At 46.2% G+C, this 1153433-nt stretch overlaps 6 protein-coding genes, 9 long non-coding RNA genes, 1 other non-coding gene and 3 pseudogenes across 133 annotated transcripts; 7 read left to right on the top strand and 12 right to left on the bottom strand.

The window, feature by feature from the left end:
* Positions 1-56440: 56440 nt before the first annotated feature.
* Positions 56441-59946, top strand: LOC123569216 (uncharacterized; annotated as a pseudogene).
* Positions 59947-68426: 8480 nt separating this feature from the next.
* Positions 68427-73866, top strand: TEKT4 (tektin 4). Its single transcript, XM_005582284.5, has 6 exons — positions 68427-69079; positions 70529-70599; positions 70971-71114; positions 71780-72002; positions 72611-72765; positions 73589-73866. The coding sequence occupies exons 1-6, from the start codon at positions 68546-68548 to the stop codon at positions 73803-73805; spliced, it is 1344 nt and encodes a 447-aa protein (XP_005582341.3). The 5' UTR covers positions 68427-68545; the 3' UTR covers positions 73806-73866.
* Positions 73867-82541: 8675 nt separating this feature from the next.
* FBP2 (fructose-bisphosphatase 2) lies at positions 82542-119042 on the bottom strand. The gene is made up of 7 exons (XM_045372853.2): positions 118775-119042; positions 113440-113602; positions 110568-110660; positions 100371-100511; positions 96497-96634; positions 87303-87422; positions 82542-82954 (listed from the first exon to the last, which is right to left on the bottom strand). Exons 1-7 carry the CDS (start codon positions 118942-118944, stop codon positions 82760-82762), a joined length of 1020 nt encoding a protein of 339 aa, XP_045228788.2. The 5' UTR covers positions 118945-119042; the 3' UTR covers positions 82542-82759.
* Positions 119043-125872: 6830 nt separating this feature from the next.
* On the bottom strand, positions 125873-162497 carry FBP1 (fructose-bisphosphatase 1). Of its 3 annotated transcripts, none has more exons than XM_074018058.1 (7): positions 162302-162497; positions 141048-141210; positions 138518-138610; positions 134208-134348; positions 131121-131258; positions 129758-129877; positions 125873-126343 (listed from the first exon to the last, which is right to left on the bottom strand). In XM_074018058.1, exons 2-7 carry the CDS (start codon positions 141132-141134, stop codon positions 126152-126154), a joined length of 771 nt encoding a protein of 256 aa, XP_073874159.1. In that variant the 5' UTR covers positions 141135-141210; positions 162302-162497; the 3' UTR covers positions 125873-126151. The 3 variants fall into 3 exon arrangements, with proteins under 3 accessions (XP_073874159.1, XP_005582343.2, XP_005582344.2); XM_005582286.3 differs by lacking the exon at positions 162302-162497 and adding an exon at positions 160430-160915; XM_005582287.3 differs by lacking the exons at positions 129758-129877; positions 162302-162497 and adding an exon at positions 160430-160915.
* Positions 161032-162647, top strand: LOC135967502 (uncharacterized). Its single transcript, XR_010581673.1, has 2 exons — positions 161032-161174; positions 162349-162647. It is a non-coding gene; the product is annotated as an uncharacterized lncRNA (long non-coding RNA).
* Positions 162648-180488: 17841 nt separating this feature from the next.
* Positions 180489-252445, bottom strand: LOC135964405 (uncharacterized). 9 transcript variants are annotated; one of them, XR_012424995.1, is made up of 5 exons: positions 251477-252445; positions 247889-247981; positions 222123-222207; positions 217316-217475; positions 180489-181571 (listed from the first exon to the last, which is right to left on the bottom strand). It is a non-coding gene; the product is annotated as an uncharacterized lncRNA (long non-coding RNA). The 9 variants fall into 9 exon arrangements; XR_012424992.1 differs by lacking the exons at positions 180489-181571; positions 222123-222207 and adding exons at positions 203377-203819; positions 216914-217083; XR_012424991.1 differs by lacking the exons at positions 180489-181571; positions 222123-222207 and adding exons at positions 210153-211785; positions 216914-217083.
* On the bottom strand, positions 243064-243983 carry LOC141408696 (uncharacterized). Its single transcript, XR_012425001.1, has 2 exons — positions 243886-243983; positions 243064-243268 (listed from the first exon to the last, which is right to left on the bottom strand). It is a non-coding gene; the product is annotated as an uncharacterized lncRNA (long non-coding RNA).
* A 149-nt stretch (positions 252446-252594) lies between the features above and the next one.
* Positions 252595-617765, top strand: AOPEP (aminopeptidase O (putative)). Of its 50 annotated transcripts, none has more exons than XR_012424961.1 (19): positions 252595-252647; positions 281094-282028; positions 296113-296279; positions 317260-317413; positions 325266-325511; positions 449978-450167; positions 454526-454632; positions 485062-485164; positions 485773-485880; positions 496636-496679; positions 508608-508668; positions 534099-534161; positions 534457-534531; positions 589170-589286; positions 604745-604949; positions 611738-611824; positions 613605-613749; positions 616584-616773; positions 617315-617765. XR_012424961.1 is itself a non-coding variant. In XM_074018008.1 (17 exons), exons 2-16 carry the CDS (start codon positions 281232-281234, stop codon positions 613743-613745), a joined length of 2460 nt encoding a protein of 819 aa, XP_073874109.1. In that variant the 5' UTR covers positions 252595-252647; positions 281094-281231; the 3' UTR covers positions 613746-613749; positions 617453-617765. The 50 variants fall into 50 exon arrangements, 16 of the variants coding, with proteins under 16 accessions (XP_073874109.1, XP_065387112.1, XP_073874108.1 ...); XR_012424966.1 differs by lacking the exon at positions 616584-616773 and adding an exon at positions 612288-612391 and having other exon boundaries at positions 617453-617765; XR_012424963.1 differs by lacking the exon at positions 616584-616773 and adding an exon at positions 612288-612391.
* On the bottom strand, positions 364853-365065 carry LOC135967528 (uncharacterized). Its single transcript, XR_010581716.1, has 2 exons — positions 364960-365065; positions 364853-364898 (listed from the first exon to the last, which is right to left on the bottom strand). It is a non-coding gene; the product is annotated as an uncharacterized lncRNA (long non-coding RNA).
* Positions 451620-452274, bottom strand: LOC141408693 (uncharacterized). The gene is made up of 2 exons (XR_012424998.1): positions 452144-452274; positions 451620-451741 (listed from the first exon to the last, which is right to left on the bottom strand). It is a non-coding gene; the product is annotated as an uncharacterized lncRNA (long non-coding RNA).
* Positions 528629-530626, bottom strand: LOC141408695 (uncharacterized). Its single transcript, XR_012425000.1, has 2 exons — positions 530259-530626; positions 528629-529572 (listed from the first exon to the last, which is right to left on the bottom strand). It is a non-coding gene; the product is annotated as an uncharacterized lncRNA (long non-coding RNA).
* LOC141408694 (uncharacterized) lies at positions 598734-600638 on the top strand. The gene is made up of 2 exons (XR_012424999.1): positions 598734-599465; positions 599594-600638. It is a non-coding gene; the product is annotated as an uncharacterized lncRNA (long non-coding RNA).
* An 11881-nt stretch (positions 617766-629646) lies between the features above and the next one.
* Positions 629647-851559, bottom strand: FANCC (FA complementation group C). Of its 50 annotated transcripts, XM_074018021.1 has the most exons (17): positions 851374-851559; positions 825971-826094; positions 806537-806625; positions 785376-785618; positions 783699-783783; positions 776937-777031; positions 703787-703897; positions 702840-702904; positions 682257-682421; positions 666705-666861; positions 657489-657541; positions 656107-656206; positions 648290-648365; positions 645607-645688; positions 642469-642643; positions 637132-637335; positions 629647-631696 (listed from the first exon to the last, which is right to left on the bottom strand). In XM_074018021.1, the coding sequence occupies exons 4-17, from the start codon at positions 785538-785540 to the stop codon at positions 631553-631555; spliced, it is 1677 nt and encodes a 558-aa protein (XP_073874122.1). In that variant the 5' UTR covers positions 785541-785618; positions 806537-806625; positions 825971-826094; positions 851374-851559; the 3' UTR covers positions 629647-631552. The 50 variants fall into 50 exon arrangements, 47 of the variants coding, with proteins under 47 accessions (XP_073874122.1, XP_073874129.1, XP_073874118.1 ...); XR_012424987.1 differs by lacking the exons at positions 806537-806625; positions 825971-826094 and adding an exon at positions 637528-637579; XM_074018028.1 differs by lacking the exon at positions 806537-806625 and having other exon boundaries at positions 703787-703834.
* Positions 654440-654983, top strand: LOC141408692 (small ribosomal subunit protein eS26 pseudogene; annotated as a pseudogene).
* LOC123569291 (small nucleolar RNA U13) lies at positions 704239-704345 on the bottom strand. The gene has a single exon (XR_006692929.2). It is a non-coding gene; the product is annotated as a small nucleolar RNA U13 (small nucleolar RNA).
* A 2802-nt stretch (positions 851560-854361) lies between the features above and the next one.
* Positions 854362-958613, bottom strand: LOC123569064 (uncharacterized). Of its 4 annotated transcripts, none has more exons than XR_010581671.2 (5): positions 958502-958613; positions 867014-867188; positions 859214-859309; positions 856280-856384; positions 854362-855155 (listed from the first exon to the last, which is right to left on the bottom strand). It is a non-coding gene; the product is annotated as an uncharacterized lncRNA (long non-coding RNA). The 4 variants fall into 4 exon arrangements; XR_010581670.2 differs by having other exon boundaries at positions 854362-855152; XR_012424954.1 differs by lacking the exon at positions 867014-867188.
* LOC123569065 (metallothionein-1G pseudogene) lies at positions 945342-945694 on the bottom strand (annotated as a pseudogene).
* A 21976-nt stretch (positions 958614-980589) lies between the features above and the next one.
* On the bottom strand, positions 980590-1056706 carry PTCH1 (patched 1). 7 transcript variants are annotated; one of them, XR_012424953.1, is made up of 25 exons: positions 1047901-1049004; positions 1046122-1046314; positions 1024714-1024903; positions 1021156-1021225; positions 1020971-1021062; positions 1019423-1019621; positions 1019001-1019122; positions 1018035-1018182; positions 1017090-1017221; positions 1016579-1016734; positions 1015801-1015899; positions 1015082-1015207; positions 1007379-1007497; positions 1006337-1006739; positions 1004682-1004991; positions 999139-999281; positions 996902-997085; positions 995317-995597; positions 993671-993808; positions 990889-991031; positions 987225-987240; positions 986944-987043; positions 986180-986434; positions 984035-984584; positions 980590-983518 (listed from the first exon to the last, which is right to left on the bottom strand). XR_012424953.1 is itself a non-coding variant. In XM_065530877.1 (24 exons), the coding sequence occupies exons 1-23, from the start codon at positions 1056211-1056213 to the stop codon at positions 984036-984038; spliced, it is 4155 nt and encodes a 1384-aa protein (XP_065386949.1). In that variant the 5' UTR covers positions 1056214-1056706; the 3' UTR covers positions 980590-983518; position 984035. The 7 variants fall into 7 exon arrangements, 6 of the variants coding, with proteins under 6 accessions (XP_065386949.1, XP_065386948.1, XP_065386950.1 ...); XM_065530877.1 differs by lacking the exons at positions 987225-987240; positions 1047901-1049004 and adding an exon at positions 1056211-1056706; XM_065530876.2 differs by lacking the exon at positions 987225-987240.
* Positions 1050889-1052901, top strand: LOC135967501 (uncharacterized). Its single transcript, XR_010581668.2, has 2 exons — positions 1050889-1051326; positions 1051765-1052901. It is a non-coding gene; the product is annotated as an uncharacterized lncRNA (long non-coding RNA).
* Positions 1056707-1153433: the final 96727 nt, after the last annotated feature.

Below are 1153433 nucleotides of genomic sequence, written 5' to 3'. Positions count from 1 at the left end.
CCCTAACCCTAACCCTAACCCTAACCCTAACCCTAACCCTAACCCTAACCCTAACCCTAACCCTAACCCTAACCCTAACCCTAACCCTAACCCTAACCCTAACCCTAACCCTAACCCTAACCCTAACCCTAACCCTAACCCTAACCCTAACCCTAACCCTAACCCTAACCCTAACCCTAACCCTAACCCTAACCCTAACCCTAACCCTAACCCTAACCCTAACCCTAACCCTAACCCTAACCCTAACCCTAACCCTAACCCTAACCCTAACCCTAACCCTAACCCTAACCCTAACCCTAACCCTAACCCTAACCCTAACCCTAACCCTAACCCTAACCCTAACCCTAACCCTAACCCTAACCCTAACCCTAACCCTAACCCTAACCCTAACCCTAACCCTAACCCTAACCCTAACCCTAACCCTAACCCTAACCCTAACCCTAACCCTAACCCTAACCCTAACCCTAACCCTAACCCTAACCCTAACCCTAACCCTAACCCTAACCCTAACCCTAACCCTAACCCTAACCCTAACCCTAACCCTAACCCTAACCCTAACCCTAACCCTAACCCTAACCCTAACCCTAACCCTAACCCTAACCCTAACCCTAACCCTAACCCTAACCCTAACCCTAACCCTAACCCTAACCCTAACCCTAACCCTAACCCTAACCCTAACCCTAACCCTAACCCTAACCCTAACCCTAACCCTAACCCTAACCCTAACCCTAACCCTAACCCTAACCCTAACCCTAACCCTAACCCTAACCCTAACCCTAACCCTAACCCTAACCCTAACCCTAACCCTAACCCTAACCCTAACCCTAACCCTAACCCTAACCCTAACCCTAACCCTAACCCTAACCCTAACCCTAACCCTAACCCTAACCCTAACCCTAACCCTAACCCTAACCCTAACCCTAACCCTAACCCTAACCCTAACCCTAACCCTAACCCTAACCCTAACCCTAACCCTAACCCTAACCCTAACCCTAACCCTAACCCTAACCCTAACCCTAACCCTAACCCTAACCCTAACCCTAACCCTAACCCTAACCCTAACCCTAACCCTAACCCTAACCCTAACCCTAACCCTAACCCTAACCCTAACCCTAACCCTAACCCTAACCCTAACCCTAACCCTAACCCTAACCCTAACCCTAACCCTAACCCTAACCCTAACCCTAACCCTAACCCTAACCCTAACCCTAACCCTAACCCTAACCCTAACCCTAACCCTAACCCTAACCCTAACCCTAACCCTAACCCTAACCCTAACCCTAACCCTAACCCTAACCCTAACCCTAACCCTAACCCTAACCCTAACCCTAACCCTAACCCTAACCCTAACCCTAACCCTAACCCTAACCCTAACCCTAACCCTAACCCTAACCCTAACCCTAACCCTAACCCTAACCCTAACCCTAACCCTAACCCTAACCCTAACCCTAACCCTAACCCTAACCCTAACCCTAACCCTAACCCTAACCCTAACCCTAACCCTAACCCTAACCCTAACCCTAACCCTAACCCTAACCCTAACCCTAACCCTAACCCTAACCCTAACCCTAACCCTAACCCTAACCCTAACCCTAACCCTAACCCTAACCCTAACCCTAACCCTAACCCTAACCCTAACCCTAACCCTAACCCTAACCCTAACCCTAACCCTAACCCTAACCCTAACCCTAACCCTAACCCTAACCCTAACCCTAACCCTAACCCTAACCCTAACCCTAACCCTAACCCTAACCCTAACCCTAACCCTAACCCTAACCCTAACCCTAACCCTAACCCTAACCCTAACCCTAACCCTAACCCTAACCCTAACCCTAACCCTAACCCTAACCCTAACCCTAACCCTAACCCTAACCCTAACCCTAACCCTAACCCTAACCCTAACCCTAACCCTAACCCTAACCCTAACCCTAACCCTAACCCTAACCCTAACCCTAACCCTAACCCTAACCCTAACCCTAACCCTAACCCTAACCCTAACCCTAACCCTAACCCTAACCCTAACCCTAACCCTAACCCTAACCCTAACCCTAACCCTAACCCTAACCCTAACCCTAACCCTAACCCTAACCCTAACCCTAACCCTAACCCTAACCCTAACCCTAACCCTAACCCTAACCCTAACCCTAACCCTAACCCTAACCCTAACCCTAACCCTAACCCTAACCCTAACCCTAACCCTAACCCTAACCCTAACCCTAACCCTAACCCTAACCCTAACCCTAACCCTAACCCTAACCCTAACCCTAACCCTAACCCTAACCCTAACCCTAACCCTAACCCTAACCCTAACCCTAACCCTAACCCTAACCCTAACCCTAACCCTAACCCTAACCCTAACCCTAACCCTAACCCTAACCCTAACCCTAACCCTAACCCTAACCCTAACCCTAACCCTAACCCTAACCCTAACCCTAACCCTAACCCTAACCCTAACCCTAACCCTAACCCTAACCCTAACCCTAACCCTAACCCTAACCCTAACCCTAACCCTAACCCTAACCCTAACCCTAACCCTAACCCTAACCCTAACCCTAACCCTAACCCTAACCCTAACCCTAACCCTAACCCTAACCCTAACCCTAACCCTAACCCTAACCCTAACCCTAACCCTAACCCTAACCCTAACCCTAACCCTAACCCTAACCCTAACCCTAACCCTAACCCTAACCCTAACCCTAACCCTAACCCTAACCCTAACCCTAACCCTAACCCTAACCCTAACCCTAACCCTAACCCTAACCCTAACCCTAACCCTAACCCTAACCCTAACCCTAACCCTAACCCTAACCCTAACCCTAACCCTAACCCTAACCCTAACCCTAACCCTAACCCTAACCCTAACCCTAACCCTAACCCTAACCCTAACCCTAACCCTAACCCTAACCCTAACCCTAACCCTAACCCTAACCCTAACCCTAACCCTAACCCTAACCCTAACCCTAACCCTAACCCTAACCCTAACCCTAACCCTAACCCTAACCCTAACCCTAACCCTAACCCTAACCCTAACCCTAACCCTAACCCTAACCCTAACCCTAACCCTAACCCTAACCCTAACCCTAACCCTAACCCTAACCCTAACCCTAACCCTAACCCTAACCCTAACCCTAACCCTAACCCTAACCCTAACCCTAACCCTAACCCTAACCCTAACCCTAACCCTAACCCTAACCCTAACCCTAACCCTAACCCTAACCCTAACCCTAACCCTAACCCTAACCCTAACCCTAACCCTAACCCTAACCCTAACCCTAACCCTAACCCTAACCCTAACCCTAACCCTAACCCTAACCCTAACCCTAACCCTAACCCTAACCCTAACCCTAACCCTAACCCTAACCCTAACCCTAACCCTAACCCTAACCCTAACCCTAACCCTAACCCTAACCCTAACCCTAACCCTAACCCTAACCCTAACCCTAACCCTAACCCTAACCCTAACCCTAACCCTAACCCTAACCCTAACCCTAACCCTAACCCTAACCCTAACCCTAACCCTAACCCTAACCCTAACCCTAACCCTAACCCTAACCCTAACCCTAACCCTAACCCTAACCCTAACCCTAACCCTAACCCTAACCCTAACCCTAACCCTAACCCTAACCCTAACCCTAACCCTAACCCTAACCCTAACCCTAACCCTAACCCTAACCCTAACCCTAACCCTAACCCTAACCCTAACCCTAACCCTAACCCTAACCCTAACCCTAACCCTAACCCTAACCCTAACCCTAACCCTAACCCTAACCCTAACCCTAACCCTAACCCTAACCCTAACCCTAACCCTAACCCTAACCCTAACCCTAACCCTAACCCTAACCCTAACCCTAACCCTAACCCTAACCCTAACCCTAACCCTAACCCTAACCCTAACCCTAACCCTAACCCTAACCCTAACCCTAACCCTAACCCTAACCCTAACCCTAACCCTAACCCTAACCCTAACCCTAACCCTAACCCTAACCCTAACCCTAACCCTAACCCTAACCCTAACCCTAACCCTAACCCTAACCCTAACCCTAACCCTAACCCTAACCCTAACCCTAACCCTAACCCTAACCCTAACCCTAACCCTAACCCTAACCCTAACCCTAACCCTAACCCTAACCCTAACCCTAACCCTAACCCTAACCCTAACCCTAACCCTAACCCTAACCCTAACCCTAACCCTAACCCTAACCCTAACCCTAACCCTAACCCTAACCCTAACCCTAACCCTAACCCTAACCCTAACCCTAACCCTAACCCTAACCCTAACCCTAACCCTAACCCTAACCCTAACCCTAACCCTAACCCTAACCCTAACCCTAACCCTAACCCTAACCCTAACCCTAACCCTAACCCTAACCCTAACCCTAACCCTAACCCTAACCCTAACCCTAACCCTAACCCTAACCCTAACCCTAACCCTAACCCTAACCCTAACCCTAACCCTAACCCTAACCCTAACCCTAACCCTAACCCTAACCCTAACCCTAACCCTAACCCTAACCCTAACCCTAACCCTAACCCTAACCCTAACCCTAACCCTAACCCTAACCCTAACCCTAACCCTAACCCTAACCCTAACCCTAACCCTAACCCTAACCCTAACCCTAACCCTAACCCTAACCCTAACCCTAACCCTAACCCTAACCCTAACCCTAACCCTAACCCTAACCCTAACCCTAACCCTAACCCTAACCCTAACCCTAACCCTAACCCTAACCCTAACCCTAACCCTAACCCTAACCCTAACCCTAACCCTAACCCTAACCCTAACCCTAACCCTAACCCTAACCCTAACCCTAACCCTAACCCTAACCCTAACCCTAACCCTAACCCTAACCCTAACCCTAACCCTAACCCTAACCCTAACCCTAACCCTAACCCTAACCCTAACCCTAACCCTAACCCTAACCCTAACCCTAACCCTAACCCTAACCCTAACCCTAACCCTAACCCTAACCCTAACCCTAACCCTAACCCTAACCCTAACCCTAACCCTAACCCTAACCCTAACCCTAACCCTAACCCTAACCCTAACCCTAACCCTAACCCTAACCCTAACCCTAACCCTAACCCTAACCCTAACCCTAACCCTAACCCTAACCCTAACCCTAACCCTAACCCTAACCCTAACCCTAACCCTAACCCTAACCCTAACCCTAACCCTAACCCTAACCCTAACCCTAACCCTAACCCTAACCCTAACCCTAACCCTAACCCTAACCCTAACCCTAACCCTAACCCTAACCCTAACCCTAACCCTAACCCTAACCCTAACCCTAACCCTAACCCTAACCCTAACCCTAACCCTAACCCTAACCCTAACCCTAACCCTAACCCTAACCCTAACCCTAACCCTAACCCTAACCCTAACCCTAACCCTAACCCTAACCCTAACCCTAACCCTAACCCTAACCCTAACCCTAACCCTAACCCTAACCCTAACCCTAACCCTAACCCTAACCCTAACCCTAACCCTAACCCTAACCCTAACCCTAACCCTAACCCTAACCCTAACCCTAACCCTAACCCTAACCCTAACCCTAACCCTAACCCTAACCCTAACCCTAACCCTAACCCTAACCCTAACCCTAACCCTAACCCTAACCCTAACCCTAACCCTAACCCTAACCCTAACCCTAACCCTAACCCTAACCCTAACCCTAACCCTAACCCTAACCCTAACCCTAACCCTAACCCTAACCCTAACCCTAACCCTAACCCTAACCCTAACCCTAACCCTAACCCTAACCCTAACCCTAACCCTAACCCTAACCCTAACCCTAACCCTAACCCTAACCCTAACCCTAACCCTAACCCTAACCCTAACCCTAACCCTAACCCTAACCCTAACCCTAACCCTAACCCTAACCCTAACCCTAACCCTAACCCTAACCCTAACCCTAACCCTAACCCTAACCCTAACCCTAACCCTAACCCTAACCCTAACCCTAACCCTAACCCTAACCCTAACCCTAACCCTAACCCTAACCCTAACCCTAACCCTAACCCTAACCCTAACCCTAACCCTAACCCTAACCCTAACCCTAACCCTAACCCTAACCCTAACCCTAACCCTAACCCTAACCCTAACCCTAACCCTAACCCTAACCCTAACCCTAACCCTAACCCTAACCCTAACCCTAACCCTAACCCTAACCCTAACCCTAACCCTAACCCTAACCCTAACCCTAACCCTAACCCTAACCCTAACCCTAACCCTAACCCTAACCCTAACCCTAACCCTAACCCTAACCCTAACCCTAACCCTAACCCTAACCCTAACCCTAACCCTAACCCTAACCCTAACCCTAACCCTAACCCTAACCCTAACCCTAACCCTAACCCTAACCCTAACCCTAACCCTAACCCTAACCCTAACCCTAACCCTAACCCTAACCCTAACCCTAACCCTAACCCTAACCCTAACCCTAACCCTAACCCTAACCCTAACCCTAACCCTAACCCTAACCCTAACCCTAACCCTAACCCTAACCCTAACCCTAACCCTAACCCTAACCCTAACCCTAACCCTAACCCTAACCCTAACCCTAACCCTAACCCTAACCCTAACCCTAACCCTAACCCTAACCCTAACCCTAACCCTAACCCTAACCCTAACCCTAACCCTAACCCTAACCCTAACCCTAACCCTAACCCTAACCCTAACCCTAACCCTAACCCTAACCCTAACCCTAACCCTAACCCTAACCCTAACCCTAACCCTAACCCTAACCCTAACCCTAACCCTAACCCTAACCCTAACCCTAACCCTAACCCTAACCCTAACCCTAACCCTAACCCTAACCCTAACCCTAACCCTAACCCTAACCCTAACCCTAACCCTAACCCTAACCCTAACCCTAACCCTAACCCTAACCCTAACCCTAACCCTAACCCTAACCCTAACCCTAACCCTAACCCTAACCCTAACCCTAACCTAACCCTAACCCGAACCCTAACCCTAACCCGAACCCGAACCCTAGCCCTCACCCTCACCCTAACCCTAGCCCTAACCCGAACCCTAGCCCTCACCCTCACCCTAACCCTAGCCCTAACCCGAACCCTAGCCCTCACCCTCGCCCTCGCCCTCACCCTCGCCCTCACCCTCTCCCTCGCCCTCGCCCTCACCATCACCCTAGCCCTCACCCTCACCCTCACCCTCTCCCTCGCCCTCGCCCTCACCCTAAACCCTAACCCTAGGCCTAGCTCTAACCCTAAACCCTAACCCGAGACCCTGACCCTAAACCGTAAACCCTAGACCCTGACACTGACCCTGACCCTGACCCTCACCCTGACCCTGACCCTAGCCCTAGCCCTAGCCCTAGCCTTAGCCCTAGCCCTAGCTCTAACCCTAAACCCTAACCCTAGCCCTAGCTCTAACCCTAAACCCTAACCTGAGACCCTGACCCTAAACCCTAAACTCTAGACCCTGACCCTAAACCCTGACCCTGACACCGACCCTAACCCTAACCCTACGGTTTGAGCCGGTTCCATCCGGTTTGATCCGGTCTGAACTGGTTTCATCCGGTCTGATCCGGTTTGAACCGGTTTCATCCGGTCTGATCCGGTTTGAAACGGTTTGAGCCGGTTTGATCCAGTTTGAGCCGGTTTGAACCGGTTTCAGCTCGTTTGATCCGGTTCCATCCGGTTTGATCCGGTCTGAACCGGTTTGATCTGGTATGAACCACTTTGAGCTGATTTGATCCGGTTCCATCCAGCTTGATCCGGTTTGAAACGGTTTGAGCCGGTTTGAGCCGGTTTCAGCTGGTTTGATCCGGTTCCATCCGGTTTGATCCGGTCTGAGCCAGTTTGATCCGGTTTGAACCCGTTTGAGCCGGTTTGGTAGGTTCCATCCGGTTTGATACGGTCTGAACCGGTTTCATCCGTTCTGAAGCGGTTTGATCCGGTTGGAAACAGTTTGAGCCGGTTTGATCCGGTTCCACCCGGTTTGATCTCGTCTGAACCGGTTTCATCGGGTCTGATCCGGTTTGAACTGGTTTGAGCCGGTTTGATCCGGGCCGAACCGGTTTGAGGCGGTTTGAACCGGTTTCAGCTGGTTTGATGCGGTTTCATCCGGTTTCATCCGGTCTGAATCGTTTTCATCCAGTCTGATCCGGTTTGAACCGGTTTGAGCCGGTTTGAACCTGTTTGAGCCGGTTTGAACCGGTTTCAGATGGTTTGATCAGGTTCCATCCAGTTTGATCTGGCCTAACTGGTTTCAACTGGTCTGAACCGGATTGATCCGGTTTGAAGCAGTTTGAGCCGGTTTGATCCGGTTCCATCCGGTTTGATCTGGTCTGAACCGGTTTCATCCCGTCTGATCCGGTTTGAACCGGTTTGAGCCGGTTTGATCCGGTGTGAACCGGGTTGAGTCGGTTTGACCCGGTTTCAGCTGGTTAGATCCGGTTCCATCCGGTTTGATCCGGTGTGAACCGGTTTCATCCGATCTGATCCGGTTTCATCCGGTTTGAACCAGTTTGAGCCGGTTTTAACCTGTTTCAGCTGGTTTGATCCGGTTCCATCCGGTTTGATCCGGTCTGAGCCGGTTTGATCCGGTTTGAACACGTTTGAACCGGTTTGATCCGGTTCCATCCGGTTTGATCTCGTCTGAACCGGTTTCATCCGGTCTGAACCGGTTTGATCCGGTTTGAACCAGTTTGAGACGGTTTGATCCGGTTCCATCCGGTTTGATCCGGTCTGAACCGGTTTCATCGTGTCTGATCCGGTTTGAACTGGTTTGAGCCGGTTTCATCCGGACTGAACCGGTTTGAGCCGGTTTGAACCGCTTTCAGCTGGTTTGATCCGGTTCCATCCGGTTTCATCCGGTCTGAACCGGTTTGATCCGGTTTGAACCAGTTTGAGCCGGTTTGAACCGGTTCCATCCGGTTTGATCCGGTTTGAACCGGTTTGAGCCGGTTTGAACCGCTTTCAGCTGGTTTGATCCGGTTTCATCCGGTCTGATCCGGTTTGAACCGGTTTGAGGCGGTTTGAACCGGTTTCAGCTGGTTTGATCCGGTTCCATCCGGTTTCATCTGGTCTGAACCGGATTTATCCGGTTTGAACCACTTTGAGCCAATATGATCCGGTTCCATCCGAATTAATCCGGTCTGAACCGTTTTCATCCAGTCTGATCCGGTTTGAACCGGTTTCAGCCGGTTTGAGCCGGTTTCAGCTGGTTTGATCCGGTTCCATCCGGTTTGATCCGGTCTGAACCGGTTTCATCTGGTTTGAACCAGTTAGAGCCGGTTTGATCCGGTTTGAACCGGTTTGATCAGGTTTGAATCGGTTTCAGCTGGTTTGATCCGGTTCATCCGGTTTGATCTGGTCTGAGCCAGTTTTAATCCCGTTTGAACCCGTTTGAGCCAGTTTGATCCGGTTCCATCCGGTTTGATCCGGTCTGAACCGGTTTCATCGGATCTGAACCGGTTTGATCCAGTATGAACCAGTTTGAGCCGCTTTGATCCGGTTCCATCCGGTTTGATCCAGTCTGAACCGGTTTCATCCGGTTTGAACCAGTTAGAGCCGGCTTGATCCGGTTTGAACCGGTTTCAGCTGGTTTGATCCGGTTGCATCTGGTTTGATCCGGTCTGAGCCGGTTTGATCCGGTTTGAACCCGTTTCAGCCGGTTTGATCCGGTTCCATCCGGTTTGATCCGGTCTGAACCGGTTTGATCCGGTATGAACCAGTTTGTTCCGGTTTGATCCGGTTCCATCCGGTTTGATCCGGTCTGAACCGGTTTGATCCGGTATGAACCAGTTTGTTCCGGTTTGATCCGGTTCCATCCGGTTTGATCCGGTCTGAACCGGTTTGATCCGGTTTGAACCGGTTTAAACCGGTTTCAGCTGGTTTGATCCGGTTCCATCCGGTTTGATCCGGTCTGAGCCGGTTTGATCCGGTTTGAACCTGTTTGAGCCAGTTTGATCCGGTTATATCCGGTTTGATCCGGTCTGAACCGGTTTCATCCGGTCTGAACCGGTTTGATCCGGCATGAACCAGTTTGAGCCGGTTTGATCCGGTTCCATCCGGTTTGATCCTGTCTGAACCGGTTTCATCCGGTTTGATCCGGTTCCATCCGGTTTGATCCGGTCTGAGCCGGTTTGATCCGGTTTGAACCTGTTTGAGCCGGTTTGATCCGATTTGAACCGGTTTGATCCGGTCTGAACCGATTTCATCCGGTCTGAACCGGTTTGATCCGGCATGAACCAGTTTCAGCCGGTTTGATCGGGTTCCATCCGGTTTAATCCGGTTTGAACCAGTTTGAGCCGGTTTGAACCGGTTCTATCCGGTTTGATCCGCTCTGAACCGGTTTCATGCGGTCTGAACCGGTTTGATCCCGTTTGAACCCGTTTGAGCCGGTTTGATCCGGTTCCATCCGGTTTGATCCGGTCTGAACTGCTTTGATCCGGTTTGAACCAGTAAGAGCCGGTTTGATCCGTTTTGAACCGGTTTGATCCGGTTTGAACCGGTTCCATCCGGTTTCATCCGGTCTGAACCGGTTTCATCCGGTCTGAATCGGTTTGATCCGGTTTGAACCAGTTTGAGCCGGCTTGATCCGGTTCCATCCGGTTTGATCCGGTCTGAACTGCTTTGATCCGGTTTGAACCAGTTAGAGCCGGTTTGATCCGGTTTGAACCGGTTTGATGCGGTTTGAACCGGTTTCAGCTGGTTTGATCTGGTTCCATCCGGCTTGATCCAGTCTGAGCCGGCTTGATCCGGTTTGATCCCGTTGGAGCCGGTTTGATCCGGTTCCATCCGGTTTGCTCCGGTCTAAACCGGTTTCATCTGGTCTGACCGGTTCGATCCGGTTTGAACCGGTTTCAGCTGCTTTGATCCGGTTCCATCCGGTTTGATCCGGTCTCAGCCAGTTTGATCCGGTTTGAACCCGTTTGAGCCGGTTTGATCCGGTTCCATCAGGTTTGATCCGGTCTGAACCGGTTTCATCCGGTCTGATCCGGTTTGAACCGGTATGAACCAGTTTGAGCCGGTTTGATCCGGTTCCATCCGGTTTGATCCGGTCTGACCGGTTTGATCCGGTTTTATCTGGTTTGAACCGGTTTGATCCGGTCTGAACCGGTTTCATCCGGTATGAACAGGTTTGATCCGGTTTGAACCAGTTTGAGCCGGTTTGAACCGGTTCCATCCGGTTTGATCCGGTCTGAACCGGTTTCATCCGGTCTGATCCGGTTTGAACCGGTGTGAGACGGTTTGAACCGGTTTCAGCTGGTTTGATACGGTTCCATCAGGTTTAATCCGGTCGGAACCGTTGTCATCCAGTCTGATCCGGTTTGAACCGGTTTGAGCCGGTTTGAGCCGGTTTCAGCTGGTTTGATCCGGTTCCATCCAGTTTGATCCGGTCTGAGCCGGTTTGATCCGGTTTGAATCCGTTTGTGCCGGGTTGTTCCGGTTCCATCCGGTTTGATCCGGTCTGAACCGGTTTCATCCGGCCTGAACCGGTTTGATCCGGTATGAACCAGTTTGAGCCGGTTTGATCCGGTCCCATCCGGTTTGATCCGGTCTAAACTGCTTTGATCCGGTTTGAACAAGTTAGAGCCGGTTTCATCCGGTTTGAAAGGGTTCCATCCGGTTTCATCCGGTCTGAACCGGTTTGATCCGGTCTGAACCGGTTTGATCCGCTTTGAACCAGTTTGATCCGGTTTGATCCGGTTCCATCCGGTTTGATCCTGTCTGAACTGCTTTAATCCGGTTTGAACCAGTTAGGGCCGGTTTGAACCGGTTTGATGCGGTTTGAACCGGTTTCAGCTGGTTTGATACGGTTCCATCCGGTTTGATCCGGTCTGAGCCGGTTTGATCCGGTTTGAACCCGTTTGAGCCGGTTTGATCCGGTTCCATCCGGTTTGAACCGGTCTGAACCGGTTTGATCCGGTATGAACCAGTTTGAGCCGGTTTGATCCGGTTCCATCCGGTTTGATCCGGTCTGAACCGGTTTGATCCGGTTTGAACCAGTTAGAGCCGGTTTGATCCGGTTTGAACCGGTTTGATCCGGTTTGAACCGGTTCCATCCGGTTTGATCCGGTCTGAGCCGGTTTGATCCGGTTTCAACCCGTTTGAGCCAGTTTGATACGGTTATATCCGGTTTGATCCGGTATGAACCGATTTCATCCTGTCTGAACCGGTTTTAGCCGGTTTGAACCGGTTCCATCCGGTTTGATCCGGTCTGAACCGGTTTCATCCGGTCTGATCCGGTTTGAGCCGGTTTGATCCGGTTTGAACCGGTTTCAGCCGTATTGATCTGGTCTCAGCCGGTTTGATCCGGTTTGAACCCGTTTCAGCCGGTTTGATGCGGTTATATCCGGTTTGATCCGGTCTGAACCGGTTTGAACCAGTATGAACCAGTTTGAGCAGGTTTGATCCGGTTCCATCCGGTTTGATCCGGTCTGAACCGGTTTGATCCGGTTTCAACCGGTTTGAGCTGGTTTGATCCGGTTCCATCCTGTTTGATACGGTCTGAGCCGGGCTGATCCGGTTTGACCCCTTTTGAGCCGGTTTGATCCGGTTCCATTCGGTTTGATCCGGTCTGAACCGGTTTCATCCGGTCTGAACCGGTTTCATCCGGTATGAACCAGTTTGAGCCGGTTTGAACCGGTTTCAACCGGTTTGATCCGAGTTGAGCCGGTTTCAGCTGGTTTGATCCGGTTCCATCCGGTTTGATCCGGTCTTAACCGGTTTCATCCGGTTTGAACCAGTTCGAGCCGGATTGATCCGGTTCCATCCGGTCTGAAACGGTCTGATCCGGTTTGAGCCGGTTTGATCCGGACTGAACCGGTTTCAGCCGGTTTGAACCGGTTTCAGCTGGTTTGATCCGGTTCCATCCGGTTTCATCCGGTCTGAGCCGCTTTGGTCTGGTTTGAACCAGTTTGAGCCGGTTTGAACCGGTTCCATCCGGTTTGATCCGGTCTGAACCGGATTCATCCGGTCTGATCCGGTTTGAACCGGTTTGATCCGGTTTGAACCGGTTTCAGCCGGTTTCATCTGGTCTGAGCCGGTTTGATCCGGTTTGAAACCGTTTCAGCCGGTTTGATTCGGTTATATCCGGTTTGATTCGGTCTGAACCGGTTTGATCCGGTTTGAACCAGTTAGAACCGGTTTGCTCTGGTCTGAACCGGTTTCATCTGGTCTGAACCGGTTTGATCCGGTTTGAACCTGTTAGAGCCGGTTTGATCCGGTTTGAACCGGTTTCAGCTGGTTTGATCCGGTTCCATCCGGTTTGATCCGTTCTCAGCCGGTTTGATCCGGTTTGAACCCTTTCGAGCCGGTTTGATCCTGTTCCATCCGGTTTGATCCGGTCTGAACCGGTTTCATCCGGTCTGAACCTGTTTGATCCGGTATGAACCAGTTTGAGCCGGTTTGAACCGGTTTCAACCGGTTTAATCCGGTTTGAGCCGGTTTCAGCTGGTTTGATCCGGTTCCATCCGGTTTGATCCGGTCTTAACCGGTTTCATCCAGTTTGAACCCGTTTGAGCCAGTTTGATCCGGTTCCATCCGGTTTGATCCGGTCTCAACCGGTTTCATCCGGTCTCAATCGGTTTCATCCGTTATGAACCAGTTTGAGCCGGTTTGATCCGATTCCATCCGGTTTGATCCGGTCTGAACCGGTTTGATCCGGTTTTATCTGGTTTGAACCGGTTTGATCCGGTCTGAACCGGTTTCATCCGGTCTGATCCGGTTTGAACCGGTTTGAGCCGGTTTGAGCCGGTTTCAGGTGTTTTGATCCGGTTCCATCCGGTTTGATCCGGTCTGAGCCAGTTTGATCCGGTTTGAACCAGTTTGAGCCGGTTTGATCCGGTTCCATCCGGTTTGATCCGGTCTGAACCGGTTTCAGCTGGTTTGATCCGGTTCCATCCGGTCTGAACCGGTTTGATCCGGTTGTAACCAGGTTGAGCCGGTTTGAACCGGTTCCATCAGATTTGATCCGGTCTGAACCGGTTTCATCCGGTCTGATCCGGTTTGAACCGGTTTGAGCCGATTTGAACCGGTTTCAGCTGGTTTGATCCGGTTCCATCCGGTTTCATCTGGTCTGATCCGGTTTGAACCGGTTTGAACCGGTTTAAGCTGGTTTGATCCGGTTCCATCAGGTTTAATGCGGTCTGAGCCGTTGTCATCCAGTCTGCTCCGGTTTGAACCGGTTTGAGCCGGTTTGAACCGGTTTCAGCTGGTTTGATCCGGTTCCATCCGGTTTGATCCGGTCTGAGCCGGTTTGATCCGGTTTGAACCTGTTTGAGCCAGTTTGATCCGGTCATATCCGGTTTGATCCGGTCTGAACCGGTTTCATCCGGTCTGAACCGGTTTGATCCTGTATGAACCAGTTTGAGCCGGTTTGATACGGTTCCATCCGGTTTGATCCGGTCTGAACCGGTTTCATCCGGTTTGAACCGGTTTGATCCGGTTTCAACCGGTTTGATCCGGTTCCATCCGGTTTGATCCGGTCTGAGCCGGTTTGATCCGGTTTGAACCTGTTTGAGCCGGTTTGATTCGGTTTGAACCGGTTTGATCCGGTCTTAACCGGTTTCATCCGGTGTGAACCGGTTTGATCCGGCATGAACCAGTTTCAGCCGGTTTGATCGGGTTGCATCCGGTTTGATCCGGTTTGAACCAGTTTGAGCCGGTTTGATCCGGTCTTAACCGGTTTCATCCGGTGTGAACCGGTTTGATCCGGCATGAACCAGTTTCAGCCGGTTTGATCGGGTTGCATCCGGTTTGATCCGGTTTGAACCAGTTTGAGCCGGTTTGATCCGGTTCCATCCGGTTTGATCCGGTAAGAACTGGTTTAATCCGGTCTAAACCGGTCTGATCCGGTTTGAACCAGTTTTAGCCGGTTGGATCCGGTTCCATCCGGTTTGATCCGGTCTGAACTGCTTTGATCCGGTTTGAACCAGTTAGAGCCGGTTTGATCCGGTTTGAACCGGTTTGATGCGGTTTGAACCGGTTTCAGCTGGTTTGATCCGGTTCCATCCGGTTTGATCCGGTCTGAGCCGGATTGATCCGGTTTGAACCCGTTTGAGCCGGTTTGATCCGGTTCCGTCCGGTTTGATCCGGTCTGAACCGGATTCATCCAGTCTGAACCGGTTTGATCCGGTTTGAACCGGTTTCAGCTGGTTTGATCCGGTTCCATCCGGTCTGAACCGGTTTGATCCGGTTTGAACCAGTTTGAGCCGGTTTGAACCGGTTCCATCAGGTTTGATCCGGTCTGAACCGGTTTCATCCGGTCTGATCCGGTTTGAACCGGTTTGAGCCGGTTTGAATCGGTTTCAGCTGGTTTGATCCGGTTCCATCCGGTTTCGTCTGGTCTGATCCGGTTTGAACCGGTTTGAACCGGTTTCAGCTGGTTTGATCCGGTTCCCTCCGGTTTGATCCGGTCTGAGCCGGTTTCATCCGGTCTGAACCGGTTTGATCCGGTATGAACCAGTTTGAGCCGGTTTGATCCGGTTCCATCCGGTTTGATCCGGTCTGACCGGTTTGATCCGGTTTTATCTGGTTTGAACCGGTTTGATCCGGTCTGAACCGGTTTGATCCGGTGAGAACCAGTTTGAGCCGGTTTGATCCGGTTCCATCCGGTTTGATCCGGTCTGACCGGTTTGATCCGGTTTTATCTGGTTTGAACCGGTTTGATCCGGTCTGAACCGGTTTCATCCGGTATGAACAGGTTTGATCCGGTTTGAACCAGTTTGAGCCGGTTTGAACCGGTTCCATCCGGTTTGATCCGGTCTGAACCGGTTTCATCCGGTCTGATCCGGTTTGAACCGGTGTGAGACGGTTTGAACCGGTTTCAGCTGGTTTGATACGGTTCCATCAGGTTTAATCCGGTCGGAACCGTTGTCATCCAGTCTGATCCGGTTTGAACCGGTTTGAGCCGGTTTGAGCCGGTTTCAGCTGGTTTGATCCGGTTCCATCCAGTTTGATCCGGTCTGAGCCGGTTTGATCCGGTTTGAATCCGTTTGTGCCGGGTTGTTCCGGTTCCATCCGGTTTGATCCGGTCTGAACCGGTTTCATCCGGCCTGAACCGGTTTGATCCGGTATGAACCAGTTTGAGCCGGTTTGATCCGGTCCCATCCGGTTTGATCCGGTCTAAACTGCTTTGATCCGGTTTGAACAAGTTAGAGCCGGTTTCATCCGGTTTGAAAGGGTTCCATCCGGTTTCATCCGGTCTGAACCGGTTTGATCCGGTCTGAACCGGTTTGATCCGCTTTGAACCAGTTTGATCCGGTTTGATCCGGTTCCATCCGGTTTGATCCTGTCTGAACTGCTTTAATCCGGTTTGAACCAGTTAGGGCCGGTTTGAACCGGTTTGATGCGGTTTGAACCGGTTTCAGCTGGTTTGATACGGTTCCATCCGGTTTGATCCGGTCTGAGCCGGTTTGATCCGGTTTGAACCCGTTTGAGCCGGTTTGATCCGGTTCCATCCGGTTTGAACCGGTCTGAACCGGTTTGATCCGGTATGAACCAGTTTGAGCCGGTTTGATCCGGTTCCATCCTGTTTGATCCGGTCTGAACCGGTTTGATCCGGTTTGAACCAGTTAGAGCCGGTTTGAACCGGTTTGATCCGGTTTGAACCGGTTCCATCCGGTTTGATCCGGTCTGAGCCGGTTTGATCCGGTTTCAACCCGTTTGAGCCAGTTTGATACGGTTATATCCGGTTTGATCCGGCATGAACCGGTTTCATCCTGTCTGAACCGGTTTTAGCCGGTTTGAACCGGTTCCATCCGGTTTGATCCGGTCTGAACCGGTTTCATCCGGTCTGATCCGGTTTGAGCCGGTTTGATCCGGTTTGAACCGGTTTCAGCCGTATTGATCTGGTCTCAGCCGGTTTGATCCGGTTTGAACCCGTTTCAGCCGGTTTGATGCGGTTATATCCGGTTTGATCCGGTCTGAACCGGTTTGAACCAGTATGAACCAGTTTGAGCAGGTTTGATCCGGTTCCATCCGGTTTGATCCGGTCTGAACCGGTTTGATCCGGTTTCAACCGGTTTGAGCTGGTTTGATCCGGTTCCATCCTGTTTGATACGGTCTGAGCCGGGCTGATCCGGTTTGACCCCTTTTGAGCCGGTTTGATCCGGTTCCATCCGGTTTGATCCGGTCTGAACCGGTTTCATCCGGTCTGAACCGGTTTCATCCGGCATGAAACAGTTTGAGCCGGTTTGAACCGGTTTCAACCGGTTTGATCCGGTTTGAGCCGGTTTCAACTGGTTTGATCCGGTTCCATCCGGTTTGATCCGGTCTTAACCGGTTTCATCCGGTTTGAACCAGTTCGAGCCGGATTGATCCGATTTGAACCGGTTTCAGCTGCTTTGATCCGGTTCCATCCGGTTTGATCCGGTCTCAACCGGTTTCATCCGGTCTGAATCGGTTTCATCCGTTATGAACCAGTTTGAGCCGGTTTGATCCGGTTCCATCCGGTTTGATCCGGTCTGAACCGGTTTGATCCGGTTTTATCTGGTTTGAACCGGTTTGATCCGGTCTGAACCGGTTTCATCCGGTCTGATCTGGTTTGAGCCGGTTTGAGCCGGTTTCAGCAGTTTTGGTCCGGTTCCATCCGGTTTGATCCGGTCTGAGCCGGTTTGATCCGGTTTGAACCCGTTTGAGCCGGTTTGATCCGGTTCCATCCGGTTTGATCCTGTCTGAACCGGTTTCAACCGGTTTGATCCGGTTTGAACCAGTTTGAGCCGGTTTGATCCGGTCTGATCCAGTTCAATCCGGTCTGCTCCGATCTGATCCGGTCTGAGTGGGTCAAAACCGGGTTGGACTGGTCTGATCCGGTTTGATCCGGTCTGATCCGGTTCGATCCGGTCTGAACCGGTCTGATGCGGTTTGATCCAGTGAAAACCGGTTTGAACCGGTCTGATCCGGTTTGATCCGGTCTGATCCGGTTCAATCCGTTTTGATCCGATCTGATCCAGTTCGATCCGGTCTGATCTGGTCTAATCCGGTCTGATCTGGTGAAAACCGGTTTTATGCGGTTTGATCCGTTCTGATCTGGTCTGAGCCAGTCAAAACCGGTTTGAAATGGTCTGATCCGGTTTGATCCGGTCTGATCCGGTTCGATCCGTTTTGAACCGGTCTGATCCGGTTTGATCCAGTCTGAGCCGGTCAAAACCGGTTTGAACTGGTCTGATCCGGTTTGATCCGGTCTGATCCGGTTTTTACCGGTCAGATCCGGTTTGATCCGTTTCGAACCGGTCTCATCCCATCTGAGCCGGTCAAAACCGGTTTGAACTGGTCTGATCCGGTCTGATCCGGTTCAATCCGGATTGAACCGGTCTGATTCGCTTTGATCCGGTCTGAGCCGGTCAAAACCGGCTTGACGCAGTCTGATGTGGTTTGATCCGGTCTGATCTGGTTCGATCCGGTTTGAAATGGTCTGATCCGGTTTGATGCGGTCTGAGGCGGTCACAACCGGGTTGAACCGGTCTGATGCGGTTTGATCCGGCCTGATCCGGTCTGAGCCAGTGAAAACCGGTTTGATGCGGTTTGATCCGGTCTGATCCGGTCTGAGCCGGTCAAAACCGGTTTTAACTGGTCTGATCCAGTTTGATCCGGTCTGATCCGGTTCGCTCCGGCTTGAACCGGTCTGATCCGTTTTGATCTGGTCAAAACCGGTTTGAACTGGTCTGATCCGGTTTGATCCGGTCTGATCCGGTTTGTACCGGTCTGATCCGGTTTGATCCGTTTCGAACCGGTCTCACCCGGTCTGATCCATTCTGATCCGGTCTGAACCGGTCTGATCCGGTTTGATCCGCTTGTATCCAGTGTGATCCGGTCTGATCCGCTCAAAACCTGTTTCATCCGGTCAGATCAGGTTTGATCTGGTCTGAACCGGTTCGATCCGGTTTGATTCGGTCCGATTCGGTCTGAGCCGGTCAAAACCGGTTTGAACCCGTGTGATTAGGTCTGATGCGGTTTGAACCGGTCTGATCCAGTTTGATCCATTCTGATCCTGTCTGGCCCAGTCTGATCCAGTCTGATCCGGTCTGATCCGGTCTGACCCGGTCTGATGCAGTCTGATCCGGTCTGAACCGGTCTGATCCGGTTTGATCCGCTTTTATCCGGTATGATCCGATTTGATCCTGTCCGATCCGGTCAAAAGCGGTTCCATCCGGTCTGATCCGGTTTGATCCGGTCTCATCCGGTTTGATCCGGTTTGAACCGGTCTTATCTGGTTTGATACGGTCTGATCTGGTCACAACCGGCTTGAACCGGTCTGATCCGGTTCGATCCGGTTTGATCCAGTCTGATAAGGTCAAAATCGGTTTGATCCGGTCAAAATCGGTTCCATCAGGTCTGATCTGGTTTGATCTGGTCAAAACTGGTTCGATCCAGCCGCCACCACCTGCCCGCCCCCCTGGCTTCTGGGAGCCCCATCGCCGGGGGGTCAGGCACCCCCCAAGATCGGGCTCCCAGCCGCCAACCCTGGCCCGCCCCCTAGCTTCTGGGAGCCCCATCGCCGAGGGTGCAGGCACCCCCCGCGATCGGGATCCCAGCTGCCACCACCGGCCAGCCCCCCTGGCTTCTGGGAGCCCCATCCTCGGGGGTGCAGTCATCCCCCCATGATCGGGCTCCCAGCCGCCACCCCCGGCCCGCCCCCTTGGCTTCTGGGAGCCCCGTCGCCGGGGGTGCAGGCACCCCCCACGATCGGGCTCCCAGCTGCCACCCCTGGCCCGCCCCCCCGGCTTCTGGGAGCCTTGTGGACTCACAGCCTCTTTCTGATATTGTGAGTAATATCATCTCCCCATCTGAAAATTTTCATCTCCTTCTCAGACGATTGTACACCCCCAGTGTGCACATCCTCAGAGGGAGTAACCCCCTCTGTATTAGGAGTCATATCAGCCTCTTCCTCCCTGAATATTCAGAACAGTATCCCAGGGTTGTTTCTACTTCCAGTGGTACTGATTGTCATATCCTCCTCTCCCAAGCAGAAGTTCGAAACACTATTATGGGGGGTGTACACCGTCTGTGATATAGAAATTAACATCGTCCTCTCCCCGGTGGATATCAGGAACAAGTCTATTAATCATTAATATTAGTAATTATATTAATATTAATAATAATTATTGATATTAATGATCACAATAAAGAGAGTAAAAATTAATACTGGTTTAAAATGTTAATGATTTGTAACAATAATTATTAGTAATATCACTATTAATAAGAATATTATATTAGCAATTAATGTGACTTAAATCAATACCCAGTGATGCTGGGAATCAAATAATAATTAGTATTAGGAACTAATATTATTTGATGACATTAATATTAATAATTAATTGAAAGCATGCATAATCATGTATTTAAAATCATTATCCGTAATTTATAATGGTATCCTATAAATTTTTAGTATCATTCATAATTATTAAACTCGATCATTGATGATTAATAATCATATTATTGTTCCTAATTCCACAGGAAGTGTAAACCTACTTGTGATGCTGTTCTTAATATCCAGGGACGGAAAGCAGGATTTTAGTTTTTGTTTTTTTTTTTTTTTTTTTTTGAGATGGAGTCTCGCTCTGTCGGCCAGGCTGGAGTGCAGTGGCCGGATCTCAGCTCACTGCAAGCTCCACCTCCCGGGTTCACGCCATTCTCCTGCCTCAGCAGCCTCCCGAGTAGCTGGGACTACAGGCGCCCGCCACCTCGCCTGGCTAGTTTTTTCTATTTTTTAGTAGAGACGGGGTTTCCCCATATTAGCCAGGATGGTCTCGATCTCCTGACCTCGTGATCCGCCCGTCTCGGCCTCCCAAAGTGCTGGGATTACAGGCTTGAGCCACCGTGCCCGGCCGGATTTTAGTTTTAATATCACAGTAGGTGTACGCTCACCACGTGATGCTGATCCTAATATAAAGCGGGGTAGAGTATCACATGACTCCAAACATAGCAATGAATGGATAGCTACCCGGTAATATTGCTCCTAATATTCCCAGAAGAAGCCTATGCTATTAGTCCGAATATGGCACTGAGGGTACAGCTCTTCTGAGATACTGTTCCTAGTATGCGGAGGGGGAGAGGATGATAATAATTCGCAGGCTGTGTGCTCCCGCCCAGTGATATTGTAATTACTATCCTGGGAGGGAGAGGATGATATTGCACTCTGTACAGCAGGAGGCGTACACCCAGTCTGGGATATTGTTCCTAATATCCATGGAGGGGACAGGCTCGCAATGTGGCACAGGGTGGACATTCACCCTGTTTCATCCTTCTCAATATTCCAAGGCCGAGAGACTGATATTAATCTCAGTATCACAGACACTGTACAACCCCTTGTGATACTCTTCCAAATATCCAGATCAGGTTCCCAGCAGCCACCCCCAGCCGGCCCCCCTGGCTTCTGGGAGCCCCGTCGCCGGGGGTGCAGGCATGACCCCCTATCGGGTTCCCAGCCGCCACCCCCAGCCCGCCCCCCCGGCTTCTGGGAGCCCCGTCGCCGGGGGTGCAGGCACGCCCCCCGATCGGGCTCCCAGCCGCCACCCCCGGCCCACCCCCCGGCTTCTGGGAGCCCCATTGCCGGGGGTGCAGGCACCCCCCGTGATCGGGCTCCCAGCCGCCACCCCCGGCCCACACCCCTGGCTTCTGGGAGCCCCATCGCTAGGGGTGAATGTCCCCTTTGTCCTTATCAGCATGTAGCTAGCAATATTGTGACATTTTTACTGCAGAGTGAATGATGGCTGGGGCATCTTAAGAGGAGTTGTAGGGTGTTTCTTTCTGCATAGGTACCTCTTCTCCCTCCTACCCGCAATTGACAAGTGCCCATCCACTCCAGCATTAGAGATGCTACTAATATGTGAATTTTTGGTGGTCCCTCCAGGTGAGCCTTCCCAGACTTTCCCTTTTCCAGGAGCTCAACCTCCTGTTCATGTCTAGCTGTCTATCTACTCTAACAGAGCCCACTATCCTGTGTCTTTCCCAAAAATAGTGAGGGAACAATGAATTGGAAACCATAGCAAATGATATACATGTAGATGAAAACTTTACAACTTACACAAATAATCACTCAAAATCATCCTTACACTAAAAATGCAAGACTATACAATTTCTAGAAGAAACTATAGAAGAAAAGCTATGTGCCTTTGGGTTTGGTAATGAATTTTAACAAATGGCAAAAAAGGTTGATATACCCAGAAGAAATGACAATGTGAATTTCTTAATATTTATAAATATTTAAAGTTTATACTCTGGAAAATACCTTGTGAAGGGAACAAAAAGACATGTCACATATTGAAAGAAAATATTTGCAAAATACAGATCTGAGAAAGATTTTGTATTCAAAATACATACAAAATTCTTAAAACTGAACAATAAGTTAAACAGCCCAATTAAAAATGCACACAGATCTGAACGAACACCTCACCAAAGATTATCTACAGAAGGCAAGTAAACATACCAAAAGATGCTCAACATAGTACATAACTGAAAACCACAATGAGATAGCACAGCTGGTCTATACCTCTTACAACTGCTAAACTCTTTAAAAAATGACAAATTGCTGGAGGAAAAACAAGAACTCTTTTCATTGCTGGTGGGACACTGTGTATAAGACCAAAATATGCCACCCTAAAATATAATGGCAGGAAACCAGAATATGCCACCCAAAAATATGTCCCTTTGGCTTAAGAATTATTCCAAGCTGATTATTTTGAAAAAAAAAAAAAAAAGCCAACAAAGGAAGCTCTGAAAACAGAGTAGAAGTTACCCTTGTGTAAGGAAAATTTACATCTATAAAGGAAATCCCCATTTAAAAGCTACCTCTCTCTCTCAGCACCAAGAAGAGAAGGGTAACTAAATCACTAAAGAGTCTTATCAATAAGGTATACATGTTTTTAAAACTTTTCTGTTTTTCTCATTTTAATCTGTTCTTTGTTACAGAGGGTCCTATCTAAGAATTCCAAAAACACAGAAAATTGTTTGTCCTCCCCTATTACAAGTTGGGCAGTTTTTTCCAAAGCTAAACAACTCTCACCTTACAATCCAAAAATCACATTCCTAAGTATTTTGACAACTACTTTGATGTTATTTCTAAATAAAAGCTACCATGCAGTTATTTACAGAAGCTCTATTCATAATGACCAAAGGAAAAAAAGAATCAGAAAGTCTTATAGTAGATGACTGTGTGGGAATCCACTCAGACATCAAGAGTTCTTATAAAGATTATTTAAACGAAAACATTTGAGATACTGAAGATAAAGGAAGAAATCTTACCAGAACTTACTTTATCCAATTAAAGCAGAGCTCCCAGAAAAATACAGCTGCCATTAACTCCATCCAAGGAGTTTCTTGCAAATTCAGCTGCCATGAAGACAGTGTACTCTTTCCCATTAGCATTGATAAATGAAAATGAAATCCTAAGCTCCCAACTGACTGAACAGACCAACTCTTGGCTGAGGGAACCCCAGAGTAACTTTCAAAACTGAGTTCTCAGCTTGGCCAGGATGGGATGATGGGGGTCAGATACACCGCGTTATTCCCCCTCGTTTGCTAACCATGATGAGGCTTTCTTCCCTAAGGATTAAACAGAAACCAGCCCTTTCAAAGGTGCCACCACTGATATCAACCTCTCCTTTCTTGCCTAATAAGAGACCACCCATGATGGAGAGGTTCTGGCCTGTGTACAGAGGATGCACAGAGCGAGTTTTCATGTCCTCTGCTTCACCTTTTAATGTCAGAGGGCTGAAAACTCTACCCTGGGATCGTGCTAACACTGCCATCTTTTGTACATGGGACCCATGAAGAAGCAAGAAACTCAATTGCACAAGCATGCATTTCTCCTTTCATAAATATTCATGACTCCTCCTAGAGTTTATTAAATATATGTTTTTGCCAATTCCACTCAGCATAAATTACTATTTCCTTTACATCTCCCTTGAAGCATCTGTTTCTGGCTTCTGGCTGGAGGCTATGCTTCCCAGTCTGTGAGAAGGACAATCCTGCAGGCTGCAACTCTTTATAGGAAATAAATCTCTCATTGGGTGTGGTGGCTCATGCCTGTGATCCCAGCACTTTGGGAGGCCAAGGCAGGTGGATCACCTGAGGTCAGGCGTTTGAGACCAGCCTGGCCAACATGATGAAACCCTGTCTCTACTAAAAATACAAAAAATTAGTCAGGCTTGGTGGTGGGCATCTGTAATCCCAGCTAATTGGGAGGCTGAGGCAGGAGAATCGCTTGAACCCAGAAGGTGGAGGTTGCAGTGAGCCGAGATCGCACCATTGCACTCCAGCCTCGGTAACAAGAGTGAAACTCTAAAAAAAAAAAAAAAAAAAAAAAAAAAAAAAAAAAAAAAAAAACCATAAAAATAAAGAAATGTCTCCTTTCCAAATTTATGAAATTGTCATTTTGTTAATCATTTTGGATGCTGAAGAACTTGTAATCCAATGAGTAGAAATGTTGGTAGCCCATTTATGGCTGTCAACCTGCCAATTCTCAGGAGTTTGTATGATCCTAAATCTGAAAGAATCTCATCCCATTAGGATTCTTGTCTTCTTTTCTGTTGCCTTTGCCCACTGGCTCTGCCAACAGGGGTCTTTCTTTCTCCTTGGCTATCTTTGGATAGGGGGGCTCCATCTTCTGTGCCACCTTAAGGAATGCCTTTTGCATGCATGGCTAAGTCATTGAAAAGCCTACAGTTTCAGTAACATTTTGAGTGAGTACTCTGTGAAGCTGGGTTGGAATCTCAGGCTTCTTTGTCTGGAAGGTAACTCTTGGGATACAAGTTTCTTATCCTAGCTTTGGTTTTGAGGCCTCTGTGTTCTCCTCTTGGGTTGGAAGTTATTCCTGGCTTTTTGTTTCATGGTGTCTCTGTGATCTTGATCTTGCTCTTTTCATGGGAACTTCTCAGTTGACTAAATTCTCCCTTCTCAAACCTCTGCTATGTGTTCCACCAATATGGAGCTAATTCTGTCTACTTCCTTTCCTGTTTGCATGACTTTACTAAGAATAAGAATTATTTAGAACTTAAATGGCTCCTTTGAGAAAATTTTTATCTTCCAAACTGCCTCCTTTTAGATCTTTCCCTTCCCATTTGAGTCTCTCAACTCCCTACAATCACTGAAACTTTAGGCACCCCGCTCCATGCCTTGGAGGCTCTCAACATGCTCAAGAGTCTGCAAAAGCAAACACCTGGGGCTGAAAAATAAAACAGAAAAAAAAATATTTCTCAGCCTCTGTAAGATTGTATGTCAAAACAAAAGAAAATCTTACAAATCTCCAAAATTATTAGCAAGAAAAAAGCTTTAGCCCTCATATGAAGAAGGTAAAAACTTGTTCCGTTTTCCAGAAACACAGTTATAATACAAATAAAAAATGGGGCAAAGACAAAAACCAAGTCTTCTGTATAAACTAGTAAATTTTGTATTATTGTAATCACATTAGTCAGGGTTCTCCAGAAAGACAGAATCAATGTGATATATGTAGATAGATAGATGAGAGAAGACTCATTAGGGGAATTGGTTCACATAATTATGGAGGCTGAGAAGTTCCATGATAGCCTATCGCCAAGTTGGAGAACTAGGAAAGCGTAGCATGGCTCAGTCCAGGTCAAAAGGACTCAGAATGAGGGAAGCCAATGGTGTAACTCTCATTCTGAGGCCAAAGGCCTGAGACCCTAAAGTTCTGATGTCAAGGGCAGGAGAAGAAGGATGTTTCCATTTCAGAAGGAGATAATTCCCCTTTCCTCTTCCTTTTTGTTCTATCTGGGTTCTCAACCAATTGGATGGTGCCTGTATTCATCCATTTATACACTGCTATGAAGAAATACCCGAGTCTGAGCAATTTATAAAGAACAAAGAGGTTTAATGCGCTGACAGTTCCACATGGCTGGAGGGGCCTCACAACCATGGTGGAAGGGGAAGCAAAGACGTCCTTCTTCACATGGCAGCAACAAGGAGAAGTGCTGAGCCAAATGGGAAAAGCTCCTTATAAAAACATCAGATCATGAGAACTCACTCACTATCATGAGAACAGCATGGCAGTAACCACCACCATGATTCAATCACCTCCAACTGGGTCCCTCCCACGACATGTAGGAATTATAAGAACTACAATTCAAGATGAGATCTGAGTGGGGACACAGCAAAACCATATCTGTGCCCATCTACATTGGGTCAGGGTTATCTCAGTGTCTTCCAGAAATACCCTCACACATATGCCCAGAAATTGTGTTTTACCAGCTGTGTGTCTCTTAATCCAATCAAGTAGATGTCTAAAATTAACCATCAGAATATTTATGCCTGATTCATGCCTGAAATTTCAGGATGAAAGCTATGAAATCTCTATTTGTGTTTGTATGTCTATTAATGTGTGTTATGTATATGTGATATTTTCTTAACTCAGGTTAGGGTTGCAAAATTCATTTATAAAATTCTTTAGAAGTGTTCTATTCTAACTTGGCTTGGAAAAACATAAGCATTTATAAATAAATATTCACCAAACTCCTAGAAATATAGGAACTGGTCAAATGTTTTTTAAGTTAACACGATTTGGATAAAACTTAGTTAAATAAGGTTAATATAATATTTTTGGTGTAATAAAACAACTATGTCTTCAAAGTTACCACTATCGAATATAAAACAAACATAAATTCCTATTCTGCTTGAGTTCTACTCAAATAAGCTAATATTATACTTACTAGAAACGTAAAATCTTAAAGCTTTTAAATTTGATTCTAATTAAGTTGTCATTCTTATGAAAAACATTATTTCTTTTTTATGGTGAAAAGATATACATATATTTAGAGTTAGTCAGTTGGACTCGGTTTAGATGATCCCAATTTTGTTGCAACATCCAAAGCATCATAATCAGGAGCGAGTCGAACATATGCCTTCTTCTCTTTATCAGGTCGAATCAGGATGTTGACTGTGGCCACATCCATGTCCCAGAGCTTCTTCACAGCCTGTTTAATCTGGTGCTTGTTGGCTTTAACATCCACAATGAACACAAGTATGTTGTTTTCTTCTATCTTCTTCATGGCCGACTCAGTGGTCAGCGGAAACTTGATGATAGCATAGTGGTCAAGTTGTTTCTCCTGGGGGTGATCTTCCGAGGATATGTGGGCTGCCTCCGGAGTCGCAGTGTCTTGGGCCACCTCAAGGTGAATGACATGCGGATCTTCTTTTCTGTATGTTGCTGTGGACACCTTTCAACACTGCCTTCTTGGCCTTTAAAGCTTTGGCTTTGGCTCTGGCTTTAGGAGGGGCAGGAACTTCCTTCTTCACTTTCGGTGCCATCTTGTGAAAAGCGAAAAACATTATTTCAAAAATAATTTGTTTACTCTAAGTCTGCTTAATAGTAGTTTCCAAAATACTTTTGGTAATTTTTAATCTTAAAGTTAAGCTAAGTAAAAGATTTTCATTAAATATCTAGACCATTTATAAATAAGATACAATACTAAAACATTAATTACTGAACATAAATAATTAAAGTTTATATAATTTTCGCTTCTTATTTTTACAGAAAGACTAAAGATATTTTGGACCATTAATAAATATGTTTTTGTCTACCACAATGAGAAATTGTACGATGAGGAAACACATCCATGTAGATGTTGGGAGATGGTATACTCATACATTTTCTAACCTACTATGGAATGCTAATATATGACAGTTTATAACTGTTTACTTGTTAGTTTTCTCTGGAAAATAAAAGATTACTAAGTATTAAAATTATAATCAATATGTGTAAATAAAACTACTAGAAGCAATAGAATAACTAGAAACAACTCTATGCAAAGCATGCAAGAAAAGTAGGGCATGATTCACAAGTAAAGTAGGATGTATTTTTTATAAGGAATACCTTACAAAAAATACAAATAAAAAGAGATATCTAACCTTCCCTGTGTTATATTTGTATCAGTAAAATGTTGTTTTCACAAATTATATAAAATTCCTGGAAATTTGTCAATGTCCTCCTTATCCATGCTATGTGCCAGTATAGAGTTATGAGTCATAATTCCAATTATTATTTTAAATGTTGTGCCGGGTGCAGTGGCTTATGCCTGTAATCCCAGCACTTTGGGAGGCTGAGGTGGGTGGATCACAAGGTCAGGAGATCAAGACCATCCTGGCTAACATGGTGAAACCCCATCTCTACTAAAAATACAAAAAATTAGCTGGGCGTGGTGGCGGACACCTGTAGTCACAGCTACTCGGGAGGCTGAGGGAGGAGCATGGCGTGAACCTGGGAGGCGGAGCTTGCAGTGTGCTGAGATCACGCCATTGTACTCAAGCCTGGGTGACAGAGCGAGACTCTGTTTCTAAATAAATAAATAAATAAATAAATGTATGCCACAGAAAAAATCAAATATCCTTGTCAACTGTGGTATAATCACAACCATTTCATACTCTTTGTCATTTAGATATTATTTCCCCCTGATGCTTTCCTGAAAGCTCCTGCGATCAGCTACAGGTCAGAATGTTCATCTCCGATACAGGACTCCCTCTGAGACTCATGGAAAAGAGTATGACAGGTACTCTGGTTAAAGACTTCTGATGATATTGCTTAAATAACTTTAAGACCATACACTTGACTCAGTGAAGATCTCCAGAAGCCTGGTGGAGAAATTGATGGGGTCATGAGACTGCTAACCCAAGATCCAGCAAGACTGGAATTGATTACGTGGCACTGAATGAACTGATGAAAATTGATTATAATTTTATAGCTTTTTAGAGCATTGCTGGTTCTTTAATATTCTAGTTTCTGAATTTAAGAAATCTCTTTCTCTTAATTTAACTGTAACTTACAACAATTTGGTAGATTATACTTTTGTAAACAGAAATGAAGCGTTTACATTTTTTTCCCTGCCTGATCTCTCCAGAATTTTGAAATTCTTACTGAATACTCTTTTTTTCATGATGATATAGTTATTAGCAAAAGTCCAGTAAGAATCTGTTCACCTTATAACAGGACATAATTGGAAAATTTGGTTATATTATCAAGATTTTTACTGGAACATCATATTTTAGAAGTGTACCTAAGATCAGTTATGACCAGCAATTTTAAGGAAGTAAGGTTGACTATTATGGAGACAATGCTTACAAAGCACTGTGAGAAATGGGAAAGTTCTTCTTCAAAGATTGTAAAAAGTCACAATTTCTTACTATAAGATTGCTATCCACTATTTGTGTGTATGTGTGTGTGTGTGTGTGTGTTCCAAATCAGTTGTCCTAGCTTGCTCCGGCATGCCTGGACAGAACTAGACAAGCCCCAGCCCATAGTGTATGCCATTCCTTATTTGGAGATGCTTCCTTAACTATCCCTGGCAACTTCCTTTTCTTTCTTTGTTCTATTCCCCTTACCTAATTAAGAAAGTTTTAAACTAATAGCCAATTGGGTAAAGTGTAAAATGTGAGGTCCTATTCCAGCCAATGGTAACTGGACACAGCAGTAGGGTAGACACATCAGGTTATAAGTAACTCTGTCTCCTTTGTTCGGTGTGCTCTTGTGGCTGGACAGCTATTGAGTAGCACCCTTTCTGCAGAAAGTAAAGCTCGCCTTGCTAAGAGATTATTTGTTCCCATGTTAATTTTTTTTTTTTTTTTTTTAGAACACCAAAAACTTCGTTCCCAACAGCACTCTGAGAAAAGTCAGCCTGATACTTACATTACAGGGTTCACAGCCTTACAGGTTAGTAAAGAAGGTCATTTCCTGGTAGGCCCAGGAATTTAGGGATATTTGGGGGGACTCAAGAAAAGAGGAATTCACACAAAGCTATAAGGACTGCAGCTGAAATTTGATAGTATGTTCTTAGCTTGGCTTTTAGCCTGAATGAGGCCTTTAAAAGTCAAATCTGAGATTCTGTATGAAAACTTCCAGCAAAGAAACTTGAAAGCACCTATGTGGTCGTCTCCTGTTCTTGCTGCACTTACGTAAATAATCAAGCAAAATCTAACAAAACTATACTTAAATTTAAAACAAGAATAGTCTTACTTTGATTATGGTCAAAAATGATGGTTACTACAGAGAATAATTTTATGTTTCAATGGAAAACTATAACTTGACCGGGCATGGTGGCACATGCCTATAATTCCAGCACTTTGGGAGGCCAGGAGTTCTAGATCAGCCTAGGCAACATGTTGGAAACCCCGTCTCTACCAAAAATATAAAAATTAGATGGGCACGATGATATGTGCCTGTAGTCCCAGCTAATCAGGAGGCTGAGGAGGGAGGATCACTTGCACCAAGGAGGTAGAGGTTACAGTGAGCCGAGATTGTTGCACCTTTGCACTCCAGCCTGGGTGACAGAGCCAGACCCCGTCTTGAAAAAAAAATTTTTTTTAAGGAAAGCTATAGTTATTGTGGGTTATCAGATTCTAGTCTTGTTTCTTGTTTTTGGGCTATTTTTACCTCTTTGTAAACTGGATCCTGCCATCTGATGAATTTTGTCCCACAATAATACTTGTGGAATAAGAAGCCAAGTATTGTCTCTCCTACTAATGTATCTATTGTCAGTTAATTTGACGGTCTCCAACCCTGGAACAAAGTTAGAAGAGGTAGGTTTTGCTCCCCAAAATGCATAACCAAACTGTGGTACATTCATGCAATGGAATACTATTTAGCCATAGAAAGGAACAAGCTATCAACTCACACAAAGACATGAGTGAATCTTGTATGCACATTGCTAAGTGGAAGAAGACAGTCTGAGGAGAATACACACAGTGTGACCTCATTTAATGAGACACTGCAGAAAGCAAACTACACAGATGGGAAACCATTGGCTCCATGGGGTGGGGGTTTCAAGCATTTCATATGATACTTTAATAGTGGGATACCTACCACAATGCACTGGTCAAAATACGCAGAATTTTACAACCAAATGGGTAAATCAAACTCTATTCAAATTAAATAAAATTACTCAGGATGTGGAGTATCCCAGGACAGAATACATCATGTGAAAAATAATTTAACTATGCTACAAATTACTGTGGTTTGGATGTGGTTTGTCCCTGCAAAAACTCGTGTTGAAATTTGACCCCCAATGTGGCAGTGTGGGGCAGTGGGGCCTAGTGGAAGGTGTTTGGGTCATGGGGACGGATCCCTCATGAATAGATTAATGTTCTCCATGGGGATGAGTGAGTTCTGCTCTCACAGGAATGGATTAATTCCTGCAGGAGTAGGTAGTTAACAAGAGTCTGGGTTCCTTGGCTTCCCTCTTGCTTTCGTTCTTGCTATGTGATCTCTGGTGCACCCCTTGCTCCCCTTCCACTTTCCACCATGAGGTGAAAAAGACTGAGACTCCACCAGATGCAACTGCCCAATCTCAGACATTCCAGCCACCAGTATTGTGAGCCAAAAGGACCTTTTTTATTTATAAATTACCCAGCCTCAGGTATTCTGTTACAGAAGCACAAAACAGACTAAGACACAAATGTAGGAAAAAACTCACTGAAGGTGTAGGGAAAATGGTGTTGACCTAAGTCACTTTGAAAATTAATAGAATCCGTATGCTGAAGGCAAACAAACTATACTTCATCACTGGATTCTATTTTATAAAATTCTTTCCAACAGAAGCAATTGTGAACAATTGTAAAACCACAGTATCTGTATCTGGAATAAAACAATGACTTACATAAGTCGCAGATGGTAGTAACCAGGTTTCTCACTGTTGAAGTGGGAGGTTACAAATTAGCAAGGGGAGAAGGCTAGAATGATTCATGTGCTATTAGATCAGAGGTGGAGACATGAACGTAAACTTATGTTTAGTTTAATATAGATACACACAGTTCTACATAGAAAACTTTATAATTAGGTGTGTATAGGTAGGTTACACACACACATATGCTTCCTAGCATTGCTAATGAGGAACAAGTGCTCATTCAACAATGTGCTCATTGGGCAGCCAGATGTAAGTTTTCCTACCATTCTGAAAGGAATGAGGCTCTTTGAAGAAATGTCTGATACTAGAACTGGGACAGTAAATATAGGAGTCGGGATAATCTTGAAGTATCAGAAAGTAAGTACTAAAAAAAATTAAAATATATCAAAGAAAAATAATAGCCAATAAAAACAGCTACTGATGGCCAACACAGGAATGAATTGTAGTGTTGAATAATAATTAAAGCTGAAAGTAATTATCTAGGTGTCTGTATTTGTATACACAGGTGAATAAGAAAACAGAGTTGCATAGAAATCTCCTTTGCAAAAGAATTCCAAGTAATTGATGTAGACACTCAGCCATCAATAATGTGGAGCCAACTCCTCACTCCGTAAGTGTGGGCTCTGCACAGTGACTTGCTCCAAAAGAACACATGCAGTATGGGCAAGGAGGAAAAATAACTTCACAGTGGAGAAACCTGACAAACAGTAGCTCTTCCAAATGATTCAAGTGAACATAAAAGGTGACAGTTCACCTTGAGAACATGCAGTGACAATGGGGGACATTCTACAAAATTCCTGACCAATCCTCCTCAGTACTATCAAGGTCATCATGACATGGAAAGCCTGACACACTGTCACAGCCAGGAAGAGCCCACAGGGACGTGATGACCACATGTCATGCGTGATCCTGGATGGGATCCTGGGTCAGAGTAAGACAGAACCAAGGGCATCCAAATGAAATATGAACTTTAGTTAATAATAGTCTATCAGTATTGGTTCATTAACTATGACAAATTATGTAAGATATTAATAAGCCATGTGAGACACACTGATAGAAGATGTTAATAAGAGATGAAACTAGGTTGCAGCTACATGGGAAATCTCTGCATTTTTGGGGGGGCAATTTCTGAGTAAGTAAAAAAAAATGATGTAAAATAAAACTTTATTGAAAACAGTTATAATTTTTGAATACTTCTTTGTTTAATTATTTATACCACGAATTACTAGTAATTGACACTGTTAACTAGTCCTGTTTTTTTAAATAAGAGCATTTATGACACAAAAAATTAAACAGTACAGATTGATATATAAATCAAAACAAATGCTCTTTACATGTTTTCTGTTAGAGTAGTCACACATATGTGTAAACTTAATTATCATACTTTTTTCTTGTGCTGTAGTTGTGTCCTGGTTCATTCTCTAAAATGCTGTTCGCCTTAGACCGGGAAAAAAAACCTTACAGACTCTGTTTCAATTCATGGCTAAATATTTTCAAAACAGTGACTTTGTAAAAATATGTTCCAATGGAAAATTGATTCATTGTGATGGGATCACTTATTCCAAAGACTTCTTGTCTTCATTTCGTGTCCATGGCTACCTTTTAGCCATAATACAACAGAATTGCCCCTGTGTTTCTTGTTGTTCTGAAGGGTTATAGACATACAGGGGTTGGTTATATTCATGTTTATTTACATATATGTTTAAAATTGTCCATATAAGGGTTTTAAAGATTACATTGGAAGCCTTATGTTTTAAAATGTACTCAGAATTTGTTTTAACCAGGGATGTTAAGACCTGGAGACATGGAAGTGACTGTCCCATTCAAACTCATAGATCCCTAGAAATAGGAGGCACAGGGACGCCCCAGGCAGAGGCAGGAGAGGGGAAGGCACGGGCAGGATCCTCTGCTGTAGTCTCTGTGGGACAGCAAAGGCAGGCAGGGCAGGCAGGCTTAGGCTGCCCAGCGGTAATAGCTTCAGCAGGCTCTGGGGCATAGGGGCCATTTCTAGTTGTCTAGTACCTCACCCTGTGGTGATTAAGGAAGGGCGGTATTGTCTCCTACAGTATCAGAGCTAGATAAAGTAGGTGGTTAGGAGTATGGGTTCTGAATTGGTAGTTTAATTGGCTGGTCCTGGGAAAGACAATCTTTTCCCAGTATAGACTAGATGCTAGAGCGTCAAGAAAACAGAAAATAAGAAAATATAATTAATGCATTCTGTGTGTACAGATGGAGTCTTCTTTTGCTTCCCCAAAGGAAGAGTCCACAGGAGCCTGGCACTCCTGGACCTGAGGAAACCCTGAAAATGTTGGTATCTGCAGATCCTCTCCAAAAAGAGGTCGCCGATCTCCTAAGACTACAAGCTGATCCCAGCATTCTGGGAGCCAAGAGGGAGAAAGAATCCGCTGATCTCCCTGCTCAGTAAATTGGCTTTCACTAAATACTGTCTTTGCATAAGCAGCATTATCCAGTGTCCTGGAGCTTAGAAAAGTTCTGTTTCAGTATCTGAAGAAAATAAATTGTTTCTTTTTCTGATGTCAGGGAGGAGCATTTGACTGCCAGTGTGGACTGAGGGGTCTTGGGATCAGTCTTCCCAATGTGCTTTGAACCGACCCTCTGTGTCTGCCTCACCATCTCCTCAGCTTACCTAGACACTTGGGAACCCTAACACAAGCCCTTCTAGGAGTCTGTGGTGTGGCTTAGCTGCCTCTGTAGGAATCTCTTGGGGTTAAACATTTTCCACTCTGCTAAGTCAGTGCCATCTGTTCTTTGGCTTCATCTTCAGAAGACCCTGAGCCCTTCCCCACCCTCCTTGCCCCACCCTCCACACCAACTGCGTGGCGCCCTTGAGGCCATAGGGTTGCTACCATAGGATTTTTGTATTGAGTGCTCTCATTCCAAGCAACTGTGAGAGATTTCTATGGCAGGGCCTCCGGGTTCCTGTCAAATTAAATTGTAGTTGACTGGTGGGTGCTATTTAAGAAGCATCCCCCTTTCTCCTTCCTAACAGAGCCCTGAATTATTCAGTCACGTGGTTTGAAACATGGGGTGGGTCCCGGTTGACTTAACCAGCACTGTCTCACCCTGTGTCACAGTTACTGGTTCCAAAGTGAGTGCATAACTGAGGCTCATGCCAGGTGCCACAAAGCACTCCCTTGGTCCCCCTAATGGACTTTGGGATGGGCGGGGTCTGAGTTGTTCCAATTAGAGTCAAATACAAGTTGCGCTAGGTTGTTAGGAACAAGGGTGTGCTTGTTCATGCTCCCTCTTTGGTGAAGAATGCAACCTCAGAAATTGTTCCTGGAGATTTTGCCACATGCAGAATTATTCTGACTTCACTGAAGGCAGAGCAGAAAATTGGGAAGAGACTGAGTCCTGGTAGCATCCATGAGCTTCTGTGCTCAGATTCACCCTGAAGCCTGGCCTCCTTCTGAACTACCCACCTGAGTCAATAAATTCCCTTGTATTTAAAGTAAAATTGAGCTGGATTTTTAGTTACTTGCACCTGCAGGTGTTCTGTGAAGCTGGTACTGTGAGTTTGCATCTGAGAATATTTACAGTGTTTCTCTCATGGTTGAGTCAATCATTTCAAGGATGCTCTGAGGGTAAAAAGAACGATGAATTGTGAAGCAGTGAATTGTGCTGCCAGGCACAATTCATTGGACAATAGAAAGCCTCATCTCCTGGGCAGTAGAAAGTTTCATTGTACATAAATTACATATCTTGTTTCTGTCTCAACCTCTTATTTTTTCATATGCAAAGGAGGTAAGGAAATCCAAATAAGTCCAGCAGCTAATATGCCTCTCAGACATGATCCAAAACAGAATTGAATTATGTAAGCCTTGTTAAAATTCATCATCATCATTCATATTTCTGAATATTTAAATTAGAAATTCTGAAAAAGTAGTTTGTTTCAGAGGTAGTTTGTATGTAGGTAGGTATTTTTTCAGGATCAAAAGTTTATTTTTTATTATCTAATTGAGTTTAATTTACATATAACAAAATTTAGTAATTTTAAGTGTACAAATCAATGCATTTTGACAAATATACATATAGTCATGTACACAACAGTACCATTAAAATACATTTCATTACCCCCAAAATTATCTTGCATGCTGCTGTAGTCAGTGACCCCTGCCCCACACCACAGCTTCCGGCAGTTGCTTTCTTTCACTCTAGTTTTGTTTGTCTTAGAATATGATACAGGCCACATGCAATGACTCAGGTCTGTAATCCTAGCACTAGATTGAGAAGCGGGGATCACTTGAGCCCAGGAACTTGAGACCAGCCTGGGCAACATGGCAAAACCCCATCTCTTAAAACACACACACACACACACACACACACACAAATTAGCCAGGTGTGGTGGCACACCCCTTTGGTCCCAACCCCTTTGGTCCCAGATACTCAGGAGGCTGAAGAATCACCTGAGCCTGGGAGGTCAAGGCTGCGGTGATCTGTGATCACATCACTGCACTCCAGCCTTGGTGACAGAGTGAGATGTTATCTCAAAAAAGAAGTATTTGATATAAATGGAATCATATAGAATATTCTCTTATACCTAGTTTCTTTCATGTATTCTAATGCCTTTGAGATACGTCCATGTGATTTCCAGTGTATATGTCATTCTTATGTTGGGAAGTAACCATTGTAGGAATATATTACAGCTTATCTACTCTTCAGTGATAGACTATTTTAAAAATATTTGGCTATGAAGAAGAAAGTTGTTATGAATACTTATATTCAGACCTTTGTGTCAACAGATTTTCACTTCTCTTGGTTGAAAACTTAGGAGGAATTATTTTTTTTTAGGTTATGGATTTTTAAATGATTGTCAGTTGCCAGTTACTTAAAAAAAAATGTAAGTTCTTAAATTTTAAAGTTTAGGATGCCTGACTACCCTGACAAAAACAAGCAATGTGGAAAGGATTTCCTATTTAATAAATGGTGTTGGGAAAACTGGCTAGCCATATGCAGAAAACTGAAACTAGACCCCTTCCTTACACCTTATACAAAAATTAACTCAAGATGGATTAAAGACTTAAACATAAGACCTAAAACCATAAAAACCCTAGAAGAAAACCTAGGCAATGTCATTCAGGACATAGGCATGGCCAAAGACTTCATGACTAAAACGCCAAAAGCAACGACAACAAAAGCCAAAATTTACAAATGGGATCTAATTAAACGAAAGAGCTTGTGCACAGCAAAAGAAACTCTCATCAGAGTGAACAGGCAACCTACAGAATGGGAGAAAATGTTTGCAATCTATCCATCAGACAAAGGGCTAATATCCACAATCTACAAGGAACTTAAACAAATTTACAAGGAGAAAAAAAACCCATCAAGAAGTGGGTGAAGGATATGAACAGACACTTCTCAAAAGAAGACATTTATGTGGCCAAGAAACATATGAACAAAGGCTCATCATTACTGGTCATTAGAGAAATGCAAATCAAAACCACCATGAGATACCAACTCATGTTAGTTAGAATGGCGATCGTTAAAAAGTCAGGAAACAACAGATGCTGGAGAGGATGTGGAGAAATAGGAACACTTTTACACTGTTGGTGAGACTGTAAATTAGTTCAACCATTGTGGAAGACAGTATGGCAATTCCTCAAGGATCTAGAACCAGAAATACCATTTGCTCCAGCAATCCCATTACTGGGTATATACCCAAAGGGTTATAAATCATTCTACTATAAAGACACATGCACACGTATGTTTACTGCAGCACTATTCACAATAGCAAAGACTGGGAACCAACCCAAATGCCCATCAATGATAGACTGAATAAAGAAAATGTGGCACATATACATCATGGAATACTATGCAGTCATAAAAAAGGATGAGTTCATGTCCTTTGCAGGGACATGATGAAGCTGGAAACCATCATTCTTGGCAAACTAACACAGGAACAGAAAAGCAAACACCGCATGTTCTCACTCATAAGTGGGAGGTGAACAATGAGAACACATGGACACAGGGAGGGGAACATCACACACGGAGGCCTGTTGCAGGGTCGGGGCCTAGGGGAAGGATGGCATTAGGAGAAATACCTAACATAGATGACAGGTTGACAGGTGTAGCAAACCACCATGGCACGTGTATACCTGTGTAACAAACCTGCACGTTCTGCTCATGTATCCCAGAACTTAAAGTATAAAAAAAAAATAAAAGTCACAGGATGTTTGTGATAGTATCTATTACACTGATGTTGACATCACACATGGCTGACTATTTGGAGACTCCAAGTGAAATTTCTTGCAGTTCTCAGTGCCAGGAAAATATGTATTTCTGGATAAAAACTCAAAAATTTTAGAAAAACTTCCAAGTTTCATAGTCTAGAGCTCTAACACTGGAATCTTCCAAATTTAAGGATTAATGATTTACCTAAATCTAAAAATAGTAGGTTGCAGATGTATTTAAACAGTGTGCCTAGGTAGTATGCTTATATATTAAGATTAAAATGGTCTTCTAAAGTTTATTAATTCTAATATAACCTTTATTGTTTCATGTAGACATATCTTTCTGGTTCCCAGGATAATTTAAACAATTAATTCTAAGCAACTATTAACTTAGTTCTAGATTGGGATATCTATTTATGCATTTGAAGCTTTAGATATGTATTTCAAATCAGAAATGTGTGCTGGTCATGGAAAGTTGTGACTTAGAGCCTCAGGTAAGTTTTTTTTCATGTGAACATACTGCTTCCAATTGTTGTTATGCCCAGAGCAGACAATTAATAAATACCCTTGGAACTGAATGAGTGATTAACTGCAAATATCACAATACATCTTCTTAGCGGGAATGATAATTAGACATATTTAGTCCTTGCTGTAACCTAAGAAAGCAATTCTTTTCATTAAATGTTTAATGTCTCACCCTGTTCATACAGCCGGAGTTACTGATTCAGTTTGATGTGAATTCAGTCTTATAAAAGACCCATCATTAAAACCTGCACTTATGCTTCCTATAGTATTGGAACTTCCAACTTGTATACAAAATAGATATCCTTCATATTCTTAAAAACCACAAGAAATCTCCCTTTATTCATAATAAACACAGAATTAGGTATTCTATTAAACTGAACAATAGAACTCACTGGGAGTGACCGCATAAACTATATCACGAATTGTCAAAGTGTCTGGAAAAGTCAGTGGGCCATTTCGCTCCACGCTGTGCCATGAGCCAACCAAGAGGGTTGTCAGTGACTCTGCGTGGGTCACCCAGGGCACGTGGTGCTGAGGCTGTCAAAGAGCAAGACGGGGCTGCATCTAAACTCAGGCCTCTGCTAAGTGTCCGAACTCGGGCAAGATGCTAAAGACTTTAGAGACGTTTCCTTTTCTATGATTGGGGTTATAACATTCACCCTGTCAGGTTCTCCTGTGCGTTGACAAGGCCGGCACATGACACACCAGGGGCAGAGCTGGACGGGAACCTTCTTCCTCAGACATCAGGGTCCTCATGAGCATCAACAAAATAAAGAGAGCAGGACAGCAGGAGAGCGGGGGAGCGGGGGAGCGGGGGAGCAGGGGATCAGGGGAGCAGGGCATCTCCAGCTGTGTCGGGACTGCAGCAGGGACTCAGCAACAATCAGTCTCTTTCTCTTGTTTCATCCAAATCATATATTTAAAAAATAGGTGGGGTTATCATGGATGTTTATATTGATTCCTGGGATCAGACAAATATACCTTTCCTTGTCATGCTGTTTTCTCTTCCCAGATGGTTTGAAGAGCTTCGTTTTGGACTTGATATTCCTGGAGTGCATTTCTTTTTCTAATTAGTTCAGTCTTGACCCTGAGCCATTACCCCTCCAGAGTAGCAGGATATTCCACTCCACCATTGTTGGGGTGCCACAATTTCACTACTAATCAAAGGCTCCTTGGTTACTGAAAAATGAGAGACGTACCTCTAATAATCAGTCTAGATTGTCACTGCTCACTTCCTCATTTTCCAATTCCACAGGGGCCCCCCAAAGCCCGGAAGGTCTCATTTCAGACGTCTTATAGACCATGGGAACCAGGAAACACTGGGAACCCTAGGGTCAGCACCCACCTCATTTGCACCCTGTCTCTGTTTCCATCACCCTCTAGATATTGCCACAGAGCAGTGTTGGGACCCACTAGAGATCTGACTGCTCCCAGTCTGGGAAACTGCCTTCTCTCCCTCCACTGATATCGTATTTCTACTTTCCACCCCACAGAAATCCTTGAACTAATCACAAAAGGGATTGGTAGTTACCTGGTGTGAAGCAGAGCTGAGCCAAAGGATGAAGCAATATTGCAATGGACTCTGTCATTGATATCACTAGTTCGCAAATCTGTTACCACTATGGTCAAATTTTTATATTCACTTTAAAATTATAACTCATTCTGCTCATTGTATTCAAGGCAACATCTACCCTAAAATATACTCAGGCATTAATTTACGCTCTTCTGTTTACAAATGAGAATTCATAAGCAAATTGAGGTAGCAATTACATTTTTTTAAACTGAAGGCAAAACAGAAGACATATACACATACGTCAGTGAAACAAAACAGAGAGCCCAGAAACAGACTGAAATACAGCCAGCTGATCTCTGACAAAGGAGCAAAGGCAATTCAATGGAGAGAGGAGAGTCTTTTTAACAAATGATGCTGGAACAAATGGACATCCATGTGCAAAAAAAAAAAAAAAAAAAAATCTATAAACAGACGTTACACCTTTTACAAAAGTTAATGCAAAGTAGATATTAGATCAATATATGAAATGCAAAATTTTCAAACTCCTAGAAGATAACATAAGGAAAAACTCTAGATAACCTCGGATTTGGTGTTTCTTTTAGATACACCAAAAGCATTATTCACGAAGAAAAATATTGGGAACTTGAACTTTAACATAAAAAAACTTTAGTTTTGTGAAAGATACTGTTAAGAGAATAAAAAGACAAACCAGAGACTGTGAGAAAATATTTGCAAACTATATCTAAGGATTCATATCTGAAATATGCAAAGAACTCTTAAAACTCAATAAGAAAACAAACAACCCAATTAAAAATGGGTAAAAGCTGAACATTTATGCAGATGGAAATTAAGTATATGAAAAGATGCTCTGTATAATGTCTTATTAGGAATTGCCAATTAAGACAACAGTAAGATACCACTACATACCTATTAGAATGGCCAAAATCCACAAGACCAAAAACAGCAAATGCTGGTGAGGATGTGGAGCAAAAGAAACTCGCATTCATTGCTGTGGGCATTATGTGACATTTTGGAAAAGGGAAAATTACATAGATAGCAAAATAATCAGTGGTTGACAGGGGTTGGGGAGAGGAAAGGATGGATGGGCAGAGAGCCTTGGCTGTTTAGGGCAGTGAGACCACTGTGTGCGATTTCACAATAGTGGACCCACGACAGTGTGCAGATGCCCACACCCATTGAATGCAGACCACAAAAAGATATTAATTACATAAACCATAAACTTTCATAATGAAATAAATGTTTTTTAAAAGAAGATAGTGTTGTTCAGTTACTGTCTACTTTCTGAAATGGAGATGGTGGAGCGCTTCCATGGTTGTGAGGATAAAAATAGATTAGAGAATGTAATAACTAAAATAGGTGTATAAACATTGTTAAACTATTTTATTCTCATTTTAAAAACATGCCTTAAATATATTTGTTATGCTTTACAATTGAGCAAGTAGTGCAAACACATTAATATAATTCTCCTCTAGCTCCACTCAGAAGTCAGGACTGCAGGGCTTCAGTGCAGGACTGCACAGCTCCACCTGCACCTGCCAAATGCAACAACCTCTTTCAGTGTCATTAAAATATTTCAATAGGAGGATTGAGTTTAGATCCAACCTGTGTTTTCTCCCCTGGAAAAAAAGGTTTTTTTGAAACAAAGAAGGTCTTTACCGTCTTCATCCGAAATGCTGAGGCATCTGCAATGTCTGCTGTAAGTGACACCAGGCTCTCCTCTGAAATCTAGCAATGGGAAAATAGACTGTAGATTCTGCTTTCAGAAAGGGGGGAATCAGAACTAAGTCAAAATGCCATGTCCTCATTCATAAACATCTTATTTTACAAATTCCACAGGTTTAGTTATTTTGGGATTAATATGGGCCTATATTAAAGTGCATTTATTAATTTAGCATGAATTGTTCAAATGCATTCTGGATCCTGAGCTGACATCCAGCAATGCTGAGTGTGTGCCTGTGTGAATCACCAGCAATGAAGAGCCTCAGGTTATTGTATTTATAAAATGAAGGGGTTTAGGCTTGCTCTGATTTTTTAAAAACCATTTTTAAAAGTAAAAACTGTTTTTCTTGCTATATAAAAATGTACAAGAAAAACTCAAACATTACAAATGATAAATTATAATTTTATTAATATAAATATTTTTGTGAGCTCAATTTATATGACTTAGTTATTATAAAAGAAATAAGCAAGGCCAGGCGCGGTGGCTCAAGCCTGTAATCCTAGCACTTTGGGAGGCCAAGACGGGCGGATCACGAGGTCAGGAGATTGAGACCATCCTGGCTAACACGGTGAAACCCCGTCTCTACTAAAAAAATACAAAAAAACCAGCCGGACCAGATGGCGGGCGCCTGTAGTCCCAGCTACTCGGGAGGCTGAGGTAGGGGAATGGCGTGAACCCGGGAGGTCCAGAAACACCGTTTTTACATTGCCATAGCTAATGTTAACACCTCCTAGAATAAAGGGGGAATCACCACCAAGGGTCAGTTCTGGTTCAGACTCTGGAGTGAGGGCATTATTCTTTTTGCATATAATGCAGTGACTCCACATTGCACCAGTGGCTTGGTCAAAAAAGACAAAATTTCTGGGGAATTAGTGTTGATTATTTTTAGATATCATAATCTTGGCTTTGTGGACACCTTATATTAAACAGATCTCACTTGCCAAATGCCACAGGATGCAGGCCAACAGACAGGCTCCGAGGGCTCTTGTGAGCTGGAACTGCCATGTAAGCAGAACCACAAGAGAGAGAGAACACTGCCCATATCCAACACAGCGTAGCCACCCTGAAAGCCTCACCCTTTCTTTTAGAAATGTGTTTAGATTTTATACACTTTTGCTAGATTTTGTTATGTAAGATTTATGTATTGAAAGGTCTTAAAGATTTTTAAATGTTGAGTAAAATGTTCACGAGTATAGTTTATATATATAGATGTATATGAAACAAACCTGTCATATAATTTATTTTCTTTAAAAACAAGGCACTGGCTGGGTGCAGTGGCTCACGCCTGTAATCCCAGCACTTTGGGAGGCTGGGACGGGCAAATCACGAGGTCAGGAGTTTGAGACCAACCTGGCCAACATGGTGAAACCCCGTCTCTACTAAAAATACAAAAAATTAGCTGGGCATAGTGGCAGGCACCTGTAATTTCAGTTACTTTGGAGGCTAAGGCAGGAGAATCACTTGAACTCGGGAGGTGGAGGTTGCAGTGAGCCAAGATCATGCCACAGCACTTCAGCCTGGGTGACAGAGTGAGACTCCATCTCAAAACAAAAAACAAGACCCTTATACAAATTACCCTTGGAACTTTTATTTAGAATTTAAGGTTATTTGGGGTTTAGTGTCATGTAAACAAAATTCTCCCAATTGCTAGGGTCCTCTTGGGGTGCTGCATTCCTGTAAGACATGATCATGCCAGAAAAACAGACCCTTCTCCATCTAGGAACTCAAATGCCAAGGGTGATGCCAGATCAACTTTCATTACTGAGTCATATATTCCTAAATTCAGTGTATCATAGAAAAACAGACATACCCTTAACAGTTTAACCTGACAAAGTTCTAAATACTTCCGTTGCAATAAAAGTTGTGAAAAGGCTATCTTGCTAGAGATCTCTGACTGAGAGAAGAAAGTGAAGGCTGGGCACAGTGGCTCATGCTTGTAATCCCAGCACTTTGGGAGGCGGAGGCAGGTGGATTACTTGATGTCAGGAGTTCGAGAGAAGCCTGGGAAACATGGTGAAACCCTGTCGCTACCAAAATAAAAAAATTAGCTGGGCATGGTGGTGGGTGCCTATAACCCCAGCTACTCGGGAGGCTGAGGCAAGAGAACGGCTTGAACCCTAACCTGAAAACAAACACGAACCCTAACCCGAACACGAACCCTAACCCTAAACCTAATCCAAAACAGAACCCGAACCCTAACTCGAATCTTAATCCTAACATGGAACCAAACCCTAACCCTAACCCAACCCCAACCCTAACCCCTAACCCGACCCCGACTCCGAAACTGACCCTGACCCTAACCCCTAACCTCTAACCCTCTAACCCTCACCCTCGCCCTCGCCCTCGCCCTAAAACCCTAACCCTAAAATCCTAACCCTAACCCTTGGGTGGAGAGAACCTCTGTGCGCAGGATTCAGAGGGGATTTCGGTTTCCCGTTTTCCACACTGAACCATTCTAAGTAGTCTCTGACCTTCGTTATTCAGGGCTAGAAACAGGAAGTATTTTATTCACTGTGGATGCGGCCCCGAGTTGTCCCAAAGCGAGGCGGTGCCGCCAACCTCTGTGCTGAGCACAACGCAGCTCCGCCCTCGCGGTGCCCCCCACGCCAGGGTCTGGGCAGGGTAGAACGCTGCTCTGTCTTCACGGTAACCCCGAGGTCTGTGCAGAGGAGAACACAGCTCCGCCCTCGCGATGCTCTCAGTGTCTGGGCTGAGGAGAATTCAGCTCCGCCCTCACAAACGTACAGCACCGGCGCTGGCGCAGAGTCGCACGCCAGGCGCCAGCGCAGGCCGACGCAGGCCGACGCAGGCGCAGAGTCAGAGGCCGGCGAGGCGCAGGCACAGAGTCGCACGCCAGGCGCGGCGCAGGCCGGCGCAGGCGCAGAGTCGCAGGCTGGCGCGGCACAGGCCCAGAGTCGCGCGCCAGGCGCGGCGCAGGCCGGCGCAGAGTCGCAGGCCAGCGCGCGCAAGCGCAGAGTCGCACGCCTGCGCGGTGGTGGGGAGGGGAGGGAGGGTCGCGGCGCAGGCGCAGAGACGCATGCTGCGAGGGGAGCGGCGGAGACGGGCGAAACATCAGTAATCTGAAAAGCCGGGCTCCGGTGACCTCTGCTTGCAGCCGCGCACTACAGGGCCCTCTTGCTCACAGTGCTGTGCCAGTGCGCCCCTTGCTGGCGACTACAGCAACTGCAGGGCCCTCTTTCTTACAGTGGTGGCCAGCGCCCCCTGCTGGCGCCGGGGCACTGCAAGGCCCTCTTGCTCGCAGTATAGTCACGGCACGCCGCCTGCTGGCACTTGGGGACATTGCAGGGCTCTCTGGGTCACAGTGTAGTGGCAACACTCCCGATGCTGGCAGCTGGAGACACTGCCCGGCCCTCTTGCTTGCCTTGTAGTGCGGGCACGCCCCCTTCTGGCCGCTGGGGGCACTACAGGATCCTCTTGCTCACAGTGGAATGGCAGCACGCCCCCTGCTGCCGACCAGGACACTGCAGGGTCCTCTTGCTCATGGTGTGGTGCCCGTGCGCCACCTGCTGGCAGCTAAGGACACTGCGGGATCCTCTTGCTCACAGTATACCCGTCGTACGCCCCCTGCTGTATGCTGGGGACACTGCCGGGCCCTCTTGCTGGCAGTGTCGTCGCAGCACACCACCTGCAGGCACATGGGGACTACGCAGGGCCATCTTGCTCCACGTGTGACGGCTGGCGCCCCCTAAAGGCCGCCTCCTGCACCGCTTAAAGTCGGAGCGCCAGTTATTAAGCGCCATCGGTTCTGGAAATTGATGTCCCGGTTCTTGTCTCACTTGGAAGAAAGATTTTCACCAAGAGGCAATACGAAGATGGCAGATAACTTCATTCAAAAAAATACAGTATGAAGAGCTTATTGTAGAAAAATACCAGTAGGCTGATCGTGCGGGAAAGCAGCCTGAGAGTCCTGTGCAGGGAATTTTACTTTGGACTTCTTCACATTCCTGCCTCTGTCTCAAGTCTCCCCCTGTTTTCTTTGTCTGGTTTTCCTGCTACTGCCTTAGGTCCCCGACTTGCCCCACTTAGGCTTGTGGGACCTCCTTACTGCTGGATGAGGCACATGTGGGGTGATCCATCTGAATCCATTCTGGCACCAGGCTCCTTCCCGCCATCCCAGGCAGGCTGACAGGAGTCACATTTGGACCTACTGCGTCTATCTCTTTTCAATGTGCTTCTCTGCCCTAATCTGTACTTATGGTGCCAGGTTTCTTTGAAGAATGTCCCCTTTGTCCTTATCAGCATGTAGCTAGCAATATTGTGACATTATTACTGCAGACTGAATGATGACTGGGGCGTCTTAAGAGGATTTCTAGGGTGTTTCTTTCTGCATAGGTACCTCTTCTCCCTCCTACCCGCAATTGACAAGTGCCCATCCACTCCAGCATTACAGATGCCACTAAATGTGAATTTTTCGTGGTCCCTCCGGGTGAGCCTTACCAGACTTTCTGTTTTTCAGGAGCTCCCCCTCCTCTTCATGTCTAGCCGTCTATCTGCTCTAACAGAGCCCACTACCCTGTGTCTTTCCCAAAAATAGTGAGGGAATGATTATTGGAAACCATAGGAAATGATATGCGTGTAGATGAAAACTTTACAACTTACACAAATAATCACTCAAAATCATCCTTACACTAAAAATGCAAAACTGTACAATTTCTACAAGAAACTATGGAAGAAAGCTATGTGCCTTTGGGTTTGGTCATGAATTTTAACAAATGACACACAAGGTTGATATATGCAGAAGAAATGACAATGTGGATTTCTTAATATTCACAGTTTATACTCTGGAAAAGACTTTGTTAAGGGAACAAAAAGACAAGCCACATATTGGAAAACATATTGGCAAAATACAGATCTGAGAATCTGTATTCAAAATATAGACAAAATTCTTGAAACTAAACAATAAGTTAAACATCTCAATTAAAAATGCACACAGTTCTGAACAGACACCTCACCAAAGACCATCTACGGATGGCAAGTAAACATACAAAAAGATGCTCAACATACTACAGAACTGAAAACCACAATGAGCTAGCACGGCTGGTCTAGATCTGTTAGAACTGCTAAACTCTAAAAAAAATCAAAAATTGCTGGAGGAAAAACAAGAACTCTTTTCATTGCTGGTGGAAGATGGTGTGTAACACCAGAATATGCCACCCCAAAATATGATGGTAGGAAACCAGAATATGCCACCCCAAAATATGTCCCTTTGGCATAAGAATTATTCTCAGCTGATTACTTTGAAAAAATGCTAAAAAAGGAAGTTCTCAAAACAGAGTAGAAGTTACCCTTGTGTAAGGAAAATTTACATCTGTAAAAGAAATTCCCATTTAAAAGATCTCTCTCTCTCTCTCTCTCTCTCGGCACCAACCAAGAAGAGAAGGATGACTAAATCACTACAGAGTCTTACCAACAGAGAATGCATGGAGTTAAGTCTGTATAAGAAAACTTACCCTTGTCTACTGTGCTTTTGCTTGTTACCTCCCCACTACTGAGCCTCAACTCTTCTTTCTTTAAGTTAAAGATAGCATTTACACTTCATTGAAAGCCACCTGCTGGAGATTTACTCATTTTTCCCTGAGTAGCTCCCATGTATCCATCCATGTTTTTAAACTTGTCTACTTTTTTCTCATTTTAATCTGTCATTTGTTACAGAGGGTCCCATCTAAGAATTCCGTAAAGGTAGAGAGAAAATTTTTTTTCCTCCCCTATTACAAGTTGGGCAGTTTTTCCCAAAGCTAAACAAGTCTCACCTTACAATCCAAAAATCACATTCATAAGTATTTTGACAGCTACTTTGCTATTATTTCCAAACAAAAGCTACCATGCAATTATGTACAGAAGCCCTATTCATAACGACCAAAGGAAAAAAGGAATCAAAAAGTCTTACAACAGATGACTGTGTGGGAACCCACTCAGACATCAAGAGTTGCCATAGGGGCCGGGCACGGTGGCTCATGCCTGTAATCCCAGCACTTTTGGAGGCCGAGGCAGGTGGATCGCGAGGTCAGGAGATCGAGACCATACTGGCTAACGTGGTGAAACCTCGTCTCTACTAAAAAAAAATACAAAAAAATTAGCTGGGTGTGGTGGCGAGCACCTGTAGTCCCAGCTACTCAGGAGGCTGAGGCAGGAGAATGGCATAAACCTGGGAGGTGGAACCTGCAGTGAGCCAAGATTGTGCCACTGCACTCCAGCCTGGGCAACAGAGCAAGACTCTGTCTCAAAAAAAAAAAAAAAAAAAGAGTTGTTATAAAGATTATGTAAATGAAAACATTTGAGATACCGAAGATAAAGAAATCTTACCAGAACTTACTTTGTCTAATTATAGCAGAGCTCCCAGAAAATACAGCTGCCATTAACCCCATCCAAGGAGTTTCTTTCAAATTCAGCTGCCAGGAAGACAGCCTACTCATTCCCATTAGCACTGATAAATGAAAACGAAATCCTAACCTCCCAACTGACTGAACAGACCCACTCTTGGCTGAAGAGATCCCAGAGTGACTTTCAAAACTGAGTTCTCGGATTTACAGAGGGTCCCATCTTAGAATTCTGTAAAGGTAGAGAGAAAATTTTTTTCCTCCCCTATTACAAGTTGGGCATGATGGGATGACAGGGGTCAGATACACCTCATTATACCCCCTCCTTTGCTAACCATGATGAGGCTTTCTTCCCTAAGGCTTTAACGGAAACAAGCCTTTCAAAAGACTCCACCAACGATTTCAACCAACTGCCTGAAGCTGCCTCCCCTCTCTTGCCTGATAAGAGACCACCCATGATGGAGAGGTTCTGGACAGCGTACACAGGATGCACAGAGCGAGTTTTCATGTCCTCTGCTTCAACTTTTAATGTCAGAGGGCTGAAAACTCCACCCTGGGATCACGCTAACACTGCCGGTTTTTTTTTACATTGGACCCATGAAGGAGCAAGAAACTCAATTGCGCATGCATGCATTTCTCCTTTCAGAAATATGCATCACTCCTCCTACAGCTTATTAGATATGTGTATTTGGCCACGCCACTCAGTATAAATTACTGTTTCCTTTACCTCTCCCTTGAAACAGTCTCTTTCTCTTGTTTCATCCAAATCATACATTTTAAAAAAAAGGTGGGGTTATCATGGATGTTTATATTGATTCCTGGGATCAGGCAAATACACCTTTCCTTGTCATTCCTTCAAAAGTTATGTCGACACAGAAATTGCACACAAATGTTCAGAGCTTTATTCAGGATTACCAGAAACTGGAGGCAACCAACATGTCCTTCAGTAGGTGAATGGATAAATAAATTCTGGTACCTACAGACAATGGAATATCATTCAGTGAGAAAATAAATGAGCTATCTAATCATGAAAAGGCACACAGGGACCCAAAATGCATACCACTAAGTGAAAGAAGCCAAAAAGGCTACATACTGTATGATTCCAATTACATGACATTTTGGAAAAGGGAAAATTACATAGATAGTAAAACAATCAATGGTTGACAGGGGTTGAGGAGAGGAAAGGATGGATGGGCAGAGAGCCCCGGCTGTTTAGGGCAGTGAGACCACTGTGTGCGATTTCACCACAACGGTGGACCCACGACAGCGTGCAGATGCCCACACCCATTGAATTAAGACCACAAAAAGGTATTAATTACATCAACTATGAACTTTCATAATGAAATAAATCATGTTTTTTAAAAGTGGACAGTTTTGTTCAGTTACTGTCTACTTTCTGAAATGGAGACGGTGGAGTGCTTCCATGGTTGTGAGGATAAAAATAGCTTAGAGAATGTAATAACTAAAATAGGTGCGTAAACGTTGTTAAACTATTTTATTCTCATTAAAAAGCGTTGCTTAAGTATATTTATATTTAAAAATTGAGAAAGGAGTGCAAATGCATTAACATAATTCTCCTCTAGCTCCACTCAGAAGTCAGGACTGCACAGCTCCACTTGCACCTGCGAAACACAACAACCTTTTTCAGCGTCATTAAAATATTTCTTTTTTTTTTTTTTTTTTTTTTTTTGAGACGGAGTCTCGCTCTGTCGCCCAGACTGGAGTGCAGTGGCACGATCTCGGCTCACTGCAAGCTCCGCCTCCTGGGTTCACGCCATTCTCCTGCCTCAGCCTCCGGAGTAGCTGGGACTACAGGCGCCCGCCACCACGCCCGGCTAATTTCTTTTTGTATTTTTAGTAGAGACGGGGTTTCACCGTGTTAGCCAGGATGGTCTCGATCTCCTGACCTCGTGATCCGCCCGCCTCGGCCTCCCAAAGTGCTGGGATTACAGGCTTGAGCCACCGCGCCCGGCCGTCATTAAAATATTTCAATGGGAGGATTGACTTTAGACTCAACCTGTGTTTTCTCCCCTGGAAAACAAAGGTTTTATGAAACAAACAAAGCCTTTACCGTCCTCAACCGAAACACTCAGACATCTGTGAAGTCTGCTGTAAGTGCCACCAGGCTCTCCTCTGAAATCTCGTCATGAGAAAATAGAGACTGTAGATTCTTTTAGAAAGGGGAGAATCAGAACTAATGTCGAAAGGCCATGTCCTCATTCATAAACATCTTCTTTTACAAATTCCACGGGTTTAGTTACTTTGGGATTAATATGGGCCTATTTTAAAGTGCATTTATTAATTTAGCATGAATTGCTCAAATTCATTCTGGATCCTGAGCCGATATCCAGCAATGCTGGGTGTGCGCCTGTGAGAGTCACCAGCCCTGATGAGCCTCAGGTTATTGTATTTATAAAATGAAGGTTCGGCTTCCTCCAATTTTTTTTAAACCATTTTTAATAGTAAAAACTTTTTTTGTTGTTACATAAAAATGTACAAGAAAAACTCCAACATTACCAATGATAATCATTTTATTAATACAAACATTTTTGTGAGCTCAATTTATGACTTAATGATAAAAGAAATAAGCAACATGAGGTGCCATTATACAATATGGTAACTATACTTTCCTACTTTGTTAATATGTTATTGATAAATCTTGATGTATACAGAAAAGTAGTTTCAAAGAATAATAATTTAAAATAATATCTTGACTTATAATTTCAGGGACTTTAAAAAAATTCCTGCAACTGCTTTTTAAAGGTTCTAGAACAGTTTTCTATGTCTTACAGCTAAATAACTACAAAGAGCTAACTCTTCTCACATTCTGTATTATAAATATGTAATTCAAAAAAAGGAACAGACAAAATCATAAAAACACATGCATGACCAAATGGGCCTTGGCTCACATTTAATTGCATCTGCCAATGCACACAGGTTATAGCAGAATTTTTGTGTGTAATTTTACGAGTGGATTGCTGTCAAAATAAAAATTGTCTACTATCTCTATTCAGTGGTATATTTGCACAAATGGTAAACATATTCATAGAGATAGTGGGAGAAATTTATTTCATGGCTTACAAGAAGTTGGGACATTTAATTGTTTCATTAATGCTATATTTTATAATGCGCTTGTCTGGGCATGGTATTTAAATGTATTACAACAACTTTTAAATGCTCAATGTTACAGATGGAATTACTAGAGAAAGTACTAACTGATATTTTCTTTGTGTGTGCTTTGAAGGCACAAGGAAATAATAAAGCAGCCCTTTTCCCTTTTCCCGTCTATTTCCTGAAGGCCAAGCTGTGCTTTTGCAGATTAGGCCTCTCTGTAACACACACACACACACACACACACACACACGCACGCATATGGCCTTTATGGTTTTAAAGGAGGAAAAGAGAATTTGCCTGGATAACTGTCACCTAGGTATTTTCAGGGGAGATCTAGAATCATCTAAGGGGTTAAGCTGGACTAGCCAATGGGAAAACAAAATGAGGATGCCGGGGAGATGTTCCCAGAACAGTAGCATTCCTAATGGGCTAGGCCCTAGTCACATGCAATTCCCCAGATGTGGTTGGTGTGGCCAAGGTTCTGGCATGTGACGGCTGCCTTCCTGGCACTTCCCGTGCTGTGAGGAGCATCCCCTTCCCAGTGCCAGGGCAGTGGTCCTCTCACCCCCTTCAGAGTAAAGGGCCAGCAGTTGGCAGTCTCAGGAAAAGTAGTGAGACAGGAAGGTGAGGAGCATGAAGTGCCACCATCCCAGCCTCCAGTATCTGGCACAGAATATGACGAGGAACCTCCGTGAATTGGAATCTTCCACATCTCGACACATGGGAGTTTCTGCTAGATATAATTTGACTTATAAAATGAAAGAAATATGACCTTCTTGTATGTAAATCTTGTAGAAGAGTTAATGATTGTAACCTGGATGTTTTAAATTCTGAGATGCTATTAAATCGATATTCATCACAAATGTATTGATAATTTTTTAGAAGAACAGAAGAGATCTCATCATATTTAATGCAGTGGATCAATTGGAAGATGCATGTTAATTCCAGAAAAAGTAAAGCATAAAAAAAAATCTGTCTTAGAATGGAAAAATACAGTAAACTATTTTTAACTAGAATTTAAATGCAACATTTTAGGATATGAAGCCATCAAATCATTTTGAAAACTACTGGCTCAGATGACCTCAGTGATAGGAAACCTCTAAAAGATCATGAATCTAATAATGAGATAATTTTCTGTGTCTTTGCCTGAGAGTCTGTCTGAAAGTGGTGCAGTTTTTACAGAAGAGGAATAACATGTCCTAGACTGAGAACGCTTCACAGGCCACCATTCTGGGCAGTGCTTCAGTGTGGAGTTTTAGCAGTAAGTATTCAGAAACAGTGAAATAATTTGCACTTTTTATAAAAAAGATTATCTTGTCTATTTTCCTTTAAATATGCAGCAGAAGTTTACTATTATACAACTAAATTATGTGGGCTCTCTAATTGCCCACTTATTCTACCTTGATTAACATGTGGTTTATTTCACCTTGATGCTTTTAAAGACAAGCATGTGCTGTGTGAGGGTTAGAACATGAGCCACAAACAAGGAGGCTTGAGATGGCAGTGCCTCCCCAAAAATGCAGTACCCCAGGGCCTGTGCAGGGAACACTGCTTTGAACCTTAACACTTCTGCATGAGCTGTGCTTACCCCGTTGTTCCATCGATTCTTATATTTTACAAGTATTTAGTAAATTCTTGAGCTAGGCCATGTGGTATACCAAAGGAATAAGATATCTGTTGTTATTATTTTATTTTATTTTATTTTATTTTATTTTATTTTATTTTATTTCAGTAGTTTTGGGGAACAGGTGGTTTTGGTTAAATGCTAAAGTTCTTATTGATGGTTTCTGAGATTTTGGTCCACCCATAGCCCAAGCAGAGTACAATGTACCCAATGTGTAGGGTTATATCCCTCACCTCCCTCTCACCTTTCCCCCTAAGTCCCCAAAGCCCACTTATCATTCTTAGGCTTTGGAATCATCATCATAGCTTATGTCCCACTTACAAGTAAGAACATACAGCGTGAAGTTTAGGTTAGCAGAGGGCTCCAGGGGACTGGTGGGGCAGGCCAGGACATAATAGAGGGCCTAGAGCCAGGGTTACCTGGGAGAGGGTGGACCCATTTTGCCAAGCACCCTAACCCTAAAAGCTGTAACCCTTACCCTTAACCCCAACCCTAACCCTAAACCTTAACTCTAACCTTTAACACCTTACCATAACCCCAACCCTAACCCTAAACCTTAACCCTAACCTTTAACACTTTACCATAACCCCAACCCTAACCCCTAACCATAACCCTAAAACGCTAATGCTAAAACCCTAACCCCTTACACTAAACCCTAATCATAACCCTAAACACAACCCCAACCCTAACCCTAACCCTAAACACAATCCCAACCCCAGCCCCAAGCCTAACCTTAACCCTAACCCCTACTCCCAGCCTTCCTTACCTTCTATATCTGTCCAGATTCTCCAGTAGAAGCAGGGACCCTTGGTTCCCAGGTGTGCACCACTGCATCTGGCACAGGACTCTATATCAGTCCTTAAATAAGCACCCGGATGCTCACAGGGCAGCCATGCAGTGGAAGCCCAGGGTGTATTCTCACCTCCAGAACCAGGGCCCAGCACCTGCATCAGACTGATCAGGGATGAAGTGAGCTGTGGCACCCAAGGTCTTCGTAAGACCAAGGCCACGTTGTGCCTCCTATCACAGAGCGAGACGCAGAAGCCTTCAAAGTCAGGGGCCCTTCCCTGATGACACTCCGAGCACAAAGTACTGGACTTTCACACAATGAGGCTGCACACATTATTCTGTTTCAATCCCCACCTAGGCCGCTGGGAGAAATGGTGATAGAGGGACCCTCGTGTTGCCCTGTGGTATACGTGCTCTGGTTCATACAACTGCAAGCCATTTACAAGAAACTCAAGCTGAAACGCTACTTGTTTCCAACTTCTTGTTTGCAGAGGATTTACAATTTACACTCCAAAACAGACAGCCACAGAGCACACTACTTCTCCTCTGAAGTCGCTCTGAGGGCCTCCGCATCAGTCCTACAACTGGAAGATTGGTGGACAAGAACTGGGATGTTGATGGGGCACTGGATACTTGCTGGACACCAACCTCCTCTCACCTAATCTTACAGATGGCCCAGATCTCACCTGCCCAAATCAGACATTTTAACACACACAACGCTCAACAGCAGGACTTACAGACACAAAACTCCAAGGTAAAGGATTGTCTCAACTCCTTGGTGTCTCAACGAACTAAAACACTGCCTAGCACAGGTGCACCATCTACCTTATTCACTAAATAAACCTCCGTATATTTTATTCATCTTTGATTGTGGAAATGATGTAATGAACAAAATGATGTTTTATAAATTGGACTAAAGACCTTTGAGGTGTCTTCACAGGATCCTATCTGGTGGACCCCCAAATCTGCCAACACAGAGAAGTCATTCGTAAACACGTGCAGGGCAGAGGCCAGACAAAACCATGTCTCTCAGCCTCAAAGTGGCCTGGCAGTCACAGGAACGGCCATGTGGGGTCTGGCCTGTACGAGGAAGTCAGGCCTTTGGTTTGAGGTGCCCCACTGCACCACAAAATCAAGTTCTGCCTAACAAAGAAAAACCAGCCCACTCACTCTCCCTAATATCCCAGGTGGTAATCTAAGAGCAATATCTGCTTGACACCCCTCCTGCTCCGCCCTCCACATCCAAGCTATCACCAAGGCCCTGGCAATCCTACCTCCTAAATGTCTCTCAAACCCACTTCTCTCCCTTCGGAGTCCAGGCCACCAGCATGACTTCTGCACGTGTGTAGCCGCCTCCTCGCAGGATCTAAAAATGCAAATCTAGTCATAGGCTCTGTGAAAAGAAAATCTTGGGGCCCCAAGATTACCAAGCTAAAGGGAAAAGCCAAGCTGGGAACGGCTCAACGCAAACCTGCCTCCCATTCTATTCCAAATCACCTATCTCCTCACTAAGATAGGTGCACATCCGATCGCCTCCTTTGGAGAGACTAACCAGAAACTCAAAACAACGCAACATTTGTCTCTCACCTACCTGTGACCTTGGAAGCCCCTTCCCTGCTTCCAGTTGTCCCCACCTTTCTGGATGGAAGCAAGGTACTTCTGACATGTATTGACTGACGTCTCATGTCTCCCTAAAACCAAGCTGTGCCCTGACCACCTTGGACACTTGTCGTCAGGATCTCCTGAGGCTGTCACGGGTGCACGTCCTCAGCCTTGGCAAAATCAACCTTCTAAATCACCTGAAACCATCTCAGATAGTCAGGGTTCACAGCTCCCTTTCCCGAACCCTCCCAGGAGCCCCTCGTGTGCGCCCAGGTCCTGCGTGCTGTTGTGGCCCAGGCTCACCTGGAGCAACTCGACTCTTCCTTACAGCCTCATGAACCTTTCAGTTCCTAAAGCTGCTTAGCCTGTGAAAGGAAAATTAGTCTGAGGACCCAAAAATCACTAATCTAAAGGAAAAAAAGCTGGGAACTGCTTAGGGCAAACCTGCCTCCCCTTCTATTCAAAGTCACCCCTCTGCTCACTGAGATAAGTGCATATCTGATGGCCTCCTTTGGGGAGGCTATTCAGAAACCCAAAAGAATACAACAGTTTGTCTCTCACCTACCTGTGACCTGGAATCCCCCTCCCTGCTTCGAGTTGTCCCACCTTTCCCGACGAAACCAACGTTCATCTTACATATATTGATGTCTCCTGTCTCCCTAAAATGTATAAAACCAAGCTGTGTCCCGACCACGTTGGGCACATGTCGTCAAGACCTCCTGAGGCTGTGTCATGGGCGTGCGTCCTCAACCTTCCCAAAATAAACTTTCTAAATTGACTGAGACCATCTCAGATATTCGGGGTTCACAAGTCCATGTATGTGGATGTCCCCTGGGGTAGTGCCCCTCCTCCACTGAGCTCACTTGCGTCCTCCTTGTGCGTTTTCTTCAGAAGAAATTTCACAGATACTTGGTCCAGCCCTGTCGACCATACAGGAACCGCAGTTCACCACAGGAACATGGGCGGCGTACCTGCTGGGGAGTGTGGAGAGGACCAGGCTCCTCTCCTAATTCTCGCTCAGTTAATAACAAAGGTCGACAGGTCAAGAAATTTCCTAACCTTAACCTAACACTAAGCCCAACCATAAGCCCAAACCTAACAGTAACCCAACCCTAGCCCCAACCACAACCCTAAATCCAACCCCAAACCCAACCCCAACCCCAACCCTAACCCTAAGCCCTAACCCTAACCCCTAACCCCTAACCCTAAACCTAACCCTAACCCCTAACCCTAACCCTACCCTAACCCTAACCCTACCCCTACCCCTAACCCGAACATGAACCCGAACTCTAACCCATATCCTAACCCGAACCCAAACCTGCACCCGAACCTGTACCCGAACCCTAAACCCTGACCCTGACCCTAACTCTAACCCGAACCCTAAACCCCGACCCTGACCCTGACCATGACCCTGACCCTGACCCACACCCGAACCCGAACCCTGACCCTGAACCCTGACCCTGACCCTAACCCTGTTAGGGTCAACTGTAATGTCTCCTTTTTCATCTATGATTTTTTTCTTATCCTTAGTCTAGTTAAAGCTTGTCAGTTTTGAGTTTTCTAAAATACCTCAGCTCTTTGTTCTTTGACTTTTTGTAGTTTTTGTTTCTATTTTTACAATTTCTCCTTTAATCTGTAAGATTTTTTTTCTACTCATTTTAGCATTTGATTTTTCTTGTTGTACTCATTACTGGAGCTGTATTGTCAGGTTGGCTATTTGAGATCTTTCTACTTTTCTGATTTGTAGGCCTTTATAGGTATGCATTTTTCCTCTTACAGCTGCCTTTGCTGAATCCCACAGGATTTGTTATGTTGTGTTTCTATTCTTATTTGTTTCAATAAATATTTAATTTCCTTTTTCTTTTTTTATTTATTGGCTGTTCATGAGCTTGTATTTTTCATGAGCTTGTATTTTAATTTCCGTATATTTGTATAGTTTTTAAAGTTCCTCCTGTTATTGATTTATAATACTCTTCCACTGTGGTCAGAAAAGATACTTGACATGAATTCAGTTTTTAAAGATGTGTTATGACTTGTTTTTTGGCCTAACACATAGTCTGTCCTGGAGAATAATCCATGTGCTACTCAGTAGAATGTGCATTGTGCAGTTGTGGAATGGAAAGCTGTGTAAATATCTGTTAGGTCCATTCGTATAAAGTTTAACTTATGATATTTTGTTGTCTGGATGATCTGTTCATTGACGATAGTGGGGCGTTGGTTATAGGGGAGTGTGGAGGTTCTCTATTATTATATTGCAGTCCATTTGTCCTTTAAGGTCTGTTAATATTTGCTTCTGTATTTAGGTGCTTGAGTGTTGGTTGCATATGCACTTTTATTTGTTAGGCTGCTGTTTATTTCTTTCTGATTATATATTTATTCTTATTTTTTCTTTTTTTGACTTAAATTCTATTTTATCTAAGTATAGCTACTCCTGCTTTTCTGTTTCCATTTGTGTGGGATATCTTTCATGATCCCTTCACTTTGTCTATGTCAGTCTTCATAGGTGAGCTGAGTTTCTTGTAGGCAGTATATAATTGGGTCCTGTCTTTTAATCCATTCAGCCACTCCTACTTAATTTAATTCTTTGATATTCAGGGTTATTACTAACAGGTGAAAACATACTACTGCCATTTTTTACTTGTTTTTGATTGTTTGACACTTAGATCCTAATGCTGACTACAGTTCCCTCCCGGGACCTCCCCTCTCCTTGTAGCACGCTGGGCTTTCCCTCAGAAAACCCCATGTCATTTCCGTCAGCGGAACATCAATCAGCTTCACCCACAGTGTCTGTATGTCTCTGTCCATAGCAAGTGTTTTTATTACTTTAAAATATAGATGTTTACCTTAACCTAGCCAAGGACTTAGGACTCTTTTTCCAAGCTCTTTTAGATGAAGTCATAAGTGCAAATATTAGAGATGAGTGTATATGTATAAATATATGGGGAAAAGATGTTGCCTAGCTGTACAAATTAGCTTTAACAAAACTCCTGATTTACATTATTTAATTGTGAGAAGGGAGATTCTAACTCAACACAACAACAAAATAAAAGCCTTATCCCTCTGCTCCGCCAAAATACCCCGTTCAGAGCCTGTGTTGTGTGTACACACACGTGTGCACTCATCCCCACCTGACTGTATCAAATTATTATTTAAACTAGATATGTTTACTTTTTTGCATAGTAGTAATGGTTTCTGGAATGAAAAAAATAAAAATAAGAATAAACAGGAGAATAAAACTGTTTAAATGTGTCTCCGGGTGGACGCTGTGGCCACGGCACCGACCCAGCCGATGGCGCCGAGTACCCGCGTCTCAGGAAGAGGTTCTGGCGGGGCCTCCCCCGGGGCCCGTCCCGCGTCCACGGACCACGCAGCGCAGGAGCCGCCGCGCCCTCCCCGAAACAGCGTCCCGAGGCGCTCCGCGGGAAGGGCCCAGCCGGGCGAGGGGAGCCCGGTCCCCGCACGGGCCGCCCTGAGCCGCGGGGACGCAGGAGGGACTCCCGGCTCCGCCAGCGCCTGCCCCAGACGGGGACCGGGGACCTGGGACCCGCCCGCGGCTGCCGGGAGGCGGACAGGGCAGCCCCTCCAGAGCCGCCGCCCCGAGGCCGTTCGTTCCGCCCGAGCTTGCGCGACTTGAGAAGGGGCAGCGCCCGGCCCCCGCAGGGGAGCGCGTGTCCTGGAGGCCGCAGCCGGGGAGCTGCTCCGGGGAGGACCCGCCAGAGGCCGGTGACTCCGGCGGCCCCGCGCTGGCCTCCCGTCTGCGGGGCCGGAGAGCGGCGGGGCTGGGTGAGCCGGACCCGGGAGCGCGGCTGGCTGCTCTCGGCCGTCGATGGGGAGTGGACAGCTTAGAGGGTTGCTCCTGGGCCGGCCGCCGGCCGCGCTGGGCTGCATCTCCGCCGCACCTGCCCGCGCGGGCGCCTGGCACCGCGGGCGGGAGCTTCTGGCCGTGCTGGTCACCTTCCCCGGGGAGGCTCCGCTGCCTGGGAACAGCAAGGCCGGGACCAGCAGGGCTGCACCGCCCTGCACGTGGCAGCCGTGTACCTTGGAGATGGCGAAGCGGCTAGTGGGGACCTAGGACGCCGATATGGACATTAGGGACTACACTGGGAAAAGGGCCTCCCAGTATGTGAGTTAGAGCATCACAGAGGAGATCCGAGAACCTGCTGGGAGCCCTGGACGAGGACGACGGGGAGAGCACCGCCAGCAGCGGGGGTGGGCGCTGAAGATTTGAAAGGTGCCCCCTCCATCTCATCACCTACAAACTCTCACACATCCTGGAGGATGGGGGGACCCTCTTCACCGTCACCACTTGGCTGAAGGTTGTCCAGAGGCGAAACCAAGGATTCCAGAGCACACAGCCTCGGGCAGGACTAATGGGCTTAAAAACACAGGCTCAACAAAATCCACTTCACAACCCAGATGGTTCACATCACACCCTCTTTCAGGGACCCAGAGCAGCCACTGGAAGAGGAGGAGGAGGAACGCTCTCCTAAAGGCCACTTATCCTATTCCTTCAAATTAAGACCGAAGTCCAATGTATTTAGGTAAAAATAATTTCTTTTAGAAAATGCCAAGGTTTGTCTTCTGAAATTTAATAACAGAAACGAAAAAAGAACACTAGATGTAAGGAAGTGAGACCAGAAAATACAAACTAAATTATCCTTACTAGGTTGGAATGGATGGGGCGGAGTTCCCATCAGGCTAGCATTCTGGGGAAAGTGGATTTCTTTTTAAGAGATTCATCATATCTTACCCTGTGCCCCATTTCTCTCCTCTACCTGTCTGACCTGGCGTCCCTATTTCGGGAGACTAGAAGTGGGGGGAAGAGAAGGGATGACTGTTTCTTTGCATTCACCATTCCTGGATGCCATGCAAAGGAAGGAATATTGCGCTTTTATGTATCTGTTTTATTAAGTGGTTACTCTTCCAAGGACCAAAAAAAAAAAAAAAAAAAAATGCAGATTGTTATGAAACTGGTAGGATTTGTAAGTGCAAATACTACATGCTGTCCTGCTTTTTTTTACCAGTTGCATTTGCATTTTAAGGTACTACTGGTACAGCCATGGGGGAGAGCAGTTTGGAGGTTCCTCTAAACACTGAAAATAGAGGTACCACATGATCCAGCAATCCCACTGCTGGGTATATACCCCCAAAATAGGAAATGACTATATCTAAGAAATATCTGCACTTCCATGTTGGTTGTACCACTGTTAACAATAGCTAAGATTTGGAAGCAACCTAAGTGTCCATCAACAAATTAATGTATTAAAGAAAATGCGGTAGATATATACAGTGGAGTATTATTCAGCCATAAAAAAGAATGAGATTCAGTCATTTGCAGCAACATGGAAGGAATTGGAGATCATTCTGTTAAGGGAAATAAGCCAGGCACAGAAAGGCTGACATTGCATGTTCTCACTTGCGTGTGGGATCTAAAAAATCAAAACAATTGAACTCATGGACATAATAGGTAATAGGGGGTTGCGGGGGAAGGCAGGGGATGGGTAATGGGTACAAAAATAGTCGGAAGGAATGAATAAGACATACTATTTGATAGCACAACAGGGGGACTCTAGTCAATAATTGTACATTTAAAAACAACTAAAAGAAAGTAATTGGATTATAACACAAAGGATACGTGCTTGAAGGGATGCATACCCTGCTCTCCATGATATGATGAGTTCACATTGCGTGCCTGCATCAAAACATCTCACGCACCTGGTAAATATATATGCCTATTATATACTCACAAAAATGTTTGAAAATAAAAATAAAGGAACTACTCAAGGTCAGGTCAGAGTTGAAATGCAAAAATACTAATTAGAGAATAATGGGAATACAACAGGAATCTTGTTGGTATTCTATTTACATTGTAAGCAGCAGTTCAATTGTTCTGTAAAAGCAATTTCAATTTTAATCACTGAACTAAAGAAATGGGCAACTCTGACTTCCGTAATATAGGTTCCACCTAACCATCTCTAACACCGCTGTCAAGGAGGACCAGTGTTAAGGTACATTATTAACAACCACACAAATTTTTATTTAAAGAAAAGAATACTCTTAGCAGCCTATGGTACTTTTAAATAAAATATTGCCTCTCATTCTAACTCTCACTTGTGTTGTCATTCTAAAAGTGTGAATTTGCTGAGGTTTATATTCTGGGTATTACATAACCAGGTTCTGTTTGGCATAACCGTATTTAATGGTGCTTAGAGCTGAATTAGCTACAGAAACTTTCTCATTTATTTAGCATAAATTGGCATAGATATTAATGAGCCCATACTTCTGTGATATAATTATTAAACCAACTTAATGATTCTCACATAAGGTGTGAATTTATTTTACTAATGCATTCATAATCTATGCTTTGTAGCAACATTTTTCAAATGTTTAAAATGCTAAATCTTTTCAATTTTCCAATCTTTTCTTGAATCTATTAGATACCCATAGTGTAGTTACTGAAAAGCTGGGTAACAAATACACCTATTTAAAAATGGCACTACTTTATAAAAGAGACTAGAGAAAAGATGGGACTATTTCTATATTTAAATGCTGCTGGCAATTGAATTCCTTTGTATATAAATGAAAGATACCATTCATTAAAATGAAAGACTTGTTTCAAGTGTGGTTCTGAATTACATTTCATTCATTTATGATAGAGTAAATGGCTTTATAATTACTTTAAAATTTAACTCACAAGTATATTAAAACTGTTCATTGCAAGATTAGAATCAACTTTTAGGGGAACTAATTTAAATGAGCCCTTCTTCCTTAGTCTTTTGAGTCTCATATTTGCTGAAAGTACCCCCAGTTGGCAGGATAAGGGAGTTCACGGACCATAGGGTGAGTGAACCCATGCACAAATTGCAAATTGCCCAGAGCTATGACATTTTTAGACCTTTAATTTTCCAAGTCATAGAAATGTGTTACAAGTTCATCACATCTCTGTCTAAATGGCAATTGAATTTCTTTAAACATAGGTAAAAAATGCATACAACTATAAATTATTATCCATTAGTATGCCTCTATTTTTGCTTTAGAATTGTGGAAGTGGACCCTGTGCATTTGGAAAACACTTTCATGCCTACACATGGGTAAAAAAATCTAATGTTGTATAAATGAAAATACTTTCTCTGAAGGTAAAAAGCATCCATTTGTTCTAAATCTATATATATATTACATGTATCTAGTACAGAATAAACTATAACTTCTCATTGAGGAATCTTAGGTTTTACAGATATGTAAAGCTAAAGCAACTCTAAAGAGTAGACACTTCAGAACTGGAAGGTTCTGGTCAAATGTTGAGAGCAGACACTTTCACTGAAGGTCCTGGTGAAATGTGGGTAACTAATTGCTCAAAATCTGTAATTTGCTAGATACTTAACTATTACTATTAAGTTAAAATGTCATTTAACTTATGTCATGGTAAATGTCATTTACCATGATTTTCACATTAAAAGCTTTAACTTTTCTGGTAAAATAATATTTCAAGTGTTCAATTATTCTGAGGAAAGCTACTTCTAGCATTCTTTGTCATGATGGGCTTGTGTGCAGTAAGTGGAGCGTTTTCAGTTACTTACCTCTACATTCTTCCGGTTTTTCAGTTTCCAATTTAGATTATAAAAGGCAAATGATTAATTTAATTTGATACTCAGAGTTGTGTTTACCTTCAATGGACAAATACATGTCAGATACTTTGATGTTTATTGATATGACACTGTGTGGTTAAACCACTCAAATATGTCCATGTGTTTCTTATAGGGTACATTTGAAATAGTAGTGTTTATGCAACTCACTTATGTAACTTGGAAATCTGGTACTATTGCATTCAGGACTGAAATCCTGGAGTTTAGGTGTCTTGTCTCTCATTTTGAAAATAAGTGAAAGTTGAGAATGTAAAATCTATAAAGTTCATTTTTTAACTAGGAAAAAAACACAAATTAATGACAGACACCAAATTACATATCCAAAAAGCTCAGGGAACACCAAGCAGGATGAATATTTTAAAAATATACCCAGGAATATCATGTTCAAACTGTAGAAAACCTATAACAAAGATAAAATATTTTAAAAAGGCAGAGGAACAAACACATTGTCTACAGAGAAACAGACATAATAATTACATTAGACTTCTGTTTACAATCCTTGCAAGTAAGAAGTGTTGAAAAAATTAGAATACAGCAGATATTATCCAAGTATTCATTATCTAAAACTGTGAAGCAAAAATAATTGTAACATGAACATATTCACCAGCAATCTGAGCACTCATATTAGTGTCTTTTTTGGAGACAATTTTGTCCCCCCAGAATTCCTAACCTGAAGCTCTATCTCCCAATGTGACTGTATTTGGAGAAGGAGCTTTTAAGAAGGTAAAGTGGTGGCTCTCGCCTGTAATCCCAGCATTTCGGGAGGCCGAAGTGGGCGGAACACGAAGTCAGGAGATCGAGACCATCCTGGCTAACGCTGTGAAACCTGGTCTCTACTAAAAATACAAACAATTAGCCGGGGGTAGTGGTGGGCGCCTGTAGTCCCAGATACTCGGGAGGCTGAGGAAGGAGAACGGCATGAACTCGGGAGGCAGAGCTTGCAGTGAGCCAAGATTGCGCCACTGCACTCCAGCCTGGGCGACAGAGCAAGACTCCATCTCAAAAAAAAAAGAAGAAAGAAGAAAGTAAAGGTTAACATGGGGGCAAAAGGGTGAGGCCCTAATCTGTTAGGACTGGGGTCTTCATCTGAAAAGGAGGAGACACCAGAGATACCTTTCTCTCTTCTCTCTCTCTCTCTCCCCACCTCCGTCCTGTCTCTCTCTCCCTCCCTCCCTCTCTCTCCCCACATGCATTTAATTGTGAAATTGAGGTATTTGTTAGAACATAGATAGTGGCATTTTAATAAAGTGTTACTCCTCTACTTTAAAAAAAAAAAACCTACACAAAATTTTGATAAATTCTTTTTTGAGGATGAGGCCAGGCATGGTGGCTCACACCTGTAATCCCAGCACTTTGGAAGGCCTCTAGGCAGGTGGATTATCTGAGGTCAGTTCAAGACCAGCCTGGCCAACATAGCGAAACCCCATCTCTACTAAAAATACAAAAAATTAGCTGGAAGTGGTGGCGGGCACCTGTAATCCCAGCTACTCAGGAGGCTGAGGCAGGAGAATCCCTTGAACCCGGAAGGTGGAGGTTGTGGTGAGCCGAGATCACGCCATTGCACTCCAGCCTGCATAACAAGAGCAAAACTCCATCTCAAGAAAAAATAAATGCACACAAAATTGGGATGTGCCCGTCTTTTAAGCAGATATAACTTTACCGTTACTAAAATTGAGCCTCAGAAAAATTAAGCATGCTACACAAACTTAGTCAGAAAATGAATACTGAAATGGAAGTTTGAATCAAATATTATTTATTTTGAATACGATGCTAATGCCATAACTCCTGTAGAGAAGGCTCAGGTGCAGCCAGAGAGACACTAGCCCACTGATGGATGGACAGACATGGGCAGGCTCCGTCTCGCTGAACCATCCACCACTGCCACAGCTGCCTGCAACAGACACATCAGATGACACTCCAGGCAAATAAAGGATTTTCACTGCGGACTTACTGGTTTTAATAATAGGTCCTGGGGTAGAGAAGTCCCTCAATCCTTTGTGCAACAAGTTTTGAGAAGCAGGTAAGCTATATGTTTTGTGGTTTTGTTTGTTTGCTTCATAAATGCATCTACAAGAAGACCAATATTGACTGAACATTTAAAGGGCTAAAATATGCTTTGTGTTTTTACATGTGGAAACTACTTTCAACCCAATGACTATTTATTGTATCATAGCTTGTGATGTATTCTGTTCACGGCTTTTAAGGTGCATTGTGCCATGATCTACTACCATTCTAATTGCTTTAATTAACAAGTCATTGCCACACTTACATCTTAATTATGCATACAGACAGGTAGACTTATTTTACATATGTGAACTAATTGTCAAAGCAAATGCAGATTGTATCTGCAAGTAAAGTCTTTTTCTCTCTAAAATTTCTAGGGATGTTCTTAAGTGAAATTCATATTCAAACTGAAGATTTTAGTTCAAAGAACTGAGTGTAGATTAAAGGCTTTTTGTGATTTAAACATAGTCAAGAGTACACTGTGATATATCGTTGAAGTTATGCAATAAAATGTCTCTAACCTGCCAACTTAAATCTATCAAGCAGATAGCACAGTACTGAATTTGAAACCAGAAATACTGAGTTTTTATATAGATGCTTTATAGATTTCTTTTATGATAAGAGCACATAACTCTCCTAAACCTCACACCAACTCTTAAATAGGGATAATAAGTCCACATCAATGCTGATGCCTCAGCTATTGTTAAACTCTTACAGTATGATGTAAAGTGAAAGTACAATGTAATAACACTCCTAGGCCAACTTTGACCAGTTTTATACAGAAACATGTGCCAGCTTTTCTGTTTGCAAGGATAATATCAAAGCAAACACCAGAAAGTCACATCTTTGATGCAGTTTTTCAAAATCATACACATAATAAACAAACCAAAGACAAATGATGAATACTATTTCAGAGAATATAAAGTATTCCCCTTTCTTCTTTTGCCAAGGAAGTACAATATTTTCACCATTTTTATAGACACAATCAATTTTATTTAAGCTGGGAGTTAACGTCTCATTGTTTTCATTGTTCTAAATAAACACCTTTTCCCTTGAATATTGTTCTAAAAATTTTGCTCTGATTTTTCATGCCTGTGCTAGTGATATGTGAGAAGGAATACAGATGGCATTTAATTATGAACAGAAAAAGGTGTTAAATATCATTAGTCATTAGAAATTTGCAAATAAAGACCACAATGACTTATTAATACATATATATATATATATATATCAGAATGGCTACAATAAAAACATCAAACGCTGAGGAGCATGAGTAAAAACTGGAGCTTTCACACATTACTGGTGAGAATGTAAAATCGTACAGCTATGCCAAAAAGGAGTATAGTAGTTTCTTAAGAAACTAAAGGAACCCGAGTCCCCAGGCCCGCAGTCTGGGCCAAGGTCACTGGCCCTGATCAATCAGAATGGGGTCCAGGGGCCTTCCTGGGGCCCTCCAGTGTCCAAGGTGCCCTTTGGTGGCCTCGTCTGCCCCTCAGCCCCTGAGCACACCCCTCTGTCCCTCCAATCATCCCTGTCACAGGGACATCTGTCACACAGCCATGCCCCACCTCCTGCTTTCTGGAGATGCCAACTGCCCGGAGTGCTCTTAGCCCTGCCCTCCCCATCTCTGGGTCCTGACCAAGGTGCTCTAATGGATACCCCCTGACCCAGGTCTCAGGGAGCTGCCAGCACCCTGGGGTCCCCTGAAGCTGAGACCCAGCAAGACACATGCGGCCTGAGGCTCCCACTCTCCAGCTGGCAGAACCCAGAGGTGGGAGCACACTGGAGTGTCCTTCAGGGCGTCTTCACCCCATGAGAGGGCTGGGGGCTTTGGGAGTTTGCAGCTGGCAGGAGCGAGGGCCCAGTCTCCTATCTCTGATGCATCCTTGGTCAAGTCCTGTCCCTCAGCCTGCAGGGCCTATTGCGGTCACCAGGTGAATCTGTGTTCCCTCAGTCTGGGAGCCCCAGGCAGGCAGCGCCCCCTGCCAACGACTTCAGGGCACCTGGAAGTGGAGGCTGAGAGGTCTCCCACTTCGCAGAGCTGGGCTCTGGCCCACAGGCCTTCTCCTTGGCTCAGGTGGTCTCTCGGGTTCCTGGGCTGCAGATCAGGGAACAAACATGGGCAGCTCTGCTCTGCCTACAGAGAGGTGCCCAGTGAATGCAGGTTCCAGACAAAAGGTGGAGCCTGGCATCCTGCCCTGCGTGGGCTCCAGCCTGCTGCCACCTGGGGAAACTGAGTCACAGTGAGGCTCGAGGTTGTTTCTCAGACCACTGCAGCCCCTGAGGTTCCCCTGACCTCCCAATCCTGACGACGGACAGTGAGAAGAGGTTCCCAGGCCGCCTGCCACAGGTTCTGGCTCGGCCTGGGTTGGGGTAAGTCTCTGGGACGCTGTCCTCAAAGCCCCATCAGGAGGCTGTCAGGCCAGGCGCACTGCGGTGACCACAGCATGGAGTGAGGGTTCTGGCCGCGGGAGAGGTCAGGATCGGGGAGGTCAGGTCCAGGGGGAGGACACTGGCGGGCACACGGTGGGGATGGACAGACCCTGGGCGGGTGGGAATGGCCCAGGAGGAGCCCCTGTGGCCGGAGTGAGGGTGGGGGCTATGGTGGGAGAGAGGGTGAAGGTGGAGGGAACAGGGGCCCAGGGGCCTGTGCTGTAGGAGGGACATGGACTTCCTAGTGAGGACTCTCTGGTGGGGAGTCTCAGGGAAGAGGACGCCGGAGGGGCTGGGGGTCCCCAGGACTGCATGCACCAGGCAGGCTGAGGGGAGGCCAAGCCAGGAGCCTCAGGCTTCTCACCGCCAGGCCAACGCCGCCCTCCGCTGGCCGCCTGGGGAATCGCGCCTAGGCTGGGGCTCCCCTGACCCCAGGTTTGCAGGACTCCCATGTGTCCTGGGGCGCTTCCTGCCCATCCAGCCTCTGCCAGGCAGCCTGGCCCTAGGTGGCTTTGAGGGTAGCCTCCGCAGCACAGGACCTGCCTCCACCCTGTGGGGCAGATTTGGGAGTCTGACTCTGGACACTTACCCAGAGGCTGAATTCAACTCCCCAGCAAAGAGCACGCTCAGACTCCCTCCCCGCTGTGCCCAGCCTGAAGGGACCCTGGCTGGGACTTGGAAGGAGGAGGCCAGAAGCCAGGGCCTGGCTCTCAGGCACTAGGTCCAGGAGCAGATGGAGCAGAGTCCCTGCAGGAACTGCCTCAGACTGCCCCGGAGGAGGCCTGACCTGGGACCCTCTCTGTGCTACTAGGCTGCCGTTGGGGTCAGGAGGGCAGGGAGGGCAGCCACATGTACAGTGGGAGACATCAAGTAACACTGTCAGTCAGCACACCCGACACCCACACGACAGCCACACCCCTGTGCCCTGAGGGGGCTGCAGGTGGGCAGAGCCTCCTCTGTCTTTTTCACCCCGAGCTGCCCACAGGACAGGTTCAGAGAGCCAAGCCAGGAACAAACGGATGGACCAAGGAAGGGGCTAGGGCAGCAGGTCCCCACCCACACCCTAAACCCTAAGGGTGGGACACAGAGGCTGGCGACAGGCTGGCCCCAGGATCCTCTAAGTGACAAGAACCCTTGGCCACTGCTGATTGCGCCGAGGCGGGGACAGGGATGGTGGGGCTGGGGCTGCCTGGCCCTTTAAGAGGGCAGTTCTGCCTGCCACCCTGAATGCCCCCTCCCCCAGCCACTGGAGAAGGGATCCCGTTTCTTAGCAACAGGAAGCTCTTGGTTGACAGTGTCACCCAGGCGACTGGGAGCCGCGTCCTGCTCTGGGACTGAGCCGCTGGAGCTGCCCCGCTGACCGCACTGGGCTGATCGCAACCGGCTGGCCACACCCCTCACTCCCCTGGCCCTGGTGGGCGGCTGGCACCATGGCGCAGACGGACGTACTCCTAACCAAAGAGCCGGCCCCGCAGACAGTGCCGCCCTGCGAGCTGCCGGCCAAAGAGTACGAGGTGGCCCGCAACACAGGCGCCTACACGTCCTCCGGGCTGGCCACCGCAGGCTTCCGCACCGCCAAGTACCTGCTGGAGGAGTGGTTCCAGAACTGCTATGCTCGCTACCACCAGGCCTTCGCGGACCGCGACCAGTCGGAGCGGCAGCGGCATGAGAGCCAGCAGCTGGCATCGGAGACCCAGGCGCTGGCGCAGCGCACGCAGCAAGACTCCACGCGCAGGGTTGGCGAGCGACTGCAGGACATGCACGGCTGGAAGTCGGAGCTGCAGCGCGAGGTGGAAGCGCTGGCTGCGGAGACCGACCTGTTGCTGGCCCAGAGGCAGAGGCTGGAGCGCGCCCTGGACGCCACGGAGGTGCCCTTCTCCATCGCCACTGACAACCTGCAGTGTCGTGAGCGCCGCCAGCACCCCAACCTCGTGCGCGACTATGTGGAGACGGAATTGCTGAAGGTGCCAGCAGCCTTTGGTGGCCGGGACTTGTGGGCGCAGAGAGGAGGGGCCCGGCAGTTCATGTGGACAAGCCAGGTGGCTGCTGCAGGCATGCGGGAGCCCAGGCCTCTGCACTTGGGAACCCTGAGTCCCGAAATCTGGCCCCTTAGTGACAGACCAGGAGGCAGCTTTGCCCTGGAGGGCCCCTGACTCCCAAGCAGTTGTTCCTCTTCTGGGCTTTGTCCTCCAATCCCTTTGAGTGCTGGCACAGACATCCTCACCCTGGGATCCCTGAACTGAGCCACAAGGCACCTCCCCAAAGACCATAGCTGGCTGGGACAGTTGTTCCCGAGGTGGAAACCCAGGCCTGAACTAGCACTGCCGGTGTGGACAGCTAGGGTGGGGTGGGCTGGGAGCCACCGCTCCCATTCATCCTATACAGAGCCCGGGCAACAAAGATCTGCACCCGTAGGTCCCCTCTCCTCCATGTCCCTGTAACTTCCGAATCCAGCCCAGCTTGTCAGTGAGGCAGCCTCATAGGGTGAGAAAGTAACTCAGTCCTGGCCCTGATGCTGGCTCTGGAGAATTCTCTGACCTCTCAGAGCCTGGGGCCTCCCTGAGAACCACTGCAAGCCCGTAGACATTCATGAAAGATGTGGGGTGGGGGCAGCTGTTCTCCTGCCACACCCCCAAGCTCAGGCAAGAACCCTTGAGTTCATTCCTCCCTTCATGCCTTCCCTCCTCCCTCCCTTCCCCAGACCCCTCCCCCTGCACCCCCTCAGTGCCTCAAGAACTCCTACAGCTCCCGCAAACCCTCTGCCCGCACCAAGGGCACCTGCCCAGTAATGGAGACACTGACAGTGCAGGAGTGCAGGAAGAGGCAAACCCAGGGACAGAGGGGCGCAGGACTTGGGCCCTGGCACACACGGAGGTAGCCAGTGGTCAAGGCAAAGACCCCAATCACAGGGAAAAGGCTTGTTCCTACACACAGAAAATTAAACTGGCCAGGCAGTAAGAAGAAACATAGGATCCTCCTCCTGTTCTTGCTGTGAGCATGGTCTTTCCCAGCACAGATCCCTGAGGGGCAGCCTGGGCAGGCATCTAGGCCCCTAGAGTTTGGTTCCTCAGGGGCTGTTCAGGCACCAGGGGCAGGCCAATGTTCCTGGGTGCACTGAGGGAGCAGCAGTGATGACTCCTAAAGCCTGGGGCGTGGGAACTGCTGCTGAGGGACCTTCCCAGCAGCCCATGGAAGGCCCTGGAGGAAAACACCCCACTTACAACTCACCAAGGAGGATGCCCAAAAGCCCAAGATAAACCCAGTGAGACAGCAGAACTTGCACAGTCAGAGCTCAGGCCCCGGCACTCAGCTCCTTCGGGTGGCTCAGGTGTTGACCAAGGCCGGCAGCAGCTGGGCCTGCTGGGATCCTCACCAGGGACTGGCTCTGGTGCTCAGGGCGTCTCCTTCCTCAGGAAGCCGAGCTCATCCGGAACATTCAGGAGCTGCTGAAGAGAACCATCATGCAAGCTGTGAGCCAGATCCGGTGGGTCGAGGGCTGCCCAAGGGATGACTCCTGACCCCACCCACGGCTGGTCCTGGGGCAAGGCATTGAACGACAGGACCCTGAGGCCCAGGGCAGGGGCTGCCCCAGGTCACAGTGGGAGCGCAGGGCTGGGTGGGGGAGGTTCCGGCCCAGCCTGAGGTTGAGTGGCCAGAGCCCAGTCCCACGTCTGCTCTGCAGCCTCCCAGTCTGGGCGGCTGCTCCTGGTCACTGCTGAGCATGAGGGCTGCCCAGGAGGGGCTGGCCCAGAGTTCCCTCCTGAAGCGGGCACTGGGGCCCAGCCTGCAGCAGGGACAGTCCCCAGCAGGGCCCTCCCTGGGCACATACCAAGGCCTTGCCCCACCTCGCCCCAGACTGAACCGGGAGCGCAAGGAGACCTGCGAGATGGACTGGTCAGACAAGGTGGAGGCCTACAACATCGATGAGACCTGCGGGCGCTACCACAGCCAGAGCACCCAGGTGCAGGCTCATCCTCACTCCACCGCCTTCCAAGAGAGGTGGGCCCCAGCTCTGACCCCGCGCTTGCCCTGGCTGTGGACTTGCCTCCCTCCACCTGGGGGCCTCAGCGGGGCTGCTTCCCCCAGCCTGGCCCAGAGGCCCTCGCCCCCGAGGGTACTTGGGAAACTTTCTACCCGGGCATGAGCAAGCGAGCAAGACCCCCTCAAGTGCCCAGCGCGTGCACAGCCAGGTCGCGGGGAGACCCGACAGGGTGGGGTGGGTCAGCCCCAGGCGCCGGCAGGACTGCGTTTCCGTCCACGGCCAGCAGAGGGCGCGCGACCACCGCCCACTTGAGCGCAGCAAACTCGCGGGCGCAGGGAGGGGACCCGGGCGCCGGGTACTAGGGAAGGGGGGCTTCGGGGGCCGGAGGTGCTGCAGAGGCGGCCTCGGGGGCGGCGGTGCTGGGAACGGGATCGCGGGGACGCGAGGGGACTAAGCGCCCGAAGTGGGTAGGGTGTGGGGGGACTCAGGGGAGTTGTGGGCCGGGGGGCACTCGGGGACAGGGAGCCTGGGGGACTGGGCTTCGTGGGGCGGCACGGGCTGCATCGGAGTCCATGCGGGTCCTCCAGGAGCACGGGGCGCGGACAAGGCATGGGGGCGCGGCAGGACCCCCGGCCTTTGGCAGAGCCTCCCCGCCATCCCCTGGCTGTCCCCCAACCCGCAGCGCCTCCACCCCGGAGACCTGGGCCAAGTTCACGCAGGACAATCTGTGCCGCGCCCAGCGCGAGCGCCTGGCCTCGGCCAACCTGCGGGTGCTGGTGGACTGCATCCTTCGCGACACCTCCGAGGACCTGCGGCTGCAGTGCGACGCTGTGAACCTGGCCTTCGGGCGCCGCTGCGAGGAGCTGGAGGACGCGCGGCACAAGCTGCAGCAGCACCTGCACAAGGTGGGGCGCCCTGAACCCCCAAGACGGCTCCCGCGCCTGCCCACCACTCTGCCCCCCGCATCACCTGGCCTGGGCCTTCAGCACCGCTCTCCTCTGCCCCACTTACCCCGAGGGACCCCAGAAGCAAGTGCCACCTCTCCCTAAACCTGTGTAAAACCAGGCGAAGCTGGGTATGATGGACGGGTGTTGCCACCCCCATGACTAAACAGGAGGAGCTGTGGGGAGGATGGAGGCAGCAGGTGGTCTGGGGAGCACTGACCTCCCAGGGGTCCCCGAGAGTCCTGGCCTGGCAGGCAGGGCTCTGATCTAGGGTCTCAGCGTGGCCTTTACCGCCTCTGAGTGCCCAGTCCTTGAGCAGGGTTCGGGTCCTGGTGACCACCAAAGATGGTAGTTCTTGGACCAGAGCTAAGGGGCAACAGGCTGCCTGACTCTTCCAGAGCCCGCTGGGGCCCCGTGCACATTGTTCCTTCATTCATGCCTCCTTGGGGCCACTGGTCAGGACTGCCGTCTGGACACAGCCCCAGGACCTGGGCAGGACCAGCCTGGTATCGGCATTCCATATGCCCGGGCATGAGGGCACAGGCCCAAGGGCACTGTCCTGTCTGCAGACGCTGCGGGAAATCACAGATCAGGAGCACAACGTGGCGGCACTGAAGCAGGCCATCAAGGACAAGGAGGCCCCTCTGCGCGTCGCCCAGACCCGGCTGTACCTGCGCTCACACCGGCCCAACGTGGAGCTGTGCCGCGATGCAGCCCAGTTCAGGTGCTGCCTGTGCCTCTGAGGCAGTCCCAGGTGGCCCGGTCCACCGCCTCCCTGCTACTCTCTGATCTCAGCCTCCAATAAACACCCCAACCACCCACACACATCCCCCGCAGGTGCTGAGAGGGGAGGGAGACTTTGGGGCCACGCGCAAGCACACCTTAAACACACAGACATGGACATGACCCTGGGCAGGTGATGGGTGGGGGGCTCCCAGTGCCAGGGACCTGTGCCCACGTGGTCTCACCCCACCCTGTGCTGCCTCATTTTCCCGGGAGGAAGCTCCTGCAGACAAGGTGAGCTCCAGGAGGCCACAGGGTCAGAGAAGCCAGGCAGGGCCGTTCCCTGCTGCCCTGAGGGTGCTGTCCACACCTCTGGTGGAAAGTATGACCTACACTCGGGCTCCAGGAATAGATGGGCCGTCCTTTTGTTTCCCTTGTTAACGGATGCCCAGTGGCCCCTGCTGAGCCTAAGTACCTTTCTTCCCTGCCCCTCAGCTCCTTCAAGGAACTGGGGGCCTCCCTCCGTTAAACATCAGGAATGGAAAGAACCGAGCCTGGTGGGCTGAGGGCCAGTCCTGTCCTGCCCGGGTCGAGATCGCATGCGGGTCACTCATTCGCACTCACCCGCGCTCCCTGGGAGGACCCTCGTAATTTGTGCTCTGCCCTAGAGCCGCTTTCCTGGTGGGGTTCCCTTAGGGGTCCTTTCACGGAGTCTTCCCAGGACCTCCTGCCAGCTCCCATTGGGAGTTTTGGGTTCCTTGCACCCCAGAAGGTGCATACTTCTGCCCTCCCCAGCCCCGGCTCATACTCCCCAACACCCCCAGGCTGGTGAGCGAGGTGGAGGAACTGAACATGTCCCTCGCAGCGCTGCGGGAGAAGCTTCTAGAAGCAGAGCAGTCCCTGCGCAACCTCGAGGACACCCACATGAGCCTGGAGAAGGACATCACCGCCATGACCAACAGTCTCTTCATCGACCGCCAGAAGTGCATGGCCCATCGTACTCGCTACCCCACCATCCTGCAGTTGGCTGGCTACCAGTGAGCCGCTGCCACGGTGCTTCCCCGCCAAGTCCCCAAACAAACAGCACGTTAGCTTTCTGCACGGAGTGTGTGTGCCCGGTGGGACCTTGACTTGCTGTCCGTCTGAACTGGCCTTTGGGTCCCCTGTGAGGCTGGCTCTGCCTACGGACTCATCATCCCAATGGTGGGAGATGAGGGGTTAGAGCCGAGGACCAGGAATCCCTGTGCCTCAGAGGACAGGACGTGCCCAGGTGGGGACTGGGGCTCCACAGCACAGCTCAGGTGTGGGCGCAGACCATGTGTCCAGCCCAGAGCCAGGCCATCCAGCTCCCCCTCCCCACTTCCCCACCAGTGCTGGCTCTTCCATTCCTTCACCAGGGTCTTACAGCCTTGGGACATCTTTTGGACCTCTGCATCTCCCCAACTCCTCCCCCTGCACCTCCAGGCCCCCAGCCTCAGCTCACATACCCCCCGGACAGGGCACTTTCTCTACTAGAGGCTCATCCAGCTGCTGGGTGCACCTGCTGGGGTGATCCTCCAGGCAGGCGCCACCCAGAAGCACCTGCTTCAGCATCCCCTCTCTGTCCCCAATGACGGTGCATACCCCAGCTCAGCCCAGCCCAGACCAGCCCAGCTCAGTGCCCAGGACCCCTGAGGCTCAGATGGACAGATCGCCAGGGGTACATGGAGCTCCCTTCTGCACCCCCCAGGATGGACCCCCCCGGAGAGCATGTGGGTGGGAGTCCCATCTCCAAGATCCAGGCCCACAGGGCTCTTGTCTCAGCCTGGAGGGGACTGGGAGGTAACAGCCCCTCCCCCCAATCAAACACAAGGACACCTAGTTGGGCAGTTCTGTGAGCTGGGTAGGGTCAGCAGGTGGGAGGAGAGGCATCCGCTTCCTTTCACGTGGGGCTAACTCAGACCGCTCTTCCCCACCTGCTGAGACCCCTCCAGAGGCCACTGCTGAAGAGGAAAAACACCACTGCCGCTCACTGGGGGAGGTGACAATGTTGACTGCAGGCAGTTGCCTGGGGGTGGAGCCTTCTTGGGAATCCTACTTAGCCTGGATGGGGAGAAATCTGGGAGAAGTTGTGTGTGAGCAGGCAGGGCAGGGAGGGCTTCCTGGAGGAGACAGCCTGGCTTCCACCACACAGGCCAAGGCACAGGGGCTGGGACCAGGGAAGGAGGTGTCTGGGCTGGGCCTCTCGCTTTATCTTGAGCTCTGGTTCACCGCGATAAGCTCATTGCTAACTGGGCCCAGCCCTCCCCAGCTCCAAACCTGACTGCCAGGCAGCGAGGATTCTTCTGCCCACCTGGCCACTCCCAGAGACACAGACCCAGACCCTGGAGGGTGGGCCCGAAAGCTTCCAGGACCTTCTCTTCAGTGCAGATTCAGGGGAAATGACACCTCCCATCACCACGGAAGCCACGCTACTTGTCGCAAGCCACCAGTCACGACAGTGATACCCAGGCCCACTCTTATTCTCTGGGGTGCCATTTAAATTTGCCCTGGATGCTGTTACCATGGGGCTTTGACAGCCAGGAGCAGAGGCAGCGGGACACAGCAGCCAAGTCTCACCCGGGGGCTGCAGACAGTTAGTTTCCTGTTCATGTAACTTCTCCAAGCTGCTCCAGGACACCAGGCAGGGGCTGAGGCAATGACCTGCCCAGGGAACACCAAAGAATCATCTCCCTGCGATCACCCCCAGCACAGGGGAAACCTGGAGTGAGGCAGCTGCTGGTGAACGCAAAGGCCCCTGAACTGGGGGAGGTTATTGGGTGGGGACTTCACTCCCTGCCACCCTGGAAACGACGGTCAGGGAGCGGTCAGATGTGTGTGGGTGATGGCTGCAGAGCCCTCCCTGCCTGCTGCAGGGGGATGCAGGGGGTCCAACACCATCCTGGGCCTGGTCAGCCCCAGGGTCAGCCTCAGCACTGTAGCGAGGAGTCCCCCAGGAGAGCCAGGAACCTTCATGGGAGGTGGGTGGGGGCAAGGTACCCCCATGCTGTGCCCACTCCAGCCCCAGAGGGAGCTGCTGGCGCTGTCCCCCCTTGAGCAGCAGCGCTTCTCTGGACTCTAGGGAAGTAGCCATTAAGAGGCCCAAGAGACAATGGCTCCCTCCATGCAGGCCCCACACTCAGGCTCCCATTATCGCCCAGACCCAGGTGGCGCTGCCCAGCGCTGTTGGGTCCCCATCAGGTGCAGGGCCTCCTTGTCCCACCCTGGAGGTGGTGGCTGATGGAGAGCTGAGTGCGGGGGGTTCCAGGGGAGGGGGTCTGGGAGAAGTGTTTCATCTCTGATGCCAGATGGTGGCACCAGGCTGGGAGGCGCCGAGCTAGGTGCCATCCTGAGCACATGGCAGATTTTAACTCCTTCAGGCCTCATGACAGCCTCACTATCATGTGCATTTTACAGCAGGGAAAACCGAGACCTGAGGGTTCCAGAACCCACTGTGCTCCCACCCCAGGGACAGGTTGATTGAGGGAAGGCTAATGACAGCAGTGATGGACGTCACTCCCAGCTAGAGAGAGGCCAATGCCCCGGCCTGCAAGCTTCATGACTCGGTGCAGAGCCATCCCCTGGGGCTGCTGGGCCAGAACCCTAAGGGCCACCTCATGCTGAATTCCCTGCTGACCTCCAGACTGTCTAACCCCCACCCCTGAGGCCATCTGGACACCAGTAGCTGCTGCTAACCCACAGGCCCCTCTGTGGAGTCCCTGTTGACCTGGCCTGGAGCTCCTACCCATGGTGGAGATCAGCTGTGGCTTGCTCCAGGAAGCCCCTGAGCTCCTGGGGATTGGGAGAGTGACTGGGGGTGATTCAGGCCTCCACAGTGGGCAGGAAGGTGGACACCCACCCTGGACTGTTCTCAGGCCCCTCTCCCCACAGTGGGCCCACACCCCAGCCACCCTGGGCTTCTAGCACAAGGATAAAGAAAGCTACAGCAGCTCTTGCCTGGAAGAGACTGTGGTACGTCCCATCCTCTGCAGTTCAGGGAGGGAGGGGTTGCTAGGGGCTGCTGGCCCGTGGCTGTTACTGACCGGGTCGGGGTGGGAATGGAGAGGACCAGGTCCTGCCATCTGAGGGGTGCAGGTGGGATGTGACCCAGCTGCTGCACCATGGCCCTCTCCCAACCCCAGCCTATCCTAACCCTCAGTGACCCCACATCCTACAGTCAGCACTGTGTTCTGTCCTCTGCGGAATCCAGTGGAGCCTGGACACAGCTGGCCCCCTCCGTGTTGGGGTCACCCTCGGCTGTCCCATGTCGGGGTTCCCTCATCTGCCCCCACGTGCAGTGGTTCCTAGAAATCACTCTCACAGGCATCAGATGCATGGCTCAAGGTCGGCGCCAGTGCCCCTAGTGTAGTACCTGCTGTCCAGCCCACACCAGCCATCCTGGCTGGCTGCAGGGGAGGCTGCGGTAATAGGATCCTCACTCCTTCAGGCCCCCACTCCCCTCTCCCACACAGGCTGGCCGCTGGGCTGGGGCACATGGGTTGCCTGCCTTGTGCTAAAAATGGAACCCCAGACTTTCTGGGATTAGTAATACAATCCTGACCCCCCAGGGCCCTCCCCATTTTCTGGGAACATCCCAAACATCTTCCACAGGAAAAACTAGATACTTGAACCCAGGCATCCAGAAGCCCAAGGTCTGGTGCCCAGGGAGGGAAGGGCTTGCCAAGGCTCCTCCCCCAGTGCCCAGCACCCCTGGGGAGGGGAGGGGGGGCGGGCCACGCAAATGGGAAACCGCTGTACCCCTTGGGCTGGATAGTAGGTGCCAGCATAGATCCCAAATTCTGTAGGGCTTGCACCTGGATAGAGGCCTGGGGCTCCTGGCTGCACAGGGTACTGCTGAACCTGTACCGCTGTACTACATCCCTGTCCAGGGATCCAGCAGGGTAGACATGGGCAGCTGGGCCAGGGCGGGCAGGGGCTGGAGGCTGCACTGCTCGTGGGCTGGGCCCGGCTAGGGTAGAAGTGCTGGCGGGGCTGAGAAGGCGTGTTCATTTGTGTCTCTTGTGGCGTACTGAACACCACCGGTGCTGTCTACCCCGGGGGAAACGCTGGCCGTGGGGAAACGCTGGCCGTGGGAGTCCGGGGGATGGGACAGATGGGGGACCTGTGGACTGTGGAGCTTTGTTCATTTCATTTGGTGCCACATCAGGGTGCCCCCAGCACGCCCTCGGTTAAGAATAAGTCCACGGTGCGGCCTACAGGTTCTGGGCATCCGAGGGCCTGGGGGGGAGGCGAGGGGCATCGACCTGGCTCCGCGGGGCCCAAGACCAGCCAGATCGGAAATCCCAGGTCTCGCTGGCACCAGGCTCCCGGATCACGAATGGGGCCAGCTGCTTGGGCCGTGGTGTCCCCACCCGCACCAGGGGCACACAGGGTGTAGGACACGAAGGGCGGGAGTCAGGCCCTAAAAGGAAAGGCGGGCGGCGGCCGTTGAGGAGCCGGTTTCAGGTAAGTGAGGGTCTGCTTGGGGCTCCCCGGCCCCGTCCCACGCCCCGCCCCCGGCCCCGCCCCGTGCCCCGCCCCGCGCCCGCCCCCGTGCCCCGCCCCGCGCCCGCCCCCCGTGCCACGCCACGCCACGCGCCCGCCCCGCCCCACCCCCGTGCCACGCCACGCCCCGCGCCCGCCCCCCGTGCCACGCCACGCCCCCGTGCCACGCCCCGCCCCCGTGCCACGCCCCGCCCCCGTGCCCCGCGCCCGCCCCCCGTGCCACGCCACGCCCCGCGCCCGCCCCGCCCCACCCCCGTGCCACGCCCCGCCCCCGTGCCCCGCGCCCGCCCCCCTTGCCACGCCCCGCCCCGCCCCCCGTGCCCCTCGCAGCTCCAGCAAGGGCCAAAGCAGCGCGTGTCGCTTCCCGGCCGCTAAGCGGGAGGGGGCGGCGGGCCGGGAGCCGCGGTGCGTCCCCTCTGGGCCGCCTCGGGTCAGGCTGGGCGGCATTTCGCGCGACGAACCCGGCGCCCTCCCAGCCCGCGGGGCCTGCGTAGTCCCAGCCCCACCCAGCAGCCGGGCCGGGCACACGTGGGCCGGGGAACGGGGCCCTGGCGGGTCAAGGCACCGGGGCGGCGACGCAGGGTGGCGGGTCCCGGCCCGGATGGCTGCGGATGCGCGGGGAGGGGTGGGGGGCCCTTTTTTAAAACCAGTTTTGGAAAGCTTTGTGGGTGTTATGGATATTAACATTTTATCTTTCAAAGGCATTGAGAAGGTTTCTTTCCCCAGTCTATTTCACCCTTCAACTTTGTTTTTTGAATTTATTTGCCAGAAAATAATTTACAGATATTTTAGGTTGTCAAATAAGTACATTGGAAAAATTCGGGAGATTTCTATCTTGGTTTAAGAGCCCTTCTTTGTCTCAAGTTAATTTAAAAATATATTCTTCTAAATTCTCTTTCAAGATACATACTGGTTTTTGTTTTATGTTTAATACATTTTATCCATTTATTTGGGGGTTATGTGGGGAGTAGGAGTCCACATTCTCTACTTGCAGGAAAATAGCCAGTTGTGCCAGGACCATTTACTAAATAAACTTTTGCAATTTCATAGCTTTAGGTAATTTCTCTATGGATAGTTTATCTTCCCCCCCACCCCCCCGCCTTTTGTTTGTTTGTTTGTTTTGAAACGGAGCCTCGCTCTGTCGCCAGGCTGGAAATGGCGCGATCTGTGCTCACTGCAACCTCCGCCTCCCGGTTCAAGCGATTCTCCTGCCTCTGCCTCCCAAGTAGCTGGGACTATAGGCACCCATCACCACACCCAGCTAATTTTTGTATTTTTGGTAGAGACGGGGTTTCACCATGTTGGCCAGGATGGTCTCCATCTTTTGACCTCGTGATCGCCTGCCTCAGCCTCCCAAAGTGCTGGAATTACAGGCGTGAGCCTCCGCGCCTGGCGTATCTTTTTCCTCTTAACTTGTGGGATTCTCGCTGCTCATTTTTGTCATATGTTGCAAATATTTTCTCCTCACCTATCAATTGTCTTTTAACTTTGTGTTGTGTTGTTTTTACTTTGATGTAGTTACATCTGGCTTTCCTGTATATCCTTTGCTCTGTGTATTTTGGTCCCATTTAAGGTCATAAATATGCTCCCCTGTATCTTTTGTAACAGCTTGATACTTTTATTGCTTACTTCTATAATCCATCTGGAATCTACTTTAGGGTCAAGCTTTATTTATTTTCCCAAATGACTAGCTAGTAACCTTCACACCAGTCATTCTTTCTCACTGATTTGAAACAGCTTTTTTTTTTTTTTTTTTTTTTTTTTTTTGAGGCGGAGTCTCACTCTGTTTCCAGGCTGGAGTGTAGTGGCGCGATCTCGGCTCACTGTAACCTCTGCCTCCCGGGTTTGAGCTATTCTCCTGCCTCAGCCTCCTGAATAGCTGAGACTACAGGTGCATGCCACCATGCCCAGCTAATTTTTGTATGTTTAGTAGAGATGAGGTTTCAACATGTTGGCCAGGATGGTCTCGATCTCTTGACCTCATGACCCACCCGCCTCAGCCTCCCAAAGTGCCGGGATTACAGGCTTGAACCACTGCGCCCAACCAGCTTGTCTTCTTTTTAAAACGTGCCTATTAACATGGCCTTATGGCTTTTTCTTCTTTTGATGTGTTAATGGGTCCGCCTCCCAGTTGCTGGAGCCCATCTGCCCAAGGTACAGTTGGAGTCCACCTCTTCCCTGAATGCTCCCAGGTTCCCAGTGGAGCCAGACCTGCAGAGTGAAGTCCTCAGGAATCCTTGAAAATGGAAAGAACAATTGGATTTCTTCTGAGACAGATGCCACCATTTAAACTGGAAAGGCGGTCCATCAGGAGAGAATGAGTAACCAAGCGGAAGGCGTTCTCAGGTCACTCAGGCAGAGCCCAGTGGATGGTCTTTGTGGACCCTGCCTGTGGAAGGGTCACCAAGGCACCATTCCACGAATGCCTTCAAACTGTTGATAAGTAGCCTCTGAGAATGGCTACTCCCAGCCATCTCCCCTAGTTCCAGCCTCTCCCCTAGTCCCAGCCTCTCCCCTAGTCCCAGCCTCTCCCCTACTCCCACCCATCTCCCCTAGTCCCAGCCTCTCCCCTAGTTCCAGCCTCTCCCCTAGTCCCAGCCTCTCCCCTAGTCCCAGCCTCTCCCCTAGTTCCCTGTTCTTGGCTTTGATATGCAGGGACCCACAGTCTCAGCTTTAAGAACACATAGGAAGGGCCCATCGATCTTTCCCTGAGCATCCACCACATACATCACACCAAGGAGGCCGGGGTTGAAGGTGCTGCCTCTCAGCTCTGCTTCCAGCAAGGCCTTCTCCTTCCGGGTGTGTCATCTTGAGACTACATGGGGCAAACTCACTAAATCAAGGTATTCTAAAGATATTTCAAAGTGAGGATTTCAGTTTTGATCGATAGTATATAAGTTTCAGATCAAGTGCCGAAGAAAGTATTAAGAGCCCATTGATTAGAATCAGAATTCTTCCCAGAACAAAGCAAATCTTTGTTCCTTTTTGGGCAGGTGAAAATGTTTTGGTTGTGTAATAAGATTTGGCTGCATCTGCTAAAGCTGCCAAGCCATGCTGGACTGAGGAACGATGCGCGTACAGAACGACGCCCCACCCTGCCCGAGCTAAAGTGGGAAAGGAGAGCCTTGCTTCCTCCAGAGCCTTGCCTGGTCCCACCCCCCACTGCCTTCCCCTCACCTAATGAATTACTGGAATAGATTTTTCCGTGTTGAATCATTCTTGAATTTCTAGGTTAAGCCTGACTTTCTCCTGATGCATCTTTGCTTTAAATACTTCTGGATTTGATTTGATTTGATTTGTTCATCTTTCATGAATGTCTTTCTTAGCCTCCAGGTCCATAGATATTCAGAGCAATTCTTCCTAAAACAAGATGAGATTTCAGATGCATAAGCCACCCCCTCCCCAGTCTTGACATAATTTGGACAAGTGACGAGTCATTTAACCAGTGTACACCAGTTAGTCCCTAGAATAGATTAAAACGTTTCCCCAAAAACTGAAAATGCAAGGGGAAGAGGTTGAGAAAAGTAGTTAATTTCTAAATATTGACTCTGTTTAGTTTCTGGCTTTGACATTAAGTGACCCCATTTTCCACTCAAACTGTGACTGGTCATCCAAGTTGTAGACTCCTAAAATAGACTCAGTCAGAAATTTCAGAATTTAATTGCCATGAGATTTCTAACTCAAGTTTATCCAAAATAAGACACAAATACTCTTCTAAGACATTAAGTTGGAAATTTACATGTGAGGGAGGTAATCACTACAGGATAAGACACTAGGTTCAAATTTCAAGCCAGCCAAGACAAATCCTTTTTTGTTGTTGTTGTTGTTGTTGTTGTTGTTTTTTGAGATGGAGTCTCACTCTGTCACCCAGGCTGGAGTGCAGTGGCACGATCTCGGCTCACTGCAAGCTCCGCCTCTCGGGTTCACACCATTCTCCTGCCTCAGCCTCCCAAGTAGCTGGGACTACAGGTGCCCACCACCACACCCGGCTAGTTTTTTGTATTTTTAGTAGAGACGGGGTTTCACCGTGTTAGCCAGGATGCTCTTGATCTCCTGACCTCGTGATCCGCCCGCCTCGGCCTCCCAAAGTGCTGGGATTACAGGCATGAGCCACCGCGCCCGGCTGACAATTTCTTAACTAATCTGTGTGCTCTTTGCCCCCAAGCATACAGCCGCCAACTATGTGGGTTGACAGACTTAGAATTATAACCATATTTGCTGCTGTTTCTGACAGAAGACAAGCCAAAGTCGCTCTTTCCACGTGTGGGTTTTTATTTCTAGTCCTTCACATTGACCACAGAATCGCCTGTGGCTTCCAAACCTGTCACAAGCAGTTTGTTGTTGCTCTTCTGTATGTGATTAAGTGGATTTACCTTTTGTATACTCATCGCTACCATCTCTGTTTATCATCCATTTAGGGACCTTAGACAAGGTACAAGACAAAGAGAAGAGGGCATGTGGGGTGAAGCTCACTAGCTGCCTGCCTGATTTTTCTGCACACAGGTGAGATATTCCTGCACATCCTCTGGGGACCCCAGAATGAGGGGGACTCGCTGGTGAATTGCCTCGGGTTTCACGTCCAGTACAGGCTGGGTCCCCGTGGTTGCCAAGCCTCCTGCCTGCTCAATGATGTAGGCCACGGGATTGCATTCATACAGGAGCCGGAGCTGTGGAGGAACAGAGGCAGGTGAATAAACTCTGCAAGTGGCCAAATGTCCTGAGCCATGCCCCTAAAGTTGGGGGAGCAGTTTGCACTGTGGAGCTTCCATCTGGCTAGCATGAGTGCACCATGCCCCTCACAAGAGAGGGCCCGAGCTTTAGAGCCTACAGCAGGCCAGATGCATCAGATGGCGCTCATCCAGAAGCCTTGGGGCCCCTCTGCCCAGGTGGCTGAGCCAGGTATCTGCCCATCCTGTGATCCTTGTGCTTACCAGGGAGCTGCCTCTTGACTTGGAGATATGAGATCTAGGCTCCTATTTCTCGGTTCAACAAGGGCAAACTGATGCTGCAGACCTGGGTGGAAGCCTTTGTATGTGAGACCTCAAGGCTGGTAAAGAGTCAAGCTTGGATGGGACAGTAAGGTCACCTTGAGCATGCCGGGTCGCCTCTCTGGAGACAGCCACAGTGGCTGGGATTGTGTGGAGGAACTCCACATCTTAAGCTTTGACTTTTCTAACTAGTTTGCTGGTGTTTCAACGGTCTTGTCTTTTGCCCCTTTAGACTAAGTGAAATCCCATCGTTTGCATCCTGTACTTCCCCTCTGGTACAACTCATCCCACTGAGGCCTCTTTAGTGCCTGGCTTCCTCCCTAGGCTGCTGTCCATCCTAGCTGGTCCCTGTACTATCTCCACTCTCAGTAGTGCCTGACACATTGAAAGTGTTGGCTCCTGTCTGTAATCCCAGCATTTTGGGAGGCCAAGGCAAAAGGATCACTTGAGTACAGGAAGTTGAGACCCCATTTGAGATAGTGAGACCCCATCTCTACAAAAAATTTAAAAATTAACCAGGTGTGGTAGTGCACACCTGTGATCCCAGCTATTCAGGAAGCTGAAGTGGGAAGATCAACTGAGCCCCGGAGTTCAAGGCCGCAGTGAGCTGTGATCACACTACTGCCCTCCAGTCTAGGAGACAGAGTGAGAGCCTGTCTCAAAAAAAAAAGGAAGTGTCCAAGCAAGGCCACTGTGTTTCCTGCACTAGGAGTCCCAGCCGAGGGCAGAAATTGGGTTGAAATCAGCCTGTGCCCTGCTTGCCAGTCTCTGCACAAGACCCCGGGCTGAGCCTGTTCGGAGGAAGGAAGGGCCTTCTCTAACCCTCCTGCAGGCACGTGAGAACTGGCAGGACGCTGCCTCTGTCCTGTGAGTACGCAGTGAATTGAAATGAATGGGGTTGGATTGAATGGACCTTTTAGGTCTATTTCTGTGATGACGTCATGATACCCCCGGCCTGACGCACGACACACACCCCCATCACCTTAGATTCAGGGTGTCGTTCTGGCCGAAGGCCCTGCTGCTGTGCATGACTCAGTATCATCTTCTCCTTTCTCCACATCAGTGCAACCTGTGACTTCCCAGAAGTTCATTCTCCACTATCACCTTACAAAATGGTTGGCCCAGCTGTGTGCAGCCTTTCCTTACCATTCTTTTCTTCCAGTCCGTTTTGGTGATACGTTTAAACTACTTTCAGAAACAGTCATATATTATGGTGAATTTTTTCTATGGTTTTCTATTATATATTTATATGTTATTACATTATTATATATCATATTATATATTTATATATTATATGTTGTTATATATTTTTTCTATTGTATGTATTATATATATTAAGGAGAGAAACGCGATATATTTGGTCTAGGCTGGAGATCCAGGCATTCAAGAGAAAGTAGGTGAAGACTCCGTGGGGGTATTTATGCCATTTTGGTCAGACAGTGTAAGATGCCCTCACCCTAGACCTCTGGCTCTTAAAGTAATGGGTGCCCAGAAGGGTGTAAAAAAGTTGTGGTGCATGCGGGCTGTCTGGGGGCAGATAGTTCTGTCCTTCATCACCCACAGGAGGGACACGGGAGGCCACGCTGTCCAGGACAGTCTAGCCAAGGAGACCCTCACCTTGACAGCCTGTAGCGCTCAGCATTTTTCTCCCCTTTTATGGGGGGGATTTGGGGTATCAGACAATAAAGTCTCAGACTGTAATCAATTACCCTGTTGATTCAAATACTTTAACCAAAAAAAGCTCAGCCTTAGTACATAATGCGCTTGTCTTGGAGCCAAGTTACTTTTGCTCTGACCTCGGATGCCCCTGTTGTAAGAAATTCAATACCGAAGTGCCAGGACTTCATGACGCCTTGGCCTGCAGGCCATGTGACCTGTGACCTGTACTTTTTTTTTTTTTTGAGACCGAGTCTCACTTTATCGCCCAGGCTGGAGTGCAGTGGCACGATCTCGGCTTACTGCAAGCTCCACCTCCCAGGTTCAAGCCATTCTCCTGCCTCAGCCTCCCGAGTACCTGGGACTACAGGCATGCGCCACCACGCCCAGCTAATTTTTTTTTTTTTTTTTTTTGAGACAAACTCTCGCCCTGTCTCCCAGGCTGGAGTGCAGTGGCGTGATCTCAGCTCACTGCAACCTCCACCTCCCAGGTTCAAGCGATTCTCCTGCCTCAGCCTCCCGAGTAGCTGTGATTACAGGCATGTGCTACCATGCCCAGCTAATTTTTTTATTATCATTATTTTCAGTAGAGACGGGGTTTCACCATGTTAGCCGGGATGGTCTGGATCTCCTGACCTCGTGGTCTGCCTGCCTCGGCCTCCCAAAGTGCTGGGATTACAGGCGTGAGCCACCACACCCGACCATGACCTGTACTTTCTCTGCAATTAAATCTACACAGCTATACAGATGCAGGCACACACAGCATAGGAATGTGCACATGCACGCACAGACACACACACAGAGGTGGGCACAGGGACCATGACAGCAGAAACGCAGAGATCAGGATCCAACAGAAGTTTCAGAATGGGTGGTGGTTATGCACAGCAAACGCAGATCTATCTATGGAGTGACGTGTGCTTACAGGATATGAGTATGTGATCCCATGTGGGTATTTTCTGACTCAGTAGTAATTGATCTTTATGTTCTCCCCAGTGTAACTGAGTAAGTGACCAGAGTGGTCCTAAGAATTTCCACATCTTGGCCGGGCACAGTGGCTCACGCCTGTAATCCCAGCACTTTGGGAGGCCAAGGCGGGCAGATCATGAGGTCAGGAGATCGAGACCATCCTGGCTAACATGGTGAAACCCCATCTCTACTAAAAGTACAAAACATTAGCATGGCGTGGTGGCGGCACCTGTAGTCCCAGCTACTCGGGAGGCTGAGGCAGGAGAATGGCGTGAAAACGGGAGGTGGAGCTTACAGTGAGCCGAGATCACGCCCCTGCACTCCAGCCTGGACAACAGAGCAAAACTCTGTCCCCCCCGCAAAAAAAAACAAAAAAGAATTTCCATGTCTTCTACTTGCCTCACTTAGTCCTCCGTGGCGCTTAGCTTCCCTTCAGCGCCTCTTCTGCAGGCTTATCAGTGTTCTTAGCTCAGTGGGTGAACACACTCGGGCTAAGCACTCACACGGAGAGAAACACCTGATACACCAACCTATTAGAGTCTCTCTGGCTTCAGTGTGCTGTGTTAGATCTCTCAGCATGGCTTTGATTCTTAGCATTCGAATAACTCAAATCTCAAGGTGACTCTGAGAGACAGAAAAATGTGTTGCTGGTTGTTGGTGTGTCAGAGAAAACAGAGGCCTTTATTTGATTTGACTACTTACCTACTATTTCTGTGATCGGCTAAAATTCAGATGCATTTTTATGGGAGGTTCTATGCAAGACAGCTGGATCATAAGATTCTCACTTGATAATACAAGTATTTTCAGTTTTGCATCATTAAATTGCAATTAGACCTTCCAGGAACTACCTTTCCAGATATATTGGCTGAGTTCTGAGCAGAAGTTCTTATTCTAGGGTTTGGAAATTCTCTAGGGGATATTTGGGTGAACCCCAGGGCATCAGTGAACCCCCTCAATGTGTAATGCGCCACCACGCATGTAAACGTGTATGTAATGTGTACATTTACATGCATTTGTTCTGGGAAGTGTGTTGATAAGTTTTTATTAGGCTCCTTATGGGGTCCATGCTACCAAATCAGCTGGTGCTGAAGCTAAAAGTCAGATGTAGCCTGTGGAGAGAGAGACACACAGCAGGCTTCCGGTGAATGGTGGGTGGGAGGCTGGAGGGGGTAAGACCAGTGAGAATCACCAGTCACATAACGTCAGCCTGTTTGCCTCCTTCTTCAAACCTCCCACAGCCTGGAGACTCACTCAAGGGAAATACAGCTCCCTGTATTTTTCCTCCCCTGCCCGTCTTCACACAGACATGCCATGAAGCAGTGCAGTAGCCAAACAGCAGGCGTGAGGGGAGGGAGCTCCCCTCCTCCCTGACCCGATGCACATCCGGTGGACAAGGGAGAATTACCTTGCCCTTAGGGCTCTTCTGGTTGGCTGGGTACAGGAAGATTCCTCCATAGACCAGGGTGCGGTGCACGTCAGCCACCATGGAGCCCACGTACCTGGCCCCATAGGGAGCACTGCCATCCTAGAAGACAGAAAGAGAAGAGACAAGATCCAGTGGCTTTCAGAATTAGCTAGCACCTACTCGCGGTCACAAGTCCAGTTGGTGTGACCTCTGCCTTCTTGATCCCCTGTCCTCCACCTACTAGTGTAGGAATTGAAAAGATTATATAATTGTGCATTTCATTCGTGATGAGCTCCTCAAACCTTATTGTGTGACTGGACTTACCAAATGTAGGACTGCTTAAAGGATGAGACAATATCCTGCACCAATCTTAAAAGAGCCTCTAAACAAACAAACAGAAAGAAAAAGGAAGTCGCCCATCCCGCATGCACTGCCACCTACAGGCTCAAAATAAAGGGATGGAAGCCAAACATATAGAAAACAGAAAAAAGCAGGGTCTGCAATCTTAATTTCAGACAAAATAGACTTTAAACCAATAAAGTTCAAAAAAGACAAAGAAGGATATTACATAATTGTAAAGGCCTCAATTCAACAAGAAGGCCTAACTATCCTAAATGATATGCACCCAACACAGGGGCACTCAGATTCATAAAGCAAGCTCTTAGACTCCCACACAATCATAGTGGGAGACTTCAACACCCCACTGACAGTGATCACTGAAGTAGAAAATTAACGAAGACACTCAAGACCTCAAATCAACACTAGACCGAATGAATCTGTTACACATCTGTAGAACTATATCTATAGAATAGAAAGCTATAGAACTCTCCACCCAAAACCAGCAAAATATACGTTCTTTTCATCACACATAGCACATACACTAAAATTGAACACACCCTCAGACATAAAACAATCCTCAGCAAATGCAAAAGAACTGAACTTATACCAGCCACTCTCCAACCACAGCTCAATAAAAATTGAAATCGAGACTAAGAAAATCACTCAAACTATACAATTACATGAAAATTAAACAACTTGCTCCTGAATGACTTTTGGATAAATAATGAAATTAAGGCAGAAATCAAGAGATTCTTTGAAACTGGTGAGAACAAAGATAAAATAACCAGAATTTCTGGGACACAGCTAAGGCAGTGTTAAGAAGAAAATTTATAGCACTAAATTCCCACATCAAAAAGTTAAAAAGATCTCAGATTAACAACCTAATAGCACAACCAAAAGAACTAGAGATATAAGAGCAAACCAGCCCCAAAGCTAGCAAAAGACAAGAAATAATCAAAATCAGAGCTGAACTGAAGGAGACTCACACACACACACACACACAAAATTCATGGCTGGGCCCTGTGACTCATGCCTGTAATCCCAGCACTTTGGGAGGCCAAGGTGGGTGAATCACCTGAGGTCAGGAGTTCGAGACCAGCCCAACCAACATGGTGAAATCCCATCTCTACTAAAAATACAAAAATTAGACAGGTGTGGTGGTGTGTGTCTGTAATCCCAGCTATTTGGGAGGCTGAGGCAGGAGAATTGCTTGAACCTGGGAGGCAGAGGTTGCAGTGAGCCGAGATTGCACCACTGCACTCCAGCCTAGGCGACAGTGTGAGACTCCATCAAAAAAAAAAAAAAAAAAAATCAAAAGATCAATGAATCTAGGAGTTTGTTTTTTGAAAAAAAAAAAAGAAACTAATAAGAGATAGACTGCTCACTAGATTAATAGAGAAAACTAGAGAGACGATCCAAATAAATTCAACTAGAAATACCAAAGGGGATATTACCCACTGACACCACAGAAATACAAACCATCAGAGACTACTGTGAACACCTCTATGTACTCACACTAGAAAATCTAGAAGAAATGGAAAAATTCCTGGACACATACACTCTCCTACAACAGCCAGGAAGAAACTGAATCCCTGAACAGACCAATAACAAACGCCAAAATTAAATCAGTAAAAATAGCCTATCATCCAAAAAAAGCCTATAAACAGAGAGATTCAGAGCCGAATTCTACAAGATACATAAAGAGCTGATACCATTTCCACTGAAACTGTTCCAAAAAAATTGAAGAGGAAAGACTCCTCCCCAACTCATTCTATAAGGCCAACATCATTCTGATACCAAAACCTGGCAGACACACACACACACACACACACACACACACACACACACACACACACTTCAGGCCAATATTCTTGATGAATATTGATGCAAAAATCCTCATCAAAATACACAGCAGCAGCACCTTATAAAGCTTATCCACCACAATCAAGTAGGCTTTATCCCTGGGATGCAAGGTTGGGTCAACATACACAAATCAATAAATGTGATTCATCACATAAAATGAACTAAAGACAAAAACCACTTGATTATCTCAATAAATGCAGAAAAAGGCTTTCAATGAAATTCAACACCTCTTCATGTTACAAACTCTCAACAAACTAGGTATTGAATGAACATACCTCAAAATAATAAGCTCCATCTATGACAAACCCACAGCCAACATTATGCTGAATGGGCAAAAGCTGGAAGCACTCCCCTTGAAAACTGGCACAAGAAAAGGATGCCCTCTCTCACCACTCCTATTCAGCATAGTATTGGAAGTTAGGGTCAGAACAATCACGCAAAAGAAATAAGTAAAGGGCATCCAAATAGGAAAATAGGAAGTCAAACTATCTCTCTTAGCAGATGACATGATTGTATAGCTAGAAAACCCCACAGTATTGGTCGGCTGGGCGTGGTGGTTCACACCTGTAATCCCAGCACTTTGGGAGGCCGAGGTGGGCAGATCACGAGGTCAGGAGATTGAGACCATCCTGGCTAACACAGTGTAACTCCGTCTCTACTAAAAATACAAAAAATTAGCTGGGTGTGGTGGCAGGCACCTGTAGCCCCAGCTACTCGAGAGGCTGAGGCAGGAGAATGGCGTGAACCTGGGAGGTGGAGCTTGCAGTGAGCTGAGAGTGGAGCTTGCCACTGCACTCCAGCCTGGGCAACAGAGTGAGACTCTGTCTCAAAAAAAAAAAAAAAAAAGAAAAGAAAAAATGAAAACCCCATGGTCTTGGTCCAAAAGCTCCTTAAGCTGATAAACAACTTCAGCAGAGTTTCAAGATACGAAATGAACATACAAAAAAATCATTAGCATCCCTACACCAAAAACAGCAAGGCCAAGAGCCAAATCAGGAACATGATCCCTTTCACAATTGCCACAAAAATAATAAAATCCCTAGGAATAGAACTAGCCATGGAGGTAAAAGAGTTCTATAATAAGAGCTACAAAACATTGCTCAAAGAAATCAGAGATGACACAAACAAATGGAAAAACATTCCATGCTTATGGATATAAAGGATCAATATTGTTAAAATGGGCATACTACCCAAAGCAATTTACAGATTCAGTGCTGTTCCTATTAAACTACCAATGACATTTTTCACAGAACTAGAAAAAGACTTTTAAAATTCATATGGAACCATAAAGAGACAGAATAGCCAAGGCAATCCTAAGCAAAAAGAACAAAGCTGGAGGTATCACATTACTTGACTTCAAACTATACTACAGGGCTACAATAACCAAAACAGCATGGCACTGGTACAAAAACAGATAAATAGACCAATGTAACATAATAGAGAATCCAGAAATAAGGTCATACACCTACAACCATTTGACCTTCAACAAAGCTGACAAAAACAAGCAATGAGGAAATGACTTCCTATTCAATAAATGGTGCTGAGATAACTAGCTAGCCATATGCAGAAGGCTGAAACTAACTCAAGATGGATTAAAAACTTAATGTGGCCGGGTGCGGTGGCTCACGCCTGTAATCCCAGCACTTTGGGAGGCCAAGGCGGGCGGATCACAAGGTCAGGAGATCGAGACCACGGTGAAACCCCGTCTCTACTAAAAATACAAAAAAAAAAAATTAGCCGGGCGTGGTTGTGGGCGCCTGTAGTCCCAGCTACTCGGGAGGCTGAGGCAGGAGAATGGCGTGAACCCGGGAGGCGGAGCTTGCAGTGAGCCGAGATCGCGCCACTGCACTCCAGCCTGGGTGACAGAGCGAGACTCCGTCTCAAAAAAAAAAAAAAAAAAAAAAAACTTAATGTGAAACCCAAAACCATAAAAACCCTGGAAGACAACCTAGGCAATACCATTCTGGATGTAGGCATGGGCAAAGAATTCATGACAAAGACACCAAAAGCAATTGCAATGAAAACAAAAATTGCCAAATGAGATCTAATTAAACTAAAGAGCTTCTGCACAGCAAAAGAAACTGTCAATAAACAGACAACCCACAGGATGGGAGAAAATTTCTGCAAACTATACATCTGAGAAAAGTCTAATATCCAGCACCTATAAGGAGCTTAAATATATAAGGAAAAAAAAACATTAAAAAATGGGTAAAGGACATGAACAGACACTTTTCAAAAGAAGACACACCCAGCCTGGCCAATATGGTGAAACCCCATCTCTACTAAAGATACAAACATTAGCTGGGCATGGTGGCGTGTGCCTGTAGTCCCAGCTACTTGGGAGGCTGAGGCAGAAGAATCACTTGAACCCGGGAGGCGGAGGTTGCAGCGAGCTGAGATCGCGCCACTGCACTCCAGCCTGGGCGACAGAGAGAGACTCCATCTCAAAAAAGAAAAAAAAAAAAAAAGAAGAAGACGACGACATACATGCAGCCAAAAAGCATATGAAAAAAGCTCAATATCATTGCTCATTAGAGAAATGCAAATCAAAACCACAATGAGATACCATCTCACACCAGTCAGAATGACAATTATTTAAAAATCAAAATGTAACAGAGGCTGGCGAGGTTGCAGAGAAAAGGGAATGTTTATGCATTGTTGGTGGGAGTGTAAATCAGTTCAACCATTGTGGAAAGCAGTGTAATGATCTCTCAAACAGCTAAAAGCAGCCATCCCATTTGACCCAGCCGTCCCATGACTGGGTATATACCCAAAGGAATAGAAATCATTCTATTGTAAAGACACATGCACGTGTATGTTCACTGCAACACTATTCACAATAGCAAAGACATGGAATCAACCTAGATGCCCATTAGTGGTGGACTGGATAAAGAAAATGTGCTACATATACACAATGGAATACTATGCAGCCATAAAGAAGAATGACATCATGTTTTTGCAGGAACATGGGTGGAGCTGAAGGCCTAATTATCTTAAGTAAACTAACACAGAAACAGGAAACCAGATGCTACATGTTCTCACTTATAAGTAGGAGCTAAATGATGAGAAACACATGGACACAAAGAGGGAAACAACAGGCACTGGGGCCTACTTGAGGGTGGAGGGAGGGAGGAAGGGGAGGAGCAGAAAAGACAAGTATTGGATACCAGGTTTAGTACCTGGGAGACCAAACAATCTGTACAACAAAACCCCCATGACACGAGTTTACTTATATAACAAACCTGCACAACTACCCCTGAATCCAAAATAAAAGTGTGGAAAATAAAATCACACCTGCATCACAGGAATGTGTTCTGGTGTCTAAACCCCTGTAGGATGAATATAGTTAACAATAATATCTGACATTTTCAAAAAGCTAGAAGGAGGATATTGAATGTTCCCAGCACAAAGAAATAATAAATGTTTGAGATGATGGATTGCCTAATTATACTGATCTGATCACTGTACATTATATATAATGAAACATCACTATGTATCCCATAAATATGTACAATTATTATATGTCAGTTAAAAATAAAACAATGGGCCTGGCGTGGTGGCTCACACCTGTAATCCCAGCACTTTGGGAGGCCAAGGCAGGTGGACCACCTGTGGTCAGGCGTTCAAGACCAGCCTGACCAACATGGTGAAATCCTATCTCTACTAAAAATACAAAAATGGTGGCAGAAGCCTGCAATCCCAGCTACTTGGGAGGCTGAGGCAGGAGAATCGCTTGAACCGGGGAGGCGGAGGTTGTGGTGAGCCGAGATCGCGCCATTGCACTTCAGTCTTGGCAACAAGAGGGAAACTCCATCTCAAAATAAAAATAAATACATACATGAATAAAATAAAGTTAAATAAATAAAATGATGACAATTTTAATGATTAGTCACCTCCTTCATAATTCATGGTCATCATCTTTTTTAGTAACTCCAACTTTATGGCTCACACTTGGCACTGTACCAACAGGTGGAATTTGTGAAAAATGTAAGGAAATATTTCTGCTAATTAGGCGAGTCCAATGCTCTAGCAATTGTTTAAAATGAAAACGAATGCAAAACAAACTACCAGAGCCCTGAAGCAGTGTTTCTCATTCATTTCCTCCACAATAAGCAGATTCCTGAGAACAGCCTGATTCATATTCCTCTTCCCTTCCAGATACGGAATTGGGTGCTCTGCAGCTGGGCTTCTGTCCTGTCCACACCCAGCAGGTGCACAGGAAGAGGAACCGGGGTGGAGGAGGCAGAAACTCCACAGCCAGCAGGGAGGCGCTGTCTCCCCTGAGGTTAGGCAGCCCTGAACCATGCACCTGTGTGTAGGGGTGAGGATTCTTCCCCACTTGATTGTTTCCAAGCAGGCTCCCGTTGTGGTTAAGGGCATGGGTTGACAGCCAGAATGCTTGGGTTCGAATCCTGGCTCAGCCACTTACCTTGGGTAAGTAATTGAACTACTCTGTGCCTCAGCTTCCCCATCTGTACCTGCCTCCAAGAGTTGTTATGAGATAAAAGGAGCTATTACACGTAAAACACTAAAATAGGGCTTACGACATGTTAATCACCCAATACATGTTAGCTATTATTATTATCACCTTGAAACACCCCCAAATCGTAATTACAATGAATATCATCATATTCTGTTATCTTCTAGTTGCATGCCGTGAAACCACATTTAGGCAAAAATTACCAAGTCTTCTCCTATTTTAGATACTTAACACTCTGTCAGACCCGAGGTGAAGCACCTTGGCCTGACTTGAGCGTGAAGACTGAAGTGAGGTTCCAGAATTCTGTTTTACCAGAAATAATGCCTTCATATCTTTTTCATATCTTTTTTTTTTTTTTTTTTTTTTTTTTTTTTTTTTTTTTTTTTTTTTTGAGACAGAGTCTTGCTCTGTTGCCCATACTGGAGGGCAGTGATGCAATCTCAGTTCACCGCAACCTCCTCTTCCTTTTGGGTTCAAGTGATTTTCCTGCCTCGGCCTCCCAAGTAGCTGGGATTACAGACACCTACCAACCACACCCAGGTAATTTTCGTATTTTTAGTAGAGATGGTGTTTCACCATGTTGGCCAGGCTGTTTTCGAACTCCTGACCTCAAGTGATCTGCCCACCTTGGCCTTCCAAAGTGCTGGGATTACAAGTGTGAGCCACCATGCCCAGCCTTACTTCTAGGAATGCCTTCTAAGGGAATTTTCAGATTAGAAAAATGAGGTACAAAGGGGCTCACTACAGCATTATTTGTGGAGTGAAAAGCTGGACACAGCCTAAGTGTGGAACAACCTGAGAATGATTAAGCATGTTACCGCACAGCAATGTGCTTTTGAAGAACTTTTACTGACTCGGAAATGCTTGTGAAGTCAGTAGAAAAGCAGGTTTAAAAACTGTTTCCAGTTGAACCACATCTGGTAACTGGGTAAGCACATTTGCAGAAAACAAACCCTAGAGAAATGTATCAAGATGTTCAGCTGAGCGTGGTCACTCACGCCTGTAGTCCCAGCACTTTGGTAGGCTGATGCCAGAGGATCACGAGGTCAGGAGATCGAGACCATCTTGGCCAACATGGTGAAACCCTGTTTCTACTAAAATACAAAAAACTAGCCAGATGTGGTGGCCCACAGTGGGGTTTTTGAGGGTGAAGTACCTTACACATGGATTTTGTTTACATTTTCTTATATTTTTTGGTGTCTTCCATGTGATGTGTTACACAGGAACATACTTTTTATATTTGGAGAAAACATTAAGTTATAAAATCAAAACATTTAAATACAGAAAGAATCTTTCAACAGACACACAGTGAATTATCAGGAACTAGAGATGGAACCCATATTCCTAAGCTCCTAGTTTTTTAGCCCAGAGGACTTGACATAACAGAGACAGGTGTTTCTACTCTTTAACTAACCTTTGCTCTGTAAAGAAAAGCTATGAGAAATCTATCAGTTAAAGACAGACAGACAGATAGATAGATAGATAGATAGATAGATAGATAGATAGATAGAGATAATAGAGAGAGACAGAGAGAGAAAGAGAGAGAGGTGAGAGTGCGGGAGGGAGCGAGGGCGGGAGGGAGGGATAACTATAGATGCTCGTAACTTGGGGGAGGAGAGCAAAGGCCTCTGAAGGTGTAGGATACAATTTGCCCTTGATAATTATACCCATTCATTTTTACAACACCGGGGAGAAACATCCTTGGCCCACGTCTGCTTATTATGAGAGTGTTCCGAGAAAGCCACAGTTGTAGCAGAGAAAGCCCCGGAAAGTTCACCAGAGTCCTTCTCCACCACATCAGTGCTCCTGCTTAACCTTCTCATCAAACAATGGCAGTTTTGCAAGGGTTTTGATGCAAAATCACTACAATCCTGATTTAGCTCCTTCTGACTTCTTTTTGTTTCCTAATCTTAAAAAACCTTTAAAGGGCACCCATTTCTCTTCGGCAAATAACATTATAAAGACAGCCTTGACAGGGTTAAATTCCCGTGCCTCAGTTCGTTACAGACGGATTAAAGGGTAGGTATGAGCCCTTACAAAAGCATCTGAACCTGATGGAGCTTATGTTGAGAACTAAAGTTTATATTTTATGTTTTTAATCTCTTTTAATTTCATTTTTCCATGAACTTTTTGAGGGCCTCTCATATAATTTCTTCTAAAAGCAAACGCAACGAGTGAGTGAATCTATAGGTTGGAGTTTAGTTTAAACAAATGACTTCAGAGAGGATCTGGCCTGAGCTCTGAATTTTGTAAATGTGATCTCTACCTTCTTTACAAAGAATTTATCCTGGAAAAGCTCAAATGTAAAGATAAGTACTACCTTTAGAAGGTAAATGTTAGCTATATAAGATACTAAATGCTTATGAAGAAAGGCAGAGTCCATCATCTTCCTACTGACCACAGCCATGAACAGTGGCACCAACCTCTTTCAGCAAAGCCCCTGAAGCCACCACCCAAACAGGACCCCATGGGGACAGCATTCTGTGCCACCCACCTGGCTTTCTTCACTCACCTCAGGGAATTTCTTTTTCTGCACATATTCAGTGGTGGCTGCATCAAAATACTTGGCGTAGCCCTCATTCAGGCTGTAAATCTTTCCTTTCTTCTTAATCTTGACATCTTTTTCCACCAGGACAAATTCACCAAGAGCCTAGCAACATGAACAGAGATGCCAGAAAGAGGAGATAAGCCAGGAAACAGAAGCCGACCGCAGGATCCCCACAATGAGAGCAGGAGATGGGGGCCTGCTGGCAGAGCCCGGGCTTGGCTGTGGTCACTCTGAGCCTGCCCTGTGGTGGTTTCGCAACTGGTGGGAAGATCAGGGATCACATGGAGCCCACAGGAAGCCCAAGCAGTAACACAGCAAGCAGGAAGACAATTCAAAGGAAGAGGCCATAGTCTTCTTTCTCTTCCTTTGTGGCTTCCACTGTCAGCGAGGTACGAGGAACCCAGCTGTGTGTGTCTCCCCAGTTCTCACCCCCAGATTAACGTTTTCAGGAAGATGGGCCATCAACAGTGAGAGGAAGAAGTTACATTGTTGTATGAGGGATGCATTTTAACCATTAATTTGTGGTACAGTTGTTTGGTTTATGTTAGTGATTAAACTGTAGAAACCATTCACAGTTTCTGCTGTCCCAGTCTTATCTGGGGAAAAGAGGAAGAAACTGTGTTCACCCAGCATAAGGAAAAAGTTGGTAAAATCTAAAGGAATCCTCAGACACATTAATAGAACTACGCCCAGTCCCTCTGCAGTCCCCCTGGAGCCGCCGTGGTCAATACCTGCAGGGCATCTCCCAAATACCCCTTTGTCTGTTTCTGGTAATATCACTAAAAGTCATTAAAAATGTGATCAGCTTGTGGCAGATACCACCTTCAATGCTCATGTCTGTCAAAGTCACTAGGAGGAAAATCAGAGCCTGGAAACCAGATCCATTTTGATGAATGTCAAAGATTTTGAGACAGTGAAAAACTACAAAATGATAGCTCACAGTTGACACCTAGGTCAGAAGGTTCCCACGGAACATCAGAGGTATTCCCAGGATAAAAAGAGACAAGGCCACAGAATGACTGCACATAGCAGAGGTGCGGCTACGAGAGCTGGCACTGTCCGTGTCCGAAACAAGTCAGTGCCAAGGAGACTCAATAACAAAAACAACTCTGCAATCCTCTCCTGCCTAACATGAGTGACAACCACTTCTGTATCAATGACTTCAATCGCCCTGCCTCCTAGATAAAAATTATTAAGGTAACTAGTCATTGATTGCACCCACTTCCAGACAATATCCAATGCAGACTAACCCTCTCTTCCTCAAATCCTGTTTAGAATCACCAAGCAAGACCCCAAGTGCTATAAGCCCATCTCAACTCCCTCCTTATGCAGCACCCCACGGCTGCTCTGCAGTGCTTGCTAAATCTAACTTCTGGTTATTACAGGTGCACGAGTGATGTCTTTGACTCATGAGCTTTAATTCGCTGTGGGCATCTGTTGCTTTGGAGCAGCTCGGTGCTGATTTCTACTTCTGAAAAGTGCCCTGACTTGCTTTGAAGAATTAACTCTTCTCATTGGATGCCAGTCTAGGAAGACTCATATCTGGGCCCCTTGTAGGCCAAGGTCAGGCACGTGCCTTAGCTTGAAAATGAGACACCCTCCCTGGGATTGAAACCTGAGTGAGAGGCGCAGCACCAGGGCTGGTGTCCAGGCCAGACCGGCCATGTTGCGAGACCACTGCCGTGCCTCCTGCTTCCTGGTGCTCTAGTCCTGCCCGTTCCTAGCCAGGGTCCTCAGCTTTCCCATCAATGCAGTAACTCTTTTCACTTAGCTGAGCTGGGGTCAGTTTTACTCTTGCTCTTCAGCAAAGAGGGTGGAGATGTGCAACCGTCATCTGAACAGCGGCACTCCCTCACCACCTGGACAGAGGCGCTCGTTCTGCATCAGGGTGGGTGAAAACGCCTTGTGTTGATCCACTCCTGGGGCTGGGGCTGGGGCTGGGACTCCCAGGCCCGGGGAATATTGTTTCCACAATTTTATTAACCTGGAAAATGTGTTCCTTTGTTCTGATTGTGTGGTCACTGGCAACCGCTGATTTTTAATATGGGCTCTCATACACTCTGTTACCGATGATCAGAAACCAGATCCTTGTCACAAGAAACAACAGCTCCCATTTGTGAATGAGTGCCTTGACACTGAGGTTTATCCCACAATGGAGAGTTGGTTAAGAGGAGGTGGTCTCTCTGTGCCTCCACAATATGTGTGTTCTGACAAAATCAAATCACCAGTCCTGCAGACCCACAGACCTCACAGGCTCAGTGTGACCCACCAGGGAATGCTGCTTCCGTGAGCTGCTGGCCGCCGTCCACGGCATTTCTAACTGTGACACCTGCCACAAGCTGCCTCTGCTGGATGTCAAGCAGGACTAAGCTTTGTGCACTGGGTCTTTGCCCAAATGTCCTTTTTAGTAGGGTGATGTGATCCAAAGGGGTTTCAGGCTGATACACAGAGATCTGGAAAGCTGCTATGGTTCAGCTCTTCCTTCTGTCATGTTGACAAGCTCTGGTGCCCACCCATGTCCAGACTGGGCCCTGCTGTCATGACTGAGGGCAGAAAACAGAGGATCTGTCTGTGCCTGGGAATCCTTGAGTTGGATGCCTGAGTCAAAGCACCTCCCATCACCTTTAGAACGGCTCAGAATATTCTTGGAGATATTTTGCTTGTACTCAAGAGCAGTTATCTTGGAAATTCAGTGTGGTAGAGTAATTAAAGCACAGACTGCTGGAGCGTGACTCCTGATACCAGTCACTAGCTTGACCGTGCGCAAGTTACTTACTCTCTCTACACCTCACTTTCCCCATCTGAAAATGGGAAAACAGTAGGACATACCTCAGGGCCATTGTGACATTTAAATGCATTAATAGATGTAAATTTCATAGGACAGGCACTTTACATGCCTACCATTTACGAAGAATTATCTAACTCTTAGCTATTATTCTACAACAACTTTAGAAAGGGTGTTTTATTGTCTGAGGGTAATATTTGTAAGCCACAGAATTTCTCAGGGTTTGCCAGCTTCTTTGAACATAGGGCATTAGCAAACTGACACAGCGATGGGTCTTGGTCTATTGGGCGTATAGGTGAAAGATTCTATTTGAAAAGTTTCTGGGTTTCCATACTGTAAACTCTGTTTTGTGAGTTAACTCCATGTCATTTTGAAATTTTGCAGACTCCTCTCTCCACACATGTGCACTAACATGTGACTCCACAAGCGCCGGCATGCGTGTTTGATCAATGCTCCATCTCCACTGTCTGGAATGGTGCTTTGGGACACAGTAGATGCTCAACAAACATCTGTAAATCAAAAATTTAAATACCTACCTTTGGTCTAAGTGAACACAACAGGTTTTGACGTGTTCTTTGGTCAACATTATCTGAGTTTTCACAAGACCTCAGTATACTTGGCAAAGCATTTCACAAGTGATGGGCAAGGCATCCAGCATTTAAAAGTGAAATGCACAGAGCATTCTACTAGATGCTGCTGCTCTAACGAACCCAAGTTTCTGCTGGAAATTTGCAGAATTGTGATTCTTACACCGTGGAGTTCTCATAAGCCAAAGAGATTGAGTGAATTTTTGGAAAATGTGCTCCTTAAGGACAGGGCCTGAGTTGATGCAACTGGCTCTGCAGGACACTCCTACCCCCGAGTGCCCTCACTGTGAGAGAGGCCCTTCATGGTTTCTGATGATGGCGTTGGCTCCCCAAACTAGGCTCTCAGGCCCCCTGGTCCCCAAAACAAGTATTAGGAATAACCAGGACATTATCGCAGAGAACTGGCATTAAGGCACAGAGGCCTATGGAGTCCCCAGGCACAGGTGATGCCATAATCTGTACCTACCGGGTCAAGCATGAAGAGGTCCACGCCTTGCCCTGTGGAGAGAGCCACCAGGGTTGCACTACCGTACAATGCATAACCTGCGGCCACAATATTGCGGCCACACTGCAGGGCGTCCTTTTCAGAAGGCTCATCCTCTGAGGTCTGCGGAAGAGAGAAGAGAAATGCCATGTGTTATTGTTGTCTCCAGAGAGAACCTTTGCCAGGGGCCTGGGCTTCAGTCTCCTCAAACCACTGAAGGAAGCGCAGTTCTTAGACATTTAAGCTGCTACGGGCCGGGTGGTGGCTCACGCCTGTAATCCCAGCACTTTGGGAGGTGAGACGGGCGGATCACGAGGTCAGGAGATCGAGACCATCCTGGCTAACACGGCGAAACCCCGTCTCTACTAAAATACAAAAAATAGCGGGGGATGGTGGTGGGCGCCTGTAGTCCCAGCTACTCGGGGGGCTGAGGCGGGAGAATGGCAGGAACCCGGGAGGCTATTTGGATATACATATTTTAAAACATTTTTCCCTTCTCTTGGGTTCCAAGATATAACCTTGAAGCAAACTGCAGAAGCCTTTTCTCTTAGCTTTAAAATAGCTCCCTTTCTCACCACAATACTCCCTGCACATTTAGCTAACTGCATGCTAGTATCTATTATGTGCCTTCTTAGAAGTTCCAGGAGGTAATGTTGAGACAGACAGACCAAACATGGAGACCTAGCTGCAAAATTCCAGAGATTACTTCAATGTGGCTAATTAACAACTCAGCCATTGTTGAGACGATGTCAGCCTGAAGTCCAGGTGGATTGGCACCAAAGATAATCACAAAAACAAGACACAGAGATACGGCACTCAGCACAATTCCTGCATGCCCTCCTTAATCAAGCTTTCCTCTTTTAAACCCCTCCCTTCCCCTGAAATAGTCAAAGTGGTTGCTTTGATGGGAATCTGCCACTTCCCCTTTACTAGTCGTGGTTAATAAAGTCACTTTCTTTCTACCCAGCCTCACTCTTGATCGCTGGGCTCTGCAGGCAGCGAGCATGTGGACCTGCATTCAGCTACAATTTTAGTGGCCCATACAGTGTGCTCTGGGGGCCCAAGCCCATGGTCTGGTTTCTACTGGGCAGGGCCTAGGGCTGCCTGTGGGCTTCGGCTGCTTGTGGCTACCTGACCCCTTGGCCGGAACGCTAGGGAGTCTCCGGCAGCTGCCTAGATGCTTCTGTCTTGGGGATCCTCTCTTTCTCTTCCGGCTGCAGTGCCTGCTGCCTCCAATGTCTCACTGGTGCAATGAAAGTGACTTTAGAGAAGTGACAAACTTTGGGATTTGGGAACTTTGAAACTTTGGAACTTAGTGAGTTAGTCGGAGTGCATTTGACCACCATCTGCCTCTTTTTGGGTGTCACTGGAGCTCTGCTCTATTTAGACTTGGCCGCTAGTGACACCATTGGAGCATTTTATGCATTTGTATTTGTGGCAGCCTTGACGCCTTGCTGGGTTCAGGCTGTTCCAGGGCAGGGGTGGGGAGGGCACTGGAAACTGAGGTGAGGGATTTGGAGCTCGACTCAGCCCTCCCTCCCCCAACTTCTTCCAAGTCATCCTCCTGATTATCTTGGAGCCACCTACAGCCTTATTCCTCCTGGCCAAAAGCACCCATAGCTCCCTCCGGCTGGAAACAGTTCACCTCGACTGGGGACTTGCAAAGGTGGGAAGGGCTCATCCCACACCATGCAGGTGTGGGGTGCTGAGGCTCTCCCTGACAGGAGATAAACCTGGGTACTGACTCCTCGCCTGGCAGTGGCTGGAAGGCTCACAAGCCTCCCCTCCTTCCTTTCTCTTTCCTCTTCCTTCCTGTAAAACGTGACCTTTCTCCTCTACATCTCTCTTTTCTTTTTCTCATTTCCTGTCCAATCCAGGGGTTCGCCTTGAAGGAGAAAAACAGTTTCCGACATCACAGCCTCTGATTTTGTCATCTTCTTTGGGACTGGTTACATATTCTGGCCCATTTTTGTGCACATTTTAAACTGATAGGCAAATTACAACAGGAAAAATTCAGAGTTCAAATAGTTAACCTTCACTGTGGAGTTCAGTAGAATCTTCTTTAGCTCCCTCCCCTCCTCTCTTTTCGGCCTGCTTTAATCTGCTGTTACGAAGCTGCTGGTGCTGAGAGAAGACTCATTGTTTATGGTCTAAATCGAATATAAACATTGAAAACTCGTTTGAAACTGAACAGAAAAAAAGGATAAAAGATTTAAAAAGAAAAAACCAAACTGCCACAGAGGCTGCTTTGCCCAAAATCGGCTGCCAGCTTCCCTTGGATTACTACCAGGGCAAACAAAGTTAGCCGTGTGAACAGCTTCCAGTTTTGTCAGAAAATAACGTGGAGCCAGCCGTCTTTCACAGGTCAGTGAGTTCGTGGTGCTCTCTCACGGCCAGAGTTCTCAGATAAAAGCTCTTCGATCTTTGTTTGTGGATGGATGTATACATGTTTAGATACGTAATGTGCATGTTGTAGTTATGTTCTGTGTCGCGTCTAGCATGCTACCAAACTGGCTTATAAGTAATGAGTACACATAAATTAAGTTCAAATGCTTTCCAAGTTCACATGAATCTTTGATAAATGAAACTGGCTTCAAAATTATTTGTAAAATAAAAACAAAAATGCCTTCAGAGTCATCAGCACACATTTGTATCTAAGCCAAAAAATTTTATATTTGCCTCTGTTAAATGTTTGAAGTGTCAGGGTTTGGCACAAAGATGGTAAGACTATAACCCAACCAAACACAGAGCAATCTCTGTGTAATTTTTTGACAAATAAGAATAAGTTAGGATTGTTAGTTCAATGAAAGCAACTGAATCCTCTGAGTTACTGGCAGAATGCCCATGGATTTACTCTGAGGCTCTTTCTCAGGTGTTCACCTAATGTTCGGACTTTAGAAATGGTTAACAGTGAATAACTTTAAATAATGACTAACTTTGTATAATACCTGCTTTCCAAAAGAATCTAGATAAACTTACAGATTAAAAAATTAAATACACATAAATGAAATATATGTAAATATATGTTTGTAGGTGGATTTTTTCTATAATTTAAAATCTTAAAATTACTTTAAATTAAATAATAAATGCTTATTGAATGTCTGGGTCATTTCCAATTTTTAAAGAATTATAATAAATTATGGGAATAATTTACAATAAAATATAGGAAAACATGGTTCTAAAATTGTGAAATGACTTCATCTATAAAATGCTAACATCTGACAAACAGTTCAGGACTTCTTGCTTACTAAATTTCCACTAAAATTTAAAGTTAGTAGAAATAATAATTCTAATGACTATATAATTCTATAAATTGTATCCTTTTTTAAAAATAATTTTATAGGCCGTGCACGGTGGCTTACACCTGTAATCCCAGCACTTTGGGAGGCCAAGGCAGGTGGATCACGAGGTCAGGAGATCGAGACCATCCTGGCTAACACGGTGAAACCCCGTCTCTACTAAAAATACAAAAAATTAGCCTGGCGAGGTGGCGGACGCCTGTAGTCCCAGCTACTCGGGAGCCTGAGGCAGGAGAATGGTGTGAACCTGGAGGCGGAGCTTGCAGTGAGCTGAGATCGCATCACTGCACTCCAGCCTGGGCGACAGAGCCAGACTCCGTCTCAAAAAAACAAAACAAACAAACAAAAAAACTCAGAATCATATCCTGGAAGTTCGGCTTTGCTGTGTCTTGCTGCTTTCAGCTTTTTCTCCCCTTGAGAAGGCCTGAGAGGATAACTCTCTCATTCAGCTTTTTCCTCAACCCTTGTGACATTTTTCCTCCAATTTTATTATCATGGCCTGGCACTAAAATGTTTTATCTTAAAGGTCTAGAAAAGCAATGTTTTCCTACATTATTACCTGATTCTGTACTTTCCTTGATATGTCTAAATTTGTCAACATAATTAGAAAGCTTCTCATGCGGTTGCTAAGAATTATGTATTTCCCTGATACACTCCAGGTTTCCCTGACACACTCCAGGTTTCCCTGACACACTCCAGGTTTCCCTGATGATACACTCCGGGTTTCCCTGACACACTCCGGGTTTCCCTGATGATACACTCCAGGTTTCCCTGACACACTCCAGGTTTCCCTGATACACTCCAGGTTTCCCTGATGATACACTCCAGGTTTCCCTGATGATACACTCCAGGTTTCCCTGATGATACACTCCGGGTTTCCCTGATGATACACTCCGGGTTTCCCTGATGATACACTCCGGGTTTCCCTGATGATACACTCCGGGTTTCCCTGATGATACACTCCAGGTTTCCCTGACACACTCCAGGTTTCCCTGATACACTCCAGGTTTCCCTGATGATACACTCCAGGTTTCCCTGATGATACACTCCAGGTTTCCCTGATGATACACTCCGGGTTTCCCTGATGATACACTCCGGGTTTCCCTGATGATACACTCCGGGTTTCCCTGACACACTCCGGGTTTCCCTGATACACTCCAGGTTTCCCTGATGATACACTCCAGGTTTCCCTGATGATACACTCCAGGTTTCCCTGATGATATACTCCGGGTTTCCCTGACACACTCCAGGTTTCCCTGACACACTCCAGGTTTCCCTGATGATACACTCCAGGTTTCCCTGATGATACACTCCAGGTTTCCCTGATACACTCCAGGTTTCCCTGATGATACACTCCAGGTTTCCCTGATGATACACTCCAGGTTTCCCTGATGATACACTCCGGGTTTCCCTGACACTCCGGGTTTCCCTGATACACTCCAGGTTTCCCTGATGATACACTCCAGGTTTCCCTGACACACTCCAGGTTTCCCTGATGATACACTCCAGGTTTCCCTGATGATACACTCCACGTTTCCCTGATACACTCCAGGTTTACACTCCAGGTTTCCCTGACACACTCCGGGTTTCCCTGATACACTCCAGGTTTCCCTGATGATACACTCCAGGTTTCCCTGATACACTCCAGGTTTCCCTGATGATACACTCCAGGTTTCCCTGATGATACACTCCGGGTTTCCCTGACACACTCCGGGTTTCCCTGATACACTCCGGGTTTCCCTGATACACTCCAGGTTTCCCTGATGATACACTCCAGGTTTCCCTGATGATACACTCCACGTTTCCCTGATACACTCCAGGTTTACACTCCAGGTTTCCCTGACACACTCCAGGTTTCCCTGACACACTCCAGGTTTCCCTGATGATACACTCCAGGTTTCCCTGATGATACACTCCACGTTTCCCTGATACACTCCAGGTTTCCCTGATGATACACTCCAGGTTTCCCTGACACACTCCAGGTTTCCCTGATACACTCCAGGTTTCCCTGACACACTCCAGGTTTACACTCCAGGTTTCCCTGATGACACACTCCAGGTTTCCCTGATGATACACTCCACGTTTCCCTGATACACTCCAGGTTTACACTCCAGGTTTCTCTGACACACTCCAGGTTTCCTTGACACACTCCAGGTTTCCCTGATGATACACTCCACGTTTCCCTGATACACTCCAGGTTTACACTCCAGGTTTCCCTGACACACTCCGGGTTTCCCTGATACACTCCAGGTTTCCCTGATGATACACTCCAGGTTTCCCTGACACACTCCAGGTTTCCCTGATGATACACTCCAGGTTTCCCTGATGATACACTCCAGGTTTCCCTGACACACTCCAGGTTTCCCTGATGATACACTCCGGGTTTCCCTGATGATACACTCCAGGTTTCCCTGACACACTCCAGGTTTCCCTGATGACACACTCCAGGTTTCCCTGATGATACACTCCAGGTTTCCCTGACACACTCCAGGTTTCCCTGACACACTCCAGGTTTACACTCCAGGTTTCCCTGACACACTCCAGGTTTCCCTGATGATACACTCCAGGTTTCCCTGATGATACACTCCAGGTTTCCCTGACACACTCCAGGTTTCCCTGACACACTCCAGGTTTCCCTGACACACTCCAGGTTTACACTCCAGGTTTCCCTGACACACTCCAGGTTTCCCTGATGATACACTCCAGGTTTCCCTGATGATACACTCCACGTTTCCCTGATACACTCCAGGTTTACACTCCAGGTTTCCCTGACACACTCCAGGTTTACACTCCAGGTTTCCCTGATACACTCCAGGTTTCCCTGATACACTCCAGGTTTCCCTGATGATACACTCCAGGTTTCCCTGACACACTCCAGGTTTACACTCCAGGTTTCCCTGATACACTCCAGGTTTCCCTGATACACTCCAGGTTTCCCTGATACACTCCAGGTTTCCCTGACACACTCCAGGTTTCCCTGACACACTCCAGGTTTCTCTGATACACTCCAGGTTTACACTCCAGGTTTCCCTGATACACTCCAGGTTTCCCTGATGATACACTCCAGGTTTCCCTGATACACTCCAGGTTTCCCTGATACACTCCAGGTTTCCCTGATGATACACTCCAGGTTTCCCTGATGATACACTCCAGGTTTCCCTGATACACTCCAGGTTTCACTGACACACTCCAGGTTTCCCTGACACACTCCAGGTTTCCCTGACACACTCCAGGTTTCTCTGATACACTCCAGGTTTCCCTGATACACTCCAGGTTTCCCTGATGATACACTCCAGGTTTCCCTGATACACTCCAGGTTTACACTCCAGGTTTCCCTGATACACTCCAGGTTTCCCTGATACACTCCAGGTTTGACTTCCAGGTTATCCAAATAGGCTTCCCCTAAGGAGAAGCAGCTACACTGCAGGTTTTTCTTTCCCTGTCTGGTAATTGGCTTAAGAAACAACACTTTACATTTTATCAAAATAAGTCCTATGTTGTCTTTATTAGGTTTTAATTGCTTAGAAAAGCTGAGATCTGAAAGGATTAAGGTTTGTGCATCCATAACACCTTCTGTATTGCCTTTTATTTGTTTGTTTGAGACAGTCTTGCTCTGTTGCCCAGGCTGGAGTGCAGTGGCGCTATCTCAGCTCACTGCAACCTCCGCCTCCGAGGTTCAAGTGATTCTCATGCCTCAGCCTCCCAAGTAGCTAGTCCAACATGCCCAGCTAATTTTTGTATTTTTAGCAGAGACAGTGTTTAGCCATGTTGGCCAGGCTGGTCTTGAACTCCTGGCCTCAAATGATCCACCCGCCTCAGCCTCCCAAAGTGCTGGGATTACAGGTGAGAGCCACCACGCCTAGCCTGGATTGCCTTTTAAATCTTTCGATTATCACTCCGGTTAAATGAGCAACTATTGTTTAACAGTGATCTACAGAGGCTTCGACAGCTGAACAAAATGCTTGCATTTGTGCAGGTAAGTGCTACTAGCCAAGCTCACAGTAGCTCAATGTATAGATTTGTAGGTAAGTCAATTTTGGAACTTCGCCTTTTGGCTTTGGGTTTTTGGCTTTTACACTGCTAAAAGGGGTTTTAAGGTTAATGAGTGCCTGCCCACCTCCACTCCCATCTGGCCTGGAACATTTAACTGGCTTTCACTGTCTTAACTCTAAGTCCCTGGGCCATCGAGGAACATGATGGACCCAGGGAAGGTAACCACACCACCCCAGCATCCATATGGGACAAAATAAAAGCTTGGCCATCAATACTGCCCCTGGAACACCTGGACAAAAAAGAGAGAATATCAACTAAAATAAAATCCTAAGCCTCTCAACAGACGGAATGGACCTGCCTCTTGGCTGAAGGAAATCCCCAGATAAACTGAAAACGACTTCAGGCCGCGTTAGGAAGCAGGCTCAGACACGCCTCCCTAACCTCCCCCACTTTTTGGAATTAGGCACAACTGAAAACCCTAAGATTGACAAAATAGACTGTTTGTCACAGTAAAATACCCAGTTAGAAATGGGACCTAAGGCCACGCCAGGCCAGGGCTAGTCACTCACTCCTGCACTTGAAGAGGAAGCCGGCTAGTCACTCACTCCTGCACTTGAAGAGGAAGCCGTGTCCTAACTGCCACAGGTTTTTCTTTTTCTCCAGCAGCCAAACAAGCGCCGGCCTTCGGATCAGCCGACTAACTCGCCCCCAGCCTCTTGTTCCACCAGCCAAGACTACAGCTTTAATTAGACAAGAGACTAATTTCAGTAGCTCTCCTGATAAAAGACCACCAACCATGGGCCAGGTCTGGCCAGTTTACAGAAAGCACCGTGTGCCTTTATGTCCTAGAAAGAACTTGACATATGGGGCCTAAATGGAATACATTTGCATGTTAAGTCTCCACCGCAAAATAAACATGGGTCATACATGCGTATTTATTCAATACACATATGTCAGGACCATCTTCATAAATACTCATAGCTCCCCCTATAATCTGTTAAATATGTGTGTGTGTGTGTGTGTGTGTGTGTGTGTAGTCTGTTTGTTTTGAGAGGGAGTCTTGCTCTGTTGCCCGGGCTGGAGTGCAGTGGTGCAATCTCAGCTCACTATAACTTCCACCTCCAGGTTCAAGCAGTTATCATGTCTCAGCCAAGTAGCTGGGACCACAGTCACAGGCCACTGCTCCCGGCTGATTTTTTTTTTTTTTTTTTTGAGACACAGTTTCACCCTTGTTGCCCAGGCTGGAGTATAATGGCGCGATCTCAGCTCCCTGCAACCTCTGCCCCCCAGGTTCAAGCAATTCTCCTGTCTCAGCCTCCTGAGTAGCAGGGATTACAGGCGCCCGCCACTGTGCTCAGCTACTTTTAGGTATTTTTAGTAGAGATGGGGTTTCACCATGTTGGCTAGGCTGGTCTCAAACTCCTGACCTCAGGTGATCTGCCCACCTCGGCCTCCCAAAATGCTGGGATTACAGGCGTGAGCCACCCTGCCCAGCCTGTTAAATATGTATATTTTGCCAACCTGTTGTCAAGCCCCACAGGAATCCCAGATGTAATTGACAGTGGGGACCATGATGTATAATTAAAACTAAATGCTGTACATACTTCCTGAATAACTCCCAAACATATCCTCAGCTCCACAAGACACAGGAAAGCAAACTGGTATTTTGTCTTAATCCCACAATGTCTTTAAATCATATGACTTTAGATATTCTAACTACAGCCCAAGGCAACACTTGTGCATAAATTAAGGCTGAGAATTAGATATCTACCAGATTATTCTCACAATATAACCCAAACTATACATACCTTAAATACTCATATTTCTGCTGTAGATTCCCCCTCTCAAGACTCTGTAACACAGCACGGTTTAGTCAACTTCCTAATACATAGAAGACTCTCATATACAGTATCACTGGCACTCTGCTTACTGTTCTCTTTGGTTGCTATGGATTGTTTGTTTGTTTGTTTGTTTGAGAGAGAGTCTTGCTCTGTCACCCAGGCTGGAGTGCAGTGGTATGATCTCAGCTCACTGCAACCTGCACCTCCTGGGTTCAAGCAATTCTTGTGCCTCAGCCTCCTGAGTAGCTGGAATTACAGGTGTGCACCATCACCCTGGCTAATTTTTGTATTTTTAGTAGAGACGGGGTTTCACTATATTTCCCAGACCGGTCTCCACCTCCTGGCCTCAAGTGATCCACCTGCCTTGGCCTCCCAAAGTTCTGGGATTACAGGCGTGAGCCACCGCACCTGGCAAGGTTGCTATGGATTTTATTGCTGTTGTACATTTTATATGGAATGAAGGACAAGTTTTCAGAATTGAAAATTTCTGTGTGATCTGTGAACACCCGGCATTACATAGCAACAAAGACTTTGCAGGTGTACTCAGGGGTTCAGATTTCAAATAGGGAGATCACGTGGACCATCCAGGTTAGATTAGTTCAATCTAATCCAATGAGTGTTAGCAGAAAACTCTGGCTGGGGACAGGAGAGATGAGGCAAGAGGGGGAGAGGATGTCAGAGATTCAGAATACCACCTGGAACCTAATGCCACGCCTGACATTTGTGTTGCACCCAGACTTTCAAAACAAGATCCCAGCTGTCCTCCTGCGTTACCCTCCCAGGAATGCCAGAAAGCAGGCAGAGGGAGAACCTCCATTCCAGTCCTTCTAACGGGAGCTCCAGGCAGAGAGCAGGCAGAGGGAGAACCGCCATTCCAGTCCTTCTAACGGGAGCTCCAGGCAGAGAGAAGTTGGTGGTTTGCTACGGTGGCTTTTCTCATTGGTGAGAAGACAGAGGGTAGGACTCCAAACACATAGCTCTCAGCCCAGGAATCTTCCAGAGACCTCCACAGGAAGGAGGTGCGAAATGTCAGCATGTCTACTCACCTTTCTGTAGATGGCAAAGATGGTTCCGATGGAGGCCAGGCAGTCAATGTTGGAAGATCCATCCAGTGGGTCAAAGCAGACCACGTATTTCCCCTAAATCAGAGAGGGAAGCACCAACTGGTCAGCACATCTTCCCATCAGCACAATTGCTCCGTGTCAGGGCTGTGCGTGGCAGAGCACACCACATCGAAAAGAGACTGAGAACCACGGAATATCCTTATCAAAAAACACCACGACTTACGGAGGGCAGGGTGCTGGCTTATACACAAACACTCCTCTGGGTTTTGTATCCATCTCTCCTGTCTGATTCAAAGACCAGAGGATAGAGTGGGTGCGGTCCTGAGAGACCCACGTCCCCCACGGCCACCCAACTCTGCTGTCCCTGGCAGCTCCAGCCGTCGGGAAGTCGCCAGGTCCTTTTTATAGCCCCCTGTGTGCAGGGTCCTGAGAGACCCGTAGTGAAGGAGACCAGAGCCCCCAGGTCAACTAAACACGGGTAATGCGACTTCCGGTGAAATGAGGTCATTTCTCCCTCCACTCAATTTAGTTCTCCCTGACTTTCCAGTGAGTATTGGCCTAGCTTCATTTGAGCTTCGTTTCTGTTTTTTTTTTTTTCTTGCTCAGCCAGAGGAGAAAAGTTAGATAATCTGTAAACTTGGAAATTCCCCAACATCTGTATAATAATCCAATTTTCAAAAAATAATCCAGTTTAGCCCATTCATTCATCATGCATGAGTTCAGCAGACACACGCTGAGCTTCCAGCACACACTGAGAACTGTTCAAGGCCCGGGGTTTGTTTCCAGGGGGCGGCGATCCTGGCAGCAGGGCTGGATTTCCTGGCACTGACCTTCCGGTGGGAGAACAGACAGAAAATGCACAGGCCAGCACACACAAGCAGACTGTGGCACGTGCCCTAAGGAAACCCACGCAGGCTGGGGGCTGCTGGAGAGCCGTGAGGGGCCACATTTGACGACAGGCCTGACTAGAATTAAGAGATGAAGAAACACACAGAGACCTAGAGAGCAAATTTTCTTTTTGTTTTTTTGTTTTTGTTTTGTCTTGTTTTCTCGACAGAGTCTCACTCTGTTGCCCAGGACACAGTGCAGTGGTGTGGTCACAGCTCGGTGCAGCCTAGAGATCCTGGGCTCAAGCAATCCTCCCACCTCAGCCTCCCGAGTAGCTGGGACTACAGGTGCACACCACCATGCCGAGCTAAATTTTTATCTTTTGTATCTTTATTTATGTTGCCTAGGTTGGTCTCAAACTCCTGAGCTCAAGCAGTCCTCCCACCGCAGCCTCCCAAAGCCCTGGGATTGCAGGTGTGAGCCACTGCGCCCATCCTAGAGACGAGAATTTTTGGCAGAGAGATCAGCAGGTTTGGAGTATTCAAGAGCTGGCATGGGCCAGGCGTGGCGGCTCAGCCTGTATCCCAACAGCTTGGGAGCCTGAGGCAGGTGGATCACCTGAGGTCAGGAGATCGAGACCAGCCTGGCCAACATGGCAAAACCCAGTCTCTACTAAAAATACAAAAATTAGCTGGGCGTGGTGGCAGCACCTGTAATCCCAGCTACTCAGGAGGCTGAGGCGGGAGAACTGCTCGAACCTGGGAGGCAGAGTACAGTGAGCTGAGAGCGCATCATTGAACTCCAGCCTGTCCAGCCGGGCAATAGAGCAAGACTCTGTCTCAAACAAATAAATAAATAAAGGAACTGGCCTGAAGACCCATGTGGCTCAGGCCAATCGGAGAAGACAATGGTACATCAGACTGGAGAGAGAAACAAGGGTCGTATCAACTGAAACTGAAAGTTGGAAGTAATAGGTGTGATGTAGCTTAAATTATGTGAGATGAGGGTGAAAGTGCCTTGTGCAGTACCTGGCATAGAGCAGAGGTTAAATAAATTTGGCTTTATCTTCTTTTCCATTCCTCCAGCTAATCACAAAGAAATGGCCTCTTGGCCGGGCGCGGTGGCTCAAGCCTGTAATCCCAGCACTTTGGGAGGCCGAGATGGGCGGATCACGAGGTCAGGAGATCGAGACCATCCTGGCTAACACGGTGAAACCCCGTCTCTACTAAAAAATGCAAACAACTAGCCGGGCGAGGTGGCGGCGCCTGTAGTCCCAGCTACTCGGGAGGCTGAGGCAGGAGAATGGCGTAAACCCGGGAGGCGGAGCTTGCAGTGAGCTGAGATCCGGCCACTGCACTCCAGCCTGGGTGACAGAGCGAGACTCCGTCTCAAAAAAAAAAAAGAAATGGCCTCTTGTCTGTTGACTGTATTGCAGCTGAACATTGATTGAACCTTTTAGCCATCAGCAAACCTCTCTGAATAACAAGCTGTGTGTGAACCCACAGTGAATGCAGACCCTGCCAGCTGTGCCTGCGTTCACTGGCTTCACATCCTACGAGGCAGGAGCACAGGAGGCTGGACCAGGCTAACAGCTTGTCAGACACGAAGAAATCTCTGCTGAAACTAACCCCTCACAAAGTGCGGGCTGGGGGTGGGGGTGGAGATGAGAGGCCGGGGGAGTGCGAGGCTGTATAGTACAGCTCTTCCCTGGACTCCACAAGGTTAAGCCCCAAAAAATGTGGCACTTGTTACTGATTAAGTGAACAGCCACCAACGAGCGTCCACTGAGGCGGTTCCTACATCCCTCGGAACTATTTCCTGAACGAATCACTGACTACTGTGGAGTCTTCTTTCACTAGATGTCACAAGACTTCCAACTAGAGAAGTATGCAATCATTTGTTTCCAGAAAACAAATGTGAAGAACTAGAGGAAAATCCCGGGAATTAAAGAAAAGCAAGGCAGCTTATTTCTGGCTCAGTGTCATCATCTACTGGCCAGTGCGGACCCCGCAGCCCCAGGACGCACCCTCTTCTCCTTGGCAGTGATGATGGCGTCCTTATTCTCCTCTGAGACCAGGACGCAGGTGCTGTAGGAGGATTGGAGCATGTTGATCACCAGGGAATTGGATAGCACGTCCAGTTTCTTCACCTCATCTCCCGTCACGTTCACGCTTCCTGCGATTCCATACCTGAGGAGACAAAAGGCTAAATGAAGTCACTAGGGGGTCTTAACTCCAGCAAAGAGCCGGGGACGCTCAAACGCCAGCAGGGCACTCCCCTCTCGTTCTGTGTCTCTGGAGTCTCCAAGTCACACGTGCAGAAGAAGGCGATGATGCCTCGCAGGCTGCCTCTCAGCCTTGCCTCCCTGTTGCCATATTTTCTTAGCCTCCCAGTGAGATGACCCAGGACTCGGTCTCACTAAAACACAAATCCACGCTCAGCACAGGGAGACGGAGCAGACGGGGGGTTCATCAAATCAGGCCCATCACCATAACTGAGGGCTCCACAAGTAAAGGGCCGTGGCCTCCAGCCCTGGAATTTCTATTTTATTTTATTTTAATTATTTTATTTTATTTTATTTTTTGAGAAGGAGTCTCGCTCTGCCGCCCAGGCTGGAGTGGAATGGCACGAACTCTGCTCACCGCAAGCTCCGCCTCCCGGGTTCCCACCATTCTCTTGCCTCAGCCTCCCAAGTAGCTGGGACTACAGATGCCCACCACCGCGCCCGGCTAATTTTTTCCTGTATTTTTAGTAGAGACGGGGTTTCACTGTGTTGGCCAGGATGGTCTTGATCTCCTTACCCCGTAATCTGCCCGCCTTGGCCTCCCAAAGTTCTGGGATTACAGGCGTGAGCCACCGCGCCCGGCCAACCCCTGGAATTTCAAGCCTTTGTGGATTATCCTCACACAGTGCCCTGCTGGGACAAATTAAAATTGCCCTGTGGTAGCCTGGTGTTACTTGAACTGAGAAGGAAATTTGGGGGCAGACTTATTTCATTTTTTTCTTCACTGCCATCCCAAGCAATGTAAGAGTGCTATTATGAGAATTCTATGCTGGTCAGGGACGGGGGCTCACGCCTGTAATCCCAGCGCTGTGGGAGGCCGAGGCGTATAGGTCACTTGAGCCCAGGAGTTCAAGACCAGTTTGGGCAACACAGTGGGACCCTGTCTTTACAAAAAAATACAAAATGTAGCTGGACGTGGTGGCACACACCTGTAGTCCCCGCTACTTGGGAGGCTGAGATGAAAGGATCACCTAAGCCGGGGGAGGTGGAGGTTGCAGTGAGCTGTGATCATGCCACTGCACTCCAGCCTGGGTGATGGAGTGAGAACCTCAAAAAACATTCTATCTAGAGGCTTTGGGTTTTAGAGTATTCATAGGCAAAGTTCTCCCCATTTCCACCCTTGCCCCCTTTGGGGGTTCTCAACACAGCAACAGGAGGGGTCCTCCTAATGTGCCCTCCAGTCTCACCCAGAGGCAAAATCCAAGTCCCCAAGCGGCTGTCAGGCACCACCGTGGAATCTCTGTGCCTGGGTTGGCATGGCTGCCCGTCTCGCTCGTCCTCACAGGGCCTGCCCCAGCCTCGGAAACCTCCAAGGCACACACCTGCCTTGTGGCTGCCCACTGGCCTTGCTGCCCCACCTGGGACACTCCTCCTCGAGAGCCCCGCGGCGGCCACGCCAGCCACGCCTTGGCTCCAGGATCATCTCTCAGTGGTGCCTTCTCTGGCCGTCTCTCTAGAGCAGCATCCCCGGTCCCCAACGTCCTACTCGATGCATTTTCTACTCTGCCCTGACCACCATCTAGCTCCTGTTTATCGTCTGTGAGCTCCACAGTGGCAGGAATTTTTCTTCCACTTTGAGGGAAGCCGCATCCTTCATGTGTCCACCTGCACCCCTGCAGCGAGGCTCAGCCACCCTGCCACCCTCTCACGTTCCAGCAGCCACAGATGTCCCTGGGCCAGCACCCAGCGAGGGGCTCCGGTCCTTCTCGCCTTCACTAACGGCGTTCCCACCACAGCAGTGCCCTCTGCCCAGCTTTCTTCCTGCTCTTTCTCCTTTTCCTCTGGGACACCTCACTGGTCCTCTCAAGTGTGCCCCACACACCAGACACACCTCATCATCCCTCCTCAGTGCTCACCACACTCACAGACCAGCTTCCTGCTGCATGACCTGCTTGCAGAGGGCAGGATCCGTCCTTCTGTCTGTTTCTGCAGTGCCCGGACACACAGCACGTGCTCCATGTCTGTTCACTGAGTTATGAGGAAAGGATGGCAAGAAAGGAATTCCCTTCCCTCCTGTTGTGAATGCCATTTATTTGTGGAAGGAAATCTCAGGTGGTTCTAACAAGCAGCCAGGGTTGGGAACCACTGATCTACCCTAAGCAGGGAACAAACTCGTTTCCCACCCTCTCCCCTGAACGGCACCCCCACTCACCCCGCACCACAACCCCCACCCACGGCATGTCGTTTGTGTCTGAGGAACCGTGATGTGAGCAGTCAGCTGCCTTGGAAAACACTCCTCACCCCGAAGCCTGTGCCTCCTGGTCAGGACAAAAGCAAGCAAACAATAGCAGCCACAAAACTAGGTTGACTGCATCTGCGTTTCAGGGGACCACAGACGCAGGCCCTTGTTCGACACAGTATCTGGATGCACCTGCTGCTGCAGAATGAACAGCCGGCCCAGGCCTGCGGTGGGCAGAGCTGAGAAACAGGCTCCGTCCTGCGCTTTGCAAATCCTCCTCATCCGTCTAACCCCACCCCTCGGCCGACCCCCTGCACCCTCCCTCCAGGTGCTGGGCAGCACCCCTCCCCCTGGAAAGAACGGAAACGCACCGGGAGATGTGAGTTCCTGGCAACAGCTTCACCTGCGATGATGGGCGAAAGGGGCTCTCTGGCCTGCAGGACAGTGTCTCGCAGAGTTCTGACCGGCACTAAAGCTCACTGACAGTCTCTAAAGAAATGTTCCCCCATGGCCATGAGAGAGCCAAGGAGAGAACCTGGACGGGTACTCCAGCCTCTCCTGTTCCCGCCGTGAGGAGAAGAGGAAAGAGAAGGCGAAAAGGAGACGCTCGTAACTTTTAAATTGCATTCCTGGAGCCTGTGCTAGAAATGTCTGCCCAGAACGAGCCAGGGGCTTGCAGTGCCCGCCTGGGTGGTGGTGGGGGTGTGAGACAGGCCTCATACAGCCTGGCTGCTGCAGGATGGAGGACCGCCCTTTCCCTCTCTGGGAAGCAATGCCAGGGTCTTTTTAAAAATAACCCAAGTATCTTCTTAGAAAGAAATAATTTCTAGCCACTGGGCTTCCCCTGCTGCCTCCCTGGGTGTCTGCTACACAGGGGCCAGGGAAGGATGCTGTCTGAGTTGGCAGAACATGGGGTCCCGGCTGGGATGTGGGGCCCCTGCTGGCCCCAGGACCCTGCCCCAGCCGCCCAGAGGCTTCCATTGGCTGCGCCTGCCACCCAGGGGTCATCGACGGCTCAGGCACAGGCAAATCTAGTCTGAGCTTGGAACGGTGGTAGTGACAGGCACTGTGCGTGTGTTACGGGGCTGGCACAGTTGAAGTTGTCATCACAGGCACTTGCTAACTCTGCAACAACCCTGAGAGTTAGGGGTGCTAGTATCCTCTCCATTTCACAAAGGGAGACTGAGGTCCTAGGGAGAGTAAATCACTGCCCATTATCACACGGTAGGAAACGCCAAGTTAATAAGCACCTCGATTATCCAGTTCCTAGGACCACTTTGTCTCCTTGCTCAGCTGCCGTAAAGTCAGTTTTGCAGCAGATAAGCAAGACCCCCTACCACAGCAGCCACTGGCTGGCCAAGAGCCCTGCACAGAGGAGGAGCCCGATTCCTGTGGGTGAATCGCCCTGAGATGGGCTCAGGCAGCTGGGCTGAGGATAGCAGCGTCCGCACAGCGAGAGGCAAAGTCCCTGTCCACCATCAGTCGGCAGGACTCTCACCCACAGGAGCAGGACAGGGTGCCGGCTGCCCTCACATTCCGGAAGCCGCTTCAATGCAGAGGGTGGCTGTTACTGCCAAATGAGGTAAAAACAGAGCTGGAGCATCACACACAGGAAAAACACGAGGATAAGGCGTCGTTAACCTAGGTCCTGCTACTGGGTCCCCACCCCTAAATAAACACAGTCTGTGGTGATCAAATGATAATTACATCTTGTCATCTAATGCTATCGCTTTTTGTGTTAAAAGCACTTAATTGTTAAGAATAAATATTTTAAACGATTGGACTTTGTTAGCTCTTCAGTTTGAATCTCTTTTGTCCCCAAAAATATGTGTTCCCTCAGCTCCTGAGAGGACCTCCCCTGGAATTACTACAAGGGAAGCCCAGAGAAAGCTGGGTTTTTTGTTTGTTTGTATGTACGTTTTGAGACAGAGTCTCGTCCTGTCACCCAGGCTGGAGGGCAGTGGTGCGACCTCGGCTCACTGCAACCTCCACCTCCCGGGTTCAAGCGATTCTCCTGCCTCAGCCTCCCGAGTAGCTGGGACTACAGGCGCCCGCCACCTCACCCAGCTATTTTTTGTATTTTTAGTAGAGACGGGGTTTCACCATGTTGGCCAGGATGGTCTCGATCCCTTGACCTCATTATCCACCCGCTTTGGCCTCCCAAAGTGCCAGGATTACAGTCATGAGCCACCGTGCCCGGCCGCCGGGTTCTTTTTATCAGACTTAAACTGGACACTGGGCTGTGACCATCAGCAGTGTAATGTGAGCTCGGCCTCATCCGTGCTTGGATAAAGCACCAAAGCGAACCTGGGGAAGAAGCCTCCGCACTCGCCTCCCAGGACCAGCGCCTCCCAGCTTCCTGCACACTGAGTGGAGGTGAAGATAAAGAGTCACAGAGAAGAAACAAAGCACGGAGCCAGCAAAACACTCCTTCAGGTGACGAGAGAGCAGAGGCAGGCAGGGGCTCCACCAAGCTTCCTGTGTCGTGAATAATTTCCAGCTCCTAACACTAAGCAAAGCTTATTACAGTAAAACGCTCATGTCTGCGAAAGACGTAAGATGTTTCAGGTCATCCCTCTACTTCTTTGTGCCAGTGAGACTCTCTCTGTGCAAATACAAGTCATGATAACACGATACATATTTTAATGCAACAAGCCACTGCACTTGGTATCATTACAGTAACTGGAAAAATTATATGTATATTTCTTCATAGCATGTTTTCGTTCCTTCCTTAAAACAAGTCAAAGGCCCGTTACGAAAGCACACATGGTAGGAACTGGAAATGCAGCTCCCACCGAGGGCACACAGGCCAATAAGCTTCAGACCCAGTGTCCTGCCTCCCACACCCCTGCCGGGCCTGAGGTGCTCTGGGCCCCGTGCCCGCTCCCCCGGACTCACAGGTGGGCCAGGCCGGCCTTGCGCACGGCCGAGGAGATGGCTTTGATGGCCGTCAGCATGGAGTTTAGCAGCTGGGTGAGCTCCCCGGTCCCTTTGGCCTGACGCCCCTTTTCCATAACGTAGCGGGTCAGGGTGAGCATGTCGGTTTCGAAGGGGCTTCTGTCCGTCATTGTGGCTGGAATGCTTCAAATCCTTTTCTGCCGGCAGGAAACCTTGCTTACCTCTGAGGGCTGCGGCTCCGCAGTGTGGGAGCCGATAAGAAATCTGTGCTGGTCCTGCCAGGACCTCTAAGGAACAGGCCCAAAACACATGACTCAGACAACTGCTGCGGCCCTCAAGGAACTCCCTCTGGCCTGGGGACCGTGGCAGCTGCCAGGGAGCCACAGCGGTCTGTAAATAGGACGGGCTGCCCAGAAACAAGGAGCTGCTTCTCCAGCTGAGCCCCCCCCCCCTTCAGGACACCAAGAAGCCACCACTCAGGCACAGGTGGGAGGTAAGAAACCCCGTAGATTAAAAAAAAAATGACACATAAAACGCTCTTATTCCAGGCTCCAAAGGATTATCCACATACAGCGACTGCAGAGCCTGGCTCTCCCAAGGGCAGAGGTGGCAGACTGGCAGGTTCCTCATCTGGGACATAGGTCACGTAGTAACGTAACGGCAACCCCAGAATCCCTGTAGCCAGGGTTTGGAATAAGTCTGGAAAGAATGCTTTTTATTTCCAATAAGCGTGTGTGACCGGTGGATATCCACAGCAGAGATCCAGATCTGGAGGAAAACTATTATATTCAGTGCCAGGGCGGATCACGAGGTCAGGAGATCGAGACCATCCTGGCTGACCCGGTGAAACCCCGTCTCTGCTAAAAATACAAAAAACTAGCTGGGCGTGGTGGTGGCGCCTGTAGTCCCAGCTACTTGGAAGGCTGAGGCAGGAGATTCACTTGAACCTGGGAGGTGGAGGTTGCAGTGAGCTGAGATCACACCCCTGCACTCCAGCCTGGGCGACAGAGCGAGACTCCGTGTCACAAAAAAGAAAGAAGAAGAAAAGAAAACACACATGATCACTGCTTCCAAGTGTTTCTGAGTCCAAATGAAAAGTGGTTGCCGTAATCATTCAGAACGATACCGTCACACTGAGAAATTCGTTAGAAAAAAAGTTATTAGCAAGAGAGCTTTCTGCAGTGGCTTCTTCCGTCAGTTGCTAAGGGTAAGGTAAAGACGTGAGCGTCGTTTCTAGATCGCTTCTTCTGGAAGGTGCTACACTGCCGACATAATAATCAGTCCAACTTCCCTAATGGAAGCTGGAGAAAGGGCCATTCCAGCGTGTTTTACCCTGTTTGTTCCTGTTTAACGAAAGACTCATCTGAATAGAGATGCCACTTTGCATTAATCTGTTCACCCCTGACACTCAGCATCAGTTTAATAATAATAATAATAAACTAATGACGGGAGCTATCATCTTTTGGGTAAGAACATTTTAATTTTGATATCATGAGGATCAAACTTGGAAAACTCCTCCTTTCCCAAGAGCTCTGGGAATTGGGAAAACTGCAGAATGGACCTTTCCTTGATCCTAACACGCCATGTTGCCGTTAACAGACAAGCTTTGCCTTTCACATGGGGAGACCAATGATGATGCCTCCGACGTCGTTACAGAAACAGAGTGGCTGGAGCTACCAAGTTCTGGTCATTCCTGTAAACGACGGCAGGGTGAAGACGGAGGCCTGGTTGGTCGGTTTTCAGGTTTCCTTTGGAGCTAACGTTGTTGTCTGATTAAGGGGGTTTCCCCTCTGATGGTGCAAAACGACGCTGAAAATGTCTATTCACACAAAACCCACACACAGGTATTTATAGCAGCTCCAGTTAAATAGAAACTGCAAACGCCCGAAGCTCCTCAACAGCGAATGGGTCCACACACTGGCAGAGCCATGCCATGGAACACTCGTTCTGTGGCCTAGGCTGGAGTGCAGCGGCACGATCTCGGCTCACTGCAAGCTCTGCCTCCCGGGTTCACACCATTCTCCTGCCTCAGCCTCCTGAGTAGCTGGGACTACAGGCGCCTGCCACGAGGCCGGGCTAATTTTGTTTTTGCATTTTTAGTAGAGACGGGGTTTCACCGTGTTAACCAGGATGGTCTCGATCTCCTGACCTCGTGATGCGCCCGCCTCAGCCTCCCAAAGTGCTGGGATTACAGGCGTGAGCCACCGCGCCCGGCCACAATGGAACACTATTACCCAACAACACAAATACTAGTGTTGTGTGTGGCATTTGGGCGAGTCTCAGAGGCACTGCGCTGAGGGACAGCAGCAGTCTCCAGTGAGCATCTACAGTCGGATTCCATTTGTAGGGGACTCTCCAGAATGTGAACCTGTGGGGACAGAGAACTCTCATGGCTGCCAGGGGTAGGGGTGTGGAGAGGGGACAGGACAAGGGGGTTTCGCATGATAGAACAGTTCTAGACTCCAGTTATGGTCATAATCCCAATCTCAAATTGTGCGAACTGAACTTCTGTACCACGAAACAAGAAGTCCTCATTCCCCTCCCAACACCTGGTCCCGGGCATCCGCCATTCTGCTTTCTGCCTCTATGAATTTGGCTGCCCTCGGTCCCTCATAGACATGAACCATACGGATCTGTCCTGCTGCGACTGGCTTATGTCACTCAGCACGATGTCCTGGGCATCCCTGCATGTTGTGGCCTGGGTCAGAGTCCCCTCCTCTCTGAAGCTCAATGGCGTTCCCTGGTGTGGATGCACCACAATCTGTTTACCCATTCATCCTCCGTGGCCGCTTGGGCTGCCTCCGCCTCTGGGCTAGCGTGGGTAGTGCTGCCACGAACACGGCGTGCAAACATCTGTTCAAGGCCCTGCTTTTGATTCTCTTGGGGATGTGCCCAGAGTGGACCTGCAGGATCATATGGTAATTCTACGTCTAATTCCTGGAGGAACTGCTGCTCCGTTTTCCACAGTGGCTGCCCCATTTCGCATTCCCCAGCAGTGAGCGAGGGTCCCAGAGTCTCCACCTTATTGCCAGCACTTGTTATTTTCTGTTTGTTTGTTTTTACAGTGGCCATCCTAATGGGTGTGAGGAGGTATCTCACTGTGGCTTAGAGTAGTTGCATCTTCCTAATGATTAGTGATGTTGAACAGGTGCTTACTGGCCATTCCTGTCATTCTTTTTATTATGTTTTTGTTTGGTTTGGTTTGGTTTTTTGAGACAGTCTCGCTGTGTTGCCCAGACCGGAGTGCCGGGGCGTGATCTCGCCTCATTGCAAGTTCCATCCTCCAGGTTCAAGTGATTCTCCCGCCTCAGCCTCCCGAGTAGCTGGGGCTACAGGCGCGCACCACCACACCCGGCTACCTTTTGTATTTTCAGTAGAGACGGGATTTCACCATATTGGCCAGGCTGGTCTCGAACTCCTGACCTCAGGTGATCCGCCCGTCTCGGCCTCCCAAAGTGCTGGGATTACAGGCATAAGCCACTGTGCATGGCTTATTATGTTTTATTAACATATCTGTTCACAACAGATTGGAAGTGAAACCAACAAGCCAGTGCTTTGCGCAGACCTCTGGAGAGGCGCCGGTTGTCTGGCACTGTGGGTGTCAAGGCTGAGCAGAAGCCTGGATAACTTGGGGATCAGGAGGGAGGGGATTGGCCAGTGCCGTTTATAAGTCAGCTCACCCCGTAAAGGGATCCAAGGGAGAGCCTGTTTCTGCCACGCTCCAGCCCAGCCTGGCACCTGTGCAGCTATCATGCCCCTTTCAGCTACATTTAAATGTTGGAAGTTCGAGTTACCTACATGATCTGAAATTGCAGCTGGTGACCTTTCAGCAAATGCCAAAGTTCTTCCAGGGCCCACAACAGCGTGGACACACGGGGCGTCTGGAAGGCAAGGCCCAGAGGAAGCCGGGGGCAGCGTCCAGCTCACAGCTTTTTCAGCACCACTGATGCCTCGGTGACCGCAAAGCTATTTACGGGCTTGCTCTGCTTGGCGAGAGGTTCTCACGGGCCTGGGTGGAAGCAGTGAGGACAGACAGAGTCTCTGAACAGTGAGGCAGTCTTAGGGCAGTTCACAGGGCGGGGCCCCCAGAAAGGCTAGGATCTGGGCTGTGGCTCTAGAGCAGTGGCTGAGGGCATATTCTCTGTTAGCAAAACTGCTGGAATGCTTTCCATGCCCCTCTCCAGTGATCCCAACACAGGCTCTTTGATGAAACCTCAGCATTTCTGCTTCCAGCACGGCAGACCCTTTGGGGTATCTGCTCAGCCCATGATCCCCGTCTTAGAGAGAAGTGTGCCCTGCACATAAAAAGAAAACCCAGGCCACGTGTGTCTTATGTGGCCCGGGTCTATGTCTGCAGCTAACTGGACACCAGCTAGGACAGGCAGGATTTTTCTCCGGGGAGCGTGGGGTGAGACAGGGAGACACAGTGGACTGGCCGACAACGCCGGGACTAAGGGTGTGTCCTCGCGGTTAGGAAGGCAGTGGTGCTGGGTTTCGTGAGAGTCCCGGAAGCTTTCCAACAAACTGCCTTTCTGCTTTAGCAGAATAAGTGGGTTTCTGTTACCTGTGATGAAACTGGCCTTGACTACAATAGATATTACAATTAACACTTTGCAAATGAAGAAAGGGAGACTCAGAGAGGTTAAAAATGTTGCCAGCCTATGTTATGGTGCAGCAACAAATAAACCTGAAACCCCACGGCTTAGCACAGCAAAGGTTTGTTTCCCCTTCCGGTCGCAGGCTGACATCGGCAGGGCAGTGGCTCAGGCTTCCAGGCTCCTGCCATGTCATGCACCTGTACAAAAACGCGTGGCCTCAGAGGGGACCCACCCTAATGTAGGTAATCTAGGCTCATCTCATCTTAATCCTTACTTTAATTAGATCTGCAAAGACCCTCATTTTTTTTTTTTTTTTTTTCTGAGACAGAGTCTCACTCTGTTGCCCAGGCTGGAGTGCAGTGGCGCAATCTTGGCTCACTGCAAGCTCCGCCTCCCAGGTTCATGCCATTCTCCTGCCACGGCCTCCCAAGTAGCTGGGACTACAGGTGCCCACCACCACGCCCGGCTAGTTTTTTGTATTTTTAGTAGAGACGGGGTTTCACCGTGTTAGCCAGGATGGTCTCGATCTCCTGACCTCGTGATCCACCTGCCTCAGCCTCCCAAAGTGCCGGGATTACAGGTGTGAGCCACTGCACCCGGCCTGCAAAGACCCTCATTCTAAATCGAGTCACATGCACAGGTCCCAGGGTTTTCACATGAACGTGTCTTTTTGGGGGACACCATTCAGCCCGCCACAGGCATCTTGAAACTCTTCCCGATTCTGGACACGCGGACCAGGCCACAGTCACTCCAGGAAACAGTGACGCTCACGTGGAGCTTCCCCTCCCTCCTGGCCACAGGGAGTTCCATCAAATGCCTGGTGGCACGCGCTGTTGCCAGCCTGCGTGGTGGTGAGGCCAGGGGTCAGGCACCTCCAGTCAAGCTAGACGCTTGCTTTTCTAGCCTTTGGCAAAGGAAGCCAAGAGCAGCTCCTCTGCAGATTTGCTTAGAAGACTTAGAATGTGGCTTTCGGGTCGAGTATGGCCCTAACTGGGAAGCGAGGCTATGGAACCTCTAAGAGGGCTGTAAGGAAACAGCACTGGGGTGTGGGGTGCCGTCTCAATAGCAGAAAAAGGGTTGGGCGCAGTGGCTCAGCCTGTAATCCCAGCACTGTGGGAGGCCGAGGCAGGTGGATCACTTGAGGTCAGGAGTTTGAGACCAGCCTGGCCAACATGGTGAAACACCATTTCTATTAAAAATATAAAAATTAGCCAGGCATGGTGGTGCACGCCTGTAATCCCAGCTACTCCGGAGGCTGGGCCAGGAGAATCACTTGAACCTGGGAGGTAGAGGTTGCAGCCATTGCATTCTAGCCTGGGCGACAGAACGAGACTCCATCTCAAAAAATATATATATATATATATTATATTTTATATATATATATATATGATGTGTGTGTGTATATATATATGATGTGTATATATATATATTTCAGGAAAAATATATATATTTTTTCCTGATATATATCAGGAAAAGGCTCCCAGACCACACGTCTCTCCCTTCATGCTTTGAGAACCAGATGCCGGCTGAGCTACAAGAAGTGTAGAACTCAGACGGGGCTCTGTGCGTCAGGGACCCTCCCCAGAGGCAGCCCCAGCTGAGGTGGGAAACACTGGCTTTGGGTCTGGTCAGTGGACAGAAGTAGATCCAGTGCTCAAGGTCACAGTTTCCGGCTGGGAAAATGTGAAATGAATGGGGAGTGTTTGGAGGGGAAGAAACAGGATTCACACAGACACCGGTTTTCAGTTCCCAAGTGGAATTATATGGATAGATCCATTTTACATCTAGAGCCCAAGGAGGGCCACAGGTGTTACTTAGTGCCTGACAGAGCTTGCCACGATCTGGGACTCAGATCCACTAAGACCAGGGTTAGTGGAGGGAGAACTTGTTTCTGTAGAGTTTAGCGAGAAGCCTGCTTGCTTGGGACAAATTGCATTTCCTTAAACCCTGTTCTTGTAGTGAATAATTTTTCTTATGGTAACTAGACCGTAGGAACTATTAGGCTTTGTGAGTTGAGTAAAGTGCTGTGCTTTTATAGAAAAATCGCCACTGGGTAACAAGTAAACCTTCACGTGCGATTCAGATGGTTCCATCCGTGCTCGGGAGGCCAGGGGTCACGTGCAGGTACCACCATTCAGCCACTAGCTCCCCCATTTCGAGGAGGGCGCAAGCCGCCATGTTCAGGCTGCATGGTTACTCGGCTGCAATCCTGAACAAGGCTGAGGAACGATGGGCCAGGCCGGAATGGGACGACCTGTAGGAGAAGCCGTAGGAGTGGCCAGGCTGCCTGCACTCAGGTCCTGGCTCTGCCAGGCATCGGCTGGAAGCCTTGAGCCAATTACTTCACCTCTCCTCGTCCATTGTGTCATCTATAAAATGGCTTATTCAGAGTATCTGATTCATTGGGTTCTTGTGAAGATTAAATGAGTTATCTAATGTTATATGCATCAGCAGTTATTATTGTCATCATCATTATTATTTGACACAAAGCAACAGAGGCTTTTTTTAAGGGAGGGATAAGTTTATTTCTCCTCCATCCACTCAAACTGCATCTTGCCACCAGTGGCGTTTCGGAGACAGCATTTGGTCAGGGAGGGCCGGGCATTCCACAGCGTCTGACGGTGGAAACAGCCGTGCGTTTTATTTCCGCTGTCTAGGAATGTAAGGGACACAGCAGGTCGGGGCGCTGCCGTGTGGGACACAGCGGGTCGGGGCGCTGCCGTGTGTGACAACAGGTCCAGGAGGAGGCAGTTCTCCGGGACGCAGGCAGGGCAGGTGCTCACTGGGCAGAGTGCTGCTTAGACACCTCCAGGAACTCGAGCACGTCGTCGGGGGACCCCAGGATCACCGGCGCCCTCTGGTGAATGTCTGTGGGAACGACGTCCAGCACGGCCTCCTTCCCGGTGGTGGCCATTCCCCCGGCCTTCTCCATGACGTAGGCCATGGGGTTGCATTCGTACAGCAGTCGCAGCTGGAAGACAAGACCGGGAGCGGCCTCCTCGTATCAGAAAGTATTGCATGAAAAAGAGACTCTTCTGCAGCAAAACGTGCAGAGCTGGTGGGAGTTTCCAAGGGAACGAATACTGTATTTTTCCTTCCTGTGAGGCTGTACAAGTTTCCTCCCACCCCAGGTTGCATCTGAGACAAAACATTAACCATGTGGTTAAATTCAACCATTCATCAAGCCAGTGCCAGGAACAGATTACCTGATGCACGTGTGAGACAGACCACCTGCATACTGGACAGAACGACAGTTTGGCAGAAGTGATCATTACCTTCTCTTTATAGCATGGAAACGGGACTTAATGAGTGATTCTGTGTGTGTTGGATGGAGCTTCGCCTACTCTAAAAGCACTGAAAAAATCCACGGTGGTGTCTGGCCGCAGACATCTGGAGAGCAGACCGGCCCCTCCAAACACTGTGATATTGTTTGCAGCTCTGTGTGCATTCCGTTTACGATTCTCCGAAGGCTTTTGGGTTGGAATTCAGTGTATTATACGTCTTGGCATTGACTTTTAAATATTAACTTTTTTATCGTTTGCCTTTTCATGCCGCCTGCCTACTGAGCGACGGCTTTCCGCAGGTGTTTCCCGACTCTATTTCCTCATAGGTGTCATGGCTAGTTTTGAAAAACCAAAAAAAAGGAGCCTCAGTATTTGTGTTCAGGAGCAATTCGGGGGGACTTTAGAGAAAAGTGCTGGAAAGCAGGCTAACCACACAGGTTGAGATGCCCGAGGCAGCTACGGCTGGATGATGGTTCCAGTAAATAGAAATGCCTTCATTCTGGATGCCACCTGCTACAAACAGACCCAAATACATCCAAATACACAGGTTTCCAACTAGTTTAAGGGGCCTGTTGTTCCTGTTCTCCTCTTGCATTAAAAAAAAAAAAAGGCAGCCACGCGTGGTGGTTCATGCCTGTAACCCCAGCACTTTGGGAGGCCGAGGCGGGTGGATCGCTTGAGGTCAGAAGTTCAGGACCAGCCTGGCCAACATGGTGAAACCCCATCTCTACTAAAAATATAAAAATTAGTCGGGCATGGTGGCAGGCACCTGTAATCTCAGCTACTCAGAACACTGAGGCAGGACAATCACTTGAACCCAGGAGGCGAGTTGCAGTGGACCGAGATCATGCCACTGTACTCCAGCCTGGGTGACGAGTAAGCCTCTGTCTAAAAAGCCATCTGTCCACTGGGAAAACATAGGAAGGACACAATACTTGGGAAGGAAGTGCACTGTCACCCTGGCAGAAGGAAAGCAGGGCAGCTCTGAGTGAGCACGGGGAGCACAAGGAAAGCAGGGCGGCTCTGAGTGAGCACGGAGAGCACAAGGAAAGCAGGAGGCTCTGAGTGAGCACAGAGAGCACAAGGAAAGCAGGAGGCTCTGAGTGCGCACGGGGAGCACAAGGAAAGCAGGAGGCTCTGAGTGCGCACGGGGAGCACAAGGAAAGCAGGAGGCTCTGAGTGCGCACGGGGAGCACAAGGAAAGCAGGAGGCTCTGAGTGCGCACGGGGAGCACAAGGAAAGCAGGAGGCTCTGAGTGAGCACGGGGAGCACAAGGAAAGCAGGAGGCTCTGAGTGCGCACGGGGAGCACAAGGAAAGCAGGAGGCTCTGAGTGCGCACGGGGAGCACAAGGAAAGCAGGAGGCTCTGAGTGCGCACGGGGAGCACAAGGAAAGCAGGAGGCTCTGAGTGAGCACGGAGAGCACAAGGAAAGCAGGAGGCTCTGAGTGAGCACGGAGAGCACAAGGAAAGCAGGAGGCTCTGAGTGCGCACGGGGAGCACGAGGAAAGCAGGAGGCTCTGAGTGAGCACAGAGAGCACAAGGAAAGCAGGAGGCTCTGAGTGCACACGGGGAGCACGAGGAAAGCAGGAGGCTCTGAGTGAGCACGGAGAGCACAAGGAAAGCAGGGAGGCTCTGAGTGAGCACAGAGAGCACAAGGAAAGCAGGAGGCTCTGAGTGCGCACGGGGAGCACGAGGAAAGCAGGAGGCTCTGAGTGAGCACGGGGAGCACAAGGAAAGCAGGGAGGCTCTGAGTGAGCACAGGGAGCAGAAGGAAAGCAGGGAGGCTCTGAGTGAGCACGGGGAGCACAAGGAAAGCAGGGAGGCTCTGAGTGCGCACGGGGAGCACAAGGAAAGCAGGGAGGCTCTGAGTGAGCACGGAGAGCACAAGGAAAGCAGGGAGGCTCTGAGTGCGCACGGGGAGCACAAGGAAAGCAGGGAGGCTCTGAGTGAGCACGGGGAGCACAAGGAAAGCAGGCGACTCTGAGTGAGCACGGGGAGCACAAGGAAAGCAGGAGGCTCTGAGTGAGCACGGGGAGCACAAGGAAAGCAGGGAGGCTCTGAGTGTGCACGGGGAGCACAAGGAAAGCAGGAGGCTCTGAGTGAGCACGGAGAGCACAAGGAAAGCAGGGAGGCTCTGAGTGCGCACGGGGAGCACAAGGAAAGCAGGAGGCTCTGAGTGAGCACGGGGAGCACAAGGAAAGCAGGGAGGCTCTGAGTGTGCACGGGGAGCACAAGGAAAGCAGGAGGCTCTGAGTGAGCACGGAGAGCACAAGGAAAGCAGGGAGGCTCTGAGTGCGCACGGGGAGCACAAGGAAAGCAGGAGGCTCTGAGTGAGCACGGGGAGCACAAGGAAAGCAGGAGGCTCTGAGTGAGCACGGAGAGCACAAGGAAAGCAGGGAGGCTCTGAGTGAGCACAGGGAGCAGAAGGAAAGCAGGGAGGCTCTGAGTGAGCACGGAGAGCACAAGGAAAGCAGGGAGGCTCTGAGTGAGCACGGGGAGCACAAGGAAAGCAGGGAGGCTCTGAGTGCGCACGGGGAGCACAGCCACCCTGCAGCCTGCTGGGAACGCCGTGGGCTTGGACTAGTGAGTCGGTGGTGACGGCTCACCGGGAAGCTCTAGGCTTCCCCAGAGATTGTTTCCCTAAAAGGTATCATTTTCCCCGTAGCGGATGCTGACTCACTAGTGACCTGTTTCACACCTTTTACACCTTCTGCTGAGGATACATATTTGATCCACTGCCTTGGAAGTGAGGCTGGGTTTTTTCATTTCACTTTATGAATGGAATTCACTTTGCCTGAGCCAAGCCATGTATCTACCGGAAGCCCTTCAGTCCTCATCAGGATGAGGATTCATTCTCGTCTGATCTCAAAAGAGATTCATTCTCTTTTGCCATAGCACTGGAAGGGCTCTCAAGAGACTATTTTTATCTTTAGTTGATATCATCCGGCTTTACCTTTAATCCGCAAAAGAATATGCCACAGACACACGTAGCAACGTAGCATGGAGCGTAACAGCTCGCAAAACTCTCTTCTTCCTAAACCAAATCGTGTGGGCTGCAAGTGCAATCTGCTCCTCACTCCCCCTCCAAAGGACACCCTTACCTTTCCGCTGGGGCTCTTCTTGTTAGCAGGGTACAGAAATATCCCTCCGTAGACCAGAGTGCGGTGAACATCGGCCACCATGGAGCCCACGTACCGGGCTCCATAGGGGGCTGAATTATCCTGCACGTTAAGACCAGCAAGAATTAGCAAATAAGACAGAGTTTTCTTTGTGTCCCTGAGTTTCTTTGATCCCACATCCATTCACCAAGCACCTACAAGGTGTGTACTTGGGGCTGTGCTAAAAAATGGATTCGAATCCTGTTCCCAATAAATGGAAAATGGAAAAATGGAGACACAGAAAATGGAAAAACGGAGACAGCGTCTCACCATCTCCCAGTAGGTCAGATTCCCACCGAAGCCCCAGCGAGGGTCTGGTTGGTTCTGGCTATGGGGCTGAGGCAGGCATTACAAAAACTGTGCCATTTAGTAACACCTCAAAGGCTGAGGAAGTTTGTTACCAAGCTAAGGAACTGGGCAGGGGTGGGAGGCAGCGTGTAATTTACAGGAGAGGAAACTGCACGAGCATCTTCTTAGCAATGTAGAGAGGGAAACGGGCCTGGAGGAGGGGCCTGTGGGACTCGGGCGTGCCTGTGCGGAGGTTGGGGGCAGGAGAGGAATCCAGGGTAAGGTGAAAGGAGAGATGAGTAAGCTGGAGAGAGAGCCTGGAGCAGATCTGAGGCTCCTTGAACGCTCTGCAAACATTTGAGCTTCATCTCTAGCAAACAGCAGCCACCAATGGCTTTTAAACAAAGAAAGGACAAAATCAGATATTCGACATAGAGCAAGCTCCACACACAGCCGTTTCTTCTCTCCGTATTCACTAGCTTGTAACCTCTTTAGGGAGATGCCATGATGAGCTCTCGGTCTCGAGATGACGGATAGACGCGCCTCGGGCCGGCCTAGCGGGGGGCAGATACCCCTTGGCAGGCATTTGAGTGGGGAAACCACATTTCATGCCATCCGGGACCATGGACCCCAGAAGGGAAGCTGTTTTACTGCCCTGAATTCATTCATTTGGTTAACTTTATTATCCTAATTTTCTTCTGCCGAGAGAAAGCAGCAAAGGCTGAAATGGAGACTGACTTTTGATGTCACAGGGTGAGAATTCCAGTCCCCAGTACTGAGGGGAGGCCTTTGTCGTGGGCTCAGTGTAGACGGAAGCCCAGTCCAATCCATCCCTGCTTCCTTTCACCTTTAAGGTACGCCATCAACCAACAGATTTCCACACCACCCAGGAGCCCCACGTGAGGTCCAAGGTCCTCGATCCCAAGGATCCCTGTCACCTCCGGGGGATGCCCAGCTCCATAACGGGCCCGGTGCCACATGCCCAGACCCTGCCCCACCCTCCCCGGCCCTCACTTACTGGGGGGAACTTCTTCCTCTGGATGTACTCAGTGACAGCAGGGTCAAAGTCCTTGGCGTAGCCCTCGTTAAGGCTGTAGATTTTACCTTTCTTTTTGATCTTCACATCTTTGTCCACCAAAATGAACTCCCCGATGGCCTTTTGAGACAAGGAAGGAAAGGTGGAGAGATGACGAGCACATCGCATCCCCCAGGCCTGGATGAGGCGAGCGATGGGCTGGGCTATGCTGGGCTACGCTGGGCTGGGGTACCGCTCATCCTGGGACCCCACGACACCTGCCAGACTCTCCGGGAGCTGTGAATGGGGCACGGGAGGCAAGAGGATGCTGCAGAAGCCGCCAGGGTGATAACGGAGACTTTCAACTTTGTTTGCAAATGATTTCAGTAAAACAAGAAACCACACAAAAAGAGGGAAAGCAGACTGCTAAAGCCTGCAAGGAAGTAAGAATCGTGTGTCCAAAGCAATATAAGATGTGTATGGCTTTACCAAACAGTAAAAAAGCACTGGTTCAGGTGGGAGGTGGGCTCTCGGGAGAGACGGCAACTGCGGGATCAGTCCCTGGGTAACACCCAAGTGCTCAGCGCTGTTCTCGCTTTACATTTCTACCCTGATGGGAGTTCTCCTTTCTGGGCGCTGTTACAGGACACAGCGGAGCCCTGAGTTTGGAGCCGGGCATACGTGACTTCCGACGCCTCTGCTCACTGCCGTGCGAGGTTGTTCTCAGACCGCCTCCTCCCACGCAGCCCAGGGTTAAGCTTATGCCTTTAAGCTTTAGGCTCTTCAGAGGAGATCTGAATTTGGGGGGAAGTGTTGCAGAAGTCCTATTGCTCCAGATTGAGGATTTTTATGGGTTCCTGTGTGTTTTTGGCAAGAGGGTGACAGAGGCTCTACCCGTTTAGAACGGGCTTGACATTGACACAGGGTTGAAAAAGAAGAAAAGCCACCAACACCCCCTCTGCCTGGCCATTTATTCCCACAGCAGAAACTGGTTCCTACCCACGTGCGGTACGTGGAAACCAGACAGAGAGGGAGGGAGGGAGGGGAGAATTCACAGTGGTCATTGAAAGGAGTCATTGGAAGTGATTCTTTCTTACTTTTATGCCTTTTCTAATGTTTTCAAAATTTTTGGCCACGAATATACCGGAATATTCTTTTATCATTGGTAGAAAAATAAATAAATGTCTTTCAAAAAACTGGATAGAAAAGAAAGCCATCTCACAACAGATGCTGGGTGCAGCGTGCAGGGCCCAGCCAGACTGTCCACGGTGCAAAGGAGGGAAGTCTGTGTATGATAAAAGCTCCCAGAAAGTTAAAGCCACTAGAAACCCAGGTCCAGCTGTGGCAGTGGTTTCAGCAGAAACCAGCAGCCTGGCTTTGCAGCCTAAACAAAGAGGAAGCACTTAGCATCTCCCTGGTGGGAGGCTCAGCCCCGTCAGGCACAGCAGGCAGAAGGGCTAGAATCAGATCCCAGCAGGTCTGCATTGCGCTTCCAGACATTTAGGACTGAGGAGGGCAAAAGACTGTCAAACACACAGAAACGTCCCTACAGAGATGCTGGCCTGCAATCTGGAAACAAGAAGAGATTTAATGTTTTCTCTGCTTCCACCAACTCAAAGGTAACAAGAGAAGGCAGCGAAGAATGGGAAGCAGAGCCAGGGCCTGGCAAGTCACAGTCAGCAAACATCAGTGGGGCCCGAAACCGCATCCTGGGCTCAGGGGGAACTTTGCTCTGGTTCTGCCACTAACCCCCCACCCCACCCCTACCCAGGACACCACATTCGGAGACTTGAACTAGTGCTATTACCCTACCCTCGTTTATTTGTTAAGCGCCCATGCTGCCAAGGAGGTGAAAGTCCACTTTCCGGACAGCCTGGGACAAAGGCAGCCGGTGTTGAGTTAGCCCTTCCCGCCACACACAGACCCGGCCTCACCTCCAGCAGCCTGTCTCCCACAGAGGGTTCCCGCTCCCTGTCTGTTCCTGGGGTTCAATTTGCCAGCAAAAAGCACTTTATACACAGTTCACTAATATCATAGCAGGATATCTCCAAAAGTTAAAAACGCTGGCCAGGCATAGTGGCTCACACCTGTAGTCCCAGCACTTTGGGAGGCTGAGGTGGGTAGATCACCTGAGGTTAGGAGTTCGAGACCAGCCTGACCAACATGGCAAAACCCCGTCTCTACTAAGAATACAAGTGTCTTGGCGGGCGCCTGTAGTCCCAGCTACTCAGGAGGCTGAGGCAGGAGAATCCTGAGGCTTGAACCCAGGAGGCAGAGCTTGCAGTGAGCTGAGATCGCACCACTGCACTCCAGCCTGGGCAACAGGGCAAGACTCTGTATAAAAAAAAAAAAAGAAAGAAAGAAAGAAAGAAAGAAAGACTGCACCAGTTAACTGAAGGTTTGTGTAAATGTACACAAATAAATGTGGAAGCTAATTTTGAAGAAACAATGCTGTCCACTGCTTCAGTTGGCACACCCATTCATCTCAGGAAAACAGCCTTTTGGTGACTAAAGTAGAAAGCTAGAAATGGAATATCTACAGCCCCATCCGGTCCATAAATGCATTTTAGTTGGCAGTACAGTGTTGCACACATGTAGAAACATTATGGTTTTTACAATCCAGTGTTTCTTGAACCATTAGAAGCCTTGGCAAGGCGGGCCCCCTCTTCCCAATTGTAATTGCTGGAAATCTTCAGTTCACCCCGGTTCCACCCTTGCCCCCCACCAGCCCTCCTTCCCCAGCACACTTCATCATCCCCGTGGCCTGCCGGGACTGGAGGCATTTGCATCATTTGAGTAACAGCTGCTCTGAGGAATTCACATTGGAACGAAGGCCCCTCTTCTGCCCTGAGATGCCACTTCTCACCTCCACAGTGTGCTCAGGAGGCACACGCTGTCCCTCGGTCTCCTGCCCCCTTCCCACCACATCATCATCATCTCTGTCCCTAAACGGGCGTCATCTCCCACCTCCACACGCCCCCGCCCGCCCCCCACGCGCCAGCTCCACACGCCCCCGCACACCCCCCACGCATAGCATTCATTTGCTCGCAGACACCAGCCAAGCCCCCAGCCTCCTGCGCGGCCTCTCACCGGGTCCAGCATGAAGCAGTTGACCCCGCAGTCCATGGCAAGGACCAGCATGGTGGCACTGCCATACAGCGCGTAGCCGGCCGCCACCAGGTTCCGGCCTGGCTGAAGAGCGTCCTTTTCGGAAGGCTCATCAGTTGATTTCTAGAGCAAGAAAGAAATCAAAGAATGTTTTTGTTTTGTTTTGTGATTCTTTTTTACAGTTCAACCATCAACAGGAGGCATTCTCAAGGTGCTCTTCTGATGAAATAGGGCATCTGCCCCGAGCGGCCTTCCCTACACGTCAGCAATATCCTGATTAGATGACCACGGCAGCCTCCCCCCAGAACCCAGACTTCCTGCATCTGGATCCCTCTTTCCATCAGGGCCCTCCTCCAGTCTTTCTAATGTGATATTCCCTCATCTCTCCACTATCGATTCCAAAGAAGAGCATGGCTCCTTGCCAGCTCGCACTAATTTAATCTTATTACGGGCATCCATCTCTTTCACCTGCCGACTCCATCTTTATTTAAACAAATTAACACTGGGCTGCAGGGCAGCCAGTCTGGGGAGGAAATCGGTTTTGTGAGCTCTTGCCGCTGCAGCCCATACCCTGCTGAGCGTGTGGTCTATGTCACTCACACGTCAGGGAAATTCTCAGAAATGCAGGGACTCAGAATCTCTCCCCAGAGTCATTACGGGGTAGAGCAGATGCTGTCCAATGTGTTAACCGTGATGCACAGGAAGAAGCACATTTTACATCACAAACCAGTGCCCACCCTCCCCAGCCACACACACCAAAAAGTTACCAGAATAATACCTACTCTTAGAACGTGACATGTGCTGTAATCCATTTTTTCATTAAAAACACAGCCGACTGGGTCATGTGGTCCAGAGTTTTTCTAACACTAGGGAAGGGAGCCCCTTAAGGACACAGCTCCTAACCACTGATTTCTTACTATTAATGATTTTCTTCTTTTTTTTTGACACGGAGTCTCGCTCTGTCGCCCAGGCTGGAGTGCAGTGGCTCGATCTCCACTCACTGCAAGCTCCGCCTCTCGAGTTCACGCCATTCTCTGCCTCAGCCTCCTAAGTAGCTGGGACTACAGGCGCCCGCCACCACGCCTGGCTAATTTTTTGTATTTTTAGTAAAGACAGGGTTTCACCATGTTAGCCAGGATGGTCTCTATCTCCTGACCTCATGATCTGCCAGAACAGAAAATACAAAAATTAGCCAGGCGTGGTGGTGCACACCTGTAGTCCCAGTCACTCAGGAGGCTGAGGTAGGAGGAAGGCTTCAGTCAGGGAAGGTGAGGCTGCAGTGAGCCATGATGGCACCACTGCTCTCAGCCTGGGCAACAGAGTGAGACCTTGTCTCAAAAAAAAGGAGAGAAAATTAAGGGCCGGGCGCGGTGGTTCACGCCTGTAATCCCAGCACTTTGGGAGGCCGAGGCGGGTGAATCACGAGGTCAGGAGATCGAGACCATCCTGGCTAACACGGTGAAACCCCATCTGTACTAAAAAATACAAAAAACTAGCCGGGCATGGTGGCAGCACCTGTAGTCCCAGCTACTCGCAGGAGAATGGCGTAAACCCGGGAGGCGGAGCTTGCAGTGAGCCGAGATCACGCCACTGCACTCCAGCCTGGGCAACAGAGCCAGACTCCGTCTCAATCAGTCAATCAGTCAATCAATAAAAAGACAGAAAGTGATGATGAGTGTGACACAGACCTCTAATCATTTCAGGTTTTGGAAGCCTTGTTGATTGCTTGAAACAGCGGAAAGCAGTTGAGGGCTCGTGAGGCATAACATTGACATCTCTAGTGCTTCCAAGGGGGTCTTTCCTGCTTTCTGCAGAGGTGACTGTTGGCTAGAATTGCACCGTGGTGCCCATGCCCAGTGGGGCAGCATCGGTAACTGACCCTGCCGTGGTGACCAGGCCTTGCCACACGATTCCTGGAAAGGCACGTGGAAGTGGAAGGATGTATGGTCGTGCTGATGCAGCTCCTGCCACAGCACCTTTCCAAGGCCTACCGACGACTACTATGTTTTCTTGGTTTTTTTTTTTTTTTTTTTTTTTTTTTTGAGACGGAGTCTGGCTCTGTCGCCCAGGCTGGAGTGCAGTGGCGCGATCTGGGCTCACTGCAAGCTCCGCCTCTCAAGTTCACGCCGTTCTCCTGCCTCAGCCTCCTGAGTAGCTGGGACTACAGGCGCCGCCACCTCGCCTGGCTAATTTTTTGTATTTTTTAGTAGAGACGGGGTTTCACCGTGTTAGTCAGGATGGTCTCAATTTCCTGACCTCGTGATCCGCCCGCCTCGGCCTCCCAAAGTGCTGGGATTATAGGCGTGAGCCACCGCGCCCGGCCACGCTTTCTGTCTTTTAATAAAGTCACTTCTGGTTTATTGAGAAGAGTCGAGACTTATTGTTGAGAATTCTGTCATTCATAATTCAAGCTGCTGTTGCAAGCTGGCTTGATTTTTTTTTTTTAGTTAATAGCCAATGTCTCTCAATTTCCCAGGTTGTGTGTGTGTGTGTGTGTGTGTTTTTCCCTTAAAAGAGTATTATTTATGGGGACTGAGATGGAGAATGGGCATAGCAAACATCGACACTGCTTTAGTTGTGGTTAACACATTAACCAGAGGTCCTCCTCTGCAAGGAAAAATTCTGCTACAAACCTCTCTTGCTATTCTGTGGATTTGATACTTTGCAAGGATATATATACTTTTTTTTTGAGACGGAGTCTGGTTCTGTCACCCAGGCTGGAGTGCAGTGGCGTGATCTCGGCTCACTGAAACCTCCACCTCCCAGGTTCAAGCGATTCTCCTGCCTCAGCCTCCCGAGTAGCTGGGACTACAGGCACCGCCACCACGTCTGGCTAATTTTTTTGTATTTTTAGTAGAGACGGGGTTTCACTGTGTTAGCCAGGATGGTCTCGATCTCCTGACCTCATGATCCACCCACCTCGACCTCCCAAAGTGCTGGGATTACAGGCGTGAGCCACTGCGCCCGGCCTAAAACATTTTTTTAAAAAACAAAACAAAACAAGAGCTAAAGCTAAGAGGATGTACCTTGGATTTTATCATGTTTCCTGCTGGGTGGATGGTTTTCATTGTAATTTTCACTTATATGTATAATTGAGCACCTCTCCCTCACCTCCTTCTCCTCCCTCTGCTCCCTCCCCTCCCCTCCCCTCCCCTCTCCTCTCTCTTAGAAAAAGCAGCTCTGGAGGAGGGATGACTGCCCGAGTCAGGTGTTAGGAGACCCGGGGCAGGGCTGGGTTCTCGTCCTGTGTAGTGTGCGTTCTACGACTTAGAGCAAGACTCAGGAAACTTTTGCTACAGACAGACAGATAGTAAATATTTTCAGTTTTATGGGCCATACAGTCTCTATCATAACTACACAACTTTGACGTGTAGCGGAGAATCAGCCAACGGCAGCAACGTGAACAAATGAATGTGACCAAATGCCAATTAAAGCTTCATTTGTGGAGAGTAAAACTTACAACGAGGGCCGGGCGCGGTGGCTCAAGCCTGTAATCCCAGCACTTTGGGAGGCCGAGACGGGCGGATCACAAGGTCAGGAGATCGAGACCATCCTGGCTAACACAGTGAAACCCCGTCTCTACTAAAAATACAAAAAAAACTTAGCCGGGCGAGGTGGCAGGCGCCTGTGGTCCCAGCTACTCTGGAGGCTGAGGCAGGAGAATGGCGTGAACCCGGGAGGCGGAGCTTGCAGCGAGCTGAGATCCGGCCACTGCACTCCAGCCTGGGTGACAGAGCGAGACTCCGTCTCAAAAAAAAAAACAAACAAAAAAAAACTTACAACGAATCATGAAACATTGTTCTTTAGTTTTTTTCAACTATTTAAAAATGCAAAATGGTTATTCTTTGTTCACAGGCTGTACACGTTAGGCCACAGGCTGGACTCAGCCCGGGACCATTGACTGGGGGACTTAAAGGACACTTTTGACCTAAATAATCTCTATGGTTGTCACACGCTCTCAACTCTCAGTTCACATCGTGTCATCACTATACTCGCCCTCTACTGCCTCGTTTTTTAAAATCTCATTTTCTATCCTAAAAAGTAAGATACAGTAAAAAGAGCGAAATATCCTTCTCTTCCCACCCGTATTTTCCCTATATTTTCTTTCAACAACCTAGTGGGTCTTCGTCATGCAATTACTGCTGAAAAGCTCAGAACTTGAGACAGAAGCTACTTCAGCCTCACGGAGTCTCATGATCTCCGCTCCGGCTGCTCTGCCACAGGGAAATAGAACTGGATGCTCCATCTTAACTTTTGTCCCCAAACCAAGTGCTGAAGATACCACGTTTTACCTTTCTATAGATGCCAAAAATGGTTCCAATGGACACAAGGCAATCGATGTTGGAAGATCCATCAAGGGGATCAAAACAGACCACATATTTACCCTGAGCACAGAAAAAAGAAACACAACCTTAAAATGTTGTAGCAAGATACACTAAGGAGTATACATTAGGGAGTAAGAGTGGGAATTCACAGGAAAGTTCAAAAAATGTGGGTCTTATTTATTTATCCTCTGTCATGGAAGGTATGAAATGGCATAGAGAATGCACGGATACACACACACACGACGATTAAACAGAGAAAACACCACTTAGGAGGTGCGGATGAAGGGAATGGAATACAGATAAGTCATGATTTCCCACATTGTTGATATAGTCAAATCATAACTTTGCATTGAGTTTCCTGGCAGCCAAAGGAAAAAGAAAAGCAAGGCTAGTCACTCATTTTCCTTTATTCGTAAAGGAAAAAGCAATTCCTGAGGTGAAGCACAGACTTCACTAGAGTTGAGACCTGTAAGAAACTTCTCGTGGAGGTCTTACAGATGCCCCTTGAGGTTGGGATGCGTAGAGTTTTCAAAAATATCCTGGCTGGGCACGGTGGCCCATGCCTAATCCTAGCACTTTGGGAGGCTAAGACGGGAGGATTACTTGAGCCCAGGAGTTTGAGACCAGCCTGGGCAACATAGACTCCTTCTGTTAAAAAAAAAAAAAAAAAAAAAAAAAAGTTCAATTAGCTGGGCATGATGCTGAACATCTGTAGTCCCAGCTACTCAGGAGGCTGAGGCAGGAGGTATCACGTGAGCCCAGGAGTTGGAGGCTGCAGTGAGCCACAACTGCGCACTCCAGTCTGGTGACAGAGTGAGACCCTGGTCTCTAAAAACAAAACTAAACAAAACAAATTTCTAGTGTAATTCTCAAAGGAGATAACTGGCAGTGGTAGTGGGAATACTGCAGATTCCTGCTTTGAGTGGGATTTTCAGTGGTGTGCAGGAGCTGGCTGGTATCAGCCCTCAGGAGCTAACCGTGCACATCTCTTCCCAGCTCTGCCTTCAGTGACGTCACATTGGTAGCTTAAAATCGACGATGGGAGAGTATTCACACCATTGACAGAGGCAAGGGGACGTATCAGAGACTTGTTTGCTTTGAGACGCAGTTTACCAGCACACCACTGGGAGTTTTCCATCTCCAAATTAGCCACTTTCCAGTGTGGTTTTTAAATGTCTGTAGCAGATTCACATGATTCCCTGCCCTCTTGCTCTTCACAGACCTCCCTCACTAATGCAGGAGGAATTGGAACCGGAACACAGGAACCTGCCTGTCACGAATTGTCACGAAGGCCCGTGGTAGACAGAGCAGCCCAGCGTGAGTGATGGAGAATATTAAACAACAAATCTAAGCTATGTGCCTGACGCTGCCAAAGACCTTGAAAGGCCCAGCTGAGAAAAACATGAACTTCAAGTCTAGCATGCAGGGCTATCAGGAATGATGAAAAACAACTTCATCAGATGTGGCTCCTGCCCTCTTAACAGGGTGAGGACGGGCAGCCTCTTCATCTTCTCATTGTTTTTTCCTAATTCTACTCCTTCATGTTCCCAGTTCCTCTCAAACTGAGAAAGTTACTAAGCCCATATAACTGTGCTGCTAATCTCAGAAGTTTTTTTAATTACAATTGTTGTTTTGTAAAAGCTGGGAATACTCTTTCATTTAACAATCTTTTTCAACAGTCATTTGTTGTCGAGGCCCTCCAATGTGCCAGGCATTGCACTAGACACTGGGACACAGAGACAAGTAAGATATGCTCTCACAAAGCAGAGACAAGGCCAGGTGCGGCGGTTCACACCTGTAATCCCAGCACTTTGGGAGGCCGAGGTGAGGTCAGGAGTTCAAGACCAGCCTGGCCAACATGGTGAAACCTCGTCTCTACTAAAAATACAAAAATTAGCCAGGCGTGGTGGTGGGAACCTGTAATCCCAGATACTCAGGAGGCTGAGGCAGGAGAATCGCTTAAACCTGGGAGGCAGAGGTTGCAGTGAGCTGAGATCACGCCACTGTACTCCAGCCTGGGCAACAAGAGCAAAACACTGTCCCAAAAAAAAAAAAAAAAAGAAGAAGAAGAAGAAGCCGAGACCGACCACCAGGGACTCCAATGCACGTATCAGGGGTGGAAGTTTCCAGCAGTCCAGGCCACCAGGAGGGTCAGTGTGACGGTCAGGAATCTGGTGGATGGGGATGTAGTAAAAGAGATGGCCAACAGAAGCCAGGGTTTGAAGAGCATTAAACATGGCAATAAAAAGTTAGAAATGGAGATGAGTTCATGGGAGTCCACTGGAGAGAGGGCAGCGTGAGCCACAGCACTTATCTGCACAGTGGCGCAGGGAGGGTTCGAGAGATGGCAGCAATGAGGTGGAAGCTGTGGAAAGACTGCGGGGGGGATCTAGAGGGACTCCCAGAACCCAACTCCGCTAAACAAGTGGAGTCAGTTACGAAGCTGGGAAGAAAACCAGCTGCCTTAAAACCCTCAACGGTGGAAGTACGGACCCACCCTTTTCTCTGGTTCCACTATGATGGCGTGTTTATCTTCTTCTGACACGAGAACACACGTGGCAAAGGATGACTTTAACATGTTCATAACCAGGTCGTTGGAGAGGACGTCCAGCTTCTTAACTTGATCACCCGTCACGTTGGTAGAACCAGCAATGCCATAGCTTCAGGGAACAAAAGCCACAAAAAAATAAGCCATGACCACCAGAGTATGTAGATGTGTCCATAAACCCACCAAAAGTGAGTGTTCGGTAAGATTTAGAAGAAAGGGTTCATGTCCTTTGCAGGGACATGGATGAAGCTGGAAACCATCATTCTCAGCAAAGTAACACAGGAACAGAAAACCAAACACCGCCTGTTCTCACTCCTAAGCAGGAGGTGAACAACGAGAACACACGGACACAGGGAGGGGAACATCACACACCGGGACCTGTCAGGGAGTTGGGGACTAGGGGAGGGAGAGCATTAGGAGAAATACCTAATGTAGATGATGGGTTGATCGGTGCAGGAAACCACGTGGCACTTGTACACCTGTGTAACAGACCTGCACATTCTGCACATGTATCCCAGAACTTAAAGTATAATAAAAATTTTTTAAAAGATTTAGAAGAAAGGAAGGAGGACACACAGCTTGGGAGAATGAGGCAGGAAGGGTGGTGGTGCCTCTGGACAGACCCTAGAGAGGAGGAGATGCTACCACCCGCCTCTTCACCTTGAACCGGTCATGGTGCCCTGCACGCTTTTGTGGTTAAATCGGTGTTTCTTAACTTTGTTTTCACTGTGGTTCCCCTAGGGAGCTTTTCAGAACATTTCTTCCTCAACCATACTCCCCCAAGAACATTTTTAATACTGCAGATACCGTGGGTATCTGTTTATTGCAGTGCGTGTGTCCGCGCTTTTTACATAAAACGTTTGGGGGGTTTTCGGTTCTGCCCAGAAAGAACCAGTGTTGGCCCAAACACACGGGTTAAACAACTCAATACCGAGACCCAGCAAGCCTGGGTCGGGGGGAGTCTGAGTTTCAAGCCAAGCCAAGGGGTTTATGGCTTTATAACTACAAAGACCCTAAAAGAAACAAGGCATCATTTCATAGAGGAGAACACTCAGACCCCAAGACTCCTGTGGGCCTGTCCACAGGCAGGGCGGAGGCGAGATGCTGCCTATGACTCCCAGGCCAGGGCTCTCCTGGTGACACCCTGGGCCCCTGGCAGGAGTCCTAGGGCATGGAAGTTCCAGGGATCCTGGAGTTTTCGCTATTTTTAAGCTACCTGCAAGTCAGTAAGTGTAGAATTCCCAGAATCCAGTGGCTTGTCCAAATGCAGCCTGGCTTGTTAGACTGAGAAGCGGCAGGTTGTCAGAGCCTGGGGTCGCCCTGAACACAGAACGGAGGGAGACGTCTCACGGGAAGGATGCACAGAGCAAGGAGAGAGCCTTGATGTGGGAAGGGAAAAAGATGGGTCTTTGAAGACATCAACAAGCCACTGAAAGTGGGTGTTAAGGGCACACCCACGCCCTTGGCCAGGATGGTGATGTGCACTCGCCTGGGAACTGACGCTCCCCGACCCAGCAGCCGTGGCTTGCCTGGGAACTGACGCTCCCCGACCCAGTGGCCGTGGCTCGCCCGGGAACCGACGCTCCCTGGCCCAGTGGCCGTGGCTCGCCCGGGAACCGACGCTCCCTGATCCATGATCCAGTGGCCGTGGCTCGCCCGGGAACCGACTCTCCCTGACCCAGTGGCCGTGGCTCGCCCAGGAACCGACGCTCCCTGATCCCTGACCCAGTGGCCGTGGCTCGCCCGGGAACCGACGCTCCCTGATCCCTGACCCAGCGGCCGTGGCTCGCCCGGGAACCGACGCTCCCTGACCCAGCGGCCGTGGCTCGCCTGGGAACCGACGCTCCCTGATCCCTGACCCAGTGGCCGTGGCTCGCCCGGGAACCGACGCTCCCTGATCCATGATCCAGTGGCCGTGGCTCGCCCGGGAACCGACTCTCCCTGACCCAGTGGCCGTGGCTCGCCCAGGAACCGACGCTCCCTGATCCCTGACCCAGTGGCCGTGGCTCGCCCGGGAACCGACGCTCCCTGATCCCTGACCCAGCGGCCGTGGCTCGCCTGGGAACCGACGCTCCCTGACCCAGCGGCCGTGGCTCGCCTGGGAACCGACGCTCCCTGATCCCTGACCCAGTGGCCGTGGCTCGCCCGGGAACCGACGCTCCCTGATCCCTGACCCAGTGGCCGTGGCTCGCCCAGGAACCGACGCTCCCTGATCCCTGACCCAGCGGCCGTGGCTCGCCTGGGAACCGACGCTCCCTGACCCAGTGGCCGTGGCTCACCCGGGAACCTACGCTCCCCGATCCAGCGGCCGTGGCTCGCCTGGGAACTGATGCTCCCTGATCCCTGACCCAGCGGCCGTGGCTCGCCTGGGAACCGACGCTCCCTGACCCATGATCCAGCGGCCGTGGCTCACCTGGGAACTGACGCTCCCCGACTCAGCGGCCGTGGCTCGTCTGGGAACCGACACTCCCTGATCCAGCGGCCGTGGCTCGCCTGGGAACTGATGCTCCCTGATCCCTGACCCAGCGGCCGTGGCTCGCCTGGGAACCAACGCTCCCTGATCCATGATCCAGCAGCCCTGGCTCGCCTGGGAACTGACGCTCCCCTATCCAGCAGCCGTGGCTGCTTCAGCTCCTGCAAGTACATTTGCCCAAAACATAACTTGCTGTGTCTGGCTGGGCAAAACTGAGCACCTTCTAGAAACCATCCAAACCCACATGCCTGGTCCGGCCTGACTGTCTCAGGAGCTAGCTCCGGCTGTCTTCTCGTGCCCACCTGTCAGCGTCTTTTGGCCACTCTTGGCATCATTCCCTTTCCAGCCTGCAAAGCGCATCTCATCCCACTAGCCCTCCTCCTGCTGCTTCTCTTTTCACCCATTACTCCTATTTCATGAGTAAAAGACCAAGAGGTCTGTGGAGCTTTGAGCTGAACCCCGTGTCCCTGGGCTTTCAATTCTATTTCCACACAATCTTTTTCTCACCCTAGTTGTGAGGCTGGGGCTTGTGGAGGAAGAAGGTGCCAAAATCTGGGAGGCCAGAGGGACTTGGCAGGGCCCACCAGCTCAAGGGCAGCTCCCTCGGTGACCCCACTAGCAGCAGTGCTCGTCCTTCCCAGCCTGAGAGCTGCACCATCAAAGTCACTTTATGATTATTGTTATATTTATTTTTTATTTTTTGGAGACAGTGTCACTCTGTCATCCAGGCTGACGTGCACTTGTGTGATCTCGGCTCACTGCAACCTCCACCTCCCAGGTTCGGGCCTCACCCTCCTGAGTAGCTGGGACTATAGCCGTAAGCCACCACATCCAGCTGATTTTTGTATTTTTAGTACAGACAGGGTTTCACCATGTTGGCCAGGCCAGTCTCGAACTCCCGACCTCAAGTGATCCACCCACCTCAGCCTCCCAAAGTGCTGGGATTTACAGGCATGAGCCACCATGCCCAGCCCACTGTCAAAGTCACTTCTGATTCTGGAGGGCAAATAGCACCGATGGACCAGAAGGAGGGCTTCAAGGCAGAGACCAGGTCCAGGTCTCAGCTCCCAGGCTCCCCTGCCCTCTCTGAGCCTCCCTCCCTTTCGCACGTGTCCAAAGAGGGAAGTGAGGTCCGCCCCGACGCGGCTGTCAGAGGATCACATGAGATACACAAAAGGCTTAGCACTAATAGGCACAGCCCGACAGGGACAGCTCAGGGGCCGGGAGGGCTGGGCAGGGGGCCCGAAGGCACCAGACACAGATGAGGCGCTGAGGCAGGTGTGGAAGGAAAGTCCTATATTACGCTTTGGTCCAAGTCCCATCTGCTCAGGCACTTCCCTCAGGAACACTCAGGCCATGGTCTCTTTTACTCAAAAGCTTCCTAGTCAGCTGTCTGAGTGCTCACTTATTCCACAAATATTCACTGGGGACCCGCTGTGCACGGGGAACCGTTCTAGATGCTGGGGTTACGGTGCTGAACATGGTAGGTAAGATCCCGCCCTTATGGAGGGTATATTCTATTGGGGCGAGACAAACAAGAAATAAGTAAGTGTTTTCAATGAAAAAGATACGTCAGAGAGTGACAGGTGCTCGCTGACATAAAACAAGGTGACAGGAGAGAGAGATGAGAAGGTACATGGTTAATTCAGAGGGTCAGGAAGATCTCACTGCAAAGGGGGCATTCAAGCTGAATGCCTTTTTGAATGTTTTTCATAAGAATGGGAGGAAATAGGCCGGGCACAGTGGCTCATGCCTGTAATCCCAGCACTTTGGGAAGCCAAGGTGGGTGGATCAAGAGGTCAGGAGATTGAGACCATCCTGACTAACACGGTGAAACCCCATCTCTACTAAAAATACAAAAAATTAGCCGGGCGTGGTGGCGGCGCCCGTGGTCCCAGCTACTCGGGAGGCTGAGGCAGGAGAATGGTGTGAACCCGGGAGGCGGAGCTTGCAGTGAGCCGAGATGGCGCCACTGCACTCCAGCCTGGGCGACAGAGCGAGACTCTGTCTCAAAAAAAAAAAAAGAAAGAAAAAAAGGAATGGGAGAGGAAATGGGCCAGGCGTGGTGGCTCACACCTGTAATCCCAGCACTTTGGGAGGCCAAGGCGGGTGGATCACCTGAGGTCAGGAATTCAAGACCAGCTTGACCAACATGGTGAAGCCCTATCTCTACTAAATATATAAAAATTAGCTGGGTGTGATGGCGCATGCCTGTAATCCCAGCTACTTGGGAGGCTGAGGCAGGAGAATCCCTTGAACCCAGGAGGCGGAGGTTGCGGTGAGCCGAGATCGCGCCATTGCACTCCAGCCTGGGCAACAAGAGCGAAACTCCATCTCAAAAAAACAAAAACAAAGAATGGGAGGAAATGAAAAAGCCCTAAAGGAGCCCAAATAAGTCAGCTAGTAACGACTCCAGAGAAGAGCGGCGTGTTAGCAATTGAGCCAAAGCAAACAGTCAGTTCATTTTTCACATATTTCCAGATGGAGGGGAGTGGGTCCTATGTGCACATTTATACAAGTGATTTTGCAAAGCCTGACTTTTTCCTGTGATGCCTGGATCCAGGAAGCACCTAAATTCAGAGAGGAGACCTGGGGGAGAAAGTCCTTGTGAGGTGGCTCCGATGTACAGCACTCCCGGGCCAGCCCCACCAGCCAGGGAGAGACAAGTTATCCTGTAACCGTGTCCTAAACACAGGGGCACCGTGACTTGTTTTGTGGGATTAAATGAAAGTAGGCTATTTCCTGATGCGCTGGACCGCATTTTCTGAGCTTGCAGACTCAGCAGTTGGCCAGATTAAAGTGAGAAGCAACTTCTGTTGCCCCAGATCATGCCCAGGCCTACAGTCGGTGTCAGGGTGGGAGACTTGGCAAATCATGACCACCAGCCAGGCCTCCCCACTGCAATCCAGGAGTCTCAGATGGTTCCTATCCTTGGCACACAGAGGAACCAACACAGAGAAGCCGAGGGCCACAGAAGGGATGGTACACCCTGTTCACGATAGGAGGCTTATGGGGCCGCACAGCACTCTGGAAGGATGCATGGCACAGGGTCCTCAGCACCTGCATGGTCAGGGTCACTCACATCCACCAAGCCATGCAGGGCCCTCACCACAGCACTGACGGGGCCGCCGGTGTCCACCAAACCACGCAGGGCCCTCAGCACCTGCATGGTCAGGGCTGCCGGCGTCCACCAAACCACACGTGGCCCTCAGCACCTGCACAGACAGGGCCACCTGCGTCCACCAAACCCCGACAGGAAATGGGCTCCACCTGCTTCAGGTTTCCATGACACCACTGGGTGGCGACAGATGTGTTAACTGGTTCCTGCCCGTTTCTTTACCCCCAGTAAGGGTCCCTCCCGTCTCCCAGCACAAGGACGCTTCACCAGCTGTCCTCAGTTGTCTTTCAAGTGTAAAAGAACACACGAAGACAGATCACTCTGGGCCCCTCCAACTCAGTGTTCACGTACTTCATAACTTTGCTGAGATATCTTGGGGGAGGCTTCTCCTGGTTAATCCTGGCATTATGAAAACCTTCCACAAAAGCACAGGAAAAGGATCCTAAGGTAGAAACGGTGAGTGGATCAAGAGAACGAATTCCCCCGGCTGCCGGCCAACGATGCTGCCATGTTGACAGCAACAATGTCGGGGTGTCCATCACGTCTCCGGGTCTCCTCTGAGCCGCAGTGCGTTAAGCGGGCCGCACCCTGTGCTGGTCACACCACCTGGCTTGGTACTGTCGGGGCTGCACAGTCACGATGGGCAGTCAGGACCAGATGCAGGCTCCATCAAGCCTCCCGCATCACACCTCGGGGACCCTGAGAGGGCTTGAGATGCCCCGAGTAACACGTTTACAACGGTCAATGAAGTCGCAAGCAGGCAAGGCTTCTGTGATCCTGACAGAGGAAAAGTCCTCAGAAGCATGCTCAGGGAGTGGGTTAGCTGAAGATCACATGCAGTTTATTTTCTCCATAAGTTTTCAGAAGCCCCCTTAGAAATAATAAATGTCTGGCCAGGCGCAGTGGCTCTCGCCTGTCATCCGAGCACTTTGGGAGGCCAAGGTGAGCGGATCACCTGAGGTCAGGAGTTCGACACCAGCCTGGCCAACATGGTGAAATCCCACCTCTACTAAAAACACAAAAATTGGCCGGTCGCAGTGGCTCACGCCTATAATCCCAGCGATTTGGGAAGCTGAGGTGGGTGGATCACCTGAGGTTGGGAGTTCGAGACCAGCCTGACCAACATGGAGAAACCCTGTCTCTAATAAAAATACAAAATTAGCTGGGTATGGTGGCGCATGCCTGTAATCCCAGCTATTCAGGAGGCTGAGGCAGGAGAATCGCTTGAACCTGGGAGGTGGACGTTGCAGTGAGCTGAGATCGCGCCATTGCACTCCAGCCTGGGCAACAAGAGCAAAACTCCATCAAAAAAAAAAAAAAAAAAAAAATTAGTGGGGAGTGGTGGCAGATGCCTGTAATCCCAGCTGCTCTGGAGGCTGAGACAGGGGAGTCACCTGAACCCAGGAGGCAGAGGTTGCAGTGAGCCGAGATCACACCACTGCACTCCAGCCTGGGCAACAAAGAGTTAAATTCCACCTCAGAAAGAAAAAGAAATAATAAATGTCTGCCTGCTGATCAGTCATCATTCCTCAAAGGCCCTGAAGGACAGAGAAACAAGAGCATTCGCTCTGTATTCCAATCACCACCTAGAGAGGGCTGCCTAGAGTCAACAGCAGGTGTGGGCCTCAGCTCCTGGTGAGACAGCCCTGAGGAGCGAATGCAGCAGCTGCCATCCCCCGCCGCAAGTTCTAGGAGGGCTCCGGGAGAGCCCAGTGGAGCCAGAAGCCCAACCTGCCTCGGAAGCCGTTTCTAGGAGGCAGCTGTGAACCAGAGGTGATGACACCAACTACCCTCTGTGGGACTCGACTGGAGCCTTTGCACCCACCACCGGCTCCTTCCAGATCACCCAGTTTGCCATTCTCTGGGGATGGGATAAGGCACAAATGAGGCTGCAGGGATATGGGAAACCATCACACGACCCTGTCCAAAAAGGCCTTCCCCAGGCCAACTGTGCCTCACAATTAAAGGAGAGAGAACAAGTGAAATGGCTAAGACATGGGCTGCACTGAGCGAGCTGTAAACCTCCAGGCCTAGCTCCCTTCCCCCGCCCGCCCCCGCTCTGCCCCCAGCCCCGCTGCCAGAAAAGGAGCCAGCAGCAGCAGCCGGGGCTGATCATGCAGGGGCAGGGAGGGCGATTTGGATGGAGCCAGTGACGATCTGCCAAGGAAATGTTTTCCAAATGAAAGTTATCGCAGAGGTGGCCAGACACAGTGGCTCATGCCTGTGACCCCAACAGTTTGGGAGGCCAAGGTAGGTGGATCACTTGAGGCCAGGAGTTCGAGACCAGCTTGCCAACATGGCCAAACCCCACCTCTACTAAAAATACAAAAATTAGCCAGGTGTGGTGGCGCATGCCTGGAATCCCAGCTACTTGGAAGGCCGAGGCACAGGAATTGCCTGAACCCAGGAGGCAAAGGTTGGTGAGCCGAGATCACATCACTGCATCTAGCCTGGGCCACAGAGACACTGTCTCAAAAAAAAAAAAAAAAAAAGAAAAGTTATCACAGAGGGGAAAGGCGACATTGTGACGTTTTCTCCACCGTTTCTGTCTTGGGCCTAAGAGGAGAAATGTCAGAGCATAAGGAGCGGACTGGCTTGAGGCCTTCCTTGAGAAGTAGCAGGGAGCAAGCAAGAGAACAGGGCACCTGCTGAGGCCAGAGCACCACTGGCCGCTACTGCTGGCCACGGAATTTAAATGCCCGCACCTCACAGCAAGGAGGCCAGACCAGCTGCACAGAACCCCAGGGCACCGCCCAAACCACGGCACAGTGTTGCACAAACGTCAGCTACTTCCAGGCATGTGTGAATCAACAGGTGCTTTCAAACTGCGGCCGAAAATTCCAGGACATGCTTTTAAATTGCAATCTTCCAGAGACGCGGATATTTGATTTCCATATATCTAAGTTGAAGCTGAGATTTTCTTCACAACAGCAAAGAGGACAATGATGAGGAAGCACTAATCATGATTTATACTATATTTATATATATTTTAAAATCTCGTTCTATGTTGTATCTTAAGTTTATAAAACAAGTATATATTACATGCAATCTATTGGGTAACTTTAATTAAAGGTTTTTTGTTGTTGTTTTTTGTTTGTTTTAAGACAGAATCTCGCTCCGTCACCCAGGCTGGAGTACAGTGGCACAATCTCAGCTCACTGCAACCTCCCCCTCCAGGGTTCAAGCGATTCTCCTGCCTCAGCCTCCTGAGTAGCTAGGATTACAGGCATGCGCCACCACGCCCGGCTAATTTTTGTATTTTTAGTAAAGACAGGGTTTCACTATGTTGACCAGGCTGGTCTCAAACTCCTGACCCCATGATCTGCCCACCTTGGCCTCCCAAAGTGCTGGGATTACAGGCGTGAGCCACCGCACCCGGCCAAAAGTTTTTTTAATATAGAAAAAGCAGAGCTGATTAGCATGGGTCCTGCTTATGCCCTTCACAGACCCATGGTCATTGAATAGGCACAGCTATCGATCCGGGGGCCGCTTCTGGAAATAAAACCACAGCTGCTTGGAGGAACTAATTCACCTCAAGCCTTGGCCTAGAAAATGGCAGCCTGTTAACTAGGAAGGCTGTTAATTGATTTTGGTGGTTCAGATGGATAATTAAAGAAACAAGGAAGGATCAGAGCCTGAAGCTGAAGGCACTAGTCCCCAGGAGATCCTCCATGGTGCCAGGAGCCTGGAAAATGTGTGCAAGAGTGAGACACCGGCATCAGTGACATCACATAACCCCCACTCCTGGGGAGGTAGGGGGGAGGGTCTAGTCTCTCAACCCCCACCAAGAGAGGACGGGGAGAGCCCACAGGCATGGAAGTGTCACCTTTATGGGGCATTGTCTTCATGGCCTTAGGAATGGCCCATTCTTTTCTAGGAGCCACTGGGAGGGAGCGCGCAGACGGGGCTGCCACCCCTGGAAACGCTATCTAAAACCCCGATCTTAGAGGCCTGGGCCCAACCTGCTTTGTACAAGAATGCCAAGAGTGGAGGGCCTCTGAGCTCCCCTCACCTGACGGGCCACCCTGAGGACGGCCACGTCCCACGCACAGCCCTCTACCTGGGACATTCGCAATGAGAACCTTACAGGCAGCCAGAGGCGTTTCTAGTGAGGTCCGAAGCAAACGCGCAGGGCATCAGGGAAACGCCAGTGTATTATCCCAGGGGCCTGAAACTCTTGCATAAACATGTGCCTCTGGAGAAGGAAAGAACTACCAGTTCCTGATCCTGGAAAAAAAGAGTATTTTGTTAACCCTGTATCCTTAGCACCTAGAACAATGCCTGCACATAGTGGGTTCTCAATGTAAATGGATGAACACGTTTAGAGAGTAATAAAAGGATCCAAGGATTCCTAAGATCATGAACTCCATTAGACCCAGCGGTGTTGGTAATGCCTGCCTGCATAACCTCTACCATCCAAGACTCCGACCCCTGAAGAAAACCCTCAGATTAGCACAGCTTCGTGGTAAAAGTGTGTCTGCTGTGCAAACACCGTGTTAGACAAATGCAGTGGCCTTTCACCTGGTTCCTCAGGAAACTAGAGTGTCGTGGTCGAGGCCCCAGGCTGGCCCTCTACACCACCAGGGTTCCAATCCCAGCTCTGCTCCACGCTCAGCAGCCAGGGAAAGTCACTTCGCATCTGTGACCTCTGGTTCATCTGCAGTATGGGAATGTAGTGTGTCTGCTTCGTAGTCGATAGAGGGGGGATAACTGGGTTGATACAGGTAAAGTGGTCAGAAAAGTGCCTGGTGCATAGGCAAGTGCGCAAGAAATGTCACCATTCCCACCCCTAGCTCGCCTGGCGTAACACACCATGCGGAGAAGCAAGAACTCAGCACCACAAAGACCTGGGTTCAGATTCTGCCTTTGCTTCTTACCGACGATGTGGCCTCCATCAAGCTGTGCGAAGCCCCTGAGTGGCTGTTTCTGGCCACGTTGGTGGGGATGGTGGATAATGCCCCTGGTTCACAGCACTCCCCGCCCAGGCGCCACATGCTCTTCACAGAGCCCGGCAGGCATCCACTAAGTAAGTGCCGCTGGTCTGGGGATTGGGGGAAGGGGAAGCATCTCTAAACCAGTTTTGCAGGCAACTTCTTGGAGGACAGCCAATAAGGAACTGGCAAAAGAAAAAAAAAGTGCTCCAAGTTTACATTTGATAAAATCTCTCTAGGAATACTATTTATTTGAGATGTTCTTGACATTTCACTTCAATTTTATTCAAATTGCTTGGTCCTGCAGCCCGTGTAAAGTGGAAAAGCACCAGGCAGGGTTGAAGCCTCTGCGTCCTTTCCCTTTCCAACCCCAGAGACACGAAGGAGCTCTTCCTGGAGTCTGGGAGGCAGAACTCAACTGCAGAAACTGCCTATCATGGCTCTTCTTTACTTTTACCGTAAACCCCACTGAAAAGTTTAAAGAGCTGTAAGTCATTTTAATTCGTATCACGGGGAACACCTTAGAAGCATAAAGTGGCCAGTGTTTTGAAATCCTTGGAGATTTTTATTAAATGTTAGCATTGTTCTCCAAGTTTGCAAATGGTTTCTAAAACAGAATGAACCATTTCACAGCCATGGACTTTGAACATGCAGATTTGTGATGACTGGGGGAGGCTGCCTGTCACAGCCTCTCGAAAGCACTGAAGGACACGAGGATTGGAGCCAGGGGCTGACAGAGCTAGAGCCCTCCAGGGCTGCCTGGCTCTGCTGACTTAGGACCATCTCCTCCCGAAGCCACCGTGACTGAGCAACACGACTGCGGCAGCAACACTTCGCACAGCACGCAAAAGCACCAGACTCGGGCTCCGAACACCCGGCTCAGCCAAAAGGGAGGGGGATTATTACTTAATCCTTATCACTAAAGTCAAAGGTAAGACTGGCTTGTTACTGCTTGATTCCACGTTAATCAACCATTTACCCGGCCGGGAACATCCAAGGGTTCAGAAATACATTGAAGAAGAGGCACTTGCAGTGAGAGCTGCTTTCAAAGGTCACAAATACCTGCCTCTGCTTGCATTCCTGTGGGCCTAAACTGGTAAACAGGATGGCACGAGGCTGGCAGAGCTTTTACGGAAACGAAGTTGCAATTTCACTCTTTGGTCATGTGGAGAAGACAATTCAAGAAACATAAAATAAATCTGGTAAAGTTTCTAAAAGCTTAATGTCAAAAACTGCAAATTGGAAGGTAAGCCTAAACATGTATTAGCTGACCTGTCATTCTAAAATGAAATCTGAAGCTCTTTATTATTTCTTCTGTCAAACAACTGAGAGGACCCCATATGTAAAAGTAACTCTCCCGGACACAATATGAGTCTGGTGGGAGGACAGTTCCTGCAGCCACTTTTGGGTGCAACATTGTTCTAATACATAACATGCCTGGACTCCGTCCCTGCTGATAAGGCACACAGGATACTGCTAACGAATGAAGAACAAAACGTTCAAATAAAAGCTTACAAAAAGTAAAAATAAAACAGGCCAGGCGCAGTGGCTCACACTTGTAAGCCCAGGACTTTGGGAGGCTGAGGCAGGTGGATCATGAAGTGAGGAGTTCAAGACCAGACTGGCCAACAAAGTGAAACCCCATCTCTACTAAAAACACAAAAATTAGCTGAGTGTGGTGACGGGCGCCTACAATCCCAGCTACTTGGAAGGCTGAGGCAGGAGAATCGCTTGAACCTTGGAGGTGGAGGTTGCAGTGAACTGAGATCACACCCCTGCACTCCAGCCTGGGCGACACAGCCAGACTCTGTCTCAAACATAAATAAATAAATAGCCTTCAGGAAAACAATGATATTTATAACATTGGTACCCGATTAGTAAACTTAATTCATCCTACTACGATTCTCTGAGGTTGAAAACATAGCTGTCTCCATCTTACAACTGGAGAAACAGGTTCAGTGACATCACATCAACAGCCCAGTCCTCACAGACATCGAAGGGCAGGGCCAGGAATCTAAGCTTGGCTCCATCCCTCTCCAAAATGTGCTCTGAATCCCTGCACACTCCTGTCCGTTAAACCGCTCCAGATCTCCTCCTCCTTTCTCTGCCTCAGGGCCAGTGTGCCAAAACAGACAGGCAAGGCCAGCTGCAGGCTGCACAGCATCTCCCAACAGGTCACCCTCTAACATCTCAAGTTCAGCCTTTCCGGAATGTTGAGATCACCTTCCCTCCTTCCCCAAACTCTAAACGCCAGCTCCTCCTTGTCCCTGTGTGTGTGTGTGTGTTTTGTTTTGTGGTGGCGTGGCTCTGCTTTCAGTTGCTAGGACCAGCGGTTTCAGAACCTCCCTCACAGCCCTTCTCATCTAATCCATGCTCAGACTTCTTCCAAATCCTTCCTCTCCTCTTCAAGGCTGCAGCTCTGCCGGCTACTCAACTCAGCCTCCCGCTTCCCACTGGTTTTCCCGTGTCCTGTCTTTCCCTCTTCCGCGGTGCTTCCAGCCACACCTTCTCCAGATTTGTCTCCAGTCACGCAACTGCCCCACTCAAAAAACGTTCAAAATCCTTCATCTCTCCCTGTGTGTACCCGCAAACCTGTAACGTGGTCACCCTTGCCATCCGATGCTTCCCCAACGTACCCACAATTTCACAGCCACGAACCCACCATGAGCACTCCACGCTTTGGTCAAAGTGAGTGGGCAACTTTTCCAGAAACACATTCCCCTCTCAGGACTCCTCCCCCGTGGCCACCAGCCTGAGCTGCGGTCCAGCCGCCAGGTCCGGCACCTGCCCATTCTTGGCGCCCCGCAGTCCTTCACCATAAATCGCATTTTTGGCGCCTCTATGAAAGCAAAAATTTTTTTGTTTGTTTTTTGTTTTTGAGGTGGAGTCTCGCTCTGTTGCCCAGGCTGGAGTGCAGTGGCCGATCTCGGCTCACTGCAACCTTCACCTCCTGGGTTCCCGCCGTTCTCCTGCCTCAGCCTCCAGAGTAGCTGGGGCTACAGGCGCTGCCACCACACCCAGCTAATTTTTATATTTTTAGTAGAGATGGGGTTTCACTGAGTCAGCCAAGATGGTCTCGATCTCCTGACCTTGTGATCCCCCTGCCTCGGCCTCCCAAAGTGCTGGGATTACAGGCTGAGCCACCACGAAAGCATCTTTCAGGCCGGGCACAGTGGCTCACACCTGCAATCCCAGCACTTTGGGAGGCCGAGGCAGGCGGGTCACCGGAGTTAGGAGATCGAGACCAGCCCGACCAACATGGATAAACCCTGTCTCTACTAAAAATACAAAAATTAGCTGGGTGTGGTGGCTGCGCCTGTAGTCCCAGCTACTCTGGAGGCTGAGACAGGAGAACGGCGGGAACCCGGGAGGTGAAGGTTGCAGTGAGCCGAGATCGCGCCACTGCACTCCAGCCTGGGCGACAGAGCGAGACTCCGCCAAAAAAACAAACAAACAAACAAACAAAAAAAAAAACGAAAGAAAGCAAGCATCTTTCAAAACCTCTAATGCGTGTTATAACTATACAAATATTTTTTCCTACAGAGTAAACTCTGTTGTTCTTGTCGTCTGGAACTTTGTACATGGGGGGTGGATGTTCAGTAATATTTAGTGAAATTGAACGAAATCGGTGAATTCTTCAGTCAGTGATTTGGAAATGGATACAAAGGGAGGTCAGCTCCACAAAACAAAAAAGCTGAAGCCACTGGAGGACCCCTTACTTCCAAAGGAATGCAAACAAAGTAGACAACATTCGAACCTGACATTTGAACCACAATTTCATCAGCTTGACTCAGGTTTGCAGAGCGTTCTCCTGACCTGCACAGCTTCTCTCCCAAGAGGGGATGGAGGGAGCCAGAAGCCCAGAGGGAAGTCTCCCAGGGCACGTTTGCCCAAAGCAACGGCTCCTTGGGATCTAAGCCTGAATTCACATCAAAAAGGTAGCCTGGCTAACATGGCTAAACCCTGTCTCTACCATAAATACAAAAATTAGACCAGGCGCAGTGGCTTACACTTCTAATCCCAGCACTTTGGGAAGCCAAGGCGGGTGGATCACTTGAGGCCAGGAGTTCGACCCTGGCCAACTTGGCAAAACCCCATCTCTATTAAAAATACAAAAAATTATCCAGGTATGGTGGGGTGCGCTGTAATCTCAGCTACTCGGGAAATTGAGGCAGGAGAATCACTTGAACCCGGGAGGCGGAGGTTGCAGTGAGCTGAAATTGCACCACTGCACTCCAGTCTTGGCAATGGAGTGAGACTCTGTCTGTAAATAAATAAATAAATAAAACACAAATACAAATACAAAACTTAGCCGGGTGTGGTGGTGCACTTCTGTGGCCCTAGCTGCCTTGGAGGCTGAGATGGGAGGATTGCTTAAGCCCAGGAGGCAGAGGTTGCAGTAAGCTGAGATTGTACCACTGCACTCCAGCCTGAGTGACAGAGAGTGAGCCCGTCTCAAAAAAAAAAAAAAAAGAATAACTAATGGATGAGATTTAGAGTTTGGTGAATTTTAATTGATTTCTAAAAAATAAAGGAAGAGATGTGTAGTGTGGCCAAAAGAGCCCCAAGCCAGAGTTCCTGAGGCCCCAGCCACAGGCCAAGTCATCTCCTCTTCCTCAGTCTCAGGGTCCTCTTCTGTATGAGGAGGTGACAGACTACAGACTAGGTGACTGTTGAGTGCCTTTCAGTTTAAAACTCGACGATTCCATGAACGTTTCAATAGGAGCAATAAAAGTGACTACAACGGCAACTTTAGGTTACACCAGGCTCTGTGCTTCAACTCCTGATGTTTCCATCATGACCCCGGGTGAGCTCCCTCAGCCGGCTCCAGTGAGGTTCCTGCAAACCTGCAGTCACCCCATCCCTTTGGGTACATGCTGTCCTAGGTCTGCTCTTCAGCACTAATGAGATCTTTGCAGGAATGCTGGTTTTTCATTCCGGATTTCAGCGCCTGGAATGAATGGAAGTTGGGGGCCTGGTTTGAGAATCATGCTACCTGCCCGATGACATGCGATACTGAAAACGGCCAAACACTGAACTTCCCGCAAGATCACCTGTGTCCAGCATCTAGTCCTCCCTCTCAGCTACCCCAAGAACCAGGCATCAACACCAGTCCCAAGGGTACAGCACTGTCACACCCAAAGGCTGGTAAAAACCGAAGTGCCCCAAAATAGAGAACAACTTCAACACCTCCTGATGTGTGCAGGGGAGCAGCACACAGCCGTGAATGTAGACGAGGTAGATGTAGATGTCCTGACATTGAAGGATGTTCCTTGAATAATGTTAAAGAACAAAGCAAACTACAGAAGCGTGTGTTGAGTGTGATCCCATTTTGTCTGCTGTTTACTTATAGGCATATGTAAATATGTGTTCATGTGTAAACTCATATGAGTGTAAAGAAGTATCTGGAAAAATAAGCAGTAAATCATTTACAGTGGATACCCCCGGGATACATATGGGGTGGGTTTCACTCTTTCCTTGGATTATATTGAATGGTTTAAATTTTGTCAATGAATGCCACATGATAATATTTCTTTAAAGCCTGGTATTCACAACTATCTAGTATAAAAGTACACATGGCCGGGTGCGGTGGCTCACGCCTGTAATCCCAGCACTTTGAGAGGCCAAGGCGGGTGGATCACGAGGTCAGGAGATCGAGACCATCCTGGCTAACACGGTGAAACCCTGTCTCTACCAAAAATACAAAAATTAGCCAGGCGTGGTGGCGGGCAACTGTAGCCCCAGCTACTCAGGAGGCTAAGGCAGGAAAATGTCATGAACCCAGGAGGCGGAGCTTGCAGTGAGCAGAGATCCCGCCACTACACTCCAGCCTGGGGGAGAGAGCGAAAGTTTGTCTCAAAAAAAAAAAAAAAAAGTACACATATTGACCAGGCACAGTGGCTCATAACTGTAATCCCAGCATTTTGGGAGGCCAAGGTGGGCAGATCGCTTGAATCCAAGAATTTGAGACCAGCCTGGGCAACATAACAAAACCCCATCTGTACAAAAACACAAAAATTATCCGACATGGTGGCACATGCCTGTAGTCCCAGCTACAGGGAAGGCTGAGGTGGGAGCACCAATTCAGCCCGGGAGGTTGAGGCTGCAGTGAGCCATTATCACACCACTGCACTCCAGCCTGGGCAACAGAGTGCGACTCTATCTCAAAATAAATAAATAAATAATACGCATATCTTCTGTAGCCAAAATTAGCATGCTTCATCCAGGCCCTACTATCAAAATCTCACTATCTGAGGTCCCACTATCTAAGGTTACTTAGGAAGTGGGACACTTCAAAACACATCTTACATTTCTAAGTCTCTCTAGAAGTGTGACAGGTACTGACCATTTTTTAAGCTATCAGACATGATAAGCCCTTTTTTTTTTCTTTTCTGAGACTTACTTTTTTGAGACAGAGTCTCACTCTGTCGCAAGGTTGGAGTAGAGTGGCACAATCTCGGCTCACTGCAACCTCCGCCTCCCAGGTTCAAGCAATTCTCCTGCCTCAGCCTCCCAAGTAGATGGGATTACAGGCACCCGCCACCAAGCCTGGCTAATTTTTTTATTTTTAGTAGAGACGGGGTTTCACCTTGTTGACCAGGCTGGGCTCCATCTCCTGACCTCAGGTGATCCACCTGCCTCGGCCTCCCAAAGTGCTGGGATTACAGGTGTGAGCACCCAGTCGACAGCCCTCTTTTTAAAATATATCCCTGGTCCTCAAAGGCAGTTAAAGCTGTGAGCCACCTATAATAGCTGTAAATTAAAGCTTGAATAAGATTTCACCTGGGTGTGTTTCTAAAGTAAGAATCCTTAGGAATGTATTATTAAGAGGGGCCAGAGGCAACAGCAATGGAGTCATCGCCTTCCTTAACATGTCTGCTTAATATTCAAAAATAAATGTGATCATACAACTCCTTTACATGAATGATCTCCGCCAATCCATACTGTGGGACCAACGCCAGACAGCCTCCCAGTAAGAAGAGGAATCTAGATTGCAGGATGGGGGGCGGAGAAGAGATTTTAAAAATGGAGACATGCATTCCAAACCAAAGTAGTGGGATTATATTTGTTCAGGTCAGCTCTGAGCATCATGTGTCTTTTGTTTTGAGATGAAGTCTCACTCTTGTCGTCCAGGCTGGTGTGCAATAGTGCGATCTTGGCTCACTGCAACCTCTGCCTCCAGGGTTCAAGCAATTCTCCTTCCTCAGCCTCCCGAGTAGCTGGGATTATAGGCGCACACCACCACACCCAGCTAATTTTTGAATTTTTAATAGAGACGGGGTTTCACCATGTTGGTCAGGCTGGTCTTGAACTCCTGACCTCAGGCAATCCACCCGCCTTGGCCTCCCAAAGTGCTGGGATTACAGACATGAGCCACCGCGCCCGGTCCATCATGTGTCATTTTTATAGCGTACGTAAGTGCAGGAAATGTTAGGAAGGTGTATGGACAATCTGAAAACCCAGTTACCGTTTAGTTAAAAGTGTGGATCAGTTAGCTAGAAAACACCTGTGCACGACTGGGCACGGTGCCTCATGCCTGTAATCCCAGCACTTTGGGAGGCCGAGGCAGGCGGATCACCTGAGGTCGGGAGTTCGAGACCAGCCTGACCAACATGGAGAAACCCCGTCTCTACTAAAAAAAATTACAAAATTAGCTGGGCGTGGTGGCACATGCCTGTAATCCCAGCTACTCGGGAGACTGAGGCAGGAGAATCGCTTGAACCCGAGAGGCAGTGGTTCCAGTGAGCCAAGATCGCACCATTGCACTCCAGCCTGGGCAACAAGAGCAAAATTCCGTCTCAAAAAAAAAAAAAAAGAAAGAAAGAAAAGAAAAGAAAGAAAGGAAAGAAAAAGAAAATACCTGTGCACACCAACACAAACGAAAGGATGTTGTGTGACTTACAAAAACCTCACAAGAAGGGGTCCTTTGAGTCTCCCCTCGCCTTGACCCCTTGCTACTCACAATGAGATCAGCAGACACACAGTATCTGACGGGCAGCATCCACCACAGGAGGACTTCTCAGAAATGCCGAATCTCAGGACCCGTCCCAGAGCGACGGAAAGAGGGCACACGTCTTACCAAGATCCCCAATGATTCCGGTGCCCAGTGACGTTCGAGATGCACCCCACAGAGCATTCGAAACCATTCTACAAACAACTTTTGAGCTTTCCACTAATTGGGTGGGGGCTGCACACACCGTCATTGCAAATGGATTAGGGTTTTGAAGCCCTGGGTGTTTCCTCTTTCTGGCACAGCATGGCAACGGTCCCAGCAAGGGGCAGCCCACGGGAGCTCCTTTGCACACCAGGCTGCTCCTAAAGGCTCTGGACACACAGGAGACCTCCCAGCCTGCTTGGGAGGGGGACACTCGCTCCTAACAAGTCTCGTTTCGGGTCAGAGATACTGGATTAGAAACCTGACTTGGGCGCCTCATCACAGAAAGAGAGAAAGAAGAGATGGGGACGGAAGGCACCTGAGCCAGCACTTCCTGTCTGAGGCCAGGGCGGGTATGACGGGCAGGCCAGGTGCCGGCTGAGAGGGGCACGAGGATGGAATCCGGCGTGCACCTGCGAGACGGACCCCCAGGTGGCCCCTCCAAGGTCAAGGGAGGGGGTGAGAACTTGAGTGAGGCTGAGCCAGCTTCCGCAGAGAGGGGCCACCAGACGGAGAGCGAGAGAGGCGCCCGGACATCAGACGGACGGACAGAGGCTGACGCAGGAGGACCAGAGGGCCCAGCGCCGGACAGGCTCCCCGGGCGGACGGACAGACAGACAGACAGACAGACGGGCCCCGCCCGAGGCGACTCACAGGTGCGCGATGCCGGCCTTGCGCACAGCGGAGGAGATGGCTTTGACGGCCGTGCAGAGCGAGTTGAGCAGCTGGGTCAGCTCACCCGTGCCGCGGGCCTTCCTGCCCTCCTCCATGACGAAGCGGGTCAGGGTGTTGACATCCGTGTCGAAGGGCGCCTGGTCAGCCATGCTGGGGCCGGGCCGCGGGGCGGCAGGTGCGGGGGCAGGTGCGGGGGCAGGTGCGGCGGCAGGTGCGGCGGCAGGTGCGGGGGCAGGTGCGGCGGCAGGTGCGGGGGCAGGTGCGGCGGCAGGTGCGGGGGCAGGTGCGGGGGCAGGTGCGGCGGCAGGTGCGGGGGCAGGTGCGGCGGCAGGTGCGGCGGCAGGTGCGGCGGCAGGTGCGGGGGCAGGTGCGGCGGCAGGTGCGGGGCGGGACCTGGCGGGAAGACGGACAGACCGACTGCGGCCCCGAGTGTCCGCGGCGCTCGCGGTGAGACTGGGCCAGGCCGGGCGCGGGCGGGTGAACCGGGAACCTTTAGCCGCGGGTCGGCCCCGCCCCCGCCCCCGGGAACACCCCGCGCCGCCTCCCACCGCCCAGCCCGCGGCTCCGCCCGCCGGATCTTCGGACCCTCCCCGCGCCGCCCTCGCAGCCTCCGCGCCCTCCATCTGCGCTGCGGGGCGGGGCTCGGGCCGTCGGACCCGCCGGAGAGAAAAGCTGTTTCTTTGCAGGAGTTTCCTCCACAATCATGACGCGGAAGTTCACAGAGGTTGAGTAACTTGCTCAGCGCCCCAGTTGGGCAGCGAAACCCCCAGCAGCCCCCGCTCCGCAGACCCGCCCGCGCGGCCTCCTGCCCGGCCCCTGCCCAGGCCTGTCCACCTGCCCGTCCTGTCACTGGCCCCCTGTCCACCTGCCCGTGCTGTCACTGCCCCCCTGTCCACCTGCCCGTCCTGTCACTACCCCCCTGTCCACCTGCCCGTCCTGTCACTGCCCCCCCGTCCACCTGCCCGTCCTGTCACTGGCCCCCCTGTCCACCTGCCTGTGCTGCCCCCCTGTCCACCTGCCCGTCCTGTCACTGCCCCCCTGTCCACCTGCCCGTCCTGTCACTGGCCCCCCTGTCCACCTGCCCGTGCTGTCACTGCCCCCCTGTCCACCTGCCTGTGCTGTCACTGGCCCCCTGTCCACCTGCCCGTCCTGTCACTGCCCCCCTGTCCACCTGCCCGTGCTGTCACTGCCCCCCTGTCCACCTGCCCGTGCTGTCACTGGCCCCCTGTCCACCTGCCTGTGCTGTCACTGGCCCCCCTGTCCACCTGCCTGTGCTGTCACTGCCCCCCTGTCCACCTGCCTGTGCTGTCACTGGCCCCCCTGTCCACCTGCCTGTGCTGTCACTGCCCCCCTGTCCACCTGCCTGTGCTGTCACTGGCCCCCCTGTCCACCTGCCCGTCCTGTCACTGCCCCCCTGTCCACCTGCCCGTGCTGTCACTGCCCCCCTGTCCACCTGCCCGTCCTGTCACTGGCCCCCCTGTCCACCTGCCTGTGCTGTCACTGGCCTCCTGTCCACCTGCCCGTCCTGTCACTGGCCCCCCTGTCCACCTGCCTGTGCTGCCCCCCGTCCACCTGCCCGTGCTGTCACTGGCCCCCCTGTCCACCTGCCCGTCCTGTCACTGCCCCCCCGTCCACCTGCCCGTCCTGTCACTGCCCCCCCGTCCACCTGCCCGTCCTGTCACTGCCCCCCCGTCCACCTGCCCGTCCTGTCACTGCCCCCCCGTCCACCTGCCCGTCCTGTCACTGCCCCCCCGTCCACCTGCCCATCCTGTCACTGCCCCCCTGTCCACCTGCCTGTGCTGTCACTGCCCCTCCGTCCCCGCTGGGACACACGGGTTCCCCGTTTCTCACCCATCTGAGGGCCCACGACGAAATCCTTAATCCAGGCCTCTTCTCAGGATTCCTGGAATTCAAGAGCTATTGAGGATCTGAGTTTCCAAGATGTGAACGGTCGGTCGCTGACACAGAGTCCGCCGCCGCCACACAAAGGCCGGAGGCTCCCCCGCCGCATCCTAACCCCCGGTAGCCACGACGCTGCAACTCACTTGCTGATTCACGGAACAACATCTACTGAACACCTGCTGTGCTGAACAGCGCCCCACCTTCCAGGGTGCAACGTGATCAACAGACAAAACTCCGGGCTGCTTCGAGTGTACGTTTTCACGGAGAAGCAGCAAAAATAAATACACAAACAATAGGTTAGTTTGTTACACGAGCCATAAGTCCCGTAGAGAAGAACGAAATAGAAAAGGAAGACAGGGAATGTGGAGGGGAGAAGAGGGTGAGCAGAGGCCTCAGTAGAAGCTTCTCTGAGAAAGGGACATGTGAGCAAAGAGGTGAAGGATGCGACACAGTGGAGATGGGGAGGAGAGCGTTTTCCTCACCGGGAGAGCCAGCGCACAGGCCCTGGGGTAGGAGAGCATGTATCGGGTTCAGGGAATGGCCAGGAGGCGGTGGAGCTGAAACAGAGCTAGCAAGGGGCCCAGGTGGAGGAGATAAGGTCCAGCTGGAGGATGCAGGGGTGAGGTCTGGAGGCCAAGTAAGGTTTGACTTTGACCAGGAGGAACCCACTGGAGAGTTTGGAGGAGAAGAGAGGCGTCGTCCACCCTGTGTCTTCATACTCCAGCTACTGTGTCAAGATCAGATTGAAGACAGTGCCCGCCAGGTTACTAGGAGATGGTGGGCCAGGTGTTAGCAGTGGAGGTGGTGGATTCTGGACATATTTTGAAGGTAGAGCTGATGGGATTCATTGACAGATGAGATATGTGAGAGGTAGGAGTTTGGGATGATTCTAAGGTTTGAGGCCTGAGAAACTAGAAGAATGCAGTTGTCCGCAACTGCGATGGAGAACACCAAGAGGGGCATGTGCTGGAGGCAGGACTGACGATTAGGAGCTAAGTGTGGGACCTGCTGAGTTTGAAATGCCTTCTAGACATCCAAGGCAATGTCCAGTAGACAGATTTATGCATCCGGAGTTCAGAGGAGAGATCCATGCTGCAGGTATAAATTGGAAAAGCCAACTGGAAAAAACAACCAAAAACCAAGAGATGGCGATGTCCAGGAAGCCAGATGAAGACGGTTTGTCAAGCCAGGCTGAAGGATTGACTTGGATTGACTAGGACGGCAAAAGTCATCTAGTCCAGCCAACCCTCACTGATTGGACGCCATCCCTGATAAGAGGTGAAGAGCTTGGGATCTGCATTAAGCAAACTTGTTTGAGTCCCAGCTCCAGCCCTCAGCAGCCAGAGATCTCGGGCCAGCTACCCAATCTCTCTAAACCCAGTTTGTTCATCCATATAGTGGAATGATGGTTCCGTCTGGCATTGTGTCATCGGGCTGAAATGAGATGGCACTGGCAGAGTGCTCAGCTCAGAGCTCCACACAGAGGACACACTGAATATGTGGAGGAGACGACTGTCTAGCTCAGTCACTTCTGCCTGTCACCCACGATGATGGGCAGCTCATCCCCTACAAGGCAAGCCATTCCCCTTGGGACTAGGCCACGTCGCATGGCGGTGAAGTGCATAGACTCTGGGGCTGCATGACCTGGGTCCAAATCCTGGCCTGGCCACTTACTGGCTGTGCAATTCCTAAACCTCGCCAAGCGACCATTGGCTCGTCTGTAAACTGGGGCTAATGATTGTAGCCACCTCGCAGGGTGCTGGGAGAATTACACAGGCAGTGCTGGTCGTGTTTAAGAACAGTGCTCAGCATGGAGTAAGCACACGGTACGCAAGTGCTTGCTTCGTTACATGCGTAGGGCCAACTGTTGTTTTCGTGTGAACAGAAGCAAGAAAGTTCCCTGCCCATCAAAAGGGGCTGGAGGGATGTGGGAATTGGCAACTGAGCCTGTATTTGCCTGGTGTGCGATGGTATCCCCTCCATCATATTGGTCGCTTGTGACTCACTCTTTTCTGGGTCAGGATGCATAAAGCCCAGCACCCAGGTGTTAGCCAGAGACAGAGGAAGGTGCGGGGTGGGAGGAAGGCGGCCGCCTTGCATGGGTTCCTGGCCTGTGAGATTGGCCCCTCCTCCTCCACCCACCACCCTCGCAGCGTTGCTTCTTGCCACACCAACTTCACACAGTACTGCAGATTCAAGTGATGTGAGCAGTATTACCACGTGTGTAACACTGGAAATCCTGTGGAGAATCAGTGCTCATGCATTTCCTCACCTGGCTCCCACAATGGGGTTATGTTGGAGGCGGGCAATGGAGAAGTAACAGTCTGGCCAGTCCCTGCCCCTACGCCAGCCGCCCTCAACCCAGGGCTCTGCTGCTTACTTTTCCCTCTGTGGGGGCGGTTAGTGCCACAGGAAAGAGAAACAGGCTGGACACAGTGCACACGCCTGTAATCCCAGTGCTCTGGGTGGCTGAGGCAGAGGGACCACCTGGGCCCAGGAATTTTAAAAGCAGACTGGACAACATAAGGAAAACACTGTCTCAAAAAAATTTAGGCCGGGCGCGGTGGCTCAAGCCTGTAATCCCAGCACTTTGGGAGGCCGAGACTGGCGGATCACGAGGTCAGGAGATCGAGACCATCCTGGCTAACACGGTGAAACCCCGTCTCTACTAAAAAATACAAAAAACTAGCCAGGTGAGGTGGCGGCGCCTGTAGTCCCAGCTACTCGGGAGGCTGAGGCAGGAGAATGGTGTAAACCCGGGAGGCGGAGCTTGCGGTAAGCTGAGATCCGGCCACTGCACTCCAGCCTGGGCGACAGAGCGAGACTCCGTCTCAAAAAAAAAAAAAAAAAAAAAAATTTAAAAATCACCCAGGGGTGGTGGCGCATGCCTGTAGTCTCAGCTACTGGAGAGGCTGAGGGAGGAGGACCACTTGAGCCCAGGAGGTCGAGGCTGCAGTGAGCCACTGAGCCGTGATCACAGCACTGCACACCAGCCGAGGCAATAGAGTGAGACTGTGTCTCTAACACAAAGGAAAAAGAAAAACAAAAGCCAAGTGGTGCGTGTGAGGGGGACTGCAGTAGCATGGTCCTTCCGTAAGCACCTCCCCCAGCTCCTGTGGCCTCGGCGGCCTGGTGCAGAAACTGAATAGCACACGTCTATTTAGCACTTGGTCAGGGTGTGGCACTTGTCCAGGGCTTCAGAAGCAGCCTTCAGTCAACCCAGAATCACTCTGGGGTGGCTTCTAATCAAACCCCTGTCTTTACAGGTGAAGGGACTGAGGCTTTTCTTTTTCTTTCTTTCTTTCTTTCTTTCTTTCTTTTTTTTTTTTTTTTTGAGATAGCATGTCACTCTGTCATCCAGGCTGGAGGGCAGTGGCACGATCTCGACTCACTGCAACCTCCGCCTCCCGGGTTCACACCATTCTCCTGCCTCAGCCTCCCGAGTAGCTGGGAGTACAGGCACGCGCCACTACACCTGGCTAATTTTTGTTTTTTTGTTTTTTGGGGGTTTTTTGTTGTTGTTTGTTTGTTTGTTTTTGAGACAGAGTCTTGCTCTGTCCACCCAGGCTGGAGGGAGTGCAATGGTGCAATCTCAGCTCACTGCAAGCTCCGCCTCCCGGGTTCAAGCGATTCTCCTGCCTCAGCCTCCCGAGTAGCTGGGACTACAGGTGCCGCCACCACACCTGGCTAATGTTTGTATTTTTAGTAGAGACGGGGTTTCACCGTGTTAGCCAGGATGGTCTCGATCTCCTGACCTCATGATCCGCCCGCCTCAGCCTCCCAAAGTGCTGGGATTACAGGCTGAGCCACCGCAGCTGGCCCAATTTTTTTATTTTTAGTAGAGATGGGGTTTCACCATGTTGGTCAGGCTGGTCTCTAACTCCCAACCTCAGGCGATGCACCCACCTCGGCCTCCCACAGTGCTGGGATTACAGCTGTGAGCTACCGTGCCCACCTCGGCCTCCCACAGTGCTGGGATTACAGATGTGAGCCACCGTGCCCGCCTCGGCCTCCCGAAGTGCGGGGATCACAGACGGGAGCCGCCATGCCAGGTCAACAAGGTCAAATAACTTGTCCAAGGCCTGCAGCCAGGCAGGAGGTGACAGAACCAAGACTCAAACCTTCATCTGTCTGATGCCAAACCCCATTTTCCCACTGACTTGCTGGTTCTCTCCTAAGTGGCAGTTTCCCACCACGTAGCGCCTCCAGGGACGGGCGAGGCTCTGAGCCCGCCTACGGCAGCTCTCTGGACTTTAGAGCTGTTTCTGGGCTCATGTTCATTAATTATTTCACTCGACAAATAGTTTTTGAACACTTGCTATACGCCAAACCATACCACACCCTGAGGTTGCAGTGGTGAACAGGACACACAGCTCAGTCCACTTGAGGTTTGTATGCTTTGTGGGGGAGATAAGAAACAAAATCATTTAACCAGCAAAGACACAAAACTGTTTCAGGGAGGAGAGTGCTACGAAGACCGTAAAGCAGGATAGTGAGGTAAAAACTCGAGACCTTTCTCAGGAAAGGACTTTTGATCAGAGACTGAACAACAGAAAGGAATGCGGCAAATGAAGAGCTCATAGAAGAACATATAGAAGAACAGGCAAGGCTACGGCAGGTGCAAGGCCCTGGGTTTGAATGTGCTGGTGCATTCAAGGATTAGCTGGGAGAAGGTCAGTGTGGCCTGAAGGGTGAGTGAGGGAAGAACCACAGGAGACAAGGTTGGAAAGGGAGGCGAGGGCAGATTATGAAAGGCCTCACAGCAAGTTGCTCGGGTTCTATTCACATGTCAAGAAGATGGAGAGGCCGGGCGCGGTGGCTCAAGCCTGTAATCCCAGCACTTTGGGAGGTCGAGGCGGGTGGATCACGAGGTCAGGAGATCAAGACCATCCTGGCTAACACGGTGAAACCCCGTCTCTACTAAAAATATAAAAAATTAGCCAGGCGAGGTGGCAGGTGCCTGTAGTCCCAGTTACTCGGGAGGCTGAGGCAGGAGAATGGCGTGAACCTGGGAGGCGGAGGTCGTGCCACTGCACTCCAGCCTGGGCGACAGAGCAAGACCCTGTCTCAAAAAAAAAAAGACAGGGAGGGTTTTAAGCTGGGGAGCAACATGACTTACTAAATGGTGTGAGAATGGGCTGTAGGTGGTCAAGAGCAGAAGCCAGGAGACCCAGCAGCAGGAGTCTGACCCAACCTCTACTTGATTGTCAGTCAAATACATGAAGCCCGCTGTCCTACTCCCCATACATCTTTACTTCTCCAGTTAAATAGTTTCACCTCCTCCAGCTGCTCCTCACGTGGCAAGATTTTGAAGTTCTTCCCTTCCCGCTCTGGACCTAGTGGCCCCTTGAAGCTTGAAACAACCTCATGCTCTGTTTCCACGACTCCACCCGTCTGCTCCAGCTCATGTTCCAGGAGTCCTCTCTCCTAGGAAACTGTTGTGTTTTATCCCCCTGCTGATAATATTAGGAACAGGCTGATAATTGCAGCAGCAGGAGGAGGCAGAGGGCAGCTGAACCATGATGCAATTGTGGTAAAGAGCTCAGCCAGCCCTGCGGGGAGCTCTGAAGCTAAGATGACTCTGCAGAGTTGAGGCAAAGAGGCCTGGAAGTTAGACCTCCAGGCCAGCATGTCATGGGCTATCGGCTGTCCTGAGAAGGGGCATGACGTGGGAGAGAGCTGTCATCAGCAGAGGCAGTTCCGAAGAAGGCCGACAGCTGAGCACCGCCCGCAGGCAGCAGTCCCGAGAGCTGGGAGCTGCTGCTTTGTCCTTAATGAGGAGCGGCATGGACTGACCTTGTGATCCGCCCGCCTCGGCCTCCCAAAGTGCTGGGATTACAGGCGTGAGCCACCGCGCCCGGCCAATATGTGGCTTTTCTTAACCAAGCTTATTGAGACTTAAAGGCCTCATTCTGTCCTACCCAGGTTGCGTGTTGCCAATCCTTAATTGGCATAACCACTGAGAAAAAACATTTTTTTCTAATTATTTAAAATAATAATAAAACAAGCAACACCAAAATCAAAACCCCAAGTTTTCTCCTCCCAGAAAACATGTCAGTGAATTTCTTCACTGGTATATTCCCTTGTCTGGCCAGTAAATCAACTCAGCATTTATTATCACTATTATTACCACTATAATATGTATTTACGTATGGTTCTAATGGTATTTGTCTTATTCTTTGGCAACACATAATAAGTTTAATAAATATTTGTCTGGCCAGGCAAGGTGGCACACTCCTGTCATCCCAGCACTTTGGGAGGGCCAGCGCGAGAAATGTCCGGCCTCTGGGCCCAAACTAAGCCATCATATCCCCGTGACCTGCACGGAGACATCCAGAGGGCCTGAAGCAACTGAAGATCCACAAAAGAAGTGAAAATAGCTTAACTGATGACGTTCCACCATTGTGATTTGTTTCTGCCCCACCATAACTGATCAATGGACTTTGTAATTCTCCCCACCCTTGAGAATGTACTTTGTGAGATCCACCCCCTACCCGTAAAACATTGCTCCTAACTCCACCGCCTATCCCAAAACCTATAAGAACTAATGGTAATCCCACCACCCTTTGCTGACTCCTTTTTCAGACTCAGCTCGCCTGCACCCAGGTGAAATAAACAGCCATGTTGCTCACACAAAGCCTGCCTGGTGGTTCTTCACACGGACACGTGTGACAAGAAACTCTCTTGAAGCCGGCCGGGCGCGGTGGCTCACGCCTGTACTCCCAGCACTTTGGGAGGCCGAGGCAGGTGGATCACGAGGTCAGGAGATGGAGACCACCCTGGTTAACACGGTGAAACCCCATCTCTGCTAAAAATACAAAAAAATAGCTGGGCATGGTGGCGGCACCTGTGGTCACAGCTACTCGGGAAGCTGAGGCAGGAGAATGGCATGAACCTGGGAGGTGGAGCTTGCAGTGAGCCGAGATCACGCCGCTGCACTCCAGCCTGGGTGACAGAGCGAGACTCCAGCCTGGGCAACATATCAAGACCCTGTCTTTACAAAAAAAAATTAAAAATTAGCTTGGTGTTGTGGTGCACACTTGTAGTCCCAGCTACTTGGGAGGCTGAGGTGGGGGGATCACTCGAACCAAAGAGGTCAAGGTTGCAGTGAGTCATGATCAAGCCATGCACTCCAGCCTGGGTGACACTGCTCTTCTCAAACCACCAACCCCCACCTCCTACGTGACAGATTAAATACAGTCCTCAGGTAGGAGCCCTTTGACTTCTCCTGCCTGGCTAGAAGTCTCATGACATCTGCCTCGCACCCAATTTGCTTCCCTCCTCCTAAGCCAATCCCTGCCTCTGAGCTTTGGTGGCATCTGTCGGCCGCCTGAGTGAGCCTTGCCCCATGTCCACCTGGCTCCTTCTGGAGTATTCACTACATCCTCTCACCGGATCTGTCTCACAGACCAGTATGCTTAAGTCTCTCACTTCTTAAAAGAAAAGTGTAAACCTTCCCTTGACCTTCTTACTCCTCTCCAGCCACCATTTCACAGTCAAATCTCTGGAGAAAATGGAAAACAAAAGTCAATGAGGGCTGGGCACAGTGGCTCAGGCCTGTAATCCCAGCACTTTGGGAGGTCGAGGTGGGTGGATCATGAAGTCAGGAGTTCAAGACCAGCCTGGCCAACATGGTGAAACCCCATCTCTACTAAAAATACAAACATTGGCCAGGCGTGGGGGCTCACATCTATAATTCCAGCACTTTGGGAGACCAAGGTGGGCAGATCACGAGGTCAGGAGATGGAGACCAGCCTGGTTAACACGGTGAAACCCCGTCTCTACTAAAAATGCAAAAAAAAATTAGCCGGGCAAGGTGGCGGCGCCTGTAGTCCCGGCTACTCGGGAAGCTGAGGCAAGAGAATGGCGTGAACCCGGGAGGCGGAGCTTGCAGTGAGTCGAGATCGCGCCACTGCACTCCAGCCTGGGCGACAGAGCGAGACTCTGTCTCAAAAAAAAAATAAAAATAAAAAAAATAAGTCAGCGAGTACAAAAACTCCCTCTGTTTCCTCCCGCCACTCCCAGGCAGCTTTGACCCCTGTGGCCCATTGAAACGATGCTTGGCAGGGTCACCGATGACTTCCATGTTGCTAAATGCAACAGACACTTTCTACTTCCCCTCTGACTTCTCAGGGCATCAGGCACTGTGGGTTACTCCCTTTTTCTTGCCACACTCCTTTGGTTTTTTTGTCCCACACTCTCCTGCTCTGCCTTCAGCTCTCTGGGGTGCTTCCTGGACTCTCTGGCTGGGCCTTCTCCAGGGGCCAGCCCATGGCTTTAATTACCATTTGTTTTCTAATTGCTGTGAAATGCACATCACCAGCTCAGCTCTCCCCTTGGAGCTCCAAATCCCTATATCCAGCTGCTGCTTAATTTCTGTATCTCGATGTCTCAAAGACCACGTCAAACATAAGACTGAATTCATGGTGTTCCCTGACCTTCCACACCAAGCCAGATCTTTGTCCAGTATTTTATTTCTTGGGTGATGACGTTACCAATCAGCCAGAAGTCTAGGAGTTTTCTTTGACGGCCCCCCTCACCCTCCATATCCAGCCCACCCCCAAGTTTCTACCAGACGGCGCAGTGGGACAGTCACTCCTCCAACTCTCTTTTTCTTTTATTCTTTTTGAGACAGAGTTTCGCTCTTGTTGTCCAGGCTGGAGTGCAGTGGCACGAGCTCAGTTCACCACAACCTCCACCTCCTGGGTTCAAGCGATTCTCCTGCCTTAGCCTCCCGAGTAGCTGGGATTACAGGCATGCGCCACCATATCCAGCTAATTTTTGTGTTTTTGGTAGAGACGGGGTTTCTCCTCGTTGGTCAGGCTGGTCTCAAACTCCCGACCTCAGGTGATCTGCCCGCCTCAGCCTCCCAAAGTGCTGGGATTACTGTCGTGAGCCACCATGCCCGGCCCCTGACTTTCTTAATAATTAAATCCAACTTCTTGCCGGACAGACTTTTTTGCTGCAGTGCCACAGGCTGCTTGAAATTCTCACTCTGCTGTCTACTTTGCGTAAACTTAACATCAATCAGTTTTTGGCCTGTGCTTGGCCCCTGCTCCCACTGTAGTAAAGTATTTGATGACTATTTTTCATGGAAATATTGAAGAAACATATATTCTCAGACAAGAAACATCAAACGTGGCTATGCTTATATACCACTCAATATGCAACTCAGACTGGTTGAAATTTAGACCAAATGGTAACATCCAGAAGAAGATAGGACCACAGAGTTAAGGAGGGCTGTAGTGGGCTGAATATGGTGCCACCGCCCACAGTGTCCACCCAGAATCCCTGATGGTGGCCTTATTTGGAAATGGGGTCTTTGCAGTTGTAATCAAGTGAAGGCTGTGGCCGGGCGCAGTGGCTCACGCCTGTAATCCCAGCACTTTGGGAGGCCCAGGCGGGCGGATCACGAGGTCAGGAGATCGAGACCATCCTGGCTAACACGGTGAAACCCCGTCTCTACTAAAAATACAAAAAATTAGCCGGGCAAGGTGGCGGTGCTTGTAGTCCCAGCTACTTGGGAGGCTGAGGCAGGAGAATGGCGTGAACCCGGGAGGCGGAGCTTGCAGTGAACCGAGAAGGCGCCACCGCACTCCAGCCTGGGCGGCAGAGCGAGACTCCGTCTCTAAAAAATAAATAAATAAATAAAAAGTGAAGGCTGTTGCCATGTGATCATCCTGAATTACCCAGGTGAGCCCTAAACCCAATGACAAGTGTCCTCACGAGGGAAAGGCAGAGAGAGGTTTGAAACACACAGAGCGAAGGCGATGTGGAGGTGGGACAGAGACCAGCGAAGGAGCGACATGCTGAGGAGCGCCCGGAGCTGGAGGAGGCAGGAGAGGACTCAGCCCGAGCCGTCAGAGGAAGGACAGCCCTGCCACCACCCTCATTTCGACTCGGCTTCCAGAACCACAGCAGGACACAGTTCTGTGGCCATGAACCACCCGATTTGTGGTGCTTGGTCACGGCAGCCACAGGAAATGACAACAGGAACTATTCACATCCCCTGGCTGAATTCCTTTATTTTACAGATGAGAAAAATAACAGCATTCGCAAGCGACACACAGTTTATGAAATGTTGTCACAGAGTGATCACGTTCGGTCTTCACAGCAGTTCTGCGAGGTGGTCGTTTCTGCCTGTTATAAAGGAAAACTGAGGCAAACTACAGTTAACAGAGTTTAACTGAGCAAAGAATGATTTGGGAATCGGGCAGCCCCTGACCAGAACAGGTTCAGAGCGTGTCTGGTGCTGCTGTGCGGCGAGAGATGCTTTACGGGCAGAGAACGGAAAGTGAGGCAGAGAAACAGCCAGACTGGTTACAGTTCTGCGTTCGCCGCACTCGGACACAGTCTGAAGCGTCGGCCGCCTGTGAGGGGTTGAAGTGCGGCTACTTGCCACAAGAGTAGGTTACAGCCCCTTCCACATCCCGTTAGGGGACAATTCCCTTTGTGCAGGGAAACCTTCAGCCACACAGGTCCCAAATGTAACATAACATTTGTTACTCTTAAAATGAGTAAGGAGGCAGCTGTAGGCTAAATTTAACATGCCCGGGAGGAGGGAACTGAAGCTCAAACATGAAGGTCTGCAGATTTCATGCTTTTTCCACCAGATCTCTGCCTGTGGCTCAGAGAGGTGCGGCAGCCAGCCACCTCACGCAGCTGCTGAGAAACAGGCTTGGCTACAGGTCTTTTTTTTCTCCCCACTTTTGCTCCAGATCTCTACCCAGGTATACCGGGCTGCATCTCAAGGTCAGAACCATTGAACGATAAAGAGGTTGGTTCAACAGACGACGTCAAAACTCAAAACCTACATCCCAAAGCGAAAGAAAAACGTATGTCTCCAAAAAGAGGTGTAGTTAGCTGCAGGTTGAGTGAGCAGCACATGCTGTGCGTTCGCTTTAAGATTCTCCAAACACTCAGAAAGCCAAGCTAATCCTCAGAGCTCCATGCCCATCTGGGGTGGGGACCCTCCACTCCAGGCTGCCTTATTGATGTGCGGCAAGGGGCACCCCATGAAAGTCCCAGCAGCTCTAAAGGTAATGAGCAAATAATCCAGTTGAGCAAGTAATCAAAGAACAGTAACAATTGTTCTTGTGACAGAACCCCCCAGTTTGTAATTAGTGAGCTTAAATTAGTTTAAATTCACTTCATTTGGAAGATTTTTGCCTCTGAGGCAGGCCAGGGCTCTCTTTCAGAGGCCAATTAGATTAAATTAGAAGTGGCACATTAGCTGGGGAGACTTCATTCATTCTGGGGTTTTGCAGCCTTAATTATGATGCAGACACAGCTGGAGTCGGCCTTTGGCGCGCTTTCTTGCTTCAGCAGGCACTGGAGGCGACTGGATGCCTGGGAGAGGTGCTTTCAGTGGCGTGTGTGGCCAACCAAGCCACCCAAGGCTACTTTGTCACCAGATTCTGCTCTTGGCCCATTGCCCCAGCTGCTGTGGGAGAGTCACAGAAGTCAGGGACCCTAACAAGATCTTGCTTTTTCAAAGCAGCTTCATCACGGTGCCATTAACAGACCAGAAACTGCACACACTGAAAATACACACTTTGGTACGTTTTCACATGTCTATACCCGTGGAACTACCACCACAATCAGAATAATAAGTATATTGAAGGAAATCAAAATATTTCACTCCAAAATATACTTTTTGGCGTATCTTAAGATGGCTATTCAAAAGGGCCAGAAATCTAAGACTAGCTGAAAAGCTGTCTTGTTGGGGAAGGTTTGCATGTGTAGAGACCACCTTTGTGGGCCAGGCCTCCTCTTCTGCCCCCGCCATAAGCTGATTTGCCATCTTGTTTATTCTTTCTTTTTTTTTTGAGATGGAGTCTCGCTCTCTTGCCCAGGCTGAAGTGCAGTGGCGTGACCTTGGCTCACCGTAACCTCCGCCTCCTGGGTTCAAGCCATTCTCCTGTCTCAAGCCTCCCAAGTAGCTAGGACTAGAGGTGTGTACCACCACGCCCAGCTATTTTTTTTGTATTTTTGTATTTTTAGTAGAGACGAGGTTTCACCATGTGGGCCAGGCTGCTCTCAAACTCCTGGCCGCAGGTGATCCACACCCCTCAGCCTCCCAAGTGCCGGGATTACAGGCGTGAGCCACCGCACCTGGCCCCCGCTGATTTGCCATCTTAACTCACCATGGGCCGCCCTCAGATCCCCGTTCCCTCTGTATCCTCGAGGAGATGCGCAAGCTTCTGCACCCACGGGGGTTGGGTCATCATTCTGTGATTTTCCCTCCATGCACGTTGACAAATTTGTATGCTGTTTCTAGTATTAGTCTGCCTTTTGTAAACTGAGTTTTCAGCCAGTTTTTAGAGGATGCAGGGAGCTTTTCCCTTGGTCCCTGCAATATCCAGTGCCCCCAGAAATTTCCTCGTGTAATTTTGTCATCTCTGCCTCCACCCCTTCCCTCTCACGCAGACTCAGGCAAAAACTGGTCTGCTTTTGTCATCATGGACTAGTTTGTATTTTCTAGGATTTTATAAAAATGGAATCATACTACACGTACTCTTTTTTGGCCCTTTCGCAAAGCATGATTGAGATTTATCTATGTTGTTCTGAGTTATCAATAACTATTTCCTTTTTATTGCTAAGTAGCATTCTATCATCCAGATATACTACAGTCTGTTTATGTTTATTTTGAGAACTTTGGACCTTTTCTAGGTTGGGGTTATTTCAAATAAAGCTGCAGCAGACATTTGTATACACGTTTTTGTGTGGACAGATGCTTTCATTTCTTTTGGGAAAATCCCGAGTAGTGGAATGGCTCGCCATAGGCTGCTACATGGTGAACGTTTTCAGAAACTGCCAAACTTATCCAAAGCCATGAGAGCATTTTACATTCCCATTAGCCTGGGACCATTGTTACAGGTTCCCAGGGGATCTGTATCTTCCCAACACCTAGTACGATTAGTCATTTAATTTTAGCCATTCTACGGGAACCCGGGAGGCGGAGCTTGCAGTGAGCTGAGATCCGGCCACTGCACTCCAGCCTGGGCGACAGAGCGAGACTCCTTCTCAAAAAAAAATTTTTTTTAGCTATTCTAATAGGCATTAACTAAGGTTACCCTAAAGCTGCCTCCATACATAGTTAAGTTGGGCCTTAATGTTCCTCTGTACATAGTGAACTATAACTTAACTGGATGTGTAAACAGACTATAACCTACTCTTGTGCCAATCATCAAATTGCACTCAATTTTCTTTTTCTATCATTCCTCTCCAATCATGTGGCAGCCACCAGCATTATTCTGACCTATTCTGGCTCAGGAGGCCACCCAGTTCATGAATCATTCTTTGCTCAATTAAACTCTGTTAAATTTAATGTCTTAAGTTTTTCTTTTAACCGTTCGTAGTGGTTTCTCTTTTTTTTTTTTTTTTTTTTTGAGACGGAGTCTCGCTCTGTCGCCCAGGCTGGAGTGCAGTGGTGCGATCTCGGCTCACTGCAAGCTCCGCCTCCCGGGTTCACCCCATTCTCCTGCCTCAGTTTCCCAAGCAGCTGGGACTACAGGCGCCGCCACCACGCCCGGCTAATTTTTTGTATTTTTAGTAGAGACGGGGTTTCACCGTGTTAGCCAGGATGGTCTTGATGGCCTGACTTCGTGATCCACCCAACTTGGCCTCCCAAAGTGCTGGGATTACAGGTGTGAGCCACCGTGCCTGGCCAGTGGTTTCTCATTATGATTTGTGTGTGTGTGCGTGAGATAGTGTCTCACTCTGTCACCCAGGGTGGAGTGTCGTGGTGCAATCATGGACTCGACCTCTTGGGCTCAAGTGATCCTCCCACCTCGACTTCCCAAAGTGCTGGGATTACAGGCAAGACCCACTGTATCCAGCCTCTCATTGTGATTTCAATTTGCATTTCCATAATGACAACGATGTTAAGCCTATTTTCCTGTGCTTGTTTGCCAGCTATGTAGCTTCCTTGGTGAAGGGTTCATTCAAATATTTTGCCCATTTAAAAAAATTGGGTTGGTTGTTTTCTTAGTGAGTTTTGAAAGTTCTTTACATATTCTGCATACAAGTCTTTTATCAAATATATGATTTATAAATATTTCCTCTCATTCTGTGGCTTGTCCTTTTATTCTCTTAACAGTGTCTTTTGAAGAGATGAAGTTTTTAATCTTTTTTTTTTTTTTTTTTTTTTTTGAGACAGGGCTTCTCCCTGTGGCCCAGGCTGGAGTGCAGTGATGTGACCTCATCTCACTGCAGCCTCTACTTCCCAGGCTCAATCATTCCTCCCACCTCAGCCTCCTGAGTAGCTGGGACTACAGGTGTGTGCCACCACACCCAGCTAATTTTAAAAAATTTTTGTAGAGATATTGGTCTCACTATGTTGCCCAGGCTGGTCTCAAACTCCTGACCTCAAATAGCCCTCCCATTTCAGCCTCCCAAAGTGCTAGGATTACAGATGTGAGACACCTCACCTGACCTGAAGTTCTTAATCCTGATGAAGTCAAATTTGTCATTTTTTTTTCTTTTATGTACTGTGTTTTGGTGTTGGATCTAAACAAAAACACTTTGCCTAGCCCAGGGTCATAAAACATTTTCCTGTGTTTTTTTGGGAGCCAAAAAACAGTACTCTCTGAAGTACTGCACTCAGCAGTACTCTCTGAAGATGTACTAGAAAAATCAACTGACAAAAGGCAGACTAATTGGAGAAAAGGCATAAAAATGTATTAATGTGGGCCAGGCGCGGTGGCTCACGCCTGTAATTCCAGCACTATGGCAGGCCAAGGCGGGCGGACCACGAGGTCAGAAGAATAGAGACCATCATGGCTAACACAGTGGAACCCCGTCTCTACTAAAAATACAAAAAAAAATTAGCTGGGCGAGGTGGTGGGCACCTGTAGTCCTAGCAACTCGAGAGGTTGAGGCAGGAGAATGGCGTGAACCCAAGAGGCAGAGCTTGTAGTGAGCCAAGATTGCGCCACTGCACTCCAGCCTGGGCGACAGAGCAAGACTCCGCCTCAAAAACAAACAAACAAAAAGTATTAATGTGCACACAGGGGAGAATCAGAAAGTGATCGTCCCATATCCCACTGGGGCCCACGTATTTAAATAGCCTTATTTCAGAGGGGTGAAGGGAGACAGGGAATAGAGGTGATTCTGTTGAGGGGCAATAAATGATTACTAGGGCAAATAAATGGAATGGGGAGCAGAGATTAACTTGTGAATGGGTTCTATTCGGGTGTGGTTGGGTCCTATTCAGGTGTGGTTACATTCTTGGTTGTTTTTGGTCTTGCTTTGTCACCCCCGCTAGAGTGCAGTGGCACAATCTTGGCCTTGACCTCCTGTGCTCAACTGATCCTCTTACCTCAGCCTCCCGAGTAGCTGGGTCTACAGATGCATGCCACCATGTCCTGCTAATTTTTTAATTTTTTGTAGAGAGGGGGTCTCACTACATTGCCCAGGCTAGTCTTGAATTCCTGGGCTCAAGTGTTCTGCCCACCTCGGCCTCCCGAAGTGCTGGGATTACAGGCGTGAGTTACTGCCTTGGTCTTGTTTTCTGCAACGGATAGTAAGATCATAGGGAGGCGGAGGGAAAAACAGTTGTTCTCCTGGTGGGTCCATCTGGTCTTTATGAAGGCAGGAGAAAGTCTCTTCAGATCAAACGTCTGTTGACCTCTAAGGGCCTTTAATTCAAGATACTCATTATACCAGGAAGCCATATTTCAGGGTGAAGTTCCCTACACTCCTTCATTCTAGACATTTTACAGGTTTAGACTTACCTGTAGGTCTATGATATATTTTGAGTTATTTTGCATATATTGCACAAGGTGTGGGTCCGAGTTCAATTGTTTGCACATGTAGATTCAATTGCTCCAGCACCGAAGAGCCTCTGCACCTTTGTCAGAAGTCAGTTCTCATGTATGTGTGGATCTGCTTCTGATTTCCAGACTCCCTATTCCGTTCCATTTATCTATTTGTCTCTCTGTACACCAACACCATGTGTTTTCACTATTGTACCTTTAAATAAGTCTTGAAATCAGGTAGTGTTAATCCCCCAACTGTTTCCCAAAAGTCATTTGAGTATTCTATGTTCTCAAGTTTTCCTGTGAATTTTAGAGTCAAGTTTGTCATTCCCACAAAATCTTGCAAGAATATTGACTGGCAATTTGACACCTGAATATGTTTAACTTTTCATTTATTTAGGTATTATTTCACTTCTCTCAGTGATGTTTTGTTCGTGCTTCTTTTTGTTTTTAAAGACTAATTGGAGAAAAGGCATAAAAATGTATTAACGTGCACACGGGGGGAAATCACAGAGTGATCGCCCCCTGTCTCACTGGGGCCCACGTATTTATATAGCCTTATTTCAGAGGGGTGAGGGGAGACAGGGAATAGAGGTGATTCTGTTGAGGGGCAATAAATGATTACTAGGGAGAATGAATGGAATGGGGAGCAGAGATTAACTAGTGAATGGGTTCTATTCAGGTGTGGTTGGGTTCTATTCAGGTGTGGTTACATTCTTGGTTGTTTTTGGTCTTGTCACTCTGACTAGGATCTTGCTCTGTCACCCAGACTGGAGTGCAGTGGTGCAATCATAGCTCACTGCCTCAAACTCCTGGGCTCAAGTGATCTTCCTGCCTCAGCCTTTAAATGCATTTTAACTTCCCTCCTGCTAGAATTAGCCCCCAGAGCCAGGGCAGTAGGCAGCTGAGAAGAATTTTCTAACTAGCAAAGAGGCTTGATTTTCTATTGTGTTAGTTTTACTTACAGTTCCTATATGGTAGTTTTTCTCAAATTCTAATGTGCATCAGAATAATCAGAGAAGTGTATTCTAAAAACAGAGATTCCCAATACATCCTCTCTTCAACCAATGAATCAGAATCCAGAAAATCTGTAGTGTATTTTTAGGCCACTGTTCAGAAGATTTTGATATATACTGATGTCTAGAAGCCTCTATTATAGAGAATTCTTGTGGTTCGGGCATTTGGAAATCCATTATTACATTGTAAAACTTCCTTCCTCTGTATTAATATTATTTCTTCTTCCTCTACTCAGGCTCCTGGGTTTCTCAGTTCTCTTTTAAAGGAAACCAAAAAATTTTTATCCCAAAATACACTTCTTTGTCATACTCTGGGGTAACTCTTCGGAGGGCCTGCAGACAGGAATAGCCCTGCAAAGCTGCCTTTTGTGGAAGAGATTTGCATCTGTAGGGAGAAGTCTGCACTGGTGAAATAAACAGCTACAGCCAGGCTTTCTCTGAGGCCCCACCCATTCTTTCTGAGAGCAGCTCCTCGATTACCTGAGCAATTTCCACGTGCGAAACGTGAGAGCTTGGGCATGAGGAGGAGCTTTCCTACCTCGGCTCCCTTCGCTCCCCTCAACCTGGGACGCCACCTCCCCCTCGAGCCTAGAGAAATGTGGTTCCAGGCCATTGTTCTTTGGGCTCTCCCATCTTCCCTGAAAATCATTTATTTCTACGCCTCCTTCATCTCCCCTCTTTCCAACGAAGAGGATATTTAAGCATCAACCATCTTGCCATTCTTTGAGTTTTCATATTTTGTGTGATGCCTGTGCATGTGCGTGCACGTTAATAAAATTTCCCACCAATCTATTATCAGTGTGTTTTATAGACCCAAATTATCAAAATTTCAGGGGAAAATTTAAACTTCCCTACACTCCCTAGGAAAGCAGATTTTCAAAATTATTTCCAAGTGTTGTTTTAGGAATACCTTTTATGTACTTTCCTTCCAAGAGATAATTACATGGTCAACAGCCACCATGCCTAGGAGGCCCTGTGACCCTGTCCCACCCCACCCCAGCCAAAGTTCATTGACTTCGGGTACAAATAGCCAAAGTCAGCCTTGAGCCGACTCAAGTACACTGAGCAGTGACGAAGTCACGGAGCTTGGCTTGCTGAGCGTCATGGGGATGACAAGGTCTTGAAGCAATGGAGGTCAGATGTTCGTGCTTACCTGCCACGGGTGGGAGGTGGTAACGGCTAGATCATACACAGCAGGAGGGGGCTTGCTTTTCCTGGGAAAAAAAAAAGCCAGACAGCAAATATTTCTGTCTTTGAGCACCATATTGTCTCTGTTGCACCACACTCTAGTGCTGCCATTGTGGTGTGGAAGCAGGAAAAGCACATATTGTCAAGTAAAAGAACACGGCAGTCACAGTCAGCTGACACCACAATGAGGTGTTTGGATTTATTCTATCGGCAAGGAGAAGGCACTAGAGCATTATACAAGGTGGGGTCATTAGATCTGACTTACACTTCACTGACTTACACTTCAAAAATTATAATCTCAGAGCTGTAAAAACACCGTGGTACTAAAGGAGTATTTTTATCCCTTGTGAAAGAAAGCCAAATTGTAAGCTTTCAGGACCAGCCGGAGTAATCTTCAGTTTATGTCTCCACCATCTTCTGAGTTTTATCTTAAAGTAGGCATAAGATAGTCACCCTAACATTACCATGGAATTATAAAACCACAGGGTTGGGATGGGCGCGGTGGATCACGCCTGTAATCCCAGAACTTTGGGAGGCCAAGGCAGGTGGATCACCTGAGGTTAGGAGTTTAAGACCAGTCTGGCCCACATGCTGAAACCCCGTTTCTACTAAATATACAAAAACATTAGCCGGGCGTGGTGGTGGGCGCCTGTAACCCCAGCTGCTTAGCTGGCTGAGGCAGGAGAATCGCTTGAACCTGCAAGGCAGAGGTGACAGTGAGCCGAGATCGCGTCATTAGATGCCAGCCTGGGCGACAAGAGCGAAACTCCCTTTCAAAAACAAAAAACAAAACCCTACAGGATTGCAAAGGCCTCGAGAGACTGTCTCAGTCAATCACCAGCCTTCCAACTAGGTCCATGCCTCAATCACCTCAGAGATAAAAACCCAAATTACGTGCCAATGCTGAGCCTGAGGACTGGTCCTGCTCCTCCCTGTGTGACAGGAACACCCACCCCAACTCTGACGACAGGTTAGAAAATAATCCTACTTGTTCCAAAAAGATTAAGCAATAACAAGCAAAAACAAGAAACTAAAAAATCCTGGGTGCCTTTGGACTGCAGAACTTACAGTCTCTTTAAATCCCAACTCCGACTCTTCAAATCTGCCATTTGACTTTTTCCATTGAAGTGAGTCCATTTAATTCTAGTGCAGTCCACAATGTAGATGGAGCACCTGGGAACCACACAGCACATCCGGGATGCAGACAGGAGTTACTGACACAGACGACAGGTCCCAGAGTAGAAAATTAGGCCTCTGAAAAATCATTGTGAAGGAGATTATAAGCATGGAAACGTGATCTCTACATATTGCTAAGTGAAAATAGTAATATACTGTCTGATAACACTTCTCTAAAAGAACAGAGAGAGAGAGAGTGGAATCATTTTGAAATTAAAGATTTCCATGAAAAAAACGAGAGTCCACCAGTATGTACAGCATTCTTCAATTCGTGTTTTTAAAATACTGTGTATAAGTGATTGAAAAATCATATCCCGGGACGTACAATGGCAAGTTTAAAGCACGTGCTATTATAAGACAAGGAAACATGGTAAGAAGGAGGGAGATTGAAAAAGAAAAGGAAGGAAGCCTGTTTGTGATGTAGCCAGAGGGGAAAGAAACACTGGCGAAAAGTCCGAGACCCACTCATCCCGGTCTTCCCGCCACTTTGGGGATCCTCCCGGTAGCTTCGCTGTCTCGGTCCCGTATTGACAATTGCTGGTAATGGGACTGCACGAGAGCAGTCGTACTCTGAGGAATCCGCCGGCTTTTAAGTGTGGTTCCATTACAGGATTACGTGGTGCCACCAAGTCCAACACCCAAGGACAGAGGATGGGGAATGTGACCACGGAGCTCGCACAAAATGACAAAGGAGACCACTCGGGTTCTAGGGCGGCAGACAGCATTTACTTCTTCCACAGAACCAGAAAGCGTTTCAAAAAGCAAATGGAATAAAGATGTGGATGAGAAGTTTTCTTCCTGGGATAAGTGGATGGGGAGGAAGAAAATGAAAAGCAGGTAAATCGCTGAAGAAAAGGCAGTATAGTGAAACAATCAACATTTGAGAATTAATTATATGCCACTCTTCAAGAAATGAGCATAAGACACCGGAAAAATACGAATTTAGTGAAGGTCGAACAAACACTTTTTTCCCAATGGCTACGAAAGAGAGAAGCAAGCATCTTGAAATGCTGGCAATTATGCAGACGGCAGAAAGAATAAGGACTGAATTTCATTCCCACATAAGGGAGAGTATTAGGGAGACAAAAAGCACTCTGAAACGTTTACAGTTTGGAGTGAGCGGACAGCCCAGCAGGTATTTAGAGCGTATTATCTGCGCTGTGAAAAATGACCCTCAGAAATCACTGAAATTAATCAAGAAGTTAAACATTTATTAAAAACAAGCTTAGAGATTACAGGAGAAAGGTCGAGTCCAGAGACTCAAACAAAGCTGAATCAGCGGATTTCTGGGCCGTGAAATGTGTGGCGCTCAATGGAGAGCACAAGGTTCAGGTGCGGGTGAGGCCTCCGGAGCCCCTCCGGCCGGACCTGGGGAAATCGCTGTTGTCAGCCGCTCTTGCAAAAAGCTGATGATGTGGCTATTGAGCAACCTGGGACCCTTGACCCTGCCGTGGCGTTTGTACCGATGTGGGTGTCTGGGTGACATTCACAATTAAACAAATCAAACTTAAGTTACCAAGTTCCAGACTCCAATGTCCAGGGAAACGCCACACTTTGCTGTGGGTGACAGAATTTTGCCCCCTCCACCCTTTTTGTCATAAAGTCAAATAAACAGGATCATTGAATGACAGGGGTGGGCTCTGCTGTGCTGGACACTGAACATGGGCAGCACCGTAGTGAGGCCTGCAGGAGCGACTGTGCAGGAGTGAGGTGGGGGAGGCGGCTGTTCCCGCCAGCTGCTGAGTTGGTGCCACACACATCTCCGCTGCCCGAGGCAGGAGTAACGTTCAGCCAAGACCATATCCTGATGAATTTTGCCAAAATGAGATCGCACAGAATCCTCAGATCGTCAAGTGGGAGAAACTGAAAGAAAAATGTTCTGTCCTCCTACCTTGGTCGAATTTTCTAGACCTTTTTCTAGAACTCCACCAATTAAGACACACACACACACACACACAAACGTTACTTGGCCAAAATTTTTACAAGAAATGCAGTTTCATTTTAAGCCATCTCCTTAGCATCCTTTCATTACACTAGAATTTGCAGTAGATATCCCAAACTTCTTAGAGCTACATAAGACCCTAAATGTCCTATTTTTTAAGGTGGATATTATTTATGGGCGAGGAAGATGAACTGGTTATGAGTTTTGAGGTCAAAAGGTCTGGTTCAAATGCCAGCTTTGTCAGTTACTAGCTGTGTGACCTTGGGCAAGATGCTTAATCTCACGGAACCTCAGTTTCAACAGTTGTAAAAGAGAAATAACGTTCACCAGATGGGAACATTCGATACCATAATGCATCAGCACAGCAATTGGAGAACAATAATAGAATTATCACAATAAAAGTAGCCATTTGTTATTATTATTATTATCATTAAATAAGCAAGAATTTTGAAATACATTGTTTTTGCTGAATGGCTAATTTCATGTTTTTTGTTTGTTTGTTTGTTTTGAGGTAGAGTCTTGCTCTGTGGCCAGATTGGAGTGCAGTGGTGCGATCTTGGCTCACTGCAACCCTCAGCTCCCTGGTTCAAGCGATTCTCTTGCCTCAGCCTCCCAAGTAGCTGGGATTACAGGCATATGCCACCACACCCAGCTGATTTTTGTATTTTTAGTAGAAACAGGGTTTCACCATGTTGCCAGGATGGTCTCGATCTCCTGACCTCATGATCCACCCGCCTCGGCCTCCCAAAGTGCGGGGGTTACGGGCGTGAGCCACCGTGCCTGACCACTGAATGGCTAATTTCAGACTTTGTATGGTGCTTTAATAGGAACCAACTTCTGGGCCCAAATGTGCCATATGAATGAACACAAGCTACACTGTGGCAAAGTAAGAAAGTGCTCAGCATCAGGAATGCTGCATACAAATGTCAAGAAGGAAAATAAGCCAGGCGCGGTGGCTCACGCCTGCAATCCCAGCACTTCGGGAGGCCGAGGTGGGTGGATCACCTGAGGTCAGGAGTTTGAGACTAGCCTGGCCAACATGGTGAGACCCCATCTCTATTAAAAATACAAAAATTAGCCGGGCATGGTGGCAGGCAACTGTAATTCCAGCTACTCGGGAGGTTGAGGCAGGAGAATCACTTGAACCCGGAAGAAGGAGGTTGCAGTGAGCCGAGATCGTGCCATTGCACTCCAGCCTGGGGGTCAAGAGCAAAACTCCATCTCAAAAAAAAAAAAGGAAAAGTAGAATGTTTTCCTTTCTCCAGTAACTTTTGTTGAGTCAGCTTTGTGCTACCTCAGCAGGCACCTCCATTTCAAAATGAATGGAACCTCAGGCATTCTTCTTGATGCCTGGAGTTTTGAGGTATGACAATGTTTATTTTCTAATACCCCACAGTTCCAAGAAGTTCAGGTGATAACATAATATAAATTCCAAAATAAGAGTACATTGTGAAAAAAATCTGTGTTTCAAATAGTATCCATTAGCATTCAGAGACAGAGAGTTAAAAAGGGCTTGCTCTGAAATAATAATTTATTATAAACTTGTGCCTCACGTTTACAAGAGTGTATTGCAAGACAGCAGTGATACCTTTGCATTAGTCAGAGTTCAGTTGTGGTGGAATATCTTAACTTGAGGGTTCTGACCTAAAAGACGAGGGAATCAGAGATTTGCTTTTTGATTCTGCTTTTTTTTTTTTTTTTTTTTTGAGTAAATACTAAGTACCAATCCTGGCAAAGCAGTAATACAATGTGATGCTCAGAGACACGTTAGGCCGGGCGCAGTGGCTCACGCCTGTAATCCCAGCACTTTGGGAGGCCGAGGCAGGTGGATCACGAGGTCAGGAGATCGAGACCATCCTGGCGAACACGGTGAAACCCCGTCTCTACTAAAAATAGAAAAATTAGCCAGGCGTAGTGGCGGCGCCTGTAGTCCCAGCTACTCAAGAGGCTGAGGCAGGAGAAAGGCGTGAACCCGGGAGGCGGAGCTTGCAGTGAGCCGAGATCGCACCACTGCACTCCAGCCTGGCGACAGAGTGAGACCCGGTCTCAAAAAAAAAAAAAAAAAAAGAGACACGTATTCCAAGGCGCCTGGTCTGTAGTTTCTCCCCTCCCATATTATCCTGATTTCCTCACCCACCCCTTCTTCTGAAGCTGGATCTCTGGATCTCTGGGTTTGGCTTCAGTTTCCTCATCTGTAAAACAGAAAACATCTACGTATAGCGTTGTTCAGAGGAATGAACGAGATGTGAGATGCTGCATTTCAAAAGCACTTGGTGTATTACTAGAAGCTTCGAAATGCTGCTTGTTTCCTTATCCTTAATTATTTCCATCATTGCCTCAATCCTGCATCTATGTGGTATCTTTCTTCTATCAGATGTAAAGAAAGATGTTACTCACCAGTGATTCCCTTGTCTCCGTAAATAGCAGGAAAATCTGCCATTCAGTCTTGAAGGGTAGTGGGGAATACTGAGTGATATGAGATGTAGAATTCTAAAAGCTTGTTAATTTTTATGCTAAAGAGCTATCCTGTTAATTCATAGAACTGCTTGCCCTAATAATTTATGATAAGAAAAACAGAGAAGTGGCCAAAAAAAAAAAAAAAAAAAAAGAAATTAAGCAAATAATCCAAAAAGTAGTCATAAATTTGGAATAAAGATGTTCAGGGAAGCTTACATGAGACAGAGAACTTGGAAATAGCCTAAAGGCCCAGCACTCTAGACTTAGGTCAGTAAAGCGTGGCATCCTATACACAGTGTATTTATTAATTTTATTTATTTATTTATTTATTTATTTTGAGACGGAGTCTCTCTGTGTCGCCCGGGCTGGAGTGCAGTGGTGCAGTCTCGGCTCACTGCAAGCTCTGCCTCCCGGGTTCACACCATTCTCCTGCCTCAGCCTCCCGAGTAGACGGGACTACAGGTGCTCACCACCACGCCTGGCTAATTTTTTATATATTTTTAGTAGAGACGGGGTTTCACTGTGTTAGCCAGGATGGTCTTGATCTCCTGACCTCGTGAACCGCCCGCCTTGGCCTCCCAAAGTGCTGGGATTACAGGCGTGAGCCACCACGCCGGCCAATTTTTGTATTTTTAGTAGAGATGGGGTTTCATCATATTGGCCAGTCTGGTCTCAAACTCCTGACCCCGTGATTTGCCTGCTTCAGCCTCCCAAAGTGCTGGGATTACAGGTGTGAGCCACCGTGCCTGGCGATGTTTAGAGTTTTTTAAAAATCAGGTTACAAAATGGTGTAAGCCAAATTAAAATGTACAGAGAAACCAAAACAGGACGGCAAGATGCCTCAGTGAAAGTAGTGACTGCATCCGAGCAGCTGTTTTTTCTGTTTCTTCAGACTTTTCTGCACTTCCCAGGTCCTCCACAATAGCAGCAGCAGAAGCACAGCCTGTGGGGCCAGCCTTGCTTTAAGAATTAGCTGCTGTTACTCCCAGCATTGTTGCTCATATCATCAAAAGATGATAAAGTGAAAGCTGAGAAAAAGATCAAAGGTTAGAGGGAAGCATTTATAAATGTGTTAGAGACTTGTTTTTAAAGAAACTTTTAATTTTGAACTAATTTTAGGTCTACACTGCAAAGATAATTTAGAGAGACCCCGTCCCCGCTCCCAGTTCCCCAGTTGTTAACATCTTACATCACTGTAGTACACGTGTCAAAACTAGGAGATTACGGCTGGTACATGACTATTAACTAAACCCCAGACTTTGTTTGAAATTTGCTTGTTTGGCTGGGCGCAGTGGCTCACGCCTATAATCCCAGCACTTTGGGAGGCTGAGGCGGGTGGATCACTTGAGGTCGGGAGTTTGAGACCAGCCTGACCAACATGGAGAAACTCCATCTCTACTAAAAATAAAAAATTAGCCGGGCGTGGTGGCGGGCGCCTGTAGTCCCAGCTACTCAGGAGGCCGAGGCAGGAGAATCACTTGAACAAGGGGGGCAGAGGTTGCGGCGAGCCTAGATCGTGCCACTTCACTCCAGCCTGGATGAAAGAACAAAACTCTTGTCTCAAAACAAAAAACAAAATAAAACAAAGACAAAAACAAAAAAAACTAAAAGTAATTCACCTGTTTTTCCACTTAGGTACTCCTTCTGTTTTAGGAGGATGAGATTTTTGAATGTTGACTGATGGCCCCCATTTTTATGTTTTAATTGTGAAACATACATAGAAGTTCATAAAACAAAAAAGCACTATTTAAAGGAAAATGAAAAGTTCAAGGAATGGAATGGTGCCAGTCCCTTGGTATCCTTTTTCCGCCTCCCCACCCAGAGGTAATCATTACCCTGACTTTTATGGCAATAATATCCTTGATTTTCTTGGTAGTGTTACTGTCCAGCTATAATCTCCCCAGTAAAGTAGTTGTGCCTGTTTTTGAACTTTATGTACACGAACCCATGTTGTATATTCTTTTGTTCAAGGCTATCTGCTTGTTGTGTGGCCTGTGTGTCTACATCTCATTCATTTTCATTGCTGTGTGGTTCTCCTATGAGATGCTCTTTGACATTTCATCCTGCTCCCTGCCCTTCCCTAATCAAATAGACCTTCTGCCTCCGTGTCCCAGGGACGGCAATATAACCACGGAAAATCAAATTAAAATTATTTATTATAATTATTTCAAAAGCCCACATCCTCAAGGATTTAAACAAGGGATTTATAACAGGGTTTCTCAACCTCCACCCTACCGACATGTTAGACCTAATGATTCATTGTTGTGGGGATGTCCTGCTCAGGGTGGGATGCTCCCTGGGCTCCACCACTAGGTGCCAGCAGCATCCACGACCCTCGAGTTGTGAGAACCAAAATGTCTCCAGACATTGCCAAGCATCCCCGGCGAGGCAGAGTCACCCCAGATGATAGCCGCTGTGAGAAGAAGGAAAGGAAAAAATCACGTGGGGAAAATTCCGACTACAGAAGCAGCCTGCCTGGAAAGTTACAGCAACGGGCAAAAATGAAACAACCTTGGGGGGAAAAACCCTCAAGCTGCACCTGCACACACGTGAGCAATTTCGTACAGTGAGTGAGGAGCTCCCACGAAAGAGTTTCCCCCCTTTTTCAGGCATATACACCATGGAAAGCTGCACAGGCCGGGAGGGGACTTACCTAAAACAAACCCACAGTTACACAAACTAGAAAAGCGGAATTCGTGATGGCCTAGAGACCACAGCTGCGTAACAGAAGGGGAATTGCACAGACAGCTTTACTGATAAGAGAAGTGACTCAAACTGCCACAGAGATGAGAAGAGTTTCTGATAAAAGCTTTTGAACTCAGCTGTAACCCAGCAGTCCACCGGGAGTCCTCTCTCTGCTGCAGAGAGCGTTTTTCCTTTCACTCTTTTTTTTTTTTTTTTTTTTTGAGACTGAGTCTCGCTCTGTCGCCCAGGCTGGAGTGCGGTGGCGTGATCTCGGCTCACTGCAAGCTGCAAGCTCTGCCTCCCGGGTTCACGTCATTCTCCTGCCTCAGCCTCCTGAGTAGCTGGGACTACAGGCACCACCACCACACCGGCTAATTTTTTGTATTTTTAGTAGAGATGGGGTTTCACCGTGTTAGTGAGGATGGTCTCGATATACTGACCTTGTGGTCCACCCGCCTTGGCCTCCCAAAATGTTGGGATTACAGGCGTGAGCCACCGCTCCCCGCCTTTTCTTTCACTTATTAAACTTTTGGTCCAGCCCCACCTTTGTGTCCATGTTCCTTAATTTTCTTGGAGGTGGGACAAAGAACCCAGGGTACTTGTTCAGTCGATGAGAAACTGCTGCGTTAATGTGCATTGGCGAGACTGTAACAACTCATTTAAAGGACTACATATAGAACCAATCAAAGCCACTTCAACCGCATAAAATTCCTCTAGATGAGAAATTAAGACAGTCAGAAAGCAACACAAGGCTTGAAACGCTGGCGAGGGCCTGTGAGAAGGGCTCCATAGTCTGCCCCCAACCCAGGGCTGGGCCCTGGGGGTCAGGGTCAAATGACAGAAGCTCCATGTGGTTGGGGACCTCGAGCAGAAGACAGGCATGCTCCTCATGCCCAGGGCACATGTTCTCCTGTGCCCAGCAGGCTGGGAGAGCAATGCTATGTTTGGGCAGACAGATCCAAGACGGTCTCAACAGAGTTTCCTGTAGCCCAGAGAAAGCTGGGAGCTACTGAATGTTTAGTGAGCACCCAAGGGCTGGGACAACATCACACAGAGAACTGGAGATCAGGAGAGGCCTAGCAGCTGGGCCAGGGAGGACACAGCAGGGACCTGCATGAACCCATGTTTTAAGATTAGACTAAAACAAGGATGATGATGGCACCAAGGACAAGACACCACCCTCCCCCAGTGAATTAATTCAGTATAAGCTTCTAAAAAATTAGACACAAGTGGCCAGGCACGGTGGCTCATTCCTGTAATCCCAGCACTTTGGGAGGCCGAGGCAGGTGGATCACAGTGTTAGGAGATGGAGACCATCCTGGCTAACACAGCAAAACCCTGTCCCCACTAAAAAAATACAAAAAATTAGCTGGGCATGGTGGTGGGCACCTGTAGTCCCAGCTACTCAGGAGGCTGAGGCAGGAGAATGCTGTGAACCCGGGAGGCAGAGCTTGCAGTGAGCCGAGATCGCGCCTCTGAACTCCAGCCTGGGTGACAGAGTGAGATTCTGCCTCAAAAAAAAAATAGACACAAGTCCAAGAGCAGGGAAGATTCCAGACTGACTACTAACATGATTCCATGGCTTGGCAGAAGGGAAGCTTAAGAGAAAATTATTAAAAATTTAAACCAGAACAATTAGTCAAGAAAAAGAAATAAAGGGCACCCAGATTGGTAAGGAAGAAGCAAAATTCTTTGTATCTGCAGATGACATGCTTTTGTATATAGAAAATCCAAAGAAATAGACACACAAACACAAACCAAAAACACCTATTAGAGCACATAAGCAAGTACAAGTTTGCAGGATACAGGATCAATATACAAAAACCAATTCCATTTCTATTACTAGTAATGAACAATACAAACATGAAATTAACACTGTGGCTCATGCCCGCCGTCCCAGCACTTTGGGAGGCTGAGACAGGAGACTCACTTGAGGCCAGGAATTGCAGCCTGGGCAACATAGTGAGACCCCATCTCTACAATATATTTAAAAAGTTAGCCAGGTGTGATGGCCCATGCCTGCCTAGCTACTCAAGGGGCTGAGGCAGCAGGATCCCTTGAGCCCAGGAGTTCAAAGCTGCAGTGAGCTGTGGTCATGCTACTCCAGCCTGGAAGACAGAGGGAGACCCCGTATCCAAAACAAGGAAAAAAAGAAAGAAATTAAGAAAACAATTCAATTCAATCAACAATAACATCAAAAAGAATAAGACAGTGAGGAATACATTTAACAGAAGAAATATGAGTCTTGTACACTGAAAACTATATAATATTTTTGGAAGAAACTAAAGCAGAATTAAATAGAAAGACATGCCATGTTCATACATTGGAGGACAATATCATCAAGATAATAATCCTCTTCAAATTAGTCAACATAATCACTATCAAAAAGCCTACTGCTTTCTATCCAGAAGTTGAAAAGTTTATCTTAAAATTCATATGGAAATGCAAGAGATCCAGAATACACAAAACAGGTCTGAAAAAGAACAAAGTAGAAGGACTCACATTTTCACTCTAAAGCTATAGTAATCGAGATGATGTGGTACTGTTGTAAGGACAGACATAGCAATAAATGGAATAGAATTGAGAGTCCAGAAATAAACCATTACTTTCAGGATCAATTGATTTTCGACAATGGTGCTAAGACAATTCAATGAGCAAAGAATAGTCTTTTAAAGTAAGGATGCTGAGGAAACTACACACATCCACACGCAAAATAAGTAAGTTGGACCCCCCACTTCACACCATATACAAAAAAATAATTCAAAATGTATCAAAGACCTAAATGTAAGAGCTAAAACTGTAAAACTCTTAGAGAAAAATATAGGTGTGAATCTTTGTGACTTTAACTTAGGCAATAGTTTCTTAGCTGTGACACCAAAAGCACTGGCAATTAAAAATAAACAAATTGAACTTCATCAAAAGTTTAAAATCTTGGTTGGGGGTGGCGGCTCATGCCTGTAATCCTAGCACTTTGGGAGGCCAAAGAGGTGGATCACCTGAGGTCGGGAGTTCAAGACCAGCCTGGTCAACATGGAGAAACCCTATCTCTACTAAAAATACAAAACTAAGCCAGGTGTGGTGGCACACGCCTGTAATCCCAGCTACTTAGGAGGCTGAGGCAGGAGAATTGCTTGAATTTGGGAGGCGGAGGTTGCAGTGAGCCAAGATCACGCCACTGCACTCCAACCTGGGCAAAAGCAAGACTCTGTCTCAAAAAAAAAAAAAAAAAATTAAAATTTTGTGCAACAACACTAATAAAAAGTGAAAAAAGGACACAGAATGGGAGAAAATATTTGCAGATGATATATCTGATAAACAACTTGTTTCTAGAATATATAAAGAACTCTATATAAAGAACTCCACTAAACAATAAAAGGGCAATAAAAATGAGCGAAGAATTTGAGGAAACATTTCTGCAAGGAGGATATACAATGACCGGTGAGCACAAGGAAAGTTATTCAACATCATGCACCATTAGGAGAATGAAAATCAGAACTACAGTGAGATACCACTTCCTACCTCGTAGGATAACCATCATTTTAAAAGACAGACAATAATAAGTGTTGACAAGGATGTGGAGAAAATTGGAAACCTCATACGCTGCTGGTGGACACATAAAATGGTACAGCTGCTTTGGAAAACAGTCTGCCAGTTCCTCAAAAAGTTAAACAGAATGACCATATGGCCTAGTAATTCCACTCCTAGGTATATACCCCAGAGAACTGAAAACATATGTCCACTCAAAAACTTGTACAAAAATGTTCATTGAAGCATTATTCTAAATAGCCAAGGAGTGGAAGCAACACAAATGTCCATGAATGGCTGAACAAATGGAATACCATTCATCAATAAAAAGAAATGTTACAATATGGAGAAAGCTTGACAACACTATGTCAGGCTCACAGCCACGTATTGTATGATGCCATTTATATAAAATACCCAAAATAGACAATTCCATAGAGACAGAAAGCAGATTAATCGTTGCCGGAGGCTGAGGGCAGAAGGAATGAAATTACAGCTGATGGGTATGGAATTTCTCTTTGGGGGGATAAAATGTTTAAGAATGCAGCCATAAAAAAGAACGAGATCATGTCTTGCAGGAACATGGATGGAGCTGGAGGCCATTATCGTTGGCAAATTAACACAGGAATAGAAAACCAAATACTGCATGTTCTCACTTAGAAGTAGGAGCTAAATGATGAGAACTTACGAACACAAAGATGGAAACAACAGGCACTGGGGTCTACTTGAGGGTGGAGGGTGGAAGGTGGGAGGAGCAGGAGGAGCAGAAAAGATAGCTATTGGGTACTGGGCTTAATACCTGGGTGATGAAATAATCTGTGCGACAAACCCCCGTGACACGAGTTTACCTACGTAACAAACCTGCGCTTGTACCTCTGAACTTAACATAAAAGTTGGGTTTAGTTTTTTGGGTTTTTTTTGTCTTGTTTTGTTTCGAGACGGAGTCTAACTTTGTCACCCAGGCTGGAGTGCAGCAGTACAATCTCAGCTCACTTCAACCTCCACCTCCCAGTTTCAAGTGATTCTCCTGATTCGGCCTCCTGAGTAGCTGTGACTACAGGCGCCCGCCACCGCGCCTGGCTAATTTTGTTTTTGTATTTTTAGTAGAGACGGGGTTTCACTGTGTTAGCCAGGATGGTCTCGATTTCCTGACCTTGTGATCCGCCTGCCTTGGCCTCCCAAAGTGCTGGGATTACAGGCGGGAGCCACCGCACCTAGCCAATTTTTGTATTTTTAATAGAGACGGGGTTTCACCATATTGGCCAGGCTGGTCTCAAACTCCTGACCTCAAGTCATCTGCCCGCCTCAGCCTCGCAAAGTGCTGGGATTACAGGCGTGAGCCACCACGCCCCGCCTGTATTATACACTTTAAAAAGATGAATTTTATTGTAATCAAATAATATTTCAATTATTCTTTTCTCAAAGTAAGCATTAATAGTAACTTTTCTCAAAGTAAACATTAATAATAAATAAAACACACACACACACACACACACTCACACACACACAAATATGTGACACTTCTTGCAAAGCCAAGTTGGTACTCTGAATACCATGCTGGCTACGTCTGTATTCCACATCTGCCCGTTCTGGTGCGTCCCCTATTTTAATCTTTAAATTACCTTCTCAGTGGTCTTAGTGGCACTGCCCATCCTCAGGGTTCATATGTTGGCCACTGTCCCCTCTCTCTCTATCTGTGGGGTTCCCTAGACTATGCCAGAAGCACTTTTGGGGATGTCATGCACCCTGTCATCCCATAATTCTGAACTTTATAGACTGTGGTATTTTTTACACAAAGGCAGACTGTCTTTTTAGCCCTTTCTCTGGAAAAAAAAAAAAAAAAGGCAAACCTATTCTTATTCATCTCTTTGCCAATGATACCTAAATCTGTATTTCCATCTCCATCCTTTGGTTCATCTTTAACTATTCACAGGAGCATTCAGAGTAAGCTACTCTACCATTAATTTTTCTTTTTTTTTTTTTTTTGAGACAGAATCTTGCTCTGTTGCCCAGTCTGGAGAGCAGTGGCACGATCTTGGCCCACTGCAACCTCCACCTCACTGGTTCAAGCAATTACCCTGCCTCAGCCTCCTGAGTAGCTGGGATTACAGCCCACGCCACCATGCCCGGCTAATTTTTTTGTATTTTTAGTAGAGACGGGGTTTCACCATGTTGGCCAGACTGGTCTTGAACTCCTGACCTCAGGCAATCCGCCCACCTCGGCCTCCCAAAGTGCTGGGATTACAGGCGTGAGCCACCGCGCCCGGCCTTTACCATCACTTTTTATGCATACTTTATACACTTAATAAAACCAAATCATGACCAGAGCCTCTCTACCTTTCTGTCACTAATGATGGCCTTTATTTTCATAGCTTTTTACAGTCAATGCATTTTCACGTGATCTCATTTCACTCCTACAAGACTCCTAACAGGGTGATGTTATTGCTATTCCCATTTTACAGATGAGGAAACTAAGCCTCAAAGAGGTGAAGTGATACAGCTGGAATGTAGCAGATCCAGGACTTGAACACAGGTCTACCGGATGCAAATCGGACCACATTATCCTAGACCTGAAACCTCAGCGGAACCACTGACGGCTCCCTCTCTTCCAGTCCCAGATAGCCAATCAGTCACCAAGGTGCAGATGGTGAGACTGAGGACAGAGTGGGCAGAAGCTGGCCACGGAAAGGGTCTTCTGCGAATTCCTCCTTTTTAGTATCTCCCCAGCTGGCCCTTTCCGACTGTGCCCTCACCCTCACTACCCGGTCCTCAGGCTTTAGCAGCACCTGGCTCACCTGGAGGGGCTGTTGACAGGCAGCCTGCTGGGCCCCACCCGCAGAGTGTCTGAATCACCAGGCCTGGGGTATAGCTTGAGAATCTGCATCTCTAGCAAGTTCCCAGGTAATGCTGATGCCGATGCTGCTGGTCACGGAGCCACGTCCTCAGAAGCACTGATCCAAGCTCTCACCGCCAGGCACTTGGCCCTGCATCTCCGCGCCCATTCATTCTGCACACCATTGCTGGCTTTCTCCCCAACCGGGTTACGAGTCTGAGGACTGAGTCTCATTTATCTTTGTATTCTTTCTGCCTCATGAGTTACCCCACACAAACTTAGCCAGTGAGGCTTCTCACAGTCTGACCTGAACCCTCATCCTGAATTCAAATCACTGCCCTGCTCTGACCTTCGGCCAGTCACTCTTTTGGACCAGGCACGGTGGCTCACACCTGTAATCCCAGCACTTTGGAAGGCTGAGGCGGGGGGATCACGAGGTCAGGAGATCAAGACCATCCTGGCTAACATGGTGAAACCCCGTCTCTACTAAAAATACAAAAAATTAGCCAGATGTGGTGGCAGACGCCTGTAGTCCCAGCTACTCGGGAGGCTAAGGCAGGAGAATGGCGTGAACCTGGGAGGCGGAGCTTTCAGTGACCAAGATCACGCCACTGCACTCCAGCCTGGGCAACAGAGCAAGAATCCATCTCAAAAAAAAAAAAAAAAAAAAAAAGAATGCCGCTTTTGGCCGGGCATGGTGGCTCATGCCTGTCTTCTCAGCACTTTGGGAGGCCGAGGTGGGTAGATCACCTGAGGTCAGGACTTCCATACCAGCCTGACCAACATGGTGAAACCCTGTATCTACTAAAAATACGAAAATTAGCCAGCCATCATGGTGGGCGCCTGTAATCCCAGCTACTCGGGAGGCCGACGCAGGAGAATTGCTTGAACCCCGGAGGTGGAGGTTGCAGTGAGTTGAGATCGTGCCATTGCATTCCTGCCTGGGTGAAAGAATGCCTCTTTGTGGGCATATTTTGAGCATTAAATGAGACCAGAATGTTGAACGGCTCAGCACATCCAAATGGACAGTAGGTGCTCACTAAACACCTGCTATTATTATTTCCCACTCTGCCCTGGACTGTGGCATGCATATTTTCCCGCTATCTTTACCCATAACATCCCCTCGGCCTGGACTATCTGCTTCCCTTAGCCCCTTCTCTCTAGCCAAATCCTTTCACCCCTTTCAAAACTTACCTCAAGTCTAACCGTCGAAGATTTGTCCAGCCCACAGGGTCCTTTCTCTCTCTGAAATTCGGGGCCCTTGGCTACCTCTGTCACTCATTCATCCAGAATCGCACGCTGCCTTAGAACAGTCTTTTCACGACTGTATTTTTTAATTGTCACATATTTTCACCTAACCTGCAAGGTCCTTGAGTTCGGGAAGCTCACACAATGCTTATCTGTTAGGGCCCGTGACCCCACCCCAAATCTCAGGGAATATTTGCTGAATGAAATTTGTGTCCTTAACAGAAACACCAGAGAATTAAGGTATTCCATTGTATGCCATGAAAAAAGTAACAAGCAATATGAGAATATCTATTTTTAAATGTTTCGGCTTCAGGGTTTGACTGTATTGGCGTTAGATCTGTTCTCCGCAGGCCTTGGATGTTTTTTCTTTAACGTGAGTTTCTTGGCTGAAATGAAGTGGGGTTGCCACTCTGTAGTGAAACCTGTAACTGAGCCATTCAAAATAAGTGAATTCTGTGTGGGGGAAAGTTGAAAGCCAGCTTTGGGAACTTAGATTTTTTTACCTCCCAGATTTAAAGGAACGACTCTGCCCCAGTGAGCTGTTCGCAGATGGAGACGGTTTCACCGTGTTGGTCAGGCTGGCATGGAAGTCCTGACCTCAGGTGATCTACCCACCTCGGCCTCCCAGAGGGCTGGGAAGACAGTCACGAGTCACCGTGCATGGCCAAAAGAAGCACTTTGTTGTTTTTTTTCTTTTTTTTTTTTGAGACGGAGTCTCGCTTTGTTGCCCAGGCTGGAGTGCAGTGGCGCGATCTCGGTTCACTGCAAAAAAAAGTTCACAGATGGAGCTGTGAACTTTTGCTTTTGGTCTACATGATATTTACCCCCATTCCTCATGAGAAAGGGCAGAAACAAGGTGGAATAAATGATTTCCAGCATTCTTTGCATTCCTGGAACAATGTTGAAATAGATTATTTTCCTGAGGAGACCATTATAAGCAATTGGACTTGGCCACTGCAGAGGAAGGCTTTTGCATCCAAAGTTATTTAATTTTTGCTTATTGTTATTGCTGCAGAAACATTTTTGAATCCTATCCTTTCCCTCCACTCTCATAAATTTGGTTGAAACAGCTGCACATAAACATTGGACATGGTTCCAAGTCTGTCACCATACCCAGATGTTCCTCTGCTCCTCTCTGGCTGATCCTAAGCCTCATCTCACAGAGGAGCAGGAACTCAGGACCCCAGCACCTTTTCTTTTGTCAGTCATTTTCTTGAGTTCTTATAATGACTAAGGTTTTACATTCATAATCTGGATTTTTATTGTTATTGTTTTGAGATGGAGTCTAACTCTGTCACCCAGGCTGGAGTGCAGTGGCGCTATCTTGGCTCACTGCAACCTCCACCTCCCAGGTTCAGGTGATTTTCCTGCCTCCGCCTCCCAAGTAGCTGGGAGTACAGACGCTCACCACCATGCCCAGTTAATTTTTTGTATTTTTAGTAGAGACAGGGTTTCACCATTTTGGCCAGGCTGGTCTTGAACTCCTGACTTCAAGTGATCCACCCGCCTCGGCCTCCCAAAATGCTGGGATTACAGGCATGAGCCACCAAGCCCTGCCCGCATTCATTATCTTGTTTAATCCTTGAAGCACCCCCTGAGGAAGGTCATTTAATAGAGAACAGAAGTGAGACTTACAAGCCACCAAGGGGCTAGACGATGCAACCCAGAAGTGAGGGCCTTTGGCTATCTGGGGGTGTACATGGGCAATTGGTGTACAGGAGACAGGAAGGAGTTGGGAAGATAAATTCCACCTCTTCCGGGAGCCGTAACCCTCCTGGAGAAATCCCCCTTGGTGAGAGAACATCCACTGGTGGCTCACTGCGATGCTGTGGCCAGTACAGTACTGTCATGCTGTGTCCAGAGTTGGTTCCTTCCAGTGAGTTCTTGGCCTTGCTGACTTCAAGAATGAAGCCGTGAACCTTCCTAGTGAGTGTCACAGGTCTTAAAGGTGACACAGACCCAAAGAGTGAGTAGCAGCAAGATTTATTGTGGAGAGCGAAAGAACAAAGCATCCACAGCGTGGAAGGGGACCCCTCTGGTTTGCTGGCTGGGGTGGCCAGCTTTTATTCCCTTATTTGTCCCCGCCCACGTCCTGCTGATTGGTTCATTTTGCAGAGTGCTGATTGGCCCATTTTACAGAGTGCTGATTGGTGCGTTTACAATCCTCTAGCTAGACACAGAGCGCTGATTGGTGCATTTACGATCCTTTAACTAGACACAGAGCACTGAATGGTGCATTTACAATCCTCTAGCTAGACACAGAGTGCTGATTGGTGCATTTACGATCCTTTAACTAGACACAGAGCACTGAATGGTGCATTTACAATCCTCTAGCTGGACAGAAAAGCTCTCCAAGTCCCCACTGGACCCAGTAAGTCCAGCTGGCTTCACCTCTCAACGCCACACTAACCAGGATCTTTTCTTGCCTTACAGCTTGTTTTCCCTCACCCTCTTGGCCCTAGGTTTGTACCCCCCAAACAAAATACCAGCTCTTTAATCAAGACTCCGGCTCCTCTTTCTTGAGGACCTGGGTAAGACAGTTATTTTATTTTCCCAATTTACACAATTGAGTTGCTGTGTAAAAATGGCTCATTGAGGCATGAAGAGAAGAATGAGCCTAATAACATAAACTACAATTCAGAAAAGCATCCCAAACATGAGCCGTGAGGAAGAATCTCTTGTGAATGCCAAAAGGAGTCTGAGTGGGTGAAACAAACAATTATTTCACATACTACACAGAAAAAGGAAAATCAAGTTCGACGCAGTCCCTAGTGTACTGTCTTCTATACAACTTTTCAAACTGCCAGGCGCGGTGGCTCACGCCTGTAATCCCAACACCTTGAGAGGCTGAGGCAGGTAGATCACAAGGTAGGGAGTTCAAGACCAGCCTAGCCAAGATGGCGAAACCCTGTCTCTACTAAAAATACAAAAATTAGCCAGGCGTGGTGGCAGGTGCCTGCAATCCCAGCTACTCGGGAGGCTGAGGCAGGAGAATGGCGTGAACCCGGGCAGCAGAGGTTACAGTGAGCCAAGATCGCGGCAGTGCACTCCAGCCTAGGTGACAGAGTGATACACAGTCTTTAAAAAAAAAAAAAAAAAAAACTTTTCAAACTTCTGCTTTATTTCTACACAAGAAAACTCTGAGCTCTCCAGTGGAACAATTTAGGTTTTAGGACAAGCACAAAATCATGCTTTGCAGTATGCGATTGTGTCACCAAAACCAAACTCCCACTTCTCATACTAAAAACAGGTAGTTTACTTTGCTGCCAAGAATCTTATAAAATCATCCCAAATTTACAAATGTTATGCCAGGAGAAAAAGTAGAAAAGTTTATTCACAAAATTTATTTTTAAAGCATCTCTATGGATAGCACATAAAACTCAATGGCTTAAGATGTGGAAAAGCCATTACTATCATATGCGTATGAGCAGATATTTTATGGCTGGATAAAAATGCCCGTGTCCAAAGTATGAATCAACTTTTGGCATATGTGTAAGTCAAGTTAGGCCAGGCGACATGGAGCAACAAATAAACCCTGAAACAGTGCCTTTATAAAGTCTGATGCAGTCGAGTGACCCCTTCCATACTGTAGCTGTGCCATGTAAAACGAGTGTCTGCCGAGATCACTGCAGCACAGGAAGAGGCGGAGGCGGCACGCAGCTCTTAAACACCTCACTTGGAATGACACATTGAGCAACAGCAGAGGAAACGTGAGGACAACAGGCCATCGCGTCTGCCCGCGGTGCATGGATGAGGGAGAAGTATGAGTGACTTTGCTGTTGCTACCAACAGGACCCCATGCCTTGGGGGAGTGTGTGTGTGTGTGTGTGTGTGTGTGTGTGTGTGTGTGTGTGATTAAATAACCAGGAGATGTGATGTGCCTTGGCAGTGCAGCCACTGATGGATGTGGACGGGGTCTGTGCTCCATGTGCAGTGTGAGGGGCGCTGCCACAAAAGTAAGAGAAGCTGCATCTGAATGTCAACCACATCTCGGGTTGTCCTCTGAGAACACCTAAGGACAACAGCATGCTCCCAACCTTGATTCAGTATTTAAGAAAATGAAAATCACGTGTAATCCACATGCTTGTAGCTCTCTCTTCAGCGTGTTGTGGCAAGACACTGGTACTGCACAGAAAGTCAATCACTGAGACAATAAGTATTGCCAGGGAAGAAGGCTTTAATCAGGTGCTACAGCTAAAGAGATGGGAGCTCAGCCTCAAATCCATCTCCCTGGATTAAGAGCGGAGGTAGCAGCGAACAACGTGAGCCTGCATGGGAAAACAGAAATGAGGGAGGGGTAAGGAAGAGGAGTTGGTCCACAGGAAGCAGGTGGTGGGTTAGGCAGTCATGACCTGTGAGGGCTCTGAAGTCTGATTTTCCAGATGCTGCAATCTGGTGAGTTTCCGTTCCTTGATGTTTATCTGGGAGGCCTGATGATCGGTTTCCTGAGAAAGAAACTCAGATAAGACAATTGTAACTTTCTCAAGTTTTAAGACTGAGAGAGGCGGTTCCCGGCATTCACTGGGGCTCACTTCCTTGGACTCTTTGGAGGCAGAGCTCAGAAATACACATTTTAAACAAGTTCTGCAGAGATTTTTATGCACACCAGTTTACTGATAGGCTTGGAAAACTTTGCTAAAAATGAATACATGAAAACATGAGATGTCTGGCCGGGCGTGGTGGCTCACGCCTGTAATCCCAGCACTTTGGGAGGCCGAGGTGGGCGGATCACAAGGTCAGGAGATCGAGACCATGGTGAAACCCCGTCTCTACTAAAAATAGAAAAAATTAGCCGGGCGCAGGGGCGGGCGCCTGTAGTCCCAGCTACTCGGGAGGCTGAGGCAGGAGAATGGCGTGAACCCGGGAGGCGGAGCTTGCAGTGAGCCGAGATTGCGCCACTGCACTCCAGCCTGGGCGACAGAGCGAGACTCCGTCTCAAAAAAAAAAAAAAAAAAAAAAAGAAAACATGAGATGTCAATTGCAACGGGCAATGGAAATGAATTTGAGTTTAAAAGTTCCTCTGTTGTGAAAAAATTTCAGATGGTAACTTTCTTTCCAACTTATATGCTCCTTGAGCAATAAAGTTTTCAGCGCTGACATCGGCCAAGTTTCCTGCCTTTTATGGTGAAAACATTAGTGACTCCATTTCTCCAAGTGTGAGGACAAAGATCCCAGTAATCTCTCCAATTCCTAGCACCTCCACAGAGAACGGCTGTTGTCAGATGGAAATAATTTCATTAGCATAAGTGGATGCGGAGTTTATAAACGCAGATGCATGTGTTTCATATTCTCCTATTTATTTACACATTCTGTAAACACACGTATACACAAAGTCACATGGATGTTTTTAGGGCAGTGCCTGGAACACTGTACACGTGGGAATGCCGCAGTTGTTGCCTTCAGGGCTTTTTGCTCAGGTGGCAAGTCGGTTACTGTTCAGAGGATCTCAATTACCCCATTACCACGTTTCTCAGGTGAACACGTGCCCTGCTGCAAGTCAGGCTCTGGAACTTTCTTCAACTTCCTTTCTCTCTTCGAAAAGGCCTACCCCCTTAGGGCACTAATTTGTTGGAAAAGTAATTCATCCCCAAATATTCATGGTTTCTAATATATTAATATCACAGCCTTCTCAAATAACATGTCTCTAAATCCACAATACTCAAAGTTAATGAAGAGAAGTTCAATCAGGTTGATGAGGAGGCTGGATTGTACACTCCCTTCTGCCAAACAAAAGGCCTTGGACACACCTGGGATCCAGTCAGAATGAACCTGGTTCTGGAAACACAAGCTTGCACAGCGTAGGGAGAGGTGGGTAGAAAAGGTGGCAGAGCTGTGTGTCTCTTCTGAGCCTCCCCCGGAGACTGAAATGGACCCAAATGTTATCTACCTCATCAGAAACAGCTGGTTAACAACAACTCGGTGTCTCCTGAGCTAAATCAGATGCTAAATGTGATGTGAGAGGGAGAAAGGGATTCAGGTAGAAATCACGCTTTCCAAAGCTCTCTTTATTTAAATGCTCTGCTTTGGTCCAGGGACTGTAGGATCTTGTTTTCTCTCTCTTTAAATTTATTAAAACTTTTTTTTGGCTGGGCGCAGTGGCTCACACCTGTAATCCCAGCACTGTGGGAGGCCGAGGCGGGTGGATCACAAGGTTAAGAGATCGAGACCATCCTGGCCAACACGGTGAAACCCCGTCTCTACTAAAAATATAAAAAACTAGCCGGACGTGGTGGCGGCGCCTGTGGTCCCAGCTACTCGGGAGGCTGAGGCAGGAGAATGGCGTGAACCTGGGAGGTGGAGCTTGCAGTGAACTGAGATCGCGGCCACTCACTCCAGCCTGGGCGACAGAGCGAGACTCCGTCTCAAAAACAAACAAACAAACAAACAAACAAACACTTTTTTTCTGATAGTGAAAGCAAAAATAACAGCTGTCTTCTGCTGAGTATACTCTGTGCCAGGCACATGCTAACTCCTTTATGTTACCAGATGAGAAAACGGATGGCTAGAGCTGCCTCACGACTGAACAGCTAATTAGTACCTACACCAAGATCGGAACCCAAGCCTATTTACTGGAGAGTGCTCCCCTAAAATCCATGTGCTTCCCAGAACCTCAGAATGTGACCTTATTTGGAAATAGGATCATCCCAAATGTGAGTAAAATGAGGTCATCCTGCAGGAGGGAGGGCCCCTAATCTGATATGCCTGGTGTCCGTAGAAGAGGAGAAGAGACAGACATACGAGAATGTCGCCTAATGATGGAGGAGGCAGTGACTGGAGTGAGGAGGATGCTGGTAACACCAGGAGCTAAGAGAAAGGTGGAGCAGGCCCTGTCAACCACTAGATTACAGGCTTGTAGCTTCTCCCACTGTGAAACACTGCATTTCTCTTACAATCTGCCTGGCTTAAAAGTAACCAAAACGTATTTTTTCAGCATTTTCCAGGCTGGAAGTCTGGAATCAAGTTACCGTCTCCGTTGTTTCCTACTTGGTTAAAGCTCAGGCAGCCGGCCATCTGAAGCCATGCACCCTGCAAGGTGCTTAGCGGAGAAACTTTGGAAAACAAAGAATTCGCTGAGTGCTCAGGGTCCCACGTTCCAGAATCAGCCTCTGTAGAGTGTGTATTTTCCAGTTTTCTTCACTTGCCCCGAAGGCCATTCTGTCCACTTCCACCTTTTAAAAATAGTAGCAGCTCTCTGATTTATTTTCTTCTTTTGTTGTTTGATCAGCTGTACTCTTTATGGGACGTGCTTTTAAAAGAGTGAGAACCGCTGTAAACTCCAGAATCCTGGTTTTCATCACCACCGCCACCATCCTCCTCTCCTCATCACCATCACCATCATTAGCTGGCTGGAATAGGTCCAGTTGAATTGAGACGTGCCCCCGCCACAGTCTCGGACTCACAGCTTTGCACTGAAAACGGAACCACAGTCTCTGATGAGACTCCCCAGAAGATGGCAGCGTGGATCACAAAACCACGGCATCCATCCCCACGGTACCACGCAGCCCCAGCCCGTGGATCCTGGTGTAACCAGAAGGCCCTGGGCCCGGGCCGTGGTGAACGATCCTGCCGTCGTAGCCGGGCCGCCCGCCGCCCTGGTGAGGCCGCTGGGAGTGAGTATTTCCGCTCTGCGTGGTCCTTTCTTCTTGTGAAAGAGAAAAACATTGAACTATAACTTTAAGCTCTTCATTTGTAGAAAGTTACAGTTCAGACACTGGAGATTTTTGTCACCAATATTTCGAGGTATCCACTCTAATCTCTATATTCTGTCTCCTACTTACCTGAGGGGTTTAAGGCATCTCAGTATTGTGGATAAAAGAAGGAAGGGCTGAGAAAGAATTAAATAGAGAAAGTTCAGAAGGAGCAATGAAGCAGAATACCAGGATCGTTTATTTAATGCTTAATAGCTGTGGGATCCAGGCATCCTCAACCCTCCAGTTTTTTCTTTCTTTTTTTTTTTGTTATGGGCATTAATATCTGTTGCTGATTCTGCACTGTTTACCACAGCTCAAATGAGAAAATGACTATTGAAACTGTAAGATAGTATTTCTATCGTTAAATATCCTCTGTATGATCTAGCAGTGATTCTCAAACATGATCAGAATCACCTGGATGGCTCATTAAAACGGATTGCTGGGCCCGGCGCGGTGGCTCACGCCTGTAATCCCAGCACTGTGGGAGGCCGAGGCGGGCAGATCACAAGGTCAGGAGATCGAGACCATCCTGGTTAACACGGTGAAACCCCGTCTCTACTAAAAAATACAAAAAATTAGCCGGGCACGTTGGTGGGCGCCTGTAGTCCCAGCTACTTGGGAGGCTGAGGCAGGAGAATGGTGTGAACCCGGGAGGCGGAGCTTGCAGTGAGCCCAGATCGCGCCACTGCACTCCAGGTTGGGCGACAGAGCGAGACCCTGTCTCAAAAACAAACAAACAAAACAGACAAAAAACATGAATTTCTGGGCCCTACCCCATCATTTCTGATTCAGTAGGTCTCAAGAGGGGCCAGAGAATTTGCAGCCGTAACAAATTTCCAGGTGATGCTGATGCTGCTGGTCCATGGAGGACACTTTGAGAACCACTGGTGGAACCCCGTGTCTACTAAAAATACAAAAAGTATCCAGGCATGGCGGCGGGCGCCTGCAATCCCAGCTACTCCGGGGGCTGAGGCATGAGAATTGCTTGAACCCAGGAGGCAGAGGTTCAACAAATCTAAGAGAATGTGTTGCTTTCAAGCCCTTCTATAAGTCTTGGAACTTCCTAGGTGACTTTCTTTGTTCCTCCCCCCAAGGTGGAGTCTCACTCTGTCACTCAGGCTGGAGTGCAGTGGTGCTATCTCAGCTCACTGCAAGCTCCGCTTCGCTGGCCTTGGCCTCCCAAAATGCTAGGATTACAGGCATGAGCCACCACATCTGGCCCCTAGGTGACTTTTTAATGCAAAATTAAGGATAGCATTTCACAAAATTAGGAAATGCTATTTGTGTATGTGTGGGTGTGTTCAGTGTCTAGATGTACCCAAAGGTAACCATCTTACAGATCGCGCCATTTCCAGTGGGTGTGGAACTTGCACAAGTGCGTGTTTCCCACCTTATGGTGTCTACATACCCCACTCACTGCCACGAGAACCTGGTGGTTACTGAATTGACAGTGGGATCAGTGTGGCCCGAGGCTTCCCTCAAAGGCCAAAGGAGAAGCTTACAGACCGCAGGACCTCCCTTGAGAATGTCACAAGAAGAGGTTGTGTTTGGTCACTGCTGGCCTTGCAGCCCCTTACTCGGGTCCATTTTCCCTCTAGGTTTATTTCTTGCTTACTGTCCATCTTTCTCCCTACCCCCCACATGTAAAAATTTAATGTGTCCCAACAACAGTGGCCAGCAAAGGACGGGCATGCAGCAATTGTGTTGAATGAATAGATAAACGTTGGCAGTGCCTTCTCTCCCCAAACACCTAAATGAATTTGTGAAGCGCATTTATGTGAGTCTGCTTAACACCTTCCAGAAGAGCTGTGAGGAAGGTTTCACATCGTTCCAGCAAAACACACAGTCACCATTATAAACTATAAAACCCAGGTGTTTGGGGAGGAGGCCCCAAATCCTTATTCACATCTTAAGCCAATCAAAATCCACATAATTCAATCCAGAGTTAATCAGTGTCAATGAACACACAATTATAGAACCAAAGCAGTTAGTGCTGGAAGGGGCCAAGAGATTCCCTAAGTCCCAGCACTCTCTGAGTGAAGAAGCGGAAGGCCCTCCTGACTGTGGCTGTGGAGGAGCCCGAGGGGAGTGAAGGGCGGGTCTCCCCTCCTAGGCTGGCGCGTCTGCTTCGCTTCTCTCCCGGACACCCGGAGAAAGAGAAGCTCGCAGTGATGCCCTCCCGCTAGCCCCATGTGGACATGATGCAAAGGGGAGTGTGAGGACCAGCGGCCAGCTCCTGGCTCGCACAGAGGCTCATCCCCATCACTCTGTGGACCTAAAAATAACGTAACCTGCGTTTTACACAGGTCCTGGTTCTCCCTGACAGCATATGGTGGGATTTACTGGCTTCAGATTTTGCCAAAGCGCCTACATCTTCTACATGCTACAGATTCTGAGGTTGACACCGTAGGGACCTGTGCCAGCCTAACATTGTTTTTTCTTGTCTTTTTTTTTTTTTTTTTTTTTTTTGAGCCAGAGTCTTGCTCTGTCGCCCAGGTGGGAGTGCAGTGGTGGTGCTCTATCGGCTCACTGCAACCTCCACCTCCTGGGTTCAAACAATTCTGCTGCCTCAGCCTCCCGAGCAGCTGGGACCACAGGTGTGCACCACCACACCTGGCTAATGTTTGTGTTTTTAGTAGAGACCAGAGTTTCACCATGTTGGCCAGGCTGGTCTCAAACTCCTGACCTCAAGTGATCCACCCATCTGGGCTTCCCAAAATGCTAGGATTACAGGAGTGAGCCACCGCGCCCAGCCTAACATTGTTTTTTCTGATCCTATAACTTGTCATTTGGGTTTTGGGATAAAACTGATCATAGGTTTAGAAAGAGAGACTCGAGTGATGAGTAAGGAGCTGCCTTGAGAGCCTTAATAGACCAGGAAGATTTAACAGACCAGAAATAAAGGCTGGCTGGGTGTGCTGGCTCATGCCCGTCATCCCAGCACTTTGGGAGACCAAGGCAGGAGGATTCCTTGAGGCCAGGAGTTCAAGACCAGCCTGAGCAATGGAGAGCGATCCCCCTGTCACTATTAAAGTGAAAAAAGTAAAAATAATAATAAAATAAAAATAAAGGCTCAGAGGGGCCAGAAGCTCAGAGAAGCTATAAATGGAAAGAAACAGAGGCAGACTATTAAATGCTCTCAAAGTCCAACCAGTCACAAGGCAGCGTTAGTAGAATTCACATCCCTTGAACACTGACAGTGCTGCAGCCAGCCAAGGGCTCATCTTTAGTGGCGTTCAGTTCCCTACCAAGCTGTGCAGTACATGATAGGCTGAACCACATAAAATTGCCATTTTTATAAGTCAAATGGTTGAGCAGCGACAATATCATTTGGTTCTAGGATGGATCATTCCCACGTTACAGACAAGGAGCCAGAGCCTCGGAATGGAGAAATATCCTAGCAGTAGTCACTGTGCTGGAAAATGGTGTAGTGGAAGGTTTTGAACCCAAATCTGATAGACTCCAAAATCCATTCTCTTTCCACTAAACTATGGGGCTAGGTAAGAAGGTGAAGCTCGGGAAAAGCCATAGGCAATTGCCCTGTTTGTATTGTACTCGATAACATTTCTTTTCATAACTCATAATCCTTTATTCTCCCTTTATAGTCATGAATAATGCACTTCAGGAAAACTGCAAGTACCATCTTGAAGGAGCCCTAAGTCCTGAAAGAACCACAAATGACTGTTTCCAGGTTATCAAATTTTAATAACATTGTTTTATGACAACACAACATCTATCCTTTTAAAGACGATGTTCCGAGAACTCATTATGCAATTATAAAATAATAAATCTCTTCACAGAGTGAAGAACCAAAGGCAGTTCCTCTATGTAGCAACACTCAGCATCTCCTGAAAAAAGTTTTTTAAATCCTAAGCATGCAATATTGCTTCTTCAGGCAAGAGTGGATGCAGCACAAAATAAGTATAAGCGAGGAACTGAATAAAACGTGGCTCAGAATGAATCTGATGCATATACGTGGCGCTCCTAACGATATCCTAGGGTGAGAATAGTCTTAAAGGTTGGTGATTTCTCCAGTGACTGAGATGGCAATGGCTTTTACGTACAACTAAGTTGAATCTTCGGCATTTTCTCTTTTGTGTTCTCGTATCATTATTGACAGTTTTCCCTTGTTACGGGTTATTTAATTCTAAATGCGCACACTTGGTTTTGGAATTTAATGCATAGTCATAATTTTAAAAATCAGGTCATACATAAAAGTACAAAAAAAAAAAAAAAAGCAAATAAACCACCTCAAATCCCACTTAGTCTTACCAGAAATAGAAGATTTGATGCTAATTTTCCACAGATTTACCTTCGGGGCATACTTCAGGGCATACTGAAGCCACTCGCAGAAAGGAGGAGAAGGTGGCTGTGATGGATCTGGACACGTAATTCAATTTCATACAACAGCCACCCTGGGGTCTATTTGTGGATGATCTTTTGAGTTAACAAGTGGCTTGATTTCCCATCCCATACACTTGATTCATAAGCACACATGAAGAAAACTTCAAGTGCATTTCCCCCTCATTTTAATTAGGGCTCATGTAGAATATTTTTGCTCCAATTATAACCAGAACTACAAGTACCTCCCTCCTCAGCCAAAGAAGCAGTTACGAGTCCTCTGTGGTGCGCTCCGGTTCCGACCTGGGTATCGCCGCATTTCTTCCCCAAAGAGCAACCTCTTGTGAAGAGTCAGGCCGCTCTGGGTAAGGTGTCGTGGCAACAGCTTAAACTGAAGAAAGACAGTGGAGACAGACCTTTTCAAGCTTCGCAGACCTAGACTTACGTTCCATTCTGCTTTTAACCGTGGAGGACCCAAATGTGACGTGAGAAATTGCAATAATTTTATTCTCTAGAAGCATCGGTGAGCCCCCCTCCTGGAAACACATTAGAAAAGTTTTTACCCTTTGCCCTTTGCATAGATAGGTCCAAAGACCTTCCCAGGTGTAAATTTTTCATCTTGTACCACAGCAGAGAACAACAAAACCGTTGCACTCCGGCTGCTGAGCAAGTGGCTCAGCCCACTCAGGAGCCCAGGGACTCCCTCCTGCAGACCAGGCTTAGAAAACTGAGAGTTATCTACCGCTGTGCATAACAACATTCTCAGAAACTAGTGCCAGAACCACGGTTTTCTTTATCTCACATTTTATGGGTCAGAAACTTGGGCAGGGCTCAGCTGGGCAATTTTTCTGTCCCATGTTGTGTTGAGTGAGATGTCCAACTGGCAGCTGGGAAGTCGAGGGAATCCACGGCAGCTCCGTTCGTTGGTGTGGTTGCAGAGACAACTAGAAGGCTGGACCTGGCTGGGGCCACGGCCCAGAGAGCCTGCACGTCATCTCTTCACCTTGGCCAAGGTAGCGCCATCGGAGTCCTTCCATGGTGGCTCAAAGCTGCCAGAGTAAGGATGTTCCAAGATGCCCAGGGAGAAGCAGCAAGGTTTCTTGTTAAGTTAGTTTCAGAAGTCCCAGAATGTTACTTCCACAAATTCTGCTGGCTAAGCAGGTCACTAAGTCCAGCCCAGATTCAGAGGGTCATGAATAGACAGCACCGTGAAATGGGAACAAGAGCAAAGAATGCGGCCATCCTTCATGTACATCACCTGTGCCAGGGTCTGCTGCTAGGGGAACCCAACCTAAGACACTTGCCTACAAGATTCTTCAGGATCTGGCTCCTGCCCTGTGTCTAGGGTCATCTCATGCCCTCACATTCGCCTCTGGTGCCTGACATGCCAGATTCTCTTCTGTTTTTCTAACACTCCATGTTCTATCTTGCTCCTATGCCTTTATTTAATTTACTTATTATATACAAAGTAAAAAAAGAAATACACAGTATATATTGATGCTCTCCTCTGCCTAGAATGTCCTTCTACTCCATCCTTGTTTACCTGCAGCTGAGCTCATCCCTAGAGTCCTCGACTGGGCTTCACCTTCTTCTTTCCAGTGAAGTCATGCACTTCCACCCTGCTCCTGCCTCTGCAGCATGGAACACGTTGATTTCCTCGTCAGTAAGTTCCTCCAGAGAAGGAATTCTTCTTTCCCCCACTTCGGTATCCTCATGTCTGATGATGGATGAATGAATTATGTGTGGCCCTAAGAACTCCAAGGCAAAAATATAAACAGTTCAGCAAATTGCTAAATTTTTACATTGATGTTCTCCTGCCATTTTTAAGGGATTTTCTTAACGTCAACCAGCTTAATGTAGGAGCTGGTCACCAAGCTGTCATGAGGCTGAGGGGGCTCAGGTGGGGAGATAATCTAATACAATTATTATTATTATTATTATTTTTGAGATAGAGTCTCGCTCTGTGTTGTCCCACCCTGTGGTGTAGTAGATTGAGAGCAGAATTTGAGTTGAAGAGAGCTGGGCTCAAGTCCTTACTCGGTTCATTATTGTGTGACCAACCTAGAGCAGGAGGTTCTGGGGGAGATCCCACCAACAACGGGGGCTCCACTCCCCAGGGCATAGGGCGGAGGTAGAGTTGGTGGCTAACCTTCTGTTCTGAGGGCAAAGGGAGCTCCGGATCCTTGGTCCTGGAGGAACTGCAGAGGAACGAAACATGGCCCTGGACCTCCAGGGAACACACAGTGAGCTCAGCCCCACCCCAGAACCACACCTGTGGACGCTGGATGCTGAACCAATGGATACAGTGAAGGGAATTACGTGTGGGCCCCAAGCCAAAGCAGGACAGGCGGCTCAACCAGAGGACCTGCGCCAACATTCCATCCTGCATCGGTGCCCAAACAAAGACGCCTTCACCAGGGCTCCAGCTTCTCTGTGAGTTAAACATTAACTGGGGCTCGAGCCCCTGTATCCAGGAATGCAGTAAACACGACGTTCTCAGCCAGGGTCTGATACCCTCCTGAGGGCATCTGAAACGTGTGAAGGTGTTTCTGGCTGACCCGTTGGTCCTCAGGAAAGAGCATTCGCCAGCAACAGCACATGCTCTGCAGCTCACGGAAGAGACCCGCGCAATGAAGACACGTCCTGACCAAATGCCAGCAGCTCCCCCTCGAGAAGGGCTGCTAGGGAGCCCCGCTGGTGTCCTGGGCTGCTGGAATGCAGAGGGGAGGGGCAGCCTCAGTATCTTGAATTCCAGTGAGCCTCACTTTCCTCATTTAATCTCAAGGATGCTTGCAAGAATCCAGAGATAATTACATTTGAGTCTTTTGTCGACTGGCAAATGTTATAAATATATCAATCATTGCAATGTGTCCTCCAGTGGCTCCTAAATGTGATGTCTTTTTTTAAAAAAATAATGAGGCCAGGCGTGGTGGCTCATGCCTGTAATCCTAGCAATTTGGGAGGCTGGGGAGGGCGGATCACTTGAGGTTAGGAGTTTGAGACCAGCCTGGCCAAGATGGGGAAACCCCGTCTCTACTAAAAATACAAAACTTAGCGGGGCGTGGTGGTGCGCACCTGAAGCGCCAGCTACTCCGGAGGCTGAGGTACGAGAATTGCTTGAACCTGGGAGATGGAGGTTGCAGTGAGTCTAGATCAAGCCACTGCACTCCAGCCTGGGCGATAGAGTGAAACTCCATCTCATAAATAAATAAATAAATAAGATAAAACTTACATGAAGTGAAGTGCACAAATCATAAGGTACAGCTCAGTGACATATGTCATACCTCGACACATACCCAGATCAGGATATGCAACGTTTGCATCATCCCAGAAAGTTCCTTCAGGCCCCTCTCCAGTCAGTACTCCCCTCCCAGAGGCAACCGCTCTTCCGAACTCTCCAGAGATGAGTTTTTCCTGTCCCTGAACTTCACGTAAGGGGAATCATCCAGCATCTCCTGTTTCGTATCTGGCCTCCTTTGTGAACAGGTCTTGAGGCTCATCCGTGTTGTTGCTTGGACCACTTGGACCAGCAGTGCCTTCCTTTTTATTGCTGCGTCATGACATACATCTTTTCTAGGTGGAAAGGAATTTTTAAAATCTCAAAATTACAGCAGAAGCTACAAAGAATCATTCCACCCTTTGCATGATTTCAGATCCTGGTCTCTTTACCGGCCTCGCTCCCACGCTGGGGGAATTATGTCAATTAGCTTTTAGCTGTGTTGGGTTAGGACCAGCCCGCTGTTCCTAACAAGGACGAGGGTTTCGAGAGGAGAGGCTTCTGTTAGCTTAGTATTTATGAGTCTACTTATCTGTTCTTCAAGTCAAAAATCTGCTTGCCTCTTACTTAACTGTTTTATTTACCTAGAAAGTAGAAAGAAAGGCTACTCTGAGTGCAGATAAGCTTCTCAGCTCGGAAGCCTGGTGCTTTAAGAGAAAAAGCACACATTCTGCAAACAAGACGTGGGGAGTGGAATGGAAAACTCCGCTGAGTGCTTTCCTGGCTTCACGCCAGTCTGGGAATACTTAATTTTATATATATATATATATATATATTTAAAGCCAACTGTTCTCACATTTAGGCCAATTTTTCTTTTGCTAATATGGTCTTTTCTTGTCTTCAATCCAAAACAGATTGAGAATCAAGAAAGATATATTCTATCCACAGTTTCATTTCACCAATCATCTGTTCATTTTCAACTAACGACAACGATTTATATGTCTTTAAATATTAATGTGGGTGCCAAAGAACACAAAACAAAGGCACTGTTCGTTCAGAGTCAGAATCAACTGAGAATTCCTGCAGAGGCGAAGTTTCTTCTAACTGATGGATTTGGTCTGGCAATGCCCGTGGCCGGAGGTGCACAACAAGGAAGTGAACGAGTGCAGAGGGAATAGTGCCCGTCAAGAATCTACGGGTTCAGGTGTATGCTTAGGCAAGTGCCTGACACCATTTCTTTGTCAATGGTGCCCTGTTGACTCTGGATCCCCTTAGAAATTGGGAGGAAACGTTTGGGCGCGGTGGCTCACGCCTGTAATCCCAGCACTTTGGGAAACCAAGGTGGGCGGATCACGAGGTCAAGAGATCGAGACCATCCTGGCTAACACAGTGAAACCCCGTCTCTACTAAAAATACAAAAAATTAGCTGAGCGTGGTGGCAGGCGCCTGTAGTCCCAGCTACTCGGGAGACTGAGGCAGGAGAATGGCATGAACCCGGGAAGCAGAGCTTACAGTGAGCCAAGATTGCGCCACTGCACTCCAGCCTGGGCGACAGAGCGAGACTCCGTCTCAAAAAAAAAAAAAAAAAAAAAAAAAATTGGGAAGAAACTCGGGGAGAAATGACTGTGTGTGTTTCCCTTGATTAGTTATCGTCACTACATCACTTCACCTTAATCTGCATCACCATTTGCAGCCACTGTATTTCATAATGCTTAGGGTGTATCAGCCATTATACCACAGCTCCCTGTCCACGGTTCAGTTTGGCGCTTAGATTAACCTAGGACGTGACAAGGACAGTACTCTTGCAACTTGAGGGGTGAAAAGGCTAAATGACTTCTGCAGGGGTAACATTCAGTCAGTGGAGGAGGGCCTGCCCTGTTCTCTCCTTTGTCTCCAGGTTAAATTGAATGATACTCTAAAAATGTACCAGAATGAGCCCTTTGCAATATTTATTTTATTTTATTTTTTAGACGGAGTCTCACTCTGCTGCCAGGCTGGAGTGCAGAGGCACGATTTCGGCTCACTGCAACCTCTGCCTCCCGGGTTCAAGCGATTCTCCTTCCTCAGCCTCCCGAGTAGCTGGGACTACAGGCGCCCGCCACCTCGCCCAGCTAATTTTTGTATTTTTAGTAGACACAGGGTTTTACCATGTTGAACAGGATGGTCTTGATCTCTTGACCTCATGATCTGCCTCCCTCGGCCTCCCAAAGTGCTGGGATTATAGGTGCGAGCCACGGCGCCCAGCCATTTATTTTTATTTTTTAAACGGAATCTCTCTCTGTTGCCCATGCTAGAGTTCAGTGGCACAATCTCAGCTCACTGCAACCTCTGCCTCCGGCTTCAAGTGATTCTCCTGCCTCAGCCTCCCAAGTAGCTGGGATTACAGGCGTGTGCCATCACATCCCATCATATAATTTTTGTATTTTTGATAGAGATGGGATTTCGCCACGTTTGCCAGGCTGGTCTTAAACTCCTGACCTCAAGTGATCCGCTTGCCTCGGCCTCCCCAAAGTGCTGGGGTTACCGATGTGAGCCACTGTGCCCAGCCCCTTTGCAATATTTTATAAAGGTTAACTAAAAGGCACAGAGTCCTTATTTTAATATAATGGAATTTAAAGCCTTGTCCATTAAATAAGAATAAAGTTGCTTGATTTGTCCCAGTGAATTGGCCACAAATGGCCAGATGCTACGGCCTGTTGTCTGTCTTCCTTCTCCCTCCGCTCGTCAGAACATAAGCTGCACGAGGGCAGGGACTTGGCTTACTTCACTGTTATATCCAGAGCCCCTAGGCCAGGGCCTGAAGCACAGCGCGTGGTCTATAAATACTACGTATGTGAGAGGATGAAGAAATGAAGGCACGAGGGAAGAAAGGACAGAGCAAGGCTTAGATCGGTGGAGTGGCTGGCTGAAGGTCACACAACCACAGCAACCTTGATGTTCGAGAGACTGAGCATAAACACCACCCTCTGTTCGATCTTGTCACCTGCGCTTTCGTTTCCATCGGTAGTATTTGTGGCCTTTATGGAGGTGAGAGTGGGGGGAGGGGAGACGTTGCCGTTTTTCTGGAGAAATGTCTTTAACAAGCTGTGAGAGGTGCTGTGTGTCTTACACGAGGAAGAGGGTGAACAAGGTGTGAGAGGTGCTGTGTGTCTTACACGAGGAAGAGGGTGAACAAGGTGTGAGAGGTGCTGTGTGTCTTACAGGAGGAAGAGGGTGAACAAGGTGTGAGAGGTGCTGTGTGTCTTACACGAGGAAGAGGGTGAACAAGGTGTGAGAGGTGCTGTGTGTCTTACAGGAGGAAGAGGGTGAACAAGGTGTGAGAGGTGCTGTGTGTCTTACACGAGGAAGAGGGTGAACAAGGTGTGAGAGGTGCTGTGTGTCTTACACGAGGAAGAGGGTGAACAAGGTGTGAGAGGTGCTGTGTGTCTTACACGAGGAAGAGGGTGAACAAGCTGTGAGAGGTGCTGTGTGTCTTACACGAGGAAGAGGGCGAACAAGGTGTGAGAGGTGCTGTGTGTCTTACAGGAGGAGGAGGGCGAACAAGGTGTGAGAGGTGCTGTGTGTCTTACACGAGGAAGAGGGTGAACAAGGTGTGAGAGGTGCTGTGTGTCTTACACGAGGAAGAGGGTGAACAAGGTGTGAGAGGTGCTGTGTGTCTTACACGAGGAAGAGGGCGAACAAGGTGTGAGAGGTGCTGTGTGTCTTACACGAGGAAGAGGGTGAACAAGGTGTGAGAAGTCCTGTGTGTCTTACACAAGGAAGAGGGTGAACAAGCTGTGAGAGCTGCTGTGTGTCTTACACGAGGAAGAGGGCGAACAAGGTGTGAGAGGTGCTGTGTGTCTTACACGAGGAAGAGGGCGAACAAGGTGTGAGAGGTGCTGTGTGTCTTACAGGAGGAAGAGGGCGAACAAGCTGTGAGAGGTGCTGTGTGTCTTACACGAGGAAGAGGGTGAACAAGGTGTGAGAGGTGCTGTGTGTCTTACACGAGAAAGAGGGCGAACAAGGTGTGAGAGGTGCTGTGTGTCTTACACGAGGAAGAGGGCGAACAAGCTGCTTTGGATGTGAATGCCCCTGACTAGCGAGTGATTTGATAACTTACAGCACGGGATTTAAATTCACAATCACAACACATCAGAGACCTCATCAGGGCTATGGTTGTTCTAACTCCACAGGTGTGAAAGATCAGGGTCGTTATTCCTCCTGAGGACCTCACGTGGAATCCTTTTTTTTTTCTCAAAACCATATCACCTAAGTTTCTGATGTATCACAAGACATGCCCATAGCAAAGGTAAACTTGATGGTTGATGCTCTTTTTTTTCATGCTTAGCACATACTAAAGAAATATATCTGCTCATGAATATGTAAATAAGTTTTATTTAAAGTAACTGGCTTGAAAGAAAATTCTTGAATCACCTCTTGGTGTTCTAGGAATTCAATATTTCTCAGTGCAAATATCAAACTCCTACTCAGATGCACCAAATGGAGACTTGGCTGGTTTTAAAGCATCTATTTACTCAGAAGAATACAGCCCACGCACAGGAAAAATGTCCCTTCTACTGATGTCCCAAATGCCTCTTTGCTCGAAGATTGCTCAAGAGGGATGCCAATGTAGATAATGCGGCTTTACAGTGAAGAGTGAACCCAGTCCAGCTCCATATTACATATTTGTGTTTCATAATATGATAAGGCTCTTAGCAAGGAGGGGAAAGAACCAATTCAGAGAAAAAGAGCTCTCTGGAATAAATCAGATGCCGAGTTGGCAGACAGTACCAGATAGTTCACCTTAATGCTTTTTTTTTGAGACGAAGTCTCACCCTGTTACCCAGGCTGGAGTGCAGTGGCACCATCTCAGCTCACGGCAACCTCCACCTCCCAGGTTGAAATGATTCTCCTGCCTCCACCTCCTGAGTAGCTGGGATTACAGGCGCCCACCACTGCACCCAACTAATTTTTGTATTTTTAGTAGAGACGGGGTTTCACCATGTTGGCCAGGCTGGTCTCGAACTACTGACCTCGTGATCCGCCCGCCTTGGCCTCCCAAAGTGCTAGGATGACAGGCGTGAGCCACCGCACCCCGGCCTAATGCCTTTTTAACAATGTCTGGGTGTATCTTTCTTTTTTTCTTGTAATCTGTGTTCTCAAGACAGAGAGCAAAATAGCAGCTTAACAACATTTTCTACTAACAGAAAAATCATAGTAACCAAGTGTACCTGAAAGCTTATTAATTTTCCTGGCCAGCCACCTTTACCTTGATTCCTTTTATTGCATTAAAAATCGAGACTAATTAAGGCAACTGTTGCTGCAGCAGGCCAAATTAGGTTTTCTCACAGCTCTCCCTTCATCTCACAGAGTGATGTCATTAAGTGTGCAGCCTGTGAAATGCGAAGGACAGCCCGTTTCCACCGTGACGTGGGTCACGCAGGAATGCGAGGGAAGTACACCACTGAATGTCATAAAGCTTTAAAGAGTTCCAATAACACCTACCCTGCAGGCCAAGCAGAATACGGCATTCACTTCTCCTTGTAAACAGACTCTGTGAAGCCAGAGGGAAGGTAGGTGGGAAGTGATGCAGGAAATGACGGCATGACGGCTCTGCATAGCTGCTCTGCGGGCGCCTGGTCTACGGGCCTCTTGATTGGCCAGTCACCTGGAGGCTCCACACAGAACAGGGAGTTGGGACCACCAAATTACACGGCTTCTTGGCAGCCTGTTTGGCCACAGGCAGCTCTTGACTCACAGGGCTATATTATATGGCCACTTGGTACCTGCTTACGATTAAGCAAGCTCCAGTGTGCTTTCACAATAGAGATATATTAGTCAAACAAGTTTACCTCATTTGTTTCCATGAGCCCTGGGATTTAAAGAGTTAGATTACAGTCCACTCACCAAGATTCTTTCATACAGATGGTTTTCTTACAGTGGAGTAGCCCGTTGCCTTCTCAGGTGAAAACCATTTAGCCGGACCCCTCTGTATTTCGCCGGACCCCTCTGGTCTGTTGGACCCCTCTGGTCTGTTGTCTGCGGGCGTCTAGGTAGTCTCTGAGTCCTGATCCGTAATCAGACATAAGCATTTGTGTTGACATTGATCAAAAACCACTGCTATTGCCAACTACCCAGCACGTGTTTCTAATACCTACCATGTATAAGGCATAGTTCCAGATGCTATGAGCTAGACATTGATCAGAAGCCTGTAAGACCTGTGCTCAAGAAGACAGGTTAAATATACATTAAAGTAATTCAGAATTACATGACAGTCTAGGAAAAGGGCAAAGAAAAGACAGCAGTTTAAATCATAATGGGAAGAAGAATGTGAAGGGAAACAGAGATCAAGAGAGAGAAGTATTGTTTGGAAAGATCAGGAATGATGTGAAATTTAGATCGTGGAAAATGTAAAATTTAAGGAGGGATAAGCAGAGAAAAGGGACAAGCCAGAAGGAACAGCTAAAGACGAGTTCGACGAGAAGAGAAAGGTCGCCTGCGTTCCACTTGTGCACTGTCTCCGGTGGTAAGGTGAGGAATTTAAGCTCATTTGTCTTAAAAAAAAAAAAAAAGAAAATCACTTTATTGAGATATGAGTGACGTATAAAAAGCTGTGTCTACTTAATGTATACATCTCAATAAGTTTGAGGATAAGTATATGCCTATGAAGCGATCGCCACCATTGAGGAGATGTTTATGTCCATTCACTTTTTTTTACGGACAGTGGGGAGTCATAGAATGTTCTTAACAAGGGACTTACATCATTTAGGGCTATTGTATCATAAGCAGCAGGGAAGCCAATGTGACCTGGCTTAAACAACAAAGGACGTTTCTTGGCTTACACAACAGAAACCTCCACAGACAGACGTTGGCCTCAGGTAAGGTTTGATCTAGCAGTCCAAACAAGAACTCCCGGACACGAGCTTCTCTCTGCCTCAGCTTCATCCTCAGATACCACGCTGGCCCTGCCTTCCATCCCCATCCTGTCTCCACGCGTGGCAGGAAATGGCTGCAGCAGCTTCAGGCTGAGATCTCCCTGTGCCTTCCGGAGGAGGAGCAAGCTTCCTTCCCGGTGCATCTCTGGAAGAGGAGGAAGCTTGTCTTTCCCAGAGGCCTCAAAGGCTCCTGCGTCTTCCCAGAGGCCTCAAAGGCTCCTGTGTCTTCACGGATCTGAGTGGGTCGCTGGTTTATCGGGAATCAGCGGAGGATGCAAGTAAGTACATGGGAAAAGCTGATTGGTTTCGCCAACCACAGTCCACCCCTGGAGCAGGAGGTGCGTGAATCCCTCCCAAGCCACCGGGCTGAGAATGAGAAAGGAGGGATTTCCTAGAAGAGTCCACAAGTAGTGCTGGGAAGGGAGAATGCCCCTGGGTGGCCAAAGAATGACACACGTTTACTCGAGGGAATAAGACAAAGGCAGGTAGGTTTATGTGACAGTCAAGACTGGCTTTTCAAGCCATATAATTGTAAAGGTATGAACTAACCTCTACTGACACTGACTAAAAAAAAGTCAGGATCGACCTAAAAAAAAAAGACACCAGAGAAAATTGTCTCTAAGTATGTTGGGTTTACTCGAGAATAGAAGTAAGGATTATAGACGGGAATGCATGGCATGGCGAGCCACCGGTGTGCCCAGCGAGGAGTGGGGAGGGGAGCTTTGATTGGCAAAAATAAATTGACATAAGCTGCTTAGAAACAAGTTCATTGGTTCCAGAGGTTCAAAGCTAGAGTTGTTGTCAGTTCATTGGGAAGAACACTTTTCTTCCAAGAACATTTTATTTGAATCACTGCAGACCTAAAGAATGTGGGGCCGGGCGCAGCGGCTCACACCTGTCATCCCAGCACTTTGGGAGGCTGAGGCGGGCGGATCACAAGGTCAAGAGATCGAGACCATCCTGGCTAACACGGTGAAACCCCGTCTCTACTAAAAGTATGAAAACTTAGCCGGGTGCGGTGGCGGCACCTGTAGTCCCAGCTACTTGGGAGGCTGAGGCAGGAGAATGGCATGAACCCGGGAGGCGGAGCTTGCAGTGAGCCGAGATCGCGACACTGCACTCCAGCCTGGGCGACAGAGCGAGACTTCATCTCAAAAAAAAAAAAAAAAAAAAAAGAATGTGTAGTGATAAGCTGGGTGTGGTGGCTCATGCCTGTAATCCCAGCACTTTGGGAGGCCAAGGTGGGCAGATCACCTAAGGTCGGGAGTTCGAGACCAGCCTGACCAACATGGAGAAACCCCGTCTCTACTAAAAATACAAAATTAGCCAGGTGCGGTGGCGCATGCCTGTAATCCCAGTGACTCCAGAAGGCTGAAGCAAGAGAATCTCTTGAAACTGGGAGGCAGAGGTTGCAGTGAGCCGAGATCATGCCATTGTACTCCAGTCAGGGTAACAAGAGCGGAACTCCGTCTAAAAAAAAAGAATGTCTAGTGATAAACCTTATTAAAGCAGGAGATGTGTGAAGGGCTCACAGAAAGTCCTTGGAAATCGCTTGTCGCAGAATGTAAGCCTGAGCCTTCTCTCCTTCCTGGCCCTATTTTGTCTGGGTTTGACAGAAATGATTTCCTCCAGGTGTCTGGAACTTTCACATCAGCCACCTCCCCATCCTCCACCTGGCCCTGTGTGCCCACCTTGCCCCTTTTACTTCAGAAAGTTTTAGAAATACACCATCTTGTTTCACATCGACCCAAGAATGATTTCTCAAACTGAAAGAATTCTCAAATTTTTATTTGGAAATAAAGGAATTCTGGCCAGATGCAGTGGCTCATGCCTGTAATCCCAGCACTTTGGAAGGCCGAGGTGGGAGGACTGCTTGAGCCCAGGAGTTAGAGACCAGCCTGGACAATATGACAAAACACCATCTCTACAAAACATAAAAGCAGATGAGCTGTCTGTGGCTGTGTGCTCCTATAGTCCCCGGTACTCGGGAGCTGAGGTGGGAGGATTGCTTGAGCTCAAGAGGTTGATGCTCCAGTGAGATGTGATTGTATCACTGCACTCTCCCGCCCTCAGGAAAAAAAAAAAAAACAAGCCGGGCGCAGTGGCTCACGCGTGTAATCCCAGCACTTTGGGAGGCTGAGGCGGGCAGATCACAAGGTCAGGAGATCGAGACCATCCTGGTTAACATGGTGAAACCTCGTCTCTACTAAAAATGCAAAAAATCAGCCGGGCGAGGTGTCGGGCGCCTGTAGTCCCAGCTACTGGGGAGGCTGAGGCAGGAGAACGGCGTGAACCCGGGAGGCGGAGCTTGCAGTGACCGAGATTGCTCCGCTGCACTCCAGCCTGGGCGACAGAGCGAGACTCCGCCTCAAAAATAAATAAATAAATAAAAATAAAAAATAAAAGGAAGTATCTTTAAAGAGATGGAGATGCTAGCATCTTTAAGAAATCATATCCACAGGTTCTAAGTTCATTCTGTGCACTTATCAGCCACGAGAAGGCAGCAGGCATTCTGAATTCAAGAGAAAAGTGTGACTGGCCTGAAAGAAGAATGCCTTTGTGCGTGTGTGTGTTCCTTTTTTTAAACTGTAGGACTCAACCCTTTGGCCCCTCACAAAAGCAAATTTTGACATTGACTTCAGTGGGAAGAAGGTCACGTTTTCAATAAAAGGGCTTTTTTTTTCTTTCCCTGTCTGGCTCCAGTCAGTGCAGGCCGGAACCCCTTGTGAACTACAAAGCTCTCTGTCCACAAATTAGGAGCACACCCACCAGGCCCTGCCAGCTGTTCCGCTTTCTTCAGTGAAGTCACGGCCGTCATTGCCACCACGGTTCAATACCACAGAAACAATCGTGAGGGATTCGTGTCTGCATTGCTCAGGTTCGGGGATGGGGGAGAGAGACAGGTGTCCCCCACCTGGCTTCGGTTCACACTGGCTTCTTTCCCCTCACCCCTTAGTTCTTCGTCTGCCCCTGAGCTGGTACCTTTACGGACGCACGCAGCCCTGGGGGGGTGTGAAACTGGGCCTGGATGGGAGGGAGTCCTTGAACGAGAGGGGCTGGCTGCAGGAAAGAGCGAATCCTAAAGAAGACTCCTGGCAGTGATCGGAGACACGCTCCTTACAGAGTGCATCTGCGCTTGACGTGAGTCTCTAACCCTGAGAAGGACTCCTTTATGCTTGGAAGACTTTCAATTCAGATTAGCAGTCTGAGCTATAATAACTCTTGATTGGGAAGGAAAATCCAAGTTCAAGTCAGAAAGAAAAACAGAGAACAAAGCAGGCCTTCCACTCCCAGCGTGTGTTTATTTGTACTCAACTAACAGCTGGACCAAGAAGGATTTACTCGCAGTCCTTTCTGGCAGTGTACTCAGGATGAGTAAGTCGATTTGTTGCTAAGACCAAAGAGTCCGGGTTTAAAGAAACATCACCCATCTCCCTCATGCAGACGGCACATCCTTCTTACATGCAGAAGGTGATAAATGATCTATCGAAGATAATGTTGCATGTTTGAAATATTTAAATGTTGCATGTTTGAAAAATGTAAATCAGATGGAAAGTGAAGTGAAATGAAAAATGTTTTGTAAATTGTTTAGTGCCAAGTAAACAAGCCCTAGGTATAGAGAGGCAGAGAATAGGAACTTAGGAGGCCAGAAGGCCTGAGGAAAGGTGGCATTCCCATGTGTACCTAGAATTGGGGTCAGTACTAATGCTTTTGGAATTTAAAGCTAATGGGTACTATTTTCGCTATTGGGGGCATCAAGAAAGCAATCTTGGACTTACTTTCTTCTCTTTCTTCCTCTCATTCCATCTTCTAGAATATCTCTTTGCTTAGTAGTCTGAATTCTTCCAAGTAATTTCTAAGGCCCTTGAAGCACAAAATAAGTATAAGCAATTCTAAGTGATTTTCTGAAGGCTCACCAGGCAAATAACACTAAGTATATTACCTACTTTTGCCTAGAAAGAGGAAGATGACTACATCTTTGTATCACAATAGCACTATCTTTTCATTGGTTTTTATTTATTTTCTTTCTTTATTTTTTTTCAGACAGAGTCTCGCTCTGTCGTCCAGGCTGGAAGGCAGTGGCGTGATCTCAACTCACCGCAACCTCCACCTCCCAGGTTCAAGCGATTCTCCTGCCTCAGCCTCCTGAGTAACTGGGATTACAGGGGCACGCCACCATGCCCGGCTAATTTTTTTTTATTTTTAGTTTCACCGTGTTGGTCAGGCTGGTCTCAAACTCCTGACCTTGTGATCTGTCCGCCTTGGCCTCCCAAAGTGCTGGGATAACAGGCGTGAGCCACCACGCCCGGCCCATTGGTTTTTAAATCAAAGCAGTGGTGCACATGCCAGTGAGTCAGGCTCAGCAGTCCTCGATGACATCAGCGGCCTCCCCTCCCCCTCTCCAGTCTAACCAGTACCAGCAGCAACAACAGAAGTCTACACTCAGTCCTCCTGGGTGGTTTCCAACTCATCTCCGTACTTATATACTTATTTCTCAATTCCTTCCTTCCGTCCTTCCTTCCTTCCTTCCTTCCTTCCTTCCTTCCTTCCTCCCTCCGTCCCTCCCTTCCTCCCTCCCTCCGTCCCTCCCTCCCTCCGTCCCTCCCTCCCTCCCTCCCTCCCTCCCTCCGTCCCTCCCTCCCTCCCTCCCTCCGTCCCTCCCTCCCTCCCTTCCTTCCTTCCTCCCTCCGTCCCTCCCTCCCTTCCTTCCTTCCTCCCTCCCTCCCTTCCTCCCTCCCTTCCTCCCTCCCTCCGTCCCTCCCTTCCTCCCTCCCTCCCTCCCTCCCTCCGTCCCTCCCTTCCTTCCTCCGTCCCTCCCTTCCTTCCTTCCTCCCTCCGTCCCTCCCTTCCTCCCTCCCTCCCTCCCTTCCTTCCTTCCTCCCTCCGTCCCTCCCTTCCTCCCTCCCTCCCTCCCTTCCTTCCTTCCTTCCTCCGTCCCTCCCTTCCTCCCTCCCTCCCTTCCTTCCTTCCTTCCTTCCTTCCTTCCTCCGTCCCTACCTTCCTCCCTCCCTCCCTCCCTTCCTTCCTTCCTCCGTCCCTCCCTTCCTCCCTCCCTCCCTTCCTTCCTTCCTCCCTCCCTCCCTCCCTTCCTCCCTCCCTCCCTCCCTCCCTCCCTTCCTTCCTTCCTTCCTCCGTCCCTCCCTTCCTCCCTCCCTCCCTCCCTTCCTCCCTCCCTCCCTCCCTCCCTTCCTCCCTCCCTCCCTTCCTTCCTCCCTCCCTCCCTCCCTCCCTTCCTCCCTCCCTCCCTCCCTTCCTTCCTCCCTCCCTCCCTCCCTTCCTTCTTTCCTTCCTTCCTTCTTCCCTCCGTCCCTCCCTCCCTCCGTCCCTTCCTCCCTTCCTTCTTTCCTTCCTTCGTTCCTTTCTCCCTCCCTCCCTCCCTCTTTGCTCTCTCTCTCTCTCTTTGGGACAGGGTCTCGCCCTATCACCCAGGGGGAATTGCAGTTGTTTGATCATAGTTCACTGCAGCCTTGACCTCCTGGGATCAAAGGGATCCTCCAACCTCAGCCTTAGAGTAGCTGGGACTGCAGGTTCATGCCACCACACCCTGTTAGTATTCTGTACGTTTTTTAGGGTCTTGCCACATTGTCCCAGCTGGTCTCAAACTCTTGGGCTCAAGCAATCCTCCTGCCCCGGCCTCCTAAAGTGCTGGGATTATAGGTGTGAGCCACTTTACTCAACCTCAATTTCTTGACTATTTGCCAACTCTGGTAAGAAAAATGTTGTTTTAGTTTAGTTTTGGGTATCTCATCTCTTCTTCTCACTTCTCCTAGTGCTTGATAGGTAGGTGATAATCAGAAGATCCTCTACTGGTTATCTTTGTAGCTACAAATAATATACTACACTTGAATATTATTGTAATAAATAACATGCCTGAACCTCTAGTTCTCCTTCCAGAACCCTCCCCCTTTCTGAGACGAGGATACTGGCTCACTGGGGCTTGTCTCCACCTTCCTTCCACCTCCCTTCTGCTTCCCGTCTTCTGTTGCTCACACTCTTGCCATTACATGGCCGAGATGCTGTCCTATGCCTTGGCCAAGTCTTCCGTGCTTTGTGTGGATGAGACTAGTTCTGAGAGGTAAAATCCAGTACCCAGACGCTGCGCAATGACTCTGTTACTGTTGGTCACTGGGCAAAACCACAGGGATGCTAGGGGCTGTATTCTTCTCTGAATTCAGCACTCTATGAAGTGCCACCTCTTTGGTTGAGGCAGGGGCAGCTACTGGATTGACAGAGTATTCGAGAGCATCCTTTTCATTTCTCCTGCTTAAGAGGTTTAGGATATAACCTTTTTGAACCTTGCGTTCAACAATTGCACTTGAATAAATTAGCACCATTTTAACTGTGAAACAAGAAACAAGTTGTTTTCTTTCTTTTCTTTTTGTTTTTGTTTTTTTTTGAATCTCACTCTGTCACCCAGGCTGGACTGCTGCAGTGGTGTGATCTCGGCTCACTGCAACCTCCGCCTCCCGGGTTCAAGCGATTCTTCTGCCTCAGCCTCTTGAGTAGTTGCTGGGATTACAGGCATGTGCCACCACACATGGCTAATTTTTATATTTTTAGTAGAGATGAGATTTCACCATGTTAGCCAGGTTGGTCTTGAACTCCTGACCTCAGGTGATCCACCTACCTTGGCCTCGAAAAGTGTTGGGATTACAGGTGTAAACCACCGCGCCTGGCTGAAACAAGTTGTTTCAGCGACTTGTTCAGTGACTCACGCCTGTAATTCCAGCACTTTGGGAGGCTGAGGCAGGCGGATCACGAGGTCAGGAGATTGAGACCATCCTGGCTAACACGGTGAAACCCCGTCTCTACTAAAAATACAAATTATTAGCGGGGCGTGGTGGTGGCGCCTGTAGTCCCAGCTACTGGGGAGGCTGAGGCAGGAGAATGGTGTGAACCTGGGAGGCGGAGCTTGCAGTGAGCCGAGATCACGTCACTGCACTCCAGCCTGGGCGACAGAGCGAGACTCCATCTCAAAAAAAAAAAAATGTATTAATCAACATTGACGGTGCCATTTGAACGATTTTCTAAAAACACAGGACTAAAACACACCTTACAGTAATGGGGAGCTAAATGTGCCTGGGGTCAATAGCAAAATGAATGTTCATGTTGAAATACAGACTGAAAAACTTCCATTGCAACCTGACATTTTTTGGTAACTGATAGAAAACACTCCTCATACATTACTTACAGCTTGAAGTCAGTCAGTCATATGGCACCAACGACCTTTTCTAGGGAGCTTTTAAAATGACCAGGTGTCCCGGCTGCATGAGACTTGTCCAGCTTTAGCACTGAGAGTCTCACGTCCTAGGAAACCCCTCAGTCCTGGACAGAACTGCAGTCCTGGACAGAAGAAGACGATCGATGACTGTTCACTCTCCATTTAATAATACTGATGAGAATAATATTTGTCCTGATTGCGGCCAGGTGCTATACGAAATGAGTGAGTTAGTTTTTAAAATTTAATCTTCAGCCGTGTATGGTGACACAAGCTTGTAATCCCAGCACTTTGGTAGGCCAAGGCAGGTGGATCACTTGAGCTCATGAGTTTGAGAACAGCTTTGGCAACACGGCAAAACCCTGTCTCTACTAAAAATACAAAAACTAGTCTGGCGTAGTGGCGCATGCCCGCAGTCCCAGCCACTTGGGAGGCTGAGGTGGGAGGATCGCTTGAACCCAGGAGGTTGAGGCTGCAGTGATCCCTGATCACACCACTGCACTCCAGCCTGGGTGACAGAGCGAGACACTATCTTAAAAAAAAATTTAATCTTTACGATAACCATACAAAGCCGGTATTACTATCTAATCGGTTTAGAGATGGGGAAACTACAGCTTGACAAAGTGAAATAACTTCCCAGAGTTTATATAACTATCAAGTGGCTAAGATTCAAACTAGGTTATCTGACTTCATACCTTCTCCTGTACCAAAACAAATTTCATTTCATTTTGTGTTAAGATTGTCAGATTCAATTTGAATTTCAGATAAGAAGCATTTATTTAGCATATGTCCCAAATATTGCATTGGACATACTGATACTAAAGAATTATTGTTTATATGAGATTCAGATTTCATTGGATATCTTATATTTTTATTTGCTAAATCTTACAGCCCTAATTTGGAACAATCGCTCTTTTCCAACAAAAAGACAATTTTACTGATTCTTTTTAATGACTGAATGTATTCAAGAACTGGTGAGATCTAGGAAAATTCAAGTTTTAAATGAAAGAAAGTCAAATAAGTGAGAGCAAAATGCTTTCACAGGGTGCTTTATTTTATTTATTATTATTATTAATTTATTTATTTATTTTGGGACGGAGTCTCACTCTGTAGCTCAGGCTGGATCTCGGCTCACTACAAGCTCCGCCTCCCCTGTTCAAGCCATTCTCCTGCCTCAGCCTCCTGAGTAGCTGGGACCACAGGCGCCGCCACCACGCCCGGCTAGTTTTTTGTATTTTTAGTAGAGATGGGGTTTCAACGCGTTAGCCAGGATGGTCTCGATCTCCTGACCTCGTGATCCTCCTGCCTCGGCCTCCCAAAGTGCTGGGATTACAGGCGTGAGCCACTGCACCTGGCCACAGGTTGCTCTATTTGAGAAACCTGGCGGACCTAAAAAGCCTCTTTCTGGGGTAGCCTCCGAATCACACATTCGAGCGTGACAGAGAAGTGGGGGCAGGCGACATGTACTTATCCCGTCTTTCTGGGATAGCCTCCTAATTACATGTTTGAGCGTGACAGCGAAGTGGGAGTAGGCGACATTTACTTATCCATTCATTCACTAGGTCCTGAGTGCCAACTGTGTGCCAGGCACTATTCTAGGTATTCTGGTACAAGGCAAACGAAGTCCTAGCCCTCATAGAGTTCCTGTTCTCTGGGGGAAAATGGGCAATAAATAGATACACTAGCAAGTCACCTGGTTTCTGGTAATGGTAAAAGCCGTGAAAGAGAATAGAGCAGGGCAAGGGGACAAAACAAAGGGAAATTTGAGATGGGCATCATCAAGAAAGGCATTCAGTGAGGGGCAAAGTCCTGAATGAAGCAAGGGAGCCAGCCGTGTGTGGCTCCGGAAGGAAATCTTCCAGACAGAGAGGCGGACAGCAAGTACAAAGACCCCAGGATGAACAGGCGCTTGGCAAGTCCGGGAACGCAGCGGTGAAAGAGCAGAACGTAGCTCACTCCACTGTCGTTTCAGAGGCCCTTTACCCATTTCTGCATGTGGCTAGGATAATTTTAGAGTGCTGAGATAAAATGCAAAAACAGCCATCGTGCAGGTTTTCAAACTAACTCTGGGATTAAAGGGGACGTGCGTAAACAACGACGTTTTGTTAAAGGTTTATAGGAGTGCTGTGACCTGACAAGGACAAATAAACTCCCAGCCTTCCTGGACCCTCGTTGGAACCCAAATGTCTGCGGTCATTGGTCACCTCTTGATCGCAAGGCCCTCCTCTTCCCTCTGCCCTCAACATTAAAAGGGCCTGAAATTTGGACTTAAGGTGGTTCTTCAGCATATTGGTCCTCCATCCTCTCGGCTTGCTGGCTCTCGGAAATAAAGTCGCCTTCCTTGCTCCATCTCCTTGTCTCCTTGTCTTTTTTTTTTTAAATGGAGTCTCGCTCTGTTGCCCAGGCTGGAATGCAGCGGCGCGATCTCGGCTCAGTGGAACCTCTGCCTCCTGGGTTCCAGAGGTTCTCCTGCCTCAGCCTCCTGAGTAGCTGGGATTACAGGTGCCCCGCCACCATGCCCAGCCACTTTTTTTTTTTTTTTTTGTATTTTTAGTAGAGACGAGGTTACCATGTTGGCCAGGCTGGTCTTGAACTGCTGACCTCAGGTGATCTGCCCGCCTTGGCCTCCCAAAGTGCTGGGATTACAGGCATGAGCCATTGAAGGATTGAGAGAAGGGCAATAAATGACCAGATTTATGCTCCAAAGGCTCATTCTGGGTGCCAGGGAAATAGAGACCCTGTTGCAGGGGTGGAGGAAAGAGATGCTGGTGGCCTGAATTAATACAAATGTTGTATTTGAGATCTATTTGGAAACATATTGCCTGGGTGGAGCCAAGGCAGACGTGACATTTAAACCATCACAGGTGATTCAAGTGCATCCTCAAGGTTAAGGAGCACCGCTGCTGGCTGGGCGCAGTGGCTCATGCCCGTAATCCCAGCACTTTGGGAGGCTGAGGCGGGCAGATCACAAGGTCAGGAGATCAAGACCATCCTGGCTAACACGGTGAAACCCCATCTCTACTAAAAAAAAATACAACAAAATTAGCCGGGCATGGTAGTGGGCACCTGTAGTCCCAGCTACTCGGGAGGCTGAGGCAGGAGAATGGCGTGAACCCGGGAGGTGGAGCTTGCAGTGAGCCGAGATCACACCACTCACTCCAGCCTGGGCGACAGAGCGAGACTCCGTTTCAAAAAAAAAAAAAGGAGCACCGCTCCTTTAAATCATGGTCAGTGATTTAGACCAGTAATTCAGTTCCTCTCAACCTTGGATGCACTTTGTAACCACCCAGGGGACTTAAAAAAAATACTGGAGCTTTGATCCCACTCCCAGGCTGGGAGTACAGGATTTAAAAAATATCCTTGGATGATTCTTCTTTGCAGCTAAGTTGAAAATTTCTGTCTAGAGAATAGTGGGAACCCTGTGTGCGAGGTAGACAACAAGAATTGATCGGCAATGCTTTGCTTTAAAGCAAGTTCCATTAGAATCAAGTTCTGTGGGAGACGACTGAAAGATGCTCATAGTCATGTATGGTCCCGAATGTCTCTGGGGGGCCCTGCTCCCCTCCCCTCCCGCTGTCAGAAGCAGAGCTGGTCATCAGTATCCAACCTCCCCATACGGAAGCCGAGTCCCCAAAGCTGGCCACGGTCACAGTGGTGACCTGACTTTCAACTGTCATCTCCTCACCAATGTCTGCCCAGGCCGACTCTCTTTTCCAGGGGGCATGAGAGTCTGGGAGACTGCAGGGCAAGGCAGGAGGCGTCCAGACAGCGGCTCTCTTTCGTTTCGTTCCCTTCCTGGGAAGGCATCTGGCAACCATTCTCTCCAGCTCTCGGGAACAGTCCTGAAATTCCCTTTCTATTGATGGGAAAATGCAGGCAAAAATCAAAGTAATAATCAGTGTCACTTAGTGAATTAGTGATGGAGACGGGAACAGAATCCAGACTTTCTAACTTGGAGATCCCCTGCTTTTAAGTCTAAATGGCTCTTTTATTCTAATCCAGCTGTGCCGCGTTAATAACGCTTTGACGAGATCCAGCTCTGTGTTCTGTAGAGTTAACATATTCGATATTTACCTCAGCTATTTGTTGTCTGTTTAATAAGTTTGGTTTGTCATCCCAGATGCACATTATTTAGCAGCGTATAATCACATACAATTGTTTACGCTATTTACTGTTTGCTTTCAAGTCTTGCCAAGAAGGACTTGGTGTAAACTAGCTGTCTGCAGCAGCCACACTAAGTTAAGCCTTTAAAAGGGTCTAATTGGGCCTATATAAATAAACACAACGATATGGAAAATAACTCCACATACGTTTGCTACACGGCTGGCCGGCTGGCAACTACGCAGACCTTCTCTCTTGTGGAATAGATAGAACTAAATCTTACTCAGAAGGGTACAGAGAGCTATTTAAGTTTTAATTTAGAGCTCATCCAACTCTCTCTCCGTCTTACACGCACGCACACACACACACACGCACGCACACATGAGAAAAATCCTTTCAGTGGCAATAAATTTTAATCATGTAGTTAGTAAAGCTTGACTCTGGCTTTTATTCTTAGAGAAAATGGTCAGTGAAGCAAATCTCATATCTGCTCATTACAAGGTCCATGGGCAGGTCATGATAAGTGAGGGACCACAGATGCTCTGGTTATGTTTTAAACTAATAAAGGAGACCAGCAAAAATTCAGCAACTAACCACTTAGGCACATGAAAAGAAGCAGAGCATAAGGGAGGCAGCGTCTTTCCAAAAACGTTCTGCACAATTCCTTGTTGTAAAACAATTCAGTGGTCATGTCTTTCTGATGGAAGCTGCAGGAGCTCTGGGGCTGTCTTTGTGTATGAAAACAGTACAGTATGATGGAGGAGTTTTAGCATGGGCTGAGAATTATTACTGGATAAAAGGTACATTTTACATTCATTTCATCAATAAAGATTAATTGAAGCCTCATTGTGCATCAGTCTCTGGACTAAGTGCCACAGGCCAGGGCACATGATGTGCCAAGACACGGAAGGCATCATCTTCAGTCTTTTTTTTTTTTTTTTTTGAGACGCAGTCTCGCTCTGTCGCCCAGGCTGGTGTGCAGTGGCGCGATCTTGGCTCACTGCAACCTCCGCCTCCCGGGTTCAAGCAATTCTCCTGCCTCAGCCTCCCAAATAGCTGGGACGACAGGCATGTGCCACCAAGTCCAGCTATTTTTTTTTTTTTTTTTTTTGTATTTTTAGTAGAGACAGGATTTCACCGTGTTAGCCAGGATGGTCTCAATCTCCACCTTGCGATCTGTCCACCTGGGCCTCCCAAAGTGCTGGGATTACAGGCATGAGCCACGGCATCAGGCCCATCTTCGCTCTTGAAGAATGAGTCATTTAGGATATTTTGTCTTCTTTATGCTTTTGTTCATGCTGACGCCTCCAGTGAAATGCCCTCCACTGCTGACCTTGGGATAGAGGCACACCCTTTCGAACTTTTTTCAATTGCTACTTCTGCTTGGACCCTTATTTGTGGCTAATTCCTTCTGCTTTGAATTCCAGGTACTTAGATGTAAACCTGTTTGTTTCACGATAAAATGGCTTCAGGGCAAAGGGCAGATCCTGTGGATCTTTGTATCCTGTGCTTAACAAGATATGGTATATATTCAGCCAACATCTGTTGGATCCATAAATGAGTGAATGAACCATATTAATAGCTCCTTGGAAAATGGCAAGCTGTTTTAATACTTTATTGAAGTGTTTGAATTTACCTTCTCTGAAATGGTACCAGGATGGCACTTAAACTGGTCCACATTGTTCAGTACCAGAAAGTGTTGTGTTGGCTAGAATCCTGTGACATCAGCATTTCTGTTTCATCTAGCAAGTTTTATTTACTCTTTTCTTTTCTTTTTTCTTTTTTTTTTTTTTTGGAGACGGAGTCTCACTTTGTTTTCCAGGCTGGAGTGCAATGGCGTGATCTCGGCTTACTGCAACCTCCACCTCCTGGGTTCAAGCGATTCTCCCGCCTCAGCCTCCCGAATAGCTGGGATTACAGGCACGTGCCACCAGGTCATTGTTTTTTTGTATTTTTAGTAGAGACGGGGTTTCACCATGTTGACCAGGCTGGTCTGGAACCCCTGACCTCAGGTGAGTCACCCGCCTCAGCCTCCCAAAGTGCGGGGATTATAGACGTGAGCCACCGCGCCTGGCCTAGCAAGTTTTATTTAAATGCTTTTTTGGAATTATTGTTGATTTTGGAGTGTATGATGAAGGTATTATAGTTATGTTTTAAAGGGGAATCCTTGTATGTTAGAAATACGTGCTGAAATATTTAGATACAAAATGAGATGATGTCTGAAATTCGCTTCAAGATAGCCAGAGAGAATTAAGAGTATAGATGAAACAAGACTGGCCATAGATTGATTGTTGTTGAAGCTGGGTGATGAATATGTGGAGGTTCATTTAACTATTTCATCTACTTTTGCACATGCTTAAAATTTTCTATAACGATACTAAAAAAATGTATTTACATTTACAGAAGAGGAGAATCTGATGCAAGGGTCACAACTAAACGATAAACAGAAAACTGCAGACCTAAGTTTCTCCCGTTCAGGAAAGCCCACAACACTGCACTTCTGGGATTAAGTAAAAGTAACAGAAATGCACGCTGGTTCCATTTCTGATTGCTCCATGGTTTAGCCCTTAAAAATTGTTCATTATCTTCCTAGGAGGCCAACATTCATTTTCTATGATTGCAACTTGACCACTTTCTATTACAAATGCACTTGCTATAACTGGTTATGGGAGGCATGGAGGACTGGAGTGAACAAAGGAAAAAATGTACCTTGACACTGGGATCTCACTCAGAAATACCTTGAGATCAATACTGGGCCACCTTCGTCTAGGATGGGTAAATGAAAAATCTTCCACTTCTCATTCCCCATTATGTCCCATTCTAGCAATTTTCATGACTCCTACTATTTTTGGGGTAGGGTTGCTGGTAAAAATTTAGGCTGCTAAGTTAAATTAGAATTTCAGAGAAATAACAAATACTTTTTAAAGTATAAGTATCTCAAGTATTGCATGGGACATACTTAATTTTATTTGCTAAGTCTGGCAACCCTACTTGTGGGGCTATGTGATGTTTCTAATTCCAACAGTTTGTCAATTAATTAAAGGACCATTTTCTATACTTAGTTGATTTAATCATCTTGAAAAGCCTCATTTAGCTCTGTCCTTCACTAGACTATGGAACTAAAAAGGCTCAACTTTACTAAAACAAAAACAAAAACAAAAACTATGAAATTCTGATAATAATACCTGTATTTCCAAATCTATTTTTTTTATTTTAAGCAAAATAGCACATATATTGTTAAAATAAAATCAAACAATACTGAAAGGCTGACAACGAAACACAGCTGGCTTCTGCCACGCTCCCTCCTGATCCCCGAGGTCCACTCAGTACCTGGAGCCAAGGAGCCAGCAGGGGCCGTCCTCCCTGGAGTTCTCCTCCCATCACTCACGAGACGCCTCTTGCTGCTAGGCCTCAGTTTCTCGATTTTTGGCATTACATATTGAGTTTCTTCTGATAGAAGAAAGAAGATTTAGTCTTTTAACTATTCTCATTCTCCCTTTGGAGTTTTACTACTACTTTTAGTGAAATCAGTAACCAAGCACCCACGTCGTTATGGCCATATGTGTACCCACTGCAGAGCCAGGTTGTGTAGGCTGGGTACATTTCCTTTCTGTAGTGAAAAACCATAATTTTATATTGCCTCAGCATCCACTTGGAACATAAGTGAGATTTTCTCAAACCAGAAGCAGGGCTCGGTCACCCTTGACAGAGTTTCCAGTTCTCCACCTCCATCCATCTTGTTTTCGGTGGGGTGGTTGATTCGCTGTCTGCCTTACACAGCCGCCTGCTGCTGACCATCTTCCTTTACACAAATTAACTTCAAATGTATTATAGACGTAAATGTAATACCTAAACTTATAATGTTTCCAGAAAAAGGCATAGGAGAAAATTTTTGTCACCATGGGTTACATAAAGATTCCTTAGATACAACTCCAAAAGGATGAGTCATAAGAGAAAAAAATTGATAAACTAGACTTTACCAAAATTAAGAACTCATGCACCCAACTCCTTGTTTGCTTTGAGACAGGGTCTTGCTTTATCATCCAAGCTGGAGTGCAGCGGTGCGACCAGGGTTCACTGTAGCCTCAACCTCCTGGGCTCAAGTGATCCTCCCACCTCAGCATCTTGAGTAGCCAAGACTACAGGTGTGTGCCACCACACCTAGCTAATCTGTTTTTTATTTGTATAGATGGAGTCTCACTATGTTGCCCAGGCTGATCTCAAACTCCTAGGCTGAAGTGGTCCTCCCATTTTGGCCTCCCAAAGTGCTGGGATTACAGGCATAAGCTGCTGTGCCCAGCCAAACTAATGTTCTTTGAAAAATATTTTAGGTTAATAAAAAGACAAGGCCAGGCACGGTGACTCACACCTGTAATCCCAGCACTTTGGGAGGCCAAGGTGGGTGGATCACGAGGTCAGGCGTTCAAGACCAGCCTGGCCAACATGGTGAAACCCCATCTCTATTAAAAATACAAAAAATTAGCCGGGCGTGGTGGCACTCACCTGTAATCCCAGCTACTTGGGAGGCTGAGGTGGGAGAATTGATTGAACTCGGGAGGTGGAGGTTGCAGTGAGCTGAGATCGTGCCACTGCACTCCAGCCTGGGCGACACAGCAAGACTCCATGTTGGGAAAAAAAAGAAATAAAATAAAATACAACAATAAAAAGACAAATACCGGAGAAATATTTTCAAAGCATGTATGTGATTAAAGACTTATATATAGAATACTTAAAGAATTCTCAAAACTCAGTAATAAGAAAACAATCCAAAGAATATGGATGAAAGATTTCAACAAATACTTCACCAAAAAGGGTATATGGATTGCACATATACCGTGTGCACAAATAAGGCTTGAAAAGATGCTACATACCGTTTGTATTATGGACGTGCAAATTAAAATCACTGATGCTATCACAACATGCTTATTAAAATGGCTGAAATGTAAAAGACTGGCCCTAGCAAATGCTAGTGAGGATGTGGAGGAACTGGAACTCTTACACACTGTTGCCGGGCATTTAAAAAGGTCCGACCCCTTTGGAAAAGTCTAGCAGTTCCTTACAAAGTTAAACATATATCCGGCCATTCAACTCCAAGGTATTTACCAAAGAGAAATGAAAATATGTCCACACAAATATTTATGCATAAAAAGTTTTATTTCTCATAGCTAAAAACAGGAAAAAAACCAAATGTCCATCAATAGGTGAATAGACAAATTATTGTACCTCCATACAATGGAATTCTACTTAGCAATGAAAAGGAATACACCATTGGTACATCCTACAACATGGACAAACCTCAGAATAATTATGCTGTCAAATAAGTCAGACCAAGAATAAATATATATTTCAGGATTCCATTTATATGAAATTCTAGAAAATGCACACTTAACCAATAGTGCCAGAAAATATCAGTGGTTTCCTAGGGAGTTGGAGGGGTGTGAGAAAGGGATTACCAAGGGACATAAAAAACTGTCTGAGGTGGTGATGGGACATCACAGGTGTATACAATGTCAAAAAATATAAAATTTTACACTTTACATATTTTCGGTTTATTGCATGTTAGTCATATCTTGATAAAGCCGTTAAAAAATTAAGTGCTGACTCATAAGCATGCTGTTATATGGGTGAAGGAGAAAGGAAAATGGTTACTTCACTCAGGCAGCTTCACAGTGGAAGACGGGTGGACTGTTTTTGTAACTATTAAAAGCATTATTGTATTGTCAAAAGAATAAAATATCAGAAAAAGTTCATGGAAAGAACAATGTAAATTGAGAAATGTTAGTTTCTAATTTATGTGGTTTACAATTAAAAAAAAAAAACCCTGCTTTTTTTTTTGGGGGGACGGAGTCTCGCTCTGTGGCCCAGGCTGGAGTGAGTGGCGCGATCTCAGCTCACTGCAAGCTCCGCCTCCTGGGTTCCCGCCATTCTCCTGCCTCAGCCTCCAGAGTAGCTGGGACTACAGGTGCCGCCCCCACACCAGGTTACTTTTTTTTTGTATTTTTAGTACAGACGGGTTTTCACCATGTTAGCCAGGATGGTCTCGATCTCCTGACCTCGTGATCCTCCCGCCTCGGCCTCCCAAAGTGCTGGGATTACAGGCGTGAGCCACCGCGCCCGGCCCTCACCTACACAGGTTTTCATCACCCAATGCAAAGTTACTCACTCCTCTTCCATTGTTTGAAAGTTTGAACTATGATCAGTTGCAGTTTCTTTCTTGGAATGTCCACCAGTTTAATACAATGTTAACAGAAAAATTTTTCTTTGGATCTCTCAATGCCTCTATCTCTCAAGCACCTCCACAAATTGCCCCTTTTTCTCTTCTTTCCTACCACCACCTTTTGCCTCCAACTGTGTCTGGAGTTGGTTCCTTCTGGTGGATTCTTGGTCTCACTGACTTCAAGAATGAAGCTGTGGACTTTCGTGGTGTTACAGCTCTTACAGGTGTGACGAACCCAAAGAGTGAGCAGCAGCAAGATTTATTCTGAAGAGCGATAAGAACAAAGCTTCCACAGCTGGAAGAGGATCCCAGTGGGTTGCTGCTGCTGACTGAGGTGGCCAGCTTTTTTTCCCTTATTTGTCCCTGCCCAAGTCCTGCTGATTGGTCCATTTTACAAAGTGCTGATTGGTGCATTTACAATCCTTTAGCTAGACACAGAGCGCTGATTGGTGCATTTACAATCCTTTAGCTAGACACAGAGTGCTGATTGGTGCATTTACAATCCTTTAGCTAGACACAGAGCACTGATTGGTGCATTTTTTACAGAGTGCTGATTGGTGCATTTACAATCCTTTAGGTAGACACGGAGCACTGATTGGTGCATTTACAGTCCTCTAGCTAGACAGAAAAGTTCTCCAAGTCCCACTGGAGCCAGCAACTCCAGCTGGCTTCACCTCTCACAAAGATCTGGGATTTCTTGGAGAGGTTGGTAGACTGACTTGGGACCACCGATTCTGTGCTCCTTGTCCCAGCATGCCTTTCATGCTATGCCTCTGTGTGACCCCTCAGTACCTGTTAAGCCCCAGGTTTGCTGCAGTGTAAATTAATTCCAGAAAAGTGTCCCCAGAGTGAGTGCAAGTGATGAATCCTCACTGGACACTAAACGTCCCGAAGACTGTCTTACAATCGGTATTTTGGGGTAATTTGAGATGACAACAGTTTCCTTCCACTGCTGGGTGCCTAAAAAAACCTGCCCAGACTGGGCGGGGTTGCTCAAGCCTGTAATGCCAGCACTTTGGGAGGCCAAGGCAGGCGGATCACGAGGTCAAGAGATCGAGACCATCCTGTCCAACATGCTGAAACCCCATCTCTACTAAAAATACAAAAATTAGCTGGGCGTGGTGGCACTGCCTGTAGTCCCAGCTACTCAGGAGGCTGAGGCAGGAGAATCACTTGAATCCAGGAGGTGAGTCGAGATCGCACCATTGCACTCCAGCCTGGCGACAGAGCGAGACTGTCTCAAAAATAATAATAATAATAATGATAATAAAACAAAAAACAAAAAAACTGCCCCATGTCCTGAGAATTCTGCAGAAGAGAATTATTTGGCTTTCATGTCCTCTCTTCAGAATCCTTGGACCTCGGCACACGAGGAGGGGTGGCAACGTGCTGGGACCTCCCAGAGTTCAGTGTTCACTATAGATGGAATCACAGAAATGTTGTTCTCACTAAGCTATGGGGCTTATCTTCACAAAGCTCAGAAATCATAGAAATTCAAAACTGAAATAGTAAAGTATCATCAATCAACTGCGAAGTAACTTTACTTCTTTCTGGAAATTGGGATGGCTTAAGCCAAGTCATCTGGCATTCCTTAAGACAGTTCCTTAAGTCAGCCGGGCGTGGTGGCTCACACCTGTAATCCCAGCACTTCGGGAGGCCGAGGCTGGATCACGAGGTCAAGAGATCAAGACCATCTTGACTAACACGGTGAAACCCCGTCTCTTCTAAAAATAGAAAATTAGCCAGGCGTGGTAGTGCGGGCCTGTAGTCCCAGCTACTCAGGAGGCTGAGGCAGGAAAATCGCTTGAACCCAGGAGACGGAGGTTGCAGTGAGCCAAGATTGCACCACTGCACTCCAGCCTGGGCGACAGAGCGAGACTCCGTCTCAAAAAAAAAAAAAAAAAAAAAAACCACAACTAAGGTCATCCTCACTGTGTCTAGCAAAACAAAGTAGATTTGCAAACCCTGTGAACGATTATCATGAAAGATTCAGGTACGATTCTGTATCATGTCATGGGACTTACACCTTTTTTGAAGTTAATTTGTTTTTATACAAGCATTATGTGTTGTAATGACACCAGGGTAAACGGGGTATCCATCACTTCAAGCATTTATCATTTATTTGTGTCAGGAACATTCCAGTCATAGTCTTTTAGTTATTTTAAAATATATAATACATTATCATTGACTATAGTCACCCTGTTGTGCTATCAAATACTGAACTTTACTTATCCTATCTAACTATATTTTTGCATCTATTAACTGTCCCCACTTTTCCCTTCCTCCCCACTATCCTTCCCAGCCTCTGGTAGCCATTATTCTACTCTCTATCTCCATGAGTTCAATTACTTTAATTTTTAGCTCCCACATATGAGTTAGAATATGTGATATTTGTCTTTCTGTGCCTTAACATAATATCCTCCAGTTCCATCCATGTTGTTCTTTTTCACGGCTGAATAGTAGTCCATCGTGCATATATACCTAGTTTTCTTTTTCTTTTCTTTTTCTTTTTTTTTTTTGAGACAGAGTCTTGCTTTGTCGCCCAAGCTGCTGGAGTGCAGTGGCACAATCTTGGCTCACTGCAACCTCCGCCTCCTGGGTTCATGCTATTCTCCTGCCTCAGCCTCCCAAGTAGCTGGGACTACAGGCACTCACCACCACGCCCAGCTAATTTTCTGTATTTTTAGTAGAGACAGGTTTCACCGTGTTAGCCAGGATGATCTCAATCTCCTGACCTCGTGATGTGCCCACCTCAGCCTCCGAAAGTGCTGGGATTACAAGCGTGAGCCACCGCGCCCGGCCATATGTACCTAGTTTTCTTTACCCACTTATGTGCTGATGGACACTTAGGTTGATTCCAAATCCTGGCTATTGTGAATAGCACTGCAGTAAACATGATAGTGCAGACATCTCTTTGATATACTGATTTCCTTTCTTTTGGGCATATACCTAACAGTGGCATTGCTGGATCACATGCTAGTTCTATTAGTTTCATGAGGAGCTTCCATACTGTTCTCTATAGTGGCTGTACTAATTCACATTCCCACCAACAGTGTACAATGAGGGCTCCCTTTTCTCCATATCCCAGACAGCATTTGTTATTTTTTGTCTTTTGAGTACAAGCCATTTTAACTGGGGTAAGATAGTATCTCATTGCAGTTTTGATTTACATTTCTCTGATTAATGACATTGAGCATTTTTTTCATATTTCTGTTGGCCATTTGTATGTCTTCTTTTGAAAAATGTCTAGATATTTTGCCCATTTTAAATTGGATTATTTGATTTTTTGCCCTATTGAGTGGTTTTAGCTCTTCACATATTCTGGTTTTTAATTCCTTGTCAGATAGGTAGTTTGCAAACAATTTCCCCCATTCTGTGGGTTGTCTCTTCACTTTGTTGATTGTCTCCTACGCTGTGCCGAAGCCGTTTAGCTCAATGTGATCCCGTCTGTCCAATTCTGCTTTGGTTGCCTAAACTTTTGAGGTATTACTCAAGAAATCTTTGATCAGACAGACCAATGTCCTAGAGAGTTTCTCCAGTGTTTTCTTTTAGCAGTTTCATAGTTTCAGGTCTTAGATTTAGGGACTTACACTTTTTAAAAAGCCATGAAATGTATGCCACTTTTAAAGATTCGAGTTCATGCTCAAAATATAATTTGAGGCGGCTGGTCACGGTGGCTCACGCCTGTAATCCCAGCACTTTGGGAGGCCGAGACGGGCGGATCATGAGGTCAGGAGATCGAGACCATCCTGGCTAACACGGTGAAACCCCGTCTCTACTAAAAAAAAATACAAAAAATTAGCTGGGCGTGGTGGCGGGTGCCTGTAGTCCCAGCTACTCAGGAGGCTGAGGCAGGAGAATGGCGTGAAACTGGGAAGTGGAACTTGCAGTGAGCTGAGATTGTGCCACTACACTCCAGCCCGGGCGACAGAGCAAGACTCTGTTTAAAAAAAAATATATATATATACACACACACATATATATATAAAAATTACATTATATATATTATAACATTATATATATTATGTAATACAGAACATAGAATATAGATTCTATATTATATAATACAGAATATATAATGTATAATATATAATATATATTGCAGTTTTGATTTGCATTTCTCTGATTAATGACATTGAGCATTTTTTTCATATTTCTGTTGGCCATTTGTATGTCTTCTTTTGAAAAATGTCTATTTAGATATTTTGCCCATTTTCAATTGGATTATATAATATATAAAATAGATAATATATACAATATATATAATATATATATAATCTGAGGCATAAAGTTCACCCATGAGAAGTTTGCCAGTATTATGGCATTTGTTTTTTTAAACAGAGTCTCACTCTGTCGCCCAGGCTGGAGTGCAGTGGCGCAATCTCAGCTCACTGCAACCTCCGCCTCCCAGGTTCAAGCGATTCTCCTGCCTCAGCCCCTTAAACTGAAAATGTGAAAATTATTTATGACTGTAGCTAGAGATTTGGCAAAGCTTTACTTCATATCTTGATAAATCATCCAAACACTCAACAGCATTTGTGTTCAACTAAGATAGAACTAGAATTAATAGGGTAATGTCATCAAAACATGTATATTATTAATTCTTGATGGCATGACATTATTTTCCCTGTTGGAGACATTTAATATCCTGGAATAAGAGTGAAGAGCAATATTTTAGGATATAAGTGCTATTGCTCTATTATAACCCTGCAAAGGGCTACCTACATACAAAACTGTTTTTCTCTTTCCATCATTTCTTCCTTTTTTTTTCTTTTGAGACGGAGTCTCGCTCTGTCACCCAGGCTGGAGTGCAGTGGAGCAATCTTGGCTCACTGCAGCCTCTGCCTCCTGGATTCAAGTGATTTTCCTGCCTCAGCCTTCCCAGTAGCTGGGACTATAGGCACTACCCCCACGCCTGACTAAGTTTTGTATTTTTAGTAGAGACGGGGTTTCACCATGTTGGCCGGGATTGTCTCAAATTTCTGACCTCGTGATCCACCTGCCTCGGCCTCCCAGAGTGCTGGGATTACAGGTGTGAGCCACTGCGCCCGGCCTCCCAGAGTGCTGGGATTACAGGTGTGAGCCGCCCGCCCGGCCTCCCAGAGTGCTGGGATTACAGGTGTGAGCCGCCCACCCAGCCATTTATTCCTTCTTCACTCTTTGAAGAGTTCTTACCTTCTGACCAAAGTCATGGACCAAATAGGTGTCATAAGTTGCTCCTTTGTACCTACAGGTACAGGGCCATGTACCCATCAAATGCTCGTTAAATTGATGTGATAATAAGGGAATATAGCCAGGTGCAGTGGCTCATGCTTATAATCCCAGTGGGCGGATTGGCGAGCCCAGGAGTTTGAAACCAGCCTGGGCAACATGATGAGACCCTATCTCTACAAAAAATACAAAATATTAGCTGGGTGTGGTAGTGTGTGCCTCTAGTCCCAGCTACTTGGGAGGCTGAGGTGGGAGTTTCGCTTGAGCCCAGCAGGTCGAGACTGCAGTGAGCCAATATTGCATCACTGCACTCCAGCCTGGGCAACAGAGTGAGACTCTGACTCAAAAAAAAAAAAAAAAAAAAAAAAGGGCGGGGGGAATTTTTTGGGAAAATTTCCAGTGACTATTAAGAGAGGCAGTAGACTATATTGGTTAAGAGCTGTCTTGGTTTGGGTCCTCCCAAAAGCAGACTCTGAGACAAGAATTTAGGTGCAAGTAATTTATATAGAAGTTGACCCAGGAAGCACTAAGAGAGAGTTAGGGAATATGTGTAGGGAAGGGAGAAAAAGCAATAAAGGGTAAATTAATGGTCAGGTTACTTCTGTGGGCAATTGAGGCTCCATGCTGCTGGGGACCCTCTCTCTGAGAGATTTTGTGAAAAATAACTCAGAGTCATTTGAGAGAGGGGCGAGGAAGCTGGGCTTAATCTGCCAACTCCCGTCCTTCTTGGCTGAGTGTCACTTCTATGAGATGAAACCTCTCTGCACAGGTCAAACAGACGCCAGTGGCCACAGAATGTTCTCAGGGAGCGGTAAACAGGAAGCTGGTGGGCACAGAAGACGACTGTCTGGAGGTGGCCTCCCGGGGCCTAGGGGAATATGGGTGGGGCCAGGTGTTAGGATGGGGTGCTTAAGGGCTTGTGCAAAAGCTGCGTTTCCACAATACCTGCACTGCTCTTTTTGTCTGGGGAAAGAATGTATGCTCATTTGGGGTGGCTGACGACGATTATAGGGCTGCTGAGCTTCCTCCAAGCTATTTCCATGAGGCTGCTTTGTACCTTCTTTATTGAATTGCTGTATACAGTAGAAATCATAATCCATCATTTATAAAGCTAAAATGCCTGTGAGGCAAATAGGATTGTCTCTTTCCCCCGCTTCAAACTCATTGTTCTCAAGAAAAAGACCAGCATCTTTAACACCAGCTAACAGACTCTGTAGAGCCTGGTCCTGCAAACCTTCTGTCCTGCTTTGCTCCTCCTCTCTTATGTAAGTTCCTTGTATGTACCATGCATCTATAGGCCACAGGATCTTTGCATACATTATCCCTCTTGGAATGCTCCTCAGCCCTCATTTCCACAGGCTGATCTGACCTTCCACTGCTGTAATCGCCCCTCTGCAGGATAAGGTTTCCACTGCTCTCCCTGCTTGGCCAGCTACGCCTCGACTACTCCCGTCCTCCCGTCATCCATTCTCCTTGTTGGACGGTAGAGAGCTGATTTCCAGCTGCCTTACGCTTTGGCTTTTCAACACAAAATCCATTCCTAGGCCAGGGAACAATCAGGCAGAACAGGAGGACTTCTTGGGAAGGGGAAAGAAGATAACTCCTTACTCACTTCTACAGCACGAGGAAGAAACCATTTATTCTGCCTTAATTATTACATCAAAAGTAGTTCCATAATCGTATCCTTATTCATTCATTATTCATGTAGGAAGACATTGTTTAATGCTTGAAATTCCTCTTACATATGTATTATCTTTACAGATGCTACTTCTCCTCAAAGTTGTCACGGTCACTGGCTCTTTGGCCACACACCTCTTCTGGGTACATTTCCATCAATGAAATGATTTAGTAATGTCTGCTCTTCTTTGAATTCATTCAAAAGAAAATACAGAACTGTACTAACAAGTTCTCTGAACAAAAACCAAAAGCACTGATGGAAAACTGGAGACATTCTGGAGAAACACATACATGGTTTTCTTTTTTTCTGTGTTCAAAAGAATCTCGCAGGAGCCTCTCCAGGGCGACTTCACAGTGACACTCCTGCTCTCTAAAGCTCAGCTGGCAATAAGGAGCTACATGGTTTTTAAAAAGGTATAAACACTGGTGACGAGAATGTCGGGGAATGTTCATCTCATCCCACACGCGACTTTATCAGAGGGTTCCTTCCTCCGAAAAGGCTAGAGGTAAATACAGAAGGAGGGGAGGCTTATAATTCTCCTCGACTGATTTCATCTTTTCATTTCTTGAGAATAAAGGATGCTTTCCCCTCAAATTAGGTTTTAATGATTTAAAAGAAACCAAGGCTGGGCGCGGTGGCTCAAGCCTGTAATCCCAGCACTTTGGGAGGCCGAGACGGGCGGATCACGAGGTCAGGAGATCGAGACCATCCTGGCTAACACGGTGAAACCCCATCTTTGCTAAAAAAAAATACAAAAAAAAACTAGCCGGGCAAGGTGGCGGCGCCTGTAGTCCCAGCTACTCGGGAGGCTGAGGCAGGAGAATGGCGTGAACCCAGGAGGCGGAGCTTGCAGTGAGCTGAGATTGTGCCACTCACTCCAGCCTGGGTGACAGAGCAAGACTCCATCTCAAAAAAAAATTAAAAAATAATTAAAAAAAAAAGTTCAGGACAAAGAACATATAAGTAGCCCCAACTCTAATCTCAATGCCTCTTTATGAAGTCAGTCATCACATTACTTTTCTGGCAACAGTAGTAAAATAGGGCTTGGCACAAGAAACCTCACTGAAACTACTTTGCTAGAGTCATTCTTGCACCAAATGGTGCAGCTATACACACCCAGGGAGTATGCAGGAATTTAACCTGGGGTCCCATCTGGTAATCTGCAGACTTTAAGCTTTTCCAGGGATGTGGGAGAGGGAAGGAGGCAGTGATGTGTCAAGCTGCTGAGATGTATCGCTGTCCTCTCCATCAGCCCGCATCCTCGTATCACCGCCGGAGATGCCACCAGTCACCCAGAAATTCTGCAGGATGAGCATGAGAATGTGCTTCATCTGCTGGATGGGGTATTTTCATGCTCCTGGCAATAAAATGTCAGACTTAGGAAACACCCTCTCCTCCACCCCCTTCTAAAGAAAGGTACTCAGAAGCCAAAGTTGTGTCATGTGACCTGCCCCCGGGCCATAGCTGATTGAATTAGGGGCAGACACTTGACCTAAAATGGTCTTAAATATATTCCTTTTCTCTCAGTAATTTGGAATTGGAATTAAGAGATCTGGTACCCCTTAGAAGGAAGAGATATAAACTTGGGGATTCTGAGATAATCATCCTTGCCCAATGCATGGCTATAGATTCAAGGAAAGTCCATCTAGGAAGAAAGGATAGTGAAGCAGAAATGCCTGAAAGTAGAAGACAGAGAAGGGGAAAAGAGTTCTGCAGGCTCCCAGGGTTCCTTTGACCCAGCTGCATTCCTGCTCTTGGTCTCTGAGTCACCGCTGCATTTTTATAATAATTTCCCTTTTTTTTTTTTTTTTTTTTTTTTGTTGAGACAGAGTCTCGCTCTGCCGCCCAGGCTGGAGTGCAGTGGCCAGATCTCAGCTCACTGCAAGCTCCGCCTCCCGGGTTCACGCCATTCTCCTGCCTCAGCCTCCCGAGTAGCTGGGACTACAGACGCCCGCCACCTCGCCCGGCTAGGTTTTTGTATTTTTTAGTAGAGACGGGGTTTCACCGTGTTAGCCAGGATGGTCTCGATCTCCTGACCTTGTGATCCGCCCGTCTCGGCCTCCCAAAGTGCTGGGATTACAGGCTTGAGCCACCGCGCCCGGCCCATAATTTCCCATTTTTAACTTACATGATTTTTGAAACCAGAGTCCCAACTAATACAAACATCCAACCAGTGGTAACGTTTTGTAAGACAAGAGATGAGCGTTTTTCAATCCTTGTATGGAAGTGTTTATATTTTAAGTAGGGATTAGAGTCAGAATCTTTAAAACATTGCTGTGGCTGGGCGTGGTGGCTCACACCTGTAATCCCAGCACTTTGGAAGGCCGAGGTGGGTAGATCACAAGATCAGGAATTGGAGACCAGACTGGCCAAGATGGTGAAACCCTGTCTCTACCAAAAGTAAAAAAAATTAGCCAGGCGTGGTGGTGCGTGCCTGTAGTCCCAGCTACTCAGGAGGGTAAGGCAGGAGAACTGCTTGAACCCAGGAGGCGAAGGTTGCAGTGAGCTGAGATCATACCACTGCACTCCAGCCCGGGTGACAGAGTGAGACTCCATCTCAAAACAAAACAAAACAAAACAAAACAAAACATTGCTGTTACTGGCAGTGATGGAATTAGAAAAGTTCAGTGACTTTTGAAAAGCCTCAGTCCAGATGAATCCCACAGGTTCTTAGGAGTAATGTCTCTCTAGGTTGGGACAAACAGCAAGTTTTTGCTACCGTCTGTGAAATCACTGGGCTTCTAGTGGGCAAATATACCCCGATCCTGTCTGTTTCCAACACTGCCACTGGTGGTCAGGACAACGTGCTTCCATTTGCACAAGTACGTCCAGGAGGATTCCTCCTATAAGGTAAGTGCCTGTGTTGCTGGGACTCAGTCCCTTGTGAAGGGGCCCACCAAAGACAGTTTTGCTTGGGTCTTCCCAAAGCTATGCTGTTGGGTTTATGCTTGGGTGAAAAATTATACTGTTCTGTACTGGCTCAATGTCTAGGTTTAGATAGAATAAGCTTCCCATTAGTTCCACCCGTGGGAAACATTTTTCTTTTCATGTGTCTGCTTTTCTGTCTCCCAAGAACATGAGAACAGAAGTCACACAGGAGTCTTACGCTTCTTCTTCTTCTTTTTTTTTGAGATGGAGTCTCGCTTTTCTTTTGAGATGTTGCCCAGGATGGCATGCAGTGGCACGATCTTGGCTTACTGCAACATCCAACTCCTGGGTTTAAGTGATTCTCCTGCCTCAGCCTCCCGAGTAGCTGGGACTACAGGCACATGTCACCATGCCCAGTTGATTCTTTTGTATTTTCAGTAGAGACAGGGTTTCACCATGTTGGCCTGGCTGGTCTTGAACTCCTGACCTCAGGTGTTCCACTTGCATGGGCCTCCCAAAGTGCTGGAATTACAGGCGTGAGCCACCGCGACTGACCAAGTCTTACGTTTCATTCACCCATTCTTTCAATAAATAGATAAATATGCACTGAGCACCTTCAAGAGGCAAGGCGGTGCCCAGTGTTGAGGCCAGCTGTTCCATGTTAGTCTGAAGCGAGCAAATCCACATTTCCCTCTCCCATTCTGCCCACCAGAAAGACTATCCTAGGGATACCCCAGGCCATCTATCTCCCTTTGACCTCATCCACTCTACTTTGTTTCCAGCCTTCTTGGTTTCTCAACATCCATCTCCCCTCCCCAATTTTATCTCCATTTCTTGGTTGCTTTTTCTCTTCTTGCCGTCCTAGCTTTGCTATTTGGTACCTATATAGGGCAAAGTCTAGGGCTCTGATTGCTAATGCAATAAACTACTTTTATTTCCACAGTAGACTGGAGTTTTTTGATGTCAGGGACACATTTTTTTCATCTTTGTGTCCCCAGAGCCCAGAAATACACCTAATACATAGAAGCACTCAAAGTTGCTGAAAAAAAAAAAAAAGAATGTAATGATACACATGTAATTAGCAAGAATATGTTAAAGCTAAATCTTACACACACTCATTCTCACAAAGCTCACTAGTGTTAGAGAAGAAAAGATAGACCAGAGATTGGGGTAAAGGGACTAGATTCTTTTTCTCGGAAGCCAGAGGTTTTGTGCCACCCATGGCTGAACCACTCTAGTGTTTACTTTCTTTTTTTATTTTTGAGACGGAGTCTCGCTCTGTCGCCAGGCTGGAGTACAGTGGCACAATCCCAGCTCACTGCTACCTCTGCTTCCTGGGTTCAAGCGATTCTCCCGCCTTAGTCTCCTGAGTAGCTGGGATTACAGGTGCCCGGCACCACGCCCAGCTAATTTTTGTATTTTTAGAAGAGACGGGGTTTCATCATGTTGGCCAGGATGGGCTTCATCTCTTGACCTTGTGATCCGCCCACCTCAGCCTCCCAAAGTGCTGGGATTCCAGGCGTGAGCCACCGCGCCCGGCCCCCTGGTGTTTAATTTCATTAGAATCCTCTGAAAATTGTTGTTGCCTCCTTCCCAAGTATAAACAAAGATTTCATTGTGAATACCACTTTCTTTCTTCCTGGGAATCATGACATTCCATCCTCTTTGGCAATAATACGTTGACATCTCCTTATGTCTCTTATTTTTTACTTTTTACTAAAAAGAACATCATTTTCAGTCTCAGTGCCCTTGGAAATGACTCGGTCCCTTTGAGCGAGGTTTTTCTCCTTGTTTACTTCTTGCATCAGCCACCAATACTCTCCACAGTGATAGAACCTGTAGCCCAAACTGCTGTATGGCTGTATATAAAATCTACAGTAATCTCTCCAACCCATTTTGACCAAGTCACTGAGATGACTTGTAGCTCATGGCTGTATTCGACTTTCATTTACCGCCCATCCTACTCTAGTAGGATTTTTCTCCCAGAAACTTGCAAATATTTCAAATCCTGCATTTCTATTTTGACACATTCATCCCACTTGTCTCTCATCAACCCACAGTGAGTTTTGGAGAGAAGTTTTTTTTGCAACAGTTCCCACTGTAGGAGATAATGACATGCAAACCGAAGTGAGGTTTGAACAGGCTCACTCCCTTTGGTATGACATGTGAGGTATTAGCCCATTTTCACACTGCTATAAAGAAATACTTGAGACTGGGTACTTTATAAAGGAAGGAGGTGTAATTGACTCACAGTTCTGCAAGGCTGGGGAGGCCTCAGGAAACTTAACAATCACGGTGTAAGAGGAAGCAGGTGCCTTCTTCACAACTCAGCAGGGAAGAGAACCTGTGAAGCAGGAACTGTCAAACACTCATAAAACCAGCAGATCTCGTGAGAACTCATTCACTATCAGCACGGGGGGCGGTTTCCCTTCATGCTGCTCTGCCAGTCACCTCCCTCCCTCCACATGTGGTGATTACAATTTGAGATGAGATCTGGGTGGGAATACAGAGCCAAACCATATCATGTGGCCAGACCATCGTGACATTTAAGTGAGTCAGAAACCTGGCAGACAGGCTTCAGACAAATTTCCTTATCCTTAAGGAAATTCTTCTAAGAGCTTAAAGGCTTATGCAACTATGTTTTGTATATAGGAGTAGTTATAAGAGTAGAAATTTGAAATTTTCAACCCTCCCACACTCCATAAAATCATTTAGAGACATTCTCTCATTACACATGAGAAAAATGTAAGCTCAGAGAAGTCGAGTGAGTTGCTGGAGTCATATAGATAGTGGCAGAGTCAAAAATAAGTATGATTTGGTGGGGCGTGGTGGCTCACGACTGTAATCTCAGCACTTTGGGAGGCTGAGGACTTTGAGGGAGGGACTGTTATCATCTTTGCTTCAAAGCTACACTATGAATTCCTCCCATGGTTAGCTTGGCCTACACCCAGGAGTGCGCGAAGACAGCCAGCCTTTGAGGCTGGAAGCAAGATGGAGTCAACCATGCTAGATTTCTTCCACTGTCGTAATCTTTGCAAAGACAGTTTCAGTCTGGGTGAAATTTGCAAATGTCTTTACTGTGTATTCTTCTTTTGACTTCTAGTCCTTCAGTTAGATTCAGTTAGAATTAGATTTGGTGGAAGACACAACACCCAAAATAAAGTGACTTAAATGAAAGAGCAGCTTATTTATCTTGGTTAAAGTGCAACTTATGTGGTAGCTCTGTCCACAAAGTCCTTAGGGACCCAACTCTTTCTATCTTGCTGCTTTCCTCTAATGCTCTGAGGGTTGAATTATGATCTAAAATGGCTACTTAGACAAGCCAATACATCTGCATTTCAATCAAAAGGAAGGGAGATGGAAAGAAAAGAAGACAAACTTTTGTCTTATCTGTTTGGTAAGGATGGTTGCCACACCTTGCTACATGATACTTTCTCTTATAGCCGTTACCCAGTGCATAGTCACAGGGCCACAGCGAGCGGAAAGGGAGGCTGAAAAATGTTGTCTTTCTCCTGGTCTTCTGGGTGGCCATGTTAGAATTAGATAAAGATATTCTATTACCTAGAATGTGAAGGTTCTAGTATTATGAAACAACAATAGCAAAACAACAAGTCGATATTGAGGACCGGCCAGCAATCTCTGTCATCCTCTCCTCTGTTGAACTTAGTTCATCTGAGCTAATTCTGTCAGAAATTCTTTTGAACTTTACTCCAAGGCACTAAATCTCAATGAGGATATGAGTAGATTTCATGGAGCTGACAGCATCAGAGGGAAAAAACATCATTAATGAGAATCGTATCTCAGCCCATTAATGAGAATCATATCCACTAGGGAGTACATGTCCCTAAGAACAGACCTTAGGGGTATATCTCTGCTTGCGACATGAATACTCATCAATATAAGTTTTGCAAGTGGAACACTTAGTATTCTCAGGAGTAACCAAATGAATACAAGATGTTGACTCATGTCACTTTGACTCCCTGAGGTGTTGATTTCGTATATATAAACACAAACATTTAAATCCAAATTAGATTTGCATCAATCAAAGCATGTCCTGGAGCAAATTTCATTTTGTAAATTTATAAAAAATTCATTTTAATATTCTATGTTTTACATTTTATATTACATACAGTTATATAACATTTATATAACTGTTTCTCATTTTTCTACTTCATTGAAATTATTTTCACTGAAATCATTTCCAGTTCTTTTATATGTAAGCTTCCCATTGAAGTTACAATTTAGCATTATTTTTCGTCTTCATGACTAATTATAGTCATTAGAGTTTCTGACATTATGAGTTTTCTTTTGTGGTGAATTAACCAAGACCAATTGTTTTTCTGCTCAAACTTTGTAGATCTAAATCTCGTCCAAAAAATTTGATTGATTTTTTTCCATCAGTTTTAAATAAGTGACAATTTTACCATGTCTGGTTTTCTCAATTTTTCCAGTTTTCAATGTTACCAATCAGCAGTTATAGTTCAGTCAGTTTTAACTTTATAACTAAATTGTGCTCAGTTTTGGCCACTGTTAATTTCATTTTGTATTTATTTCTATCAAGTCCAGTTTTCCCTGTCAACCTGGTCACAATATCCTTGGCATTACAATAGCCAGGCAAAATAACAACACCAAAAACCTAATGAGATAAAACCCCAAATTCCAGGCAACTATTCTGACATGTTTGGTGGCTATAAAGACAGAAATGAATACATTGTAGGAATCATCTAGTTCAATCTTCTCATTTTATAAGCGAGAAGACTGAAGTTCCCCAAGAAAGATGAAGCCTTGGGCAAGTGCAAGAGGTACTAAGGATGGAGGTGATGAGCAGGTGTGATAAATACTGATTGGACTGTGGGATGACAAAGAGGGACAAGTCTAGGATGATCCTGGATTTCAGGATTGGGTGACTGCGTGGATATTGATGCTATTAACTCAGACAAAAATACATGAGTAGGTCAGGTTTGGGGGTAGGGATAGAGGATGAGTTCAGGTTTTTAAATGCTAGCTGGATGTTTAAGTGGAATCTGGATATTTCAATACGATTTTTTTTTTTTTTTTTTTTTTTTTGAGACAGAGTCTTGCCCTGTTGCCCAGGCTGGAATGCAATGACACGATCTCAGCTCACTGCAAGCTTCACCTCTGTGTTCAAACGATTCTCCTGCCTCAGCCTCCCAAGTAGCTGGGATTACAGGCATGCACCACCATGCCCAGTTAATTTTTGTATTTTTAGTAGAGACAGGGTTTCACCATTTTGGCCAGGGTGGTCTTGAACTCCCGACCTTAGGTGATCCACCTGCCTCCGCCTCCCAAAGTGCTAGGATTACAGGTGTGAGTCACTGCACCCGGCCCTCGATTGTCTTTTAAAGAGAGGATCTGACACAACTGGGTGAGCATTCCTTGTTGCCAAAAATCAACAGAGCTGTGGTAGGGACCATGAGCTCCAGATCACCACAGTCTCTATCCCTGGGCTTCACTCCTTTGTGTTAACTGCCCAGCTGCTGTAGGCTTTGGGGTTTGCAGCCTCTGATGTAGCATAAGAAAGCCACGGGAAAAAAGAGCTCAGGAAAAGGGAAAGTGGAGGCCAGTGAGAGAAACTGAGGAATGACAGAGAGGTGAGAGAGCCTAGAGGACTGACTTGGAAACAAGCAAAGGAACCATGTTTTAAAGGAGGAGAAACAAACCTTGTTTTAGCTATATGATCCAGCTATTTGCTTAGGTCCCAGATTTAAGAACCATTTTTCACACTTTTCCTTATCTCCCTTATCTAAACTCATCTCCAAGTCTGTCACATCTACCTCAGAATTATTCCTGAAATTTGTCCATCTCTATCATTTCTTACCTGCTCATTGCAAAAGCAACTCTTCTCTCTGCATCCTTTTAAATTGTTTCTCAAAAGTTCCATGTATGCACAGCAGCAAGCAGGGTGATGATGCTACGAAACGAGATCCTGTCACTCACGTGTTGAAAACTCTTCACTAGTTTCCCATTACACTTGGAATAAACTCCGTATCCCTCACAGGGCCCCAGAGAGTCTGTGCATGATGGGGACTCTCCTGGCCTCGTTGATCTCATCCTCCGTGCTTCCCATGACCCACTTTCTCCTTTTCTTCAAGGCACCACATTCTGCTCCTTCCTTGTTGCTTGCTCACATGTAGATCCTTCTGTTGGCTGTTCTTTCCTTGTATCTCCAGAGCCGGCTTCCTCTCAGTTTACCGAACCTCTTCAGAGGGCACTTTCTTGACATCTCAAATCAAAAGGTCACCTGTCTTCCTTTAATTTCTCAGCAGCTTATTTTCCTTCTCCATTTAGTATCTCCTTTCTCAACTAGAAAGTAATCCCCATGAGGGCAGGTACAGCATCTGTCTTGTTCCTGGTTGTTTCCCCAGCTTCTGTTAAGGGCGCTTCCCTGGCACACAGGAGGAACTTAAATTGTGGTGGAATTAATATGTGAACAACAGTCACATGCAGCAGAGATGAGACTAGGCTAAGGAATAAAAATTGCACATCTGTAACTTCTTTTATTTTATTTGAAACGGGGTCTTGCTCTGTGGCCCAGGCTGGAGTGCAGTGGCACGTTCATAGCTCACTGCGGCCTCGAACTCCTGGGCCTCAGCCTCCAGAGTAGCTGGGACCACGGCCGCGCGCCACCACACTCGGCTAATTTTTTAATTTTTTTGTAGAGACGGGGCCTCCCCAGGTTGCCCAGGCTGGTGATTTTTTTCTTAAGTGTCATAAAGATTTTGCAATGAGGTACGGTACCGCGGCAACTCCACACGCCCCGGCAAGCCAGGCTGCTCGCGCCTCCTACAGCGGCGGCAGCCCCGCGCCTGCGCAGATCTCCCTCGGGCGGTCCCGCCCTCTCATCCGACGGGGGCGGGCTTAGCGGAAGGCGGGCCCGGCCGAATGCGGCCGCGGGCGCGTGTCGATGACGTTACCCGGCGCGTGCCGGGGTAGCCCGTAGTAACCCCGAGTCTGCGGAAGTGGTGACCCGTGGGACGCGGCCGAGACAGGTAACCTGTTCGCTCCCTGTGGGGTCCCTGCCTTCCTCTCCTCCGGCGTCGGGATGGCGGCGGGGACAGCACCATTCCGTTCTGAAGGCGACGGGGAACCCTCCCTTACCCTCACTTTTGCTCGACCAGCGAGGACCCGCATCCCCTCCTCAGTTCTCCCAGACTCCTGGGGCTGAAACCCATCCTGGGGAGTGGGCGGAGCGGTCCCATCTCACCACCTCAGCTGTAGAGGCGGCCACGGGCTCTGGCTGTCTTCTCCCCTGCAGCACAGACCTTTCTCAGCCTCTGGGTGCCTCCTCCTCCGTCTCTTCCCTACAGGCCCTCGGTCACCTGCCGGTCTCGGCTTCCAGCCCCACAGGGCTCATCTCCAGTCTTAAGCTGGCAGAATAGTTTCCAGTTCGATTCATTTCCACTTGCAGTGAAACCCATCCGCTTCTTCTTCCCCCGGAGTATCTTTACTGAGAGCAAACAAATTTTGAGTTTTGGTGTCCTATAGAACATTCATCCTGTTAGTCTGGAGTTTTGTTCATTAACGCATGCGTGGGCGGGGAGGAGGTGGCACAGTAATGTGATTGTCTATTGTGATAATAAAAGATCCACTTAGGATCCAATCCGCTCTTGAGCTGCATGGAACAGTTAATAGCATTGCATAAAATGCCTCTTGTACCTGGATTTCTTTTGGGTTTTCGTGCAATGATGACAATTAGCCTTGCAAAGGTAGCCCTCAAAAGAAGTAACATAATCCCTTTGGGAGGCCGAGGCGGGCGGATCACGAAGTCAGGAGATCGAGACCATCCTGGCTAACACGGTGAAACCCCGTCTCTACTAAAAATACGAAAAATTAGCCGGGCGTGGTGGCGGCGCCTGTGGTCCCAGCTACTCGGGAGGCTGAGGCAGGAGAATGGCGGGAACCCGGGAGGCGGAGCTTGCAGTGAGCTGAGATCTGGCCACTGCACTCCAGCCTGGGCGACAGAGCGAGACTGCAAACAAACAAACAAACAAAAAAGGCCTTGGAGTTTTAACGTGATTCTCATACAGATTTTTCATGAATCTGAATCTGGTCTATTTGATAGGGTGTGAGACGTGGCTTCTACCAAGGAATTTCCTAGGATAGGCAGTAAATTCCCTATTAGTGTCTAATAATGGTGTTTTATTACCTTATTCACATCCTTAAATATGAGGGTTTCTAAGAAAAAGATATTACCTCAAGAAAGAGTGATGACCAGGATTGCATACGGACCTGATTTGTTTTGGTGTTTAGGATCTGGCACATCAAAAGAGAAATGGGTTGTTCTCTCCAGACCATGAAAATGGACATTTGTACTAAATACAGAATATAAACCCAAAAGCATGACAGAAGACTATGTTTTATCAAAGAACTTCACACTTTAAGGAGCAGCAGCGTTGCATTCTGGCAGTTGCTCTCTAGTGGCACAGAGCTGTCTGTGTGCCTTCTGCAGCATCTGTGCTGTCTACAGTCTGGCCAAATCAAGAGCCTTCAGTGGTCAGGTTTGAGCAAGTGGATGCCCAAGGACTTTGACTATTAGTTTATAACACATCTTTTTGTTTTGGAACATGGCATAACATCTTTCCTAATAAGACAGTATTTCAGGTTCTAGAAATATCATGGTTACTGTATACGCTGTTTAGTCATTTTCTTTTTTTTTTTTTTCGAGACAGTGTCTCACTCTGTCGGCCAGGCTGGAGTGCGGTGGCGGGATCACGACTCCGTGCAGGCTTCACTCCTGCCTCAGCCTCCTGGGTGTCTGGGACTATGAGTGTGCACCACCATGCTCAGCTAATGTTGTGTGTTTTCTGTAGAGATGACGGTTCGCCGTGTTGCTCAGGCTGATCTTGAACTCCTGGGCTCCAATGATCCACCTGCCTTGACCTTCAAAGTGTAGGGATTACAAGTGTGGGCCACTGCATCTGGCCTAGTCATTTTCTTATAATGATTTTCAAAATTCATATTTTTTACACCACATGGCGAATCGTAATGTTATGCAGTATTTGCAACATTTAACCAGCTTATGGCAAGCACTTTAAACATGTCCTTAGGTTCCTTCTGTATTGGTGTAGTTCTGTATTTATTCTCCGGGTTTACACGTTTTTTCTTCGGCGTATATATCTTAGCCTTTATAAGAAATGGAATCTCAAAGGAAAATAAATGGTTGAACCTTACCTTTAAAACTTCCTAATTCATTTCAATATGACCTACAAATGAAGTGTCCGTTGCCTGTTTACATTTAAAAGATGATTGAGCTCCCGAAGATCTAAAGATATTTAAGCTATAGCGATTGCATTTTCTTACCTTAATCCCAAATATTTTTCAATTTTCAGGAATTTGTTGAAATCTTTTGTCTTGGCAAGGATGAACTGAATACATGTTCAGTTTACCACGTAGAATCTGGTGCTGGCAGCATATTTTAAACCTTGATGAGGTGGATTCAAAACCATTTAGAGAGAATTTGTACATTTGCAGTGTATAAATTCTGGATCTACCTCTGAATGGAGAAATCTGTGTTCTATATTTATTCCCATAAAGAACTAGATGTAAATATTGAGATCTGAATGCTTCTTATTTATTTATTTTTATTGATTGATTTATTTGCTGGCCTTGGCAATCCTCTGAGTTTATACTCGGCCTTGTTTTGCCCCTAGATACAGTGCTCCCTGCTGAGTTCATCTGCACAGCTGTAGCCCTGTGACATGATTACCAAATAAATCCTAGGGTGGAGGAGCTTGTCTTGCTTTCTGGCTGAAGGAAGTGTAGTTGCCTAAGACAGGAACAGTTAAACTGCCCTTCCTACAGTTTTCCTGTTGTGGGAAGTATAGTTCCTACTGTAGAGAAGGACAGAAGATGGTCGGTGCAGGGTAGGAAGTGGGGTTGTAAGGTCAGACGGAGGCCAGGAATTGCAGGAGGGATAAGGAAGCTTATACTTGGAGCTGCCAAGAAAAGGCCTGCTTATCACCCACGTACAAGTTTTCAGTAATGAGAATTTCCTCAATAACTTAACAGCAAGAGTCCCACAGGAAGCCCTGCTATAAGTGGCTGGAGAATTTGCCAGATGCGGCCGTTTTTAGCATCATTGAAGTCTACGGTGGATTTTAAATAGTACTGGTTGGGAGGAGACCAGAGTTAGATTAAGCCAGTTCTCAGAGTTTGGTCTCTGGACCAGCAGTTTTAATACTGGAACTTGTTAGAAATGCAGATTCTTAGCGCTCCGTAGTGTGTGTTTTAACAAGTTCTTCAGGAAGTTCTAAGTGTGCACTCAAATTTGAGAACCACTGGCCGAGCCAGTTCAATCTAATTGTAGTGGCAAAGTAAAAATACTGGGAAAGAATGAGTGAAAATTTCATTATGTTAGAACATCTTTTGATGTTTGCATAGGGATGGCTTTCCTCCTATAGAGAATGCCGTTTCAAGTTGAAGGACAGAAAAGAATGCTTCAGTTGTAGACACCAGTAACATGCAACATTGTTATTGTGGGTGGAGAATACCCCCATTCGTGGCTACATTTCACCCTGGAATCTAAATTCTGCCAGATTATAATACAAGAGCGCTCTTCACCTTACCTCCTTTTTCATTTTAAATATCTATTCCTTGATTGTATTAATATTTATATATGCATTGACCAGTGAAATTTTGTTTTCATGGCTTTGTGATGGCAAGAGTTGGTTTAGTAGCACGTTGGTTCAGAGACACTAGATACATGAAAATTATCTTGATATCCTGCAGAAAACGTAGATTATTGGCTGCTGTCCTTGCATGTGTCCAAGAAGCTGCGTTTTTAACAGGCGCCGCTCACACCAGCCCAACCCCGTCCCCAACGTTGTTTATTGGGCTCGTGGTTCTCAGACTATATTCTGAGAAACACTGTGGCAAATTTCCAAGGAGAGTGAGTTTAAAGTAACAGCTTTATTGAGATATAATTCACATGCCATAAAATTCACTCTTTAAAAGGATATAATTTATTGATTTTTAGTATATTTACAGAATTGTGCAACCATCACCCCGTATAATTTTAGGATATTTCCATCATTCCTCAAGAAATCCCTGTACTGATTGGCAGTGACTCCTCATTCTCTCTTTATTCCAGTCCTTGGCAACTACTTTCTGTCCCTATGGATTTGCCTGTTCTGGACATTCATGTAAATGTAATCATAGAATAAGTGGCCTTTCCTATCTTCCTTCTTTCACGTCTCGTGGTGTTCTCAAAGTTCACCAGGTTGTGGCATGTGTTGGTACTTCAGTACTTCATTCCTTTTTATGGCCGAATAATTTTCCACTGTGTGGATGGACATTTTTGTTGATCGGTTCATCAGTTGATGGTTATTTGGTTGTTTTGCTATGTGTATGTTTTTAAAACAGTATTAACTATATCTAGGCCTTTTCAAATAGTCACTGGATACTTCTGTAGAGTGTCTTAGAGGGGATTCCTATAGGAAGTGGGAACTGGATTTAGAGTCCCTTCTGTTCATGGACTTGAGGAGTCTGTATCTGTAATTTCTTTGGGTAGTGAAATATATTCTTATAAGAGCTAGAGCAGCTACTTTTTCTCCATAGCAGAACATTTGATATTGAAAAAGGAAATCTTTTTACATGACTTAAGGACTATATTCAAAAATAGTTTATATTAAAAATGGTATTCTTTGGCCGGGCGCAGTGGCTGATCCCTATAATCCCAGCCCTTTGGGAGGCCAGGCGGGCGGATCATGAGGTCAGGAGATGGAGACCATCCTGGCTAACATGGTGAAACCCTGTCTCTACTAAAAATACAAAAAATTAGGCGGCGAGGTGGCGGTGCCTGTAGTCCCAGCTACTCGGGAGGCTGAGGCAGGAGAATGGCCTGAACCCGTGAGGCGGAGCTTGCAGTGAGCTGAGATCGCGCCACCGCGCTCCAGCCTGGGCAACAGAGCGAGACTCCGTCTCAAAAAAAAAAAAAAAGTATTCTTCAGCGTTTCTGGAGGAGGAACTCTTACTGAAAAAGCTGATATTTTTGTCTACGTTTTCTTTTCCAATCTCTTCATTTTTACTCTACTGAACCCTGTAACCCAACTCTATTAATCTAGATCCTCTTTCTAGCATATAAATATTTATGGACAGTAATAAATTATATTAGTTCTAATAGAGTTTAAAATGTTTTGTGAATTTTTATCCCAGCATGACAAAAATCACTGGGTGGTCTGATACCGCCTTCATCTTTAAATATTTAACCAATTATTTTTATTTTTAAAGGCTCCGTTAATTGAATGATATCCATAAAAGTGTTTAATAGTACTTATCTTGGGCCCACAGTGCGCAAAGCACTTCACGGAGTTAAGGTCTGTCCTTTTTACTTCTGCTCTCCTCATACCTTATTTCAACCGTGGTGCTCAGAATCTGGGCCCACCGTTCTGCAGTGGGGACAGCGACTGAACTCGCATGTGGCTAGGGTGATGAAGGGTTTAGAAACTGTCATGTGAGAATTGGGTGAAAGAATGGAGGTTGTTCAGTTGTTAAAGAGAGTACTCAGGCAATGACAGCCCTCCCAGCCATTCAGAGCTTGTCTAGAGAAATCTTATTCTTCCTTTGGGTAGTATTTGAAGTGAAAGAGTATGTCAACAAGGCTGTTAATTTTGTTGGGTTGTAAGTAGGCAAAAAACATGGAGATTTTTTGTGATGTTTCTTTCTTCTTCTTCTTCTTCTTTTTTTTTTCTTTCAGACAAAGTCTTGCTCTGCCCTCTGGGCTGGAGTGCAGGTTCAAACTCCTGGGCTCAAGCAATCCTTTGCTTCCGCCTCCTGAGTCGCTGGGAGTACAAGCACATGCCACCATGCCCGCTTAATTTTTAAATTTTTCTTTTGTAGAGATGGGGTCTTGCTATATTGACCAGACTGGTTTCAGACTCCTGACCTCAAGCAGTTCTCCGGCCTTGGCCTCCCAGAGTGCTGGGATTACAGGTGTGAGACACTGTGCGCAGCCCAGTTTTTCATTCTTACATACCTTTCCACTCTTTCAATTCCTAGAATATCTAGTCCAGAGTCTGATGTTAAGAATGGTTTCTGGATTGTATTTTGCCTGTTCAGAATATATATAATGTTAAATGATTGCATCATCGTTAATGCATTATTTTAGCCTTAACGGTGTGTAAATGTGTAAAGTGCTGTTTGATACTATACTTTTTTTTTTTTTTTTATTGAGACGAAGTCTCGCTCTGTCGTCCAGGCTGGAGTGCAGTGGCGCGATCTCGGCTCACTGCAAGCTCCGCCTCATGGGTTCGCACCATTCTCCTGCCTTAGCCTCCCGAGTAGCTGGGACTACAGGCGTCTGCCACCACGCCCGGCTAATTTTTTGTATTTTTAGTAGAGACGGGGTTTCACCGTGTTAGCCAGGATGGTCTCGATCTCGTGACCTCATGATCCGCCTGTCTCAGCCTCCCAAAGTGCTGGGATTACAGGCGTGAGCCACCGTGCCCGGCCGATATTATACAATTTTATATAGCCAAGTTTTATTAGATCAGGATTAAAATATACCTTCCATTTGGTATAATGTGTAAAGTTTAGTCACTTCTTAAAATGTAAGACCTGCAATATAGTATAACTTGTCTTGCCAATAAGCGGCAAGATGTGGTGTGTTTAAGAGTGAGGGAGAGGCCTCTGGTTGTGGTGAATATCCGTATTTGCTTGGGGATATAGAGAGTTCCTGGCCTGTTTCACTTTTGCCTGTCTGGTTCAGCTTATGGTTCAGCTTAGGATGGAAGGTACTGCCCTGTGCTTTAAGTGGCCATTTTTGATCTAGGCTTGGACTGGACTTCAGGCACTAGAGTGTAGTGCTGAGAGTTCAGGGTCTGGAGCCAAACCAGGGGAATTTAAATCTCACCTCTGCCATCTCATAACTTTGTGAACCTGGGAAAGGATCGTAACTTCTCTGGCCTTCAGTTTACTCATCTGTGAGATGGAGATGACAGTACGTACCTCATTGGGTAGTGAGGATGTAATGCAATAATGTTCTTCATGTACCCAGCCTGCCTCATAGCAAGCAGTCAATAGATGTTTGGTGCAGTTGCTACTTGTTGTTAATACGAGTGTCTGAAGGTCAAGGGCCTTCTTGAAGGTTTCTGAATACAGGAGTTCTGAATTCACTTAATTCCCAAAGGAGAAAAACTCTAGTTCACCTCGTTTCTTTAAGGCATTCTAGGTTCCTGCTGCCTGCTCAGGACAATACCTGGGGAAGTTTTGGGTGAATGGGATTCTCCTGGCCTTCTGCTGTCTGAATATGTCCCTGTCTTGTTCCTGTCCTCTGACGTGAAGTGTTTGTGTAGTGGGAGTTCTCCGGCGGTTTTCAGGGGAGCATGGTTAAATGTGTCGATATTCCATAGGAACACTAGAGCATCAGAGCACTGTGGACAGTTTTGTACCACCTGTGCTACAGGAGATACAGAAAAGGACAAGAGAAAAATATTTTAAATTAATGAGGACAAAGTGAACTGTAACTAAATCCCCATGAATAATAAAACTACATTCAGTTTTGTACGATTGAAGTATCTATTCAGAAAGTGTCTATTAAGCATGAATTCATACCGGTCAGTCTAGGAGCAAGAATGCCAGGAAACCTCCTGGGCCACTCATGACCGAAAATGCGTCTCAAGTCCAGGTCAGGTTCTTCCTGCTGTCCTCCCGAAGGCAGCTTGCGGGGCTCATCTTGGCTTCCTCTCCTCTCAGAGCGGCCTCCACCCACCCATCTCCTGGAATTCTGTGTTTCCCAAGGCTGGCTGCAGCGTGGCCACACTTCGCTTAGCTCCCAACTTTCCCTGTGGTCGTGGTGGTTGTCTTCAGACCCTTTTGGGGTTAAGGATTTTCCTACTAATCCTTATGGAAAAATAAAGGGCAATTTAAAGATTTGGTTAAAGATTAGGGCAGTTTAAAGATTTGGAGTGTTGGCTCGATGCGGTTGCTCACGCCTGTAATCCCAGCACTTTGGGAGGCCGAGGCGGGCAGATCACCTGAGATCAGGAGTTTGAGATCAGCCTGACCAACATGGTGAAACCCCATCTCTACTAAAAATACAAAAAGTAGCTGGGTATGGTGGCGGGTGCCTGTAATCCCAGCTACTTGGGAGACTGAGGCAGGTGAATCCCTTGAACCCGGGAGGTGGAGGTTGCAGTGAACCCAGATCGCACCATTGCACTTCAGCCTGGGGGACTAGAGCGAGACTTCAAAAAAAAAAAAAGATTTGGAGTGTTTACAATTGTAGTTACCAGTCCGGTGCTAAATAGTAACCACTAAGATTCAACTGGAAGCCAAACTGGGCGTCTATCCTTGTTACGCCAGGCGTGAAGTTCACCAGACCTATTCTGTTGGGTGGACTGTTGCTGTGCTCCCTGAAAACTCTCCTTTCTACCACTAGTGGAGACTGAGGAAATCAGGAAAGAACCACGAGAGCCCTCCCCGTCTTGAGGGTGGAGTTTGCATTGCCGAGGACCTCTAGATAGGTTGATGCCTTATTTTAAAAGGTACCTCAGATTTGTTTTCATCAGGTGTGGCGAGACGACAGACACAGAAACAAGCTGCTTCTGAAAGAAGAGTTTATTATTATAGTTCCCAAGAGGAGGGGTGCATCGTGCCTCACAGGGCCATGTGAGGAAGCGCTGGGGTTGGTCAGGAGGCAGAAAGAGTTGGGGCAAGAATGGGCAGGAGTCTTTATTGGGGTTTCTGTGGGAAAAGCAAGGCAAGCAGGCTAAGCAGATGGATTGGCTAGTTTGAATACTTTTGGAGGGCTCTGGGGGTGGTCCTGGTTGTGTAGTACCTGGCTGTGGGGTGATGTAGGACAGTGGCAATATGAGAGTTAGATAAGGAGGTGGTTGTGGACTGTGGGTTGGCTGGTTTGCCTGTGAAAGGCTCACAGGCAAGTTCTTTGCTATCTCTTGGAATTAGCCCTGGGAGGAGCAATTTCTCCAGGATTAGCAAGGCTCCGAGATGTCAAAACATCATAAAATATAGAAAATAAAAAACATGATTAATGCATACCCCTTCCAGCAGAACTGTGCTTATCACAGAAGTGGTTCTTTTGGGAGCATTTTCTTGTTGAGTGATAGAAAGAATGGTAAAGTGGCTCCTTGCACCCCTGGAGTTTACGGTCTACCTTAGTAAATAAGGCCTGCACACATGAAAGTGACCAGCAATGCAGGACACAAGGTCACATGCCAGAAAGTTCAGTACAGTATAATGGGAGCTCAGAGAAAGGAGAGATGAGAATGTCCTAGAAGCAGTAGAGGGCTGCGGGGTCCACATCCGGCTTCATCGGTTACGAACTGTGTAACCATAAGCAAGCTGGATAATCCCTGTGTTTTAGTTTCCTTATTTGTAATATGAGTTTAATAATAGTAGTACCCATGTCAGAGTTACTGTGAAGACTAAATGAGTTAATACATTGGAAGGGCCTAGCACAAAGCCTGGTGCTTAGTGAGAACTCAGTAAGCATCAACTGTCATAGGGCTGTTGAGGAAAGTTTCGCAGAGTGGATAGAATTGATTGTTACCTTAAAGAGGGGGAGGTGGCGGGAGGAGAGAGAGAGAGAGAGAGAGAGAATGTTTCTCTGTTGGGTCGGGGTGGATGTGGGGTGGCGGCTGGAAATGAGCCTGGCAAATTCGGGTAATAGGAGGTTGATCTGATAGGATAAGGTTGAAAAAATATGTTGGTGAGAGTTCTGAATGGTAAGGATTTTGCATTTTTTCTTTAAACCATGGAAATTCATTCAGGGCATTTCCCCCCCATCTTTTTTTTTTTGAGACGGAGTCTTGCTCTATTGCCCAGGCTGGAGTGCAGTGGCGTGATCTCGGCTCACTGCAAGCTCTGCTTCCCAGGTTCCCGCCATTCTCCTGCCTCAGCCTCCCGAGTAGCTGGGACTACAGGCGCCCGCCACCACGCCCGGTCAATTTTTGTATTTTTAGTAGAGACGGGGTTTCACCTTGTTAGCTAGGATGGTCTGGATCTCCTGACCTTGTGATCTGCTGGCCTTGGCCTCCCAGAATGCTGGGATTACAGGCTTGAGCCACTGCGCCCAGCCTGCCCACTTCTTTTTTTTTTTTTTGAGACCGAGTCTCGCTCTGTCTCCCAGGCTGGAGTGCAGTAGTGTGATCTCGGCTCACTGCAAGCTCCACCTCCTGGGTTCACACCTATTCTCCTGCCTCAGCCTCCCAAGCAGCTGGGACTACAGGTGCCCGCCACCACGCCCAGCTAATTTTTTTGTATTTTTAGTAGAGACAGGGTTTCACTATGTTAGCCAGATGGTCTCGATCTCCTGACCTGGTGATCCACCCACCTCGGCCTCCCAAAGTGCTGGGATTACAGGCTTGAGCCACCGCGCCCGGCCCCACCTTCTTTTTTTAAAAGCAGGGACAACATGACGTTAAATTAGTGCTTCAGGAATCTTACTCTTAGTGGTGTGGTTCTCTAGAGAGGAGAGACTTGGGACGGGTTATCTGAGTCAGAATAGATTAAGTTATTAGCAGTAATTAAAAACAACTCCAAAATCTTTGTGGCCTAAAAAAAAAAGTGCGTTTCTTTGTCATGCTCTTCCCCAGCTGAAGTGGGGACTCTGCTCTCACAGTCATTCCGAGATCCAGGCTGATAGAGCAGCCGACATGTCACGTTTGTTTACCTTAAGAGGGGGAGGGAAGAGCGCTCTGCGGGGTTATGCACCAGCGGTTAAATGCTAGGCCGGGAGGACACGCCTGCTTCCATTTGCAACTCAGCACTGGAGCAGTCACGTGTCAGTAACCGGTTCCAGGCGTTCAAGAAACCTTGTATGTTTGTGGGGAGGGGCTGGGTAGAAAGAATGGGAAGTATCCAAAAACAGCACTGACGGCCACACAGGAAGACTTATTTAGAAGCTGGTTGTGTAATAGTTCAAATGGGTGGTCTTCGCCGCCGGGTCACAGTTGTTGCAGTCAATACAGAGAAGGGTTGGATAAAAGAATTTAAAGCAGTAGAATTTAAACGTTGATCATGGATTGGGTCGAGTGGCAAAGAAGAGAGGAGTCAACGTGAAGCAAAACTTTTGGTGTGTGTTGAGGGGATGGTAGCAGACCAGTGGGGTGCCCTCAAGGCCTCTAGAGCTGTGCTCCTTGATGAGTAGCCCACCAACCAGTGCTTACCCACAGACTGTAACTGGTTTGCAAGGAAATAAGTGCAGAAATAGAGGATACTCTTTTAGAAATGTTTGTATTATTTTCTTTTTTTTTTTAGACGGAGTCTTGCTCTTTCACCACGCTGGAATGCAGTGGCACGATCTCGGCTCACTGCAACCTCTGCCTGCTGGGTTCAAGTGATTCCCCTGCCTCAGCCTCCCGAGTAGCTGGGATCACAGGCACGCGCCACCATGCCTGGCTAACTTTTTGTGTTTTAGTAGGGACGGGGTTTCACCATGTTGGCCAGGATGGTCTTGATCTCCTGACCATGTGATCCGCCCGCCTCGGCCTCCCAAAATGCTGGGATTACAGGCGTGAGCTGCTGTACGTGGCCACTTTTCTTTATTTATATGCTGTAGTTTGCCCTGATTATATCTATGTTGAATCTAATACAAATTAGGGGCGTGTATTTTTGTGTTTTTTTCTTTCTCTTTTTAGTGATCTATTTTTATTATATTTTATGAAAATATAAGGGGAAAAATAACCATAGATTGTTGGAGAAGCATTGCTTTGGAGATAGGAGGCAGGGATGTAGAGATCAGAGCTGGATAGGGAGTTGAGTCCTTTTTGTAAAATGAGGAGTTGAGTACCTGAGATGTGAGCAAGAGAAAGACTTCAGAAAGAGAAGAGGTGTCCACGGTTAAGCCTTGGGAAGCACCCAGTGTTCTGAAGACAGGCATGTAAGAAGAGGTGCAGGCTGCTCTGTCTATGGAGTAGCCATTTTTTTGTTCCTTTACTTTCTTAATAAACTTGCTTTCACTTTGCAAAAAGAAAAAAAAAAAAAAAGAAGAAGAAGAAGAGATGTGGACGATACAGTGTCCCAGGAATCATCGGAGGTGGTGGGCAGTTAGCAGTATGAGATGCCACAGAGAGTCAAGGAAAATAAGGCCTGAGGTTAAGCTAGACTTGGCAAGAAGTAAGTCATTGTGAATGTTTGAAAGTAAACTTGCAGTGAAGTGGTGTGGTCCGATGCCAGATTTCAACAGTTTAAGAAATATGCAGTCATAAAATAGAAAGGGTATAACCTTCTTTTCAGAAAAGCTGGATAGATAAACAAAAGCAACAACTAGCTATTGAGCCCAGCAAGAGAAAGCACATTTTGTTATTGTTTTTTCCGATAGGAAATCATGAGCAACTCAAAAGGCTTCTATCACCTGGAAGATGGGAAAAGCAGCGAGGGAGGAAGGAGATGGCAGTGTTCCATGGCTGGGAATGGAGTGGAGGACAGAGGCCATGAGAGTGGACCCAGGGGTGAGGGCAGGGGTTGGATTGAACCCAGATAACTATCCATACAGCAGACAAGGTCATTAGGAGGGAAACATGGATGGGAATCTGCATATCTCAGTTGAGGGGAAACATGGATGGGAATCTGCATATCTCAGTTGAGGGGAAACATGGATGGGAATCTGCATATCTCAGTTGAGGGGAAACATGGATGGGAATCTGCATATCTCAGTTGACTCAAACAGGGAAAAATGCAAGCTGGCATGCCTGGGAGCTGGCCTGGATGCTGCGGTAGGTGTGGTCAAAGTTAAGCGAGCAGGGACTTGGGAGTCCTAGTGAGCGCATTAATAAAGTGCTTTCACATTGTGACCATGGGGTCCAGCCTGGGCTATTCAGCTTCTTTCTCTAGTCCATACTCGGTAAAAATGAGTGTTACTGAATAACAAAGCAGTGGTGAGGAGGGCGGAATGGAGTGGAATTACTTAATCCTTAATCCTTTAGAATAAAATATGGGCCTGGGCGCAGTGGCTCACACCTGTAATCCCAGCACTTTGGGAGGCTGAGGCGGGCGGATCACAAGGTCAGGAGATCGAGACCATCCTGGCTAACATGGTGAAACCCTGTCTCTACTAAAAATACAAAAAACTAGCCGGGCGTGGTGGTGGCACCTGTTGTCCCAGCTACCGGGAGGCTGAGGCGGGAGAATGGCATGAACCCGGGAGGCGGAGCTTGCAATGAGTGGAGATCGCACCACTGCTCTCCAGCCTGGGCGACAGAGCGAGACTCCGTCTCAACAACAGCAACAAAATATGGTGGGCCGGCCGTGGTGGCTCATGCCTGTCATCCCAGCACTTTGGGAGGCCGAGGCGGTGGATCACCTGAGGTTGGGAGTTCAAGACTAGCCTGACCAACATGGAGAAACCCTGTCTCTAGTAAAAATACAAAAATTAGCTGGGTGGTGGAGCATGCCTGTAATCCCAGCTGCTTGGGAGGCTGACGCAGGAGAATCACTTGAACCCAGGAGGCGGAGGTTGCGGTGAAGCAAGATTGAGCCACTGCACTCCAGCCTGGGCAATAAGAGCGAGACTCTGTCTCAAAAAAAAAAAAAAAAAAAAAGAAAGAAAATATGGTACAAATTGGATTTATGATAAAATTATGTAGTTTAAATTATATCTAATTTTTGAAAACACTCAGCAAAGTTATGAAAAATAGAAAAGAAATATAGTGCTTTAAGTGCTCTAAACATTGTAAAATTTGAAAATGCTTCAGAACTTCTACCTGTTGAAATAATCTATTGACTTCTCATTTTCATTGAGCTCTTTTTTATTTTTATTTTTTCTGGGTACATATTAGGCATATATATTTATGGGGTACATGAGCTGTTTTGATACAGGTATAAAATATGTAGTAATCACATCAGGGAAATGGGGTATCCATCACCTCAAGCATTCATTATGTCCTTGTGTTACGAACATTCCAATCATACGCTCTCAGTTATTCTAAAATGTAAACAGAGTATTGCTGACTATAGTCACCCTGTTGTGCTATCAAATACTAAATCTCATCATTGTCTCTAACTAATCTTTGTACCCGTTAACCAGCCCCTTCTCCCTCCTAGCCTCTGGAAACTACCAGTGTATTCTATCTGCATGAGTTCAATTGTTTTAAGTTTTAGCTCCCACAGTTGAGTGAGAACATGGAAGTTTGTCTTTCTGTGTCTGTCTTTTTTCACTTAATGTAATATCCTCCATTTCCATCCATACTGTTGCAAATGGCAGGATCTTATTCTTTTTAATGGCTGAATAGTACACTGTTGTGTTTATGTACCACATTTTCTTTATCTGTTACTCTGTTAATGGACAGTTAGGGTGATTCCAAATCTTGGCTATTGTGAATAGTGCTGCAGTTAAGTATGGGAGTGCAGGTATGTCTTTGATATACTAATTTGCTTTCTTTTGAGTATGTACCTAGCAGTGGGATTGGTGGAACATATGGTAGTTCTATCTGTGGTTTTTGAGGAACCTCCATACTGTTCTTCCCAGTGGTTGTGCTCATTTACGTCCCCACTATATGACACGGATTGCCCTTTCTTCACATCCTCGCCTGTGTTCATTATTGCCTGTCTTTTATTCGACTCTTTCTTCTGAGTGTTAGAATGAGACAAGAGCTGGGCAGAGATGCAGTGTGTCTATTGTTGTGCCTACCTCTCCCTTCCCTGACCTAATTACTCTCCCTTCACCACCCTGAATCCAGCCGGCGGGTTTCCTCTAGCCTTTGCTATGGTAGGTAGTGGACCTCTGTTTGGTTTTCCATGTGACATTGATACAAGGTAGCATGTCATGGTTACTTGGATTGCTGTGCAATACAGGCCATGGATATCCTGGTTAAGAACACTCTGGAGTTCAACTGCTTCATTTACATCTTGGAAATCTCGGACACTTAGGCTCTCTGAGCATCGTTTCATCATCTGTAATCTTTCTAGTACCTGGATTGTCAGCCCCCGAGGCAGGTGTAACCTCTTAGAAAATGGAGTAGAAAAGCGAAATCCCCATTTCTTTATAACTGTAATGAGGTTTCCCGGGAATCCTTTTCTGACCACTCTCTATAATTTAGTTTAAGTGGTACTCTTCAGAAACTGAAACATACTATACTTTGCAAGCAAGTAGCAATCAAAGGGATACATTCTTTCACCTTTGAATGTAGAGTGAAATCACTTCCAATCTTATCTTTGCAACCCAAATGCCTGCTGATAATGTGAGGGTAAACATCTTAGGCACCAAAGAGGAATGGCATCTGGGTGCGGAGACGTGATCAGCAAAGCCAGAGTCAACACAAGCTGCCATCAGGGAAGCCCAAGTCCATCGCGTCACATCATGTTTCAGCATAAGTCAGGGCAGTCATACACTGATGGAGTAAAATCAGTTTTTGTTTTCAGTGTTCACATTTTAGACCTCCCCCCCACACTTGACTGGTTATAATATATAAATCAAGCCACAGCTGACAGTGATTTGCTTGTTTTGTTCAGGAAAAGGTCTTTGACTGAGACTCTGACTTGGCCTTACTGCATTGATCTTCAACACAGGCGCTTTTTATAATTCCCACAACAGCATTAACTCCAGTGGTTTTTTTTTTTTTGAATATACATATCACAATAGAGTCTTTCATTACATGATCACAAATTATATGCAGTCACTCTTATATGGTTCCTGAAAGCAGTAAATTTTGAGCAAAGAGAGACTGTTTAAAACTTGAGACCAGAGAGCACAGTTTATCTTATTTACAGTTTGGCTTAAAGGTTGGTCTTTAAGTTAATATCATACCACATGTGGTAATCCTGCAAAGTGCTACATATTTTTATTTATAGTTAAGGGAATAAAGCAAAATCCCCTTTTCATTATGTTATCTTGCATTATTGACTCAGTGATAAATGACATTGCCTCTCGGGTATGAGTTTTGTAGAGAAAGACCCTATTGTAGCATATATTTATATGGGGAGGGGGCTAGTTAGAGTTATGGTTCCAGAGGGAATTTAAACTCTGAATATACTGGTACTTGTACAGTTAAAACGTATAGCTCAATGTTGTTTTAACACTATATTTTTACTTGAAGTAAAAGAAAAATAAATAGGCATGAACAAAGGGGAAAAGCTTAAGGTTGAAATGCAAGCAACCAAATAAAATGACTAAAAGCATATCCTGAACTCAAAGATTACAATTTTACCAGAGATAATGGTGGTCATTAGATTGGCCAGTCTCTGCTGTTTAAGGATGACGTCAGCTTTCAAAGTTTATTAACCGTTGAAGGGCATCAGAGAACAATTTCTAGCAAATCGGGGAGATGTGAAAGTGAGCCGAAGGGAAAGTGCTGAGGGGCTGGAAAGTTCAACACCTGCCCCAACATTTGAGGAGGAAACTGGTTCCATGCTATGTCAGTTTGTCCAAACCAATATTCTTGAGAATTTCTACTGAAGGAGGAAGCCAGTAGATATTTTGGAGGGATGGTTAGTGTTTTAGAATGTATTTGTTTTGAAATAGAATAGTAAATTTAAAAAAATAGGAAATTACAATCTTGAATAAAGTAAAAATTATTTCAGCCTCTAGTCATTCAAAACTTTGGATAAATTAACCAGGAATGGGCTGCCATTTTGCTAAGCACACAGAAATAAGGACTTTCTGATAAATTAATAATAGAAGTAAGGTTTCAGGACTAATATATTTGAAGCAAATTTGTCCCCTGCCCATTCTTTCTGCACCTAAAAGGTATCATTTCACTGTTTCTGTGGCCTCCATTGTTTCTCTGGGAATCCAGGTCATTCTGAGAAGAAGCCACCTGCCATCTGTGTCGTCGTTCTTCTGTGGGTAATATGTCGTTTCGTAATGGCTACTTTCAAGATTAGTTTTGTTTTTCAGTAGTTTGATAATGATGTGCCTAGGTGTGTTTTCCTTCATATTTTTCCTGTGTAAATAAACTTTTGAAGCTTTGTATCTCTCACCAAATTTGGAAAATTTTAACTATTTTTAAATAAATGGTTTATTTTGAAATACTTTCAGATTTACCAAAAAGTTGCAAACATAGTATAGGGAGTTCCCAACTCATCATCCAGCTTCTCTTCATGTTCATATAATCACGATATGTTTGTTAAACTAAAAATGTAGCACTGGCATAATGCTTTTATCTACAGTTTTTCCAGTAATGTCCTTTTTGTTTGTTTGTTTTAGGATCCAGTCTAGGATACCACATTGCATTTTATCATATCTCCTGTACACCTCCATTCTCTAACACTTTGTCAGATTTTACTTGTTTTTTGTAGCCTTCACACTTTTGAAGAGTACTGGTTAGGTGTGTTTTAGAATGTCCCTCAGTATGGGTTTGTCTGATGTGTCGTCATGCTTACACTGAGGTTTCAGGAACACGACACAGGTAGGGTACCCTACTCATTGCGTCGTACCGGAGGATAATGATACCATATGACTTATCACTGGTGGTATTCAACTTGATTAAACTGTCAGATTTCTCTACTGTGAACATAATATTTTTTCTTTTCCATTCCTTATTTCTTGGAAGCAAATAATTAAGTTTGGCCTATATTCAAGGGGAAGGGAATTAAGTTCTATGTCTTTGAAGAGGTAATATCTACATCGATTTTTTGGAATTCTTCCATAAGGAAGATGTGGTCTCTCCCTTCATGATTATTTATTCAACCAATTTAAACAAATGGTTACTTATTTAATTATTTGTGTATATCAGAGTGGACATACTCATTTTATTGGGGTTTAATCCAATACTATCATTATTTATTTTCTTACTCAAATTGTTCCAGCTTTGGGCATTGAAAGTTCTTTCAGGTTGGTTCCTGTGTCCAATTCTTCTGTTTGTCTGTCTGTTTCCTTCTTTACTTTAGGGGTCCATGTGATGCTTCAGACCCATCTTGTGTTTTCCCTGTCCAGTTTGAGAATCAGCCATGTCTCCAAGGAGGGCTGTTTCCTCGTGTTGGAAAATGGTATTTAGAAACAAGATCTAGGTGCCGGTTGTGCTCACTGCTTCTTGTTTTTTGAAGTATTTTTTGGGACCACATTCTCTTTTGCCTGTCCATCTTGGACTCCAATTACATGTCCCAAAAGTACCTGTTCATTCTTTTTCACATTTTTCTGTTCTTTACACTGGATAATTTCTATATAACTATTTTCTGGTTCACTGACTGTCTTCTATAATCATTAATCTTCTGTTAAAACCATCCGGTGAAGTTTTTATCTTAAATATAGTATTCTTCAGTTCTGGAATTTTCTTTTCCTTTTTAAAAAGGTAATTCCTATTTCTTTGCTGAGTTTTCCTTTTAGTTCATGTATTACAGCATTTTTGTCTAATTATAATATGAATAGCTGCTTTAAAATCGTTGTCTGTTAATTCTAATATTTGAGTCCACTCAGGTTGGTCTCTACTAATTGCTTTTTCTTTGAGTCTGGGTCATGTTTTCTTATTTCTTTTATGTCTACTAGTTTTATATTTTATCTTAGACATTGTAATTGATACTTTGTAGAAACTCTGGATTCTGTTATGGTCCTCTGAAGAATACTGATGTTTTGTATTAACAGACAGTTGACTTGACTGAACTCAGACTTCTAACTTTACCTTTGCTGCTGTGGAGAGCAGCCAAAATCTCAGTTTAGTTGAGTTCATTTTGCCTTAAGGAGGCCATTTGATCTCCCCCATACATGCATGGTTCAGGGGACAATTAGGGAATTGGGCAGAGTTTATATACAGAATATAGGACTCTTGCTTTGGAGACATCACCTTTCCTAAAGTTTTCCTTCTTTTCTCTCCAGCTGCTGTGTTGGTCTTGAACTCTAGTCTCTCATTCTTCAGCCAGTAAGACTTTAGGTTTTCGGCTGTGCGCGGTGGCTCACGCCTGTAATCCCAGCACTTTAGGAGGCCGAGGTGGGTGGATCACGAGGTCAGGAGATTGAGACCATCCTGGCCAACACGGTGAAACCCCGTCTCTACTAAAAATACAAAACATTGGCCGGGCGAGGTGGCGGCGCCTGTGGTCCCAGCCACTGGGGAGGCTGAGGCAGGAGCATCACTTGAACCTGGGAGGCGGAGGTTGCAGTGAGCGAGATTGGGCCACTGCACTCCAGCCTGGCGACAGAGCAAGACTCCATCTCAAAAAAAAAAAAAAAAACATTGGCCGGGCGCGGTGGCTCAAGCCTGTAATCCCAGCACTTTGGGAGGCCGAGACGGGCGGATCACGAGGTCGGGAGATCGAGACCATCCTGGCTAACACGGTGAAACCCCGTCTCTACTAAAAATACAAAAAACTAGCCGGGCGAGGTGGCGGGCGCCTGTAGTCCCAGCTACTCGGGAGGCTGAGGCAGGAGAATGGCGTGAACCCGGGAGGCGGAGCTTGCAGTGAGCTGAGATCCGGCCACTGCACTCCAGCCTGGGCGACAGAGCAAGACTCCGTCTCAAAAAAAAAAAAAAAAAAAAAAACCTTCAGGTTTCAATCTTAGTTTTAACCCATTTATGCCTAGTGTTCCATTATTGGAACGCTAAGCTTGTGGCAGTTATTTATATCCTGCTCAAGGTCATCTCCAAGGTCTGATTTTTCTTTTTCTTTTTCTTTTGTTTTGAGACGGAGTCTCACTCTGTCGCCCAGGCTGGAGTGCAGTGGCGCTTTCTCAGCTCACTGCAAGCTCCGCCTCCTGGGTTCACGCCATTCTCCTGCCTCAGCCTCCCAAGTAACTGGGACTATAGGCACCTGCCACCACGCGTGGCTAATTTTTTGTATTTTTAGTAGAGACAGGATTTCACCGTGTTAGCCAGGCTGGTCTCGATCTCTTGACCCCGTGGTCCACCCGCCTCGGCCTCCCAAAGTGCTGGGATTACAGGCGTGAGCCACCGCACTGGGCCCAAGGTCTGATTTTTCACACACAAAAAATTGCAACCTCTGGCATAAATGAGTTAACTGCCTTGCCTGGCACCAAGTAGGGTTTTCCCTCCGGTGAAAAACTATAAAGCAGGAAGCTCAATGCCATTCCCTTCTTCACGTGTTGGCTCCCTACAGCCCTTGTCAGCTTTTTGCTCACTTTCATGGGCCTTCAGAAATTTTGTCTTTTTGTCTAGAGTTTATAAGTACTATCAGTGGGAGGATTAGTCTACCAGAAGGTACTCCACTATTACCAGAAGTGGTACTCCCTTTCATTTAAGGGGAGGTCAGAATAATATTAATTAAATAATCAAACAGACACATGTAAAACTAAAACTGTGTTTGTTGTGCTACTAAGAAGCACATGACTATAAAATCTAATAACAGGGGAATTTGACTTAATCAGTGAAGTCAGGGATGTTTTCCTTGAGGACATGATGGGGGCCGGAGAGTTACTAGACAAAGACAGAATGGAAGAGATTCCGCATATTTGTTGATTGAGTGATATAATCCAGCTTTCTGTGTATCTGGGCTTCTTTCTTTGCACATATTCTTAACCTCTCGTCTTTAATCATCTCTCTGGGCTTCTGGGATAATAAAAGGTAATCTATAGCTACGGTGCCTCTAATGTTATACAACAAAGAATATCCTATATGAAAATTTCTTTTTTTTTTTCAACTGAAATTTTAATTTTAGATCCAGGGGATACATGTGCAGGTTTGTTGCAAGGGTATATTGCATGATGCTAAGGTTTGGACTTCTATTGAACCCATCATTTAGACAGTGAACATAGAACCCATGAAAACTTTTTTTTTTTTCAGAAAGAGTCTCGCTGTGCTGCTCAGGCTGGAGTACAGTGACACAATCACAACTCACTGTAGTCTTGGCCTGTCAGGCTCAAGCAATCCTCCCACCTCAGTCTCCTAAGTAACTGGACTATAGGCGTGTACACCACCATGTCTGGCTAACTGTTATTTGTAGAGAGAGGTCTTCCTGTGTTACCTGGGCTTGTCTTGAACTCCTGGGCTCAAGCCATCCTCCCGCCTTGGCCTCCCAAAGTGCCGGAATTACGAGCACGAGCTACTGCACCCAGCCTCATGAAAACTTCTTCACCAAAAGGAATTGTGGGTCTGGACCATTACGTGGTATGTCGTCGTCTGTGGGCTTCTGGTCAGTGTGATCCACTGAAGTATGAGGAAATCTCCCTTCCACTTCAGGTAAACAACACACACACACAGGCACACAAGTCTCTTTCTTTCTCTGTCTCTCTCTCACATACACATACATCCCCCCACATACATGCAGGTACCAGGGAGAAAGAACAGATACGTATCAATAAATGCAAGCTAATAACAAACTTCTTTCTTATCAGCAACAAGATATGCCAGGTTACAGTGGAGTTGTAATTAGTGTTAATTAATGTAAACTAGTGTAAAAAAGTGTTAATTAAAAATATCAACAAAAGGTCAACACTTAGTTAAGTGATCACTCAGTAGAGAGGATGTAATACAGACATTTTCAAACATACAACTGTTAAAATAATTTGTTACCCATGGACCCCTGAAATAATCACTAAAGATAAACTTAAGTAAAAAGGAAATTGTGGCAGATTGTATTTTCCAAAAATGGCCATAACAATATTTACCATCTTCCATGCTTTTCTACAATATACCTTGCCACTCCCCCATCAAAAGGTGGAGTCTAATCCCCTCTCCTTGAATCTGTATTGGCCTTATGAGTTTGCTCTTGAAAGCAATAGACTATTAGAAATAATAACCATGTTGACTTTGAGGCTAGGTCAGAAGAGGCCATGCAGTTTTCAACTGGTTTTTGGGATGCTCATGCTGGGGGCTGCCTGCTACCATAGAAGATGTCCAACCATTCCAAGATCTCAGTGTTAAATAAGCTTTATTTAAATTTAAATAAGTTTATTTAAATAAGTTTAAGCAGCCTCTCTGGGCATCAGACCCTCCAGACAAGTCCGTCCTCCACCTGAGGGCCATCGAGTAACAGATTCCTCCAGCTGACTGCGACCCACATTCATGACCTGTAGAATGGAATTAAATGGTTGCTGTTTGAAGCTACAAAGTAATTTGTCATGCAGCAAGTAGAATAAAATTGGACCCAGAAGGAAGGAGTGGAATGTATAAATTATCAAGAGTAAGGAAGCTGGTGAATATATTTGTAAATACAAATGAATATTGACTTTAAAAAAGTTGGGTGGAGTTTTAACAAACAATGTGATACTAAGATAATAGCAACAATAATATGGAAGCTGGTATGGAGTAAGGAAGAGGGAAGACTGGTGATAAAACTTTCCAAGGTCCTTATTTTGTTTGGAAGGTTGTTTGAGATTGACTTTAAGTAGGCATATTAAAGGCATTGATTGTGTAAGTTATGAAACAGTGGAGGGGAAAACAGAATGTAGAAAAATTCAATAAAAAGCAGAAAAATAAAGCTAAGAAACAAAATCACGGGAGATAGAAAACAAAACGTGTTGATTGAGATGGTGCTATTACAACTGTAATTGTGATAAATTTAAAGAAATTCATTTCAGTCATTAAAAATGATAATTATATTTTTAAAATAGCCAGTCAAATGTTGTTTTAAAAAGACAGCCAAGGCAAAAAGAGTCCAGAGCACTTAAAAATAAAAGAGATTGAAAGATGTGCCAGGAAAAAGCAAACCAAAAGAAAGTAGGTATGACAATATTAACATCAGGCAAAATGGAATTTCGAGACATCTCGTTTTTTCTTCTCAGGATACACCTGTGCCTCTTTTTGTGCCACATCGTTTTACCTGCGGGTGCAGCTAAGAGGTGTGCGTACGAGGCTCATTGCAGCATCATTTGTAATGAAGAAAATTTTCAAATAACTTAAATATCTATCAGTAGGGGAATGTATGGATAAATTATAGAATATTCATGTGGGAGCATTAAACAGCAGTTAAAAGAGACAGATTTATATACATCAGCATGTCTATATCTCAGAACCATTGAGTGAAAGAAGTTGCAGAATAGTATGTCAGTGTGACATTTATAAACACAAAACAGTATATTTGAACTTCTAAGTTTCCTTCTAATTCTGAAATTATTGAATTTCACAGTAGTAAACTATGTTCCTGTGACTATATGCATTTGATTGTGTGAAGAATTGTGCCCAGAAACAGTGTATTTCAGCAAGTACACTGGCTGTTATTAAGAGCAATTGGCATATCCTAAATAATGGAATAGCAGAAAACTGTCATTCTCTGGTCAGGTAATCAGTGGAATTAAATATTTAGTAATTACTCACAGTGTGCTCTATGTTGTAGAATAAGCATATATGCAAAAATAAGTTCTCCTTTCCCCCAGTTGCTTACAAGTAAAAAGATGTGGCATAAAAAGAGGCACAGGTGTATCCTGAGAAGAAAAAATGAGATGTCTGGAGGGAGATGTTTGTTAAGCAGTAACTTAGCACTAGACTATAGAGTACACAAGCTGGAATCCCTGTTGTATAACTAACTAGACATTGAAATCACAAAAGCCTTTGGATGGCAATTCCACAAATATTTATTGAGAACCTGCTGTGTTGAGGATACTCCACTTAACCTGGTCATGAACGCAAAAATGATTCAGGAGTTACAAGGAATTTTTAGAGCATTGGAGGATGGAGGTAACTATAAAATGAGCCAGGATAAGTTCAAGAGTCATGAGGATACATGTTGCTTTGTAGCTTGAAAGGAGAATGAAATTTTTTTCGTTGGGAGGATTGGGGACGGCGTTACAGAGGTTATATTCCACATTCGTAAATGGGTGCATTCCACTTTGGATGGCTGAGAATGGCAGAGCAGTTTCTTCTCTGCGCCATAGCTCTGTTTAGTATGTGATCCTCTTCCCCCTTAAGAAAAATATTACTGTACGCTAATCCTTTCAAAGCCTTTAATGGTGCTGCCGAGACAATCATTTAAGCATTTAAAATACATACCACATAGCACACTTATTTTCTTTTTCTTTTTTTTTTAGCACACTTATTTTAGATGCAGCGATGGTTAGCCACTGGAAACTAACCGTTGGTTTTTATAAGGGGGACTTTTATATGTTATGGCTTGTGACAGAGAATGGAAAAATGCTTCAGTGAGACAGGCTAGCATTTTGAATTGGAGCACAATAATAGCCAAAAGTGCTGAAGTCGACGGACTGCTTAGAAATATGGTTTCCATTTGCTGAGAGAGACCTTGCAGTGTGGCCACATACATGCATTTGCAACCACAGGCAGTTCAGTTTTTCCCTAAATGTGGGGCTGTGACCCTGACTGACGTCAGTGAGCGTTACGTACTTGCAGAGAGAAAGATGATTTAGGTCATCCATGCATCTAAGACAAGTAAGACATAGGCAAATAAGCAACAACTAATAGACTTATGTGTACATTATTTAGGTTGGAAACCATGCAGAAGTGACAGAATCTTCAGAATCTTCTGGGGCTGGCTTAAAAGTTCTCCTTTGCCCCCCAAGCTATTGCAATAAGAATTGCTTACTAGTCTGCATAACTTGAAGAAGATAAAGAAGGTCGAAGGAAGATATGGAAGAGAGACTTAGAGGTGACATTTGTCTTATGACTTAGACAGTATGAAGGAGATGGCCATGAGACCTGGGGATGAGAGTTCCCAGGAAAAGCCTCAGCAGGTGGAAAATGTTCTGTTCACGGCAAACAAAAAGAACTGGGTGACCTTGAGCAAATTGCTTTGCCTGTCTGGGACTCACTGTCTTCATTTGTAAAATTAGAGAGTTGGATTGAGTGAGCCCTAAGGAATTTTTCAGTTCCAAAGTTCAGTGAAATAAAGATGACTTAAAGTAGGCCAAATGAAGTTGTTGATTGTTTTTAAAGATGGCAACCCTGGGCCGGGCGCGGTGGCTCACGCCTGTAATCCCAGCACTTTGGGAGGCCGAGCTGGGCAGATCACGAGGTCAGGAGATCGAGACCATCCCGGCTAACACGGCGGAACCCTGTCTCTACCAAAAATACAAAAAAATTAGCCGAGTGTGGTGGCAGGTGCCTGTAGTCCCAGCTACTCGGGAGGCTGAGGCAGGAGAATGGCGTGAACCCAGGAGGCAGAGCTTGCAGTGAGCCGAGATCGCGTCACTGCACTCCAGCCTGGGTGACAGAGCGAGACTCTGTCTCAAAAAAAAAAAAAGAAAAAAGATGGCAACCCTAAGGCTGGTTGTGATGGCTCACACCTGTAATCTCAGCACTTTGGGAGGCTGAGGTAGGCAGATTGCCTGAGCTGAAGAGTGCAAGACCAGTCTGGGCAACATGGCAAGACCTCATCTCTACAAAACTTTAAAAAGTTAGATGAGTGTGGTGGCACGTACCTATGGTCCCAGCTACTTGGGAGGCTGAGGAAGGAGGATTGCTTGAGCCTGCAACCCTAGGGATGTTTGAATGTTCAGAACAGGGTGTAATCATTGAGGGGGATAAAATGTTGGCAAGAGAAAAATGTCAAATGAAACAGGGTTCAAGTAAGTAGAAGGGGATGGTGTTGAGAGAACACTTCTTCCCCACTTCTCGTGTTTCCTTCCTTGCTGGGGGAGTTCAGTCAGTGTAACACTCCTGATCCCAGTGCCTTTATCCTAAGGGAGCTGGAGTGACTTAGTCTGATAAATTTGGGAAGAAGAAACAGGATGTGCTCTGCTCATCTCCTCCCTTTTGCGTTTGGGCAACAATCCTGACCGCAGAGAGCCATTCTCTCTTCCTCCAGGCCTTAAATCTTACCTGAGGGAGGCCACCTCTCCTTCTGGAAGCATTGCCTGTGACCATGTTGATAAACCTAATTTGGGGATTCAGTTTCCAGCTACCTTTGGCTCTCACAGTAAGCCATGTTCTCCAGTTTAGCCTTCATCTGTAGTAATGGCGATATTTCGGCCTGCCTTTGCCATATCTTATTTTTTGCTACATTCAGAATCTGGATGGGAGAGGAATGTGCTATTTATTTGGCTCTCTCAAAACCCCAGAAGTTGGGATTCAGTGGGGCAGAATAAACTAAACAAGCTTTGGTGAGAAGGGATATTGTTCCCTCTGAATCAAGAGAAGGTAATACTTATGAAGAGCTAATGATACTTTGAGGTATGGTTGAGCTGCAGAGATTCAGAATTATCTCAGCAAAGCAGGGGGCCAAATCCTCAGCTGAGAATGACAGCAAGCATGGAATTGGAAAGTTAAAGGTGTTAGAATTGCTTCTATGGAGAGTATGTGGAAGAATCCGCTAAAGAGAACCAATGGATTGTCAGGTGACAAACGTTTCATCACTTAAGACACATGCCACGTAGTGCACTGATTTTAGAGGCGGCTGTGGTTAGCCACTGGAAGGCCAGCCGTGGCTTTTCGTAACAGTGGTTCTGCTAACAGGCTTGAGTGGGTGGGGCCCTAGGGCAGCCTCATTCTCTGCCACCAGGAACAAAAGTGGTGAGAACTGTTCTGTAGAATGTGTTTTATACCTAAATTATACAAATTTTTAGAAGTGAATTTAGGAATCTGTTAGAGTTGGACAATAAATAATTATATCTATAATGTTAAAAATGCTAAACTGTTTTCTCTGCATATGATAGTTTAGCCAGCCACTAAATTGACCTTTGTCTCACTGATGCCTGTTTTCGTTCTGTGTGTGTGTGAGCGTGTATGTATTCCGGGCTTTTAATCAAACAAGTTTTTTAAAAGATGCCCAGTCAACAAAATACTGTATGTTCGCAGCCACAGCCACCATCAGAATGAAGGTTTAAGATCACTGTTTCTCATTACATAGAAATAGCCACGGCTTTATTGAAGGTTATTATTCAAAATGACAGGACAGAAAATACTCTGGCTTATCCCCTGTGCTCATTGACTTTTCTAGGACCAAGGGAAATACCAGCTTCTCCATAAAGTAAATTCAAACTCTTCTTTGCATCCTTGCTTTCTCTCTACTCCTATTGCACTGAAAGTGTGCCGCACACAGTGCAGTGGGGGAGGAGCGAGGACCAGGGAAGGGTTTCAGGAGGTGTCGCACTTACACCGGGACATGGAGAAGAACAGGATTTGGCAGGTGGCGGTGGGAGGGCAGGAGCAGGAGCACTCCATGTCCAGCACATGGGTCAGTCCAAAAGGCACGTCGGCCTAGAGTCAGGTCCTCTTCAGGAAGCAGTGTTTTGAGTAGGCCCTTTGGCTAGAGGACAAGGATGCAAGGGAATGTTGCCTCTATGACTGGAAAAGTAGATAGAAACTGATTGTACAAGGCTGCAGGAGACAGGATTTTTTAAGGTTAGGTGAGATTTTGAAGAGGAACTAGTCTGTGGAGAGGTATAAAGTGAAAATCAATGGGATATTAACCAAGAATGAGATTCCAGAAGGAAAGGAAATAAAAGGGTCTAGTAGAGAAGCAGATAAAACAGGGAGGAGGATCTAGCAGAGAAGCAGATAAAACAGGGAGGAGGAGTTAGGATACAAAGGGAGGGCTTGATTTACTTGAAAATTCAAGTGTTTTGTGGTTGTTGAAAGAATGCCGCCTGATATTTAGAAATACAAAAGTTATTTTAAATATATCTACTCTGTCAGAGTTTTTCTTTCTGTTCCCCTGCCATTTCTTTTTTGGTTTTGGTAAAAGAATAAAAAAAGAAGAGCATATGCTGAAAGAAATTAGGTACACAACAGGGACTGAAATAATTTCAAATAATTTTTCTTTTAGCCAGATTGCTAGTATACAATAAGAATACATTTTGATTCAGAACTTTTATGAAGAATGTGTGCATTTTATTGTAACATCTGTTTCTACATTTTAATTTCTCTCCTTCCTTTTGTAGGTATTTGCATGCTTCTTTTTTTTTCCAAGTGAGAAGACCTTTTGCTTGCCACAAGAAGGCTATTACCCAGAATGTTAATGGGTTTTCAGCTATTAAGATGTAATGATATACCTTGAGTATTTAACTATAAATTTGAAAAATCTCCATGAACAATCTCAAAGGAATACTTAGAATGCACTCCTGGTAAATTGGCTCATTTTCCTGTAATTTACTGGAAGTGCTGATATGAGAGCAGTCCTAATGTGAAAAGTACATTAATCCCTGGAGTTACATTGTATGTATTAAATTATTACTCTCAAAGAATAAAATGTATGGGGCCATTTAGCCTTCATTCACACTTGTTACTTGGAATCACAGTGGAAAAACAATCACTTATCTTTTGATGCACAAAATTAGAAGGGATACATTTAATATCTTTTAAGACCATAGGCACAGTGATGCTGGGTTACACTTTTGCATAACAATTGCTGTTTTCTAAAAGAAGGACATTTCTCATTGGAGCATGCTTCTTCTGGCTTTGTGGAGGCCCGTGCCATCCACTTGGTAATTGAAATATTTTTAGAAACCCATAATGCAGCTTTCTTTCATGTCAGTAAAAAAGATTAGTCAGCCTTCCAGCCACGAGCATCCACCACTTGGGGGATTATTTAGGACGGTGGCCACGGCATCCACCACTTGGGGGATTATTTAGGACGGTGGCCATGGCATCCACCACTTGGGGGATTATTTAGGATGGTGGTCAACTTGCAGGAGCAGCAGTTGCGGGAGCACTTAGGTCTTATTTGGAATTTTGTCTAATTGTGCTTTCCTTTTTTGCCAGGAGACTGAAAGTTGTGGAACCATAATCTGTGACATCAGTTGTTTTTTGATAAGCAGCTATTTATGATTCTGGAAGATTAAGGCAGATAGGAAGCCCCATCTGAGATTTTAACAAATCTCTCAAACAGTAAACCACATCATGGACATGCAGCTGGACCCTGCCGGAGATGACCTGCCTCTCATGGCCAACACCAGCCACATACTTGTGAAGCACTATGTGCTGGATTTGGATGTGGATTTTGAAAGTCAAGTCATTGAGGGGACCATAGTGCTTTTCCTTGAGGACGGAGACAGATTCAAGAAACAGAATCGCTCTGTTGAGGAAGCCTGCCAATCAGAGTCAAACAAAGGCTGCAAATTGGGGATGCCTGAGCCCTGCCATGTTCCTGTGACAAATGCGATGACCTTCTCATCTGAAATGGAATATAATGATTGTGCAATCTGTAGTAAAGGGGAAAAAGATACTTCTGATAAAGATGGTAACCATGACAACCAGGAACATGCTGCTGGGATTTCTAGCTCGAAGCGCTGCTGTGACACAGGGAATCATGGGAGTGAGGAGTTTTTGCTAGTGTTGGACTGCTGTGATTTATCTGTGTTAAAAGTCGAGGAGGTGGATGTGGCTGCTGTGCCAGGTATGGAAAAATTTACAAGGTCTCCCGAGCTCACTGTTGTTTCTGAGGAGCTCAGGAATCAGATTGTACGTGAACTTGTGACTTTGCCTGCAAATCGCTGGAGGGAGCAGTTAGACTATTATGCTCGTTGCAGCCAGGCTGCTGGCTGTGGGGAACTCCTCTTTGACACTGACACTTGGAGCTTACAGATCAGGAAGACAGGGGCTCAGACAGCTACTGACTTTCCTCATGCTATCAGGATATGGTACAAAACTAAACCCGAAGGGCGATCAGTTACATGGACCTCAGACCAGAGTGGCAGGTAGGTTATCTGAGCGCTTCGAAGCCCCGTGCCTGTTAATCTTGTACGCTGCAGGGATGCTTTCAAACATGAGACCGGTTCTGCAGAGAGGCTCCTGTGTCTTCTGTGACAGGACCCCAGTAGCCTCAAATCCTTAGACCTGCAGTGAAGCAGGTAAACTCCCAGGCATGCTAAACCCTTAATAGGATTAGCTCCCTTAAGTCAGGATGAAAAGATTATTAAGCCCTCCTATTTCTGAGTTAAGAGATTGAAAGGCAAGCTTAACGCTGAAATCCTGAGCCTTGCTCTCCATTGAGATCTCTGCTAGTGGGAGTGCTGTAGATGGGAGTGATACGTCTCCAAGTGAGTACTTCCTTAACGTTCCTTCATAGTCCCTTGAGACACCAGACTGCCATGAAGTTGGGTTGGTGTGAAGCCTGGCAAAGTGCTTTCAGATAAAGCCAGCTCTGCTTTGTGCATTTCTTACCGTACCTGTCTATTGGCAGCTATGCCTCCCTGACTTTTGTCAGTTTTCACGTAATGTGACACCCCCCCGCCCAAAGCATACAAAAGACCTATTTCGGAGGAGCATAATAGTCCTCTGAGACTGCACACTGGCTTCTTTGGCCGTGATTCTTGGTGTGTGGTACCAGAAAGACCCCTGGGTTTTAGTTCGAGGAAGAGGAGTTGATGAGGCATCGTTTTCTAGAGGGTACATTTAGGCAGCCCTTCCTCCAACAGTTGTTCAGATTTTTAAAAATCCTTTTCTTATTGTTCTTCCTCCAACAGTTGTTCAGATTTTTTTTAATTTGAGAATTTTAAAATCAAACTTTATTGATTCCTCCGTATTTTACCTATTTGTGCCAAAGTACTGCATTCAATATGGTAATTATTGCAGAGCTTGGATGAGGAACGTTGACCTCTGTTAGCTGGGTTTGAGAGCCTTCTTTTATAGCGTTGGATTTCCTTAATTGAAGCGGTGGTCTTCGGCAACGGCTTCCATGTCTCCCTCAATTCATCCCCCCAAACACCTTGCAGGTACAGTTTTTTAAAGCCTCACTTTGACTTTGAGCTCTAATTATTCATTCCTTTCCTCTAATCTTACCTCCTGTTCTGGTCTCCCACCCTGCTCAGAATGAGTTCACTTCCTGTCTTATTTCTGTTAGAGTCTGAGGCAGCCATTGGGAAATTGCAGGGTTGGTGCAAACTTACATCAGTACAAAAGCATAGTGATTTATTTATAGAATAACTTATTAGATATTTTTTGGAGACTGTGAAAGAATGAAACAGATGTTCTTATTGTATCTTCACACTTCTTGAAATTATTAAAGATGGGGATTTCAATACGATTTAACAATATGCTATCTGAATATTTACCTAGGAAATTGTAGTTTTTATACTCCTAGATATTTCATTTTTGAACTAGAATAATGAGGAAGAAGGAACTATTGACAGAATTTGGAAGAAATATTTGTGGCCTCAAACATGACTTTCTCCTGAGTGCTCACTGCAAAGAAAGAGATTAGACTGGTGAATTAAATGACATGTAAAGGTGTTGAGTACTTATGGATAAATGATAGTTTCTGTAAAGAAATTAAAGAGGTCCTTGGGCACATTTTGCTCCTTCAAAGGGTAATTTTACTCTTGATATCTCATTTTCTGATAATTCAATAAACTATATGATCACAGCAGATGTTTAAACTGTATCCTTGGAAGTTTGGGAATACGCCTTAGTATATTAATGCCATTTGTGCAGTCTTCTGAGGATAAGAAAAGTTATTTTAAAAAACAAATCCTAAAAAGATGTTTTCTCTTTTTTTCCCCTTTTTCTGGGGTGGGGAATTTTATATACAGTCAGTTGTGAAGGAGCACCAGGTGTCTCTCAACACTCCCTTGGCTGCAGAATACATCTCAGGATGTCCTGGTAATTGTTTGGATATGTTAAGGACTTTAAAATGAGTAAGGAATGCCAGTTTGCTAGACAGAAATAACTTCTTAGTGATATAAATGAATAGTAATTGTCAAGATCACAATACTTTATGAATATAATTGTGTGAAAATGTAACATTTTACAGTTGCCTGAAAAACATAATTAGCTAGAGCTTATTCCTCCCGGGAACAGAGTCTACATTTATTAAAACTAAAATAGTTTCTACATATTTGTTCCTGAATGGCAGAATATTATCAGTTATACCCACTAAGTTCTCAGGCTGGGATGAGAAGCTCTTTATTCTCATTTTACAGGTAAGAAAATAAATGACTGGAAGCTTCTAGATAAATCTGTATCTCAAGTGAGAGAGAGAATGACTTTTTTTGAATTCGATCTTCACATGTCACTTACTGTATGCAAAGTTTTCAAGTATATTTAAAACATAAATTTATTATATTAACTTTCAATAAATTTCTGTTTTTAGATTAGACAGAAATATAAGAAAATCTGTAAACTGGTACCTTTTCTTTTAAGTTCCATTAGTGGCTTCCCCATTTCCCACCTGCACTGTATCCCAGCTGAGAATAAAACTTATGAGTATCAAAGTGAAATAGCTTAATATAGATATGGATTGTTGCATATGGAAATAATTACAGATGTGTGTTTCAAAGGGTTAGTGTGTGTACATGTACACATGTGCATATACGTATATGTGTATAGATGTATATATGTACATACACATGCACATACACGCACACACATGCACACACATGAACACATACACAATGCACACACACATGTGCACGCGCACATATGTGCACACATGCACATGCACACGTGCTCACACATATGCACACACACATGTGCGCATATGCACATATATGTGTGTATACATATGTATGTACACAGATGCATATACACATATGTATACACATATGTACATATGCTTGTATGTATACACGTGTGTGTCTATATATACACACATATGTACATATGCTTGTATGTATACACGTGTGTGTATACACACACACACACACACACACACTGTATCTTGGTTTGTCAGCTGAGAGGGTCTTAGAAGTAAGCACACCTAGCACCCAGATCTTAGTTTCTGATACCATTCTCCAATAAAGAGAACTAGGACTTCTTGGAGAAATATCCAGGACAGGGGCAGGAAATATACAAGATGAGCCTGGAGCATCTTGTAATGTCAGAAAGTAAGGAAGCCCTCAAACAGCAGGAGCAACAACCCACAGCGATGGGGGTATGCCAGAGGGACAAGGGGCCGTCCGAAAGAGCTCCTCATGCCCAAAGCAAAGCAACAAAATTTATCAAGTAGTTTCCAATGACATCCCAGAGTATGAAATAGTCATTTATCCAAGCTGATGTAAATACATGATTGAATAAACAAATAAATGAGGAAGAATAGACAAATCCGTGGTGCAAAAGAATTCCAAGTTAGTTGTGGGCATGTTCTGTCCTCAAGGAGGTGGGGTCTAACTCCTCACTCCTTAAGTGTGGACTACACAGTGAGTGACTCCCTTCCAAAGAGAACAGAATGGAAAGGGAGAAAAAAGTAACTTTACACTAGAGAAATCTGACAATACTAATTCAGCAAGATGATCAAGGTCAATATCAACAGTGATAATTTGTGGGGATAGTTTATTCTCTGGTATGATATGATGAAAATGTTATCTTTGTGGTCTTCCTCGCAAAAGCTCTTAACTCCAATCTAATCATGAGAAAAGCATTAGATACATCGCAGTCAAGGGACATTAAACACAATACCTGATCAGCTCTTCTCAAAATGAATAAGGTCAGCATAAAGTCTAAGAAACTGCCACAGTCAAGAGGAGCCAGAGGAGACATGATGATTAAAAGCAATGTGGTGTCCTGGCCGGGTGCAGGGGCTCATACCTGTATTCCTAGCACTTTGGGAGGCAGAGGTGGGTAGATCACTTGAGGCCAGGAGTTCGAGACCAGCCTGGCTAACATGGCGTAACCCCATCTTTACTAAAAATACAAAAAATTAGCCGGGCATGGTGGTGGGCACTTGTAGTCCCAGACACTTGGGAGGCTGAGGTGGGAGGATCACTTGAGCCCAGGAGGTCAAGGCTGCAGTGAGCCATCTTTGTGCCACTGCACTCCAGCCTGGGTGACAGAGCGTGGCTGTGTCTCAAAAAATGAAATAAATAAAATAAAAGTAATACAGTATCCTGAAACAGAAAAAAGATGTTTAGGAAAAACTAAAGAAAGCTGAATGAAGTGTGTAAATGTATCAATATTGGTTCACTACTTGTTACAAGCATACTAATACAAGATGCCAATAATAGGGAAGGCTGAGTATGGAGTATATGGAAACTCTGTATATTATCTTTGGATTTTTATTTTTTAATTTTATTATTAATTTATAAGACAGGGTCTCACTCTGTCACCCAGGGTGGAGAGCAGTGGCATGAACTTGGCTCAGCAAGTTCTTTCTACCCTGAAATCTCTTTTGTAAGAGCTCTTTTCTCAATTTATCATGTGGCAGGGTTCTCTGGAGAAGAAAATCTATTTGTAGCTTCAACCTCCTGGGCTGAAATGATCCTTCCACCTCAGCCTCCCGAGTAGCTGGGACTACAGGTGTGCAGCACCACGCCCGGCTAATTTTTGTGTTTTTTGTAGAGACAGGGTTTCGCTGTGTTGCCCAGGCTGGTCTCGAACTCCTGGGCCCAAGCATTCCTCCCACCTCAGCCTCCCAAAGTGCTAGGATTACAGGCGTGAGCCACTGCGCCCAGCCTTGCCGTTTCAGTTTTTAAAATCTAAAACTGTTTTAATATAAAATATTAATGCCAGATGTGGTAGCTTATGCCTGTAATTCTAGCACTTTGGAAGAGGCAGGAGGATAGCTTGAGTCGAGGAGTTCAAGACCAGCCTGGGCAACATGGTGAAACCCCTTCTCTACAAAATAATAATAATAATAATAAGTTACAGCTCCTCAGGAGGCTGAGGTGGGAGTATTACTTGAGCCCAGGGAGGTGGAGGCTGCAGTGAGTCACGTTTGTGCCACTGCACTCCAGCCTGGGTGACAGAGTGAGACCCTGTCTTGAAAAAAAATTATTCAAATTTGGAGGTTTCTACCCTGAAATCTCTTTTGTAAGAGCTGTTTTCCCACTTTACCATGTGGCACGGTTCTCTGAAGAAGAAAATACATTTGAAGCTCTAAAGGAGTATTTCTTCTGAATGATTATCAATGATTTTATCTTTATTATTATTCTACTTCTAATGTGAAATATCTGGAAATAGAAAACTCAATTTTCCTGCCTTAGTTTAGCCATTTGGGGGTTGTGCAGTTGTTGAACCTGAATGCTTCTTGCCTCCATCGTTCAGATACTGGATTGTAGGTGACACTGAAAATGACTGATGGAAGGAACACATGTACAACAATCAGATACAACTGCTTCTTGGAAAAGATGTTTGCTTTTCCGTGGTATGTGGGTGTGTGTGCCCTTTAAAAATATTTTGATGAAAACAAAGACAGGGTCAAGACTTGTGTAAAGGTGTTCTTGCTAAGCTTCAATAAAGCAATGGGACTTAATATGTTTTTACTTCTAGATCTTCAGTATACCTAAGAAATAAACTTTTTAAATGGAAACCTTTATTCAAAGTTGATGTGTTTTCTTCATTTTCCTTGTATTTTTAACATTTTTCCCATTTCCCTGAAGAAAATGTGATTTAAAACCGAAGCATTGGCCAGGCGCGGTGGCTCACGCCTATAATCCCAGCACTTTGGGAGGCCGAGACGGGCGGATCACGAGGTCGGGAGATCGAGACCATCCTGGCTAATGTGGTGAAACCCCATCTGTAGTAAAATACAAAAAACTAGCCGGGCAAGGTGGCGGGTGCCTGTTGTCCCAGCTACTCGGGAGGCTGAGGCAGGAGAATGGCGTGAACCCGGGAGGCGGAGCTTGCAGTGAGCCGAGATCACGCCACTCACTCCAGCCTGGGCGACAGAGTGAGACTCCGTCTCAAAACAAAACAAAACAAACCGAAGCATTCTCTTTAATAACCATTCTCTTTTTCATTAGAATTATTATAATAGTTGTGGAAGCAGCCAAGTGGTTTAGGAGGTCTGAGCTTAAGCTGATGACATCATTGAATTTGGGTTGAATGGAGGAAAATTCGGTTACATGTAGGAAATTTATTAGAAAAACTATAGCTATTTGGATTTTTGTTAAAGGTAAGAAAGCTAACTGGGAAAATACATTGTAAGATAAAGTAATATTAAAATTTAAACTTTTGTAAAGCACTGTGATTTTTTTGTTTGTCTGTTTTAGACAAGACCGGGATGAAGTTAGCAAAATACTAAAGAGAACTGCCTTTTTTCTGTTATATTTCTTGCTCAGCTATTGGGCCAGGGAGGATGTAGACTTTGGGAGTATTTTTAGTTTGGAGTATCAAAACCAGATGTTGAAACATGTTCTTCCTCCTCCCTCCCCCCACTGAATTAGTTTCATTATTTTATATCTCACTCTAAAGGAAAGTTTTAAAATTAAAAGAATGAGCAGAAGTTTTGGGAGAGATTTCAGGTCTACGAGGAACATTTTCACAATTAGTACCTTTTTTTTTTTTTCTTATTTTCTTCAAGAAACCAATGCAAAATTTACGAGAACTAAAATGGAATACACATTAATTCTATGATATTGTATGACTGCAGAGTCGGAATCATGAGTGAAAATGCTTGGAAGGAAGGGTCATGTGTTAGCCGCTTTCTCCCTTTGCTGCCCAGGCTGTGCGTACCTCTATTTCCCAGAATCCCAGTTGAGTCACCACGGAAGAAAAGACGAGGATGGACTGTCTCAGTCTCAACAAGTAACCAACAGAACCAACCGAACAAGAAATAAGTAACAAAGCATCTACAGAAGATGACAAATCACGGTGCCCCACATCACCAAGAGCATCCTGTGTTCAGAAGAACGTGGATGGGGAAAGCCAAGAGACCTCGTACCGGTGAGAGCTGTGTGGTAACTAGCAGCGTGACTTCAGCCAAGTCACCTGACATCTCTTCATTTCCTCGTCTGTGAAACGAGAAGATTCCGTGAGAGCTTCTCCAGACTTTTTCCATGTACACAATCCTATACCCACAAGCACTTCCAGATGAGAAATACTGTCTTTGCCTTTACAAGCAGCTTGCCTGTTTTGCACCCGAAACATTTCTGGTGAAGAAGTGATGAATTTCTGACTCAAAGCCATTTGCAGCCTTGTCTGTTTTGACTTTACGTAAAATCTATCTTTCTGAGTCAAAGCAGCATTCCGCATGGACCTGCCGTGTATTCAGTATGATTGATGGATTCTGGTTTGGTAATTGTGCCAGGAAGTAGAAAAGTAGAATAGGAATGAGGAAGAGGTGCCTGTGCGTGTATAGGAGAGAAAGAGAGTGAGTCATTGCTAAAAACTTTTAGTAGTTCTTGCTGTCTGTGGCACAAGAAAGCAAGAGGGTTGCTCACCTATAATGGAGACTGTAATCTAGGTTTAATGAGAACATGGAGTTGTAAAAAAGATTAGTGTGGAAAGAACAGATGGAAAGGAATTGGAGGAGGCCTGAAGACCTTGTAACCCTTGGAAACTTATAAAAGATTCTGACCCCCTAAACTGTCGCATCTGTGGCCCATCCTCCAGAGATCAGGTCAGGGCCGCATCAAGCCACATATGGGGCCATCGTGGGCTCATTACCTCCAACCTACTTCTGGCAGCCTTCTCCCCAGTCACCTAACAGTGGTAACCAGGTCTCAGAAAAAAGGTGACCCGATGGACTGTAGTGGAACTTAAAACATTTTTAAACGAAAAACACCTTTTTCTCCTGGCTGCGAAAAGACAAATGCGTGCAGTAGTCAACGGAAGAAAAGAAAACGTGTGATTTTAAGCAATCCCTTACAAGTTTGGTTGGATAGCTCCTCCTTCAGAAGACTAGCAAACACGTTAGTCTTAGCTGACCTCTTACCTTGAAAGGCAGAGGTAGTGTGTCTCGTCCTCATTGGACCTCTCTGCAAATGCACAAACATTTAGCCAGAAGCTGAAGTAATTGTTGTTCTGACAAGTTCTTCCTCAATTTAGAAGTTCTTTGATGGCAGCAAGCTGTGGACCTGTATCTCACCCTGTCTACCCCTATTTTTCTCTCCTTTCTGATTTTCATCGTCCCGTTGTTCCCACGACTCCTGTGCTGTTAATCTGGGCTCCCCAAGGGGTCTTCCACACAGTTGGGTGTCCCAGGGCATGTGAGGTGAACCCTGGTGAGAGAGTTTTCCTTTGCGTGTTGGAAGGAATTACTCGACGTAGAAATAGTGACATTACAGGCGTTGGAGAATTTCAGGCTGCCCGCACGTCTGTCCTATGTTGGAAGGAATTACTCGACATAGAAATAGTGACGTTACAGGCGTTGGAGAATTTCAGGCTGCCTGCACGTCTGTCCTATGTTGGAAGGAATTACTCTATGTAGAAATAGTGACATTACAGGCGTTGGAGAATTTTAGGCTGCCTGCACGTCTATCCTATGTTGGAAGGAATTACTTGACGTAGAAATAGTGACGTTACAGGCGTTGGAGAATTTCAGGCTGCTGCCCGCACGTCTGTCCTATGTTGGAAGGAATTACTCGACGTAGAAATAGTGACATTACAGGCGTTGGAGAATTTCAGGCTGCTGCCTGCACGTCTGTCCTATGTTGGAAGGAATTACTTGACGTAGAAATAGTGACGTTACAGGCGTTGGAGAATTTCAGGCTGCCTGCACGTCTGTCCTATGTTGGAAGGAATTACTCGATGTAGAAATAGTGAAGTTACAGGCGTTGGAGAATTTCAGGCTGCTGCCTGCACGTCTGTCCTATGTTGGAAGGAATTACTCGATGTAGAAATACTGACGTTACAGGCGTTGGAGAATTTTAGCCTGCTGCCCGCACGTCTGTCCTATGTTGGAAGGAATTACTCGATGTAGAAATAGTGACATTACAGGCGTTGGAGAATTTTAGGCTGCCTGCACGTCTATCCTATGTTGGAAGGAATTACTTGACGTAGAAATAGTGACGTTACAGGCGTTGGAGAATTTCAGGCTGCTGCCCGCAAGTCTGTCCTATGTTGGAAGGAATTACTCGATGTAGAAATAGTGACGTTACAGGTGTTGGAGAATTTCAGGCTGCCTGCACGTCTGTCCTATGAGTATTTTAGTAGCATGGCCAAGGTGCAAGGCTGTGCATGTCAGACAAACACAGCTGCATTTATTTCTGTGTTTACACATTCATTTTTATAGACACACATAGATTTTCCTGCCTTCTGTGGAGGGGAAGGCATGGATGGGTAAGCGGGGACTCTGCCCTCCATCTAGTTCTCATCTGAATGTGTGCGTGATAGGGGCCACCTTTAGTCTGGAGTCACTGTGTAGTGGGTATGATTTCATGACTCTGGGAAGGCCCCATGTTCACCCATCCTAAATTTGCTGGTAGATGACCAAGATTCCACCAGTAGAGCTTTATTCAGAGGATAAAACCTTCATACTTAAAATGTAGTTACCCAACTGTAGATTGATTTCAGGTTTGCACTGTGATGTCAGACATGCATAGGATGTCAGCTTGTAAAAGAGCAAAAAGCCATTGGTTATAAAGACTCTTAACTCCCTAGGGCTTGATTTGGGCATGTTGGGAAGGGAGGAGTGAGCCTGTGGCTGATAAAGAGAAAAAGGTCAAGAAAAGAATAGGCTGGGAGCACAAAGAGAATTCACATTTTCAAGGTCCTAAGACCTCCCTCTTATGTGATTGTTTTCCTGCTTATGAAAGGATTTCAATGAGAACGTGATCGAGTCTCGTATCAGACATGGGTATATCAATGGGTTGTGGCTTTTAGATTGCTAACTTGATCTACATGTTGATCGAGTCTCGTGTCAGACATGGGTATATCCATGGGGTGTGGGTTTTAGATTGCTAACTTGGTCTACATGTTGATCGAGTCTCGTATCAGACATGGGTATATCCATGGGGTGTGGGTTTTAGATTGCTAACTTGATCTACATTTTGAGAGTTATAGCTCTGGATACCAAGAGGAAGCTAGAAAAAAATGTTAGACTTTAGCAGAAAAGATAACCCAGCCATGGAAAGAGGAGGGTGGGAATAGAGAATTGTGAGGACACTGGGGAGGGGGAGGTGAGAGCTTGCTGGGGCCTGGCCAGGTAACTAAGCCCCCTGATGGGAGAGGTCAGGTGCGCAGATACACAGTGGCAGAAGGAGCTTTCTAGAGCATGACAGAGGGATCAGGACAAAATTCTATAACAAAATGTCTAGAACTAGATCGCTAAAGAGGGCATAATACTGAACTGGGAAGGAAAGGATGGTGACAACATGGTGGATTTTAATCCAGTCAGTGGAAGCCCCCGCCCCCTCCCCCCCCACCGCATCAACTGACTCAAATATGCCTACAATATCTATGCTTCATTCTTCATCAAATCATCATTCTCACATTTTCTGAGGCAGGTCTGATTTCAGACATTTGAACCTATCCGTGGACACCACACTGTTTGGGATTAGGTCAACATCCTTTCTGTGTCCATACCAGTGTCCTCTGTCATGTGCTCATGTAAAGCCCTTTATAAGCAAATTAAACAGGTGCACACCCTCTGTCTTTCTCCCAAGACCCATCCTGATCTTTCTCTCTTGCTCAGCAGCTTTACCATCCATCACTTGAGCCAGAAACCTCCGAGAAGTCTGTGTTAACTCTGGCTGCATAACAAATTACCCCCACACTTAGCAGTTTAAAAGAACAGACATTTATTACCTCTCACAGTTCCTGAGGCTCGGGAACCTAGGAGCAACTTAGCCGGTGTCTCTTGCTCAGGATATCTTACAAGGTTACCGTCCAGTTGTCGGCCGGGGCTGCGGGTGTCTCAGGGTGTGCCAGGAGCTGGAAACCCTCTTTCAGACTCACTCTCATGGCTGTTGCGGGCCTTGGTTCCTCACTGACTGTTGACCAAAGGTCTCTGTTTCTTACCATGTGGGTGCCTCCCTGGGCTACCTGGGTGACTTCATGACACTCCTGACCCAGAGTAAACGATGGGGGAGAGAGCGAGAAAAGAGAGTCTCAGATGAAAACCACAGATTTTAAAGTAGTCTCTGAAGTGACTTGCCATCACCTCTGCTGTTTCCTGTTGTCCTTTCCCTGCCCCGGGTCAGACCTTTGCATATCAGGCCTGCGTACTTGTAGGATAAGTGGACTGCGACTGCCGCTCGCTCTGCACAGGTCTGCTTGAGCACACAGACCTGGTACGGTGTGGAAGGATGTAAATGTTAGGAGGGAGGGGTTATTGGAGGCCAGCTCGGCAGCTGGCTACTTCACAGAAGTCTTCCTTTCCTTCTCCCTCTTCTTCAGCACGCCACTTACTAAGTCCTGCGGTGCTTCTAAGATGTGACCTCATCTCAAATCCGATTGTTTCTTTGGGGAAGTGGTGTGGAGGCTGACGGAGGCAGCCTTGGGGGCCACATACTAAGGGCACAAGTGGAATGCATAATAATGTGCTAGCATGGCCTGCAAGCCAGCCTTATAGAGAGGAGACCAACATCTTGGCAAGCCAGTCTTTTGGGGAGGATTTCTTCCCTGTGCAGGCAGGGAAAGCCCCACGACCAGCGTTACCCTCGGCAAGTGAGGTGCTCACTGAACAGAACAGACGATAGAAGCCACGACCTGCTTCCGCTTCAGCAGCCCAGCACCCCTTTTGCCTCAGAAGGTGAGGGGCTTCCCCGCAGTCACTGAGGAAGTTGGCAAGCCAGGCGGTACAACGGTGTTTCGCCTTTCTGGTCTTCCCCTGCCCCGTGTCAAACCTTCACGTTACCATGACTGCCTGTTTGCGCTGAGATCCATTTTCTGCCCTTATTGTGATCTTCTCTAAGTGACAAGGACCTTCATTTCCTAGGCTCTCTTGTCTTCTGGCTTCCTAGGTTTGGCCCATGGGGGCCACTGGTGGAAGATCTGAAAGCAGGAGCTGGCCGGAGGTGACATAGTTCTCCTCCACCTGTTTTCCTTTGCAGCTCCAGTGCGGCTGAGTCTCCCGTGGTCCCGGCTCCCGCCGGACAGTCCCCAGCGTGACTCTGAGTCTCCCGTGGTCCCGGCTCCCGCCGGACAGTCCCCAGCGTGACTCTGAGTCTCCCGTGGTCCCGGCTCCCGCCGGACAGTCCCCAGCGTGACTCTGAGTCTCCCGTGGTCCCGGCTCCCGCCGGACAGTCCCCAGCGTGACTCTGAGTCTCCCGTGGTCCCGGCTCCCGCCGGACAGTCCCCAGCGTGACTCTGAGTCTCCCGTGGTCCCGGCTCCCGCCGGACAGTCCCCAGCGTGACTCTGAGTCTCCCGTGGTCCCGGCTCCCGCCGGACAGTCCCCAGCGTGACTCTGAGTCTCCCGTGGTCCCGGCTCCCGCCGGACAGTCCCCAGCGTGACTCTGAGTCTCCCGTGGTCCCGGCTCCCGCCGGACAGTCCCCAGCGTGACTCTGAGTCTCCCGTGGTCCCGGCTCCCGCCGGACAGTCCCCAGCGTGACTCTGAGTCTCCCGTGGTCCCGGCTCCCGCCGGACAGTCCCCAGCGTGACTCTGAGTCTCCCGTGGTCCCGGCTCCCGCCGGACAGTCCCCAGCGTGACTCTGAGTCTCCCGTGGTCCCGGCTCCCGCCGGACAGTCCCCAGCGTGACTCTGAGTCTCCCGTGGTCCCGGCTCCCGCCGGACAGTCCCCAGCGTGACTCTGAGTCTCCCGTGGTCCCGGCTCCCGCCGGACAGTCCCCAGTGTGACTCTGAGTCTCCCGTGGTCCCGGCTCCCGCCGGACAGTCCCCAGTGTGACTCTGAGTCTCCCGTGGTCCCGGCTCCCGCTGGACAGTCCCCAGTGTGACTCTGAGTCTCCCGTGGTCCCGGCTCCCGCTGGACAGTCCGCACTGTGACTGGCTTCTGCCAGGTGACTCCTGCCTCGTAACCCAGTAGCACCCAGCCCCACCAGTCTGAGGAGTCACAGCTGATTACTGCTGTGGCTAATCCCTGGATTGTCTTACTGTCCCCTGGTTGGTTTCTCCGCTCTTCTATCATTTAAACTCATTCCCAAAATTAAATTACCTGTTTGTTAAGACCTAGACTGGTTTCTGTTTTCCATACTAGACCCTGACTGATGGAGTCGAACCATCTTTCTGTGTTTTCTCGCATGTTGTGTGAACACAGTAAATGCTCAGTTATAATGATGTTAATGAAAAAGGAAAACCAGTTTATCCAAAAGAAGTAGTGCTTTGCTCTGTTCATTTACTTTATAAGTCAAGCTGACTAAAACTACATATTTGTCATAACTGAAAAACAGAAAGTAGAAACATTTGCCTGAGTTTTTTTCTGAGGAGTCAGTCTTGAACCTTTTACTCTGGTGTCAAAGTAGACCCTTTGATCTTGAGAATCTTTTCCATCTTTATCAACCATGACTTTATCGTGGGACAAATCTGTCTTGGTTTGGGTGGGGCTGTGCTTTCTAATCGCAGCAGAACGAGCCCAATGCCGTGTCGCTGGTTTTGCACACGGTGACTTTGGTGACGATGCTGCACCCTTGGCTTTCCCATCACAAGCCTGGTTGTTGTGACCCGCAGTCCTGTTCATATGCCAGCCCCTGTTCTTGGCCTCCACACAAGGATTCCCACAAGGGTTCCGTTTGAGATGGTGGTTTCCAAGATTGGGGGTATCTGCTTGCTAGCCCTGGATTTGAGACCACCAGCTTGTTTTTCCAAGCATTAATATCTCAGTGATCTCCAAACATGTTTTCTTTTCCAGAATGCTTTCCAAAAAGTTTGTAAGAATGTCTCTAAAACTTTTCTTTTGAAAGCACCAGGGCCTGAGGGGAGGGGGCAAGGGTAATATAAATTATAACTTGGCCGACTAGTATTTAAAACTTTATCCAAAAAATATTTTTCTCCTTAAAAAAACCACCTCTTTCTACATATTTAAGTAATTCATTTGAGAGAAATAACCACTCAGCTATTCACATAGCCAGCCCTTGGCAGCTTCGGTTCAAAATGCTTCGAAACCAGTCAACTACAAAGTTTCAGATGTTTTCTTTGAAAGCTCAACTTAACCTGCACTACCACGGTGGTGCAAAAAGTGACAACTCATTTTAAAGATTTTCCCCTTTCTCTCTCTGCCTCTTCTGCAGGCCGTGTGTTTACACCGTGGGGTCTCCCGTAAACAACAGGGCCCTTTTTCCGTGCCAGGAGCCGCCCGTTGCCATGTCAACATGGCAGGCTACAGTTCGAGCAGCTGCATCTTTTGTTGTTTTAATGAGTGGGGAAAATTCTGCCAAGCCGACGCAGCTTTGGGAAGGTACTGTACACGTGTTCTCTGCTTATGCATGTATTGCGCACATGCTGGACCCAGGAACCCAATAAGCAGTGTTTTTCTGAACTTTAAAGAGCCCCTTTATTAGTTGGGTTGGAAATGAACATACTGTAAACCATCCTGCCAGAGAAAACAAGCAGGGGATGGGGAGGGACGCTTAGGAGCCTGGGCATGGGATTCGGGGCGCTTCAGACTCGAGTTGTCGCTTCATAGATTATTTCAGCAGTGCTTTCACCTGGTGGTGTGTGGGCCGTAAGTCGGTGGTCTTGATTGAAGACTTTCTGGACAGGCAAGTGTATCGTGGAAACACCATTACAGTTGAGTTGTCTGTAGTTTGTTATGGTGTCTGCACATGGCTATTCATTATGTTAAGAGGTAGTGCTCTTGCTGGCTGGCCCGCTGGAGTTGTTCTAGTGAAGTATCTGTTCTACACATGGTTTGCCCATGTGACTGTATGAAGTTCTGAACCAAAGGTGGATAAGAAAGACGGAAGGCATACTAATGCATCGTCAAGGTGGTGTTTATGAATTGCTTCTTATTGCAGCATTTAACTTTTTCAGTGGAGATCCTGAGCATGTCGATGCCAGGAAAAAATGCATTTGTTTATTTGAGAGACAGGGTCTCGCTCTGTTGCCCGGGCTGGAGTGCAGTGGCTTGATCACGGCTCACCGCAGCCTTGACCTGCCAGCCTCAATTGATCCTCCCACCTCATCCTCCCAAGCAGCTGGAACTACACGTGCATGCCACCACACCCAGCTAATTTTTGCACTTTTTTTGTAGACATGAGATTTTGCGATGTTGCCCAGGCTGGTCTTGAATGCCTAGGTTCAAGCGATCTGCCTGCTTCAGCCTCCCAACGGTGTGAGCCACTGTGCCTGGCCAGGAAACATTTTTATAGTTATATTATTTCTTTATTTAAAATATGGCATCTCCTCCCACATGTTTATTATATAAACTTTATATAGAAAACTAAAAATAATAAATTTAAATAATTATATAGAAAATTATTGTTAAGATTTTGTTATATTTCCTTTCAGTATTTAAAATCTGTATGATTTGTACAGTTATCATCCTCAAATTGTGATAGCATATGATGGTATTTATTCTGCTTTTTTCACTTATAGTGTATCTTGAACATTTTTCAGGTCATTAAATATTTTAATATGATTTTAACATTGGCACAATATTTTTTATATGAATATATCAGAATTTAACATTTTTCTATTAAATATTTTGATTATTTCAGTTTCTTTTCCTATTATAAAGTTGCATTAAATTCCAGGGGAGACATTTTACATAAGATTAGAATTACGGAGTCAAAAGTTGGAATGTGTTTAAGGCTGTTGGTACATATTCCATAATGCTTTTCAGAAACTCTGTGCCAATTTATACATTCATCTGTGGTTGTGAGTGTCCTGGTCACCTGGAACTTGGCTCATCTGAGAGGCAGCAGAAGTCTGTCTTTAATTTGGATTACTTTGATGATCAGTGAGTTCACATGTCCTTATATGTTTCTTAACTATTTTCATTTTCTGTTTATTTCCTTTGCCCATTTTTATACTGAAGACTTAGGTTTTTGTCAAGTTTGTCTTATTTTTCAATTTTATTGGCTCTTTAAAAAATATTAATTTCTTATATTTGTGAAAAGCATTGTTCCCAGCTTTTGGTATATCTTTTAATTTTATATGATGTGTCTGTTTTTATGAAGTTAAATGTATTAGATTGCTCTAAGATTCATTTTGTTCTAATGTTTTTATAGTTAATTTTTATAACTCTTTAATCAGTCTGTAATTTATTATCATCAGGTTGTGAAATGAGGACTAAACATTGTCTTTTTTGTCCAAATAGAAAACCAGTTGCTTCAGGATCATTTATTGAATTTTTAAATTTTGTAATGTCTTTATCATAAGCTAGATTTACATATGTGCTGAAGTCACCGATGAATATTTACTTGTTTTAATTAATTAATTAATTTATTTTTTTTGAGACGGAGTCTCGCTCTGTTGCCAGGCTGAAGTGCAGTGGTGCGATCTCGGCTCACGGCAACCTCCGACTTCTGGGTTCAAGCGATTCTCCTGCCTCAGCCTCCCGAGTAGCTGGGACAACAGGCGCCCACCACCACGCCTGGCTAGTTTTTGTATTTTTAATAGAGATGGGGTTTCACCATGTTAGCCAGGATGGTCTTGATCTCTTGACGTTGTGATCCGCCTGCCTCGGCCTCCCAAAGTGCTGGGATTACAGGCGTGAGCCACCGCACCCGGCCTTACTTGATTCTTAAAAACAACACATTTAGGCTGTCGCGGTGGCTCACGCCTGTAATCCCAGCACTTTGGGAGGCCGAGGCGGGTGGATCATGAGGTCAGGAGATTGAGACCATCCTGGTTAACATGGTGAAACCCTATCTGTACTAAAAATACAAAAAACAAAAACAAACAAAAAAAGCCAACACACACACACACACACACACACACACACACACACACAATTAGCCAGGCGTGGTGGCGGGCACCTGTAGTCCCAGCTACTCAGGAGGCTGAGGCGGGAGAATGGCGTGAACCTGGAGCTTGCAGTGAGCCGAGATCATGCCCCTGCACTCCAGCCTGGGTGACAGAGCGAGACTCCATCTCAAAAAAAAAAAAAAAAAAAAAAAAAAAAAAAATTAAAATGTTAATTTTTAAAAATAAGTAACATTTACGTGATTCCTTTACAGAAGAACAAAGGACAAAGCATTATTTGCAATGAAGTGTTTTTCTTACCTCTATTTCTCAGACACCCAGTAACACTTCCCCAAGCAACCACGGTTACCAATTTCTCTTGAATAATATGTTTTTTTCTCTTTTGTTGTACAAATTGTAGCATGCTAGACACATTTTTGCATTGTGCTTTCCCTTTTAGAATAAATTTATTTTATAGATATTTTGTAACAGAGCATAAAGAGCATCCTCATTATTTGTTTTTTACTATTGTTTATTTTTTGGAGACGGAGTTTCACTCTGTCGCCCATGCTGGAGTGCAGTGGCGTGATCTTGGCTCACTGCAACCTTTGCTTTCTGGGTTCAAGCAGTTCTCCTGCCTCAGCCTCCCGAGTAGCTGGGACTACAGGCGCACGCCACCGTGCCCAGCTAATGTTTTGTATTTTAGTAGAGACAGGGTTTTACTGTGTTGCCCAGGCTGGTCTCGAACTCCTGAGCTCAGGCAATCTGTCCGCCTTGGCCTCCCAAAGGGCTAAGATTGTGGGCATGAGCCATTGCACCCGGCCTTTCCTCATTATTTTTATGGCCATGAGTATCCTATAAATGGATGTTTTACAATTTAGTTAACCAATATCTCTGGACTTCGTATCAAATAAGGAATTGGATGGGTATTTACTCCATTATCCTTCTGCACCCGTATTCTCCAGTTTTACTTAATAAAACTTGGGATTTGGGACTCACATTTTCTCTGTAACTTTTTGTATTATGTCTTTTCTAGGAATTACTATTATTGTGTTATATTTTCATTCAGTTTTAAATGATTTCATAATAAATATTTAGACTTTCTTCATTCTTGAGCTCTTAAGTTGGCTGGGAAATAGCTTCAATTTTTTTTTTTTTTAGAAGACTGGATGAATGGTACATTTTCTGAGCCCTCCCATATTTAGATTGGCTTTTTGTTGTACTCACTTATGAACAATCCTTGGCTAGGTATAACATTCTTTTTTTATATATTTTTATTTGTAACAACCCTATTAACTGAAGTATAACATTCTTGAATCACTTTTTCCCCTCTTTAACAACTGTACATGTTACCATTATCATCTCTTATCTAGTATTTCTGAGGAGAAATAATTTTTTTTTTTTTGAGATGGAGTCTCGCTCTGTCGCCCAGGCTGGAGTGCAGTGGCGCGATCTCAGCTCACTGCAACCTCCGCCTCCCAGGTTAAAGCGATTCTCTTGCCTCAGCCTCCCGAGTAGCTGGGACTACAGGCGCCCGCCACCACGCCTGGCTAATTTTGTGTTTTTAGTAGAGATGGGTTTTCACCATGTTAGCCATGATGGTGTCCGTCTCCAGACCTCGTGATCCGTCCGCCTTGGCCTCCCAAAGTGCTGGAATTACAGGTGTGAGCCACTGCGCCCGGCCCACATTTTTTTGTTTTTTGAAAGTTATCTGATTTTTCTGTCTACATGGTCTTAGAATTTTTTTTTTTTAATCTATGTACTTCAAAACTTTCTAGAATGAATCTAGATGTGGGTGCCTTTCTTTTTAATCAACTAATATAGTATGTATAACTTACTATATTAGGGTTCTCCAGAGAGACCAAATCAATAGGAGATAGATAGATGGATAGATAGATAGATAGATAGATAGATAGATAGATAGACAGATGATAAGGGGTTTATCAGGGGAATTGACTCATGTGATTATGAAGGATGAGAAGTTCCACAACAGGCTAGAAACCCTGGGCTGCTGGTAGCATGGCTCAGTCTAATTCCGAAAGTCTTAGAACTAGGTAAGCCTGTGGTGTAGTTCTCGGTCTAAAGCCAAAGGCCTGAGAACCCAGGGGGCTGCTAGTGTAAATTCTAGAGTCCCCAAGGCAAGAGAGCATGTACAGGAGGAGGAGAGTATGCCAGCTTTAGGAGAAAGAGAGGGCAAGTCCTTGTATCTCTTTTTTTGTTCTATGTGGGCCCTTATCTGATTAGGTGACCCCACCCACATTGAGGACAGATCATACCCACTTAGTCCACCAACTCTCAGGCCAATCTCTGAAATACCCGCACAGACACACCCAGAAGCCATGCTTTACCAGTTCCCTAGGTGTTCCTTAACCCCGTCAAGTTGACACCTAAAATTAATCACCACACATATACAATAAATGTGTACTTTTTTTACGTTAGACAGTATCACTCTATCCACCCACGCTGAAGTGCAGCGGTGCGATCTCAGCTCACTGCGACCACTGCTTCCCTGGTTCCAGCAGCGGTGCGATCTCAGCTCACCGCGACCACTGCTTCCCTGGTTCCAGCAATTCTCTTGCCTCAGCCTCCTGAGTAGCTGGGATTACAGGTATGCACCACCACACCTGGCTAATTTTTTTGTATTTTTGTAGAGAGGGGATTTCACTGTGTTGCCCAGGCTGGTCTTGAACGCACATGTGGGAAGCGAATGGAGCTAAAAGAAATCCACACATTTTATCCTTTCTGTTGGTACACACCAGACAGGAAGGCCATGAGAACTCTAGGAAAAAAAAGTGCAGAATAAAGGTAAAACAAGAAATTCTAAGGACTCAGAGGCAGAACAGCATCAGAAATCAGTTTACGACAGAAACCCAAACAAGATTCGGAAACTGACATTGTCATTATGATACAAGAAGATATAACTTCTATGAAACAGCAGTACAAAGCCATGAGGTGGTAACAGGCTGAAACATAAGTATAACAGATTGAGATTAAAAACCAACAGAGAAGGGAAATTTTTAAAAATGAATGATTGACAGAAAACTAATGTTAAAATAACATAATGTAAATCTCTGCTGTTGAAATTAGGAAAGAACAAAAATGTCACTGTGGAAAATCAGTGGCACGAAGTGTAAATAAAAATGAAAAGGCAAGCCACATATACCGGAAGAATATATTTGTAATACATATATCTGGCAAAAGGCTTGTACCTAGAATTATATAATTTTTTTTTTTTTTTTTTTTTTTTTTGAGACAGTGTCTCATTCTGTTGCCTAGGCTGGAGTGCAGTGGTGTGATCTCAGCTCACTGCAACCTCTGCTTCCTGGGCTCAAGTGATTCTCTCACCGAGTAGCTGGGATTACAGGTGTGCACCACCACGCCCAGCTAATTTTTGTATTCTTAGTAGAGACAGGGTTTCACCATGTTGGCCAGGCTGGTCTTGAACTCCTGACCTTCAGTGATCTACCTGCCTCGGCCTCCCAAAGTGCTGGGATTACAGGTGTTAGCCACCGTGCCCGGCCTATAAAGTATTCTTATAACCTAATAATAAAACAATCAGAAACCCCTCATGAAAAAAAAATGAACAAATGACATGAACAGATGCTTTTCAAAAGAAGATATAAGAATGTGCAGTAGGCCGGGCGCGGTGGCTCAAGCCTGTAATCCCAGCACTTTGGGAGGCCGAGACGGGTGGATCACGAGGTCAGGAGATCGAGACCATCCTGGCTAACACAGTGAAACCCCGTCTCTACTAAAAAATACAAAAAACTAGCCGGGTGAGTTGGCGGGCGCCTGTAGTCCCAGCTATTCGGGAGGCTGAGGCAGGAGAATGGCGTAAACCCGGGAGGCGGAGCTGGTAGTGAGCTGAGATCCGGCCACTGCACTCCAGCCCGGGTGACAGAGCGAGACTCCGTCTCAAAAAAAAAAAAAAAAGAATGTGCAGTAAGTACATGAAAAGGTGCTCAGCACTGTCATCAGTGAAATGCAGATTAAAACCATAATGAGACAGTATTTTACAACCAGTTAGAGGGCTAAAATTCAAAGGACTGAAAATACCAAGTGTTGTTCCAAGGACGAGCCGCAGCTAGAACTCTCACACATTCTGGTGAGAATATGAAAGGAGGCAGCCACTTTGGAAACAGTTTGGCAGATACTTACAAACTTAAACATATATTTACATGATCTAGCAATTTTACTCTTAAGTATTTACCCAAGAGAAATGAAAACCTACATCCACAAAACGATTAATATGTGAGTGTTCACAGCACATTTTCCATAATGGCCAAAAACAGTCTGATTGTGCATGGATAAACAAATTGTCGTTATTCACACAATGGACCACTATTGATAAATCAAAAAAAAAAAAGAAATAGTGACACCTGCAACGATCTGGATGAATCTCACAAACAGGATGCTGAGTAAAATAGAGTCACACTGCATGACTCTATTTGTATGAGTTGTGAGAAGTCAGACCAGTCTGTACTGAGGGAAACCAGATCAAGGGTTGGCTGGAATGGGGTAGGAAGAAATGAGTGTGAGGGCACAGCGGAATTTCTGGGGTAATGGAAATGTTCATGGGGTGATGATTGTGTGAGTGTGTTTATCTGTGAAATCTCATTGAACAACACATTTAAGATGTACACATTTATGGCCAGGCATAGTGGTTCACACCTGTAATCCCAGCACTTTGAGAGGCTAGGGCGGGCGGATCACTTGAGGCCAGGAGTTCGAGACCATTCTGGGCAACATAGTGAAACCTTGTCTCTACAAAAATACAAAAAAAATAGCCATGTGTGGTGGTGCATGCTGGTAATCCCAGCTACTTAGGAGGCTGAGCAAGAGAATTGCTTGAACCAGGGAGGCAGAGGTTGCAGTGAGCTGAGATCGCACCACTGCACTTCAGCCTGGGATACTGTCTAAAAAAAAAAAAAGTACACATTTATTGTGTATGTGTAGTGGGTAATTTTAGGTGTCGAGTTGACTGGATTAAACAGTTGGCAGATACATGCAGCTGCTTTATCTGGGCTCTAGTGTCCTGTTGGCGATTGTCAGTCAGGTTCTGCTAGAACACAGAGGCTGTTTTTCTGCCGTCTCTGTTTGGCTCCCTGACTTGCTGAATTGATTGAGTATATGAAACACTGCGATTTCAGATAGGCACTGCTAGGTGGCCTGCTCCCATCTCTGCCTATAGCAGTGTGGTTGTGATAACTCCACCTCCCCAGATGCCACGTGGCTCTCCCCAGCCTCCCCTCAGCACGCCTGCGTATTTTCTCATCCGTGGTTTGTGGCTCTCCCCAGCCTCCCCTCAGCACGCCTGCGTATTTTCTCATCCGTGGTTTGTGGCTCTCCCCACCCTCCCCTCAGCACGCCTGCGTATTTTCTCATCCGTGGTTTGTGGCTCTCCCCACCCTCCCCTCAGCACGCCTGCGTATTTTCTCATCCGTGGTTTGTGGCTCTCCCCACCCTCCCCTCAGCACGCCTGCGTATTTTCTCATCCGTGGTTTGGCCCTGCAGTGAAGCCTTGTGTTTGACAGTGTTTCCCAAACGGGAGCATTCTTCTTCTTTTTAGAGGGAAAGGTCTCATGATTTACCACAGTTGACTTAAATTATTTATATTAGAATGACATTTCAAAAACTATAGATCTAAGACTAGATATGAACTCTGTGTTCTTACACCTCTTACACATCTGTAAAGCCAAAATACAATTACAAACGAAATGCAGATCAAACTAGCAAATCAATAAAATTCAAATTCAAATTATAAAATTCAAATTACAAATTTGAATTTTATATTGATATATATAACTATACATGAATGTACAGATTAATATTTTGCTGAGGTGAAACTGCCTCTCACCCTATGAATGTGGTGCTGACGGCCCCACGCAGTTTCTTTTGAGACTGAACACCTGTTCTACCCTGAGCCACACAATAATCCAGTTCTCCACCCCTTGTCTTTTATCTCCCTGTAAACTTTTGCTTACACAGCATGCTGTGATGTCGTTGGGACTTTACTCAGCCAAGAGCATCATCCTTACGTTCTTTTCTCATTATCTCTTGATAATTATCGCAGTCCCACACATCCCCATGCCATCATACACACTCGTGCAGATGGGAACTCTGAAGTCATTTGGCAGTACTCACATCTGGATGATTTTAGGGGTCAGCGAACCATGGCCTGCTGGCCAAATCTAGTCCACTGCCTGTTTTTGTAAATAAAGTTTTTTTGGATCATGGCCATTGTCTTTGACTGCCTTCATGTTACAATAGCAGACTTGAGTATTGGCAACAAGGTCCTGCAAAGCCTAAAATATTTATTACCTGGTCTTTTACAGAAAAAAGTTTTCTGACCTCTATCATATTCATCCGTCTGTCTGTTGTTGTATATCTATTTGAAGGTTATCATCAAAAAATTGAGAATTAACTTTAAAATTTTTATGAAAAACTTTTATACCCACAGGAATATATCTGTGGACTTTTTTTTTTTTTCCGAATTCCATTTGAGGACAGAGTAACAAAATAGATGCTTATTGAGATTTGCTTATGTTCACACCACTTACACCTTATATGATATCACAGAACAATCTTTGCCAGTTCAAGCTGAGGGAGAATTAAGCTAGACAAGATAAAAGAACTCTATGCTTAATACTGCAGTTCCTCCCACAGACAGGGTTTATCGGAGGACAATCAGGAAATAGTACTAATAAAGCTGTTTGCCAGAACCAAAATGGCTGTTCTGAGGATGGCATAATGTCTGCAAATGTATCTGCACTCCTTAGAGAAAGGGGATGTGGATACAAGATGATGCTATTTCCTTTCCAAGTCATGTTTTCTCGATAGGCAGATTGGTCTCATAGGACCTCTACTCTGTTGTGCACAATGCCCTTTAAAACGATGAGCGTCTTTGAAAACATGACTGGCAAAGCACGACCCAGCAAGTCACAGTTTCCATCACAGTGACACACAGGCCTGATGAGCGCATTTCCCGGGCACCAGCTGATTTTCCAAAGATGCAAGGCACCTGGGAGCAGATCACAGCAACAGAAATGACAGCAGCCCTTGGGCAGGGAACAGAAATCAGAAGACAGACCTCTGGGTCCTTGCTTCATAAGGGAAATCATTTCTCCTAACTGTTTTTAAAATGAAGGGTAATGGTTTGGATGTAGGGTGATGACCATTGTAAGAATTCTATTAGCTGAGCAGTTGTTATTCTTTTTTTTTTTTTTAAGAAGGCTGAGACAAGACCATAGATTTAGATTAACTTGCTTGGCTCCTTTATTATTCTCCTTTATTATTAAACTTCCTCAGCATAATGCGATTTGGGCAGACAGAGATGTTATCCTGTGACTTATTTTTGGCCTATATTCTCTACCAAAATACAGCTAAACTATTGAGCGCAGAGACCCAATGCCTAATACAGTACCTTGTGTAGAATAAGTGTCCAATATGTATTTGTGGAATAAACGTGTTCTTTATAATCAGGGAGAAGTAGTATGCTCATGGAAGAAACATTGGAAACTACTAGTGATAGAAACAAAATCGACTTCAGGGTCATTTCTTCTGGTTTTGCTGCTTAATTACAGTTTATGCCTTTTTTCCAGCCTCAACAAATTTTAAAAAGAATTGGTTTAGTACATTATTATTCTAGTAATTTTTTTGTTTAGTTTTATTTATTTATGTATTTATTTATTTATTTATTTATTTTTTAAGACGGAGTCTCGCTCTGTCGCCCAGGCTGGAGTGCAGTGGCACGATCTCGGCTCACTGCAAGCTCTGCCTCCTGGGTTCACACCATTCTCCTGCCTCAGCCTCCCGAGTAGCTGGGACTACAGGTGTCCGCCACCATGCCCGGCCAATTTTTTGTATTTTTAGTAGAGATAGGGTTTCACCATGTTAGCCAGAATGGTCTCCATCTCCTGACCTCATGATCCGCCCTCCTCGTCCTCCTAAAGTGCTGGGATTACAGGTGTGAAAGTTTTTTTTTTATAGAGTCTAATTTAGTATATCCCTGCTGCCTAGAAAAATAAAATACTCTGAGGGCCGGGCGTGGTGGCTCACGCCTATAATCCCAGCACTTTGGGAGGCCGAGGCGGGCAGATCACGAGGTCAGGAGATCGAGACCATCCTGGCTAACACAGTGAAATGCCGTCTCTACTAAGAATATAAAAAAAAATTAGCCGGGCGTGGTGGCGGCGCCTGTAGTCCCAGCTACTTGGGAGGCTGAGGCAGGAGAATGGTGTGAACCCGGGAGGCAGAGCTTGCAGTGAGCCGAGATTGCGCCACTGCACTCCAGTCTGGGCAACAGCGTGAGGCTCCGTCTCAAATAATACAAACAGAAAAAAAGAAAAAGAAAATACTCTGCTTCTGTTTTTGGTGGGAGGCCTCGAGTAAATGAGGAAGACTGCCTAATGGAAGCTCTTTCCAGATGAAGGAGAAAAAGCATATGAACAAGTGAAAGATGTTAAAAACTACATGTGCCTTGCACAGGATCTGATTTCATTTTTCTGTGCAAAAGTAAGACGTAGACATTACTTCATTCTGGGCAAAATGCTACTCTCTGGCCTGCCCAATAGACTAGTTCTCTGACATTCTCTTTCTTTTGACATTGTGTGGGAAATTCCAGGAAAAAGCCGAGATCTGAGAGTCCAGACCCTCCTGTGTGCAACTGAAAGCCAACTTTTCCAAATGAGCAGTACTGTTTAGACTGCTCCCATAGTGTGCAACCAGGAACTACGTACGAGGAAATGGTAAATTAAGAGGCATTTAGGAATGGTTATGATTAAGTGTTTTTCTCACAAAGAAAGAATGCAAAGTAGAGAAAGCTCCTTGTTTCTAGAACTGGGGAAACTTTATTTCACGCCAAGACACAGACATGCCTGTTTTAAGCGTGAATGTGTTCATCTTTTCCCGTTAGAAAGCTGCCGGTGGGCCAGAACTTTCTAAATCTCTGTCAGTTAATTCTTTTGTTTTGTGATTTGTTGTTGACTAGTTCTTTCTTACCCTCCTGGCACTGCGCTTACCATACATGACATATGTGAAAGTCATCATGGTTTCTTTCAGACATTGATGATTCTGGCAGGCATGTGTATACCAGTTCTCGTTGCTGTCGATTTTTGTCTTGGACTTGACATTTGTGAATGTTCCGTATGAGTAAAGCACTAAAGTTTGCCTGTGACCACCTGGAGCAGTATGATTTGGTGTCCGGTTAGCTGATCCAGCTTGAGGGGAGCGGGGTCACCCGCATCGAAGGTCATTAGAGTGGCTGGTGAGGCTTGAGTCACAAGCCTGGTGGGGCATGTTCCTTTAGGTATCGCATCAGCCAACCAGGAAAACCTGTCGAGGCGCTTGTGTTCAGCAGGTGGCGCTCTTTTACCGGGTTCACAAGAATGATCTGGAAGGTTGTTCCCTCCTGCATGTCCCGTGCCTGAGGCGGTACCATGTTGCAGGGGAGGGAACCCGAAGCCTTGCTGGGTAGCATCAGTGCTTGCAAAGTGGTGGCCTGACCTGGCACATCGCCCTGGTTAGGCAATGCTGGTGCCCAGGGCGTCTTACTGTCTCGTTTGTTCTGGTGCCAGTTACAACCCTTGAGCAACGGCGGAGAAGAACTAACAAGAGACAGTCACGCTCTGGGTATGCACGAGGGTGGCACTCACTTAGAAAACCAGAAGATGTAGACTCGGCATCTGCAACGTCCTGAGGGAAAGCTCGAGTTTGCTGAAAGACCCAAGCAGTGGAGAAGGAGGCCAAGAGGGGAGGAGCAGCCAAATGGGGAGCGCGCTCTCCTTTTCGTGACCATATTCTATTTATTGTACAGATGTATGTATAGTATATATTTGAAATATATGCGGCATACGTTCTGTGTGGTATGTCTATATACACTTATAAGTGCACATGTTTCTGAATATACATATTCCTGTAAACATTGTTAGGCATCTTTAATTTGTGATGCAAAGTGTTCCAAAGTAATCATAATGTATATAATAGTTTGGACAGGAATCGCTGAAATAAGGAATTGTGGTTAGAGAAAGAAACAATTTTGAGGTAGCAAAGTAGCAGGGGCTACTGAAGGATTGAGGAAAGAAAGATTATATGTGAAATAAAAGCACATATCAATTTGATATTTCCGAATGCTTCATGCTGTTTTTCTAACCTATAGTGGAGAGGTTGAAAAAGTAAAATGGACGGTTTTCATGGGAAGAATTTAAGTGCCTGTTTTAATTTTCAGTGAAAACAATAACTCTTTAATACAAGAAGTTCCATGTGATGCTTAACTTGGCAGAGTTATGATCTGCCTTTGCCTCTGCACAGGCAGAGTGGTTGTGTGTGTGGTTATAGTCGTGCTTTTAATTCTGTTGAGTAGGTTTATCCAAGACTCACCTAAGAATAGGACACTAAACTTTCATAAATTTCTTATTTAATTTGCTATTGGTAGGCACGACTGGTGTGTAAAAATGACTACCATATCTTGATTTTTCTTCTCTTAAAATTTTTTATGAAAAATGATGATCTCAGCTAAGTTTCTCACAGGTTTAGTATAAAAAGTTCTCTCTCCTCTCGTGAACTTTACTCCTTCATGTTCTTCCTTTTCCCCTCTTTACTAAGAATTATTCTTCCTCCTGTGGAAGATAGAATCTTCAAAACTTTTCATAGGACAGTTTTTAGAATAGTCAATGAAAAAAAAATTAAGATAACTGTTTTAACACTCTTTAGTTATGATACTTATTTTCAAAACTAAATTTTATTTATTTGTATATTTATTTTGGAGACGGAGTCTCACTCTGTCGCCCAGGCTGGAGAGCAGTGGCACAATCTTGGCCTACTGCAACCTCTGCCTCTTGGGTTCAAGTGATTCTCCTGCCTCAGCCTACTGAGTAGCTAGGATTACAGGTGCCCGCCACTACGCCTGGCAAATTGTTGTATATTTAGTAGAGACAGGGTTTCACTATGTTGGCCAGGCTGGTCTTGAACTCTGGACTTCAGGTGATCCTCTCGCCTTGGCCTCCCAAAGTGCTGGGATTACAGGCGTGAGTCACTGGCCCAAAGCTGTATTTTATTTTATTTATTTTTATTTTATTTTATTATTTATTTATTTATTTTATTTTATTTTTTTGAGATGGAGTTTCACTCTTGTTGCCCAGGCTGGAGTGCAATGGCACGATCTCGTCTTCTCGGGTTCAAGTGATTCTCCAGCCTCAGCCTCCTGAGTAACTGGGATTACAGGCATGTGCCACTATGCCCGGCTAATTTTGTAGTTTTAGTAGAGATGGGGTTTCTGCCATGTTGGCCAGGCTGCTCTGAAACTCCCGACCTCAGGTGATCCACCCGCCTCGGCCTCCCAAAATGCTGGGAGCCACTGTGCCCGGCCCAAAAACTAAATGTTAAGCTACCTCTTGTGATTTGAAAATTGATCCATTTCAGGTTCTATTATAGCTACAAAAAGCACAGTCATCTAAGGAAAATTTCAGTCCTGTTGTGGAGATGAAAATGTCTATTTGGATCTGGTAACAACTGTTATTGTCAATACGTCATGTGATACGTGTATCTTACTAGTGAGACAACCGAAGTATGAGAGTTTTTCCCCCTACATGCAGTCCAATAGGAGAAAGTGATGTAGGGGCGTTCGAGAACTCTGGTCTCTTTCTGAGGAGGTCAGAAGGCCAGCGTTACAGAATCTGCCCAGAAAGAAGGGCAAGCTGTGCCTGAAGTTAAGGAGTGCTGTTCCCTCTGCTTCCGTTCCTACCACCCCTCTCTGTTAGTCTTGCTAATGAATCCCGGCCTGGCTGTGAAGTCATCCAGTGGCGTGAGGGGTTTCTGGCCTCTGCAGAGGAGAAACTCTGGGTTAATTCAAGTACAGCGTGTTCTCTTTGTTTTGCAGCTGGTGTAGCCAAGGGAGTCTAGTGCAAGTGGATTGAATCAAAAGGAAAATGAAGGCATTCACTGTCTGTTTCATCAAGGATGGCTCATTTGGAGTAAACACCATTGAAATAGTCTCCAAATGGCCATTCTATGTGAAGTCACACAGGATGCCCCTTCAGGCTGTCGTTCTCCTTTAAATGGATGGCTTTGTGTGTGCTGTGTTTAATGCCATTCAACCTTAAACCCCAGATGTGGGCCTCATCAGGTCATGGTTTTCAGTACACATGTGGCAACCATACCTTCAGCATTCGTTGCCTCTGCCTTCAGAAAATCAGCCTGAGCATCAAGGGCAGACAGCTGTAAAGCTGAGAGCTTGCAGATGAAGAACAACAACAGCAGATGGTGACAAGCAGCTAACGTTTCTTCAACACTTACTTTGTGCCAGTTATTATGCCTAGTGATCACTCTGTAGATTATCTAACTGAATCCTAACTTAATCCTCACAGCGAGATACTGTGATCATTCTCTTGTTACACATGAGGAAACCGATGCATTAGAGAAATCAAGTGATGTGCCCAGACTGGTAAGTGCAGAGCAGGGACTCGAACCCCAGCTGTCAGATTCCAGAGGTGGAACTCAGTGAATGGACATATCCAAAAGCAATACACTCTCATTAACTCTCTTGCAAGGTAGGCTTATTCGAAACAATAGACAATCCCGAAATTATTTATCTTTGTCTTGGGAATGCATGCTCTGCTTTCTGAGGCAATATTTCCACGTTATTTTTTGCAGTTTTGTAGGCTGATTGGAAGATAAGGTTAGGTGCTGTTCCCTGTGGAGCGGGCAGTCTTCACGTACGATTGGGCTCATTGGAATAATCCAGCAACAGACAACTCAAAAGAGACTTTTCTACCAAATGAGGGTACTAGAAAGGTCCGCATGGCGGGGAACTCATGAAAACCTTGTCCAGAGCACTAGCCGCGCTCCGTGATCTCAGCGCTGGCTCTAGCATTCAACCAGGATCCAGGCAGGAAGCCCAGGGCCAGACTCTAGTGAGAAGCTTCTGAGAAGAGTTCGACCAGGGTCTTTGGGAATTGGGTTTCTGGCTGGTTCTTATTTGGCCCAGCCAATTGATCTGCCCTGATTTGACTGTCATTTGGGATCCAAGAAAACCTTTTTGCTTTTAAAAGCTTGCAGACGGAAACAGTTGATTCCAAATGAGCTCCACTAAGTAGAGGAACTTTAGGAATCTAAGAAAATAAAAAAACTTGTGTGCTGTACAGGAGGAAATCATCTTCAGCACTTAAAATATGAATTCGGGTGATATTTAAAAAACAATTGTTTTATTTCCAGTACTGAATTTCAGAAAAGACTGTGAGGAAGCAGTGACAGTTTTAACATATTTTTGTTGGACTCGCCTCAGGTTCCGTTACCACTATTGCTATCTCACTCTCTAACTCTGGGTCATTTAAGGTTTCTGACTTTTTAATTGCTAATCTCCATTTCTCTCCCCTGCCTCCTCCCGCTGTGACTTCCTGTGGCCTCCCCACGTCACCTCGAGGGCACAGATTCTGATCAAGGTGCTGGGTTGTGATGGGATTGGGCGCTCTCTGTGGACTTCTGTTGACCTTGTGCAGGGATCCGACAGATTCCTCCTACTCCATTAGCAGTGTTTCCTCCTGGGAGTGGCTTCATCTCTGCTGTTTCCACAAGCATCATCTTGCCATGGACCAGGCGGATGGCGCAAGAACCAGACAGGCAGCAGCAAGAAAATCAGGTCACAAATTCAGCCAAATGTAGGGAGAAAGCTTGTGGTGCCTGGCGCTTCATTCTTAAAAGGATTTCTTAGTAGGCTAGTGCCTGCTCCTTCTCTCTCAATTGCTTCTTTCCTCTGAGTTTTATTTCATCATTTTAATAGTACCTCAGTACCAGACGTGTTATTCTTTTTCTGTTAAGATTACCTTTTGCTTAATTGATTAGTTCAATTATTTTGTATTAAAGATGCAACATTTCCAAGCAGCAATCCTTTGTAATCTCTGTTCCTCCATTTTTCCTGCTTTTTAGAAGTAACCACTTTCACCTCTTTTGGCTGATTCCTTGATATTTACCTGCATGTCCTTCAATAAGACGCTTCATTGTTCAGGGTTGGTCTCCCCGTGGCAGGTAAGTAATTTAGCCGTCCTCCTCTCTCCCCCAACTTCATCATACACAGGCCCCTTCCTAAAATCCTGTCTTCTCAGTGTAATTAATATCATGATGTTGATGAGATCAGTATTCTTCATTTATATTATTATTATTTTTGACATAGGGTCTTCCTCTGTCGCCCAGGCTGGAGTATAGTGGTGTGATCACAGCTCCACTGCAGCCTGACCGCCTGGGCCCGAGTGATCCTCCTACCTCAGCCTCCCAAGTACATGATCACAGGCAGGCTCCACCAGTGCACCTGGCTAATTGAAAAACATTTTTTTTTGTAGTGGTGGGATCCCCCTGTGTTGCCCAGGCTGGTCTTAAACTACTGGTCTGATGTGATCCTTTTACCTAGGCCTCCCAAAGTGCTAGGATCACGTAGGTGGGCCACCACATCCAGCCTTCGTTTATATCATTATATTTTTGTGTGTTATTAAGAGCTAAGCCTTGTAGCAAAACTGTGGCTTCATTATTATTTCTGTACATGTTAATTTTTTTCTTGGATTGAGTTACTAATTGTCTTACGCTTTGTTTTTTTTTCCCATTTGCTTGTCCTTTTGGATCTTGATTTTGCATTAGCGGCTTTCTAAGGGTACCTGGAAGCTTGCGTGCGAGCATTCAGGAGCAGGGCACTGAAATATGAATCGGAAGCTGTGAATACATTTGGAGGGCTTGTCAGCCATCAGCTTCACCATAGACTCATTTCTTAAGCTGGTTACCTTCTTTCAGTCTCTTGCCTAGACGGTGAAAGCCTGGCTGCCAGCCCTTCTGGAACAAAGTAAGGGAGGACGGCTGGTGGCCTCAGCATCCTATGTGCATGTATTCATCTAGTTCCATTCACATGCCTTCAACTGTGCCATTCCTCCTCCAACACCACAGCTGCCAGTTCAGAGGCTCTCCCTTTAGTCTTTCTAGAAAACAAACTTCCAGTTATTTGTTGGGGTATATGTGGGATGGGCAAATAGCCCAGGTGTGCAGGGTGGGGGAGAACATCTATGGATCTGGCCACTTCTTAGATGTGCAGCCGGGCCTGCTTAGTTTAGCATTTCCTCTACCCTAGAGCCTTTTGGAGCTTCTAAGGGGTAAAATGAGGTGGGTCTTATCTTTTCCCACTGCCAACTTAGGATTCAGGTCTGGATTCAGGTCTGCTGTGTCGTTTGTCACTCTTCCATCTGCGTTCTAGCTTCCAATATTCTGCAGCAATTGTCTCCTGCTTTATTCTCTCTGTCCTTGTTGGTTCGTGTCTTTAGAATAGAAATTCTTTTACTGTTCCTGAATGGAGTTTGGGGAGGAAGTAAAGGTGGCCTCGGCCTCATACATTTAAACTTCTCTTTTTACCTGAAAGCCTCACCGTTGCTGCTTATTTACTGAACTGCCAAGGGTCTGAATTTTTAACAAGGAAATTCTAATGGTTCTTCGTAAACTCTAAAATTTACTTCAGAGAAGGAATGACAGACCACAGCCCTTTGATTAAGAAAATGTGTTTTTTTTAGTGGTTTTTTTTTTTATGCCAGAGCCTTTCAAAAGATTTAGTTCCTTACCCATAACTTCCTCCTCCTTCTTCCATCTGCATACTCCTTTCTACCTGCTTCAACTCTCATTGTGTTTCCAGTAGAAAATGAAAGTTTTTATGGAGCAGTCATGGGAGGCATTGGGTTCCAGGGAATGTAGGTAGTTATGGGAAGACAGAAAAATAGGAGAGGTGGAGTCTGTATAGCCCATCATGTCATATCCATGTCATTCTTTCATCAAGACATCTGTGACTGTCCCTACCTCCTTCTTACTGTCTTGGAATCATAGCAGTGATTCTCTTTGAGGCTGTGGTTTTGCTTCATGCCCAGTAGAAGCTATCACTTGATTGGCTTCAATGTCTCTGGATTTAATTGTCCCTTTAAGGAGGAGTATGCCTTCAACTTGTTCTTTTTGTTGGAGACCTAGTCTCACCCAGGCTGGAGTGCAGTTGCACGATCTTGGCTCACTGCAACCTCTGCCTCTCAGGTTCAAGCAATTCTCCTGCCTCAGCCTCTCAAGTAGTTGGGATTACAGGCACGTGCCATCACACCTGGCTAATTTTTGTGCTTTTGGTAGAGATGGGGTTTCACCATGTTACCCAGGCTGGCCTCGAACTCCTGACCTCAAGTGATCCACCCACCTCGGCCTCCCAAAGTGCTGGAATTACAGCCACAGCTCCTGGCCTACCTTCAACTTCTTAGCTACAAAGAAAGGGATCTCAAGAGTGGCCATTGTGGTTCCAGAAGCAGGGTACAGCTTCCAGGCAGGTTGGAGAGAATGGCTGGCTCTGGGGGGGGTGTGCAGCAGTTCTGACCATGTCCTTTTGTGTCTCTCTTTCAGGTAACTCCCTTCATGGCTTCCAAACTTGAATCTCACCAAAATATTATTTATTTTTAACTAAGTCCTACCTTCCTGAGTTCAGAATTTGTTTTGAGATAGACAAAGGAACTATGCACATGAAGATCAAAATCTAATCTCTATTCTTGGTTTTTACTGGTAAAGCACTTTAAAAAATGTCGTGTTAGGTCTGCCGGCCAGTAGGGGCATGTTAATATTTCAGCTCGGAATTTGACATCCAATCACGGACCACATTGGACAACCATAGGCCAGTTTGGTCAGTGATTGGATGTCAGATGTGTTTAAACCTCTAAAACTTAAGGCAAGAAAAAGAACAATAACTCTTTCTCTGAAGGAGGGTGTGAAGGGCCGAAAGAGATTTGTGCTAACAGAAGCTCCTCCCTCTGGGAGCATGAGGAGTGGAGAAACGTGTTCCGTAACAGAAGGTGATATCCCATAGCAAAGACATTGGGTCAATTAAATGCCTATCGATGTTAGACTGAATAAAGAAATGTGGTACATCTACACCGTGGAATACTATGCAGTCATAAAAAAGAATGAGATAATGCCCTTTGCAGCAATATGGATGGGGCTGGAGGTCATTATCCTAAGTGAACTAACAGCATCAGAAAACCAAATACTGCACCTTCTTACTTATAGTGGGAGGTGAACACTGAGTACACATGGATACAAAGAAGGGAACAACAGACACCAGGGCCTACTGGAGGGTGGAGGGTGGGAGGAGGGTGAGGACAGAAAAGCTACCTATCAGGCTGGGCACAGTAGCTCAAGCCTGTAATCCCAGCACTTCAGGAGACCAAGGTGGGAGGACTGCTTGAGCCCAGGAGTTCAAGACTAGCCTGAGCAACATAGTGAGAACCTGTCTCTCTAAAAAAAACAAAAACAAAAAAATTAAGCTGGGTGGGTGTGGTGGCATATACCTGTAGTCCCAGCTACTTGGGAGGGTGAGGTGGGAGAATCACTTGAGACATTGGATATTGGGTATACAAGAGGTTGAACCTGCAGTGAACTGTGATCATGCCACTGCATTCCAACCTGGGCAACAGAGCGAGAGCCTGTCTCAAAAAAGAAAAACTACCTGTTGAGTACTATGCTTATTACCTGGGTGACAAAATAATCTATACACTAAACCTGCTCCCACCCTGCCCCATGATGCAGTTTACCCAAGTTTGTTACACAAACTTGCACCTGAACCTAAAATAGAAGTTAAAAAAAGATGATACCAATTCTTCTTAAGACACATGATTAATGTATAGCAGATGCTCAGAAAAAATACTATGTTAAATCAGGTTGTATGACACATTCAGATTTCAGAAACGTGAAAGTCATTTTTACATCTTAGAAATGAGGGGAGTATAGTGTTATAAGTTATCAGCCATTCATTCCTTTGATAAAAAGTCTCTAAGGTTTGGACCAAATGGAGAGTACACCCTCAACTGGAATGGGGAGCCCCAGCTCTAATCCCAGTCCTGTTACAAACTAGTTAGTTAGGAGTCCTTGGCTCCGTTGAACCTCTACACCTGCTTTTCATCTGCTCAGCAAGGAGTGGAAGACCAGCTAAACAGATAAAAGGGACTAAGGGTAAGACCTGAACTCCCACAGCTAATTAATTTCAGAGTGGGCGTGAAAACCCAAGTGTCCCCCTTCCCTAGTCTCATGTGTTTAGATTGGCCTGAATTGAATTTGGACAAGATAGTTACAGCACAAAGTAATCATTGCTTTGCTCACTCTTTCACTCATTCAACTGGTATCAATTGAGCATTTTTTAAATGCTAAATACTGTGTTGGATGAATGAGACATATTCTGTCTGTAGGAGCATACAGCCTGCTGTGTGTACAGCTGAGAGGGACCCCTGCACTGCTGCCCTCACGTGAAGGGCTTCAGACTGATCCGTGGAAGAGACCAGACCTTCCTAGTTGCCTTGAAGCCGTCGTCCCTCCTGTGCTTTCCCTGAGACCTGAAGTAGTGCCCTTTCTGCTGACGTGACCGACCGCCAAGAGCTGGCTCTCACCAGCTTATCGCAAAAGCTCTTCAAGTGCCGCAAGAGAGGAAATTACACAGCAGAGCCCAGAATCATATATTGGCCTCATTACGGGTTTTCTCTTCCTGTTTATAGGGTGCTCAAGCTGGTATTACTACGTAACCATGCCGATGCCAGCCTCCACCTTCACAATTGCAGTGGGATGCTGGACAGAAGTGAAGATGGAGCCGTGCTCATCGGGTGATTCGGCAACAGAGACACCCTTCTCACCTCCTGAGGCCGACTTCAGGTTTGTGTGGGGGGACTTGCTGGGAAGGGAAAAACACTTGAGGGAGTGGTGTGCTGCGTTTCTTCCAAGCACTGGGAATGTGAGTCACTCCTGCTGAGAAACTAAACCAAAATAGGATTAATCAAAGCAGGAAAAGCCCTGTTAGAAAGGAAAGAGAGGCCGGGGCAGTGGCTCAGCCTGGAATCCCAGCACTTTGGGAGGCCGGGCGCGGTGGCTCAGTCTGGAATCCCAGCACTTTGGGAGGCCGAGGCGGGTGGATCACGAGGTCAGGAGATCGAGACCATCCTGGCCAACATGGTGAAACCCCATCTCTACTAAAAATACAAAAAAATTAGCCAGGTGTGGTGGCGGATGCCTATAGTCCCAGCAACATGGGAGGCTGAGGCAGGAGAATGGCTTGAACCCGGGAAGCAGAGGTTGCAGTGAGCTGAGATTGTGCCACTGCACTCCAGCCTGGCGACAAACTGAGACTGTCTCAAAAAAAAAAAAAAAAAGAAGAAGAAGAAAGAGAGGCTGGGCGCGGTGGCTCAGGCCTATAATCCCCCACTTTGAGAGGTTGAGGTGGGCGGATCACGAGGTCAGGAGTTCAAGACCAGCCTGGCCAACATGGTGAAACCCCATCTCTACTAAAAATATAGAAATTAGCCAGGCGTGGTGGCACCTGTCTGTAATCCCAGCTATTCGGGAGGCTGAGGCAGGAGAATTGCTTGAACCTGGGAGGCAGAGGTTGCAGTGAGCCGAGATTGCGCCGTTGCACTCCAGCCTGGCGACAGAGCGAGACTCTGTCTTGGAAAAGAAAGGAAAAAGAGCTGAGAAGAAGAGATGTGAGCCTATTATTTATGCAGAAAGAGAGAAGAAGGTAAGTCTAGATGAAATCCTGCGAAGTGTGCTGAAAGATTTATATGTGTTTGGCTAAATTCAAGGAACCCTCAGATTCAATGCCTCCTCTCCTCCCATGCCTTTTAGGTTTGGTTTTCGGTGCTTATGTGGTCAAAAACAAAGCTGCTGATGGATTACTTTCTATGCTACTCTGCTGTGTTGGTTGTACCGACTGCTGTCAGCGGTGCACTGTGGGGACAGCAGCTCCCTCAGTGGGGCTAGTCGCTGCTTTAGGAGCACAGGACACAAGGAAACTGACACAAAGCCCTTGGGTTAAGGGAATCCTGCTCGGTCAGGGCTTTGTTAACATCAGTAGTGATTTCTTTTAAGTATGAACCAGATAAAATCATTTTGAGGCTTTAAAAAATTAGTATAGGCCATTGGATATTTACTGGCAGCCTGTCTAGATGTTCAATGGTCTCTAGCTTTGAGAGCCAAGAGAGGGAGAAGGGGGCCGCCGAGAAGATGCACAGCACATGCATCATGCAGCGCTCCTAGGATTTTATACCCAGCTCAACGGAGTCGTTTTTCCTATTGACAGACGGTCGCTAAGTCAGTACCTTCTGGTGGAGAAAGCCCAGAGTAATGGTGGAGATGATTCATTACTCCTTGAAAACCAGCTAAGATACGCTCCTAATGCAGATTCTTTTTGTGTTGGTTTTATTTTGCCTTGCTGCTTTTACGAGTACCACAGTAACTGCGGCCGTTGGTCTTCATCTTTCAGAGATGACGCTATGTTCTCTGTCTTCCGGTGGGCACGTATTATTGCCGCGTTTTGCCTTTCAGAGATGACGCTATGTTCTCTGTCTTCCGGTGGGCACGTATTATTGCCGCATTTTGCCTTGTTTGGCGGAAGGGAGGTCATTTCCACTTCCTGTTCAGTAGCTTGCCTAGTTTGGACTGTCTTCCCTGAGCTATATGAACATCCTAGATTGCGTATTAGATTTTACTTCTGTAAAATCTTGAGGGAAGAAGGGAATTGTGGGCAGAAGTGACATATGCTAGTTTCATGTGGGAACTTTAATTTCGTGTGAGATCCTCCTGTGCTCTCTTCCCTGCAGTAGGATCACACGGGAGGCTTTGTTCTGTAATTGCAGGTGGCCTGAATTTCTGGGTGAGGATGACAGGTGCTCTGGAGAGCCGCTTAGATCTGCAGTGGACTTAGTATTAGCAAGAAGCACACTGTTTTGTGTTAAGCCACTGAAACACCAGGGTTGTTTGTTACTGCAGCATATCCTAGGCTATCCTGAATTGATACAGTAGCCATTGGTTGTTCCAAGTCAGAAACTAAGTCTTGATCTAAATGTAATCTCCTTTAGTCCTAAGGATAGGCCTGCAAGACAGATTGGATAGATTATTATTCCCATTTTATAGATAAGGCTGTTGAAGCTCAGATAGTAACTTGTTAACATTAATATACCTACTAAATAGCAATACCTGGATTTATATCCAGGCCTGACCCCAGAGAGAGGTGAGGCAGAATCTTACCTGGAGACTTTAAAAAACTATCTGTAACATTGATGCCTCACCTGGAGTCTGATCCACCTTCCCATCTGGAGAGTCACTGCCATGATTTGAGCCACCATGATTGACGGGAGTGTGTTGTGTTGGAACAGAAAACGGAAGTTGAGAGCAATGCCTTTGAGCTTGAAAGTGCCATTCTTGGTGGTTGGATGTAGCTCTTCGGACAAAGCCACACCTTCCTTATCTACAGATGAAGGCTTTGTCCGTGGCTCCTCAGATTCTCGATGGTGACGAAGTACTCTTCTCTTTTTCATCTAAGGCCTCAGCACTGATTGATTCTTAGAGGAGCTGCTCAGTTGGAAAATGTGTGCCTTTGGAAGGCTAGGGGAAGGCAAGGACAGACATTTGTTATTTTGCCTTTCTAGCCGTATTCCAAAGAGATGTGGGGTTGGGGAGTGGGCAGCAGCCACTGACTCTGTGCTCTCTCCTTCCTGCTCAGAAGCAGCTGAAATGGCTTCTCAGTTTTCTTGCATCCACTATTCTGAAAGGAGGAAGAAATGCTTAAATCAAATGAAGATTCTGGGATGTCTAAAATTCCTGTCAGGCTTTAGGGGAAGAAGCAGGTACAACTCCTCTCTTGCCTCCTGAATTCACCAGTTGAGGAACAGACAGAGGAGATAAAAATAAAGGTTTTATTATTGACAGAAGCTGGACTGAAGGAATGCTCAGGTGCATGGTCTCAGTGGGGTTTCTGAAACTCCATTTCCAAATGAGACAAATTTACCCACCCAGTTACCAGCCCAGCTGGACTGCTGCTGGACTCTGTAACACAGATGCAGAGTTCACCCGACACATGGCAGGAGCAGGTCCAAAGTGCACCCTCTGTGGGCACGCAGGTTCGAAAGAGAAAGCCTGTGTGGCCCAGCCAGTCAGGTAAGCTGGGGAGAGAGGTCCGGGTGCCACTCTAGGAAGCTCATCTTTCCGTGAAACTGTGAGGCCTGGTGAATGGGGTTCCTCCCATGCCCCCTTCCATGTCTCATAAACTATGAGTTTTCCCTTCCTTTATCAAGATGCTCGTCCTTCAGGAATATGCTGCTGATAAAATCACAGCTTGCATTTGCTTAATCCTGCCCTGGCTGTGCGCTTCACGTGTGCCGTCTTCAGTTGTCAGAAAGTGGCTTTTTTCATCCATTACGTTTCTGACTCCATGCAAAGTTTGTCAGCAAAGGTGCTCTGAAGTGCCAGTCACAGTGGTGTTTTTTGGTTATGTTCACATCTGGTCCCTTTTGCCTTCCCCAGCACCCGTTCTACTTCAAACCTTCCTAAGACCAGCAATCAAATTCATGTAAATCCAACGTCCACAGGGGCCTGCTATACCACAGGTTTTCGTTTGCCTCAAGTGCTCATCTGGGTTCCAGAAATTTGGCCAGAGTGTTGGTCACTGAACTTTTATGATCGATGTTCATGTGGGTAAAATTATAGTGAGAACGTTCCCTCTTCCAGCTCCACTTTCACACATGCTCCAGCCACTCTGGGTGAGCATTTTAGTAAATACATTGATTATAAGGCTTTCAGATAAGCTGTTGAAAGTTTATTAATTTTATTCAGCTGTAGTATAACCTTCTTCAGCCACAGGGGAATCTTTGTGTTTTGTTTCTTTAACCTCTTGAGGTCTTTGTGGGGGCCACACAGTTTAAACATGACACAGAAACTTGGATAAAGTCCAAAGGAACTTAGCAAAAATGATTAAAGGCATGGAAAATGGGCACTACAAAGAAGAAAACGCATTGAGACTGATTATTTGAAAGAAGAATCTGGTGGGGAACAGGTCTTCTTTAGCGTTGTAAAGTAATGAAAAGTTGCTTTGGTAGGAAGTACGGCATATTTGAGTCGGTGCTGAATCTATGGAAGACTATTACTTTGTAAAAAGCACAGAGTCGGCCGGGCGTGGTGGCTCAGCCTGTAGTCCCAGCACTTTGGGAGGCCGAGGCGGGCGGATCACGAGGTCAGGAAATCGAGAGCATCCCGGCCAACATGGTGAAACCCCGTCTCTACTAAAAATATAAAAATTAGTTGGGCGTGGTGGCGGGCACCTGTAGTCCCAGTTTACGGGAAGCTGAGGCAGGGGAATGGCGTGAACCTGGGAGTTGGAGGTTACAGCCGAGATTGCACCACTGCGCTCCAGCCTGGTGACAGAATGAGACTTCGTCTCAAACAAAAAAAAAGTACAACCCCCTGACCTCTTCAGAAACAAGGCGATTCTATGAAGAATGGCTTGTGTGCTCAGTTATCATAGAGTCGTAGTGCCAAAAGAAACCTTAGAAAACGTTTATCTTTTAAGTATAATTAACATACAACAAAATGTGCAGATCTTGAGTGTTCAGCTTAATGAGTTTACGATGTTGCACACAGAGAACTCTCTGTCTGTGCAGTAAGTTAGTAAATTCTCTCACACCTTTTTTTTTTTTTTTTTTTATTGAGACAGAGTGATGCTCTGTCACCCAGGCTGGAGTGCAGTGGTGCGATCTTAGCTCACTGCATCTCTGCGTCTCAGGTTCAAGTGATTCTCCTGCCTCAGTCTCCCAAGTAGCTGGGATTACAGGCATGCGCCACCACACTTGGCTAATTTTTTTGTACTTTTAGTAGAGATGGGGTTTTACCATGTTGGCCAGGCTGGTCTCAAACTCCTGACCTCAAGTGATCCACCTGCCTCAGCCTCCGAAAGTGCTGGGATTACAGGCATGAGCCACAGTGTCTGGCCTCTCCTATCCTTTTCTAACTATTTCCTTACCTCCTCCAGCAGCCACTTTGGTGAGACCATGTTAAAGGTGGGGAAGAAGAAGCCCCAGATACTGAGTTGCCTGCCTTGGTCACAAGTGAGCCGGTCTGAGAAAACCGTGAAGCCCAGGTTTCCTGATCGCTATGTGGGAGCGCAGAGTGGCTTTCCTGTTGCCATTTCCATTTCCATTTCTGTGGGAGCCTTACTGTTCTCACCTGGTCAGAGCTCGAGTGCCTTAAAGTCCTGCATTTCTTCCCAGGCTTTGATTATAACAGTACTAATTCACACAACCAGAGTCATCTTCGTCATCTGAACTAGTGCCTTGTATTCCCAGAGAGACTCTAACTCACCTTGTTCCTGACTGGAAAAGAATATGAGAGAACTTTCCATGGAGACGGAATGTTGTCTCTCAGGTTTGGGTTGTGTACGATCATCAGAAATTCATCAAGCCAAACACTTTTGGATATATCTTTGGCTACCTCAGTATTCTCTAACTTTCGGGTTCTTGGCAGCAAGAAATCATCTTTCCCTGTGTTATGTTTAGAGGCCATTAGAATGACCTTTTTGCCAAACTGTGCTGTGGTAGATGTAATGTGAGCTTATTCCTCAGCTGTGTCCGGAAGATGCCTGCACATGTGCAGTTTCTCTGGTTTAACATGATCCGAAAGCTTTGCAATAGAGATGATATGAACCGAAATGACGGTAGCACATTATATACCTGTGTAAATACATGAGAAAAAGATACCATGGTGGTTAATTTAATCAATGGCATTTTTCACTTCTCAAGACCTTTGACCACATTCATGCACCAGCACAGTACTTGTCATTAGGTGGACATTGCAGCCTTTGTAGGTAAATGTTCACCAGCAGGCACCTTGACTCACTCTCTCCACAAAGCAAGGTTATCAATCCAGGGACTTTGGCCAGAATTCAATGTCAAGAATTATATTCTTCATGTCGTCTTATTCTGACACGTGTTTATGGGCCTCCATCCATTTTCTTACTCTCCGCTGTGGTGAAATGCCTTCGGTGCTGGAAGCTGTGTCCATGACCCATGCTGGTAGAAGGTGAGGCTTATCTGTACCTAGCCATATGGTCTCCTGAGCGCTGGCCTTGGGTAAGTGAAAGGTGCTTCGTACATTTGGAGAGGAATTGTTGCATTCTGCCCATATTGGGACATGCCAGCATCTTAAGATTTTTCATTATTCACTGTGAATCAAGTGAGCACCTGTAGTTAGAATTGACTGAGTACAGTGGCTCGTGCCTGTGATTCCAGCACTTTGGGAGGCTGAGGCAGGAGGATCATTTGAAGCCAGAAGTTTGAGACCACTCTGGCTTACAAAGTGAGACCCCATCTCCAGACCCCATCTCTTGAAAAAAAAATAGAACTGCATGTGGCATGGCAACATGCGTGTAGTCCTAGCTACTCAGGAGGCTGAGGTAGGAGGATTGTTTGAGCCCAGGAGTTGGAGGCTACAGTGAGCTATGACCCTGCCACTGCAGTCCGGCCTGGGCAACAGAGTGAAACCCTATGTTAAATAATAATAATAATAATGATAGGCCAGGCACGGTGACTCATGCCTGTAATCCCAGCTCTTTGGGAGGCTGAGGTGGGTGGATTAACTGAGGTCAGGAGTTTGAGACCAGCCTGGTCAACATGGAAAAACCCCGTCTCTACTAAAAATACAAAATTAGCCAGGCGTGGTGGCGGCCCCTGTAATCCCAGCTACTCGGGAGGCTGAGTCAAGAGAATCACTTGAACCTGGGAGGTGGAAGTTGCAGTGAGCTGAGATCACGCCACTGCCCTCCAGCCTGGGAAACAGAGCTTGACTCCATCTAAAAAAAAATAATAAAATAAAATAAATAATAATGATTAGAGGGGTTTTTCACTGTGTTTGAATAAAAGACATGTTAGCAGGTGAAAAAATGGAGTACTGTTGGATATAGGTTTGAGTAGATAAGTTCTCTTGAGGCCTGTGAGTCAGGTTCTAGGAATTCTCTTTCAGTTCTGCCTTTGATGGAATAACTGGCAGTGGTCAGATGAAGCAGGCGGGGGTCTGATCTGCTTCCTTAAAAGGTTGGCTCAGTTAAATTTGTACTGAAAGTGGGTTGGGAAAAATACTGTATCAAAAGTGCCTCTGTATTCCTTAATAACAGCTTTTGATGGGCTGTGAAAAGAACATCCAGATTACTATTCAGTAAAATGGTTTGTGTTCTTTTGAGGAGTTTGAGCCTGTAACTTTCGTTGGGTTCATGGTTCTGCCTCAGTCCAAGTCTTTTCTTCTAGGTAATCCCAGAATTGGATCTTTAACTTGTGTGTACTGCTCCTTCCTTTCTGAGTTAGGAATGTCTCTAATTTGGAGATTGTTCATATGGTGATACTTGAAAACACCTAATTGAGGGCAGGAATTGTTTGTATTTTGGTGAGAAGTTTTACTGTTTTGAGTCTTAGAGGTCCCCCCACAACAAAGTTAATTCTAAAACAAGATTTTAGTGCTTTCACTTACCTTAGATTGAAGCTAGTCTGTTGATTCAAACACACGAGTAAGTTTTTATCCTGTAAATTTTCACTGCTGCACAGAGCCAAACCAAGAATTGAAATGAACAGTCTTTGCTTGTGAGTCCGTCTGAACCTCTGTCTCCTAAGCGTTGTCTACGTCTGCAAGATTGCCTCACCTCCACAGCAAGAATGATAAACATGGTTTACCATTTATTTTGTGTTGTTCCCAGGCATGTTGGTGTTTGCAGTCACATGGAATACCCCTGCCGCTTCCAGAACGCTTCTGCCACCACCCAGCAGATCATTCCTCATCGTGTCTTTGCCCCTGTGTGCCTCACGGGTGCCTGCCAAGAGACCCTTCTGCAGCTGATCCCTCCTTGCCTCTCAGCAGCACATTCTGTTCTGGGAACACACCCGTTCTCTCGGCTGGATGTTCTCATCGTCCCTGCCAACTTTCCAAGTCTGGGGATGGCCAGGTATGTTGTTCCGTTGTGGCACTTGGGGTACGTACATTTTGGACATTCTTTGACTATGTCTTGCTTTCCTTGAGCTCTGTCAGAGCTGTCATTTGATTAGAATGGAAGGGCTGTGGTTGCTCATGCTTGGACATCTCATTGCTGCCTTGAGGAACAATTTTAATGCAGACTCCCTCATGCATGAGCCTTTGAGTGTCGTGGGCTCAGTTCAGACTGTGTTGAAAAGAAAAGGCTCACATTGTTGCTGGGACTGAGAATGCAGAGTGCCCCTGAGTGGTGAGTGTTGGGTCATGGCTGATCAGTGGCTGTTAGCTTGGATGATGACGGCGTAATGCTAATGAGCCCAAGGTTATAGCATCGGGCTCTGGGCACAGTAACATGACTTGGTCCCAAGGCCACAGGCTGCTCACCTAATCCTGACCAGCTGTCTCGTCCATTCTCACCACTGGGCACAAGGGCACCGACTTGAGAGCCCCTGTGTCAAATAGACTGTGGATGGATCAGTGTAAATCCATCCCTACTGCCAGAAAAACAGCTCAAAGCAGATGACTTACTGTGGGGGGCAGAGAAGGAGTCACGTGCTACTGTTTTTTAATATAATAAATGCACTTTTGCTATTGTGTCTTGGTTTGGCTCCCTGTATTTATGTAAGCTAAAATCTGTTCATTAATGCCATTGTTCAGTCATTAATGGGTGTCTGTGTTCCAGTGAGAAAAGATAGAGAATGTGCTTGGTTATATTTCCATTTGAAAATCTTAATCATTAACAGTGAATATGCTTGACTGAGGATGGGAAAAATAAGCTCATCAAAACATGTGACTTCAAGTTTTTCCCTATTAGTCAAGGAAATTCCTGCTGCCAATTAATTCCCATGCTTTTGAGCAGCTGTCATTTGTGGTGTTTTCCCTGAAAACCGCACACGTTCTTAGTAAAATCATGAGCAGAAAAGAACTGACCAGAACATTTGCTTTTGATCTTTACTACGTATATGTACTTTCAAAAGACTGGCTGGCTCGCCTTAATCCTTGAGGAGGTCTGAGAAAGTCATTTAGACCGATTTTTATCCTATATTTATGAAGATAATGGGAATGCAGAAACTAGGATAATTATATATATTTGGTTATGTGCATCGTATAATTGTCTTGGATGTCTATATATAGAATTTGTCTTAACGGCGGTGGGGGGGGGCTTCTTTTGTCCCTTTGAAGAGTCTGCTGGACTTAATTTAAGTGGTAGAAGTGTTGGTGAAGAAGGAGTTGTTCATTACATGTTTCTTACTTGTACACGGGTTTGAGGGGCCCTATTTGCTTGGGAGTTTTTAGCGCTTTATGAGAACTGCAGTTTTTTAAGGCGTGCTTGCTGGCAGCTCCGAGTTCTGGCCTGAGGGAACCAAAGGCCGAGTATTGTTCGTGCACAGGATTCTGTCTTCTACAGCTCCTTCCTGACATCAGTCTGCCGAGGCCAGGATGAGCTGACCTGCAGGCCGTTCTATAGAGCTTCTCTTTTCGACTTTGCATGCCCAAGCAGGTAGGCTGTGTGTTTGCTGCTTTTTGCAATATTTAAAGTGATTTAAACATGCTTGACTCTGTATTTTTAAAGTAGTAAGCGTAAGTACCGTAAGGCCAAATGGTCCTGGGCACAAATGTTGAAAAATATGGTGGTGATAATAACTGAGCAGCAACAAGACGCTTTTATGCTTAAAAGCAGGAGAACCGCACATTCAGAATTTGTGGTGGGTTGTCAAATATCGTTCCCTTCCTTTTAGACTGTGGAGGTGAAGTCTGCCCGGGTCTGGATGTGTTTCTGGACTTGTTACCGTTCCCTGGACGAGAGCTGTGGAAGGAGGACTGTGGTATCTTCCACTGCCAGTCGGGGTGGGGAAGGGGAGCGCTCTGTTTTTCCAAACTCTGAGTTCAGCTGATTCCACTTGCTTGGCTTGACTCTGTCGGGATCCCAACACCTTGGGCCACATGCGGCTGAGTGGGGTTTGTGACTCAGCTGGCTACTGGGGCCCTGCTGCTTTATTTACGGTCGAGGCTTTGCTTGAGGTTTTATAAAGCAAAACTAGAACAAAAACGATGGTTTTGTAAGTCAGCTTCGTACCCTAAACAGGAATAGAGAAACTTCAAGGCTAGGAGGAGTCGTCCAAAAAGACCTCCACACTGAAACTTGCCATTGTCCTCGTAGATATAATACGCCAAGAGATCAACGGGCTTCTTGGTAAATTAAATGGCTCCTTCCCGAGTCCATATTTTATAAACATGTAGGCAAGATGATAAATTCCATACCTCTGGACTTCTTTAGTGATCGGGTCTTAACTCTAGTGAACGGCTGGTTTTATGCCATTCCTGTGTATTTTCTTTTTCGGCAAATGATGTTAAACGTTCCCTCCTGAACTAAAATGGGAACATTGTTATTGATCATGTCAAGGAGTTTCTGAGCATTTTGGATGATATTCATGATGATTTCACTATTTTAAATATTGCATATCATGGTTTTCATGAATAAGCTGAAAGGTCTCCTGTTTGATTCTGTTTTTGAGCTTGATTCTGGTATTTCAGTGAAGTGGGGAAGAAACACATTTATAAAACTTGAATGTATGATGATGACAAATCGGTTTATAAGAAGGTAAATAATACACAAGTAATATTTTAGAATTTTGAATGCTTTTCAAACATGGCAGTAACTAGAACATTTATCAGTACTGTTCTTCATGATTTTTGGCACCTTTTAATATAACAGGAGCCATTACTAACCGGCCCCTCCCTGCCCCAGTCCTTTTCCGCATCACTGTTCAGGGGAGAGGGCATTCCTTCTCTGCTGAGAAAAATCGCCGGTTTGCCTTTCAGATGCTCTCCTCAGCGGGTGTGTGTGGCCTTTCAGTTTTTGTTCCATTGCGTTTTTGCCTTCCATGAACACGGAATCTGCCATATCAGGAACCGTAAAGTGTACGTTCCTTGACTTGACTACTGTGATGTCTGTATGAAGATATGCATGCGTTTAAAATGCATCTCTGAAGTACACACAGGTCTCTTCCTGTTGGTTTAGTTAATATTCTACCATTTTCATTGTCCTCGTGTGTTCTCAGAGTCTCTGCTGGGGATTGACTGGCAAGTGTAATATCTTAATTTTGAGAAATACATGAAAGGAGCTCATCATCACACTTACACTCTCTGTTATAACAGCAGTAACGTTAATGGAATCATATTCTAGAACCAGGCTTATGACAGTTGCTTAAAATGAACACCTTAATCTTACCTGTATGTGTGTGTAATAAATGCTTTGCTTCACATTTGTCTTTCAGCAGTTCACAATTACATGTCATGGGCATAATTAGGTTGGCAGAACTACCTTGCTGACATCCAAATATGTTCTTTTCTTTCCTTGTATTTGAATTTCAAGAATCTCTTGCAACTTATTTCAGAGTGGTTTTCCGTGAAGAGCCCTGAAGTTAAAAGCCATGTGTTCTGTGTTCTGCTTCATGGCTCAGCTGTTCACGTGCATCTTCACCCTTCATCCCACGGGGAAAATTGAGGGGAAAAAATGACTATTGTGTGGCTGATGACAGGTGACAGATTCTTTGACCTTTTCCCCACTCGTTCTTGTTCTTGTCCCCACCAGATAGTCTTGATCATTTGGTTCTTGTTTATTTATTCTTACAATAAATATTTATCAAGTGTATACTGTGTGCCAGATAGTACTTACGATGCAGAGCCTACATGGGTGAACGAGATTGAGGAGGTTTCTGTCCTTATGAAATGGACATTCTAGTCGGGAGAAAATTAGTGTGCGTGAAACAAGTAATTAAGACGTATGCTATGAAGAAAATAAAATCAAGTAAGTGTCACAGTGGGAGAATCAATAGCATCGTTAGGGTGAGAGGGAAAAGCTTCCTTAAAGAATGACATTCAGGCTAAGACTGAAGAATACAAAGGACTCAGCTTTGTGACCATCTGGTGGAAAAGCGCTCAGTCCACAGGCCTCAAGGTGGGAACCACTCTCGTGGGTTGGAGGAGTAGAGTGAAGGCCAGGATGGTGGCAGGTCAGTGAGGTCTTAGGACGGCTTTCCTTAGCCCCGTCCTTAGTCAGCTTGGGTGCCAGGAGCAAGTGAGCCACTAAGAAATGGCGAGATTGAGTCAGGTCCATCATTCTAGGCAGGCGGGGTTATGGGAAGAGACCAAATCTTTTCTTTTTTTTTTCTTGGGACCGCAGATACCCATACCATCTCCCGACTGGCTGGTGAGAACCCGGCTGGCGTAGCAGCTGCCGTTCTTGAGCGGAACGCCCCACGGCCCAAGCTGTCAGGACACCTGGTGTCCAGACGGGCAACGTCCCTTTGTAGAGAAGGGAGGAGTCCTGGACACCACGTTTTCTTCCCCCGCAGCTGCTGATTGATTCTCCGCAAGGTTTTTGGACGTCATTGGTCACAGAGAGGGAAGCTGTGGCTGTATATTTGCTCATCCTAGTTTTAAAGGTTTTTTGAATGAATATAGGATTGACAATTAAAGACCGTAGAGAAAATTATCATTATTAAAATCTTCACAATATGCTTCACTCTAAGGAAAAACTACAAAGCTCCCTCTTACCCAGGCTTATTCTTAAAAGATTTGATTGTGCAATAAAGACTTCTGAACGCTTCTGCTAGTTCCTGACTATTGCACAATTTTCTTAAGTACCTCAATTTGCAAATAAACGGTATGCAGGTACATGCCCGAGAATGAATGTGACCAGCGTTTTCCTCCACTCCCGCCTCCCGGGTTAGACAGGGTGTTGTCCTGTTTATTCTTATCTCCCCGCCAATGTGTAATAGAATAAGCAAAACATAACGTGCTGGCCCCGAGGGCCTGTTGTTTTCAGCTCTCTGATTGTGCTCCTTTCTGCTGGGGAAGGAAGCGGTCGTCAATTTCGTTATCTTAAGTAGCAGAAGGTTGCACAGCTTTGAGGATTTTTCTTCGCTTGTTCTTTGTTGGCTTTACTTGAATTTTTGATCCTTCAAACCGAAACCACCATACTTTTAAACAATCCTTTAGATTTCAGGGGATGTGACCCCGATTTCAAGGCAAGGTGCAGCCATAGTGATTTTTTGCCTCAGGAATCAGATTGTGAGCCTTAAATTAGTTCACCATGGCTGCCAGCTTCTCGACTTTCTCTGATGTGCTGCATAGTTTTGTTTTGTGCGTGGGTTTTGTTACTTGTGATTGTTGTCGTTTCTTTCTCAGATTTTAATAAATTCTCAATTTTCTTTCTGCATGGATTGTTTTTTAAAAAGATGTTGAATGGGCATTTCCTGTTTTGCAGTATAACTCTTCTCTGCTTTTTTGAACAGGTGGGTGTGAATGATAGAAAGCAGCTCATACCATCCTTTTTTTCTGCAAAATTGTAATCCCTTGTTTACTGGCAGCCCTGCCGTTGCTGTAGAGATGAACAGACAGAATGAGCTGTGAACTGCGAGGCACGTGCAAGGCGATTTGTGCCCATGTGTGCTTCCCTTTTGTTGCTTTCTTTGTGTTCACTTTCTCCGTTTTCTCTTTTATTTCAATTTTCCTTCTTGAGAAAATTATTGGACTTTATTTGCATCCTATGTTATAGGTGGGGCCTTTCCCGTTCTAATGTGTTCTGGTTCTTTCATGTTTGTGTTCCTGAAATAGTAACTGGTCTTCATGAAGCGATGTTCTTCTGGGACTCTTGGCTGGGATGATTTTGTTCATCTTGACAATACCAGTTTGTACTGAGCAAGGTAGGTAGTGAGAATGTGTGCGTGTGTTCCGTTTTTTACAGAGCGGGTATAAGAGGATATATAATGTCCCGAAGTCACTTAGAAGCAGGAAGTCAGGGAGACAAGTAAAATGGCCTCATCTTGTGATGACTCAGAGTCTGGTGGTCCAGCCTGAGGCAAGGCTGATCTGTAACTGTGTGTAAGGCAGCGAGTGCGTGGTTTAGGGTCTCCACACAGAAACCTTGCTGTCCCTGTGAGTGAAGATACCGTTGAAGGTCAGCATTCACTGTGGGCTGGCTTTGAGGCAGCCATAGAATCTGGATACCAGGCAAATTCCTGATCACGTGAGTTTTGGGGGGGCCAGGCTCTCTCTCTTCTGTTGGAGCAACAGGCAGAGTGAACTCACAGCTTTTGGGTTAACTAGAATCTTCTTTTTGCCATGAAACAGCTGTGTTGCTTGTCAGATCGAGAAGTAGCATCTTATCATCATTATGCCGTGATTCTTCGCCCTCTGAAAGATTATGCTTAAGTGTTTGGTTTTCTTTGAACTGTTCTCCCCACACAAAAACTGCCAGTCCTGCCTTCAGAGAACACTGCTGGGGCCATCCTTCAAGAGCAATTGTCAGGCCTTTGAAAGGGCTTCCTGAAGCCGTCATTCCTCTACCTGCCTTCGTAATCTCTCTATTGATGTCATCCTAGGTTCCTAATGTCTTCCAGCCCTTGAGCCGGAGACGGCCAGTCGGCACCACCTTGCCATTTTTTCCATTACAAAGAAAAGGCTTTTTCCCTGCCTTCCCACTTATTTCTCTACTGAAGCATCATTACTGAGTAGAACATACGCTCCCTGGGTGAAAAAGAACAATGGAGTTCAGTGCACAAAGTTGCCTAACTTGGGATATTCCCAGTCTTGCCAGCTCTTTCTCCTTAGACCAGTACCCAGAGTGAGCAAATACTACCAGCTTCTGTACTGCTGATGCATGCATGTGGGCATGGAGCTGTGTAAGTTGTTCTGTTAAGGGTAGATTTCTTTTAGGGAAAACACCAACTCTGGAAAGCCCTCAGGCGAGGTACAATGTGTGAACAGCTCTGCCGGAGGGAATATTGCCAAGATGCAGCCGGAGCCCACCTCTGCACCATAGAGGCCTGTTTGCATAAAGTGGGTGAGAAATTGCCTTGTTTCTACATTTCACCCCTAATAAGTAATTGGAAGAGTGTCTCAGCCACCTTTTCTTTTTTCTTTTTTCTTTCTTTTTTGAGACAGAGTCTCACTCTGTTGCCCAAGCTGGAGTGCAGGGGTGTGATCTCGGCTCACTGCAACCTCTGCTTCCCAGGTTTAGGCAGTTCTCCTGCTTCAGCCTCCCGAGTAGCAGGGACTACAGGCACACGCCGCTTCACCTGGCTAATTTTTTGTATTTTAGTAGAGACAGTGTTTCACCGTGTTGCCCAGGCCGGTCGCGAACTCCTGAGCTCAGGCAGTCCACCGGCCTCGGCCTCCCCAAGTGCTGGGATTACAGGCGTGCGCCCAACACTTTTCTTTAAGAGAAGTGTTAACTTGATTATATTAAAAGGCCACAGATGTGAGGGGGATGTGCCCTTCAAAAATGGATTACTTTTTTTAAAAAAATTGAGTACTAAGTGGGAGTTGAGGTACATTGCACAAATCTGCCCTGATTTAACCCGAGTGGAGCTCAGAGTAGAACATGTTATATTGCATGGTTAACTAACCGTGCTATTTATAGAGGTGACTCCTCGGAAAGTCTAGACATTGTTCCCAGAAGACGGAATGCCAAATCTGCAGTCATTGAACAAACCAAATCTGCTCCTACCTTCCCAACTAGCTTGCTAAGAATAATCACCTCCCTGTTTCTCACCATAAAATGGAAGTCTTGGAACTTCATTCTAAGAAAGTGTGGATGATAGTTGGGTTCCCCAGCCAAGACTTGGGGTAGGTAAGGAGGAGGGGGTGCTCCTGTGAGCCTGGTACTACGCTACCCACCCTTGGCCTGTGCTCCTTGGAGCCCACCTTGCTAAGTTGTTGGAAACCGTGGTTGGCAGGTCCCAGTTTTTGAGTAGGTCTCCTCTAAGAGGACGTCCTGAGGACCTCAGGATGGTGCTTTTCTCTGGGGATGAGCCAGCTGCAGTTTTGCCTTTTTCCGTAGATGTGCAGTCGTAGAACCTCCTGTTGGAAGCTGGCAGTTGGAAAGGGGTGGATGGACAAAGCCAAGAACTCACTCGATAGACACGTATCAACGGACAGGTCTGGTGAATGCTAATGACGCTGTGGCCGCGAGGAAGCATAGACCTTTAGCCTGAATCTACACTGGGAGTTTCTAAAGTTGATTTCAAGGAAGACTGGTTTTGTGGAATGTTAATAATGTGGGAAAAGGAACTGTAGGTTAATTAGTTTAGGAAATAAATGGATTAAACAAACTTAAAAGAGATTCTTTACTGGAGGGCTTCTAAGAAAGCCTTGAATATTCTTATGATCCCGATTTAATGTCCTGGTATATCTGTGCGTCTTGAAGACAGAGACAGGATATAGGCAGCATCCCCCAACCGTTGTGCCGAGGGACCCCTTTTACAGTGAGCGTTTCGTGGAACCACTGTGGTTTCAGAAAAACCCACCTCCTCAAAACACACTTTGGGAAATGATTCTCTTCAGAAATATCTGGGAGTCCCTGATACACCTGGAGAAGGAATTCACCTTTCGTTCCGTCGGTGTGAGTGAGGACCTGACCTGCATGCGTCAGGCCCTGGGCAAGGGCTTTGCTTTCCAGCAGTGAGGAAGCACAGGTCCTGCCCTCTTGGGATTCACAGTTTGGTGCCGGAGGCCCCCATGCTTTTCTGTTTATAGACTCTTTTTGAGCAATTACCCAATTCACATATCTTTGTTTATTTATTTATAAGTTGTATGCATTTAGTACAATGTTAATATATTAGGTACACTACAAAACACATACACAAAGTAGAAAATGTGAAAGGATGAGAAAAAAAATTATGAAAAGTAAATTCTATCACTTTCCCCCTTCATCCCAAAGAATTAGCACGTGCCCTGGGATCCCTTCAGCTGCCTGGGCCTACCCTGGAGACTCTGGCCCAGTGAACTGAGCCGCAGTCTTGGTATCTGGAAGGCTAACGGGTCCTCCCAGCTGATTCTGCTGCAGGTGCTGGAGAGCAGTGTGTGGTGCGTGGGGACTGTGTGGACAGGTATCACCCGGACAGCTTGCACTGACTCCAGACCTTGCCGTCGTGTCACAAGCGAGGTCAGAAGGAGGCTGGAGCGCGCCGGCGAGCGGGTGAGCCAGCCCCCTGGTGACGCTTCCTGCCTGTCGGTTGCTCAGGAGGCGGCTGTGCTTCCTGGGAACTGCATCCAGTCTCAGGCTGGGACTTTGGGCAGGTCCCTGGGCCTCCCTGGCCTAGTTTTCTTCTCTGGAAAAGTAAGGGGTGATTTAGAAAAACCCGCAGACGCCTTAGGCCCCTACGTTTGATTAACGGGGTTTTTTTTTTTTTTTTTGAGATGGAGTCTCACTCTGTGACCCAGGCTGGAGTGCAGTGGCACGGTCTCGGATCATTGCATACTCTACCTCCCGGGTTCAGGCGATTCTCCTGCCTCAGCCTCCCGAGTAGATGAGATTACAGGCGCCGCCACCATGCCCGGCTAATTTTTGTATTTTTAGTAGAGATGAGGTTTCACCATGTTGGCCGGGCTTGTCTTGAACTTCTCACCTCAAGCGATCCACCTGCCTCAGCCTCCCAAAGTGCTGGGATTACAGGCATGAGCCTCTGCACCTGGCCTTTAATCAGGTTTTTTATTTGAACAGGGTTGGGAGTGATTCAGTTTCCTTCAGCAATTTAAATTACATGTATATTTTCTTTTTGATGTAAGAGCTAGTTAGATCATGAGGCTTGGATTTTCTTGGACTCAGTGGGCACCTAGGCAGTAGTAGGTGTTTAAATTTTAGGCCCCCAAGCAAAAGTTTCGAAGGGGGCCTCTTTTACCCTTGTTAATTGCAAAATAAACAGATCTCAAGGGCAGGGGCCCCTTTTCATGATAACTGCCTCTGCTTTGTGCACCATCAGTGAAAAGCATCATTTCAAATACTCCATCAGGAGTGGGCTCCATCACTGAAGGCCTCCTTCCTTCAGCCCAGCAATTTACCACTCAGACCCCCTCCTTTGACCCCTCAGAGTCAGTGCCTAACCTGCCCCCCAACCCGTCACATGTCTTTAGCTTCCAGATATCTCCATTTGCAAGCTAATAAGTTGCACATACATATGTTTGAACAGTTGTCAGGCTTGTCTGCTGCTCAAACTGTGCTTTAGTTTAAAACAACAACAGAGAACTCAGGGGGGTGGATGAAGACATTTCAGATGTGCCTGCAGGCGGCGGCGTTCTGACCCTGACAGTCAGTTTTAAATGAGTTGTCAAGTACCAGTGTGTGCTTCTGGGCACCCCCACCTGGAAGATATTATGTCCCCTAGGCTTTCTGTGCCCCAGCAGGCAGGCGTGAGGTCCTTGGATTTTGTTTTCATTGATGGAAGGATAACGCATGCATGGCAGAACTTTACTGAGAGGGCCCTAGCTACAAACCCTGTTTTCATTTAATTCTGGTTTCTCTTCTCCCTTGGCCTTTCCCTCCCTCCTCCCAGACCTCTTCCCTCTGGACTCTCTCCACTCCCCATCAGCCCTCCCTTCTCTACCACAGCTGCCCCCCACCACCACTTCTTTGGCTTCAAACCATTTCTCCTGGCTTTGATATCTCCTTGCAGAGCTGTAAGCAATCAGGAGATTATGGGTCCCAGAGCTCAGCAGGGTGCACTGCCTGATAGGGCGCTCGGCCCCAGTCTCCAGGCCACTGCACGAAATTGCACCCAGAAAGCCTGCCCAGGCCCCTGTGCCTGTCCCGGTAACCACTTGGGTGCAGCCCTCAGAGGCAGCATCTCCTCAGCTTAAGTGTTGTCTGGGGAGAACTTCTTAGGATTATTCTAACCTTTCCAGTGGTCCAGGTTCATCTGTCTGAATTTTACCTGTTTAAACTTGGAGCGTCTCCCATGCCCTCAAAGGCCGCATATGCTTGTGCTGGAAGTTAGGGTGAGGAGAATAAATGGACAGATGAAAGGAACCTGTTGGATTCATCCTCCTGCCTACCAACACTTTGATAGTTTCAAGTTATTTGAGGGTACAGTTGATGGTCCTTTATCCAGGGAACACTTCTTCTTTAGCTTCCTTGTCCAAGGCTCCTGCATGTTCAAGGAGACCTGCACTATGTTTCCAAAGGCAGAGATGAGGGAAAAGGTGCTCGTTCTCAGGACCACGTGCACATCTTCTCGCTCTGTAACACTTCCTTAAACTTGGGAAGAAGTAGGCCCAGAACTAGATCTTACTTCTCTGATGGATAATACCACCAGCAATGTGCTCCACTGTTCGGTGGGCTCCCGGGGACGTATGAAGGAGAGGGTCCCTGCCTGGCCCCTTAGATATCTTGCTGAGATCTCACTTAGAGTCTAAGAGGAAGACCAGTGCTTGCCAACCTGTCCTTCCCAGAATCCGGAAGTCTTCCCAAGGCCATAGAAGTGCATCACACTGTCTCGCTCCAAGGGACTCAGACCACTTTCTCTTTATACCCCCTTCCTGAGGGGCACCGCTGTAAGGGAATCTTATTACTTACCTTTGGCACAAGTCCTACCCTGGGATTTCCCAGTTAGAATGCTGAGTAGAGGAGGCTGAGAAATGTGTGGTATGAGAGTGACTGGACCATGTTTCCTGCCACTGGGAGGAGCCTGCTGTCAGAGAATGTAGGAGAAGCAGAATAAGGGAGAGAAATGGCATTCACTCTGTGCCCCTGCCCTTCCTATGGATCTCTCAGCCTTCAAATAAGGACTTTATTTGGTCAAAGCTGGTTGAGTTGAGTTTCTGTTGTTTACACCCACAGCCCTGAATAATTTACAAAGGGACACTTCCCTTTTGCTTTTTACAAGCAAAAGCATCAGTTAGACCTTAGGATTGGGAAGGGGAGTCAGTGGTGTGGACCTAAAAGGAAGAAGCTGAAGCACCAAATATAATTGAAAGCGTTTTATTGAGCCAAAGTGAGGATGGCTGCCTGGACGGCTCAGACCCAAGGAACCTTGGATATGAGCTCCCTTCTGCCTTTGTTACAAGCAGGTTTTTAGAGGCAAAAAAGGGGACAAGGAGTGGGCTGTACGAAGTGGTTTGTTAGGAGTTGTCGTGGGTTTTAGCAATCACGTTGATTAGTGATTGGCTGTACGTTGTTAAGCTATAGGGGTGGGTTGTAGAGTCTGCTGTGGCGTCGTTAGGTGGATTTATAGCTATTATAACTCACCTTCAGATTAAAGATCTTGGTTGCTTTGAGTACACCAGACAGTGTCTGGACTGATGAAGGTCCACCTCTGGCCTTCAGATTCTTTAATGATGATACCACCTGACTTTATAGCGTTCGGGATGTCCTCAGATAATGTCTCCTCTCACAAACAAGCTCCAGGTCCTTCCGCAGCCCTGCTCTCACAGGCTCCCTGCAGCTTCCTTCCAGACTGGCCTTTCCTCCCCTCACCAGCCTGTGCTAACACCTGGAATCCTTGCTCCTCAGAGAGGCCTCTCTGCTCTGCCCCTCCCGTGGTTTTCCACCCACCAGCAAGGGCAGGCTGTGCTTTCTGCTTCCCTGAGGAGTTTCTCCTGCAGGGTGATGAGTCCCAGCAGGTGCTGACAGTGGATCAGGGCCCGGGCTTCTATAGTTCTTGGCCTCTGAAGCACAGGGCAGGTGGATCCTAATGGTGAGTTGTTTGCTTGAGCTGAGCTGCAGAAATGGGTTGGAGCACGAGCACGGGCAAGCCCCAGACAACCAAGAACATTTTATATTCTGCTCCCCACGGGATGGAATGTGAGATTGATGCTCAAGGGACCTCTACCCTGGCTGTGTCCAAGCTCTTGACCGCCACAAGAAGGAATTCAAGGACAAGTTGGAAGATAAAGTACACACTCAAGAAAAGGGAGTTTGGTGTACTAAAGAGAGAGTAGTCCTGTGCAAGGGAGGTTGGGGTTTCTGTAACCAAGGGGTGGAATGTCCAGCTGAGCAGTGGGGTCATTGAAATTATGTAGCAAGGTAGTCTGTTGGTAAATCTTTCAAACTTGCAGTTTAATCCTGAATTATTGTTATGAGAACAACAGGTGTGGTTTATTACCACAGAAACCCCTCCAGCTGGTTCCTGCTCTGGCCCTGTTGGGGGCTCATATGATGGCTTAATAATGAGCGCAAATCCTGCAAAATGTCGCCGTACTCAGGAAAGTTCTGAGTTGCTTCTTCATTTGTGGCAGTCCCACCTTTTAGACGGCCTCCTTTCACTCTGTGGAGAAGGTCTGGTTTCCTGGGCTTAGGATGTACCCCGGGTATGTAATTTTTGGTTTTAGAAATCTGGGCCTTGGATGGAGAGACCTGATACCCAAAGAGGGAGGTTAGGACTCGAGCGGCATTCTTCTCTGAGTCCTCTTTAGTGGGACTGCATACAAGGATGTCATCCACATATTGGAGAACGACTCCCCATTTCTAGCTCTGGCTCCCTTTATTCTTGTGCCAAGGCATTTCTGAACAAGTGAGGGCCATCCCTGAAGCCCGGAGGCAGTGCTGTCCAGGTGTGCTGCTGGGTAATATTAGTTCCAGGATTAGTCCTCTCCAGAGCAAACAAATACTGAGAGTCAGAACGCAAAGGGATACAAAGAAAGCATCCTTCAGATATAATACCGTGAACCGGTTGGTCTCCTGGTATTCGGGTGAGTATGGCATAAGGATTTGGCTCTGTTGGACATAAGGGAATTACAGCCTCATTAATGGCTCTCGAATCTTGAACTAGACGATATTCTCTGTTTGGTTTTTGGATAGGGAGGACCAGGAGTATTACAAGGAGACTGACATGGAATCAGGAAGCCATGTTTTAAAAACTTGTCAATGAGAGGTTGGAGTCCTTGCCTGGCTTTTGGTTTGAGAGGATATTGATGCTTGTGTGGGAAATTATTTTTGCCTTTTAAAGAGGTGATCACTGGCTGAGCATAAATTGCTTTGCCAGGGATTTCTTGGTCCCGTATTTGTGGGTCTGAGACCTTATTTTGGGAGGGATCTCCTGTCATTCTGAGGCTGGCTTAAGAAACAATACTGCCAAACAGGAGGCCCCCCGGGGCCTGGTAAATGTGAAGTGGCCTCAGGGGTGGCTGGGAAGTCCTATCCCAGTGAAAGAGTAGAATACTCTGGCATAACTAGAGATTCATGAGTCACCATATAGTTTCCTAGCCCGCAGTTCAGAGGCACTGTAAAGTGTTTTGAGTTTTGGGGTGCCATTGACACCCATGACAGTGCGGCTTTTGGAAGACAAGGGCCCAGAGTGGCCATTGAGGACAGAGTAACTTGCCCCTGTGTCAGTTAAGACATTGATATTCTTAGTTGCCATGTCAGGAGTCACCTGAGGCTCCTCAGTTATGATGACCAGGCCTTTTATGGGAGCTGCTGAGAACCTCGGTCCCCTTCAGGCCTCAGTTATGGCCATTATGGATTGGGTATCCTCCTCCTCCTCTGGAGCTGAGGGCAATCCCTTTTCCAATGACTCCCCTGCTTGCAGTGAGGACAGCGTCTGGGTGGGCTCCCCTGGCTGCAACAGGTCTTCTTCCAATGTCCTGGCTTCCCACACTTGAAGCAGCAGCCGTTGCCTGCAGGGTTTGCTGTTGGGCCTTTTTGGTCCATGGGTGAAGCACCTCTCTGGGTGACCCTGAGGTTGCAGGGTGCTGCTTCTAGTAACTGCTATCATTTGGGCCTGCTCTCTATCCCGTTGTTTGCCGCACTGGGTCCTTTCAGCCTTCTCAGCCCTGTCCCTATTACTGAATACCTGGAGAGCCACGTCAAGCTTTGGTTTAATAGGTATTTGGAGTCTCAAAGCCAATTTCTGTAATTTTCTCCTGAGGTTGGGTGCTGACTGGCTTGTCAGGTGTGTCCCTAGTTAAATTTGGCATCAGTACTGAGGTCAGTGTTGGTATATTAAGGCCTCCACAAGGTGACCCTGGAACAAAGCTTGGTTTTCATCCTTTCCTTGAGTTACTTCCCTTATTTTATCATAGTTCACAGGCTTAGAATACATTTTTTATTCCTTCCACTAACCAAGTTGCCATACAATTTCTTTTTCTTGGGTTATCCTGGCCTTGTTGATAGTTCCAGCTGGGGTCATTGTTAGGCACAGGCGTGGCTCCCACAGTGTATACTTCAGGGTCCCCAGCTAACGAGTTGTCAGCATAAGCCTTGGCCTCCACCCAGATACACTGCTTTTCCTCCAGGGTGCAACATGTGGACAAGGTAATATGAATAACTCCCCAAGTTAACTCAGGTGAGAGTGAGAGAGCCTGAAACTCCTCCATGAATTTAGTCGGGTCCTCTAAAAATTGGCCCAACCTTTGGCTACATCATGCTAGATCAAACACTGCAAAAGGTACCTGCACCTGGATGGTCTCGGCATCCCCACTGGCCACCTCCCTAAGTGGGCATAACTTAGAATGGTTGGGAAGGTAGGAAATGCCACTGTAGGTGACCCTGGCAGGGCTCTGTTCCTTCAGTAGGGAGGGCATCTAGGTTGGTAAGGAGATGGGCTAACGAGAGACTGAGGGCTGCAGATGGTGGAGCTAGGAGAAGACTGGGGAGTTGGAGGTGGAATTGGGTGGGAGGGAGGAGTGGGGAGTGCTAGACCTGGGTCTGGGTTAGGAGGTGGGGGAAGGCTATGAGAGGTATATTCCCAAAAAGCGTATCATCTAGGATATCTGGTTCCCATTTCGTTCTCCTAAAGGGATGTGAGTCTAACAAAGGCAGCAGTTCCTGCAACGGCCAAGGTTCTAACAGGGCCACGAAGGCCTGTGCACAGGGTATTTCAGTTCAATTCTCCTGACATTTATAAAAAAGATCTAATTGCAAGATGGTATTAAAATTCAGGGTCATGTTCTCTCACCATTGTACCCCATTCTTTTTCCTTTTTTTTTTTTTTTTAAAAAAAAAAAGACAAAAAAAGGGTCTCACTTTTTTACCCAAGGCTGAAGTGCAGTGGCACAATCACGGCTCCCTGCAGCCTCATCCTCCCAGGCTGAGGTGATCCTCCTACCCCAGCCCCCTGAGTAAGCTGGGACTATAGGTGTGCACCACCATGCCTGGCTAATTTTTTGTGTGTTTTTTGTAGAGATGGGGTTTCGCCATGTTGTCCAGGCTGGTCTCGAACTCCTGGACTCAAGCAATCCGTGCGCCTTGGCCTCCCACAGTGCTAGGATTACAGGCGTGAACCACCACACCTGGCCCTTGTACCCTGCTTTCTAAAAGAGAGTTACCCGAGGCCTTGACTTGTCTTTGGCATGAAATGAAAGGAAGAAGAGGAGGAAGGTTAACATAGTCCCTCATGGAGGGACTGGTCCCAGTATTTATGAAATGCTGCGTACACGAGTGTGGTGGTTACAGTTGGCCAGATCCATGGCCATGCCAGAAGAGACAAGCATCCTTGTTCCCTTGGCTGGCTGCTGTGGTGTCCAAGTATCCTTGCCCAGGCATCCTTGGCCCCTGGGGCTTTGAAAATGAGAAGGCTTTTGAGGTCTAGTAGGACGAGTTATGGCATAATTTGAAAGCAGCAAGCATGCCAATATCCATCTGAATATTTATCAAGTAAAACTTGGGAATAGAGGTGATTTAGCATGGCCAATAAACAAGGACCTTGAAGGGAGCCTTTAAGAACTTTAGGCCTAGATTTGGCATTCCGGAGGGCGGTATCTAGGAGGCCTGTCTTGCTGGGTCCAGAGAGGTCTCTCAGCTTTCGTGTGAAGTACGAGGAGGCGTGAGAAGAGAAAATCGCAGGAGCTGAGTTTAAAGAAAATGGGAAAGAAACAACAGTTCCCTGCCAGGGTCAGTGTTTGGCACAGCCAGTCCCTTGGGAGAACGGAAGCCTCTTCCCGGGAAAAAGTCATCATGCTCCTTGGAAGCCATCCAGACACTGCACAATACAAGGTATAGGATTTTACCCTACCCCTACCATGGTGCCTCAGACCTGCCACCTCTGCTTGTCACCCAAGATGATGGATTGAGAGCACTACTTGGAGTCAGTGCTCTATCCCCAGCTCTGCCGTTCACTGCTGTGCCCAGTTACTCCCTGGTAAGCTGCCATAGGCCACTCATCTCCAGAACTCTTGTGGATAAGATTATGTGCAGATGCCAGTACATCGTAGGTCCTCAGCGGATACCAGTTCTTTGCTTCAATAGGCTTAGGAGAATTTGGTAGTTTTATGGGTCAACAAACACATCAGTTTTGTGGCTTATTAGTGTCAATCACAAATTCTACAGTTCCTATCAACCCAGAGTGTCTAAAATAATAGCTCCGGGGAGAAGATAAAAATAGGTGTGGTGACTTAGCACGGTCGTGTGACGACATGAAGGCTTGTCACAGGGTTGTTGAGCCACATTCCTTACGCTGTGCACACGGGGGTTTCCCCGTTGCGGAAGGAGTGTTTAGAGCAGCACCGACATTTTTGTGAGGTTTTCCTTCCAGGCTGTAGCTTGAACTTTGAATGTACATACTCACTTTTCTTCCCCCCAAAAAGAATGGTAAAGAAGGCAGTAAAGGTAAAGAAGCCAGACATTATTTGATTCAGCTCAAAATGTATTTTTTAGTTCCTTTTCCACATTTAATAACAATTAAGGGCCGGGCGCAGTGGCTCACGCCTGTAATCTCAGCACTTTGGGAGGCCAAGTCGGACAGATCACGCGGTCTGGAGATCGAGAGCATCCTGGCTGACACAGTGAAACCCCATCTGTACTAAAAATACAAAAAATCAGCCGGGCGTGGTGGCAGACGCCTGTAGTCCCAGCCACTCGGGAGGCTGAGGCAGGAGAATGGCGGGAACCCGGGAGGCGGAGCTTGCAGTGAACCGAGATCGCACCACTGCCCTCCAGCCTGGGGGACAGAGCAAGACTCTTCCGTCTCAAAAAACAAAAACAAACCAACAACAACAAAAAAAACAAATAAGAAGAAATCTTGTACCTGCTCTTCAGGGATTTAGGATCCCACCTGGATTAAACTAGTCTATCCAAGCCCTATCTGCCTGGCTTCCAGCCCTCCTGGAGTTCTGGTCCCACTAGTTAGACAAAGCTCTCTGTCCTTGACCTCTTTTCCCATCACTTTTGGATCAGAGATTGAGCCTGTCAGCTCCTGAAACAGCTGTCTCTGATCTGTTCTCAGTATTATCGGAGCCATTATCTGACCTGTGTCTGAAAGAACCCCCGTCACCCCACCCGCGTCTTCCCAATGCAGCTTTGGAAGCCCAGAGTCTGAAGGTTAAGACCAAGTGTGTGGCCAGCAGCCGCGGGGAGCCAGGGCAACTCCTGCCCGCCACTCTTCCTCCGAATGCCCAGCCCCTCCACCTGGCTTCACAGGCCAGCCCTCCCGGGGGCAGACGCAGCATTTTGTAAATAGTGCCTGTGTGTCTTGGTTGAGATAATCTTGTAGCCCAGAATGGAATGTCTCGAGACACTTTGCAAAAGGGATTTTATTATTTATTTTTAGGGACGGGATCTCCCTCTGTCACCCAGGCTGGAGTGCAATGGCCCGATGTGGGCTCACTGCAGCTTTCACCGCCCAGGGTCATTCGGTCCTCCTCAGCCTCCTGAGGCGCTGGGACTATAGGCGTGTGCCACCATGCCTGGCTAATTTTTCCATTTTTTAAAATAGTGACAGGGCCTGACGGTGTTGCCTAGGCTAGTCTTAATCTCTGAGGCTCAAGCAGTCCTCCCTCCTTGGCCTTCTGAAGTGCTGGGATTACAGGAATGAGCCACTGTGCCCAGCCCAAAAGGGATTTTAATTTTGCAAAAGGACCAATCTTAAAAGAGATTTGAATAATGTTTCTTTAGTGCAATTCTTTTTTTTTTTTTTTTTTTTTGAGATGGAGTCTTGCTTTGTCGCCCAGGCTAGAGCACGGTGCTGCAATCTTGGCTCACTGCACCCTCTGTCTCCCAGGTTCATTGATTCTCCTGCCTCAGCCTCCTGAGTAGCTGGGATTACAGGTGCCCACCACCACGCCCAGCTGATTTTTGTATTTCTAGTAGAGACGGAGTTTCGCCATGTTGGCCAAGTTGGTCTCAAACTCCTGACTTCAGGTGATCTGCCTGCCTTGGCTTCCCAAAGTGCTGGGATTACAGGTGTGAGCCACCACGCCTGACCAGTGCAATTCTTCTATGTTTTTGTTCCCCACCTCGGTCCCATCTTCCGTTCCTTAGGTACCGTACTTTATGAGCTTTTTGTATAACCCCATGTTCCTTCATGCAGATGCAGGACAATTAGACGATACAGATTATTACTCTTCCTCCCTTTCCTTAAAAGGAGATAGAACACACACTCTATTTTACACTGTGCTTTTGTCAATTATCATTATCTCCTAGATGTAATATTAGGCCTTAAAGAGTTTCTCATTCTTTTTTATTTAGCTGCATAGTATTCTATTCTATGGATGTTCTCAGTTATACTTTTCCAAAATATGGATCTTTGACTTTTTCCAAAATGTTACTGTTGTAAACAGTGCAGCGTTGAGCACCTGGTATATTTAAATAGTGAATCACGAAGATTTCATGAACATCCTCCCACATCGTGGGAGGTGGGGATGGGCCTGCACCCTATTTATCCTTCCCTGGTGCTCGATCACTGTAGGAACCACATACACTTTCTGTCTGGGGAAATCTTAAAAGCAGGAGAATATCAGCACTTTCGCGTAGCTCACCAATATTTAGAGAAACCTACATCCCACAGCAGGGATGGAGATAAGAAGAATAAGTCTTTCACCCCCAACCAAATCTGTCTTGGTGAAGATGTTGCTCCTTTAGGTCCAAATCCTTGTTTAATAAACCAAGTGGAAACCGTAATGACTCCTTTTCAGCAGCTTCGTAACGACCTAGTTCTTCCGGTTTCACTAATTTTAACAATTCTCTAAAGTTGTGTTCATCCTATTTTCACTAACTTTGGAAGTTTAAAGAGAACCTCTGTTAAAAAAGTAAATCCACATACCAAGTGTTTTTAAATAGCATGGAGAAATGCCATTTATTTTTCTGGTTAAGAGAAGTAAGTATTGTTTATGCTTCTTTGGGCTTTTGGGTTTATTTATTTAGGTGGTGCCTTGGCGCTGAGTGGATGGCAGTAGCTGGTGTGGGGACCTGCAGCAGGGCTTTGAGGACAGGGCCCCCCCCCCCGGTTTCAGTGGTGAGCAGGCGAGAGCTTGCCAGATCCTGGCCCACAAGGCCAGCCACCCGTCTTACTTACCAAGTAAAGGGAAGGTGTTTCTACCCCGCTGAGAAGAGATGAAGGGAAGGCGAATGCTGTCTTTTTTGTTAAAGTGGAAGGATGTTGAGAAGAGAGACTTTCACTGGTTTTAATCTTCAGACGGGGGCAGAGGCCAAGCGTGATTTGAATACAGAGGAAGTGGACGTAACAGAAAGGGAGGTGGAAAGTGGTGGCTTCCAGAAACAACCAGATATGTCCGAATTTCCAGGCTCCTCAAGGAAGAGTGAGTTGAGCTGGAGCTGAGTTGCAGAAACCTTTTTTAAAGACTCAATTGAACATCCCTATGCCCCTGACATGTAATTCTAGAGCAAACCACCCAAAACTCAATTTTAAATAGTAGGCAGAGCCTATGCTGCTACCCTGTTATGGGTTCGTGTTGGCCAGACTAATCTATTTTATTTTATTTTTTTGTAGTGACATCAATGGGAGGCAAGCAATAGATGTGATTTGTCTCAGCCTTAGTAAGGCATGACAATGAGAACACATTCAGAAAATGTTCTTTACCAGCATGGCAAAATTTTTTTGTATCTCTAAAAGGCAACCATTTTAGTGGATACAAAATTAACATAAGCCATAGACCTCTGCACCCTGTGTGTGCAAACACACACACACACACACACACACACACACACACACAAGCATTCAGCCTACTGACCCCACCCATGACTGTTTGCTATAGACACACAGAAATACGGTGATCCCCAGGCTGGTTTGGCAGGGCACTCGTTACATAGAGGGAGCGGACAGAGAGAACACTCACAGAAGGGCCGAGAGGCGCAGAGAGCGTGGCAGACAAGCCGCTGGTCATTTGTGTCACACACTCCAGCCCCTTCGCGGGCCCTTTGACCGCTTTAAGGGTGTGTTGATCTTGTTAGAAGCTGCAGCAGCAGCAGGAGGGTCATCTTGTTGTGCTTTCACACGAATGCCTGATCAACTGTGAAGCAGACTTGTGCTTGTCCAGTCTTTAAGACCAAGGGAAATGACTTTTCCTAAAAAGAAGAGTTTAAGGAAGTTTTCTGTTTATTTGTTTTGTTTTTTTTATGGCTAAGATTTGTTGTTTTTGCTTTAACAAAACACCTCCCTGCACGGCCTAATTCCAACAGCAGAATATCTGATTACCCCTGAATAATGGGGTAATAATGCACTTTGTTTATTTGCTTTGCTACCTTCCAGATTTTTCTTTTCTGGGCTAGACAATCCCAACAGCTTTGAGTTCCGTTTTTATAGCTTCTGTTTGCCTATTCTCTGGTCATCTCAGTTGCTTTCTGCTGCAGCATTTTCTGATTCTCTTCATTGCTCGGAAGTTAAAAAGTCTGAAACCAGACACAACAAGCTGAAAGGTGTCTCCATAGCTGGCGGTAGGAACTGTTTATCGAGCTCTGAACTCTGCCTCGTATTGCACTGAGTACACATCATGTATCGTCCCGTTTAAGACTTGCGTCCTCTATGGGACAGATGCCATTTGGGCATTTTGTAGATGAGGAAACTGAGCGAAGAGTGATCTGTATCTCGCCCATCTCCTAAGTGATAGAGCCGAAATTCTACCCGGGTCCCTGCCTGTGGAGCCTGCAGTCTGACCCATTATCCTTGGGGCCACAGTTTCACTCACCTGTCCCCTAATCTTTTTCTTTTCTTTTGTGAGACGGAGTTTTGCTCTTGTTGCCAAGGCTGGAGTGCAATGGCTCAATCTCGGCTCACCGCAACCTCTGCCTCCTGGGTTCAAATGATTCTCCTGCCTTAGCCTCCTAAGTAGCTGGGATTACAGGCATGCACCACCATGCCTGGCTAATTTTGTATTTTTTAGTAGAGACAGGGTTTCTCCATGTTGGCCAGGCTGGTCTTGAACTCCCGACCTCAGGTGATCTGCCCGCCTCGGCCTCCCAAAGTGCTGGGATTCCAGGCATGAGGCACCGTGCCCAGCTTATATGACATGCTAACGGCTGTACTGGGCAGTTGACTCATCTTCTATTTATCCACCTTTCCCTCCTTCATTAACACATGGTTAGTCATGCCTTCCTTCAGGCTGGTCTGCGTGTTCACTTTGTTGAACCACTTTTCCAGGCTCTTTGAATCTCACTGAATTCTAATTTGGTCCTTCTAGAGCGTGTTCACCTCCCGTAGCTTGATTCTCTGGAGGATCTAATGAGGTCTCTTAACGGACAAGCCTCCTGGGGGGCTTTTAGGTGTCTACTGCCCTTTGTGATGTCATCCTTCCCACTTACCTTGGCTCTCCCCCAGGTGCCCACACCAGCTTGAGTGGAAGGAGGTGTAGATTGAGCAAGCTGGCCGGGAGCAGTGAATTTTTAGGTAGTAGCTATTTTTTCAAATTTGGAGAATTCATCAGAGTTTTACAATAGCCTCAGAAGTAGGGAAATCTCACTTAGATTTTGTTTCCAGTCCACAGTTACTGAGCACTCATTGCTATCACTGAGAAGCCCAGGCATTGCCATGCTGTCGCTTGGTGGAGGCCGTGCCTTTGGAGTGAGTATGAAAGATACTCACGTGGCACTGAATTGTATCCCAGCCAGCCTACTCTGCAGGCCCTGGCGTGGAAGTGACCTTTGCTACTATTTATTAAATGAGAGAAGGAAGGGATATAGAAATAGGAATAGCAGTGGCGATTAAAGTGATCTTGCTTTTTGCTGAAGACCTCTAGTGTGATTTCCCCAGTGTATACGAATTTAACCAGAGGAGGGTACAACGGGAATCACCATTGCAGTTACCCTCCAAATTAAAATGAAAGTCAAAAATCTCTCACAACACGGTTTTTAGGAACAACAACAACAAATAGTGTTCCAGAGTCTTCTTAAGCCCCCAAAAGAGGGTTTCAGGAACCTTCAGTCTTAGTTTTTCTTCTCTCAGTTCTTGCTTCCTCTTTGACATCATGGCCCCTGCCTCTTGGATACTCTAAGATGTCAAATCAACAGGATGACTCCTGAGGACCCTGTGAGATGATTGCCGTCGCTGTAGGTGCAGCTCGATGTGCTCTTGTGTGTGTGAACTCGGCGGTGTTTAGAAACACTCCTGGGACTCTTCTCTAACTTTCAGGTGGAACCAGAAAGACAAAATTTCTGTTCTTCTGATGGTTTGTCAAACTCAGCTCGAAACAGGATCTTGAGTACAGAACGTTTTCCCCGGTTGCTACATAGCTCGGTTAATCTGTGTACCATGGGAGACCTGGGAGTGTGTTACTGAGAGCGTTTGCAGAAGGGTGGAACCAGGAGCTCATGGCTCAAGCAGGAAAATGTGTCATTATTTGCAGAGCAAGAGAATGAAACTCCTGAGACCTGAATTTCAGGGCTCCTTGAAATGATGGATGCATTCTTTTACCTTGTTGGAGAAAAAGAATGCAATAAAATTGAGAAAGTAACCATTCTTTTGCACTTCTTTTCTCTCAGTTTTACTCTCTAGTTTTTTGGAATACCACTCTCGAGTCTCGAAAATACAACTGCTTCCCATGTGGTGAGTTTTTTTTTTTTTTTTTCCATTTGGCAACAGCATTTTCCTGTGTTTTTAATGGCACCAAAATTAACATGACTGTTTTTATTTAACAGAAACAACTTCAAGTTTTATATTACACGCCCTACCAAAGAATCTTTGATTTTTGCCCTGCCATTTCCCAAGCATGGCTTTGAAACAGGGCTGTTTAACTGCTGTTGCAGAAGAGCCGGCCAGGGGAGCACGGCAGATTGGGGAGGAGAAGGGAGTGAATGGAGGAGGGGAGGGAAATTGGCCTCCCCCAAGTTGCTCTTTGTAAAGTCTGCTTGCCTACTGAATAGCTCAGTTTACAAACCCTACTGGACATGGTTTTGTGCTTCCCCATTTTTGTTTCCTGTTGAAAGTGTGATGGATGCCTTGGTGGGAGACCAGCCCTGAGTCCTGCTGTTTTGCCTGTGCCTCTTCACTTACGAAGGCTGAGCCCTTCTCTCCCCTGGAGAGGGGAGAGCGTGTTGGCGAAGGCATCTCCGGGAGGTAGCCAGTCTGGAATTTCTTAGGAGGCGGGACCTCAGATCCCACTCAGAAACACTCCAGGAAACATACATCTTTATTTGTTACACAAGTAGTGTTGTGTGAGGCTTGGCGAAGACACTCACTCGTTTTAAATAAGTGAAGCGAACATTCCCTTCCAGGGGAGCGCCCTCCTGTGCGCTGCCACTTTGAAGCTCCGTTTGAAGGTTTTCAGTTGGAACATGCAGTGTTCTTCTTTCCTTGGCTTGGGTTCTCGAGAATGTTGTTTCCTCGTTTAGTAATTGGAGAGTTAATGGGGCTCTTTGTGATGCTGCGTGGAAGAGAGACTGTTTTATTCCGTTCAGGGCCGGTAATTAAAGTGGCGCCCATCGGCGTGGTTAGAGTTAAGGTTGTTTCAGCTTTTCCAGTATAAACTCGTATTTCAGGGGTTATAACGAGCTGTAAAAGTTTCCTTCTAGCTACAGACCTGGCATATTCAGTGTCAGCCTAGGAATAACCTTTACTTTTTAAAAAGTATTTTTAAAAGGGTAATTAAAAAATTCTGTTTAGCTGTTTATAACTATTGTTACAGGGATTCAAGGAAATAAAAATAGCTTTTTCTTTTTTTAGCAAAAACCCGTGACCCATAGTTTTTTAATGTGGACAAAGTTATTAGATTTTTTGCGTGTGTCTTCAAAGGAAAATACGGTGAAATCTGTGTCAAAGCTCTTCTAAAAGGGTATTGTTTCAGTTTTCCTTGTGGCAGCAGGCAGGGCACCAGAACATGCCCTCCTCGTTCTCCGAAGACGTGAGCCTCCCATAGGACTGCTGGCAAAGCCGTTTCATCAACGGGCCTCAAGCTCATTGTGACAGAACTCCTGGCCAAGGAGTGCACAGCAGCCTCTTGTCAGATGGAAGGAATATGACCAACCATCATGAGGCCATGGCCACCCTCCTCTGCCCCCCAGCCCTGTCCCTCCGGCCCTACATGTTGGGACACAGTGAGCAGCACAGGTACAGAGCTATGATAGGGACCCACTGGAGGGACCACAGAGCCTCTTCTTTCTCTTCTCCTGGTGCACGTGTGGGGAAGGGAGACGGTGGGGAAGGGGAGACGGTGGGAAAGGGAGATAGTGGGGAAGGGAGACGGTGGGGAAGGGAGATAGTGGGGAAGGGAGACAGTGGGGAAGGGAGATAGTGGGGAAGGGAGACGGTGGGGAAGGGGAGACGGTGGGAAAGGGAGATAGTGGGGAAGGGAGACGGTGGGGAAGGGGAGACGGTGGGAAAGGGAGATAGTGGGGAAGGGAGACGGTGGGGAAGGGAGATAGTGGGGAAGGGAGATGGTGGGGAAGGGGAGACGATGGGAAAGGGAGATAGTGGGGAAGGGAGATAGTGGGAAAGGGAGATAGTGGGGAAGGGAGATGGTGGGGAAGGGAGATAGTGGGGAAGGGAGACGGTGGGGAAGGGGAGACGGTGGGGAAGGGAGATAGTGGGGAAGGGAGACGGTGGGGAAGGGAGACGGTGGGGAAGGGAGATAGTGGGGAAGGGGAGACGGTGGGGAAGGGAGATGGTGGGGAAGGGGAGACGGTGGGGAAAGGAGATGGTGGGGAAGGGGAGACGATGGGAAAGGGAGATAGTGGGGAAGGGAGATAGTGGGAAAGGGAGATAGTGGGGAAGGGAGATGGTGGGGAGGGGGAGGAGGGAGTTCGGCTCTCTAGGACTCTCTTCATCTCAGTGGCATTTGTTGCAGTAAGTAGCTTTAGCTGGGGCTGTTTTTGTACATGCTGAGAGATGGGTGTGACACACTGCACAGGTGATTGAAAAGTTCTCCAATAAAATTTTCTTTAAAACTTCATGCTAGACAGATTTACCTTTAGCCATTCTTTTTCTAGGAGCTAGGGTCTCGATTGATGTCCTGTGATGATAATGATGGTGGTGGTGGTGGTGGTTGTAATGTGGGGAAGGAGAAGAGGTATTGGTCGTGGTGATGGCACTGCTGATGTTAGTGGAGGTGGTGATGGCCACAGCGGTAGTGGTGGCAGTGCCATGGAAGTGGGGGAGGTGACAGTGGTGAGGAGTGGTCATGCCAACAGTTGGGGCTATAGACTTCCGCCTGCCTGCCTGAGCTGTTTGCACAAGTCGTTGTTCATCTTTGCAGAAAGCAGTGGCTTAGGGAATCTGCCATTGTCCCTTCCCTCTACATAATGTGCCCCAGTGGAACTTACAACTGGCTTTTGGTTACTCTTGTCTACCAATGCATGATAAAATTTGGTTTGTGGAAGAGATGGATACGTGCCCCCTTTTCAGAAGCTGGTCTCCATTTTAGAGCCAGAGAACGTCTTCTCTTCCTTTCTGTGGCTTCTTGTTTAGGGGCAAAGAACACGGGGACCTGGAGCTCTGGAGCCCCAGAGTCATTAGAGAGATAGTGGCATTTCCACCGAAACTGAAGTGCCTGCCACATCCTAGGAACCACGCCCTGTGAGTCACACACACTAAATCAGTAAATCCTTTTAACAGCTCTGTAAAGTAAGTTTTTATCTTGACTTTACAGATGAGGAAAGTGAGGCTTGGCCCACAGGATTTGAAAATCTTAGTCTATGAGCCTCAAACCCTTTGCATTTTCCTCCACTGAAGCTTCCAGATAGCTTCTTAGAACATTCTAAAATGTTTCTTGTCTTGGGTGAGTGTATGGGAAGAAATTAATAAGAAAATGTTCCATATTTGGTTTTCTTTTCTAACTTATCATGAGGACATAGACTGTCTTTTCTTCCTACACATTTCCTTACACTGATAGTGTACCAAGATGACCCTTTTAAAATTTATATGGGAACTGTTTTCAGGGCTGGAACTGTGGAGTGATCTTTTCCTGACCTGACTGGTCTTTGTCCAAATAGGACATTGAGCAAGCCAGAAACCAGGCCCCAGCAAAAAAAAGCAAATAGAGATAAATAGTTATCCTCGTCCCAGTGGGATCCCTAGGCTTTCGAGATCAAAGGCCTACTTTGTGTGTGCCTGTCCATAAGCCAGGGAGAGGGGTACAGAAGCGGGCAGGCTGTAGCGCAGACTCTGGTACCCAGGCTGTTTAACTCTCAGATTCTCTAGTGATACTGTTTGGAAAGATTCCCATTTATAAAAATCAGAAATATAAGTTGCATTTCCTGGACACAGAATAAGAACAAGGGAGAGAAACAGACAAGAACAGAGAAAAGAAAGGAGGAGAAGGAGTGGCAAAGAAAGGACCAGTGGCAGAAGGCGAGGGAAGCAGGGAGGAGGAGCGGTGGTCGTGGTCAGCACGGGGAGTAAGTATTTTTACAGGAGGCATGGAGGGGATGCTGCGATAGATGTTTATCCTCCCATCCTGTGGGCTGCCTTTGTTTTCTTGATAGTGTCCTCTGACGCACACATCTTTGTATTTGAGGAAGCCCGATTCGTCTATTCTGTTCTTTAGTTTCTTGTGCTTTTGGTATCATATTTAAAAATTCATTGCCTAATCCAAAGTCACAAAGATTTCCCCCTGTGTTTTCTGCTAACAGTGTTATAGTTTTAGCTCCTATGTTTAGGTCTTTGATCCGTTTTAACTGGATTTTTGTGTATGGTGTGAGGACGGGTGTTTTGCCCATGGGTATCCACTTATCCCAGATTGTTATTATTTAATTCGTCAACTGTATACTGTGTACCTATTATATGCCAGGCATCGTGCTGGATGCCAGGGATAGAACAGTTGCCAAAACAGCCATCAGTGTCGTCGTGTCTCAGGACTTGGGGGCAAAGAAAGCAATTCAAGAAATTTGAGAAGATAGACTTTTGGAGGAATTCACTCTTAAGCAGAGTTTTTCAAAAAGTGTAATATGAGGAAACCTGCATAGAATTTCCTGGATTGCCTGTTAAAAAAGCAAACAGACCAATTATACACATATATACATATATATACACACACATATATAGATACACATGTATATACACATGTACACACACTATAAAATCACATACTTTAGTTATATAAGAAACATATTTATATATATTTCTTATTATATGTATTTCTTACATATTTCTCACATCTTATTTGTATTTCTTCTTACTGTTTTTTTTGAGATGGAGTCTTGCTGTGTTGTCCAGGCTGGAGTGCAGTGGCCCAGTCTCGGCTCACCGCAACCTCTGCCTCCGGGTTCAGGTGATTCTCCTGCCTCAGCCTCCCAAGTAGCTGGGATTACAGGTGCCCGGCACCACACCTGGCTGATTTTTGTATTTTTAGTGGAGGCGGCATTTCACCATGTTGGCCAGGCTGGTCTCGAACTCATGACCTCAATTGATCCGCCTGCCTCAGCCTCCCACGGTGCTGGAATTACAGGCATGAGCCACTGTGCCTGGCTGCTAAGTTTCAAGATACAAACCAATTAAACACACACACACACACACACACACACACACACACACACGTATATAATTACACATAAGTAATACATATTAAAAAGTTAGCTAGACCTGTTTATTATTTCCTCTTTGATGATATCTACTGTAATCAAATATCTATTTATTTTCAATGTGAAAAAATTCAGGCCTTTTCTGTGGCCTTGTTTTGAGATCCAAAGAAGTGAAGCCATCGTCTAACCACATACCCGACTGCAGTTGTGGAAGCCATTCTTCCAAAAGCGTCTTGACAAAGATGTGTTTTGATGGGAAACATGATGCATCTCTGGAAAGAGAAGTCAGAAACTCTTCTCCCTTTCCTAAGTTGGATGTACTTCACAAAACAAAGAGACCACACCCGTGATGCCAGGCACAGGACAGTTTCCCGCAGCAGCTGGCTGAGGCTGCTTTTTCTACTGAAATTCTCTGTTTCATAAAAGCTCCCACAAAATACCCTCGTGAGTCCCCTCCACTCATCTTGGCCAGATGTCAGATGTGTTAACCCTGGGGAGAATCCAGTACCCCATTACACCTATATTTCCTTTGCCATTCACTCCCTGAATAGAGAGGGAACAAATGCCTTGACTCTAGCTCTCTTGGCATTTGGAGCACTTGGTGGTTGTTACCATCTGGTGTCATGACTACCGGTGGCCCAAGGGAGTTCTGTAAAGGAGAAACACAATGACATATTCACACCTATCTCTGTGCTTTGCCTGCATGATCCAAGGGTTCATGTGTGTGAAAGAGCAAAATCAGGAGAGTGACTGCATGAACTACATCAGGTGTTTAATTTTTATTATTTATTTATTCAACTTTTTACGTTCTAGGATACATGTGCAGGATGTGCAGGTTTGTTACACGGGTAAACGTGTGCTGTGGTGGTTTGCTGCACAGATCAACCCATCACCTAGGTATTAAGCGCAGCATGCATTAACTATTCTCCCTGATGCTCTCCCTCCCCCGACAGACTCCAGTGTGTGTGGTTTCCCCGCATGTGTCCGTGTGTTCTCATTGTTCTGCTTTCACTTATAAGTGAGAACATGTGGTGTTTGGTTTTCTGTTCCTGTTTTGGTTTGCTGATGATAATGGTTTCCAGCTGCATCCATGTCCCTGCAAAGGACATGATCTTGTTTTATTTTATGGCTGCATAGTATTCCATGATGTATATATATACCACACTTTTTTATGCAGCTTATGTTTGATGGACATCTGGGTTGAATCCATATCTTTGCTATTGTGAATAGTGCTGCAGTGAACATACACATGCATGTATCTTTATAACAGAATAATTTATATTCCTTTGAGTATATACCCTGCAATGGTATTGCTTACATCCTATTTGGGTCAAATGGTATTTCTGCTTCTAGATCTTTGAGGAATGGCCACATTGTCTTTGACAGTGGTTGAACTAATTTACACTCTCACCGAGTGTAAAAGCGTTCTTTTTTTCTTTGCAACCTCACCAGCATCTGTTGTGTCTTGACTTTTTAATAATTACCGTTTTGACTGGTGTGAGATGGTGCCTGGTTGTGGTTTTGATTTGCATTTCTCTAATGACCAGTGATGTTGAGCTTTTTTTCATGTTTGTTGGCCGCACAGATGTCCTCTCTTGAGAAGTGTCTGTTCATGTCCTTTGCCCACTTTTTAATGGGGTTGTTTGTTTTTTCTTGTAAATTTGTTTAAGTTCCTTGTAGATTCTGGATATTAGACCTTTGTCAGATGGATAGATTGCAAAATTTTTTTCCCATTCTGTAAGTCATCTGTTTACTCTGTTGGTAGTTTATTTTTCTGTACAGAGGCTCCTTAGTTTAATTAGATCCCATATATCAGTTTTTGCTTTTGTTGCAATTGCTTCTGGCATTTTTGTCATGAAATCTTTGCCTGTGCCTGTGCCCCGAATGGTGTTGCCTAGATTTTCTTCTAGGATTTTTATAGTTTTGGGTTTTATATTTAAGTCTTTAACCCATCTTATGTTATTTTTTAAATAAGATATAAGGAAGGGGGTCCAGTTTCAGTTTTCTGCATATGGGTAGCCAGTTCTCTCAGCACCAGTTATTATTTATTTATTTATTTATTTGAGACGAAGTCTCGCTCTGTCGCCCAGGCTGGAGTGCAATGGCATGATCTCAGCTCACGGCAACCTCTGCCTCCTAGGTTCAAGTGATTCTCTTGCCTCAGCCTCCCAAGTAGCTGGGATTATAGGTGTGCACCACCATGCCCACTCTACTGTATTTTTAGTAGAGACACGGTTTCACTGTGTTGGCCAGGCTGGTCTTGGAACTCCTGACCTCAGGTGATCCACCCGCCTCAGCCTTCCAAAGTGCTGGGATTACAGGCATGAGCCGCCGCGCCCGGCCGTGCCTGGAGTTTCTTATACCAGAAAGCGAAGAAGCTATTGAAGATTATTAGAGCCACAACGAAGGGACTCAGGAACCAAATTGAAGTTTCTACTGGGACAATTTGAGCATCAATAAAATAACCGCAATGGTTTGAAATGCATCAAATCTGTGAGTTCGTAATAATAAAAATAAACTCATGTCATTGGCCACCTTTTAAGGATACCAGGGAATTAACTCATTATTTTGAAAACTGGTAAATAAAAAAACTCAGGCATTTATTTTGTTTTTCCTATATACAGCATCTCAGCATAATCAAATCATTGAGAAGGCGAGTTTCTCTTTATGGAATTTAGTTAATAAATTAAGAAGTAATGGTAGAATGACAGAATTATTTTTTGCAACTCCCAGATAATTAATGGATCTAGGCAGTGATCGTTTTGTGCCTCCTGATGGCAGTACGTAACACCGCTGTTGAAATACTCTTGCCCAGGTTGCCCGAGTTACACCAACCTGAATCTGATCAAGCCCCGAGATCTGATTACCAGCTTCCAGGAAATAAAGAGGGCAGAGAAACAAATTAAATGACACTACAGGAATACAGAGGATAGAAATATCTGATAGGCAATCAGGAATATCTGTTTACCAATTTACAGGAAGTACAGAGGAACAAATTAAATGACACCACAGGAGTACAGTGAGCAAAATCCAGGCAATCCTAGGCTCTGTAAGATAACCTGGTTTCTTCAAAAGATGCATTGCAAGGAAAAGAGAGAGAGATATCAGGAGAACTTCAAAGAAACTTAGAGAAATATCAACCAGTTACAGTGTATGGGCCTTTTTTAGATCCCAATTTGGGTGAACCAAATATAAACAAACATTTATGAGCTTATCAAGAAGTTGAACACTGACTGGATAGTTAATGATATTAAGGAATTATTCCATTATTTAAGGTATAAGAAGGGTATTGTGGTTTTGTTTGAAAAAGAGTCTTTAGGCTGGGCCTGGTGGCTCATGCCTGTAATCCCAGCACTCTGGGAGTCTGAGGCAGGTGAATCGCTTGAGGCCAGTAGTTCGATATCATCGTGGGCAACATTGCGAAACCCTGTCTCTACTAAAAATCAGAAGATGATCCCGTTGTGGTGACGTGCACCTGTGGTCCCAGCTACTCGGGAGGCTGAGCAGGAGAATCGCTTGAACCCGGGAGGCAGAGGCTGCAGTGAACAGAGATTGCACCCGTGCACTTCAGCCTGGGCAACAGAGCGAGACTCTGTCTCTAAATAAATACATACATAAAATAAAATAAAAAAGAGTCTATCTTTTAGAGCTATATACTAAAGTAGTTTTTTGACGGAGACAAACTCTGTTGTTAGATTGAAGTAATGCAAATGTCAGAATGGGAAATTTATACTTCATCTGACAGACATTGAATAGTCCTTATGGGTACCTGAGAAGGGAAGAGGCATGGTAAAAGGATAGGGAGTGTAGAGTGTAGAAGTAGATCCACATATGTGTGGTCGTTTGCTTTTCAGCAGAAATGCTAAGTTATTTCATAGGAGGAAAGGACAATCTTTTCAGGGTATAGTTTTGGAGTAACTTTCCCTTCCCCCCATTACTGCATTTTGTTGTGCGTAAGTGGGCAGAATAGGTTGGTTGGACAAGAGTCTAGCTAGGAGAGCCCCCCGCAGGATGTACAGGAGTAATTTTTCCCCCAAAACAATGAGTACTTTGACTCTGCAGTAAAAGATTGATGTGGTCAAGGTTTTGCTTTGGCTCATCTGTTGTCCGACCTGTGATTCTCCCGCTCTGTGTCTTCCTAACCTTGGCCAGTATTTTCTTTTATTCTGCGTATCACTAGAAACAGCGAGGACACTGGTGAGAATCCAGTGATGGATGGAAAGGGATACAGAAAATTTTCAACCATCAAATAATAACCTCTGTTTTTTTCTCCTTTAAAAGAAGTTGAACTTGCTCTCATTGTTTCATATTGGTTTCCTGCAAGTCCCACTGACTTACATTAGTACAGGCAGCAAGGCCTGTCGAGAAATGCATTGAGACTCCTGTTTATGTTGAAATCTTGCTCCATCTCTTTCTGTTTAAACCAGACCAGAGCAAAGACTTTAACAGTTTATAGGCAAATGCTTGAACTGTTTTTCTTTTTGCTTCAGTTGAAGTGGTATCTATGCAAAAGTCCAAGGAGTGGGTGAGTGGAGGGAGTGCAGTAGGGCCAAGGTATTTCTTTATCATGGCTGTTCCCAGTGTCTCTTCCAGACCATGGCTCAAAGGCTCCTTTGATCAACTGATTGATGTTTCAGTGGGTTTTCTGGATTCTTCTACTGCTCTTTGTTTTTGTCTTTGTTCTATCCCTAACCTCCCCAGGCCCCTAACCCAAATCAGTAGTCAGTCCCTAAGCAAGGGGTCTTGAGGTCTGAGATGCAGTGGTGCAGGTAGGGATGCTCATCTACAGAAGAAAGGACCTTGATGAGATTGCCTGAATTTGTTTTTTTTTTCCTGCTTGTGTGTGTGTGTGTGTGTGTGTGTGTGTGTGTGTGTGTGTGTACAAGCACATGCACCTTTTCCAAGGAAAACGTAATTGCCATGTAACTTACGACATACGTAGAGCTCCTATAAACATTCATAGTACAGGCTTTGTGTGAACGTAAATTTTTACTTCTCTAGAGTAAACATCGAGGAGAGGGATTGCTGGATCACATGGTATGTATATATTTAAGAAATTTCCTATCAAATTGGCTTTATAATATTGCATTCCTATCAGCAGTGAGCAAGAGTTTTCCTTGCTCTGCATCCTGGCTAGCAATTGGTATTATTAGTTTTTAAAATTTTACTCATTCTGTTAGGTTTTTAGGGGTATCTTATTGTAGTTTCTCATTGTATTTCCCTAATAGTTAATGATATTGAACATATCTTCATATGCTTATTTTCTTTGGCATCATATCTGTTCAGATCATTTATGCCCATTATTAATTGGATTGTTTTCTTGCTATTGAGTTTTGAGAGTTCCATTACGTATTTTAGATAGAATCAGATGTATGATTTGCAAATATTTTCTCCCAGCGTTTAGCTTGCCTTTTCATTCCTTTAACAGTATCTCTCGTAGAGCCAGTAATTTCAGTTTTGATGAAGTACAATTTATCAATCTTTTATTTCATAGATTGTGGTTTTGGTGTTAGGGTAGGAATTCTTTGCCTAACTCCAGATCACAGAGATTTTCTACTATGATTTTACAAAAATGTTACAGTTTTATGCTTTGTATTTAGATCTGATGTCATTTTGAGATAAATATTTTGTATGATACTAGGATTAGTTCAAGGTTCATTTTTTTTTTTTGCCTATGCATGTCTAATTATTTTTTTAAAATTTTTTATGAATTTTAAATGAAACAAAAAGCTGGTTCTTTGAAAAGATAAATAAAATTGATAGACCATTAGTAAGATTAACCAAGAAAAGAAGAGAGAAGATCCAAATGGGCTCAATTAGAAATGAAATGGGAGATGTTACAACCAACATCACAGAAATACAAAAGATCATTCAAGGCTACTATGAAAACCTTAACGCACATAAACTAGAAAACAGAGGAGATGGATAAATTCCTAGGAATATACAACTCTCCTAGCTTAAATCAGGAAGAATTAGAAACTCTGAACAGACCAATAACAAGCAGTGAGATTGAAATGGTAATAAAAAAATTACCAACAAAAAAAGTCCAGGATCGGACGGATTCACAGCCAAACTCTATCAGACTTCAAAGAAGAATTGGTACCAATCCTAGTGACACTATTCCACAATATAGAGAAAGAGGGAATCCTCCCTAAATGATTCTATGAAGCCAGTATCACCCTAATACCAAAACCAGGAAAGGCCATAACAAAAAACAAAAAACTACAGATCAATATCCCTGATGAACATAGATGCAAAAATCCTTAACAGAATACTGGCTAACTGAATCCAGCAGCATATCAGAAAGATAATCCACCATGATCAAGCGGGTTTCATACCAGTAATGCAGGGATGGTTTAACATACGCAAGTCAATAAGTGTGATACGCTACATAAACAGAATTAAAAACAAAAATCACATGATCGTCTCAATTGATGCAGAGCAAGCATTTCACAAAATCCAGCATTCGTTTGTCATTAAAACACTCAGCAAAATTGGAATACAAGGGACATACCCCAATGTAATAAAAGCCATCTATGGCAGACCCACAGCCAACATAATACTGAATGAGGAAGAGTTGAAAGCTTTCTCTCTCAGAACTGGAACAAGACAAGGATGCCCACTCTCACCACTTCTATTCAGCATAGTACTGGAAGTTCTGGCCATAGCAGTCAGACAAGAGAAAGAAATAAAGGTCATCCAGATCAGTAAAGAGGAAATCAAACTGTCACTGTTTGCTGATGACATGATCGTATATCTAGAAAACCCAATAATTTTTTTTTTTTTTTTTTGAGACGGAGTCTCGCTCTGTCACCCAGGCTGGAGCGCGGTGGCACAATCTCGGCTCACTGCTTGCCCTGCCTCCTGGGTTCACGCCATTCTCCTGCCTCAGCCTCCCAAGTAGCTGGGACTACAGGTACCCGCCACCATGCCCGGCTAATTTTTTGTATTTTTAGTATGGGTTTCACTGTGTTAGCCAAGATGGTCTTGGTCTCCTGACCTCGTAATCCGCCCGCCTCGGCCTCCCAAAGTGCTGGGATTACAGGTGTGAGCCACTGCGCCCAGCCAAAAAACCCAATAATGTTTTAACATCATTTGTTGAAACACTATTCTTTCTCCGTTGAATTGCCTTTGCATCTTTATAAAAAATGAGTGACCATGTTTGTGTGAGTCTATTTGTGTATGTTTTCATCTCTTCCATTGATTTCTGTCTCTCTCTCCTACAGTAACACATCTGATTTGATCACTGAACCTTTCTAGTAAATCTTAATATTGGCTAATTTGATTCCTCCAACTTTATTGTTCTTTTAAAAATTGTTTTGATCTGGGTCTTTTGCCTTTTCATATAAATTTTAGAATTCACTTCTCTATATCTACCCAAAAAATTATGCTGGTGTTTGGTTCAGATTTGCATTAAATCTTGAGATAGATTTGGAAAGAGTTGACATCTTGACCGTGGTTATTTCCAGTGTCTCTTCCAGATGATGGTTCTTTGAATCTTTTGATCCACAAACATGTTTCTCCATTTATTTAGATGTTCTATTGTTTTTCTCATCAGTGTTTTGTAATTTACAACATAGGGGTCCTGTATTTTATTAGATTGATACCTAAGTATTTCACTTTTGTTTTTGAATTACTATAAGTAATCACTATAAGTGCTATTCTTTTTTTTTTTTTTTTTTTTTTGAGACAGAGTCTCATTCTGTGCCAGGCTGGAGTGCAGTAGCATGATCTTGGCTCACTGCAACTTCTGCCTTCTGGGTTCAAGCTATTCTCCTGCCCAGCCTCCCAAGTAGGTGGGACTACAGGCATGCGCCACTACGCCCAGCTAATTTTTGTATTCTTACTAGAGATGGGGTTTCACCATGTCGGCCAGGATGGTCTTGATCTCTTGACCTTGTGATCTGCCCATCTCGGCCTCCCAAAGTGCTGGGATTACAGGTATGAGCCACCACACCGGGCCTATAAGTGGTTTTCTTTTTATATTTTAGTTTTGTTTTCATAACTAGTATATAGCAATATGATTCATTTTGTGGGTGATTTGTATCCAGTCATTTTATTTCTCATTTATTCTATGAGTCAGTGAATAGGGACAGTTTTATTTCTTTCTAATCTATATAACTTTTTATTTTTTCCTGCTTTATTGCACTCTTAGGACTTACAATGTGATGTGGACAGGAGTGGTAAGATTGGACATCCTTTTCTTATTCCTGATCTTTTTTTTTTTTTTTTTGAGACAGGGTCTCACTCTGTCACTCAGGCTGGAGTGCAGTGGTGCAATGATGACTCCCTACAGTGTCAGACCTCCTGGGCCCAATTGATCCTCCCACCTCAGCTTCCCAAGTAGCTGGCGCTGTAAGCACACCACCACACCTGGCTAACCTTTTAGATTTTTTGTAGAATCGGTGCCTTGCTATGTTGTCCAAGCTGATCTTGAACTCCTGGGCTTAAGCCGTCTTCCTGTGTTGGCCTCTCAAAGTGCTGGGATTACAGGCATGAGCCATGTGGTCTGGCCTCTTATTCTTCATCTTATAGAGAAAGTGTTTGATCTGTCACCATTAAGTATGATGTGAGCTGTAGGTTTTTGTAAATGGCCTTTCCAGGTTGAGGATACTCTCTTCTACTCCTAATTCACTGAGAAATTTTATCATGAATTGGAGTTGAGTTTTGTCAGATGCTTTTTCTGTATTAATTGACAGGATCTATGATTTTTCTTTTTTAGGTTGTCAATATGTTGGATTACAGTGGTTGATTTTCAGATATTGAACCACCTTTCCATTGTCATGATAAAATCACATTTGGTTCTGGTGTATTATTCTTTTTATATATTGTTGGATGCAATTTGCTAATATTTTGTTGAGTGTTTTTGCATCTGTGTTCATGAGGGATATTGGCCTGCAGTATTCTTTTCTTGTACTCTTGACTGGTCTTAATATAAAGGTAATTCTGGCCTTACAAACTGAGTTGGGAGGTATTCCCTTCTAGAAGACAATGTTTTCTGGAAGAGATTATGTAGAGTTGGTATTATTTCTTCTTTAAATGTTTGATAGAATTCACGTGTGAAACCTGGGCCTAAAGATTTCCTTTTCAGAAGGTTTTTAACTACAAATGTAATTTCATTAAATTTCTAGGACTATTTATGCTATCTCTTTCATCCTGGGAGAGTTTTGGAAGTTTATACTATTCATACAATTTTTTTTTGAATTTATCTGTAGAGAGTTGTTCATCATATTCACCATTTTTTTTTAATGTTTTCATCCTTTTTAGTGATGATTTCATTCCTGATGTTGGTAAGTTGTTCTTTTTCTTTGTCCATCTGGCTAGAGGTTTGTCACTTTTATTGATCTTTTCAAAGAGTCATCTTTTGGTTTCGTTGATTCTTCTTGGTTGTTTTTCTTGCTTACAGTTTAATAGATTCCTGATCTTATTTTTATTATTTCCTCCTTCTACTTGCTTTGGAATTTATTTTGCCCTTCTTTTTCCAGTTTCTTAAGGTAGCAACTTAGCTTATTGATTTGAGACCTTTCTTCTATTCTAACAAGCATTTAATGGCATAAATCTCCCTTAAGCACTGCTTTGGCTGTGCTCCACACGTTATTTATTTATTTACTTACTTATTTATTTTTGTGAGATGGAGTCTCACTCTGTTGCCCAGGCTGGATTGCAATGGTGCGATCTCAGCTCACTGCAACCTGCGCCTCCTGCGTTCAAGCAATTCTCCTGCCTCAGCCTCCTGAGCAGCTGGGACTACAGGCGTGTGCCACCACGCCTGGCTAATTTTTTTGTATTTTTAGTACAGATGGGGTTTCACCCTGTTAGCCAGGCTGGTCTTGAACTCCTACCTCAGGTGATCCTCCCACCTCGGCCTCCCAAAGTGCTGGGATTACAGGCATGAGCCAATGTGCCTGGCCGCTCCGCACATTTTGATATATTATGTTTCCATTTTTATTCATTTTGATGTCTTCTAATTTTCTTTGGGACTTTCTCTTTGATCCATGGACTGTTTAGATGTATGTTGTTTGAGCTGCAGTTGTTGGGAGATGCTCCTCTTACCTTTCTATTATTGATTTTTAGTTAATTCACTTATATCAAAGGATACTTTTTTGTGATTTAAATTATTTTCTTTTTCTAAATTAAGATTTTTGTCTCAGGATATGGTGTATCTTGGTGAATGTTCCATGTGTACTTTAAAAGAATATCTATTCCTAGCTTGGCACAGTGGCTCACACCTGTAATCCCAACATTTTGGGAGGTAAAGGCAGGAGGATTGCTTGAAGCCAGGAGTTTGAGACCAGCCAGGGCAACAAAGCAAGAGCCTGTCTCTACAAAAATTTTTAAAAATTAGCTGGGCGTGGTGGCACATGCCTGTGGTCCCAGCTACTTAGGAGGCTGAGGTGGGAGGATCACTTGAGCCTAGGAGTTCAAGGCTGCAATGAGCTATGGCTGTGCCGCTGCACTCCAGCTTGGGTGACAGAGCAAGACCCTGTCTGTGAAAAACAAACAAAAAGAAAACAAGAAGCCGCGTACGGTGTCTCACGCCTGTAATCCCAGCACTTCGGGAGGCCTAGGTGGGAGGATCACTTGAGGTCATGAGTTCGAGACCAGCCTGGTCAACATGGTGAAACCCTGTCTCTACTAAAAATACAAAAATTAACTGGGCGTGGTGGCGTGCAACTGTAGTCCCAGCTGCTCAGGAGGCTGAGGCAGGAGAATTGCTTGAACCTGGGAGGTGGAGGTTGCAGTGAGCCGGGATTGCGCCACTTACTCCAGCCTGGGGACAGAGCGAGAGTCCGTCTTACAAAAAAAGAAAACGACAAACAAAAGAAAACCAAAACTAAGTTTATCAGAAGGAATGTCTATTCTGCTGTTATTGGACGGAGTTGTCTATCCAAGAATCTCCTTCCCCTCTCCTCCTGTGTTATGGTTGTTTTATATATTACATCTGCAGAGACTGAAAACCTCATCAGACAATCCTATGTTTATAGTTGTTTTATATATTACATCTGCAGAGACTGAAAACCTCATCAGACAATCCTATGTTTGCTTTCAGTTGTCAAACACACTTCAAATAACTGAATAACAGAAAGATAATCTGCTTACCCAGATATTTACCATTTCTGTTCTTTCTTCATTTCTGATGTTTCAGGTTTCCTTGTGGTTTCATTTTCCTTTTATTTGAAGAGCTTTCTTTAGAAATTATTTTAGAGCAAGATTTGTTGACAAGAAATTCTCTCAATTTACATTCATTTCAGAATATCTTTATTTTACCATCTCAATAAAAATTAATAAAAATAAAAAATAAAAATGCTATGTTTCTTCCCCTGGCCTCCAAGGTTTTTATTTTGAAATCCACCGTCATTCAAATTATTCTTCCTTATAAGTGATAGAAGGATTTCTGTGACTGTTTTCAAGCATTTTTACTTTGTCTTCAGTTCTTAGTATTTGATTATGATTTGTCTTGGAATTGACTTGTTTGAGTTTATCGTTTAAGCTTTGCCCATCATCTCGGGTGTGTAAGTTTATGTATTTTGCCAATTTTGTGGGGTTTTTGACCCTATGTCTTCAAACATTTTCTTCTGTGCTACAGCCTTTCTCTGTCTCTGGGACTCTTAACGACACAAATGTTAGACCTTTTAGTATCGGTTCACAGATCCCTGGGGCTTTGAGCATTTTTCTTCAAAAATATTTTCTGTTTTTCAGATTGGATTTTATTGTTTTATCTTCAAGTTGACTGACTCTTTAGTCCAGAGGTTTCCAACTCCCATGCTGTGGCCCAGTATTGGTCTGTGGCCTGTTAGGAATCTGGCTGCACCACGGGAAGTGAGCGGCCAGAAGTGAGCGTTATGGCCCGAGCTGCACCTCCTGTCAGATGAGTGGCGGCGTTAGATTCTCACAGGAGCTCAAACCCTGTGGTGAACTGTGCACTCGAGCAATCTAGGTTGCACGCTCCTTATGAGAAGCTAATGCCTGATGATCTGAGATGGAACAATTTCATCCCAAAACCGTCTCCCCCTACATCCCCCAGGTCTGTGGAAAAATTGTCTTCCTCAAAACTGGTCCCTGGTGCAGATTAGAAGAAGTCTACTACTTCTAATCTGCTATTGAGCCTATCGAATGAGGTGTTTTAAAAAGTCTTGGTGGGCCGGGCGCGGTGGCTCAAGCCTGTAATCCCAGCACTTTGGGAGGCCAAGGCGGGCGGATCACAAGGTCCGGAGATCGAGACCACAGTGAAACCCCGTCTCTACTAAAAATACAAAAAATTAGCCGGGCGCGGTGGCGGGCGCCTGTAGTCCTAGCTACTCAGGAGGCTGAGGCAGGAGAATGGCGTGAACCCAGGAGGCGGAGCTTGCAGTGAGCCGAGATCGCGCCACTGCACTCCAGCCTGGGCAACAGCGTGAGACTCCGTCTCAAAAAAAAAAAAAAAAAAGTCTTGGTTATTGTATTTTTCAGGTTTAAGTTTTTAATTTGTTTCTGCATTATATCTTCTATTTATTTGCTGAGATCTTCTGTCTTTTAATTTATATCAATAGAGTTAACCATTACTTCCTTGAACATTTTTATAACTACTTTGAAGTCTTTGTCAGATAATTTCAATATCTCTGTCATTCCACAGTCATTTGTTGACTGTCTTTTCTCACATGAGTCAAGATTTTGTTGATTATTCATATGCCAAGTAATTTTGGATTGTATCCTGGGCATTTTGAATATTATGAGACTCTGGGTGTTATTTAAAACCAAAGACAGCGTTTTTGTGGTTTTCAGCAAATGATCAGTGCGTTTTAGGGCTGGGCTACAAGTGCCGAATAGCTTTCCGGAAGTTTAGTTTCAGCGTCTGTTCTGTTTTTAAAGACTTGGCATTGTTGTTGGCACCTGTCCCATGTGTGCACCACCCAGTTGCCAGTCTGGGACCCGGGTGTGGTCTGTCCTGTAGTGTCGGGAATACTGCTCTGCTTGGGGTCGGATCTCCACATTGTAGCTTGGGGATGAGCTCAGGAGTTTGTAGACGTCTTTATGGGGTCATGGACCCTCCCTCTCTGCAGTCTGCCTCGTACTTTCTCATTCTCCGAGCCTCCTTTTTTTGGTCTCATGGCAAGAAAACTGAGGCTTTTATTACTCCTCTCCGTCACACACTCTCCACAACTGTGTCCATTTCCAGGGCCAAGCAGCAGGAGTAAAAACTTACCCATTTTTATTCACCAAAACTGAATAGAATTGAGAAATATTTTCAAACTGTAAGTGGAATATTTATTTTGCGTGGAAGAAATACAGTAATGTGTCGCTAAATGATGGGGATGCATGCTGAGAAAGCGTTATATGATGTTGTCACTGTGCGGATGTCACAGAGTGCATTTACGCAGACCTAGCTGGTACAGCCTCCTACGCACCTGCGCTAAATGGTGCGCTACACACCTGTACAGCATGTGGCTGCTCTGACTACTGTAGGCAATATCACACAGTGGTAACTGTGTATCTAAACATAGTAAAAGTACAGTAAAAATACAGTATTATAAGCTTATGGGACCACAGTCACATATGTGGCCCATCATTGATGACACGTTCTTATCCAATGCATAGTTGTAACGCTTAAGAAGAAACAAATGTAGGTGATAAGAAAATGTTGACATCTTCAAAATGTCCATGCTTGTCCCCAAAACTTACTTGTATGCCAGTAAGTGTATGTTGTTTAGAGCCTGGGGAGTGGGGTGCCAAGGGCTATGGATTTTCACTGTTTCTGTCATCAGGTAGGGTTGCCTCTGCTTTATTTCATGTGGCTTTTTCTTTTCGCTCTTTTTTTTTTTTTTTTTTTTTGAGACGGAGTCTCGCTCTGTCGCCCAGGCTGGAGTGCAGTGGCCGGATCTCCGCTCACTGCAAGCTCCGCCTCCCGGGTTCACGCCATTCTCCTGCCTCAGCCTCCCGAGTAGCTGGGACCACAGGCGCCCGCCACTATGCCCGGCTAATTTTTTGAATTTTTAGTAGAAACGGGGTTTCACCGTGTTAGCCAGGATGGTCTCCATCTCCTGACCTCGTGATCCGCCCGCCTCGGCCTCCCAAAGTGCTGGGAGTACAGGCATGAGCCACCGCGCCCGGCCTGGATGTGGCCTTTTCATGGTACACCAGTGTGGGGGGCACATCATCAAGGAAGTGGTACCCCCACCCTGTGACACTCGGTCTCTCAGGGAGGTCAGAGGCCAGAGCACTTGGTCCTGTGTTCTCCTCAGGCCCGCCCTGGAAGCTCCAGAAAACACCGGGAGTGTAAGGGCGACCACTGGCCACACCTGGGCCGCGCTGAGCAGGCATTCATGCAGCCTTGTCTTTCAGTTGCTGTCACCTTTCTTCCCTTCTATCTTATGAGTGGCACTGCCATCTGTTGAGTAACTTAAGACACAAACGTCCGTGTTAGCGTGAACTCTTGCTAACCTCCCGCTCACTCTGTCAGTCAGGCAGCAGGCACTGTGTCCTCTTCCTCCACGTCTTCCTGAAGTCGGTCCTCTCCTCCCCGCTGCAGATGCTTTCTGCATAGAGCCTCCGTCATCTCAGGCTTCCTTTGAGGGACCTTGGGGTCCCTACCTCTGGCCCTGTTCCCCTCCAGTTCATTCTCTGTACTACTGTCAGAATCTTCCTTCCGTAATGCAGACCTGATTAACCTGGTGAAAAGCAACTAGAATTGGTTTCGTGTCACCTTAGCATGACACACAGGCCCTTCCCTGCCTCCCCATGCCGGTGTCTCTGGTGCACTTCACTCGCAGAAACGCTGGTCTCTCTCCTGTCCGGATTCCTCCGTGCTCCAGGGTTTCTCAGGCCTCTGCGCTTTTCACATCTTGTTCCTCCTACTTAGCCTCCCCTTCCTGTTTCCCCACCCCGCTTTCCTGTTGCCTGGCAAGCTTCTACTCATCCTTGAATCCACTTCAGGAATGTCGTCCTCTGTGGCCTTTGATCACCTAGAGTGAGTTAATTCCAGCCTCCAATCCTAGTAGAGTCTGTGTGCGCTTATTGACCTTTTTGTACTCTATTTTGTTGGGTCTGTGTCAGTGTCTCTGAGACTTGGTTCTCAAGGACCTCAGGTCTACTGTGTCTTATCATGTCCTCAGTGCCGGGTACGGTGTCTGGCATCTAGAAGAGGCTCAACCAGAGGATGAGCAGTCAGTTTGCTGTGATTACCATATGGCTTCCTCAGCCTCCTGGGCAGGTTGAGGATCAGACATAGAATGCCCATGAGCCTTTGAAACCAAGTTTTTAGTGGATATTAGACTCACTCAATTTAACCCAACTTGCTTTTTATCTCATGTAATATTGCTCTAATGATTATGACTCTCGAATACCCCATTACTGTTCAGAAAGGAAAAGACTGTACTGTTGCATTGCTTTTTCTCTCATAATCCAAACTGTAGTATTTGCACTTGACTTTTGGTTTCCCTCAAATATACTTTCCCATCATCTTATATATGCCTTGGTGTTATTTTTTAAGTTATTGCTATCTTTTTGTTGGTAAGTTATTTAAAGATATTGCTATCTTTTGTTGTTAAATTTAGGTAAAGTTATTCCTTCATCTGACTATATCTGGGCTATTTATTTTTCTCCATGGAGTTGCTCAGTCATGCCTGGCATATCATTTATTTTCTTGAAGGAGGATATTTATTAGTTTCATTTTGTTTTTTGAGGCGGAGTCTCCCTCTGTCGCCCAGGCTGGAGCACAGTGATGCGATCTCGGCTCACTGCAAGCTCCACCTCCCAGGTTCAACTGATTCTTATTCTTCAGCCTCCTGAGTAGCTGGGATTACAGGCACTCACCACCATGCCCAGCTAATTTTTCTGTTTTTAGTAAAGATGGGGTTTCACCATGTTGGCCAGGCTGGTCACTAACTAGTAGTTTTAGTTTTTGAGAAGCCCCCTGTTCCCTTCTAAGAAAAAAAGAGGGGAGGCAAAAAATCCAATTACTTTGAAACGAAATCTATTTATTTATTTATTTTTCTTTTTAATTATACTTTAAGTTCTAGGGTACATGTGCACAGTGTGCAGGTTTGTTACATATGTATAAATGTCACATGTTGGTGTGCTGCACCCATTAACTCGTCATTTACATTAGGTATATCTCCTAATGCTATCCCTCCACCCTCCCCCCACCTCACGACAGGCCCCAGTGTGTGATGTTCCCCTTCCTGTGTCCAGTGTTCTCATTGTTCAATTCCCACTTATGAGTGAGAACATGCGGTGTTTGGTTTTCTGATCTTGCGATAGTTTGCTGAGAATGATGGTTTCCAGTTTCATCCATGTCCCTACAAAGGACATGAACTCATCCTTTTTTATGGCTGCGTAGTATTCCATGGTGTATATGTGCCACGTTTTCTTAATCCAGTCTGTCACTGATGGACATTTGGGTTGGTTCCAAGTCTTTGCTATTGTGAATAGTGCTGCAATAAATACGTGTGCGTGTGTCTTTATAGCAGCATGATTTATAATCCTTTGGGTATATACCCAGTAATGGGATGACGTATTTGAGGAATAGTATTTGAGGAATACCATTCTAGTTCTAGATCCTTGAGGAATCGCCACAGTCTTCCACAATGGCTGAACTAGTTTACAGTCCCATCAACAGTGTAAAAGTGTTCCTGTTTCTCCACATCCTCTCCAGCACTGAAAAGAAATTTATAATTGACACATAATATTGTACATATTTATAGGATATAATGTGATGTTTCAGTGCATGTATACATAGTATAATGGTCAAATCGGAGTAATTACCATGCCCATCACTTTAAGCATTTGTCGTTTCTTTGTGGGGACAACATTCAAAATCTTCTCTTTAAGTTAATCTTGAAATATATACTACGTTGTTATTTGCTGTAGTCACCCTACTGTGTAATGGAACCCAGAACTTATTCTTCCAGTCTAACTGTAGCTGTGTACCCACTGACCCACCATTCCTGTCCCCTCCTTCCCATGCTGGCATATTATTTAAATCCACAGACACATATTGAATAGCCACTTTGTGCCAGAAACTCTTGGCACTGGGGTACAAGACAAAGCCAGAATCTGTGCCTTGGAAGAACTCCTAGTCTCAGGGGTCAGATGGGTCTGTTCCTAGGGCCGCTGTGAGGCTGGAGCAGGCTGGATGTGCGCTGTCTGTGGGAGTGGGGTTCAGGTGGGATGGTATGGAGCCTCTGAGGCCAGGATACAAGTTACCTGAGGCAGTCAGTGAGTGCCTTGTGGAAATAGAAAAGTGACCATTTCATAAAAAAAAGATGAAGAAGTCCAAGAATTTAATTATTCATTCAATCAATTAACAAATATTTATTGAACACCTACTATGTGCAAGTACTATTCCAGGTGCTCAGAACAAAGCCCATTGCATATGGAACTTGAGTTCTGCTAGGGGAGACAAATAGGCAGGCATATGAATATTTAATATGTTCTCAGGTAATGAAAACACTATGAAGAAAAATAAAGCAGAGAAAGGAAACTTGGGAATAAGGAACTCTGCTGCTTTCTGTGGGCTATTCAGGTGGACTTTCGGAGAATGTGGTGTGCCAGCACAGACAAGACACAGAATCAGGTGGGGCAGAGCCCCCAGGTGGGAAGCACTTTGCAAGCTGGGACAACTGCAGGAAGACCAGACTGCTGGTGTTGAATGAACGAGGGAAAAAGTGGTGGGAAGTAAAACTGGAGAAGTTGCTGAGGACCCAATTCCATGGGGTGTTACAGGGTTTTTATTCTGAGCAATTTGTGGGGAGCCATTTGAAGGTTTTAAGTAGGAAGTAACATGATTTGAGGTGTGCCTTGAAAAGATCATGCTGGTTAGATACCTGATTTGGGGGAACAGGAAAGGAAAGGGGCAGGGAAGAGCAGGCATACAAGTTAAAAAGCTAATAGAGAAATCTACATGTGAGATCATGATAGCTTGGACTAGAATTGGTAACGGTGAGAAGTGTTCAAATTTGGGATATTTTGAAGAGCTGTTGGGATTTTGGAGTGGATTGTATCTAAGATGTGAGAGAAAAAGGAGTCAAGAACAATTTCAAGATTTGGTGGCATTTTGTTGAGGTAGGGCTGGGCGGGGGAAGAATAAGGTTGTAGGAGAAAATCAAGGTTGATTTTAAATGTATTGAGTCTGGGCCGGGTGCAGTGGCTCACGCCTGTAATCTCAGCACTTTGGGAGGCCAAGTGGGGTGCGGGGGGGGGTGGGTCACCTGAGGTCAGGAGTTCGAGACCAGCCAGGCCAACATTGTGAAACTCCATCTCTATTAAAAATACAAAAATTTGTCAGGTGTGGTGTTGGGTGCCTGTAATCCCAGCTACTGGGGAGACTGAAGCAGGAGAGTCACCTGAACCTGGGAGGTGGAGATTGCAGTGAGCTGAGATGGCGCCATCGCACTCCTGCCTGGGCGATGAGAGTGAGACTCCATCTAAAAAAAAAAATAAATGTTTTGTGTCTGAAATGCTGAGTGGAAATATAGCTGGAGTTCAAGAGGCAGCCCATGACTAGAGATCTGAATTTGCAGAGCCTTCAGGATACAGATGGTATTTGACGTCATGAAACTGGAGGGGCACATCCTGGAGGGAGGTGGAAAGAAGGCCAGTGGTGTGCAGCCTGAGCTGTGGCGTCAGGAATCTCAGCTGCCGAGAAGTGGAAGTTATGAGGACTGAGGGTGGATGGGATTTGGTTCAGTGGGGGTCACTGGTGACCTGGAAGAAGGCAATTGTGATAGAATATTGGGAAAAGAAGCTTAACTGGGGTGAGTTGAGGAGAGAGGGCAGGGCAAGAAAGTTGAGACATCAAATACAGGCAGTGCTTTCAGGGGGTCCTACTGTAAGATTAAAGAAATAGGGAAGTTGCTGGAGAAGGATGGGAAGTCAACTGAGGATGTTTTAAGGGCACCATCTATCAGAGCACATTTGTGTGCTGAAGAGAATAACCTGGGCAAAGAGAAAGCAGCTGACTGGGCACGGCGGCTCACGCCTGTAATCCCAGCACTTTCCAAGGCCGAGGCGGGAGGATCGCTTGAACCCAGAAGTTCAAGATCAGCTTGGAAAACAAAGTGAGATTCCATCTTTACAAAAATTTTAAAAAATTAGCTTGGCATGGTGGTGTGTACATGTGTTCTCAGCTACTTGGGAGGCCGAGGTGTGAGGATCGCGTCAGCCTGGAAGGTTGAGGCTGCAGTGAGCCAGGGGTGGCCCCGCTGCTCTCCAGCCTGGGTGACAGAGCAAGACTCTGTCTCTGAATGAATGAGTGAATGAATGAATGAATGAATGAAGCTGATGAGAGTGGAGAGGATAGTGGATGATTGCAGTGACCATATTCACTGAGGTGGTGGGAAGGGTGGGGATGTAGAATAGGAGTAAAGTGGGTCTTTGATGAGCACACAGGTTTACCCACTATCAAAGACGGGGAGGCACGTGTGGAGGTGGCTGCAGGGAGGTTGGGAGATTTGGTGGTTCCCTTTGTGTACACACACACACACACACACACACACACACACACACACTCCACACACCCCCACCCTCCCGCCATGCCTGCAGTGCAGGCTACAAGGAGGAAATGGTGAGATGTGAAGCTGGAAAGGTGGGTGGGGATGGATATTGTGGAGAGGCTCTTCCATCCACCTAAGGAGTTTGGATCTCGTTCTGTGGCAGAGGGGAGCCTGGTGGCTAGTGAGTGTGGGAGGAGCCGGATCTTCTGTGGGATGGAGGCAGCAGGAGCTCCAGTGGGGCTGGGCTGGCGGGAAAACCTGGGCCCAGAGGCTGCTGCCGGGCTGGGTGAGCTCTACTTCTGTATCCGTCAATATGTTGTTAACACGTACTTTTCCGAGGTTGAATAGATTCTTATAGATGACTGAAGAAAATGAAATTAATTCAAGTAGTAATGAAGTGGAACTACGTTAGCTGCCAGGCAAGCGGCTGATTTCCTTTAATAAGTTGAATCATTAATGGGTTGGGAGACTTAGACCTTCGTGTGCGGTAAGGGAGGAAACAGATATGAGTGGGAGAAAATGTGAGGTATGTTGGAAGCAAAACAATCTCATTAGTTACTCTTAATACCCTTAGACCTTCTGTAGGCACTGCTGGTATCTTTTAACAGATGAAGGGGGAGAGTCCAGGGCATTTCAGTCACTGCTCGTAGCACCCAGAAAATCAACTGGTAGACCTAGGATTTAAATGGTGTTCTTGAATTTCTAGTTCTTCACTTGGTCCTTGGACTGAAGCAAAGTGAGAAATCTTGGCGATAAACCGCCTGCAGGATTGGGGACATATCGCTTAGGCTTTATGTTCAGGTCCGCACTATTTCACGTGATCTGTACAGTCTAAAGCGGGAGTTACTTGGCTACCAGCACGGGGGGAAATGTCACACTGCCGTCACTCATTCGATCCCATTGTAAGGCCCTCTGTGGAAGATAAGGTCTCGCCAGCATATACTTGGTTAATGAGTAAAACATGGAGCTTGGGCCAGCACGGTGGCTCACGCCTGTAATCCCAGCACTTTGGGAGGCCAAGGCGGGCGGGTCACAAAGTCAGGAGGTCAAGAGCAGCCTGGCTAATATGGTGAAACCCTGTCTCTACTAAAACTACAGAAGTTAGGCTGGGCGCGTTGGCTCATGCTTGTAATCCCAGCACTTTGGGAGGCCGAGGCGGGCGGATCATGAGGTCAGGAGATCGAGACCATCCTGGCTAACATGGTGAAACCCTGTCTCTACTAAAAATACAAAAAATTAGCCAGGCATGGTGGCGGACACCTGTAGTCCCAGCTACTTGGGAGGCTGAGGCAGGAGAATGGCGTGAACGCAGGAGGTGGAGCTTACAGTGAGCCGAGATCCGGCCACTGCACTCCAGCCTGGGCGACAGAGCAAGACTCCGCCAAAAAAAAAATTATAATAATAAAAAAAAAATTAGCCAGGCGTGGTGGCGCATGCCTGTAGTCCCAGCTACTTGGGAGGCTGAAGCAGGAGAATCGCTTGAACCCGGGAGGCAGAGGTTGCAGTGAGCCGAGATCACGCCACGACACCCCAGCCTGGGCGACAGAGGGAGACTCTGTCTCAAAAAAAAAACCAAAACAACCCAAAAAACCAAAAAAACAAACATGGAGCTTGGCTCGGAGATGGCTGTGACTGCTTCACGTCCTCTCCTGTGAATGCCCTGCCAAGCTAATAGCCCCGGTAAGAGGGGACAGCGTTGTTATAGTTACGTCTCCACATTTTATTGTATTTTATTTATTATTATTATTTTTTGAGATGAAGTTTCACTCTTGTCGCCCAGGCTGGAGTGCAACGGTGTGATCTCGGCTCACTGCAGCCTCCACCTCCCGGGTTCAAGTGATTCTCCTGCCTCAGCCTCCCAGGTAGCTGGGGTTACAGGCGTGCACCACCACACGCAGCTAATTTTTGGGGTATTTTTAGTAGAGATGGGTTTTACCCTGTTGGCCACGCTGGTCACGAACCCCTGACCTCAGGTGATCCACCTGCCTCGGCCTCCCAAAGTGATGGGATTACAGGCGTGAGCCGCCGCGCCCGGCCGAGTGTAAACATTTTAAGATGCATCCTGAGTTCAGAAATGCTAAAATCGGGCAGGGGCAGGAATAGTAAGTGAGAAAGTGCGTTTTAGGATGAGGAATTGGGGGTAGCTCAAATTTGTTTAACATGAAATTCTGGAAAAGGTTGTCCTTTAGAAATAAACTTGTATTTTCGTTGAAGTTTAGTTTTAAGTGTTTTACTGCTAATCCTGACTCCAGAGTTTGGCTTTAGGGTTAAATGAGAGAGTGTGTGTAAGGCATTTGAAGCAGTCCCAGCGCTTAGTGAAGGCTTAATAGACACTCATTGTAAATTGTAATTACTGTTATAATACTTTTCTTAATATACTTTCCAGGGAGCAGCAGATTTTTTGAAGTATTCCCAATTGTTAAATGTTACCTTTTACTTGGTAACCTTTTTTATTTTCTTTTTTTTTTTTTTTTGCAGTAATATCTTCAAGTACTTTAGAACAGTGGTCTCCGACCTCTTTGGCCTGGGGGACCTGTTTTGTGGAGACAGTTTTTCCACGGGGGTGGGGAGGAGGGCGTGGTTTAGGGGTGAAACTGTTCCACTTTGGATCCTCAGGCATTAGAGTCACATAAGGAGCTTGCAGCCTAGATCCCGCTCGTGCACAGTTCACAGCTGGGTTTGTGCTGCTATGAGAATCTAATGCCAGGCCGGGCGCGGTGGCTCACGCCTGGAATCCCAACACTTTGGGAGGCCGAGGTGGGAGGATCACCTGAGGTCAGGAGTCCGGGACCAGCCTGGCCAACATGGCGAAACCCCGTCTCTACTAAAAATACAAAAATTAGCCAGGCGTGGTGGCGCGAGCCTGTAGTCCCAGCTCCTCAGGAGGCTGAGGCAGGAGAATGGCTTGAACCCGGGAGGTGGAGGTTACAGTGAGCCGAGATCGCACCACTGCCCTCCAGCCTGGGCGACAGAGTGAGACGCCATCTAAAGAAGAAAGACCATCTAATGCCGCTGCTGAGCTGACCGGAGGCAGAGCTCAGGCAGGAGTGTTGGCTTGCTGAGGGTCACCTCCTGCTGTGCAGCCTGGCTTCCACCAGTCCCAGCCTGTGAGATGAGGACCTCTGCTTTAGAAGTATTTCTAATTGTAAAAATGTTACTTTTTAGTTGGTAGCATATTTTTTATTAGCAAGAAGACGTAGATTTTAAATTAAATTATGAGTACGCAAAAAAAAAAAAAAAAAAGAACTTACTGAATGCCTGATTGAGTGTGGCACTGGCTCAGTGCTCATTAGAGGAAACGCCTCTCACCCACAGAGGTGGTCCTGCCTGTGGGCTGTTATAACCCATGGCAGACACCACAGAAATGACCACTACCATTGAGCTGTATCATAATGTGCACATATGCCTGAGTCGCTTCTAAGCAGTGTACCTTTAATCCTCATTTCATCTTCCCAGCACCCCCTGCGTTAGGAACTCGTATCATTTCCTTTTCAGAGGGAAGAAATCGGAAGCCGGTATACTCAGCTGGCAGTGGTAGAGCGGAACTGGAGCTCACCGCCTGGCTCCAGAGTGGTGCCCCTAATTACGACGCTGTACAGCCTCTTTCTGATACGAGGTGAACGCTGTTGGTTGCCCACCCAACAACCAGCCCCTTGCTGGAGAAGCCTCGGTTTTGTGTGGTTGGTTACCCCTCCCTGTGTGTCCTTGTGAAGGCGAATCTGGCCCACATTTCCGTGAGTTCATCCTGGATCATGTAAGTTGATCATGGTGTTCCATTTCTCCTTGCCAAGGATTCGGTTAGGCAGGGACATTTGACAAGATTCTGGCTGCGGGAATATGAGGAGTAACTCTCCGCAGGCTTCTCAGAAAACGTTCTTCACAGAGACATAGACATAAAAGGAAGGACATCTCTTCCTCCCCTGAACCTAGCAATGTGGCCGCGAGCTTGTACCAGCCTGGGGATGACGCCAATGCCAAGTAAGGCACAACCAAGAAAATGACGGAGAAGCAGAGCTCTGACAGTCTATACCTGGAGGCGCCCATCCCTGTGCCTTTCATTCTGTGAGCGAAAAAGACCCTTCATCGCTTAGGCCAGTTTGAATGGGCTTTTCTGTTACTGGTAGCCAAAGGGGTGCTAAGTTGGAGCGTCCCTGCAGGCAAAGGGTGACCGGTAGGCTGAGATCTAGACGCCCTCAGCCAGAGTCCCACGCCCGTTACCTCCACCACTAGGAGCCTCGTTTGATCAGGGAATATGCAGATGTGTTTTCTCTTTGTATCATGGCATTTTAAAGAGTGGGAAGCATTGTCTTAACTGATCAAAAACATGGAATAGGAACGTTATGTGTCAGTATGCATCGATAATATTTTAAAGAATAAATGTATGTTTCTAAGAAAATGTCTTTTGCCCCTCATTCTTTGGGCTGGATTCCCTCCAGACCTCATTCAAGTATGATTTCCTCCGAAGAGCTTTCCCGAACTTCACCGGCCATTACTTGCTGTCTCCTCGGAAGATTCTTAGTATTTCTGTTGGCAGTTACGTCGCTGTGCTGTGGTGATTGGTCTTTGAAGTCTGTCTTTGCCAGTGGACTGTAAGCTCTGGAGAGAAAGTAGTTCCTGGTTGAGAATGGCTGTCAGCTCAGAACAAGCTCAACTGTAGTAGCTAAATTAACCTAGATGTGGCAGTCATGCTAGATACTGTGACTCCTACAATACTGATTCTCAGTCCTCGCTGCTTTTTAACCACGTCCTGATTCCCATCCCTGGAGGTGGTGATGTATTTGGTGTGGGCTACAGCCCAGACATTGGTGCTTTAAAGGCCCCGGTGATTCCAGCGTGCAGACAAGTTGGGAAGAGAGTTGCAGGAAGGGAGTGACATAGCCAGAGGGAAAGACAACAAAGAGCATTTGAGAACTGTGATGACAGTGGATGTGAAAGGGATCAGCAACACTAGATGTCACTGGGTCCAGAGAGTCCAACAAGGAGCTTGTCACAGTAGCCCTGATGAGAGATGATGAACCCAGAACAAGGGTGGACCCCGTAGACATAATAATTTGAGCAGCTGCTATGGGAGATGCCTTATGTCAGTGTCATCTTAGGTAGTTCTCCTCATCCTGCCTACACCAGAGAAGCCTTTTAAAAATACAAGTACTTGGATCCCACCCCAGAGATTCTGATTAAATTGATCTGGGGTAGCTTCTAGGCAGCAGTACTTTGAAATTTTTTTAAAGCTCCCCAGATGACTTTAATGAGTTGCCAAGGTTGGGAATTACTGCCTTGGAAGAACAGCAGTAGGACTCAACCCTAGTTCAATGTCAGTATCACAGGCTTCCTGACTTGAGATGTGGAGGAGAGGTTTGCATAGACCGGGGTGGGAAGAGGAGTGGCTGGGAGTTGGGCATAGGGTAAGGAACAAGGAGAGAAGATAGCTAGCTTCTGCATGGAGTTCAGTTTGAACTGACAGTGGGATCGGACATCGTGACAACTTTTGGCTGTGTGTTTACACAGGCCTAACGAAGGTAAGCTGGAAGACTGAGAGCAGAGTTTCTCAGTGTGGCTCATAGACCACTGGGGATGCCCCCACCATACCCCAAAGTCAGTTAGGTGACCTGCAGGGGCTTTCGCAGTTTCAGAGGAAACACCAATGCAGTCATTTTATTCTTACATGTTTTATTCATTAAAAATGTTAGTGGAATCCTGTTATTAATCATCTTTAAGATTATGTATATGCCAAAAAGAGTGTTAATCACTTTGTCTTGGCTACTATTTGGTCAGCTGAGTGCAGTTCACCTCAACTGATATATTTTTCCATTATCTGCCATTCTTATTCACACATTTTCATTGACTTTAGGTATTCTATGCCAATTCCAAAAAATAGCTCAATGACTGAGTGTTGAAGGGCAAAAGGAGAAATAGAATGAATCAAGTAAATATTAGAATTCTTAAAAATATTAGAACTATAGTGACTAGGACCGCAGTACAGATATAGAAATCTATATGTAGTGGATGAGAAAAATGATTCCTTTGAGTAGAATGATTTAACACAAACAGCCAAAAAAGGAAAAAATAATTACAACTATATGAAATTAGGTTTTATTGAACAAGGATGGGCGCGGTGGCTAATGCCTCTAATCTTAGCAGTTTGGGAGGCCGAGGTGAGCAGATCACTTGAGGTCAGGAGTTTGAGAGCAGCCTGATAACTGGTGAAACCCTATCTCCACTAGTGTGGTGGCGTGTGCCTATAGTCCCAGCTACTTGGGAGGCTGAGGCAGAAGAATTACTTGAATCTAGGAAGCAGAGGTTGCAGTGAGCTGAGATTGCGCCACTGCACTCCAGCCTGGGCGACAGCGTGAGACTCCGTCTCAGAAAAAAAATATTATCCAACAAGTAGTCCATTCAATCTCACGTCACTGTGTACTGTCCTTTTATCAGATGGTGACATGAAGTCATGAAGCTTTTCTATTATTTTTAAACACGAAGATAAACCTATTGTTTCCAGAATATATCCAAAATAGTATTTTTCAAAGTGAGATTTGAAAATGTTGAATTTGAGATTCTACAGTGATACCAGAAATGAGGTCAAAATGTCAGAGGCAGTATTCAGAGCTCTACTCCACTCAGAGAAAACAAGGTACAAGACGCACTACTGTTGGAAAACGTAGTAAGATTAGCTTTGACGTTAACGATGAGTTTAATGTGCAGAGAAGGCAGAATAGGGTCTTGGCAAAATGCTTCATCAGACAGATGTAAGATCCATGGTACACGCGTGGAAAAGCGGTTCCTCTCATAGGTACATGGGGGCAGGTCTTTCACTTCACACTTGGGCAGAACCAGTGAGGTGCAGTGTCCCTCACCTCTTAGCACATGCGCAGTACTTATGTGAGCCGGAACCTAGCACATGCGCAGTACTTATGTGAGCCGGAACCTAGCACATGCGCAGTACTTACATGAGCCGGAACTTAGCACATGCGCAGTACTTATGTGAGCCGGAACTTAGCACATGCGCAGTACTTATGTGAGACGGAATTACCTGATGAGTTTTTGTTCAATGAAAATCCACATCGTAAGAGAAGACTGCTTTGTTTGATTTGGTTAATGATTATATTGTGAGTCATGAAGGAGAATGAAAAAGGTAAGTTGGGATCCGTGGCAACCAGTAAGAAAGGACAGAAAGGACATTGTTACATGACTCAAAGAAGGTGCATTAGAAAGTGGTGGATGGCAGTATTTTATTTTCAGAATGTGGTGGTCTGTACTGTGCCTCCCGACACTGTAGTTGAAAGGAATTGTGAAAATGTGACAATTTCTTATAAAAATGAAGAAAATGGGCAGCAAGTCATGTACTGGAGGCAAAGGTGCCTCACGAAAGATTTTGGAATGTGGTGTGAATTAAAAACATGACACTGAACAGTGTCTGTAAAGCCCATTTCTATTATTTAGGTGGCTTTCTCAAATAATGTGCTATTTTAAGGCTGAACATTAAGATTTTTAATGCTAAGCACAAGAAATCCTGTTACAGATATGTGAGGGCAGAGACCATCTTCTGGTTTCCAGCTGTATCCCTAGTGCCAAGCAGTGTCACCAGTAGCTACTAAATATTTGCTGAATGAATGGATTTTTATTAATTAGTCAAAGAACTGATGACATGCTATAGGTTATGTTTTAAAACGACATCCAAATGCTAAAACATGCTTGCCAACTGCAACCCAAAAGTAGGTTACACATCTATTTGTTGATTTCACTTCCCCAATGGAACATTTAACCCAGCCTTCTAGCTCTTGAATTTATTGTGCCCATCAATTTATGTTTACCGTAATAAACGTGAAATCAACTCATAATTTGTAGGACTGTGTTGGATCGGAACATCCAAATGTATCCGACAGAGCCACCAAACGAGCTCTACATATGAGTTAGGATTTTCTAACTTAGAAGAAGTAAAAAGTAAGAAAATGAACTACCTGGAGGACAACTCAAACAGTTTGTCATTATCCAGGTAACACAATGCTCATTAAGCTTGATAAATGATGGCCTAGAAATAGAGAAAATATATAAATTATCCTTATGGAAACTACATTATACAAAGTCATAGGTATTCTGACTTTGTTCTGGGGTGAGACTGAAAGAATATATATAACAAAGGACAGGCATGCTCCTATTATCAGATGTCACCATTGAGGAAACATTAGAATAAGAACCCCAGCAATAGAACTCATATGTAGGTTTCTTGCCTGGGGTTGCTCACACCCTAAGTTCTATCTACCGAGGCCACGAAGCAGCTCCTCCAGGCACCAGCTCTAGGGTGGAGGTACAGCGGCACGGAGCTTAATGGCCCTGACCGTGAATGGCCGGGAATGTGCCACATCTGCGCATTTGACTCAGGCCACGTGTTCACAGACCAGCGTGCACACGTCCACACCACACCTGATAAGTGTCTGCACTTATCAAAGGTATAGTGTTAGCGCAGGTTTCTTTCTTCAGTGTGGCGGGTAAGGGCTCATGTATAAAACTAGGTAGTCTCAATAAAAATAATTGGGCCGGCCGGGCGCGGTGGCTCAAGCCTGTAATCCCAGCACTTTGGGAGGCCGAGACGGGCGGATCACGAGGTCAGGAGATCGAGACCATCCTGGCTAATATGGTGAAACCCCGTCTCTACTAAAAATACAAAAAACTAGCCGGGCGAGGTGGTGGGCGCCTGTAGTCCCAGCTACTCGGGAGGCTGAGGCAGGAGAATGGCGTGAACCTGGGAGGCGGAGCTTGCAGTGAGCTGAGATCCGGCCACTGCACTCCAGCCTGGGCGACAAAGCGAGACTCCGTCTCAAAAAAAAAAAAAAAAAAAAAAAAAAATTGGGCCAAAGAGTTATTTACTACCCTTGAGATCAAGGGGAGGCCAGGGTAAAAGAGGCAGCAGAAGGCCGGGTGCAGTGGCTCATGCCTGTAATCCCAGCACTTTGGGAGGCTGAGGCAGGCAGATCACCTGAGGTCGGTAGTTCAAGACCAGCCTGACCAACATAGAGAAACCCTGTCACTACTAAAAATACAAAATTAGCCGGGTGTGGTGGTGCACGCCTGTAATCCTAGCTATTCTGAAGGCTGAGGCAGGAGAAGCACTTGAACCCGGGAGGCAGAGGTTGTGGTAAGCTGAAATCACGCCATTGCACTCCAGTCTGGGCAACAAGAGTGAAACTCTGTCTCAAAAAAAAAAAAAAAAAACATGCAAGAAGATGATGGGGGATGGCATCTATGTAAATGTCATATTGCAAAGAATTCGTAAAAAGCAATTTGGCTGAAGTGACTCATAGGATAGTTCATAGTGCTTCAACATTAATTGGCCTATAAGAAATAAAAGGTAGCTTGTCATTCATTATTTAAGCTGGTAGATGCATCTCTAGCATCTGAAATAAACATGGAGAGGCCAAGGGTTCGCTCGTGGCCCAGCAGACTACTAGAGGAGGGTCTGATAGGCCCGAATTTGAATCCCAGCTTGGCCACTTACCAGGTTCTTGTCTTTGGGGACGTGACCTAACCTGTCTTAGCCTCAGTTTCTCATCTGTAAAATGGGGCTGTTGAACTTAAAGTTCGTTCCTGCTCTGGACATATTGTAAGTGAAGTACTTCAAAGTTTTTCTAACTGCTTCCCAAAGCTGCTCTGGGCTCTCTGAAAAGTACCTTTGCTCAGGACATTCTCTTACGTGAAACTGTCCTCACCTTCTGCCTCTGTGAAGATTCAGCAGCCTGAAGACAGCTCCCCTAATTTCCTCCACCATCTTTTCTCCGTCCCTCTCATCGCAGAGTTCTTGTTACGTTCTCTTACAGCAGTTCTTAAGGTTGTCATTTCTTCAACCATGTTGTAACTGCTGTGCATTCACCTCCTGTGTGTTCATCTTAAACTGCAGAGCCATACTGACAACAGCGTTGGAAATTTCCGATTTGCTTTGGTAGGATTAATCTCCAACGACTTAATATTCCTTTCCCATCTGGAAACTGGATGGAATAACAGCAAGATGGCTGCTCTGGTCGGAGCGCATCTTCCTTATCCTCTGGGAGGAGAGATTGAGAGTACGTTAAAATGTGCTTCTTCTCAGGGCGTCTCACCTTGTAAATATTATTTGACTTCTTAGGATGTTAAAACAAGCCATTAAAGTTTATATTTCTACTATCTATCTTATAAAATTACAGATTGTCTTAAAGCAGAGCGAGTTATCAGTATTTCAAGCCAAACCCTAATATATGATGCAGAACAAGGAACCAAGGTGAGACTGAAAGGTGAACTTGCAAATACAGGCTTATAATTTCATGGAATATGATTATTTAGCTATTTTAAAGCAGTGGCTTATCTACTACAGGTTACTTACTGTATGGCAAAAATGAAAATGCAGATCTCTGTGGATCCAAAAACATTTTGGAAGCTATGTTAAGACATCATTTACGTTGGTTTTCACGTAAGTGCTGGGCTTTGAAGCATTGTTTATTTTTTTAAGACACAGGATCTCACTGCATTGCCCAGACTGGAGTACACTGGCGTGATTATAGCTCACTGCAACCTCCAACTCCTGGGATAAAGCAAGTCTCCCAGCTCAGCCTGTAGCTCAGCCACCACGTCTGGCCTGAAGCATTTCTAGGGCTAGTTTGGGGAAAAAAAAAAAAAAAGCATTTAGACCCCTGGTTGATTTTTACATCGTTTTGCCTTCTGATTTTCCCATTGCTCAATGCTGATTCTTGGCCTAGCGGTATATAGTGGACATGGTTCTTGGCCTAGCGGTATATAGTGGACATGATTCTTGGCCTAGGGTATATAGTGGACATGGTTCTTGGCCTAGCGGTATATAGTGGACATGGTGCTAGAATGGAGGTGCTGTGTTTGTCTCTGTCTGAAATATCTGGCCCTGTACAGATGGGGGAAGTAGGGAGTAAACCCTTTCCAGATGTAAACCTCTGTGTTTTAGCAAAATAACGTTATGGATTCTTTATTAGTTTCCTGTGTCTGCTGTAACAAATTACCACAAACTTGGTGGCTTAAAACAATGGAAATGGATTCTGTGACAGTTCTGGAGACCAAAAGGCTGAAATCAGTACGACTAGGCTAAACTAGTCAAGGTGGCAGCAGGACCACACTCCCTCCTGAGATTCTAGGGGAGAATCTTGTTCCTTGCCTCTTCCAGCTTCTGGTGGCCACTGGTGTTCCTTGGCTTGTGGCCACATCACTCCAGTCTTCATAGCCAACGTCACCAACATCTTTGCTATGGACTGAATGTTGATATCCCTCCCAGAGTAGATGTGTTTAAATCCTAACTCACTGTGATGGGATTAGGAGATGGGCCTTTGGGAGGTGATTAGGTCATGAGGATGGAGGGGAGAACCCTCATTAATGGTATAAGTGCTTTATAAAAGACACTGAGACTGGGCTTGGTGGCTCACGCCAGTAACCTCAGCACTGTGGGAGGCTGAGGCAGGCGGATCACCTGAGATCAGGAGTTGGAGATCAGCCTGGCCAACATGGTGAAACCCCGTCTCTACTAAAAATACTAAAATTAGCTGGGAGTGGTGGCGGGCACCTGTAGTCCCAGCTACTCGGGAGACTGACGCAGGAGAATGGCGTGAACCCGGGAGGCAGAGCTTGCAGTGAGCCAAGACTGCAGCACTGCAGTCTAGCCTGGGTGACAGAGTGAGACTCCATTTCGAAAGAAAAAAAAAGACATGAAGGTGGAGGTTGCAGTGAACTGACTGTGCCCCTGCACTTTAGCCTGGGCGACAGAGCAAGACTCTGTCTCAAAGAAAAAAAGATAGGAGAGCTTGTTTTCCCTCTCTGTTCTTTACCATGCGAGGATGCAATGAGAAGGTAGTCATCTGTAAAGCAGAAAGAGGGCCTTCAGTAGGAACCTGACTGTGCTAGCATCCTGACCTCAGATATCCAGCCTCCAGAAGTGTGAGAAATACATTTCTGTTTATAAGCACCCAGTCTATGGTACTTTGTTCTAGCAGCCTGAACTAAGGCCATCTTCAAATCTCTGTTGGTGCTGTCTTCACATCCCCCTGTCCCCTGTCTGCCAAATCTCCCTTTGCCTGCCTCTTACAAGGACATGTGTGATTACAATTAGGGTCCGTGCAGATAATCCAGGATAATCTGCCTAACTCAAGATCCTTATTAACTTCATTCCAACTGCAAAGACCCCCGCTCTCTTTTCTTTTTTCCCCATACACGGTAACATTCACAGTTCCAGGAATTAGGGTGTGAATATCCTTTGGGGGCCATTTTCCAGCCTCTCACAGACTCCATTTGTTCCGTATGAATCAATGCTCACTGCCTCTTAGGTCTTCTCTCAGCCTATTCCGTCCTGGTGTGGTGGGATCCAGAGTTAGGACACGGGCTTTGGGGTCAGCTAACCTGTGTTGGAATCTCTTCTTTGCTGCCTACTGATTCTAGGTCTGGGGCATGTTGCTTAAGTTCTTTATGCTTTTGTCTGCTCATCTGTAAATGACAGGCACTATTATACTCACGTTTTCTGTAAATTAATTAATTAATAAATTCAGCAGACATTTATTTAGGGCCTCCTATGTACTCAACACTAAATTCTTTGGCTACAGTGATGAACAAATAGAGACACTCCCTGTCTTCAAGGGGCTTATAGTCTGGTTGGGGAGATAGTTATTAAACAAATATTCTCAAAAATGGAGTACAACGAACTGGTCAGTCCTACGTGGGAGAAATGCAGGGTTAGAGGAGAGGCTCCTGGCGGGACCTTGGGGCAGGTGCCTCTGAGGCAGTGATGTGGAGGCTGAAACCTGAAGGGCAGTGGAACGTGAGCCAGGCCAGCAGTAGGAAGAAGGGCATATTATACAGGGATTGGAAGCAACTTGGAACTCTGGAGGACCTGAAAGAAGTGTTCGTGGAATTTAGTCAACTAAGGGAAGATTGGCATGAAATGAGATTGGCAACATCATGAGGGCGTCAGACCAAGCAGGGCCTCATATAAATCTGAGCTTCATTCTGAGTGTATTGGGAAGCCCAGAGGGTTTAAGCAGTGGCAAGGGTGGGGACGGGGTGGGGAGGTCATGATCTGGCTTATGTTTTGACATGATTACTCTGGCTTCTGGTTCGGGAATGAAGCGACAGGACAGGAGTAGTGGCAGTGGAATGGTGAGATGAGATGAGGTGTGGCCGCAATCCAGTCGGGAGATGAAGGTGGCTTGGACCAGGGTGGAGAGGGTGCTGGTGGGGAAAATTGGAGAGTTCCAAGATATGCTCTGGAGAATGCAGGACTTGGGAGTTTTATATGGGGAGATGATGAGGAAGAGGGAGATGTCAAGGGTGACTCCCAGGTTTCTGGCAGAAGCAGCTGGATGGACGACTGCTCCATTGACTACTGTGGGGAGGACAGGAAGAGGAGCAGATTAGAAAAGATTCTGAGTTATCTGTACATGTCAGGTTTAAGAAGCCACTTAGCACAGTGCAGAGCACACCATAAACAGATTTTAGTAGCTTCTAATTCTGTCCATTTCAAAGTCATAATTGACCGTTGAGTCAGGACACGTGGGTTCTAGCTCTGGCTAGTCCGTGTTAGACAAATAAACCTCTTAGGGCATCAGTGTCCTCATCTACAAATCGGAGGCAGTCAGACTCGGTGCTTTTTGCGGTTCCTTTCGGCTTCAGTATGCTGACAATGCTATGAGATTCTTCAGTCTGGACCACCTGGAATCCACTGTGGCCAGCTGGATCTGCTTCAGAGGGGCTGATGAACCAGAACTCTGCATATGGGTAGCAATTTCTGGTGGAAGCTGACGTATGGGGAGCTCTGGCCAAGGCAAATCGTGGCTCTCGAGGAGGCTTCATGACGAAGGGGAAGGATGTGGTTTGAGGGCAGTAGCAGCTGCTGCTGTCACCGAACAAGCATGAAATCCACTGAGCTTCAGACGACATTGCAACTGAGGATGGCTGTTATTAGTTGGCGAATTAATATGATGTGGGGCATATGGAGAAATGGTGATGGGCAGAAAAGAAGATGAAGAGAGAAACATATACTGGTTCTTTCCTGTGCATTCATCTGTTACTGGCACGGAGTCATCCTTAGTGCCACAGTGAGTGTCCGAGATGGGCCATCTCCAGTTGAACTCCCTTGATTTACAGATTAAGCAACCAAAGTCAACAGCGACTTCCATGGCAACAGAGCCAAACTGGCACTCAGGTCTTCTCACACCTGGCCTGTGCTTTCCTGCTCCACCAGGCTGCCAGGGGTGGTTCCCATGAGCTGTTTTAAGGCCCAGTTTTGGAAAAAGAGTCGTTTGGTTTCATTTGTCTTAGACCAGACCCCAGAGATGGTATTTACTGTTCCCAGCCCCCAGTACGAAACCACTGAATGTAAGTTTTTTTTTTTTTTTTTTTTTTGAGACGGAGTCTCGCTCTGTCCCCCAGGCTGGAGTGAGTGGCGCGATCTTGGCTCACTGCAAGCTCCGCCTCCTGGGATCATGCCATTCTCCTGCCTCAGCCTCCCAAGAAGCTGGGACTACAGGCGCCCGCCACCGCGCCCGGCTAATATTTTTTGTGTTTTTAGTAGAGACGAGGTTTCACTGTGGTCTCGATCTCCTGACCTTGTGATCCGCCCGCCTCGGCCTCCCAAAGTGCTGGGATTACAGGTGTGAGCCACCGCGCCCGGCTGAATGTAAGTTGTTACACGCAGGCCTTCTCTTCGGCCAGTGCTTGATGAGCAGTAGACCTGGCGCAGCCTGGATTCCACAGCCATCTCCCCTAGCTGCATGGGCTGGGTCCCCCGTGCTTCTGTAGGACCTGCTCTTCTGAGGCATGTTCTGCGAGTGAAGAGGCTGCACCACGTCTTTCGTGAGGCTGGCGGTGCTCTTCTTGTCCTCAAAGTTGTTTGTTGTTTGGTTGGATTTTAAAAACTCAACAACGGCTTCGTTTATGAAAAGCAGCTTATTAGGAAAGTTGCCGCTTCATCCTCTGATTGTGGCTAGTTTGTGAGTAATTAAATTCCCTGGCCTCCTCTTTGGAAGCAATGACTGGTCATTCTGTTGCTTTATTACTATTTCACAACCTAGGAAGCAGAGCACACCACCTCCACCTCACTGTTTAACTTGAAACGGCTCATGGGAGCGTGTGAGCGAGACTTCAGATGTGCCTATTCCATGGTAAGAAGCACGTTTCTTTCAGAGTCACTGGGCTGGCTGAGCAGGATCCCCACAGAAAAACAGGGTCCTTGGGCCTCGGGCGTACCTCAGGGCGATGCTGGGGGACGCCTGAGCCATGTCAGGCCTGTGTTAGATGCACGGCAGGGAGGATCTGGAGCAAGGATTCATCTCCCAGATGTGGGGCGATGGGGAGGTAAATCATCCTTTAAAGAAACTCTTTCTCAAGGCTGAGAGACCATGTCCTGAGAAAAGGGAGGGCTCTGTTTGCAGAGGCCACACGTCTTGACCTCCTTCCAGTCTCCTTGAACATGCTCTGTTCATTACTGAAACAGCGGTTTGCCTGCGGCTGGTCCCCACCCTCGAGGATGCTCAGCCAGTTTCCACCGCATCTCCAGGTTCTGCCCCTCCTCCTGCAAGGCCCACCTCAAGGGCCAGCGCCTCCCTGGAACCTTCTCCCAGAGCCCCTGTCCTCCCTGTTTTTGGTTTCTGAATTCCATCCCCACTTGCAGTCACACTGCACAATTTTGCACTTCGTTGCCTCATGTTGTTTCCTCTGGGTGGGTGTGTTGGGAGAGAGGATAGGTGGTTCGTGCATGTCCTTTCTCAGCGGCAGACTCACTAACTTCCTCAGGACAAGAACCCTGTCTTGAACTTCTTTATATTCTCTCATAGTATCAGGCTGAATTCTCGGGACAAAGTGTATGCGCACAATTACTTCATCATTCACTAGAAAAGAGTTTTAGTGCGTTCATCGAGTAATAGGTTTACAAAGACACATGTAAAGTCCACACGGACTTGTTTTTCAAATTATTTTCAAAAGCATAATGGTAAGATTTAATTTGGTTGCGTGTGACAGAACGCTTGAAAGAATGACTTAGGTAAGACAGAAGTTTCCTTCTTTCCGCATGTGGAGGAAGGGCACGGGCAGGGACCAGGGTGGAGTCGGAACCGGGGCTGCTTCTCATCCCTTTCCTGCTGCTCTACCGTCCTGTTCTATGATTGATTTTTCTTTTTCTTTCTTTTCTTTTCTTTTCTGTTCTGTTCTTGTCTCTTCTCTTCTCTTTTCTTTTCATTCTCTTCCTCCTTCCCTGCCTCCCTCTTTCTTCTCTGTTCTTTCTCTTTTTCTTTCTTCTTTTTCTTTTTCTTTTTCTTTTTTTTTTTTTTTTTTTTGAGACGGAGTCTCGCTCTATCATCCAGGCTGGAGTGCAGTGGTGTGGTCTTGGCTCACCGCCAGCTCTGCCCCCCAGGTTCACAGCATTCTTCTTCCTCAGCCTCCCTAGTACCTGGGACTACAGTTGCCCGCCACCATGCCCGGCTAATTTTTTGTATTTTTAGTAGAGATGGGGTTTCACCATGTTGGCCAGGCTGGTCTCAAACTCCTAACCTCAGGTGATCCACCCACATAGTCCTCCCAAAGTGTTGAGATTACAGGTGCGTGCCACAACGCCCAGCTAATTTGTGAATTTGTAATAGAGACAGGGTTTCGCCATGTTGGCCAGGCTGGTCTCGAACTCCTGGCCTCAAGTGATCCACCCGCCTCGGCCTCCCAAAGTGCTGGGATTATAGATGAGAGCCACCACGCCCGGCCATAGCATATGATTTTCATCCTCAAGGTCTACTCATAGTACATAACGGCTTTTGGAGATCCAGCACGTGTATGTGTATGCACATTGTAGGTAGCGGGAAGGAGGAAGGAGGAAGAAGGAGTGAAAGGCCTGCACCAACTGTCCTTCAAGGAGCTTTCCCAGAAGCTGCTGCAGAATACTTTCGCTTGCCTCTTACCAGTTCAAACCTGGTGACATTTAGCTGCAAGGGAGATTGGAGAATACAGACCTCATTCTAGATAGCCATGTGTTCAGTGGAAACTTGGGGGTACTAAGGAGAAGGGGGAAAATAGCTGGATACTCCGACACATGGACCAATTTGGATGAAACACGTATGTTGAAATAACTGTCTTTTTAGCCTCATCAGACCCTTCATGAATTCCTCAATGAGCCACTTTTTGCATCTGCTCTGTTCTATGATAATTATTAGAGATAGAACAGAGAAAAGACTGATACGACCTTTACTCTCAGAAAGGTGACAATTCAGCATAGGGAGACAGACAGTATGCAGGAGGACAAATAAATGAACGAAATAATTACGAGATAATAGTAAGTACTATATGAAAAAATCACATGGTCTTGGTTTAAAAACTTTTCCATTGATTGGATATCACTCAGAGTTGCTTGTTATATGAATGAGACATTCAGTCTTCATCAAAGCTGTTTTGGTTTCTCTTTTGGATTGTGCCAGTAAATCTCTATGATTTTTTTAGAGGGGAAAAAAATGCGTTAAAAATTGCTTTGCTGGACCATTCGTAAGAGGATTTATTTAGACTGGAAAGTTTTACGCTGACATTTCTAAAAAGTTTATATCTGGGTATGTTTATATTAATTAAGGTTTTATTTATATAATACGAATGCACATTTTCAGGAGCCATTTATTTAAACATGTAAAGACCATTAAGAAGATGTTGTCAGTAACAGAAGGGACTTCTAATGTTATGTGTTTAATAAAGCAATGTAATTTATAAAATACTTAGCAAAATATTAATGTTTTATAGTTTTTTCCCGTTAGGAATTTTTATTTTCCTACATTTCATACACAACAGTATAATTCAGTTATTTTAATTTTATAATAGGTTGCTGTTAGAGCCAGATCTGTCTTTGCAGAAGAGATTTTTTTTAAATGTGAGTAAAACAAAGAGCCATCAGCAACACTTGTGTGGGTTTGATTCGATGTACTTTTTAACACTCCACGTTGATTTCTGCAATCTTGTAGTAAAATTGCTTAGGGTTAAGGAGATATTTTAGACAGTCTTCATTTTATGACTTCTTCATTAACACACACTTGAGTAATTTTCTAGTGTCTAACACTAATTTTCAGCTATTTAAATCCGTGGTGTATCATCTCCTAACGGTGATGAAGACCAGAATCTGGAGAAAAGAGAGAATCTGCATTGTTTGGAATATCTTTAAATAAGAAATCCTGGAGAACGGTTCTGGATTTTACATGTAGAAACGTTAATCAACAGCAAGAAACTCTGTGCTGACGACATGTTGAAAACAAACGAGGACTCAGGAAAAAACAGGAAGTTTGTCCAAACGACTCCTCCTAGTAACAGGTTTTGTGTGTCTTTGTTAAGAGCATCACAGCTTGTTTTAATTCTTTTTTTACTTCCTTTCTAAAATTTGATGTTATGTTTCTTCACAGTTTTATATACAGCTTTTATTTAATAACCACTCTTCACTTCAAACGAACTGATTTCTGTAACAGAGGAATTACAAATGAAAGGAATTGGTAATGAAATTGAAATGCGGCGTTTCAGTCCATAGGCATAGTGGTGTTATAAATTGCTAATTAGTGAATCTTTTGCTAGGCCAGCGCCTAAACTGCTTTCAAGCCCACTTTTAATTGGTAACATTACTTGGCATTTTGTAGGATGGAAATGCCTTTTGCTTACCATTCTTAGCCTTATTTTTATATTCTTGATTTAAACTTGACCCTTTGTTGTCACTGTAATGCAAGAAACCATTCCTGTTTAATCTTGGACAGCTGCATATGTTTAGAGACTATATGCATCGGTTCTCACAGAAATCCGACCTGAAACAGACAGATGTTGGAACTCTTATGTAAAAATCTATTCTAAACAATCTGGGCTACTGCTAGACAGGAATGCCAAACATTTCCAACCGCAAATTATACTTGATAATAACCACCTTGATGGCAGAAAGCAGCAGACCTCCGCTCCATGACATGGTCTGGAGGAAGGTAACAGGTCTTTGGCATTTTAGCTTAGGTTTGTTACGTTTACAGAAGATTAGGGCCATTGCAAATGGCATCATTGTGAAAATTAGAAACTATTAATTTACGTGCAGAAATTCGCCGAACACAGACGTCTTTATTCTCTTTTGCCACGTAACCGGACCGTAGCAAGGAGCCACTGACCGGGAAGCAGGAGTCTGCCTGAAGCCAGGCGGGCCGAGCACACAAAGAGCCGTGTGGCTCAAGGGGAAATGGACGTGCGTGCCCTTTACAAGTTTCCGAAATCCGTGTATTTCTGAAGAATCATTTAAGTAAGCTCACCAGTGTGTTTTACTTTGTGAAATGTGGGGCATGCCGGTTATGAAATGGGAACTCTGAAATGTGATACATCCATCTTAACCAGCTCAGGGTTTATTCAATTCTTCCAGCCCTAATCCTATTAACTCTCATGCACAAAGGAAATACAGGACTCCTCTCTGATGATTCTACCCAGGCCTCCTGGCATTTAGAAACCACATTTTAAATTTTACCAATTACGCCTACTAGTTCATTAAAAACTAATCATCACAATGTTTTTAATAAACTGATAGGCTTTACATGTAAAATTTAAAATTTGAAGGTAGCTTCAAGCATCAGTGAAGCTACCTTTCAACAAAATTTTAGATTAAGAGAAGGCGTTAGAAGAGATTGATGATGTCAGTCAGTATATAGAATTTGAGGATTTTTTAAAAAACAATTTATTTGAATATGGAAATTTTTGGTGTGAAGTACATCAAATGTAAGTCTTTTTCAAACCAAATCTTTGGTTTTACAAATAAAGCTCATTGGTTGATTAAAAATATAACCAGCATCAATGTAACCAGTGCTCAAATTGGATTTTTTAGATTGTTTACTTAAGGGATTTTGAAGAGTTTGATGACTCATAATCAGCTTATAAAATGTGAGGATTTTTTAATAGCAGCCTTATTTAAAATAAGTCAAAATGTGAAATGCATGAAACTTATTTCTGGCTGTATGTCATTTGGACATAAATCTAACCCAGCAAAATTCCAAGATCTAATTATGATGCTGTGGGAAGCTAATCTCATTGCAGTGAAGATGAGCTAATGACACATTATTCCATATTGTATTATATACTTTTCAGTCTGCTGCCTGCTGTTTTGATTAAATTTACTTCCTACCATTCAGATTGGAAACAGCAAAGCCTTTCTGTTATTACCTATCAAGTTTATAAAGCCTTTCTCTAAAATTTTGAAGTGTTTTAGATTTCCATCGCTTATAAAATTTTATACAACCCTTAATGTGAAATCACAGAAGATTTGCGTCTATCCCTTTCTGTTTAGAAGTACTTGCTGTTTCCAGGTACCAGGCTGCAGTCAGCACGGCCCGCTCCGGGCAGAGGTGGCCTGGAATGTCTAGTCAATCTCAGTTTACATAACAGTTTCCCTGGCCTGTTTGCTCTCAGAGGTCACTTCAATGTCAGCTTCAGCGGTCCATGGTTAGTCTGCCCGTTCCACACGATCACTGAGGGAGAGAAAACGCTGCATCTGGGGCGTTCTTCCTGCTTTGTGTAGCCCATATTATTTGAATGTACATTAAAACAGTGATAACATTCACCTCATACACTGAAGAGCAGATTTGTTTTTCTGTCTGATTTCTTGTTCTGTCAGACTCTTTTCCTGCCTGGAAGACACCTAGTTTTCTAGCCAGGATAGCTGAATGCTCCCTTTGCAAACACCTTGGCCTGACGTTCAGAATGAAACTGTGGTCAGCACCCCTTACCGTTCTTCAGAAAGTCTTCCCAGCCCTGATAGGATCTGTTCGGATTCGGAATATCAGGGAGCATTTCTTGGTGAATAAACCTGACTTCTTATATACTGGTGTAGTCACTTCCCTGTAACTAGGTAGTTTAAGCCAGTTGCCTTTCATTTCAACCATGTCAAAGTATCAAATAAAGCTATACCTTCAGACCAGCCAGGAAAATGAGAGGCTGGACAGTAACATGTTTATAATATAAATCCTTCCTGTTTTCTCAACCCGTGCTCCCCTGGCTGTTTTCCATTCTGACAGAACACTGGAGATTTGCCTACAGACAGTGACCATCAATTTAAAGATTTGTTGATGACTAAGAAAAATTCCAAAGCTGCAAATGAACGAATCCAATGCTGACTAAAACAACTGACCAAAATGACTAATTCCTGGCTACTTTAGCACGAAAGGTCAGAACAACTGGGACAGCAGGCCTGTGTCACTCGTTCCCTAGTAAGCAGCTTGGAGGCCACAGGTGACTTCCTCCTCTTTCCAGACTGAGATGGACCAGAAGTAGTGCGGTTCACCAGTGTGGGGAGGGCAGTTGGCTGGGAGTAATAATACCTGCAGATCGCTTGATCTCAAGGACTGTGCTTGCTGACTTGAGAAAATCTATTTTCTTCAGTTTTAGATGTAACTAACACAGCTACCGTGTACTCGCGTTGAGTCTCACCGAATTCCCATGCATTGAGGGTCCACTGGAATTCTTTGTTCATGGGCATTTTGACTGCTGGTGTGTATGAGACGGTGAGAAATGGTGGCAGACACACATAATTTGTGTGTCCCGTATTTTCATTTGCACTGAGCTGCTTTGCTCCCATGTGTGCTCCACTGCTGCATCAGATTCCACTTACAAAGTGTAGGTCCAAAGGTAACATTAACCGGAGTTTCAGGACAATGACAGCAGATCATGAAACCACGTGTGGGGTGAGTGGGGCCTTGTGACTCTGCAGGCCAGTGCAGTGGAGGCTCCCTGTATTACCTTCCCTGATGTCATTTCTTTCCCTGCCCCTCTCCCAGCAGCCACTGTAAGTTTTTATTCTCATGTGTATCTTTATTATTTTACTTCATGCGGATTCGGAACATGTATTTAGTATCGCTTGCCATATTTTAAAACTTAATGTGAACAGTGTCATTAGGAACCCGCAGCTTCTTTTTTACTCTCGAAACATTTACTGTATGTTTTTGGCCGGGCGTGGTGGCTCTCGCCTGTAATCCCAGCACTTTGGGAGGCCAGTGCAGGTGGATCACCTGAGGTCGGGAGTTTGAGACCAGCCTGGCCAATGTGGTGAAACCCCTTCTCTACTAAAAATACAAAAATTAGCTGGGCGTGGTGGTGCACGCCTATAATCCCAGCCACTCGGGAGGCTGAGGCAGGAGAATCCCTGGAACCTGGGAGGCGGAGGCTGCAGTGAGCCAAGATTGCACCACTTCACTCAAGCCTGGGTGACAGAGCAAGACTCCGTCTCAAAAAATAAAAAAAATAAATAAATAAAAATAAAGACATTTGCTGGATGTTTTAAAAATTGGTCCATGTTGCTGTGGCAGTAGCCTTTGTGTCTGGTTTAATCTTATGTGTCTGAAGTTCCACGTTTTCGATCCTTTCAGTTGTTGACTGTTAGTGAATGCCCTATTTCTAGCTTGGGTGGGGTGAATGTAGTGATCAGCCTTTGAGGCTGTATTTAACCAAAAATTTGTTTGGAGACTTGAGTCATCAACCCTTATCTGTTGTATTGAGTTTCCACTCAGCCCATTGTCTGGGCAGAATGTGGGCTGGAAAAGTTTACTAGTGTCTCTTGGCAATCAGTTGCTGTGGGATGGCACAGCCCGCATGGAAGGGGGTGGGTAATGTTTTTTGGGTTAGACCATTTACCTTCAAATGAAATTGAATTAGTATAAAAGGAAGCCTGTAGAAATATAGAATCAAAGCCAGATACGGCTCATGTTACCCAGAAGCAGAATGAATGATTCCTTATCTGTCGAGTGTCATCTGAGGACAGCGTATCTGCTGTGAATCTCTCTCCACAGTTTTTCTTTGTGTAATCATTGCCCAATCTCATTATACTCATTACTTTTTAGAGTTTGTAATATTAAGTGTGACCATTTGATAGGAGTGGCATTATCACATTGATTTCTCCCCTAATAGGAAAGATGGAACATGATTGGGCACTTGGTCCTCGGGCAGGAGAGGGAGGAGTAGAAGCCATGATTTTTTTTTTTTGAGAAAGTTTCATTCTTACTGCCTGAACTGCAGTGCAGTGGCGCGATTTCAGCTCACTGCAACCTCCGCCTCCTGGGTTCAAGTGATTCTCCTGCCTCAGCCTCCCAGTAGCTGGGATTATAGGCACGCACCACCGTGCCTGGCTAATTTTTTGTATTTTTAGTAGAAACAGGGTTTCACCATGTTAGCCAGGCTCGTCTTGAACTCCTGACCTCATGATCTGTCCACCTTGGCCTCCCAAAGTGTTGGGATTACAGGCGTGAGCCATTAATTTTTTAAAAAGGGAAGGGGGGCAGTCAAAACATGAATGTTTTTTAAGGAGAAGAGTATCGAGAATTAATCATCATCATTTTCATTTCTAGACTACCAGTCTGTCTGGCAGATGCTGAGTGGCTTACATACATTCAAACCCAATTCAGTCCTCACAACAACCCCAAATGATAGGCATTTGTTTTATTTTATAAATGAGAAGTTTAGACACAAAGAGAGTTCCCTCAAGGTCCCAGAATGGGTGATGGGAGGGCTGGTGTTTGAACCCAGAGGCCGCAGAGGCAGGGCTCCACACATTCCAGTAAACCAAGCTTGCTGATGCCACAGATTAGCAGTGAGCCAGTCTTGTCTCAGGCAGGGGCCACCACTGGGGCTGGTGCCAGCTGATGACTAGATGTCTGCTGTGACATTTGTGGATAGTGAAGATATAAGTTGGATGTGGGTCAGCCAAGTGGGAAAAGTAGTAAAATGTTAGTGGTTATGTGGTTTCTAAGGAAGAGCCAGAAAAATTAAAGTCACTATCTTTTGGGTTTTTATAGACCTGCCTTTGGCCTCAAAGGATCGCTGCCCTACTTGAGGTCTGTCTGTGTCTGGCTGGCCTTCATAAGGGTGTTGGGGCTGCTGCCCTCCTCTCTCTGCCCTGATTGGACCAGGCCGTTGTCTGCTGCCTCCGCAGTCAAGTACTGCACATGTGGGCTGTTCCTCTTTCTCTCCACTCCTTTTTCAGCCCTCCTCCTCCACTCTTCCTAATCTGGGTGTGGGCACAGGCGCGGGCGCGGCTCCCAATTCCATTCTCTGCAAAGGTCTGTAGCCTGGAGGGCATTCGGATGCCCCACCCTGCACCATAGTTTTGAGCCTGTGTCAGCAGCCTTTCTACTCACTCTTATTATATCCTTTCATATGACCTTGATTCAACTTGCTATCTTTAGCTTTGCTCTCTTAATGCCACCACTCAAGTACAGGCCTCTGTTTTAAACATGTCTTTTATTTACCATCTACCCAGGAACCTCTCTGGTTTGATCACATGATTTTCAGACTTCCTGACATCCGAGTGTGGGGCATACCACCCTGTGTAATGGTGGCTGATTTTAATCTTCTTGGCCGCAATAAATCTGACACATACCTCAAGCCAATGGCATGCTCCTCTTGATATTTTGATCCCATTTCTTTTACCACAGAGATTGTCTGATTGAAGAAAGTAGCTCAGTATGTGCTGTTTTTGTTTTTACTAATGTTGGAGAGTCCGATTGGCATTCCAACGCACTTGAATTTCTGCAGCCTCTTATCAACTCGATTGTTACAGACTTAAAAGCATTTTGCCCATCTGATATTTATTGGTACTGAAGGTTGGTTAATTTTTTTTTTCCTATCTTTTACCTCATTCATCAAAGTAAGAAATATGGGCCTGGCATGGTGGTTCACGCCTGTAATCCCAACACTTTGGGAGGCTGAGGCTGGTGGATCACTTGAGCCCAGGAGTTTGAAACCAGCCTAGGCAACATGGCAAAACGCTGTCTCTATACAAAATACTAAAATTAAGCAGGCATGTTTGTATGTGCTTGTGTCCCAGCTACTCAGGAGGCTGAGGTGGGAAGATCATCTGAACTCGGGGAGGCCAAGGCAGCAGTGGGCCCTGATTGTGCCACTGCACGCCAGCCTGAGCAACAGAGGGAGACCCCGTCCCCCCGCACCAAAAAAAAAAAAAAAAAAAAGACAAATTTTTTCCCCCTAGTTTTTTACAGTTCAATAAGACACCTATAGGAAGGAAATGGTTCTAGTCAGTAAAAGAAGTGTCTAGAATTTCCATATCACTTTTCTTCCCTGGGCCTTTTTGGATTGAGTTTGTCTGGGTGTATGAATAAGTGATCCTACCAGTGAGGCGTGTGTTTAAAATGGACTGATGGCAAACCATCACCACTCTGGCGGAGATCTCAACGGGGGCAGTCGTCACTCTTTAGTCGTGTTTTTGTTTTGGTTGGTTGGTTTTTAAAGGTCATCTGTGTAACCCCTCGTTTTACAGAGGCGGAAACAGGCCAAGAAAGGTCGCCTTACGTTGCTACTCAGAGAACTACACGGCAAAAATGGGCCCAAGTCCGGGGCTCATCAGGGCGTTTTCTTAGAACCCCTGGGAGGGATTTCAAAACCCAAGTCCCACATGATTCTGGACCATTAACTCAAGAAACAGCAGACATGCCTCTTTAAGGCAAAAGTTCTGTGTTCCGTCAGTGAGCTTCTCAGACCACTGTGTCTCCTATGTTCTTCAGTAAAAGACTTTAATATCTAAAACTCCTGTAACCTCAAATCCTGTTATCCCCAAACAAGGCAATGACTTATTCCCTGAGATACGTGCACCGTCCTGCTCAGTTCCTGAATGCTTCGTTACGTTTATATGGATGGTGTATTTTCCAAGCGCTAGATAAAATATTTCCTCATCTCAAGTATCTGCCTACTCATTTGGAAAGAAAAGACATGAAAGATGAACAAGCAGCAATTAAGTGCTAATTGTGTGTGGTACCAATCATTGGTGCCTTAAAACTTCAAGGAAAATAAAAATGACTGGAAGTCGGGTCAGGGCCGTCACGAGCAGCCTCCAGAGAGTTTCTCACTCACAAGAGGGTTAAGGCCTTTGCTGGCAGGTTAAGTAGCCAGGCAGGAAGATTTGTCAGAGAGGAACCCAGGGTCCAGGAGAGGCAATAAGGAAAGGAAATCTATCCAGGGGCAGTGAAGTATAACACAAATAAATAGGTTGAGGCGGATACCAGAGGAGCCGATGATCCAAAGAGAAGGCAACAAGGAAAGGGTGGGGAAAGGATATGAGGGGAAAAAAAAACAGGGAGGAAAAAACTGAAAATGAATCACCTAATTAATGGGTGGGAATACTGGCTGATGGTTTCCAGGGGCACTGTTTCTAGTCCAGTTATCTGTCAGAAATGCTTTGGATTAGTGGCCAAAGGAAATTTAGGAGAAACCTCCCAGCTAAAATACTTGAATGCTTTCCCCAAGCCTCTGTTTTTACTTCTCTTACTTGAAAGAGTACAAAAGACAGTGTTAGACCTTTTGACCAAGAATATAATTTTAAAGTCCTGATTCCAGAATTCTTTGGAATTAACAACTATGTGGTGTGGTCCTTATCTTATTGTGTTGGGAAGCACCTGACGTCTTTGGAGCCAGAGCATAACTTGATAAGTAACAGCTGCATGAGTGGTTGGAGATAACTCTGAGAAGGAGCTGGGGACTTTGCACAGATTCAAAGAAGAGACAGAAGAGGGAAACTGCTGCCTTCACATCATCTCTCCCTTCCTTTGTGTCTGGTTTGTTCATGAGAAATTATGAATCAACCTGAAGAATCTGAGCAGTTATTTGTAGACCTTAAGGAGCAAATTTAGTTTCCTTTGGTTTATTATGTTTACGTATTTAATATATTGATTGAACAAAGAGGGACCAAATGCTTAATATTTTTTCAAGTAACTTCTTTGATACAATAATATCTTATTCTCTGTTTCATCAAGATGCTACACAAATTTTCAGGTACTAGAAGTTTCAGTAAATGATATATATTTGCTGACATAATTTAGTCAAGTTGTAGCCACTACACACAGTGAAGTGAGAAGATTATATATCCTCTCTCAATGGAGGATGAATAAACTATTAGTAGTTTATTGAGTACATTCCTTTTTGTCTATACCTGGGATGTATACACACAAAAAAGGAAGAATGATAGGAAACATGTAAAGTGTATTAGAAATAACTATGTTTTATTTTGTGATCATGGAGAAATGTGGGTTCCCTTTAATATTTAATTGAAAAAAGAAAAATGTGACTAGAAATTTTCATTGTTTAGTGAGTCATTAGATATGGTTATAAAGTTTTCAGAAAGCATACACCAGGCGGCACCGTGAGCGTTCTCAAAGGTGTTGCACCGTCTCCACTCCCTTTTTTAATCCAGGAAAAGTACTAATGATTTAATATTTTTCTACAAGAATATCCCACTTTCGGAGGTTTTTATTATTTTTTAGAGAGAACGTTGGTTACAAACAGCATCTGAAAGAACATTCCTTTAAAAACAGCCACAGGGAAGTCGAGTTATTTTTATAGCGGTAATACTTTATACAGATCTGTGATCTTTCATCTAAGAACTTTCAAGCACTTTTGAAATGTTGACTCATCAATCCATGACACACTTAGAAGATTGGGCAGTAATTCTGCTTCCATTTGGTTTCAAAGAACTCACTGTGTCCTAAGGTATGTGGACCCTTTTTTGAAAAAATTATTGTTTTTATTTCTTCCCTTTTTCTTTTTTAAAATTTTATTTTATTTTTTATTTTTTGTTTCTTGTTAAAGGCCAGAAGAAATATGGCCTGGTTCCAACCCACTAGAAACTCAGTGTGATGAGGGGAGGAGCCACGGAGGAGCTCCCAACTCCCAGTAACACATGCTACGACTTAAAACCAGAGACGGAAATCCCTGCGTATTCTGAACAGTCCACAGAGGCATTCAGAAGATTTGAGCCTTAAATTATTCCAAGATACGGAAGGCAGACTTGGCTTTGCTGAATTGACATTTTAATCAGTATTTCCTTATTTATTTTTTAACAAGGCAACTCTATTATTTGTAATATCCTGCCAAACACGAATGTATGCCTTTCACCTGTGTAGGGGGTTCAAGGATGGATTCCTGGCTGAAGAATTCCTCTGGAAATGCTTTCCAGGCCAAGGGTGGGAAAATAGGCTGCCAGTAATTGGAAGTTTTATGAAGTATGCATTAAGATTTTATTAATAGTCTCAAGATTTAGCCTTATCTTTCCAGTGTTCTTTGATAGGTAAAATCAGTGGCCTTTCTGCTATTCTTTGGGTTGTTAAAGCAGTGAGTTGTGTTGGGGGTTATTTTTCTTTTTTTTCTTTTTTTTTTTTTTGAGACGGAGTCTCGCTCTGTGGCCCAGGCTGGAGTTCAGTGGCCGGATCTCAGCTCACTGCAAGCTCCGCCTCCCGGGTTCACGCCATTCTCCTGCCTCAGCCTCCCGAGTAGCTGGCACTACAGGCGCCGCCACCTCGCCCGGCTAAGTTTTTTTTGTATTTTTAGTAGAGACAGGGTTTCACCGTGTTAGCCAGGATGGTCTCGATCTCCTGACCTTGTGATCTGCCCGTCTCAGCCTCCCAAAGTGCTGGGATTACAGGCGTGAGCCACCGCGCCCGGCTGGGGGTTATTTTTCAACCCAGGGTCCATGTTTTTTCACCCACATGATTTTTTAATTCCTTCACTTCCAGTTAAAGAATGGTGTGAACGTACTGTTTATATATCTTGTTAAAATAAAAATTTTAGACAAATTAAACAGAGTTTAATTGAGCGAGTAAAATGGGGAAAAAAAAAAAAAAAAAAAAGACTCACGAAATCAGACAACTCCCAGAATCAAAACGGATTCAGAGACTTGGGCCTCCACATGGTCAGATAAGATTTATGGACCAGAAAAGGGAAAGTGACACACAGAAAACAGAAGTAAGGCAGACAAGCAGCCGGGCTGGTTGTAGCTCGACCTCGGCCTTATTTGAAGACAGTCTGAATAGTCGGCCACCTGTGAGTGGTTACAGCATGGCTGAGCCGTTGTTGCAGAAACACACTCCTCGGTTACATTTTCAGTTTGTTGTGTACTAAGGTTGTAGTTCATTTCTAAGAACCGAAGTGGGTGAGTACTATGCTTTCTCAGGCTCAATTTTAGTTTGATTTCACAATTTCACCCTTTTGGTCAGCCTCTCAGTTTTGAGAGATTAACCTGAATTCTGAGCACGGGCACCACTCTCATCACAGTTGTAAATGACTCCTTTGTTCTGAGTATGGAATTCACGGATGACAGTGTGAAACTAGTTGAATAATTCTTTATGTTCTTACTTACCTATTTGAAGTGAGACCATTCAACACTCGATAGATAGCTGCATAGAAAACATTTAAGATGGCCGGGCACGGTGGCTCACGCCTGTAATCCCATCACTTTGGGAGGCCGAGACGGGCGGATCACGAGGTCAGGAGATCGAGACCATCCTGGCTAACACGGTGAAACCCCGTCTCTACTAAAAAATACAAAAAACTAGCCGGGCGAGGTGGCGGCCGCCTGTAGTCCCAGCTACTCGGGAGGCTGAGGCAGGAGAATGGCGTAAACCCAGGAGGCGGAGCTGCACTCCAGCCTGGGTGACAGAGCGAGACTCCGTCTCAAAAAAAAAAAAAAAGAAAACATTTAAGACATAAGAAGACACAAGGCACCAGGGTTACCATTATGATGACTTCCAAGAGGATAATATCAGAAGACCAAGGAGTTCACAAGCGTTCTTATGAAACAAACCAAACCAAATGAAACAAGTCACAGTTGAGGCAATGCAGGCAGTTCAGCAGTGTGGGGTCTAATTGGTCATGGTCCTTGTTCAGGGTCTGATGGTGATTAAGGACCACAGTTGCCTGTACAATGGCCTGATTGAAAGAGGTATTCATTTCCATTGTTAGCCTGGTAACACAAGTCATAATAACCTGGAGCCACACCTAGAATATATTTAAAGATGACAAAACCTTGGAAAACCCAAGCTTGCCACCACTATTGAGGATGCCTGCAGACCAACTCTTAGTTGCTCTCGTAAACACCATGTGTTCCTTTCTTTTTTTTTGAGACGGAGTCTCGCTCTGTCGCCCAGGCTGGAGTGCAGTGGCGTGATCTCGGCTCACTGCAACCTCTGCCTCCGGGCTCAAGCGATTCTCTGCCCTGAGCTCTGGAGTAGCTGGGATTACAGGTGCCTGCCACCACACCCAGCTAATTTTTGTGTTTTTAGTAGAGACAGGGTTTCAACATGTTGGTCAGGCTGGTCTGGAACTCCTGACCTCAGGTGATCTGCCCACCTTGGCCCTCCCAAAGTGCTGGAATTACAGGCATGAGCCATTGTTCCCAGCCTCCTACTGGATTTAATTTGGTAACATTATATAAGCAATTACTTGTATCCATATAGCTAATTCCCAGGTCTCAAGTGTGTGATGTCTAGAAGCACAATATACCTTTTGCAGGCATCACTTGGATAGGTTTTCTATGTTTGGTAACAACCAGGTTATTCATTGGAAAAGTTAAAGTGTTGTTTCTAGCGAATGCAGGAAAGCAAATGAAGCAGTGATGTTTAGAATATCAAGGATAGCCCCGTCTCTACTAAAAAATACAAAAAACTAGCCGGGCGCGGTGGCGGCGCCTGTAGTCCCAGCTACTCAGGAGGCAGAGGCAGGAGAATGGCGTAAACCCGGGAGGCGGAGCTTGCAGTGAGCCGAGATCGCGCCACTGCACTCCAGCCTGGGCGACAGAGCCAGACTCCGTCTCAAAAAAAAAAAAAAAAAAAAAAAAAGAATATCAAGGATAGGTTTCCACTGCCTCCTCCTTTGGAGTTTTAATCACTGCCATTGGGAACATAGGCATGGAGAAGCATCAGTGGAATTGTTTTCTGATTTTTTGGCATTTGCCCACAAACCCAACAGTTGCTCTGGTTTTGTGCTAGAACACATGCCGTCTAGTGATTATGGTCCCGTGGATTTTCCTGTAGGAAAAAGGAAAGTATTGGGACAAAAAGATTAGAGGAAAAAAGCAAAAAGCACAAGGCTTTCATAATGGCAGAAAAGTGTTTATCTGTGATCTTGGGAAAGCTGTCCACATCTAGGATGCTGTTCCTGGTCAGCTTTGCCTTCACGTCTCCAACGGGTGTTCCAAGAGTCTGAAGGGGCCCTTTGAGTTGTGAGATGTGGACCCAAGATTACAGGTGTGGGTGATGAGAAGAACTCGGTGTGGTCCTTTCCAACAGGGTCCAAGGGCAGCCTTCCTCTGATGTTATTTCCGGAAGACCCAGTTTCCAGGCTCTAGACTGTAAAGGATTTGATTGTCCTTAGTCGGTGGATCACAGAAAGCTTCCTGTGCCCGGTAAAAATACACTTTGGCATAATGCATTAAAACCTTGCATGATTTAGTCATATCAGAGTTTAGGAGAGTGGAACATCTATTAGGTTCTACTATGAGGGGCATATGTTTCCAGTGACTGTTTCGTAAGGGGCCAACTTACGTTTTCCAGTGGGAGTGGATCTGATTGCCATTTAGTGCCAACAGTAGTACCTTTGGCCAAGACAACGCAGTTGGCTCAGCTAACTTTGCCAATTTCAGTTTTAAGATCCCATTTGTTCTTTCAGCCTTTCTGTAACTGCCCGCTGCCTCGACAGAGCTGCTTTATCAAGACAGGGGAATTGTAACAGAGAAAGAGGAATTCACACAGAGCTGCCGTTGTGGGAGACCGGAGTTTTATTATTACTCAAATCAGTTTCCTCAGCATTCGAGGATCAGAGTTTTTAAGGGTGATCGGGTGGGTGGAGGAAGGCCACTGAGTGAAGAGTGCGGATTGGTCAGGCCAGATATGAAATCAGAGAGAGCGGAAGCTGCCGTCTTGTGCTGGGTCAGGCCCTGGGTGGGGCCACAAGATCAGATGAGCCAGTTGATCCATCTGGGTGGTGCCAGCTGATCCATCAAGTGCAGGGTCTGCAAAATGTCTCAAGTACTGGTCTTAGGAGCAATTTAGGGAGGGTTGGAATCTTGTAGCCTCCAGCTGCGCGACTTCTAAACTACCATTTCTAATCTTGAGGCTAATTTGTTGGTCCTAAAAAGGCCGTCTAGTCTCCAGGCAAGAGGAGGTTTGGGAAAGGGTTGTTGGCATCTTCGTTTTAAACTGTAAACTAAGTAATTCCCAAAGTTAGTTCAGCCCACGTCCAGGAGTGAGCAAGGACAGCCTGGAGGTTAGAAACAAGATGGAGATGGTTAGGTCAGGTCTCTGTCACTGTCTCAGTTGTAATTTTGCAAGTGTGCTTTCATTTCCAGAAGACTGAGGGTGGTAAAGGCAATGGTAGTACCACCGCATCCACAACACCTTATTTAATTGCTTTTAACTTACCCAGTACAATGAGTTTCCCTATCTATAGCTGGAGGTTTCTCCAGGAATACCCCATAAAGTAAAAACATTTTCTAATAATTTCTTAGCTGCTGGCACAGCACCAGCTTTTCTACAAGGAAAGACTGTATTTGACTGGAAAACATGCAAACTATTACAAAAACATTCCTCAGTAGGGGTGATAACTGAATAAAGTCCATTTGTAAACGTTCAGATGGTCCATCGGATGGTGGAAATATGCTATCTGAAGTTTTTATTGTTTTCCTAGGATTATGAGTTTGGCAAATCAAACATGGTTGTAAACCATTTTAGCAATTTTGGAACATATACCTCACCAATATTTTTTTATACTTTGGATCATCTTGTCTGCTCCGTGATGAGGTGTGGAGTGCAGGGCTTTTAACGACAGAAGCTTTAAAGACTCAGGAAGGACCAAGTGGTTGTCAGGCCCTTTGTGAGTCCATGCTTAACACTGAATTTACATTTTTTTAGATACCAACTCTGTTTTTCCAAATTAAATGCATTGTACTGTTTATTAAATAGGTCACCGTAAGGGAGTTGATTTGGATCAGTCTTTTTTTTTTTTTTTTTGAGACGGAGTCTCGCTCTGTCACCCAGGCTGGAGTGCAGTGGCCGGATCTCAGCTCACTGCAAGCTCCGCCTCCCGGGTTCACGCCATTCTCCTGCCTCAGCCTCCCGAGCAGCTGGGACTACAGGCGCCCGCCACCTCGCCCGGCTAGTTTTTTGTATTTTTTAGTAGAGACGGGGTTTCACTGGGTTAGCCAGGATGGTCTCGATCTCCTGACCTCGTGATCCGCCCGTCTCGGCCTCCCAGAGTGCTGGGATTACAGGCTTGAGCCACCGCGTCCGGCCGGATCAGTCTTATGGAGTTCATTCAGATTGCATATTCTCACAGTGTCAGCACTAGCTGATTAAACATGCAAATCAGCTAGGGCATTGCTTTGATATTCAGATTAAGTTTTACAGGTATCGTCTTCAATCTTAATCATAACAATCTGTGATGATCAGTGATGAGAGGATAGCCGAAAGGAGTTCACCAAATTGGAATTCTGCTAGAAGTGAGAAACCCTTATTGTTTCTTTTTAAAATAATGTAATTTTTATTATACATATTTGTCTTTTTTTCTTTTTCTTTTTCTTTTTCTTTTTCAGACAGGGTCTCTCTCTGTTGCCCAGGCTGGAGTGCCATGGTGTGATCATGGCTCACTGCAGCCTCGACCTCCCAGGCTCACTCAACCCATCCTCCCACCTCAGCCCCCAGAGTAGCCTACAGACGCAAGTCACCATGCCCAGATAATTTGTAGAGAAGGGGTTTCGCCATATTGCCCAGGCTGGTCTTGAACTTCTGGGCTCAAGCAGTCTGCCTGCCTTGGCCTCCCAAAGTGTTGGGATTACAGGCATGAGCCATCGCACCTGGTCCCATTGTTTTCATAACATGCCAAAATTGAGTACTACTCAAAGCATATCTGCTGCCTTTTTAAATATTTACTGACTTGTCGTTAACTATATGACAAGCTTGGGTGGGAGCAAAAAGCTCTGCCAGCTAAGCTGACTTAAATTGAGGAAGAGTTCCCTTCTGCATTAACTCATTTTGGGCAGTAACAACATACCCTGCCTGATACTTTGCTTCTGAGACTGGCGTAGGACCCATGAGGAAAAGTATTAACTCAGGACTATCCAGTGGAGCATCTCATAATCAACACAAGGGGCTGCTGGCTTGGATAATACACCTACACAACTGTGATCTTTGCCATGGTCAGTCAGAGGTAATGGAGCAGCAGGGTTAAGTAGGTTTTAGATGGAGGTCAGGAGGAGGCAGGAGAAATTTTCATAAGATCATAAGATGTTAGTTTTCTTGCTGAAAAATGCTGAGCTTGGTTGGAATTTAATAGACTTTCCACAGCATGTGGAATTTGCAAATTAAGTTCATTCCCTAAAACCAGCTCAGATGAAACTTCTAGCAACTTGGTGGCTGCTGCTGCTGCTTTTTTTTTTTTTTTTTTTTTAAGACACAGGATCTGTTTTGGGCTTCCTTTAGCGGTGAAACAGGCTGCCCTAATGGGAGGAGGCTTACTGGTAGACTAACCGAAAAGCAGACAACTCTTTTCCAGTGTCCTGCTTGTTTGCAAGGAAGGCAGACATCTTGGGGAAAAGAATTTCTTGTTCTAGGATCTGTCTCTGGGTTGTGATTTAAAATAAAAAAGAAGGTTCCTTTGGTCTCAGCCCCTGTAACTGTTGTAATTGGTGAGACATAAGCTTGGTAGTCTTTTGAGTTTTTTCGTGCTCCAGAGTCCTCTCAAAATGTTCAGCTAAGGCCACCAACTCAGTCATGTCTGTAACTTCCCATCCAGGTTCATGTTTTTTAAGTAAACTGCTAAGTTTGGGACGGAGTCCACTTACAGATGGAGGAGTTGGTGCGGTTCCTGCAGGAAATACTCCGTGCTGCTATTTGGAGCCCCAAATGCTTCACAGTGTTTCTAAGTGAGTTCTGTCGTCCGAGACTTCTTTTGTCTCTATGGTGGACCAATCCATTTTTTTGTGTGGAAGAATCTTAGGAACTGAATCTAAAATGTTTTTGGCAAATGTTTCCAGCTTCTTTCAGCTACTCCTGTGAGGGGGATTTGGAGGAGTCTTTAATACCCTCCTCAGGTTGGCTCCATTCTGCAGCTGTCATTCATTTTCCAGCTTCCACAGGCCCCAGTATCATGCGAATAAATTGGTAAAGGTCAGGGAGTCCTGGATCGTAAGCTCTTATGAGTAAGTTTTTGAGGACTTCCTCTTGAGTTAGGGAGTCCTTTACTATGGCTCTAAGCTCAGCTTTAGAACATGGAGTGAAGGTGGTTATGGCAGGGAGGCCTGGCTGATCACAAGCTCTTACTTTGTAAGGCATCTGTCCAACTTCTCTTTTTTCATCATGGGTGAAAGGGTGATTTGACTAGAAGATTAGTGGAGCAGATTATTTAGGTAGAGATGGGTAAAGAGAAGAAACAGGGTTATTTCAGAGTAGAGTCCTCTTTCGTCATGTTCATAGTCTGTTGTTTAAAATGTTTGCTTGCTTGTTGCAAAGAATCATTTAAGGAGGCAATCTTTAATTTGTTTAGTCTTTTAGATGCCTTGCATACCAATTAGAGAACACATCTCATTGTTTTGTGGGGTTTTTTTTTTAATCCCCTTTTTTCTAATACGCCTCCCAACTAAACAATTTTATGCAAAATAAAACTTAACTATTGGCTGGGTGCAGTGGCTCATGCCTGCAATCCCAGCACTTTGGGAGGTCAAGGCAGGTGGATGACCTGAGGTCAGGAGTTCAGGACCGTCCTGGCTAGTATGGTGAAACCCAGTCTCTACTAAAAATACAAAAATTAGCTGGATGTGGTGGTGGGGGCCTGTAATCCCAGCTTCTGGGGGGGCTGAGGCAGGAGAATCTCTTGAACGTGGAAGGCAGAAGTTGCAGTGAGCCAAGATTGCGCCATTGCACTCCAGCCTGGGCGTCGTGAGACTCTGTCTCAAACAAACAAACAAACAAACAAAAACCAAAAAATAAACAGCAAACTTCCCTATTATGGTGATCTTAATCCTAAGTTGTCTCCAGAAAGGTTAACCCATTTTTCCAAAAACACATGCATTGTGGGCCCATAATTTTTATGTATAAAATTAGCTGGAGTCTCAGAAGCTATAGTCTCTGATTCTTTGGACTGATATGAACACATTGTCAAAAAGTTACTTATCTGAAGCTGGGGCTTCTAAATTCAATGGGATGCTATACCCAGTGCAGTATAAATACTGCTCACATCGACTCGGGGAGCTGAGAACACAAGTCGGTGGAGCTCGGAATTCGGGAGAAAACTCACCCACAAACTCCAGTTACAAACGAGAGAGCAGCGCACACAACTGGCTCTGCAGGTGCCCCGCTTGGTTTCCTGCTGTGGCAAGGAGTCACTGGAATTTTACTTCGATCTTCACTTCTACTCCAGATCTGATGAAAGAAGAACTTTAGACACACTTAAGAGTTTAATTGAGTAAGGAAAAAAATGATTTGCAAATCGAACAGCCCTCAAAATCAAAACAGATTCAGAGAAACTTTGGGGCTACCACATGGGCAGATAAGATTTATTGACCAAAAAAAAAAGAAAAGGAAAATGAGGTATGTAAACAGCTGGACCGGTTCCAGCTCAGCCTTTGCCCGAATGTGAAGGGAGTCTGAACAGGTGACTACCTGTGAATGGCTGAAGTGTGGCTGGAGTGATGGCCTGAGGCGCAGCTTTTGTTACAGTAGGTACTCCTCAGTTTTCAGTTTGTTACACACTAAGTTAAGTTACAATTCAGACTGAAGAACTCAAGGAAGCAAGTGTTAATACCAAGGCTTTCTCAGAACAAATTTTAGTTGGATTTAACAGTATAGATCATGATGTATTAGAGTAATAAAGTTCTAAAAATAAGTACCTCTAAGTATCAGAAAAATATATTTCTGTCATCTAACATAAGTTTTTTCTTACGAGACAGTTTCAGTTGATGGCAAAGGACGTTAGTTGAAAATATTAAACATAAATTGAGGGTTGACCTAGAGATCTGAGAAATATTAGCTGACATACTGAAGACCATATGAAGAGAATGAGCCAGGAGACTGCACAGAATGGTGGATATTGTGGGACCTCCATCCCAGTCGACATTCTGAAAACTGGGACCCAGGGCAAACTTCTGGCGACCCCTTGATCCATCAGGACTAGGCCCCAAGATAGAGTTTCCTCATGCATTGCTTCTACTTTGACATTTCACAAGGGGCATCCCTGCCTGGTGCCAACCTGCTTTGGAATTGCAGAGAGCTGCTTGGACCTGCCCTCTGGGCGTCTGTCCTCATCAGCACTAAGAGCCCCAATCCGAAGGCTTTCCCCTCCTGGTTCTGAGACAGATGGTGAGAAGAAGAAACCATGACATTCCTTCTAATAGCCCTGTTTTACTTTTTCCTTTGTCTCAGATTGTCCCTAGATATCAGTGGATACAATTGTTAACAAAAAGCAATTAAGGGTGCTTAAGTGAGACTTTGAAATTCAAACCCAAATAAGGAATGAGTTTGTAGGAATGGGCCTCTGGTACCCCAGTGACACTAGGAAAGTTGAAAATGAGATGCTTGGCCGGGCGCGGTGGCTCACGCCTGTAATCCCAGCACTTTGGGAGGCCGAGGCGGGTGGATCACAAGGTCAGGAGATCGAGACCACGGTGAAACCCCGTCTCTACTAAAAATACAAAAAATTAGCCGGGCGCGGTTGTGGGCGCCTGTAGTCCCAGCTACTCGGGAGGCTGAGGCAGGAGAATGGCGTGAACCCGGGAGGCGGAGCTTGCAGTGAGCCGAGATCGCGCCACTGCACTCCAGCCTGGGCGACAGAGCGAGTCTCCGTCTCAAAAAAAAAAAAAAAAAGAAAATGAGATGCTTGTAGCCAGTAAGGATGTTCTGACCAAATAACATGAAGGCCAACTGGGCATAATGACAAACATGAAACACTGCCAGCTGGAAAGCCTTGGGATATAAGGAGGCCGTGCAGCACGGTGCACAGGCTCTGGAGCAGGACTGCAGGTGCCAACCCCAGACCCCCAGACCTGCTACTAGTTAACTGTGTGACCTTGGGGAAGTTACTTCACCTCCTCAAACTTCGGTTTCCGTACCCAGAAAGTGGGGCTATTACTGCCACACCTATGTCACAGGGTTGTTAAGATGAAGTGAGCGAATGCATATATAGCTCTTAAATCAGGCGCTGGTGCAAAGTGTTATATTAACATCACGCTTGTAATCTCAGCACTTGCAGAGGCTGAGAAGGGTGGATTACTTGAACCCAGGACTTATAGACTAGCCTAGGCAACATGGAGGAACCCCATCTCTACAAAACATACGAAAATTAGCCGGACACAGTGACGTGCACCTGTAGTCCTGGCTACTTGGTAGGCTGAAGTGGGAGGATCGCTTGAGCCTGGGAAGTGGAGGCGACAGTGAGCCAGGATCACACAACTGCGCTGCAGCCTGGGTGACAGGACGAGATCCTGTCTCAAAAAAAAAAAAAAAAAAAAAAAAAAATTGTGCTAGCATTATTATTTTGTACTGAAAAATATACGTATATCTCGTATTAGTTATTTACTGACTGCAGATGGCTAAAGGGAAAAAGCATGGAGGAACACACACAAGAAGTTTTTATCAGCCAGGCCTGGTGGTGGCTGCTGTCAGTCCTCCTCGCACTCCTCAGCTCGAACTCACATGGCCACAGCTAACTGCAAGAGAAGCTGGGAAGTGTAGCCCGACACTCTGAGCCCAGGAACAAGAGGCGAACGTGAATTGTGCTGGATAGTCTTTGTCAAGCCAAAACCCATCCCTAAGCACCTAGGTGATTTTGCATTCTTGGGTTAAGACCCACTGGAATGGAGAGATCAAGGAGATAAAATACATGTATAGTAACCATATTTTGCTAGCAGAATTGGAGTGTGTGACCTAAACACTTTTTTTTCTGATTTACAAAAGCTTTCTGTATGAAAAGTATTACAAAATAATACAAATTACATTAATTTGGTTGTATATTTAAAGAGTTGCCTTTAGCGCCACTGCACTCCAGCCTGGGCAGCAGCGTGAGACTCCGTCTCAAAAAAAAAAAAAAAAAAAAAAAAAAAAAAAAAAAAAAAAAGAGTTGCCTTTATTGGAAAGGATGTAATTGTATGAAATCAGGGCAGTTCCAGAAGATCGCAGAGTTCTCTGTTCAGTAACAAACAACTGACCCACCATTATAAAATCCATATTTACTCCCTTGGCTCAGTGGCCAGGATTAGTATCAGTATGACCTGAGAGTACAACAAAAAAAGTGTTGGTAAAAATTAAAACCACAAAGCTTTGTGGACAATGGAGAGGTCTGTGTGGAACTCAAGGGTCAAAGCAATAGAAAATTGTCTGATGAAAAAGCTAGTCCAAAGGAGAAGCAGAGGTCATGTGCATCTGTCACGTGGTGGGCAGTGCAATTTCCTAGCTACTTTCTAAAGTACACAAAGAAAATAGAGCCAGGGACCAAGTGTGCTTTGCTGGGTGTATGAACGTTCCAGAGACGTCCATGAGCTGAATTTATAAAAACCTACTCTTAATGCTTTAGAAAAGATACCTATATAATTAAGCCTACAGAAAATATTAAAAAATCCTTTTTATTCTTGGGGTTTTATAAGCCTAAGCATTTACTAATGTTCTTGAAGAAGATTATCCCACTAGTTTATCTTACATGTTTAAGAAGGCAAACTTGTGGTAATTTTTAAAATTCAGAGTAGAAATGGCTTACTATGAATTTTTTTCTTTCCAAATTTTCTGCAATGAACATATTACTTTCTGAGTTAAGATTAAGAAAAATAAAAAGATAATATAATGCAAGATTTTCTTAGAAAAAGTGTTGAGACTGATTTCCTACAGTTTGTTTTCTGTTACTTTGCAATCTTGAATTGTTGTGGAACAGTGCAGTCACGTTTTATGCAAGGTTTGTATAACATTTTAAATTAGGCTCATAAGTCTAAAAATCCCAATAGTTGCAATCATCCTGAAAATTCTTTAGAGTACCCACAATATATACTATATATGGGTTTGTATATATAAATCTGTGGCTTAATATGAATGTGTAATATAGACTAAAATACAGTCCATAATGAAATATGCATGCCAAGTGCAGTTTCATGGTACTATTTCAATTGTTAGTCTCTGTTTCATTATTATGAGTGGGCATAGTTTAACTCATGTCAGTTAAGGCTAGGTAGAGTAGCTCATGCCTGTAAGCCCAGCACTTTGGGAGGCCAAGGTGAGTGGATCCCTTGAGCTCAGGAGTTCGAGACCAGCCTGGGAAACAAAGTGAGACACCCCCCATGGCCACAAAAAAATTAAAAAAAAAAATTAGTCAAGTGTGGTGGCCTGCACCTGTAGTCCCAGCTCCTTGGGGAGCTGAGGGGGGAGGATGGCTTGAGCCTGGGAGGCAGAGGCTACAGTGAGCTTAGATGGCACCACTGCACTCCAGCCTGGGCAACACAGCCAGACCCTGTCTCCAAAATAATAATAATAATAATTCATATAAGTTAAATTCACACAAGATGGAATTCCGTGGTATAGTGGCATAAGCACTGTACGTGAGTTGGAAGTGCTGGTATGTTATGACCTGGGACAAGTCATTTGACCTTTCCGAGCCTTACCTCTGTCGCCTGTAAGATGGGGCTTCTACCGTTTACTTCCTAAGTTGGATTAAAGATGAAGTGAAATGACATAAACTCTAAAGTGCTAAACCTATCAAGAGGCTCCTACCAGATCGAGAGTGTTGGGAGAGCAGGTACCATGTCAGTCTCACTGCTGTTGAATTTTCATGAGTTTTTGCTGGAAGTCATATGGGAAGACCAAATCAGTGAGCTAACTCGGTGCTCTCTTTCCCGTGCACCGGCAGACGCTCTCAGATAGGCCTGTGCACACAGAGTGGTGTCAACATATCTGAAGTAATGAAAGCAAATTAGGCTTTTTTTCTGAAACTTCAGTCCATACAGAGAAACTAGGGCTGTACGTGTTTAAGTGCAATAAGCCTGTGCAGAAATTCGGTGTAAACACTGGAAATTTCCCTCATCAGGCCGTGAGCAGCGGGTTTTACTGGGAAAGGATTTGTCATGTTGAAAGCTATCCAAGTATAAGGCCATTGTTTGCTTTGACTATTGAAAATACGTTTGTTCACTAAACTTTCACCTTTTTATCCAATATTACATCTTAAAAAGAGGATTTTTAAATTCCATTAGCACCCAACTAAGTTGATTAATGACAAGTCAAGGAGTGAAAATGAAAATAAGCAAGAAAATCTCTCCATAGCAGCTGAGGTGACTGTGTCAACCAATTAGAGTTTTATTCTCTTCTCCACAAAATGAGACTTTAAATGTTTTGTCCATAGTGCTTATATGATTTGAATCCATCAAGGAATAAATTGAGATGGAATCATGAAGAACCTTACTTTGTGTGTGTGTGTGTGTGTGTGTGTGTGTGTGTGTGTGTGTGTACTTTTTATTTTGAAATAAGTATAGAGTCACAGAAAGTTGCAAAGACCTGTACAGTGAGGGCCCGTGTACCCGTCACTCAGCCTTCCCCAGTGTTAACATCTTGGATGACCACAGCATAGTATCAAAACCAGCACATTTGACATTGGTGTAGGATTACCAATGTCAAATGTCGTTGTCATTGACAAATGTCAGTTTATTCAGCTCTCAGCAGTTATGTTGTGGTCTTATCAATGTATCAAGATGTAAGAGATGTTGTCTGAGATGGTATCTGCAGTTCTTTGTCTCACATCTAAGAGGATTAAGGCGTGTGAACACAAGGATGGAGTGAAAGTTTAATAAGTGAAAGAAAGTTGGTTGTAGTGGAGGGTAAGGCCTGAATGGGTTGTCGCCTATGAGGTTGGGGTCTAGGGTTTTTATGGACTGGGAAGGGGAAGGAATGTGTTTAGTCCTTAATTCTCTTGGACATGAGTAAAAGGACTACTATCTCAGACAACAAGAGACTGTTACATCTTGGTACACTGATGGGACTACAACAGTTATACATGCATTATTTTTTCTCTGCATGTGTATGTGTATAGTTCTAGGTGGTTTTATCATGTATGAAGCTGCCACCACCACGTGTAACCACCACCGCATGACTGTGGTGTACCATTGCGCCAAGGCTCCCTCACACGACTCGCTCAGAGCTCTAGCTGCGGCTTCCTCTCTCCTGCCCCTCCATCCTTCACCGCTGCAAACCTCTCCTCTGTTCTCCTTTTGGTAGTGGCGTGATCTCAGCTCACTGCAACCTCTGTCTCCTGGGCTCAAGCGATTCTCCTGCCTCAGCCTCCTGAGTAGCTGGTATTACAGGTGTCTACCATCACGCCCAGCTAATTTTTGTATTTTTAATAGAGATGGGGTTTCACCATGTTGGCCAGGCTGGTCTCAAACTCCTGACCTCAAGTGATCCACCTGCCTTGGCCTCCCAAAATGCTATATCTTTTTAAAATTCGTCTTTTTCACTCAGCATAATTTCTTTGAGATTCATTCAATCTACTGTATCTATCAAAAGTTTGTTCCTTTTTACTGCTGAGTAGAATTTCATGGTATGAATATACTACAGTTGGTTTAACCATTCACCACTAAAGACATTTGGACAATTTTCCCTATTTGGATGTCGCAAATAAAACTGTTATGAACATTCATGTACAAGTTTCTTTTTTTGTTGTTTGTTTTTGGAGATGGAGCCTTGCTCTGTCACCCAGGCTGGAGTGCAGTGGTACCATCATAGCTCACTGCAGCTTCAACCTCCCAGGGCCAAGTGAGCCTCCCACCTTGGCCTCCCAAAGTGCTGGGATTACAGGTGTGAGCCACTGTGCCTGGCCGTCACGTACAAGTTTCTGCATGAAAATAATTTTTCAGTTCTCTAGATAAATACCCAAGACAGTTCAATTGTGGGGTCATATGGTAAGCCCATTTTCAGTTTAAAACTATTTCTCAAAGAAATGTGCCATTTTACATTTCTTCCAGCAGCGTATTAGTGGTTCAGTCTCTCCACATCCTCACCATCATTTAGTGTTACCACTTTGTAATTTTAGCCAGATGGGTATGTAGTGATACCACATTGTGGTTTTAATTCACATTTCTCTAGTGGCTAATTATGTTGAATATTTTTTATGTGCTTAAGTGCCATCTGTATATCCTCCTCGAAGTGTCTGTGCATATCTTTTGCCCATGTTCTAATTGTATTACTTGATTTTTTTTTTTTTTTTTTTTTTTTGAGGCAGAGTCTCACTCTGTCACCTAGGCTGGAGTGCAGTGGTGTGATGATCTTGGCTCACTTACAACCTCCACCTCTCAGGTTCAAGCGATTCTCCTGCCTCAGCCTCCCGAGTAGCTGGGAATCAGGTGCGCACCACCATGCCCGGCTAATTTTTTTTTTTTTTTTGAGATGGGGTGTTGCTCCGTCACCCAGGCTGGAGCACAGTGGCATGATCTTGGCTCACTGCAACCTCCACCTCCTGGGTTCAAGCAATTCTCCTGCTTCAGCCTCCCAAGTAGCTGGGATTACAGGCTCCTGCCCCCATGCATATTGGTCAGGCTGGTCTTGAACTCCTGACCTCAGGTGATCCACCTGCCTCGGCCTCCCAAAGTGCCAGGATTACAGGCATGAGCCACCGTGCCTGGCTCTATTGATTTTTAATACACAGTTTTGAGAGTTTTCAATTTCAGTGATTTGTGTTCTAATCTTTACTATTTCCTTTCTTCTGTTTGCTGTGGGTTTATTCTGCTCTTTTTAAAAAATTGTTTGTAGATCTTTCCTTTTTTTCTAATGTCAGCAGTTCTGTACATTTGCTTCTCCACATTGCTTTAGCTGCATCCCACAAACTTTGATTTTTTCCTTTAGTTCTGTGTATTTTTAAATTTTTGACACTCTTTGATCCATGCATTACTATGCATTATTGTTTAATTTCCAAGTGTTTGGAGATTTTCTGTTATTGATTTCTTTCTAGTTTCATTCCATTATGGCCAGAGAGTATAATCTCTATGGTTTCTGTTATTTTAAATTTGTTAATATTTGTTTTGTGACCCAGGGTCTGTGGTGGTGAATGTTCCATGGATGCTTGAAAAGCACATGTATTCTGTTGTTCAGTACAGCGTACTTTAAATGCCAATTTGACCTTGTTGGTTGATGGTCAGATTTTCTAGATCCTTGCCGATTTTCTGTCAAGTAGTTCTACGAATTGCTGAAAGCAGGGTACTGAAGTAACTACAATTGTAGATTGCCGGTTTCTCCTTTTAGCTTTATCAGTTTCTACTTCATATCCTTTTAAGCTCTTGTTTGGTGCATACACATTTAGGATAGCTGTATCTTCTTGGCAGAGAGTAACGTTTGTCCTTTTTACTTTTCTTTGCTCGGAAGTCTACTTAGTCTGCTTTCTCTGATAGTAATATAGCCACTCCTGCTTTTTTGGATTAATATTTGCGTGATATATCTTTTTCTATCCTGTTACTTTCAGTCTACCTATGTTGTTATGCTTGACATGAATTTCTTACAGAGTTTCTTCTATAGTTGGGTTGGGTTTTATGTTTAAATTGGCATATTTAGGCCATTTATATTTAATATAATTATGATATGTTAGGGCTTAAGTTAGCCATTTTACTTTTATTTTATGTTTGTTTCTTTCTTATTCTTCTGTTTCTTTTATCTTGCTTTTCATTTTGTTTTTTTTAGCATACTGCATTTTACAGATTTTTTAGTGGTTCCTTCATGCAAAGTACATATGTAACTTGCGACAGCCTACTGTTTTTGACGTTTTACCCCTTAAAGGGAAATGCAGAACTCTTCCGTTTAGATGCCTTTACCCTCCTCACTTCTGAAATATATTTTGTCTTAGGTGTTTCCTCTAGATACATTGAATGTCATATTAGGTAGTGCTATAACTTTTGTTCAACCATAAAATAAGGTTTTTAAAACCCATAAGGTGAAGAATAGTCTATTACATTTATTTCTGTTTTTACTCATTCTTTCCTTTCTGAATGTCCCAACCTTCTTCTGTTACTATTTTCTTTTTGTTAACAAGAGCTTCCTTTATTCTTTAAAGGCGGGTCTGCTGGCAACAAATTCTCTTAATCCTTTATCTGAGAATGTCTTTATTTCCCCATTATTTCTGAAAGATAGTTTCACTGTATATAGGATTTGGGGTTGATATTTCTTTCAGCACTTGAAAAACACTATGCATCTTCCTTTTGGCCTCCATAGTTTCAGATGGGAAAACCACCGTCATTCAAATTAGTATTTACTTATAGATAATGTGTAATTTCCCTGTGTTTTCAAGATTTTTTTTCTTTGTCTTTCGTTTTCAGAAGTTTACTCCTAATTTATCTTGGCATGGGTTTCTTTGGGTTTATCCTATTTGGGACTTACTCAGCTTTTTGAAACTGTAGGTTTATGTCTTTTGCCAAACTTGGGAAGTTTTCAATTCTACCCCCTTCCTCCTCTCTTTCTGAGACCTTTATGACACGAATTTAGATATTTTATTATTTTCCCACAGAACCCAGAAGCAGTGTTCATTTTTTTTCTATTTTCTCAGTGTTGTTCAAATTGAGTAAATTGTATTGATCTGCTGTCAGATTCATTGATTCTATCTCCACTGTGCCATCAAGTCCACTCAGAACACCCAGAAGGTGGCTACATAGAGCTGCTTAGAAGCATCAGGTCCAGAAAGGGGCAGATTGAGAGACAGACATGTTAGTGACAGCCGTAAATTCTCTGAGTGGAGTGAGAAGGAAGAGTGAGGGCTGAGGATGGCCTCTGTGAGATGGCCACATTTGGAGGGTGAAGAGAACAGAAACCATGGAGCAGGTGCTGACTTCTGTGTAGAGTGAGGGTGCTGTTGTCCTGTTGTCATTTGGCTAACTGGAATGTTTTAGGCCGTTTTCTTTTTCTTTCTATTTATTTTTTAAAGGGGCAGGGTGTTGCTCTGTCACTCAGCCTGGAGTGTGTTGGTACCACAATGACTCACTGGAGTCTTGAACTCCCAGGCTCAAGCGATCCTCCTGCCTCAGCCTCTCAAGTAGGTAGGACGAGAGACACAGGCCACCTCACCTGCCTAATTGTTTCTTGCTAGGTTGCCCAGGCTGGTCTCGAACACCCAACCTCAAGTAATGTTCCCACTTCAGCCTCCCAAAGTGCTGGGAGAGCTACCTCACCTGGACGTTTTATGCTATTTTCTTGATACAGTGCCTCTCTCTGCATTGTATAATCAAATATATGACAGAGTGATTGCATTTTTTAAGGCTTGTGCCCTTATAGAAAACAGGGGCGCAGAGTGTGAAATTATTTCACTAAGGTCACAAGACTGTGATGTGACAGAGTGGCAGCTGAACTCTGGAGTATTGTTTTCTCTTCACTTTTCTCTCGTTGCTCTAGCAGGCATTTATTGAACACCGTTTTGGGTGCATTATAGGATAGAAGGGAGCATAAAACAAACTCAAGTTGCTTATAGTTTTACCGGAAAGATAAAGACACAGGAAATAGGGAGCAGTGGAAGGCTCATTGGATGGCATGCAGAATGCATCTAGTCAGTGAGGGCACGAGAGGAGTGAAGAGGGGGCTCAGGGAGGGCAGGCGGCCTGGTTTCATGGATGAGTCCAGACTCGAGCCTGAAAAGGTAAGTGTAAAATGAGGAAATGAGAGGACATTTGAGAAAAAGAGGTGCATAAGCCCGGTTTTTAACAACCTACATATCAAATCCTATTTTTCTTAATGGCTCATTTGCCATGCATCCCTATAAAACTAATGATTTAGTAGTCTGTCAGTCTTGTGCTTGTGTGAGGAGAGGCTTTCCAGAGCCAATTAACCTCAGAAACACAAACCCGCTGAATATAGACAGCATTCATTCATTCAGCCTGCCTTTACTGAATACAGACAGCACTCATTCATTCAGCCTACCTTTACTGAATACAGACAGCATTCATTCACTCAGCCTACCTTTACTGGACAGCTGCTATGTACCAAAGGCAATACCAGGTGTTAGAGATACAAAATGAGCAAGACAGGTCTCTTGCTCCTAAGAAACCAGTAATACAGAAATAACATTATTCCATTCTTAGAAAGAAAAATGTAAAATGTGTAATTGTCTGCTTCGTAAACTGACAGTTCATGGAACATTTGCAGAAATTAATCACATTGGAAGACTTGCTGAAAATGTCAATCAGTTCCTCAAAAGTAGAAATAAGACTATCTTTGGTCACAATGCAGTAAGGTAATAAAATGAGGAAATAATAAAAGAGGAACAATTTATCCCTCTCCTACCAAAACCTCTCTTAACTTTTGGGTCAAAGAAGAAATTAACCCCAAAATGCAGAATATCTAGAAAACAACATATAGCTTGATCTATGGAATGCCACTAAAATTGTTCTTGATGAAGTATTTATATTCTAACGTCACTTCTGAGGTTAGAAAACAATAAAATCAACCTACAGAATGCAAAAGAAATAAAGATCAAAGCAGATATGAATTAATTAGAAGATATGAAAGAAAAACCAGAATTGACAAATACATCCAAAGTTGATTTATTGCCAAAACCAATAAAACAGAGATAGCATTGGCTAACTGCATTGAGAGGGGAAAGGGAAAAAAATCACTAATCCAGAAGATTAGAAATGGTAAGTGACAAATAATAACAGATGCAGAGGAAATTAAAAGAATCATAAATAGTACTTCATGAACTTTTCAGCAAAGAATGTTGACAATCTGCCTGAAATAAATGATTTTCTAAGAACATATGAGTCACCAAAAATTGATACCAAAGGAATTATTAGACAACCTAAGTAAACAATACCCGTGGAAGAAAGTTAGCAAAGAATTTTTCCTGGAAAAACACCAGACCCACATAGTTTCATAAGTGAATTTCAATAAACAGGTAAGTTCTAACTATAAAGATATTTTCATAGAAAGGAAGGCTTTCAAATTATATTTATGACCAGCAAAATACTAATACCATAACCTGACAAGTTAGACGGAACAATAACATACTATAAGGTACTCTTATTTGTAAATATCAATGTAAAAATAATACACATTAACATACATAATTCAATAACATATCAAAAGCATGATAAACCCAGACCAGATGGGTTTTATCCTAAAAGTGTAAGGGTAGTTCCATTTTAAGAAATGTGTTAGGAAAACTTATATTTATATGTCAAATGTGTCAAAGCTCAGTAGTTGCAAATAAGTCAGTTAACAAAATTCAATAATATTTCTAATAAATACTTTGAGAAAATAGGACAAGGTGATATTTCTTTAATGTTATGTAAACTCTGTGTGTGTGTGTGTGTGTGTGTGTATGTGTGTGTATTTGTAATCAAAAGGCAGCATGAGGCTGGGTGTGGTGGCTCACACCTGTAATCCCAGCACATTGGAAGGCTGAGGCAGGAGGATTGCTTGAGTGTGAGAGTTTGAGAGCAGCCTGGGCAACATAGCAACACAGTGAGACTTCATCTCTACTTTAAAAAAAGAAAAAAAAAAAAAAGAAATAGCTGGGCATGGTGGTGTGCACCTATAGTCCCAGCTGCTCAGGAAGCTGAGGTAGAAGAAGGATTGCTTGAACCTGGAAAGCCAAGGCTAAAGTGAGCTGTGATCATGCCACTGCACTCCAGCCTAGGTGACAGAGCAAGACCCTGTCTCGCACACACAAAAAGGAAAAAAAACAAAAGCTAGCATTATGCTTAGTAATGAAACAACAAAAGAAAATTCTATTTAAAGTTAACATTAAAACAAGACAAGGTACCTACCATCACCATCACCATGTAATAATTGGATTCTACAGTCATGGTTGGTAAACTACCACCTGTAAGCCAACTGCCTGCTGATTTTTTTTTTTTTTTTTGAAACAGAGTCTCCTCTGTCACCCAGGCTAGAGTGCCATGGCATGATCTCAGCTCACTGCAGCCTCCGCCTCCTGGGTTCAAGCAATTCTAATGCCTCAGCCTCTGGAGTAGCTGAGACTACAGGTGTGAGCCACCACACCCGGCTGATTTTTGCACTGTTAGTAGAGACAGGGTCTCACTATGTTCGAGAGGCTGGTCTTGAACTCCTGACAAGTGATCCACATGTCTCGGCCTCCCAAAGTGCTGAGATTACAGATGTGAGCCCCTGCACCCGGCCGTGCTTTTTAAATAAAGTTTTATTGGAGCACAGCATTGCCCAGTCATTTATATATTGTCTGTGGCTACTTTCATGTCACTACTGCAGAAATGAGTAGTTTGACAGAGGTTGTATGTCATAAAGCCTAAAATATTTGCTATCCTTTTATGGAGAAAGTTTGCCTGTCTCTGTTCTAGACAATACTAATAGATAAATGAAAGAAATTAGAGATAGAATTATTGAAAGGAGGAAGCAAAATTATCATTATTTTCAGAGGATGCATAGGAAAACCAAGATAATCAACTGAATGGAAAATAGAAACAATACAACTTGATAAGATGGTTACAAAATAAACTTCTTAAAAATCATTCATTTTCTGATTTACAAACAGTTACAGTGGAAGAAGAGCTCCCATTTAGAAAAGCAGGGAAAAGAAATGCTTATGAGTCTATATGATATGAATAAATTATGGAATGAATAAATAAGAATCTCCTGCGCTGAATTCCAAATACTGCATGTAGATGCTCCCCTTCCGAGGAGATGGGACATAAGGCCCAACCTCTTATGTGTGGACTGTGTATAGTGACTTCCTTCCAAACGTCACAGTAGGGAAAGTGGGGGGAAAAGAATAACGTTGCAGTGGAGAAACCTGACAGACTGGACCGCTGCTTCAGCGGGGTGATCAAGGTTAACATCAACAGTGGTGTCATGTTGACAGCAGCTTCCTTGATGTGATGTGATGTGATGAGAACGCACTTTATGTCTCTCTTCTTTTTCCTGAAAACCTATAACCCGTGTCTAACTGTGAGAAACCTCAGACAAACCTAAATTGAAAGACATTCTGTAAAGTACTTGACCATTACACCTTAAAACTGTCAAGGTCATCAAAATCTAGGAATGTCTGAGAAACTGTCACAAGCAAGAGAAGCCTAAGGAGACATGAAGACTAACTGTTATGTGGTATAATGGTAAAAACTAGGGAATTCTGAGTAAACTACAGACTTTAATAATGACATGTTAATATTGGTTAATTGTATTAGCATTGTACATTGTGACAGATGTCTCACAACTTTTGTGGGGGTTTTTTTTTTTTGGTTTTTGTTTTTAACTTTTGTGTTTCTAAAACTAAAGTGAAATGTTTATTTAGATTAAAAAGCACCAAAAATTGAATATGAAACATAAGGTGTATAGTTTGTCCTCAGTAAACTTCCCTGGTCATGTACATGTAAATATATTTTTTTGAAAACGTATAAAAGTCATCTGAAAAAATAAACATGTGAGGATGAATGGGAAAAAATTTTTGAAGAGTAATGATGAGGGTTTCTACCTAAAACATGTTATAAAGATATATCAATCAGATAAATAAAAAATAAAAAGAATGACGTAGACCAAATGTGGGAGAAGCTCCAAATGATGCAGTGCCCATCATGCATTTGTCCTTATTACCTTAAAATATTTTCTGGAGCAATTCATAATACGTTTTTAACACTGGTTGCCTTGGAGGAGAAAATGTCCAAGTGGAGGACGGATGGGAAGAGAATTCGCCTCTTCATTTGCTTTTTTTTCTTTTTTTTTGAGACGGAGTCTCGCTCTGCCGCCCAGGCTGGAGTACAGTGGCCGGATCTCAGCTCACTGCAAGCTCCGCCTCCCGGGTTCCCGCCATTCTCCTGCCTCAGCCTCCCGAGTAGCTGGGACTACAGGCGCCTGCCACCTCGCCCGGTTAGTTTTTTGTATTTTTAGTAGAGACGGGGTGGTCTCGATCTCCTGACCTCGTGATCCGCCCGCCTCGGCCTCCCAAAGTGCTGGGATTACAGGCTTGAGCCACCGCGCCCGGCCTGCTTTTTTTTCTTCTGAGACGGAGTCTGGCTCTGAGGCCCAGGCTGGAGTGAGCGGCGCGATCTCCCTCCCTGCAAGCTCCGCCCCCCGGGTTCCCGCCAATTTTCCGCCTCAGCCTCCCGAGCAGCCCGGACCACAGGCGCCGCCGCTGCGCCCGGATAACTGTTTTTTTTTTTTTTTTTTTTTTTAGCGGAGACGGAGTTTCACCGGGTCACATTTGCTATTTTTTATATTGACTTTTTTCTTTTTTTCCCCGTGTAACTGTTAGCTTATTAATAATTAACAGTATGAAGACCGGCACCGTGGCTCACACTTACTCCCAGCACTTTGGGAAGCTGAGATGGGAGAATTACTTGAGCCCAGGAGTTTGAGAACAGCCTGGGCAACAAAATGAGGCTCTGTCCAGAGAACCAAAAATATAAAATTGTCAGAACAAAAAAATTGGAACAAAGCACAGACAACCCTTTTCAATCAGCGTTACAATTTTTTTTTTTTTGAGACAGCTTCACTGTTGTCGCCGGGCTGGAGTGAGCGGCGCCATCTTGCCTCGCCGCAGCCTCCGCCCTGGGTTCCCGCCATTCTCCCGCCTCAGCCTCCGGAGCAGCCGGGACCACAGGCGCCGCCATCCCGTCCAGTCAGTTTTTCTGTACTTGTAGTAGAGACGGGGTTTCTCCGCGTTGGTCAGGCTGGTCTCGAACTCCCGACCTCAGGTGATCCGCCCGCCTCGGCCTCCCGGAGTGCTGGGATTCCAGGCGTGGCCCCGCGCCCGGCCGGCATCAGAATCTTTAGACGTCGGCTGCCTGCGTTTAGCGCACTGTCTCTGTGATTGGAATTACCGAGTTCCTGAGTGAAGTTGAGCCCAGAGCAGGTTAATGAGCTACCTGCCCGCCCCCGGCCACATACATAGATCCAGGTGAACTTTCTGAAATACTGAACTGCGAGTCCACGGGCCGTAGTTCGCGGATTCCTGCGGACCTGAAGGAGATGGAGGCGTGTGGGGAACCCGGTCAGAAGCCACAGTTACCACGTGAGTTCCCACGTGAGCGCGCCGGGCGGGGCCGGAGGATGAGGCCGGGCTGCCCTGTGAGCCACCTCAGCTGCGTTTCCTCGTCTGCGGAATGAGACCGGGGGTAAAGGAGGTGGTAAAAGGCCCTTCTAGCAACCACATTTTGTGGTTTGTGGCTATTGTAGCCCGCAAGCTTTCTTTTTTTTTCTTTTTTTGAGACGGAGTCTCGCTCTGCCGCCCAGGCTGGAGTGAGCGGCGCGATCTCGGCTCACTGCAAGCTCCGCCTCCCGGGTTCCCGCCATTCCCCTGCCTCAGCCTCCCGAGTAGCTGGGACCACAGGCGCCGCCACCACGCCCGGCTAATTTTTGTATTTTTAGTGATTGCGAGAGCCACGGCAGCCTGCTAATGGGAGCGCTGTTCTCAGGTCACGGCTTCAGGGCTAAAACGCCGTCCTCCCCAGGTCAAGTCTTTCTCCTCAGCGGATGATCTCCTGGGGCCGGGATTCTTCAGCCCCTGGGGAGGTGAGAAAAAGGAGGTGAGCTCCATCTGTAGCCTTCTGGGGACTCCTCATGCTTCCCCCACAGGAGAATCTCTTGCCGCCGCCTCCTCTTCTTCTTCCTGATTTATCACTGCCTCTGCCCCGTCTGACATTAGGGAAGTGTTTTATTGTGCTTGAGTAGAAGATTTCACGGGAAACAGACTACCATCTTTGGAATAGTACCCGACACGAATAATTCTTTGAAACATTTCTCTCTGCATGTCTGTATCTTAGTCAACTTTCAGTTTCCCCCTACTTGAGGAGAGTGGGGCATGTGGATAATCCAAATGTCATCTATATTTGGCTTTCGAGTGTGTTTTCTACTTAGCTTTGAGTTCTGGATATATCTGCGATTCTGGGAACTGACTTTAAACAAAATCACGAAGCTTTGCAGTGAAGACACATCTGACTCACAAGTGAGTTGAATGCTTTCCAAGGGCCCATTTTTTTAGAACTTGCTCAACTCTTTCCTACAATAATGCTGTGCTTGGATCCGCCCACTTATCTCTCAGACCCTGGCAAACTGGCCATTCCAATATTCCCTCCTGTTAAGAGGTGGTTGCCATTTGGCTTATTTGTAATTCATGCAGAGTTGAATAAATAATATGAAATATCATTTCAGTAAGTGGTTGGGTGGGAGACATTATCAAAACAATTAGAATGTGTTACTGTCAATAAGCAAGAAATCAAAATTTCATAATCTTCTCTGACTCATGTGGGGTTGACTTCTATTTATGTTCCTTTCAACTTTTAATGAAGAATGGCCCAAAAGTAGCGTATTCAAGTTTGCTCACATTAAATAAGAATCGATTGCTTCTTCCTCTGAGCCCCCATAGCAAGAATGTATTTTTTCAATGTAGCAGTTTTAATCACCTAACCTGTAATAGTGTAGTGCAGTGGAGTGTAGTGTAGTATAGTACATGTTTTAAACGGGAGGATGGGCACTGTCTTCATTCATCCTTAAGTCCCTGACACCTGGCCCAAGGTTCCACCTGTGGTCGGTGTTTATCTGGTATTTGTTAAATGTGGGATTTCTCTCCTGATTGTTGGATTAACCCTTGAGTTCTTAGGACTCCTCGCTGCTTCTCAGTATCTCACATACCTTTTGCTAGCCACAAGAGAAAAAAGAAAAACAGAAAACCTCACATCTTCAACCACCTTCACTTAAAATGCGTATAACTTTTCACGTAGAAAAGTGCAAAGAAGGCTGGGTGCAGTGGCACATTCCTGCAATTCCAGCACCTTGGGAGGCTGAGGTGAGTGGGCACTTGAGGCCAGGAGTTTGAGACCAGCCTGGCCAACATAACGAAACCCTGTCTCTACTGAAAATACAAAAAATTAGCTGGGCGTGGTGTAGCACACCTGTAATCTCAGCTACTCGGGAGACTGAGGTTGCAGTGAGCCGAGATTGCACCACTGCACTCCAGCCTGGGTGACAGAGTGAGACTGTGTCTCACAAAAAAGAAAAGAAAAAGTGCTAATAAAATAGCTTAACGTGCATATGAATGAACTGGGGATCTTGTTAAAATGTAGATTTCAATCCAGCAGTTCTGAGAAGAGATTCTTCATTTGTAATAAGAGCCCACGAGATGTCTAGGCCAGGACCACTGGTCCTGGTCACAAACCACACTTTGAGCATCAAGAGCTTCAAGTTGACTTGTGTATGTTGTTAATTGACTGTTTAAGCAGGGAGGAAAAACATGGTTCAGCTTTCCAGTGAGCGCGTCATGTCGTATTGCTCACACACAGAGAAAGGGTGAGGCAGCGTTAGCAGGGTTCCGTGTGAATGGCGCTCAGCAGGTGAGAAAGGAAGCTAATAAAGCTGGCTGGATCTTGCTTTTTGTGCTGTGCCTCAGCTCAGCAAACTGAGCTGGAGTGGGGGTAGGGTGAGCAGGGTCGACTGCTAAAACACAGTTTACTGTGGGGGTGAGACAGCAGCTGTTTTAACATCTCCCCCAATACCACACCCCTCTGAAGACTAGAAGCATAGGAATGTATTGTATCCAAAAGAAGTGGTCAGGAATGGTAGTTTAGACCTGCCTGTCTCAAATACCAATTGCCTAGTTGAGAATTTACCCAAGACATTAGTACTAGTGATTGTGTTACCTTTCTTCTGCAAAGATGTGTTCATCTGTCTCATTTGTCACATTTTAGGTATATACATTTTCTGGTCTTTGGTTTCCTAGAATTTTCTTAGAAATATGCTGTGTGTGTGTGTGTGCGCGCATGCACGTGTGTGTTCGCACATTGTGTGTGTGCACGTGTGTGTGTTCCCCTGGGGCTCTGTATCTGTGTGTCATTTGAAAGAAAATTTAAAGCTCTTTTTAAAATCTTTTTTTTTTTTTTTTTTTTTTTTTGCCAGGCACGTTGGCTCACATCTGTAGTCCCAGCACTTTGGGAGGCCAAGGTGGGCGGATCACCTGAGGTCTGGAGTTTGAGACCAGCCTGATCAACACGGAGAAACCCTGAGTCTAGTAAAAATACAAAATTCACCGGGCGTGGTGGTGCGTGCCTGTAATCCCAGTTACTTGGGAGGCTAAGGGAGGAGAATCTCTTGAACCCGAAAGGTTTTTTTTTGAGACGGAGTCTCACTCTGTCTCCCAAGCTGGAGTGCAGTGGCCTCATCTCGGCTCATTGCAACCTCCACCTCCCGGGTTCAAGTACTTCTCGTGCCTCAGCCTCCAGAGTAGCTGGGACTACAGGCGTCTGCCACCACACCCGGCTAATTTTTGTCTTTTTTGTGGAGATGGGGTTTCACCATGTTGGCCAGGCTGGTCTTGAATTCCTGACCTCAAGTAATCCACCTACCTCAACCTCCCAAAGTGCTGGGATTACAGGCATGAGCCACCATGCCCGGCCTTAAAACCTTTTCTTGATAGCCTTTTGCATTTCAGGTTTCTTGAAGTATCTCTGCTTGTTTGCTTCTGTTTCAAAGATTACAACAGGCAGCAGGTCCCATTATGGGGAAAGTGGTAGCAAATGGATCTGTGATAACAGGTGTCATCCTCATCATCTCTTTACAGTAATCGAATTGGTTGAAGATACATGGAAATCCGATTAGATGCACTTTAAAAAATATCACCTGCCAGTGCAGTGCTCACACTTATAATTCCAGTACATTGGGAGGCTGAGGTGGGAAGATTGCTTGAGGCCAGGAGTTCAAGACCAGCCTGGGCAATGTAGCAAGACTCCATCTCTACCAAAAAAAAAAAAAAAAAAGTTTTCAAGTTTGCCTGGGTGTGGTGGTGCATCTGTAGTCCTTGCTTCTTGGAGGACTGAGGCAGGAGGATTGCTTGGGCCCAGCAGTTCAAGGTTACAGTGAGCTAATTAGCTGGGTATGGTGGCAGGTGCCTGCAGTCCCAGCTACTTGGGAGGCTAAGGCAGGAGAATCGCTTGAAATCAGGAGGCGGAGGTTGCAGTGGGCTGAGATTGCGCAATTCCACTCCAGCCTGGGCAACAGAGCGAGACTCTGTCTCAAAAAAAAAAAAAAAAAAATTAAAAAGTTACAGTGAGCTATGATTGTACCACTCCTTTCCAGCTTGGGTAACTAGAGCAGGACTCTGTTTCTTAAAAAAAAAGAAAAAGAAGAATTTGCTAAAACATTTGTGATTGCCATTTGATGACTGCATACCATAACTACTCAATTTTGTCTTCCTTTCATCTGAATAGTGTTCTTTGCTTCATCTGCATTTGAGCTGCCCTAAAGCCCAACTAAATTAATCCCTCCAAAAGTAAAGGAGATGAAATCAACTAATCTGAGGGACGCCTGACCAAGGCATTCATGTATTAAAAACTATGGAATACCTACCACTGCATCCATGATACTAGAAACCCTACAGCTTCCCTGCACAGTGGCTGTGGTTTTCAGTTCAGTGACAGGAAACTGAGGCCAGAGAGGTAAAGAACTTGGCCTGAAGTCACGTGGGGCACCGGGTGTTATTTGAAGTAGTTTTTTCAGAAACGTCACGGAGAAACATTACTCAGAGCTGCTCCCTCACACCCTGCGGATAGAGCTCTGAATCTCAGCACCTGTGAGTTGTTTCTTTTGAGCTTTTTAAAAAGTCTTCCAGAATTGTGGAATGGGATAGTTTCAGTTAAAATATCTGTTTTTAAAAATCCTGACCAATAATAAAAATCAAGAAGGTCCTATCATATATTGCATACCTTTAAGAATTTCATTGTGCTCTAATTGGTCTAATTGGACTAAATGATTTCTAAGGTCTTCCCTGGGACTTCAGTTTTGTGTTTCAAGTTTCTTATCCATCTGAAAGCCATATATTTGGGTTAAACCAGTGAACTCTTTATTAGCAATAGGTATCTTTGTAGAATTTCTAGTAGTTTGGAAGCAGTTGAATGTACTAGAATCATAGCACGTATTTCAGCTGCTTTATTAGCATTCTAGCCAAGGGGAGTCGATTGTTCCAGTTTTAGTCATTATAATACAGCCCTGTTTAATATTGCATGATCTGTGGGTTGCCATAAACTTGGTACAAATTGGAGTGCTGATATAACATGAAACGAAGCGCCTTGTCTGAATGTTGCTTTTGTTTTGCGTTTAACAAATTAGTATGTTGACATTTGTCACTGATGGATTCCATTATTTGCTGAAAGGGTTTTAGGGGGTTTGACAGCATGAATGGTTTGTCTTACAGACTTTTGAGAATTGATAAAAGCATCTTTGTTCTTTGTACAAAAGCACAACAGATATCGTATTGATGGACACACAAAAAGGGATGGCTTGTGTGGCTGCAACATAAAATAAACCAAGAAAATAATTTTCGAGTTGCTACTTACTCTTTTATGTGATTTCTTCTTCTCATCCTTTTTTTCCTGATTAAAGAATGAGTTCCGTTCATCTCAATAACAACCTCAAGAGCAATCAGTAATCTTTCAGTAAAGTTAAAATATTGGCTTCTTTATGCTCCACTTACATATTGTTTAAGGCAGATTATTTCAAAACATTATAAACACAGTTATGGTTGGGATTGCATTAAATAACTGTTCCACATCTTGTGATAACGGAGGTGAGATGGGGGAGCAAGAAACTAAGAGTTCCATAAAATAAGAAAAAGGACTAAAATTTTATTTCAAATTCTAGCTTTATCAAAACGGTAAATAAACATGTTGTTCTGTCATTTTTGTAGTTATATTTAGAGGGATAGCCTCATCATTCAAATGTACCTTCCTGTACATGTCATTGAGCCCTTATTGGAAGTTGCTCACCTCACACTTTCGCCCCAGTCTTGCTAAAACCTGTTATAAAGTATTCTCTGGGAAACACATCCACACACGCTACACTCACAGAGGACTTCCAGCAAAAGCCTTGCTAGAAAGCTACAAACAATGAGATCTATCAATGATCAGATGGCAACACCCATCACTAACAACTGCCAACACTCAGACTAAAGCAGTCAGACACTGTGAGGAACCATCCATCATCCCTGTCATTTCTCAGGGAGTGCAGAAGGGGCTGGGGGAGGGAGCCAGGGCCCTGCAGTGGACAGAAGTGACGGCAGATCATGCAGCAGATCCAAACATGACCTCCAGTTTCTACTGTGAAAATGTGGGAACCAAGACAGGGAAAGAAACAATAACTTAATAAAGAATAAAAAAGTAAAGAATTTTGTTTATCGGCTGGGCACGGCATTTGTTGGTAGCTCACACTTATAATCCCAACACTTTGGGAGGCTGAGGTGGCAGGAGTTCCAGACCAGTCTGGGGAACATAGTGAGACCCTGTATCTGGCTGGGCACAGTAGCTCACACCTGTAATTCCAGCACTTTGGGAGGCCGAGGCAGGTGGATCACTTGAGCCCAGGAGGTCAAGACCAGCCTGGGCAACATGGTGAGACTCTGTCTGTACAAAAAAAAAAAATGTAAAAATTAACCGGGTGTGGTGATGCACGCCTGTAGTCCCAGCTACTCAGGAGGCTGAGGTGGGAAGATTGCCGGAGCCAAGGAGGTCGAGGCAGCAGTGAGCCACTGTACTCCAGCCTGTGTGACAGAGTGAGACCCGGTCTCAAATAATAATAATAATAAAAAACCCCTCTCTATAAAGATTTTGATAAAATTAACCAGGTCCCAGCTACTCAGGACGCTGAGGTAGGAGGATTGCTTAAGCCCAGGAGTTCAAGGTTACAGTAAACTATGATTGCGCCACTGCACTCCAATCTGGGTAACAGAATGAGACCTTGTCTCTAAAAACTTAAAAAATATTTTCATTTATTGAATGTCTCTTCCTGCTACACTGTGACCTCCCTAGGGACCCCAGTCTACATCAGTTTGGTTTGCTAATGTATCCCAAGCCCCCAGCACAGAGCATGGCAATGTAGGCTCTCAGTTAATATTTGCTGAATCAATGAGTGGTGCAGCAGCACTGTCCACCTTCTGTGTCCTGTTTGCCCAACCCAGTCTTGGACTTAGGTGTGTGTTCCCTGAATGGAATCACCTGGTGAACCACAGACACAGAGCTGTTCCCCCCATGTGTACGTCCAGCTGATACTAGAAAGGAGAAGTGGGCCCGAGTTTTGGCTCTGCTGTGTCACTGGCCTGCTGTTCCAGGTTGGAATTTTCCTCTTTCTGAGGCTTTGTTTCTCACCTGAAGGGAACAAAAGGCCACCATCCCCACAAAACTGTTGAGATTCAGTGAAAAAGAGAGGAAAGATGGATATGAAGGGCCCCTAGAAATAAGGATATTACTAATTTCCTAAGGAAAGTACAGTCTTATGCGTGACATCACCGTATTTTAAAATCAGACACACTGGTTTCCGGCCGACACAGGGAAGCCCACACCTCCAGGCACGTGTGGAGCATGTGAACAACCTGCTCTGTGATTTCGGCACACTGCTGCTCAGGCTTCTCTAGAAAGGAGAAAACTCGAGAACTGAGAGACCCAGAGGCTGGTGTCCGCATCAAGTGCAGCTGCCGTGTTTCAAGGAGAGCCGTCTTGTGTGTGTAGACAGTGTTGGCCTCAGAGACCAGCCAGAAGGCTGGGTGGGCACAGAGTCAAGCGTCAGGTTGTTTCCCGTGGGAAAAGGTGTAGGGGGGAAAGGACTGCCTGCATTTTTGCCCGTTTACACACATGCGTGCGTGCACACACATGCACACCTCCCCCACACCAGCCTCCCCAGAGCCTCTTCCAAAGCAGCATCTCCAGCCTCGGGGTGTCAGCAGTAGAGTGCAATTCTCCTTCCAGGCATCTGGGAGCCTCCCTTGCAGCAACCCCTCTTCAGACTAGGATTAGAGGCACGTCCCTCTCAACAGCTGACCAAGGTGCAGGCAGCTAGCTGGCTTTGTGAAGGCAGCATGGCCTGCAGGGTGGGCCGCCCCGCAAATCCAAGGGCAAGATTAGTCCCCTGTCTGCTCTGGGCCTCTTTCCTCATTTGCTCTTTGGAGGTGGAGGTTACTCTAAGTGCCCTTCAAATTCCTTTCCAGCTCTATTTTTTGAACTCCTGGTTTCTTCCTTTCCAACTTATGGAAATTATTTTCCCCACTTTTCCTGAGAGGGGAAGTGTAAGACACCAGGCTGTCTCTGACAACTGCCAAAGCGGCCGGTTTTTAATGGAAAATCAGCTTCCTTCTCAGGTTGCTTAACAGAGCAGAAGCTTCTCGAGAACAGAGAAGCCTAATGTTTCCCTCTGGTTTTTGACGTCATTTGCCTGTGGGTGGGTTCCCATCCGCTGCCACCTCTCCAACCACACTAAATTTTATTGCGCAGATTTTAAAAACACACCTTGGTGTGGCAGGCCACCAAAAGAAGCGATTTAGCCCAGAAGCCCTGCTGTTAAGCTGTGGCAGAGAGAGCTTTGGTCCAGTCTCTGACTGTGCCAGGATCCCATCCCACAGAGTAAATTCTCCATCCTCCCCTTCTTGGCCCCTCGCCAATAAAAGCGGAATGTTCACTTTACATTGTCTCACCGGGGATTTGAAGAATCAATTCTGAACACTGACTTGAAAGCACTTATCCATCTGAGAGAGTCTAAGAAATGGGGAAGGGAAAAGGGAGCTAACATTTGTGGGATGTTTGCTGTGTGCCAGGCACTGGGTTGTCTACTTGACTTTCATTCTTTCCTTTAACTCTGCTTTGTAATCTTCATACACAAAACCGTCAGATGGTTTAGGCTGCCAAGAGTTTAAAGCTTATCAAGAAGACAGTGGCCATGCAGAGGCAGGGAGGGGACACCAGACATCCCATAAGCCCCCAGGAAGCTAAATATCTTCGGCATACTTGACACCACCCATGCAAAGTTTAAAAATCTAATCATGTCCATTTGCAATGCACAGATAAGGGGCGCTGGAAATACATTCACCAATACAAATCTGTTGGTGCTTTCGAATGCCAGAGAGTTCAGCTGAGTGGCTGCAGATCTCGTCACTGATAAATAACAGACATGTTCATCTTATTCCAGTATTTTCCTTTCTAACTTAAAAATAACTTTGTCATTTCTCCTGGTACGTTTTGAGGTGATTAGTCTTAAAATGTGTCATGGGTGGTAAATTCAGGAGAACTGAGCTTGGCCTCCAAAATAAGCAACGTTCCCCGTGACATTATGGAGTGAAAACACGCTTGCTTTGGTCTTGCCTGGTCTGAGGCTTCGTAACGTGAGCAGTGTTCACAGTGAGGCCGTGCATGGAACTCACGCCACACGGGAGCTGTGACTCAGGTCTGTTCTCCGAAGGGGTGAGGTGATGGCTGTTAATATTTTATTTCATACACTGTAGTGTTTGCAGAAGCAAACATGCTGTAGTTAAGGTTACGCGCATTGAGCGCCAGCATAATCCAGTTTTTCTTTCCGCCAGGCTTTTTTCACACAGATGTGTTCAACCCAAACGTGAATTTTTGGAGCCTTAACAAAAGAAAAAGAAAAAAAAGAATGAATAAGAAAATTTGAAAACAATTAGGTAAACCGTTATAGTTCTACACCTGTGAACAGATGACAGCTTTTATACTTAGAAAATAGTATGAAGTGTTTTCTTTTCTTTGTTTGTGGTTATTTTCCTCTCACATGAAAGTGGTCAGCCAACCACCAAAATAAACAAAAGGAGCGATGAGGCTGAAGCTTAAGGGTAGCCATTTGTCAGCAGAAGTAAAGGCCAAGTGTTCCCAGAAAGAAGGCGCCGCAGTCAGCCGCTGTGGCAGGAGTGGCATCCATCTCCGAAGCCTGTGTGAGTGGTGACCGCACGGGGTGGCACACGCTGACGTCTGCCCTAGATCCCCACAAGCCTCTAGCTTGGGGTGAGTCCCCAGTTTCAGGCAAGGGGTGTCTGCTGGTTCTGAGGTGACTGGGCCTTTGTGAAAGGGTTTTGACGGAAAGACCTTGCAGACTCAGGGCAGAGTCCGCCGTGGCACACATCTGCTCCCACCCCGTGGGACGAAGGCTGCAGCTCGCTGGGTCTTGCTTTCTCATCTGAGAATGGGAGGGGCAGGGCCTCTCAGAGCCCTTCTGGATCAAGTTTTCTGGGGATCCAGAACAGCCCCACTCCTTCCCAAGCTGGCACGAGCACATCTGTCCTCCCCAGACTGTCGCCCCCGTTTCGGTGGCGGCAGAACTGCGGTGAGCCAGACCTGTGCAGACTTTGGAATCGGATCCCTGCCCAGATGGACGCTTCTTCCCCTGAACTAGCTTTCTCCTGGGCAGCCCTCTGTACATTCTCACCTTTCCTCCGCGCCTCTAGTCCTGCATCAGAAGCCGCCGGTGCTCCTTCCCAGAGCCCTCTCTGGCAGACTGTGAACAGCGTGGGCCATGCCTCTTCACCTGAAGCAGGCCCTACACTCGGGTGCAGAAGCATCCGGCACCTGTGGCAGACTGGTCATCTGAACCTTGCTACCCGGGTAGGACCCCAGCTTCCTTGCCCTCTGGCTTCCAAGCCGGGGCTGGGTCTTGGGCAGGGTCTCGGGCAGCCTTGTCGCACGCAGCACGTCAGCCGCAGGCCTTCTTGGGCTCCCTCAAGGGTAGGACCTGATGCTACTGCAGTCTCCCTGCTGTGGGCACACCTCTGCCTTTGCTGTTGACTTGAGGATGTGCTTTTAACCGAATGCACCTGGCTTCACACTGAGCGGGCAAAGGACAGAGGGCTCACTGGTCTAGGGTCCAGCTGTTTCGGAGGACAGCAGACCGTCTTTGGCCCCAGGGCCATCCTCTGCACTTTCACATGATGAGATGCCGCAGTGTTTCTAACTCTGTCGCTTCAGAAGTGTGGACATTTCCCTAGATCTTGTGGCAGCTCCTAACACATCTGCAGAGAAGGATCTTGGGGGAGGGGCAGTCTATTAGGATGAGCCATATTAAATTGCCCATTTTTTGAAGTTGGAAAGGGTCATGTATTGCATTTTATATAGTTCAACCTAAAAGTCAAAAAGGTGGAGGAATGTCGGCCTCCTTGTGATGTTATGTTTACCTAATGCGCATCCTAGGGGTATAACACAGTATTCGTGTCTATAGCAAAGAGTATTATTGTAGATACTACAATCATTACTACTTAAGGTCTTACCACACTGCTACCTGAGCTCACTTTAGAAACAATTGATAGAGATAGAGGGAAGACCGTCTATCCCCTGGAAGACCCCAGTGCTGTGGCCCTGGCCCCTGGTCTTTCCCTTTGGAACTAGAGGTTTAAAATGAGCTCTCCTCTACCCCCTTTCTTGTCTTCCCTGCTTTGAAACAGGACACCTCTGGCCAATGGGCTTCCTTTTGGAGATAAGAGATGTTGGGTGATCAATGGCCTCAGACAACGTAGCTATCACTGTTTCATTTTTTAAATGTCATGGTGATAAAGCCATTTGCTAATAAAAAGGGTGGGATCCATTGCCTAGTGGCATTCACATCCATGCTGTCGCTGTCTAACCCAGATTTCTCAGAGCAGCCACTGGCTTGGTGTCGTAGCTGAATGATGTCACTTCAAGCATCACGTAATTTTCCAGCTGGCTAGGATGGAAAAGGGGTTTATTATTGTGGCATGTTTTTCACAGCGTCTGAAAAAAAATGAAGCAGACAGGGATATGTGACAGGATCGGTTCAGGGATATATGACAGGATCTGGTTCTGTTTTCACAGGTGTGTCTGATGGCCACAAGGTACCTTTCACGTGCAATAGAAATGTGACTCTGTGGCAAAAGAAACTTTTTTAAAAAAGCTTTCCTCAAGAGATTTTAAATATGTATGCATAATTAGTGTTGGAAATTGGCCTCAAATACATTAAACTCAAAAGACTAGGAGCTGGGCTGCCCAGACCCTGGTCTCAGTTCTGTCCCTACTGACAGAGCTCTGACTTCATCTTTGCCTTCATTTCTCTATGGAAAAGATGGACCTCCCAGGGTATTTGTCTGTTTTTAACTTTTCATTGCAGTGTAATACATGCAGAAAAGTACACATCTTAGCATACAGCCTGTTGGATACAAACTGTAGGCATTCCTGTCACTAGCACCCTGACCAAGGAGCACACATGACTAGCACCCCAGAAGACCCCCGTGCCTCCTCCAGTCAACCACACACACAAGGGCTTCCAGCAGCATCGATTTCAGCCCAGTGAGACCTGGTCCAACTTCCGACCTGACGAACTGTAAAATAATAAATTTGTGTTTTCAGGCCACCGTGCTTGTGGTAGTCTGTTACAGCTGCCCTAGGAAACCAATGCACTGATGCTGCTGGCAAGAGGGAGAGCCAGGAGTTGACCCCCAGCTCTGTCCCCAAAGACAGAGCTCTTAAAAACCAGCAGGATGGCCAGGCGTGGTGGCTCAAGCCTGTAATCCCAGCACTTCGGGAGGCTGGGGCGGGCGGATCACGAGGTCAGGAGATTGAGACCATCCTGGCTAACACGGTGAAACCCCGTCTCTACTAAAAATTACAAAAAAACTAGCCGGGCGAGGTGGCGGGCGCCTGTAGTCCCAGCTACTCGGGAGGCTGAGGCAGGAGAATGGCGTAAACCCGGGAGGCGGAGCTTGCAGTGAGCTGAGATCTGGCCGCTGCACTCCAGCCTGGGTGACAGAGTGAGACTCCGTCTCAAAAACAAAACAAAACAAACAAACAAAAAAACAAACAAAAAAACCCAGCAGGATAAATAGTACAGCTACTGGCTTTGTTAGGTGTTTGGTCATCGGTGAGGGTATGAAGGTAGAATGAAAGTGCAGGTGCCAGCCAGCGTGCGGTTAAGTTGGGTACTAGGTAGCCAGTGTCTTTGAGGTACTCTGACTTGCCCAGCCCCCGACCCCCATGCTCAGAATGTCCCCTGCCTGGAAAGAGGGAATGTGATATGTTACTAACACTTCAGTGTGAGTTGAGTGCATTATCTCTTCCTAAAGTATTTGCGTTCTAAAAGATGACCTGAGTGATGACTTTCTACCATTTATGAGAAAGAGGGCTACACTAGGGGGCCATGGCTGACCGTGTGAGACCCAATTCCTTGTCCATCTTCCACTGTAGAGTCAGAAAACACCAAAAAGCGTCTTTCCCGTGTTGCCTTACAGAGACTAAAGAGTAGGAATAGCTAGCAGAGACTAAAGCATAGGAATCTCAGCTATGGGCTCCCTGGGAGAAGTTGCTTTCCTGATAAAAGGGATTGTTGTTGCTGGCACAGCGCATTTCTTCCTTGTTAAACACGAACATGGTGCATGGAGGTGTAGTGGTCAACCTGCAAGCACGAGGAAAGAAGTGTACACAGGAAGGATGGAGAGTGGGAGTAGAGCAAGTCCTCCAGCTCCCACTGCACTGCCGGTCACTGCACCAGCCCCAGCAAGGTCTTGTCACTCCAGAGGTCTTGTTTCAAGAAAGGAAAAACCTCTCCAGTGTGTGCCAGTGTTCACTGTATTTTCTGTTACTTGCAGCTGAATACATTCCAAACAGACCGAGGTGCCTTTCAGATCACAAAAAGGCAACCACCTAGGAATGGGGACATGGGCAGGCAGAATTCTTTAGAACGAAAGGAATTCCTGGGATCCTTGCCCACACTTGCACCACGGTGAACACATGCAAGGAATGATGAGTCAAGGGAACCATCTGGAGAAATGGGATTGAGCGATAGATATCCAATAAACCTGATGCATTCCATTCGGAGAGGAGAAATAGAAGGCTCATAATTTTATATGAAAAGGTTAGTTCAAATCAGGAGACTTTGGAGAGCCTTTTATTTGTTTATTTTTGTTTCTGGTGAGGTTTATTACCTTTCAGAGGGACATGCTGTTAAGTTGAATACCTCTGACAACGACCATCTGTCACACATTTTCCAGGACCACCCTGGGAAATACGAGGCATATTGTCTCCTTATCTCAACAAGCGTGCCGTGTTGGTCTGTCCGTGGAGTCATAATTTGAGATTAGGAAATATGCTATTATTCTTAAAAGCTCAATTATTTAAGAATCCCCAGTAGCCACGTGATCCCTTATACTTAGTGGTATTTATTGGTGCAGATGAGTACTTTGAAAAATTAAGAGAGACATTTACTTTGTAAGCTACCACTAAGACGGTCTCTGACTGGATAAAGATAACTCGAGCAGGCGAATCTGTTTAGCAAAGATGGTGATATATATTGTGGCAGCTGAATGCCTCCTTACAGCCAAGGGAGAACAATTAGCGAATTCATTCGTTTAATTCATGAATTTTCCTTCTATTTACACTTTAAACAAACATACCAGTTGTTTGCTTAGTTAACAAGCTCTGCCTTCATTATAAGCCATTAGTGGCTAGTAATAATTGAAACTGTGTTTGGATTTCAAAAATACAATAAACCCAATTAATTTCACCCTTAGGAATATGGAATTTGTCTGATTGACCTGTGCTAGGCAGAAGATTGTGTCTTTGCCCTTTGCATGAAGGGTTTGCTAAATCATTTTCTAGCCATAAACAGGAATTTCTCGTAAGAAAACTAAACAAAATAAGTTAAATCCTAATGCTTATAAGGAGCCAGGCAGCAATAGAAATTAGTGAATGGGTTGGATAGAGCATCCTCTAAGAAACACTTGGTCTACTTTTGATGGGGACATGGATATAAGAAATATTTCACTTTTTATCCTGTGATAAGAAGGAAAAAAACCACGCCATGATTATAAATGACAAGGAGGCTCAGCCAGTGGCAGGGAGACAGGAGGGAGAAGTTGGGACCACAGCAAACTGGAGAGCCCAAGCCCTGTCTGAAAGGACCGGCTCCGATTCAGCTGCAGTTACTACATAAGAATGCAGGCCTGTGATGAGGGACTCCCAAGCGTTTTTTGCCTGCTTCTCGGATTTCACCAGGATGAATCATAACAGGGACCTGATAAATTCCTATCTTTGAAATGCTCTGTACCGCTTCTTATTGTTCTTAGGAAATGATAAAATATTGCCCTTTGGCATTAGACATGTGTGTGTATGTGTGTGTGTGTGTATGTGAACAGAATAAATACGTGTCCACTTCTAAAAAAGACCTGGGCCTAGTGTGGCCACATCTTTCAAATTTTTGACGTAATTTGAAAACCTGGATTTCTGAGAAATGAGAAAGAGGGCGACACCAGGGGGCCATGGCTGACCGTGTGAGACCCAATTCCTTGTCCATCCTCCACTGTAGAGTCAGAAAACACGAAGAAGCGTCTTTCCCGTGCGGCCTTACAGCGACTAAAGAGTAGGAATAGCTAGCAGGACAGCAGCAGAGACCGATCCCAGCTACCTCCCATAGCCGAGATTCCTGTCAGTCTTTGTAAACGGGAGGTTTGTAAATCTTCCTATTTATGAACTTTGGCAGTGAGTTTTTGCTATTTAAGCTGATGCTGTGCAGCCACCACAGTGCAGCTCAGCAGCTCTCAGAGTTGTGGTCTCTGGACCGGCCACATTAGCATTGCCCGGAACTTCACAGAAAGACAGGTTCCTGGGCCCCACCCAGGCCTACTGACACAGACTCTCTTGGGATGAGGCCCAGAGCTCTGTTTTAACAAGCCTTTCAGGTGGGGCTGCCAGCTTTTAGCACATATTTCATGGAACGTACACCAAAAAAATCATTCGTTGTTTATCTGAAATTCAAATTTGACTGCATGTGCTGTTTTCTTATCTAGCAGACCTACCTCCAGGTGCTCCTGATACACGCTGGTGTTGATCAAGCAGAACGTGTATGAGCCAGGCTGCTTGTGTTTGAATCTGCTTTGACACATACTGACCCTGGGCTTTTAGGCAAGTGACATAATTTCTGTGTGGCTCGGTTTACTTCCATGTAAAATAGGCACGATGCTAATTTCTTCCTCGTGGGGTGGTTGCTAGAATTGAATGAATTAGCGAACATAAAATACACCTTTTCCTGGGAGAAAATAAACAATATATGTGTTTAGTATCATCATTATTTTATTTTTCTTTTCTTTCTTCTCTAATCATCACCACTGCTGCCACCACCCAGCCGCGAGGGAGTACGAGAACTCATCTTCCTTCAATTCTTTTTTCCTGGATCTTTGATTTATCAGAATTGATTCTAATGTGCTATTCCCCAAGGCCACCCTGTTGCTTGTTCCTACCCAGAGTTACCCTTGCTTTGAAATCTAGTTGACAGCGTGGAGGTCTGGCAGGGAACCCACACTTGCCTCCACCCCGACGTCCTGCTGCCTGAACTCTGTCGGCCAGCAGTGCCTCTGTGGTGCTCAGGCCTCTTGTCGGACAGACCAGCCTTGCTTCTCCATTTCTGCTTTCACCAGCCCAGCAGGGCAAGTCAGCAGCTTCCTGACCCTGTCTTGGGTTTTCAGATTTGCAGAGGGCCTCACTGGGTCTTGGATTCTTGCTATCAGTTGGGGAAACAGTGAATGCCTTCCTCATCAGTTAAATTCTCAGTACACTCTGGGAAATCCCCGCAACTTTTTCCAGACAAGGAACATGGGAAGATTTGATTTGTGGACCCAAAGAGTGTATTTCAAAGGAAAGCACTCACCAAATTGTCCTTGCCGAGAATGGCTGCAGGCTGCCCTGGCGCGTCCCTCCCTAAAGCAGCCCTCCAGGCCTCCAGGCCTCCACACGTGACAGACTTGTGCTTGCCGTGAAAACCACCAGGATGAGCTATTATGGCTCTCAGTTGTGCCATTTTATTGCTATTCTGGGAATGGAGCAAAACACATTATTTTATTAAATAAAGATTTTCTCTGTATCACAGTGGAGGCTAATTTTATTAGCTCTTTTTATGGGAACAAACATCATCGCCCTGATTGGGGAGGACGGAGGTGGGGGCCGTGGGGAGGTGAGGGAGTGGAATCACATTTTGTCATCTGCGCGCTCCAGTGAGGCTGCCGACATGGTTTAATTGGTTACTCACTTTAATTACTTACTTACCAGAAGAGTTCCCCATCCTGCAGAAAATACACAGCTTTCGTTCATAAGTAATTTACAGACGATTCGAAAGACATGTTCAGGGCCAGGCTCACGCCTGTAATCCCAGCACTTTGGGAGGCCGAGGCAGGCAGATCACGAGGTCAGGAGATCAAGACCAGCCTGGGCAACATGGTAAAACCCCGTCTCTACTAAAAACACAAAAATTAGCCGGGCGTGGTGGCGGGCGCCTGTAGTCCCAGTCTCTCAGGAGGCCGAGGCAGGAGAATGGCGTGAACCCGGGAGGCGGAGCTTGCAGTGAGCGCCACTGCACTCCAGCCTGGGCGACACAGCAAGACTCTGTCTCAAAGAAAAATAAAAAAAGACATGTTTGGTTACAATAAATATTTGTTCATTTTGTGTGGGTATGGGCGTGTCCCCTGATAACCAAAATCTGTAGTCTCCAAAATGTGTAACTAAATGAATAGAATGTTCAAAATTTGTTCAAAAACGAAGTTTTAGTTCTCATCTATGAGATTCTGGAACGTTGAAGGCAGAACACGTACTGTCAGATTCAGAGAGGGAAGGGAGTCCAAATGTAGTTGAAAAACTCAGTAAAATACTGTTTTTACCTCTGATTCTTTAGCTTTGAAACCTGAGACTTTCACGTGCAGCTTTTTTGATGACCATAACCAGCAGAACCGGCCCCCACCCCCACCCCCAGGCTAAGGCAGAGCAGCCAAGGCAGGTGTGGCCAACTCCGGAGAGTCAGGCAGCAGTGCCGCCCTGTTCCGTGTGCAGGGCCGAGGTCTCCACACGTTCTCTGTTCTCTCTGGGCAGCAGTGCCGCCCTGTTCCGTGTGCAGGCCTGAGGTCTCCACACGTTCTCTGTTCTCTCTGGATGTGTTGCCCGGGGTCAGAGGTGATGTCTCCGCGGCCGTGCTGGTCAGCAGCTGAGCCTTCTGTGTGGTCTGCAGAGCTGCCACCGAGCCAGAGGTGGTCTCCATGTTTGGTCGCTGCCATGCTGCTTTTCCTGCTAGCAACAGGCCACGGCTAACGCTGAAGCAGATGGTGAAGCTGGCCAGTGTTTCGTGTCCCCAGCCTCCCGTTCCGCCCTCGTGCCTCTCTCCTCCCCGTTGTCATCTGTGCTCTGCTTTGGAGCCTTTCCCTGGCCCCCATGAGCACACGTCTTGACCCTTGCTAGGATCCGGGTATCCCTCATTTACATCTCCACGCAATGTGAATCCGTAAGCTCCTCTGAGAGCGCTTAGAAGGTAAACCAGATCATGAAGCTGGAGCTCCTAGCCTCGGCATCGTTGTTTGCTTCCCTGACGTAGCTGCCCACTTCCCTGTAGTGTCACTGCCACGTCTCTGCCCTCGGCTTCTCTCTCCATCTTGTGAGCTGCCTCCCCAGCTCGTCTTCTGTGTCCTTCCTGCTTTCTGTCTCCCTCCTTTTGTTACCTGTGTCTGCTTCCCTCAGCCTGTCGGCCTCTTTTGTAATGCACTTCCTTCGTCTTGTTTTCTTCCCTCATCTTTCTATCCGCTTCGTTCATCTCCATCTTTATTTCCCTTATCTGCTCCCCAGCTCCTTTCTCTGCTTTTTTCCTTGTCTACTTCCCTGTCTTTTTATCTGTTTCCCCATCTCATTCTCTACAGCCCGAATTTTGTTATCTTCTTGCCTCCTGTAGCCCTTTGAGTTTGTGACCTGCTTTAAACCATCTCTACTTGAAAAGAATACAAGGCTTTAGCAAAAACAGATGACAGGTGGAGACCAGGGCGAGGTAGACTTGTGTGTCACCCTCCTGGGGACAGACCTAAGTACCTTTGTAAGGGCTTGTCTAACACGTGTCCCTGTGACGCACTGGGGACTCCCAGTGTAGAACAGGGTTATGAGGAAGGAGACATTGCTCTTCGGGGGCATCAGCAGTGGAGTAGTGATGCCCCCTACGGCCTCTGTACCCTTGTATCCTACCTTCCTCTCACGAGGAAGAGGCCTGCTCACCTTGGGCCAGTTCCGGCTGTGACGTAGACTGAGGGAACAGAGGTCTCAGGACGTGGTTGATAGCTTCCCATTGGTGCCTCCTGAAGACAGAGCTCCTGGGAGAGTAATGATCGTGAAGCCCGTGGGCTTGAGCTGGCACAGAGGGACGGGAGCCCAGAAGCCACAGGTTGAAACCCAGTGACACTGGGCAGAGTGGATCAGAGTGAGGCTTTGGAGTCTGGACTGTGTTTAGAGTCCAGGCTTTAGCTCCAGTCTTGGCTCTATTGCCTGCCAGCTGTGTGACCTTGGGCTAGTCAGTCTCCCTCTCTGCACCCCACTTTCCTCGTGTATAAAATGAGATAATAAAATCAAATAATAGTACCATCCTGAGGTTGTGGGTAGAGCAGTGAGACGGCATGTATAAAATACAGTGCCCGGCACGCAGCAAACACTGAGCGGTGAGTCTCTAGAAGGAGAAGATGTTTGGGTACAGGAATAAGGAATGTGGCTCTGGGGCCTTCCTCAGTCTCTCCGCCGTAGTCACATTCGAATCAAAATTCATTTAGGCAAATGTGTGGATGTTTTGCTATTTTTTTTTCAGATTTTTAAAAATTGTTTTAATTTTAATTTTTTGTTGCTGTCGAGTCGGAGTCTCGCACCTTCGCATGGGCTGGAGTGCAGGGGCACAGCCTTGGCTCCCTGTAACCTCCGCCTCCCAGGTTCAAGCCATTCTCCTGCTTCAGCCACCTAGTAGCTGGGATTACAGGCACCCGCCACCACACCTGGCTAATTGTTTATATTTTTAGTGTAGATAGGGTTTCACTGTGTTGGCCAGGCTGGTCTCGAACTCCTGACCTTGTGATCCGCCCACCTCGGCCTCCCAAAGTTTTTCAGAATTTTTTAGAAAACACTTCTACTAACCTTAAGCCTTTCTTTCAAACCCAGATCCCCTTACACATTGATCAGACGTAGCAAGTTTGCTTCAAGTTTTTGGAACTGGTTTCCACTTTAGGCTACTGAAGGTCCCATATCCCCAAAAGACTATCCCTTCATCTCCTCAGCCCCCCGTTTAAAGATTACACACCGCAGTCGGGTGGGTGCCAGATGAGGAAAGCGGAAGACGCGGATTCCCTCCCGCGCAAGGAGGGTCCCGCCAAACTGTCTGGGCCACCCCCCAACTTTGGCTTCAGGACTGCGGAAGCATCTCCTGCATTAGGCTGCATCCAGGAGAGAGGGACTAAGGGATTTCGTTTAGAAATAGGGGCAGGGGCTGGGTGTTGGGCTTGTCAGTGCGTAGGTGAGTGTTGACATACATCACCTCACACACCTGATGAAGGAAAGAGGCGACAGGCTCGGAACCTAAGCGGGCAGAGGGACACTTTGTCTCCCTTTCAGATGGGCCCGGGCTACTACGAGTCTACATTTCACTTGTCCAGTTTGAATTAGCAAGTAATGAAGTCACACAAGCAGAAGCTGCTGCTCGTGATTATAAGACCCTTAGAACTATCCCGCTGGACTTCAGAGGGCAACAAGCCTGGCTCCCCTCTCTCTCGGGTCTTCCTTCATCTCTGTCACGGGATATTGGCCTGCGCATGTTGAAATTGTGAAAAGCGTCAAGTCCATGAGAAGTACCAGCTTGATAAACGTAAGTCTGCATGATTCCTCCCGAGTATCTGTGTGAAAAGTAAACTTGCGGCCGGGCGCAGTGGCTCACGCCTGTAACCCCAGCACCTTGGGAGGCTGAGGCAGGTGGATCCCCTGAGGTAGGGAGCTTGAGACCAGCCTGACCAATGTGGAGAAACTCTGACTCTACTAGGAATACAAAATTAGCTGGGCGTGGTGGCTCATGCCTGTAATCCCAGCTACTGTGAGGCAGCAGAATCGCTTGAACCTGGGTGGCTGAGGTTGTGGTGAGTCCAGATCGCGCCATTGCACTCCAGCCTGGGCAACAAGAGCGAAACTCCGTCTCAAAACAAAAATGTAAACTTGCTGTCTGTGAGGGGAATTGGGATCTGCTCCCGTAAAATGGGAGGGGTGACCTGGGGGCTCTTCTTTCCCTAACGGCAAGCAATTGCCCGTCCTCTGGGTTCCTTCCACCCCTGCAGCCTGCTGGAACCTGCTGTGGCAGCAGCATCTCGCGCGGCCGCTGCGTGCTGGGTTGTTCCATCCACAGCAAGATGGGCCATGCTGGTCAGGGCCCCACGGAAAAAGCACAAATAAATCAAACACCAGCTCCCACTTAAGATCTGATGAAATTCTCCATTTCCGCTCCAAACTGAATTCCTCCCGAAGGATGGGAGCAGCTCTGGGAGTAATGAAGGCACTCCTTCCTCCTCTGCTAGAAACATGTTTTAGATTAACAGACGCAGCCTTCTAATCTGGGTGGGTAGGTAGCGTTCAGGAACAGCCTTGAGAAAGTGTTTTCAGACCAGACATGATATTTTTAATCTCGAGGGGCAAGGCGGCAGACGCGCAACACGCTTGGCCTCGGCGGCGGAGGCGGCCCCAGAGGTGGTCTCCTGGGGAGGAGTGACAACGTGGGAGTGTGGCTGCAAGCCACAAGCCACCCCTCCTGCCACCTCCTCTCCTCCACCACTTGGAGCCAAGAAGAATTTATGGTGGGGAATAGAAGCGAGAGGGCTTGTGCTTTTTGAGATTTGAAATATCACTTTCCTTCCCATCTCTTATTTGGGAAAAATAGTACACTGTGATTAAAAAAAAAACATGAAAGAAACGTTTTTAGGATGAAGATGTCATTGAAGTGATTATCTTCCATTCTCTGTAATGGTGATGAATCGACAGTCTGGCATTTGTAGAGGCATTTGACACCGACTCTTTCAGGGGGAAAAAAAGAAACAATTTTCCAGTGAACCTTGTCAGGGGGAAGACTGATCACCGGCAGGCCGGCTCGGACCCTGAGCATAGTTCCAAGAAGACAGGGATGAGGAGGAGCCAGGCCGGGTGCAGGGATGAGGAGGAGCCGGGCCGGGTGCAGGGATGAGGAGGAGCCGGGCCGCGTGCAGGGATGAGGGGGAGCCGGGCCGCGTGCAGGGATGAGGGGGAGCCGGGCCGGGTGCAGGGATGAGGGGGAGCCGGGCCGGGTGCAGGGATGAGGGGGAGCCGGGCCGGTGCAGGGATGAGGGGGAGCCGGGCAGGGTGCAGGGATGAGGGGGAGCCGGGCCGGGTGCAGGGATGAGGAGGAGCCGGGCCGCGTGCAGGGATGAGGGGGAGCCGGGCCGGGTGCAGGGATGAGGGGGAGCCGGGCCGGGTGCAGGGATGAGGGGGAGCCGGGCCGGGTGCAGGGATGAGGGGGAGCCGGGCCGGGTGCAGGGATGAGGGGGAGCCGGGCCGGTGCAGGGATGAGGGGGAGCCGGGCAGGGTGCAGGGATGAGGGGGAGCCGGGCCAGGTGCAGGGATGAGGAGGAGCCGGGCTGGGCTGGTGAGTCGAGGCTGAGGTAGGAGTGCAGTGTTCTACAGGTCCATTCTGTTTCGAGGGTGGACATGAGATAGATTATCTGTTGAGAAAGAAATACTTAACATTATTCCTTGAAGTGAGCTAAAGAAAATTACTTTTCTTCACTCACCGTTGAAAAAAAAGCAGTCTAAAAAAAGATAAGAGGTTAAATCTACTTAACATGAGAAATTCAGACATTTAGGATCCGAGGGAGGGAAGGAAATTCTCCTTGAGAGAATATTCTGTTGGTCCTTTTATGTCAGAATTTTGTCAGCAGCCTCTAAGAAAGGTTATCAAAACCTCATCCACGTGTTTGGTTTCCGTTTAAAAAGAAGCCTTTTCCTTCACAGGGAAATAGCCCCAGAGTATCCAGTAAGGCAGACCCAACCTCAGAGGCCGCACGGCCCGGGAGGCTTTCGAGTCCGGGTCCCGGCGGAAAACTGCTTTTCAGGGAGAAGGTCATGTTTCCACAGAGTGCGGTCATTTCTACGGTTAACGCCCTTCCTCCCGAGCCGCAGGATGTTCGGGACCTTCAGGCGTGGCCTCCCTCAGGACGGTGGGAAGTGATTTACCCCCGACTCCGAAGAAAGGACTGAAGATGGCAAAGGGGACGTTTAGGTGGAATTCTGGCAACGCCGGGGCCTGTCCCGAGGCCAGCAGGATGGACCCAGGCCGGGTGGTGTCTCCAGAACACTGAAGGGTGGGGAGGGAAGTCTGGTGCAGACAGCAAGGACTGCTCAAGGGGAAAATGAAAGGGTGGGAGAAAGAAGTGCCACCCCCACACGGCTGCTATTGTGCCTTCCCTCAGCCCTCGCAGCCTTTTATGTTTGCATCAACGGGCCCTGGTGAGGCTTCCGCGCTGGCACAGAAGCGCGGGCAGGTCCCCGGACAGCGGAGGCTTTTTCTCCGTGAAGTCTCAGAGCGATTTCGCAGTCGTCCACTCCCAGAAGCTTCCTGGCCGGAGTCCGCCCTCCAGTCTCGGGAAGGACGTGCACGTCTGTCTCTCTGGCCGCGGACCCTGCCCACGCAGGCTTGCCCTCCAGCCTGTTTATAAGGCCTGAAGTTACTTCTGTTTTGTTTTAGCCCAAAGGGTGAACTGCTGCCAGCAGTATGTCTGGAATGTTATTTACTTGGTACATTTCTGTGGCTTTTCTTTGTAGCATTGCACATGCCAGAGCCATTTACTTGAAAATGCCAGGTTGCACAGTTTGTCTTCTCGACGGGGTGACTTTCTCAGTTAGGGGAGTTTAGTTTCTGTGTCTCTCAGCTTCTTCCTTCCTTCCTTCCTTGTTTTTTTCGCCCGAGTTAGTGCTCTGAGCAATACTGTTGGTGCCTGTTGCATCGCACCCCTTTGTCCTGAGTGCCCCAACTCCACTTGTAATTTCTGGGGTTTCTGGTGTCCTCTTCAGAGCACCTGGCAGACGCTTTTTCATTTGCCTGCCTGCCCTGTTATTACTTCACATGAAAGCTGTCTGTTTTGGCGGACGTGACTGTCATGATTGCAGCTGAGCTCTGAGCTGAATGGGTGATGTTGTGTAAGGGAGCTCAAGGTGGGCTTTTCTCCGGTGGTGGCCGTGGGAGTGGAAGAAAAACCTGCGAGCCGTCTTGGCTTGTGCCGAGCTGACATGATGGCAAACAAATGACTTTTGAAGGGAGGAACCGGTGTGTACAGTCTCCCAATTTGGAAGGTTTCGCAACTGTTTTTGTTCAACTGAAGGAGGAGAGAGTTTGTAAGGGCAAATTCTTCATTAGGAAGACTGTAAACAAGTCCTGGAAAAAGGATAATTGCTGAAGGAGGAGGCATGGAAGGTATTTGACGGGCCTCTTTCGTCAGCTCCCCTTTTTCCCATGTCATCTATGCAGTTTTAATGGTGGTATTTTGGGTTTTAACACAAGGTATGGAAAATGAGATTAGCTAAATCTCCCTGTCTGGTGCCAGTCCTGGGGCCGTTTGCACACCTGGGTGGGATAACTCCCTGCTTTCTCTCTCTCTCTCAGCACACGTTTGTTCTGTCATGTGAGTCCATAAGCACTTGCAGATACGACGGAAAGCTTGGCCCTGCACAGGCGCGGCCTTTATTCGGGCCTCCTGGAACCCTCGGCCCTCCCCAGCAGCTGCCGGTGTGTTCACATCAGAGCCGGCCCCCGTGCAGAATGGAACGTTTTTGCTCCGTTCTTCTCGGCTTTTTCTGTCCTTCTGTGTGACTTCTCAATTTGTTTGTAAGCTGCTCAGATTTTTGGCTGAAGGGTCTTCTTTGATCTCTCTTCTGACGGCATAAGCTTCACACGGTCACACCTGCTCTTCTTTTACAGTCCAGGTTTCAGAGGAAATGCTTCCACTGCCTTGTAATTTTTTTTTTTTTTTTTTGAGTGTAAAACTTTGGTGCAGGTTACTTATTACAGGTAATAGCCGTTTGATGATGGAGAAAACTGCTTGGCAGAAACGGCCACCTGAACTGCAGCCAGAAACCTAAACTGCCGCTTTATTTATGTCTGAAAGCATCTAAGCCACAAGCCTATCAGTCATGATCTAGCATGCACATGATAATAACAGGCTCGCCAGGCTAGGAAAGCTGCCCCATGGGATGGCCGGGAGGACAGGCTCTAACAAGACTCTGTACATCTTCTCCCCCATTCTCCACAGCCCACACATCATGTTCCTCTCTCAGAGCATCTTGACAGGAGGGAGCCATCTCTGTGGGACCCGCCTCTGCCATGAAATCGCCCACGCCTGGTTTGGCCTCGCCCTCGGGGCCCGCGACTGGACGGAGGAGTGGCTGAGCGAAGGCTTCGCCTCTCACTTGGAGGATGTGTTTTGGGCTGCAGCACAGCAGGTGGGTTAAGGTGACCCTAAGCCTCTCACTGCCCAGAGTCAAATTCCGTTTCTGGTCATTTGCTCACCCAGCAGCTGTGGACTGAGGGCCTGCTGTGCACTAGGCACAGACGTCGTGGGGAGATGGCTGCATAAACAAGCGAGGGAAGCCCCTGCTCCCCACAGGATGTGAAATCTAGAGGTGGGGAGAGTAGACAAGTGGATCAGCAGTGGGTCCAGTGTGGGAGGCCAGTCGTCTCCTTCTGTGGAGAGAAATGAGCCCCAGAGAGGGGCAGCGGGTCCTCTTTTAGAAGCAGTAAGCGAAGGCCGCTCTGATAAGGAGATATTTGAGCAGAGATGTGAAGAGAGGTCATGCTATGGCATACTCAAGCACTTCTTTGTGGTTGTGATTGTGGTGGCGTGTGTGTGCGTTGTGTGTGTGTGTGCATCGTGTGTGTGTGTGTTTTAAATAAAGAGATTAAAACGTAAATCCAGAATCATCTCAGATATCTGCTCACAAGTAATAAATGAAGAATGAAGCAGGGGTGGTATAGATTAGGGAATGGTGAGGACTGTGGCAGACTGACAGCTGCTGCTCAGCTCTAACCAGTTGTCATGGTGAAGGGAGGAGGGCTCAATATAACCTACACTATTAGTTTTTTAAGGTAGTTTATAATTCTGAACTTTTATGTGAAGTTTACTAATTTAAAAAATACCATGCAAGACAAACATACCCGAAGCCAAACCTGGTGCACACACTCCCAGTTTGCAACCTCTACCTTAAAGCATTCTAGTGAGGATAATAAGCAGCTGAACTGCCTTGTGCTTACTTTCAAGTTCCTAATTTATTTATTTTATTTATTTTATTTTATTTTATTTTATTTATTTTTTTAGACAGAGTCTTGCTCTGTCGCCCAGGCTGGAGTGCAGTGGCACGATCTTGGCTCACTGCAACCTCCACCTCCTGCGTTCAAGCGATTGTTCTGCCTCAGCCTCCTGAGTAGCTGGGATGACAGGCACACGCCACCACACCTGGCTAATTTTTGTATTTTTAGTAGAGACAGAGTTTCACCATATTGGCCAGGATGGTCTCGAACTCCTGACCTCGTGATCCGCCCACCTCGGCCTCCCAAAGTGCTGGGATTACAGGTGTGAGTCACCATGTTCAGCCTCAACTTCCTAATATGCGGGTCACTCTTTTTCCCCTGTCATCCTTGTCCCTTATACACTGTGCTATTTGGCATTTTCCAAAATTCCCAGGTTTGTGCATACCTGCATGATATTGTTCAAGATCCTTTGTCTGTTGAAATCTTATTTATTTTTCACTAACCAGCTGGAGGTCACCTTCTCTAGATAGCCCAGACTGATTACCTGACTCACAATTCAGCACTGCCCTCCTATACACTGTGGGTTCTCACGATACGTGGTACTTACCTTTTTAAACTTATTGTTCTGTTTTCTTTTCCTTCTACTATGTCATTTCCTTATCCTCGTACCTGGACTATGACTGCTTCAAATTGGAGCTGGGTCTTGCTTTTCTTACCCTGGCCTTGGACCCAGCAGTGTTCTCATCAGTGTCCGCTGCTACATGGAGTCCTGTGAGGAGAGGCCACATGACAGACACAGAAAAGGCTCTGGGCTCCGAGTCAGAAAGACTGACTTCCGGTCCTGGCTCTGCCGTTCACCGGCTCTGAGTGTAGGTCGGTTAGGTAGCCTCCCCAAACCTCCGAGTCAGAAAGACTGACTTCCGGTCCTGGCTCTGCTGTTCACCGGCTCTGAGTGTAGGTCGGTTAGGTAGCCTCCCCAAACCTCCGTTTCCCCATTTGTAGAATGGATATTAGAATGCCGAAGCTTGCGGGGTGAATGGGATCAGGTGTGAAGGAGCTTAGCACAGTGCCCGACACGTGGAGAGTGTGCAAGAAATACCTGTTGCCTTCCTCTCTGTGTCTCCCTCCGCCTTACACACAGGCATGCAGCAGGGGTTTAATGTGAATGTACCTCTATCACCATCTCTTCCCCGGAGTGCCTCCCTTCGGAGACGATCCGATCTGAGCTGGTCCTGGAGTTGTCATGCGTTCCGGGCGTCTGATCATGACACCTCCGGCTTTGATCTTCTGCATCCCCAGAGTGCTCCTCCTTAGCCTTCCCTCTGCCTAGACTTCTAGGAGGCCACTCCTTCGTCTGCTGGCTTGGTCCTGCCTCTTGACTGATAAGTTTGCAAAGAGAAGTAAACACCAAGTATCGTCAGAATTCCGAGGTAGGAGAGGACAGGCCTGGGCGGGCCCAGAAAGCCTTTGTGGCTTCTGTTGTGAGCCTAAAGGGACAGCAGGAGCTGAGCTTTCTCTGTTGCTCCTTTCCCTTAACATGATAGGGGTCAGCCCCTCATCATCCTCGGAGGTACGTGCAGTAACTCTTCAAGATGCGAAAACATGAGCACCCCTGAGGCAAAACGGCCGTTCTAGATTCCAGCACAAAGTTTGAGACGTTTCCAGAGCACGTCCGCCAGGCTGACCTCTCCCTTCAGTGGCGAGACTGAGTTGTTGCTGGCCCTGGCGAGTGCCAGCCTCAGACCGTCCAGGGAGTGGGGGAGCACCCTGTGGGGCAGGGGTGGGTGTGCCACCTCCCGGGCTGCTCTTGGCCCGCAGGCCCCACCAGAGATCAGGGATGAGGACACAGGGTGACGGGGTCACCGGGGTCACCTCGCTGCCTGGGAGACTGTGCCCTGCAGCACTGAGCAGTAGGAAGCGTGGCGGGGCTGGGGGTGGGGTGCGGGGACGTGTGAAATCCCAGGGAGATGGAGACCACCATCCACTCAGAGAGGCATCCGCAGGGATCTGTGAATTGAGTCAGTCGCAAGGTTGGATGGTGTAGCTTGTCATCAACCTGGAGAAAGTCTAAATGCCTTCACAGGCGTAGCAGTGTGCTCGGGCTGCCATAATAAATCCCAGAGACTGGGTGATTTAAGCAACAGACGTTTATTTCTCACGGTTCTGAAGGCTGGAGGTCAAAGGCCAAGGTGCCAACAGGGTTGGTTTTTGGTGAGGTCCCTCACTCTTCCTCGCTTGCAGACGGCCAGAAGCTGCTTTTTCTCTGCGTTCTCACACGGCCTTTCCTCTGGCATGCAGAGAGAAAGAACACTCTGTTAGCTCTTCCTTTTCTTAGAAGAACACCTGCCCTGTAGGATTAGGGCCCCACTCATGACTTACTTAACCTTAATGACCTCCTTGAAGGCCCTGTCTCCAAACACAGTCACACCGGGGTAAGGCCTTCAACACGTATATTTTGCGGAGACGCAGTTCAGTCCGTAACAGCAGGCACGTGGGGTCTGAGGATCATCCGGCCTCGGCCAGCTTCCCTGCACCTCACTCCCTCCCAGAACGGTCGTCTGCTCTGGGTCTGACGTACGCCTTGCCGTTCTCTAAGCACATCACACCCTTGCCTGGCCCGACGTGCCCTGCAAGTGCTTTCCCTCTTCCCGAAATCCCTCCTCCCCGGCCGACTCCTGCCTCCCTGAGCACCAGCGCTGCCACCACCCCCTCCTCAGGAAGCCCTGGTGGGCAAGGGGGCATCCGGGTTCCCCCGTCACCTCTCCCGTCACCCGCTCTCTCATGTTAGTTTTCCTGCCATCTCTCCCTCCCCTGGCTGCTCCCCGAGGCCCTGTCTGTATTGTCGCCAGGGCCTGGCAGAGACTCAGTAGATATCTGTTGAAGCAATTATCAGGAACGTTTGATTTCCAGAAACACCCGTGGATAGACGTCTTCCGTCCCTAGTGGGTGCTCTGCTGCCCGCCCTCCCTCACAGAGGTCCGGGCCGTGTGGCCCAGTGAGCACACCATGGGACGGCAGTGGGTTCTGGCTCAGTAGGGCAGTGTGACGGCCTCCCCTCCCCCAGAGTCAGTCCAGGCAGCACTTGTAGTTATGTGCACACAGAACCATCTGGGTTGCATTAGCAGGCCCCGCTGGAAACAGTCCTTAACAAAATTGAGGGCTGGGGAACGTCAGAGGGGAACGGTGGGGCCTTCCCTCCTGTGCAGAAAGACAAAGCGGGAAAAGAGGACAGATCCAAGTGGAAATGGCCGCAAGGGAAGCCCACGCTGTCCAGACCAGGTGTGTGTTGGTGGGATGGGCGGGTTCCCGAACCAGGCAACCGCCGCCGAACAGCAGGCCCGGCTCCACTGCCAGCAGCACAAGCGAGCGTGCGCGGTTGGTTGGTTGTTTTAGGCACTAAGAGGCTCCGGTGGCCTTTAGGGTTCTGATGGAAGCAAGGTGAGAGCACGGGGCAGGCTATGTTGTCCCCCATTGAAACCAAGCAAGCCATTTCACCAGCACCACAACAGTGACGGTGTTTTGTGCATGTGTGTCTGTGTCTGTGTCTGAGCAGCTGGCCCCCCACGAGGCCCGGGAGCAGCAGGAACTGAGGGCCTGCCTGCGCTGGCGTCGCCTCCAGGATGAGATGCAGAGCTCCCCCACGGAGATGCAGGTGTTAAGGTAAAACTGCGTTGTGATCTGCAGCCCTCTCGTTCCTTCTTTCCTTCCAGACATCTCCCTGCCACTGATGACATCTGCTGGGTTTCCTTTTTAAATTGAGCCGGGCGGGCTTCTCGTCCCCCGAGATGGGACGGTTATGTTCTAAGTCTTTCAGGGTGTGTGTTTTGATTTGCCTTCCGACATTTTCCTGGTGACTGTTTAGGAAAAAACTAGCATGAGGCCATTTCTGGGGGTCAGATCCTTCGTTTGAAGTTCTAATAGTCACTTTATGTGGTGGCTGCGGACGTGGCGAGGGTTGGGATTTGGCAGCCTGGCAGACAGTAACCCTGTAAAGCCAAAGGGGAAAAAAATCTTTAGGAAAATATTGATTCCTAAGTGTTTAGTGGTCACAGATGTGTGTGTCAATGGGCCCTTTTGTTTCCACCGTAGCCCGGCAGGAAGCCTCTGCTGCCCCCCGTGCAGGAGGATTCCATGGCCAGCTCCTGAGTTTTGTTTGTAGACTGTGGCTTGTGGCATGTGCAGGATTATTTCGTGCCATTTTTCCACGTGTGTCCCTCTCTGCTTCGCTCCTTTTCTTTGTAAAATGGTTATCTGAAACCTGGTGCTTAGGCTCCGGGAGCACTGCGGTTGCTGTGGCAACAGAAGCTTCCGTCCACCCCTCCTCTTGAATAGAGTCAGATGCTTGGAATCCGCCATCAGACAGGTGGGGAGGGATGGCCATCCAGGAACTGCTCCTCTCCTCGCCCCTTCTTTTTTTTTTTTAAGATGGTGTCTCACTCTGGCACCGGGCTGGAGTGCAGTGGCGGATGTCTGCTCACTCCAACTCCTAAATTCAAGTGATTCTCCTGCCTCAGCTTCCCGAGTAGCTGGCATTACAGGCGCCCACCATGACGCTCAGCTATTTATTTATTCATTTATTTTTGTGTTTTTAGTAGAGACGAAGTTTCACCGTGTTGGCTGGGCTGGTCTTGAACTCCTGACCTCAGATGATCTGCCCACCTCGGCCTCCCAAAGTGCTGGGAGTACCTTCCCGGGCAGAAGCCTGCCTTGGACGGTTCTGCTTTTTGGTTTGTTTTTAAACGAACTCCCCCACTTCGCCTGTGACTGAAGCCTAACGCAAATGCACCCGTGGGAGAGAGCTGGCCGGGACTTCTGTGCAGCACTGCAGAACGTCGGGTGTGGCAAGCTGCACCCTTCCCACGGCAAAGTTCCCTGCGCTTGCACGCTAAGGCGGCCTCCCAAGTTGACTCATCCATTGTTTCGGAAAGGCAGATCTAGTGGAGGGAAGTAGAGCGGGCCAGGAGCCAGGAGACCTGTGTTCCCGCCTCAAAGCCACTGTTCCAGCATCTGTTCCCTCGGCCAGTGCTGACTGAGCCAGGCAGGACAGCTGCCCCTGTGGCCACCGTGGACACGGCCCCTGCTCTCATGGAGCTTCCACTTAGCAGGGACATTGCTGCATGTACTGGCCGGTCACAGGTGGTGCGCAGCGCTGTGAGCGGACTGCTCGGTGATGTCCATACTGACTGGAGGGTGGCACATCAGGAGGTGGGGGGATTTCTCTCTGAAAATGAGCTGCCTTGTACGTAGCCTGGCTGAGGCGGGAAAAGCCTTAGTGTGCCTTAGGGATAGAAAGAAGGGCAGTGTGGCTGGAAAGGGGACTGAGGGCAGGGGCAAGAGAGGCAGGCAGGAGCCAGGTCCCACGAGCCTTTCTCCAGGTTCTCGGAAGCTGCTCTGGGGCCTTCGGCAGGAAGGTGTGTGATCTGCTCAGTGTTTGTGCAGTGCTGCTGTGTGGAGAGCACCACAGGCAGCCGACGGAAAGCCAGCAGAACGGTTGCAGCCTCGCAGTAGTAGTCCATGCGAGAGGCCCTGGGGTGCCGGTGACAGATGCAAGACGCAGACCTATTTGAAATGTGTTTTGGCCATGGAACCAGCAGGCCTTGGTTGATTGAATGTGGAGAAGAGGAAAATGAATGTATCCAGAATGACTTTGAGGTTTTTTGAGTTGAACAGTTGGGTAGATGGTGATCCCATTTATGTGATGGTAAAGACATGGGGAGGAGCTTGGAAGGAAAGTGAAGTTTCCAGCTTTGCATGTGTTAAGTTTGTGATGACCAACAGATATTCAATAGGATGAACTTAGGAGACTGCAAGTCAGGAGCTCACTGGAGAGGCTGGAACATTGAGCCTATAAAACCCCTTAAATCCTGAACACAGTGGAATCCCCAGGGAGAGAGGAGAGTGAGAGAAGAGGTCACGGGGAAGAGGGGGAGCCAGCAGAGGAATCTAGGGAAACCGTTACGTGTTTCCCCAGAGAAAATCAGGGCTCCAGGGCCATGGAGGCCAGAAAAGAAGCTGAGGCAAGCAGGTGGGAGTGGCTGATGTTGGCAGCTGCCTGGGGGATGAAGGGGGTGAAGGAGAGAGAAGTGGGACGACATGGGTGGTGGAGAAGGAAGCCAGGCTGAAGTGGACAGGAAGCGGGGCTGGTGACTGTAGGCTCCGTGAGACGGTTGTGCTGGCCCAGGAAGCAGAACTGGAAAGGCAGCAGAGGGACATGAGGGCCAGAGAGGTTTGCTTTCAGTCGGGCGCCCAGGAGCATGCTTACCGACGAGCCGCCTCACTGCGCAGATCCCTTCACCCTCAAAGGCTCGGGCCCTCCACCTGAGAGGTCATCTCCATTCTCCACGTCTCTAAGTCCCTTTGATCCCTTTGGTTCTGCATAACCGTAGTCCTTCAGTGGGGGGTAGAGGTATCATAATGAAGATGAGTTTTGATGAACTGTGTTTCCAACTTGTAAGCAAGTTAGACCGCACCCTGGGAAGTCGGTTCACACACGAGGAGGGCCTCATCTCTGGCTTCCCTGGAGCCTGAGTCAGCCCAGCTTCTGATGGCCAAGATCTTTTCCTTTGTGTGTGGAGCTGGGAGAACAATCTAGTATTTTTAGACCTTTGTGCTAGACGGCTTTTTATGGCATTTGCTTTTCTTTGTCTTAGTGTTCAGAAATTTTGTTTGCCTAAATTTAGGCTAACCATGAATTGACTGCATTTGAAAGGCTTATTGCACATCAGTAAGGAAAATACTGTTATCAGATGCACTTACAATGAGGAGGAAATGTGTCCGAACCTGCCCTGAATTATATAGTCTAAGTCTCGTTCACTCCCATCCCCTAGAATTCTCCCTGAAATGGACTCAGAGAACCTGGAAATTATTGAAAGTAAAAGGAAGAACCAGACTTGTAAAAATTTGTTCTCAGATTTTGTTTTCAACGAGACCTTGGGAAAGAAGTCCCTTAAAAACAATCAGAGGTGCTATCTTGTTTTTTCTTCCAAGATGCCCCATGGTCTTGAAATGATGGACCAGAACAATGTAAAAGTCTGAGTTTATGTCTCAATAGGTTTCCACATGTTGGCGGACACAGTGGAAACTTCTCTTGAGATCTTTGCCACACTGTTCAACATGTCTGACCAGTCTCCTAAAAATGCTTTCTCCTTGAAGCACTTTCTCCTCCTGGCTTCTGTGTGTCTTACTCTCCTTGAGTTCCCTCTGCCTCTGTAGCCAGTCCTTCCTCACCTCTCTTGCTGGCAGGTTAACAGTCTCCACTTCAATGGCCCAAGGCTCAGAAAGACTGAATAAGATGTCTAACCTCCTCTGGCTGATAAAGAAGAGAACAGGGATTTAAACCCAGGGACTGAAACTCTTCTGTTTCCCTATACCACATTCCTGTCTTCAGGGAACTGAGAGAGCATTTAGTTGCATTTAAAACAAAACAAAACAAAACAAAACAGAAACCTGCAGGAATCTTGGGCTCTGGAAGGACATACAGGTCAGGGTGAAATGTATGCTTAGTCCAGGCGTCTTTTGTCTTTTCACACATGAAGCATGTGTCTTATTATTTTAAAAGATACTGAGAAAAAGGAAAACTCAACATTCTCTTGATTATAGATAGTGGAGCATTAACAAAGTGAGAAGAGAAAAACTAAAATTTTGTTTGGCAATGATTTATTAATTTCAGTAATTGATAAGAACAGCTTTCCATTTGTGCCTTCCATCCACCCACTGAGTCGCGGTCTCACCAAATGTTTCTGCTTTTCTTTTCTTTTCTTTCTTCTCTTTTTTTTCTTTCTTTTCTTGACACAGTCTTGCTCTGTTGCCCAGGCTGGTGTGCAGTGGCGTGATCTCTGCTCATTACAACCTCTGCCTTCTGGGTTCAAGGGATTCTCCTGCCTCAGCCTCCCAAGTAGCTGGGACTATAGGCAGGTGCCACCATGCCTGGCTCATTTTTATATTTTTGGTAGAGACGGGGTTTCACCATGTTGGCCAGGCTGGTCTCGAACTCCTGACCTCAGGTGATCCGCCCGCCTCGGCCTCCCACAGTGGTGGGATTACAGGCTGAGCCACTGTGTCCGGCCCAGATGTTTCTTAGATGGACTTTGTTGTGCTTCCTTTGCATCAGATGTGTCTGAGATTGACTTGCTGGTAAGTCATTCGTTACAGGTTTCTTGTGTTTTCCTGGCCTTCTCAGCCTTCATTGGCTGGAGAGCCTGTAATGTGGCTACAGACTTCTGAGGCAAGACGATCTGCTTAGTTTCGAAATGTCAGGGATCACATGCCACTTTTCATTTGTTAATTATTGAAGTTGTCTTTTCCACACATGAGACCCCAAGGACTCTCCCAGACTCTTCCTCTCCTCTCTGGCCCCGGACAGAACTCTTCCCCAGGCAGTCTGCTTTCAGTGTTCCTTTCTGCCCTGCCACTGCTCAGCTCTCTCCTGTCATCCGTCCCCTGCCTACAAGGTCCCCTCCTGACCTGTGCAGCGGTGGCGGCTCTAGCCGGAGATGCACGGGGCTTCTGAAAGGCCTGCCATGCCTCCTGTCTCCAGGGTGCAGCTGGATTCCGGCAGCTTCTGCCTAAGTGCTTTCAGTCAGCACACTGTGACAGGCCCCAGGGATGGAAGAGCTAAGGTGGCAGGGTCAGAAGAAATCTCTGTTGGTTTTTATCGTTTGTGATTTATTATGTCTTCCCTTTTTGTCTGGATTCATTGTTAAAGTCAAGCTCCTGCTGAGAAAAACATTAAAATGTATCGCTTTAAGGAGGTGCTGACAGGCAGGAGTCTATGGAACTCTTAATCTTAGCTGCTGCCTCCACTTTGATACAATACTAGATAAATGCCAGCATCTTTCCCTAACCTTCCTCCTGAATGCCTCATCCCTTGATCGCAAAAACATCCCTTAATAACAGGGGAAAAACCCCAAGTATGGAACCCTATCCACAGCCAAATAAACCCTGCATGCCACAAGTGCTGTGAACTCGTGTGATGCCGAAGCACTGTACATTCCACTTAAACTAGGAAGCCTTTTTTCATTTTTATTTTTATTTTATTTTATTATTATTTTTTTTTTGGAGACGGAGTCTCGCTCTGTCCCCCAGGCTGCGGTGCAGTGCAGTGGCGCGATCTCGGCTCACTGCAAGCTCCACCTCCCGGGTTCCCGCCATTCTCCTGCCCCAGCCCCCCGAGTAGCTGGGACTACAGGCGCCGCCACCTCGCCTGGCTAGTTTGTGTGTGTGTGTGTGTGTTTTTAATAGAGATAGGGTTTCACCCTGTGAGCCAGGATGGTCTCGATCTCCTGACCTCGATCTCCTGACCTCATGATCTCCCCGCCTGGGCCTCCAGAAGCGCTGGGATTACAGGCATGAGCCACCACGCCCGGCAGGAAGACGTTTTTTATTAAGTCTTCTGTGTGTAAGCCTTCTCCATATACTTGATGTTTTCACCTCTAAAATTTTGCTCAAAATTTTTATTTCTAATCCCCAAAGAACACAGCAGTCTTTTCCACCTGCATGTGGGGACACGTGTATTCGCAGGGACCCCAGCCTGCCTCGTGGGAAAGCTGTCCTCCTTGGAGCATCCCTGGATGCAGTCGTATACTCGCTTCCAGCCCCCGGGTTCCCCTTCCTCTGCTGCTCCTCTCTCTCGAGATCGGAAGCCTCTAGCAGGGCCGAGAATAAATCCTTTTACTCTTCCTGGGCCAGCTCCCTTCTCCCAGGCCTTCAGTGTTTATTCCACACCTTCCTGTTCCCCCTGCCTTCTCTTGCCTCCTGCTCTGCTGGGAAAATGGAGGCCGTCAGCCACGCTCTTCTTTTGATTCTGTAAACACAGCTACATCCGTATCTACCCCAACCTCTCAGTGCCCAAGTGACATCCTGTCTGCCTTGATGTGGCTAAAGATGAATTGCTAGTTTCAGGGTAGAGCTAGAAGTGCCTGTGGCTTGACAGTTTTGTAGAATTGAACCCTCTGCCCCTGAGGAAGAAGGGGAAGGAGGAATGGAAAACGAGGCGCTCGTCACTTTGGACCGTGTCCTGTCAGGGGGGACAGTAGTTCTTTGGGGGCACCCACAGGCATGACGGTGGTGAGAGCCTAGAATAAGTGTCCAGTCACCTTTGTGTGTCACCGGAGCTTCTTTTTGATGGATTACCTGGTGGGGTCTTGTTGCCGACCAAGAAGGGCAGGCAGTCCTTTTTAAAAAATTCTCTTGATGAAAGCCAGCCATATCCTTCTATTTTAATACGGCATTCATACCTGAATTTAATTAGCTACATTTTTATTGATTCATACCATCTTATTTTTAAATTCAAAGCTTGCGGGTTTCAAGGAAGAGTCTGGTAAGGAGACAGGAAAATCTCAGTTTCATCTGCTTTGGTGGGGCAAGCTCCAAAAGGGAAATGTCCCGGGGCCCCTGCCCAGTGCACCAGCTACCTGGGGCCCTCCTCCACCAGGACCTGGCTCCGTTGCCACCCACGGCCCTCTGTCCTCAGCCCTCCCTCCTTTCCTCTCCCTCTCTCTGCTAACTATGCTCACACTTCTCCTATCTTTTTTTTTTGGAGACAGAGTCTAGCTCTGTTGCTCAGGCTGGAGTTCAGTGGCGCAGCTTCGGCTCACTGCAGCCTCTGCCTCCCGGGCTCAGGTGATCCTGTCGCCTCAGCCTCGCCAGTAGCTGGGACCACAGGGGCGAGCCACCGTGCCCGGCCTCTCCTATCCGTAATAATCTCTCCTTTAAACTGCTGCACACTCATCTAATTAGCCAAACACTTGTCTCCATTCCCACAGCTCTTAAAACTGCCAGTCCTGGAATCTGCTTTCTGCTCTCACCAGTGTAGGGAAACTGTTTTTTCCTTGGCGCATTGTACCCTGACAGTCACCAGATTCTGGAAGCAAATTTTATTTTTAATCTTATGAGACTTCTCTGCTTTGTTTGGTACTGTTGACAGCTCTTCTGGAAGTTTCTGTCACTGGCTTTTGTGGCAGTCCCTCGCCTGACTCTTCTTGCCCCTTTGTCATTCCTCCTCCATCTCCTTCAAGGTCTGCCCTTTGCCTACCCGCGTCTTCCGAGCTGGTCTTCCTCGGGCCTCCACACTCGGCTGCATGTCCTCCCAGACTGGTCTCCTCTGAACCCCCGTCTTAGGTGGGGTTCCCCAGGTGCAGACCCTGATGCAAGGCATATGGGACAGAGATTCACTAGGAATTGTTCCGATACGGTTTGGCTCTGTGTCCCTGCCCAAACCTCATGCTGAATTGTAATCCCCAGTGTTGGAGGTGGGGCCTGGTGGGAGGTAGTTTGTCATGGTTTAACACCATCCCCCTTGGTGCTGTGGTCACAATCATGCGTGAGTTCTCACAAGCTCTGGTTGTTTACAAGTGTGTGGCACCTTCCCCCACCAACTCTCTCCCTCCCGCCCCAGCCCTGTAAGATGTCCTGCTTCCCCTTCGCCTTCTGCCGTAATTGTAAGATTCCTAAGGCCTCCCCAGGAGCTGAGCAGATGCCAGCATCATGCTTCCTGTACAACCTGCGGAACCGTGAGCCAGTTAAACCTCTTTTCTTTATAAAGTACCCAGTCTCAGGTATTTATGGCAATTCAGGAACAGACTAATATATATGTTCCCAGGAGGTGGAAAGGGAAGGAAAATGGAAGTGAGAAGAGGAGGCCAAGCCATGGTGCCGTGACATCAGGCCGGGTCACGCAGGGTTACTCTGCAGGAAGCATGGGTCACCCTCGGTTGTTCCCATCGGGCAGTGGACCCTCAGGGTGCATGTGCCCTGCACTCATCTCATTGGTTGGAGAACTGTACAGTCCCAGGTGCTTCCAGCCGCTTGTGTTCATGGGAAAGACAGGCTCAGGCAAGCCCAGGGCCACCCTCTGACAAAGAGTCGCAGAGAGCATGCCAAGGGCTGCTGTGCACACAGGTGGGGTGTGGGCATGGCTGGCCATACCCCCTTTTAAGCCAAAGGCTCCCAAGTCTCCATTGGCAGCTGCACTCTCTCTAAAGACCAAGTGTGAATGCTTAACTCCCTGTTGACATCTCTCCTGATTACCCCACAGGCATCTTGTACTGGTCATCCCCTCTACCTCGCTTCATTTGCTCCCCTCCCATAGTGTTGAACTGGTGGCACAGGTCCACCCACAGCAGGGTAAGAGCCTGGGAGCTCCAGTTCCTGCCTCTCCTTCACTCCTCCCCTGGGAGCCATTGCTAACAACTGCCAATTTCATCTCCTCAGGATTTCCTCAATTCAACCCCTCTTCTCCACCCCAATACCACCCCCTGTCTCTTCCCCACGTGCTTGTAGCAGTCCAGCAGCCCCGGAGTGCTTTCTACTTCTGGTCTTGCCCTTCCTTGCTGCCACCAGAGAGTTCTCCGTACAAGAACCTCATGGTTCTGCCACCTCCTTGCTAAAACTCTCCAAAAGCTTCCCCTCACCTGCAGGAAAATCTTCAAGCCCCTTGGTGTGGCATGCGAGTCCCTGCACATCACCTCTGTCCCCCATCTCATCTCTTGTCGTTCTTTGCTTTACCCTCTCCCTCCGGGTAGCTCAGAGACCTCTACTGTGGTAGTCAGCTCAGGCTGCCATAATAAGTGACCAAAGGCCAGCACAGATTTATCTTCCCACAGTCTGGAGGCCAGGAGCCCCACATCAAGGTGTTGACAGATTTGGTTTCTTCTGAGCCCTCACTCCCTGGCTTGCAGTCACTGAGCAGAAAAAACAAACTGCTTTTCATCTGCTCTCACCCCACAGCCATCAACACAGAAGACTTCTGTGGCCAAATGTGTGGGAAGTTTCCCCACACACCAAGCAAGCAATCACTTCTGTAGTGGGCAGCAGCTGGGTGTCCCCTGGTTGAGTGTAATTCTGACACTGTCCAGAGCGTCAGATCCCGCAGGGTGAGGGCGCGTTCCCCCGACTGCCCTCCACCTCCCCCAGGTTGTCTACCCTGTGCTTTTGACCAACAGCTATAAATTGGGGTTCCCACGGCTGGTGCATTGGGATTTGCTAGAGCAGCTCCCGAAACCCAGGGAAACACATTTACTCATTTATTATAAAGATACTACACGGGATGCAGGTGGAGAGATGCGCAGGGTGAGGTATGAGGGAAGGGGTGTGAGGCTTCCCTGCGCGCCCCAGATGTGCCCCCCCCGTGTTCAGCTGTCCAGAAGCTCTCACGACGCTGTCCTTTTGGGTTTTTATGGAGGCTTCGTTTTACAGACATGATTCATCAAACCACTGGCCTTTGGTGGTCAACTTGACCTTTACCCCCATCCCCTCCCTGGAGATTGGGGGCGGGGCTGCAAGTCCCAGCCGTCTAATGCTGCCTTGGTCTTTCTGGTGACAGCTCCTCCTGAGGCTACCTAGGGGCTGCCAGCCACCCATCCACTCATTAGCATGCAAAGGCAAAATTGTGAAGATCCAGAGGATTTTAGGAATTATATGCTGGGAAATGAGGACAAAAACCAAATACACACTCCACAGTGTGACAGCCACCGTCTCGCTGTGTCCTCACGTGACCTTTTCTCTGCGTCTGCATGTCCCTTGTGTCCCTCTGTATGTCTTAATCTGCTCTTCCTGAGGGACACTAGTCACATTGGAATAGGCCCACCCTGACAGCCTCATTTTAATTTAACCACCCCTTGAAGCCCTCAACTGCCCTGTCTCCAAAGACAGTCATATTCTGAGGTACCAGGGGACATGGCTCCAACATATAAATTTGGCGGAACCCAATTCAGCCATAGCTCGTACCATCTGCCTGCTCTTTCTTACCTCCATGCCTTTTTAAAATGTTGTCTCTATTTAGAATATCCTTGCCTTGCTGCATAATTCCATATCATTATGACTCATCACTGTGACTCAGCACAGGCTGCATTGCCTTCCCAGAAAGTCTCAGACCTTTTCCTAACGTAAGCTGCCGTCCCTTCTCTGCACTCCTAGGCTCTCTTCTCTGTCCCTCTCTGTTCTGACTACATGATTTCATAATTCTCTTTATGTTTACCACATTAAATTGTCAAGATTTGATCATTTTCGCCCTATAAAAATAATTTCTGTTTTGAAACGGAGTCTCGCTCTGTCACCCAGTCTGGAGTGCAGTGGCGTGGTCTTAGCTCACTGCAACTTCTGCCTCCCTGGGTTCAAGCGATTCTCCTGCCTCAGCCTCCTGAATAGCTGGGACTACAGGCACCCGCCACCACACCCAGCTAATTTTTTGTATTTTTAGTGGAGATGGGGTTTCACCATGTTAGCCAGGATGGTCTCGATTTCCCGACCTCGTGATCGGCCCACCTCGGCCTCCCAAAGTGCTGGGATCACAGGTGTGAGCCACCGCGCCCGGCCAAAAACAATTTCATGTGGTCCAACCTAATACATCTCTCTCTTCTGACCTGTAGACTTTCGTCCCTAGGGACCATGTCGTGTTTCTCAGTGCACCACAGTGCTTGGCACGGAGAGGGTGCCCCGTAAGTGCTGAAAAATGAATCTCGTAGACATGATCTCTGTCCCTGAGGTTCTTTATACATTATTTGGAGAGCCGAAATACTGGTCACAAGGTAGATAGGTAATCCTAGGCTACATCCGCAGAGTTTAAGAATGGAGAGTTGACTGTTGACAGGTTTAGTTAGAAAGGGCTACAGAGAGGATGTGAGGCGTGAGCTGGGATAGTAAGAAAGGATACCACTGAGATTGGTGAAGAGGCAGAGGGAGGGGAATTCAAGGAGCAAAGCCTGGTAGGCATAAAAAGGAATGGATTGTGGATGTGGACATTAACATGAGAATGGACTTGCTGGAGAGGACAGCCACAAAAAGAACCCGTGAGACTGAAGGTGGGCCAGGTAAGGCTAGACTGTCATGGAGCTCCTCAGATGCCAAATTCAAGAACTCGCATGTGATCCTCCGGGTAATGGTGAGGTATTTTAAGTTCCAAGAATGACATAATGCAAGTAGAGTTCTGGGAAGATTACCTAACGTTTGGGACGACGTGTGATCAAAGAGAAAGAGTCTAGAGAACAGAGCGTTTGGGATGACGTGTGATCAGAGAGTCTAGAGAATAGAGCGTTTGGGATGACGTGTGATCAGAGAGAAAGAGTCTAGAGAACAGAGCGTTTGGGATGATGTGTGATCAAAGAGAGAGTCTGGAGAACAGAGCGTTTGGGACGACGTGTGATCAGAGAGTCTAGAGAATAGAGCGTTTGGGATGACGTGTGATCAGAGAGAAAGAGTCTAGAGAACAGAGCGTTTGGGATGATGTGTGATCAAAGAGAAAGAGTCTAGAGAACAGAGCGTTTGGGATGATGTGTGATCAAAGAGAGAGTCTGGAGAACAGAGCGTTTGGGACGACGTGTGATCAGAGAGTCTAGAGAACAGAGCGTTTGGGATGACGTGTGATCAGAGAGAAAGAGTCTAGAGAACAGAGCGTTTGGGATGATGTGTGATCAAAGAGAAAGAGTCTAGAGAACAGAGCGTTTGGGATGATGTGTGATCAAAGAGAGAGTCTGGAGAACAGAGCGTTTGGGACGACGTGTGATCAGAGAGTCTAGAGAACAGAGCGTTTGGGATGACGTGTGATCAGAGAGAAAGAGTCTAGAGAACAGCATTTGGGATGACGTGTGATCAAAGAGAAAGAGTCTAGAGGACAGAGCGTTTGGGATGACGTGTGATCAAAGAGAAAGAGTCTAGAGGACAGAGCGTTTGGGATGACGTGTGGTCAAAGAGTCTAGAGAATAGAGTGTTTGGGATGACGTGTGATCACAGAGAAAGAGTCTAGAGAACAGCGTTTGGGATGACGTGTGATCAAAGAGAGTCTAGAGAACAGCGTTTGGGACGACGTGTGTTCAAAGAGAAAGAGTCTAGAGGACAGAGCGTTTGGGATGACGTGTGATCAAAGAGAAAGAGTCTAGAGGACAGAGCGTTTGGGATGACGTGTGATCAAAGAGTCTAGAGAATAGAGTGTTTGGGATGACGTGTGATCAGAGAGAAAGAGTCTAGAGGACAGATGCAATCAGGTGGCTATGTGAGGTACAGAGGCATAAGTTCAGAAGACCTTGGTTGGCCTAAGGATCTGACTGAGTTATTCATTTGCAGGCATCAAAAACGGGCTATCAAAAAAAAGAAGGCTTCTAGGCTGGGCGCGGTGGCTCACGCCTCTAATCCCAGCACTTTGGGAGGCTAAGGCGGGTGGATCATGAGGTCAGGAGGTCAAGACCAGCCTGGCCAATATGGTGAAACCCCCTCTCTACTAAAAATACAAAAATTAGCCGGGCATGGTGGCAGCCGCCTGTAATCCTACCTACTTGGTAGGCTGAGACAGGAGAATTGCTTGAACCCGGGAGGTGGAGGTTGCAGTGAGCTGAGATCATGCCACTCCGGCCTGGGTGACAGAGCGAGACTTCATGTCAAAAAAAAAAAAGAAGAAGCCTTCTAATAATACAGTGTAAAGCCATCCCCATTGTCTATAGGGATCGACCCATCCAAAGAGAGGTTAAATTCGGGGGTTCCCTGATGTTTGTAGGGTTTGAAAAGAGGGCAAGGCAGCAGCCCATGTTCTTCCTTGGCCAAGGTCTGCCTGATCCTGCCATGCTTTAGGGAGGCATCATCTGAGGATACGGGTTGGGTTCCACTCCAGAGCTCACCCGCCCTTGGTCTCAACCCAGGACGGCAGGACGGGGTTCTGAGAATAGCTGCCTGGATGAGTTCTGAGTCTGCTACAGGCTGAGAATTTATTTTTATTTTTATTTTTTATTTATTTATTTATTTTTTTTGAGACGGAGTCTCGCTCTGTCTCCCAGGCTGGAGTGCAGTGGCCGGATCTCAGCTCACTGCAAGCTCCGCCTCCCGGGTTTACTCCATTCTCCTGCCTCAGCCTCCCAAGTAGCTGGGACTACAGGCGCCCGCCACCTCGCCCGGCTAGTTTTTTGTGTATTTTTAGTAGAGACGGGGTTTCACCGTGTTCGCCAGGATGGTCTCAATCTCCTGACCTTGTGATCCGCCTGTCTCGGCCTCCCAAAGTGCTGGGATTACAGGCGTGAGCCACCGCGCCCGGCCACAGGCTGAGAATTTCTAATCTGAAAATCTCAACAAACTTCCTGAGCACCAACGTGACCACTAATGGGAAATTTCATAATTTCATACCTGATCTCATGTGATGGTGGGTCCCGGTCAAAACTTTGTTTCATATACAAAATTATTTAAAATAATGTATAAAATTACCTTCAAGCGGCTGGGCACGGTGGCTCACGCCTGTAATCCCAGCACTTTGAGAGGCCTAGGCAGGCGGATCACGAGGTCAGGAGATCAAGACCATTCCGGCTAACCTGGTGAAACCCCATCTCTACTAAAAAAAAACAACTAGCCGGGCGAGGTGGCGGCGCCCGTGGTCCCAGCTACTCGGGAGGCTGAGGCAGGAGAATGGTGTGAACCCGGGAGGCGGAGCTTGCAGTGAGTGGAGATCACGCCACTTTTGCACTCCAGCCTGGGGGACAGAGTGAGACTCCGTCTCAAAAACAAACAAAGAAAAATTACCTTCAGGCTGTGTGTATAACGTGTACTCAGTATCCTCGGGGCAGTGGTTCCAGGACTGCCCCCACCACAATCTCAGGATGCACAGTCAGCCTTGTGGGAAAGCTGGTCCTTTGTATCCAGTGGTTCCACATCCCTGGAGTATTATATTTTCAATCTGAGGCTGGTTGAATCTGCAGTTGATTGAATGCAAACATGGAGAACCTGAGGACTGGGAAGACCAACTATATATGAAACATAAATAAATTTGTATTTTGACTTGGGTGCCATCCCCAAGATATTTCATTTGTATGCAAATATTCCAAGATCCAGAAATATCGGAAGTCCGAAACACTTCTGGTTCCAAATATTTTGGATAAAGAATTCTCAACCTTTACACACATTTGCTGTGTGACCTTGAGAGAGTTACTCAACCACACTTAGCTTTAGTCCCCTTAGCTGTAAAACAGGGATGATAACACAATAGTTTCTACCTTGTAGGTGGACGTGAGGAATAAATGCAGTGAATACATGCAAACCATTTAGAACACGTGTGTTAAGGTAAATCACAGGGAATTGCTGTTTTGGTGGATCTAAAATGAATATTTTCAGGGCCAGGCGCGGTGGCTCATGCCTGTAATCCCAGCACTTTGGGAGGCCGAGGCCGGCAGATCACTTGAGGTCAGGAGTTCGAGATCAGCCTGGTCAACGTGGTGAGACTCCGTCTCCACTAAATACACAAATTAGCCAGTCGTGGTGGCATGCCTATAATCCTAGCTACTCAGAAGGCTGAGGCATGAGAATTTCTTGAACCTGAGAGGCAGAGGTTGAAGTGAGCTAAGACTGCAGTCCAGCCTGGGCAGCAAAGTGAGACTCCATCTCAAAAAACAGAATAGAATAGAATAGAATAGAATAGAATAGAATAGAATAGAATAGAAAATAGAATAGAAAATAGAATAGAATAGAATAGAATAGAATAGAATAGAATAGAATAGAATAGAATAGAGCAACTTCCTACAGTTCAGGTAAATACTTGACACATGTTTGATGCTGTCATCTGTGTCCTCCGGCACTTGGAAGAGGTTTGTCAAGTGGCAGAGGGCACAAGGACGCAGCCCCCACAGCCAGCCCCACTGCCCCTCCTGGCTTGTTCTGATTTCCTCAGCCTGGCTCGTCCCCTCATGTCCGCAAGGCTCTGGGGCTGGGCCCACCCCTATCCCTGCTGCCGCCCGTCCCTGGGGACCACACAAGGCATCTGCTCCTGTCTGTTTACCAACCAGAACATGGAAACACCTCCCTCCCCTCGTGACAAACGTAACTGGGTGGAATGTTCAAAAAGTTAATTTTACTAATTAAGAATGTTAAAAAAAAAAACAAAAAACAGTGCAAGGTGCCTGGTCACACACGTAGAACATAGGCTTAAAAGGAAAAAGCCTGACAGTTCAACAGAGATGCTCAAGGCCGGGCGCGGTGGCTCACGCCTGTAATCCCAGCACTTTGGGAGGCCGAGACGGGCGGATCACGAGGTCAGGAGATCGAGACCATCCTGGCTAACACGGTGAAACCCCGTCTCTACTAAAAATACAAAAAACTAGCCGGGCGAGGTGGCGGCGCCTGTAGTCCCAGCTACTCGGGAGGCTGAGGCAGGAGAATGGCGTAAACCCGGGAGGCGGAGCTTGCAGTGAGCTGAGATCCGGCCACTGCACTCCAGCCTGGGTGACAGAGCGAGACTCCGTCTCAAAAAAAAAAAACAGAGATGCTCAAGCAAATCGCTAGAGGTAAGAACTGAACAGGCAGCACTTCTAACACTTCCCTTCTGGAACCTACATCTAGTCCAGCCCCTCTGAAGGGCGACCCTCGTGTGCCTGCTGACTTGTCTGTGTAAACCTCCTCTGGCCTCTGTTCGTAATCTCACCACAGTCCGGAGCAGAAGAAGGTTCTTGCCTTTATGGCCTTCGAGAGTTCCTACCTGACCGTCGGCCTGCGCCTCTCCTGAGGTCTCCACTGTGTGTCCCTCTATCCCTCAGGCACGTGGGATCCCCCACCCACTCCTCTGTCTGGTGGTTTTGTTTGAACCACATGCACTAACAAGCGAGCTGTGAAGAGTGTTTCTACCTGTTCCTGATGGGAGGATGCTTTACCTATGCCAGCATTTTCTGAAAACCTTTAGAGGTCTCAGCTAGCCAGACACGGACCCTGCCCTTTCCTGTTTCAAAGGCCAACTCCACCCGCCTGAGCTGCCCACTCAGTTTGTTTCCTGTTAGAGGGACACCCTCAGCTCTCAGCTCTTTTAAACAGCAAAGATGACAGGCATGTCCTGAATAATTGAACTCAAATAACCTTTCCTCTTTGTTTTTCCAGACCATTCCCTGGTTAGTCAGACTCAGGTCTTTCCAAGGGGGAGAGAATTCTCCATAGACCCCTAATTACATATTTACAGTACTTGGTGTTTCATTTTTGCAATAACATTTAGTAGGGTCTTTTTTTTGTTATAGAAAAACATGAAAAAGCAAGGCATTTCATAATCACCAGTTAGTTAACTTTGGTTAATTTTTTTTTTTTCAAAAATTAAAGCACGTAGTAAGAAAATTCAAACAGTTTAGAAAAGTATAAAATTCCATTTACTACCTCTGTAGTCACTTACCCAAAGATAATTACTGCTACTGTTTTCTTGTGAATCGGGAAAGTAAATTTTGTAAGTGTACGTGCATACTTCCATACTGCTGCTCTGTGTGGCACTGATTCATTCTAATGCTATTTGACTATGAAATATTTCCTACAAAATTATTGATGTACATATGCCAATCCATAATAATCCACTCTTACTTTGCCCATCGTAAGGATATCTTCTGCACTCAGCCAATCGGAAGAGTCACTATGTACATTACACGCTCAGCTAATGAGCGTTAGTTGCCCATTCAGAGACACTCTCCTCCAGTGAGCGCTTTCTCCTGTAATGCCAAACTGACTTTGTTCCAGAGTATTTGCTTGCTTCCTGTGCCCCTTTTCCTACCATTTAGTTTGCGTTTTGGCCAACAGTCTTGATCTAGAATGGATGACAAAACTGTACAGGTATTCTGCTGGACCTGCCGCAAAGACGTGAAAGCAGAACGTCCTGCTAGATGGTACAATTCCGCTTTACAGGAGTTCTTGCCCCTTTCAAGTCAATAGTTGAGGACAGAAGGAATAAGGAACAGGGAAACTGTTCAATATTGTACTGGAGGTTAGAGCCGGGGTGCTTAGGCACAAAAGTGAACTACAAGGCATCCAGATTGGAAAGGAAGAAGTAAAACTGTCTCTATTTGTAGACATGATCTTATGTGGAGTAAATCCTAACTAATCCTCCAAAAAATAATTAGAGCTAATAAACACGTTCAGTAAAGTTGTGAGATATAGGATCAACATACAAAAGTTAGCTGTATTTCTATACACTAAGAATAATCTGAAAATTAAATTAAGAAAAATTCATTTACATCACTTGAACCTGGGAGGCGGAAGTTGCAGTGAGCCGGGGTCATGCCATTGCACTCCAGCCTGAGGGTCACAGTAAGACTCTGTCTCAAAAAAAACAAAAAATCATTTACAGTAGCATCAAAGATAATAACATATTGATTCAAAATGGATCAAATACCCGAATATAAAAGCTAAAATTATAAAATGAGTAGAAAAAATGTAGACGTAAATCTTCATGATCTTGGATTAGGCGATAGTTTCTTACATGCTGGACACTGAAAGCGTAAGCAACCAAAGGGAAAAAGAATCAGTAGATTGGACAGCATCAAAATTAAAAACTTTTGTGTGACAGACAACCCCATCAAGAAAATAAAAAGACAACCTACAGAATGGGAGGTAATATTTGCAAATCATATATCTGATAAGGGACTTGTATTCAGAATACATAAAGAACTCTTACAACTCAACAATAAAAAGACAAATGACCCAGTTAAAAAATGGTCAATCTGGGCCGGGCGTGGTGGCTCACACCTGTAATCCCAGCACTTTGGGAGGCCGAGGTGGGTGGATCACTTAAGGTCAGGTGTTTGAGACCTAGCCTGGCCAACATGGTGAAACCCCGTCTCTACTGAAAACACAAAAATTATCCAGGTGTGGTGACGGGCACCTGTAATCTCAGCTACTCAGGAGGCTGAGGCAGGAGAATTGTTTGAATCCGGGAGGTGGAGGTTGCAGTTAGCTGAGATCATGCCCCTGCACTCCAGCCTAGGCAACAGAGTGAGACCCTGTCTCAAAAAATAATAATTAAAAAAAAAATAAAAGATCAATCTGTCTGGGTGCGGTGTCTCATACCTATAACCCTAACACTTTGGGAGGCTGAGGTCAGCATATCACTTAAGGTCAGCAATTTGAGACCAGCCTGGCCAACATGGTGAAACCCCATCTCTACAAAAAATTAGCACGGCGTGGTGGCGCGCACCCGTAATCCCAGCTACTCGGGAGGCTGAGGCAGGAGAATCACTTGAACCCGAGAGGCAGAGATTGCAGTGAGCCGAGATTGTGCCACTGCACTCCAGCCTGGGCAACAGAGCGAGGCTCCATCTCAAAAAAAAAGGTCTATCTAGGCTGACATTTCTCCAAAGAAGATATACGGATGTCCAATGAGCACATAAGATGTTCAACATTATTGGCTATCAGGAAATACAAATCACAGCCACAGTGAGATACCACTTCATACCTACTAGGATGGCTACAGTGAAAAAGACATAATAAATATTAGTGAGGACTTGGAAAAATTGGAACCTGTGTACACTGTTGGTGAAATGGTGCAGCTGCTGTAGAAAACAGCCTGGCAGTTCCTCAAAAGCTTGAGCATAGAGCGGCCGTATAACCCTGCACCTCCATTCCTAGCTAAATAACCAGAAGCTTGAGCATAGAGCGACCGTATAACCCTGCAACTCCATTCCTAGCTAAATAACCAAAAGCTTGTGCATAGAGCGACCGTATAACCCTGCAACTCCATTCCTAGCTAAATAACCAAAAGCTTGAGCATAGAGCGACCATATAACCCTGCAACTCCATTCCTAGCTAAATAACCAAAAGCTTGAGCATAGAGTGACCTTATAACCCTGCAACTCCATTCCTAGCTAAATAACCAAAAGCTTGAGCATAGAGCGACCATATAACTCTGCAACTCCATTCCTAGCTAAATAACCAAAAGCTTGAGCATAGAGCGACCGTATAACCCTGCAACTCCATTCCTAGCTAAATAACCAAAAGCTTGAGCATAGAGCGACCATATAACCCTGCAACTCCATTCCTAGCTAAATAACCAAAAGAAATGAACTCATACGCAAATGTTGATGACAGTATTATTCATCATAGCCCAAAATGAAAACAACCCAAATGTCCATCAACAGATGAATGGATGATCAAAATGTGTTACATCCATACAGTGGAATGTTAATCAGCCATAAAAAGGAACAGACTACTGTTATTTGCTGCGGCATGGATGAACCTTGAAAACATTATGCTCAGCAGAAAAAGCTGGACACAAAAGGCCACATACTGTATGATTTCATTATGTGGACTGTCCACAACAGGCAAATCCATAGAGACAAGAAGTAGGTTTATTATTTTGGTTTTTTTATTTTGAGACAGGGTCTCACCCTGTCCCCGAGGCTGGAGTGCTGTGGCATGATCATGGCTCACTGCAGCCGTAACCTACCAGGCTCAAACAGTCCTCCCACCCTGATCTCCCAAATTAATCTTGACCATTAATCTCTAGATTAATGGTCAAGGCCTGGGTGGAGGTGGGAAGGAGACTGGGGAGTGACTGCCAGTGTGTGTATTCAGTTTCTTTTTAGGGTGATTAAAATATCCTAATGTGGATGACGTTCTAAAGTTTATTGCACATAATCAACTTATGTGCAAGTCATAAGGTTGCACAACCTTATGAGTATACTAAAAACCACTATATGTGAATTACATCTCAATTTTTTTTATTTTTATTTTTATTTTTTGAGACAGAGTCTCGCTGTGTCGCTGAGGCTGGAGTGCAGTGGCCAATCTCAGCTCACTGCAAGCTCTGCCTCCTGGGTTCACGCCATTCTCCTGCCTCAGCCTCCCGAGTAGCTGGGACTACAGGCGCCGCCACCACACCCAGCTAATTTTTTGTATTTTTAGTAGAGATGGGATTTCACCGTGTTAGCCAGGATGGTCTCGACCTCCTGACCTCGTGATCCGCCTGCCTTGGCCTCCCAAAGTGCTGGAATTACAGGCATGAGCCGCCACGCCCGGCTGCAGTTATTTTAAAAAAGAGAGAGACTGATGGAAATGGTTTGATGTTCTCTGCTGTCTCACAACACCGCTGTAGCCTGGTGGGGTTGATCAGCAATTGTCTGGAGGAGACATGGAAAAAGAAATTAGGGCAGATGGCAACTGGTGACCTCCGAGGTTTGGGTACGACCCGTGGGCCATTCCAGCGCTGGATAGACGGAAGACGTCTCCATAGGGTCTGTGACATAACAACCCCCTGGAATGATAATTCACTCCCAAGAAAGCATCCCTCAAGCACAAGTGTCTACGCACAAGACTGTGTTTTATCCACGCCATGCTATACCTCCCAAAGTTAATTCTATCTCCCAATATATGTTTAATACAATTCAGTTAAGCTTCCTCTAAATAACTCATTTAATTTAGTTTTTTTTTTTTAATCAAAACCACACTTGATGCTGATGTCGCAAGGCCAAAGCTGTGTAGCAAACCTCTTGACTTAATAGTAGAATCCTGGCTAGTGTTCTGTTATCAACACAGCGAATTCCTCGCTTTTTTAACTGCTGTGGGTATTCCCAGATATGAATGTTCCATTAGTAACCATCAAATGTTTGTTAACCATTGGGCGTCATCATGGTCATTTCTAGCGTTCTGCTTTCGCGACCAGTGCTGTGGTGAGTGGTCTCACACTTACTGTTAGAGGCACTCTGTGTGTGAAGCAGGAGGCCCAAAGAGCACACTGTTGCCAGAAGACTGAGAAGAGCTCCTCTCCCAAGGACTCGGCCTCTTGTGCATCCTGGTATGTGCCGGGCTGGAAACCAGGCAAGCCCTCCACCGCTGCCGCCGCCGCCCCCGTGCCTAGGGCCGTGCTGTCCTCCACTGAGGAGGGAAAAGTCCTTCTCAGGCTCCCACGGGCCATCTGCTCCTCGCTGAGTCATCGGATGAGGCGATCCTCCCCATTACCTCAGCACACAGCGTTGCACATGCTGCTGGTGTTCAGAACGGGCTTCGAGCCTCCTCTTGTAAAATGAAGCCGATGTTTGTCTCATTTGCCTCTTTCCGGAAGAAGTCGTGATTTTTTTTTTTTTATGCAATACAGAAAAAGTTTTCCATTTTTATTCTTTCTGCTTTTGCTTCCAGTAATTTTCAGGTTCTCTATATTCCTGTGTTCTGAATGTGTGTGGCAGAGCAGCAGCCTGAGTTACAGCTGAGTCACTGTGGTCACCTTAACCCTGATCGATGGACCCAGCTGATGAGGAGACTGGTCTCAGCACATTGCACGAGTCTCCCCCGCCCCAAACAGAACCCTGTGAAAAGTACAGTCAAGCCTTGAACTGCTTGGATCCTGTACTCAAAGTTAGTTCTATCTCACAATGTATGTTTAATACAATTCAGTTAAGCTTCCTCTAAATAATTCATTTAATTTAGTTTTTTTAAAAAAATCAAAACCACACTTGATGCTGATTTAGCAAGGCCAAAGCTGTGTAGCAAACCTCTTGACTCTACTGAATGGATGAATAATGTTTTCCTTCACATGCTTTAACTTAAATATATTCTGGGCTATACAGTCTCTTAAAATTGTAGATATTAGAGTCAGAAAGGACCTTAAAAGCGATTTTGCGTAACCGTCCCTGTGCTTGACAGATGGCCACTCAGCTTCTACCTGAGCCGTTCCAGGATCCAGGTCTCAGTGCACTAGCAAACAGCAGACTTCCTGTGGGAAGAGCCTGATCCTTAGAATGGTCCGTCTCAGGCCGGGCTGGCACCTGCCTCCTGTAACATCTGCGCGGTCCTCTTAGCTCTCACCTCCGGAGGTGCACAGAGTGCGCCTAGCTCCCACCAAACAATCCACGTATCTGAAGGTTCGTTCTTTTCCTGACCAATAGGCCACTGTTTGGGCGAATTTAGCGTATGTGCTGCGTGCCTTGGAGAACATTCGCTTTCTTGGGGTTGCTCTCTTTGTTGACAGTGGTCTTCTCCAGACGTGAAGACTGAACTGAACACAGCCCGCTTTGAGGCTCCACCCATGATGCGTGGAGTGTAACTGTTACCGCACCCCCGGGTCTGGGCCATCCAGACAAGAAAGGACAAGGTCCATCCAGTCGGATTCACTCAGATATACACCATGTTTCTTTTCTGTTCTTCTTTTTTTGTTTGTTTTTTGAGACGGAGTCTCGCTCTGTCGCCCAGGCTGGAGTGCAGTGGTGCGATCTCGGCTCACTGCAAGCTCCGCCTCCCGGGTTCACGCCATTCTCCTGCCTCAGCCTCCCGAGTAGCTGGGACTACAGGCGTCCGCCACCTCGTCCGGCTAATGTTTTTTTGTAATTTTAGTAGAGACGGGGTTTCACCGTGTTAGCAAGGACGGTCTCGATCTCCTAACCTCGTGATCCACCTGCCTCAGCCTCCCAAAGTGCTGGGATTACAGGCGTGAGCCACCGCGCCCGGCCTCTTGTTATTGTTTTAAGAGATGGGTCTCTCTCTGTTGCCCAGGCTACAGTGCAGTGGTGCAATCAAAGTTCACTGCAGCCTCGAACTCCTGGGCTCAGTGATCCTCCCACCTCAGCCTCCTGAGTAGCTGGGACTACAGATGGGCACTACCACATCCTCGCTTTTTTGCCCAGGCTGGTCTCGAACTCCTGGCCTCAAGGGATCCTCCCGCCTTGGCCTCCCGAAATGCTGAGATTACAGGCTTGGGCCCCTGCACCCGGCCCCATATTTCATTTTTATATTCTGTGTGATACACATGGCAGTTCTACCCCTTCCAAGTGCCATGCATTTTTCCTCCCTAATAACATTATTTGAGTGCTTTCAATATGCCCAACGCTGTCCTAGGCATTCTACATACATTATCTCATTGGATCCCAAAATGGCCTTGTGAGAGAAGTGCTGGTACCATGTGCCGTTGTCCTCCCCACTTGATAGAGGAGGAAGCAGGAGCATGGAGATAGTAAAACGTTGGCCTTGTCTGCACAGCAGGTAAGCAGCAGCACTGGGGTGAAAGCCGAGGCACGTATGACCCCAGAGCCCAGCTCCTAACTGCTCCTCTCCACATCGCCTACCCCCGTGGGAGTCCCATGACATCTGCAGTCCTCCTGTTGATCCAGCCCAGCCTACAGCAGTCACCTCCTGCCACGTGTTGACTTTACAGAAAATTAAATATACTAAATAGTTTTCATAGGCAAACAGTTAATTTTTAAAAAAATTCTTTCTCTCTATTAGATATTTTCTTCTTATTCATTGGACCCTCAGTTCAGCCTGTGGTTGCTGTTCTTGACTGTGGATGCTGTCAGTCAACCAGGTAGACTCCCAGCTGTAGCTCACAGGCAAATCTGTTAAGCCAATAAATCACCATTCCTTGGGCACAGCCCTAAGGACCTCCGTCCAGGTTATAGCAAATAATTAATCAATGCCCTTGGAGTTCTGTTTTTTAGCCTTCTATAAAGCCATGAAACAACTACCATATGCTCACCGTTGCATGCTCGCCACCACATCCCTTCTACTAACTGCCTTACAGAACTCAGGATCCCCCAGTGAATTTCTGGAATTGGCCCTCAGGATCCCATTCTAACTCCTGTAGTTCATCATTTTCTCTTTTAAGTGCTCACAAACTCTGGTCGATAAAGTCATCACAAATTTTGCGCCTCCACCCATCTCTTATCTTTGCAGATCAGAATAGCCGTCTACCTCCTTCGGCTTCCTTCTCATTGTCTGTGTGAATTGATCCCCCCCCCCGAGATCTGGGTTCACACATATCACAGGTGGACGCGTTCAGAGCTATAGCCTGTCCCTCACCTGGACTTGGAACGGGAACTCCTTTAAAGGGTGAAGGGGCCCTGTCTACCAGTACCAAGCAGCACTTCCCGCACAGCAGCGCTTGTTCTGCCACGAGTAGCTTGAAAATCATTCTCCTTGGCAGGAACGTTGAATCAAAATGGGAGTTGAGTCACTCTGTTCTTTCTGCCACCTCTTGGCACCTGGTCTTCCTTATCCTCCCAACTTCACCTCCAAAGCCCTTTTTTTTGCCCTGGGCCTTCTCCACTAGCTCATCCTGAAGTTTTCCCTTCTTGGCAGTCATTTTACAGCCTCCCAGCTCTCTTTCTGTAGTGCGGGTTTTGCCGTTCTGCAGCGTCCTGCTCAACTATTGTCCGCGTTCTCTGAAAACCACTCCTAGCAGAAGCCACCTGTGCAGTCACATGGGTGTCTTGGCTCTCCGCTTTCCTCTGTCTCTTTTGAGAATGTGTCTAGATCATCGCTTGTTGTGTTGAGGGAGGCAATATAGCACTCAGACCATTGCATTGATGGGTTTCTTATTTTTTCTCCATGTGGTGTTTTGCTTCTCAGAAAGGAATTTCTGATACATGGGCAGTCAAGACCTGAGGACATTTTTGGTTTTGTGTTGATACTCATTGCTTTTCTGAGTTTCATCTTTGATTTTCCTACCCTGGTTATTAAAATGTGTGGAGTTTGTTTGCATTTTCCACAGTTCTGCAAACTAGAGAGTTTCTCCTTATCACCTTCATTGGCAGCTGACCTGGGACCCTGAGACTTCTGTCAGTCAGTCTCCACCACCAGGTCCTTCCAGTCTCAGGAGGACAGAATAAACCTCCTTTATGTTCCCGTGGCTCCTCAGAGGGGTCCTCCTTCTGTCTTAAATCATCTTAGCAATTGCCTTTTTCAACAGCAGAGGAACATCCTTCTGTGTCTGCTGCAGGCTGATGGTCCTACGGGGAAGCTCTTCCTGCTGGGTAGCTGTTAAATCCATTTTGAAAAGCATACAGACAGCCACATCTCCCAAATACCAGCGGCGTTGATACAATACAGATTTATTAAAGGTTTATTCACAACCTTTTGGTAGCATGGCAAATGCTAGTCAGTGGCAAGTGTTCATTATTCACAGTTTATAGATAGGAAAATTGTCACCGAAAACAAACAGTGAAGAGAGAATTCCTGTGCTTTCATCATTCTGCCTTCACTTTTTACCCAGAGGTATTTTCGTGGTGTGGTGTAGACCAAGGGGATGAGTGTGTAAGGAACATGCCCAGACCTAGCTTAGTAGTATTTTTCGTGGCTCTTGAAATTTGTTGTTTCTTTTCTTTGTTTTCTGATGGTGATGAGTCAGGGAGCAAGCTTAAAGACCAGCCCTTAAAGGGTTTGCATTCAGAATCAGTGATCTCACCAAGGGAGAGTATAGGCTACATTTGTGTGTAGTGTCTTTGAAACCTTTTCATTTTGGAATAGGTTTAGACTCCCAAGGAGTTACTATAGTAGTGGAGTGAGTTCCTGTGTCCCCCCGCCTGGCTCTCCCCCACGGCACCATGTCTTCATGTCTCTGCCTGTCAGAGGAAGGTTTAGTTGATGCTACTGGAGCCTCAGTCAGAACACAGAACACAGATAATAGCCACATTTACACTGAGCTGCTGAATGCCAGGAGGAGCTCTGGCTGAGTGCTCCGGTGCCACTCAGCCCTGGGAGCTGCCCCAGTGACTCTGACTGTCCTCTTTTCACAGATAAGGGAGCTGGGCGGCATGGGGCTCATGCTCAAGGTCACATGGCAGTGGAGAGACTTGGGTCCAAGCCCTCAGCCAGTGTGTCCTGCTGCTTCCCCTGCGGGTCTCACCTGTGCGTCTGGGGCTCACATGTACACTGTCAGGCCAGTCTCTATCCAAGGGTCAGATTTCACTTGCTCCATTGTCGCAGGGTGAGTGAGGCCCTGTTCTCAAAGCTGTCAAACCTGGTGGGGCAGCTGCGACTCACAGAGACACTGAGATGTTGAAATGCTCATTAATTCCCTTCTGTCTCGTTTCTGGTGTGCTTAGTCCCTGGCTCAGGCCTGGCAGCAGAAAGTTTATAGATGAAGACTCTGGTAACGCTCATGCTGACTGCCGGGGGGTGAGAGGAAGAGAGTACTGCTGGGTGGCCCGTCCGGGCGGGGGCAGAGCAGCGGGGGGGCGGGGGGGTGTCAGACCCAGCCGACATGCTAGAGAACTGTTCAGAGGCATTTTCCCAAATCCCACCCTTGGGGTTATGCTGCAGGATTGGACCTTTCTTCAGGAGGCCCGATTCCAAATCAAATCATTATATATCAAATATCACTGCCACCTGCCCGCTCTTTAAATATCCACATCGCCTCTGTGGTTGCGGTGGAAAAGGAAGGCGTGGGGACGGGAAAGGGCACGTCAATCTCAGTTGTTGCCTTTGGTGCCAGGTACAACAGAAACCAAGGGCATCTGAGCCCAGACGACCTTGGTAACTTGATCTCTCACATTCCATGTATTCCAGCCAAAGAAATAAACACCAGAGTGTAATGTCTAAGAGACACTGAACACTTTTGATTTATGGAATGCTTCCACAGGACCTGAGCCTCACTGCAGACTTCACAGGTGGGGTGAGCCGTTTGTCTGAGGTTCTCCAGTTAGTACTTGGCACAGCCAAGATGGGGACCTGGACCTTGGGGAGGCCCCAGAGTGTAGCAAGCACTTCAGCGTTCTGTGGACCTGGGTTCTTGCCACGACTCTGCCACTAACCAGTTTTGTGGTCTTCTCTAGGACTCACTTTCTTTAGCTTTTAAATGGGTATAATCAGGATCTGGTCTCATCAGGATCTTATGAGGGAAGAGGGTGTGATGCATAATAAGAAGAGCTTGGCAGAGTACCTGGCACAGAGGATAGCTAGCTGTTAGCACTAGTCCAGTTAGAAACGAATCTGGCTACAGTTATCGCAGCAATAAAGCAATGGTTGACTTAAACAAATGGTAGTTATCTTTCATACACAATAAAAAGTCAGAAGGCAGGCAGCCCCAGGCTGGCCAGGAGCAGAACGATGCCATTAAAGGCTGTTTGGCTTCCTTCAGTCCATGCTGCTCTCCACAGAGTGCTGGTTTGCTGCCTCATGGTTGCCGTCCCAGCCCCATCCGCCATGCCTGTGGGGAAGAGGTGTGGTAGCAGTTACAGTTTCCCCCTTCCTAAGGAAAGCAAAAGCTTTCCCAGAACCCCAGCCCACACGCAGTCCCAGCAGGCATCTGCTTTTGTCTCTTTGGCCTGGACTAAGTGCCCTGGCTGTCCACAGCTGCAGGGCCACTTAGAAAATGAGCTAATGTAAATGACTAGTTAATGGGTGCAGTACACCAACAGGGCACACGTATGCCAAAGCTGCACGTTGTGCACATGTACCCTAGAACTTAAAGTATAATAATTTAAAAAAGAATTAAAAAAATAGAAAATGAGCATTAGCTTTTCAGATTCAGTCATACAAGTGGCAAGGAAGAAGGCAAATGAGAATGGGAGACCGATCACTTGGATTTGCCGCAGTCCTTCCTGCCTCACACTGTCACTTAAAAAATTTTTTTTCATTGGTCCTTAGGTGTATTGGGCCTAGTTCATCCTAGGCATGTGCTCGCGGCACATGAGCAGCTAGACTGTCTGCCTTTCCTGCTCACAAGTGTGTGCTGTACGTGCATCTCTTCAGTTTTTAAATGAAGCGTAACATAATGCATTAAAGTGCACAAGTCTTTGCTAGATGCCTCAAAGGATTTTTATGATTTATCCCCATGAAAGTACATTCAGATCAATCTATAGAATGTTCCCAGCATCTCAGAAACCTTCCCATTTCTCTGCTCTCTGTCAGTACTCTCTCCCAAGGTGACCGTTATTCTGATCTCTGTCCCCAAAGGTCAGTTTTGACTGTTCTTGGATTCCATTGACATGGACTTGTATGTTTGTATGTACGCTTCGTGGGCCTGCCTCCTTTGACTGACCTGAGAGAGCCGTCTTTGTCCCTGCGTGTGGCTGTAGCTCATCTGCTCTCTCCTGAACTCTGTCCCTCTACCCAGACCTGGTATTCATGGCGTTGTGAGAGCCCGAGTAGCACAGAGGTGGAGGTTTCCTGTTTCCGTTCATGGAGTGTCTTTTCCTCCTGGAAACCAGCCCCTCTGATTGCTTGCAGAGCTTGCCTGTGCACTGCCCTCTCCACACCAAGCTGCTACCAGAGGAATCTCTTGGGGACTTGTATGTTGGCTTTCAATGCTGTCAGCAGGAAGAATTTTCTTGAGCACGTCTTCATTTGGAGAGGATGGAGGAAGAGAGAGAGGGATGCTTTCGGGAAGGACATTTTTAGGCAAAGGAAAAAACAGCAACTGAAGGCGTCATTGGGAACTGGAGCCTGGAAGCCAGCCTTCTAGCAGAGATTTACATCATTCTTCTGCGTTCCTGCCCTTCGAGCAGCGTCAATTGAGGGCTCAAGGGCAAAAGAGACTCGCGGCAGCTCTGCTGTGCTGGGGCCGGGCAGCCTCCTCTGAGTCCACCCTGACGCCTGGGGAGTCTTCCTCCCCCAGACGGGGTGATGGGCTTTCCTTATCAAGGCTAGTGTGGCTTTCTTACAGAAACACGGCATGGCAGGACAAACCTGAGAGCAGTGAAAAAAGCTGATTCTTTTCAGGGGAGTCTTAAATGAAGATGAAATGGATTAGTTATTCTTACAAGTGTGGGCATGTAGGTAAGTCAGGGATCAAGTAGAAAAATGGAAAGTATGCAGTTAGCTCTGATGGTTTCCATCATCATCTTTCCTTTAGGTATCTGCTGACTCTGCCTTGTGTCTGCCGGGATAATGTCCCAGAATATTCAGCTAAGACCTAATCAGGGATCCTGTGTGCTCAAATGGAATAGTTTGTTAAGTTTAGTAGGTAATTTCTGTGTCCCCGGCCCTTGTTAGGGGCTTTGCGATGTATTATTTCAATTATTCTCCGCAGGATCTGGGAAGGTGGGTAGGATTATTCCCGTTTCGCACGTGAGTAAATGAAGGTTAGTAAGTAACGGGTAGGAAGAAGGAAGGCTGCTAGTCTAAACTAGGTCTCATATTCCAAAGGCCGCGTACCTTCCGCACGACCACGCTACCTTTTAAAATAACCCCTTGCTTTTCCGATGCACCAACCCTCTTGTGGTTCCTTGCCTTCATTCGCCTCCACACAGTGCTCCTCAGTGTGGATCCAGTGAGTGGCCGGTTGTAGAACATCCGAAAGCTGTACATACCTCCTCATTTATTCTGATTTTAGTTAGCTGTTGAAGCTGTACTGTAACACTGCACACATCTTTGCTAGATGGCTCAAAGGATCTGTGACATTTTATTTAACATATTTAAAATGTTAAAGCCATAGAGCCTAGTGGAAAAGATCTTCACGGATAATAAGGAGTCACTGGTTTCAGTCCTAATGTCACTACAAATCAAAACAAGGCATAAGGCTGGGCGTGGTGGCTCACGCCTGTAATCCCAGCACTTTGGGAGGCTGAGGTGGACGCGTGGCTTGAGCTCAGGAGTTCGAGACCAGCCTGGCCAACATGGCGAAACCCCATCTCTACAAAAAATATAAAAATTAGCTGGGTACGGTGGCGGGCTCCTGTAATCCCAGATACTTGGGAGGTTGAAGCAGGAGGATCATTTGAGCTCAAGAGGCAGAGGTTGCAGTGAGCCAAGATCGCACCATTGCACTCCAGCCTGGTTGATGGGAGTGAAACCCTGACTCGAAATAAAAAAAAAAGGCATAAGACTTTGAGTGGACGGTGACTGTCCAGTCCAGTCTTTTGGCTTCCCTGGGCCACACTGGAAGAGGAAGAATTGTCTTGGGCCACATATAAAATACACTAACACTAATGACAGCTGATAAGCTAAGAAAAAAAATCGCAAAAAAATCTCGTAATGTTTTAAGAAGTTTCTGAATTTGTGTTGGGCTGCGTTCAAAATCGTCTTGGGCGACATGTGGCCCACGCGTGGGCTATGGGTTGGACAAACTTAGTGTAGACCTAACGTCTGTGTGCCTCAGTTTACCTCATGTGTGAACTGAGGAAGTTGAAGTATGTGATTATTGATGTCCCCACCTGTTCTAAACACATGAGCTTCTGTGACCTGTTTGTTTTTGTAATTCTAATATGGGTGGAAAGTACAAATATTTATTAAAGGAGACTTAATTACCAAATGCAAATCCAGAGAAGTGGATAACATTGAGGCTTTCACAATTTTTTGAAGGAGATTTAAGTTCTTTACTTTCCCAAGTAAAGCTTCATTTTCCATTGCATTTCCCTGTCTGTCATCAGAAAAGGGTGTCTGTTCTTGGATAATTCACAGTGGAGCTGAGATCCCTTGAGGGTCTGGCAGGCTTTAATTTTGGATACATTGTTGTAAAATATTTGTCAGTAGCCAACTTCAGGTTCCCAACCCAAATATCAATCCCTCCTTATTCAGTAGATGAGTATGTCATACAAACTGTTCTAAATTATACCTGGTACTATTGAATAGTATCCGGATGATATTGAGCAACTCTGAAAATAAGAAATAAGATGCTCTTATGGCCTGATTACTTAAGAATGTGCTATACTTAAATAAACTGTTACTGAATCATTTTAGACCCAATAAAGACAAAACTGGCCACACAAGTGACTCAGGAGCATCTGTTATCAAGCATGGACTCAATCCGGAGAAGAGCTTCATGCAGGTGCATTATTTAAAGGTAAGCACCTCTCAGTTGCAGAGGCCAGTTGTGGTGCAGCGCTGTTTAGCTATCCAGCTAAACAATAATGATGAGTGACGTGACCGAGGCGAAAATACTGTAATGATATCTGAGGGTTCGGTAATTAAAGCACTTCATGCCCCCAGAAGGAGACCATGTTAGGAAAGACTGAATGAAAAAAGGCTGAAATACTCCCTGCCCTGTACCTCTGTTCTCCCTGCCTGAGGAGCAGAACTCTCACATTGCTCTCAGGTTCCAGCTGAAAGCCATGGGTGAGAAGAAAGTGTTTTTTGTTGTAAAGGCCTTTCCTGGTAGCTGGAGTAGAGAAGAGCCGGGTCTCTCTTCTCTTTTCGTCTGCGTTGGACAACGAGGCTTCATGTGAACCAAGTCCAAGCGGAAATGATGACAACATTAACAAAGGAGTTGAGAGCTGATTAATTTCCAAGCCAAGCCTTCCTGGTGAAAATGGAAAGGGCAGCCAGGGACGGGTAGGACAGCACATTCTAGATGCACAAGTGACTGTGGGTTGGGTAGGGCTGACTATGTAACCATATTTTTTACGAACTCATGGCAGGCCTCTTTTTCTGTCTCTTCTCTCTTTCTTCCAGGGCTACTTCCTTCTTCGGTTTCTTGCCGAAAGACTTGGAGATGAAACCTATTTTTCATTTTTAAGAAAATTTGTGCACGCATTTCATGGACAGCTGATCCTTTCCCAGGTAATTTGTGGATCCTCATGAGTCCGTGATGCATGATTGGAGGGGTATGGCACGTGAAGATTAGATTATGCCAGTATTAAAGAGTAGGGAAAAGATTTCCCACTTAATGCAGTGGGAAAAATAGGAAGTTAATGAAATGGACACAAAGAAAGTGGTTGCTTTAGGGAGGGTGATCTCTCTGTAGTTTTGAAATAAACCGTAACCCAAAGCTGTCTCGTACACAGTGATGTGGATAGTTTAAGTGACCTTAAACACAAACGTAAAACAGTCCTGCCGCCCCCTTTACCTGGACCTACCTTTGGAAGATTGCCACCTTCTTACCTTCTAGTTTCAGTTTGAATGCCACAGCCTCCAAGTCAGCCGGCTAAACAGATCTGCATCCAGGCCCACGCGTGCCACCCCTTTGCCTTTCCATAGCCCTCATTGTCATCGCCATTGTCTGTAATGATATTTTCATTAGGGGGCTATTTGTTTCTTTTCTCTCTCCTCCACTCTACGTATATGCCCAACAAGGCCAGACCATTCTATTTCACCAGTACTTAGCACGTGATTGGCACACAGTAGGTACTCCATAAATATCTGATCAATAGATTAATAACAAGATACACTGAAATATGCAGACAGCCTGGCCACAAAACTATCAGAGAGAGACCCTGTCAGCTCATCTGGGTTTGTGGCCAAGCAGCACGTAGCAAGGAAGTTAACAAGGAGTGGCAGGCTCTGAAAAACGACGCTCATAACTAATAGAAAATAGGCGATGCATCCTCAGCATAGGTTGGACTAGTGGAGCTTTTTCATGTTTGATCATTGTGCTCATATACAGCTGCGAGTCCCGTTATCTGCAAGGTTAGATGTAAAGGATGTGCACGTGTAATCTGAACACAGGTGGAAGAATCACATGAGCGTAGCAAGACCGACGGCTGTTCCTCTGTGTTCTTTTTATTCTTGTATTGGGTGTGGGGAAAATCCTCCCAAGCATGTATTTGGAAAGGCAATTCGAAAACTGGTTCAAAGTCTTACGTGCTTGGTTGACAGATTAGTACAAATTCCTGCTGCTTGAAGCCACTTCTCACCAAGAGGCTGCAGTGTCAAATACGTGCGTTGTATTTACCTTGGCTTTGGAGGTTTTGATTTTCACTTCCCATGGAACTCTTACTGCTCTCTGAACCAAACCGTTCAGTTCTTCATTTGCTTCTCTCTTTTTTGTTGGTTGGTGTTGTTGAAGACAGATTCTCACTCTGTCGCCCAGGCTGGAGTGCAGCGGTGTGATCTCAGCTCACTGCAACCTCCACCTCCTGGATTCAAGCGATTCTCCCGCCTCAGCCTCCCGAGTAGCTGGGATTACAGGCACGTGCCACCACGCCCAGCTAATTTTTGTGTTTCTAGTAGAGATGGGGTTTCAGCATGTTGGACAGGCTGGTCTCGAACTCCTGAACTCAGGTGATCTGCCCACCTTGGCCTCACAAAGTCCTGGGATTACAGGTGTGAGCCACCAGACCCAGCCTGTTTATCTGTTTTGAACAACTTCATTGTTTCTTCATAGCAACTTTATTGAGATAAAATTCACATACCATAAAGTTAACCCTTTGAAAGTCTACAAGTCAGTGGTCTTTGGTATGTTCACAAGACTGTTCAACCATCATCATTATCTAATTTTAGTACATATTCACCAAACCCAGAAGAAATCATTAGCTGTCATTTCCCCATTTCTACTCCCCCAGCCCTACATAACCACTAATCTGCTTTCTCTCTCTATGGATTGGCCTGTTCTGGACATTTCACATAAAATAATCATATGCTTTGACCTTTTGTGCCTGGCCTTCTTAACATAATGTTTTCAAGGTTCATGTAGCATGTATCAGTACTTCCTTTTTTTATTTTAATTTTCATTTAATTGTGATAAAATACACAAAACAAAATTTACCATTTTAGCCATTTTTAAGTTCACAGTTCAGTGGCATTAAGTACATTCATATTTTTGTGCAATCATTACCACCGTCCATCTCCCGTACTATTAATATTTCATCATGATAGCCGTCCATTCTTTCCTCCCCCAGCCCCGGCAACCGCCATTCTACTTTCTGTCTGTCTGAGTTTGACTCCTCTAGGTACCTCATGTAAGTGGAACCACACAATATCTGTGCTTTTGTGTGTGGCTGACTTCACTTAGCACAGTGTCTTCAGGGGTCACCAGGTTGCACATGTACCAGAACTTCTTCCCTTCTTAAAGCTGAATGCTCCATTGCATGCATATACCACATTTTGTTCACCCGTTAATTCCTTCATGAACATTTGCATTTTTTTCATCTTTTGGCCATTGTGCATAATGCTGCTATGACCATTAGTGTATAAAATATCTGTTCAAGTCCCTGCTTTCAGTTATTTTCAGTATATTCCCAGAAGTGGATTGCTGGCTTATACAATAATTCTATGTTTAGCTTTTTGAAGAATTGCCATACTGTTTCCATACTGACTGGGCCATTTTACATTCCCACCAGAAATGCACAAGGCTTCCAGTTTCTTCACACACTTGCCAACACCTAATGCCCTCTGGATTTTTTTATTATTGCCATCCGAGTGGGTGTGAAATTATAGCTCATGATGGTTTTGAGTTGCATTCTGTGATGGCTAATGATTTTGAGCATTTTTTATGTGCTCATGGGCCATTTCTTCTTTGGAGAAATGTTTGTTCAGATTATTTGCTGATTTTAAAATTTTGATTATTTGTCTCTTGTTCTTGAGTTTTCAGAGGACTTCATTTATTTTGGATGTAAGTCCCTTATCAGAGATACGATTTTCAAATATTTTGTTTTATTTTATGTTTTGTGTTTTTCCTCTCTTGATGGTGTCCTTTATAGCACAAAAGTTTTTAATTTTGATGAGTCCAATGTATCTGTTTTCTCTTTGGTTTATTGTGCTTTAAGTGTCATAACTAAGAAACTGGCTTAATTAAAGGTCACAAAGATTCACTCCTATTTTTTTTTCTAAGAGTTTTATTGCATTAGCTCTTATATTTAGTTTTCTGATCTGTTTTGAATTATTTATTTATTTATTTATTTATTTATTTATTTATTTATTTATTTTGAGACAGAGTCTCGCTCTGTCACCCAGGCTGGAGTGAGTGGCGCGATCTCGGCTCACTGCAGGCTCCACCTCCTGGATTCACGCTGTTCTCCTGCCTCAGCCTCCCGAGTAGCTGGGACTACAGGCGCCGCCACCATGCCCGGCTAGTTTTTTATATTTTTAGTAGAGACAGGGTTTCACCGTGTTAGCCAAGATGGTCTCGATCTCCCGACCTCGTGATCCGCCCGCCTCGGCCTCCCAAAATGCTGGGATTACAGGCTTGATGAATTAATTTTTATATATGTTGTGAGGATTACAGTCCAACTCCTTTTTTTTGCATGCGAATATCCAGTTGTCCCATAAACCATTTGTTAAAAAGACTGTTCTTTCCCTCCATTGAATTGCCTTGTACCCTTGCCAAAAATTAGTTGACCATTAATGTAAGCATTTACTTCTAGACTCCCAATTTGATTCCATTAATCATTATTTCTATTCTTGTGCTAGTATCATATTGTCTTGATTACTGTAGCTTTGTATTAAGTTTGGAAATTATTGCTTTTCCAACTGGCATATACTCATTATAAAAAATTATAAGCAATGCAGAAAAATACAAAGAATGTGAAACATTACTCAAAATCCCACCACCCAGAAATACCTATAATTAATATTGTGTGAATGACATTCCAGAAATCATACTATTTATCCCTCAATGTTTATATGTTATACATGATGTATATACATGTATGTGTGTATATATGTATATATGGTATATGCATGTATACAGACATTGATGTCACTGGACAGAAATAATTTTATAAAAATAGGAATACATTATATGTGCGTTTTAATGAAATGTTTTAAATTTTCTCTTACTTGAATTTAATGAATGAAAAAGCAACTAAAGTAGAGATAACTTCCCAAACTTAAGATAAATGTAAGAACGATTATTTTCTAAAAGAATTTTCTATGGTTAAGAAACATAATTATAAAAGAATTAGGAGGTTGAAATTATTTTTTCCCTTTACTTATATCATTTTTAGAAAACATCAGTTTATTCACTACTGTAAAAGATGAGGAATTGGCCGGGCACGATGGCTTATGCCTGTAATCCTAGGATTTTGGGAGGCCGAAGCAGATAGATCATGAGGTCAGGAGTTCGAGACCAGCCTGGCTAACATGGTGAAACCCCGTCTCTATGAAAAATACAAAAATTAGCCGGGCGTGGTGGCAAGCGCCTGTAATCCCAGCTACTCAAGAGGCTGAGGCAGGAGAATAGCTTGAACCCAGGAGGTGGAGGTTGCAGAGAGGCAAGATCATGCCATTGCACTCCAACCTGGGACAGAACAAGACTCCGTCTCAGGGAAAGGAAAAAAAAAAAAAAAAGATGAGGAATTACATAGTTATGTACTTTACTTTCCCCTTAATTCTAAATTTTTCTTAATTATTATTTTTATATATTAAGGTTTACTTCATTTACAAAATGTACTATGACAATGATTTTCACAGTTGTGTAATCTTGGCTTGTTAAAGGATTTCAGTATTTACCACCAGTTATTTTACCTTTTTTTCATGAATATTTTATTTTGATTGAGCTCTTTGCTGGCTGAATTTCATTATCAAATTTGTGTTCAAGTTGCAGACTCACAGGCTCTATGATTTCTGAGTTCTTACTGCCTAAGAATGCTTGCCTGTTGTCTTTATATTTGAATTATAAACTGACTGGACATAATATTCTTGGGTTATATTATCCTGCCCTCAAAACTTTTAGACATGGCTCAGTTGCTTTCTGGCATTGAATCCTGCTGTGGAAACTTTTGCAGTCAATCTACTTTTTCCCCTTTATACCTCTTAAATGACAGAAGAATTTTTTCCCTGTCTTTGAAGTTTAGAAATTTTATCAGGAAATGGCTTGACGTCTATGGTTTTCTATCCTTTTTCCCCCTGGAAAAATAGTGTGCATTTTAATTTTAGTCCTAAATTCTATTCTTTCTTCTTTCAATGAGTATGTCTTCATTGTATTTTTGAATTCATTTTCCCCCTTGCAAGGTTCTGGATTTCAAGGTTACCAGTTATCCTTGTGTTATATCATCTTTGTCCTCTATACCTATTATTTTCCAGTTGTGTTTATCTTTTTCTTCTTCATGACCTGTATTAATCCCAAGCAACCCCTTTATTATTAGTGTTATTTTCCTTAATGTCTGTTCTTTTCCATGCTGTTTCTATTTTATTAGTGCTCCTGTACTGGTCCTTAATGTATTGCCTTTGCCATGAAATCGCTATGTTCATCTCATTTTGTTGTTTTGTCAACTTATCTTTGAGCTTTCATTTTACCAAATTTATGTTCTTATTTTTTCAGTAGTTGTTAATTTATTTTATAGTGTAAAGTATTCATGGAGCATTTTCTTCTATTCCTTGGATTACGTTTTCTTCAAGGCGGGATTCCTTGTCTTTTATGTGTCGTGCTGCTTTCTCTCTCTCTGTGAGTTGTTGTTGTGTTAGTTTGCATGGTTGCCATACGTTGCTTTTTGCTCATTCTCAGCTTGGGTAGCACTCTCCTGACCTTTCGTTTATTCTCATATGTATTGGAACATTATCTTTGATTCCTTTTCCAACTTACCCTATGCCTGTTTTTCTCTCCCTCTGAGCTACAGTTTGGAACTTGGATGTTATGTATAGAGGGGAGGAGGAGAGAAGCTCCACTGGAGTTGTATACGGCCTTTGTTGGGAAAATTTGGCTGGGCTGCTCTTGAAAACTTGTTAAATGTCCCCTGCCAAGATTCTTGTGACCTAACATGGGTGTAGCTTTTTCCCACTGCAGGTGTCCCCTCAATTAATGTTGTTCCTGCAGTTTAGGTGACAGCCCTAGAACGTGAGCAGCTCACCAGAGAGTCATCCTCAGTTGTTTATTCCCCACGTTTTGCTTGTCTCTTGCCAGCAAACACTTCCAGCCCCTCCACAGGCAAAGAAGAAAGATAAAGATATTCCTGTTTTTCCCCAAATGTGTGGCTATTTGTGAGAATTCGCAGGGTCTGTGCGTTCATCAGTGCTGCTACTGCTAAGCATGAGGCTGGGGGTCGCTGCAGAGGGAGAGTTAGAAGCTGTGTTTGAATCTCAGATTTCTTTCTTAGTTGTGTCTGTTTGAAGTTCATCCCATGAGGCTGTCCTTGTTTGAATGCTGCTGGTTAAGTTTTTAATTACTTTAATGATTTGTGTTTTTGTGTAAATTGCTAGTTAGTTATTGATGATGAAGGTCTATGGTCCAGTTTCTTTACTTGGAAGTCCCTAAAGTTCTTCCTTTTCCAATTTACATCTTAATCTTTTCCCTTCCAAATGCTCTCCCTGTCCAGCATTTCAATATTATCATCTTTCTTTTGTTTTTTTTTTTTGAGACGGAGTCTCACTCTGTCACCCAGACTGGAGTGCAGTGGTGCTACCTCGGCTCACTGCGAGCTCCGCCTCCCAGGTTCCTGCCATTCTCCTGCCTCAGCCTCCCAAGTAGCTGGGACTACAGGTGCCGCCACCGCGCCTGACTAATTTTTTTTATTTTTTTAGTAGAGATGGGGTTCCACCGTGTTAGCCAGGATGGTCTCGATCTCCTGGCTTCATGATCCGCCCGCCTTGGCTTCCCAAAGTGCTGGGATTACAGGCGTGAGCCACGGCGTCCGGCCAATATTACCATCTTTCTAGCCCCCACAAAAGCCCTCTCTTGAGTGTTAACAATGACTTCTTCCTGACAATTTCATTTCTTCTCAGTGCTTATCCTGCCAATCCTATCCTTCCTTCAATATTTTGTTTTGCCTCTACTACCTCCTACTCCTTCCCCATGAACATGATAATTACTCATAAAATACTTGACAGAAATTGCTAGCCCCATGTAATAGTCAAGCCGGTGTTGGTTTATCCAGTAGAATCTACATGTACCTGCTTTCTGTTGAATGCTTTCACCAGGACTAAAAAATAGTTACCAAATTAGCCATGTGCCAAAATCAGTGTTAGTTTTTAAAAATGTGTAGTGCTTAATTTAGTGTTATTAGGTGTTAATCAAAATAAGCTGTATGCGACGGACCTGACTGGCATATAGATTATTAGGAGAGTAGGAAATGAAAAAAATTCTGAAGGAATGTATTTTCTGACTGGAGTGTGGGCTTATAACCATTGCCAAGGGTCCAGATAGAATTTCATCCCCTTCATAGATTCAAAAAATTCTATTGTTTTATCAATAGATTTTGGGGAGTGGGGGTAGGCTTTGGTTTTAGTTTGTTTTCAGGCCTACTGCAGAGGTGACAAACTGGGGCCCCTCCTATTTGTTGCTAGCTAACTTTGTCAAATGATTCTAGAATCAGCTGTGAAAAATGTCCTCCTTGTTCGAATAGGATCTGTAAGTTGCTTTCACAAAACTGCCAATACGCTGAAGGAAAGAAAGAAGACAGATGAAAGAATCGAAAAGAGGTGGTGCAGGAAGGAATAATCATAAGAGACATTTTTCTTTTTATTTTCTGGTGCTGTAGAAAGTGGAAAAAGCTGTCATAAGTCAACTCTAGAGGTATGTGCCAATTTATGAAAAGAAACAGGAACACTGGCGTTTCGTGGTTAAAGACGGAATCTATGGCAGGAGTCAGAAGGGCCAGTGGGTTAATTCCATGGATAGATGGTACGGAGACTGCTTGGATGAGACCTGCTGTCTTGAATGGGGTGAAGCACAGAACAGAAGAATATCGAACGCTGTAGAAAGACATTCCCATAGCCTGTGGGAATGCAGGCCCCATGTCTTAGAGATCTGGGCCTGTCATCCCCAGCAACGCTGGCAGCTCATGGCTCTGTTGCCTACAGGCCTGAGCTCTGAGGTGGGAAGAGTCAGGCGCTCCAGGATCGCAGCCCACTGGAAGCAGGACAACCATCTTCCTTCAGCACGAAGCAGGGTTCCCGGGGCCTCCTGCGCTTACCCTGAACTCAACACCCAATTCTGGATACCTGTGCTCTGCAGTCCTGTACAGAAGGATCCGATTGATTGGAAAATGCAAAAGGGCAGAATTAAGGTTAACTCTGAATTTCCTGCTTCTCATGCAATTACATTCCCCCCGTTGCCATTGAATTAATGTAATTTCCCCCATATAATTGAGCATAAATTACCAGGCAAATATAGGATACATTAGTATGGGCTACAAGGAGATAATGAAGTAAAATTAGTAAAAAGTTATCATTACAAGTCCTTGGATTTTTTTTTTTTTTTTTTTTTTCCCGAGACGGAGTCTCGCATTGTTGCCTGGGCTGGAGTGCAATGGCGCGATCTCAGCTCACTGCAACCTCCGCCTCCTGGGTTCACACAATTCTCCTGCCTCAGCCTCCCAAGTAGCTGGTATTACAGGTGCACCCACCACACCCAGCTAATTTTTTGTATTTTTAGTAGAGATGGGGTTTCACTACGTTGGCCAGGCTGGTCTCGAACTCCTGACCTCATGGTCTGCTCACCTGGGTCTCCCAAAATGCTGGAATTGCAGGCGTGAGCTGCTGTGCCCGGCCCCTACAAGGACTTGGATTTTTAAGAATCAAAAATCCTATCCACAAGCCAGAGAGAAATTAATCTACAGAGTTATCTATTAAGATATTAAATTTATAAAAAATATATTAGATTGTGATAAATAAATGTCTAAATGTTTTTGCAAAATAATTTTTAAATAATAAGAATGATAACTCTAAGAACCTCAAGCAAAAATACTTCTTTGCGTTCTAAATACTGCTCTTGTCTCCTTTGGTACTTTCTCTGTATATGCAAGTGCAAGGAACGACTTCAGTTGTGAGGCATCCGTCAGTTTGGGGTTGTCCCCCCACTCCCATTTTCTTCGCGTGGTCCATTTTTTTAAACATTAGTTTTATTACTGTTTGTATTGTTAATTCACGTCAAACAGCAATAAACAAAGTCTCAGAAGAACAGACATTGCAAGAAATAAATATTTCATTAATGCTCTTAATAGGGAGACTTTGTCTCTGGAAGAAACAGACTGTGATCACCCGTGAACACGTAGAAACAGGACCGCCAGCTTCACTAGTGTAGCGATATTTCTATGTGATGATAGAGGAAGAACACCTCGTCATACAAATGGGTTGCAGATTTCCATTCCTCTGTAATTCTGTCTGTTCTGTAACACGAAGATCTGTGCTACTGCTTCCATCTCGCAGATAATGGGCGTCATCAGAGTCCTGTGTGGCATCTGTATCTACAGACGTGGTTCTATCGGGAGGCTTCAGTCTGCAGTTAAATGGGTGTCATCAGAGTCTTGTGGCGTCTGTATCTACAGACATGGTTCTATCGGGAGGCTTCAGTCTGCAGTTAAATGGGTGTCATCAGAGTCTTGTGGAGTCTGTATCTGCAGACGTGGTTCTATCAGGAGGGCCTAGTCTGGAGTGACTCTTGTCTGTCATCTTTGGGCAGACCCATTTTAAAAGATTATTTTCTATTGATTAAAAGAAAAACTTCAAGTATAGATCTTACTTGTTACTCAATATCATCAAGTTCCAAGAAAGTTAAATATTGTTCTTGTTTGTTTCATGTTCTGTATTTATCCAAGGTATATCTTATTAAATTTTCAGATGAGGAAAGGTTGACACTAGGATTACACACTTAGCAAATAAACATACAGAACAGAAAAATCAGTACAATTCAAATTTCAGTTAAATAGCAAATAATTTTTTAATGTAATTATGCCCCCAGTTTTACTGGGCATCTCTTCTTATCTGACAGCCCTAGTTAAGAACAAATCAAGATTCCAGAATTAAATGGGCTGGAAAAGGGGTCACAGTACTCACAGTACAAGTTAAATATAAATGAACATTTTCATATTTGAATTTTTTAGGTCTTTATGGTTTTGTGGTTATGTTTTAAGAGTCTTTATCTTTTAGAGATATTTACTAAAACCTTTATTGATGAAATTATGTAATGTTGGGGACTTCCTTCTAAATAACAAAGGAAGAGGGAAAGGGGATAGGGCGGGATGGGCTGGGCATTGGTGGGTATGTGAAGGTTTCGTCTACTTCTGATTGTGCTTGAAATTTTCCATAGTAAAGGAAAATAAAATGTGTGTGTGTGTGTAAGCCATGCCTTTAGGTCTAAAAAGCTTATCATCTAAACATCTGAAATGTCTGGTAACCAAGGACTTGTACAAGGGCGTGAGAAGAGGCTGCAGGTGGAGGCAGCGGCTTGTGAGCCATGCTTGGAGTTGTGGACTTCTTTGTTCCTTGACGGCATATTTATCGTCTCGGTATTTATCTCTACCATTTGGTAGAGCAATGCAAGAGAGTTGCAGTTCGTTCCCAGCCTCTAGGAGTCCAGGCATCTCTAGGAAAGGTTCAGGAATCGCAGGCGATGGGGCAGTAGAGAGGGATAATGCTTCACTTGATGGCCAGCCTTTTGAAAATGGCTAAACACAAAACAGAATAGACTGTTGGATTAGGTCAGAATAACAAACAGTCCACTTTTTAACATGTTCTTGGTTTTCACAAAACAAATCTCTTTCGATGATTCGATTGAAACCCTGGGAAATTAATAAATCGAGTCTCTAGTCTATTAAGTCAGCATGGGTCTCGCTTCTCTAGCAGGTGAGCTGCCCGTAGCTGGGAGTCCTCAGCCCCTGGCATGGTTCCAGGCAGAGTTATTTATTGATGGACATCTTTAATGGTTTGTTTTTTTAATCCCAGGATTTCCTTCAAATGCTACTGGAGAACATCCCAGAAGAAAAAAGGTAAGGACCATTTAGGAATTAAGAGCCCGGTTTTAATGTTGAAAATGACATTGCCACTGCTTGGCTTGTCACAGCCTAGAAAGCTCAGTGTTTCTGTGGAATAGCGGCAGGGACCTCGTTCTGCCAGTGGGAGTACAGGGTCCTCAGCCAGACTTTGGGACGAGCCCCGGTGGATATTGGGAGCCAGTGTGCGCGACCGAAGATCCCCAAAGTCAGGCCCCAGAAGTGGGATGGGAGGCAAGCCAAGCACAGTCTGTGGCCTTCGCTGCTGTGGAGAGAATGGAGGAGAGGAAGGTTCGGAAACTCAGGGTAGCTCCAGTTAATGTGGCTTAATACAGGGAAATACTATGTAATTAAAAGCAACAATGTGTAGTATAGTAGTAAGAGCTTGGGATATAAACTCAGGCTGTCCTAGATTTTAAACCCAGCTCTGCCACTTCTTTTGTTTTTTGAGATGGAGTATCACTCTGTCACCTAGGATAGAGTGTGGTGGCACGATCTCAGTTCACTGCAAGCTCCGCCTCCCAGGTTCAGGTGATTCTCCTGCCTCAGCCTCCCAAGTAGCTGGGACTACAGGCACCCACCATGCCCGGCTAATTTTTGTATTTTTAGTAGAGTCAGGGTTTCACCATGTTGGCCAGGCTGGTCTTGAACTCCTAACCTCAGGTGATCCGTCCACCTTGGCTTCCCAAAGTGCTGGGATTACCACACCTTGCTAATGTTTGTATTTTTAGTAGAGTTGGGGTTTCGCCATGTTGGCCAGGCTGGTTTCGAACTCCTGGCCTCAAGTGATCCACCTGCCTTGGCCTCCCGAAGTGCTGGGATTGCCACCTCTTAACTATGACATTTGGAGCAAGTCACATAATCCCTCTAAATTTTAGTTTTTTAACCTATCATCTAGCAGGGTTTTCGAAAGGATTAAAGGAGCTAGCATATGTATTTAAAGTAGGTGTTCAATTAATGATTGGTGTAGATACTATAATCATCTGTGTTTCAGGCACTGGATCCAGGATGTAGATCCAGTAATCATTTAACTCTTAGTACAGTTCTGTTCAGCATCGTCATGGTGGTGATTATTATAGGCCAGCAGTGAAGTGAGCACATGCAGGCAGTCATTTAATCCTCAAAACAACACTGTTTGGTCCATGATGTTTTTATCCTGATTATACCAAAAAGAGGACCAAGATACTGAGCGGCTGAGTAAGCTGCCCAGGATCTCACAGCTGTTTGCGGCAGGCTGGGATTTTAGCCCAAGCAGTCTGGCTCTAGAACCTATCTCTTATCTACTATGTTACAAATGGGGAAACTGAGACTCCAAGATCCCTCAGCAAGCAAAACAGCATAGATGGAATGAGGCCTGTCTGGATCTGGCCGGTGTGTTTTCAGTACACGGCTCAGCACCAGCTCACCGCCCTGGAAGGAAGGAGATTCTCATTTTTGTAGGAATCCAGTTTTAGGCTGGCTGGCCACCAAGAGGGTTTGCAGAAGGGTCTTAGGACCAATGTTTGGGGTTAAATACGTTCATTCCAACCCTCTCCTAATTTCCTATCTTGATTTAGGTGTTAAAAAGTGAATACCCTGAAACATAATTTCTTTTTTCTTTTTTGAAACGGAGTCTCACTCTGTCGCCCAGGCTGGAGTGCAGTGGCGTGATCTCGGCTCACTGCAAGCTCCGCCTCCCAGGTTCACACCATTCTTCTGCCTCAGCCTCCCAAGTAACCGGGACTATAGGCGCCCACCAACATGCCCGGCTAATTTTTTGTATTTTTAGTAGAGACAGGGTTTCACCGTGTTAACCAGGATGGTCTCAATCTCCTGACCTCGTGATCTGCCCACCTTAGCCTCCCAAAGTGTTGGGATTACAGGCATGAGCCACTGCGCCCGGCCAACATAATTTCTAATAGCAAAATTGGTATTCAAACATTAAACGGAGGCATCTTGAGAAATTAAACATTTCTTTGAAGAAGAGTTAACATTGCTTGCCTCATTTCTGACCCACAGTTTTAACTACGTTTTTATGCATGGAACAGATTTCCAAGTGTGGAAATGAATTCTTTGACACGGACATAGACTTAGATTCATACAAGGCCAGTGACCTCCATGTCCGTGAGCCTGTCTTATAGGCGGTGTGAATTGGGTGTCTCCAGGGTGCAGCGTCAGGGCTTATGCTACCAGACTGGGTGCTGGAGATGACGTGCAGATTCAGGAGAGGATTCGGGGCTCACGAGGAGATGACGTGCAGATTCAGGAGAGGATCTGGGGCTCATGAGGAGATGATGTGCAGATTCAGGAGAGGATCCGGGGCTCATGAGGAGATGACGTGCAGATTCAGGAGAGGATCCGGGGCTCATGAGGAGATGACGTGCAGATTCAGGAGAGGATTCAGGGCTCTTGAGGATGTGGAAGTTTTGTTCCAAGCATTGGATTTTTGCTTGGCTTTTTCTGTGTAAACTTCTCTTTCACCTTCCATTCAGAATGGCTGCAAATTCTTTCTTCAATAGTGGAAGTATTATTGTTAGTCAGGATTTTCAATACTTAATAGGGGTCTGTATTTGTGGTGCATGTGGTATTTTGGTGCATGCATACCACGTGGAATGACCAGACCAGGGCAGCTGGGACATCAGTCACCCCAGACATCCACCCCTTTTTTACGTTGGGAACATTTCACTTCCTCTCTTCCAGCAGTTTTGAACAATGCAGCAAAGTCTTATTAGCTTTAAACACCCGACTGTACTATCAAACACTAGATCTTGCTTTACTAACTGTGTTTTTCTGCCCACACACACACATAAAGCAAGCCGGTGCATCATATAGGATTAACATACCCATAGTTGATAAATTTCTTTGTTTCTACCTTTTCATGTTCATGCCTTCTGATACTGAAGAAATCTTATCCGGGAGATAGCGTGGGGCCGTAGAAATTGGCCAAGATTTCTAAGGCCCCACGCAGTCTCTCTGGATAAAACTTTGTCTAAGTGTTTCAGGAGGCTGCTCAAAGGAAATGTGGCTTGTTTTGGGAGGTCTGAAATGTTTTCAGATTTACTGTCTTGGAAAAAAGGAAAAAAACCAGACATATGGGATTTCTTCATGCAGAAATCCCATCACATGTGGCTGTTAAGATCAAGAAGATAGTTTCCCTGCAGGGCGTATTTTTTCCTTTTCCTCGTACCTACCCCAGAATAACTTTTCAGGTCCTCTGACAGAATGAAGCATTTTCCTTAGGAACTAACGCAGAGAAAACAAGAAAATTAATAGAAATGGTTACTACTTTCTTATGCTGTTACCGAAGTCTGTTTCTGAGTGGTGACTATGTATTCTTTCAAAAGAACTTCTTAGGGCATAAATATAACAATTTTCACTGAAGCAACAAAGTGCATTTTTGGTATTGGAGGCCTTCTCTCTTTTAATCCTCTTCCTAATAAGGTTATGGAGTTCATCTGGATGCCCCTAAGCCCTCTGGCTCTGGGGGAACCTGGACTGTATCATTGTGAATATTTATGGAGGCTGCACACGGAGCCCACAAAGAGACTTTTGTTGTTGTAATTGTGGAACTTAAGAGCAGTGTCCCTGTCTTAATGGCAGCCCCCAGTCACCAATCACACACCTTTTGATAGGACACCTCTCCCGGTTAGGATCATGTTTTTCCAGCAGGCTTAAGCTTCTTTTTAAAACAATCTCCTTAAAAGCTAAGGAGATTTCTCTTTTACAACGAATCGATTTCAGCAGGTATACCAGAATATATTTTGAAATTAAAAATCTTTTTGCCTGCTAACTAATCTCAGAATCTAGTTCAGCTATTAAAACAGACTGTTTACCCTATTAGTTATGCGACATATTGTACCAATTTTATCTAGGTCTCCAAAGGCCCCACACCTACCCCCCGGAGCCTCTAATCTTTGGCCTCTGTTGCAAACTGATCCTTGGGTACATCTGTTAGGCACGTGAGCCGTTCTGCTGAGGCAGGGTTTTTCAGATTAGACCAGTCCGTCAATGTTCAGGGGCCAGCATTCTCCAGGCCTTAGTGCCTTTGCATTGTTCCCTTGCTTTGGTTTACTCCACATTCTCTATTGAGCATCTCCCATACCAGGCTTTGGGCCGCACACGGGGCAACGGAGAGGAATAAATCCCAGGAGTAGCCCTAGGAGGCTCCTAGCCGACTACCGAAGACGAAACAGAAACAAGTCGTTATGACTCCGTGTAGGAAGTGCTCTGCTGAGGTTCAGAGTCCTGGGGACATATAGAGGGTCTCAACAGTCCCAGCTTTGAGCCTTCAGGCACCTGTACCTCTAACGGGTTTAAGGAAGGCAGCACCGTCACAGATTGGAAAGACATCTGCCAAGGGCAGAGTGGCAGAGACAGGGGTGGACAGGACTGGAGAAGGGCAGAGTGGCAGAGAGATGGGGGTGGACGGGACGGGAAGCCAGGACAGCGATTAGAAACCAATAGAGCAGTTCAGTCAAGAGACCTGGAGGGCTGGAGCTGTGGCAGGGGCGGTGACGGTGGTGGCTGGAGCTGTGGCGGGGCGGTGACGGCGGTGGCTGGAGCTGTGGCGGGGCGGTGACGGCGGTGGCTGGAGCTGTGGCGGGGCGGTGACGGCGGTGGCTGGAGCTGTGGCGGGGCGGTGACGGCGGTGGCTGGAGCTGTGGCGGGGCGGTGACGGCGGTGGCTGGAGCTGTGGCGGGGCGGTGACGGCGGTGGCTGGAGCTGTGGCGGGGCGGTGACGGCGGTGGCTGGAGCTGTGGCGGGGCGGTGACGGCGGTGGCTGGAGCTGTGGCGGGGCGGTGACGGCGGTGGCTGGAGCTGTGGCGGGGCGGTGACGGCGGTGGCTGGAGCTGTGGCGGGGCGGTGATGGTGGTGGTGGGTTTGAGAGTAATGAATGGCCAAGGCATTCTTTAGAGTTGCCACAGATAAGACTTGGTTGACTGGTTGTGAAAGTTGAGTCTGACCTTTTTTTCTTTGTCACTAAGTCACACTCTGAAGTCGCAATGGAAATGCAGGAGGGCAGGTGTTTGGGGAGTCTGGATGGGGCAGAGGGAGTGGAAAGGGTGAGCATTTGAAGGCAGAAAGATGCTGTCAGATAAAACTAAAAGTGGTCAGAAGAAACCCCAGACAAACCCTGAGCAGCCGCCTCTCCTGGTGGAAGAGCCCGTGGAGCGCCGTACGCCGGTGTCCTTGTGCCTTGTGTTCAGTGTCAGTAAGAGCTCCACTTCTTTCCTTGCCCATCAGTTACTGTGTGTGTGTGTGCATGTTCCTGTGTTCGTTTTAATCTAATACTGTTTCTCCCCCACGGAGCTACACAGTACTCGTTTTATAAGTGTGACCTCAGCAATCTTTATTATCTACCCAAGCACAAATGACTTGTTTTGATCAAGAAAATAAATCGGCTGGGCACCATGGCTCATGCCTGTAATCCCAGCACTTTGGGAGGCCAAGGCGGGCAGATCACTTAGAGCTCAGGAGTTGGAGACCAGCCTGGTCAACATGGTAAAATCCCATCTCTCCAAGAAATACAAAAAATTAGCCTGCATGGTGGTACGTGTCTGTAGTCTAGCACTCGGGAGGCTGAGGTTGGAGGATGGCTTGAGCCCAGGAGTTTGAGGCTGCAATGAGCTGAGATTGCACCACTGCACGCCAGCCTGGGAGACAGAGTGAGACCCTGTCTCAAACAAACAAACAAACAAACAAACAAAGGAAGAAAATAAGTGACTGTGCACAGCTTTGAGATCCACCCACATGTAGAGAGGGAATTTAAACGTGTAAACTAACTAAATGTAAACATCGACGCAGATGTAAACTGAATTCCAGAAAAGGGCATTTTTCCATTCCAGACCCTGAGCTCTGCAGTTCCCGCTGCCTGACCTCTATCTGGTTGCACTTCCAAGTTCTTTAAGTCTGTCCTTTAGTTCCTGTGAAAATTGCTTCCCCTCAGAGGCACTGACTGTGATCTTTAGGATCTCGGGAGCTGACGACAGGAGCCAAGAGCGCTGAAGACATTTCTGTTCATCAGCAACACGTCGACAGGCACAAGTAGCCGGTCCGTCCAGTCATCCCGTTCTCGTCACCCCACCTTGGAAATCAGCTGAGCGAGTAAACAGGCATGGGCAACACCGTCTTCACACAAGCCTGTTGGTTTATTTCAACTCCGTAAAGGGATGAACAATTGGTTACTTTTTGGCTTTCCACACAGCTTGTTTTTCTAACCAGTATCATGCCAGGTGGTCAGCATATTTTCTCCCCCGCTGTTAATTAACTGTGACCAAATTTATAGCTCGGAGGGGCTGGAGACCATCGACACTCAGAGTCACCCTATAGGCTGTGGGAGCGCACCGGGGAACAGCCGGCCAGAGGGCAGAGCCACCTGCTGTTCCTCATACCCAGGAGGCCCGGGCTCAGGCCCGGGTTTCAGTACTGAGGCGGGAAGTCCACCTCACGAGTGCGGATATGCAGGACTCGCAGTCCTGGGTCTGTGTGCTTTTAGCTCTCTGTATAAAATCGATTTCCATAGTGATCAGACATGCAGAAGAGTAATTTCCTGTAAGTTCTAGGTCCTGGCTAAGTGGAAATGCTGCTGCTTGTCTGTTGCGGTTATTTAAGCCACATGACCTCAGAGGGAAAAAATTCACCGTTGGCTTCGATTCTGAGTATCTGGATTTGAAAAAGTCAGCTTTGAGTTTAACCACTGCGTAAATCCATGCCCAGACCTAAAAATTCACCTGCCATGCCATTTCAATAATTATGCTCCAAACAGCAGAAACTGCACACGCCGTCTTTCTTTGTAAGACCTACATCCTGTTTCCTCCCTGAGCTACGTGCATGCTGTGTTCTTTCTACAACATGTTAGTCCATTTCTTCCCTGAAAATCAAACGTTTTCATATGGTCTCTCATGATTCCTTGGGAGATAAGGCCACTCATCGTACCTTAAAAATTTTTGTTAGCAGCTGGAATTAATGCTTTCATCATTCTCTCATAATTGAACATCTTATTCCACATTAACAATCCCCAAATAGGGCATGATGCAGTGTGATAGTGACACTGATACTGGAAGTTTAGAAACCTGGATTTTTTCCTTTGCTGGCTTGGGTCAGAGTCCTCCTATGGTCCTGTGCTAAGAAGCCACACGACGATTGACACTCACTTCACAGGGATATCATGAGAAATGAATAATGGTTATAAGATGCTTCGAACCTTTCCAAAGAAAAGTGATCTGAAAACACATGTTCTCTTCATTCACGGAGAGTGCCTTTAGCCTCCGGATGCAGCTCACTGACAGCTCTCCTGCTCTCACACTTCTGACCCTCCCAAGGGTCTCCCGATCTCTTCAGAAATGTAACGGAAGGGTTGACAAACAGGGCAACCATGCAGGAGCCAGGCCGTCTTCAGCAGGAGAGATTAGTGAGGGGGGAGTCAGCATGGTTTGGAGCAGGCGTAGGTCCACCCCTTCTGCCAGCTCGTCCGTTCCATTGTAGAAACCCGTGTGTCATGAAGCCGGAGTTTAGGACAGAAAGAAAAGCTGGGGTTTCATAGCCAGGCACCACAGGTTCAAATCCCAGCTCTTCAAGTACCATCTGTGTGGCCTTGGATACATTTCTCAATTTCTTGGAACCTGTATTTGTTCGTCTCTAAGATGAAGACAATAATATTGGTCTTTTGGCTGGGTTTGGTGGCTCACGCCTGTAATCCCAGCACTTTGGGACACTGGAATCATTTGAGGCCAGGAGTTTTAAGACCAGTTTGGGCAATATAGTGAGACCCTGTCTGTGCAAAAAATCTCAAAAATTAGTCGGGCATGGTGGCACATGCCTGTCGTCCTGGCTGCTCGGAAGGCTGAGGTGGGAGGATTGCTCCATCCCTGCAGGAGGGGGTTGCAGTGAGCTGAGACTGAGCTGCTGCACTCCAGCCTGAGTGAGAAAGTGGGACCCTGTCTTTAGTAATAATAATAATAATATTGGTCTTGCACAGTTATTATCAAGTATAGATGATACTCTGTCTATTGTGTCTGGTAAACAGTAGGTGTTCAATAAGCAGTAGCTTCTACTTTTATGCCTTTTCTTGGCAGTGGATAGAGGACTTTTTGTTGGTTTCCCTTTTAGTGCCACTGTAGAATACTATGTGTGTGTGTAAGTACTAACGATGTTAAAGCAGAATTTGCCTTAATACTTGCCAATGAACTAACCCTCTGAGTTGGCCGAAGACTGTGGCACAGGCACATTGTATATGCAGCCGCATACTTTCTACGGAAAGTCACATCCTGCGGAGATTCCTGGGGCCACTGTCTGCAGTGTCTCCCAACCCTGCAGCTGGACTGCTCCAGTGCTGCCCTCCAGATCCGTCCCCTGCACGCCACATCCATGTGGGCCCCTCTTGTTGCCTCCTGCGGAAACGTTCCGCAGGTTCCGGTGTGGTCTGCTGCCTCCAGCCTCTTCTCCGCTTTTTCTTCCTTGACTCAGGTCCCTGCCATGTCCCTCTGCAGCTGTGCCCCAGAGCCTCCTTGACAAAGGCAGGGCCCGGTGGCAGGGCCTCCAGAGTCCCCGCAGGACCCCTGTTTTCTTTCTCAGCTCACTCTGGAGGTCAGCCCCGCTGAGCTGAACAGTCTGCACACTACTGCACTGGCATTCCTGCTCCTGCTGTCTTCGCCCCGCGTGCTTTTCTTCCATTTCTATTGGCTCTGCCCCACCAGGCATTCTTAGGTAGCCTCTCCTGATGCACCTCCTATTGTCCTGTTTTACCTGTCCCACCTGCAGTGGTGGTTCTTCAACACCTAGAGGACCGTCATCTCTACAAGTGCTGGTAGCATTCTGCCTGGTGTCTATTACACATCCCAAATCGACAGTCACTCCCTAGGTTTTCCCATCATCCAGCCTCCACAGAACGTTTGCCCAGCAGCCGTCCGGCGAACGTTCGCCACATGGAGAAGGTTGCCTGTTTTTCAGTCTTCTCCGGTGAAGACTTTGGACCTCACTTAGTAACATTCCAGGGCTCAACTCCCAGCCCCCACTCCATGCCACCCCTAGAGAAGTGCCTGTAAGCGAAAGTTCCCCAAAGGAAATTTATGTCCGTGTCTTCATATTCACTCCCCCATGCTGATGCACAACAGCCGTTCGCTGTCTTTTGTAAAATCACCCAAAAACAGCAATTAAGTCGCTCTTTGGACTTCTCTCCTCGAGCATATTTAACCTCAGCTCCCTTTACCTCTTGTGGATGCTTCCCCTTTTGACCGTCACTATTGTTCTTTCAAGTCCTTTCCAAATTCTGCATCTTCCTCTTAAATATCTTATGGGAAAGGTGAAGACTTGTTTTCAGTTCAGAAGGCAGCCTCTTTTATGGGGGGGTTTGGGGGGGTTTGAGACAGGGTCTCACTTTGTCCCCAGGCTGGAGTGCAGTGGTGGTCATCCCAGGTCACTGCAACCTCTGCCTCCCAGGCTCAAGCCATTCTCCCACCTCAGACTCCCAAGTAGCTGGGACTATGTGCGCGTGCCACCACACCTAACTAATTTTTGTATTTTTAGTAGAGACAGGGTTTTGCCATGTTGCCCAGGCTGGTCTTGAACACCTGGCCTCAAGTGATCCTCCTGCCTCAGCCTCCCAAAGCACTTGGATTACAGGTGTGAGCCTGGCCCTCTGCACTTGGCCCAGAAGTCAGCCTCTTGCTCCAGCTTTCCTGAGGATTGCTTGAAGGATGGGTGAAAGGAGGTTTGGCCTCAGGGTTCTGGGCACAGAAACGTCCCTTTCTGGCTGGAAGGAAGCCAGTGAAGGACACTTTCCTACCTGTGCACAAGTAATCTTGAAGTTGCCTTATTTTCTAGTGAGATGTGTGAGGATGGAGGTAAGATAGATTTTGTAATGTACATTGAAGGTAAGGCTGCCCAGCGGAAGACCGGTCCTTGGTGGCTGTGAGTGCACTGTCCCCACCTTATCTGCTGCTGGACATGCCGCTGGAGAGGACAGTTCACTTGGTGGAGGGGTCAGGCTCCTGCCTGCAGCCCTGAGCAGCCCCGGGCTTTCACCTTTTTCACTGGTGTCTCTCGTACCTGGTGAGTTAGCCCCCACCCTCCTCCTGGCACCTTCCTGCTGCCCATTAAGGGAATCTCCAGCCTCCCTCCCAAGTAAACAAAGCTTAAGAAAGAACAGAGACCTCATGGAAGGTGCGCTGAGAGCTTCCTCCTCTCTTCAAGTCTCCGCTGCCTCCACCACCCACACACGGACACACGTGCACACATCCACGCATGCTCACGCTCCCACACACTCACAACTTACAGCGGAATTGGCCATTTGCACTGAGGCCGATGCTGTGAAATGACGAAGAAGCAGTGGAAGGTCCAGCGAGGGTGGCACTGGCCTTTCTGTGAGGTCCGCCGGGTAACTCCACTGAGTCTGGGACCCTGGAGGGCCTAGAGAGGCCGTCCCCTCCCCTTCTCCTGCCTGCCAGTCACACAGAGGGCCATCGGCTTTCGTCTGAACGCAAAGCCCTTTTTCTGCGTAAGCCCCCTTTCCCTCCACGAACTTCTTCTGTTTTGAAATAGCAATTGCCTTTTTAAGCAGCCTTTCCTTTTGCCCTTGGCTAGGGAGGACGAGATGCACCAGTGAGTGACCAATAGGGGGAAGAAAAGAAAGAGAAAATCAGTCCCCTTTTCCTCCAGCCCTCCCCAAGCCAGTCCCCCCTTCCCTCCCTACCTCACTACTTCCCGTCGGCAGCACCACCCGCAGGGTCAGGGGAGGGGTGCCCTAGGCCTTCCAGCTCCTTAACAGTGTGTGTAACACTGGATCTTTTCATAACTTCTGGAATTCCAAAAGGGAGGGAGAAAGCAGGTATATAGTTACAGACTTTTATATATGATGTAGCGTATGACACATTAAGATTTAAAAGAGGCAGAGCTTAACAACTTGGAAGTATCTTGCTGGAAAAGTGAATATTGTCTTTAAAAGGAATAATTTTAATGAGTCTACAATTAAATGTGCTTTCATTCATTCAAATAAAAAAAAAAAGAGGATCCTCTTTCATACCAGGAATCAGATCTCAGATGGTTTCTATCCAGCGAGGAGACAGTAACTAAGTCGCGTCGTTGAGCAAATACTCAGTAACAAACCCTGGTGGACGCTGTGAGGCAGAGAACAGCGAGTGTGACAGATGTTACGGCCCTGGGGAGGAGGTCAGGAAAGGCCTCTCTGGAAGCAGAGACCTGGGTGTGAGCAGGAGTTATCTGGAAGAGGTTGAGGGGGTGGGTGTGCTTTAAGCTGCATTAGCCAAGGAAGGCAAAAGGACACAGCCTGAGCTCTGGTGATCCTGAATCTACTGAAGACTTAGTGGTTTTAAGGAGTAGTCAAGCCAGCGGGGCCTGAGAGCAGAAGAATTTCAGCTGACTTTAGATAGGACGTACCAAGCAATGATAACACCCAAATAAAGCAGAACGGGGCCCGGTTGAAAGGAGACAGTGGAGGTGGCCCTCATTCCTCGCACCTGAGGCTCTCTGTGGTCTGGTAGTGGTTTGTCTTATTTTTGCTGGTTGTCGTCCATCTTTCCTATAAAGCGCATACTTTGTGTTGACGCACTAAATGCCATAATGTTGCGATTTCGCTTTTGCCTCACTACTCTCTGGGAAGCAGCTGTGCCCGATGTGTGCTGTGAATATGCCTTACCCTCCCGAAATGGGCTGTCCCAACCAAACAGTTCCGTTCAAAGCCCTGAAAGCACCTGTGATGCTGCACCTGGGACCTTCGAGTTCCTCGTGCGTGTTGCCGTTGATGAAGAGAAGCTGTCTCGTGACTGGGCTCCCTTCCACGCTGTAACCCAGGGAGTGCCTCCCTTTCTTTAAAGCCCAGGTACTTCTGGAAGATTGATGCTGTCACGTGCCCAGTTAGAGAGAACAGTCTGTGTCTTAAGTGCTCTGTAACTTTTTAATCCTTTGCTTTTTGTTGTTTTCTTTCTAAAGGCTTGAGTTGTCTGTTGAAAACATCTACCAAGACTGGCTTGAGAGTTCCGGAATACCAAAGGTAACTCAAGATAACCACTGGTAGAATCCATGGAGAATAGTAAAGCTTGCTGCTTAGCACATCAGTCATGACAGTGATGTCTTAATATATGTGTAGGAAAGTCATTATCTTACTGAGTGCAAGTATCTGTAAGTCAGAACGCTTGTCTCCCCTCTGCGTTTCCGCCCCTCGTTGTGGGGTGTGCCTCTGGCCACTTTCAAGTGACCGTGGTATAGGTGGGAGTGATGGTAGCCCCTGAACCCCCTGCTAAATGAGGCCCTGCAAAACGTGGGGTAGATTTTGGGCGGAGCCACCAGCCACCAGTTCTGAGCCCCAGGGGGTGGGGTCGGGGGAGGAGGGGGCGGGGGAGCAGCCGGCCTCCAGCTCTGCTCTTCGGATGCGGCTGACACAGGAGTTGGTTTGCGACCGCCGCCGTCTGTCCTGCCCCGTGGTCCCTGTCCCTTGTTTCCCTGACACGTCTGCGGCTCCCTCGTCTCCTGGTTCTGCGTCGGGCTCCTGTCTCAGGCCAGCCTTCTCACCCGGCTCACCCATTTCCATTGGTCTCTGTCTTAGGGACCTGACCCATTTCCATTGGTCTCTCTGTCTTAGGGACCTGACCCATTTCCATTGGTCTCTCTGTCTTAGGGACCTGACCCATTTCCACTGGTCTCTCTGTCTTAGGGACCTGACCCATTTCCACTGGTCTCTGTCTCAGGGACCCGGGCTCCTCCCAGCTGGATATTCCTGTTCTCTCCCTCCTTTTCAGTCTGTGGGCAGCTCTAAGGGAGAAGCCTTTTCCTGGCCATCCCTAGCTCTGTGGAAATCACCTGGCCTGGAGCTCCTCTCCCCATCCACTCTCCTCTGGCCCTGCACCTCCCAGAGACCACTGGACAGCCCCGGCCCCTTCGCCAAGGTGAATGCTGGCCATGGCAAGCCTAGGCCCTGGGAAATCTGAGGGTGGGATCCCAGATGCGCTGTCAGAGGACTCTCAGGCCGGGAGCTCGCTCAGTCTGGGCCTGACCCAGGGCTGTGGGCCTTGGCGTCTAGGGGCGGACCCGCGTAGTGAGGCAGGCCCTGTAGCCTGCTGGTTTCTGGTTTCATGGCTGGTTCCATGAGCTTCCCCTTGGGAGGGTCTCAATGTCAGTAAGTGTCTGTGAACCATGAAATGAAGGGACAGGAGGGCTGTTCTCCGTTACCTTTTCACCACCTCCTCACGTCTCTGTCCATTTTCACCACATGGGAAATGTCAGCCATCAGCCCACCGTAAAGCTCGTTCCTAAAAGAGGACGGTTTGCCTTCAGTTCAGGAATGTGTGTCGCCTGTTACAAATTATTTCTTTGGTCCAGTCCTTCTGGGAGGAAAAAATAAAAAAATCCTGAGTCTTACAAACAAAACAAACCAGGGGCGGGACACGGCAGTGCCTGGTCGTGGGCACTGAGACGCCCACGGGGGCAGTGCCTTCCCTCACGTGGATGACAGTGAGGCCCGTGGGCTCTGAGACGGTGAGTTCCAAACCCGACTGCTCACCGAGGACAGACGTTGAGGAAAAGCAAGTTCAGGCTTGTGTAGGTGTGAATAACCGAGCCCTTCCCTTCATGTGTCAGATGGGAGTGCAGGTGCTGGGGGACGTTTGCTGCAGGCTTCTTTCTTGTGCTCCTAAGCCAGGCTGTTCCAAGGCTCCCAGACAGTCTTAGTGTGGCCTGGAAGCTGGGAGCTCCAGTAACTGGCTCCCAAATTTCCTGGCCTGGAACAAGAAGACTGCTGTTCGCAGCCGTCAGCCCCTACGGAGGGGAAAGAAAGAGGCCTTAATCCTATGCCCAGAAGCAGGCGCACCCCGCTTAGGCTGAGGTGCTGGGGTCACCCCGCTTAGGCCGAGGTGCTGGGGTCACCCCGCTTAGGCCGAGGTGCTGGGGTCACCCCGCTTAGGCCGAGGTGCTGGGGTCACCCCGCTTAGGCCGTGGTGCTGGGGTCACCCCGCTTAGGCCGTCGTGCTGGGGTCACCCCGCTTAGGCCGAGGTGCTGGGCTGGCTCTGTCACTGCTGGGGGCGGTCATCTCCCCTGCAGAGGAGGCGGCTTTTGGTTTTCATTAAAAGAGGGAGGGGTCTGTGGAAGAGAGAGATTTGCCTCTGAGCTATACATTTTTTCCAAAGGTCTGGTTGCATTAGTGACAGCTTATAGTGTAGACAAGAATCTCTGCTATAAACTGAAGAGACCTGCTGTCAAAACAGCCAGGTGCAGTGAGGCCAACCGGCTGTAAACTGTGTTTAAGACCCAACTGGTGTTTCCGTGGGTGCTTCACTGTTCAGTAAAAACAACAGTGTCAGACAAAAGGACTCTGATGTAGCGCGTGCCTCGCCACTGGCCGGGGATCGGAGGGATGTAGCGCGTGCCTGGCCACTGGCGGGGGATCGGAGGGATGTAGCGCGTGCCTCGCCACTGGCGGGGATCGGATGGCGTCTTTTCGTCTCTTCGACCTGTTTTGGCCATGATTTCTGCGGCTGCTGCTGATTTACCTACTCTCAACCCCTTTCCCGCTCCTCGAGAGTTCCTTGTCGTTCCCACTTCAGTGAAAAGCTCTACAAGGGCCTGAGAGCCTCCGGCTGCAGGAGGCTCGTGGGGAACGGGACACCTTGTTCTTTGCCCCCATCATTATAATATAAAGTTACTAGGATGCTTGCCCTGGAGTGACAACCAGGGCCCTGAAATTGCTCTGATGCTCTTTGTTCTCACAAAATTTTCTGTCCCCCAGCGATCGAAGTCGTTCGTGACAAAAGAGTCACGTTCTACTGGTGGGGTTTCCATCCACAGGTCTCGGAGGCCTTTTGTCTTAGCTCAGGAAGGCTCGCCCTGCGGTTGGCCTCGATTTTCCTCTTTGGCTACACTGAATGGAAATCATTTTTAAAAAGTGGAAATAGCTTCAGTAAAAGTGAGCATGAGCCCTGAAGAAGCAAAAGAAATTGGATTCTAACCTCTTTAAAGAATATCCCAACTCTATAACCTTTGGCCTTGCAAAGAGATTTAAAATTGATTGTACCATCAGTACTACAGATTATTTCTTTTTATGACTTTCTTTTCTGGTTATGGAAGAATTACACATTTACTTTGGGATGTAAAAAAGTCTAAATAAGAAAATAAAAATGACCCAGAGACAATTTTTTATGTATATCCTTTCACTCATTGTTCTGGGTATATAAATACATATTGTACCCTTTCCTTTCTCTCCCTCTTTAAAAGTAAAAATAACATGCCCTCTGTAGCAAATTCAAACAATAGCAAAATAGAACACGTGAAACTCCTCGCTGCCCTCAGTGGCACCTCCAGAGATCACCCGCCCCGACAGCAGCCCGCTGTGGCCGCCCACACAGTTTCTGCGCTGAACGGCATGTAGGTGCACGTTCTTTTGAAATAAAAGTGGAGTCTTCCAAACTTAAGTTATTCATTTAAGGATATACACTGAGTAGTTTCCCACATCCCTTAATATAATTCAAGAGCAATATATATATATATATATTTTTTGAGACAGAGTCTCACTGTGTCACCCAAGCTGGAGTGCAGTGGCGTGATCATGGCTCACCGCAGCCTCGACCTCCCGGGCAATACTTTTAAAGAGCAGCACTGCTTCCTGACGAATAATACCATGATCAAACTTACTCGGGGCCTACCCCACACTATTAGAATCGTATACTCTACAGTTATTCTCAGAAAGTTGCACCTTCCGCTAATTTGACAGCTCTATAAATAGATTTTGGATTTTTTTCATGTCTGTCCAAACAAAAGGTTTCCCTCGGCCCCATAGCCATCTATTCCAGTCTTCTTTTAAAACGTTTATATGCAGATACACTAGAAATAACTTTCTGCATCCAGCCTTTCTTCTACACTCCTTATTTTAGTTACTATAGAACTGTGTTTTTTGTTTGGTTTGATTTTGGTTTTTTTTGAGACAGAGTCTCGCTTTGTCACCCAGGCTGGAGTGCAGTGGCGCAATTTTGGCTCACTGCAACCTCCGCCTCCCGATTCAAGTGATTCTTCTGCCTCAGCCTCCCTAGCAGCCAGGACTACAGGCGGGCATGCATGCCTGCTAATTTTTGTATTTTTAGTAGAGACGGGGTTTCACCATATTGGCCAGGCTCGTCTCGAATTCCTGACCTCATGATCCGCCTGCCTCGGCCTCCCGAAGTGCTGGGATTACAGGTGCGAGCCAGCCAGTTTCTGCAGAACTCTGACTCCTCCCTCTCTTTGATTTCCTCCCTACATTGCCAAGTCCTGAGGCCCTTCTGTACACACTTATCAAATGTCTAATTTTCTTTCCTAGCACCTCTGCCATTTATAAATTTTATTTCGCTTGGACTGGTGCAATAGCTAACTGGTCTTTTAGCTCTCTCCTTTTTAATTCATTGGTCATATCAATGTCAAGTAAATCTTCCCACAACACATCTCAGACCCATTCTTCTTACCAGAGACTTTTCTCCCATGGACAATGCATTTAAAACAAACTCCTTGGCCTGCTATTTGAGGCTGCAGCAGACCGGTCAAAGCCACCCTTTCGCCGTTATTTCCCACCGTTCTGGAGACTGGCCCACTCGCAACTGTCAGTGCGCAGGTATTTGCTTTTCCACCAGCCTGCCTTTGTGCATGCCCTCCGCTCCTTGGCACGCTTTCTTCTCCCTCCCCTTCGCGTGCATCACAACCTGTCTTACGTGTTTCTCTCGTATCCGTCCCATGCCGTCCCTCCCCACCCCCGGAAACAAGGGTTCTGTCTGTAAGCCTCATCCCGTAGTGCCCGTTGTGGGCCTTGCATAGATTAATAGTAGATGCTCAGGGCCTCACCGTCCAATGCACTAGCTACATGTGGTCGGCAAACACTTGAAATATATCGAAAGCACCGGAGGAGCTGTTTTTTTTTTCTTTGAGATGGAGTCTCGCTCTGTTGCCCAGGCTGGAGTGTAGTGGCGCGATCTTGGCTCACTGCAAGCTCCGAGTCCTGGGTTCACGCCGTTCTCCTGCCTTAGCCTCCCGAGTAACTGGGACTACAGGTGCCCGCCACCACGCCCGGCTAATTTTTTGTATTTTTTTGAATAGAGACGGGGTTTCACTGTGTTAGTCAGGATGGTCTCAATCTCCTGACCTTGTGATCCGTCTGCCTCAGCCTCCCAAAGTGCTGAGATTACAGGCCTGAGCCACCGTGCCCAGCCAGAGCTGATTTTTTAATTTAATCATAATTAAATTTAAATTTAAAATCTCATAATTTAGTTATTGTTTGAAATACCTTGGGTATGTGAATGAGTCTACTTTTTCAACTCGGAATGTTATGAAATAGAGAGACCAAACATTTCTGATGAATATTTAGCACCCAAATTGAGACGGACTGTGAGAACATATCAGATTTAGGAGACTTAGTACAAAAATGGATGTAAATATTTCATTAATGTTTTTAAAAATATTGGTTACATGTTGAAATGATAATATTTTGTTATCATTTCAACATGTTAAATAAATAAAATATGTTAAAATCAATCCTACCTGTTACTTCTTTTTAAATGTAACAACTGACAAATTTAAAATGACACACATGGCTTGCATTCCTGTTGAATAGACTGTTCTAAGGCTATTAGTTGAATTAAAATCTGAGTGCATAATGCCTTAAAGTCACCCACAGAATAGATATGAGTGAAATCATCTGTATTCTTGTCAAATGTGTGGGAAAGATAGAGCCGGTTGGTCCATAGACGCCCTTCGGTTTGCGGCGACAGTGCGGATGATGAGAATCCGCAGGCACGGGCGGGAGTGCTGGGCTCACAGCGGACATTCAGAGGGCACGGGCGGGAGTGCTGGGCTCACAGCGGACATTCAGAGGGCACGGGCGGGAGTGCTGGGCTCACAGCGGACATTCAGAGGGCATGAACTAGCAGCCTTGCATCAGCTCTGGGTTTCAGCTCCCGGTAGGCCGGTTTCCTGGGGTGCGAACAAGCAGCACCCTGCCTCAGGTGAACCGCCGGTGTCTTCCGTACCTCAGTCTCCTCTTTGGAGGAAGTGCTCAGCAGCCAGTTCCTGGCAAAATCATCGCAGCAGCGGCAGCGAGGAGGAGAGAGAAGATGGGAAATGAGCCGACAGTAATGTGTCCCAGAAATAGGCAGAAAGCAGCTTGGGTTCCCAGACTTGTTCCTGAATCCCAGAATTTAGAACAACAGGTTATTTTGTCATCTTGGGAAAATGCCACTTCTTTCCGAGCAAACACCTGCAAGTTGCCAGAGGCCGCACGAGCAGATGATAGAAAACTGAAGTCTTGTAGGGAAAGTGCTGCAATCACAGAATTGAGAATACTCGATGAGACAGTATGCAAGGGGCTTTGTGTCACTGTAGTCACGATGTGCTTTTAGCACAGAGAAACCCAGCTGGTTTCATAGGGGAGTAACTCGTAGGCTTCTTACAGCGCACATTATGCAGTATTATTAACATAATTTTAAGGCCCATTAGGATACTCAATCTCAGTGGTGTCTGTAAGAATTCTACATTTAATGGTCAGTCAAGAAAACTGAAACTGATTATTTTGCAAATTCCAGAGACAATATATTTTTCAAATCATATGTACCACAGTATCGTTGCTTCTTCTATATCTATAATAGCAGTTGCCATAATGTGGTATATTATTTGGGCTCCTAGTAATTTTGCTGTCATTTTTGTCCAGTAGTTAAACGTATATTTTCTAAGTGACTGAACATCTTGTCAAGGATCCTTGAAGACATGTGGAACAGGTTCTCCGGCCTCACTTGAGGCAGCACCCAAAATGCCTCTGAGTCATGCAGTCACTTCTGTTCCTCCAAGCACCTGGCCCCGCCACAGGCTCTTCAGATTGCTCTGCTGCTCGGCAGAGTCACAAGAGAGAGGGGGAGGGTTTATTAAAATCCTTTATTTTTGGCATCTAAGGCTTTGTGCTCATATGAGTTTGCTGGGGTTGCCATAACTAAGTGCCACAGACTGGATGGCTTAAACAACAGAGATTTTTTTCCTCACGGTTCTGGAGGCTGGAGGTCCAAGACCAAGGTGCCAACAGGGTTGGTTTCTCCCTCCTCGGCTTGCAGACGGCCACCTTCTCATCGTGTCCTCATGTAGTCTCTCCTCTGTATGCGTGCACACATCTGTCCTCACCTGCTCTGTTTATAAGTACACCAGTTATATTGGGTTAGGGCCCAGCAATATGACCGAATTTTACCTTAATTTCCTCTCAAAAGGCCCTGAGTCCAATACAGTTGCATTGTGAGTTGTACTGGGGGTTAGGAATTGAATATATGAATTTGGTGGGACACAATTTAGCCATTCCTGTTGACCTTATTTATAGTACGTCTCTCACTAGTTCCGCATTCTAGTGAATCCCTTCAAAATGGCCAATAAAGTCTACTCAGTGCAACCACACTGCATTTTCTTCCCGAATGGATGAATGTGCTTTGGGCATATTTTTTGGTCCCAAACGGTGTTAGTATCTAGTGAGTGCACAAGAATTAAAAATCATGTCTTGGTGGCAGGAGAGAGAAATACATGTGGAAGGGTCCACCCCCCGGAAACTGGCAGTAGCTGAAGGTCTGCGCTGCGAGTGGTGTAACGTTGGGGCATCTGATTTGACACCGTCCAAATATACTGACCTCTTTACAGCACAAGGCACCACAATGAAATAAGAAACATTTTCCTCTAGTGCCCCCAAATGAAAGCTGTGTCCTTCCTTCATTTCTGCCTTTCAAAACCTGATTTCCAGAATGAGTGTGAATTTCATTCACAGTAGTCTAAGACTAGACTTCAAGTGAATAACAAGAATTAAAAGTGTTTCCTCTCTCTTGAAGATTTCCTTTGTAAGTGTCAGAGCTTAGAGCTCAGGCTTCTACAGTAGAACTGTCAAGCATCCAGACCAGATGGATGATATCTGCAAGAGGAAGCTTCTTCCAGAATCTGAAATCAGACCTCTGAGTCCAGTCCTTTCCTATCCTTCTTCCCATGAGTGGAGCCCACACATCTGTTCTTGATGAGGGACTGTGGATGATTCAAAGATGAGAGAAATACAGGCTTTGCCTTCAAGATGCTTAATAATTCAGTAGGAAAAATAGATACATAAATAACTGATCTAAGGCAGAAAGCAGTAAGTGGTGAAAAACTTAGTGTTCAGAAGAAAGGCCGTTTTGATTTGTGGAAGCAGAGAGAGTTTGAAGCAAGTCTTGAAGGACAGGCAGGTAGAGCGTGGGCAGGTGGAGATTGTGGAGAAGGCCCTTAGGGCAGGGAGAGCGACATAATCAAGGTGTGCTGCTGGAAAACTCAGTGTGCCTGTCTGAACAGCATCAGGCAGAGTCAAATCTCAGCGCTGGGAAGCTGATTAACTAGTGTCATAACTATGGTGAAGGCTCAGCGGGTAGCATCCCAGCCCCAGCGAAGTCAAGGTCACGTCCTCAGGCTTAGCGGGCCCCAGCCCCAGGGAAGTCAAGGCGGCGTCCTCAGGCTCAGCGGGTCCCAGCCCCAGCGAAGTCAAGGCGGCGTCCTCCGGCTCAGCGGGTCGCAGCCCCAGCGAAGTCAAGGCGGCGTCCTCAGCTGGAAGGGTGCGGGCAAGAATCCTTCCCACTCAGCCTCCTTCTCATTCTCAGGTCCCTCCCCGCCCCTGCAACAATCTAACCAAGGTGGTTCTGCTCCTGAATAATAGAGGGATGAATGCATTTTAAATACTGATAAAATATACTGGGTGAATGCAGTTTGATCATGATTTGAGGTTGTAATCTTTTCCCTTTCTGTTTTTCTTGTTAGGGACATGTTTAATTGTTGCTTGTTTTACATCGAGGGCAGGATCTGTGAGGGAGATTGGTTAGTGGGGCAGGACCCAGCCAGATTACACAGGGACTTGAATGTGATGCTAGAGCGTCCTACACATTGAGGAGCTGCTGACGGCCTGTGGAAGGAGTGACAGGACGTGAGCAGCGTGTTTAGACGAACATGGTCAGGCGGGTCAGCAGGTTGCCTGGAAAGACAACTTCGTGGGAAAAGCCGTGCTCTTCCCCCCGTGTAGGGAAGAGGGTCTAGCGGAGAATGTGGAACAGCTAGACTGACTTTTGCTTCTTGGTGTCTGACTAAACTTTCTGGTCCAGAAGCTATTAATTTACATGGATATTTCTAAAAATAGCTGTAAGTATCTGGATAACCAACAGTGTCTGTCTATCCAGAGAGGACATGCAGTGGGCTGAGGAGCGCCTGCATCCACAGGAATGAGTAGGAAGCCACACGAAGCAAGCACAGATGAATGTGATGCAGCTGACGCACCCAGATCCTACTCACGATGGGGAAGGACGCTGGGAAGTCGGCGGGGAGAGTCAATTGCCCACGGCTTTCACGATCTCAGATTAGACGTACATTGTGAGGATGGCTTTCTCATTTGGGATAAAGGGCATTTGAGACATTTTTCCTATAAAAAGAGTAAGAATTCTGAACGGGCTCAGATGCACACAGACACATTAAAGGTGTGACACTGTAGAGATCTAATATTTGCTAGGCGTATAAAGGATAACCGGGCCCTGCCTTCGAACACTGACGGATAACCAGAAGGAAAAGGAAGCAGAGGCCACTAGCATTGAAAAAATGCCGCTAATGAGACAGCTGGTAGTGGCCCACGTATGTGTGGGTTGTAATAATAGGATCAAGCTGGGTTCTTGCTGGAAGTCTAGCTCTGCAGGCTTGAGTTGAAGGCACTCAGGGAGACCTGGTCATCAGAATCATGTAGGAGGCTGATTAAAACTGCATATCCCGGAGCCAGCCCAAACCTGCTACTGAGTCAGCATCTCCATAGGTATGACTGGAACCGGTCAACATACTCCTTAATTATCTCATTTTCTGAAATATATTCTATCAAAAGAAGTTTCTTTTCTTTTCTTTTCTTTTTTTGAGACAGAGTCTCGGTCTGTCGTCCAGGCTGGAGTGCAGTGGCGCAATCTCGGCTCACTGCAATCTCCGCCTCTTGGGTTCAAGCGATTCTCCTGCCTCAGCCTCCCAAGTAGCTGGGACTACAGGCGCACAACACCACATTCAGCTAATTTTTGTATTTTTTGTTTGTTTATTTTGAGACAGAGTCTTGCTCTGTCTCCCAGGCTGGAGTGCAGTGGTGGGATCTCCACTCACTGCAAGCTCCACCTCGCGGGTTCACGCCATTCTCCTGCCTCAGCTTCCTGAGTAGCTGGGACTACAGGCGCCCGCCACCACGCCTGGCTAATGTTTTTGTATTTTTAGTAGAGACGGGGTTTCACCGTGTTAGTGAGGATGGTCTTGATCTCCTGACCTTGTGATCCGCCCGCCTCAGCCTCCCAGAGTGTTGGGATTACAGGCGTGAGCCACTGCGCCTGGCCAATTTTTGTATTTTTAGTAGAGATGGGGTTTTGCCATGTTGGCCAGGATGTCCTCGATCTCCTGACCCCGTGATCCGCTTTCCTCGGCCTCCCAAAGTGCTGAGATTACAGGCATGAGCCACTGTGCCTGGCCAAGAAGTTTCTAAGTACAACCGAAACCCTTAGAATCCTTCATTTTTATACCCTTCCTGAGTAACCCAAACTTTTTTTTTTTAAGACAGAGTCTCACTGTGTCGCCCAGGCTGGAATGTAGTGGTGTGATCTCGGCTCACTGCAACCTCCACCTCCAGGGATCAAGTGATTCTCCTGCCTCAGCCTCCTGAGTAGCTGGGATTACAGGCACCTGCCACCATGCCCAGCTAATTTTTGTATTTTTAGTAATGACAGGGTTTCACCATATTGGCCAGGCTGGTCTCAAACTCCTGACCTTGTGATCTGCCCACCTCAGTCTCCCAAAGTGCTGGGATTACACGCGTGAGCCACCGCGCCCGGCTGAGTAACACAAACATTTGGCTTTGTGGTTTAGTTTATTAGTTTAAACAGTTTGCCAAACATTGCGCTGGGCAGTTTGCATATAAAGCCGAAAGGGCACAGGCCCTGCCCATGAGCTCATGGTTTGTGGAAGCGTCTGCAAACCAACCTTTGCCCAACAGGCCGCCACCCCAGAGTTTGAGGCCTGCAAAGAACTGGTGCCTTGTGTTTGCCATGTTCCGCTGGGAGGCTAAATCTGTAAGAAAACAAAGACGCTTGGAGGGAGGAGTCTGCTCCTAAGCCCCACTCAGCCACAGGTCAGCTGACCCATTGTGCAAAGGAGCCAGCGTGACTGTCCTCAAGCCGTAGTCCGGTGGGTTATATTTGGACACATGGGCAGTACCTGTCTTCCAGGCTTTTAAGTGTTGGCCCACAGAGTCACTGAAGTAAGGACTACTGCATCCCTCATAATGAGCGGACCTGTAATAGGATTTCACTGCAGTGCTGCTTTATTTGTAGAGAAACCTTTTTAGAAAGAGGGGGCATGCAAACCCAAAGAACTAGGACAAAGCAGCTCTGGAGTATTAAACCTTATGTCAATAGAGAAATATCTGATTCTGCTTTTTAAGAAAAACTGCCCCCATTTTCTCTTTTATTATGTTAAAGACATACTCTGGTAGACTCTTCATCAAAAGCAGATTATTTTATTATTTATTTATTTCTGAGGTGGAGTTTCACTGTCACCCAGGCTGGAGTGCAGTGGCGCGAGCTCGGCTCACTGTAACCTCCTCTTCCTGGGTTCAAGCGATTCTCCTGCCTCAGCCTCCCAAGTAGCTGGGACTACAGGTCTGCGCCTGTAATTTTTTTAAAATAATTTTTTGTATTTTTAGTAGAGACGGGCTTTCACCATGTTGGCCAGGCTGGTCTCGAACTCCTGACCTCAGGGGATGGTCCTGCCTCAGCCTCCCAAAGTGCTGGGATTACGGGCAGGAGCCACCAGACCCGGCCAAAAGCAGATTATTTTATATTGACATTGTACTCTTCCCACACCTGGAGGACAAAGCCCTGCGAAGCAGCAGGTGAGTGAGTTGTGCACATGGCTGCACACACATGCATGCCCCTGGCTGTTGGACGTCGCACAGCATCCCGGCACATGCTGGTAGAAGATCAGCACCCAGGGCGTTGTAGGCCGCTGCTCCCACTGTGGCCTCCACGGTGCTCCCGGTGGCTTGTCCCAGCTCCTGCAGCCGGAGCACCTGCTAGCCAGGAAAGCCATCGGGAGCACCTGGCTACTTTTAGTGTCAGAGCTTTTCTTCCTTCTCTTTTGTGCAAGCCATTATGTGGTACCAAATACTATACATTTAATACACGGTACTTCTCCAGCGTGGTCTCTGCTGCTTCATGGTTAAATATTCGTTTTTTCTGGTATTGTGCAACTTTGGGTTTGCTGTAGAATCCCAGGCTACAGATGAGTCTTAGAATGCAGTGCGTCTTCTCACCGGGGGAGCGGAGCCCCGGGAGAAGTGTAGTCATCTGCCCAAGCTTGCAGCACTAGTTAGTGGCAGAGCTATGGCTGGAGTACAGGATTCTGAGTCTTCAGCCCATCAGACTAAAGCATTTTGTAATTTGGGTCCCATCTTTGCCTTAGTTTCTGTGAAGACCTATGAGTAGGTGATAAAGGAGTATGGCAGAGGGCCCTGAGAAGTGATAATTTTTCATTAATGACTCCTCTTTTTTCTTGAAGCTGTTTGTTCCTACTCTTTCACGGATGCAGGATGTGGACCTCACTTTCCAGGGCTTTTCATAAACATGTGTCATGGGTATACATGCCCCTTTTCCACTAGTTATTTCTAAATGGTAGCCCTGCGTATCAAGGTGGAATATCTTGCATAGGAAATACTGGGCTCCATTGCATCAAAAAGCTGGTATATTTTTTTGGTGTGAGCGAATGTGATTGTATATAGAGATTAGTTTAGGTCTTTGCATTTGGAAAGATACAGCCATTCCTCACTTGAGATGGAAACTAAATTAGATAATAAATACCAGGCCACCCAAACAAACGAACGAATGGGAAAAAGGAAATGGTTAAACAAAAAGTGTATCTTGATGTACGTTTTTCATCTCCTCTTATTTGCTTTCACAAGCACACTTCCAACCAGAGTCCCTGTCTTTCGCCCTGGAGCTGACCAGAGTCAGAGAGCACAAAGGTGGTGGCCAGCCAACCAGCGTATCACCGGTCAGGGTAACTGTCAATGATTGTCGAACTGCACAGATCCCAGTGTGTGTTTAAAAAGGCCAGCGTTCTTGTCACACACCTCTGGATGGCAGCTGTCTCCTCTTCTCTGGTGCTTGGTAAGGAGTCTGTTGAGGCCATTCAGCAGAAGACCCTGTTCTTCCAGTCAGTCCTCCAGCTTGGGCCTTCATGACCCCAGTATTTTCTGCTTCTGATCCTGTCGAGTTACAGCCACCACCGTCACGCTGTAAGTGGGCTCCAAACAGTTTGGTGCGTAACATGCAAGGCAGCGTTACTTTAAAGTTAATGAACAAGATTGGAGGCTGGGTAGAGGAGCAAAGTCAGTTGTGTTATATCCAGATCCACGTTCCTTCGCAGAGTTCTTTATTGTGAAGTTTTGTTCAGCAAAGCTAGTCCTATAGTGGATGAAGATGTCAGTGAATCCATTAAATACCAGCTTTGGAGTCAGCTGTACCACCTTGAAGCCGTGTAGCAGTGGGCGAGCCGCTTGCCCTCTCGGAGGCTCACTGCCTCTTTGGGGATAAGGGGAGCTGGCCGGGGTGAAGGCACTCTGGGCTGCGTCCGGTGCCATGCTGAGGCCTGCGATGCAGGTGTACCTGGTCACGTCTGAGAGGAGAAAAGTTGGAATTTACTTTCTTGTGTCTTTCCTTCTGTCTTTGGAACCTGCAGAATTGCCCTCAGACTTAAAAAGTTGTCCTTAGTTTGGACTGGTGTTGGGAGAGTTGTTTAAATATGCTTTGTCCTGTTTGGAGTTTTACAAACTTACACTATCAGGGAACCCTGTTTGTTCATTTCTTTTCTTTTCCAGTGGAAAATTGCTGTTTGAGAGATGATTCAGAGAATTGAGTAATAATCAATCTACAAAAGCATTTATGCTGGCTGACCGCTGAAGAATAGGCATTTGCTTCTAGTTGGAATCAATTATTCATAGAGATTAACCTGTTTGACCAGGAGATGAAAAAAATTTTGCTAGCCTTTTTAGTCTTCGAATTCCTGTGGGTCAGTAATAACTGCAGGTCAGTTTTACCTTAGACAGGGACAACTATTATTTCTAAGATACATTTTGAGACATAGAGATAAAATATTTATTTATGCCTGTTGCCTAAATAACCTTGGGGGAAAAGTCCAGCGGGTCGAGTTTGCCTTTTGGAGGAGGGGAAGCCGTTGGTGCCCAGTGCTCTGGAAAGAGCACTTCATGTTTTATGCTGCTTTTTATCTCAATCATTCGAGTACTTGCTGCTTTTAAAAAAACAAACAGAATCAGTAATGACATGGGTATGAGAAATTGCTACAGTGATCGCTGCATATTTTATAGCAAAACGTTGCAGTATTTCTTCTATTGAGAAAGTAGAACCTATTTGGGGTTGAAATGATCAAACCCAGATGCTTTCCTAAAATTATATTTTTGGTGCATTTATATGTCTGTTACAAAGTGTGCTACATGCTAAAAATATTTTCCTTTGTAGGCCGAGGGGAGTTTCAAACCGCACTGAGGGACGCGTAGCTCAGACGGTTTTCCTAAGGGTGTTACCGGCATCCTGCTTGTTATTAACCTCGACTTCGCAATAGGACGTTATTTATGCCAGAAGGCTTCACAATTCAGTTCTTCTTTAATTTCAGCAACTTTATTGGCACGAAAACGCATGGAAGGGAGGCCAAAGTCAATACATCAGAATTTGGGACTCAGACTCCAGGGCAACAGGCGATAATGGGATTCGGCTGGAGACAGCCCCTCCACTCTGGGGTCTGTTTCCCCGGGACGGAGACGCTGCCTCCCACATCAGGCAGCGTCTCTTGCCTTTTGTCCAAGCGCTTCCTCTTGTTTTTCTCTGGTGTCTCCCTCCTGCTGCCCAGCCACGCGTGCTGCCATTTCCCACATTCCACGCAGCCAGGCAGAGACGTACTTCTCCTTAAGACGCTTCTGGATTCTGTGTATTGCAAAGGCAGTTGCTCTACAATTCTCTCTGGTTATTCCTCCTCAAATTGTATTTCCTAGTCACTGCCATTGGTTTTATAATTGAGAGGCATCTGCCAGGGTTTTGCCTAAATGCCTCTAGTCAATTAAGCTGCAAATGGGTAAATCTAGGACTATGTAGATTGTCTAACTCTCTATAGAACTGTAGTTTTTAACTTAATCCTTCCCTTCACTCCGTCCCCTCACCTCCCTGCCCCCAGCCGACTAGAGTATCCTATTTAGAACATCTGGAATGAGCAGAAAAGGCTGGATACTAAGTGTATTATTCCACATAATAGCAATTTACTTATCCCAGTCACAACTCCCTAGAGGCATTGTAGTTATACCCATTTTATAGAGGAAGAAGCTGGACACCAAATCTGTCTGACTTAAAAGCCTTCATCCTTAATTACTATACTGGTTTTAAATGCATGTAGCTCTGGTTAGGATTATAGCTATTTTTGCATCTAGCACCTGACCATGGTGGTATCTTCAGAGAGCAACGTAGAAATATCAAATTTCAGGCTGGGTGTGGTGGCTCACGCCTGTAATCCCAGCACTTGGGGAGGCCGAGGCGGGTGGATCACCTGAGATCAGGAGTTCGAGACCAGCCTGACCAACATGGTGAAACCCTGTCTCTACTAAAAATACAAAATTAGCTGGGCATGGTGGTGGGCGCCTGTAATCCCAGCTGCTCGGGAGGCTGAGGCAGGAGAATTGTTTGAACCCAGGAGGTGGAGCTTGCAGTGACCTGAGATCACGCCACTGCACTGTAGCCGGGCAGCAGAGTGAAACTCCATTTCAAAAAAAGAAAAAAAGAACTATCAAATTTCACTTTGTGATATTCTCGTAACAACAGTCAGCTTACTGTTTTGAATGCGACAGGACCAGAAATGAAGTTATCTCCTTTATAATAAGACATACGAGAAACAGAACTTCTTTCTCACGTCCATTGGTTGTCACTGGAAGGGACACACAGGTTTGTGGAGCTCAGATGTGCTGTGTCTTTGCGGGCTCCGGACAAGGGCGTTGGGCCTGCGTGCTTGTCAGGCCAGGCTTTATTATGATGTCACAACTCAGTTATTTTGATACCTTGGAAAATTTATTTAGGTTCAGAATACTTGATAGGCTTTTGTTTCTGAGGGGAAAGGGGAAGGGATTTGCGTCTACTGGTCTATTTTGTGCCTTTTGCTGTATGCACCATTTCATTTGATCTTCACCGCAGCATTATTTCTGTTTCATAGCTCAGAGGTTGACGTGCACGTCCCAGGCCACAGAGCTTCTTGGTGGCAATGACAGAGTCTAAGTTCCCAACTGTGGATTTCCCACGACACCCTGGCTTTGTACTGAAACAGTTAAGTCACATTTACAGAGTGACCTGTAAAAACAGCAACAGCATATTTGGTTGTCCCTTATCATGATTTCCAGTATCCTTGAATCTTAGAGATCAAGGCAGTGATGGTAAGAAATGCTCTCATAGAAGGCAGAACAGGCCATAATATTTACATAATAAATTGAAATCCATAATTATAAAAGCATTCAGAAATCCTAGAAGATAGATTTAATAAGATTCTAACATACCTAATATTAAAATGAATATAAATTAACTGGGTAGGTTCTTAATTCTGCATATTAGGAGGTGTCTAATAAAACTCTGATATTCTCTGTGGTTCTTTTCCAACTAGCATACTGGTGAGCACAAAAGCTGTGTTATGTACAGAACGGCTGGGTTTATCCCTAGTAGAAAGAAGTTATGTTTGGTATCTAAAGAACAATGAGAGTTTGCTGCTTGGCTGATCAGTGCTGGATCAAGTTCACATTCCCCGGCTCCCACTCTCCACCTCCACACGCGGTGGGTGGAAGCAGAACGCGGGGAGGGAGGACAGGTCCTTTTTCCTGGAGAGACGTGAGCCTGGGCTTTCCTTATATGGACACAGCTGGGCCTGTGTAGCATTAAACACCGATTTCACCCACTGCTGGAGAAAACATCCTGCAAAAAGTGAAGAGATTAGCAGCCAATTAATTCTGGCCCTTCCCATTGTTTTCCTGGAACGCCCTCCTTGTATGGCCCTGAATGTTTGGTGAACAAACACTCTGGAAAATAGCTTTCTCTCATGTATTATTTATGTTTGGGACAGCCACTCCACCCCACAGGTGGTGGATTTTACTTGCCTCTGTGTGTGTGTGTGTGTGTGTGTGTGTGTCTGTGTGGTTTTACTTCTTCATCAAGGGATGGATGACTCAGGCCCATTCCTCTTGTTGCAAATTGTGACTTCACTGGGTTTCTTTTGGAGGCCTTGTAACAAGCCACCCAGTCTGAGTGCCACGCTTTTTAAAAATCGACATGCCAGGGCCACAGACTCCCATCATATCCCCTCCTCCAAAGGCACTGTGGAGCATCCACATGTCCACGTGCCCACACTTCCAGATACCACACCTGCTCTATCTTAGGAAATGACGGGAAAGTGCCTAGACATGGTTGTTTGCTTTTCAAGCTAGTGAAATATCAACATCTGATATTTTTGTGTTTTTCAATAGTAACTAATCCCTTCTGTAAGGCCTTTTGCCAGAATCCTGTTCCTATAGCAGCAGCGTATGTGTGTGTGTTTTCTAACAATAGAGCCCCTGTGGTTAGTGCACAGTGCCCAGGGCTAGAGGAAGCCAGCAGGGGTTGCTTCCTGAATGGAACAATACCCTTTGCACACAGCGAAGGGTCTTTTCCATTGGTGCACCCTGTCCCCTCATTCTAGCCAGCAGTCTTCCAAATGCAAATGTTCATTTCAAGGGAATGGATGACAGCCATCAGCATCATTTAGAACATCATCTGCAGATGACTAGTTGGAAATACCACCTTCATGTCTACAGTATTGCAGGTCAGCACTAAGATTGGGTTCCTAAAGATAAGGATGTATGCACTTTTCGCTAAGGACCCAGATTGTATTAGCTTTAGAAAAAAAAGTCAGATATCTGCCTGTTGTTGTCTCCCTTCCGGGTAGAATGTTGAAATCTTCCATTTCTTTTTAGTTCTTTTTGTGTGTATGCTTCACTTATCTTGCCCAAAATTGTATCCCTTGGTGTGAGCTGCAGGAAGTGACTCCTGGTTTGGCCCACGAGCCCATCCTCCCAACACCGTGTCTGCCATCTGCCAAACTGGACTTACTGTTGTAGAGCAGAGTGAGTGGCCATCACCTGTGGCACTGACTTTGAAATGTAGATGTCTCCCAAACATCTGGAGTTTTTTCATAGTAACCTATTTGAGATGGGGCATCATTACAATTATCGAAGGCAGTGGTTCTCAGTGCTGCCTGCACATTGGAAGCCTGAGGGGTGGAGGGGCTTTAGCAATGACTGACGCCTGGGTCCTCCTCTCAGAGATGGGAACCTCAGTGGTCACCTGGGCACTGAGATTCGTAAAACACTTGCTGGTGACTCGAGTAAGCACCCAAGGGTAGAAACCACTAATCTGAAACCACCCTTACATAATTCTATATTTCACCATGAACTTTTTTGTTTTTTTGAGACAGTCTTGCTCTATCACCCAGGCTGGAGTGCAGTGGCACAACAGTAGCTCACTGGAGCCTCAAACTCCAGGGCTCAAGCGATACTTCTGCCTCAGCCTCCTAAGTACCTGGGCCTAGAGGCACATGCCACCGTGCCCAGCTAATTTTTTATTTTCATTTTTTGTAGAGACAGGATCTCACTATGTTTCCCAGGATGGTCTTGAACTCCTGGCCTCAAGTGATTCTCCCACCTCAGCCTCCCAAAGTGCTAGCATTGTAGGCATGAGCCACCACACACAGCTGAAAACTCTTTAAGGTTATAATGTCCATGAATATCAAGGCCTGTAAATAATTGAAGGCATTGAAGGGAATATAATAATGTCTGCTTTTTAGAACGTATTTTTCAGTAGACTTTTATGGTATGGAATTATATTTTGCAGCCTATGTTTTCATCTGGGGTTGATCTAATCCATATAATGAAAAAATATGTTAAAGTGAGACAGTCACACTAGATGTTCCATAAGCACTCACGCTGGAGTAGAAAGAGTACTCCCCTTCCAACCAGGAGACCTAGGGGCCAAGCGATATGAAATCCCCTGAGACTCAGTTTTTCCACCTTTCAGATGGGACTGTGTGAGGAACGAGCAGAACAGTCTGTATATGGAGGCACGTTGTAAAGCCTTCAGTTCTGTAGGCAATTGCCACTCTTACTCCCTCGAGCAGTCTAAGGTCCTGTGGTCTCTGGTAGGGATGCGTCAGTACTTTTTTTGTCTTAAAGTCACTTCCCTCCAGCTTCTAGTACTGTTGTATTGCTTCTTAATTCTAGTCATTTAGAAGTTGATAAATAGCAACTGCTTCCTGTTCTAAGCAAATTACATGTCATTTGATCAGAACTTTATGAGGAAGGAGGCCTAGAGGGGGCACAGCTAGGCAAGCCAGCTGTGTGCTCCTTATACCTTGCTGTATTACTACCTTGTCACAGGAGTTTCCTGAGGACAGGGACAACGTCTTACTCATCTTTGCATTCACGAAATCTAGTACTCTGTTTCACAGTAGGCATTTAATATGTTTTTTATGTGAATAACCTGTCTATATGTTCAACTTACATTATTCTCTCCAAATCTAAGCCCCTTTCTTCTGGTTTTGATACCAAGAGGTAAAATATTTTGTTGGTTAGCCTTTTTATAATAGTCCTGTATAGTAATGTTTGTTTGATGATGCCTGTACAGTGTCATGTCTGCATAGTATTATGTTTATTTTTTGACAGTTCTTTTCCTAGAATTTTATAAGTAGAGTTATAAGAACAGCCATACATCCTTAACTTCTGTATTTTACTTCTAAACATTGTTAATGGAGATAAATATTAGAACTGTAAGATTTTCCCAGATCCTCCCTTCTCCCATCCAAAAAGGAAATTAAAAAACAACAACAACAAAAAAACAGAATACATTATTAATTCATACTCTTCCCTGTCCAAAATGGAGTGAAGGCATCTTCCAAAACAGATAAATACAACCTGATAGAAATAAAACAAGAAAAATGAAGCAACAAGAAAATAATGGTAGCAAAAAAGGATGGGGCCAGGAATTAAATTAGCATATAATATGCACACCCTGAGGGTCCTATGCCTGTTAAACAGGGCCACAGAGCTCCAAGCGTTCTAGAAGAGGGAAGAGGGATAAACTGCAGATGCAAGAGGTGAAAACAAACAAGCTGCCTAAGTCCGACTATCCCTGATGCTGACACCAGGGAGACGACTGTCCTGTGGCTCCTCACAGAAAATTACTGTCTAATGGAATAAACAACCCTCTGAATCCATCCTTCCGGTAAACATCGTGATGGATTTTATGGGGCTGTTTCTTATAATGCACCTCAATAAAGGTTGATGGCTTCTTACCAGAACTTAATGCGATAACAGGACTTTTACAGAGTGCCCATAAGACCAAGTCCAGGGCCAGCTTCAAAGTGGTCTGGCTTATTCCAAGAAAGGATTTTAGAGTATCCAGACTACAAGTTTAGGTACAGAAGAATCTGTGAACCTCCTGACAGTTGGGGTGTGTGTGTGTGCATGTGTGTGTGCTGTAGGTGTATTGTTTTCTAAGGAGCTGACAGCACCATTAGCCTTCATCAGATTCTCAGAGGGGGTCAAGAAATGGAAGAACTAAGCATTGTAGCTGTTCCCTCCGTTGATCTCTATAAGGGTTTAGCAGTAGTGAGCTCAGGTCATAGTTCCCCAGAGAAAGAGCGTCTGTTAGCCGGTTCGCCGCGGAGCCACGGCCGCAGCAATCCACTGCGCCAAGCGTGAAACTGACTTCCTTTTTTGAAAATTATGCTTTATAAGGACTTCCACTAAGAGGTCCGTTTGGCAGGGCCAAAATCCTCCTAAAAAAAAGAAACAACAACAAACTAGTTGTTCATCTAATACAGAGACAAAATGGGCAAATACAAATAATACAAATAGCAGGTACAAACCAACCAGCTGATCAGGTCGAACTGTTCCTGACACTGACACCAGGGAGAAGACTTCATAGAAAATTCTATCTAACGGAATCAACAACCCTCTAAACATCCTTTATGTAACAGCTTTTATATTTTTGGATTAATTTATAATTTTCTAAAACCATCCACAAATATAATATAAAGGATGCTATGTTTAAAAATAATAGACGGCCAGGCGTGGTGGCTCACATCTGTAACCCAGCACTTTGGGAGGCCGAGGCGGGTGGATCACCTGAGATCAGAAGTTCGAGACCAGCCTGGCCAACATGGTGAAACCCTGTCTCTACTAAAAGTACAAAAATTAGCTGGGCGTGGTGGTGGGTGCCTGTAATCCCAGTTACTTGGGAGCCTGAGGCGGAAGAATCACTTGAGCCTGGGAGGTGGAGGTTGCAGTGAGCTGAGATTGCACCACTGCACTCCAGCCTGGGTGACAAGAGCAAGACATTGTCTCAAAAAAAAATAAACCAAATTTAAAGATATAAATATTTGATAACTTCACCCCCATCCTTCTTTATTTTTTAAACTTAATCCAGCCTTGATTTTATTTCTAGACGTGTGTAGATTCTTACTTTTAAGTTCACCCTGAACGTATGTTGGCAATAGAACACTTCTGAAACCAGTGGAAGCTTCTGGAACTCTCGACCTTGTTTGGTATTCAAAGATCTTTTGGTTTCTTTTAGTGGATAGTTTTCCCTCCGCGGTGCCCGAGGGAATGTAATTTGCCATCTGTGGCTGTTTGGGACCATGGAAGAGCCCCCTTGCTTGCCCTTTGGCCTTCCTGGTGCCTAGGAAGGCTGGCTCCTCCTTCCTCTGCCCTGTGCCTCCTCCATGAAGTAGAAGCAGGAAGAGAAGACACACCGGTAACGTGAAGTTGGTATCACTATATTTTTCCAGTGATAGGAGGAATTTCTTCTTTGTCTAAGAAAAGGAAGGAAACTGAAGAAAAATTTCCTGGAGATTACTTTCCCTCCAAAAGTAATCTCCAGTCAATCACGAGGTTAAATAATTTTAAAGCAATGGTATTTTCCTCAGCCTCGGACATTGTCTTCAGCTATGATGAATTGCTTTGACAAAAAAAAGTTTCTTAGAACAACTTCTTTCAAAACATGCGTATCTACTGGATGAGGCATTTTTAAAGATACAATTCAGATAGAAAACATCTGTTTTTAAGAGACAGCTTTAAAGTGCTTTTACTGCATTCTCAAAGGCAGTAATTAGAATGCCCATCCTCCACCACAGAACCCCAGTTTTTAAAAAAGCGGTCCTCCAGTTTCTCTACACCCTGCCTTCATTGGCATCAGCCCGTGAAGAAGGGGAGATTCAGGTAGACAACAGGAGCAATGTGTTCAGGTTGGATTGAACACAATAAAGTATTTTTTCAGTGTCATGCAATATGTAGATCTTTAATTCTAGATTAAATTCAGCTTCTAGCACCATTCTGAATATAATTTTAGTGATTCATATGTGAGGGATTAGGAACCTTTCTCATTTCAATTTTATTAAATTTATTTTTATTGTTATTTACTCATTCATATTTTTTTGAGGCAGGATCTCACTCTGTTGCCCAGGCTGGAGTGCAATGGTGCGATCATGGCTCACTGCAGCCTCTGCCTTCTGGGCTCACGTGATCCTCCCACCTCACCCTCCCGGGTAGCTGGTACTGCAGGCTAACACCACCATGCCTGGCTAATTTTTTTTTTTTTTTCTTGCTGTGTTGCCCAGGCTGGTGTTGAACTCTTAGGCTCAAGAGCTCCTCCCACCCTGGCCTCTCAAAGTCTTGGGATTACAGGTGTGAGCCACCGTGCACGTCCTGTTTATAAAATTACCCTGGCAATGTAACTAATATCCCATGGTCTCCCTTTTGTAAAAATGTAAGATTCTAGGCTCTTTACAAATTAAGCATTTTAGTGGTGAAACAAACAGGAGTTAATTAGAAAGATCTTCATTTTAAGACTTCTCCCCCTTGAAATTTTAGGTGTCCTTCATTTGTTCCTTTATCCTTCCATTCACTATGTAACATATTTACTAAATTTCTAGTATGTGCCAGGCAGTGTTTCTGGTGGACTGAACAAAAATCAAGAACCAGAGACAGGATCTCTTTCTTGGAGCATAAAGTCCAGCTGGGGAGAGGGACGCTCAGTCCAGTTTTAAAAGAGCTCTAATAACTGCACGTCACAGAGTGAGCCCTAATGTAAATTTGACTTTAGTGAATAATTATCAATATTGGTTCCTCAGTTATAATAAATATACTAATGCAATATGTTAATAATGGGGAAGCTGGTGAGTGGGTACAAATACGGGAACTCTGCTTTCTGCTCAGTTTTTCTATAAACTTAAAAGCTGCTCTAAATATTACTCTAAAGGAAATAAACAGGATGCTGTTAGAAAGAATAGTGGAGTGACATAATTTGGTTTGGGGAGTAAGGAAAGACCTTTCTGCAAAAGCGCTGCTTAAACCCAGAACTAGAGGATAAGTGGGCTAGCCAGGCAAAGAGATGGAAAAGCATTCTCAGAGAAGCCAAGTGGTATCATTTGAATTACCTTGGGACATACCATTCTGGCTTCTCTGTGGAGGATGGATTCTGGGATGGCAATTGGGAGGAGAGTTGGGGGACAGAGGACAAACAAGGAGACAAGAGTCAATTAGGATGGGTCACAGCTTTTGCTTCCTACTTAGCCAAATCCTAGAAGAGCAGAGTGACAGTAAGCTGTTCCCTTTGTTCAGCTCATGCCAGCAACCGTTGGGTTGTCCATGATCTGGGTGCTACGAGGAAAGGAAACTGTGTCAGTAGCAGCAAGACAGGGTTTCCAGGTCTTGGTTTCTAAGATCTTTCCAGTGGTTCAGTGGGATTTATAGAATTAAGAACGCGTGTGTGCATGTGTGACTGCAACCAGTTAAAAATCGCAAGGGGAAAAAACTTTTCAAGTAACTAGTACCTAGCTGTTAACAACAGCTTTCATGTAAGTCTGTAAGGTTTAATTTGCAATAGTTGTGTTTATTCCTATTACTGGACTTTTGAAAATCTTTAGCAAATGAGCACACATTTCGTAGGACTTAGCTATTATAATAATGATACAAAATGGTTAACACGTCTATTTATATTACTCTCTAGATTTCAACTTTTTTGTATTCCTGGAAACACAAAGAATCCCTCATTTGAGCAGACTTGTTTGTTTTAGGAAATAGACATGCATCATCCGTGTAATTTTAAGTAGTCCAGTTATGAATATGGAATGAAGGGATAAAATCCTGATGTCTCCATTAAGCTCCTCTGTGTAAAATACTCCATGGCAAAATTGCTGCTATTTAAAGAAGTGAGTTTGATCTTGGCTTTGATCTAAACCTTTTGATCTTGAAAGAAGGATGGAGTAGCAATAAAGAGGGCAAGACAGATTTCCTTTAAAGAAATGTGATAAACTTAAAGGGATGGTCAAGACCCAGCAAGCAGCAGGACAACCCTCTCCGCCCGGGCCCCCCTCACGGGCAGGCGGGTTCCAGCCACCGCTGATGAGGATGAGAGGGCCTTTGGCGGGTGGAGGAAAATCTTGGGGTATCGCACATTTTTATAAATTAAGTGTAAACTTTCTCCCAAATTATGAAAACAGATTGACCCCTCCTTTTTAAATCCTACCCGGTGGTTCTGGGGTCCACAGTGGCGGGCGCGGGGCTGGGTTTCTCTGCGCCCGGCCTCGCCCCCGAGCGGTCACCTGCCGCTGCCCGGAGCCCCGAGTGGCCACTGGGGAACGTCTGCCCGACGGCGTGGAGCCCGTTCCCGGAGAAAACTCCACTGGGACACTAGGGAAGTTGCTTTCCCTCCGCGAAAGCCACGGGGGCCAGGTTTCCGACCCCAGGAGCGCGCCAGGCTGGCCGCGGGCGGGGTTCCTTCCCCGCCACCGCCCCCTCCAGCCTGCGGCGGGCGGCCGGGGCCCCTCTCGCTGCCGGGAAGCCGCTCGCGGGGCGCGGGGCCGGGGGAGGGTGGCGGGGCAGGGGGCGCGGGAGCGGGCGGCCGGAGCCCGGGAGCGGGAGCGGGAGCGGGAGCACGAGCGGGAACAGGAGCGGGCGCGGGCGCGGGCGCACGCCGGTGGCGGGGAGAACAATACGGCGCCGGCGCGGCGCGGGCGACCTGCGGGAGGCGGCGGCCGCTGTACCTTTAAGGCAGGCCCCGCCCCCGCCCGGCGCCCGCCCGCCCGCCCGCCCGCCCGCGCCGCCGCCCCGGCCCCGCGCCCGCCGCCCGCGCCGCGCCTGAGGTGATGCGGCCCCGGCCGGGCGCAGGGCGCGGGCTCCGGCGCCCCCGCGTTGTCCTCCCCGGCCGCGGGCGAGGTACGGGGCGGGCGCGCCGAGTTAGCGGGCGCGGGGCCGGGAGGCCGGGGCTGCGCCCGCGGTAAACTTGACTGTGCTCTCCCCGCAGCCGCTGCAGAGGGAGCGCCGCGCCGGGGCAGAGTGCGGGCTCGCGCGGCAAGTGCGCGCCGAGGTGAGTGCGGGCGGCGCGGCCCCTGCGCCCCGGTGGCGCCGAGCGAGGCCGCGGCTGGCGGGAGGCCCGGGCTCGGGGCTGCGGCGCGGGCGCGGGGACCACCCGCCGGGTCGGGGCTGCGGCGCGGGGAGCGGCCGGGCACGGAGGTCGCGGGCCCCGCGGGCGGGCGCGGGTGGCCTCCCACGGCGCGGGGAGGACCAGGTGGCGGGGCCGGGGGTCTCTGCGTTCTCGCGCTGCGGGGCGGCCGCCGGGACCCCGTCGCCGTGTTTGAAATGCTGTGGTTTTTGAACCTCAGGTCACCAAGTGGATTCGAGTGAACCGGAGACCCCGAAAACGGAAGCGCAGGGAGAGGGAAGCGGTGTTTGAAAAGGTAGGGGCTCCCGAGGCGGTGCTCGGCGCAGGTCTCGGTAAATCCGCGTCTGCCCCGCGAGCACCTGGTCATGACAGTAGAGCAGCGCTGACTTTAAAAAGTTTTTGTTACAATAAACCGGGGAAATTCTGTAGAAATACTGGTCGATAAGCCTAATCATCTGCATGTTCTCATAGAGAGAGAATAACCCGTGAGATTTGTTTCTTGCTCGTTAAATACAGCAGTAGGACTTAAGTGGGTTCCATTATTATTTTAGATCCGCAGTGTTTATTATCTCAGTGTTAAGGTACCTCTGAAAAATGAAAAGTGTTCCGAATAAATCGCCCACAGTGTTAGGTTTCCGTGCGGTACGTTCTCTCACCTAGACTTTAAATTGGAGTCATCTAAGAAATGGAGAGAGAAGAAGAAAGAAGTGGATTGCTTTTAAAACACTAGGAGGAATTTTATTTGCTGTAAAGCAAATGAGAAATTTGTTTACCTAAGTGTAGAATCTCAGTATGTTACTTTGCAGAAGTTTGGACTGCCTGTTGTCTGATTTTGTACTAAAACTTGATTTGTCATTGTAATAAATATCATGAAATAAGGTAAGTAGCCCGTTGTTTTCCAAGTGACTTGCCCAAAACTTGTAAAAGTGAATAGTTTTTTGACAAATGTTACAGCAGATAGGATTTTTGTTGCTTTTGCTTAATTACATATCACTGTTTTTTGATTCTTGATACCACCAAGGGATTAAAATAGCGGTGTGTTGTTTTTCGGCTGCTAGAATGTATGATGAATCATTCTTGATTCTGAAGCCAAATTCTTGCTGATAGCATTGCTGCCAATTTCTGTGCTGTGTTGCCTTAGTATGGGCATTGCCGCGTCCGAGAATGTGCACAAAGCACATCAGAATAAAGGTGATCCCAGAGTTGCAGAGTGCACTTCAGGATACCAGAGGGCAGCTTCTGAGAGAGCTGGAAAAGGAACCAGCCTGCGAATATAGTTGTTTGTAGCTAGACTTTTCAGTGTGTGTGAAAAGGGGGATCCCAGCCCTTCCCCCCCCCCCCACAGAGGGTCATATATGTCACTTCAGTTGAAGGGTAATAGAAAAAGTTGTCATTTGGAACAGACTTGAGTTTTCTGGCCATACCTCAGCACATGGTATGGTAAGTCGTGTTTAATGGTTTAGGTGTGTTTTAAATGTTTGTGAGGTGATGAATGAGATCATAAAATACCCAAAGAAGGAAAAGAATTACGGCTTGCTTGGTATTTTTTTAAAAAATGTGTCGTAGCTGTTATTTATTTATTTATTTTTTTTTTGGAGATGAAGTCTTGCTCTGTCATCCAGGCTGGAGTGCAGTGGCGCGATCTCGGCTCATTGCAGCCTCAGCCACCCAGGTTCAAGCTATTCTCCTGCCTCAGCCTCCCGAGTAGCTGGGACTACAGGCACGTGGCACCACGCTTGGCTAATTTTTGTATTTTTAGTAGAGACGGGGTTTCACCATGTTAGCCAGAATGGTCTCCATCTCCTCACCTCGTGATCTGCCCACCTCGGTGTCCCAAAGTGCTGGGATTACAGGCATGAGCCACTGCGCCCTCCCAGCTGTTAGTTTTTAAGCCAAAAATAAGAGTACCAAAATGCACAACGTCCTTTAGAAAGGAGGGGGAAGCCATTATCTTTGTGGATTGTAGATGTTGTGACTACCAAGATCTAACCTAGAAGTAACCGTATCTGTGACACCCGTGACACCCATGACTGGGTCTCCTGAGAATGGGGGTGGGGCGAAGGGGGGGACTGATTGATTGCTTCGCCTTGCAGGAGAATGAAGTTCTTTGCCCAACCATTTCCCCTTGATACAAGCTCTTGTGTTAAAACTTAGGGGGAAGATTTGCCTCTGTCTTTTTTTCTTGGAAAATGTGGGCAGCAATTTTAAAGAGAACGTGAAAATGGAGTAGGTTGAAGCCAACATTCAGAACTTCCTTTCATGGATTGAAACTTAAAGCTGAGGAGGTTTGAGGGTGGAGGTGAGGAAGGGCTAGAAGATAGCAAATTTCAGAGTCGTATCAGAGAGTATGAACTGTCAGTTTCCAGTGTTTCTTTTGGCTCTGCACAGCACTTCCAAGCCCCTTTGCCCACTGTTTTGCTTCTGCCACACCTAGAAGAAGATTCAGAGCTCGTAGAGATAAAGCATGCGATATTTCCAAGGCCTTCCCCTGTTCTGACATAGAAATTGAACTTTGTGACCATGAAGATTCATTCCAAGGCCCACGTGTTAACCTTTTGCTAGGGTTTGAACCTGTTATTAGTAGGAGCCTATGTAGTTCACTTGCTGTTGAGTCTAGTAAGTTATTTTTAAAAATGTCTGCCATGTCACAAATAGAAGCAAATTATTCAGTTTCTGTTTTTTCCTGCATTCACTATATCTTTCTTCTATGTTAAAATAAAACTATGGTATTTTCTGATTTTATTCAGTTTGTATTAGTGTAAAATAAAGTGAATCTCAGTCATTTCTGGTAGGTGCCCGTTTGAAATGTAGCCGTTGCTTTTATTTGTCTACTTTGTTTTCCTTGCCTCCGTTCCTCCCCTCCACACTGCCCTTGCCTCCAGCCCCCGAGGGTCTGTCTACACCTGCAGGCCTCTCAGGATTCAGCCTAGATGAGTAAATTTGATGAAGTCGTTTGTACTAACTCTGCTGGGGGTCATAACCTTTTTCCTGCGATAGGAGGGGTCAGCTTTTTTCCTGCCGTGTGGAAAGCAGAACCTTCTGACCTGCCCAGGAAAGGAAAACAGTGCTCTGGGGAGAGGACGGACCCTGACCACGGGCGCTGGGCAAAGGAGCCGCGCCGTAGAACGGCATCTTCCAGGGATGTTTGTTTTCCCCTTAAAAGAGAATCTGGAAGGTGCTGAGTAGTAGGCATAGTCTGAGGCAACTTGAATACTAGTTGAGTGTTTCAGTGAACTCGCGAGGGGAAGCAAAACAAACTCACCCTGTGCTCGGCTGTGGGTTAAAATAACGAATAGTGAAATAACGTAAATTGGGGACTGAGATGTGCCGCGCAGATAAAGGGATTTAAAGTGCTCCCCTGGGCTTTCCCTGCCTTCTGCTTCCAGTCATCCCACCCACCAGAGACTTGTGCCATCTTTCTGTGTTATCCTAACAGACTACATTTCTTATCTCTCTCACACATCTTTTCATATTTTCTCTGACATTTATTTCCATTTTATTTTAGTTTCATATTTTGCCCTTGTTCTCCTGGTATGAGTGAATTCTTTTATATTGTTTTGTTTTTCATTTAAAGTGACAAAACTCACCTCTTTTACTTCTGGTCCTCAGGTATTTTTTTCTTCTGTTCTGATACTCTTCATTTTTTAAATTATTTCAAGTTCCTTTCATTTAGTTTGAATAATTTTTGCAACAGAAAAACAAGGAAAGTCTGAATAACTCACGAAAAACAGTTAGGGTGATTGGATCAGCCAGCTATGCAGAGGACAGGATGAACAGTTGTGATTGCAACAGTGAATTTTATGTGTGTTTTTAAACTAATAACATTTCACTAAATGGCTGTTGGTTTTGGAAGAGAAACGTGCATTTTTTTCTTTTTTTACCTTTTTTAGCTGATTCAAAGATAAAATTATGTGCCATCACAGATTAAGGAATGTTTTTACAAATATATACATATAATATAAAGATTTAGTAATCCTTTAATCAATATTCTAAAGATTAGAATCTATAGTAGAATAGTCTTTTATGAAATAATATACTTATGGAAAATACATGACTGGGATATGATTCCTTTAGAGGAAGAAAATTTCAATTTTCAGATTCAGAGGAAGCACTCTTCCTAGTCTATACATATCACAAGCGGAGAGCGAGTTTTACGGTCCTCATTTCAGGTCTTCAGTAAGCGTGTATGATGATATCAGGAGTATTCATTGGCTCAGTTTCAAATCACTGAAAATTCAGCCGTGGTAAGGTTGGCTATTATGTGTATTAGCGTTTCCAAGCGAGTGGTCTCGGCTGGGGTGAGATTGTCAGCTCTCTGTTAGGATTAGTCACAACGAACACAGTGCAAATGGTTTCCAACAACAGTGCACTTCAAGGTTACCTTCATAATTCTTTTCTGCCAGAACCCAAGAAACAATACTCTTGAGTTCTCAGTGTTCAAATTGTTAAAAATTTCCTGAAATTTTCTTTCACATACTCAGAGTGAAACATAAAGATCTAGAAGGATGGTTGTGAAAAGTGTGGACCTTATAGTATGTAGTGGGCATTGTCATTGAGGCCAAATGATAAATTCTGTTTTCCAAATCTGTAAGGGGAAAAAAAAAAAAACAACTATTTTCCTTGTTATAATATATTCCTAAATTCTAGAGTATTTTCACTCTACTTTTAGTTCATTTGTTCCTTATACATACTTGACTCTGAATCAGAATCAATGATAATCTTAGTTTGAATGATTATTCACAGATTTAAAAAATTGTATGTAAAATCCAATTTGGTTTATGCATTTTTTAGCATTTATTGTTCCTTTTAAATTTTATATATTGTAAGAGAATACTTTTATTACAGTACTGATATTCAAAATGATAAAGGTAGGTGCAAATTTTAAACTATTTAATAAAGTACTGCTGTGTTTGTCTTTTGTGACAAAGGTATATTTTATGTTCAGTTTATGATTTCTGAAAATGAATGTTAAGACTCATAAAAATTATTCGGCTCTTTCTTGGACACAAAAGAGCAGATGGTGACTGCGGTAGGCTTGACTCCAGAGCCATCAGCACACAAAGCTTAGCAAAATGGCACAGAGTGAACCTACGGAGTGCTGAGCCGAGGGTCCCTTCACTTTGTAGGAACTACCCCGCTTTCAGCAAAATAGCAGACTTAGGCAGCCCGTCTTATGCAACTGAGGCAACACTGCAGTTGAGTGCTTTCCCAGGAGCTGGTGCCCTTGCCTGTTTTGAGAGTGCCATTGCTCTGTGAGAATTCATAACTAGTCTACATTTATATAGCCGTAATCTCTTACAATAGCTTCATTGATCCTTGATTTCCATAGAAAAGCTTTATGGATTCGAGTGAGTCACAGCTCTTGAAGCACCAGCCTCCTGGTTTTCCCTCCCTTCATCGCTTCCTCCCTAACTGTGAGTGGCTTTGTATCCTGTGTTGTACTGATTGTGCCTTTGGATGACAACTTACTTGAGTGATGGGGGGGAGGCAGAATAATTTATTAAAAGTAATTACAAAGAAACCAAACAGAAGGAGTAATTACAGTGCTGTTAATACGTAATTCGTTACTTTATTGCTGAAATATTTGGAACTCAGTTGAGATTCTTGGTCCTATTTGTGGGTCTCTCATTTTCCCTTGTAAATCCCTAATAAATAATGTATTAAAGTTTCTGTACCCAGGTCTCATTTTAGATGAGGTTACACAAAGTCTTGGCTTTGTTTGCTGTTTTTTTTTTTGTTGTTCTTTTTTAAGCTGGACCAAGGAGTAATCGCTGATAACAGGTATTTTTGGTAGCCTCAGGAAGGACATCTGATCTGTATAATTTAATACTGTTAAGTTTTTATCTGTTGCATAGATTTATTTATTTTTCCTAATTTCCCTAGCCATTGATTTTTTATTTTATTTTATTTTATTTTATTATTATTTTTTTTTGAGACGAAGTCTCACTCTGTCCTCCAGGTTGGAGTGCAGCAACCTCCACCTCCTGGGTTCCAGTGATTCTCCTGCCTCAGCCTCCCGAGTAGCTGGGACTACAGGAGCATGCCCCCACACCTGGCTAATTTTTTCTGTTTTTAGTAGAGACGGGGTTTCACCCTGTTAGCCCAGGATGGTCTCTATCTCCTGACCTCGTGATCCACCCGCCTCAGCCTCCCAAAGTGCTGGGATTACAGGCGTGAGCCACCGCGCCTGGCTGATGTTTTTTTTTTAAGACTCTGCCATTTTGCTGGGCATGGTGACTCACGCCTGTAATCCAAGCACTTTGGGAGACTGAGGCAGGAGGATCACTTCACACCAGGAGTTCCAGACAGCTTTGCCAACATAGAGAGACACCATCACTACAAAACAAAGGAAGTAAAAATTAGGTATGATGGTACATGCCTGTAGTCCCAGGCACTCGGGAGGTTGAGGCAGTAGAATCGCTTGAGTTCATGAGCTGGAGGTTATAGCGAGCTGTAATCCTGCCACTGCACACCAGCCTGGTGATAGTGCAAGACCCAAACTTGGAAAAAAAAAAAAAAAGAAAAGAAAAAAAAGAATCTGTAGTTTAAAAAACATGTTCCAAGATTTCTGTGTATTAAAATTCCTTCCCATTTTTAACTAGTATAATAGGGAAAGTTAAAGTATCATCATCCACTTACCCTCATGCACTTATTCACATATTTTAAAAAGAATCTTTGGAACTATTCATATCATAATAGCTAACATTTCCCATGTATCAAGCACTGTTCTAAATCCTTTACATGTAGCAGCTCATGAAAATGTACCAATAAAGTAGTATCACAAATAGCAGTATGACATTAGGATGTTGTAGAGTACATCAAACACTTTTTGAAAGGGGTGAGGTGTAAAGAAGTCAGACAATTGCTATAAAAAAGAATGCTTTGGGCAACATTTGAAAATTCTCTTTAGTGCAGGTTATTGACAATCTTAGACCACCAGCATAAAGCACACATATCTAATTTAGGAAAATCCCAGCCGGGATGTATTTGAAAACATTTGGAATTGTGCTGATAATTACACTGCTATTGATTTTAGCGAGTTTGATGCCAGCAGCCATCAACTCTTCTGTGCCATGAGAGATGAAAGCCATTTTTATATAAAATGTTAGAGTTCGGCTGGAAAAGGGAGGCAGGCAGAGAAAAATTTCGTGGCTTTTTAGTTGCTTTTATAGGAAGTATTAGTTTCATTCTTGTGACAGAATGCTTTACTTGGCAGTCATTCTCATCGACATTTTAAGGAGCTGCTGTTTTGTGCCTGGGTCTCATATGGCGCTAATAAGGTGCGTTTTTTTTTTAGTAGCACCTACTGATGTCTGTGTGGGCTCAGGCCTGCCGTTGTTTCCATTCATCTTCTATTGGAGGAGGCTGACAGCAGCGTGTATCAAGTCTGGCCAACATATATTTCCCTCTGTTTCAGAGTCTGTGCCCACAGAAGAGTTATACTCGAGCTTTCAATCTCTTAACACTTAGAAAAGGGCCTGGCCACATGCAGCCTCAATAAATATTCGTTGAATGAATTGAATGAATCCCACAAATGGCATTTATTTTATAAATGCGTACCTGGCTATTGCATTAAGAAACTTTTTTTCACTATTCAGGTGTTTTTAAATTTTGTTTTTTAACTATAGAGGTTTTCATCAAAATATATTTGGTAGAGTTTTCCTGTTTTTTTTGGGGGGGGGGTGGGGGGGGATCTCTTTTCTGTAAAAAGAGCTTGGATTCCCGAAGAGCTCGTACTGGTCCCAGCCGTCCCACCTAATCACGTGTCCCCTGAGTTTGTCACATGACCTTTGCTTTCCTCTGAAAATCCCTTTATTCAGTAGACCAGTTAGGCCCATTTATAATAATTGATAAAATCAGTATGTTTGACTTCAAGTTTTTCCCACAGTTTTATGATGTTTTGAAAAGCGTTGTCCTTTTTTGATATTTAGGGAGGCTTCTATTTTTGGTTTAATGGTTACTTTGACGTAGTACTTTTCTTCTGCTCTTGTGTATTGATTCCCTGCTGTGAGAGATAAATCAGTCATTTACCTTTTCTTCCCCCTCCTCTCTTTATTTTCCATCATGTGACTTGAAATATTATCCTTTCTTTTTACTTCCTATAAGTACCTGTAAGACAGTCAGCTGGCCGATTGTATTTTCCATGTAATCTCCTCATTATCCCCTTCTTGATGGCTGGACTGTGTCTACGATGTCAGAGCATATAGGCATCACATACTATGCTGTACCCTTTATAAAATCACTTAGTTTTAATTCTGTTCATCATCTGCTTCTAGATTGATGTCTTTTCAGTCAGTTCTGAAGCTCGTTTTCTAGTAGATTTCTCAGGAAGAGCCTAGGGCACTTATGGTCCCTGTTAAGTTTGTGCTGTTTATACCTGAAGGTGACGTCAGCTAAATAAGAAATCCTTGGTTCATATTTCTACATTTAATTATCTGAAGTCTGTTACTCCATTGTCATCCTGCATAAAGTCGAATGCTGGTCTCATTTATTTCCCTTGGAGTGACCTGGTCATTTTTCCTGGACACCCAGATTTTTTCTATACATTCCAATAATTTTAGTTTAATATGTCTCGTTGTGGGTTACTTTCCCCTGTTGTCATTTGGCTTTTGAGCTTTATTTTCCTTGTCTGTAAAATGAGAATAACTTTTTTTGTTTTGCTTACTCACAGTAGATAGGAAGTGAAATAAGATGTATATGAAGTGATGTAAATGTATTATTTTACTATCTTGTTATCCTTTAAAGTTTTTTGTTGTTAGGAACTTTGAAATTTAGACAGCCTGAGTAACATGGTGAAACCTTATCTCTACCAAACACAAAAACTGTCTGGGCATGGTGGCTCGTGCCTGTAATCCCAACACTTTGGGAGGCCAAGATGGATGGATGGCGTGAGTCCAGGAGTTCAAGACTAGCCTGGGCAACATAGTGAGATCCCATCTCTAGAAAAAAAAAATACAAACATTAGCTGGACGTGGTGGTACACGTCTGTGGTCCCAGCTCTCCCAGGGCTGAGGTGGAGGGTCCCTTGAGCCTGGGAGGCAAATGTTGCTGTGAGCCTAGATCGTTCCACTGCCTTCCAGCCTGGGCGACAGAGCAAGACCTTGTTTCAAAAAAAAAAAGAAAAGAAACTTAAGAGTACCTCATTTTATGAGTGTATGAACTTGAGTTGATGTTCTGTCTGTGAAAAGTAGACAGTGGCTACCCAGTGAGTCTTCTGTGTCCCGACGGTAAAGAACCTTTTCCTGACTCCACGTGGTAAGCAGGCTCTCTGTGTCTGCTCGTGGGGGCTGCTGCTGGACTGACGGAGGTGCTGCTTTCTGAAGCAGCTCACCTAGAAAACTCCATTTCCATTTATCTTCTCACACTCCTGCCTGTCATGTTAGTTCCCCACTCAGAACTCTGGGTTTACATGATTTCAGTGTATATGTGCATAGAGAAACACTTAGAAAAAATTACTGTCTTTTTCAGATAATGAGGATTGCCGAAACCCTAAGTCAGCCTGAACAACGGCACATTTTCTTGACTTGATTGTACACAAGCCCCCACATAAGAGGCTGCTGGAAAATACCAGAGACAAGACAGATGTCATTCCTGGCCATGGTGCAGATAAAACACACAGCGTCTCAAAGATCACTTACAAAGCATCCTGTGATAAATAAAGCCACACCAGCATAGCACAAACTAAAGACATGAGTATACGATGCATTTTCACCCGAGGCTACCCTGGACTAGAGTTTCCATGCCTGGTCTTTGTTTTGATAAAGCAACACTGGACACATGTAGGCTGGAAGTTATGGTGGGAAATTGGGTAATTGAATTAACTGAATCCATTTTAGTGCTTTTACCTGGTTTGTAAGCACAGATAGGGGTTTGATTGATGTATTTGTAAATAGTGTTAGTGTCTTTATTTGAATATATGATTTTAAAAATTCATCCATGTTTCACAGGGAAAGCTGGAACCTATTATAGAAGTCCTGCTGACACCTGTGAATCAAGTTGATTTGGAAACCCAAGGCCAGAAATGTAATACTGTTGGTTATTCTGAGCATAACACATTTCTTACTCTATATTTCTTCAAACAGTTTACAGTTTTTGTTTGATATGCACAACATACAAAACCCTGAGTCAGCAATAGAGAATACCGAGATGAATAGTTTATAGTTAGATGTAGAAGACTATATAGGATGGGAGAGTTTATAGTTGGATGTAGAAAACTGTTACAGGGTAGAAGACAGAACTGAATCAGGCCTGTATCAGGTGCAGGGAAGTGCAGTGGGTATCGGAGCAGTCTGGATCTCTGTGAGGGAAGTCATCACTTTGGGCTCTTTTCATTGTCCATGAGCCCTTGTTCAGGATGATAGCAGGATGCAAATATTTGTTCAGTTTCATTCAACTCTTGTTATTTTGTACAATCGAGGATACCATAATTTGTATTCTCAAAATCCAGATTGTCTTCGTGAGCACATACTCACTATGAATTTTTTTTTTTTCTATTTTTAGTAGAGACAGGGTTGCACCATGTTGGCCAGGCTGGTCTCGAACTCCTGACCTCAAGTGATCCGCCTGCTTTGGCCTCCCAAAGCGCTGGGATTACAGGTATGAGCCACTTTGCCCGGCCCCAGAGATTGATCTTTTATCTTTGGCTCATAAATGTGAAATCAAAATGCCACAGCAAGTTTAGGCTACTTCTGAACTTGGTTCAGTCTGTTTTACCCTCACTCTTTTTTCCTTTTACTTGCATTAAGCTTCCCCCCCACAAGGCCCACTATAAACCTTTGGTTTCAAGGCAAAATAAAATGTTTCAGAATTGGGGGTGGTAACTTTAAGTTCTAGAGTTATTCAAAGTTTCCTTCTCTTGTGATTTTTTTTTGAAATATATTCTCATTCTGTCACCCAGGCTTAAGTCCAGTAGCATGATTATGGCTCACTGTAAGCTTAAACTTTTGTATTCAAGTGATTCTCCTGCCTCAGCCTCCTGAGTAGCTGGGAGAACCACCATGTCAGCTTTTTTTTTTTTTTTTTTTTTTTTTTTAAGAGACAGGGTCTCTCTATGTTACTGGTCTTGAACTACTGGCCCCAAGCAATCCTTGTGCTTCATCCATCCAAAGTGCTGGGATTATAGGCCTGAGCCACCGCTCCCGACCCTGGCATTTTCTTACATAAGATAGCAGTAGTCATTTCATGTGGCCTCACTTGTAACTACAAGTCATAAAGCTCATGCTATTAATTTTCTGTGGCAATTTTCTACCATTAATTTGGTGTCCGAGAAGAGAAAAAGGTATGAAGGGCATGAGACGTTAAACAGGAATGGCAGAAAGAATCCAGGAGAAAAGCAGAATGTACCTCTGGATCCTGTTTGTGTACAAGTGGGTTTCTGTTGTTTCCCTAACCATCACACATATGTAAGACGTATTTTCCGTGTCGAAGCTACAGTCAGGCATCACTTGGTTATGGGGAAGTGCTTCGTGCAGCGATTCCTTCGTCGTGAGAACGTCGTAGAGTGGACTTAGACAAACCTAGATGGTAGAGCCTGTTGCTCCTACACTTCAGATGTGTACAACATGTTACTGTGCTGAATGCTGTAAGCAATTGTAACACGTTGGTAATTATTTATGTATCTAAACATATCTAAACATAGAAAAGGGACAGTAAAAATACAGTGTTATAGTCTTATGGGACCACTGTTGTGTATGTGACCCATCGTTGACTGAAATGTGATGCAGTGTGTGACTGTGCCTTCAACATTTACTCCTGATGACAAAGGTAAAGATTGCTGAGTGCCCCCATAGACAGCAAAGATGGTGATTCGGAGGCTCGCTCTTCGTGACTTTCTTGAGTTATATGTCATGTATATGTTGCATGCCAGGAAATTGACCCACAGTTTGTTGAGTTTTAAGAAATGCTTATAGTTGTATACCTGATACCACAATCCAGTTTTAGAACATTTCCATCCCCCAGAAAGTTCCTTGTGTCCATTTGTAGTCAATCCCCATTCCTCCTCCTAGCCCCAGGCAAATACTAGTCGGCTTTCTGGTTTATAGTTTACCTTTTCTAGAACTGTCGTATAATTGAATCATACACTACTCAGTCTGCTGAATCTGCTCCTTTCATTGTAAAATTTGAGTTCCAGTGGGGTTGCATGTGTCACTAATTCCTTTTTATTTTAAAGTCATGTTGCATTGTATGGATATATACTACATTTTGTGGATCCACTTACTGGTTATGAGACATTTGGAATTTTTTTTGCAGTTTTTGACTATTAAGAATAATGCATCTGTGGACACTGGTGTAACTGTCTTTGTGTAGACATGTTTTCATTTCTCCTGGGTGGATACCTAGGCCTTGAAAGGCTTGGCTATATGGCAGGTATTATGTTTAACTCTTTAAGAAGTTGCTAGACTGTTTTCCAAATTAGCTGTACCGTTTTACATTCCAGCAGCAGTGTTTAAGGTTTTCAGTTTCTCTCCCTCCTTGTCAGCTCCTGGTATTGTCAGACTTCTTTATTTTAGCCACTCTGGTGGGTGTTCAAACACGCTTTCTTATACTTAACGTTTTATTTCTTGAGAGGATTTGAAAGTGTCTAGATACCTTAATGCTGCTCTTGTCTTCCACTTTACAGACCAGAAGGCGTTGGCCCAGTAAGTGGGAAATCTGAATGTCTCACACGAGATTCCCAAATGAGTCACTGAGCCTAGAATCTTCATGCGTCAGTTGGAGTTGGAGCAACCTGCTTTTGTTCTCTCAACTCTTGTGACTCGGAATCCTCTGTGTCCTTGTAGCATTGTTAGGTGTGCCTTTCTTTTTATCCTTTCAGAATCATCTGTTCTTGTCCTCTGTGGAATTGTGTCTGATGACACGCAGCTTGTTTTCTGCAGAAGTTTGCTAGTGTCGTGAAGAGGTTCTCGCTGCCTCTGGGCTGCAGCACACAGGCCTGGGCCGTCAGACCTGGTTTCCGAGGCTGGCTCCACATGACTGTGTGCCGCGTGTCATCCTGTGAAAGGGCAGACGCGTGCCTGTCAGAGCCTTGTGGGAGTTAGTGAGGGGACTTCTCTGAGGCAGCTGGTACTCACTCAGTACTTAATGCATCTTAAGGCACCTCTTCACAGAAGGCGGTGGAAGGCTGCCTACGTGATGGCGTGTAGATAGCAATGCCATCCGTTTGTTTTTTTCTCCTCCATGACAGAAAAACAGGAAAACATTCCTAAATTTATTTATAGATGTTAAAAAAAAAAATTAGGCTTGTTTTTTTCCGGTAACTGTTCTCCAGCCAGCAGCAAGTATAGCAACAGTACTTTTATGAGTTGGTATGTTTATTCCCTGTCTTTTGGCTTTATTCAAGAAAACCAGTTGTGTTTCTCAGAGCAGCCGTATTGTTTCAGTTGCCACTCTCTTCACTTTGTCCATTACAGTATAATAAACTGTCCTTGTCCCTTCTCCACATTGGAAGCTCCCTAGGTAGTGGTCAGGCTGTTGATGAGATTTGTATTCTAGCAAAGCTCCATTTTAGATAATCTTTCATCATTTTTTATATGCAATAAGTCACTGATTTTGTTTCTTTTGTTCAGTTTTAATTTGAAGTTCCTTTAAAGACTGTTGGAGCTTTTGCAAATACCCAGCTCATGAAAGGCACTTAAGATTGGGCCCATCTCCTGCATCAGCACATTGAAGTTTTCTGTCTAAAGGAGGGTTCCAGCTACCTGTTACCCTTTTGCTGAACACGGCTGCGGTGTTGCAGTGTATTTCATGACAAAAGTGCACTCTAGTTTTCTGTGAAAGGATTATTTTCTCTGAAATGATTCTTGGTCATGTTGAGTTTCTAAATGTTAAAGAGCACATAATGTTCTTGATCTGTGGAGATCTCATCTTGGTACCGTGGTGCTGCACAGGCCACCAGGAAGAACTGAAAAGTTGAGGCAACTTGAGAAAATAAAGTCACCACCAGCAAGAAGCTGTCTAAAATAACCGGAAGATTATAACTCCCGCACCCGGAGGAGTGTGCTAGTGAGTAGAACGTCTGAAAGCTACTGGGGGTCCTCCACAGATGCGTGTGCTGGTCCTAAGGAGAAGGAAGAGGACGAGGATTGCCCCGGAGGAACACCTGAAGTTCCAATTGAGCACTTCGTTTGGGAAGCTGTCCAAGGCTGGAGTTGTGATTTTTGGGAAAGGCCTCACAAGCTTCTCTAATTCAAGTCCTTGTTTTACGTGTGAGAATGCAGAGGCCCTGAGAAGTGTTGATTCCCAGGCCTGCGTGCTGGCTGAAACTAGAGCCTGGGTCTCCTGTTGCTTTTTCCAGCTGTCTGCCTGCGCAAGCATGGAGGCAAAGATGCGTTGGGTTCCAGGTGAGGAGAGAGGTGTCGAGGTGGCCTTTACTGTGTTGTGGGGCACAGACACTGAGGGAGACAGGGAAAGGTCTGGGAGACTCAAGATGATACCTCAGATGGCCGTCCTTTGTGGACTAGACACGCGTCCAAAGGGAGGGCCGTTTCCTGGCTTATTGAGGACCTTTCCATTTGGGCTAGGAGTAAACTGAGTCAGATTTTGAGAGATCAGTCATTCCAAAGAGCAGGTAAGGATTCTATAGTAACACAACTGTGTTCACTGCAAAGGTTGATGTGAAATTGTGCTTTTCCCGTTACATTAGTGAATTTTACAAGGCACAGATTATTTGACATTTTTGTGATGTTTGTTACAGACCAAGCAACTTGACATGAAAATATTATTATTAAAAAAAAAATGAAACATAGGGCCGGGCGTGATGGTTCACGCCTATAGTTTTAGCACGTTGGGAGGCTGAGGCAGGTGGATCGCTTGAGCTCAGGAGTTCAAGACCAACCTCGGCAACATGGTGAAACCCCGTCTCTACTAAAAATACAAAAATTAGCCAGGTGTGGTGGTGCATGGCTGTGGTCCCAGCTACTCAGGAGGCTGAGGTGGGAGGATTGCCTGAGCCTGGGAGGTGGAGGTTGCAGTTGAGCCAAGACTGCGCCACTGCACTCCAGCCTGGGCAACAGAGTGAGACCTTGTCAAAAAAAAAAAAAAAAATCCAACGTAAGTGTGGCCGGATAAATTGACATTTTATTTTGAAATGCAGTAATGGCACTCTCACAAATGACCTTTTCGCCAGTCTGTGCTGGTATTTGTAAATACATATGTTAGTATTGTTTTCTAAAATGCAAAGCTGATTTTCATGTTTATACATATTCATACCTTGATAGGTTACAATTTTAGATTTTCTTTCTGCAGTCTGCCTGACTTGGCTATTTGTTCATAGACCAGATCAGACTCCCCTCATTCCGCAAAAGAGTATTGACAAAATTAATGGTCAACTTGCATTGTGAAGAGTTGAGTGCCCCAGAACTCTCTGTGTTACTGGCAGAGCAAAGTGAGTAGGAATAGTATGGCTTAGGGAAAAAGACGTGTTTCTCTCTAACACAACTGGCAGATACTGAGGTGGGCAAGTGGCAAGAAAAGGCAAGTACTGAGCTGATTCAGACTTGCAGAAAGCTTCCTCTCCTCCTTCTCAGCAAAATGAAAGGCTCTGGGGAATGGCACCTGCCTTTCCCTGCCTTGAGGAACCTGGCATCGTTTAGTCTTTATTGAAGATTAATTTAATGACTTGGTCAACAGTAGCATTATGTAATCACAGAGCGTCAGATTATCATAAGACAAATTTAAATGATGCTGAAGTATCTTCCAGCAGACGATTAGTGATGTACCAGCATGCATGTGTAGCTTGTGTGGGTGTGTGTGCATGCAAGCACGCACACGTGCGCGCACACAGTCTCATCGGCCTTTGGCCTCTGAGCAGGGGGCAGGTTTGGACTGGGGCCTGCTGTGTGACCACAGTCTCCCATCTTGTATTGAAGCTACATTGCTGTGTGCATCTGACTCTTGACTCACGCTCTGACCGACGCCTTCGTTTCTGGAGAACTGCCCTGTTTCATGCAAGAGTCACTGTCATCAGGAGCCATCTCAGGGGGAGGCTCAGGGGGAAGTGTGAAGGTGGAGCAAGTGCACCAGCTCCAGAACAGAAGGTGAAGAAGGACTGTTTCTGTTTAGATTTGCTTAGCCTCGTATTCACTTTCCTGGGAACCCCTGATGGAGTTCAAGGTCTTAGAAGAGAAGAAATCAGACACTGCTACAGGACTCCTGCTCTTGGGTTCAGATTCTTCAATGGGAGGGGAGAAGAGAGTAATCACAAGTGATTGTTGTAGATTTTGTCTCAGCTTTTTGTGTGTGTCAAACCTGTGTTGAGATGATAGACGGTTACAGAGAAAGGAGAGGAGGCGTATTATAAATGTGTGTGGACTTCAGTGTTATTCCTTCTCTTCAAAATGATCTTCCAGGTGTCTAGAGGGTGAGGTATGTCATTTACATGAAGATTAAGAATAAAAAAGAAAGTACCTCTATGGTATTCTTAGTGGGGGTTTTTCCTCTGAAAAACTGTTACCAGCATATTTGGGAATACATCCTTATTTTTTTTGAGATGGGGTCTCTGTCGCCCAGGCTGGAGTGCAATGGCCCAATCTTGGCTCACTGCAGCCTCTGCCTCCTGGGTTCAAGCGATTCTCCTGCCTCAGCCTCCCAAGTAGCTGAGACTACAGGCGCCCGCCACCACGCCCGGCTAATTTTTTTTTTTTTGTATTTTTAGTAGAGATGGGGTTTCACTGTGTTAGCCAGGATGACCTTGATCTCCTGACCTCATGATCCACCTGCCTCAGCCTCCCAAAGTGTTGGGATTACAGGCGTGAGCCCCCGCACCAGGCCTATTTTTTTTTTTAAAAGACGGTTCATTATTGTCTATCTTAATATCATATTAGAAATCACTCACAATAAAGCAGCTGTTTTAACAATAGCTCAGTGGAAAGAGTTTATTTGTTGAGAGTGTTTTACTTCCCAATAAGTTTTTTGATTTAGCTTTCTTAGCAAGAAAAATGTTTGTCTGTTGTGGATGGACACATTTCCCCCCTTTCCCAGAACGTGTGGTTTCCATTAACTATTTTTCCATAGAACTTTTGTGGGTCACCTGCGCTATTAGGGTTAAATGGAGATCTTAAAGGACCTTTCTCCCCGCTACAGTCTGGAACGACATGGGTTTGGGATCAAACTAATTGAAATCCCATCTTTGCCCCTTACCGGCTTTTTCACGCTGGATCGACTAGCTTGTCTAAGTCTCAGTTTCCTCATCTGTAAAACAGACTTCATGGGAAAACACTTTGCCCAGAGCTGCCCTTGGATCATGGGTCACAGACAGTAGTTATTAATGTTACTGGGGAATGGGCTTTTCCAGTACTGTTTTCAGACTTAAAGTCATCTGTCATCTGTGGTGTGTTACGGGAACAGAAGATGCCTGAGAACTGACAGGGCAGACCAGGAAGTGGAGCTGCAGGAAGAGTGGCACTGAGGGCACGTTTGGAACATCAGTGTGGCGGATGGACCAGCTAAAGTGTCCCCAGCATTAAGACTGGGAAAGCAGCCCAGTCACTTCTCTAGTGGGTCCCGGCCCCAGGTGCAGAGGGCACCTGCCTCCCCGGCCAGCCCAGGAAGCTGCCCTGCGGGGCCACTCTGCTCCAGTCAAATACAGCCTCAGGTTCTGTTGGAAGTTTCCAGCTGGCTCCTCCGAAGGGAGTTTCAGTTGAAGTCACCGGAGCTGTTTTATTGATTTCGGTTGACGTCTTTGTGAGCTCAATTTACAAAAAGTCTGGTTATCCACAAAAATGCTTGCTGATGTCCTGAGCAACTGGAGAATTCCAGAAAGCTTTCAACAGCAAGTGTTGAGATCTCCCCTGACCCCCGCCTCCCAGCAACTCCAGAGGTCCGAGTTTACAGTAACTATTATTCTTGTGTGGAATTGGCTCTGGATAGTTAATAAGTTTCCCTGAGCGTGGACTTACTAACAGAAACCCACTTAGTCACTGAAGAAATGGGTCCAGTGTTTGTCCCAGCTATGAGTAATGGGTGATGCATGATTTAAAAAGGCTTCTCAGAAAGGCCTTGCTTAGTAGTGAGCGATCAATATTTTTGAAAAGAAGTTTTTATAGGTAAGCCATAACATTACTTGATAATCAGACATCATTTTCAAGTAGTTAAAAGGGTCATTGGATAAAGCCCAGTGGACCAATGCTGGCTTCCTAATTGCTAAGGGCTGAAACTCCACATGCCCTGTAAATTATGAGCATGCTTGAATTTTTTATGGGGAAAGACATTATGTGTTTATGTCGGATAATATTCGTGTCAAATGTTAGATCAGCCAGCCGGCTCTATCATCCAGGCAGGTTGCTCTTTATCCCCACCTGATCCCTGCTTTTCCTTGCGAGGTTTATTTTAATTGGAGAGTCAGGAATGAGAGAGAACGTAGGATGGGAATGAATCATGAGAAAAATGCCAGCAGTCGTTTTTCTTATTCCATGTCCTTGTTGGGATATCCTTACCTTTGTCAACAGAGAGCAGCAGTTCAGCCGCAAGCTCGCGAGCAGCCACTGGCAGCACTGCCTCCAGGAGGCCTCCGGAACATTCTCATTGTTTTCTCCAGGCTATGCTGTTCCTCCCCTCAGCCTTGAGAGTGACCAGGGATCTCCTAGGCCTAGGGAAACGCCACCTGGTCATTGGCCACAGCCGTTTCTGGATAGGGTATTTGTGTGACCCCTGTGCCACACAGTACCAGCCGCCCAAGAGATGGCAGTGGTTTTGTGCTCTGGGCCTGAGCGTGTGGCCCCACGTTCCATGAGGCCTTCGGCTGGTTTGCCAGAGTGTCTCTGAGAGGAGGGAGAATGTTGGTGTGGATAATAATTTTATTGCTTTCTTCTCAAAATAAAGGAAATACCCAAGGGGATGGTGGGAGGGGAGGGGATAAATATAGCGTTTCCGATTTCCTGCTTCCTCTGCTCTTCCATAGCGTTTCACTTTTCATAAGGTTAGATTTTCATCCTATCGACTTCAGCTAAAAATAATTCCAACCATTTCTATCAGATTGGCCCTCTTATCATTTATGTACTTGTTACTATTTTGCTTTCCTATTCAAAACCTTTTTTTCCCCTTAGGCCAATGAACTGTTTTACTTTATTAGCTTCATATTTATTTGTTGGTGCATAATAGATATACATAGTTTTAGGGTACATGTGATTTAGTACAATCATATAATTTATAAAAAATCATTATATTTGGGATCTCCATCAACTTAAATATTTGTCTTTTCTTTAAGCTAGAACCATTCTCAAAAGCTTTTCTACAGGGAGTGAAAGATAGTCTGCAGTGCTCACCTGCTGCACCTGGTGTGTGTGTCGTGGTCTTGTGGTTCGGGCTTTGGATGGTCAGAAATTCTGGCTTGTCCTTGCTCTTCCTTCGCCCGTGACCCGTTTTCCCAGCCAAGGCCATTACGTATGCTGGTGTCCTCTACTCCTTCCAGCCTTCTGTTAACAGATACTGTCAACCCACAGCCACTGCAGACGTGGCCCATTGCTACTTCCTTGTCCACAGCAACAATGCTGGATATGGCTTAGTGCCTTGTCAGACAGACAAGGGTGGTTGATGAGCCTGCAGAGCGGAGCTGGTAGGTTAGCTGCTAGAGCTGACCCCACTGAGTCAAGCAGTGAGTTTAGTAGGTACTTGGCAAGAGTGAATTCATCAGGAGTTGGGAGAAAAGGTGCAAGAAAGTTCGTCTTAGATTATTGGGCATGGGCTCCCTGCTTACCACGTTGGTATTTTCATTTTGTATAATTGTGAAGTCGATAGTGACTTTAACAAATAAAACCTAACTTTAAAGTTGGGAGGTAAGTGACTTGTGTAAGGTTTTCGGTTACATGAGCTAAAGGTAAGAATTTCTGTAAAGTCATTTCCTAATTTTTCAGAGTGCCCATTATCATGCTTAGCCTAGGCATCTTGCTCAGGTTTGCCCATTCTGAAAGTCCTGTGTTCCTAGGGCCGTGGCCATGATCCTCACTGGACTCTGCCGGTTCCCAGGCCCCAGCACTGCCCCCGCCGGCAGCAAGCAGTAATAAGTAAGCTCTGCGTGGTTAAGCCTAATAGGGCTGTGACCCAGTTTGAACTCCGTAATGAGGAAAGAGCAGATTTATTTGCTCCCCTGCATGCCTCCCTCCCCCGTGTTCCTTTATTATCTTTAAGAGGAAATTGAATAGCAAAATTCTGCATTCTCATAATGCTAATGGACTGATGTCATCTTTTCCATTCCGAAGTCAAGAAAGTAAGAGAAAACCGGAACATAGATTTAACACTTCATAGCTACCAAGGGCTTCAGCACCGGTTCTTTTCGTGTGTATGTATGTTTTTAACAACTTTAAGGCATAATTCACATGCCATAAACAATTCACTGATTTTAAGTAAGTTAGCTAAGTTGTGCAACCCTCACCACAATCTAGTTTTAAAACATTTCTATCATCCCAGAGAAACCCCTGGCGTCCATTGGTAATCACTGCCTATTTCCCCCTCTCCTCATCCCTAGGCAACCCCCAGAGAAACCCCTGGTGTCCGTTGGTAATCACTGCCTGTTTCCCCTCTCCTCATCCCTAGGCAACCTGTAATCTACTTCTGGTTTCTGTAGATTTGCATTTTGTGGACATTTCATGTCAGTGGAATCATATAATACATGGTCTTACGTGTTTGTTTTTTCACTTAGCGTAATGTTTCAAGGTCCACGCGTGTCGCAGTGTCTGTCGCTGTGTGTTCCCTTTATTCCCGGACAGTATTCCATCTTACGGTTACACCACGTTTTCTCTCTCTGCTCACTAGTTGATGCACATTTGCGTTGTTTCCAGTTTAGGGCTGCCATGAATAATGCTGCAGTAAGTACAGATGAGTTGTTAAAGGAACATGTGCTTTCAGCCCTCTCTGATAGATGACCTAGGAGTCATATAAGTTGAGCAAGTTTGTATGAGCAGCTGAGTAAATGGAATGATGTAAGAAACCTAGGTTGTTTTCAAAGTGGCCATACCACATTACCTTCCCACCAGTGGTGAACAGGGGTCCCACTTTCTCCACATCTTTGCCATGGACTGTAGGGAGTATCAACTTAACCACTGACTTGTTTTATATTCTTAGGTACAAAAGAAAGCTAGGAACTGTTTTAAGGTATTTACAGTTTTTCAAGCATTGTTAACACATGTTAATTAAAACTGTAGGCCTGGAGTGGTGGCTCCCGCTTGTAATCCCAGTACTTTGGGAGGCTGAGGTGGGTGGATTGCTTGAGCATAGGAGTTCGAGACCAGCCTGGGCAACATGGAGAAACCCCATCTCTACAAAAAATAGAAAAGTTAGCTGGGTATGATGGCATGCACCTGTGGTTCCAGCTATTTGGGAGGCTGAGGTGGGAGGATCACTTGAGCCAGGAGTTCAGGGCTGCAGTGAGCTGTGACCACACCACTGTACCCCAGTGTGGGTGACACAGCCAGAGTGAGACCCTGTCTGAAAAAATAATAAAGTGAAATGGAATAACAAAATAAATAAACTTGTGGTCTTTGATGCCTATCCTCCCCAGTCTCTAGGTTCTGCCACCACTCATGCGTGCAACGGTTAACCACTTTCTATTTAATTATGTTTTTCTTGTGGACTTGATATAAACTATTGAGTTGATGTATGTGATACTGTCTAAGTTTACTTTGGGAAATGATTTTTTTTTGGTATTTTGAATTCCTTTTTTTAGTTCTGTTACTCGAACCAATGTTTGTCAGTTTGTATTTCTGATTGTAAACATTGTTTTAATATAGAAAAGACACGTGTCTGTAGAGCCATGTTTTGGGGTGCTTTAAATAATTAAATAGTGGAGTTCTAGGTGTTAGAATTGGGTAGCTTTTTAGGATTCTTTATTTAAAATGCAACTAGCAGTATTTGTGTGAATCATTTGACATGGCAGGGATTACTATGTCCTCAAGACCAAGTGACTAAAGTTTCTCATTATTTTTGCTTATTCTAGGATTTGCAGGGATTTTTAATTTTGGCAGTGAACAAATCAAGTGAACCTATTTTTCTAAATAAGTTATATCAGTCATGGCAGAGCATTCTGGTGAAATAGCCCTCGCGTCGTGGGTGGCGTTCAGGACCACCCTTTGGGTCTCAGCGGCATCACGGGCCTCAGAACACTCATTGCAGGCCTGTTTATCTTTCGAATTTGTGCTTGTCCAGATATTCTGAAGCGGGGCATGCTCCAGTTCACACCTAGCCCGAGTGCCCAGTGCCAGAAGTTCACGGGAGGAGAACAGTGGCAGAGATGATTTTCTTAGGGTCTGGTATCTGAATAAACAACCTCAACTGAACACAGTTCACTTCCATTGTTTTGGCCTCCAGAGGCACTTTGTCATGTGGTGGCAGTTTGTGATAAAGGAACGGTTCTCATAGGCAGGATCACCCTCGTGGGAGTGACGTGAGTGGCACAGCGATCGGGGTGCTTTGGCCATGGGTGGGTGGAGTCCAGGCGCACTCTGCCTGTGGTGCACAGTGCATTGCAGCAGAGTGGAGAAGTACGCCACTGCCCACACTCTTCAGGTGCCAGCGGGAGAGCCGTACAGGTGACAAACTGGGGTCTAATGTTTGGACTCAGAACCTCTTTTCTGTGCACAGGTTTAATATTGACTCGGATTTCTGGGAATGAGTCTGAAGGGTAAATCTGGGAAGATTGTGTTTTGTTGAATTTTTCCGAGAGTTACTTGCCATTTCAGAAAATCTCTTTTGCAGTGGGAATGCATTTGTGGTGTTTGAGTGACCACCTGGCACAGCTGCTTCAGTTTGCATTAACAGCTGTGTGTTAGGGGGGATTCTCCAGGCAGCCCATTGCTTCACTGTTGTGTTTAATAGGGTACTCAGGCATCAGCTTATAAATATTGACGTCCATATTAATGCATTATAACTGGCTTTTCCTTTAATTCTCCTTTCTATTATAGATAGGGCATCGTATTAGAATTTCCCTGCTCAATTGTGTATATTATTTGGATTAGGTTATCCAAGAATTCTGTAAGAGCCATTGGCCCCAGATGTCCACAGTGTTTTGGTCCATATTGCTGAGATACTAGCCTAGTGTGTCTGGAAGGCAGTGCCAGCTGGTGAGGGATGCAGGTGGGGCAGAGCTCCCAGGTACCTGTGCGGGCAGGTGCTGTGTGGTATTGAGCTGTCCTCGTTTGCTGAAAACTGATTCTCTCAGGGGCTTGCCTGGGACTCCCTCGGATGTGGTCCTCTATACTTGCTGCCGTTACCAACGTGAAATCTCCTGTCACCGTGCTCCCTCTTGGGGAAACTGGGTGCCGGAAGACCAGCCACACATTTCTGAGAGGAGATGAGGGTGAGAGGCAGTCATTGTGTAGATGCAGACATTAAATCATTCTACCAGTCCGAACCTTCCTGGCCGTTGTCCTTTGTCTGCGCGTGTTACTGATGAGGAGCCATGCCCTGTAAACCGGTGTGGCCCCTTCCAAGGCCCGTGTTTTCTCAGCAGGGTAAAGTTACGTGAGACCCTCAAGTGTAAGTGCCGTTCCTTTTTGTGTGCTGCGTGTCACCCTCCTGGGCCCTCACACCTGCCATCATTCAGTGCCATGCCAGTCACTCCTTCACCCCCAGAATTTGAGAGACGCCATGTTTTAGCAGCTCCTAACTGTTTCAGCACTGATTGGAGTTTGTAAGTTTTCCAGTATTTGTTGTCCTCCTTTCATTTGTTACTTATATTTTGGGCATTCCAGGGTTTTTAAGCATCTTCTCCAGCAGCTTATCAGGGACATGGTGAGGATTTAAAAAGGAAAGTTACTGAAGGGAAGGAGGTTGAAATTCATTTCAATTTAATTTGTAATAACTGAATCTGCTAATATGAAATCCAGGTGATAGTCTGGCCTCTCTTTCATAGTGCTCGTCCTGGGAGACGGGTGGCATTACCGATAGTGTGCCCAGCTCTCCTACGTGGGGAGGCCCCAGGAGTCCAGTTCATGTTGCTCAAGTTGTTGAAATCTGGATTTGAGAGCTGAGTTGACCATGGCAGCCATGGTATGTCTCTGGTCTCTGCATAAAGTAACCAAGCTTTGTTTTCTGGTGGGTTACCTTTCCTGTATTTTTATTTCAGTTCAGCATATTAAGTTTCTTGTTTTAAACCAACTCAAGGTAAGAAATTTAACTATGTTTCCCCTGAATATCAAAGTGATACTGTTAGAGAAAATTCTGAAAATATGGGAAGGTATGAAGAAGAAATTTCAAATTACCAGTAATCGTCTCCCAGCAAGCTACTTTTAATATTTTGATGTTTGTATTTCAGGGAGAATAATCACTGAAGAGGAATGGGAGTGTGTTTTATATTTGTGACTTTGACTTTGTGACTTCAGAGGTGGTTTCATGCAGGCTACTTTTTAGAAAAATAATTTAATTCAGTTATTTTGAAATACTGCTTTTTTGGAAAGATCTGTTATGTACATTTCATAAAAAGTAACTTCATTGACTGTGAGTACTGGAATTCAGCATTTAACTGCAGCTGTAGTCCTGGGGACATGTATACCTTAACTCACTCCATTTGATAACCATCTCCTGTGCACTGGAGTAGACGGCTGTGAGTGCAGAGCAGCGTCTGAGCCTCAGGAATGGATCGTGTGGGACTGTGAGAGGAAGGTTTGTGCATTCGTCCTTTGCCTTTGGCTTTCTGCATGTGGCCAGTGATGTAAAAACCGACAGCAGCCATCCTGTGTCTCCTTCCTCTCTGAACATGAATCAAACTGGCATCCGTTTCAGAATCTGAGGGGATACTGCCAGCTGCCGATCGTGACGTGTATGTTTAGTTCGTAGGCACAATATGGAAATCATGGAAGACGAGCTTCAAGGTTCAGCAGTTAACTGTGGGGCTATTTCTGCTCTACTTTACGGGTTACCGTGAAATGGAGACTCTCAACTTACTTCCAAAGAAATACGCAGTTACACAGCTGTCTCCTGCTTTCTGGCTTTTATTAAAATGCAAATAGTCCTCACTTCAAAGTAGCCTAATCAAATCCTGAAAAAGGTATAACTGATACTTTGCCTCCTCTCTAGTATTTCCACTGTGTGGTCTGGCCTGGAAAGTGTGGTGTTCACAGTGTGCCGTTGTACCCTGGGTGTGCAGTCACACGCACCCCCGGACGACGTGAGCTCTGGTGGTGCTATGAGCAGAAAGTGTTAAATAGAAGTATGTGTGGGCAAAGAGTGTTAAATTATTTTGGCAGTTAATAGATTTCTTTGCATTTACCAGTATGTATTTAGTGACATGAAGTCAGTGCATCGGTCTGCCTTTGTTCTTCACATAGCTACTCTTTTAGTGTAAAAAGAATGTCATGGAAGTGAAGTAGTTTCTCTTCTCTCCTAAACATCCAATCACAGAGCGTGTTCTGGGTGAGCATTCTTCACATGTACCCAGAATGCCAGAACACGGCGTCATCTAGGTCTCAGCATTTTTTAATAGAAACTGATACCTGATTTGATAGACGTCGCCGTCTATCAAAGCACAAGAAAGCACAAGAGCCCAGCTCCGTGCCAGTGCCCGGCAGTGGCCGGCCGGTGGGAAGCGAGGTCGCTTTAGCAGATCAAAGGGGGCTGGTGGATGTCACTGCTCTCCACGTGACCGGTGAATTGCTGAAGCTCACCTGTGCACCCTTCAGCCTCGTTCTCCGGGTAGGGGGAATTAGAACATAAGCTCCCTAAGCTGCTGCTGCATCATGTCACTTCATGCTCCCTTTTGGAAATGTATCCCAGTTCAAACAAGTGAACACTGTTTGCTCCTCTTGTCTTTTGACTTGTCCCAGATATCTGGAGGATTATCCTGTTTGTGGACCATGTGCCACAACTGAGGGGCTTTGATGTTGCAGAGCCCCCGCCTCTTCTTTTGATTACATGTGTTTCTGTTAAAGACAGCTTTTTCCAGTGCTTACAGGGGCGTGAATAAGTGGCTCCGTGTCCTGTAGCTTTTTATACTTTGTGGTTTCTCTCATCCTGTTACCGTAACCATAACACGGAAAAGGGGTACGATCAGAAGGTACATGTCCCAGGAAAGTAAACTAACTGGGGGGCCCTGAAACCCTCCAGCAGGACTTAGGGGGAGCCTGGAAACACACTTTATCGTGTGTGTCTGAGAAAAACCCCACTGCACCTGGCCAGCGGAGGCTACCTGCTTCTGGCCCTTCCTTTTCAGGCCACCCCCACCTGGAGTGGCAGGTAGGCCTCCTGGCCTGAGTGCTGTGGCCAGCCAGGTGTCCACAGGTACAGGGGAGCTGTTCTGGGCCAGACAGTCAGTCAGACCTCCTGTGGCCCATCAGGAAGCCTGTCCACCCCCCAGGGAAATGAAGCAGATACTGCAGCGCTGGTTTTCAAGTGAGCCTTTCAGATATGTTATCTGTTAAGTAAATTCTGCCGTTCAAAGGTGTTACTGAAACAAAAGCCAGAGAGTGAAATCTGAAAATGTTCTCCCCTGTCCTATGGTGCACAGTGAAAGGTGGCCATGTTCACTACCAGAGGGTCCCTCACCTTGGATGTCCAGTGGGCTAGTCGGAGAATGCTTCCCCTGAGGAGCTGATGTTCTCCCAGGCTACTCTTTGCTCTAGGCACAAGACTTCACTTTGGAATACTTCACCTGCAACACAGCCTGTTTTACAGCTAGTAAATAATAGGTGTTACTTAGGAATAAATAACCGGCACCCAAATCAGTAGGTAAATACTTGACTGAGTGAGGGGAGGGTGGTTTGGAGTTGTTGCCGCCTCTGTGCTTTTATTTGATGACAAAACAGCCTCATCAGTGATGTTACAGGATGTGCAGCCCTGAGAGAGCCCCAGAGCTCTTTTCTGACCAGACTATGTGATGGGGATAAGGATTCTTCTAATACCGTGCCAAGTGCTAGAACACTCGAGTTCATTTTAGAATGGCTGTTTTTGGGATGGCCACATACTGTTCGGGGAGATTGCAGTTGGAAGCACACCTGACATGGTTGGGGGAGGTGCCTGCAGCGTCAGCCAGCACGGCCAGCTAAGAATAGCTCCTCTGCTGTGTGCTGTTAATCTTGGAGACGGTTCCTTACCACTAGTCCATGGAGTCTAGAGTTGGCCAAACAGATGTAAGTCCGCTGTGTCCTCGTTTCACCTGTGCTTTTGTTCTACACCTTTTTCGTCTGTACTTCTGTTCCTCTTTCTAGTGCTAACGTCTCCTCCACCTGTTCGTTCCAGCGCCGTGTGCCTGGCATGCCTCTGCGTTCTCCTCTCTGAAACCCCACGTGGTGATTCCTTCCTTCCAGCAAAATGGACTCACTCAGTTTCCGTCTCCTCCCTCCCTGTTGTTCCTGTGCCGTTCTTTGATAGGTGATGTGATGCGCCAGTAGAATTGATAGGCTCATGTGTATGTGGTTCTGCCAGTCAGTCAGTGTGAGTCTCCAGGTTTAGAAAGGTTCACTGAAGCTAGTTCCATAACTGAAGTTTCCTCCTTTGTAAAAATGAAAGAGTAGGTTAATTCTGTGACATTATAATGAATAATAAATTTATTCTACTTAATATGCCTTTCATCCAAAAGGCCACATGGGAAATTTTTGACATTTAAAAATTATCTCTGAATTCAGTCTTTATCAAGGTTCAGCAAATCACAATACAGTGTTTTGTATTTACTTTCTTTTGTAACATTATAGAAAGTAGAGTATGAAATACATAAGAATTCTACATATAGAAGTCTCAAAAGTCATACTGTGCATTCAGAAGTTAAATATCCCCAATTTCATTTGTGAGCAGTTAAATTTGAGGATACTGTGAAAAATAAGTTTATAGCCGGGCGCAGTGGCTCAAGCCTGTAATCCCAGCACTTTGGGAGGCTGAGACGGGCGGATCACGAGGTCGGGAGATCGAGACCATCCTGGCTAACATGGTGAAACCCCGTCTCTACTAAAAAATACAAAAAACTAGCCGGGCGAGGGGGCGGGCGCCTGTAGTCCCAGCTACTGGGGAGGCTGAGGCAGGAGAATGGCGGGAACCCGGGAGGCGGAGCTTGCAGTGAGCTGAGATCCGGCCACTGTACTCCAACCTGGGCGGCAGAGCGAGACTCCGTCTCAAAAAAAAAAAAAAAATAAGTTTATAATACTAAATTATATTATTTGATTAACCCAGTGGGGATTTAAAAATCTTATATATTGTTTTCTCCCCTTGCTGTGCTGTCAGCTGTTAGTTCTGGGAGGTCACTGACGATGACAGAATTGCTAAATGACATACTGAAGACATTGTCATCCCTGCCTTGTCTTCCATTAGAAGTTTGGTTCTGAGTCCTGACGTTGATACTGCTTTATTCCGGGGTTCCTACTGAAAGAAAACAAGGGAGTTTTCCATTGTATTTGAGACACAATGATGTTCTTATTTCTTGCCTGAAGCCAAGATGTAGGTGGCGATCGTGTCCATTTTATGTTTACTGTACTTTTATATAGTAACTTGAACAGGTGTCTTCATCGCGTCCATTTTATGTTTACTGTACTTTTATATAGTAACTTGAACAGGTGTCTTCATAAAGGAGATCCTTGACAAGGGAAAATTGGCCCAGACGCCCATGAAGACATATTTTCCCCCATTTTTCTCCTTCCTTGCAGTATAGGTGGATTTGATAGAATAGTATTAGGAAATACCAAAGAATCTACCAAATGGGTAAATGCTAAGTGTCTATCCAGGTCATTTAGATGGGAGGATTTCAGGCTATGCTTGTTGTAATTTGAGAATTACACATGGGACAGGAATGGCAGGAGGGCTGAGGTTGAAACAGTTTGAAAAGGTGAGATAATCTGGAAACTCTACTTGGATATTAGTAATTTTTCCCTTGAATCACACACAGTGGCCCGCAAGGCCTCATTGTGGCTCATCAGTTTCTATGTGCGCTAAAGGCGTTGGTTTGGAAGATGTAAATACCCTCTTGTTTTTAATGGGAAAAGGTTGGAACAAGTTCGCTCTCAATTCTGATCAACTGACAGTCTTTGACTCAACATGAGGCACACTGAGATGAAGCGGATCCTGGTTTCCTGATACAGATCGCTCAGAAGAGGAGCTTGAGAAGCGGGCCTTGCTGGGGTTTCCTTTAATCGCTGCGTTGGATTGATAGGATTCAGATTTTGTTATGAACCCGGGAGAGAAGTGTCAGACATCTGATACACCCAGCATTTCGTTTAATATTTGAAAGAAAACCATTTCTTTCTTTTTTTTTTTTTATATACTCTTAAGTTCTAGGGTACCTGTGCAGGCTTGTTACATAGGTATACATGTGCTGTGTTGGTTTGCTGCACCCGTCAACCCGTCATTTACATTGGGTATTTCTCCTAATACCTCTGCCTCCCCCGAACCCCGTGACAGGCCCCCGTGTGTGATGTACCCCTCCCTGTGTCCATGTGTTCAGTTCGCACCTATGAGTGAGACCGTGCAGTATTTGGTTGAAAGAAAACCGTCTCGACATTGATGACATACCAGTTTGCTCCTGAGCCTGGACGTGAGTTGTTGGCATGTTGGGAAAGTCGGCTCCTGTGATATGTCTCGTAGGAGCAGTCAGCACCACACCTAACAGTTCGATGCGTCAAGTTCAGGCCAGTTGGAGCATCCTGAAAGACCTAAGTAAAGGTATCTAAGGTGGGTAGTAAATCTCTAAGGAGATTCCTTAGTATTAGTGATTTGCTGTTTTTTAAAATAAATCCCTTTGACACCAGCTTCAGATAATTTTTCTTTTTATTTTGAGACGGAGTTTCGCTCTCATTGTCCAGGCCGGAGTGCAGTGGCACAATCTCGACTCACTGCAACCTCTGGCTCCTGGGTTCAAGCGATTCTTCTGCCTCAGCCTCCTGAGTAGCTGGGATTAAGGGCATGCGCCACCACGCCCGGCTAATTTTGTATTTTTTTAGTAGAGGAGGTTTCTCCATGTTGGTCAGGCTGGTCTTGAACTCCCAACCTTAGGTGATCCTCCCACCTCAGCCTGCCAAAGTGCTGGGATTACAGGCATGAGCCACGGCGCCCAGCCCAGATAATTTTTTTTTTAAAGAAATTGCTGCATGGCCTTACTTGCTTGTCGGTAAAAGCAGGCACCTGTCCCCAGTCATTCACTCAGTTACAAGACTCCTCTCCTACCACGTGCTTTCAGTTGCTTTACCCAGAAAGCAGGTCTGAGGGTGGCCATTGTAGACCCCCGGGAGAGGTTTCCATGGTGGTGGTCACACTGAGTTTTCTTGAATAGAAAGGATTATACAAATATTTGTGTTTTAAATCTCCCTGGATTTTTACTGTCTAGTGATGTTGATGGCTTTAAGAATTTGTGTCCTGTTTACAGGTTCGTTTGTGAGGATGTGCATATGGTCTTGTGTGATCTCATTTTTCCTAAGCCTAGGCTTGGGGACAGGTGGAATCTTCCACTGATCTCACCTGCTTTTTTAAGATGTTACTACTGATTTTTCAGGATATTTTAAAACATTTCATATTTGAAAGCATGAAAATAAAATGTTTTATTTCTTTAAGTTATAATTCATGAAGATGGCATTTATCTGATAGGTCTTACTTGATTTAAATCTTTGCCTTTGGAAAAAAAATTCCAACTTTTAAACAAATTCCTTTAAATGGAATAGTTGCCCTTTAAATGACAAGAATCATCCTTGGGGGTTGGGGTGAGAGAAAACCTTTCATGTCTTTTAAAGGTATTTCATCTTTTTTAAAAGTTTCCTTACTTTTTAATTATCTTCAAATATCTGCCATAAAATATGTGTTTACTTGCTCTTCATAAACAAGAGCAGCACTTCATTCCTTTCAGTAAATGTCAGAATGTTGGGTTTTGTTTTATTTTTCCTCCTCCTCCCCCTCCTCTTCCTCCTCCTCCTTTTCTCCTTTCTTGTTCTTCTTTCTTCTTCTGTGTGTGTGTGTGTGTGTGTGTGTGTGTGTGTGTGTGTGTGTAATAAAACTATAGTTAGTTTCAGAGGTGGCCAGGCATAGCTCAGCTGAGAGATGGAGGGACAGCTGCTGCCTGGGCACCTGGGCTTAAAGTCACCTTGAAGGGACTGTGGGTTTTTAGAGCCCTTTGATCTTGTCAGTCTTCCAGCCTGGCCACAAGCTGGCCTTAGCAGTCCGCGGCCCGTGTACGTCTTTTCACAGTGTCACTGTCATGGGATGGATGCTCCCTGCGATGTGGCAGATCATGCAGTCCAGTGTGCTACTTGCAGAAAGTGGCAACATGTCTTCTCTGTGTACTTTTTATTCAGAAGCTAAGTTGCTGGTTAGTTGAACACCACAGATGTATGAGCTGCCTTCGTCCTAAGAGTGGGCATGAAAATTGTAGCAAACCCACAGAGGCTTTTAAATTCTAAAAAGACCTCACAGCAGTATTATTGATGTGGTGTTAAATAGCTGTTTTACGAAGTTTCAGGATAATATTTTTTTACCCGACCTTTTAGCCTTTATTTTGATTTTTTAACGGGGGGTGGTTTTCCTTTATCAATCCCTAACCATTTTATCTTAAGAATTCTTCCTGAAGTCATTCTTCATTTCAGCCAGAAAACTGATTAGTGTTCACTGATAGAAAATGATAGGCTGCGCAGTTAACCATGAAAAATATTTTTCTCCTTGGCACCTAAAGGTTGTCAAAAGTATTACCACATGCAATTAAAGAGAGTGGGTGGGATTTTATCGTCTGAGCTTACGGTATACAAGCGCCAAAGCTCAATGAATTCAGGTATTTTCCCGGAAGTTTAACTTGCGTTTTTTCTCATAAGATATTCACATTTCTTTTCCACTCCTAATTTTGTGGCGTAAAATAAAACGTAACTTTTGTTCTGGACACAGTTTCTTATTGCTGAAGGACTTAGGAGAGAGCATTTCCGGAGCAGGAATGGTCCTGCTGGTGAGACTGCGAGGAAAAACCCTGGAGCACCATTTGCTCCTCTTCAGCCGCTGTCTGCTCCTGGGGAAGGGCCGCGCTTACTCCGGAAGAACCGTGGCAACAGTAGAAGGGGCTTGTCTAAGTGGTACCTGTCAGTGCAAGTTAATACATTCCTGAGGGTTTACTTGGCTTCACTTCCTGATTTGCGGTGATCTCGACCGGCTTTCTGCCTTGAGACCCTGAGTGCGATGCCGTGGTGCGGAAGGCTGGCACCTCAGGCACGTATGAGATGGTGTGGAGCTCCTTAGATGAAAGGTGCTCAGTGTGGGAAATACAGTGATGTGAGAAACCTTCCATCCAGCCATCTGTCCATCCATGCTCCATGCAAGCAAGTTCTCGGCCTCTTGGGCCTGTGTCTCCCACACCAGAAGTTATATATACTGTCCTGATGCAGGAGAAGAACCTACGTTTTCTTGGGGGGGGGAAAATGGGCATTCAAGCAAGACGAAAAAATAAAAACACAACGCTTTCTTTCCAGTTATACCAAAAGTGATGATATAACTAAACCAACTCCCTGGGAAACTAGATGCCATCAACCTTGAATGACAGGGTCGATAGGAGTGAGCCCAGCCCAGACTCTAGGCGAAGGAACATGCTGTTTTCCAGCAGCTGCAGCTTAGCATATGCATTAGGTTGTGAATTCTGCACTTTGGTTTCTAGGCAACTTGCACACATTTTAAATCTGAATATAAACACACACATACGCCCAAAACTGAATGAAACAATAAAAAACCTAATGATATAAACCATGTTTGCCACAGTCGCAGTAACTATAGCAAACAAATCCAGGCCACGACCTGGCTAAGTAGAGATTCTGGTGGTTAGACCTAGGAAATAAAGACACAGCCGCTATAAATAACGTCTTGTTGCACAGTGACTAATGTCTGTACAACGCAAGCACATCAGGTGTGCTCGGCCTCCAAGGCCCCCTGCAAGAGAAGGCATCTCGTCAAGGGAACAAGTTTTGTTGTTAAGGGAGATTTCATTTCTTTTCCTGTTCTTTTAATTAGTCTTACATTAAGATTCTTAGAAGTTGTACATCTTCCTAGTGCCAGCAGCAAGCTCGGTAAGTCCATGTTACTTCTAGGTGGACGGGTCCAACCCAAAGGGTGCTCATCAGTGCCTCCGTTGCCACCAGGTGGGAGGTGATAGGAGCAGTTCTGGGGTGTGGCTTCGTATCTGTACTGGAAATTGGGACTTGCGGACGACCTCGATGAGTTCACAGATGAAGAAGGTTTAATAGGATTACCAGTAAATTTGGCAATTGAAATGATCCTGTTACAGCAAGCACTGTTTAGATTCGTGTGCAGAAGTGACCAGCTCCGGGTTTGAAAGAGGGTTATTGTGGGCCTTCTGGATGGACAGAAGTCAAATGGAATACATGTGAGCATGTGTTCAGTGCCTTTAAATATTGAATAACGTAATGGTGGAGTTAACATGGGATCGGCCCGTGCTGTTGCAGTCTGCATCTTGAGCAACATGGATCAACTGAGAATGGTCCAAAGAAAAGTAATATTGTGGGCATGAGAAAAATAAGACCTATGGGAAAATTTTTTTAAAACTGAAATTGTTGGCCAGGCACGGTGGCTCATGCCTGTATTCCCAGCACTTTGGGAGGCCGAGGTGGGCAGATCACTTGAGCCCAGCAATTTGAGACAAGCCTGGGCAACGTAGTGAAATCCCATCTCTACAAAAAAAAAAAAAAAGTAAAAAATTAGGCAAGTGTGATGGCGCACACCTGTAGTCCCAGCAGCTTGGGAGGCTGAGGTGAGAAGATCACCCGAGCCCCAAGAGGTCCAGGCTACCGTAAGCTGTGTTCATGCCCTGCACTCCAACCTGGGTGACAGCGAGACCCTGCCTCACAAACAAAAAACTGGATCATAGTTTTAAGGAATTCCTATCCTATAATTAAATACATTTAACATAAGTAATGTTTCTCTCAAAAGCTTTAGGCAGGCTGTATAAACAGAAACAACTTGTGAGCTTGCTAGTAAGGTCCCCTGCAAGAGACGGCATCTGCTCAAGGGAACAAGTTTTGTTGTTAAGGGAGATTTCATTTCCTGTTCTACATGTCCATCCCTACATGTCCAACCCCCTACTATGGACATGTTTCTTCATTCATTCATTCATTCATTCTTCATGTTAATTTTAAGAAATCTTTAAAATAGCCACTGGGGTTATTTATTGTCAAGAACAATGATCTGTGATGGCAGACGAAGATTGCTGACTTTTTATTTAGAGTTTGTAAAAACAGGTTCCAGGATGTTAAATTTTTATAGTTATTGCATGACTGATGTATTTCCTTTTCCCACAGAACTAAAGCATGTTAAAGATGCTATTGGAGTTTAATTCTGGGAACATAATAAAAATAGCATTGGGGCATTGAAGGGGAGCTCAGAGGCACAGGCCTCATCAGCCCTGCTTTACTACCTGGGCAGCAGGAGGAGGCTACAGGTGGCTTCTCCTCCCTCCCAGGGGACCTCAGTAGGTGGAGGAGAGAGGAGGCAGAGTCAGGGCACTCTGAGGCCAGAGCCACACCAGGGGATTCTGCTGCCCCAGTCCCTTCCCACAGGCTTGTTCGTCCGTTGACAGGAACAGTTGCACATACAAAATCAACTTTGCTTTCCCATCCTCTGTAAACTGTAGTGCCCAGCCTCTTTATTATGTATTTTATGACTCCCATTTAGAACTATATTGCTACCAGGAATGGTTTCTTCAGAACTGGAGCAGAAGAAAGGCTGTGTACCACGGTGTGTGATCCTGCTAATAAAGTGGATGATCAGACACAAAGCCAAGTTCATCTTCCCACCTTAGGGCCGCCACAGAGCCACGTGGTAACCCCCTTTTTCTGAAGGAACGGCGTGAGGCCCAGGCCATGTGCATTTCCCCCTGGGCTGCCTCCCCCGACCCCAGGATTCCAGCTCTTCCTCAGAAGTTGTCTCCGCCTCTGCGATGAAAGAGGAGAGCAGGGACCTTTCGCCCTCCCCTCCTGTATGTCTTTCTGACCGGGTGCCCCCAGGAAGCCTATTGCTGATGGGCACAGGCATTCCCAGTTCCCTCCTGGCCCAAGCCCCTGGAGGTGGGGCCACACATGACAGAGCTACACCCAGCTCGTCCTCTCTCTTGCAAAGTGCAGGATCAGAAGTTTGGATTTTCCTAGCTCCTCCCATGTTTTTGCAGCTCCAATGACAGCAGTGCCAAATGATACCCAAAGATAAAAATATTGTTCCAAGTGGAGATGAGCTGCAAACATTTATTTTCCGATAGAAAACACAGTAAACAGTGTTGCTTCCTCAGATTGTGCCTGGAAAGCTATGGCTGGCTAATCATTTCCCTTTAGAAAACATAACAGTGTGAACTTCAGAAAATACCATAATCAGGGAGTTTCATGACAGAGTTAAGTCTCCACACCAAAAAAAAAAAGAGGCAAGTAATGACTGTTGATCTTGTGGATATATGAATTGCAATAAATAACAGGCTCTCACGTTTTACCGGTTCTTTTTACTACTTAGACATTTTGTCAGGCTTCTCAAACCAAAAGGCTCTGTGCCATTCAGGAACTCAGCCAGTTTTCATGTATGTGAGTGAAACATTTGGGGGCAAAGAAAGACTCCTTTGTAGCAAGAGTGACTTGCACTTTAATCAGTGTAGGAAATGGCCTTATGAGAAGATGGATTTGTGCTAGAAAAATTGAGATAAGGAAAACTATTCAGAAATAAGATTTTAAAAAAAAAATATTCTTTGTGGTAATGTGAAATTGTGATACTGCCAGACTGAGATTGTGAACTGTGTACTCGGAGTCCTCGGAGGGTGGGTGTGGGTGGGGGGCGGAGAGGAGAGGGAGCGACACTGAAAAAGTACAGTCAGCCAGTCTGTGATCTCACCATATGTGCTGAATTGAACACAGCTCTTCTGCACTTAATGAAGACTTTAGCCTTTAGGGGTAAATAAAACATCACTAAACAGGGATGGCTTGAATATTTCTTACCGGCCGTAATAATTAAAGCCATGAAAAAGGTGGTGGGGTTATGTTACTTATTAACTGGAATCGCTCTTGGATTTGATCGCGACGCGGTGGCCCCTGGCGCTTTGTTTCATGTTTGTCCTTTGTTTCATTGACACGCTCTGCCCCGGCCTCCACGGCGCTATAAAAGCAGCAGGGCCGTTCAAGAACCAGACCCAGAAGGCCCATAGACCTCCTGTCTGGCCGCCTTTTCTCCCCTCCCCTCAAACCCAGCAAACTCTTCCACCTCCAGAGCTGAGCCTGAAACCATCTGTAAAGCAGCACACTTAGGGATCTGGGAGGGAATGGGAAGAAACCTTCCTCTTTTAAAAGGAAGCTGATGAATTCAAGTGTAGCCGAGAGATTTTAAAGGATGTCATTGGCCGGATGTGGTGGTTTACGCCTGTAATCCCAGCACTTTGGGAAGCCGAGGCAGGTGGATCACGAGGTCAGGAGATCAAGACCATCCTGGCTAACACGGTGAAACCCCATCTCCACTACAAATACAAAAAATTAGCCAGGTGTGGTGGCGGGCGCCTGTAGTCCCAGCTACTCAGGAGGCTGAGGCAGGAGAATGGCGTGAACCCCGGAGGCAGAGCTTGCTGTGACGAGATTGCGCCACTGCACTCCAGCCTGGGCAACAGAGCAAGACTCGTCTCAAAAAAATAAATAAATAAAGGATGTCATTGTCTTTAGGTGTTGCACCAAACAGGCTAAGAAGCAATGACAATGATTATGAGGAACTTGAAACTCAGATGTATTAATTTCCTATTGTGCTGTAACAAATTACCACAAATATTGTGGCTTAAAACAAATTTATTATAGTATCTGGAGGTCAGAAGTCCAATATCAGCCTTCATTGGCTAATGTCAGGGTGTCCGCAGCACTTTTTTTCTGTAGGCTCTAGGAGAGAACCTAGTTCCTGGCCTTGTCCAGCTTTTAGGGTTGCCTATATTCCTTGGTTCATGGCCCCTTCCTCCATCTTTAAAGCTGGCACGGTTTGGCAAAGTCCTTCTCACGCTGCTGTCTTTTTGGTTCTCTTTCTTGCCTGCCTTTTCTACTTATAAGGACCCTTATGGTTACATTGAGCCCACCTGTATAATCCAGGGTAATCTCATAGTTGATGAGCAGCCTTAATCCATCTGGAATTTTAATTCCCTTTTGCCAGGTAATGTGGCCATTATCCTGCCTATAACCTCAGAGGATGCTGATAATGTAAAGGGCAGTGAATTGGGGAGTTCATAGGGTCAGATAGTTGACAAATACAGAGTGTAGTGTTAGATACGAGTTTTTTGGCTGGGTGCAGTGGCTCATACCTGTAATGTCAGCACTTTGGGAGATCAAGGCGGGAGGATCTCTTTAGTCCAGGACTTCGAGACCGGCTTAGGCAACAAAGTGAGCCACCGCCCCCCACATCTACACAAAAATTTTAAAAAGGTAGGGGGTAGTTAGTGGCTTTGTAGTTTTCTTACAGCTTCTCATAACTACCGTGGGAAAAATAATGTATGTGCATACACAGATATATGCTATTATAGTAGAAAAAGTCATTTGTACTTTTGCTTAAATGAAGTTTCTGTTATACTGTAATATCTAACATGCCCACTACTGACTATATTAAAGAGAAATTTTCAGTGTGACATAAAACTAATTTATAGTTTTAGTTTGAGGGAAATTGGCATTTCTATTTAAAAGAATGATTCAGTTATAGTTTTATTGACTTGTGAATAATTAAGTTAATCATTTGCTTTGTCTTGTGACATTTTTTATTTTATAATTTGTACTAACACTTTATAGGAAAACTTCCAGTTAAAATGATACTGCACTGTAAGCATCCTTTTTTGTGCACGCATCTGTATAAGTTTTAGGTTTGTTTTGTTTTGTTTTTGAGACAGGATCACAGTTTGTCACCCAGGCTGGAGTACAAGTGGCAAGATGAGGGCGCAGTGCAGCCTTAACCTTCCGGACTCAAGCGATCCTCCCACCTCAGCCTCCCAAGTAGCTGGGACTACAGGTGCATGCCATCATGCCTGGCTAATTTTTGTATGTTTTGTAGAGACAGTTTTGGCCCAGTTTGATCTCAAACTCCTGGGCCCACGTGATCCACCCGCCTCGGCCTCCAAGTGCTGGGATTGCAGATGTGAGCCGTGGTGCCCAGCCCAAAATTTTTGCATAGTTGTAACCACTGTGTACATATTGTGTTTTAAGTGGCTTGACCTTCCGTGTTCTCTTTCCCCAGTCATCTAAGACTGTGGGTAATGTGGGCTGCTGTCTACAAGGCCGTTGCAAAGTCAACTGAGGTAACACACACGAAGTTCTCTGGGAGAAAAGCACCATCTGCATTTGCGTAAAGCAGAGCTGCCGTGGTTAAGCTGTCAACAGCTTCCTAGGGAAAATGCCCCCGAAATAGATACGACATTTACCTGTAATGGTTTTCTTTGCTTGTGAAACTAATGGTGCAAGGCTTAAAAAGTATTATCTTTGAATTTCTCTTTTAAAGTTGATTCTATTTTAACATATTTTCATCATTTAGTTGCTAAGAATCACTGCTAATGGGCACAAATGGAAACTTGGATCCTGCTACAAGACAGGTTACATTAATTCAAAACTGGCTCCTCTGGAAGCAGGTGGGGGTGGGAGTGAGGAGGGATTAAAAGTAAAGACATCCCAGGCCTGCAAGGAGCTCAGAAATGGGAGCGTCATGCGCAGCAGCACTCCGATAATTCTGCTGTGTGGCAGAAAAGCGTCACAGCCCACGTGGAAATGAATGAGAGTAAAACCCATGAAGCAAAGCCTTCATCTGGAAGGGTAAGATTGGTGAAGGGTTCTTGGAAAACGTGACCCCTTGAATAGTGATTTGAGTAGAGGGCATTCCAGGCAGAGAGGGCTGAGTAGGCTGCGGAAGGGTTTGTGGAAGGGCTGAGGGTTTGTGATCGGGACTGGAAATGAGCAGTGACCTGCACACATAAGCATACGTGTCACTGTTCAGTCCCCAGCGAGAGGAGCGCAGGGTGGGCGGCAGGGAACCCACCTGGTGGTAAGGCAGGCCTGGTGCTCCTCTGGGGCCTGCACTAGAGAGGCGCTGGCAGTAGGGGAGGGGGGAGAGTGGAGCGCTTACTTGGCACCTGTAGTTTACATTTGGCGTTACCTTTGGTAGGTTCATGGGTTGCCTCAGTCCTCGCGGCACACATCTCAGGCTGTGCAGAGCTGGTGTTGAAGGAACATGGGGAAGAGGGTGGGCCGTTTTACATTCATGCTCAGAAACGGGGGTCTTTAGCCAGAAAGGGCGTGCCAAGGATGGTGCTGTTTCCTGGCACCCTGGAGAGCTGGGCCTCCCAGAGCTTGTGCCCAGGGTCACAAGATGAGTAGCCAGGCGGGTTAGACCCCGGTCCGGGCGACTCCCCAGCCAACGGCGCCCCTAGCGTCGGCGAACTCACTGCTTGGAGGAAAGGAGGCAGGTTCGAAAGAGGGAGTGTCGTCGCCTGCAGCGGGCGGACCGCGTCCTGGCAGTGCAGCTCCTGGCAGTGCAGCTCCTGGCGGTGCAGCTCCTGGCGGTGCAGCTCCTGGCGGTGCAGCTCCTGGCGGTGCAGCTCCTGGCGGTGCAGCTCCTGGCGGTGCAGCTCCGCGGCGGCACGGGAGGGACAAGGGCTGGGCTCGCCGGGGCTGGGGGCGCTGTGGGGCGGCTCAGGCTGGGGCGCGCCCCTGCCCCCGGCGGGCTCCGCTGTCTGCTGCTGACGGGAGTCGGTGAGAGGCCCAGGTCCAGCGCGACTTGCCTTTGTGAAGACCCCCGAGTGACAGGTGGGCCCCCAGCTTTGGAGCCAGGCGTTTGGACATGCCTGAGTTTTTTAAAGCCTGCTGGTCCCAGTCTCCCGTCACCTTGCAGTGCGGTCCGGGAAGCTGGTGGCCGGGTCCTCTCCGCGGAGGGCTCTGGTTCGGGCGTTGCACCCGCCCTGGGGCCCCGTGTCAAGGATCGCTGTAGCAGCTGCCGCTCCTAAGGGCCAGATCTTTCCTTTTTTTTCTGTGGATAATCGTGGTCCTCGCACTTTGCCTTCACAGAGGTGCTCCAGGGACAGATGTCCGTGTAGCGGAGCTCCCCTGACCCTGGTTAAACGAACAGGAGGCCCGCGGAGAGGGGAGTGGTGGTCGGGGATCCGCCGCCCCCCCACTGTGAACCACGGCAGGAATGCAGGGGCGTGCGCAGGTGGCCCGAGCACTGCTGGCCAGCAGAGGACTGCGCTGGGCTTAGAAAGGAAGATACGAGTTCCCAGATACGGGTTTTTCAAAACAATATATGGACTAGGGCCACTAATTCAGCTTCCAAAAAGCGAAATGCTAACTATAAAAATAGCGCGAACAAATAGTATTGGAATCACTTGGTAAGTTAAACCTGTGATGTTAGTGAGAGCTGCTTATCTGAAGTGGAAATACTCTCAAGACCTTTCGTGGCTTATCCCAAGGCTTACTCTCTACCTTTTAGTTGAAAGCAGAATTGCAAATTTGACCAACTTAATCGGCAGTGGCTTTTTGCTTTTAAAAGTACATGCTAAAATGTTTGTGTGAGCGATGAGGCTGATAGCGTAGGTACCTGAAGTGGAGATTTACTTTTGCCAAGAATGTTTTGGTGGATTTTGTGAAACCTCTTTATTCTGTCTCTCATTAAAGAATGTTTGTTTTTTAAAGGTATATAAGAATTTTTCAAACGGACATAATTTTTAAGGGAATTATGTTTAATTTTAATGTTCTTATGCATTTGAAAATGTACATAAAGCTTATCAGTGTTCTTAACATTTAAACGGGAGTGTTGTGTACACAGATCGACCCAGCTAACAATGGCTTCCGGATCTGAGTGCGGGGAAGGTAGGGAGGATAAGTGTTCTGGGATTATCACAGTTTCTCTGAAGGAGTTTTCTCCCTATGTTCTCAGTTGCTCACCATGTTTATTTCATCTGCAGAACAAGTGTTTGGGAGTCCTTTCTATATTTTTACTTCCCAGACACCTGATTTTCTTAGTTTTAAGTATTTAAGAATGTCATCTTACTTTCAGGGAACTAAAGTTGTAAGTTCAGGTAGACATATTAGCACTTGAAAGTGCTCACTTTAAAAAAATTGTTTCTTATTCTGTTTAACTTAAAATCGGTTGATTTTCTTGTTTAAAAAATGATTAACTTTTAAAGTGGTTATTACAATTTAAATTGTATTCAGCTATTTGTCATATTAATATTTAGAGAGGCAAATTTAGTTACCAAACGTGGCATTTGTAAGAAAATAAAGTACTAAGTTTTCTATCACATGAACAGTTAAGGATTTCCTTGACTTATATATGGAGATATTTTAGCTCACATTTTATAAATGCATGGAATGGGACTGAAAGCCATACTTACCTGAAATGTTTTAAAAATTAAAATCTATTTTTGAAAAAAGAAATACAGTTTGAAGGTGGAAGACTCTCAGCCTATTTAATGCAAAGTTTTTATAGTGGTTTTAATATTTCCTCCATTCAGTAGTTCATTGCCTGATTTTCTTTTTAACCTTTCACATAAACTTTGTTCAGTAATTCTTTAAAATGGATGCAGATTATTTAAAGATCAAATCTGTACTGGCAAAGTAGGCTTTGTTTTTGATGTTTTGGTTTTCTAAGCACGTTTTAGTTACAATTTTTCTCATCTACAACATTCTAATGTACATTTAAAATTAGAATGAAGAGTTTAACATGCAGAACTTGTGAATGGACTATTACAGTTTTCTAGGGACAACTGCCCTGATCAATTCCCCTCCTGAGGTAGGTCCCTATCCTGTGGTTTGGGGCCACATCTTTCTGGTTTCGTTGTGAAGTGCATTCTAGGAATGCCTACCTCTCACCTATTCTCAATAAATCACATTCCTCATAATCCTTGTTGGAATTTTTGGTTTTGTTGTTGGGGTCGATTCTGGTGACTTTTATCTACTGAGATCGCTGCAAGACTGGAAATGAGACGGGTTCTTGTTTGCCATGCAGATGTTCTGGTTGTTTAGGATGAAGACGCCAATAATTAACCATGAAAGCCATCCTTGCACACAGAAAACTTATCTCTGGCATTTTGTTTTTTCTGATTTTAGTGTGAACAATTAGCAACCTCCACCAGTGCTGATTAAGAAGTGTATAGATTGTTTATTCTTACAGAAAGCTGCCCTGGGTGGTTTGTTGCTCTTTTATTCACATGATCTGTAAGCTATAAGAAAACAGTCTTCTCACACCTCAGCATGTTGCCGATTTCCACCACGTGGTCCAGGAACATTTGTTCTGCAGGAGGGACCAAACTTCAAAGTTTATTTATGTATTTATTGGTAAGAATTTTTTTTTTTTTTTTTTTTTTTTGTTGAAGCCGGCCAGGTCTGGTGTTTTTCCACAGTAATACTAATACCCTTGTGAAATGGCATGTTTGCTACAGTTTTAAACTTTTTTTCTTTCTCATACCATATGCAAAGAGAGAAGATCCTCACATTGTGTGAATGAGAGGAGAAATTGCTACAGCTATGACTGCCTTTGTTCTCAAAGCCATTTGAATTGCCGGCTGTGTTGGGGCTGGTTTGTACCTTGTGGAAGTGCTGAGATGAGAACTTCTCATTAGAGTAATTGCCGGGTGGGAGCGGCCCATCCGGGGCGGGGCGGGGCGGGGCCTGGGCGCAGGGGCGGGGCGAGGTGCGGGCCGCCGAGATACTCGCGGGCGCGGGGCCTGGAGACTGACCGCGCGGGGCAACCAGAGGGACCGGAGGGACCGGAGCAGCGCGGCCTCCCGGCCCTCTCCAGCCTCGGCTTCGCGCCGCAGGGGCGCGCGGGGACCGCGGACCGTTCCTCGCGCGGCCCCACGCCTGCCTCGGCTCCTAGCCCGTGCTGCCGCCGCCAGGTGACGCGGAGGGTGGGCGCGGGGCTGCTGCGTCCCCGGCGCGGTGGGAGGTGGCTGAGTGGCGGCTGCTGCTTGTGCTTTCTTCCCAGCTGGCGGGGACCTTGTAAATTCAGAGCGCATTCGAGGGCACAGGCGTCGGAACGGTGAGCTCGTGCGTGTGTTATTTGCCAGGCTTTCAAGTCAAAACGGCCAGGCAAACGCACGTTCGGGGCGCGCGGGAAAGTTCCCACGGAGCAGGAATCAGCGGGGAGACAGTGACGTCCCCTGCAGGCCCGGCTTGGGATTTCTGCGGCCGCGCGCGTCAGCCCGACTCGGGCTCTCCTGCCTTCCTGCTGCCCGGGCCGGCTCCGCGCTCTCCCCGACGGGCCTCGCCTGCGCCGCCGCGGGGGGAGCCTGCTCTAGACCCCGGCTCTAGGGCACAGGACTGGGCTCCCCAGAGAGGGGCAGCTTGTGAGGTTTCAAACATTTCTCTGTCAGAGTTAGCTCTTGTTAAATTCCTAGATGAGGATCTGTACCGTGAAATCAGAAGAAAAGTGGTTCTTAGAAAATTTAAAGTTTGTTTATCCACTTCACTTTTTGAGGATCTGTGCTCACTGGTTTTTCAAGCCGGTTTGTTTTAAAGGAGTCAAGCTTCACTTTGGAGTATAAGGTGGAGATTATAGTTGCTCCGTTGGAACTCTGATGTATTAAAGGGAAATTCTGTAAAAATGCGGGATACAAGCAGTGGCCACAGGAGCATTTTAAAAGTTTTGCTTCTTTTTCAGCTTAATGTATATAAGAAAAACAATTAAAAGCCTATGTTTCATTTTAGCCTCTTTTTTTAAAGATAAATTCTTAATTTCTGCAGATAAATAGGAATACTGAGGGGAGGGAGGGAAAGTACGGTTTTCTATAGACTATTTTCCGTTAAAATTTAAATAATCAGAAAGCTTAGAAATGTTATTCCTGTAACTTCTGGAAGTTATAGGAAATGTTACATTTTAACATCAAAGTAAAATTCCAATAAAATACTTTTTCTTGTAGGAGCACATTTTACATATGTAAAGGAAGATACAGAAATACTAGAAGTGCTGAAACTTAACCATTTTTGCGAAATTTGTCTGAAAAAAATTTTCTAAAGTGTTGCATACATTTGAGAATTTAGATTATTGCTAAAAAGCACATCTTAGGTTTTAATCATGTTCGTACCAACACCTATGAAAAGACCTACCAGGATTTTAGATCCATAGTTAACCACCACTTGTAAGTATCCATTTTGCATTTTTGAAGACTCGCTGATTGACTTTCAAGTACTTGAAATTATGTAAGAGAATACTTTTTTGGCAGCAAAGTCTCATTTCAGATCCCCTGCTCCCCTATCAAATTCAGGCTACTCCAGGCTCTGTGTCCAGGCTGGAACTCACAGTAGACCTAAGATTACGTCTAAACTCGTAGCAGTAAAGTGACGTTTTGACATAAAAGAACATTTTTATAACGCCGTTTCTGTCTACTTGTTTCCTTGAAAATAGTTTCTGTTGTGATAGGCAGTACCTTAATTTATGAATTATTCAGCTATTTGTGCAAATGTGTAACTTCAGGGCAGACAGACTCGATGTTCGCATCACCCTCTCACACGATACACATGGGCAAGGCAGCCTTTTCTGTCCTGTGGAATGTAGGAAAGTTAAACATGTCTGGAAAATCTGAGACTTCTGCCCTTGTTCTCCTGAAATTAAATCCATTATATTTTCAATAGCGTGAATTTCCCTACATGTCCAAGAGACTGTTAAGAAATTAATCCTTTGCTCTATTCCTCATAACACTTTTCACAGTTAATCTAGTGTGTAAACTGTCTGGACGAGAATCCAAAACTGTGCAGAATTTGGAGGAAATGTGACTCCTATGCCTTGTAGACATTAAATCATTCTGTGAAATAAAACTGAAACTTTGGATAGGAGATTGTACAGTACTCGCAACACATTTTTATTAAATGAAAACAGTTCCATTATTTTTCCAGCAATCCTTCATGTAGTTGGACTCGCCATGCTCCCTGCCTCCCCCCTGCTCCTTAGTTGTGGTTGGCTGTCCCTACAAATGGACAGGTTGCTTTGTCAACTTGATGGCAGAAACCACCTGACAAATTGTAGACGTGCAGCTGAAATTTATGCTTAGTTTGGATTCGATAGAAAATAAAGAATATTAGAAAATAAAATGTGACCAAAAAGATATTTATGTTGTCTTGACTGTGTGTCTACGCACAAGAAAGGACAGGAACTGAGAGTAATGGAATGTTAGTGTTTCCGACTCCAGAATAAATACCCAAGAGTGAAATTAATTGATAAATTATGTTTCCTGCTTCAGGATTTGCTAAGAGTGTATGTGTGTGTCCGTACTTGAATCACTTGTCTAACCTGAGGATCGGAGTGGTGGACTTGGTTTCACTGTCCTTTTGTTGCTGTTCTTTTTCTCACTTAGCAACTGTTATGTCATTATCTCTAAAATGTTTTCGTGGCTTACTTTTTTTTTTTTTTTTTGAGATGGAGTCTTGCTCTGTCGCCCAGGCTGAAGTGCAATGGCGTGATCTCCACTTACTGCAAACTCCGCCTCCCAGGTTCAAGCGATTCTCCTGCCTCAGCCTCCCGAGTAGCTGGGACTACAGGCACACTCCACCACACCCAGCTAATTTTTGTATTTTTAGTAGAGATGAGGTTTCACCATGTTGGCCAGGATGGTCTCGATCTCTTGACCTTATGATCCATGTGCCTCGGCCTCCCAAAGTGTTGGGATCACAGGCGTGAGCCACTGTGCCCAGCCATACTTTTTTTTTTAACTGTGAGTTTTGATTTTAAAAAACCCTTAATCCTTAATAGTAAATTTTAACAAGGAGACTGTGGAAGGCAAAGGGAGAGATCTAAGACATACAGGTGAGGTTTGCACAGTAAAGCGAACTAGATTGTTAATAACTCATACAACCCGTCTATTCGCTTTCTGAAGACATTGCAGAGCTGTCGTTCATTAATTACGGTTTGTTACATTTAAAGAGGCATTTCAGTCGTTTTACCATTAGCTTTTTAAATATGAAGAATCATCAACCAGATCTGTACTGTAAAGAATGTTTATGAAACTTTAAGTTGATAAATTTGTATTTTTTAGATATGTTCTTGTTGAGGAATGAGAATCACTCCTGGTCTGAATGTTCATGTGTTGCTATATAAATTTGCTTTTAATAAATTCTTTTAAATCACCGGATTGTTAATTGACAGCTATTCTTGCAGATGACATTGTTACCTTATTATTTCTTCTTACTATATTGGGCGTTAAGTCCTTTATTTCAATGTGATGAACATTTGACTATCAAGGATGTGGGTAGATAGCACATGAAATGAGCAAAGTCTGGTTCCAATATTTAAGACACACCTTAAAAATGTACATTCTTTTTATAGAAGTTAAAATATAATTTTCTTTGAATTCAGTTATTCCTGTTTAAACTCAAAAGGAGAGGATACTATTTTCTGTACAGGAAATTCTGAAGATAGGTATTTTCTGTAAGAGCTGAGTTTTTCCCCCGTTTGCTAATCCCCTTCTAATTTAGAGGAAAAACTGTATTATCACACTGAATGTTAGTGATGATTGCCTGTTTGTCCATATGAACACAGTAATTTTGTGCATTGTATAGATTACTATTCACCAGGAATACAGGGCCGTATAAAAAGCATTTAACCAAGGAAGAATCATGTCGATATAATTATTAACTAAAATTACTAAATTCGTAATAAATAATCCTACACCATCTGATTTTGATTTTTGACATATTGGAGTAATGTAGGAAGTTATAGAAAGGAAGAAATTCTGGGTTTGGATGAAATTACTGTTTTTTTCCCTTGGGAAAAAAATCTGAATGTATTTTATAATTTGTTAGTATTCTAAGTGACAGCGTAAAAACCTGAGCATGTGACTGATGCTGTGCTTCCTGTATATCTATTTACAGGATATTTGGAGGTTTTTAAATTCTTCCACTTTCTGATTGCTGCTTGCACAGAACCAGTGTTAAAATGTTACGACTAAGACTGGAGAGACGGTGATAGGTTTCGCGGTGCACACTTCGTGCTAGGAGGTCTTCCCGTAACTACCGGACCGGCTTGAGAGAAATGCTTGGTTTCCGGTTGCCTGGTCCAGCACTTGGTTAGAGCACATGCCCCAGTCGTTCTCAGTGTTCTTAGGTTTAGTTGTGGTAATGAATTTCTTCATAAGGTAGATCTCTCTTTTAAGTGAATTATTAGGAAATACTTATAGCATGATTTCAGAAAAATATTTCAGCTTGAGCTGGAAGCAGAGAAATGGACAGAGGGGAGGGCAGAAAGTTCAGGTAGGTTACTCAGAGAAACAGTTGACACAAAGCATTCCTTATTATTATTAATGTGTCTTTAGAATGTAATTTACGCAAATTCAACCATAGTCTACATTTTATTCTGAACCTTTTTTCTAAAAACATTTCTTGCCATCTTCCCATATTACAAAAATAATTCCATCTCATTCTTTTTAATAGCTACATAGTATTCCATTGCATGGCTACATACCATGTAGGATGTTTTGATTCATAGACTCAGCCAACCGTTTGTTTTACAGTAAAGGTATATTCATATGCTGGGCTAATTGGAGTCAGCAAGTGTCATTGTTTGTAAATTAGGAACTCAGAATTATAAAATGTATACTCTCCTTCAAGATAAATACATCAAGTATTAAGTACACCATTATTAATTTAGGTAAGAGCATTAATTCTTTTTGTTGTTGTTGTTGTTGGATACAGAGTCTTGCTCTGTTGCCCAGGCTGAAGTCTATTGCATTAATCGTAGCTCACCGCAGCCTCCAACTGCTGGGCTCAGATGATCCTCCCTCCTCAGCCTCCCAAATAGCTGTGATTACAGATGCATACCAGCACACCTAATTTGGGGGGTGGGTAGGGGGCGAGATCTCACTGTGTTGCTCAGGCTGGTCTGAAACTCCTGGACTCAATCCATTCTCCTGTCTAGGCCTTCCAGAGTGCTGGGATTACTGGCATGAGCTACCACTAGTGGAAAAAGCATTAATTCTAAGGAAACAAAAAGAAGGAAATTTTTATGAAAATGTGAATGCAAGAAGAGTTAGAAATATTCTTATACTTTAAAGTATTCCAATTTCTTTAGGAATATTAAACAAGCCATATATTAAACATGCCATTGTTGTCGTGGCAGGGTAAATAGACGGAATCACTTAGGAGTTTACAGTTTCTGTTTCATGAGTGATGATTTTCTTGAGAAGCATAAAATTCAGATCAGGAATGTTTTCCCTTTGGCCCCTTGTGATTGGTCTGGCAGGATCTGGGGTCAGAGAGGTAGACACAAGGATCCCACGCATCTCTTGTGAAATACTTGGAAATTTTCAATTTGAGTGTTTATGATGCTTCCGACATATATAACAACATAAAATATTAATGTACACATGGTTGTACGAGATCCAGTTGACCAGAGGAGTGCATATTTTGTCATTTAATATGTTTTGTGTTAGATTGCATATAGTATATGCTTTTAGCAAGAGTTAGGGGAATAATAGCACGGGAACATTTGACCCTTACAATCTGGAAACATGAGAATTATGCCAATACATTATTTCAGATAGTATTTGCTAATGATGATGTGTATCTGTTTTAGGTTCTGTGATGCCACTTTTAGAAACTTCACAAGCAAACTATGGCTCAAAATTTGCAGTAATCTTTTTGAACTGTAACTATTAGAATTTCCCAAAAATCTAATGAATATGGTTTTCTCTGTTTAAAATGAGCTGTGTGCATATTTGCTGCTACTTGAATTTTCTTTCCAAAATTTGTTTATAGACACACTCCCTAACGATGTTTGGTAATCAGAAATAACTGATTCTGCTGGACAAATAGGCACCAATTGATTGATTTTCTTTATTTTGAAGAAAATTTTTTTTCTCTTAATTATTTGGTGACTTCCTTTGCTGGCAAATCCAATTTTATGCCACACAAATAATGTGAACAGTAGATACTTCTATTTGTAAGTTTTGACAGTTCTTTAAAATATGTTACGTTTTTGCTTCAACATACAGAGGTTTTTCTTTTCTGAATTGTGTTTTCAGCAGCAATTCAAACCAATTGTATTTTTCCATTATACAAATTACTAATTTAGAATAAATACATTTCAGTTCTGTCATGATATCCTAGTAGGCAGGCTCTTGGGCAGACACCCTGGTATGTGTACATAGTACTAAGTTGTCTACTTTTGTTTCTTAGAAATGTTTATCATTTAAAAAGTAACAGATGGAAGAAGACCATTTGTTGAAGACTGGCCTGGCTAGTGTGTGGGCAGTAAAGGCTGAGTGCCCCTGGGTTCTGTGGCTCTGAACATTTTCTGTTTCTTTTTGGGTTATGAGGAGGGAGAACTCTTGGTTTTGTTTTGAGGAACTTCATTGATTGTATCTTAATTTTGCCTTATTGTTGAAAAGCACCACGTGAAAATTTATACAGCGTAGAGATTTTCACTGTGTTTTATTTGGTTCAGAGCCGAGTCTGGAAGATGACTTAGTTTATAAGTTCTGTCTCGTGTCCTGTAGCCAAGCTTTCCGTCTCCTTTAATGAGGGCACCGTGTGAGTGGATGCCGTTTCCTCCTCTGCCTGTGGACTGGAGGGGCAACCTGAGGGTCTGCTAAGGTGGTGGGTGTGTTTTCTGGGAAGAGTGAAAGGGGATTTGTCTGACTTTGGGGGAACTCTCTAAAAATGAAAGATACTTTGTGTCAGTGGGATCACCTTTTTAATCCAAGGGGCAAAAGAAAACCGGTTTCTGTTGTGCTTCTGCCCGAAGGCCTCCTGCGTGTGACTTTCAGAGGACCCTGCTCGTGTTGAATTTCAGCCAGCAAGTCTCCAGCATACAGAATTTGAGATTCCCCCTCCCCACCGTGTCTTCTGTTTTTGTTCCATGTAAACAGTTCCTTGCATAGTAACATAGACAAATATAGCAGAGAATGCTCTTCTGGAAGAAGAATGCTCCCTAAGCATTTTTTAACCATTTTTGGGAAGAATTGATCTTTCTGTGTGTTTCAGACAGACTGGAGGGGGGAGGCCATGGCTGTAAATTGAAGTGACATCGTATGTATTGCCCCCATTGATCCGCTTTTAGTCTCCAGCCAGGATAAAAGGAAATGGCATCAGGGAGGAAGCATGCTTCATTTAGGCACAGATCCCAGAGTGATAATGGGGTAATAATAGAACTCACGCCACCGTCAGCCCGTGGCTGCCTCCGTCCCGGGCTTGTTCTCTGGCTGGGGAGCCGCACAGTGACTTTCTTGTGTGAGGCAGCGGCGCAGCAGCTGGGCCACGCCGGAGGTGCTCTCCTCTGCTGTCGGAGGGGTGCAGGCACCGGGGCGTGGAGGCTGCCGTTCGCTGGTCTCTTGTCACAGGCCCTGCCTCTGCAAGGTCAGTTGTGAGCCATGTCCGATGCGGGAGGGGAGCTGGCCTGTTCTGATCGTGCTGATGGAAGAAGTGGCGGCGGGACCTCAGTTGCGTGGGTGGTCTTCTGGGAGCGCAGAGTGAGTGACGCCCCCGTGACAGCAGTAAGAGGCTTTTGGGAGAGTCGGGGTTTTTTTGTTGAGCTGCCTCTAGTTGAGGAGGGTGGGTTTGGAAAATGCGTGTTTTCTTTCCAAGAGCATGCGTAAAACGTCTCCCAAACCACTGGAAGTCGTACAGCTCGCGTGGACTCTGAAGCTGGGAGAAACATGCGGTGGACTTATTTCTTTCTACAGTTCTTAGTGTTTAGCAGCTGTGAAATCTTCCATGTCTAGAGTAGAACACAGGCTTCTAAAATCCTTAACAAGCAGCATTTGTACTTGACTGACCTCGTGTAGCATTTTATTTCTTGTATTCATTTCAGTAAGTTTTATAGTTCTGTGAAGTTCTCTTGCAAATACCCACATCACTTTGGCACCTTGTAGTCCTATTTTGTGTAAATTTCGGAGGCAGATGCATTTTAAAAATACTGAGCTGGTCTCCGTATGGAAAAAATAACCCCATCATGAATTTCTTGTTTATGCAAAGGAAAGGACTTTTGCATTCCTGTCACTGTTGAACTGTGGGTGTGAGCACTGTTAGGCCCTCAGAAATAAAGGCAAGTTGTTTTGATAATGTTTGAAGAAGGAGCTACTTTCTTAGGTGGTGATGCTCGGCGGTGAGGTCCTTTATTTTTCACGATCACTCTGTGGTGCGACCAGAGCCTTCTCTCTCTCCCGCCGGTGCTGCTGTGTTAAACACAGCTGGCCTTTCAGTCTAAAATTCAGTTAATCTTAAAATGAATAAATAAACGCAGTTGGCCTAGAAGTCACGTGAAGTTTGCTCTGATTTCCACGTGGGTGGAAGTGGAGTGGTCCACATAGCATGTCCCACTCCCCCGTGCCTGCCCTGGGCTCCTCGCACCGCCCCACCCGCTGCTGCCTTGAGCACATCTGCTGATGTGTGGTCTCTCAGTGGCTTCACAAACGTTCCGGTTTATTACGTCACCGCTACCTCTTCATTTGTAGGGTGGCTTTACGGGGAGCAAATGTTTATTTTACAAAGAGAAATGTATTGAAGCTGTTTAACTACATTTTTGCTTCAATATCCTCTTTTTAAGGTCTATTATCTCATCCTTTAAAAATGTTGTAATGTGTATTTTGCGAATAAAAGATGCTTTATTAGTTTTATTGTCTGTGTCCCAAAATAGCATTTGTTCACTGTTTTTTTTTTTCCCTACTTTTTTCAGAAACTACATTCCCCCCCCCATGAGTTACAATAGTTACAACTAAAAGCCGGATGGCCACAGGTTGTTTACTAAGTGAGAGTCATTTCACATCTGTTCAGAAGAATGGGACTCAGAGAAACGTGGGAGCACGAGGCTGGCTGTGGCAGCACTGTGGTCGGGACCTTGTTTAGGGGGAGCAGATACCTGAGGGGAGGTCCGCCCTTGCTCCTCGCCTCTCTCACATGAGAGTCAGTGTGCTCCCTCCCTTCCATCTCATGGTCTTAAGTCCGGGAGGAGAGCGTCAAAGGTTTTCATTGTGTAAAATTTGGAGAGGACAGAAGCTTCCGTGGATCCTTTTGGTTCTGTTGCTCTGTAGAGATGCGTGAGCTTTCAGCTTAAAAGAAAGCTCAGACCGGCCGGGCGCGGTGGGGGGCCGGGCGCGGTGGGGGGCCGGGCGCGGTGGCTCACGCCTGTCATCCCAGCACTTCGGGAGGCCGAGGCGGGCGGATCACGAGGTCAGGAGATCGAGACCATCCTGGCTAACACGGTGAAACCCCGTCTCTATTAAGAAATACAAAAAACTAGCCGGGCGAGGTGGCGGGCGCCTGTAGTCCCAGCTACTCGGGAGGCTGAGGCAGGAGAATGGCGTGAACCCGGGAGGCGGAGCTTGCAGTGAGCTGAGATCCGGCCACTGCACTCCAGCCTGGGCGACAGAGCGAGACTCCATCTCAAAAAAAAAAAAAAAAAAAAAGAAAGCTCAGATATACAAGTATGAATGCAGGTGTTTTTATAGGTCCACGTATTGGTAATTGTTGGATTTTAAACTGGGCTGTATCTGTTGGTTACACCTAGTTGGGGTAAGTTGAGGACCAAGCTATTGTCTTACTCAGGGTTTCTTTGCTCAGTGTGTCTTTAGTTTAAACCAAATCCCAAACGAGAGTTCTGACAGGAGGCTTCTTTGTTAGCACAAGTGTAGAACATGGGGATGTGCTTTTCTTTCTCCTCTCCCCTCCCTGTAAGTCTGCAGTTTGGCAGGACTGGTTCCTTCTGTATTTAGTCAGCAAACGAGGCCCCTCTTCTGGCAAAGGGTGTTCTGCTGGTCTGGGTGCCGGTGGTGCCGAGAATTGCTTCTCTGTGAGGCTGAGCCTGTTCCCCGAAGCCTGCCTGCCTTTGTCTGGAGGGGTCTCGATGCCAGGCTCCTGTTATCCTCGGACTGTCTGTCTTAAGAAATGCTGCTCACCAGTTTTGAGTGTCTGTGCGGTAGAGTAGGTCTCCATCCTGTGGTGGCCTGGCCTGGGTACCCCGGTGGAGCTGCTGTTTGACAGCAGCACAACAAAGGGTAGTAGTGAGATGAAGCGGGGAGAGCCCACGACTGGGGTGAAAAGGAAGGCACTGGGAAGAGGGCTCAAGGGCTGGAGGGCATTCAGTCAGCGGCCCCGGGAGACGGGTTAGGGGTGCTTGAGGCCATGGGTTGAAGGCTCAGCCTCCTGCAGAAAAGCACCTCTCTTGGAACATCATAGGAGGCTGAGGGATGAGATGAACAGCAAGGAGGAGGAGGGCAGAGGGAGAGAGGAACCAGTCTCCCTGGGCTGCCTGGGCAGAAGTGCTGGATACCACAGGCATCCAGCAGTGTTCACGGTGTGAATGGTGAGGGGCCTGCCAGAGGCTGGGGCCTGGGTTTGGCCTCTTCTGTGAAACAGATTCCCTTTTAATATCGTGTGGTAGATGGGTGATTTTGTTACAAGTACTTATGTAGTAATTTGATATCTTTAAAACATGCTGCAATTACTTGACTTCTCATGAAAAGAAATGGAGCGTTAGTAATTCCTTGGGTCGGAGTCAGTGCTGGTCGTACTGCAGTTTTGCTGAAGGCACCTTGTTTCTCCTGAGAGAACAGCCACGGCATGCCTTTCAGATGAAGCGACGCTGTGAAGTACAGAATATACCCAAGAACCAAGTGATTGCGCTGGTGCCTGTGTCCCTCCTTTCTCCCTCTGTCTGTCGGCAAGTGGGGCCTTCTCAGAACTTAGAAGGGTGAGGTGAGAAAACAGATACCTTGTGGAATGGTGCAGTGGGTGTGGTGTTTGCAGTACTTGCTGTCTGCCTGTTGCCCCCTGCGTACCTTTTGGAAAAATATAAGTGTGTGTGTGAATGAGTGAGGGGGTAAGGGATAGGGAGGGTCAGGCAGAGTGCACACTTGGGGGCAGAAAGATGAGGAGCAGGAAGGGAAACCAGTACTTTTAAAAAATTGTTTTAGAGCATCAGAAAGTGGCAGTTAAAATCCAGGTGTTCTTATGAATGTACTGTTGATGTGATACCAGCTTCCAGACCTGTAATTTGGATTGACAGGGATGATCTGCACATACACAGGGATGGAGAGAAGCTCGGCAGAGAGAGCCATGGAATTCATAGGGTAAATTTTAAAATCTCGATTTTAGAATAAATATGTTTCATTTCCTACAAGGCGTATCTCAAATTGATTATTCCTCCAGTGCACTACAGGGCCCATCTCACAGGGCCACCAGTCCTGGCCCTGCTGCCCCGTAGCGAGTAACACGGATGACGTCTTACGCATGCTTCTCTTCATTTCCTTGTATTTCGCATACATTGTGTTTTGTTTTTGTACCACGTGAAGACTGCCTCCTCTCTTTGCCCTCAACTTGTGACGTCACTTTTGACTGTTCCTGTGTGAGAACTCAGGAATGTGGGTGACCTGGTGTGTCTGTGTGTACATCACTTTTGACTGTTCCTGTATGAGAACTCAGGAATGTGGGTGACCGGGTGTGTCTGTGTGTACATCACTTTTGACTGTTCCTGTAGGAGAACTCAGGAATGTGGGTGACCTGGTGTGTCTGGGTGTACAGCGGCACGTATAGTTGCATACGGCCTTTGTAGCTTTTTAATGGATCATAAGTTTATGATTCTCGTAATGGAGGGAAGACCGTTCTTTCAGTATGTACTCTTTATTTCTCAGTGTGCAGCAGGTGTATTTACAGAGCTGACGTGGTGAAAAGGGGACTGCATGCCACATCTTATTTCTGTGAAATTTCCAGGTGTTTGCCTGTAACTGGATGGCTCCTTGAACCTTTGTCTAGGCTACATTACATTTTCTGCTGTATGCGTGCTGTAAAGGAAGAGATCCAGTAAACCACGATAATGTTTTATTAAGAGAAGCACAGTTTTGATCTGCTCTAAGTATAAAACTGAAATGATTAGTCATGGAAAACGGGGCCTAATCAGACCCTGGAATGCAGTGTCTTTGGGAATACAGACAATACACACCCTGAGGAATCACAAAAGTCAGCTTCACAGCCTTTCCATGTTGCCGATATATGCTGAAAGCACCCAGGTTACCCTGGGTATGCGGCCTTCAGTCTGAACATTTGGGTTTACTTTCTCATCAGCTGAATGGCATTTTCATAGGCTGTTTGGTTTTGTCTTTAGCTTCTTCCAGACCAGCTGGTCTTGCTTCTGGAGCATCTCTTGGAGCAGAAGACTCTGAGCCACCGAACTCTGCAAAGCCTCCAGAGGACATACCACCTCCAGGACCAGGATGCAGAGGTAACCAGGAACACCCTCGGAGTTTAACCAGCACATCCCACTGTTGGTGAAGGATGGTGATCCCATTGGATCCCCAAACTATTGAAACCACCATTTCTATTAGCAGAATCCCATGTGTTTGCTGTGTGAGTGAAGAACTAAGTGCGTTAATCTGATTGTACTTACGCTTCTAACCAGAGGATTTTGAGGTCTTAAAAGTGTTTCCCTCTTCTTAAATCATAAAGATGGACATAAGTCTCCTAAAGGATTGAGTGGAATGCTTTTGAGTTGTAAACTTGGGTGGGTCATTGTGTGACTGACGGTGGTGCCGTTCTGTTGCCCACGAAGGAAACTTGGCTCCGATGTGTCAGAGCTGCTTGGTTGCATTCAGTTAGGGCAGGAAAGGAGCCATGTGTAAAGGGAATTAAAACTAAATCTAGCAGCTGTGGTTGGAGAAGTCAACTGGATGCTTGCGAGAAAGCAATGTGATACAGTCCTTAATATCTTCTACCTTATTGTGAGGAATGCAGTGTGAATCCTAAGACAAATTCCAGGGTTTTAAAAAAGTACAAAGTAGTAAATAATATATTCAGACATCTTAAGTAAAAACAAGAGCTTAAACAAAACCTCTTTTATGTAAGACTCCCCAGATGCAGAAAAGTAAGTTTGGTTTTGAACATGTTAAAACTGTGCAGTCTAGTACAGCAGCCATTAGCCATGTGTGGCTGTTAAACACTTAAATGCAGCTATTTTGAGTTGAGATGTGCTGTAAGTATAAAATGCACAATGAATAGTGAAGACATTGAATAAAGAAAGACAAAATAACTTAATGTCTCCCGATTGATTATAGTGTTAGTGATATTTGGGATATATTAGGTTAAATATTATTGTAATGAATTTTATAATCATTAAAATGGAGTAATTGAGAAAAGCCGCGTTCCTTATTAACCAAAAGGTAAGATGGCCATTGTTAGGCATTTTAAAACCCCATAAACTCAAGAGTGATTGAAAAACTCCAGAGGAGACCTGTAGCTTTTTACCCACCTGAGCATAGACCAGATTTGCAACTGTTGCTGTTTATTTCAGCTCTTACATTTTTGTTTATAGGAGTTTTCAAATGCCAGACTGTTATTTTTAATTAGTGCTTAAAAGACTTGCTATATATAGTCATTAGGCTGTGTTTCGATCAGGGTGGAATACCACCGAACCGCCAGGACCTGTGATGGGGATGGACAGACCAGAGGGGAGGATCAGAGCAGGCGCCGGGCACCTGTCACTTGATGTCCGGAAGCCAGGAGGTGGCCCCTTCCGTTTAGCATAAAACATGTCCTGTTCTTAACTTACAGCTCAACTTACTTGTTATATATAACCTCTTAGAACCTTTGAGAAGTAGAACAGGTTTTACTTAGTTGCTTGTTTTATGCTGCGCAAACTATGTCATGGTGCTAGACTAGGCAGTCTCTTCAGCTAGAACCCTGGTGATGAGGTGCTGGGGCCTCATTACATCTTTGCTCAGTTTATATGACTAGTGTGGTCTGTGTTCATGTGATTCACAAATATTCCACTGTTCCACTAGGCATCAGGAATATAGAAATGACAGGCAAAGTTAGCTACCCTTAGGAAGCTTACATTCTTCTGAAAAGACAGTTCCTGAGTAAATGAACAAGACAGCTTGAGACAAGAGCGGTGAAGGAGAGATACAGGATAAAGTCGGGCAAGGTTTCCCTAGATGGGGGATTCAGGCCACTCAGAGCGACCTGAAGGCAGGAGGGAGCTGACCACAGAGAGCGCAGGCGTGAACTCGGTGTGTGCCGGCACAGGGCCAGCAAGCCTTTCCATAAAGGACCAGGCAGTTAATATTTCAGACCGTACGCTTTCTGTGGCAGCTCTTCAGCCTTGTTGCTGTAGCATGAAGCTGCCATAAGTAGTATAGCAGACGTAGCTGTGTGCCAGTGAAACTTTTACGGACCTGAAACTTAAATTTGATGTAATTAGCCCATCTCCAGATAATTGTTGTTTTTTTTCCCCCGCCTTTCCTTTTTATTTATTTGGAGACAGTTCTCACTCTATTGCTCAGCCTGGAATGCAGTAGTGTGATAATAGCTCACTGCAGCCTTGAACTCCTGGGCTCGGGCAATCCTCCTGCCTCAGCCACCCAAGTAACTGGGACTACAAGCATGCGTCACCACGTGTGCTAATTTAGAAAAAGAATTTTTTTTTGTTTTTGAGAGATAGGGTCTCACTATGTTGGCCAGGCTTGTCTCGTACTCCTGGCCTGGAACAGTCCTTTTGCCTCAGCCTCCCACAGTGCTGGGATTATAGGTGTGAACCACCGTGTCTGGCCCTTTTTCCTTTTTAAAATGATTTGGAAACATATACACTGTTCCTGGCTGCAGGCCCCATCTGTGGTTTCCTGACCCCCGTGCGGGGCCTGCAGGGTTGAGGTCGGGGATGAGCAGGAGCCAAATCAAGTGGAGAGAGGGGGGTTAGACCCTGGTGTGTGTCTGAGAAAGGTGCCTCCGCCCAAACTCTGGAGGTCCTGGCATGTGGTTAGTTACACCGACAGCTTATCTCATTGTGAAGTTTCCTTGAAATGTCATTCAGAACCAAAAAAGCAACAGGATTTTGGCCAACCAGGGTGTTTTCTAGAAACTTTATCAGTGAAGTGTGATTTGTTATAACACTAATTAGCGGGAATTTTGTTGAATAATCATCTGCCTTTAAGTGACAGGACATTTCATGGGAGAAAGAATTGTTACTTGGTAGAAAAAGTCTCGGGGATGCCTATTGAGTTCTTGGTGCTTCTGGACTAAACAAGCGAGGAGAGTCCCTTGCAGTCGCTCTCAGGGGTCTCACATACGGAATAAATGGCAGCCATTTGAGAGCGGGCCAGAGAGTCTGGAGTGAGGCAGGCTGTGTACTGAGCACACTGTGGGCGCTGGGGCCCGTGTTGAATTAGGTGACTGGTGCAGAAACACCTGCCCAGGCCGATGGGGCAGGTCTCCAGTACAGGGCAGGGGTGTTTGGGACCTGGTGGGGGCAGATTTCTTTACCTGCTGTGCCCCCTGTATTTTCGAGATACGCAGAAAGGCTTCCCTTGCTCTCCCTGTGACCGAGGTGTGTATGTAAAGCTGCCTTTCCAGAAGGGAAGCCTGCCGCCTCCAGCTGCTCCTGCTCCTCATGGCAGAGCGCACGGAGGAGTTTTGTTGGCTGAGCAGCATGTTCGGGATGTAGCGGCTGGAGGGGTCTCTACTGTGAGAACCCTATTCCATGGTTGCTTTAGCTCCTGGGCCGCCATCCCCGTCGGTCCCTCCCTGCCTCCATGTGAATGGGCCGGTACGGGCCGCCCACACAGGGAAGGAAGAAAGGAGGGACGAGATTACTATTCACCATTCTGTGTGTGTTGCTTCTGTGTACGCCTGTGTTCACAGAGCGTCTGATCTGTTGGTCTGATTTTCTGAGTGTAGCACTGAGTCTGCTGTGGCTGCTTGCCAAGGGCTTTCACGTCGAGGGGTTGTGGGGCCAGGGTTCTGAATACTGTCTCGGGTTTTGCACACCTGCCTGCCCTCCGTGTGCCTGCATCACGTGATGTGAAGCCCCAGGTGTATGCTCTTCAGGGAGGCAATGCGCCCGTGTTCAGAGTGTGAAAGGAAAAGGGCTCGAGGACAGACAGAGTGAGAGCATGGGTGGAGTAGGCAGACCACCCCAGGCCACCTGCTGCCTTGCCACCCTCTGCAGGGCGGGCCCAGGCGGTGCTCCTTGGTGCTCCTTGGCCTGGAGAGTGAAGCTGACCTCAAAGTCAGCCATCTCGTATGTAGCAAGCCTCAGGCCTGTGGGTGGACGCTAGGCTACTGCAGCCAGCACGGAAAATGAGCCGAAGGGCAATCCAGTCCACAGAAGCACCTTGTCCCTCTGCAGTTTTTGAGTATATTTCTCATATAGCCATAAAAGTTTAAAAAATACAGTTGCCGGGCGCGGTGGCTCAAGCCTGTAATCCCAGCACTTTGGGAGGCCGAGACGGGCGGATCATGAGGTCTGGAGATGAGACCATCCTGGCTGACACGGTGAAATCCCATCTCTACTAAAAAATACAAAAAACTAGCCGGGCGAGGTGGCGGCACCTGTAGTCCCAGCTACTCGGGAGGCTGAGGCAGGAGAATGGTGTAAACCCGGGAGGCGGAGCTTGCAGTGAGCCGAGATCGCGCCACTGCACCCCAGCCTGGGCGACAGAGCAAGACTCTGTCTCAAAAAAAAAAAAAAATATATATATATATATATAGTTGACAGCTAACTCTGGAAACAAAAGATGTTATCTAAGATCCCTTTTTAAGTAACACATTTCCTGCCCGCCTTAGCAGGTCTCTTAAGCTGTAAAAGTAGCTACCCGTGGCAGTGAGGTGAGGATCCGGGACCTTGGCTCTCTGACCTCTTTCCCCAGGAACTCCGTGACTGACCTTCAGGCAGCAGCATCTCTGCAGACTCCACCGAGCGCTTTCCGACGGTGGCTGCGCCTCGGTCTGGGCTTCCCCAGCACTGTCTTGCTGGTGCCACGATTCCGAACGGCCCGTGCTGCCGCATTCCTTGCTTTCAGTCTGGTTGATACGCTGAGTGAGAACTTTAGTTTTCTGGGAGAAGTTTTTAGTAGCACCCGTTCTTCCCTTCCCTGTGTGGGGGAAATAGTGTCGATTGAAAGGAAGAGGACTCCCGGATTGGATTGGAGCAAGGAAGTGTGGGTGTCGTGTGTTGTGACTGTCTTCCCCGGGGTGCCGCTTCGCTGGAGGTCTCCCGTCACGGTCTGGCCCTCGTGCCTGGACCCACGTGCTCGTGTGCACGTGAGCGGCTCTTTCTGCTGACTGGCAGCAGCTAATTGACAAAAGGCAGTTTCAAAAAAAAAAACTCATTTAGTAAGGTGTCTGCATAGAGTGGGATAGCTAGAAAAAGATCGTTAACGTTTAGAGGCCACCCTGAGCCAGCTGTACTCTCCCGAAGTGCCAAAGAATGTAACCTTGGGAGGCTCTACTCTTTGATGTAGAATTGCAGACTAAACTAGTAGGAGCAAGTGAATGTGAGGAAACAGATTGTAAGAACATACCTGTTTCAGCACTCATCCGGCTGCCTTCCAGGATGGAAAGGACACTCAAGGTTGATTGGAAATGGAAAAACGTCCAGCATCACAGGCCTGTTCCGTAGCATGGGAGGTAGCCGAAAAGGCCCTGCACTGTCTAATGGCTCTGGGTCTCCTCTACCTCCCTTTTGTTTGTTTGAGACGGAGTCTCACTCTGTCGCCCATGCTGGAGTGCAGTGGCACAATCTCAGCTCACTGCAACCTCCGCCTCCCAGGTTCGAGCAGTTCTGCCTCAGCCTCCCGAGTAGCTGGGATTACAGGAGCCGCCACCACGCCCAGCTAAGTTTTTGTATTTTTAATAGAGACAGGGTTTCACCATCTTGGCCAGGCTAGTCTCGAACTCCTGACCTTGTGATCCACCTGCCTTGGCTTCCCAAAGTGCTGGGATTACAGGCGTGAGCCACCGCGCTCGGCCTCCTCTGCCTCTTTTGATGCACTGTACACAAGCTGGTATTTATCTTAATATGTTGTTACTAATACATTGTTACTCATTGTTTACTTGGGAAGAAAAAACCATAGCATTTATTTGCAGTCCAGAGGTGGAAGTTGTGACTCCAGCAACACAATCGTATGACAGCTTTAATGCTCACTTCTGAATTTCATTTGGGCCAAAAGCGTCGTTCTGTGGTTCGAGCACTTAATGATTAATGGAGCTCTAGAGGGACTTACCAGAGGGCAAGGATTGAAGGTTTAACGGTTGTTACATCTCCAGATTCTGAAGTTGATCCATCGCTGTGGTTCTGTGCCTGCCTGTCAGTGCTCACACTCTGTCCAGTAGAGATGACTTGCAGCTTCTGCTTTGGAGATGTGAAGTGTTGCGGAGCATCTTTTCCCTTCTCTTCTCCTCCGCTTCCCCTGCTGGCTGCCCTTGGTGCAGGCGGAGTCCAGGGCCTCCTCACTCAGCCAGCTGGCTCACCACGTCATCGTCCAGCATTGTCAGGAGGCACCAGTGGAACAGAGCCCTACAAGGCAGGTTTTCCGATTGAACATGAAAAAGGACACCATTGTGGAGTGTCGGAGTAGTGTGTGCAATTAGTGAAGTGCTTTTATGGGGTAAAATACAAGGAACCAGGTCCCCCCGGGGGTCCTGAGAGGGCAAGTTGACACTTGCCACTTCCACCTGGCAACCCACAGAATCTCAGCATTAGGCTGTTTCTCACAGTGTCGTTACAGGGACGGGGTCTGGCTTAACTGGCCCCTTGATGCCATCAACCTTAGGTTGCAGATCAAGAGGCCAGATACCGATGAATCTGAACTTTACACCATGGCCTGTGAACAGTGTGACTTCAGGTTTTTAGAAAGCCGAGACCATGCTTGTGAGGGTCTCCCTTTGACAGCTTTATTTGACAGGCTGTCCCTTTGACAGAGCATTATTCCTTTTCTAGAGTTTAAAAGGTGGCTGGGTATAGATTGAGAAAAGGGATTAGGGTAATTTTTTCTTGTTGCTTTAGACATATCTTTTTAAACCATCTACTTTTTATGATAGGAGAAAGAGTAGAGTTCTTACGTAACTCTGGTTTTATTTGTGTATTTTTTCTTTGTCATATTTGGTTTATGAAACATTTAATCGATGCTTCAGAACATTCCTTCAAAGTCAGAATGGTCTATCTCTCAGTACATCTTTCTTAGGGTTTTCTCTCTGTTGTTCAGTTCAGTGCCTCTGGAACTTTCCTGTGGGAAGCCTGCAACAGCATCTCCCCTGTTATACTGTCATAAAGGGATTTTTTTTTTTTAATAAAGTTGATCTAAAATCACAAAGAACTTTCTTTTTTAGATTAATAATTTCCTGTGTTGTTCCTGAAGCTAGGGATTGTGTTTTGTTTACCATGAATTTATAGCAAATGAAAGTAAAGAGAAAAGCGAGCCATAAACAGCATAATCTGGCTAATTTTTCTTAAATGGTCAGCTTAGCGTTTATCTGTTAAAAGAGGGAGGGCATTTAATAGGTGGTTTTTAGCTGCAGGTTCAGCCAGACTTTGTTAGAAAAGTCAGTGGTTGCAGAGTGTCCCTGCCGTCTTGCACAGGGTTCAGCAGCAGGTCCACGGTCACAGACCTCTGAGGATGGGAGGGCCTCTGCGTTTGCTCCATGGGACGCACTCCAGTCTGTATAGATTTTCTCAGAAAGATGGAGATGGAGATGGAGATTTACACATTTTCTGGGGTCTAAGTAGCAGTGCCCTGATACTCTTCTTCCCGTATAGCCAGGAAGACAGCAGCATCTCAGTTCATTTTGTGTCCGAAGGTTTCTCGAGTGGCATTAGTGCATTGGGCTTTAATTGGTGCCTCTGGGTTCTTTACAGCTCGGTCAGTAGTTTACATACGTTTGTATCAGATTTCTGTTCTGAAACCCACACTAAAAACCACACAATTTTCTTTGAACACTGCCATCTCTTTTTACAATTGTAAACTGAGCCATATTCACATTTAAAGCATACCTTAAATACCCTGAAAGAGAGGGCTCACTTTGCCACAGCTCGCAGCATAGCTTTCCAGATGGCATTTCTTCCTTCCGCTGCCTTTCCTGTGCACCGTCTCTGCTCTCTAGAACGGTGGCACACCAGGATGTGAGAGGTGGATCTGTCCGGCCTTCAGGCTGTGAGAACCTCGCAGCACAGATAGGGTGTGGGCTCCACCCCTCGTGTTCGGGCCGCTCGCACGGAGTCAGCTTGCGGAAGCACGTTCCCAGGCCCGCTCTGCATGTAGATGGTGGAGTTTTGTGTGGATGGGAGGGTATGAAATTTAGAACATAAACACAGTAGAGATCAGCTAAACTTCGTAGGGTGGCACTAAAACTGATTTCTAGGCTGTTCAGTCTCTGCACATTGCTTTGCTGCAACCTTGAACCACATGGAGCTGTGTTTGGTAGACCGCCTGGTTTTGTCCATCCGCAGGTGGAAGCGGATGCCCAGGCTGGGCACAGGAAGTTCCCAGGCGCCGAGGGAACCAGCCACCAGGAGCAGCCCACAACTGACCGTCCCCCATGGCCTCGGCTCTCAGGGCACCGGTCGCTTTTCTCCAGCAGACCGCGTGGAATTGTGCCTTTCGCCAAAACAGCCGTTCTCAACTCGGCTCTTAGGGTGAGGGGTAGTTGTTTTTAATGACTTTTGAGCTATACCTCACATACCATGAAGTTCACCCATTTTAAAGTATACAAGTCAGTCGTTTTTAATATATTCACAGAGTTGTACAACCGTCACCTCAATTACTTGTAGAACATTTTATCATCCCCAAAAGAAACCCAGTGCCCTTTGGCTGCATCCCTAGCTCCCCCGTCCTGGGAAGCCCCCGCTCTTCTGTCTCTGTGGAGTTGCCTGTTCTGGGCCTTCACATAAATGGAATTCTGTGTGATATTTGGTCTTTCGTGACTGGCTTCTTTCGACTTAGCATAATGTTGTTGGGGATCATCCTTCTTTGTAGCATATATAATTACGTCATTCGTTTTTCCTGCAAATATTTTGAGTCATGGGGACAGACGGCATTTGTTTCTCCGTGTGTCAGTGATGGACATGGATGGTGTTTCCGCTTTTAACTGCTGTGAAGAATGCTGCTGTGAGCACGTGTGTGTAGGGTTTTGTGTGGGCATACACTTTCACTTCTCTTAGGTATATTCCTAGGAGTAGAATTGCTGGATTGTGTGGTAATGCTTGTTTAACCTTTTGAGGAACTGCCAGTGTGTTTGCTACTATGGCTGGACCATCTTCCATTTTCTGTAGCAGTGAGTATGGGTTCGGGCTCCGCCAGCACTTGTCACGGTCCGTCTTTGTGGTTTTAGCCACCCTGTTGGGCGTGACTTGGACCCCACTGTCGTCGTCATTGCTTTTTTTCCCCTGTTGACCATTTGCATATCTTCTTTGGAGAAAGGTCTAGCAAGACCTTTTGCTCATTTTTACATTGGTTTGTCTTTGTATTACTGAGTTTAATAGTTCTCTATATAGTCTAGATACAAGCTCCTTACCAAATACAGTTTGCAAAAATATTCTCTTATTCTTTGGGTTGTCTTTTCATTTTGATGATGGTATCCCTTGAGGTCTAAAGATTTTAACTTTTTTTTTTTTTTTTTTTTTTTTTGGAGATGGAGTCTGGCTCTGTTGCCCAGGCTGGAGTGTAGTGGTGTGATCTCAGCTCACTGCAAGCTCCGCCTCCCGGGTTTAGCCATTCTCCTGCCTCAGCCTCCCAAGTAGCTGGGACTACAGGCGCCGCCACCTCGCCCGGCTAGTTTTTCTTTTTCTTTCTTTTTTTTTTTTTTGTGTATTTTTTAGTAGAGACGGGGTTTCACCGTGTTAGCCAGGATGGTCTCAATCTCCTGACCTCATGATCCGCCCGTCTTGGCCTCCCAAAGTGCTGGGATTACAGGCGTGAGCCACCGTACCTGGCCTTAAAGATTTTAACTTTAATGAAGTTCGGTGTATCTCCTTTGTTTTGTTGAAAATCATTGCCAGGGTCATGAAAATTTATGCCTGTGTCTTTCCGAAAAGTTGTGTAGTTTTAGTTCTTTGGTCTCTGGAGTTTATTTTTAAGAGCCTGTTTCTCTAGCTCTTGAAGAGAAGGGTATCAGAGGAAATGGCCACTGAGAAGAGAAGGGGAGGGAAGGCTGAGTCTCTTTCGTGGAGTAAAGCGTGGTGTGGCTGGAAGCTGGTGGGGCTCAGGATGCCCCTGCGAGTGGTGGGTTTCTTGTCCTTCTTTAGGCGTCAGTGTGTGTGGCCCTTCTCAGGGAGCTGTCTATGACCACACTCCTGCCGCAGCCCCGTGCACTCCCTGTGCCTCGTGCAGCCTTTCCTGGCATTTGTCACCAACATGAGTCTATACTTGCTGGTTTACTGGATTTTTCTTAAACTTCCTACTGAACTGTAAGCCTCTAGAGGGCAAGTGCTTATCTGTTTTTGTCACCATTTTATCCTCAGTGCCCAGTCGACTTACTTGTTGGAGAATGATGTTTCCTGGATTTCATGTCTGACACAGCAAGGTGCTGGGAGAGAGTCAGCCATCCCTCAGACTTGGGGAGGCCCTCCAGGCTGAATTCACCTCCAGAGAAAGCGAGGGAAGGGGACAGATGTCCCCAGAGCTCATCAGAGGAGGTGACCGCGGTCCTCCAGAGAAAGCGAGGGAAGGGACAGATGTCCCCAGAGCTCATCAGAGGAGGTGACCGCGGTCCTCCAGAGAAAGCGAGGGAGGGGACAGATGTCCCCAGAGCTCATCAGAGGAGGTGACCGCGGTCACTGTTTCTGCCAGCAGTAAGAGTCCTTTTCAGCTGTGAGTTCTTGTCAACAGATTGGAGAAAGAAGGTGGAGTGTAGTATTTTCTAATTTCAGAATTACGTATTGAGCTGGACAGCCATTCAGTGAGCAGTCTCAGTATGGAAGGAAGGCAAACTGTGCCGTATTTCAAAGTGGACCCCACGTGGGCTCCCACGTTGTACTTTTTGGAGCCTTTAATAGCACGAATGTTATTTAAAAGAGCCTATTTGGAGGAAAATAAGAAGCATTCCACGTTTTCAAAAGTAGTTAAGATTTGTCCAAGACCACACAAGTGAGCAAGGTTGCCTCTTTTGTCATACTTGATGTTTGTATTTGACGTCAGTGTTTGATGCTTGTCATCACTCTTGACCCTCACCGTGATCTCCATGTGCATGTCGAGTGTGATGGCCCTGGCAGCACTTGAGGTGCCCCCCATTTTGCACGTTGCTGCCGCTTTCGCTCTGCCCGGTGAGATGTAGACAAGAGCTGTAGGAACTGACTCCAGCAAGGGCAGTGAGAGCCTCCAGTACTTCATTTGTCCTCTTAACCCTGTGCCTAGGAATTGACTAACCTGGCTTTGTGGCAGCAAATAAAGTAACTTTTAATTTCCTTTAGTTTAAAAAATAACATTCAGATTGCAGCCCTTCGGAAATAAGGAGCAGAAAAGGCTGAGAGAGAAAAGAAAAGAATGAAAACACAAGTGTGGACAGCCCTGATGTGATCACCGCACAGTGAGAGGTTCTTTTCCTCCTTTGTGGGACCGTGCAGGTCGGCGGCCTCCACCGCTCCAGAGGCCCCCGGGGCAGTGCCCCACTGGAACGCCGTCTGCCTTGTGGCTCCTCCGCAGAGACCCCTTACCAGCCAGTCAGCCCACTGTAAAGCCAAGTTCAATCTAATTTAAGGACACAAATTGACAAAGCAGGTTTGTTTATTGCAGGGTAGACTTATTAACTTAGAAAAGCCATGAGCCCTGGTCTTTCTGTTTACAGAAATAAAATGGAACTCTAAATGAGGTTTAATGGGCTTCCCAGATCATGTTCCCTGGACAGATTTTTTTTTTTCCTTCTTCAGTAAATTTGAAAATCAAAAGGACTGAAAAGAAAGGGGAGTGCTTCCTGTTATGAATAGGACTAGTGGCATTCTTCATAGCATTTTATAGCCTCTAACTGTGCATTATAATTTCAGAGTAGCCGAAAAGCATTCCAAGTTTTCAAAAGTGGTACATTCACTCAGAAGCATTTATCAAGCATGTACTATGTGCTGGGCGTTGCGACAGGCCCAAAGGTGGCCCAGAGGCCTGTGCACTCCCCAGACTTGCATGATACTGTAAATAATACAACAGACTAGCGGAGAAGGACGTGGCAGTGCAGAGAGCAGTGGAAGCTGGGAAGACTGCAAGCCCGACTCTGAGAGTGGCCGGTGGGGGCACGTTGGAAGCTGGTCTCTGGGCTGCAGAGGTGAGCTGGGAGATGTGGATGCGTCAGATCACTCAGAGTGAACCCGGGCCTGCTGGATGAGCTATGGCCGCAGCAGTGCCGTCTAGTGTCACAGCAGACTTCCTTTGCCCCCGTCTGCTGGCCCCAGCATAACTTTCTTGTTAAAAGGCTGAAGGCTACTAGGACATACCTGAGACTTTGTAGTGTCATCGGAAGACGGAAAGACAGTGAGCTGTAGTGTATGAACAGAAGGGCACCATGCCAGTCAATGCAACAGTGGCAAGCAGAGAGAAGGAAAAACCCAAAGTAATATACAGGTCAAGCCTCCCCTACCCAAGATGCTTGAGACTAGAAATGTTTCAGATTTCAGATTTTTTTTTCAGTTATTAGGATATTTGTATTATACTTAACTGGTTGTTTCCCAAATCTGAAAATCCAAACTCTGAAATGCTTCAATATCCCAAACTTTTTGAGTGCTGACATGACCCGCCCACGGCCCCCTGCCCCCACTCATGCGCGCACACACACACAAAATGCTCACTGCAGCAGTTCAGAGTTTGGAGTTTTGAATTTGGGATACTGAATAAGTATCTGTATTGATTGTTGCTGTTGGAAAGATCAAAATTGAATTTGACATGATTGGCTAGAATTTCATGTACACTGGATTCCGTATTTGTATATAGTCATCTGCTTATAATTTTTAAATGTTTAAAAATAAAGCAACGAAAGCAGCTACCAGAAGGAGCCCTATGTGCTTTTCTTTTTTTTTTTTTTTTTTTTTGAGACGGAGTCTCGCTGTGTCACCCAGGCTGGAGTGCAGTGGCCGGATCTCAGCTCACTGCAAGCTCCGCCTCCCGGGTTCACGCCATTCTCCTGCCTCAGCCTCCCGAGTAGCTGGGACTACAGGCGCCTGCCACCTCGCCCGGCTAAGTTTTTGTATTTTTAGTAGAGACGGGGTTTCACTGTGTTAGCCAGGATGGTCTCGATCTCCTGACCTCGTGATCCGCCCGTCTCGGCCTCCCAAAGTGCTGGGATTACAGGCTTGAGCCACCGCGCCCGGCCCCTATGTGCTTTTCTAAGCATGGTGACGAGCGTGCACCAAACTGAATCCTGGCTCCGGGACTGCCGTGGAAGACAGCGGGGGCCGTTCCTGTCTTTGGTCTTGATGGTCTTTGGTGGTGGCACTGCGGCTCTCGGAACCAAGTTGGGTGAACTGGCCCATCCGCTCTGTCTCGCTCCTGTAGCCACGTCTGCTCAGGCCCTGGTGGATGCAGCTGATTTTCCAGGCACAGATTTTCTTTAAGACACTGGTTTTCAGACGCTGTCTCCGGTATTGGGGTACTCTAAAGACACAGTACCCCTTTTTAACGAGTCTGACTCAGGATGAATGCCAGAGCATGTTTCTTTGTATAGGGGAATTTGACCTGCAGAGGGAGGAATAAGGACCAGCGTTTAGGAGCACCCCGGATTTTCTGGTGGGGCCGTGCTAAAGCTGGTCCCCACCCACTCACAGGGCCATTGTTCACGTTTTGCCTCATCTCTGTGTTGGGCGACGTCGTACTGGTGGATGCTGGGGGCAGACACCGGTAAACCACCGTGTATGCTGTGCTCTGGGAGCCGTAACGTGGACACCCGTTCTAGAGCAAGGATCAGCCAACCCCAGCCTGAGCCTGTGCAGCCCACTGCCTGTTCTTGTAAATAATGTTTTATCCAAAGGCAGCCATGCCATTCCCACGTATTTACTTGTTATCTAAGGCTGCTTTGACCAAAAAGCCAAAAATGCTCAACATCTGGCTCTTGAAAGAAAAAATTTACCAGCCTGTGTTCTAGAGTTTACCAGGACTCTGGTTCTGAAACATGAAGATATCTTGAGTTAAAAAGAGATGAGGGGCCAGGCTCATGCCTGTAATCCCAGCACTTTGGGAGGCTGAGCCTAGGAGTTTTTGTATTTTTTATAGAGACAGGGTGCCACTATTATCCAGGCATAGTGGCACGCACCTGTAGTTCCAACTACTTGGGAGGCTGAGGTGGGAGGATCACTTGATCCCAGGATTTGGAAGCTGCAGTGTGCCACGATCATGCCATTGCACGGCAGCCTGAGCGGCAGAGTGAGACTCTGTCTTTAAAAAGATTATTTTTAAGAAGAGATTAGAGTGGTTCAAGTTGTGAGGAAGCTTCAGCAGCTTTTCTATTTCCAAGAAAAAAGCAATCAAATAAGGGGGAGCCCCTTCACCGTATCCTAGTTAAAATTACGGACATAGAGACGTGCCCGTTGTCGTGGGACCTGTGTTCCGAATCCGAGGTGTGGTTTCTGAACTGCCCTCCTGGGCGTGTGCCATTTTTCTAGCGTTGCGGGAAGTCGGAGGAGCAGGCTCCCCTCCGCACTGTGTTTCTGAGCCTTCGGAGTTCAGCTCCACGGAACCTCTTGGGTAGTGTGTGATAAGTTTCCTGCAAAGGCAGAAGTGGCGTCTGGCTGGGGCTGAGGCTGGGCCAAGGCTCAGGGAGCCGTCTTTACAAATGGTTTGCAAGATTCCCCAGTGCCTGTCCCTGGGGCCCCTCGCAGGAGACGGCCTGAAAAGCCCCAGCTCTTCCCAGGCCCTTACTGCTCCTGGGGCTCCCCTGCTCCCTCTGCTGTCCTGCTGCGAGTCTCAGACCCGGCCCAGGCTTTTCCTCAGCCAAGTGGTTCCTACCTCCTGTCTGGGGCCAGCCCAGCCTGTCTGTGGCGCTCCCTGCACGCTGGCGCTCTTCTGACCCCCATCCTGGGGAGCTGGAGCTGGAGTGGGGTCTGGTCAGAGCAGCTTGCCTGAGCCGACAAGGGTCCAGCCTGGAGCATCGGGCTCTGGAAGCCGAGCTGGTGCGCAGGTTTTCACACTGTGGGGGAGTCAAGACACAGTGGGTCATGAAATCAATCTAGTAGGTCACCAACCAGCATTTTAAAAAAGGAAAGAAGAGGCCAGGCGCGGTGGCTCACGCCTGTAATTCCAGCAGTTTGGGAGGCTGACGTATGTGGACCATTTGAGGTTAGGAGTTCAAGACCAGCTGGGCCAACATGGTGAAACCCTGTCTCTACCAAAAATACAAAAAAATTAGCTGGGCCTGGTGGCACATGTCTCTGTTGCCAGCTACTCTGGAGGCTGAGGAAGGAGAATTGCTTGAACCCGGGATTCAGAGGTTGAAGTGAGCCGAGATCGCACCACTGCACTCCAGCCTGGGTGACAGAGTGAGACTCGGTCTCAAAAAACAAAACGAAGAGAATAAAAATACCAGACTGCATTGCGTGTAGTGAGGGAAAGCGTTGGAAAAGAACACTTTGATTTCAGTGTGTGTCTGTGTGTTCTAGAGATGCACATTTGTGGATACGTCTGCACACACAAGTGCGTACGTGTTTGTACTGACCATCACTCTGCCCTGCACCGTTTCCCGGTGCCTGTCGTGCAGTTGGCTGCCATGAACGTGCTTGGGATCAGTGAGCCCCATCCTCACAGCCAGCATCTGTGTGTGTGCTTCCTTCCACGTGCCTTTTGGATACCCAGACTGCATGTCTGCTCAGGCCTCCCAGGTGGCTCAGGCCTGTACCACAGACATACCCCGTTCTACCCCAGTGAGTGGTCTCTTACTGGGGTAGGGTCCACGATCCTGGAACCATTACTTGGATTCCTTGAGAATTTTAATTCTCTACGTCAGATATGTGCCTGCTGTGAATTGGCCTCCACATACCTGCCCTTCATTCCTCTCACCCTGGATTCCAAGACCCTCCCACCTGCACCCAGCCTCGAAGATCCAGCCGTGTGGAGCACTCCTGGGAGAACGTTGAAATCTTTGCTGTCATTACCCTGTGTTCATGGAGGCTGTGGAAACCTGAAAAGTGCTGCAGTCCCTTTCCAGCAGGGTAAATGGCACCTGTGTAAACCGCACCTGCACACTGAGTGAGGGCAGCACCCTCATTTTTTTCTGTTTAGCGTGCCCCATAAGCAGAAAACTTTGCAAAGCAGATTTTCAAAGTAATTTTTATTGGACTAAAGTATTCAGGAGTGCACACCTGTGTGTTGTGCAAGTCAGCTTCACTGTGATGACATGGAAAGGATCCAGAGACCCAGATGCCCCTTCTTGCGAGACTGTGCTAATTTATTCCATATGTGAGCTCTCGCCCATTTCCGGCGGCCAGGAGGCCAGCCAGGCCCAGGCCACACCTGCTCTTCCCCCTCCCAGGCCACCTGCTTGTCTGCCACTCAACGTCAGCACCAGCAGCGGCAGAGGGAAGAGATGAGCACGTCCTTGGTAGGCGAGGTGTCGGGTACTTGAGAGGCTGGCACCAAGGCAGAGGCGTGGGTGCTGCAGGTGTCCAGGACCCTGTGCTCGTACTGCCACGGGGTGTCCAGGACCCTGTGCTTGTACTGCCACGGGCAGCTCTGGTCTCACTTCTCCGTGCCGTGTCCCTGTTTCCCTTCTGCCGTCTTGTTCTTTCTCCACTTGCCCACTCTCCTTCCCTCCCACACCTACTTGATCATTTTCCTCCCTCGCCCCGTTGGTCAGGGTCTGGGGTCTGTGTAAGACTGAAATATGTGCCGACTCTAGGCTCTCGGTGATTCCTGACATGCATTCGGAGTGACTTGATGAATTTTAGTCACGGTTTTAAAGGCCCTTAAATTTTTCAACTATATTAAAAAATGTGAATATTTAAAGTGTACCATTTGATTACTTCTGGCATATGTACCCATGAAACATTAAACATAAATGAAGAGAACTGAGAAGCCATAGGAAGAAGAAAATAGATAAACTCAGCTGTATGCAATTAAGAAATACAAGCAAAGCCACCATGAACAAAGTCAGAAAGACAGATCAACAAACCTGGACAAAGCTGCAGCTTTATCGGAGACGAGCTGATTTCCCTGGTGTTCAAACACTCAGCAGGTTAACTGGAAAAAGCCAGTGATCCAGTAGGAAAAACATGGGAAAGAGTATGAATAGACAGTTACTAGAAAGGATTTTATGCGCATGAAAAAACTGCTGGGGCGTGGTGGCTCACGCCTAGAATCCCAGCACTTTGGGAAGCTTAAGGTGGGAGGATGGCTTGAGCCCAGGAGTTTGAGACCAACCTGGGCAAAGAGACCCATTGCTGCAAAAAGTAATTTAAAAAAAGATTAGCTGGGTGTGGTGGTACACGCCTGTAGTCCTAGCTGCTTGGGAGGCTGAGCCCAAAGGATCGCTTGAGCCTGGGAGGTGGAGTCTGCGGTGAGCCACTGCAACCTGGATGACAGAACAAGGCCCTACCTCAAACAAACAAAAGAAAAGAAAACAGCCATACTCAACTGGTAATAGAATGCCTAAGCTGCCCGACGGGAATGGGGGCTCCCTCGTTCCTCCTGCAGCCCCTCCCAGGCTCTAGCTCTCTCTGTTGCAGAAACAGCCTCCCATCTCTTCAGGCCGGTGGGTAGCTGCCGCTTCCATGGTCTCTGGTACTTCACCGTACCTGGCTGGTGTCCATAATACTGTCCCCAACCTCCTAATTAGTCCCTTCCTCAAGTTCTCTCTCAATTAAAAAATGAAGGACCTCATGGACACCATTTTTCACTTATCAAAAGTTTGATGATTCAGTAGTGGTGATGGTTCAGGAAAGTGGGGTCTCACGTCGATTTTGGCAGGAGTGTAAATTGCTACACCCTCATGGAAGGCAATTTAGGAGTCTCTCAAAGTGAGGACGTACACCCTGATCCGGACACGCCACGTCTGGGGAGTAGCACCCAGCTACGCTCGGGGCACGGGCTGACCGTACCTCGTGTTACATTGCATCAGAGGTGGTTTGTCTTTCCTGTTAGGATGTGAACAGTGTCTGCCTGTCAGGGTCTCGCTAATCATAGAAATATGTGGAGTATCACAGACGACCCTGCAGCCATTAATACAGGGAATGGGAAGTCGCTGCCTGCACTCACGAGAATCCTAAGTCAAGATATTCTGTTAATATCAGTGTAATTGTGTAAAGTAAATCTATATTTTTATCAGGGTACAGAGGAATGCAATCCATGAAGTTATCTTTGTTAGAAGGAAAAGGAAAAACACATTGTGTGTAAAACATGTTGGCACAGTGGCCACCTCCACAGTAGGGACTGAAGACAGTCCCTGGGGACAGGGATGAGGGGAAGGCCTTACAGTATCTTGTGCATTAATCAGAAAAAAGAATTCTAAAAAGCTGGGAAATAGAAACTGACTTGTTTTGGGGTGTGATTCATTTGCTGATCAGTGTCTGTCTGGTTGGGTCTAAAATGAAAGTTACATTTTTCCCCCATTCCTATCCCCAGCTGCACTTTGTCCCGTCTCCTAGGGAGCCAAGCCCTTACCCTAATTTCAGATTTAAAGTTCAGATCTCCAGTGCAGTCTAGGCTTGGGGTAGCCTCTGGCTGGGGAAGGGTCTGATGAGGTTCTCCTGCCGCCTTCCAGGCCTGGGGAGGAGTGGGGGAGGGGACACACTTTCTTAGCAGGGCCCTCTGACCCCCACAGCTGCTCACAGCTGGCTCTCCCCAGGAGCCCGGGTCATGCGCTCCTGCCAGCATCTGCTTTGCTAGGCCCGGGACAGCACAGTGCTGTGGCTCTGGGGGAGCCTGGGCCCGCCTCCAGCACTCCCCCGGCTCCCAGACAGGGTGGGAGCAGAGAGGCAGCCAGTCAGTGTGGCTTTCACCCCTCAAAAGCAGACCCCTTCCTAACTGTGCAGAGAAGACCACTGCTCGGGTCCACAGGGCGGCCGGTCTCCCCGCCAGGTGCTGTGGGGAGGCTGGGGACCGGAAGACACAGTGAGCGGTGCCCGCTGGTGCCAGGCACTGTCCTGGGAGCATGCAGCATTCTGTTTGTTTTTATTCTGACTGAGGACATTACAGACAGACCCGTTGACCAGCCTCGTTAATAAATTAAGAAATAAGAGCAGACCTCTAGACTGCACAGCTGTCCTCTGGGGCACACTGTGGAGCTCTGGCCCCAGCTCCCTGGCCGTGGGGCTTTCCTGCCTTCTCGCTGCGAGGAGCTTGCTGTAGGAGGCGGAGCGTCTTTCACGACCATGAAGCCCCTCGGTGGTCTGGAGACGGATATTCTGTCAGGGCTCCTTCGGAGGTATTGCCGGGCTTCAGTGAGACTGATGTCGTCCCCGCTCCCCGTGGTGACGAACGGCGTGTGAGTTGTGGGTCCTTGAGAGTTTGGGGGAGAAAAATAAGGATTTTCTTTGTTTCTCAAAGGAATGAAGAGAAGTGAAGGCAGCGCGTGAGCAGGAACTATCTGGCCTGCGATGTCTTCTCCGCATCCTGTCGCCGAAATATTGACACACACTTAGCTCTCTGTAATGAAAAGACTTGTTGTTTGTATCTTCTCTTCGTGGGGTGGGAAAGGGAGTGGGGGTGGGAGACGGGCTTGGTCTGTCCTTCCTGGTTGCTGTTAGCCTCCAGGGGTCACAAGCCTGGGTCTCTTATGAATCTTGACAACAAACTCTTTCTAACAGTAAGAAAAGTGGAAATACTGACTTCAGATTCGCGGTGAAAGCGCGTGTTTCACCCGCCATCTCCTGGACCTGCGCCAGCTGTGGCTGCGCTGCCTCCTGCCCCCACCTCCACCGAGGGCCTCGTTCTACTAGGAAATAAGCCCCAGTTGATGCTTTGTTGTTTCTGTGTGTAAATAATACGAAGGAAAGCACAGAAAGAAAAGGAGAGGCGAAACCCTCCATTCTCACAATCAAATTTATAACGTCCTCCAAGCTTTAGAATGACCGCGGTCGTGTGGTGTGGCCAGATCAGACAAGCATCGGTGGTTAGAACACTTAAAGAATACTTAGAAGCCGACAGGTCTCACCTAAGGGACCCTCCCTAAAAGCTGCCACAAGTAGGTTTCTCTTGTGCCCTTAAGAAAATGAGGCTGTTTCCGTAAGTCTCAGAGCAGCAGCCCCGTCCTCCGCTGTCCCCCCGTCCTCCGCTGTCCCTCCCGTCCTCCGCTGTCCCCCCGTCCTCCGCTGTCCCCCCGTCCTCCGCTGTCCCCCCGTCCTCCGCTGTCCCCCCGTCCTCCGCGGTCCCTCCGTCCTCCGCTGTCCCCCCGTCCTCCGCTGTCCCCCCGTCCTCCGCGGTCCCTCCGTCCTCCGCGGTCCCTCCGTCCTCCGCGGTCCCTCCGTCCTCCGCGGTCCCTCCCGTCCTCCGCGGTCCCTCCCGTCCTCCGCGGTCCCTCCCGTCCTCCGCGGTCCCTCCCGTCCTCCGCTGTCCCCCCGTCCTCCGCGGTCCCTCCGTCCGTACGCGGCCATCCCAGCTGTCCCTCCGTCCGTATGCGGCCATCCCTGCTGTCCCTCCCGTCCGTACGCGGCCATCCCTCCAGATCAGACCGGCTTGCCCGAAAGCCCCTTCCACCTCGGGGAGCTGGTGCCCGTCTTCACAAAGCTCACAGCAGATGGCACCTCTGCTGGCGTGTGGACCTGGCAGATGGCACATTTACGTGGCTGTGAGTTGGAAGAGAGATGAGGGATGGAGGCGTCCAAGGGACAGTTTGGGTTGTCCACAGCTGGGCGCGGTTTCTTCTGGTGGCTTCCTCTGGCGTGTGATGGTGAGCTGGCTTCTTTGAGCTCTGGTCACTTGTTCTTGCTGTTGGGGAAGTGGAGGGCTCCTCCTCGTATAGTCTGTTGTCAATTTCTGTTGGCTGTACAGGAAAGCACATTTTGTTGAAGGTGGAAAGATTTTGCCGCCCCAGCCTCCTTCCCGTTTGCTCTGAGGGCAGAGGCTGTCAGCCCCTCCCAGAGGCCACTTCAGTTCTTCAAAGGGCCTGGCTGCCTCCAAGCCCAGGCCGCCCGGCAGAATTCCCAAGTTAACACTGTCGCACGGGGCACTGTGGCTTGGGGGAAGGATCCTTCCGAAAGATTGGTTTCTCTCCTTCAATCTTAACTGTTTGCATGTGAACCTCTTTAGAGTAGATTAAAGGAGAGAGCCAGCTAGGTCAGTGGATGGTGATGTCCTTTACAGGGACCGTCGCCAAAATGTTGACGTTGCTTACGTTTTATTATTGCCGCAAACACGTCACTGTAGAGTATCTCCCGCTTTCACCGTCGGTAAAAACAAGGCGTGATGGAAGGAGGTTCTCCTAAAATACACGTAACCACTTCCATGTATGGCGATGTCGGTTCGGTCATGGAGTATAGAATGGTTGACTTGGTATGACTGAGAGGGCTTTGGTGCAGTAGAGAAAGGCAGCGGACTGGATTCTGGAAAACAAATTGTAGGTGAATCTTCTTGTAGAGAAGGAACCTGCAGCGCCGAGAGATGCCGCCTGCGCCGGGGTGCGGGGAATACCTTGTGCGGGGGGCTGTGCCTGTGTCCAGAGGGCGGCCGGGGCTAGCATCGGACTCTCCCACTGTGTCTGGAGGTTCGAAGAGGGTGGGAGCGGGAGTTCCCTCCGAATTCCTGCAGGTGAGCTTCCGATGAAATCTATCTTTTAAAAGAACGGCATCCACCTTTAGCTTGTCTGTTTCCAGTACGTTGTGCGGACCTGCACGCATGTGGATACGCAGCAGGAACTATCCACTTCGGGGTGTCCTGGGCTCACTCCTTCCCCAGACTCTGAGAAGGGAGCGCTGCCGCTTCCGGGGAACGTGAGGGCAGCGTCTCTGCCTCTTGCTGTGTCTGCCACACATGAGCAGCACTGAGCCGGGTCTGCTGCGGGAGCTTCGGGAGTGGTGGTTTGAAAGGGAGCGCTGACTGTCACACCCTGCAGCACGGTCAGAATGTGTGTGGAATTTCCTCGTTACACCTTGCGTTTAGTATCTGTCATCTTGCAAAATCATGTTTAAAACAGTGAAACACCTGCTTTTCCCTCTGAAGTTGACTGGCAGCCCTAATTAGCACTGTGGCTTCTTTCTTTAAAGAGTAAACTGGCCGTGCGCAGTGGCTCACGCCTGTAATCCCAGCACTTTGGGAGGCTGGGGCGGGTGGCTCAGCCTGTAATCCCAGCACTTTGGGAGGCTGGGGCGGGTGGCTCACGCCTGTAATCCCAGCACTTTGGGAGGCTGGGGCGGGTGGCTCAGCCTGTAATCCCAGCACTTTGGGAGGCTGGGGCGGGTGGCTCACGCCTGTAATCCCAGCACTTTGGGAGGCTGGGGCGGGTGGCTCAGCCTGTAATCCCAGCACTTTGGGAGGCTGGGGCGGGTGGCTCAGCCTGTAATCCCAGCACTTTGGGAGGCTGGGGCGGGTGGCTCACGCCTGTAATCCCAGCACTTTGGGAGGCTGGGGCGGGTGGCTCACGCCTGTAATCCCAGCACTTTGGGAGGCTGGGGCGGGTGGCTCACGAGGTCAGGAGATCGAGACCAGCCTGGCCAACATAGTGAAACCCCGTCTACAAAATTTAGCGAGGTGTGATGGCGGGCGCCTGTAGTCCCAGCTACTCGGGAGGCTGAGGCAGGAGAATTGCTTGGACCCAGGAGGCGGAGGTTGCAGTGAACCAGATCGTGCCATTACACTCCAGCCTGGGTGACAGAGCGAGTCTCTTTCTCAAAGAAAATAAAAAGTGAAAAAAAAAAAAACTAAAAGAAAACGTAAAACTAAGTGTGTCAACAAGGCCAGTCCATTTGAGAGCACAGCTTTCTGTAATACAGAGGCTGCCGGTCGCTGGGCCCGGTGGCTGCGGTGCCTGCCCGCATGTTTCTCACTGGGCGCTCTCTTGTTCCTCCAGGTTCGCCATCGGTGGTGTGAACTCATTGTTAAGCACAAGTTCACAAAAGCCTACGAAAGTGTGGAGCGGTTCCTTCAGGAGGATCAGGTAGGTGTCATCCTGCAGCGGATGGGGGTTCCGTAAAGGCTGTCCCCTGCACTTCACACAGGAACCCACGTTCTCAGTATCTCTTTCATAACAAATAAATCTGTCCCAGAGATTCTTAAGGACTGGTAGGATCTTACCTAACACTGATACTTCTGAGCTGCTTTTTTCCTCTCTCAGTCTCTTTGAAGGATTGAGTTGGGCACCTTCAGTGCTGCCTTGTGGCCCACATGTCATCCGATGCTGCGTACTCACACTTCACGGCGTCTCCAGCACCTGCTAGGCCATGCTTGTCGCTTGGTGATGCTGTGCGGTAGATCCCTGATCAGTGGCCCTCATTGAAAGTACACGTGCAAGTCAGACTGGGAGAACCCTGACGGGACAGTCGGTCTGTACCTGCACCTGCTGTGCTGTGCTAGGCAGGTTCCTCTCTGTGGGAGCTTTTCTCACTGTTCACCGGGGACAGCCGTCCCCTTCCTAGGAGCTCACAGGCAGTGCGTGTGCCGGAGCGGATCTGGGGAGACCCTCATCGGCTGCCTCGATGTCCGCAGTTTGTCAGGTCACCAACAGGTGTGTCCTGTGACACGTCACAGCCTCCCACACCCACCCCGTTTCCCCACTCTCCACTCCCTCCGCCTCCGAGTGAGTGGCCTGCCAAGCGCTGTGGGTGACAGCGTGGAGCTGCCTTCCAGCTGGGGTGGAGAGTGGGAGTGAGGCAAACAAAAGGACTTTTGATAGGGTCTCAGTGTGGGGACAGCCAGCCAGTGAGGCCCGAGGCCTCATTATTCCCACAAAGAAAAGTACATTCCTTTGTACCAGAAGAAATGTCACATTTGCACAGCAGAGCAAGAGGTGTCTGGAAAAGCATACCAGGAGTAGAAGCACAGAATTTAAGAGCAACTTTAAGGTCCATTCTGAAGACCAGAAATCACTGCAGTATATTTAGAATCCTGATCTTTGACAACTAAGGATCACCATGTCTGGGCTTTTGTAGGTCAGCGCTTTTGAACCCTTCACTGCGGAGTTTAGCTCTTGCGCTGTCTTTGAGGCCCTTCGTTTAGTCGGAATGTGACTCATGGCATAGCTAAGCCTGGCACGAGGGAGTGGGCAGATCCAGAGGGGTCCTTGGGTCTTCTAGAACGTCCTTAGCTATTTTAAAAATAGGGTGTGTTTGCAGCATCGTTCCCAAGCAGCAGAGTCGGTGCGGGCTGCGGTGCGGGCTGCGGTGCGGGCTGCGGTGCAGGGCTGGGGAGGATAGGGCGCGGGCGGGGCGGGTCTCTGCAGGCCTCGTGGTGTGTCCGCTGCGGCTGCTGCCTGCTGTGCTCTCGTTCCCTGGCAGGTGAGGGACTTGCTGGGTGAACTCACACCAGCTACTCCTAGGGACACACTTTGCGGGGCAGGAGTCCCGCATCTCTGTCGTGCCACACAGGCCTTCCACGTGGTAATTCCGGGAACCACTGCCGTCTCTGTTCAGAGCGTTCCTGACACGGCCATCATGGTGCGGGCTCATCGTTCTGTCACCAGCGAAATCGTCAGAGTCTGTGGAGAGAATTGGGGGCTGAGGATTCCTTGGGGTTTTGAGAACAAGGAGGAGACAGGGATTGCAGACTGCAGCTTCCAAAAGCACAGTCACCCCGCAGTCTCCGTCTTCTCTGGGGTCTTCACGGTTTCTAGACCAGCACGTGTGTGTGGAACAAGCACAGACTGAGGAGGTCATGTGTGCGTGTGTGTGTGTGGGTGCCCACGCCTTCGCCTGATGCCCTCTGGCCTCTGTGCCCTGCAGGCCATGGGCGTGTACCTCTATGGGGAGCTGATGGTGAGTGAGGACGCCAGACAGCAGCAGCTCGCGCGCAGGTGCTTCGAGCGGACCAGGGAGCAGATGGATAGGTCCTCAGCCCAGGTGGTGGCCGACATGTTATTTTAATGAGGTGATTCTCTCCCTTTCTTTTTCTGTCATTTAGTTCTAACCAGATACTCCCTTAGGAGCCAGCTACATAAATCAGCCGAATAGTTAGCCAAGAGCACCCACAGCATCAGTACTTGGCTCCCTGGCCGGGGGCCTGGAGAGTAACTGGCCAAGTGGGTGCTGGGCTGGTGCAGGAGCCCGGGGTCCCCGGAGCACCTCGTCTGACTGGGGCAGTCACCGGGAGGCAGAGGCCGTCCACCGGGAGGCACAGTGGCGCTCCTTGGCCCTGTTTTGGCCACTTCAGGTTTTAAAATCTGTAGGAACAAACATTGTGGGGGAACGTCTTGAGTAGGTTTGGAGATGGAATGGGAAGCCTCGCGGAAGCGCTGGTCCGGTCTTCACGGTCACGGCTCACACAGGCGTTCACGCGGCCGTGTGACTCCAGAGCCTGGCTTCTGCGGGCAGATGTTTTCTTCTAGCCATGTGTGAACTGGAGGCTCCTTGGGCTGTCCACGCCTGGTCATGGGCTGGCGGGAGGCTCTCCAGGCACAGGCACACACAGCACATGCACCACATGCGCACACACACCACACAGAGCAGCCGCGGCACACGCAGCACACACACCACACAGAGCAGCCGCGGCACAGGCAGCACACACACCACACACAGCGCACGCAGCACACACAGGCATGCACCACACACCACACGCGGCGTATGCACTCCATGACCTGTGTCTTGAGAGCAAGTCCTACTTTTTGCTTTGTTGTGTTGGAGCGGAATTTCTACCATGGCTTATATTGGAGTGAGTTCTGGATTATTTAAATCACTTTCTCTGTTAATTGTGTCTGGAATTAACCTGTTAGATTTACTTCCTAGAGATGCTGCTCAGTATGGGTTTCTACACTATTAAAGCAGCCTCACAGTGGTACACCAAGTTTTGCAGGACAACTGTGGGATTTTTTTTTCTCTAACAGTCATTATCATTTCTGTGTCTGCTCCGTTTTGCTTCAATGTTTTATATGATATTAATAGGGGATGTCTAATTTTGTATCTTTAAAAAAAACTTTATCAAATCTGAAGCATTTTTCATGTTATAGCTTTTCTGTAATTTTTCATGGACATTGAATATTTGGTGTTGATATTCTTCACTCAGCTTTGAACATCGAGTTTGCTTCTCATGTTTTGTGCTTATGAAAACCATTTCTGTGTAATGTGTTTAAGTAGCTTATTTATCTGAAATAACTCTAATAATGAAAAGAAAAAAGTTTTTCCTAAGCATAATCATATTCCAGAAGAGTCAGGAACCACGTGTGCCAGGAAAGGGAAACGGGGGACGAACTACTGAGTGTCGCGTAGCGAAACGCCTGCGGCAGACATGACCTGGCTCCCCTCCAGGACGGGCCGGCGGCACAGACTGCGCACTTACCTCACTGCCGGCCTCCTGTAGTGATCAGTATAAGCAGCATTTCTCTTTCGTTTTGGTATTTCGTGGCGTTTGTGTGAATGTGTGAAGCTACAAGGCCAGCTAGTCCTGTCGCCCTTCCCGCCGGTCGGGAGCAGCACCGCGGGGCACACCCTTTGCCACTCTTCATGGGGATTTTTTGCCCAAGCAGGCAAAGGAGTCACCTTGGTCACGAGTCTCCCCTTTCCCCCTCCCCGACATCTTTGTTCCTGTCCCCACCCTCCAGATGAATCCCGGGGTTGCCAGCCTCCCTCCCAGCCAGTTCCTGTGAGGCACAGTGGCCGGGGTTGCTCCCAGGGCCCCTTCCAGCAAGCGGACTCCTGGCCTGAGAGTCCCCAGAGGCTTCCCAGGGCAGCTAGAATCTGCCTGGAGAGAAGGGATCTCGTTCCCAGGGTTAGAGGCAGTAAACTAACAGCAAGGACAACTGCCTTTAGCAATTCTGTGTGTCACGTGCTTGGTCCCTGCAGTTTTCATCAGTTCCAAAGCTGCACTGGCATTTTTATGGTCGTCTCGAGTCCCTTTGATTCAAAAAATTATACCTCTAGGATGCCAACTAAATGAACAGCAAACAAACCCCACCTGTTTGCCTGTGTAACAGGCATGAAGGCGGCAGTGTCGCCGGCGTCCTTCCGCGGAAGCCCGGTGCGCGCAGACGGGGGCACGGGGCGGCGCTGCTCTCAGGTGCTCTGGCTGCTTGGGTTCCTGGCATGCTGATTTGTGACTTAAGATTAAAATCACATTGCCAGGGATTACCACGCAACCACGACCTTGGCTGCTGCTCCAGAAGTTGTGGCCGCACTCGCTGCCGATTGGAGGACAGGTGTATCTCGTAAATCTTCTTTGGAAACAAAAGAAGCCACCAGCTGAGGAAGATGCCCACCGGTCACCGTCCCTGTATTTGTGCCCAGCGATGACCTCTCTAACAAGGTGCAGAGCTTAGCTGATTGGTGAACAGTGATTGGTTTCCGCTTTGTTCACAGTGGCTAAGTTCTGCACCTGAAGAGAAGGTGAGATGGGGACAGTTAAGTTGGAGCCGCTGGGGCAGAGGCTGTTGCTGACGGGCGGACCGCTGCTGCACGGTCAGCGTGGGTGCAGAGCGCGATCCTGGAGGATGAGAGACCACTTGGCCCGAAGGACGCACTATCTCCTGCCGGGAATGCTAGCCGCGCACTCAGTCCTTAAGTCTGTCCACAGAAACACCCACTAATCGGACATCTGTCTGAAAGGTCAAATGTATTGAAAGTTGCAAAAATTATTCTTACAGAAAACTGAAACCAAATGCGTCCCCATCAGTCGAGTGAAACCACGTGGTGGTTCATGCTGTGAGCGGGGCGGGTGGGGCTTTCGGAGGAGCTCCTGTTCTGGGCGCGGTGAAAACTCTCTTGTATTTACAGTCCAGGCCTCCGCATCTCCTGCGCCAGCGGACGGTGCCCACGGAGCTCCCAGCTGAGGCGCTGCTTCTCCGGGCTGTCGATTGGACCCGCCCTCCGGTGCCTACTGAGCTGATATCAGTTCTCATTTTACACACTGGCTCAGTTCAGCAGGAACAGGAGTCGAGCCCTTGAGCAAAAAGCCTTCGTGTCTGTAAGTGCCCGAGGCTCAGGAGAGCTGGGGCTCCCACTCACGGCAGACAGGCCGTGTCCTCCCTGGCCCAGCGGCAGCACGGTGCCAGTCGTCTGTATGTGCTCCTGCGGCATGGGGGTTTGTAGACTCAGAAAACCCTGCTGGCAGAAAGTTAAGAGCTCCCAGGCCTGAAGGCGGGACACGTGCCTGCAGGGGAGCGTCTGCCCCCGTGTGTGAGGGAGGCAGGGCCCAGCTCTCCCACCGCAAGGTGAGCTGAGACTCTGAGAGCAGTTAGAGTGGGTGCGGGTCTGAAATGGGGACTCCTCCTAGCAGCTATTGTGTACGCGAAGCCTGAGTACAGCCTGCTGGTGTCAACGGCCACGTGTGAGCAGGCCAGCATCACACGGCTCGCTGTGACCCGTCCCGGGACTGAGATGGGCCTGGGTCTCCTTGTCCTGTGATTAAAGTCCTCTCCTGACAGTGGAGAGCAGAGGCACACAGAGGTGCGCACAGGAATTCCTCTTGGCGACTAGGTAATCAGTTACTGCTGTTTCCTTTGCAGGAAAGACCCCAGCGAGATTCTTTCATTCACCTCCTCCTAGCCTGGGGGACTGGCCCTGGACATCAAAGGAGGAATTATGTGGCTGCTAAAGCCGTCAGCCCACAGCCCCATTCAAGTCTTGGTGCTTCTCTTTCCCAGAGGCTGGTCCCAGCCAGGCACGCACAAAAGGCAGATTCTCATAAACGCGGCCTCCCGCCCTGGATCTGGAGTGGAGCTGCTCTGGGATTTCGAGTTCTTCTGCACAGATGACTAAATATATCCGAGAGACGTTGGAAAACCTGCTGAACGTTTTACGTTGGTCTGCTCAGCACATGGCTGGATGTGGATATTTCTGTAATTCGGGACGTCACACCGCTCCTGTGTACCAAGACCAGTGGGCGCCGTTTGATGTAGAAGAGCAGGACGAGACTCTACGATTATTCTTAATAAATGTAATGGATTGTTTTTTGTATATGTGTTTGCTTCTGAATTTCATACTGTTTAAAAATAACAAAGGCTGGGCGCGGTGGCTCACGCCTGTAATCCCAGCACTTTGGGAGGCCGGGGCGGGTGGATCACGAGGTCAGGAATCTGAGACCATCCTGACCAACATGGTGAAACCCCGTCTCTACTAAAATACAAAAAGGTAGCTGGGTGTGGTGGTGGCACCTGTATCCCAGCTGCTCGGGAGGCTGAGGCAGGGGAATCGCGTGAACCCGGGAGGTGGAGGTTGCAGTGAGCCGAGATCGCGGCGCTGCACTCCAGCCTGGGTGACAGAGCAAGACTCTGCCTCAAAAAAAAAATAAAAAGCACATACAAGAAAAAGGTATTCTTCACGTTCTGGTGTTCCTCTCCCACCTCCCTAGTGTATTTGTTGTTTTCAAGGTAGTGTTAGTTCTCTTAGAAGCCTGAAAACAAAAGAAATTTGGCTGGGTGTGGGGCACTCTCTTCTGGTAAAATGGAGAGCCTGGGCATATTCAGGCACCGTGGGAGTCTGGTGGTGTGATTTTTCTTTCTCCACAAGGTTTAGGGTGTAGACAGAAGCTGGGCACTGACCTTCCTGGGCGCAGTCTGTGGGCAGAATGTTTGGCAGTGCCTGGAGAAGGCCGTAGGAACAGGTGCAGCCACGGGCCCCATGCGAGGCTGGGCTGAGCCTGCGTGCGCTTGAACACCCACAGTCTCCTCTGCCCGGCTCCGGGGGCACCACAAATCCTGGCCTATTTGGGGGGAAGTGGGGCTGTCCCGTGGATCTCCATCAGAAGCTTTGGACTGAGAGGCCGTGGTCTCCAGAACTCTGTTTTCTTGTGCCAGTGACTGATTCCAGAAGGTTCTTAGGATTTGCTCTCTGCTGTCACATGCCTTTGCGTGGGGCTGTATGGCTGGCCGGGCCATCGTGGAGGACGACTCGCAACTTGGCTGTTTGTGTAGTTGAATAAATACAACCGCTGCTTCCTGTGGAAACAGAATGAACGATGTTTTCTCTCTGCACTGCCCCCCCTTTTTTTTTTTTTTTTTGAGGCAGAGTTTTGCTCGTCGCCCAGGCTGGAGCGCACTGGCACGATCTCGGCTCACTGAAACCTCCGCCTCCCGGGTTCAAGCGACTCTCCTGCCGCAGGCTCCCGCCACCATGTCCAGCTAGTTTTGTGTTTTTAGTAGAGACGGGGTTTCACCACGTTGGTCAGGCCGGTCTCGATCTCCCGACCTCAGGTGATCCACCCGCCTCGGCCTCCCGGAGTGCTGGGATGACAGGCTGAGCCCCACGCCCGGCCCTCCCTCTCGTCCTTCTCTCTGCACTTTCTGAGTGTGACAGGCGTGGCCCCGCGCCCGGCCTCCCTGTCTCTCGTCCTCTCTGCACTTTTTGAGTGTGTTTGGCTTTCACTGAGGCGAAGCCGGGAAGGACCCTGGGAGCAGCGGCCAGACTGCCCTGCGAGGCTCCATTCCCGCTGTTTGCAGACGCTTGGCACCTGGGCCTCTCGAGAGCTGCGGGCGGCTTCACCGGCCCAGTGGTTTGGGGTGATCCTGCTTTTCCAAAAATTGAAAGCCATGCTTTGTCTTCTTTAGAAAGCACTAAAGCAAAGCTGAACTGCTGAATAGGTGGGGCTCTGCACAGACCGCTAATCCCCTGGCTCCTGTGAGTCACCGGGTCTTGTGACTTGCTTTGACCACCGGGGATCTGGCCCGTGGGTGGCGTGAATTCGGTGGACCTCATCAGAACCAGACACTGGTGTCACGGCTGCGGCTGCGGTCCTGCCAGGAGAGGTGGTGCTGCGGCCTCCAGACCTGGGGGCACCCTGCCCGTGCCGGGGCTGCCGCTGGAGGTGAGGGAGGGAGGAAGCCGGAGAGCTGCTCCTCCATCCAGGCAGGGGCTCCCTGAGACTGCGACGGCCCTCGCCGGCATCCTCCACCTGTGCCTCAGCAGACTCTGAGTGGGTTCTGCCGGCCGCTCCTCTGGCGTCTCCTAAGAGACTCGAGAGACCCTCCAGCCAGGGCCTGGCAGGCCTCGCGATTCCAGCTTCAGAGCAAGCCAGGGTCTCGGGGTCAGTAGGAGACAGACGTGACCAGTGCTCTTCCATTTTTCCGTGAAGTATCGCATCAGAAACTAGCTCAGATCAAAGGGCGTGTGACGGGACTGAGGCTAGAAAGCTCACGGCCTTAGCGCGGCCATAGCGCCTTCGGAGAGCAGGGTGTCTGCGCGGGGCTCGGTGGTCCTGGATGATGAAGGGGGGCTGTCTGGGAGAGCAGGGTGTGGGTGTGCCAGGGAACCGGAGTTCCCACTGTGGGTTCACCTGCCACGTGGCAGGGTTTGAACGCAGGTCCACGTGGCTCAGCGCTTTCCTCCACGCCACGACGCCTCCCCAGCTGTGGGCCCTTCTTTGGCATCTGCTGAGGCCTCCATGTCCAGGCACTCCCGGGACACCACCCTGTCACACTCCGCAACCAGGACTTGAGAGGCCCCTGGGCCTTCACGCCTCCTCCAGTGTGGTGGAAAGGCGGGCTGGGTGGGGCACGGGCCGCTCTGGAAAGCACGGAAACCTGAATTTGAATCCGCCAGTTGCGTGCTGTTTCCCAGCCTCAGCTCAGCAGCTCCCCCGCGGCCGACCCCTGGGCAGGACCTGTCACAGGTCCTCGGTTAAGTTGATGTGAAGGTATTAGCTCCCCTGACCCCGCAACAGGCTGTAAGAAATAAACTGATACAGGAACAACCTTCTTTACCGACAAGCCAGCGCCTCCACTGAGCAGACAGACCCAGGACTGGAGGGTCCCCACGAGACACCATCAGCTCCCTGTCTAGGTAGAAGCCAAGAAACACCTGCTCACGTGGGGCTTTGTTAGGCTCTGTAATAACTTGGAGATGCCACAGGGTGGGGGAGCCCCATGGCTGTGCCCTGAGGCTGCGTGGGGCTAAACGGCACTGAAGGGGCACTGAGGGGCTGGAGGGCAGATGCTGGAACATGTCGCCCTGGGCCCCGTGGCCTGCAGCCACCAGCAGCGTCACAGGGCCATCCGTCTCCCATGTGGTGGGCATGAACAATCAACTGGGTTTGCCAGGTTTCATAAAAGATCAGGGAGAGGCAGCAAGTTAATGGGTTAATTGCCACTGTCCTCCAGGAGAACAAATGGCTGCGGGGTTCAGCCCTTCCCCCTGAGGCCGAGTAGATGCCAGTGTTCAGCCCGCAGGAGCCGGGCAGCCCAGCGCAGGGCACTTCTCCAGAGACCAGCGTGTTTGAAACAAGTGTCCCTGCTGTCGCCTCCGGCCGTCTGAACACAGGCTGTGCCAGTCTGTGGCTGGGCCTTGGCCCAGGGCCTGCTGCAGGACGGGAGGTAGCCAGGGCATCTGAGGGTGACCCCAGCCCGGAGGGCCCCCCCACGAAAGGAGTAAGCAGCAGTGACCACAGCCTGCACTCGGTTGCCTGCAGGCCTTGCCAGCACCCCGGGGCCGGCCTGGAAGGGCAGCTCCCCGCCTCCCTGCCAGGGCTGAGGGGACAGGAGGACCTCCCCGGCCTGGGGCTCTGGGCCACAGCCCGGGGAGAAGGCTGGGAATTCTGGCCGGACAAAGGCAAAAAGTGGGGCGAGGGAGGACACAGCAGAGAAGCACCAGGGAAGGTCCCAGCTCAGCTTCCTTTTGAGGATTAAAGGATTTTAAAGCATTTATTTTTATTGGAATTTTAAACCAAAACGTTGAAATAATAGCCTCCATCCTAGGCAAGGTGACCTTCCCTGCAGCATGGAGGGAGGCCAGCCACACCCAAGACAGGCCTGGCGGAAAACCTGCCCTCGACGACGAAGGGTCCAGGAGGCTGCGGCTTCCCTCCACCTCCCTTCAGCCTGCAGCAGCCGGCGGCCAGGCCTGGGGGAGGCCGAGGGGAGGGACCTGTGGTGCAGTGACCTCACCAAGGGAACTGTGACCCAGAGCAGCTGAAAGCAAGGCCAAGGGCTGCTTTCAAGGGACAGTTTGTGTAGGGTTAGAAGTCGTAGGCCAAGCACCTCCTGGTTCTATAGATGGGCCAGCGGAGGACTTGCGTGGTCATGGGTGGGGTGAGGAGAGGTGCTGGCAGGGAAGGGGGGCTCCTCGGCAAGGCAGTCCCACCCGGCGGGGGACCACAGTCTGTCCTGGAAGGCTCCTTCCGAGCAGAACTCGGGGTGCGCAGGGGCCCCCACACCCCGTTCCCCAGAAGAGGAGGGCGCTGCCTGGCACTGCGTCGGGGTTGACATTAAAGTGTGGCGGCTCTTTGGTTCGTTGGTGCCTTGGGCTGAGCCACAGTAGGCTCACTCTGTGCAGGGCCCAGCCATGGCAGGCACTCCCTGTAGGGGCATGGAGATGGCGGCCAGCTGAGAGGTTGGGGGGCCTGGAGGTTGAAGGGGCTGCCTGGACCTCCCAGGGTCGTTCCCAGCACCGGCGGACAGTGACCTTGGCCGCGCTGCTTGGGCTCTGGAGGTTTACAAGGTGGAAGGGAGGAGAGGCTGCTTGTGACTGTTCAGTGGCAGGTTTTATGGGTTTCTTCCCACCCTGCCTGCTGTCCGGGAGACTGATCGCCTGACACGCATTTCTGTTCCAGTCGGATAACCAGCGTGAGAAAGGCCAGCAGCCGAGCGTGGGGTGGAAGGAAGCCACCATAAAGCCACAGATGTCCCAAGACCAACTTGGCACGTGTGCATCCGCGTGCCCCCCCAACAGCTCCCCAGGGACGCCTGAAGGGGTTGATGCCTCGTGGTTCTCACATAGATCCAGAAGAGAGGAGAGGCTGAGCGCTTCGGTCACCAGGGTGGGGCCTGAGACAGTTGCTGATGGCACCAGAGCCTGTTCAAGGCTGTGTGTGTGTGTGTGTGTGTGTGTGTGTGTGTGTGTGTGTGTGTGTGTGTGTGTGTATGCGTGCGCACACACACTTGTGGGCAGGGGCAGTGCAGGGCTAAATGCAGAAATGCAGAGAAAGACCTCTGGCCACACAGTTCTGTCTAGTCCCAACAGCTGACAAGGAACCAATCTGGTCCCTACAATGTTGGTTGAGATAAAATAAGGTCAAGGTTTGGCTTCTCAGCCCCAGGACTTTAAGGGAGTGGGCCCAGGGGAAGCTGTTGTAAAGACCAGACCCTCCCACCCCTGCCTGGGCCCACCCAGCATCTGGCTACTCCGCCACCCCTACCTAACCCTGGCAGTCGCTGCTGAGTGGGGCCTGGGGCGGGCTTGGGGCTGCTCCCCAGGGAACTGTCCATTCCGAGTCTCCGGCAGGCTCCCCACCTGGGAGAGGAGAGCCCAGCTCTGGTCCTCCCGGGGGCCGCCTGCCCGGACAGCTCATCTGTGGCTTCGGCCGGGGCACAGAGGCGACTGGGTGTGCACCCTGCGGTTTCCATTTTCTTAAGCTTTCTTTGTGCTCCTGCCTGTAATTTCTTTCAGCCCGGGCTTTGTGGAATCTGTCCGCCGCTTTAAAGCCCAGCCGAGGAGGTGCTTTTGCCAGCAGGGGGTGGGTGGGGTGCTGAAGCTGCCCACGGTCAGCCCTGACTCGCTGCCAAGAGTCCCGAGTTCCAGAAAGTTCTTTTCTGCTCTCATAGTCCTCCCTTGCCACACGAGGTCTGGCAGAACAGAAGTGCGTGTCCTGAAGACTGGATTGGACGCTCATGGTGAGCTCTGAAAGGCGGGAGTCAAGGAAGCCCCCTCTGGCTAAGACACCACACTCTTCGCCCCGATGCCTGGGGTTTCCGCATTCTGACCCTATGGTTTGAGTCCCCAGGGACTTCGGCTGTGGTTTTGTTTAGGGAGGGAGGCTCGGGAAGGACGTGAATTATGGGCCTAACTCAGAGATGAAGACGGAGTCCGTTTCAGTGATTGCCGATGGAATGGAACAAGTGTGCGTTTATGTTGGGTTGTAAAGAAAAGACAGATAACTTGTGGGGAAGGAACTGCAGTTTGATGATTGTACGTGCTTTACTAAGTTAAATGCTGTGGAGGAAGCGACTGCAGAAACTTGGTTTTGGCACAGCTGAGGCAGAGGCCTTGCGTACAGGAGGAGAGCCGTGATGAGCACAGGGCCCTGTAGATGGAGGATGGGTCTTTGGAAAGCTGGGTCTTGGCCCATAACCAAGCTTGGGGGCACCTAAGAAGCCCAAGTCATCAGGGTACAGGTCAGGGCCCGTGCGTCCAGCCATAGTGTAGCAGGACGAGCCGCAGACAAAACTCCTCAGACACCGGATTAAAGAAGGAAGAGGTTTTTTATTCGGCCGCGAGCGTCGGCAGACTCACGTCTTAAGAGCTGAGCTCCCTGAAAAAGAAAGTGGATTTTTTCTAGAAAATTCTGTCCAGTGGTAGAACATAAGTCCTGTGAATAAGAAACAAAAGCACCACCACGCTGACTACGGTGCGGGGATCGCAGATGGCGCTGTCTCCTTTTAAAGCTGCAGATGGTGCCCGGCCTCCTTCCCTTCCGGGCGGCGTTTAACAGCAGCCCTCTCTTAGGGCAAGCAGGAGTCTTCCTTTGCATACTTGATGACGACAACTTATTTTTCTCGTAGCTCACACATGCAAACAAATATAGGTAATACATAAACAAAAAGTAAGTTTTCTCTGCCTTTTCACCTCGTCTCTTCCCCAGGTCACTATAATAAAGTTGATTACCGACCACCCTGGCACCGGCAAGCGCGTGTGCAGGCCTTGCTTTATACACAGAGGGTGGCACAGTGTGCACACGGGTCTAGATTGGCACGTACGTGACGCTTGCTTCTCTGTGTCGATGGCCGCATTGCATGGACACCCAGCCTTCCGTGGGCTTCGTTCAAGTCCCAGCCCTGCTAGACGGCCTCAGTGTAACCTTGGGCAAGTTACTCGGCCTCTGGGTTTGCATTTCCTCCTCTGTAAACTTCAGCTGACTGTTGGGTGAGTGAGCGTGAAGCGGACAGCAGGCCCAGCCTCGAGGGGAAGAGCTTGAGGCATGCAGGCTTTTCCTTTCTTTTTTCCTCTCGTTTCTCTCTCTCTCCTTTCTTGCTCTTCTCCTTTCTCTCTCTTTCCTCCCCCTCCATTTCCTCTTTCATTTATGTCTTTACGTGAACCTCTGAGTTGCCCAGTTGGTGCTGTGGCATCCTGCACACACACAGGCGCCGGCTTCTCCGCGGGGAAGCCTTAGACGCGCACTCGTGAGGATCCCTGCAGTCTGCAGTGGAGGGAGTGGGGTCGGGAGCACTGGGCGTCTGCTTCTTGGAGAAAGGATATACAATCTTTTTCGATCTTAGTGCTTTTATTCCAGCAGAATACACTAAGATTGACCAGTATAACCACGTGTGAGGAACCAGCTCTGCAGCCTCGGTGTCTTCATTGCCGTGCAGCTCACCACCGTCCGCGGCAGCGCTCCATCTTCCCCAGTGAAACGGGGCCCGTTCGACACTCGCCCCCCAGGCCCCTGGGGGCACCGTGCGGCTTCCTGTCTCTGAGGTTTGCCTGTTTTAGGGAGCTCATATGAGAGGGGTCATAAAATCTCTGTCCTTTTATGTCTGGCCGATTTCATTTCACATGAAGTCTTCCAGGTTCCTCCATGCTGTGGCTTGCTCAGGATCTCTGCCTTTTTTTTTTTTTTTTTTTTTTTTTTGAGACGGAGTCTCGCTCTGCTGCCCAGGCTGGAGTGCAGTGGCTGGATCTCGGCTCACTTCAGCCTCCACCTCCCAGGTTCAAGCAATTCTCCTGCCTCAGCCTCCCGAGTAGCTGGGACTACAGGTGTGCACCACCACGCCCAGCTAATTTTCGTATTTTTAGTAGAGATGGGGTTTTACCATATTGGCCAGGCTGGTCTTGAACTCCTGACCTTGTGATCCGCCTGCCTGGGCCTCCAAAAGTGCAGGATCTCTGCCTTCTAAGGCTGAGGACCATCGTGCCGTGCACACCGACCGCGTTTCCTTTCCGCACTGGCTGGGCTGCTGGCGGATGCGGCTGTCGCTGCCTCTTGGCTGTGGAGGACAGCACTGCTGGGAACATGGCGTCTAGGATTTCCTCAGCCGTTACTTTGCATTCTTTGGGGTAAACATCTAGAGGCAGAATGGATAGATCAGAGTTCTAGGCTACCATATGGTCTCCAGGGTGAATTTTTTACTTTGATTTTTTTTCACCCTATCTTATGGTTCTGATCAATTTGGATATTTGACAAGCTGCCCTCCGAAAAGGTGTTACCAGTTTCCCGTCCCTTCCTCTGCCTGTTCTGCACTCTGGGACCAGCGCGGGGAGCACCAGCCTTGAGTGTTGCAGGCTGCCGTGGAGATGGTCAGGAGCTCCCGGGCTTCTGCCGCGCCGTGGAAAGGCCCCGCCGTCCTATTCACTGTGGCGCGTGTCCCTGCCCGTGCGTCTCAAGCTGGCAGCCGATTCCTTACTGATGTGTAGAAGTTAGGAAATTCGCTTTCTTCGTGTGCTGCAAATACTTCTTCCCTCAGTTTACCATGTGTATTAAGATACTTTGTTTAGTTGCTTTTAATTTCTGTATGGACAGTTTTACCAGCCTTTTCTCCTGTGGTTTCTTGCTTTTGCGTTGGGCATGGAAAGGGTTCCCCTGTGGCAGACACAGCCAAGGGAGATGCGTGGGGGGTCCCCGTGGCCCGGCCTGAAGGAGGCGTGGAAGTCCACAGGGATGCGCTGGAGCCTGGGGTCCTGCCCCCATCTCGGGAGCAGCATCCTCTCCACTCGCCTTCTCCCTCCACAGGGCTGGGGAGTCTGCTCGGAAGCGGTGGCCTGCGGGCAGGGGCGTGGGTGCTGGGAGGGCGAGGCTGGGGCTGGACAGGGTGTGACCATCTGCAAACCACTGAGGAACAAGAAGTTCTAAATGAAAGATCAGAAAACACTTTCTGCATTTTGGGAGGAGGAAAGCTTCAATTTTATAAGCTAAATCCTTATTTATCTAAGTAATACAGCATCTCGACCCAGAGTGGCTGCAGCCTCCCTGCCTCTCCCAAGCAGGGGAACTGCTAGAGCTTCTCAGAGCACACAGATCCCGGAACGAGCCGTGCTCCAGGTGCCGAAGCTGGAGAGAGGCAGAGGGCTGGGGAGCTTATCTGTAACAGTTCTACTCCCGGCACCATCTTTTCCCCGTTGATGGCAGTGTCTTTATCTTATACGAAATTCTGTACATGTGCACGTGATTTACTCGGCGGGAGATGACGTCTTTTCAAACCTAGGCAGTGAGTAGCGGGGAGGGACAGGGCTGCTTCCCGGCTCCCCAACGGGCTGCATGTGGAGATGGGAGAAGGGGGGGGTCGAGAGGCTTCAGAACTCGCCCTGAGTCCCCGGCAGGATGGAGTGGCCGTCGGCAACATGGGGAGCCGGTGGATGTGGGACGTGGTGGGGCAGGTGGGCCCGCCTGGGGTGTGGTAAGCAGAGAGGTCCTCACACCACCAGTGGGGATGCCCGGCAGGCGTCGGGCTCTCCGGGCCGGCGGTCCAGTGGCAGGTGTGGCCCCTCTGCCCAGAGATGCCACGTGAAGCCGTGGGCAGGACAGTCCAGCCTCTGGGTGGAGTCCGGGGCGCCCACCAGGAGGGGGACAGGAGAAGAGGAGGAACATGTGAGCTGGGAGGAGGTTGGCCCAGGAGGCCTGAGAGCTGGCTGCTGGCTGCAGCCATGGGGGCCCTTTCAGCCCCACCCATGTTTCCCTTCACGAGAAGCTCACACCGATTATGTGTCAGTGCGCGGTACACTTCATGACGCTTCACTTTCGGAGCTGGCCTGGCTGTTCACGAGTGTTTACTGTCCATATGAACGTTGGAATCAGGTTGTCTATCCTCTAATTCTGTGTCTACAACCGTCAGTGTCTGTGTCCAGGATGTCGTTCCAGAGGGAGCAGCCAGCAGTTACAGCAGTGCCCTCGGCTGGAAGGGGACTGGGCAATGTCTGGAGGAAGTTTTGTCCCCACTGCTGGAAGGGGTGCACCAGCACCTAGTGGTGGAGGCCAGGCTGCTGCCAACACCCTGCAGTGCACAGGACACCCCCACAACAGGGAGGCATCTGGTTCCAAGTGTTCATGGTGCTGTATTTGAGAAACCCAGATTTAGGCGCCTACAAAACGTTCTTTCTGAAAAGGCTCGCCTCTGCCTGTTCTGCTGCTGGCTGCTGGGCTGTTTCATGGGACACGACCTTCTAAACTGCTCTTGCACAGGCTGCAGTATAGATGCTGTGTGCAACTGGAGACGTTTTTATTGTCTCCGTCTGCCCAGTGTCCGGCCCCTTCCTGTAGTTGGATGATGCCTTTGGTGGTATCCAAGGTACCCAAGAACGTTACAGACCAGCATTCCTGGCAGGCCTTTGACCCAGGCTCCTCCATCTGATGCACCTGGGCGGGAGCGTGGGAAGGAGTGGGCACGAGGGCCTTTCTCCTGGCTGGAGTGGGGTCCGGAAGGGCTGGGCAGCAGGACTGGCCTTGCCAGGGCATCTGAAGCCAGGGTGGCACTGCTGCTGGCTGGCTCACACCAGGCCTCGCCGGCCCAACATCTTTTTCATCAGTTCCGTTTACTTTCAGCATTCAGTGCACGTTTCTGTTGCTTGCAACCAAAAGTCCTGGGTGTACAAACTCCCTGCCGAGAACAGCAAGTGCAGTAAGACACCGTGACAACAGCGGGAGGGAAGGCCTTTGCTGTGAGCTCTGTCACCGGGTTGGGCTTGAGGGGTGTGATTTGGACCCATGGTATAAAAAAACTGTGGAACTGGATTTTAGGAGGAGGCTTGAAGACACACTATATACTTACTGTACCATAATTTTCGTGTTTTGGTTGTAAAATGGCTTAGTGATGATTAATGACTTAGGATTTTTGGACAAAATCTACGGACTTCCCAACGTCTGGCAGAGGGAAGAACTTTAGCACCAGACCCCCGGGCTGGGGGAGGTGGTCCTGGGCTGGAAAGAGGAGGAAAAAGGTGAGGGGAGAAGCTTGGAAAGCAAAACAATTTTGGATTCCTCGTTGAATAAGGGACCACATTCCTCACATTTGCCGCCACCGTGCACATCCTCCAGCGCGTCCGCCGTCCTCTGGGCAGCGTACGGCCAGGCTCGGTGTTGACTTCCCTGTGTTTCGGGTGGATTCACTCTGCCAGGCTCACCAAGGTCCCTTCTTCTCCAGCTCCCCTGTGTCAAGGCCCTGTTCAAAATTTCTCCACTTCAACAGAAAACTCGGCTTCCTCCCATCCCCTGGACTAGCTCCCATTTCCATCCCAGCACCTTGTCCCACCAGTTAAGACACCGGGCAGGACAGGGTGAAGGACGAACCACAAAACCCGCCAACCATGGCTGCTCCAGCGAGAGGCTCCTCAGGGGTGTCCTAGCATTTCCTGTCGGCTCCCTCAGGCGCCCTCCTGACCCCGGGAGGGGTCCCCGTGTCCCACGTCCGGAAGCACAGGGAGCGCCGGAAACCCCACTGGAGCAGGGGTCCTGCGGTGGCCACAGCGCTGCTCGCCTTGGCCGCGTCACTTCTGCCTCCCAGAGGGACCTGTGGGTCTGGAGGGCAAGGGGACAGCAGCCTGTGAACCAGCAGACCGAGCAAGAGTGGGTGGGCTCTGCTGGCGGGACGAGGCCTTCAGCTTCAGGGATCAGGGAAGGGACAGGACAATTCAAGTGAGGCTTATGGTCAAGCCCTGCTTAGAGAGAAAACATACGAAGCGCATGTGACCTGATTCTAGCAGGCCCTGCCGGATGCCTACCCCCGTCCTCCCCTTTCCTCCGTGGTGACAGGCCCCTTAGTTTTTAGGTATTTGGTAGCAAGTTTCCAGGCCAGAGGCTAAGCCATCCTCGGTCTTTTCCGGGCACATCTAGGTTTTGCGAGGCCTGAAGCTTCCACTATTTGGGGCCAACGGAGGAGCTTTTTCCTGAGAGAAATATTGTTAATATTTAATGGACACAACATTAGGTGCAAATTGAAGTTTTATTTAGAATGAAAAAATAGACAACAAGTTACAGATTTTAAAGAGCTTACGAATTCCACAGATGTTGTGGAGTCCAGGTGAGTAACAGCCAGGTTGGAGGGGTGCGCCTCGCCTCGTCTGTATTTTTGGCTTTCTCTGAGGGTAGTGGTTTTACCAACATGCTCCATCAAAAACTATCAGGGAGAGTCTACAAAAGGTCAGGTAAGGTCAGATTCTGGGCCCTGTGGCACCTCTGCAGACCTCGATCAGTTCCTTCCACAGTGGCTCCAGGCCTTGGCATCCCTGCCTCCCCATGGCTGCCCCGTGCCCAGGAGAGAGGCCCTCAACTCCAGTGAGGCAGCTCCTTTTTCAGCCCCGACGCCTCTGACGAAGTGTGTTTGTTTTATGAGGATAAGGATCACGATGGCACAGAGCGTGTTGTATGAAAGCAATGATCACGATGGCAGCTGCCACCAAAATATTTTACCAGCACACCCTTCTGACTGCAGCATTTCTCAGAAGAAAAGCTCAGGTGAAAAGTTCCTGGAATTTTCCAGATCTTCAGGTGGCTTTATTAGCATTGCCACATACCAAGAAAAGGAGTTTCCCTAAAGGTTAACCTCTAATCCAGTGAAACTTTGCTCATGCCTCAAAACGGAGCCAAGACTCCGACTAACACACGTACATCAAAATGGACAAAAGCAAGTCTTGACTCACTTGACAAACAGAATAGGCACAAAAGAATGTACAATCGGTACAATTCCAAAATATCTCTGACAGGAAAAAGCATCCTCTGCTGACGTGAAATAAACATTAACTTTGAGATTACACCAACAATGCCTTTTTTTTTTTAAGACAGGGTCTCACTCTGTTGCCCAGGCTGGAGTGCAATGGCATGATCTCGGCTCACTACAATCCTGCCTCCCGGGTTCAAGGGATCCTCATGCCTCAGCCTCCTGAATAGCTGGGATTATAGGCGCCCACCACGGCACCCCGATAATTTTTGTATTTTTAGTAGAGATGGAGTTTCGCCATGTTGGCCAGGCCAGTCTGGAGCTCCTGGGCTGGAGTGATCCCCCTGCCTCGGCCTCCCAAAGTGCTGGGATCACAGGTGTGAGCCACTGCGCCCAGCCAGGTCAATTCTTTATCAGGAATTTCCAATTCCCATCTCTGTTTAACAAGAGAACTGACTGATATGAATCCTGCCTTTGAATGTTTCTGGAACACGTCCTCCACCTTCACCTGCCGGCCCCTCTCATGTCCCAGGAGCTCTTTGGTGGCAGTCAGCGTTTAGCAAATAGAGTGGAAAGCGTGTGCAGGAGACGCAGGCTTGGGTGTGCTCTGTCTGCTCCTGTGGTCTATTGGGCAGGTCCAGGGAGACGCAAGGGAAGCCTGAGGGACGCTGACTCCCCGTGGAGATTTCTCCGTACAACACGACAGCGTGGCTGTATCCCAGATCCCTGACTCCTGAAGAGAGTCTAAAAAGAGCTGAGTTCTCTCTAAATTCTTCAATGGTTCATCACCAAATTCTTGGTTCTAAGCCTTTGAATCTTTAAGTAATAGATGTGCATCTAGACTTGGGTAAAAACTAGAAACCTGTTCTCCTACCCAAGCCTTTGCTTTAGTAATTCTCTAGCTGACGGTCTGGCCGGGCGGGCACCAGGAGCGCTGAAGGCTCACTCAAGTCATTGGTGAACATGTCCAGCTGAGTCTGCGCTGAGGGACCTGGCTCTGCATTTTGTAAAATAGATACTAGCAGATCTTCCCAAGACGTGTATGGCTCATTCTCACAGCCTGAAGAGGGCACTTACTTACTCCACAAATGCGCGGCCATAGGTCATCCTCTGTCCTGTGACCCTGGCGAGCCTGATCCCTCACGCCGGGCACCCACACGGCCTGCGTGCCTTCTAGACTTGAGTTCGCAGCTCTTTAAGGAGCTCTCGGGCCAGTTTTCCTGATCTAGGGCTTTCAATGCCGAGACGATCCCATCTGTACAAGGTCTGGTCAAGAAAGCCAATGATCTCGTGAGTTATCTCGGCAGTGTGAGCCAGCTGCAATCAGGACAGAAGAGAAGGCAAATTAAAACACTTTCCAGATTTGTCCCTTTGTCCAGGGACGGACCATGACCACCCAGTCCCTGAAAGACGCCCTATGCAGCATTTCCATCAGTTCCAAAGCACAGCACGGGGAGCTCTTGTTTTCAAGGTGATTGGCACAGCAAGTCTGTCTCCACGGCCGGCTACACAGTGTGCGGTGCGGCTTCCTAACGAGCCTCCCTGCATTGAGCTCAGCTGCCAACAGCGTTAGACTCATAAAGGCCGCAGACAAGAGCTGCAATCAGAGGTGCCTCTCGGAATGCCAGTCACAAGCTGTGGGAGGGTGGGCTGCAGGGAGCAAAGGCACATGAGCATGCTGTGGCTTGACTTTCTGCAAAAGGCTCACACGAATATGAGTGTTGGAAGATGCCACCTGTTTTCACACAGACAGCCCAGGAGTCTGGCATCCCCGGGCTAGAACCAGACCTACTTGCTTTTTAACAGGCCTCTAAGGTTTTAACACCTGATTCTTGCAGGAAAGCAGGAGACACAGCCTCAAGGCATTCGTACCTGTTGCTGCCTGTAAGTATTTTCCTAAAAACTTCGGTTAAGAAAAAAGGGAAGGGTGAGAATCTTAAATTCAGCTGTGTGGGGAATTTACGGTTTTTAAGCACAAGCAGTAATAAGAAAGCTTAAGTTTTTGAAAGAGTAACCGATACATTCGTTTAGTGTGTGTCAGTTTGTACAGAACCTGCAAATGTTTAATTAGCCAGAGCAGCCCAAGGTCAGCTTCCTCTGGAAGGGCTGGGACGTTCTGGGAGAGTGAACAACTGCCTTGGTTTCCCAGGACTAGTCCGGTTTTGCTGCCTCCGGTCTGATGGCCCAGGACACCCTTCAGAACTGGGAGGGTGAACAACTGCCTTGGTTTCCCAGGACTAGTCCGGTTTTGCTGCCTCCGGTCTGATGGCCCAGGACACCCTTCAGACCTGGGCTTCCACCTCCTGACCGCCAGTGAAGGGAGCCTTGTCGCATGCAGTGTGAACAGCAGCGTGGGGACGCGGAGCTAAGAGTAAACGACATGGGGCAGACGGTGACGTTTGCTCTCCTCGGCCCCCGCTGGTAGCACCCAGGGCCTGCGGCCAGCCCGCCAGGGCCAGTGCAGCCAGCACGGGGGCTCCAGCTGTGCCCCAGCGCGTGCCAGTGTGTCCCTGGGTGTCTGTATTGCCATCACTTGGTTTTTACTCAGAAATGACAGGCACATAATGCTGATGGCCTTCGGCAGATGCAGCCCGTCCTTCATCAGGGAAACACTGTGCGCCTGCTGCTGACCCCCTTCAGAGTTAACCACCACCCAGACCCTGAGTGGGAGGATGGCCCATGGTGATGGGCTCGGCCATGTCTGAAGGAAGACCGAGTTGTCATTACAAATCTAACCTTGCATCTTCCTTACACGCCAGCACTCCTGTGAGCCCTGCCCGGTTCTCTAGTCACACGCGAAAATTCGCAGCCCTGCAGCCACCGGGAGAACCCGCCTCCCTGCTGGCCTTGGCTGGTGCACCAAGAGTGGGTTCAGTTCATGTTGAGTTTAACGACTACAGAATTGAACTCTGCATCTCGGAGCCTTGCTAACTTTTGCTGCTGTTGCTGTGGCCGAGCGGCAGGAGGCAGGAGAGGGAGAAGCGGGAATCCAGGCCAGGACAGGAGGTGGAGCCCCGGGGCTGGACTCCACGCGGTCCTCTGCGCTATGCTGGCCTCCAGCAGGCATAGATGAGGGAGCGAGTGGACGGCTGGGGCAAGCCAGAGGAGTGCCCGGCAAGAGGCCAGGAGCCAGAGAGGCAGGAGAAGCGCAGGGACACTGGGCAGGGCCTCGTGGATGGAGTTCTGGGCAAAATCGGAGGGCCGAGGTCAGAGAAGATTCCGGGACAGCCAGGGAGCGGACCTCCAGGTGCCTGGAGAAGAGCCCACTGTGCAGAGCTCACAGCGGAGGCCACGCAGGAGGCTGTGGGCAGATGGGGCTGCAGGACCTGTGCGTCCTTTAGGTCAGGTGGAGCCATTTGTTCAAGCCATCTCCAAGAGGGCGCGAGGGCTTTGAAGGGAGACAGCGGCCTTTGCCTCAGGCTGCCTCGTCCTGCCCTGAGCTGGCACTGCTCTCCAAATCTGGATGCCAAGACAGAGGGCAGAGCCTGGGACCAGCTGGGAGGTGGCTGCGCTTGGGCTAGGTCCTGAGGGTAGAGAGACCCAAGCTGCAGGAGGGAAAGGCCGTCCCACCAAAGCCACCATCTGGCCACCACCTGCTCGTGGGCCAAGCAGACTTGGCCCTTTCCAGGGTGCTGTCGGCAGAGGAACTGACAGGCCAGGAGAGGCGGGGGCGGTGGGAGGGATTGTTCCCTGGAGACCCTGCCTGCCAGCGGCCACCGCAGCGAAGGCTTCTCATTAGGAAGACTGATGTGTTAATAAAGACGGGTTTTAAAACGTCCGAAAGAATAGCACGCAGGAGGCGCTTTCACCACGGCCGGCGCCCGGATGGCCAGCACCCACTAGACAGAGCCAGCGCACGAGCGCCACACCGGCGTCTGCTCCGGGAATGAGCTGCTGTGCGTGTCTTCTCTGCAGCGGAACTGACGTGGGGGTGTGATGACCCAGCACTGGGGCCCTCCGTGCTCCTGTGGGTTCCCGTGTGGATCAGCAGGCAGGACTGAACCACGTGTCAGGATGGGCTGCCCAGCACAGGGCGCAGGCCGAGCCTCGCACCAGCCCGCTGCTTACTCCCAGCAGTGTCTCTGGGGCCAGTCTTGAGGGCGATCTGCTTTGAACGTGGACTGCAAGTTTCCTCAGAGTCGACAGGAACATGGTGTCAGGCTAACTGAAGCAGAGACCTGGTGTCTTTGGGGTGCTCTCTCTGGGTGATTTTCTCTCACCCTGTGGGCAGGGCTGGAGCCACCCAACTCCCATGCTAACCCCCGCTGCCAGGCCCAGGCCATGGGCAGCTTCTCCACTCAGTCGGGCCACAGGGTGGGGGAGGAAGTGCCTGAGCCGGAACTGTCCTTGCCACAGAGCAGGGCTGACCATCTCCCACTGCCCCTCCCCCAGACCCCCATAAGCACCTTCCCACTGTTTCTGTGAGTTCCAGTCTTTAGATCCACCCACAGCTGAGGGCGCCATTTGTCTCTTGCATCTACCTTATTTCGCTCAGCGTAAAGCCCGCTAGGTTGGGCCGCATTGTCACAGGTGTGCATTTTATAAGAGTACACGAGATTCTCGAAAGCGTTCTCACTGTGCTGGGCCAGGCCCAAAGAGGTGGCACCTGGCATGTGGCAGCCAGTCGTCTTCAGCCTTGAGCTTCCTCAGGCTCTCGGATGCGTCTCAGCTGAGACATCAGAACCTGGGAGGCATAGCCTGGGCCCGCTCCACAGGACTGTCCTACCAGGATGGAGACAAACTCCTGGCCCTGGTTCTTGGTAAGTAGGTCATTTGTTACGGGGACTTTCTGCACCTGGACACTCACATTTCAGTCGGGCCCGGCCTGGACGGGAGCAGGAGGGGCCTCTGGGGACTGGGAATATTCCTCTCTTGAGTTGGTTGCTGGCTGCACAGGTGTTGGTTTGTGAAATTCATCAAGCTGTGTGTCTTCTGTATGTATATGTCAACAAAAGTACAAATAAAAAATAAAACAAAACTCCCAGAGCCAGCGTGCTGGTGCTTTTTTTTGAGATGAGTATGTTTTTAAATTGTGGTAAAATATACATAAAATGTTCTATTTTACCCACTTTTGTAATTCGGTGGCATGCAGTTGTTTACAGTGTCGCACGGCCATCAGCACCGGCCGTCTCCGCCCCTTTCCGTCATCCCCACACGGACTCCCCACCCTCCGCCCTGGGGACTCTGTGGTTCTTCCTCTTCCTGGACTTGACCCTTCCAGGTGCCTCACCTAAGTGGACTCATACAATATCCTCGTCTCTGGCTTATTTCAATAGCACAGTGTCTTCAAGGTTCCTCCAGGTTGCGGCACTGTCAGACCCTCCGTCCATCTTCAGGCCGAAGAGTACTCTACCGTGGGCACAGACCGCACGCTGCACTGCTTGTCTACGGGCATTTGGGCCGTCTCTGCCTGTGGCTGCTGATAGTGCCGCCCTGAGCGCGGGGCCAGAGGGCCGTCCAGCCCCTGCTTTCGGCACTCGGGTATAGATCTAGGAGAACCACCTAGATCTACGGTAAGTCTGAGTTTGGCTGCTTGAGGAGCCGCGCCCTTCTTCTCCACAGCAGCTGCACGATGTTAACGTCCCCACCCGGAAGCATGTGAGTGCTCTGGTTCCTGTGCACCCTCAGGGGCGTTTTTCTCTCCTTGCTGACAGCCATCCTGATGCATCTCGCTGTACTTCGCCTCTCCCTGAGCACTCGTGCCCTTTCTGTGAGCATCTTCCCACGTGCCCACTGGCCATTGGTGCGTCGTCTTTGGAGAAGTGTCTGTTCAAGTCCTTCGCCCGTTTTCGAACCAGGTTATCTTTTTGTTGTTAAGTCACAAGAATTATTTATGTATTCTGAGTACTAAACTCTAATTACATATATTCTTTCCAAATATTTTTCTCCCATTCTGTGAACTGTGTTTGCACTTTCTTGATAGTATCCTTTGATGCACAAAAGCTTTTACTTTTCATCAAGTCCAATTTATCTATTCTTTTTTTCATTGCTGTGTCTTCGGTATCATATCCAAGAAATCACTGCCAAATCTAACGTCACGAAGAGTGCTCACTTTTGACTTGGACCATTCTTTACCCCTTAAGTCAAGTGAGCTTCAGGAAGGATTTCTTTATAATAAACCGTTTTTTACAAATTAACACAATTCTTTGCACTGTTGCAGTGAATAGCATTGTGGTTGCTTTGTGTGCACATTCTCATTGTGGCCGTATTTCTTTCCATGAGGAGGAGGAGAGCAGCACACTGCGATGGAAAGAAATACACACGGGGACAGGAGACCTGGTTTCCACTGCAGGCTCTGGCAGCAAGCCATGGGCCCAGGAGATGGCATCTCCCTTCTCTGAGCCTCCGTTTTCTCGTCTGTGACACAAAGGTGCTGGAGGGGGCAGGCTCTGGGGCCATCCCAGCTGTCAACCTCCTTGACCATCTACCTGTGTTGGGCAGCCTGGTACACACACTGCAGAGGCCACACCCTCGGACAGGGAGCCCACCTCTCGCCTGCAGCAGAAATGAGTACTCGGACGCTGGACCCCAGAGACTTACCAGGGTGATGACATCCCGGGTGAGTACTCGGACGCTGGACCCCAGAGACTTACCAGGGTGACGACATCCCGGGTGAGTACTCGGACGCTGGACCCCAGAGACTTACCAGGGTGACGACATCCCGGGTGAGTACTCGGACGCTGGACCCCAGGGACTTACCAGGGTGACGACATCCCGGGTGAGTACTCGGACGCTGGACCCCAGGGACTTACCAGGGTGATGACATCCCGGGCGATCGTGTGGCCTCCAGGAGCCCAGAGCACGAAGTGGAGGAGAAGGCGCCTGATGAGCTGCTGTGCGGGAGCTCTGGGGTCTGTGTCTGTGTCCTGTCCTGCCGCTGTCTGCAGGTCCCGGACTGAGAGGCTGCTGCTTCTGGACATCGCCAGGAGGTGGCCCAGCACGGCCTTCACCTGGACCTGGGCAGCAGCATTGCACAGGGGAGAGGTCAGGAATTGGCAGGACAGACGTGCTTCTAGGATTTATTTATTTGCTTTGAAGCAACCCCCAGAACGGGGCAAGGACAGGCCCCCGAGAGAGGGCGCTTCGCAGCGGCCGAGTTTACACTCGACGCCACACAAACCCAAAGGGGCAGAATGGACATTTCTTGCCTTTCTTTCGTCTTGCTCACCAAGCAGTCAGGGCACCGTGCCAGGAACTGACCTTTTTTTGTATAAAAGGAAACAGAGAAAAGTCCTCAACGGAATGTAGTCAGATTTTCATATTGTGGGGAAAAAGAACAAAAGCCTCCTTGAAGACTCGCCTATCACAGCCACAAATCAATTAAAGCCCCATGCAGTCAGACCTCCGCCGAGCCAGCGTTCCCATACGGATGCAGGCTTGCTTTGCTTCCTGCTATATTGGGGATCCGGGCGGGGGGCGGGGGGCACACACACAGGCACAGCCATACACATGCATGCACACACAAGAACGGCCATACACATGCATGCACACAACAGGCACGGCCATACACATGCATGCACACACAAGAACAACCATACACGTGCATGCACACACACACAGGCACGGCCATACACATGCATGCACACAACAGGCACGGCCATACACATGCATGCACACACAAGAACGGCCATACACATGCATGCACACACACAGGCACGGCCATACACATGCATGCACACACAAGAACGGCCATACACGTGCATGCACACACACAGGCACGGCCATACACATGCATGCACACAACAGGCACGGCCATACACATGCATGCACACACAAGAACGGCCATACACGTGCATGCACACAACAGGCACGGCCATACACATGCATGCACACACAAGAACCATACACGTGCATGCACACACACACAGGCACGGCCATACACATGCATGCACACAACAGGCACGGCCATACACATGCATGCACACACAAGAACGGCCATACACGTGCATGCACACACACAGGCACGGCCATACACATGCATGCACACACAAGAACGGCCATACACGTGCATGCACACACACAGGCACGGCCATACACATGCATGCACACACAAGAACAACCATACACGTGCATGCACACACAGGCACGGCCATACACATGCATGCACACAACAGGCACGGCCATACACATGCATGCACACACAAGAACGGCCATACACATGCATGCACACACACAGGCACGGCCATACACATGCATGCACACACAAGAACGGCCATACACATGCATGCACACAACAGGCACGGCCATACACATGCATGCACACACAAGAACAACCATACATGTGCATGCACACACACACACAGGCACGGCCATACACATGCATGCACACAACAGGCACGGCCATACACATGCATGCACACACAAGAACGGCCATACACATGCATGCACACACACAGGCACGGCCATACACATGCATGCACACACAAGAACGGCCATACACATGCATGCACACACAGACACGGCCATACACGTGCATGCACACACACAGGCACGGCCATACACATGCATGCACACAACAGGCACGGCCATACACATGCATGCACACACAAGAATGCATTTGTTTTTAGACGCTGGAACAATCTGTTTGTACGCGTTTAATGCTCAAGCAGAGGTCACAAGTCTGTGGAACCCACATAATAATGGTCATTGTAAGTCTGCAGGTTGTTTTTGCATAAAAAAAAACTTATTCCATGCTGAGATGTTTCTGCTTGCCACAAGAATGGTACACCCAGTCGTGACTTGGAAAACAAAGCAAAAACTGAAAGCCCAGAGCTCCAAATGCCACATGGAACTCATGAACAGTTATGTTCCATCACTTCTGAAAGAATACTTAGGCCTATTCTGAGAATTCCCATGACCAATTTTATGGATTTTGTGTGAGGCGTTTTTTTCCCTGGAAGTCAAGGCCTCATTCAATGAGGTCTGTCATAAACTCCAGTACACTGGGCGTGTTGTGTGAGCTCCTCTGACCACAATACGAGACCGTGAGAAACTGCACCATCGGGTTCTTCCACGGGGAGTGGCCGCGCTCTCCCCACCTCGCCCCCCAGCCGGCCCAGTCTGCCAGGGTCTGATGGTGTCTATGGGAGCCCAAGGCCATTCTGCCATCTAACTGGGTCTGCAAAAATGCCGGGGTTGAGGAGGCTATGCCTTTATATCTTTTTTCTCTTGACCCACAATTGACTTTCCGCCCTTGTCCAATAATCCCTAAGACAGGGTCTTCTTCTTGTCTGTCTGTCCCAGACTGTCCTTCCCTGCAGTCCGCCGTGCCCATGGGCTTCCACTTGGACACCAGCAACTTTACACACGTCCGAAGTTTTTCAGGAGAAAGACAGAAGCTTTCTTTTCTTTTTAAAGTACTTTTTTATCCTGCACTATAAAAGCTCATATATGCTTACTATGGAAAATTTGTAAAGAGAAAAAGAAAAACCATTAAAATGATCTACAACTCTACCATCCAAAAAGACTCACTGTTAATAATTCAGTTTATATACTTGTCTTTTTTCTATGCACTGAGACCATACCATTCACTGCACATAATGCTTTGTATCTTTCATTTTTCTCTCCATAATGTACTATAAGCAGTTCAGTTCACTAGATCTATAAAACATGTTCTTCAAGACCTTTTTTTTTTTTTTCCCTGAGACAGAGCCTTGCCCTGTCACCCAGGCTGGAATGTAGTGGTGCAGTTTCTGCTCACTGCAACCTCCACCTCCTGGGCTCAAGCGATCCTTCCACCGCAGCCTCCCTAGCTGGGACTACAGGCACACACTACCACACCTGGCTCATCTATATTTTGTAGAGACAGGGGTCTATTTGCCCAGGCTGGTCTCAAACCCATGGATTCAAATGATCTGGCTGCCTCGGCCTCCCAAAGTGCTGGGATTACAGGCGTGAACCACCGCACCCGGCCAAGAGCATGATTTTGCATGGTGTAAAACAGAATGCTATTCCACGGTTAGGATATACCACAATTTATTTGGCCAGTAGCCTTATTATTGAAAGTTTAGGCCATTTCCCATTGTTGTGTTTATGAACAGTGCTGGCCTCTGCATGGATCTCTGTTCCCTAGGGGAATTCCTAGCAGTGGAACCACAGGGTTAAAAGGTATGAACCTTGCCTGGTTCTTTTTCTTTTTTTTTCTCTAGTCATCATTGTGCCTTGCCTGATTCTTAAGGGCATCTAAACATATTTTTTTGTTTATTTTGTTGTGATCCAATTCAGTTGGCAAAAGATGAACTCTGGCTGCTGGTGGAGAGAGTGGCTTGGCCATGAGTGGGACAGGCCTTTTCACAGGCAGGACACATCCCGGGTGGGAACACGCTTGCTCTTTGCACCCATGTTCTTTACCTCAAGGACGGCCACAGAGGCAGCGACGCCAGGCCCAGCACACGATGCGGGGACACGCGACCAGCTGATCGTGCCTTTTTAAGTCAGGCAAATGCACAGATACTGCTCATTTCAATCCAGTCGTATAAGAATCATGCTTTCTAACACAGTTCACAGTGTCTCTCTCAAGCCCCCCAACAGGCCGTCAAGGGATTAAAGCTCATAAAACCCAGGGAAACAAGAGGTACGTATCATTCATGAAACTAAAATTCCCTTCCCAGGATGCCACATACACCAATGCCTCAGCAGGCACCAGCGAGGAAGGGACTCTGGAGGCACCAACATGAGCACTGGACTGGACTGCCAGGCAGATGGCACCTGTGACAGACGGTGGGGAGGGAAGCAGAGGCCCGCCGCGCCCCACTCACAGTGAGCCAGTCTGCTCTGATCCAAAATCCTAGGCATCCCGAGGGAGAACGACGCAAAGGTTTTGTAATTTTTTCTTAAAAAAGGACCAAGTTAGCTAGTAGAAGATGTGCCAATGTAGAACTTCCTAGAAATTGTTATTGAATAATTTATTTCTTTTTACTTCAAAAGTGACTCTCTGTCAGTACCCTTTTGACTGTGATGGAATTGAACACGTATCTACCAACTTAGCTTATACGGAATCAAATCAGACAGAATATAAAAGGGCTTTAGAAACCATGTGTGCCCTGTACATCTTATTACTGTTAAAAACATCAACCAGGATTTTCCTTAATTAGTTTAATGTGCTCTTTTAAAGGGGAAGAAATAAAAAGCTTTCTTTTTAATCAGACAGCAATCCCCAAATATATATGCGGGTTACGATAATTTCTTCACAAAGCTTTATTTCTAATCTAAAATAAACTATCACCAAATTTCAACTTTTTAAAATCTAAAACTATTTTTCTTTCCTATGCCATGCAAGCCTTTAAACAAATAAAACACACAGACATCTTTATTAGTCCCTGTGTTTTCAGACACCAGAAAACACGAAAGCCAAGAGGAGCTCCACATAGAATAAGCCCGTCCTCTTCAGCTACCAAGATCGGCAGAGAGCACTGGCCGGGGAAGTTTTCAGAACCGAGGAAATAAATGCTTGCAAGGAAGGTGCCAGTGCCTTTAATCAAAGCATTGCTTCCTGTAATTATCATATTCCACATAAAATAACAACTGTCTTTGCCACAGACAGTTATCCAGTCCCATACTTAGCTGCTCTGTTATTTAGGAAATGACCAACTCCTTTTTCAGAAGCAAAGTGGTTAATATCATGTGATTACTTTAGTAAGAGATGTAAACAAAGCCAGTAATGTGAGGATCTGTTGACTGATCCAAGAAAGCAGACAGTCAAGATGGAAGCAAGAACTGGCCGGGTGCTGAGGAGCGAGAGGGGGCCCCGGCTGTGGCCAGGCTCTGCTGCCAGCACACCCCTCGGAACAGCCCGTCTCTGCAGGGCACGCCCTGGAGGACGCGACCCCGGGGCCGATCCGGCGGCCGAGCGATCACAGATCAAACGACCTCGGGGAGGAAGGGTCGTTTGCGGGACAGGGGGCTGCATGTGGTGTCCCGTCTCTGGCCACCTCGGTGGGGCAGGCGAATGCCTCTGACCACAAGGCTGGAGGTCGCCACGCCTGCAGGGTGCCACGACGGACGCCATCTGTGGGCAGAGCTCAGGTGTCACGGAAGCCGAGCCCACGACAGAGCCCACCCCACACACATGCAGTGGGGCTGCCACCCACCGTGGTCTGTGCTCTCTGCTGCCTCCCATCACGGGGGCTGTAGTAAAAGGCCAAGAGCCACAGCAGGGCCGCGGGGGGCTCGGCTGCTGACCTCAGGAGCTGCTCGGCCACCATCTCGGCCCATCCTCCGAAGTGAATGAACAGGAACCAGCTCTCCAAGGGACCTCCGCGGGACCTGGAACACAGAGGAACACAGAGCACACAGCGGCTGGCGGCTGAATTCTTCCTCCTCCGGGTTTTTAAAGCAGCTCGAGCGTTTGCCAACGGTTGGCTTAAATTGTACTTTTCCACTGACGTGCAGCCTGCAAGGAATACAATTTAGACTCAGACTGTCCAAACGCCACTTTGCGTCATCACAGGACATGGAAAGGGCCTCTCAGGACCCCTGTGAGGCCTGAGGCCTCCGGACATCGGAGTCTTTAATCCAGGTACCTTCAGTGAGGACAGGCACTGAGGAAGGAAGACTGGGGTCGTGACCAGCAGGAATGCGGCAGGACACGGCGGAGAAAGAGGTGGAGGGCGGGGCACAGGCAGAAACATGGGCTGTTCCACTTCTGACAAGACGCAAAGTTTGGGTGGATGTTTCAGCAACTAGGAATTTTTAATGAGCTGCTGTCATCGTGTGTGCGTCAATGCCAAAAAGTTAAAGCGTTTGCGAGGCTATCCCCTCGCCACACTGGCAAATGGAAGCTGCGGTACTTGTTTTAGGGTAGAATCCGCTCGAGGTAAGGGCCACGAATTGTGTGCAGCGCCAGCCTCCGCAGGTGAACATTCCCCTTGGAGAGGATGGAACAGACAGGCCTGAGATCTCATTAGATGAGAACTTTCCTTCTGGACTGGGGCAGCGGCTGCGACAGGAGCGTTCCTGGCCCCTTTGCTGGATCTGCCTCCATGTTCCTCTGCCTGGCCCGTGGAATTCCCAAGCTCTAAATACCGTCTTCGCCTCCCTGGTCACTGCCCCAGTCCTTCCTGAGAACCAGTGGTTAAATGTTCTACATTTGAGCAACAGAGACAAAAAGATGGGAGGGCGGAGTACTGGTCTTACTCCCTCTTTCCCAGGACACAGAGCTGATGCTCTGCCGGCCACGCTGGCTGTGGGCTGGGTTAGGCTGTGTCAGAGTGAGGAGGGGACTCCGCCATGCCTCTTTCCTGCAGGCACCACGTCAGGGTAGACAGACGCAAGGAGCAGTGGGCTCCCTCGTGCTCCCCAGGTTGGCAGCGTGCCTGGATCAGGACCAGAGACCAGCCTCGTCCTTCCCTCTGTCTTCCACCAGTAGCTGAATGCACAGGGCGTCCCATGTGGCCACCTGAAAGGTGTCTCAGGGCCCCAAGGTCCGGGTTGAGGTGGGAGCCCCAGGAGGTCTAAGTCCTGCCCTGTAGCACCACATGCATCCTTTCTGGTGGCTGTTATTCCAGTCTCCACGCATTTTGACATCACACATTCTGAGTGATGGCGGAGAGGGTGGGCAGGGAGAAGAGAAAAACACCCAGGGCACCGCATTTCTCAATCACAGGGTGGCCTGCTTATGCCACCTCCATCTACTTCCCTGTCCCCGAGTTAAGATTCTTCAAGGTCCAGCTCTGTGTAATGCCAGGACAACCAGGGAGCGGGTGTGTGGGGCCGACTGGCCACTGCAGGCTATTCACGCGGCCAGCCGTGGAGCCCCCTGGCTGCAGGCCTTTCTCTGTTCTCTGTCAGTGAGAAGCACGGTGAGGAAGGAGTGAGCAGCTGGCACCCGAGCCATCAATCGCAGAGACGATGTCACCCATCGTCTGTGTCAACTTGGTGTGAGATTACAGAGAACTCCAGGAGTGAAAAGTGGCAACAGGAACAAATAAGATAGTCTTAGTAGGCTAGCAGGGACAATGAATAAAATTATACTCTAAAAGAAAGGGAGTTAAGAGGAAGCCAAAGAGTGTTATGATACAAGGAATTCAGCAAGGCATAAATGTGAATGCTTTCAGGGAAATCACACACGTAAGACGGTACGTACGTAACACTACTGTTAGAAATTAACAGGCTGGGCACGGCAGGCCACACGGGTAATCCCAGCACCATGGGAGGTCAAGGCAGGGGATTACTTGAGCCCACGAATTTAAGTCAATACAGAGAGACCTCTACAATTTTTTTTTTTTTTTTTTTTTTTTTGGAGACAGAATCTCGCTCTGTCACCCAGGCTGGAGTGCAGTGGCGTGATCTCGGCTCACTGCAAGCTCTGCTTCTCCAGTTCACGCCATTCTTCTGCCTCAGCTCCTGCCTCAGCCTTCTGAGTGCTGGGACTACAGGCGCCCGCCACCACGCCCAGCTACTTTTTTTTGTATTTTTAGTAGAGACAGGGTTAGCCAGGATGGTCTCAATCTCCTGACCTCGTGATCCACCCGCCTCGGCCTCCCAAAGTGCTGGGATTACAGGCGTGAGCCACCGCGCCCAGTCACAAAAAAAATTTAAACATTAGCCAGGTGTGGTGGTGTGTGCCTGTAGTCCCAGCTCTCAGGAGCCTGAGTCGGAGGATCGATCACCTAAGCCCAGGAATTTGAGGCTGCAGTGAGATGTGATCATTCCACTGCACTCCAGCCTGGGCCACAGAGCAAGACCTTATCTCTAAAAATTAAAAAAAAAAAAAAAAAGAATTTGTTAGAATAGGTTTTCTCATTTTAGAGGTATTTATTAAAGAGAAGGAAAACAAGCATTTAACATTCCACCCTACTGTGCAGAAGTTGCAAGTTTCCTTCCCTAGAGAGGAAGAGAGAAGACCAAAGGGCGCCCAAACAAACGCCTTTTCCTTCTGAACGGCCAGGGCTTCCCAGCAGGTGGGTGCTGCTTTTTCCAGCGTCTCTTCTCTTCATTGTTATGCCTGTATATTTTGAAATCTAAAATCGGACATTACGTAGAAACGTTTCGATACAGGTGTTCACACACGCATACACGCGCATGCCTGTTCATCCTGACCTGCTCCAAGCCATCCGTGCGGCCATGTGCTTCCTCCACTTCTCACTTCACCATGGTGCTCACCTGTTTGGTGACGGTCCCAGACCAGTAACGCCTTCCTCTGTCCTGTCAGCCCTGCTCAAAGGGCAGATGAGGATCTAGGGAACCCGTGTGTGCAGTAGATTTGGGAGTGGTCAGTGTTTGCTCACCCATGAGTCTGGTCTTCAACCGCTTCTCTGAGCAGTTCGGAAATGTGCTTCAGTGTCTGCAGCCAGCGTCCCCGAGGGACATCTGCGGGTGGAGAGAGACACGTCAGAGGGCAAGTGAGGAAATGGCAAGCCGGTGAGGAGCCACCTGCAGGGACGACCTCAGAGTCTTCGGGAGACACCCTTCACTTCTGCTTCACAGAACCCAATACTGTTCGCATGCTCTTCCCAGTCAGTACCTCTCTCTTAAGCAAGATCTGTCCATATTACACAGAGCTGAACCTCAAAGAATCTAATCCCTTTATTTAGTTTTGTGGGGGTTTTTAAGACACAGTATTGCTTTGTCAGAGGCTGGAGTGCAGTGGCACGATCCCGGCTCACTGCAGCCCCAACCTTCTGGGCTCAAGCAATCCTCCTACCTCCGCCTCCCCAGCAGCTGGGACTACAGGGGTGCACCACCATGCCCAGCTATTTTAAAAATTATTTTGTAGAGATGAGGTTTCATTATGTTTCTCAGACTTGTCTCAAATTCCTGGGCTCAAGTGATCCTCCCCCTTGGCCTCCCAAAATGCTGGAATTACAGGCATTAATCACCACACTTGGCCTCAAGTACTTTTGAATTCAGGTACATGGAAGTAGCTAGAGATTGCATAAGCAGCCCCTGCTGAGACTGGGAAATGCCGGCTGCGGATGCCTAGGTTTCTTCTTCTCTACCTACCCACTCCTCCACCACTAATGTGTGATTTCAGAATAGAGAGAGACTGTAGTAAAGCAGCCAACAAGGAACTAGGAATAGACGGCCTGACTGCTTTCCTAGGGCTGTGATGAACTCACAATATGATTTCAGGTTTACAGTGGAAAAAAAGGCCAGGAAAGAAAATAAGTGAGCATTATGCAAACAAATGTCTTTTCTTGAGTGAGCTGCTCTGGTTTCACAATCATCCTGTAGTTTTAAACACATCTGAGCAGCACATATCTGCAGTTCTATGCAGCATCTGCAAAAATTTTCACATAGTGATAGATGCTACAATCGAACACACAAGGAAGATAAGGCGAGTGATGGGCGAACTGCTGCTACTCCACAAGGCCAGTGCCTCCCTCCTCTGAACCCCCGCGGCCCTTGGAGCACAGCCTTTTGAAGGCATTTTTCGTTTCTTCCTTTTACTAGCTATTTAGACATTTGTTTTGCATTTCCTCCACTTGTAGTTCCTACACAGTCAGGGCTTGGAAGTGATCATCTTTTACACCCCTCCCCCGACCTTCACAATGGGCATGAAATAAATTTCTGATGAACAGAAGATCATGCTACTAACAAACACTTCTTCAGTGTGTGACCATCACACTGTTTGCCAAAGTAACACACAGACAGCTGTTCCAGGAACTAGCACCAGAGGTTCCTGCACTTCTGCTTGAAGCCACCTATTTCTATTTGGACATAAATCTACGAGTTACACAAACGGAAAGGTAGAGGGTTGGGCCCGTGCCCACGCACCACCTCGCTGTTTGTTTGCTGTTTGTTTGCTATTTCCACACGGAGACGCTGACGACTCCGGTACATTTTGTGGAGCTCACTCGGCGCCCCCTGTCGGCTGACTTCAGGCTTTGCTGGTCTGACCTAAGCTGTAGGGTGGACCCTGGGAGAGTGAATTCCTCTTTTTTGTCTTGTTAATAAAGTTTTCCCAAGGGTTTTCATAAAACTGTCACCCAGAGACCCCATCCCCAGCTCCGGCATCTGAGAGGACAGTGTCAGGGGATCACCCTGGGCAAGAACCTACATCTTCTTGAAAAAGGAAGAGGAATTTAGGTTTTGTAAAATGCTCTGAAACTTTGAATCATTTGCATTTCTCAAACAAATCTACTCACTCAAGTCTCAGAAAAAAGGCAGGCCCAAAATGGCATAAAAAGGAAATGTGACTGGCTCGTTCCCTCTGTCTCCTCTCCTGCCATGCTCCAATAAGGCCCCTTTCTGGCTGGCACAGTCTGTGCCCGCGTCAGGACTGCCTTCCGTCAGGTTTCAGGCCTCAGAGGGAAAGGGGGCCCTTATTCTGTATTTCTGAAATGTCTCGTAAGCATGAGCTCACAGCCACATTCCTGGATCAACACCAGTCGAATGAAGGCTGGAACCACCACTTCCCCACCCGGATAGCCTTTGGAAGGCTGGCAAAGGGTATCAGGAAAGGCTGCGGATGAAGCACCTTATTGAACTCTCTCAAAATCCTTCCCTTAGCTTGGTTAGGGGGAACCTCCCCTGAATTTCCTCAGCTTCATCCATCATTTTATCTTTTCTTCTGCAACAAGGCTGCATGGAGTAGAAAGAATGAAAAGCAAATGAAGGTACTGTTTTCTTCCGACTCAGCCACGTCTTGGCCTGTTCCTGGCATCTGGCGGACCTGGTTGGCACCAGCAGAGCCTGTGTTACCTGGAGGCAGACTAGCAAGACCTACCAGAGGCCACTGGGGTTTTTTTTTTTTCCTTCTTCTTTTGGGAAGTGATCACAACTGGGAAGCCAAGACGACTCTCATATCAAAATCTACAGAATGTGGGATCCTGGGCGCTCAAAGGATCTTAGAAATAACCAGCTGTGTCTCCCTCATGCTATAGATAAGGGCCTGGTGGGGAGGCCATCGTTTGACAGTGCTCTTCCCAGGAAATCATTCTGATGGGGGCAGAGTCAACCCTAACTCACCTTGAGGGTCTTGCAGCAGCACCATGGCAAGAGATGGAGAAGTGTAAGGAAAGTAGGTCTTGAGTGCAAACCGCAGCTGCCACAGGATGGAAAATCCAAAGAGCATGAACATTAAGATTGAAACGGGGTCAGGAAAATACAAAACTCTGAGTCCTCTGCCCAAAAAGACCCACCAGTACTAACATGGTCAGAACACTTTCTGAAACGTTTATTTTTTGAAAAATAAGCTCCCAGTAACCTCATATTTTCCAGAATAATTAACCTTTTAAATCACCTCCTGGGACTTAAGAAAAATAATAAAGTTATGCTCTTGATGTCTTTATGAGTTCTACCTCACATGAACCCAATTATACAAATAAACCTTCTATTTCAGAAAGACTTGTCAGAGCAGTTGTGAGATGTTAGGTATTTCAGCATTTTTTTTTTTTTTTTTTTTTTTTTTGAAACGGAGTTTTGCTCGTTGCCCAGGCTGGAGTGCCATGGCGCGATCTCAGCTCACCGCAACCTCTGGCTCCTGGGTTCAAGCGATTCTCCTGCCTCAGCCTCCCAAGTAGATGGGATTACAGGCATGCGCCACCATGCCAGGCTAATTTTGCATTTTTAGTAGAGATGGGGTTTCTCCATGTTGGTCAGGCTGGTCTCGAACTCCCGACCTCAGGTGATCTGCCCGCCTCGGCCTCCCAAAGTACTGGGATTACAGGTGTGAGCCACAGCGCCCGGCCTGTTTTTGTTTTTTTTATTTAGATGGAGTCTCGTTCTGTTGCCCAGGCTGGAGTAAAGAGGCACAATCTCAGCTCACTACAACCTCCACCTCCTGGGTCCAAATGATTCTCCTGCCTCAGCCTCCTGAGTAGCTGGGATTACAGGCACGCGTCACCATGCCAGGCTAATTTTTGTATTTTTAGTAGAGATGGAGTTGCACCATGTTGGCCAGGCTGGTCTCGAACTCCCGACCTCAGGTGACCCGCCCGCCTCGGCCTCCCAAAGTGCTGAGGTTACAGGCGTCAGCCACTGGGCCGGCTCAGCGTGGTTTTAAAAATCACAACAAAAGCATAAAACAATTGTGCTCACTTTTCGAGGGTCAAAGAGCTCCAGCTATCCACACCCCCAAGAGGCACAGCTTTTTAAAACATTGAGGTAAAATCTATAAAGCATGGAGTGCAAAGGCTTTAAGTATATGAGGTTTTGGTAAACGAGCAAATCCACGTGACCGCCACCCCTGTGAAGACACCATTTCTATCACGCCAAGAAGACCTCTTCCAGCTCTTAACAATCGTTCCCTCCACCCCACCCTGGCAACCAGTATTTTGATTTTGACAAGAGAGATTAAATTTGCTTATTCTTGAATTTTGTGTAAAGGGAACATAAAGTATGTTTTCTTTTGTGTCTGGCTTCTTGGGCTCAACATGTTTTTTTAAAGATTAAACCATGTTATTGTGTGCGAGTAGATCATTCTGTTCTTATTGCTCAGAAGTAGTCTGAATGGTATGAATATGCCATAGGCTGTTTGGCCATTCTCCTCTTGATGTGCTGCTTCAAGTTTGGGCTGCTTCCAGTTGAGGGCTATCACGAATAAAGCTGTAGTTCACATGCATACATATGTCTTTTTGTGGACATGTGTTTCTGTTTCTCCTGGGCACACCATTGGAATGGAATTGCTGGGTCACAGAGAGATGCTTGTTTAACATCGAAAGGCCATATGGTTTTCCAGTGTTGTGCCATCTCACTCCCACCAGCAATGTGTGTGAACTCCAGGTGCTCCACGTGCTCCCAGCATTTGGTGCTGTCAGTCTTACTAATTTCATCCATTCTAATGGCTAGGGAACATAACCCCATGTATGCTTGCTTTCCTACCTGTTTCACTCTGCACTTTCCTGATGGCAAATGATGCCGAACAATTTTCATGTGCTTACTGCCAATTTGCATATCTTTTTTGAAAGTGTATATTCAAGCCTTTTGTCCATTTTCGAAACTGGTTTCTTAGGCAGTTGTAAGAGATCTTCATATATTCTGGACACATGTCCTCTGTTGTATACATGTATTACAAATATTTTCTCCTAGCTAACGGCTTGCTTTTTCAGTTTCTTCTTCTTCTTTTATTTTTTTTTTTAATTTATTGAGATGGAGTCTTGCTCTGTTGCCAGGCTGGAGTGCAGTAGTGTGATCTTGGCTCCCTGCAACCTCCACCTTCCGGGTTCAAGCGATTCTCCTGCCCCAGCCTCCCAAGTAGCTAGGACTGAAGGCACATGCCACTACCCCCGGCTAATTTTTGTATTTTTAGTAGAGACGGGATTTCACCACGTTGATCAGGATGGTCTTGATCTCTTGACCTTGTGATCCACCCACCTCAGCCTCGCAAAGTGCTAGGATTACAGGCATGAGCCACCTTGCCTGGCCTGCTTTTTCAGTTTCTTAATGATATCTACCAAAGCATATAAATTTTAAATTCCTTTCTTATTTTTTGAGATATGGTTTCACTCTGTTGCCCAAGCTGGAGTGCAGTGGCATGATCATAAGCCTTGATCTCCCAGGCTCAAGTGATCCTCCCACCTCAGTCTCCCGAGTAGCTAGGACACAGGTGTGTGCCACCACGCTCAGTGAAATTTTGTATTTTTTGTAGAAAAGGGGTCTTACTTTGTTGCCCAGGCTGGTCTCCATCTCCTGGGCTCAAAAGATCCTCCTGCCTTGGGGCTCCCAACGTGCTGGGATTCCGGGCGTGAGCTATGCCCCCAGCCTAGAAGTTTTAAATTCTGATGAGGTCTAATTTATCCATTTTTCTCCTATGGTTAGTGCTTCTGAGAAATCTTGGATCACCTCATGGTCAAACAGATACATTCTCCTACGCTCTCTCTAGGGGCTTTATCTTTCTAACATTTCTGTTGAAGCCCATGATCCTCTCCAATTAACTGTTGTGTGCTGTATAAGGTAATGGTTGAGGCTCATTTTTCTACATAGGGACATCCAGTTATTCCAGCATCATTTGTTGAAAACATTCCTTTCCCCATTGAATTGTCTTGGCGTCTCTGTCAAAAATCGATTGGCCACATATGCATGGTCTGTATCTGGACTCAATGCTGATCTACGGTTGTCTTTTTGCCAATACCTCACTGTCTTGATTACAATAGCTTTTAAAATCTTTTTTTTTTTTTTTTTTCATTTTAAGACAGGGTCTCGCCCTGTCATCCAGGCTGGAGTGCAGTGGCGTGATCATGGCTCACTGCAGCCTCCACCTTCTGGGCTCAAGCAATCCTCCCACCTCATCCTCTCGAGTAGCTGGGACTACAGGCATGCATCACCATGCCCAGCTAATTTTTTATTTTTATTTTTTTGCAGAGACTGGGGTCTCACTATGTTGCCCAGGCTGGTCTTGAACTCCTGGACTCGAGCAATCCTCCCACCTTGGCCTCCCAAAGTGCTGGGATCACAGGCATGAGCCACCGTGTCCAGCCAGGTCTTCGGTTTTTTGTTCAGTCTGACATTTCTGCCTTTTTACTAGAATATTTAACTTCCATTTAATGGCTGAAATTAATGTCATTCGTGGTAGTTTTGGGTTTAGGTCTACCTTTTGACATTGGTTTTCTTTTTCCCCTTCAATTTTTTTTTGTTCCTTTGGCAGTTTACATTTCTATTTTTTGGCACCTTAATTCGATCCGATTGTGCTAAGTTCTGGCCCTCCCTGGCCCCACACCCGCTCCCAACCTCACATGAGGGCAGCTGCGGGGGGCGGTGAGGGGGGCAGGAGACCTCTCAGAGTGGTGTCCCTTTAAAGCGCTGGTGGCCTCCAGTCTCCGTCCACTTTCTCAGGTGCTCTGTATGCCTTCAAATAGATTTTAAAAAATACTTTGCCTGGAGTTTATCATTTTTATCTCTGGGAGATTTAATCCAGCTCATGAGCAGATACTGTCATGGCTGCAACCAGAAACTGAGCTGACTGGCTGTACTGAGCCACAGTGCAGGCTTCGGATAAGTGGCTTATCACACCCACCTCGATTTCTGCCTACTGTCTGACAGGGCATCATGACGGAGCTGACCGTGTCCTCCACACAGAACGGGGCAAGAGCAAAGGGTAACAAGAGACAGAATCACTGACGTGAGTGCTTCCGATGATGGGTGAGAATGTGGATTTACGGGATCACTCATAAACCGTTGCAGGAAGTGCAAATGGGCACCAACACTTCTGAAATGAGTCTGGCAGGATCTATGAAAACTGAACCTCTGCATACTGAATACACTTCCACTCCTAAATACCTACCCCAGAGTGTCCACAGCAACATGGCGGGATCTATGAAAGCTGAACCTCTGCATAGAACACACTTCCACTCCTAAGTACCTACCCCAGAGTGTCCACAGCAACATCGTTTGTAATAAAACACAAAACCTGGAAGCATCCCCAGTGCCTCCCAGCAGCAGGATGGCTGTACCGCCACACGTTTTCACATGGACTGTGCATAACAACACTTCCCCACAGCCACACATGGCAACGTCAAGCAGTCTTTGCTGAGTGGAAAAGGAAGTCTCAAAAGACTGCACACAGTATGCTGCTCCTGTTTGTTTTATAAAGTGCAAAAACAACCGAAACTAAACAAAACATTGTTTACGCAGTCATATATATGTGATCAAACTACCTTTAGAAAGAGCAAAGGAATAATAAACATAAAATTCAAACCAGAGGTTACCTGGAGGGAGAGAGGCAAGGAGGAGTATGTGTATAGACACGTATTCAGATGATTAGATATCAGGTTTACAGATATTCATTTTACTAAGAAAGAATTGGCCGGGCGCGGTGGCTCAAGCCTGTAATCCCAGCACTTTGGGAGGCCGAGACGGGCGGATCACGAGGTCAGGAGATCGAGACCATCCTGGCTAACACGGTGAAACCCCGTCTCTACTAAAAAATACAAAAAACTAGCCGGGCGAGGTGGCTGGCGCCTGTAGTCCCAGCTACTCGGGAGGCTGAGGCAGGAGAATGGCGTAGACCCGGGAGGCGGAGCTTGCAGTGAGCTGAGATCCGGCCACTGCACTCCAGCCTGGGCGACAGAGCGAGACTCCGTCTCCAAAAAAAAAAAAAAGAAAGAAAGAAAGAATTAATGAATAAACCACAGAGAGAAAAGAGGGTCATGCATCTACCAAATATGACATGAGGGGTTTTGATTAGCTAAAAATGGACACTCAAGAAGGCAGAGGGTCAACAGATGCGGACGGCCATCAGTTAAAAAGGCAGGCACGCAGAAACAGCTCCAGGAAGAGAAATAAACGAACAGATACCTATGCAGGCATCGGCAAAACGAAGAGACTTTGCTCTCCTTTGTTGAGGTGAAGGTGAGGGTGGTGAATTCCTGTTTGCTTTCGGATCCCTGCCCTGCCTCACACCAGGACCCCACGTGTGGTCCCACGTCCTTAGATACATAGGCCTGGTCAGGGCACTGTTCTCAATTAAAAGCAACTGCAACATCAGTCCCAATCCATAGTGGCCACGGCCAAATCAGAGGCTGAGGGTGAAGCCAAGAAGAAAAACAGGCGTGCGCTAAGCCTAAAGAGCACGGTGGCGTTCCTCCGCGGCCGCTGCTCCAACCCAGGTGTGCTCCGCGAGGCCGAGGTGAGGCTCCCTAGAGGCCCGTTCCTAATGGGGACTATAAAGACATTGACAGTTCGGTTTAAAATAACCGTGAGGACCAGCCGTGCCTTCCAGCTGAGCTGCCTCCAAAACTCTAGGTGGGACCACGGAGAGCGCAGCTTGCTACAGCCCAGCTAACTTCTCCAGGGAAATTGAGGGTGGGAAAAAATAAATCACAGATATTTATTGTTGGCCAGGCACAGTGGCTCAAGCCTGGAATCCCAGCACCTTGGGAGGCCAAGGTGGGAGGATCCCTTGAACCCAGGGGTTCGAGACCAGCCTGGGTAACAGAGAGACTCCATTTCCACAAAAAAAATTTTAAAAATTAGCTCAGCGTGGTGGCTTGAACCTGTGGCCCCAACTACTCAGGAGGCTACGGTGGAAGGATCGTTTGAGCCTAGGAAGCCGAAGGCTGCAGTGAGCCATGATCACACCACTGCACTCCAGCCTGGGTGACAGAGAGCGAGCCTGTCTCAAAGAATAAAATAAATATATATTGTTGTTATAAAAAGCAGAAACAGGCTGGGTGTGGTGGCTCACACCTGTAATCCCAGCACTTCGGGAGGCCAAGGTGGGAAGACTGTTTGAGCCCCGGAGTTTGAGACCAGCCTGGGCAACATGGTAAAACCCCATCTCTAATAAAAATGCAAAAATGAGTGCTCCCTCCAGTCCGTGCCTCCAACATGAGGAAGAAAAGAAGGAACAACGGTCGTGCCAAAAAGGGCCGTGGCCACGTGCAGCCTATTTGCTGCACGAACTGTGCCCGATGTGTGCCCAAGGACAAGGCCATGAAGCAATTCGTCATTGGAAACATAGTGGAGGCCGCAGCGGTCAGGGACGTTTCTGAAGCAGGCGTCTTCGATGCCTACGTGCCTCCCAAGCTGTGCGTGAAGCTGCAGCACCGAGTCGTGCAATTCACAGCAAACTAGTCAGGAATTGATCTCATGAAGCCCACAAGGACCGAACACCCCTACCCCGATTTAGACCTGCGGGTGCTGTCCCACGTCCCCCACCAAAGCCCACGTAAGGAGCTGAGTCCTTAAGGACTGAAGACGGACTATTCTCTGGAGAAAAATAAAATGGAAATTGCACTTAATAAAAGTAGCCATGTGTGGTGGCATGTACCTGTGGTCCCAGCTACTCACGGGGGCTAAAGTGTGAGGATCACCTGAGTGTGGGGGGTTGAGACTGCGGTGAGCTGAGATCACATCACTGCACTCCAGCCTGGGTGACAAGAGTGAAACCTTGTCTCAAAAAAAAAAAAAAGAAAAAGTAGAAATACCAGCTAAAACCTAAGAGATCTGTTTGACATTGACGAGAGTGTGATCCGGTGGAGCCAAGCACTGTAGCTCTGCTCTCAGAAGTCAAACTGCAGAGAGCTTCACAGGGGCCGTGACATACTCCACAGATGAGATGCGCTGGACCAGCACCGCTCTCGACAGGCAATATGTCCCATAAACATTACTTCTGTGGCCGTTAGAAATCAAGGCCAAATAAAATGCTGAAAGGTGAAAGCTCTCTGGTAGCAAAGGTTGCTGTTTCACGAGGTCACTCTAATTGGTCAGTGACCCTTGGCAGCTGTTGCCCAGCCTCTGCTGCTGGGGACCTGGAGCACAATCTTCTGCAGGGTTCGGGCCTGGCCTTTGGTTTACTGACTGTGCCTAACACACACCTCCCGCTCACTGCCCTTCCTCGCTCCTCCTCTAGTTAGTCAAGCCTTTCCCAGTCACTCTTACCACCTCCTTTCCTGGAATCCAATTCACATTTGGGTCTCTGATAAGAATAAAGATGCAAATAATGAAGAATGTCCAGGACTGCTTTGCAATAAACGCCCTTTCCTATTCAGTGCATGCCATACAGACCCCAAGACGCCTCCTGCGGACCTGGGAGGCTCAGATGCAGCCAGAGGGCAGTGTCCCGCTCGGCAGACAGCGCACAGCACAGGGCCACGCATGCTGGCTCGACAGAGTTCTCAGATACAACAGTAGACAGATGCCTGTGGGTACCAGGGCACGGGACAGACAGATCTTGATTTGTGTTAAGTTAAAATGGTTTAACCTTTGTTGGGGGACTCATTAGGAACCTTTCTTTGTGAGCAAAACAGTCCATCAGAATTACTGAAAATAAAGTGCTCTTGTCCAAAATACTCCCAACAGCCTCTTATTCTTTGGGATGAACGAGTAATAGATGCAATATAACAAACCTGCTTGTTTTCTTTCTCCAGAGCTTCTAGGAAGCACTGCGTAAACACTTGAATAGTGGCTATGATTTCCGGGGCCCCATCGGTTTCCAGGAGTGCACACCTGAACAATGCAAAGTCAGATCAGAACACGTTTAACAAGTAATCCGGCAAACATAAAAACCTGTACTGTATAAGGGAAGAGTGGGAACACTTTTTTTGTGCCATAAGCTTCAGCAGTATCTCAACTCATCAGATTTCAGTCCTTGTGGGAAAGCAGGATAAATCTGTTGCTCCCTTTTGTAAATATTTTCTTTAAAATTGCAATGTGTAGAGCTCTCTTTCTTGGTTCTTAAATTATTAAGCAATGCAAATGCCTTCCATACAGGCTTGCATACTCTGTACAAATATTTTTGTATTGTATGCCTGGACACGCAACGTCAATATTTTGCTTTCACAAGTGGAGAAATGGCTTGGTCCATCCACCCAGCAAAGTAGGAAAAGAATCTGTGTGTACCTGTACCTGGTTTGGTTTCCGTGCATTTTCATACAATTAATTTTTCTTTATGTTTGTTTAAGCAAAAAAAAAAAAAAAAAAAAAAAAACCCTCAAATTTTGCTAGCTTTAAACCCTAAACAGTCATTACTGTAAAAATTCCTTTCCCCAAAGTCTGCAGTCTGCCCTGCAGCCTCTGCTGCTGTGTAGTAGGTGGGAGGGACTAGAGAGAGAGCTGATACGGGTTCCCCTGGAAGAGGGGCTGGGACACTCCAGGTTGACAAGCTCCCCGGCTGGGTCCAGTCGTAGTACTCCATGGTTAAAACTCCCACTAACTGCCAGCCACAGCTCAGCTTCATGGCTACGAGCTCCTCGTCTCTTGCCGTCTGTAAATCTAACGCATTTTCCAAGAAGTACTCGTATTTTCAAAATAAACATTCAATGTGTTGTAAGAGAACATGCAAGGTGTATTTTGCCCCACAGAAGAGCTCTGTTAAGAATGACTATTTATTTATTTTTCTTGGCTTTCTTTAGCTTTAAAGTCTTTTAAAAAGATTGGTCAGCCCTCACGTGGTGAAAGGAGCATACTGCTACCCTTTATTCTGAGCTGAGAAAAATCCTACATGAATATTTCATGATATTAATATCTAACTCAATTCTGTGTTTCTATTATTAGAATCTTTAAAGGCTAAAGAAAAGAAAGTTATCTTAATTCTTAGGCGCTGGCCTTTGAATTTACACTGATTTTTTAGTTTTTACGTCTAATTACCACAAAGCTCAGAGGAATAGGAGGGAATCAGAAACTCTATTTCCCTGTGGTACAGCCAGAGACTACCACAGCATTTTCTTTTCGTGTTTGGAAATGGAACCTTTTTCGCATCAATTACTAGAAGAAACAGTGTAACATTTACCTGAACATCTCATCAACAACCCGGAATATGGCAGGGTGGCAGGCTGCTTGAGGCTGTAAAAGGAGACCAGGAGAAGGTGAAATATCACAGCCACTTTCTCAGAAACTTGCTATTATCAGCCCCAGGAGTTATCGGGAACTGCTCATGTCCAGAACACTGGCATATTCCTTTTGGTTAGAAAACAGAAGCACTGCTGGACTGAAAACAGCCCCCACACAAGTGCAGACGGTGGTCTCCTGGGCGGGGGTACAGGCTTCCTGTATATTCCTCTGTATACTCCTGTATGTCCCACGTTTTCTACAAAAGCTCAGGCGATCCATAATACAGGATCAGTAGGTACTACGGAAACTTACACATCCTCTGCCCGCATGTGGGGGTTGCCTGTGCCACCTCCTCAAACGGCTCCCGTGCTCCAGGTCGGGCCGTGCCTGCAGCCTGCGCCTTCCTGCGAATTCGGTCACGGGTACGTGGTAATGCAGAATTATTACGGGCAAACCAGCGACCACCACGCTGGACTCAATCACATCCCATCTTAGTGCACTGAACAGCTTACGTGATTTAAGACGAAAAGCGGGTTCGTGAAGAAGAATAAAAGGCATCTAACTTCTCTAACTTCCCCTTGATGTTCCGGCCGTGGGTTCCGATCACTGGTCTGCGGAAGCCCCGGGAGCTGGGGGCAGCTCCCCCGGCCCAATCCCCGGTTCCCTATGGTTCTGGCCAGAGCTCAAAGTAGGAGACGATGCCCGATGCAAACGCCCATTTGTGTTCCAAAACAGGCCCTTTATAGCAGGGTCCGTGATGTTTCTGGCACCAGAGCGGCTTCGTGGAAGGCGCGTGTCCGCAGACGCGGCGGGGAGACGGTTCCACGGAGCGGCCGCCCTCAGACCGGGGGATTCCGCGCATGCGCAGTCACCGCGGGGCGGCTCCGACGCGCAGGTGGATCGGGGCTCCCGGAAATTCAGTCACGCTGCACGTGCTATGACCATAGCTTCGGGAAACGCTGTTCGCAGGCCCCATCCGCCCCATCCGCAAGAAAAGAGGCGGCTTTGCTCCGCCCCGTGCCCCGGCGCACACTGAGGCAGCTCCGCCCTCCCCGCGGCCGCCCGCGGACACCGAGCCCGCGCCCTCTAGCGGCCACCCGCCAGCACTGCCGGCCCCGCCGGGCTCCAGGCAGCAGCTCCGCCCCTTGTCCAGGACAGGATAATCGCCTTTTAATTATCTCAGGATTTCTAATTTGCAAGTTAAAACGTCCTACTCTTTAAATAATCTATGCTCCCTCCTCCTTCACTGATGTGCATTTTTATCTAAAAGGAACTTGAAACTCTTACAGATAAATTCATTATCTATGCAACAAAATAATTGGGCAGGACCACTGTTGGAGAGAGAAGAGGCAGGTTATTTCGTGGCTTTGAACTCAGGCATGTCAGTGAATCTCCTGCTGCCCAGTCTCACTGTAAATAACAACAGTTATTAAGAGGTCACTGGATATAAGCACGGAAAACATAAACGTTTCTATGCATTCATAACGAAAAAAATAAAGGGGAAAGCAACTGTATGTCTTGAAGAAACGTGATTCATCGAAGTTTGCCAGAGCAATTTTCAAAGTTTGCACGACAACATGCCTATTGAATAAGAGTGTTTAAGATCAAATAGCACTCTTTGGTGCCCACAGGCAGACAGACAAGAAAGAGCCTGGAAATGCATTGATAAGATCAAACTTGAAAATGGCAAAACTGAATTTCTTTTTTCTAAATAGTCAAACTATCCCAGAGCCATTCTATAGGTCTGATGATAGTAGAGAATCATTCCATACTAATTATAGTGATTTCCAAACAGCAAAGAAAATGATGATCAGATGTGTAGATTAGGGCTACCATGAAAACCACTGGGGCAGCAAGGAAGACAATTCTACCCCGTTCGTCAGAAGAGAGTGAGAGCTTGGATGTGCTCTTCTGCTGTGAGCTGTTTTCTAGCAAAATCGCTCCGACCGATGTTTTAAATGTTTGCTGGCTGTGTGGAATCTGCTTGTTCTTTCCCATACAGATGGACTCTCCTCTTAGATTTCTTTCTTTCCAAATATTTCAGACCCTTGGCTACTCTCAGCCTGCTTCCACAACCCATTTTGGCTTTTAAAACAGATAAAAGACCAGGAGGCAGGGGAACCTGCGGAAACAGCAACGGCAGAGATTTTGATTTGAAAACCAGTCTCCCTTGCCACCCCACAGCTGTGAACAGCTCCTTCTCATCTGCACCCCTCACCGATGGCTTTTAAAATGAGACTCTTTATACTTTCTGAGCACATAATTTCAGGGTCAGTGAGTCCCCTCATGAGGACTGGAGTACTACAGGTCAGGCATGTGTCCCAGCGACATCAAATCACAAAAGCAATCTTAAGCTGCTTTTCTTATCAAGATAATCTTCCAAATAGAATTAAGGTTTTAATACACGCTTCTTTGGAAGCCGAAGTATCTTCCCCCCTAAATGTCTGTAGCCTCCTCTAAGTGATGACGCAGGCGTCTAACCTCTGTGAATCCTGTTTTATGTGTAGGGTGGGGCACTCCGGTAACACACCAGAGGTCACGCTGCAGCCCAGGGCTCCAAAGCCCCATGACCGGGGCCATTATCTTTTCTATAAAAGCGAGGAAAGAAAATAAACCTTTTGTGGTTTCCATCTGTTTGTTTTTCTCCATCCTACCAAAATCTGTTCCTTCTCAAGCTCTCTCTTCTCCATCTGGCCTAACGATTTCCACGGGCAGATCATTTCAACTCGAGGGGAGCTATGTCAGCAGGAAGACTTCAATAACACGAGTCTCGTCCTTCCCTATTTCCCCTAGTCTTTTCACTGAATGCCCAGGATGACGAGGGGGCAACGATGGAGAGCTCTGGGTTCTGCCTTCCTTCTCCTATAGACCCGATTGTTCTGCTGGGTGTGCATCCCCTTGGGCTAATGAGTGCTTTCCCTCTCATCTCCCCTCACGGCTACCCCAAACTGCATCATCTCCCCTCCACCTAGAAAGATGCCCATCTTCATCCCTCAAAACACAAAGGAAGACAAAGTCAACATGGAGTCGATACACAATCACCACGGTCTCAATGCCTGTTTTGGAGGACAGCATGGAGTCGATACACAATCACCACGGTCTCAATGCCTGTTCTGGAGGACAGCATGGAGTCGATACACAATCACCACGGTCTCAATGCCTGTTTTGGAGGACAGCATGGAGTCGATACACAATCACCACGGTCTCAATGCCTGTTTTGGAGGACAGCATGGAGTCGATACACAATCACCACGGTCTCAATGCCTGTTTTGGAGGACAGCATGGAGTCGATACACAATCACCACGGTCTCAATGCCTGTTTTGGAGGACAGCATGGAGTCGATACACAATCACCACGGTCTCAATGCCTGTTTTGGAGGACAGCATGGAGTTGATACACAATCACCACGGTCTCAATGCCTGTTTTGGAGGACAGCATGGAGTCGATACACAATCACCACGGTCTCAATGCCTGTTTGGAGGACAGCATGGAGTCGATACACAATCACTACGGTCTCAGTGCCTGTTTTGGAGGACAGCATGGAGTTGATACACAATCACCACGGTCTCAATGCCTGTTTTGGAGGACAGCATGGAGTCGATACACAATCACCACGGTCTCAATGCCTGTTTTGGAGGACAGCATGGAGTCGATACACAATCACCACGGTCTCAATGCCTGTTTTGGAGGACAGCATGGAGTCGATACACAATCACCACGGTCTCAATGCCTGTTTTGGAGGACAGCATGGAGTCGATACACAATCACCACGGTCTCAATGCCTGTTTTGGAGGACAGCATGGAGTCGATACACAATCACCACGGTCTCAATGCCTGTTTTGGAGGACAGCATGGAGTTGATACACAATCACCACGGTCTCAATGCCTGTTTGGAGGACAGGCAAGGGAGAGACCAACTTGTCACTCTGCACCATGAACTGTGCAAATTACACAGGCTCTTGTGCCCGGTCCTTGATGTTTACTTAAGCTGTTATTTTCATACCGACTCACCAGTGATTATTACAAGCCACTTGCCACTTGAAAGAGGCCTGAGAACGCAGAAAAACAGAATTCTCAGGAAGAAGCATTTCTTTTTTTCTGTCATTTGCTGATTTTGTGTGTGTGTGTGTGTGTTTGTGTGTGAGAGAGAGAGAGAGAATAGGGAAGAGGAGAGGGAGAGAAAACAAACCAAAAAGGGAAACTGGACTATGATTTAAGGTAATTCACAGACAAAAGCAAATCCCTTTTAGAAAAAATAAAAAGGCGGTGAAGCAACAGAAAAAATTATCAAGTACTTTCCATCTATCACCTTTCATAAGTATATTCGCCTTAAAAATAAAGAAGGAAATAGCAGATGACAGAGAAGCTGAAGTTCATTAAGCCTGGCATAGATTCTTTCCTGGTATTTTCATGTACTTGCATGCAGTTTAAATATTTACTTAGGAAATGGGTCATTTAAAGAATCAGCTAATGGGCAGCTTCCCTCCAGTTTACCCAGCAGCTGGACAATCCCGCCCCACTGTGTAGCTGTTTCCGAGCCACTGTTCTCTCCACAGTGGGAAGCCCTTGTTGTTAATATGTGCATATTCACCACAAAGTACCTTTCTTCTGAAAAAGAAGATTCTCCATAAGAGTCATTTCACCAGTGAACTCCTCTATTGAATTGAAACATGATTTGGCTTGAGCAAAACCTATTTATACAAAACCTTTACATCTATCATGTACTATGAGGCACCTTTATAAATATGTATTTTTTATTATGCCATTTGTTTCTTTCCTATTTTCAAAATACTAAACATAACACTCTAAATATCCCTTTTACATTTTCAGATCTATTTTGTTTTAAAACATTCAGGTTCCTTTTAACAAATTGGAGCTTGGAAAAATTATTCTTTCTTTTTAATCTTTACCAGATGTTGTTTATACACAAACAATTTTTTCAGTACTCCATAATGCAATTATTGTTTAATTAGTGATAAATCTGTCATTCCTGGGCTTAAGAACTTAACAAGTTCCAAATGTACTTTTGCGTCTTAAATTTACATGAGCTCTCCTCCGTATTTGGACACAGAAGTGGGAGGCACAGGGATGCCCAGCACCCCCTCCCCAGCCCCCTACCCCTGCCTGAAGTCCTAGCCTTGCCCAGTGGCCTCTGTCCAATTAGCCAGGGTAGCCCAGGCCGGAAGCAAGCTCCTGGCCACCTGCTGCTTCACAGCTCAGCCTGAGTGGCGATGACCCCTAGGTCCACCCCTGCTTTGTTTCGGGGTTTTTTCCTCTCTCCCTTCATCTCTGACCACAAGGTCTGCATCCCCAATTGCAATTCCAACTGCAATTCCATTGCAAGGAAACTTGCAGTGTGGGCCTCTGTCTTCACAGAGACGATGCTGGAGGATCTGGTGCCCCCCTGAGGCTAATTCTGGAAAGTGCAACTCCAGTCCAAGACGCAGAATCTTCCAGCTTTTAGCAACACACATCAGCCAGCACTACTGGACCACTGCTAAATTATCTACTCCAGCGCTTGTTCAATTACATGCACCACATTAAAGAGCTCAAAAGGAAGTGCTGAAAAGACTGAAATAGCAGGAAAAGAAAACCCTGGCATGTTACTGAAAAGCTACTTAAGCACGGCAAACTGACGACATCACCCAGGATGTGGAGTGAACTCTTTAGCACGGCATTTTACCAAGGAGGAGCTGCACACTGGGAGTCTGTGGAAAGGAAGTTTCTTTTTCTTTCTGAAGTGCTATAATTGCTACCTGGAGAATGAGGAAAAAAACACATCCTATCCCATACCAAGGAGGATATATACTGAGGTATCTAGATGCTTTTTATTCTTAAGCTCTTATTAGATAAATCTTCTGAATTGCACCATAAAGATTTCTAGGTAGGAGAGAAAATGAAGCATATTCTGGTATCAACTATTAGTGAAACAGAAACAGAACACTCAGCTGGGTGCCTCCTCTGCTCCTTTTGTTTTGGGGACAAGTCTGCCTGGGAAGATGAGGCTAGCTCCTCTGGACCCAGCTGCGGGTGGGCTCTGCTGGCAAAGGAACGAAAGGGAGGGCATGGGAACCGGGTACCTTCCAGCCCTGGCATGCAGCTTGCCAGCCAAGCACAGTGCCACCCTGACACCCTGCAGACACTTTTCATTCCAATGTGGAATCCAAACAATAGCTTTCTGGGCTCCACAAACAGAACTGTAACTAGAAAACATAACATCCTTCTAATTTGGGGCCAGCCTTGGGAAACTGAACAATGCCAAGAAGGCAGCATAATTAACAAGTGGCTTTCACTGCTGTGGGTGACATCAGTTTTTAAGGTCAGGTCTGAAGCTACGGATTATGGTCTTCCTGTGCCCGTGCTGTCAAGGGAAACACACGACCATCTGCTTTTGAAAAGTTTCAGTCTGTACAGTAAATGACCATCTAGGGCTAATACCTCACTTGATGTAGGAGCCACCAACTGTGGCGGACAGCATGACTTGAGGGCAGTCCGGTCTACCGCATGGAAGCCAAAGGGGAAGCCTCAAAAGTGAACGGGCTTTGAAAACTTCTCTTTCATTTTAGATGTTAAATACATACACAGTCATTTGGAACTCAGGTAATAAGAGACTAATCCCTCATTATTCATGGTCTTAATGGAAAATACCAGACCTGCGAGTCCAAGAGGCCAAAGAACATGTGGGAAGGTCATTTCACTTCGTACAACCTGTACCACACTTTTATCTTTTGTTTTTGTTACATTTTGGTAACTACAGAATTTCCAGGACTCATTCTGGATAGTCCCAAGAGAGAGAAACATAATTAACAGTGCTCTATATAAAACACAAGTTATGTAGACCATCACACTTTAATTACTCTCGGAATCCAACCCTAATGTAATAGGCATCAGGTTTCCGCTGGAGCACGGCGCGGCAGTCTCGTGCTATCTGAGTCTCAGAGATCTCTCTGATACTTCTGTACAGTCCTGTCACTGCACCAAGATGCTGCACTGCGATAAATGAATCAGATGATGCAATTAGGAAGCAGGCTCTTCAGGTTACCCCTGCAGTCACTTAGCCACATCACAGGCCTATTCCAGCCTGCCTGGCTTTCTGGCACTGCAGGCCCGGGATGCTGAGAACAGCCCACACCAATCAGGGGCTTCCACTCATCGTCTGTATTGTAATTACCTCCTGGAACCATGAGGCGCAGAGAGGTCACATCCTGCCAGTGCCACAATACATTAAACCAAATAACACCCTCTAGAATCCCCCTTTAGCCATAATGGAAGCTCTGAATTTCTGCACACATGATCCTGATAAAAGCTTTTGTAAGTCAGCGGAAGATTACTGTAAACTACAAACTGGAGACTGAGCATTATACAGTGATGTGCAATGGGACAGCCTGCGTTCGCTGTCTTGCATCTGCTGTGCTCACCACAGTGCTACTCAGGCATGAGGACCACAGGCAAAAAGGACATGGAGAAGGTTCAGAGAAGAATCCAAGGATTAAGGAAAGGCTGGAGAAAAGGCAATGGGACTAGAATTTCTCAACGGGAGAAGACTTAAAGAAAATGTCATAAGCACCCTGGGAGCAAGCACATAGCCCAGTTACTATATTTTGCCACTGAAAAGGGCCCAGAGAAACTGAAGTCCTAGTATGCGCATGTCAGTTAGAAACAGATTTAGTGGACAATAGAGGTAATTTATGACCTTGAATCACCAGGAATGGGCTGTCAGAGGGCTTCTGAAAGTCGTGATTTATTTTGAATTGTACTGCAATCATTTTAAAATAAGGTGCATTCCTATTTCTTGCCTTAATATACGACTCTTTTGGATGGTACGGTTAGGTAGTAATCATCCTTAAGAAATCTCTTTGGGCGCTCTCAGTCTTAATATACACACGTCCTCCTTTCTCTTCTATCATGGCAAACGTTCAAGTCAGGTGGGATCAGTGTGTGCAGCCTGAGGTATGGGTGAGAGCAGCGTGGCTGTCAGCACCTGCAACCCTATGCACGTCGCCCTGGGAGGCCGAGGGGAAGGGTGAAAGGGGCCATGAAACAAGGGGAGAAACGGGATCGAGGAGGAAGGCAACTGACTCCATTAGGATTCCCTTAGACAGTCTGCAACTAGAAAGAGAAAGAAAGAAAGAGCACAGAAGTCCCAGCTGCACTAAACAAGTTGAAGGCCTCTAGGAGGTAGGACGAGTGGGCACAGCCAACCCCAGAGACTTCCTCAGTCTCAGCTCAAGGGCGAGGGTGAACACTCCCTCCTTCCCAGAGTCCCGGCCAACAACTGAAGACCGGACTGTTCCCTGTGGCTCTCGGAACTCACTTTCTCTGCTTGTAGGAAGCAGGAAGAGGTGGAAGGCAATCTCTGTGCCACATCGCTGCAGGTTCTGAAAGCTAAAGGGAAACAGGGCAGAGTCCGCTGGGGCTCCTGGAAGACAAAGCAACTGCAGGTTTCTGAATCGTTTTTTCAGGGTGCCTTGGTCTTTATTCCCGTCCTACAAAATGTGCTCCAGTCCCACAGAGCTGCCTCCCACGAAGGAAGATGACTGGCGAGTCGGTGGTGGCGAGGGCCACTGAGAGCCCAGCGTGCCAGACACCGGGCCCAGAGGTGGATGTCCACGTGGGCTGGAGTTCCCGGATGCACAGTCCTAAGGGGGAAGGGAGCCGGCATCACTGCACAGGGGAGGGTGAAGGCAGGTGGCCTCACACCAAAAGAAAACTTACAGAAGTCTTAGCAGGTTCTGCTGCTTTAACCATTTTTCTGGGGTTTTATGTCTCTCGAGTATTTCACCTTTCCTCTAGTGAAGAGCTAAAAGTTTATTTTTTGAATGTTTTTAATTGATTCCTCCTCTTACCCATAAGTTCATTTCTAAAAACTTATTTTCCATGCTGAAATAATAAATACTGTTTTTAAAAAGTCTGTTGTGCAAATGTCAATTCTTGTGAACATGTGATATATGGCACATCAATCAAGTAAACCTCGAATCTCTCCCTGCATGCTCCAAGGATGCAGAAAAGCCCCTACGTTAGCAATTTCAAAAATAAAATGTAAATACATGATTATTTATAAAGGTTCCAATTGCTCTTTTGTTTACATCCCCCCCTTTCATTCTCTGACTAAAAGAAATGATTCCCAGCATCTCCTTCAAGGATTTTTTCCCTTCATCAAAGCCCAGCACGTACCAGCGATGAATCTTTTATAAAGCATTCGATCCTTCTCAGACAATTTCTCTCACTGGAGATTAGCTTTTCTAAAAGATGCAGCATTGCTTTTTCAAGGCTGGGAAGGTGCCGAAGCCAGAGGCAGACTACAGCCGACATGGGGAGAGAAATCTTCTTCCTTTCAGAAATAAATAAACAAAATTTTAAATAGAAATGGCTTACTGAAAAAAGAAGATTAAGAAAGTTCAAAATGCAATCACTAATCCAATTTGTGAGACTTCTTCTCATCACGGTCATAGCAGTGGCTAATAATTTATGGAACCAGTGAATATTTACCAAGTACTCATTTGCAAAATAATGTGAATATGCTTCCACTTCAACTCACCTTAAGAAATCAGAAATGCTTAGGGAAAAAATTGCTTTCAAAAAGAATAAGCGAATGTCTACTGATGGAAGAAAGAGGGAGTGATAAAAAACGGGATGGGAAGGCCTTGTGATGCCCAGTCCCTAACTGAAGAAATAAGCGTGTTCAAACGTGTGTCATCATGCCTCACAATAGGGACATGGACCTGGGTTTCAGTCCCAGCGCCACTGCCTACTAATTGTATGATCTTGGGGAAGTTCACCTCAGTTTATTTATCCGTAAAATGGGCCTATCTAGTTCACAGTGTTCTTGTAAGGATGAAATGCAACAACACACCTGCAGTGATTAGCACAGGGCTTGGCACATAAACATTCAATAACTGTAACTGTAATCGGTTGCTTGAAAGTTGAAAATATTTCTAACAATTTCAAGGCCAGATGCAGTGGCTCACACCTACAATCCCAATACTTGGAGAGACTGAGGTGGAAGGACCACTTGAGCCCAGGAGTTCAAGACCAGCTTGGTCAAACAGTGAGGCCCTGCATCTACAAAAAAAATGTTTTTTAAAAAATTAGCCTGGCATGGTGATGTCACACCTGTAATCCCAGCTACTTGGGAGGCTAAGGCAGGAGGATTGCTAGAGCCCAGGAGGCTGAGGCTATAGTGAGCTGTGTTCACATCGCTGCACTCCAACCTGGGCAAAAGAACAAGACCTTATCTCAAAAGAAAAAAATCCAACTTCATATATGGTGGTTATAGCCCAGTTGGTGCACTGGACCTTAAGTATGACACTGGATAGGTTAGTAGGACTGGGAATCAAAGGTTCCTTAAAAAAAAAAAAAAATTTATATATATATATAAATGTGATCTCCCGCTCACACCCTGAGCTTCAACTTGTCCAGGACCCACCAGCAGGCCCCGTTCCTCATCTCCCCACCTCCCACACCTGGCAAAGCCCTGCCATGGTGCCACACCCCCTCAATACTGGACATGCCATGTACTCAGATGAAAAGAAGGGAAGAAATGATTTCTGGAGGATTTACTAAGAGATCAGTTTGAAGTGTGTGGATTTGGAGTGTCTGAGGCACAATCAAGCAGATATTCAACAGGTCCTTGAATATCCAAGGTGGAAGCTCCGGGAGAGGTATGGGCTGAAGGCACACATCTGGGTGACAGAACCCCAAGGGAGGAAGCTCTGAGTGGAGAGGCAGGCAGGGGAGGAGGAGCAGCTGCAGATGGCAAGAGGCGCAGAAGCAGAGGACGCTGTCCCCAGAGCACAACACGACACAGGCCTCGGGCAGGGAGTGTGCCTCTGAGCAGTGCCGCAGAGGGCAAAGGAACCCTGGTTGTGCCGGGCAGGCCCTGGATGGGAGCGCGTGGCGGAGGGAGGAGAGGAGTGGAGGTGAAGTCAGGACTGGAGATAGGACTTCAGAGGACTGGCGGTGACAGGAGTGATGCCAGGCGGGGGCCCAGAGGTGGGGCCTAGCGTGCTCCTGAAAGGCTGCCGACGGGCAAGGCGCAGAGGAGTGGGAGAGGCTGAGCAGCAGGGGCTGGAATGATGCTGTTTCGCTTGCACTTGAATCCCCAGAACAGCCCGACAAAACAGGTACAAAATTATCCCTTCCCCGCACAGAAGAGGCAGCCGAGGTCAGAGAGGACCAGGACTCGCAGCTGGTAAGACCTGAAGCCGGGGGGCTGAGGCTGGAGTGAGTACAGGGCCACACTGGCTCTGGAGGGGTGCAGGAAGCCGGGCCTGGGCTCAGCGGAACAGCGGGCAGATTGACTGGGTGGGCCAGACGCCGTGCCTGTGCTTATGCCCCTCGTGAAGAGGAAAGGCTTTTCCATCCAGGTGGTCAGCCAATTCTAGCCGCATCAGTGGAGCCCTGGGGAGGGGTTCCTGTCCAGTAATCGGCGGGGAGCAGAACAGCCCTGGGTGTGGAGAGGGTGCTCGTAGCTTCCATCATGGAGCCAGGAAGCTCTGAAGAGGAGAGTTCGCCTCTCAGTGACTCCTGCCTTCTGAAGCAGCAGTGCTGGCTTTGACCAGCCTTCCTCATGCCTCATCTTTTTCCAGGATCCGTGTAATACGAATCTGTATGTCACTGGAAAGGCGTTTCACTGCAGCCAGAGATCTTCTGCCAGCACCACATCCTGGCCGAGAGCCACGGCACGGTGCGTGGCATTCATCCTGCCAGGGGGTGGCGGGGAGGCTGCCGCAGCACTCGGGCCCAGCCACCAGGAGCAGCAGCAAATTCACAGAACCGACCCGTCAGCGGCAGGAACGGACGGACACCGCATGTCACGCAGGCACACGAGTCACACTCCAGTCATAAAGCGCGTGATGCGTCCGTTCTAGTTTGAAAACAATGTGTGTTAATGGCTGTCTTTTTATTAGAGCCTTGATTCAGAGCACACTCTACTAATTGCTGTGAGTGATTACGTTTATGGACCCATGTTTAATTTTGGATAGATTTTGCTCTAAAATATCAGTGACTTAACTCTTTGTAATCACTCCTGAATGAAGGAATCGCTGAAGCAGTATGATCTTGATATGCTTGCCTAACAGAATTTGGCCAAGCCAACATATTTGTATTCTACATGGTGCTCTGAACCAGGCTGGGTTTAAATAAAAAGGCAAATCACAGAAAAAGCACTGCAAATGGCCTTTAAAAACGTGCAGCTCTCTCATCTAACAGTAAAGGAAGGGAAATGCACCAATGCAGTCTCAGTTTCACCTTCCCCGTGCAGGCGCTGAGAAGAGTGACAACACCCAGTGCTGGGGTAGGCACAGGGTGCACCTCCTCACAGGCAGCGGGCAGTGGCTTCACACGGCCAGTCATGTGGTGCCACTGAAGAAAATGCAAGACACACACCCCCGTCTTCATCATCGTACTGCTGTGAATTTGCCTGGCAGAAACAGAAACATCAGTCTGAGGATATTCATTGCAATCCTTAAATATGATCAGGACAAAACTAGAAACACTGCAGTGTGCACCCATGGGGACGACGGCACAGAGTGTGGGCCTTGTGCCATGGAGCATGCCCCTATTTCAAATGAGCTGGATCCGTGTCCTGGGAGGGGTATTTAAGACGTGTTGGTTAACATGCAGGCTCTGGAGTGATGTGGCTCCTTTAGTTTCGACAGTGAGCAGAAAATGGCTTTATATGGACTTTATGTTTAACAAGCATAAGGTATGGCTACCAGAATTACTGGAGGATGAGGAGGAGGAGGTAATGAACATTTTCTGTATATACCCTGTGCTGTATTGTTTGACCTGACAGAATGAATATATATATCTACACACACACACATATTCTGTGGAAAATTTAAAGAGCCAATAAAGTAAAAAAGAAAAAAATGTTTTTAGGGAGACTAAAAAATTCCATTCTGTTCAATGCATTAGTGACAGAAACGCTAAGGTTGTCCTTTTTCTTCTCTATACTGGTTCCATCCATCCTGCCTGGAATTGACCAAAATCATGAATTCAAGGAAACAGAGTAAGATAAAAACTTGACTCCCCCAAATCCCTACCTAATAATTAGGAGAGTTTTCTGTATCGCAGTTATGTTTTAGGGAATGGATAGGACATTCAGAATTTATGTGTAATACATTACTATTTTCTCCTTTAAAATAATGAGCAGTAGGCTTCCAATCAGGGCTCCACTTAGAAATCTGATTTACAGTGACAGTGTCTGACATGAGGCAGGGAAGCCTAAACAGGACGTTCTCCCCTGTCCAACAGACTCTTCCAACAGATGCCTCCTTGACATTTAGAAAACTCTGCTTTGTTTCCCCCAAATACTGAGTTTAGTGAGGAAGTTGTGTTTTCTCAGCCTTTCCAAAAAGAGGTAGCAGGTAAAGAAATTGGTCCAACGGCTTATTAAGTAATTTTGGCTCCAAATATTTTTATAGCTACAAAAAACGAAACAAAACAAACAAACAAAAAACCAGAATGCAGAATTAAATTCTTCACAAGAAAGGTTCTTGCTGAGGGAGGCCCATCTGAGGGGCTGTGTTCTAAAGCCGAGTGGTAGAGAGGCAGCCAGGGCTTCCTCAGCCCAGACAAAGGTGCGCCGGCAACAGTCCACCTTTTCAAACCAGAAAGAGACCAAGGCTGTTTGGGTTGCCAGAGAAACTCACAAAACTTGGATTGAACTGTTCTGGAGAACTGCTTAATTCCAAGGAACTGAAAAGAACACTGTTTGATCCTAAAGTTGTATTTAGGTGACAGCCTGATCTAAGCAATGCATCATAATTCAAAGGTTGCCATCATTATCATCTGTATGTGCAGAGCAGCTCACTTCTCAAAAGGCAGCCGCCAACAAGCAGAAGAAATGTCCAAACCCAAACACACCAGAATGTCTGTCAATTACACATCAATAGCAGCAGATTTTTGTTAGAAAAGTAAAGTTTTCTATGACTAAATTTGTGACCATATCTTATTAAGGTTAAAAAAACAGGATGTGGCCGGGCACAGTGTCTCATGCCTGTAGTCCCAGCACTTTGGGAGGTCGAGGAAAGTGGACTGTTTGAGTCCAGGAGTTCAAGACCAGTCTGGGCAACATGGCAAAACCTGGTCTCCACCAGAAATACAAAATAATTAGCAAGGCATGGTGGCACATGCCTGTAGTCCCAGCCACTCGGGAGGCTGAGGTGAAAGAATCACCTGAGCCTGGGAGGTCGAGGCTGCAGTGAGCCGTGACTGTGCCACTGCACTCTAGCCTAGGTGACAGAGTGAGACCCTGCCGCAAAAAAAAAAAAAAAAAAAATAGATACGAGGAAGTCTCTCTGTTTCAATCATGGATAAACAATATTAATAGAAATGGGAGTTTTAGTTACTGCTAATTCTTTGCCACCTTTCTATCCTTGGTATTATGCTGACCTTTCTTTGTTTAAACACTCACCTGTATCATATGACAACATTTAAATCTGGATTTTTCTTAGATTTTTTCAATCTAAGTTGAAAAAAACATAAACCCAACAGCTTGATTGTAGATCGGCCCTTTCTTGTAATTTACGTTTTCATTTCCAGAGGTCTCATTTTCCTGATTTGTAAAATGGCTAGAGCGATACTGAGGGCATTCAAAAGAATCTGTGGCTCCCGAGAGTAATTCCAGTTAGGCTCCTTTTTTGGGGTAATTTGCTATGCAAGAGCATAACAGATGAGTAAACTACTAATACATAAATTAGTAAAGAAGCATAAATTAGGTTCTTCTGATAAGATAATGAATTTTTTCTTATTAAGCACTGCTGGAAGCCATATTAGCTCTTTCAGCAATGGGAATTAAGCTTACATCTGGTTTTAGTTCAGTGGTTCTTTTGTTAGGGGGAAAAATATGAGTCTGTGAAAACCTAATACTACACATTGTCAAAAATAATACAATTACTAAAGTCAATAATGGGAACAGCAATATGCTAACAGTTTACAGTTTGTTTGTCGGTGGGTTTTTTTTGGATTTTTTTTTTTGAGATGGAGTTTTGCTCTCGTCACCCAGGCTGAAGTGCAATGGCACGATCTCGGCTCACTGCAATCTCTGCCTCCCAGGTTCAAGCAATTCTCCTGCCTCAGCCTCCTGAGTAGCTGGGACTACAGGTGCCTGCCACCACGCCTGGCTAATTTTTGTATTTTTAGTAGAGATGGGATTTCACCGTGTTGGCCAGGCTGGTCTTAAATTCCTGACCTCAGGTGATCCACCCGCCTCAGCCTTCAAAGTGCTGGGATTACAGGTGTGAGCCACTGCACCCAGCCACTAACACTTATTTTCATTTTTTAGAGACAGGGTCTTGCTACATTGCCCAGGCTGGAACTCCTGGCCTCAAGTGATTCTCCTGCTTCAGCCTCCTGAGTAACTGGGATTACAGGTGTGTGCCACTGTGCCTGACTTTTTATTTTTATTTTTTAAAGCCTATAGCATCCGCTACTCCCCAGGCCCAACCCCCTTCGGCTTCCAAGATCAGGCGAGACTAGGCACATTCAGGATGGAGTGGCTGTAGACGCTAATGGTTATGGGGTATTTACTGTGGATACCACGCACCGTACTAAGAATATTACAGTCATTCAACCCATTTAAATCTTAGTGTATTTGTCCTAGTTTGTATGTTTATTTCTGTTATCCTACCATACTTAAAAAAGGGACCTCTTTTAACTCTCAAAAGTGGCATGGTCTAGATTTCAAATCATATGGCTGCCCTATTTACCACTCAGAGCCACCCCTGAACTGCGAGTGTTAGAGTGGTCAGAGACTGGTATGTCAGTCATTCCTACTACCAGGAGCTGTTTTTACGCACAGAGCACTTCTCACGCTACCTGTGTGGATTTTCTTCCTCCACAAAAACCAATGCTCCCAACTCTCTAGACACCAACTGGGTGTCCAGTGATTCAATTCTGACACCACCTGGTGTTAGCACACACCCCACAGGTTAAGGGCTCAGTCCCACAAGACTGCCCCCACTTCAGATGCCAGCTACAAGTCTGGGCCTCTCATTCTTCTGATCAACTAGCTATAAAATCAGAGGTTCCAATGATCCTCTCCTCAGGTTTGATAATTTGCTAGAATGGCTCACAGAACTCAGGAAGACACTTTATTTGCCATTGCCAGTTTATTCTGAAGGATACAACTCAGGAATAGCCACACGGAAGAGACGCATTGGGCCAGGCCTGGGGGAAGGTTCAGAGCTTCCGGGGCCCTCTCCAGACAGGTCACCTTCCCAGCATCTGGATGTGACCACCAACCTGGAAGCTGACTGAACCCCACAGTTTAGGTTTTTTATGGAGGTCTCACAATGTAAGCACAACCGATTAAATCGCTGGCCAGCAGTGATCTAGGTTTTTTATGGAGGTCTCACAATGTAACCACAACCGATTAAATCGCTGGCCAGCAGTGATCTAGGTTTTTTATGGAGGTCTCACAATGTAAGCACAACCGATTAAATCGCTGGCCAGTAGTGATCTAGGTTTTTTATGGAGGTCTCACAATGTAAGCACAACCGATTAAATCGCTGGCCAGCAGTGATCTAGGTTTTTTATGGAGGTCTCACAATGTAAGCACAACCGATTAAATCGCTGGCCAGCAGTGATCTAGGTTTTTTATGGAGGTCTCACAATGTAAGCACAACCGATTAAATCGCTGGCCAGCAGTGATCTAGGTTTTTTATGGAGGTCTCACAATGTAAGCACAACCGATTAAATCGCTGGCCAGTAGTGATCAGGTGGAACTCTGAGCGTCAGGTGTGGTTGGTTCCTCTGCCTACCAGCCCCCATCCCGAGGCTATCTGGAGGCCTACCAGGAGTTACTTCATTAGCCTAAACCCAGGTGTGGTGAAAGGGACTTATAAATAATAAAAGATGCTCTTATCACCTCAATACTCAGGAAATTCCAAGGGTTTTAGGAGCCTGGATGAAGACCAAATGCACATTTCTTATTGTATCACAAGATTACAGTCATGCCTTCATTCTTTTTTCTCACTTGTTCACTGTCTCATTCATTCAGGCATATAGAACAAATTCTCCATCCAATCTTCAAGCTTCTCAGTATTTTTGAAGCAGCGGATTCGGATGACCTCAGAGGACATGTCATGCTGAATTACTTATACTTACAAAAGGACCTCAGCTGCCCGCCCAGGAAGGTTTTGTGCAGTCTGTAGCCTGCAGGTGCCTATGACGGCAGCCCCAGGGACAGACATGAAAAGTTGACATTTAGGCCAAGAAACTTAAAAGTTCCTCAAGGTTATCTAAACCATAAAGAGGGGCAAGCATCTGCTGTTTAAAAGACAGGCAGCCCATTGCTGAAAATATATGACTGCATTTGGAAGCCAAGGCCAAAGACACCAGCCAATTGTCAAACAGATGAAATTCCACTGGTGTACTGTGGTTAAGCAAATAGTTGGAAGGCTAAACACGGGGTAGGGTGCATTGGTCAAAGAAAGCGTGTGGTTTCCAAATGACCACGCAGCACATCTGGGGAGGGGGTGTTGGGCGCGGCTGGTAATTTGCACTGATTGACTGGATCAGCCTCGCTGTGTCAACATGTGGCTGGGATGTTCTGTCTACAGGAAAGTGTCCATGGAGAGGCTCCAGCTCTTACGCCACTGCTTGGGGAACTTGCTGAGCTGAAGCCACAGGATTTGGACACACTGAAGACCACCCAGCACTTCTGGACAGTCTGTCCCTTATGGATTAGCAGACATAACTTTCCAAACCAAATAAATTTTATGAGTTGTTGAGGGAGAACGTGCTATCACAAGCAAAATTACAAGCAAGGGAGTGTGGGCCTGCCTGGGGAGCCGCTGCCCTCGGCGGCCCTCTGAGCACTGTGCTGGAGCAGGAGTAGCTGTTCTCCGAGCACGTCGCCTGGCCAGTGATTTCTCAAACAGCTTTCACAGAGGACCAGGAGTGTTCACCTCCAGATGCCCTTTAATTCAGCTCTTGCTGAAAGAGTAAGGCTGGACACGGGGGTGGCTGAGACCCTATTTTCCTGTGAAACATTCCTAGATCAATCAAGAAGGGAGCTGCCACAGTGAAAGGCAAGAGCATTTCAGTTAAATATTCTTTGTAAGGATTTTGAAAAATCACTGTGGAGATTGGAAATGCCAGCTGGTGTGATCAGCGGCGGGGCCGGGAAGCATGTGCTCCGTTGCAGGTGTCGGGCACCGTGAGGGAAGGATCCCAGCGCCGCGCCGCACGTTCACAGCGCCCTTTACTCGGAATCTCACATAAGAACCACACATAACGCTCAGACTCCTCAGGAAGCTCACTCCACTTGCTGGGTGAATCTTGACAGAAGGTTTAGAGTAGGCAGAAAAAAGGCCGTTTTATTTTTTTAACCACGAAACCTGTGATTTGACCATTTTTCGAAACATAAGTTACTTAATCTTCTATTTCTCTTTTTAAATCTCACTTTCACAAAGTCCCGGATTATAATCTTTCATATAAACTGAAATTAAAATATGTATCCTACTTTTTAAGAGTTATAGATATAAAAAATGGAAATACTCTGAATTGTAAGAACAACGGTGGTTTTGAGCCTGTTCGTTTTCCAAACGCAACAATGAAAATCTATTTGAAGATGGAGAAGATCCATTCATGACAGTGAAAACATTCAAAACACAAATACAACAAAACATTAGGAACAAGAAATGTGTAAATCCAATGTGTGAAAAATCTATACAACGCTCCCATCGATCACAAAAGCTGAACAAATGGTAAAACATATGTGTTCTTGAACAGGCGCACAGAAAGCCTTAACATCATGAAAACACCAGCTCTCTCAATAATCTATATACTTACAGGAGTCTTCCCCCGAACAACACTGGGTGTCTTCCCTGCAACTAGAAAAATTGGTTTCAGAGTTTATGTGGAATATAAGACAAGCAATGATAGCAAAACAAACTAAAAACAACCCTGGTAACGGAGACAAATCAAAGGGAATGATCCTTAGTTTGCATCGATGCCAGCACTAAAGCAGTGATACTGCCGCACGCACATGCAAGAGAGGAGGGAACCAGAACAGAAGGTAACAAAACAGGCCTGACCGTGTGAGAACGTGACGAGGGCGCCACCTAAGCCCGCAGGACTGCGCCCCGGAGGCGCGCACCCTTCACCGCGCTCCAGAGGGCGCCCCAGAGGCGCGCACCCTTCACCGCGCTCCAGAGGGCGCCCCGGAGGCGCGCACCCTTCACCTCGCTCCAGAGGGCGCCCCGGAGGCCCGCACCTTTCGTCACACTCCAGAGGGCGCCCCGGAGGCACGCACCCTTCACCGCGCTCCAGAGGAAGCTCCGGAGGCGCGCACCCTTCACCTCGCTCCAGAGGGCGCCCCGGAGGCCCGCACCCTTCACCGCGCTCCAGAGGGCGCCCCGGAGGCGCGCACCCTTCACCTCGCTCCAGAGGGCGCCCCGGAGGCGCGCACCCTTCACCTCGCTCCAGAGGGCGCCCCGGAGGCGCGCACCCTTCACCTCGCTCCAGAGGGCGCCCCGGAGGCGCGCACCCTTCACCTCGCTCCAGAGGGCGCCCCGGAGGCGCGCACCCTTCACCGCGCTCCAGAGGGCGCCCCGGAGGCGCGCACCCTTCACCTCGCTCCAGAGGGCGCCCCGGAGGCGCGCACCCTTCACCGCGCTCCAGAGGGCGCCCCGGAGGCCCGCACCCTTCACCGCGCTCCAGAGGGCGCCCCGGAGGCGCGCACCCTTCACCGCGCTCCAGAGGGCGCCCCGGAGGCCCGCACCCTTCACCGCGCTCCAGAGGGCGCCCCGGAGGCCCGCACCCTTCACCGCGCTCCAGAGGGCGCCCCGGAGGCCCGCACCCTTCACCGCGCTCCAGAGGGCGCCCCGGAGGCCCGCACCCTTCACCGCGCTCCAGAGGGCGCCCCGGAGGCGCGCACCCTTCACCGCGCTCCAGAGGGCGCCCCGGAGGCGCGCACCCTTCACCGCGCTCCAGAGGGCGCCCCGGAGGCGCGCACCCTTCACCTCGCTCCAGAGGGCGCCCCGGAGGCGCGCACCCTTCGTCACACTCCAGAGGGCGCCCCGGAGGCCCGCACCCTTCACCTCGCTCCAGAGGGCGCCCCGGAGGCGCGCACCCTTCACCGCGCTCCAGAGGGCGCCCCGGAGGCCCGCACCCTTCACCGCGCTCCAGAGGGCGCCCCGGAGGCGCGCACCCTTCACCGCGCTCCAGAGGGCGCCCCGGAGGCCCGCACCCTTCACCGCGCTCCAGAGGGCGCCCCGGAGGCCCGCACCCTTCACCGCGCTCCAGAGGGCGCCCCGGAGGCGCGCACCCTTCACCGCGCTCCAGAGGGCGCCCCGGAGGCGCGCACCCTTCACCGCGCTCCAGAGGGCGCCCCGGAGGCCCGCACCCTTCACCGCGCTCCAGAGGGCGCCCCGGAGGCCCGCACCCTTCACCGCGCTCCAGAGGGCGCCCCGGAGGCCCGCACCCTTCACCGCGCTCCAGAGGGCGCCCCGGAGGCCCGCACCCTTCACCGCGCTCCAGAGGGCGCCCCGGAGGCGCGCACCCTTCACCGCGCTCCAGAGGGCGCCCCGGAGGCGCGCACCCTTCACCGCGCTCCAGAGGGCGCCCCGGAGGCGCGCACCCTTCACCTCGCTCCAGAGGGCGCCCCGGAGGCGCGCACCCTTCGTCACACTCCAGAGGGCGCCCCGGAGGCGCGCACCCTTCACCGCACTCCAGAGGGCGGACACGCTCTACCACCTGAGAGAGGGGAAAACAACCGCATTATTTCAACAAATATCAAACCAAAAAACAAAGAGGGATTGAAAGAGACTTGAAAGAACCTATAAACCAAAGGCAATGTGTAGATTTGAACTCTGATTCTAACAAATCAACTGGAAGAAAAATTCTAAGACAATCAGGATAATTTAATTCCTGACTAGACATGTGATGATAAGGAACTAATGTCAATTTTAAGATGTAATAATGGTATTGTAGTTTTGTTTTTTTAAAATGCATTGTATAGCAAGGAAGGGTCTATATATGTAACAATTCTCCGATTTCTCACTGAAAGTATTTAAATAAAGAATTGGGCCGGTCACAGTGGCTCACGCCTATAATCCCAACATTTTGGGAGGCCAACACAGGCAGACTCCTTGAGTTCAGGAGTTTAAGACCAGCCTAGGCAACATGGTGAAATGCCGTCTCTACTGAAAATACAAAAAATTAGCCAGGCGTGGTGGCACACACCTGTGGTCCCAGCTACTCAGGAGGCTGAGGTGGGAGGATCACCTGAGCCTGGGAGTTTGAGACTACAGTGAGCCAAGACTGCACCACTGCACTCCAGCCTGTGTGACAGAGTGAGACCCCATCTCAAAAAAAAGAAAAGAAAACATAAATAGTATTAATAAATTGATTTAAAAGCCACAGTATTCTTAACAAAACGTCAGGTTTACAAGCAGTATCATTTTAAAATCACACTGCATGTATACCTTGAATTCAGAAATGTGAATGCTTTGGATCTCATTATCTGAGACTGAGAGGGCTCTGCAAATTACACCACACAGTGGATTCACAGTGTTTTCAAACGCTGCAGACAGAGCCACTCGTAACTTGGAGACATGACTACAGCAGTAGTCAGAGGCCATGCAACAGTTTTCAAAGTGGGGTCCAAAGAACCCTTTCCAGAGAGGGAGAGAAGAACTGAGATGCGTTAAAAGAAAAAAATCATTATTTAAAAAATTCTCATAATTTATCTTGGGCCTACATGGAAACATAAGAAATAAGTACACTTTGTTGGGGTTTGCAGTAATATATATTTTTTAATTTTGAAAACTTTTCTAATTTTTAAATTTTATCTAAGCTATTTTAGATAATTTTATTAGATATACATTTTTATGTATATATACAGCATATATTTTACTTACATATTTTAATACATATTTTAGATTATTTTGTAATTTTACAATATTCTATTTGAAAAGTAACATTTATTTATAATGTATTTTCTTGTATTTAAGAATGGATCATTGGCTTTAATAAGGATTAAAAGATTCAGTTTCTCATCCTACAGATGTTTCATCAAGAAAAGATGAAACTGGCCGGGTGTGGTGGCTCCTGCCTGTAATCCCAGCACTTTGCGAGGCCAAGGCGGGTGGATCACCTGAGGTCAGGAGTTCGAGACCAGCCTGACCAACATGGAGAACCCTGTCTCTATAAAAATACAAAATTAGCCAGGCGTGGTGGTGCATGCCTGTAATCCCAGCTACTCGAGAGGCTGCGGCAGGAGAATTGCTTGAACCTGGAAGGCAGAGGTTGTGGTGAGCTGAGATTGTGCCACCGTACTCCAGCCTGGGCAACGAGAGTGAAACTCTGTCTCCAAAAAAAAAAAAAAAAAAGAAAGAAATCAAAGGAAAGAAAAGATGAAACTGGAAACTGACACATCAGAGAATTCTCTGACTCATGAGATGGAGACATCTGCTCCAGAGAAAGTGGGCTAAACTGTAAATAAAGACAAAAAATGTGAGGAAAGTTATTTTTCCCTTGCCTTTGCAGATGTTAATGATTTACCTTATTGTGTCTTATGCAACAATATTTCAAATACTATTATGGTGCAAGTTAACTGCCACATCGATTTGAGACCAATCATTCAGAATCTAAAGAAAAAAAATTAAATGCAGATGTAATAAATTAATATGTCACCAACAGAACTGTACTTCTGCCTTACAATAGAATCTCTGGACTTACTGTATTCCTTGTAGTTGTCTGGTATCAGCACCAGCTAAGCACAGAAGCTCTTTTATATGAAAGTTGGCCGCACACACAGTGGTAGGGAAATACTTAAATTACTGAATAACTATTTTGAATCTCCCCGTTTTTCCTGGAACAACCGTGTTGACGTTTGCACTGATAGCGCAAAAGCAACGGTGGGTAACACAGCTGCGTCTCAGTGGGAATCAGAGCAGAGACAGTCCTCACGCTACTCTTCACCACCACACACACACAGTAGAAACACTGCACAGTTTATCATACTGATTTTATTAAACTGTTGCCCTCAAGGATACTTTTTAAAAAGAATTCTGTATGGTGAAAAGGAAAGTGTGTATAAAGCACTTCTGCTTCATAATAAAAAACGACGGTTGCCTGGAGAAAAGCACTCCACTTGTACACCTGCACAACTCTTTCAGCGGTAAACTCACCTGACCACTTTTTGTCATGCAAATTGACTTGAAAGAATGACTAGCAGACAGGCAGTGGTTAGTCACATTATGGGATTAGACACATACTTTCTCAATAATTTGCAAAGTGACTCAGTCCCCTCAGGAAAACGACTGATAGTGTTTGTAGCCCATGATAAATTTTAGCTTTTAAGCAGAAATTAGAATCTTGGAAAATCTATGTCCACCAACATATGCTTGACAGCTTCCCAATACTTAAAGTCGTTTCTGATGAGGTGGCAGTAATGACTATAGGTTTTGATATTGCATAATGAAATATGTCAATGTTTGGAAGATATACATAACTCAATTAATGAAGATTTTCCAAATGAACCATGCAGAATGCTGCAAAATTATGTGTGTAGGCAAAAAAGATCCATTGAAAGTGCAAGACAGACCAATGGGTTTTAATGTAACAGAGTATGGAAAGTTAACTAATACAATTTCAGATTCCACACTGCAACTACCCTTTAAAAAAATGACCATTTTCAAATTTTGGTGAGCTATCAAAGCAGAATTATCTACAATGATCTGCGATGGCTATTAGAATATTCCCGCCTTTCCCAACTACTATCTATGTGGGACTGGATTTTCTTTATACACTTCAACCAAAACAACACATCCCACCAGAAGCAGATATGAGAATTCAGCAGCCTTAGGGCAGAAAATGAGACTTGCAAAAATGTAAAAACAATGCTGCTCCTGTCAAAATTTTTTTTTTTTTGCCTTGGAAAAGAGCATTGTCTTTCATGAAAATATGCTATTTGTGTTAACGTGTAATGAAATTATTTTTATTTTTTAAGTGAAGAAACACATTTTTAAAAATTTAGTTTCAAATATGATAAATATTAATAAGTGTTTAACAGATTAAAAAAAAAACTCTTGGGAATGTATGAACACAAAGAAGGAACAACAGATGTGGGGGCCTTCCTGAGAAAGGGTAGGAGGAAGGAGAGGAGCAGAAAAGGTAACTATTGGGTACTGGGCTTAATACCTGGGTGATGAAATAATATGTACAACAAACTCTATGACATGTGTTTACATATGTAACAAACCTTCACATGTACCCCCAAACCTAAAATAAAAGTTTAAAAAAAAATGCTTTGGGGTCCTCAGTAATTTTTTTTTTTTTTTTTGAGATGGAGTCTCGCTCTGTTGCCCGGGTTGGAGTGCAGTGGCGCGACCTTAGCTCACTGCAACCTCCGCCTCACAGGCTGAAGTGATCCTTCTGACTCAGCCCCCCAGTAGCTGGGATTACAGACACACGCCACCACACTTGGCTAATTTTTGTATTTTTAGTAGAGATGGGATTTCGCCATGTTGGCCAGGCTGGTCTCAAACTCCCGACCTCAAGTGATCCACCCACCTTGGCCTCCCAAAGTGCTGGGATTACAGGTGTGAGCCACCATACCTGGCTGGGATACTCAGTAATTTTTAAGAGTATAAAGGGGTACTGAGACAAAAACGTTTGGACCCTGCTGTCGTATAGTCTTTCCAACACACCACAGCCTTCTAAGAAAAGGAAAAATGACACAGGATGACAGGAGACATGAACACCACTTACAGCAAAATGGCCTCGTTTACAGCCTCAAAGAACTCTGGCTGGAGGATTTCCTGAGGTTCATGTCCGTGACAGACGAGCAAAGCCTCCACCAGGGGGTCAACATCTGGCAGGGTAATAAGTGGGACACAGACTCGTGATAGGGACGCCAATCGCTCAGGAGTCATTCTATGGAAGAAATAAGAAATAATCACCCAAATCTAAGAGCCACGCATAATTAAGGACATATAAAACCTTCATGCTAAAAAGGTCAACGACAGATCACCTGTTTTGCCTCTAAATAAAGAGAATGACTCTAACACCATCGATGAACACTTCTCTTTTATCCAATTCTTTAGGAAGACATCTTTTAGCTGCCAATGCTGTTTCAGTGTCATTCATGGTCAGAACTTTGTTCTTTATATCCACAGGCACTTAATATGTCCAAAACACAACTCCTAAAATCCCTTCCCGGTGTTCCCTTTCCCCAGTGCCATCTCGTTTGCTCAGGCTCAAATGCTGATTCCTGCCTTTCTCTCAGGCCCCTCAACTGATGCATCAGTGAATACCAGCAACACGTCCGACCTCTTCTGAACGCCTCCATCACTGCCCTCCTACGTGGACAGTAACCCACCACCTCCAGCCTCTGGACTTCTTGCTTCTGCACTCACTCCTGTAGTTTAACATCAGAACACTTCCAGCACCCCTTTAAAAATTCAGATCACAACACTTGTCTGCTCAAAGCTTTGCAATGGCTTCCCACCTCATGCAGAGAATAAGCAATGTCTTTCACTAGCCAGCAAGTCCTTCCGTGGTGGGTCCCCGTCTGTTTCACTGACTTCATCTCCTTCCACTCTTACCTTTGTCTTTTCTGCCTCTGACTGCCCCAAGTAAGGTCCTGCGGTCCCCAGTTGCAGCTCAAATGCCCGTTTGTTAAGTGAGGTCTTCTCTGATCATCCCATGTCACTATACTGTCTACCATGTGTGGCAATTTAAATGTAAATGAATTAAAATGAAATTAAAAATCCAGCTCAACTGCACTAGTCACAGCTGAAGTGCTCAACAGCTATGGGCGGCTGGCGGCTACAGTCCCGAACAGCACACACGTACAGGATGTGCCTGGGACCATGTACAGGATACGCCTGGGACCACACAAAGCACCGCTGGACACTGGAGCTTCACGCGCCCTCCTACCCGTGCTTTACTTCTCTTCCTGGTACCTTTCACCATCTGACCTATACGGTATTCCCTTGTAGTACTCATGGTTCGCTTCCTCCTGAGAGGGCAGAAGCTCTATGATGGCAGGCAGCTTCTCCTACTTTGCCCACCACTCTATTCCTAGCACCTAGGGACAACTCCTCACACACAGCACATGCTCAACAAATCCATCTCCAGTGCAGTGAACGATAAATAAAATGAAAGTTCTGGGTGGACCCTATTCAACGTTTTTCTAGGTATTTTCATATGTAATTGTAAATACAGAAATTTAGTCTTGTGTTTTGTGAAACACAAATGGCACCACAGTGTAGAGCATATAGCTGTCCCTCATTCTTAAAAACTTGCTGCCTATTATTAAAACACACATGTTCTGTAATTTAACAATGCCACTATCAGTAGGCACTGAGGCTGTTTCTGGTTTTTCACTATTCAAACAGGGCTGTGGCGCCACCCTTGCCCATGCCTGTCTGTGCCCACGTGTGAGAACTTGCATATTAAATTGCCTTCCAAGGCCAGGGGCGGTAGCTCACACATGAAGTCCCAGCACTTTGAGAGGCTGAGGCAGGCAGATCGCTTGATCCCAGAAGTTCAAGACCAGCCTGGGTCACATGGAAAAACCCCATCTCTACAAAAAATACAAAAACTAGCTGGGTGTGGTGGTGCGTGCCTGCAGCTGCAGCTACTCGGGGGACTGAGGTGGGAGGTTGCTCGAGCCCAAGAGGTCAAGGCTGCAGTGAGCTGTGTTCACATACTGCACTCCAGCCTGGGAGACAGAGCGAGACCCTGTCTCAAAAAAAAAAAACAAAAAACAAAAAACACACACACACAGACACACACACAAAAATGCCTTGCAAAAGACCAATTTACTTTTCCACCCCTTCCAATGATATCATTTTTTGTTTCTATTTCTCAAAAATTTAACGAACAAAAATTGCTATTTCATTGCCTTAATTTGCATTTTCCTGATAACTTGTGAGACAGTAATTGTTACCCACTTGTATTTACTCTTCAGAGAATTTTATGTATTTGTGTATCATTGTCCTATTTGTTCATTTAATACCTATTTATTGATCCCCTATTGTAGTCAAGGCTCTGTTTGAGGTGTACGTGATACAGATGCAAAGATGACAAGGTCTCATCAGGGACAGGAGCAATATAATGCCAGATGATACTGAGTATCATGCTGAAAAGAATACTCAGAAGTGACAGAAATTTACCAAGAAGGTGACATGTGAGCAGTGCTCTGAAGGAAGTACATGAACAAGCCACATATGTATCTGGGAGGAAAACACTGCAGACAGATGAAAAGCAAATGCAAAGGCCCTCAGCATCTGAAAACAGCGACAGGGGACCCACGTGGTCACACCCAGTGAAAACAGCGAGGGGACCCACGTGGTCACACCCAGTGAAAACAGCGAGGGAACCCACGTGGTCACACCCGGTGAAAACAGCGAGGGGACCCACGTGGTCACACCCGGTGAAAACAGCGAGGGGACCCACGTGGTCACACCCGGTGAAAACAGCGAGGGGACCCACGTGGTCACACCCGGTGAAAACAGCGAGGGGACCCACGTGGTCACACCCGGTGAAAACAGCGAGGGGACCCACGTGGTCACACCCGGTGAACCAGGGAGGATGGCGGAAAGGCTTCTGTAGATCACTGTAGGGGGCCTGCATATTCTTTTTTAAAAAACTTTTTTCATTTTTATGAAATTAATAAATGCAACTATATTTTTTAAATTTAGAATATGCATTTACTTTTAAATTTTTATTTCAATAGCTTGTGGGTAAAAGTAGTTTTCTGTTACATGGATGAATTGTATAGTGGTGAATTCTGAGTTTTTTTTTTTTTTTTTTTTTTGAGACGGAGTCTCGCTCTGTCTCCCAGGCTGGAGTGAGTGGCTCAATCTCGGCTCACTGCAAGCTCCGCCTCCCGGGTTCACGCCGTTCTCCTGCCTCAGCCTCCCGAGTAGCTGGGACTACAGGCACCGCCACCACGCCTGGGTAATTTTTTTGTATTTTTAGTAGAGACGGGGTTTCACCGTGTTAACCAGGATGGTCTCGATCTCCTGACCTGTGATCCGCCCATCTCGACCTCCCAAAGTGCTGGGATTACAGGCTTGAGCCACCGCGCCCGGCCGAATTCTGAGATCTTAATGTGCCCTCGCCCGAGTAGATTGCACCTAATGTGTAGTTTTTTATCACTAGCCCCCATCCCACCCTCTTCCCGCTTCTGACTCTCTGAAGTCCATTATGTCACTCTGTATGCCAGCAATGTCCAATCTTTTTGGCTTCCTTCTTTTTGGAAAAATAATTGTCTTGGGTTACACACTAAATACACTAATACCAACGATAATTGATGCGCTTAAAAAAAATCGCAAAAAACCTCAATGCTTTAAGGAAGTTTACAGATTTGTTTTGGGCAGCATTCAAAGCTGTCCTGGGCCGCATGCAGCCACGGGCCATGGGTTCGACAAGCTTGCTGTGTGTCTCTGTGTACTCATAGCTTAGCCCGCACTAATAAGTGAGAACAGTTTGTGATTTTCCACTCCTGTGTTACTTCACTTAAAATAATGGCCTCCAGCTCCATTCAAGCTGCAGCAAATGATATTATTTTGTTCCTCTGAATGGCTGAGTAGTGTATATATATACCACATTTTCTTTCTCCACTGATTGCTGGATGGGCACTTACGTTGGTTCCACATCTTTGCAATTGTGAACTGTGCTGCTGTAAAACTACATACGCAAATGTTTTCATTTTTTTCTAGAAAGACACCTTTTCCTTTGGGTAGATAACCAGTAGTGTAATTGTTGGATCAAGCAGTAGATCTGCTTTCAGCTTTGTAAGGAATCTCCACACTGCTTTCCACAGAGTTCGCACCAATTTACATTCCCACCAGCAGGTATGTGTTCTCTTTTCCCCACATCCACGCCAACATCTATTGTTTTTTGACTTTAAACATGGCCATTCTTGCGGGAGTCAGGTGGTGTCTCATTGTGGTTTTAATTTGCATTTCCCTGATGATTCGTGATGTCCAGCATTTTTTCACATGCTTGGCCATCTATACATCTTTTGAGAAATGTCTATCATGTCCTTTGCCCACTGTTTGATGGGATTGCTTTTTTCTTGCTGATTTGAGTTCCTTGTAGATTCTGAATACTAGTCCTTTGTCAGATGCATAGTTTGCAAATATTTTCTCCCACTCTGTTGGCTGTTTACTCTGCTGATTATTTCTTTGATGTAACTGCTTTAAATGGTCAAATAGTTATTCAAAGCTAATGAAAATAGCAGCTTTTGAAAGGGCATTCCTATCCCCATTTTCTGATATCCAGAAATAACTACTTTCAACCCTAATTAATTCTTTAGTACTTCAGTGTGTTGTCTGTTGTTCAATACAAATTGTAACATCAAATTTGTAGTGGGAGGGCTGGGTGTGGTGGCTCATACCTGTAATCCTAGCACTTTGGGAAGCCGAGGAGGGCAGATCACCTGAGGTCAGGAGTTCGAGACCAGCCTGACCAATATGGTGAAACCCCACCTCTACTAAAAATACAAAAATTATCCAGGCAGGGTGGTGGGCGCCTATAGTCCCAGCTACTCAGGAGGCTGAGACAGGAGAATTGCTTGAATCCAGGAGGCGGAGGTTTCAGTGAGCCGAGATCACACCACTGCACTCCAGCCTGGGCAACAGAGCAAGACTCTGTCTCAAAAAAAGAAAAGAAAAGAAAAGAAAAATTGTAGTGGGAGATCCATCAGATTACGGAGAAAAGAGAAGTCCAGGATGTTTCTGATAGGAACGTAAATAAATAAGCACAAACACTTTGGAGAACAACTGGTAGCAACGTGCTACCATTTCTTCTTACAGGTTAGGGAGACAAACAGAACTGTTTGTAAAAGGTAGATTCGATCTTGCTGTGAATTTGTACAGAAATGAATAAATGATGATTTATTTACAGAATGGAATGCTATATGGCAGTTTAAATGAATAAACTAGACCTACATTATCTGAATATGTAAATCTCAAAAACTGAATGAAGAAAGCAGGTTGCATAAAGATATCCACAATACACCATCCTTATGTAAAGTTTTAAAACACTCACAGCAAAATGTGAAGTAAAAGTGTTAAAACATGACAAGAAAAATCTACACCAACTTCTTGGGCATGCTTGCTCCAGCAGGGAGAAAAAAATGGAACAGGAGAAGGATGCTTCAGCCTCTAATTGAAACATTTTATTTTCTTAAAAATATCAAATATATGTATTAATAAAATGTTAGCACTGTAAAACCTGGGCAATGGGCACACAGTTCTTCCACGTCATAAGTGTTTTATAATTAAACTTTTAAAAAACTAAAATACAATGTTAACTAGTAAAATACTGAAAATGAAAATATTCATGCTAGGCATGGTGGCTCATGTCTGCAATCCCAGAACTCTGGAGGTTAAGGCAGGTGGATTGGTTGAGCCCAGGAGTTTGAGACTAGCCTGGGCAACATGGTGAAACCCTGCCTCTACAAAAAAATACAAAAATTAGGTGGGTGTGGTAGTGCACACCTGCAGTCCCAGCCACTTGGGAGGCTGAGGTGGGAGGATGGCTTCAGTCCAGGAGGTGGAGGTTGGGGTGAGCTGAGATCATGTCACTGCACTCTGGCCTGGGCAACAGAGCAAGACCCTGTCAAAAAAAGAAATGAAAGAGAGAGAGAGAGACAAAGGAGAGAGAGAAAAGAGAGAGGGGAGGGGAATGGAGGAATGTGGAAGGGAAGGAAGGAGAAGGGAGGGAAGGTGAGGGAAGGGAGGGAAGGTGAGGGGAGGAGAGGGAGGAGAGGGGAGGAGAGGAGAGGGGAGGAGAGGAGAGGGGAGGAGAGGGGAGGGGAAGGGAGGGGAGGGGAGGGGAGGAAGGGAGGGAGGGAGGGAGGGAGGGAAAAGAAAATATTCATAATAAAGGGGTTACTTCCTGCCTCAGGTTCTTATTTCCAAATAGCAAAAGTAACTCATTAAAAAATAATCATCTTTAATCAGCCTTAAACTGCTTAGTATTTATTTCCCTCTGGAGTATTTTTTCCCCTTTATTTACATCTTTTTTGTACTCTTCCCATTATTTGATTGTAATGGTCTCTTTTCAGGGTATTGCTATACAATTATTTGTGCTTTTCATTTTCTCACCCTCGGACAGAAGACAAGCAGTTGAGAAAGGTTTCTAAAGTCTCCTGGACCACAATTAAAAGACTCTGCTGGATGGTATCAGCTGACACAATCTTCTTTTCTCTTTCTTTTTTGAGACAGGGTCTTGCTCTGTCACCCAGGCTAGAGTGCAGTGGTGCAATCTCGGCTCACTGCAACTTCGACCTCCCCAGGCTCAAGTGATCCTTCCACCTCAGCCTCCATAGTAGCTGGGATTACAGGTGCTTGCCACCACACCTGGCTAATTTTGGTTTTTTTTTTTTCTTGTAGAGATGGGGTTTCTCCATGTTGCCCAGGCTGGTCTCAAACTCCTGGGTTCAAGTAATCCTCCCACCTTGGCCTCCCAAATTGCTGGGATTACAGGTGTGAGCCATTGTGCCCGGGCTGAGACAACTTTTATAGATTAAAAACTTGCCTTTGTGCCATATTGTGCCACTTTGGAAGAGGTTTATTCTCTAGTTCATAATTGGTTTTGTTGTTGTTGTTGTTAAGAATGCCTGCTTTTCAAAAGTAATATGAACAAATTCCCTGGCACAGAGCAAAGTCCACTGATGGATGTCCATGCTGGCATCCCAGCTGGCAGGAGTAGCAAGGATAAAATGGGAATGAATTTAGTTAGCAGTTCAGGATATTCCTAGTCAAAGCAAACCTATGATACAATCAGTAAAATTCTTAACTGGATTTACTAAGAATGCAAGATGCCTGTGCCAGTAGAGTACTCCCTGTAAACCAACACACCTGATACATTCCTCATTTGCTCTACTGAATGATGTTTAGAATCTTTTCTTTAAAGAATTTTAGAACTCAACAAGATAAATTTTTTCCAGGTACTTTTCTGAATGTGTTGAGCCCTTATACATAGTTTTTAAGGTAATTCAATCTCTTGGACTAAGTTCATTTATACCTATCAGAAGATTGAATTTAAAAAGCAATTTGATGCCTAACATGCTTTTTGAGCCTTTTTAGTAGCTTTTGTGTTCACCATTCATAAAATTTTAACTTGGATTCCTAAAAGCTTGTGTGAGAACCAAAACTTTTTAAGTCCACAGTTCTCCAGTGAATTGCAAATTCTGACAAGTGTGTTCTCCTATCTCAAGTGGAAGCCGGTTTAATGAAATCAGGGAACAGAATGGCACCATGATAACATTTGCAAAACAGCTGCCAACCACACTGGAGCCATTAAAATTTTTGCCATCATTAATCATAACAATTAAAACAGGTATCATAATACTACCTAACTTTCTACTACACATCTGAAGTTCTCTGTCCATTTTTAAGATTCACAAATTGAAACAATTAAATCAGAACACAGTGTAAGAGGCAAACTACTTTCTGGTATACGCTTAAAGTCAGGACAGTCCCATCCACCTATGAATCCTAGTTTCTAATTCCTTTCCTTTCACAAGTATGACTTCAAATGTCCAAGCAGCCAAGAGAACCCAAACTTAAGCACCATAGAAACAATGCTATGCTGTTTTTCTGGGTTTTTTTTTTCCTTCTAGAAGGCATGTATGCATTTATTTTTTCTTATTTTTTAGCACTTGAGTTTTTAACGTTCATTTCCAAAGATTCAAAAAGTCTCACAGAAAATAGAGAAATTGATCTCATAACTTCAGATGCATGCAATCGCCAGAGGAACAACAACAACAAAAAAGTGGGAAAATTAGCTTACTTTCTCTTTGTATTATTTTTAGAGGCCTGATAAATTGTGTCATAGGGCTTTAAATAGAGTTTCACTTGCCACCAAGTAAAGTCAACAATTCAGTGACAGAATGTTTAAATTCTATCCTGTTCTTTGCTATAAACCATCGAGAAGGAGCAGCATTCTGAGCATTGTCAGCTTATCCTGTAGCCCTATGGTTTCGGGGCAGATGGTTTGGAAGCTACAATACAACCACACAGGAAGGATGTTCCCAGCAGTATATGGTTACTGTCCAGCCTTCTGCAGTTGAATTCTTGTGCAGAAACTATTGGGAAGTGCTGCTCTGGCAACCAGTCAAGACCTAATGCTGAGTGCAATTCAATCTGGAAAGCGCTGATAACTCTCCACTTGAACCTGGGTCTCCGCACTCTGACAAGCTTCAGACCAAAAAAGGAGCCGTGAAGGCTGTCTGCACCTTGAAGTTTCTGGAAGGTTATCAGTTGGGTTGCCCGAATTTTGGTATACCCAGGAACTACCTGTCCTCATGAGATTTTTAAATTTTTCAGAAAAATTATCCTGGATTGTTTCCAGCCTAATTAGAAGATACAATCTGCAGCCATGAGCTGCAGTACTTGATAAATGTCCCCAGCACCACAGTCTTTCCACTCACTCAGTCCCCAGTAATAATCTCTGACTCTTCTCATTTCCTCTTTTCAGATAATGAGAGAAAAGTTGCACTTAGAGATCTTTTAGGGAGGAGGACTGATGAGTCAGGATGGAGACCTGCCTGCCTATCTGAGAGGCTACACGAGTGATGCACACAGGCAACTCTCAGCCTACCTTTCAATTGTACAAACATCCATCCAGCCCTAACTCTATGCAATACATTCTGCTAGGCTATGTGCAGAGTATACACCTTCACACACAACCCCACACACCTCTTCCTCTACCAGCCCACCCACTAAGCTCATAAATTCCAAAAATTTAAGATACTTACAACTCACGCTAAATGTGTCTTTTTGTTAACAACTTAGATGATGGACTCAAAAACACATTAATTAATTTTAGATCTAAAACCATCTTGGTGGTAAGAGAACGATGATAAAGCACTGTGGAAGGTAAACGTTGAAAGGATTATCTGCCACTTAAGAAAGTGGTAGAGAACAGGAAGTACAATTTAGAAAAGGTGAATATTTGAGGAGAAAAGACAAACTGTTCACACAAAATAGATCACTATGGGTAGTTTGACAAAAAATTATCTTCATGAGAATTTACTATTATCAAGAAAATAATACAGCTAAACTATTAACGATTTATAGGAATTCATCAACAAAAATAAAAACCGTAAATAAAATTCTATCATGTCACCATACAGTATTCAGATCGTTACTAGGGACTGATATGCAGTTATGGGAACTGCTTCTAAAGAAGTCGTGTAGAGCAGCATTTCTCGTACTTCCAGAGAGTACGTCTGGACAGGTGTTTTAAAAAACTCGTATTTCTTGGTCTCTCCCCAAGGGATGTTGATGCTGCTGATTCGTAGGGCCACACTTTTGAGTAAGTTCTGGTGGAGAACTGCTACACATCCCGAGGACTGAAAGGCAAGACCTAGGAAGAATGCTGATGCTCATAATCTACTCAAAGAGAAAATAAGATGAAAATATAACCTAAGAGACTGAATCAAGTAATGAACTAAGAACACGGATGTCCTAGCATTCTTGCTATACTCCCAACTCCTAGAAATGATGGAAGAATTTTTCACTTTTTAAAATTATACTTTAAATTCTAGGGTACATGTGCACAATGTGCAGGTTTGTTACATATGTATACATGTGCCATGTTGGTGTGCTGCACCCATTAACTCGTCATTCACATTAGGTATTTCTCCTAATGCTATCCCTCCCCCCTCCCCCTACCCCACGACAGGCCCTGGTGTGTGATGTTCCCCTTCCTGTGTCCAAGTGATCTCATTGTTCAATTCCCACCTATGAGTGAGAACATGCGGTGTTTGCTTTTCTGTCCTTGTTGAGAGTTTGCTCAGAATGATGGTTTCCAGCTACATTCATGTCCCTGCAACGGACATGAACCCACCCTTTTTATGGCTGCATAGTATTCCATGGTGTATATGTGCCACATTTTCTCAATCCAACCTATCATTGATGGACATGTGGGTTAGTTCCAAGTCTTTGCTACTGTGAACAGTGCCACAATAAACATACGTGTGCATGTGTCTTTATAGCAGCATGATTTATAATGCTTTGGGTATATACCCAGTAATAGGATAGCTGGATTAAATGGTATTCCTAGTTCTAGATCCTTGAGGAATTGCCACACTGTCTTCCACGAATGAAGCAATTTACACTCCCACCAACAGTTAAAAGCATTCCTATTTCTCCACATCCTGTCCAGCATCTGTTGTTTCCTGACTTTTTGATGATCGCCATTCTAACTGGTGTGAGATGGTATCTCATTGTGGTTTTGATTTGCATTTCTCTGATGGCCAGTGATGATGAGCATTTTTTCCATGTGTCTGTTGGCTGCATAAATGTCTTCCTTTGAGAAGTGTCTGTTCATATCCTTGGCCCATTTTTTGATGGGGTTGTTTTTTTCTTGTAGATTTGTTTAAGTTCTCTGTGGATTCTGGATATTAGCCCTTTGTCAGATGGGAAGATTGCAAAAATTTTCTCCCATTCTGTAGGTTGCCTGTTCACTCTGATGGTAGTTTCTTCTGCTGTGCAGAAGCTCTTTAATTAGATCCCATTTGTCAATTTTGCCTTTTGTTGCCATTGCTTTTGGTGTTTTAGTCATGAAGTCCTTGCCCATGCCTATGTCCAGAATGGTATTGCCTAGGTTTTCTTCTAGGGTTTTTATGGTTTTAGGTCTAACATTTAAGTCTTTAATCTATCTTGAATTAGTTTTTGTATAAGGTGTAAGGAAGGGATGCAGTTTCAGCTTTCTACATACGGCTAGCCAGTTTTCCCAGCACCATTTATTACATAGGGAATCCTTTCCCCATTTCTTGTTTTTCTCAGGTGTGTCAAAGATCAGATGGTTATAGATGTGTGGTATTATTTCTGAGGCCTCTGTTCTGTTCCATTGGTCTACCTCTCTGTTTTGGTACGTACCATGCTGTTTTGGTTACTGTAGCCTTGTAGTACAGCTTGAAGTCAGGTAGTGCAATGCTTCCAGCTTTATTCTTTTGGCTTAGGATTGTCTTGGCGATGCGGGCTCTTTTTTGGTTCCACATGAACTTCAAAGTAGTTTCTTCCAATTCTGTGAAGAAAGTCATTGGTAGTTTGATGGGGACGGCATTGAATCTATAAATTACCTTGGGCAGTATGGCCATTTTCACAATATTGATTCTTCCTATCCATGAGCATGGAATGTTCTTCCATTTGGTTGTGTCCTCTTTTATTTCATTGAGCAGTGGTTTGTAGTTCTCTTTGAAGAGGTCCTTCACATCCCTTTTAAGTTGGATTCCTAAGTATTTTATTCTCTTTGTAGCAATTGTGAGTGGTAGTTCACTCATGGTTTAGCTCTCTGTTTGTCTGTTATTGGTGTATAGAAATGCTTGTGATTTTTGCACACTGATTTTGTATCCTGAGACTGCTGAAGTTGCTTATCAGCTTAAGGAGATTTTGGGCTGAGACAGTGGGGTTTTCTAAATATACAATCATGTCAATGATGGAAGAGTTTTTACAATTAAATATATAATACTGTAAAATGGGGGCTTTTGGTGACCCACAAATTCTGAGAAAAGCTTGGCTTGGTAGGTAGGTGGGATCTTTTTGAAGGAAATACCACCACCCTAAAAGCTTGCAAGACAGGACTACTATAAAAGAGTTACTTTGGGGGTGAATTCAAGGAGCAGGGGGCAAACCAACAGCCAGCTGCCAAGGCCTTATATACTCTTTTTCTTATCCACTGTCTTTAGGCAAGAGATAACGGAAATGTCCTGACTCCAACAGGAAGGAGGAATGAGGCCTGGAAGGAGACGCCAGTCCCAAATGGCTATCAACCTCCAGGAAATATGGGAGTCCTCCAAGGCCTGAAATACAATTTATTGGCAACCTCAATCAAGACCACCTCTTGATCCTTCCATAATTATTGGAGGCTACAATAAACAGAGCACTAATAGAGAGACTAATGAGGAATCCCAAGTTCCAGGAAGACCAGATTGTTCTGCAAAGTGGTTGTGCCTATTTAAGTTCCCATCAGCAACCTCCTGAAGCTCACCATAACCTAATGGATGTCTAACTGATGTTGTAGTTTACACTTTCCTGAAAATGCACAGAAAAGCTCATAGACCAGTTTTAAATTGTGGTAAAAAACACATTAACATAAAATTTACCATTTTAACCATTTTTAAGTGTACAGTACAGCAGTGTTAACTGTATGTCCTTACGTGCAACAGATCTCTAAAACGTTCATATCTTGCAAAACTAAAACTCTATACCCATTGAACAACTCCCATTTCCCCCTTCCTCCCATCCCAAGGTAACCACTATTCTACTTTGTTTGTTTCTTTTTTTTTTTTTTTTTGAGACGGAATCTTGCTCCATCACCCAGGCTGGAGTGCAGTGGCACGATCTCAGCTCACTGTAACCGCCGTCTCCCAGGTTCAAGCAATTCTCCAGACTCAGCCTCCTGAGTAGCCGGAATTACAGGCATGTGCCACCACACCCGGCTAATTTTTGTATTTTTAGTAGAGATGGGGTTCCGCCGTGTTGACCAGGCTGGTCTCGAACTCCTGACCTCCGGTGATCCGCCCGCCTTGGCCTCCCAAGGTGTTGGGATTACACGTGTGAGCCACTGCTCCTGGCCTTAGCTTCTGTTTCTACAAGTTTGACTACTTTAGATACCACACATAAGTGTAAGTAATCATGCAGTATTTGCCTTCTGTCACTAGTTTACTTCTTTCATCCACACTGTAGCATATGACAGGACTTCCTTCTTTTCTAAGGTGGAATACTCTTCCAGTGTGTATATATACCATATTTTCTTCACTCATTCGTCTGCTGATGGACATACAGGTTGCTTCCACCTCTTGGCTCTTGTAAATAATGCTCAATGAACATGGGTGTGTAAATATCTCTTAGAGATCTTGTTCCCAATTATTTGGAAATATACACAAATATGAGATTGCTGGATCATTTAGTAGTTCTATTTTTAGTTTTTTAAGGAAACTCCATACTGTTTTCCATAGTGACTGTACTAGTTTAACATTCCTAGCAACAGAGTACAAGGGTTCCAAGTACTCCATATCCTCATCATTTGTCTTTTTCTCTTTCTTCTTTTCATAGTGGTCATTCTAATAGGTGTGAACTGGTATTTTATAATGGTTCTGATTATCATGTCCCTGATAACTGGTGATGTTGGGCATCTTTTCATATGCTTGTTGGTCATTCGTATATATTCTTTGGAGAAATGTCTATTCAAGTCTTTGATCTATTTTTAAACTGGATTATTTTGCTGTTATTGAGTTGCAGGAGTTCTCTGTATATTCTGGATATTAACCACTTATCCAGATATAAGGTTTGAAAATATTTTCTCCCATTACATATGCTGCTTTTTAATCTGTTGTTTCCTTTGTTGCACAGACATTTAAAAAATTCATGTAGTCCTATTTGTCTATTCTTGCTTTTCTTGCCTGTGCATTTGGTGTCATATCCAAGAAATTATTGCCAAGTTCAATGCCATGACACTTTTCCCCTATAGTTTCAGGTCTTACGTTTAGGTCTTTAATCTATTTTGAGTTAGTTTCTATATAAAATGTAAGGTAAGGGTTCAAATTTGTTTTCTGAATGTGTATATCCAGTTTTCCCAACACCAATTATTGAAGGGACAATCTTTTCCCAATCTTGTAGACAGGATACCCTTGTCAAAGACCATTTGATCATATATGTGAAGCCTTATTTCTGGGCTCTCTATTCTGTTTTATTGGTCAATATGTCTGCCTTTATGCCAGTACCACACTGTTTTGATTACTGTGGCTTTGTAATATGCTTTGAAAAAAGGAAGTATGAGGCCTTCACCATGTTTTTCTTTCTCAAAATCATTTTGGTTACTTGGGGTACTTTGAGATTCTATATATATTAAAGGATTCTTTTTCTATTTCTGTAAAAAAATAAAAATAAAAACCACACACCACTGACATTTTGATAGAAATAACACTGGAACCTGGAGATTGCTTTGGGTAATACAGGCATTTAAAATACTAAGTATAGGCTGGGTGCAGTGACTCATGCCTGTAATCCCAGCACTTTGGGAGGCCGAGGCAAGTCGATCACCTGAGGTCGGGAGTTCAAGACCAGTATGACCAACATGGAGAAACCCCATCTCTACTAAAAATACAAAATCATCTGGGTGTGATGCCGGGCACCTGTAATCCCAGCTACTCAGGAGGCCAAGGCAGAAAAATCACTTGAATCCAGGAGGTGGAGGTTGAGGTGAGCCGAGATTACGCCACTGCACTCCAGCCTGGGCAACAAGAGTGAAACGCCATCTCAAAAAAAAAAATAACTCATCTATGAACACACGATATCTTTTTATTATGTCTTATGTAATATATTTTAGCGATGTATAGTTTTCACTGTACAAATCTTTCACCTCCTTAATTGCTTATTCCTAAATATTTTATTCTTTTTGGTGCTATTGTGAGTAGGACTGTTTTTAAACTTCCTTTTTGGGTTGTTCTTATTAATGCATAGAAACGCAACTGGTTTCTATTCTCTATTTTATTTATTTCTGCTCTAATCTTTATTAGTCTCTCCCTTCTAACTTTAGGTTTAGTTTGTTCTTTTTCTAGTTGCTTGAAGTGTAAAGTTAGGTTTCTGATTTGAGATCCTTCTTATATTTTTTTTCTTCCTTCAAAAGCATGTACTTCTTTTTTAATGCAGGCATTTACCACTATAAACTTTCTGCTTAGAACTGCTTTTGCTGCATCCCATAGGTTGTGATATGTTGTGTTTTCATTTTCATTTGTCTCAAGTTATTTTCTACGTTTCTTGTGATTTGTTCTTTGACCCATTGGTTGTTTAAGAGTGTGTTAATTTCCACATATTTGTGAATTTTCCAGTTTTCCTTTTGTTATTGATTTCCATTCCCTTGTGGTCAAAAAAAAATAGTTACTATGATTTCAGTCTTCTTAAATTTGCTAAGACTTGTTCTGTGGCATAACATGTGGTCTTTCCTAGAGAATGTTCTATATGTGCTTGAGAAGAGCATATATTCTGCTGTTATTGGGTAGAATGTTCTGTATATGTCTATTAGGTCCAATTGGTCTACAGCATTATTCAAGTTCTATTTTCTTATTGATCTTCAGTCTGGTTAATCAATCTGTTATTAAAAGTGGGGAGGTGAAATCTCCTATTATTATTGTGTAACTGTCTCTTTCTCCCTTCAATTCTATTGGTATTTGCTTCATGTATTTGGATGCTCTGTTAAGTGCATATATTATTGTAATTGTTGTATCTCCCTCAACTGACTCTTTTATTATTATATAATCTTTTTCTTTGTCTCTTTTGATAGCTTTCTGATACAAGTATAGCTATGCCTGCTCTATTTTGGTTACCATTTGCATGATTATCTATTTTTCCATCTTTTCATTTTCAGCCAATGTATCAAGTGAGTCTCTTGCAGCTAGAATATAGTTGGATCTTGTTTTCTGATCTATTTTGCTACTCTACATCTTTTGAATGGGGTGTTTAATTCATGTTCACCTAAAGTAATTACTGATAGAGAAGGACTTACTATTGCCATTTTGTTGCTTTCCATATACCTTGTAGTTATTCTGTTCATGATTTTCTCTTATTCCCTTGAGTTTCATTGATTTTTTCATAGTGACATGCTTTGATTTCCTTCTCATTTTCCATTGTGCATCTCCTACCGGTATTTTCTTGTTGTTACCATGGGCATTACATTAAACATCTTAGAGTTATAACAACCTAACAAGACAACTTCAATCACATACTAAAACACTACTCATTTACATTTCCCTCCCCAGTTTATGTTATCAATATCACAAATTACATCCTTCTCTATTTTGTATTTATCAACACTGTTTAACATTTTTTATGCTTTTAAGTTCTATATCAGAATTAAAAAGTGAGTTATGTACACTCAGCCCTCTATATCTATGGGTTCTGTATCCATGGATTCAACTAAATCATAGATCAAAAATATAGTATTTGCAGGATGTAGAACCTAAAGATTGACTGTTTATATCTGTAAGTTCCATACAGTTTACTGTGGGACTGGAGCATCTATAGATTTTGATGTGTGGGAAGTCCTGGAACCAATCCTCTGTGGATACCAAGGGACAACTGTACTATACAACACAGTATTATAAGATTTTGTGTTTGTCTATATGTGTACATTTATCAGAAGCCTTTATATTTTTGTATGCTTCCACATTGCTAATATTCCTTCATTTCAACTTGAAGGACTCCCTTTAGCAATTCTTGTAAGGCAGGTCTAGTGATGAACTCCTTCAGCTTTTGTTATCTGGGAATGTCTTTACTTCTTCATTTTTGAAGGATGATGCAGCCCAGATGCAGTATTCTTGGTTGGAAGGGTTTTTTGTTTTGTTTTGTTTCCTCCTTGGCTCTTTGAATGTATCATCCCACTCCCTTCTCGCCTGTAATATTTCTTCTGAGAAATGCACTGATAATATTATGGAACCTTCCTTATACATGATACGTCACTTTTTTCTTGTTGCTTTCAAGATTATGTCTTTAACTTCCAACATTTCGATTTTTGTGTATGTTGGTGCGGGCCTCTTTGGGTTCATTCTTTGGAGTCCTTTGAGCTTCTTAAATTAGGATATCCAATTCCTTCCTAATATTTGGGAAGTTTTCACCATTATTTCTTCAAGTAAGTTCTCTGCCCCTTTCTCTCTTATTCTAGGACTCCCATAATGTGTATATTGTTCCTTTTGATGTTGTTCCACAAGCGTCTTAGGCTTTCTTGACTTTCCTTCATTCTTTTTTCTGTTTCTCTGACTTAATAATTTCACATGATTTGTGTTTAAGTTTTCTCTTTCTTCTGTTTGATCAAGTCTACTGCTGAACCTTTCTAGTAAGTTTTTCAATTCACTTATTGAGTATCTTTAGCTCCAGAATATCTGTTCGGTTCTTTTTTAGTTTCTATCTTTTTGTTGATAGTCTCATTTTGTTCATGTATTGTTTTCCTGATTTAATTTAGTTGTTCATCTGTGTTCTCTTGTAGTGCCTTGAGACCCCTTAAGACAATTATTTCAAATTCTTTGTCAGGTAATGCATAGATCTCTGTTTCTTTAGGGTCTGTTTCTGTAGGTTTATTTTGATCCTTTGATTATGCCACATTTCCCTGGTTTACTTTGTGTCTTGTTATTTTTGTCGTATTCTGTACATTTAAAGAAACATTCGCTTCTCTCAGTCTTTATCGACTGACATGGTACAAGGGAAGACTTTCACCAATGGACCTGGCTGGAGATTCTGGAGGTCCTGGAGGTCCGTCAACCCTTTTCCAGGGATGTATCTTCTCTGGGCTCACGCATGTGATTTCCAAATTAGAGGGCTTCACTGGATTTTCGAGAGCTCCTACTCTCTTGCTCCCCCTAGTGTCCGTCTGTGGTATTGCAGATTCTCCGGTGCTGTAACAAGCTGCGGCGCTCTGGTTCCACAGGATGCCATTTCTCTGTCAGTGCTGTGAGTCAGGACAGACAGACGCCAGTCCCTCCAGTAGGCCCCTGAAAGCCAGAACACTGGGTGTATATATTCCATTCTTCTCCTCCCCTCCCAAAGAACAAGTCGCGAGCTAGGCGTTTTCCCCAATTCTGTTGAGCTGTGCCAGCCTCCATCCACAGCGCTGCCAGCTCTCTGGTGCTACCACAAACCACCAAGCTTGCTTTTGTTCTCCACGGCCCCAAGACATCAAAAGTAGTCTTCCTTTATCCGCAGTTTTACTTTGTGTAGTTTGAGCTAGCCATGGTCACCCGTGGTCCAAAAATATTAAATGAAAAAATTCCAGAAATAATTCAAAGGTTTTAAATTGTGCACCGTTTTGTTTTTTTTTGAGATGGCACCTCATTCTGTTGCCCAGGCTGGAGTGCAGTGATGCAATCTCAGCTCACTGCAACCTCCACCTCCCAGGTTCATGTGATTCTCCTGCCTCAGCCTCCCGAGTAGCTGGGACTACAAGCATAAGCCACCACGCCCGGCTAATTTGTATTTTTAGTAGAGACGGGGTTTTGTCATGTTGGCCAGGCTGGTCTTGAACTCCTGAAATCAGGTAATCCACCTGCTTCGGCCTCCCAAAGTGCTGGGATTAAAGGCATGTGCCACGGCACCCGGCCTAAATTGTGTACTGTTCTGAGTAGCATGATGAAATCTCATGGTGTCTCACTCTGTCCCACCTGGAACATGAATCATCCCTTTACCCAGGGTATCCATGATATATACACTACCTGCTCATTAGTCACTTAGTAGCCTTACTGGTGGTCAGATCAACTGTCACAGCATCACTGTGCTTGTCTTCAAGTAACCTTTATTTTATTACTACTTAATAATGACCTCAAAGTCCAACAGCACTGGGGCTGGCAATTTGCATATGCCACAGAGAAGTTGTAAAGTGCTTTTTTTAAGTGAAAAGGTGAAAGTTTTCAACTTAATAAGGAAAGACATATGCTGAGGTTGCTGAGATCTATAGTAAAAACACATCATCTATCTGTGAAATAGTAAAGAAGGAAAAAAATTTGTGTTAGTTTTGTCATTGCATCTCACATGGCAAAAATTACAGCCATCATATATGGTAAGTGTTTAGTTAAGATGGAAAAGACATTAAAGTTGTGAGTGGAATACAGAAATGTGTTATGATTGATGGCAATCAGGTTTGGTACTATCCACAGTTTCAGACATCCACTGGGTGTCTTGAAACATATCCCCTATAGATAAAGAGGGATTACTGTATGCAATTTCCTCGTCAGTGCTCCCAGTCAGTAGAGACAGAAATCTGTTCCTCAGTCTGCTCCCTAAAAAGTGAGAATGTTGGATGCACATTCCACTCTTCTTTTTCCCGCCCAAGGGAGAGAAGCCACAAGCTGGGTTTTTCCTACCAATCTCACCAAGCTGTGCCAGACTTGGAAAAGGGCTATCACAGTTGAAACGAAACAGATTTTTAAATCAATTTCAATGTGGCTATTCTACACTTTGAGCTTGCCTGCAGCACTGTGACTTCTTAATTGGTTCTGTAGTTCTCATTGAAATTTTTTGGGATGTATGTTGTAGTTAAGTCAATATCTCTATTGGGAAATAAGGTCTAGGACTTCCTATTCTGCCATCTTGCTGATGTCATTCCTGAAGAACTCCTTTAATATTAGTAATTCAGTTTTCACTTTTGGTAATGACCTGCTTAGATTCCTTGCTCATTTCTATACTGGAGTGTCTGCCTCTTTATGATTGATTTTTCCAAGTCATTTCTATATTTTGCATTCTGATCCTTTGTTTCTATTTGTTAACAGATTTTAAAAATTATTTTTATTGTGAGCTGCTTTTTAAAAAATCAACTGTGATGCATATTTTGGGAGTTTGGTGTAGGGAGTACATATACATTGCATGACTGATTTTTAAAGTCCTTTTAAATAAATTTATAATTACATAATTCAAAAGATCCATCAGTCAACATTCACCTCACAACTAAATCCAAGTCTACTTGACATGTAAATAAATAAATCTAAACACTCTCCATATCTCCTATAGTTCTTTTTACATTGCCAAATCCAACATAATGAAGATTTTCTCCAATGTTTTCCTATAATAATTATATATTTAAGGGTTAGGTGCAAAAGATTCCTAAAGGTTGAGGACAAAGACAATTTCTGATAGGACTTGAATTAGCAATAGCTTTATGGGGAAAAAAAAAAAAATCAAGTCCCTCAGTCCCAGATTATCTCGGTTAATGATACGTCAAAAATGAAATGCCCGCTAATGAAAACTGAAATTCTTTCACAGACTGAAGAAACATTTGTAATGTGATTAATTGCCTTTTAATTTGTCTGAATCTCTTTGATTTGTTTAGTCTAGATTTTGGAATATCATGTTTCTTAAAATAGGGCATATGTTCACATCAAATGTTGCCTTGTAAATATCCTGACTCCGTGAGAGAGTGTGTGTGCGCGCGCACGTGCGCGTGTGCTGGGAGAAGGCAGAGCCAGGGCAGGCTAGTGTGACAGCACACACTTGCATCTGTGCACATTCTCCTCTTGCAGAGTGAGCAATCCCAGGGTAAAATTAAGAACTGCTCTTTCTTTTGTGCTCCCTACTGTAAATGTAGGGCTTTTTACCTAATGGGCCCACAAAAGACATTGTAGGATTTACTCACTGCTCTGTGAGAGTTGAGAAAATTGTGATTTTTAAAAGAGTTTGAAAAAACTCACCAATTTGCTATGTATTCCACTAAAATAATCTTTCTATATAACATACAACCATAACTGAACATCCATTTCCTATGAATTATAAAATTCTCCTCTCATAACCAAACTGATACATTTTGAAACCTGAGAAGAAGGATGTTTAGTTTAACACCTACCGCCTTTGAGTGTTAAATCCATTAAGATGATTCTCTCTGAGTTCAGACGCTAATGATAAAACCATCTGTAAAACAAAATCAGTTGCAGGTTAACTCAGGCTGCAAACAGGATTACATCAGTTCTATTCTTCTTGGTGTGAGTGATATTTCCGTTGAGATTCCCCCAACCCCCATCTTCTCATGTTTTACTCTGTCAGAGTGAAAAGGAAGCAGTGCCATGTCACATTTACTAATAACTGGGATTTTATGTTTAATGTCTGTAATTCTGCGTTTCTATGTAAGTAATGAACAACAGACAGGTCACTAATTTCCTAAGAATTAAAACAAAATCCATTTAAAGAAAAATTAGTTTGTTTCTTCATTTAAAATTTTCATTTGAAAAAAAAAAAAAGTTTTTCTTGTATAAAGCTTCCAAAACACCAGAATGGTTGGCAAACATTAAAAATCTCGTAACATTTTTTAAAAGAGTTACATCAAGATTATAAGTTAAAATTTCTTACATTTGGCTACAATGTAAGCCAGAAGAAAACAAAGCTTTAATATTAAGAGGTAAATATGTAAAACTATGTATTGAATTTTCTGTTTTGCAAAAAAGTCCAATCAGGTTATTTGAAATATAAGATTCGTCCAACAGCACAAGACTGTGTTTATAATAGCTAAGAAAAGTTCCTCTCCCAAACATCTCTGAGTGAATATGCGAGATGTGTTCCTAGAAAGAGAGGCTGATTGGTTGGTTTGGTAAAACCCTTCCTGATTTCCTTCTTTCTCATAACTTCCCATCTCACGTTTCTTCCTTACGTGGCCATACGACTGCCCAAGCTAAGAAGAGATAAACGAAGAAAAGTTAAACGTCTCTTCTGGAAGACTGAAATATTTCCATTTACTCTTTTCGCTGATGGCACATTCAGCATTAAACATTCCAGAAGTGATAAATTTTAAATACTCACATTTTTAAGCAGACCGGGATAGTAATCTATAGGGGCATATCCAAGACCCTGAGTGAAAAGAGCAACTTCTTTATCAAATCTGAGTGCTGAAAGTATATGAGATAATACACCCTAAAAAACATAAACAGAAAAAGTCAACTTCTTTAAAAGTGAATACAAGTGCCTTTTAGGTACAATACCTACAATTTATTTGCAAATGGGAGTGGTCTCTATGAAACAAAAAAATCTGTCAAAGTACCCAATTTACTTTGATTCAAAGTGTAAAAGAGAAATGTTAGCATTAAAGTTAATACATTAAAAAGAAGTCAAGTTAAACATTGACAGTGAAAACGAAAATATAATGAATGAGCAGTGCTTTACTTATATTAAGAAAGGAATCTTTATTGCTTTTAAACTCAGTAAAATATGTTTAGCAGCGATGATAAGATCATTTCTTTTTTTTTGTTTTTTGAGGTCAGCTGGGCAATGTGCCGATGTCACACAAGGTTCGAGGGTGGCACATCTCACACACGCACGTGAAACACCCAATCGTGATCATGCTCACAAACTACAAAAGGATCCAGATAATAGAATTTAACATAAGATAGAGAACATATCACAAATCAGTAGGGAAAGGGCAGATTATGTAATAAATGGTGCCTCAAAAACTATTTGTAAAAAGAAAAAAAGATTCTCACCGGGTATTATTCATCAAAATACACTCCAGTTTAATGTAAAGTAAAGAGATAAATGTAAAAATGAAATAATACACAAGAAAAAAATAAGAACATTTTTCAGGTGTCTGAATGAGAAAGAACTCTGAGAAATGAAAATCCTGGGAGAAAATCATCAGGGAAGAGGTTTGGCTGTGCTCAATAAAAATAAAATCTTGTGTTTACCAGAAAAATAGTATGAGCACAAACTAAGAAGAATGTTAACAACAAACGGCACAGATTCTATGTATGTTATCAAATTAATGTACAAAATAAATGACAAACACTAAGAGCATAACAATGCATATGAATAGATAGTTCACAAGAGAAAACACAAATGGCTAAGAAACACATAAACGAATGTTCGTCCTCCGTAATCAAGAGTAAGACACCCGTATGGCACTTTCACTTAAGGAGTTCAAGTTTTTACAGACGTGAATAGCTAATGCTGTACGGGGTTCTACGAAACAGGTTTTCTGTGTGAGCTCCTGGAGGGATGGAAATAGGGTCTCCCACACAGAGTGCAGTTGTGAATGGCACCGAGGGGCCCATGAAGTGTCAGCAGATGCAACGCAGCCCAGAACCCATCACGAGGCCTGGACTTCCAGGGGTGTGTCAGGCTAGAGGTTTGGCGCCCGAACAAAGACAGATTACGGGTTAATAGAGGCCCTGCCTTATAGAAAGCAACTTGAAAAAAATATATTAAATGTCTTCAAAATATTCAGAACCTTTGATATATGTGGCATACATTTAAGGAAATAAATGCAAGTATGATGACAGGAACTATGCTCAAAGATGTTTACTGTAGTGGTTATTTCTCATATAGTAAAAATTATCTAACAGCAGGGAATGATTAATATCCTTATGCAGTGGCTCACTGTAAGCCACTAACATGTTTATAAAGGGGCCAGGCATGGTGGCTCACACCTGTAATCACAGCACTTTGGAAGGTCGAGGCAGGCAGATCACTCGAGCCCAGGAGTTCGAGACCAGACTGGGCAATACAGAGAAACCTGACCTCTACAAAAAAATACAAAAAATTAGCTGGGCATGGTGGTGCACACCTGTGGTCCCCGCTACTCAGGAGGCTGAGGCAGGAGGATCGCCTGAGGCAGGAGGACCGCCTGAGCCCCAGAAATTGAGGCTCTGCCCTACAGGCTGGGAGTTGGAGTGAGACCCTGTCTCCAACGAAAAGAAGTTTATGAATAATTTTAATAGTATTTAAAATGGTTATACTATTAAATGAAGAAAGATGTAAAATGTTATACTCAGAAATGATCTCATCAATATAAAAATAACCCATACATAAGAATGGAAAAACAATGGAAGAAAATACCACTGTCTGAGTCCGTCTGTGTTGCTAGAGCAAAATACCTCGGACGGGGTCACTGACAAGAGCAGAACTTTATGTCTCAGTTCTGGAGGCTGGAAGTCCAGGACCAAGGAGCTGGCAGGCTCAGTGTCTGGTGAAGGCTTCCAAGGTGATGCCCTGTTGCTGTGCCCTCTAAAGGGGACGGACACTATGAATGCTGTGTCTTCACAAAGGGACACAAGGGCAAAAGGGCCCAGGGCACTCTCTCCACCTCTTATAAAATCACCAGTCCCATTCGTGAGAGCTTTGCCCTCATGACTTAATCACCCCCCAAAGCCCCTCTTAATATTATCACATTGGTGATTACGTTTTAACACATGGATTTTAGGGAATATATTTAGATCACAGCTATCACCAAATGTTAGCAGTTTCTAGGGTGGTGCTAGAGACCCATAATAGTGCCACCCTAGATACTGTTAACATTTATATTATTTCATATATATATGTGTGTGTGTGTGTATATATATATATTTTTTTTTCTTCTTTCTACTTTAGTATGTTTCCTTGCCTCCCATACATGTATGTGCCTCTTTTAATACCAGGAAAAAAATATTTTTTGAAAAAGTTTTATTTGGAAATACTCGGTTTTTTAAAAAAGTCCTATACTGCATTTTGTGGTAACACATTATGAGATAAAATGAATTTGCATCTGTGCATATAAATGTATGTATGTAACTTCATACACAAATACTTGGAGATGACAGTCTAATCTGAGGTGGAGGCTGAGGGTGCCTCAGTGATGGGCAGGTAGGCTCCATGGACCCGACAAGCACGTGGCACATACCAGTGACACTCTGGGTGGTTACCACTATCATGGTGGTCATTTCCATTTCATCATAAAATATCTCACACATCCAAAAAGACACAAAATATTATGTCAAATTCCACAAACCTTCAAGCTTCATCAGTAAAGCATTAGAAATAAGAAGCCTTCTATGCCCTCTGCCCTTCCTCACCATGATTCAACAGCAGTCTCTACCCCTGGGGGAAACTCTACCCTGAATCTGGGATGCAGCCTTTTGTGAGGATCATGTACTTTCTCCCTGTGAGCTCAGACCTGCCTCCGTATCCTTAAAAGAGAATCCAGGCAACACTCCTAAGTCATGTTAAGTGGAAACCTGCCATTCCTACATTATATCCTATCTACAGTTTTCAAATTAGAATTGCAAGTTAACAAAGTAGCTTTAAAACATTACTTCTCAGTAGACGACATTCACGATTAATAAAAACAACAACAAAACCCCCCAGCAGTGTGTACTACATGATTTACAAAAAAATGAATCCCCTGGAAAGGGGGAAAAACAGGAACCTTACAGGGTTAGAGTGAACATTTTCTAAGGTAGAGAGAAGGATGGAGCCACTTGCTTGTTACTGTTTTTCCCTCTTTCAGTTCAAATCTGCCCCAAATACAGAAAGCAAACAGAAGCTGACCATAGCCCCAAGGGAGTTCGTCTCCATGTTGGTGGTGGTGGTCTTTTTCAACACCAAGGGCAAGCTGGGAGAGGGAGGGAGGGAGCGGCTGTGGCTGGGCAGGCAGAGTCAGGGAGCCCAGGTACAAGCCAGCGTGCCATCTGTGGAGGGCGATGGTGCTTCCCACCAGCCGCGCTTACTGCTGGACTCCACTGAACTTCTGAAGGGAGAAGGTGGGGCCTGCACAGCAGGGAGAGTGCTTGGTGCTCTTGGCAAGCCAGTGTGGGGCCTGAACCCCCAGCGGGGTGCAGGGCAGGTATTCTGGGAAAAGGGAAAGCCCGGCCAGGCCTGGCCAGCCATATGTCCAATCCACACGGAGGTGTCTGAGTCAGACCCAGGCAGAGCAGGAGGATTTGGTTTGGAAACCAGGCGGTCTCCAAGTCGGCAGCAGTCTGGGTTTTCACGGAGCAGGTCAGTCTGATGCTAGGTGAGGGGAGGGCAGTGTCCGAAGAACGCAGCCGTCTACTCAGAAACCAGACTTCTGCATTCTATTTAACACATTTAAAGCACTTACTACACGCCAGGGGCTGTTCAAAGCAGATTACAAGTAGCAATTCATTGAATCCTCACAGCCTATGGGTAGGTAGTTACTGAATCTGGGTTAAAGAGGAGGAAATCAAGACAGTTGAAGCAGCCTGCCCAAGGTTAGTTATTTACTCTACGGCCAGACCTGATAATGAACCTCCCTACATCCACTGTCCATGAGACTGTTGGGATAGTTTTTAGCAATGCAAATCTGAATGCTCTCAGTCTGAGACCCTTTCGGCTTCCAGTTACTCTTACTGTGAAGCCCAAATTTCTCAGAGTGAAGCAGCCTGGCCCACCAGCGCACCCCACACCCGGCTTCACTGCTCCTTACTAGCCTGTCTGCGACCCTGGAGGGCCACAGGCTTTCTGGGCCATCAGGACTTTAGTATGTCCGATTCCCTCTGCCTGGGGAGCTCTCCTATGCCCCTCACTTGTGAGAAGTGACTTCTTGAAGGAATTCTAGCAACTGTGACAACTAAAATTTACCAAGTGCTTACAATGTGTGAGGCACTATGTTCTCTAAGTATAGCATCTCACTGGAAACCCCAGGTTCAGTTTTTAATCAAATTCAATTAAGCAAAGTTTCAATTAAGCCACCCATAAACAGATGGCTACTGTTACTATACAATCCACCCTCAAACAATCAGAGTGTAAGGCACTACAGACCCAGTTGGGATGGAAAGTAAGGTAGTATGCAATTGAAGGAAGCCAGTTTTGAGCAGTAACAGCTAAGGGTCAGTTAAGATTGTAGAGTTAAACAAAGCCATGCCCAGGCTTCCGCCTAACCGACAGCCTCCCAGAAGCACTCACACCCTGGGCCTGGGACCAGCTCACGGAAGGCGACTTCCCAATACTGCATGAGCTCTGTCTTGACATTTGATTTCAGAGGCTGAGATGAGAGATCGTAAATAATTCCTAAGTAATGTTTAAAATAGCCACAAAGAGTTCCCTAGATACTACAGTCATGTATCACTTAACAACTGGGGTACATCCTGAGAAATGCGTCGTTAGGCAGTTTCTTGGCATGCGAACATCACAGAGTATACTTACATGAACCCAGACGGCTCAGCCTGCTGCACACCTAGGCTACACGGGAGAGCCTATTGCTCCTGGCCTACAAACCTGTGCAGCATGGGACTGTACAGAATACTGTAACACTGTGATCTAGACCTATCTAAATGTAGAAAAGGTGCAGTAAAAATATGGTATAACATGGAAAAAATGGTACACCTGTATAGGACACTTCCCATGAATGGAGCTTGCGGGACTGGAAGTTGCTCTGGGTGAGTCAGCGGAGTGTGAATGTGAAGGCCGAAGACGTGACTGTAGACTTCACAGCACTGTACACTTAGGCTACACTAAATTCATAAAAACACATGTTTCTTTCTTCAGCAATAAACTCTTCTTAGCTTACCACAACTTTCGAATTTGATAAACCTTTTATTTTTGTTGAACTTTTGCACTATTAAAATCAACACTTAGCCTAAAACACACTGCACAGCTGTACAAAAATATTTTCTTTCCCTATATCCTTACACTATAAGATTCTAATTTTTTTTTTTTAACTTTTTAAACTTTTTTGTTAAAAACTGAGGCACACTGCCACCCTGACACTTGTCCTGGTCACTTCAACCCCTGGCTCACTGTTGTGCCAGTGTGAATGCAAACCCTGCTCTCCGGCTGCCAAGCATGGATGTGGCCAGGACAGCAAATCAAGCATTCAAGCTCCAGGCAAGAGGTCTGCTCAGGTTCCCAAATAGGCTTTCCAGAATTTCCCCAAGATATTGAGACTCAGCCTCTTCCAGGCCTCACTGCCAAAGAGAATCAGAGAGGATCGGGGAGCCGTCCAGACTCTCCAGCCCAAGCTTGAAGCACACAGCCCAACACAAATTTGTAAACTTTCTTAAAACAGTATGAGATTTGTTTTTGCCTTTTTTTTTTTAGCTCATCAACTATCATTAGTGTTAGTGTATTTAATGTGTAGACCAAGACAATTCTTCCAATGTAGCCCAGGGAAGTCAAAAGATTGGACACCCTGCTCTAGCCTCGTCTGTAGTGAAAATGGACTTGTACCCAAAGAGGCAACTCACTGTCCACAAGGACACCATCCCAGATGCTGACCATCAACCTCCTGCTTCCCTGGAACAGACCTTATCTGAGTCCCGTCAGAGCCCACATTGTCCGCCAGCCTCTGACGTCCAGACATGTGCCAGAACAGCCCCTCAGAGCTGTCTTGATGAGATGGGACGAGGGGTGGTAGAGATTCAGGTTCAGAACGGCTGCCTTATCCCTCCCTTCTGAGAGGTCTGTACCTGCTGGTTGGAGCCCTCACCCCTTAGAAGGCTTGGCCCATGTGCCAGGAAGTGCCCTTAAAAGGACCTTCTGGTCCCTCTTCCTCCTCTGAGGCGAGTGCCCTGGAATGAGACCGTCTGTGCTGGGGAACACAACCTCCATTCGTACAACCAGGCCGACTGGCGCCCTGATGTCCGGAGGCAGGAAGAGACGCAGCACCCAGCTTGTGTCTGTGCATCTGTGTTTCTCCAGCTGTGGTACCTGTGCAAGCAGTGGAACCCCAAAGAACACTGGGTGGTCAACACACAGACACGGCACCTAATGCAAGTATGTAAGTTTAAGCTGAATATAAAATGGGACTTACAATGTCATATAAAAATGTTACTTACTTTTATAAGAAAATTGAGTTAAATTTCGTAAGGGCATTAAAATATAATTTTAATAGGAAGCTATGAAAATTATCTACACTTGGTGTACAAATGACTGAATTTTGGGTAACTCTGTAAAAGCCGCTTATGGGTATAAAGAGGGGTCTGTCACTTACTTTATAAGACATCGACTTCCAAATCTGTGCTGTTTTTAACCAGTGCCCTCTGGTGATACTAACATTTCTTAGCCTGAAAGAACATTTCCATGGAAACCATAATAGGGATTTCGCTAATTTTGGATTAAAATCATTATAAAATGGTTTGGTTGGTTTATGCTCTTGTTAACCAAATGCTCCTACAGATAGCATATTGCACATGTGTCTTGATGTGCTCTTGCATCTAAGGTCAATTTCCCTTATTCATCAAATTTTATTTACTTTAGATAAAAGAGACCTTGTAGTTAGCATGTACTCTATGAATCTGTACTTGGTTAGAAATACAAATTCTCAGACAAAACCCAGACCTATTTTATCAAAATCTGATCTATTTTATTAAAATCTGGATTTAAAATAATATTTCCAGGTGATTCACATGCACATTAATGACTGTTACTAGCTCTATCGCCCAGGCTGGAGTACAATGGCACAATTTCGGCTCACTGCAACCTCTGCCTCCCGGGCTCAGGTGATGCTCCTGCCTCAGCCTCTGGAGTAGCTGGGATCACAGGCGCCCGCCACCACGCCCGGCTAATTTTTGTATATTTAGTAGAGATGGGGATTCACCATGTTGGCCAGGCTGGTCTCAAACTCCTGGCCTCAAGTGATCTGCCCACCTCGGCCTCCCAAAGTGCTAGGATTGCAGGTGTGAGCCACCGTGCCCGGCCGGTATTCTATTCTTAAGAGGAGAAAAAGTTATATGGGGGTACTGATTTGTCAAAAAGGTACAGTTAAGAGTATACATTTCAATGCACATACATCTTATAAAAATAACAAAAAATAATAATAAAGAGATGGGGAATGAGCCAAAGTATAGATGAAGCAGAAACAGCACATGATGAGTTGTTGTTGAGGCTGAGTGTCAAATCTATTATACCATTTTGTTAATTTTGTATATGTTTAAAATGTTCTGTAATAAAACACTTGTATAAAAAGACAAAGCTTATCTATAACACTAGCTCTTAAGATTGTGGCTACCTTTGGAGAGGAAGAAGGAAGAAAGCGGAGTCAGAAGCACGAACAAGGCTGGTTCTATCTTGTGGTTACAAAAATGTATTTGCCTTGTGATAATTCACTGAGCTTTATCTTAATGCTTTGTGCATGTGCTTCTGTATGCATATTATGTATCCATAAAAATTTAAATACTAAAGAGAAAAACTGAAGTACACACATTAGCTGAGGCCCACACAGCGTCAGGTAATTAACATCACTGTCTTCTGCCTCCACACCAGAAGGTCTTCAGGGGCAGTAACAATAACGTGTGTGGAGCTATCACCTCCTGTAATCACAATGTCTTCTTCCGGAACAAACACGTCCTGAAGAACCCGCCTAAACCTATCTTACAGTTGACTTTTTTTAACTTTTAATTTTTTTTTTTTGAGACAGGGTGTTGCTCTGTCACCCAGGCTGGCGATCATAGTTCGCTGCAACTTTGAACTCCTGGGCTCAAGCAATCTTCCCGCCTCAGCCTCTCGAGTAGTTGAGACTACAGGCATGTGCCACCACGCCTGGCTTATTTATTTCATTTTATTTTATTTTATTTTTGTAGAGGCAGGGTCTCAGTATGTCACTCAGGCTGGTCTCAAACTCCTGGCCTAAAGTTATCCTTCCACCTTGGTCTCCCAAAGCACTGGGATTATAGGCATGAGCCACCACATCTGGCCAACTTTTTTTTTTTTTTTTAAATAAGTAGTACACTCTAAATAACAAGTATAAGTATGTTAAATACATAAACCAGTAACATAGCCATTTATTATTATCAAGTAATCATGTATATATATAATTGTATGTGCTATACTTTCATATGACTAACAGCACAGGATATTTGTTTACCTAGAATCACCACAAACATGTGAACAATGTGTTATGTTACATTACACCTATGATGTCCCTAGGTCATAGACACTTTCCAGCTCCATTATAATCTTATGAGACCACCATTGTACATGCAGGCTGTTGCTGACCAACATGTCATTATAAGGCACATGACTATATTTCCAATGTCCGCATTGCACGAGCTGACTTTAACATATAATGTCGTGGAAAAACAAAAATGCAGTATCTCATTTATCTGCAAGGGATACACTCCAAGACCCTCAGTGGATGCCAGAAACCTTGAATGGTACCTAACCTTTCTCTCTCCTCTGTGTGTGTGTGTGTGTGCACATTGTGTGTGTGTGTAAATATATAAAACAAAATTACATATTTTAACTAACGTCCTTTTTCCATAATAACCCTAATATAAGTGGCTATGAAGTGCCACAAGAGTTTTTTCCCTGAATAAAATAAGGGTTAAGTCCTAGAAACAATATACAGAGGCCAGTATACGGTTACATAGTTTTGAAACAGATACCTCAAACTTTGGTCCCCTAAATTTTTATTTTAAAGTAAACTTAAATATTGATGAGCATTTCTCATTGCTAAGAATAATTTTTTTTACTGCCACCTAGTGGCAAATAGTCTAAACACAAAACCATTAAAGATTAGGCACTGGCTCTTGGACAAAAATAAATTTCTATAGTCATACAATAATAGGTTCTTTTTCAAATGCTGGCAAAGCAATCTTGGAGATCCTTTACTCTAACTCCCTCATTTTACTAATGAAGCACTGAGCTTCTAAATATACAAATCAGTAATTAAGGAAAGGATGTGCATATAAATGAACAGGTCAGACATAAAGACGTACAGATATTATCACCCTGACCATTGATAGAAAATCTTCCATGGGTAGAAAGTATGGGAACTAACACAGCTGTACCTAAAATGATTTTAAGCCCAATTTCGATTCATGTGAAAGTTAAGAATGAAACTCTGCTCATGCGTGAAAAGCCATTGAATATGCTAAGATCATGAGGGTGAACTTTCCTAAGAAGGCAATTTTTTTTTTTTTTTTTTTTTTTTTTGAGACGGAGTCTCGCTCTGTCTCCCAGGCTGGAGTGCAGTGGCCGGATCTCAGCTCACTGCAAGCTCCGCCTCCCGGGTTCACACCATTCTCCTGCCTCAGCCTCCCGAGTAGCTGGGACTACAGGTGCCCACCACCTCGCCCGGCTATTTTTTTGTATTTTTTAGTAGAGACGGGGTTTCACCGTGTTAGCCAGGATGGTCTCGATCTCCTGACCTCGTGATCCGCCCGTCTCGGCCTCCCAAAGTGCTGGGATTACAGGCGTGAGCCACCGCGCCCGGCCGAAGGCAAGTTTTAAATAAAGCAGAGGGAAATCCACTGCCCTTGCTTTCGGGTGCTGTTAGTTGTCCTCGCCTCACTGTGTCTGCTCTCTCGTGTAACAGGCAGAACATTCACAGGCAGGCTGGGAAAGCTGGAGCGATGGGCTGTGGTCTGGAACATGGTATGGGTGTGGAAGACGGGCTGTGGGTTTTGCTCAGGCAAAGGGCTAGGAGAGCCAAACTGTGGTCAATATTCTCAAACTGAGACAGAGCACATATATTGTGCTTCTCTAAACAATTTATTCATCTCATCATTAAAGTCTTTTAGAATTTTCACCACTTAGGTCTCCACGGCATATCTCTTTATACAAAATATACAAAAAAAAAAAAAAAAAAGGTGTTGGCCAGGAGTGCTGGCTCACGCCTGTAATCCCAGCACTTTGGGAGGCCAAGGTGGAAGGATCACAAGGTCAGGAGATCGAGACCATCCTAGCTAATACAGTGAAACCCCATCTCTACTAAAAATACAAAAAATTAGCCAGGCATGGTGGCGGGCGCCTTTAGACCCAGCTACTTGGGAGGCTGAGGCAGGAGAATGGCATGAATTTGGGAGGCGGAGCTCGCAGTGAGCTAAGATCACGCTACTGCACTCCAGCCCAGGCAACAGAGCAAGACTCCATCTCAAAAAAAAAAAAAAAAAAAAAAAAGGTGTATATAAATAGGGATCCATTATTTATTCATTCAACAAACAGGTTGAGGATGATCTGCTTTCAAGCCACTCTCCTGGGACCACTGGGGTGAGAAGCCCTGCAGCCTGGTGAAGGGTGCTGCAGGTGGGAACAGCCAGCACGAGAGCCAGCTCGCTAAATGCTGGAATGACTCTTGGTGAGGCAGCTGCTGTGGGAACACAGCAAGGAGAGATGAATTCCAGCTGCTGGGTTTTGGGGTGCTCCCAAAGACAATGGCATCTGAGCTGATTCTGAGGGCTGGGGAAGAAGACAAACCAGAGGAGGGAGAGGCGAGGGGAAGAGAGAAAGTGCATGTGTGATGTGGCTGGGACAGAGGAAGGTGACTGGGGAAGGAGTAGAGAAAAAAGGTGGGAAAACCTCTCCTGTCACCCCCTAAGGCTCCCGGCCCCCACTCCAGCCTGCCCTACATGGCCTCGGCCCACCTAGGCAAACTCACTTCCCCTGCCTTTCTCTTTCATCCCTGCGACTTGGTGACATCAGACTCCTGGCTGGTCACCAAATTCACCCAGCCCCTTCCCACCTCCAGACCATTTCCCTCTTCTGAGACACCCAACAACCTCCCTGCCCCCATCTCTAGCTGCCAAAATCACACCCGTCTTTCAAAATTCACCTTTCTCCAGGATTCCTGTTCTAGTTCTCGACTGGGCAAGATGTTGTTCTGAACTCTCTGTGGTTCCTCCCTTGCGTTTTTCTCGCCGGCACCTTCCAAGGTCACCTTGCAGTGTGAGGGTTTGCCTGCTCTCCTCTGCCCACGGCTACATGCAGGCGCTCCACGGCAGGCACTGCCTCGCTATCCCTCAGTCCCAGCACAGCTGTGACCCACACAATAGTCGTTCAATAAAGACCAGCTGAGTCAAAGCCAAGGGCACAGATTGCCCTCTTACAGCTACTGAAGAACATAATCGCTACAGGATTCCCTCGTGACCTCGTTATAGGCGAACACAAGTTTTCTTTTTCACAGTTTGCTTTCCTAAGTTGCAGGTCATAAAATACCCACAGAAAACTGGGAAAACATGACATGGCTATGTGCTTTTACTTCAAAGACGTTAACTCATGTTGGTAACACTGACCAGAACCTGCACACCAATGAGGATGTACATCATTGGCTAAGGTGTTGCTTTGGTGCCACTCAGCTTGCAGTAACCTTCGGGTGCTGGGGTAATAGAACATCCAGGACGGACAGGAAAAGCAGAAGCAAAGGACCATCTTTGCTGAAAGGGGTTCTGGGAAATTCAGCCTCAGCTGTATGTAAATAGAAGTTATAATGCATATCTACATACTTAAAAACATTTTTTCCTGCAAACCTGGTTAGTAAAACAAAGCTTCTGTTAGTTCCATCCGATATACTCAATTATTTTTGGCCCCCCAAAATGTATTTCTCAGGTATAAATCGGCCTCTTTCTTCAAACCAGTCTGCTCAGTCCTGGGTCTGTGGCCATGCTGCCACGTCGAATACCTGGAGGGCTCTCTGGCCATGACCATATAAAATACTTGTGCCCAAATGCTGAATTAGTTGCTTCTCCCTCCCCGCCTCTGCTTTTTTAAAAACGTTTCCATGGCATTTTATGTAAACATCTAGTAAAAAAATTTTTGTTGTTACACTGGAACTCTTTGTTTACTTAATATCAAAATGCCCAAACCGACTAAATTACCTGCAAATGACTTCTATTTTTCTAAATTAAATACCATGGTGAAAATTGGCCAATTTTCTTATAACACAATTTTAAATTATCACTTCACCCTGCCAACAAAGACAAACTAGAAATCAGAACAACTCACAAGCAGCACCTACATTTGCTTCACTAAAAAAGGAAAGAAAAGTCCTCTACAGAGTAAGACGGACCAGCACTCCCCGGCACAGTGTTACACGACAAGACAGCAGAGAGGACTCGTGTCACAAACCGTTAACAATACACGTGAAAGGTCTGCATAAAGGAAGACCTTGTGATCTTAGCAAGAAACATTCAATGTCACAAAGATGTCAGTTCTCTGGCACAGAAACTCAATGCAGTACCAGTAACAATTCCAAATATGGTTTTTGGTGGAACTTCAGAAGCTTTTCCAAAATTCACAGGGAGAAGCAAGGGGCTAAGAACCACACATGCTAAGAGAAAGAAGAACATTATAGAAATAAACAGGCAGCATGATTCTGTTTATATAAAGTTCAAAAGCAGGCACTAAAAGAGATGTGGTTCACGGACACACACACGAGTGGTAGACGTGCAAATCCCTCCAATCACCTCTGGCTGAACGTCCTAACGGTACCAAGTAGAGTAAAGCGGATCAGATACTTCACACTATCGTTTTCTGTGCCTGTTAGTCTGAAGCCACCGGTAATACTGAGCTGTCTCAGGAAGGAAATATTCTTGTAACATGGTTTCACTGGTAACTCTTTTCAAATCTGAAATCTTTAATATCTGAAACGATAAAGAATTTCTTTCCATATTATGACATACAGTGCATACCCATTGGCTGGTGATAAAACTATTACAGAAATAAGATACAAATTGCTTGAAAAGGTATTTGGAATTTTATAAGTTAAAAAAGTCTTTCAATCTCCTATTCCTTTGTTACTTACAAATTAAGAATTAAAAGATATTCTAACATGCAAATGGCACTTTTCATACTAGAATAATCTACAATCCAAATGCAGAATTCAGTCCTAAATTAAAGGTATGGTTTTACTTTTAATACTTTCTTTCTGAAAATCAAGCATGTTTAAGTTAATTTAAAATCATTTTGAGAAAAAAGGAGTAATTATCTTCATTACAAACATTTGTGATCATGCATCCTTTAGTGAAGTCATAATGAATGGTTGGACTTCTTTGGGCATGAAGACAGTCTAAGCTTAGGGCCTAGACCTTATTTCCTTCCAACACAAAGACGGCAGTCTGAGTAAATTAACCTAAGCAGTGACACAGGAAACAAATCATGCCCAATTCCCAACCTCGAACCCAACAACTTGCTTCCAACAGCCAATGGTCTTCCTTATACTCTTATTAGGGCACAGCAGATTCCATCTAACAGATCTACAATTACCACAGTTCCTTTTAATCCAGTTCAGTGATTTCCAGATTTACAGAATCCGTATCTACCTAAGCCTAAGTGGACAAAGTATAATTTGGCGAACAATTCCGCACTGCAGGAAAAAATAACCATATAAAACGTGTATTCGGGGACAAACATGGTTAGGAAGTAAAATTCAACAAGTAGTCGTTGACAATTTGGCCTCTTTCATAAACCACACTTTGAGATGTATAAAAGTATTGCTAATTTCAAATCAAAGAAGCAGCCAAGTCTAATTAAATTTTTCCTCAGAAAATCTGAAATCCTACCATATGTTTAAAATGGACTTACTATTCAGCACTCTTGTTTTAGTTTTTTAGGAGATGGGCTCTTGCTATGTTGCCCAGGCTGCTCTGGAGCTCCTGAGCTCAAAGGCAATGTTCACACCTCTGCCTCCCAAGTATGCACTCTGTGGGTGAGGCCCTAGAATCTGCTTTCTCCAACAGGAGCACCACCCACCCCACTGCACCAAAGGTTGGTGTTGATAAGCTTACATATTGATCAAGCCCCTTAACAGGGCTGTTGAAACACCAAACACCATTAAGTAAGTAGGTTTAAATCAATCACATTTTCTCAATATGCTGTCACCATTGACATTGTGGGCCTGACAATTCCTTGTTGCAGGTGCCTGACCTGTGCATTCCTGCCTTCTACCCCCTTAATGCCAGGAGCCCCCCTCACAAGTTGTGACAACCACACGTCCCCAGACATTGCTCAAATCCCCTCGGCAGCAAACGTGCCTCAGCTGAGCAGCTCTTGTTGAAACGCACACCCCTTTTTAGAACAGAGTTTGGATTACAGTTTTTGAACATTCATCTGGTCTTTGGGATAAAGACAGATATTGGCAACATAAAGGAGACTTGTGTGGCTGATACAGAAACACTCCAGGAGTTACTATCATGTGAAGAAAGCAAGTCACAGAGTAGCAGAGTCAGTGTAATTCCACCTATGTGAAAACAAACATAAAACAAAGTTATTTCCATATATAAAGGCAAAGAAGACTGCAAGAATCTGCACAGCCCACTGATACCAGGTTACTTCTCCGGAGGCTTTCGAGGTTGGGGGCAGACTGCTGTGCTTGGACTATTGGATTTTTTTTTTTTTTGAGAAGTAGTCTCAATCTATTGTCCAGACTGGAGTGCAGTGGCACGATCTCAGCTCACAGCAACCTCCACCTCCCGGGTTCAAGCGATTCTCCTGCCTCAGCCTCCTGTGTAGCTGGGATTACAGGCATGCGCCACGACGCCCGGCTAATTTTTGTGTTTTCAGTAGAAACGAAGTTTCACCATGTTGACCAGGCTGCTCGTGAACTCCGGACCTCAAGTGATGCGCCTGCCTCAGCCTTCCAAAGTGCTGGGATTACAGGCATGAGCCACTGTGCCCGGCCTTAGGATAATTTTCAAAAACAGTGTTAGGTCTCCACTTCTGTAAAATGTAGATGATAAAACTGACTTTGAAGAAGTTCACAGAAGTGAGTGAGGCACAAGCACGGGAAGCAGCGAGCATAACGCGCTCCCAGCACATCTCAGCACATCTCCCATCTCCTATCTGATGCTGCTGCATCTGAAGTTGCAGTTCGGGCGAGCATGGAGTATAATCTGATAACTGCATAACCCCCGTTCCTGGGTTCCGGATTCCTCTAACCTTCTCCCTTCTTCCTCTTCATGGTCACTGCCACGGCCCACCTCCTGCCCTCTGGCTCGTCTCCCGTGCCTGCTCCTGCATTCACTCACCTGACCGTATCATCTCTAGGTCTGCCACAAATGTATGCAGAGGCCCAGAACGAGCCAAGGGTGAAAACCGGAGTGCCTAAGTCAGTGTTTCTCAGGATGTGATGTGCAGAGACCTCAATCTGAATTATCCTGCAGACCACCTTGGTCCCACCCAGCCCACTGAGTCCAAACCTCTGGCGTGGGGCCTAGAATCTGCTTCTCCAACAGGACCAACACCCCCTCCCCACTGCACTGTCAAGTCTGGGGCTCACCAGCCACAGACCTGACTCTAGCTCAAATGCCGTGTGTCTTTATCTCCTGTGCACTAGGGAAAGAACCAGGAGAGGACAGCATGGGGGAAGCCCAGGTCATCCTGTGACCTCCCCACCTTTGCTGGAGTGACCCCTTCCTCTGGTTCAAAATCTCCAACAGGGTGCAGACACACCCCAGACCACCGTGTGTGGTGAGATTACTTGAGGACCTGAGGTAGAACACTTTCAGGATGGAAATGCCTCAAGACTTGGAGTCAGACCCATTTACGTTCACTGAGTAGTTCTGCCTCTCAGTGAAGAAATCACTTACTGTCACTACACGTCAGTGTGTTCTTTTGAAATGGAGAAAATGATACCTCTCAAGGTGAGGAGGTCTGAAAGAAGCCATGTGTGTAAATCGCCGGCCAGAGCTCTGGCTCATCGTAGGTGCGAAACACCTGGTTTTCACGGTTCAGCGCCAGGGCTGTTCCTCTGACACAGGCCAAATGTCTAGAACCCGTCCTCATTAGGGGGAGAAAAACGTCTTTAAGTCTTCTGATTCATCATTCTGTTGGCCTACACAGCAAGCACTGATCACTGCCAGCACTGAACCGAACTCTCCGTCTCCCACGAGAGACGTGATCTCACAGTCTCTCCCCGGGGTTCTTCTTCCCGGGCTCCCAGGAGGGCAAGTGTCAGCCGCGACTGCCACAGCTTCGGGAGGCACGCAGCGCGCAGGTTAACGCGGCCCGCTCCAGGAAGAGCTCCCGCAGGCTCTTGCCACTGCCTCCAAACACGACTTCATATTGAAAACACCACACCCCAGCACCATCGTTACCCCTGGGGAGAAGACACAAGAAGTCAGAAGGAACCACAAGCCCAGAATTCACACTGCTTGGTCCCATAAAGAAGGTCAGGAGTTCCTAGGAGGGATAAATTTCCATCCAGTGAAATGCAAAATATTTGCCTTCCTTGGTACGTATTGCTCCTGTCCATAATTTCAAATCTTCCTACTCGGTAAACCTTATCATCCTTCAGTGGTGGTCACAGGACAGTCTGAAACAGGTCAGTGTTTGTGTCTGTTTTCTCAGTAACTTCTCTGTTTGTTTCCCACTAACTTTTACTTCCTGCAGTTTCTCGTTCCCTCGTATTTTTATGTCCACTCCTCCCGCACCCTGCCATTTACAATCCCTCCCCGCACTGACTCTCGGGCCTTTGCCTCCTGTCCTTAAGCCTCATCTGCCTGAATCCTTTCCTCATTTCACTCTGCATACTCAAACTTACAGTATGATGTGCCCTATAATTTTTTAAAAACAAAATTACAAATAAGTTACAAATGATATTTTAAGTCAAGTTCAAAAACAGAATTTCCTTTAATTTAAATCTCAATATATGTAATTTTCTCATGATAGCATATTATATGTGCATTCTGGGATGCTATTCAGATACTGTGAATATCAATTAAATATGTCAATTGCTATAACTGAAAAAAATGGAACAAATTTATTCCCATCCCTTTTGCAGTTTTACATCCACAGCCAAAACAAATTACTGCAGACACGTTTCTGTAGCTTTTGCTTTAAAATCCTGCCTTCAATGCTTTTTTTTTTTTTTTCCTTTTTAGAATTTATATGTCCCATTGCAGTTTAAGTGAAATGATCTACAATAAAAACCTAACTGCCCTGGTATTTTTAGAGCCCTTTTTACTGTGAAATAAACACTCAGAAACCTGGAGAACTGCAGCGGTTAAGTCTGTGAGTGGGAAGGAAGGCCGCTCACTCACAGACCCTCCCAGCGCCTGTTGTTTATACAGCCTATTCCGCGAGCAGGATGCTGACAGAACACAATTCACGGAATTTCCACACACGGGTCCAACCATAACAAAGTCCACAGCTTTTACTTTTCTTACAGAACCTCTTGCTTGCTCACTCGTTAGTTCCGGGGGGGGGGGGGAACAGAGTAGGCGTCCCAAAAACCAAAACCAAAAGGCTTTAGAAAATAAGCCTGAGCGAAACCACGGCACTAAGCCGTATCTTTAAGAATGTATACAGAAATATGTAGATCCACAGACCTGGAAATGTGTGCTTTACTAAACACATTTACTAGGAGCAGGTCACGAGTTTGATAAATACTCTGCCAGGCTTAAATAATCATCCCTTTGAAAACAGCCTCATCTCCTGGCTTGCCCCCTTTTCTAACGGCCAGTGGTACTTGCTGCGTCAAACCCTGGCCTTGTGAATCCATGCTGCAGCTCTTCTTCCCGGTGCCCACACAGCTGAACACTGCTGGAGAATATCAGACAACTGAGCTGACTGCACTGGCTTGGATTTCTGACCACAATCCTCAGAGGGGCTCAGCAGTGCCTCACAACCTTCTTATGCATCCTTGGTCATTTTGCTTGGCCGCTTCCTGAGTAATTATTTCCTGCTTCCTCTCTCATCACACCACCACCCCTTCCCCAAAAGTCCTGGTGAGGATCTCATCTCATACATAGTTGAGAAAACAGCAATTAGCAGGAAACTCACTCATCTTACCACCAACCAATTTACAAGCTCACCTGCACAGGCACACCCCCATGTCCTGTCTTCCCTCCTGTTCGGATGGAAGGAGTGTCTCTGCTCCTACAAAGCAGCTGTCCACTTGGGCCCTGATCACCTCCACTCCTACCTCGCCAGGACCCTCCGCAGCAGTGACCCGCATCATTGCTGGATTTCTTGTGTCAATTACAAACATGCTGGAAGAGCTACCTAGATTAAAAAGAAAAAAGTTCTCCTTGATCCTACCTCTCCCTCCTTCTAATTATCGCTCATTTCTGTGCTCTGCATTTAGCACAATTTCCTGAGAAAGCTGTCTAAACTTGCCTTCTTTGCTTCTGTAACTCACATTCATTCTTCAGGCTTCTTTAATCTGGCTTCTATTCCTACCAGTTCACCAGTCAGAACTCCATGCTGCAAACCGTGGGATTCAGCCCTGCACCCTCTTGCTTGCCCACTCAGTGGTGCCCTGGGCTGCCTCTTCCCCAGGGCTGCACCTGTACATCTCCAGGACGCACGTGCACTGCCTGCCCTGGCACCATGTGGGAGAGACCAGAGCAGGTCAGCAGGGTGGCCCTGGCTTCTGCTGCTGGCACACCACATGCTACATATTTTTCTTTTCATCTAGTTTAACTTAGCTGGTACTTTCTCTTCAACCCCATTTTTAGACACTGGAGACCTGGGCGCTCAAGTGGTCCCCAGGAGATTTTGTATAGTCCCGTGATTTTGATGCCATTTCTATGCTGAGATCTTGCCATGAAGGGCTGGACTCCAGGAAATTCTGTATAGTCCCGTGGTTTTGGATGCCGTTTCTATGCTGGGGTCTTCTGTAATAAAGGGTTGGACCCCAAGAGATTTTATACAGTCCCAGGATTTTGGATGCCGTTTCTACGCTGAGATCTTCTGTCATGAAGGGCCGGACTCCAGTCTTGAGGTGTCAGGACAGTGGCTTTCAAGTCCATGAGAGTTTGTAGTCCCATGATTCTGGATGCCGTTTCTATGCTGGGGTCTTCTGTCGTAAAGGGCTGAACTCGAGGCCAACTTCCCCTTCAGCCTCGCATCTGGGCAGGTCAACAGAAGACTAAGAAAGCCTGAGTGCTCCCTCCTGTGGCCTGGGGAGGGGTTCAAACCCCAATAGGCCCAGCCCAGCCCAGCCCCAGCCACCATCCTATTTCCTTTTTTTTTTTTTGAGACAGGGTCTCACTCTGTTTCCCAGGATGGAGTGCAGTGGCACAATCTTGGTTCACTGCAGCCAAGACCTCCTCAGCTCAGCAATCCTCCTGCCTCCTAAAGTGCTGGGATTACGGGCATGAGCCACCACGCCTGCCCACCATCCGACTTCTATAGTGTGACCACACCTTCCAAAATTCTAGCTCCAGCCCTGCCATCTCTCCTATGTTCCAGATCATATATGCAACTAGCTTACCTGACATCGGCAACTGTGCAATCGATATCTCAAATTTAACGCAATTAAGACTCTTAGACATCCCCAAGCCCCTTTTTCATCTTTGCCACCCAAGAACATGATTCAACCACATGGTTGCTCCATTCAACATTTTAGACGTTACCTTCGACTCATCCTTCAAATCCTCTCCCTCATCCTCCATATCCAGTCCATCCGCAAGTCCTGCCAATTACAGCTCAACCACACTCTGGATAGGTCTGCTTCTCTCCAGGACACTGCTTTCCCCTGACCTCAGCCACCATGATCTCTCACCTGCATGCTGTCACAGCCTCCAGTCTCGTTTCTCTCGTTTCATTCTTGCTTCCTCCCCCAAGATCCATTTTCCGTAAGGCAGCAAAAGGAGAGAACGTTAGGACATACCTCTCTTAAAGCCAGAACAATTTTTACGAGTAAGAAATGTGAGTTGTTCCGAACACAATAATACTTTTGATGAGACTGATTTCCTTTTTAAGAATGAAGATGCAGGGAACAATGGGAGGAACACCTTGGATGAGAAATCTAAAATCGATTCCCATGGTGCTTCAGCCACGTCAAGCTGGACAACTACATCTGCTGGGACCAATGACAGGAGGAGCAGGGACAACGACCAAGGACATCACCAGGTAGACGTCGTGTTGCTACGTGAAGGTGACCTGGTGGCAGGCACCTTCACTTGGTTCCAGATTTGGAAGACAAGCAAGTCTGTTACATCTCCGCTTCCTGCCACAGATACTTTCAGTTGAAACTTGACACCCCAGGGATGGGAAACCCAGTAGTAACACAGAAACTGGATTAGACATTCAAAGGCCTCAGTCCCAGTCTCCCAACTTAACTAGTTTTTTAAATGTTTCTTCACATTTAGGACCTCACTTTTCTCATTTTCAAAGTGAGGATATAACATTTTTCACAGGGAGTTGTTCAACGCAATTACGAATGAACAAACTGTGGAACACCACTGAAATATGTTATTAAATATAAGCTCTCTAGAAATGTCCCTTTTAAAACAGTACCTGTAATCTTATCAAAATTTTAAAATTACTATTATTGAAGCAACAGAAAAAGACTATAGAAATTTCAGAGACATAAAGATATAGTCAAGATAGAGCCTCTTGGATCTTGCAGAAATGACAGAATTCTATTTCCAGTTTGTTTGTCCAACCTAGATATCAGTTTTTTCCTATACGGTTTCATTTCCTACCACATTTCCTGCCCTTCATTCATCCAAAGGTTACATGTAAGAATGAAACAGGCAGAATTTCAATAATCAACTACGTAGTACTATAAATTGTCAAAATCACTGAACAAAAAAGATTCTCTTGTCAGAAAGTTGCTTTATTATAAAATCTTTACTATAGTGTATTTATATTCAAAATAGATTAGGGGATATTTATTGAGCACCTCCTACGTACTTGGCTTTGGAGACGTAGCAGCCAACAAGAGTTGAGGCGGCTGCCTTCATGGGGTTTACATTCCAGTGAGGAGAACGGGAAGAGGCAACGAACACATATAGAAGTCAACAAGATGAAGATAACCAACAATAAAAGAAATGAAGAGCATACTGATTAGATCAGAAATGGATATGATTCACTGTAGATAAGCAAGGGGGTGCTACTCCACAGACTAAGCATGGCATCAAGACCTGAAAGGTAAGAAAAGAGCATGCAAACAGCTTGTGGAGTAATTGGCCAGTTCAGCCCAAAGGCAAGGAAACACCCAGACTCTAGCTGGGCCATGGTGAGCAGAAGGAGGAGTGCTATGAGATGAGGGTGGAGATGAAACAGGCCTCCAATCATGTCACACCTCGTATGCTGTGGTAGCAGGAGCCGTCGGTGTGATCAAAGGGTATTCAATAGGAAAACAACTTGATTTTATTTTCAAAAGTATTAAATTTGAGATTATTTTGTGAACAGTGGGGAGGGAGCCTAAAAATGTCTCTAAATAGGGCAGCAGCATGAGTTCCGCTTTACAAAGATTGGGTTGGTAAGACTGTGCAAGACAAACTGAAAGAGGAAGATGACACTGGAAGCTGAGATACTATAGGTTGGTGCAAAAGTAACTGCGGTTTTTGTCACAGTCAAAATGTAAAAAGTAGCCAAATTGCAAGGGTTCAATGGCAATGAAGAGAAAAGGAAAAAAGCGTGCGACCCCACACAGGTGTGATGGACGGGATTCGGTGCTGACCGGAGCCAAAGAGGGAGAAGCCAGAACTGCGGAGGGTCATTTCAGCCTCGCCAGAGCGAACGTTGCCACAGGAAGACATACCAGGCATAAACGTGAGGCCCAGGAACCCGGAGGACAGTATGCTCCCCTTAAGCCATGACACCACTTTCTTCTCTCCTTCTGAGTCCACCCTGTTACCTCCAAGGCTGCACACCAGTACCATTAGTGACCCTGGGCCATACACCAAACCAACTGAAGAAGGATGTACAGGGTTGGTTTTTTCTTCGGGGTTTTTTTAAAATTTTAATTCCATTGGTAATTCTGATGTGTAGCCAGGGCCAAAACTCATTGGGCCAGGCAGAGCATGGAAACTAGATTAACTAGATCTCTTACATTTTTGGAGATGGAGGATTACTTTGGGCATTCTCCTTCTGCCTGAGGAACAGTCTTAGTACTCCCTTTGTGGAGCTCTGCTGGTGACAAATTCTCCTCCTTTCTGTTTACCTAAAATGTCTCATTTTTAAAGGATTCCTCCACCCCCATGAATTTGAAGGTATCATCACACTGTCTCCCGGCTTCCCTTACTTCCGTGAGAAGTCGACAAGCAGCCTGTCAGGGCTGGCCCTAGGAAGATGCAGGACAGCACTTGCCTTGGGTACCAAACGATCCACAGCCATGTTCCTACCAAAAATGCATGAATAACGCAGCTCCTCCACATCTTCACCAGCACTTTATGTTCTCGCTGGCTTTTATTTTAGCCATTTGATAGGTGCATAGTGATAGCCCACTGTGGTTTTATTTTTTTCACTTCCCTCAATGGCTAATGATGTGAAATATCTTGTCATGCGTTTATTTGCCCTTTTTTTTGCTCATGAACTTATTTCACCTTTTTGGTGAAACAGTGTTTGCCCATTTTCTAACTGGGTTGTTTTTTACCAATGAGTTTTGAGATTTCTTGATATCTAGATACTAGTCCTCTGTTATTTGTGGTTTGCAAATACCTCCTCCCGGTCTGCACTGTCCTTCACGTGGACTTTCACAGAACATAAGGTTTTAGTTTTGATGAGGTCCTAACAAAGTTGATTTTTCTTTTTACATACTATGCTTGGGGTAGCAAGTCTAGAAACTATGCCTAGTTTGGCTGGGCTTGGTGGCTCATGCCTATAATCCCAGTACTTTGGGAGGCCAAGGCAGACAGATCACGAGGTCAGGAGATGGAGACCAGCCTGGCCAATATGGTGAAACCCCATCTCTACTAAAAATACAAAAGTTAGCTGGGCGTGGTGGCATGTGCCTGTAGTCCCAGTTACTTGGGAGGCTGAGGCAGGAGAATCACTTGAACCCGGGAGGCAGAGGTTGCAGTGAGCCAAGATGGCGCCACTGTACTCCAGCCTGGCGACAGAGTGAGACTCCGTCCCAAAAAAACAACTATGCCTAGTTCTAGAGCCTGAAGATTTTCTATGTTTTTTTACCCAAAAGTTTTATAGTTTTATATTTTACATTTAAGTCTCTGATCCATTTGAGTTAATTTTTGTGTACGTTGTGAGGTTTAGGTTGATGTCCAATTGCAAAAGCACCATTTGTTGAAATTTCTCCATTGAATTGCTTCTGTACCTTTGTCAAAAACCAGTTGAACATACGGGTGTGGGTCTATTTCCAGGTTCTCCGTTCTGTTCCACTCATCTATGTGTCCATGCCTCTGTGAATATCACAGGATCTAATTACTGCAGCTATCACAGTAAAGACTTAGTATTAACAGGGATTTCTCCTACTTTTTTCTTGTCAAAATTGTTATAGCTATTCTAGGGCAATTTTAGAATAAGTCTGTCTATGAATATAAAAAGCCTTGCTAAAATTTTGATAGGAAATGCTTTGACGTTATAGATCAATTTGAGAAGCACTGGTATCTTCGAGTATTTCAACGCATCATCACTATATGTCTCTCCATTTATTTCATCAGCACTTTGTAACTTTCATTATACAGATCTCATTTTATTATATATATATCTAAGCATTTTATTTTCTTTGGAGTGACTCTAAAAGTTACTGTGTTTTTAATTTTGGTTTTCAAATGTTCATTGATAGTATACAGAGACGCAGTTGACCGTTGTGTGTTGATTTTGTATCCTGCAGCCTGCTGACCTCGCTTACCAATTCTAAGAATTTATTTCTTTTGGTTTTTGGTAGATTCTTTAAGATATTCCATGTAAATGATTATATCACTTGCAAATAGCAATGGTTTTTCTTTCCTTCCAATATGCAGGCCTTTTCTTTCTTTTTCTTGACTGATAACAGTGTCTTGAACTTCCAGTGTGATAAGAACACATCTCCTCACCTTGTTTCTGGTCTCAGCGGGGAGGTATTCAATCTTTCACTATTAAGTATGATGTTCACTGTGGGTGTCTGGTAGATGCCCTTTATCAAGGTGAGGTAATTTCCCACTATTCTTAATTTGTTAGGAGATTTTTTTTTAATCGTGATCTTATTAAATGCATTTTTTCCTGCATCAATTGATATAATCACATTTTTTCTTCTTTAATATGGTGGATTACACTGATTGATTTAGAATAGCTACTTTAACGTCTGAGTCTTAATGCTGATATATGGAGCCCCTGTGTCTGTTTTATTGTCTGCTATTTCTACTGATTCCATTTTGTTATCCTGGCTCTCTGTGTACCTAGTTATTTCTATCTACACCAGACACGACACTACACTTGCAAAACTGCTGACAGGAATAATTTGAGACACCAAGATAATACTGTCTTCCTCCCAAGAGGCTTGTCAGACCTGAAGCACTAGCAATCAGGATTCCCCTAACCCAGGGTCAGTGACTGAGATGATCTGAGGGTGCCCGCGCACGCTCTGAGGGCCTGTCTGCTTCGGTTCACCCTTACCCTTCAGGTGCTTCCCTTCAAGATCCCAACCTCAAGTAAAAGGTTCACCAGGATGTGCCTGGTTGGCGGACCACAGACTCTAATTCCTCCCGTCCTAGTCCTGCGATGCTCTCAAAAGCATCTTGCTGCTTAATTGTCTCCTTTGGAACTGGCAGACACCCCTAGTCTTAAACCACAGGCTCACCTCCTGTGGCCTCTACCCTTCCCTGGACCCTAAGAACATATTTACTGTTGAGCTTTTTCAGGTTTTGAAGCATATTTTTCATATTTAGTCTGAGTTTTCTCATCCTCAGGAGGTGTCACTTGATTTCTGAGTTTGCAATTGCTAAAAACAAAGTCCCTCATGACCGATCCTGAGTATCTGATGAAAGCTGTGAACCCTTTTCCAGGAAAACTACATATGCCTACAATATTTCTACACAACTTCATGGAGTTTTCTGACCCTTTGAAGCCCATCCATGAACACCAGGGTCCAAGGTCCTCAAGTTAAAAAACCCAAATATAGCCAAGGGCAGTGGCTCACACCTGTAATCCCAGCACTTTGAAAGGCCGAGGCAGGAGGACTGTTTGAGCCCAGAAGTTCCAGAGCAGCCTGGGTAACAAAGGGAGACCCTATCTTTACAAAACAATTTTGAAAATTAGCCAGGTATGGTGGCGTGCACCTGTAGTCCCAGCTAGAGAAGCCGAGGTGGGAGGATTACCTGGGTCCAGGAGGTCAAGGCTACAATGAGCCGTGACTGTACCATTGCATTCCAGCCTGGGCGAAAGAATCAGACCCTGTCAAAACAAACCAACCCCAGTATAATAAAGGAACTGTGTGGTAGTTAGAGTTCACCTGTACTGAAAGCTTTCTCTGCCAGGTACTGTGCTTCCAGCCCTGTCATCATGCTTATCTTGCACATGGCCCTCACAGCCTGCAGGAATCGTGGCTTGTTAAAGTGCAGAGCTGACTCCTGAGGAAGGCCAGTGTTGCTGGGCCCAGGAGGACTTTCTACTGCTGCTGCAGCCAAGATGCCAAGCCCTGAGTCGACGTAAAGGAGTTAGTAGGCAGAAGGTCCAGAAACAAAGTCTCAAGCCTGGGCATGCTCTGAACGGATGGAGCTATCCAAAGAGCCCTTCTGAGTGGGTGCAACACCACAGCAGAGGTCCCCACAGGACCCAAAAGTAGTAGTGAAGCAGGCATCAGTGGCCAAATTCCAGGAGTCCCTAGAGACAGGGTTGATCTCATCAGGGGAGAAGCTCTACAATCATGAATATAATCACAGATTGAGACTCAGGCTCCTAGGACGGGCACAGGGCTCCACGCCAGAGTCTTGGCTCAGAGCTGTTAAAGGCCCCTGAGCCAGCACTCGTGGGAGTGAGACACATATCATGGCCCAGCAGCCAATGGAGACGGAATTTCTGAAATGCTACCACAGTTCACTGTCTTTAGCTTGGGACTCAGGTGGGAAAGGGCTGTAGAACACAACAGCGGCTCTTGATGGGGCCAATTCAAAATCCAATAATCTGCTATTAAAACATTTCTGTGGCTTTACTGGCATTTAGTGGTTAAGGAAAACTAGAAGTATACCATGTAATAGCAAACTGTCACACGCAATTTTCAGATGGTCCACTGTACCATCATGTATGTAGAACCTTCTTTTAGAGCCTAAAGCTGTTTTACATAGAAATACAAAATATGTTTTGCATGTTCTGGCATCCTCTGACTTCTCCGAAAATGTAACTACCCTGTTGATCAGGGGAGATTTTACAGAAGTTTCATCAGAGCTTTATCAAGAGTTGTCCATCATTTGGGAAAATCACCTCCTGGAAGGCAAGGCCACACAAGGCCGTCGTCTATCAGTCTGAATTTGCAGTGCTCACATTCTCAGAGAGCCCATGTGTAGATGCACGCATCTGTTCATGATGTCTCCCAGCCTCATAAGACGCAAGTACTTACACTGGAAATGTACATTATCTTATTAATACTATTTTTTTCTTTTTTTAGAGACAGAGTCTTACTAGAAACAGGTCCAGACTGGAGTGCAGTGGCACCATTACAGTTTATTACAGCCTCCACCTCCTGGGCTCAGGTGATCCTCCCACCTCAGCCTCCCAAGTAGCTGGGACCACAGGCTAATGTGCCTGACCTAGTTTTTCTTTATGTTGTAGTAAAGGCAATATATATATTTTTTGTTGAAAGAGTATTTTGAATTTCATTTCAGGATCTCCAAGCAGGTATTATAAAACATCTGTTCTTAAAAACTGGTGTTGGATCTGAATGGGTTTAGACCTTGCCATGTATCATATCCTTAAAACAATCTGTTCCACAGACTGCACTCTGGCCAGTTTTCACAGCCCCCTCCCCCCACCCCTAGTACTTAAAATCCTTTCCTCCTGCTGCTGCTTAGATACCGAGAAGCCTCCCCAGGATTGACTCTGCAGCCCCATCCTGCACCCACAGCCCTCTCTGCCTCCTTGGGCCCCTCCTACTCGCCAGCCTCCTCCCAGTGCGTTCTGCTCACCTCCCACGTCCCCTTCCCTCTCCCCCTCACCTACTGAAGCCCTAATTGCTCTTCCAGGGTCAGCTCCAGCCGAGACCACCTCGGGTCCATTTGCCATGACCTTACTAGCCACCCTTCTCCCAGGGCATGGTCTCTCGGCCTAAGAAAGTACTGACTGATGGCTGTTTGCCTCCTGGACCATCTGACCACTGGGCAGTGCCCGGTGCACACAGGCACTCCATTTGTTGAACGGACGGGTGAGGGAACAGAGAAGAAACCACCACCAGAGGCTCCTGGTTTCCATTCCAAGGATGAGTGTTTACAGTAGTGACTTCCAGAGTTCTGAAAGGTACACATTTGCCTTGGTACAATGGCTCTGCTGTTTAGGTGAAACCTTCCATACTTCATTTCCCCGCAAAAGTTTTACATTTTAAGAACTCTCTATACAACAGAGAGGACATTTATTAGATAAAAAAATTTACCCAGCTTATACGAACCCTCTTTGTTTCTTAATAAACACTTATCTTATTTTCAGGATGATTGATACAAGTTAGTATCTATCTGCTCCATGTGGTATAGCTACTGATAATAATATGTATTTTATATTTAAAAATTTTATTTTGGTGTAAATTTAGAATGGGTAAACCTCTCATTTCTAAGTTTTCATGGTCAAATCTTCAAGACTACAGATGAACACAAACAGATGCTCTTACAAACACCAGTGAATACCTGGTGTTGGAAAATCTGGCACATGAACCACAACTGGGAGTTCACACACGGTAGCAGTCAGGGACCCTGGATCTCAGAGCAAAGCTGCTGGGGTTCACACTGGTACCCACCACTTACTGGCTACATTACCCTAGGAAGCTCAACTCACCTATCTAATGAACCCGAGTTTCCTCATCTACAGAATAGGGATATAATAATAGTTCCCAACTCAGAGTTGGTGAGGGAATTAACTGAGGTAAGTCTTACTTCAAAATGTGTGAAATTTGTAAGCAGTCAATAAGTGTGTATCATAAACAATATTATGGCAGTTGTCCGTCCACAAGCCACTCTGTAAACCATCAAGGAGGCCTAAGCGGCTGTTTACGGGAGAGCAGCAACATGATAGCAGAGTCAGGGATGTGGACTTGACCCAGCTCCTTCATTTACCAAATGGGGGATTTCAGGCAAATGCCTGACATTTCTCATCTCATCTATAATATGGAGATAATTATATCTGCCCTGGAGTATCATGAGGTTGTTGTGGGAATTAAACGAGATATATGAATTTCCTTTAAAATTTACAAAACAGCATTAAAATCTAAAGTATTAATGTAATTGTTATTTTCATTAGAAATTGACTATTCTTTGAGTAACTTATGCATATAACAAGCAGATGACATATAAATAAAGACCATGCTTTCTTAAAAAATATACTCACCTAAGGAATAAAAGGTGCATATTTTAACTTCAAGATATTTATTTGAACCAGGAATAAAACTGTCTCAATCATGAACACAGTCAAGTGTTATTTTAAATTCAGACAGATAAAAAGCACTTTCCAGAACACGTCAACTAAGATTATGCTGAGCTTAAGCTGTAGCACATTTCCCACCAAAAAAGCAAATCCGCACAATGAACTGCCTTTTATAAATGTGGGCTGTACTATGCAATATAAAAATACAATTAACAAAAGAGAACATTTTTGAAAGTTTTCAACAATGTAGTATAAAGCATAAAATTTAGGATAATTTGACTTGCTTCCTTTTTAAACAACATTTAAAGTACATGTTAATGCCAATTAAAAAATATTTTTTTTGCATAAATCAAGAGGGAAGAAGCATACACACAGCACACACACACCCCCTTGCACTGCTAGTCTCTCATCATTTCCAGCTCAGTTAACCTCTGTGAAACTAGTACAGGAAAAATAAACCATGCTGCTACTGTGGTGAAGACCACACAACTTTTTAATGGAACTGTTCCAAGGCTTGAAGTTCCATTTGAAAGTCACTAACAAAACCTTTGGAAATGTTAAGAAAAAAAGCAAGCCAAAGAATTGAAGGCCTGGCAAGTCTTGAAGCCCATACTTATCCACACTCGTGAAAAGTAATCACGAGTCAAGTCTGGTTCTCTCTTTCCCTCTGCATTTTCTTCAAAGCAATCCACTAACAAAACTGCGATTTCCTTTTGCAGTGAAAAAAAGAAAAGGATGAAGGGAAAAAAACAGTCTGCATAAACAAAATTCAGGGAAAGAAAATTTGTGCCACCACACAAGAATTACAATTATTTCTTACCTAATCCACATTGAAATCTGTTGGGTTAGTACCTAGTGATTTAAATTTGTTCCTTTTTGCGTAAGAAACAAACACCACACTCTAAAACTAGCCAAGACACAGGGGCCACCTACTTAGATAGCTGTAGATCCATTTTCAACTCACAGGTTTAAAGGTTTCCAAGCTTAAAAAGATTTCCAGAAACCAAGTACCTTAATATACTCCAAACCTCAGACTGGTGATACTGCATTACTTTCTATAAGATACACACCTATATTTTGCTTAAAGAAGTATTTCCAGCTTTTACCCATTTAATCTAATATATAAGGCAGATGGTTCTTGACAACTATAATCTTGGAAGAAAACTGAAAAAATCAATTAGACATTTGGCAGAACTCAAAAAACAGCCTTATTTAATAAGTTCATTGTCATGCAAATCACCTACAACGTCAAATGTATAAAACTGTATTGAGCTCAGAGAAGTAGGAACATTTCCTCTTCATCCATGTGACCGGAGACTAAAAGACGACTCCAGGAGTGCTGCTGGCTGGGAAGAGAACTGGGGAAACTGCCCCAGCAGAGGTGGCGATGTCGGGGCAGACAGAACTGGGCTGAACGGGGGCGGGGCTGCCTCTAGAAAGAGCCAGCTCTTCCTGCGCAGGTGAGGAGTGAGGCAGCTTCTCACCAGTGAGTCAACCTTGCCATAAGTTGCCAACAAATGTGCTCAGGGCAAAGGAAGCAGATCAGATGCTATGGGATTCTTTTTCTAATGACAAAAGTTTGTTCTGTGGGGCAGTTAGCCCCTTTCAATTAAGAAGTAATTACATTCTAAAGGATTGGTTACAAAGCAAGATAAACTAAAAATGGAAAGTGTGAAATAAGAATAAAGGCAAAAAATAATAGCTATTTTGCCAGTTACATTCTTTTTCTTCTTCATCCCCAAACTAGAAATCAATTGGAAAACAAAAAATATTAGGTAACTGAGGCAAATGTGGTTAGAAACATCCCAAGTATATACGAGAATGATGAGTTCTGTCGTTACTGAAATTGCTGCAGATTCCACGAATGGCATGAAATCACATGTGAAAGATGGCAATCTACAATGTTTGTTAAAAGTCACATATTACAATTCAGATAGGTCCAGATTATGTCAAACTACAAAGAAATATCAGCTAAATAAGTAAAAGGGATCGTAACTCTAAAACCTATGACTCCTTATTAAATTTACAAGAGGACAATGGCAGCTTTGCTTGATAATTGATTTATAAAAAGACACATGAGGCCAGGCACAGTGGCTCATGCCACTTTGTAATCCCAGAATTTTGGGAGGCCTGAGTGGGTAGATCACTTGAGCTCAGGAGTTCAAGACCAGCCTGGCAACATAGCAAGACCCCATCTCTACAAAAAACACAAAAATATAGCTGGGCATGGTGGCACGTGCCTGTGGTTCCAGCTACTTGGGAGGCTGAGGTGGAAGGATCGCTTGAGCCCAGAGTTGGAGGGCACTTCAGCCTTGTGGCTGGGTGACAGAATAAGACCGTCTCAAAAAACAAAACAAAACAAAAAAACCTCAAAATCTGCAGGAGACAGTTCATTAAAACCTCATAACTGTAGGCTAATTTCACTCTACATTATATATATTAGCAGCTTTTAAGTTTTCTGGTCTCAGTTTTCCAAAACAAAACAGAAAGATTTGATTGTCACTGTTTTACATTTTTTTGCAAATCTCTTTAATGTTTGTCTCAACAGAAGACAGCTGTGTTCTCCTATCTGTTGCAGCATTCAATGTGTTGTGATATGCTGCTTTAGGTCAATTTCTAAAGAAAATCCAGCATAATACAATTACGTAGCTCGAAAAGGGAGGACCTCGTGGGCCTCCTGAAATAGTCTTGAAGACCCCAGAGCCCTTGGACCACATTTTCAGAGCTGCTAATCTATAACACAAAAACACAAACAATGTATACTTACACTTAGGATGGAGTGGAGGGGATATAGAACTGTAAATATCACCAGGAGCACAGAGGCACCATGTTCAATAATAAGACATGGTTAGTATATACTAATGTGTTCTTTATAGACAAAAGGCCAGGAAAGTAAAATAATTTCAAGAATAGTAGTTTAAACTTATGTAAAATATTTCACTGAAGGAACCACAAAAAGTAATACGTAGAACATTTTGTCTTCTAGTCGTCCATTACTCATGTCTCTTATATGGCTACATATCTGTTTTATGAATGGAATTCAAGAAGCTTCATCTATATAGACCCATGGATATCCATCATGAGGACATTAATGAGACAGACTAATCAGGCATTGGTAACTGGGGAGATGTTCTGAGAGCATGCCTGCAAACAGAAACCTGCTGAACGTCCACTGGGTCTCAGGCAGCCCACTCGGTGGGAACCACAACATGAGTCTGAAATGAGGGATTAAGAACTTCCAAAACACATTATTTGTGTGCAGGAGGGTTGGCCTTGGTGTCTTAATGCAAATCTGACACCCATCAGGAAGCTCAGGAAAGGGGAGACTAAACACTTAGTCATAAGTATATGTTAACCAGTAATATGAAAATTAAATCTGTCAAAATCCTTGCTTTTGATATGGTTACCAAACTCCAAATGGTGACTTCGAAAATCAAACCCAACCTGCCTTACCCTACTCCATTTAAAAGTAAATGTAATTCTTCAATTTATATAGAAGAAAGACAAATCCAAAAGCAAGTTAAATTCAGCATCCTTAACTTGTACCAGTTGCACCCAGACTCTGGAGTTCCAATCTCCTCTGCCAGAGGGTCCCACATCAAACACCCAATGGCTCCCCATAAACAGAATGGAACGTACCACAGAACAAAGGGTGTTATAAACAGAATGGAACGTACCACAGAACAAAGGGTGCCCAAAATAGCTTCAAAATACCAAAGGGGATTAGCCAGCAATTTTTGTCTTAAATTAAGCTGTTATGATCTGAAGCTTGGCAAGAAGCATCAGAATAGAGAATTAGCTTTATCATAAATGAAAATGACTAAAGCATTTTCAAAATGCTTTCATGAACAACAGAACTCCAAAAATTATGTATAGCACTGCATTCTATACAGGTATGAATGTAAAAGGAAGTTATTCCTTCTAAAATGTATAATCACACCACTTTCTCTTTAAGCTGGCTTTGACAATGTCATTATAAATTATAATTGCTGGCAATTCATTTTTAATCAGCTTAGGTAAAAAAAAAGGTTCAGTATACTATGACTTTATTAAGGACTATATCTTATGATATATACATTTAAACTATTTTTACATAGTTCTTTTATATTACTCAATTATGTGTGCTTATAACAAATAGCAGCTAAGATGTCATATTTTATATTTGAAAAAAGTTGACAACTGTCTTTAATTAAATATATATGAAGACTAGGAACAGTCTGTCTATAACTTAAAGCAACAAGACAGCACCCCCTAAGGAAACCCCTAGGGAAGGAAAGAAGAGAAAGGTGCACATCTGCAATATTAACTGTTCTTTATTAAAATATCTGTGTTTCTCCAAGTCTTTCCTTTAAAAAAAAAAAAAACCCTTTCAGAGAAAATGGTAAAGCTTCGGAATGATACATTTCCATTTGTACACATTTATTACTTAAAAGAACTCCTCCCCAGAGAAACTAACGGAGAGCTTTAATAAACTCTGTAATTCTCATTAACGAACAAAAACTAGTGACTTGCTTCTTTTATCAATATTCATTAACATTAAAGACTAAGATCATAAAAGCTTCAAAAAAGGGAAAGTAGAAGAACAAAACAGGCTAGCAAGAACAACATTTTTGAATGAGGAAGAAAAAACTTTGCAAATGACTCAAATCTTCAATTAATCAAACAAACATCAAAGGAAACAAGGGGTAAAAGTTAAATTTTTTAAAAATAAGGAAATAAATTGATAAAATTTAATTTACCAGGACTTATAATGAAAAGTTGCTAATTTCTCCAAAGAGCAAAATATTCTACTGGTCATTTTCAGCTTTTGTGCTGAAACAGACTTTGGGAGTATTAAGAAATGTTTTATTTTGTTGCCCCAAATAAAAGCTGGAAAAAGAAAGCAAAAGCCTACGCAAAAAGGTTTTGCCTGAAAAAGAAAACATTCTAAACAACAAAAATTTAGAGGAGAAGGCGGGAGGAGGAGGAGGGAGAAAGGGAAAACAATCTAAAAGAAATGCTATACTTTTTCAAAGTAAAAATCCTGAAAAGCCTGTGGAATGCTGTTTACTTGTGCTCTTGCAAGGGGACTGGCCTGCCTGAAACGTCTGCGGACCATGACCACCCACACTATGGGAAGCATGATGATTAAAGAGTGTGCTGGATCCCGGTATCTGCCAGCGCGGTCTGCGCCATGTTGTAATTATTAAATTTGCAGTCTTTTTATAATCTGTTGCATGTGTTGTGGCAAGTCCCCTACATCGTCTAACAAGGAAACCACTGAGCATAAATAGCAAGTTATTTTTAATGTGCACAAATAGCTAAAAAACTGGACACTTTTAACATTATGCTTTCAACTTTCACAAAAATGGTTTAACTTACTGTACATCTAACGCTGCAATGAAAACAGATATGCCACTCCAAATTCCCTTTCAAGCTCTTAAAGAAGATAGACAGCCCAAGTTAAACCTCTTACTAAACAGCTAAGATGCAGGTTAAACATGCACCAAGGGAACAATAACATTCACCCTGACATCTGTCCAGTGATTAAACACACTGGAGAACACCAAAAAACACAGCAGCTGTAAAATTCTGCAGATTTGTTTACCCCCAAACTTTGTTTTGTAACAAAAATTTGCTTTCCATTCTGTCTAATTTTGTTCATGATGACAGTAATGGGGCTGCAAAGACATGATTTTCCGGGAGCATTATCCCAGGTATGGTGTTTAAGGGTCAGTCAGTACGCCCAGGACAGGAACTCGGAAAAGGAGGTGAACTAATGAATGGGAGTACAACCAAACCCTGCTCCTCCCCAGCCCCCAGCTCCACACTGCATGTCTGCTCTGTAGGAGCCAAGATAATATCAAGTTTGTTTTTTTTAAAGGGCAAGTCAGCTCAGCCAGAAATTGGCAGGCCAGCCTGGCTCAAAGGTGAGCAAGGAAGACCCCAAACCTCCACCTAAACTGGTCTGTATCAGGGTGCCTGCCTTGGGAGGGGCAAGGGAGTGAACTCACATGAAGAGCTGGCCACGGCTTCTATCACTAAAAAGGAAATAAACCATAAAGAAGAAAAAGAAAAGAAAAGAGCTATAAGAATTTTTTAAAAGATCCTTTCTAGAAGCATAAAGTCAAAACAACCAAAAAATCACCAATTCCATCTCTGCAGTGCTCCTGCCAAGAAGAACCCTTTCATCTGGAGGACAGATGGCAGTCTCCTATCCCTCTGCCCAGTGATCAAAGTCCTTCAAGATTATTTGCATAGGTTAAGCAAGGAATGAAAACTCCTCCTTCCCAAACATACCCACCAAAAGCCATAAAATCCTAAAACCACAAGCCCGAGACTCAGAAAACCAGCTTTGAACTGTGCCGGCCTCCAGGAGATGCAACACTGCCCATCTCCCTCCTGACTGATGCTCCCTAGAACTCCGGGTGGCTCCACTGCTCAGACCAGGCTCAGACCAGGCAGGTCAGGCGGACAAATCCCAGGCGCCCTGTCGCTGACAGTGTTACAACCTCCCCACCAGCCGCCCCCACCAGTTTCATTACATACTGTGCCTGCGGCAAAACGTGACAAAGGTAAGAAACAACACGAAGCTGCGGGAGCCATAAAGCCGTTTGTTTAGAGGCTTAATATAACTTAACAAATTTTACTTCATCCTGAGGAAGAGGAACGAAGTGTGAGTGTGTGTGTATGTGTGTGTCTGTCTGTCTTTTCGGTGTTTATTTAAAAATTTTAATAATACAGATTAGACTACATTTATGAGTGTGACACAAACGGCTCTGACTGTAATATTTCAACCTAGATGTTAAAAATCCATCTTCTAATAAACTTTGCAGGGAAGAGGTAAGGGACAGGAGAGTATTGAACTCTGAAACCGCCTTCTGCTAATCCATAAGACTTTTTTTTGAGATGGAGTTTTGCTCTACTCACCCAGGCTGGAGTGCAATGGTGCAATCTCGGTTCACCACAACCTCTGCCTCCCGAGTTCAAGTGATTCTCCTGCCTCAGCCTCCTGAGTAGCTGGGATCACAGGCATGCGCCACCACGCCCGGCTAATTTTCTATTTTTAGTAGAGACGGGGTTTTTCCACTTTAGTCAGGCTGGTCTCAAACTCCTGACCTCAGGTGATCCGCCCGCCTCAGTCTCCCAAAGTGCTGGGATTACAGGCATGAGCCACTGCGTCCAGCCTCCATAAACTTTTTAACAGAAAAGTCACCCATATTATCTCCTACTATGTCATTGCAAAGGATACTCTCAAGAGAATTTAAAGAAAAGCCAAAGAGTAGGAGAAAATATTTTCAAAAGACATATCCATATAAAGAACTGTTAAAACTTAACTAGAAGAAAACTACTTGATTAAAAACGGACCAAAGACCTTAATGAACACCTCGCCAAAGAAGACATACAAATGCAAAATAGCATACAAAAAGATGCTCCACATTATATGTCATCAGGGAAATGAAAATTAGAATAGCAATGAGATACCACTATATACCTACCAAAATGGCCCAAATCCTGAACCCTGCAAACACCAAATGCCAACAAGGATGTAGAACAACAGGAACTCTCACCCACTGCTGGTGGGGATGCAAAACGGTGCAGCCACTTTGGAAGACATTTTGGCAGTTTCTTATAAAACTAAGCATACCCTTACCATATTCTCCAGCTACCATACTCCTTGATATTTACCCAAAAGAGCTGAAAACTTGTGTCCCCACAAACACCTGCACACTGATGTTTTTAGCATCTGTGTTTTAGTAAACATAGATGCTTTACTCATAATTCCAAAACTTGAAAGCAACCAAGATGACCTTTGGTAGGTGAATGGATAAGCTGTAATATATCCAGACAATGGAATGTTATTTTGCACTTTAAAAATGAGCTACTAAATGATATTACCAAATGAAAGAAGCCAATCTGAAACAGCTAGATAATCTATGATTCCAACTACAGGACATTCTGGGGAAGGAAAAAATGTGGATACAGTAAGAAGATGACTGGCTGCTAGGGATTAGGGAGAAGAGGGGAACGAACAGGGAGAGCACGAATCATTTCTAGGCAGTGAAACCACGCCGCGTGATGCTGTAATGGTGGACACGTGTCATAAACCACAGAATGTACACTACCCAGAGTGAGCCCTAGTGTCAACGACAGACTCTGGGTGATAAGGACGTGTCAGGACAGGTTCATGAGTTGTGACCAATGCATCCCTCTGGAGGGGAATGTTGATAACAGGGGAGGCATGTGTAGGAATGGCGAAATATGGGAAATACCTGTACCTTCCACTGAATTTTGCTGCGAACCTAAAACTGCTTTAAAAAATAAAGTTTATTCTTTTTAAAAGCCCATCTATGAATTAAAACAAAATAAAATATGTCTATCTGTTGGGAGCAGTTCCCATTTCAGTAAACGGCAACTTGATGTAAAATCCTGGGAGTCTCCTTGATGTTCTTTCTCATCTGGCCCCCTTTATAAAATACACCATCAATATCTATTGATTATATTTCCAGACAAAATCTCCAATTCATCTGCTTCCCTCCATCCCAAGGTAATCACTCTGGTTCAAGCCCTCATAACCCCTTGCCTGGCCATGTAATAACCGACTTCCACTCTGGCCTGCTCCAGCGGGCAGCCTGCTAAAGATTATAACCTGGAATGTCTGCATCCAGATATACACCCAGAGAGACTCTTGCACATGTACACCAGGAAATCCGCACAGAAATATTCAGAGCTCTACCATTTCTGACAGCAGAACCTGGAGATTAACACACTCCACCCTGGCACAAATGAATGCACACGACGACCACACGCACCAACAATGAATGCACACAACCACACGCACCAACAATGAATGCACACAACGACCACACGCACCAACAATGAATGCACACGACGACCACACGCACCAACAATGAATGCACACGACGACCACACGCACCAACAATGAATGCACACGACGACCACACGCACCGACAATGAATGCACACGACCTGCACCAACAATAAATGCATACGATGACCACACGCACCGACAATGAATGCACACGACGACACGCACCAACAATGAATGCACACGACGACCACACGCACCAACAATGAATGCACACGACCACACGCACCAACAATCAATGCACACGACGACCTGCACCAACAATGAATGCACACGACACGCACCAATGAATGCACACGACCACACGCACCAACAATGAATGCACACGACGACCTGCACCAACAATGAATGCACACGATGACCACACGCACCAACAATGGATGCACACGACGACACGCACCAACGATGAATGCACACGACGACCACACGCACCAACAATGAATACACATGACCACACGCACCAACAAAGAATGCACACGACCACACGCACCAACAATGAATGCACACGACGACCTGCACCAACAATGAATACACACGACGACACGCACCAATGAATGCACACGACGACCACACGCACCAACAATGAATGCACACGACGACCACACGCACCGACAATGAATGCACACGACGACCACACGCACCGACAAGGAATGCACACGACGACCACACGCGCCGACAATGAATGCACACGACGACCACACGCGCCGACAATGAATGCACACGACGACCACACCGCCGACAATGAATGCACACGAAGACCACACGCGCCGACAATGAATGCACACGACGACCACATGCACCAATGAATGCACACGACCACCACACGCGCCGACAATGAATGCACACGACCACCACACGCGCCGACAAGGAATGCACACGACGACCACACGCGCCGACAACGAATGCACACGACGACCACACGCGCCGACAACGAATGCACACGACGACCACACGCGCCGACAACGAATGCACACGACGACCACACGCGCCGACAATGAATGCACACGACGACCACACGCGCCGACAATGAATGCACACGACGACCACACGCGCCGACAAGGAATGCACACGACGACCACACGCGCCGACAATGAATGCACACGACCACACGCGCCGACAATGAATGCACACGACGACCACACGCACCGACAATGAATGCACACGACGACCACACCACCGACAATGAATGCACACGACGACCACATGCACCAATGAATGCACACGACCACCACACGCGCCGACAATGAATGCACACGACGACCACACGCGCCGACAATGAATGCACACGACCACACGCGCCGACAATGAATTCACACGACGACCACACGCACCGACAATGAATGCACACGACGACCACACGCACCGACAATGAATGCACACGACGACCACACGCACCGACAATGAATTCACACGACGACCACACGCGCCGACAATGAATTCACACGACGACCATACGCGCCGACAATGAATGCACACGACCACACGCACCGACAATGAATGCACACAACGACCACACGCGCCGACAATGAATGCACACGACGACCACACGCACCGACAGTGATTGCACACGACGACCACACGCACCGACAGTGATTGCACACGAGCACACGCACCGACACAGGACGACCACACGCACCGACAATGAATGCACACGACGACCACACGCACCGACAATGAATGCACACGACGACCACACGCGCCGACAGTGAATGCACACGACCACACGCGCCGACAATGAATGCACACGACCACACGCGCCGACAATGAATGCACACGACGATCACACCCGCCGACAATGAATGCACACGAAGACCACACGCACCGACGATGAATGCACACGACCACACGCGCCGACGATGAATGCACACGACGACCACACACACCGACGATGAATGCACACGACCACACGCGCCGACAATGAATGCACACGACGACCACACGCGCTGACAATGAATGCACACGACCACACGCGCCGAAAACGAATGCACACGACCACACGCGCCGACAACGAATGCACACGACGACCACACGCGCCGACAATGAATGCACACGACCACACGCGCCGACAACGAATTCACACGACGACCACACGCGCCGACAACGAATGCACACGACGACCACACGCGCCGACAACGAATGCACACGACGACCACACGCGCCGACAACGAATGCACACGACGACCACACGCGCCGACAACGAATGCACACGACGACCACACGCGCCGACAACGAATGCACACGACCACACGCACCGACAATGAATGCACACGACGACCACACGCGCCGACAATGAATTCACACGACGACCACACGCGCCGACAACGAATGCACACGACGACCACACGCGCCGACAACGAATGCACACGACGACCACACGCGCCGACAACGAATGCACACGACGACCACACGCGCCGACAACGAATGCACACGACGACCACACGCGCCGACAACGAATGCACACGACGACCACACGCGCCGACAACGAATGCACACGACGACCACACGCGCCGACAACGAATGCACACGACCACACGCGCCGACAATGAACGCACACGACCACACGCGCCGACAATGAATTCACACGACGACCACACGCAACGACAATGAATGCACACGACCACACGCGCCGACAATGAATGCACACGACGACCACACGCGCCGACAATGAATGCACACGACGACCACACGCGCCGACAATGAATGCACACGACGACCACACGCGCCGACAATGAATGCACACGACGACCACACGCGCCGACAATGAATGCACACGACCACACGCACCGACAATGAACGCACACGACCACACGCACCGACAATGAATGCACACGACAACCACACGCACCGACAATGAATGCACATGACGACCACACGCACCGACAATGAATGCACATGACGACCACATGCACCGACAATGAATGCACACGACGACCACACGCACCGACAAGGAATGCAGACGACCACCACACGCACCGACAATGAATGCACACGACGACCACACGCACCGACAATGAATGCACATGACGACCACACGCACCGACAATGAATGCACATGACGACCACATGCACCGACAATGAATGCACACGACGACCACATGCACCAACAATGAATGCAGACGACCACCACACGCACCGACAATGAATGCACACGACGACCACACGCACCAATGAATGCACACAACCACACGCACCAACACGACCACACGCACCAACACGACCACACGCGCCAACAATGAATGCACATGACCACACGCACCGACAATGAATGCACACGACGATCACACGCACCGACAATGAATGCACACGACCACACGCGCCGACAATGAATGCACACGACGACCTGCACCAACAATGAATGCACACGATGACCACATGCACCAACAATGAATGCACACGACCACACGCACCAACAATGAATGCACACGACGACCACACGCACCAACAATGAATGCACACGACGACACGCACCAACAATGAATGCACACGACGACCTGCACCAACAATGAATGCACACGACGACGCACCAATGAATGCACACGACCACACGCACCAATGAATGCACACGACGATCCGCACCAACAATGAATGCACACGATGACCACACGCACCAACAATGAATGCACACGACGACACGCACCAACAATGAATGCACACGACGACCACACGCCCCAACAATGAATGCACACGACCACACGCACCAACAATGAATGCACATGACGACCTGCACCAACAATGAATGCATACGATGACCACACGCACCGACAATGAATGCACACGATGACACGCACCAACAATGAATGCACACGACGACCACACGCACCAACAATGAATGCACACGACGACCTGCACCAACAATGAATGCACACGACACGCACCAATGAATGCACACGACCACACGCACCAACAATGAATGCACACGACGACCTGCACCAACAATGAATGCACACGATGACCACACGCACCAACAATGGATGCACACGACACGCACCAACGATGAATGCACACGACGACCACACGCACCAACAATGAATGCACACGACGACCACACGCACCAACAATGAATGCACATGACCACACGCACCAACAATGAATGCACACAACCACACGCACCAACAATGAATGCACACGACGACCTGCACCAACAATGAATGCACACGACGACACGCACCAATGAATGCACACGACGACACGCACCGACAATGAATGCACACGACGACCACACGCACCAACAATGAATGCACACGACGACCACACGCACCGACAATGAATGCACACGACCACACGCGCCGACAATGAATGCACACGACGACATGCACCGACAATGAATGCACACGACTACACGCACCGACAATGAATGCACACTACCACATGCACCAACAATGAATGCACACGACCACACGCACCAACAATGAATGCACATGACTACATGCGCCAACACGAACAAATCTCAGGAACATACACCAGCGAGCAAACAAGCAGGTGGCAGAAGAACACATGTCATTATATCTCCATGAAACTTTAGCAACAGGAAAAATTAATACATATTATTTATGACTAAATCAATACATAGCAAAACTATTTTTAGGAAAGCAAGGCAACAATAAATAGAAAATTCAAGACAGGAAGAGAGAATAGGATATGTGAGCAGGGACAGTTATGTGAATGATATTGAACATATCAGTAACATTCTATTCCTAACACTGGATGATAGATATGTGTTGTTATTCTTTAAATTATAAAATGATATACTTGGTTAAAAAAGCAAGAGAAGTCTCAATTAAAATGGTAAAAAAAAAAAAAATTTCAGACTTAATAAACCTTACCTTAATCAGAAACTCAGTTCCCTAACAATGACAATCACAACAATGACAATAATTAACATTTATTGAGGACATAACATCAGGCATTGTTCTAAAAGCTTTCCACACACACACACACACACACACACACACACAAAATATATACGTAAATAATCACTTAATCCTCCCAACAATCCTACAAGGTGGTAAAGTTATTTTGTCACTACAGATGGAAAACTGTAATTTTGAAAAGTTATATGACTTGCACAAGCTAATAAGCTAATAAGCCACTCACCAGGATTTGAACCCAGGCAATTAGTTATGTTGTAGAGTACTTGGCATAGCTGTTCCAAAATTCAGTCTCAATTTGGTATAACTCCTTTTCAATCTGATTTAGATGCCCAACAATTTTTTTCACCTTAACAATCTTAACAAATGGCAATTATGACAGAATGGAGACTCGGAACACACGTCATATATATAACATAGACTCTATCTATATATACTAAGAGGACAGCTTACAACAGATCTTTGTAACCTGAAAATGTTAATTTTACCAAGGTCAAGCAGCATATTAATATATATACTCACCTCTAAAACTACTTAAAAATTTCCTGAAGCCTTACCAATTTTTTCAAAGGATTTTAAAGCACTCCAGTTATCTTCAGGACTTCTAACCCTAGCAAGCTATTATATGTATCCTCCTGCTCAGGAAACTAGAAAACTGAACAAAATATTTTCAGACACTTGACAACAGGCAGCATGAGACTGTGATCCTGAAAGCAGAAAAACCAATGAGGGAAGCGCTATGACTGGCCTGGCTTTCTGCCTGGGTGCACTTTCTGAACCAGGGCTGGAGAGCCATCGTGAGCAGAGCACGTGAGCAGAGTGCAGAAGTTTCACTGAGTTAAGGAGGCCGACACTGGAGTTTGATAAGGCAAAGGCAGCTAGAATTTGAGAGCCAAGAAGGAAACCAGATAGAGAAAAGGCTCCGGAAATCAACATGGGGGCTCTGAGTTTTTGGCTGAATAATAATCTGTGCATATGTAGGTGAAACTCCACAAGGGCAGATAAAATTAGCCCTGGAGAAAGGCTACTATAGACCCGCCCCAACAACGTTTACAAACAAGCCTGGAAAGGATAGACCTAATCGACAAAACATAAATGTCTGCTGGGATAAAACAACACTCTCTCTAAAAGAAGACAACATCATGAAAACCTTCCCCAGTGCAATGTTCACAACACCTGGCATCTAATAAAAAGTTACTGGGCATGCTCCGAAGCAGGAACCTATGACCCATAACCACAATGGAAAGCAGCGTAAGGAAGCAGGCTGGAAATGGCAGAGATGAGGGAAGCAGCAAAGACCTTAAACAATTACATGTATTACAGGTATTTAGAGAAAAACATAATCAGGAGAGAAATGAATGGAAAAAAAAAAAAAAAACAGAACCAGTCACAGCTTCTACAGATATAGAATACAATATATGAAATAAAAAACACAACAAAGCAAAATTAAGCAGATTAAATACTTCAGGAGAGAGACTTAAAGAAAGATTTAAAATTGTCCTTTCTTTAAACCTTTTTTTAAAAGAAAAATCTTTAGAAATTTAAAGACATAGTAATAAAACTATCCAAAAGGAAGCAGAGAGAAAAAAGATGGGTAAAATTATGACAAGAACCTCAGTGATCTTTGGGAAAACCTCAAGCAGGTTAACACTGACAGAATTCAAGTCCTAGGAAAGGGGGCACATGACAGAAGAAGCACTTAAAGGAATGACAACTAAATTTTTTCCAAATTTGATGAAAACTGTAAATGCACAAATACAGGAATCTCGAAAGACTCCAACCAGGATGAACAGAAAGAAAACCACACCATGGCACATCACAATCTTCTGAACATCTATGATAAATCTTCTGAACGTCTATGATAAAGAAAAAATTCCGAAAAGCAGCCTAAGTAGAAAAAGACACAGATGAGCAAAGACAAAAATGACAACAGCCTTCTCAGAAACTATGCAAGACAGAGGTAATGGAATTACCTCTTTAAAGTACCAAATAGCAAAGAAAAAAACTGTCAAATTAGAAATCTATCATGCAAAACTGAAGGTGAAATGAGGCCTCTTTCAGGCAAACCAAAGCTGAGAAAATTTGTCAGCAGCAGACATGCACTCCAAGCAATGGTAAGGGAAGCTCAAGAGGAGGGAAAGTGCCATCACATGGAAACATGTATCTGCAGGAAGAAAGGGAGAGCGCTGAAAAGAGAGAATCTGTGGGTAAACAGAAAAGACTTTTTCCTTACTTGTCAATTTTGTTAAAACAGTAATTTTGTTTAAAACTAAATAAATAATATACTGTAGGTTTATAAAATGTTTAGAAGTAAATGCAGCACTAGGATCAACAGAAGGGAGAGGAGATGTGGCTGTTGACTGTGCTGAGGTTCTAATAGCATACACATATGTTATGTGCTCTATTTTCAAGTAATATTTGCAGTCATGTATTAGGCAAAATATCAACATTATAAATCCTAGAGCTGTGCTTCCCAACACAGTAGCCACTGACCACACGGGCAAATGAAAGCTTGAAATGTGGTTTGTCTGAAGTGAGATGTGCCACAACTTACACACTGACTTTCAAAGATTTAGTACGAGACGAAGAACAAAGTCTCTCATTCTGTTTATTTTGACCACGTTGCAATGACACTTTCATTACACTGGGTTAAATAAAATGTTTTTATAATTCATTTCATTTCTTTCTTTTGAAGTTTTAGTGTTGCTAATGGGAAATATGGGGCTCATAATTGTGGCTCACATTATTTTTCTATAGGACATTGCTGCCCTAGAGCAGCCAGCAAGAGATAAAAAGACATACCTAATCAGCAAAAAGTAGAGACAAAAGGAAGGAGTAAAAACCATCAATCAAGAGTTAGAATAACCAAAACAATCCCAAGAAGAACTAAGCTAGAAGGCTCACACTTCCTGATTTCAAACTCACTAAAAAGCTACAGTAATAAAAACAGTGTGGTCCAGGCATAAAGACGGACACCCAGATCAGCAGAACAGACTACAGAGTCCAATAACAAACCCTGCGTATCTGGTCGAATGATTTTTAACAAGGGTGCCAAGGTCATTCAATGGGAGAAGACAGCCTTTTCAACAAATGATGGTGGGAAATTCTGAACATCCATATGGAAAAGAATGCAACTGTGTGCCCTCACCTAGCCCCATATACAAATATTAACTCAAAATGCATCCATGGCTTACACTGAAGACCTAAAACTATAACATTCTTAGAAGAAAACATCGGGCAAAAGCTTTATGACAATAGATTTGGCAATGATTTCTCGGTATGACACCAAAGGCATGGGCAAGAAAAGAAAACAATAGGCAAATCAAACAGTCCAAATTGAAAACTTTCAAAAGACACTAGGGATATAGTAAATAGGCAATCCAAAGAATGGGAGAAAATATCTGCAAATCATATACCAGGATAAGGGATTAATACCCAGAATGCATAAAGCACTAAAACTCAACAATAAAAACCAAACAACACAACTGAACAATAGATGGACTGAATAGACATTTCTCCAAAAATGACATACAAATAGCTAACAAGCACATAAAAAGATGTTCGACACCATGAATCATTAGAAAAATGCAACTCAAAACTATTACAATGTGATGCTACATTACATTCATTAGGATAGCTACTACGAAAAAAAAACAGAAAATAGGCCAGGTGTTGTGGCTCACACTAGTAACCCCAGCAGTATGGGAGGCCAAGGCGGGAGGACTGCTTAAAGCCGAGAGTTGAGAACAGCCTGGGGAACAAAGCAAGGCTCTATTTCGACAGGAAAAAAACTGGAAAATTAGCTGGGCATGGTGGTGCCTGTAGTCCCAGCTACTCCAGAGGCTGGGGTGGGAAGACCGGCTGAGCCCAAGAGGTTGAGACTACAGTGAGCCAGGATGACACTGCTGCACTCTAGCCGGGGCAACACAGCAAGACCTGTCTCTAAAAACAATAGTCACATTTAAAAACTAAAAATACAATTACTAGATGATCCAGCAATTCCACTTCTGGGTTTATACTCCAAAGAACTGAGAGCAGGATCTTGAAGAGATATTTGTACACCCATGTTCCCAGCAGCATTATCCACAAACAGCTAAACTGTAGAAGCAGCCCAAGTGTCCACCGACCGATGAATGGATAAGCAAAATATGGTCTAGTCACACAAGGGAATTTTACTCAGTCTTAAAAAGGAAGGAAATGCTGGCTTATGCTGGAACATGCGTGAACCCTTTATGCTTAGTGGAGGAGGTCAGACACAGAAAGACAAACGCTGTGTGACTCCGCTTATATGAGGTACTCAGAGTAGTCAAAAATTACAGAGACAGAACGCAGAATGGTGGTGCCGGGGCAGAGGAAAGGCAGCATTACTGCTGAACGGTACTGTTTCACAGTATGAAGAGAGTTCTGAAGACGGATGGTAGGGACAGCTGCACAACAATATGAATGTACTCAATACCAATGAGCTGTATGTTCAGAAATGGTTAAGATAACAAATTTTATGTGCATTTTACCACACAAAAAATATATAATAAAAAGTTTAAAAGAAACATTAAAAATAGGTCAAAAATGAAATAATAAATTTGGTTATAAAAAAGAGTTCCAAACTAGCAGTAATTTTGAAAAATTAAATGGTGTCAACTTACCAGTTCAAAGACAAAGCTACCTCTCACAGTTCGGACACAGATCACTGCCTCTGCAGTAGTAACTAGACAAAATGGGTAACTGCCTCTGCAGTAATAACTAGACAAAATGGGTAAACCACTTTGCATCTGAGGATGCAAAGAAATGTAAAAGAATTAAATTCCTGAAAAACAAGAGCCTCTCTTAGGGGAGCAGAGAGCAGTTTATATGGTCTCTGAAGAGGTGAAAGGAGAAACAAGAAAGGGAGGGAAGAAGGGGGAGGAGAGGAGAAGAGGGAGATGGAGAGAGGGGGATGGTGAGAGAGAGTGAGGAGGACACGAGAGAGGAGGAAAGAACAAAGAACAGATGATAAAAATAGAAAACAGCAAGGTGCTAGATGTGGCAGTTTTGAAGTCTGCTGTTAAAGATCTTTCCTACTCCTCCCCCTGAGAGGTAGAGTGTCGGATCCCTTCCCTTGAATCTGGGTGGGGTGGTATGACTGCTCCCGCTGACAGAGTGCAGTAACTCTGACTTCTGAGGGTTGGTTACAAAAGGCTATGTAGCTTCTGCCTGGTTCTCTTGGGGACACTCTCAAGAAAGCCAGCCATGATGCTGTGAGGAAGCCAAGAAGCCCCGTGTAGAAGCCGTGGGTTCCAGATGACAGCCTCATTTGAGGAACCAGCTGACAGTATCAACTAACATCAGGAAAACTAGGGAGTAAGCACTGAGATGACTCCAGCCCCAGATGCTGAATCCTGCCAGCATGCAAGTCTTCCCAGTGGAGGCCCATTACACTGTGTAGTGGAGTTCCTGACCCAGAATCCAAAAAGGCATTAAAAGGATTATTATTTTATTCACTAATTTTGGAATGGCTTGTTACTTAACAATAGCAATTAGTATTAATGATTTAAACCAGCCATGTCAATAATTACATTACATAGCAATGTTTTACACACTAGATGAAAAGGCAGCAGTTGTCACATTAGATAAAACCAAAAACCATATGCTACCTATGAGAAACCCACTTTCAATATAAAGACACAAATAGGTTAAAAGGATGTACCCTGCAAACAGTAATCAAAAGAAAACTGTTATTGTTGTTACTGCTGTTTTAATGTCAGACAAAGCAGACTTAAGAACAAAAAGTATTACCAGGAAAAAAGAGGTTTCACAATGATAAAAGGGCCAATTCATCAAGAAGATGTAACAATTCTAAATGTGTTTATACCCAGTAACAGAGCTTAGAAACAAATAAAAGAAAAAATGACAGAATTGCAAATAGCAATTAATAACTCGTAATTGGAGGCTTCAATATCATCTCTTAGGAGATTGATAAAAACAGACAGAAAATCAGAAGACTACAGGGACCTGAACAACACTATTACTGGGAGACAGTTCTCCACGGTCTGCTGCATTCCTGCTTTTGCTCCAGACCATCTTTTCAATGATATTTGTACAGCCAACCCCTTTGGAAAAGAGACAGGGTCTCATTCAGAAGAAACAGACAGGTTGGTTAACTGTCCAATAACAAAAATAATGCCTTCCTCCAGGTAAAAGGAAGTTTGCCTGCAGCCTATTATAAAAGATTTGAGCAATGCAAGCTGTAGGTTCCTCAGCTGTGACACAAATCCACGTGTGCACAGTATTTACCTAGGACTCTCTGCATCTCTCCCATAGGTCTTCCAGGGAGCAGATACACCAAGCTCTTGTGGCTTGCTGTGCTGTGACTGTAAAACCCTTTGTCTCTGACCCAGAAGTCCTATGTCTTCAGCCAGCATGCATGAAACACTGGCAGTCTAACCTGTCACCCTCCAAAAAGGAAGGAAAAAAAAATCTCAGATCCGCCACAGTCTTCAATAATTATCAACCATCTTAACCCAACTGACATTTAGAAAATATTCCACCCAACATTACTTTGAAGTTTACATGGAACAATTACTGAAACAGACCAAATTCAGAACCATAAAACAATTCTCAGTGAATTTGAGAAGACTGAAATAATACAAATATATAATCAGACACAACAAAATTAAATTATACATCAGTAACAGAAAGATATCTGGAAAAGCCTCAAATATTTGTTAATTTAAAAACACATTTCTAGGCTGGGCGCGGTGGTTCACGCCTGTAATCCCAGCACTTTAGGAGGCCAAGGTGGGCAGATCACGAGGTCAGGAGATCGAGACCATCCTGGCTAACACGGTAAAACCACTTCTCTACTAAAAACACAAAAAACTAGCTGGGTGTGGTGGCGGGAGTCTGTGGTCCTAGCTACTCAGGAGGCTGACGCAGGAGAATCACTTGGACCCGGGAGGCAGAGGTTGCAGTGAGCCAGATTCTGCCACTGCACTCCATCCTGGGCGACAGAGTGAGACTCCGTCTCAAAAAAAACAAAACAAAACAAAACAAAAAAAACAAAAAACACCACATTTCTAAATAACCAATGGTCAAAAAATAAATCACAAGGAAAATTAGTAACATTTGTTTTACTAAATTTAAATAAAAACACAATGTATCAAAACTCAAGGGATGCACATAAAGCAGCAACTGAGGGAAATTTATAGCTTTAAGTCTCATGTTATAAATAAAGAAAGGTCTCTGAGCAAGTATTTGTCACCAGCTTAAGAACTAGGGGAAGAAAGATCAAATTAAATACAAAGTAAGTAGAAGAAAGAAAATCATAAAGAGCAAAAATTAAATCACAAACCAACAGATAAAATCAATAAACCCCAAACCTGGCTATTTGAACAAATTTAATTTGTTAAACTGTTGCTCAGTTCATGGGGGAGAAAAAAGGGAGAAGACATAAATTCCAATGTCAGAAATAAAAGAGAAGACATCATTACATATCCTACAGATACTGAAAGATTAAAGGATGTTATATCAATAAACTTGACAACAAAGATGGAATAGATAATTCTTTACATGACAAAAATTATTAACATTGACTCAAGAAGAAACAGAGAACCTCAATAGAAACTACCTATTTTTAAAAAATGAACCTACAATTTATAAACTTACCCCAAAGAAAATCTGAGGGCCAGAAAGTTTCACTAGTGACTTCAATTAAACATTGCAGGAAGAAAAATAAGGGCAGGCCGAGTGTGGTGGCCCATGCCTATTATCCTAGCACTTTGGGAGGCCAAGGTGGGAGGATAGTTTGAGACTAGGAGTCCAAGACCAGCAATACACGAAATACAGGAAATACAATACAGGAAAACCTCGTTGCCACAAAAATTTTCAAAATTAGTCAGCTGCAGTGGTACACGCCTACAGTCCTAGCTACACAGGAGGCTGAGGCAGGAGGACTGCCCGAGCCCAGGAGGTCAAGGCTGCAGTGAGCTATGACTGGCCACTGCACTCCAGCCTGGGCAATAGAGGGAGACCCTGTCTCAAAAAATAATAGTAAGAGTGGATTACCCTGAGGTCGAAACAAAGACACTGTAACAAAACAATAGATCAGTATTTCTCATGAACATAGACATAAAAATCCTTAATATTTTAGCGTACAGCAGCAATATATTACAAAGGTAACACTGCATGACTAAATGGGGACCATCCCGGTAATGAAAAGTAGGTTTAACACTAAAATCAGTGACTGCATTCTCCATACTAGAATTAATAGTATAACGAAGAAAAAATATATGATCATCTCAACAGATGCAGAAAAAGCATTTTAAAATATGCAGCATTTGATAGGGTGATATCAGTTAGATATCAGTTAGATATCAGTTAGATGGCAGTTAGATGGCCTCTCCGTTCGCCCATGGAAATATCAAGTAAACAACTACACACTGATTAAAATGGTCTTGTGGAATCTCTGGAAACCAGTCAAGTACGTGCAACAACCAAGCAAACACTCAATCAAGAAAAAGCCACACTGAAGATGATAGGAAATGTCACGCCGTGCTCGCTTGCACTTGCCCCAGCCTTTCCCTGGCATACCATGGGAGAGAAAGAGTGACCACCCAATTCCTAGTTTTCTCCCTCGTTACAGAGAAAAGCATGTCTGCAGGCTGCCCAAGGGACGGTTCTGCATTGCCTGACTCAGTTAAGATGGGAATGCTGGGACACTTTGGATCTCAGGCTGAAAGTTGCAGAAGGTAGTGACAAGTGCTGTAGTGCATGAAAACTGCAGACGCCTGTAGGCACAGAGGAAAACAGCAGAACAGCTAAGTCTCTGTGAAGAAGCAGAAGTAAGGCTCTTAGAGAAATTAATACATGTAACAGCAGCCATGTATATGGGGGAATTGGAAAAAATAAAAAAACCAGACAGACAAATCCGAGGAAGACGTATACCCCAAAAAGCGTAAGACCTTAGGTCTTTACACTGGACTAACTACTGAAGGTCTTTCCCCACATGGAGCCAGTCTGCAAAAAAGTGGCTGGGAAGTGGCTTTTTTTTTTTTTTTCTTCAAATGACCAGTTGTCAACAAAATATCACAAGGCACACAAAGACACAGGGAAACATGGCCCTTCAAAGGAAAAATATAAATTTCTAGAAACAACCCTAAAGAAATACAGGTTTGACCTGACAAGAACAAGAAATGGGGAAAGGATTCCCTATGTAATAAATGGTGCTGGGAAAATTGGCTAGCCATACGTAGAAAGCTGAAACTGCATCCCTTCCTTACACCTTATACAAAAATTAATTCAAGATGGATTACAGGCTTAAATGTTAGACCCAAAACCATAAAAAACCCTAGAAGAAAACCTAGGCAATACCATTCAGGACATAGGCATGGGCAAGGACTTCATGACTAAAACACCAAAAGCAATGGCAACAAAAGCCAAAATAGACAAATGGGATCTAATTAAACTAAAGAGCTTCTGCACAGCAAAAGAAACTACCATCAGAGTGAACAGGCAACCTAGAGAATGGGAGAAAATTTTTACAATCTACGCATCTGACAAAGGGCTAATATCCAGAATCTACAAAGAACTTAAACAAATTTACAAGAAAAAGTCAAACAATTCCATCAAAAAGTAGGTGAAGGATATGAACAGACACTTCTCAAAAGAAGACATTTATGCAGCCAACATACACATGAAAAATGCTATTCATCACTGGCCATCAGAGAAATGCAAATCAAAACCACAATGAGATACCATCTCACACCAGTTAGAATGGCGATCATCAAAAAGTCAGGAAACAACAGATGCTGGACAGGATGTGGAGAAATAGGAACGCTTTTACACTGTTGGTGGGAGTGTAAACTAGTTCAACCATTGTGGAAGACAGTATGGCGATTCCTCGAGGATCTAGAACTAGAAATACCATTTGACCCAGCCATCCCATTACTGGGTGTACACCCAAAGGATTATAAATCATGCTGCTATAAAGACACATGCACACGTATGTTTATTGCAGCACTATTCACAATAGCAAAGACTTGGAACCAACCCAAATGCCCATCAATAATAGACTGGATTAAGAAAACGTGGCACATATACACCATGGAATACTATGCAGCCATAAAAAAGGATGAGTTCAGGTCCTTTGTAGGGACATGGATGAAGCTGGAAACCATCATTCTGAGCAAACTATCGCAAGGACAGAAGACCAAACACCACATGTTCTCACTCATAGGTGGGAATTGAACAATGAGATCACTTGGACACAGGAAGGGGAACATCACACACTGGGGCCTGTCGTGGGGTAGGGGGAGGGGGGAGGGATAGCATTAGGAGAAATACCTAATGTGAATGACGAGTTAATGGGTGCAGCACACCAACATGGCACATGTATATATATGTAACAAACCTGCATGTTGTGCACATGTACCCTAGAACTTAAAGTACAATAACAAAAAAAAAAAAAAAAAAAAAAAACTAAATTAAAAAAAAGGAAATACAGGTTTGAACTTACTAGACAAAGACAAAGACTTTTTAAAAACTGGGCCGGGAGTGGTGGCTCATTCCTGTAATCCCAGCACTTTGGGAGGCCGAGGCGGGCAGATCACGAGGTCAAGAGATTGAGACCATCCAGGCCAATGTGGTGAAACCCCATCTCTACTAAAAAATACAAAAAATTAGCTGGGCATGGTGGCATGCACCTGTAGTCCCAGCAACTCGGAAGACTGAGACAGGGGAATCGCTTGAACTCGGGAGGCAGAGGTTGTCGTGAGCTGAGACTGCGTCACTGCACTCCAGCCTGGCGACAGAACCAGACTCTGTCTAAAAAAAAAAAAAAAGCCACACACAAAAACTGTCTGAAGTTACGTTCAAAGAGCTAAAACAAGAGAACAGAGAACAAATGGAAATCCATGCCCTCTACTCCCACCTCATACGTATCTAGAAAAGTTAACTTAAAATAGATCACATATCTAAATGTAAAAATTAACACATAAAACCTTTAGAAGAAAACACAGGAGAAGATCTTCATAAACTTGACATAGGCAAAAAATTTTTAAGATGTAAAAAGCATGAATTATCACAGAAGAAAATGCATGAATTATAACAGAAGAAAATGACAAATCAGGAAAATTTTTAAATTTAAAGTCAAAATTTAAAACGTGCACCTTTGGGCATACCATTAAGAAAACGAAAAGGCAAGCCATAAACTGAGTGGGTATGTTCTCTGAATACGTATCTTTGACAAAGGAACAGTATCCGGAATATAAAGGGTAGTCTTACACACCTTAATAAGATAAATATTTTTTAATAGGCAAAATATTTTAATAGATACTTCACAAAAGAAGAGAGAATCACATGAAAAGATGTTCAATGTCAAATCATCAGGGAAATTCATATGAAAACCACCACGAGAGACTGCTGTACACCCACAAGAATGACTAGGATAAAAACAGACTGACAATGCGAGGTGTTGGTGGACATGTGCAGCTACTGGAAGTCTCATAGGTTGCTGGTGAGAATGTAAACCATTTGGCATTAAACACATACTATCACACAATCCAGCAATTCCAATCCTAGGCATTTATCCAAGGGAAACGAAAATGTATGACTATATAAAACTTTTACAAAAAATGTTCAAACTGGGCCTGGGAGCACGTCTATAGTCCCAGCTACTTAGGAGGCTGAGGTGAGTGGATCATTTGAGCCCAGATGTTTAAGTCCAGCCTGAGCAGCAGAGCAAGGCCCCATCTCAAAAAAAAAAAAAAGAAATGTTCATAGCAACTTATTCATAGCCAAAAACTAGAAACAATCCAAATTGCTATCAACAAATGAACAGATAAGCCAACTGGTATATGGATACAACATACCAATGGAACATCCTGAGCAATAAAAAGTAATCAGCTACATATAAGCTAGAACATGGATAAATCTCAGTAAAATTATGCCGAACGAAGGATGCCAGACACAGAGTATATATTATATTATTATGTTTATATGAAATTATAGAAAAGAAGAAGTTCATCTTTGGTGACAGAAAGCAGATCAGTGGTTAACTGAGACCAGAGATGGGAGAAGGACTGACTATAAAAGGGCAAGAGAGAACTTTCTGTGGTGATGAACATGTTTTGTTTCTCGATTGTGGCGGTGGTTATAAGGAGGTATACATGTGTCAAACCTATCAAATTGTACACTTTAAAAGAGTGTATTTGATTGCACGTAAAATTTTCCTCAATACAGTTGATTTTTAAATAATATAACACAGTAATACATGGCCACGATTCTATGTAATAAAAGCAACAAATTAAAAGATTAAAAGAAAAAAGCCCACTTACAATTCCGTAATCCTAACAAAGTTTTTTCATTTTCTGTGTTTCCTTCCAATTTCAATCCGATGCATATACATTTCATACAGCGGTTATCATTTTGTATAAAAAATTTTCATCTAGCTTATTTACGTTATACACATTTTTCACATTTCACAGGCTATACGAAATGACAACATAATATTTCATCAAGTAGTTATGCTATAATTTGTTATAACTGGTTATTCACTAATGCCTAGATATTTGGATTCTTATTTTTTCTGCTTATAAAGAATATTACATTAAACATCTTCACACATAAAGATCATTTCTTAATTTCAACACTGCTTTAGATAAACTATCAGTAACCATGGTTAACTTTTTTTTGTACGTAAAAAAACCTTTTAACTTTGGAAAGTGTACTAGTTTGCTAGAGCTGCTGTGACCAAGCACCACAGGCTGAGTGGCTTAAACCACAGAAACTTGTCTCACGGTCCTGATGCTGGAATTCTGACAGCAAAGTGTCCTAAGGGCTGACACCTCGTGAGGGCTGTGAGGACATGCCTCTCCCCACACCTCCCGGGCTTCCTGGCAGTCTCTGGTCTTCCTTGGTTTGCAGAAGCATCAGCTGGGCTCTTCCTTCATCTCCACACAGCGTTCTCCCTGTGTGCATGTCTCCATGTCTAAATTTCCCCTCTTTATAAAGACAAAAGTGACGTTGATTAGGGTCCACCTTAATCCGCATGACTTCATCTTAACTAATCGCGTCTGCAGTTCCCTATTTCCAAGTAAGGCCGCATTCTGAGGTGCTGGGGTCAGTACTTCCACATATGAATTTGGGGGCACAAATCCAACCTATAAGTAACACAGGCTAATAATTACAAACTCAAAAAGTCAAAAAATATAATGGATAGGTGAGGCTCTTCTCAGTCTTCACCAAGCCATTCCACAGAACTAATTACTATTGGCTGGGTACAGTGGCTCATGCCTGTAATCCCAGCACTTTGGGAGGCCAAAGTGGGCGGATCACCTGAGGTCAGGAGTTCGGGACCAGCCTGACCAACATGGAGAAACCCTGTCTCTACAGATAATACAAAAATTAGCCAGGCGTGGTGGCACATGCCTGCAATCCCAGCTACTCGAGGGATGAGGCATGAGAATCGCTTGAACCCGGGAGGCGGAGGCTGCGATGAGCCAAGATCATGCCATTGCACTCCAGCCTGGGCAACAAGAGTGAAACTCCGTCTCAAGGAAAACAAAGAAACAAAGAAACAAACAAACAAACAAAAAAGTAATTACTATTAACATCTTAACTTTTCTCACATTTGAGTAACATCTCAACCTCCCACAAACCAGCATTTGGTGCTGCTGATGTACTACAGATTAAATATAATATGGCAATTTTTATTCACTAAAAATAGTAGAGAAGCAGTCTCTGAACACATGAACATTTAAACTTTGTTCCTACTTGATGGGTCTTTGCAAGGTCCCTGGTGTGTCTCAGAATCATAGAATCACAGATTCTAGAGCTAAAAAGCCTGAGAGTAAGCCTGCCTTTAAGTGCGCTGGTGGCAACACATTTTTCAAGTGGCTTTAGGGTCACATCTAGGCCCAACATGGTCTGCCACTTTCTAGCTAGTAAACTACATTTAAGTTCCCTCACCTATAAACAGGGTGACAATATCTACCTTCGTGGAGTTGTGAATAGTTCATAAGATAATGCATGCATAGCACATACCAAGCATTCAGTTAACAGTAACACCATCCTTCTGAAGATTAAAAAAAATTGTGGTTTAAAAAAAAAAAAAGAAAACAGAAAATTTACCATCTTAATCATTCACACTGTTGTGCAACAGATCTCCTGAAATTCTTCATCTTGTAAAACCTAGACTCTACATTCATTAAACAACTCCCCTATCACCGCCCCCCCCAGCTTGTTCTACTTTGTTTCCATAAACTTGACTACTATAGGTGCCTTATTTAAGTGGAATCATACAGTATTTTTTTTTTAATATACAGGAATGAGGGTATATAATTTGTGAAAGATCTCACTGGCAGAGCCAGGACAAACCTGGATGGTCTGATTCCCAAAGGAGTGACGCATCTGAGGTTATTTTGTAGTTTCAGCTGAACTACGAAAGCCTCCTGACAGCCAGAATTTTTATAAGCACTCTTTATGTCTACCATAGAGTAAAGTACAATTCAAACCACAAAGCTTTTAAAAGACCTGGAAATCACGATTTATGGGTTTAAACATACTTGGTTCCTCTGCCATGCTGCTAATTTATAGAAACTCCAATGTTGTCAGATCTGATAGGAACAATAGTCAAACTAAGACAAAGTATAATAATCTCTAGGTCAAAAAGAGTAAGCCATTTACAGTTACCAGCTCACAATGACTGGATCATGGGAGGGACGTCAGCCCCCTAAAGAAATGCACATGTGGTGTGGGAAATCACTGAACTTCAAAACAGATGTAGCGATCAGGCAGCCATGTGTAGTGCGGACATGCACACATCCTCACTGGTGGCTATTCATTAAGAAATACCTCCCACTACAGACATCACTGTTTAAATTTACTTTTCACAGGGATTTATCCCTAAATGTTCCAAGGAGCATTATTCAGGCAATTTAGGTTGAAATACAGTGAGCTTATGTCTTAGAAACATAGATTACATCTGGAAAGTTCAGACCTAAAAATTTGCTTCCCTTCAGACTGAGGTTGGGGCACAATAGGGGAAGATGCATCAGGAGGGGGGCTGGAGGATAGAGAAGGTGAGCTGGTCAATGTTTTACTAACTAACCCAACTCGAGTTAAAGTTATAGTCTAATGGAAAAGCCAACATGATCATAAAACAAAACAAACCGAAAATATAAAACCGGTCATCCGGAGAACTTCAGTAAATATCGCAAACATCCTGTTCCTAATTGGCAATAGATGTCTTGATCTGGCCCATCTGAGCAGTGGTAAATCACTAAGAAACAATCTGATACAATTAGAATTATAATGAGCAGAACTCCGTGTAAACGAAATGAAAAAACAAAATAAAACAAAACTCCCAAACAAAATAAAAACCTACCTAGGAACACAAATGGTATCTCATTTTACCCCTTTAGGGGAGGCAAATTTTCATACTGGGAAGTTTAAGAAGTTCAGTGCTTTCACATTAATGACTCAGGAGACAGCTACCACTCCCCCAAAACATGCACATATAAAGACATTTTAAAAACTCACAATTAGATTTCATGTGTGCAGTGAAGTACTGCTCACACCAAATGGACTTGAAATACTGAAAATGGGAATAGCAGCAATTTCCACATTTTCCAGAGCCCTGTAAAATGATGCTAAATGCCATATTTACCCTGCAAAACTATGAAATGCCAAGAAAATTTTTTCGGACTAAATAAAATCATGATATTTAAGAAACCAATGGCATTTTGTGGATTTACTAAATGTACCTGCTGAATTTAGAACCTACCAACAATTCTACTACCCTAATAAAGTATGACAGAAAGCTTTTGTGGTTTCCAAAGCTCCAGGGAAAATACACTTACAAAATTATAAAAAAAATTTTCCACAATTTCTGTTTTTCAGATGCCTGTTACCAGCCACTTCCATTCAATAACAGACAGGGGGTGAAAAGGAAAAGGACTCAACTTTATTGTAGTCCCTGATCTACGCTCCGGGGATAGAAAATCAACTTTACTGTAGTCCCTGATCTACGCTCCGGGGATAGAAAATCAACTTTATTGTAGGCCCTGATCTACGCTCCGGGGATAGAAAATCAACTTTACTGTAGTCCCTGATCTACGCTCCGGGGATAGAAAATCAACTTTATTGTAGGCCCTGATCTACGCTCCGGGGATAGAAAAGGACACCACAAGGCAGTGAGGATGGCGGAGGAGACAGCGTCTTCCCAGGCGGCTGCCCGGGAACACGGCAGAAGGAGTGAGGGCGGCGGCTGGGATGCGCTGTCTCCTGCTCCTTCCTCTCGCACGTTCTAGTGGCTTCTGTCATGGATCCCACCACATCTTCCCCTTATACTTCTCAGGGAAAGGTCTATCTTCAACCACGAAACGTCGGCATTGTCTTAGAGGAAGACACACTGCCCGGTTCCCAGAGAAGACGGAATGTCCACCCCCTCCCCAGGAGGGCAAAGCAGAGGAGGAACAAGTGTAGTATCTGTGAAGGATGTTGTGACAGGACAACCATATATTCAGCCGTCTCCACTTTGCCCAAGGTCACAGCCCCATCCCATAGTGGCCACATCTCAAGGACTGAAGACTGTAGAGTTACGAAGGTCCAGCCCTCCTGTCCCAGCACAGGAAAGCTCTGAAGGGCCTCCCGCTTCTACCCCACAGGCACAGCTGATGGTTCTGTGGAGACTGCACTGCAGCTAAACTGTTTCCTCTGCACAGTCCTGCCTCCTTCCTTTCTACTCCACGGCTGTTCCTCCCCAAAGCACTCCCTGAACACTAATCCCCATCTCAAAGTCAGAGTTCCTGAGAGCCTGACCTATGACATCACCGCTCAACCCACTGTCTCTCCTTTCTAAGAGAACTGATCTAGTTGGTCAGTTCGGGAGAGAAAATTAAAAATGCCCCGCCCCCCATAGGTCCTTCTTTCTTCCTCTTTCCAACTTGCCTTGCCTGTGGAAAGGCTGCGTCCTGGCCTACCGCTGCACCATGCTGGGCCAGGCGAGCTCAGTCCCGGCCAGGCGAGCCCAGTCCCGGCCAGGCAGGCCCCGGTCCCGGCCAGGCGAGCCCCGGTCCCGGCCAGGCAGGCTCGGTCCCGGCCAGGCAGGCCTCTGGGGGCTCAGCTCACCAGTGCCTGGTGGATTTATCTACTGAATCCAGAGGAGCCAACCGAACCACAGACACAAGCTACATTCTTGAATCTCTTTAGGTGTAAAGGAACTGTCCAATTGCCTGCCTCTGGCATCTTATTCTCCACTAGTTCCTAAGGCAGGAGACGACTGACAGAGAGGTGTTATTAGTCTCCTAAAATCTAACACTATCCTCCACTGCTCCACTCCCACTGCTCCAACATCTAAACCTGCCAACTCCTGCCCTCCTGCACCGTGCTGAACGTATTTTCAACAAAGAAGCTACCATCTGATTTATATTTACCTATGTGTCCCCCAGCCCCCTTTAAACCCTTTCAATTAAATGTCTTGCCTTTCAAGTTAAGTGAATTCTTTACTATGGACCAAGTGGCCTATTGGGATCAGACCCTATCTAAACCTTCTTGAGTACCTAAAATTTGATCAATGAGATGTGGCCGCTTTTCTTATCATCAGCAAGAAGAACGTTTCTAGCTCTCTGTCTGCCTACACCTCAAATCACTTTCAGGTCTCCTAGTACCGTGCAGGTCCTGAGCCTCTGCTCACCTGGGGCCTTCATGTTGCAAACTCAACTGTCCCCCTCTGGAAACCTCTTAACCACCTCTGCAATCTCTCTGCACTCCTACAACAAAGTGTCTCTCCCTTCCCTCTGGCTACCTCAGTGCCTTCTGCATGCTGTTTCACCCCTTCACTTGGTAAAACGCAATAAAATCACCAGATCCTCAAAGGCAAGACCCTTCCATTCCCAACACCTGCTTGTACACAGTAGGCACTCAGGATACAACTGTGGAATAAATGAGGGATGGAGGATGAAGAAAAGACGGGAGGGGAGCCAGGGAGGAAGCAGGGGCGTGAGAAGCATGACAGGTGCCATATGACAACACTCTCGCAGCACTGTTGCCTCACACCACTAATTTATAAACAAACTCACAGTCCTCCAAAATGTGTCCCGAACTATTTTTCTAACCTTAATTTTAACTTCTCCCTCTAGGTACCTCATTCTCCAGCCTAACTGGAGTAATCGCTATTTCTTAGCCATGGTCAACTTTGTCCACTCTTTTCTCTCCACGTGGAAGTCCCTCTCCTAATCCCACCACATTTTGCCACAAAAATTCCTATTCATTTCTTTACTGATTCAACAAATAATCACCAAATGTGTGCCAGGCACTACTATCCTAGTCTGTACAACAAGGTCTCTGCGCTCATGGAACACGTAACTATTTGGGAGGTAATGGGGAGACAGAAAAAAACCTAGCACGTCAGGAGCTGACCAGCACTAAGACTGTGCAAGCGAAGAGAGGGAGGGTCTAGCACAGGATGATGAGGCAGGTCTCCATGAGGAGGCAACATCCAGCAGTGACCGAAGCGGTACCCAGAGGAGTCGTGCTGTTCTCGGAGAGCAGTGAAGACAGATGCTCAAACCCCCAAGCCCCAGGAGGGAGTTGCTGGGCACACGTGGGGAACAGTGAGGAGGCCACTGTAGCTGAGAGAAGTGAGAATATGAGAGAGAAAATCAATAACACCCCACAGCCAGGTCACAGAGGGCCTCATGAGCCAAGCATGGACTTTGCATTTCACTTTGAATAAGACAGGAAACTACCCGAGGCTTTTGAACAGAGACACTTAAAAAGATCCTTCTGGGCTGGGCGCGGTGGCTCACACCTGTAATCCCAACACTTTGGGAGGCCAAGGCAGGAGGATCACCTGACGTCAAGAGTTTGAGACCAGCCTGGCCAACATGGCAAAACCCCATTTCCACTAAAAATGCAAAAATTAGCTGGGTGTGGTGGCAGGTGCCTGTAATCCCAGCTACTTGGGAGGCTGAGGCAGGAGAATCACTTGAATCCAGGAATCACTTGGCCAGCTTTTATTCCCTTATTTGGCTCCGCCTACATCCTGCTGATTAGCCCATTTTACAGAGCCCTGATTGGTCCATTTTACAGAGTGCTGATTGGTCCATTTTCACAGAGTGCTGATTGGTGCGTTTACAATCCTTAGTTACACACAGAGCGCTGACTGGTGCGTTTCCAATCCTCTAGACAATTGCAGTGAGCTGAGATCACACCACTGCACTCCAGCCTGGGCGACAGAGTGAGATTCTGTCTCAAAAAAAAAAAAAAAAAAAAATCCTCTGGCTGGGACTCTAGGAGAGCACGCACAAAGACACTGCAATGTTCCTGGAGAGGGTAACAGTGGCGTGAATGGGGGAGAAGCAGTGAGGCCGGTAGGAAGTGGTCAGATTCTGGACACGTGTCACAGATAAAATCAACAGATGGGATGGATTGACAGACTGGAGGTGAGATGGGAGAGTAAGAGCAGTCAAGGATGATGCCAGGGCTTTTGACCTGAGGAAACAAGAAGAATGAGGCTGCTTCTTAACTGAGTTAGGGAAGCCTGGAGGGGGAATAAAATTTTGGGGGAAAGATCAGGAATAAAGTTTTGGGGGAAAGATCAGGAAGTATTCTGGAACATATTTAGTTTGAGATACTCATGGTCACCCAAGTGGAGATGTCACAGAGGCAGCTGAAAATGTGGGTCTCAGGGGAAAGGTTCGACCTGGAGATGTAGGCTTAGGACCTGTCAGTGCATGTGTGCACACATGTACACACACACACACACATACTTTATAATTCTTTCATGGCTTTTTCCAGTGATCTTGTAACAGATCACTTCAAAATAAAACAAAATTCTGGGTAGTCTGACCTTTTAGAAAAAGAGAAGGGAAAAAATTCTGAATTATTAAAATTTAAAATAATTTTAACCACTCAGTAGCTTTTTATTTTGTGCCTGCTATGAGTTACAACACAAAACAAAAAGAACATGAACAAAAAGACATGGCCCGATTCTGTGGAATATAATGTTTGAAAAGCTGACAAATCCTGTTTAAATGGTTGCTTCCTTAATTATTTCACTAAAAAAAATTTTTTTAAGTTTGCCATTCAGAAATCAATGCAGGTATTTCTTTAAAGCCACAATGAAGACTCAGCCCTGTGCCATCCCCAGCAGTTGGAGCCTCACAGTGAAAGAGGTCTGAGGAGCCAGCGTCCCAGCCGTACGGTGCGGCTGTAGTGCAGTCACACCACCACCTGGAGTGCAATCTAACTGTTCTTCACACCAGTGAGTGGTTTCCAGAGCTCAAGGTTGGTTTCAGGGGTGAGAAATCTTTGGAAGCACATACCTTACTTTCTTTGTTGCATCTAGCCCATGGATGAATAAAGAACCACAGTTTCCAATGCAAAATTATTTAACCTTATTGTGTCCAGAATTTTTCCTTCTTGTGGGTTCTTGATCTCACTGACTTCAAGAATGAAGCCACGGACCCTCACGGTGTTACAGCTCTTAAAGACGGTGTGTCCAGAGTTTCTTCCTTCAGATGTTCAGATGTGTCCGGAGTTTCTTCCTTCAGATGTTCAGATGTGTCCGGAGTTTCTTCCTTACGGTGGGTTCGTGGTCTCGCTGACTTCAGGAGTGAAGCTGCAGACCTTTGCCATGAGTGTTACAACTCATAAAAGTAGTGCAGACCCAAAGAGTGAGCAGCAGCAAGATTTATTGTCAAGAGCGAAAGACCAAAGCTTCCACAGCGTGGAACCGGACCCGAGCTGGTTGCTGCTGCTGGCTGGGGGGTGGCCAGCTTTTAGTCCCTTATTTGGCTCCGCCTACATCCTGCTGATTAGCCCATTTTACAGAGCCCTGATTGGTCCATTTTACAGAGTGCTGATTGGTCCATTTTCACAGAGTGCTGATTGGTGCGTTGACAATCCTTAGTTACACACAGAGCGCTGACTGGTGCGTTTACAATCCTCTAGACAAAAAAGTTCTTCACATCCCCACCTGACCCAGAAGTCCAGCTGGTTTCACCTCTCATTGTCAGATTTCTTTTTGTAACTTCAATCATTTTACCAGTTTGATCTTGCATTAGATTCAATTTCACGTATGAACCTTTGAATTCCACTGTCATACCAAATACTATTTAGACCATGAGTTTATCCTTCTGTTTTATTTTTCTGAGATAGTCTATATGCAATATTTGCAGAAAGTAAAAACCAAGTCCATAAAATATCTAAACTATGTTACTTTTTCAACGGTGATTGCAAACACGTTTCCTAAAAATGATACATCAAGGTCATACTGAGACAGCCAGGTGACAGGGGTCCCAACCAGCCTGCCCACTGACTGAGGTGGAGCCTCAGGAAGTTCACAACATTTGCAGCAGGGAGGCACCTGGCCCCTCCTCTTCCTGTGAGGAACCTGGGATTTGAATGGCAGGCGGGAAGCACTCCAGCAGGGACTCTGGTCTAGCAAGAGTCCCTTTTCTTCCTTCTTACCCAATAAAACCCATTCTCACTCACCATTCGAATTGTCTACCAGCCTGAATTTTCATGGCCATGGGATAAAGAACCCCGTCCTTAGCTGAACTAGGGAAAAGTCCTGCAACAATCCTATATTTGAAAGTTCCAAGTGTGGAGAATAGAGTTCGTGATTAACCTAAAGAGGAATTCTTGTGAGGGTGCAAATCAAAGAGAGGGATATTTTAAAAAGAAACTTATATACCAGTCCTTTATTATTCGGTAAATTATAACATGGAATAAAGGTATTACTTGAAGGCCACTCTCTCTTTTAAAAGGCAAGATCTTGTGGTGACCTCCAATTGTGTTTATGCCATTTCAGCCACCATGGAAATGAGTGTAAGCCGACTGTATTAGTCCATTCTTACATCGCTATAAAGAAATACCTGAGACTGAGTAATGGAGGCAATGAATAATTTATAAAGTATAAAGAAGAGTTTCAACTGGCTCATCGTTCTACAGGCTGTACAGGAAGCACTGCAGCATCTGCTTGGTTTCTGGGGAGGCCGCGGGAGACTTATAACCATGGTGGAAGGTGAAAGGGAAGCACGTATGTCATGCAGCCAGAGAAGGAGCAAGAGAAACAATGGAGGTGCCACACACTTTTCAACAACTAGACCTCGCAATAACTATCATAAAGACAGTACCGGGGGATGGTGCTAAACCATTCATGAGAAACCACCTTCATGATACAATCACCTCCCACCAAGCCCAACTCACCCTCAACATTGGAGATTACAATTCAACATGAGTTTTGGGTGGGGACACAGATCCAAACCATATCAGTGATAAACTTATATATTATGAACTCACTTCCAGATTGTGCAAAGGAGTAAAATTAACTGAGGCTGGGAAGAAGGATGCATATCCTTCTTGCATTCTTGAATGCATATATCTTTACAACGAATGGCAGTGAAAAAACAAATACAAATTAAAGCAATTTTTAAGAAACTGAAAGTACTTTGTTAAATTCACTATTTATTCATAAAATCCTTGAATACATAAGATTTTTTTCCCGCAACTGTGTCCATGTGTCCCTGAGTTTCAAAAAGCTTCAAAGAAATGTTTTTTTAATGCCCCAAACAATGTTATCTCAAAATGCTCTTGGCTTTTAGTAACAAAATCCTGAACCAAACAGCTCAAATAGAAAAGGGAAGAAATTCGAGCATTTATGCCTGGGAAAGACTTGATCCAGGGTCCATACAAGGTGAATATGACCTGTTTTCTCTTTCTCTTTTTCTCAGCTATGTTGTGTTGGGACTAACCCCATTTCCAGACAGGCTCTGATCTCACGGTTCCACATGACCAAAAGCAACTTCAGGGATTATGTGCTACTTAATTCATGCTCATCAGGAAAAATACAATCCACTTCCCAATCTTGCAAACAAATGTTACAGCCCTGAATCTCATCAGCCTTGACGGGGCTCATCTTGACCAACCACTGTGGCCAGAGGAACAGAGAAGCAGTGTTGGGTAAGCCAGGTAGGACCCACTCCAGGAGCCACATAAGATACCTCTCACCCAGAATGAATCATGCACAGCTGGGAAATTCAGGGTACTATTAAGAAGGTGGGAAAGGAGGGGAGATGGATACTGGAAAAACAATGAATAAATATCCCCTATACAGGCAAATACAAAAATTCAATTACCAATTAATCTTTAAAAAAATAACACCCTGAGGTTGTAGAAAGTCAAGCAAATAGAACACAGGTAGGAAAAAATTTCAGTAATGTGTTCGCTACTTAAAAGTCATAAAAACAGTGGATGGAGCTGTGGAAGAGGAATCGCTAACATCCCAGCCTCGTCTCTGAATTTCACCTTGCCTCTGCTGTTTTTCACTAACCACCTTATTTTCCCTTTTAAATTGCCATTCAAACTTGAACAATAATTATTTCCCTAGGTTTCCATATCTCAGCCAGGCTAGTAAGGATATAAAACCATTCCAAGGAGAGGAAAGAAAATTTCTGCCAAGTACAAATCTGTGCATAGGTTTGGCATGTCTGGAGCTAGTGCAGGAAGATGCTAGGATCTGGAAAGATCAGGGAGTGGCCTTCATGGTACGTGGGTGCAAAAATGGAAAATGGAAAGATATTAGGGTTGAGAAAAGGTGAAGAGAAGTTGCATATACCAAGGTAGCATGTGGATTTTATCAAAATTTATGACTGCTTAATAAAGTTGGGGTGTGTACTCCAAATAGTGCACAAGATAGTCCACTGAGATGTAAAAACAACATTAGAATGTTTATATGTAAGAAGAAATCAAGCTTTATTAATATTTCACAAAGGTACCTGCACTACAACCTTAGCCGGTCTAGATGATAGATGGTCATGTGTCACAAGTAGTCCAAGTGGGACCCTGAGGGAAGGGTGGGGATTCCACCCCACAGAGGGCTGGCAGGAGCCCCTCCAGTTCCCACTTCCTCTCAGGATACGCATTATGGTTTCCATGTGACTAGTAAGGAAGGTCTGCTGTATCTAACTTAAGGAACCATCAGATGGACACCTGGCTTCAAAGGATCCCTCCAAAGAAGTCAGAGATTAAAAATACGACTATGAATGCAACCTAAGAAAACTGGGAAATGGTAGCACAGATACTTCTGCAAGCTAATCATCAGCCTCATTAAAATGTTATGCTAATTAAATGTTGGCAAAAATGTTTCAAAGTTATCAGGAAGATTATCTGAAACAAATTTGTACAACTTGTCATTCATTTATTCATATCATATATTCATTAATTCATTCAAAAATTTATACTGTGCCAGGTACTGTTCAATTTGCTAGTAACAGTACACAAAACAGAAAAACCAATTTTCCCTTAGAGGATAGTGGCCATTGAGATTCTCACCAAATTGACTAATTACAATGCCAATCAAAATGCCAACAAGTTATTCTGTGTTTTAGTGAAACCTGACACACACATTCTAAAATTTATGTAACAGTTAATGCTAAGTTCCAACATTAGCCAAGGCGTCTTACAAGATGGAAGAACTTCCTCCTGGAGAGCAAGATACTCAGAAGGCCACATTAATGACGACAATGTGGAACTGGCATAAAGATAGTGTATTTGTCAGAGTGACGACAATGTGGAACTGGCATAAAGATAGTGTATCTGTCAGAGTTCTCCAGAGAAACTGAACCAATGAGATAGACACACACATACACAGGGATTTATTATCAGGAATCAGCTAACACCATTACAGTAGCCAGCAAGTCAGAGACCCAAGAGAGCCAATGCCCGGATAACCAGGAGAGTCACTGGTCTAGTTTCAGTCAGAAGGCCAGCAGGCTTTAGACCAGGAAGAGGTGATGCTTCAGTCTGAGTGTGAAAGCAGGAAAAGGACAAGCTTTCAGGCAGGAGGACTTCTCTCTTCCTCAGGGGAGTCTCAGCCTTCTGGTTCTAGTCAGGCTTGTCACTGAGACAGGGCCCACCCATATTGGGATGCGCATTCTGCTTTACTCAGTCAACCAATTTAAATGCTAATCTCACCCCAAGACACCCTCACAGAAACACACGGAGTAATGTCATCAGGACCTTGTGTCCAGTCAAGTTGATACTAAGATTAATACCAAAGATAAACAACAAAAACAACGGACAGATTCAGGATCACACCTGTGGACCCAAGGCACCTGATGCATGACGAAGGTAGCACCACAGATCACTGGGAAATGATTTTCAATAACGGTGCCAGCCAATGGGATATCAATGTGCAAATGAGATGAAAGTGGACTACTTACTACCTTACACCATACCATAAAAGTTACAGGTGGATCACAGACTTACATGGGAAAAGCAAACCAACATGCTCTTAGAAGATAATATGGAAGAACTTTATGACCTTGGAGTGCAGAAAAATTTATTAAATAAGGCACAAAGTGGCCGGGCGCGGTGGCTCACACCTGTAATCCCAACACTTTGGGAGACTGAGGTGGGCTGATCACCTGAGGTGGGGAGTTTGAGACCAGCCTGACCAACATGGAGAAACCCCATCTCTACTCAAAATACAAAATTACCTGGGCACGGTGGCACACGCCTGTAATCCCAGCTACTCAGGAGGTTGAGGCAGAAGAATCGCTTGAACCCGGCAGGCAGAGGTTGCAGCGAGCCGAGACTGTACCATTGCACTCCAGCCTGGGCAACAAGAGCGAAACTCCATCTCAAAAAAAAAAAAAAAAAAAAAAAGCAACAAGGGGCACATAGCGGGCAGGGGCGTCCAGAAGCAGTCAGTGTTCTGTTCTATTTCCTTGGGTGGTGATTACAAGGATCTTTCACAACTTGTTAAGCTTGGCATTTATGTTTTGTGTAAGTCTGTTAGATCTTTAAGTTTTTTTTTGAAAAAGAAGAACGTAGAGGACAGAAGCTATCTGGATATTGCTTAGTACTGCATTTCGAAAGGGAATACAGATAGAATACACCACCTTCGGATCTCTGTTCCTGGCACCCTGGTGCGTGTGTGTGTGTGTGTGTGTGTGTGTGTGTGTGTGTGTGTGTGTGTGTGTGTTCCTGGCACCCTGGTGTGTGTGTGTGTGTGTGTGTGTGTGTGTGTGTGTGTTCCTGGCACCCTGGTGTGTGTGTGTGTGTGTGTGTGTGTGTGTTCCTGGCACCCTGGTGTATGTGTGTGTGTGTGTGTGTGTGTGTGTGTGTGTTTCATCAGAATAAAAAATAATAGTGGTATGGTTTTGCCAGAGAAGACAGGCATCCTCCTACATTTGGCAGGCCCTGGAAACCTCCCCCATCTATTGTAGCATCTGAGAAAAGACCGTCTTTCTAGGTCCAGTGCTGTATCCTCAGCCTCTACAGTAGTGCCTGGCAAACAGTAGGTGCTCAAAAAGTATCTGTTCAGTGGATTCACCAGTAAAACTACGTTTTTCAAGACCACATATTCCCAAAATATGTGAAGGAGTCCCGGAACTTCGTCTCTGAACTGTAAGAAGAGCTGTTGAGGTGGTGCTCTATGACGGCACATTCAAGGTTGTCAGTAAAACTCCAAAACATTTTACTGATGTGTTTCCAATATAACACATGCTAACATGTCAAGTGTCAAACAGAAGCATTTTTTCTCTGTGCTAAAAATACAACTCAGTCTGTCATTTTCAAATTTATTAATTAATGAATGTTTACTGAATTTTGTAATTTACCATAGAAATTATTAGTTTTCGATTTAGGGTATTTCAATCATACTTGTAATGCTCCAACAACACAGAATGACCCAAGATTTTATTACCACAATTAGAACATCCCGGCACATGGCAGGCCCTAATAAATACTTGCTGAATGAATTAGCAAACATTAAAATATGGCTGTTTTATAATGTTCACAAGGATATTGCATGACAAGGTACACATCTTTAACGTGTACCATGTCACTCTAAAACCTCCACGAAGAAAATATCACCTCTAAGATAAAATCAAGTACACCCGAGATGTGAACTGATTTATAAACCAACCTACAGACTACCTTCTATCTTGCTGCATTTATGGCCAACATGAGATTATGTATGTACTGACTGATGATGGGCAATGTAATTAGCTTTAGAGTTAAGAGTTAAATAATTAATATGTTAACAATAAATTGTTAAGAGTTGAATCATTAATATGTTCTTAGACATCGTTTTATCGGTTCATGTTATTTAGTTCAGGCTTGCTTGGTAACTAAGGAGGGAAACCGTTTTCCCAACCTCCCACATCCTCACCTGCTCCCTACCCGCACATTCATCTCAATGTAAAGCATGTTCAGGACTTGCTCAATTCAGCCAACCACACCCTAGTCTGGCTATCACCTCCTTCACTGCCAAAGTCCTCCCTCCTTTACCGCCAAGTTTCTTGAAAGAGTGAAGTTTATCATCTCTGCTTCCTCACCTCCCCATCATTTCTCAGTCTGGAGCAATCTGGCTATTCCCCTCCACCTCTCACCAAACCTCTCCTCACCGAGTCTTTGCTCACAGTGGCTGAATCCAAGTAGCGTTTCTCGACCCTTCTGCCTTATGCTCCACAGCCACCCTGTCCAACACAGGGGCCACCTGCCACATGTGGCTGCAGAGCACTGCAGTGCAGGAAGCACCAGGGAGTAAATGAACTTTTATTTAATTTTAATTCAAGTTTAATTTAAACACCGATTCTTGATTCAGTTATAAAATTCCTTGGAACAACTTGGGTATGTGAATCTACTTTTTCAACCCTATATTTTATAAAATCTAAATACAGATCAAGAACTTGCAAAGAAAATTTAATGTCTGAATGAAGATACAACACGTAGATGTAAGTGTTAGTGTAACACACACACTGGATTTCAAAGATACATCATGAGAAAGATTAGAATCTCATTAGTAATTTTAATATTGATTACATGTTGAAACGATGGTATTTGGGATATACTGAATTAGGTAAAATATCTTCTTAAAATTAATTTTAACTATTTCTTTTTATGTTTCTTAAAGCAGCACCTGGAGAGTTTACCATTATCTATGCAGCATGTATTTTATTCCTACTAGACGGCGCTGCTCTACGGCATTAGATATGAATGTGCACTAATTCTCCATTGCTTCTCTCCTTCTACTTCTTGGACCCCTCCTTGTATTCTGCAGCATCAATCATTCTTCCACTTCCCCTTAAGGTCAGTGTCTCCCAAGGCTCTCTCCAGTTCCCCTGGGCCCCTGTCCCAGCACCCACCTCACCTAAGGCTTCCACTATTCCCACAGGTGGCTGACTTTCAACCCTCTGCCAGCAAATCAGCTTGGTCCCCTGAGAATGGGATATTCACCTGCTCTCTGTACATTTCCAGCTATGCCTAAGTATATCGACATTTAATCTGCCATTATACCTGCTGGGAATTTACCTTATTAATATTTTATAAATCGGGCCCCCTCCTCCATTTCCTTGAGGCCCTCTCAATTTCTCAACTTATCAGTACAATAGCTTCCAATGTCTAACCTTGGCCTCTTCTCAACCAACTTCCTTTTGCTGTTAGTCTCTAAAACTCACACTGGCAACATGATTTCATGATTTCTCTGACTTTTTTTTTTTTTCTTTTTGAGACAGAGTCTTGCTCCGTCACCCAGGCTAGAGTACAGTGGCATGGTATCAGCTCACTGCAACCTCTGCCTCGCAGGCTCAAGCGATTCTCCTGCCTCAGCCTCCCTAGTAGCTGGGACTACAGGCGCCCACTACCACGCCTGGCTAATTTTTTGTATTTTTAGTAGAGACAAGGTCTCACCATGTTAGCCAGGATGGTTTTGATCTCCTGACGTCATGTTTTGCCCACCTTGGCCTCCCAAAGTGCTGGGATTACAGGCGTGAGCCACCGCGCCCAGGCACGATCTCTCTGTTTAAATACTCTGGTGGCTGCCCCACTGCTATCAAGATGAAAACCTCCTACAGTCATATGCAAGGACTGTACTTGCCAGTCTCTCTGGCTTCGTGCTTCATCACCAACTCCACAAAACCCCAAGTTCCAGGCACACCTAAGCACCCGCAGTCCCCTGAATACGTTTGCTTTCTCACCACCATACTTTGCATAGTGTATTTATACTGACAGGAATATTCTCCCTAACTATATCCTTGCTCTCCTAGCTGTCCTTCAGAATTCAATTAACACGTCACCTGCCCCAGGAAATGTCTCCAAACCCCCACGTGAAAGTAAGTGTCCCCCTCTACGTCACCATCATACCTAAACACAGCTCTAGTCATAACCCAACCACGTTACCCTGGAGTGACCTGTTACCAGTCTGGGAATTCCCTGAAGGCACGGATTAAGTGTTTTAACTCCCTCAACTATACTTAATAAGTACCTACTAATAAGTAGATAGAGTATTAAACAAGGAAAACACAGAATAAAATGTAAGGCTAGAAATTTTTAAATAGGCTAATAAAGTCATGAGTTAAATGAAGAAAGTTAACCCAGTCACGCTAAAAACACTTCATTAGATGGCCCACTTCAGGACTCAATGAGCTATCTAATGCAAAATTATATGCTAAATATGCATTAAAATATCAAATATTCAATAAAAGCAGCAATGAAAACAATTAAGGACTAAATATGTTATTTTGTTTCGTAGGCCTTGTTACGCATTCCTTCTTCCCTAATTCTACTTATCCGTTCCTTTCTTCAGTTCCTTACATTAATTTTCCTTCCAATTAAAGTTTGTATTCTTTCCTTCCATTGCCCAATCCCTCTGACTCCCTTCTATTCTTTCAAACAGAAAAATATAAATACAGTCTTCATCATCTCTGTTAGCAATTGTGTCTAAAACAAAGAAATCATAAAAAGCAGTGAATGTAACAATCTCACCAGTCAGACTGACAGACAAAACCATATGCACTCATCTGTTTGGACGATTTCATAATGCTAAGCAGCTAATCTGAACCACATGCACACTAAGTGGAGTCTGACCGGCACCGGCAAGTCCTGGGGTTGCTGCAGAAGGCAGTGTGGGGAACAGAAAAGAACAGCCAATGCGCTGCTGATGATGGCAGCTGCAGCCCAGCCTCACCACAGCTCCACCTGACGCCTGCCCTTCGGGAGAAAGCAGAAGCAGACAGGGAAATCTAGGAAGCTGTCAGCTATCTGGACTAGCACAGTAGGTAGCCAGTTGCAAAGTGTGAGCAGCAGAGGCCACGCAGCACCAAGATCTAGTCTGTGCACATGCTGGCCCAGGTGCCAACTTCCGGACACAAAATAAAGAGTGCTGCTCCCGCCGCACTGCTGAGTTTTCAGGTTACTACAAAACAGATTTTGAGAGAGGCAGGGAAGCAGGTGGAAAGGAATCTAAACCAGGTTGGTAAGCAAAAACAATTTTTTGAAGGCTAGCAGTTGTTAGAGTGAAACGGAATACATTAATCACCTGAAAGAAGTTTTTCAAAACCACTCAACATTAGGTCTTCACCCTGAAGAATTGTATCTTTTGGAATTCACAGTCGAGCAAAATTGAAATCTCTTGAAAAACTTTTTACCCAGCAAGATAAGGTAACAGTGAAGGGTATGTTCGAAAAAGTTTCTAAAACATCACAGAACTGGATCCCCCCCAACAATTTTTTAAGCAGCACTTTTAAATAATCAATTTAATTCAAAGAAGTGCAGAGCAAGATTTACTCTCTTACCTGTACCCAGGAGTTAAGTTTTGATTGTCTAGAATTCTGTGGTTCTTTGTTAATTAGACAACATAAGCACCATATTAGAATTTTTTGGCTTTCATCTACAAAAAGGAAAACTTAATGAGTAAGTTTTATTAAGCAGAAAAAATAATCAATATAAAAATATTTGAAACATTATATTTAGGAAAATCTCAAACTACTACGTTCACAGTACAAGTATCCCCGAACGTAACGTTTGCTTTCTCACCACCACACTTCGCACACTCTCTTTCTGCTGACAGGAATATTTTCCCTCACTCTATCTTCGCTCTCCTAGCTGTCCTTCAGAATTCCCTAAGCTTAACTTTGTGGAGTGTTTTCCTTCTTGTGGCCTTGGGATCACTTAACTCTTGTGTGGTCAATTTCCTTTCTGTAACAGTAGCAATTTTTAAAGCCAAATGAGAAACACGGAAAGAACTCGGAGAACTGGGCTTTCCTCATGATCAGGTTTTCACATTTCCAGCGGTTAGTAATTTCGACCTTTCTAAGGCAACTTAATGGTTACAGGCAGTGAGTAGCCAATATTTCTGATTTAATCTTTTAATTTTCTAATTTGCCAAAATATCTTCACTTGTTAAAAATAAATTTAATAAAAAGGATTGCTTTAAAAAATATTTTTAGTACCAAGTGTTTGGATAAAATAGAAGTCTCTTACATGCTTCTTTACTCTAAAATGTAAATTCTTTAAAACACAAAACTTTACCAAACATGCAATACAAATCTGAACTTTGAAATCTTACATTCTGCAGAAACATCCACTTGATGAACCACTTTCTTTTTCCTCTTGTGGTGACTGAGTCTATTCCAGCGAAGATTGTATAACACAATTAAGAAACAAAAACGAGGCCTAGAAACTGAAGATGTCAGTACCCGAGCTAGGGCAAAGCAACTTCAGACTTTACAAGGCCATGGAGGTGAGGCCAAGATACCCGGTGCCCGGAATCAGTCCTCTCTACCACCTCATCTTCTGCAATCTGATAAACCCAAGCTTTCTCTTTTTTCTGAGACACGGTCTCGCTCTGTCACCCAGGCTGGAGTGCAGTGGCATGATCTCAGCTCAGTGAAACATCCACTTCCCAGCCTCAAGCCATTCTCCCACCTCAGCCTCCTGAGTAGCTGGGACCACAGGTGCGTGCCACACACCTGGCTAATTTTTGTATTTTTTGTAGAGAAGGGATCTCACCATGTTGCCCAGGCTGGTCTCCAACTCCTGAGTTCAACTGATCCTCCTGCCATGGCCTCCCAAAGTGCTGGGATTACAGGCATGAGCCACCGTGCCTGGCCAAAACCCAGCATTTCTAAGGACTCCATTAACAAAGAAATAAGAACAATACCAACTCTAGTAAGCGACTTCTGTATTTTTATCCACAAACTAAAGATTGCTAACAGTAATTTTTAAACTCATTTTTTCCCATGAACATACATAGCTTAAGCTTTTCCAATAACTAACATCTCTGAAAAAACTTTATCAGGGGTTATTCTGAGGCCATTCATTTTTTTCCCCTAGTTTTTATGAGTTCAAATAAAGTATTATAAAGCACTGGCTTGCCTGAGATCAGTTCATTTCAAGAGTTGTATAATTTAACCACTAAAGATCCTATGATTCTTCAGGCTGAACCAACGCCACTAATTAAAAATGTGACTGTTATGCTTCCCATAGTTTAAATATTAGAAGAAATTCTACCTAGCTTCATGTAGCAAGTGTGACAGATGCACCCAATGACATCCTTACACATGCAGCAGGCTGTTAAAAAGAATGTAATCTGATGGGGATCATTTCCAAACACCACTCACCACCGAAAAAAAAAAGGAAAAAAAGAAAGGAAATGTCAGTTTATGAAGCTTAAATCTAAAAGAATACCCAAAACTGGGAGTTTCCCCAGGTGTGGAGTGATTACACAAACTTACTTCAAACAGTTTATTATTTTTTATTTTTCTCCCAAAAAATAAAAAAAGAGAAGGAGCCAGAGAAACTTCCACCCAACCTCTAGGGGGCGACTTTCCGCGCCCAGAGTCCACGCACCGAAATGCTAATGAGCTTACGGCTTTGCTTAGGCAATTTACGAACATGAGCCCCAGACTGCTATTCACGAGTGCCACCAGCACTCACTCCAGGGGCTGGCATCTGTCAGACTCCACCCTAGAGGCCTTGAACTCAGGCTGGAGCATCCCACAAGGCATGTTAAGTGAGATGGGAAACTGCCTTGGATTCATTGCAGGGACAGTCGCTGACAGTCCATCTTAGTGTAAATTTGGATTCTACAAATGAGTGGAAAGGAAAGGAAGATAACAACATACACTTGCCACCTTATATTTTACTTTTTGATATCTAGAATTGAAATTCCACATAAAAGCTAATGCAATTCTTTAAACTTTAATTCTATAAAGTATGAAGGCAGCAAATGTTTAAGACAATAAATATTCACTGTTTTAAGCTGCTAAGTTTGGCGGAAATTTGTTATACAGAAATAGAGAGCGAATAGTGAAGAAGAGAGGTAACAGCTGTCATGCTTAATCACGAGGGCAGAGTTAGAAGCAATGGACCAGAATTTCAGAAGGTGAAGGCAGTATTTTTACACTGAGGACATCACCAAATAAAAAGGTATTCTCTAACTTTCCATTATTATCAATTTCTTCTCTTCTCTTTTCAGTATCTTTTCATTTCCAACTCTTCCCTCCTTCCTTATTACCCTTTTCTGATCCTGTTCTCCATGAACACTACGTATTACTTACTTTTTTCCATGATGAAAACAGTTTGCTTTTACTATAATTAAAAAGCAATTTTGGGCTGGGCATGGTGACTCACACCTGTAATCCCAGCACTTTGGGAGGCCAAGGCGGGCGGATCACGAGGTCAGGAGATTGAGACTATCCTGGCCAACACAGTGAAACCCCGTCTCTACTAAAAACACACACACACAAAAATTAGCCGGGCGTGGTGGCACGCGCCTGTAGTCCCAGCTACTTGGGAGGCTGAGGCAGGAGAATGGCGTGAACCTGGGAGGCGGAGGTTGCAGTGAGCCGAGATCATGCCCTGCACTCCAGCCTGGGCAACAGAGCAAGACTCCATCTCAAAAAACAAAAAAGAAAAGCAATTTTGATATTATAAAACCATAAGAAAAGATCCCTTCCAGGCAACCAGTGAAACAATAGGTCCAACACATGCAACATCTGACTGCTCACGGGGTTTCGTGCTGTTCAGCCACCTTTGTGAGCTCAGAGCCAGGGCACACCTCAATAGGAAACTGAAATTTAAGAGCAGTTCAAAAGGTAACACAAGCGTTGAGACAGAAAGGGACGGAGAATTTGTTTCTGGTTGTCGGAGGGGCCAAGGTAATGCAGATAAGGTGCTAAGGAAAGATCATAAATACGAGTTCAAGGACACCAGGATAAATCAGTCTGAACTCCCACTTTTACAAAGAAATACGAGACCCCACAAGTTCAGTTGCCCTGTCTTAGAGAATCACATCTGCAAGTCTGCCCCAGCAGGGTCTCTCCTGAGAAACCCTCCTTTCCTCTCAGCAGCTGCTACTCCCATCAGAGAACTGTTACACTGAGCCAGGCTGACCTGCTTAAGTATCTCTTTTTCCCTGACTGGAAGCTCCCAATGGGCAGAGACGATGAGCCGCGTTTTCCTAAGGGCTGGCACACACACACAGAAACACTTTATAGGCTGGGTGTGGTGTAATCCCAGCACTTTGGGAGGCCGAGGTGGGCGGATCATGAGGTCAGGAGATCGAGACCATCCTGGCTAACATAGTGAAACACCGTCTCTACTAAAAATACAAAAAATTAGCTGGATGTGGTGGTGCATGCCTGTAGTCCCAGCTAGTCAGGAGGCTGAGGCAGGAGAATCCCTTGAACCCGGGAGGCGGAGGTTGCAGTGAGCCGAGACCACGGCACTGCACTCCAGCCTGGGCAACAGGGCAAGACTTCGTCTCCAAAAAAATAATAATAATAATAATTGGTAAACACGTACTGAATGAATATGTATGTGCAAGTGAAGCTAGCTAGTGGGAATGCCAAGACTGGAACACTTCAATCACAAGATGTGATCCAACAGGGACAGAACATTACAGCAAGGTGGACTTTAAAGTCACATGAGGAGTGGAGTTCTGGCTCTTCTTAGTGTTGTATTCTAGGGAAAGCGACTCACTGACTCTAATCCATAATTATCTACCCTGCAACACTGTCATCAAGAATTAATTAGGTCCATTATGTAATCCACAGAGAACAGTGCCCAGCTCAAAGTGAGCAATGCCTCTCACACTACATCATAAACCTCCCCGTGTTTCTCACATTTCTGACTTGAGGACGTATTACATCCACCATGTACGTCAAAAGGACGTAGAATTTCTTTCCTTCTAAAAAGCAGTTAATAAATCCATGAAGCCCCTAACAATGGGTACTGCTTTTAAATGAAGGTCATTCAACAATTTCTTTTCCTTTTTCCTGCCATCAATATTGGCCTAGATCAATGTTCTTCAAACTTTTGGTCAAGAAGCATCAAGGGTTATGAAATCAGTATCGGGTCATGAACACCACTCATATAGTGAATATGGACTGTACAGAATAATAATACAGTAGTCCCCCTTTATCAATGGGGGAAATGTTCCAAGACCCTCAGGGATGTCTGAAACTGAGAACAGTACCAAACCTTAAATACAGTGTTTTATTTCCTACACACACATACCTATGATAAAGTTTAACTTATAAACTAGGCACAGTAAGGGATTAACAAGGACAACAATGCAATAAATCAACTGAAACTACATAGTGTAATAAAAGTTATGTACTACACTGTATTGTTACAGTTGATTTATCATATTGTTGTCCTTGTTAAACCCTTAGGCCAGGCGCGGTGGCTCACACCTGTAATCCCGACACTTTGGGAGGCCGAGGCAGGAGAATCGTCTGAGGTCAGGAGTTCAAGACCAGCCTGGCCAACATGGTGAAACCCCATCTCTGTTAAAAATGCAAAAATCAGCTGGGTGTGGTGGCAGGCGCCTGTAATCCCAGCTACTTGGGAGGCTGAGGCAGGAGAATTGCTTGAACCCAGGAGGTGGAGGTTGCAGTGAGCCAAGATGGCGCCACTGCACTCCAGCCTGGGTGACAAGAGCTAAACTCTGTCTCTCAAAAAAAAAAAAAGTTACGTAAATGTGATCTCTCCATTTCTCTCAAAATATCTTATTGTACTATACTGTAACTGAAACTGTGGAAAGTCAAGGGGGGGTGCTATTGTATGTATTCTTTCATGAGATGTGTTTCACTGTGTGTGTGTGTGCGTGTGTGTGCATATCCATATGCATATACACACGTACACATATACATAATGTATTTCTGGTGAAAGATGTTAGAGAAACACTGACCTAACTGCAATAGATAAACCAAGGACAGGTAAGCGTGGCCCTGATGGGCAAACACACTGCTGCCTCACTAGTTCTGCCATTTTGAATCAAGAACTTGAAGAAGTTTAGGGGTTGGGGAAAGAGGTGTAAGTGGCAAGGAGGATGGACATACGAGGGTGGGGCAGAATGAGGGAGGCTGAGTGTGTGGGCGTCCATGCACGCCTGCTCACAGGGCTAAACACACATGTTGTTCCTTTCCCGCCTAGTTCACATCTCTTCCAATAATGACTACGACAGCCTAGAAATGGGAAACTATAGGATTCTTTACAACATCAAAGGGGAATATGCATTTTATTTTGGGTTCTAATGTCATTACATTATGCAATTAGTCTTTGACTTTAAAAAATCTTAAAAGTAAATATTACATTAGCTAATAATACAGTCAATCTAAAGCAAACCTCAGCCATGCTCCTTGGGAGGCCCTAGGATGACAAAGAACTAAAACCATGGTTCCTGCTCTTGAGAGTCGTGCTGTCTTCCAGGGCATCAGACAGTGAAGTAAGTGGATCACAGGGAGACGCTGGAGGCCATGGAGACTCCCAGCAGCTCCTACCTCAGACAGTGAAGTAAGTGGATCACAGGGAGACGCTGGAGGCCATGGAGACACTCCCAGCAGCTCCTACCTCAGCACAGTAAGGCTATTTCAAAGGAGAATGAGTGTGAAAGGAATCCTGCCACAAAGTGCCTTCAGGCACTGTTAGTAACAGGACCCGGCTACCACCATGAGGTATAGTTGTGGAAGATGAAACAGGAAATGAGATGGACAGCAGACAGGAGCTCGATGAAGGAATACCTCCCCAAAGTGCCCCCACATTCATCTCCACCTTGGATAAAACCAAAATGGCACCCTTAAATAAAGTCACAGGGGCCAACATCAAAGGCAAAGTCACAGCAGGATTCAGACTCTCAAGAATGACTTTACAACACGGAAACAGTGTGTGAGTTATGAAACCGTGAAACAAAATTAACTCAGTATCATTAGTATAGCTATTTTATATTGAATTTAAAATGAAGTTATGAAAGCGATTACAGGCAAAAACAGATATTTAAATCATCTAGGAGTTGCTGTCCTCTAATACAAAGAGCTCTATTTTCCTGAAGATCTACATGGGTGCGTGCATGCGTGTGTGTGTGTGTATCCATACAAACCTACACACACATACCTGGACAACACTGTAGGAAGCCATCTTTGTAATGAAACAATGAATACATTTGATAAGTTGTTCCATAAAAAAAAAAAATAGGAGAAAGGTTCATAATGTAAGCCTCTGTGAAACAATGCAAAGATTATATTTTGAGAGAACACGTTTTGGATTCTTACCGTATGCTAAAATAAAAGGATTCCAACAAGCTTTTGCCAACAGTTGATCAATTGTGGGGAATCTTTCAAAGATTGTATTAGAATCCTGTGAAAGAAAAATAAATTTTGGTCAGTAAAGGCATTATGCAACTCAGAAAGACTGAACTGACATTACAGGTTGAGGGAGCTTGAATGCTTCTTGTTTAGTATACCATTTTTAAAAGTAAGCAAAAAAGGATTAGAGAAGATCTTTAGGTAAGTAATTCAAATAAAGTTTAAAAAGCAACCACCCACCTTACTTCATCCTTAAACGAGGTCACCAAACTAAGATGTATGACATAGGTAAAATCAATTGTGTTGCAAAATTAATTCTACTCATACTTAATAGCCAATAAAGGCTTCTTTATTTAAAAATAACAAAGACTGCTTAAGAATTGAAAACAAATTATTGGTGATATATAATCCCATATCTTTATCCTGGTTTTTCATTCTAACATAAGAGAGGTTACGAACTCAGCTCCAGTAAGACTATTTCAAAGAAGAAGGTTTAAAGGGACGAGAATCTGGAACTTGTAAAAAGAAATAAAAGCACCCAAAGCATAAATGTATATATCTCTGTTTATTACTATTTTGATAACTGTATGGCAAATGACATCATACTTAGGCTGTAACAATCTAAACCCTGAAACAGAAAAAGGATCAACCAAATAGATTTAAAAACACACACACACGCTATTGTACAACTGGACCTTTTTCCACTTGTTACCTTTCATAAAAGCTCAGAAATAAAAGCAAACTAGGATAGGATAAGATGCAAGCAAGCTGACACGACAGGCACTTTCCGCTCCTGCGGCAACACGTCCCACACGTGTCCCAGCGTCAAGGCTGGTCCCAGACGTTCTGGGACCACAGAAAGGTCAAGTTCCATATGTCTCATTAAAAAAATTTTTTTAAATTAGCATTGGTTGTTCACACAGACTGTATCTTTCCTTATAGTTTCTAAAAACGTATGAACTCATACTATCAATACAAATTATTCTTCAAATTTCCTACTTACTCTCTGATTCCGGGAAGAAAAGCTTAATACAAGGACACTTTGTTAAGTGACAATTTTGCTTTTCATTTTGAAATTAAATACAAAATACTAGCTCATAATATATAAACGTGCTAAATCATAAAAATATCTATCATAAAAAAACAACATCAAAATGAAAATATAGTAAATTTTGAAAACAATAAATTATATAATAGTAAAGATACTCAAAATCTTAATATTTATAAAAAGTATTACATTTATAAGAAGAGATCGTAATATTTATCATCTCTTAGGACAGCCCACTTGAGAAGAGGGTTGAGGAAAGGTTAAGCATGTAGCAAATTCTCCAGGATTCAAGGGACACGAAGGCCTTTAAAAGAATCCCATTTACTACTTGACAACAAGCATGAAATCTTGATTATTTAAAAACAACTTGCTTGGTCAGGAAGACTCATGTGACAATACAGCTACTCAAGAAGAAATTTTAATAATATAATAAATCGGAGACTAGGAAACCAGCTCTTGAGTAATCTGTCTTCCTAATCCATTGGCACTTCACTCACCACCACAAGTCCTGACTCCGGGTGGCATTCTGTCTTGGTGAAATGTGGCAGAGTCCCTGAAGTCAGAAAATAATTCCATTATTTTGGTCCACTACTTACCATCTCTTTCAAGGCTTCATACATCTTCCTCAGGAACTCCTGGAACCGAGCCAGGTGAACACAGGTGTCTTGCTGGGTTTCCAAAGTGGAAGCCTGATCCCACACAGAAAGCTTCTGCATCCAAAACTGATAATCACAAGAAAGATCTACTGAATCTTGAGCCATCTTGGAAAAAGGGAAAAGGTGATGTCCCTTCACAGCAGTCTGTCCAGCACTGAAGGAAATGTTGGGCACACATTAAATCTGTAAGAAAGGGAACAAATGGAAGCATTTCTAAAAGGCTCTTTTATCAGAGCCTTCACGACTCACTGATGGGTGAAGGGGGGATTACGAAGAACTAACATAGCACGGCTCCTATTTTGGAGTCATCTCTGAACTGTCACCAAATGTGTCGCCCAGCTGGAGCTCCACGTTTTACCATCTCAACTTTTAATCATGATACTATCATTAGGCTAGAAGTCATTACACCTCCACAGGCACAACATGCTAATTACGCACAAAAAGCACAGCTGATAATACTTTATATCTTCTTTTTAAGATTGAGCTATTTTTAAATGTTCTGAATATGAAGTTGATTTGAGTATTTTAATGTAATAGGAAATCAAAAACATCCATGAGTGTTTAATAATACTCTGTGCCTAAGAAATCTTTTTGAAGTTCTTATGTTTTATATGAATTTCTGGCTTCTCATTTAGGTGTAAAAAATCTCTATGCATTACTGTCTAACGAATTTTTTCCCCAGTTTCTCTTCATTTCTTAGAAAAAAGTAAAATAATTGATTCCACATGCAACAATTTAAGCAATCTTTTCAGATTGCTTTATATGCTTGATCTCACTTCATTCACACGAAGAAGCCATATTTTAGTAAAGTAATAATAAATTCCACTTACTGAAGAGGTATACCAGTCCTAAGCCACAGCAGATAACATCTCATAAGCCTGACTTCCTACCCCTGAAGGCCATGATGAAAAGAACAATGAAGTTACACAGTGAGCCTCAGGTGGAGCTGGCTCAGCAGCTCCAGGTGCCCCTCCCATCCCACACCCCTTCATCGCCCACAGAAGCCGGAAGCAGGAATCGCAGAGGAGGGAAAGCTGCCTCTCAACAGCTGCAGGCCTTCCCAGGCTCTGACACTCCCCAGGCAGGCAGGATACTCAGCAATCTAACTTCAAAAGACTGGTGGTAAACAAAGTGAGTTTAAATCCTCAACAGCCATAATTAACAGGTAAAATGCTCCCAATTAAATACCCAAAATATCAACAAAGGCGGTTCCCATTACTAAACAAGAAAACAAGAAGAAATCTGAAACGACTGTACAATTTGGCTGCAGTGCAAAAAAATCTAGATTGGGAAAGTTTTAAAATACCTAAAAAATGTGCGGTTTTCATGTTCACTTGGGCAGCACATACACTAGAACCTTTACAGTTTTGAGAAGGATCATGTCAAAATGAAAAGGAAGTTTAATAATAGAGCGAATATATGCATATTGTCAAAATGGTACTTAGCCAAAAATCTAGGTAACGTCCATGCCTCCTCATTGTCTTCCTCATCCAAGCCCTCACCACCACCTGTCAAGTCCATCGCCAAAATAAATGTGTGTGATCTGACTTGACTGCGTGCACTTCCTCCCGCCTCGCTGCCGCCCTCCGCCTAGCCCTGGAGTGCTGCACCGTCTGCTGCCGGGCTGGGCCCGCCCCTCTCCAGTTCACTCTCGATGCAGCAGACAGAAAACACTGCAGCAAATGTAAATGAGACCAGCACACTCCCCTGGGGAAAACCTCTCGTCACAGCTTCCTTGAAAAGAAATTTAAACTCCCCGTAGATACTCCCAGCTGCTTGGAGTCCTGACCCTGCAAAACATGGCTCCAGCACCCTCTCCGACAGCCCTTGTTTCCTCTCCCCGGTCACCACGGTCCAGCCCAGGCCTCTCATCTGCGCTCCCTCTCCCCGGTCACCACGGTCCAGCCCAGGCCTCTCATCTGCGCTCCCTCTCCCCCGGTCACCACGGTCCAGCCCAGGCCTCTCATCTGCGCTCCCTCTCCCCCGGTCACCACGGTCCAGCCCAGGCCTCTCATCTGCGCTCCCTCTCCCCCGGTCACCACGGTCCAGCCCAGGCCTCTCATCTGCGCTCCCTCTCCCCCGGTCACCACGGTCCAGCCCAGGCCTCTCATCTGCGCTCCCTCTCCCCCGGTCACCACGGTCCAGCCCAGGCCTCTCATCTGCTTCATGCACACCACAAATCCTCCCAGGCCTTTCTGCAGATTCCGGGTAACTATCCTGGGCTTTATTCGTTCCCTTAGTTACCGCTTCCTCTACTGCTGTGTAAATTCCCTGTCTTCCTAGAATGCAGCACACGCCTGGCAAACACTCAAAAAACACGGAATTAAGGAACGAATAATTCACCGGTATTCCTCACAGTACAGTTCTAAGTTAGACGCCACAGCAAAATGCTTCTCCAGATGAAGTGATTTAATTTTATTTTCAGGTTATTATTTTTCTAGACAAAATCGCACTCTATCTCCCAGGCTGGAGTGCAGTCGTGCGCTGTTGGCTCACTGTAACCTCCACCTCCCGGGTTCAAGTGATTCTCCTGCCTCAGCCTCCCAAATAGCTGTGATTACAGGCACATACAACCACGCCCGACTAATTTTTGTATTTTTAGTAGAGACGGGGTTTCACCATGTTGGCTAGGCTGATCTCGACCTCCTGACCTCAAGTGATCCGCCTGCCTCAGCCTCCCAAAGTGCTGGGATTACAGGCATGAGCCACTCTGCCCAGCCAGTAATTTAATTTTTAAAAGGTAATTCCCCACCAAAAAAAATTTTTAAGTATTTTTATGTTGCCTGTGTGAAATTTAATTAGTAATATCTCATTTTATAAACATAATAATAGTTTATACTTGGATACATTTATACGATGCTCTTGGCAGTATACTAAATGCTTTATTCATACTGATTTAATCATTACAGCAACACTGTGAAATGGGTACTATTATCATCTCCATTTTACAGAGGCACCAAGAGATTACATAATTGCTCAAAGTAAGATTATGTAAAAAACTGAAAGGAAATAACTGCTAGTAAACAGCAGAGCTATGATTGTGGAATATGAATCCAGGGTCTGGCTCTAAAGTTTGTGTCCTTAAGGAAATAAACTGAAGAGGCGGGGCACGGTGGCTCACGCCTGTAATCCCAGCACTTTGGGAGGCCGAGGTGGGTGGATCCCTGAGGTCAAGAGTTTTGAGACCAGCCTGGCCAACATGGTGAAACCCCGTCTCTACTGAAAACAACAAAGATTAGCTGCGCGTGGTGGCAGGAGTCTGTAATCCCAGCCACTTGGGAGGCAGAGGCAGGAGGAACACCTGAACCCCGGAGGCGGAGGTCGCAGTGAGCCAAGATTGCACCACTGCACTCCAGCCTGGGAGACAGAGTGAGACTGATTAAAAAAAAAAGAAGAAAGAAAGAAAGAAACTGCAGAAACAAACTGATGAATTTCTTAAATATTTCATGTGTTACTACATGCAGATCAGTTTAGATATTTGGGAACCCAGTAAAATGAAGAACTTTTTGATAAAAGAGACAAACATTTTATTCAAATAAAATTGCAGGCCTGGAAAGTGGCTCATGCCTGTAATCCCAGCACTTTGGCAGGCAGTGGCAGGAGCACCACTTGAGGCCAGGAGTTTGAGACCAGCCTGGGCAACAAACCAAGACCCCACCCCTACAAAAAAGAAATTTTTTAAATTAGCCATGCATGATGGCAGGTGCCTACAGTCCTAGCTACTCTAGAGGCTGAAGCAGGAGGGTCGCTTGGACCCAGGAGTTCAAGGCCTCTGTGAGCCGGGATAACACCACTGCAGTCCGCACTCCAGCCTGTGTGAGAGAGCCAGACTGTCTCAACAAAAAAATGCAAACAACCTTTGCTCAGCAATAGAAATGTATCTGATTGTTTTAAATGGAAACAGCTTTAGGAATCACGGAGTGCAGTGATCCTCAATATGCTGCTCCACAGCCTCTGGGGCTGGGGGGTGAAAACATGGTGCTATGGTTGTGACGACCAGGGAGGGGCGGTGGCGGCTGCCGCCAGCATCTGGTTAATCAAAGCACCTTGTGCCATCAGCCACATGTGGGATGATCACACCTGTTGGGCAAATCCAACCCTGCTGGGAAGCTGAGTCTTGACAGGTGGAACTCAGTCATCCAAAGACTCTCTTAGTGTAGATCCCTAGAGGTATCTGAATACATGTTCTTAATAAGGTAAGGTGTTTCTCTCAGCATTTTAAACCAGTATTTTTAAATATTTCACTCCCCTCTCTTCTTCCTTCCATGGTTTCTGAGGAGAAGTTGAATGTTCTGCCCCTCTACAGGTAAGGTGCATTTTTCTTCTGGCTTCGTTCAAAATAAAAAAGCTTCCTGTATTTGTGGTATGCCGTCTGACATTAACTTGGAATATTCTCAGTAATTACTGCTTCATATAGTTCTCTTTTAAAAAATTTTTTATTCCCATAGGTTTTTGGGGAACAGGTGGTATTTGGTTACATGGTAAGTTCTTTAGCGGTGACTTGCGAGATTCTGGTGCACCCATCTCCCGCTGTGGAAGACAATTTGTTCACGGACCGGGGCAGGGCAGGGAGGGCAGGGATGTGTTTTTGGGATGAGAAACTGTTCCACCTCAGACCCTCAGGCATCAGTCACGCTCTCACACAGAGCGTGCAATCTAGACCCCGCACGTGCAGTGCACACGAGGATTCACGCCCGTGAGAACCGAACGCTGCCACTGATCTGACGGGTCATACTCTCACACGGAGCGTGCAATCTAGATCCCGCACGTGCAGTGCACACGAGGATTCACGCCTGTGAGAACCGAACGCCGCCACTGATCTGACGGGTCATACTCTCACACGGAGCGTGCAATCTAGATCCCGCACGTGCAGTGCACACGAGGATTCACGCCCGTGAGAACCGAACGCCGCCACTGATCTGACGGGGAGCGGAGCTCAGCCAGGCATGCTCACTGGCCTCCTACTTACCTCCTGCTGTACAGCCTGGTACCCATCTGTGGCCTGGGGCTTGGAGACCCCTGCTTTAGAGGAAAGGAAGATGTGCTATTGGGAAGGTGTGCGTGAATGGCACCAAGATGCTGGCAATATTCTATTTCCTGACCTGCGTGGCAGTGACTATGTATTCACATTTTAATGACTCACCAAAGTATAAATCATGTTTATATGCTTTTCAATATGTTACTTTCCACAATTAAAAAATAGTTTTTAAATCTTCCACAAGCTGGCAAGATGGCCAAATAGGAACAGCTCCGGTCTGCAGCTCCCAATGGGATCAATGCAGAAGGCAGGTGATTTCTGCATTTCCAACTGGGGTACCCGGGTCGTCTCACTGGGATTGGTTAGACAGTGGGTGCATCCCACGGAGGGCAAGCAGAAGCCAGGTGGGGTGTCGCCTCACCCAAGAAGCACAAGGGGTTGGGGAACTCCCTCCCCTAGCCAAGGGAAGCCGTGAGGGACTGTCCCACGAGGAATGGTGCGTTCCAGCCCAGATACTATGCTTTTCCCACGGTCTTCGCAACCTGCAGACCAGAAGATTCCCTTGGGTGCCTACACCACCAGGGCCCGGGGTTTTAAGCACAAAACTAGGCGGCCTTTTGGGCAGACACCAAGCTAGCTGCAGGAGTTTTTTCATACACCAGTGGCTCCTGGAACACCAGCAAGACAGAACCGTTCACTCCCCTGGAAAGGGGGCTGAAGCCAGGGGGCCAAGTGGTCTAGCTCAGGGGATCCCATCCCCAAGGAGCCCAGCAAGCTAAGATCCACTGGCTTGAAATTCTTGCTACCAGCACGGCAGTCTGAAGTCATCCTGGGATGCTTGAGCTCGGTGGGGGAGGGGCATCCCCCATTACTGAGGCTTGAGTAGGTGGTTCTCCCCTCACAGTGTAAACAAAGCCGCAGGGATGTGCGGACTGGGCAGAGCCCACCACAGCTCCGCAAAGCCACTGTAGCCGACTGCCCCTCTAGATTCCTCCTTCCTGGGCAGGGCATCTCTGAAAGAAAGGCAGCAGCCCCAGTCAGGGGCTTATACATCAAACTCTCATCTCCCTGAGACAGAGCACCTGGGGGAAGGGGCGGCTGTGGGCATGGCTTCAGACAACTTAAACGTTCCTGCCTGCTGGCTCTGAAGAGAGCAGCAGATCTCCCAGAACAGCACTCGAGCTCTGCTAAGGGACAGACTGCCTCCTCAAGTGGGTCCCTGACCCCCGTGCCTCCTGACAGGGAGACACCTCCCAGCAGGGGTCGACAGACACCTCATACAGGAGAGCTCTGGCTGGCATCTGGCGGGTGCCCCTCTGGGATGAAGCTTCCAGACGAAGGATCAGGCAGCAATATTTGCTGCTCTGAAACCTCCACTGGTGATACCCAGGCAAACAGGGTCTGGAAGGGATCTCCAGCAAACTCCAGCAGAGGGGCCTGACTGTTAGAAGGAAAACTAACAAACAGAAAGGAAGAGCATCAACATCAACAAAAAGGACGTCCACACAAAAACCCCATCCAAAGGTCACTAACATCAAAGACCAAAGGTAGATAAATCCATGAAGATAAGGAAAAACCAGCATAAAAAGGCTGATAATTCCAAAAACCTTGAAAGGATCACAACTCCTCTCCAGCAAGGGAACAAAACTGGATGGAGAATTAGTTTGACAAATTGACACAAGCATTTTTTAACACAATGCAAGGAAGCTAAGAACCTTGAAAAAAGGTTAGAGGAACGCCTAACTAGAATGACATAAATGACCTGATGGAGCTGAAAAACACATCATGAGAACTTCGTGAAGCATACAGAAGTACCAACAGCCAAATCGATCAAGCAGAAGAAAGGATATCAGAGACTAAAGATCAACTTAATGACATACAGCGTGAAGACAAGGTTAGAGAAAAAAGAATGAAAAGGAAAAAACAAAGCCTCCAAGAAATTTAGGACTATGTGAAAAGATCAAACCTACGTTTAATTGGTGTATGGTGTACCTGAAAGTGAAGGGCAGAATGGAACCAAATTGGAAAACACTCTTCAGGATACTTCCCAGGAGAACTTCCCTAACCTACAAAGACAGGCCAACATTCAAATTCAGGAAATACAGAGAATGCCACAAAGATACTCCTCGAGAAGAGCAACCTCAAGACACATAATTGTCAGATTCACTAAAGTTGAAATGAAGGAAAAAATGTTAAGGGCAGCCAGAGAGAAAGGTCGGGCGACACACAAAGTGAAGCTACTAACAGCAGATCTCTCTGCAGAAACCCTACAAGCCAGAAGAGAGTGGAGGCCAATATTCAACATTCTTAAAGAAATTTCAACCCAGAATTTCATATCCAGCCAAACTAAGCTTCATAAGCGAAGGAGAAAAAAAATTCTTTGCAGACAGGCAAATGCTGAGAGATTTTGTCACCACCAGGCCTGCCTTACAAGAGCTCCTGAAGGAAGTATTAAATATGGAAAGGAAAACCCGGTACCAGGCACTGCAAAAAAATACCAAATTGTAAAAACCATCGACACAATGAAGAAACGCCATCAACTAATGGGCAAAATAACCAGCTAGCATCATAATGACAGGATCAAATTCACACATAAAAATATTAACCTTAAATGTAAATGGGCTAAATGCCCCAATTAAAAGACACAGACTGGCAAACTGGATAAAGAGTCAAGACCCATCAGTGTGCTGTGTTCAGGAGACCCATCTCACGTGCAAAAACACACATAGGCTCAAAATAAATGGATGGAGGAATATTTACCAAGCAAATGGAAAGCAAAAAAAAAAAAAAAAAAAAAAAAAGCAGGGGTTGCAATCCTAGTCTCTGATAAAACAGATTTTAAACCAACAAAGATCAAAAAAGACAAAGAAGGGCATCACATAATAGTAAAGGGATCAATGCAACAAGAAGAGCTAACTATCCTAAATATATATGCACCCAATACAGGAGCACCCAGATTCATAAAGCAAGCTCTTAGAGACCTACAAAGAGACTTAGACTCCCACACAATAATAGTGGGAGACTTTAACACCCCACTGTCATATGAGACAGATCAATGAGACAGAAAATTAACAAGGATATTCAGGACTTAAACTCAGCTCAGGACCAAGTGAACCTAATAGACATCTACAGAACTCTCCACCCCAAATCAACAGAATATACCTTCTTCTCAGATCCACATCACACTTATTTTAAAATTGACCACATAATTGGAAGTAAAACACTCCTCAGCAAATGCAAAAGAACAGAAATTACAACAAACTGTCTCTCAGATCACAGTGCAATAAAATTAGAACTCAGGATTAAGAAACTCACTCAAAACTGCACAACTACATGGAAACTGAACAACCTGCTCCTGAACGACTACTGGGTAAATAATGAAATGAAGGCAGAAATAAGTAAGTTATTTGAAACCAATGAGAACAAAGACACAACATAACAGAATCTCTGGGACACAGCTAAAGCAGTGTTTAGAGGGAAATTTACAGCACTAAAATGCCCACAGGAGAAAGCGGGAAAGATCTAAAATAGACACCCTAACATCACAATTAAAAGAACTAGAGAAGCAAAAGCAAACAAATTCAAAAGCTAGCAGAAGACAAGAAATAACTAAGAGCAGAGCAGAACTGAAGGAGATAGACACACGAAAAACCCTTCAAAAAAATCAGTGAATCCGGGAGCTGGTTTTTGGAAAAGATTAACAGAACAGACCACTAGCCAGACAAAGAAGAAAAGAGAGAAGAATCAAATAGACATATTAAAAAATGATAAAGGATATCACCACTGATCTCACAGAAATACAAGCTACCTTCAGAGAATACTATAAACACCTCTACACAAATAAACTAGAAAATCTAGAAGAAATAGATAAATTCCTGGACACATACACCCTCTCAAGACTAAACCAGGAAGAAGTTGAATCCCTGAATAGACGAATAACAAGTTCTGAAATTGAGGCAGTAATTAACAGCCTACCAAAAAAAAGCCCAGGACCAGACAGACTCACAGCCGAATTCTACCAGAGGTACAAAGAGAAGCTGGTACCATTCCTTCTGAAACTATTCCAAACAACAGAAAAAAAGGGAATCCTCCCTAACTCATTTTATGAGGCCAGCATCATCCTGATACCAAAACCTGGCAGAGACACAATAACAAAAGAAAATTTCAGGCCAATTCCCTGATGAACATTAATGCGAAAATCCTCAATAAAGTACTGGCAAGCCAAATCCAGCAACACATCAAAAAGCTTATCCACCACAATCAAGTCAGCTTCATCCCTGGGATGCAAGGCTAGTTTGACATACACAAATCAATAAATGTAATCCATCACATACACAGAACCAATGACAAAAACCACATGATTATCTCAAAAGATGCAGAAAAGGCCCACAACAAAATTCAATAGCCCTTCATGATAAAAACTCTCAATAAACTAGGTATTGATGGGACGTATCTCAAAATAATTAGAGCTGTTTATCACAAACACACAGCCAGTATCATACTGAATGGGCAAAAGCTGGAAGCATTCCCTTTGAAAACTGGCACAAGACAGGGATGCCCTCTCTCACCACTCCTATTCAACATAGTGTTGGAAGTTCTGGCCAGGGCAATCAGGCAAGAGAAAGAAATAAAGGGTATTCAACTAGGAAGAGAGGAAGTCAAATTGTCCCTGTTTGCAGATGACATGATTGTGTATTTAGAAAACCCCATCATCTCAGCCCAAAACCTCCTTAAGCTGATAAGCAACTTCAGCAAAGTCTCAAGATACAAAATCAATGTGCAAAAATCACAAGCATTCCTATACACCAATAACAGATAAACAGAGACCCAGATCATGAGTGAACTCCCATTCGCAATTGCTACAAAGAGAATAAAATACCTAGGAATCCAACTTACAAGGGATGTGAAGGACCTCTTCAAGGAGAACTACAAACCATATCTCAAGGAAATAAGAGGGGACACAAACAGATGAAAACATATTCCATGCTCACATATAGGAAGAATAAATATCGTGAAAATGGCCATACTGCCCAAAGTAATTTATAGATTCAATGCCATCCCCATTAAGCTACCATTGACTTTCTTCACAGAATTAGAAAAAACTACTTTAATGGAACCAAAATAAGTCCGTATTGCCGAGACAATCCTAAGCAAAAAGAATAAAGCTGGAGGCATCGCACTACCTGACTTCAAACTACATACTACAAGGCTACAGTAACCAAAACAGCAAGGTACTGGTACCAAAACAGATATATAGGCTAATGGAACAGAACAGAGGGCTCAAAAATAATGCCACCCATCTACAACCATCTGATCTTGGACAAACCTGACAAAAACAAGCAATGGGAAAAGGATCCCCTATTTAATAAATTTTGTTGGGAAAACTGGCTAGCCATATGCAGAAAACTGAATTGGGACCCCTTCCTTACACCTTATACAAAAATTAACTCAAGATGCATTAAATACTTAAACATAAGACCTAAAACCATAAAAACCCTAGAAGAAAACCTAGGCAATACCATTCAGGACATAGGCATGGGCAAGGTCTTCATGACTAAAATACCACAAGCAATGGCAACAAAAGCCAAAATCGACAAATGAGATCTAATTAAACTAAAGAACTTCTGCACAGCAAAAGAAACTATCATCAGAGTGAACGGGCAATCTACAGAATGGGAGTAAATTTTTGCAATCTATCCACTTGACAAAGGGCTAATATCCAGAACCTACAAGGAACTTAAACAAATTTACAAGAAAAAAACAACCCCATCAAAAAGTGGGCAAAGGATATGAACAGACACTTCTCAAAAGAAGACATTTATGCAGCCAACAAACGTATGAAAAAAAGCTCATCATCACTCGTCATTAGAGAACTGCAAATCAAAACCACAATGAGATACCATCTCACGCCAGTTAGAATGGCGATCATTAAAGAGTCAGGAAACAATAGATGCTGAAGAGGATGTGGAGAAATAGGAATGCTTTTACACTGTTGGTAGGAGTGTAAATTGCTTCAATCATTGTGGAAGACAGTGTGGAGATTCCTCAAGGATCTAGAACCAGAAACACCATTTGACCCAGCAATCCCATTACTGGGTATATACCCAAAGGATTATAAATCATTCTACTATAAAGACACATGTATGTTTATTGCAGCACTATTCACAATAGCAAAGACTTGGAACCAACCCAAATGCCCATCAATGATAGACTGGATAAAGAAAATGTGGCACATAATACACCATGGAATACTATGCAGCCATAAAAAAGCATAAGTTCATGTCCTCTGCAGGGACATGGATGAAGCTGGAAACCATCATTCTCAGCAAACTAATACAGGAACAGAAAACCAAACACCACATGTTCTCACTCATAAGTGGGAGCTGAACAATGAGAACACATGGACACGGGCGGGGAACATCACACACCAGGGCCTGTCAGGGGGTTGAGGGGCTGGGGAGAGATACCATTAGGAGAAATACCTAATGTAGATGACAGGTTGATGTGTGCAGCAAACCACCATGGCACGTGTATACCTGTGTAACAAACATGCACATTCTGCACATGTATCCCGGAACTTAAAGTATAATAATAATAATAATAAACTTCTAGATACACATGTACCGTAAAGACATCACCCATAGGCAAAGAAAAAAGGAAAAAGTATGATGGTTTATAAATGTGAATCAAGATGGACAGTACTTGATGAAGACAATAAAAGTTTTCAACCTATTGAAATGTATTTCTGTTGTTTTTTTTTTTTTTTACCTGAGTTCACTGTCTGAAAATATTAAAACCACCCACCAGGATGGGCAGCGACAACAGTCCTAGCACTTGCTCCCTCCTTTTCCTTCCAGTTCTCAAATAAGGACTCCATTTTTCCAGTCCTGGCTTTAAGGAGGGGAAAATCCAAAACCTGCTTCCTGGACCCCTCTTACCTTTATGGCTACTGTTTTGCTCCGAGGGCTTTGTCACAAAGAGTGAGAGACATTCAACTCGCTGCTCAGGGAAGAACGAGACAGTGTCGCACTAAAGAAGACACGTATAAGGTGGCTTCCGTGCAGCTCCAAAAAATGCACGCCTTGAAAAACGGGGCTGATTCTTCAGATTTATGGTAATTTCAACTTTTTTCACAAATGTACTACTTTTTTATATCCCAGGTAATCTACAAACCTATCAGACAATTGACAGCTGACTACATTTTTTGCTCAATACCAAAATCCTTTATCTTGCTCCAGATCTAAGTCCTTGACTTTCTTACGATTCTGCCTAGTGTCTGTACCTAAATTCATTTCATTACTAGCTCTCAGAGAAATACTGTTTAGCATAAGAAACAAAAAAGGTAAATGTTGTATAACATATTTCCCAAAAACTCAAGATGTTAACAAGTATTCTGTGCATACACGCACAGCATTTACTAACGTAGCAAAAGCAACTGGCATGAAAAATTAGAAAAAAATCCACATTTTCCATTTCTTGAGGAATGTATCTTTTAGTGCATTTACCCAGTCCCTAAGGAATCAAAACGAACCACAATTTCACCTTCTCCACGTAGGCAGACTAAAAACAACAGAAGTTGTTAGATCCCCAAGTATTTCCAGGAGAAAATAAAGAAATTAAATAAAGACCTTGAGAAATTCCTATGCAGACGGGACTAAAGCAAAGTCGTATGAGCAGAGAGATGCAGATGCTGGAACAGAAGGCAGCGTCCAGTGAAGGGTCCATACATGCTTGATCCTGTCCGTTTCCTGCCAGGTGGGAGCGGATGCTTCAGAAGCAGGAGGAGGTGAGGGGTGGGATAAAGTACCAAGGGAAGCCAGCCATGGGGCCATGCAAACATCCAAGATACTGAACAGGAACTGGTTCTGCCACGGCCCTTCTTCTCACACATATAAATTGCTCAAGAGTTGGCTTGCTAAGTACTATTTTTCGAACTCAAATCGCCATGGTACGAAGATACACCACTATCCACAAGGGCTCATAGTCTGAGTCACCAAGATAACATGGCTCAGATTCAAAGTACAGCAGGCAACAAAGAGTATTACCTCAGGACTAAAGGTTGCTCATTTTGGTGAATTTCTATCCTTTAGGAGAAGGATATATTCAAAAACTTCATGGAAAATGTACCTCACAAGAATATGGAGCTCACCAAGCACAATTCATGAGAGCAGAAGGAAGTAAAAGCATCAAAACACTTGAGCAGTGTCTGAAAAAAGATAACAAAGAGGGAGGAGACCCTGGGTGACAGGCTGGGGCCATGCATCCTAATTTATTAAAAACAAAGAGAAAACCATCTCCCTTCACTTAGAATGGCTACTACCAGGAAAACAGCAAGCGCTGACGAGGATACAGAGAAACCAGACCTCTCGAGCACTGCTGGTGGGAATGTAAAATGGTGCAGCGGCTACAAAAAACAGTATAGTGGTTCCTAAAAAAACTAGACATAGAATTACCATTGATCCAGCAATCCCACTTCTAGGTATATACCCAAAAGAATTAAAAGCAGGGTTTCAAAGAGATATTTGTACACCCAGCTTCATAGCAGCGCAATAGCCAGAAGTGAGAACAACTCAAATATCCATCAGTGGAGAAAAGGATACACGAAGTGTGGTATATGCACACACGGGAATATCATTCAGGCTTAAAGAGGAATGTAATTCTGATACACACAGGAACAAATCTTGAAAACACTATGCTAAGTGAAATCAGACAGACGCGGAAGGACAGATAGTCTATGAATCCACACAGATGAGGTACCTACAACAGTCAAATTCACAGAGTCAAATTAATTCATGAGGGGAGACGGTAAGGGAATGTTACTGCTTAATGGGTAGAGTTTCTGTTTGGGATAACGGGAAAGTTCTGGAGGTAGAGGGCGGCAACGGTTAAACAATGTTAATGTAATCAGTGCCACTGAATTACACGTAAAAGTGGTTAAGACGGTTACAATCTTATTTATATTTACCACAATTAAAAAACCAACAACACACAAACGACAAACCTAGAGTGGCTCCAGTCCTGTCTGGCCCAGCAGAGGTGGGGCCTGGAGAACATGCTGCACCCCTGCCCTGCCCTCCCCTCAGGGCCCCTCACAACAGTGCTACACACCCTCCTAGTCTTCCACCCAGAAGCCCTAAGCCCTGCATTTCCTCTTTGTTAAGAGTTTTGTCCAGGAATCTCAGGGCCATATGTCTTAGGGAGACTGGGATATCCCCCAGTGCTAGGGGTGAATCTTGATTCTCACAGACCAGGTAATTTCAAATGTTTTGTTCTCAGGGACCATTTACAACCTTCAGCATTACTGAAGACCCCAAAGAGTTTTATATATAAAATACATATATAAATATATATTTTTAAAATATAGATATATAAATATATAAATATATATAAAATATATCTATATTTTAAAAATATATAAAATATATTTATATATGTTTAAATATATCTATATTTTTAAAATATATAAAATATATTTATATATGTTTAAATATATAAAAATATAAAATATACACATTTAAATATACAAAATATAAAATATATACATTTAAATATACGACTATATAGAACATATACATTTAAATATACAGCTACATAGAATATACACATTTAAATATATATGTAGAATATATATTTAAATATATAGAATATATATATTTACACATATATAAATATATATACACACACACACCTGACAGAGTACATATATATACTCTTCAGATGACTTTGTGAAGAATTAAGGATATATATATATATCAATATTTACCACCAGAAACTGAAACTGAGAAAAATTAAAAAGACAAAATATACAAATACACATTCCATTAGCTGTCAGAGCGAGGTCATCATCATCCATCATGTAACCTCTCGACAAGGTCACCGCACACTAGTGAGAGAATGCAAGTGGAAAAGGCAGATAGCAGCTTAGCATTATTTAAAAACAGTTTTACCCATTAATTAAAAACATTATTTAAAAACAGTTTTAAAAACAGTTTTTACTCCTGAAAGGGTCTCAGGGACCTGGGCCCTCAGCCACATTTTGGGAACGGCTGGTACAGACCGGTCACGGTATTTACTTCTGCTCCTATCAAACTGCAGGAACGGGTGTGTTATGGAACTATAGGGCATGATAACTGAACTTCAGTGAAAGGTTTCTCAGTTTTCCTCAGTTTTAAATGAGTTCACTTTTTTCCGTATCTGACACAGTAGTCTTTGGGTGACACTCAGAATGGTAAAAGTCACCTTGAGACCCAGGGATAAGGAAGCCTGAGAGGACTGGCCAACATACTGCAAACAGCAAGGAGGAATCACAGCCCCGTGTCCTCACAGTGTAGTTGAGGCAACGAAGGAGTCGACTGTGGAACTGCTCTTGTTGTTGAATCCACCATTCTTTGGCTTTCCTGTGACTTGCAATTCCACGCGCCCTAGCTGACACGCGTTCCACGCGTCCTAGCTGACACATCTCAGGACCTAGTCTGCTGAGCATATTTCGAACCCACGAACCCACACAGTACCTGGCACATTGTAGGAGCATGATAAATACATACTGAACAAATGTATGGAAAATAAATCCGTAAAAAAAACCACCAAGGCTGTTGCAGAAGAAAAATAAAATAAAACAGATAAAATTCAGATTAATTTTATGTTGACAGAAACCCTTGTAGCTCCAAGATTGTTAACATTTAAAATAAAGCTCATTTTAAGCCACACAAAAGTAGCTATATGTGGTACCTGTTGGGGGGACAAGAGTCTAAGAATGGCTTTCCTTTGGTCTAAAACATCTCTAAGCCCAGAGAGCTAGATCTACTCATGCCAAATATGGACCACGTAACCTTCTCAAAGTGGGGGTGCCCTGAGAAACAGCACTTTTTTCCCATTTCCCCTCAGCATGAGGTCCTTTCTCTCATGAAATAAGCACCAAACAGGAGATGTACAGAGAGAAAGCTACAAAACACACTATTTATGGAAAAAGAAAAAAAGACAAATCAAATACTTAGCTTCCAATCAATGTCATCAACTAGGGGCACCATGACCTTGTCAGAAAATATTTAAAACCCCCTAAAATATAATCAAATATAAACTTAAGAAATTTATGTTCAATTCCACTTAAGTTGACAAGATTCTTCCTCCTCCTTGATGAAAGCCTGATAACTATTTTTAATCTACTGAAATGTAATGCTTCTTTGCTTCACTTCCCAGGGTAAGATTGGTCAATTTACCCCAGTGTTTGTGGCTTTTTTTTTTTTTCTGAATGTCACAATAAAATACTCTTGTTCCCATCAAGTGCTTATGAGAGAAACAAACAGTATTTTTGCTCCTAAAACCAATGAGGTTTTAAGAAAACTTCCACTAGGAGGAGCTGGCTATTTCTCTGTTGAGTCAGTGGCATTCCACCTCTGAGACAGTCTCATCAAAAACACAGACCTGAAATTGGCAGACAATTTCAAACAAGCCTCATTGTAAACAGAATCTCGGTCTAAGGAATTGGAGGAGGCAACTTCAACCCAGGTGCAGAGTATGTATGTATACTCTTCAGATGACTTTGCAAAGAATTAAGGAAATTGAATCTAGCAGGTAACTCTGGGGATTTACTAAGCTCAATTCTCCCACCCAAGTCCCCAGCAATGTGGGGAGAGGAGCTATTCTCTGGACTCGGCTTCAAAGTAAAAGCATCCCTTCACCACCACGCTTGCCTTCGAGGCTGCTAAGACAGAACTGCTCGTTCTCCATCAGAGCACCAAAGAGCCATCACTCGGACTGAAAACCACCAGCCTCCCCCACGCATTCTGTTACAACGATTACCTCCTTTCCTTGCATTTCTTGTCCTCACTTCACTTACCTGAGAGTAAGACTGTTGGGTTTTGGTTAGACCAGTTAGAAAGTGAGCTGAGGAACACATGAGTTATTAAAATATTAGGAAGTCTTGCCTTGTGACTTGGCTCCAAGTTATTTCTGCCTCTCTCTCCCCTTGATTCCACAGGTAATTTATTACTACCTAAACAAAAACAAGGAACCCATACATTTATCAGGAGTCTATGACAAGAGCTCTGAAAATCACTGCAAATAAAAAGATGACAGTGTTCCCCGCTCTCAAGCAACTTACGGCTAATGAGGAAACTGGGGCCCATAAAGATAACCCTTCACACCCTGTGGGAAGGGCCGGGAGAGAAGGAAACACGGGGCTGCAGGGAGCATGAGGAAGGGCCGGGAGAGAAGCAAACACGGGGCTGCAGGGAGCATGAGGAAGGGCCGGGAGAGAAGGAAACACACGGGGCTGCAGGGAGCATGAGGAAGGGCCGGGAGAGAAGGAAACATGGGGCTGCAGGGAGCATGAGGAAGGGCCGGGAGAGAAGGAAACACGGGGCTGCAGGGAGCATGAGGAAGGGCCGGGAGAGAAGCAAACACGGGGCTGCAGGGAGCATGAGGAAGGGGCACCAGCCCGGCACACCCTGTGGGAAGGGCCAGGAGAGAAGGAAACACGGGGCTGCAGGGAGCATGAGGAAGGGCCGGGAGAGAAGCAAACACGGGGCTGCAGGGAGCATGAGGAAGGGGCACCAGCCCGGCACACCCTGTGGGAAGGGCCGGGAGAGAAGGAAACACGGGGCTGCAGGGAGCATGAGGAAGGGGCACCAGCCCGGCACAGAGGTGTCAGAGGCCCCAGAGAGAAAGGACACTGCGCTAAGCAGGTAGGAAGCTGAGCAGGAGTGAGCTAAAGACATCGAAATCAAATGCAGGGTGCTTGCTGCAATGAACAGCAAGAGTTAAGTTGCCATTTGACCCACGGTTCTCAAACGTAAAAATTGTTGAGAGCTCCCAGTATTATCTAAAGTCATTTTTCTTGTTAAATATTAACAAACGTAAAACAGTAAAGCCTTTATGCTTGTAACTCTTAAACAATCACAAAACAAAAAATGTACAAATTAAATACCAACAAATCTACAAAATGAGTAAAATTTAAACTGACAAAATTAACTCAGCGTGATCAATGGTGCGGTCATTGAAACTCACTTTGGACTAACCATGTGGGCTTGGTACTGACAGGCAGGTTCTGTTGACTGGCCAGTACAAACACATGCTGGGAGACAGCGTAATTCACCCATCACCTTCCTCTTCAGAACCTCCGCACAACGGCACTCTCCGACTCAGCTCAATCACCTTGTCTACATGTTCACCTCTGCTCTTTATAACCACTCCCCATATTCAAAGTAGTGCTCCTTGGCACCAACACAAACAGAACTCCAGGCACTGACATTTTAAGATATTACTTAGTTAGAATTGCAGGCATTTAGGTGTGTGGAAACATGATTTTTTTTAAAATTACCATCAAAATGAAAAATAGAAGGTGAAACCTTTGTAGAGAACCACAGCATCCTAATAAATCCCACCTGCCTAATCCCACTCATCTTTTGGGGCCTGCAAGCCTCAGATGGAGTTTAAATAACCGTATGCTATGGGTCACTGAGCTCACATAGGAAGCGTTCTTGTGGTTAGCTTTCAGTACTACATAAAACCAAATATCTTCTTTCCTTTAAACTCTTTGCCCACGTGACTTCCAGTTAAGATGGCACGGTAAATTCGCTCTTTGATGGATTCTCTTTACTCCAAACATACAGCAATGAGAGGCGAAACATAAAAAGGAAAAAGAAGAAAAAAGGAAAAGGATGCAGGCAAGCACACACACAAAACAAACAAACATTTCTATGAAATCAATACAGGACAGAAACACAAAGAGGCAAGGCCCTGAGGACAAAACCTTGAGCAGCCAGCCCCTCCTATGCTAGGATCCAAAAACAGGCCATGAAATGTAGGTTTGGGTCTCAGAAGGGCTGGGGGCTAAACAGAGGCACAAAGGACAGAGTGAGAAACTAGCACCTCTGCTGGAAGGTGGGATGAAGGTGCTGACTGGAGGGCCCCCATCCCGGAAGGAAGGCTCCCAGCGTCCTCGCCTCCCACAGAGTGGCGGTCCCAGGAGGACGGAGGACATCCCGGAAGGAAGGCTCGCAGAGTCCTCGCCTCCCACAGAGTGGCGGTCCCGGGAGGACGGAGGACATCCCGGAAGGAAGGCTCGCAGCGTCCTCGCCTCCCACGGAGTGGCGGTCCCGGGAGGACGGAGGACACCTGCCAGGCAGGACCAGGCGTTCCGTGAAGCAGCCCGTGAATGCCCAGGTAACTAAGCCCCCCTGTGAACGCTGGTTCTGCACCCAGGCTCCAGGGAAGCCAGACAGAGACAAGCGGAATGAGGCTACACAGGGGAGAGTGTGCGGAGAGGGAGAAAGAGGTGAAAAATGACGGAAGGAGTGAAAAGTTTTTAAAACCTCATTCAAAACATGTCATTTAACCAAAGTTCTAAAGTACATGAAGAAATAAATGCAACTAACAATATCAGACATTAGATCACAAATTCACTTCAGATGAAGTTAATCAGTCCAACAAATAGGTATATTTAGATGCTAAAAAATCCTAACAAAGTATACTTAAGATACTAAAATAATCCCAACAAAATATATTTAAGGTGATTTTAAAAACCCACAAAAATAAGTATATTTGGGGTGCTTTTAAAAAAAGCTAATTAAACAATAAGAAAGTGTAAATTGAAAAGGCAGAATTAAAAGATGGCTAAAAAAGAATCAACTGCAAAGTATGTAAATGAGGACTACGGTCATTAAAACCTAAAAACTCAGTGCAGAATATACTAAGACAGTAGACTGGAGAGGAAGCTCTCTGTCTCGACGAAACACGGCACATCCCCGATCTGCAGCGCCACAGCTCGGGAGCCCAGCTGCCGGCCCCACAGCCCAGCCTCGCTCAGGCCCGGCCGGTGGCCTTTTGATCCCACAGGTGACTGAATGGGTCAGATCCGCACGTCCAGGCTGTGAGTCCCACTGGCATTTTGCCTCTCCCCTACCAGTTGGTGGATATAAGTGAAGCGACTTTCGTCTTATACAACCCCTGCTGAAAAAGCAGACCCTGAAATGCTTCTGGCAACAGAGTGGTCCTCCTTGCAACAGATAACCACTCTGGATTTAAATTTATCTTCTTTGCCCACCACACTTCTCCAGCATCACCAAATGTGGACTTGACTGGATTCCTTATTCACCATCATGGTATCACAACCAACTTCCAACCAAGGAGTAAAGCAATGGGCTCCTGCCAAAAGGGTCTGTTGTCAGCTAAGTTACTACTAGCTGCTGCGTGAACTCGATGGCTTTCACCTGTATTCCTTCATCACTTCCAAATTTCTCTACTACGTATTTATTTCATCCTACTGCATCTTCTCTGAAGCTTAAACAGGAAACAAACATTAACATAAAGGAAAAGATAAACAAGAACCATACCCTGCATTATGTGGAAAGGAACTTTGATTTGAGGAATCACAGATGAAAAACAATTAAAAAATCTTGGAAAACTGGTAACAATACACATCAAAATTGTTTGGATAAAGAGTCACATTTTTTTTCTTTAAAAGGTTAGAAAACCTCTCACTTAGGTTTCCCTGGAAAGCAGAGCTCAGACAGGTTAGAGAAGTAAAGACCCTAATTCACCCCCTCATTTCCAAAGACAGAAAGCCTCTCACCAGACCAGCCATGTGATGCCCTCCAGGTGGTGTGCCTGGCAGCTCTGCAAGGGGACCCACAGGACACAGGCCCTGGAACCAGCCGCTGTGCTCTCAGAACCTCTCCAAAGCTGAAGCTATGCTATGGCACAAGAGCACCACCTACAGAATTCCAAGGGACCACTTAGTCCATTTATTGAAAAATATGACTGTGGAGGGATGAACTCCACATCATTTCCATCTCGTTGGCTGTGTCTCTTTCTCTTTTAAAACTAGAACCCTTGCCAAGACTCCTGAAAAAGCAGCAATATGCCTTCTTATTCTCCCATTTTCACTTTAATTACCACAGTAAAATGAACTCTCTCTTCCTATCAAGCTTTGGCTATCTTAATGAATACTGCTATTTCTAGATCCCTCTTCCCCTACCTGTTTTCCAAAGGGCAGAGAAAACCTCTAGGGGAGTAGCAGTCCTAAAGGGTCTGGGAGGGATGTATGTCAAGTCAATCATTCGGTCAAATTTTAAACCCTATGAAGCACAGTGCTGAGACGGGGGAACTGTTTTTACAAACTCACTGAAAGATGATTACAGCAGTCCCTTTCTCCTTGCGGAGCTTAAGATGAGCACACAGGTTCCAAACCAGCACAGCTGGAGATCAGATGATCTGTTAATAAAATAGAATACAGAAGAAAATACATAGGTGTAAGGAAAGACGACTTACGGGATAAGTAACACTGGGGAGAGCTGATTGCTTCTGCTGTGCTGTGTACTAAATATATAGAATATAACTGAAGGCAAAGAGCGGGGTCTTTCTGGAGCCCTTCATGCCTTACATGAAGCCCCTAGGTACTGCCAAGTACAGTTCAGGTGACACAGACTCACTTGAACAATTCACATGCATTCCAGCCTGGTTATCATGTAGCTTTGCTATGTCTTATTGGTCTGAGAGGGACACTCTGGGAACCATTATCTGTCACCCTCTCTCATGCCTTAGTCATGATTAAAAAGCTGCAGCTTTTGTTTCTGCCAGCGTCTGCACCAGTACTAGTCCTGTCATCCAGTACTGGTCAGGGACCCGTCGCAGCGAGCGCACTGCAGGCCAACACGAGGCGAGCCTGGACAAAGCGCACTCCTGGACACTCGGCAAGCACTCCAGAGATCAGCCACCGGAGAACTTTGAGAGTGCACATTGATTACTTTGGAAATCATAAAAACTTCAAAACAGCAAATGTGTCTATACTGTTTCAATTATTTCACAGAAAAAAAAGATACTTCAGAAAAATTCCAATCATGATTCCCTAGTGCATAAACTGCTGAGCTAAGTGTGCAGTTCGTACTCTGCCAATGCCACACAGCAAGGCAAGGAGCAGCCGGCAGAGGATAAATCCAACTGAGCACAAAAACCTCCAGAAAGGGACCTGGTGAAAAAGAATGAGGTGATACACGGACAAATTCTAAGATGAAGGGCAACCTAGGTATTTAACATAGGTAAAGTAGAAAAAACCCAACCTGGGGATTCAGAGGCCCATAGCATTTTTTAAAAACATAATATTGAGATTTAGTTGACTAATATAAAATGCCACAATGTTAGAATACACTAACAGGGGTCTAGCAAAAATTTCATAATCCTGCTCAATTTGGCCCAATTGTGGACCTCACTAGAACATTAGATGTAGTGGAGAGGAGCAGTTACCTCTCCAGCATCCGTTCTCCACCCTCCCCCTTCTTAACGAGACTGGAAACTTGCCAGTCAGCATATTTGAGTGGGATAAGAATGGGCTCTGATTAGGTTAAAGCAGGGCTCATCAGCCAGAGGGGACCCTTGACAATGTTTGAAGACATTTTTGGCTGTCACAGCTGGGAGGAGGATGTCACTGGCACCCAGTGGGCGGAGGCCAGGACCACCACTGAACACTTACCATGCACAGGACAGTCCCCCCCAACAAAGAATTAGCAGCCCAAATGTCACCACCTCATTCCCACACTAGCATATGGGACCTGTGGATATCACTTCACGTGGCAAAGGAATGACTATTACTGTGTACAACAACTACTACTACAAGGCGGTCACGTTCAGGATCCTGAGAGAAGGAGCGTGTCCTGAATATCAGGCTAGGGTAGGCCACATGCATCCTTATGAGAGAGGCAGCAGGAGTTGGAGACAGACACAGAGGAGGCAGCAACGTGAAGACAGAAGCAAAGATTGGAGGGATGCAACCACAAGCCCAGGAATGCCATGCTGGCCGCCAGAAGTGAGAGGAAGCAAGTGTCCCTAGAAGGAATGTGGCCCTGTCAGGTTTCACACTTCTGGCCTCCAGAATTGCAACAAGATAGAATTCTGTTCTCTTGTAGTAATTTGCTACAGCAGCTTCTGGAAACTAATATAGCATCCTGCAAGGAGGTGTATGAATTGCAAATTACAAAAAGGGAAGCAAACTTACATCTTGCTTTTTTTTTTTTTTTTGACCTAAAGATTCCCTTCTACCGATATACCAAAGGTTTCCACATTAGGAGTTTCTTCTACTGTCAAAATCCCCAAGGAAAAATATTATTAAGCACTTTGGCTGCTGAATGCACACCTTAAAATTTCATCACCAGACTCACCAACCACCTTCCAAAGAATAGCTCCTTCCCTCTTCCATCAATCCGTTTTTTTTTTTTTTTTTTTTGAGATGGGGTCTCGCTCTGTCCCCCAGGCTGCAGTGCAGTGGCGCGATCCTGGTTCACTGCAAGCTCAACCTCCTGGGTTCATGCCATTCTCCTGCCTCAGTTTCCCAAGTAGCTGGGACTACAGGCGCCGCCACCACACCTGGCTAAAATTTTTCGTATTTTTAGTAGAGACGGGGTTTCACTGTGTTAGCCAGGATGGTCTCCATCTCCTGACCTCGTGATCCGCCCGCCTTGGCCTCCCAAAGTGCTGGGATTACAGGCACGAGCCACCGCACCCAGCCCCACCTCCTCCTTTTTATTGAGGCAACAAAGCAACATTTTAACCCATTTTATGTACCAACTACATTTATTTAATTTTGGATTATTTACTAATAAAAAGTTTTCATTGCTCAATGATGTATTTTTCTATTTGTAGAAAGTATTTGGACATCTTAGGTTGGGATGGAACACATCATAACTCTTACCACTGAAGTTAACAGAAGTCAGCCAGCTGCAGTGGCTCACACCTAGAATCCCAGCACTCTGGAAGGCCAAGCAGGTCTGCTCGGTTGAAGGGCTTCTCTGTAGTCTAGCGGCCTCTGTTGCCTGAACTCGAGGCCAGCCTGGCCAACGCAGTGAAACCCTGTCACTACTAAAAATAGAAAAAATGAGTTGGGTGTGGTGTCGCACGCCTGTAATCCCAGCTACTCGGGAGGCTGCAGCGAGAACTGCTTGAACCCGAGACGTGGAGGTTGCAGTGAGCTGGGAGATCGCGCCACTGACCTCCAGCCTGGGTAACTGAGTAAGACTGTCTCAAAAAAACAAAAACAACAAAAAAATTAACAGAAGTCATTTTTCATTTTCTAGCTTTTCACTTACTGGCAGGATTCTTAGAATTAACATCATTAAGTGAGGGATAGGCATATTTATTTCATCTATAGCGAATGCCTGGGAAGTAGCTTGGTTTCTTCACTCTCCTTATTCACACCTTGCTTTGCAGGAGTTATCAGCTAGAAATCGGTGATCAGCATAGCCCTTCACTGCCCAGCAAAGGTGTGGAGGTGGGGGTACAGAGAGATGAAGAACCTTACAGAGACCATCCATCCGGTTAAAACCCCAACAAGAACAGACCCCGCATCCCCTGGCACCTAGACTAATATTCTACCCGAGGTTATATGAAGGAATTAAGGACAAATGTGATCAATAGAGCAGCAGAAAACAGCAGAATGCTTTTCTTTTTTGAGAAAAGATGAAATGATGCAGGCCTTCTTTAGCCAAGACAAGGGCAGGGTGGTGAATGAGTCACTAAATGCCTGCCGGTGAGGAAGACACTGACGGACTGAAGGGTAGCCCAACATGGAGTTATTTTGCACTGATTATCAGACCTTGGTTTTCTATCTTTTTGTGTCTCACAACTCAAAGATAGAGACTTGAATTACATAAGACTCTCTTGCACTAGATTGTGCTTGGCACTGTATTTCAGCTCTAGAACAGAAATCCACTCAAGTAGCACAAGTCAAATGGGGGAAGAGGTGTTATGAAAAGGCTATGACCAAAGATCTCATGACCACCACCCAAGGAAAGTAAAGGTTCAGCTGGTCCAAATAGGAAGTGGAACTAGAAGCTCCTGCCACTACATCTCAGGGTGTCCACACGTCTGCTCGGTTCAAGGGCTTCTCTGTAGACTAGCTGCCTCCGCTGCCTCTGCTGCCGCTGCCTCCGCTGCCTCTGCTGTCTGCAGCTTTCTTAGTTCCCCCAGCTTGCACATCTTTTATGCTGTAGTTCAGAACATGCTACAATTCTATATGAAATTTCAGCCCAAGAACTAACCATTATCTAATCAGCTCAGTAGCTCAAGGTCCCCATTCTCAGGGAAGAGGATGTGATTGGCTCAATCCAGCCAATAGAGCCTTTAGATTGTTTCCTATGGGTTCAGGTGCTCATCCCACAAAGATTGGTGGTTGATGAGTACTACTGTCTGGGCAGACACTTCAAAACAGGGTGTAGCAAAGAGGAAATGATTGGCACATGCATAGAGGAACTCAAGAGTGATATGGCTGTTTCAGTTAAGGCTACCCAGAAAGACTGTATCACTGTACAATTTGTCATCTTTGGACAAAGTGGTCATAATTTGCAAACAGACAGTAGGAACCATTTTAATTTTTTATTTTTTTATTATACTTTAAGTTCTGCGATACATGTGCAGAACGTGCAGATCTGTTACATAGGTATACACATGCCATGGTTTGCTGCACCAATCAACCCGTCATCTACATTAGGTGTTTCTTCTAATGGTATCCCACCCACTGACAGACCCCAGCGTGTGATGTTCCCCTCCCTGTGTCCATGTGTTCTCATTGTTCAACCCCCATTTATGAGTGAGAACATGTAGTGTTTGGTTTTCTGTTCCTGTATTAGTTTGCTGAGAATGATGGTTTCCAGCTTTATCCACGTACCTGCAAAGGACATGAACTCACCCTTTTTTATGGCTGCATAGTATTCCATGGTGTATATGTGCCACATTTGCTTTATCCACTCTATCACTGATGGGCATTTGGGTTGGTTCCAAGTCTTTGCTATTGTGAATAGTGCTGCAATAAACATACGTGTGCATGTGTCTTTATAGTAGAACGATTTATAATCCTTTGGGTATATACCCAGTAATGAGATTGCTGGGTCAAATGGTATTTCTGGTTCCAGATCCTTGAGGAATCTCCACACTGTCTTCCACAATGATTGAACTAATTTACACTCCCACCAACAGTGTAAAAGCAAGGAACCATTTTTAAATTTCCTTCTAGCTCCAGTGTCTATAGCAAAATGTTACTACTTTTGGCTTGTACTGTCAGAAATTTATCATTTGTCCAGAAGTGTCTCCAATTAGCAGACCAACAAGGAAATCTCGAAAAACGAAATGGACTGATACACAGTATGGGCACTGACTTGCCATTATTTGGTGAAGGGAAAGGAGGAAAGGGAGAAGGCGAGGATATATGCAGTCCCTACCTAAGTAGGAATTCTCTGAACTATATATGATACAAGTCCAGCAAAGGACTGGAATTAGAACTAGTTCCTCAAGTAATTTTTAAACATAAACGTGGTGGCTCATGCTTGTAATCCCAGCACTTTGGGATTGCAAAGGCTGAGGCAGGAGGACTGCTTAAACCCAGGAGTTTGAGACCAGCCTAGGCAATATACCAAGACCCTGTCTCTACAAAAATAAATAAATAAATAAATAAATGAAAAGTAAATTAGCCAGGCATGGCTGTGTGTACCTGTACTCCCAGATACTCAGGAGGCTGTGGCAGGAGGATCACCTGAGCCTAGGAGGTAGATGTTGCAGTGAGCTATGATTGTGCCACCGCATTCCTGCCTGGATAACAGAGCAAGACCCTATCTCAAAAAAGTAAAATAAAATAAAATAAAATAAAATAAAAACAGAAATGCTGCTGGGGCAGGGAAGAGGGGAGAGGGAAGAGTGAATAGGCAGAACACGGAGGATTTTTAGGACGATACAACTATTCTGTATGATAGTATAATCGTGGATACCTGTATATCTGTCCAAATAAATAGAATGTACAACACCAAGAGTAAACTCTAATGTTAACTACGGACTTTAGGTGATGATGATGTATCAGTGCATGTTCATCAGTTTGAGCAAATGCACCACTGTGGTGGGGGATGTTGTGCATGTGAGGGCGTAGGGTAGACAGGAAATCTCTGTACTTGCTGCTCCATTTTGCTGTGAGCCTAAAACTGCTCTAAAAAACAGTCTATTAAAATCAACAACAACTACAAGCCATGGTGGCAGGAACAGGAGGAAGTGTAACCAAACAAAACCCAAACCCAGCTAGGTGGTGCGTGCCTGTAACCCCCGCCGCTCAGGAAGCTAAGGCGGGAGGATGGCTTGAGCCCAGGAGTTCAAATCTAGCCTGGGCAACTTCGCAAGACCTCGGTCTCTAAAAAGAAAAAAAAAAAAAAAAAAAAAAAAAGAATGCAAATCTACTTTATGCACTCTCGGCATAAGGACCATAAATAGGAGGAGCAGAGAGAAGGCAAGAGTGGGTCTCAGTTACACCTGGCAGGAGCCACAGCACTCACACCCTGTCTGATGACATTAATCAGTTCCCTGAATTAGTTTCACTAAAATCAGATAGCCAGGTGCTTGGTTTCTCCAGACAGTGAGCAAAGTTCCTATTCCCTGTACTATGAGGTATCATCTGCTTCCAAGTCCAGTGTCTGAACTCTCCAACCACCAGGAAACCAAATACAAAACCTCTTCTGGGGTCTCCCCCAACTCAACCACCAGGATGATACGAATTTTCAACGTCAACTAACAATGTCAGATGGGAGACTGCCTCTCACATTCAAGACATGAAGTTTTTTCTGTTGCTGAGTTTGTTATTAAATATGTTTTCATCCTGACTTAGACTGCAGAATATCCTAACATTACCTCTGGTTTCCTGCGTTAATTCAATGAGCCAACTTTTCTCTAACCCCTTCCTCTAAATAACAGATAATCCTGTTCTGGTCACAGGGTGCTTGGTCTCTCTCTTGTCCCTTGCCCACCACATCTTCAAGACCACTTATTTAGGGGCAGGGCAATCTCTAGTAATAGCCTGATTATTTCTATGTATACCAGCCGAAGCCTTCATAAAGTGATACTACTCATTCCCTGTCATACCCCAATAACTATATTTGGTCTGGCAATCCTCAGGTTTTACCACATTGATTTGAGTCGGATCTCAACAACAACAACAACAACAATACCAACAAAAATCAAAGAAAGTGTATGAGTCCTTTTGCCTACTAACTGTGGTTAAAGATCTGAAACATTTTCCATGGGCTTAAAAAGCATAATTATCGGTTCATCAACTGGTACAAAGTTACAGTTAGACAGGAGGAAAAAGTTACTGTATTCTACTGTACAGTAGGGTGACTATAGTTAACCTTCTTCCCATTTGCCCAGAGAACACACTTGCCCACAGTGCATGCGGCTGCAGCGTCTACTATGAGATAGCTTTGCTCGCTTTTACTACTAGTAATTTTTGCAAGCTCTAGTGCATTGAATTTGGAAATAAAAAACACCATTTTATTTATAACATTCTGTGTTTAGTATTGGTATTTCCATTCACAAAATACAGTAATTCTCAATCGCTGAAAATATCAAATCCTAGAAAATGCAGCATTCCTATGCATGATGGTAACATTGTTCTTGAACAGTTATTGGCCAAAGATCCATTTCAATTCAATTTTTCTGAAATAGACGATTCTGATGATTCAGACGATTCTAACGTTAGTTCTGTTTAGAAATAACTCGGTTTTTATATTGTGTTTTCACATTGAAAATCAGTCAGATTTGCTTCAGCCTCAAAGAGCACGTTTATGTAAAATTAAGCGAGCGCTGGGTGGTGAGCTGCACCTTTGTTCCTAAACGGGAAAAGGGTTAAACATAATGTATGCATATTTCAAAATAACTGGAAGTGAGGATTTTGAAAGTTCTCATCACAAACAGTATTTCAAATGATGGATATGCTAATCATCCCAATTTGATCAGTACATAATGTACACATGTATTGAAACATCACATTGCACCCTATAAATATGCACAATTATTACATGCCAATTAAAAATAAAATAATTTTTAAAAAGAAACACATAAACTTTCCAAATTTACAGAAAGATACCAGGAACATCAACAAACTCCAAATAAGATAAATGCAATGAGATTCACAAACAAAAACACTGTAGTAAAAATGCTGAAAGTCAAGGACAAGGAGAAAGTCTTAAAAGCAGAAATAGAAAAATAGCCCATTACTTACAAAGGAACCCCAATAAGATTAACAGATGACTTCTCAGCAGAAACAAAAGATCCCAGAAAAACATGGGAAAACATATTCAAAGTGCTCAAAAGAAAAAGTTGTCAGCCAAGAATCCCATATGCCCCAAAACCACCTTTCAAAAATGAAGGTGAAATAAAGACTTTCCCAGATAAACAAAAACTGAATTTGTTGCTAGAAAACCCACTTTGCAAAAAACAGTAAATACCAGAAGGTAATTTGAATCCACACAATAAAAGAACACTGGTAAGATAATTATGTAATTATAAATGCACATTTTTTCTCTTATTCTCATAACTCACATAAAAATGAATTGCATAAAATATGTACACACTGTACTGCTACGCCTATAACATATAGAAAGCTATAAGATATGTAAATATATTTGCCAAACCCCGTGCAAATGAGTTAAACAGACAAGTTGTATTGGGCTAAGGAAGTAACTATACATGTTAAAGTGATACATAAAACACTGTTGAATTCATAACAGTCAGAGAGGTAATATGTATAACAATAATGCCACAAAAAAGGAAGAGAAGGGAGTAAAGCTATGCAGATGATCCATAACTTATGATGGTCAGACTTAACACTTTTTTGACTTTACAATGATGTGAAAGTGATACACAGTCAGTAGAAGCCATACTTCAAATTTTGAATTTTGCTCTTTTCCCAGGCTATTGATATGTGATACCATAACTATTGATAAAACAACTAGAAAAAAGATCAAGAAAATAGAATACTTGAATAACACTATAACCAAGTGACCTAACAGACATTTACAGAACTCTCCACCCAACAACAGAACATACATTCTTCTCAAGTATGCTCTTCTCACAATGCTGGGCAGTGACAGCAAGCCACAGCCCCCAGTCAGCCCAGCAATCACAAGTGTAAACAAGCAACAATCTACAGTGTACTGTGTTGCTAAGCAATGATGTTCAGTACATTAGGTGTATTAACTGCATTTTGACTTACAATATTTTCAACTTATGATGATATAACTCCATCATAAGTAGAGAATAATATGTGCAGAACATAAGTCGAAAATCATATGTATAGGAGTAACATTTCTTTTTTTTTTTTTTTTTTTTTTGAGACGGAGTCTCACTCTGTCGCCCAGGCTGGAGTGCAGTGGCACTATCTCGGCTCACTGCAAGCTCCGCCTCCCAGGTTTACGCCATTCTCCTGCCTCAGCCTCCTGAGTAGCTGGGACTACAGGTGCCCGCCACCTCGCCTGGCTAATTTTTTTGTATTTTTAGTAGAGACGGGGTTTCATTGTGTTAGCCAGGATGGTCTCGATCTCCTGACCTCGTGATCCGCCCGTCTCAGCCTCCCAAAGTGCTGGGATTACAGGCTTGAGCCACCGCGCCCGGCCCGGAGTAACATTTCTATATATCATGGTAACTAAGCTAGTATAAGTCTGAAGCTTATTCTATGGCAAACTCTAGAGCAACCACTAAAAAAATACTCAAAAAGAAGAGTGAAAACATCATTAAAGAAATTGAAATGCTACATTATAAAATATTCACTTACAGGCATGAGTCACTACCTGTAATCCCAGCACTTTGAGAGGCCAAGACAGAAGGATCACTTGAGCCCAGGAGTTTGAGACCGGCCTGAGCAACAAAAAGTCTCTACAAAAAATCAAGAAATTGGCTGGGCATGCTGGCTTACACCTGCAATCCCAGCATTCTGGGAGATGGAGGCAGGCAGATCACTTGAGGCCACGACTTAGAGACTAGTCTGGCCAACATGGTGAAACCCCCCATCTCTACTAAAAATACAAAAATTAGCTGGGCATGGTGGTGCATGCTTCTAGTCCCAGCCACTCAGAAGGTTGAAGCATGAGAATAGCTTGAGCCTGGGAGACAGAGGTTGTAGTTAGCCAAGATCACACCACTGCACTCCAGCCAGGGTGACAGACCAAGACTCTGTCTCAAGAAAAAAAAAAAAATCAAAAATCGAAAAATTAGCCAGGTGTGGTGGCTCATGCCTGTGATCCCAGCTTCATGGGCAGCAAAGGAAGGAGAATCACTTGAGCCCAGGAGGTCAAGGATGGCAGTGAGCCATGTCCACGCCACTGCACTCCAGCCTGGGCAAGAAAGTGAGACCCTGTCTCAAAACAAAAAACAAAAAACAAAAACAAAACCAAAAAAACAGACAATATTTACTTAAAACAAAAGAGAGTTATAAAAGGAAAAACAGAGTTACAAACAAAAAGGACAAGAGATATACAGAAAACATAAAGTAAAAGTTTAGACATAAAGCCAACCATTTCAATAATATCATGGATGTGAGTGGAATAAACAATCCCACCAGGCTGGGCTCGGTGGCTCACACCTGTAATCCCAGCACTCTGGGAGGCCAAGGTAGGTGGATCACCTGAGGTCAAGAGTTCAAGATCAGCCTGGCTAACATAGTGAAATGCTGTCTTTACTAAAAATACAAAAATTAGCTGGCTGTGGTGGCGACCGCCTGTAATCCCAGCTACTCGGGTGGCTGAGGCAGGAGAATCGCTTAAACCTGGGGGGTGGAGGTTGCAGTGAGTGGAGATTGCGCCATTGCACTCCAACCTGAGTGACAGATCAAGAGTCTGTCTCCAACAAAAAAAAAAATCCCATCAAAAGACAAAGATTGTCAGACTTCAAGAAAACATGATCTAACTATATGCTGTCTATAGAAGACACACTTTAGAGTAAAAAATACAAACAGATTAGAAGTAAAAGGATAGAAAAGATATGTCATGCAAACATACAAACAAGAAACTTATTGTGGCTATACTGATATCAGAAAAAAATAAATTTTAAAACAAAACGTTATTAGAGATGGAGAGGGACATTTTGTTAATGATAAAAGGGTCAATCCATCAGGAAGATATAACCATTATAAACACACACAACTAAGGACCAAAATTCATGAAGCAAAAATTGACAGAAACAAAGGGAGAAACAGATAATTGAATATTAATAGCTAGAGACTTCAAACTGTCATTTGCAGTGATAGATAAAACAACTAGAAAGAAGATCAACAAGAAAACAGAACACTTGAATAACACTATAAACCAACTAGATCTAACGTACATCTGTAGAACTCTCCACCCAATAGAATATACATTTTTCTCAAGTCACATGGAATATTCTCCTAAACAGATCACATGCTAGGCCATAAAATGAATCTTCATATATTTAAAAGAACATTAGTAATATAATACATGTGCTCTGATCACAAAGAAAGAAATTAAAAATAAATGCAGGAAGTTTCAAAGGAAATTCACAAATGTGGAAACTGAACAAGGCACTACTACATAACCAGTGGGTCAAAGGAGGAAAAACATGCTTTGGGACAAAGATAAGCTGCCAGTAACTGATCCTAAAGAGAGGATTATAGAAAAGCTGCCTGACAGAAATTCAGAATACCTGTTTTAACGACATTTGGCTAACTTCAATGAAGTAGAGAAAAACAATTCAGAAATTCATCAGAGAAATTTAACAGAGAGATTGAAATAATTTTTAAAAATCAAACAGAAATCCGGGAGCTAAAAACTACAATGAACAAAATAGAAAATCCAATAGAAAGCATCAACAGCAGAATCATTCAATTAGAGGAATATCAGTGAACTCAAAGACAGGTTAATTGAAAATACATCATTAAAGGGGAAAAAGGAATGAAGTTACAGGATTTATGGGTAACATCTAAAGAGCAAATATGTGGGTCACTGGTGTTCAAGGGGGAATCTTGAAAAAGAGAAAGCAGTAGAAAGCTTATTAAAGAAATAACAACAGAAAGTATTTCAAACCTGGAGAAAGCTATAGCTATCCAGATACAGGAAGATCGAAGGTATCCAATCAGATTTAATCCAAATAACACTACCCCACAACATATTAGAATCAAAATGTCAAAGATCAAACACAAAGAGAGGATCCTGAAAGCAGCAAGAGAAAAGCAGCAAATAATGTATAAGGGAGTACTAACACGCCTAACAAGAGACCTCTAAGCAGAAACATGGTAGGCTAGGAGAGACTGAGATAGTATCTTCAAAGTCCTAAAGAAAAAAAAAATTACAACTATCAACCAGGAATACTATACCTACCAAAGCTGTACTTCAGAAATGAAGAAAAGAATAAAGACTTCTGGACAAACAAAAGCTGATGGAATTCATCAGCACCAGACCTGTCTTACAAGAAATGCTAAAGGGAGTTATTCAAGATGAAAGAAAAGGACAGTAATGAGTAACACAAAAACATCTGAAAGTACATAACTCACTGGTAAAAGCAAGTACACAGTCAAATTCTGAAGACTCTAATAATGTAATGGTGGTATGTAAGTCACATTTTTTTTTAACAAAGGTTGAGACAACACAACTAAAAATAGTAGTTACAATAATTTGTTGGGGGACATGCAATATAAAAAGATATAAATTGTGACACCAAAAACTCAAAATGGGGGAGTGGAGTTAAAGAGTATTTTATTTTCAATCAAAGTTAAGTTGCTATGAGTGTAAAATAACCTTTTATAACTATAAGGCATACTTTTATAAGCCCTATGGTAACCACAAAGCAAAAGCCTGTAACAGATACACTAAAAATAAAAAGCAAGGAATCAAAATATACTACTAGAGAAAATCACTTAACCTCAAAGGAAGAAAAAGAATCTACAAAACTAGAAAAAAATTAATAAAATGACAATAGTAAATCCTTACCTATCAATAATTCCTCTGAATGTAAATGGATTAAATTCTCCAATTAAAAGACAGAGAGTAGCTAAATGGATTTAAAAAAAAAAAAAAAAAAAACAGAAAACAAGACCCAACGATATGCTGCCTACAGAAGACCTGCCTCACCTACAAGGACACACACAGACTGAAAGTGAATAAATGGAAAAAGATACTTCGCACAAATGGAAACCAAAACAGAACAGGAGTGGCTATACTTACACCAGATAAAATAGATTTTAAGTCAAAATCTGTAAATAGAGACAATGAAGGTCATTATATTAATATATGATAATGGGGTCAGTCAATTCAGCAAAAGGATGTTATGTATTTAGGTGCTCTGATGTTGGGTAAATGTATATGCACCCAATGATTGTAACACAATACTAGTAGAGGAGTTTAACACCCCATTTTCAGCAACGCACAGATCATTTAGACAGAAAATCAACAAAGAAACGTCAGATATGAACTGCACCCGAGAACAAATGGACCTAACAAACATTTACAGAACATTTCATCCAACAGGTACAGAATACACACTCTTCTCAACTGCACATCAATCATTTTCCAGGATAAATCGTATGTTAAGCCACAAAATAAGTCTTTTAAATTTAAGAATATCAAAATCTTATCAAGTATCTTTTCTGACCACAATGGTATAAAACTAGAAATCAATAAAAGGGGAAACTTTGAAAACTTTACAAATGTATAGACATTAAACAACATGCTCCTAAACCATCAATGAGTTAATGAATAAATTTCAAGAAAAATTTAAAAATTTCCTGAGACAAACGACCATGGAAACATAACATACCAAATCCTATGGGACAGAGCAAAAACAATTCTAAGAGGAAAGTTTACAGCAATAAATGTCAACTCTCAAAAATAACCCCAAAGCCCAAACTGTGAGAATGATTTATTAAATACAAATACCCTGAGAAAGGATATCCCTTTTACTAAACACTAATTAATATTTTATGAGAAACTTGTTTGTTATTGTTTTGCTTTAAACAGATGGGTCTTCCTCTGTCACCCACACTGGTGTGCAGTGGCACGATCATAGCTCACTACAGCCTCCAACTCGTGGGCTCAAGGGATCCTCCCGCCCTAGCCTCCCCAGGGGCTGGGACTATAGGTGCAGCCACCACACCCCGCTGGACTTGCTGATAGTGAGTAAAGGTTGTTAGGCACCACACCATATCTGGCAATGACAAAAGGTGAATGAGACAGGTGCCAGTGACAGGCAAAATGAGAAGATGCCGAAGACAAATTCTGCCTAGAGTCAGCCTGAGTTACTCCAAAACGTTTAGCCTGCCATTTCTGCAACATTCGGCTTTTCAAGACGGTGCGAAGGACCAACAAGGCACAGTCTTTGCTATTTATTACAGAACGCTGACCAAATTACTATGACTTTGGCTGTAACCCTGATGCTGAACCCACCCTTCAAAGTTTTGTTTCAAATACTTCCTTTCTCAAAGACCACTTTCTTTATGAAAATACAGGCTTACCCTAAATGTGTACAAATATAAAAGGGTATACTTTACTCACTATGTTCCAATTATAATATTACATGCAAGCAAATAACTTACTTTACAAAAAATAAAAATTTAATAAATGGTAGCAGCTTATTTCAAGCTGCCAGTAGGCATAAAGTCAAATATTTTCCAAAAACACAAACAGCCACTTATGACTTACCTGTGCCTCTTTCTTTTCATCTAATAAACGTCAGCATAACAGAGTGACTAAGAAGGCTGACTTGGAGGCAGACTGCCGAAGTTTGAAGCCCTCCTCTGTAACATACCAGCTATGTGACCTCAGGAAGATATTTTGCCAGTCTATGCCTCCGTTTCTGTATCTGTAAAATGGGGAAAATCTGGTGGGGCTGCTGTGAATAATAAAATATATTACACAGAAAGCACTTAGAATTGTGCCTGGTGCATTTTAACACCCATTCAATGTCAGTTATTCTCATTAGTTATTGTATTTCTAAGTAGAAACTAAGGTCTTTCTCCAAGAGTCCTCTACTAGCTACAGATAATCTCTCTTGGCAAGCCTAAACACCTGTCGGCAAAACTGTTCACAAAAGCAACAGAGTCAACAGTGAGAAAAAGCATTAATGTCCTGAACAGGCTGTGCATCACAGTCTGAAAGCCCAAATTGTTTACTTTATTATCCCACAAATATTAGAGTCAGAGGTTTCAAGATTTTTCTAAGCCAGTTCACACTGCATTCGCCATATGTTAATATGAGATGGATAAGACAGCTTGGTCGGCTGTCAAGTCACGAGTTCTATAAACACTAGTATACAACAAAATGACTGTAAAAGTCGTGTGGTTCCTATTGGTCATATTAAATTATACTTGAAGACTTTTGCTTTTCTAGCTGCAAATAACTGGAAAAGAGTGTACTTGAGAGCAAGACTCAAATTTAAATAAACTGTAAATTTCTCAACATCTTGGAAACTTCAGTTCAGCTTCTTTTTATGTGCAAGACTAAACCCAGTACAGTTTATAATTTGAAATCCAAACATATCACTAGCATACTGGGCTCTAATCTCAGTTCTGATCCACACAACACTATTAACAGTATGGCCCAAAATATTCCATTTGTCTCTAAATGAAAAGCACAATGATATGTACCAGTCTTACAAGACAAAAAAAAGATTAAATGAGATAAATATTAACAACAAATAGCAGTTGTAGCTATTAATAAATAACGCAGGAAAGTATCAATTACTTGAGCTCTGAGACTCCTCTCTGTCTCTTTCACTCTCTCTCACACACACACACACACACGCACGCGCACACGCATACATGCACAGAGACACACACACGGAAAAAATAAATCTGAGCCAAGGAATAAGGGAGAAAGCATAAAAGGAAAGTAATTTAATGGTTCTTCTAAATAGTGTAAAAAAAAGATTTTGATATCTAGAAGAACATGAAAATAAATAAAATGGTATGTTGTCAAAGAGAAGGATTGTGTGAAAAATCACAGACATGTAATAAATAATATAAAGGAATTGAGAAAGAAATAATTTATTTCTCAGTCAGAACCAAAAATGAAGTCCCCGTGTAATTAGGAGCTCTAGGGAGAATGTAACTATGATGGAATAAATCTCGCCCAACCAGACTAGGCTGAGATAATACTATAAATTATTATAATACTATTAACAAGCTAATATCCAAAACAACAAACTGAAAATAGAATGCCATAAATTATATGGAGTTTTACACTTAACATTAGTACAGCTTATGTACTTTTTGTATATCGCAATAAAAAAAGCAAAAATAACAATGCCAAAAATAGATGTGAATAAACAATATACATATCAAGACACAAGGATTTCTTCTTTCGTTCAACAAATATCTACTAAATGCTGACTAAATGAAAAATAACACAAGTCAAAAAAGCAGAGTGAAACCGCTTTTGCCTATAAAATCAACGATTAAAAAACATTTTACAGATTGCTTGAGCCCAGGGAGTTGAGGCTGCAGTGAGCTATGATCATACACTGCACTCCAGCCTGGGCAACAGGGCAAGACCCTGCCTCAAAAAAAAACAAAAAAAAACCCGGTACTGGCAAGACTACAGTTAAACAGCCACTCATATGCAGATTTCTGGGAATGTAATTGGTCCAAGTTTTCTGAAAGATAATCAGAGAAGTATATCAAAAAACTTTGAATGTGTTTATACCCTTTCACTCATCAATCCACTTCTAGGAATTGAGTGTACGGAAATAACCAGAGATGTACATGATTGATTGATATAAAAGGATGTTCACTGCATTTTACATTAGTAAAAAACTGCTAACAATCTAAATCTGTAACAACAAGCAATTATACAGTTTGTAATACAGCCATATGAAGGCACTTAAGCCATTAGTCTAATTTCAGAAAAAAAATATTTAATGATATGGAAAACTGCTTGCATTAGACTTAAATCTAAGACCATAAAATGCTATATACAATATGATAGCAATTTTCTTATATACACACAAACGTATACATATACAACCAAAAACCGGAAAGCAAACACCACAATGTTAACAACAGGTTTCTTTGATTATTTTATTGTACTTTTCATTAACTTATAAATTTCCTATAATAATCATGTATTATTTTTGTAACCAGTGCAGTGATCTTTGTGGTTAAACACAAAATGCCTTTTCCATCTAAGCCAACTAGGGAAATTCCATTCCCTTGTCAGTGACTGTATCCTAGACCAACACACGGAGATGTCTGGTGTAGGGGCTTCCAGGAAAGATTTCCTTGCTCCTTACAGGGAAAACAAGAGAAGTATTGTTTTCTTTTGAATACTGTCACGTCCAGTATGATTTATTTATCATTCATTTACCTGAACACACCTACTATGCAGCAGGCACGGTGGCTAATGAAAAGACATAATTTTTCATCTTTGAGAAACTATCGTATAGTAGACTGGAAAACACACAACTGGGTGAGGTAGCAGATATGCAAATAAAAATTCCAACAATAATGTGAAATTGATCTAATGGCAGCACACACACAGCATGGGGGCAAGAGACCACAAACCAGAAGTCTTGAGGGATGACTACTGTTCACGCAAAGAAAAGGGGAGCGTCGTCAGCCAGGGTCCGTGCCACAGCACTTTCCTGGCACGTGCAAAGGCTCAGAGTTTAGCCAGGCATGGTGGCGGGCATCTGCAGTATTTTTCACAATTTAATTTTTAACAGGTAATATGAACATATCTTTATAAATCATCTTTAACACTAAGTAATTTGCTCCTGAATTCTGTATCTCATTTATACATAAATACCTCAACTATACTAAGTTTATTAAAGGAAGCAAACAGCTTCCTCCTTAAGGGAATTTCTCAATCTACCAAAATAATAATTATTATTTGACAGCAGCCATCACTCACATGGTGCTTATACTATGCCAGGACAATTATAAGCACTGTGAACCTATCTCAGTCCCCACAATCCCACTACACGGGTATGGAAACTAAGGACAAGTGAGGTCAGTATCTTGCCCAAGGCCACCGAGAAACACAGCATGTGCTCATCCACATCACAAAGCACTGACCACACGTCACAATAGCAAATGAAGTGTGAATATGAAAAGTCAGTTTTTTGTTGTTTTTATCCATATCGAGAGCAAAATCTTTCAGCAACCTCGACCTAAACTGAAGGAGGAACTATGATTTTTTCTGAGCATGTGCATTCCTCATTTATGTTCGCACTGGTTAATTCCTCCCTCAAGTCCCTCTAAACAGCCCTCTCCAACATCATCCGTATCAGCAGTCTCCTTCTAAGATCCTCGGTGGATCCTTCCAGCTGTCAGGGGCAATGTCTCTGCCTGCTGTTTCTATTTACACATCCAAAGTTTACCCACTCAAACTTCTGTGGGGAAACCACAGACAATGTCTGCCTCTGCCAAAGGATAAAGGGAGAAAAAATGCTTTCCACAGAGTTAAAAGAATTCCATTTGTCAAATCAATCTGATGATGCTGGATGAACTGAACATTTCCATCTGACTACCTTACCACCCACTATTTAATATGAAATTACATAATTTCCCAAATGGAAATCATTCCAATTGCTCTTCAAGGAATTAAACTAGAAAATTCTCTTTTTTGTCTACAACAAAAAGGCAGGCATGTTCATACAGGAGCTGCACACAGTAATATTTCTGCAATTTTTTTTCCTGAACAAAAATATATTTCTGTTCTGTTACATAAAAATTCAAGATACGTATCCAAGATAAGAAATTCGGTATGGACTTTTTTACCACTGCCATATGGTAGTAAAATCAGTTTTTCTAGCTGACAAGGCACCCCTGTTCTCCCAAACTGAATTCATAATTTGTCTCAAGAGCTCTGAAATTTTATTTATCTGCAACACAGATTCATGATCCCAGTTTTTAATAATCTCTGTACAGAACAAGTATTTCTGACATTAAAATAAAATGTTATATTAATATTAATAAATTGAACAATTATTTCTTTTATCTAAAAACATTCTTGCTTTCTCTAAAACACAGGCTGTTTCAGTAATAATAATTTGTAAAGCAGGATTTTATTTACAATTTCATTATCCAAGTTGATCATGTCTGTTCTATACAACATGATGCCTTTACCAACACCATATATAGGAGAAAATTAAACTTGGTATGGCTAGTATAACAATTCTTTGTTACAGCAGATCTTAAGAGTTATAGATGCCAAGGGATTTTCCTTATCTGCCCAGCTACTTGAAAACCACTAGGCTATTCTTTGAGGAGGCTTTGACTGTGACTTAACTTTAGCATGCACTGATGCAAATTCTATTGACAAGCTGTACTTTAATACAAGTGTTCATGGTTTTGGGTTTTACATGGATTTATTTTTATTTGTTCTTATAGGTCAACTGAGTCTCAGCACTTGGCTTATGCATTCAGCATGTTTCACTACGGCCCCTGATACCTTGGTTACCAATCTCTTGCCAGGGCATGACATAGGAAATTTCCTGTGCTCTTCTATCTTGATTAGTTTGTTGATATCTGAATCCAGTGCTTCTATTTGATCAGACATAGGGCATTTCTTTTTTTTTTTTTTTTTTTTTTTTTTAATTTCCAATGACTCTTCTCTCTGTTAACTGTTTCCTGTTTCCTTCAAGAGTCTCATTTCAGGCCAGGCTTGGTAGTGCAAGCGTGCAAACTCAGAACCTAGGGAGGCTGAGGTGGGAGGACCACGTTAGCCCAGGAGTTCTGAGACCAGCCCAGGTAACATAGTGAGACCCCATCTTCACAAAAAACAAACAACAATTAGCCAGGTGTGGTGACACATACCAGTAGTCCTAGCTGCTTGGGAGGCTGAGGAGGAGGGTTGCTTAAGCCCACGAGCTTGAGGCTGCAATCAGCTGTGGATCGTGCCACTGCACTCCAGTCTAGCCAAAAGAGCAAGACGCTGTCTCTAGAAATAATGATAATAATAAGAAGAGTATCATTTCAATCTGCTACTTTTATATTTTATTACTCTGTTTTCTACAGTTTTTCAGAGTTACTACATAAGGTTCAGACTTAAAAATATTTTTCTGAACTTTTGAAATACCTGTTTAGGTAAATAATGCTCAGAAGCACATATAATTCTAATAAATAGCATTATCTATCTGTCTCCTGCCAGTGACAGTATATATAAATTAACAGGTATGGTTTTTACACAATCACTGAGTATTCGCACATCCAGTCAGTGGCTGGAGTAAGAACTCAAAAACCACACAACTGAACCTTGAAGAAGTGCACGTGAGTATAATATATAAAAACCATACCACAAAAACATAGTCATCTTTCACACTTGTATTTCACAGGGGAATAATAATTTCATGTGTCATCATCTACAGTGAAGGGTTATGACTGAGCTAAAATTCTAAATGATTTTTCTTCACAAAATTAACAAATTCAAATCATATTAACAAATCCTTTATTGTTCATTCAAATTTTAAAAAATTTGTTTTAGTTTTAAACCATAACTGTATGATATTTTATTGACTGATTAAGACAGGGTCTTGCTCTGTCATCCAGGCTGGAGCACAGTGGTGCTATCCTGGCTCACTACAGCCTTGACCTCCAAGGGTCAAAGGATCCTCCTACTTCAGTCTCCCAAATGGCTGAGACTACAGGCACATGCCACCACGCCTGGCTACATTAACGGAACCAAGAACAAATCATATGATCATCTCAATAGACGCAGAAAGAGCATTTGACGAAATTCAACATCTTTTCATGATAAAAAAAAAAAAAAAACTGTCAACAAACGAGGTATAGAAGGAATGTACGTCAACACAAGGCCATCTGTGACAGACCCACAACTAACCATACCGAACGGGGAAAAGTTAAAAGCATTTTCTCTAAAATCAGGAACAAGACAAAGAGGTCCACTCTTACCACTTCTATCCAACACAGCACTGGAAATCCTACCCACAGCAATTAGGTAAGAGAAACGAAAGAAAGAAAGAAAAAGAAAAGGAAAAAGAAAAAGGAAAAGGAAAAGAGCATCCAAACTAGAAAGGAGGAAGTTAAACTGTCCATGTTTACAGATGACATAAGCTTGTACATAGAAAACCCTACAAATTCCACTAAAAAAACTATTAGAATAAGTGAATTCAGTCAAGTTGCAGGACATAAAATCAACAAACGAAAATCATTAGTGTTTCTATACACCAAATATTAATAGCAAACTAGCTGAAAAATAAATCAAGAAAGCAATCCCATTTATAATACCTACCAAAAAAAAAAAGAAAGAAAGAAAATACTGAGGAATAAATTTAACCAAGGAGGTGAAAGATCTCTACAATGAAAACTATAAAATATTGAAAGAAATTGAAGACACACCAAAAATGAGAAGAAACCCCATGTTCACAGATTGAAAGAATTCATATCTTTTAAAAGCCCATTAACATTTCTATGGAGGCTGGGCACAGTGGCTCATGCCTGTAATCCCAGCACTTTGGGAGGCCGAGGCAGGTGGATCACCTGAGGTCAGGAGTTCGAGACAAGCCTGGCCAACATGGCAAAACCCTGTCTCTATATAAAAATGCAAAAATTGGCCAGGCGCGGTGGCTCAAGCCTGTAATCCCAGCACTTTGGGAGGCCGAGACGGGCGGATCACGAGGTCAGGAGATCGAGACCATCCTGGCTAACACGGTGAAACCCCGTCTCTACTAAAAAATACAAAAAACTAGCCGGGCGAGGTGGCGGGCGCCTGTACTCCCAGCTACTCGGGAGGCTGAGACAGGAGAATGGCGTAAACCCGGGAGGCGGAGCTTGCAGTGAGCCGAGATCGCGCCACTGCACTCCAGCCTGGGTGACAGAGCCAGACTCCGTCTCAAAAAAAAAAAAAAGAAAATGCAAAAATTAGCTAAGCGTAGTGGCAGGTGCCTGTAGTCCCAGTGACTTGGGAGGCTGAGGCAGGAGGATCCCTTGAACCCGGGAGGTGGAGGTTGCAGTGAGCCGAGATCACGCCATGCCACTCCAGCCTAGGTGACAGTGAGATTCTGTCTCTCTCTCTATATATATATATGTATATATATATTTGTACAGAACCGCAAAGACCCCAAAGAGCCAAAGCAATCTTGTGTCAAAAAACCCAGATATACTACAAAGCTATAGTAAGCAAAACAGTAGAGGACATAAAGACAGACAAATGGAACAGAATAGAGAACCCAGAAATAAATCCACACACTTACAGTCAATTGATTTTTGACAAAGGTACCAAGAACACACCTGGGGAAAGGACAGTCTGTCCAATGAATGGCGCTCAGGAAAACTGGATATCCACACACAGAAAAACGGAAGTAGACCTTCTCTCTCACCACTTAGAAAAATCAACACAAAATGGGTTAAATATGATACCTGAAATTATGAAACTACTAGAAGAAAACATAGAGGAAATGCTTCATAATACTGGTCTTCTGGGCAAAGATTTTTGGGTATGACCACAAAAGCAACAAAAGCAAAAACAGACAAATGAAATTACACCAAACCAAAAAGCTTCTGCATGGCAAAGAAAATAACAGAGTGAAGAGACAACCAACAGAATGGGAGAAAATATTTGCGAACTATGCATCTGAGAAGGGGTTAATATCCAGAATATATTATGTAAGGAACTCAAACAGCTCAATACCAAAAACAAAAAACAAAACAAACAAACAAAAAACCTGATTTTTTAAATGGTCAAAGGGACCTGAACCAACTTTTCTTCAAAGAAGACAAAAAAATGACTATCAGTTATTTGAAACAACGCTCAACATCAGTAATCATCAGGGAAATACACATCAAAACCACAATGAGAGGATCACTTGAGGCCAGAGTTTGAGACCAGCCTAGGCAACACAGCAAAACCCCATCTGTCAAAACAAAAAATTAGCCAGGCAGGGTGGTGCATGCCTGTAGTCCTAGCTACTTAGGAGGTTACAGCAGGAGGGTATCTTGAGCCCCGGAGGTTGAGGCTACAGTGAGCTATGATCACGCCACTGCATTCCAGCCTGGGCAACAGGGTGAGACCCTATTTCAAAAAAAAAAAAAGGGGGGTAGAATGGCTGTTGCCAGGGGCTGGCAGGAGGGGAAATTGAGAGGTGATGGTTAAAGGTACAAAGCTTCAGTCCTAAAAGAGAAGTAAATTTTGGAGATCTACTATACTGCATAGTGCCCACGGCTAACAATATTATGTTGTATAGTAAAAATGTGCTAAAAGAGTAGAGCTTATATTAAGTGTTCTGACCACACACAAAAGAACAACAACAAAGGGGGCAGGGGACTCTGGGAGGTGGTGGGTATGTTTACAGGTTTGACGGTAGTGATAACTTCATGGGTATATACTTATCCACAAACTCACTGAGTTCTATACATTAAACATGTACAACTTTTTATATATCAATCATATCTCAATAAAGTGATTTTAAAAATCAAAACAAACTGCTGTTAAACCTGAAAATATCAAGGATCTACTGCACAATATATTAAAACCTCTCTATCACACTCCAATTTAAAATGACTAAGGATCATGACCTAGACACACTAATCTAATGTAACAAGAGGCATCACTGCCTGGGAAATAGAAAAGTAGTAAAGAGACAGATCCTCAAATGTCATGTCTTTGGATAACAAGGAAAACTTTGAAGAAGTAGATGGAAAAACTCAACAGATCTGAAAATAAATATGTTGTTTTTAATAATAATTATGTGGTTTTTATTTTTTAAAAAATTATTGATATGTTCCCATACCAAATCCACAGAGCTTTGTTAGGCTTTTTTTTTTTTTTTTTTTCAATCTAAGGGTAATTAATTTGAATTTTCCAACAGGGTTTCAGTAAAGCATAAATGAGGAAATTACATGTATCTAGTGGATGAGAATATGTCAAGTGTATGGATTTGGATATGAAGACAGAAAGTGGAGAAAAGGCAGGTAGGGTGTATTCAGTTAGCCAAACACACACAGTCGTGTGTTGGGACAACACTGGGCTGGCTTTACACCTGGAGTATACACCAAAATAAAGAACATCAAACATGAACACTGACATTCACACTCAAGATAGTCACAACTGGATTGAGGCGGGCTAGCTCTCATCCACAGAATGCCTTTGATAGGTCTAAAATTTTTCAAAATTGTCATGAAGTTCAAAGGCAACTCATGGCTTTTATATATTTAGGACTGGAGAAACGTCTCAGGACTCTGGTCAATTCTCTTGAAGAAACCCTTAAAATCTCTTTCATTTCAAACAATAACACTAGTCATAGTCACTGGACTTCAAATACAAACCAACACTGCAGAGTGAGAAGTGCGACACAGCACAGCAGACTAAGCAGAGCACTTAGCCCGGGCTCGGGGAGCTGAGGAAGGTTCCCAGAAAAACAGACCCGACGCTGAGAACTGAACCGTATGTGGGAGCTCACCAGGAGAACAGCAGACTGAGGCAAGAGGGACTTTCAGCCAAGTGTAGACTAACAACACAAAAGGCGATTGTTTAGAATCCTGCCCAAATCAGGGACGCCTCCTTTCTCTAGGCATCTACGTTGACTTATTTTATAATAATGGAGATAAACATTTTAGGGCATCTAGAGAGAGAGCCCAGCCAAAGGAAAATTCTACTGGTGCTTTTCTATTTTGATCTCGCCATTTTTTATCCCTCTGCTGGTGACTGGTCCCCCTACCTAGTGTCTTCCCTTCCTCTCTCCCTCCCTCTCTTCCTTCCTTTCCCAAGGTTTTCAGAAACCCACTTTCTTAGAAGGAAATACAGATGCCCACAACCTCTGGTGACAGGTCTGGGCCACTGCTTCCAAATGAGCAGATGCTGACTCTTATTACCTCTTCTGGAGAGAGAGGAAAGGCTGTGGTGGTATCTAATTGCCTCCATTATTTGTGTAAGATTCATCAGACAGGCTCTCTACTTTGTAATAAAAACATTAAAACAACACCAAGCATAACTTCTACAAAGGATTTCTCAGAAGAACCTGACAACTATTACATGTTTCCTCCCTTGTAGAAATACGTATAATGTATTTTTTGGAAGAGGGGCACACAGATCTGAGTGTGGTTTACTAATGGACAACACGTCACAGTAAAATGTCTTGCTTCTCACAAGAAAAGAAAGCATCATGACATGTTAAGTGTGAGGGGGACTTCTGGCTATAGAAGTACATTTTCCCAAGACTGTCACGCTGCTCAAGCAAGTAGTAGACGGATTTAAAAGGACTTTACAAAACAGAGTAAAGACTCTGGACTTTATTCTAAGAGCAATAGGAAGCCATTGGAGGATTTTTAGCATGAAAGTGATATAATCAGATTTGTGTTTCAGAAAAATCACACAAGCAGTACAGAAAATGGACCGCCAGGAGAGACAAGACCATACTATAAGACGGAAAACCATCTTACAGTAACTGAGGCCTAGTCTAGTCGCAGGAAGGAACAGAGAAAAGCACCCAGATAAGAGACGCTTACCAGGGAGAACACACTGTATTTAGTGTTTCGATCGAACCCAGTAAGAAAAGGAATAGAGAGGAGGTAAGGACGTTGCTCATGTTTCTGATTAGAGAACCAGAAGTGTTACGCCACCGTACACTGAAAGCGGTAACAGAGGAGGAGGAACATACTTGGATAAAAGGATAGGCTCAGCTTAGGGCATGGTGAGTACAAGAGACCTGGGGCATCTAAAAGAAGAGGTCCAATAGGCAGTGGGTGTGTGAGGAAGAGGTTAGGAAACAGGCCTGAGCTGAAGACATAGATGTAGAAACATCAACAGAGAGACAGTAGCTAAAGCCATAGAAATGGATGAGATAACCCAGGGAGGAGGAGAAAAGGACTGGGCCAAGGACAACAGGGATATGGGAGTGAAGGGTGGCTCAGTTGGCCTGTGGACATTCAACTGAAGAAAACATCGTGTACCCAGGGAGAAGTGGCATGAGTGCTGCTGAGATAAATCAGCAGACTGTAGCCCACCCATTCTGTTCTTAGCTGTCACTTCTAGGTTTAGTCTGCCATCTTCACAAAGACTATAGCCATCCAAAATAAATAAAAGCAGTCAAAACAAACTGGCAAAATCATTGTTCTCATTTTATTTAGTAGATTTGAAGCAGACACCATCTGTGCAGCCAAGCAATATACAAATACAAGAAATCATTCTTGTACCACAAACGCAATCCAAAAGTCGTATCAGGACAGCACAGACGGACAGTAACATTAGAGAGAATTTCAAAGTGCCATAAAACACAATGATTCTACCTTTTGGTTGCAGGCTTTAAAAATACTATGGTATATGTGGTTTTAAGATTCTAAATTGCAGTCATGTTCTTAAGCTAGTTTGTTTTTCTATTTAAGTGCTGACAGACAAAAAATACAGTTTCAGTCTAACATGCCATTTACCCTACTTTTAACTTTATTTGAGCCTTAAGGGTACTCTTGCAAAGCAACAAAAATGTGCAGAACTGAGGTCAATTAATAACTAGTTTCCAAAATCTACTGAACTTTTAACTGTACAATATCAAAATCCCTATGATTTGTAATGAGTAACAATAAAACTTGAAATTTTTCCAGTTTTGTCTAGGATTTCCCCAAAGATGAAGAACATACTAAGAAATTGCATGTGGTTCCTCTGTATGTCACAAATATATACAGTTCTTCACTAACAGTGACTCTATTGCTAGACCCCCACATGTAGACTACATTTTAGTAAAAAGGTTCCCAATTCAGTACTGAAACTGTTATCCACATCTAATTGCCTTCTTGGAGCAAAACTTATTTTCTGAGCCCCAGAATAGGTTTTATCCCTCAGTCAATACTTAACCCTCTGTCAAATAAAAGTTACTAACGGTATCACAAATACACTGTATCTCTGTGGCCCTGCAGTGCTCACACCCGGAATCCCAGCACTTTGGGAGGCTGAGGAAGGAGGATCGCTTGAGTCCAGGAGTTTGAGACCAGCCTGGGCAATAGAGTGAGACCTCAGCTCTAAAAAACATCAAAAAATTAGCCAGGCATGATGGCGTATGCCTGTGGTTCCAGCTACACGGGAGGCTGAGGTGGGAGAATCGTTTGAGCCTGGGAGGTTGAGGCCATAGTGGGCCACGTCCGTGTCACCGCACTCCAGCCAGGGAGACAGAGTGAGACCCTGCCTCAAACGTGCACACACACACACACACACACACACACACAATGGTATCTCTGTACACTCAAAACTCATCTCCTCAAAGTCTGTCCACGTCTGTCCATCATTCACTGGCAATGGATGTGTCATGGATGCCACACTTTTTACTATCAACTTAGTTTACCTTTGTTGGTATAATTTTCTGGCACTGTCTTCGTGAGCTGGTCCTTTCTCCCACAATGTATCATGAATTTCCAGAAGGAGGGACTTTATCAGTCATTTCTTTGTAAGGGTCTGCACACAAAAGCCACTTGATATTAGTGGCCAGCCAATTCTGTGGTCTCCCCAATATAGGGAATCAAAAGGAAATAAGTTCCTTAATATCTTGTTTCATATTTAAAAATCAGCAAGTAGCATATTTACCCCTACCTTCCTCACCTCAGCCTTCTATCCCTATCCACTGAAAAACTGGGATCATGAAATTTAAGCAGAAGGGAAATCTGGTAAGGATAAGATTAAGAAAAGGGAGGAAGTCTGAGGAATCCTAAATAGGGAGGAGAAAATAAGAAAGAATGATCAAAGTAAAAGTCTAAAAGGAAAATTTAAGCCAAAAATAATAAAAAGGAATAAAATGCCTAATAAAATACCTGATGAGGCAATGTCAGGTGATAACCAAGTAAAAGAAGTCTGTAGGAAATAAATACAATTTCTTTTTGTTTTGAGACAGAGTCTGGCTCTGTTGCCCAGGCTGGAGTGCAATGGCATGATCTCGGCTCAATGCAAGCTCCGATTCCTGGGTTCAAGCAATTCTCTTGCCTCAGCCTCCTGAGTATCTGGGATTACAGGCAACTGCAACCACACCCAGCTAATTTTTTTTTTTTTTTTTTTTTTTTTTTTTTTTGTATTTTTAGTAGAGACGGGGTTTCTCTTGCTCAAGTTGATCCCTAAACCACAAATGACAGGACAACTGACAATTTTAAAATCCCAGTCCAGGGATATGTGGTTATCCCACCCTGGTACTTGTTACACCAAATATTACTGCTCACGTCAGAATGAGAGGACCACCATCATTTACACTCACTGCCAAGAGACACATCAGCGACTGGGGGTTGGAGAGAGCCAGTGGCAAAGACATCTCTGCAGCAGGCCAAGGGCTTCACAAAATAAGTCTGGTGCTGAGGTTAAAACCAAATGCAATGAAAGAGAAATAAGACAGGGGAGGACGAGAAGACCAAATACAGCATCAGAGCGGGCTCTTTCTATATAAAGGGAAGGTAAACATCTGGAATTATTTGGTGGTGAGTGCCACCAAATTTAAGACTTTGTTCCTTGCTTGCAATTATTTCTCGGTTAAGACCACACAAAGAAAAAACAGACCTAAAGGCTAGAATGATGAAAAGTGGCTAAAGTCAGTATAACAATAACCATCAAAACACACACACACACACAAAATTGTTAAAGTAACAGGAGTTAACAGTGCACACAGAATATTCCTGACTGACTCAGATTTTCACCGTAAATTCTTAAATCAAATAAGGAAGTTGCAGAAAAATATTTATAATATAACATTTTTGTACAAAGCATTTATATGTGTGAGGACAGGAAGTCTTCAAAAATAAGTGCTGGTGCTATGAGGGATTTGTTGGGGTTTTTCGTTTTTTTGGTTCTGGGTTTTTTTTAGACAAGGTCTTGTTCTCTCGCCCAGGCTGGAGTGCAGTGGCACGACTGACAGAGGCTCACTGCAGCCTCGACCTCCTCCAAGCGATCCTCCCACCTCAGCCTCCCTAGTAGCTGGAACTAACTACAGGCATGCGCCATGCCCAGCTAATTCTTTAACTTTTTTCTAGAGCTGACGTCTCACTACGTTGCCCAGGCTGGTCTCAAACTCCTGGACTCAAGTGATCCAAAGTTCTGGGATTACAGGCGTGAGTCGCCACGCCCTGCCTGGGATTTGCTGTTGTACTTTTTCCCTGTGTTTTCCAATTTAATTGAAATAAAAATAACAACAGTCCTTAAAATAAAAGAAAAAAGGTCTTCCAAATCATTCCGTTTTTACCCTGAATTAAACGTGTTTAATTTAATGAATTTGCAAACAATGCCGTGAATGCAGAGCCCAGCTTTAGGAGAGCTGCCCCCACGAAGTGGAGAGAAGGGGCCACTGGCCAAGCCTAGTTTCATTCTGGTAGGAAAAAACACGAGTTTTAAAGAAAAATGGAAAGGTCTGAACCCGGCATCACTATTCACTAGTTCATTCAGTGAGCCAGGGCAAATGATGTGAAATTTCTGAGTGCCAACTTCCCTTCTCTTTGGGAGTGAAACAGAACCTATCTCAAAGGGCTGTTTTGAGGATTCTTGAGAACGGCTCCCACCTACGATGACACAGCCTGGTGGGGTAGGTTCCAGGGAGATCAGTGACCCTTCTGACCAAAATTATACTTTCTGTCATCTGAGGAAATAATCTGTTTCGAGAAATTCCAGAATGTAGGCTGCGTTCAGTGACCTGCCTTCAGCCTGTGAATCCTCAGACGCACCAGTGCTCAGCAGAGCAGTGGGGTTCTGACAGCTCCGTCTAAAGCACCTGTGCCCACCTCTTCTGGGAGAGAGCACAGCAACATTCAGCACAGCAAACCAGAGCAGCCCGGCTCACACATGAAGGCCTGCTTCCTGCCATTCTCTGTCCTACAAACACATCAGAAAGCCCAGTAGGGGTAGAAAACAGCTCTTCTGAGGGCCATACTGCAGAAGCACGGCCAGATGAATAGCATGATCACTGCAGACGCAGTTATAGACTCAGTATGCATATGACACTTTGGCAGAGTTCACATTATAATGGTTGTTTACTTCTTAGTGTAGTTTTAAAACCTTGAAGATGTCCACTACAAATTCTAGTATTCCTAAGTATGTCTTGAACCTGAAAAAGTTCAGACCCACTGCATTAAAAAAAAAAAGAGAGAGAGAGAGAGAGAGGGAGAGGGAGAGGTGTAAGGCAAGTATCCAGAACAGGGTTGTAGAGCCAGAATTTCTGCAAGGATGGAAAGGTTCTGGCTCTATCTGTCCATCCAATACTGTAGGCACCAGCTAGCTACATGTGGCTTCTGAACACGTGCAATATGGCTAATGCACCTGAGGAAGCGAATTTTGAATTTTATTTAATTTTAATTAATGTGAATTTAAATAATCAAATGTACCTACTGACTATAGCATTGGTCAGCACAGATCTAGAACCCTGGGTTAATAACTTGTGCTAACTCACAAAGGGTGATATGCAGATGAGTGAGCTAAGCAAACAGTCCAAAAGGAAAACACACACGCACGCCAGCACCATGTTAATATTCTCCTGTAATGCATGCAGTTCACCTTGATGAAGCTGTGGTTCTAGCTTGACCTCAACCTGTCTTAGTCAGCTTAGGCTGCCATAACAAAATATCACATACGTGGTGGCTTAAATAACAGAAATGTATTTTCTCACAATTTTGGAGGCTGAAAAGTCCATGATCAAGGTCCTGGCCTATTAGGTCCCGGTGAGAGCCCTCTTCCTGACTTGTATGTAGCAACTACCTGTGTCCTCACACGACCTCTTCTTTGTGCTCATGTTGGGAGAGATCTCTGTCTACTTCTTCTAAGGCCACCAATCCTATCGGATTAGGGCCCCACCCATAAGACTTAGTTTAGCCTCAATCCCTCCCCAAAGGCCCTATCTCCAAATACAGTCCCATTGGGGGACACAGGTTCAGCTTCAACTTATGAACGGGGGAGGGGTGGACACAATTCAGCCCATAACACAACCCTTTACTCTTCCTTAACTAGCTTTCTTGTAATGAGTTCCAATATGGAAGGGAAGATATAATCAATAAAAATTTTCTCAGAACAAAAAGACGGGAGTTTCCAGATTGAAAGGGCTGACCAAGTGCCCAAGAAAACGGATGAGGAGAGATCCACACCAGGCACATCATCAAGAAACTGTAAAAACACAGGAGGGTAGAAGGAAATTAAACAATGCCTCACAATTCCAAAGGAAAATGATTTTCAGTCTGGAATTCTATATCTAGACAAACTATCAATCAAATGTGACTAGAATAACTTCACATTCAACAGGCAGCAACTAGAAATAATTCACCTCCCATACATTCTGCTTTAGGAAGATACTAAATCATCTGCTCCACACCAAGAGGAGGGAGAAAACCAAGAAAGAAAATACAGTAAACAGAAGACCCAATATCAAGAAAGGATAGAAGGATGAATGACAGTGAAGGGAAATTCCAGGGCAACTGCAAAAAAGTTTTTAAACAGGAAAGGGAGGGGGTTCTTTGTATCTGCCCAGTTTTCTTCTCAAAATGTAACATTTTTAAAACGCCAAAAGAATTCAAAGAAACCTCTACAACCTCTTTTTCTTTTAAAAAGGGGGCCAGGAGTGGTGGCTCAGCCTGTAATCCCAGTACTTTGGGAGGTTGAGGCAGGAGATCATTTGAGCCCAGGAGTTCAAGACTAGCTTGGGCAACATGGGGAAACCCTGTCTCTACGAACAATGAAAAAAAAAAAAAAAAGGTGAGCGTGGTGGCGTGCACCTGTAATCCCAGCTACTTGGGAGGCTGAGGCACGAGACTCACTTGAACCTGGAAGGCGGAGGTTGCAGTGAGCCAAGATCATGCCACTGTACTCCAGCCTGGGCAACAGAGCAAGACTCCATCTCAAAAAAAAAAAAATGGAAAACAGAAGAAATAAGGCAGAGGTGAAGGCAAAAGATGCAGTCTGTTGTGTCCTTTATGCTGATGGGAACAGCCAAAGTTCCTCTGAAAAAGGTATCACCATATCAACTATGTGCCTCCACAGTTACCAACTTTAGATTACAATATGGTACTTGACAATGGTTGGCTTCAATTCTCCTTACTAGGAAACTAACAAAATTTCAAAAGCAAGTTTAAACAAGAGAAATTCAACTGTCTTTTGATAAATGCTCTCTCTCTTTAATAGAGCACTGAGGATAGCTTACAAACAGTCACTTAATTGCTCTATTATCCAATTTAGAGGCCTCCCCAAAAATCCAACAAAAAAAAATTCAGTAAAGGCAAATGGGATATTTTAATGCAATTACCAATAAACAAGCAAACAAAACAAAACCACCCCACATGTACAGCCATGCACAAGAATCAGGCCAAAGCCCAGTTACCCAGCGCTTCCAGTGGACCCCTGCATACTCTTAAATTTGACAAACATCATATAAGACTTAATTGGAAATCAGAGCAGAGAAAGTAACTTTAGAAATGACTATATGGCCAAAATGATACCTCACCAGATGTCACACTAAGTGGAAACGAAGAAGAAAAAAAACAGATTAAGACTCGTACAGGTTTTGAATGCCTGTCCTAGCTTGTCTAGATGAAAGACCAGACCACAAAAAATGTGCTTCGAATCACTTTAGAATAAAATTATTTCCTTAACTGCAGCATTCTAAAATGTCACACTAATACAATCCTTAAAACAGCAACTATTTTTAGCATCCTTTTATTTTTTAATTGAACAATGCAATTGGATTCCATTAACAGTTAATTTTTCCCAACTTTAATTCTAACAAAGTCATTTAAGTTAAATGACCATAAACACTAAAAGACTTATATTGTATTTCTGCATTCCTACAATTCAAAGGCAACAGGATCAAATGTTTTCAGGCTGTGAAAATACACGCCATACATCAGCTAAAAGTATATTTTATTCCAAAATTAGGAGTGAAAATAAAGCCCGCAAAGAAATGACTTCTCAGCCTTGAATTCGGTGGCATTAATATTAATGACAATCCCACTCATCTCAAAGGCATGTCTTAGAGTGTTTATGTTATGAAAACTGGGTCTGGAATGTCATCTTCAGTAAATTTGAAATTGTTTAACCTGAGGTTTTGCTAGATTTGTAACAGCTGCACTGGTGTTTACAACTGTAATAAGGTCTTGACAGCATGGCACTCCTTTACACATTTTTTAGATCTGGTTGGCACAAACATGTTGTACTGATCAACAAAAATGAGTTTGGTATCTCTCTATAGCTACATGTTTAGTCAGAATAAAGTTTTGTTTTGGATTAACATTGTACCATAAATGCATCAAGGACCCTCAGAAGTTTTACGGTATTGGTTACAGAAGAACAGGACAAAAACTTCCATTCATATACAAACATTTGGAAAATGACTCAGCTTGTGTTTGTGAAATTTGAATTTTGTTTGGGGAAAAGACATGCATATCAAACACACTGTGGATCTGATTTGCTTGCCGGCATTCACTGAGGGTTTCAGGGCACGTTACCAACCAGAAACTGGCTGGGCAGTATTCAGAGATTACATTGCTCCTAATGCCCCTATTTACACAGTAGAAAGACGCAACCGAAAGCCTAAGAGAGACTTGCATAAGAATGCTTCAATAGGAAGCTTCAGCCACCCTTGGACATCGAACTACTGGTGCAACCAAAAGAGCACCAGGCAGGAGTTAGTTTCCCTGGGTTACAGTCACCAGCCTTGCCGTTAAACTCAGTTTCCTTCTCTGTGAACACTCCAAAGAGAAGGTATTATTTAAGGCAAATGTTTTCTGCTAAAATCAGTTGGGTTTGGGTAACCAGAAATACCCGGCTCTTTTGATGACTGAAAAGGTTATCATCTCATAACAATGAAGACACATTTAAAAGCTGCACACACGATTAACCCAAGAAGCTCATCAGCAGCCATCCTCCTCTGGGTGATCTCTGGGGAATTCCTGAATTATGAGCCAAAGTAATTTTTTTTGAAAAAGCTTCATTCTATTTTTCTTTTCTAATTTTTATTTTATTTATTTTTTTAGACGCAGGGTTTCCCTCTGTCACCCAGGCTGGAGTGCAGTGGTATGATCACAGCTCACTGCACCCTCAACCTCCCAGGCTCAAGTGATCCTCCCATTTCAGCCCCCCAAGCAGCTAGGTCTGCAGCTGCATGTCACCACGCCCAGATAATTTTTGTATTTTGTGTAGAGACAAGCTTTCGCCATGTTACCCAGGCTCGTCTTGAACTTGTGGGCTCAAGTGATCCGCCCAGCTCTGCCTCCCAAAGTGCTGGGATTACAGGTGCTCAGCCCTATTTTTCTTTTTTTAAAATGCCTATCTTACCTTAGCACATATGGTTATTGTGAGAATCCCATATAATCTACACAAAAATACTTTGGAAAGTACAAAGCACTTTTAATAGGGCCATTACCCAAAGTAATGTTAGAAATAAATTAAGAAACCAAAAGAAGTAGTTTAAAAAAATGCTTATAAAACCAAAATCAACAGAACAAAAAGCTCTGATTTATAAAGGGTATATAGTATCTTACTGCTCCAGAATAATAATAATCTTTTCTACAGATATGAAACTTAGAAGTCCCCCAGAGAACCCTGATTAGTGCAGTAATTTCCCAAGTATGACAAATTTGTTCTGATCTGTCCACTTTTTTCTAAGTGTTAGTTTAACAACTGAATGCATTTCAAAATTATTCAAAACTTAGTAAATTACTTTAGACAAAGGTCATAAATTCGAATGTCCACAACAGATAAGTTAAATGACTAAGCAATTAGACAGGCTTGTGGCAACTCAAAAACAGCACTGTCCGAAGAAGACAGCCGGGGGTATAGCTCAGTGGCAGAGCATTTGACTGCAAAGAAGACAGTCAGGATTTCACTCCTGCCAGTTGCCGCTGGAAGGGAACTCAGACTTGGAGTTGCCGGACTGCCTGTCTCAGTCTGTTTTGTGCTGCTATAGGAGAATAGGTGAGACTCAGTGATTTACAAATAACAGAAACGTACCAGTTCCCAGTTCTGGAGGCTGGGAAGTCTAAGACTGAGGGGTCATATCACAATGGAAGGCATCACACAGTGACAGAGCACCAGAGGGCCAAACTCGCTTTTATAACAAACCACTCCCATGATAACAATATTAATCCATTCATGTTCATCAGTAATACCTCAGTAACAATATTTTTAAAATAATACATAGTCATTTCGTTATAGCCACTTTGGCCACAAAACAACATAGCCTAAAGTGGTTCTGACCAAGTACCAGAATATTTTCAAACACTTGTCCTATTTTCACCATTTTGCCTCAAAAATAGATAATTTCTTAAAAACTCAAATTATTTTTAAATTAAACAACTTCGGCTTTAAATTTTAAAACTTAGTTGTTTTATTTTTAAATGAAACAACTGCTCGTGTGTGTGTGTGTGTGTGCGCACGTGCACAATGGCCCAATCTCAGCTCACTGCAACCTCTGCCTCCCGAGTTCAAGCGATTCTCGTACCTCTGCCTCTCAAGTAGCTGGGATTATAGGCACGCACCACCATAACAGGCTAATTATTTTTGTATTTTTATTAGAGGCAGGTTTCACCATGTTGGCCAGACTGGTGTCTAACTCCTCACCTCAAGTGATCCACCCACTTTGGCCTCCCAAAGTCCTGGGATTACAGGCAGGAGCCACCTTGCCCAGCTGACCTGCATCCTTGATCACCTGGACTCAATTGATCCACCTGCCTCAGCCTCCCGAAGTGCTGCGATTATAGGCATGAGCCACCACATCCGGCCTAGACTTAAATTATTTTAAAACCAAAAAGACTTAGTACAATTTTAGGCAAACATTAGATGAGTACAGCACACACGTGTAGAACTAAATAAAGATACCAGAAACTCTGATATAATGAAACAAATTTCTAGCTTTTAATACCTTCAAAGGAATGTCACTACCAAAATTCGAGATATTTTTAATGGCAGGCACAGTGCCTGCCTCATGCCTGTAGTCCCAGCTACTCGGGAGGCTCAGGTGGGAGGATCACTTGAGCCCAGGAGGTCAAGACTGCAAGGAGTTATGATTGCACTACTGCACTCCAGCCTGGGGGACACAGTGAGATGCATCTCTAACAAAGAAAAAGACACTTGTATTGCACTTTTCTTCCTTACAACTTCAGACTATAATAAAACTGATTTTAAGATAAAATAAAATCAATCATATTATACCATTTCATATAAAAATATTTGCATGTTACTCCTAAAACTGGCTGCATAGTTTCAAAAAGTCACCACTAATCAAAATACTTATCATCAAGTAAAACTTTCAGTAGCTTTGACAATTTTTTAGCATAATGACTAAAAAGTCGAATGGTACTAGTCAGAATCAGAAACAGAAGATATTCTTTTGGGTGCCAAATACTGCAGAAAATACTACTTCATAAACAAAATGCATGCTGTTACACCACTAATACAGGGTTACTCACTCTTACGGCCTATGATTAGAAATTCCTAGCTAACAGCTTCAAGCAAAAGCAGCAATTCGATATCATTTGTACAAATCTATGTTTTATATAGTGTTTTATTATAACCTTTGCTATGTAGCGGTAGATAGGTGAAGGAATCATTACAATCCATGTTGGACAAGGTCATGTTTGGGTACACCAAATTCAGAAAGCTAGGGCTAAATATAACTGATTCCTTCAGACAAGTGTCTTACCAATCAATTACAATGTATAATCTGCATATATTGTAAATTACCAAATACACACTAAGAATTACAAAATTATACTATATCACCTAGGATGCCTTTGGTTTCTAGTAATTGAAAACCCAACTCTATTCATCAAGATAAGCTAAGCTACGATGTAGTAACTTTTTTCTCATACTGTATGTCCAATATGTTATGTGGGACATACGTGTTTGTGGGGTGGGGCTGGTGTTCTACTCCACAGTCACTCATGGATCCAGATGACAGGTGCTCAGACATCTCAACACCTAGCCTCTATAATCACCACAGCAAAAAGGAGAGACAGCTAGGTCAGGAATCTGCTACTAAATGCTTCTACCTGGAAACAACCTGCTTAAAACCTATTGGCTAGAACAATCACAATGTCCTACCTAGCTGCAAATGAACTTGGAAATGTGAGGGAAGATATAAATATTTAGTAAGCATTAAATGTCCCTGCTGCACCAAGCAAAACCAGCTAAAACAATAACAGGAGGCCAGGCATGGTGGCTCACACCTCTCATCACAGCACTTTGGGAGGCCCAAGCAGGAGGACAGCTTGAGGCCAGGAGTTCAAGACCAGCCTAGGCAACATAGCATGACCCTGTGTCTACAATAATAATAATAATTAATTAGCCAGACACTGTGGTGCACACCTGTAGTCCTAGTTACTCAGGTGGCTGAGGTGGGATGATTGCTGGAGCCCAGGAGTTTGAGGCTGCAGTGAGCTATGATCATGCCACTGCACTCCTGGTTGACAGGGCAAGACCCTGTCTCAAAAGAGAAAAAAAAGGGGGGGGGGAATTTGTTGGTTCAAGAAACTGGCAAGTCCAAAAACAGAGCAGACTTCACTATTGATCTATCTCTCCATCCTGCTTCCCTCATGATAGCAAAACAGCTTTAGCCATTACAGAAGTCACATCATATCCATACCACCCAAAAACAGAGTACATACTTCTGTTCCAGCATTCCAAGTAAGAGACGGACCTCAGATATATTCAGACTAGACTTGCTTGAGCTTATGCCCAACTCTAACCCATGACTGTGACAAATCAACAAAACAGACTCCTTAAACCCATCAAAGTCCACCGCCAGGAGCTAGAGGTAGGATCAATGTTCCCCAGAGCCCACACAATCGGGACTACTAAACCCCCAGGAGCTAGAGGTAGGATCAGTGTTCCCCAGAGCCCACACAGTCGGGACTACTAAACCCCCAGGAGCTAGAGGTAGGATCAGTGCTCCCCAGAGCCCACACAGTCGGGACTACTAAACCCCCAGGAGCTAGAGGTAGGATCAGTGCTCCCCAGAGCCCATACAATCGTGACTACTAAAAGAAAATCTAGGGTATGTTATGACAGAGAAGGGAGAAAAGGATGCTGGCACTCAACAGACATCAATGCAGTTATATAATAAAAAAGAATATACACTAAAGAAGTTGGTTAAGAGTTGTGGAAACAGGCATATATACGTAAGGCAATAATATGAACTGCAGTGCACAAGGACAGAGGAAAAGTCATTATGCATAACCACAAATGGTCATCAATAAATAAGGAGTTGGCCAGGCGTGGTGGCTCATGCCTGTAATCCCAGCACTTTGGGAGGCCGAGGCAGGCGGATCACGAGGTCAGGAGATCGAGACCATCCTGGCTAACACGGTGAAATCCCATCTCTACTAAAAATAAAAAAAATTAGCTGGGCGTGGTGGCAGGTGCCTGTAGTCCCAGCTACTCAGGAGGCTGAGGCAGGAGAATGGCGTGAACCCAGGAGGCGGAGCTTGCAGTGAGCTGAGATCGTGCCACTGCACTCCAGCCTGGGAGACAGAGCAAGACTCTGTCTCAAAAAAAAAAAAAAAAAAAAAATCAGGAGTTAACAAGGAAATCTATTGAGTACTGCAATTGAATGTACAAGCATAATTACAAAAATAGGATTAGGCTAAGTATGAGGCCTTATAATGTGATTGCTTCAAATAAACAACAACAACCAACAAAAACAAAATGACAACAAAAAGGAACCAGCCCCATAGGAGGGTGTTGGAAGTCACTAAGGTAAATGGCACCTCTAAAATCTTACAAAAGAAACAAAAGTGGCTGGCAAGTCCATACCTTTGAATGGACCCAGGTAAAGAAGGAATCGCAGACAAAGTCATAGCCCCCCCCCACCACCTTTTTTTTTCTCCCAGAGATAGGGTCTCACAATTTTGCCCAGGATAGACTTGAACTCACAATCTTCTAGCCTCAGCCTCCCAAATAGTTGGAACTACAGGTGCACAGCACTGCACCCAGCCAAATTCATACTGTTTAAATAAAGTCGCCTCTGAATCTGTGTGTGTGTGTGTGTGTGTGTGTGAAAAACTGCAGCCTCAAACTGTCTTATGGGTAGTCACCAGAGTAACAGATCTCAGATTCCACTAAAATAGCTAAATGTACATAAAATGTTTATATTATACATAAAATGTTTCTGAATTACAAAAGCGTCATTGGGGCTCTAGAGGAAAATGAAAACACAAGCCCCAGAAATCTGAAAAAAGAAAAACAGGGGTGAAAGATAATGAGAAGTATAGTCACATCTAGTCAGGTCATCTGGGAACCTTCCACTGGATGCCATAAGGCCAACCACAGTTCTAACCTGTCCTCTTCTCCCCTCCTAATCCCTGACCCCACTTTCCATGATAATCTGTTTCTAATTTGCAAAGGCATGGAAAGGCAGTTTCATCACTTCATAAAAGCCTGACACGCTCTCACCCAAACGTGTCTTTTGCCACGTGGAAGTGGGAGTAACCTTAGGATTAACTTTCACAATTCAAGAAAATGAAGAGACTAAATACTCTCACCACTCGTGATTTATTGAGGAATGTCAGAGCAAAGGTGATAAATCAGTCTGGGTCCAGTCAGTAAAAAGAAACCGCATAATAATTTGAATAAAGAAAGTCAACTATAAAGAGTTATTGCTACTGTTGTCATTTTTTTCTTTTTAGAGAGAGGATCTCACTCTCGCTTAGGCTGGAACGCAATGATATAATCATGGCTCCAAGCAGCCTCGACCCCCTGGGCTCAACGATCCTCCCACATCAGCCTCCGTAGTAGGTGGAACTACAGGCACGCACGCACACACCACCATTCCCAGATAATTTTGTGTTTTCTGTACAACAGGGATTTTGCTATGTTGCTCAGGTTTGTCACAAACTCTCAGTCTCAAGTAATCCTCCCAAGTCCTACGGCCTGCCAAAGTGCTGGGATTACAGGCATAAGTCACCATGTCCAGTCAAGAACTATTCACTGTAACAGGACTGGAGTAACAAGGTGTTGGCTAGTCAGAAGTAAACAGAATTCTACAAAATAGAGGAATAGCAGATATAAGAAGCCACTGCCCCTAGGGCTGAGGCGGGTGCCCTAAGGAAAAATACCCGCTTCTTCCCAGAAAGGGGACCAAGAACTTTTTGGAGGGAGCACAGCCATGGCTCACTGAATAGGAGAGAGGTCTCCGTGGGTGCTGCACCAGCACAACTTGCTAGAAAACCACCTTTGGTAACCTGCCAGAAATCAGTCCTCTAGGGCGCCAGGAAAAGGTGTTCACAGGGAGCTGTCCCACAGAGACTCAGTTACAAAATTGCTTGAAGGGGATGCTGGGGCACACAGCTGACCACTGGGTGCGGCTGATCACGGCGCACTACAAGAGCCTGCACTGGGGAAGATGCACACCACAGAAGCCGGCGCTGCAGAAGCACCTATGCCAAGGACCCAGCGCTGGAGATGTGCACACGCCTGGGAACAGGCGCTGGGGCGGCACCCAAGCCCGGCAGCCAGCGCTGGGGAAGCGGCACACCCCAGGGAGGTAGCGCTGGCAAAGCACACTCACCAGGAGTGGGCGCTTAATTAAAAGCCCGCACACACTCCGGGAGCTCAGCACTGGAGAAGCGTCACGTGTGTACCTGGGAACCAGTGCTGGAGAAAGTGCGTGGGAGCTGGCGTTGGAGAAGGCGCGCGCGCACGTGCACAAGCTCGCTCTGGAGGAGTCACGGCCACGCGCGTGTACGACAACCTGCACTGGAGAAGTCACATGCACGCGTGCACTGAAGAAACTGAATTTGTAATTTTAAATTTCACTATAAAGAAATATCCACGGCTGGGCGCGGTGGCTCAAGCCTGTAATCCCAGCACTTTGGGAGGCCGGGGCGGGCGGATCACGAGGTCAGGAGATCGAGACCATCCTGGCTAACACGGTGAAACCCCGTCTCTACTAAAAATACAAAAAATTAGCCGGGCGTGATGGGGGCGCCTGTGGTCCCAGCTACTCGGGAGGCTGAGGCAGGAGAAAGGCGTAAACCCGGGAGGCGGAGCTTGCAGTGAACCGAGATCGCACCACTCACTCCAGCCTGGGAGACAGAGCAAGACTCCGTCTCAAAAAAAAAAAAAAAAAAAAAGAAATATCCATGAACTGATGACTTTGTGAGTGAATTCTATCAAACATTTAAAGAAAAAAATACCAATCCTTCACAAATTCTGAAAAAAGAGGAGGGAACACTCCCATTATAAGATGCCAGTATTACGATAATACCAAAGCCAAAGACATCGCAAGACAAAATATTACTAATATTACTCATGAACATAATACAAAAATCCTAAACAAAATATTATTAAACCAAATCCAGCAATACGTAAAAAGGGTTATATAACATGACCAAATGGGATTTAGAATGCAAGGTTAGTATAAATACACAAATCAGTTAATAAATCATATTGATAAAGGAATAAAACCAGTCATCTCAATAGATGCAGAAAAGCAACATTTCTAACATTTGTTCATAAGAATTCTCAACAGTCTAGTAATAAAAGGAAAATCCTTCAAGCTGATAAAGTGCATTTGTGAAAAACTTACAGTTAGTATCATATCTAACAGTAAAAGATTAAATGTTTTCCCCCTAAGATGAGAAATAAGTTAATAATATACACTCCATGTCTATTCAGCAAACTGCTGGAGGGTCAAACCAGGCAAAAAATAAATTAATCAGGGAAAAAAGAAATTAAAGGTATCCACATGGAAAGAAAAGAAATAAAACTGTCTTTATTGGCATGATGCCGTATGTAAAAAATCCTCTGTAATTCACAAAAAACTGGAAGTAATCATCAAGTTCAACAACGAAGGTTGTAAGATACAAGATTAATAAATCAAGTGCATGTTTATATACTAACAACAATCCATAATGAAATTTTAAAAATAATTCGGCTGCTCGGCTGCTCTGTCTATGGAGTAGTCATTCTCTATTCCTTTGCTTTCTTAATAAACTTGCTTTCGGCCGGGCGCTGAAAGCAAGATTACTGGGTTACAAAGATTACAAAGTGCTGGGATTACTCACACCTGTAATCCCAGCACTTTGGGAGGCCAAGGCGGGCGGATCACGAGGATCACGAAGTCAGGAGATTGAGACCAGCCTGGCTAATACGGTGAAACTCTGCCTCTACTAAAAATACAAAAATTAGCAGGTGCCTGTAGCCCCAGCTACTCAGGAAGCTGAGGCAGAAGAATCACTTGAACCTGAGAGGCGGAGATTACAGTGAGCTGAGATCATGCCACTGCACTCCAGCCTGGGCAAACACAGAGGGACTCTGTCTCAAAAAAAAAAAAAAAAAACAAAAAAAAAAAACAAACAAACACTTGCTTTCGCTTTATCGATAAAAAATTTTAATGAAATTTTAAAAATTCAATTCACAACACCATCAAAAACACTTCAAAATTAATTTACAAAAGGGCAAAATTTGTACACTGAAAATTACTAAATATTGTTGAGAGAAATTAAAGATCTCAACAAATGGAAAGAGATTTCATGGTTCACGGTGAGATGGCAATTCTCCCCCAAATAGTTATGCAAAATTAAATGCAATTCCTACAAAGTCTATCACAGCAGGTTTTTTGAAAAAAATGACAAATTGATACTAAACTTTATATGGAAATGTAAGGAACCCTGAACAGCCAAAAGAATTTTGAAAATGAAGAAAAACATTAGATAACTTATACTACCTTGATATGAACTTATAAACATACACTTGATTTATTAATCTTGTATCTTACAACCTTCGTTGTTGAACTTGATGATTACTTCCAGTTTTTTGTGAATTACAGAGGATTTTTTACATACGGCATCATGCCAATAAAGACAGTTTTACTTCTTTTCTTTCCATGTGGATACCTTTAATTTCAAAACTTACTATAAAGCTGTCATAATCGAGACAGTGTGATGCTGATATAAAAGGCATACAGGCCTCTTGCCCTCAGTCCCGTATTAAACTTGAGTTAGAAGATGCCAATCTCAAAATGAAGGCAAAACCATTGCCTGCTAGCCCCCAGTCCAACTTCGGTGGCCAATCTGAATTATCATTTTTTTTTTTTCCAGACACGGTCTCAGTCTGTTGCCCAGGGTGGAGTGCAGTGGTGCAATCACAGTTCACTGTGTCCTCGACCTCCTGAACTCAGGTGATCCTCCACCTCAGCCTCGGGACTAGCTGAAACCACAGCCCCACTCACTATGCCCAGCTAATTTCTTAACTTTTTGTAGAGACAGGGCTCTCTCTGTTGCTCGAGCTGGACTCGAACTCCTGGGATCAAGTGATCCTTCCACCTCAGCCTCCTAAAGTGCTGGGATGACAGGCATGAGCCACCATGCTCTGCTTGTTATCTGAATTGTCTTTCCTTCTCCACTTCTGCATTTTTATTAAAACACTGCAAAAATTGAATGTACTTCTCCTGTCTGTATTCTTTCACATTAAGTCAATCACTCAAGATCCATAAACAAGACAGAGAACACACATATCCCAGTCTAAAATAAAACTTTTTAAAATCATTTGGTGCTCATTTCCAGCCTGATTTGAGGCCCTACCACTACCAACTTGGAACTACCACCCATGTGAGTTTCCTTTGGCTCTCTCCATGGCCCAGATAATCAATCCAACTTTCTACTGGACAGGCTGGTCTCCCTGTAGCTGGTTTTCATAAACACGAAATTCGTATAATTGTTATTGGAACTACTAGCTGAAATATGGAACTCGTTAAAAGTACCATTTATTTTCAAATGTACATGCACAGTTGCACATACATGCAGCAACACATCCTCCACATCCAGCCAATCAATCAAGTTAATGCTTTTTATTAGAGAACAGAACAAAAAATACCAATATAGAGCCTGCTTGTCTTTTCTGAGGTCTTGGTAAATGTTTTTCAAGAAATCAAGAGAGAATATGACCTCATAAAGCAAAAATAAATTCGAATGTAGAATATACAAAGTATAATTAGTCCAATTCTCAAGAAGCAGGATCTTTTACTGGGGGTAGTGAGCTGGTGAAAAAGACCTCTGATATATCTAGGAAAACAAATTCTTTTTTGATGCAGCCTTTCTTGTGCATGAATAATGTATATGAGTGCTTATTTCCAGGTGACTCTGGTACAGCACATTACATTGAAACATCAATTTAAGTTTAACGTATAAAGTCGCAATGAACATGTTTTCTATCTAAGCTTATGTAATGAATGATCTCAACACATGGTATGAATTCTATCGCTTGTAACAACCCTTGAGGGGAGTAAGAAGAAAACGATCTGTCTGAGGGCATATCACTGACAGTGATTGACAGCCACAAAGAGCTGAAGTTGGGTGGCCCGAAAGTGCTCTGCTCATTTGATAAATGCTAAGTCAAATCACATCACAGTTTAGATGCATTAAACGGGGCACAGGTTAGAATAAAACCAGGTGCCCGGGAGTTTTCCAAATTTCAGATTAGAACAAAAGTCCAGGCACATACAGGTCTTTGCTAGAAAACTCCTTGGTCTCTTCCCTGAAGATTCTGGTGCCCAATTTCCCATGTTATAAAACTCCAAATCTTTTCCCCCATTCGCTGCGCTGGACACGTAAGATTACAGAGGGTTCGTAGTTGCAAACGCACCCACCTAAAAAATTTAAAAGAGCAAAACCAACCAACAAACAGCACCTGAAAAATCTCTCACGGGCTTCGAAGGAGATGTGGCCTGGCGTCCACAAAAAGAGCGAAGGGAAGACACTGGCCCCCGCGAACCCGCCTCCCTCCGGGAAGGAAAGGCGGAGGGCGGGAGGGCAACACCGCGCCCCTCCCGGCGCCCCGGCGACTCGGGCTGGGGGGCAGGGGTGCGAGGGCCGGGGAGGACAAGGCCCGCCGTCGAGGGCGACCAGCTCAAACGGGCGAGCTTTTCACGGCTGCCACGGGTCCGAGGCGGAGAAATTCACCTTCGCTCCTGTCCTTCGAAGAGGACATAGCCGCCTGCGCTCAATGAACAAAAACCACCAAAACGCCACTCCCGGCTCCCGCCTCCCCGGGGGCTCCCTCCGCGAGACCCCAGCGCCGGCTCCCGCCCCGGCTCGCCCCGCCCCGCCCCGCCCCTCGGGCTGGCACCGCCCGCCACCTCCCGCCTCTGCCTCAGCCCCGGCCTCAGCCTGCGCCGGCGGGAACCCCTCTCGCCCACCGCGAGGCCCGCCGCGCCCACCCGCTCTCGCGAGCCTTCCCGCGCCCCTCGCCGCCTCCTCCCGCTCCGCCGCTGACGTGTCGGCCAGACCCCCGGGGAAGCCTCCGCCCTCGCCGCCTCCTGCGGCCTGCCGCTTACCGGGTGGTCCTCGCGGGAGCTGCTTCAGCAGTTTGGGCAGCGGCGGAAAGGAAGCCACCGCCCGGGACCTGTGGCTTGAAAATTTGGCTTTGCCTCGGATTGGCTTTTCGTTTTGAGGGTTTTGGAATTTTCCCGCGGTGGCTCGGCAGCGGGGCTGCGCGCGCACACGTGTGAGCGGTGCATTCTGGGGCCTGGCGAGCGGCCTCGCGGGAAAATTCCGACGAATCTCGGGTCCGTGGGGCGGGGCGGGCGCGTCCGGGACGCTGGCGGAAGTGGGCCCGGCTGGGGCGGGCGCTGGGTGCGCGGAGTCGGTACCGCTCGGGTGTTCCCGGGCTCGCGAGGAGGCCCCGCGGGGAGCAGCCGCGGCAGCGCCCGCGTAGAAGGGGCGCTGGCTTCTTCCATGGTCTGTTCAAAGTGTAGGGGAGATAAAACGGAAATTACTTCTTTGGAAGAAAAGTTGAGTTTTTCTCAACGGGGTAAAACCTCTAAAGATTGTCTAACTGCGTTCTCAGCGACACCCACAAAAAAGCCATCTTCAGTTAAGGATTTCCCCGGCCGCGCGTCAGTTCCATCCAGTGTGTGGTCGGGTTCAAGTCAGTTCAACGCTGCACTTAAACCACCCAAACAAATACTAATAGAATTGTCTCCAAACTCCCGTTTATGACAATGGCATTAGCTTGTGTTGGTGAATTCTCTTTTCAACTAGAATCTGACGAATTAAGCTTTAAAATGCCTTAAATCAATGCCTCATAACCATAAATCATAATCATAAAACTACAGCTTGGGCCGGGCGCGGTGGCTCACGCCTGTAATCCCAGCACTTTGGGAGGCCGAGGCGGGCGGATCACGAGGTCAGGAGATCGAGACCATCCTGGCCAACACGGTGAAACCCCGTCTCTACTAAAAATACAAAAAATTAGCCGGGCGCGGTGGCGGCGCCTGTGGTCCCAGCTACTCGGGAGGCTGAGGCAGGAGAATGGTGTGAACCCGGGAGTCGGAGGTTGCAGTGAGCTGAGATCGCACCACTGCACTCCAGCCTGGCGACAGAGGGAGTCTCCGTCTCAAAACCAAAAAACTACAACTTCACATATACGTTCAAAAACACTACAGGTGGGGTGCGGTGGCTCACAATCCCAATCCCAGCATTTTGGGAGGCCGACGCAGGTGGATCACCTGTGGTCAGGAGTTTGAGACCAGCCTGGTCAACATAGCAAAAAACCGTCTCTACTAAAAATACAAAAATTAGTGTGTACTCCCAGCTACTTAGGAGGCTGAGGCAGGAGAATTGCTTGAACCCAGGAGGCGATCGAAGGTTGCAGTAAGCCAAGATCACACTACTGCACTCCAGCCTGGGCAACAATGCGAGACTCCGTCTCAAAAAACACCACCACAAAGCTATGTGTGCTTGTAATAAAAATAGCTCTCAAGTATTTAAACACTTCCAACTATTCCTATGGTGAAGAAATACCCATTTTACCAATGAATACTTTCAATTCAGAGACTAATTTGCAGAGGTTATACATTTGTAAGTGATACAATAAGTATGTAGCATAGCGGTAGCAACAATCTTTTTAAGAATTAAAGGTAGTTACAAAAAGGAACCGATCCAGAGGTTGAGACAAAACTGGCAGAATCTGCAACTGCATTAAGGAATTCGGTGTTTAAATCCATTCTTGAAACTATTCCCTGCCAGTTAAGGAAGTCGGTGCTTTTTGATTGTTTTTTAATTTTAGATTCCGGGGCGGGTACACGTGCTTGTTTGTTACATAGGTATATTGTGTAATGTTGGGGATTAGGCTTCTGGTGTACCTGTCACCCAACTATTGAACATTGTACCCAATAGGTAATTTTTCAGCCCTCACCTCCCTCCCACCCTCTCCCTTTTTGGAGTCCCCAGTGTCTTGTTATTCCCATTCTTATGTGCATGTATACCTATCGTTTAGCTCCCACTTATGAGAACATGCAGTATTTGATTTTCTGTTTCTGAGTTTGTTCACTTAGGATGATGGCCTCCAGCTCCATCCATGTTGCTGCAAAAGACATGATTTCATTCTGTTTTACAGCAGAGAGGTCGATGCGTTTCTGATGTGTGCATAGTGTGACGTGGATAAATCAAAAGCAAGTCCTGGGTAGGGAGATACATGCCTGAGGGGCACGCATCGTGGTACCTTGACCATGAGAAAGTCACCTCTGTGGTAACAAATCGAGAGTGAGCTAGTGTTTAAGTTCTGCATTTACCAGCAAAGGAAGCAAGTCAAGTATGTATTTCTTTAGAGAAACTATCGATTTTGGTACCCACATCCTTTTACATATTTGCTGAAAAATCATTTTTAGTGTTTGTTAATGATTGATGTCTTGCCATATCCCAATTTTCTGTCTTTAGTTCAGTGGTTAATAAAGAATTGCTAGGCTCATCCAACTTTGCAGTATATGACATGACACCATGTTTAGGCCTCATTTAGACCTAAATGGGAAGCATACATAGCATAAAGATCCAAACTTAAATTTATAGGGATTCATTTTGCCTGGCATTCATATACATGGACCTATCTTAATAATATTTTAAGCAATAATGAGATGTTCACTTTGTAAAATGCCCGGAAAGTTTCCAGAGAAACAGATACTTCAATACAAACCCTCTTTTTAATTGAATCATAAAATTGATTATGGGTGATCCGGGGTGTGGGTGTGTGTGTGTATGGGGTTTGATTTGTTTGAGACTGGGTCTCACTCTCACCCAGGCTGAAGTGCAGTGGTGCAAACACAGCTCCCTGCAACCTCGACCTTCTGCGCTCAAGCAATCCAACGGCCTCAGAAGCACCCAAGTGTTGGAGTTACAGGCGTGGGTCACCGCCTCAGCAGCACCAAAGTGTTGGAGTTACAGGCGTGGGTCACCGGGCCCACATATGTGTTATTCTGAAACACAGTTTTGGTTGCAGAGTATAGAACCCAATCACAAATCATGTAGCAAAAATGAAAAATGGCCTATTTAGGTGAAAATTATTACATTGTTTACATTAAATCTTTACATGCTAGAGGAAAACAACACAATTGGCTGAGTGCTGCCAAGTTCCTGACATTATCAAACCTTCCTTCAAAGTTCAACAAACAGAATCAACTGTCTTAGAATCCACGTTGTGGAAACCATTGCACCAAGACTCCTACTTCCAGAATTAGTTCAGACACCACCCACCTGGTTTCCAGTCCTTATTTGGCACCCCAACATTTAACATTATCTTTTCTTTCTTTCTTTTTTCAAATTTTTTTTCTGAGACAGAGTCTCACTCGGTGGCCCAGGCTGGAGCGCAGTAGCATGATCTCAGCTCAGTTCACCGCAACCTCCGCCTCCCTAGTTCAAGCGATTCTTGTGCTTCAGCCTCGCGAGTAGCTGGGATTACAGGCACGTGCCATCACGCCCTTAACACTATCTTGTCCATGGCTTTGATATTTGCCTCTTGTGCCTCAGTTGTGAATAATGCATGTTGAAGTTCCAGGCACTGGGCTAACTCCTTAGCCTGGGTTATTTCCTTTGATTCTCACAGTGATCTTATGTAATCCACAGTGGTAATACTCTACTTTCACAGATACAGGAACTCACGCACAGAGCCATCTCTTCTAGTGGAGGGTGGAACCTGACTTCAACTCCATTCACAGTGGCTTCGTACTTACAGTGTTCTTGCTCCTGGCCGGGCTGATGACTTGGAGATAGGGCACAGGGTAAGGTGATCCCAGAGGCTTCTACACTCTCATCACCACATTACTTTCCCATTAAAACATTCCTGCTGAGGAAATGTCAGTTGAATTAGAGAAGAGAACAATGAGAATTTTTTTGTGCCAGAAACACTTTAAGAAATGGAGCAGATAATAGTGCAGGGCTTTGATCTGCCACCCCGAAGGGGAATAGGCCAAGGAAGGGATGGCTGCAGGGATGGAAATTCATGGAAAAAGGGAAATGTATTATAAATGCTGCAGGGAATCTGCCCCTTCTACCCCTGACATGCTCACTCCCTAGGCTCTGCTGAAAGAATGCACCTAGGAGGACATGTTTGTACTAGAGCCTCCATTGCTAGCCACACTAATTGAACCAGGGATGGTAGCCTGACCCTAGCTGAACGAATCAAACTATTGCTGGGGAATTTGGAATTGCAACACTGAGAGACTGTAACACCTCTATACAACAGGAGCTAAAGCCCTCATGCCAACTGGAGTTATGGGGGGAAGAAAAAAATGTAAGTAGCAAAGAAAGTTGGCTGGCAGAGAAAAGCAAAATGAGGTTGAAAGGCTATTATTTATTATGTGAGAGAGAGAGGAGCTTCCATTCCTTATTTTTTATTTTTAAGCCCAATTTTAAGGTAAACTGACTATATTTTTTTTTCTGTTCTTAGTGGTCCACAAGATTCCCCCATATCCTTGCAACAATCACCCCTTTACCTATGCTGACTTCAGTGAGTTTCTCTCCCTCACTGCAAAGCAAGCCCTGACTAAGAACCTGGAGGTGGCAGCTCTTCATTGTGTCACTGGGCATCAGCACTTTGACTGAGCCTAATTTAATTGATAAATTAATCAATAGACACCTAATGCGAGATTACTATAGGGAACAAAAAAATAGCTTTTCCGTACCCATCCTAGGTTCATGGCTGAGGCCTCCATGATAAAAGACAGATTAACAAGAGCAAAGCATAGATGTTGCATGTAAGTTTCCCATGACATAGGAGCCTTCCTAAGGAAAGGAAGACCCAGAGCAGCTGTTAAACTTGTGTGTTTCTATGCTGGGTTTCATGAAGAGTGACAGTTGTGGGGAGATATAGTTGAACAAAGATGGGAATAAACTGGGGGAGAATTTAGCAAGGTTTATTTGTTCAGATTTTTCTCTGTAACCCTTCAGTCTTCAGAGATAAGAAAGTACCTTTCCGGTGGATACAGTACTGTGGATATAGGCAGCACTTCTTACATGAGGGTCTTAGGACCTGCTTCATGGAAAGTTCAGAAAATCATTCCAAGGTTTTATGACCTGCATCAGGAGAAAGGAGAGGAGAGAAGGTGAGAGTGACCTTCCAGCTTCTGCCATGTTTTCAAATGTCAGTATGCCATATTTAGGAGTGGCATGTTCTGCACACAATCACTACCAAGCATAAAGCACAAAGCTAGGCTGTATGAAAGACACAGATCTAAGTATTTTAGAGTTAAAAGAAAGCAGGAGTTGTCTAGAATTTTGGATTTGGAGTGGAGGGGGCCAGTAAAATGTCCATAATATTAGAAGTTAACAGAGTTAACAACTTTTTATTTGGTCAAGTAAAGACCTTAGGAGAAAAAAGTCTGCCATAATTATAATTTCATTTTTTAAGAAATGTATTTTTAACTTTAAGATGAAGGAAAAAAGTCTCAAAGAGCAGTCTTCTAAATTGAATAAGTTTTATTTCATGAAAAACTCATTACATTGTTTTTATTCATCTCATTTTACCACTTCCTCCCCTTGTTAGTATCAGAACACTGCTTTTATTTAGCATGGCAATGTGCCCAATAAAAGGGACCACCTTCCCCAGACTCCATTCTGACTAGGGGTGGCCAGCAACTCAGCTGTCGCCAGTGAGAGAGAAAAGGTGGAAAGACCAGAGGCCAGGAGATATTTAGCCTTCTTCCCCTCTCTCCTGCTTCCTAGTTAGAATAAGGGCTGAAGGGCTTAAGTTCCAGTCATCCTGGACTGTAAACAACTCTTAAAGATGATAGTCATGGAATGAGGATGGCAGAGAAAAAAAAAAAAAAAGGGCTGGGCACAGTGGCTCATGCCTGTAATCCCAGCACTTTGGGAGGCTAAGGCGGGTGGATTATCTGAGGTCAGAAGTTTGAGACCAGCCTGACTACCATGGAGAAACCCCATCTCTACTAAAAAAAAAAACAAAATTAACCAGGCATGGTGGCGCATGTCTGTAATCCCAGGTACTTGGGAGGCTGAGGCAGGAGAATCACTTGAACCTGGGGGGCGGAGGTTACAGTGAGGCGAGATCGCGCCATTGCACTCCAGCCTGGGCAACAAGAGTGAAACGCTGTCTCAAAAAAAAAAAAAAAAAAAAAAAAAAAAAAGAAAGAAAACAAGAAAAAGAAAAAAGAGAAAAAAAGGAGGACCCTGGGTCCCTAGTAATCATGAGAGTTACCTGGCTTGCCTAACTCTGGACTTTATAATTGCAAAAACCTCAAATATCTGCGACAGGTCTCAGTTAATTTAGAAAGTTTATTTTGCCAGCAGGGCACAGTGGCTCACGCCTGTAATCCCAACACTTTGGGAGGCCGAGGCGGGCGGATCACGAGGTCAGTAGATTGAGACCATGGTGACTAACACAGTGAAACCCCACCTCTACTAAAAATACAAAAAACTAGCCAGGCGAGGTGGCGGCACCTGTAGTCCCAGCTACTGGGGAGGCTGAGGCAGGAGAATGGCGTGAACCCAGGAGGCAGAGCTTGCAGTGAGCCAAGATCGTGCCACTGCACTCCAGCCTGGGTGACAAAGCAAGACTCCATCTCAAAAAAAAAAAAAGAAAGTTTATTTTGCCAAGGTTGAGGACACACACCCATAACACAGGCTCAGAGGTCCTGATGACATGTGCCCAACGTGATCAGAACACAGTTTGGTTTTATACATTTTAGGAAGACATGAGACAGCAATGAACATATGTAAGATAAATATTGTTTTGGTCCAGGAAAGGCAGGATGACTCAAAGCAAAGGTGGGACAACTTGAAGTGGGGAGGGGGCTTCCAGGTCATAGGTAGATAAGAGACAAATGGGTGCATTCTTTTGAGTTTCTGTTGACCCTCTCCAAAGGAGGCAATCAGATATACATTTATTTCGGTGAGCAGAGGGGTGACTTTGAATAGAATGGGAGGCAAGTTTACCCTAAGCAGTTCCCAGTTTGACTTTTCCCTTTACCTTAGTGATCTTGGGGCCCCCAGATTTATTTTCCTTCCATATTTCCCCCCTTTTCTTTTTAGAAATATTTAGTAGAAGTAATTTTAGAAGAAAATGAGTCTCTGGTCTCAACTTTTGTCTGATCTCTGATGGCTAGCATGGTTTATTCCTCAATGGGTAGGTCCCGAGTTATTAGGAAAGTTCATTTTTACCAGGTTGTGAAATGTTATGTTTTATGAAGAGAAAATAGCGGGAGGAAAGGGAAGAAAACAACAACAAACAAAAGAACAAGCTTGGAAAATGGGTACAGGCCATATGATTCTGAAGTGCATACATCAGTAGGTAGGCATGAAAGTGGATTATGTATGTAAATAGGTTGCTGTTATTTTCTTCTGAAGTTTAAGTTGTCTAGCTTCAGTTTGCAGGGCTTTACAAAAGTGCAGCTTAATTTTCAGTGACTCCAAATTAGGAAAAATGGGGGGTAAAAGAAGGAAAAAATGAAAACATGATTTTGAAGACTTATAGCCAAGGAAAATTAGAATTCGGCCCAAACTATAGAAAATAATAAACATTGGAAAGCATTAGGCAAGACTCAAATGTAACAACAGGTGTGCTATAGTTTTTGAAACATAATTTTTCTCTCTCCAGTTTCCCATTTTTACTACAGCCAAATCATGGTAGGACTGATTTGCTTTATTACACTTGAAATGACAATTTGTATACAGTGGAGCAAGAATAATTATTTGTTTACATAGCCTTTTAAATTGTCTTTGATGGAACTTTGTTCCATAGAAGGAATCTCAGATAAGACTTTTTTAAAGCCAAGCCATGGATTTATACCATCAAATACCTATGAGTTGGTGAATTTCTCTACTTCTAAGGTTCCAAGATAAACTTGGGGCTCCTGGGCCTGTCAGAAAGTTACATTATTTACTTACCACAGGTCACGAACCCTGTACAGGGGCTGTGTAGACAAGGTATGAGGCCTGTTTTCCCAAGGGGCTTTTATTGGCTCCATAAGTCAAGTTTGATTCCTTAAAGGAAAGCACATCATTCCAGTCAAAGCCTAGGTAAAATAACCAGTTTCACCAATTGTGTTCTGTTATAAATGAAGACATATTCTTATTGCACTTATGCAAATAACTGTATTGCCATAAGTTAAGAATATTCACAAATGGTTTCCAAATTCTGGAGAAATCAGGTAGACAGAAACAAATATGTTCTAAATTTTGTTCACAGAAGTGTACTAAATTGTTAAAAGCTGTTAATAGCTCAAAAAAAGTTTCTCTGACTCTAAAGAAACAAAACAAAGGATGAGAAATGTTGTAAGCAAAAAGTCAAAAAGATTACTTTAGTTTTCTATTAGTTCAATCCATGTAGTTAATTTCTGTTCTGCTTGATATTCATAAACATTTCAGTTCTCCATGAATCCCAAAAGTTTTTCTCCTATTCTGATGTCACAATTTCCAAAGTTATCAGAAACTTATATTCAAGAGCACCTGTTAGAGTTTTATAGCTGATTATAAAGCCACCTTCTAAAGAGGACCAAAATGAGACAATTGTCTGAGGATGACAAAAAGTTTTAGGGCAGCCATAGTCAAAGACGCAGTTGACAAGGAAATTTGTTATCTCTGTGGCACATAATAATCTAACTTAACAATTATAATTATTACTGATAATGTACAGTAAGACATATCAGAATCATAGGCGTTTCCCCTAATTTTGGAACACATACCAATAACATAATTATACAAATACAGCCCAAAGAAAACTAAACACCATTTCACATTTGACAATGTTTCCTGTATAATTTTTATACCAATAAGCCAAATTATGTCATTTTTGGACTTTAGGGATTAGATCAGAAAAAGACATTTATCATTTGATTTTAGAAAGTTTGTCAAATATCAAAGGTTTAAAACACTTGATATCACACATCACTGTAAAATAAGTCATTCATTTGACCAAAGTGATAACTCAAGAATTTCCAAAAAAGGTGAAAACCTTCATTCTTTGAGAGAGGAGACTTAATTTTTCAAACAATAAGTCCTAATAAAAACAGCATGAAGCCAACTAAATTTTTTTCAAAATTTTATGAACAATCTATAAGATTTTTATCTTGACCATAAGATATAACCTACATAAGCCTTTTATAACCTTCATAACCTTTATTAAGGAGGTGGTTAATGCTTCAAGAAAACCTTGTTAATCTGACAGAGTGGTGCATATGATGGTCTTGCATCAGAGTGCCTTTAACATTAATGGTTAATTTACAGAAAAACTGACCTTATCTTATCTCTCAAAATTGGCCCTTACCCTCTCACACACCCACATCTTCTGCAATAGTCCCCGATCCTTGAGTTGTGGAATAGCTTTAATTTCTGACCCTGTGTCTCAGGAATGCAGTTTGTTTTGATAGATATTTTCTATGAGGCCTGAAGATGAGGCTTTAATTGCTGTCAGAGTTTAAGATTTAGCAGGATTTGGTGTCCTTTTAGACCCAGTACTGGAAGCCCTGTAACTCAATGTCAAAAGGATTTTAAAAGCCCATACAGAAAGATACAAGGATGTAATAACCTTAATTTAAAAAAATACATTTTAATCTCTTTTTTTTTCCTAAGGAAACCAAAAACTTAATAATAATGGCATAGGAATTGTTTCAATAAACCATAAAACCTATTAGGCCAGTTCCTAAAAGGCAAAAGAGAAGAGCTTCTGCACTGCACAGAATATTATGTTGGAAGAAAACATTTCCCTTACACCTTTAAGAAAATATTGTTAGCATCAGGCCACAACAAACAGAACTTGAGGAAAAAAACCTTATATTACTTGAAAGATGAGTTGGAGAGTGTTACTATATCTCAACGTTTCAAAGAGGAGAGAAAACCAAAAATGGCAAGGTGCAATAAAAGTTGAAAATCAGGTTAAAACAAAAATTAACATCTCTAGGCTGGGCGCAGTGATTCACACCTGTAATCCCAGCACTTTGGGAGGCCAACACGGGTGGATCATGAGATCAGGAGTTTGAGACCAGCCTGGCTAGCATGGTGAAACCCCTCTCTACTAAAAATACAAAAAATATGCCGGGCATGGTGGTACGTGCCTGTGATCCCAGCTACTCGGGAGGTTGAGGCAGGAAAATTACTTGAATCTGGGAGGTGGAGATTGCAGTGAGCCAAGATCATGCCACTGCACTCCAGCCTGAGCGACGAGCCAGACTCTGTCTCAAAAAAAAAAAAAGAAAAAGAAATCTCTTGTAATTTATTAAAAGTAAGTCAACCCCTCAAGAAAATTTCATTGTTCTGGCCGGGCGCGGTGGCTCAAGCCTGTAATCCCAGCACTTTGGGAGGCCGAGACAGGCGGATCACGAGGTCAGGAGATCGAGACCATCCTGGCTAACACAGTGAAACCCCGTCTCTACTAAAAAATACAAAAAAGTAGCTGGGTGAGGTGGCGGGCGCCTGTAGTCCCAGCTACTCGGGAGGCTGAGGCAGAAGAATGGCATAAACCTGGGAGGCGGAGCTTGCAGTGAGCTGAGATCCGGCCACTGCACCCCAGCCTGGGCGGCAGAGCAAGACTCCATCTCAAAAAAAAAAAAAAAAAAAAAAGAAAATTTCATTGTTCTGACCGGGCATGGTGGTGCATGCCTATAATCCCAGCACTCTGGGAGGCCGAGGTGGGCAGATCACGAGGTCAAGAGATCAAGACTATTGTGGCCAATATGGAGAAACCCTGTCTCTACTAAAAATACGAAAACTAGCTGGGCGTGGTGGTGCGTGCCTATAGTCCCAGCTACTTGGGAGGCTGAGGCAGGAGAATCGCTTGAACCCAGAAGGTGGAGGTTGCAGTGAGCTGAGATTGTGCCACTGCACTCCAGCCTGGCAACACAGTGAGACTCCTGAGAAAAAAAAAAAATCCATTGTTCTAACCAACTGTTTAGTGTATAAGTGGTTTTTTGGGTTTTTTTTGTTTTTTTTTTTTACATCAAGCCCAATCTCTAGAAAGAACACTGCAATCTCCCTTTAATTAATAGACAATTTGATCATATAAAAGTTTTGGGTTTTTTAGGCCGGGCGCGGTGGCTCAAGCCTGTAATCCCAGCACTTTGGGAGGCCGAGGCGGGCGGATCACGAGGTCAGGAGATCGAGACCACAGTGAAACCCCGTCTCTACTAAAAAATACAAAAAATTAGCCGGGCGCGGTGGCGGGCGCCTGTAGTCCCAGCTACTCAGGAGGCTGAGGCAGGAGAATGGCGGGAACCCGGGAGGCGGAGCTTGCAGTGAGCCGAGATCGCGCCACTGCACTCCAGCCTGGGCAACAGCGTGAGACTCCGTCTCAAAAAAAAAAAAAAAAAAAAAAAAAAAAAAAAAAAAAAAAAAAAAAGTTTTGGGTTTTTTAATATAAATCCTCTTATTGTGACTTACACAGACTATTCATGACATGCTTAGACTTTCTGGTTTGTCCTGAACATCCCTCTTTGTTAAACAACCAGTCATTTTATTTTAGGACTAAATTTACCATACAAGATTCTTTCTCATATAAAATTATTTATCTTTAAGCTTCTTACCAAAAAAAAAAACCTCTTTATTTTTACAACCTGCATTACCTCTCTCTTATTTCCTGGCTCCTTTTACCTTGTTTTATATGTACCATTTATATAAGGTTTGAATTAGACAAAAATTGTTCACCTTTTTAAAAAGGACACACTTTTTTGAAATAATGTTTTCCTATAATATAGTTTTATTGGAAAATACCCAAATAATGAAATATCTATTATTTAATTTAATATAATTTTAGATTCTAAATTATGATGAGTTTGTCTACAAGTATTTATCCCATTACATTTGGTTAATTATTGTATTTTAATCATTTACCTAGATTATTTATGAAAACTACAATAGTCTTCATTTAAAGTTATGGAACTGCCATTGCAAAATTATAACTAACATAGTGAAAAAATCTGACCTAACTGACTCCATCTTGCTTCTAACTTCCAAGCTGTTCATGTTTATTCCTGGATATAGGCTGAGCTAACTTTGGGAGGAACTTAGTTTACAGTTTAGCTTTGAAACAAAGATGATAACAGTCCTTTCCCAAAACAAACCTTACTGCTTGTGGACTAGACTGCCTAAAGTCACAAGATTAGAAGTTATGGTAATCTTACTAAATTTAAGATGTAGCTATTTTCATTAAACCTATATCTATGTCGTATTTATTAAACTTACAGCCAGGTGCAGTGGCTCATGCCTGTAATCCCAGCATTTTTGGAGGCTGAGGTAGGCGGATCACTGGAAGTCAGGAGTTCAAGACAGCCTGGCCAACATGGTGAAACCCCATCTCTACTAAAAATACAAAAATTAGCTGGGTGTGGTGACTGGTGCCTGTAATCCCAGCTACCTGGGAGGCTGAGGCAGGAGAATCACTTGAGCCTGGAAAGTGGAGGTTGTAGTGAGCTGAGATCACACCACTGCACTCCAAACTGGGCAACAGAGAAAGACTTTGTCTAAAAAAAAAAAAAATTACATAAGCAAAGATCATTCTGTCTTGGGCTGGGGCTGGGTCTGTAATTTTGTAGCCCCTATGCCAAATTTTGACACCCTATAGGATTTGGCAGAGATAAGCATGAAATTGCTTGATTAACAAATGCAAACAAAAATATATACTGGCAATTCCCATTTCTAACATTACTTCACCAATAATTTCTTTTTTTTTTTTTGAGACGGAGTCTCGCTCTGTCGCCCAGGCTGAAGTGCAGTGGCCGGATCTCAGCTCACTGCAAGCTCCGCCCCCTGGGTTTACGCCATTCTCCTGCCTCAGCCTCCCGAGCAGCTGGGACTACAGGCGCGCGCCACCTTGCCCGGCTAGTTTTTTGTATTTTTTAGTAGAGGCGGGGTTTCACCGTGTTAGCCAAGATGGTCTCGATCTCCTGCCCTCGTGATCCGCCCGTCTCGGCCTCCCAAAGTGCTGGGATTACAGGCTTGAGCCACCGCGCCCGGCCCACCAATAATTTCAAAGCTAGTTTATTTATTAAAAGATTTTACTTAATTTATGTAAACTTGAAAAAGCATTTGACTAGTCTTCTTTTTTCCTGATAAAATATTTGGTTCAACCACCTTTACTTTCTTAAGCCAATTAATTGGAGTTCCTTTATATATTTTCAGTAGTGAAACACTGTGTACACAACACATAAATACATAGATGTGTTAGGCATGTCGATAGAAATACATCTCATAGATTCGTAAGAGCTTTTTCTTTTCCTATCTTAGACTTCCAAATTCTTTTTTCTTTTCTTTCTTTCTTTTTTTCCTTTTTTTTTTTTTTTTTTTAGACAGAGTCTCGCTGTGTCACTCAGGCTGAAGTACAGTGGCACAATCTCAGCCCACTGCAACCTCTGCCTCCCAGGATCAAGCGATTCTCCTGCCTCAGCCTCTCGAGTAGCTGGGATTACAGGTGTGCACCATGATGCCTGGCTAATTTTTGCATTTTTAGTAGAAATGGGGTTTCGCCATGTTAGCCTGGCTGGTCTCAAACTCCTGACCTCAGGTGATCCACCCACCTTGGCCTCCGAAAGTGCTGGGATTATAGGCATGAGCCACTGCGCCCAACCTTCAAATTCTTGATAACCTGTTTTCACTACCCTAGCCAGTTGTCAGCTAAGTAGCCTTAAATTTGCATATTAAAGGAACCAACTCAGGTGAAAATCAAATAGCAAGATTTACATCATATGGTACAAAGAGAAAAAGTCTGGTGTGCTAGAGGGAAATTTGATTTAATTGCCAATTAAACATGAAATTATAAATATCTTTTAAATACACACACACACACACACACACATACACCCTATAGCTTTTACTTCAGAACTTTTAGCCGTGAGATAAATACAAATTCACTGGCTTGCAAACAAAAAACCTGTTGGATTCAAACAGTGGTTTTTATCTTAATAGAAAAATAACAGCAGATTTAAAGCAGGCAGAAAATAAAATAACCGGGCACAGTTGCTCATGCCTATAATCCCAGCACTTTGGGAGGCCGAGGCAGGTGAATCATGAGGTCAGGAGATAGAGACCATCCTGGCTAACACAGTGAAACCCCTGTCTCTACTAAAAAATACAAAAAATTAGCCAGGGGTGGTGGCAGGTGCCTGTAGTCCCAGCTAATCGAGAGGCTGTGGCAGGAGAACGGTGTGAACCCGGGGAGGCAGAGCTTGCAGTGAGCTGAGATCACGCCACTGCACTCCAGCCTGGGCGAGAGAGCAAGACTCTGTCTCAAAAAAAAAGTAAAGAAAATAGAGAAAAAAAGAAAAGAAAATAGAGGAAAAAAGAAGAGAAAATAGATGAAGAAAGAACTTAGGAACTCTACAGCTTGCAGATCAACCTTAGGGCTCTTTTTCCTTAAAGTAATTGTGCATAAAGACCATATTAGTTCCATTTTACATAGACTATGGCAAGTAGGGGTGCTATAAATCTACAAAGTGCTCGAAAGGGGGTCATTCTCCTTGTTTTCTCCTCATTCTTAGATTATGGTTTCCCACTTCTTTTCTTAAAAGGAGGAACCGAGCTGTGAGCTGTGGCCTAGGTTTTTGCGTGGTGGATTGATATGTGCTGCTTGTGGGCAGGACTACACAGTGTGTCACCACAGAGTTATTTCCACCCTTTCACGTGTCTTGTTTTCTCTCTCCAGACATCCCTGGCCTCTGAGAGGGATCAAAATGCTGAATGATCAGCCCTTATATGTGCTTCCTGGGCAGGCCTTTTTTTAAAATTAATTTTTGTTGGGGATTTCCCTGTAGGGCCACTGCACATAAGCCCCTCCCCCTCCATCACCTAGGGGCACCTTTCAGCTGGGAGAAGCAAATGCTCTTTCTCTTTGGTACTGAAGAAAACTCAATCTCTCATTTACCTATGAAAACAACAGTTCAGTTCCTCACGCAAATGCATACAGACGAACTGAATCAAGATTAATTTCGGGAGAAAAGGCAATAGAGAAGACCCTTTAGAATGCATCTCCTAACTAGAATTAGGATCCTTAAACATCTTTCTAGGAGAGAAATAAAAAACAACAGCTAAGACCACTTCCTGTAAACTGTGTTCAGCCACCCCTATTTTGTAGCTCTTGTCCGCCATTACACACGCCAAGGGCAAATCCTCTCACAGTACAAGGTCATCTCTGGTACCCCCAAAGCGAAAGAGGCCAGGCCATGCAATAGAGGAAAACAGCACTCTAGACCTAAGAAGAATCTGCCCATGACTCTTGAAAGTCCACAAAGAAAATAGAACAGCCCAAAAGGGCTGAGTGACACCTTTGTTCTGAATTCTTTAAAGAGGTTCCAGTCATTAGAAGCCTTTTCTAGAATGTTTTTTTTTTTTTTTTTTTTTTTTGGTACTGCAGATGGCAAAGGGGGAAGGAAGTCCAGGTTGGAAGAAAAGTAAACAAAAGAAATTTGTTTTTGTATTAAGGCAGAAAGCAAACACAACATGGATTTTTGCTTCCCCCGCCTCCCTCTTTTGCAGCTGCAAGGAATTTTAGCCAAATTAGAGAGGGTTTGTTACCCATAATTTGGAATTCTCACTCGGATTTGACCAGTCACGTAGAGTTGGTCAAATCTGATGGGAGAAAAACCGGAACAAACAACAACAAACCCAACAATACAATCACTGAGCACTCTAACGGTCAGGAGAAATTAAGGCCAGCTGGTTGCTGAGCTTTAGCCAAGCCAAAACCCCACTTCAGATACCGACCTGGAGATAGGTCTCAGGCTGAAGACTGCTTTCAACCGTCCTAGAAGCAGGGAAAGAAAACCCAAATTCTTCTTCCCGCCTGAGAGTGCGCTCAAACTTCATAAAGGAGTGACCTGCCTTCCGTCAGCATGGGAGCAGTACATCTTGCCTTCCTTGTTGGAAGCAAGTTAAGACTCTTAAAAAAAAAAAAAAAAAAGAGAGAGTTGTATAGCAAAATAAAAATAAACTTTACATCACAACCAAATTTCGGGACACCAGGGATTCTCTGGAGGTGGGTGCCCCCAGACCTCAGCAAATTGTCCTATTGGTTTGAACCATAAATTTGGCTCATGCTGGTCCCAAGCCCCAATGGGAGATTTGTCAAACGTCACAGGCATCTCCATTCAGAATCCCTCTGTGGTTACCAAAATGTGAACTCCAAATATCTGAGACAAGTCTCAGTTAATTTAGAAAGTTTATTTTGCCAGGGTTGAGGACACGCACCCATGACACAGCCTCAGGAGGTCCTGACGACAGGTGCCTGAGGTGGTCAGAGCACGGTGTGGTTTCATACATTTTAGGGAGACATGAGACATCAATCCACCTATGTGAAATGAATATTGGTTTGGTCCAGAAAAAGGTGGGACAACTCGAAGCAGGCAGGGGTCTTCCAGGTCATAGGTAGATAAGAGACAAATGAGTGCTTTTTTTTTTTTATTTTCTGAGATGGCATCTCACTTCCTCACTGAGGCTGGAGTGCAGTGGTGCAATCTTGGCTCACTGCAACCTCATCCCCCAGGTTCAAGTCACTCTCCTGCCTCAGCTTCCCAAGGAACTGGGATTACAGGCGCCCACTACGACACCCGGCTAATTTTTGCGTTTTTGGTGGAGTGGGGTTTCACCACGTTGGCTGTGGCTGGGCTGGTCTTGAACTCGCGATTACAAGTGATCACTCACTCTGCCTCCCACAGTGCTAAGATGACCAGCGTGAGCCACCGTGTCTGGCCACGTGCATTCTGTCGAGTTTCTGATTGTCCTGCCAAAGGAGGCAAGCAGATAGGCATTTACCTCCCTGAGCAGAGCGGCGGCTTTATATAGCATGAGAAGCAGGTTTGTTCTAAGCAGTTCCCAGCTTGACCTTCCACTTTAGCTTAGTGATTTGGGACCCCAATGTTTCCAGAGTTGGTTCCTTCCACTGGGTCTCCTCCTGCTGTTGGGTTCGTGGGCTCACTGACTTCAAGAATGGAGCCGCAGACCTTCACGGTGAATGTGACAGCTCTGGAAGAGGGCACGGACCCAAAGAGGGAGCAGCAGCCAGGTTTATTGGAAACAGCAAAAAGACCCCAACGGGTTGCCGCTGCTGGCGGGGGCGGGGGCTAGGGGGGCGGGGGGGGGGGGGTGGCCAGTTTTTATTCCCTTATTTGTCCCCTCCCATGTTCTGTTTCTGTCCTATGAGAGTGCTCTTTTTTCAATCCTCCCCACAATTGGCCACTTCTACGATCCTGCTGATTGATCCATTTTACAGAGCGCTGATTGGTGCGTTTTAAAGAGCGCTGATTGGTGCGTTTTAAAGAGCACTGATTGGTGCGTTTTACAGAGCACTGATTGGTGCGTTTTAAAGAGGGCTGATTGGTGCGTTTTACAGAGCGCTGATTGGTGCGTTTTAAAGAGCGCTGATTGGTGCGTTTTACAGAGCGCTGATTGGTGCATTTTACAGAGCACTGATTGGTGCATTTCACAGAGCACTGATTTCGGAGCACAGTGCATTTCACAGTCCTCTTGCTAGCCACAGAGTGCTGATTGGTGAGTTTTACAAGCCTAGCTACAGAGTGCGGATTGGTGCATTTTACAATCTTCTTGTAGGACAGAAAAGTTCTCCAAGTTCCCGCTCAACCCAGGAAGTCCAGCTGACTTCACCTCTCACCAAGATTTTTCTTTCACATAATAAAGACAAACAAATTTCTATTTTGGTTAAATTACTGTTATTTCAGGTCTCTGTGGCTGGCAGCAGAACTCAGCCAAAGCACTATAGTAGGGTCTGGGGTTAACGGGATGAAAAAAAAAAAAAAAGGAAAAAAGCATGTTCTATGCCCTTGTGAAGCTTAGCGGAGTGAAGGGAATTTTCCTTTAATTTATTGAAGTCTGCTTTTCCTGCAGCATAAATCAATAGATATATAGTTGTCAAAATTAGTAAGCCCAAGAAAGTAGCAAGTTTCATTCTGAAAAAGAGGCTGTGGGAGGACCTAAACCAGACCAGGAGGCAAGAAGAGTAAACTCTCTTGCCTACTTACTAAAATTCCGTGAATATTGTGGAATGGAGGGAAAAAACTATCCTTGTGCAATCTAACAGAATTCCCAGAAAATAAAAATCTGTCATTTTTCCATTGAGCAATGACACACAGTTTCAAAAGAACCTTAAGCTAGTTTTAGTCCAATTCTTTAGTTCAGTAAAAAATGCATTCTTACTCAGTGCATGCCTCCCACGAACTATGATGTGTTGTAACTAATGTAACACATTTTTATTGCCTGCAGAAAGTAGTAAGTTACATTTTTAAATGAGCACGTCTTAAAAATAGTTTCCCTCATATTTCATAGTGATTCATTTAGCATGAAATTAATATTAACTGCTAACAATAAGCACTTAAAAATTCAAATTGAAAAGGAAAGTATGCACATTTGTGATTTCATTAATTCTGGCAACCGTTAAGTCAAAAATAAGTAAATTTCGTCCCACTCTTGCATCTGTTTCAGATTGACTCTTTAATTGCCTAATGTTTTCTAAGCCTAGTTTCATTATTTTATGTATAATATTAATGTGCTAAATTAAGGTTTTAGTACACCCAAGTCATACAATAAAATAAGTGTTACACGATAAAGGAACAAACTTCAAACATAATATCAACATGCATATATATTTACTTGCATACCTTAAACTCTATGATCTATAAGGACAAGTGAAAGAAATTAACATTTAATAAGCACCTACTATGTGTCAGGCACTTTATGCTTATTATCTCATTTGATATTATTTCTCTGACATAATTTCACCACATGTAAATGTAATAAAAGTGTCACTGTCATTTTGCACGTCAATAAAGTCAATGCATTAGAAGAAACCTGTTTACTAGGCCGGGCGTGGTGGCTCATGTCTGTAATCCTAGCACTTTGGGAGGCCGAGGCAGGCGACTCACCTGAGATCAGGAGTTCCAGACCAGCCTGCCCAACATGGTGGAACCCCATCTCTACTAAAAATACAAAAATTAGCCAGGTGTGGTGTCAGGCGCTTGTAATCCCAGCTACTCAGGAGACTGAGGCAGGAGAATCGCTTGAACCCAGGAGGTGGAGGTTGCAGTGAGTCAAGATCCCGCCGTTGCACTCCAGCCTGGGGGACAAGAGTGAGACTTCGTGTCGAAAAAAAAAAAGAAGAAGAAATCTGTTTACTAAAAATTTCAGGACAGCAAGTGACAGAATAGCTTTAATAGAAAACAACTTCCTTGGGCTGGGCGTGGTGGCTCACACCTGTAATTCCAGCACTTTGGGAGGCCAAGGTGGGGGGATCATGAGGTCAGGAGTTCCAGACCAGCCTGGCCAACGTGGTGAAACCCCATCTCTACTAAAAATACAAAAATTAGCTGGGCATGTTGGTGCATGCCTGTAATCCTAGCTACTCAGGAGGCTGAGGCAGGAGAATTGCTTGAACACGGGAGGCAGAGGTTGCAGTTAGCTGAGATCGCACCACTGCACTTCAGCCTAGGTGACAGAGTCAGACTCCATCTAAAAACAAACAAACAAACAAAAACTTCCTTTTGTTTATATTGGAAACTCTCAAAACTTTAGAAGCGTTTTCATGATTCCCGCCTTAAGTGTGTTTACCATCTGTGTTAGTTCCCTATTGCTGCTGCAACAAATCACCCATCGCTTTATGGGTTGGTAACAAACCAACCCCATTATGTTGTAATTTAGTCTTTAAAACCACATAAATTTATTATTTTATACTTCTGGAGGTTAGAATTCTCAGGTCAGTTTCAGTGGACTGAAATCAAGGTGTCAGTGGGGGTTTGTTCTTCCTGGAGGTCCTAGGCAAGAATCTGTTTCCTCGCCTTTCTTAGTTCTGGCGGCTGCCTGCTTTCCTTGGCCCTGGCCCCATCCTCCAGCGTCTCCCTCTCTGACCACACTGCTTCTCCCTTGTGAATGTATTGGGCCCACCCAGAAATTCCAGGATAGTCTCTCCATCTCAAGATCCTTATCTCCATCACATCTACAATGTCCCTTTTACCATGTAAGGTAACAAATTCACCAACTCCAGGGACTATGACGTGGATAACTTTGGGGTACTATTGTTCAGCTTACCACATCCCATTTATTTATTTAAATACATTTTCATGACTCCATTTTCAGATAATGATGCATAATGCTCTGTATATTGTTTCCATCGTATTGAAGGTAATTTATTTCATACGACTTTTAGGAAATCTACTTTCTTTCTTCAAAGACTCTCTGTTTCTTATGGTGTTTAATGACAGATTCCACTAATGTTTGCAGATTAATTTATTTATTTGAACAGATTTGTATCAAATAACTATTACCTGCTTAACTATCAAAGTCGGTACTGAGCAGAAATAACTACACTGTTTATCAGCACTAATTAACCAAGAAGATGAAGTAAACAGGATACTTCCCAAACATAGGGCACTTCCACACATCACAAGATTCAGCTACGGGATAGTATCTGAAGTCATCCTGGCTTTATTTCACAGCTCCTTTAGATGGCCTGGATTTCTTTTTTCTCACTTACAGACACATGCCTTTGAATTGCTCCCTGGCTATTTCCTATCCAAATATCTTAGCTCCCAACAAAGCTATGCCCATCTTGAGAGCTGAACCCACATCCTCTTCTTTTATATCTATCAAGGGCCTAGCAAAATACTGGACCAGAGAGAGTAAGCAAACACCTGCAGTCTGCATCTAGCCAACGGACTTGTCTTGTTTAGCTTCAAGAGTGTTTGAGAAAAAAATTAAAAACATTTAGAAATCAGAGAATTTCACATAAAATCCTTTGATTTCACTTATCTTAAAAAATTGGCTAATATGGGCACCCTGTGCCAGCATTTCTGCCTGGCAACCATGAGCTAGAGTTCTGTGGCAGTGCCCCCTGCAGGCAGGCAGAGGCTCTCCAGCTTCATGGTCTTCACCCAGCCCTAGTCTGGCCCTGGAAGTATTTGAGTTTGAGACCCCTATGCTGGACACCCTGTAGAAATTCTCCTAGCAATACCCTAACATTATCGCCTCATTTTTCAAGTGTGGAAACTGCTTGCTAAACCCAAATTTGGCCCAGGAACTGTTTGAGGGCATTTTTACTACACATTTTTAATGTACAAATTGTCCTCTAAGACCTTGCATATCAAAGTATTGTCCACAGACCAGCAGCATTGTCATTGACTGGGAGTTTGTTAAAAGCTCTCCTGAGCCAGAATCTGCATTTTAGCAACATCCTCAGGTGATTTGGATATATGGGATATATGAAAATTTGAGAAGTACTGCTATAGATGAAGCTCATGGCTAACCACCTTTCACCTGCCCCTCCACACACCACTAAGACCAAGCCTACTTCACTTACACTGATGGCAGCAGCGGGCCATCTGGAGCCACCACTGTCATCACACTGGCTGGAACAGGGAGATGCGACCGGGGCTGCAGGCTCCACAGAGCTGGTGGGAGCCAGGGACAAGCAGGAGCCCCACCCTTCTGTGTTGGGGCAGGAGCTCCCCAGGTGCCACTGCAGCCACCCTGGCCACAGCTGCAGACCCAGGCATTCCTGTGCTCTCAGGGATTGGAGCAGGCAGGAGGCCTGCCCTCCAGGGCAGAGCTGCAGCCGCCCAAACCCCAGCTGCAGACCCGGCCTTCCGCTCCAGGGAGCAGGCAGGAGCCCCACCCCCCATGGGGCCGCTGCAAGGACCAGGCATCCCTGCACTCTTGCGGGCCTGGGAAGGCCCCATCCTTGCAGGCTTGGAAGTGCCTGCTCCCGCTGTGTGGCTTCTCCCTGCTGTCGGCACCGACTCCAATCTGGGGGCAAAGTCGAGGCCATGCCCAGGTGCTATTGCACCCCAGCCAGGTGTGCACACCTTGGGACAGTGCTGACATGCCAGCCTCCTGCCACCTCAGCCCCTGCCAGGCTTTCTGTGCCAACAAGCATAGGAGGGAAGTTGAGGTAGGGCTGAGGGCAGCTTGGTGCTGGCCTGCAGGTGCCTCTTGGCACCATGAACAGCAGCAGGAAGCAGACAGGCTTCCCTGCAAAAGGGGGTGGGTCCTTGATGAGGCTCCACCTTCAGGCCAGTAAGGGCCTGAAGGCTGGGGGCCAGGCTGCCAGTCCCATGGACCAGAGTGGGAATTTGTGATGCCTTTTCCAGGCCACCCATGGCCACCCATGGACCAACAAGGGTGTACTTCCTTCCCTCTGAGGCCCATAAAAGCCCCAGGCTCAGCCAGAGCTGAGGAGATGTTGGGACGACCAGCTGCAGAGGAGAGCTACCCACTCCAGGGCCTCCTCTCTGCTGAGAGCAGCAGACATTGGGACGACCAGCTGCAAAGAGGTGCCACTAGGGCCCCATGTCTGCTGAGAGCCACGCGGAGAACAGGATGACCAGCTACAGAGAGGAACTACCCTCGCTGCTGATAACTGAACACTTGTTGGGATGACTTGCCTAGCAGAGAGGAGCTACTCTCTGTACTAGGAGCTGAACACTCATCAGAACACCTGGGCTGTGAAAGGAGCTGCCCCCCGTGGGTTTTCTCTGAGCTGTTCCAGCACTCAATAAAGCTCCTCTTCACCCTGGTCACCCTCCACTTGTCTGTGTACCTCATTCTTCCTGGTCACAAGACAAGAACTTGGGACCCACCACATGGCAAGACTAAAAGAGCCTGTAACACCAACAGGACGAGACATGCTCCTTCCTCACCACACTGTGGGGGAAGAGAAGAAACAAAGGGCTGCTGTGGCCCTTCCGGGATCCCAGACCTAGGAGCTCCCCAAGCCAAGGTTGTGACTCCCTCTTTGGGGCCCTGTGATCCCTGGTGTCTCCAAGCTTCCAGGCGCCACCATGTTCCCCAGTGCCAGTCTGGCTGCAGCCTTGCAGAGAGCCAGCACCCATGCTGGCACCCAGAGCTGCCCAACCCGCTATAGCAGCTGGCATGTCTGTTTGCAGTGGCCAGATCCCACGCTCACTTACACACCCCTCACCATTCCATGCCTGACTCGCCCTTGGCAGGCATGGGATCCAGACCAGTAGCGTGAGCTGAGCACTGCCTGCCAGGCTCAGTGGGCAAAATGAGCCCAGCAGGCCCAAGCAAAACTCAGGCAAAGGTGCCACAGGCCACAGAGGCTTCCGGCCAGAAAAATGACCCCCAAAGAGCCCGTAACAATTTCACATATCATGGAAATAACATTTTAAAAATTATTAACATGACTTTCTCTTTTGCCTTTCCACATGTCAGAGAGATTGTTTAAAATGAGTGGAGGGAGATTTCAATGACAAAAGAATACCCAACCAAAAAAATGAGGTAGCCTCTCTAGGTTCAGGACAGGAAAACCCAGCTGAATCTATTTATCATCTTCTTTTTTGGTGGGGGAGGGGTAGTTATAAACAATAGAAATCTATTTCTCACAGTTCTGTATGCCAGGAAGTCCAAGATCAAGGCAACAGCAGGTTTATTGCATCTGTCAAGGGCCCTGCATCCTCATAGATGGTTGTCTTCTCACTCTAACCTCACATGGTGGAAGGGGCAAGGGCTCTCTCTTAGGCCTGTTTCTTGTTTTTGTTTTTGTTTTTGTTTTGAGACGGAGTCTTGCTCTGTTGCCCAGACTGGAGTGCGGTGGCGCGATCTCGGCTCACTGCAAGCTCCGCCTCCCGGGTTCCTGCCATTCTCCTATCTCAGCCTCCTGAGTAGCTGGGACTACAGGCACCCGCCAAAACGCCCGGCTAATTTTTGTGTTTTTAGTAGAGACAGGGTTTCACCGTGTTAGCCAGGATGGTCTCGATCTCCTGACCTTGTGATCTGCCCACCTTGGCCTCCCAAAGTGCTGGGATTCCAGGCATGAGCCACCGCACCGGGCCATAGGCCTGTTTCATAAGGACACTGATTCCCATTCATGAGGGCTCCACTCTCATGACCTAATTGCCTCCCAAGGGCTCCACCCCCAATACCATCACCTCACAGGTAAAGATTTTAACACATGAAGTTTGTGGGGACTTAAACATTCAGACCATAGCAACTTGTGGATTGCAAAACCAGGTCTTGAACAACTTGTAACTCTAAGGCTACTGGTTGTTTTAATGCCACAAACTGTGGGAAACAAATAAATTTAGTTTTTTGGGTTTTTTCTTTCTTTACATTTTTTTAAGAGACAAGGTCTTACTCTGGTTGCCCATGTCACAGTGCAGTGGTGAAACCATACCGCACTGCAGCCTTAACCTCCTGGACTAAAGCAATCCTCCCACTTTGGCCTCCCACAGTGTAGGGATTACAGGTGCAAGGCACTGCGCCCAGCGTCTTTTTAAAAATTTTAAATGTATTTTTTAATTGACAAATAGAAGTTGTGCATATTTATCGTGTGTAACATATTGCTTTGAAATATGTATACATGTAGAATGGCTAAATCAAGCTGATTAACGTGCATTATCTCACATAGATATCATTTATTTTATGGTGAGAGCGCTTAACATCTATTTTTTGCAATTTTCAAGAATACAACATATTAACTATAGGGAGATATTGTTCAAAGGTTACAAAATTTCAGTTAGGAGGAGTAATTTTAAGAGTTCTATTGTACAACGTGATGACTAGGTAATAACTAGAGTTACCTATCATTCCTTATGGTACAGGGAGGATATATTATAGGAAAAATAAAAGAAATGTACCACTCCTTTAAGTACTGAGAATGAAGGAAGAATATAGGAGCATCAGAGAGATTAAGCCCAGGAGATGAATATATCCCCATCTACCCTTCTCCAGAAAGCAGGACAAAATCAGTAAGGCTCACACTCCAAGCACAAGGGTCTCTTGTCTTCACACCCTTCTTAAAAATCTGTCTTTGACAAAAAAGATAAACAACTCAATTTTAAAATGTGCAAAGGGCATAAATAGACATTTCTACTAAGATATAAAAATGGACAATGACCACATGAATAGATTCTCAACATCACTAATCATTGTGGAAATGCATATCAATACTATAATGAGGTCAGGTGAGGAGGCGCACACCTCTAATCCCAGGACTTGGGGAGGCCGAAGTGGAAGGATTGCTGGAGCCCAGGAGGTTGAGGCTGCAGTGAACAGTATTTGTGCCACTGCACTCCAACCTGACAGAGTGAGACCCTGTATCAAAAAAAAAAAAAAAAAAAAGCAGAAGAAGAAAAGAAAAAGAAAAACTTACAGTAAGATACCACTTCACACCTATTAGAATGGCTATAACCAAATTAACAGTATTGGTAAAAATGTGGAGAAATCAGAACCTCATACATTGCTGGTAGGAATATAAAATCGTTCAGATGCTGTGAAAAACAGTCTGGCAATTCCTCTAAGAACTAAACACAGAATTACCATCTGACCCAGCAGTTTCACTCCTAGGTCTATACCCAAAATAATTAGACACAGGGACTCAAACATTAAGGTTTACTGCGTCATTATTTACATTAGCCAAAAGATGGCAACAATCTTTGTGTCTACTCACAGGTGCATAGATAAATTAAATATGGTATATACATACAATGGAATATAATTCAACCATATGTAATTAAATATGGTATATACATACAATGGAATATAATTCAAGCATATGTAAACGAAAAATAAAATCCTAAGCTCCCCAATCAACTGAACTGACCCCCTCTTGGCCAAAGGCACCCCAAAGAAACCTTAAAACCTGAGTTCCCTGCCATGAAGGGATGGGAGGTTGGCCATGCCTCGTTATACACCGCCTGCCTTGTGCAGTTTAAACACAACCTACCAGTATTTGTGTGAAAACAGAGCTCATAAGACTGACAGAATGGACTCTTTGTGGTATAAGAAACCAAATTATAAGTAGGATCTAAAGCCATGCCAGGCAAGGGTTAAATCACTCACCCCTACACTTAAAAAATAAACTATGTTCTAACTGCCACAAATTATTTTCTTTTTCTCTAGCAGTTAAACAAGCACTGGCTTTGAAATAAGCAATATTAAAACAATTTGCAGCTCATCCACAGCTGACAGCCAGGCAATGACCGCCAAAGTCCCCGTCCCACACCCACTCTCCCGTTCCACCAGCCAGAACCACAGCTGCGACTGGACAAGAGACCAATTTCAGTAACTTTCTCCTGGTAAGAAGACCACCAGCCGTGGCTTGGTTCCGGCCAGTTTACAGAGGCTGCACACATGAGTGCCATCCTGTCCCTGCTTCACTTTCTGATACATAGGGACTAATTGTAATGCACTTGAACATTAAGTCTCCACCCCAAAAGGAACACGGGTCGCATGTAGCACGCGTGTTTGCGTATCACATAGGTGTGCGACTCCTCTCATGAATATTCATAGCTCCTCCTGTGACCTGTTGAGTATGTGTGTTTAACCAACCAGTTCAGCATGATGCTTCTGCCCCAGCCCCTCCTTCTTCAAAGTGCCTGCTAACAGCTTCAGCCCAGAGGCCACCCTTCCCAGCCTGGCAGAGTGACCACTTTGCACGCTATAAGCCTTTATAAGAAAGTCTCCTTCCCAAATTTTAGGATACATAATTTTAGGCCGGGTGCAGTGGCTCACGCCTGGAATCCCAGCACTTTGGGAGGCCGAGGTGGGAGGATCACTTGAGGTCAGGAGTTTGAGACCAGCCTGGCCAACATGGTGAAACCCCGTCTCTACTGAAAATATAAAAATTAGCCAGGCATGGTGGAGCATGCCTGTAATCCCAGCTACTTGGGAGGCTGAGGCAGAAGAATGGCTTGAACCTGGGAAGTGGAGGTTACAGTGAGCCCAGATCACACCACTGCACTCTAGCCTGGGTGACAGAGTGAGACTCTGTCTCAAATAATTAACAATAATAATAATATGTCATTTTAAGTTGACATATCACGAAGAATGAAATTCTGATACGTGCTGCAACGTGGATGAATTGTGAAAACATTATAAGTGAAATGAGCCAGATACAAAAATTTTTTACTCGTTTTATATGAAACATCAAGAATAGGCAAGCTCATAGAGACAGAAAGTAGATTAGCCGTGACCAGGGGCTGGGGGGAAGGAGGTAACGGGGGGAATTTCTCTTCGGGGAGTTGAAAATTTTTAGAAATAGGTAGTGGTGATGGTTGTATAACCCTGTGGATCTAAGAATGCTACCAAATTGCACACATAAAAATGGTTAAAATGGCTAATTTTATGTTACAGATATTTTGCTACAATCTGGGGTTCCCCACAGCAGACTGGTGAGCGGGAAGTTGATGGTCAGCGAGTGGACAGAAAATGGACCTGTAACTGCTGGAAGGAAGATGGAAGGGATGCATAGAACAGGCCCTGTGTCTATAGCCAGTGCAGGCCGACATGATGACAAGTCAGAGAGGGTGACCCCAGACTGGGACCAAACTGACAGACCGAGCACGGGTCGGGGACATCCAGGCAGCCTGCAAACAGGCAGGGCAGGGCCCCTCCCCAGAGGTCAAGGAGTGGAAGGTGCCTCTGCGGAGACCCAGCCCTTCTGCATCACCCCAGGACCTGTGTGAGCCACATTCTACTCCCCTTCTCTCAAGACACCGCCTCAGACAGAGAGCAAGGAGGATGAAGGATAACTGAGAAAGGGAATATTCGTATCTATGAGAAGACTGAGCAATAACTAAAGACACTGATGAGATTAAGGGAACATGCTACAACCTTTAAACCAGATAGAACTAATACTTAATTTTCTAACTCCCTTTCCACCCCTGTGCCATTGAACCGATGGGTGGAGGCTCATGATGAAGATCAGATGAAACTGAGTCAAAATAAAGAAAATGCATTAATTTTGTGGTGTGTCCCCACTCCTGTTAAACATTTTACACGAATCGTGTCAGATGCCCCCTCTTTTAGCTTCTGCGTGCTTTTGTTCTGAGGCTCAAGGCCCTGCTGTGACTTGCTTTGGAAAACTGGGTTCCTGGAGCCATCTCACCTGCAGGTTGCAGACTCTGAAATTGTACTGTTGCTTTGTTTCATCCCCTTCCTGTCCTTTCCCCTCTGTCTCCTGACTGGTTTCCTTAGGGAGTCCCTCCTCAATAAATCCCTTGCACACAAAAGCTCATCTCAAGGTCCACTTGTGCGTAACCCAGCTAAGACACCCATTTTCTCTGCATTCACAAGCTATACTATGACAAACCTTTCAACCTTGCCGTATCTGCTATGTGGCTGCGCCCTGAAAGTTATCTGTGTGTGTGTGGCCCCTATTCTAGGCATTCTGCCCTGTTTGTGGGAAGCACAGAGCCAGCTCTGTGGTGGGAGCACCTTGGGGATGGACATTTTGAGCAAGGTCAGAAGGACCACTCAATGGGCAGGATCACAGAGGCAGGTCCCTACTTCCTTCCTCCTCATTTCAGACTCCCCACCCCCAAACCCCAATCCCACTACCACATGTTGGACTTCAGTCTGGCCCAGGAGCTTAAAAACAAGGAAATCTCTGCAGATAATCCCTGTAGTTTAGAAATAACTCTCACATACGTCGTCTCACTTCACCTCATGTTGTAATCTCTGTGGCGAAGGCGACACTGATTCCCATTGACAGACGATGAAACAGATGCTTACAGAGTAGAAATTATTTGCTCAGTGCTGCACGGTTCAAAAGTAGGAGTCTCTGTTAATTCCAAATAAAACAAAACCAAAAAGCCCGCAAATGGTGTTTCCCCTGCTCTCCTATGACAGCAATCAACACAGGATACTTCCGTGATCAGTCATGTGGGGTCGCCCCTCCACATCAAGCTAGTCATCAGTTCTGCAGAAGACACCAGCCGGGCGTCCTCTACCTCAATTCTGACATTATCTTCCTGGAGACAGAGAGCGTCGGATTCCACAGGTTGAGAACTCCGTCCCGTTAAGCCCCCGCTTCTACTCCGGAACTTCTGATCAGTTCCAAACTGGGGTTCCCATGGCTCCCTTTCTGGGCTCGATTAGTTTCGAGAGCAGCTCACAAAACTCAAAGAACATGTTCCCAGTTTTCTATTTGTTTGTTTTTGAGATGCGGTCTCACTCTGTCGCCCAGCCTGGAGGGCAGTGGCATGATCTGTGCTCACTGAGCCTCCGTCTCCCAGGTTCAAACACTCCTCCCACCTCAGCCTCCTGAGTAGCTGGGATTACAGGCAGGTAGCACCACATCCAGCCATTATTATTATTTTTTTTTTATTTTTAGTATAGGCGGGGTTTCACCATTTTGGCCATGCTGGTCTCAAACTCCTGAAATCAAGTGATCTGCCTGCTTTGGCCTCCCAAAGTGCTGGGATTACAGGTGTGAGCCACCACGACTGGCTATCACCAGTTTTTTTTTTTTTTTTTTTTTTTTAAATAAAGAATATTACAAAAGATGCAGATGAAGGATGCCTAGGGCAAGGCATGTAGAAAGAGACAAAGAACTTCCACGCCCTCCCCAAGTGCACCACCCTCCAAGAACCTCCATGTGTTCAGCCATCAGGAGGCTCTCCACACCCTGTCACATTGGGTTTTTATGGAAGCTTCATTATGTGACCATGATTGACTACATCATTGGCCACTGGTGATTGACTCGACCTTGTGGGAGGTGTCCCTCTCCCCTCCCCAGAAGTCAGGGGGTGGAGCTGAAAGTCCCAATCCTACCCCTGCCTGGGTCTTTCTGGTGACCAGACCCATCCTGTAGCTATCCAGGGGCTGCCAGTCTCCAGTCAATCATTAGCATACAAAAAGGCAACACTTGGGAGAGTCTAAGAATTTTAGGAGCTATGTGCCAGGAAATAGGGTTGAAGACCAAATACGTATTTCACAATATCACAGTTTCTCAGTCCAGTATTTCCTCATCTTAAACTGATGAGTGATAAGGATGAGCTGATGATAACTAAGGCTGGGCCTCGGGTCCAGAAGGTTCCGTTCTGTGCTCCTAGTGCAGGGCATCGTTGGTCCTTTCAGGCTCCACCTTGTTTTTATTTATTCATCAATTCCCTTTTCTCCTCTATTCTCCTCTTCCATTCCCCTGATCTCTCATAAGAAGCTATGCTATTCTAATATATTTAGTATGCATCTTTTTTTTTTTTTTGACGGAGCCTTGCTCTGTCACCCAGGCTGGAGTGCAGTGGCGCAGTCTCAGCTCACTAAAACCTCCGCCTCTTGGGTTCAAGCAATTCTCCTGCCTCAGCCTCCTGAGTAGCTGGGATTACAGGCTCATGCCACCAGGCCCGGCTAATTTTTGTATTTTTAGTAGAGATGGGGTTTCACCATGTTGGTTAGGCTGGTCTTGAACTCCTAACCTTGTGATCCACCCACCTTGGCCTCCCAAAGTGCTGGAATTACAGGCACGAGGCACCACATCTGGCTGCATCCTTTCTTTGTATGTGTTCTTGTAAAATGCACATTGTTGTTGTGTGTGTTTTTTATTAACACAAATGATGTCAGTCAAAGAAATCATCTGATTTCTTCTTCTTCTTCTTCTTCTTCTTCTTCTTCTTCTTCTTCTTCTTCTTCTTCTTCTTCTTCTTCTTCTCCTCCTCCTCCTCCTCCTCCTCCTCCTCCTCCTCCTCCTTCCTCTTCCTCTCCTTTTCCTTCTCCTTCCTCTTCTTCTTCTTCCTCTTTTGACAAGGTCTTGCTCTGTCACTAGGGCTGAAGTGCAGTGGCACCATCCCAGCTCACTGAAGCAGGGCTCAAGTGATTCTCCCACCTCAGCCTCCAGAGTAGCTGGGACTACGGGCATGTGCCAACATGCCTGGATAATTTTTTTATTTTTAGTAGAGATGAGGCTTCACTATGTTGCCCAGGCTGCTCAATTTTCATTTGGCATCATGCCTTTAAAATATATCCGCATTTCTAACCTACATGCTACACAGTACTCCAGGGAGTGTATATTCACCGTATTTTTTCTATCCTCTCTGCCACTGATGGACACTGAGATGGCTTCTAACTTCCTCCCATCACAAACAGTGTTGTAAGAAACATCACAGGATCTTTGACCTTTCTCCAATACACACTGTCAGACAAGGTAGATGATTCCCTTGGGGAAAATGAAGGTACAGGCCAAAGTGACTGGATAGGGAGGCACAACCACACTATGAAACAGGGGCAAGGCAATGCATTAGTTTCCTGTGGCTGCTTAATAAATTACCACAAATTTGGTGGCCTAAAACAGTATAAGTTTATTCTTGCATAGTTCTGGAGATCAGAAATTCAAATTCAGTCTCACTAGGCTGAAATCAAAGCATTGACAGGCCCACACTCCCTCTGGAGACTCTAGGAGAGAGCCTGTTCCTTGTCTCTTTCAGGCTGCTGACATTCCTTCGCTTGTGGCCACATCACTCCAATCTGCAGGGCCAGCTTCTTCAAATCTCTTTCTGTTTCATCTTCCTGTCACCTTCTAAAGTGTGTGCATGTGCATGTAAAATATCACTCTGCCTCTCTCAAATCAGGACACTGTGATGCCATTTAGGGCCTTCCTGAATAATCCAGGACAATCTCCTAATTTCAAGATCATCCACTTAATCATATCGGCAAAGACTATATTTCCAACTAAGGTAATATTCACAGATACTAGGAATTAGGACCTGATATTTTTGGAGACCATTTTTCAGTCTAATACAAGCAACGATCTAAAAACTTTTTCTGAAACTGAATTATTGGAACATAGGGACCAAGAGTTTAAAATAAGCATGATAAATGTATTTAATAGATCCTAGAATTTCTTAGAAATGTGAAGCAAGATCAAGAAAGCATAAAAAACAACCAAGGAGAAATATTGGATAGCAAATACAACAGTTGGAAAAAGAATACAAAATAGGGAATAAATTACAGAATGGATGCAGCTGAAGAAAGACTGAGGAATTGTTTTAGAAGACAGCACTAAAGACAAACATTAGCCCCAGTGAGGTGGCGCAAGCCTGTAGTCCCAGCTATTTGGGAGGCTGAGGTGGGAGGATCGCTTGAGCCTGGGAGGTGGATATTGCAGTGAGCCCTGACTGCACCACCACACTCTAGCCTAGGTGACCGTGAGATCCTGTCTCAAAAACAAAAACAAAAACAAAAAAATGAGAAAAGAAAAGAAAACAAGAAAGACAAAGGGAAAATATAACAGAAAAAAGGCTCATGGATATGGAAGATAAAATGTACGTGCCAGCATTGAGTGACATAAGAGAGAAATTATTGAAAGAAATAGTGAAGATAAATTTCCCAGATTCAAAGGCTCTTTTGATTTGATGCTGAGGAGGAAAGAGAAAGAACGAATATTACAATAGGGTTTCAAAACATTAAAAAAAAAAAAAAAAAAAAAAAAAAAACAACCTAGGCTCATGTCTGTAATCCCAGCACTTTTAGAGGCAGAGGCAGGCAGATCACTTGAGCCTAGGAGTTCTAGACCAGCCTGGGCAACATGGAGATACCCCGTCTCTAATAAAAATACAAACAAAAGTTAGCCGGGCATCGTGGGTGCTAGCCTGTAGTCCCAGCTACTCCGGAGGGCTGCTTGAGCCCAGGAGGCAGAGGTCGCAGTGAGCTGAGACCGTTGAGATTGTGTCACTGCACTGCAGCCTGGGTAATGGAACAAGACCCTGTCTTAAGGGAAAAAACCAAAACAACAATAAAAGAAACAAATTAAGAAACAAAAAGAAAACTCTAAAAGTATCTGGGGATATTATCTTTTAAAGATAACCTTGAAAAATCAAAAAAGCAGCACTTTGGGAGGCCGAGACGGGCGGATCATGAGGTCAGGAGATCCAGACCATCCTGGCTAACACAGTGAAACCCCGTCTCTACTAAAAAATACAAAAAATTACACGGGCGAGGTGGCGGCGCCTGTGGTCCCAGCTACTCTGGAGGCTGAGGCAGGAGAATGGCGTGAACCCGGGAGGCGGAGCTTACGGTGAGCTGAGATCCGGCCACTGCACTCCAGCCTGGGCGACAGAGCGAGACTCCGTCTCAAAAAAAAAAAAAAATCAAAAAAGCAGACCAAGCACGGTGGCTCACGCCTGTAATCCCAGCACTTTGGGAGGCCGAGGCGGGTGGATCACCGGAGGTCAGGAGTTCAAGACCAGCCTGGCCAACATGGTGAAACCCCATCTCTACTGAAAATACAAAAAATTAGCCTGGCGTGGTAGCGGACGCCTGTAATCCCAGCTACTCGGGAGACTAAGGCTGGAGAATCGCTTGAACCCGGGAGAAGGAGGTTGCAGTGAGCTGGGATCGTGCCATTGCACTCCAGCCTGGGCGACAAGAGTGAAACTCCGTTTCCAAAAAAAAAAAAAAATTACAGGATGCAAGAAATTAACATTATAAAGTATGAAAGGAAAACGAGCTTTGAACCTAGCATTTTATACCAGCCAAACTCTCAAAACTCGAGGGTGTGAAAAAATATCCCCAGGCTGACACAGCCACAGGAGGCTTTTCACACAAAGGCTAACACCGAAAGCTCTCTTTAAAAATTACTTAATTTTCCAAAAAATATTTTTACATCATTTTAGGTAATTTACAAAAAGCTGTAAAAATCCTATTTACCCGGACACATGCACAAGCGCCTGTTTGCTCTCCCTGCGATCACAGCCGACACGCGCGCGCGGACGCAGGCACAGACACGCCGCTTTCCACGGACGCGCGCTCACAGCGCCAGGGCTCGGCCCCGCACCACGAGCTAACGCGCGGTCCCCAGGGAGGTGGCGCCGAAGGCACAGCGGCTCTGCCCGCGGCGTCCGGTCCTGGTCGTCCCTATGGAGACCCTTCCCCGATGGCCCCGGTCTCAAAGGCTTTTTCCTCCGAGCCTGAGGTCCTCCAGACCTCCCGCTGGGCCGGGGCCCGCCGTCCTTCCTCGCCGGCGAGCGTGGGCCTCCCCGGGGGCGGAGGGTGGCCGGGCAGAGGCAGCCCAGGTGCGCGCTGGAGAGGCCGGCCCGCCGCGCGGGACACTCTGTCCAAAGAGGAAGCGCTGCGTGGGCAGCGGCGCGGCCCGGGCCCTCGGATCCCTGCCTCGGTTGCTCCCGAGACGCCCACCCCGCGCCGCGTCCTCCGAGCTCCGCGCCCTCGGGCTGCGCTGGGCGCAGTGGCTCCCGGGCAGGGCCTGGGCGCGAGAGCCGCTCTCAGCTGCCGGGCTGGGGCGGGGAAGCGCCGGCTCCTGCAGCCCCTGTGAGAGGTGCCCGTGCCTCCTGCCTCGGTGCGCGCTGTGCCACCTCTGGCCGGAGGCACCTTTGGCGGCCCGACGGGGTCCCCCGCAGCCCCTGGCGGAGACTCCGCCGCCGGCCTCCAGGGCTGCGCCCGCGCTCCAGTTCCCGCTCCCGCTCTGTCCGCGCCCCTGTGCCGGGCGCCGCGCGCGCCACCCCTTGGCCTTTTCAGCCAAAACTTCCTGATCTCCAGTTCGACGCTGTTCTCGCGTTCCCGGAACAGCTGTCTTCAGACGCGGAGCCGGGGCTGGGAGCTGGGAGCGGCCCTCACGGGGACGGACTCCCTCCGGAGGCGGAGGCGGAGGCGGAGGCGGGTCTCCTGGCGCGAAAGGCAGGACTGCGCCCCGGCTCCCAGCGCCGTTTTTGGAAAAGACGGTTTTGTAGGGTGTTCCTAAACTGCGGTCTTCTGTGGTCTGCACACACGGCTTAGATAGCAAACATTTGGTTCTTATCATCACAGCCAGGTGCAGGGAGACTCAGAGGATGCTTTCTGGCTGATGGCTAGTGAAGAAGTCCACTGCGGACAGCTCCCAGGACAGCACTTTCTATTCAAAGGGTCCCTCCCCACCACGCTGGTCCTTGGAGGCCACAGCACATCGTCTGAAAACTGCAGCCACAGCCGTCTGTTGGAAAAACGTTTGGAAGCACAAAGGCCAGCTGGCACACTGACCGCTCCCTGCTGCAGGTGAAATCCGCGGATGTCCGCGGTGGCTGCTGTGCAGCGGGGCCCCGGGCCTGGGTGGATTCATGTCCCATCTTGTTCAATCACTAGATGACTCTAACATCTAAATACACTTCTTTTGTTTTTTGAGACAGAGTCTTGCTCTCTTGCCCAGGCTGGAGTGCAGGGCTGATCTTGGCTCACTGCCACCTCCGCCTCCCAGGTCCAAGCGATTCTCCTGCCTCAGCCTCCCGAGTAGCTGGGACTACAGGCGCCCGCCACCACGGCCGGATAATTTTTGCATTTTTGTAGAGATGGGGTTTCTCATGTTGGCCAGGCTGGTCCTGAACGCCTGACCTCAGGTGATTCGCCTGCCTCGGCCTCCCAAAGTGCTGGGATTACAGGCGTGAGCCACCGCGCCTGGCAATACACTTCTTTTTATATGGAGTTACTGTTCTTCATTTTAAACCATGGTTCAAAAGGATAATACAACGTGTGCATTTTAAAATTCCCTTTCTTGATTCGCGCACACCAATAAGCGCTGCTTAGAACTTTGGTCCCTAAACACCTTGGGCATAGATGATGCGCAAAGCCCGGTGCTGGGGCTAAGCCTTCCCCACACCTGCCCTCCAGAAACTGGGCCCAGTCGGAGGTGGGGCCAGTGCCCCCGCAACAAGGCCAGCCCTCTGGACGGTTTCCGAGGCCGCCTCCCGGGCCGAACGCGCAGGGCCCGCTCCTGCACGTGGCGTGGCTCCAGGCGGTGGCCTCAGCTTCTCGGTGTCGACGCCCTGCGATGCCTCCCTGGTGGTGTCCTGTGCCTTCTGCTCTGAGGCCGCCGCGGTGCCCGTGGCTACTGTAGAGAGGGAAGCAGTGTTAGGGACGGACGGGTCATGATGTTTACACTGTAATTGTCCAGCGAACTTTCATCAGTCCCCCAAGAGTCACAACTCAACCTCCTGGCTTCGCTGCGATGCAGGGTTTACTTTGCAGCTGAATCTTGTTGGTATCCGAACACGTCTACACACTGTGCACCCCTGGGATTTAGCGGGAATTCACTTCTGTACTCACTTGCGGGCATATGCCACCTTCCATCTGCGGACCAGAAGCTGCCATGAGGATCCCTGTTCCCGCCCAGCCCCGTCTTTCGTGTTGGATATCTTCATTGCGGCATATTTGTCACTGAAGTGCTTCCAGGAAAAACAGTTCCATGTAATCCATACTTTAACTTCTATTTATTTTTATTTTTATTTTGTGAGACGGAGCCTCGCCCTGTCACCCAGGCTGGAGTGCAGTGGTGTGATCTTGGCTCACTGCAACCTCCGCCTCCCGGATTCAAATGATTCTCGTGCCAAAAATGATTCTTGTGCCAAAAATGATTGTCGTGTCTCAGCCTCCCAAGTAGCTGGGATTACAGGCACACCCCACCATGCCCGACTAATTTATTTTGAATTTTTAGTAGAGACAGTGTTTTGCCATGTTGGCCAGGCTGGCTTGGAACTCCTGACCTCAGATGGTCCTCCCACCTCGGCCTCCCAAAGTGTTGGCATTACAGGCATGGGCCACCGTGCCCTGCCAATGATCAAATACTTTGATACAGGTTTTTGTTGCTTCAAGAAAAATGTAGGACCAAAGAAAACACAACTAAATATCTGAATGATATCGACATAATGAGGACTGGGAATGTGGGAAGTAAGTTCAAGTTAGAAGACTGGTCTCTTTAGGGAGAAGAAGTGGGTGTTATACACCTAAGAAATCAGGAGGGGTGAACGAGTATGAGGACAACCACTGCATGAACAAAAATATCATCTAATTTCCACCAGCCAAGAAAATCTCAAAGTGTCCAATGGAAAGCCCGAAAAGAAAATGGTATTGGTTTCAAGGATATATAATAGAAAACCTCAATGTATTGATTTCATTTTTATTTCTATTTTATATTTCTAAAATAAGCCATATTACTTTTTAAGTTTCAAAGATTTCAAAGTAGTCACGTGCACATTGTTTAAAACAACCAATAATATAAGAATTACTATAAAAATAGTCGTCTGCTCTACAGAGACAACAATATTCAACTCTTAGCTGCTCTGGTATTTACTATCATATCTGTAAATGCTATATTTATACTGTTCCTTCTCAGTTTGTCCATTAAAGATATTATCTACTGACTTAAACATATCAATATACAAATATACAAACTCATTTTCTCTGTTGCTCTCTCTCTTACACACACAGACCCACATACTCGCTTCTTCCACACAAAACTACACATTTCCTCCAAATATAATTATATAACTATTTTAAATTTAACTCAGAGTTTACATTTCTCCTTCCTTCCTTCCTTCATTCCTTCCTCTGTCTCTCTCTCTCTCTTTTTCTTTCTTTCACTCTTTCATTCTTTCTCAGTATCTTGCTCTGTCTTCCAGAATGGAATGGAGTGGTGCAATCACAGCTCACTGCAGCCTTGACCTCCTAGGCTCAAGTGATCCTCCCACCTCAGCCTCCCAAGTAGCTGGGACTACAGGTGCACGCCACCATGCCTGGGTATTTTTGTAGGACAAAGTTTCCCCATGTTGCCCAGTCTGGTCTCAAACTCCTGGGCTCAAGCTATCTGCCCACCTCGGCCTCCTAAAATGCTGGGATTACAGATGTGAGCCACCATGCCTGTCCAATTTTTTTTTTTTTTTTTTTTTTTTTTGAGACAGAATCTCGCTCTGTCACCAGGCTGGAGTGCTGTGGCTCCCTGGTTCAAGCGATTCTCCTGCCTCAGCCTCCTGAGTAACTGTGATTATAGGCATGCACCACCATGCCCAGCTAATTTTTGTATTTTCAGTAGAGACAGGGTTTCACCATGTTGGCCAGGATGGTCTCGATCTCCTGACCTCGTGATCCACCCACTTTGGCCTCCCAAAGTGCTGGGATTACAGGCATGAGCCACCACACCTAGCCAATATTTTTTATTTCTTAAAATAAGATATGCAGATAGACAGCAGGTATATGAAACAATGCTCCATATCACTAATCATCAGAAAATGCAAATCAAAACCACAATGAGGTATCACCTTACCCAAGTTAAAATGGCTTTTATTCAAGAGCCTGGGCAGCATGGAGAAACGCTGTCTCTACAAAATATTAAAAAATTAGCTGGGCATGGTGGTGTGTACTCGGGGTCCCAGCTACTTGGGAGGCTGAGGCAGGAAGATCACTTGAGCGAGGGAGGGCAAGTGAACCATGATCTTGCCATTGCACTTCAGCCTAGGCAACAGAGCAAGACCTTGTCTCAAACAAACAAACACCGAAAATCAACACAAAACAGAAAGACAGAAAATGGAAAACACAAAAAACCACAAAACCCTCTCAGCACTCCCAATCCCCTTTCCCTGCTTTTTTTCTTTTTGAACAAAGCACTGTCTCTTAACGTATTATGTAATTTCCTTATTTATTATGTTTATTGTTTATTTTCTGACTTCTGCAGTTAATATGTAAAGGCCTTGAGGGCAGGGATCTTCTGTTGGTTTGCTCACTCATATGTTGTGAATAGTATCTAGCACATAGTACCAAGCACATAGTATCTAGCACATAGTACCTAGCGCATAGTCTCTAGCACATAGTACCTAGCACATAGTACCAAGCACATAGTATCTAGCACATAGTATCTAGCACATACTATCTAGCACATAGTACCTAGCACATAGTCTCTAGCACATAGTACCTAGTGCATAGTCTCTAGCACATAGTACCTAGCGCATAGTACCTAGCACATAGTATCTAGCGCATAGTACCTAGCACATAGTACCAAGCACATAGTATCTAGCACATAGTACCTAGCACATAGTTTCTAGCACATAGTACCTAGCACATTGTACCTAGCACATAGTATCTAGCACATTGTACCTAGCACATTGTACCTACCACATAGTATCTAACACATTGTACCTAGCACATAGTCTCTAGCACATTGTACCTAGCACATAGTATCTAGCACATAGTACCTAGCACATAGTATCTAGCACATAGTACCTAGCACATTGCACCTAGCACATAGTATCTAGCACATAGTACCTAGCACATAGTATCTAGCACATAGTACCTAGCACATAGTCTCTAGCACATAGTACCTAGCACATAGTATCTAGCACATAGTACCTAGCACATAGTATCTAGCACATAGTACCTAGCACATAGTCTCTAGCACATAGTACCTAGCACATAGTATCTAGCACATAGTACCTAGCACATTGCACCTAGCACATAGTATCTAGCACATTGTACCTAGCACATAGCATCTAGCACATAGTACCTAGTACATAGTATCTAGCACATAGTACCTAGCACATAGTATCTAGCATATAGTAGGCATTCAATGAATGAATGAATGAATGAAGCTCTACTTTTGTTATAATTTGTCATCCAATTTTCTGCCTCATTGACATTTTCCTTTTATTACTGAGATATTGCATCATCGTTATTTTCTGAACTTTGTGTTGAATTTTGTTTGCTTGTTTGAGACAGGGACTCACTTTGTTGCCCAGGCTGGAGTGCAGTTGGTGATCACAGCTCCCTGAAGCCTCATCTTCCCAGGCCCTAACAATCCTCCCACCTCAGCCTCCCAAGTAGCTGGGACTACAGACATGCACTACCATGCCTGGCTAAATTTTTAAAAATTAATTTTTGCAGAGACAGGGTGACATTGTGTTGCCCAGGCTGGTCTTGGACTCACTCCTGGGCTCAATCCTCCCAACTTGGCCTCCCAAAGTGCAGGGATTATAGCATGAACCACCTCGCCTGGCTCTTGTGTTAAAATTTTAATTTCTGCCATCATATTTTATTTCCAGAGGCTCTTTTTTGGCTTTCTAAATGTTCATGTTTATAATCTGGTTTTTCTTCATGGATATGATATCTTAATTTTGAAGTTTTCTTCTTCCTTTAATTATCTGTTTCCTCTTTCTTTTTTCTGTTTCCGTTTCTGTTTTCCGTGCTAAAAAACTTTCCTCAAATTTCCGATGATTTTGTTTATTCATATTTAAGTTCCAAGCACTAAAACCTCATTGGAAACTCTGCCTGCCTGGGTGGAACCTCACTGGGTGGTGCTAGATGTCCCTGGCTTTTTTGCAGGAGAACTCCAAATACCAGTATCTCCAGAATCGGGAGGAGGGGGCTGGTTCCTTTGCCAGTAATGATGAATTGTCTTAGCTCCTGCCTGGGAGTCTATGCCTGGCTGCCAGTGTGATGGGATCTGAGCAGATACAGGGCATGGTGCGAGTGGGAGAGTTGTGCCTGGAAATCTCAAGTGCAGTGTGTAGGTTTCCACTCGAGTTTTTAGTACAGAATGTTATCTTGCCCTAAATCAGACCAAGTAGCCCAAAGATCAGAGTCCATAATAGTTCAACCCTGGCTTCACTGGTGGAGGGGCAGGGTAATTCCTGGTTGTCTGGGGGGCCAGGGGAGGCTTGCAGCGTGGTGGTTTGACTGTTTCTTACAACCGCCATCAACTTTCTTCTTGCTTTTACTCCCACCCTGCACCTGTGCTTCTGAAGTGCTTACCCAGTACCTCCCATTTCTGAGCTGTCCCAGAGCTGAGTAGTTTAAACCTGTCCTTTCTTCTGGTCTTCCCGGCAGTGTAAGGTTTTGGTTTCTGGCCACCCACTGATTTTCCTGTCGACTTCCAAAGTTTGTTGAGATCTCCCCTCTGCTGCTGCTTTCTCTGCTTTCTTTTTCCTTCTGGGTTTCTTCATGTTTAATTTATTTTACTCTACTGGAGTTTCAGGAAAGAACAAAAATTAAAATATATTAATCACCATATTTAATTGGAAGTGATTTGTGTCTTGCCTCACATATAATTATTTATGTAAAAATAGAAGATTTTCACTTTTTACTTCATGTTTCTTTTGAGGGTCATTTCTTGGATTTTTCCATACTCTTTCAAAACTAATGAAAATTTAGAGCTTGACCTTCTGCTAGAAAATAGATACAGCTTTGGAAACTTTGGACAAATATAAATAATCATGATTTTGATCCATGTGAATTTCAGTTTAGTGAAAATAAAAATCATTCCTAGAACAAAGTTAAGGCAGAGCAGTTCGTTATAGTAATTATTTTTAAAAAACTACTTGTTATGTGACAATGAATTACTGATTTAATTAAGATTAATACAGGTGGCCGGGCGCGGTGGCTCAAGGCTGTAATCGCAGCACTTTGGGAGGCTGAGGAGGGTGGATCACGAGGTCAGGAGATCGAGACCATCCTGGCTAACACGGTGAAACCCCATCTCTACTAAAAATACAAATACTTAGCCAGGTGTGGTGGTGGCGCCTGTAGTCCCAGCTACTCAGGAGGATGAGGCAGGAGAATGGTGTGAACCTGGGAGGCGGAGCTTGCAGTGAGCCGAGATTGTGCCACTGTACTCCAGCCTGGGCGACAGAGCCAGACTGTCTTAAAAAAAAAAAAATTAATACAGGTATTTAAAGTATTATGTAATTTTTAGTGTATAGTTATGTATAATGACCCAGGGATTATGGAATTGAGTTTATATGAGGACACTGATTATCACATGAAACCAAGTTTTACTCCATATATACTCATTTGTGCAATACTATCTGAAAGTATCTACTCTTTAGAGACGTTTAAACATTTTTAAATGGTGGGTAGGAGCATTGAGATTTTACTCTGTACTGTGAATCATCGAATCCAGTGTTATACTGTTTCTCAATATTTTTAAACTCATGTCTCTTTTGGACAAATAGAAAACTCACCACATTACCAAAACCTTGCCATTCCTTCCCCTTCTCCTTCTCCTTCTCCTTCTCCTTCTCCTCCTCCTCCTCCTCCTCTTCTTTCTTCTTCTTCTTCTCCTTCTCCTTCTCCTTCTCCTTCTCCTTCTCCTTCTTCTTCTTTCTTCTTCTTCTTCTTCTTATTTTGGACAAATAGAAAACTCACCACATTCCCAAAACCTGCCATTTCTTCTTCTCCTCCTTCTCCTTCTCCTTCCTCTTCCTCTTCCTCTTCTTCTTTCTTCTCCTTCTTCTCCTTCTTCTCCTTCTTCTTCTTTTTTTGACTGAGTCTTGCTCTGTCGCCCAGGGTGGAGTGCAATGGTGCGATCTCGGCTCACTGCAACCTCCACCTCCCGGGTTCAAACGATTCTCCTGCCTCAGCTTCCCGAGTAGCTGGGATCACAGGTGTACATGGCTACGCCCGGCTAATTTTTTATTTTTTTTCTTCGAGACAGAGTCTTGCTCTGTCAACCAGGCTGCAGTGCAGTGGTGTGATCTCGGTTCACTGCAACCTCCACCTTCCTGCAACCTCTGCCTCCTGGGTTCAAGCAATTCTCTTGCCTCAGCCTCCCGAGTAGCTGGGATTATAGGTACCCTCCACCATGCCTGGCTAATTTTTGTATTTTTAGTAGAGACAGCGTTTCTCCATGTTGGCCAGGCTGATTTCCAACTCCTGACCGCGTGATCCCCCGCCATGGCCTCCCAAAGTGCTAGGATTACAGGCGTGAGCCACTGCGCCCGGCCTTAATTTTTTTTGTATTTTCAGTAGAGACAGGGTTTCACCACATTGGCCAGGCTCGTCTTGAACTCCTGACCTCAGGTGATCTGCCCACCTCTGCCTCCCAGAGTGTTGAGATTACAGGCAGGAGCCACCGTTCCTGCCCAAACCTTGCCATTTCTAATACATTTTTCTTAAGAGCCTAAAAGACATTTACTGAATTTTACCTTATACGTTTGAGGTTTTGTTTTGTTTTTTAGAGATAAGATCTTGCTCTGTCTCCCAGGCTAGAATGCAGTAGAGCAATCATAGCTCACTGCAGCCTTCAATTCCTGGACTCAAGCGATCCTCCTTCCTCGGCTTCCCAAGTAGCTAGGACTACAGGTGCATGCCACCATGCCAGGCTAAATATTTTAATTTTTGCAGAGACAGGGTCTTCCTATGTTGTCCAGGTGGGCTTCAAACTCCTGGCCTCCCACCTTGGCCTCCCAAAGTGCTGGGATCAACAGGTGTGAGTCAACACACCCAGCCCTTGTTTTTGTTTTCAAATAAATAGTGCTGATTTTTTTGTTTTTTTCCAAGTTACATGTTCTCACTTCTCCAGATTCTAATTAGTCCCCCCTACTGGGGGCTGAAGGGCATGTGACCTTACCAGGTTGTCAAGACTATGTTGAAGATTATTTTAGAAGCAACTTTTTTCTGTGAAATTTGAGGCTAGGGAATTTTCTTTCTTTCCTTTCTTTTCTCTCTCTCTCTTTCTTTCTGAGACTCCCAGTGGCACGCTCTCAGCTCACTGCAACCTTTGCCTCCCGGTTCAAGCGATTCTCCTGCCTCAGCTTCCCAAGTAGCTGGAATTACAGGCATGAGCCACTAAGCCCAGCTAATTTTGTATTTTTAGTAGAGATGGGGTTTCTCCATGTTGGTTAGGCTGGTCTTGAACTCCTGACATCAGGTTATCTGCCTGCCTCGGCCTCCCAAGTGCTGGGATTACAGGCGTGAGTCACCTTGCCCGGCCCGGGAATTTTCAAATGATGTATATTACTATACACAGTGATTTTCAGGGAGTTCCATTCCCTTCCAAACTTGACTACATTATTGTGATAGTTGAACTGATGGTATAATCTGGATTTAAAAATTGTAACAGACTGGTTACGCATCTTTACTATGGGAGGCAGTCCTAATTTACCTTAATAAAATTAAGTGTACTGCATTTTAACATCTCTTCTGCAACCACAACACAAGGGTTATTTCATAGTTGTAGTAACATATATTTACATTAAATTAATAGATGAAATAGTGATTTACAAAATCTAATTACAGAAATCTAAAAGCACAAATGAAGAAAGAAAAATTAGATAAATTTGACTTCATCAAAACTGAAAAATTTTATGCTTCAAATGGTACCATTAAGAAAGTAAAAGGACAACCTATAGAATGGGAGAAAATATTTGCAAATCACATATCTGACAAAGGACTTGGATTCAGAATAGATAAGTTGGGTTTTTTTTTTTTTGAGACAGAGTCTCTCTGTTGCCCAGGCTGGAATGCAGTGGCACAGTCTTGGCTTGCTACAACCTCTGCCTCCTGGATTCAAGTGATTCTCATGCCTCAGCCTCCAAAGTAGCTGGGATTACAGGTGCGGGCCACCGCACCTGGCTAATTTTTGTGTTTTTAGTAAAGGCAGGGTTTCACCATGTTGGCCAGGCTGGTCTCAAACTCTTGTCCTCAAGTGATCCACCTGCCTTGGCCCCCCAAAGTGCTGGGATTAAGGTGTGAGCCACTGCACCTGGCCTAGAACAGATCCATAATTCTTATAACTCAATAATAAGGAAAAAAAATAACCCAACATAAAAAGCAAATTATTTGAACTTCTCTAAAGAAGACAGACAAATGGCCAAAAAGCATGTAAAAAGATTCTCAACATTATTAGTCATTAGATAAATGCAAATAAAAACCACAATGAGGCCGGGTGCGGTGGCTCACGCCTGTAATCCCAGAACTTTGGTAGGCCAAAGCAGATGGATCACCTGAGGTCAGGAGTTCTAGACCAGCCTGACCAACATGGTGAAACCCTGTCTCTACTAAATATAAAAAAATTAGCTGGGTGTCGTGGTGGATGCCTGTAATACCAGCTACTTGGGAGGCTGAGGCAGGAGAATCGCTTGAACCCGGAAGGCGGAGGTTGCAGTGAGCCGAGATTGCGCTATTGCACTCCAGCCTGGGTGACAAGAGTGAATCTCTGTCTCAAGAAAACCAAACCAAACAAACAAAAAAACCCACAGTGAGATACTACTTCATACTCACTACACTGGCTGTAATAAAAAAGGCATAATATAAAGTGTTGACGAGTATGTGGAGAAAGGAACCTTCACATGTTACTGGTGGGAATGCAAAATGCATAGCCTCTTCGGAAAACAGCTTCACAGTTCCTCAAAATGTTAAACGTGGCATTATGATAGGACCCAGCGATCCCACTCCTAGGCATATCCTAAAGATAACTGAAGACACACGTCCACACAAAAACTTGTGGGTGAATTTTCATTGCAGCATTATTCATCATAGTCAAAAAGTAGAAACAACCCAAACGTCCATCAGCTTATGAACGGATAAACAGGTGTGGTCTGTCCACATAATGGTATGGTATCCCGCCGTGGAAAGGAGCGAAGTACTGATACGTGCTACGGCATGGATGAACCTTGCAAGTATTAGACAACGTGAAAGACGTCACTCATAAAATGCCACAGATTGCACGATGCCCTTTCTATGAAATGCCCAGAAGAGGCAAACCCATAGAGAGAAAAGATGCTGCTTACTAGGCGCTGGAGTGAGGGGTGTGGGCAGTAGCTGTTAATGTCTATGGGGTGTCCTTTTGGGATGATAAAAATGTTCTGGAATTAAATAGTGGTGAATGGTGCCCAACATTGTGAAAAGGATGAATTGTATGGCATGTGAGTTGTATCTCCATAAAGCTATTATTACAAAATAATTTCCCTGATTATATCAAAAAGTGTTTCTTTTACCAGGTAGATCTTGTTGAAATCAAGATCTAACAAAGCCAGGCTGGGCACACCTGTAATCCCAGCACTTTGGGAGGCTGAGGCAGGCAGATCACTTGAGGTCAGGAGTTCGAGACCAGCCTGGCCAACATGGTGAAACCCCGTCTCTACCAAAAATATAAAAAATTAGCCTGGAGTGGTGGCAGGTGCCTGTAGTCACAGCTACTCGGGAGGCTGAGGCAGGAGAATCACTTGAACGCGGGAGGCAGAGGTTGCAGTGAGCTGAGATCGTGCCACTGTACTCCAGCATGGGTTACAGAGTGAGACTCTGTCTCAAAAAAAAAAAAAAAAAAAAATTTTTAACAAAGCCCACAGAATATACTTGGTTAAGTCTCCAAAGCCTCTTTGAAAATCCATTCCAGGTTCCCCTTCTCTTCCTTATGCCACCTATTTGTTGAAGAAACCCCTTAATTACTATCGCAGGTTATTTTTTACTCGTGTTGGAGTGGTAGGAGGCATAACGGTAAATGTCTTTTATTTTAAATTTTCTTAGCCCCTTTAACATTCCACCTTCGGCCTGGAAGAAATGAGCCTGGGCCCCCGTTAAGGGAAACTCCCAGCTTTCAAAGACTTAGATTCTCATTAGCCAGCTTCTCTCAGCATCCCTGCGAGTCGTCCCCTGGACCTCCCTCGTCGCTGACCTCTGCCTGTTCTCCATTACCCTTCGGCCCAGCCTGGGCTCCCCAGGGTGGCACACAGAATTGCAACTCCAGATGTGGCCTGGCCAGCGAAGCGTCTGTGGGGATGATGATTTCTCTTGAGCTGGACGCCACCCTTTTGTTAATACAAACTAAGATCTCATTAGCTAGTTCATTCTCTGGCTCACACACTCCTGACTCATTCTCCCCTTGAAACCAACTAAAGCACCTGAGGTACGTTTGTATGTGTGTGTGTGTGTCTGTCTTCCCATAGAAACCTCTGACGCCAGGTTGTGTACTTTAGAGTGGACTTTTTGAACCTAAATGCAGGTTTCTATTTTTATTTATCTGCATTCAATTTCATTTTGTGGATTTTCATTCATCTGTACAGTCCTTAGAGATTTTTTAAACTTTTTTCTAGAGATGGGGGTCTCATGTTACCGTCCAGACTGGTCTCAAACTCCTGGTGTCAAGAAATCCTCTCGCCTCGGCCTCCCAAAGTGCTGGGGTTATAGGAATGAACCACCTCACCAAGCCTAGAGATCTTTTTGAATCCTGAGTTGTACACACCTTACAGATCTGAGAAGCATGTTTGTCTGTTGCAAAGTCACACAGAAAGCCCTAGAACTCTCCTGGACATGTAACATTGATCTGCTGCCTCTGTGACCCCTTGGTTTAATCAACGATAAATCCACAGAACTGTACTATTACCCAGGCCTCAGTTTTCCATGAGCTCTACAAGAATATCATAAAAGACTGGAAAAGCACCTATCTGAAACCAAGACGCTGTTCATTTATTTCCAGGCTCATTTCATTTTCCCTTACCATTTCTTGCATGAAGCTCACTAAATGATTTAGGATGTCCTTGACCTCAAGAATGAAACACAGGCTGGGCACGGTGGCTCACGCCTATAGTCCCAGCACTTTGGGAGGCCGAGGCGGGCAGATCACAAGGTCAGGAGATCGAGACCATCCTGGCTAACACGGTGAAACCCCATCTCTACTAAAAATACAAAAAATTAGCATGGCATGGTGGCGTGTGCCTGTGGTCCCAGCTACTCGGGAGGCTGAGGCAGGAGAATGGCGTGAACCTGGGAGGCGGAGCTTGCAGTGAGCTGAGATCCGGCCACTGCACTCCAGCCTGGGCGACAGAGCGAGACTCCGTCTCAAAAAAAAAAAAAGAATGAAACATAGTCCTCAAATTCCAAAACTAGATTGTTTTGCAGAAAAATGTGATAAGCACATTACTCTGCTCACAAATACACAATTTCTAATCTTTGAAATGTAGTTTTTTTTGAAGTCTCCTAAGTTTTGTTTTAACAGACTTTCTTTTTTTATTGGTATTTCCCTTCCTTCACCTTGTCTATCTTTGAATTTTGTCTTATCCATTTGACATTTTGAAAAAAATATTCACTGACTTCAACATGTTTCTCTTCAGGAAAATATTTTCTAATATTTTAAAATTCCTTAAGGGTATCTTTCTAGGCTGGGCGTGGTGGCTCACGCCTGTAATCCCAGTACTTTGGGAGGCTGAGGTGGGTGAATCACGAGGTTAGGAGTTTGAGAGCAGCCTGGCCAACATGGTGAAACCCCTGTCTCTACTAAAAATACAAAAAATTAGCTGGGCGTAGTGGTGGGTGCCTGTAATCCCAGCTAGTTGGGAGGCTGAGGCAGAACAATCGCTTGAATCCAGGAGACGACGGTTTCAGTGAGCTGAGGTTGTGCCACTACACGCCAGCCCGGGCGACAGAGTGAGACTCTGTCTCCAAAAAAAAAAAAAAAACAGAGTATATTTCTATTTATCTAGTTTCTCTTAAATGAGTCTGATGATAAATGCCATATGTATGTAGCATACATTGTAATTGTTTATTTATTTTTACATCCTCTAGAAGGAAATGGCTTGCTTACATCTATATACTACTCTATGGAAGGACGGAATGCAAACAGCAATTGCCAAATCCAGCCATGAATGCAATAAATTCAACTCCAAGGTAAGCTGAGAGACGTAGACACTTCTTTTTGTAAAGTTCTGAAAGAAAAGCCCACACTCCCTAAATCTAGAAAGTGCTATTCTGGCAATCCGAAGACCGTGTGAAGACACCAGGGCACCCCTCTGCAATGTGTGCTCCTGCAGAACCACAGTGGGCTCTGCGTCTACGGGCCAGGTTGGTTCACCGATGTGGACGTGGCCAGGTGAACTTGACGCCCTGTCATTTTCACTGTCACTCACCAAAGGAACATTTGTGTTCAGGGCAGGTGTTCAGGAAGTGCTGGCTGGTTTAGGATTGCAAGGAACTTGCAGCGTTCCCTCTGTCTGTGGGGGTGATCACACCAGGAAGAGTTCACATTCTTTATTTAACTGGGACTGGCCCTGCATTCCAAATGGAACACAGCCAAGCTCTGGACAACAACAGATGGCTCCGTCTCTGCAAAATGCACACTTGATCCTGCTTGGAGAATTTATCTTCTGCTAAAATAGTACCCCAAGCAGTAAATAAAGCAAATATTCTGTAGGATTCCTATGTGGGGGGTGCAGGGAAAACTTCTCTGTCGAAGCTGACATTTCAAAAACATATCTGGACTGGGTAAGCCACATGGCTTTCGGGTTATTCCGCCCCAGTAATGGATGTAGTGTGCTTCAGGGCGACATTCTAAATGTAACCATATTAATGGAGCCCATAACTTTACTAGTAGATTAATGAGGATCTGAAAGATAGGGTAAGTCTGATCTGTTACTGGATAACGTGGTGATTAATGTTTGTGATGTAATAAGGAAGCCCTAATTAAAAAACTACAGGAGGAAAACCCCAACAGGCTTTTTCACTTAACCAAAGCTTCCACCATCGAGAGAAATTTTGAAGTGTCATTTAATAAGCTTTATGGACTCAGGATGTAAAATCAGAGTAAAGCCTATTAAATGTTGAATAGAGTCAGCAACATTACAATCTGTTGAGACTTCTTATCTTTTCTTATGAAAATTCTTAGAACAAATTACTGTGAAAATATGATTTGTAGTTATAATAATAAACAGGGCTATGTTTGTGTTGTTTCAACGATACTTTATGTTTTGTTCTTTTAAGACTATGAGAAACATACGCCACCATTTTCAAGAGGACACTAACCTACGATCCAATTTTTCACTCTCCTTAAAACTTTCAATAAATTCATTCAAAGTGCTAATAGGCAAAAACAAAGATTCCTGTTTTTTAAAGTGAATTTCATGCCCCTTTTCTTTGAAAAACATTTTGGAATGCCTGATCTTAGTAATAATTTTCCTTCCCTATATACGCAGAATATTTACCTCAAATTACTCTTTTGTAGTGGAAGAAAATTCTGGAAATAAAAACCTAAAAAAACTTTTAAACTACTTTGCACATATATATACATTGTAAGAGATTTTTCTACATTGGAAATTTACATGTGAAATATCATACAGCCTTTTAAATAATATTGGTAAAATGCTTTTTTTGCATCCTATTTAGCAGTTTTAGAGGGTAACGACAAGCTGAGGGGATCAGTGACCAAGGCTTTGTCAGCACTGTTAACTTCAACCCATCACTAATTGCTAGAAATGTCTTGGGTCTAGGAGGTTAACGCTTGTACGAGATTAAGGAGAAGGAAACATAAACTCTTACTACTATCTTTATGGGCTGTGTCCTTTACTTTGGAATGTACAGGGCAATTATCGTTTTGGCCAATAATTAGCAGATCTGCAGACTTGCCGTTCATATGGCTTAAACCATCATTCAGCTCTTTGCCCAACAGTTCTACAATTAAAGACCTTATATTTAAAAAGGAAATGCAGTTTATTACTTCTATGTACTTTAGTTACTTATGATTTTTATATCTGTTCCCAGACATGGTTTCATAGTTTTTCCTAGAATCTTTACGTGGGGGCTTTTATCTCTCAGAAAAGTCTATTTGTTTGTCTATAAGACCACTGGGGCACTCAAAGTGATCTAGGACAAAACAGTCTTCCTAGCGTGCAGCAATTTAGGCAAACAACCTCATTTCTCAGGTGCCAGAAAATGCCCTGTGCATCCTCCGACTTCACACTTGTCACTGAAGGCTTTGTACTGGGCAGGGAAAACATCTGAGGAATCTCTGTGGTGTCCATTTTTGTTTCAGCACATAGTAGGCCCTGAACGTGCATATATCGATTTACTGCGTAAATGTGAACCAAGTCTCCTTACAGGTATCTTTAAACACAGAAACACTTCTTATTTTCAAACACTCATGCTATATCAACACAGCTGTTCACAACAGCAATGCTCATAACATAGTAATAAGTGAAACAAGAAAGTACGTACGTTATGATCCATTTTTGAAAAAAGAAAATATTCTTAAAGTATTTGAATTATTAAATAAAGCCACACAACTACAAAGTTGACTTATGCAATTAGGTGTCTCTCTTTTTGAAAAAAACTCCAGGTTCTTTAAAGAGGAGATGAGTTGGGAAGCTTTAGGAAACAAAGCAAAAGTCCTCAAAGCAGTCTACTTAGTCTTGCCTTACATCAATCACCCTTCATTATTAACCTCTCACTCTTAAATGGTGCTGCTGGGAGGTGGGGGCAAGTACATAGTGGGCTGGGGGTGAGGACAGAGTGATAAAATGTAAATTATATAGAAGAGGGCTGCAGCTTTAACAAGTGTTTATGTTTATTCAGAGCCTTCCTCTGAGATGCTCCCAGTGTTTTATAAATGTTATCTCCTTAAACCTCTGGAACAAGTAGGTGGCGACTCTGGCTCTTTACTTGACAGATATTTTATCTATGATTGGAAAAATGAAATGCCAGCAGAAGATCTTCACAGAAAGCAATTGGATGATGACAAAGATTAATTTTAATGCATGCCCTCAACAACAATTCCGAGCCATCTCCACTCTTGTTTTTCAGCCACATGTTTTAGCCTCTTCCAGCATGCAGCGTGCTCACGTGGTAGGATTCTCAAGAAACCGGTAACAGAGGTTGCTTTGAGAGAGGGAAATCTGGCAGTTGGAGGGAGGGACTGAAGGAAAAGGAGACTTTTCACTGTCTATATATGCTTATGTACCTTTTGGATTTACGTATTTAAAAAATAACTTTTAAAACCCTCCCAGAACAGTCTTCAAGAGGGCAAAGTCAACTGGAGGATCTACTCACTCCCCTGACGTTCCCTCCGGGCCCCAGGAAACGGTAGCTGGGCTTTAATCTGACTCTGTCTTTCTTTGTAATGTTCGGAATGGAAATCATTGAAGAAAAATGAGTACACAATTTACAGTCCATATTAAATGTATAACTTGAGAGATTTAATGGAAATGAGAAATGCAGTGTGTTGAAAGGCTCTCTGGATCTTTCTTCCTCTCTGTGGATTTATATATTTACAGATGTTCCTTAACTTACGATGGGGTTAAAGTCGTAAAGTCAACAAATTTTAAAGTAAAAAAAATCCCAAGTCGAATGGTAAGTCAGGGGCATTATATACTACACTTCATTCATCTGGGTGGCCGACAGCATCAGAAATTTCAGGTCTATTTACAAACCACTAAAAGTTTTAAAAAGTTTTCAGAAACTTTTAAAAGGGGTAATTTTCCACTTTTTCCTGATTTCACCCAGTCTTCAACTTCTTATCAATTTTGGTCTTGATTGAATGAAGTGGATGTAGGAGTCTTAGGCTGACTAATCATGAACTATACAACTTTAGGGAGAAAAGAAAAGAACTAAATCAGGGCAATTGGCGGTGGTGGGGTGAGAAGCGGACTTGACGGCTGTATATACAGTTTTGCACCCACCTCCCACTGTTTGACGTTTGTTCCAGGAAATTCCAAGGGTACTATTGTTGCTAGACAGGCCATGTCTTCCAGCGCAGGGTAGAGGAATCCAGGGCACTTTCCCTCTCAGATTCTGTGGGCTCAGAGCTGCGGTGACTCTGAAGGACATACAGAGCAATTCTCTGGGGATCTTGTTAAAATGCAGATTCTGGTTCAGTTGGTCTGTGGGGTGCCCTGGATTCTGCATTCCCAACACATTCCCAGGTGCTGTCCCTGCCGCTTCCCGAGGAGCACGCTTCAATTAGTGAAGATTTAGACAGAGCTTGCATCTGTTATGACTGGGTTCCGCTGCATGTAACTGACTACCCAGCTCAAATAATTAAAAGTTCCTCCCAGGCCAGGCGCAGTGGCTCATGCCTGTAACCCCAGCACTTTGGGAGGCCAAGGCAGGAAGATCACATGAAGTCAAGAGTTTGAGACCAGCCTGACCAACATGGCTAAGCCCTGTCTACAAAAATACAAGAATTAGCCAGGTGTGGTGGCACGCGCCTGTAATCCCAGCACTTTAGGAGGCTGAGGCAGGTGGATCACTGGAAGTCAGTGGTTTGAGACCAGCCTGGCCAACATGGTGAAACCCCGTCTCTACTAAAAATATAAAAATTAGCTGGGTGTGGTGGCGGCGCCTGTAGTCCCAGCTACTCAGGAGACTGAGGCAGGAGAATGACTTGGACCCAGAAAGCAGAGGTTGCAGTGAGTCGAGGTCACGCCATTGCACTCCAGGTGACAGAGTGAGACTCTGTCTTAAATAAATAAATACAATTCCTCCCTTTTCATGAATCTAGAAATCTGGAGCTTGGCAGATGGGAGTGAAGGAGTCATTTCCACAATGTCTCAGGGATTGCGGATTTGTTCACTTTTCTTTGCAGATTTGTCCACTTTTTTTTGGTTCGCCATCTTTTTTGAGTGATTTCATTGTCGAGGTCGCAATATAGTGGCTGCCCTTCCAGGTATCACGTTCATTTTCCTGAGGATGAAGAGGTCATGAGAGAGAACAAAAGGTATATGCCAAGTGAGTCTCCATCTTTTAATTGTGAAAACAGCCGCTTTCTGGGAAATCAGACTCCTACTTCTCATTGGCCAGTGGACGTTGACTAACATCTCATCAGTCACATGACTGCAGGAAGCTTCAAGGCAACTTTGTAAATAAAAATTATTTAGCCAAGCATATTGTCACCCCGAACAAAATAATGGCTCTGTTAGAAGCAAGGGGAGAATTAGGTAGGTGCCATAGGTGGAATAATGGTCCCCCAATGATGTTCATGACTGAATAACTGGAACCTGTGATTATGTTACCTTCCACGGCAAAGGCGACTTTGCAGATGTGATTAGATGGGAGGATTCTCCTCCGTTACCTGGAGGGCCACTGTAATCACAAGGCCTCTCACCAGAGGGAGGCGGGCGGGTGGGCGTCTGAGGGGAGATGCGCTGTTGGAAGCAGAGGGCAGAGTGGTGTGGGGCTGCGAGCCCAGGAGAGCAGGCAGCATCTAGAGGTGGGGAACGGAGAGGACAGGGACGCTTCTTCAGAGCCTCCAGAGGGAACACAGCTCTCCGGACACTTTTTATTGTAAGCCCACAAAACCCTCTTTGGAATTCTGATTTTCTTTCAGAGCTTTAAAGTAAGTTTTTTTCTTAAGCCTCTGTGTGGTAATTCACAATAGCAGACTCATGCCGCACCGCGTGGCGTTGTCTGTCCCAGAGTTAGGAGGGGGTGTGAGGAGACAGGGAGGAAGTGCCAGGACACCAGCCCTGGGCAGGCCTAACGCAGATGCCCTGGCAGGTGGGCTGCCTCCCGGAGAGGGTAGTGGACGGCGGGAGAGGGGACAGAGCCCAGAGGCGGCAACTGTCTGAACTGTGAACTTTCGCTAATTGGGCTGGTTGTTTTATTTCGTATTGGCAAAAGGCTCTTTCTTAGAGAGGCTCACAGACTGCGAGGGAGCCTCAGTGATCACCCAGGCCAGACGGCTCCTCAGATTTCCCTGGAGGGACCAGAGGCCCGAATCTGGAGAGATTCCCCAGGCGAGAGAATGGGGCCTCCTGGAGCTGTTCCAGTGCTTCCCACCTCGGCCGGCTGCTTCCTGCTCCAGCGTTCTAGGTCGGATTGCCAGGCCAAATACAGGATGCCCCACGTATATGTGATCTTCAGGTAAGCAACAAATAGTTTTTTTAGTGTATTACCTGAGTTTCTTATTGCTTCCGTAACAAATTACAGTGGTGTAAAGCAACACAAATTAATCTAACACTGCTGCAGGTAGCTAGCCCCGGGGTCTCCTGGGGCTCAAATCAGTGTCTAGGAGGGCCACGCTCCTTCCGAAGACTCCAAGGAGAGTTCGTTTCCTTGCCTATTCCCACACTTCTAGAAGCCGACTGCATCCTTCAGCCGGTCGGTCCTTCCTGCACCTTCAATTTCTAACTCTGGCTCTCCTGCCTCCCTCCTCTAAGGATGCTGTGGTTACATTTCGACCACACAGATCACCCAGGACAGCCTGCCCTCTGAAAAGCCTTAATCACATCCGCAAAATCCTTTTTGCCATATAAGGGAGCATGTTCCAAGTGTTAGGAATATCTGTCCATGGACACCTTTGTTGGCCCCTTTTCTACCTGCCACAACTATGTCCTAAATATTGCATGGGACATACTTACACTAAAAAAAAATTATTCATTGTTTTTCTGACATTCACATTTAACTGGGGATACCATACTTTTATATGCTAAATGTGGCAATCCTCATTTTTGGAAGTGTAAATAGGGTGTATTCTCTTCTGCTACGGCAATTATTCCACCTACAACTTTATCAGTAAACAAAAAAATTGGATTTGGACTGGCGAGTGCCTACTGAAATAAATGCCTTCCTTTTTAGAGAAATTGATATTAATTGGTCTTTTAATATTCTAAACTATATTTTTAGTGAGCAATTTCTATTTAATTAATCTTCAACAGGGAACATAAGAGTAACTGAACACATCGCTGCAGTCAGACAGAAAGGACACCAAGTATTTATTTGAAATACTTTGAATTTCTCCACACACCACATGGTCCAGTTCTCTCAACCAGCCCATTAATAAATCTGTTATCCAAAAATGTGGCTCTAAACGTGGCTTAGTGTGGTTGCACTTGATTACTGAGTGTCTAGAATGTCTTTCTCTCTTAACCAAAACACTTCAGGGGCAAAAGAGACGTCAGCGAGTGGGACTCGCGCGGCCCGGGCCGGGTTCACGGCTGACGTCTCCCTCGCCAGCTGCTTTCTGAATGACCTGGCGGCGTCTCTGTGCTGCTGGGGCCTCCTCTCGCCTGGCAGCAGGTGAGCCTCCCGCTAGTGGAGCGGGGGCTGCTCCCTTCAACTACCCAACCCCAGGAGTCAGGCAAGGCGCCTCTTGACTTCTGTAAACCTCCTCAAGCCTCTTTTTTTGTTTGTTTTTTGTTTTTTGTTTTTTGAGGCGGAGTCTCGCTCTGTCGCCCAGGCTGGAGTGCGGTGGCGCGATCTCGGCTCACTGCAAGCTCCGCCTCCCGGGTTCACGCCATTCTCCTGCCTCAGCCTCCCGAGTAGCTGGGACTACAGGCGCCCACAGCCGCGCCCGGCTAATTTTTAGTATTTTTAGTAGAGACAGGGTTTCACCGTGGTCTCGATCTCCTGACCTTGTGATCCGCCCGCCTCGGCCTCCCAAAGTGCTGGGATTACAGGCGTGAGCCACCGCGCCCGGCCTTTTTTTTTTTTTTTTTTTTTTTGAGATGGAGTCTCGCTCTGTCGCCAGGCTGGAGTGCAGTGGCGCGATCTTGGCTCACTGCAACCTCTGCCTCGTGGATTCAAGTGATTCTCCGGCCTCAGCCTCCTGAGTAGCTGGGATTACAGGTACGTGCCACCACGCCCAGCTAATTTTTGTATTTTTAGCAGAGACAGGGTTTCACCGTGTTGGCCAGGATGGTTTCGATCTCTTGACCTTGTGATCCGCCCACCTCGGCCTCCCAAAGTGCTGGGATTACAGCCGTGAGCCACCGCGCCTGGCCCTCTCTTAATGACAATATTAAAACTGACTACAATTAGCAGTATTCACTGATATGCAAGTACTATCATGCTTAAGTCCACTTTACAAAACAAAACTCTCTTAAATAGGTTGCTCTGGTGTTAGGAAAAATTGTCCAAAACTTAGAAATAAAGCCAAGGGAATGACTGTCTTTTTAAGGCTGTACTAAAGCATTGTCTAACAAGCCTATCTAAAGATGATTTCATTCTCCAGGGATAGAAGGTTGTACTATTATTTTACTTTCTTGGTAATATTAATCAAAGACTCAGACTCTATGCAGCTAAGTATTAACTTGTAGATTTGTGTCCAGTGGAGACACAAATTATTTCTCTCAGGTAGAAACCCCCAAAAGTTAGGCTTCCATCTCTTTTTGAAACACGACTAGCTACTTGTATGTCTGATCAAGTAATGTTATTCTGAATTTTTTTTTTTTTTAGTTTTCTTTATTGTTTCTTTTCTTTCTTTCTCTTTCTCTCTCTCTCTTTCTTTTTTAAGAGACAAGCCTTCACTCTCACCCAGGCTGGAATGCAGTGGTGTGATCATAGCTCACTGCAGCCTCAAGTCATCAAACCTCCTGGCCTCAAGTAATCCTCCTATTCAGCCTCCCAAAGTGTTTAGATTACAGGCATGAGCAGCCGTGCCCAGCCTCCAGTTTCTGTTGTTGTTGTTTTTGTTTGAGACAGGGTCTTACTCTATCACCCAGGCTGGAGTGCAGTGGCACAATCTCAGCTCACTGCAAGCTCCGACTCCTGCACTCAAATGATCCTCCCAGCTCAGCCTCCCAAGTAGCTGGAACTACAGGTGCATGCCACCATGCCTGGCTAATTTTTAAATTTTTTTTTATAGGGACAGGATCTTGCCATGTTGCCTAGGTTGGTCTCAAATTCCTGGGCTCCTCAGATGTTCTTAAAACCAGCTTTGAATTCTTACTGGATGGCTTATTAATTAGTTGAATAAAATTTGATGTGTACTCATCCTATAGTTGCATGAGAGTCATGCTTTAACTAGTTGAAAATGATGCTTTATCAGTAGCGTAAGTCGGCCTGTCTGGTTTATGCTATGGATTTGCTTTAACAACTTATTTCTTTTTAGATGAGTTAAAAGGTTCAAGTTTCTTAGCATGACACTGAGGGTTCTTCTTCACATTCTGGTCCCAGGTGACATCTCCTCTCTTTTCTTTGAAACAGGGTCTCCTTCTGTCGCCCAGGCTGGAGTGCAGTGGTGCAATCTTGGCTTACTGCAACCTCTGCCTCCTGGGTTCGATTCTTCTGTCTCAGCCTCCTGAGTAGCTGGGATTACAGGCACACACCACCAAAGCCTGGCGAATTTTTGTATTTTTATGTTTAGTAGAGATGGGCTTCACCATATTCATCAGGCTGGTCTTGAACTTCTGACCTCATGTGATTTGCCTGCCTCGGCCTCCCAAAGTGCTGGGATTACAGGCGTGAGCTGCCGCGCCCGGCCTGACGTGTCCTCTTCTGTGAAGTCCTCCACAACCTCCTCTTTCCCCGTCTACAGCACACCCTCCTCAGGCAGAGTCAGGTATCACCACATCCTTTGCACCCAACATCCCAAACATATGTTTGTTGATAAACTGAACTATTTTCCTACTCTTCTGGTTGGTGTGTGACCTGGAGGTTAATTTAAATAATACATTCCATGTCCTGGCCACAGTGATTGCTTCCTGGGGGGTCCTATGAGCCACCCTGTTTCCGTTACCACTCTTCTCAGGACGTTTATTGCAATGGTGGGACAAAAGTGCTCTTTCTTTCCTACTGATGTGGACAAAGCCCGTCACCTGGAATGTGGTGGCAGCCGTCTTTGGTTGGTGAGAGGAGCCACCCTCGGGACAGAGCCAGCACTGGGAAAGCAGCTGTGAGAACTGGGCAGAAATTCCAGCTGTGGTCATGTGGCTGGGTTTCTGGAGCAGGCCTTAAGATACTCTTGCTTCTAGACTTTTCAAGTCTGGGAGCCAGTAGATCTCTGATCACATAAGCCTGTTTGAATTGGATTTTCTATTATTTCCGGCCAGAAGCATCCTAGCTGATACAGATACTTACGTCACTCACTGGTGTCTCCATAAACGCTTCCAGAGTAATTTCGTGTCTGCCTAACTTCTGCCCACAGAAAAACACCTTTGAGATCCCAGAGCCTTGCTCGGTTTCTAGGTCAGTTGGAACTCAATAAATGCTGCCCGAGTTCATTTTAGGAAAACACTCTTTGGCACCATACTCTTGTTATTTTTACAACTAATGAAATAAAAACCTACTTTCCTCACCTTCTGCAGATCCCAGTGTCTCCCAAATTCCAAGGCTTGATTACGTTTTTTGACATCTGTGTCATCTCACCTGGAGCCACATGAATCTCTCATATACCTACTCTACTGCTTCAGCCCCTGCCCACTTCCTGTGGAAGCTTTCCAGGAGGCTATGCCTGGGCAGTTAGCCAGGCTGGCAAGTGGTGGGTTTAACAGAGCACTGCATAAACACGCCCACATCCTACGTCAACGAGACGCACCTAGTCTCCGACAACTTTGAATTTTAAGGATGATTGCAGAAACACAGCTCTAAACGTGGAAATCTTTTCTGAAGTGTATGGACCTCATTCTGAGTCAACTCACCTCCAGACCAGCCTGGGAAATCACGTGGGAAAGAGATTCTGCTGGCAGATTCAGAGGGCCTGAGAATAAATCCCTTCTCAGCAACCAGGCGCAGGTGCTGGGCAGCACTTCGGAGTCGTCTCTCCTGATTGACATTCACAGTATCTCCACCTGGGAAGTGCACCTGTCCTGCCCTTTTGACAATCATGCCAATTTTATCACACTCCCTGTATGTCTCTTGTGCAAAGAATGAGAACTCAAAACATCTGTGGGAAGAAGGCACCAGGAGAATGATTTCATGCTTGATATATTTGCATACATTGGCAATAGCAAGAAAGAAAGCCCCTATTTTGAACTAATTCAAGTAGATAGGACCAAGATAGATTTTAAGAGTTCAACATTGAATTCGGTGAGTTCTTAGACACTAAAGGAGGAAATCTGTCTGCTTCAATTGCAAAATAAAACTGGTATTGATTCTAAAAACATGAAATGACATCAAAGTGGGCCATGCCAGTCTCATATTTCAGATGTGATTTACTGTTGTGTATTTTTCCAGAGCCCACCTCATCTGGGACAAACTATTGCTAATAATTTATGTATGATTTATCACCACCCACCCCACGGTAAAACAGTGAACCAGACAGTATCAACCCGGTTTTTACACTAGAGGCCAGAAACCTCTTTCCTCCCCGTTGCCTGGAGTAACTTAGGGGCATGGTGTTACGTTTTGAACATGAAACACCCTCAATCCCTGTATTTCTTTCTCTTCCCCTTGATTCATGAAACACCCAGAGGTTAAAAAAAAATAGCAAGTAGATGTGGGAGGCAGACACCCACATAAAGAAGCAGAATTTATGATTTGTGTCTTACAGATTTGTTAATGGGTTTGCTAACACCTCTTTCTTTCATTGAGTTGGTGCTTGAAACTCTCATAAGCATGTAATTTTCAACTCACAGTGTTCCCAGGTGAGGCATGGTTGTGGGGATACAGCAGACGGACACCCACAAGTTATTTTTAACAATAATGACCTGCTCCAAGGGTCATTGCGGACTTTAATTTTGAACGGTGAGCTTGAAATATTTCACATCTTTGTGGCATATGACTATGCCACATTTCAATGAATGTTTTCTTTTTCTTTTTTTGAGACAGAGTCTCGCTCTGTCACTCAGGCTGGAGTGCAGTGGCGCAATCTCTGCTCACTGCAACCTCTGCCTCCTGGGTTCAAGCGATTCTCCTACCTCAGCCTCCTGAGCAGCTGGGACTACAGGTGTATGCCACGAGGTCCAGCTAATTCAATGAATGTTTTCCGTCCCAAATTGAAAATGTTTAAAGGAGACAAGATTCATATTTTTTTATAACAGAAGGGCAGCTGTTATCTCCACATTGTCTAAGATGTCATGATTTTAATTTCTGCAACGTAGTGATCATGTCCTTAAAAAAAGGGCAGTAATCACATTGGACTATCTCAGTGCAAGGCACAGAACACAAGTTTGTAATGCTTAATGACATCTGTGGGAACTGCTCTGTGAAAACAGAGTTTCTGAGCCGAGAAGTCCACATCTCTGTTCATCTACCTGAATTTATTAATCAGTTAACAAATAAATACTCAATATTTATTCCATGCGACAGGAACAAATATAAGGAAACCAAAAGTATAAGACACGGTGCCTGTTTTGAATTGCTTACAATTTAACTGAAGATAAAAATTACACCATAAAAAAACCCATATTCATCCTTCAAGAATCAGCTCAAGACTCCTAGCTGGATCCCCTCCAGTGTTCCCTCCCTGAAAGAGTCAATCACTCCTTTTTCTGGACTTTCCACTACTTTCACTCTGAACTGTAATGATTTCTATGGGCACCCTCTACACGGTTGCCTAGTACAGTGCAACATGGTAGGTGCTCGACAAAATGTAAGTTAAAAAAACAACGAACAAAGGAGCCAGTGCACCAGAAGAACTAAAGAACATTCTGGATTGTCATATGCATAAAACAAGTGGGGCAGAATGAGCGCTCACTCCAAGTTGGAGTGGTCGGTAGGGGCGTCTGCAATAGACCAGACCTTCATGTCTGGGACGGGATGTAGGGGATTACGCATATGACAGTGAAGATGCCACCCCCATCCTCCGGGCAGCTTCTTGTTTGTTTGTTTGTTTGTTTCTTTGAGATGGAGTCTCGCCCTGTCGCCCAGGTTGGAGTGCAGTGGCGCAATCTCGGCTCACTGCAACCTCCGCCTCCCAAGTTCAAGCAATTCTCCTGCCTCAGCCTTCCAAGTAGCTGGGATTACAGGTGCGCGTCACCACGCCCAGCTAATTTTTTGTATCTTTAGTGGAGTCGGGATTTCGCCATGTTGGCCAGGGTGGTCTCGAACTCCTGACCTCGTGATCCGCCCGCCTCAGCCTCCCAAAGTGCTGGGATTAGAGGCCTGAGCCACTGTGCCGCCTGACCGCGGGCAGCTTCTTGAAAAAGGATACTGGTTGTGGGGATACAGATTTATGGGAGATAAATTGAAACCTTGCATTTTTTTTTTTTTCCTGAGACAGGGTCTTGCTCTGGATCCCAGGCTGGAGTGCGGTGGTGTGATCTCGGCTCACTGCAGCCTCTGCCTCCAGGGCTTAAGCAATTCTCTCACTTCAGCCTTTCATTGGCTCACTGCAAGCTCCGCCTCCCGGGCTGAAGGATGCTCTCACTTCAGCCTTTCATTGGCTCACTGCAAGCCCCGCCTCCCGGGCTGAAGTAATCCTCTCACTTCAGCCTTTCATTGGCTCACTGCAAGCTCCGCCTCCTGGGCTGAAGTAATCCTCTCACTTCAGCCTTTCATTGGCTCACTGCAAGCTCCGCCTCCCGGGCTGAAGCGATGCTCACTTCAGCCTTTCATTGGCTCACTGCAAGCTCTGCCTCCCGGGCTGAAGCAATGCTCTCACTTCAGCCTTTCATTGGCTCACTGCAAGCTCCGCCTCCCGGGCTGAAGGATGCTCTCACTTCAGCCTTTCATTGGCTCACTGCAAGCCCCGCCTCCCGGGCTGAAGTAATCCTCTCACTTCAGCCTTTCATTGGCTCACTGCAAGCTCCGCCTCCTGGGCTGAAGTAATCCTCTCACTTCAGCCTTTCATTGGCTCACTGCAAGCTCCGCCTCCCGGGCTGAAGCGATGCTCACTTCAGCCTTTCATTGGCTCACTGCAAGCTCCGCCTCCCAGGCTGAAGCCATCCTCCCACCTCAGCCTTTCAAGTAGCTGGAACCACAGGTGTGCACCACCATGCCAGTTAATTTTTTGTATTTTTGTAGAGATGGGTCTCACCACGTTGCTCAGGCTCATGAACTTCTGGGCTCAAGTGATCCGCCTGCCTCAGCCTCCCAAAGTGCTGGGATTACAGGTATGAGCCATCATACCTGGCCTCTTTTTTTTTTTTTTTTTAACAGCTTAATTGAGGTATGATTGACTTAAAATAAATTGCACAGGTATACACTTATGAAGCCATTACCACAATCGAGATAAGAAGCATATCCATCTTCCCCGGAAAACCCTCCTTTCTCTTGGTAACCCCGCTCTTCTCCCCCCCGTGCCTCTCTGTACCCTCAAGTAACCACTGCTGTCTTTCTGAGGCTATCAGTTGTATTTTCTAGAATTTTATGTAATGAAATCATAGAGTATACATGCGGCATAACTATTTGAGCTGCATGCATTTTGTGTTATATCAGTAGTTATGCCTTTCTATGACTCAGTGGTATTCTATGGTGTGTATATACCACAATTTCCTTACCTATTCATCTGTTAACTGACCACAGGGTTGTGTGATGGTTAACTCTGTGTCAATTTGACTGGACTGAAGGATGCCCAGATAGCTGGTAAAACAATGTTTCTGGGTGTAGCTCCGAAGTTGTTTCCAGAAGAGATGAGCATTTGAATCAGCAGACTGAGTAAAGAAGGTCACCCTCACCAATGTGGGCAGGCACCGTCCAATCCATTGAGGGCTGGAATAGAACAAAAAGGTGGAGGAAGGGCAGTTTGCCCTCTCTATTCACTCTGAGACGTCCATCTTTTTCTGTGCTCAGATAGTAGTTCCTGGTTCTTAGGCTTTCAGACTCAGCCTGAATTATACTACCGGCTTTTCTGCATTTTCAGACAGCAGACTGTGGGTCTTCTTGACCTCCATAATCTCAGGAGCCAATTCCCTAATAAATTACAAGTATACATATTTGCCAAGGCTCCCCAGAGAGGCAGAACCAATAAGATGTCTATCTATCTACTTACCTATCAGACATGTATGAGACATACAAGAAATACACACACACACAGACACACATATGCATATCTTACTGGTTCTGTTTCTCTTAGAGAATCTTGACTAATACAGGTTGTTTCTAGTTTTGAACCATTACAAATTCATGTGCAACTCTTTTTATGTACACTGCTTTCATTTATTTTCAGTAAATCTCAAGAAATTTAGGTCTATGATCCCTAGAAGTCAAATGGCTGGGTCCTACGTTAGGTATTTGTGTACCTCATTAAGAAACTGCCAAACTGGTTTCTAAAGTGCTTGTGCCCTTTTACATTCCCGTCAGCAGGGCTGGAGAGTTGCAGTCGTTCCACATGCTCGCCAACACTGGGTGCAGTCAGTCCTCTTAATTGTAGCCATTGTAATGATGTGTACTGGTATCTCACTGTGGTTTTAATTTGCATTTTCCCAATGACTAATGATGTTGAACATCTTTCCACAGCTTTTTTGCCATCTAAATATTTTCATTGGTCTCTTCAGTGCTTTTGTGACTTTTAAAAAATGGATTGTTTATATTCTTATTATTGGGTTTTGAGGGAATTCTTTTTATATTCTGGATAAGTCCTTTATCAGATATGTAATGTGCAAAGATTTTCTTCCAGCTGTGGCTTGTCTTTTCATTCTCTTAACGTGTTGTTTGAAGAGCAGAAGTTTTTAATTTGATGGAATCTAACTTAACAATTTTAAAAAATAAATTGTGCTTTTGTTATTCTAAAAAAGCTTTGACTAACTCAAAAATTTCAAAGATTTTCTTCTATGTATTGCCCTAGAAGATTTATAGTGTTATGATTTATATTTATGGCTAGGATCCATTCTGAGTTAATATTTACATATTGTGTGAGATGTGGATTAATTGTTTTACATATGCATATCCAATTGTTCTGGCACCATTGGTTGAAAAGGCAATCCTTGCTTATGGAATCACTTTTGCTCTTTGGTTGAAAGCCCACTGGCCGTATATACCTGGGTCTGCTTCTGCTTTGTTTTCTCTCATTAATCTATTTGTCTGTCTTTATGCTAATAAGACACTGTCTTCATTACTATAGCTTTATGAAGTTAAGTAATACGGGTTCTTTACTTTGTCCTTGTTTTTCAATGTTGTTTTGGCTATTCTAGGTATTCTGCATTTCCATAGGCATTCTATAATCCCCTTATCAATTTGGACATAAAAATCTAGTCTTCCTGGGTTTGATTTGGACTGCAGTGAATTTATAGATCAATTTAGGGATAATTGACATCTTAACAATATTCTGTTTTCCAATCTATAAACACAGGATATCTCTGTTTTTATTTAGGTTTATTTAATTTTCTTTTAAATTTTACTTTTTATTTTATTAGAGACAAGGTATTGCTCTGTTGCCCAGGCTGGGGTGCCACGTGCAATGTAAGCTCAAACTCCTGGGTTCAAGCGATCCTCCCACCTCTGCCTCCCAAGTAGCTAGGGCTATAGGAATGCACCACACCAGCTAATTTTTTCTTTTTTGTAGAGAAGAGGTCTTGCTATTTTGCTCAGGCTGGTCTCAAACTCCTGGGGTCAAGTGATCTTCCCACCTTGGCTTCCTGGGATTACAGGTGTGAGCCACCATGCTTGGGCTAGTTTTACTTTTTTAGAGATGGGATCTCTTTCTGTTCCCCAGGCTTGAGTACAGTGGCACAATCGTAGCTTGCTTTCTGTGGTCATGAACTCCAGGGCTCAAGTGATCTTCCCACTTCAGCCTCCCAAGTAGCTGGGGTTACAGCTGCATGTCACCATGCCCAGCTAATTTATTTATTTTACTTTTTTAGAACCAGGGTCTTGCTACGTTGGCTAGGCTGGTCTTGAACTCCTGGCATCAAGCAATCCTCCTGCCTCAACTTCTGAGTAACTGGGATCACAGGTGTGAGCCATTATTCCTGTGTGTTTTGTTTTGTTTTGTTTTTTGTTTTTTTTTTTTTGTGATAGGGTCTCACCCTGTTGCCTAGGCTGAAATGCAGTGGCACAATCTTGGCTCACGGCAACCTCTGCTTCCCAGGTTCAAGCAATTCTCGTGCCTCAGTCTCTTAAGTAACTGGGATTACAGGCGCACGCCACCACACCTAGCTGATTTTTGTATTTTTAGTAGACACGGGGTTTCGCCATGTTGATCAGGCTGGTCTTGAACTCCTGACCTCAAGTGATCCACCAGACTCAGCCTCCCAAAGTGCTGGGATTACAGGCATAAGCCACCGCACCCAGCCCCGTGGCTTCTTTTAACAATGTTTCATAGTTTTCAGCCTCCGGGTCTTATAAATCTTTGGTGTAGTGATATATCTATATTTGTAATATATACAGATAATAACAAAATGTTGACTGAAACAAAGACAAGTAGATACAGGATGTGATGTTATGCCAGCTAAGAAAAAGCTTAGATATGGGCAGAGTGGGCAGTTTTTTCCACTGGGGCAGTAGAGGGCACCTGCCACCTTTTCTCTCATTCGCTCTGCGTCTCTTCTCTTTGGAGGAACAGAGCCAGTACTGGAACCAGCCAGAGTGAAGTGCCCCTGAGTCACTGCCGGGGGGTCCCTCACACTCCATCTATGCACTTCAGATGGAAGGGACCCATCCTGTCACAATAAATGGGTTCATGGTGGTTTACTGGACCCAAGCCAGGCCAGTGAGCCTCATTTTTGGGAGCCTGTCTGGAACGATGAGGTTGCGGTGTTTTCCTTTTGAAGGGATTAGCTACTATGAGGAGGATATCTTAAGCCCAGAGCTGTGGAAGGCTACTTTTGTCATCTTTTATTGAACTTGCCTGTGAAATCTAGAGAACGCCATCAGATTAGGTCATTATGGAATGCAGTTTGTGGTAACCAGCCTTCAACATCACCTTGGAGTTGTCTCTTGGAGGATGCTCCAAGATAGTCAGGTACCCCCAGTGATTCTTGCCACCTGCTAGTCATCTTTGTGGAACCCCCTGTGTGTGTGTGTGTGTGTGTGTGTGTGTGTATGGTTTTTTTTTTTTTTTTTTTGGCAGGCTGGAGTGTAGTGGTGCTATCTCGGCTCACTGCAACCTCTGCCTGCCGGGTTCAAGCAATTCTCCTGCCTCAGCCTCTAAAGTAGCTGGGACTACAGGTACCTGCCACAATGTCCAGCTAATTTTTGTATTTTTAGTAGAGACGGAGTTTCACCATGTTGGCCAGGATGATCTCGATCTCTTGACCTTGTGATCCACCTGCCTCAGCCTCCTAAAGTGCTGAGATTACAGGTGTGAACCACCGTGCCCGGCTTCCTTTTGTTGTTGTTGTTATTGTTTGTTTGTTTTTGAGACAGAGTCTTGTCCTGTCGCCCAGGCTGGAGTACAGCAGTGCAATCTCCGCTCACTGCAACCTCTGTAACCTCTGCCTCCCAGGTTCAAGTGATTCTCATGCCTCAGCCTCCCAAGTAGCTGGGACTACAGGTGTGCACCACCAAACCCGGCTAATTTTTGTATTTGTAGTAGAGATGGGGTTTCACCATGTTTGCCAGGCTGGTCTTGAACTCCTGACCTCAGGTAATCTGCCCGCCTCAGCCCCCCAAAGTGCTGGGATTACAGGCGTGAGCCACTGCGCCCAGCCCCACTTCCCACTTTGAATAGGACAGATCCACGTAGGCAATGGGATATTGCAGAAATGATGCATTCGGGTCCCAAAGGTAGGTCATGAAAGATACTGCAGCTTCTACTCTGCCCTCTCTTGGCACACACGCTCTGGGGGAAGCCAGCTGTACATCACGAGGACATCGGTGCACTTTAGGTGAGTTGCTCCCTGTGTGAGGTGGAACTGGGGCCTACACCAACATGTGTTTGAGCTGCTCTCTAGCCCCTGCCAAGCCTTCCGATGGCTGCCTCTCAGCCAACATGTTTCTTGCAACCTCATGAGAGACCTTAGCGGCAAGCTCATCTGCTCCCGAATTCCTGACTTGCAGAAACTATCTGAGGTAATAAAGGTTGATTGTTGCTTAAAGCCACAAAGTTTTGAGGTGACTTGTTACATGCAATAGATAACAAATACGTGGTCTAATGTAGCTCACTCTGATTTGCCCCAGCTTAAGACGATCCACTTTTTCTTAACTCTCCTTGTTTTTATTTTCCCGATGACTCAGCTCGTTCCGGGACACAGTCCCTTGAGAGATTGTCCTCAGTGATCAACCACACTCTGTTCCTCGGCTGAGCTCTGCTGCCGGAAAGCCCCTTTGGCCCCGGTCATATATGAGACATGATCCTTAGGTTTCCTCCTCACAGACACCACCCCGATTCTGTAGTCCTTGGCTTATTTCTATGCTCTCATTTGAGCCTCTTCCTCCCTGCACACTTCCTCTCTCCCCAAGCAGCTCCTCTCCTCGCATTGCACTTTTCTTGTATTTTCCATTCTTTTTTCTCTACCTCTCTCGCTCTCTTTCTCTTATAATTATAGAATTTTCCAAATATGTCACTCCCTAAACATGTCCACTTTTTCACGATCCTGGTGACTTTGTCTATGCCATGTGTTATACTCATTGGTCCATTCATTCATTTAACAAGTACTTCTTATGTTCCTGCCATGTGCTAGGCACTAGGCTAGGTGCTGGGATACTTCTGCCTGGAACACCCTCGCCTCCGAATGCCCTCTTTCTCCACCTGAGCTTCCACCCAACTGAATTCATCTGACTTTTATTACGGGCTCATTCAAGGTCAGACACCACGCTAGACATGCTTTAAACCTCAACTCAAATCACAATTTCTTATAAGATTTCCTTTCTCCTCCAGCCAGAGTTAATTGCTCCCGCCACACTCTATACTGGCATTCCCAGAATGTTTTGTTTGTTCATTTGCTTATTCATTCATTATTTCACGGGCATTTTTGAGAGCCTGCTATACGCCTGACACCATGTTAGGAGCTGGCAAAGCACGGTGTGAGGTAAGTGCCAACAGACATTTGTACCTAATGCAATGGAAACTCCAAGGTAGAGAAACTAATTACATGTTGTAATTATTTCCCTTGGTCCCGGTGTCCTTCACAGACCTTGAGCTACCTGAAAGCATGGATTACCTCTTCTGGTTATCCCCAGTACCTAGCACAGCCTCTGGCACACAGAAGGTGCTTAATAAAGATTTGTTGTGTGTTCGAAGCTCAGTACACACTATTTGACAAACTGGGAGCCAACCTGCATTGGATCATCAAACAGCCACAGGAAAGTAATTATTTCCCTGGGCCTTCACATTTTGGTTTTTATCTTTTCTCCAAGTTGATTTAAAACAAAAGCTCATCTACAACTTAATTACATTTCAGCCCCTCTGGCCTGGTCAGGTTGGCCACATGCCCAACCCACACTTGGAGTCATAGGAGCTAGTGGGTAGGTGGGAAGCGGCGGCTCAGGAGTATTGGGTGCTTAGAGAGAAGTGAAGGAGGAAACTAACTGCTGGAAGATGAGTTCGAGGTCAAATACAAGGAGGGCCACCTTCTAAATTTTTTTCCCCCTGGGACGGAGTCTTGCTCTGTTGCTCAGACTGGAGTGCAGTGGTGCGATCTTGGCTCACTGCAACCTCCGCCTCCTGGGTTCAAGCAGTTCTCCTGCCTCAGCCTCCCAAGTAGCTGTGATTACAAGCACGCACCACCACACCCAGCTAATTTTTGTATTTTTAGTAGAGACAGGGTTTCACCATGTTGGCCAGGCTGGTCTCGAACTCCTGACCTCGTGATCCACCCACCTCAGCCTCCCAAAGTGCTGGGATTACAGGCGTGAGCCACTGCACCCAGCCAACAACATTCTAAATTTCTATAGGGCCAGCCAGCCCTGATAAAAGCTCAACAAATTAGTTTTAGCCTGTAGTCTGAAAATAAGCAAAGGATCTTAGATGAGCTAAAGGCTGAAACCAAAAAATACCTGAATAACGTTGACAGCTTTGCCCAACCCTGTTTCCGAGATCCTGGCCTGCTGTTTGCATCCTTGCCAGCTGCAGATTTGTGTGGCTGAGAAATGCAGTCAAAGTTGGTGAAATGACTTGCAGATTTTACACCTAACAATGAAAAAATTTCTTTTATTTACAGAAAATAGGATCTGCTGAGGGGACTCTCCTGAATTAGTTTCGAGGTAGCTTGTGGTTTCTCCACAGGTTGCCAGTTACCCTGGTGGTTCAGCGAGGCTGTTTTGTAGGCAGAATAATTCATTCCGAAAAACGAGATGATGAGATAAGAGTATGGGCCGGGCGCGGTGGCTCAAGCCTGTAATCCCAGCACTTTGGGAGGCCGAGATGGGCGGATCACGAGGTCGGGAGATCGAGACCATCCTGGCTAACACGGTGAAACCCCGTCTCTACTAAAAAATACAAAAAACTAGCCGGGCGAGGTGGCGGGCGCCTGTAGTCCCGGCTACTCGGGAGGCTGAGGCAGGAGAATGGCGTAAAAACCCGGGAGGCGGAGCTTGCAGTGAGCTGAGATCCGGCCACTGCACTCCACCCTGGGCGACATAGCGAGACTCCGTCTCAAAAAAAAAAAAAAAAAAAAAAAAAAAAAGAGTATGCTCTGAGATGTTTCACTGCTTGGACGACTTGCATTCCAATGCGGATAGTAAGCTAATTTGCTTATCTTAATCCCATCTTTGGATTGACTAGCATTTCAAAATGATAACGTGTTCTGGAATCTCAGACCTCCCTTTGGAAGTGTTCGAGCAAAGCAGTTTCATTAGATTCCTTTAATGTCACTGCCACTTTGCTAAAAACCAATAAAATCCTGCTATAAAAAATACGGTATTATAGAAATCTCCATGTCACAGTAGTCTCCCATGACAGCACTGACCCATTTATTTTTCCCAATTGTATTTGAGAAAAAAATTGCTTCATCAACAAAATAATTACATAGATTGTAATTCAGAAGTTACTTCCAGATTTCTAATTTGGTATCAGCAAGTTTATTTTACTAAAATGGTTTGCAATAGACATGGTTTCATTTAAGCTAAGTTGACCTTCTGATTACTTGTATTCTTGGATGATTCCTCTGGGGGACTGAGGCGTCCCTGGCAATGCCAGTGAAGAAGGCAACAGCCTGAACATTTTTCTCCCTGTCCTGGCCACTTCTGATTGCTGAACTGAGTCCCCTTGACAATCTGAGAAGCCAGATGTCCTGGATGTTTGTGAGTTTTAGCCCCGTTTCTACATTTGGGAGATGCCCTGCCTGAGCCTGGCTCCCATCTTGGAGGCTGAAGCCTTCATGTCTTTTCCTCCCCAGCCTCGCTGGACACCAGGCAAAGGCTTGGCTCACCAGGTTCTGCCCGGGAGTGACAGCAGAGAACCTTTGGTGGCAGGGAACTCAAGGGGCAGTGTGGGGTGCTGTCTGACACCCGCAGGAAAGGTGGGCCCAGGGCAAGAAAGGCAGACTGTGCAGAGCACCCACCATACCTGGGTCCTCCTGGAGCAGCCCCGCCGGGCAGTCCCAACTGTGGCGTGCCCGTGTAGGCGCCCCGCCGGGCAGTCCCAACTGTGGCGTGCCCGTGTAGACGCCCCACGGGGCTCTCTAGCCTCCAGCAGCCACCCTATAATCTGTCAGTGAATTTTCTCCTCACATAAAGCAGCAGGAGTCAGTTTCAGCTGCTGACATTAAGAGCCCCTGCTGATTCCTTTATTCCATGTTCTAGGCTTCTCTTTTATCTCCAGTCCTTTTCTTGACATCACCGTTCCATGCCCCCTCCACCAGCACAAAACGATTAACTTCCACTCCAGTCTTTGTCCACTGGTGCTGCTGTAACGAAATACCATAGACTGAGCCATTTATAAAGAACAGAAATGTATATGCTCCCAGGTCTGGAGGCTGGGAAGTCCAAGACCAAGGCACCCACAGGTGCAGTGTCTGGGAGGGCTGCCCTCTGCTCCCAAGATGGAGCCTCGAGTGCTGTGTTCTCATGCGGCAGAAAGTGGATGGGCAAAAACGGGGCAAGTGCTGTGTGATGTTTCTTTTATAAAGGCCGTCACCCTGGTCACTAGAGCTCTGCCTACATGACTTAGTCACCTCCGAAAAGCCCCTTCTTTTAATACTATGGCAGTGGTGATTAAGTTTCAACACGTGAGTTTTGGGGGTACATAAACACTCAAACCATCGTCACTCCCAATACCCAGGCAACTGCTACGTCATATCACATTCACTCGTTCAGCTAACAAGTATTTATGAAGCTCGCCCTCTGTGCCGGGCAGCGTGCTACCACCAGGGAGGTAACAGTGAGTCCCCGTTAGCAGTGAGTAACAATCCTAGGTCCCAGGGTGTCATAGCCTAGTGACCATATGCCAGGTACTAAAACGCACACGGTATCCTGCATCACAGAAGAGGAGAGTCATTTACTGACCCCGTCCTCTTGTTCTCATGCTCGGTCCTGACAGACTTGCAAAGCCCTCCGGCCTTGGAATTCCTCAGGGTGGGACAAGACCGGCCGCCGCCACAGGACTCGGGAGTTTGCCAGAAAAGCACATTTTCAGGCCCCAGCCCACACCTACTGGATGCGAATCTCCAGGGCGGGAGCCTGGGAATCTGTGTGAAGCAGCTCCCCAGGGGAGTCTCGCCCACCCCACAGCTGAGAAGCACGGCTGTAATGGGCCTTCCAAACTCCACTTTTCTTCTTTAAGCCGTCATTTCCCTAATACATGGTTCTGACTGCCTTGAGAAGAAATCACCAAGGTGCCACTGCACGCTGAGTAACTTCCTTCCTTTCCGTGCTTCTTTCTTGTTGCGAGGAGCGGAGACCCGTTCAGGTTGCTGAGACATGGGAATTTGTCGTAGGTGTAACTAAAGCACCTGCTCCTGACCACCCAGGCAAGGTGTGCTGTTTAGCCCCAGTGTGTGTCTAGCTGTCTCCATGGGGTCACATGTTTCCAGGAGAGTTACTGGAGAGGCATTTTCAGTACCAGGAAAACACGGAAAATTGAGGAAAATACAAACAGCTTCACCAACTAGGCCCCATGGACACCCCGAGGAACCAGAGGTTCAGGCGCTAATGAGATTTTCCTGCTGTCAGCAGGCAGCTCTGCTCTCTCCTTTCCTGCTCCGCCTCTAAAAACAAAATCATATCATTTGTTTTATTTTGCATCAAAGGCAATTTTCCAGGCTGTTGTGGATTTTAGGGAGCATTGGGGGTTGCATCTATTATTAATAGCTTTTACATATTTCTCCCCAGGTATATAAGATTTGCACTTAACGATATTTTTCAGAGCAGTTCTTTATTTCAGAAGAATCGAGCAGATGGAGTTCCCAGCCCAGCCCCACCATCCTGCTCCCCTGTTATAAACACCTTACATTTTATGGTACATTCATTACAATTAATAACCCAATATTGATATATTATTAATAACTAAAATCCATAGTTTATTCCGATTCTCTTAGTTTTTTTTTTTTGTTGTTGTTTGTTTTTTTTAAACCTAGTATCTCTTTACTGCTCCACGACCCCATCCAGGATAACACGGGACATTTAGTTGTTCTGTCTCCTTGCGTTCCTATTGGTTGTGATGGACCAAGCCTGTCCAACCCTCGGCCCACGGGCCACATGTGGCCCGAGACAGCTTGGAATGTGGCCCAATACAAATTCATAAACTCTCTTAAAACATTGTGAGATTGATGCACGGACCTTTGTTATTTTTTAGCTCACCAGCTATCCTGAGTGTTAGCATATTTTGTGTGTGGCCCAAGACAATTCTTCTTCCAGTGTGGTCCAAGGAAGCCAAAAGTTTGGATACCCGGGAACAGACTTTCCTTTTTTCTGCTGACCTTGGCAGTTTCGAGGAGTACTAGGGAGGTGTATTGTAGGATGCTTCTCTCCTGGAATTTGTTTGATGATTTTTACATGACTGGACACGGGTTACGGATTTTGGGGAGAAGGTCACAGAATGAAAGTGCCATATCGAGGGGGCACACTAGCAGCATGAATTACGTTTTTTTTTTTTTCTTTTTTTGAGATGGAATCTCACTCTGTCGCCCAGGTTGGAGTGCAGTGGCACGAACTTGGCTCATTGCAACCTCTGTCTCCCAGGTTCAAGCAAGTCTTGAACCTGCCTCAATCTCCCAAGTAGCTGGAATTATAGGTGTGCACCACCACTTGGGGCTAATTTTTAAATTTTTAGTAGAGACAGGGTTTCACCATGTTGGCCAGGCTGGTCTCGAACTCCTGGCCTCAAGTGGGCTGCCTGCCTCAGCCTCCCAAAGTGCTGGGATGACAGGCATGAGCCACAGTGTGCAGCCCATTTATGACTGTTGATGTGGACCTCGATCACCTGAATGACACAGGTGCCTGGAATGTTACCCTTTTTTTCCTTTTTTCCATCCTGTACTCTTGAGCAGAAAGTGACAATGTGTAGCCCACACTTAGGAGAGGGGAGCTATGCTTTATCTCTCTCAGTATGCAGCATCTACATACATTTATTTGGAATTCTTCTGCCTGGAAGGTTTGTTTCTTCTCCATTTATTAATTTATTCAACAATTTATTTATGTCAGCATGGGATCATGAACAGCTGCAGTATGCTTTGGGTTATAATCAAATATCGCTTTATTTATTCCTTGCTGTCATTGTTCCAGCATTTGCCATTAGAAGCCTTGCAGTTGTCTCTGCACCCCTTGACATAGCCCCATCAATGGTGGGGGTGTGTGGCGGTGGGGGGGCACTTGAGTGCTTCCTTACTTCCTGTCACTATGCTCCAGGATCATCTTGTATGTTTCCTGCCCCAGCCTTAGAATCAGCCATCCTTCCAAGGAGTCCTGATTCCTTTGATTGGAAACCAAGATCTGGACTCTACGTGTGCTCAGTACTACTGAGAGGCAGAACTACTCATTGAACCTAAATGGGTCTGACTCCAAGTCTTGAGGCATTTCCATCCTGAAAGTGTTCTACCTCAGGTCCTCAAGTAATCTCGCCACACACGGTGGTCTGGGGCATGTCTGCACCCTGTCGCTGGAGATTTTGAACCAGAGGAAGAGGTTACTCCAGCAGAGGCGTGGTGGAGCATGTCTGCAATCCCAGCTACTCAGGAGGCCGAGGCAGGAGAATCACTTGAACCTGGGAGGTGGAGGTTGCTGTGAGCCGATATTGTGCCACTGCACTCCGGCCTGGGCCACATTCCTTTCTTTCCTTTATTCTTTTAATTACACAATTAATCCATCAATACAGTTTCTAAAAAAAAAAAAAATCCAACAGTCCAAGCACAGCAGTCTCCCCCCAACCTCAAAAGCCTCCTGAGAAGTAACCTGATATCAGTGGGCTGTGCAGATTCTTGCAGTCTTCTTTGCCTTTATATATGGAAATAACTTTTACGTTTGTTTTCACGTAAGTGGAATTATGCTGATTGTATTATATGACTTGCTTTCTTCACATGATAGTAACTCCAGAGTGTTTCTGTATCAGCCACACAAATCTCCTCTGTATTGCTAATATTCATCTTTATCCGAGAGACAAGATGAATGTTCAAAAACGGTAATCCAAACTAAGTTCTCAAAATGGGTGTGTGTTTCAACAAGAGCTGCTCAGCTGAGGCAGTTCTGCTCCCAAGGGAACTTGGGCAATGTCTGGGGACGTGTGTGGTTGTCACAACTTGTAAGGGGTGTTCCTGGCATCTAGGAGGTGGAAGGCAGGAATGCACAGGTCAGGCCCCTGCAACAAGGAATTGTCAGGCCCAAAATGTCAACGATGGCAGCATGGAGAAAACCTGATTGGTTTAAACCTATTTACCTTAATGGTGTTTCAACAGCCCTGTTAAGGAGCTTGGTCAATGCCTGGTTTATCAACACCAACCTTTACATTAAAAAAAGTGCGTACTTGGGAGCAGAGGTGTGAACATTGCCCTTAGGCTCAGGAGCTCTAGAGCAGCCTGGGCAACACAGTGAGAGCCCATCTCCTAAAAAAGAAAAACATAAAAAGAGTGCTGAATAGTAAGTCCATTTTAAACATATGGTAGGATTTCAAATTTTCTGAGAAAAAATTTAATTAGACTTGGCTTCTTCTCTGATTTGAAATTATCAATACTTTTATATTATACATCTCAAAGTGTGGTTTATGTAAGAGGCCAAATTGTCAACGACTACTTGTTGAATTTTGCTTCCTAACCATGCAGTGGGGACAAGTGTTTCCGAATACATGTTTTATATGGTTATTTTTTCCTGCAGTGCGGAATTGTTCGCCGAATTATACTTTGTCCACTTAGGCTTAGGTAGATATGGATTCTGTAAAACTGGAAATCACTGAACTGGATTAAAAGGAACTGTGGTAATTGTAGATCTGTTAGATGGAATCTGCTGTGCCCTAGAGTATAAGGAAGACCATTGGCTGTTGGAAGCAAGTTGTTGGGTTCGAGGTTGGGAATTGGGCATGATTTGTTTCCTGTGTCACTGCTTAGGTTAATTTACTCAGACTGCCGTCTTTGTGTTGGAAGGAAATAAGGTCTAGGCCCTAAGCTTAGACTGTCTTCATGCCCAAAGAAGTCCAACCATTCATTATGACTTCACTAAAGGATGCATGATCACAAATATTTGCAATGAAGATAATTACTCCTTTTTTCTCAAAATGATTTTAAATTAACTTAAACATGCTTGATTTTCAGAAAGAAAGTATTAAAAGTAAAACCATACCTTTAATTTAGGACTGACTTCTGCATTTGGATTGTAGATTATTCTAGTGCAAAGAGTGCTATTTGCATGTTGGAATATCTTTTAATTCTTAATTTGTAAGTAACAAAGAAATAGGAGATTGAAAGACTTTTTTAACTTATAAAATTCCAAATACCTTTTCAAGCAATTTGTATCTTATTTCTGTAATAGTTTTATCACCAGCCAATGGGTATGCACTGTATGTCATAATATGGAAAGAAATTCTTTATTGTTTCAGATATTAAAGATTTCAGATTTGAAAAGAGTTACCAGTGAAACCATGTTACAAGAATATTTCCTTCCTGAGACAGCTCAGTATTATAGGTGGCTTCAGACTAACAGGCACAGAATACGATAGTGTGAAGTATCTGATCCGCTTTACTCTACTTGGTACCGTTAGGACGTTCAGCCAGAGGTGATTGGAGGGACTTGCACGTCTACCACTTGTGTGAGTGTCCGTGAACCACATCTCTTTTAGTGCCTGCTTTTGAACTTTATATAAACAGAATCATGCTGCCTGTTTATTTCTATAATGTTCTTCTTTCCTTTAGCATGTGCTGTTCTTGGCAGCTTGCTTCTCCGTGTGAATTTTGGAAAAGCTTCTGAAGTTCCCTTTAGTAAACACCAAGAGAACTATTGCTGGGTCATATGGTAGTTGCATGTTCAGTTCTCTAAGGCACTACCAATCTGTTTTCTTTTCCTTTTTTTTGAGACAGGTTCTCGCTGTGTCACCTAGGCTGAAGTGCAGTGGTGTGATCATGGCTCACTGCAGCTTTGACCTCCCTGGGGTCAGGTGATCCTCTCACCTCAGCCTCCCGAGTAGCTACAACTACAGGCATGCAGCACCACGCCCATCTAATTTATTGTATTTTTAGTAGAGACCAAGGGTTTCGCCATGTTTCCCAGGCTGGTTTTGAACTCCTGGGGTCAAGTGATCCTCCTGCCTCAGCCTCCACGTGCTGGGCTTACAGGTGTGAGCCACCGCGACCAGCCCAACCTGTCTTCTAGAGTGGCTGTTTCATAGCTCTAAAGTCTCTCATCCATTTTGAGCTATGTTTTTGGTGTAATTTATGTGGTTTAGGTCAATGTCCAGTTGCTTCAGCACCATTTGTTGAAATTGTGTAAAAAATCAGATGAGCATTTTTTTGTTGCTCTATTTCTGGGTTCTCTATTCTGCTCCAATCATCTATGCACCCATACCTCTGCCTGTATGACATGGTCTAATGACTACAGCTATTATTGTAAGCCTTAAGGAAAAAATAAAACAGTCCCTATTTTCAGACGCATGATTGGTTACACACAAAACCCTAAGGTATCTACAAAATGAGCTCCTAGAACTGGTAAGTGAGTTCAACAAGGTTGCTGGATTCAAGAGTAATACACAAATGTCAATCACATTTTGCATACTAATGATGAAGATATGGAAAGCAAAATTTAAAACACAATGTCATTTATAATTAATTGCTCCAAATAAAATGGAATGCCTAGAATATACGCTTAATAAAACATGAATAGAATTTGTATGCTGAAACTTACAAAATGCTGATGAAAGAAATCAAAGAAGAACTAAATAAATGGAGAGACATACTGTACTCATGAATTGGAAGGTTCAGTATAGTAAAGATGCCATTTCTCCCCAACTTGATAATAGTTTTAATGAAATTGAATTAATGAATCAAATAGAGTGATTTCTCCCACTTTCTTCTTCTTCATCCAAATTGTTTTAGTTATTCTTGGGCCTGTGCTTTTTTCATGGAAATTTTACAATAAAACTTACCTCTGTCTATAAAAAAAACTTGTTGAGATTTTGACAGGAATTTCCTTACATCTGTAGATCAATTTGGGAAGAAATGACATGCTTACTATACCGAATCTTTCAATTCATGAATCCGTATGTCTCTCCATTTAGATAGGCCATTTATTATAGGTTGATTACAGGTATATAGGTTGATTTCTTCTATTAGCATTTTTTATTTTGTTGTGTTATGTCCACGGGTTTTAGTTGTAAAGGGGAGGACCTGGGAGAAAAGGAGCTACTTCATCTTGGCGGAATTGGAAGTCCTATTACAGTTGTCTCCTCTTATCCATGGTTTTGCTTTCCATAGTTTCAGTTACTTGTGGTCAACAGTGGTCTGAAAATATTAAATGGAAAATTACATAAACAAAGAATTCATAAGTTTGAAATTTTGCACTGTTCTGAGTGGCATGATGAAACCTTGCCCCTTTCTGCTCCATCCCACCCAGGATGCGAATAATTTCTTTTGTCCAGCATATCTACTCAGCATATGCTACCTGACCGCTAGTTACTTGGTAGTCCTCTTGGTTATCAGACCAAAAACCCAGTATATATAGCGTTTGGTACTATCTGTGGTTTCAGGCATCCTCTAGGGCTCTTGGAATGTATATCCTGCAGATAAGAAGGACTACTCTATTGGCTTTTGAATTCTTTAAGGTCGGAGATTTTGTCTGCTTTTTTTCTGCAACACGAAGTCTAGCATGCTGTCTGTCACACAGTAGATGATTTAATACATGTCAGATTAATAACCAAGTAATTGATATTTGTTGAGAAAATAAATTTGTGCTGGATGCAGAGAGTATGTATGAGGTCTTTTTTCTACCCTTAGAGAACAAACTATATGACTGTGAAAACTTAATGTGAAACTTACACGTTTAGTTTTGTGTAATGTGGTTTTGTTTAGTGGGTATTAGAATGAATTTTGAAATCCAGTGGTCCTGGATATGAATCTGGCCTCCATTAATTTACTAGCTATGTGACCTTGGGAAAGTTCCTGAACTTCTCTGACTCTAGGATTTTCTCATTTAAAAAATTGGGTGCTGGTTGGAGTCACCTGTCAGGGTTTTTACAAGGTTAAATGATATAATACATGAAAAGTACTTGACTCTGTGCTCGACATGTAGGAAGCCCTCAATAACTGGTAGTGACTAAAGAAAATGATAAGCAGCATTACAGCACAGGTGAGTGATAACTGGGTTACACAAAGTATAACAGGAATGTCTACAGAAACCTAAAGCTGTAGGGAAAGACTTTATGGAGGAAGCAGGACTTAATCTGGCCCTTAAAAAAAGAACACGGTGGCTCACGCCTGCAATCCCAGCACTATGGGAGGCCGAGGTGGGCAGATCACCTGAGGTTGGGAGTTCGAGACCAGCCTGACCAACATGGAGAAACCCTGTCTCTACTGAAAATATAAAATAGCCGAGTGTGGTGGCACCTGCCTATAATCCCAGCTACTTGGGAGGCTGAGGCAGGAGAATCTCTTGAAACCGGGAGGTGGAGGTAGTGGTGACCCAAGATCATGCCATTGCACTCCAACCTGGGCAACAAGAGCGAAACTCCATCACACACACACAAAAAACAACAACAACAAAATAAAACAATACTTAGACAAGCTTCAAGGTGAGAGTGAGTGAACATGGCTATGGCATTTCAAAGAGACCAGACTTCATGAGCTATGGTGAGGAGGCTGCAACGTGTATGGCAGGCTTGCAAAACAAAAAGATTACTTGGATGATCCAAGAAGTCTTGTACAGAAGTAATAACAGTAATAGCTGTCCTGAAAATCATTCCTCTACAAAATCCTTAAAAATACTTAATTATTTTTTAAATACTTTAAAGTATAGTTAAATTTTCAGAAAGTAAGAGAAATCCTCAAATTCCAAAAAAGTACTTAAAAGCATGAATTCAAGCATCAGAGTTAAACTACATACCAGACCAAATAGGCCTAAGTGACATTTACAGACCATTTCACCCAAATGCTGCAGAATACACATTATTTTCATCAGGACATGGAACATTCTCCAGAACAGACCATATCTTAGGCCACATGACAAGTCTCAACAGGTTTTTTAAAATATAAATCATATCAAGTGTCTTTTCTAACAAAAATGGAATAAAACTAGAAACCAGTAGCAAGAGGAACCTTGAAAACCACAAAACACATGGAAACTAAACAACATGCTCTTGAACAACCCATGGATAAGTAAAGAAATATAGAACATTAAAAACTTTATTGAACTACATGACGAAGGAAATAAAACATATCAAATCTATTGAATGTAGCAAAAGCAGTACTAAGAGGGCAGTATATAGCAATAAGCATTTATATCAAAAAAACTAGAAAGACTTTAAATAAACAATCTAAAATGTGCCATAAGGAACTAGAAAAAAAGAATAAACCAAGCCCTAAATTAGTAGAAGGAAATAAATAAAGATCAGAGCAGAAATATATGAAACTGAGACTTTAAAATACAGAAGATCAATAAAATGAGAAGTTGGTTTTTTGAAAAAATAAACAAAATCAACAAACCTTTAGCTAGATTAAGAAAAAAAAGAGAGAAGACCCAAATAAAATTCGAAACAAAGAAGGAGACACAACAACTGAGACCACAGAAATAGAATCATTAGAGACTGTTATGAACAACTACATGCCAACAAATTTTTTAAAATTCTAGGAAACTTAGAAAAATTGATAAATTCCTGGACACATGCAACTTACCAAAATTGAACAATGAAGAAATAGAAAACCTCCACAAACCAATAATGAGTCAGGAGATCAAAGCCATAATAAAATGTCTCTCACCAAAGAAAAGCCCAGGACCTGATGACTTTAGTGCTGAATTTTGCCAAGCATTTGAAGAACTAATACCGACTCTACCCAAACTCTTAAAAAAAAAAAAAAAAAAGGACAGGAAGGAATAATTGCAAACTCACTCTGTAAGGCCAACATTACCCTGATACCAAAACCAGACCAAAAAAGAAAACTACAGGCCAATATCACTGATGAACATGGTTGGGAAATCCTCAACAAAATACTAGTAAACAGAATTCAACAACACATTAAAAAGATCATTGAGGCCTGGTGCAGTGGCTCACGCCTGTAACCCCAGCACTTTGGGAGGCCAAAACGGGTGGATCACGAGGTCAGGACATCAAGACCATCCTGGCCAACATGGTAAAATCCCGTCTCTACTTAAAAAATGCAAAAATTAGCTGGGCGTGGTGGTGGCGTGCCTGTAGACCCAGCTACTCAGGAGGCTGAGGCAGAAGAATCACTTGAACTGGGGAAGCGTAGGTTGCAGTGAGTCTAGATCATGCCACTGCACTCCAGCCTGGCAACAGAGAGAGACTCTGCCAAAAAAAAAAAAAAAAAAAAAAGTAGCATTTATATACACCAATAGCAAACAATCTGACAGAGAAATCAAGAATATAATCCCATTTATAATCGACACACACTCATACACACACACACACGGAATAACTTTAACCAAGGAGGTGAAATTTCTCTATAAGGAAAATGACAAAAACTGATGAAAGAAATTGAAGAGGACAAAAACAAATGGAAAGATGTCCATGCTCATGGATCAGAAGAATTAATATTGACAATTCTACTCAAAGCAATGTACAGATTCAATGCAATTCCTATCAAAATGCCAATGACATTCTTCACAGAAATAGAAGAAACAGTCCTAAAATTTATAAAAAACCACAAAAGATCCTGAATAGCCAGAGCAATCCTGGGCAAAAAGAACAAAGGAAGCATCACACTACCTGACTTCAAAACATACTACAAAGCTATAATAACCAAAACAGCATGGTATTGGCATAAAAAACAGACACATAGACCAGTGGAACTGAATAGAGAACCCAGAGATAAATCCATGCACTTACAGCGAACTCATTTTCAACCCAAGTTACCAAGAACATACAACAGGAAAGGACAGTCTCTTCAGTAAATGGTACTGGGGAAACTGTATATTCACATGTAGAAGAATGAAAATAGATCCTTATTTCTCACTATATATAAAAATCAAATCAAAATGAATTAAAGATTTAAATCTAAGACCTGAAACTATGAAACTACTACAAGAAAACCTTAGGGAAATGTTCCAGGACTTTGGTCTGGGCAAATATTTTTTTGTGTGTGTAAGACCTCAGAAACATAGGCAACCAAAGCAAAATTAGGAAAATGGGAGTATAGCAAGCTAAAAGGCTCCTGCACAGGAAATGAAACAATCAAGAAAGTGAAGAGACAACCCATAGAATGGCAGAAAATATGAGCAAACAATCCATCTGACAAGGGATTAATCACCAGCTCAAACAACTCAATAGCAAAAAAACCAAATAACCTGATTTTTTAGATGGGCAAAAGATCTGAATAGGCATTTCTTAAAATAAGACATACAAATAGACAGCAAGTATATGAAAAATGTGCAATATTACTAATCATCAGAAAATGCAAATCAAAACCTCAATGAGAGATCACCTTACATCAGTTAAAATGGCTTTTATCAAAAAGGCAGGGAATAACAGATGCTGGTGAGGATGTAGAGAAAGGGGAACGTTTGTACCCTGTTGGTAGAAATATAAGATAGTACAGTCATTATGAAAAACAGTATGGAGGTTTCTCAAAAAACTAAAACTAGAACTACCATATGATCCAGCAATCCCACTACTGAGTATCTACCCAAAGGAAAGGAAATCAGTGCATCAAAGGGATACCTGCACCCCCATGTTTACTGCAGCACTATTCACAAAACCCAAGATGTGGAATCAACCTAAGTGTCCACCAACAGATACACGGAAAAAGAAAATGTGGTATATATACAATATGGAATATTATTCTGCCACAGAAAAGAATAAAATCCTGTCATTTGCAGCAACATGGATGGAACTGGAGGTCATTATGTTAAATGAAATAAGTCAGGCACAGAAAGGCAAATTCCACATGTTCTCACTCACATGTGGGTGCTAAGAAAGTGGGTCTTGGCCAGGCATGGCAGCTCACGCCTGTAATCCCAGCACTTTGGGAGTCTGAGGCAGGTGAATCACCTGAGGTCAGGAGTTTGAGACCAGCCTGGCCAACATAGTGAAACCCCATCTCTACTGAAAATACAAAAATTAACTGGGCTTGGTGGCTCATGGCTATAATCCCAGCTACTTGGGAGGCTGAGGCAGGAGAATCGCTTGAGCCAGGAGGCAGAGGTTTCAGTGAGCCAAGATCATACCACTGCACTCCAGCTTGGGCCACAGAGTGAGACTCCATCTCAAAAAAAAAAAAAAAAGAAAAGAAAAGAAAGTGGATCTCATGGAGTGCCTATTCAGTATACTCTGATAGAGTAGATTGGTGGTTACCAGAGGCCAGGAAGAGGCGGTGGTGGTGAGTGAAGGTTAATTAATGGGTACAAACATACAGTTTGATAGAAGAAGTAAGACCTAGTGTTTGCTAAATCAGGAGGGTGACTATAGTTTACCATAATCTAGTGCATATTTCAAAGTAGCAAGAAGAAAATAACTCAAATGTTTCTAGCTCCAAGAAAAGACAAATATTTAAGGTAACGGATATCCTAATTACATGGATTGGCTCTTTACAAATTGTATGAATGTTTTAAATTGTCACATGTATCCCCAAAATACGTACATCTGTTGTATACTAAAAAAATTTTTTTAAATCATGAATTCAGTGATGAGCACTGAAGCCAGCTGCTGCTCTGTGGGGCTTTGTCCCTCCCTGATCGCCTGTGGAGTTGGTTTTTTGTCTTGCTCTGTTGGCCAGACTGGAGTACAGTGGCACAATCACAGCTCATTGCAGCCTCGACTTCCTGGGCTCAAGAGATTCTCCTGCCTCAGCCTCCCAAGTAGCTTGGACTACAGGTGTACACCACTACACCTGGCTAATTTTTGTATTTTTTGTAGAGATGAGGTTTCACTCTTTTGCCCACACTGGTCTCGAACTCCTGGGCTCAAGCTATCAGCCTGCCTCAGCCCCCCAAAGTGTTGGGATTATAGGCATGAGCCACTGCGCCTGGCTTGGGTGTTGGTTTTAAAGGGTTGCACAGGGTGACAGGGGAGAAGGGAAGTCAGATTGGGGATCCCCCCCGCATAAACCTAAGTCCTATATAAACACACCTTCAATGTGTGACCTAGACAAAGATATGACCCTCAAAAGGACATTGGAAGAAAATTTGTCCTCTTTGGGCTTTTACACAGGAAAAAATACAAAGTCCCTGAAATTTGTAACCACAGGGCAGGCCCTTATGAATCGCTTGAACCAGGGAAGCGGAGGTTGCCGTTCTTCACTTAAGAAGAAATGAGGCCCCAGTTTACACTGTCCATGAACTTAAGCCAAGAACTTACTTCCAAGTGAAGAACCTCAAGCCAAGAACTTACTTCCAAGTGAACTGGAGTTGATAGTGTCTGAGATCCATGGTGGTGCAAACTAAAATCTTCTTTGGAGGAATGACCTTAAACCCAGGCCTCAAGTAATTCCTTCAGATCATATTACGGCGAGCATGAATCACGATGAAAGCAGTCAGAGAACACGTGAGAGAACAAGGTATTGTGAGTGAGCACCAACAAAGCAACAAAGAGCAGAACCAGAACAAAGACACCAAACAGAATGGTTATGCACAGGGGAGCGGGGTGAGGCCTGCGGCTGCCGGCTTTCCCCCACTTCCCCGGCGACCTGTATGACGCAGCAGAGGCAGCCACAATCCCTCTAGAAACATAACTCCATTGGCCTGGGAATCACACCCCCACCCCCCACAGCAGCTGCAGCAAGCCCCGCCCAGAGAGAGTCTCAACTCAGAGGCACCTAACCCTGCCCCCACCTGACAGTCTTTCTCTACCTGCCCTGCCAGCTGAAGGCAAAGGACATAATCCCTTGGGACCTCTATGGTCCTGCCCACTGCTTGACCCTAGGGCAAGCCTGTATCCTCCTTATACAACCACAGCTGATGCACCCTTGGAAGCACCACCACCTGGCTGGAGGCTAACCAACACAGAGTTCACTTCGCTTCCCTGCCACCTCCACCAGAGCAGGTGCTGGTATCCATGGCTGACAGACCTGAAGATGGATCAGTTCTGTCCATTCTCCAGTACCAGCCGGGAGCCTGGTAGCGCCACTGGGTTGCTAGATCCAGAAGAGAAATAACAATCACTGCAGTTTGGCTCTCAGGAAGTGCCATCCCTAGGGGAAGGAGGAGAGTACCACGTCAAAGGAGCACCCTATGGGACAAAAGAATCCTAAAATTCATATGAAACCAGAAAACAGCCTGCGTAGCCAAAGCAAAGACTAAGCAAAAAGAGCAAATCTGGAGGCATCACATTACCTGATTTTAAACTACACTATAAAGACATTGTTACCCAAACAGTATGGTACTGGTATAAAACAGGCATATAGACCAATGGAGCAGAATGGATAACCCAGAAATAAAGCCAAATACTTACAGTCAACAGGTCTTCAAAAAAGCAAACAAAAACATAAAGTGGGAAAATGATGCCCTATTCAACAAATGGTGCTGGGATAATTGGCCAATCACATGCAGAAGAATTAAACTGGATCTTCATCTCTCACCTTATACAAAAACCAACTCAAGATGGACTGAAGACTTAAATCTAAGACCCGAAACCATAAAAATTCTAGAAGATAACATTGAAAAAACCCTTCTAGGCATTGGCTTAGGCAAAGACTTCATGACCAAGAACCCAAGAGCAAATGCAACTAAAGTGAAGATAAATAGATGGGACTTAATTAAACTGAAAAGTTTCTGCACAGTAAAAGCAATAATCACCAGAGTAAACAAAAAACCCACAGAGTAGGAGAAAATCTTTACAATCTATACATCCGACAAAGAAATAATATCCAGAATCTACAAGGAACTTAAACAAATCAGCAAGAAAAAACAAACAATCTGATCAAAAAGTGGACTAAGGACATGAAGAGACAATTCTCACAAGAAGGTATACAAATGGCCACCAAACATATGAAAAAATGCTCAGCATCACTAATGACCAGGGAAACGCAAATCAAAATCACAACGTGATACCACCTTACTCCTGCAAGAATGGCCATAATCAAAAAATTGAAAAATCATAGATGCTGGCATGGATGTGGTGAAAGGGAACACTTTTACATAGCCGGTGGGAAGGTAAACTAGTACAGCCACTATGGCAAACACTGTGAAGATTCCTTAAAGAAGTAAAAGTAGATCTACCATTTGATCCAGCAATCCCACTACCGGGTATCTTCCCAGAGGAAAACAAGTCATTATACGAAAAAGATACTTGCAGACGCATGTTTATAGCAGCACAATTCCCAACTGCAAAAACATGGAACCAGCCCAAATGCCCATCAATCAACGAGTGGATGAAGAAAATGTGGTGTATATATACACCATGGAAGACTACTGAGCCATAAAAAGGAATGAAATATTGGCATTTGCAGCAACCTGAATGGAACTGGAGACCATTATTTTAAGTGAAGTAACTCAGGAATGGAAGACCAAACATCGTATGTTCTCACTCATGATTGGGAGCTAAACTATGAAGATGCAAAGGCGTAAGAATGATACAGTGGACTTCAGGGACTCGGGGGAAAGGGTAGGAGAGGGGTGAGGGATAAAGTACTACACATTGGGGTACAGTGTACACTGCTTTGGTGATAGGTGCACCAAAATCTCAGAAATCACCACTTAGTAACTTATTCATGTAACCAAACGCCACCTGTTCCCCAAAAACCTATTGAAATAAAATTTAAAAAAAAGAATGTCCATGCACAGAATGCATAATGACTAGTTGGAATATATTTGAAGAAATATTTTTCAAGAAATAAAAGAGACAGTCAGGCGCAGTGGCTCACGCCTGTAATCCCAGCACTTTGGGAGGCCGAGTCGGGCGGATCACAAGGTCAAGAGATCGAGACCATCCTGGCTAACACGCTGAAACCCCGTCTCTACTAAAAATACAAAAACTAGCCGGGCATAGTGGTGGCGCCTGTAGTCCCAGCTACTCGGGAGGCTGAGGCAGGAGAATGGCGGGAACCCGGGAGGCAGAGCTTGCAGTGAGCCGAGATCATGCCACTGCACTCCAGCCTGGGCGACTGAGCAAGACTCCATCTCAAAAAAAAAAAAAAAAAAGAAATAAAAGAGGCTATGAAACATACACTTATGGAAAAAGAGACTTTCAAATGACCAGGTAGACTTAAGATGGAAGAGAAGAGAGGTGCGTCAGCAAAGCAGACCTAAAATGCCCAGTGAAGAAAGAGGGACTCTGTGTATGCACATGATGGAACCGTTGACATCTTCAAACAGTGAGCCTGACATATGCTAAGTGGGGTTTAACCGGACTAGTCTGGTAGCCATATGCAGAAGGGACTGAAAGGGAGAGGGTAGCGTAAAGGTCAATCACAACTCCCGTGGCAGGAGTGCCAGTGCCAGTGTGAAGAGAGTGGAAAGAGTGTGTGGAGGCAGAGAAGGCATCACAATGGAGAAATCAATAGTATTGGGTGCCTGGATGGCAACGGAGTGGGGGAGGATTCCACTCTAAGCCTTAGAATCTCTAATATCTTGTGTTCCCTTCTCCTGGAACGTTCCCAAACCCAAATCCCTGGGTTCATCATCAGCTTCCACTCAGCCACTATGCCCTGGGGAGACCTTGGGGTCCCCGACCCTTCAAGAAGCACCAGAATGCAATCAGCCTATTAACAAAAATATGGACTCCGCCCAGCCCTTCTGAGACTGGGGTCATAGTAATAGTGCATTAAATATTACGAAGCCCTTTTACACACCCTGCCTCAGTGGATCCTTGAAGTAGGCGGCTGAGCCCTTCGTCCTCACCTGTTTTCTGAGTGGTAAACCTGAGGCTCATCAGTATGAAGGGACATCCCCAAAGTCAAACAGGCTGGGGAGTCGGGAGCCTGGACTAGGCTACTCCAGGTTAGACCTCTCCTTCTTCCACATCTTGAAAGACGAGAGCTCAGGATGGAACCTGTTGGTTTTCATTATGTTTCATTGTCTTTGGGTCCTTGCACGGATACGGGGCATAAAAAGAAATGAAGTTGCGGGAAACCTTAGTTCTAGCGGGTTCACAGCTATAAAGAAGGAATTGTGTAATGCAATGCCTTTTGCAATTTCTCTGATGCTTTTAATCATAAGCAAATAGGATATGGGGGAGGGGCAATGGCATGGGGAAAGCGGGGAAAGAGGACTGGAGTTGCTCAGAGAGATACAGTTGTAAAGAGGGATAGCAGCTGAGTTTCTGACGCTACATTTTTGGTGCCCTATGGTGTTAATTAGACATTTCTTTTCAACCTGATTGACAGTGCATTTTAATGAAGAAATAACAGAGCCCAGCAGAGCCTGGCAGTACACTCCTTTCTTACAATTTACAAGCTGAACTTCCCTTGGCAACCTACATCTGGTTTGCCCTGCTAGTAAGTCTGTCAGGAGAACAATGTATAGGGTCTTTCGTCTCAATAGGTTTGCTGTTGTTAAAGCCCTTCTGCATTTTCTTCCGCTTAGTTCATTAGGGCTGTTAAATTTCATCAAATTACTTTCCTTAAGTTAAAAAATAGCACAGTTTTGACCAGTGTGAATAAAAATGGGATAGTATGAAAATGTGCAAGTTTTTAAAGGAAGAGCCTCTCTGTTAAGAGTTGTATAATGGAGGCTTCATGGGAAACTTTGTGTTTTTTTTTTTTTCTCCCTTTAAATGGGATGTTTCCTGGAAAATGAGAATAAATCCTAAAGGATCCGGTAAGCCTCCTGTGACCACTTGGAAGCAGAAGGTCCCCATGCATTAAACGGCTTGACCACCTAGGAGTGCTGATACTTGGACGAGTGTTTTTGGAACAGTTTATTTTATAAGATTTCACCTTTGTTTATATTTCCAAGCGGATTAAAAAAAATAAATACATGTTTTGTTTTTTTAACTTCTACCCAGGAGTAAATGTGCATCTCTACCGGAGACTAAGGGGGAATCTTTGCTGTTTGTAGAAGAGCCAGGTGACCAGAGCGGACAGAAGCAGGGCAGGCTGGGTCGAACTTATCTTCCCTCGCCTGGGGACAGGGGTGGCCTTAGGGCTGGGGTACAGCTGAACCTACAAATTGCGGGTTAAGTGGCTCCAGTAGAGGCTATAAAGGCAGAGAGCCAAGCAGACCATTACGAGCTTCTCCTCCAGGAAAATGGAAGCCATTTAAGAAATTCCAGGAATTGCTTGGAACATGCAGGATTCTTAAACAAAGGACCTTTGTGACATTCAGAATTACCAAACTCAGGAGAGGAAAAGACTCACACCTCACTTGCCTCCCTTTCCTTGGTCTAATTCTATTGCTTGGTCTAGAGCAACTGAAAAGACCTCCAGATTTGGAATCCAACCACAACCCCACATTTTTGTGAGGAGTGCAAAGGGGTGCCGCACCTTCTTAAGGATCCTGCCCCCAAGCTGTCCTAGGTGTTTCCCACCTGGTTTGCATGATCTTCAGTTCTGCAGTAATGTTTCCTTTCTTTTCTCTTTCTTTCTTTCTTTCTCTTTCTTTCTTCCTTCCTTTCTCTTTCTTTCCCTTTCTTTTCTTTCTTTTTCTTTCTTTTTTTTTCTTTCTTTCCTTTCTTTTTCTTTCTTTCTTTCTCTTTCTGTCTCTCTCTTTCTTCCTTCCTTCCTTCCTTCCTTCCTTCCTTCCTTCCTCCCTCCCTCCCTCCCTTCCTTCCTTCCTTTCTTCTTTCATTTCCTCCCTTTCTTCTTTCTTTCTTTTCTCTCTCTCTCTTTTTTTTTTTTTTGAGACGGAGTTTCATTCTTGTTGCCCAGGCTGGAGTGCAATGGCATGATCCCGGTTCACTGCAACCTCTGCCTCCTCGGTTAACTGATTCTCCTGCCTCGGCCTCCCCAGTAGCTGGGATTACAGGCATGCATCACTATGCCAGGCTAATTTTGTATTTTTAATAGAGACAGGGTTTTACCATGCTGGTCTCGAACTCCTGACCTCAGGCGATTTGCCCGCCTCAGCTTTCCAAACTGTTGGGATTATAGGCGTGAGCCACCGTGCCTGGGCTGTAACGTTTTCTTAGGTAGAAAAAAAAATGCTGCAATTCATGCTTCATACAAAGTCTTCCTATTCCTGGGCCAGGTGTGGTGGCTCATGCCTGTAATCTCAGCACTTTGGGAAGCTGAGATGGGCTATCACTTGAGGTCAGGAGTTCGAGACCAGCCTGGCCAACATGGTGAAACCCTGTCTGTACTAAAAATACAAAAAATTAGCTGGGTGTGGTGGCAGGCACCTGTAATCCCAGCCACTCGGGAGGCAGAGGCAGGAGAATCGCTTGAATATAGGTGGCGGAGGTTGCAGTGAGCAGAGATCATACCACTGCACTCCAGCCTGGGTGACAGAGCGAGACTTCATCTCAAAAACAACAACAACAACAAAACAACAACAGCAACAACAACAAAGTCTTCCTATTACTGCAGGCATATGATAGAAGAAAATCGTAACAAGAACAAAAGAATAAAGGCTTGCTCAGCGACTTCTGCTGTCATCTTACCTCTTGGGACTGGGCTATGTGACCACCTCTGGCTGCAACTGAAGGTGTGTAATTTTGGGGCCCAGTGCTGCTCTGTCAAAATCACCGTGGCTAGGGAGAAGGACAGAATGGCTATTGGATGGATGCTAGCAGGTTCTGCCCATTCATCATCTTTTAGAAACTGTGGGCATTTCTAATGTTAGTTTCTGTGAACCAGTCACAACCACCCCATGCTATTGTGAAGCACTTCTTAGTTCTTTACTCCCAGGCAATATAAATCCATAGTGAAAAAAATTTTTTTTTAAATTAGAAAATACACTTGAGAAAGATTTAAAAACACCTATAATCCATTATGTAGTGAGTACCAGGGTTAACCTTGCGGTGTATTTTTTTTCGAACATGGATGTGTACATGCGTACACATACACACAACTTTTTGTTATGTTTTGTTTTTGCATAAATGGACCGATGAGATTTGAATGGCGAGGCTGACTGGAAGCTTTGTGATCACAAAGATGGCCAAATATGGCCAAATCCATTGTCAGGGGTCCTCCCTCCAGGGCTGGCCACTCCTCAGGAGGGTCAGCTGCTGGGGGCCAGAGGTGCCCCAGGCCGTGAGGACTGCCTGGAGGTGGCATAGAGGCTGGTGCCCAGCCAGCTGAACAGGAAGGAAAGGCCCTCTCAGGGCAGATGACCCCAAAGTTCTCCTCCTCCAAAAATGAGAATAGTAATGACCAAATCATATTAAACATGAACATTAGAAAACATAATGGTATGAAGTCACTTTATAAACTGAAAACGCTACACCACCATAACGTGGGATCATAATCACTGTTTTCATTGCCAACATTCATAACAATATCTAATATTTCTTGAGCACACGCTGTGTGCCAGGCAGGCACTCTGCCACTAAATATGTATGAATATTTAATCCTCAGAATAACCCCATGGTATGGGTTTTTAAAAATTACTATCATCTTTTTTGTAGATGAGGATATTGAGGCAAGATTAAGTAACTTGCCTAAGCTCACAGCTGGTAAGGGACTGCTAGGACTGCAACCCAACTGTAATTCTGAATCCTGTTCTTCTAGAGAATCTAGTTTTCAGAGTGTTCACTATTTAGATTGTCTTCCTTGGATGCTTTCTGGTTATTTTAAAATTCATTGCCTGTAACTTAAAAAGTACTCCAAATATAGCCTGACCATCAAAGATTACAAAGGGATTGATTATCACCTCCTTCATTTGAGATATTATGCCTTCATTAATGCATCCCTACATTTTATTGGTTTTTTGAAAAACTAGGTCCCACTGATGGCTTATCTGAATTTCAAGTCTGCATTTCCTAAGTCCTTCTCTCTTGTACTGTTAAACTTGATCTCCCTTACTGTGAACTCATACAAATGAAATTGGACGTCAGTCTTTAATAGGTTGTCTTGATTGAAGCCCCAGCCAGCGTGTGGAAACTCTTAAGAAATCAATAAAATATTCTTCTGCTGGGTGTTCTATGCAAGATTCTCAAATGCTAATTGTTATTGTGAAATGGTGAGTCATCTGAAAGAGTTTCCTTGTCAAGCTGCATTGCATCATATGGGAACTGTTTTAAATAGACCACCCTGTACACAAACATTTTCATCTTGGTGCATTCAGGCACCACTTCTGTGTAGTAGGAGATTAATTGTCCTCTCCACTGAACAGGGGTAGCGGCTGCACAGGGAGCACCACGCAGGGCTGCAGGGAGGGCCGGAGCTCCTGGGTCTCCTCCCGCTCCATTTCCAGAGGGCGAGATCCCATCTCTTCATAAAAGTGAAAATTTAACAGGAGAGAGAAAGGACTGAGCAGCCCATGTTTCCCACTGAATCAAAAACAGACCATTCCTTAGAAAAGAAGATTCTTTAAAATGGAACTTAAAAAGGACTGATGAGACAGGAATTTGAATTAAAATATTTTCAATGTTACTTTGAACAAGTCAGGACGAAAATGGAACGAAATTTCAAGCAGCATTGTGGGGGACAGGGGAGACCCTGGACTATGTGTGGGTACAGGGTGGAGAGGAAGAGGAGCCTTGGCTTGCAGACAGGGAAAGAGACATACAGGAATTCTACTTAACTGGTTAATTTGCAGACAAAGAACAATATAAATTTCACTGTGTGAAGGAGGGAAATCTCCTCTTAGAAAAACAAAAAAAAACAAAGCAGATCTTCACAGCTCTGCGCATATTTCCCTTCTCCGCAGTGATGAAAGTGTTTGCACTAATTTTCCAGGGAGACCAGAAAATATGTATAGTGTGTTTTGTCTCCAGTGGCATCCTGGGTCACTGAGCACCGTCATTCAATGCGATTTGTTGATGGATAGACGGAAGAATCGAACCTTTCAGCGTTAGGGGAAAAAAGTAGCCAGAACTCAGCATCGATGGGAGCCCCAGTGGAAAATAATCTGAAATGTTAAATCTTAAAGTTACAAGACACTGTGCCATGGAACGAAGTGCAAACACTGTCACTGGGAGAGGTCAGGCCCGATCACTTTTGCCTCTTTCTGTTGGATAAGGCTATGCTTCTAGAAGATGAGTGCAGTGACAAAAACAGTGTTCCATGTGGCGTCTGAATGGGCCAGACTCAGGCCCTCCACGTCAATTGTGTGCAGAAAGAAAGGCCCAAACTGCTAACTAGGGTTGCCCAGAGAACTGGTGGCTGTGGGAGTGGACGGGGGCGGGGCGGGGGAGGGGAAGAGAATTCTCTCTCTGCTCAGAGGGGAAAAGTCTCCACCAGCTCTTTCCCAGCTGAGTGCAGAAAGGAAACACATCCCGACACCCCCTCAAGTTCCCAAGGGAACAGGAGGCCGCTTGCGCTCTCCCCTTCATCCCCTCTTGGTTCACTGAATAAAACCGCCTCTTCCCTGGGGCTGGGGGAGACCCCCGGCGCTCCCGCGTGGCCTGCTGCTCAGCATCCTGCCCCTCTGCAGGCTCACGGGGAGTCCACTCCAGGCCCGGTGGGGTGGGACAGTGGCTGAGCCCATTTGCCTTGACTCGCAGCAGGATGTTCAGACAGGAGCGGGTCAGGTGGAGGACTGGGATACTGCACGACCTGGAATGGGAGGCAGGAGAAAGGAGTGAGCCCCTGCCATGTGCCAGGCCTGTGCTTAACGCCTCACCACAGTCCTCCTCCTGAATCCTCCCTTTTGACAGATGAGGACCTGGAGGCGGAGGGACCGTGAGCAATCTGCAGAAGCCGCATGTCAGGTCGGCAGCAGAGCGGGATGGTCACCTCATCTGTCAGGAGCCTCATGATGGGCCCGGCCCAGAAAAGCACCAGCTCAGGGCCTTAGGAAGTCGGGGAGGGCTCCAGGCGTCAGGGGTTCATGTCTGCACGGAGACTGGACGGGGTTGTCAGTCATGAACCCCTGAAATGCCTGCGGCATGAAGGGAATGACAAGAGGCTGAAATGAGACTTTGTCCCAGTTGGGACCTCAGGAGGCTGATTCTGAGATTTGCCCCTGAAGTTTATTGAGGTGCTCTCAGGATCAACGTCTGGGAAGCAAGAGAAAGAGGCAGGATGAGGCAGAGAGGAGCTGAGCTGCGAGGCAGTCTCCACGAGGCCTTCGCCAGCCCCAGGGCAGGTCTGGCGCGGAAACAGCCCTCAGAAGGCAGGGCTTTCGCACCCCTGCCCCATCGCCCACTGGACGCAGCTGTCCTGGGGAAGGGGCATGAACTCGGGAAAGTGGCTGTGTTGAGCTGAAGGCAAATCATAGAGAGGAATTCAGCTGAGAGCTGTGGGCAGCCAACACTTGGTATAGCCAAGAGCATGAAGGCCTGAGCTGTTGGGGGCTCTGGGAATGCACCATGGACTCACTGTTCAGCTGTACAAAAATACCCACCAACAGGCCAGGATGGGAGGTGTGGAACAAGACCCAAGCCAGGGTCCTGTAACAGACTCTTTGGTGGAGAGATACGTGGTTTTCTACATATTAATATTTCTGAAATTGAGATGCATTTTGCAATTCAGGTCAAAGCAGACTTGTCAGCTGCAAAGCTGTTATTAAATTGATGGTGGGTTTCAGAACAGAAGATCTGAGAACTGAGGAAACACCGTATTGAACAGACTGGCTGATAACGAGGCTGCGGTGGGGGATGTGTGAGAAAGGTCTAGTCTTGCCAACGGCTTCAGGAGAGGGACTCCTGCCCCACACAGCAGAGAGGTAAGGGCTTCTCCCTCTTGCTTGCTTCAGAGCTACCTTCAATAATTTTTGCTTCCCTGGTTTTCGTCTGAACTTCTGAAACCAAATAAACAAATAAATGAGTATTGCCAACCTTAAGTGTCTTCAGGGGATTGGTCTCAGGACCCCTGTGGATGCTAAAAAGCAGCAGATGCTCAGGTCTCCTCCATAAAGTGGCACAGTACATACACAAAGCCCACACACACTGTCCGATATGCTTTAAATCATCTCTAGATGACTATACCTAAAACAATGTAAACGCTATGTATATAGTTGTTAACACTGTATTTTTATATGTATTACTTCATATTGTTGCATTATTTTTTTCAAGTCAAAAGTGTTTTATTGTCATTTACATATTTAATAGAAAAAGGAATGTAGCAAATGGCTCAGGGTTGTATGAAAAAAAAAATCCAGGTTTGTACCCATGTTGCTTCATTTACATCTGGGAGCAGGGCTGTCCCCACACCAGGCACAGCAGCTGCATTTCTCCGACGCCCCTTTGCAGATGCAGCCCTGGGCACAGCTGGCACAGCCCCCGGGGCAGCAGGAGCAGCTCTTCTTGCACGAGGTGCATTTGCACTCTTTGCATTTGCAGGAGCCAGCACAGGTGCAGGAGCTGCCAGTGGTGCTGGAACCGTGGGGCCCATTTCGAGCCAAGGAGACGCTGGAGTTCCCGCGGGAGAGGCAAAGAGGCAGTCAGGCAGCTGGACGGTGTCATATGGTTGCATTCTTCTTATTATTATTATTATTTATTTTTTGAATACTTTTGACCTGAGGTTTGTTGAATCCGTGTATGTGGAACCCTTGGACGTGGAGGGCCAAATGTCATGACAAATTGTGGTACCTGTGGTGTGTGACTCCAGGGCCACTTCAATTAATAAACTACATTAGTAAACAGCTTTGGGTCTTTTCAAACTGCCCTAGGAACCTCCTTTGAGGGTTCAACTTTGTTACTGGAAAAGACGAATGTGGCCTAGTAGATAGAATTTAAAGTCCACATAATTTTTAAGCAATTTTTTTTCCTGGCATTCACATGTTCATGATTGTAAGTAATGTGTGCACCCTGACCTCTTCTGATTCATCCGTTTTAACTACTAACTTCACATGATGGTCAAGGAGCCCTCCCTCAGCAGCCCTTCAATAGAATTATGTTACAAATTGTAGGATTAAATAACATATAGCATTTACATTATCCTGCCTACACACATATCACTCCCAACGAGCACTGCAGGGCACTGTGACTAGGCCTCCGTCCTTACTGCCTCTGGCCCCTGTGTTCATGATTGCTTTTCTTTTCTTTTTCCTTAGTTTTCTTTCTCACACCTTTTAATAACCTCCTGGTACAAATTCCCACAAGGAACATCCTCCAGCTTCCTCATGAAGTCATCCATCTCTGCCACTATTTTCTTGCAGACGTCCCCACGGGAGCCCGCCACTCTCCTTCTCAGTCATTCTAGGACTTCTTTTGTGGCCACCCTTGGGACTGCCTTCCTTTCTCTGGGACTGCATTCTCTACTTCCTAGAGTAGGACAGGAATGGAAAGGGGGTAGGGCGAAGAACAGATACACACACACACACATGTGTATATACACACACACACATATATATCACATATCCCATTTACTGAGGTTTCATTTACATACAGTGAAATGCACAGGTCTTAATTGTAGAGTTCCATGGGGTTTGACAAATGAATATCCTGAGGACGATACAGAGTGCGTCCATCCCGTAGAAAGTTTCCCTGTACCCCTTCCCAGTGACTCCCGCCCCACACCCCCAAAGCAGCCATTGATCTGATCTCAATCACATACATTAGATTTGCCCTGCCAATTATAGAACTTCATAGAAATGGAATTATGTAGAGGATATGTTGGGGGAGGGTCTGGCATTTTTCACTCAGCACAACATTTTTTAACACCCACCCTTATTGCTGCATATAATTTGTTCCTTTTAGTGCCAGAGCAACTGTGTTTTATAAATGCCTGTCTTAGTCAGTGCAAGGTGATATAAAAAGAATACCATAGACTGGGTGGTCTAAACAGCGAACATCCGTTTCCTCATCATATCAGAAACTAGGGTCATCACATATGAATTTTAGGGAGACACATAAGTTCAGTCCATAGCATTCTACCCCTGGCCCCCAAAATTCATGTCCTTCTCATATGCCAAATACATATGGTCCTCAACATATGACGGTTCAACTTACAATTTTTAAATTTTGAGATGGGTCTATCAGGAAATCAATAACCCCACTGTAAGTTGAAGAGCATCTTCTGATTTTTTGACTTTACCATGGGTTTATCAGGGTCCTGAATGCATTTTTACTTATGATCTTTTTTACTTACAGTGGGTTTATTGGGATATAACCCCGTTCTAAGTCAAGGAGCATCTGTACATTCATTCCATCCCCCAAAGTCTTAACTCATTCTGGCAACAACTCTAACGTCTAAAGTCCAAAGTCTTTTCTAAATACCATCTAAATTAGGTACGGTGAGACTCGAGGTATGATTCATCCTGGGGCAGAATTCCTCTCCAGCTGTAAATCTGTGAAACCAAAGAAGCCGCATGCTTCCAAAATACATTGGTGGGACAGGCATAGGTAGGCATTCCCATTCCAAAAGCAAGAAACAGAGAAGGAAGGGGTGACCCAGTCCCAAGCAAGGCCAAACTCCAAGGCAAACTCCATGAAATCTTAAGGCTTGGGAGTAGCCCTCCTTGGTTTGGTGCCTTCTGGAGCCACTAGGGTAAAGGTCCTACCCCAGCAGCTCTCCTGGCCAGAAGTTTCACTCCTAACTTCTCTGCCAGGCAAAGATCGTGCCCCCATGTCTTTGGCTGGAGGTTGTCTGGACTGTTGAAACCAAGGCAGAGGACCTCCAAATTGCCTCAGGGTCCTTCATCCCTTTTCCTAGAGGACAGCACAAATTCACGGCCTTCCTTCATTCCATCCCATGTTCTGTTTTTTTCTTCAGTCCCAGCTAGCAGTGTCTCTGCAGGCGTAATCCCATCTGTATTCTTGGCCTCTGTTGAAATGGCTGATTAAGTTCATGGTACACAGCCACACTCATCTCTTTATGAAACGGTTGGTCCACCACACCCTTAGTGTTCTCTTCAGTACCCACTTTCTCATTTTTTGTAATATGAACAGACTGAGAATTTTCCAAATTTTTAAACTCTGGTTCCTTTTTGCTTAACAATTCCTTTTTCAATTCATTTCCCTCTTCTTGCATTTTACTACAAGCAACTGGGAAGAACCAAGTCACTTCTTCATCACTTTGCTTAGAGATCTCCTCAGCAAAATATCCAGTTAATCCCTTGCAAGTCCTACCTTCCACAAAACACTAGGACACAAACACAATTCAGTCAAGTTATTTGCCACTGTAAAATAAGGATAGCCTTTCCCCCGTCATCCAATAACACTCCTCATTTACGTCTGAGACTACATCAGAAAGGCTTTTACCTCCATATTTCTATCAACAGTCTGTTCATAATTACTTATGTATTCTTTAAGAGCCAGTTCATAATGATATAAGGCTAGATTCACAATAAAAATAAATTTAAATTTGTATGTACCTAATAGTATAACCTCAATATATTAAACAAAAATTGACACCTAAAATAAGAAATAGATAAACCCACAATCACAGGAGGAAATTTTAAAACACTTTGCTCAGTAGTTGAAAGAAAAATTGTTGATGTAGAAGTCTGAAAATCAACAATTCAAATTTCCATCTCAATAACTGGAAAAAGAAACAGCAAAATAAACATAAAGAGGATAGAAATAAAGTAATAAATATAGGAGCAGAAGTTAGTGAAATACAAAGTAAACATATAAAATGAGGACCAACAAGGTCAAAAGTTGGTTCTTTAAAGATATTAATAATTGACAAACTTCTGGTATGACTGATCAAGAAAAAGAGAGAAACCACAAATAACCAAAATTGGAAATTTTGTAAAAAGGGAGACACCACTACAAATGCTATAGACATTTTAAAAGATCATAATATATTATTATGAACAACTTTATGCTAATATATTTGAAAGATTAGACAAAATGGAAAGTTTTGTAGGAGAAAAAGTAATGTACCAATTTTGACTTAAGAAGAAATTAAAAAATCAGATTGTTCTAGAATAGCACTGTCCAAGAGAAATACAACCTGAGCCAAAGATGTAAGCCATTATGCATTTTTTTTTTTTTCAGATGGAGTCTCGCTCTGTCACCCAGGCTGGAGTACAGTGGCACCACCTTGGCTCACTGTAAGCTCCGCCTCCCGGGTTCACGCCATTCTCCTGCCTCAGCCTCCCGAGTAGCTCAGAGTACAGGTGCCTGCCACCACCCCCAACTAATTTTTTGTATGTTTTAGTACAGACGGGGTTTCACTGTGTTAGCCAGGATGGTCTTGATCTCCTGACCTCGTGATCTGCCCACCTCGGCCTCCCAAAGTGCTGGGATTACAGGTGTGAGCCACTGCGCCCGGCGCCATTATGCATTTTTAAATTTTCTAGTAGGTACACTTTAAAAAGTAAAAGGAAATTACTGTAATTAATAACATATTTTACTTAACCCAGGACACTCAAAATATCATTTCAACATGTAATCAATATAAAAATTATCAGTAAATATTCTTTTTTGGTACTAAACTTTCAAAATCTGATGTGTATTTTCCATTTACAACATGCCTCAATTTAAACTAGCTGCACTCTGCACTTCCAGGGCTCAATAAACACATGTAGAGAGTATCCACCATATTGGATAGTGTAGATTTAGACCAAGGTTGGAGAAGCTGCCTTACCAGATATCAAGGTTTATTATTTTTTAAAAATTGTAATGTAAAAACAAGGTAGGTTTTATGCAGAGCTAGATAAAAACACCGATGGCTGTCTCATTAATAATCAGAAAATGCAACTTAACACCACTCTGGCTAACACTATATGCCCACTGGATTTCCAGAATTGGAAATTTCTGATAATGCCAAGTGTTGGTAAGAATACAGAACAGTGTTTTATTTATTTGCCTGGGAGGCAAATGTTGGATGTTTAGTTTATTGTTAAAACAAACAAACAGGTAAACTGTTCATTATTACAGAAACAATATTGTGACAGTGAAGAAAATTTCAAAATATAGACAAGCAAAGCAAAACAAACCAACAAAACAAATCATATTTCTGCTAGCCAGAGCTTGCCACTGTGAGGTGTATTTGCGTGTATATGTGTATGGCTGCGGTGTGTGTGTGTATGTGTTTTGGGGAGAAAGAAAAATAGGTTTGCTTTTCAGAAGCCTCAAAGATGCAGAGTGAATAGTCAGAAATGTTGAAAATACTTAAACAGTCAAGAAAGCTGCAAGATTTCAAACTAAATGTTAACATATATCAAGAAGCAATACCCGGAGTAGAGTGTGAAAACAATGGGAATCTAGATGCTAAGAGATCAGAATTTTTTTTGTTGTTGTTGAGACAGTCTCGCTCTGTCACCCAGGCTGGAGTGCAGTGGCTCGATTTCACCTCACTGCAAGCTTGCAAGCTCTGCCTCCTGGGTTCACGCCATTCTTCTGCTCAGCCTCCCGAGTAGCTGGGACTACAGGCGCCCACCACCACGGCCGGCTAATTTTTTGTATTTTTTTTAGTAGAGACGGGGTTTCACCTTGTTAGCCAGGATGGTCTCGATCTCCTGACCTCGTGATCCACCTGCCTCAGCCTCCTAAAGTGCTGGGATTACAGGCATGAGCCACCGAGCCCAGCCGAGATCAGAATTTTAAAGACTGCTACATAATGCTTATTAACTTCCATGAAGAAAATCCTTTCTTTCTGGTAGTTCCCAGGTTATTTTGTGTATATAATTTGTTTCTTTGAGAAAAACAGTATTTGGAAAATGCATAAAAATATAAAGAATATAAAAGCCACTCCAACTCCCATAACCGTATCATTTTGGTATATTTGCTTTTATGTGTGTGTGTGTGTGTGTTTAAAATTGTGTGCTTAAAATAATTTTGGAAACAGTAGCACACATGCACTGAAAAAATATTGAAAAGTATAGAGAAACATTTTAAAAATAAAAGTCATCCATAATCTCAATGACCAGTGGAGCCACCCCAGCTTTAATCATCGTGTTTCTTTATAAACTTTTGTATCACCCAAGCAAGGCCCCTTGGCTGTACATTGAAGATGAGGGGTAGTGAAGTGTTTCTCCCCTTCAATCACACAGGGTCTTCCTCACCCAGCCAGCGAAGGAAGCAGGAGGCACATAGCACGAGTCTGCAGTGGGATGTATAATTCAGGGGGATGTTGGTAAATGTATCACGGGTAAAGAAAAATTACAAGATCACAAGATCTACGGAGCCAAGCATGATGGATTGCTTCAAAGCCGGTTGCTTACCGAGAGCAGTCTGTATCATGCTGTGCATGACAATCGCTGTAAGAAAATCACATGTTGATAATCCAGAGGCTGTATTTACATGCACACACACATCTTCAGTCCCTTGGATGAACATCTGATTTGTGTTACTCTCTTTCAGTTTCAGAATTTCCATCTGGAATGTTACCTCACCAAACCAAACCACCCTAGGTCTAGTGAGTTTGAAGTCTGATTTTTTTTTTCCATTACCAGAAGGCAATGGAATAAAGTCTTTAAAAATACTGTAGTCTTTCTGCAGATGTATTTATCTCTTTCCATCGAAACAACATACTAAAGTTTACAATACATTCTTAAAAAGAAATGAAGAGATGAACTTCAAAACTCTATCAGTGTTTATGTACTCTATGGAAAGTGTTCCATTTTAAGTCAATTAGAAAGCAGAATTTTTTTTCCAGGTCTATGAAACCGTGGTTGTGCCTATGATGTGTTAAAACAGAGAAATGAAAATGGAAATGAAATCCAATGTAGGTGCTTTACCATAGCGATGGCAGTGGTACATAAAAATCACAAATTGCTTCAATGTCAGCAAAAAATTAAAGTTATAGACAAAATACATAGATGCAAACAATAAATTGGATTTTCAAATTTTCATTCAATTGCTGAAGTGATTACAGAATTAAAACAGAAATTGGAGGCAGAAAGGAACGGAGATTCCAGCTACCTCAGAGCAGGATCTGTGTCAGATTCATTTTCTCTCTCTTTTTTTTTTTTTGTTTGATGGAGTTTCGCTCTTGTTGCCCTGTCTAGAGGGCAATGGCACGATCTTGGCTCACCACAACCTCTGCCTCCTGGGTTCAAGCGATTTTCCTGCCTCAGCCTCCTGCGTAGCTGGGATTACAGGCATGCACCACCACGCCCAGCTAATTTTGTATTTTTAGTAGAGACAGGTTTTCTCCATGTTGATCAGGCTGGTCTGAAACTCCCAACCTCAGGTGATCCGCCCGCCTCGGCCTCCCAATGTGCTGGAATTACAGGTGTGAGCCACCGCACCCGGCCAGATTCATTTTATTACCGTATTCCTCAAAACAGTCCCTGGAGCTCCTGCTCAAAATGTTTGTTGACTGACTGAATGAATGACCTAGTGTATGAGCATGTGGAGTTGTAGCCTGTGTGTGTTGCTGAGTCAATGATTTTACCATGTTGGTTCTCAAAAAAAAAAAAAAAAAAAAAAGGCTTTACAATATAAAATCAAAGTAAAATAAAATTAATAAATCAACAACTTTACTCATGGATCTCTACTAGGCACTGTGGTAAACAGAAAGATGAATAAGTCTTTAATAAGTGGGACACTTTGGGATGGGATGAAGTAACAATTGAAGATTAAATGCATTTGTGAATACTGAGGCCACAGGAACACGGAATAGCTTTTAATTGAGGACTTGTCCTATTCTATTGTGCACCAAAATTAAAAACAGCTTCAGAACGCTCTTATTTTGACACATGCCCCTCCCTCTCCTTCTGTCACTGCCTTTGTTGGTATATGTTGAGGTCAGTCTGGCAGGAGCAGCTGGATGAAACTTGACCTGAAGTTTTGGTTGGATCGATTCACCAACCCCACTGACCCAGAGTCGTAGGGATGGCATTTACCACTCACCATATTAATCAATCTGACTGGATATTAAAACCATGCTTTACTCACCGGGGCACACAGACTTAGACTAAGGGGCTGGATCTCACTTGAAGTGGAGTAAAGTGAAAAGCTCCCATCCTGGGTCAACATGAAACTGAAACAATCAATGAATTTGACAGTAAAAAGTAAAACTAGGAGAGTTTTGATGGCTGGGAGATACTGGTGGCTGCCTAAATCCAAATCTCTCTTCTACATCCACCCTCAAAATATAAAATCGCCAATGACTGTCAATAAAACCACACATGGGCTGAGCTGGGAGGATTGCTTGAGGCCAAGGGTTCAAGATTAGCGTGGGCAACATAGTGAGACCCTGTTTCTAAAAAAAGAAAGAAAGAAAATTAGCTGGGTGTGGTGGCATGCACCTTTAGTCCCAGCTACTTGGGAGGCTGAGGAAGAATTGCTTGAGCCCAGGAGTTCGAGGCTGTAGTGAGCTATGATTGCACCACTGTACTCCAGCCTGGGTGACAGAGTGAGACTCTGGCTCTTAAAAAAACAAAAACAAAAAGACCCCCAAAACTACACATGACTCATGCCGTTAGCATTATTAGTAGGCAGAGGATACCATGATCTTCACATTACTTGTAAATAGAGAAATAAATACCAAATCCCAGGACAGTCGCATCACCACTACAAGCCCGTGGATGCTGAGTACGGAGAAGGGGCTTTCAGAGGCCCATAAAAAATGAGACGGGGACGTGGAAGATACTGATGAAGCACAGGCAAATTCACCCCAGAAAAGCCCAACAGCAAGTGTCTAAGTACTGAACACACGTCTGGGACATAGTAGTGGAGAGCCACAGCTACAGGAGCGGGGCTTGCAGTGAACGGCACTGGAAACCACGGCCATGAAGAAGCAGTGCTGCTGGGAAAGAACCAGAGAAGGGACACGCCCTTGAAGACGCTGCCAGGACAGAGAAGGAAGTGAGACGGGCGAATTAAAGAGAAATAAAACGTGTGGTAAACACAACGGCTCACGAGGACTGATTATTATCATCTCTTCCCAGCTCTGTGTTCGGTGACACCCCATTGGTAGGTTAAAATCAGCTGTAGTGGGAGTACACGTGGCACAGCAAATGCAACCAATCAGGCCACTTTTTCTTGGAGATCTGGCTGTTAAACATTTACCAGCTGACGACTGCATCAATCAGTCCCCTTTCTTTACCACCATCACCACCACAACTGCCAACAATATCTTCTATTAAATAAATTTCACTTCAGTTAAACTATCTTAAGACGACACTCAACTAGGAAAACTCTCGACAAAACACCCAGAAATAGAAAAAAATCAAACTGACTTCCTATAAAGCAAATGTAAGAAGAAAACAGAAAGTGTTAATTGTAATGTTTGACTGATGAAAATGTTTTCTAAAAAAACCATTCATATCCTGGGCAACATAGTGAGACCCCCATCTCTACAAAAAATTTAAAAAATTAGCCAGGCATGGCTGGGCGCGGTGGCTCACACCTGTAATCCCAGCACTTTGGGAGGCCAAGGCGGGTGAATCACAAGGTCAGGAGATTGAGACCATCCTGGCTAACACGGTGAAACCCTGTCTCTACCAAAAATACAAAAAATTAGCCAGGCATGGTGGCAGGCACCTGTAGTCCCAACTACTAGAGGAGGCTGAGGCAGGAGAATGGCATGAACCCGGGAGACGGAGCTTGCAGTCAGCTGAGATCACGCCACTGCACTCCAGCCTGGGTGACAGAGCGAGACTCTGTCTCAAAAAAAAAAAAAAAAAAATTAGCCAGGCATGATGGTGCACACTTATGGTCCCAGTTACTTGGGAGGCTGAAGTAGGAGAATTGTGTGAGTCTGGGGGGTTGAGGCTGCAGTGAGCCATGTTTGTGCCACTACACTCCAGCCTGGGTGACAGAGTAAGACCCTGCCTCAAAAAAAAAATTCAGAAAGTAGAATAAAACTTTACACAACTCTCCAAACTCAATTAAACATCTAAACCAAATACATTTAGATGGATTTTTTAAAATGTTAGAATCACAATTTTAAAAAAATCAAGAATAGAAATGGACATAAAACAGGAAGAAATACAATACAAATTGACTAATCTCAAAAAAGATATCAAAAGAAAAAGACAATTATTTCAGAACAAATTATAAGAACAAATTATAAGTCCCAATGGAAAATAGAATTCAACAAAAATTTAATAAGGGATACTGTAGAAAAGTAGGCAAATGACCAAGAGATTTAAAATGAGGTAAAGAAGGTAAAAGGGTCAGAGAGAAAGTGGTTGAAATGGAAGGCAGACAGAGAAGGTCCAACATATGAATAACTGTGCTCTCTAAAGAGGAAAGCAAAATATTGGAACAGAGCTAATATTCAAATTTATATTCCAAGAGAACTTTCTGGAAATAAAAAAATATTCATTCTGCATATAGAGCAAGCCTACTGTGTAAATAAGAAAATTGACAACAGACAATTAACCCTAAGACATATCCTGGTAAAATGATGAGACTTTAAAGACAAAGGAAAGAAGTCATCAGAGCCTCTAGGCAAAAAGATCCAGTTACTTACAGGAAAGAAAATCAGGCAGGGCATCGGGCTTCTCACAGCCACACAAAAGGTCAGGCAAGAAGGAAGCAGCATTTTCATGGACTCAAGGAAAGAAAGTGCCAGTCACAGATTTAATATCCATCCAAGCTAACCGTGGAACACTGTGCTAACGCCCTTCCTGAAGAATACACAGGAAAGTAGACTTCATCCAACTAAGTGATCATAGAGGAAACTTCAGCAAAATAACCAGGAGTGAGTACTTAATATGTTTAGTTGCAGAGCCAGGAGTAAAACAAGGGAGAGAACACGGGTGGAAAATATATAATGATACGTTCTGGCAGAGAGGAAGAATACCAGTAAAAGTGGGAGGAGACAGGAACCGGAGGACAGGGAGGGCTGAATAAGATCACTGCCAGTTGTAATATATGGGAATCAGAAGACACCACTGACAGGTTAGATCATAAAAGATTAAAGAAAAAAAAGGAGTTAGGGAAACCATAACATAAAATATATGAATACAAAGGTAATAACGTAGAACAAAAATATTCTTAAATACCAAAAGAAACTTTAAAAATTAACCTTAATGGCTGGGCGTGGTGGCTCACGCCTCTAATCCCAGCACTTTGGGAGGCCGAGGCAGCTGGATCACCTGAGGTCAGGAGTTCAAGACCGGCCTGGCCAACATACTGAAACCCCGTCTCTACTAAAAATTCAAAAAAAAAAAATTAGCCGGCTGTGGTGGTGTGTACCTGTAGTCCCAGTTACTTGGGAGGCTGAGGCAGGAGAATCACTTGAACCCAGGAGGCAGAGGTTGCAGTGAGCTGAGATGGCACCAATACACTCCAGCCTGGGCAACAGAGCAAGACTCTGTCTCAAAAAAAATTAATATGAATGACATACTAAATAAAGAAGCACAATAAATAGTATAAAACATACACCAAACTATAACATGAAGTGATATGATAGAGTCGAGATTAAACATGTCATATTAAATGTGCATAGACTTAATTGACCTATTATGATAAGATTCTCATATTGGTTCATATAGGGCCAGGGGCAGTGGCTCATGCCTGTAATCCCAACACTTTGGGAGGCCGAAGTAGATGGATCACTTGAAGTCAGGAGTTCGAGACCAGCCTAGTCAACATGTTGAAACCCTGTCTCCACTAAAAATACAAAAATTAGCTGGGCGTGGTGGCACACGCCTGCAATCCCAGCTACTCAGGAGGCTGAGGCCCAAGAATCGCTTGAACCCGGGAGGCAAAATTTTATGTGACGCCACTGCACTTCAGCCTGGGCAACAGAGCGAGACTCTGTCTCAACAAAACAAAACAATTGGCTCATACAGCAAAACCAAAGTCTATGTTGTGATCAAAAGACACACCTGAAACACAGTGATTCAAAACGAGTAAAAAATAAGGAATAAAAACAAAAATTTACCAGGCTAATAGAAAAAATAAGAATTCAGGGATTGTTATGATAATTTAAGACAAAGTAGGATTTAAGCCAAAAGCATTAAACAAGATGAAAGAGATTTAGTAAAGCTGAAACTATAGTTTGCAAAGGACTGGAACTTGTATTGGAGGAAAATGTAGTAAAGAAAATTACTGGGGCAGTTGTCCAAAATTGGAACATGGACAGAAGTTTAAATAAAACGGTTATATCAAAATCAAATTTTCCAAATCAGAGAACAGCCTTGTCCTTAGAAAATGCAGAATTATTAAGAAATAAAGGTATATAACGTATGCGACTTCCTTGCAACTTGTTAAAAAAGTGGGAATCTGGGTAAAGAGCAAACAAGGGATCTGTGGACTGTGCTTGCAACTTTTTGGCAAGTACAAAATTACTTCAAATTAAAAGTAAAAAGAAAAAGCAAACTGCATGCATTGTGAAAACTCATCAAAGTTCCGCTTATTCACGCATTCTACTGTACGTGCGCTTTACCTTAAAAATCCACGAGTGATAAACGAAGATGGAACTCTAGCTGTCTAACTAGGGTTAGATAACTAACATGCTGAAGTGTTTATGACTGAAGAATACTGATGTTGGCAACTTGAAATTCTTAAAAAGAAGACGACTTGGTGGACAGGTAAAAGGGGGGCAGGTAAAAGGTGGTCATACGCCTGATAAAAGCAAATATAGCAAAATATTAATTACAGAAAGTAGGTGGTGGGTATATGGGTATTAACTGCATAATTCTTTCAACTTTTTCCGTTTGTTCAAAATAATAAGATGTTGGGGGGAAGAAGAGGTAAGTCAGTGGTTTGATGCTGTGCCGCGTTTATATTAATAAACAGCTGAGTGTCTGGCTAGATCTTTCACCTTCCAGCACTGTCTCTTTTTACTTGGCCTCGGTTAAACTTTAACAACCGGTCCTGTCCCAGGAAGAAGGTCTGGCAGCAGCAGGCCCACCCCTGCATCTCACCCTGGGGGCCTGAGGCTCTGCGGGTGAGCACATTTGTTACCCAGCAGAACTGGCCCTCACAAATCTAGCTCCATGTCCCCATTTCTCTAAACTAGGAGTACATTAGTCCAGGGCCCTCCACACTTTGACTTCTTCCTTGGAAACGCAGGCGGCCCTGCTTGCACACACCTGTCCCGTCCCCGAGGCGGCCCGCCGGGCCCCCACTGCCACGGGGAGGTCTGCTTCGGGTTTATGTTTTAGGGTAAGAAAAAGGCCATTAAACTTCTCTCCGATGGTTGAGTCCCTGCTTGTGGGGGAGGGGGAGACGGAGCCAAGGGGAAGACATTTGCTGGTAAGCAAAGCCCCACTTAAAAATTTTCCCTTTCTTTCTTTTTGTTTCTTCTTTTTTCCCCCTTGAAGCGGCTCTCCCCGGAGTCAAAGCATTTTACAAACACAAACCACTCCAGAGCTTTCAAGTCTGGGGAAAGCTCAGCAAAGTCAATTAACATGAACGTTCTCACAAAAGTTAATTAACATGAAGGGACTCACAAAAGCTGTCTGCTGGCATCTGCTCGCCTGCCTGCCATGTGCAGCGGCCCCTTTGTGCCCGCGCACCCGGCCCGGCCCGGCCCTGCCTGCGCGGCGGCTGCGGCTGCGGCTCCGGCTCTGGGCGGCCCCGGCTCCCGGCGGCCTCTCCCGCGGCGGGGCGGGGCGGGGCGGCGCGCGGACACCTGGTTCCTGCGGGCTCCCGGTTCCTGCCCGGCTCCTGCCCCGGTTCCTGTCCCGGCTCCTGCCTTGGTTTTTGTCCCTCCTGCCCCGGTTCCTGCCCGGCTCCTGCCCCGGTTCCTGTCCCGGCTCCTGCCTTGGTTCTTGTCCCTCCTGCCCCGGTTCCTGTCCCGGCTCCTGCCCGGCTCCTGCCCCGGCTCCTGCCCCGGCTCCTGCCCCGGCTCCTGCCCGCTGTGGCCCGCGGCGAGAGGGCGCGGCCGGCACAAGGCACCGCGGGGAGAAGGAATAGACCCAGCGAGAGGCGCCGGGTCAAAGGGCAGCCAGGAGCCAGACGAGGAGGGAAAGGAAGAAAGAACAATCATGAAATCTCTTTAACGTGTGTCTCGGGCAGATGAAGGGTGTTTTTGACAGACTTACCTAAAAACACTGATACACGGCTCTCTGATACACGCGCGGTGGCTCAGCCTGTAATCCCAGCACTTTGGGAGGCCGAGGCGGGCGGATCACGAGGTCAGGAGATCGAGACCAGCCTGGCCAACATGGTGAAACCCCCGGCTCTACTAAAAATACAAAAAGTAGCCGGGCGTGGTGGCGCATGCCTGTAATCCCAGCTACCGGGGAGGCTGAGGCAGGAGAATCGCTTGGACCTGGGAGGCAGAGGTTACACTGAGCCCAGATTGTACCATTGCACTCCAGCCTGGGTGACAGTGAAATTCCCTCTCAAAAAACAAATAAATAAACAGAAAATACGGATACATGCAAAGTATAAATCCCTCAAAACAGTCATATCAGAACTGGAGGTCATTGTGTTAAGTGAAAGAAGCCAGGCACAGAAAGACAAACATCACATGTTCTCACTCGTTAGTGGAATCTAGAAGTCAAATCAGTTGAACTCCTGGACGCAGACAGTAGACGGATGGTTACCAGAGGCTGGGAAGGCGAGCGCTGGGCTGGGGGGAGGTGCGGATGGTTAGTACAAAACGTAAGAAAGAATGAATAAGACCCACTATTTGACAGCACAATAGGGTGACTACAGTTAATAATAACTTAATTGTACATTTACAAATTACTTAAAGAGTGTTAATCGGATTGTTTGCAACTCAAAGTATAAACGTTGAGGGGATGGATAGCCCACTCCTCATGGTGTACGTAGTTCACATTGCATGCCTGTATCAAAACTCCCAATACACCCCATAAATCTATACACCTACTATGTACCCACAACCCACAACAAATTTTAAAAGTAATTTAAAACAATTTTTAAAAATAATATAAGGAAATAATACAATGAATAATATATGACATATTAAGTAATTATAATTATTCAATAATATAGTTAATATCAATAATCAATATTAAATTTCATCTGTATGACTACTATAATAATAAAATAAAAATGTACATTTTCTGTTTTTTTTTTTTGATACAGAGTCTTGCTGTGTCACCCAGGCTGGAGTACAGTTTCACCATCTCGGCTCACTGCAACCTCTGCCTCCCAGGTTCAGGCAATTCTCCTGCCTCAGCCTCCCAAGTAGCTGGGACTGCAGGTGCGTGCCACCACACCCAGCTAATTTTTGTATTTTTAGTAGAGACAGGGTTTCACCATGTTGGCCAGGCTGGTCTCAAAGACCTGACCTCAAGTATTCCACCTGTCTAGGCCTCCCAAAATGCTGGGATTATGGGCATAAGCCACCATCCCGGGCCTGCCTCTACTCTTATATAAAGATACATTTTTTTTTCAGAAACAGGATTATAATGTGCCTACTTTTTTGGGTAATCCACATTTTCATTGATAATAGGTCATGAACATTTTTCAGTGTCAGTAGATATATGGTCTCTACAGACCCACAAGGATTTTTCTAAACTTCCAGATAAATTGTTACAAATAAATATGTACACAGGTTTTGCTATGCCACCCTTAGATGTATACAGCTGAATACAAATGTGCAGTGTTTACATAATGAGCCACCTGAAGAAAGGCTATTTCCCTTAAACAAAGGTTTACCGTGCAAATGCTTCCCTGCAAAGGATTTGTACAATTGTGTTGGAAAAATCCATTTGTTTGGGTTTATAAATTTTGGAGTCCTGCACCATGTACCTGAAACTTGGCTATTAGGCACTGATGTGGTTTGGATCTGTGTCCCTGCCCAAATCTCATGTTGAATTGTAATCCCACAAGTTGGAGGAAGGGCCTGGGGGGAGGTGATTGGATCATGGGGGCAGATTTCCCCCTTGCCGTTTTCATGATAGTGGGTTCTCACGAGATCTAGTTGTTTAAAAGTGTGTGGCACTTTCCCCTTTGCTTTCTTTCTTCTTCTCCAGCCATGTGAAGACGTGCCTCCCCTTCCGCCATGATCGTAAGTTTCCTGAGGCTCCCCAGCCATGCCTCCTGTTAAGGCTGTGGAACCGTGAGTCAATTAAACCTCTTTCTTCATAAATTACCCGGTCTCAGGTAGTTCCTTACAGCAGTGTGAGAACTGACTAATACAGGGACATTTGTCCGGAATGTGAATTTGATTCCCTTGAGAGCCTTTACACTGTTTATTTCCAGGGTCTTTCCACTGTGAAGGAGCATCACTGACTCATGCAGATCTATCTGTCTTTCTTCATTCAGGAACTGTCCCTCCATGGCTGACACAGCTCCTTTGAGAACGCTGTGCTGCCGCACTCATGTGCCTGCCCAGAAGCTGCCCAGGTTTGTTCACTGGGGCTTATTTAGGAATTGTGGGGTGTGGGACTGATAGACTAGGACACAAAGAGAAGACCCGAGGAAGGCAGGGCTTTCACTACAGATACTTTCTATTATCATGGCCATAGATTGTGTTTTGTTTTTTTCCAAGTGCCTCCTACATTTCCAGGGGTCCCTGAGACCACTGGACTCAACTGCTTTGGTGACGTCCATAAACAGAAGCATTTTGACATGACTGGCTTGGGAAGAAAAGGGGATTGTACACACTGCAGCCTTCCCAATCCTGAGGCGATGCAGATGGGCTGGAGACACAACTGATCGTTTTCATTTCCTCCCGTATGGACTATTCCAGAATATTCTGCAGCTGATGACAAGAATGGAAACTGTGGATATAGTCAGTAAATGTCAACTTAGTAGAGACCAGAAATACTTGCAAGAAAGAGGCCTGCTATGATGTGAGTTGTGTCCCCCCAGGTCACATGTTAAGCCTAATCACCAGTGTGATGGTATTGGGAGGCAAGACCTTTGGGAGGGCCTCATGAATGAGACTAGTGCCCTTATAAAAGAGGACCTGAAGAGCTGCCTTGCCCCATCCGCCTTACAAAGGTACGTTGAGGGGGGCCACCTACGAGTCAGAAAGCAGGCCCTCACCAGACACTGAACCTGCCGGCACCTTGATCTGGACTTCCGAGCCTCCAAAACCGTGAGAAACGAATGTCTTTGTTTAGAAGCTACCCAGTTCGTGGTATTTTGTTATAGCAGTGCAAACAGACTGAGAGAAGCCCCCATTATGGCAAGGGAAGAAAGGCCGTTCCAGATCATGGGATGAAGTGCACTCTGGGGGTCAAGAGCATGACCTGGGTTTGAATCCCGACTTTGCTCCTTCATGGCAGAAGGATCTTGAGTATATTACGGCAGTGGATTGGTACTCTATGTCCATTCAACTTGTATCTCAGAGACGGGAAACTGAAAACATTTCCCAGACTCCCTTGCAGCTAGGGGTTAGGACCTAGTGTTTAGGTCCTACCCATTTGGTACAGTCAGAGAAAGCGGAAGCAGAAATGAGTACGAGGCCGTTTCCATGTTGTTACTGGTATTTCTCCTGGGAAGCATGGTTTTGGTGGCTTGGTTCAGGAGTGTCAAGGACTTTCCAGTTTGACTGGTGGCTTCTTGATCTTAAAAGAGGCAGAACCCTGTTGGTGGCCGGCTTCTGTGGCATTGGCTTTGCTTCTGAAAGCTCATCCCACAGTTCTCCCTCCAGCCGTCTCAATAATTCTGTAAACCATTCATTACCTTGTAGTAAATATATTTTTAAACTAGGGAGAGTGAAATCTGTTCCCTGTAATGGAATCCTGACCAACAGGGTTCTTTAACCTCTCTGTGATATGTGGTGGTGACAGCTTCTGTTACGTTACCTGGGATAGGCTCAGCTACAGACCCCAGCACTCTCTTTTGAGTATGTTTCTGGTTAGGGTGGGCTGCAAGAGATTTCCTTTTTGGAGAATTGGAGGATAGAAGGGAAGCAGTGGCCATTTTGTAGCATGCATGCACCTTCTCCCAGGTATTCCCTCAAACGCTAATGTGGGTGCTGCTGTGAAGGTATTTTACAGATGTGATTAAAGTCCTTGATCGATCCCCTTTAAGCTGATCAAAAACGAGGTTATTATAGGTGAGCCTGACCTAATCAGTTTGAAGACCTTTAAAAGAAGGTATAGGCTTTCCTGTGTTTAGAGATTCTCTACGAATAAGAGGTTTCAGCTCATGCCTGTGGGTCTCCAGCCTGCTCATGATCTCCCCTTTCTGACTGTCTGTCCTGAGGACAACCCAGACTTGCATAAGCAAATGTTTTTGGTAATAAATCTATCTATCTATCTATCTATCTATCTATCTATCTATCTATCTATCTATCATCTATCATCTATCTGCTGTCTATCAATCATCTATCAGTCTATCATCTATCAATCATCTATTATGTATCATCTACCAATCATCATCTATTGTCTATCAATCATCTATCTATCAGTCTATCATGTATCAATCATCTATTATCTATCATCTATCAATCTTCTATCATCTGTTTATCTATCTATCTATCTGTCTATCTATCTATATGTCTGTCTGTCTATCTATTTCTCATGTCTTCTATTGGCTCTGCTTCTCTGGTTGAACCCTAACTGATACGCTCTCTGAGCCTCAGCTTCTTTGGCTGCAAATTGGCACTTCATGTCTGGCACACAGGCCTGCTCTAAAGGTTACATAGAGAATAAATGTAAAGCACAGAGAATAAGTGTAAAGTCCTTGGCAAAGACGTCAGATCTATTTTGGACACCATCTCTGCTTTCATCCTCTCCTAGACTTTCATTCTTAGGGTGGCAGGTGACTACAGCCCTGCCAAAAAGGTCATCTCAGAACCCAGCCCCTCCCACCACAGAAATATCAAAATGGCCCTGCCAGCCCACAGTGATCCTTCCTGCCTCTGAATTTCTAGGCTCTGCTTACCCCTTCCCGAAGCCTGCCCCTGATCTGCCTGGTAGTATTATTTAATCATCTGCGACACAGCATCATGCATCATCTGTTTTCTTCAAGTCCCAAGAAGACTTTGGCATATACTGGTTGAGTCCAACTCAAATTTTGGCATAAGGTGCATAATAAGCTTTGGAAGCAAAATGTGTGTGTTAATTGGGATAAAGGACCCCTCCTGCTCCTTCCTTCCTCACCCCAACCCCCAGAACAGGTGGTGGCGATGGGCGGGGGTAGAACGTGGGGTGGGCTGAATCCATGGCCACTTCGAGAACCAAATGGAGAGTATCTCTGCACTGCTGAAGTGGAAGGTCGAGGGTAGGGTCATTCCCTAGGATGGTAAGTGCTTGGCTTTATTCTTACCCTGTGCCTTCAGACGCCAAACACTCCTATTCTCCCTGTGTGCTTCTCCTCTTTCAGAGCTGGGCGTTCCCAAGGGACCACCCTGGTTTGCCCCCCTGAGCTCACTTCCCCATGTGGGATGTGTGTGTGTCTGTCTCTTTGTATGTGAGTTTAATGTCAGCATGGGCAAGAAATTCAGTCTAATCTACAAGGAACCCAAAAAATCACATTGGGATGCTATTTCATCCCTATTAGGATGGCTAGAATAAACATTCAGAAGGCCAGGCACGGTGGCTCACGCCTGTAATCCCAGCACTTTGGGAGGCCGAGGTGGGCGGATCACAAGGTCAGGAGATAGAGACCATCCTGGCGAACCCAGTGAAACCCTGCCTCTACTAAAACTACAAAAGAAAAAAAAAAATTAGCCAGGCATGGTGGCGGACACCTGTAGTCCCAGCTACTCGAGAGGCTGAGGCAGGAGAATGGCGTGAACCCAGGAAGCGGAGCTTGCAGTGAGCCAAGATCGTGCCACAGCACTCCAGCCTGGGCGACAGAGCAAGACTCCGTGTCAAAAAAAAAAAAAAAAAAAATTCCATTAAAAAGAAAATTCAGGTAATCACACATGTTGGTGAGGACGTGGGGAAATCAGAACACTCTTCCACTGCTAGTGGGAATATAAACTGGTGCAGCCACTGCAGAAAAGAGTTTGGTGGCTCCTCAAAAAGCCAGAGACCCAGCAACTCCACTCCTAGGTGTACACCTAAGAAAATGGAAAACAAGCGTTCGACAAAACCTGTGCACAAATGTTCACAGCAGCATTATTCATAATAGTCAAAAGGCAGACATCATCCACACATTCATCAGCTGATGAAAGACACACAAAATGTGGATAGTCATACAATGGAATATTATTTGGACATAAAAAGGAATGAAGTGTTGATTTATGTTATCACATAGATGAAACTGGAAAAAACATTATGCTAAGTGAAAGAAGCCAGCCACAAGAGCTTGCATACTGTAAGACTGTGTTCATAGGAAACATCCAGAGCAGGCAGAAAGTAGATTCATGTTGCCTAGGGTTGCACAGGTGGACAGGCACCTGTTGTGGCGGACAGTGGGGGAGTGAGTGCCAAAGGGTATGGAGTTGCTTTTGAAGGTGACAAAATTGTCCTAAGATTGACTACGGTGATGGTTCCACAACGCTGTGAATATAAAAACTACTGAATTATAATATACTTTACATGGGTGAATTGTATGGTACGTGAATGATATCCCAATAAAGCTGTTAAAAGAACAGGAATGAAATGAGGAGAGTGGGGACACAATTCTTCAGCAAACACACAAACTCCTTTTCAATGACTTTTAAAATACCTACCTTACACGCAGAGTGCAGATGCTTCCCTAAGTTAACTGCTAATTTAACTTCCTCATTTAACTGCTAATTTAACTTCCCTAATTTAACTCCTCATCAGCAGATGACCCCACCCCACTCACTGGCCGTCACCTTCTTTGTTTCCTATGAAGAAACAATACAAGCTAAGAATGTAGAACAAAGTTCCATGGTAAATACTGTTCGGCACACAGTCAAGAGTCTATAAGCGTTTACTATTTACATTGTTATCATCTGTTTCTGCTACCTCTTTAGCTACTCCTTTCCTCCCCTTCATAGGCTCCAATTTATCCCCTCCCCTCCCCTCCCCTCCCCTCCCCTCCCCTCCCCTCCCCTCCCCTCTCCTCTCCTCTCCTCTTTTCTTTTGCTCTTTCCTTCCTTTTTTTTTTTTTTTTGACGGAGTCTCGCTCTGTCTCCCAGGCTGGAGTGCGGTGGCGCGATCTCGGCTCACTGCAAGCTCCGCCCCCTGGGTTCCCGCCATTCTCCTGCCTCAGCCTCCCGAGGAGCTGGGACCACAGGCGCTGCCACCACGCCCGGCTAGTTTTTTGTATTTTTAGTAGAGACGGGGTTTCACCGGGTTAGCCAGGATGGTCTCGATCTCCTGACCTCGTGATCCACCCGCCTCGGCCTCCCAAAGTGCTGGGATTACAGGCTTGAGCCACCGCGCCCGGCCTATGGGCTCCAAAGTTTCCTCCCTCCGCTCCCTGAGCTCCGAGCTCCCCACTCTCTCTGTCTGCGCTCTCTTCGGGCCAGGGTTCATCAACCGTGGTTTCTATTCCCAAGGTCGACACCTTCTCCAGCGTTTAAATGCCGCCAGCTCAGAACGAAATCTGTCCTCTCTCTGATGCCATCTGCTCCTCCCACTTCCTCATTCCAGCTGCAGGGCTCAGTGTTCGCACGCTGCTCACCGCGCTGGGAACCTCGCTGTCCTGAGCGCCGCCACTCCGCCCACACCCTGACTCAGCACTGTGTCCCCCGCTCCGCCCACACCCTGACTCAGCACTGTCCCCGCTCCACCCACACCCTGACTCAGCACTGTGTCCCCCGCTCCGCACACACCCTGACTCAGCACTGTCCCCGCTCCACCCACACCCTGACTCAGCACTGTGTCCCCCTCCACCCACACCGTGACCCAGCACTGTCCCCGCTCCACCCACACCCTGACTCAGCACTGTGTCCCCGCTCCGCACACACCCTGACTCAGCACTGTGTCCCCCTCCACCCACACCCTGACTCAGCACTGTCCCCCACTCCACCCACACCCTGACTCAGCACTGTCCCCGCTCTGCACACACCCTGACCCAGCACTGTGTCCCCCTCCACCCACACCCTGACTCAGCACTGTGTCCCCCGCTCCGCACACACCCTGACTTAGCACTGTGTCCCCCGCTCCGCACACACCCTGACTCAGCACTGTGTCCCCCTCCACCCACACCCTGACCCAGCACTGTGTCCCCCTCCACCCACACCCTGACTCAGCACTGTCCCCCACTCCACCCACACGCTGACTCAGCACTGTGTACCCGTCCACCCACACCCTGACTCAGCACTGTGTCCCCCGTCCACCCACACCCTGACTCAGCACTGTGTCCCCCGTCCACCCACACCCTGACTCAGAACTGTCCCCTCTCCGCCCACACCCTGACTCATCACTGTCCCCCACTCCGCCAACACCCTGACTCAGCACTGTCCCCCGTCCACCCACATCCTGACTCAGCACTGTGTCCCCCACTCCACCCACACGCTGACTCAGCACTGTGTCCCCCTCCACCCACACCCTGACCCAGCACTGTCCCCGCTCCACCCACACCCTGACTCAGAATTGTCCCCACTCCGCCCACACCCTGACTCGGCACTGTGTCCCCCGTCCACCCACACCCTGACTCGGCACTCTGTTCCCCGTCCACCCACACCCTGACTCAGCACTGTGTCCCCCGTCCACCCACACCCTGACTCAGCACTGTGTCCCCCGTCCACCCACACCCTGACTCAGAACTGCCCCCGTCCACCGACACCCTGACTCAGCACTGTGTCCCCGTCCACCCACACCCTGACTCAGCACTGTGTCCCCCACTCCACCCACACCCTGACTCAGCACTCTGTCCCCCGCTCTGCCCACACCCTGACTCATCACTGTCCCCCACTCCGCCCACACCCTGACTCAGCACTGTCCCCCGTCCACCCACACCCTGACTCAGCACTCTGTCCCCCGCTCTGCCCACACCCTGACTCAGCACTGTCCCCCGCCCCGCCCACACCCTGACTCAGCACTCTGTCCCCCACTCCGCCCACACCCTGACTCAGCACTGTGTCCCCCTCCACCCACACCCTGACTCAGCACTGTGTCCCCGCTCCGCCCACACCCTGACTCAGCACTGTGTCCCCCTCCACCCACACCCTGACTCAGCACTGTGTCCCCGCTCTGCCCACACCCTGACTCAGCACTGTGTCCCCCGTCCACCCACACCCTGACTCAGCACTGTCCCCCACTCCGCCCACACCCTGACTCATCACTGTGTCCCCCGCTCTGCCCACACCCTGACTCAGCACTGTGTCCCCCGTCCACCCACACCCTGACTCAGCACTGTGTCCCCCGTCCACCCACACCCTGACTCAGCACTGTGTCCCCGCTCCACCCACACCCTGACTCAGCACTGTGTCCCCCGTCCACCCACACCCTGACTCAGAACTGCCCCCGTCCACCGACACCCTGACTCAGCACTGTGTCCCCCGTCCACCCACACCCTGACTCAGCACTGTGTCCCCCTCCACCCACACCCTGACTCAGCACTGTGTCCCCTCCACCCACGCCGTGACCCAGCACTGTCCCCCTCCACCCACACCCTGACTCAGCACTGTCCCCGCTCCACCCACACGCTGACTCAGAACTGTCCCCACTCCACCCACACCCTGACTCAGAACTGTCCCCACTCCACCCACACCCTGACTCATCACTGTCCCCCACTCCACCCACACCCTGACTCAGCACTGTGTCCCCCACTCCACCCACACCCTGACTCAGCACTGTGTCCCCCGTCCACCCACACCCTGACTCAGCACTGTGTCCCCCTCCACCCACGCCGTGACCCAGCACTGTCCCCGCTCCACCCACACCCTGACTCAGCACTGTGTCCCCCACTCCGCCCACACCCTGACTCAGCACTGTGTCCCCCGCTCCGCCCACACCCTGACTCAGCACTGTGTCCCCCGCTCCACCCACACCCTGACTCAGCACTGTGTCCCCCTCCACCCACACCCTGACTCAGCACTGTGTCCCCCGCTCTGCCCACACCCTGACTCGGCACTGTGTCCCCCTCCCTGCCCACACCCTGACTCAGCACTGTGTCCCCCTCCCTGCCCACACCCTGACTCAGAACTGTCCCCACTCCACCCACACCCTGACTCAGCACTGTCCCCCTCCACCCACACCCTGACTCAGAACTGTCCCCACTCCACCCACACCCTGACTCAGCACTGTCCCCCTCCACCCACACCCTGACTCAGCACTGTCCCCGCTCCACCCACACCCTGACTCAGAACTGTCCCCACTCCACCCACACCCTGACTCAGCACTGTCCCCCTCCACCCACACCCTGACTCAGCACTGTCCCCGCTCCACCCACACGCTGACTCAGAACTGTCCCCACTCCACCCACACCCTGACTCAGAACTGTCCCCACTCCACCCACACCCTGACTCATCACTGTCCCCCACTCCACCCACACCCTGACTCAGCACTGTGTCCCCCACTCCACCCACACCCTGACTCAGCACTGTGTCCCCCGCTCCGCCCACACCCTGACTCGGCACTGTGTCCCCTCCACCCACACCCTGACTCAGCACTGTCCCCCGTCCACCCACACCCTGACTCAGCACTGTGTCCCCCGTCCACCCACACCCTGACTCAGCACTGTGTCCCCTCCACCCACGCCGTGACCCAGCACTGTCCCCCTCCACCCACACCCTGACTCAGCACTGTCCCCGCTCCACCCACACGCTGACTCAGAACTGTCCCCACTCCACCCACACCCTGACTCAGAACTGTCCCCACTCCACCCACACCCTGACTCATCACTGTCCCCCACTCCACCCACACCCTGACTCAGCACTGTGTCCCCCACTCCACCCACACCCTGACTCAGCACTGTGTCCCCCGTCCACCCACACCCTGACTCAGCACTGTGTCCCCCTCCACCCACGCCGTGACCCAGCACTGTCCCCGCTCCACCCACACCCTGACTCAGCACTGTGTCCCCCACTCCGCCCACACCCTGACTCAGCACTGTGTCCCCCGCTCCGCCCACACCCTGACTCAGCACTGTGTCCCCCGCTCCACCCACACCCTGACTCAGCACTGTGTCCCCCTCCACCCACACCCTGACTCAGCACTGTGTCCCCCGCTCTGCCCACACCCTGACTCGGCACTGTGTCCCCCTCCCTGCCCACACCCTGACTCAGCACTGTGTCCCCCTCCCTGCCCACACCCTGACTCGGCACTGTGTCCCCCGCTGCGGGGGTGCGCTGGCCGGTGGCTCAGCTGAGTCCTTCCTTGAGACTGTATGGAAGAGAGACCCAAGATCTGGCCCAAGATCACGTCTCCTGGTGGCCGCCTGCATCCAATGATGGTCAGTTTAAAGGCATGAGGCTCTGGCGTCCTTGCCCTAACCTGAGCCAACTCCAAAGGGCATCTCAGCTCCTCATAGGCTCAGCCGCATGGCAATTTGACTTCCCCCAGGGCACAGTGCTGCTTCTTCACTCCCCCATAGGCGCTGACCCGGGACCACCCCCCGGGTGCTCTCCCCGCACACAAGGTTCCCTCTCACAGCCTGCTTCTCATGGAATCCATCCTGCAACACTGTCAATTGCCCGTGACTTTCCCTCTCGTCTCTGAATCATAGTCCAAAGCCTGCCAACATCTTATGAATCTGTGACTCCTTTATCTGAAGTCCAGAGCCATGACTGAGTTTGGGTCAATCAAGACAAAAAATCTCATTCCAATTGCCCTGAGCACAAAGGCCCATTAGAAAGGAAAGTTTAGCAGAAATAGATTTAGCTTTAGGTACAGCTTGACCCAGGGTTCAAGTGATGTGATCAGAGTTGACTTCTCTCTCTTCCTTCATTGAATCTGTTTTCTGCTGTATTTGTTCCTTTCTCGGAAAAGGCCCCCATCCTGAATTCCCTTAAGAAAGCTGAAGATTTTTAGATTAAAGACCCATGGAGGCCGGGCGCGGTGGCTCAAGCCTGTAATCCCAGCACTTTGGGAGGCCGAGACGGGCGGATCACGAGGTCAGGAGATCGAGACCATCCTGGCGAACACGGTGAAACCCCGTCTCTACTAAAAAATACAAAAAACTAGCCGGGTGAGGTGGCGGGCGCCTGTAGTCCCAGCTACTCGGGAGGCTGAGGCAGGAGAATGGTATGAACCCGGGAGGCGGAGCTTGCAGTGAGCTGAGATCCGGCCACTGCACTCCAGCCTGGGCGGCAGAGCGAGACTCCGTCTCAAAAAAAAAAAAAAAAAAAGACCCATGGAAAGGCACATTCTGTGTTTCAGACAAAGCGTCACAACATGTAACACATTCTGATTGGTCCATGCTTTTATCCTTAAAGCAATAACGTTGGCCAAGAGAATGTGATACTCTTGTTGGACAGTCCGAGTCACATGAACAACCCTGGACCCTGCAAGGAAGGCAGCACTGTCTGAACCAAACAGACTGACAGTGGGAAATGGGATGGTTCCTCTAGAAGGAAATTAGGTTATGGGGACCCGAATAGTGAATGGATGTTGGGAAACACGTTTATGATGAACAACAGGTTGCTTCTTTGTTTCCATTTTGCAACCAATATAAAAGGTTCCTATGATCTTCCCACTTCAAGGTTCTCTTTCTGCACCTCTCATCCATCTGGCGGAGCTCTAAATCACAGGCACGATCACGTATCTGTTCAACAGTCTTCGAGAAGGTGTCACTGCTTTGCAATCAGATAATGGCCATTGTCTTCAGTTTAGCTTTCAACGTCACCTTCTTCCAGTGCACCTTACATGGAGCACTTTTTAACTTTCAGAAGATTAAGAATCTCCTGGAAGGCTAATTGAAACCGAGATTTCTGGGCCTCCAACCCAGAAATTCCGACTTAGTGGGGCTGGGACGGGGCCGATGTGTTTGCATGCCTAGCAGTTTCTCACTTGGCACTGAAACTGCCAGTCCTAGAACCACACTCAGAACCACAGCTCATGGGTGGCAACTGCTCCTGCAAAATGGGCTGTTTGTTTTTCAGACGCACTGCTACTTTATTTTATTTTATTTGAGACAAAAATCTCTGTCACTCAGGCTGGAGTGCAGTGGTACGATCTCGGCTCACTGCAACCTCCACCTCCCAGGTTCAAGCAATTCTCCTGTCTCAGCCTACCGAGTAGCAGGGATTACAGGTGCCCGCCACCACACCTGGCTAATTTTTGTATTTTTCGTAGAGACAGGGTTTCACCGTGTTGATCAGGCTGGTCTCAAACTCCTGACCTTAGGTGATCCACCTGCCTCGGTCTCCCAGAGTGCTGGGATTACAGGAGCAAGCCACTGCACCCGGCCACCTCTAGTTTCTTATCCTCTGGGACTTAGCTCAAGCTCTTCCTTCCCTTTGATAATGCCCTTCCCACGATTTCTGTCTGCTGAAATCCTAGCTTTCAAGGCCAAATTCAAATGCCACATCTTCCAGGACATCTTTTCCATCCCTTTGAGCTCATTGTACCTAATATACTCCTTCTTAAAAATCATGCATCATAGACTGGGCATGGTGGCTCACTCCTGTAATCCCAACACTTTGGGAGGCTGAGGCAGGAGGATCACTTGAGCCCAGGAGTTTGACACCAGCCTGAGCAACATGGTGAGACCAGCATCTCTATAAAAAACAAATAAAATAAAATAATGCACCATATTATATATTATAACTTAGTTGTGCATTTACCTTACTTTATCTTACACATTTCTTCATAACATAACAAATTATAGCTTTTTTGTTTGTTTGTTTCAAAACAAAACAAGACAGGTTTATTATAGAAATATTCACATCAGCTGGGCATGGTAGATCATTCCTGTAGTCACTGCACTTTGGGAGGTCAGGGCAGGCAGATGACTTGAGGCCAGGAGTTCGAGACGAGCCTGGCCAACATAGCAAAACCCCATCTCTACTAAAAATACAAAAATTAGCCAGGTGTGGTGGTGCCTGTAATCCCTGCTACTCGGTAGGCTGAGACAGGAGAATTGCTTGAACCTGGGAGGTGGAGGTTGCAGTGAGCCGAGATCGTACCACTGCACTCCAGCCTGGGTGACAGAGCGAGACTCTATCTCAAAAATAAATATTCACATCAAAAAATAGAAGAAAATAAATACACACACAAAGACATCTTCGGGACAATTGGGGGAGATTTCAGTGTGAATTAGATATGACTTGATGTGAAGGAATTCTTGTTAATTCTGTTTGCTGTAATAATAGTGGGTGATTAGGTTTTTAAAAAGTTCTCCTCAGTTTTGGGATATATACTGAAATAACTGCAGGCGAAGTGGTGTGCTGTCTGGAATTTGCATTAAAATATTCCAGCAAATAGCCAAAAATTCAAGGGAGACAGATAAAACAGAATTATTGTTACTAATTGTCAGAACTGGGTGGTGGATACAGGGACTTCGTTTTTCTATGCTGTTTGTGTGTTTACAATTTTTTCATAATAAAAAATAAAGCACACTAAAATAAGAATGCACATATGTGTCCTTATGTTTTATAGATGATGTATATTTCTAGAGATAGAAAGAGGTAGATTTTAAGGTTCTTTTTGTCAGGAGCTGTCATATGCATGTTTTTATCCTGCACAGAACCTAGCGTGGTGCCTGGGTCTAGGCAGGGTGCTATGCTCTGAGCTAGCTTCAGCGTGAGCAAGCAGTGGAAGCAACCAGTAGCTCCAGAAACCGTTCCCATCGCGATCCTTTAGCAAACTCAGGAATCCATGGCTGCCTTTCACCCTTACCAGCACTGCAATCTCTGGGAAGTCATTTAACCTCATAGAATTTAGCTTTCTCATCTGTGAAACAGGAATAATACTGCAGACGCATTGTAGGTCTCATTAAAAAAAAAAAAAAAAACTGTACTAAACCGAGAGTACTATGTTCCAGGCTCTGTTCTAGACTTTGGGAATAAGCAGTGGCTACAACAGTAAAAAATTCCTGTCTTCCAAGAGCAGACATTATTCTTGTAGTGTAAGAAAGAGAAACAAATACATTGGCAAAATATAAAGGATGTTAGATAATGGTAAGTGCTATGGAGAAAATTAAGTAGTAAAGGAAGAGGGGATATGTTGGGTGGGGGTGGGGATTGGATTTGCAACTTTTTTTATTTTTTATTTTTTTGAGATGGAGTCTCGCTCTGTCGCCCAGGCTGGAGTGCAGTGGTGTGATCTTTGGCTCACTGCAAGCTCCGCCTCCCGGGTTCACGCCATTCTCCTGCCTCAGCCTCCCAAGTAGCTGGGACTACAGGCGCCGCCACCATGCCCAGCTAATTTTTTTTTTCTTTTGTATTTTCAGTAGAGACGGGGTTTCACCGTGTTAGCCAGGATGGTCTCGATCTCCTGACCTCGTGATCCACCCGCCTCAGCCTCCCAAAGTGCTGGGATGATAGGCATGAGCCACCGCGCCCGGCCTGGATTTGCGACTTTAAACTGGGTGGTCAGGCAGGGTCCCAGTGAAGAGACAATATTTCTACAAAGACCTGAATTTCATAAGGGAATGAGCCACGTGTCTGCCTGGGAGACTGAGATTACAGGTGCAGGAATGAATAAGTGCATGCCCTGAGGCAGAACAGTGCCTGGTGTGTTTGAGGAGTAGCAAGAAATAGCACCGGCGGTCTCTACAGTGTCGGAAAGTGCCTGCTTGGTTTGGTGCGGAGATGTTACGCTCCAGGTCAGGGAGGGATGGCAACTCTTTCTTTAAAGGACTTGATAGTAAATGTTTTAGGCTTTACAGGCCATGTGGTTTCTGTTGCAACCACTTAACTGCCATTATAGCACAAAAGCAGGCCTAGACGAGACATAAATAAATAGGCAGAGCTGTGTTGCGCAAACGTTATTTACCAAAACAACTTGGGTCCAGATTTGGCCTGCGGGCTGTAGTTTGTGGACCCTACTCTAAACACATCTATCATGCTCTGATTTTGAACAATGAAAGGAAAATAGTGGAAAACATCAGTACATAAAACAAAGACGCTGCATTTTAATGATCCATCTTTCTACTTTCACTTTAGAACACCGCCTTTCTCATAAAAACCACCTGGGTGGTGTAGTGAGAAATGCCTGTCCTTGCCTCAACTCTGCTGACTTCTTCTAACCCAAGTGCGGCCCTTTCCTCTGTCCTTCTGAATTCACCTCCATAATTCCTTATTTCTTATCCTTGCCGCCCTGCCCCACGTCTCTCATCTTTCGTATTTCCTCCTGCATCTTCGCGCTCTTTCCTGCTCATTTCTAGTCTCTGCCAACATCTTATTTATTGGCTTCACCTAGTGAGAGAAGCTATAGCATGGCACATACTGAGCAGGAAGCGGTGGCTTTGGTTATTGGTATTACTGCTACCCAAGATGGGGTCCGACTATCAGCGTTTTTATCATGGATAGATTTCTGTTGGCATTGGTGCCGAGGGGGGTGTCTTGGTGGAGTCAGGGAGAGAAGACAAGTCTTCCCAGGGAGAGGGAGTGACAGTAGAGAGGAGGGAATTCAGAAGGGGTCAAAGGTGACAGGTCAGGACTGCCTATGCATGTGGATGTGTTTGGGCAAGGGTGTGCATGCATGATGTATGTTTTACAGCCCTCAGTGGATACTTTACAGCTCAAAGTGGATTCTCAGCAGCAGAAGTATAATTCATACATTCAGGCTTCCTTCCGTACTTACACTTTGAAAATCCCACCTTAATTGTGTCTGCCTTATGATTACAGGCCATTAGAGGCCATTAGTAAATGAACTATGCGATTTCAATCGTGAAATGCACAGTCTCTTGTGAAATACAAACCTAGTTTCACATATTAATTGCTTCTAATTAAGGAGGAACATTTTGGCCAATTAGCTTTTGGAATTTAAGTGGAATCAGAAGGATAATTCAGAAATTTGCTAATTGCTTCCTCCACTGCAGCTGTTTGCCTTTAGAGCAAACATATACCGTCTGCATGTGATGCTGCGTACACACACGGATGGCTGAGAGGCTCGGAAACTCCACTGCTAGAGTCGTTGTGTAGATAGCAGTCACCGTAATGTTGGAATTAGCAACATGAAACAAACAGAGAAAAAAACGAGGACACTAAGAGAGAAAAACATAGGACTGGACTCTAGAGGTCCAGGTTCTCAATCTGACCCAACGCCCGGGGCTGTTAGCTAACACTGGACGTGTCATATCACTTCTCCAGGCTTCCTGGATACAAGATGGCAAAGGTCTCTTACAGCTTATGATGAGTTTCCATGATTCATGACAAGCTTCCATGATTCGTGGTAACCTACCATGCCACCATGTAAGTGGAAGCTGTGTAAGAAATGCAAAAGCATCTACTGACAGAAGGGCCGAGTATGCCTGTGGACACCGCATGGTCACAATGTGAGGATCGGGGCTGGCCACTGCTCTTGCAGTCCATGGGTTTTTTTGAAGGAGAAGATCTTTGTCTCTTGGCACCCTTCCATTTTATCGTTTTTCATACCTCTTCCCTAATTTCAATGGCCTTTTCCTGGTTTCGGTGGTACCTTGGTCTTTTGTCTTTTCCCCAGTACTGGCCTCACTTTCTTTTTTTTTTTTGAGACGGAGTCTCGCTCTGTCGCCCAGGCTGGAGTGCAGTGGCGCGATCTCTGCTCACTGCAAGCTCTGCTGCCTCCCAGGTTCCCGCCATTCTCCTGCCTCAGCCTCCCTAGAAGCTGGGACTACAGGCGCCGCCACCACGCCTGGCTAATTTTTTTGTATTTTTAGTAGAGACGGGGTTTCACCGTGTTGGCCAGGATGGTCTCGATCTCCTGACCTCGTGATCCGCCCGCCTCGGCCTCCCAAAGTGCTGGGATCACAGGCTTGAGCCACCACGCCTGGCCTGGCCTCACTTTCTGATGTCTGACCCAGTCCTCACCAATGGATAGTTCTGCTCTTGCTCTTAAACCACAGCGGAGAGCCTGCTGGTGGTCTCCATTCCTGCCTTGTCTTGCTTTTCCTCTCCTCTTTCTGTAAAATAGGCTCTCAACACAAGTCCACCGACCACCGCTGCTGACGGAGGTCTGTAATTATCAAGAGGGTTCTCTGGCATCTTGATTTGGGCTTCATGCTGCACTACTCATTATTACATAATAACTCACCAGTTAGAACTTGCTCATCAATCCTTCTCCCATTACAGGAATTTTTCCTTATAAAAATAAAACAGGTTATTATCTACCATCCCCCTTTCCATAGCAATACAAGCTGTTGTCCTTTCATCATCACTGGTTCCTGCCTACTTTGTGGGAATTCCCTTTTGCGGGGGCAAAAGGAACAGGGCCCTTCCGGCGAGAGGCTGTAGAGAGAGTTTGCCCTGAGAGATGGTGCTGTTGGCTTAGGTGTTTCGTGTGCTTGCTTTTCTTCTGGGACTTTATTGTTTGCCTTGTTGGTAGCTTATATCACATTCCTATATCTTCGGCCACAAGCCCTGTGGATGGGAAGCAGATGAATTAAGACAACACTCTCCAGGAAAGTGGGATACACTGTGGACCCTCGAATAACGTGGGAGTTAGAGGTGCTGATCCCCTAGCAGTTGAAAATTCATGTATAACTTCTGACTGAAAGACTGAGGCTACTTCAAGATGGTAGCCTACTGCCAACCAGAAGCTTTACCCGTAACACGGTGACTAACACACGCTTCGTATGTTACGTGTATTACATACTTATTCTTAAAGTAGAGTAAGCGAGATAAAAGAAAACGTTATGAAGAAACTGATAAGGAAGAGACAAAACCTATTTACTATTCATTAGGTGGAAGTGGAGCATCACAAAGGTCTTCATCCTCCCTGTCTCCACATTGAGTAGGTGGAGGAGGGGGAGGGGGATGAGGGAGAAGAGGAGGAGGAGGAGGAAAGTGAGAGAGGGAAGAAAAACAGAGGGAGGGGGAGGAGGGAAGGCGGAGGAGTCGGTCTTGCCTCCTCAGGGTGGGCAGAGTGGGAAGAAGATGCACGTATAAGTGGATCCATGCACTGCAAACCCATGCCGCTCCAGGGTCACCTGTGAGACGTGCTCGCGTGGCAGTGCTGGCACTGCGGCTGCGGCTGCGGCTGTCTCTGCAGGGTGACACCGCTCGCAGGGGCCCGACTCATTCTCAGGGCAAACACCGTCTTCACAAAACTGGTTTTCTCTACAGCCTGTCACCTCGAGGGCCCTGTTCCTTCTGCCCCCCACCCCGAAAAGGGACCTCCCCGAGAGCGGGCAGGAATCCGTGGTACACCCACCACCTCGCGGTGCTGATGCGCACGCTTTCTGTATGTGCTTCCCATGCACACCAAGCTTGATTTGGGCCATCTCTAGAGTTCACCCTTCCTGAGGCCCACCGTGTTCCTAACAGGCCGGAATATCCCTTCCAGATCCTTCTGGTGGCAGTGGTTGGAATTTCCTGGCAGGGAACCTATGCAGAAAACGGTACCTGACATGCCCTCCTTCACGACAGTGCAAAGGATGAAACAGATTCATGTTCAAGGCGTGTTCTCACTATGCGCAGCCTTCGTTAAAAGTAATTAAAACTTGGCAAATATTCTTCTCAGGTGATTAATAGACCATCTCCACTTCTCCTTTTGGGAGGCCGGTTACCAGTTACCAAAAATGAAACACCTGCCTTTACAGTGGGCTGCTGCCGAGACGTCACAGGACACAGCTTTCACAACGCCGTGAAATACATCTGTTGTGCCAAAAAAAATGGAGCGCTATGTTGACCCAAGTCCTGAATAAATATGGTGGATTTGGGGGCACAAGTCTGACTAAAAACTTCTCCCTAGGCCAACGTGGTTAAAAGTTAAAAAGTTAGCTAGTTAGCTAACTAAGAATATAAAACTGGATGGTAGCAAATGGCCATTTTGGTGGTATTAAACATGTCTTGGGGAAAGCCTGTCCCAGTTTGAATTCCAATTAATGCAATTACTATTTTCCATATTCAGATTCAGGGAGCACATATTCTCTGTAACTTAAATGAGCCAAATTATCTGTTATGTGTAGTACTGAGGGCGTTGTATTACCTGAACATTACCTGGTCAGAATTTGCTGTGCTACCTCCAATGCCTCCCAAGAGGGGCTCAGTAAACACGAACTATTCCCATAGCAGTGCCCATCATTTCTATGAGGAGCCCTTGTCATTTTCACGATGGGAACCCTGAGGCAGAGTTGGTGACTGAACTGGGGTTCAGAGTGGCGTCCTCAGGACGGGGCTGTCCGATTCTCACTCAGATGACTCTGGCCAGTCCCTGAGGTCCAGACCTTGTCACCAGCATCACTGCTGCCACCCTTCGGAAGTTTTCAAGGGATACTTATGTCTTTAATTGACAGATGAGGACACACAGGCTCTGGGGTTTTAAGAGACTTGCCCAAGCCAGTCAAGTGGGTGACAGGGAACCCTCTCCGTGGAAGGACGGAAGCGGGTCTGGCCTGGCGTGGCTCCCCCTCCCCTCTAGGAAAGGGGCCTGCACTCTCCACCCAGGTCCTCCCTCACCATGGGGCGAGCACTAAGAAGGGAATTCCTCACTCCGGACTCCCAGACGTAAGAGCCGCGCTTCTGGCCTGGGCTCAGCCACAGAGGAGCATGTGTTTTGTGAAAGAACTACACAGTGGAGTCAGTATCTCCGTGCTGTTTCCAGATCCAGCCCGCACCGGCCAGGAGCCGAAGCCAAATGATAGAACCTGGCCACACTCGGCTGGAATTTTGGGGTCACCTCTGCTGGTGCATCACAACCCCCAGGACAGACGGTTAAAGCAGAGATTCCTGGACCTCACTCCGAGATTCTGATTTAGTAGGTCTGGGGCGATGTTGGATTCGGTTTTTCTAGCAAGCTTCCAAGGCAGGCTGATTCATGGACCACACTTGACTAGTACTGGCCTATGCTACCTTGTCTAGAGACGGACTGGCAGGGGTCTTACAGCCAGATAGTAAATATCAGAGTCTCCGCAGACCATAGTCTGTGTGGCAGCTACTGAACTCTGCTGTTGCGGCAGAAAAGCAGCCATCAACAATATGTGCTGCAACAGGCACGGCTGTCTCCTCGTAAACCTGTGCAACAGGACATGGCCAGCCGGCTGTGGCTCGCTGACCACTCTGCAACTCGCCCATGTGCACGGCAGTGGGGACCTTATTCAGCCCCACCACTCCTTGCTTACACAGCTGTAACGTGGACATGATATTCCTGGCCATATTTTTCTCCAGGCCTATGATGAAATCATCGCTTACCAGGAAACATTTAACAACTGTTCTTTATCGGGTTCAATCAGTTCCCTATTATCTTTGACACTGGTTAGAAGTATGACACTTTCACTGATGAGGATCATCTTTGAATTTGGCTTTCTTTATGTTCCCTCATTATTAGGCATCACATAAGGGAAATAAGTATGCTAAGAGAGATGACAGAAGGACTAATTTTGATGGTTAACTTAGGAAGTTTCTTGGTATGAGAAAACAAAAATAGGGCTGGGTGATAAGAAATGAATTAATGGGTACAGTGTACCCTGTCTGGATGATGGTCACACTAAAAGCTCAGCCCCCACTTTGTAATACATCCATGCAACAGAGCTATGCTTGTACCCACTATTTATACAAAACAAAAAGGAGAAAAACATAAAACTGTCTCCATCAGACACAGCAAAAAAGAGTGTCGCAAGGTCAGCAAGATGAAACAACAGTTTCTGATGGCGCCAACACTGACTGCCTCTCCCAAGTATTTTAAGGAAAAAAAGCATTCTACAAACAAAGATATAACCAACAAGTTATATTATTTTTTATTCATGTTAGAATTTCTATCAGTGTTTGAACATTAATATTTAGAGAGTTTGTACATTTTCACCTTCCAAGGTTTGAAATGAGAAGCATGCTAGGTCACCAATGGTAACTAATAAACACTTGACAATCGCATGAATATCCATTCTGCTCTGACTCTCTTAACACTGGTAAACATTTTCTTTCCTTGCTGTAATTTACAATGAAAACTGTGCCCCACTCATGTCTCAGCAAAGTTCCAGACATTATGGATTCATCACATATAAATTCTTTAAAAATATACTTCTGTCAAAAGACTTGATGACTACTATGTACACTACAAAAATAAATCTTCATATAAATAAATTATATGGCATACTTTTATCTTTGTAATTGAAATGACACAAACTCATTTCCACCAAAATTGGCAATGAGACCCAGTTTGAATATTTATTTCCTTTAAACTCCTTACCCTAAAACCTACCATGAGTCCTTAATGTCAATGTTATATACTCTGAACTATTTAACATTAGTAAGCACTCTATACAAATAAAAATTCTGTCCAAAAGTAAAACATAGCTGTAATGTTTCCAATAGAAATAAAATCCCTGCATTTTTTTTTTTGTTATAAACTGGCATGACAAATACTGTAGAGGAAAACATTCTTATGATACAAAATTATAAATATCAGCAAAGTTCTTTTCTTTTAAAATTAAAACATCCAAATGAACAAACAGGACAGACAAAATAAAACTATTAAAAGAGAGAGAGAAATTCTAATTCCCTGCCAGCCCCCAGTTCTCCCTCTGCCAATGTGACTATGGGAGGAAGTTCTACACCGTGCAGAATCAGGGGCCGCACAGGCTCTGGCGCACCACGAGCTGGGCTCAGGAGGGAGCGAGGGCACGCCAGGAGCCAGCGGGAAGTCGACTTCAGAATTTCGCATCGTCCCTCCTCCACGCAGGACACGTTTTCTGAGCAGAGCTGGGTGTGAGGTCAGCAGACCGTGTGGGTGACAGGCACCAAGACAGCAGCAGGGGGTGGCCAGGGTCCCCAGCAGAGTCACACACACACACAGCCAGCGGCCACAAGCGGCTCCCAATCTGCGTCTTAGAGTTTCGTGGTGCGTATCAGGGTCTGAGGTCACTACGCTGTGGGTATTTCTGGGGGCCCATTACCTCTCCGTTCAGATTTCCCATGTAATTTAAAAGGGAGTAACAGGAGCTGCCACTCGTGAGCGCCTCACAGTAGCTCAGGCTTCAGCCCTGCAGGGACCCCACCCTTTCCTCTGACTTCTCGTAACAAGGCGCTGGTGTGGACTTGGAGGGGGAGCCGACACTGGGTGCTTCCCTGACATGTGCTGGTCTCTGGCTACAAGGTGAGGGAGCCCGCACCTCAGAGCAAAAGAAGAGAACCAGTACACAAGCAACTTTAAAAATATGCCTGGCTGAGACCTGCCCCTGCCTACATCCTTCAATGGGGTGTATCTACCCACCTGCTTTCCCATATCACACTGAAAGAGCACTAATGACGGGAAGCATGGAGACGATGTTCGGATTTATTTAGGAAGTGCGCACCCTAAACGCTGGTGCACGAAGAACCCCTCTGGAGCTCTTATCCTACAGAAGGCCTGCCTCTGCACCACCACAAAGCATGCTCACCGCTTAAAGAAGATGCAAACGGATCCAGAAGGCCTCAACCAGCTGCTCCATTTAAGAGAGGGAGTTTAAACTATAGGGACTCAAAACATCATTTCTGGGTGATTGTGGGCCAAGAATTAACCAAATAGGTTTTTCTACCTGTGACAGGGCCATATCCACTCTTGAATTTGGGGGTGTTGGGGGAGGGGTCGTGTGTATGTTGGTTGCAAGAGGGGCACAATGCTGCACCTTTTTAGAGTGTACATACTCTCAGAGCCCAGCCAAAGCTCAGCACCAGGCATGTCACCCAATTCTCTAACACCCACGATGCTGAACTGATGTGAGCTTCACACCCTGAGGTTCCAGCATCCATCACAATGATCCGGGAGAAGGAGCTTATTCCCCTGAAGCACAAATTGGGGTCCTGGATGGCAGCCAATGATCGTAAGAGATGCCGTGGACACAAGGAGAATCTAGCTTTTGCTGGGCTGATTCGAAAGGATTGGGTGGATGTTTAGGGCCAGCCCTCACCAGCACAAAGCAATAAGAGATATCCTGACGCTTCCAGCCTGACTAGGTCAGAGCCTACTAAAGGTTACAGACAGTGCAGAGAAACAAAACAAGACAAAAAAAAAAAATCACAGTACAGTACATGGTGAACTCACACACGTGTTCACACGCACAGCCAAACAAGAGGACCGCACACAACGACAGCTAGAGAAGCCACCAGGATTAACGTGCTTTCTTCATATCCGCTCATTAAACAAAAAAATTACCACGCATAGCGTGTTTGAAAGTTAACAGTAACATTTCATACTACCACAGGGTTGTGATATGCAAATTTAAAATACTTTAAACAGAAACCTTTACAAAATAATCCTATTACATAAGCAATATTTGCATAGAATTATACAAGTAAATTATACAATATTTAAGCAGCAGCAACATATGCTGGAATTTAAGACTAATGAAGCTTGGTTGTGGCATGGAGCCCAATGCTCGAATACGGACAGGCCCCGCTGTGGCCTCTGCACTCTGGGGCAGGCGTGGAGAAGCCCCAGATCATAGCTTTACATCCTTCCTTCCTATATTACACATGTGTACACCTCTTAAATATTTATAGAAATATTTAACAAAATAATACAATCGGTTACAGTAACAGTGAACTGCTGTCCTGGCACAGGGCATCTTTTCCATAACTCCAAGCAGTTCTCTTCAAGCAGTTCTGGAAAGAGGTGGGGGTGGGGGGTTTCCAATCTTTGGCCTCTTTGCTTCAGATTTTAATCACCCTTTAAAAGGAAACAGAAAAGGAAGTTGAACAGAGTAAGAGGTGTGCGAGTCCGTATTTATAAAGTACAAAAGCAGGCGGGAGTGATCTTGGTATTAGAAATCACGAGAGTGGGGTGTGGGCCTGAGGGGTCCCTGAGGGCCGCTTGTGACCTCTCCCTTCATCTGGGGGCTGGTTACACGGATGCGTTCCCATGTGACCAATTCGCTGTGGCATGCACCTCCATACAGACTGGCACAGGTAAAAGGTGGTGCTGTTGGTGCCATTGTGGCACCGCACCGACCCTCCGCAGGCCAGCAGCAGGGGAAGAGACCTGGTGTGCAGCTGGGCCGGTCCCCCAAGGATGACAAAACTCCAACACATCAGCCTTGCTCTGGGGATAAAGGGTCACTGGGGTCCAGCGTGGGATGTGCCCGAGTGCCGCGGCCCCTCGGTGATGCCGAGAACCCCAGGAGAACCTTGCCCTCCTCTCCGCCTGGCTCTAGGTCCCTCGGCTGCCCTTGTCAGTGGCACACACCTCAGTTGGAGCTGCTTCCCCGGGGCCTCTCCTCGCACTCCACGTCCTGCAGCTCAATGACTTCCACCTTCGAATCCCTCCTCTCACACCGGACATGGAAAGGCACGTGGGGGTCCTCGAACAGGCCATGGTCAGTCTCGGGGTAGCCCTCGTAGCCCGGGCAGAGCCCCCCTCGGGGGTTCCGCCCAGGCCCGGGGGCAGGCGGTGGGCGCACGGCGACAGTCACGGAGGCAGAAGCCGTCACAGTGGTGATGGGCTGGCAGTAGCCGGGCACGGAGCTGCCCATGGCAGTGGACGCTGGGTTCCGAGGGTTGTGAGAACGGGCCCCGCGGGGGCCCCAGCGGTCCCTATTGCTAGGGCCAGAATGCCCTTCAGTAGAAATTTCAAAAGCGTCTCTGCGCGGTCTGTAGGGGGGTGGCCACAAGCCTTCTCTGGGGGCGTCCCTGCGGGGCTGCTGGCCTTGCCGTCCGGGAGGCAGGGACCCTGAGTCCAGGTGGGGCTGCTGTCGCGGGTTCGAGGGTGGGTGATGCCTGGATTCGGGATGGACCACCTGCAGAGGGCAAGGGTGGGTTAGAAGGGTGGGGAGGGTCTGCCCCAGGCTGGGCATGGTCCCCGCAGCTCCCACACCTCCCTCCTTGGGTTTCACCAAAGACTCAGTCGACCCCGGGGAGCCCATGGGGGCCTTCCACCCACAAAAGAAAAGCCCGTTCTTCTCATAACCTCCAGGACCTGGCAGAGGAGCGTGTTGTTTGCATCCTGTTTCCAGGCCTTCTCTGACACAGCTGGCTGGACACGTACTGCTGTTGCCCATAAATGTGGGCTGTGGTCAGAGCATCCAAGCTGCTGCCCCCCCACCCTGTCCAGTCCTGCAGGCCCTGAGCTGCTCTTCTCCCAAAGCTGCTAAGTGTGCGGCCCTGGCTGGCCTGAGTGCCGGACGCTGGCAGGACTGTCTCTGCCTACTCAGTCCAACACAGCAGCCGCTCCAGACGTGTGGCTGCTTCCGTTTTAATGACCTAAAATCCGAAATCCAGCTCCTCGGTAGCCCCGGCCACATTTCAAGCGCTCCCAGCCACGTGTGGCCGGTGGCTCCCGTCCTTGAGAGCAGAGGGCACTCTCGTCACCGCGGAGGGCTGTGGCGGGCAGCCCGCTTCATCTGATTGTGAAGAATCTGGTCTCTGCGTCTCTATACAAAGCACAGAGCAACACAGTGGCCACATCAATCAAAAGGACCGTGACCAACTTCAAAGTCGTTCAGCTTGTACCTATTTTTAGGCTCCCGCTGAACAAAACCAGATTCACACTGCAGCTCAGCGGGGTCGTCACGGGGGGTAGGAGGAGGACAATTCAGGTTATTTGGTTGGCCTTTCTCTCTTTCACGGAAGGGCTGCTCTGGCCTGGGACTGGAATACCCATTTCCTGGAGGGACAGCAGGGGGTCCTCAGTGGAGCAACATGAGCCTCAGAGCCTTCCTTGAGTTTTCGGGGCTGAGCCCATCCCAGGGAGCACAGGGCGGAGGGAAGGACCCAGGTCCCTGGCCCTCCGAGGAGGGGCCCCCAGGCTCCGGTGACCTCCTGAATCACTGAAGGCCAAGAACTCAGGGGTGGTTCTCGGCCTGTCTGCTCTTTCCTGCCACCTGGAACATGAGCTTGGAGCCACAAAAGCTACGGTCAAGTATTTAGACAATAATAACGAACGTTGTGTCAAGGGCAATGAAACCTAACAGAAATGAGAGAAGAAAAAAACCTTACTTCTGCGGGCAATAAAAATACTACTAGTTTTAGAAAATATCACTCAAATGACATGCACCTTAAGGGGGGGGCGGGAAAGGCAAAGAATGTTTTATCTCTGGCCTTTGAAGCCCAAATGTCCTCACCGCGAACAGGACAGATGCTACTGCTTTGTGCAGTGACATTACTGGCCCTGCCCCTTTTTTGTCCTGTATGAGATCAAACCACAGGAAGACGGCATTTTTATAGTTGAGAAGAGTTGAACGTTGGCCGTCTCCTGTGATCTGACCTGGCCTGTACTTTCTCTCTGCATCCCATTCGCCTGCGTGATGTGCCGCGCAGAGCGGACAGCAGCCCGCTGGACCACCGGGCCCACCACCTCGGCGGGAAGACCCCCCCGCTCCGCAGGGCCACTTACAGTGGAGTGGGCGAAGACCGGGTTTTCCGTGGCTTCCACGATCACTCGGTGGGCAGGGCCTCCCGCGCCCTGCGGGGCCTCGTAGTGGCGAAGCTCCTCGCTGAGGCCTGACACTGTCGTCTGGGAACTATACTCGGAGTCGGAGGAATCAGACCCGCTGTGCATGTGGCCGGGGGGCATGGAGAACCGGACCACGCTGGGGGGCGGCTCAGGGGAGGGTGTGGGCAGGCGGTTCAAGCCGTTGGCTGGAGACACCTATTTAAGGGGATTCCATGTTACAAGGGTTCTTGTCCATTTACCTGCTGGCCACGCTCAGGGTTCAAAGCACGGTGTTATTCAGGGGCCTCTGTCCTCTGCCCTGGGGCCCTGCGCACTGTGCCGTATTAGCCTCCCCCTTTCTACCACCTGGAGGATCCTCGGTCCCGCAGCTGGAGCAGAACTGTCCTCTGCTCCACACTGGAAAGGTGGGATGTGTACTTTTTACCCTTGTGAAGTCCGATTATGTATCTCAAGGGGAAAGTCTTCATTTACTGTACAAAGATCTGTAAGACCCAGGCTGCAATGGGTTGGTTGAGAGGAACCGAACCAAACCCGCCCTCCAGCCCTCAAAGCCGGCACACCGAGGAGGAAACAGACAGGCCCCAGATGTTTCCTGAAGAACGACCAGCAAGTGGGGAGGCAGCTAAGTGTAGAAATGAAGAGCGGCACAGGAAACACAGCACTCAGCTGGCCTACACGTGGGACGTCCCCGTGTCACTACTGACCTCAGGATATGGTCCAAAGAAAGACAAAAGCACGGGAAGCAAAACCAGTCCATTGAGAACGCCGAGGATGGTGAGGATTGCCAGCACAGCAAAGAAATACCTGGGAGATCGAGAGGAAACGGGAACAGGCGCTGTGACAGGGTGGATCGCGCCACCCTCCGTGTGCCCGACACAGCAGCACGGCAACGCCAGAAATGACCGAAACCCACCCGCTGAAGAGGCTGTTATCCAACCGCAGTTCACATTCAACACAAGGTGAGCTTTTGTTTTTGTTTCTTTACCTTATGGCTTTGAGGACTACATTCCACAACCCAGAGTGTTAGTTCATGAAGGGAAGAAAAAAAAATCAGTTTGTTAATTTGCTGAACTCTGATGGCATGTAATGTTATTTATGAATGTGTTACACAAACACAAAAATATGGAATGCGACCTGAATGGCTGGGCAGACTGAAAGCACAAACACAATGCCGAGGGGCCCCGCTCATGAAAACCCAGCAGAAGCAAACAAATGAAGTGAAGGGTGTAGAATTTAAACAATTTAGCCCAGGAGGAAAAGCAGCCCCCTTCTGCAGGCTGCTAATCCACTGTGAAATGCTTCTGCATCTTACGGCAGAATCTCTAATTAAGTCTCTAGCGTATCAGGTAAGGCTTTCCCTGGGCTTTCATTAATCACAACTTTCTGCCTAGAATTCTGTGAGTTCCAGTTTTACCAAATAGCTCCAATTGCAACCTTTTTAGAACACAGGAACCAGCTTTCTGCAAAGAAAAGGCTGCCCAATCTGTGGGAGCCGGGGCATTGTGCTGGGCGAGGGCGCTCCACAATGGCGGGGCTGCTCTGCCGGCCAATCTTTTGTTGAACAATTTAGCATCTCTGAATACTCTTGTTTTGCGTCAGCCAATTCAAACATAAAGGCCGCAGCACCATGGCAGAGGAGAAGAGTGCACAAGTAGTTCTGCTTTCCCACCATTGAGGGCTAAGGTCTGGAATCCTTCATGAATACCAAGGTAAACCTGTCAGCCAGGGACAGCTGCTGGCGGACACTCTGCACGGCTGGAGGGCACGGACTCCACGCAGGGATGCGTTTCTGGAACTAATGATTTCTGGGGCAACTCGGATGGAAGTGGGCTGGGGTGGGGGAGAGAATCAGGATGTTCTGGGAAGAGGGAAGGCAAGATATCTATCTGTTAATGGTCCTCTGGTTCATAAAATTAAACAGGCAACCAGTGCTGCCGTGTCTATATATGTTTTGACATCAGATGAAAGGAGAGAGAATCCCTGCAAAAATACAAATACCTCGCAGCTATTGTAAACACTCAAAACTTCTGAACTGCATTAGTAAAAGCCAAGCAGCCAGTGTCTTGGTCTAATGTAAACTGCTGGAACTTTCGGCTGGGGCACGTATCAGCAGCCACATTAAGACATTTGCATCCCATCCATCTAGCTGAAGCATAAACAGGCCAATTAGGTTTCTGACGGCTCAGCATATACAGTGTCTGCTCATGTATTTGACCTTGGTGAGGCCTTCATCAGGTTAATCCATCCCGTTCTAGAAAATGGGAAGCCCTTTTAAGTGCTTGAAAGAGGAACCCTGATATTTCTGGGCGGGAACAACCCCGGGTGACAGGAGAGTGCTGGGATTCTGGCTGCCAGGTTTCCAGCTGGGGGCTCTAATTCAGGCTCAGTTTCCTCATTCAGCGTCCCCCACAAGGCTGAGTGAGACCCTCCTGTAAACTCACGAGACCACAGCACACCGTGCATTTCCCCTGGTTTTGCCTGTGAACTCGTCTCTGCCCCCAAAAGACCTTAAGCTACACAGAGGGATATGGGGGTCCCCATTATTTGCTGTTGTGCAAATGGCACTTACGAGGTGCTTGTTATATTTGTGTTTTTTTTTTTTTTTTTTTTTTGAGACAGAGTCTCGCTTAGTCTCCCAGGCTGGAGTGCAATGGCGCGATCTCGGCTCACTGCAAGCTCCGCCTCCCGGGTTCACGCCATTCTCCTGCCTCAGCCTCCCGAGTAGCTGGGACTACAGGCGCCCGCCGCCTCGCCCGGCTAATTTTTTGCATTTTTAGTAGAGACAGGGTTTCACCATGTTAGCCAGGATGGTCTCGATCTCCTGACCTCGTGATCCGCCCGCCTCGGCCTCCCAAAGTGCTGGGATTACAGGCGTGAGCCACCGCGCCCGGCCTGTTATATTTGTGTTAAATGAGAAAGTAAATATGCAGAAGAAACGCTACTTGACATTGGGCTTTTATATCATAGCGATAATACGTCAGTGCCTGAAAAAGTGGATACTAAGAACAAAGGAAAAGCTAAAATCAAACTAAGAACTAATATAAATAAAACGTAGACCAAAACATTTAACTCAGTTGGGCAACGATCTATTTGGTATTGGCAAACAGGAATTTAGGAACTGGCTTGCTGGCTTAGCAGTAGTTTGTGCTGAGAAGTCTAGCTCCATGGACACTGCAGGGAGGTAGCTGGAGATGCAGACCCAGCCCTCACCCCGCCTCCCGCCCCCTGCCCCCCGAAATCAGCCCTGCACTTAGCCTCAGATGATTCCTCAGCACATCGGTGTGAGAAGCGCTGGTCTACAGCGATCCCACCTCACCATCACTCTACGCAAAAACTGCAACAAGCAAGCTTGGCACTCATTCTAGGAAGGCAGCCTCCACGATGCCAAACCGCCCAGCGGGCTTTGCCACAGGCCAACCCATGGACTCATCTTTCTCCCGTAATAAGACTTTGGCTAAAACTTCTAGTTGAAACCGTCTTCTTTTTACTCGAAGACGAGAAGCCCGTCTCTCTCTCTCTGACGCACACGCCACCTCCAGCACCGAAGCCAAACAAACCCATCGCTTCTCACAGCTGGTTGTGCCCTGTCACGGTTCCAATCCTGGACTATCTTTTACTTATGGGGGATTCTGGCCTTCGCGCTCCATAAAGCAGCAGGTTCCATCCGAGAGCAGCTCCCTCACAAAGCTATGGAGGCCGCTCAAAACAGCAAGTGGCTTCCTCCTCTGCAGTTCTCAAATTCTTTTCAGAAGGAAAACTCACTGTTCTTTTATACTTCACAAAGTCATATTCTTAATTAAATCAACTGGAAATGACTTGCCTTGAGATCCAAACTAGGCTTAGATTCCCAAGAGTTGACACCAAAGTCCAATGCTGAACGCTTCCTAATTGTGGGGACTCGAATATGAAATCTGGGCACATCATTTTCACTTCTTAGAATAAAGTCAGGTGAAAAATTTAGGTATTGTTAAGCTTTCCTTCCTACATTTTGAAGGAGAGGGAGCATCGGTCAAATCTGGCATCTCTTTCTACCGATGTTTCTAACCCGAGACACCAGTATCGGGCCACCTATTGGGTGATCCTTTGGCTTCAAGCTGTGGAACTGTCCTTGCTGCCAGGCCCAAACCCTTTATCTTCTGTTTCCAAGACATTCCCCAAGAGAGCTCTAGAGAGAGCCTGTCTTCATACCTCTGAGTGTCTCTAAGTTAACAAATTCAAAAGAAAGCAGAGTCACAGTGACGAGATGCTGCCATCTACCAGATACAGAAGGAAATAAGCAACCAAGATCGCCTGAGTTAATGATAATGATTTTTTTTTTTTTTGAGACGGAGTCTCACTCTGTCACCCAGGCTGGAGAGCAGTGGTGCGATCTCGGCTCATTGCAAGCTCCGCCTCCCGGGTTCAAGTCGTTCTCTGCCTCAGCCTCCCGAGTAGCTGGGATTACAGGTGCGCATCACCACGCCCAGCTAATTTTTGTATTTTGAGTAGAGATGGGGTTTCACCATCTCGGCCAGGCTGATCTTGAACTCCTGACCTTGTGATCTACCTGCCTCGACCTCCCAAAGTGCTAGGATTACAGACATGAACCACTGCACCCGGCCCAATAACAATGATTTTTAAAACATGTCTCCTTGCACACGCCTGCTTACCTGACGATGAAGTCGAACTCAGATCCCGCAAGCATCAGCACTCCCAGGAGAGTGGACACGGCGCCGTCCAGGACGGGCGCAAACATGTGCTCCAGGGCAAGCACAGCCCTGCGGTTCTTGTCACCGATGGCTGTCAGAAAGGCCTGTGCAAGGAGGATGTTCACAAGATCAGGTTCCTGGACTTCATATGGTAAGTGCTCAGCTCTGTTCTAAATGCTACAAGCGCTCAGAACTGCTCACACCTTGCTGTTTCAGCTGCTGGAACGTGTGGTCAGAGAAGCTCAACTAGCTACATCTAGACTTAAACTAAGACGACCTCTTCACGACACGGGGTCATATTTGGTGTTGACATAAATCTTGAACACAATAAAACCAAAACTATATAAAATGGACAGAAATGTCCCCTTCTTTTCACTGCTACTCACCCCTAAGTTTCCCCTGCTTAAATGATCTCACCCCACTCACAGGTGAGACCTCCAATTCCCACAGCAACAGGATCCTGGCTAATGCACTGGATGGCCAAGAGCTTAGCTCAGTGTCCCAAGTCATTGGGTGCTACACACACGTCCTCACGATTATGCAGAGGTGAGACCTTCTGTCGCTGTTTCAGGCTGTGTTTGTAGTACACATCTAAGCACTATGAGAGTATTGCAAGAAATACACAGGACTGTACATTTGAATCAAGCCCTTTCGAATGCTGTGTGGACACATCCCTGTCTCTCCTGCAGTCCTAAAGCTCTTCCAGGCCAGGAATGCTGTTGATACTTAATGGGAACTTTGCAGAGTAAATCCTGGAAGATGAGACTGTTGGCCTGAACGTGTGACCCCTGCAGGGAGTGTTAAGCCTGGCACAAGCTCTCTCTGAAGTTCAGGCTGTTCAGGGTTACGCCGAGAGGAGAGCGCTGGGTGTCTTTGGCAGGATGCGTTTCTACGCCTTACCTACCCGCAGAAGGACTGAGACGGTCGTTCTCCCTAACAGATGCAAAAATACCAATATACAAAGGTGTGCTAAGAGTTTTCATACTTTTCTCTCAAGCAGGTTCTACTCTTTCAGAGCTGGTAAAGACGTTAGGGTCAGTATGGCTGCCTTCGGCTCCTGGCAGAAGGCACCAGCGGGGTTTTTAGCCATGCTGCCTTACGTCGTATTTGGGCCACGAGGCCATAAGGGCCACGTCGTGATGACCCCGTCACACGCTGCTTCTGTGTTACCAAGACAGCAAATGAACGGGAACCCACTGATTTCCCGAAGACATCCGTGGAAGAAGAAACTTCTTCACAGCCTTATTCCACCATTTTACAAACCTCAAAAGAGCAGTGACTGGCAACTCTAAATGCAGTTTCACACGGAGGATGAGAATACTGAAAATGGCTTGGACTCGAGGTCCTGGAGTTTAGAGACTGTAGTGAGCATTTCCATGGTAAAAATCTGTTCTGGAGAACTGTTGGCCATGCTAGCTTCCAAAAAAGGTGGTTTCCATTTGCATCAGAATAAAATAACTTGTGGATTCTTAACTCACATGCAAATTTATCTCCCTTTTGAAGAACTGTATTAGAATTATGGGTTTTCTAAACTCTAGGCTGGCACTCTTCTTTTTTAAAAAATAGTCCCTCCTCCCAGCTCAAAGGAAGAAAATAATTTGAGCAGGCTCAAAATTTAGAGAATATTGTTTCTGTGTTATTGGCTTTTTATGATACACTGTAAAAAAATGGGATAACTTCAACAAAGCGTTCCTTCCAAAACACAAAAGTTTCCAATCTCTCAATTGTATCACAATAGCCCTGGAGAGACTGCAGAAGGCACAAGGCTGCGGCCTGTGTGGAGACATGCATGTGCCGTGTGCGGAGCCCAAAGGGAACCCACGCTGGAGACTGCAAAAGCAATGGCGGAAGTGACTCGGTCCAAGCCCAGCGCTGGCTCCCTAGCTAGGGTATTTCGCACCTCGGTATTTAATAGGTGAACGCATTTATTTATTGAATGCCTACTGATAACCCCAAATTCTTAGGCTCTAATCTGCAGATGGAACATAATTTACACAGTTGTGAGGTTTTGGATAATTCTTTCATAAAAGTATACGACAGATTTATCTCTTGGGCTAAAGATTCCTTCTGAAGTTTAATTACCTCCAACAAAGCATTCACAGGGCAAGGCATAGAAAAAGAGAGGGGAAAAAATGTCTGTTGAAAGCAACACTGGTTCTCTTACTTTCTGCTGTCGTGAATGCAGAGGCTGGGAGGTCTGAGGAGCTGGGTGGGCTTAGGGAGAAGAGCCAGTTCCCCGGGGCTGAACAATGGAGCCTCCACTCCTAAGCCCGAGGGTACTTCCTTGGCTGCCAGCTCACCTCACCCTCAATGATGCCATCCCCAAGCCTGTGAGCATGGTCTCATTTTATCCCCACTGTTCCTGTTGTTTTTAAAACTCTGTGTATGCCCACCCACACACTCACCGCATCATCTGCCTTACGAACAAACGTCACAATGTCAGGAATCATGGGGGTATAACGACAGTCAACGTCAGGTGAGCACGGCCCTTCCAGGCCCACTCCCACACACCAACCCTGCACTGCCTACGGCTGACAGGGCCCACTGCCATGTACCTTCCGCACCCCTCTCCTCAGCCTCCCTCGAGGGAAAGGAATCCAGAAACCTCACAGACTCTCCTAGGGGGCCCCTGTGCCCGGAGGCCTCTTCGCTGCCATGCACAGGGAGAATGCCAAGGTTCCCACTTGGAAACAAACAGAGCCGTTGTTTTTCACAAAGTTTCTGCTTCAAACGTCTCCCATACCAAAGCAACGTGAACGGTGAACTCCACTCCTATGCCAACAGACGCGATCAGGATGACCACGGGCACGGCGCTGAGCTTGATTCCGATGAGGCCCATCATGCCAAAGAGCTCGACCGTCATCAGTGCCAGGACCATCACCTGGAGTGGGGCACACAGTGGTCAGTGGGCGGGCAGGTCACCCTCCGGGGCTGCCCACAAGGGAGGCCGCCAGAGGGCTAAGGTGTCCTCGGTTCAGATCAAAACAATGAACGGACTGACTTGCTTTAACTCTGGACACCACCTTTACTGCCTAATTCATCTTCCTGCTTTGAAGGGAAACAGCAAAAAACATACAGAACGACTCCACCGCAGCAATCCACGAGGAATTACACAAGCACCACTCAGCTACGAATGTCACCTAGATTACAACAAGATCCATCTCTCCTTCTCTTGGGTCTCAGCCGTCAGAAACCATCCGTGAACCCATCATTAAGTATTTGGTTGCCTCACTCTCCGTTCTAAAGAAAGCGGATGGGACGAGGTGAATCCAAGTTCTTGCAGGTCAAAGGAGTTTTGCTTTTGGGGGCGAACCTGCAGGGTAAGTGAAGACGATCTGGGGCCAGGGAAGCGGGGAGGTCGTTGTCAGCTGACGCGTGTCAGGTTACAGGACCCCTGCACTTTGAAGAGCTGGGGACAGCGGGGGTGGACTGAGCCAATTGCCAAATCCAAGGAAAAGCTTCTTGCCTTTCATCTTCCTTGTAAAAATTTGTGGGGAAATGGAAATGAAATCTGTGAGTTAGATTTGGGGTTTCTTGGTCCAAAGGGGAGAAGATACAAACAAACAACAAGTTACCCAGATGGAAGAGAAGGAGAAAAATGAACTTTCTTTTCTGGGGGTGGGCGGTGGGCAGCGGTGGAGGGAGGGGAAGGAATGATGAAAGATGGACAACATCAATTGCTAAGTGCCATGAAAACTCTCACAGACTAAACATTTACCTTTTAACGTACCTGCTGCACAGACTCAGGGTGCAGACACAAAATCTGGCCTCTGTTTTTATAATTTTGGCATTTTAAAGGCTACACCACAGTTCACAGAATTTAAACACTGCCACGGTTTTATTGGACTTTACATGAAACTTACGTCAAATCTGAGAGTATTTTGGAGAAGGGATGCCAAAAAACAGGCTCGTAATATTAGTTTATCATTTTCCCCCAGGACTTAAAACACACAAAATCATTTTCTCCATATGTCACTGTCCTAACTTCTCTGATTGTCCCCCCATGTTAAATGTAGAAGAACCTGCTATGTTATTATTAGGCCTGGATGAGGTCACAGAATGACACTTTTCAATTAAAGAAAAAATGAGCTAGGCTTTGAGTGTTTTGATTTAATACATGCTCAGAGTTGTGATGGAAAGTGTGCTTTAAAAAGTCCCCTATCTTTCCACAAAAATCTTCAAGCTACGGGGGAGAGGACCTAAGAATGAGGCCATTAGAGGTTCCACCTTAACCATGGCCCTCACCACCTCTAGTAGAATAAACATATTACGGATGATGCAAGCTATACCCTCCTCCAGAGGCCCAGACATAAACCTAACTTCCCGGCTGCAGAAAGAGCTATGCTGAAAGGAATCTGACTTCCACAAAGCCCCTTATAATACACTCACAATGATCCCGGCCGTCCAGGGGTTCAGAAGGAAGACGGCGCACACGAGGAACGTGCAGGCCAGCACCACGCTGATGAACAGCAGCAGCCAGTGGCGGAGGCCGATGTACTGCTCCCAGAAGAGGAAGGGGTAGCCGTTGGGGTAACTGGACAGCCCCAGGCTCGTGTAGTTGCTGCAGATGGTCCTGACTTTTTCAATTGCCTCCACAAAGTCTGAGGTGTCCCGCAAGCCGTTGAGGTAGAAAGGGAACTGGGCATACTCGATGGGCTCTGCTGCCGGGACTGGACAGAGAAGGGCACAGGTTGGGAGCAGCCCAGGGGAGAGAAGCATCACAGTTTCAATGGAAAGAGAGAAGAACTTTGCATGAAAGCTTACTGACTGCTCTTCTACATGATACAAAGGACAAACAATGCTGATCACAGCCTCCAGGCCTTTACGATCTTCCCATTTGGTTTAAAAACGTTTAACTCTGTGATCTGTGTATTTTTTAACATTCAATTTTAATCTTCCAGCAGTCATTCTTTCTGAGGGGTCTAAAAACTCCAGGCTTACATTCTGGGAACATTTTTTGTTCTCTTGACACACATGAAAATACCAAGTTCACGCAGTTTGATTCAATCACCTCCAAGAGCAAAATAACTCGAGAGTCCTGCTTTCCTGAGAAAAATGCTTAACTTATCCTTTTAGTGACTGAACAAACTTAAACCTTGTATGCTTCTTTTCTAATGCAATGCTAAGTCTTCAGCAACAGGGGAAGAAATCCTTACACAACAAGCATTTAGTTACTGCCGTTGTGTGTTCCAGACCCTCTGGGGTCATTCAGTTGACTTGCTAAACATGATTTGCCCTATTATAATCTCAACTATAAATTTTCATTAAGACAAGCCTTGGCTGCCTGCCACAGGGCTCTGGGGTTTAGATCCCGGGAAGCACTACTCGCTGAGTCTCCAGCCATGTTTGCAAGGGGACCCGTCTTCTCTCTCACATCCTCCCTTGGCCCGGTATCCAAAGCATACGCTACTAATATCTCCACCAGAAACGCAAATGAAATCCACACAGAACCACCTTTCAAACTCTGGGCTGAGAGGTGAAAGGAAGAGGACACTGTTGTATACAGACTTCTCCGCTCTGGTTTAAACAGCTTTGACAGAGTGCAGGTGCTTGGTGGCTTATAGGAATGACCCGATGTGCCAAAAATCCCTTCAACACCAGAGTTGACAAAGTGAAGATAAACATATAATCCTCAGCGATAAAACTCTGCAATAGTAAAATAGCACTCAACCTGGAGGCGTCCCCGGTGTTCACAGGGAACAGCTGGCATGCGAGAGCAGTGCCTAATGAGCGTCTTAGCATTGAAGCTACGCACGGAGACGAGACGCTTACTTCCCAACGTGATAGAGTGTGGGGCTGTATCCCATTACACATCCTTGTCTGTCTCCCGGAGTTTTAAACGAGAAGAAATGGATTGTTCTGTTTACACTTTTGAACCCTGGGTAGTGTCAACGGACGAAGGCTGTGGTGAGTTTGGAGAAGCAGGGAAGGCACCTCTGTCGGCTCCCAGCGCCCCCGATAAAACACTACTTACTTCTCAGCCTTGTCTCAGGCATGTAGTCGGCTTTGTCGTGGACCCATTCCGGTCGGTGCGGCCGGATGTTGGCCTGGGAGGCAGCGTACGCGACAGGGTCATTGCTGACCCAAGCCGTCAGGTAGATGTAGAAAGCGCTGGGATTAATGATGCCATCTGCGTCCACCAGACGCTGTTTAGTCAACTACAAAAACGGGAAGAACAGAGGCCTTTGAGAATGGGGTTGGGGGTAAACACACTTCTGCCTTGAGAGCACAGAAGCCGAGCTTCGCACCAGCATCACAACAAAGGATAGAATGCCCACTGTTGAAAGTGTCGAAAATCCCATCAGAACACCTTTGATTTCTTTCAATGTGCACTTATCAGAGGATGCAATCATTGGCGTGTTTATAACAAACACAGTTCTGCAGATGGCCGAGGAATTGGCTGAACCAATTAAATCTGAACGCTAAAAGACCGTCTGCAGCCAAGGCAGAGAATGAACAATCTGGAGAAACATATTTATAGGAGGGGAAGGGGGAGAAACCTGGCAAGAACCCCCATGCACGCCTGTGAGCAGTTAACCTCTGTTGTTAACACTGAAGGAAATGCCACCCAGTAAATGGAGGAGAGCTATAAAAATAAAACAACATCTGTATAAATTTTGCTAACACTAGCCTCCTATGACCTGTGGATTCAAAAAATGCCCAGTGCCAGAAAGTGCAAGGGACGAGTGTACACCCTCAGCCTCATGGGGCGATCTCGTTCCCGGAGGTCGCTGGACTCGGCAGGCCGCGTCGTCTGCGTGGCCAAATGTGCTCCCTCTGCAGGAGGGCTTGTGGGCTGAGGTGGGGAGCTCTGTGGGACTCGGTATGTGTATGTATATTTTATACACATAGAAAAGTTCTGTTTCCTGTTTATTTTAGATTCGGGCCTCGTTCCTCACTTTGGGTCTTTTTAAAACGAAATGAAAAACACCAGTGACAGCAGCTCCCAGAGAAGGAGTGAAGGAAAAAGGAGCAGGGAGAGAGTGAGAGAAATGGACTTCGGGAATCTGGATTCAATTAATCCACAGGATATGTAACAACTGTACGTCCTCAACACATCCCTGGAATCACACAGTGCAGCCCGTGGCCTCCGTGCATGAGGCACGCCTTTCTCCCTCCCAGGAGGAGGAGATGATATCTGGGGGCCCGGCCCAATCCCATTTGTCCCACAGTGTCCCTGGTCCCTCGCCCAGCCCCGCTGCCTGGGCACCTCCCTGGTGTCTCTGAGGCAGACTCCTCTGCCCGCATCCTTGGGAAACGTGACGGTCTGCTGCCTGCTGCTGTGAGCTCGGAGTTTCACACTCCCTAACAACTCTGAACAATGTACTTTGTAAATCTGTCACCTTGAACGCCAGCAAAAAAGGGGAGACGATAAACAGAGCTGCTGAGAAGATCATTAGTATGACGGTTTTCTGCCTGAAGGTGAAGCAAGCAAGCTACAAAGAGCCGAGGGAAGAGGCTCTGAGGAAGGTGAAGCAGCCCTAGCCCGGGCCCCGGGCAACGGGAAGAGTCCAGACACACTCCTGAACATACTTGCGGAACCAAAAGGGGTATGCTGGAAACCAAACGGCAGGAAGAAGATGCAGACACAGGTGGAGAGTATGATTCCCAAACAGACACAGTTATTACCACAGCAGTGAGCAGAATGGCGCGGCCACTCGGATTCCAAGGGTGCACGTTTCTGTTTGCTTCACTCATCACAGAGCGATCTGTCTACTCCTGGGGCCAGGGCCACCCAGAGATCTCAAATTTAACAAACCCTCCTATCCTGCTATCACCTCTCCAATCTCCTAACCCACCCACCTACCCCAAATTCTGCTCATCCAAATGACCACTACCCAAGAAACCCATCTTTCCAAGCCTGAATACCATGAAGGCCAACATGCTACCGAGTCCTGGAACTGAAAGGACCGCACGCTGCTGCACTTCCAACACTGGAAAGAGCCTGCACTCTCTCGGCTGCACTCCGTTCTGACCCCTGCTCTGGCGGCAGGAACACGCCTGCCCCATTTGACAGATGAGGAAAGCGAGGCGCCCTGGCTGGCCTGAGGTCACGCAATCCGCTGGTGGGAGGAGGTGAAGCAGAGTGACCCAGTGTTCCTTCTACCAGCTCCCGGTGCCTCAGGTCTCCAGAGAGCACAGGGTGGGGTCACACGCTGTGAAGCGGCCTCCACCAGGGCACGCGCCCTCGGTGCGCAGCAGCTGCCGTACCTGGCTGATGTCGATGGGCTTATCGCGGCTGCCGGTTTGCACCAGGAGTTTGTAGGCAAGGACTCCATCGTCTGATCCGTTCTTGTAATTGTTCGGCATGATCTTCCCGGTTTCCCAGTCACTGTCAAATGCATCCTGAAGTCCTAGAAACGGCAAACGATTGTGAGGCGTTATAACTCGCAGCCGGAAGGACAGCGGGGCGGGCGGAGGAGGGAGGCGAGGAGAGCGAGCAGGGCAGGGGCTCTCAGGCGCCCGTCAGAAACACGCCCTCTGTTCCACACCCACTTTGACTGACAGCACTGGACTTTCATGAATGAACCGCAGCCACTGCTGAAAACGGGGAAGGAGATGATCTGTTTCTGTGAAACACACACTCCTATTTTACCTTAAGGAAAACCGCTCTCCTCCTTTCGCCCCGTGACAATTACAAACGGCGGCAGGAGCGCGGCGGAAACATACCCACCAGGGTCGTTCCCCGCTTCGTGCCACTCGGGGTGCTAAGTCACGGGTTCTTCAGCACACCCAGAAATTCCACGCGGAGGGAAAAGCATCCTCCAACTCCCAACTTCAAACAGCAGCTCAGCTGCTTCTGGAGCCCAGGGTGAGCGAACACGATTCTGTCAATTTGTTCCATCTGTTCGGCTTGTGGAGCTAACACAAGCTGTGGGATCCGCTGCCAGGTTGTGTAAAGATCACAGCCAACACCTATTCACTCTCGACTGCTCTCTTCCTCTCTGCCACCCTTCCCCGGGAGAGGGGGTGGAGAAGGAAGGGAAGGCGCTCATGTGCGTGCAGGGAAATACCTCACAGGGTAAATTTGGATCCGATTGAGAACAGGAAGCCACAGGCCAATACAAGGAGGCTCTGTGAGAACAGATGACAAACCACAAGCCGGGGAGGGGAGGAAAGAGCTTTCTGGGCCTGGGGGATGGGCGAGCCCGCCAGTCCACCACACACAGCTGCACTTGGCCTCGGTAATCAAAACCATCATTACAGACCTGACGGTTTGGCTGCAGCTGTAAAGAGATAAGCGTGTTGGAAGAGAAAACAGGGCCCCGGTGACTCGGCCTTAGGGTCTGAGCGCTGGCTGGTGCGCACGCTCTCCGGGACACCCCCACCCCCTCACCCACCCCTGCCCCTCCCAGCCACCTCCCAAGTAGAACTCCCAACCCCAGCAGCTCAGGAAACCACAGCTTTTGAACAAGCTGTACATGTATGGCTTGGACACGGCTAGTAAGAAGGGAGAAGGGTTTATTTCATTTCAGGACATGCCTTGGATGACTTCAAAGGCTTCAAAAAAAAATCTGGTTGCGTTAGTGCTCAGAATGGTTAAGCTCTTGGGGTCTGAAGTGGGGGGAGGAGGGGGAGCACAGGCCCCCTTCCGTCTCTCTGAGAAGTGAAACCCTCCTTCTGACACGACTGGCTAGAGGAACAATTTGGGGATGACAGTAACGAAAGGAGGCCATGTCGGGTTGAACGTGGAGGGGAGACGGGACAGGAGACCACCGGGTGGGCCGCGTACCTCTCAGACACACGGTTTTCATAGGGAGGCATGCACACACACAGCACCGAGCAGATGTTATGTTATTACTGAAAGCCCTTTCTTCCTGCTTTTGAAAAAAAGTGAACAGGAGAAGAAAAATTACTGCTCCTCCTTTCCCCTCAAAAAGGGAGACCTCATCTGTTTTCCTCGCCGTAACAGTTTTCATGACCTCACAGCGCGTCCTGGGCTTTAAGCCCCTCTCCCTTAACCGGCTAATCCTGAAGACAGGCTCACGCTTGGTGAGTGTGGGGCAGCGCTGGGCATCACAGCAACCAAGGGACAGCCCCGTTACAGTTAGTCACTCCGGCTTCACACATGGAGGAACTGAGGCTTGGAGAGGGGAGCCCGGAGAAGGCCACGCAGCAGGTGAGCGTTGGACGGAACTCAAACCCAGGCAGCAAGTCAGCAGAGGCAGACGGAGCCACTCACTGGCCTACAGTGCCGGGACACACTGTGGTACCCAAAGATGTGTCAAAGGCAGGAGTAAGACAAGCAGATTCAACTCCAGCATCAACAACATCTGGTGGCAAACAGGGTCCCCAAAATCTGAGGGCGGTTTTACGATATTCACACACAAAGACTTCTGGGACACCCGAGGGTGAAACAAAGGAAGAAAGAACCTATTTGGGGAAGCCAGCCTTGTTGGAAACTGGATTCAACTCAGAATCTACACTGCTGGTCCCTTAGGTGCCATTCACTGTACCAGGGGTTCAAAGATGAATACGAAACAGTGATCGACTTTATGGAACAGTTAAGTTCTTTCCCCATTACTACAGTATTTTCTGATGAATCACCAAAAAGCTCAAGTAACAATGGGCTGGCCTAAGCACATGTACAAGGTACGACCCTGGACACAAAACAAGGGATAAGGTTGGGTTTCCACTGCCCCTTATCCAGTGCTTCATATTCTAACGCACGCACACTCTAGAAAACTGTGACATTTTACTTATTTTACAGCAAATCTTAACATGTCAGCTAGAAGTTCTCCCCTTATGAATACCTTGTGCTAGTAATTATTTTCTAGTGTAAAGTTCTGGCCTAAAGGAGTAACCCCGATTGCCCATTTTCCTTCAGCTATGGAACCCCAGAAGTAAAATGTTAATCACAATTTTGTTTGCATAATCCAGTGTGAAATAAAAAGGAACACATTTGCACAAGATTTGAGGCATGATTTTGATCTGACTCCGCCTTGTTTGCATGTGTTTTAAGATGTGACATGTAGGGCAGTTTTGAAATTAACCATTATATAGTTTTAGGAATAAAACAAATCAAAGATAAACTTTTGGAATGTTGATAAAGACCAATGAAATAACATGGTTTTAACGGGAATTCCATTAAAAACCAATGAGGCTCCCCCCATTTAAAAACCACACAAAAATGTTAGCAAGGAAAGCTGACTCAAGGCTAATTGTTTCCTTGGAGAAAATATTCAAAGACCACATCAACCACTCAACAGGCCTGAAGAACGTGTAGGCAGCAAAGGGCTCCCGGGTCTGGTCATTCTGTGTTGAGTGCTCTAGTGGACCCTGTAAGAGTCAGTCATGGAGTCCCAGGGCTGCCTGAGACCCTGACTGCTCAGCAGCAATGGATCTCACTTGGTCTAGGTGTATGCCGTTCACATAGCAATCAAAACATGATTCCAATGCACCTTAAAAAAGAAATCTCAAGTCCAGCTGCTTTACATCTATAAAGGAAGAAATGTATAGAGATGATCTACAATGCTCTATAAAAAGGTTAACCCCCTGCACGGCCTTAAGACAATCCCCCTTTACCCCCTTCCCGATCCTTGCCTAGCATGCCACACTGAGCCTCCAGAGCAGTGGCCAAAGACACTGAAATACCCTCTACAGTAACCCTCCTCTGCTCAGAGACTGGCAGGGCACAGCAGATCTCTTTGTTATCTGTGGCAAGTTATTTGCATGTCTTTGGTCAATGCAGGGAAAATGAAAAGCAGGGACTCTCTCCACTGTCTCTCTTTTAACTCATTATCCCGAAAACCATTGCTTTCTAAACTAAATGTGAAAAATAAAGCTTGGAACAAATTCACGTTTGTCTCAGGAGGCTGTTAATAGATAATAATCATGGCATGTTCTCTTTACCTTCCTCCAAAAGGAAAGTCAAACTGGGTATACATGTAGGCAGAAAGTTCTGGTAAACACAAGTCAAGGCCAGAAGCTAGCTGTATGGAACCTCCACCAACCTCAAGTTGTTGACCATTTCCGGCAAACTCTCAGGGAAACTGGCTGCCGAGTCTCTACGTACAAGTGTATTCACTTCAGACCAAAAAAGGCACTTACATCTGTGTCTAAACAAGCCTAATTAAGTGGGACATTAAGACAATCATTTGGATTAATCTAAGCCAAAAAATGTTGGGGGCCATAATGATTTGGTACTCCAGTAAAAGCGTTTTTGCTTGAATTGGGTGGATAATTATCCTGATTCTCTACTTGGCTTTGCATGTGTCAACGCAGAATAAATGAACAGATGTTCTTGGAATCACTGCATACATTTCTATGCAGTTGGTCAGGAGAAAATTTAGACTTTTTTTTCCCCTCCAGCTGATGAATATTTCCTAGAAACATTTCTAAGAGCAAAGAAACCAATAAAGGCACTTTATTATTTATTTATTTTTTGAGATGGAGTCTTGCTCTTGTCGCCCAGGCTGGAGTGCAATGGTGCAATCTAGGCTCACTGCAACCTCCACCTCCCAGGTTCAAGTGATTCTCCTGCCTCAGTCTCCTGAGCAGCTGGGATTACAGGCACCCACCACCACGCCCAGCTAATTTTTGTATTTTTAGTAGAGATGGGGTTTCACCATGTTGGCCGGGCTGGTCTCGAACTCCTGACCTCAGGTGATCTGCCCACCTTGGCATCCCAAAGTGCTGGGATTTACAGGTGTGAGCCACTGCACCCCACGAAGAAGGGCATTTTAAAGCAGAATTTGATTATTTATAAAATAGTGTGAAATGTGATTAAACATTTATAACTTTACTTTATGTACCAAATCACGAAATGGTCAAAATGAACCCAGCCGTAAAGTATGGAGCCTGGGTAACAGTGTGCAGGTTCGTCAGCTGTAACAAATGCAGCCCCTGCTGCAGGACGTTTATAGTGGGGGGCTGTGTATGGGTGAGGAAGGAGGACATGGGCCATCTCGGCACCTTCTGCTCAATTTTCCTGAAAACCTGAAACTGCTCTAAAAACAAAGTCAATTAGAAATAGACAAATAAGGCCGGGCGCGGTGGCTCAAGCCTGTAATCCCAGCACTTTGGGAGGCCGAGACGGGCGGATCACGAGGTCAGGAGATCGAGACCATCCTGGCTAACACGATGAAACCCCGTCTCTACTAAGAAATACAAAAAACTAGGCGGGCGAGGTGGCGGGCGCCTGTAGTCCCAGCTACTCGGGAGGCTGAGGCAGGAGAATGGCGTAAACCCGGGAGGCGGAGCTTGCAGTGAGCTGAGATCCGGCCACTGCGCTCCAGCCCCGGCGACAGAGCGAGACTCCGTCTCAAAAAAAAAAAAAAAAAAAAAAGAAATAGACAAATAACTTCTTAAAGGACGGTCAAAATACGGAGTTTAAGACTATGTCCACTGCTTATCTAGCATCTCCTGGTACAGTAAGCTATAATTTGGCAATCAGTCTGGAAATCCCAGCCACACTTTGATTTCATGTGGTCACCAAACTAGCCACCATCTATCCAAGAGGAAAGCACCAGAAGCCTCAGCTCCACCTGTTACATGCTCCCCTTTTCCTAACGTGCATCTGTACATTCCCACAGCAGCTCGTCTGAATTATCTGCATCATTTTACAGGGAAAACCCAGAGCTGGGAGGCTGCTGCAGAAACAGTCCAGGTAAGACTCTTGAGCAACTCTTAAAAGTCCATGAAACACGTCAGTGTTACATTCTAATCTAACACTTTCATAATCAGGACAAAGGAACCTGTTGAAGCTGAACATGCAAAAGAGCAAAAGGACGAAAGCCCTCCCACGGCCTTACCTTGAAGCCAGTCTCTGAAGTAGTGCAGCCACATTTTGGGAAGCTGTTTGTTTTCTTCCAACATGACATACTTCACGTTACTGAAACTCCTGTGAAGGTCGTAAAGTAAGTGCTGGATATTCGGGTAGTCTGCTTTCTGGGTGACTATATACATGTTGTAGAAAGAAAAGTATTTGAACTGTGCAGCAATAAAGTCATATTCTCTGGTTTCCCGAGGTACAATGTCCGTAAGGTCCAGCCCGTCTCTCACTCGGGTAGTCCCATAAAGGCTGACCCCCAGCAAGCCCAGAAAAAGGAAGATCACCACCACCTGGAACAGAAGAGGTACAAGGTCAGACAGATCCCAGGGAGCACCACTGACTCTGCCTGGACAAAGAGAAGCTGTCTAGTTAATACCTTGTTTGCACCACCACACTTGACCTGATTTAGCTTGTAGGGGTTGTTCTCCCATAGAAAAAGTATAAAATCACAGTAATCGCATTTTTGTTATTCATATATATATATATATTTGTGTGTGTGTGTGTGAGAGAGAGAGAGAGAGTCTTGTGTTGCCCAGGCTAGAGTGCAGTGGTGCCATCTCGGCTCACTGTAACCTCCACCTCCCAGGTTCAAGCAATTCTCGTGCCTCAGCCTCCTGAGTAGCTGAGATTACAGGTGTGCACTACCATGCCTGGCTATTTTTTTTTTGTATTTTTAGTAGAGATGTGGATTCACCATGTTGGCCAGGCTGGTCTTGAACTCCTGACCTCAGGTGATCCACCTGCCTCGGCCTCCCAAAGTGCTGGGATTGCAGGCGTGAGCCACCACGCCCAGCCTTGTTTTGTTATTTATCTGAGTTGGGATCTCACTCTGTTTCCCAGGATGGAGTGCAGTGGCATGATCAGGGTTCACTGTTGCCTCCAACTCCTGGGCTCAAGTGATCCTCCTGTCTCAGCTGCCCAAGTAGCTAGGACTACAGGTACACAGCACCATGCCTTTTTTTTTCTCTCTCTCTCTTTTGAGACAGGGTCTTACTCTCTCACCCAGGCTGGAATGAAGTGGTGCCATCAGGGTTCACTGTAGCCTTGAATCCCCGGGCTCAGTGATCTTCCCACCTCAGCCTCCTAAGCAGCTGGGACTATAGGCACAGCACCATGCCCTGGCAATTTTTTGTAGAGATGGAGTTTCACCACGTTGCCTGGGCTGGTCTCGAACTCCTGGGTTCAAGCAATCCGCTGGCCTTGGCCTCCGAGAATGCTGGGATTAGGGGCGTGAGCCACACCTGTCCCTGGCTAATTTTTAAAATATTTTGTAAAGACAGGGTCGTCCTTTGTTGCCCAAGGCTGTTCTCGAACTCCTGGCTCAAGCAATCCTCCCACCTCAGCCTCCCAAAGCGCTGGGATAACAGGCATGAGCCACCGCACCTGGCAATAATCACATTTTTAAACAACCTCATTCATAAAAAGATTCGCTGCATGGTGGTTCACTCCCACGGAAGATAACCTCATTAAAATGGCCCTGTGCTCTAAAAGCGTTGACTTTTGGAGGACTGAAATATATCATACTTATATGAATTTTTTTAAGGAAAAAGAAGAAAAGTAGAAGCAATCTGATGAGCTCCAAAGGTTCTGTTATTTTTTTGAAGACAGGAAGAGTCTTAAGTTGTGGTAGATTACCTTGGCTTTTGGTTTCAAGAGGAAAGGAGCATAGTGCTTCTCAGCAAAAGATGAGAGCGTCCACTTGGTACAGGGGGGCTCGAGGCAGTGGAGGCTGGAGTCGGAGAACTGGGAGAGCAGGTCCCTTGTGGAGCTGGTGCTCTCCGGGCTCTGGCAGCTGAGGGTGTCCTGCGTCACGGTGACGGGCTGCACGGAGATCTCGGAGCGCGGCTCGGCGGTGGTGTAGTACACGTGTGTGTGGGGGTCGTACTCCGTGCGGAGCTGGACAGTGGACTGCATGGTAATCTGCGTTTCATGGGCAAAGCTGTGGCTGCTGTAGGGGGGTGGGGGGCTGTAGCGGGTATTGTCGCGCGTGTCGGTGTAGGCCTGAGGTTCAACCTGAATCACTCTGCTGACGCAGGGGCTGAAAGGAGGGAAGCACGATGCAATGTTATGCTGAAAGAGGGTAACGGTGCTTTCATTCTGCCATTTTCACTGCGGACGGGGAACCCATTTTACACAGCCCTGACTTGGGAAGAGAAACGTTACACTGCTGAGCTCCAGAAACATGGCCTGGCTGATAACATCATTGCCTGGTGAACTAGATAAAAGTCAGTCTGAGGAGGCCACGTGGAGAACTGATCCTAAATTTGCCTTCCAAAAGCAAGTTCCATCATGACCAATCCTTCAAAGCATAATTCCAAACAAAATCAAACCACCAAAGGACTACACATCTTCTAGAGGGTGGTCTTCAATCTTGTTCTGCTCTAACGCGGAGATATGAAGCGCTCCCACAATTGGCAACATCAGTTCATGATGGGCAAAGGGGTCATCGGTACCAGCATCCCGAGGGCTGTGAGACTGTTCAGCTGGGGCAGGGGAGAAGGAAGCCCAGGAGACTCTGATGCCCCCCTAGGGAGGCAGCCTCTGTCCAATCTCTCCCCTGTCTCCTCCACGCCAGCACAAACCCTGTCACCCACATGCCTAAGTCCACAGCTGAAAGAGTTCTCTCACTGCACAATTCTGCACCCAACCAAAAGGCCACAGCGGTCTGAAAACGTACCTTGTAAAACAGCAGAAAATATCCAGTCTCCTGTCCTCGCGTCGATATAAATCCATGCTGAGAATGGCAGGAAAGATGAGCAGAACCATGGCAAAATTGAACACCACTACTACCGCCGCCTGGGAACAGAGAAGAAATTCAGAGGTCACCAACACGCCTCCGCCCACTCAGAGGTCACCAACACGCGGCCTCCGCCCAATCAGAGGTCACCAACACACCCCCGCCCAGAGGTCACCAACACGCCTCCGCCCAGAGGTCACCAATACCCCTCCGCCCACTCAGAGGTCACCAACACGCCTCCGCCCAGTCAGGGGTCACCAACACGCCTCCGCCCAGTCAGGGGTCACCAACACGCCTCCGCCCAGTCAGGGGTCACCAACACGCGGCTTCCGCCCAGTCAGGGGTCACCAACACGCGGCCTCCGCCCAGTCAGGGGTCACCAACACGCGGCCTCCGCCCAGTCAGGGGTCACCAACACGCGGCCTCCGCCCAGTCAGGGGTCACCAACACGCCTCCGCCCAGTCAGGGGTCACCAACACGCGGCCTCCGCCCAGTCAGGGGTCACCAACACGCGGCCTCCGCCCAGTCAGGGGTCACCAACACGCCTCCGCCCACTCAGGGGTCACCAATACCCCTCCGCCCAATCAGAGGTCACCAACACGCGGCCTCCGCCCAATCAGAGGTCACCAACACGCGGCCTCCGCCCAATCAGAGGTCACCAACACGCCCCCGCCCAGAGGTCACCAACACGCCCCCGCCCAATCAGAGATCACCAACACGCCCCCACCCAGAGGTCACCAACACGCCCCCGCCCAATCAGAGGTCATCAACACGCCCCCACCCAGAGGTCACCAACACGCCCCCACCCAGAGGTCACCAACACGCCCCCGCCCAGAGGTCACCAACACGCCCCCGCCCAGTCAGAGGTCACCAACATGCCCCCGCCCAGTCAGAGGTCACCAACACGCCCCCGCCCAGTCAGAGGTCACCAACACCCCTCCGCCCAATCAGAGGTCACCAACACGCCTCCGCCCAATCAGAGGTCACCAACACGCCTCCGCCCACTCAGAGGTCACCAACACGCGGCCTCCGCCCACTCAGAGGTCACCAACACGCGGCCTCCGCCCACTCAGAGGTCACCAACACGCGGCCTCCGCCCAGAGGTCACCAACATGCCCCCGCCCAGTCAGGGGTCACCAACACGCCCCCGCCCAGTCAGGGGTCACCAACACGCCTCCGCCCAATCAGAGGTCACCAACATGCCTCCGCCCAGTCAGGGGTCACCAGTACCCCTCCGCCCAGTCAGGGGTCACCAACAGCCTCCGCCCAGTCAGGGGTCACCAGTACCCCTCCACCCAGTCAGGGGTCACCAACACGCCTCTGCCCAATCAGAGGTCACCAACATGCCTCCGCCCAGTCAGGGGTCACCAGTACCCCTCCGCCCAGTCAGGGGTCACCAACACGCCCCCGCCCAGTCAGGGGTCACCAGTACCCCTCCGCCCAGTCAGGGGTCACCAGTACCCCTCCACCCAATCAGAGGTCACCAATACGCCTCCGCTCAGAGGTCACCAATACCCCTCCACCCAATCAGAGGTCACCAATACCCCTCCGCCCAATCAGAGGTCACCAATACGCCTCCGCCCAATCAGAGGACCGCTTCGAAAATAAAGATGCTTTTAAACAGTATTTTTCTTTCCCTTTCCTCTTGACGTGTTTGAAACTATGACAGATGTTAAGAGGTTCTTTTGCTACATCATCAAGAGCCGATGTGACAAGCATAGTCTTGACTATTTCTGGGCCTTTCTATCTCTAATAATTCCATGAACCGGAAAGGCACACCTGGGAACTAAACTACTAACGTGTTGCGGTAACCTAACCAAACCGAATCCACAAAGGCGGAACAGAGAGCACGCTCCAGACAGAATGTAAAACAAACAGAAGCATTTCCCTTCCAGAATGCTTCCAAGAGGTCACGCGACCCTGATTTTACAGTTAAACATTTTTATATAAAGTGGATCGAGTATATCAAAATGTCCCCCTTTAAAACAGGAAATACCATTTCGCACGTGTCCCCTGAGGTTTTCATAGGCAAATTCCAAACAGCCTCTGGAGTAGCCAGTGGGGTGTGAGAGCAAGAAACAGAGAAGGCCAAGGAGAGTTAAGCAGAAAGAAATTCCTGTGTGTGATTATAGTAGGCAGAAAGATTCAAAAGTCACTCTATAACCTAGAATAAACACAGGGCTAGATTCTGCAGTGTGTTGGCAAATCTCCTGCTGACCTAGTAAATATTACAAAATTGGGCTGTTAATAGAGGAAGCCAACAGAGGCCAGTGGAAAGTCGACCTAGCTTGGAAGGGCACGGCAGAGGGGGCACCACAGAGAAACGCACTGGCGACGCTGAGGAGCCAGGACATTGACAGACATGGCTTTGAAAATAAAAAACGAGGCCAGGCACGGTGGCTCGCCTGTTATCCCAACACTTTGGGAGGCCTAGGCGGGTGGATCATGAGGTCAGGAGATCGAGACCATCCCCACTAACATGGTGAAACCCCGTCTCTACTAAAACACACACACAAAAATTAGCTGAGCGTGGTGGCGGGCGCCTGTAGTCCCAGCTAGTCGGGGGGCTGAGGCAGGAGAATCACTTGAACCTGGGAGGTAGATGTTGCAGTGAGCCAAGATTGCACCACCGCACTCCAGCCTGGGTGACAGAGCGAGACTCTGTCTCAAAAAAAAAAGAAAATAAAAAACGAGGCTTCTCAAAAGAACTGCTTAGTTCACAAACCTCAAATTGATAAATGTCCTAGGGTAAGGAAAGAACACCTGGCTGTAACTGGCACCTAACACAATTGAGGGAGAACTCCCACAAAGGGCTTTGGATGGGAATTGTGAGTTTATGCTCAACGTAAACCAGCAAGCCTGAGTTCTGGAGAGATGTCTCCTAATAATTAATTCCCTGTCAAGAGTCTTCTAAAAACGACCTAACCTCTTTCTTCTTGGTCTATCTTGAAAATCCTTCATCAATTGAAAAATATGAAGCGTGTTAGCTTACCACTCTCGTGTATGTAAGACCTGTCGGATAGGCCTACACAAATAAGCTCATCACCACTGTGACAGGAGAATTCACCTGAGAGAGAGATCTTTTAAAAAGAAAAATCCAGTACTGTGCTGGGTGCTGAAGACACAAAGATAAGAAAAATCCTACTCTCAATTCTCACAGAGCAAGACCTATACGCAAATGACAATCCCAAATGATGGATGGCCTCATAAAGGCAGGTGCCAGGCTGCAGAACAGCTCAGTGGGGTGTAGGGGTGATCAGTCAAGGCAGGCTTTCTGGGAGAGGCCTCAGCAGGGTTTAGAGGATGATAAAGAGGGCCGGGCACGGTGGCTCACGCCTGTAATCCCAGCACTTTGGGAGGTCAAGGCAGGAGGATCACTTGAGGTTGGAGTTTGAGACCAGCCTGACCAACATGGAGAAACCCCCATCTCTACTAAAAATACAAAGTTAGCCAGGCGTGGTGGCGCGTGCCTAAAATCCCAGTTACTCGGGCAGCTGAGGCAGAAGAATCGCTTGAACCCAGGAGGTGGAGGTTGTGGTGAGCCGAGATCGCACCACTGCACTCCAGCCTGGGCAACAACAGTGAGGCTCCACCTCAAAAAAATAAAAAATAAAAACAAAAAAAGAAAAAGAAAAGAAAAGAAAAGAAAAAGAGGTCAGTCAGCAGCAGGGGAATGGTAGGTGCTCCCTGTGAAGAAAACACAGACTGTGCAAGAGGAGACACCTGGCTCAGGCACCTCAGTACGGCTGGGGTTTGAGATTCACTTTGGGGAAGAGAAAGGAGACGCTATGAAGATCAGGTCATTCATGCCTGATTCACAGCAAGCAGGGGGTGCTCGCTGCTGTTGACAGTATTACCTGATAACGTCCCCCAAGTGCAGTCAAGTCACCTGCCTGAGGTTATCCAGTAAATCAGATCAAAGCCCCCGGCCCAGCTGAGAACCAGGAGTTTTGTGAGATCTGGTCCCTTACTGAGAGGATGTCTGTGGACGGGGTTAGGATCCATGACCGTGAGACAGCAGGAGATGGCAAGAACAGGTAGGATTCTAACGGAGATCTTCCAGGAGCATGTAATCCTGGGGCCCGAATCCTTTTAGCTTTTACAATCAGTCATGTTTAGAATTGAGGAGTGGAATGTAGAGAAGAGACCCTGGGCATCCCGGTTTGGACAGGTGTTCATAAGGATGAGGAGAGCAGAGGTTTGTGACACAGGGAGCCCCACAGGCGCAGGGATGGGCACCTGCCAGCCACACCCACCACCACAGAGGTTGGGCAGCTTCTTGGCTACCAGGCCTCATCGGTCAGAGAAGCCTGCTGCTGGGCACCTTGCTCCGTGTCCGTGACGGAAGTTAAGGGATGAGAGAAGAACCCCAAGCGGCGTCCCATCTAACTGACTTTCTCATAACCTACTACATGTGGGGGAGTATTTTCTCAACGCCAGGTTCCCAGATGGACACCAAAATAGTAAAATAACCAGCAAGGGCTGCTCAGAAAGCAAAAAGGGTTGTCGCAAAGGCAAGAGAGTGTAAGTAAGCCAGAGGAGATGATGGGGGTGATATTGTAACTGTGAATCAATTCTAGTTATTGTGCTCATAGGAAATGGCCCATCCCCTCAAAGCAGCTAAGGCTGGGACATGTGCAGAGAAGGTTCCAGTCGAACCCTCCTAGACCAGATAGAACAAGGGGTTCTGTTCTGCGAGTTTTCATTGAAGAATAAACACTACTGGGCTACCAGCAAGCCCTAGTTAATTACAAAGAATTACAGCTGGTGCCAGTGATTCCTGGTGTAGAGGTGGCATTTAGGCAGATAGATAAAGGCTGATGAGGTTTAAGACCGTTTCTTTGTGGAAAAAAATATCTAATTATTTGGTCAGTCTACAAAATTGGAGTTTTATATGGAAAATTCTGAAGGTAACGCAGGTTTACTATTGGACAGAACCACCTTGAGTCACTCCCTTTTGAAGTTTAATTTGTGGCATCTTGCAAATATAAACACAACTGAACACCCAGAGTCAAACCTGATACTGTTCACCAACAGAAAGAGAAGCTACATAATGCCTAAATTTGAGGGTCAATACATTTAAAACAGAACCAGGGAAAATCTTCTGATGGCCACTGCAAATACCACTGCAAGCTCGCTCTCTTCCTTGCATTTTCTTTCTTTTTTTTTTTTTTTTTTTTTTTGAGACGGAGTCTTGCTCTGTCACCCAGGCTGGAGTGCAATGGCACGATCTTGGCTCACTGCAACCTCCGCCTCCTGGATTCAAGCAATTCTCCTGCCTCAGCCTTCCAAGTAGCTGGGATTACAGGCATGCACCACCATGCCCAGCTAATTTTTTATTTTCAGTCGAGACGGGGTTTCTCCATGTTGGTCAGGGAGGTCTTGAAATCCGACCTCAGGTGATCCGCCTGCCTTGGCCTCTCAAAGTGCTGGGATTACAGGTATGAGTCACCGTGCCCAGCAATCTTTTTTTTTTTTTTTGACAGAGAATGAACGAGTGTCACGGGGAGGCATTCTTTAATAAGATGAGGACTCTTGGAAACTATAGTTGCAATTTTCTACAGTGATACTGCGGTGGTTTGAAAGAGAAACACAAAACCAACAGTACTCATTTTCGTCTCTGTAAGGTGCTTACCTTGGGAGAACTTAACGCACTGGATTTTCTACAAGGCTACTCCTCCTAAGGAAACCTCATGTAGCGTTTCAGACCACCACACCATAGGGTGTCGTTAAAGGACAGTCGGCCTCGATGAGCCATCAGTATGTACTGAGAGAGCAGAGGAGAGAATGAGAGAGAAAAGAAGAAAAGAAGGAGTGTGAGCAGGTACAGAAAGACAGTGAGCAAAAAGGCAAGCAGAAAAGAAGGGGAGAGGAGAGAGAATGGGGAGACAGGGTCCCACGACTGAAAGACTCTAGAACAGTTTCTCAATACCAGCACCTGCTGCACATGAAATGAGACTGGGGTACCACAGGGTGCTGAGCAGACACACGCCTGCGCACAAAGGCATTCAACAACTTCAGCTGCGCTGCGAGTCTGGCTCACCTTTCATGCCACTGAGCAATCAGAGAGTTTCCTTGTCCTGTGCTTTGGTTCGAGCGTCAGATCTGAACATTATTCATTGATTCACTATTTTTACTTCTATGTAGATTTATAATACAAATAAACCCTGTTTTCTTTTCTTTTTGTGTTTCTTTCGGGGCTGGTGGTTATGGCCATTGGCATAGAATCTTTTATCCAACTGTGCCTCACACTAAAGACTAAGGATGCCTCGATTCCCAAACCCAGTAGGATCAGTAGTTGCCCAGGCCTCTTGGTATCTAGCGAAATGACATTCAAATACGTGATTGATTGGTTCATCGTATAAGACAAACGTAAAAGAGTAGGAAAGAGCTAAACATATTGACAAAATATAAACAGAAACCAGATGCATGACTGGTCAATTTCTCTTCCTGCTCGCATCTGCAAGAGCTCTTGGTGAGTAGCGTAAAGCTGTGTGAGTGCACTGGGCATCGTAACAGCAGGCTAAAAAGTGACACAGATGTCGTTTCCTCAAAATACCTGGCCAGCTTGAGAATTATATATCTTATCTTCACAGAGAAGAAAGGGGAAACAATCGAGGTTTTAAAATTTGAAATTAATTCACAAAACCCCAATAACATCTTGAGACATCAAAACTCCAGGCCACTCTGGGCTCCAGAAGACCATGGCACAAGCTGGTGAAGCCTCTGCTCTATCAGCCGTAGTAACTCATTTTAGGGTTCCTATGCGTTTCAAGTAGCTCAAGGGCAATGTCAGTAATTTACTCCAGGCACAGGACTACAGCTCTATCCCCATCAACTGTCCGTGCTTCCAATTCACAGAAGCCGAGTCTCTGATTAGAAAATATCCTGACGGCCTCTGGAGGTGACAGCCTGGTCTGGAAGGAGAGGACAAGTCCTGAGGGGCCCATGTGCTCCGCATGGGAAGTGCGAGGGACTGTGAATCTGCTTGGGCAGCCTGAGAGGGGAGCAGGGGACCAAAAGGAAAGAGAAGAGGCGACAGGAGAGACTGTGGGGGCCAACTTAGGAAAGGGAGGTGGAAAGCGAGGGCCCGCCGAGGAGCACCCTGCAGGAAATTCTCCACGGCAGCCTGGCCAGTCTGTGGTCCTGCAGTGCCGTCTGACATGCAACCTCAGCTTAAAACTGTCTTGGGTTGGGGCTGCTTTGGCAAAAGCAAAAGAAAAGGTGGCCTGTTTGGGATGAGGTGGGCAGCGGGAGAGGGGGTAAGCACAGGTACTGGGAGTGGTGTTTGAAAGCAGGGCATGGCCCAGAAGCTGGCTGCAGCACTGGTGACCCCAGAGGGCAACACAGAGTAGCCCCAAAAGCCACGTATAAAGGACAGGGCCACTCTATAGGCAACAGGCATCTGGGCTTCACAGTGATAGGAAGGAAAGAAAAACTCCAGAAGTGCTGAGTTTTTTGGAGGGAGTGTCAGGGTTATAAGCTTAAAGAAGCATCCACCCAGTTAAACAGAGCCTCAAACACAGACATTTCTATTTCACTTCATAAGTAACTGAAGTGCCTTAGCAGAGACCGCAGACATGGGATGCTGGAAGTCAGTGCCCCGCTCAGGATCACCGTAGCCTTCATCACCAGAAGCTCACCTGGAGGGAGAACGCCCGCAGAGCGGGAATCGGGATTAACGCGGCCATGAAGAAGGCTGTGACGTTGCTGATGGACGTGAGGGCCACGCTGGCTCCTGTGCGCTTCAGGCACTCCCCGGTCCTGTCCTGGGAATAAGAAACCACAGTGCTGAGAGCTGCACTGGACAGGGTCCCCTTGGAGCACAGACTGTGTGAGCAGATACGTGGCAGAGTAACACAACTGTAGCTTATCATGCTGGCATTAGGGGAAGAGAAAGAGCCACCTGCCCTGCCCCCTAACACCAGCATTATCCAGTACTATCTACAGAGTCATGAATTCCTCATGGTTATTACCATCCACAGCAGAAAGCTGCAAGATAATGACTTAACGCTTAAGTATAATTTTAAAAGGGAGTGGAGCGAGGTGATGGCTAAGTGACCGACATCTCCAGAGAAGCAAAAGCAGGCTCTGGAAAGGTATGGCAGCTGGGGGTGAAGTGTCACACTAAAATAAACACCCGTATTCCCAAAGGCACCCCAAATGCAGCTCTTGGGACGTCTCATAGCAAATACATGTCTGGAGGGTCTTCCGGCTGATTTCATTGCCTGGCAGCCAGTGGCACATCATCTGACATGGGACTGAAATCTTTACTGGGCCAGACTGAGGAAAATTAAAGGACAAATAGAAACAGGGGAAGCTGCTATGTCCCCAAAGCTCTCGTCTTTTGCTTTTGCGTTACCTCAAAGGGGATTCTTTTATTCTGTCCCGTTTCACTGAAGGCGTGGGCCAGAAGAAAAACATCATCCACACCAACACCAAGAGCAAGAAATGGCAAAACCTACCACAAAACAGAGGATGCTGGCATTAGACACGTGAGATCCAATTCAGAGGATTCTAAAGCTAGTTAGGACACTGCCACCAGCGCCTGACAGCTCCCAAAGCAGAGCTTCGTGACCTCATGGTGAAGAATTCACCCGACATCCCAAAGCCTAGCAGTTTAGCTCACAGAAGAGCTTGCACGTTTTTACTTTGAAGGTCTGTGTACTATCATTTTTTTAGGCTAGTACATGAGAAGGAATCTAACTCATTTAAGCAACGATTCGCAGAGTGTGGTCCATGGACCAGCATCACTGGGAACTGCCCTGAAGTACACATTCTCAGCCCCAGCCCCAGACTTACCGAGAAACCCCGGGGGTGGGGCCTGGCAATCTGAGCTTTCACAAGCCCTGCAAGCCATGCCAATGCCCATCAGAGTTGGAGAGCCACAACCCTGGTCAATGACATACATTCCTATCCGCAAAGTGTCTCTACGAACCAGTAAGCCCAACAGACTTCCCACCCACTGCCCTCAGGGCGGACAGCATCAAGAGACAGCATCTCCCTGAGGCCAGTAGCATCCTAGTGGAAAAGGCTGCAAGACCCTTCCGGTGAGAAGGACACACAGAAGGCTGGCTGGGCCGAGCCTGGGGGACCGGGGCGTTTGTCAACGGACAGCGGATGAATGGCTCCTTTAGTACCTGAGTTGTTGCAGCGTTAAAGGAAATTCCGATCAATGAGCACAGGCCCAGTCCTGCAGCCACTGACAGTGCAACCAGCAGGACGCCAGCCAGCCCCACGGCACCCTGGGACTTGGAGCAGTCCCAGCGCAGCATGGTTAGACAGGCATAGGCGAGCTGCAAGCAGAACAATGGGGGCACAGAACAGAAGCCGAACATTAGAATGTGTCGTGATTCTAATGTTTCCCCCCACCCATCACCCCAAATCAAAAGGCAGAACCTACGAAATCCAACAACAACAAAACTTTACATCAAGGATGTCACATAAAATGATAGGAGTCAAAGGTAGGCCAACGGCAAATGGGAAACACGCTTTACACGACCACTTTTAAACCACCGTGACGCCACGCGCTCTGTCCCGGATGCACGTGGATGTTAAGAGCAGTTAAGAAGCAGGAGCGGTCATGGAAAGGTAAAGACTAAAACAACCAAACCAAACTCCAGCCCCCCAGAGCATGGCACTGAGCATTACCATGAGTAAGTAGCCGCTGGCCACGCGGATGACACTGACGTCAGAGAAGGATTTCAGGATGTCGTCCAGGGTCGTGGTGGTGAAGGAAAGCACCTTTTGAGTGGAGTTCTGTGCGACACTCTGATGAACCACCTGTGGTCACAACAGAAGGTGAAATGCCCAAATGCAATGAACGCTTCACAAGCCTCGACAGCACAGACCTCAGGTGACACAGCCCAGCCCTTCTTTTATTCTGATGCATTTTTAAAAAAGCTCTACGTGATTCCAGGGCAGGGAGGGAAGCTGAACTTGGGCTAACATTAAAGAACCCTGTTTTAGGACAAGGGCCGTGGCTAATCAGCGGCAGTGGGTGCTGCTGAGGGCCGGTGTTGCTGGAGTACACTCCGAGTGCTGTACTTACTGCAGGGCTGAGACTGCTCGTCTCTTCTCTGTAACTTCACAATTGACTTGCGGTCCCATCAGCTCCCCCCTAATCCAAAACAACCCATTCGTACGGCCCTCCTCCCCCTGTTCATTTGCTGGCCACTTTTAAAAGGTCACATGCAGCCTGGCAGAGGTCACTGCTTGGGAAACAAAGGCCAGCTCCTGTCACATGACCTGGCCAAGGGGCCTGCAGCTGTGAACAGATTCTATGCCTTGCTAATGTTTTCCAGACACCTTTGCTAACCAAGTGTTTTTTAAACACTGTTAGGTTTAAAACACTGTTAGGTAGTTCACAACCGGTTACTAAACATGTCTGAGGGCACCCCAATTAGAACTAGTCTCTTCGATATCATCCTAGGATTTTCAATATCAAAGAAGAGGAAAAAAGTTTTCATGCCATCAAGTTCCCGGAATTGCAACATTTTGAAAATAAAGCGAATGGAAAGAAATGTTTTAAATAATGGTGAAAACGAAGAATTGCGTAACCAGCGAGTCTGCAGGCCGATTCGAAGGTGGGTTTACCTCCACATACGTCCTCTGCCAGGCCTCCAGGATGGCTGCCGCCTTGTCCTCATTCCAGTTGATGTGTGAGACATACTCGTACCCCTTGAAGTGCTCGTACATTTGCTTGGGAGTCATTAACTGGAACATGGTCTGCAGGGCGTGGGCGCTGTGGCACAGTCCAAGGGAAGGCACATCATCAGTATGCCCAGGAAGCCATTTCCACTGCCTCAAATCCCCAGCCAGCTCCCCCAACTCACTGGCTGCAATTCTCTTCCTTCTCCGTGAGCACATGTTTCCATTAAAATGGAACCAGGATGGTTATTTTATTTAATAGATTGATGTACCATATTAAAGGTGTAACCTTACAAACCTTTTACAGATAGACCCCAAAATTAAATTAATAGGCAATTTCCTTTCACAGTTTCCATTCCATGAAACAGGAAGGGGAGAGGAGCAGATAGCTTGAGCAGATACACCGGGCTCAGCGAAGCATACTCGCTGTGCAGAAATCCCAGACGGCGGCGTTCCCAGGGGGGGAATCTTACACGAAACGCCAGACACCTGACTGACCAGAGTCCACAAGTGCACAAAGGATAATTCTTATTGAGCCGCTGGCTCTTCGTCTTTTCCTTTAACAGTCTGACACTGTGCAGCTTGCACCATGAACTCTCTCTGACCAGTGTCTCCCGGCCTACTTCACACCTGCCCCCCTTCTCTACATAATGGGCCGATCTCCTGAAATCCTACGGTCAGGAACTACGGTCTTGATGAAAACTACCAATCCATTCTTGAAAAATTCCCCACAAGGTGCTTTTTCAAGCTGTTGCAGTCTGCTAGTATTTCTTAATATTCTAGGACGCCACCCAGCTAGCGAGGGTAACGGTTTAAGTATTAACACAAATACACTTGCTGATGTCAGGAGGGAAGTGGCTTTTGAAGAAAGGAAGACGAGAGGGCACAGATTGTCTTCGGGAGCTGGCTTACCTGACGAGTTTTCCAGTGCTGTTCTTGACTGTGCCACCCACAATCAACTCCTCCTGCCAGTGCATATACTTTCGAGATAAGCCATGACATCCACCATTCAAAACAAGGGCCATATCAAGAGGCTAAAATAAAAAGACAGCCACATAATTACGGGAATTAGTAGGCAGGTCACATGCCTTGTTAAAATCCAGTGCATTAAGGGCTTGTGTGTCTCAGAGAGAACATTAATAGCTGGGCTAATGAGAGGCGTATGGCAAATCTTACAGCAAAATTTAGCTCTATAAACAAACTTAGTTCCGTAGACAAAGACGATCGTGGAGAATGAAATGTTAAAAATGAAAATAATAAAGTGAACGATGAATGGACACAAAAAAGTATTTTGCTCTCCACCCCTTCTGAGCGCGCTCACTGCTGACACTCACTTTGGTTGAATTTTTGTTGGGGGCTGTGGCTGGGCAGTCTGGATCGGCCGGATTGAGGCAGGGGCGGTCCATGTAACCATGACCAACCTCAGCCTTATTCAGCATTTCCTCCCAGCTGTCCACTTGATAGTTTATTTTCTTTAACTCTTCTAGGAATTCCAAAGGGTCGAAGTTTGTCCATCGCAAAGGAGGTTTACCTCTGCGAAAGAAATCAGCAGACGAGACCATGAAAAGAGCCTTCTAAAGCCATCGTAAAGTCACAGGGCTGCACCCACTGCATCCGCCTTGTAGGAGGCTCCTGGCAATGCTGCAATTTTGGGACTCTGGCATCAAAACAAATGCTCCTTTCCAGCATATCTGCATGCAAACTTAGGTCAGGAAAATAATTCATGACTGAAGATGCTAAGCAGAGAGAGGACTCATAAATTAATGAGGGCATTGAACCATCTTTAACTGCTGATATTGTATATTTAATATCTACAGACAAAATTAGCCAAAAGACAGATCCAAAATTAATTTTTTTTTAAAAAGAGGGCGTCACAATGTCAAATTAGCACTTGGCAGCCTAATAAATGCTTTGTAAATGTCATCAATCAAAATATTTGATCCCTGCTACCTTTAACAATTCCATACTTATGAGCGCTCTCTGACAGCCTGGCAATGGAGTGGGCAAGCCCCCTGCGGCCTCTGCCATCACCACCATCACAGCCACTTCCCCCCACACTCACTTTTGAATTTGTGCTGTTGACAGACCAGAAAGGCTTTTGGCTGCCTGTTATGTGGTTCAAACCACACTGTAGCTGCTTAACCAGGCTGAAGTCATTATTCGGAATCTCCCAACCAGAAAACACAAAACCCCTTATTTCCCATCTAAAACTGTACACTGAAGGTCAGGGGATGGCCACGGCAAATTGCTTTTGCAGATACGTGCAAGCCAGGACAGAAACAATAACCCAAGCTCTCACTCTCGCATAATTAACTGAAAATGTCTATGCTGATTAACAATTATTCTCTAAATGACGCGGTATATATAATATCCAACTGCTAAACCGTGAAGTGTTCCCTACCGTGGCCTTCAGAGATACTGGATTTTCCCCTTAAATGCCATTAGTGTGATCTGAAGAAAGGTTAGCATTTTACTTCACAGGAAGATCTCAGACTTAAAATATTTCGTTCTGATGTGTACCCACTAATAAAGTATCTCCTTAAAAAATAAGTGTCTAAATGCCTAGTCTTCAAAACTACGAACATTTTAAAGAGTTAAAAAATCACACGTACTCTGCAATAATTTGCATTTTATTTGCATATAAATAGGTTGGTAAAAGTGAATGAAATTTAATGACGCCTACAGAACTGTTTTTTGAAAAGAGAAAAAACATTCTGCTGAAATCCCCTCTCCCCCGACTATTCACTCAAAAAATGCACATGGAATTTCAATGTTTTTATTTCTTGTTCAAAACCGAAATGGAACAAGCAATGATAAGCAACATCAGAAACACTGAGTCCTAGAGAAGTCACAGACATCAGAAAGCGCGATCACACACTTACAGGAGGTACGCTGTGCCGGACTGTAATTTCGCCCCTTCCCAGAAGCAGTCCAAAGGTGTAATAATCAAACAAGGGTAAAGATACTCTATTATCTGTCGAAGTTAAAAAGAAGAGGCCACGCGTTAGGTTAAGGCATACTACTGGGGTGTTCCTGAGAAATTTTTGCCAACAAGAAGAAAATGTACCTGATCCATGTAACCTGTTTCTGTGATAAGCTCTCCGGATTTGTAACACAAATGTTCCAACTTCCACTGCCTAATAAAACGAAAAGCAGAGACAAACATTTCTCACCGGAAGGTAAGAAAATGAGTGCAAATTCGGAATGACAGAACATATAAAAAGAACTGCAATTTCGATCACTTTTAAGCATCTGTCAAAACGAGCAGCGCTTTTGCCAAGTAGAGACCCAGCAAGCTTGCTTTAATGAATAGATAATACTCAATCGTAATTAACATGTAGGGTGTTTATGTAAATGAATGCTACCAAAGTACTTGAAAAGTCTTGTTTTCTTAAGTGTTCTCCCAATAATCTTGTTTACACCATTAATCTGCTTTTCTACATACATTAAACAACTTCAGGGCAGCCCAGCTGAATTATCACAAATTCAAAATAGGTGGGGATTAAATTAGGTTTGCAAAGTATTGACACATATTCAGGTGCGGAGGTGTTTTATGGCAGATCATGTCCTGAATGGGTAGTGTTTAAAATGAACGCTTCTGCTCTTAACCATTAATATTATAAACAACAACATGTGCCAGGTGGGTCACATTCTAACTTCACAGTCTCTTCTATTCCTATTGTACAGAAACGTGAATAAATATACAGATCGAGAATTAATCTGGGGCTGGGTGCTGCAGCTCACGCCTGTAATCCCAGCACTTTGGGAGGTGCAGGCGGGAGGACAGCATGAAGCCAGGAGTTTGAAACCAGCCTGGGCAACAAAGTGAGACCCTAGCTCTACTATAAATGAATGAATGAGTGAGTGAATAAATAAACTTAAAAAATTAGCTGGGAGCAGTGGTGCACGCCTGTCGTCCCAGCTCCAGACAGGAAATTACTTGAGCCTGGGAGGCTGAGGCAGTGAGCTGTGATCGTGCCACTACACTCCAGCCTGGGCAACAGAGAGTGACCCTGTCTCTACAAAAAAAATGAAAAACAAATTGCCAGGCGTGGTGCCACACGTATATAGTCCCAGCTACTTGGGAGGCAGAGGTGGGAGGATCACTTGAGCCCAGGAGTTCGAGGCTGCAGTAAGCTATGATTGCTCCACTGCACTCCAGCCTAGATGAGCAAGATCCCATCTCTCAAAAACAAACAAACAAACAAACAAAATTAATCTGGAGTTTTATTGTCTCTAGAAAAGTGTTATATATGCCCATATCTTTCCAAGTGTGTTAGGAAGATCAGTCTAACTGAAAAAAAAAGAAGAAAAAGAAAAAAGAAAAGAAAATTTGAAAGTGGTGGGGCTGGAAAAGTCCAAGGGAAGAAAAAAAAAAAAAAGAAAAAACCTCCCTCTCAACTGCTCTATTATTGGCCTCCTAAGGCAGGACTGTCTTCACCCCGGGAGCTTACTGTGTCCTCTTCCCTGTGCCTTTCTATCTGTCTCTCAGCGCCCTGTTGAAATGTCACCCCCGTTAAGCTTGTTGAAAATGACCCCTTTCTCCTGAACTCTAGAGCCCTGGCTGGCCAGATCTGCGTAGCTGTCATGGGGACCGCCCACGTTTGCTCTGTCCATGTCTGTCTATACTCATGTCTTTCCTCTCTTTGAGAGCTGTGCCTAAGTTACCCATCTCTCCTCCATCCTCCACCCAGCCACCCATCCATGGACATATTTCTATTGTAATTCTACATAGCATCAACATAGAATATCCAGCATGAGTTGGTTCTCAGTTTCTATTACTTGATCAACTCTCATCTACACTTGCTTGAGAAGGGCATCATTGTGCATTAGAAAAACTAACGGGCTTGAGGCCAGAAAAAGGCTTTGAAACCTGGCTCTCTCATTTCATAACTGCATGAACTTGGACAAATGCTCTAATTAGTCTAATTCCCAGTTTTCCCACCTAGAACGTGGGATGGGTTGAACTACACGTTCTTAAAGTTCATTCCAATGCATAAAATTACTCTTGACCCATCTCAGCTTAAGAGTGTAATTTAATTGCACAGACCCTCACGTCTTCTCCTGAAGCGTGTAGGTGACAAACACTAAGAATGCACTGGCCATGCCTGCAGTGGCCCTAGGACACCCATTTCCTGGCTCCCCGCAGAGATGCCACTTCACATTCTGCAAAACTACACTGGGTAGTTGCTTCCCTACAATGCTTGTTACAGACCAGCAGGGCAAGTCTGCCTGGCAGAAACATGATTTTACATTTTCTAAGGCCCTTGCATTCATATATCTGATCTTGCTCTGGGGACCATGGAGGACACCAACACACATGACCATAAGCCCAGGTTACAGATAAGCAAACAAGAATGTGCCAAAGATATGGATATGTGACTTGCCCCGGCTGTGCTTGTCCCTAGGATCCTGTCAAGCTGGAACGTAAGCAGAGGTTAGAGCAGGGACAAGTAAAAATCTTAATTTTATTCTTTTCTTTGGTTCTCCCTGGCTGCCGAATATGCCTACACTGCTCCTTCCTCACCTCTTCCGGGAAAAATAAAGGGTACAGTGAAGGCCTCAGCGAAGAGGTGCTGAAAGCCTAGGGGAGGTCATGGGGTTGGGTGACGTCAACGCAGAGGTCCCCTGGAAATGGGGTTTAGTGATGCCAGCCTCAATAGCAATCAACAAACTGAATGCCCACTCTGTTCTCAATGCTGGGGTGAAAACAGGTGAGAGGTGGCCCCTGCCCTGTAGTAACCGACAGTCTAGATACATGAGAAAAAGGACCGAGTTCTGAACTCTTCCTAATGCTTTACTCTACTCACAACATTGTGAAATCAGCAATATGATGCTAAAAGATGACTTTTTCAAAAGGTGTCAGCGGGCCAGGCATGGTGGCTCACACATGTAGTCCCAGCACTTTGGGAGGCTGAGGTGGGCGGATCACTTGAGGTCAGGAGTTCGAGACCAGCCTGGCCAACATGGTGAAACCCCGTCTCTACTGAAAATACAAAAATGAGCCAGGCGTGGTGGCAGGCGCCTCTAGTCCCAGCTACTTGGGAAGCTGAGGCATGAGGATTGCTTGAACCCAGGAAGCAGAGGTTGCAGTGAGCCAAGATTGCACCGCTGCACTCCAGCCTGGGCAACAGAGTGAGGCTCTGTCTCAAAAAAATATAAAAAGGTGTCAGCAACAATTCCCATGGTGGCTCAGCCCCCAACACGCTGTGTGACACAAAATAACCACGAGTACAAAGTCACAAGAAATAGCTCTTCCTTTTCGCATTGTTTGTAAGTTCACTAAGGGCAACTCAAAATATCACTGCTCCGAAAATCTCTTAAGCAATGAAACATCTTACAGCGTTGGTGTACAGACCCCAACGGGCTCAGGGTCATCCTCATTTGGGGACAGTGCCAAGATACTCACTGGCAATACATTATAAAGTAATGCACTTGCTTTGTTACCAAACTTGAGAAACAAATCAAGACGAAAAAAATCCTTTCATTGCAAAGCTATCTGAACTAATACTCCAGGTGCATTTCCAGGGCAACTCCATTTACTAAAATAACAGGACCTACACCAGTAGCCTTCTCCCACCGCCTTACCTGCTGCTCATCAGTGGGTGGGCGCGGTGGGCCTTACCTGTTGTACATGTATACGTGGACACGGCTGGCCTGGAGCACAGAGTCCAGGTGCTGTAGGAGTGCTTCTGTGGTCAGGACGTTAGCACCTTCTTCCTTAGGGGTCTGTATCATGAGTTGAGGATTAAACATAGCCTCTTCTCCAATCTTCTGGCGAGTATAATTTAATTCACGACTTACTCGTCCTCCAACTGACAAACATGTACAGGTTTAATTAGAATAGCAAAATCATTGCAAACTCATGTTTTATCTGTTATCTGACTACCTCCCATAGGATACACAATAGATGAACTCTGGTCATGAGACTGGCTGATGGGTGAGCAGTAACATTCACTTTATTATTAATGGCATTGTTATCTTTACCAATAGTAAACATAAAAAATATTCACTAAGCCCATTAATGGCTGTCCCGCCTGTCACAGACGCAAACCTAATTCTAACTAATACACTATGTGCAGAAAGGGGGAGCAGAAGGGGGAGCAGAAAGGAAAACTTGAGACACCTTTTCCTTGCAGACCAGACCAAATAACCCTGTTACAATTTCTTTCACTTGTATAAACAACGTGCCCCTGCAGCACATTTCAAGATAAATGGCTTCAATTTACACTCTTCTCCTAAGTAATCTGGCAAAGGTAACAAGGAAATGTTTCTCCTCGTGGAAAAAGAAACAAGGACAGGTGACGAGTGTGTGTTCCACACAAAACTTGCCAGGAGAAGACAAAGTGGTTCAAGTCAGATGCCCATGGGGAAATTCCACTTGAGAGGAACAAAATGTATTAGCCACAGCCATCATGGGCAGTCCCTGGAACCTGGTTCCATCAGACTCCCCTGGTCAGCATCCAGAAAACACAGGTGCCAGGTTCTGAGTCAGCTGGGGGCAAGCAGCCTGTGTTCCGGAAGCGTCCCAGGTGATCCTGAACCTGCTGCCCAGGCCGAGAAGTCCTGCCTCACAGCAAGCTGGCCAGCACGGGGCATGCCCAAAGCCAGCGCGGGCACAGGTGACCAAAGAAAACCATCATCACTGTGACTGCCAACCGCCTTTTCTCTTCCTCTCCTTTTTACATCCTTAGGCCCAAGGTTATGTTCAATGAACGGTTCTGGGCCAAGCCAAGCTCCGAATGCTGCACCTGGGCTGGGAGGTGTCTCAGGGAGATATTAACAGCTACAGACCCAGGAACCTAGAGGTCCTGCACCCCACACTCTAGGGCAAAGGAAGCAGGTCTGAATTGTCCCTAAAGTCACTGATAAGTTGCGTGTTGACTGAAAAGCAGGCCTGCAGCGACAGTTTAGAAAAAAACTCAGAGATCACAGCTTTCCCACGAGGAGGCGTCCTTTTTCTTCTAGTTTAGTATTCAAGGACACAAACATTTGGTTTGGACAAGTAAATAAGGACTGGGAACAGCGGGTTGTTTAGTTCTCTTGGCATATTTTATAAACAAGGGGGCAGGCTAAAAAGCAAATAATGCCCTCATTAGGAAAACCAGTACAAATTCACTGCCTGGCAGGACCCTCTGTGCAGGTTCACGCGGATGCCAAGGCCAGGAGCCCCGTGAGGTGAGGTTTAACATACTGCGTGTGGGCTCGGGAAGGAGGGAGGAATGTATCCGTCGGTTAATAAAAAGGAGTAAGACTTCTGTGTGCAGAAAACTTTGAAAAACGCCAGGGGGGACTGCCGAGGGCCTTGCAATCAATGTGAAGTTAAGGAAAAACCACGGGAAAACACTGGGCAACAACTGGCACAGAGAAGCATTTCCCTACTCGGCTGCCCTTTCCTGTAAGCCCTGGGAAAGCTGCCTGAAGGCAGGGCCTTGCTCACTCTAGCACAAAGCACAGTACTTAACACCACGCAGACTTCCAACCAATTAACTGAATTTGAGCCAGCCCACATCCCCTAGAAGTGCAGAAGTTATACGAGACTAAAAAGCCAGTTATGAGTCCAGAGGTCACAGCTGCAGAGCTGCCCATCAAGGAGCTCAACGCAGCCTTTGCTCACCCCTTCTTTTTTCCTGGTGTTATCACATCTCATGCCACAAACCTAGAAGTCATTCCCATTTTTACCTGCCTCCTCAAACATGAGCATGTGCGAGGTTTTTCATTCTGCTTACAAAGTAGCACCTTCTGCACATTTACTGAAGCTTAGAATATAAGGTGACTTAAACCCACGAAATTAAAAAACAACAGTGACAAAGCACAGCCCCCACCCTTAGATGGTGATTTGGGTGCCGTTCCAGTGAGCAGCAGTCCATGACAGACAGCCTGGCTTCTGCAGGCTTCTGCCCATCAGGCCTCAGCAGAGCAGCTGCCTGTTAACTGTACAACCCTCGAGGTGACCCGAGGGCAGTATGCACAAAAATAGCAAAACCAAACACAAAGTCTGTGCTGCTAAGAACTTTTTACCATACTCTTCCAGACCAACCTCATAATGGAAACACAGGGTGTTTTGGAAATGGCACTTATTTTCTACAAGATATAAAATGTACCCGGGGAGTCTCCATCATGTCCCCTTTCTAGATGTTTTAAGATGTATATTGACATAAACATTTTAATAAAGGTATAGATTTGCCCTTTCTCTAGAATTGGAAAACTTTTCTCTCCTCCATCTCTTTGCTCTAGTGATGAACACAACTATTTTGCCAACATGATGTTTCAACCAAGACTATTGCTACAGGGTGGCCAAGCAACGAGAGTTGAGACTCTGACGTCTACAGTTTTCTCAACCACCTCTGCCATATGTACTGTTCAATTCAATTCATTTTTACATATTACATGGCCATATTTTATCTACTCTTTCATCTTACGTTTAACCAAATATGAATGTTTTGCAAAATGATTCAAAAACTTTAATGACGTTTAGTTGCCACGCATTTTATCTGACCAACAGCCGTAACGTGATTCATTCATCCAGCAAGTATTTGTGGGTGGGTACTTTGTCACAGGCCGTGGGGATGTGGTGGACAAAACCAGTCAGTGTGGTCTCTCCAAGAGGCGTGCTGGCCAGTGAAGGGAACAGGCAACAGCCAAGCAAAGCAGTAAGATACCTTCATAGCACAAGTGTGATGGAGAAAACGAAGATGGTGATGCCATGTTGGGTGGTGGGGAAGGGGAAAAGCTACTTCAAATGGGATAGCAGGGAAGACCTAAAGGGAAACAACATTTAGGTGACTTTGAAGAGCTGGAGGAACAGCGTTCTGGGTAGAGGAACCAGCAGCTGCAAATGCCCCAGGTTTGGCTTATTGCAGGGAGAGAAGGGAGGCAAGTGTGGTGGAGCTTGCTGAGACCGTCATTAAGTCTTGTGTCATTTACCACGTGCACTGGTAGACTCAGCCCCTTCTTGGGTATAACTGTGTCATAAAGTACACGACACTCATATATCCTGACATCAGTATTCACCCAACACGCTCTGGAACGAGCTGCCAGAAACAGAAACCCTCCAGGATAGAGCAATTTTACAGACTCGTCTGACATTTGCTACCCTAGCAAACACCTCTCCTAAATCACTGCTGAATGACAGCTGAAAGCTGTTCATTACCTTGCTGTCTACCTTATCATCCCTAAGTGTGAAGCTTTGAGCCCAGGAAGCTCCCCAGAACCCATTTTAGATGATTGAGATGAAGGTCATGGTCTTGGAGAAGTAGGTTTCTCCTTTCTTTTTCTTCTCTTTATTTAAAGACAAGGTCTTGCTCTGTCGCCCAGGCTGGAGTGCAGGGGCACAATCACAGCTCATGGCAGCCTCAACCTCCTGGGCTTAAGCGATCCTCCTCTCCCCAGCCCCCAAGATAACTATAACTACAGGCACACACCACCATGCCCAGCTACTTTTTCATTTTTTTGGGTAGATACGGGGGCCTTACTATGTTGCCCAAGCTGGGCTCAAACTCCTTGGCTCAAGCAATCCTTCTGACTTGACCTCCCAAAGTGCTGGGATTTCAGGCATGACTCTTTTCCATTTTCAGGATCAAAGTCCTAACGTATTTTAAAAATAATCTAATGTTCATGAAATAGTGCAGAAGAAAATAACTATTAAATCCAGTATCTGTTATGTAGATGTAGGTATAGGGAACCAAGTTAATAGCCATTTTTGCTGTGTGGTGGGCTATGAATAACTTTGTTTTTTTTGTTTGTTTGTTTGTTTGTTTTGAGACGGAGTCTCGCTCTGTCACCCAGGCTGGAGTGCAGGGGCCCAATCTCAGCTCACTGCAAGCTCTGCCTCCCAGGTTCACGCCATTCTCCTGCCTCAGCCTCCCGAGTAGCTGGGACTACAGGCGCCCGCTACCTCGCCCGGCTAATTTTTTGTATTTTTAGTACAGACGGGGTTTCACTGTGTTAACCAGGATGGTCTTGATCTCCTGACCTTGTGATCTGCCCTCCTGGCCTCCCAAAGTGCTGGGATTACAGGCGTGAGCCACCGTGCCTGGCTGGGCTATGGATATTTACCTCCTTTGCTTTTTTAAGTTTATTTCTATTAATTTTTCTACAACGAAAGAGTATAATTAAAAATTTCTATGGTTGGACATGGTGGCTCATGCCTGTAATCCCAGCGCTTTGGGAGGCCAAAGTGGGAGGATCACTTAAGGCCAGGATTCAACACCAGTCTGGGCAACACAGATAAACATATTCATCTCTACAAATAAAAAGTTAAAAAAACAGCTGTGGAGTAGTGGAAGCTGCCTTGAGTTCTAGCTACTTCAGAGGCTGAAGTGGGAGGATCGCCTGAGCCCGGGAGTTGGGGGGTCCAGTGTGCTGTGACTGTGTCACTGCACTCCAGCCTGGGCAACGGCATGAGACCCCACCTCAAAACAAAACAAAAACCAGAAAAACAAAACCTTCTATGTGACACACACACAAAAAAAGAAAAAAAAAAAAAAGAGAAAAACAGATATGAGAGCTACTTGGTAGAGATATGAATTAAAAACAAACTCAATGCAAAAAAATAATATGCATCTCTGTTCTCACTCATATGTGAGAGGTTAAAAAAAAGGTTAATCTGATGGAGGTAGAGAGCAGAATGAGGGTTATCAGAGGCTGGGAAGAATGAGGGGAAATGAAGAGAGGTAGGTTAACGGGTACCAACACACAGTTAGGAATACATTCTAGTGTTCCACAGCATAGTAGGGAGACTATAGTTAACAACAATATGTTGTATATGTCAAAATAACTAGAAGAGAAGATTTAGAATGTTCTCAACACAAAAAAGTGATGAATGTGTTTGAGGTGATGGACACTCCAATTACCCTCATCTGATCATCAGACATCATATGCTTATACCAAAACATCACATGTACACCACAGATATATACAGTATTAGGTATCAATACTAATCAACTATAAAAATAATCATATGCACCTTCATCATATTCTGAAGTCCTCCTATATTAACAATAAAATAATAACCCCTCTGAAGAAGACTCAAGAAAAATCATTATCTCAGGATCCTGAGACACAAAATAACGTTTTATACTGGGGTTCTGCTTTCCACTTGCAAAGCCCTTTGAACCCGTATTCTTTACGTCTTTGGAAATATTTTGATCATTGCTGCTCCTCCATCAAGCTGGGGCCAGCTGCACCAGGCAGGAGGTGAGAATGGGGACCAGAAGACCCCAGCACTGCCAGGCAGGAGGTGAGCATGGGGACCGGACCCCAGGCAGGAGGTGAGCATGGGGGCCGGAAGACGCCAGGCAGGAGGTGAGCATGGGGGCCGGAAGACGCCAGGCAGGAGGTGAGCATGGGGACCGGACCCCAGGCAGGAGGTGAGCATGGGGGCCGGAAGACGCCAGGCAGGAGGTGAGCATGGGGGCCGGAAGACGCCAGGCAGGAGGTGAGCATGGGGGCCGGAAGACGCCAGGCAGGAGGTGAGCATGGGGACCGGACCCCAGGCAGGAGGTGAGCATGGGGACCGGAAGACGCCAGGCAGGAGGTGAGCATGGGGACCGGAAGACGCCAGGCAGGAGGTGAGCATGGGGACCGGAAGACGCCAGGCAGGAGGTGAGCATGGGGACCGGAAGACGCCAGGCAGGAGGTGAGCATGGGGACCGGACCCCAGGCAGGAGGTGAGCATGGGGACCGGAAGACGCCAGGCAGGAGGTGAGCATGGGGACCGGAAGACGCCAGGCAGGAGGTGAGCATGGGGACCGGAAGACGCCAGGCAGGAGGTGAGCATGGGGACCGGAAGACGCCAGGCAGGAGGTGAGCATGGGGACCGGAAGACGCCAGGCAGGAGGTGAGCATGGGGACCGGAAGACGCCAGGCAGGAGGTGAGCATGGGGACCGGAAGACGCCAGGCAGGAGGTGAGCATGGGGACCGGAAGACGCCCGGCAGGAGGTGAGCATGGGGACCGGAAGACGCCAGGCAGGAGGTGAGCATGGGGACCGGAAGACCCCAGGCAGGAGGTGAGCATGGGGACCGGAAGACCCCAGGCAGGAGGTGAGCATGGGGACCGGAAGACGCCAGGCAGGAGGTGAGCATGGGGACCGGAAGACGCCAGGCAGGAGGTGAGCATGGGGACCGGACCCCAGGCAGGAGGTGAGCATGGGGACTGGAAGACGCCAGGCAGGAGGTGAGCATGGGGACCGGAAGACGCCAGGCAGGAGGTGAGCATGGGGACCGGAAGACGCCAGGCAGGAGGTGAGCATGGGGACCGGAAGACGCCAGGCAGGAGGTGAGCATGGGGACCGGAAGACGCCAGGCAGGAGGTGAGAATGGGGACCAGAAGACCCCAGCACTGCCACTACTGGCAGAGAGATCTGGGACAAGTCCCTGACGCTGCTGAGGATAACAGGGATGACAACTGCTGTGACAAACCTCACAGGGCTGTGTGAGCCTGAGCTGACGATGTGTGTGAAATTTCCCAGACCCTTACCCGAGAGCTGAGCAAGCGTCTGTTCACCCATGCGTTTGTCACAGACATTGGTTCACTGCCCTAATGTTACAGGGGAGGGGGCACAGCTGCAGAGTTTGGGTGGCTTGCCCAGGGTTACCCACCGTATTAGTAAGAGGCAGAACTGACCCTTTAACCCAGAATCCAAGTGCCCTGCAAGCCTCATGGCTTCTGAGCACCAGCTGAGAACCTGAGTACAGCAGGAGGAGGTAGTCTAGGAGCACCAAATTCCACAGAGCACACTAGACAGGTTGAGCATCGCTAATCTGAAAGTCTCAAAGGCTCCAAAACCTTCCTGAGTGCCGATAGGATGCTCCACGTGAAAATTCCACACCTGACCTTATGTAGTCAGTCACAGTCAAAACAGGCTCACAACCATGAAGACGACACTGTCACCACTGCACAAAAAGTAACTAGAGCCGACCCGGTGAAAATGTGTGATGGGCTTATCGACAACTAACGCACTGTGCATTCACAACCAAACAGGAAGTCATGTCATTTCCTAAAATCAAAGAGACACATTTAAGATGTCTGTTGTTAATGAGGCCTGTGATGCTGGAGGAAACATTCTGAAAAGCCATCCAGCAGATGCCTCCTCACCCCTACAGGACCCACTCCCTGAGCCTTCCACTGCTTCTGACGTTTCTTCTCGCCTAAGAAAATAAAACTGGTGTACAGCAACCTCTCAGTGAAAACACATCATTGCAGGTGGAGGCCGGAAGCTGTCGTTGTTTAGCCGCTGATGCAGTTATTTATCTGGTGATGCTATCGGGCTGCCTGGGTACCCTGAACACATTATTTTTTCACTGCATTAATGGAACGTGATATATTTTTTTTTACTGGTAAGTACATATGTGCGAATTAGTTTAAGAAAATGATTGCTTATCGCTAGCATATAAATTCTAAGTCAGGAAGGATGGGAATACCACACAACCAGATTGTCCACATGGGTGGCTGAGATCGTGACATCTTTGCTGTTAGACAGTTCAATGTACACCAACGTTGTTTCTGGAACACAATTATTTTAAATATCGTATAAAATTCCCTTCAGGCTAGATGCATAAAGCAGTTGAAACACAAACAAATTTCATGTTCAGACTTGGGTCCCATCCTCAAGCTATCTCATTAAGTATATGTGTGAATATCACCCCCCAAAAAAATCCAAAATCCCAAACACTTCCGGTCCCAAACATTTTGTATAAGGGATACTCATCCTGTATTATGCTCACAGCTAGAATTTTAGAATGCATGAAACATGACAATAATCCGTATTTTTATTTAAAGTACAACCATGTTGCCCCAAAGATTTTTCTCACCCAGTGAGGAGATGCAGGTTTTTTCAACAGGGCTCCCGGGGCCGCAGTGGACAGGCCTCATTTTCCTTCTGGTCCCCAGAGGGGCCTGTCTTAGAGGGTGCAGATGAAAGCACACAGAGAACATGCAGCCCTCAGCCTCTTTACCTGCAAATTCTGCCATCTTATTCTCCAGAAATCCAAGGCTTAAGCCAAATCTTTGAAAGGCAAAAGAAGCATCACTTCTGCCAGTATTTTTGATCAAGCTCTGAGGACCCTCTCATCTCCAAATACAGCCAGCCTTAACTCTCCAAAGTGAGGAAAGGCTAGCTAGCTCAGGTGGGATGCCAGCTGACCCAGAGGCCCATACTTCTAGGTCAATATGATTCCAGTCCATTGTAGACAAGCGACGTTTCCCTCATCACGCTTCCCTGCTGTGCCCCTCTCTTGAGCGCAGGCCTCTGCACAGAGCTTAAGAAACGTCTGTGGCATTCACACAAAAACCTTTCAGCAAAAGCTTATTGTGATCCACATAAAGATGATCTGAGGGACCAACTAAAGTTATTTTCCACAAAACTCAAGTCCTGCCCATGCACCTCCGTATGGGAGGGACGCAGAGGGGCAGCAGGGCCATGGCACACCAAGTGTGCTGAATGAATAAATGAATGCGCGGTCTCAATACAGAGCCTTGGGAACAGGCAGTCATCTGTATAAGTTATTAATTCCCCCCAAAGCCTCAAAAAGTCAATCAGTCAAAACAAATGACCCTTTCAGCCTGAAAAGTACCCACTCAGAGTCCAATTAGGAAAATAGGGTCTGTGTATATGCAAGCGTTGCATTTGCATTTGATTAATCCCATGAATTATCTAACAGCCTCTAGAGAGATTTTCTTTTTCTTTTAGTTGCTCAGGTCCTCCTTTCAATGTTGCATTTAGTTACTGTGAGGCCGAAAAAGTACAAATCTCTAGGCGGGTGTAACTGCAAAATTATTACCACTGCCTCTTTTTTACAACCGAAAAAAAGAAGATCCAGTCATGTGGGCAATTGGCTGAAAACGCTCGGGTTGTGATTTTTAGTCCTCTCCCACCCCTCTCATTCAGGAGCTGCCCAAATTTCTGGGCCATTTTTCTCCTTGTGAGATTGTGCCCCTGCGTGCTGCCATGGGAAAAACGCTACAGGCAGCCCAAAGAGAATGTGCCTTCGTGAAGTGAGCCCAGCGAGAGGACAGCCACCGAACCATAACCAAAACAGGACACCCGCACGGGCCCGCACGCGGCGGGCGGGGCGCAGGTAGTGCGCAGGCGCCGGGCCCGCACCGCGCATGTGCCGGAAGCAAGCGTCCCCGCCCCCACCAGCTGCTGGCAGTGCCATCTGTTATCAGCCTTGCCCAGGCTGCTGCCTCTGAATGGCTTTCCCTGCGCAGACCTGCTCGCCCTGTCAGATGCAATCAGGTCAGCCCGGCACTCTGCCCACGCTGGACCTGCTGCCTGTCGCGGCTCCCACCAGCTCCCACGGAGCCACGAGTTCCCAAGACAACGCTGCATCTGCCAGGAGGCCCCTTCTTCTTTGGTTACTTGCCACACTGGCAAACGAGGGCTGTGCACCGCGCCACCTGAGACAGGCCCAAGAACGTCGCTGACTTCCTGCAGGGCACAGGCGGAAATGTCTTCCATCCGGAACGGCCTATACCTTCCAAGCTGGGAACTGTCCCAGGTTCTACCACAACCTCAGGTGCAACCAGGCCGCTCCAGCGCCACAGGCAGGCAGGTGCGCACCCAGGTCCCGGCGCTCTGCAGGAAGTGGGCGCGCCCAGAGGTGAGATGCAGAGCGCACGCGGGCTCAGAGGCCACGCTCCACCAGGCAGCAGAACCCAGGAACCAACACAGCGTGTTTTCATCAAGCTTGGCTGAAACCTCCTAAAGTCTTCATTTAAAAAACAGAAACAGAAAGCAACCCACCACCAACAACAAAACCCAAGTGCTTCCCCGGCAGGCTCTCCATCACAGCACTCCGGCACTGCATAACATTAACCCCAGCTCCCTTCTCCCAGCTTCTGTGGGGCTGCCATCGCCTCTCAGCTCTCAACAGTCTTCTTGCCATTATCCAGCCTGCGCCTCTCTTCATTGGCCTCCCACTTGAGCCCGCACGGGGGAGAAGACAATGCGAGTCTCCACCTTCGCACGCAGGCTCCCTGGCCTCCGGGGAACACCACGCTGGCCTCATTTATCTCCTGCACTGTTCCTTCCCTCTGCATCTGTGCAGGGAGACTCACGTCACTGGGGGCCACTTTCATGATTTTGTTGCCATCAGGATTAGCTGGATTAGGGGCCGGTACATAAGGACCCCCTGGTGTTGTGAGGAAGTTTCGTCACCGGGTCAGCGTGGTGTGAACTATATTCTGTCAACACCACCACTCCTTATAGCCACCAACCAAAAAAGGGGGGAGGATGGAGCTGGGGGCGTGGCAGAGGAAAATGCCTGGAGTGCAAAATGTATCAACTCATCACAGCAATACATTCCCACAAAATGTATCAACTCATCACAGCAATACATTCCCACATCATGCATTTCAGTGTGTGAGCCATTCAAGACTATTCTTCTTTCAAACAAGAAACCTATGTGATTCTCTTTTTTTTTTTTTAATCTATGAAGAATTTGGTGGGTCTGACAGTGCAGGTAGGGAGAGTAAATATGGGTAGGCGAGTACGTATAACTACCCAGAGGAAGAACAAAAAGCCCACAAAAAGCCTTCTAGCCCTTTTCTAAAGCTAGTCAAACAGTTTGGGAAGAGTTGCACTGCTGAAACCTTATATTTTGTTCAAGGCTAACACCTCCAGAATGGTTAGTCCTCTTCTTCTGAAGGACCAAAGCTATCCCATCCAGCAAGGACATCCCCCCATCTAACATGAAATAAGACAATGTGGGCAGGAGAGTGGTGGAGGGAATGGTGTGGGAGGTAAAAGGATGGAGAGAAAAACAAAACAGAACTTTTAACTCCTTTTAAAACTTCAATGACTGAATTTTTTTCCTCCCAGGGAATCATTTACCTACCTCCATCCTGGCCCCACTCATCTGGACCCTGCGTGAAGTAAACACACAATTTCTACAGAAAGTAATGGGATTTCTGCAAGTGTGTGCGAGTGTGTGTTTTATAGAGCAGTCCCTCTTGCACAGAACTGGGCTGTCCCATCAAAGCCGTATCTGTTATATTTCTGTCTTTCTCTTCTGTTTGGCGTATTCACCAACAAGAGAAAAGGAGGTAAGCTTTGGCGGCCCTGACCTGCAGCTGGAACACAATACTTTCGCACAGCCCTGCCGACCCCTGACATAAATTTTACACCGCAGCTGGCATTTACACACTCAGCATTACCATATGTATAGCTGCTCGGTGCTAATTATGCTAATCACCTGTCTAACTCGCTGCAGCGAAAAATGGCTGCATTTAGCAGTCCAGCGCCTCCCAATGCAGCTTACTGTGTGGCTGAAATGTACATTCAGACGGCCCTGAATGGCAAGATTTTTCCACGTTGCTGGCTACATTCAGGCCTCAGAAAAATTTATTCAAGTCAACTGGTTTCGGTCCGCAACAAAAAAGTTACGAGAAAAAAGTGAGTGTGTTCTTGCCCTAACATTCTGGATCTGCTTGCAAGCAAAATGATAAATCAATTGGTGTGGGAAACAAAAAGGGAGAGAGATTTCTTTTGGGAGCCATGTGAAACTGTAGCCTATTAAAAAAAAAAAAAGGAAAAAAAAAGGGTCATCCTATTCCCCAAATCTCTAGAAAGAGCAGTTAATAGATATTTAGCCCTAATCCCAATTCTCTCAAATTGCAAGCTTTGTTTGCAATTAAGCAAGGTATTAAACATGTGCAATTTTTTTTTCTGGATCATGTGTAGACCAAAATGATGCTATCGTATTTATCATTTTTTATTTATTACAACAACGTGTAAATCTCATGAGGAAAATAAAGTAAGAAGAAAGAAAGAATTTCTTAGGCAGCTAGGAAAAATTCTTTTGTTATTTTCTCTTAGAAAGCCTCTATTTAAAAAGAGGCTGTGTGATGTTTGAGTCTATTTTGTGAAGGTTGCTGGTTTCCCACTAAAGGAGCAGAGGAAATCAGGGAGTGGGGGTGGGAATGTGGAAGAATTCACAAAAGAAAAAAAAACAGTGGTGGGAGGAGAAAGAGGGAGTCAAGAAGCCTACATTTTCCTTCATCTCAAAATTCCTGTATTTATCATCACCATTTCTTAGAGCTGTTTCCTCAGATCACTCTGTAGAATAAATTTCTTAATCAGGAGAATATTGGTGCAGGTATTTCAACAATTCCCCAAATTCAGACTGAAATCCTATTTCTTCCTAACTCACAAAAATGTGCATATTAATTTTTAAAAACCCCGAATGTAGTCAGTCTCAGGGCTGCTTCGTATTAGGCTATCTGGATGGACAGGTACTATCTGGGCACTCCGATTTCTTGTCATTGCTGGCAGCATCGTACGACACGTTTTACCGGAAGGTGGCCCAAAGTGCCAGTGACTTTCTCACCTCCAAACAATCATCATTAGCAGACTCCTTACTTCAGAAATGCAGAAAGCAGGAGAAAACTGGAAGGCCATTTACTCCAGAATATACTGTGGGCTACACCCCTCCGGGCTGCACGACACCAGACTGGCTTTGCGACCCGTCAGCTTTCCACGCTTGGAAGGTGCACCCACCCTGGGGGCTTCCTCCCACAGAGGAGGTCACCCCGAGGCTCGGGTCCTCAGCCTCGCTTCCGCTCACCTTTCCGTTTAACCACCAGCAAATGAAAAACAGGATGCTCGTGCAACTTAAAGATGCTGCTGTGATAAGAGCACTCTTGTCTCTCCCCACCCTCCATTCTGTCCCACATTTTAAACACTTCTCCTACCCAATGAAGCAACACTATCCAAGCCACATCTTGATTTGTTTGGCATCCCAATTCAAGCTGCTATTCTTTGCCATTCCAATGTGTTTTTCTGGGTGTTGTAGTTTCAAATCTTGACTGTGCAGCCAAAAACACAAATGACACAACCACTACTGTGCTCACTGCAAAGCGCAGGGTTTACCCCCAGCCCCCATCCTCTCAATATCGCACTCTTCTTAAATAGGAGATGGACCACCCTGCCTCGTGGCACGGAGCGGTGTTTACATTGCAATACTTGACTGTGTAATACATCTGGCATTTTTGGGCAGGATTCCTGAGCTAGGGGCCAGAAGCCCTTAAGCAATGATTTAAGGGGAAAAAAAAGCCATGCACATTGACTTAACAAAGCCCATTTCCAGTTCCTTTTGCTTACTTTTGTACATGTTTCATTAATAACTGAAAACTATCTTGGTTGCTAAATTGGGTAAGTCTACTGCTTCTTTTCATTTATCCTAACAATAATAAATAAAGCTTGTACTGTGGTATGGGGACCTGCTTCTCACTAGCCTTGCTTTCATAGCAGTGGCATTACAGGACCCACATGCAGAGCGGACTATTTGGGCCAACTCACACCTGGGTTTCTGGATTAGAAATAAGGTCCTGCCCCCACATTATAAATCTCTCCAACAACAAACTTGCCATTCATTAGCAGGTATCTGACTGCCCACCAACAATAGTTTCCCTAACACATGTCAGCTGTTTCTCCAGCCACGCTCTAAACCCCAAATGAAACAGTCATATTCCTTCCTGGAGGGACTAAGGATGGGGCGCATCTTCCTGTACACCAGACTCCTAAAATCCCCCACCACAGCCCGGCAGGTTCTCAATGGCAGTTATTCTGCTTATGGAAGGCATCAGACATTGCAGTGTAAAGGAAAAAAGGCGCCCTAAATCCAATTTAAGAGAAAAAAAAATCCAGTAAGTATTATCATAAGCACCCAAATTCAAAGATTAGAAGAGAAAGTAACAGAAGTGTTTATATTTTGATGACCCTGATTATATCTGTGTATTCAAGGAATGTTCCCACCGAGAGAATCCCGCAGAGCTTCCTCCTCCTGCAGGCAGAAGTGCCCTCACCAGCAAAGCCCTCTGCTCTCTGGATGTCAACCAAGACCTCTGGTGAGGATGGACCATAAAATCTGGATAAGGAATTCCATCGTCTTCGATCTAGCCAAGCTCCTTGTGCCCACTGGCTTTCGCGGGAGTTCTAAGCAAGCAAAACCTGAAGTGGGGCACCTGGGAGGGAAAGCCATGGTTTGTGCTCCACTCACCGTCTCAGAAATGCTTCGGAACCCGGTTCTTCCACTGTCCACGCGCCACGGTAAGCACAGGGGACCAAGACTTATTTCCCGCTCTCTCTGGCGGTGTGGTACGGGTTGAAGAAACGTGTCAATGGATTTTAAAGTTGCCTCAGCAGTCCATTAAAAAAAGTCATGATTCTTCAACAGGGTAATCACATCTTCTGCCAAGAACCCATCAAAGAGTGTGGTCTTGGAACCAACCCTAACCAAAATAAGAATGCCAAGGATGCAAATGGCAGCTCTGTATCTAGTATCTCCCGCAGCTGGCTTGAAATAATAAATGTTCTCATTCCCTCCTCTTAGTTTGTGATTAGCCAGACTTACAACCATTTCAGAGTTCACACTAGTAACTGCAGAGATCCACTTGGAAGGAAATGACGTGGGCAGCTTAGAGTGGGTGGGTGGGAGAAAGGGCAGGAGGGAAGGGGGGAGGGGGAGGAGGCAGCAGAGGTTCTGGGAGCCAGTGAGGGGCACAGGAAACATTAACAGTATTATAATAGGACAACACAGCTAAGGTTATTATGTGGGGGTGTCTGACGTAGCTGGAATTCCCTCAACTTTTTCTCCCCCTAAATAGTGTCAAAAGAGTGCCAGAAGTTAAAATACTACCTTTATGCAAAGTGGCTTCTGTTAAATCTGGTCCCCTTTACAGTTATTTTATAATATTTCCATATTTGTTTTAAAAGCCAAAAAACCTTTTACAGTGAAACACATCCCCGAGTAGAACTGAACACTCATCGGGGCTAAATCTGGGCAGATAGCTAGCATGGTGAGGCGGGAGGCGGCCACCAGAGCCCAACTGTGACTCTCCCCTACCCCAATACAAGCAGGAGAGCAGGGCAGTGACTCTCCCCTACCCCAATACAAGCAGGAGAGCAGGGCAGACAAGTTTCAGCTTGCCCCGAGTGGACAGAGCCTGGGGTCACAGGCAGGTCAGCTTTGAAGGAGAAACCCAAATGAAACATAAACATGGCATTGTGGAAACCAGACAAATCTCCCGTGGCTTGTCCAGCCAGCATTAATCTCGGCATCAGCTGTGGCGCATAATCTAAACACACGGATCAGGCTGTTCATACATCTGGAAGCTGTCATCTTCTGGAACCTCCGGGCGGCATCTGATGTATCTGAAACACCCCATTACCCAACCTGTCCCCTCAACTTGCTGAAGGGTCAAGAATGGCAGATAGCAAAGAGATGGGGAGGATTCGCAGGGTCAACTGCCCTGTGGAGAAGACACCTGAGGGCTATTTGTTCTTTTTTAAACAATCATTGGTAACTTTGCATTTCCAATTGTTTTTCTCCAAATGTGAAAGAGACCCCACAACTTCTTCCACCTAAATGTGCATACGCACTAGTGGAAACTAATAAATACCCATCTAAGCATATTCTTCCTTTCAAACCATGTATGGCAGGGGAGGGTCCAGGGAGCAGAAAGGAGCTGCATTTTTCTTCCTGTCCCTTGTGAAATGCCCCCAAAATGGCAGCCCCAGAGAAAAGAAACGAGGTGCTCATTGCGGAAGGGCAATGACAGCAGAGTCCATTCTGCCCTTCTGGCTGGGATGCCTTGGTCCCTTGCTGTCCCTTGGTTCTGCTCCATAAGGGCTCCTGGGGGGACATGGGGGAGTGGTTTGTGACAGAAGCAGCTGGAGGAGAATGACACCACCAAAGAGTTCACACGCTAGCCAGGCTTCAGAAGGAGCTGTTATTTCAACATGCACAAGGGCAGTGGTGTCTTCTATTAAAGCTTTCCAGAAGGTCACTCATGCTAAAAACCTTCAGGCTATTGGGGTTGAGGTGGAACCAGTCTTTCTGCAAATTTAGATATCCCCCACCAAAAGGTACCCAAATACAAAGCATTTCTTTCTGCCACGGCCTCTTTCCTCTTTCGACCCGTCATGGTGTTTTTCTTTGATGTTTAATGTCATTCTAAGAAAAGCAGTTATCTGGGTCAGTAAATACAGGAATGGGATGGGGGGGTTATCTTAAAGAAGAGACTAATACTCTTGCATCTCTGCAATGCATTGTAGCCACAAATGCATCATAGTAAACGTCTTCCATCTGCACAGCATGGGTCTTTCAGTCAAAATCTTTTTAGCATCTAAACCAGTGGGTCTCAACTGAGATGATTTGGTACACCCTCTCCCCCAGTGACATCTGGCAATGACTGGAAACACTGGTGGTCACAACTGGGAGGGTGCTACTGGCATCTAGTGGGTAGAGGCCAGGATGCTGTTAAACATCTTATAGTGCACAGAACAGCCCCCGACAACAGAGGATGATCCAGCCCCAACATCAATAGTCCTGAGGCTGAGGGACCTTGCTCCAAATTGAAGGAGTGGTGAAACTCAGTTATCTCCTACAACTGACTGCCTGAGTTCAAGAACACTGAAAGAGTTAACACTAGCAAGGTACAAACTTGAAAGCACTTACACATATGATGCAGTATTTAAAAAAACAATTTCTTCTATTTTCCTTAAAAAAAAAAAAAATGACGCTGGCCTGCAGCAATGTTAACACCCAAACACCAAGGCAAGATGGATTCATTTCAAGGCTGTTGCCCTCTGCAGAAAAGGAGGCCAGGAGCTGGGCAAGCTTTTAGAAAAAACAAAAAGCTCAGAGAGATAACTGAATGTTCTATCGCTGGAGACGCTTGACAAGAAACTTATGTCTGAGGGAGGGCTGGAGTGAGGGAGTTGATATGAAAAGAAATAGATACTGAGGGAGATGGGCTAAAACTGCTCAACAAAAAGGAAATACCAACAAAGAAACAGGCAAGATTAAAAATAATACCAGCCTGTGCCCAGAAGGGTGAGCTCCAGGTGAAGCACTCATGGCTCCAGGGAAAACACTAGAGGCCAACATGTGAGCACACTCATGAGACAGGGATGGCTAGCAGGAAGCGCGGACAGCCCCCAGCCCAAGCAGGGACACTTCTGTGAAATGGCCCTGAGGGACCAGCCCAGCTTCCAGGCTCCCACCCAATCTCAACCACCCCACAAAGGGAGGCAATGGCTGCCCTCCAGGAGACCACATTCCTGTTCTCTGAGCCTTTGCCCATGCTGTTCCTCCTGCCTGGAAAGCCCCTATCCCCTCCCCTCCAGCCCCTGTGCCTGGCTCAGGCCTCCACCCTTGAGGCCATCCTGGAAGATGTCCCCGATTTTCCTGCCATTTTGGCACTGCTGTCCTTCATGTTAACCACCCACACACCAGTCCATGTGCCTACTGAATGTTTGGATGGAGTTCCCCTGAGGGCAGAGACTGTGGCTTTTCACCAACATCTCTCTGGAGAGCTTTCTGCAATGGCGGTGCAGAGCCAATGGTGGTACTGAGAACATGTGCAGAATGAACGCTTCTGTTTTTATACAATGACAATTAGGTTCTCCCCCACCTTGCTGCCATGGTCGTGTGTTTCTGCAATAGCCGATGTCCACTGCATCAGTCAACATATGCTCTATCAAACCTCACTACTCCACAATATATGTGAAACTGATTTGACAATTTTCATCTACAAACACTATAACCATAAAACTCAAGCTGATATCTTAACATGTAATTGACAGTTTCTTAAAAGGCAAGCATTATATGGACATTTTAACAACAGAATACAATCATTCTTATCACCAATGCCTACACACACACACACGCACGCACGCACACGGACTCTTCCTCATCTAGCATACATTAGTCTGCACAATGTGGCTGATGTAGTCTAACTCTTTATAAAGCCACATTTCCCCAGCATGTTAAACAAAGCATGCAAGTCAATTTGAAGATATAGCCTTTCGAGTTGATCCCTTTAATTTGCTGGCTGTATTAAAAAGATAACGTTAACATGACTTTGGCAATTAGGAGGGTATGCAGAATAAGACAATGTGCACGCACACGCTCCTGTGATTGTAAATCGCAGGAGAAAGAGGTTCTTCCAAACTATCCCTCAGCATCCCTCTCCCCTTAAAATCTCATACTTTACTCTCTTCTGTTGTTTTCTAACTAGGGCAATATGCTACCTCTATCCATTTCGTTTTTTTGTGTAGCAAGCACTCTGTTCTTGCCCAGTTCATATAAAAATTCATGTCTAGAACTCTCAGAACAACGTACCTCTTAACAAAGCCCCATCTAACAGATTTCTCTACTGATCGCCATGAGGAATTTATCTATGAGACAGATGCACAAAATGAACTTAAATTTGGAGCTGCTACTCAATTTAATTCACGGACGTCTACTGAGGTCTAGGACAGCAGATTTCTCACTTCTGAATGCAAATGCTCACACTACTTACTGCTGACGTGAACACTCAGCTCACTGTGTCACAAACAAGATCTCTACACAGTTACTTCTGCTTTCAAATGAAATTAAATCTATACGGCTAGTACATATAGTCACCTATCTAGTTGGTTTTATCTGCATTTACGAAACTCGCTGCTTCTTTAGGGGGAGAGAGAATCTAGCACAGAATGAATGAATGAATGAATGAATGAATGAATGAGAGATCAAGGACAGGGCAACAGGAGAACAAGTGACTTATGTCATCAGTAGGCAAAATAGACCTGGAGACACACAGCAACCCATAGTTTCCCATCTGTAAAATTGTAAAATGGGACAATCCTCATCATAAAGACATTACATCCACTATCATGTTATAAAAAAAAATAAAGTAATAATAGACAGCTATTTTATTGAGTTGTAAGGCATGTGATAATATATAACAAATGCCTGGTACATGGCAGTTGCTCAACAAGTGATAGTATTAGTACTGAGTAAATAACATTTGGCCCAAGAACCAGTGAGCCATGCTGGAACTGCCAAAAGCAAGCAAAGTGAGCGTGCCCCTCAGAAGTGTCCTCCAGTCCACTGAAAAAGAAAACCTCTACTCCCTCTCACTACACAACTGGCAGCTCCCACAAAACTGCTAGGAAGCACACTGCATCTCCTTCCAGGACTTGAAATGGGTCGTGTTATGCAGAAAGCAAGTTATTTCCAGAAATATGCAATGTTAAGAAAATAAATCACATTCTCTCTCCTTCGACGTGTTAAAGGTCCACTGAAAACTTGCTAAGAACACAAAATCGCGTTTTGTCATCCTCATCAGATGGCAACAAATACAGGTGGGATCAAGTGGTGGAAAGTGGTGGATGAGCCGGCCCTCCCTGTTCTCAGGCCCTCTTCTGTCCCAGAATCTATGGCAGTGCCCCTACAGTCTAGCCAATCACATCACTTCCAAACTCCTCAGCTGGGGCCCCTGCTGGTGTGTCATGCCCCCGCCTAAAATGCCCTCCTTCCCCCACCGTCTCCAATTCTCTCCCCCACCCCTGAGTCTGCCTCACCACTTCCATGGAAGCTCCTCTACCACCCTCTTGTAACTTTCACAGCCCATTTCAAACTGTGAACCCAAATGTAGTCCAAATGCATCGAATTCTAATAGTTTTAAATTGTGCAGTGTCGCACACACTTGAGTCTCTTACGGTGCTTACCACAGTGCTAGGGACATCATAGGTGCTCAGGAAACTTGTTGCTAGGAGCATAATAGCTGCTCGATAAAACCCTTCTTTTATCTACCATCGATACTGAATCGCTGAACTGAGGTAAATTACTCCATGGATTCAATCCAAAGAACGCTTTTGTATTAATTACCAAACTACTTAAGGCAGGAATGTTTTGTCTTAATTATGTAGACTATTATTTTAATTGTCACTTCTCAATTAAATACTCCAACTCCACCACAGGCTTGCAAAACTCCGCAAGCTGAATCTTCACAAACAAGGAGAGATTAAGGAAATATTCTCCAGGGTTCGTCTCCAACAGCATCCTGAAAGGGATCACTGAAGCGATTAGGCGCATAAGTCCGAGGCTTCCACAGGCCGTCCGGAGGAATGCTCCAGGCATTTTGGTTTGAAATATCTACATAGTCACCTCAGCTCTCCCCTACCACCCTCTTGTAAGGTAAGGGATGCCCCAAGTGGTGTTTAGGGTTAAAATGATTCCAAATAGCAGGACTTGGAATTTGCCAAAAAGATAAATAAGAAACAACCAGCAGGGTAAAAAAATTGAAACCTGTGTCACCAAAATAACGTAAAAATGTTTGCCTTCGAAAAAATACACATCTATTTTAAATCTGCAACTGCTTTGCTAAGAAAGGTCCCAAGAACTCTAAAACTGAGGACCGTGGATAAAAGACTGGCAGAACCCTCCAAGAGGTCCCTTCAACCCCGCGTTCTTAAAACATTTCTTTCCTTTGCCTGCAAAATGCAGCCTTCTCCCAGAATAATTCCATGTAAAAAGCCCCCACCCGCGAGGAAACATTAATCTACTTTGCAAACATGCGTTCCAGTCTGTGCCTTACTATTTTTTTTTCCACTCCTTCCACCCCCACCCCGCTTTTTTTGTACCTTGAGACAAATGTTTTTTTCCCTCAGAGTTGAAAGCTGTCCAAAAACAGGACCACACACGCCGCCGCCTCCGCAGGCCCGCGCTGCGCCCGCCCCCGGCCCTCCCCAGCGCGCCGGCCGCGGCCGCCGGGGGCGCGCACACTCCAGCCAGCCGGAGGGGTGGCCTCTGGCTCCCCCGACTCCTTTCTCTTTGGACGCGGTGGGTGGGGGTGGGGAGGAGAAGGAAGCCGGGCCGGGGAGCCCGGCCGGGAGAGGCCAGCCCCGAGGCGCGTCTCGGGGCGCGGCCCAGGCGGGCGGCGGCGGCGGCGGCGGGCCCGGGAGCCCCCGGCGCGCGAAGTGGTCCGTCCCGGAGGGGCCCCGCGCCCCCGGCCCGCCCCCGCCGCTCTCTCCCACCACACCTCGGCCGGCGCAGCGCCCCGAGTAGATTACAGCGCGGCCTTTGTCGGGCGGGCCTGGCTCCCGGCCAGGCGCCCAAACAATAAACAATCCCCCGGGTGCGGGCAGGGGGTTTCGCCGGCCGCAGCCGGGCTCTAGGTGTGCGCTGGCGAATATCTCTATCAACCGCGAGGAGGGACCGGGCCGGGGGCGCGGGCGCCGCGGCGGGCGCTCTTACCTTCCACCCACAGCTCCTCCACGTTGGTCTCGAGGTTCGCTGCCTTTAATCCCACCGCGAAGGCCCCAAATATGAGGAGGCCCACAACCAAGAACTTGCCGCAGTTTTTTTGAATGTAACAACCCAGTTTAAATAAGAGTCTCTGAAACTTCGCTCTCAGCCACAGCGGCGCTTTCCGGCCAGTAGCCTTCCCCTGGGGACGAAGCAGAAGGGAGGAGTGAGCGCCGGGGAGTCGCGGCCCGCGCGCCCACGCCCGGTCGCGCGCACCCGCCCGGTGAGCCCCCAGCAGCCGTGGGGGCGCGGGTGTCCGCGGCACACGGACTCGCCCTCGAGGCTGCAGCCCTGGCGGACCTGAGCGTCATGGGGGGGGGGGGGCGGGCTCGGTCATAAATCAAATCCGGGCCGCAGCGTGGGAGCTGCACCTCGGGGACATCAGGGCGCCCCCACCCGCGGGATCCCTGAGTACGACTTGGGGCACTGGGGCTGCAATACAGGAGAAGAGGAAGCCGAGGTAGAGAGGAGAGAAACCACTAGACACAGGCAATATTCACCCCAGACCTGAGAAGGGAGGGGCTGCGTAATCCCAGCGATGGAACCCAAGGTTCAGGAGCCAGCAAACCAGTCCTGCTCCGTCCATCACCCTCGGGGACGGGCGCTAGGGGCGAGCGCGCTTGGGAACAACATATTGCGGGTTCCCCCAACTGGACCCCCGCCTAGAGTGGTAGTAAGTGGGGATCCACGTGGTGAGCGCGGCCGCCGGAGTCCACTCCCGACGCTTTTCCACAGCGTTGGAAGAGGCTGTGTGAGCTGAATTAGGAAGTGGGGCAGCCATCTGCAACTTACGACAATATTTGTGATCGGAAGAGGGCGGCCACATGGATCTTTCCCTCCTCTCCCTTCCTTTCTGGTTAAACGTAAAAAACAGCCGAGTGCACAGGGAAGGGCCCAGGCCGGCGCAGGCTGCTCCCCGGCGCGGCGTTTCCCCGGCGCTGGCCGCGGCCCCGGCGGGCCCCCGTCTGGGTGCTCGCCTTCCCCGGATTCCACACATTTCAGCGAGCCTCGTAAACACAATGAACCCGGCCGCTCCGCAGACTCGCACCGCGAATTTAAGGTGGCAATTTGTTTACAACTTTCCCTCCCCCTACCAGGCCCTGAGGAGAGGCGGCTCAAAACCTGGAAAACACGGGGAATGTCTTTTTCCGAGAATAATTTTTTAAGGGAGCAGAGATTTCATGCTCAACAAAAGCAAAACCGGCTGCCAAAAAAGGAAACCACCTTTATTTCGGCTCCCTCCCCCCTTCCTCTCTCCGCCTCTCTCCACTCCGCCTCCCCCTCCAAGATGTTAAGAAATGTGGCAGCATTACAGGGGTTTAGGCTGCAAATAGGAGCAGGGGCGCAGGAGGAGGGAGTTCCAGGGCAGGGGGCACGGGGCAGGGCAGTACCACGGCCGCCTTTGAGGTGGTCCGCCGTGGACGGCTTTCCAGTGCTCCGGAAAAGGCACGCCGGGGAGGGTGTGTGTACACACACACACACACACACACAAGCACACACCTCCACCCCCTGCGGACCTGAGACAGCCCTTTCCTCCCAGGACTAGAGGGAGGGTTTGAATTTTTCAATCCCCACTTGTCTGCTGCTTTTCCTGGAGAGGTGTGAGTGTGTGTGTGTGTGAGAGAGAGAGTGTGTGTGTTTGTGTGTGTGTGTGTGTGGCGGGGGCGATCCCAAAGAGTTAGAGGAGGGAAGAGAAAGTGGGAGGAGAGGAGAGAGTCTGAAATGCACCTTGGAAATCTGCTCCAGAGCGAAGGCGGCGTCGCAGTAGCTGGGCCGGTGCAGATAGTCCCGGTCCGGCGCGGCACCACGGCGCAGCCCCCCCGTCCGTCTGCGCCTCCCACCTCCAGCCGGCCGGCCCGGGGCACCGATGCAGCCGCTGCCGCCGCCGCCGCGGTCCTGGGGCTCGGCGACGTTACCAGCCGAGGCCATGTTGCCGCCGCCGCCGCCGCCGCCGCCGCGGGGACGGAGGCTTCCCGGGCGGCCCGGCGCGCTGCTGCCGCTGCTGCGGGCTCCTGGCGCGCCTGGGCGCTCGGCTCGCGAGGACGCTGCTGGCCGCAGGCTGCTCGGGCTCGGGCTCCGGTTGACAGACCAGCCGCTGCTGCTGCTCACACGGCGGGCGCTGCTGCCGCTGCGGCCGCGGCCGCTGCCGGGGAGTCAGACCCTGCGCCTTCCATTGCCACATTGCGCGGGGGTCCCGAGGTCTCTGCGGCCGCCGCTGCCCACATCCAGTTCGCGGGAGGGCGAGAGCCGGCGCGCCGAGCGAGCCTGTCCTTCGGGCGCTTCCGCGGCACTCCTTGCGGTCCCCAACACCCCCTACCCGCCCCCCGCCCCGCGCCGCGACCCCTTCACTGCAGAAAGAGCCAGCGAATCCCCGTCGCTCCCGCCGGCCGCGCTGCCTCCCTCGGCGCCTCCCGGGTCGCCCGAGCGGCCGCGGAGGGCAAGCGCAGAGCCGCCGCCGCCGCGGGGTCCGAGGGTGCCCGGCGGGTCTCAGCGCTGCCGGGCCGGGGCAGCCGCCGCTGCCGCTGCTCCCGCGGTGGCTGCTGCTGGCGGTGGCGGATCCAGGAGCTGCTGCTCGGGCTGCTCGGGCTCTGGCTGCTGGGTTCGCGGTGGCTGCTCGGTCCCGGACTCTGCTTTCTTGTGCTCCTCGGCAACCCGCTGGACCATTCTGTCCCCGTGCAGCGCGCCTCTCTCGCTCCCGGGACCTGGGGACTCCGCTCTGTGTGTGTGCAGCGGGCAGCGGCCGCAGCAGCTCCTTGATTCAATAGATGAGATGGAAGAAGAAAAAAAAGAACTCTCTCCATTTGGAGAAAGAAGAGGAGGAGGGGAGGGGGTGGAGGGGGAGAGAGCGAGCGAAAGAGAAAAAGGCTGGAGCTCCCGCCCCCGGGGCTGTCAGATGGCTTGGGTTTCTGCGACGCGATTGGCTCGCGGAGGGCAGAAATTACTCAGCAAACATGACTATTATTAGCTGCTTAGCAACAGCTCACCAAAGTAGAGAGACCACCCAGGTAGGCAACCCAGTGTGTGCATCCCCGGCTTCGGGGCAGCCTCTGAGAGCGCCAACCTTCTCGCATGCAATACTTCCATTAAGGAATGCTCCCCCTCCTTTCTCTCTTATTCCTTTTCTTTTCAACAGTGTCTTCTTTTTTGTGGGATGCCCTTTGCGCGCACACACGCGCGCGCACGCACACACACGAACATTTGCCTCGCGGTAGACACGGGGGGAAATGTAATATTTTTTTAAGCGCTTAAACAATTTCTGAAATTCCTCAAAGAAAAGCCTTTCAGAGGCACCTTGGCCTCAAGCTGCAGCAAATACTGGGAGGTCCGGCTCGCATTCCCAGGCCTGCACCAATAATGACAGCGTGCTGGATAGTGCGCCAGTGTGTGCCAGATTTTTTTTTCCTCCTCTCTTTTCTTTTATAACTAAAGGGAAGACTTAGGCTCTTGCAGGGAACAACGCCTCGCATTAAGATAAACAGAATGGAAAGTTAAAGAGGAAAGCAAAGACGTTGGGAAAAGCCACCCTTTCTTCAAATCCGTCTGCCCTCCCCCCGCCGCTTTCTCCCCCAACTTAAAAAAAAAAAAAACCGACAGTACAGTCTTGGTTTGAAGGAGTCAGTGTTCTATAAACGTGGAATCCAGACACCGAAGCAGTCTTGTAGAGGCAGAGGCGTTTTTATTTGAATCTCGAATGTGACATAAGTAAAAGAGAAACAACAGAATCCTTTTTTACAACTCAGAGAAACGTAATTGCTTCCTTGAGAGAGTAAAGTTTTCCTGATTATTTTGGGTTCATTTGTACCCCCCTTTTTATTAACCAGATGTTTATACAGTAAGTTTTTTACAAAACCCGGTATGCATGTTATATTTAATAATAGTATGACGTTGGAGATTATAAATGCCCCGATGTTGGATTCATTCAAAACAAACTGTGCGCGGATCGCGAGGGTTTGTCCCGACACCGCGTCCAGTGTCACCAAGACATCCCGGGGATTCGCTTCCCGCGGAGGAGGAAAACACGCGACCCTTTGAGGTGGATCCTGGAGTCAGACACGTCTACACAACTAGGCTTTTTATTTTTAAAAAATTTTGTTTTCGGAAAGTGGAATGTGTTTTTCTTACGTTTGCAAGTTACTACGTTCCTCCCTGCGGTAGGAGCCCCCGCAAACCCTTCATTTGCTTCACTTTCTTTTTTTAAAAAAAAAACGGGGTTGAACTGCAGAAGGACCCGCAGTAGCAAGAAGCCTAGTGAAGTCGTGAAATGGGGCGGTGTGGCTTTAAGATGCACACGGTGTGTGTTCATTGAAAAAAAAAGAAGAAAGAAAGGAAAGGAAAGGAAAGAAAGAAACCCAGATGGAGGGAAAGGGGGAGGAGCAGGGAGAAGGCGGAGCTCCGGTGGCCACGTGACCCCGCGCCGGGAGGCCTTGTGTGCGCGCGCACGTGTGCCCGGGTGCGCGCGCGCGCGCCCGGCTCCGGGACTCCCCGCGCCCGCGCGGCCGGGGCAGAGCAGGTAGGGAGGCGGGTGCGCCGGGCGGGCTCCGGGCCTCCAGCGCGGCCTCCCGGGAGCCTAGGCGAGGCGCGCGCCCAGCCGGCGCGGACGGACGTGCCGGACGCGCCGTAGTACATTCCTGAAGGCGGACCGGCCCCCTTACGCTGCCCAATGCCCGCGCCGCCTCCCCGCGGCCGGCCAATGGTCGCGCTCTCGAGTCCCTGCCCATTCGGCGGCCCCGCGCTGGCGGCCCGGGCGCGCTGGGGGCTGCGGCGGGGCGCGCCGGCCACCGGGGCGGTCTATGCGGCTCCCGCAGGGGGCCCGTCCGCCGGCTCTCCCCGCCTCCTTCCTTCCTCCCCCGCGGTTTCCCCTCCCCGCTTCCTTCCCCCGGCCTGCGCCTTCTCCTTCCTCCCTCGCCCCGCTCCCTCCCCCACCAGCCCGGCCACCTTCCCTCCAGCCTCTCCTCGGCTTCAGGGGGAGGCCCTGCCCCCGACCCCCTAACCCGCAAACCGAGTGCGGTACCGGGGGCAGGGCGGGACGTCCCGAGGAAGAGAGGGAGACGGGGTGGAGGTGTCTGGGGGCGTTCGCGGGATCCGGAGGGGGACCTGAGCACCGGGCCAGCGCGGAAATTCAAAACTCAGACCGCTTAAGGAGCACGTGATTTTGTGAGTGGCTCAGGGAAGGGCTGCGGAAACTCGGAAGGCAGGCGGGCAGCGTGCGACGAAAGTGACACTGCGTTGGTAAAGAGCGCAGACGGCTCCACACATTTCCAGTTTCATCTTTGAGTACGATCCTGATGTTTATTAGGTTTGATAAATAGCACAAAACAGGAAAAGAGGTTTACTAGTCTAGCTTTTCTTACTGAACGGTTATGCAGACACTTCAAGTCGAACCACTGTGTGCTTGCTTCTGGAAATTGCTTTTTAAAAACTGGGGGAGGGGGGTAGTACCCCTAGTTTTGCATGTCAGCCTTTTTATATTTCAAGCTTGCTGGAGGGCAAGGAATCATGTAGCCATAGACTCGTTGCTATGTTTGTCTTTTCAAACTTTTCCACCACGTTTTGGCCCAAAACTATTAGTGTTTCGTCTCAATCTTTTACTAGAGGGATTTCGGTATAGCTGCTTGAATGAAGGAATTCTGGAAGGAAATGGTAAGCAGTGTGCCGGTAATGGATCCGCCTCACTCTCCGCACGCGGCTGCATGTCCTCTGGTTCCCGCGGCTGCCACATGCACGTCATTTCAGTGGCAAAGCCTCTTCCACTCAGGCCCATATCCCTTAGTTTGACTTAATTCCTAAACGTTTTGAACATTGATCTCCGGAGCTTTCAGTGCCCCGAGCCCACTCGCCCGCTGTTTGATGGGTTAACTTTTCAGCATCTCAGACAATGGTCCCGGCCTGTAAATTCTCCCCGTGGGTTCCAGGACGCACTCCGGAGCCTCGGCTCTAACGAGCGCTATCTTAATCTCCCCACCCCCCACCCGCCGCTTCCCCTGTGGTCTGCTTTTTTCATACTCAGAGATGAATTACTTTGAGGATCTAATTGGCCTTGTTTCTGTAACGTTTTAAGAAAGGGAAGAGGAGCCAGTGTAAAAGCCTGCTCGACTTGGGTGGTCAGGGCTGAGGCTGCCCCCAATTTGCCTCATTGCTGATGCATGCGAGTGCGACATTCCCAGCGATAATGTTGTTCCTAATCAATCTGCCCTTATTTACATTTGTAAGCATTGTTGGCTTTAATATGCATGCCCTGTGCAGGGGACTGCTGTGCCACACCGGGTTTGTTAACTTCAACTAACCACAAGGATTCCACAGACCTGAGATGAGGCTGACTGGGGCAGCCAGACCTGCTAAGGTGTCCTCCGGGAAGACAGTCCCCTTTAAATGGCCCTTCTGCCTCGTGGCACCCCTTGTGACAGTTACCAAGTAAGTGAGAACTTAGGGCCTTATCAGCCAGCAGGAGTTGCCAGCCTCTGTGAAGCAAGAGCTGAGTGTTCCATTTCCCCTTTCCAGGTAAAGTTCATCTCAATGCATAAATTGTCATTTTGGTCTCCCAGTCATGATCCAAGACTTTTCATTGCAGTGTGTCGTTTTCAAAGCAGATGCTTTAAGCTCTCTGGATTCCCTCACATCTCCCCACTTCTCTGTTCCAATACTACAAATATCCATGGCCACGCCACACACATTTCAAAAGTGACATCAGATTATCCAAATGATGACAATGAAATAAAACATCTGCCCTTTGTGTTGGGATGTTCCAATGGTAAGCAATTGTGGGAGGCAGACTTGGTGGAGTTATGAAAAACCACAGTGAGATTTTAACTTTTCACTGGTTTCTCAGATCAAACCAAATGAGTCTTTAAAATTCAATGTAATTTGGCTAACTTTTGCAGAGTATAAATGTATTCCAGTAATTTCACCCTGGGGCCATTTATAATTTTGCCTACTGAGTTTAATACTCTCTTCCAGAAATACAAGGAATTGCAAACATGATTTTAAGTCCTTCAGTATTCTTGTTGAGAGGGTGGGATGGACAGAGGCATTGGGGATTTGATGCAATATTCTTTTACTGCATAGGGAGCCCAGGATACAGGATGTGAGTGATGGTCAAGGCAGGGCTTCAGAAGTTCCAAGCAGGTACCTTGAATACGAGTTGAGTCGACTCAATTCAAGCCAATGTACCACTATCCACCACATTTTCTTGGCTCCCTAAGAATGCTGTATTATTTTCTCATTGGCAGCTTTTGTATATTCTTAAAAGGTGATGGTACAAAATGAGTCTAAAAGGTTTCAGGGAAGTCGGGGGCGGGGTGGGGGGAGATTCAGCAGCTACAAAATGTGAAACTACTGGGCTTGACTCCCCTCCCCTACTCCCTTCCACCTTCTGTTTCCTCCCCTTATTTACCCCCTCCCCAGGCTGGAGGAAAGGGAACAGCTCTAGCCAACTTGTCAAAATAATGCTGCTAATTACCCCTGATCTCCTTTAATGGGAAGCTGCTCCTAACTCCACAAAAGAGTAAATGAGGGGTCTACAGCACAAACCCGGGAGCACTGGCATTTTTTGAGCTTACAGTGAGCTGGGGGTGGGGAACGCGGCAGAGGGGAGTGTCCTGAGAAGGTCCCAGAAATCTCCACATTGATTACTCCAGGTTTAAATGCTAGCTTGAAAGGGGAATTAGACTTTATGTATTGCCAAAAGCTATTGGTATTCTCTTGCTAAGCATGTCACCAACTGCTGAGAGAATGTTCAGAGCCTACTATGAACTTGAAAGAAAACAGAGCGTTGACCCCTGCATTGATCCCCCTTTCTCCAAATATATTCTTACCCACATTGCTTTCCTCTAATGGATAGAGATGTATTCCTGAAACACCCAGACTTTGAACATGTTTTGCATCCTTCCCTCGCCTCGCCTCTATCTCCCTGTCTAATATATCTCTATCAAGCTTTGCGTTTGCTAGGAGGCACACCATTCATTTCAGTGATCTCTGCCATTGGGTCCTGCATGAAAAAGAAGCTGAGCAACATGATCCCTTTGACCCACTGCTGGAGCAACAAATTTATTAGAAATATAGGCATGAGAAATGAAAGGGAAGTAAAACAATTCCAGCTTATTGTGTGTCCTTCTTTCATACTGCTAATCCGGTTTACACATCACGCCTACACGTCTCAATAGGGCATTATACACTGTGGCAGAGGCTGGAGAAAATAAAAGGTGTGTGTGTGAGAGAGAGAGAGAAAGAGAGAGAGAGAGGAATGAAGATAAAAACAGGAGACATATTTTAATCCACATTGATTAACCTCATCAGTTTATCTATCTGTAGAAAGTTGAATTTGTAAAACAGCCTTTTTCTTTTCACAAAATAATTCCAAATGGGTCTAAGTTTTGTTCAAATAGCTTGTCAGATTATGAGTACTTTATAACCAGAAATTAGATACACCTCTCACAGTGAGTTTGAAATGAAGCTAATACCCCAAATTGAGAATGGCGGGGCCTATTCATGTCTACCTTGATTCAACATTTTAATTGAAACAGATCATGGACTTAAAGGCATTTTATAGCCTTGTGGAAGGAAGCTGGGTGACAACTGGAACACACACAAACTCACAATTGAAGGCCCCTTGTTTTACAACTTGGGCACTCCATGCACCTGAGGCAACAATTTATCCTGAGTACCACCCAGAAATTTTAAGTTGCAATAACAAAGGATGACACCATAAAGCATTGTCTTTCTTTGTGGAGGAGATTAATTGCATGCTGAACTACTGTCGCCAATAAACACAGAAATAAATAAAAACCTAAAAGAAATGAACACACACAGAATGCTGAAAAAGGACTATTGTGGTAGTTCAAGACCTCAGTGATCCAATTATCAAATATTTAGAGCCACCCATTGTGGCTTTTTATTATTTATGTCTAGTTCTTTTGTATTTCTCCTCCCCAGGGAGGAAGAAAGGATAAAAAGGGAGGAAGACGGTCTTCTCTCCCAGGTGCAGGAAAACAGGTCTGTGGGTGTCTTCCACAGCCACCCACCCATATGGTTCTTCTTAGGTGATGGAAACAGATCAGTTTCCATGAGAGTGTGCTCATCCACACGCTAGCATCATTTTAAACATGAACCTAGTGAATACGTGGAGACACAGCGCATGTCACCCAGAGGCACAGTCTCTGGGGGTCTCGGGGTTCAGCGCTGGGCCCAGGTCTGTAAGCTGCGAATCGGTCCTGCCCGCCCCCGGGCTCCCCTGAGGCCGCACTCTGCACTCTCAGCACTGGGCTGGTCGCCCACCTCTGTAAGGGTGGCAGGCACCCGAGGGCCGGAATCGGTGGGCACAAGAGTCACACACATCACCTCTCCTACCCACCGCCCCTTCCTGAACTCCAAAAGCCCCTCTGGCCCTTTTCCCGCAGCGTGGGAGGGGAGGTGGGTAAGGTGCGTCTCTTCTAGCCCGGGTGTCCCGCTCCCCTAGGCGTGCGTGCCGGCTCCAGAGCGTGTCTGCGGGGCGCGAGCGTGCGCCCTTCCCTGCGGCTGCTCCCGCGAGCGGGCGGCAGCGGCTTCCGCGCGCGCGCCTCGAGCCCCCTCCCCTCGGCGCTGTCACTCTCCGCACGGGCCCTTCCATCACCAGCTCTGCCTCCGCTGGCGAGTCAGTAGCCACCACCAGGCTGATGAGCGGAAGCCAAGGTGGCGACCCTTTCAGGCGTGAAAATGGGGGCCCCGGCGACCCCCTCCGTGAGACTTCCCCTCGGAGCCGTTCCTCGGCCGGGGCCCGCCGCGGCCAGCCCCCCCTCCCCGCCCCGCGGGGCTGGCCTCGGGGGCGGGGGCCCGGGCGTGCGAGCGAGCGTGGAGGCGCGGGACCCGCGCTCCCGCGCCCAGGCAGCGCAGCCCACCCGGCCCCACGGCCCCGGCGCGCGGCCCGCCCCTCCCGCCCGGCGCTCGGGGCTCGCTCCTCCGTCCGCCGCGCGGGGCGTCCCGCGTCCCCGTGTCCCCGCGCCGCCCGGGGCGCACGGCGCGCGAGGGCGAGGTGGCGTCGGCGGCCGCCGCGCTGGCTGCACTCACCATAGCCGGCCGTCAACCCCTGCTCGGAGCGCGGGTGCCGATGGCGCGGACGCTGGGTTTGGATTTCACATCAATTCCTTTTTTTCCTGGCCCCCCTTTCCTCGTCCTCCGCTCCTCCGTCTTCTCCCCGTCTTCCCTCTTCTCCCCCTTGCCTTGTCGCTGCGGGTCTCTTTGTCTCCCCTGTCGTCTTTTTCTTCTCCTCCGTTTTCTTCTTCTTCTCCTCCTCCTCCGTCTTTACAAAAGGAACGGAAAGTGTAAAAACCCCGGCGCGCTGGGCCGCCGGAGGCTTTCGGCGGAGTGCAGCGCGGACTCACAATTACAAGCCTGTTTCTATTAAGCAGTTCCATGGCCCTCGGCGTGGGTGGTCTGCCGCGCCATAGGCAGGACCTGTCAGGGTCACGTGACGGATCCGAAAACTTTACCCCTTTACAATAAACTCAAGGAAAGCAAAGTAAACTCGAGGAACGTGCTATCAGCACAGCCCTCCTGGGTAAACAGGCGCTCCCCTCCCCGCCTTCCTGGGAGGCGCCCGGCCCGGCGAGCTCCCGCGAGCCTCGCCGCCCCCTCCCCGCCCCCCGCGGCCCTGTCTGCGGGGGGCCGCCGGGCGGGGGGTCTCCGCGCGCTCCCGCGGCTTCTCCACCTTGTGCTCGGCTCCCCCGCCCCCGCACACATTATTTGCTAACGTTTGGCCGTCTTGCCAGAACGCCGGTGGGGGGAGGTGTGGGGAAGCAAGGAAGCTCCGTTTAGCATCCCCGGCGCTCCGGGAAGTGGGGGGTGCCCAGAGGGCTGCGGAAGAACACCACCATTCTCAAAGCTTCCCTGCTCCCATTCCCACGGAAGCGCGGAAAAGCTGGGAGCCTTCTAGATGACAGGCCCACAGGCCGCCAGGGAGGCGGAGAGCAGGAGGGCTGGACAGATCACAGCGCCTGCCCGGGGAAATTTCAGCACGAGCTGTGTGCGCATTCCTGTCGGTCCCTTGTGAAAGAGACCAAGGTGGCGTCCCTTGGAAACCAAGATGGGTAGCTGCTCCGAAGAATCACGGATTGACATTTGCTCCCTTTCCCTTCCGATTCCTGTGGTTTCTGGGCTATGCCACCCGAATGCTCCCACCCACTATGCCTTCCTGTGCCAGGCGGCCTTGGGTGACTGGCCTAGACCTAGGAGCTGGTGGGTCTCGCGGAGAACCCTGCTCTCACCCAAGACTGAAACGTCCTATTCGGGAGCGCCCCCGCTACAATGTCTGACATTTTATCTGCTCAACCCCGCCGCTGGTAGAGGGTATTTCACACACCGCCTCTTTAAATGGGCCACATTATGAATCAAGATGAATTACAGATACAAGGGCAGGGTGGAGGGAGTGAGAACGTTTACTGCAACTCAGAAGAGCTAACTAGCTGGTCTTGAAATAGAGCCAGACTCTTCTCACTTCATTCTGGGCTGACAGTGTGATTAGGTGTGTGTGTGGCGGGGGCGGGGGGGGGGCGGTAAAAGAGGTGCCCCGTGTGTTATTAAATAATAATCATCATCCTAGGGGTTTCAGGATCTCCTCCCACTACGATGACATAGCCATTCTTGAGCAGAGTCGTTTGAGTTTCCAGAATGTATGTGTTTGAGACACAGTAAGTAATTAAGCATTCGAATGGGGGCAGCCCTGTGAATTTGGCTGGTCCAGAAGGTCATTTCATGCCAGTGACTTCAGTCAAAAATGGACTCAAATGCATATTGGCTGACCATGGATTCTAAGAGTCACGATAGTTGTAACAACAACAACAAAACAAAACCCAACATTTCCCTTCAAAACACTTCTGCCTGTCTTTTGTGTCATATCAAAGGGCCCCGTTTCTCTATCAATGTGGGTGGAGTTACGAACAGGAAAGGATACATAATCTCCAAATAGAGGGGTCTAGAATATGAAGGAGAAAGGGGGATAAGAAAAAAGAGAAACAGCTGATAAAGGGCATTTAAATGGCCCACAATGCAGAGTTGTAGGAAAATTCCAGCAGAACTTGGGGAGTTTGCTTTTCCTAGTTAAAATGAAGACCCTCGCGGAAGCACGCCTAGCTGCGTGCTCCTGTTGAGTGGTGGCCAAGGCTGATACTCAAGAGTGGACATTAGTTTTGTGTGGCCTGGGACTTAGGCAGCTTTCAGAGTGAAGGGGGAGTGGGGAGCTTCTTTAGCAACTCAAAATTACAAACACAAAATTAAGTACAGGGCCTTGGAAGTGGCCTGGGCAGGGAGGAGCCCTAAAGCTACCTGGGCTTCCAGCAAATCGCCTCTCTTGAGTGTGCAGACGGGTGGACTTCGGAGCTACCCAGTCTTTGTGGTCCTGCTGGTCTACGCTGTCCCTTAGTTAGGACTGAATGTGTTCATATGAGTCATATCTCATCCAAGGCTTTACAGTTGGGAGCAAAGACAAGTTTGTTTTGCACGAGAGTGTAAGTACCTAGAGTTGGGCAGGAGTGGCATAATGAGGCAGGGAGCAGAAAATCTGGTGTGAAAACGTACAAGTTCAGGAAGGAGGGAAGCCCCTGGAAATGTTCTCTCCTGTAGAAAGCAAAAAATTCCTCTTCAAAGTTTCTCTTTTTGTTAAAGAATACATCATAAATGTTAAAAAATAATAGTTTCTTTTAAAAACTAACTTCCATCAAGCCTCCTTGCTTTGTGCTAATAACTCTTTGTTAAACCTTATCGTACGTAGCTGTTAAACATGCTCACAGGCACGTACTACATTCTATGTCCTTGTACCTTAACCAAGATATTTATGCTGGACATGCTCACAGGCACGTACGTTCCAGCTCGCAGCCTATGCCCCTTCCCTATTTGGCACAAGCAACTTCCTCTTTTCCTTTGTCTTTCCATTACTTTTACCTATTTAGAAAAGTTTTAAACTGTTAGCCAGTCAGGTTTTAGTTTCGATTGTGAGGTCTGGCTCCAGCCATCGGAGACAGGACACAGTCGCAGGGACAAACTGTGTAAGGGATAAAAATTGCTTCCCTCCTTTGTTCAGGTGTGCTCTCCACATTGTTTCATCTGCGATGAGCACCCTTTCTGCAGAAAGTAAAAATGGCCTTGCTGAGATAATTAAATTTATGTTCGACTGCTGTTTGTTTGCAGCATCAGGGAACAAGCATTCTGTTTCTAAATAAACATTTTACATATAACATCTCCCAAAAGCAACCTTTCTTTTCCTTCCTTTGAAATCAGTCTTTGCAGATTATGTCAGTGCTGTGTCTGTCTTCTCTCCACTCTCAGACGCTAGAAGCATTAAATCAAGTCAATGATATGGGTTCTGGTTGGGAGTCAGGGACCCAGCACCCTTCTGTGTTACCTTCTGGTGGTTCTCTGAGACTCCCACCAGGGTGGGCCCTCTCTCATCAAACAGCTGCCTCCGCACTTCTAAAGTTGCTTATGTCTCCCCACTTCCCAAAAACCAGCTCCAGTGCTGCCCAATCTAAGCCAATTGGCATGGAGGTGTTAGTGGCACACAAGGCTACCAGACAACATAGCTCAGCTCCAAGTGTTCCCAGTCTGATAAGCCAATTGGCATCAAGGTGTTAATAGCTGATGAAGCTACTAGACAATGCTTTTGCTGATTAACTTGAACTTTTAGAGCCATACACAGAAGAATAATTCCAAAGTTGAAGATTTCAGGGCAGGGCCAGATGGAGATTTAGGGGGCACTGGAAGATGGGACAATAGGACTTTTGAAACAGGCCTGAAACCGACCTGAAACAGACCACAATTAGTATGCATAGGCAAGGTTGTCTTTCTGAATATTGTTGCTACTGGAGATACGGTGTTATTCTTTTTTTTTTTTTTTTTTGAGAGGGAGTCTTTCTATTTCACCAGGCTGGAGTGTAGTGGCACAATCTCGGCTCACTGCAACCTCCATCTCCTGGGTTCAAGCAGTTCTCAGTCTCTTGAGTAACTGGGATTACAGGCACACGCTGCCACACCCAGCTAATTTTTGTATTTTTAGTAGAGATGAGGTTTCACCATGTTGGCCAGGATGGTCTTGATCTCCTGACCCTGTGATTCGCCTACCTCAGCCTCCCAAAGTGCTGAGATTACAGGCCTGAGCCACCGTGCCCAGCCCAGTGTTACCCCTGTACCATCAACATACACACTCATACACACACTTGCACATGCATACGTGTGTTCTCACATTCTTCATTTTAAGCTCCCCTCTTCTCTGGCTCCCAATAAAAATGGGTGGCTAAGCACTTCCATTCATCTCCTCCCTCATGGTAACCTCCAGCAATTGGAAGGCTTTCAAATGAGTAATTGAGGGTTCAGAAGAGACACTTGCCCACATTTAAGGAGCTCTCTACCTCAAGATGAATGCCACTTTTGCGCATGGTCAGTGGCCATACCACACCAGCCACACCTTAGGTGTGGTCAGTCTTTGATTCTGGATCAGACAGATCCTCACAAGCTTTCGTAAAAGTGCTCTTGCTCGATGTGGGGATTTCAATCCTAAAATGACTGTCCCCCTCACTCCTACCCTGGCCTCTTCCCTGTGGGAGGATATTCACAAGCCAAATCAGCTCTCAGAATTAGGGCTTTGGGGACTGGAGAGGTAAGAAATATTTAAAGGTGTTCGTTACAACATAGAATTAGACTTAATGAACAATTGAAGATAACTTGAGTTGAAACAAAGGAATTGTTTAAATACAAAAAACAAGAAGAAGGAAAACAGGATTGCAAAACAGAAAAGGCGACGATGTGTTATGAATAGAAACACCAGAACATACAGCTTGGAAACAGAGGGAGTGGAGTGAAACCTGGAATATTATGGAATACAGGCTTTGTCAGACCCCATTACTGAGGAGTAGGAAGGCAGTTGGAGGTGTTCAAAACATCAGATGATAATTTCAGGACAAAAAGAAACAGACAGAGAGATACCTGTGGAACTCTCGCCTCAAAAAACAACACTCACTCAAGTTGCTCTTCCTGCAACAGTGGTACACATACAAACTGACTCCTGTCCCTCCAGTGATGACCTTCCCATGTACAGAAGACCTGCAGGGGCAGCCTTGTAAATGAAGAATGTGCTGAGAAAATGAAACGCCAAGGGGCCTGGTCAACTGTGGGAGGCAGGTGTGGCCAGGGTGGCCGGTGGTGAGGGCAATGGCTCAGTGCCAGGAGACATATCCTACTGAGATCAAGCAGGTTCCCAAAATTGTCATGAGGTTCTACCTAGACCTAAGAGGCCTGAATAAAGAGAGTAAATGTCGTGAATATGAATGACAGCCTCTATCTGATGAAAGTCGCTGCTTACACATTCTGCATTGTCACAACTTGACATTCATCACTTGTTTCTATTAAGATTGGTGGGAGAAAGTGCAGAGCTGAAGCTCGTTTACTTATGTTACGTGATTGAAAATTTGGAGGGGCGAGCCAAAGTTTATATCCACTCTATTTGTGAAAGAAGTTGTGTAAAGCAGACTCCTAAAAAGGGAGCAAGTTTGAGCCATGTGGGAGAAGCCGAGTCTCCGAGAGTCCTTTCATTAGGCTGTGCCCTGCAGGACAACCAGCCAGCCATCTGTGGGATCGGTTGGTGGCTCTGAAGACCCTTCTCACATACATCCAGACAGTGCCATTCCTTGTGTTTGTGAGGTGGAAAGGGTGTGTTACCAGCTGTTGACTGAGACCGGTTTCTTGTAGTGTGGGAGGTGGGAACTTGGGTCTGGGCTGGCCCTGCCCTGCCATCCATATCCCAGGCTCAGTGCCTTCTTCTCTACCTGTGTGAGTTTGCTGGGGCTGCCATAGCAAAATCCCACAGACTAGGATGCTTACACAGAGATCCTGAATTTTCTTCACAGTTCTGGAGGCTGGAAGTACAAGAACAAGGTGTCATCAGGGTTGGGTTCTCCTGAAGCCTCCCTCCTTGTGCCCTTGCTTGATCTTCTGTGGTTGTCTGTGTTGAAATTTCTTTCTTTCTTTCTTTTTTTCTTTTTTGAGTCAGGGTCTCACTCGGTCGCCCAGGCTGGAGTACAATGGCACAATCATAGCTCACTGAAGCCTTGAACTCCTGGGCTCAAGTGATCCTCCTGCCTCAGCCTTGTGAGTAGCTGGGACTACAGGCGTGTGACACCACACCTGGCTAATTTTTTAAATTTTTCATATAGATGAGGTCTGGCCATAGTGCCCAGGCTGATCTCAAACTTCTAGCCTTAAGCGATCCTCTTACCTTGGCCTCCCAAAGTTCTGGGATTACTGGCATCAGACCCCACACTCAGCCCTCAAATGTGCTCTTCTTACAAGGACACTGGTCATATTGGATTAGGACCCACCCTAATGACCTCATGTTAGCTTAATTACCTCTTTAAAGACCCAGTCTCCAAATACTAGCGGTTAAGACTTCAACAGAAGGATTTTGAGGGGACACAGTTCAGCCCACAACAGCAACCAAAGGTCGAAGAGATCTGGCTTGCATCTGAAAGGCAAGTTCATTTCTCGGTTCTGTGTTTGGAGGGGAACTCAGGGCAGACTGAAGCTAGGTCCTTCCTGGCATCCAGTGCTGAAAGGACCTGACCCACCCCCTCTCAGAGACCTGTCTACACCTCCACAAAACAGACACTGGCTGACACATTTTCTAAGAATGTTGGTGGTCTAAGAAAATGCTTTAAGCACCCAGCAGAACATTTTCCCCCCCACAAAGAATGAGCACTGCTAGGCTAATTACAAATCTGTCTTCTTTATTTATTGCAGCAAGTTCCCTAAGGCAGTCGTTTCCAAGGCTGCTGTTCATCAGAATCACCTGGGGAGTTTAAAAACAAAAACAAAGAAACAAAGAAACAAAAATAGATTCTTTGACCTCATCCTAGAACTATAGAATCAGCCTCTCAGTCCTGGGGAATCAGTATTTTTAAAAATAATCCCCCTAAAGCAAGTGATATGGTTTGGCTGGGCCACCATCCAAACCTCATCTTGAATTGTAGCTCCCATAATTCCCACGACCCAGTGGGAGATAACTGAATCATCGGGCTGGGTCTTTCCCATGCTGTTCTCATGATAGTGAATAAATCTCACCAGATCTGATGGGTTTTATAAAGGCGAGTTTCCCTGCACATGCTCTTGCCTGCCACCATGTACGACGTGACTTTGCTTCTCATTCTCCTTCTGCCGTGATTGTGAGGCCTCCCCAGCCATGTGAAACTGTGAGTCCATTAAATCTCTTTCCTTTATAAATTACCCAGTCTCAGGTATGTCTTTATCAGCAGAGTGAGAACAGACTACTACAGCAAGTACAGTAAAATGCTAGTGGTAGGATCTAGGAGTGGGTATATGGTGTTCACTGAAAAATTCTTCCAACTTCACTGTATGTTTGAAATTTTTCTTTTTCCCTTCCTTCCTTCCTTCCTTCCTTCCCTCCTTCCTTTCTCCTTCCTTCCTTCCCTCCCTCCCTCCCTCTCTCTCTCTCTCTCTTTCTTTCTTTCTCTTTCTTTCTTTCTTTCTTTCTTTCTTTCTTTCTTTCTTTCTTTCTTTCTTTCTTTCTTTCTTTCTTTCTTTCTTTCTTTTCTCTCTCTCTCTCTCTCTCTCTCTCTCTCTCTCTCTCTCTTTCTTTCTTTCCTTTGAGATGGGGTCTCACTCTGTTGCCCAGGCTGGAGTACAGTGGTATGATCTCAGCTCACTGCAACCTCCGCCTCCTGGGTTCAAGCGATTGTCCTGCCTCAGCGTCCTGAGTAGCTGGGATTATAGGTGCACACCACCAAGCCTGGCTAATTTTTGTATTTTTAGTAGAGATGGGGTTTCAACATATTGGTCAGGCTGGTCTCGAACTCCTGACCTTGTGATCCACCTGCGTTGGCTTCCCAAAGTGCTGTAATTACAGGCGTGAGTCACAGCACCCAGCCTGAAATTTTTCATAATAAAATGCCAAAAAGAAAATAAACGGATATCTGAATTATTCTGCTGTGCAACTGGATTTGAGGACCTAAGGGACACTTGGTTATTTGGTGAATATCTTCTTGATGCTGTCCTCTGTTACAGCATTTATCACATTACATTACTGCTGTTCATTCACCAGATACAAGGTTTGTGAGCTTCTAAATGCATCGTCCTCTGACAGGTGATGGGAATTTGGGAACAAAAAAGCTATTTTCTCTTAAAGTGCTGTGAAATACCATTTTATCCCCATCAGATTGTCAAAATTGAAAAGTCTGACTGCAGCAAAGATGATCAAGATTGTGAAACAATGGAAACGTTTGCACATGACTTGTTTGAGCATAGGTTGGTTTGATCACTTCTGGAAAACAACTTGGGATTCTCTAGAAAGGCTGAATCCCCCTCCTAGGGGTCTCTCCAAGAGAAATTGTTCTCTGTGGGGCTCAGGAGATGCACACCAGATGGCCACAGCACCACTGCTTTTAGAAGCATAAAACTGGATATGTTTTATCCACAATGTGCATCAACATAGAAAAGATCAACAGTAGAGAATTTCTGCAATGCAATTCTACAAAGAAGTGAGAAGCAACAAGCCACAGCCACCTTACAGCAACACAGATGAACCGCATAAACATAATCTCGGGTGAAATACCCAGGTCAGAAGCAAGTCTCATAAGAATGCATTCATGGCCAGGCGCAGCGGCTCACGCCTGTAATCCCAGCACTTTGGGAGGCTGACATGGGTGGATCACGAGGTCAAGAGATGGAGACCATCCTGGCCAACGTGGTAAAACCCCATCTGTACTAAAAATACAAAAATTAGCTGGTGTGGTGGCACGTGCCTGTAGTCCCAGCTACTAGGGGGGCTGAGGCAGGAGAATCGCTTGAACCAGGGAGGCAGAGGTTGCAGTGAGCCAAGATCAGCCACTTCAGTCCAGCCTGGGCGACAGAGTGAGACTCCGTCTCAAAACAAACAAACAAACAAACAAACAAAACAACAACAACAACAAAAATGAGACAAGGACATTCCTCCGGGACAGGGGGCGAGAGCAGGGAGTTTCCAGAGCACAGCCCCTGCCTTGGCCCCAGGCCCTGGCCTCGGGGGTAACTGAATTCGCGCTTACTCCATATCAACTCACCACCCTAAGTATAGTCTAGAAACCCACGCAGTCTCCTCCCAGGGAATGAGGAAAGCCCATTCCTATAGAGATTTAAGCCATACAAAGCTTACTGTTAGAAAATGTGCAAATGCAATGCTACTTTATGAGCCCCAACGTGAGTTTTAAAAAATCTGCATATATAGGCCGATGCAGGTGGATCAGCTGAGGTCAGGAGTTCGAGACCAGCCAGGCCAACACGGCGAAATGCTGTCTCTGCTAAAAGTACAAGTATTACTTGGGCGTGATGGTGGGCGCCTGTAATCCCAACTACTTAGGAGACTGAGGCAGGAGAATCGCTTGAACCCAGGAGGCAGAGGTTGCAGTGAGCCGAGATGGTGACATTGCACTCCAGCCTGGGCAACAGAGTGAGACTCCATCTGAAAAAAAAAAAATCTGCATATATAAGTCAACCCTTTAGTGGGGTCATTTTACAATGACATTGCAGTGGTGCCTTGTGTATAAGGAGATGTTATTTATCTACTACAAATGCTAGAAGGAGTTATAAATGTATATGGTAGTGAAAATCCATACAATAGTGACCTTAACACTCTTGTCAGTTTGCACATTGATAGGAAGTTTTATGATGAAGTCATGTAAAGTGACAGACTGCTTCAGAAATATTCAGTTACGGATCGCACTGGCCAGGAGGAAGCAAAGGAGGAGGTGGCCCACATATTGTGGCTCATTATTTGCTTATACAGGTGAACACTTCTGTTTAAACTGTGATTTGAAACAGCCACCCACCCACCCTCATGGATCGGCCCATTCATTTCTATGACCCTTTCTGACCATGCAGACATGCACGCCTTCCCAGCCCCACTTATGCAGACATACAATTCTATTTGGCTCCACTAATCACTTCTTCTCAACACCCTCTCTTCTAGAGTTTCTAGTGCTTTCTAACTTTTTATGTCATGGTACACATAGAATGATAATATTGCTACACACACTGGAATAAAATGGAAGAGGTTTGAAGCACCTATCTGTGGGGGGATTTAGTAGACAATTTATATCTTTTTAGATTATAAAGTTTTTAAAGATGCAATGCATTTGAAAAAATATTAAATATGAAATTCATATAAAACTTCCAAGTAAAGGCTTTTCAAGTCTTTGATTGAGAACCTTACACTTCCTTCCATGAATATCAATCTTTTAACGCCAAAAACGGCAGCATGCAGTCTCTGAGTACGACTTTAATAACGAATGGATTTCTAGTTTTCCATGTACATTTGTTTCCCAGGACTTCCATAATAAAGAACCAGTCACTAGTGGCTTAAAACAAATATATTCTCTCACAGTTCTGGAGGCAAGAAATCTGAAATCAAGGTGTTGCCAGAGTTGGTTTCTTCTGAGGGCTCTGAGGGGGGATCTATTCCAGGCCGCTCTCCTAACTTCTGGTGACCGCTGGGGATGCTTGGTGTTCCTCAGCTTGTAGATGTTCTCCAGTCTCCACCTCTATCTTCACATGGAGCTCTCCCTGTGTGTCCCCGCCTCTTCATATTAGGGCATCAATCTTCCTGGATTAGGAACCCACCTACTCCAGTGTGACCTCACCTTAACTGATTACATCTGTCACAACCCTATTTTCAAATAAAGTGCAGAGGGTTAGGACTTCAACATTTCTTTTTTGGCGGACACAAGTCAACACATAACACCACGGAACTTTTTCAAAGCAAGCGTTTCAAAATAACAGTGAGGTTCTCATTTGCAGGATATTCTTGCATAATTAGAGCCACCCTGAGCCAGCTGGGACACCATTAAAATAGTGCACCAGTTGCAAAAAAGAGAGACACATTCAATATTTGTGAAGACAGAGATTTGGGATTGCTGCAGGCTCTTCTCTGCCTCCCAGCCCCCAACAGCAACAAGCCACTCAGAGCAGCTGAAACATGGCCTTCCCAGCTGCCTCATGGAGCCAGGGCATGCCCATGGCTTCCATGTCATGGACCAGCAAGTGTGGGAACCCAAGGAACTCTCAGGGCCCACGCCTGTGAACCTCAGTGGTCTGACCTGCACTCATGGAGTTCTGGGGAAAGCTGCCCTGTGGCTGGAGATGCTGCCCCAGGGGCTTCAACCACCTCACTGGCAAGACTGCCTTGACATTCATCGATGGAGTGCTCGCATCCTGCAGCTCCTGGTGGCAGACTTCTCTTGGCCTCTGTTGCCCTGCTTCCCACTGTTCCTTCCAGTCTCTCCACTGGTTCACTGGTTCCTGTTCTTCTACCTACTCCTTCAAGTTGGGTGTTCCTGGGGTCCCAGCGTGGACTCATTTCCTTTTGCTGACTTATTCTTTACTCTTGAGGCTGGAGGGTAAACCCACTGTTACCCATGTCTCCTCCCAGCTGTCTACCCTGACCTTCAGATCTACAGGGGACCTGACGTGTCCCTGCCCTGCCTCCTCCAGCTGAATTCGGGATCACGGCCTCACGCCCCACACCTGCTCTTCTGACTCAGTTAACGGGTCTTCCCATCACAAGATATGCAGCCAGCAATTCTGCAGCACCGTTGACGGCTTCCGCTCTCTTTATCCAAAGGAGTTTGTCAGGGACCATGCCCACATTCTCAGGGGCGGCTTGCAAGGCCCCTGGTGAGTTTGTTTGTTGTGTTCCTCTCCAGCATATCTCCACACCCTGCCACTCTTCCTTAGTGAAGAAACAGAATGACGTGCAGTTTTCTGACTTTCTCACTCTCCCACACCCGTTCATTGTCCTTCCCTTCACCTACTTCCTGCATCTTCTACTTTACATGCAGCCTTTCAGATGCACGCAGCTCAAATGCCACTTCATCAGTGCACGTGGGGGCTGGGGGATGACATCAACTCTACATGAGAGGGTCAGAGGGAACTTCACAAATGAGGCTTTCTCTTATACATTTAAATCTCTCATGTATTGGTAGTCATTTTGGTGTTAAAGTCTAGAGAAGTGGCCGGGTGTGGTGGCTCACGCCTGTAATCCCAGCACTTTGGGAGGCCGAGGCAGGCGGATCACCTAAGGTCTGGAGTTTGAGACCAGCCAGTGAAACCCCGTCTCTGCTAAAAATACAAAAATTAGTTGGGCGTGGTGTCAGGCACTTGTAATCCCAGCTACTTGGGAAGCTGAAGCAGGAGAATCACTTGAGCCTGGAAAGCGGAGGTTGCAGTGATCCAAGATCGAGCCACTGCACTCCAGCCTGGGCAATAGAGGGAGACGCTGTCTCAAAAAAAAAAAAAAAAAAGTCTAGGGAAGTGGTTCTCAGAATGTGGTCCCTGGAGCAGCAGCAGCAGCCTCACTTGGAAACTTGTTAGAAATGCAAATTCTCAGCACCCACCCCCGCCAAGATCTATTGAGTCAGAATCTCTGGGAGTGGGGCCCAGCAATCTGTGTGAGTTCTCCAGGTGACTCTGGTGCCTGCTCCAATCTGAGAACCACTAGTCTAGATCTGGCATGAGGAGAAAGGGGAGATGGAATTGCATTGTGAATGCAGCCACTGTAGCTAGTGGATGGGGCTTCCCTTGGCCAACCCCTTGTCTCTCCCAGCGCAGTCACTCACCTGACTCACATACAGCCTGAGACAGGTTCTTTTCCCACCAGGAAGACCATCAGATGCCCTCCGAATGGGATTGAAATTGGTTTTAGTATCAGGAAGTTGGCACTGATGGCCCAGACCTTGCATTTGTTTTTCTCGTCTCACTGCTAGGTCTTTTCTCCTTTTAAATGAGTGATCTTTTGATCCACTGCCTTGCCTGACTTCTCATTCAACAGCCAATTAGCCAGCATCATGCAGCTACCTCCCCAAAATTCAAAATTCCATGTCACCAAAACTGGCTGTATTTCCTCACCTCAAACTATTCACACGTATTCGGTCCTCCTTCATTCTATTTATTTTCCTCTAAGGACCTAGAGACAGATTCTCTAGACAGCCTGAATTCATGCTTATCCTCCAACTCACTTTTAGAGCTTTGTCTGGTTATTCCTAACCATAAGGAAAGTCAAATAGTTGAGTCAATGGAATAGAGAACACAGAAATAGTTCCTAGTAAATATAGGAACGTAATATCTGACAAGGGAGATAATTTAATTCAGTGGGGATTAAGTTCATTCAGACTTTCATTTACTTGAGACATTTTATAACTACAAGTCATAGAAAATGGATAGTAACACAAATGATTCTTGTCTATAGAAATGCAAAAATATTCTAGTGAAACAAAACTGATTATTATGGTGTATAGTGACCGGCTTTGCCAGTTTTTGCATCTATTTGTAAATTCATTTCAACACTTCCTTATCAGACCGTCAGTATGATACTTCAATTCACCTCTCACTCTGTTGTAACATCTTTGTAGTTCCCTCATTAATTACAAGTTCAATAAAATCTTTGACAGGTGTTTATTTTATATCTTTATAAGATATAAAATATCTTTAAAATTTTTATATTTTAACAAAACAAAAATTAAAAATGAAATATGAAATAATGTATCAGCATCCAAAGTATTTATTAAAATTATTACAGTATTTTCACAATATTTCTGTGAGTATGGAACTTGGAAATAAGTGAATTTAGAGCTAAAGAAATGTCAATATACCAAGTCAACTTTTTATCAAACATGATTAAATTGAACTCTTGTTGGGAAAATATTGCTCTTTGGTCTAAAACCTACAATGATCTATATACTATAAAAGCAGTTAGGCTGAGTGTGGTGCCTCACACCTGTAATCTCAGATTTTGGGAGGCCAAGGCAGGGGATCACTTGAGCCCAGGAGTTTAGGACCACCTGGGCAACATAGGGAGACCCCCATCTCTATCCAAAAAAAAAAAATAGTAGCTGGGCATGGTGGTGCGTGCCTGTAGTCCCAGCTACTTGGGAGGCTGAGTTGGGAGAATCACCTGAGCCCAGGAAGTTGAGGCTGCTGTGAGCTGAGATCACACCACTGCACTCCAGCCTGGAAGAGAGAGCAAACCCTGTCTCAACAACAATTTTAAAAAAATTAGTTAAGAGCTACATAATTTGGGAGAAAAGAGAAAACCAAGTTGGAAAATTTAAAACAAAGAGTATACAAACTCAAAATCTTAAGGAAAATTTACATGTAATCTGGAAATTAGAAAGCTGAGTTCCTACTCAGTGAACATAATGAATGAGAATGACAGAGAGAATTCAAGCTATAATTCTACCCTTTCCTATTAGATTGAAAACATGTAATTAGACTCTTCTCTGAACGTCAGCGTTTGTTGATGCCATCTGCATCAGTTAGGATTGCTTTTGGCAGTATTGACAGAACTCTGACCGCAGTAGCTAAAGCAAGTAAGGGTTTCTTTTTCTCATGTCCCAAGAAGCCTGGAGATAGGTGGCCCTGGGAAGGTGCAGGGGCTCTGATGTCACAGGCACAGTCCCCTCTGTAACTTTCCACTCTGTCACCCTTAGCATGTGGCTGTCCCACGCTTCACAGATGACGGCACCCCAGCATCGCACGCACGCTCTGGGCAGGAAGAATTGCAAAACGCACTTGCTCACTTTCAGTTTGATCCTTTTTATAAGAAGCCGCTCACAGTCGCTTCCCATTCACAGTAACTGGCCTTCAGCTTACACTTGATTGGCTAGAATTGTTCACAAAGCCACACTTATCTCCAAGGGAGCCTGGAAAATTGAGTATTTAGTTGGATACATCACTATTTCTAATAAATTCTTGGCTCTGAAGTATGAAAGAAGAGGTACAGTCATGATATGGGGTATAGGATGTTTATTTGAGTCAGGTAAAATAATAGTAATAGTAATAGTGATAGTAATAGTAATAGTGATAGTGATAGTAATAGTAATAGTGATAGTAATAGTAATAGTGATAGTAATAGTGATAGTAATAATAATAGTAACAGTGATAGTAATAGTAATAGTGATAGTAATAGTGATAGTGATAGTAATAGTAATAGTGATAGTAATAGTGATAGTAATAGTAATAGTAACAGTGATAGTAATAGTAATAGTGATAGTAATAGTAACAGTGATAGTAATAGTAATAGTGATAGTGATAGTAATAGTGATAGTAATAGTGATAGTAATAGTAATAGTAATAGTGATAGTAATAGTAATAGTGATAGTACTAGTAACAGTGATAGTAATAGTAATAGTGATAGTAATAGTAACAGTGATAGTAATAGTAATGGCAAGCACTAAAGCATGGTTGCTTTCTTGGATGAATAGCTGTCCAGAGACAATGCCATAGAAAGAGCTCTGAAAACTCTGAATCCAATCTTTGGCCTGCCACTGACCAGCTGTGTGACCAGGAGTAGCATCTCTCGGCTTTTATTTCCTCATTTATTAAATGGAAGAGTTGGATTAGCTCTAAAACTTTATCTTAATTACCAGTAACTTGGGGTAGGATTTTGGCTGTATCAATCTCTGTAGAGTGCCACAATAATGCTTTAATAAAATTATCAAAGTCAGAGTCAGAGGAATACATCTGGTAAAACTCTATGTGAACAAATGAGCTAAGAGTCATAGATAGCTTTGTTAGAGTTCCAAAAATTACACAGATTATAAAGAATAAGGGAGATAGCATAGAATCAGGCCCATTTTCTGAAAAATTAAGACATTGATGAAATACTGTTGATAAGGACCTGTGGTAAGTAGAAATAAGGGTCCCCCAAAGATGTGCATATCCTCACCTGGGAAGGGACTTTGCCAAGGTAGTGAATAGCTAGGAACCCTGAGATGGAGAGATCATCCTGGATTTATCCTGGTGGGCCGAATGGACTCAGAAGGGTCCTTAACAGTGAAGGGAGGCAGAAAAGGAGCTCAGAGTGATGAGATGTGAAAGGGACTTGACCAATTGCTGCTGGCTTTGAAGATGAAGGAGGAGGTCACCAGCCAAGGAGTGCAGGCAGCCTCTAGACACCGAAGGAGGCAAAGAAATGGATTCTCCCTGGAGTCTACAGGGAGGAATGCAGCCTGCTGACGCCTTGATTTTAGTTCAGTGAGCTGTGTATTGGACTCGGAACTCCAGAACTCTAAGAGAATACATTCATGTTGCTGTAAGTCACAAGTCTGTGGTCACTGTGACAGCAGTATAGGAGATTCAGGCAGATACTCTCTCTCCCTTCCTTACCCCCCTTCCCTCTGTTGCCTGAGACCACACACCAAAGCTTAGAAAGAAAACTTATTTTAAACCTGTTTAAACATAAGACCTGCCACTGTAAAACTACTAGAAGAAAACATAGGGGAAATACTTCAGGACATTAGACAAAAAATTTATGGCTAAAACCTCAAAAGCACAGTCAACGAAAGCAAAAACAGACAAATGGGACTATGTTAAAGTAAAAAGCTTCTGCACAACAAAGGAAACAATCAACAGAGTAAAGAAACAATTTAGAATGGGAGAAAATATATGCACACTGCTCATCTGACAAACGACTAGCATCTGGAATTTACAAGGAACTCAAATGACTCAACAGCGAAAGACAAATAATCCCATTAAAAAGTGAGCAATAGACCCGAATAGACATTTCTCAAAAGAATACATACAAATGACCCACAGGTATATGAAAAATGCTCAGTATCACCCATCATCAGGGAAATGCACAATGAGGTTATCATCTTGCCTCAATTAGAATGGCTTATCAAAAAGACAAAAAACAGCAAATACTGATGGGGATGTGGAGAAATGGGAACTCTTAAACACTGTTAGTGGAAATTTAAATTAGTACAGCCCTTATGGAAAACAGTATGAAAGTTTCTCAAAAAACTAAAAATAGAACTTCCATATGATCCAGCAACCCTACTCCTGGGTATTTATCCAAAGGAAAGGACATCAGTTTATTAAAGGGATACCTGCACCCCCATGTTTATTGCAGCACTATTCACAATAGTTAAGATATGGAATCAACCTAAGTGTCCATCCAGAGATGAATGGATAAAGAAAATGTGGTTCACATACACAATGGAGTAGTATTTGGTCATAAAAGAGAATGAGAGATCCCACCATTTGCAGCAACATGGATGGAACTGGAGGTCATCATGAGTGAAATAAACCAGGATTAGAAAGACAAATATGCATGTTCTCACTCATATGTGGGAGCTACAAAAGTGGTTTGCATGGAGGTAGAGTGGTAGCTACCAGAAGCTTGGAATCAGGAGCAGTGGGGGATGTTGGTTAATGGATGCAAACATACAATTAGATAGAAGAACTAAGACGTAGTGTTCAATAGCGCCGCAGGGTGACTACGGTTACCGACATGGTATTGTATATTTCCAAATAGCTAGAAGAGAAGAAATGTTCCCAATAAAAAGAAATGATCATTGTTTGAGGTGATAGATATCGTAATTACCCTGACTTGATCATTACACATGGTATGCGTGTATCAAAATACCACATGTACTCCATAAATATGTACACTTCTTATTTATCAATTAAAAAAGAAAAAAATGCTATTAATAGTCCCTAGTCTGGTGGAACTGTTTGCATCCTCTAGAAAAGACATGACAAGTAGTTGACATTTTATGGCTGATTTTGATAAGCTGAGAGCTGCTGCTGTTGAAGAGGACTGATTGAGAGCGGTGTGATTGAGCACTGGTGTCCATGCCGGGTGCAGTGATGGCACACAGAGCTGCTGCTTCTGTTCAAGACTCACCGTTCATGATCATTCCCAGTCCTTTCCATCGCTTTGTTATTTTCCACAGAGTCCCTGTAATGTCTCCGAAAAGCACAAGCAAAGCTCTACCTGATCTGACTCAAGGCCTAGGAATGTAGGAGCTGTCCCAAGGGTATCTGCTGGAGCACTCAGTGGCTGTCAGTGGGCCACTCTGTCGTGGCACTCAAAGGATGAGGCCTGCAGGAGTGCCGTGGGTGCTGTGCAAGTGTCCAGCTGCCCAGATCTTTCTCTCTGGGCCTGAGGACTCTTTGCCTTCCCAGCAGCCCAAGTCACACTGCCTTGCAGTACCCAGGAATCAATAGCCTCTTCCTGCCCAGCGGCTCTCATGGAGTCTAATTGTAGCAGGTGGTGGACCTTCAGAAGTTGGCGCATAAATGCCCCCACTAGACCCCCCAGCCTTGGTTGGCATAATTCCAGGGCTTATGTCCTGTGCAGTTGTCCAGAGTCTCCAAGCAGGATTAAGCCTCAGCCTCCCATCAATGTCCAGAGGTATTACTCATGCACGACACATTCCGAATTCTATATTCTTCTGCTCCTGCTTTCTAGAGGCTGTACATTTCCAAATATTTAGTACTTAAAAGGAAGAAATACACATCCACAGCAAAAAGTCAAAGAATGCAAAAGGTACAGAAAGACGAGTAAGTGTCCTCATTCTATCCTTGACTTCAAATCCTCCACTAGTTGAAGGATCTCTACAAAGAAAATTTAAAAACATCGTTCAAAGGAATCAGAGATGACACAAACAAATGGAAAAACAATCCATGCTCCCGGATAGGAAGTATTAATGTAATTAAAATGGCAATACTGCCCAAAGCAATTTACAGATTCAATGTTATTCCTGTCAAATTACCAATGACATTCTTCACAGAACTAGAAACAACTATTTTAAAATTCATATGGAACTAAAAAAGACCCCATATAGCCAAGGCAATCCTAAGCAAAAAGAACAAATCTGGAGGCATCATGTTACCTGATTTCAAACTGTACTGCAGGGCTATGGTAACCAAAACAGCATGATACAGGTACGAAAATAGACACCTAGACTGGTGGGGCAGAATACAGAGTCCAGAAATAAGACCACACACCTCTAACCTCTAATCTTTGACAAAGCTAACAAAAGCAAACAACCAGAAAGAATTCTCTATTCGATAAACGGTGCCGGTATAGCTGGCTAGCCATACGCAGAAGATGGAAACTGACCCCTTTCTTACACCATTTACAAAAATCAACTCAAGATGGACTAAAGACTTAAATGTAAAACCTAAAACTATAAAAACCCTGGAACACAACCTAGGCAATACCATCCTGGACACAGGAACTGGCAAATGTAGCATGAAGAAGATGCCAAAGCAATTGGAACCAAAGCAAAACTTGACAAATGAGAACTAAATAAATTAAAGAGTTTTTGTACAGCAAAACAACTATCAACAGAGTAAACAGGCAACCTACAGAATGGGAGAAAATATTTTCAAACTATGCATCTGACAAAGGCCTAATATCCAGTATTTATAAGGAAATTAAACAGATGTGTAAGAAAAAAACAAACCACCCCATTAAAAAGTGGGCAAAGGACACGAACACTTTTCAAAAGAAGACATACACAGAGCCAACAAGCATATGAAAAGAAGCTCAATATCACTGATTATTAGAGAAATGTAAATAAAAACCATGGTGAGATATTATCTCACACCAATCAGAATGGCTATTATTGAAAAGTCAAAAAATAACAGATGCTGGTGAAGTTATAGAGAAAAGGGAACACATACACTGCTGGTGGGAGTGTAACTTAGTTCAGCCATTGTGGAAAGCAGTGTGGTGATTCCTCAAAGCGCTAAAAACAGAACTACCATTCGACCCAGCAATCCCATTACTGGGTATATACCCAAAGGAACAGAAACATATATACTACATAGTATAAACATATACTATACCCCTTAGCATATACAGCCAGTAATGGGATGTTTATACTATAAAGTCACATGCAGGCATATGTTTATGCGGCACTGTTCTCAATAGCAAAGACATAGAATCAACCCAAATGCCCATCAGTGGTAGATTGGATAAGGAAAACATGGTACATACACACCATGGATTACTGTGAAGCCATAAAGTAGAATGAGATCATGTCCTTTGCAGGAACATGGATGGAGCTATGCAGGAAAACTAAATACTGCATGTTCTCACTTAAAAGTGGGAGCTAAATGATGACAACACATGGACACAAAGAGGGGAACAACAATCACTGGGACCTACTTGAGGGTGGAGAGTAGGAGGAGGGAGAAGATTAGAAAAAATAACTATTGGGGCCAGGCGTAGTGGCTCACGCTTATAATCCCAGCACTCTGGGAGGCTGAGGCAGGTGGATCACCTGAGGTCAGGAGTTTGAGACCAGCCTGCCCAACATGGTGAAACCCCATCTCTACTAAAAATACAAAAAAATTAGCTGGGCGTCATGGCACACGCCTGTAATCCCAGCTACTCGGGAGGCTGAGGCATGAGAATCGCTTGAACCCGGGAGGTGGAGGTTGCTGTGAGCCAAGATTGCACCACTGCACTCCAGCCTGGGCAACAGAGTGAGACTCTGTCTCAAAACAAAACAAAACAAAAACAAACAAACAAACAAAACTATTGGGTTCTGGACTTAGTACCAGGGTAAAAAAAAAATCTGTACAACAAACACCCATGACACAAGTTTACCTGTATAACAAACCTGCACATGTGCCCCTGAACCTAAAATAAAAGTTAAAAACAGAAAAGAAATCCTTCATGACCTTCTCCAGAGGCAGCCATCACTCTGGGATTTTATTTATCTCTTAAGATTATTTTGTATATAATTAGACGTGTATGTGTATATGTCCCTTTCTTTATACAAAGGTGGCTTGGAAAACTAGTAATCTATCTTCTGTTTTAAACTGTTTTTAAATAAGCCTTTCCATATCACTATACGTTATTTTTAATTTTTTGCATGATCCTTAACTGCTGAGATTGAAGATAGGAAATACCTTTATTTTATTTTATTTTTATGTTTTTGAGATGGAGTCTCACTCTGTCACCCAGGCTAGAGTGCAGTGGTGCAATCCTGGCTCACCACAACCTCTGCCTCCTTGGTTCAAGCGATTCTTCTGCCTCAGCCTCCCGAGTAGCTGGGATTATGGGCGCGCACCACCAGGCCCAGCTAATTTTTGTATTTTTAATAGAGATGGGGTTTCACCATGTTGGCAAGGCTGGTCTCAAACTCCTGACCTCAAGTGATCCACCCACCTCGGCCTCCCAAAGTGCTGGGATTACAGGTGTGAGCCACTGCACCCAGCCGGAAATACCTTTTTTTTGAGGTCTAAGATAAACCACTCTTTATCCTCCATCCCCTGCTAAAAAAAAAAAAAAAAAAAAAAAATCAACTTTTAAATTTCTGAGTGTTGTTTAGCACAGCCCAGTGTTATGGTCACCAATGTGTGCTGGTTGGAGCAAGTAATGTCATTTGGTAGGCTCAACGCTTATGCAAGATTGTCCTGATGATGGCAGTGGCAGTACTTCAGTTTTTCCTCAGGGCACAAACCCTTCACACACTTTGGTTTACTCTGCCCAAGTCTTCACTGGTCAGGAGTTATTATGTCATAGAAATTCCAGCTAGGCCTCTCCCAGTGAGAACTGCTCCTTGCTTTATCAATACAAATGTTTTAGTAGAGAAAGAGCATCCTTTAAAAATAAGCACCAACCACAGATATTTGAGTTGCTCTTCAGAAAAGCCCATCTCCAAGCATTTCTCCACTTTCAGCCAGAGAAAAGGAGGCGATCGGTTGTTTAAATGGGCGGGGGCAACGCGTCAGAAGTCCCCATTGCTGGGTTTATAAGCCCATCATTCCCAGGGTCCCTCTTTTTGGTGGTTTCCTTTCGGTGGTACTTTAAATGTGCTTTCATTCTACCATCAATTGACGCTTTTATAATGTCTATGCTAAAGGCACAAGAAACCAAATTCCCTGTAGAAAAGCTGATGTCAGGAGACTCTATCTGCTGGAATACGGAAGACCCTAACATTTCACACTCTAATTTGAGTTCCAAATTGTTCTAGATGCCAGTCTGCAGCAATATTCCTTTGAATTGATTGTTTCAGAGAGTGGAGTATGTTCACTTTTTTTTTTCTTTTCTTTTTTTGAGACCGAGTCTTGCTCTGTTGCCCAGGCTGGAGTGCAGTGGTGTGATCTCGCCTCACTGCAAGCTCCGCCTCCCAGGTTCATGCCATTCTCCTGCCTCAGCCTCCTGAGTAGCTAGGCCTGCAGGTGCCGCCACCACGCCCGGCTAATTTTTTTTTTTTTTTTTTTTTTTTTTTTTTTTTTTTTTTTTTTTTAGTAGAGACGGGGTTTCAATGTGTTAGCCAGGATGGTCTTGATCTCCTAACCTCATGAGCTGCCCGCCTTGGCTTCCCAAAGTGCTGGGACTACAGGCGTGAGCCACCGCACCCGGCCTTTTTTTTTTTTTTTTGCCTCAAGAGAATGTGAACCATGATGAACAACTTGTATGACAGAGAGAATAGTTGTGTCAGGTCGAAACTGGAGGATTAGTGTCCGCCGACCTCCTGGACTCTTCTCCTAAAAATTTGATCCTGACTGGGTGCGGTGGTTCAGCCTGTAATCCCAGCACTTTGGGAGGCCAAGGTGGGCACGTCACGAGGTCAGGAGTTCGAGACCAGCCTGACCAACATGGTGAAACCCCATCTCTACTAAACATACAAAGATTAGCTGGGCATGGTGGCTGTAGCTGTAGTCCCAGCTACTCAGGAGGCTGAGGCAGGAGAATCGCTTGAACCCGGGAGGTGGAGATTGCAGTGAGCCGAGATTGCGCCATTGCACACCAGCCTGGGCGACAGAGCAAGACACCATCTCCCCTCAAAAAAAAATTGATCCTGCATTTGGTATGATTATCTCTTGAATATCATTTTATAGTTGTCTAGTTTTAAAAAAGGATTTTTTAAATAAAGGCGAATGAGTTTTATTTTTTCTTAGCAGTGGGCTTTCCATGGAAACAAAGAGCCCTATGGAGATTCTTTGCATAATTTAGAAGAAAAAATGAGGACCCTGAAAAGTTAGCACTTGACTTTTAAAGAGTTCAGCTTTTCTCAAGACAAAATAAAAAATGCTGTGACTTATATGCATGAATATATAACAGGTCATTACTGTACTTTCTCAGATGGATGGGAATTTGGTTGGTCCAACTGCATTCTGAATGCACAGCAGGTTCCATAAAATAAAGCCTTTTATTAACTGCAACGGTCTATTAAAGGGAGGTTATTTCAGGGAGGTGGATTTTTTTTTCTCCATTGGAGGAAAAGTCTCTGAAAATAATTTCATGGTCTAAATTCATGCTCTAACTGGTCCAGTTTTGTCTTTGTGACCAGGGTCTGCAGGGCAGCAAGCTTTTATGATGTGCTTCATTGTACAGTTACCAACTATTTCAGGAAATTCCTTCCCGACTTCAGATAACAGTTACTTTGTGCCCCAAAGCACTGGGATGACCCCCTTATAATTGCATTCAAGCTCGGGTGGTTCAGGCTCTGCCTTTACTCTTACACCATGGAGATTCATTAAACCTACTTTCTCACTGCGTCCTGGCCACATGGAATGTTCATTTGGAAGTTTCAGTCAAAGGCCCATAGAGCTCTGCTACCCTGCACAAAGTTGTCCTGTATTTGGTCAACTGACTGTTGAATAATTGGCACTGCTCTCATGCCAACGTGAAAGAATCAGGAAAGGCAGAATACAGTGGGACATGTTGATCTTGCGTCAATGCCACTGTGTATGGAACGGGGGTCTGTATGTATTTGTGGAAGGGCAGGGATAGTCCTGCCGGTACAGGGTAGTGGTTCAGAACTGAGACTGCAGCCAAATATATTCTGCTGTGCACTGGTGCACAGCCTTGGAAAAACTAGCTACCTTTGCTTTTTTGTGGTAAATTCCTAATAACTACACCTACCTCAGAGGGTTGTTATGAGTTGGAAAATGAAATAAGACACGTAAGGGCCTATGCACAGAGCAAGCACTAAATAAGTGGGAATTAATTTTGAACGATTTGTCACTATGCAGATGCTATGGGTGCCCATATGTTACCCCTTCCTACTACTTCAGAAATCACAGGCCCGACTTCCAGCTGTGGCATCTGCCCTTCTTTGCCCAAGGGCTTTCTGTGGCTCTCACACAACAGGTTGGAAGAGCCAGGAAATTAACAACTCTGGAGGCCACCTTCAAACAAGACTCCACTGATGTATAAATACCCCAGCTCCCCTGCCACTTGACTGGAATAACTGACTCGGGTTTTACATTGGCTCCATGAGTTCCCCAGTACAACTGAGCTCCAGTTTTCCACAGGGGCGGCTTTTTTGATAATGCAGCTTTAGCAACTGTTTTCCCTTCCGCTTCTCTCTTCTCCACTTCCCTGCTGCATTTTTCCACTCGCCACTTCTGAAGAAGCTACTCGCACTGAAGTCCTTCCTCAGGGCCACTTCTGGGGAAACCCACATTAAGACAATCACCTGGAACGTGAGGAAGAATTTCCATCATGAATGTTGAACTCAGTCATGGCCATTTACATGAATCCTGTTCCCAAAACTTCTACAAGGAAGCTTCTTGCAAGCAAGATATGAGGCTTTGTCATCAACTGAGTCATTAAGGGTTTTCACTTAATGAGTACGGTGTATCCAACACCAACTGTCCAGGAGCTGCTGCAACAAACACATCAAACATCTTTCCCATACCTTGGTTTCTTTTGCAGCAGTGATTTCTGATGTTCTATTTGCCATATTTTTTTCACCTTTCAACAGAGGATTCTGTTGTCCTGTCTTAGAACGTTGTGCAAAAACAACAACATTCTCTCTTTAAACGTAAATCTTTTTTTTTGAGGCAAAAAAAGGAACAAGAATATCTATAAACATGGGAGATTCAATCTCTGGGATTTTTGGTTTTTTTTTAAACATGGTCTTACTCTCTTGCCTAGGCTGAAGTGCAGTGCCATGATCATGGCTCACTGTAGCCTTGACCCCCCCAGGCTCCGGTGATCCTCCCACCTCTCAGCCTCCCGAGTAGCTGGGACCACAGGTTCACCACCACGCCTGGCTAATTTTTGTATTTTTTGTAGAGACAGGATTTCATCATGTTTCCCAGGCTGGTCTCAAACTCCTGGGCTCAAGTGATCTGCCCACCTTGGCTTCCCAAGTGCTGGGATTACAGTCGTGGGCCGCCCCACCTGCCTGTGGATATTGTTTTAAACTGAATGCCTCCTAGTTACTTTTTTTTTGTTTTTGTTTTTGAGACAGGGCCTTATTCTGTTGCCCAGGCTAGAATGCAGTGGCGTAATCATAGCTTACTGCAGCCTCGAACTCCTGGGTTCACGTGATCCTCCTGCCTCAGCCTCCTGAGTAGCTGGGAGTACAGGTGCCCACCACCATCCCAGCTAATTTTTTAACTTTTTTTTTTTATAGACAGGGACTCACTATGTTGCCCAAGCTTGTCTCATACCCCTGTCCTCAAGTGATCCTCCTGCCTCAGCCTTCCAAAGTGCTGCAATTACAGACGTGAGCTGTCACATCTGCTCTCCTATTTATTTTTGAAAAAAGGAAAGATTTGGTGAAAGTTTTGAGGCTGGCAATTATTTATTCGAGGAACACTTGTTGCTACTGGATAGAAAGCATGTGGACCTATCCCTTGGCAATAAAAAGATCAATAAGACCTCTTCTCTCTATATGATTGAGGAAATAGCTGTGTGAAACACTAAATACAGTTGTGAATTATTTAAAATATATTTACAAAGCTTGTCTTGCCTTTTTGATATTCTGTAGTATTTACTCTGCAATATCCTGATTAAATTTCCATAATATATGGATTACTTACAGTAATGTTGTAAAGCATTTCTATTTTCTTTTTATTTAAAAAGAGTTTAGGCCGGGTGTGGTGGCTCACGCCTGTAATCTCAACACTTTGGGAGGCTGAAGTGGGCAGATCATTTGAGGTCAGGAGCTCCAGACCAGCCTGGCCAACACTGGGAAACCCCATTTCTACTAAAAATATAAAAATTAGCTGGGCGTGGTGGCGGGCGCCAACAGTCCCAGCTACTTGGGAGACTGAGGCAGGAGAATGGCGTGAACCCGGGAGGCAGAGCTTGCAGTGAGCCGAGATCGCGCCACTGAACTCCAGCCTGGGTGACAGAGCGAGACTCTGTCTCAAAAAAAAAAAAAAAGTAAATACAGTAAAAAATAAATAAAAAGAGTTCATATTATGTGTTATGGTAAAGGGTAGAATATAACAGCATTTCATTTGCCATTTCTAGTTGATTTCTTCTTTGTAATGGAGGTACATCTAAGGAAAGAGACTCACTGAAATTTTTACGTGGATATTGCTCAAGTTTTTTTTTTTTTTGAGAGGGAGTCTCACTGTCACCAAGGCTAGAGTGCAGTGACGCAGTCTCAGCTTACTACAACCTCCATCTCCTGGATTCAAGTGATTATCCTGCCTCAGCCTCCCAAGTAGCTGGGATTATAGGTGCCTGCCACCACGCCGGGCTAATTTTTGTATTTTAATAGAGATAGGGTTTCACCATGTTGCCCAGGCTGGTCTAGAACTCCTAACCTCAAGTGATCCACCCACCTCAGCCTCCCAAAGTGCTGGGATTACAGGCGTGAGCCACCGCGCCAGCTGCTCTAGAGTTTTTGGTTCAACTTGGAAAGTTAAATCAGATGAATCTGCAATAGCCAAACACTTTGTCAAGGAGCATGTGCAGGCACATTCTGTTTGAGCTTGTGTAATAACTGAGAGATAGGAGCAAAAAACAAAAAACATGCAGTACTTCCGTTTGGGGAGATACTTTTTGGTTAATAATTCCAAAGCCTTTGGAAATGGACATGATAATTCCAAAGCCTTTGGAAATGGACATGATAGAAAGGCATGCCCACACATATTCACCCATCACTCCAACAATTAGTTACTGAATACCTATTATACACGTGCCTGGCACAGAGCTGGGTGGTGGGGATATCACAGTGATCAAAAAACAGGGGGCTGGGGTTCGGTGGAAAGCAAACAGGTATTGTCTGATTACACAAAAGAATGTATGATTATACAGTGAAGAATAGGTGTAATTATAAAGTGAGATCATGTGCTCTGAGAGATAGCAGTGGAATTTCATGGAATCACCTATGGGTGAAATGGAACCGAGGCTGAGGAAGAGGTGTTTCAGCTGAGATGTGAGGATAAGTGGAGTTATTTAAGACAAATGGATTGGGCTGGGTTTGGGAGGCTGATAAGAAAATGGTTCCAGTTGGAGGGAACAGCAAGTGCACACAACATGCCTGAGGCTCCGAAGAGCTGCTGGGTGCAGAGAGAGCAGGGGAGAGCCAGCCGGATGAGGCCGGAGAGAGAGGCAGAGGCCACGCCTATGAACGCCGTACAGCCATGTACACAGATAGGTTTTTCTCCTATGAGACTCAGGGAGCCAACGAAGGCTCTCCACGGGTGGGAAATGTGATCATGTTTGTGCTTTGAAAAAAAACCGAATAACTCAGACCAGCATCTGGCATCTGGAGGAGCAGAGAGGGTAAGGGTTGGGACGGATAGTGAGTCGGCCATTGCAGACGTCCAGGGAGAGGTGGCAGTTCCTTGGACCAGTGTGGGGTGATGGGGAGAGAAAGTGACTACATTCAAGAGGCTCGCAGGATGTAAAGTTGACAGGACTGAGGGTGTTATGACTGTGAAAAGTGAGGGAGAGGAAGATGCCTGGGATGAATCCTGGATTTCCGACTCCTGACTCTGCATGGAGGATGGTGTCATTCACCAAGAGCTGGGGGAAGATCAGGTTTGATCTTCAGCAGGATTATTTTGAAGTGCCTTTGAGTTATATCCAAATGGAGATGTTGAGTAGGCACGAGAATATGGGTCTGGAAACCAAGATGTGCCCTTTTATTATTATATAACTTATGCTTTTCAATTTCTTAAAAATTAGATGAAATATGCAGGGTTTCTGTTTGCATGTGGTTGGGTGGATTTCTCATTTATTCATGATGTTCACTTTAGCACATAAAAATCAGTTGAAAATAGGCTGTGCACAGTGGCTTATGCTTGTAATCTCAGGACTTTGGGAGGCCGAAGCGGGCGGATCATCTGAGGTCAAGAGTTCGAGACCAGTCTGGCCGACATGGTGAAACCCTGTCTCTCCCAAAAATACAAAAATTAGCTGAGCGTGGTGGTGGGTACCTGTAATCCCAGCTACTCGGGAGGCTGAGGCAGGAGAATTGCTTGAACCCGGGAGGTGGAGATGGCAGTGAGCCGAGATTGTGCCACAGCACTCCAGCCTGGGTGACAAGAGTGAAACTCAAAAAAGATTCACAAGAGTGAATCGCAAAAAAAAAAAAAAAAAAAAAAAAAAAATCAGTTGAAAATACACAAAATAGACCTTTCCACTATAGGAAATTAAGAAAATTTTCTTATTACCCTAGAGACAACTGCATAAATGTATTGAACTTGTGATATGAAATCAGTTGGGAATTATTTTGTAACTTCTATTAAACTTGAACTATAGAGAGTTGGTGTCTGGTGCTGCTGGTGGTAGATGCCCATGTTATTATTTCTGTGTGACTGTGTTAACCTCTTTCTCATCCTACACAGCTACTTGGACAGTTTCTTTCACTCCTGTGAGTTCAACAGATATTTACGGTGTGCACTGTTCTAAGTGCTGGATGTGGAGTAGTGCATAAAACAGGTACAAACAAGGCCGGGCGCGGTGGCTCACGCCTGTAATTTAACTAAGTTAACTTAGTTAAGATAATCAGACTTAACTAAGTCTGACCAATTTAGTTAAAAAAGGTTTCTTCCATGAAACCTTTCCTTATCCTCCCCCTCCTTCTGCAGGAGTAAGCACGTGGTTTCCAAAGCATCGTCCTTTTTACACGCTGCCTTTGAATGTCCTCCTTAACTTTGGAATTGCCAGTTTTCCTTACACTATGAAAGAAGGAACTAGGCTGGGGGCAGTGGCTCATGCCTATAATCCCAACGTTCTGGGAGGCCAAGTCAGAAGGGTTGCTTGAACCCAGGAGTTTGAAACCAGCCCTGGCAACACAGTGAGAACCTAACTTCACACACACACACAAAAAGCTGGGCATGGTAGCATGTGCCTGTAGTCCCAGCTACTTGGGAGGCTGAGGTGGGAGGATCTCCCAGGAGGTCAAGGCTGCAGTGGGCTGTGATCGAGCTACTGCACTCCAGCCTGGGCAACAGAGCCAGACCCTCTCTCTCTCACTCTATAAAAAAAAAAACAACAAAAAAAAACCAGTAGGAACTGTGACTTAGTTGTGTGTATCCTCAGTGCCAATACCTGGCACAAAGAAGGCAACCATTAATACATGTTAGGCTGTGTGCTGAATGTGTTCTATTTGGAAATACTTTTCTGTTGGGGACATTTCAAGAACATAGTGCATAATTTTTATTTTCCTTTACATATGGCTTTCTGTGGAGAGAGGCTGTTATCTGCAGGAAAAAAGTATGATGTGTGAGATGAAATGCTTCGGTATCTGTAAGTCAATTCAATATGCTGGAAAACTCTTTAAAGGAAATCATCTTTTACAAATGTCTCAAATGTAATCACAGAAAAAATATCCTAAGCAAGGTGGTCACTGATGATTTTAAATTCTGAAGACTTGGACTCACGGACGGGCTAACATTGTGCTGAATGGGGTGTGTCTGTCTCCACAGTGATACGTACACAACAGATTCTATCACCTAGTTCTTTCCTGTCTTCCCTTATTTTCCCACAACAAAGGATGGAAAATAGTCACAACTCAGAACATATGTATATTTGGAATAGTTCATTCTTTCTGTTTTTTTTTTTTTTTTCTACTTTGAAAAAATGCACTTTGATCTTCATTGAACCACATGCAGGTCCTTTGAATGCAGCACCTAATGGAGAAGATAAATAAGGCCCGGCTGCTGTAACTGAAGCTGTGTGTCCTGAAAGCCTCTGGTCTTCCTGGCCGTCCATCAGCCTGCCCACGTGTGTGAGGGTCTCCACTGTGAATGCCCGTGTTTTGTGGAAGTGCCTTAGAGGTTTTGTTTTCATATCTAAACACTCGCTTCTCAGTGTTCTTGCCAACTGCTGTAGGATTCTTCCATCACTTAGTGAGGGCGGTTTTTTTGGGTTTGTTTCTTTTTCAGCTTTTTCTGCTAAAGCTCTTAAACAGTTAAGGAAGACCTCCCACAGACCAGAAAGGATGATTTTTGTCTCTTGATTGCTTTAGTTAAAAATTCCCCCAATTTCCCGTTGATTTGGGTAAACACTGGAGGTGTAGTGGATGCTACAGCATGGGGCCCAGGTCCCTACTTGAGGCCGGCACTGCTGCTCCTGGCTGCCAGGAGTGTTGGCTGATGGGAGCTCAGCGGAGGCCCTCCTGGAGAGCTGCCTGATAGAGGCACGCCTTCTCCAGGACCCACTGGGAGTGGGAATTTGGGGCTGTTCTGATGGGCCATCTTCACTCCGGGACTCCCTGCGGTCTCCCTTCTCCCTCTGCCTCATTTCCTTGGGTACTGCTGCTGTGAGCACTCCCCAGACGCCCTCACCCACGTGCTCAAACACCCAGCGGCTTTCCAGGAAATCCAACTGAGACATAGGAATTTGACGGTGAATAAATCCAGGGGAAAGACCGGTGTGTTAGTCAGGGCTCTTCAGAGGAACAGAACCAACAGGACCAATAGTATGGATATGTATGAAATCCCACAATGATGGAGGCTGAGAAGTTTCACAGTGTGCAGTTGGCAAGCTGGAGACCCTGGGGGGCCGGTGTGTAGTTCCAGGTGGGGTCTGAAGGCCCGAAAACCAGGACAGCCAATGGTGTAAGTTCCAGTCTGATCCCTAGTCGGAGTGCAGGAGAAATCAGTGTTCGGGCAGAGTCAGGCAGAGACAGCAAATTTCCCCTTACTCTGCCTTTTGTTTCAACCAGGTCTCCAACACATGGGATAAAGTTAGCTCATGTAGGGAGGGCAGTTTGCTTTACTCAGTTTATTGATACAAATGTTGTTTCATCCAGAAACAGCCTCACAGATACACCCAGAATAATGTCTAATCAAATACCTGAGCACCTGCTGGAGTAGTCAAATTGACCCGTAACTCTAACCATTACCACTGGTCTTCTCAATGAATAGTACCAGAACACGTGGACGTCTGAAGAACTTGAACGTGCTGTTACACCATCCATAAAGATAAAACACAAACGAATCACAGTCCTCAACATAAGGGCTAGGAGTCTAAAACTCATCAAAGAAAATAGGAGTTTTTGACTTTGAGTGAGAAGATATTTTCTTAAAAATGACACCAAAGGCATAAGCAAGAAAAGAAAAAAGAGTAAAATTGGATTTCATTAAAATTAAAACATTTGTTCATCAGAGGGTATCGCCAGTAAAGGGAGAAAGGCAACCCACAGAGCAGGAGAAGATACTTGCAAATCATATATGTGACAAGGGATTTCAAGCTAGAGTATCTAGAAAACACAACTTGGTAATAAAAAGACAACCTACTGAAAAAGGATTTCAATAGGCATTTCTTCAGAGAAGAGAGACAAATGGCCAATGAGCACATGTAAAGATGGTCAACATTATTAGTCCTCAGGGAAATGCACATCAAACTTCAGTGCGATCCCACTTCACACCCACTAAGCTGGCTGTCGTCCAAAGACGGATATAACGAGTGTTGGTGAGCACGTGGAGAACAGGAATCCTCACACAGTCATTGCTGGTGGGACCTGAGTGGTGCAGATAATTTGGAAAGCAGCTTCACAGTTACTCAAAATGCTAGAAATAGAGTTACCCTATGACCAGCAATTTCACTTTTAGGTATAAACCTAAGGGAAATAAAAAACATATGACCACACACATGCACACACACAAACCAAAAACGTTGTCCCTGAACGCTCACAGCAGCATTATTCATAATAGCCCAAAAGTGGAAAGCCCTCAAGTGCTCATCAGCTGATCGATGGATAAACAAGCTGTGGTGTGTCCATGGAAAGGAATGTTATTCAGCCATGCAAAGGAATGGAGTCCTGCCACAGGTGACAGCATAGATGAGCCTTGGAAACATTTTGCTAGCTAAGAGAAGCTAGATAGCAAAGGCCACATATTGTATAATTCTGCTTACACTCATGTGGTGCATAATGACCGGTCAACGATGGACTCTGCATATAGATAATGGTCTCATAAGACTATAATGGAACGCCTGGGTGTGGTGGCTCATGCCTGTAATCCCAGCATTTTGGGAGGCTGAGGCGAGTGGATTGCTTGAGATCAGGAGCTCGAGACCAGCATGGACAACATGGTGAAACCCTGTCTCTACTAAAAGTACAAAAATTAGCTGGGCGTGGTGGCGGGCACCTGTAGTGCCAGCCACTTCGGAGGCTGAGGCAGGAGAATCACTTGAACCTGGGAGGTGGAGGTTGAAGTGAGCTGAGTTTGTGCCACTGTACTCCAGCCTGGGCGACAGAGCCAGACTTAGTTTCAAAAAAATTCCTATTGCTTGGTGATGTCAGAGCCATGATAATGTCATAGCACAACACAGTACTTGCAAGTTTGTGGTGATCCTGAGATAAGCTAGCCTAGTGTGCTGGCAGTCATATAAAAGTCTAGCACATACAATTATGTATAGTATATAATACTCGCTAATGATAAGAAATGACTATGTTACAGTTTATGTATGTAATACACTACACTTTTTTATTGTTATTTTAGAGTATACTCTACTTATTATAAAAATTTAACTGTAAGACAGTCTCAGGCAGGTCCTTCCGAAGAAGGTGTTGCTATCACAGGAGATGAGAGTTCCGTGTGTGTTACTGCCCCTGAAGACTTTCTAGTGGGACAAAGTGTGGTGGTGGAAGATGCTGACATTGAGGATCCTGACCCTGTGTAGGCACAGGCTAATGTCTGTGTTTGTGTCTTACTTTTTAACAAAAATGTTTAAAAACTAAAAAAAAAAAAAAATTGGAAGCGGAAAAAGGCTTGTACAATAAGGATATAAGGAAAGAATATTTTTGTGTAGCTGTACAATGTGTTTGTGTTTTAAGCTGACCATTATTAGAAAGGAGTCCAAAAGTTGACAAAAACTGAGCAGGTTATAAAGTAAAAAGGTTACATAAGTTAAGGTTAATTTATTATTTCAGAAAGAAAAACTTTTTCTGTAAAGAGTGTAGCCTAAGCGTACAGTGTTCATGAAGTCTACCTTCATGCCTTAGGCCTTCCCGTTCACTATCCACCCACTCGCTGGCTCACCCAAAGCGACTTCCAGTCCTGCAAGCTTTATTCATGGTAAGTGTCCTACACAGGTGGACTAATTTTTTTTTATCTTTTATACCATTTTCTTATCATACCTTTTCTATATTTAGATACACAAATACTTACCATTGTGTTACAATTTCTTACAGTGTTGAGTAGAGCTGCATGCTGTACAGGTTTGTAGCCTGGGAGGAACATACGGCTGTCTGTTCTGTCATACGGCGTAGGTGTGCGGTAGGTTGTCCCATTTAGGCTTGTGTAAGGACACTCTTTGATGTGTACACATGAAGAAAATTGCCTAATGACACTTTTCTCCGAGTGTGTGTCTGTCGTTAGGCAACAGATGACTGATGTGAAATGTCAGAATGGGCCACGCCATACACAGATGGTCTAGGGGTGGAGTAGGAGACGGGTAAGCAGGAATCAGGAAGACCGCTATAGCATGGGGTTTCTTCCCCACTTCCCACCCCTTTGTCAATAGAGACAGGGTCTTGCTCTGTTGCCCAGGCTGGAGTCTAGTGGCATGACCATAGCTCACTGCAGGTTCTAACTCCTGGCATCCTCCCACCTCAACCTCCCAGGTGTGTGACACCACACCCAGCTAATCAAAATCAAAAAATTTTTCTAGAGGCAGGATCTCACTATGTTGCCCAGGCTCACGGAGAGTTTCTTTTGGGGACATTGAAAATGTTCTAAAATTAGATTGTGGTGATGTAATTCAGTGTATCTTTGAATGAGTTTAAGTGTCGTGTCAAGTACAATTGTCTCATTCAGCTTAGATTTTTGGAATGTTTGAAGACAAACTTTGCCTTGGAGATCATCTGGTAGCTTTCTGAGCAGACGACTGTGGATTGAGGGGAGCCATCCACTCTGCTGAAAGCTTGAGAAGATGAAGACTGAAAACAGTACCGGCGATGGAAGAGCATTGGAGATTGTTCACAAGCAAAAATGCTTTCCGCTGGGGATTGTCTCCAGCTCCTTCACCTCTTGGTGTAGGTACAGAGAGCAGAGGCAAGAAGAGCCTTGAAGAGGCAGCCACACATTGTGGTGAGCAGCACACAGCCTCTTGCTGGGATAGGAATATGCTATCTAGGCTTTGGTTCCCAATCTCCTTGCCAATAACACCTTTGTCTCTGGTCCTCTTAACTGTAACAGCATGCTGGACGAACAGGTTCAGGGAGTAGTCTGCTGTGACAAACACTTGTTGCACACCTACTGTGTGTCAGGGCGTATTCTAGGTGCTATGGATTTGTGATCTGGTTTGATAATTTTATTTTAATGAGTACATGAAATTTTGATACACTTATCTTTCTACACATAGACATAGTGAAGTGATGACTACAGTTAAGCAAATTACCATCTTATCATCTCATAGAGTTACCTTAGATAAATACATTTTAGATTCAATATTGACTCATCCAAAAACGCATGTTTTGAGCATCCAGTTATTTTCATGAATTGTGCTAGGTTCCAACTGCTGATGAAAACTCATCAATACAACTTCAAACACAGAGGAATCATGTTTTAATAAATTGTGGAGTCAAATAAACGTGGGTGAGTGCACCTTTTACTAGCTGTGTGACCGTGGGCAATATTATTTAGAAGGGCAGTTTTCTCAACTGTAGACAGAGTACAGGGAGTGGGGGAACTTCCTCTGTGTCATTAAATGTTGTAAAAATTGATTGCGGTAACCCACCTCATCTCATTGAACACCCAGCTCAATGCCAGGAATACATACCTTCTGATCTCCAGCTCACTCCCACGGATATAGATAACGATTTTTGTGGAAAGCCATCCTAGTAGCCTTGTAAACTGACTTCCTCATTTGAAGGTGAGGGCTCTGGAAGTGCTCGTGTCTTCCCCGAGGTTGTATAACTAGGCAATGGTGATGTCAGCCCTGAAAGCCAGGCATCCCCATTCTCAGTTCAATGCTGATCTACCACATCATGGTAACTTGCGAGATTAGTTTGTCTTCTGTGTCTGTAATGTGCATTCCCTCAAAGCATTTAGCATGATCTTTAAACCTGGAGCATTCACTGTAGGTGCTCAGAATATTTTTAAAAATGCCTTCCCAGGCCTGGCGCGGTGGCTCAAGCCTGTAATCCCAGCACTTTGGGAAGCTGAGGCAGGTGGATCACTAGGTCAAGAGATAGAGACCATCCTGGCCAACATGGTGCAACTCTGTCTCTACTAATAACACAAAAATTAGCTGGGCGTGGTGGCGCGTGCCTGTAGTCCCAGCTACTCAGGAGGCTGAGGCAGGAGAATCACTTGAACCCAGGAGGCAGAGGTTGCAGCGAGCCGAGATGGCGCCACTGCACTCCAGCCTGGTGATGACAAAGTGAAATTCTGTCTCAAAAAAAAAAAAAAAAAAAAAAAGCTTTCCCAGCCTTAGGCCAATTTAGTCTCAGGAAATCCCTGCCTTTACCACTTCTCTATCCCAAGAATCGTTCATTTATTCTTTGTTTTCTGTCTTCAGTCAGTTCTCCCTCCCTGACAGATGATTTATCTAATTTTCGAAGTAACTCGGTTGTAGTGAAGGGTTGGGGGTTAGAATGTTTACTCAAGGGGGCAGGGCCCCTCCCAATAGACCTCCTCAGCCAAACTGGAGGGTCACCAGGAGCAGGGAGGCTGTCTCACCTCCTGCAGGCACGGGGCACCCTGGAGGCTGTGCTCTGCCCCAGCCACCCTCCACGGAGCCCCCTCAAGGCTGCTCTTGGCCAAGGGCTCTGGTTCCACAGCTGCCACACTCTGCCCATTCCCTGCCCACTAGCACACCAGCGCAAGCTGCTGGCAATGGGCACTGCAGAGGCTTCCTGCTTGACGGGGGGTGGGGGAAAGAAAAGGAAAAAATAGAGGATGAAAAATGCAGGTAATTTAGTATCTCAAGATATCACACAGCCACCCAGACAGAACAGTTTCAGGTACGTAATCAAACCCGAGGCCTAGGGATGGGTAACTATCGCAACACAAGAAGCCCTGTTGAATTTGTGTCTTCCTTTCAAAAAACTAGAAGAGAGTGAGTTTCTCTCACTGCCGCAGGGTTCAGGCCCCGGAGAAGAGTGTTGGGCGCAGAGGGATCAAACAGAGCACCGGGGCACCCAGCTGTGGACAGAGTGGGGGGTCCTTAGCATAACTGCGGCGACATTTGGGGAAGGCCCTGAAAGCATGAAAATCTCCTGGCAGATGAACATCGAACGGATCCACGGCTCCGCGGAGGACCCAGGACACGTTGCTTCAATTGTTAAGACCTTGTCAGAATGTGAACGACTTGTCAGAATGTCGCGGGCACAGCAGGCCGGGCCGGGTGGAAACCGAGGACCAGCAGGCCCGGCCAGCGCGGAGCCGGGAGGGTGGCATCGGGGCGAGGGAGCCTGGGCTGTCCTCCGACCTCGCGCCGGCCCTCCCCGCAGATGGCAACGTCCTTGTCCCGCATGAGCGGCCCAGCCGGAGGGACCCGGCCCTGACTCCTGCCCGCAGCCCCCTTCCAGCTGCCAGGGCTTCTCTGCCTTCGCCGCGCGTTAGAACCCCCGGGGCCTTTGAAAACCTGCGAACGCCCTGGCACCGACCCAACCCCGTGCAGCCAGCGTCTCTGCGGGAGGGGCCTGAGCGCGAGCGCACATTGTGTAACGTTCCCAGGTGACTCGTGCGCAGCCAGCGCTGCAGACTCCGGGGCCGCCCCCGCCGCCGCCCCCGCGGGCCCCCGCTGCCCTCTGGCTCGGTGCCTCCGCCTGATTCTGAAGGCCGCATCCTCGCTTCTCCCCAGCGCCTACTGCCAGCGGTGACAGTCTCTGGAGGCGTCGTTTGGGGGCTGTGGTGGGCTGAGTGGTGGCTCTCCAAAAGACACGTCATGTCTGGGAACCTAATTTGTAAAGAGGGTTTTTGAGAATTAAATTAAATAAAGGTTTTCGAGAGGAGATCATCCTGGAGTTAAGCTGAGCCCTAGATCCAATGACAAGTGTTTTTATAAGAGGTGGGGGCCGGGGGGACGAAGTAGGAGAAGGCCCTGCGGAGAGTCAGGCAGAGATTGGAACCACAAACCAGGCAGTGCCCAGAGCTACCCACAGCTGGGAGACGCAAGGAAGGATTCTTCTCTAGAGCCTTGAGGGGGAGCATGGCCCTGCCGACACCGTGATCTTGGACTTCCAGCCTCCAGAGCTGTGAGAGGGTCCATTTCTGTTGTTTAGTCCATCAGGTCTGTGGTCTTTGGTGATCTGTGGTCATTGGTTGGCAGCCCTGGGAAGCTGGTAGAGGCGCCCTCTCAAGCTGCTATTTTCTGCTTGGTTGTATCAAGGGATGAAAGCCATCCAGTTCAACACGCTTCCTTTGGACTCACTTAATGAACTCACCAAAGCTGGCCTTTCTCTTCTTATATTTAGAGCTTTTGGGGCTGTCCCCTAGGGCAAAGCCTCCCTCTTTTCCACTCCCTTCCAGCCTTTTCTTCTCTATCCAGACTCAACAGCATCCACCAAAAACCACCTCAGAAGGCTGGCATCCTAGAGCTGAAAAATGACTTTGCAGGTTTAAATTTTTCATATCATTTAAAAAATGAGCCAAATTTATGCCTTGTACAATGACTTGCAGACAAATGAAGCAATCTAGAAGAATAAGCTCTGCCTTCACCCCCTGCCCGCTTCTTCCATCCCACCTCCTATGCCCATGGTAACCAATGACAACCAAGAACACTCTGGTGAAGACTCTTCCAGTCCTTTCTCTAGGAGGACACTTTCCAAGTGACAATGGACTCAAATATATAGGAAATGTAAACTTTAACACAGGTAGAAACAGAACCGGGCTTGTGGAAGCGGCCATGGTGGGATGCTTGGAACCCACTGACTATTCCTCCTACAATCTCTTGGAGGAACCCAGGCTACAAGGAACAAAGACAAATCGAAAACCACTATCTTAGCCTTCCTGGAGTTCGGGCCTTGGAAACCAAGGCCAACGCTATGGTTTGAAAGTTCACGTCGTCTTCAAAATTCATGTTGAAACAATCCCCAAAGCAACAGTATTAAGAGGTGAGGCCTTTAGGAGGTGGTTAGGCCATGAGGGCTGTCCTCAGGGATGGGATTAGTGCCTTGTAAGAGGGCTGGAGGGAGCTAGCCAGGCCTTTTTTGCTTCTGCCTCCTGTTGTATGAGGACCCAGCAACAAGGCACCATCTTGGAAGCAGGAGCTGCCCTCACCAGACACCCACTCTGCCGGTGCCTTGATCTTGGACTTCCAGCCTCCAGAACTGTGAGGAACACGTTTCTATTCTTTATAAATCACAAAGTCTGTGGCATTTTTGTTAGAGTAGCCCAAATGGACTAAGGCAGCTGGGACGACGGCAAGGCATGTCTGTGGGAAGATAAGGGGGGCTCATTCACAGAGATTAGGGGCTCTTCAGGTTGGACAGTGAGGACCCGGACACCGGCAGAGAGGGGGTCATGGCTCTCTCTCTTTAAGGCTTCTGTGTATTTCAGAAGGAGGAAGAAGCTGTAGTGATTATTTCCAGCTACATACATCAGGAACTCTGCTCAAAGCCGACAATATCTCCCCATGTCCCCTACAGTGAAACCCAGAGTCCCTGCTGGCCACACAGGATCTGCTCCTTCACACCACCCCAGAGACTCTTCCTCCCTAGTCGCATCCCCTGTCACTATTCCCTCCACCTGCCCTACTCCAGTCCCCAGCTTCCCTCCTGTCCCTCAGACACACCAAGCTTGGCACCTGTGCATTCGCTCTTCCCTCTACCTGGAGTGCTCTTCCCCAGGTATCCGGGCTCCTCCCTTCCTTCCTGCAGTCCTCTGCTCATATGCCCCCTGATCTGAGCTTCCCCAGCCACCCTACCCAAGTGGCGCCTGCCCCACCCACCACATGCTGTTCCCTGTTTCCTTCACTTCTCCAGCACTGAGTGTCACCTGACTTTCCAGCCACAGGGACACAGAGCGACTGTACCACAGCTTTTGTGAGAAATAATACAAAAATAAGTCAGCTGCTTTCTCCCACTGACAGAGATGTCACTGAGTACCTGGTCTGCTCTGCCCCGGGCTTCCTTCTCCTCTCTGGCTTCCAGAACGTTGGGGGCAAAATTTGAGGGTGAGCTCTAAGAACTCTGTAGGACTTTAATGTCTTTCTATTTGGCTGTGATTTTTCAGACTTATTCACATTCCCCCACCCTCATTTCTTGTGCCTGTTGTGTTATGTTACGCTGTGGAGTTTGCTCTTTTCGTAACCCAAGGAAGAGGCGGGAGAGAAGTAAGCCGCTTGTTGAGGTCCCAAATGAATACACACACTTGAAGAAGGTGACACTCCTCGATTGCCTGTACTTCTGCGGCAAGCTGCTAGGACCTTTGGCCCAGCAGGCACAGTGGGAAATTTAATACTGCCTGGGACAGATTTTAAAAAGATGATTGGTACAAGTAGTTCAGTCAAGTACTGAGATCAAGTTTTTGCTCATGTAGTCTTACGTAAAAGACAGTATGGATAAGAACATGTGTCCATAGGTTTACAGAATTTCTGAGCTGGAAGAAATTGTTGGTACATCCAAATACTTCCTTACAGAAATGAGGAAAACTGAAGACCAAGCAAACTGCCTAAGGCCCAGAGCTTCTTATGGACAGAGACAATGGGATGAAAATCTTTTTCTCTCTCCTCCCAGCTTTTTCCATGATGCCACCCACAACGCTGCAGTCCTTCCCGTTTTGTGTGTTGAGTTTCTCGTTTGAGATCCTTGGAAAGCATGTTAAGAGGTTATGCCTGCGTATGCATAATTCTTGTTCCCCCACAGACTTTCCAAATTCAATACGCTGATGGAAGCAAAGGCCCCTCATCGCTTTCCTCAGCGCTCACCCTGGGTTTAATGCTAGGGATTAGGAGCGCGCCTGTGCCAGCCTGCTCCCTGCTCGGCCTGCCTGCGCTGGAGGGCTGCTGGCGGGAGGTGGATGTCAAAACACAGAAGGCGCTTGTTGGAAACAATAGGACTTGGAAAGTGTGGGGCCAGGGATTGGCGCGTGGGGAATACCAGGTGGCAGGTGGGATCATCAGACTAGGGGTTTTCAGGGAAAGCTGCCTGCTGGGTCCAGGAAAATAAAAACACGGGATTCCAGATGTTCCTGGAACATGTCTGGTTTTAGTCAATATTGTAGGAATCCTTAGCATAGGTTCTCAAAGATCCGTAACATCTTACGGGGAGCACAGACTGGAACCAAAGGGAAGACTGCTGTATGCAAATCTCAGAAGTCTCCAAGGGGTGTTAAACACAACACAGCACAACACAACATAGCCACATAACACAACATCACATCGTGCAACACAACACAGTCACACAATACAACATCACGCAGCACAACATAACAAACCACACAACACATCACACAGAGAAACACAACACAACCACACAACATCACACCGTGCAACACAACACAACCACACATCACACCGTGCAACACAACACAACCACACATCACACAGTGAAACACAACACAACCACAAGACACAACATCCCACCGTGCAACACAACACAACCACACATCACAACCACACATCACACAGAGAAACACAACACAACCACACAACATCACACCGTGCAACACAACACAACCACATATCACACAGTGAAACACAACCACACGACACAACATCCCACAATACAACATAACAAATTACACGACACAACACCACACAGCACAGCACAACACAACACCACACAACGTGACACAACCCAGGCTTCCCTGGTGAGTAGTTAGGGTTAGGGCCTACCTTCAGGAGGAAAGCCATTCTGGTGAATGGGTATATTTGCCTAGTTATGGCTGAGTGGTTTTCAATGGCAACTTCAGCCTGGAGTGCCGCGGAGCTGAGCTGCAGTTCCTGGCGTTGTAGCTGCATTAGTCCCGGTCAGCCAAGTCCAGATCTCCGTGGGGGAAGGGCTCCTCGAAGTTTGGAGCTCAGGAGCTGCCATCCAGAGAGAAAGCTCAGCAAAGCTGACTGACAGAAATGCAAGGAAATGTTGGATCTATGCATCCCGTTCTCTTGCATTTTGCAGGTATATTACCCTGGAAAACCGGAGCCAATTCAGCAGGAGCTCAGTTGCTCATGGATTGAATGTCCACGTCAGGACTGGGCTTAGTTTTCTATATTGCAAAACGATGGCCTTTGGCACATGACATATCACCAACACTGATCCCAATGATGGGCACGCACCGGCTCTTTCAAAAGCTAAGGAAAGTGATCAAATGGAGTTGAGAAAATGTGCAAGGGTCAATTTTCCCATGAGACACACAGCTCTGACCTTAGAGACACTATAATGCAATTTCCAGCTTCACCCTCGCTTTGTTTCAGAGTTGATTTAAATGCTTGCTGGGTTGCGAGATTGTATCTCTGTCTTCTACCAATGGGAGCCTGAGCTGATCAGGCCAGGGCAATAAATTCAGAGTCAGGGTAAACTTTTTGGCTGTTCCTTAAAACTCTTTCCAGCCATGAGGTTGTCAGTCGTTATTTCTGCAAGCCTGACCCACCTCCGTCTGAAGCTCCCAAGTTCGTTGTTGAAGGGTAGCTTTCTGGGCCCATTGGATCGGACTATCCTGGGCATGCGTCCAAGAACTGGTATTTTCAACATGTGATTCTTATGCATAGTTTCTTAAAAACAGCTATTGACCAGAAAATGAACATGCACGTAGCTACGACCCTTGTCAAGAAACAGAACTTTGTCAGTGGCAGAGATCCCTTCGTATCCCGCCTCCCAAGGGTGACTATTATCTTGCGTTTACACAGTTGCTTCAGTGCCTTTCTGGAGAGGGGAGGCGTTAACATTTAGGGATTTATTTAAACATGTATCTCTCAACATCATAGCAGGGTTTTGTCTGTTTTTCTGAGTGCTATATAAATTGAGTTACGCAGCATGTAGCTTGGCATTTTGTTTCTGTTTTTGTTTTTTTGCTTCCTTACCATTAGGTTTGTGAAATTCATTCATGGTTCTGCCTGTAGTTGTATTACATTACATGACTAAGCCACAATGTATTGGTCTATTCCGTTGGTGACATTGGGTTCTTCTTTCCAGTATGGGACTGTTGTGAATAATGCTGCTCTGAACATTCTTGCACAACACATTTCTCTTGGTCATACCTAAGAATGAGATTGTTGGGGGAGCTTCTCGTCAACATCTGTAGAGAATGCAAACTGTTTTACAAACTGGTTACTGTAAGTACGATTTTAAGAGTCTTTGTCTGTATCTTGGCAGACTGGTGGGTGGAAACAGCCTATCAGTTGTATGTATAATTCCTCGTCATCCCCCATCCCCCCAATGTTGGAAGGTACTGGCCAGATTTGTTTTCAATTGGAGTTCCGTTGGTCAATTTAATCCCCTTTTTGTTGGTTATTGCTAAATCCTCCTGAATTAATATCCTAAGTGACTTTTTTTTTGAGACAGGGTCTTGCTCTGTCACCCAAACTGCACTGCAGCGATCATAGCTCACTGCAGCCTCAAACTCCAACCTCAAGTGATCCTCCTGCCTCAGCCTCCTGAGTAGATGGGACTACAGGTGTGTGCCATCATGGCTGGCTAATTTTTAATCGTTTTGTCCAGATAGGGTCTCCGTATGTTGCCCAGGCTGCTAAGTGGGCAACATTTTTTCTTGATCTGTCCAGAAAATAAAATGTATATGCACAGGAACCCACTCCGTACCAGGCCCAGCGCGAGGTGCTGGCAATACAATAGTCAATGAGACAGGGAAGAGCTTGGCGTGTGTGACGCTGTCAGTCTGGTGGGAGACAGGCATATAAACAAGACTAAGTATATAATTATAAATGGCGAGAGGTTCCGTGTATGAAACGAATACGGTGCTGGAGAGGATAAGGGGCAGTGGGCAGAGATCGCACTGTTTAGATCCAAAGATGTGGGCAAGAGTGGGAGAAAGCCTGGTCTGAAAAGCGACAGGTAAGCTCAGACCTGACTGCCTCCTGTGAGGAGTCGGGCGAAGGATGTTCCCGGCAGCAAGATGTTCTCTTGTTCGGCCTCCGAGGGACAGAGGACCTGGGCACATGGATGAACGGGGAGGAGCGTGGGGGAGGAGGATGGCATGACGTGAGGCTGGCAAGGCGGGCGGGACCTGGCCTGGAGTCTGGTTGGCGGTGGGGAGGCCACGGAGTGGTGGCCGTGGTTTGCTGCACAGGGCTGAAGGATAGCTCTGGTGACTGCAAGCAGAAAGAGTTGTACGAAGCCAAGTGAGGAAACAGGAGGCCGGTGAGAAGCCTCTGCAGCCATCCGGGCAGGAGACAATGTTCAGCGGGACTAGGATGCTGCCCATAGACTTGGAAAGACAGGGATGCATTTGGGGAACATGCTGGAGCCGGAACAGACAAACCTGGCTGTGGATCAGATATGAGGCGTGAGGCAGGGACAGGTGGGACGAGTGCTTCCAGGCTTCTGACTTGAGTAACTGGGTGAAGGGAGTTGTCGTTGACAAAGATGGGAAACCCTTCCTATGGACATCAAATCCCTCTTATAGCACTTAATACCTACTCTACCTCACTCTCCGGTGGTCCCAGTATCTCTCTACGGTCAACGTCAAAATAAAAGCCACTTTCTGGTTTTTGTTAACAGACTTTCTTGCACCCTCTTCCACCATTATTACTTATTCACTGAGTGACCATCTGTATGCTTGCTGTGTCCAGAGCAACTGGGTCATAGTTTTAATGTGTAAATTAGTGAAAGAGTTCTTTTTACTCTGTAAACCTATAGACCCAGGTAACAGATCTAGATGTGACTTTCAGAACAAATGCAATTGCTTTAAAATGATCTTTCTAGGACAGCAGTTATGAAACATTGAAATATTAAGGTAAAACCTGCTAAGCATTCTGAATTCAGAAATGTAAAAGAAGTGATAGGAAATAAAAACCGACTTCAGCCATTTCTTTTCATGAATGAACTGGACTACACAATATTTGCCTTTCGAATTTCTTTTTCTTAAAAGAATTTTAACTATTCTTACTTTTTTTTTTGAGACAGTGCCTCGCTCTTTGGACCAAGCTGGAGTGCAGTGATGTGAACACAGCCTGGCTCACTGCAGCCTTGACTTCCTGGGCTCAGGCGATCCTCCCACCTCAGCCTCTTGAGTCTCCGGGGCTACAGGCATGCATCACCATGCCTGGCTAAGTTTGCATTATTTTTATTTTTTGTAGAGACAAGGTCTATATTGCCCTGGCTGGTCTTCAACTCCTGGTCTCCAGTGATCCTCCTGCCTCAGCCTCCTAAATTGCTGGGATTACAGGTGTGAACCACTGTGCCCAATTTAAACCATTTTGATGCCATTTGGAGTGGACTTACTGTATAAAACCATACGATGTGATCAATGTCTTCAAAATATACTCCTAGGCACATACAGATATCAGAAGCATTTCAGCATAGAGTTTGTGAGGAAATTCCTACCCTTTCAGATTGCTCAATGTAATGCATTAAAACATTAGGTTTAGGTCTCTTAGTTGACCCACTAGAGTCGTTTTTCAGGGCCCCAGAGTCTCCCCTGATCATCTGGAGCACTGGAGAAGAAAGCTGTGAGCTGGTGTGTGGCTGTCCTGATGCCACTCTGTCTCCGGGAAATCATAAAGAGGCAAGCTTTCTTTCATTTTTTTATTATTATTATTTTTTGAGCCGGAGTCTCGCTCTGTCGCCCAGGCTGGAGTGCAGTGGCCCGATCTCAGCTCACTGCAAGCTCCGCCTCCCGGGTTCACGCCATTCTCCCTCAGCCTCCCCAGTAGCTGGGACTACAGGCGCCGCCACCTCGCCTGGCTAGTTTTTTGTATTTTTAGTAGAGACGGGGTTTCACCGGGTTAGCCAGGATGGTCTCGATCTCCTGACCTCGTGATCCGCCCACCCCGGCCTCCCACAGTGCCGGATTACAGGCTGAGACACCTATTGCGGACGACAGAATCCACTCTGCTAGTTTATGCAGAGTCAGCACAGAATTTCCAGGAGGACCAGAGAACAAAGCTTGGAAACTGCGTCGTCAGGAACAAGCAACCAGAAGAAATAGCAACCACACAACAAGGTATTTCCAGCACTCAGATTCTCTGCTGCTGGGACCAGAGAGCAGAGCGCTGGCCGTGGCTGCACAGAACAAACCCCTCCTTCTCCATGCTTGCCAGAAGGTCCCATCTCCCCCTCTCATGCCACCTTCCATCCTCATGGCTGCATTTGTGTGGCATAATCTGGAACTCCTGCCTGCTCCCACAACACAGACCACGGTCAGTTCCAACCCGAGTTCAGCAAGTGCTGTCTGTAAGGGGAGTCTGGGAGGCGTGGCTTTTACCTTCCCGCGTCTGCAGAGCCGGGAAATAGACCGTGTGAATGCTGGAGACAATGTTTGAAATAATTTGCATGATCTGCCGCAGACAGTGAACAAAATCACCGAAAGACACGATCTTCCCAAATCACCGTTCTCCTGCTCCCAGCACTAATTCCGTTCAGGAGGAACATTTAGCTAGATTTTGCCTGCATTTACCAAGTGCTTTCCTTTCGAGCACTTCCTCTTTCAGGCCAGTTAAACTAAACTTCACTGTGAACAGAGCACACAGCAAACACCCGAGGAAAGCGAGTACGTCCACGGCTTCCTCAGAAACGCATCTGACACCCAGCGTGGCGTCTCCCCACTTATCACAGCACCGCACCAGAACTTGCATTTTGCTAAGGTAGGCGGGAAGACGGAAAGGATGTCTAATGAATCACCAAGTCTTTGCGGACCAGAATATGCTTTAGTTTGTATTGGCTCACCTCATCACGCTAGGACTGGACCTGTGGCTGGCAGGGATGCCCCGCGACTGATTGAGCGTGGTCTTTCAGAAAGAATGATGAAGCCTGTGAAGGATCAGGCTCCTAAGACACAGAGCGAGGCCTCCTTTGGTAGTCCCGGTCCCACATTTCAGGGACTTTCTCATCATTCTGCCCCTAATAAGACCTGGGCCCTGACACCCCCCCTTCCACCATAAACAGTGCCACTAAAGCTGCAGCCGGCACTGATGCAAAGCCCAGAGTCCATACTGGGTGTCATAGCTGGGGTGCCCACATAAGAGGGGCTGGGACAGGGCCCCTTGGAAACAACAAGGCACCTTGCAGCCTCGCCCAGGGTGGGGACCTGGGGGACTCTGGGGAGAGGAGTTGAACCTGTATATATATAGCCTTTTGGACTCCTGGAAATGATCTATTGATAAAAGCTGCTTCTCATCAAAAACAAGAAAGAGGAAGGGAAGGAAGAAGAGAATCCATGGAAAACTACTAATACAGTTGTGGCTATCTAAGAGAGAGATTTTGTTTGTTCTCTTACTGACAAAAAGGGGTAATTTGGCAGGAAGAATTAGGGAAAGCAGACAAATTACATATTATTTATTGTTGGAGAAAGTTAAACTCCAAGGAGGGAAGACTCGAGAGCTGGGGAGAAGGTTGATTTCACGGTGCCTAATTTGCCACGTTTCACGACGTGTTTGATTTTTGAAGTCTGTATTTTAAAGAATGGCTTTCACATTGGGGTAAAGCAAGTCAACTCTCCTAAAAACATTTACTAGAGACTCTGACTTTCCATGCCACTTTAAAAAAAATCGGTGAGCTTAACCTGCCACAAACGATCCTTCTTAAACCATTCCTGGCTCTTCGGGTCACGTCCTCTGCTCTGATTTTCCCTTCCTAGAACGTGCACAGTACAGAGCCAGGGTTCACAAGGTGGTGCTATCTACCACCTGCTCGTCTTCACACAACACAGACAAAACATTCCCATGTACATGTGTTTTGCGTCACTCCTGTGATTCACAGCTCCTCAAAAATCCGTAGTGGAGATTTGGTGAAAAAAAAAAAAGAATAGCCACGTTCTTCCACCCCCAGGGGGTACGTTTTACACCAGGCATCTCACAGGCTTCCATCTGAATCTTCCAGGAGACTTGGATCCCAAGGAACACAAGCGCTCGCAGGCGGGCTGTGCAGGCGGGTTGTGGGGAGGTGCACTGTGAACCCACCGCGTCGGTGGAGAGCAGGACCTGGGGCTTCCCTGGGGCTCCCTCGCCGACAGGACACAGCGTGGCTCCTTGGAGCACCAGCACCTCCCCTGGAGTGTTCCACTCCCAGCCCAGCGCGGCCACTCTCTCAGCCTCTGTGTCTGTGTCTGTGTCTTCTTCTCTCTTTATTATTAGAGGGCTCCTCTCCCTCCTGCACCCATTGGCTCCTTCCTCGGGACGTGGCTTCTCAGCTTGACTCTTCCTATATCCCTTCAGCTTGGGTTCCCACAGTGCGATTCTCCCTTTTCTTTCTTTTTTCTTTTTCTTTTTTCTTTTTTTTTTTTTTTTGAGATGGAGTCTTGCTCTGTCACAAGGCTGGAGTGCAGTGGCACGATCTCTACCCACTGCGACCTCTGCCTCCCTGGTTCAAGAAATTCTCCTGCCTCAGCCTCCCAAGTAGCTGGAACTACAGGCATGCGCCACTACACCCAGCTAACTTTTGTATTTTTAGTAGAGAAGGAGTTTCACCATGTTGGCCAGGATGGTCTCAATCTCTTGACCTTGTGATCCGCCCGCCTCAGCCTCCCAAAGTGCTGGGATTACAGGCGTGAGCCACCGCGCCTGGCCGATTCTCCCTTTTCTTGAGTGAAATTCCCAACTGGGAGCTCCCCTGGCCCAGCTCCTTCTGGCCACACTAGATCTGGTCCCCTGGGCCCGGGTGATGGGGTCCTGTGATGACACAGGGCTCTTGGTCTTCGAAGACAGCAGGGGCAGTGGGGAGCTGGGCTCTGGGATTCCTCAGGCTATCACTTCTTTTGAGGTGAATCCATAACAAACCAAGGGCAGAAAGGAAAACTAGGACAGTAAGCAATGATTTGCCCATGTCACCGAAAGAAAACAAATGGTCGGGTATAAATCTTGATTGTCTTATTGTTTCTTCCAGGAGAGTTGGGGATGAGTTCTATCTGGGAACCAGTCTCTCTACTTCACTAGGTTTCATTCTAGGACCGGAATTCACCCTCCTGTACTCACCCAGTCGCTCTCGACCTTCAGGTCTATTTCCTCCCCGTTGACGGCCTTCCTGGGCTGGGCTTTTCGAGGCCACTGTTGAAAGGAGGTGGGGCCTGTCCCCTGCTCCACGCCACCAGCTTTCCCTTGCAGCACATAGCTAAGGGCACTGCGTTAGAAGAGCCCTGAGGTCCAGGCTTGGGGAAACCGTGACCTGCCGGTGCCTGCAGAGGGAAGTACGACGGGAGTTTCTGCATCGTTGAGGTTCTAGTTACCTCTCACTTGTATGACGTTTGTGCAACAAGGCTGATTCGCCGTGGAGGGCATTTTCTAAGGGATTTCCTGTGAGCACGGACTTTCCTCGGTGTCTCCCAGCCCGAGAGCGCCCTTTGCTGCTGCTGGAAATGCCCAGAGTCCGTGCACACTTTTTCCATGGACGGTGCAGCTACCCAGGCCCCACGTTCAGCCCAGCGGGGAGCTCTGCTATGACAGGGTGTGTGGCGTGACAGATACTTTATTAGGTGCGAACCGTCTTTTATTTGTTACTTCGTGGGCCTGTCTGGCCACACTCCTATCTCCAAGTCCACCTGCAGCACCTGCGTGGCTGGGTGTGTGTCACGGTCCCTCTCACCGCTAAGCGTTTGCTCCTGAGTTCTACCCGGGACACCTTCTCATTCCTCCTGACTTTTCCACTCTTAGATGTTGCTTCTGCTGAGAAGCTTGACCTGATTGCCCTCTCCCCAGGACAGGACTGGGTGGCCTGCGCCCCACATTTATCCACTCCCAGGGCAGTCAGTGCTGGGCCCGGGCAGTATGTCCTTACCTTTTTTTGGTACTGGCTGCTAATGTGCCTGAGTGAGGGTCCTGGAGAAGCTCCGGCTCCACTCCTTGCCGGAGCCCTCCGAGGTGGGCACTGACAGTGCTTAACAAATACCTGCCCGCTGCCGCGTGTGGGGCCTTGAAACCTGACTCTGGCTAGTGGAAAATTCTCCTGCATTCTGGATTTGGGGTGGTGGTACGCATTCTATTAGGAGCCCCTAGTGGTGCTTCAGTAATAATAGCCACTATTCTACAGTATTCTAGAACAATCAGAAATTGTCCCAAGAAGTCCTTAAGCACATCCCATGTTCTTATCTCACTTGTTTTTTTTTTTTGACACAAGGTCTGGCTCTGTCACCCAGGCTGGAGTGCAGTGGCACGATCTCGGCCTCCAACCCCCTGGGCTCAAGTGATCCTCCGTCTCAGCCTCCTGAGCAGCTGGGACTACAGGCGGGTGCCACCACGCCCGGCTAGTTGTTTTTTCTTTTTTGTTTTTGTAGCTATGAGGTCTCACTATGCTGCCCAGGCTGGTCTCAAACCCCTAGACTCAAGTGATCTGCCCACCTCCCAGAGTGCTGGGATTACAGGGGTAAGCCTCTGCACCTGGCTTCAGTCACTCTTTGATGAGTGAGGTAGGTACTATTTTTAACTCCATTAAAGAAGTGAAGTGAATGGTCCAGACCATACAGCGGGCATGTGGCCGTTGCAGGCTGGAAGCTGGACTCTGGTCCCAAACTCACACTGGTGACCTCTCGGCCTGCGGTGACACCTGTTGCCTGCAAGTCCCTGGAGGTCCTCTACTCTGCAGTGGGTTAGGGGTCCGCAGCACACTGAAGACGCTTTATAAGCCTCCTTGGTGTTTTATAAGCCTCTTTGTATTCTACTAGCAATCTAGCAAGTGTCTTCAGCTTTAAAAAAGTCACCAAACCCAGGTGTCCTGCCAATTGAGGCATGCATTTAAACAAATTCTTCTTCTTCTCCTTCTTCTTCTTCTTCTCCTTCTTCTCCTTCTTTCTTCTTTCTTCTGACAGGTTCTTGCTCTGTCGCCCAGGCTGAAGTGCAGTAGCACAATCTCAGCTCACTGCAACCTCTGCCTCCTGGGTTCAAGCGATTCTCCTGCCTCAGCCTCCTGAGTAGCTGGGATTACAGGTGTGTGCTACCACGCCTGGCTCATTTTTGTATTTTTAGTAGAGACAGAGTTTCACCATGTTGGCCAGGCTGGTCTCGAACTCCTGACTTCAAGTGATCCGCTCGCCTTGGCCTCCCAAAGTGCTGAGACTACAGGCGTGAGCCACTGTGCCCAGCTGTTTAAACAAATTATAATTCTTATTTATGGGTATGAATCCAACTTCTTCCCCCAATTTCTGTGTTTTTTGTTTGTTTTTTGTTTTTTAAGTATATGTGCTGCCAAAGCGAGCATGTCCCTTTCTGTTTCTCTGTTGCTTTTTAAAGTTATGCAATTAATACCCAAATGTATTTTCCATTCTCAGAGACTGAAATAGATTGGAAACATACAGAGTGAAGTGGGAAAAGCCTCTTTGCTGCTTGCTTCTCTCTGCAGGACAATCCCACTTTCTTCCTGGGAGATGACGATCCTCAGCTTTGGAGTGGATCCTGCAAGTCTTTTTTCTCTGCATTCACACACGTGTTTATAGCCGTGGAATAAAGTTCTCTTTTCATGTAGTGACATATTCTGTGCACTGTTTCGTCACGTCGTCTTTCTCCTCAGTGGACCCTACATCTTAGTGATCATTTCCGGGGCCACATCACAGATCGGCCTCATTCTGTTTAAGGGCTTTTTGGTATACACCACCCTCAGTGATGGGAATTTGGGTTGTTCTCAGAAAAACTGTAAATCACAGTTTACTTAAAAAAAATTAGTATTACTTGCTTTAAAACATGCCCCAAACTATACGAGCGCTCATTTCATGCCGAGGTTTATGCTCCTTTTCACAGTCACACAGTCAGCGCCAATCACACTTTCCAGAATGTGGAATGCTTCCACTTTGTTTTGGTAAAATTAGTGCCTCCCAAGGTCTTCCCACCTCCTGGTCCGCCTCCTCAAGGAGGGGCCTGTCCATTGTGCTCTTGGAAGTAGCACAGGATGTTGTTACACTTGGCTACCCAGTTGCATAATGGCCTCCGAAATGAGGCCCAGTGCTAGTTTAAGCCCTTGTGTGCCCTTCAGATACTGACCACAGATCAGCACGGTGGGCTGACTACCTGAGGATAACTGCAGTGGTTGAGTCCAAAATCTTACTCTGGTTCCCTCTGAGGTTAGTAACAGATCAGACCCAAGAAAAGCAGATGAACATGAAAGAACTGTATCAGGGCAGTCCTCGAAACAGGGCTCAGGGAGCCCTCTTCCTTCCTCTCCACAATGAAGGCACTGGAGGAAAGGCCCTGTCTGCAGGGCCGACCCTGCCCACCGTAGCCCGGCCTCCTGTACGGAGGGTCCCAGGCGCCCCGGATCTCTCGCCTGGTCGTGGCAGTGCCCACCCAGGGGTGCGGTATCTCTTCTCAGGAGTCAGACACAGTCCGCACGGGAAACCGGGAGCAGATACAATCAATCTCCTGTGGCTGCAACCCGGCCAGGGGGCTGAGCCGGTGGCTCTTTCCTCCCAGAGCGCCTGCATTTTTTGCGGATGGAGTGAATGTTTGTATTTTCGTGAGGCCATGCGAAAGGAATGTGAATATTAGAAAAGAGCCCTGTTTGTTAAAACGATAATTGCTAGAATGCTCTGGAACCGTCCACATTCGCTCTTCCACAGTCTCATAAAAGCCCAAGGAATGGGGGCAATGTCTGACTGACGAACTGGACTCAAAGCCCTTCCAGATGAGAGAATTTTGCTGTCATTTTGCTTATAATTTTCCCTAATGACTTGGATTTCTCTTTGGCCACCAAATATTTCAAAGCAACTGGTTTTTACGGCATCCAAGAGCTGAGAGCCCCCATGGCAGTTCGCGGGCTCAGGACGAGCACGTGAAGAACTAATAACCGAGTGGACAAATAGGCATCTTGTGTTGGAACCAATACTCACGCTCGATTACACCGCAGGCTGTTTCAGATGTTTCAAGCCAGGCCTGGCTGGCCCCGCAGACACCCCTGCAGCCCCTCCCTCAGGAAGTGAGCTCCCCGCCCTCATGCCAGCGCGTTTGGAAGATGCTGGCACTCCTCTGGTGCCAACGCTGGCGGCTGGGGTCACCTGCGGGTTTCCAGTGGCTCCTCGGAGTTGTCGGAGAGTCCCAGGAACAAGCCGCCTCCTGGCCCCTTCCATTGGTTTGCCGCCCTCCGGATGAAGTGCGGGGCGGGGGTTTCTCATCCACGGAAGAGAGGGAGGGAGGGAGGGAAGGAAGGAGCGCAGCCGCGGGGCCTTGAGCTCCTCTCAGGCTTTGGGCCCGGTGAAGGGTCCGTGCTATGGCTGGGGAGAGGCTTCCTGGGTGAAAACCTCCGCGCGTCTTGGCTTTGGCAAGCTGGGGTGCCCGTCCCCAGTACCCACATCTCCACGCGGAGCAGGGTGCCCGCCCCCAGTACCCACATCTCCACGCGGAGCAGCATCGCGGCCTGATGTCGGGTCAGACTAACGGCCTGGTGTGAATCCGGCCTCTGGAACCGCCCAGGCTGGGAAGCCTTGGGTTACTTACCTAACCTCTCTGTGCCTTAGTTTCCTGCCGGGAAATGAGAAGACAATCAGGCCTTCTGAATCTCATACTGCAAAGAGCTTAGAACAGGGCCTGGTTCGTAGAAGAACGAATGGGCTGGAATTAGTGCGCTCTGCAAGGGTTAAAACGGTAATTGCTACAACGCTCTGGAACCCTCCACATTCGCTCTTCCACGTCTCATAAAAGCCCAAGGAATGGGGGCAATGTCTGACTGACGACCTGGACTCAAAGCCCTTCCAGAGGAGAGAATTTTGCTGTCATTTTGGTTATAATTTTCCCTAACGACTTGGATTTCTCTTTGGCCACCAAATATTTCAAAGTAACTGTTTTGTAAGGCATCCAAGAGCTGAAAGCCCCCATGGCAGTTCCCGGGCTAAGGACACTTTATGCAAACCCATCCCAGGAGGAGGAGGAGGAGGAGAGGGAAGAGAAAGGGGAGGAGGAGAGGGAGGAGGAGACGGAGTGAGGGGGGAGGAGGAGGAGGTGGTGAGGGAGGAGAGGGCGGAGGAGGGGGGAGGAGGAGGAGAGGGAGGAGGAGAGGGAGGAGGAGAGGGAGGAGGAGACGGAGGAGAGAGAGGAGGAGAGGGAGGAGGAGAGGGATGAGGGAGGAGGAGAGGGAGGAGGGAGGAGGAGAGGGAGGAGGGAGGAGGAGGAGAGGGAAGAGGAGAGGGAGGAAGAAGAGGAGGAGAGGGAGGAGGAGAGGAGAGGCAAGGAGGAAGAGTAGGGGAGGGAAGGGAGGAGGAGGAGAGGGAAAGGAGGGAGGAGGAAGAGAGGGAAGGGAGGGAGGAGGAGGAAAGGGAGGAGGAGACAGAGTGTGAGGGAAGGAGGAGGAGGTGGTGAGGGAGGAGAGGGTGGAGGAGTGGGGGAGGAGGAGGAGAGGGAGGAGGAGGAGAGTGGGGACGAAGAGAGGGAGAAGGCAAAGGAAGGAGGAGGAGGAGAGAGGAGGAGGAGAGGGAAGAGGAGGAGAGGGAGGAGGATGAGAGGGAGGAGTAGGGGGAAAGGAAGGAAGAGGAGAGGGAGGAGGAGGGGGAGGAAGAGAGGGATGAAGAGGAGAGGGAGGAGGAGAGGGGGAGGAGGAAGAGAGGAGGAAAGAGGAGAGGGAGGAGGAGAGGGAGGAGGAGGAGAAAGAGGAGGGTAGGGAGGAGGAGAAGGGGAGGGAGGAGGAGAAGGGGAGGGAGGAAGGGGAGAAGGAGAGGGAGGAAGAGGTAGAGGAGAGGGAAGAGGAGAAGGAGGAGAGGGAGGAGGAGGAGGAGGAGAGGGAGGAGGAGGAGAGGGAGGAGAAGGGGAGAGAAGAAGAGGAGAGGGAGGAGGGGGAGAGGTAGGAGGCCAAGGAGAGGGAGGAAGAGGAGGAGGAGAGGGGGAGGAGGGGAAGAGGAGGAGAGGCAGGAAGAGGAGGAGGAGAGGGGGAGGAGGGGAAGAGGAGGAGAGGGAGGAAGAGGAGGAGGAGAGGGGGAGGAGGGGAAGAGGAGGAGAGGGAGGAAGAGGAGGAGGAGAGGGGGAGGAGGGGAAGAGGAGAGGGAGGAAGAGGAGGAGGAGAGGGGGAGGAGGGGAAGAGGAGGAGAGGGAGGAAGAGGAGGAGGAGAGGGGGAGGAGGGGAAGAGGAGGAGAGGGAGGAAGAGGAGGAGAGGGGGAGGAGGGGAAGAGGAGGAGAGGCAGGAAGAGGAGGAGGAGAGGGGAGGAGGGGAAGAGGAGGAGAGGGAGGAAGAGGAGGAGGAGAGGGGGAGGAGGGGAAGAGGAGGAGAGGGAGGAAGAGGAGGAGGAGAGGGGGAGGAGGGGAAGAGGAGAGGAGGAGGAGGAAGGGGAGGAGGGGGAGGAGGAGGGGGTAGGAGGAGGAGGAGAAGGGGGAAGGAGGTGGAGGAGGAGAGGGAGGAAGAGGAGAGGAGGAGGAGGAAGGGGAGGAGGGGAGGAGGAGGGGGGAGGAGGAGGAGGAGAAGGGGGAAGGAGGTGGAGGAGAAGGGGGGAAGAGGAGGAGGAGAGGGGAGGAGGGGAAGAGGAGAGGAGGAGGAGGAAGGGGAGGAGGGGGAGGAGGAGGGGGTAGGAGGAGGAGGAGAAGGGGGGAAGGAGGTGGAGGAGGAGGATCCTATTGTTTTCACCAGTGACTGCTTCAGAAATTTGAAAACGGCTATTTTGTTCTTTTATGCCCTGCTGCCCCTTAGCCCCAGTATTTTTTACGTTTCCTCTGTGGCACATCAGAGCATTGTGGACAAGCTCTCGTCTTTTAACATGTCATGGATGCTGGCCTGGGTTTGCCACATAGATATTCAGAGGCTTCAATTTTACTCCCTCTTAACGTCATCAAGGCGATCTGTGGCTCACCCCGTGGCAATATCATAGGAAGAAGCCCTCTGCAGCCTGCAAGTGCAGAGGACATTTTTAGGGCCAGGCTGCTTTCTCCCACTGCCAACGTGCCCCAAGGCGCCGACCTTCGCAGTCCCCCTCCTGCCTTCAGGCCTCCGGCTTCCCCTGCCAGCGAAAAGCCTCTTTCCCTGAGGCTCAGGTTTTCTTGACCGCTGTGCTATTGACATTTGGGGCTGGATAATTCTTTGCTGAGTGTGAGGCGACTGTCCCTGCTTCATAGGGTATCTAGTGGCATGTATGGCTCTACCCACCAGATGCTAGGGGCTTAGCCCAGCTTTGACAACCAACAGTCTCCAGAGGCTGCAAGGGACAGGGCAGATCACTGCGGGTTGAGAACCACCGACCTGAAGGATTGCAACCGCGTTTTACATGACCCTAAACACAAAGCCTGGTGGGTCCACATGTGGAGGGAGGGGCCACGCACAGCAGATAAAGCCGTGGAAAGCCACCCTGTTGGAAGGCTCTCTTATTTCCAGGTAGAAACTAGGAGACAGCGGAAGCCCTGAGGTGTGGATATCGAGGGGGTGGAGAGTGGCCGTGGAAGCGAGGATCCGGGCGCTTAAGACCCCCAGCGTGAGCAGCTAGGAGCGGGCCCCTTGACTCCGAAGACGCTGTGAGCGCTGACAGGGGAACGGGCCTCTGTTTCTCAGGTTTGGTGAGCCTGTTCCTGTTCTTTCTTCCTTCCCACTTATCCTCACAGCCAGTGCCCATTAGAGGAAGAGATCCGATTGCATGTGAAATGCCCGTCAGTACTTCTCCAACTGCAATCTACAGACCTCTGGAGGCCCACAGACATTTCTTCTGCAGTCGGTGAGCTTTCTGAGAACACACATGGCTTTCAGGGGAGCTAAAAGGATGAAGTTCATTACGTGTTGGATCATTTACAGTGACACTGTCCAATACGGTAGCCGCTGGCCACTTGTGGCTACAAGAACCCGAAGTGTGACCAGCAGAAACTGAGGTGTGCTTTAAGTGTCAAATACACACTGGATTTTAAAGACTTAGTCAGAAAAAAAAAAGACTATGAACTGTCTCAGTAATTTTTTATACGCATTACCTGCTGAAATGCTAATATTTCATATATATTAGGTTAAATAAAATCTATTATTAAAATTAATGTCACCTGTCTCTTTTTACCTTGTTAACGTGACTGCTAGAAATCTTACCCCCAGCTTTACTGAGGTGCAATCGACAAATAAAAACGATATGTATTTTAAGTGTCCAATGTGATGTGCTGCCGGAAAATTTAAAATTGTGTATGTGGGCCGGGTGCGGCGGCTCACACCTGTAATCTCAGCACTTTGGGAGGCCGAGGCAGGTGGATCACATAGTCAAGGGTTCGAGACCAGCCTGACCAATATGGTGAAACCTCGTCTCTACTAAAAATACAAAAATTATCCGGGCATGGTGGCGCATGCCTGTAATCCCAGCTACTCAGGAGGCTGAGGCAGGAGAATCGCTTGAACCCTGGAGGTGGAGATTGCAGTGAGCTGAGATGGCGCCACTACACTCCAGCCTGGGCAACAGAGTGAGACTCCATCTCAAGAAAAAAAAATTATGTATGTGGCTCGCATTATATTTTACTGGACAGCATTGATATAATCACACCTTCTCAAAGGGGACTGTATTGCTCCTTAAGGGGCAAAAATTGGTTGTTGGGGGTGGCAGTGAAAAAATTGTAATCTTTTATATAGAGAGAACAAATAGACATACAGTATATAAACAGATATACAGTGTATCTATGGTATAAAAATTTTATGGGAGCAGGAATTAGCAAAAAAAAGTCTAAAAATTGCTCTTTAAGTGGATAATACTAAAAAAATTGAGACACACTGATCTAGATGTACATCATAGAACCCAGGATCTACTACATGTGTGTAAGCCTGGGTCTGCATTTGTGTTTAGGATCATATTAGTGCCAAGTAGAAACATTTTAATTGTTTGAATTTATAGAGGAAGAAGTGAGTAATGCAGAATTTGTACTGAATGAAGGTGACATGGCAGGAAGGTGCACCTTGTAAAGATGCCCAGTCAGTGTGCAACAGCGGAATGGACGGTGGGAACAGGCATGCTGGGGGCCTGCGGGGGCCCGTCATACCAACACCAATGGTTCAGTTTCAGGAAACAGCAGAATCCATCTCTCATATCACATCCACGAGGGCTGTTTCCTTGAATTCCACAACTTGCGCAGTTTTGTTTACACATATCTGCTAATTTGCATGGACCTTCTATAGCGTAAAACTTATTTATACTTGTTAGAGTTCAGTGATGCTAATAAATCACTCCTCTCTTCCGTGGCTGAGTTTGGAACCATTGGCAGAGATGCAGGAATCAGACAGATAAGATACAAATATCAGCTCTGTAACTGGTAAAAGGTGGAGTGGAGGTCAAGGCTTGGCTGTGTTATGGGTCACCCCGGAATTAAACTTGGCCCCCTGGCTTCAGACGGAGTTGGACAGCTTCAGATCTGCACGGCAGAGAGCAGAGCAACACAGGCCCCAGAGGACCACCGGCTTCAGCACAGAGGGGCTGAACAGTGCAGGTCCTCCCTCCCAGCCCTCCAACCAGCTAAGCGCTTCTCCTCCGAGCGGGGGACCAGGCCGCAAGAGCCACCACCCCCACCCCGCCCTCCCCACGAGGAATCATGGGGAGAGGAGATGGAACGTGTTCCCCACCTGACCCCCGGCTTTCTGCTGGTGCAGTGGCACTGCATGGTGGATTTCCTCAGGGGCGGACCGTGTGTGTGACAGTGGCCCCATAAGATTACAATGGAGCTGAAAAATTCTAATCACAGAGTGACGTGGTAGCACATTGAGTGACTCACATGTTTGTTGGGATGCAGGTGTAAACACACCTGCTGTGCTGCCAGTCCTACACAAGCATAGCATGTACAATTGTGTACAGGACACAATACTTGATGATGAGAAGAAACTACTGTTTGGTGTATGTATTTACAAATTCTGTACTTTTGTGTTTTTTTGAGGCAGAGTCTCTCTCCGTCCCCAGGCTGGAGTGCAGTGGTGCGATCTTGGCCCACTGCAACCTCCACTTCCCGCATTTAAGCGATTCTCCTGCTTCAGCCTCCTGAGTAGCTGGGACTACAGGCACCTGCTACCACACTCAGCTAATTTTTTGTATTTTTTGGTAGACACGGGGTTTCACCTTGTTAGCCAGGATGGTTTCAATCTCCTGACTTTGTGATCTGCCCACCTCAGCCTCCCAAAGTGCTGGGATTACAAACACTGTACTTCTTATTGTTATCTTAGCACATAATCCTTCCACTTACAAAAAAAAAAAAAAAGAAAGAAAGAAAAAAGTGAACTGTGAACAACCCCACACAGGTCCTTCAGAAGAGGGCATTGTTATTACAGGAGATGACAGGTGCATGCATGTTACTGCCCCTGAAGGCCTTCCAGTGCGGCGAGATGTGGAGGTGGAAGACGGTGATACTGTTGATCTGACCCCTTGTAGGTCTCGGCTAATGTGTGTGTCTGTGCCTCACTTTTTAACAAAAAAGTTTAAAAAGTAAAAAATAAAAAAATTAAATAGAAAAAAGCTTATAGAGTGAGAATATAAAGAGAAAAATAGTTTTTACAGTGGTACAGTGTGTTTGTGTTTTAGGTTGTATTATTTCAAGAGTCCAAAAGTTAAAAAAAATTAAAAAGGCTATAAAGTAAAAATGTTACACTAAGCTAAGGTTAATTTGTCATTGAAAAAAATAATACTTTTTATACATGTAGTGTAGCTCGAGTGTCTAGTGTCAATAACGTCTACAGCAGTTTACAGCAATGTCCGAGGCCTTCGCGTTCTCCGACCACTCACTCACTGGCTCACCCAGAGAAACGTCCGGTTCTGCAAGCTCCAGTCATGGTAAGTGTCCTAGATAAGTGCATCTTTTAAAAAATCATTTATACCATATTTTTATTGTACATTTTCTGTGTTTAGATACATTTAGGCACACGAATTCTTACCCTTTGGTTCTGGTTGCCTGTAGTGTAGAGCACAGTCCCATGCTGCACAGGTGTGTCACCGAGGGGCATACGTTGCCATGTAGCCTAGGTGTGCAGCAGGTGACGCCATCCAGGTTAGTACATTCTGTGATGGCCCCACAGTAACCAAATTGCCTAACGATGCATTTCTCAGAACGTATCCCTGTTGTTAAGCAACGCACGACTATACTTATTTACATAATATAATAACTGTAATCTAGGTTGGCATTGAAGATTATAAGACCTATTTGTTTATTTGTATTGAGATGGAGTCTCGCTCTGTCACACAGGCTGGAGTGCAATGGCGTGATCTCGGCTTATCACAACCTCTGCATCCCAGGTTCAACTTCAGCCTCCCGAGTGGCTGGGACTACAGGTGCACGCCACCACCCCCGGTTAATTTTAGTATTTTTAGTAGAAACGGGGTTTCACCATGTTGGCCAGGCTGGTCTCAAACTCCTGACCTCAGGTGATCCGCCAGTGTCGGCCTCCCAAAGTGCTGGGATTACAGGTGTGAGGCACCGCGCTCACCTTATAAGGCACCGCGCTCACACTTACAAGACGTTTTTAAAGCATTTGTTCTGAGCCGCTGCTGTATCACGGGGAAGTTTCTGCAGAGCATATGGTGTGAGCAGGAGTGGGCTTTCTTCTCTGGGACACCAGCCCTGCCTGCTTTACTCTCCAACCCTGGCTCTGCTGGGTCATTTTCTCTTCGTGTCTATGATTTTTCTCCTGCCTCACCCCGGAAGCTTTTAACTCTGCGTGACGGGGAGGTAGAGGAGAAGAACGTGTGAGTTGACAGTTCCCTGTCCAAATCCAGGCTCTGCACTTCCAACCTGTGACTCTGGGTGGTTAGGGAACCACTCCCAGCTCACTTGTGCCACCCCGGAAGGGATGTGGTGCCTCTCCCAGAGCTGCGATGTGGATGAAGGGCAGTCAAGTAAGTAAACTCATTCCGCTCTCAAAACCTTCCCTTTTCTCTCTTCTTGACTGAATTTTTAGGCCTTTTCTAGTGCTACATCTGCTTGATTATTATGTCTTTTAATTTTTACTTTATGTAGTTGAAAACCTAAATGGTGGCCCGCAGACACAGGGCATGGTGGCTCACGCCTGTAATCCCAGCACTTTGGGAGGTGGAAGCATCTCTTAAACCCAGGAGTTCTAGATCAGCCTGGACAACATGGGGAGACCCCATCTCTACCAAAAATAAAAAAAATTAGCCAGGCATGGTGGTGTGTGCCTGTAGTCCCAGCTACTCAGGAGGCTGAGGTGGGAGGATTGCTTGAGCCCAGGAACTCAAGGCTGCAGTGAGCTGTGACGGCACCACAGCACTCCAGCCTGGGCGACAGAGGCCCTGTCTGAAAAAACAAACAAACAAGAAAACCTAGATGGGCAGTAGTAGGAGGAAAGATACATCAGGTAAACCGTGCTTGGGGTTTGTACAATTTCAAAGTGTAATTGTCAAAAAGTTTTAAAAAAGATTCTCAAACACATATTTATTGAGTTGTATTAGTCCATCAGGATTCATTTAATGTGTTGATGGCAGAACTAAAGAGACAGTAAAGCTAATTTAAGGAGGATAGGAGAGATTGGCATACATAGTCAATCAAAGAAAAAAATACTGAAATAATATTGCCAAGTTAGGCACAGAACTGGTGAATGTCCAACAAGGCCAAAATTATAGCCTTCAGAGTGATCTTGTCTCTTGGACAGAAATAATTTGCTTTTCCAGTGAATGAAAACAATTTCAGCTTCTACCATTTAATATTTTACGGAGTGTAGGCCCTAAACAGTAGCAAATAGTAGGTCAAGCAAAGATGATAACTCCAGACACTCAGGTGACTCTCAGGTGGGCTTCTCAGGCAATGCTGTAGAAAGACACTGAAAGGATTTTGTTTTAAGGCCAAGTTATGGATAACTTTCATTTCTTAAGATAATAGCATTACACTAAAGTAAGACTATTTTCTTTCTTTAAAAAAAAAAAGAAGGAAGGACTTTGGGAGGTCAAGGCAGGCGTATCACGAGGTCAGGAGATGGAGACCATCCTGGCTAACACGGTGAAACCCCATCTCTACTAAAAAAAAAAAAAAAAAAAATTAGCCAGTGTGGTGGCGGCGCCTGTAGTCCCAGCTGCTTGGGAGGCTGAGGCAGGAGAATGGTGTGAACCCGGGAGGCGGAGCTTGCAGTGAACCGAGATAGTGCCACTGCACTCCAGCCTGGGCAACAGAGCAAGGCTCTGTCTCAAAAAAGAAAAAAAAAAAAAAAAAAGGAAGGGAGAGAGGGAGGGATAATTTTTTTTTTTTTAAGCATAAATAAGAACTGATAGCAAAAATAGGTGGCATCAAGACTGCTGTATTCTGGGTGGGGTTGGTGTGAAGTCTTCAGTTAGAAATCCTGGTTATGCTTCATGAGAGCTCTTCTCTAAAAATGGAAGATCTACCCAGTGCTTTCTAAGCCAGATTTTCCTGTTGAACCCAGAGATCGTGGCTCACTTTTCTTTTTTCTCTTACATATTGTTTTCTGCCATTCTAAACAGCAAATGTCTTTGGATAGTAACAGAAGATTTCGTCACAGTCCACTTTTATTTATTTTTTTGAGACGGAGCCTTGCTCTGTCGCCCAGGCTGGAGAGCAGTAGCACGATCTCGGCTCACTGCAAGCTCAGCTCAGCCTCCTGGGTTCACGCCATTCTCCTGCCTCAGCCTCCCAAGTAGCTGGGACTATAGGCATCCACCACCACATCCGGCTAATTTTTTTTTTTTTTTGTATTTTTAGTAGAGACGGGGTTTCACCGTGTTAGCCAGGATAGTCTTGATCTCCTGACCTCGTGATCTGCCCGCCTCGGCCTCCCAAAGTGCTGGGATTACAGGCGTGAGCCACTGGGCCCGGCCCACACCCTACTTTTTTTGGGGGCGGGGGGAATGCAGTCCTGCTCTATTGCCCATATCGCCCAGGCTGGAGTGCAGTGGTGCCATCTTGGCTCACTGCAGCCTCCGCCTCCTGGATTCAAGCGATTGTCATGCCTCAGCCTCCCGAGTAGCTGGGATTACATGCATGTGCCACCATGCCTGGCTAATTTTTATATTTTTAGTTGAGATGGTTTCACCACGTTGGCCAGGTTAATCTTGAACTCCTGACCTCAAGTGATCTGCCTGCCTTTCTAATTGGTACGATTACAGATGTGAGCCACCGTGCCTGGTCACACCCCACATTTGACAATGATGCTTTAGGACAATTCCAGCCATTACGATCTCTTGGGTCTAGGATCTTGTCTTGAACCACATTTGAACCTTTCGGTACGTGAACACTTCTGTTGGCTGGCAAACCAAAACTTCCTGGTTTTCAGAAAAAGAAAACGACTCAAGAGAGGCGACTTGGACTTCAAATGGCGATTACAAAACATTTTGATGATTTAAGTGTAAATGAATCAGAAGCATCTGGATTTAATTAGCCTCCAAACACAGACATTTCCAAACGTGGGGAAGGAAAACAGCATACTTGTGTCAAAACACATCTTGAGGGTTTCCTGCTAAATTCAAAATGATGGAAAAACAGATGGAACCATCTGCCAGGCATTCAGGTTGTTCTCCACATGGACCATCTTATCAGGGACACGGAGCTGCGGGACGTTTCTCCCACAGACACGGACAGCGTCTCTGCGTCGCCTTTGCCAGCCTGTTTGTGGCCCACGTTTAATTAAACCCGGCCTACGCATGGCTGGAGAGAGTGCGGCTTCCATGTTTTTGAAGATGGTCCAGGGCACAGTCCTCATGGGACCACGTGTGTGGTCTTCCCTTGCAGCGGAAAACCCCCGTCTCCTTCTCATGTCCTGTGAGTTTTCCATGTTACCCACAAGCTGGCCACAGAGGCATCCCAGTGCTGAATGCAAGCCGCTCCCGCTGCCCGGCCTGTTTTTTTGACGCTGCCTGGTGTCAGGCATTCGGGGGTGTACATGGCTCTTCCCTTAGAGGTTGAGCTGCTCTTCTTCTCCAATGAGGAAGGAGCTGAAAGCTCAAGCGCCCAGGCTGTCACAGGATGTGCTTCCAGAAGAAAGACAGAATCTGTGCATGCTGAGGCCAGAAGGGAAACAGGTGCAATGTTCTTCAGAGCTCCTAAAAACCCCGGTACTGTGTCTAAGCTTTTTACGCATTGGAGTGTCCAAATTTCCCACTGAATGGTCAAATAATAATGATACTGTGCATTTGTTGAACGAGAGTCTACAAGGTGCTTTCACACACACAACCTTGTGAATGGGTGAATCACCCACATTTTACAGAAGAGGGAATTGGTGGATTGAGGTGAGATCTGCTCAACGTCTCTCAGTCAGGAGGGGGTAGGGCTGGACTTGATCTGGATCTTGAAATTCTGAGCCGAGGATATTTCCCACTATTCCATATCTACCAAAGAGGAATGTGACAATGACCAGTGTTGTTTAGGTTCAGATCTCATACCTCCACTTGCCAGCCAGACGCACCTTCCCACAGGGGAAGCAGAGCGAGCCCCAGGCTCCCGAACTCCCCCGTGGCTGCCTGGGACATCCTGGTCAATGTGGAAGCACCAGCCACGCCCCGTCTCACTCTCAACAGTGTCCAGGTTGAGACGATGAATTATCTGGATACTCTTCTCTGAACCCAGTCTAAAAGGGACAGATTTTTCTGGTTTTATTTGGATAAATCGTTGAACTTTTCCCATCCCAGCTGCTTCCCACAAACATTTCCAAATGGCTGTTTTCCTGTTTTGAGGAGGAACGTCTCAGTTTCCAGAGACCTTAAAGATTTCCTGATAGAAATACCCAATACAGGCTCAAAGCATTGGTTGAGTGTCCACATAATTCTCTACCACCTAGCTCTGACATTGTGCCTTACTCCAAAGTTAACCATGGTTTCTTCATCTCTCTCAGGGAAGGAGGGAGTTGAGAGACCTGCTGTAACCAGATTCTCATGTAAGCCAAGCTGGTTTTTGGTGCCTTTCCACTTCTCTTTCTATGTCCATCTCCTACCCTCAGGTTCCATCTCTTCTCATCCCCACAGATGATGGCATCGCCCCCAGGCTGTCCTCTGCGTCCCACAGACGATGGCACTGCCCCCAGGCTGCCCTCTGCATCCCGCCCCCAGGCTGTCCTCTGTGTCCCACAGATGATGGCACCGTCCCCAGACTGTCCTCTGCATCCCACAGATGATGGCACCGTCCCCAGACTGTCCTCTGCATCCCACAGATGATGGCACCGTCCCCAGACTGTCCTCTGCATCCCCACAGACGATGGCACTGCCCCCAGGCTGCCCTCTGTTTCCCGCCCCCAGGCTGTCCTTTGCATCCCACAGATGGTGGCACCGCCCCAGGCTGCCCTCTGCATCCCCACAGTCTCTTGCATCAACTCTCACCGAATCTCCCACTTTTACCTAATTGAGATTGTTTTTCCCACTTTTATTGACCTCGCATGAGCCTTAGGGAAGGACCTAATGCCCTCATTTCCACGAATCCTCCTGGCCTTGTTAAAGGAGCTGTTTTGGGGAATATTTCATGTGCTGTGGAGTCATGGAGCTCACAGCCAGGCCAGTCCCTGAGGGGCCGGGGGGCACAGAAGAGAAGAGGGAGGAAGAAGGTTTCTGTGGACGCTGCTGTCCGCCGGGAGGGTTATCTGCGTGTCTCTGCTAGGCCCTTCACACCTATGACTTGCTTGCTTTCATGAAGGGGTTCAGCCACCTTCTTAGCAGGAGAAGGGATCTTGTGGAACTGTGAGAACATGGAACTCCACGGAGGCTGCGCGCCACGCGTGGGAATGGGAGCGGGGCCCGCAGCCCAGCCTCTCTGTGGTGGCTTGTCCGTGTGCACATTCTTCCCTAGGGCAGCCTCCTCTGCAGCCCCACTGCCACGTCCCTCCGACTAACTGGCACCCAGGCCCCACGGCTCCCCCATCCTCTCTCTAGCCACTTCTTCCCTCTAGCACTTAACTAGTCTTTGGCTATAAGCAAAAGAAACCAACTCCGGCTAACCTATCCAAGAGGGAAGTACTTGGGGAGAATGCACGTGTTCAGTAGGATACCTCGGAAGCAGACGTGGAGAACGGGGTTTGAGTGCAAGCGATTTGTTTTTGAGAGGTGATCTCAGGAAGCACAGGTGGAGGAGTGGGGAGATGAGTCGGGGAAGGAAGGCCGCGGTTTCAGGGCACGAGGAGAGCAGGTTTCTTTAGGGGCCTCTGAATTAACCCCGCCCCTGAGCTGGGAGAAGCCAGGACGTTTATCCTCAAACTCCCATCTGTCTTCAGTTCAAGATAATCTGGGGGTGTTAACTCTCCCGAATTCTGCCACAGGCAAGCAGAGTACAGTTACAGTCAGAGAATGTTCTCAGGCAGAGTCCAGGTTCTGGAAGAAAAGAGCCGATGGCTATGTGGTGGTTTATCTCCAAGATGCTTATTGTCCGTCATCCCTTCCCTCTCTGTGTGCATAAACTATTCCCCCATTGAGAGATGACTCCCCTGCACCTGGAATCTGAACTCAGATTGAGTGAACGGGATGTCCCACAGCTTATGCCTGAATCTCCTGAAACACTCACTTTGAGGGGAATCAGCAGCTTTGGAAGAAGTCCAACTACTTCAAGACTGCCATGCTATGAGGAAGGCCAAGCCAGTCATATGAAGAGGCTGCATGGAGAGAGAGAGAGAGAGAGAGAGAGAGAGAGAGAGACAGGGGACCCGGTGCAGTGACTCACGCCTGTAATCCCAGCAGTTTGGGAGGCCGAGGTGGTCGGATCACCTGAGGTCAGGAGTTCAAGATCAGCCTGGCCAACATGGTGAAACCCTGTCTCCACAAAAATACAAAAATCAGCCCAGTGTGGTGGCAGCTACTCGGGAGGCTGAGGCAAGAGAATTGCCTGAACCCAGGAGGCAGAGGTTGCAGTGAGCTGAGATAGCACCTCTGCACTCCAACCTGGGCGACAGAGCAAGACTCTGTCACAAAACAAAACAAAACAAAAACAAAAGAAAGGAAGCGAGAGGGAGAGAGGAGAAAGAGAGGCTTGATGAGCCCCCAGCTGTTCCAGCTGTCCCAGACCAGGCACCAACAGGTGAGTGAAGAAGACTTTAGATGAACTTAGCCTCAGTCATAGACTGACTGCAATTGTATGAGACCAACCAGCCAGACCTGTTAACCTCCGGAACCATGACAGGTAACAATAAATTATTGTTGTTCTCTGTTCAGAGTTTCTGTGCGGCTTGTTATGCAGCCCCGGATAACAGGGACCGCATAAGGGAGCAGTGACATGGGGGGGTGTGGGCAGGATGCCTACGACATTGCTGCAGGCAGCGTGTGCAGTGAGAGAGAAAACCCATGTCCCAGCCTCACGGATGATATGCCATGGACCTCTGCAGTAGCACAGAGTGGACAATCACTTCCGAGCACTGACCTCAATGGCTGTCTTCTCTGAGTCATTTTGCTCAAGAGTTAAATTTCCTGGAGGGAGGGAGTCCAATTGTCCCATCGTGAGTCATCGGAATCTTGGGTCAGAGATGACAGGGGATCTTGACCGACCATGACCTCAAGACTGCATACAATGGGGAAGGTCATTCTTTAAAAACAATGGAGAAGTGAGGAAACCAGAAGAACAGCGACTGAATTACACGGGCAGGTGGCACGTGCTTGTAGTCCCAGCTGTTTGGGAGGTTGAGACGAGCGGCTTGTTTGAGCCCAAGAGTTTGAGGTTACAGTGAGCACTGACCACACCACGCACTCCAGCCTGGGCAATAGAGTGAGGCCCTGTCTCAAGAAGAAGAAAGGAAGGAAAGGAGGGAGGGAGAGAGGGAGGGAGGGAAGGGATGGTACCCGGAAAGCCAAACCAAGAAATGCTCCCTCTGTATGTGGTTCCACCCCCACCCCCAGTTCACGTTGCTAACTGCCTAGGTCTCCAGGTACCGATCCAAATCTCACCATAGGAATTTGCTTTATCCAGCTCATCTTTCCAAGTCAGACCACGCAGGGCCCTGGGTAGTCAAATGGTCAGCTTCCCACCCCTTGGTCCAAAAAGCTGTGGCTAGGTGGGAGGGCTCAGTCACATGTCACAAAAACTTCTCTGGCAGTGACCACAAGGACAGGCAGTCCCCTCTTGCTGCAGATGCGAAGGTTACAATAACGGACGCTAGGCTGAAGTCCCAGCCTCGCCCGTCGTAGGACTCTGCCAAAGGTCCTCAAGCTCTGATGGTCAACTTCCTTATCTGTAATCCCAGTACCTACCCAGAGGTTTCTTGGGAGGACCAAATAAGAAGCCCTTAGCACACTGCCTGACTTACGTGTTTAGTGGCGGTAGTCTACCATTTTTGTCTACAAGCCCAGGTCTGCCACCATGTCTGCTACTTAACCCTCAGTGAAGAGGACCAGATTCCTCCATGCAGAGGGTAGAGCAGTTGACTGTGTGTGCCTCGCCAGCACCCTCAGCCTCATCCTCACAGTGAGTGCTGCTTTCCAACCACCAGCCCCTGCAACACTTTGCCTGAGGCCTTCCTTTGTCTACTGGGGTAGCTCTACTCAAGCCAGGCCAAAGTGCTAGGGAATTAAAGACCACTGCCCTCCCCTCCGCTGCCCTCCACCAGTGGCCATGGAGTATGGTGTACAAGTACCCCAGCACCCTTGCCCCTCGGGTGGCATGCATCTGAGGTTGTGTTCCACAGTGCCTTCCAGAATCCTGCAGACCAAGAGGGTCAAGCTCAAGTTGTCCGTGGTGGGAACTTGCTGGATAATGGATCCTTATTTGGCTGGCTGTCCTTCTCCGTTTCCCTTCCCCACTCCCCTGCTGTTGTTCCCCATGCTGTGGGCCCCTCCGAAATAAATTACCGGCACTTGAATTCTTGTCTCAAGGTCTGGATCAGGAGAACCCAGACTAAGCGAGGAAGGGAAACTCTTTGGTTTATGAGAAGGATCAGACTTCCAATATTTTTATCTTGTCCTAGCTTCTGAACCTCATGAGGATGGCTCTTGGAATACCTGTGTTATCCAGGTTGGTCTTGAAGTCCTGCCTCAGCCTCTGAAAGTGCTGGGATTATAAACATGAGCCACGTCACCAGGCCTAAAGATCTTCTCTAAGGATGTATAGACCTCCCAGCTCCTTTCACTTTCAGAACGCGGAACACCATGAAAATTTAGTGATTGTTGAAAAAGGCACTAATACATTCACGGTTGGGAGGAAGAGGTGAATGAGAAGTTGTCATGGGGGAGTGAGAAGGTGTCCCATTACTAAAAAAAATGCATATAGACCACACGTTGAACTACAACCATAAAGTCCTTTTACCTTTTGAAATTGATTCAAAAAGCAAATGGGATTTAATTTCATGTTTCTGGCAAAGCCAGTGAGGAGTTCTTTTCCCCTTTCCACCCACAATTTCGTTCAAACATCAGGTACCCGTAGGGACCTAGGAGAAAGTGGACAGCAGGTGGGGTGGATGAGCAAATTAAATGGCTTTATCCCAGAGCAAGAGGGCCCATTTACCCATTTACAGTGTAAACTTCTCAACAGGCACATTGTGGTAACAACATCTGCACTTTATAACACGTCCTGCGACAGCAGTTCTGCCATTATCTGCTGTGTGCTTTATAATGTGTGCTGTGCCCAGCGCCCAAGGCACGCTTGGGGAAGGCCTCCTTTCTGCAGTGGTTAGATTTATGGCCCGGGCCTCCATCTGAGGAGAGATTAGCAAGACTAAGGCTGTTTAGTTTGGCAAAGATGAGAGAAGCCGGGGATGTGATAGGTACGTTATAGAAGATGATAAATGAAGAAAGGGAAGGCTTTGGGGGCCTCTTATTTGCCATTGCAAAGACACTTAACATACTCCCTTCTCCACCCCAGTATGTCATTAACCCGGGTGGTTGGAGGCTGTCGGTGGGGGCAGAGGCCTCTGAAAGCCGGGCCTCGAGGGAAAGACGGAAAGACGCTGTGCTGATGGGAAATGTCTGGGTGGATGTATTTATATGAAATAGCACCTAGGCTACACTAGTGAGGATCGGTTTCCCGGGGCCATCCATCCTACTTTAGGGCATGGTGACAAGGCTGGCTGTGCCTCCCGCTTCCCAGGGGAAAGGGCCCCAGACGACTTGGCACCAGTCCCCTCCATGGGGCGTCTGGGTTTCCAGCAGCCTTTCTTCCTAGGAGATGGAGAGGGGAATCAAGCATAGCGTGGAGGCAGACGTCTGGAGGGCTGCAGGGAGGGTGTGGCATGCTGCTGCTGGGCCTTAGGACTTTGGTAAGGGCCAGCAGCAAAGCGGGTCACCGAGACTGCCTGCCCACCTTGAAGGGAAGGCACCTGGAGACTGCTGGATTTCGTTATTCACCTGGGGCTTTATCTCTGGTCCCAAAGAGAACCCTATCATCTTTCCACACTGCAGCGTGCAGGCTCATGAGGAAGGGTCCTGCCTTTGGTGGCCAATGTTAGCACTGGGCTAATAGCAGAGTCTTGGGGGCATTCCTAGTCTCTTCACTTCCCTTTTCCAAGCTCCCCTTTTCATTCCTCAGTTTCCCCATTGGAGACGGTCCTCCTAACCCCCGCTGTGTTTGGGGGTGGAAACGGTGAAGGGGTCAGTATGTTAATATCTGACTACACTTTGAAGTCAGCAACACAAAAGCCAAGCTCCTTCAGGGCTGTAAACAATTCCCAACTGACCAACTGGGTGGCATGAATTCCTCGGCTTCCACCCTTCCCCTCCCTACAGCTCCTGGAGCAACTAAAACCTAATCCCCTCTGCAAAAGGGACTTTCCACAACTTCCCCTGCAGACTCCTCTCCCTCCCTCCCTTCCTCTCGCTATTCCTCTCTCCTTTTTTCCCTTTCTTTTTCTTTCTTTTCTGTCATTCTTTTTTCTTTTTGTGTCAGTAAACTTGTTATGGGAGTCATAACGCGGAACGTCCTGGTGTCTGTGTGTAGTTTAGGAGTGGGGCAAGCGAACTGGTTGATGGCTGTGTCTTGCTCTCTCTGAAATGGAAACACAACAGTATCCATATCTGAACAGTGCTTCTCAGACTCGCATGTTCTGGGGCAAGAAGAAATCTTATGAGGTTGGAAGAACAACAGAAAGAACAGAAGAAAGAACTCATTTCGTTGCTTTGTTTTGTGGCTTTGGGCAAAGAATCGAATCCTCTGGGCCATTCTCAGTAGAAGGCAAAGACCTGTTCCCTCAATTCAAGTTATAATATGAAGATTGGGATTGCTAAGGATTTTGAATGAGAGAGAGAGACAGAAAGAGAGAGAGAGAGGCAAGAGGGTGAGGGGCATGGGGGAAGGGCACAGGGCCACCCAGAGCCAGTGGTACCTTTTGCGGAGATGCTGAACAGAACACGGGTGAGGAATTAGGATGATGGTGGAGGAGCTGGTGGAGTAGATAAGATGGGACGTCCAGACCAAAGGCCATTGATAGATGCTAAATGGGTGGGGGAATATTATTTTAAGGTATGATCCAGATTTATACTAATATTTAGTATTACATATACTAAATTTATACACATTTAAATTAATTATTTTAATTATTTAGCTGTGTGGGTTTTTTTCTTTTACTAAGTGTCAAATCCCGCGGAGCTTTTGTGAATAGTAGAATTAATAAAGTAGCACATAGTAAGGCGGATTTTTTTTTTTTTGAGGCGGAGTCTTGCTCTGTCACCCAGGTTGGAGTGCAGTGGTGCCATCTCAGCTCACTGCAACCTCTGCCTCCCAGGTTCAAGCGATTCTCCTGCCTCAGCCTCCCAAGTTGCTGGGATTACAGGTATGCTTCATCATGCCCAGCTAATTTTTGTGTTTTTAGTAGAGATGGGGTTTCACCATGTTAGCCAGAATGGTCTCAATCTCCTGACCTTGTGACCTGCCCGCCTCAGCCTCCCAAAGTGTTGGGATTACAGGTGTGAGCCACCACGCCCGGCCAGTAAGGCAGATTTTATGGGCATCCACACCTACACTGAAAAGTGGAATGAAGTGCGTTGTGCGAAGGCAAAATCACGGAGCCCACCCGCAACGCGCAGAACGCCGAGCACTTTATTGTCATAGGCTCTTGGCTTTGGAGAGACGTTAACATCTCCTAATCCTGGTTGTGTCTTAATGGAGTTATATGTGGTGTTTAAGGTCTCAGATCACAGGGAGAAATAACCAAAACAGCCTCCATGTAGGGGACTTGCAGACAGAAAATGGAGAATGTCCTTAGTGATGGCTTCATCCTTGTGAAAATGTCAGCGAGAGTTGAGCCAAGCATCTCTCATTTCAAAACAGCCTGGGCCTGAGCAACATTTGCTATTTGGTTCAAAATACCTTGACGTTCCCCAGAGCTCCAGAATAGGTGTATGTTTTTCAGGTCCATCTGACACTCATTCTAAAGGTATGATCAAGATTACGGTTAAGTCTCACGTCAAATTGTGATCGCCGTTTCTTTCCTTCCTTCCTTCCTTCCTTCCTTCCTTCCTTCCTTCCTTCCTTCCTTCCTTCCTTCCTTCTTCCTTCCTTCCTTCCTTCCTTCCTTCCTTCCTTCCTTCCTTCCTTTCTCTCTTTCTCTCTTTCTCTCTTTCTTTCTTTCTTTTTAGATAGGGTCTCTGTTGCTCAGGCTGGAGCACAGTGGTGCAGTCTCAGCTCACTGCAACCTCTGCCTCCCAGACTCGAGCAAATCTCCTGCCTCAGCCTTCTCAGTAGCTGGGACCACAGGCTGGCACCATTACATCTGGCTAAATTTTTGATATTTTTAGTAGAGATGGAGTTTCTCCACGTTGCCCAGGTTGATCTTGAACTCCTGGGCTCAAGCAATCCACCTGCCTCGGCCTCCCACAGTGCTGGGGTTACAGGCGTGAGCCACTGCACCTGGCCCATGATCTCCATTTCTATAAAATGACAGCCACACTACCGCAGAAGTCCTCTGTGGGCGTTCTGTTCCTCAACAGAAGAGAACAGCATTTCAAGAGGCAGAATCTCCTTTTCAGTGCATTCCTATCCCCCCATCTCAGTCCTGTCTCCTTCCTCCTGTCCATGTCTGGGGCCCTAACCAGAAGGAGTCCACGCTGGGTGGGAGGATGGGCGGTAGAGCAGGCTCTGTCTCGGCCAGCTGCCTCCGTCTCACTCACGGGGGGTGCAGGGCGTCCTGGGCCACCCTGGCTTTATTTACCTCCCAGCCACAGTGAGGTCTGGGAGCCACTCCCAGGCGGGGCCTTCTCCCTGGCCAGCAAGTCATCTCGGGGGGCGGGAAGCACCGCAGGGCAGTGCCTTTGAGAGATGTGGCTGACTCTGTCTCAGTTCTCCCGGGTGGTCAGCCTGTAATTTCAAGATTTACTGGCCTCACGGAGATAGCCGGCCGCAAATGGGGCAACACGGGTAATTACAAGAGGCTGCTCCGCTAATCCTGGGTTACAAATGTTAGTTAGAAGGTAAATAAGCGCCGTGCAAGCAATTCCTGGGGCTGCATGGGCCCTGTGTTCTCTTCGCTTTATTTTCTTTTCCTTAAAGAGGGGAGAAAAATGAGAGGTGGTGGGAGGAAGGGAGAGAGAGAGTGGGAAGAGGAGAGAGAGAAAGAGAGAGACTAAAAGGAGAGGTTGATTCTTATTAATTTCATTATGGCCACTAAGAATGAGAAAGTCTTCGAAGCCCAAATTATTTTAATACTTTTTTGATTTGTTTTATATTTGGAATTGGAAAAAATTAGGAAGCTGTATTTCTAAAGTTCAAGATAACTAGTGTTGCAGGTTCTGCCAGTTGGTGGCTGAACTTGGGCTGACAGACTGATTTTGGGGAAAATGTCTCCAAACTGAGCAAAATAAATAAAACTCGTGGGACACCTGCCCTCCTGCAAGAAATCTGGAAGCCGGTGGGTCCCGGCTGTTGCTCTTTCCCTCCAGGCGTCGTCAGGAGGCCAGTGGGTGAAGGGGCCTGTTTCGTACTGTGCTCGTTATCCTCAGAGAAGCCTCCCTGGGAAATAGGAGCATTAACCTGTGTGCTGTGTGAGAGCGACAGGAGAGCCCAGGCCTTCTGGAGATGGTTGGCGGCCTTTGCCAGACACTTGCCCTTCTGGTCTTGGTCTCTCTGGAGAGGTTTAGAGGTCACTCACTGGACCCAGCTGGGTTCTGAAAATAGAACTGATGCCAGAGGAAGAGAACAGCATTGGGCTGTTGGCCTCTGATGCTTCTCTCAATTTCCAAATACTGAAACCCACCCTGGGCTCTTTGGATGTGCTCCTGAGAGCTACGTGGACCCCTGCTGAGACTGAGCCCACCACACCCAGAGACCACCTCACATCTCAGCGGTCCGTGGGGGGCCCGGAGACCACCTCACATCTCAGCGGTCCGTGGGGGGCCCGGAGACCACCTCACACCTCAGCGGCCCGTGGGGGGCCCGGAGACCACCTCACACCTCAGCGGCCCGTGGGGGGCTGCCCTCATGGGGTGTGAAGTTTTCAGTGCCTTCCCATGAAAGCTCCATCTCCTCAAATGGTCCTGTGGCTTTAAGACCCCCTCAAAAGACCCACTGCACCCACCCTCTGCCCGGGAACAAGCTATTTCCTCCCCTCTAGGAGCGGAGGTCGTCTGCAGCGCGGCCTCTGGCTCCCGCCCTGGGCTTCGTCTTCTGAACGGAGTGTCCATGGGGACCTGGCGTCGTGTGACGTAACAGCACCGTGACATCAGACCTCTCCAGCGTGTCCGTCCCAGCCTGGAGTGGAACAAGCGCACTGAAGTCACCGACGCCCTTCCTCTCTGCTCCCGTGAGCAGGCTCCAAAGCGGCTATTTCCAAAACGTGACGACCCCAAGCATACTTACTTTGTCTTGATCAAATTGAGTTTGTGGGCCACCTCTCAGGATAAGGCAATTTGGGCCCTGATTGGGGTGCCACTGCCCAAGCCATGGAGACCAGACAGACATCTGGGGCATGGAAGTAGTGGCAGCTGTTTTGGGGCAAGTGGATCTGAGTTCACATATCGACTCCATCACCTATCGGCTGTGAGGTCCGGAATGAGCCACGGTACGCTCTCTGTGCCCCAGGTTCGCTGTCGGCCACATGAGGATGGTGGCAACTCCTGCACAGGTGCGGTGAGGATTACAGGAGGTGACAGAGGACAACGACCCTGCAGGTTGCCTGGCAGGCAGCGAGCACGGAATCGATGCCAGCTGAAACTGCATTTGAGTGGATGGATGAGCCTTCTCAGGGCCTTCAACTATCTGACACAGAAGCTCTGTGTTCCCTGCATAGATTGGTCCGGTTTAAGCTGCACATTTAACAGCAAATGAGTCAGGTGGAAAGTTTCCTTTGCCAGCAATGCCAAGCCCTGAGCCCCCAAACTCCTTTGTTAGCAACTGAAGCGAATCACTCAACTCTTCTCATTATCTTTTCTTTTGCCTTTAGCTACCACTGATGACCGTTTGCTAGGCTGTGCTTCTTTTTATTGCTTACATAAAGTGTCTCATGTGATTCTTAAATAACCCTTGTGAAGTTAGGCGTGCAATGGGTGTGTGCTACGGATTCAAATCCTGCCTGCACCACTTCTGAGCTCTCTGAACGAGGATAAGTTTCCTACCTCCCTGTGCCTCAGTTTCCTCGCTGGTAAAATACCTACAATGATAGCACCTGCCTCTTGGGTTATTGTGTCATTAAATAAAACATGCAAATGCTAAGAAAGGGACTTGGTAGACAGGAAGCATTCCGTATGTGTTAGTTATAACACCGAGAAGCTCAGAGAAGTTAACTGTCTAAACCTACTCCTGATAGAACTGTGCCGCCTGACTCACCACCCTTACCCAGTGTTGAACCAACTTCATTTGCAAATTCTCCTGTCACCACGAAGTGACCCCACCTCGCGGATCGGCCTGACTGGGAGAGAGCGTCATCTGATTCTCCATCATCCGGCCGCATGACCTTGTGGGTGGCCTTGGCATGGAGCAGTTGTCACCCACGGCCCCTGCTGCTCTCTGTAAGATTGAATGCATCCAAATAGATTGTGATTGCCCTTCTAGTCACATGCTTTTTTCTCTTCCTTCACCTCCGGCCCTCCCTGTAGCCTTCCGTCCACCTTGCTGATCACCACCTGGCTAGGTGTCTGCAGTTATTTCAGCCGTCCATTGTGGGGCAGCGTCTGGGGCTGTATGGCACGCATGTCAGGTGAAACAGAATGGAGTACACGGCACACTGTTGAGTCCCGGGGACATGTAAAGGGAGGATACACAACCCACCTCTCCACACGTAACCAAATAGGAGAAATAGGACGTGCCACAAAAAGGCCTGAGAATGGAGCCTCCCAGCCTGGAGCACACAGGCACAGGGAGCACAGCACATTCTACTTCCCCACGTCAATGACAGTCCAAGTTTCATTCTACGCCCTGAAACCAGAAGGCTCCCTGGAGGAGGTGACCTGATAACTGTTTGAAGAATTCATGTGATTTAACAGAGTCAGTGAGAATACATACACACAAATGCCTTCAGGAATTCTGGTGTGCACTATGAAATTCACGGCAGTAGTGGTAACTCCCATTTATTGAACATATAGTGTGACCCAGACACTTAGTACAGTCACTTTCATAGATTAGTTCTTTGAATCAACACATTCCACACAAATTCCTTCAGTTGCTGTGTTTATTGTTATTTGTTATTTTTATTTGCTTATGTATTTATTTATTTTTGAGACCGAGACTTGCTCTGTCACCAGGCTGGAGTGCAGTGGCGTGATCTCGGCTCACTGCAACCTCCGAGTCCCGGGTTCAAGTGATTCTCCTGCCTCAGCCTTCCAAATAGCTGGTACTACAGGTGCCCGCCACCACGCCCAGTTAATTTTTGTATTTTTAGTAGAGACGAGGTTTCCCCATATTGGCCAGGATGGTCTCGGTCTCTTGATCTCGTGATCCACCTACCTCGGCCTCCCAAAGAGCTGGAACTCCAAGCCTGAGCCACCGTGCCCGGCCACTATGTTTATTTTTATAAAAATAGCAGTAATAATGATTACCCCCATTGAGCACCGAAGACGGGCCAGATGCCTGAAGACTGTGCTCAGGATCCCATCTAACCAACGCAACTCTCTGAGGGGTGGGCATGAATATCTGCATTTTATATGTGTGGCAATGGACGTACAGAGAGGCTGGGTGACCTGCCCCAAACCACACGGCTGATAAGCGGTGAGCCCACATTCGACCTCATAAACCTGAACCACAGGGGGCCGGGCGCGGTGGCTCAAGCCTGTAATCCCAGCACTTTGGGAGGCCGAGGAGGGCGGATCACGAGGTCAGGAGATCGAGACCATCCTGGCTAACACGGTGAAACCCCATCTCTACTGAAAAAAAATACAAAAAACTAGCTGGGCGAGGTGGCGGGCGCCTGTAGTCCCAGCTACTCGGGAGGCTGAGGCAGGAGAATGGCATAAACCCAGGGGGCGGAGCTTGCAGTGAGCTGAGATCCGGCCACTGCACTCCAGCCTGGGCAACGAGGGAGACTCCATCTCAAAAAAAAAAAAAAAAGTAAAAAAATAAATAAACCTGAACCACAGGGATGATACAATGTAACGCTTCCATCGTGTGTCCCCCTACTTTTCAAAATAATCATCACATTGAAAAAGTGTCATGCACATATTTCTCAGCAAGGCAATGTGCTGGCACTGCATATTGTAAGCTTTAGTCTTTGTGCTCCAAGTTTTCAATTTACTAATTTCGTTGTGGTGCTTAGAACTAACATCAAGGCTCTAAGTTAAATAAAACAATTGCAAAAGAGAGATGATTTTCGGATAAAGTGGGTTTTTTTGCATACTAAGGCCAAGGTTTACATTTTCTTTACTTTTATTTAATTGTTTTTAAGAGCCAGAGTCTTGCTCTGCCTCCCAGGCTGGAGTGCAGTGGTGCGATCACAGCTCACTGTAGCCTCGGCCTCCGGAAGTGCTGGGATTACAGGCATGAGACACTGCACCCGGCTTCAGGATTTACATTTTAAAAGTTTTCTCAAAAATCTCATCAATGAGTTCATTTCCTGAGTAGGTTTTCTAACTTGTTTTTCGTGATTAATGATTAATGTAGACGGGTGAAATGCCGCCGCTTTTCAACCCGTTTATCGCACTGGACCTGCTGGGCAAGGAGGCGGCTTCTGTCCTGGCTCCCAGTGACCCTGCCTCTTTGTGTTCAGGCCCCTGTGTGATTCCTCCCTTTGGATGTGGACTGGACCTGGTGACCTAATGCTAATAGAATATGGCAAAAATGCTGGCATGTCACTTCCATGACTAAATAACAAAACACTTGTGACTTTGGTTATCCATTCCTTGCAGGATTGTCTGGCACTCCTGCTTGCTCATTCTGAAGAAGCCAGCGATGCTTTGAGCTGCACAATGGAGAGGTCCATGTGGCAAGGGACGAAGGGGGCCTCTGGCCAGCAGCCAGTGGGGAGCAGAGTCCTGCCAGCAACCATGTGCACAAGCTGGGCACAGACCCTTCCTGGGGCAAGCCTGGAGGAAAGAATGTCGTCCCTGACACCTTTTTTTTTTTCCCCAGGCTGGAGTGCAGTGGCGCGATCTCGGCTCACTGCAAGCTCCACCTCCCGTGTTCATGCCATTCCCTGCCTCAGCCTCCCGAGTAACTGGGACTACAGGCGCCCATCACCACCCCTGGATAATTTTTTGTATTTTTAGTACAGACGGGGTTTCACCGTGTTAGCCAGGATGGTCTCGATCTCCTCACCTCGTGATCCACCCGCCTCAGCCTCCCAAAGTGCTGGGATTACAGGCGTGAGCCACCGCGCCCGGCCATCCCTGACACCTTGATCACAGCCTGGAGAGACCCGGAAGCAGCGGACCTAGCTGAGCCCCTCCCAGGCCTGTGATCCGTAGGAACCGTGAGACAGTAACTGTCGCTTCCAGCCACTGAGTTTTGGGGTACTGATTACGCAGCAATAGATACTAAATGCATGCTAGAGAGTCAAGCACCATCTCTGGCAGCACCCTTCTGGATGGTCCTCAGTTTCCACCCCCAGCCCTGCCCACCTGAGCCCCTCCCCAACAAAAAGAAACGTAGGGGAAAAAAGCCCTCTGTACGTTGTGGTATCTGAAATGACAAACTCACGCTTTCGTTTGTTCACCAGTGGAGAATCATCAGTCCTCCTCCTCCGGACCATTCAGAAATCTTTGCCACGGCGCATCATCCCTGCCTCCCTAACACAGTTCGTGGCTTGTCTCAGGTCATGGCACTCTTGTGGGGCTTCCTCCTACCTCCTTGGCGGCTCCGTTTCAGCCTCTTTCCTGGTTCGTTCTCTTCTTCCACCTGTCAACATGGGAAGGTCTCACACCCCAGGCCCCGGTCCTTGTCTCTCCTCTGCGTACACCACCCCCCGGTGACCACACGCCGTTGCTCAGCCTCCGGTGCCACCTGGACGGCAATCTCCATTTCTCCATTTCCATTTCTAGTCCAGGCTTCTCTCTTGAGTCTAGATTCACATATCAAATTCCCCACCTGAGACCCCCACTTGGGCTTCTAATAGACATTTCCAATAAAACATGTCCCAAAGTGAATTCCCAGTCTTCCTCTCCAAACCTGCAGCTTGAGATGATGGCAACATCAGCCCCTCAATCACTCAGGCCAGAAATCTTGAACTCATCTTAACTCCTCCTTTTCATACTCTTCATCTCACCTGTCAGCAAATTCTGTCAACTCTGTCTTCAAAATACGGCTAGAATTCAGTCTGCTCTCACCACCTCCATGGATCCCATCCTGCTCCAAGCCATGATCAGGTGGCCCCGCGATGGCCACAGCAGCCCCCAGCTGTTGTTCTGGCTGCTCCCTTTACTCCTTCAGTCTGTTCTCTGCACGGCAGCCACAGTGACGCTTTCAAAACCTAAGGCAGGTCACACTTTTGATCCGAACCCTCCAATCCCAAGACCCCCTGTGGGATATCCTTGTTTACTCTGCTCCAGCCACAGTGACCCTGGCTGTTCTTGGAAAACTTGCCTGTCACAGTTGTATCATGGCTCTTTGCCTGGCTACTCACACCACCTGGATGTTCAACACATTCAACTCCTTCACCTCCTTTAGGTCTTTCTTCGCATGTCACCTTCTCATTGAGGAGAAATTAAAGCTACAACTCTAACCCTCAGTATTTCAAACCCTCCTTACCTGGATACACCTTTTCTTTTCTTCACTGAACTTATAATCTTCGAACACACTATATAATTTACTTTTTAAAAATTATGTTTGCCAGGGGAGTTAAGCCAACAAAAAGAAATAAAAGGCATCCAGATTGGAAAGAAAGACAAAAAACTAACTCTTGTTGTAGATGACGTGATACATAGGAAATCCTAAGAAATCCCCTAAAGAACTATTAAAACTAGCAAATGAGTTTAGCAAGGTTCAGGATATACAAGATCAACATACAAAAATTATTGTATTGAACAATCCAAAACTGAAATTAAGAAAATAATTTCATTTATAATTGCACAAAATGATAAAGTACTTAAGAATAAATTTAACAAAAGAAGAGCAAGACTTGTGCATTGAAAACTAGAAAGCATTGTTGAAAGAAATGAACTGGAAGGGTATCCCATGTTTGTGTGTTGGAAGGCTTAATATTTGTTAAGATGGCAAAGTTCCCCAAAGTGATCTCCAGGTTCAATACAATTCTTATCAGAATCCCAGCTGCCTTTTATCTTTTTTTTGGCAGAAATTGACAAGCATATTGTAAAATTCATATAGAAATTCAAAGGTCCCAGATTAGCCAAAACAAGTCTGAAAAAGAACAAAGTTGGAGGACTCACACTTGCAAATTTCAAAGCTTACAAAACTACAGTAATTAAGAGAGTGTGTTGGTGATATTAGGCTAGACACATTAATCAATAAAACAGAACTGAAAGTCCAGAAATAAACCCTTACATTTATGTTCAATTGATTTTCCACAAGGGTACCAAAACAATTCAATTATGAAAATTAAGCTTTGATGTTGGGAAAACTGGATATCCACATGCAAAAGGATGAAATTAGATCCCTACCTCGCATCATACATGAAAATGAACTTAAAGTGCATCATAAACCTTAATGTAAGAGCTAAAACTGTAAAGCTCTTAGGAAAAAACATAGCAGTAACTCTTTGTGAACTTGATTTAGGCAAACCTTGCTTATATATAACACTAAAAGCCCAAAAGGTGAAAGAAAATACAGAACTATAGATGAATTCATCAAAATTGAAAAACTTTTGTGCTGCAAATGTTACCATTGAGAAAGAAAAAAAAAAAACACAAAAATAAAACAAAACAAAAATTTAAACAACCCACAGGATGAGAGGAAATATTTTCAAATCATGTTTGGTAAGGACTTAGTATCCAGAATATGGAAAGAACTGTTACAATGAAACAACAAAAAGACAAACAATACAATTTAAAAATGGGTGAAGGACTTGAATAGCCATTTTTCCAAAGAGGGTATACAAATACTCAACAAGCACATGAAAAAATGCTTAGCATCATTAGTCATTAGAGAAACGCAAATTAAATATCCCAAAGAGATATCATTTCACACCCACCAACATGGCTCTAAGACATTTCTGTTGTTTGTTTTTCTTTGAGAAAGGGTCTCCCTCTGGCATCCAGGCTGGAGTGCGGTGGTGAGATCTTGGCTCACTGCAACCTCTGCCTCTAAGGCTCGAGTGATCTTCCCACCTCAGCCTCCAGAGTAGCTGGGACTACAGGCAGATGCCATCACACCCAGCTACTTTTTGTGTTTTTCTAGAGACGAAGTCTTGCCATGTTGCTGAGGGTGGTCTCCAACTCCTGTACCCAAGTTATCCTTCCACCTTGGCCTCCTAAAGTGCTGAGATTATAGGAGTGAGCTGCTGTGCCTGGCTGGCTCTAATAAATTTTAAAAAAGAAAAATAACAAGTGTTGCTGAGAATGTGGAGAAATGGGAACCCTAGTACTTTGCTGGTGAGAATGTAAAATGGTACAGTCACTGTGGAAATCTGTTTGCTGGTTCCTTAAAAAGTTAAGTATAGGATTATAATATGACCCAGCAATTCCACACCTAGGTATACACCCAGAAAAGACTGAAAACAAATGCTTGTTCATGAATGTTCATGGCAGCACTCTTCACAACAGCAAAAAGGTGTAGACAACCTAAATGCCCATCAGTTGAGAAATAAAGAGATAAAATGTGGTATATTCATACAGTGGAGTAGTATTTGGCAATAAAAAAGAGTGAAGGATCCGTGCCACACGTGGATGAACCTTGACAGCATTATGCTAAGTGAAAGAAGCCAGACACAAAAGACCACGTATTTATTGTGTGATTCCACTGATAGGAAATGTTCAGCCTGGGCAAATCCATAGAGACAGGAAGTAGCAGAGGTGAGTAGACAGGAAATAGCAGAGGTGAGGTGAGAGGGGTTGGGATGGGGAGTGAGTACTGAGGTGTGTGTGGTTTCTTCTTGGGGTGATGAAAATGACAACTGCACAACTCTGTAGATCACAGAAGCCAGGTAAATGTACACTTTTAATAGATGAATTTCCTGGTACATGAATCACATCTCAATGAAGGTGCTTAAAATAAATTACGCCTGTTGCTCACTGGCTGTCCCCCCTACCTGGAGTGTGAGTGCAGGGCCAGGCGTCCTTATCTGTTCTGTTTGCTTGTGTCTTCCCCAGCAGGAAGAGCAGTGCCTGGGACTGACGCATATTTGCTGTATGAATGAATAAAGGGTTATTTTTGTTGAGTTTTTGATTTCAGAAAAACTTAAATACCCTTCAGCTGGACATTACTTTTAGCTACGGTCTATCCTATAAAGCTAAGTATAAAAAATTGATGTGCTACTTTCCTCAGATGAAATCTTGATAGGAGATAGTGGACAAAATAAGAGAACTCTGGAAGGTGCCTGGCCTGGGGGAGGCAGGAGGCAGGACGGGCTGTGGTGACATGAGCTGGGCCTGGTGGGAGTGAGCAGACTCTACTGTCCTCTAAGTCAGAAGCTGCAGGCTGGTGACCGGGGCCACCTCCCTGTGAGTGGACTCTGCTGTCCTCTAAATCGGAAGGTGCAGGTTGGTGACTGGGGTCACCTCCCGCCTCAGGTTGTTTTTAAGGCTCCGGCAGCCCGCCTGGCATCTCCGTGTGAATTCCAGAAGGGTGCCTACCTTCTGGCCCATTTCCTGCTCAATGAGCCCACCACGGAGGGGCTGGATCTGTGGGGAGAACAGACGCTCAGCTGGATTTTAGCCTCCGTGTAACCCCTCCCAAGTGCCCTTAAGAAGTATACAGCATGGACATCCCTATACCATGGTTCTATGCATTGGAACTTTTTAGAATTGGTGTGTGAGATACGGAATCCAGGGCACACAGCTTCTGTGGGGCTGGTCTCAGGGAATGCTGGTGGGGAGTGGGGCTGTGAGAGTGGGAAGGGACAGCCAGCAGTTAAGGACTGATGATGAAACGTGTTAGCAACGGTGCTTCATCCTGGTGGAAAGGCTGGGGAGCACTGCAGGACACAAGGCTCCCAGGGTTCTCCCAGCCTGGGGCGAGGGAGCTGGAGCATGTATACACCAAGTCCTATCAGTCCCAGAGGGTTGCTCCTGGGAGGAGCTAATGCTCTGACAATTCCGGCCTCTGAGTTCAGGCCCAGAGGCCTTCCAACACTCTCAAGAAACCCCCAGGTCCAGAGATGCGACGGCTGGCAGCTGAAAGTCAGCTTGTACACATCGAAGTTGTAAGGTCCTGGAGTTGTGGGTGTGGCACCCATTGTTTCTCTTTGGTTGCCAATATTTTTAAAAATAGGACAAAATATAAATTTCTGGTTTCTCAGGGGAAAACAGTGACGACCTGGTAAAACTGGCTGACATTCCCACGAGGCTGCAAACAGCAAACAGCTGGCCATGCCGTTTTGAGCAGAGGCCTGGGCTCCGATTCATTACCACCCCTTCCAGCCTGCTGCATGCATCCAGATCTCTGACAATGCCCCAGTGGGTACTTGCATTTGTGATTTGTGCCTGAGACCACAAAACTCCTAGCCTGAATTGCATGGGTGATGGTTGAACTGATGTGCCCTATGAAAAGAGGCATTAAAAAAAAACAAGATATAAATTAAAAAAAATTTTTTTCCCCAAAGGGCTATGACCCATACATACTTGACTTGTCAGTGTTGAAAGCTCTGGCCAGTATTTTCATATATGCAGCTCCCGCTGAGCCTCCCTTAAGTCTAGGGTGGGCCAGAGCTTTGACCTAGGGCCCCTTCGTGCCGGATTGGCCCTCGCACTCATATGACCAAGCTGCAGACGCTCCAGGACTCAGCAACCAGTCCTCGTGCGAGGCCCCTGACCCGGGCCTGGCCTGGGACCCACGTGTGGTAGTATTCCCTTGCTGGAGAGATCCACTGAGGCTGCGTGACCTGGGAGCCCACTCAGACCAGCGGGGGGGCCAAGCGGAGTCTTTGGGCCCGATTCTTGGAGAGCGCTGCCTGTTAGTAGGCAATCTGCCGTCAGGAGGATCCGTAACCACAGGCAGCAGTGAGAACAGATCCTTCTCGTGGACTCTGCCTCACCCTCTTGCAGAGAGAACCAGCTTCGGTCGAGGAGCTTTGGAATAATCATTTCAGAGCCAATCTTTGAAATGAGTCTCTGTAAATGTAGAAATGGACTTTGGGTTGTTTCGTTGTGGTGCTGGCCTCTGCCATGGCGGCCCTGTCTTGGGTGGTGTGGCCGTTCTGCAAGGAGCGGTCTCTGCCGCCGACATCCCTGTATCTACATGGTCCCTCCAGCCGTGTTAATTTCAGAGCAGTGGGACTTCCTAGGCGGTGGCTCAGGGCTCCCAAGAGGCATATCACAGGAGGATTGAGCCGACGCTGTTGCCATGTATGAGTTAGTGACAGTCACGTGGCATTTTCCACAGTGGCCACCGGCCAGGGAAGTCACACAATTCTGCTCAGGTTCAAGGGGAGGGGCGTGGACTCCACCTCTTGATAGGGGAGTGGCAAGGTTCTGGAACAGTGTTTGGCAGGGGTAATTAGGTGAGGCCAGTTCTGGAAAACAAACCTGCCACCATCTCCTGATGGGGCCCAGGACTGTGGGCAGAGCACAGGCCTGAGGATTCTGGAACCCTGGGTCATCTTGGGCCCTTCGACACCAGCAGTCAGTCACCGTGAGCCAAAGCGGGACAGTACTGGCAGCGGCTTCCAGGGTACCTGGGGATCGCAGAGGTCTTTGGGGTTTGGATGAGCTAGCCATGGCCTCTGTAGCCAGAGACTGTGAATTGAACAAAGGGGATCAGCATCAGGGTCTCATCAATATGCGCTGTTTCTGGGATTTGCTAGGAGACAGACTCACCCCTAACTTTTGCAGGCTCAAAGCAAGAGTACACATGGAGCTCACCTGCCATATGTCTAAATATTTAGTTTATAAATAAAACAAATTAATTGTTAAATGACTACCTTATCCTGTCATCTTGGCAGATATCCTTCTTAATGACCTGAAAAGCCAGATTTGAATTTGGATTTCCTAGATTCCCGGGAGTTCCTTAAGTGGGGAGAACCGTCCCTCAGCCCTCAAGGCAAACCCTGTCTGGCTTTATACCCCAGCTCTGCTCCACACTGTGAAGGGCTTCAAATGTACGCGTGTGCACACCGCAGCCTGCACCTCTGAGCTCCTTCTGTATACCTTGCAAACATCTACTGTTGGCCACTTCTCGGACTTGAAAGTGTATGCCCTAGAAGCATAGGCCACCGTGGGAGGGAGGACCAGGGCAAGAGGCCCCACAAGTCCTGGAAGCAGGCTTGGGGATCTCTGGGCAGGGAAACCCGGGGCCCCAGGTCCCTAGAGCGTGGCCTCCAAAAGAGGATCTGGGCTCCTGGTGGGCCCATCCTAAACTAGCAGATTTCTTCTTCATGGTGGGGGATCGCAGTGGCCAGAGAAGGGCTGTAGGGGGTCTTCGAAGTGTGTGGGAGCTCCACGGCAGGAGCCCTCTTGATCAGGTCCACTGGTGTCTGGCTTGACGCTGGGGCTCCTGGCCTACCTGGCTGTAGGTGGGCTGCTTCTGCCAGTCTCCAGCTTGCTTTTTTTTCTTTTAAAAGATGGGGTCTTGCTATGTTGCCCAGGCTGGTCTCTAGCTCCTGGGTTCAAGTGATCCTCCTGCCTTGGCCTCCCCAAACGCTGAGATTACAGGCGTGAGCCACCGTGCCCAGCCGGGGCTGCTTTTGGATGGATTTTGTTAGGTTTCCGGGGAGGTTGGATGGATCACTAGCATGTCTTTGGCACTTATGAAGATGATAGATATTTTGTTATTTTAGATATTTTAGTTCCACTAAGCAGGGGGGATTGGAATTAGAGGAATTGTTGGACAGTAGAAATTGTACCTTACACAAAGCTTCCTTAGCACCTCCTAGTAGTAATAACTTCCACTTCCTGAGCCCTTAGGAAGGGTCAGGCAAGTGTCATTGTTTTCTACGTCGTATAGATGAGAAAACTGGGGCTCAGAGAAGTTAAGTGATGCGCCCAAGGTCCTACAGTGAGTTAGTAGCAATTATAGCATTTGAACAAGATTTTGCCAAAGCACATGCTCTTGTTTATTTATTTTTTATTTTATTTATTTATTTATTTTTTGGAAGCGGAGTCTTGCTCTGTCACCCAGGCTGGAGTGCAGTGGCTGGATCTCAGCTCACTGCAAGCTCCGCCTCCCGGGTTCACGCCATTCTCCTGCCTCAGCCTCCCGAGTAGCTGGGACTACAGGCGCCCGCCACCTCGCCCGGCTAGTTTTTTGTATTTTTAGTAGAGACGGGGTTTCACCGTGTTAGCCAGGATGGTCTCGATCTCCTGACCTCGTGATCCACCCGTCTCGGCCTCCCAAAGTGCTGGGATTACAGGCGTGAGCCACCGCGCCCGGCCGCACATGCTCTTGTTACACTGGACAAGAGACCTTGACGTGAAGGATGCTTTCCTCTGAATTCTTGGCTGGAGGGTTCCTAGGAGACTTGTCAGAAGGGTGCAGGACACCCCTGGGTTCGGGAAGCCACCAAATAATTTCCCTGTATAGCTCTGTTGGGAACTTGCATTTTGCAGTGGGCTTCCCTTTAGTCTGGGCCTTTTATGAGAAGAAGCTGCAGAGCTAGGCCAGACCCCACAAGGCTTTTGTGATTTGGAAATAGGCAGCTAACAGGGAATGAGATTTTTTCTAGTTGGTTCCCTGCCAAACCGATTCAAGACATACATAACATTTAAGTCTTTGGTTCCCCTGATTTTTATTTCTCCTGCACTTGGCTTTCCTGTGAGCAGCCTCTCATTCCATTTACTATTATCTTTGATTGAATTATGAAACCGGAAGAATTTGCAGAACTAGCCAGGGTAAATGGGTCTTGTTAATCCTGTGGTTAGAGGGTCAAATCAGCAAAACACTTGGGTGTGAATTGTCCGGAGCCAATTTCATTACTGCCTCTATTTGTGAAACCTGGGTGAGAAAAATTGTATTAATAACAAGAAAAGAATCCCTTGCATGGTTTTCCTATTTCACGTGTCCCAGCCCACTCTACAGCACGCTGCGGAAATCCAACCCTTCCCTTTGAAAGTCATCTGCCTCGCTGACCTCGCTTGCCCATCTGGAAACATTATTCTCCATTCAATCCCACAAACGTTTTCATTGCTTTAGCAAGTGAGGTTCATGGCAAAAGCTCTGCCTCCAAAGAACAGAGTTCCAGGCTGTACTCTGTCTTGTTATGACTGACTTACAAAATATATGGATGCATGCGTAGGTTTGACTGGGAAACACCTGCTGCTATGTGGCGTGGGTTTACAGAGTAGAGGCAAAGAAAAGTCTAGATTTTGGATTGCAGAATTGTTCCTAATTTTTTTCATCCCTCCCTGTCTTTAAATCCTTTCCCTTCTGACCAGAGGTGGAGAATCTCTTCCTGCTTTCGCAGTTGGATTTGGCCGTGCGATTTGCTTTGGCCAATGGTGATGTTAGTGAACATGATGCAAGCCACAGTCGGAAATGTTCTTGTGTGACTGGGTCTGCCTCTTTGGCTCCTATCACCACCGTGAAAACATGTCCCAGGTAACCTGTTCACCCCAGAGGAAAACGAACTATGAGAAGCAGACCCTAACCAAACCTGCAGCCTAGCGTCAGGCCCAGCACAAACCGCACCCAGACGAGCCAAACCCCAGCCAACTGCACATGTGAGAGCTGGAAATACACGTTTACTGTTGTAGACGCTGATTGTGGGGGGTTTTGTTTTGCAGTAGTATTGTTGCAGATGCTAACTGATACAGTCCATTAGAGATCAGTTAACTGCGCATCTTTAATTTTGTTAGCACAACTCAAGAAAGCAGCCGATGCTTCACGCTGCAGCTCTGTGGCAACTCTGTGGAGTCTCCAGTTGACCCAATGGCGTCAACAACAGAGCTCTTCTTACCGAACCTCAAATGCTGAAATACGATCATATAGAATTGACGAATACCTTCTAAGGCTGAACAGTGGCCACCCAGGAATGTCTGCTTGGCCCAGAGGGGAGGGAGTGAAATGTAACAGTCATGAACGGGACTGTGAAGTTCATGGCTGAGGTAAAATCATGAAATAAATAGTGACAGAAAAAAGGAACATTGTACATGTATTCCTCAGGATGAAATTCCTCAAGATTCTGCTTTCTGGGAGGTAAGTGAATGGCTTGAGTGTGTGCGTGTGTGTGTGTGTGTTTGTGTGTAGGGGCTGCCTCCTTGAGTGGTCCTTCTGGCTCTCTGGCTGTGGGTTTGTACACCTGTATCTGAATGATCGTCTGAAGCCACCCTGTGACAGTGGGCTTGGCCTCTGTTCCTGGACCTTTAGTTTTCTTTCTGCATTTACTCTCCGGGGGATTTTCCATTCAGTCCCTTGGCTGCAGATCCCATCCTGACCATGATGAGTTGAAAAGTATTAATACATCTGTCTCCAGCCAAGGATTCCCTTAAATTCCGATCTCTTATATCCAATGGTCAACTGGAGGATTTCGGTCATAGTGTATAATTGAGATGTTACACATGTCTAATATATGTTGTATATATAATATTTTTATAATTATGCATATAAGATATGTAATCATATATTATTCTCTATATTGAGATGTATAAGACAACTGAGGATGTACAATATCTTGAGATGCATAATGGGCGCCACCTGCTAAATGTCTGAAATTGAACTGATATTCACCCTCCCTAGTAATTTCTTCCCCTTTCCATCTAAATGAATAGAAACTCCATCCTTTCAATTGCTCAGGCCAAAAGTCATGGAGTCATGTTGACTTCTTCTATTCTTTTTTATTTATTTATTTATTTTGAGACAGAGCCCCCGCTCTGTCACCCGGGTCGGGCAGGGCTGGACTCAAGCCCCACCAGGCTGCGGTTCTCCAGCTGAACCAAACAGGTTCAGAGCAGTAGGGGGTAGAGCATGAACCAGGATACTTCTCACCTCTCTGACCTCCCCTCACTCCCTGGTCTCCTCCTTGTTGCTGGGGAGCCATCAGAGCCTGCCACGCTTGCTCTCGCCTTGGTCTCTCCACTTGCTGTCCTGCTGTCTGGAGTGCTCTTCCTTCCCTAAAGGGTCAGGGAGGCCCACTCTCTTCTTCTTTCAGGTCTTCTGTGAAAAATCACGTTCTCAGTGAGGAAGGTGCTCCAGGAACATGTGTGAAATGAACAAACGAACAGGATTGCTCAGGGCAGGAGTATCCTGGTTCACACCCTTACCCTCCCGCTGCTGTGAACCTATTTGGTTCAGCTGGAGAACCGCAGCCTGGCCGGGGCTTGAGTCCAGCCCTGCCCACCGCTGCCAGCAGCACCAAGGCTGGCGTCCTCTTGGCACTCACCGCAGGCTGGGCCCTGGGTTCAGCCCTTCCTGTGCACCACCCACTTCAGTCTCCAAGCACTGTGGGAGGCAGAGGCTACTACTGCCAGCTGGGTGCAGAGCCAGTCCTCCAAGGCCACAAGAACAGCCTAGAACCATTTCATTGTAGGTGGGGAGACAAGCAGTGTGTTTAAAAAATAGCACATTTGCTGGAGGACAACACATCTCCCAAAGTCCACCTGGAAAGTGTAGATGGAGTCTGGGTTTTGAATTCCCCTCGTGTGGATCAGGGTCGTGTTGGCTCCTTGTCAGGGGTTTAGAATCAGGTTTGGGGTAAGAAAAGGGGACAGTGCAAAAGGAACGTCCCCTTAACCAGCGTGCATGTGGGAGTCAGTGGTGACGGGGATGTTTTTCTTTTTCCCAACTTGTTCCAGAAAACAAATGACTTGAAATGACAGCCCGTGGGCCAAATTCAGTCACGGATGTGTTTTATTTGGCCCATGCAGGGCTTTTTGAAAAATCTGAGCCAATGTTTAAACATCAGGAATTTCACATAAATACCTGAAACTTTGGAATGTCCTAGATGTCCAGGAGACCTAGTGATTGCAGTCCACACTCCTGTGTGTCACTGGCCAACAACGCCCCTTTCAGACGAGGCCGTTGCTTCCCTCTCACCTCGGTCCCCACCAGGCTGGCCTTATATACTGGTATCAACTGCCTTGCCTCAGGAGAATTTGAATTTGCCACTCCTGAAATAAAGTCATCTTTTATTTCAAGAAGCATAGGGAGGCCGGGTGCGGTGGCTCATGCCTGTCATCCCAGCACTTTGGGAGGCCGAGGCGGGTGGATCTCCTGAGGTCGGGAGTTCAAGACCAGCCTGACCAACATGGAGAAACCCCATCTCTACCAAAAATACAAAAATTAGCCAGGCATGGTGGCGCATGCCTGTAATCCCAGCTACTTGAGAGGCTGAGGCAGGAGAATCGCTTGAACCCGGGAGGCGGAGGTTGCGGTGAGCTGAGATTGCGCCATTGCACTCCAGCCTGGGCAAAAAGAGCGAAACTCCATCTCAAACAAAACAAAACAAAACAAAACAAACAAACAAAAAAAGAAGCATAGGGAAGTTGAACATTAAAGCAGTTGCTTCACAGCACAAATAAATTGTACAGCAGACCAAGGGCTACAGACCTGAGAATAATCCCCCAATGGAGTCTATACGAGATTTTGAAAAAAATACCCCAGCCTTGGATGGGTTTCCTAGAAGCAGAGCCCAAGCCAAGGATTGTGGTGCAAGGGATTTATTGCAAGATTGGGCAGCGGAAAGGAGCAAGCAAGGGTGTGGCCACTTAAGTTGGACTGCATGCAGCGCTGGTCCCACCTTAAGGCAGGGGCCCCCTTTCCTCCTCCCGGGTCAGTCAGCCTTGGGGAGGTAGGGGCCAGGAGAAACACCAGGGCAAAGGGTCTCCCATTCAGGGCGCAGAGAGCAGCCTGTGAGCTCTCAGCAGCGGGAGGGGGACTGGGAGCTGGAGGACATGTACTGGTAGATGGAATCGAGTGGGCATGTACGGTAGTTAGCATACCTCCTACCACCAGTTACAAAGGCAATGAGTGCTTACTACGAAGGGATTCGTAAATAGAAGAAGGGTTAAGGAAAGATCATTAGCTGCCTTACAGCCTGGAGATAATAATCCTTCATACATTGCATTATCCTTTCTTCTTTAACTCTGAATTAAAATAACTTGAGCCCTTACCCTCCACAACTTGTGGGAAATCCAGTGCCCTTCCAGTATTTCTGAGCATTCTCTAGTGGGGAAAGGGGTGAGTGTAACTGACAAACGATGTCCTCTGCTGGGCTCTGAAATGAATAAACGGATGGCAGTGTGTGTGCCAAGGTCACGCTTCCTGCAGGCTGCCCCCAGTTACCACCTGGCAGATACGGGCTGCTCTGAGAGCTGCCTTTGGCTCCAGGAGTCCCCAGGGCCTTGTAACCCCTCCCTCCGATGCATGACAGTCTAGGACGATTCCACCCCACCCTGCTTCCTGCTCTCCTTCTCTCTGGGTCAGCCCTGCATTGCTGACTCCTCCAGCTTCCTCCAGTTCCCCACCTAGTTTCCATCCGGGCATTTCCCCTGATACAACCCTTGCATGTTTCATCCCGTCTTGGCATATGATCCTCAGACCTGGACTAACACAGGCACTTACCTTCTGCGAGGTTGCCTGTTGCTTCCTACACGATTTGTGGTTCCCTTGGATCATCCTGGCCCCTGCCTCAGCTGGAGCCGACTGCACGCAGGGGCCGGAGTTTCCAAAGGGAGAAAAGCATCAGGAGAGACCCTGAAGCCACCTTTGACAGTGTTGCCTCCATCTTGCATTTTGTTGGACTCTTCTCTCAGATGCTGAGTCCTGCGCCCACTTAGAAGCCCACCTAGGAGGCTAGAGAAGGGCAAGGGCAGAAATCAGCTGTGGAGCTCCTGGCGTCCGTCGCCACATCGCCTGGTGTCCGTCCTTGTGTCATGCCCCCGCCCCCCGCTCTTCTCTCTTCAGCTGTGTGCTGGCTCCCAGTTCCCCGTCGCGCCTGCCTGTGACTCGCTGTGCAGTCTTCTTGCTCAGTGTGCCCCGCAGTGAGCTGCTTACCGAGCATCCTGGCACTCGCGTTTCGGTTCCTGCGCGTAGCAGGTGCTGCCTGCGCCCTGCCCACACCTTCTCGACATTCACATGTGCCCCAGAGGCTGCTTACTGCAAACACCCCTGAGAGCCTTTGCTTTCTAAAAATGTTTTAGATTCAGGGTGCACCTGTGCTTGTTTCACGGGTGTATTTTGTGCTGGTGGGAATTGGGCTTCTAGTGTACCCACCACTCGAATAGTGAAGATGGTACCCAGTAGTAGTTTTCCAATCCTTTCCCCTCCCCACCCTCCCCTCTTCGGGGGTCCCCAGTGTCTATTATTTCCACCTTTCTGTCCAAGTGTACCCACTGGTCAACCCCCACTTCTCAGTGAGAACAGGCAGTGGTTGATCTTCTGCTTCTGAGTTATTTCCCTTAGGATAATGGCTTCCGGTTCCATCCGTGTTGCTGAAAAGGACACGATGTCATTCTTTTTTATGGCTGCATCGTATCCCACGGTGTATATGGACCACATTTGCTTCATCTAATCTGCCACTGGTGGACACGTGACTTTGCTATTGGGAATAGTGCTGCGATAACATCTGAGTGCAGGTGTCTTTTTAATATAATGATCTCTTTTCCTTTGGTTTCCAATACCTGTAGGGGATTGCTGGGTTGAATGGTAGTTCTATTTTTCGTTCTTTAAGATATGTGAGAACTTTTTCTCATCTCGGAAGGTGCTTGTCCTGAGCTCGGGGTCAGCCAAAAGTGCCATAAAGTTAATATCCCAGAGGCATCTCTCACCAACGGCAGGCAAGGTGTTGGATGAGAACCTAATGTCTTGCCTCGCGGCTGGGGTGACTCCGAGGGGCATTCTGCACGGCCTCCAGAGTTCCCATCACACTGCAGTTGTCCTGTGGAAACTGGCTTGGGAGCATCCCTTTACTGCCTTCCCTGTGGGTGTTTGGGTTTGTGACCCTGTGCCAGAATCGCTGGGGCCCTAGGTCTGGGGCAGAGGTGACTGGCCGTGTGTAGAACACCTGGAATAAATGGCTGGCGTGTGGCTGCGGTGGCCGGGGCTTGAGATTTGGTGGCTGGCCATACTCAGCAAAGAACAGAAGCATCTTTCCAACGCAGATCTGATGGCCAGCACTTAATTCCGGAGCCTAGTATTTTCTCACCAGGACAAAACCCAAAAGGCCAACAGGCCCCTGAACATGAAGCTTTGAGCCCAGCGGTTCTCAACCCTTGGCTCTCCTCTTTAAGAAAAATACCAAGATTTGGGCCCCGCCCCTAGGAATTCAGGTTTGACGGGTCTGGGGCTGGCCAGGGATGTACTAAGAGTGCTGGCTGGCGTGTGTTGGAGCTGGTGTGTTGGAGCTGGCTTGTGCAGCTCAGGAGGGCCAATGTTCTCTTGCTGATAGCTCAAAATTGGCCAGGGAGAAATATTTGCATCACAGAAAGCAGAACGCATGCCCTCACTCCAGAGAGCCGGTTGTTAAACACTCCTGGCGCACCATCGAAGAGCCCTGGGTCATTATTGTGGGAGCCACAACGTGAGCTGTTCCCTCTGCAGGGGTCAATGTCCCAGTGTGGGATTTGTTGCTCACTCTGAGCCAGAGGTTCCTACCCACAGAAGGCCTGAGGTCCAACTTGGTGGACCCACGTGGAGGCTGTAATTCCGCTTTGAAGGTGGAATCTCCCTTTTTCAGCTAGTTGACTGTGTGACCTTAGATAAGATATCTTCATCCTCAGGCCTGCAGCTTCCTGTCCATCTGATGGGAACGGGAGCCTGGAGCTCCTGGAACTGTTGGGAGAATGAAATGCAGTACCACAAATGGATCATCTGCTGTAGAGACGGGCTCCATGAATTTCCTTTTCCTTTCCCTTTGTCTGGAAGGGGGAATAAAGGACAAAATGTTGTTCCCGAGGGTCTCCTTCTTGGAGCTGTTTCCTGAATAACCATCCGCTGGCTCTAGGTGGGCCCTGGCCAGAGTCCAGCTGGGAAGTGCAGAGAAGAACCACAATGAACCGGTCCTTCTGTGGCTGGCCTGGGCCTGTGGGGTACTGGAGGTAAGTTTTTAGCTGGAAACGACTCTTCCAACGATGACTGCTTTCCTTGATACAAGAAAACTGGGGGCTGTTAGCCATTGAAAGAATAAAAGCACGACATTAATTACAGTCTCACCCATGACAATTTACTCTGACTAAGATCTTGCCACTCACCGTTTCATATGATCTCTTTTAACCTGAAAAGCAGCTCTTTTGCTCCCTTTCTAACCCAGACCTAGTATTTAGCAGGGTAATGGGATTTATGATTTTGTTTACATCAGTCTCCGTGGCGATTCACCATGAAAGAGCCGTTGCTTGGCAACTTGGCATTGTGGGGCTGCAGTGGAGGGTGGAAGTTTTTGTCTCTCTGAATCAAGGGCTTAAGGAATAATGAAAACTTCTGCTCATACTTCTCATGAATGCTTTTATTTTCAAGGTCAACCAAGTGTTTTTTCAGGAAAGACTAATGCACTTTTCTTCAAGCGATACACCGTAAAATGTTTCCCAGGATTATCCTGTCTCTGAGCGGGGGATGACCAGCACTAGACGTTTTTATTGTCTCCTTGCTGCTGCAAAATTAGGTTTGCACAACTCTGAGACTGTCATAATGGAGCAGGTCTCTCTCATTTACAGGCATTTGCTGCACTCATTAGCAAATGCCTTTTTTTTTTTTTTTTAATGAGCTGCTATACTCTCTGAATCACTTCTCATCTCAGAAACCAGTTTCGTTTGGTTTGCAGTTGGTTTACCACGATCCCTTTGATGAAGGGGTCAATGTTAGCGGAGGCCTGGAGGGCACAAAACAGGACCCCAATTTCCCTCTGAGGTTCCCTATTGACTATAGGCGTTTCTGCGAATGATCAAAGGGCCTGTTTTAAAACATGCAAATGCCCTTTCCTGACCTCTTTCTCAACATGGGCACACATGAAGAGTAGAAGAGTTGACTCATACTGATATGCATGGACACGGCCCGAGCTGGAGGTGTGGAGGCCGCGGCGAGAATAATGATGATGATGACAGTAGCTAATTGAATACTTACCACGTGCTTTATATATATTATCTCGCTTAATTCTTGCAACAACACTTAGCCACGTGTCATCAGCTGGGGGGCCAGAGGCAGCTGCCAGTGCAGTTGAGACCCCACCGGTCGATGCCTCCCCCGCCAGGCGCCTCACTAATTCCTCCCCACTGCTGTTCCAAGCCAAACCCAGCTCAGCTTCTCACCATGAGGGAGCCCCAGCTGCCCTGGTCATAGACCTACTGACATTTCACCCTCACCCTGGGTCAAGTTTGCCTCTGTATTAGAACAATCTACTTGATAACTTTGGGTTTAAGGCAGTGATTGTGACTAACCACAGTGTGCTAGGCTGTGGTGCCTGGGAATGATGAGGATCACCTGGGGACCTTGTTAGCGTGCAGATTCCAGAGCCTCACCCCTAGAGAATCTAATATAGCAGGTCTGGAGCGAGGCCCATGCATTTTTCTTTCCTGCAGGCACTGCGATGGTGCTGCGGGCCCCGGACCTGCTGTGAGCAGCACTGCTGTCAATGACTCTGCCTAGGCCCTTCTCTGAAGCCTGGAAGCATCGCGGTTTCCAACCTGGGATTTTATGAGGGTTCAGTAAATGTTTGATGAAAAACTTCATGATATCCAGTTTTCCTGTTTCACTCCCTGCCAAGGACTTGGCGACCTTACATTTGTGGAGTGGTTTCAATTTCCATGCATGATGTTACATGTGTGGAGTGGTTTCTAACATACATGCATGATGCTACATGTGTGGAGTGGTTTCTAACATACATGCATGATGTTACATGTGTGGAGTGGTTTCTAACATACGTGCATGATGTTACATGTGTGGAGTGGTTTCTAACATACATGCATGATGCTACATGTGTGGAGTGATTTCAATTTCCATGCATGATGTTACATGTGTGGAGTGGTTTCTAACATACATGCATGATGTTACATGTGTGGAGTGGTTTCTAACATACATGCATGATGTTACATGTGTGGAGTGGTTTCTAATATACATGCATGATGTTACATGTGTGGAGTGATTTCAATTTCCATGCATGATGTTACATGTGTGGAGTGGTTTCTAACATACGTGGAGTGGTTTCTAACTACATGCATGATGTTACATGTGTGGAGTGGTTTCTAACATACATGCATAATGTTACATGTGTGGAGTGGTTTCTAACATACATGCATGATGCTACATGTGTGGAGTGATTTCAATTTCCATGCATGATGTTACATGTGTGGAGTGGTTTCTAACATACATGCATGATGTTATTCGGCTCAGTGGGGTACGGTTTCGCCCATTTTATAAATTAAGACATGGAGACTAAGATGATGATTTACCTGTGTCCAAAGGGCGGCCTGCAGACCACCAGCCAGGCCTCTGGATGCGAAGTCCTGTGGTCTGTTCACTCCACCCTAGCTGCCTACCTCTGTTTTCCATCATACAGAAGTGGTCCCAATGCAACGCAATAGAATACAGGCTCTTTGGGGGAGGCAGAGGTGGAACCAGGTGGAGGAAGGAATCCTAAAACAGAGGCTGAGAGCTGGAGTCCTGAACATCGAGTCAGCACCCAGTTCTCCACCCATTAAATGGGGACAAGGGTCTTTCGGTCACAGTCTGTGCAGAGGGTTGAATGTGTGCCCAGGGTGGTCCCACAGTGAGCTGTTGCTGGTCTTCCTAGTGAGTCAGGGGAGACACTGAGGGCCGAGGACAGTGAGGCTGCTGCTCCCGTCCATTGTGGATGCCCCATAGACCAAGGCAAATGTTAGTGAGTTTTGTTTAACTCTGAAATGGCAGAATTTTTTTTTTTTTTTTTTTTTTTGAGACCGGGTCTCTCTCTGCCACCCAGGCTGGAGTGCAGTGGTGTGATCATGGTTCACTGTAGCTTCAACTGCCTGGGCTTAAGGGATCTTGAGTCCGAGTAGCTGGGCTACTCAGCCTCCCAAGTAGCTGGGACTACAGATGTGCCATCACGCCCAGTTAATTTAAAAACTTTTTTTTTTTTTTTTTTAAATGAAGATGGGGTTTTGCTATGTAACCAGGCTGGGAAAACATCATTTTTGGTGAAATTAAATCTTGGTTCTTTTCATTTTGAAACATGAAAGCTTGTGGTTTAAAGGTCATTTTGCTTCTTTTCTTTTTTGCAAATTAAGGCATTTGAAAGGGGGTTTAAGAAATTGTTCGGTCAACTTGCATGTAAGCATGTTAGGAAAGAACAGGGATCACTAGAGGAGAATGTTAATAGCGTCTCTTTATCAAACACCTACTACGTGTGCCAATCACAGTCGCCTGTGCAAGCTTGCATTTGACCTTGTGCAGCTCGGCCTCCAAAGTCAGCTCTCCTCACCGTTCTGATACCATCTCCCCTGTACCCAAAACCAAAATCTACCACTGATTTTAAAAAATCTAAATTCGGGAAGAGAATCTTCTCCATCTTTTCTTCTCTCAGCTTCAGCTGTTTTCTAAACAGGTGAATCCAGATGCTTATTTCACTTCCTGTCACGTGTCCTCCGAAGCCCAGTGGTGTGACATACTCCGAGACTGGGAGAAGGAGAGAAAAGGGGGGAGGCAAGGGGATCCCAGAAGCAGAAAGAGGGAGAAGGCCGAGTCGGAGCCACTGATGCTCCGAAAACGGTGCCCAACCTGGCGATCCCCAGACTGAGTAACTCGAGCCTCCCTGCCGTCACGTCACCCCAGCCATCACCAGCAGAGCAGCTATTCCTTCTAGCTCCTTGTCTAAGGAGACACTGAATTCTGTACGTTTTCCAGATGAGGACACTGAGATGTAAAGAGGTTACATAATGTGTCTGAGAACACAGCATGTAAGTAGACAGTTGGGCTGAAGCACCCAAACCTAAGCTGGCCAGCTCTAACCATGCGACCGTTTCCCCGTTCTGTGCTGCTGCTGCAGGAAAGGGACTGGGCCCAGACGTTAGTAATGGTCTCTCCAGGGGCAACTCGTGGGGGGCGGCTGCGGTCTCCCTGAGCTCACAAGAGGCTGGAGGATTTTCACAGGTGCTGGAGGACGCCCCTGGGCCACAAGTCTCATGGGCTACGAGTCTCAGCCTGACT

The sequence above is a fragment of the Macaca fascicularis genome, chromosome 15 (assembly GCF_037993035.2).
Source record: "Macaca fascicularis isolate 582-1 chromosome 15, T2T-MFA8v1.1".
NCBI lineage: Eukaryota > Metazoa > Chordata > Mammalia > Primates > Cercopithecidae > Macaca > Macaca fascicularis.
This window is presented reverse-complemented; position numbering and strand designations above follow the sequence as displayed.

Bases quoted from the DNA above. Each gene is read 5' to 3' on its own strand.
- AOPEP (XM_074018008.1), top strand. From the start codon at position 281,232: ATGGACATGCAGCTGGACCCTGCCGGAGATGACCTGCCTCTCATGGCC. The intron at 317,414-325,265 runs GTTTGTGTGGGG...TGTTGTTCCCAG, and splicing joins CCTCCTGAGGCCGACTTCAG to GCATGTTGGTGTTTGCAGTC. The intron at 496,680-508,607 runs GTAAGGACCATT...TTCTTTCTAAAG, and splicing joins AACATCCCAGAAGAAAAAAG to GCTTGAGTTGTCTGTTGAAA.
- FBP1 (XM_005582286.3), bottom strand. From the start codon at position 160,599: ATGGCTGACCAGGCGCCCTTCGACACGGATGTCAACACCCTGACCCGC. The intron at 141,211-160,429 runs GTGAGTCGCCTC...TGTTCCCTGAAG, and splicing joins AAGGCCGGCATCGCGCACCT to CTATGGCATTGCTGGTTCTA. The intron at 131,259-134,207 runs GTGAGAGGCCGC...TTGTCTCAAAAG, and splicing joins ACTGCTTCATGCTGGACCCG to GCCATCGGGGAGTTCATTTT.
- TEKT4 (XM_005582284.5), top strand. From the start codon at position 68,546: ATGGCGCAGACGGACGTACTCCTAACCAAAGAGCCGGCCCCGCAGACA. The intron at 69,080-70,528 runs GTGCCAGCAGCC...CTCCTTCCTCAG, and splicing joins TGGAGACGGAATTGCTGAAG to GAAGCCGAGCTCATCCGGAA. The intron at 71,115-71,779 runs GTGGGCCCCAGC...CCCAACCCGCAG, and splicing joins TCCACCGCCTTCCAAGAGAG to CGCCTCCACCCCGGAGACCT.
- FBP2 (XM_045372853.2), bottom strand. From the start codon at position 118,944: ATGACGGACAGAAGCCCCTTCGAAACCGACATGCTCACCCTGACCCGC. The intron at 113,603-118,774 runs GTGAGTCCGGGG...TTGTCTCCTCAG, and splicing joins AAGGCCGGCCTGGCCCACCT to GTATGGAATCGCAGGAAGCG. The intron at 87,423-96,496 runs GTGAGTGAAGAA...TCTGTCTTCTAG, and splicing joins AGAAAAAGAAATTCCCTGAG to GATGGCAGTGCTCCCTATGG.
- FANCC (XM_065531047.2), bottom strand. From the start codon at position 785,540: ATGGCTCAAGATTCAGTAGATCTTTCTTGTGATTATCAGTTTTGGATG. The intron at 666,862-682,256 runs GTAAGTGGTGTT...TATTTCTGAAAG, and splicing joins GTAAACGAGGCCATTTTGCT to GAAGAAGATTTCTCTCCCCA. The intron at 642,387-642,468 runs GTGGGTGGCAGC...CTCTGCCCACAG, and splicing joins AGCAGAGAGCACAGACCACG to ATGGCGTCCGTCGTGGCACC.
- PTCH1 (XM_065530876.2), bottom strand. From the start codon at position 1,048,101: ATGGCCTCGGCTGGTAACGTCGCCGAGCCCCAGGACCGCGGCGGCGGC. The intron at 1,004,992-1,006,336 runs GTAATCTACCAC...CTTCTGTTCCAG, and splicing joins TCTTGAAACCAAAAGCCAAG to GTGGTGGTGATCTTCCTTTT. The intron at 986,435-986,943 runs GTCAGTAGTGAC...CCCCTTAAATAG, and splicing joins TCTTTGGACCATATCCTGAG to GTGTCTCCAGCCAACGGCTT.